The sequence below is a fragment of the Rhinoderma darwinii genome, chromosome 5 (genome assembly GCF_050947455.1).
Source record: "Rhinoderma darwinii isolate aRhiDar2 chromosome 5, aRhiDar2.hap1, whole genome shotgun sequence".
Taxonomy (NCBI): Eukaryota; Metazoa; Chordata; class Amphibia; order Anura; family Rhinodermatidae; genus Rhinoderma; species Rhinoderma darwinii.
This window is the reverse complement of record NC_134691.1, coordinates 78,767,280-79,901,081: the sequence shown is the minus strand read 5'-3', so window position 1 is coordinate 79,901,081 and position 1,133,802 is coordinate 78,767,280. Positions and strand designations below refer to the sequence as shown.

The 1,133,802-nt window shown below is 42.9% G+C and overlaps 4 protein-coding genes across 16 annotated transcripts; 1 reads left to right on the top strand and 3 right to left on the bottom strand.

Moving 5' to 3' along the window:
- Positions 1-12,176: 12,176 nt before the first annotated feature.
- ASPH (aspartate beta-hydroxylase) lies at positions 12,177-226,398 on the bottom strand. 11 transcript variants are annotated; one of them, XM_075826191.1, is made up of 26 exons: positions 226,106-226,398; positions 187,415-187,561; positions 185,253-185,297; positions 176,482-176,550; positions 156,036-156,113; positions 152,119-152,184; positions 150,087-150,134; positions 149,458-149,529; positions 142,443-142,961; positions 140,609-140,665; positions 140,461-140,502; positions 132,034-132,072; positions 129,477-129,518; positions 128,087-128,131; positions 105,691-105,723; positions 89,148-89,233; positions 61,134-61,220; positions 51,932-52,082; positions 49,998-50,134; positions 49,087-49,185; positions 48,306-48,395; positions 47,446-47,583; positions 35,300-35,435; positions 33,662-33,753; positions 31,194-31,327; positions 12,177-16,501 (listed from the first exon to the last, which is right to left on the bottom strand). In XM_075826191.1, the coding sequence occupies exons 1-26, from the start codon at positions 226,137-226,139 to the stop codon at positions 16,351-16,353; spliced, it is 2,637 nt and encodes an 878-aa protein (XP_075682306.1). In that variant the 5' UTR covers positions 226,140-226,398; the 3' UTR covers positions 12,177-16,350. The 11 variants fall into 11 exon arrangements, with proteins under 11 accessions (XP_075682306.1, XP_075682307.1, XP_075682308.1 ...); XM_075826192.1 differs by lacking the exon at positions 226,106-226,398 and adding an exon at positions 206,457-206,597; XM_075826193.1 differs by lacking the exon at positions 140,461-140,502.
- A 110,725-nt stretch (positions 226,399-337,123) lies between these two features.
- Positions 337,124-875,145, top strand: NKAIN3 (sodium/potassium transporting ATPase interacting 3). The gene is made up of 6 exons (XM_075828311.1): positions 337,124-337,492; positions 610,279-610,416; positions 637,762-637,842; positions 732,181-732,378; positions 835,085-835,145; positions 874,519-875,145. The coding sequence occupies exons 1-6, from the start codon at positions 337,439-337,441 to the stop codon at positions 874,530-874,532; spliced, it is 546 nt and encodes a 181-aa protein (XP_075684426.1). The 5' UTR covers positions 337,124-337,438; the 3' UTR covers positions 874,533-875,145.
- Positions 875,146-910,361: 35,216 nt separating this feature from the next.
- Positions 910,362-962,258, bottom strand: GGH (gamma-glutamyl hydrolase). Its single transcript, XM_075826190.1, has 9 exons — positions 961,900-962,258; positions 949,853-949,967; positions 946,137-946,187; positions 944,555-944,639; positions 937,275-937,413; positions 920,073-920,179; positions 916,265-916,355; positions 914,030-914,167; positions 910,362-910,966 (listed from the first exon to the last, which is right to left on the bottom strand). Exons 1-9 carry the CDS (start codon positions 962,174-962,176, stop codon positions 910,848-910,850), a joined length of 1,122 nt encoding a protein of 373 aa, XP_075682305.1. The 5' UTR covers positions 962,177-962,258; the 3' UTR covers positions 910,362-910,847.
- Positions 962,259-1,003,331: 41,073 nt separating this feature from the next.
- Positions 1,003,332-1,037,766, bottom strand: TTPA (alpha tocopherol transfer protein). 3 transcript variants are annotated; one of them, XR_012847629.1, is made up of 6 exons: positions 1,037,496-1,037,765; positions 1,024,723-1,024,876; positions 1,021,077-1,021,270; positions 1,017,073-1,017,183; positions 1,006,958-1,008,941; positions 1,003,332-1,006,923 (listed from the first exon to the last, which is right to left on the bottom strand). XR_012847629.1 is itself a non-coding variant. In XM_075826187.1 (5 exons), exons 1-5 carry the CDS (start codon positions 1,037,697-1,037,699, stop codon positions 1,008,768-1,008,770), a joined length of 837 nt encoding a protein of 278 aa, XP_075682302.1. In that variant the 5' UTR covers positions 1,037,700-1,037,765; the 3' UTR covers positions 1,003,332-1,008,767. The 3 variants fall into 3 exon arrangements, 2 of the variants coding, with proteins under 2 accessions (XP_075682302.1, XP_075682304.1); XM_075826187.1 differs by having other exon boundaries at positions 1,003,332-1,008,941; XM_075826189.1 differs by lacking the exons at positions 1,003,332-1,006,923; positions 1,006,958-1,008,941 and having other exon boundaries at positions 1,017,079-1,017,183; positions 1,021,073-1,021,270; positions 1,037,496-1,037,766.
- Positions 1,037,767-1,133,802: the final 96,036 nt, after the last annotated feature.

The following is a 1,133,802-nucleotide window of genomic DNA, read 5'->3' as shown; positions in this document are numbered from 1 at the left end:
TCCTCTGTGGCCGCAGCGTTTCTTAGACTACGTCTGAGACATTCCAACTGTTCTTGGATTGGCCTGGGCTGCTCATATGAGCAGTTTTGTCTAATCCGTGAACAGAGGGAGTGTCTTACACTTAGTCTGAGAAGCGCTGTGGCTATTTTGAGACAACACAGAGGGTACCTGAAAGTTGACGATCCACGGCAGAGGGGCACAACTGGAGGGCACCAGGTAATATTACTTAAAATTCCCCATTACATTTATAATTTTGTTCTGAGACCGAAGTGTAGCTTTAAACAACTTGTAAAACTTTGTTCGGAAGCAGCAAAATCTGTAATGTGACTCACACAAAGGCTGGGCTATGGTTGGGATGCTATAGGATTAAACAATGAATAGAGGTAATACAGCCTTTCTTTACCACTCCTATGCGGTGACCATGATATAAACCCACTTAAGGAATTCAGCCCCATGGTATAACTATTGAAAAAAATCCTGAATATTCATTATATTCTCCATATAGCTGCTTTCTCCTCAGAAATACAGTGGTGTGATGAATGTTCCTTACGTCGGCCATGTGTATGAAAACACTTAGTAGCCAGAAAATTATGAGCATCTACTTAATACTTTAGTTGCCTTTTGCTTATACCCATATATTGTAATGTCCTGCTTTGTACTGTATGTTGAGATGCTAATATCTAACATGGTCCTTGATTTAGTTGTCCTGCAATGTCACATCTACACATCTATTGCCTCTAGAAGTCTAACATCCCTCATCTCATCTCAAGCCTCTAATAACCGTTTACCACAAGCATTGTGTTTACTTATTGTTTTTTCGTTTTATGCTCCACCCTCTGAAAACTTTAACAACTGTGGCTCTCCAACAATTCACAGGTGCAGAAGTTTTGCTTATACTCTCACTAGAGCATTACCCAACATCATCCCATGTGAAAAGTACAATATCCCACAATATACCCATTGTATCCAGAACTAGTTCTTTAATGCTTTCTCCTTCACCTTTTTATACTTCCCAGCTATCTGACAACAGCAGAATAACCACTTTATATAAAGTGTCCTACTGGCCATAATAAACTGGCCACTTAATGTACATGCTCCATAAATATTACTGGATTTAGAATAGAGAGTACAGTACTGTTTATGCAGATCATTGGATATTGGATGGTATTTTGGAGCCCTAGAGAACAAGCATTGGATCAACGTATTTGTCACCGAGTAGTACAAAGTTAAAGAGGCTCTGTCACCAGATTTTGCAACCCCTATCTGCTATTGCAGCAGATAGGCGCTGCAATGTAGATTACAGTAACGTTTTTATTTTTAAAAAACGAGCATTTTTGGCCAAGTTATGACCATTTTTGTAATTATGCAAATGAGGCTTGCAAAAGTCCACGTGGGTGTGTTTAAAAGTAAAAGTCCAAGTGGGCGTGTATTAGGTGCGTACATCGGGGCGTTTTTAATACTTTTACTAGCTGGGCGCTGTGAAGAGAAGTAACATCCTCTTCTCTTCAGAACGCCCAGCTTGTGACAGTGCAGATCTGTGACGTCACTCACAGGTCCTGCATCGTGACGGCCACATCGGCAGCAGAGGCTACAGTTGATTCTGCAGCAGCATCAGCGTTTGCAGGTAAGATCGACTTACCTGCAAACGCTGATGCTGCTGCAGAATCAACTGTAGCCTCTGGTGCCGATGTGGCCGTCACGATGCAGGACCTGTGAGTGACGTCACAGATCTGCACTGTCACAAGCTGGGCGTTCTGAAGAGAAGAGGATGTTACTTCTCATCAGAGCGCCCAGCTAGTGAAAGTATTAAAAACGCCCCGATGTACGCACATAATACACACCCACTTGGACTTTTACTTTTAAACACACCCACTTGGACTTTTGCAAGCCTCATTTGCATAACTACAAAAATGGTCATAACTTGGCCAAAAATGCTCGTTTTTTTAAAATAAAAACGTTACTGTAATCTACATTGCAGCGCCTATCTGCTGCAATAGCAGATAGGGGTTGCAAAATCTGGTGACAGAGCCTCTTTAAAGCAGTGGCGTTTTCCATTAAGGGCCTTCACTGTCACTGACGCACTAGAAAAGGGGATTTCGATCGGTACAGACAAAAACGACTGTTTCCTTTGCAATTGTTTTCAAAATTCTATCAAACTGTACATTATTGTGACATTGGACTTGTAGTTTTCTTTCGAAGACGTGTATGTTCTTACAGTTTTGTTTTTGTTTGTTTTGCTGCTTTGTGTTCTATATGCCATCAGAGCGGTTCCACTCACAGGTGTGTACATGAAGTGTGTGGTTGGCCTACTCAGCTTGTGTATCTTAGGTGGCGTAGTCCATTTATCTTATGTTTAGCTTCATCAATTACAATTTACACCACTACCGATTACTTTACCAAGCAATGCTGAAAATAATGTATAATCTTGAATTGTATACTGTGAAAATAAATTACACATAAAAATCACACAGTATGAACCATGCACAACAACCATCTTAATGCAGGGGCAAGAAAACTGGATGTTCAGCTGTGATTGTTAGAACTGTCCCAGCATGTTAGTTATATGGTTACAGCGATTGTGGTTATTGAACTCAATGTTGCTTTCTTGTGGTCTGCCAGCAACATGATAATATAGGCAATATTCAGGTGAGATTTCCTAGGGCGGCCATGAAGAGTTGACTACATTGAACAGGCTCCATTCAATATTAGAAATCAACCCTTAGAGCCCTGCAAACCCTATCTCCTCTAACATCAAAAAGTAAAAACATATACTACAGTATCTCAAATTATCCCCGACCCCAGTGAACAGTTAGTAGCATTGGGTACAATCCATTGGCTTATGTTATTCATTTCATTCTCAGGCATTAGTGTCCATGCATCAGAATTCCCAGCCATGGTCGTGTTATTATGTTATGTTCTACTATAATATAAGCTCTGTTTTGCCCCACAAATTCTGTGGGGAACAAAAAGGAGGAATCCAAAAAGGAGGAAGATGGAAAATAACAAAGTGGTATACAAGCTCTGGGACACAGTGTGAACGAGCCCTTAGTCATTTGTGTAAATGTGACAACCATCAAGTATTATCTCTACTAAAATGTGAACACGACGTTCCATAAGAAGACTATAAAAATAACAAACAGCAGAAAAGTGCTCATCAATTCAACAACTCAAGTGCCAAAGATTTGCTTTCCTTTTATTTGCAATGTTCCTCACCATGTAATAAAATTAATTCTATCTCATTTGCCTTTGCTTGACATTTTTTTTTAAACAAGTACAGATATTTATAAATCTGGATCCATACATTGAACTGTATGAACCTTGTGTCTAAATTGATCTGTATTGATGCAAATGACTGACAAATACCCGGTTTTGGTATACAATGTTGCTCATGTAGGTTCAGATTAGGAATCTATTATATACAGTTGCAGCAGAGAATATACAATGATAACTCAGCAATCTTATGGAAAACCACTGGTGACCGTATAAATGCAAAGCTCAGTTCCGCTATAACTGTGTATTCTAATTAGAAAAAATCTAATATTCTTGAACCAATAATGATAATAATAATCTTTATTTATATAGCGCCAACATATTTTGCAGGACTTTACAATTCACAGGGCACATGTACAGACAATATCAGACATTACATAGAGATAAAACTAATTAATAATTCAAACAAGAGGAGTGAGGACCCTGCTCGCAAGAGCTTACAATCTATGAGGAAATAGGGGGGATACAATGTAAAAAGTGTTTGTTCAGTACAATGGTCCAACCATCTTTTATACACATGGGGTAGTACACATAAAGCTGTATGAGCCCGTCACCAGCCAGTGTCTGTGTGTGACAGATATGAAGTGCATTAGGGTGCAAGGAGTGTGGGGGATAAAGCATGACTAATGTAAAAGGGGGGGCCAGGGAAAGGAGTCAGATTAGGGAATGTTATCGGCCTATCTAAAAACATGCATTTTCAGCGCACGCTTAAAACTGTGGATATTGGGAATTAATCTGATTGTCTGGGGTAGCGCATTCCAGAGGACCGTTGCAGCACGAGAACAATCTTGGAGACGGGAGTGGGAGGTTTAGATTATGGAGGGATATTAATCTAAGGTCGTTGGCAGAACGTAGAACATGGGTAGGGTGGTAGACAGAGATCAGGGAGGAGATGTAAGGAGGCGCAGCACTGTGGAGAGCTTTGTGGGTGAGAGTAATAAGTTTTAATTTAATTTTGAAGGGAATGGGCAACCAGTGCAGAGATTGGCACAGGGTAGAGGTGTTGGTGTAGCGGTTTGTCAGAAAGATGAGCCAGGAAATGAGTCAGTAATGCTGCATTACCGATAGATTGGAGAGGGGAGAGTTTAGTGAGGGGAAGACCGGTTAGTAATGAGTTACAGTAGTCAAGACGAGAGTGAATCAGAGCAACAATAAGAGTTTTGGCTGTTTCCTCAGTAAAGGGCGGATTCCAGAGATGTTTTGAGGTGAAGGTGACAGCAGCGTGTAAGTGATTGGATATAAGGAGTAGAGGAATGATCGGAGTCAAATGTAACCCAAAACAGCAGGCGTGCTGCCTAGTAGTTATGGTAGTGCCACACAGAGATGGAGACATCAGGTTTAAGTAGGTTAGTACTGTAGATGGTGGAAACTCAAGGAGCTTAGTTCTAGAAAGATTCAGATAGAGGGCATGATGTTAAAGAGGTATATAATTGGGTGTCATCAGCGTAGATGGTGCTAGAAGCCAAATCTGCTGATGGTTTGTCCAATAGGGGCTGTGTAGAGAGAAAAGAGGAGCTGATCCCCAAGGAACCCCAACAGCAAGGGGAAGAGGAGTAGTATTAAAACAAGAAAATTATACACTGGACGAGCGGACAGAGAGAGCGTAAAAAAACAAGAGAGCAGTGTCCTTAATGGGGTTGTCTACCGGATAGGTCATCAGTATATCATCGGTGCGGGTCCGGCATCCGGACCCCCACCGATCAGCTGCTCCGGCTGCCTCTGAGGACCGGACATCCATGCCGGAAGCAGATGGTTCCGGCCACGGAATAGCGGCATTTCAAGTGAATAGGAGCAGAGCTGCAGTTTGGCAGCACGGCCTCTATGCAATGTACGGAGCCAACTGCTTCCAGTTCCATACATTGCATACTGTGCATTGACAACCCGTGCCCGAAGGCAGCTGGAGCAGCTGATCGGTGCTGGGTCTGGGTGTTGGACCTGCACCTATGATCTATCCGATGGATAGATCATCAGTTGTCCGGTAGTGGACAACCCCTTTAAGTCCAATAGAGTGGAGTATACCGAGTAGGAGTTAGTGGTCTACAGTGTCAAACGCTGCAACGAGATCTGGAGGACTCAGTAGAAAGTAATTACCTTTAGATTTAGCTGTAGGATGTGTACAGTATACCCAAAAACATGGAGGGGATCCTGTCAGGTTTTTCTCTGGCTTTTTATAGGCTCTATTCCTTCTTTTAAGTAAATAATATACAGGATATGCATAGACAGAAAATATGGCTGTGAAAATGAGCCTGATACTGCAGGATTTGATCCTTCTATAGAGATGCTGAACAAATCCAGGCCGATTTATTATTTAAGGAACAGGAAACATTCTGGAAAATCCATTTTGCAGACTTAGACTGAACAATAGAAACGCAATACACCAGAGACTTCATTAGATCAGATTTTATATCTTTAATTCTAAGCAGCTGAGTTAACGGAGAGCACTGGGTATTGTGTGTGCTTCAATGCAATAACATGAAAGGAAAGACAACAATACATTTACCTTTAATAATATCAGTTTTTGTTAAAAAAAATACTAGAAAAGTAAGTACATAAAATAATATAATTTTCTCTTGAGGGCCAAATACTGTTTTGTTCATATTAAACTCTTTACCAGAGGGGTCTCCCACCTGTACCTCCAACGGTTCAAAAACGACATCTTCCAGCATGCCCAGACAGTCATAGGCTTTAAGGACATGCTGGGATTTGCAGTTTTAGAAAAGATGGAGAGCCACAGGTTGGAGACACTGCACTTTACAGTTCAGTGGTGGATAAACGTTAGGTGTTGCTGAACCTTTTGATTCTGGGGACCTGTAAAATCTCCTGACATGTCGAGTTTAGTAAATAATTGTATTCCCCATAAAATAGTAATGCTGGAGCACCTCTTCTTAGAGCTCTGCATTGTGAGGTTCCTCATTTATTCTTCCTGTACAAGTATGAATAAATTGATAACTGGGCAATACCATTCCTCTTGTCAATGGGGCGTGTCCCTACACACTCTGACATTGACCAATCAGTGACAGTGTTAGACAGTGTAGAGACACACCTTAATAAACAAGGGGAATGGTAACACCCAACTGTCAATTTATTCATACATTTCCAGGAGGAATAACAGAAGAATGCCGATTTCTAAAAAAGTTGTTTTTTATGGGGAATCCAGGTATTCATTAAATAGACATTTTAGAAGAGGTGATAGGTTCTCTTGGTGTTTAGGTGAATACAAACTATTGCTTATACATGTCAGGGTCTGTGTGGATACTCTACAGTGTATGTTATATTCTACGCAATCATTGTCCTAAAGTATATTAAAGAGGCTCTGTCACCACATGATAAGCGGCCTATATTGTACATGATGTGATCGGCGCTGTAATGTAGATTACAGCAGTTTTTTTTTATTTCGAAAAACTATCATTTTTGACGGAGTTTCTCAATGGACAACTGGGCGTATTTTACTATATGACCAAGTGGGCGTTATACAGAGGAGTGTATGACGCTGACCAATCAGCGTCATACACTTCTCTCCATTCATTTACACTGCAGATAGCGATACAGCTATATCGCTAGGTGCAGCCACATAAACATACTATAACGTTACTCATGTGTCATGACAATGAATATACATTACCTCCAGCAAGAACGTGATGTGTATTCAGAATCCTGACCACTTCTGTAGCGTCTGTGTGAGTTACAGCATAGCAGGCGTAGTCTCGCTGTGCTGTAAATCACAGAGACGCTACAGAAGTGGTCAGGAGAATGAATACACATCACGTCCTGGCTGGAGGTAATGTATATTCATTAAAACACACACTGCAGTAACGTTATAGTGTGTTTATGTGGCTGCACATAGCGATATAGCTGTATCGCTATCTGCAGTGTAAATGAATGGAGAGAAGTGTATGACGCTGATTGGTCGCTGATTGGTCACTGATTGGTCAGCGTCATACACTTCTCTCCACAACGTCCACTTGGTCATATAGTAAAACACGCCCAGTTGTCCATTAAGAAACTCATTAGCATAAAGCTAATATAGGTCATAACTCCGTCAAAAATGATAGTTTTTCTAAATAAAAAAACACTGCTGTAATCTACATTACAGCGCCGATCATATCATATACAAGATAGGCCACTTATAATGTGGTGACAGGGCCTCTTTAAGCCTCTTAATGGGCCCCTCCTCACACCCTTAGGCCTCATTCACACGGCAGGGTTTCCCGGCCGGGTGCCGGCCGTTCATAAATCGGCCGGCACCCGGCTGCATTAGGAATAATAGACCCCTAATGGGGCTATTCACACGACCGATTTTTTGACGACCGGGAAATCCGGCCGTCAAAAAATAGGACATGCTCTATCTTCGCCCGGGTACCCGGCCCCCATAGAAGTCTATGGGGCCGGGTATTACACGGCCATCACCGGAATGTGTTCCGAGTGATGGCCGGGTTTCCCGGCGCTTGCGCTCTATCTCCTCCTCCTCACAGCGCAGAGTGCATGTGAGGAGGAGGAGTTGATGCCATTCTGACGAATGGCATCGCTGTACACTGTGTGGCAGGGCCGGGGTGTACACCAGGTGGAAGGGAGCGCTGCGCTGGCTCCCTTCCCCTGCTTGTTTTAAAAGCACCCTGGCCCGGCGACACCTTCGATGGCGCCGCTAGCAGCTGCTGCTGCTGCGGCTGCTACTACTGCAGCGACGCCACTATAGCAGAGCAGGGAGGTATCTCCCCGCTCTGCTACGTGCTAGCCGCACTTTAGCTCCTTGAAGGAGCGGAATCCCCGTGTTTTCCGGGATTCCGCTCCTGGACAGATCGCTTGATGTCTCTGTCCATATGCTTGAGAAAAGTCCTGCTGGACTGAAACGTCGCACGGGTGATTAAAAAGCTGACATATTTTGGAAGTGCTGTCTCCTCGTCTATTTTGCATATCTGGGCAGTGACATCAGGGGAAACTCCTGAAGCGGAATCCCCGAACACATGGGGATTCCCCTTCAGGAGTTGCCGCTGATGTCACTGTCCGGATCTGCCCGGCCCGGATGCAAAACTTTATGCAGACCGGCCGGGCAGAATGGCCGATTTTACCGGCCGGCACTCGGGCTCGGGAACGACCCGTTTGTGTGAATCCCGCCTTATTCCTGACAGGAGACATGTCACTCGCTCACTCCTTTCCCACAACTTATAACGTGTCACCATAAAGTCTGACTCCTTTGTTTGGTAACTTTATGAAGCCTATAATAAAGAGAGGGAGCCCTGTGCAGGTTCACAATGCACAAAGGGAAAGGTAAAAGAATTAAGATGAAATGACCCCCCCCCCCCTATAAAAACCCATAACAGACAAGAGGGCTGTCTTTATGCTACATAGTCCCTTAATTTTGTGTGTATGTAAAGTTTATTCACCACCTTTAAAAGGGGAAAATCGTCACAATGTTTTTTTCTCACCTAGACAATTACAGTTATATCTAGCAGAATAATTTGGTAGAAGAGTTGTCATGGGGCCATTGTGGTTGTACTATAGAATCACAATACCACAGTACTAGAATAAGATAGGAGAATGTATTTCAAAAGCATCCCCTACTCGGCAATCTGGCGGACTCAAGCCATCCATGTATTAGATGGGCAGCCATTCACCAGAATATGCTGAGATAAAAACTGCATTTATCAAGACGAGTTTGTTGTCAGCTCTAAAGCCTATGTCACGGGATTGAACACATTATTCAAAGCCTATATAGAGTGAATAAAATACAATTACTCTCTATTTCTGTTGGTAATGTGTTTGCTATTTGAAGTGCATGAACAGAGGACGCAGGTGATGACATATTCATGTTTTTCTATAAGTTAACGTATGAGCCTTAGTTCAGCTGCGATGATGATGAACCAGCCCACATCTATCACTAAAAGATCTAACAGAAATATATAACATACATTACCATCAAATAGAACAAGATTTCAGCAGCGAAGGGAGTAAACTAAAGACAAACTGTATATAATATATTTATCCAGCAATCTTAAGGGAAGCAATTTTGCAGTATATAATAAATAGTTTATAAAGTAATCCTGACCCAAGTTCTAAATCCACTTTCTGTCACACATAGGAAAAACAAAAAGTATTTGTACAACGCAGAAAAATGAATCCAGAATATACAACCGACATATATATATAGCAACATAAAACCATAACGGCCCTCTCATACATTATTTTAACGGACCTCTTTTCCCATAAAAAGCACATATAAAGTGCATTCAAGACAGAACTGATGTTTTACCGATGCAGCAGAGCTGAGTTTGTTAGATTAAGCCCTTGGAGACACGGCCAATTTCAGTTTTTTCATTTTCGTTTTTTCCTCCCCGTCTTCCAAAAGTCATAAGTTCTTTGTTTTTTTAGCCGTATGAGGGCTTGTTATTTGCGGGACAAGTTGTAGTTTGTCAAGGCATCATTTATTGTACCGCATAATGTACTGGGAAGCTGGAAAAAAAATATTTGTTGGGTGAAATGGGGAAAAAACTGCGATTAAGACATTTTTTGGGGGGTTTTGTTTTTACGGCGTCCATCAGGCGGTAAAAAATACATGTGCACCTCATTCTACAGGTTGATACGATTACGGCGATACCAAATTTATATGTTTTGTTTTATATTTTACCACTTTAAAAAAAAAATAATATTTGGAAAAAAAAAGCGTTTTGTGTCGCCATGAGCTATAACTTTTTTATTTTTCGTCAATTTAGCGATGGGAGGGCTTAATTTTTGCGAGGCGACCTTTAGTTTTCACCGATACCATTTTGGGGTATATGGGACTTTTTGATCACTTTTTATTTCATTTTTTGGAGAGCTAAGGTGACCAAAAAACAGCAATTTGTGTGTTTTATAATGTTTTATTTTTACAGCGATCACCGAGTCGATTAAACAACGCTATATTGTGATAGTTCAGACTTTTACAGACGCGGCGATACCAGTTATGTTAACTTTCTTTTTTTTTAAACATTACTTTAAAGGGAATGTGTTGCTAGCAAAAAATGCATTTTTCTTTTAGTTAAACAATTAGTGTGTAGGTGATTAAACATTGTTCTAATTTTTTTTATTTTTTTCACGAGTCAGGAAATATTATAAATTAGATTCTAATTTATAATATTTCCCAGCACTGGTCACTAGATGGAGCAATTCCCAAAATTGCAGCATTGCATGTGGTAAAGCAACCACATTGCTTTATGCTGCAAAATTGGGAAAAAATCCCTCGCTCTAGTGAGCTCTCAGAATCCCCCCCTCCTTTATCCTGGCTAGTGCCGGGAGAAACGAGGGGATTGAACGGTCAAACCTCCTACACTGTGTGTCGCCATTTTTTGAGCTAACACACAGTGTAGAAGGTTTACATACAGTAGTAAACACAATGAAACACGAACATACATAGAAATCACTTACCTGCTCCTGCCGCCGCCGCTCCCTCCGGTCCGTCCGCTCCGTCTGCTGCCGCTGCTCCAAGTACACAAGTCCGGAAGCCGCGACCGGAAGTAGTAATCTTACTGTCCGGCCGCGACTTCCGGTCTACAGGAAAATGGCGCCGGACGGCGCTCAGTTCAACTTGGACTGTGTGGGAGCGGCGCATGCACCGTTCCCACACAGACGGCGTACACCATAGTGGATGGAACGGGCCCCGTTCGCATTCACTATGGGACTGTAGCTGCCGTACTCCATGTCTGTATGTGTCGTTAATGGACACATACAGAAATGGAAAAAAAAATGGCAGCCCCCATAGGGAAGAAAAAGTAAAAAAATAAAAAAAAGTAACGCACAAACACACAAATAAATACAAAAGTTTTTTATAAAACACTAAAATCAAACTGATATAAAAAAAAATTTTTGGGCGACACTATTCCTTTAAGGGAAAAATGGGAAAAGGTTTTTTTTTTTAACTTTTATTACTTCTTTTTTTTAAACATAAAAAAAACTTAATTTAACAGTTTTTTACTTTTTTTTTATTAGTCCCCCTAGGAGACTTGACCCAGCGATCGCTGGATCGCTTGCATGATATACTGCAATACTAATGTATTGCAGTATATCGTGATATGGACAGTCTCCTTTGAAGCCCTGTCAGAGGCAAAGCTTCAAAGGAGTACAAAGAAGGCAGAAAGACCAGATGAAGTAATTGGCACAACTCATTGTGAAGTTATATGTCAGTGGTCTGATTGCAGCTGGCTGTGTTATTGGGAACTCTCTCTGCCACTGTTATAAGGGCAAAATTGCTAGCTCTGCTACAGAGGACACGGACAATTGCTCTGTAATGGGAAGCCCTATGACATCTTTAAAGGGTTTTCCAGGATTATATTTTTTTAGAATCCATACATGGACATTCCTACAATTCAAAGGCTGGTAAACACAGTGTGGGGGAGGGCACCATGAGCAATGCTGCAATATTTACATGCGGTGTCACTTAGTTCTGTGAATGCTGCACTGGGGGGGAAAGGCGTCCAAACTGCGTTTGAGGCTTCCATCGGATATATATACCGGGAGTATTTTGCCGACATATACCACTTATGGAAGCCTCTAGCGTTTGCCATTGTGTAGGTATACAGTGGCATATGCTATACAGGGGCTCCCACTATAAGAAAAATATATACCATGTGGTACATGCTTTGGTGCGGGATGCCTCTGTTTTGAAAAGCTCTGTCGACTATGCTATTCCATAAAAAAGGTACATCCCTGACGTGTGTCAAAAGGACACTCCTTAGGCATACTTTAAGTCACTGGGGTCCTATGTATATGTTGAATGTAGAGGTAAAAAGTTACATGAACACAAACAGCGTAAGAGGATTTGCTAAAAAAAAATAAAAATATTTATATAGAATTTTAGAAACTACTTGATTTCATAAACGGTCGCTATATAAAGTCTCTTTCCAAAAAACACATACAAGAAGAATGAAACATGTACGTGATATTTTTCTCAGTTTATTATTTGTTTTTCCAATTTCCTTTCTTCACACATGTCTTACATTTCTTAATGCTTGCACAAGGACAAAAACAATATAATGACCAAATTTATAAAACGCTTGTATTACCAACTTGTCCCTAAATGTGATGCGTGTGAATCCTAAGGATGCATTCCCACGGGTCGGAAACTGACCTAAAATCCGCAGCACATTCTGTCCGAAAAAATGCACCACATCGGACGTAAAATAAAATTAAAGTTTATACTTACCCCGTGCCTTAGTCATTGCGATGCGTCCCTCTGTTGTCGTGCAGTCCGGCCTCCTGAGGTGACGCTGCAGCAGTCACATGGAATGAAACGTCATCCAAGAAGGCCGGCCAGGAGGTAGAACAGAGGAAAGTGTCGCTATGACCACGCCTGGGTGGTAAGAAAAAGCTTTTTTATTCTTTCTAAACCCAAAAATATTTTTTTTTCTGAGTTGCATTTTTTTCACTGCAAAAGTTGCAACACTTGGCTATTTGTTGCGGATTTTACATCCCCATTGAATTCAACGGGGAAACCCCGCCAAAGAAAAGCAACAAAACAGCATAAATTGATGATTTAAAATCCGTAACGCAGATTAATTTATGTACGTTTTTGCTGTGTTTTTTTTCCCGCAACATGGGCATGAGATTTTCTATATCTCATTCACTCTGCTGCTATTGTAAATGCTGCAGAATTTCCACCCAGAATTCCATTGCGGAAATTCCACAGCGTTTACGATACGTGGGAACCCAGCCTAAACAAGGTTTTATGTGCAATACCAGCAACATCTAATAAAACTAACCTGACCAATCAAATTCCATCCTGAAATAGATTAAAGTATATTAAAATGATACAACAGCATAACAAATATGATAGTACACAATATTATTATGAAAAACAAGTGTGCAAATGCAAATGCTATGTGCAAATAATAAAGTCTGACACCTTTTTAATTATTAATGCTAGGTAACAAAACAAAAAGATAAAGTGAAGCCACCGCTATTTTAGGGATATCGTGGGTAGTAGTCAAGCAGGGTTTGTGAAGTCACACAGAAACAATGTAAAAGATCCATATAAACATTATATTACTACCTCTACGCTACACTATAAGTAATAAAGCCTCTGGGTGCCTCAGAATCAGGGATGTCACCTTGTAGGTTTCCACTGACAATGATTCTATTCTCCTTGGGGGGGTCAGTTTTGTCAACAATACAACCACAGTATCACAAATTCCATACATAGCCCAGATGGTGCTATTATGAGGTCAACATGGATGGACATTGCGCTAAAGATCGTTTTACACGGCCCGATATGCGCCGTGAAAACAAGTGCTGATCAACGAGGCAGCTCGTTGATTGGCGCCCGTTTGCTCCTTTCAAAAGAGTGATCAGTAATGTATGGGGACGAGCGGTCGTTACTCCGATCGCTCGTTTCCATACATTTGTATCATGTCGGCAGCACGTCTCCCTGTTTATACGCGGAGATGTGCAGCAGACAACAATAATATTTTCGGCTGCATAAATGATACAATCACCCGATGAACGAGCGTTTACACAGGCAGTGATCGGGAATGAGCGTTAATGAACCACCAGAGACCAGCACAGAAAGAAACCACCTAGAAAGATGATGTTGACTCTTAAGTACCAGAACACCAATTACGTATAGCAAGGGATGGACACAATTCTGTAGTCTTTAGGAGTCTATAGCACTATTTAAGGAAAAAACTATTTTATTGACCTGGTATTAAGAGCTTTAATGACTCCAATGCAAAACAATAGGAAAGCTCTAGTTCAAATTGCAAGGCACTTTGGCTATGAAGCTTCTGGGTTCTACCTGGGCTTCTTATAGCAGTCATTGCCCAAAAGTATGGGAACACTAGAGTAATATTAATATAAAAGATTTTTATATTTCCTCTGTGGACATTTTGTGGGAAGCTTATAATTATATATATATTTTTATAAACTCATTTAATAGATAATTGATATAATCACTGGATATCTTCAATAAAAAAAAATGATCATCCAAACATTATCTGCTATTCACATCATCCTAGATTAATTGACATATGAAGACCTACACTACATGGCTCTAATGGAAGTATAGTTAAAGAGGTCATCTGGTACTTTTAAAAATCGCCGGCAGGGGTTGTATAAAATAATAAACTAACAGATACTCACCCCCTTAAGTCCCCACCTTTTTTTTTTTTTCATAATAAAGCATTTTGTAGGGGGAAAAAAGTGTTTTTAATTTTTTTTAATTTTGATTTTTATTTATTATAAACTTTTAGTAAACGTTTTTTTTACTTTTTTATTAGTCCCACTAGGGGGACTTCATTATGCGATCATCCGATCGCTTTTATAATATACTGCAATACTTCTGTCTTGCAGTGTATTACTGCCTGTCTGTGTAAAACCGACAGGCATCTGCTAGAGCAAGCATTAACTAGAGACAGACCTGGGGGCCAGGCATTAACTAGAGGGAGATCTGGGGGCCAGGCATTAACTAGAGGCAGATCTGGGGGCCAGGCAGAAACTAGAGGCAGAACTGGGGGCCTTTACTAGGCCCCCGGCTGCCACAGAAGATACCGGCACCCTACGATCATATAGCATGGTGAGCCCCCTCCCTCCCTTCAAAACCACTCAGATGCGGCGCTCGCTATTGAGCTCTGCATCTGAGGGGTTAAACAAGCGAGATCGATACTAATATCGATCTCGTCCGTTCGAGCAGGTCTGCGTAGCTGATAGCAGGAAGATTTAACTCCCTGCTTTGTTTACTTATTCCGATGCAGCGCCGTAAAAAGGCTACTGCATCGGAACAAAGCCCGTTAGTGGCAGCCGTATAAACACTAATGGGCAGTCACTAATGGGTTAATGTATAACGGTACACAATTGGCTCTTAAGTTCTCTCTAGTGGTGGCTACAGCATGTTATTTTTTAAGTTTATGTCTATGCAGGGGACATTCATGCCCTTAAAAAATAAATAAAAAAATGGGCTGGCTAAGCGGGAGGGGGCTGGGCCATCTGCAGCCCCAAAAATTTACTATAATTCACACCAGAAACTGTATCTGGTGTAGGGTTGGATTTTCTGGTTCATAGACATGGGACTCTTAATAAATTTGTTGCATCCTACTCTTGCTGGCTTAAGACTAAGACTGGCCTGTAACTTAGTAACTTAATATCAAGTGACAAAAGTAAGGCAATGAGAAAAATGCACAGTGGGGACTGCCAAATAATATTGTTAAGGCTAGTTCACACGGAGTATTTAGGTGCTGTATTTAATGCGGAAACCGCTTCAGAACTGCACCAAAAAACTTACAAAATCGCCTCCCATTGATTTCAATGGGAGGCGGAGACGTTTTTTTTCCCCATGAGCGGCAAAAACCGCTCACAGGAAAAAGTAGTGACATTGCCCTTTCTTCTGGCGTTTTTTGCCCGCAGCACTCAATGGCCGTGAAAAACGCGTCAAATGTTCCGCCGGCAGGTCAAAATCTGAGGCGAATTTTTACAAATTTCAAGGAAGGGCCAAGTACTATGGCATGCTCTTTTTAAGGCAGTAAGCGTAATTGCACCCGGTCTACAGTGAAGTTGCATTCTCAACGACTACATTCAAAAAGTTTGGGCGGTTTTATGAAACACCAACACCCACACAAACATATATATATATATATACATATACATACATAAATATATATATATATACACACATATATATATATTGATAGTGGACAAACTAGGACGGTGCATTCTTCACTTTTGACAAAAAACAAAATAAAAAAAAACCTGCTCAATATTCATCCATTACCTAATAGGCCACAGTAAATTTAAAGCGTGAAGAGTAAAAATAGTTGGTGGTGGTGCAGCTGTACTTTGTACAATACAGTTTAAATAAAAAATACAATTATGGAAAACATTTATAGTGGTTTTTCTTCTTTCACAAATACAGAATATTAGAGTGTAAAAAACATACCACTCTTTGAATTAGTCTTTATGCTAAAACAAATCAGTTACATCTTGTATGAAAATAGTATTCAGTATAAAAGCAACATAAACTCATACAATATAGGCAGCAAAAACAAGGGGAAATGTTATAGGACTTTAGAAGATAACCCTATTCTCCTTCACATACTGGACCCTGTAAACCTCCTCGGCTGGTGACTAGATAGCTGGCAGTGTCCGCCGTTGATGCTGTGTAAGCTCAGGATGCCATACGTCCACAATAAATATTAGGCGGTAAGAAACAGCTTCCTGCCACACCTCATGTTCAAAAGAGTCATCAAATATAAGCACCTTGCCTTCTTTCCATGACCTGTAAAAAAAATAGCAGCAGGGTAACAAGTAGGGCTGGGGGATTTTGCCAAAAAATAGAATCTAGATTTTTTTCAACACTATGGACAATTTTCGATTTGAATCCCAATTTTCACATTTTTGTTAAATAAACTGAAAAAAAAATACCAAGATAGGGTATTTATGGTACATTGCTAGTAAACAATGTACAGTATATAGGGTGTGGTGCATATGAGCAGCAGGAGAACAGTGAGACCACTGGCGTAGCTATAGGGGTCGCAGCGGTCGCAATTGCGACCGGGCCCCGAAGCCAGGGGGGCCCACGGCCCCCCGCACCACATCAATAAAAAGTTACTATAGTAACTCGGGCCGCGGGCCCCTGTTACTATAGTAACATACTTTACTTACCTTCCTGGTTCCGGATCGCAGCGGAGGTCCTGACGTCAAGCGCTGTGCGCAGCGCATGACGTCACAGCGCTATGCCGCCGCGCACAGCATCGAGACGACAGAACTCCCGCCGCGGCCGAAGAGGAAGGTAAGGTTAGCCCTGACTGGCGGGGTCCGACTCCCGGGACCCGCCAATCAGCTGTTTTGAAGGGGCCGCAGCACTCGTACGAGAGCTGCTCCCCTTCATTCCGGTCACACTGTGAATCGGTGTCGGCGATTCACAGTGTGGGCGAGTAGTGAAATGAAGGGGAAGCAGCTCTCGTACGAGTGCTGCGGCCCCTTCAAAACAGCTGATTTGCGGGTCCCGGGCGACACATCAGCTATTGATGGCCTATCCTGTGGATAGGCCATCAATGTTTAGGGACTGCACAACCCCCTAAGCCTACGATGTAGCAGGCTTAGGGGGCCCAGGAGACAGGATCACAGATTGTGTGATCCTGTCTGCTGGGCCCTGTATCTAAGCCTACCACACTGTAGGTTTAGATACAGGGCCCCAGCACACAGTAATCTTATACTGTATAAGATTACTGTCTGCTGGACCCTGTATCTAAGCCTACCTTGTGGTAGGCTTAGATACAGGGTCCCACAGACAGTATCACACATGGGCCCTGTATCTAAGCCTTAGGGTATGTGCACAGACACTAATTACGTCCGTAATTGACGGACGTATTTCGGCCGTAAGTCCCGGACCGAACACAGTGCAGGGAGCCGGGCTCCTAGCATTATAGTTATGTACGATGCTAGGAGTCCCTGCCTCGCTGCAGGACAACTGTCCCATACTGTAATCATGTTTTCAGTACGGGACAGTTGTCCGGCAGCGAGGCAGGGACTCCTAGCGTCGTACATAAGTATGATGCTAGGAGCCCGGCTCCCTGCACTGTGTTCGGTCCGGTACTTGCGGCCGAAATACGTCCGTCAATTACGGACGTAATTAGTGTGTGTGCACATACCCTAACACACGTGTTACTAATCATTTTTTGTGTGTTTTCTTGCAGGTTCGGTCGTTGGACTACGGCGGATTCCAGGACTACTTCGATGACAGCTTTTTTTTTATTGTCAATAAAATGGTTAATGAGGGTTGTGGGTTTTTTTTTATTTCAATAAAATATTTTTTCAATGTCTTTGTGTTTTTTTTTTAAACTATATTACTACCGCCTTAGTAATGGCCGCCGGCTGATTGACAGCATCCATTGCTAAGGCGGGGCTTAGTGTTAGCGGATGCAGAGGCTAACACTAACCCCCTCTATTACCCCGGTACCCACCGCCACCAGGGGTGCTGGGAAGAGCCGGGTACGATCCAGTACCTGACAATCTGTAGTGATGGTCGGCCACTAGGGTGGCCGCAGGCTGGTATTATCAGGAGGGGAAAGGCCAAAAACAGTGGCCCTTCCCATCCTGGTAATGCCTGCTGCTGCTTTATTGTATCTGGCTGGTTATGAAAATGGGGGTGACCCCACGTCATTTATAAAAAAGAATAATAATTGGAAAGAACGATGTGGGGTCCCCCCCAATTTTCATAACCAGCCAGATACAACACAGCAGCAGCAGGCAGCATTACAAGGGTGGGAAGGGCCACTGTTTTTGGCCTTCCCCAGCCTAATACTACCAGCGTGCGGCCACCCCGGTGCCTGCCCGTCACTACAGATGGTCGGGTACTGGTTTGTACCCGGCTCTTCCCAGTACTCCTGGTGGCGGTGGGTACCGGGGTAATAATGGGGGTTAGTGTAGCCTCTGCACCGGCTAACATTAAGCCCGCCTTAGTAATGGAGGTTGTCAATCAGCCGGCGGCCATTACTAAGGCGGTGATAATAAAGTTTAAAAAGATACAAGCACATAGAAAAAATATTTTATTGAAATAAAAAAACACAACCCTCATTAACCATTTTATTGAGAATAAAAAAAACGCCGTCATTGAAGTCCTCGAATCCGAAGTCCAACAACCGAACCTGTAAAAAAAAACACAAACACAAAAATAATCAGTAACACATAAAGAAGCAAAATTATTATTCTTACCTATCCTGGGTCCAGCGCTGGAGACGCAATGTCAGCGAGCTGGGCCCTGTATCTAATCCAATCATGTGTGATACAGTCTGCTGAGCTGTGTATCTAATCCAATCATGTATGATACTGTCTGCTGGGCCCTATATCTAATCCGATCATGTGTGATACTGTCTGCTGAGCCACTGTATCTAATCCAATCATGTGTGGTACTGTCTGCTGAGCCACTGTATCTAATCCTATCATGTGTGGTACTGTCTGCTGAGCCACTGTATCTAATCCTATCATGTGTGATACTGTCTGCTGGGCCACTGTATCTAATCCTATCATGTGTGATACTGTCTGCTGAGCTGTGTATCTAATCCTATCATGTGTGATACTGCCTTCTGAGCCACTGTATCTAATCCTATCATGTGTGATACTGTCTGCTGAGCCACTGTATCTAATCCTATCCATAGTTTATAGGGTCGTAGTGCTATAGATATGCTATGCTGTCTCATATACACACTTTTTTTGGGGCAGACACATATGTATTGGGGCTATTTCCCCTGACATGTTAAGCCCTGAGGGTATGTTCACACGGCAGAGTCTGTTACAGCTGAAATTACTGTGCTGTTTTCAGGAGAAAACAGCACCGTAATTTCAGCCGTAATGGCATGTGCAGGCGTCTTTCGCTGCGTCCATTACGGAAGTAATTGAAGCTGGTTTTCCATGGAGTCCATGGAAAACGGCTCCATTTACGTCTGAAGAAGTGACAGGCACTTTTTTACGCGCCGCCTTTTGACAGCGGCGCGTAAAAAAAAATGACCGTCGGCACAGAACATCGTAAGACCCATTCAAATGAATGGGCAGATGTTTGCCGACGCTTTTGAGCCGCATTTTCGGACGTAATTCAATGCTAAAACGCCCGAATTACGTCCGTAAATAGTGTGTGTGAACCCAGCCTTAGTGACGCCCCGGCTGCTAGTGCTGCATTGTTGGGTCACTTAGGAGACCCAGCGATGCAGCTGAAAGCGGACCGTCAGCCATGAGAAGTTTGCGCGGGGGGGGGGGGCCCAGTAAGAATTTTTGCATCGGGGCCCATGAGCCTCTAGCTACGCCCCTGAGTGAGACCTAAGGTAAAATACACATAAGGTCCCAATCACATAAATTTTTTCCTACGGTTAGCGTGTATGCCTGGAAAGATCCAGACATACACGCTTAAGGCCCTTTTACACTGTGCAATAATCGGGCAGACAAGCGTTCATAGAACACACGTTGCCGATTATTGCCCTGTGTAAACAGGGCAGTGATCAGCAGATGAACGAGCAAACGCTCAGTCATCTGCTGATCGTATCATTTTAAAAAAACTTTCATATTATGGTTGTTGGCAGCACATCTCCCTGTGTAAAGGGGGAGGCGCGCTGCCACATCATAATAATGTGTATGGGGCGAGCGATCGTAGTAAGGCGCTCGTCCCCATCTATAGCTCCTTGTGGCTGAAGCAAACAAGCGCCGATCAACGAGCGGTCTTGTTGATCGGCGCTCGTTGCACCGGCCAAAATTGGCCAGTGTAATAGGCCCTTTAACGTGCCCTTATGTTATAATTAGCCTGATGTAAATTATAATAAATTTGTTGGCCCACATTGGTCACGCTCTTTCCCTTTCTACAAAAGTGTCGTGGGTGGCGCAAACAGGGCAAGTTGCAATTTGGACAGCAAATTGTGACTTTTGAGCCCTTTTGTGACTTTTTTTTTTTTAACTCTTTATTTGGTAAGAAAAAGACATGAGTAAAAAGTGCATTTTCCCACATGCGGCAGTAAGTTTGGCTTCGCAGAGCCATTATATCAACAGTAGTAATAAACAGCTTAATGTGGAATGAAAGGCAAGTATATCAGCTCATTTATTTTGATGTACTATTGGGTAATCTTGTCTAAATAAACAAAAGTCATTATACACGTATAAAACTGAAAAGAAAACACTTTAAACCACAGTGCAGCCTACTGTATGGAAATGTGCAAATTCCAGTATGGATATATGTACAGCCTCGTAAAATAGACTTCCCAAAGGAAGTCATTATCAGGACCAGCCCGACCATTGAGAGTTATACTTTGGGAGCTTATTCTCTAAGATATTAACGATTTTTAAACTGTTGGATCTCTTTAATTTTATTGTATCCTCTAAAATGGCATAGTTGGGGATTTCCAGTTTATTGCTATGGTCCATTTAGCGGCGGATAAAATATGGGAGATTAGCTTTCTATTGTTCTTGGGCACATCAGGGATGTCTGCGTTCAGCAATGCCGACCAGGGAGATAATTGAATTTGAAAGTGCAATTTAGAGTTAATTAAGCGATCTGTTCTTGTCCAGTGGGCCTGTACCACTGGGCAGAATAACCATACGTGGGACATAGTGCCTCTTTCTCCACAATTTCTAAATCAAGTATGAGGACTTCCAGGGAAAAGTTTGGCCAACCTGTCAGGAGTGGGATACCATCTTGTTAATATTTTATAAGAAGTTTCCTTAAAGTTGTTTGATAGGGAAACTGTAGCAGTTCTATCAAAAAATTGTTGCCATGAGGTCGTGTCAAGTAACGAACATAGTTTTCTCTCCCAGAATATCATATATGATGTCGACCCCGTGTATGTTAAGCTTCTAAATTGTGGGTATAGGTCTGAGATAAGCCCCTTTTCTCTGGGGGACCCACGACAGGTAACTTTGAAGAATGTTAGAGTGGAGTCTTGCGATACAAAATTTGAACCGGAAAGGAAATGGTATATTTGTAAGTAACGAAAATGTTCCCTAAGTGGGATTTGAAGCTCCTGTTGAAGGGTCTCAAAGGGAAGACGCCTACCATCTTTGCATGAGAATTGAGCCCTGATGTGGCCCACCACTAAAAATCCACTGGACGTAATCCAGGCGGAAAATCCGGATTAAGCAAAAGGGGTTGTAAAGAGGACGGGTCGGAGATGAGCTTCAACTTTTCTCTACAAGTGAGCCAGAGAGTCAGGGAATGTTTGAAAATTTTATTGTTAACCCCAGATATGTGAGACTTTAGGTCAGGAGACCACATCAGTGCTTGAGGGGAAGAAGGGGATATAGCAAATGATTCAAATAAAACCCATTTAACGGCAGAAGGATTACAATTCCAAGCGGCAATTTGAGATAGTTGTGAAGAGTAATAGTATAATTTTAGGTTCAGGAAAACTAAGTCCCCCTCTAGTGGTCGAGTGATGCAAAGTAGATTTACCTACCCTCGGACCTTGGTTCGCTCATACAAATTTATTCACCAGTCTCTGTATATGAGAGATGGCTTGTAAAGGGATTCTTGCAGGAAGGGCTCTAAATAAATACATTAGTTTAGGTAAAATTGTCATTCTAATTGCTATGAGTCTGCCCATCCACAATATGTGGTATCTAGACCATTCCTCAAGAAGTTTTCTAATGGATGCAAATTTTTTCGGGTAGTTGCTGAGATAGAGATTGTTTGGGTCACTACTAAGTGTAATGTCAGAAGTTTGGATTGGTCGGGGTCCGAGCACGGAGACCCCCCACCAATCGCTAGAACGAAGCAGCTGCTTTGTGTCTGTTCGTCTTTTTCCGTAAATAAATGTATCGTGTACGGACTCAATAGAAAGTCTATGAGCCCGTACTCCGATACATCGGCTTTCCGGAAAATGGCGAAAAGACACGAAGCGGCTGAGCACTCACACGAGCGCTTCAGCTGCTTCGTTCTAGCGATTGGTGGGGGTCTCAGTGCTCAGACTCCCACCAATCAAAAGTAAAGTCAAGAGTTTGTCAAACATTTAGATACACTTTAAATATGTGTGTATACAAACAGTATCCCTTAATATCGTGGTTAAGACGAATGTTCTGAGCAAGAAGCTCCATGGCGAGTGTGAATAGAAGAGGGGAATGTGGACAACCTTGACGCGTCCCTTGTAATATCTTAAAATAAGGAGAATATTGGCCCAAAAATTTTACTCTAGCTTGAGGTGCATGATACAGAGCTCTGATAGCTGTCATGTATGGACACACCATACCAAACTGATGTAACACTCTATGCAAGTTTTCCCAGCTTATTGAATCAAATGCTTTTTAAACGTCTAGGCTCAACACTAATAATTGATGTTTATGTGATGAGGCATGAAGAATGATATTATGAGCTAATATAATGTTATCCGTTGGTTGTCGCATTGTTATAAAGCCTGTTTGGTCTGGGGAAATTAATGATGTCATGTATGGTGCGAGTCTGGTTGAAAGTATTCTTGGAAACAGCTTGTAGTCAATATTAAATAACGACATACGATGAAGGTTATTACGATAAGTCTCATCTTTGTCAGGTTTTGGAATCAAGGATATATTCGCAAGAGAAAATTCAGAAGGAGGTATTTCGCCATTCATAAGTGTATTGAAGTATGTAGTTAAGTGAGGATTCAGAATGTGAGATCTTTTTTTTATAATAAAGTGTGGTATAGCCATCAGGGCCTGGGCTTTTAGAGGAAGCGAGCGACTTGATACTTTCAGTCCCCTCTTCAACTGTAATTTGGGCGTTAAGTTTCATCCGAGCCCCTTCTGTCAGAGAAGGAAGTGATTGGGCAGTTAACCAATCGGGCAGTTTGGAAGTAAACAATGAGGGGGTTGTGCCATATAGAGAGTTACAGAATTGGCTCATGGTATCCAATATATGAAGGGGATTTGTGGTGAGGGTTTCCTGAGAGTTATGAAGTTGGTATATCTGTTTACCTCTAATGTTAGAGTTCAGTTTATGGGCAAACATGGAGGTAGTTTTATTGGAGTAAGCATATAACTTTGCTTTACCCCACCTGAGAGCTATTTCGTCCGTATTCTCCTCTAACACCCAGGAGAAGAACGTGTCTCTTGTATTTGAGATTGTAATAAAGGGGTAGGATTATCAATATATTTATGTTCCAACCAGGTAAGAGTTTGCAAAAGTGTATTGAGAAGTTGCATTCTCTCATTTTTTAAGTTTAAAACATTGGGCCATTAGAATTCCACGTATTGCAGCTTTGTGTGCTAGTTATATATGTGTGGGAGATGATTCCTGTTGTGTATTCATGGTGAAGGGAGTTAGTAAGTATTGTGACAACTTCAGGGTGCGTTACAAGGGAATCATTCAAACTCCATGACGGTATACGTGTGGAGTCGCCGATACATACATGTAAGGTATGGATATTATGATCAGACCAAGCACATTGCATATACAGTGAAGGAAATAAGTATTTGATCCCTTGCTGATTTTGTAAGTTTGCCCACTGTCAAAGACATGAACAGTCTAGAATTTTTAGGCTAGGTTAATTTTACCAGTGAGAGATAGATTATATGAAAAAAAAACAACTGAAAATCACATTGTCAAAATTATATATATTTATTTGCATTGTGCACAGAGAAATAAGTATTTGATCCCTTTGGAAAACAAGACTTAATACTTGGTGGCAAAACCCTTGTTGGCAAGCACAGCAGTCAGACGTTTTTTGTAGTTGATGATGAGGTTTGCACACATGTTAGATGGAATTTTGGCCCACTCCTCTTTGCATATCATCTGTAAATCATTAAGATTTCGAGGCTGTCGCTTGGCAACTCGGATCTTGAGCTCCCTCCATAAGTTTTCGATGGGATTAAGGTCTGGAGACTGGCTAGGCCACTCCATGACCTTAATGTGCTTCTTTTTGAGCCACTCCTTTGTTGCCTTGGCTGTATGTTTCGGGTCATTGTCATGCTGGAAGACCCAGCAACGAGCCATTTTTAATGTCCTGGTGGAGGGAAGGAGGTTGTCACTCAGGATTTGACGGTACATGGCTCCATCCATTCTCCCATTGATGCGGTGAAGTAGTCCTGTGCCCTTAGCAGAGAAACACCTCCAAAACATAATGTTTCCACCTCCATGCTTGACAGTGGGGACGGTGTTCTTTGGGTCATAGGCAGCATTTCTCTTCCTCCAAACACGGCGAGTAGAGTTAATGCCATAGAGCTCAATTTTAGTCTCATCTGACCACAGCACCTTCTCCCAATCACTCTCAGAATCATCCAGATGTTCATTTGCAAACTTCAGACGGGCCTGTACATGTGCCTTCTTGAGAAGGGGGACCTTGCGGGCACTGCAGGATTTTAATCTATTACGGCGTAATGTGTTACCAATGGTTTTCTTGGTGACTGTGGTCCCAGCTGCCTTGAGATCATTAACAAGTTCCCCCCGTGTAGTTTTCGGCTGAGCGCTCACCTTCCTCAGGATCAAGGATACCCCACGAGGTGAGATTTTGCATGGAGCCCCAGATCGATGTCGATTGACAGTCATTTTGTATGTCTTCCATTTTCTTACTATTGCACCAACAGTTGTCTCTTTCTCACCCAGCGTCTTACTTATGGTTTTGTAGCCCATTCCAGCCTTGTGCAGGTCTATGATCTTGTCCCTGACATCCTTAGAAAGCTCTTTGGTCTTGCCCATGTTGTAGAGGTTAGAGTCAGACTGATTAATTGAGTCCGTGGACAGGAGTCTGTTATACAGGTGACCATTTAAGACAGCTGTCTTTAATGCAGGCACCAAGTTGATTTGGAGCGTGTAACTGGTCTGGAGGAGGCTGAACTCTTAATGGTTGGTAGGGGATCAAATACTTATTTCTCTGTGCACAATGCAAATAAATATATATAATTTTGACAATGTGATTTTCTGTTGTTTTTTTTTATATATAATCTATCTCTCACTGGTAAAATTAACCTAGCCTAAAAATTCTAGACTGTTCATGTCTTTGACAGTGGGCAAACTTACAAAATCAGCAAGGGATCAAATAGTTATTTCCTTCACTGTAAGTTGTAGTATGAGGTCTAGTCGCAAGATGTGATGATGTTAGAATGTAGTCTATCCTAGAGTAACTGTCGTGAACCGTAGAGTAAAAGGAGTACTCTCGGTTGAGGGGATGATCTTGATTTTGGGGCTGAAGGTGAAGAGGTGTTAGATGTGCTTCTATCCCATTGTGCATTCATTACGATGTTAAAGTCACCCCCAAGGATTATATAAGAGTCTGAGAATTTTTCTAGTTGTCGAAAGAAACTACTAAAGAAGGTAGCTGCGGATGTATTGGGTGCATAAACCGATGCAAAATTGATACGCTGTCCAGCTAGCTGACCTGTGAGGATAACGTATCTAGCCTCTGGGTCTATGGTAGAGTCTGTTACCGTATATGGTAAAGTATTTCCTTTTGTGACTTTTCTGGTGTAGAAAGGTTGATAAACTACCCCCAAAGTCTGCATGTGATTTATTACTGCTCTTTGGACATAACTTCTATGGCAAGTTTCTAAGGCCTCGTGCACACTTCCATCACCGTTTTCACTGCAAATTCTCACGGATCCGTGTGTCCATGATTGGATCAGTGTGCTTGCCATGTGTACTCCGTGTACACTTCCGTTTTTCAGTTTCCGAGAGGAAACTGTTCCCATTCACACTATGTACACGATATTGTGAGCGCCGCACATGGTATTCACTGTCCAGCGGTAGTCACTGTCCAGGGTGCTGAAAGAGTTGAGTTACTGCCAATCAGTGCTGCCCCTGTACAGAGACTACCGCTGGACAGTGAGTATCATGCGAGGCGCTCACAATATAGATTATTAATGTTTCATTTAAAAAAAAGTTACTACTTACCCAGAACTCCCTGCTTCCCTCTCAAGTCCGGCCTCCTGAGATGACGTTTCAGACCATGTGACCGCTGCAGACAATCACAGTCTACACCTGTTACATCCAGGGAGGTCGGACTGGATGTCAGAAGAGGGACGCGTCACCAAGACAACGGCCGGGGTACGTATGAGCTTATTTTTCTTTCTATGGCGTTCCAGCACTGATCAGCAGCCTCTTCTCTCTATCAGTGCTAATAGAGAGAAGGGGCTGCCGATTAGTGCAGTTAAATATCGGTCTCTATGTGTACCTCTGCCATCCCCGGTTGTTGCTAGGCAACGGCTCCCTCACACACGGACGGCACACGGATGCCTTCCGTGTGCCTTCAGTTTTTTTGACGGACCCATTGACTTGTATGGGCCACACGGTCACAGAATCTCGGACAAAAGTAGGACATGCTCTACTTTTGTCGAAACGGAACAACGGGACCGTCATAAAACTGAAGTGTGCATGGCCCCATTGAAATGAATGGGTCAGGGTGCTAGCCGTCAAAAAAACAGCTAGCACCCTAAAGGAAAAAACGGAAGTGGGCATGAGGCCTTAGATTTATTACCAGCAGTACTACACAGAACTAGTAACCACCACTGCATTGTATATCACCAGCACTGAGGCTCCTCCACTGACACTGCTCTCTACTATGCGTTATCATAACTGAAGATAACTAAAACCACTTCAGTTACCCATTCAGTTCCTGATGCATTTTATGGCTCAAGAAGCTATAGGGTGGCTATGGCTTCTTAATCCTTGAAATACAGCAGGAACGGAATGGATTAAGAAGCTGCCCGGGAGAACGGGACTCCATATAAAACAATCTCTGGACTCACAGTTACACACAGAGTTAGCAAACCCCAAGTCCTCTCACTGCTGCTCCTGTTCATTGTCGGCATTCGTTGAAGTAGATGCGCTGTGCAGTGTGTCTGCTTGTTAATAAAGCTTTTTTTTCTCTCTCCTGCTATGGGGACAGGGCCTGTAACGATTTCACGACTCTGGGCAAATCCAGAATCGTGCCAGCTTGAAATGGCGAATTAATCGAATGAATTAGATTAATCTGCCACCCCTAGTAATAAGCTTTTATTTTTTTGGTTCCCTGAACTTCCTTCTAGCTCCACATTTCCACCCATTTTAACTAGTATATTACCCCATTACTAAGCCTACTAAATGAATTATAGAAGTCACTACTGTTTTCATGGGCTGTCACTATGTCCATCAGAACGACTCCACCCAAGGCAAAACCCATGTATTTAAGCAATTAGTGCAAATGGACGTCATAGTGGGGATGGAGGTTCTCCCCAGGATTTAATTAAAGTTAGTGGTGGCCCCATGACAAAAAAACATAGGTGAAATAAGAGAGATAGCCCATGGAAGTTATGGAGACAGCCAAGCTAGTAACATCCTTAGACTTTCAAAGAGAGAGCTATGTACCTGTTCATGGCCATTTATTGACCATATCCAGGAATTTGGGAGGGTGGATGCTGGAGGTCTCCTATGTTCCCACTGTGGCGGAGGTCCAGGATCTCCCTCTCAGAACACCTCTCTATTATCAAGAATCTCTAAACGTTGGAGGACTTGGCGTGACAATGTTGTCTATTAACTTCAATGTATGTAATGGCTGCTTCCCCCTAGCAATAACAGCTGATCGTTGGGGAATTCGGCAGCTGGAATACTTCACAAAAGAGGGTTAAATTGGCTGGACATTCCCTCTAAGGATTTAAATATTATATTTATTGTATAGGAGAAGTATATATTGTTAGAATTATAATTTTGCAATTAATATCATGATTTTCATTTGTTGCCTCAGTTTAAACAAAAACATAAGTGTTTACGTGGCCTTTTGAGTTGTGGTACTGACACAATATTTGTCTTTGAAAAAAAATGTGGTCCCAAAGTACATGCCAAAGTTTGGGCTGCCGCTTGCCAAATTACGTTTTGTTGATTTTCTAAGTGAAAATAAATAAACACAACCTTTACAGGGAAACTTTAATATGACAACTCCATTTTAATGCAACATTACTATTTTTTTGCTAAATTTACTATTGTAGAAAAATGAAACAAAAAATGTTGCCTGTGCAAAATTTTTGTAAATCCTGTCAGTCAATACAAGGTAACTCCCCATTTGAGAGAAATCACATCCTCCAAATGTTCCTTGTACATAGGTAAGAGTCTGTATTTTTGCCAGTTTTTTTACGCTCTTTGTCACAAAACAGTTCCGAAATATACTTTGTGCCTCTTGCTCTGAGAGTGTCAATAATATTCAAGTCTAGGGACTGTAAAGGTCTTTTCAAAAACAATGTTTTTTTTCTTAAACTAATTTAAAGTTAATTTGAGGTATGATCGGATCATTTTCTTGTAATATTGCACCGCTAACTCTGGGAACTTATGGCAGCCAAACATTCCAGTCGGTCTTCGATAATGATGTGGGAGTTTCTCTTTGATTTACTGAACATTTTACGATCAGTTCTATCATAAATGTGTCTGCTATATCTTGTCTTGACATCAACAGTTCTGCTTAGCTTCCATTTATAAACTACATTTCAGACAGTACAAAGTGCACACTGGAAGCAATTAGATATCTTTACCTTTCATCTAATTTTTCTTTATTTTCAGAGCATCAGCCCCTTCCGTAGAGGAGCCCATGGATGTTGAGCGTAAGCACAACACCATTAGAGGCTTCAAGGGTCACAGAATTTTTGAGATTCCGTAATTGTCTACACCCCCTCCCCAGATGAAAGCCGCAAAAATTAATTAGGTTCCGAGACCTTACATAAAAACTAAAATCAGAGCATTTAATTTGACAAGGGTATCCTAAACTGTGATATACGACTGTGCATTGTATGAGGAGAGGGTTACCAGGGGGAAAATCACAAGAAGTGCTTGTTATAGCCTCATAGACACATTTGTACTCCTGTATAGGAAACGCAAGAAGTGAAAGAAAACAGATAAAACCACTAGGGGAAAAAGAAGATTAGCTGAGACAGCATGTCATCAACTGCAAAGATTAATACATTAAAAATCTCAGCTTAATTGGAAGCCTTAAAAAAAGCTTTGATGCTGCCAGCAGTGTTTACTTATTTATAAGGTACACGCTTCACTTAAGGACGCTACAACCGTGCTTGAGAAGACAGCCCTTTACACAAACATCTGCAGAGCTATCTAGATGGGAAGGCAGAAAATTGCAAATAACAAAAAGGAACACAAATCAGGAGCCGGGAAGCCAAATTTAGAAGCCAGAGAAGCAATCCCTCTGATCTCCAATGATATCCCCCCTTACATTAGTTTCAACTTTGGATGATGTAAAGAAATTACATATAAAGCAGAACTAAGTTGTCTGATTAATGAAATGTGTGGAAATAGTCAATGAGGGGTTGGGAAATGGCCAGATGGTGGATTCATGATGACCGTTCCAGACTCTCCTATCATATTCTTTCTATAGAATCCTGGGACTCAGAAAATGACCATTTTTGGTGGCGTTACTATTTAAAGGGTATGTACCCCTTTGGCATGGAAAAAAATATTTGTATATATGTTAGTGGTTACCTGAAGTTATAAACATTGCACTGCTGCACTCTTCATTCATTTTTTCATGTTCAGATCCCCTAATAACCAGTTTACAACCTGCTCCTAGTTTCAGACTTTTCTTATGTTGTCGTGTCCCTCCCAGTAATACATGCTGGATGTGAGGTCAGGGATGCAACTTCCTTCACTAGCTCCCATGTATCAGAACAGCTTTATTCCTGTACTGCTTACCCGTTCTATGTGAGGGATCTCTTCTCTCTTCCACTGACAGAAACTGATGCTGAGGCATTTGTGTTTTCCCCTCATTTTCCCTGCACAGTCTGGGGGCTCTTCTTTCTCTCTACACTCATACACAGGCTGTGTGATTCACTCCTTCTCCCTCTGTGCTCTCCTTCCTATCTTCAGTCTGATACAGTTCTTCTTGTGTAATCTGAACACTTGGTTGCTTTCCCCCTTCTCCACACTCTGATCTGTACAAACTCGGACCCCTTCCTGCTTTATGTCACATTCAGCAGGTCAAACTGCTATGTACAGGAATTGCACAGCCTCTACAGCAGCAAAACAGTAGGAAAAATTAATGGAAGACTATTTAGTAAGTTGCTTAAATTTGTTAAGAAGCAAATGAGCAAAAAAAATATTTGAATTTGAAAAGGTGTCTATAGCCTTTAAGGGTCACAGTTAAAGAGATTATGGTTTTAGAAATATCGGATAAATACCGAAGTCTCAGATTCGGTGTGGTATGGTTAGACTGCCGTCAAGACACTTTCTCTCTTCTTTGCCAGTACAGCTCTCAGCACATCTGACGGTCTGGTTGTTATCGATACACCATCCAAAAGCTGTGCAAATGTAGGCACAGCTTTATACCACACTTTAATGTTGGGAGAACCACACTCCAGGAATCAAATATCTTCACAGGATGTTCTAAAATGGAATTTGGAACAAAAATATGCTTCTGGTGTGTGGGCACTGTTATCAATGTATGGAGAAAGCCTGATCAGAAAAGAAATCGGTTCATAGCTAAGTCCAGTTATTTTATGTTAATGACACAACAAAAATTGGATTGTACTAACATGCTACAGATAAAACATACCTAGTTTCATTGGCGCATCTTATCTTGCAGCCTTGACTTGGTATAACCAAACCCAAGTGCATTCGTAGTCTACAATTTGTTGGTCCTGTGTGAGGCCACACGTGAGTCCCTGGGTGCATTATAGAATATTTAATCTGTGGAAGGAAATACAAAGCCTAAATTAGGAAACAGATCTACGGGATAGATGCATCTAGGGTTTATCTTTACATAAGGCTCTGTTCACACGGAGTGTTTTGACACACTTTTTGACGCGGAAACCGCGTTGGAAAACACACCAAAAAAAGGCCGAAAACGCCTCCGATTGATTTCAATGGGAGGCGGAAGCGTTTTTTTTCCCACGAGCGGTAAAACCGGCTCGTGAGCCAAAGAAGCGACATGCCCCCTCTTCAGGTGTTTACGTCTCTGAACTCCCATTGGCATCAATTGGAGGTAGAGAAAGCCTTTTTCGCTGCGTTTTTGCCAGCTTCTACAATCCTTTTAAAGTAGAGCCCACAGTTATAAATTACCGTAATAAAGTACATTTACACTAATTGCCGTATATATTTCTGTTATTGGAACTGCCCCAACAACAGCAGGAAGCTGCAGGGAAACCCTATAACCAACTGTTGACCTGCAAATGTGTCAGCCGAACAGGCTGTCATTTATGTCAGCCTGCATACTGTTTAGAAATCAGCAGAGGCAGGATGCCATAAAACAGTCTCAGGGTCATGTAAGAATATCGATGTACTGCTCAGCTGAGTAAGTTTGTGCTTTATTTCTATATTCGGGTCTGACCTAGCACTGATTATTGCCAATTTTTAAGGACTGTAACGCCTTTTTTACTTAACAGAGTTACTCCAGATAACTGCTATAATAGTATACAGTGGATATAAAAATTCTACCCCTGTTAAAATGACAGTTTTTTGTTATGTCAAAAAATCCTTTTGTCACAATTTTCCATTGAAAAACAAACTGAAATCATTTAGAGGGGAAAAATAAAAATAACAAAACTACATTAATGTGGTTGCATAAGTGTGAGCACTCTCTTATAATTGGGGATGTGGTTGTGATCAGAATTAGCCAATCACATATAAATTCATGTTAAATAGTAGTCAGTACACAGCTGCCATTGTTTAAAGAGATTCTGAGTAACCCCATAAAAAAATCAGCTGTTCTATTAGGATTTTCCTGACATTCTCTTTGTTGCATGTGACAGCACAAGCCATGGTCCGTAGAGAGCTTACAACGCATCAAAGGGATCTGATTGTTGAAAGGCATCAGTCAGGAGAAGGGTACCAAAAAATTTCCAAGGCATTAGATATACCATGGAACACAGTGAAGATGGTCATCAAGAAGTGGATTACATTTGGCACAACGGTGACTTTACCAAGAACTGGACGTCCCTCAAAACTTGATGAAAAGACAAGACGAAAATTGGCATGGGAGGCTACCAAGGGGCCTACAGCAACATTAAAGGAGCTGTAAGACTTTCTGTCAGGTACTGGTTGTGTAGTGCATGTGACAACAATCTCCCATTTTCTTCATATGTTTGGGCTGTGGGGTAGGGTGGCAAGACGGAAGCCTTTTCTAACAAAGAAAAACATCCAAGCCCGGCTATGTTTTTCAAAGACCTACATCAAGTCTGCCAAAATCATGTGGGGAAAACGTGTTATGGTCTGATGAGACCAAGGTTGAACATTTTGGCCATAATTCCAAAAGGTATGTTTGACGCAAAGCCAATACTGCACATCACCAAAAGAACACCATACCCACAGTGAAGCATGGTGGAGGCAGCATTATGCTTTGGGGCTGTTTTTCTGCAGCTGGAACTGGGGCTTTAGTCAAGGTGGAGGGAATTATGAACAGTTCCAAATATCAGTCAATGTTGGCACAAAACCTGCAGGCCTCTGCTAAAAAGCTGAAGATGAAGAGGAATTTCACCTTTCAGAATGACAATGACCCAAAGCATACCTCCAAATCAACAAAAGAATGGCTTCACTAGAAGAAGATCAAAGTTTTGGATGGCACAGCCAGAGCCCATACCTGAATCCAATTGAAAATCTGTGGGGTGACCTGAAGAGGGCTGTACACAGGTGATGCCCTCGCAATCTGACAGATTTGGAGCGCTTTTGCAAGGAAGAGTGGGCAACAATTGCCAAGTCAAGATGTGCCATGCTGATAGACTTCTACCCTAAACGACTGTATGCTGTCATAAAGTCAAAGTGTAATTCAACAAAGTATTAGTTTAAGGGTGTGCATATTTCGTAACATGACAAAAAAAACTGGAATTTTAACGGGGGGGGGGGAGGGGGGGGTGTAGACTTTTCATATCCACCGTAGGTGACCCATTCCTTGTATTTCAATGAGCTGAAAGGGAAGCCACAAGTGGTTTCATAGTTCCATAACAGAGGTATATTAGGGAATCGCTATATAATCATTTCCGTAATAACAAAAGATCATGGACCCATCCATTCAAAATCATCCCATACTTGTCCTCTGCGGCATCCTGTGGACTCAGGAAATCTTTCTAACAAAGCACATGTCTTAGGCGCAGCATTACAAGATTTCTCATTCTTTCTTCCTATCAAAGGGAAAATAAATTTAGATTAAGGAGCAATTACTGAAAAAAAAATCTGAAAATACTTAAACTTGTTTCTTGCTTGCATTTGTATTTTAAAATTGTATATGCGAGTAAGAAAAATTTCTTATTATATTATAGGGGTTGTCTAGAATTAGAAAATTAGTCCACAGGTTGTGTGGTATTGCAGCTCAGACCTATTTTCTTGAGTGGGGCTGAACTGCAGTAAATGACATAGTCTATGAGCAAGAGTGGCACTGTTTTCGGGAAAACCCTTTTCTAAAAGAGTAGACTTTTTTCGAATCCCGTACAACCCATTTAAGCTTCGATTAGCAATACTCGATTACTAACAATTGAATTTCCAGCCAATGTTTTAATTTTCATTTGATTAAAAAATAAAATGGATTTTATGAAATGCTTAATATTTGTTTGCAATACAATTAACAGATTTCCTAACCATGATACCTACAATTTATTATAATCAAGCTAGACACTGCACAGCTTAAAGAATAGCCTTCTAAAGGAAGTAAAATTATGTCACATCATAGTCATAAAAAAAACGAAATGTCAAAAAAGGGATAACGTATTAAGGGAAATTACAGCACAGAAATCATGCACACAGTGATATCACAGTAGTGGGATAATGTGCACAATGATAATGGGTCAATTATATCCCTAAATAAAGAAAATGAACATAGCGATGTCACAGTACAGAGATAATGCACACAGTGATGAAAACTACACAGAGATAACAAAAACAGTTATGTCGCTACATAGAGATGATAGTCACAGTGAAAGGATAATCTACTAAGGGAAGTTGTAACACAGGAAATATACAAACATGATGTCACAGTACAGGGCTAAATGCACACAGTAATGTTACAATCTAGGGGTACTGTATGCAGTTACGTCACAGTGCAGGGATAGTGCACAAAATAATGCACGCGGTCATGTAAGTATTGGGATAGTGCAAACATTGTCGATATTAGATAAAAACAGTGGACACAAAAAAGTCACCAAATAACGCAGACATAACGGCACAGGAAAAAAACACAAAACATCAATGATGATATCACCATGATGATATATTGCACATAATGCTGTCACAGTACAAGGATAATGCAGTGATGTCATAGCACAAGAATAGTGCTGCAGAATGGCCAAAAGATGGGATAATGCCCACAGCAAATATGCAACAATTTATCATGAGTCTCCATAGCAGAAATTGGAATTGGAATGTTGCCTGTTTAATTTTCCATGCCGCCTTTAACAACATCCATAGTTATCACCATTAATTTATCTTTGTGCTAGCCTTGTAGTTATGCCTATCGTCCTCTGTCCCCTTTAGATCATCCTGGCAGTTAATCACAGTGAGAGAACCCTTCCCCTCACTTTGCAGACACTGAATCTATATCTATAGCCAGATGTTAATTTGTATATTACACAGACCTATAAGGCAATACAGTATTTTTTTTTTACTAACAAGCTGAAAAAAAGGCAGCTGGAACGTATTTGTTGAAATCTCTGGAAATACACTCTAAATGGCTACCTTGCTGCCATAATGTATATTGGCTCCAGTCTCCCTTTTCTCTAAGGTTTTCATCTTCCGGAACAAAAAGGCCTTTGGTTTCATCCATGACAGCAAGGCCCTCATCACGAATCATCTTCCAGTTGGATTCCAAAGCCTTAATGGGGGGAAAAAACACAAGATCAGTATTGTATGACACATCATCAGTTCACAACCCTAATAATCAGAGAACTCCTTAAGGGCTCATTCACACGAGCGTGAATCTCGTCCGTGTGCTGTGTGTTGAAACAACGCACAGCACACGGCCCCATTGATTTCAATGGGGCCATTCACACATGCGTGAGTTTTCACGCAGCGAGTGTCCGTTGCGTGAAACTCACTGCAAGTCGTATATTGGTGCATTTTCAGGCTCCTAGCCGCCCATTGAAGTCAATGGCTGCGTGAAAACCACAGACAGCACACGTGTGCTGTATGTGTTTTACGCATCAATTTCATTGAAAAAAACAACACATGCCACACGCAAAGCACACTGATGCAAAACGTAACGCACACGGACAGATTTAACACGCGTTTTTTATGCGCGTGAATCCGTCACGCTGGTGTGAATGTAGCCTTATACTTAGAAAACGTAGTACAATGCAAGAATCGATCTCAGTGAGGATCCCTAACATCAAGATATGCTTTGTTATTTGGTTTCTCTATACATTGAAACAAACTGTGAGCATGGATGTAAACCAGGTAACTAGCTGTGAATAAAACAATAGATTTTTGCCTGGATGCTGCTTCTCCGGCTGGGCTCATCGGTATGCACAGAGCATCTCACCTAAGAAGAAATCTTATCACTGCCTACAAATATTAAAATCGCTGTAGGAGAAAGGGGAGACCATTAACATATTTTATTGGGAAAAAAAATAAGATTGGCAATATATTTCAGATCCTGGACACGGTTTCCTTAACGTAACACTAATCCACAAATCTTAGAAAAGTGCAGGATATAATAGAGATGCTAATATCATTCACACATCTATGTGACAATTCGTGGAGGTTATCAGAGGTGGAGATATGCGAGATAATGTAGTGATCATGATGGCAGGCATTTATTTGGGCTTATTTTCAGTAATCCTATTGAATATTAAAGTCAGTCTCTCAGCAGAACGACATGGCTGGTTACACACAATAGATTGCATTCAGTTGTGTGGCAAGGGTAGATAATGTAGTTTAGCGCCTGGGCGGCTGTCTTTGGCAAGTTAGAATAATGGGTATCTTTTCTCAGGAGCCACAGTCATGGAGGCATAGAAGCATGTGAAACATTTCAGACGTAAGACCTGCTGCTTATTAGCCTGGCTACACCTTTAAAATCCTCTATTGTAATCTCAAGACAATACTGTGTTCTCTATATAAAAAGATCTATTGAGGCCAGTGATGCCTTTTAATTGTGGAGCTCACAGTAGAGTGCCTGCCACCTTGTAGATATTACACATTGCATTACTCAAACAGTAGCATAGGCCAAATAGTAGTGCCAGTATAGTAATAACATTCACACAATGGCTTCCCTACTATAGAAGCAGGGCACATGACTTCTATGGGGTTCATGGTTGGAGAGAGGCGCTGCGCTGATTCCGCTATATGTTGAGACAACATCATAGAGGCTACTACAGCCACCACTTAGGATTGTCTAAAGGGGCAGAGCATTTATCATAGCTTTCAAGTTTTACATATATATATACATTTGTCCCCCAAACCACAGAACTAGCCATAAAATTGTGTCAGCCACATAACATTGACCATACACTAATCACTTAGAAGTGCCTATGGAGAACTTCTACTACAGCAGTTCCCATACAAATGCATTTTACATTCTTAGAAGCCGAACACTTTATTACAGCCTGATGTTGCCATGAGGCCCTAGCCACTGTTAAGAGAGAGCCCCACGGCAACATATCACAGCCAGTAATAGCAAAATCACCTTCACATTAGAACACAGTCCGATATCAACTCTAACCTAAGTGCAATGTCATGTGTCCATCAGTGTTGGATTTTTGCGATAATAGCAAAATCCCGATTCTCCACATATTATAATCGGGCGTAACATATTGCAAAATACTGCAAGCATTATGTCACCGTGGAACCTTAATTTTTCATAATCTTTTCACCTCATATTATATTCCCCAATACTAATGCTGCCGATTTCCTGTCATGTGACTATAGAAATGAGTGTACGCTGTATTATGTCACAAGACAACTCTGACCAGATGCTATTATTCGCACATTACGTACTCATGAATATTGGTTCGGCACATGGTTGCCTCCATTGCATGTAGGTGACAGATTTATTTAAACACTTTAATTTTTATGCTTTGACCGTAGATGAAACAACTCAGATTGTGGTTTGTGAAGTGATAGCACGACGGAGGCTTTGTGTCCGAGGAGCTAATGAGCTTTCTGTTATGACAGTAACGTGTCCCCAAAGCAGTTTTACACCTACGCTGAACTTGGGCTAACATTCATTACTGAAGAGACATTCAATAAAAATGAAATATTTGAAAGAGTTCTCAAATACATTACATTCAATATTATTCTCTAGTCACATAAACAGACACTTCTGAGGAACATGTTAATGCTACAATATTACAATTAAATCACATCTGCCTGGTATGGTATGCCATGTTCTACATTAAAGGGTAACTAAACTTTTAACAAACTTCTAGCATGTCATAGTGACATGTCAGAAGTCTTGACCGGTGGGGGGTCCGAGCCCTGAGACCCCCACGATCGTTAAAACAAAGTGGCAGAAGGCGCTCGGGTGAGTGCCAAGCCGCTCGGCTTCTGATCGGCTTTTCTCGGAAAGCCAATGTAACAATGTACAGACTCAATAGAAAGTCTATGGGACCATACAACGCTACATCGGCTTTCCGAAAAAAGGCGATCAGAAACTAAGCCGTTCAGCGCTCACCCAAACGCTTCTGCCACTTCGTTTTAGCGATTGGTCGGGTCTCAACTTCTGACATGTCTGAAGTTTTTTGAAAGTTTAGTTACACTTCAAGAGTACTAGCAGAAAAAAACCAATTAAAAGTGTAAAGAACTCAAAGTGAGCAGACTCTTAAACTAATGCCTATTGATTCTAAAACATTATATTTCTCATATAAAAGGATCCAACCACTATATTGACTAGCAAAGGTGATATTCACAAAGGGCAGATTAGCTGCGAATTTTCCGTCCGGACTTGTGGACAGAAAATGTGCAACGTATTAGAATAGCAGCAAAGTGGATGATATCTGAACAAATCTCATCCACACGCTGAAGAACAAATCTGCAGAGAAAACGTGCATAAATTGACCTGTAAATGTTCACTCCACAGAATGTCAATTTACATTGTGGAATATCTGAACTTTTGTAGCAGATTTTCCCCATTTAGTTCAATGGGTAGGTAAAGTTCCACAACAAATAGCAAATGTTCCCGTTTTTGTGGCGGAAAAGTTGCAAAGCCAGCGCAAGAATCGCAAATCTGAAAAAAAAACAAAACATTTTTCCTGTTTCACTTTAATAAAAAAGTCAACACTTACCTCACTAACATTGACATAGCGACAGCTTCTTGTTCCCCCGGCTGTTCTACATGCTGCCGGCCTCCTGGGATGATATTTCATCTCATGTGACTGCAGCAGCCAATTACAGTCATATGCATTACAGCATCATCACAGGAGGCCGGGCTGCACAACCAGTCCGTGAGGATCAGGGACGCGTCACTGTGGCAATTCCAGTGAGGTATCGATTTTTTTATTGGCTCTGCTCTCCAGAATTTCATATGGGTTCTAGGTTGGATACGCTGAAAACTTTTCCGTGGCATATCCAACCTGTGTGTAGCCTAACACTTCCAGCCTCTGCTACATGCCAGATTGGAATTCCACACTTGTAACTTGTTTTATTGGAGTATTTAGATTATGATGTCATACCAGGAGTGTAACTAGAGGGGTGCAGATTTTAAATCCGCACCCAGTCCCTGGAACCTGAAGGGCCCCTAAAATTCCATCTGCCCCATATGAGACCAGTACTGTACGTGATAGTTGAGTGCCCTGTTACAGATATTGAATCGAGCCCCATAAGATTCAAACTATGCCACTGTGTCATATACGTGCCAGACGCTTGGCACAGGTTGCTTTATGGCATCTTGGGATATTTTTTTTTTTTTCATTAAAAGAAATGACATTAGGAAAAATTGGAGCTATGCAGAGCCCCATCATTATGTGTTAAGAATGGGAAAGGGGGCCAAAAAAGACAAATAAAACAAAAAAGGGCAATGTGGTAGGGGTGAGAAAAGTCAGTTTCAGGGAAGTGTAGCATATAACCATCACAGATCAGAAATTATATGTACACAAGTCACACTGTCAAGTACAGATAAATATTTTTTTGGAAAAGTTTTCGCTTTTTCTATTAAAAAGTATATATTTCTTATTTACTTCAGTAAAATATTCGATGTGACATAATATGCTAAATAATCACAAAGACTATTTCATTCGGGATTACAAAAGAATTTAACTTTTGTGGGTATAAAACTAAAAACACCAGAAATATTGAGAGAGTGGTAACAGTCCCAAAACATCTAAGAAAAACTTCAAAGGAGATTGGCAATATGGCTGATAAATATTATAATATATTACATTTATAAATTCATAATAATGCATAAATGTGTGATAACTGCACCTGTCTGGTCTCTAGGGTGTGGGATTATGTGAATTTTATAATACAACCAATAAAATTTCCCAAAAATTTGAGTAAAGAAATCTCGTATCTCAATATCCAATATTGGCCAATTGTAGACAAAAAAAAAATAAATTCCACTGTCCTACCAATGGTGAATGGTTAGTTACTAAATCTGGTGCTATATTGATGATGAAAGGAAGGCTCAACATCCTGGGATGGGAAAAGCATTGATCTTACCAACAATGTCCGTCCCTAGATGTCAGCCTATATATATGAAAGATGTCTGACAAAACTTGCTCTATGTATGTATGTACATTACTATAAGATGTGATGCAGTCAATAGACAGTGATTATTCTTGGGCTCATAACTAGAATTCATCCTCAGTGAAGGCTGCGTTCTACAAAAACCTTACTTTTTTTTACTTTTACTATTATCTGTGCTTTGTTATTTCCCAGTGGAAATGTTTTGATGAAGTATTAGCTAAAGGGCAACCAAATAAGAATAATGTTCAATGTGACTGGACAATCTGAGGACTGGTAAGGTTCATCCATCATTTCAGAGCTTTCAACTTTCCTGAATTCTTTACCCAGTTCTAGCCACAGGGACACATGTATCATGTCTGCCATATTCCAGATTGATATGGCTGCAGGTTTACCAGTACAATCTACATTATTTCTTATGTTTAACCACCGGGTTCTCTTTGATTAAGTGAGGAGATGTTTGTGACCCTGGTGAAACATATATTACATTAAAGAGCATGAAAAGAACATAAATAGCACTTGACCTTGACAATAGTTACATATAGTTACATAGTTAGTACGGCTGAAAAAAGACACATGTCCATCAAGTCCAACCAAGGGAAGGGAAAAGGGAAGGAAAAATTTCTACACATAGGAGCTAATATTTTTTTGTTCTAGGAAATTATCTAACCCTTTTTTAAAGCCATCTACTGTCCCTGCTGTGACCAGCTCCTGCGGTAGGCTATTCCATAAATTCACAGTTCTTACTGTAAAGAAGCCTTGTCGCCTCTGCAGCTTGAACCTTTTTTTCTCCAGACGGAGGGAGTGCCCCCTTGTTTTTTGAGGGGGTTTTACAAGGAACAGGATATCACCATATTTTTTGTATGTGCCATTAATATATTTATATAAGTTAATCATGTCCCCCCTTAGTCGTCTTTTTTCAAGGCTAAATAGGTTTAATTCTTTCAATCTTTCCTCATAACTTAGATTCTCCATGCCCCTTATTAGCTTCGTTGCTCTTCTTTGTATTTTTTCCAACTCCAGGGCATCCTTTCTATGAACTGGAGCCCAGAACTGAACTGCATATTCTAGATGGGGCCTCACTAATGCTTTGTAAAGTGGCAATATTACATCTCTGTCCCGCGAGTCCATGCCTCTTTTAATACACGACAATATCTTGCTGGCCTTTGAAGCAGCTGATTGACACTGCATGCTGTTATTGAGTTTATGATTTACAAGAACACCCAGATCCTTCTCAACAAGTGAATCTGCCAGTGTAGCTCCCCCTAGGACATATGATGCATGCAGGTTGTTGGTACCCAGATGCATAACTTTACATTTATCTACATTAAACTTCATTTGCCAAGTGGACGCCCAAACACTTAGTTTGTTTAAATCTGCCTGCAATTCACAAACATCTTCCATAGTCTGAACTATATTACATAGCTTGGTGTCATCTGCAAAAATAGAAATAGTGCTATTAATCCCATCCTCTATATCATTAATAAATAAGTTGAATAATAGTGGTCCCAGCACTGAACCCTGGGGTACACCACTTATAACCGGGGACCATTCAGAGAAGGAATCATTGACCACAACCCTCTGGATACGGTCCTTGAGCCAATTCTCAATCCAATTACAAACTATATTTTCTAAACCTATAGTCCGTAATTTACCCATTAGGCGTCTATGGGGGACAGTGTCAAATGCCTTTGCAAAGTCCAAAAACACTAAATCCACAGCGGCCCCTCTGTCTAGACTTCTGCTTACCTCTTCATAAAAACAGATTAGGTTAGTTTGACAACTTCTGTCCTTAGTAAAACCGTGCTGGCTGTCACTTATAATGCTATTTATTGTCACATAATCCTGTATATAGTCCCTCAATAGCCCCTCAAACATTTTCCCCACAATGGATGTTAAGCTTACTGGTCTATAATTACCCGGGGAAGACCTAGAGCCCTTTTTGAAAATAGGCACCACATTTGCCCTGCGCCAGTCCCTTGGCACTATACCAGTCACTAGAGATTCTCTGAATATTATGAAAAGGGGGACAGAAATAACTGAACTAAGCTCTTTAAGAATTCTAGGGTGTAACCCATCTGGTCCCGGAGCCTTGTGACAATCTTTATTGTTCTTTTTGTATTGTTTTGTATGAACCAGATGATCGTAAATCCTTTTGGTATAGACCCCATTCACATAACTTTTTTAGCCTACGTTTAGTGCATATACGCTGGGAAAAGCTTCAAACGTATACGTTAAACGGGGCTGTGACGTATGCCATACAATGGCATACAACACTCATAGGCCACACTGTGGCATACGTAATCCATAGGCTATAATGGAATTAAAGTATACGTCCTGAGCTTTTCAATAGTTTTTTATGATGTATACATTAAATGGATGCCATATTAGCCTATGGGTGACGGATGCCATTTTTAAGCATCAGTTACCCAAAGGCTATTATGGTATTCGTTTAAAATACACATCATAATAAGCTATTGAAAAGCTCAGGACACGTTAAATGGATGCTTGTCACATATGCTTTACAGTGATATATGTCACCCATAGACTCCCATGTTAAAAAAACATATACTGTGCAATATACGTAAATTTGCGGGGTCCCGTTGGATGGAACACACTATTCCATACCTCAAGAAAAAAGCACACAGACATATACCAGCCCGAAAGGACACTTTTTTTTTTAGCATCCGTTGGGCTAATGGAGCCCTATGGACACGTTTGTTTATAGGTCAGGAGTTTTCCTGGTGTATATGCTAAATGTAGTGAAAAAGCTTCATGTAAATAAGGCCATACATATAAGATTTGGACACTAAGGCTATGTTCACACGGAGTATTTTGACGAGTTTTTTGACGCGGAAACCACGTCACAAAACTCGTCAAAAACGGCCCGAAAATGCCTCCCATTGATTTCCTATCTTCGGGCGTTTCCGCCTCTGACCTCCCATTGACTTCAATGGGAGGCAGAGAAAGCGTATTTCACTGTGTTTTATGCCCGCGGCGCTCAATGGCCGCGGGCGAAAAAAGCCGCGAAAAACTCCGTGAAAATCGGCGTGCAGGGAGAGGAAAATCTGCCTCAAACTTCCAAACTGAATTTTGAGGCAGATATTCCTCCTGCAAAATACTCTGTGTGAACATAGCCTCACAGCCAAAAATGTTGCAAGAAAGAAAAAACAACAAATAGATCTATTGCATTTTCCAAAATCCCTTAAAATGGGAATGCTTCAGATAAGAAGACCATGGGTTGAAAATTTACCATACACATTCTGACATACACCAGCCATTACCTGCTCTCATTAAAATATTAAGAATTTTAACTGAAACACATCATTTTTTACAAAGGTAACAAAAAGAGGGAGTCAACAATTGTAGTGCCCATTGTTTGTCACTCAGCTTTCCCTAGATCCTAATCTGTCTGATTATATTGTTCCTACAGATAAGAAGCGCTTCAAGTGTCTGGCAATCACTTAACTCTGTCCCTTCATAGAAACAACATACCCGTATTGCATGCTTGTTTCTAAAGGCCGTAGTACACCGGCCAACATTTTGGCCGATGCAACGAGTGACGATCAACGAGACAGCTCGTTGATCGGCGCTCGTTTGCTCCAGTCACAAGGAGTTATGTAAGGGGACGAGCGGTCGTTACTCCGATTGCTCGTCCCTATACATTATCATCATGTCGGCAGCGCTTCTCAGGGAGATGCGCTGCCGACAACGATAATATTTAAGTTTTTAAAACTATACGATTAGCAGATGAATGAGCGTTCGTCACACAGCGTTTACACAGGGCAATTATCAGCAACGAGCGTTCTATGATCGCTTGTCTGCCCGATAAATTGCCCAGTGTAAAACCCCCTTTAGGCTACATTCAAATGAGCGTGACAGTTTTACGTGCGTAACTCTGTCCGTGTGCGTTGCGTTATGCATTAGTGTGCTTTGCGAGTGGCATGTGTTTTTCACGCACTCGCAAGCACTTTTTTTTCCCCAATGTAATTGATGCTTAAAACACGGATGTGCATCCGTGTGCTGTCCGTGGTTTTCACGCACCTAATGACTTCAATGGGCGGCTAGATGCATGAAAATGCACCACTATAGGACATGCAGTGAGTTTCACACAATGGACACACACTGCGTGAAAACTCACGTATGTGTGAACAGCCGCATTGAAATCAATTGGGCCGTGTGCTGTGCGTTGTTTCAACGCACAGCACGTGGACGGGATTCACGCTCAAGTAAGATAAAGTAGAGGCAGACTATCTATGATAAGGTGTGTGTGAATTGTTCAACACCACCCGCGAGTCATGGATATACAGTGCAAGTTTGTGTCTGAATACAGCCAGTTCATTCACATCAATGAGAAATGAGGGACGTCATAAAGTCGCAGACGGAATACTGGTGGATTTCACAAAATGACTGCCCCCGTTACGTGTACATGACAAGCCAACTTTAAAAAGAAAAAACTCCTGAGGATCTTAAGGGTTTCACTCAGAACAAAGCTGTGAGGGTACTTTGCACAATCCCATTATAAAGAGAAGCCAGGTATAAAATATATTGAAAGTCAATGCAGTGTATCAAATGCACAGTCCCAGCAGCCGAACACGAGGGAAGCGTACTGTGAATAATTGAACACTTGTTAATCGTCCTGTTGAATAATAAGATGCTCATTATTCACGGGCAATGTTTCAGAGTGATAAATGTCTATTTGACTGGTATTTTAAGGGTCTATTGAGAATGTGATAATAAGTATGGCTTACTACATTATTCTCCAGCTGCTTTCCATTGAGGCAAAGCACAATACCATTCTGATTACAAAAATCTTGTACGAATGAATCACACTGGGAATCAATATACTCTTAATAGTTGAATTCTTTGATAAAAAGAGAAACAAACTTAAAGGCAGCAAAGATTTTTCCTGTACCAACTAAACATATACATATCACAATATTCACTCCATTGAAACAATTTTTACATACATTAACCTCCTACTGTACTTTATGTGGAGAAGAACGAGGGGGGTGGTGAAGGCTCAGGTGACATGGGTCTCCATTCCCTCACACGACATGCTCTTCATCCAGAGTTTCTGGTCTCATTCCGAATTTGTTCATTGTAGAGCAAGTGGATTTTTTTTAAATTCAAATGGCTTCATCAGATTGGAAAAAAGTGTCCGCTCTTTTAAACAAAAATAATGTGTTTTTACAGCACCACACTCCAAGAGCCATAACTTTTTATTTTTTCGTTGATGTTTTAACTTATTGTCATTTTTTTTGTGTGGGAATGGAAAAAAAGCAATTACAATTTATTTTTTTGCATTGTTTTTGTATGTAAAAAAAAAGTAAAATACCAGAATCGTAGTTTTTTTGGTAACCACATTTCAGTACTGGACAGTTGTCCGGCAGCGAGGCAGGGACTCCTAGCATCGTACATAACTATGATGCTAGGAGCCCGGCTCCCTGCACTGTGTTCGGTCCAGGACTTGCGGCCGAAATACGTCCGTCAATTACGGACGTAATGAACTCGTGTGAATCCAGCCTAAAAGTGATCAAAAACTCGTATGTACCCCAAAATGGTACCATTAAAAACTACAGCTTGTCCCGCAAACACTAAGCCCTCATACCGCTCAATCGACTGATAAAAAAAATAAATTATGGCTCTCACAATGTGTTTATTCCTTGTAAAAGCAGTAAAGCATAAAAAAAACTATATAAATTTGGTTTCGCTGTAAATTGTATTGACCCGCAGAATAAAGTTAACATGTCATTGTTATTACACAGTGAACACCATAAAAGCACCCAACAAAATTTTTTTTCCCCTTCTCCCAGTACATTATATGCTACAATAAATGGTGCCATGAAAAATTACAAATTGTCCCGCATATATCAAGGCCACATACGGCTATATCGACGGAAAAATAAAAAAAGTTATGGCTTTTGGAAGGTAGGGAGGAAAAAACTCAAATGAAAATCCGAAAAATGGCTGCGGTGGCAAGGAGTTAAAAATGCAACAGAAAGGCACAGTGTGAACCCAGCTTAAAACCAAAGCAGCAATGTATGCTCTATATTAACCCCTTGGCCCGCAGCAATTCTGGGCCTTGAGGACATAGGTTTTGTTCTAGTTTCTGCATCACGGTGTTCCAGGAACCTTAACTTTCCAATTTTTCTGTGAATGTAGCTGCATTGAAAAAAACTTTATTACATTTTTTGGGGGGTGAGGTGGGAAAAAACAAGCAATTCTGAATTATTTGGTGTTTTATTTTTTGTATTTTGTTTTTACAGCATTCACCATGATGAATGAATGACATGTTAACTTTATTCTGTGGGTCAGTACCATTACAACAATACCAAATTTCTATAGCTTGTTTTATGTTTTACTACTTTTGCACAATAAAAACATTTTTAATTAGAAAATCATTTTTTTTTTGTCACCAGATTCTGAGAATCATAACTTTTTTATTTTTTTGTTGAAGGGGATGTGTGAGGGCTTGTTGTTTGCGTGGCTTCATTGTTACTATTTTAGGGTACATATGACTTTTTGATCACTTATCCTATTTTTTGGCAGGCAAGGTGATCAAAAACAGCAATTATGGCATTGCCAATTATGTCCAACTTTCCTCACCATAGTGGGAAAAATTTGTTCCTGACTCCAAACATGCCAATTTGAAAAAATTCTTGTTCTCATCTCCAGTAATCTAGAACATATAATTTATAATATTAGGTCTTTCAAGAAAGGCATCCATGTCACTTTTATTCTCTTTCACTGAATTAACCATGACAACTTCCTCTGGCAGAGAGTTCCATAGTTCCACTGCTCTTACAGTAAAGAATCCTGGTGTAGAAACCTTCTTCTGACCCTGCTGCATGACCCAATTTTTTAGGGCATAGAAAATAGTGATTAAATTATCAAATATAAAATAATTAATTGGCACAGCAAGGTCAGTATAACCAAACAAATATAGTAGCGATCACCCACCAATTCAGAGTCTCACATAGACAATTTATGCAATTTCAAACAGGTTGAATTATATTCAGGTAGCCAGTTGCAAAGGAAAATAATAAAAGAATTGGACATATCTTTTACAAAGTCCTATAAATGGCCTCCTCCTAGGCCACTCATGCCTAAGACTTTAAGTTGCTCCTGTATCACGCATTGGATTTTATATAAAGTGTTAATATTTCATATACAATACTGTGCACAATAGTCTACTGATTTCTTACCCTCACTAAGTCTGTGTAACCACTTTCTTTTGCAATCCACCATGCCTGTGCTTTGAGTCCATCCACATTGTAAAGTGACCTCTGCCAGACTGAGGCAAAATGCCCTTTCTTGTGGCCGGCCTCGTACCATGTGTATGCCTGAGAAATAATATAACAGTTATGATTACTGGAACTTTTGGGACAGATGAGATTTTCTGACAGTGAATGTAGGACTGAAAACACAGTGAAAATGACAAATAGTGAACAATTTTAAAGCCAAGAAAGCCCATTTTACCCTGACCCAGACCATTTTATTAATTTGTTTGCAGATAAAGAGCTGATGGGCACACTACTGGCACTGGATATAGTCACGGAATCAATTGAACGGTAAGACCAGTATGTAAGCTATTTTCTGGGATTGTTCAGCATCAGAGAACATTCGGGCAGTATGACCACATAAGAAATCTTTGAAGGGTCAGATACATGCTTCTTTATGGCATCTCAAATTTATCTGGCCCCCCCATCTTGAAATTGCTCAGATCAACTGCTGAAGTTCGGAGTTGTCCAATAGTAACATTTAGGCTGGTGCTACATAGGGACTGTTTAAGTAGTGACTTTCCAATTTTCACTATGTGACAGCTGCAGTCCACAGGCGTATACAATCAAAGTATCCTGCTAGACTGCAGTTAACTGTAGAGAAAATTTGTAAAGTTGCACTACAACACTTCTCCGTGTAGCCCCAGCCTTAGGTGACATAACTAAATCTTTCACACATTCTACTGCGTTCCTATAAGCAGAGGGCCTCCCATTACGGCCTCCAGAGAAGGTTTTTTTTTATATTAATAGGTGTTCCCCATTTTTTTTTTTTATGAACTATATACCTCTTTGTCTCCAGCTCTCTGCATAGCATCCCCCAAGTGAAAATAAAAACGACCATCATCGGTACCAGGCTCGCCAGACAACAGGCCTTCCTGAAAAATAAATATCATTGTGAATTTACATTGAGAAATATCAACTCTAGTATGTATTGAACAATCTCTGGGACAAAGTCGCAATCACATAAAATCGAACATACAGAATCTGATAAGCCGGATTTGGGTTCATCTGGAAATATAGTCATAAATCCTTTAATCAGATTTTTAAAAAAAACAATTCTGCCGGATGGGCAACTACATCATTTTTTTCTATCTCTGGATTAACACGGATAGAAATGATAAATTAAACTGTATAGGGTTTAGTCAGACTGTGTTGAAGAAAACTCAAATAATTAATTATAAAGTTTATTCTAAAATCTCTAAATCTAAAAATGGTAATTAGAGAATAATATGTACAATAATATTTCAACAGAAAGAACAATGGGGGAGATTTACGAAGATAATTGTGCCAGAATTTTGGCACAAATTGCACCAAAATGAGGCCATACGCCAAATTTATTACGTATTTTAGTCACTTTTTGAACCTTGCTAAGCAGTTTTGGAAAGAAAAAGGGTTGTAGCTAAGAGGAGGCGTAAAATGCGCCAGATTGACTAATGACAATCCAAAAGTAAAAACAGCTCGGAAAAAAAAGAATGTCTCAGTATCAGCTTTTAACTAGTAAAAAAAAGTTTTACCAAGTAGAGGCAATACGTTCCCTTTCACATTTTCAGAAATGTGGTTCTCTACCTTTAAGTAAGGAATGCTTTCAATAATTTTATTTTCTGCTTTGAGGATGAACCCATAATGTACTTTAGCAAATCCACTATTCGGGTCCAATGACAAAACCTGAAACAAGAAAAAAAATAACAAATAATATTGGGCTGAACATACTTGAATAAAAAGAAAAACTTTCGAAAGATGTCTTTTATATGGAGTTGTCAGGCAGCCAGTCCCTAGCAACCAGTCTGTCTTATACTTCTAAGGTCTCCAGCTATTCACTGAGATGAGGGCAGAGATCAGTCGATGGGGCTTGTCTAGGGCCAAATTTACTGACATGAACAGCTGGCGCCTGCTAAATGGAAAATTTGGATGTGAATGAACTTAACATTGTGTAAAGAGAGGACACCTAGGGAGGTACAAAGGGAAGGCTGTCATTTTGTACTTTATTTTGCTAGAGCAGACATATATTTTTAAGCCGGATACCACTAAGGCCTTTGGCTGCAAGGACGGGCATTTAATCACTGCAGCACTGTCAACTAAGAGAGGCGGGAAGCACCGCAGCGGCTGCACTGGACGGCCTGTGGATTTGTCAGGTGAGTAAGGGGTCATTTATTATTTTATGGCATCTCTCACCCTTGGTCAAATTTTTGCCTATCTGGTAAAACCCCTTTAAGATGTTTACAGACTCCTGAGATATAAGTCCGGTACTGGCTTGGTGGTACCACACTTTTTGTCAGTCTTTAAAAATTAGCATCATAATAAACAAAATGACTCAGAAACCCGAACATCTGAACATACCCAAAGAGTTTGTTCGTCTACGAGAATATTTGTTGACAAAAATCTTAATGTCAAAGCAGCCATGTAAAAAAACACAGGAAAATATTGGGGTAGAATCAATTTTATTGCAGAAATTGCTGTAATGATTGTACTTGATTTACCTCTTCATAGACTTGTTTGGCTTTCTGATTATCTCCAAGCAGAAGATAGCCAACACCGAGCTCATTCCTGAGTGCGATATCTTCAGGGTACAGCTGTACTAACTTCTGTAGAGTAAGTATAGATCCTCGCATGCGGCCTGGGGTGTAAAAATACATAGCTGAGAAGTTCATATGTAAAATTGGTTTCCTTATGAAGAGAGTAAGCAGTTTACTGGTTTATTTAAAGGGACGGTTTCATCAGAAAAGGTTCTCTTTGCATTATGAGACCAATGAAAAGCTCCCAAAGCTGGACTAGGATTAACAATTGCTTCCACTTTAACTTATTCTATTATTGCCTTTAATAAATTATGAGAATTTAGGTCGCGTATGGTTAGAAGATAAACCATAAGGACCATTTGTTAATTTCATTATTGTTTCACTTCAGCACAAAACGTATGATTTGATGGTTATGTTTCTTAATAGCAAATCCTTCTCTAGTTGCATAAATGAGAATGACTACAGGTGATAATGGAAATGTTTTGTTCCGGTAGGTTTGTCATTTTCATTCCAATTTTGTGTTATTATTGTATCCAGGGAGGGAACGCCGAGTCCACGGAGTACTCGTGCCGTGTCAATGCCGCATTGTATAAACACCTTTTCTCCAGTCTATGTCACTTGGTAATTACAGTGTTCAGAACTTCACGGCATTCTCCCCAATGACTTCTAGGTCTCAATCAGTAAAGATCTGAATGTTTCATGTACTTTCAAGTGTCCCCTAAGCTGCCACCGTAGGTACAGGCGTGATCATACACAAGTGGAAATATTTCTGAATATAGAACCCGAATTATCAATGAACACCAGTAAATAATATCTGTATAATATACGACAATGGAGAACAAACCAATCAGCTATAAAATCTTACAGTGGAGTGAGGTACTGCAGCTTCATACAACAATCCATATCAAAAGTGATTGATAATGGTCCTAAAGAAATTTTGCAGTAGCCTAGTCAATACAAGGTATAAGGTATACCATAACTGCTGCAGAACATCTTTTAGATTGACTTGAAGCTTCTCTTTCTCTTCTCAAAGAGATTCAGAAGCCAGGATATAGTGTATAGGTAAAGGTATATTGATGCAATGCCTAAATAAATGTTATATCCCAACTTGCTTTTGTAGTTTTTATTATTAATCAGTAATTGGCACCTTACATTTTATGAGAGAGGTTCTGCAGCAACTGAGGTGTGTTCTATAAGTCATTAACTCTTACTGTGGCTTTGAGTGTCATGGCCATATAAAAACACGTTAGGACTTCAGGCAGAACAGGGCACTGCAAGTGATCATGAGTATAGGTCTTCTTACACGGCCCGACGAGGGCCGTGTAAACGAGCGCCGATCAAAGAGACAGCTCGTTGATCGGCGCTCGTTTGCTCCTTTCACAAGAAGCTATTATCAGTAACGTATAGGGACGAGCACTCATTACACCGATCGCTCGTCCCCATACATTTCTATCATGTCGTCAGCGCATCTCCCTGTTTAGATGTCCTGTCGACTACGATAATATTTTAGGCTGCGTAAACGATACAATCAGCGGATGAACGAGCGTTTACACACAATGATCAGGATTGAGCGTTTTGTGAACTCTCGTTTGCCCGATATAATTGGCTGGTGTAAAAGGGCCCTTTGGAGCCCCTATTATAAGGCTGGGGCTACATGGAGACTTTTTGTAGCGGGACTTTCAAATTATAACTATTGAAGTACAGCTGCAGTCTAGAGGATGCATGCAACTCAATTCACTCTTGTAGACTGCAGCTGTTGCTTGATAGTTAAAATGTAAAAGTCGCGCTACAAAAAGTCTTAATTTAGCCCCGACCTAAGAATATAATAGCACTATTGTGAAACATTATCTGTATACAAGGAAACATCAGCCACAATTATTTTCCAAGAGCCGTCTTACCCAGAAATTGCTGGCGGTTGGCTCGTCTACTAAGTGTGATTTTCACTAGATCCGTAGGAACATTGGGCAACCCAGCCACTTCTTCATAGGAGCCAATAGCACGCAACAGAATCTCATTGCTCCTCTGCTTCTCAGCCAGGTCATCTTCAGACTGCAAGGAAAATCATGGGTGCAAAGAGTATGTTATCAACCTGACATGTCTATGTCACAATTCTTTCCTCTACCTATTAGAAAACAAAGACGAGGTATCAGGGTTCTTTAGGCAATGAGCCCCTTTCTTGTCGTTTGAGTTTCCTGCAAAAACAGTTATTTTCCATTTTTTTCTATTTTAAGAATAATTGTGATGACACTAAATCCCCATCTGTCAGTTCTTTATCCTTCTAATTTATGCGCCATTTAACGTTCTCACTCCCCATGTATTCCCTTCACTCCTATGAAATGGCTGAAGTAGATCAATACAGGGATAATTCCTGGTTTCTAAGTGGCGGTGTACATACTGTTACGTGACTGGGAGCAGGTGAGTGTATTGTATTTTCTTGCTTTGTCCACATGAAAGAGATCAAGGCCTCCAGAGTTCTTCAGGGGGTATTTTGGTTTTAGCAAATAAAAGTTAAGCATTGTATAAGGCCACATTATAAAATGTTCGAATATGCTTTCTGTATCAATACTTCACATTTTTCAAGATCTCCGCTTGCAGCAATTGAATGGGAACATTCATTGTTTATTTTAAGATCATATAAATCTATCCTGGTGATGTGATGGCCAGCTCATTACAGTTGCAGTACAGTTATCAGAGCTGAGGACATGTGTTATCATCACTTGACCAGGATAGATTTATATCCTCTTGTAGTAAACTATAAGGGTATGTGCACACACCGAATCAAAATTGTCTGAAAATATGGAGCTGTTTTGAAGGGAAAACAGCTCCTGATTTTCAGAAGATTTTTTTAGAAACTCGCATTTTTCGCGGCGTTTTTTACAGCCGTTTTTGGAGCTGTTTTTCTATAGATCTATGAAAACGGCTCAAGAAATGATATGCACTTTTTCGTGGGCGTTTTTCAAAACAGCCACGTAAAAAAAAACGGCCCGTCGGAACAGAGCGTAGTTTTTCCCATTAAAATCAATGGCCAGATGTTTGGATGCGTTATTCTTTCCGATTTCTCAGCCGAAAATAAGCCGTGTGAACATACCCTAAAGGTTTCCGTTTGAAGGCTGCAAGCTGAGATCTTGAAAAATGTATACAGAAAGTACTGTATAATGGAAAGCTGTAAGACTTCTTATTATACAAAGAATAACCTCTATTTGCTGAAACCATAAAATCCCTTTAATTCACCGCTCGATAAAATGGCAAGAATAGGTTGGCTAAATATGCTGGATTGACAATGGACAACATTCATGAATAGTTCACATGGAGTGTTCGTTCAGGCAGTCAAGCATTTTTGATAGTAAAATAACAATGGATTCGGTCATTGGGAGTTTGTGATGCTTGGCGTTGCTCTCTATAATTGAAGTAGAAGGACCAGTCAGGCAAACATTGGAGATTCCCTCAAAAAGCTGTGATAAAGAAATGTCACTGGATAACGCAGAGGGGGCTCTAGACAGCATATTGAATGGCTAAATGCAATAAAGTATCATTTTTAAGAAATCTATTTTTGCACTACAATAGTATACAGTAGGCGAGTCACAACAGCACAGATGCAAACAAGTCTATAATGTGACAAATATCACCTACCCAAATCACACAATTCAGTAAGGATGTGCCAAGAGAAGAGAATGAAACATTAGACATACTAGAAATATACAAATGACATGCAGTACATGGGGTTAGTATATGTTAGCCTTTAAACTGCCCTATTGGCAAATAGTATACAGTAAAGTACCATTTGGTCTGCAATGTCATACCAATGTAGCAGACTGAGCTTGTCACGAGACACACTGGGGAAATACACTCCTCAACATTGAAATTGCAACACCAAGGACAAGGCGTAGGGTTATGCAAATCGAGGGAGTAGCAGGTGTCGCTAAGATCTGCAAATGATCACATTTTCAAGCACCTAGCTCCAATCTGTGGCATGTGTGTGTGTGTGTGTGTGTGTGTGTGGGGGGGGGGGGGGGGGGGGTGTATAAAAGCCAGATTGAAAGCAAAGTTTTTCAACCACATGAAACATTAAAAATCGGATCAGGTGGTGTGGGATGATTGTGCGATGCCTCCTGTTTATCAACGTGCCAGTTTTCACTACTTGTTGCAAACTGAGAGGGACAGAATCCTTGAATTGAGAAACCCTGGTTTATCACTCCGGCAGATCGCTACGCGTATTCTGTAATGCAACCAGTGTCTACACAAACAATCAGAAGGTGTTTGCAAGATATTGGGCTACGTGCCAGGCGTCCATCTACAGGTGTTCCATTCATCAAACGCCACCACTCTCAAAGGCTATCATGGTGCACAGCATGACAGCAATGGAGGCTGGAATGAAGGTCTATCCTCTTCAGTGATGAGTCCCACTTTTTTCTCCGACACAATGATAGCTGGAGATTGGTCTGGAAACCACATGGGCAACGCCATGAAGAGGCCTTTACAAGGGAACGTCACACCGGTCCTACTCCCAGTATTATGGTGTGGAGTGGCATAATGTACGGTAGTTACATTGGTTCGGTTGTGGAGCCAGTGGTACGGCCTTTTCTCCAAAGTGTCCCAGAAGTAGTTTTTCAACAGGACGACGCCAGGCCGCATGCTGCTGGTGCTACTGTGAGCAGCCTAGGTGGCCTAAATGTGATTCCATGGCCTGCAGTGTCTCCGGACTTTTCTCCCATCGAGCACATCTGGGACGTCACTAGTCGGCAATTGCAAAGGGAGCTGCCAGCAGCCAATCTTGATGATTTGCGTGCCCCAGTGCATTCAGCGTGGCATAACATTCCTCAGACAACCATTAATAACCTCATTGATAGCATGCTAAGGTGTGTATGTACGTGTATTACTGCACGTGGCGCTCATACTTAATACTGAATAGATCAAGATGTCTGGAATATTTTGCTTCCATTTTTTTATCATTTGCATATCATTAACATGTCTATCGATCCTGTGATTTCCACAATTCCAAAACTTTCCCTTCTTGGTGATGCAATTTTAATGTTGAGGAGTGTATATTAAGACTAATTTACATAAAATGCACACCTCTTAATTTAACTGACGCATCTGTGTGACAGAAATGCAAATCTACACCTGCTATGAGCAGGTGTAGATTTGCGCCATAACTTATGCCAGTTTATGGCATAAATTGTCATGAAATCTGTCATTCTGGCAGAGGCCCCACCCACATTGTCTAAACCCAGCCTCCTTTTCTCGCTACTTTTGGAAAGTGACAAGAAAAGTAAAAAGTCGCAGATTTGACCACAACTATGGCATGTGCCAAATTTTCCACTTTTTTTTTTCACAAGAAACCTATCGTAAACCTTTCTATATGATACCCCCACTGTATCATGTCATGGCACATAAATTGCTGAATACTCTTAAAGTGCACCAGTCATAATCTACATTATGCCCCTGTGAAATTATACCAGCAAGAGGGCGCTGTTGATTTGGACATCTGGTCAGGACAGCAGGAAAAGAGCACAGACAAGGGTCTTCCCCAATAAACATTGCTGGCTCAAGTGATTCTACTAAGATTGCTCTCTGTGCCTACTGGTCTAACTCTTTAAGGGACACCTCTTTAAATAAAGTAGACAATAGTTATTTCCTAGCAATCCCTTAAACTCGCAGTTATTCTGTTATGACAATAGACAGAGATAGGAGGCTGTCAGTCATTTCTGGGGCTGCTCTTCTCTAGGGGAAACAAGACAAAATCCACCCTGTCAGATACAGTTTCACAGGTACTGCCAGAAGTCCTAGTCTTCAGGACTCATCATAAAGTATTAAATCGTTTTATTCTTGAAATAAAGTTTTTAATACTTTTTGAGGAATCCTGAAGACTCTGTCCGAGGGTTTGGGCTGGCATCACAGTGAAATAAAGTAGTCTTTTTGTTGCTGTTCCTCCTCTATCTGACTCCGCAAGTAATTCCATCTGTGAACACCTGCGTGGAGCCACCAGCCTAGGAAACTCCACTATCGAATACATGCTAGGATTAGAGTTGTGCCTAAATAGCGGAGTGACAGACCACCATAATGTTGTTTGTGTATACACACATTTAGGCCCTGTTCACACTGAGGTTTTTTTTACACGCTGTTTGACGTGGAAACCACGCTGGAAAACGTGCCAAAAACGCCTCCCATTGATTTCAATGGGAGGCGGAGGCGTTTTTTCCCCACGATCGGTAAAACCGGCTCGCGTGAAAAAGAAGCGACATGCCCTATCTTCGGGCGTTTACGTCTCTGACCTCCCATTGACATCAAAGGGAGGTAGAGAAAGCATTTATCGCTGCATTTTTGCCCGCGGCGCTCAATGGCCGTGGGCGAAAAACGCAGCAAACGGCGTGCAGGCAGATCAAAATCTGCCTCAAAATTCCAGACAGAATTTTGAGGTACAATTTTCAGCCTGCAAAAAAGTCTGTGTGAACATAGCCTAAAAGGGGCTTAATTTATCAATATTTGTCTAACAAAAAAACTGGCCTTGCTGCCATTGGTAACCAAGCAGAGCTCAGCTTTCATTTTTTTAAACTACTCTACAAAAATTAAAGCTGCACCGTTATTGGTTGCTATGGGCAAAAGATCAGTTTTTCTTTGAGACATGTTTGATAAATGCAGCCCTATATACTGACTAGACTAATTTACAGAGCGACAAACTTTTCTCCTTTTTCCTTGTTGTTTTCTGCCAGATCCTTGCTTCTTCCCAATGTGAGACAGATATAGAGATTTTACAATGCACAAAAAGTGCAAGCACAAGAGTTAAAGAGGACCTGTCACCTCTAATGACATGTCTATTCTAGTAAATACTTGTCTTCCTCATTTAATAACAAATCTGGAACATCTTTTCCTAAAACTCTAAGTTGTGCTGTTCCTCTGTTATTCCTCCTAGAAATGTATGAATAAATTCGCACCAGGGAGTTAAATCAGTCCAATCAGTGCTGATAGTCCCAGACTGCGCAGGGAAACCCCCCCCCCCCCCTTTTGACAAGGGAATGCTCCAGAATTGTCATTCTATTTAATTTACTCAAATAGACATGTCAGGAGAGCTGACAGGCCCTCTTTAAATTACCACTTTGCAGTCTTCAAAAAAAGAATAAAAATAAAACACTGTAAGTGGTAAAGAACAATGTATTAAGTGTAAAAATACAACAGACAATGTATTAGAAAGGAGGACTGGATGAAAAGCCGAGTGGAAGGGACAACTATAATTTTAGCTTGCGTAGGAATGTAGTATACTTAGAGACAGTGACACATAAAGGTCCCTAAGGTAATTATTTTACATAGTGCATAGAGTAGAGCTGCCGATACACTTAAAATGTATGTCGGCCGAACCGATTTCGGACCAGCCTGCCATCTAATGTGTATAGCGGTGTTCCAACTCTCCCCTGATGGCAGATGTCAGGGTAGAGAGGGGGGTTCGGGCTATTGAATTATGTCATGCCCGATCCTTTTATTCATTAGTAGATAAGTCATTGCTTGAGGAGTCTAGCAGTGGCTTTTTCCCTTCTCCCTATTAAAAATACATGCACGCTTGCCCGAGCTGATTATGCATGTGGGAGTTGGGAGGAATAGCTGTATCGTTCAGCCGACTGCTATCTAAAATGTATGGCCAGCTTAGGCCATATAGTAATCCCTCCATATAACTTTCATACATTTCTATCATTCACTATAAATAGCACCCGGCACTGCCCAGGTATAACGTGTCAGTCTGTCTGTTTGTGTGTTCATTGGATTTGTTCCAAGGGTGCCCAGGAGGCCAATCCATGCCGTTGTATTTTCTTGGTTTACGGGGAAATCGCTAGTAGCCCCATAGACCCCGGCAGTAACACACTGTTTATTTCAAATTTTAACTTCCTAAATATCTAACAGCTAAACTGGTAGGAAATTGAGTCATAAGACTGTGACAAAGCCTGTTGATTAACAACAGTTAACAGTTTTATTACCAGTTGGCCATAGACTATGGTTGGATCATAATTGAAAACAGCATCATGCATGAAAGCCCACTCATTAGCACGCTGAACAACATGATGTGCTCTATCAGCTTGCTTTCTGGCCTGGGTTTGGGCAGGAGCCTCTGCACTTCTGAGAGTCACCTGTCTCATCTGTTGCTGAGAAAGTCCGAGTTTGCTGAGGAGTTTGTGCCAAATTTGGAGTCAAATAGTTCAGCACTATTTCTATTTTTGCAGATGACACCAAGCTATGTAATATAGTTCAGTCTATGGAAGATGTTCGTGAATTGCAAGCGGATTTAAACAAACTAAGTGTTTGGGCATCCAGTTTGCAAATGAAGTTTAATGTAGATAAATGTAAAGTTATGCATCTGGGTACCAACAACCTGCATGCACCATATGTCCTAGGAGGTGCTACACTGGGGGAGTCACTTGTTGAGAAGGATCTGGGTGTACTTGTAAATCATAAATGAAATAACAGCATGCAATGCCAATCAGCTGCTTCAAAGGCCAGCAGGATATTGTCGTGTATTAAAAAAGGCATGGACTCGCAGGACAGGGATGTATTATTGCCACTTTGCAAAGCATTAGTAAGGCCTCATCTAGAATATGCAGTTCAGTTCTGGGCTCCAGTTCATAGAAAGGATGCCCTGGAGTTGGAAAAAATACAAAGAAGAGCAACGAAGCTAATAAAGGGCATGGAGAATCTAAGTTATGAGGAAAGATTAAAATAATTAAACCTATTTAGCCTTGAAAAAAGACGACTAAGGGGGGACATGATTAACTTATATAAATATATGAATGGCACATACAAAAAATATGGTGAAATCCTGTTCCATGTAAAACCCCCTCAAAAAACAAGGGGGCACTCCCTCCGTCTGGAAAAAAAAAGGTTCAATCTGCAGAGACGACAAGCCTTCTTTACTGTGAGAACTGTGAATCTATGGAATAGTCTACCGCAGGAGCTGGTCACAGCAGGGACCTTAGACGGCTTTAAAAAAGGGTTAGATCATTTCCTAAAACAAAAAAAATATTAGCTCCTATGTGTAGAAATTTTTACCTTCCCTTTTCCCATCGCTTGGTTTAACTTGATGGACATGTGTCTTTTTTCAGCCGTACTAACTATGTAACTAGGTAAGATGTTTGGATGGCTATAGAGGACGACAAACAGACATTCACTATAATGGCTGATAACAGAGAACAACGGCAAGGTTGAGACCTTTAAGAAAACCTTCCTCAACACCCGATGTACGTATGGGCCAAATTTGGGGTCAAATGGTTCAGGTGTTTGGAAGCCTATGGCCTAATTTGGGGTCAAATGGTTGCGGTGTTTGGATGCCCATGGAGGATGACAAACAGCGATTTGCTATAATGGCTGACAACAGAGATGCCTATAAAGGACAGACAGACATCCACTTTTATAATATAGAATAGCCGAGTTCCCCGGCTTCAAACTGGTTAATTTGTTTGTTGTTTGTGTGTGTGGTTAAAAACGTAATTTCCTACTGATATGAAACCAACATATCCAACAAAGTCCAACTGGCAGGGTTCCTTTTTGGACTGGTCTGAAAGGGGTTCAATTTATGAGACTGCTGAAATACACGGGCTTGGTTCTGTTGAGAGATTTCAGCAGCTCGGGCAGCAGCCATGCGTTTTGCCACAGGAGTCTTTAGTCTAAATGCAGGGTTCCATTTTGGAAGCATGACTCGTACGTATGAAAGGGTTTCAATTTATGAGAATGCCCAAATCCAGTATAGGTACAGTTCGTTGACAGCGAGTAATACTTCGAGTGAAGAAAAATGGCTGGGTTGTTTTGGAAACCTGGTCTAAAACTGTGTGTATGTGAGTGCGGCTAAGAATGAAGGACCTGCGAGCGTCTATTGGCTAATACAGGTCATCTGATGTGATATGAAGGTCCTTGATGTGGAAGCCAGTGGTGTCATATTTGCTTTTGTGAATATGTAGAGAACGGTAGGTCCTAGAGAGCTGAAACCTGGTATAAACCTTTACTTGGGTGCCAAATTTGCTGCAGATTGGTCCAATCGTTTGGCCGCACATAAAGAACAGACAACAGAAATTCATTTTTATATATTTAGAGATAGAGCTAAGAACCATGCCATAATGTAGCAGAAGTCTGGAGGTTTCACTACTACCATGCTCATACGGCAAATTTAAGTGGAAAGATTGAAAAGGGGAAACAAGAGGTACTATAGATATCCTAAAATGTCCAGTAAAGGGAAAGGATCCATGGTCAAACAGGTTAGTATTAATAATACATTTAGGTTATATATTCTTTTACTGCTTAAAGTGAATATCCAACATTCTATTCTGATTAATTTCCTAATATAACTTAATAGCGGTTGGAGTTTCTCATACAGAAAGCTTAATTCCATGACTGTAGTTGCCACAAGAGAGTGCTTAGGAGCTTGCTGCATAAAAATGTATTATTGCGTTTAATGTATGAACAGTATACATTAAAGGAATTGTCTCGTTTAGAAAACCCATTTTCATAAATTATTTAAGGGAATTCTGATTTAAAAGTGGGGGTTCCCACATTCAGCCTCCTCATCTCTTGGCCACAGTGGAGAATAGTTACAAAGCGCGTCTCTCGTTCTGGAGGAGCTGTCCTGTCCTGCATCGCACAGACAACCCATTAATAGAAATAGATACTGTGTTATGCTTAAATTCCCCTGTGGCGGCGCTGCAGGGAAATTGAACACACACTGCCTGGTTTCCCCACAAATTACAGCTGATCGTTTGGGGTCCCAGGGAAACATTTTGTGATCAGACTTTTGTCAAGAGACTCTTCTAACAAGTAGGGATGTTATGAATTAACTCTGTTTTGGAAATTTGGAGCTCTGCTTCAGAAAAAAGGAGCTCCAACCGCTATAAAGATATATTAAATTTTTTTGGCTCCATTATTGGGTAAGGATAAACCTTCACTTTAAGACCATTTAGCCCTACCACTGTAGACATTGCTATATTATTTTCAGGGCTACGCAAGGGAAACAAGGCTGGAAAGGATTTTCTAAGACACTTCTAACTACTTACCCAACAAATAGTCTTCATTGCAATAAGCTTGTAAGACTGTACAGACAAAATAGTAAAATATTTTTTTTAAATAACATACCTGAGCTTTCCCGTATCTGGCTCTTGGACTCTGGGGATATTTAGTCACCAGAAGTTCAAAAGCTTTTAAAGCCTCTTCTACTTTTCCCTGTGAATAATAAACAAGATAATAATTAATAAATGTAAAGCACAAAGGAAAGTCATATAAACGTACTGGAAAAATACACTAATAACGCTTGAGAGGAAAAGTAAAGGATGAAGAGGCAGAGGTGAGCGCGCTGTGCTCAGAATAAGGATCACTAAAATGACAGCCTCACAGGTGGACGTCTCTGATAAACCTCCCGGCATTAGAAAGTCACTTGAATGCTTCTGCTACTAGAAATGCGGAGCTTGATATAAAATGTACTTTGAGTTCTACATTTGAGTACAAATCAAATTATTCCACATCACCAGAGGTGGGTTACCAGTGTGACCTTGCATCCGTATAATTTACAATCCCAGGTGTCGCTGAATAAACCAGCAGTGGAAAAAAGGATATGATTTAAGAATGTTATAAATAGAGCAATAATTCTGAGAGAGAAGTCTATTAAAACCTCAAAGCTTGGGAAGAACAGGCTACAGTCCACTAACAGAACAGAAAACAAGCGGCTGACTATTTAGTCCTTTAACCCCTTCCCTCTTTAGCCAGTTTTGACCTTCCTGACCGAACCTCATTTTTCAAATCTGACATGTGTCACTTAACATCCATCGTGGGGAAAATGTTTGAGGGGCTATTGAGGGACTATATACAGGATTATGTGACAATAAATAGCATTATAAGTGACAGCCAGCACGGTTTTACTAAGGACAGAAGTTGTCAAACTAACCTAATCTGTTTTTATGAAGAGGTGAGCAGAAGCCTAGACAGAGGGGCCGCTGTGGATTTAGTGTTTTTGGACTTTGCAAAGGCATTTGACACAGTCCCTCATAGACGTCTAATGGGTAAATTAAGGACTATAGGTTTAGAAAATATAGTTTGTAATTGGATTGAGAATTGGCTCAAGGACCGTATCCAGAGAGTTGTGGTCAATGATTCCTACTCTGAATGGTCCCCGGTAATAAGTGGTGTACCCCAAGGTTCAGTGCTGGGACCACTATTATTCAACTTATTTATTAATGATATAGAAGATGGGATTAATAGCACTATTTCTATTTTTGCAGATGACACCAAGCTATGTAATATAGTTCAGTCTATGGAAGATGTTCATGAATTGCAGGCAGATTTAAACAAACTAAGTGTTTGGGCGTCCACTTGGCAGATGAAGTTTAATGTAGATAAATGTAAAGTTATGCATCTGGGTACCAACAACCTGCATGCATCATATGTCCTAGGGGGAGCTACACTGGCGGATTCACTTGTTGAGAAGGATCTGGGTGTTCTTGTAAATCATAAACTCAATAACAGCATGCAGTGTCAATCAGCTGCTTCAAAGGCCAGCAGGATATTGTCGTGTATTAAAAGAGGCATGGACTCACGGGACAGGGATGTAATATTGCCACTTTACAAAGCATTAGTGAGGCCTCATCTAGAATATGCAGTTCAGTTCTGGGCTCCAGTTCATAGAAAGGATGCCCTGGAGTTGGAAAAAATACAAAGAAGAGCAACGAAACTAATTAGGGGCTTGGAGAATTTAAGTTATGAGGAAAGATTGAAAGAATTAAACCTATTTAGCCTTGAAAAAAGACGACTAAGGGGGGACATGATTAACTTATATAAATATATTAATGGCACATACAAAAAATATGGTGAAATCCTGTTCCTTGTAAAACCCCCTCAAAAAAGAAGGGGGCACTCCCTCCGTCTGGAGAAAAGAAGGTTCAAGCTGCAGAGGCGACAAGGCTTCTTTACCGTGAGAACTGTGAATCTATGGAATAGCCTACCGCAGGAGCTGGTCACAGCAGGGACAGTAGATGTCTTTAAAAAAGGGTTAGATAATTTCCTAGAACAAAAAAATATTAGCTCCTATGTGTAGAAATTTTTCCTTCCCTTTTCCCGTCCCTTGGTTGAACTTGATGGACATGTGTCTTTTTTCAGCCGTACTAACTATGTAACTATGTGGTAATAACTCCGAATGCTTTCACCTATCCAAGCGATTCTGAGATTGTTTTCTCGTGACACATTGGACTTTATGTTACTGGCAAAATTTGCTCGATATGTTCAGTATTTAATTGTGAAAAACACCAAAATTTTGCGAATAATTGCAGAAATTAGCATTTTTCTCAGTTTAAATGTATCTGCTTGTAAGACAGGCAGTTATACCACACAAAATTGTTGCTAATTAACATCCCCCATATGTCTACTTTAGATTGGCATTGTTTTTTGAACATCCTTTTATTTTTCTATGACATCACAAGGCTTAGAACTTTAGCAGCAATTTCTCACATTTTCAAGAAAATTTCAAAAGGCCATTTTTACAGGGGCCAGTTCAGTTGTGAAGTGGCTTTGAGGGTCTTAAATATTAGAAACCCCCAAAAAGGCACCCCATTTTAAAAACTTCACCCCTCAAAGTATTCAAAACAGCATTTAGAAAATTTCTTAACCCTTTACACATTTCACAGGAATTAAAGCAAAGTAGAGGTGAAATTTACAAATGTCATATTTTTTTGCAGAAATAAATTTTTAATACAATTTTTTATTAGAACACAGAAGGTTTTACCAGAGAAATGCAACGCAATATTTGTTGCCCAGTTTCTGCAGTTTTAGGAAATATCCCACATGTGGCCCTAGCGTGCTACTGGACTGAAGCACCGGCCTCAGAAGCAAAGGAGCACCTAGTGGATTTTGGGGCCTTATTTTTGTTAGAATAAATATTAGGCACCATGTCAGGTTTGAAGGGCTCTTGCGGTGCCAAAACAGTGAAAATCCCCCAAAAGTGACCCCATCTGGGAAACTACACACCTCAAGGAAATGATCTAGGGGTATAGTGAGCATTTTGACCGCACAGGTTTTTTACAGAAATTATTGGAAGTAGGCCATGAAAATTAAAATCGAAATTTTTTCAAAGAAAATGTAGGTTTAGCGATTTCTCCCAAGTAAAACAATACCCCACATGTGGTAATAAACGGTTGTTTGGAGACACGGCAGGGCTTAGAAGGGAAAGAGCGCTATTTGGCTTTTGGAGCTCAAATTTAGCAGGAATGGTTTGCGGAGGCCATGTCACATTTTCAAAACCCCTCAGGGGACAAAACAGTGGAAACTCCCCACAAGTGACCCCATTTCGGAAACTACACCCATTGAGGAAATTATCTAGGGGTATAGTGAGCATTTTGACCACACAGGTTTTTTGCATAAATTATTGGAAGTAGGCCCTGAAAATGACAATCTAAATTTTTTCAAAGAAAATGTAGGTTTAGCTAATTTTTTCTCATTTCCACAAAGACTGAAGGAGAAAAAGCACCGTAAAATTTGTAAAGCAATTTCTCCTGAGTAAAATAATACCCCACATGTGGTAATAAACGGCTGTTTGGACACACGGCAGGGCTTAGAAGGGATGGAGTGCCATTTGGCTTTTGGAGATTTTAGCAGGAATGGTTTGCGGAAGGCCATGTCACATTTACGAAGCCCCTGAGGAGACAAAACAGTAGAAACCCCCCACAAGTGACCCCATTTTGGAGACTACACCCATTGAGGAAATTATCTAGGGGTATAGTGAGCGATTTGACCCCCACAGTTTTTTTGCAGAAATTATTGGAAGTAGGCCCTGAAAAAAAAAATCTAAATTTTTTCAAAGAAAATGTAGGTTTAGCATATTTTTTCTAATTTCCACAAGGACTGAAGGAGAAAAAGCACCACAAAATTTGTAAAGCAATTTCTCCCGAGTAAAACAATACCCCACATGTGGTAATAAACGGCTGTTTGGAGACACGGCGTGGCTTAGAAGGGAAAGAGCGCTATTTGGCTTTTGGAGATCACATTGAGCAGGAATGGTTTGTGGAGGCCATGTCACATTTCCAAAGCCCCTGAGGGGGAAAAACAATGAAAACGCCCAAAAAGTGACACCATTTAAGAAACTATACCTCTTGAGGAATTCATCTAGGGGTGTAGTGAGCATTTTGACCCCACAGATGTTTCATAGAATTTATTAGAATTGGGCAGTGAAAATAAAAACAATCCTTTTTCTTCAATAAGATGTAGCTTTAGCGCAAATTTTTTCATTTTCACAACAAATAAAGGAAAAAAAAGAAACCAACATTTGTAAAGCATAAACTGCTGTTTGGGCACATGGCAGGGCTCAGAAGGGAAGGATGTTGCGGGATTGGTTTCTGGGCGCCTGTGGGCCCAAAACAGTGGAAACCCCCCAGAAGTGACCCAATTTTGGAAACTACACCCCTCAATGCATTTACCTAGGGGTGTAGTAAGCATTTTAACCCTGCAGGTGTTTTGTAGAAATTAGTGTGAACTCGATGTTGCAGAGTGAAAATGGGATTTTTTCCATAGATATACCAATATGTGGTGCCCGACTTCTGCCACCATAACAAGACAGCTCTCTAATTATTATGCTGGGTTTCCTGGTTTTAGAAACACCCTACATGGGGCACTAATCTTTTGCCTGGACATTCGCCCAGGCTCAGGAGTGAAAGCGTACCATGCCAAATTGAGGCCTAATTTGGCGATTTACAAAGTATTGGTTCACAACTGCAGAGGCTCAGATGTGAAATAATAAAAAGAAACCCCTGAGAAGTGACCCCATTTGGAAACTACAACCCTCAAGGCATTTGTTAAGGGGTGTAGTGAGCATTTCACCCAAACAGGTCTTTTCCATAAATGATTGTACTGCGGATGGTGCAAATTAAAAATGTATATTTTTCCCTAGATATGCCATTTCAGTGGCAAATATGTCGTGCCCAGCTTATGCCACTGGAGACACACACCCCAAAAATTGCTAAAAGGGTTCTCCCGGGTATGACGATGCCATATATGTGGAAGGAAACTGCTGTTTGGGCACGCTGTAGGGTTCAGATGGGAGGGAACGCCATTTGGCTTTTGGAGAGCGGATTTTGCTTGGTAGTAGTTTTGTTTGAATATTGCTGGTGTTTCTGTTTATAATGTGGGGGTACATGTAAGCTGGGCAGAGTATATAAGGGGCATAGTCAGGTGGCATAATAATGGGGTAAAAAAAACAATAAAATGATTCATAGGTGTGTGTTACGCTGTGCTCAATCCTTTCTGCACAGGCCGGTGTCGCACTGATATATGGCGTCCTTTCTTATGCCCCTTTTGGTCCACACTCCGCGCCTTTGCAGTTTGGGGAATTTTGCTGGGAAGTGTTGTCCTGGTATAATACGGGCACCGTCGCTTCCAGCAGATATGTTTGGGCCCTCCCTTTCCTGGTTCCCTAATTTTAGGTCCTTGATAAATCGCCTCTTCAAACAGAAGAAATGTTCCCCTCGGGCACAACTGCATATTTTTTATTTCCTGACTTATTGGAGCCATAACTAATTTTATTTTTTCATCGACGTAGTGGTATGAGGGCTGTTTTTTGCGGGACAAGCTGTAGTTATTATTGGTACCATTTTGGGGTACATGCGACTTTATGATCACCTTTTATCCTATTTTTTGGGAGGCCAGGTGAACAAAAAAAACGCAATTCTGGCATAGTTTTATTTAGTTTTTTTTATACAGAGTTCACCATGCGTTATAAACTACATGTCAACTTTATTCTGCGGGTCCATACGATTCTGGCAATACCTATTTTATAGCACTTTTTTATGTTTTACAACTTTTTGCACAATAAAACTACTTTTGTAAAAATAATGTATTTTTTCTGTCGCCAAGTTGTGAGAACCATAACTTTTTTATTTTTGTCGACGTAGTTGTATGCGGGCTTGTTTTTAGCGAGACAAGCTATAGTTTTTATAGGTACAATTTTGGATACGTGCGACTTTTTGATCACTTTTTAATCCTATATTTATAGGGCAAAGTGACCAAAAAACAGAAACTCTGGTATAGTTTTTTAAAAAATTTTTTTACGCTGTTCACCGCGTGCAATAAATAATATCATATTTTGATACCTCAGGTCGCTATGGTCGCGGCGATACCAAATACGTATGGTTTATTATTTTTTTTCAATAATAAAAGGACTTGATAAGAGTAAAAGGGGGATTGTGTTTTATTTTATTACTTGAAACTTTTATTGTTTTCAAACTTTTATTTTTTTCACTTTTTTTACACTTTTTCTCAAGTCCCACTAGAGGACTTGAAGGTCCAGCTGTCAGATTTATTTTTTTCTAATACATTGCACTACATACGTAGTGCAATGTATTAGATCTGTCAGTTATTCACTGACAGCAAGCCGAATCGGCTTCCGTAATGGCAGAGCAGGAGACAATTGTGTCTCCTGTTGCCATAGCAGCAGTCGCCAGTCCCGATTGCCTATCAGGGCTGGCGATCTGCTAGTAACTGCTACGATGCAGCAATCGCTTTCGATTGCTGCATCGAAGCGGTTAATGGCAGGGATCGGAGCTAGCTCCGGTTCCTGCCGTTACAGGTGGATGTCAGCTGTAACATACAGCTGACTTCCACCGCTGATGACGCCGGATCAGCTCCAGACCCGGCGCCATCTTGCCGGCGGCTACGGAAGCCGATCAGGCTCCGCCACCGGGCGGATCTTGACCGGCTTCCGTGCTAGGCAGACTGGGAGGCTAGTATTAGGCCTCCGGTTGCCATTGCAGCCACCGGAACCCCGGCAATTTCATTGCTGGGGTTCCGATGAGCTGCAAACACCTTAAATGCAGCGATCGCGTTTGAGCGCTGCACTTAAGGGGTTAATGGCGGGGGGTCAAAGCTAATTTCGGTCCCCGCCGTTACAGCCGGATGTCAGCTGTAAGATACAGCTGAGATCCGGTGATGATGGCGCCGGCTCAGCTTCTGAGCCGGTGCCAAACATTCGGCGTATGGGTACGGCAAAATGCGGGAAGTCAATGCTTTCCATGGCGTACCCATACGGCAAATGTCGGGAAGGGGTTAAATGTCCTGATTTATTTACATAAATCAATCATAATCAATTATCATTTATATAATGAATGATATAAATATTAAAACTTATATAATCATAATTACAATTATAATTTTGTTTTATAATTGAGTTATTTCGTTTATAATTTAGGCATTTATTCCTTTATACATCCAGCTTTCTTTACAAAAATCAATTATCACAAATTATAATAACAATACAAGAATGGGAAGCTGTAAAGCGGAAGGACTATAACCGCAAAAGACCATATTTAACCATAGGAGGTCCAAACGCAAAGATAAAGAAGATTCTGACACAACTTTGGCTGATTCTATTTACACTAAGACTAAATGCACACGTTACGGAATTTGGTGCAGAAAATCCGCATCAAAGCCACAGGTAAACGCAGGTAGTTCCGCCGGTAAAATCCACACCTAATAGTGCGTTTTTAGGTGCAGTTTTTACATTTTGATGCGGAAATAGGTGCGTTTTTATGCAGCGGATTTCGATGCATTTTTTTTTAACTAGTCAGATACATTTTGCAAGCGGAAACGCAGGACAAATTGACATGCTGCGGATTTTAAATGCACACCGCAGGTCAATTCATATGCAGAAAAAAACTGCAACGTATAGACCAAAACTGCTGCAATACGCAGGAAATTCACAAGTAAAAACCGCACCGGATCGTGCGTTTTTGAGTGCAGTTTTTACGTTTTGCTGTGTAAATTGGTGCTTTTTTGTGCTGACGGTTTTGGTGCGATTTTCCTTAGCACTAGGCAGATAAAATTCGCAAGCGGAAACGCAAGATAAATCGACTTGCTGTGGATTTTAAAATCTGCACCGCAGGTCAATTTACGTGCCGAAAAGATTGATTACTTACCGGTAATCAGTTTTTCATGAACATATAACAGCATCCCTGGAGAGACATCCTATTCGCTGGACAGGAAACCTGATTATATAAAAAAGGACACACCTCTCCACACACCCAGTCTTTAGAAAGAACTCAGGATGAGAATAAGTTATCTTTTATCTATATATACACATACGTGTGTGTGTGTGTGTGTGTGTGTGTGTGTGTGTGTGTGTGTATATATATATATACACACACCTTAGTGAAAAGCTACCCCACACCATAAATATATATTTATAGCCATATACGTATGTCCTATATACAAGAGATTCTAAGGAAGTTTACTGAAGGGGGAAACTAGGGGGGTGCTGTCATAGGTTCATGAAAAACCAATTACCGGTAAGAAATCAATCTTTTACCCTTTCACCTATGACAGCACCCCTGGAGATGTAAAAATAGAACCACAGATTTTAGGGTGGGACTGCAGCTTGTAGAACTTTCCTACCAAGAGCCAGGTCAGTGACTGAATGCAACTGTAACCTATAATGCTTAATAAAGGTGTGGGGTGAACTCCATGTAGCCACCCTGCAAATCTGGTCTAGAGATGCATTGGCTCTTTTTGCCAAAAAAGTAGATACAGCTCTAGTGGAATGAGCTCCAAAGAATTCTGGGGCATTAATGTTCTGGCCCACATAGGCTAACCACCGTGCTATTGTCGGTCTGCTGGCTGCCAAACCTCTATTTGGACCCCGGAACTGAAGAGATTCTTTGAAGACCTCCAGTCCTTTGTGACCTCTAGTTAATGGACAAAACACCTCCTTACAATTAAACAATTAAATTCCTGCTCCTTTGGATTTTTTGGGGAGTTACAGAAGGAGGGAAGAATAATTTCCTGGTCTCGATGAAATGTGGAAATTACCTTTGGCGAGAGGGCTTGAATTTCGCTTACTCTCCGGGCAATGGTAACCGCTAGTAAAAAAGTAATCTTTAGAGTGAGCAAATTTATGGACTAAAGGTTCAAAAGATCATCATGGCAGTAAGGACTAAGTTTAAGTCTCAGGGTAGGACTGAAGTCTTATCCTGGAGGCCGCAATCAGAAACCTTCTAATCCAGGGGTGTTCTGCTAACCTGGAATCATAGAAAGAGTTTAGGGCAGAAATCTGAACCTTTAATGTACTAGGCTTGAGGTTCTTGTTTACCCCTGCCTGGAGAAAGTCTAATATCAGGGGTATATCTGGATCTGTTAATGGATCTATATCAATTCCTGTAAAGGTAAGAAAGACTAGACCCTTAAATATATTTTAGAGGTAACCTGTTTCCTACTTGCCAATAAAGTAGAGATGACAGATTCTGAGATACCTCTTTTTTGGAGGATCGTCCTCTCAGTCTCCATGCTGTAAGATGCAGCCTGGAGATGTCTTGATGAACTACTGGGCCCTGGGACAGGAGATCTGGTCTGTCTGGAAGAATCCATGGTTGGGCTCCAACACTGGGAGAGAGCATCTACTGCTACCGGATATTCCATGGGGTCTAGGGAGAAGAATCTAGGCACTTTCCTGTTCTCTGTGGTAGCAAACAGATCTATTGAAAGATTCCCCCACCTGGCCACAATCATGCGGAAGACTTCCTGGTTTAGGGACCATTCTGATTGTAGCAACTGTCTTCTGCTGAAGAAGTCTGCTACCTGATTGTCCCTCTCCCTTAGATGGACAGCTGAAAGAGACAATAGATGCAGCTCGGCTAGGGAAAAATCTCTGTGGCTAAATTCATCAAAAGTCCTGATCATCTACCTCCCTGATGATTTATGTATGCCACTGTAGTCGTGTTGTCTGAAAGAATTTTTACCCTCTTTCCTGAAAGTATAGGAATAGTGCCTTTTATAGCCTGAAGTACTGCCTCCAGCTCCCTGTAGTTGGAAGATTTTTTTTGAGGTTTGAGGATCCCACTGACCCTGAAGGCAGAAGGATTTGCCATGGGCTACCCACCCTCAAGGACTGGCATCTCTTTATAATATTCAGGGTTGGAGACATTTCCCATGAAACACCCTTCTTGAAATTTTCTACCCTCATCTACCACCTGAGAGAGAGTCTGGCTACAGAGGAAAGATGTAGGGAGTGATCGAGTGAGAATTTGCTCTTGTCCCACTTCTCCAATATGTCCTTATGTAGAGGTCTGGACCTGAACTGTGCCCACATTATGGCCAGGATACAGGAGGTTAGAAGACCCAGGACAGGCATAGCCCTTCTGAAAGAAGTTAAGTGATCCAAAAAGAGGCCCGAGACCCTCTCTATCAAAGGCTGGATCTTTCCCTGAGGGAGAAAGGACATCTGTTTGGATGAGTTCAAAAGGATTCCCAAAAAAATGCATCTGTTGGACGGTGTTGAATTAGACTTGCTTACGTTTATATTCCATCCCAGCTCTATTAAAGTCGATTGTACGGACTGTAGATGGAGTGTCAAAGTCTGGGCTGTGTCTGTGACTATTAAAAAGTCGTCTAGGTAGGGAATGGTAAGAATGTCCTTCGTTCGTATACAGTGAAGGAAATAAGTATTTGATCCCTTGCTGATTTTGTAAGTTTGCCCACTGTCAAAGGCATGAACAGTCTAGAATTTTTAGGCTAGGTTAATATTACCAGTGAGAGATAGATTATATAAAAAAAAAAAAATAGAAAATCACATTGTCAAAATTATATATATTTATTTGCATTGTGCACAGAGAAATAAGTATTTGATCCCTTTGGCAAACAAGACTTAATACTTGGTGGCAAAACCCTTGTTGGCAAGCACAGCAGTCAGACGTTTTTTGTAGTTGATGATGAGGTTTACACACATGTTAGATGGAATTTTGGCCCACTCCTCTTTGCAGATCATCTGTAAATCATTAAGATTTCGAGGCTGTCGCTTGGCAACTCGGATCTTCAGCTCCCTCCATAAATTTTCGATGGGATTAAGGTCTGGAGACTGGCTAGGCCACTCCATGACCTTAATGTGCTTCTTTTTGAGCCACTCCTTTGTTGCCTTGGCTGTATGTTTCGGGTCATTGTCGTGCTGGAAGACCCAGCCACGAGCCATTTTTAATGTCCTGGTGGAGGGTAGGAGGTTGTCACTCAGGATTTGACGGTACATGGCTCCATTCATTCTCCCATTGATGCGGTGAAGTAGTCCTGTGCCCTTAGCAGAGAAACACCCCCAAAACATAATGTTTCCACCTCCATGCTTGACAGTGGGGACGGTGTTCTTTGGGTCATAGGCAGCATTTCTCTTCCTCCAAACACGGCGAGTTGAGTTAATGCCAAAGAGCTCAATTTTAGTCTCATCTGACCACAGCACCTTCTCCCAATCACTCTCAGAATCATCCAGATGTTCATTTGCAAACTTCAGACGGACCTGTACATGTGCCTTCTTGAGCAGGGGGACCTTGAGGGCACTGCAGGATTTTAATCCATTACGGCGTAATGTGTTACCAATGGTTTTCTTGGTGACTGTGGTCCCAGCTGCCTTGAGATCATTAACAAGTTCCCCCCTTGTAGTTTTCAGCTGAGCTCTCACCTTCCTCAGGATCAAGGATACCCCACGAGGTGAGATTTTGCATGGAGCCCCAGATCGATGTCGATTGACAGTCATTTTGTATGTCTTCCATTTTCTTACTATTGCACCAACAGTTGTCTCCTTCTCACCCAGCGTCTTACTTATGGTTTTGTAGCCCATTCCAGCCTTGTGCAGGTCTATGATCTTGTCCCTGACATCCTTAGAAAGCTCTTTGGTCTTGCCCATATTGTAGAGGTTAGAGTCAGACTGATTAATTGAGTCTGTGGACAGGAGTCTGTTATACAGGTGACCATTTAAGACAGCTGTCTTTAATGCAGGCACCAAGTTGATTTGGAGCGTGTAACTGGTCTGGAGGAGGCTGAACTCTTAATGGTTGGTAGGGGATCAAATACTTATTTCTCTGTGCACAATGCAAAAAAATATATATAATTTTGACGATGTGATTTTCTCTTTTTTTTTTTTTTTATATATATATAATCTATCTCACACTAAAATTAACCTAGCCTAAAAATTCTATACTGTTCATGACTTTGACAGTGGGAAAACTTACAAAATCAGCAAGGGATCAAATACTTATTTCCTTCACTGTATATGAGGTAATTTCTGCTATAAGTTTGGTAAGGACTCTCGTAGCCTAAGAGTTGCCAAACGGGAGGGCCATGTATTGGAGGTGGATTAGGGAATCGTTCAAAACTACTGCCACTCCCAGATACTTTTGGTGAGTGATGCAGACAGGCACATGGTAATAAGCATCCTCCAGTAGCCATTTCCTGTCTCTGGTTTCGGTACTGATACTTGAACCCTCTTGCTGATAAGAGAAATAACCTCTGACTATAGGGCCAACTGTTTCTCTGAATCTTTCTGCCTCATTGTGGGGAGGAATCTGTCTGGAGGAGGGGTCATGAATTCTAGTTTGTATCCTGTCTTTATAATATCTAGAACCCACTGGTTTGATGAGATCTTTTCCCATTCTTGGAAGATTAGGATTAAGCGACCTCCTACCACACTCCTTCTGGCGTCATTGTTGGTGATCATTATTCTTGGGATCGTTCTGAGTCCTAAACAAGCCCCTGTTCTTCTTAGGGAATTTAGAGGATCTAAATTCTTGTCCCTTGGGATTGTTTTTTTTGTTAAACTTCCTGGGACGAAAGGAGTCTTGTTTGTTCTGGATAGGAAACCCTTTCCTCCTGTCAGATGCTTTTTCCAGGAGATCATCCAGTGGAGGACCAAACAAAAAATCTCCTGAACAAGGGATAGAACAAAGTTTCCCTTTTGAGCCTGCATCTCCCTTGCATGTCTTCAACCATATAGCTCTTCTGGCTGAGTTGGACAGGGCTGCAGATCTAGCTGACAGACAGACTGAGTCCACTGAGGTATCAGCCAAAAAGTCTGCGGCTTTAGACAAAACTGGGAGGGAAGCCAGTATGTGATCCCTAGGAGTTTTCTCTCTGAGATGAAGCTCCAGTTGAGCTATCCAGATTTTAGGTGACCTGGCTACACATGTGGCTGCAATACCAGGTTTAAAGGCCCCTGCAGAGGCTTCCCATGGCCTCTTTAAGTAATAGTCCGCCTTCCTATCCATAGGATCGGGGAGGGAACCCAGATATTCAAAAGGTAAGGCATTTTTCTTGGATATCTTAGCTACTGGGGCATCCAGTCTAGGAAAACTATCCCAGTTCTTACTTCATTCATCCTCAAAGGGATATTTTTCTTTCAAACTTTTGGGAATGACTAAATTTCTGTCAGGGTTCTTCCATTCCCTTCTAATGAGGTTGGCCACATTTTTGTGAATAGGAAAAGTCCTCTGTTTCCTAGGACCCAGGCCCACAAACAATGTCCTGGATGGACCGGGGGTTCCTTGGGGTCATCAATATTCATAGTGGCCCGGACTGCTTTAAGAAGTTGGTCCACATCCTCATGGAAATAGGTTTTTTTTCCCCCTCCATCTTCGTCAGAGGAATATTCAGAGGAGCATAGTTCCCCCTCTTCCTCAAATATCTCTGCTTCACTAGAATAATTAGAAACCCCTAGGCCCTGTCTTGTCTTGCCAGACGAGGTGCTAGGAAGATCATATTTCTTTCTAAGGGGATTCTTAGCCTCTGTTCGCACCATATCTTTTATGTTTGTGGCAAGGCTGGTGGATTCTTCTGCCAGGATCTTATCTAATCATAACTGGCATAAACATTTCTGATAAGAGGCTACTAGATATCTACAACACATAGCACATTCTCTGTTGCAAGCCTTGTCCAACTTTTTACCCTCTCTGACCCAGGAAACATGTAATATACAAGGAAAAAAAAAAGGTTTGTTCTACCATGCTTCCTAGAAGATCCCATGCCGTTTAAAGTACCGGACAGGAGGATCTTGCTGGGTCTGATCTCTTAGGTCGTTCAGCAGGTCCTGCTGCTTCTCCTGGATCTTCCATACTGGTTGGAGAAAGAGCCATCTTGTTTCACGCCTAAAATAGGCCTAGGATTGGCTGGGGAGGCTCAAAGGCTATGACGCGCTGTAGCCCCTCCTCCCCAACTGGGCCGACGGAACACCGCTTCCTGGGACGTCCACGCGTCACTCCCGCCGGAAGTGACGTGCACCGCGACTGGAAGTGGTCACTGGAGTGAGCCGGGAGCAGCCGAACACTGGGCCATGAGTCATGGCTCCCTCTCTGTAAACTGGAGGCAGTCCTGATCCCAGGAGAAGCTTCTCCCCCCCAGAGGAGACCCCACCCGTGGCGAGAACTTACCACCACTGTAGAGGGAAGCAGTGACTGGGAGAGGAGGGGGATACCAGCCCCAGGCTTAAGGTTGCTCCCTCAGAGACTTACACCTTCAGAATACTTCCAGGAACATAGGTGAGTACCTGCTGGAGGGTCTGCAATCCTGAAGAGAGTGTCTTGATCCACAGGACAATCCCATCCGGAGGACAGGAAACCTGACTGGGTGTGTGGAGAGGTGTGTCCTTTTTTTATATCATCAGGCTTACTGTCCAGCAAATGGGATGTCTCTCCAGGGGTGCTGTCATAGGTGAAAGGGTAAAAATACTGCAGCGTGTACATGAGATTTCCTGGAATCTCATAGACTATGCTGGTGCGGTAAAAACGCACATAATACGCATCGTGAGCGTTGAACCTTACCCTCGGATTTGCCACACGAAAATACGCGTGGCAAATCTGCACGTGAAAAGCATCGTGTGCATTTGGCCTAATTCCTCTCCATCTCTGAGATAGCAGTTGAAGAGCATCACCTTCCAAATAACAAAACTCACATGTGCTCAATGTTTCTCTTTTCTTACTCTACATAGTATTTTACTAGTCAGAGCAGTACATCATACTCCAGAGCGGCACTTTCTACTGTAACAGAGATAAATGGTGTTTTTGACCTCAGGACCAAGAACTTATGTATTGGGTGGCCACAACGAGGGACACACTCCATATAGACTGTTTATGGAATAACCTTAGAGCCCTATGCTTGCACACCTTGCCTAATGTAGTATCTACAGCCCACGCTGGAATTGAAGTTAAGTACTACGTATCATACACCATTGTATCACATTATGGTTAGTGTGGCTGGATGGCACTTTTAGGCTACATGCACACGTTGCATAGTTTGATACGAAAAATTTGCATGAAAACTGCAGGAAATAGTGTGGGGTTTTTCTTAACGCATTTTTAGGTGCGGTTTTTCAATTTTTTTGCGGAAATAGGTGTGGTTTATTTATTTTGTTGCTTTTTTTTATCAACTTTTTAAATACAATTCTGAGGTGGAAACGCAAGAAAAAATGGACATGCTGCAAATTTTAAAATGCGCACTGCTGTTCAATTTATGTGTGGAAAAATTCTACACTGTGTAGATGAGATTAATTAAAATCTAATTTACTTTGCTGGTACTGTATTACACGGCAGATTTGATGCAGGAAAATCCACGTGGCAAATCCGAACGTATTACGCTTTGTGTGCATTTGGTCTTGTGGAGGAATGTGGGTGGCTGGATCTGTTATGGGGACTAACTAAAGTGGCAGTATAATTAGGGGACACTATTATAGTAATTCTATAAGAGGAGGGGTTCTGTTATAGAGGCACTGTGACTGAGGTATTTTGGTATGAGGGCAATGTGATTGGATGGCAGCACTGACTGCAGCTGCCATATTTATGGGGCCACTGGGTGGAGCTGTCAAATAGAAGCCACAATTAGTACAGAAAATATCTGTAAAGCTGCCACATTAATCAAATAAGGCTAAGTTCACATCTCGTTTTGTGCACTCGTTTGTGGTATACGACGACGTATACGTTTTTAAAGTTACAAAAACCTATGCATTTGTAACATATTCTTACGTTTTTTTGTGGTATACGTTGCATACGTTTTTATAAGTTTGTGTCCGTTCTTACTTATAAAAACGCATACTTTTTTTGTTCTTTAGCCAAATCAAACTTTGTAAAGTCAAAGCGTATATGTTTTACGTATGCAAACGTAGGGTTTAATATTGCATACGTTGACATTGACTTCAATACAAATAAAAACATATAAGTTTTGGAAAAGTACTGAAAAGCGTAGTAGACTACGCTTTTCAGGACATAAAAAAAAAAAGGGTACAACGTAAGCAAACAAAACATAGTCACGAACTACACCATTAGGGCATCCGCCCTGACCATAGAAATCAATGTGCACACTGCGGACACTGTTTTCTCATGTCAAAACGTGTACATCAGACGTAGAGTAAAAACGAGATGTGAACTTAGCCTAACAAATACTTTTTCCAAATGTTGCCACTATTGTGTCTCCTGAAATTCAGCTCGCCGTTATTATTGTAGCTGACCCCTCTCCCTTCCCCTGATATTATACTATGTCATCCAAGTCATTGCTTGTTTTCATCTATAATTCCTTAGCATTGTTACTCCTTATGTAAGGAGTATTCAGCTGTTAGACAGAGACAGAATGATACATGAACAAAACATTATTGCTGGAAGTGTTGATATGCAGAGAGAGAAAGTGATGTATCACTGGTAGATGTGAGCGAGCGCCATAGAAATGAGAAATGCAATAACTATGACAAGATAACTGGTTCCCTGCTCTGTTATGTATCCGCACAGCTGTTGCTTGGAGAATGACATATTCAGCTGATATACTGCAGATGGATTCAGCCTGCAGCAAAGGCCTCCATGAACTAATGCAGCTTTATTTTCATTTATGTCGACTGGTTATGACTTGGAGAGAGGGTCAAATAGGATTACACTGTGTGCGATGTGAAGTGATCTCTTAATCCAGGATCCCAGAAGAGGGAGGCTGTAGTAATGTCTTTGTTTGCCTCAATGTATTGCAGTCTTATTGAGTAATAAATCAGCCTCCTGTATATATTTATTTAGCATGCACGATACCTGCCAACATTTCATGCACGTAACCAACACCTTCACCCCCTCTTATAGTACAGGCAGATCCAATATTCAGTCTTTGCAGGAATAAATGAGATCACTAATGAGGGGTGTAACTAGGAAAGACTGGGCCCCATAGCAAACTTTTGACTGGGGCCCCCCTCCGCTGGGTGTAACACAACCCCACCTTGTAGATAGTGCCTTTTTTACAGGCCCCCCCCCTGTAGATAACGCCATACAGCCCCCTGTAGATAGCGCCATACAGCCCCCCTGCAGATAGCGCCATACAGCCCCCCTGTAGATAGCGCCATAGAGCCCCCCCTGTAGATAGCGCCATACAGCCCCCCCTGTAGGTAACGCCATACAGCCCCCCTGTAGGTAACGCTATACAGCCCCCCTGTAGGTAACGCTATACAGCCCCCCTGTAGGTAACGCCATACAGCCCCCTGTAGATAGCGCCATACAGCCCCCCTGCAGATAGCGCCATACAGCCCCCCTGTAGATAGCGCCATAGAGCCCCCCTGTAGATAGCGCCATACAGCCCCCCCTGTAGGTAACGCCATACAGCCCCCCTGTAGGTAACGCTATACAGCCCCCCTGTAGGTAACGCTATACAGCCCCCCTGTAGGTAACGCTATACAGCCCCCCTGTAGGTAACGCTATACAGCCCCCCCTGTAGGTAACGCTATACAGTCCCACCCCCCTGTTGGTAACGCCATGCAGCCCCAACCCCCAAAAAAAATCCGACCTATAGTGTGTCCTACAAAAGACATGTATCCCCTATCCACAGGATAGGGGACACATGTGTGATCGCTGGCAGCGAAAGTCCCCCGAAGTTCTCCATGACTAACCTCGGACTTCCGGCGTCTGCGCAGCTCAAAAAAAATGAAAGGAGCGCTAGTCACGCATGCGCACAAGCGCGACCGGCGCTCCATTAATTTCTACGGAGCTGCAGACAGACCCCGGAAGTCTGAGGTTTGTGATGGAGAACTTCAGGGGACTTTCGGTCCCCCGTTCTCCCGATCGCTGCCAGCGATCACACATGTATCCCCTATCCTGTGGATAGGGGATACATGTCTTTTGTAGGAACAACCCCTTTAATGGCAGAGCGGGGAGATACCTCCCTGCTCTGCCGTAGTGTTCCTTGGCGTCGCGCTGTAGCAGCCATAGCGGCAGCTAGCGGAGCCTCCGGCCATGGTGGGGGCCCGTGCCGGCCGGCGACACGGGCCCCCTTATGCCGCGGGCCCTGTAGCAGCCGCTACGGCTGCTACAGCGGTAGTTACGCCACTGTCACTAATGCCTCTGTAATACCAGGGCTTCTAGTGACGTCATACACTGCAATTTCCTGGTGGTGAGAGATGAGGAGTCTAACTTAATTTTACCACTGGCAGTTCTTTAAATACAGGTACCCTGTGTTGTCATCTTGGGGTACCCGAGCACCATGCCAGATTTGTGATACTTTAAACATACAGCTGCAATATGTTCCTATCTCCATAACAATTGAATTATGTTGCTGCATCAAATATTCAGCTCACACTTTGCGTAAATAGTTGTTGAAAATCGGCAACAAATACAGTAGCAGCAAAGTGGATGAGATAAAACAAATCCCATGCACACCGCTGCGTAAATACTGAGCGGAAAAAACGCTCAGAATTTGACATGCGGTGCAGAATTTCATTCCGCAGCATGTCAATTGTATTTGCGTAAACACTGCTTATCTGTTGCGAGTTTTCCTCATTAACTTCAATGGGGAAGTAAAACTGCAACAAATAGCAGATAAGTTTTTTTGCGGGCGGATTCGCCACGATTCCACCGCAAAAAATGCAAAAATAAAAATCTTATTCTTACCCAGAATTCTGTGTTTCTTCCTCCAGGCCGACCTCCTGGGATGACATTTCATTCCATGTGACCGCCGCTGCAGCGGTCTCCTGGGATGAAATGTCACCCCAGTAGGCCGGCCTGCTAAATGCTGCAGTTTTCCGCAGCGCACATTCCGGACAAAAAAACACCGTTTGTTGAGGATTTTCGCTTGGAGTTCCCTGCGGCCACCGGAGCGGAAATGCTGTGTAATGTTACGCAGTATATCCACCCTATGTGCACTCAGCCTAAAGGATTTGTCCCCCAATAGTAAATAGGAGATAGTGTCTCCGTGGTAGGATCTCCAGCAATCACCTGTAATCTGTGGGGGAACTCGGCAGCAAGTGTTCAATTTTCCTGCGGTGTTGTCCCAGGACAAGTTAAGCATTTCACATTACAGGGACAGTCCATGTAACGCACGGACATAATGGGTCGTCCAAAGCAAGATGTGCTCTTTGACACTGCTCTTCATTCTGAATAATAGGTGCTGAATGGGGGAACCCATCTATTAACCCCTACGAGCACCATGACGCAAATGTACGTCCTTGTGGGCAGTGTATTAGTGCACCAGGACAGACAATAACTGCGCGGCTCCCGTTGCACACTGTCGGTGACAATGTGCACCGGAACCAGGAGGTCAGTTGTCCCTGACAGCTAACACTCCCCAGTCACCTGCAATGGACGTGTAAAAGCGGTCCAATGCTGGCGATCAATGTAATCAGTGGATCTGTACACATCCACCGATTTCATCGTTCCTGTAAAGAAAGTGTTAAAAATCGTTCCCGGGACTTGTAATTAAGTCCGGAAACGGCTACCATGGAACCCCCGTACCCCGCGTGACCGGCAATGGACCAATAGCAGCAGTCCATTGCCAGCGATTGCTGTGATTGGTGGGTCTGTTCAGATCCACCAATCACAGTGCGTTTTTAGACGGGCGCGGGTAAAAAATACCCCCCCCCCCGACAGCTAACATTCCCCAGTCACAGGCACTGTACCTGTAAAAGCGGTCCAATGACGGTGATTGATGTAATCGGTTTATCCGTACAGATCCACCGATTGCATCGTTCCTGTAAAGAATGTGTAAAAAAAGTTCCTGAGACTTGTAATTAAGTCTGGGAACGGTTACTATGGTTCCCCCCATGCCCCATGTAACCGGCTACAGGCTAATAGTCCATTGCCGGCGATTGCTGTGATTGGTGGGTCTGTTGAAACCCACCAATCACAGTACGTTTTTCACCCAGGGCGGGTGAAAAATAATTGACACAGGCTCTGATCCCTTTGTTGGTGAAGAGAAGTTGGGGAGATCAGTGCCTGTGTCGTGTTGTGTGCCCCACACAAATTGAAAATCATAATTAACCCGTAATTTCCTGCTCCCCTGTTCCTAGTGTGTGACCCCACACACCTCCCTGTGTATAAGGGAGATTTTCTTTTTTTTTCCATAAATCACTAAAAATAACTTCGTTGTTAGGTAGTTTTATAGGTCGTCTACGTCAATTCGTCACGTCAGTTAATCAGTGTCAATCCATTGTCAGTGTCAATCCGTAGCGTCAGTCGTGTCACTTGTCAGTTAGGGCCTGTTCACATCACTGTTCGCTTTCCGTTCCGGGGTTCCATCAGAGGTTTCTGTTGGGTGAACCCCGCAACGGAAAGTCACACTGAAACCACAGCTTCCGTTTCCGTCACTATTGGTATCAATGGTGATTGAAACATTGCGAATGGTTTCCGTTCGTCACCATTCCGGCAGTTTCTGTTTTTCCGACGGAATCAATAGCGCAGCTTTAGCTTAATCTAATATATTTTTTCTAAATAACACTGACTTATTCTGTCTTCAGCTAAACTTTTACATATGACTGATACACCTTCACATGTTTTATAATGGTATCGGCTTTTTATCAGTGTAGCCTCTTAAACATCGGCAGATTTTTTCATTTAATACATCTTTTTAAATCTCACTATTATCCTTTTAATTAACATTTTTCTCATATTTTAGTTATGGTCTCATGCTTTTTTTTCAAATGCCTAATTGTATTTTACTTTTCATTTAACTTTCTGCTCAACATTACGTCACAGCTGTTGCTTGGCGGTTTTTCCGTTACAGTGTGTTTTGTAATTGTGCTGTCAATCATTATATAAACCAGTGTGTTGGTTAGCTCACTTGCATTTGACCTGATGAAGACGCCGCTTCAGCGTAGAAACGCGTAGTCTGTTCATTAAACTAAGATTTATTCTATCAATTGGACTTTGTTCTTTTGGATGTTATAGCAGCGCTATCTTGAGGTTCACCTTTTTTCCATATACCTAAGATATATGGACAGTGACGTCAGGGACTTCTCCTGGAGCGGTCCCCTAATCCTGAAGCGGAATCCCCGACCACAACGGCTGGTGATTCCGCTCCAGGAGAAGTTCCTGATTTCACTCTCCATATATGGACAGTGACGTCAGGGACTATTCCTGAAGCGGAATCTCAGGTCACAGCCGTCCCTGACACAGCTGTTTCCGGTGATTCCACTCCAGGAGAAGTCACTGTCCATATATGGACAGTGAAGTCTGGGACTTTGCCTGTAGCGGAATCACCGGCCGACGGGCTGCTGTGGCCGGGTATTCCGCTTCAGGAGCAGGGGGCCGCTCCAGTTTAAGTCCATGACGTCACTGTCCATATATGGACAGTAAAGTCAGGGACTTCTCCTGGAGCGGTCACCTACAGTGGCGCTGTCTACAGGAAAGGGGGGTGCCATCTACGGGGGGAGTGCAATGTACAAGGGGGCTGTGTGGTACCTAGAGGGGGGCTGTGTGGCACTTCCTAGAGGGGGGCTGTGTGGCACTACCTAAAGGGGGGCTGTGTGGCACTACCTAAAGGGGGGCTGTGTGGCACTACCTAAAGGGGGGCTGTGTGGCACTACCTAGAGGGGGGCTGTTTGGCACTACCTAGAGGGGGGCTGTACGGCACTACCTAGATGGGGGCTGTACGGCACTACCTAGAGTGGGGCTGTGTGTTTTCCGTGAAAAAATTAAAAAAAAACAAAAAAAGTGTCAGTGTTAGCAAGCGTAAGTGTTTTTAGTGCTTTATGTGGAAAAACAATATATATATATATATATATATATATATATATATATATATATATATACACACACGCACACACACAAATGAATAAAAAGGCTGTGAAACATTACACTGCCGAAGAGGCGTATGCCATGATCGCATCCGATACGGACTCATCGAGCGGTGAGGAACCAGAGTTCTTTCTCTCGTCCTCCTCCTTTAGTGACAGTGAGGAACCTCCTCATAGTCGCAGGAGGGTTAGTGCCCAGGTTCTGCCTCACCCTCGAACTGCCATTCTGCCTGACGCTGGTACTGCCAGAAGTGATTGGTCACCCTCAACCAATTACACCCCCCAGATCCCAGAATTTACTGCTGCTGCAGGAATTCATGTGCAGATGGAAGGGCTGCCTGTAATTGGATTTCTCTAATTGTTATTTAGCGACAATTTGATAGAACTTATGGTGGACCAAACCAACAATTACGATCACAATTTATAGCCGAACACCCCAACTCTTTTTATGCCCAGCCCAATTGTTGGCAACCAACTAATTGCACAGAAATGCAAAAATATTGGGGGTTAGTCCTGAACTTGGGTCTCACTAAAAAGCCCAAATTGAGATCCTAGTGGTCCACGGACATTTTATATCATTGTCCTCTGTACCGAAATACTAGTGCATGACCAGACCCCGATTTGAGGCCCTCCAAAAATTTCTACACTTTAGTGACAACTCCCACTACCTCCTCAGGATGACCCCAACTCTGAAAGACTATTTAAAATTAGGCCCGTCATAAACATTTTCTCCCAAAAAAATTCCGAAATCTACACCCTTGACAAAGAGATTTCAGATGAATCCCTGGTGCACTTCAAGGGCTGGCTGAAGTTTTCTCCAATATTTGCCCAATAAGCGCGCCGGGTACGGAATCAAGGTTTACAAGCTGTGTGAGTCTGAGCCCGGATATACATACGCTTTCCAGATCTATAAGGGTAAAGACAGGACACTACAGCCCCCAAATTGTCCCCCTATCGTGTCCACAACAGGGAAGATAGTGTGGGACCTCCTGCACCCACTGTTAGATCAGGGGTATAACTTGTACTTGGGCAACTGGTACACAAATTTACCCCTGTCTAAAAGACAAAATAACAATGGCGTGTGGGACGGCCGAAAAAAAATGCGGAATAAATTCATGGGGGGGGGGGGTTGACCTGAATGATCAGGTTTTAAAACCCTACAGTGCCATTCGAAAAAGTAAAACATGGTACAAGAAATTGATAGTAGCACTGTACAATTCATTTTTTATTTTTTCTGCTTCAGACGAGGTGGGGGAACCTTCTCCTGCTTCAGGTAGTACTTTCCGTATCGTTCCTGGGCAGCACTTTCCAGGTGAAGTGCCTGCAACACCAAAAAAAGGCAGGGGGCAAAAAAGGTGTCGTGTCTGTGCAAAAAGGGGTATCCGTAAGGATAACATATCAGTGCGACACTTGTCCATCAAAACCCGGACTCTGTATGAAGGACTGCTTCCGCATGTTCCACACCTCCCTGGATTAAAAAATTTAGACTTTTAAAACACCCACCCCATTATCATTCTGGTCTTTTACCCATTTTTAAAATTGGACACTAAAAAAATGTATAACAAAACTAAAAGCCCTCATTATACCTCTAGATGAATACCTAATACTCTAACAAACGTGTATGATCTTTTTTTAGGCCTATTCTTGTGGCTAAAAATCATCCAAGTAAAAATAAGGCCTTAAAATCCTTGTAGTACTTCGTCACTTCGAGGGACTTATATGTGTCCAGACAACATATTTAGACAACTTTGTGTTTATTTCTGAAGTCAGAAGAAATACTGCACTAAACATTGAGGTGCTTTCCTTCACTTACATGCTGTGTCTGAAAAATCTGTCCAAAAAAATTACGCATGTGTGAAAAATGTAAAATTTTATTTTTCATACCAAATTTCCACTAAATTCAGCAAAAGAATCTATGCGGTCATAAAAATGATCACAGCCCTATATAAATTCTTTGAGGGGGTGCAGTTTGCAAAATGGGGTCACTTCTTGGGGGTTTCCACTGCACTGGTACCTCAGGAGCTCTGCAAACGCGACATGGCACCTGAAAACCTTTCCAGCAAAATCTGTGCTCCAAATAGCGCTCCTTCTCTTCTGAGCCCTGTCTTGGGTCCAAACAGCAGTTTCTGCAAAAAACCTGTGGGGTCAAAATGCGAACTATACCGCTAGAAAAACTCCTTGAGGGGTGTAGTTTCCAAAAAGGGGTCACTTTTCGGCGATTTCCACTGTTTTGGTCCCTCCAGGGCGTTGCAAACACGACATGGCACTGAAAACCATTCCTGCAAAATCTGCACTCAAAAAAACAAATGGTGCTTCTTCCCTTCTGAGCCGTCGTGGGCCTAAACAGCAGTTTATTACCACATATGGCATATTGCCGTAATCGGGAGAAATTGCTTTATAAATGTTGTGGTGCTTTTTCTCCTTTATTCCTTGTAAAAATTAAAAAATTCTATGATTTTTCCGAAAAACAGTAGATTTTTATCTTCACTCTCTATTTCCACTAAATTCTGCATTAAAAACCTGTGGGGTCAAAATGCTAACTATGGCGCTAGAAAAATTCCTTGAGGGGTGTAGTTTCCAAAATGGGGTCACTTTTGGGAGGTTTCCACGGTTTTGGCACCACAAGACCTCTTCAAACCTGACATGGTGCCTAAAATATATTTTTAAAAAAGGAGGCCCAAAAATCCACTAGCTGCTCTGTTGCTTCTGAGGCCTGTATTTCAGTCCATTAGGACACTAGAGCCACATGTGGGATATTTCTAAGATCTGCAGAATCTGGGCAATAAATAATGAGTTGTGTTTGTCTGGTAAAACTTTCTGTGTTACAATTTTTTTTATTACAAATGAATTTTGGCAAAAAAATATGAAATTCTAAAATGTCTTTAATTCCTGTAAAACGCCTAAAGGGTTAAGAGACTTTGAGAATGCTGTTTTGAATACTTTGGTGCAGTTTTTAAAATGGGGTAATTTATGGGGACTTTCTAATATATAAGGCCCTCAAAGTCACTTCAGAACTGAATTGGTCCTTGAAAAAATAGGCTTTTGAAATTTTCTGGAAAATGTGAGAAATTGCTGCTAAAGTTCTAAACGTTGTAACGTTCAAAAAAGGATGCAAAAATAAAGTAGACATATGGGAAATTAAATGTTAACTAGTAACTATTTTGTGTGGTATTACTATTTGTCTTACAAGCAGATGCAATTAAATCTTCTCTTAATTTTGATGTTTTCACAAATAAATATTAAATTTGTCGACCAAATTTTTCCACTAACAAAGTACAATATGTCACGAGAAAACAATCTCAGAATCGCTTGGATAGGTATAAGCATTCCAAAGTTATTACCACATAAAGTAACACATCAGATTTGAAAAAATCGGCTGTGCCACAATGTCAAAACAGACTGCGTCCTGAAGGGGTTAACTCAGAATTTCCTAGAAAGTATTTGAAAGTAGGTTTTATAAACCAGACAACCAATGAAAGACTCAATTCCTGAGAAGGATTTTATGCTACTTCTTCTCTGAACTTTGAAGAATACAGCATTCTCCCCTCCGTTAAAAACATTTTCTCTTTTCTTACATATTTGTGAATTACCTGCCATAGTTTCTTACTTTCTGGGGAAATTCAGTCACAGATACATATAGTACTGTGCAAAAGTTTTAGGCAGCTGTGGAAAAATGCTGCAAAGTAAGAATGCTTTCAAAAATAGAAGTATTATTAGTTGTTTTTTTTATCAATTAACAAAATGCAAAGTAAATGAATAGAAGAGAAATCTAAGTCAAATCAATATTTGGTGTGACCACCCTTTGCGTTCAAAACAGCATAAATTCTTCTAGGTCACTTGCACACAGTTTTTTAAGGAACTTGGCAGGGTGGTTGTTCCAAACATCTTGGATAACTAACCACAGATCTTCTGCGGATGTAGGCTTCCTTAAATCCTTCTGTCTCTTCATGTAATCCCAGACAGAAGCGATGATGCTGAGATCAGGGCTATGTAGGGGCCTTATCATCACTTCCAGGGCACCTTCTGCTTCTTTACGCTGAACATAGTTGTAAATGACATATATGTTTGGGGTTGTTGTCCTGCTACCGAATAAATCCCTGATGGTATTGCATGATGGATAAGTATCTGCCTGTATTTCTCAACATTGAGGAAACCATTAACCCTGACCAAATACCCAACTCCATTTTCTGAAATGCAGCCCAAAACTTGCAAGGAATCTCCAACATGCTTCACTGTTACCTGCATTATTGTACCACACTCAAGCCCTTCTGAGAACAAACTGCTTGCTGTTAAAGCCAAATATTACAATTTTGACTCATCAGTCCAGAGCACCTGATGCAATTTTCTGCACCCCAGTTCCTATTATTTTGTGCATAGTTCAGTTGCTTGGCCTTGTTTCCACGTCGAAGGTATGGCTTTTTGGCCACAATTCTTCCATGAAGACCACTTCTGGCCAGACTTCTCCGAACATTAGATGGGTGTACCTGGGTCCCACAAGTTTTTGACAGTTCTGAGCTGATGGCACTGCTGGACATCTTCCGATTTCGAAGGGAAGTAAGCATGATGTGTCTTTGATCTAATGGACTAAGTTTCGTTTGGCCGAATACTGCATCTACGGTACTCAACCTTGCCTGTTTCTTTGTGCTTCTTCAAAAGAGCTTGGACAGAACATCTTGAAACCCCAGTCTTCTTTGAAATTTTTGCCTGGGAGAGACCTTGCTCATGCAGTATAACTACCTTGTGTCTTGTTGCTGTGCTCAGTCTTGCCATGGTGAACCTGTGACATGAAACGGTCTTCCACAACCTCATTTCTGTAGTAGAGTCAAGCTGTTCCTTACCCAGTTTTAAGCCTCCTACACAGCTGTTTCTGTTACAATTAATGACTGTGTTTCAATCTACATATGAAAATGATGATTATCATCGCCTGTTTGGTATAATTTATTAATCATACACCTGACTATAATCCTACAAAATTAATGACTTTGTGCAAGTGTACTTAGAAGAATTGATGCTGTTTTGAAGGCAAAGCATGGTCACACCAAATATTGATTTGATTTATATTTCTCTACTGTTCACTTTCATTCACTTTATATTAAGTTAATTCATAAAAAAAAAAACTATTAACACTTCTAATTTTGAAAGTATTCTTACTTTGCAGCATTTTTCCACAACTGCCTAAAACCTTTTGCACAGTACAGTACATGAGAACATCGCATTGGTGAAATCCTTGACCGCCACCGAGTTGCAGAATGAAAGCACTCTATGGGATGCTCACACACCTTAAGCATTACACAAACGTTTCCATTGCTGAAAATGTAGCAAAGAAATAAAAGCAAAGGGCCATTCAAATCAGTGTCAGTTTGTTTTGAAAGCTATGTCAGGTATCCAGTAATGGACATCACAGAGAAGTGTCAAAAGGGTGTGAGCACTCTATAAAATCCTTTAATTCTGAGTGATTCTGAGAACAACATATCAGACAGGGATTCCCTTACACTGCAACAACTATGTGACCTATTCAGCCAATGAATGAAAGCAGGGTACAGCCCTACAATCTGTGTGGGGAAGTGGAGTCTTCATACTAAGGGGGCTAATTGGTAAAAACATTTTCATCCCATTACATACCCTTATCAGAACCATATGGAAGCGGTTAACCACTTTCTAAATTAAGTCGTTGTATGCCCAAAAAAGAAAATGTAATCTAGCCAATAGGAGCTCTGCTGAAAGAGTGCATCCCCCGCTCCATCTGTAAACTTGCATGTGCAGGTATATACAATCTAATGCTTGCATGCACACTATTTTTGCAGTCATCCTGTGGGTTATGCAACTTTTCATGTTAGGGCATATAACATTTATATTTAGAAAGTGAAAAGCCCATTTAGACGGAACGCGTCATGTTGAAAATACAGTCCGATCAGCAGGCGGCATATTATAGAGCAAGAAGAGCTGAGCAGATTGATACTAAGTTTTCTGGGAAAAAATTAAATATAACTTGTAATTTATAGATCTAAATCATTGCTAACTCTGAGCTTAGGAGTCCAGTGGGTGGTCCAACTCAGTGATTGACAGCCTTCTAAGTATGAGCATACAGAGATAGCTGTCAATCACCGAGTAGGACCGCCCACTGGACTTCTAAGCATAGAGAGAACAGGGATTTAGACGTATAAATTACAAGTTATACTAAGTCCTTTGCCATAGCTTCTCCTGCTCTATAACATGTTGACCGCAGACAGGACTGCATTTTCAATGTGACAGGTTCCTCTTAAGCTTTTTTTAATGAAAGTATATCTAAAAATAAACTCCAGAGAAATTCAGTTTGTATTCTATTTGTAAATATAACAAAATGGATAGAGACTTGCCTTTTTCCGTAGTTTTTCTGCAGCATCAAGTTCGACCTTTATTGTTTTATCAAACTTATTTAACAGCTTGGGCTTCTTTTTCTTAGCTATAAAAAGACGTATAAAATATATGTATAATTAGACTACAGTTGAACGAGATGTGAGACATGTTTCCAATTTCCTTTCTGCAGCGCCAACATAGTGCCGATTGGTTGGGGTCAATCCTATTTAATAATTCTGGTGTTTTGTACCACCTTGAAAGAATTGTGAAATTTAGCTCTTGTATTCTGGTTGTGCTAGTGAGAGAGTGGGAGTTTTTGAGAATCAGAGCAGTTTGATCTTTTGAGAACGATTTGCCAATTTCTCTTTCCCATTTTTCAATAAATGGCGGGAAGTTGTCTCTAACTCTAGAACTCACGTTACTAAACCTAGACATGACATACAAAATTTGAATGCTGCAAAAACCATAATTGAAAGACATTGGAAGGAGACGGTCACACCATCCATTCTTAAATGGATAAACGAAATTTGTCTGATTCAATCATTTGAAAATACAAAATGGTCTTTAGATCACAACCTGGATAAATATTTTGAGATCTGGGATAATTGGATACCATTTCAAACAAAAGGGAAACTATATGAATATCTCTAAGAGGCAACAATTGAGTGATGGTCTCCTTCCAAGCCTAGACACTATACTTGTAGAATTTATTTTTGAGTTCTTTTATTATAATATATGTATAATTTAAGGTCAATATACAATTAGTATATGGTTACATTGATGCACTTTAACAGAGGCGTAGCTAGGTTCTCCCCCACCCGGGGCAAAAATTCATTTTGGCACGCCCCCCCCCCCCCACCCAACTTCTTTTCCGACATCTCCTTCCTTCTCGCCATGTTTGCTTTCCCTACCAATCAATGAAATGTAAATTTCTTTCACTCGAGCATAAAACCATTTGTACATTTTACAAGCGATATAGTTATATAAGGTAGTTAACATAACAATAAATTAAAAGGAAATAAATTAAAGACGCCAGTGTGACTGACTAAAACAGATTGTATATCTGAGGCTAATGAGACTATATGGTGACATGATGAGCAGCCTCCTCTTGTAGATAGTGCCACACAGCACCCCCTGTAGATAGTGCCACACACCACACCTTGTAGATACTGCCCCACAGTCCCCCTTTGTAGATAATGCCACACAGCCCCCTGTGGATTGTGCCACACACCCCACCTCGTAGATACTGCCACACAGCCACCCCTTGTAGATAGTGCCACACAGCCCCCTGTAGATAGTGCCAGACACCCCCTCTTGTAGAAACTGCGACAGAGCCAACCTGTAAATGGTGCCATGGCCTCCCCCGAAGATAGTGCCACACACTCCCCTTGTAGATAGTGCCACTCCCACTGTAGATAGTGCCACACAGCCCCCTTGTAGAGTGTGCCACACAGCCGTTCCTGTAGAAATTGCCACACTCCCCCCTAGTAGAAAGTGCCACACACTTACCCTTGTACATACTGTCACACAGCCCCCCTTGTAAATAGTGCCACACAGCTCCCCTTGTAGTTAGTGCCACAAACCCCCTTGTAGATAAAGCCACACAGTCCCCCTTTGTAGATATTGCCACATAGCCCACTCTTGTTGTGCCACACAGCCCCATATTGTAGATAGTGCCACACAACCCCACCTTGTAGATAGCGACTTTAACCCCATTTTTTTTCTGAATTGGTCCATTATTCTGTACTGATTAATTCCTTAATATATCTTAATTAGAGCCAGAGCTCAATTTTCTGACCAACTATAAAGTCTATGCATAGAGAGAGTTAAAAAAAAAATGACATACTATCTTGCTTACAGCGACCACTAGACAGAGCTTATTGCATACTGTTTATACATTTAACTCAATGATAAAACAAACAATGTGCAGTAAGGTCCCATTAATAACGGCTGCAAGCAGAGGGAATTGTATCATTTAACTCTATGGATAGGCAGGAGATTTGGAGCTCTGTTTTAGAAAAATAGAGCTCTGACTACTCCAATAATAATAATTAAATATATTAAGATATTGATCATCACAGAATGTTGGACCTAAAATGACAAACATTGAGGATTAACTATTAAAGAAAACCTCATACTAAAATTCTTTCCAAATATAATTTATTACATGCATTTGAATAAAATGTTTTATAAAGACATGCCATACAACAATCACTCTGTGCTTAGTTTTCAGTGCAATGTGGTGGTCACCTTGCTAAGGGACCAGTACAAAGTTTTTCCTTTAAAATCGTGCATGCAGAGGTAGTACTGCCAGTACTGTGGTGACGTTTATTACAGCTTTTCTCATTCATTTATACATAACTATGCAATAAAAGCAGTAACTTCTTGATAAAGAAGCCAGTAAAAAAAAAAAAAAAAGGGTTCCTAGATGAAAAATTGTAGATGAATATTTAAGCAAGTGGAGTTTACTAAAAATTAGATCAGAGGATTATTGCATATAATACCAGGAGTAGAACCACAGGAACCAGACGACATATCCAAAGGGCAAAACAGATGCGTTATCCAGGCCGAAGGCTTTGGTCAAGGCTAGGATCAGGAGTCAAGAACAGAGTCAATAAGCACCGAAACAAAAGCCAAGAATAGAACATACCTTAATCTGCAGGCAAGGGTTGATTAGCTGCTTCTACTTTAAATAGACTGCCAGGCCTGATGTCATCAGATGAGGCTGGCGAATAGGAGCTGGAAGCCATGGCTTCGCTGGAGCAGAAGAGGAGGCGTCTGTTGCCTAGCAACCGGACGCTGCCTTTGGCTGGAGCTGCAGCCATTTGCCGGGACTCGTAGCTGGAGCTGGCCAGGTGAGTACCTGTGTCCCCTCCTCTTAGGGTCTCTTCCTGAAGGGGACTGAGGGAATATTTTTAAATTAAATCTCTCGATAAGCAGTGGAGCATGAACGTCCTCCTTGGGAATTCAGGTTCTCTTCTCAGGACCATATCCCTTTTAATCAATTAGATAATAGAGTTTCCCAAGAACCTTCTTATAGTCAAGAATTTGTTTAAGTTTAACATTTGCTGAGGATTCAAAAGTGGAAATAGAGGACGTCTTGACTTTCGCAAACATGTTGATGACCAGAGGTCGCAGAGGAGAAATAAAGAAACTATTGAGCATCCAGATAGAAGGTGGCAAAATTAGGTGAAAGTTAAATTTGTTAATCTGTTTCAGTAACTGGAATGTACCAATGAAACGTGAAGCAAGTTTATAAGATAGAACTTTAAGTCCTTAATTTTCTGTAGACAGCCAGGCTCTATACCCAGGAACAATTTTAGGAGGTGGGCATCGGTACTTATCAGAACCAAAATTTGGGATTAGCAGCAGAAACCTCCAAATTCTTGTGTACCTCCATCCAGATGTCCTGGATTTTCTAGAAACATCCACAACATCTGGTACCGGAGGTGGTACCGAGTTTGGAAGAGGAATACTCGGGCTACGACCATAGCCCGTTCAAAATGGAGATTAACCGAATGATTTGGAAATGTGCTTGTTGTAGGCATAATCAGCAAAGGTAGCTGCTTGGACCAATAATCCTGAGCATTAATACAAGTTCAAATTCACATTGCTTGCATTCCATTTACCATTACTTTGAGGATGGTATCCAGAGGAAAAGTCCAGATCCTCAAGCCTTACACAGTGCCCTCCAGAATTGGAAAACAAACTGCACTTCACAAGAGACATTGTGAGCTGGTAGAGCACGGAGGCAAAATATTTCCTTGAAGAATGTCTGAGCCAACCGAGGAGCTGAGATTACAGCAGAAAGTGGTATAACTTGGGTCATTTTAGAGAAGAGATCCACTACTACACAGATGGTACTAAATCCTTGAGCAGGTGGCAAATCAGTGACAAAGTCCATCAAGATTTTAGACCAAGGTCCGGATGGAATGGGCAAGGTCTGGAGGAGACACAAGGATGCCTGTCTGGATGATTTGAACTGGGCACAGGTGGTCCAGAAAGCAATGAACTATTTAACTTCTTTTTCTCTATTCAGTCCACTAGTAGTTTCAGGAGAGTAATTTGCTGGTATGTTTAACTCCAGGATGTCCTGACAATAGTGAAGAATGAGCCCGAGAGAACACCTTCTGACAGAGATTAAGAAGTACAAAGATAAGTCCTTTGGGAAGAATGTAAGGGGAAATATGGTTGCGGCCAGAATACAATTTAGATCGATATGTGCCAGATCCTCAGGAAGGGAATCAGTCAGATCAAAGGACCTACAAAGAGCATCCTCTCTAAGATTATTGTCTCCACATTATACTATTGTGTGTGTTGGAGTGGCATAACTAGCTCTATGATACCCGGTCTAGTGAGATGTGCAAAAAAAATAAAAAATCCTCCACTTCTAAAAAAAAATGTGCTTGCCTGTTTTTCTTTGTGTCTCATGGTGTATATTCTGTCCATTCCCCTTATATATTGTAGTATGGTGTTTACTTCTCCTATGGTTTGGTCTAGTAGGTTTATTTAGTTATCCATTATACAATACACCATTTTGACACTAGAAGCACCCTATGTACAGCTAGAGACATAAAGTTGGCATTGCACTCTCCATATCTAGTTCTGTTGGTTTGTATTGAAAAATGCATATTACTAGGTCTAATGATATAGAGATGTGCCAGTGACTCTGGATATAGTTTTGAACATAAATCCAAAAGGCCTGTATGTTGTCACATGTCCAGAGTCCATGCCACATAGCTCATCTTTGGAGTCTGACATTTAGGGCAGGCGGTGATTCTGTTTGGTTTATTCTCAGCTTTTGGAGGTTAAAACCAAAGTAGGCATTGTGCACCAGTCTGGAAAAAGTTTTCCTCCACCTCTCGCTGATGATACACGTTCTAACCGGAGTCCAGCCCTCTGGGATTTGTGTGCAATATCCTAAGTATGCTGCCCCATCTGTTAAAATTCTTATTAGTACAAGGTGTTAAGACTATATTTCAGAGTCTTCAAAAGGGTTAGATAATGACTCTCTGTGCAGATTATTGAGTCTAGAGTGTAAGAAGGAGTAGATTTGAATGTAAGAGACAGGGGGTGGTTGCCGCTCACATTGATGCTCCAAATTTTTATGACGGCAAATTTTGCATCCCTCCAATACATCGCCATTCCTCCAGGGCAAGTTTCACTGCAAGATATTTTTGGTCTCGGATGGAAAAGTTTTTCTCAGCAGAAGAGAACTTCTTAGAGAACAAGCCACATGGAATGTGTTTTTCAACCTCAGATTGTCAGAAGAGAATCGCTCCTACTCTGAATGAGGAAGTGCTTTGAGGAACAGCTTTTTTGGCTCAGGATGATTGAGAACCGAAGCCAAAAAGAAGCATGTCTTGAGATGCCAGAAGGCTTGAACTGCAGAAGCAGGCCCACTCTGTGTATTAGCCCCTTTAAGGGTTAGGACAGTGAATGACCACCTGAGAAATTCCAAATGATTTGACGATAATAGTTTGTGAAGCCCTGACTTCTTTGGAGAGCCTCGAGACCGATGGGTGCGGCCAATTATGAATAGCATAAACCTTAAATGGATCCATAAGAATAGCCTCAGAGGAGATGATCTAGCCCAGGAACAGGGGTTACAATTGTTCAAACAGATTTTTGTCCAACTTGGCACGAAGAGAATTGTGACAGAGCTGAAATATAGAACAGACGTGAGAATGATGAATTCTCAGCTCTTGGGAGTAGAATAAGATGTATCAAAGTAAACCAGGACTTATCAATTAAAAAGATGTAAGTCACGAATTGTTGAAAAACAGCAAGGGCATTGAACAGACTGCATGTCATCACCAGGTTTTAAACTCGTCTCCCTTCCTGATCCAAATCAAATTATAGGCCACACACAGACCCAACATGGTAAAATAACAATCTCCCTTGATGCAAACAAATAATTCTGAGATCAATGTTAGCGGGTACTTCTTTTTCACAGTGATCTTTTTCAGCTCACGGTAATCAATGCATTACCATGAGGTCTCATCCTTCTTCTTGACAAAGAAGAATCCAGCTCTGGCCGGGCAACAAGATTCACAAATAAACCTTCTCACCAAATTATCTTTGATAAAGACAGACAGCGCCTCAGTCTCTGGTAGGTAGAGCGAGTATAATCTACCCCTTGAAGAGGTGTTGCCAGGAAGAAGTAGAATATCACAATTGTAAGGACGATGTGCAAAACAACTCTGCAAAAGTCTTTGAATTGAGGTGGCAGCTCATATAAAAGAGCAGCAGACCTGAGCGATTCAGTCCACACAAACAATGTTGAAAACAGGAAGATGCCCAGCGAGCAATACGGCCAGATGTCTAGTCTGTGGAAGGAGAGTGAATGTTGAGGAACCAGTATGGAAGTATTTTCTACATGAAGAACCACTACTTGTAGCCAGACAGTAACCGTTTGAGGGGGGAAGGGTCCCTGTGGAAAAAAGGAACCATTGACTGAAATGATAGAAATGATCTTCTGAATAGTCATGAGAGGAATCAGAAGTCTCTGACAGGGGAATATTCAATAAAATTTCCTGCTGCACCAGTCCAAAAGGCCATAGTAGACTATTGTAGAGCTTGGAAACTGATGTGGAGATGACCTTTTTGTCCACAATAGAGGTATAAGCATGGAGTCAGGCTGTGTCTTCATTCCATCTCTGACAATGCTGTACGACCTACTCGCACAGGCTTGTCTGGAGCAGTAACTGGAGGATTATTGAAGATAGGAGCCAGATAGGGAAAACATTGAGTACATTCCTTTTCTTGATATCACTTGGAACTCCCACCTCTGGTACCCAGGGAAACCAAAATATCCAGTGCAGAAGGTAGGTCATGACCCACCAGTTCATCTTTGATATCGCCCGATAAACCTTTAAAGAATGCCGTAACCAGAGCTTCATTGTTCCAGGCTAATTCGGATGCCAGGCTACAAAATTTAACAGCATAATGGCCGACTGTGAAAGCACCTTGAATGAGGCGAAGAAGAGCTGAGGCAAAATATTAGGTTCGGCCATCTTCTTCGAAGACTACCTAAAAGAATGTCAGGAAGGCAGACGGTGGACAACACTGGATTACCACGCTCTCATAGGCATTATATAGGCTAGTTTTACACGGTCTGAGAGGCCAAAGTCCATAATGTATGATGCACTGGTTGATGTCCTTAGGTTTCGTATTAAAGCGGGAAGAAACAGATAGGTGCCATGACGGCACTCAGATGGCAGGCACAACAGGGCTAGTTACCACAGCATTTTAACACGGCTGAAGCAGATGTCGCTGGAGGTGCCGTTTGCAGAGCGTCCAAGTGAACCATTATTCCCTGAAGAGCACAGACCATCTCCATTTGGCAATTTTTCTTGTAGGGTGAGATGGTTGGAAAATTCATTGACATCTCCTGGAAGGGGTGTAGACATTGCAGTGCTTTTAGAATCTATGGCCTGCAGATGTTATTACATTTCTCACTGGAGAAGTGGATCCTCTAAGCCGCAATCGTTTTAGCCCTGGCAAGACTTGTTAATCAAGCACAGGACCAAGTAACTGTACTGTTCAGGGAGATACTCTGCCACTTAACCAATACTCTGTGAGGTAAACAGTCAGGCTGATACATTTTAAATACATTGATACAAGACTTGACACAATTATATACATCTTTAAGCTACAGCCAGGAGATGGTCTGTACCCGTTTTAAGCCTCTAGATATAAAGAACAACATTTCATCAATTACAGAAATTTTGAAAACGATGGGAATTGTAACTCAAAGTATAAAAAAAGTTTAATAACTTTCATTGAACAATGTAAAAAGGGCACTTTAAAAGTTATGATGCTGACTGCGTGTCCCGCCAGAAGTTTAAAGAGGCTCTGTCACCACATTATAAGTGCCCTATATTGTACATGATGTGATTGGCGCTGTAATGTAGATTACAGCAGTGTTTTTTTATTTAGGAAAACGATAATTTTTGAGTTATGCCCTATATTAGCTTTATGCTAATGAGTTTCTTAATGGACAACTAGGCGTGTTTTACTTTTTGGCCAAGTGGGCCTTGTACGGAGGAGTGTATGACGCTGACCAATTAGTGTCATACACTTCTCCCCATTAATTTACACAGCACATAGTGATCTAGCTAAATCGCTATGTGCAGCACATAAACACACTATAACATTACTGCAGTGTCCTGACAATGAATATACATTACCTCCAGCCAGGACGTGATGTTTATTCAGAATCCTGACACTTCGCTAACACAATCCCGACACTACATACACTCCTCTGTACAACGCCCACTTGGCCAAAAAGTAACACACGCATAAAGCTAATATAGGTCATAACTCCGTCAAATATGATCGTTTTTCTAAATAAAAAACACTGCTGTAATCTACATTACAGCGCCGATCACATTATGTACAATATAGGCCTCTTATAATGTGGTGACAGAGCCTCTTTAAGTGACAACGGGAGACGCAGCTGGGAGACTGGGGTGTCCGGTTGCTTAGGCAATCAGACGACCCTGGAAGCCTCTCCTATAAAGCTCATTGTGTATCTGCAGGAAGCACAGGACAGCAGCTAATATACTGAATGTCATACAGGTCAAGTCAGAAGTAAATCCATAGCCACTGAGGTAAAATTCTCTCTTATTGTGAGGTCATACAGCCCACAATCCACCAATCAGAAAGCAGCTCCACCCAGAAGAATCAAATAGGACACTCCATGAGGTAACATCAATGCTGACTGTGATGTCATAAATCTTACTTGGATTTCCACCATCCAGAGAGGAACACTGGGTATATATATCATGTTTTGTCCTATGCAGTAGCCTTTCTATTCCTTGTTAATATGTCAGGAAGAAGAGATCGCAGAGGGAAAAGCAGAGCCGCAGCCAGGAGCAGCAGAGTATCATGAGTGGAGGGCAGCAAATTTGACTTTTGCTATGGGGCCATGTCATTTCTAGATACCCCCCTGGTTCCACTGCATATTTTTGCATAAGGCCTTGGGCCCCTTATAGCAGAACTGGCTATAGTGTCTTATAGCAGCTCTGTACATTGCACTGTATAATATGACAAATATTATGGGTCAGTGCTAAAGCTACCTCTGTTGACTATGAGCAGACATGAAACCTATAGCAGAAACTGGAGTTCCAACATTTAAATTTTCCATTAGGAAGTTTGTGAGATCCCTGACCCTAGTAATGCTCCAGTCCCTCCGTCTACTGTGCAGTAAACCAAATATGTTTGGACCATTTATAGCCGTGCATGCGGTTGACACGTTGTAATAGGGTCTGCATGTGTCACCCACGAAGACTTGATGAGCTAGCAACATGCAGAACTATGTGCTGATACCACTTATGGGTGAGCAGCCGAGAGTAGGGAAGATGGTTACCCTTTCCAGCAACGACCCGAGATTGGGGGGGGGGGGTGATAGAATATGCCACTGCTGGAAATATCCTTTAATATGTCCTGAAATAGATACCAGGATGTGTTTTGGACATAAATGTGTCACCCACTTGAGCGTCATGAAGGCTATACTCTTTTTCAGACATTGGAGATGTGATTATATTTCGCACTACCGACATAAAGGTAAGACCATGCAAACAGTAGAAAACCTACTGGAGTTATATCCAACCCTAGGCAAATTATCCTTTTACCAAACAGAGAATGTTAGACTACATTCAGAAGAGTGTGTCCGATTTGTGCGCGTAAAAAACACAGCGTTTTTTCCCCCCTACATTTCATGTCTGTGTGCGTTGTGTATTGGCATCATTGTGCTTTACGTGTGGCATGCATTTTTTACGTCCGTGCAAGCACTTCTTTTTTTTTTTTATTATTTTCTCATAACACGGACAGCACATGGATGTCATCCGTGTGCTGTCCGTGGTTTTCACACACCCATAGACTTCAATGGGCGACTAGGTGAGCAAAAATGCACCAATATAGGACATGAAGTGAGCTTCACGCAACGCACACTCGCTGTGTGACAACTGACGCATGTGTGAATAGCCCCATTGAAATGAATGGGTCCGTGTGATGTGCGTTGTTTCAACGCACATCACACGGACGAGTATTACTCTCGTCTGAATGAGCCCTTACCGCTATTGGCGGCACAAAACAGGATTGCCAGTTCCTTTTGTAATGTCTAACTGCTTAATTACCATTTTGTTTAATTAAGACAATTCAGGAGAACTACTAAAGAATAAAGAAATGCTGCTTTTAATCTGATTTATCTCAGGTCTAATTAGAAAATGTGTGCAAAAGCTAATAATGTTATGTAATTAAATATTGATTTTCTTTCAACAATGGATTAAACAGGCACATGTTAATTTCTTGATTACTAGTAATACAACATTTATCTAGAATTATGTAAATAGCTAATTAGTGATGAATAATTAAGTGTTTAGCTGTTGAAGGCATGGATGGTAAACCTCGTCTTCCACATAATGCACTGCAGAGCAACACAATCCACCGCAAGATGTAACCAATTATTCATGAAGTATATGGCACAAGCAATACAATTAGGATGATGAGTTCAGAAAAAAAAAATTCTTTTTATATTCCCCCAAGAAACAAATAAGACGGTAAAAAAGGTAACGTTAAGGCTGGATTTACACGTATAGGACATGTCGTGTGTTTCACGCAGCGGACATACGCTGCGTGAAAGTCACGGACTGTCTGAACGGCCCCATAGACTAACATAGGTCCGTGCGAGGCGCGTGAAAATTACGCGCATTGCACGGACGTATTACACGTTCGTGTAAATAAGCCCTAAGACAGCTTTTAGAAGGACAACACTCAAAAGTATATCTGCAAGACAAGGACAGTTCTACCCTTATACCTACTGTGCAATATCTTTGCTGTGTGGGTGTTATAGGGGATTAGTATTATGTGTGCTATGCTTGAGCAGTATGAACTATGGTGTTGATCTATCTAGACAGTAATGCCAAAGTACACATTCACACAAGATGGCATGCGGCTAATGCCGACTCTAAACATTAGATAGCGGCTCAGTGTGTACGTTGTTAGGGCAAGACACCTTTAGTGGCGATTATGGAATCCATGTGTTCCTCAATGGCAGATGTCAGGGGACAGTCAGGCTGTCTTTAGCGGGCGCACAATGGGTAACACTATGTAGTAATCCAGACAAACTGCCAGCACAAATATCTCAATACTAAAAGAAGAAATCAGGTTGTTTTTGTTACTTCTTCTAGTAGTTTTATTGATAGTGAAAACTCCAGAGATGAAGACCTGACAGATGTGTGAAGAATGCACCACTCCGAATAAATATAAATGTCTTCTATAATAACGGTGTAATAGCGGTGACAATGTAATTACTCTTTTCATCACAATGTTTTGTGTGATAATCCTGCTCAGCAACTTTCTGGAAGACGAGAATAAACCTTGATGCTCCAAGGCACCGATGTAAAATCTAGTACAGATGCCCAACAACCATATGCCATGTATAGTCTGACTATGAAAAGAGGGGCCATTGGGCCCCCTTAGGTACCAGGCCCTATATGTGACTGTATATCTTCATTTTAGTTTTTTTCAGTCCAAAAAACAAAAAAAGAAATCTCCTGTTGCTATCTGGAAACTGTCAAAAAGAAGACGAGCTGATGCTAATGGGTCTTTGGGGGCTTGACTCTGATGTTCTTTTAAAGGATTGTCTAGATATACAGATAGACCCCCTTGTAAAATATCCCCACCGATGTACCGTTAATGAGTGGGGTACCACTGCCTATCTGTTATTGCCAGGGGATTCGTCCATTGAGTACTCATTTCTTGTACAGCCATCTGGGACTGCTACTCTTCAGATATTAATGATCAGGTATGAAGGGCGGATGAAGGGTGTATTAAGGGGCACATAAGCCCATCCTACACTCTTGTGCACCTAAGTAAAGTACAATTCCTGTAAACCGGCGTCTTGCCAGCCTTGTTTCTGACGTATAGCAGCAAGGCAATCCAGAATCTAAAGGAACCGGATCCAAATGTCAAAGCAGAATATTATTTTATTGGCAAACTCTACCCTTACAAGTAAGCTTTCGCTTTTATATCTTTTTTAGGACTATTGGTTAATCCAGAATATTTTCACATGCTTAATCCATCAGATATCTAGAATGACAGACTTTAAGGAAATTTACCATACTAAATACAGCTCTGCTGTGTGCATAAGGCATTAATAAAAAGATGAGCTTCATTTTGATGGATGAAATCAAGATTATAGTAGCTTAATATAAGGAGTGTGCATCATCTAATATAACACAACCCAAATTTACAACACTCGACTTCCACGTGAGATATAACATTACGATAACTGCTACAGCAGACATATTTTCCTAATTATTTTTAACCAGATATGTGAATCACATACAGGTCCTTCTTAATGAATTAGATCATCATCAAAGAGTTAATTTATTTCAGTAATTCAATTTAAAAAGTGAAACTCATATTATATAGATTCATTACACAGAGTGATCTATTTCCAGCATTTTTTTTTACTTTTAATGTTGATGATTATGGTAACCGTTAATGAAAAACCAAAATTTAGTGTCCCAGAAAATTAGAATATTAAATAAGCCCAATTTCAAAAATTATTTTTATTACCGAAATATTGGCCAACTGAAAAGTCTGTACAGTATATGCCCTCAATACTTGGTTGGGGCTCCTTTTGCATGAATTACTGCATCAATGCGGCGTGGCATGGGGGTGATCAGCCTGTGGCACTGCTGAGGTGTCATGGAAGCCCAGGTTGCTTTGATAGCGGCCTTCAGCTCATCTGCATTGTTGGGTCTGGTGTCTCATCTTCCTCTTGACAATATCCCATAGATTCTCTATGGGGTTTAGGTCAGGCGAGTTTGCTGGCCAATCAAGCGCAGTGATACTGTGGTTATTACACCAGGTATTGGTACTTTGGCAGTGTGAGCAGGTGCCAAGTCCTGCTGGAAAATGAAATCGGCATCTCCATAAAGCTTGTCAGCAGAGGGAAGCATGAAGTGCTCGAATATTTCCTGGTAGACATCTGCGTTGTCTCTGGACTTGATATAACACAGTGGACTGACACCAGCAGATGACATGGCTCCCCAATCCATCACTGACTGTGGAAACTTCACACTGGACCGCAAGCAACTTGGATTGATTGCCTCTCCACTCTTCCTCCAGACTCCAAATGAAATGCAAAATGTACTTTCATCTAAAAACAGGACTTTGGACCACTGAACAGACCAGTCTTTTTTCTCCTTAGCCCAGGTAAGATGCTTCAGACGTCGTCTCTGGGTCATGAGTGGCTTGACACAAGGAATGTGACAGTTGTAGCCCATTTCCTGGATACGTGTGTGTGTGGTGGCTCTTGAAGCACTGACTCCAGCCGCAGTCCATTCCTGGTGAATTTCCCCCAGATTCTCGAATGACCTTTCCTTGACAATCCTTTCAAGGCTGCGGTTATCCCTGTTGCTTGTTTTTTCTACCACACTTTTTCCGTCCTCTCAACTTTCCATTAATATGCTTGAATACAGCACTCTGTGAACATCCAGCTTCTTTAGCAATGTCCTTTTGTGGCTTACCCTTGTGGAGGGTGTCAATGACTGTCTTCTGGAAAACTGTCAAGTCAGCAGTCCTCCCCATGATTGTGTAGCCTACTGAACCAGACTGTTGGACCATTTAAAGGCTTAGGAAATCTTTGCAGTTGTTTTGTGTTAATTAGCTGATTAGAGTGTGACACTAGGAGTCTACAATCTTCAACTTTTACCAAATATTCTAATTTTCTGAGACTAAATATTGGGTTTTCATTAACTGTTAGCCATAATCATCAACATTAAAAGAAAAAAAAAATGCCGGAAATAGATCACTCTGTGTGTAATTAATCTATATAATATATGAGTTTCACTTTTTTAAATAAATTAACTTGTTGATGATATTCTAATTCATGGAGAAGAACCTGTACATTTCTTACATTTATTTCCAATGCAAATGTGACATGGGTGAAAAAATTGAAATGCACATGACCCACTGCAGTTGCTGAGAAACTGGAAATTAACCATAAGAAAACTGCTCAGATAACTTGATTTCTGGGGCCACCTACTGGACACTTTAGGAACACATTATCCCTCTGAATTTATCTACTTTAGGCCTCATGAACACTTACGTTGGCTGTCGTACGGCCGCTAATGACGAATCCGTTAAACACAGACCGCACACGAATGGCTTCAGTGTGCAGTCTGTTGTTTCAACGGACCAAATGTATGAAAAGGCCATGACTGTTCCGTTAAAAACGGACAGAGTTAGGACCTGTCCTATTTTTGTCGGAACGGCCACACGGTTCCGTTAAAACAACAGAAGTGTGCATGGCCACATAAAAATGAATGTGCCAGGGTGCTATCAGTTAAAAACCTGATAGCACCCTGAGGAAAATAACTGAAGTGGGCATGAGGCCTTACTCCTGCATAACAACAGATTAAGGTCAGGATCACACACACAGTTTTGATGCAGTTTTTTGAGCCAAAGCCAAAAGTGGATCCAAAAGGAAGGAAAGGTATAAAGAAAAGAATGATCGGGATGAACATTGCTAATGATAATGTGGTCACGAAGATTATCACAAATAATCAGTGATGTAATGTCCTGTAGATATTGGTGACTGTCACAGGGCCAAAAGAGGGTGGTATGGACCCACTGTGCTGCCAACATGTATCGCGTGGGCCTAAACTGGGGGGCAGAGTCTAAGGGATTGCTAGGTGTTCACCCTTTAACTTCCATACTGAGACTTTGACTTGGCCACTAGAATCCCCAGGTCGCTACCCCAGAGTACTCTCTGTTGGAAATGACTGACATGGACAGGTGAGATACAATAACAGCAGACAGATGCAAGGCCTGATCTAAAGCAAAGATCAGGTCAATCATGGTTAGGCAGAGCCAGAGTTCAGGGCAGGCAGCAGGTGGTAGTTAAAGTGAACAGGCAAAAGGTAGGAAATGCTGGAGAGTACTACAAGCAAGCTAGGGAATGGAACATAATTGCTCAGGCAAAAGCAAAGGAGGAGGGTACCTTATGTACCTGGGAAAGTTGGGTGGACTAGCAAGTAACAAAGAAGCAGGTGGAAAGCGGCAGCAGAGTAGTCCATGTGCCGGGCGGCTTGGCTGAGCAGCACAGTGTCTTCTAAGTCCCGGACTTAGAAGACACTGAGAACTAGAAGGAAATTGTCAGGAGAAGGGGGTGACGGGCGGTCCTCTTTAAAACCTCTTGTACTTATTATACTTTTTGTAAAGGCCTTTACATTTTCTGTGCTTACTTGAGCACAGTTTAAGTCCTTATGAAAGCAGGACTATGGCAAATAGCTGTCTCAAAGTCTAAGGCTCCGTTTACATCTGCTTCAGGGCTCCGTTCATGCGTTCTGTCAGCTTTCTGTCAGGGGAACCCATGAGCGGTGCCCAAACTGAAACAAAAGGAAACCACAGGTTTAGTTTGCATCACCATTGATTTCAATGTTGACAGATCCGGTGCAAATGGTTTCAGTTTGTCCCCACCGTGTAAGGGCTCCGTTATTTTGATGGAATCAATAGCGCAGCCGACTACGGTATTGATTCTGTCAAAACAACAGAACCCTTACACAACGGTGACAAACGGAAACCATTTGCACCAGATCCGTCACCATTGAAATCAACGGTGATGCAAACGGAAACCTATGACTTCCGTTTGTTTCAGTTTGGGCTCCGTTCATGGGTTCCCCTGACGGAAAGCTCAGACGGAACCCATGAACGGAGCCCTGATGCAGATGTGATCGAAACTTATGGATACTCATTGTAGTAGTCATGGCCATGTGCCAGGACATCACCATTTAGCTACTGTATCAGGATACCATGATCAGAGCGAATGGACCCCACCACTAATGGAACAAATTTGTTGTAACCCATTCTTTTAGCCCCATAAACAAAATGATAATTATTAAAATGATTCTCTTGACAAATATTTAAGAGTCTATGGTATGTACAAAGTAATGTGCTCCACCCAGTGCTATTAGTACCTGTGGGCAATTAAGCTGGGAAGCAACATAATAAACACACAATAGCTCTGAAGCACATTGCTATATACATCTTATAGATATTCTTTATTAAAGGGGGGCTGTCAGATGAAAAAATCCATATAACGATCAATGGTCCCCTAAAACCCCATTCTTGGCCATAAAGCAGGACAAGAATGCGCTAATTCCTCTTTATTGGATCATTGGAATCAGACAAGCTAGCGTTGTCGCAATCAGTGCGGGAACAAGACGCGCTGGTGGTCTAGGCAGATTTGGAAAATGTGCCCCCACTTACTCGACTATCCAGCATTTAACCACAGGGTGCTACTTCCTTTTTGATATAGGCGACTTAACCAGTTGTTTAGTGTAAAATGCTACATTTTTAGAGAACTAAATTTGGTAAACATGTAAGATAATTCTTGTACATCACCAGGCTGTTCCTCCAAAAACTACAAGAAACCTGAATATATCTTTATGTATAGCGAAACCTGTGATTATGTTATTTGTCATTCGTTACATCCCTGAACACAAGCGGAGAAAACATCCATTATTCATGAAGAAAGGTTTGTACCTTTATCCTTCTCTTGCCACAATGATTCACCTCCTAGGGAAAAACAAACATAGGCATTATATAAAGATAACCTGCATCTAAACAGGGCAGAAACCACAAAAAGCACCTTGTTTAGAATGCCATGTAAACTTCTGGGGGCATACATAATCCCTGAATGACGGGTCCGGACATCATTACTTATTGAACGTTTGAAATATTTGTGCACTCAATGGGATAATGAAATTTTAGCTTTAAATTATTATAGAAATATGTTATATTATTTTGAGAAATTGTCTTACTTCTCTGATTTGTATGAGCTGGCTCCTGCTCTATGATGTCTTAGTCTGTAGCATGTTATCCCATCTCTGTAATATTCACATTTAGATAACCAGCTGACCAACAACAATGTTTACAACCCTGTTAAGTAGTGGGTCTGGACATTTCAGCCACAATTTACAGGTACTTAGCCCCTAAGGACCGGGCCAAATTTGGCTTTGAGGACCAGAACTATTTATTTTTCCTCTCTGCATTCCGGCGGTCATTTATATATTGTTCGAAGTAGCTGTATGAGACTTCTTTTTGCAGGACGTGTTGTACTATATGTGGATGCCATATATTTGGGACCTATACATCAGTATTTAATTTATATTAATTTTCATTTGATGAAAATGCAGAAAAAAAAAAAAAAAGCAATTCTGCAGCAGTTTTTATCCATTCATTTTTTTACGGCCCACACAGATCATCATAAGTGTTGCTATAAATTAATTGCACAGGTTGTTACAGATTTAACTATATAAGATAGGTATATATTGTTTCATATTTGGGACTTATATTTAATATTTATTGAAAAAAAAAAAGGAGCTCATTTGTTTGATTTTCAACGTTACTTTTATTATTATTATTATAATTATATTTAGAATAATACTATATAGTCAAATGTGAGAAAAATCCTTTTACAGCAACCCTCACATTGAAAAATAATAAATGCAATGGGGTAGCGCACATACAACAAAAACTTACGTACAAATACATTTAAACCAGATTAAAATATTTTTATTTAAAAAAAACACAAAAAACCACTGCAGTATAGTAAAAACTCTCTCTAAACCGACATGTACGTGGCCTAAACACCCTATGTCTTCTACTGGAGAGTAACAATTTAATCAGACCATGTGCCGGGTACTTCAGAATTCTGGTCCCCGTGCCTACACCCCTTTGCTCAAAGATACCAAACAAATCATGACCATCACAATAAATTATAGCACAGACTGTTTTAATCACCCTACCAAACAAGCGCCGTTCCCTCACAGTCACCGTACCAAACCAGTGATCTCATAAGTTAAAAGACTCAATGGTTGCCTGATAAAAACTCTGCAAAACGTCAACACCCTTCCCTTTTAAAGAGTCGTAAAAAATAAATCTGCTGATGGGCCTTTTCACTAAAGCAAATATTGCACTAGACCATGTCCGATCATGCGAAATATATATCTATGTGCCAGTACTTTAGCCTGTGTACGAATAGTACACAGGCAGTTGTTAGGGCATACCTAAGTATGCCCTAACAACAGAAAATATGATCAGACAGCATTGGGGTCCTTCAATGACCCTGGTCTTTCTGCCCATATTAGGTATGGGCCTTGATGGCTTCACAGGAATTCCCTGTGACACGATCAAAGTGGGAACCCTCCCTCTGTCTTTTCTGTGAAATTCCACATTTTGCATCGACCGCAGCATTAAAATGGTCAAACGCTGGAGATCAGACTCTCTCTCACCGCCGTTAGAGCGGAGCTACCTGCTGTGCCCACAAAATCAGCAGGACAAGCATGGTCAACTATTTAAAGGACACTTCCAATGTTGCTGCCACAGTCGTTTACAAGCAGAATTTTAAATTTGACAGTGGAAGAGGTAGCTAGCATATTAGGTGAATATGTTGCCAAGGCAAACTTACAATGCCCGAAGCCCCTCCTGCATAGGAGCATTGCAGAAAAGGCTTTAGGAGTCGTTTATTGTCTCGTTATTAACTTGACTATATGTAGTACCTATTTATTTCACTCAGTGCTCGCTGCTATTAAATTTCAGCTTTATTAGGGCAGAGCTGTGATCTGTGACTACAACTTTTGGTTTTCACAAAGTTTGCTGCTTCAACGCTTTTTGATCTTTTAATCAGATGTTTCTATGTCACACTGAAGTACAATTATAAGCATTTCATAAATTTTTAAACTTTTAGACAAATACATAAAGTTTATGCAAAGTTTTATTTACAGTGTTGACCCTTCTTTTTCAAGACACCTGCAATTCGACTTGGCATGCTGGATATCAGCTTCTTGGCCAAATAATGACTGATGCCAAACAATTCTTGCCTAATCAGTGCTTGGATTTTATCACAATTTCTGTGTTTTTGTTTGTCCACCCGCTTTTTGAGGATTGACCACAGGTTCTCAATGGGATTGAAAATGTCACTGTTTTGTTCACCGAGCCACTTAGTTCTCACTTTTAACAACAAAGTTGTCTCACAGGTATGGTAATTGGTTAGGTGTCACCCATTTGGTTATGTCAAAACACCTCCAAACAAATCACTACAGAGTAGCAAAACTCCAAAATAGCATTACAGAACATGAGAATAAGGAGTCATTACGCCACAAAAACATAGAAAAATATAATTTTTATTACATCCAATAATAAAGACACAAACTATAAAAAACACAACGAGGTTCTAAAAATTGAAGGTCAATTAGTGGATCAGTCATATAACCCTGCAAGTTCTCACTTTTGCCTTGTGACACGGTGCTCCATCATGCTGGAAAAAGCATTAGGGTATGTTCACACGGCCTATTTACGGACGTAAATCGGGCGTTTTTGCCCCGAATTACGCCGGAAAATAGCGCCTCAATAGCGCTGACAAACATCTGCCCATTGAAAGCAATGGGCAGACGTTTGTCTGTTCACACGAGGCGTATATTTACGCGCCGCTGTCAAATGACGGCGCGTAAATAGACGCCCGTGTAGAAGAAGTGACCTGTCACTTCTTTGGCCGTAATTGGAGCCGCTATTCATTGACTCCAATGAATAGCAGCGCTAATTACGGCCGTAATTGACGCGGCGTTCAAGCGCCTGCACATGCCGGTACGGCTGAAATTACGGGGATGTTTTCAGGCTGAAACATCCCCGTAATTTCAGCCGTTACGGACCCCCGCCGTGTGAACATACCCTTATTCTTCACCAAATTGCTCCTGGATCGTTGGGAGAAGTTGCTCTTGGAAGATGTTTAGATACCGTTCTTTACTCATGGAAGTGTCGTCAAGCAAAATTGTTAGTGAGCCCATTCCTTTGGATGAAAAGAAATCCAACACATGAATGGTCTCATGATGTTTTACTGTTGGTATGACACAGGACCCATGATCGCACTTACCTTTTCTTTTCCAGACCATCATTCTTTCAGATGTCCTAAAGAGTCTGAAGGGGGCTTCATCTGAGAAAATAATTTTACCCCGGTCCTCTGCAGTCGTTCCTGCAGAATCATGATCTGTCCTTGATGTTTTCTTGGAGAGAAGTCGCTTCTTTGCTGCCCTTCTTGACACCAGCCCACCCTCCAAAAGACTTAGCCTCACTGTGCATGCAGATGCACTGACACCTGCCTCTTGCCATTCCTGAGCAAGCTCCGCACTGATGTTGAACCAATCCCAAAATCTTGTAGAAAGCCTTTCCAGAAGAGTGGAAGATGTTTTAGCTGACGAGGGGGCGACTAACTCCATATTAATGCTTATGGATTTAGAATGGGATGTTATAAAAGCTCCTGTAGGTGTCCCAATACTTACATCTAGAGATGAGCGAACCGGGACAACCGAACCCGGTTTCGGTCCGAACATCGCGAAAAGTTCGGTTCGCAGCGAATCCGAACTTCACCGGGTTCGGCCGAACACGTTTTGACCGAACGCGGGCGGGCAGAAAAAACATTACAAAAATATTATACTAATCGGCAGCCACTTGTCTCTATCAATCACTGATAGAGAAAAGAGGCTGCTGATTAAAAATAAAATAAAAAGCATTTCATACGTACCCGGTCGTTGTCTTGGTGACGAGTCCCTCTTCTTCCTCCAGTCCGACCTTCTTTTGTGACGCGGCAGCCTGTGATTGGCTGCAGCGGCCGCGGCAGCCTGTGATTGGCTGCAGAGGCGGTCACGTGACGTGCGTGACCGCCACTACAGCCTGTGATTGGCTGCAGCGGCGACATGGATGAAACGTCATTGCTGGAGGCCGGACAGGAGGAACGTAAGTATGAACGGTATTTTTTTTTTTTATTACATTAAAATTGTATTTTCCGCGCGCCGAGCATGGTACTGTCAAGGTTGCTGAAAGAGTTAGTGCAGCCCATTAACTCTTTCAGCACCCTGGACAGTACCATGATCGGCGCACGGAAATTACAGGTTCGGTCAGAACTAGTTCGGTCCGAATCGAACTTTTTCGTGAAATTCGGCGAACCAGCCGAACCGAACTTTTCATAAGTTCGCTCATCTCTACTTACATCTATATAGTGTATGTCTATATTCAATATGGATACCTTGCTGAAAAGCTTATTTTACAATGGAGAAGCAATACAGCAAGAAACCCATGCAAAATCGTAACCCCTTCGCGCTCAGCGACGTACTATACCGTCGCGCTAAGTGCATCGTTCGCGCTCAGATAGTACGTCCAGGGGAAAATGCATCGTCATTTTCCCCCGGCATTTCATCGAGCTGTGATGCCTGCCGTTTCCGACAGCAGGCTATCACAGTTCAGTGTGCAAGGACCAATCATACTGGTCCTGCCTTCGCGATCTCTGCTATTGGTTAGTGACGACCGACCAATAGTAGCGATCGCATACGTAATTTCCTACTCTGACCTCAGATCCTGCCGCACCCGCTCCCTGTTGGAGTTAGTTAGTCGAAGAGAGCGGTTATGGAGAGAGCCAGTCAGAGCAGTTAGGAAAAACGAACAAATATAATATATATTTTTTGCTTTTACCAACTTGTATCCACTTCCCACTCCTGTCCCTGTGTTCCCCTTGTCACCCACTTTTTTGGTCAGTGATTTCCATCACTGACCACTTTTGAGTCTTCAGGGCCACATTGTGGTGCCTGGGGAGTATTTTTCTTTTTTTTTTCTTTATAAAATATAATAAAAACAAATAAAAAGTCAGTTTAGCAAGTCAGCAGATAGTTTAGCATTAGAGTTAGTTAGTGTCAGGGAAGTCAAAAGTTAGGTATAGCGTCAGGAATCAGTCACCATAGTTAGGTTTAGCGTTAGGGTTCCATCACTGTAATTAGGTTTAGCGTCAGGGAAGTTCACATAAAATCAGTTGCTACCGCCAGGAAACCTCGTATATAAATCTAGGTAGGTTTAGTGTCAGGGAACCGTCAAAACGCGTAGTTAGGTATAGCGTCAGGGAATTTAGCATCAGGAATCAGTCACAGTTAGTTAGGTTTAGCGTTAGGGATCCATCACTGTAGTTAGGTTTAGCATCAGGGAAGTTGACATAAAATCAGTTGTTAGCGCCAGGAAAGCTCGGAATAATCTAGGAAGGTTTAGTGTCAGGGAATCGTTGCCGTAATTAGGCTTAGTGTCAGGGAAGTTCACATAAAATCTAATTAGGTTTAGCGTTAGGAACCCTTCCCCTAGTTGGGTTTAATGTCAGGGAAGTCCACTCGTTCTATAATAACAAAACAAAAAAATATATATATAAAAATATATATATACACATTAAAAAAAAAAAAGTTTAGATATTTAGTTATCTGCAGCATCTCGGCTAGTATTAGGGTTTCTTAGTGTCAGGGAATCGTTCTATAAAAAAAAAAAGTTTTAGTTAGCAGTCTATTGCTTCTACTAGTACTAATAAAAGTACTGTGCAAGAGAACACATTTTGCTGTATACACAATCCACATGTCTAAGCACACAATTTACACATGTGGCACATAAATAATAAAATATGTCCCAAAGGTCATTTTCTCTTGAAGAGGCCTATGTGTTTCTTGCCTCCGACATGGACTCGTCAGATGGAGAGACTTTTTTTATCAACCTCCTCATCCAGTGATGAAGAGGGATCCCCTAGGAGACGCCCCAGGATCTCCACCACAGTTGAAACCTCCGAGCAGCGTGACCCCATTTCGACCACCACACCAGACAATTACGAGCCCAAACTCCCTGAGTACACGAGCAGCCCGGGGATAAAAGTTAATACGGCAGGGCTCAATGAGATGAACTTTTTCAAGTTCTTTTTCACGGATGAATTTACAGAGCTTATGGTGTCCCAGACAAATTTATATGCCCAACAGTATATAACAAAGAACCCCACTTCATTTTATGCCCAATCCCACAGGAGGACTCCTGTAGATGCAGCAGAGTTGGGCAAGTTCTGGGGACTGCTCTTGAACATGGGGCTTCCGAAAAAGCCATCCATTAGGACCTACTGGAGTACAGACATTATACCACACCCCGATGTACTGCATGGCCATGTCCAGGATGTGTTATGAGGCAATACTTGCTTCTTACATTATGCTGATAATGAGCAGTGCCCACCCCGAGATGACCCCAGTTTTGACCGTTTGTATAAACTGAGACCCCTATTAGACCAAATCAGTGCCCGGTTTGCCCAAGCATACAGCCCGGAGAAGTGTATTTCTGTTGAGGAGTCCCTGGTACACTTTAAAGGAAGGCTTCAATTCCGCCAGTACCTGCCGAGTAAGAGGGCAAGGTATGGCATGAAGATGTATAAGCTGTGCGAGAGTGCATCAAGGTATACATACAAATTTAGAATATATGAAGGGAAGGACACCAGTATTCAGCCCCCAGAATGCTCCCCCTTACTGGGAATGAATGCAAAAATGCTGGACCAGTGTTACCACCTCTACCAGGATAATTTTTATACCAGCGCCCCACTCTTCCAAATGCCTCGCTTCCAGAAGTACTGCGGCATGCGGCACTGATAGAAGAATTCTGAGAGGCCTCCCAAAAGACTCTGCTAGGGCAACACTCAGAAGGGGTGAGAGAAGGGCACAATCTAGCAGCAATATAATGTGTGTCAAGTACAAGAGAGATGTCCTTGTATTGACAATACATGGCCACACCAGTACCTATCGAGGTACCAGTACAGAGACCACCCAAACTAGACTGCATCCTGGACTACAATAGGTACATGGGAGGGGTGGACTTGTCAGATCAAGTCCTGAAGCCCTACAGCGCCATGTAGAAATCGAGGGTGTGGTATAAGAAGCTGGCCATGCACATCATACAGATGGCATTGTACAATGTGTACATGCTACGTCGATGTACAGGGCAGGGAGGGAACTTTTCTGGAATTTCAAGAGGTGGTTATCAAGAACCTAATCTTTAGGGACCAGGAAGGGGGGGCATCCAGTACTTCTTTAAGCAAACCCACATGCATAGTACCAGGGCAACATTTTCCAGGAGAAGCTTCCCAAACTAGAAAGAAGGGAAAAAGTCAAAAGAGGTGCAGTCTGCTCAAAGAGGGGGATAAGGAAGGACAAAATATACCAAAGCGACACGTGTCCCGAAAAACCAAGGCTCTGTATGAAAGATTGTTTTAGAATTTATCATACATCCCTTGATTTTTAATTTACCCTGATGCACTCGGCACAGCTTATCCCCCTCATCTTTCCCTTATGAGCCCTGCCATGTGCCCATGCAGCAGATAACAGCCACATGTAGGGTATTGCCGTACCCAGGAGAACCCACATTACAGTTTATGGGGTGTATATCTCTGGTGGCACATGCTGGGCACAATATATCGGACACTGACATGGCATACATATGTAGAAAATTGCAAATCTCACTCTGCACCATCTGATGCACATTATCTTTTATACAGTACCTGTGGGGTCAAAATGCTCACTACACCTCTAGATAAATGTCTTAAGAGGTGTAGTTTTTAAAATGGGGTCACTTCTCGGGGGTTCCAACTGTACTGGTACCTCTGGGGCTCTGCAAATGCGACATGGCACCCGAAAACCAATTCAGCAAAATCTGGACTCCAATGAACATATGGCGCTCCTTCCCTTCTGAGCCCACGGGCCCAAATGGCAGTTTATCACCACAAATAGGGTATTGTCGCACTCAGGAGAAACTGGGCAACAAAATGTGGTATTTTATTCCTTGTATTCCTTTTATTAAATTTTGCGCAAAAACTACATATTATTGGAAAATATGTTTTCTTTAATTCACAGCCTAATTCAAAATAAGTTCTGTGGAACAACTATGGGGTATAAATGGTCACAACACCCATAAATAAAATCCTTGAGGGGTGTAGTTTCCAAAATGGGGTCACTTCTGGTGGTTTTCCATTGCTTTGATACCTCTGCGTCTCTGCAAATGTGACATGGCACCCGAAAACCAATCCAGCAAAATCTGGACTCCAAAGAACACAACGCTCCTTCCCTTCTGAGCCCTCCCACGGGCCCAAACGGCAGTTTCTCACCACAAATGGGGTATTGCCGCACTCAGGAGAAACTGGGCAACAAAATGTGCTATTCGATTCCTTGTAAAAATAAGAAATTTTGAGCCAAAACTACATATTATTGGAAAATATTTAGTTTTTCTTAATTCACAGCCCAATTCAAATAAGTTCTGTGGAACAACTGTACTAAATGGTCACACCACCTATTAATTAATTCCTTTAGGATTATAGTTTCCAAAATGGTCACTTTTGGGGGATTTCTACTGTTTTGGCATCAAAAGACCTCTTGAAACCCGGTATGGTGCCTAAAATATATTTTAATAAAAAAAAAAAAAAAAAAAAAAAAAAAAGAAGAGGCCCCAAAATGCACTAGGTGCTTCTTTGATTCGGAGGCCTCTGTTTTAGTCCATGAGTACACTAGAGCCACATGTGGGGTATTTCTAAAAAACGCAGATTCTGGGAAATACATATTTGGTAGTGTTTCTCTGGTCAAACCTTCTGTGTTACAGAAAAAAATTGAATAAAATTGAAATTCAGCAAGAACAATGAAATTTGCAAATTTCACCTTGACTTTGCTTTAATTCCTGTGAAATGCCTGAAGGGTTAAAAAAAAACACCTTTCTAAATGTGGTTTTGAATACTTAAAGGGGTCAAGTTTTTAAATTGGGGTATTTCATGGGGGTTTCTAACACAGGCCCCTCAAAGCCACTTCAGAACTGAACTTGTACCTAAAAAAATAAATAAAAAAAAAGGCTTTAGAAAATGTCTTGAAAATATGAGAAATTGCTGGTTATGTTCTAAGCCTTGTAACGTTCTATAAAAATAAAAAAATGTTCAAAAAATGATGCAAACATAAAGTAGACATATGGGAAATGTTAATTGGTAACTATTTTGTATGGTATAACCATCTGCCTTAAAAGCAGATACATTAAAATTAAAAAATAGCCTAATATTTCAAAATTCTCAAAATTTTGCTATTTTTCACAAATAAACACTCAATGTATCAACCAAATTTTACCACTAACAAAGCCCAATGTGTCACGAAAAAAATCTAAGAATCGCTTGGATAGGTAAAATCATTCCAAGGTTATTACCACAAAGTGAAATATGTCAGATTTGAAAAATGGTCAGCCTTAAAGAGGCTCTGTCACCACATTATAAGTGTCCTATCTCCTACATAATGAGATCGGCGCTGTAATGTAGGTAAAAGCAGTGTTTTTTATTTCGAAAAACGATCTATTTTCACAGTTTGAGCGATTTTAGCTTTATGCTAATGACTTTCTTAATGCCCAACTGGGCTGTTTTTACTTTTGACCAAGTGGGTGTTGTGGAGAGAAGTGTATGACGCTGACCAATCAGTGACCAATCAGCGTCATACACTTCTCTCCATTGATTTATTCTGCACATAGTGATCCTGCATTGTTCACTATGTGCAGTCACATACACACACATTAACGTTACTGAAGAGGCCGCACATAATGAACAACGCAGGATCGCTAAGTGCAGAGTAAATGAAAGGAGCGAAGTGTATGACGCGGATTGGTCAGAATAATACACTGCTCTCCACAATGTCCACTTGGTCAAAAGTAAAAACACGTCCAGTTGGGAATTAAGAACATCATTAGCATAAAGCTAAAATCGCTCATAACTGGGTGAAAATATATCGTTTTTCGAAATAAAAACCACTGCTGTCACCTACATTATAGCGCCAATCTCCTTATGTAGGAGACAGGGCACTTATGTGGTGACAGAGCCTCTTTAAGGCCCAAACTAGGCTGCGTCCTTAAGGGGTTAAAGACAGAAGCCTAAATCGGTTTCTACACTTTTTGCATTGTGCAGTGCAGACCACAAGCAATACTTAGTTTATTAATTAAATTAGTTTATTATAGAAAGCAAGAAGTAAACCTTAAAAAGGATTGTCCAGTTTAGAGAACCAAATTTCATACACACGAATAGGAAATTGCGAGTTAATAGAGGGGGGGGGGGGGGTTCCTCTGTTCATGATCCTCGTCTTTCGGCCAGAGTGGACAGTCATTACAAAGAAGGTTTCTTGCTCTGGAGGACCTGTCCTCCTGTATTACACAGACGGCTCATTGATTTGAATGTCGCACTGTCTAATGCTTAGTTCCCCTTTTGGTGGCACTGCAGGGTAATTTAAATCTTACTGCCAGGTTTCCGACAGATAACAGCTGATCGCTGAGGTTCTGAGCAGGGGGAAACTTTCAGCTTATTGTCAAAGGACTCTTCTAACCAGAAAGAACTGTCCAAAGCTTTCTCTTTGGATGACATGTCTTAGGCTGGATTCACACGACCATGTTACGTCCGTAATGGACGGAACGTATTGCGGCCGGAAGTCCCGGACCGAACCAGGTGCAGGGAGTCGGGCTCCTAGCATCATAGTTATGTACGATGCTAGGAGTCCCTGCCTCGCTGCAGGACAACTGTCCCATACTGAAAACATGATTACAGTACGGGACAGTTGTCCTGCAGCGAGGCAGGGACTCCTAGCGTCGTACATAACTATGATGCTAGGAGCCCGGCTCCCTGCAGTGTGTTCGGTCCGGGATTAGCGGCCGAAATACGTTCCGTCCATTACGGACATAACATGGTCGTGTGAATCCAGCCTTAGGCTTCATTCCCATCTGGGATAGGGCTCCGTTGCGTCTGAGCTTTCCGTTGGAACTGAGCCCCGACAGACACAAACGGAAACCATAGGTTTCCGTTTCCATCACCATTGGTTTCAATGGTGACTGGTCCGATGCCAATGGTTTGCATTTGTCTCCGTTGTGCAAGGGTTCCGTCGTTTTGGACTACGCTATTAATTCCGTCAAAACGACGGAACCCATGCACAACAGAGACAAACGGAAACCATTGGCACCGGATCAGTCACCGTTTGGGTCTAATTGGGGCTCTGTTCCGATGGAAAGCTCAGACGGAACTGATCCCTAGCGCAGATGTGAACGAAGCCTTACATACACAATCCATTGATTTGAGTGGGTACTGTGTAATGCTTAACTTCCTGTGTGATGGCGCTGCAGGGAAATTCAACACTTTACAACCAGGTTACCTCACAGATTACAGCGGATCACTGGAGATTTCAGTAGGGGGGGGACGACAATCTTTTTAATCAGTTTATTGTCAAGTAGGGATCGTTCAAAGTGTGTAACCGCTTTAAACATTAAAGGAAATGTTATATTGTTTTCTATTAGAAAGACACCCACAACCGGTTTACTCTTCTGTATTTTATTTCAGACAAAAATACAAAAAAAGAGAATTACTGTACATTATCTTCAAAATCCTATAAACCTTATCAAGGTTGGCACACTTTCATAAAACACCAAGCTTTTAAAAATTCAGTATGGGATAAACAAACAATCACAAAGTAAAATCATCTCACAGCATTTGCATTCCTAACATCAGCAGCAAACTACAGATGTGTCAGCCTTTAACTTTTCCTGAATAGCGTTATGTTATACAATTTGTCAGGATACAAATGCAATACAATCTCGCACCAGCCAATAAAAAAAAAAAAAAAAACACATTTATAAATTAAACGTGTACGTTTTTTTACATGGAAGTCTATGGGCAACCGATGGATGTTATACTTTTTTTATAGGTTTTATACATGGGCCGTTATACTTTTTTTTTTAACATGTTTGTTTATTATCTCACAACACAGATCTCAGGTTCTGTCTGGTTTAAAGAGAAGTTAAGGGACGACACATCTGTATGTTTATTATCACATACAAAAATGACAACTTATTTCATGCAATCATTTGTCTGTAAAAGCATTACCTATATAATGCATTAAGCAAGAATGTAAACCCCGTTTTATTTTTATCGAAGACATAAAAATAACCAACTGCAAACCGTTATCTTTGATCCCTCTCAAAATATGGCTCTGTTATAAACGCATTACTAAATTACAAAATAAAGTTGACTGTTCTTTTACTCTACATAGTAATAAAAAAATCACATCTTTGGAAGATTATTGCTCGTCCTCCCTACCCTGGAGTGATAACGAAGTACAACCAACGGCTAAGCTTTAAGGATTAAAGTCTATGGTTATCGAGCTTGCCATGTCCATAATGGTATTTTTAGGTTATTGATAAAAAAATCGATTAGTGGTAAATAACCCTTTAAATAAAAGAAAATCTGCTTAAAAAGACATCAACCGAATGTGTATCAGAAACCTACACACAGTGGATGCAGCCATTATTAGTGCCAGGAAAATGTAGCCTCTCAATCAGCTCGGAATATTGTGAATCATGAGGCATTTCACATGTCAACCCAAAATATGACCATAAAAACTAATTATTAAGAATCCACTTTGAACAAATAACATGATTTTACTGGAGTAGGTGGCAGTCTTAACCCAAATCGACCTAATGGAATAACCTTAAAACAAAGCTTGGAGGTACTTCAAAAGAGGATCTAAAATAAGTGGCAAGTGAAAACCATCTTTTATGTTACAAAAAAAGTCTAAACAAGAAATTTAGCTGTTGTGATCCCTGCGACACCAAACTTATTTTGTTCAAGTTTTAATTTCTACAAATACCACATCTCATTTTATAAGATCTTCATGTTCTCCTACTGTAGGAGGTACATGAATGAGCCACATTTACAAGACACAACGCCAGTGTACACAACTCTATAGCTTATGTTGTGGAACACTAAAGTCCAAAATGAACATCATGCCGATGTCCAGGTATCCACAGCCCTAAAACAAGGCAATGAATGCAGAATACTTTTCACAGTTGCCAAAAAGAACGTACAAGGCATCATCCACTTTGAAAGTCTACACTGTGCGGTCAACATTGGCTCAATGTCAGAACATATATTACTCACACCATGTATGTGTCCTTTACCCCTGAGTACTGTCCAGCCTGACAGAGGAAGAGATCAGTAGAAAAATACTATAAATGTGAGAACCCAGTTGCTATATATACTTAAAAAAATATTAGAAGCAGTGATTGTCTATGCATAGCACAAGAGAATATCCTTAAAGAGGCTCTGTCACCAGATTTTGCAACCCCTATCTGCTATTGCAGCAGATAGGCGCTGCAATGTAGATTACAGTAACGTTTTTATTTTTAAAAAACGAGCATTTTTGGCCAAGTTATGACCATTTTTGTAGTTATGCAAATGAGGCTTGCAAAAGTCCAAGTGGGTGTGTTTAAAAGTAAAAGTCCAAGTGGGCGTGTATTGTGTGCGTACATCGGGGCGTTTTTAATACTTTTACTAGCTGGGCGCTCTGAAGAGAAGTATCATCCACTTCTCTTCAGAACGCCCAGCTTCTGACAGTGCAGATCTGTGACGTCACTCACAGGTCCTGCATCGTGTCGGCCACATCGGCAGCAGAGGCTACAGTTGATTCTGCAGCAGCATCAGCGTTTGCAGGTAAGTAGCTACATCGACTTACCTGCAAACGCTGATGCTGCTGCAGAATCAACTGTAGCCTCTGGTGCCGATGTGGCCGACACGATGCAGGACCTGTGAGTGACGTCACAGATCTGCACTGTCAGAAGCTGGGCGTTCTGAAGAGAAGTGGATGATACTTCTCTTCAGAGCGCCCAGCTAGTAAAAGTATTAAAAACGCCCCGATGTACGCACACAATACACGCCCACTTGGACTTTTACTTTTAAACACACCCACTTGGACTTTTGCAAGCCTCATTTGCATAACTACAAAAATGGTCATAACTTGGCCAAAAATGCTCATTTTTTAAAAATAAAAACGTTACTGTAATCTACATTGCAGCGCCTATCTGCTGCAATAGCAGATAGGGGTTGCAAAATCTGGTGACAGAGCCTCTTTAAAGGTGCAAGGAACTCTAAAAATCATTTGATATTCCATTACTTGAAAGAGGAAGTAGAACAAATATGGGTCAACGTGTCTGTAGATCACACCATTAACCCCCATGTTGTGGTGTATTTTAACCTAAATGTTAATGTAAGTACACAAACACCTACGTAGAAAACGTGTTGGTAAAACACAAAAACAAGAAAACACACATATCCTCCTACATAAAATCAATGAGCTTTGATTTGTTAGTGTTCAAAATAATATCCATTTAGTCATTATAAATTACACAAGCTCACAAAAGGCTCACACAAAGCCTACAAAAGTTCTAGGTATGTACCCACAACATAAGTTACATATCAACATCTAAAAAAACCAGACCCACTGCTTCTACCTCATAAATAGATTATTAACAAACAGTCCATTAAGAAGGGTAGGTACAAACAAATGCAACAAAAAAATACAAGAAAAACCCACACAGACCTTGGCTAAATTTGAACAAAATTAAAATCTAAAAATAAAATAAAAAAATAGTCAAACATAAAAACTGTATTCTAAAAAAAAAAAAACTAGAAATATAATCTAATGTGATCGTGTTCTCTCCCAGAGACTCAGGAACTGCTGCTTTGTAATATACTTCATAGGTTCCATTAAACCCCCTGTTCCCTTGAGAAGTATTTGGTTAGGGCTGGTCCTCTTGATGTAGGGGCAGGTTTTTTGAACTTCTTAAGTATCTGTAAAAATAAGGGGAGATCTAAATTAAGGACCAACCAAATACAAATAAAATAATGATTTTGCTACATCAGTACAAGTCACAAAGTATCATGAGGTAAACTTCATTACAGGTTTGATTTGCCTGTATACAATTATTCTTTGGAAACGCTTGCAAGAGAGACTTGGATTGTGTTGAATTGTGGTGATCAATATGGGGTGTATGCTTAGGAGGAGCAAAAATTAGAAATCTGCAACCATTTGGGAACCTAAAACTCAAGGTGTGAATACACGATTCCAGCTGTCTGTATAATAACTATATTGGAGGTCCAACGTTTTGTCCGGCTTCTTCTAAACCTGACTAGCATCTCAGGTCAACTCAACATCACTGAAAAAAGTCAAATGCCTATTCTAAACCTGCACACCCAAACCTTTGATTCTCTCTTAAAAAAAAACAAAAACAAACGACAAGCCCATACGGATACAAATAGCACGCCACACTGGGTTTCTTGTGATTGAGATTACATTTAGATTTTTTTTGGGTTATGTAATAGAAGATCATCTGGGTAGGTTAGGAGTCTCTAAAGATCATACTTTATAAATTCAAGTAATGCGGATATAATAATGACAACTGGCTGCCCTAGATTATATGTATTCTCAAATATGAGGCGGTAGAGTCAATGAAACAGGTCATCTAATTTAACCCATCATTCTGCAGTGTTAAATCCCTGGTTCAACGACCCATCTCCAGTAATGTAGTACATATAACATAATATTGTCACTTTTAAGAAAGGCATCCAGGCCCATTTAAAACTCTTTCAATGAATCCACCATCACAACATCCTCTGGCAGAGCTTTCTAAAGTCCCACTGCTCTTACAGTAAAGAATCACTGTCTATGATGAAACCTTCTTTCCTCTGGACACAGTGGATCCCTCTGGGTAGCTACAGTTTTGGGTATGAATAGATTAGTAGACAGACCTCTGTACTGACCTTTGATATGTGTATATAACATTTCAGTAGCCACATACGGTATACTCTGTGAAGTTCTGCCTGGTATCCATACTGCTCCTGCCTAACAATTTTTTAGCAGTTTTATATACCGAATATAAAAACTGACTGACTAGTGTTTACCGCTGCCGTATTTAATGAACACAATAGATGGCTGCACTTTCCGATGTCACTTGCAAAAAAACGGCCACTGCTACAAAGCAGGATGACGCAAATCTCTTCAAGAAAAAAAAATAATTACCAAACTTGGGCTAAGGCTATAACTTCTGATTTACGAATAAAAGGTCATTTTTATATATGTACTTTAATAGAAGAGTGGGAATAAAGAAATATTGAAAACTATTTTTGGAGGTCACATGATTTGTAAGCGCAAATGATTAACTCAAAATTTTTTTTAGAAAGGTGTATGCATTTGGTAATTAAATATTTCCATACAGGTCTTCTACTGCCTTGACACAAAGTACAGTTCTTACTATACTGTAAAGGCTTTGGTTTTGAACAATTTGGTATGACATAGTACACTAGAGATGATCTGAACATTGAAAGCTGCAATCATTATTTCATACAGGCTAAGGAACCTGGTGTTTACTGATATGGGAGGAAGAGAAGGTAAATGAACTAATAAATCAGGAGGCTTCACAATTAACTTCAAAGTACTTTGTTTTTCCTCTATTTTATTTAAACTATTGTGCCAGGATATATGGATTTTTCAATTCCCTATGCAGATAGTGCCATCCCACCCATGAGTACAAATGCTGCCCAACCTCTACCAAAATACACTGCCCCTGAGCAGAAAACACGCTCCAATTGGTTGGATTTCAGGACAGTCGAGGGTGAAGTTGAATTCTGCATGCAGAGCCTCACTATAAAGAATCATGGATCTGAATTCTGGTACATAGTAAAGTATCAGGGGCAATTTTTTTCAAAATTAAATACAATATTTAGACATGGACACTTTACACCCCCATGTATGTATAAGGTCTCATGACAGTTGCCATGTGCACGGGCCGCAGAGTGTCATCCGCAATCACGAGCCACAAGATGTGTATTGACTTCAAGTAGCCCGGACCTCAATTGTGGTCCGTAAAATGACATGTCCTATTTTTTTTTACGGTCTGGGCTCTGGGTACTGCACGCACCGTGGAATCTGCGGTCGTGTACATTGGCCGATAGGATATAATGTGCCCTATACTATCCGCAATCGTGGCTCCAAAACTGCGGATAGTATGCGGACGCCAATGCATGGTCGTGTGCATGAGGCCTAACACTGACCACCGGCTTTCTCCTAGATGCACACCAGCACGTACTTCAAGGTAAGTCATACTCCTGAGGAAAGCCAAGCTTGAGATTTAAACTGCAATACAAAGAGCACTCGACATGGAGTTAAAGCGACGTCTCTCGTTGTAGGAAACACAATAGACAAAGTCATTAGAGAGGATTTCATGAACTGGTATCATGCTCGCAAGTATCACACAGCTCCTTCCTCCTGCGTTCTGATGGATGAAAATCAGGGATTGGGGGTTGAGGGTATAAGTACATGGTGAATACCTGTTCATGATCACTGCAGCTTTCTAATACAGCTAGGAGTCCATAAGAGATTTTAGAAAATTTTCTTGATTTGGGAAATTTGATTTTTAGGGACTTAGCAGTGATATTGGCGTCACATGCTGAAATACTGGGACTGCTACAGTAAGGCCGGATTCACACGAGCGTGTGCATTTTGCGCACGCAAAAAATGCGGCATTTTGCGTGCACAAAAGGCACTTAACAGCTCCGTGTGTCATGATCATATGGTGCGCGGCTGCGTGCTTTTCGCGCAGCCGCCATCATTATGACACTGTTTGTATACAGAAAAGCACATAGTGCTTTTCTGTTTTCATTCATACTTTTCACTGCTGTTGCGCGAACAACGCGCGTCCCACGGAAGTGCTTCCGTGAGGTGCGCGTGATCTTCACGCACCCATTGACTTCAATGGGTGCGTGATGCGCGAAAAACGCAGAAATATAGGACATGTCGTGAGTTTTAAGAAGCGGACTCACGCTGCGCAAAAATCACCGACTGTCTGCACGGCCCCATAGACTAATATAGCTCCGTGCGAGGGGCGTGAAAATCACTCGCGTTGCACGGACGTATATTAAGTTTGTCTGAATAAGCCCTAAGTGTTATCAAGGGGTTAAACAACGTGTACCTACTGCATATAACATTTTTGCAATAAATAAATTCCAAACCAGACAACCTCTAGTATACAGTGGGTTAATTGTCATTTGACTTAACATAATAAAGGCAAACTACGATCAGTTACTTGGGTCATACAATGCTTATGTTTGTGATCACCACGTCAGCCATAACTCAGAGAAAACTATTAATCCTTCCCCAGTGTAATCACATTAAGGACCTATGGGACAGGAAGCAGGGCCACATTAGGTTTCCTTGGGGACAGAAAACATTCATTTGGGCAAGCAACAGCCTCATTATCCATCAGAACACAACACAGCAACAGACAATTCATTCACGTATCCAAGGCCGTCCAGAAGCTCTGGATTAATCCCCTTGGCGACACCAGATTAGTTTTGGTTTCACGATTACAAAAAACCTCAATTGGTTTATGTTCTTATTTCTGGATGACATCATCAGCATTGCCTTCACTTATTATCTGATGACAAAAATCATGTGTTTGTTTGGATGATCCTTCTGTCCTTCATACACATTTAAAGGGGATCTCCAGGAGTATGTATAGTCGAGTGCTCATTATAGTATTGATTGGTCATGTCTGGTTTGCAGAGAATATACACGTCATCTCTACAAAGAAGACTGCCCAGTCAATGGTACATTTTTATTTTGGAGAACAAATATAAAGGTGGAACCCAACATGTGAATCTAGTAAATGTCAATTTGTGCAAGGATAAAAACACAATAAAACATTACTTATTTATAATTAAAGCAGTTTGGTCACCATATAGTACGGCTCTGTTTAAGGACAGCATAGTATGGAGACAGGTGCGTTGCACTTTTAGCCCAATTGGCACAAAAAAAAAATGTTGGCCAATAGCAGCTAGCTCCCCTCCCCTCCACGTCCCCCTAACCAGTGACTGACACCACCACATTTCTGCATGTATACATGGCAGGCATCAATCACTAGTAAGAGGGGCAGGGGAGGCGCAAAACAAACCCGGTCCGCTGTATTCCTTGCTAGCTGCTATTAGTCAAATGGCTCAATAGTGGGCCAATAGTGCAGTCAACCAGTCTCCATACTAATGCTGCCCTTAACCCCTTAAAGAGGCTCTGTCACTACATTATAAGTGCCCTATATTCTACATAATGTGATCGGCGCTGTAATGTATATTACAGCAGTTTTTTAATTAGAAATACGATCATTTTTGACGGTTATGACCTATTTTAGCTTTATGCTAATTAATTTCTTAATGGACAACTGGGCGTGTTTTACTTTTTGACCAAGTGGGCGTTGTGGAGAGAAGTGTATGACGCTGACCAATCAGTGACCAATCAGCGTCATACACTTCTCTCCATTCATTTACACAGCACATAGTGATCTTACTAGATCACTATGCGCAGCCACATACACACACATTAACGTTACTCAAATGTCCTGACAATGAATAATTGCAGAGGAAAAAAAGGGGATATGAACGGCGCTGCAACTCAAGAATGATGCTTGGAATGGTTATAATGATATGATCTTTTATTCAATAGGCTACGCGTTTCAATGCCGCACCGGCATCTTCCTCAGGCCATATAAATTTCAATTGAAACAACACTCCTTAAATACAACATGCTGCCAAAAAAACCGCCAATGTGATCAAGGTCAGAGTGCATCAGTGACGTCATCGATACAAAAGATTTAAATAGACAAAAAACAAAAAATAAATATATAAAAATAGACAAGTGCAAAACCAATAGTAACACAATAAATGACATCATGAGTTAAAAAGATAATAAACATAACAAATAAGAACATTGTACCATGAAAATGCTATCAAGGAATTTCAGAGAAATAGAAGTCGGGACCTGCAAAAAAATACATACTATTTGCTATTTGCGTAAGTGTGATATTTACAAACACGATTTTTATCAAAATAAACATCTAATACTTTAATAAATAGGATGGAAAAGAAGAAAAGGACCAGTTTAAACGAATAAACCTCTGAATACATGTATATTTTGTATTTCTCAGCGTGTATAAACTTGAGAAACTAGATATCAAACAACTCAAAAGGAGGTTCGAGATGCCGTAAAGAAGACAACTATTTTAATATCTGAAATCGGAATAATCATATATATACCCTTTTCTCAATGGAAGAAATAATCCATATATATATAAAAATATACATAAACCCTCAAGAGATCCAATCGGATGCTCAATAATGTAAATGCGGCAATTGCAAAATATGATGAAAAATATTAAATATACAAAAGGATACACACATCATGATAAAAAATGCACTAAGTAAAAAATTAATTAAGAACCAATACTGTGATGTAAGCATTACAAATTAATATAAGATGCCTCATTGGGGGACTAACTATAATTTACTGAAATATTTATTCCGTGGAAAATTCATACACAGATAAAAGTTACAATTAATGATAAAAACTGGAGAATTTAAAAAAATTTTTGAAATAAAAAGGAGATATGAAATGAGAAAATTTACCAAATATACATGTATTCAGAGGTTTATTCGTTTAAACTGGTCCTTTTCTTCTTTTCCATCCTATTTATTAAAGTATTAGATGTTTATTTTGATAAAAATCGTGTTTGTAAATATCACACTTACGCAAATAGCAAATAGTATGTATTTTTTTGCAGGTCCCGACTTCTATTTCTCTGAAATTCCTTGATAGCATTTTCATGGTACAATGTTCTTATTTGTTATGTTTATTATCTTTTTAACTCATGATGTCATTTATTGTGTTACTATTGGTTTTGCACTTGTCTATTTTTATATATTTATTTTTTGTTTTTTGTCTATTTAAATCTTTTGTATCGATGACGTCACTGATGCACTCTGACCTTGATCACATTGGCGGTTTTTTTGGCAGCATGGAGTGTTGTTTCAATTGAAATTTATATGGCCTGAGGAAGATGCCGGTGCGGCATTGAAACGCGTAGCCTATTGAATAAAAGATCATATCATTATAACCATTCCAAGCATCATTCTTGAGTTGCAGCGCCGTTCATATCCCCTTTTTTTCCTCTGCAATCATTTCTACACGGAGACCCATTGGTGTGACCGTCTGGGATTTCGGCTGCAGCACTTACTATCCGACGTGACTGATCTTACTTCTTGTGGTAAGCCTACACCTGTCATATTTTGACTGCTATTTTGGGCTTACTTACGCTATGTGGCGCCGTGTGTTTTTTCTTGTATTATTCACTGACAATGAATAGGTATCACCTCCAGCCAGGACGTGATGTCTATTCACAATCCTGACACTTCGGTAACGTTTGTGTGAGATTTACAGCAAGGCAAGCGTAATCTCGTTTTAAATGGCATCTAACAGCGTAATCTCGCTGTAAATTGGCTAATATTCTTAAAAAACGTTCAACTAATTTTTTCATTATTTTTTTTTTAGTTCCACTAGGGCACTTGAAAATGCGATCTTTGGATCACTTGCAATATTTTCTGTATATGTATTGCAGTGTATTTTTCTATAAATCTCTGGCAGGGCCCCATGGTGGCCCACTTCTGTCCTATGGCTTAGATGCCATGGCCACTATTAACCATGGCATCTAGGTGGTTACACAGACAGAATCTGAGTTCTCTCTACACAGGTTACAGAGAAGTCAATGGGCCCTCTCCAGACCAGTGTTGCCTATGGTCCATGTGATTGCTGTAAAGCGTATTTATTTATATAGCCCAACAAATTCCGCATCGCTGTACAGAAGTTGTCATCACTCAATGTCCCCAGTGGAGTTCACAAATCAAAACTCCTTGTCTGTAGGACTTAACCGTGTGGGAGGAAACCGGAGTACCAGGAGGAAACCTACACCACTAGGGGAAGCTCACTCTGTATGGATTTAAACAATTCCCAAGCAACCCAAAGTGGCACATACAGGCAATCAGAATTTTGGACCTAATAATATTAAACAAAAAGCCCAATGGATAGATTTGTGTCATATAGCTAAACTGTTCTTATTAGTCAGGTCGAACGGTCAAGGTTATGGCCCAAAACGTCTGGTCTGATAGATTTGTCATGCAGTTGGAACAAAAAACAGATATAGTTTACTTTTTGATTGGCAATTCCTACATGCTATATTATGTAATGTGTTTGGACAGTATGTATTTTACAATATATAAGGTGTTTCAATGCACATAAAGAGCAATCAAGTCAACTGGGCGGAGTATAAGCTCAAAAAAGCTATTTACCCAGATAGTTGATACCAAAACATCAAACTACAGAATTAAATATACAAAAAGTTTATTTACCTGTATGTTCTCCTTGCTGACCCTCCGAAGTCTCTGTATCTTGTTCTAGAAGAAATATAAAGATTTCATTCTTCTATGAAAAACCTTAGAGACTACAAGTGTTGTATCCATAATAAAATCAGATCTTCTTGAAGTCTCAGCCCATTCCATTAGAACACTCAACTTTCCACATTAAAAAAATCTGACGGCCTTCCTGTATTATATCCAACAAAGGCTGTGTATGCTTTGCCGTTGTTTGTAGAATTTCTGATATTCTAAATAAGTAATAAAAAGGTATGTCCTTGTCGGTCTCATGTTCGCAGTGGAAGCGGGAGCGCTCTGTGCGGTTTAAATGACTGAAATTACAGAACGAGCTACGTATAGGTAAAGATAAAGATATTGCAGAGCAGACCTATGATGTATATATGTGCATTAATAAATATTATAGAAATAGGCAGTTTGTAAATCAGCCTTTAAGAACTGCCCACAGCATCAAGTGATGGGCTCCGAATTTGCTTCAGATTGGGTCTTCTGCTGGACTCATTGTTTCAGAACTCATCCACCCTCTACTGGGGGGACCCTCTAGTACTCTAGTAAGACAGTCTGTCCCTGCTACCAAAGATAATTCTATCGCGGGGGGGTGGGGGGCAGAGAGATCTTCTGAGGCCTCCTGGGTTGAAGTTCTCAAGAAGCATTGTGGCACCTTCATAGTGGCTCTCCGGGCTGGCAGAATAAGAAACAGCCCAATGCTGTGCAGTAGTCTGGAAGCCGACCTGCTAGTCTCTTCTTAAATGGTAACTAAAAACTGTAAGAAAACTTCTGACATGCCATAGTGATATGTTAGTTCTTGGACCCCCACGGATCTAAACTTCTAAGACCCACACAGATGGCTAAAATGAAGTGTCAGAAGCGCTTGGGTAAGCGCTGACCCGCTTGGCTTTTCCCAGAAAGGTGATGTAACGGTGACTCGATAGAAAGACTGAGGCCGTACAGCGTTGCATCGGCTTTCCAAGAAAAGCCTAATAGAAACCAAGCGGTTCAGCGCTCACCGGAGCGCTTCTGCTGCTTGGTTTTAGGGAACGGTGGGGTCTCCGTGCTCGTACCCGTACGGTTTAAAACTTCTGACACGTCACTATGACATGTCGGAAGTTTTCTGAAAGTTTAGTTACCCTTTAAAAAGCAGTACCTGAAAAGTGGTCACATGGGAACAAGCTGCAAACTCGGCCACTGGCCAGGGAAATTCAAAGAGAATAGATACGTGCATTGGGGGCTCGGGTGTCTGAAAATTTATTATTTTCCATTTAAGCAGCCAATTAAAGTTATAAAGAATCCAGTTCAAAAGTACTAAATATTTGGTGCAGCTCCACTTTTCAGTTAAATAGCAATTCCCTACCCAAATGGATCTCCATACCTTCTGCCTTTCCACTTGGCCGGTCAACCACAACTGGATTTTCTGCAAATAAAATAGTTTTATGAGAGACAGCGAAGATAAAGAATACTTCGGTAAAAGTATTTATTTTCTACAAAGCTGCACAGAATGATTTTTCTGTAAATGGAGCAAGAATACATATAGATCGCTAGTGTAGGTCACCGGATAACCAGCATGAACAATATACATCTACAATCATTTTTAGACTGATCCATAAACAGGTCAATGTGTAGATTGATAAACGCTTGAATATTGGGAAACATATATTGGATATAACCGTTTTACTGGACTAACAGTTAACAAATGGGTTGTCCCAAAACAGGCGTCCTGGCAATCGGCTAATAGCCACGAGTCCGGCTCCAGGAATTTCTGGTGATAGTCAGTAATTGCTGGGAAAGTCCAGTATTATCAAGCCATTAAAATGAATGGCCAACCACGTAAAACACGGACCGGCCGGGTGGTTCACCATACTTTTGAAGCATAAAACAAATACTTAAGTACACAGTTTTTTTTTTACTTTGCAGAATACAAAAATGTACTTCATGTTTTAGTTTTTAAACAATAGTGCTTGGTTTGTGCTATACAGGAGTGGATCTGTCTGAGGTAAGGAAAAAATAAAAACCTTTCCCAAAAGAGTTTACCTTAAACTGATCTAAACAGTTACTGAAAATTCTGTACTGATGGCTCGGTCGCTCAGCGCCATGACTCTAAGGGTATGTGCACACGAGAACTGTCTTTTACATCTGAAAAGATAGACTGTTTTCAGGAGAAACCAGCTGCGTCGTTTTAGACATAAAAGCTCCTCCTCGCATTATGCGAGGCGTCTTTGACGCTCGTAAATCTTGAGCTGCTCTTCATTTACTTCAATGAACGGCTCAAATTACGTTGCAAAGAAGTGCCCTGCACTTCTTTGCCGAGGCAGTCAATTTACGCGTCGTCGTTTGACAGCGTGAATCGGGTATGCTCGTGTGAACGAGGCCTTATATACAACAAAGCTTATTTTCATTAGTAAATCTTAACGGGCTATTCCACAGGATATGCAATAAGTGCCCGATTGGTCCCAAATCAGAACCCTTGTTTTGTTGATAGAAGAGGCCTAAAAGAAACCATTCGCGGATTTTTTCCTGCCCGAGTCTCCATCTCTCCATTAAAAACTGTTGAGACTACGGCAGATGTAAATGAGCGAATGGGAGGTCAGTAGACCCGGGCTTCTCCCAAGCAGGACCCGCTGTCGCTGAAGCTGTAAGTACCGCTGACCTGATGGATTTAGATTTCAGTGCAAGATACAGCTTCGATGTATCAAAAACAGAAGTGTTAATAGCTTCTCTTTTTTAGCAATTAAAATACAAACTGAATGAACAGTTGAGAAATCAAAATCAATATTTGGTGTGACCACCATTTGCCTTCAAAACAGCATAAATTCTTCTACGTACTCTTGCAAAGTCATGGATTTTTTTAGGATTATAGTCAGGTGTATGATTAAAAGCCATGTGCACCGTTGAAATGGTTTTGTTTCTTAAATAAATATGGCTAAATGATAAAAACTGCTTTGTTTCCTGTATACTGAGCAGCTGTAACTAGTGCGGAGACCTGAATCTGCCAGGCAGGTCAGCGGGACTGACTGGTTAAGTGTCAGCGGGTCCTGGTGTCAGACACACAGGATCGAGCCGTTACCGATCACATTAAAAAAAGAAATAATGTATATTATAAATATGAGGGTATGTTCACACGGCCTATTTACGGACGTAATTCGGGCGTTTTTGCCCCGAATTACGTCCGAAAATAGCGCCTCAATAGCGTTGACAAACATCTGCCCATTGAAAGCAATGGGAAGACGTTTGTCTGTTCACACGAGGCGTAATTTACGTGCCGCTGTCAAATGACGGCGCGTAAATAGACGCCCGCGTCAAAGAAGTGACCTGTCACTTCTTTGGGCGTAATTGGAGCCGTTACTCATTGACTCCAATGAATAGCAGCGCCAATTACATCCGTAATGGACGCGGCGTTCAAGCGCCTGCACATGCCGTTACGGCTGAAATTACGGGGATGTTTTCAGGCTGAAACATCCCCGTAATTTCAGCCGTTACGGACGCCCTCGTGTGAACAAACCCTTAGGCAAGAAAAAAACAAAAAAAAAACACACACAACATCTAAGTTCAGAACGCAGATGACGTCGATAACCGGAAGAAAGGTTTAAAGCACTCCCAGAGTAAATGAAAAATCCAGTCTTATTTAGTTCAGCTTACATAGTGCAGACCTGGCACCCTGTGCTGTTGTAATAATAAAAAAGATAGTGTCTATATCTATTTTTTTTACCATATCTAGACCAAATATGCTTTGTACCGTTAAAGAGTCCCCTACACCTCATTAATCATTTACTGACATATCTAATTATTGCTGTGTAACCTGCACAAAATCCACTTAACATGCATTTCCGATTTAATTGCTTAGGAAAGTATTGTGCTTACACTAAAGGCCAATGTCGTATGAAATAATCACATAATTATTATAATATTATATTGACAACAGCAGTTCTTACCATTAACCTCTTCTTCATGGTCATCAATTATTACGTCCTCTGTAGCGAGAAGGGAAAGAAACAAAAATATGTACTTAAAGACTAAGAAATGTAAAAAGTTGAATTGCTAAAACACAGTAATATATAATGCCCCGATCTCATTAGTGAGAGAAGTGATAATAAGAAACTCAAAGACCGAAATCCCAACTCAACACTTTACAAAGCGAATTGTAAGTTGGCCCGTATTCTTGCAATGTCGGCATAAACAAAGCCAGCCATACAAACAACTATTACATCATCTGTACAGAGGTTCATAACGAAGCATCAGAGATTAGGATTATTGGAGATGTACATCACAGTAATTGATCTACGACACACGATTAAAAATCCCACACATGGAGACCAGTCACTAACAGTCATGTATGACTTAAAGGGGAATTACCCTTTTGACAACTAGAGCCCTTCGATTTAAAGCCTCTAATATTTGAGATCTAGGCTTATGCTGGCCATATACATTAAAGAGGCTCCGTCACCTGATTATAAGTGTCCTATCTCCTACATAATGTGATCGGCGCTGTAAAGTAGATAACAGTGGTTTTTATTTTGAAAAACGATCATTTTTGAGCAAGTTATGAGCAATTTTAGATTTATGCTAATGACTTTCTTAATAGACAACTGGGCGTTTTTACTTTTTACCAACTGGGCGTTGTGAAGAAGAGTGTATGACGCTGACCAATCAGCATCATACACTTCTCATTGTTCCAGCCCATTGTCACAGTGTGATTGTGCAGTGAAAGAAGCTGGGCTGGAACAATGAGAAGTGTATGACGCTGATTGGTCAGCGTCATACACTCCTCTGTACAACGCCCAATTGGTAAAAAGTAAAAACACGCCCAGTTGTCGATTAAGAAAGTAATTAGCATAAATCTAAAATTGCTCATAACTTGCTCAAAAATTATCGTTTTTCAAAATAAAAACCACTGCTGTTATCTACCTTACAGAACTTCTAATATGGTGACAGAGCCTCTTTAAAGAGATTGGGTGGGGTGGGGAGGGATTAGCCTATAATCTAAGGGGCCGTTCACATGCATCCGTTGCCACTGTCCGTTTCCCTCCGGCGTGTTGCAGAACAGCCGGAGGGAAACGGATGGTAGAACGAATCACATAGCTTTCTCTAGGATCTGCCCTGGCACAGGGGACATACGTTGTGGCTCCGTACGGCACTGGGCCTGTGCAGGAGCCGGTTCCAAAAACATTACCTGCAGCATTTTTGGTTCTGGGGACATATCCTATCTATTTTAATTGCGGCTGGATGAACGCCGGGTGCCGCCGCATCCACCTTCCGGTGGTTATAACATTGCCGGGGATTCTAGGTGGACCCCCTGACGACTACCTCCCAACCATCCCGGATTCATGGGGACAATCCTGGATTCCGGGCGGTGTCCCGCTGCTCCGGGTGGCCGGGGGTATGTCCCGCTGTTAACGGTGTCTGCGTACTCAGGGAGCCGACACAGTTTAACTTAATACTGAAGCAGGGAACCACCTGGTCACTGCTTTGGAATGAGTTCAGAGCGGAGAAGCAGAGGGAGCTCCTCGGGCACAGTGCTACTTTAATTGCTGTGTTAAGGGAAGCCCTTGACATCACTCTCCATATATGGAAAGTGAACGTCAGGGGCTCTTCCTGGAGCAGAATCCCCGGACCGAGTCAGCAACAGCGATACCGCTCAAGGAGTAGCCACTGACTATGGACAGTGATGTCAGGGGGTCTTCCATGAGGGAATCCCAAGACGTGGCACCGCCTACAGGGGGGCACCGCGTGGCACTGCAGCATTATCTACAGGGGTTGTGTGGCACAATATACAGGGGGCACTGCGGTATTATCTACAGAGGGCAGGGTTTCATTACCTACACATGTAATTCATCTGTTTTTAAAAATATGTAAAGAACAGAAAACACGGACATGGAACGGATACAAAACAGATGCAAAACGGACGTTAAAAATAGACCTAGACGGCTGTTTTTAACGGCTGACACCCGAACGATGTTGTGTGAATAGAAACAGCAAGCCCTGCATGGTGTGGGTAGGAGATGCAGGCGGGATTGGGTAGCTGTAAAAGCGCAAAAAAAAACAAAAAACTATCTACTCCCTGAAGTTATGGCTACTGTTTGGTGTCTTTTCAGGCTAACAAGGCTGTTTCGAAGACTTGATCTGAGGTTAGTGGACAGCAGCTGCCTGCTGGGCTCTCTTGGCGCCAGCCTTGGCGCTGCATTGAATATGACACACGTGACATTACAATGTGTATGTCAGACTTCAGTGTAGCGCCAAGGCCGGAGCAGAGAAGGAGAGCCCTGACAGATTAGATACTTGTTGTGTACTATCATGTATCAAATCTATCACCAGCTATGCACCACTAATAAAATTGGCACATGTTCAGACCCTAGACTATCTTCTTGGTGGACCATTTTGCTAAAAACTGATGACAACTGATGGTTTTGTAGTAAAAATTGTGAAAAGTCCTGATGGCAACAGATACATTTTTTAATCAATTTCTACATCAGTTGTTATCACTTGAAACAAAAAAAACTGATGCTGATGCAACAGATATATGTGAACGCACCCTTACAGTTATGGGGCAGGCCTACAACCCCAGCATCTGCCATCCTTTATTCTTCCTAGAGATAAGCATTTCTAGGGATGTCTAGGAGCTGCTTATCTTCCTCTCCCTACTGAATTAAAGAGGCTCTGTCACCAGATTATCAAATCCCTATCTCCTATTGCATGTGATCGGCGCTGCAATGTAGATAACAGTAACGTTAGTTTTTTTTGGAAAAACAATCATTTTTGGCCATATTATGAGCAATTTTATATTTATGCAAATGAGTCTTTCTAATGGACAACTGGGCGTGTTTTCTCTTATTTCCAACTGGGCGTGTATTGTGTTTGTAACATCTGGGCGTGTTTACTTGTTTTACTAGCTGGGCGTTGTGAATAGAAGTGTATGATGCTGACATATGATGCTGACAAACACTTCTATTCACAACGCCCAGCTAGTAAAACAAGTAAACACGCCCAGATGTTACAAACACAATACACGCCCAGTTGGAAATAAGAGAAAACACGCCCAGTTGTCCATTAGAAAGGCTCATTTGCATAAATATAAAATTGCTCATAACTTGGCCAAAAATGATCGTTTTAAAAAAATAAAAAAAACGTTACTGTTATCTACATTGCAGCGCCGATCACATGCAATAGGAGATAGGGATTTGATAATCTGGTGACAGAGCCTCTTTAAACAATTGTTTGGCAGGCAGCTGTGCTCCACGTGGCCTCTTCAGCTTTTACAAAACATAGTGCTCTCTTCATGGCAATTAGATGCAATACTAGACAAAGCATACGGACAAAGGATACCTTAAGGCGGGATTCACACTACAGGGTTTCCCGGCCGGGTGCCGGCCGTTCATAAATCGGCCGGCACCCGGCTGCGTTAGGAATAATAGACCCCTAATGGGGCTATTCACACGACCGATTTTAGGACATGCTCTATTTTCTATTATAGGACATGCTCTATTTTCGGCCGGGTGATGGCCGGGTCTACCGTCGCTCGCGCACTCTCTCTCCTCCTCCTCACAGTGCAGAGTGCATGTGAGGAGGAGGGTCTTTTATTGCTCGCTGTAGGAGTCGGAATCCCCAATCCCCGGCCGGGGATTGGGGTTTCCGCTACAGGAGAAGTGCGTGACTACACTGTCCATATATGGACACAGCGAAGTCACTCACTTCTGCAGCGGAATCCCCGACTCTATGGCCGGGGATTTCGCTACAGGAGAAGTGAGTGACTACACTGTCCATATATGGACATAGCGAAGTCACTCACTTCTGCAGCGGAATCCCCGACTCTATGGCCGGGGATTTCGCTACAGGAGAAGTGAGTGACTACACTGTCCATATATGGACATAGCGAAGTCACTCACTTCTGCAGCGGAATCCCCGACTCTATGGCCGGGGATTCCGCTACAGGAGAAGTGAGTGACTACACTGTCCATATATGGACATAGCGAAGTCACTCACTTCTGCAGCGGAATCCCCGACTCTATGGCCGGGGATTTCGCTACAGGAGAAGTGAGTGACTACACTGTCCATATATGGACATAGCGAAGTCACTCACTTCTGCAGCGGAATCCCCGACTCTATGGCCGGGGATTCCGCTACAGGAGAAGTGAGTGACTACACTGTCCATATATGGACATTGAAGTCAGTGACTTCTCCTGGAAGGGGGGGGACGGGGACTGGGTGGCATTACCTAACAGGGGGGCTGTGGCATTACCTACCAGGGGGGCTGTGGCATTACCTACCAGGGGGGCTGTGGCATTTCCTACCAGGGGGGCTGTGGCATTTCCTACCAGGGGCTGTGTGTGGCAACAAATTTAAATGAAATTCATCCGATTTTAAAACGGACAGGGAAAAAAACGGATGCAAATCAGGTCCAAATCGGCCGGTAAAAACGGCAACTCGGCCCGGAACGGAACCGGAAGCAAAACTGATGCAAACCGGCCGGGGAAAAAAAAAAAAACGGCCAAAAACGGCCGATTTTCCCGGCCGACACTCGGACCCTGTCGTGTGAATGAGGCCTAAAGCAAGATTATCCTAGATCTGATAGATTTTGTTGGATTAGTTTATCATATCCCAGTTTCCTCAGATGGTAGAATATTGGTTCACAGGTCTGCTAGGCCCCCTACAGATTACATTTTAATCAGATCCTGCTAAAATCACTGGAATCCGCTGACAAAAATCTATCTTTGGTGTGCAATTCTTCAAATCGTATATGCTGACAAGCAATTTTATAAACATGATCAAAAACACCCCAGGCATCAACAAAATCTAAACCTCCACTTTAATCTAAAATCAGAAGTCATAGCTTAAGGGGAAAGATGTGCTAGCGGAACTGAGGAGTTGTACATCACCGACTCTGGAGCAGTAAAGTGCAGTAATACATCTTACAAAATTATCAATTCCCTCCCATCAAATGTTTATGATGTTGACATCCTTACAATGCTGTGACTCCCAGGATCCCAAATCAGCGAAGTTGTTTAACTCCTTAACGCCGAAGGACGGATATATCCGTCCTCAGCAGCTGCTAGTTCGCGCAGGAGGACGGATATATCCGTCCTGTGATAGCGCGGGTACTGAGACTGTACCCACGCGATCAGCGGCAGGAGCACGGCTGTTATACACAGCCTGGCTCCTGCTGCAACTGCCGGAATCGAAGCGCGCGCCGATTCCGGCAGTTTAACCCATTAAATGCCGCTGTCAATAGTGACAGCGGCATTTAATGTGTTTGACAGGGGGGGGAGCTCCCTCTGTCACCCGATCGGCGCCCCCGCAAACAAATCGCGGGTCGCCGTCGGGTTTCCATGACAGCCGGGGGTCTAACAAAGACCCCCAGGTCTGCCTTCAGCATCTGCCTGTTAGGCGATGCCGGAGGCATGACCTAACAGGTTGCCTTTCAGTTTTACACTGACAGGCAATAATGCTTTGGTATACTAAGTATACCAAAGCATTATATATGCGATCGGCACATCGCATAGTGAAGTCCCCTGGTGGGACTAAAAAAAAAAATGTAAAACAGTTAAATAAAGTTTGTGAAAAAAAAATAAAAATAATTACAGTCAAAGTCAAATAAAACTACTTTTTTGGCCCAAAAAGTGGTTTTATTTAGTAAAACGGTCAAAACAAATCACACATACACATATATGGTATCCCCGCGATCGTAACAACTTGACCAATAAAATGAACATATTAATTAAACCGCCGGATGAACGGCGTCCAAAGAAAACGCAAAAAACAACGTCAAAATTCTCTCTTTTCTCCCATTCCCCCCATAAAAAATAAAATAAAAGTTAATCTATAAGTCCTATGTACCCCAAAATAGTAATAATAAAAACTACACATTGGCCCGCAAAAATCAAGCCCACATACGGCCACATCAACGGAAAAATAAAAACGTTACGGCTCTTGGAACGCGGCGATGCAAAAACAAGCAATTTTTTTCTAAAAGGGTTTTTATTGTGCAAACGCAGGAAAACATAAAACCTTTACATATTTGGTATCCCCGTAATCGTGCCGACCCATAGAATAAAGTTAACATGTTATTTACGCTGCATAGTAAACGGCGTAAACTTATAACGTGAAAATCAATCCTGGAATAGCTGCTTATTTTCAATTCTCTCCTAAAATAAAGTTAATAAAAGTTAATCAATATGTTATAAGCATCTAAAAATGGTCCAATTACAAAATACAACTCGTCCCGCAAAAAACAAGCCCTTATACGACTATGTCGACGGAATAAAAAAAGAGTTACGACTCTTGGAATGCGACCGTGAAAAAACAAAAAATAATCCTTGGTCATTAACGTGCAAAATGGCCCGGTCATTAAGGGGTTAAAGAACAAAAACTCATCCACAAAACACTGTCTGCTATGTACATAAGTAAAAACACATGTAAAGCACAAACTTTATATTGCCAGCAAAGTAACACAGACGTATCAAAAGACAATTCTAAGTTGACATTTTACTGTACATAAACTCTTACTTCTTCTGTTTCTAGATTAAAATGAAAACAAAATTTATTTGATGCTTGAATAAACCCTTGAAGTGAACCTTCCGTCATAGAAAACTATTGTCCGTCTAAAAAACATATCAGAAGTCTTCATTATTGGTAGTCTGGGCTAGTCTCGCTCTCCTGACATGTCTTGGTAAATGCTTGTGAATTTATGGGGAATACAAGTATTTACCAAAACAGACAATTCAGGTCCTTTTAACCCCTTCCCGACATCCGCCGCATATATACGGCGCACGCCGGGTGGGGGAATATGGAGCGGGCTCACGGGCTGAGCCCGCTGCATAGAGCGAGTGTGTCGGCTGTGTGTTACAGCTGACACTTCCGGGTAACGAGGGGGATCCCGTTCGAGCGCGCTCCTGCTTGTTTAACCCATTCAATGCCGCGGTCAATAGCGATCCCGGCATTTAAATGACTAAAAACATGGGGTCGACCCCCCCAGTGGCGAGATCGGGGGGGTGCCGTTGTTTGGCATGACAGCCTGGGGGCCTGATGAAGTCCCCCAGGTCATTAGTATTGCAGTATATCGTGTAAGCGATCTGACGATCGCTGGAAAAAGTCCCCTAGGGGGACAAGTAAAAAACAGTAAAATAACGTTTTTTTCAACAAATAAAAAAAAAAAACAAAGCTCACAAAACCCCCCTTCTCCCATAAGAACGTAAAACAAGAAAAGCTAACATAACTGGTATCGACACGTCTGTAAAAGTCTGAACTATTACAATATATCATTATTTAGTGAATGCCGTAAAAAATTAAAACCATCAGAATTGCTATTTTTTGCTCCCTTCATCTCCCCCAAAATATGAAATAAGTGATCAAAAGTCTCACGTACCCCAAAACGGTACCAATATAAACTACAGCTCGCCTCGCAAAAAATAAGCCCTCACACCGCTAAAATCAACAGAAAAATTAAAAAAAAAAGTTATGTCTCTCAGAATATGGCGACAAAACGCAAATATTATTATTATTTTTTTTAACAATCAGTTGTTTTCCTTGTAAAAGTAGTAAAACAAAGAAAACTATATAAATTTGGTATCGCTGTAATCGTATTGACCCGCAGAATAAACATGCCATTTTTACCATATGGTGAATGCCGTAAAAACAAAACCACCCAAAAGGTTGAGGAATCGCTGTTTTTTTCCTATTCCACCCCACATATATTTTCTCCCTCGTTTTCCAGTACATTATATGGTACAAAAAAATGGTGCTGTGAAAATCTAGAACTCAACCCGCAAAAAAGAAGCCCTCATACGGCAATATTGATGGAAAAATTTCTAACTGTGTTTTGCAATGAACAGACATTTTAAAGGCTTTGTACACCTTTGAAACAGTTTTGTTTTTTTTTTTTTTTAAAAATGTCTATCCGTGGGATTGGTACAACTTTCAAAATACTTTTTCTTAAAGATTATTTTTACTTTGAGATACAGCCGCTTCATATCCTGTATACAGGGCAGCTGTATCGGGTGCTGAGACCTGAATCCGTCAGGTCAGCGGCACGGACTAATTTAGTGTCAGCGGGTCGACACCGAGGAGCGAGCTGCTATCGATCACATCACATTCATAACTTAGATGTGATATATTACAGGTGGATCCTGCGTGTCAATTACAATTCCTTGAATTGTCTCTATTAGAGACAAGAATTTATTGAAAGTTATCGCCAACACCCCGCCAAGATAGGTCACCTGGCTTCTTTTAAAGAACCGCTAATTGAAGCAATGGGAACCAAAAGAGGCGTTTTTCATGCGGATTGTGACGATGAAAAAGCGTCGGAACCAACGTGCAAAAATCGCAGTGTGAACATGGACTTTACATGTAAAAACATAGGAAATAGTTACCTGAAGTTTCTGGAGCAGATTCCTCATCTTGTTCTGGAACATCTATACGAGGACAGTCATAAGGACGTTAATAAAAAAATAAAGGTGTACAGACTTTATGGATTCTCAAAGCATCTATGCATGGAAAATAAAAGGTCTCCATACGCACCTGATAATTCAGCTGGTTCTTCCTCTTCCAGCTCGGTTTGTGGATTATATTCATTTTCTAAAAGAAAACATGAATAAAAATGAATGCATAAAATATATCAAAATCCCCAAAAAGGCAGTATAACCTGTACTGCTAATGTAATAAGTACCACCGCTTATGCTACAATTGGTAGAATGATATGCTTTGATAGCAATGTTTATGAAAAAAACAATACTGACATCTTGTGGTGCACTCCCTCAAATTCAGTTCTAGACTATATAAAAAGGACCTATGGTGTGCAGCTTAGGTGCCCCCAAAAGTTAACAGGCTTCGTTCACAACTACGCTAGGGTCCCATTGCGACGTTCCATCGGAGCTTTTTGTCGGAAGGGGACCCCGACGGTCACAAACGGAAACCAAAGTTTTCCGTTTCCATCACCATTGATTTCAATGGTGACGGATCCGCTGGCAATGGTTTCCGTTTGAATCAGTTGTGCAAGGGTTCCGTCGTTTTGATGGAATGAATAGCGTTGTCGACTACGAACTAACGGAAACCATTGGCAAATGGAAACAAACGGAAACCAATGGTACCGGATCCGTCACCATTGAAATCAATGGTGATGGAAACGGAAACTTTTGGTTTCAGTTTGTGCCAGTCAGTATCCAGTTCCAACGGAAAGCTCAGACGAAACGTCGGAACAGGACCCTAGTGCAGATGTGAACGAAGCCTAATATATCCATCAGAAGACTCGTTAACAATTGCTTTTGTGAAAACTGATGTTAAAGCGGATCTGTCACCATACAATTCTACAATGCTTAAGGCCAGTATAGTAGGGGTACAGGTCCGGTCTACTATTAGCCCAGGCGGCACAAAAAAAAAAAAAGAAGAATGGTGTAATTTAGCTAGTACATCTACCAAGCTACGACTTACAATGGGGCGTAAGTAAGAGGGTGTCTGAAATATTACAGAATTTGTGACAAACTGACAAACATGAACAAAGCATTCGTTTTTTTTTTGTCTTAATATATCATACATTTTTTACATTAGTAGAGCTATTCTATTTATTTAAATTTAACCCATTAAGGACGTGGCTGGTTTTTAACTTGGACGACGGAGCATATTTTTCCCTTCTTTGCCTTACTGCATTCCGGGAGCTGTAACCGTTTTACTTTTTCACGGACATTGCTGTGTGAGGGCTGTTTTTCTTGCATCTTGGAGTGTATTTAATATTGGTATAATTTTTAGTACATAAACTAAATTTTGTTTTATGACCTGTGGCATGACTTGCAGTCTGCTGTACACCAACGCAACCCATTTAGCATGAAGGAGTTGGAGCAGTTTTGTCTAGATGTGCTAAGCTAATAGAGACATACCCTAAGAGACTTGCATCTGTTATTTGCACCATTATAGTGGTAGGAATGTGTAAAACAAATGGTACAAACCCTCAAATAATTCAAAGTTGTAATGCAACCAAACAGGGAAAACACCAAGTGAATACTTTTGTAAGGCACTATATGTAATCCAATGCATTACTGCCGATGCATATAAAACGCACAGGCATCTGTGAGGGCACATCTCAGGTTCACCCTAACAGGGATTATTTTAGGACAGCCCTGGGTTCCTTTGCTAGACCCAGAGCAGTTTCTTTAAACGTCCCTAACAATCAGGGAACAAAGAGGTCCGACCCTCATTGTGATGCTGCAGTCGCTATGGATTCTTGCATTACAAGGGTTAAATGGCAGGATTTATAGTTTTCTTCAATGCCGCAGGCTGGCAACTGCTGTGCCCCTACAATCACAGAGACGTAAATGTATGGCGCGGGGCACGAAGTTAATAAAAACGGTTTATAAACTACCTTCATCATAAGACTCCGCTTCATCTTCTGCTGGTTTGTTTATGAAGACTTCTTCATGCGTTTCATATTCTTCTTCATTTTCTGCCTCTTCAGTCTCTTGGTCATTCTCAAAATTTTCGTCCTGCGGTTCTGGTTCCTCTGTTAGCTCTTCTTCAGGTTCTTCATCAGCTACAGGTGCAGGTGGTATTTCTTCTTCTACTTCAACAGCAGGTGGCTCTGCTGCATACTCCACATCTACATCTAAAGAATCTTCTGTTTCTGTATTCGGAGCATTCAGAAATTCAGTTTCTATCTCCTCTACCAAAGACTCCAACTCTTGTTCATACACCGGTTCTGGATCTTCTGCTGGTTCTTGTTCATCTTCCTGTGCTAATATTGCTTCTTCCACATCATCCTCCTCATCGGAAGCAGCAGGTTCTTGCTCAGTAACTTCAGCAAATGCTAGCTCTTCAACTGCGGGCTCTTCTTGAACATTAACTTCTTCCTCTATCACCGGTTCTTCCTCTGGCTCTTTTACTTCTAAAAAGGTTAAAATCAGTAAATAAAGTTTTATTGAATATTTGGTATTCAATCACAGAAGGTAATCTTATTTTCCTAAAAATCAGGGAATCGTTGCTTACACCCTAGAATATGGATAACAGAATGGATGTTCCAGTTCATTATTCCTGATGTATCAAACTAAAGTGAAGCTTAGATATGATCATTATTAGGCTTATCCTGTGTGTTAAGATGCACACGAGCCACTGTCAGCCAAGCCATCTGACATTTGCCGACAGCTGAGATTCCACTCTTACCGGCCCGCGGTCCTTTGCCGCCGATTTTGGCGAATTAACCCCTTAAATGCAGTGATCGGTTGCGATCGCCGCATTTTAGGGGTTTCTAGCATATCGGCAGACCCCGGTCTGAAATAGCGGGGTTTGCCGATCGTTAGCACGGCAAACGTAAGCCAAGCAATGGCCTCCGTGTCTGCCATGGACGGAAGCCCATCCGGAACAACCTCCGGCTGGTCCTGATAGGCTTCCTGTCAGAGAGTGACAGGAAGTCACTGTGTCGTTCCCGATGCACACGGTCGGCGACAAGGTGTACATCGGGAACCGGGAGTTCAGGCTCCAGTATTGCCGATCAGCGGCACATCGCCGCTAATTTCGGCAATTAACTTAAATGCGGGGATCAATTGTGATCGCCGCATTTAGAGGGTTTGTAGAACATCGGCAGCCCCCATGCAATTGTGGGGGCTGCTGATGCTTGTGATTGCATCCGGAGGCCCGAAAACGGCCTCCGGGTCTGCCATGTATGGAAGCCTATGAGGACCAGACAAAGCAAAGACAAGGTGAAATTTGCAAATGTCATTGTTCTTGCTGAATTTCAATTTTATTCAATTTTTTTCTGTAACAAAGAAGGTTTTACCAGAGAAACACTACTAAATATGTGTTGCCCAAATTCTGCAGTGTTTAGAAATGTCCCACATGTGGCTCTAGTGTGCTCGTGGACTAAAACACAAGCCCCAGAAGCAAAGAAGCACCTAGTGCATTTTGAGGCCTCTTTTTTATTAGAATATATTTTAGGCAGCATGCCAGGTTTGAAGAGGTGTTGAGGTGCCAAAACAGTGGGAATCACGCAAAAGTGACCCCATTTTGGAAACTACACCCCTCAAGGAATTAATTTATGGTTGTTGTTACCATTTTGACCCTACGGTTTTTACTCAGCACGTATTTGAACTGGGCTGTGAAATTAAAAAAATGAGATTTTTTTATTCCAATAAAATTTAATTTTTCATCAACATTTCTTATTTTCACAGGGAACAAAGTACCCCATTTTGTTGCCCAATTTGTCCTTAGTGCGGCAATACCCCATTTGTGGTGATAAACTGCCGTTTGGGCCCATGGCAGGACTCAGAAGGAAAGGACCATCATTTGGCCTACTGAAGCTTTTCTGGTGCGAAGTTATGTATGCAGAAGCCCCTGAGGTACCAGTACAGTTGAAACCCCCGAGAAGTGACCCCATTGTAAAAACTACACCCCTTAAGACATTCATCTAGAGGTGTAGTGAGCATTTTGACCCCACAGGTACTGTATAAAAGATAATGCGCAGCAGATGGTGCAGAGTGAGATTTGCAATTTTCTATATATGTATGGCATGTCAGTGTCCGATATAGTGTGCCCAGCATGTGCCACCGGAGATATACACCCCATAAGCTGTAATGTGGGTTCTCCCGGGTACAGCAATACCCTACATGTGGCTGTTATCAGCTGCCTGGGAACACGGCAGGGCTCAGAAGGGAAAGATGAGGGGGATAAGCTGTGCAGAGTACATCAGGGTAAATTAAAACTTACGGGATGTATGATAAATTCGAACACAATCTTTCATACAGAGCCCTGGTTTTTCGGGACACGTGTCGCATTGGTATATTGTTTCCTTCCTTATCCCCCTCTTTGAGCAGACTGCACCTCTTGACTTTTTCCCTTCTTGCCAGCTTGGGGTACTTCTCCTGGAAAGTGTTGCCCTGGTACGATGCATGTGGGCTCGCTTCCAGAAGTACTGGGTGCTTGTAGTCCAGCACGCAGTCTGGTTTGGGGGTCTCTGTACTGGTACCTCGTACAGGTACATGGGTACTGGTGTGGCCATGTATTGTTGTCAATACAAGGACATCTCTCTGAGTTAGAGGAAAAAAAATTATTACAAATGAATTTCAGCGGGAAAAAAAAAAAATTTACTTTGTAAATTTCACCTCTACTTTGCCTTAATGCCTGTGAAACGCCTAAAGGGTTCAAATACTTTCCAAATGCGGTTCTGAATACTTTGAGGGGTGCAGTTTTCAAAATGGGGTGATTTATGGGAACTTTCAAATATATAAGGCCCTCAAAACCACTTCACAACTGAACTGGTCCCTGAAAAAATAACCTTTTGAAACTTTCTTGAAAATATGAGAAATTGCTGCTAAAGTTCTAAGCCTTGTAATGTTCTAGAAAAATAAAAGGACGTGAAAAAAATGATGCAAACAAAGTAGACATATGGGAAATGTTAACTAGTAACTATTTTGTGTGGCATTACTATCTGTTTTACAAGTAGATGCATTTCAATTTTTGCAAATTTTCGCTAAAATTTGAAGTTTTTCAAAAATAAATATTGAATTTATCGACCAAAGTTTTCACTAACATAAAGTACAATATGTCACGAAAAAAAATCTCAGAATCGCTTGGATAGGTAAAAGCATTCTGAAGTTATTACCACATAAAGCGAGACGTCAGATTTGAAAAAAATCATCTGTGTCCACAAGGCCAAAACAGGCTGTGTCCTGAAGGGGTTAAAGAGGTTTTCCAGTTCAGAAAACCCATTTTCATATACACGATTATGGAATTCTGAGGTAATAGAGGCGTCCTCTGTTCAGAATCCTCATCGCTTGGCCAGAGTGGAGAGCGATTACAAAGAGCATCACTCACTCTGGGAGGACCTGTCCTGTCCCATTCTTACATAGTCAACCCATTGATTTGAAGGTTGCTTTGTGTAATGCTTAATTTCCCCTGTGGTGGCGCTGCAGGGAAATGTAACACTTTGACAGGTTTCCCCACCGATTACTGCTGCTCACTGGGGTTGCCAGCAGGGGGAAACTTTATAAGCAGCTTATGGTCAAAGGACCTTTCTAACAAGTAGGGTTTGGTCAAAGCGGAGAATCCCTTCAAGTGAAATTAAAGCATACCTTTATGTAATCCCACTTAAAACCCCCATAGTGTGTATATTGAAGTTTTCAACCTAACATCAAAAAACGAGTGCCCTTCACTTGTAGGCTGTGCACTCCATTAATTTCAAGATAAAGAAGAACAGGATTTACTGCAGGTCTACACTTCCTCCCTACTGAGATTGATAGATCAAGCTTTTTTTCCTAATGAATAGAAGATAACTAATAATATATCTTAGAGGATCGGTCATGTTTTTTTTTATAAAACACATACCTCCCCTTATTCTAGCTCGATTCCAGCATTGTCATTTTTTTGGGCCCTCCCGTTGTCCTGCTAGGGCCTCTGCTCCGCTTGGCGCCCAATATACTAATTTTGAGTAAAGGTACAGAGAAGGGGAGACCTCATCACTCCGCAGTAGGCGTTGCCTCTTGCATCATTGTGACCCCGTCCAGTCAGAGTGGATAGCCTCACATTGATGAAGAAGACCCGCTCTGAATGGACAGCGTCACGGCCATGCAAGAGGCAACTCCTGCTGAGGAGAGACGAGTTCTCCGCTCTGTACCGTAACTCAAAATCAGCATGTTAGGCACCACGGAGAGCAGGGGCCGTACTAGTACAACGTAAGAGCCAAAAACAAAGACTGCTGCGCTGGAATCGAGAGGACGCCAGGAATAAGGGGAGTTACAGGTCCTCCAAGTTGTTAATAAGTATTTTAACCAAACAGTTACAGATGTAGCAAAGTCTGTACAAGCCCTGGTGTCTGGTGATCACAGCAGCATCAGCGCTGATTAAAGGAACAGTGTCACCAAATTTTTTTTTTAATATGTTAAAGATGTTAGTGCTTTATTAAAAACGTTTATATTTATTTGTGTTACTTTTTTTTATTTTTACACTTTTTCTTCCCTATGGGGGCTGCCATTTTTTTTTCCATTTCTGTATGTGTCGATTAACGACACATACAGACATGGAATACGGCAGCTCCAGTCCCATAGGGACTGCGAACGGGGCCCGTTCCATCCACTATCGTGTACGCCGCTGTGTGGGAACGGCGCATGCGCCACTCCCACACAGTTGAATTTGAAATGCGCGCCGTCCGGCGCCATTTTCCTGTGGACCGGAAGTCGCGGCCGGACAGTAAGATTACTACTTCCGGTCGCGGCTTCCGGACTTGTGCACATGGACCAGCGGCAGCAGGCGGAGCGGATGGACCGGAGGGAGCGGCGGCGACTGGAGCAGGTAAGTTATTTCTATGTATGTTCGTGTTTCAGTGTGTGTTTACTACGGTCTGTAAACCTACTACACTGTGTGTTAGCTCAAAAAATGGCGACACACAGTGTAGGAGGTTAGACCGTTCAAACCCCTCGTTTCTCCCGGCACTAGCCAGGATAAAGGAGGGGGGGATTCTGAGAGCTCACTAGAGCGAGGGATTTTTACCCAATTTTGCAGCATAAAGCAATGTGGTTGCTTTACCACATGCAATGCTGCAATTTTGGGAATGGCTCCATCTAGTGACCAGTGCTGGGAAATATTATAAATTGAATCCAATTTATAATATTTCCTGACTCATGAAAAAAATAAAAATAAATTTAGAACAATGTTTAATCACCTATACACTAACTGTTTAACTAAAAAAAAAACAAAACATGTTTTGCTGGCAACACATTTCCTTTAAAGCAGGAACTGCAGTGCGAGAGGGAAAGGTGTGGCAAGCAAGCAGACTTGTAGAAGGAGTGGCCGGGATGCAAGCCCACTACATCTGTAACATAGCCGACAATGCCAACTTCCTTTTTGTGAATTAGGAAGAAGGAAGAGTCTGCAGCACAAATGGTGGATGTGAAGGAAAAGGCTCCATAAAGCTACTATACATCTAGGAGCAATGACATTTTTTTTCACTGGAGGGATCCTTAAATGGAAATAATGGTCCTTAACCCGTTCGTGACCGGCCCATAGTGGTTTTTACGTCGGTCACTAACGGGCCTTATTCCAATGCAATAGACTTTTTACGTCGCTGCATCGGAATAAGTAAACAGAGCAGGGAGCTGTCAAATCTCCCTGCTCTCAGCTGCCAGAGGTAGCTGAGGGCGTCCCTGCTCGACCGGGTGAGATCGATATTCGTATCGGTCTCACCCTTTTAACCCCTCAGATGCGGTGCACAATAGTGTGCACCGCATCTGAGTGGTTTTGGAGAGAGGGAGGGAGCTCCCTCTCATCCAACTGACACCCGGCGATAAGATCGCCGAGTGTGTGTCTCCGATGGCAGCCGGGGGCTTAATAAAGGCCCCCAGGTCTGCCTGTGGTGAATGCCTACTAGGTCATGCCGGAGGCATTACCTAGCAGATGCCTATCCGTTTTACACGGACAGGCATAATACACTGCAACACACAAGTATTGCAGTGTATTATAAATGCGATCGGATTATCGCATAGTGAAGTCCCCTAGTGGGACTAGTAAAAAAAAGAAAAGTGTAATAAAAAGGGAAAAACAAAAAAGTGAAAAAAAAAATGAAAAAATGAAAAACCCACTTTTTCCCCCTTACAACCTGCTTGATTATTAACAAAGTAAAGTAAAAAATTTACACATATTTGGTATCGCCGCGTCCGTAACGACCCTCACCTATAATCTTATTACATCATTTAACCCGCACGGTGAACGTCGTAAAAAAATTAAATAAAAAAAACATGCAAAAATGGCTGTTTTCTTTGAATCCAGCCTTAAAAAAAAAGTGATAAAAGGTGATCAAAAAGTCGCATCTACTCCAAAATGGTACGGATAAAAACTACAAGTAATCCCGCAAAAAAAGCCCTCATACAACCGCATCAGCGAAAAAATAAAAACTTTACGGCTTTAAATATCGAGACACAAAAACAAATAATTTTGAAAAAAAAAGTGTTTTCACTGTGTAAAAGTAATAAAACATACAAAATCTATACAAATTTGGTATCGTTGCAATCGCAACACCCCGCTGAATAAAGTCATTGTGTTATTTATACCACACGGTAAACTGTCTAAATTTAGGATGCAAAAGTGTGGCCAAATTGCGTTTTTTTTTTCTACCCCCCCCCAAAAAAGTTAATCAATAAATACTATGTACCCCAAAATGGTGCTAATAAAAATTACAACTGGTCCCGCAAAAAAAAAAAAACACCTTATACAGCTATGTCGACGCAAAAATAAAAAAAAAGTGTATAGCTCTTTGAATGAGACTATGGAAAAACGTACAAAAATTGCTTGGTGATTGACGTTAAAATAGGCTGGTCATTAAGGGGTTAAAGAGTAACCAAGATCAACAAATCCATAATCTCTCTTCATTTACTAAAACACAATAGTTTTTATCGTACCTGATTCTGAGCGAAGCGATTCATGAACACTGGGCTCCACAGCATCTTCTAAGGAGAATTCATTAACTGCATCTAAGAAATATAAAAAGTCTCATATTTTTAACTCTTAGATAAATGTTCATAGCTGTGTAAAAATCAAATTTATTTTACAGTGATCATTCTTGGTTGTGATAGCAATGGTCCTCTTTTCGTACAGTAGAAATAGACATTCTACATAATGCAAGTATTGTACTAGATTAGGTGTGTGCGCGCGCGTGCATATATATATATAACGTAACCTGATACGATCACCAAGACACAGAAAAATATATGTGAAACACGAACAGCAGATTATATGGTTTATGTGTTCTATCTGCGGGCCGCCTGGTCGGGCTCTATGGGGCGCAACAAATGCAAGAGGCTAATAACCAAACATACCATACGAGCAGTTATTAGTTTCTGCCACAATCAAAAGTTCATCTACAATGCCAGTTACTTGGTTTTCAAAGTAGCAGCTTGTGTTTTAAAGCCTATAAATAAATGGGCATCTTAAAACATTAGGTCACCACTGGAAAATCTGTTCTTAAGGCTAAAAATTGTACAACCATGCAGTGACCTAAAACTGAATATTTTAAAGAAAAAGTAATTACCATCATGTGTTTCGTGATCATCCAGAGCATCTTCTAAGTCAAAATCGTCTGAAAAGAACATGAATTTCTAAAATTATATTCAGACTAGAGAATAATTCATTTACACCAGAGGGTGCCAAATTAAGGAACGAGAGAGAGAAAAGAGAAAAAAAAAAAGAAGTATTCTCCTTATCTTCTTCACCTAAGTAAAAAAAGTCATTTCAATACCTAGCAGAACCAGACAACCTATTTTAAGAAGTCAAATTGCATCCTCCAACGTCAATGAACATCTAACGTTATGTGATCATTGCAGGAAATATAAAGCAAGTCTGGAAACATCACACTTTGTAATCTCCACTTTGGAAGACTAGTACTAGCATGGTTATGTAAGCAATGTATGACAGCATTACGTGGGCGCTACTTGGTGCTGTTATTTAGCGCCTTTATTCTTCCTTCTACCAAAAATTGCCCCTCGTTTTATCAAAGGGCCTTTAATCCTGCCCTGGATGCTACTCATTACTATGGAATAAAAGGCATCAGGTACTGGATATTGTATCTACCACTAGTCACCAGGGACTTTTCAGTCCTATATAAATAAGATGTTGTAGGCGTGGTTGCTGGATTGAGAATATGGAACAACCAATAAATACTATTTTGCATGATGTGAATAATGAGGTTTTTTCCATGCTTATGTTAGGTGCTAAAGAATCTGTTCTAGTGGGATGACAGGTTTCTATAACCAATGCAGAAGTCTTATATTACCTAGCAGAAGGTAGACTTTAAAAGGCCACTTGTTAGATTAGAGCATATTGCACCAATAGAATAGTGTCCCCAGTGGGAGCACCGCTATTTGCTAAAGTCAAGAGACAGGTCTGTTGCTTTTCTCAAACCTGGAGGATCATAGGCATCTAATGACAGCCCTAGGTGCCTATTCATATGAATGGTCATCCTGTAATGCATTTACATTGTGGTTCCCCCATTAATAAGTACTCATTTTTTAGATCCCTTAGTAGTCAGGTTACCCCATCCTCAAGATCTCATTTTTCCAAAGCAAATCAATAAATCTTTATTAAAAAGGATTTATCAAAATGTAAACATTTCAGGTGATCAAGGAAAATTGGTATGTTCTTTGGAAACATATGGATTTAAAGAGGCTCTGTCACCACATTATAAGTGGCCTATATTGTACATGATATGATCAGCGCTGTAATGTAGATTACAGCAGTGTTTTTTATTTAGAAAAACGATCATTTTTGACAGAGTTATGACCTATTTTAGCTTTATGATAATGAGCTTCTTAATGGACAACTGGGCGTGTTTTACTTTTTGCCCAAGTGGGTGTTATTTACACATCATATAGTGATCTTATTACATCGCTATGTGCAGCCACATAAACACACTATAACGTTACTCAAGTGTCCTGACAGTGAATATACATTACCTCAAGCCAGGACGTTATGTCTATTCACAATCCTGACACTTCGGTAGCGTCTGTGTGAGATTTACAGCAAGGCAAACGTAATCTCGTTTTAAATTAAAGTTTACAGCGTAATCTCGCGAGATTACGATTGCGTTGTTGTAAATCTCAAAGAAACGCTACAGAAGTGTCAGGATTCTGAATAGACATAACGTCCTGGCTGGACGTAATGTATATTCACTGTCAGGACACTGCAGTAACGTTATAGTGTGTTTATGTGGCTGCACATAGCGATATAGCTATATCGCTATGTGCTGTGAACTGAATGGAGAGAAGTGTATGTTGCCGATTGGTCACGGATTGGTCAGCGTCATACACTTCTCTCCAACGCCCACTTGGTCAAAAAGTAAAACACGCCCAGTTGTCCATTAAGAAACTAATTAGCATAAAGCTAATATAGGTCATAACTAAAAATGATCGTTTTTCTAAAGAAAAAAACACTGCTGTAATCTACATTACAGCGCCGATCACATCATGTACAATATAGGGCACTTATAATGTGGTGACAGAGCCTATTTAACAGAACATATAGGCACTGCCATTATTTGGAAGCCAGTAACCTTGACACAACCTTACCAATATAAGGCGGTATGGAATCTTTTATAGCATTAAGAGCGTCCTCTAAATCTGCATCAGAGATATCTGGGGAAAAGAAGATACAGTAAAACAAAAGAATGTTCTTTCCGTAACTCGGTACACGTGCCATTTACACAGGATTAGTGTCTAATAAGGTCATTGTATATTATTACATAGTCCGGTGTACACAACCAGATCTGGGATACAGGATATGTGAACATTTACATTTGTGATTAGCATTGTAAACATCTGATCCCTATATAAAATATCAGGTCATTCGGTGAAGCTTACAGACAGTACATACTTTTATGGGCATTTACGAGGCCAAACATTATTTGTAGATGGTTTTACATATGCCAATTTCAGCTGCTATAACCAAAACTGGCCCATTGTAGCTATCGTGGACTAGTGTGTTATTCTGCTATAAAATCTTTTTCTGCTCACATCAAGGTTAGTTACAATTGTGGCATGTATACAATTATAGAATATATTTTCCTAAAAAGCATCATATGACGCACCAGAACAAATAATTGGGCATGTTGAAATCTAATATGTCCGCTTTCCACAGCCACCCGATAGCAGATTTATCCCAAATTAAAGGCTACGTAAACCTTTGAAAACGGGTTTTTAAAAAAAAAATAAATCATCAATTGATTGGTGCAACTTTTTAAAATTACATTTTTGTAAAAATTCTGTGCTTTGAGATGCAGTTGCTTTGTATTCTGTATACAGAGCAGCTGTATCTTGCGCTGAGATCTGAATCCGTCAGGTCAGCGGCACGGACAGGTTCAGTGTCAGTGGTTCCTGTGGGTCTCGGACACGCTGGATCCACCTGTCCTCGATCTCGTCTAAATTTTGAACTTAGATGTGATCGGTAACCGCTCGATCCTGCGTGTTAGAGTCATGCAAAAACCGCTGACACTGAACCCATCAGTCCCACTGACCTAATGATACTGGTTTCAGCGCTGAATACAGCTGCTCTGTATACAGAATACAAAGCAACTGCATCTCAAAAAGTAAAGATATTTTTTAATAAAACGTTATTACAAAGTTGTACCAAACCCCCTTTATTTTAAACTAAAAAAACATATTTTCAAAAAGGTGTACATAGCTGTCCATACACGGATTAAAGGCTATCTATATGCCATATTAAAATATATATACACACACACACATCAGAGGGGGGGGGGTCCTCCAATCAAGACCCTCCTCTGTGCTAGAGTGCAGAGCCACTGGCAAGCTGTGGCTCTCGATATGGCAAACTGGAAAAACTGCCATGCTATATATACTACATGCATAACGGTCCAAATATTCCCCAACAAGATCAGCCGTTTGTCGGTGTCTCAGGAGCGAGCAGCCCTTAAATTAAAGGGACACGGTCACATTGAAAATGCAGTTTGATCTGCAGGAAGCATGCTATAATGCAGGAGTAGATAAGCAGAATGATTTGTGGGAAAATGTGTAAATTTTGTATAATCCTTGCTTAATCTGAGTTTAGGATTCCAGTAGGCGGTCCTTGTGTGTGATTGACAAACATCTGTATGTATGCGGACACAGCAAAAGCAGGACTGCCCACTGGACTTCTAAGCCGAGAACGAGTAGGGGTTTAAATTAATACAAGTGGATGCTGAATATTTTTCAACAAAAGTATACATCAATATGCTCCTCCTGCTCTATAACAGGCTTGTTTTTTTTCATCCAGTCGACGCTTGGCATGGTGTATGAAGATTTTAGGCTTGTATGCAGCTGCTCGACTATGTAAACACATTTCATGAATCCCCCTATACTCTGTTCTTGTGCGGTCACCTCCAGAGGCAGTTTGGAACCCTGTAGCGAGTGATACCACATAAGACAGACTATGTTTATTCGCCATGCGAATATACATAGGCAGCACTAGGCAGTCCCACAGAGTTTGCGAGGTCTACTGCTTCGTGGTTACTCCTAGAGCCTTCCACTTCACAATAACAGCGCTAACTGGTGACCAGGGCAAATTTAGTAGAGAAGTAATTCCACAAACTGACTTGTGGCAAAGGTGGCATCCTACGTTTAAAGTCACTGAACTCTTCTTTTGACTGACATACTACTAGCAATGTTTGTGTATGGAGATTGCATTGCGGTGTGCTTGATTTTATGCAACTGTTTGCAGTGGGTATGGCAGAAACCTGAACTGAATCAACAAGAGGGGTGTCCACACACTTGTCGATATAAAATGTACGTATGTATGAAAAGATACTCGGAATTATTTTTTTCTGTCAAAACAAAAAGGTACACATGTAGCCTACTGCTGTATTATAGTCTTTCCTCCAAGTCCAGGAATCAATCAATCAACTGTCCTTGGACATTTTCATATTTAATTTTAAAACTTTCATGTGTGATTAATCTGGTCTTCACGTAACAAGATTCTTACACATTGTTTTGCTCCTCAACTGGCAACCGCTGACATGAGTTGTCCAGACCAGTGGTATCGCTGGGCGGATCTCCGGACGACTGCCACATTCAATTGTAGCGATCTGCTCCCTTGCTCCAACATTCCACTAGGCTACAGGCCACATAGGGTCTGCAGCCTATATGGTGCTGGGACAGGATCACTGTGCAGGCTGGTGCGATGAGGTCACTACATCGCATCGGCCTACGCAAGGGTACCGTCACGGCGTCTCATAGGCTGCAGGCCTAACATGGCTGAGCGAGGCATGTGCAACTCTATTTGTAGCAGGAACTGGGCAACGTTTTTTATTTTTATTTATTTGGGTGCGCCACCTACAAGGGGCTGTGTGTGGCACCATCTGCAGGGGCAATATATAAAAAAATAAATAAAAAAAAGGGTCATTGTCTACAGGAGGCACTATCTATAAGGGGCACCGTGGCAGATAAACCTTGCATTTCTGCTGCAGATCCACGGGTCGGAATGGTCTATGGCAAACCCTACCCGTATGAATATAGCCTTCCTGTTGGTGTTCAGCACGGACCTTTACATACAGTAAACCCAGGAAAAGTACCCCTGCCTTAGATATTTGATAAATGAGCAAATACAGCATTATGAAGCGTTGATGAGACTGCTAAAAATGTAAACGCATGGAAGCTTTTATTATTTCATTTTGCAGCTCTGTCCCATGGCTCGTGAACGGATCAATGGGAACCACAGTCATGTGCATGGGCTCATTAGAAGTGAATGTGTCCGTATGCCATCTGCTGAACAATGGATAGCACACAGACCTAAAATAACAGCCGTGTGCATGGGGCCTAAATTGCAAATAATTTTCAACAGTCCGCTGTGTGTCAGATTTTAAAGACATTACTAGTTCTAAAAGCAGGATTATTCTTCTGAGAGGCATTGTCATTGAGTCATAGGCACGGTGTGCCACCTCTGTATGGCACCATCACAGAGCTATTCTATCCTAGAGGCAATGGTTTTAGTGAAGAATACCTCCATAGTGCAGCATCGGATAAAACATGGTGCCTCTTTATGCCACGATCTAAAAATCATCGGCAGCATATGGACATACAGTATGGCGTCAAAGACTTATCTGGGTGCCGGATTAAGGCTCTGTACTGTTCGGAGCTGTAATATGATGGTGTATGAGGTTTGATCTAGTATAAACTAATCCCTATCTCGATCCTAATATCGTTGTATAAAACTAGGCAGATGTGCCAATCCGGAGTCCAGAAACCATACCAGAGGTTACCAAGTTTTTGCAGAAACCAAATTAAACTTCTTTTGACAAAATATTTTCCAATTTCAGGGGGGAAATTATCTTTTGCATATAAAAGGAACTGGCACCAGGGTGTTCTTTTGCACGTGACTTACTTACCAAGTAGGAGTTAACCTGAAGTGTTCCAGCCAATATGGTAACTTACATGGAAATATTACTTGTGATAAGGCGTGAAGAGTATGTAGGTAGAAGGTGAAGTTGTCTTACCTGACTCCACAGACTGTATTGAATCAGTCTCATCAAGGTCTTCAGAAATTTTCTCAGATACAAATCGCTCTTTCAGTCCTGCATTTCCCAGTTATAAATTATATTAAAATACTGACTTTATGCAAAGAATGCAAACAACCTAAATTTACATCTATGTTTGCTCATGTCACCAAAATACACTTACGGCCTTGTTCACCATGACGTTTTGGGTTTTTATTTTTACATGATCAATTGACCTTTTTGTCTACTAGCCAAAATAACACAGCAGACGACACGATTCTGGCCCTCAGCAGTGTGTGTGTGTGTGTGTGTGTGTGTGTGTGTGTGTGTGTGTGTGTGTGTGTGTGTGTGTGTGTGTGTGTGTGTGTGTGTGTGCGCGCGCAGAAATTGATGCTGGTCTAGTACGACATACCATGTCTGTAGAGAACAAATGTAAGCAAGTATTTAATGGGCAGATACCTAGATCGTGTGAACGTTCTTTTATGTAATCAATCCTCCTTTGTACATCAATGCACCCAAAAATGAGACAATAATAAGCAATAAAAAAAGTTAACTATTCAATTATTAAAGCAACAGCACACACTTTTATGACACATGTGAAAGGCAGGTGGTTTCTGTGAAGTGCATTTGATAGGAGAACAACAAGTCTTCCAAGTTCCACATGTTTTATGTCTTGGAGTTTTATGTTAAATGTCAGACTAAAAGCTCAAATCCAAAGTTAAAATAAACGGACCTTCCATTAGCAAGAATATAGTGTTAAGTTGTTTTGCGTTGTACTATTGCTAGAGGAAGTGTTAGTTAAAAGGATTTAAAGATGACCATTTGATTCCTGATATAGAATGAAAATAGGAACACAGGGGATTCATTTGGAAACTGGATCAAGTTTCCTCTTCTCCGGTCTAGAACATCAATAGTTGCTCAAACGTAAAAGCTTAGTTACAACTACGCTCATACTCAGACCGTGGACATCTAGCTTTAAATCCACATCGAATGTTCAGTAACTTTGTGTTAATGTGTTAATACTTCACCTATGAACTACATTCACCACATTTGCGCTTCCATTAATTTCTGCTGGGTCAGCATCTGTACAAAGTATGCTCTGCCAACTAGAATACTGGAGGTGTAGTCTCTGCATTTTGCAATGTAAAGTAATCTGATGTAAGAAGGATTAAAAAAAAAATACAAAAATAAAATAAAATAAAAAAGTTCACTTCCCAAATGTATTACAGAAGAGAGAATGACAGAGGTTTTACTTTTTCGTAGTTTGAACAAAACAAAAAAATATATAAAATTTATGTATAGAATACGGGCATAGGTCAAGACATTGGGAAAAAATATTGCCTTCATTTCATTTTCCAAAGCGAATGACTAAATAAACAGAGAACGTAGAGCGCGATGCATAGATGCATAAGAAAACACAAAGGTTTAAAACAACGGTTTTTATTTTAATCCCTAAACTTGCAGTCAGCATGTGCACCAGCACCACCAGCATGTCATTTCCAGCTCAAGTTATACAACGTCCACAACTACCACGTCATAGAAAGCATGAGAAAAAAAAAAACGAGGGTTGGGATGAAAAAAATAAAAGTTTGGCCAATAGCTTAATGTTCCTATTGAACGCTAAAGTACCACTGTGTCATTCACAAACTAGTTTACAGTCTTCATTGCATTTTAGAACAAATTCAATAGTTTTGCACGAATACAAATTCAAAGTACTACTTAAGCAGCAATGAAGAAAGAAGTTGGGTTCAGCGCTGGTGTACATAAAATGGAAACTAATTCCAAGTTTTAATAGGTCATTTAAAAAGGATCAATAGAGTGAAATCCTAGCGTGCAAGGAGGGATATCAACCCAATGTGGAGCCTACGCGTTTCAGACGGCTCCTGCGTCCTTAGCCATGACTAAGGAGCCGTCTGAAACGCGTAGGCTCCCCATTGGGTTGATATCCCTCCTTGCACGCTAGGATTTCACTCTATTGATCCTTTTTAAATGACCTATTAAACCTTGGAATTAGTTGCCATTTTATGTACACCAGCGCTGGACCCAACTTCTTTCTTCATTGCTGTTTACCTATCGTGTGCCGACACGAGGATCCGTGCGCTGTCAATGATACAAAGCTACGTATCAGGTGAGCTGGAGGCTTCCTCCCCCCCCCTTTTTTCTAGTACTACTTAAGCAGTCAGAGCAAAACGGTATTCTGCTATTCAAACAAGGCAGAACATAGATATATTCCTCCTAGGCTGATTTTATTTGGACTATCCGCAGAGAATAGAACATTCCTCCGCATCTCGCGCTGGACAGAGGAGAATTTATTTGTCCGCCTTTTTCGGAGTATTTTTTCCCCGATCTCCATTTGAGGTTCTGCCACTTGTTGTCCTTCTTGTAGTCTCCCTGGGCTTCTCATCTTCTTTCCGCCTGGACTCGCTCTTCTCTACGTGTTTTTCTTCCTTGTCCTTAAACGCTCTGGTGGGTTTCTCCTTTGGTTGTTCTTTGTCATGACCTAGATATTTTTCTTTTACCTTTTTAAGTTGTTCTTTAATACCCTCTTTAACTTGCATTGTAAAGAAAAGAAGAGTCAGTCATCCAGCCATTTAACAATGAAGTAAACTCGAATACACACTTAACCCCATGTGGAGCAATAATATACAATGTGTAAAAACCATCTTATCTCCTGAATACAAAAGGTGGAATAGGTACTTATATACCTTAGTAGATACTGTTCACATTTGATAGGGTGTGCACAAAATGCCTGGCACTTATATTAGCGGTTACTCTATGTAGACATTATCTGATAAAAACAAAAAAGGGATTACTCTTCAGCCAAAAAGTCCACTGCCTTCAATAAAAATCAGATAATGCACAAAAGTTACTCCCCATTTAAAACTACTCTAAGTTCAATGGCATTTTGGAAAATTCAACAACTCAAGGGTCCAATTCTCCAAAGTTACCGAGAACTTAGCGTTATAGGCAGACTATGCTCTGCATCCCACGTGCAAATGATAGACTGCCACGCACAGTGGTCTACAGCCTTCTGAAAGAAACTCAGAGCGACTGTAGGTTCCTTCCTCGAATAGAAATTCCACTGCTAAAGGCCCTAGTACACGGGCCAATGATCGGACAAACGAGTGTTCAAATGAACGTTCGCTCCCGATCATTGCCCTGTGTAATAAGGGCAACTATCAGCCCATGAACTGCTCTTTTATGCAGAATTAAAAATCATTGTTTTTGGTAGCACATGTCCCTGTGTAATTAGGGAGACGTGCAGCAGACATGATGAAAATGTATAGGGACAGGCGATCACGGTAACGAACACTCGCCCCTCTACATATCCAATCATTGCTCCGTGTGATAGGCGAAACAAGCTCCGTTTAACGAGCCGTCTCGTTGATCGGTGCTCGTTTACAGGGCCCACGATGGGCCGTGTAATAGTACCCCAAGAATATATTATGGAAATGACTTTTTTTTTTTTTTTTTTTTAGGTATACCTCCACATTTTCTACTGGAAACTTCCTAAAATCCACAGCAAAATCAGCATGTGCTATACTGTATGCAGATATTACCCTTTACATTTCAATAGGTAAAATTGTTGGCAAATCTTGCTCGGATGTTTCCGTATCTCCCATAAAACAGGATTGAGTGAGCCACGCGCATGGCGACCCCCTGTACTAGGCCTAGTATGGAATCTCTGAACGATGGTCATTCTTTATACAGGTGTAGTCCCCAGAGCTGGGACCTGCATCTATCAAATATTTATGGCATATCATGTGGGTATGCCGTAGATGTCTAAATTGGTACTAACCCTTTATTATGGCACGTGGGAGTAACCCACTTTAATTTTAGAGTTCATGGCTAGGATTATGTATTTTAAGTTTATTCTTTATGTTTATGTTTTCGTTAGACATTCTATATGACCTCCAAATGGGGTTGAGGTTTTCTTACTCACATGCCAGACTAAAAACAAAAACTACATGCAAAAAACAATCAAAAATTCTAATCTAGTTACATCGGCTGACATCATTCAGCCGAGAGAAAAGCAGATATTCTATTATCCTGATGTATCAACAAGTAAAACATGTCGATTACTGCACATCTCTCAGAATTTTATTTTCGGCTTCTGGACATCTATTTAGACGAGGAAGCTTGCAGATCACACCACTCCGTGCAGGTTCCTGAATTACTATAATATCTCTTCATCATGGGAAGCAGATTAGTAGGATTTTGGGTAGTAGGAGGTAGCATAACAGACGAAAACCGGATTTTACACTATACTGAAGCAAGTCAAAATTCTCACATCACCTTTAAAAAATAAAAAAAAATAAAAAAAAATTGAGAGAACCCAGCTGACATACACTAGAGATCTAGGTAATGGCAGCAAAACTAAGTATCACCAACTCAAGGAGGGGCTAGGCTGGAATCACATGGAGTTTCTGGTGCAGGGGTTTTTTTTTTTGTTTGTTTTTTTAAGTCAAAGTCAGAAATGGATCCAACAGGAAGGAAAAGTATATGTCCCTCCTTTGGGCCAATTCCTTTTTGTTGCCGATTCCACACTGAAAATCCTCAAAAATTACAGTACAATGCATGTGGACGGGTTGTCAAAACCCCATCCACATGCAGCAGAAATAATTCACATGCATTGCTGGAAAAACTTTAGCAGATTCTGAATTCGCGCCTAAATCCTGACAATCCTCAGTGTGAATTTTTTTCCCATCATTCATCAAAACAAAGATTAGCAAATATTTTCCAAATCAAGCATGCAGCAACCAGCAGAATCACACAGGATGCAAAATACCTTCTGCCTTGGTTTTTGTCTTGGTTACACCTCCTGTTATATCTGAGTTTAGAGTGGGAAAATATTAGAAATATCGAACACCAAAAAAAAAAAAACTTGAAAGTTTCTTTGACAGATTGGCCAGCAATAAGCCGATTCTCTGCCAATTTTCTGTTTCTACAAACAGGAGTAATGGGAGGGTGCCAGTAATGAAGCTGTAGATGAGAGAGGGTAGGGGTAGGATTGGAAAAGTTTATACCTGGAAGACCCGGAAAGAAAAAAGTCAGAGGACCTAGGTTATTATTTTATTTTACAGGATTTGTGTAATCTAGAGCCCTGTTTGCCGATGCCACCACCTTTGACACCATAAATGCAAGCAGGACTAGGTCACAGGCAGGCAGTTTTACTTCTCTGGGAGGAGCCAATAGGGAACGGTCTAATCTACTTTGATCCATGCAGATTAAATGGATCACCCTAAGGTGCACAATTGCTAAATTTTAGTTAATAGAAAATCTGACAGTCTACATAGGACTGTAGGTAAATTTATTGCATTATCTTTAAATATGTCTTGCGATTTAAACAAAAGGTTAAAATCCAGACATATATTTGGATATAAACACACATGCAAACAAAATTATTATTAAAATGGTTTAAAGAAGACCTGTCACTAGGTCATATAAGATGAACTGTTGCAGAAGTCAGAAGGCGGCTGCTTACAGAGCTAAAAGTGACTGCTCTTATCACAACATGCACATCAGATGGGGTGGGGGGCACGCGTCCACACTTGCTGCCATATCAAGCCTGATATCAGTTACAGTACTGCACCACAAAGTAACAACTTTTAGGCTTTCACACAAACTGGTCGTCAAGTCAGCCGTGAAATACTGCCATTTTTCACCACCGAATTGCACCCGTGTGGGACCTGTTTTCATAGACCCCTAAAACTTGTCTATTGAGTGATCTGGGAAAATAGGCAAAAATAGGACATGTGCTATTTTATCCTGGGGTGATGAAGTCATTAGCTGACTAATGTGTATGGGGGCCAACTGATTTTCCTGCAGATGACGAGAAAAGTAGTTTTAGGCATGTTGGATTTGAATACCATGTGAAGCCATTGCCGGAGGTTTCTGGCAGCGGCTTATTCCCCTCTCCCCATTGAAATAAACATGCACACATGGGAAAATTAAGGCCCTGTTCACAGAGTTTTTTGCAGGCAGAAAATTCTGGCTGGAAAAATCAGCTCCGTTTTTTTTTTTGCCACGATTTTTGCGGCTTGTTTTTAGCTATTTGACAGAGGGAATTACCGCAAGCGTTTTTTGCTGAAAAAACGCGTTTATTTCCATCTACCATTGGTTTCAATGGGTTTTTCAGGCGGAAACCGCCTCAAGATAGAGTATGTCGCTTCTTTTTCCCGGAAGAGTTTTCTTTCCCAGCGGTAAAAAAACGCCTCTACCTCCCATTGAAATCAAGGGGAATCAATTTCGGCCGTATTTTGCTGGTGGTTTCCGCTGCAAAAACCAGGGGAAAAAAGCCGCACTTCAGCTGCTTCGTTCTAGCGATTGGTGGGGGTCTCAGTGCTCGGACCTCCACCAATACAAACTTCTGACATGTCACTATGACATGTCCGAAGTTTGTCAAACGTTTAGCTACACTTTAAGCTCTAAACCTTGTAATAGACGATGTTTCAATTCCTCACCATGTTAAAAATATTAATTTGTCGTCAGTGAATGAGCACACATTTACATACAGAGGCTGCAAAAATCTCTACATTCAGATTCCTGCTCTCAGCTAGGAAGTGAATACAAGTGTATCCAGTCTAGGCAATGCTCTGTGAGCTAAACAGTCTGGACCCTAGGCCGATACATTGTAGCAAACAGCAAGATTTGGACAGCTGCTGCATTTATCTCCAGAGTATTGTCTGGACCGGATACAATTATATCTACTTTTAGGGCCAGGTTTTTTGTTTGTTTTTTTACACTTTGTTTTGTACGTGAAAACAGTGTCGGAAAACGTGCCAAAAAACGGCCGAAAATGCCTCCCATTGATTTCAATGGGAGGCGTAGGCGTTTTTTTCACCGCAAGCGGAAAAACCGGCTCGCGGGAGAAAGGGACATGCCCTATCTTCGGCCGTTTACGTTTCCGACCTCCCATTGACATCAATGGGAGGCAGAAGAAGCATATTTCGCTGCATTTTTGCACACGGCGCTCAATATCCGCTAGCGGGAAAAAAAAAAAAAAAAAAAAAAATCGGCGTGCAGGCAGAGCAAAATCTGCCTCAAAGTTCCAAACAGAAGGTTGAGGCAGATTTTCTGCCTGCAAAAAACTGAACCCAGCCTTAGACCTTATTTACACGAACGTGTTAAACATCCGTGGGACGGCCATTGAAACCGCATGTAATTCAATGTGGCCGTTCACACAGCCGTTGTTTCAACTGACCGTGTGAAGGGTCCGTGAGAAAATAGGCCATGTCCGTTCTTTTCAAGCATCACTCCCTAGACAACTATGGGGGATGCGTGACATCGCGTCCTGCAGCGCTGAGCACGGATGCACCTCGGACGTGAAAAACGGCAGTTTTTCATGTCCGATGCACAGCGCTCCTGTGAAATCAGGCCTTAAGCGGAGAACAGGAATCTGTACAGCCTCTGAATGTAGACAAGAGACACCATTTTCAAGATATTTCCTTGCTGCTAGCGAAAGAGGAGGAATTGATACAACGTATATTAGAAAGCTGTAGAACTTTCCATTTATGTAGCAATTAAACTAACATAAAATAGAAAACCCCTAAGGCCTTGTTCACAAAGAGCAGATTTTGAATGTATTTTCTACCCAAAACCAGGAACGGAACCTAAACAGAATATATCAAGGAAGGCTTTAAAAGTGTCATCTCCTGGGTCCAATTCTGGTTTAGGCTTAAAAAAAACAAAAACCACAAAAAATCTGCAGCAAATCGGCACTGTGTGAACAAGACGTTAAGCACGCACCATAAACAATTTGCCCAAAGGATATCATGTTATGCAGATCATTCTGCCAAAGTGAAGATCTATTAAAGCTACAAAAGCATGCAATGATTAGTAATACACTAAAACCATCTAAAGCAGTTATGGAAAACCAAATACCTGGCGGCTTGGCAGCTTTCTCGGTTATTGGAAGATGTGCAAATCCTGATGTTTATAAAATAAAATAGGGTTAAAAACCGAATCTATAGAAAATCACATGGAAAGTTCTGCAATTGTTACTATATTGCCCTGTGTGGTTAGAATGGTTTCTATCTTAGACAAACACACACACCATTTTCATAAGAAGTCGATCAACCCCAAGTACATTCTGGAGCCAGCCAATAATGTATCCAGATGCTTTTCCCTGCACCAAATGCAGGTGAGGCAGCGGACGGTTCTACGGTTGTGCCGGTGTTGAGGCTGGTTGCCTGCGTAGCTTTGATATTTTTTTTGCAGAACAACAATATTCAACTTACACCATGACCAGACCCCCTCCTCCAGGTAACCACGCTCCTGGGCCTGACTAAGGGAGGGATGAGTGCTAGTTCTTTATCCTATTATACAATGGGGTCATCGCAGGTAGAGAACAGAGCTGAGGGGAGAGCGGAGAGATGGTGAGAATCCCCTCCTCGGCACGGTTTGTATTCCTGCAGCTCCCCTCAGACAGCTCTCTCTCTCAATTGAAAGCTCTTCAATCTAAAACATCCTCAATTTGTATATGCTACACTTTTTAGTGTCACCTATACTTGATTGCAAGCTCTTCAGTCTAGATTTGTATTTCCCCTCCACCAGTTTCTCTTGAGCGGAACAGAATGCAATCTCAAGTCTATACCAGAATTAGCCTCCCCTAGTATGGCATTATATGGTTAGATTGCCAGCTCCCCAGTCTTCTATTATAATAGTAACATGTAAGCTCTTAGGGCAGGGTCCTCCCTTCTTTATCTTGTGGTTATTAGAGAGAACTGTATCATTAGATATAAGAATCTCATTCTCCAGCTGCTTCTTTAGAAAAACCTGCAATACTCTCACACCATAATTCTACCTGTCTGTGTGCAGCTAGATTGGTAGCTCTTCAGTCTAGAACCAAAATCGCTCCTTTTATAGTTTCTTCATACCCGCTATTCCCACATTTCATGCGATTTGAAAAAGTGTACATTGCGTTTTAAACACAAATAATCTACTTAAAATATTAGTCACTTTTGAAATACAGGACGTATCCTGTACTGACCTGGACTTACAGCATGTATTATAATCAAGAGCAGCACTCACTATTCTGCTGATGGAGTCACTATTTAATTACATGACATTACTTATCCTGCTGGGATTCTGAGCTAAATCCTGTATTAAACTCCAGAGCTGTACTCACAATTTTGCCAGGAGTCACTGGGTACATGCGTTACTTATCCTGTACTAATCCTTACTTCTAGCCGGTTTCAAGCCTGAGCTGCATTCACAATTCTGCTGGTTGTTTTTAGGAAAAGACAGCAAGCTTGTTGTGGTTTTACAGGGGCACAGGCTGGCACTTGTCGCGGAGTGGGACATAGGGGCACAGGGCATCAGGTTTGGGATCGGACTTTGTGTTGCTACAGAAACTGGAAACGGCTGCAGAAGTGAAAGCCTAAAGAGGTCTCTGAAGTAAGCGCTGCAGTCATAAGCAGAAGTTGTCAAAGTGGTCTAAATAAGAGGGAGATAAAAGGAAAGGGATGGTCTACAATCCGATGACGTGACCTCTGAAAAAGTAAATGTAACTATACTGTAATCACATATATGGCCTGCAGAGCTGGTATCTACCACTGTATGGTCACTGTATGGTGGGGTCATGCAGTACCTTACCACTGAGCTGGTTTGCATAACCACAACTTTTACTTTAATGAACAAGCCCAAAATAGGGAGCTAACTGGATAGCTCCTGCTACGCTGCCTCAGGCATAGAGTCTTGACTTTTTTTTGGGAGGGGGGCGGGGGGGGACTACACTCCTGCCAGACAACTCCAATGCAGCTCTACTAAATGGATTACACCAGTTGATGTAAATGTGGCTCCCCTGCTTTCTCTAAAGGGGTTTTCCAACCCTACGAAATTGATGGCTTATCCTCAGGATAGACCATCAATATCTCATAGGTCGGGGTCTGACTCCCACCGATCAGCTACTTTGAAGGGGGACGAAGAGCTTGGGAGAGGGCTGTAACACTGAAACGCCGCTACACGTGTCAGTGATTCAGTGTGAGCAGTAAAGGAAATTAAGGAGTGCTCATACAACCGCTGCAGCCCCTTCAATAAAGCCGACCGGCGGGGTGCCGGGAGCCAGACCCTGTCTGATGATACTGAAGGCCTGTCCGGAGGCTAGGCAATGAATTTCTTAGGACTGGAAAACACTTTATCAATGTTTTTTTTAATTAAAGCAACAAATTATTTAACTATAAAGCATAGGCAAATGCATAGAGAAGGGCCTAAAAAAAAAAAAAGTATATGTCTATAATAAAAACCTGATTGAAATACTCTGCCTTTGATACAGTCCCTTTAAATATATGTGTACATCAGACCTGCAATATTGCCTTTAGTTCAAGAAGCATTTCCTCCCAGCACAGCAACTGCTGCAAAGAAGTAAAACCGTGCATGTGATAAAGGGGACGGCAGCCATCACACAGCGCTCACACAATTGGTCCATATTCAGGTTTGGTAGTCACTTCTAAACCACACAGTAAGGTAGCCGACCTATAATTATTGTAAATCATTTAACATTGATAAATACATTTCATATGTGAATGGACACCAAAATATTGAAGGTAGTCACAGAATTCAGGGGTTCGGTGTTTTCATATAAAAGGGTTACTAGAATGCAGAGCAAGCACATGCTGTGTATACAGACAGGTACGTATTTAACAGAGGACATAACACGGTACAAAATTACACGGACTCCAAATACAACGCTGAACTACAGACGCACCAATCATCAATCCTCCAACTATACAGTGCTGCAAGGCGTACGGTTATATAGGCTTGTAAATAGAGCTTGCCAATACTTCCAAGTAGTAGATTTAGTAGCCATTGAAGGGGTCAAGTAGTATATACAGTACCCATTAAAGACGATTTCTCAACAAGACTAAACCTTTTTAAAATTGAAGCCAGCCTGGCGATCACCGGTTTGCCGTAGATTTGGCTTCTGAAGCGGAGGCTGGAACAAAAACATTTTTAATGCTCATGACGTAATATATAGCTGGGTCCAGCCTGCCAGAGCCAATGCAGCTTTTTTTTTTTTTGTTCGTGGCTTCCCATTCTGCCGAATAAAAAAAAAAAAAAAAAAAGTCTAGACTATAATAGTGGAGTATATCATGGATGTGTGTCTGTATACTGCTTTAATGCAGTTATAGGTCGCTCACTTTGCAGGATTGGACTTTTATTCAGCTTGGGTCAGATATACTGTACATTTCTGAGTACTTCTAGGATTAAAAGGGAACCAGCGATACTGTGCCCACTAAACAATATGGTCCAGAGCTAAAAAGAAAGCTAGTTAAATATGTTAATAGGAAAACAGAGTTAACGGGTCCATTAGACAGTGTAAGGGTTGTGTGATATACTATGAAAACTCCCCTTAAAGAGGCTCTGTCACCAGATTTTCAAATCCCTATCTCCTATTGCAGCAGATCGGCGCTGCAATGTAGATAACAGGAACGTTTTTCTTTTTCAAAAACGAGCATTTTTGGCCAAGTTATGAGCATTTTTATATTTATGCAAATGAGGCTTTCTTATGGACAACTGGGCGTTTTTAATCTCATTTCCAACTGGGCGTGTATTGTGTTCGTTACATCTGGGCGTGTTTACTTGTTTTACTAGCTGGGCGTTGTGAATAGAAGTGTATGATGCTGACGACACAGCGTGTCCTCGCGAGATCACGCTGGGACGTCACTCACTTCCTCCCACAGGAGGGACGAGCGAGGACACGCTGTGTGTCTGTGAACTGCCAGAAGCTGGGTGGTAACGAAGAGAAGTGGATGATGCTGATTCCATTCACAACGCCCAGCTAGTAAAACAAGTAAACACACCCAGATGTAACGAACACAATAGTTGGAAATAAGATTAAAAACGCCCAGTTGTCCATAAGAAAGGCTCATTTGCATAAATATAAAAATGCTCATAACTTGGCCAAAAATGCTCGTTTTTGAAAAAGAAACCCGTTCCTGTTATCTACATCGCAGCGCCGATCTGCTGCAATAGGAGATAGGGATTTGAAAATCTGGTGACAGAGCCTCTTTAACAACTGGGAATCCTTATTTGCCTGGGACCCCTGCAGGGAAAGATTTCAAAGCTACGATCCCCCCTATAGAGTAATTTGCAAACGAAAAAAGTAGCCACAGCATTGTTTGAGCGATGAAAAGGCTACCATGTAAAAATGGTTCACTTTACTGTAGCCCTATAGGAAGAGGTGTTTTTTTTTTCTTTATTTCAGTCTCACTTTTTCTTGCCTCACATCAGGGGGCTATTTAATGGACGGAATTGCATACACTAGTTCAGCGTTGAAAGTCATGAAAGAAATCACCTGAAGAGAACCTGCGCTGCGCCAGGCTACCTTTAAAACAGATTGTAAATATAAAAGCTCATTAATGGCATTTTAAACTTAAACAAATCACATTCAAAATTCTAAAGGCAGGGGTCATATTTTGTGTTCTATCAATAAATAAATCCCTGCTTCTCACCAAATGTTAAAACTTGTAAACCTCTATAACAGAGTGGTTGAGAAGGTAAAGATCTCAATCAATAAGACACCAACAAACATACTACTCAAAATGTATTCGGAAAGACTTTATTTGCATCAAAAAACATTTAAAGTTTTAGTATTTTTTTTTTCTTTTTTAATTACTAATAAATAAAACAGTAAAATGAATGGAAGATCTTTAGTTTTATATAACAAAAAAAAATAAATAACCTCATAAAAAGAAACCGGTTTTATTTGTACGGTTTACAGAAGTCCCCATCAACACTTGGAAAGCAGTGTTAAGACATAAAAAAGTTTTACAGCCAAGCAAAAATTATGACCGGAGAACCATGCCGTAAGTTTGCTACAGCCAAGCGAGAGCAAGGTTAGATCTCTGGTGTTCCAATCAGTGTCACTGTTAGGAACGGAGAAAGCTCCGGAAGCAGGAATAGTCCCAACTTACTAGGCCTATCAGACAGACATATTAAATAATAATGTGAGAGATGAAGATGGGAAAAGACTCTTCGGCAAAACTACTTTAGTGTCGCTGTATTATTAGGTACCTTGGGACTATGAAAGACATGGAATGTTGCAGGATGGCTGGGAGCATGTGGCATCTGCCAGTGTCATATGGTACATCGCCATTAGTACTAGAACTTCATCAGTGCGTGCCTCCTAAACCATGGAAGGGTAATTGTGCAAAGCTTAGTGAAATGAAAAAGAGGAACACACAAGACCTGGATTGCAGAAATCTTCACTGGGATTGAAGACCAACCTGTACTATTAATCATTCTATAGAGTACAGGATCTGCCAAGTAAGACACTTGGCTATGTGGGCACGACATGGCTTCTTCAATCCAGACTGTCCACTATGAAGTGGGAGATCCCGTTTCTTGTGGCTTTACTTATGAGAAAAAACAAAACCACAGAGAGAAATTAGTATCTGGTCTGTGAAGAGAGGTTATTGGTTCTGCAAATCCAGTATGACACAGGTCTTTTTTCCCTGAACCCCTTCGTTCTGTGACGTACCATCAACATCGTCTGTGGCATCGTTCTCCTCTTCTTCTACCGTTTCAAAAGGAGTCATTACATCATAAAGAAAGGAGAGGAAGCCATAAAACCAATCAGAGCTTTCCTCAGCTAAAATATTAAGGACTTCCTCTAGAGAATCAATATTCACACTACTGCCATCTTTGGTGAGGCCTACGCAAGGGTAAAAGGGAAAGAGAAAAAAAGAAAGAAGAAGAGGAGCAGTTAAGTAGACACAAGGGCCATGAAGAGCAGGGGTGTGCAAATGGCTTCATCCACTCACTTCTCTCGGACAATGGAGGTGGGAAATATAAAGGAAAACTGAATGAAAGTTCAATGAAAAATGTACAACGCAAAAGATAAATCACGCAGATTTTTAACAGGCAACAAGGGAGCACTCCGTTCACATTAACATAAGGGGGGGGGGGCTTACATGCAAACATTGACCAGCTAGAGTTCAAATGAAGATTGTTCTGCGGTGACGTTCACATGTAGCAGATTTCTAGTGTAGATTCCGCACCGAAAACCCACAACAGAGAGCAACGCAAGTGAATGGGATTTTTTATATATATATATATATATATATATATATATATATATATAATAAGCCAACATTAAATGGGTTTTTTGATCACAGAAAGTGATGGCATATAGCTATGATTATTACAACAAAATCTTTTCTGGATTTTGCTGGTTGTAAAGTCTTATTACAAACAAAAAGTATGACGTGATTATTAACATTAAGGTACCATATGTGTTTTTTAGGAAAAATTACGCGAGGAAATTCCATGTGTACAATAGATAATTGGAGGACAGGAACAACCGATCTAAAAAGTGGATGTAAAAATTAAAGGCACTTTTTTATGTTTGACTCCATATTACCAATTTAATCCATCTAAATCAGGATTACATTTGGATTTAAAGAGGCTCTGTCACCAGATTTTGCAACCCCTATCTGCTATTGCAGCAGATAGGCGCTGCAATGTAAATTACAGTAACGTTTTTATTTTTAAAAAACGAGCATTTTTGACCAAGTTATGACCATTTTTGTAGTTATGCAAATGAGGCTTGCAAAAGTCCAAGTGGGTGTGTTTAAAAGTAAAAGTCCAAGTGGGCGTGTATTGTGTGCGTACATCGGGGCGTTTTTAATACTTTTACTAGCTGGGCGCTCTGATGAGAAGTATCATCCACTTCTCTTCAGAACGCCCAGCTTCTGGCAGTGCAGATCTGTGACGTCACTCACAGGTCCTGCATCGTGTCAGACGAGCGAGGACACCGGCACCAGAGGCTACAGTTGATTCTGCAGCAGCATCAGCGTTTGCAGGTAAGTAGCTACATCGACTTACCTGCAAACGCCGATGCTGCTGCAGAATCAACTGAAGCCTCTGGTGCCGGTGTCCTCGCTCGTCTGACACGATGCAGGACCTGTGAGTGACGTCACAGCGTGATCTGGCAGAAGCTGGGCGTTCTGAAGAGAAGTGGATGATACTTCTCTTCAGAACGCCCAGCTAGTAAAAGTATTAAAAACGCCCCGATGTACGCACATAATACACGCCCACTTGGACTTTTACTTTTAAACACACCCACTTGGACTTTTGCCAGCCTCATTTGCATAACTACAAAAATGGTCATAACTTGACCAAAAATGCTCGTTTTTAAAAAATAAAAACGTTACTGTAATCTACATTGCAGCGCCGATCTGCTGCAATAGCAGATAGGGGTTGCAAAATCTGGTGACAGAGCCTCTTTAAGTAACATTCGCAGAATGATTTCTATCATAACTTTCATAAGTACCGATGTTAGTACCAAGATGGTGCAATGTCCACCACAATATGTCCCAGTGAATGTACAATTTTTCCGTTTTGAGATATGGCATAGGTTGAACGTCATGTTTTACGCGCTCGTAAACATCATAGAGTAAATAAAGTCTTATTTACAGAGCAGTACATTTAACCCCTATCCGCACCAGGACGTAACTGTACATCGTTGCGGGAAGTTACTTCCCGCACGAGGACGTACAGTTACTGAGTTAATCCCGGTGCACACTGTCGGCGACAGTGTGCACCGGGAACCAGGAGGTCAGCTGTCGCCGACAGCTGACACTCCCCTCTTGCCGGCCAGCGGTCCTTTGCCGCTGATTTCGGCGCATTAACCCCTTAAATTCGGCGATCGGGTGCAATCGCCGAATTTTAGGGGTTTCTAACATATCGGCAGACCCCCGTCCGAAATCGCGGGGTCTGCCGATAGTTAGTATGGCAAACGGAAGCCAAACAATGGCTTCCGGGTCTGCCATGGACAGAAGCCCATCAGGACCAACCTTCGGCTGGTCCTGATAGGCTTCCTGTCAGAGTGACAGGAAGTCACTGTGTCGTTCCCGATGCACACTGTCGGCGACAGTGTGCATCGGGAACTTGGAGATCAGCTGTCCCCGACAGCGGACACTCTCCAGTGTTGCCGATCAGCGGCTCATCGCCGCTGATTTCGGCAATTAACCCGTTACATGCGGGGCTCGATTGCAATCTCCGCATGTAGCGGGTTTGTAGCGCATCAGCAGCCCCCATGCAATCGTGGGGGCTTCTGATGCTTGTGATGGCACCTGGGGGCCAGACAACGGCCCCCAGGTCTGCCATGTATGTCAGCCTATGAGGATCAGCCTCTGCTGATCCTCGTAGACCAACTGTCAAAGTGACTGTGACGTCACACTGACAGTTGGAATACATTACACTACCTAGGTAGTGTAATGTATTCTAGCAGCGATCAGAGCTGCAGGTCAAAAATATAAAGTGTAAAAAGTAAAAAAAAGTTAATAAAAATGTTTTATAAAAGTGTAAAAATAAAAGGTTTTGTTTTCCTATAATAAATCATTTATTATAGGGAAAAAATGAAAACGTTAAAAAAAAAGTACACATATTTGGTATCGCCGCGTTCGTAACGACCCAATCTATGAAACTATAATGTTAATTTTTCCGCACGGTGAACGCCACAAACAAAATAAACTGAAAACTGTCAGCATCGCTATTTTTTGGTCACCACCCCTCCCAAGATATAGAATAAAAAGTGATCAAAAAGTTGCATTTACCCCAAAATGGTACCAATAAAAACTACAACCCGTCCCGCAAAAAACAAGACCTCCCACAGCTTTTTTGACGAAAAAATAAAAAAGTTACGGCTCAGAATAGCGTGTCCCAGAAAATAAATTATTTTATAGAAACTTCATTTTATTGTGCAAACGCTGCAAAACTTAAAAAAAACTATACACATATGGTATCGGCGTAATCGTACCGACCGGCAGAATAAATTAAAACGTAATTTATTGAGCACGGTGAACGCTGTAATAAATAAAGAATTTAAAGCGCCAAAATCGCTGTTTTTTGGTCACCCTAGCTCTAAAAAACATCCTGAGGGGCCAAAATGCTCACTATACCCCTAGAAAAATTCCTTGAGGGGTGTAGATTCCAAAATAGGGTGACTTTTGGGGGGTTTCCACTGTTTTGGTCCCTCCGGGGCGTTGCAAACCCGACATGGCACTGAAAACCAATCCAGCAAAATCTGCTTCCAAAATCCAAAAGGCGCTCCCTCCCTTCTGAGCCCTGCTGTGGGTCCAAACATCAGTTTACGACCACATATGGGGTATTGCCGTAATCGGGAGAAATTGCTTTACAAATGTTGGGCGGCTTTTTCTCCTTTATTCCTTGTAAAAATGAAAAAATTCTATGTTTCCACAGAAATATAGGTGATTTTCATCTTCACAGACTAATTCCACTAAATTCTGCAAAAAAACTGTGGGGTCAAAATGCTAACTATACCCCTAGAAAAATGCCTTGAGGGGTGTAGTTTCCAAAATGGGGTCACTTTGGGGGGGTTTCGGCTGTTTAGGTACCACAAGACCTCCTCAAACCTGACATGGTGCCTAAAATATATTCCTAAAAAAAGGAGGCCCCGAAATCAACTAGCTGCTCCTTTGCTTCTGAGGCCTGTGCTTCAGTCCATTAGGACACTAGGGCCACATGTTGGATATTTCTAAAATCTGCAGAATCTGGGCAATAAATATTGAGTTGCGTTTCCCTGGTAAAACCTTCTGTGTTACAGATTTTTTTTTATTACAAATGAATTTCGGCAAAAAAAATGAAATTTGCACATTTCACCTCTACTTTGCCTTAATTCCTGTGAAACGCCTAAAGGGTTAAAATATTTTCTGAATGTGGTTTTGAATACCTTGAGGGGTACAGTTTTCAAAATGGGGTGATTTATGGGGACTTTCTAATATATAAGGCCCTCAAAGCCACTTCAGAACTGAACTGGTCCCTGAAAAAATAGCCTTTTGAAATTTTATTGAAAATATGAGAAATTGCTGCTAAATTTCTAAGCCTCGTAACGTCCTAGAAAAATAAAAGTACGTGAAAAAAAATGATGCAAACATAAAGTAGACATATAGGAAATGGTAACTAGTAACTATTTTGTGTGGTGTTACTATCTGTTTCACAAGCAAATACATTTAAATTTAGAAAAATGCTAATTTTTGCACATTTTTGCTAAAATTTGAAGTTTTTCACAAATAAATATTGAATTTATCGACCAAATTTTTTCACTAACATAAAGTACAATATGTCACGAGAAAACAATCTCAGAATCGCTTGGATAGGTAAAAGCATTCCGGAGTTATTACCACATAAAGTGACACATGTCAGATTTGAAAAAATAGGCTGTGTCCTGAAGGCCAAAACAGGCTGTGTCCTAAAGGGGTTAAAAGTGACTTGTGCCATAGATGACAAACGGCGCCTGACAAGGCTAAGTCAACAGAAGACGACTACACCTTTCTTTGTACAAAGACTGGGCAGCGCCACTGTTTGACTAATAACGCACCATTACACAAGCCTTCAATGCTGGAAAGCACAGAAAAGGGTTAGGCAATAAAAACACTAATATTTTCTAAATCCTTTACATTTATTTAGCTCGATGAGGAATAAAGATACAAAAATGTAAAAATCCCACACAAAATGGACTATAAAATTTTAATGTAACGTTGTCAGAGGACTACATTTTTTATCTAATTTTACACACAATGTTGACTTGGTGAAGCCATTTTATTAGATTTAAAGTGAAGTACAGCAAAAAATAAAACTTGCACCAGTGTGCATGATCAGCCAATGATCTCAAATATATGCCAAAGTAAATATGTAATAAGTAAAGTATAATAAAGTTAGCAGGTATAGTTTGTTTTGTTTTTACATATTACCAACACTACTAATGAAAGTTTTCTCATCACAGAAACCCTTTTATAGATTGAAGCCAGCCCACCGCACACCCTGCGGCTGGCCATACATTTTAGGACCCATGCACACGACCGTAAAAAAACAAAACTCTGTAGTTGTGGACTGCAATACGGAAATATGGAGCACGTCCTACTTTTCGTTCTTTGCGGGCCGTGCTTCCATACTTTGTATAGGAGCACAGCATGAAAATGTGGTCCGCGGGTGTCGGTGGCCGGCCGCGCACGCAATCACGGGCACGGCCGTGTGCATGAGGCCTAACTAAATGGCCTACCTTGTAATACATAGATAGGTCATTAGAGAAGACCACCCCGCCTAGGATATCCCTATGTACATATGAAAAGGAGTGGTCTTCATCAGAAAGGATATATGGTAAAGGGAAAGATATTTTAAAGTTGCCGCTTATCCTTTGCATCTCTATAAATCTCGACATATAAATATAATATTTTTGCCCACAGGTGGGCTAAGCTGTAACATATACAGCATACAATCATTGCCATGCCATTATATAAAGATGATAAATTACTATTCGGTAGCTGGTTCTTTGTTTTTCCCACTATTTTTCTTTATGCTTTATGGATGTATAGAGTTTTGTTTATCAATTTAACTGTATTCCATAATAAAGAGGTTTGAACCCCATATAAAGATGATAAAGATTATATTACAACGTCACAAGGCTCCAGCTCTATTCTTTCAGATTGTTCCAACACATAAAATGCGCATTTCGCATACTTCTGTATGACTATTTAAGCTGTTTTCTATTAATTTAATAAAGTAGCTCTGCTTTAAAGTATTCATGACAATACTGACTGAAATGACAACGATATGAGCAAACATGCATGAACGCCGACCATCAAGTGAAAAGGAAACACATTTGATAATCCAGTTTAACAGATACAACATCGATTTATGGAAGTTAAAAGGGGTTTTGTGGAAAAAAAAAAAAAGGCCATAATAAATAATAAATAATACATAATACATAATAAATAATACACTTACATTTAGAATTTGTCACTATTTCTTCTTCATGGCTGGTCAGCTCACCCGTTTACACAGATTATGCGTAATGACATTTCACGTAAGGGGGCGGCCAATCATAGACCAATACAGTAACATGATAACCATAGCGATGACACTAAAGCAGGCCAGCCAGTGAAAAGACGGCTCGCTCAAGTGACATGTCTTTCCAAAAGAAGACACGTTATCACGCATCAGGTGTCAGAGATATGGAAGCGAACCCGAATCTCTGCAGGGAGTGAACAGTGACGGACCCCAAATATAAGAATATTAAGAATTTTTTATTTTTTTCTTGGTTTTCTTTTCCCTTGGAAAACCCCTTTAAGTAAACAAATTGAATTTGAGTGGGAATTAAATCTGCTAAATTTCCAAGACATAATTTAGACAGAAGATTAATTTCTCATGAAGATAAACACAATGGCTGGGTGTATGCATGCATTGTATAAAACACAAATAGCATGCATATAAAAGGGTAAATTAATCTTGTAATAAAACATATGCCGCAGTATAGATAACCGATATACACTGTCACCGTATTCCGTGTAGAATGCATTTAACATGTTAAAAATTTATTTTTGGGACATGAGCAAACAATAAAAAGGCAAGCTATATAGTAAACTGCTTACAGACTTTGCAAATCAACCAGCACAAAACAACAAAAGAAGCATGTACTTACCTAGCAAAACCTTGGCATCATCCACGTCAAAATCTCCATCGCCGTCAGCATCGTAATCTCCAAGTTTTCCTGGTTAAGAAATTCAGAACAAATTATAAACTTGGAGAATAGTAAGAATTCATTTTAAGGGGTTTCATGAGATTAGAACATGGCTGCCATCTTCCATAAACGGAACCATACTTGTCCACGGGCTCTAATGTGGTATTGCAGCTAAGTCTCATTCAAGTTACATAGTTACATAGTTAGTACGGCTGAAAAAAGACACATGTCCATCAAGTTCAACCAAGGGACGGGAAAAGGGAAGAAGTAAATGGGGCTAACCTGCAATACCACCCACAGCTCATGTGTTTAAAGAGGCTCTGTCACCAGATTATAAGTGCCCTATCTCCTACATAATCTGATCAGCGCTGTAATGTAGATAACAACTGTGGTTTTTATTTTGAAAAACGATAAATTTTGAGCAAGTTATGAGCAATTTTAGATTTATGCCAATTCGTTTCTGAATAGACAACTGGGCGTTTTTACACCTTTTTACCAACTGGGCGTTGTACAGAGAAGTGTAGGACGCTGACCAATCAGCGTCATACACTTCTCGCCATTCATTTTTAGCTGTAATCGCTGTGCTGTCACATACACCCACATTAACTTTACTGAAGTGTCATGAGAGTGAATAGATATCGCTTTCAGCCAGGATGTGATGTCTATTCACATTCCCGACACTTCGGTAAAGTTTCTGTGAGATTTAAATCGCAATAAAGTGTGATCTCGCGAGATCACGCTGTGCTGTGTGAGTAAGTCCCACAGAAACCTCAGCGATCAGCTGCAGTCTGAGGGGAAACTTGGCAGAAAGTTTTCAATTTTCCTAGAGCGCCACCACAGGAGAAATTAAGAATTACACAGTGCAACATTCAAAGCAATGAGTTGTTTGTTTCTTGCTCTGGAGGACCTGTCCAGTACTATACGATCTTGTAACCGTTCTTCACTTTGGACAAGAGATAAGAATCTTCAACAGAAGACCCCCCCCCCCTCTATTAACACAGAATAGGAATCACTAGTAGGATATATAAAAAAGGTTTCTCTAAACTACACAACCCCTTTAACCCCTTCCCGACATTTGCCGTACATGTACGTCATGGAAAGTACTGACTTCCCGCATCTTGCCGTACATGTACGTCAAACGTTTGGCACCGGCTCAGAAGCTGAGCCGGTCCCATCATCACCGGATCTCAGCTGTATCTTACAGCTGACATCCGACTGTAACGGCGGGGACCGAAATTAGCTTCGATCCCCGCCATTAACCCCTTAAGTGCAGCGCTCAAACGCGATCGCTGCACTTAAGGTGTTTGCAGCTCATCGGAACCCCAGTAATGAAATTGCCGGGGTTCCGGTGGCTGCAATGGCAACCGGAGGCCTAATACTGGCCTCCCGGTCTGCCTAGCACCGAAGCCGGTCAAGATCCGCCCGGCGGCGGAGCCTGATCGGCTTCCGTAGCTGCCGGCAAGATGGCGCCGGGTCAGGAGCTGATCCGGCGTCATCAGCGGTGGAAGTCAGCTGTACTGTACAGCTGACATCCACCTGTAACGGCAGGAACCGGAGCTAGCTCCGATCCCTGCCATTAACCCCTTCGATGCAGCAATCGAAAGCGATTGCTGCATCGTAGCGGTTACAAGCAGATCGCCAGCCCTGACAGGCAATCGGGACTGGCGACTGCTGTTATGGCAACAGGAGACACAATGGTCTCCTGCTCTGCCATTACGGAAGCCGATTTAGGCCCCGCCGGGAGGCGAAGCCTAAACGGCTTGCTGTCAGTGAATGACTGACAGATCTAATACATTGCACTACATAGGTAGTGCAATGTATTAGAAAAAAAAAAATCTGACCGTTGGACCTTCAAGTCCCCTAGTGGGACTTGAGAAAAAGTGTAAAAAAAAGTATAAAAAAGTGTAAAAAAAAGTGCAAAAAATAAAAGTTTGAAAACAATAAAAGTTTCAAGTAATCAAATAACACACAATCCCCCTTTTACTCTTATCAAGTCCTTTATTATTGAAAAATAATAATAAACCATATGTATTTGGTATCGCCACGACCGTAACGACCGGAGGTATCAAAATATTATATTATTTATTGCACGCGGTGAACAGCGTAAAAAAAACCCGTAAAAAACGTTACCAGAGTTTCTGTTTTTTAGTCACTTTGCCCTACAAATATTACAATAAAAAGTGATCAAAAAGTCGCACGTATCCAAAAATGGTACCTATAAAAACTATAGCTCGTCCCGCAAAAAACAAGCCCTCATACAACTCCGTCGACAAAAAAATTAAAACGTTATGGTTCTCACAACTTGGCGACAGAAAAAATACATTCTTTTTACAAAAGTAATTTTATTGTGCAAAAAGTTGTAAAACATAAAAAAGTTCTATAAATGAGGTATCGCCGGAATCGTACTGACCCGCAGAATAAAGGTAACATGTAGTTTATAATGCGTGGTGAACTCTGTATAAAAAAAAACCAAAAAAAGCTGTGCCAGAATTGCGTTTTTTGGTTTACCTGGCATCCCAAAAAATAGGATAAAAGGTGATCAAAAAGTCACATGTACCCCAAAATGGTACCAATAATAACTACAGCTCGTCCCGCAACAAACCAGCCCTCATACCGCTACGTCTATGAAAAATAAAATTAGTTATGGCTCCAATAAGTCAGGAAATAAATAAATATGCAGTTGTGCCCGAGGAGAACATTTCTTCTGTTTCAAGAGGCGATTTATCAAGGACCTAAAATTGGGGAACCAGGAAGGGAGGGCCCAATCATATCCGATGGAAGCGACGGTGCCCGTATTATACCAGGATAATACTTTCCCAGCAAAATTCCCCAAACTACAAAGGCGCGGAGTGTGGACCAAAAGGGGGATAAGAAATGACACCATTTATCAGTGCGACACCGGCCTGTGCAGAAAGGATTGCTTCACAGCGTAACACACATCTATGGATTATTTTTATTTTTTTATACCACCTGACTATGCCCCTTATATACTCCGCCCCGCTTACATGTACCCCCACATTATAAAACACCAGCAATACTCAAACAAATATAGTACCAAGCAAAATCCGCTCTCCAAAAGCCAAATGGTGCTCCCTCGGCCCTGAACCCTACAGCGTGCCCAAACAGCAGTTTCCTTCAACATATATGGCACCGTCATACCCGTGAGAACCCTTTTAACAATTTTTGTGGTGTGTGTCTCCAGCGTCATAAGCTGGGCATGACATATTTGCCACTGAATGGCATATCTAGGGAAAAATATAAATTTTTAATTTGCACCATCCGCAGCGCATTCATTTATGGAAAAGACCTGTGGGGTGAAAATGCTCACTACACCCCTTAATAAATGCCTTGAGGGGTGCAGTTCCATAATGGGGTCACTTATCAGGGGTTTCTTTTTATTATTTCACATCTGAGCCTCTGCAGTTGTGAACCAATACTTTGTAAATCGCCAAATTAGGCCTCCACTCCGCATGGTACTCTTCACTTCTGAGCCCTGTCATATGTCCAGACAAAAGATTAGGGCCACATGTAGGGTGTTTCTAAAACCGGGAAAAACCGCATAATAATTAGAGAGCTGTCTTGTTATGGTGGCACAAGCCGGGCACCACATATTGGCATATCTATGGAAAAAAATCCCATTTTCACTCTGCAACATTGAGCGCACACTAATTTCTACAAAACACCTGCAGGGTTAAAATGCTTACTACACCCCTTGGTAAATGCATTGAGGGGTGTAGTTTACAAAATGGGGTCACTTCTGGGGGGTTTCCACTGTTTTGGGCCCACAGGTGCCCAGAAACCAATCCAGCAACATCTGCACTCCAAATGGCGGTCCTTCCCTTCTGAGCCCTGCCGTTTGCCCAAACAGCAGTTTATGACCACATATGGGGTATTGCCGTACTCGGGAGAAATAGCTTTACAAATGTTGGGTTCTTTTTTTCCTTTATTTGTTGAGAAAATGAAAAAATTTGCGCTAAAGCTACGTCTTATTGAAGAAAAAGGACTGTTTTTATTTTCACTGCCTAATTCTAATAAATTCTATGAAACATCTGTGGGGTCAAAATGCTCACTACACCCCTAGATGCATTCTTCAAGAGGTGTAGTTTCCTAAATGGAGTCCCTTTTTGGGCGTTTTCATTGTTTTGTCCCCTCAGGGGCTTTGCAAATGTGACCTGGCCTCCGCAAATCATTCCTGCTAAATGTGATCTCAAAAAGTCAAATAGTGCTCTTTCCCTTCTAAGCCCTGCCGTGTGTCCAAACAGCCGTTTATTACCACATGTGGGGTATTGTTTTACTCGGGAGAAATTGCTTTACAAATTTTGTGGTGCTTTTTCTCCTTTAGTCCTTCTGGAAATGAGAAAAAATTAGCTAAACCTACATTTTCTTTGAAAAAATGTAGATTATTATTTTCAGGGCCTACTTCCAATAATTTCTGCAAAAAAACTGTGGTGTCAAATCGCTCACTATACCCCTAGATAATTTCCTCAATGGGTGTTGTTTCCAAAATGGGGTCACTTGTGGGGGGTTTCCACTGTTTTGTCCCCTCAGGGGCTTTGTAAATGTAACATGGCCTCCGCAAACCATTCCTGCTAAATTTGAGTTCCAAAAGCCAAATGGCGCTCTTTCCCTTCTCAGCCTCGCCGTGTGTCCAAACAGCCGTTTATTACCACATGTGGGGTACTGTTTTACTCGGGAGAAATTTCTTTACAAATTTTATGGTGATTTTTCTCCTTTAGTCCTTGTGGAAATGAAAAAAAATTAGCTAAACCTACATTTTATTTGAAAAAATGTAGATTTTCATTTTCACAGCCTACTTGCAAAAATTTCTGCAAAAAACCTGTGGGGTCAAAATGCTCACTATACCCCTAGATAATTTCCTCAAGGGGTATAGTTTCCAAAATGGGGTCACTTGTTTGGGGTTTTCACTGTTTTGTCCCCTCAGGGGCTTTGTAAATGTGACATGGCCTCCGCAAACCATTCCTGCTAAATGTGAACTCCAAAAGCCAAATGGCGCTCTTTCCCTTCTCAGCCACGCCGTGTCTCCAAACAACCGTTTATTACCACATGTGAGGTATTGTTTTACTCGGGAGAAATTGCTTTACAAATTTTGCGGTGCTTTTTCTCCTTTAGTCCTTGTGGAAATGAGAAAAAAAATCGCTAAACCTACATTTTCTTTGAAGAAATGTTGATTTTAATTTTCACGGCCTACTTCCAATAATTTCTGTAAAAAACCTGTGCGGTGAAAATGCTCACTACACCCCTAGATAATTTCCTTGAGGTGTCTAGTTTCCCAGATGGGGTCACTTTTGGGGGATTTTGACTGTTTTGGCACCGCAAGAGCCCTTCAAACCTGACATGGTGCCTAAAATATATTCTAACAAAAATAAGGCCCCAAAATCCACTAGGTGCTCCTTTGCTTCTGAGGCCGGTGTTTCAGTCCAGTAGCACGCTACGGCCACATGTGGGATATTTCCTAAAACTGCAAAAACTGGGCAACAAATATTGAGTTGCATTTCTCTGGTAAAACCTTCTGTGTTATAAAAAAAATTGTATTAAAAATGTATTTCTGCAGAAAAATATGAAATTTGTAAATTTCACCTCTACTTTGCTTTAATTCCTGTGAAATGTTTAAAGGGTTAAGACATTTTCTAAATGCTGTTTTGAATACTTTGAGGGGTGAAGTTTTTAAAATGGGGTGACTTTTTTGGGGTTTCTAATATATAAGGCCCTCAAAACCACTTCACAACTGAACTGGCCCCTGTAAAAATAGCCTTTTGAAATTTTCTTGAAAATGTGAGAAATTGCTGCTAATGTTCTAAGCCTTGTGAGGTCATAGAAAAATAAAAGGATGTTCAAAAAACGATGCCAATCTAAAGTAGACATATGGGGGATGTTAATTAGCAACAATTTTGTGTATTATAACTGCCTGTCTTACAAGCAGATACATTTAAATTGAGAAAAATGCTAATTTTTGCAATTTTTCGCTAAATTTTGGTGTTTTTCACAATTAAATACTGAACATATCGAGCAAATTTTGCCAGTAACATAAAGTCCAATGTGTCACGAGAAAACAATCTCAGAATCGCTTGGATAGGTGAAAGCATTCCGGAGTTATTACCACATAAAGTGACACATGTCAGATTTGAAAAATGAGGCTCTGTCAGGAAGGTCAAAAGTGGCTAAAGAGGGAAGGGGTTAATATTCTTTGTGATCTACAAATGAGAAAACAATAACCGTCCCATTTTCATAGAAATTTGTGTTTGTTAAAAAAAACTAAAACAAATAAATGAATAAATCTTTCACTGTTCAACAAATTACAATCTACGACGTTGCTCTGCTTTGTCCTTTGACAAATTTAAAGAAAAATATATCCCATCCCCATATGATTACACCAAGCTGCAACAGATAAGGAACTAAATGCAAATAGAGTTGGCCATGCAAGTTATACATTTTCTGTATGGAAACAAGCAGAAATTAATTATCTTCAGAAACATTTCATAGTAGCATCAACCCTGTAATAACGGAAGGCAATCCAGAGCTTCAGCCCAACAATGCCCCCAAGTAGTAATGGGGTTCTCTACGTGCAGCCAGCAATGTAAGCAAAGGGGAGAGAAAACATCTATTACTTACATTGGTGGCTGCATTCAGTAAAAAGCCACCTTTACATTTAAATGGTAACTAAACTATCAACCTTCTGACATGCCATAGTGACGTCAGAAGTTTGTCGCGGGGCTTCATTTTAGCGATTGGGGGGATTTCTGTGCACGAAGTGGAGGAAGCGCTTGTGCGAGCGCAGAGCCGCTTCGATTCTGATCGGCTTTTTCAGGAAAGCCGATGTAATGGTGCACGGGCCCCATAGACTTTCTAATGACCCCTTACACCAGCTACTCTATTTTCAGAGGGAAAAAAAACACGTTTCAGAAGCCAACCAGCTCAGCACTCACCGCAGCGCTTGTTCCGCTCGTTTTAGCGATTGGTGGGGGTCTCAGTACGCGGACCCCCACTGATCAAAGCTTCTGACATGTCACTATTACATGTCAATAGATTGTTGAAAGTTTAATTACCCTTTAATCAAAGCAGAGCTACCTAAAAGTTAATTTCTTAATATATCTTTATAGCAGTTCAAACGTCATTTTTATGACAGAGAATCAAATCACCTGAAAAGACAGAAGGTAAATGTTAAACGCCTGGCTACCTGGAGCCGCCACTAGGGGGAGGGCTTATGACCTCACTGCATACTGTTCTATTATTCAGTTCAATGTATAAACACTATGCTGTAAGTTCCCCAATGACCGCTGCAGGTAGCCATATTTGTATCATTTAACTATGTCTATGCAGGGAATTTGGAGCTCTGTGGAAGAAAAAAAAAAACTTAGCTCCGACCATGATAGATATATTGAGAAATTAACCAGCACAGAAATTTGGGCCTAAAGAGAAGGCCAATAAATACAGTGGAATCATAAGTTAGCTCTACTTAGCAGTCTGCTGTATTTCTTTAGTTTACAAAAATGACTACATGTTTTTTTTCTACTATTCCGCCACCGGACTTTATATAATCAGGGCAGAATGTTGAAGTAAAAGAGGCTAAGGCGGGATTCACACGACCGGGTCGCGTCTGAGCCCGAGTGCCGGCCGGTAAAATCGGCCATTCTGCCCGGCCGGTTTGCATAAAGTTATGCATCCGTGCCGGGCCGGGCAGATCTGGACAGTGACATCAGCGGCAACTCCTGAAGGGGAATCCCCATGTGTTCGGGGATTCCGCTTCAGGAGTTTCCCCTGATGCCACTGCCCAGATATGGACAGAGACATCAAGCGCTCTGTCCAGGAGCGGAATCCCCGAACACACGGGGATTCCGCTCCTTCAAGGAGCTAAAGTGCGGCTAGCACATAGCAGAGCGGGGAGATACCTCCCCGCTCTGCTATAGTGGCGTCGCTACAGTAGTAGCAGCCGCAGCAGCAGCAGCTGCTAGCGGCGCCATCGAAGGTGTCGCCGGGCCAGGGTGCTTTTAAAACAAGCAGGAGAAGGGAGCCAGCGCAGCGCTCCCTTCCACCTGCTATACACCCCGGCCCTGCCACACCGTGTACAGCGATGCCATTCGTCAGAATGGCATCAACTCCTCCTCCTCACATGCACTCTGCGCTGTGAGGAGGAGGAGATAGAGCGCAAGAGCCGGAAAACCCGGCTGTCACTCGGGACACATCCCGGTGATGGCCGGGTATTACCCGGCCCCATAGACTTCTATGGGAGCCGAGCGGCCGGGTACCCGGGCGAAAATAGAGCATGTCCTATTTTTTGACGGGCGGTTTTCCCGGCCGTCAAAAAAAATCGGTCGTGTGAATAGCCCCATTAGGGGTCTATTATTCCTAATGCAGCCGGGTGCCGGCCGATTTATGAACGGCCGGCACCCGGCCGGGAAACCCTGCCGTGTGAATGAGGCCTTAACAGTTCTTGGCAAACTTTCTCACATGCAATTTTATGAAAGTTTAGCATTAAAGAGAAAGGAAACAAAATTAACAAGTAAAAACTAAACCCAGAAAGGTAGATGTGCTCTCTCCAACCTTGTTAAAAAGTTTGAAAAAGGAAAATTTGGTAATTTGAAGAAGGCAACGTAGAAGGATTAAAATAAAATGTTTTCATGATCTAGAGCCGACCTGCCAAAACATACACACATACTATATTACATATACACATACACGCTTTTTTTTTTAAAGTTTTCACTAAGCAATCCTACCTTGAAGAGCCTCTGACAAGTTATAACGGAAATCCTTTGCCTTGGCTGCATGTGTAATAAAAATATAGAAATATGGATACATTACTCATACCCGAGAGACATTGACAGCTTTAATCGGATTATATAGTCTCTAAATATTTACAGCAGGGCCCTTTTCTGTGTTATAAAACTATAAAAAATTATGGCCAATTGAGAATAAATCATGGTTCAGAAGTGGACGACATGTCTGTCTATCTTGGTGCTTCAAATGGGAAAAAATGGTTTTGATACTTTTCTGTATTTTCTGATTCCACCCGTCTGACTCACACCCTTTATATTCATGTATTTTTTTTGTTAGAACAGAGACAGCCACAACGTATCTTTTTAAAGGGGTATTCCCAGAATTGACAACACCTAGCCACAAGCTGGGTCATTCCTCTTCACTGATCATCCGAAGTGAGGAGGACATTAAATGGAGCGGGGGTCGAGAATGTGTGCTGCCACGTTATATTAAAAGAGGCTGTGTCACCACATTATAAGTACCCTATCTCCTACATAAGGAGATGGGAGCTATAATGTAGGTGACAGCAGTGCTTTTTATTTAGAAAAACGATCTATTTTTACCACATTAGGAGCGATTTTAGCTTTATGCCAATTAGTTTCTTAATGCCCAACTGGGCATGTTTTTACTTTAGACCAAGTGGGCGTTGTACAGAGGAGTGTATGACGCTGACCAATCAGCGTCATGCACTTCTCTCCATTCATTTAGTCAGCGCATAGGGATCCTGCTAGATCACTATGTGCTGTCTCATACTGACACATTAACGTTACTGAAGTGTTTAGACAGTGAGTAGACAATCCATCCAGCCAGGACGGGAGGTCTATTCACAATCCCGATACTTCAATAAAGTTTCTGTGGTACTTAGAGCAGAGCAAAGCGTAATCGCCCTGTAATCTGTCATTTACAGCGTTATCTCGCGAGACTACGCTTGCTCTGCTGTAAGTACCACAGAAACGTTAACGAAGTGTCGGTATTATGAATAGACATCCCGTCCTGGCTGAAGGGAATGTCTATTCACTGTCTAAACACTTCAGTAACGTTAATGTGTCAGTATAAGGGCAGCACATAGTGATCTAGCAGGATCCCTATGCGCTGACTAAATGAATGGAGAGAAGTGCATGATGCCGATTGGTCAGCGTCATACACTCCTCTGTACAACGCCCACTAGGTCTAAAGTAAAAACACGCCCAGTTGGGCATTAAGAAAATAATTAGCATAAAGCTAAAATCGCTCCTAACGTGGTAAAAATAGATAGTTTTTCTAAATAAATAGCATTACTGTCACCTACATTATAGCGCCCATCTCCTTATGTAGGAGATAAGACACTTATGATGTGGTGACAGAGCCTCTTTAAAGTCTATGGTAAAATGACAAACAGCAGAGTACAGCGCTCGGCTATTTCAGTCAGTCTCCGACATTGAACAGAGCAGGGGGGCGCATGCTCAACCACCACTCCATTCAAACGCCTCCTCACTGCATAAGGGGTGTGTGGCGCGGGGAGAAGCTGGAGCTTTAGGACCCACCTTTTCACGATCGGTGGGGATCCCAGCGATCAAACAACTATCACCTATCCACAGAATAGATATCCACTAATCCACAAAACGGTCTGATTCTAGGACAACCCCTTTAAAGGGAATCCCCACTCTTGCTTGCCTCTGTAAATAAATACTCCCCCTGCAATGTCCAGGAGAGGGTGTATTTCATTAAGACCATGACAACTAACAGGCAGGTAGTATCTCTCCTGAGATACTTGGGTTCTGACAGAACTTAAAATCAGCCAGAGTCTACATTTTCAGTTTTTACTTCGATGTTCATTTTGTAACTCAAGTTTTTTCCTTCTTTCTTATTTTATATATTGCATAAAGCATGTAAAATGTAAGGACACTAATAAATAATACAGATTTCTCTGCCTCCCACAAGTTGCTCTTACAGCACAAATAAACTAAGAGCGTAGTAAAATAGAATGTTGATTATACCAGAAAAATTAAAGTAAAATAGCAGTAGGGTCAATAAAACAAGAGTTCATATAAAAGCCCGAGACAAGCAAGCATTGTTTTTAGTTTACTATCAACTTAAAAAGAATATAACAATGATTGCAAAATCAAATACATAAAGTCCTTACCTAGAAATTCTTCATAGTCTACAAGGTCAAACCACACGACAGCCACCGATGTCCAAACACCCAGTAGAGCGATGACCATGAACCAGGTGAAGAAGGAGCTTCCTGACAGGCCTTCCTTTTTCCCATTCTTGCCACCATGTTTTTGGTCTGTTCAAATAAAATATAAAACACAGTGTAAATTAAAATTAAATCCCATCAACAGCTGTAAGTTTTCCATGGTGTCTCATCCATTACAAGATGGTCTGAACCAGATTCGTCTTGCTCAGTAACTTTGTTTTAACATAGGAAAATTGATTTAAAGTAGTTTTGGTGCCTATAGTAATGTTGTATCTTGCTTGTTTTATCCTACAAAAAAACGTGTAGTTCGTTTTTAAAGAAAAAAATAAAACCCAATGCAGTGTTATCAGCGACTGAAAAAAGTCAACTGAAGTGAATGCTGGCTTAACCCCTTCGCGCTCAGGTCAGTAATAGTACGTCCTGCTAAGTAGAACGTTCGCGCTCAGGTCAGTACTATTACTGACCTGAGTAAACACGGCGCCATTTAATCCCGGCGCGTGCTTGAGCTGTGATACCTGCTGTTTCCGACAGCAGGCTATCACAGCTTAGTGTGCAGGGACCGATCGCCGTGGTCCCCGCCGATTAACCCCTTAGAAGCCGCGTTCAATAGCGATCGCGGCTTCTTAGGGGTTAAGCTGCCATCGCCGGCCTGCTACACGATAGCGGGCCGTGATGGCTACTATGGCAACCAGAATCCTAACAATGGACTCTGGCTACGCCATCGACGGAAGCCTAGTGGGTCCCGACAAAGTCAGGACCCACTATGCTTGCTGTCAACGAACAGCTGACAGCTCTAATACACTGCACTACGTATGTAGTGCAGTGTATTAGAATAGCGATCAGAGCCTCCTGCCCTCATGTCCCCTAGTGGGACAAAGTAAAAAAAGTGTAAAAAAGTAAAAAAAAGTTGTGTAAAAATAAGAAAATAAAAGATTTAAAAGTAATAAAAGTAAAAGTCCCCCTTTTTCCCTTATCAGTTCTTTATTATTAATAAAAATATATAAATAAACAAATAAACTATACATAATTGGTATCGCCGCGTCCGTAACGGCCTGAACTACAAAACGATGTCGTTATTTATCCCGCGCGGTGAACGCCGTAAGAGAAAATAATAATAAACCGTACCACAATCACAATTGTTTGGTCACTTCACCTCCCAAAAAATGGAATAAAAAGAGATCAAAAAGTCGCATGTCCCTAAAAATGGTACTGATGGAAACTACAGTTCGTTACGCAAAAAATAAGTCCTCACACGACTTTCCTGATGGAAAAATAAAAACGTTATGGCTCTTAGAATAAGGTAACACAAAAAGTAAATGATTTTTTACAAAACGTATTTTATTGTGCAAACGCCATAAGACATAAAAAAAAACTATAAACATCTGGTATCGCCGTAATCGTATCGCCGCGCAGAATAAAGTGAATATGTCAATTATAGCGCACGGTGAACGCTGTAAAAAAAATTGAATAAAAAACAATAGTAAAATTGCTGTTTTTTTAGTCCCCACGCCACCTAAAATTAGAATAAAAACTGATCAAAAAGTCGCATGCACCCCAAGAAAACTACAATGGATTCCTCAAGGTCTCTAGTTTTCAAAAAGGGGTCACTTTTAGGGGGTTTCCACTGTTTTAGCACCACAAGACCTCTTCAAACCGGACATGGTGCCTAATAAATTAAATTAAATTAATTAAAGGTCACCTCTACTTTGCTCTAAATTCCTGTGAAACAACTAAAGGGTTAATAAACTTTTTAAATGCTGTTGTGAATACTTTGAGGGGTCTAGTTTCTGAAATGGGGTGTTTGATAAGGGTGTCTAATATATGGGCCCCTCAAAGCAACTTCAGAACTGAGCTGGAAACTAAAAAATAAAATAAAAATGAGGCAATACTTCGCTTCTTACATTATATTGATAATGAGCTGTGCCCACCCCGAGATGACCCCAGTTTTGACCGTTTGTATAAACGGAGACCCCTATTAGACCATTTCAGTGCCCGGTTTTCCCAGCATTCACCCCCGAGAAGTGTATTTCTATAGATGAATCCCTGGTACATTTGAAAGGGAGGCTTCAATTCCGCGAGTACCTGCCGGGTAAGAGGGCAAGGTATGGCGTGAAGATGTATGAGCTGTGCGAGAGTGCATCAGGGTATACCTACAAACTTAGGATATATAAAGGGAAGGACACCAGTACTCAGCCCCCAGAATGCCCCCCCTTACTGGGAGTTAATACAAAAATTGTGTGGGATTTGGTGCACCCACTGCTGGACCAGGGTTACCACCTCTACCTGGATAATTTTTATACCAGCGTCCCACTCTTCAACTGCCTCGCTTCCAGAAGTCCTGCGGCATGCGGCACTGCTAGAAGAAACCTGAGAGGCCTCCCTAAGACTCTGCTTGGGCAAACACTCAGAAGAGGTGAGAGCAGGGCACATTCTAGCAGCAACATATTGTGTGTCAAGTACAAGAGAGATGCCACACCAGTACCCATGTACCTGTACGAGGTACCAGTACAGAGACCCCCAAACCAGACTGCATCCTGGACTACAATAGGTACATGGGAGGGGTGGACTTGTCAGATCAAGTCCTGAAGCCTTACAGTACTTCTGGAAGCGGGGCCACAGGCATCGTACCAGGGCAACACTTTTTAGGAGAAGTTCCCCAAACTGGCAAGAAGGGAAAAAGTCAAAAGAGGTGCAGAGTCTGCTATAAGAGGGGGATAAGGAAGGACACAATATATCAATGTGACGCGTGTCCCGAAAAACCAGAGCTCTGTATGAAAGAGTGTTTTAAAATTTATCATACATCCCTTTATTTTTAATTTACCCCAGTTTTACTCGCTCTGATCCACTTCGCACAGCTTACCCCTCCTCATCTTTCCCCTCTGAGCCCTGCTGTGTGCCCAGGCAGCTGATAACAGCCACATGTAGGGTATTGCCGTACCCGGGAGAGCCAACATTACAGTTTATGAGGTGTATATCTCCGGTGGCGCATGCTGGGCACAATATATCGGACACTGAATTGGCATATATGTATAGAAAATTGCAAATTTCACTCTGTACCAACTGCTGCACATTATCTTTTACACAATACCTGTGGGGTCAAAATGCTCACTACACCTCTAGATGAATGCCTTAAGGGGTGTAGATTTTAAAACAGGGTCACTTCTTGGGGGTTTCAACTGTACTGGTACCTTAGGGGCTTCTGCGTACAAGACTTAGCACCAGAAAAGCTCCAGTAGGCCAAATGGTGGTCCTTTCCTTCTGAGCCCTGCCGTGTGCCCAGGCAGCTAATAACAGCCACATGTAGGGTATTGCCGTACCCGGGAGAGCCCACATTACAGTTTATGGGGTGTATGTCTCCGGTGGCACATGCTGGGCACAATATATCGGACACTGACATGGCATATATATAGAAAATTGCAAATCTCACTCTGCACCATCTGCTGCGCATTATCTTTTACACAATACCTGTGGGGTCAAAATGCTCACTACACCTCTAGATGAATTCCTTAAGGGGTGTCGTTTTTAAAATGGGGTCACTTCTCGGGGGTTTCAACTGTACTGATACCTCAGGGGCTTCTGCACACTCGACTTAGCACCAGAAAATTTCCAGTAGGCCACATGGTGGTCCTTTCCTTCTGAGCCCTCCCATGGGCCCAAACGGCAGTTTATCACCACAAATAGGGTATTGCCACACTCAGGACAAATTGGGCAACAAAATGCGGTATTTTATTCCTTGTGAAAATAAGAAATTTTGAGCCAAAACTACCTCTTATTGGAAAAAATATTTTTTTTTTTAATTCACAGCCCAATTCAAATAAATTCTGTGAAAAAACTGTGGGGTCTAAATGGTCACAACACCCATAAATAAATTCTTTGAGGGGTGTAGTTTCCAAAATGGGGTCACTTCTGGTGGGTTTCCATTGCTTTGATACCTTTGGGGCTCTGCAAATGCGACATGGCACCCGAAAACCAATCCAGCAAAATCTGGGCTCCAAAGAACACATAGCGCTCCTTTCCTTCTGAGGCCTCCCATGGGCCCAAACGGCAGTTTATCACCACAAATGGGCTATTGCCGCACTCAGGACAAATTGGGCAACAAATTGGGGTATTTTACTCCTTGTGAAAATAAGAAATTTTGAGCCAAAACTACCTCTTATTGGAAAAAATTTCATTTTTTTGAATTCACAGCCCAATTCAAATAAATTCTGTGAAAAAACTGTGAAGTCTAAATGGTCACAACACCCATAAATGAATTCCTTGAGGGGTGTAGTTTCCAAAATGGGGTCACTTCTGGTGGGTTTGCATTGCTTTGATACCTTTGGGGCTCTGCAAATGCGACATGGCACCCGAAAACCAATCCAGCAAAATCTGGGCTCCAAAGAACACATAGCGCTCCTTTCCTTCTAATACCTCCCATGGGCCCAAACGGCAGTTTATGGCCACAAATAGGGTATTGCCGCACTCAGGACAAATTTGGCAACAAAATGGGGCATTTTGTTCCCTGTGAAAATAAGAAATTCTGATCAAAAATGACATCTTATTGGAAAAATTGTCATTCTTTTAATTTCACAGCCCAATTCAAATACGCGCTGTGAAAAAACTACGGGGTCAAAATTGTAACAATAACCATAAATTAATTCCTTGAGGGGTGCAGTTTCCAAAATGGGGTCAGTTTTGGGGGATTCCTACTGTTTTGGCACCTCAACACCTCTTCAAACCTGGCATGCTGCCTAAAATATATGCTAATAAAAAAGCACCACCAAAATGCACTAGGTGCTTCTTTGCTTCTAGGGCTTGTGTTTTAGTCCACGAGCGCACTAGAGCCACATGTGGGACATTTCTAAAAACTGAAGAATCTGGACAATACATATTTAGTTGTGTTTCTCTGGTAAAACCTTCTTTGTTACAGAAAAAAAATAGAATAAAATTGAAATTCAGAAAGAAAAACGAAATTTGCAAATTTCACCTCCACTGTGCTTTAATTCCTGTGAAATGCCTGAAGGGTTAAAAAACTTTCTAAATGCTGTTTTGAATACTTTGAGGGGTCTAGTTTTTAAAATGGGGTGCTTTATGGGGGATTTCTAATACATAGGCCCCTCAAAGCCACTTCAGAACTGAACAGGTACCTTAAAAAAATGGCTTTTGAAATTTTCTTAAAAATATGAAAAATTGCTGTTTATGTTCTAAGCCTTGTAACGTCCAAGAAAAATAAAATAATGTTCAAAAAACGATGCCAATCTAAAGTAGACATATGGGAAATGTGAACTAGTAACTATTTTGGGTGGTATAACCGTCTGTTTTTCAAGCAGATGCATTTAAATTCTGAAAAATGCTATTTTTTCTAAATTTTCTCTAAATTTTGCAATTTTTCTCAAATAAAGACTGAATATATCGACCAAATTTTACCACGAACATGAAGCCCAAAGTGTCACGAGAAAACAATCTCGGAATCGCTTGGATAGGTTTAAGCATTCCGACGTTATTACCACATAAAGTGAAATATGTCAGATTTGAAAAATGGGCTCTGAGCCTTAAGGCCCAAACTAGGCTGCGTCCTTAAGGGGTTAATAAGGACCTGTCAGCTCTTCATGTGTTTTAGTAAGTGCATGTAATCCTCTTAAAATAATTCTGGAGCATCTTATCTTATAACTGTGCATTGTGCTGTTCCTCTGTTATTCCTCCTGTAAGTATAGGAATATATTGACAACTGGGAAACACCATTCCCCTTGTCAGAGGGACATGTCCAATCAGCGCTCAATGTCCGACTCTGTAGTGAGACACCCTATACACAAGGGGAATGGTAACGACCAGTTATCAATTTATTCATATATTTTGAGGGAGAAGAAGAAGAGCACAACGTAGAGTTCTAAGAAAAGATGCTCCAGAAATGCTATTTCATGGGGAATTATATACTAAAATAGACATGTCAGGAGAGGTGATCGATCCTCTTTTACAGCATTTCAGACATGCTTATTTAAAAAAAAAAAAAAAAAAAACTATTTTATAGGTTTGGTCCCAGAGAAACTCTCAGGCACTGTTCACACAGTTTTATGCAAGCAGAAAAATCTGGCTCAAAATTCCGTCTGGAATTTTCAGGCAGATTTTGATCTGCTTGTAAGCCACTTGCCGCAAATTTTGCATCACTTTTCGCCAGCGTCCATTGAGCGACAGGGGCAAAAACGCGGTGAAATACGCTTTCTCTGCCTCCCATTGATGTCAATGGGAGGTCAGAGACGTAAACGCCCGAAGATAGGGCATGTTGCTTCTTTTTGCTGCGAGACTTTTTCCACTCGCGGGAAAAAACGCCTCCGCCTCGCATTGAAATCAGTGGGAGTCATTTTTGGCACGTTTATAGGGTGTACAGAAAGATGAACATACTGTAGCAATACATATACAGTAGAGCCCATTTACTAGTAGAGCATACACCCAATAAATGCCCCTCTTCACTTTGTATGCTTTATTTCAAAGGGCTTGTCCCATAATCGACAATATCACCTATCCTGTGGATCGGTAATAGTCTGATTGCTGGAGGCCCACCGATCGTGAGGAGGAGGAGCTTAAACGCCCGCCGCTTCATTTAATGTCTGGTCTGAGGGACTGACCGAGCAGCCAACAGTAAATGGCTGTTTAAGTCATTCATGTAGACTTTGAATGGGGCAATAGTGTGCACGCTCAACCACTGCTCCCTTCAAATGCCCCGCTCACTGTAGTCGAGCAGTGAGGAGGAACAGGGGTTTTGGTACCCCCGGTCTCACAACCGGTAAAGCCCCCAGCGATCAGACAATTATGACCTATCCACGGGAAAGGTGAGAAGTGTCAATTCTGGGAATACTCCTCCAAGTACTATCCCACACACTCTTGGTCTCCAAGAAGTGCTGGCATACTCCTATGTTGGGCACATTTGGCGATGGAGTAGTAGCCATGAGAAGTATCACCGTTGCCTAGTGAGATTAGTGCATTCAGGCAGCGATGCCTGGTGTAAAACGCAGCTACAAGGGTCATTTACATATCGTGTCACAGATAACAAGGTTTTTTTTACTGCAAAGCAATCAACCAAGATCAACAATAAATGAGTTTCATAGTTGACCTTTTTCTGCATTATCACTGGTTAATTATCTTTATGATCGGTCGGAAATTAGCAAATAGTGATAAGAGCTGCTAATCTTAATCACACATATGTATGTCAATGATTCCAGAGGTTTCAGAAACGGAGATACGCAAGATGAAGTCGTGATCATGGGTGCAGACAACTTTCTGGACTTCCTGACAGTCACATTCTCACCAGCTTGAAATGACTGATCATGGGAAAAAACTAACTGTATTCAACTGAAACATCCAATATTAATTTCAGCGCGATAATATTAACATATCTGCATTATTTTCTGGAACGATAGCAAACGTAACCATATGTGGCAGGGTCATAGTTCTCAGAGACCAAGCTCGCAGCAGCACTGAGCGAGAAGGCAATACCAGGTCCTAGGACAATGGACTACTTTTCTCGCAGCTGTAGCCGACAGCGCTGTATGCTTTCCCACAAGACAAGGATATTATATAATAATTCTGTAAAATGGATTTGGCGTAGCTGTACCATCAACTTATTTCAAAAGCTTACACTTTTTATAAATTAAAAAAAATAATTTATAGATCATATATAGAATATTAACCCCATAACTTCATACAATGCCGTCATTTTCACTTCTACATATTCAGAAATACTATTATTTATAGTGCCATTAATTACAGAACATAAAACACAAGTACAATAAACTTGAGCTTACCGAGTGACAGACTGGTACGGAAAGACAAAGGGCCCTGCCCGTGCGGGCTTACAGTCCATAACCTATATCAGGGCTTCTCCAACCGTAAAGCTGGCCTCACCAAGGAAGCAGTTGTCACAGAAGTGATCATAACCCTATGAAAGCCTCTCCAGCAATCTCTGGTTTAGTAACATCATTGAACTTTTCTATGCCTATTTTAAGGTTATACTGGGTTCAGGAGATTTGGCATAGACTTCGACCACTGGTGATGAGGCCAGGGCACCACTATGACCTGGCTGGTGAGACCCCAGTAGAATAGAGACGACTTGTTCTATATTATAGGGTGGGGGAACTTCCACAATGACTACAGAGAAAGCGTGTAGAGGCGGCTGTAATTACTGGAGGAAATAAGGGGTCCGAGGACGACTGTGGAGGGGAGAGTAGCCGACAGCGGTAAGCACCGAGGGGCCTTTTTTTATTTTTATTATTTTTTTACAAAAACATGTTGGACCTAACTTTTAAAGCAGACTACAGCTCTGGCTAATATTTGCCCAATGTTACCCCAGTTTATAGAGGTTTGTACACATAGGATTCTTACAGATGGATACCCAAAACTATATTTACATTCGACAACGTTACTGGTCACATTATTCAATTGTTATGGGGGTTTTACACTGGGCCATTATCGGGCAGACAAGCGTTCATAGAACACTTGTTGACGATAACTGCCCTGTGTAAACAAGGCAGCGATCAGCAGATGAACGAGCAGACGCTCAATCATATTCTGATCGTATCGCTTTAAAGAAGTAAAATAGTATTATTGTCGGCAGCACATCTGTCTAAACAGGGAGATGTGCTGCAGACATAACGTATGGGGACGTGCGATCTGAGTAACGAGCGCTCGTCCCCATCCATAGCTCAACGTGACAGGAGCAAACGAGCGCCGATCAACCATGTCCCCAGCAAATCATCAACTGGTGCAATACGGCCTTTAGATGACACAGCAAATAAAGCTGGGTTCACATCTGCATTAGCTTTATCCGTTGTACTACTTTGTCATAGTAGCAGAACAAAAAAAATGTAAGTGCCAGATCTGTCACATGACACAAACAGTGCCCGGTGAAACCCATTGACTTCAATAGGTTTGGTTTCCATCATGGTGTGTCGTTATGCTGCCATATCTTGTTCAGCATTTTTCGCCGTATCTGCGATGGAGGCTACTAACAGAGTTTCCAGCACAGATGTAAACCTAGCATTATTCTATGCCTCATTATAGGGATCCTTGTAAGGGTCCTAGTAGGCAGGCAGATATTCTTTCATGAACGAGCGTCGAGTGAGGCGTTAGCCAGTCGTTTGCGTTTAACCCCTTCCCGACATTTGCCGTACATGTACGTCATGGAAAGCATTGACTTCCCGCATCTTGCCGTACATGTACGCCGAATGTTTGGGACCGGCTCAGAAGCTGATCTTACAGCTGACATCCGGCTGTAACGGCGGGGACCGAAATTAGCTTCGATCCCCGCCATTAACCCCTTAAGTGCACCGCTCAAACGCGATCGCTGCACTTAAGGTGTTTGCAGCTCATCGGACCCCCAGCAATGAAATTGCCGGGGTTCCGGTGGCTGCAATGGCAACCGGAGGCCTAATACTGGCCTCCCGGTCTGCCTAGCACCGAAGCCGGTCAAGATCCGCCCGGCGGCAGAGCCTGATCAGCTTCCGTAGCTGCCGGCCAGATGGCGCCGGGTCAGGAGCTGATCCGGCGTCATCAGCGGTGGAAGTCAGCTGTACTGTACAGCTGACATCCACCTGTAACGGCAGGAACCAGAGCTAGCTCCGATCCCTGCCATTAACCCCTTCGATGCAGCAATCGAAAGCGATTGCTGCATCGTAGCGGTTACTAGCAGATCAATATTGAGTTGCATTTCTCTGGTAAAACCTTCTGTGTTATAAAAAAAAAAAATTGTACTAAAAATTTATTTCTGCAAAAAAATATGAAATTTGTACATTTCACCTCTACTTTGCTTTAATTCCTGTGACATGTGTAAAGGGTTAAGACATTTTCTAAATGCTGTTTTGAATACTTTGAGGAGTGAAGTTTTTAAAATGGGGTGACTTTTTGGGGGTTTCTAATATATAAGGCCCTCAAAGCCACTTCACAACTGAACTGGCCCCTGTAAAAATGGCCTTTTGAAATTTTCTTGAAAATGTGAGAAATTGCTGCTAAAGTTCTAAGCCTTATAACGTCCTAGAAAAAAAAAATGATGTTCAAAAAACGATGGAAATCTAAAGTAGACATATGGGGGATGTTAATTAGCAACAATTTTGTGTGGTATAACTGCCTGTCTTACAAGCAGATACATTTAAATTGAGAAAAATCCTAATTTTTGCAATTTTTCACAATTAAATACTGAACATATCGAGCAAATTTTGCCAGTAACTTAAAGTCCAATGTGTCACGAGAAAACAATCTCAGAATCGCTTGGATAGGTGAAAGCATTCCGGAGTTATTACCACATAAAGTGACACGTCAGATTTGAAAAATGAGGCTCGGTCAGGAAGGTCAAAAGTGGCTAAAGAGGGAAGGGGTTAAAAGATGGTCTATTATATGTGACAATGATTGCAAAATATTTTCTCTGTTCAGTTGTTACAGCGATCGTTGCTCATTCGCCCATACCTCCTCTCTGAACTACTAACGTCTGGAAGATTTCCGGGATGTGGCCGAAACACATGTACCCAACGATTTATCGTTCGTTGTTTGATCGTTGCGCGCTATTACACATGGCGATTATCTCTTACATTCGAACAATTATACAAAAGTTTGTGCGATAATCGCTCCATCTAATAGGGCCTTAAGGCTATGTTCACACGGGGTATTTTGCCGAGTTTTTTTACGCGGAAACCGCGTCGCAAAACTCGGCAAAAACAGCCCGAGAACGCCTCCCATTGATTTCAATGGGAGGCGTCGGCGTCTTTTTCCCGCGAGCAGTAAAACTGCCTCGCGGGAAAAAGAAGCGACATGCCCTATCTTCGGGCGCTTCCGCCTCCGACCTCCCATTGACTTCAATGGGAGGCAGGAGAATGCGTATTTCTCGCTGTTTTATGCCCGCGGCACTCAATGGCCGTGGGCGAAAAACGGCGCGATAATCGCCGCGAAAATCGGCGTGCAGGGAGAGGAATATCTGCCTCAAAGTTCCAAACGGAATTTTGAGGCAGATATTCCTCCCCCAAAATACTCCGTGTGAACATAGCCTAAGGATGTTCATTTATCAAGCGCAGAGAATCATGCAAACAGAAAACAAACAAAACTACCAAACACGAGATATTATATGATATTTGATTAGTAATTATTGTGCACATGTAGATCTACTGTTCAGCGGGCAATACCTTCACAGGTGGGTTGATCTTTCCTCCTTCCTAGCTCTGTAATCTGTTCTGATAATTCATGTCATATGACGACTGTCCATTTTCTGATGGAATGTGTTTGTATACATCCAAATAAGGAAAAGTTTAGAACATGTCCCCAAGCTACCACCAACAGGTGTGATCTCGGTTTTTGGGACGTACACAAAGGAAATAGTGTTGTGATAGAATAAGTGTGCCGATTGTTAAACTCACAACAGCCTGGCACCAATACCATACCTGGTATACACAAACACATCCATAGCTATGCATGTTGTGGCTGTTATATATATTTATTGCATATACTCATTACCATAAACAAATATTCTTATATAACCCCATTTTTTACAGTTGGATCCAAAACTATTTGGAAAGTTTTTTAAAATCTTCTCTCAGAATTCTTTTTTTTTTTAGCTTAACGATTGCCTCCTTCCCTTGCGTTGGCTCTTTGGACCGTATATTGAGTGTACCCATGAACCGCTAACAAATGTAAATCCAGCACTTGGAATTAACTCAAAACCTTTTATGTCCTTAATTTGTCATGAAATGCAGTAAAGGCCTCAAGGGGCGGCAAACGTAGAACCCGTGATACGGCCAGAAACTGCGCCGGCACGCTGTTCGGCGTGGTGGTCAAATATCTTGCATTGGCCGTGTTGCGGGGGAAACTGCTGATTACCTGCAAAACGCGGGGCAATTAATTACGGCTGGGCAATTCTGACCTAAAATCAAAATCACGATTAATTGAACATGTAACCTCGATTACTATTATTTAGGCCACACCCCCTATTTGCATGCTACACCATTGAATTTATATTTATCCCCCGAGTCTGCTGTATACTACTAGTATATAATATACCCCCCGAGTCTGCTGTATACTACTAGTATATAATATACCCCCCGAGTCTGCTGTATACTACTAGTATATAATATACCCCCCGAGTCTGCTGTATACTACTAGTATATAATATACCCCCCCGAGTCTGCTGTATACTACTAGTATATAATATACCCCCCCGAGTCTGCTGTATACTACTAGTATATAATATACCCCCCCGAGTCTGCTGTATACTACTAGTATATAATATACCCCCCGAGTCTGCTGTATACTACTAGTATATAATATACCCCCCCGAGTCTGCTGTATACTACTAGTATATAATATACCCCCCCGAGTCTGCTGTATACTACTAGTATATAATATACCCCCCGAGTCTGCTGTATACTACTAGTATATAATATACCCCCCGAGTCTGCTGTATACTACTAGTATATAATATACCCCCGAGTCTGCTGTATACTACTAGTATATAATATACCCCCGAGTCTGCTGTATACTACTAGTATATAATATACCCCCGAGTCTGCTGTATACTACTAGTATATAATATACCCCCGAGTCTGCTGTATACTACTAGTATACAGAAGGTTTAGAGCCAGGGGGTATACATACAGCACATATATATTATACAGCAGGCATGCTCAGGGTGTGTGTGTATATATATATATATATATATATATATATATATATATACACACACACACACACACACACACACTATATACACAGTAGTATACCAATTCACTAACACTTGGCTGAGGCATCTCAAAGTCTATTAAAACAATTTAATGTCATTTTTACCACAGGGTGAGGGTCGTGAAAACAAAATCCAAAAAACAAAGACGGAATTACGTCTTTTTTATTTTATTCCAAACAAACAAAAAACAAAACGGACATTAGATCGTACATCAAATGGTTAATATTACGAGACCACTTGACACCCCACACCAGTATTTCCTGACTAACATTCTTCCTGGGGTGAACAAGAACATCACAAGAATTTACTGAGGAGTGGTGGACGTGCAAGAGTTGAATCAGTGGCATCCAGGTGGGGTGAAAAGCGGACCATCAATATAAACATGGCTCTTATGTTTAATTAGTAACATCCCGGCCTGATCGATATGGATCTAGATTTACAGTAATCTTATCATAATTGCTTTTTTTACATGCAGGAATATATTAATAGGAATCTGCAGGGCATTTTAGGTTGACAATTTTAAGGTCAATTTACAGCTATTCGTAATCTTCGATATGGTTGCTGTAAATAAGTGATAGAATGTCTGGAATCGCTAAGTTATTTACACTCACAAAACTTTATTGTCAACAATTTATTGTTTGGTCGCTGATCTAACAACGTTACAGGCGGGCCGGGGCCCGAACAATGTAACACGTCTGCTACCAAAACTTCATGTTTACATACCACAAACGTCAGAACGACCAACTATTATTTTTAGGTTTACATAATTTATCATTAATCCAATAAACAAGCGTTTTATCACTAGTCGTTCAGTCACTTCACCTATTAACATTTAATGATTATCGCGAACGATCGCTCATTAGCGTTGGAATCTAACCAATTATCTGCTCGTGTAAATGGGCCCTTAGGGTGCAGTCACACGCGGATTTCTCTGAATAGGGTTGTTTCCGCAGCAGGTGCATGGGTTTCTGCAAGTTCCATTTAGATGAATGGAACGGATTTTCAGAAATGTCTGCAACAAAATTTGCAACGTTGTCAATGCACAAAAAAAAAAAAATGCAAGATGCTTGAAATCAACTGGTGTGGTTACATCCCTTAATGGTACAGTGAAAAGCCATAGCAATCACAGAATTTTGTTGTTCCCCTTTTATATCTAAATATGAAAAGTAGTAAACGTCTAGGCGTCAGTGTCGACAGACGCAGGTGGCAATTCTTTATCAGAAGGGATGGTTGAACTTTTTGTTGCGGTTGTTAATTAAATCCCCATTTCACCGGAGTTATTTGACACGGGTCCCTCCTCCCACCACCGATATTAACAGGCCAGCTTAATATTAAAGTATTAGATCAAAAGGGGTTTGTTTGATTTTTAAATGGCATGTTTTAGACTCCCGGCCTTGCGCAGTTCTACTAAACCAAACTTATCACCATTATCACCCTGATTTAATTGATCCCAGGTATTGCATCCGTAATTAGAACGCTCATCTGCTCCTGTATTAGGCTAGGGCTATACAACGACTTTGGCCGTGACACTAGTCGCGATGCCAATGATCGCTGCATTGCCCTGCCTGCATCACAGCTAATAAAAGTGAAAGCGATCACTGCACGAACCGCAAGTTGACGTGTCCGACTTTCATTACCTGTGATGCAGGCACGGTGACAGCTTTGTCGCGACCAAAAGTTGCCATGTAGTCCTAGCCTTAGGGTCGACTAAATTGGACCTAATGCAGTATTTCATCTTTAGCATATGACAGTTTGAATATAGATATAAAATTTGCAAAAGAACTGGAGTAACTTTGTAAATACTTTGCATATCTTGCACTGGTCAGCTCAATTATAGCATGTATTATATAGCCCAGAGCGGAATTCTTCTGGTTGCTATTAGAAGCAGTCAATAGTGTGCCAACAGACACCTTTGACAGCTTATTTAGCAATTACTTCTGCTGCACTGCATTCTGGGAGTGTTAATTTTTTTAGGCCTCACGCACACATCCATGGCCCTTTATACGAGCGCAAATCACAGACCATCCGTGTGCTGTCCGTAGTTTTAGCGGACCAATGAATAGAATATAGATTGTGGATCAATCTCTGCCAATTTGTGGATCGGACACATGGATCTGCGAAAATAACGGAAGTGTGCATGGCCCCATAGAAATGAATGGGTCAGTGTGCTATACGTAAAAAAAAAAAAAAAAAAAAAAAAAAAAGAAGCGGAACGCACACTGAAGAAAATCAATGGTGTGCTGGAGGTCTTACCATAAGGCCTCGAGCACCCATCTGTTGCCATTTGTACAGCCGCAAATCACGGATCCATGAAACACCTGGATGTCTTCAGTGTGCGGTTAGTTGTTTTAACGGACCAAATTAAAAGACAGACTGATCAACGAAAAACGGACAGGAGTAGGACCGGTTCTATTTTTCGCGGAACGTACGCACAGAAACGTTAAAATAACGGAAGTCTACATGGGCCAATAGAAATGAATGGGTCAGTGTACTACCTGTTAAAAAAACAGATAGCACACTGAAGCATTTCACTGAAGTGAGCTTGAGGCCTAAAATTACTGGTAGTCTCTGGTGTAGACTAAATTCCCAGAGCAAGTTTCTAAACGTTAAGGCCCTATGCATACAGCTGTGCCCGTAATCACGTCCCGGCCGGCCGCATTTTTAAGCCGTACTCCCATACTAAGTATGGGAGCGCGGCCCGTAAAATGCAATAGAACGGACATGTTCCATAATTATCTGATCATTTCCATCTGTAGAGATACAGAAAGGTGTCCGCGGCCAATAGAACGGACTGGGCCCGTAATTGCGGACCGTATTACGGTCCGCAATTATACAATTCTTACGGTCGTGTGCAGGAGGGAAAGCTAGAATACTTGGTTGGGTGCAGCCGCCTGTAGAATTGTGAATGCTGCTCTGAATGATAATGTACAATAGCGCATGCTGGGACTCAAAAACTGCATGAAAGGTTACTATATACATTTAGCTACCCATATCACAAGTGACATCAAGGGTGGCAAGAAAAAAAAGCAAACGAGCAGTCAGTATGCCTAACAAGCACCACGCGCAAAGCAGACGTGAATGATACATAGAAAGATTATAATCAGCTTACTTTGAAAAAAAAAAAAATATATATATATTCAATCAGATTACATTAGATCACGGAGTCAAGATTCCTGCAATGAAACTCGGGCCTGTAGGCCTATCAAATCTTCTATGGGGCACGTTCGAGCAGGTATACAATGATGAATTGGCACAGTTTTTGTCAGATAAATTTAAGGCTATGTTCACACGGAGTATTTTGGGGGAGGAATATCTGCCTCAAAGCTCCAAACGGAATTTTGAGGCAGATATTCCTCCCCCAAAATACTCCGTGTGAATAGCAATGATCGCGCCGTTTTTCGCCCGCGGCCATTGAGCGCCGCGGGCAGAAAACACGCTTTCTCCTGCCTCCCATTGAAGTCAATGGGAGGTCAGAGGCGGAAGCGCCCGAAGATAGGGCATGTCGCTTCTTTTTCCCGCGAGGCAGTTTTACTGCTCGCGGGAAAAAGACGCCGACGCCTCCCATTGAAATCAATGGGAGGCGTTCTCGGGCCGTTTCTGCCGAGTTTTGCGACGCGGTTTCCGCGTCAATAAACTCGGCAAAAGACCCCGTGTGAACATAGCCTAAGACTCCCTACACCCAAAATATTGAACAAAAACATTTTTAAAGTGCGGCTCTTATATTTTTTTAAATTATCTAAATATGTCCAAAATCCTGTTCTGATCACGCTCATAATTTACATTTATTTATAGGGAACTCCAAATTCTCTGCTTCCATTCACAAAGCAATAGGAGATGTATGAAGAATGTGCCAGTCTTAATCAATTTGTCGCCTCTTAATAAATTGATTGCATCTCCTGCTGTCCGTGCAACACTAAATGAAATCTACAGTACATCAGATTTCCGCTATAATTCACGCAAGCTTCTGACGTAAACTGTAATGAATGTGTCAAGCGGCGGGAGGCCATGCCCCCTTATGCTAAGCGCCATTCACTTTTTTGGAATGAAAAGTGGCGAGAGTGGGCAAATTGGACCAAAAGTTGCCATTTTTGCAACTTTTGGCCGTTTGCGACGTTGTTACTCCAGAAAACTGGTGTAGAAACGTAATTATTGAACTCGATGGGAGAAAATGAACAAAGTACTGACTGCCTCCCATTAGGTGGAACTTACTAAAGACCGATGTATACAGCATCTAAGCAGGGGATTTGGCGCGTAGTAACCGAAAAATAGATGTCTGAGCCCTATAAAAAGTTATTTGATTAAATGTGTGGGACTTCAGACAAGTAACTGTTAAATCTTGAATTTTAAGGCCTCATGCACACGACCGTAGCCGTGTGCACGGCCGTGATTTTCGGGTCGGCCGGCTGCGGACTGTCAGCTGCGGGCCTCCCGCAAATCGTACGACATGCACATGGCCGCCGTCATTGTTTTCAATGAGCCCGGACCGCAGAAGATGTCCGTAATAGGACATGCCCATTCTTTCTGCGGTGCGGGTTCCCGGGCCATGCACGGACCGTAAAAACTACGGTCGTGTGCATGGCCCCATAGAAAAGAATGGGGCCGCAATTCTCCCGTGGATTTTCGGGGAAATTGCGGCCGCAAAAACACGTTCGTGTGCATGGGGCCTTAGTGTGCAGAATGCAAAGCATTTATTTCAATAGCGATAAGTAGCTGTAAGGCCAAATGCATACAATGCATATTACATGCGGATTTGCTGCACCGCTTTCCCTGCGTAAAATCCGCAGTGTAATACAGTACCAGCAAAGTAAATGAGATATCAAGTCATTTTATCTACACGTTGAAGAATTTTTCCACACTTAAATTTACCTGAAGTGCGTAATTCCATCTCAGAAATTTATCTGATAACTTTATACAAAACGCACCAAAATCTGCAGCATAAATCTGTACCTGTTTCCGCATCAAAATGTAAATAATGCACCTAAAAACGCATCTAAAAAAAAACACACCATTAAGTACGGATTTTATCTGCAGATTTACCTGCGGTTTTGATGCAGATTTTCTGCACCAGATTACGCAACGTGTGCATTTAACCTAAAACACTTCAGGCGCTGCTTATTTCTCTGGTATCAAAGTATGTTACAATTCACCCAGTCCTATCCCCTCTTTTCCCACCAGCCAAAGTCAAGGATGACAAATTCATGTCTATGACTACCTTTATACTAGTTTAATCACCTGTTCATAGGGAAAGTGATACAAGAAAGAAAAAAATCCCAATGAAACTTGTTGGCATCGTGGGAAATATTCTTCCGCAGCATTTACCACAAATGAACATGAGAAATTTTAAAGAGTTAACAATTTCCAACCAATGGAGCAGATTTCCATCGGTCGAATTAGATAATTTTTAGCAAAATCCACGTAACTATCATTAATCTTAAAATGGTTGGTGTATGGCCAGCTTCACAATAATACATGATATTTTCTGATTGACGTACTGTCATTTGGTAAAAGTCCCACCATTGGTGAAACCAAATCACTAAGTTTCTTACACAAAGGTGTTAGTCAGTAAACACATAGGTCATGTTTTTGAGGTCTTCAACCCTTGACTTTATAAAGAATATTTTCAGAGCGCTCCATTTTGCTGACGGATACAGAACGCTCTCCTTTCACGATGCTATTTTGACATAAGTAGCCAATCTGCCAGCAAATGTAACATCAGAAGCGGCCATTCTAATTTTACTTTGCTTCCTAATCCCATATAAATTAACCATCCACAAGAAAGATAGGAACATATAAATCATGCAACAAAGTTTTATTAAATCAACTTGATGCATACGAAAACAAAAAAAAAAAAAAACACAAATACAAGAGGAAACTTTGTAGTTCACAGCTGCCACCATCCATAGGAGTAGTGGTGTTGAAAGCGGAGTGTGGGCGACGCATAGGAATGTGCCCCAAGGCTCGACCTGTACCCTCTTGTAGAAACAAGAGTTCAGGCTGCAATAGGATATATTCAAATGAACTTAAACAGTTGTGACTTGTATGTCTGGGTAACGGGGTCTCATGGGATGAACAAAGACGACTCTTGTGCCCCTCTAGAGGCTTCGCAATTGTAGACCGTGTTTAACAGATCTTCGGTGGTCAATATCATGCAAATCAAAACTACAAAAATTGTCAATTTAGTGGATTACACAGTACATGACATACAGCAGGCTGGTCTACTCTCCTTCCCAACCTGGGATTTTAATCTAAACTAGCAAGCAAACCAACTTGAGATCAAATGTTACCGTACAATACCTGTATCCTCAGTCATGCTTTCGGCACTACTCATCCATTAATATCAGCAAAAAAAGGCTCAAGAAAGTTTTTCAGTTTCCTCCAACCAATAATACCCAAGAAGGGAACCAGTATCCCCCATCCAGCAGGAGTGAAATGACTTTGCACACAGTGAAGTCAGCTAGATTCTCGAAACTAGACCTGCCCAGCAAAGCTGCTAAAATATCTAATAATAGTCCTGCCGTCCAAAGCCAAACTCTTGCAGGCACTCATATGGAAATCCTGCGCTATGTAGAAAGTACTCTGCACAGGCTTAACTCCTTCATTACCACAGAAAAGGACCGCGTCTTGTGAACCGGTGACATCAAGCAAGGGACTGCCAATGTTCTTCACATACCTTGAAGCAGACGATGACAAACATGTTCAATCAGCTCTGCTCCATATAATCCATAACTATTTGGAGAGTGAATTCGAGCAGACCGCTGTACAGCTGGCTCCGGACCACATATATTCCATCAATCCATTTACTGTTGAAGCACATCGATTAAACAGCAGCTGCAGAACCTGCCCAGAATTAAACTCTCTGTTGGCATTTTCTTTTGCCAGTCTAAACAGTCATTCAACATTTGGAGATATTAAATGGGGAAATACATCATCTCACTATATTTTAAGCAGCGATTCAAATGTAGTTCTGGTGACCAGGGCTGGGACAAGGGATAGACTGAGAAGGCAGCTGCCTAGAGAGCCAGTTGGGGAGGGGGTGCAATTTAGGATTAAAAGTAAAAAGTTGTTCTAATCAAATAAAGTATATTTTTAGTCAAGTACCTCTTTATGGCCACTCAATTATATGCCGTGGCTGATAACGTAGTTGGACAAAGCCGAACCTACATATATTGACATTCCATATAAAAACGCAAAGCCAAACTAGTACGTTATTGGGTTAACCAGGACTGATAACTGGGCTAAATGACTGTCCATCCAACAGCTATCATGCTAAAATTCACAACCCAAGGGGGCGGAGGCGCATGCTCAAAAAAAGTCTTCCTTGGGCACCAAGAAAGCTGGAGTCTTCTAGGTCCACCAAGATCACGTACTAGACAGGCTGTGTGCCAGAGCAGGACCGCTGACACTCCGGGGCTCCCTGCTCTGGCTCATAGTGGGATGGGGACCCACGTCTAGGATGTACATATCACCAAATGGGTTAAGAAAAGTTAACTCTATGATTGTTATATGCCTCACTTTATAAATTATTATATTTTTATGACTTTTGCGATTGATTTATTGGATTTTAACAGATTGTAAAGACTATCGTTCAGGGTCGTTGATTCATCAGGTCAATGGCCAGATTCATACATACAACTCCAGGATACTTTTACATGGTGGGTACACAACATTTGCTTCTACATTCAAGTTAAAAAGCGTTATGTAGACAAAAAAGCGAGCTTTTGGCATAAATTTTAAAGTGTCATTTTAAAATACATTTTTGGTGGGGTCCGGGTGCTGGGACATGTTGACTACAATAAAGTGGCTCCCGCGCTTCTCAGAAAACAGTACGGCCATAGCTTTGTGAGGTAAAATGCGAGGGCACCGCAGCCCTTCATTATGATTAGGTGGGGATCTCGGGGCCGAGATGCTCACCAAGCACAGCTTCCAACACGTCCCTATGAAGAAGTTAGACGTCTTTTTTTAAATGACAGTGACCTTTGTTACTCGGTCATTTTAAAAGAATTGTATAGTGATTGTCTTTAGTGGAGATGGAGACAGACAGCAAAGAGCCCCTATACAAGTACAGTATACGGGATTCACTGTGGATATTATTCCGTATTTTATTTTTTAAATGTGCACCTGCGGAAATTCAGTCGATTTGCTGTTGTGCAAAAGAAATGAAGTAAAGTCTACAAACAAATTATTGCTTGTGGATTTTACGGTTCCCAACAAAGTCTATGGGAAAATACGCAGCAACTCCACAGCGTTTATACAACATAAATTGACATGCGGCACATTTAAATCTCGCCTCCCATATCTTTTTAAAGTTGTTTCTTCCCCCCGGAGCGTGTGGATGTGATTAAAATCTCATCCATTTTGTGGTTAATGCAAACGCTGTGAATTCTGTGCACAGAAAAATCGGTCAGCATTTTAGCAGCGTATATGCTATTTATGAACATACCCCAACAATCCACCAGTAATTATATACCACGGTTTTGAAAGTTAAAGTGGGCACCCTTACTTAGGCCTCATGAACACGAACGTGCTTTTGCAGCCACAATTCCCCCGAAAATCCACGGGAGAATTGCGGCCCCATTCATTTCTATGGGGCCATGCACAGGACCGTAGTTTTTACAGTCCAGGCATGGCCCGGGAGCCTGGACTGCAGAAAGAAAGGACATGTCTTATTACGGCCGTCTTCTGCGGTCCAAGCTCATTGAAAATAATGGCAGCGGCCATGTGCATGGCCCGCGATTTGCGGGTGGCTCGCGGATGACAGTCCGCTGCCGGCCGACCCGAAAATCACGGCCGTGCACATGGCTACGGTCGGGTGCATGAGGCCTTACTTTGACTAGCTCATACGAAGAGCCTGTTCACATCAGTCTCAAGCTTTCCGGTCATCGGTTCCTCCGACGCGGATGTGAACATTGCCTAACAATCATGAGAATATAGCTGTCACACAACCAGGTTACAGATTGGTCTTGTGTAGCTGTAGTGTATTTAAGGTGTTGTCCTCAATAACAAAACCTCTTCTAAAAAGAAACATTAATGCGGTTAGTCTTTATTGTTGTCAGAACAAAATGACCAAGAACATTCAATTGTGAGTTTGCAGTAATGTTATACTTGGCCCCAAGAAATATTAGCTACATGGAATTTGTCCAGCACCGGTAAATAGACGCTCTTAGGCCTCATTCAGACAACAGTATTTCCATGACCGAATACAGTTCAGAGAGCAGGGCTACCAGCATCATAGTTGTCTAGGATACTAGGAGTCTCTGCCTCCCTGCGGGAACAGTCCTATAGTGTAATCATGTTTTTAGTACAGGACAGCATTCCCCCGGGGAGGCAGTGACTCCTAGTATCAGATGACTGAAGCTAGGAGCCCGGATTCCCTGAACGGTGTTCGGTCCAAGAAACACTACCAACATGTGGTCCTTATATCGAGACAACAGGGCCGTCTGAAATGAGGCCTTAAAGGATATGTAAACCTTTGAAAGGGATTTTTATTTATTTTTTTAAATAAAAAAAGGTCAGTGTTTTTGGTGAAACTTTATAATTAGTTATTAAAAAAAATATATTATAATTTAATTTGAGATACAGCTGCTCTGTATTCTCTATACAGAGCAGCTGTATAGTTCACCAAGACCTGAATCTGTCATTCCCTGATGGGTTCAGTGTCAGCGGGTCCTGTGTGTCGGACACGCAGGACCCACCTGTAATCGATCACTTCTACATTATGAAGGCAGGACACGCTTTCACTGAACCAGTCAGTCCGGCAGACCTGAAGTGTACAGGATTTAGCGTAAGATACAGATGCTCTGTATACAGGATACAAAGCAGCTGTATGTCAAAAAGTCAAAATATTTAATAGAAACTAATTATAAAGTTTCAAACACACGGATTGACCTTTTTATTTACAAAAAAATCCCTTTCAAATGGTTTACATAACCTTTAAACGGCATTTGCCCTTAAGAGCTAGTTATACTATATGTTGAATTCGGTCCACGACTGAGCCAGTGCTCCATAAATTAGTGAGGACACGTGATGATTTTACCATTTAAAAAGAGGCTCTGTCACCACATTATAAGTGCCCTATCTTGTACATGATGTGTTTTTTTATTTAGAAAAGCGATCATTTTTGACGGAGTTATGACCAATATTACCTTTATGCTAATGAGTTTCTTAATGACCAACTGAGCGTGTTTTACTTTTTGACCAAGTGGGCGTTGTACAGAGGAGTGTATGACGCTGACCAATCAGTGGCAAATCAGCGTCATACACTTCTCGCCATTCATTTAGACAGCACATAGTGATCTAGCTATATCGCTATGTGCAGCCACATAAACACACTATAACATTACTGCAGTGTCCTGACAATGAATATACATTACCTCCAGCCAAGACGTGATGTGTATTCAGAATCCTGACACTTCGCTAACACAATCCTGACCCTACAGCACAGCAAGCGTAATATCGTTTTAAATGATTTTACAGCGTAATCTCGCTGTGCTGTTGTGTCGGGATTGTGTTAGTGAAGTATCAGAATTCTGAATAAACATCACGTCTTGGCTGGAGGTAATGTATATTCATTGTCAGGACACTGCAGTAACGTTACTGTGTGTTTATGTGGCTGCACATAGCGATATAGCTATATCGCTATGTGCAGCCACATAAACTCACTAACATTACTCATGTGTCCTGACAGTGAATAGACAGCACTACCAACCAGGACAGGGATGTGTATTCAGAATTCTGACACTTGTGTGTGAGATTTACAGCAAGGCAAACTTAATCTTGTTTTAAATGACAGGTTACATCGTAATCTCGCGAGATTACGCTTGCCTTGCTGTAAATCTCACACATGCGCTACAGAAGTGTCAGGATTCTGAATACACATCCTGTCCCAGCTGGAGGTAATGTATATTCATTGTCAGGACACTGCAGTAACGTTATAGTGTTTATGTGGCTGCACATAGCGATATAGCTATACGCAGTGTAAATGAACGGGGAGAAGTGTATGTCGCCGATTGGTCACTGATTGGTCAGCGTCATACACTCCTCTGTACAACGCCCACTTGGTCAAAAAGTAAAACACGCCCAGTTGTCCATTAAGAAACTCATTAGCATAAAGCTAAAATAGGTCATAACTCCGTCAAAAATTATCATTTTTCTAAATAAAAAAAAAACACTGCTGTAATCTACATTACAGCGACGATCACATCATGTAGAATATAGGGCACTTATAATGTGGTGACAGAGCCTCTTTAATATAATTTGATTCTTCACTAAAAATATATTTTTAAGCAAATACCCCTTTGTCCATGCTACATTCCAAGGTGACACTGTAGAAATGGAGACAAAGAGGATGTAATGTATCAACCTTTCTAAGCCGTTTTCTGGCTTGGAAAAGTCGCAATTGGCCTAATTGAGCCACCCTTGTCACTTTAAAGGAAAAGGGGCGAGGCTTTTGGAAAAGGGGGCGTAGCCGCCACAGACCAGCAAATTATACATTTACGCCAGAAAGCTGTTATAGTGGAAGCTAAGTTATAGTGGAAGTCTATGCCAGGTTTCACTCTGTGGGGCATAGTACGGTAGAGGACTGTACGGAGCATCGTACCTTGCCCCTCTTCGATGGACAGTTAAATAAAAAATATAACTTTTTTTTAATATATAAATTTTACTCTCCTCTTCTTCCATCCGGTTCCTTCATCATTCCAGCGCACCTCATACAATGTAATGATGCCAGGCAGCATCAGAACGTTGTTTGCGACCCAGCACTGATGACGTTGAATATAACGCTGCTTGGAGTCAGGGCCTTGTACGAGTGGCGCTGGAGTGATGGAGCGGTGAGGTGAGTATGTGGGCTTTTTATTTCCGATGTGGGTGGAATGTATGGCGCATGGTCGTGGCCAACCTGAATTTCTGCAGGATAAATTGACATTCTGCAGATTGTAAACCCGAACTGAAGGTCAATTTCAGCCCGTGTTTTCTGCGTCCCCTGTCCCTCCCCCCAGAGTGTGGATGTGATTTGCTTAAATCTCGTTCACTTTGCAGTTTCTCTAATACTTGGGGAATTGCCAAAGAGAAATTCCACAGAATGTGTGTCTCGTGTGCAGGAAGCCTTATCCTTATGGACACAAAATACACATTTCCTAGGCTCCCTCCGGCCTCCAGGAGACTTCTCACGATCTAAGACACAAACTTGTTCAAATTGGATCTCCTCAGGATACGCTCTAATCTTTGAAATCCTAATCTCTTCATACGAATACTCCCTTCGCACTGTAGGTCATAAATTGGTAAAGGGAATTCAAGAGTGTCATCACACCTGAACAATGCTATAGGTTATAACTATTTGCTCATGGATCTTCCATAACTGCTATAAAATCAAGCCAATATAGGTGGTATAAGGAAGAGAAAAAGTGTCCATCATGTCTAGCAAGATGCGCCAAGTTGATCATACAGCGGGCACCACTGAATACCTTGGTGCATCTTCTGACTGCCTGGTCTAAATCTTAGACAGTATTAGTAAATCTGCCCCAATGTATGATTCTCTATTGTCAGCCTGCGTGCCTATGTGAAATGAAGCTCCGCTGCGATGCCTTATATGAAAATACTAAATGAATAAAAAAAAAATAATTTCATGAGTCACAATCTTCTGAGTGATATTAGCTAAACATAACGCATGCTACACGTGTTGCATCTTCCAGCCAGGACCTTACAAAATGACATACAATATGAAAGCCACGTGGAATCCATCAGTCTCACATATGTGACAGCTGTCTGAGGACAAGGACAAAATTAAATGAAAATATCAGCCGCAGGAAGATTGTGATCATTACACGCATACTCTACAAAGACAGAACGGTGGAAACATTTCTAAAGATGGCCATACACATTTTATTTTCTCCGATTCAATGTTTACGTTTTGAGTGGCTGTTTATGGAATACAAGGCAGGAATAAAGTCTTGTCCACAAACAACGGAATAGTCGCAGAAAATGTCAGCAGCAATTCCGTTGAAAGTCAAAGGCTTTCCACCGTCAAAAACGCACCATTTCCTGCGGTTTTTCCGGAAGAAAATGGTGCGTGAATTGCTGCATTTCTCCCAATGGAGAAATCTCCTCTGAGAAACGCAGTAATTCTGGACACTTTCCACAGCAGGAATTGACATGCTGGGGTCTGAAAGATACGCACCACAGGTCAATTTCAGCTCAGAAATTTTACGCAGTATGTGGAGATTTGTTAAATCTCATCTACTCTGCTGCTACCTGTATTCTGATGCGTTCAGACGGGAAAAAACGTGGCAATTTAGAAGCGTGTGGATGAACCCTAAGACCACCAGAACAGGAGCCACCAATATTCTGCACTGGCTCTGAGTAGGGGGTCCCCAGCACAAGATCCCCCTATATAATGTGCATATCCTCATATAGGGCAGATAAAAAAATATATATCCTTTTTTGGAATTATTATTAATAACAAACAGGGCTTATTCATTCAATAAAGAGAAGTTCTAACATTTTCTAATATACTGACAATTCCTCACAGTATTCAAGTTCTCTGCTTCCAGCTAATAAGTAAAAGCATACATCTTGAAAAAAATTAAGAATGGACACCACGCAAATTATAAACATGTAGAACTTTTCCTTACGTATTAGGCCTCATTCACACGACAGGGTTTCCCGGCCGGCCGTTCATAAATCGGCCGGCACCCGGCTGCATTAGGAATAATAGACCCCTAATGGGGCTATTCACACGACCGATTTTTTGACGGCCGGGAAAAGCGGCCGTCAAAAAATAGGACATGCTCTATTTTCGGCCGGGTACCCGGCCGCCCGGCTCCCATAGGAGTCTATGGGGCCGGGTAATACACGGCCATCACTGGAATGTGTTCCGAGTGATGGCCGGGTTTTCCGTCGCTTGCGCTCTCTCTCCTCCTCCTAGCGCAGAGTGCATGTGAGGAGGAGGAGGAGTTGATGGCATTCGGACGAATGGCTGTACGCTGTACACTGTGTGGCAGGGCCGGGGTGTACAGCAGGTGGAGGGAGCGCTGCGCTGGCTCCCTTCCCCTGCTTGTTTTAAAAGCGCCCTGGCCCGGCGACACCTTCCATGGCACCGCTAGCAGCTGCTGCTACTACTACTACTACTGTAGAGACGCCACTATAGCAGAGCAGGGAGGTATCTCCCTGCTTTGCTATATGCTAGCCCCACTTTAGCTCCTTGAAGGAGCGGAATCCCCGTGTTTTCGGGGACTCCGCTCCTGGACAGAGCGCTTGATGTGTCTGTCCATATCTGGGCAGTGACATCAGGGGAAACTCCTGAAGCGGAATCCCCGAACACATGGGGATTCCCCTTCAGGAGTTGCCGCTGATGTCACTGTCCAGATCTGCCCGGCACGGATGCAAAACTTTATGCAAACCGGCCGGGCAAAATGGCCGATTTTACCGGCCGACACTCGGGGGCGGGCGGGACCCTGTCGTGTGAATCCCGCCTTAGTTGTTGAAACTCGAAAATTCCTTCGCCTATGTGATGGTAAATCCTTTCAATAGATTCATTTCAGCTCATCTGATCAATTTATTGCATCCAATCTTCATGTAGTCTGAAGAAAAATCATTCTACGTACGATCGTCCGTTAAATCAGCCTAGTCTATTAGTGCGGTTACACGTGGTAAATATTCTGCAGCCCAAGAACTAGAGAAGTCTGTTGGAGTCGTGAAATATTTTTCTTATAGGCATACATTGTAACGTTATACCCTGCGGAAATACACGGCAAGTAAGCCACGTGTGAACATGCCCTTAGACAGTTGTCCCATCTGCAGAACCTTTCCATATGCACTGTTAGGGACATCATAAAGGGGGATCCTCTGCTTGGGACCCAGGACAGAGCCGCTATAAAGAATAGTTCATGCAACCAAGTATTACATGAGAAGTGAGAGGCCTCACAGTTTCCCCCCGCGGCCCTGACATTGTGATTGGACAATCCACGGCAGCTCAATTCTAAGAAAGGCTTATAGAAAAATACGTAGCAAATGTGATGAGAGCGCAGCTTGTCTGAGAGTCAGGATTAACCCATATGTTACCGGCTTCAAGATGTTGCAAACATTATTTTAAATAAAGCTGCTTGTGAAATAAAAATAACTTTCTAATATAAACCTGATCACGATTGTGTATTGGTAAAAAAGCAGACGGCAAAGAAAACAAAAGAAGCTTTCATTTTAGCCGTTTTATATGTTGTTTCTTTTGTTTAGGTATATATAAAACATAGCTGCACGCTTAATAAACTTCACAATTTTATTATAGTGTATTCATAGAACAGTATACCTAGTAAAGACTAAGGCCTCATGCACACGGCCGTGATTTTCAGGTCGGCCGGCAGTGGACTGCCGCCCGCAATCCGTGCACATGGCCGCGGCCATTATTTTCAATTAGCCCGGACCGCAGAACACGGCCGTAATAAGGCTTGCCCGTTCTTTCTGCTGTGCGGGCTCCTGGGCCATGCACGGACTGTGGAAACCACGGTCGTGTGCATGGCCCCATAGGGATGAATGGGGCAGCAATTCTCAGCCGCAAAAGCACGTTCATGTAAGGACAATTTCTTCCTTAGGCCCCATGCACAAGTATATTATTCCTCCCAAAAGACGATTCAGCTCGAACCAGGCCGCTAAACGGGCAGGGATTATTCAAATCTACATAAAAGCGGCGAGTCCATGCCAATTTGGGGTGTTCCTGGGTGATGCTTAAATGCTAGGAGGTATGGAATATGTATAGAATAGAAACTTATTACCATATATGACAAATCGCATAAAAAAACAGCTGCAATTTACGCATTGGGAACTATACAGGTTAGTGGATGTAACGGACAATCAGCATAAAAACATCCATTTGAAGCCCTCGTCACAATTTCCAGCAGATTTGATGAGAAACCACAGCGCTGCATGCAACGATTGACACCATGAGGGAACCCATTATAAATGTCAACAGGGTCCATCATGCGCTGTTGTATCAGTTGTACGATGGATCCGTCACTGCGTCATGGTATCCGTTATAGCTGGAAATCATGGCGCAGATGTAAACGGTCTTGTTAAAGGCATACAGAGAACGATTCATTATAAAAACTAACTTTGTGCTATGGACATTATTTCTATTTCTTTACTAAATAGCTTAATTCATAAAAAGATTAGAACTTCATGAATCCGATAGTTATGTCAGCTGGCAGAAAATGAACATGCTGGGAAATATTTGGGCTACAGATTACCTTTATTACGAAACATGAGCTCCGTCCGTTACAACAATATGTGAGAGCATTATACAATTCCTGCATCGCCCCCTGCTGGTTCACTAAAGGCTGACAACGTGTGAGCCTGGTACCGAGTGCGTGCCCAGGTGTAATATCACCGGTCTCAGTGTTCAATCATATGTAATATTATATAGCCTTCAACCAGGACATGGAAGCGCTGGAATAGCGGACATGCCTTTCTTTCTACTTAGCAGGTGGTTATTGAGGCGACTCGGACATCCACCCCCTGCCGTGAGAAACGGGCAACGTGCTTGGAGTCCTGGGACAGAAAGACATTAAAATACTACAATGTGAGATTTCTCTTCAGGATAAAAATGCGGATAATAAATTGCAAATTGCCTTCGGTTTTTGGTCTTGGTAGAAAACGTCAGAATGCAAAATCCCCCTTTAGACCAGAATCACACAGTTTTGATGCAGTTTAGGTCTCAGTTTTTGAGCCAAACTCAGAAGTGGACACAAAAGTAAGGAGATGCATCAGTCTTTTCTTTATACCTTTTCTTCCTTTTGGATCCACTTCTGCATTTCGCTAAAAAGAAACTGCGCCAAAACGGTTGATGAGTACTTTGACATGTTTTCATTGGTGTTTTTCGCATGTTTTTTCTTTTAAATGCTGCAGCCAGATGTTCGTATAAAGTCTAGCGTGAAATAGAAGAATGTCTGCGTACAGGGTGTCACATTGTATTGCCATTTTTTGAGGTCAGTTGCATTTTTATAAAACACAGCGTTTCTTCTTCATATGCTCCACTATAGAACTCTAAAAACACATGTACAAAATGACTCGAAACAAAAACGCATCGACACAACGACAAGACCAGTTTCAAGTCATTTTTATTGCCAACTGACCTGTATAAAAGATAAGACAGACATTCACAAATTCATCACTTTAAATGACCTGCATGTCAGACACATACTCTGGGGTGATTTTTTTTTTTTTTGCCTTCTGGGCTAGTTACCGGGAGTGGCAGGTCAGTCCAGTTTGTGTACAGTGAAATGCTACTCCTTCCATCAGAAACCTGCCAAGACAGAACAACATTCTTTCCACTTCCAATAACCTGTGTCAATAAAACCTGTAACGAACCCTGCTCCTCAGAAATAATTCTACATTGTGAATGACATAAGCACAGACACCTCGCACTACATAACGGGTCATTACACACAAGTTTTACTTCATACAACAGACCACGCAAGCAGCGATTTCACATATACACAGTTTTTGCCTTCTCTCGTGTGGGGTGAAGAATTGGGACTGAAATACTGCAAGATTAAAAGCGTCCAATATTGCGGCCTGCAGGCCAAACCAATACACCACTCAACCTCAGTTCAGACTGGTGCTCAATCAGTTATTTCATGATAAGCAGTCATGGTGGTGCTGACTTGACGGTCGTCTCTCAGAATATAGGCTACTATACATGGCTGTACAGAGATATTCTCCCCTAAAAGCAGTGTTTCTACAAGAGAACGCATCCATACATAGGAGTTCGATTGAGAATGCCCCGTTTTCTGACTCCATCCAAACAAAAATTATCATGTAAAATCTGAGACATACGGTAAGAGAGCTCATTGACCCCTATGGCAGCCCTATTACTGCTCCATACAAAATAGTTGTAATACGGCCACGTACATGAGCTTAAAAACACTGTTTATTCAAATGTAGGCTGAAGTGTCAATTACTGTCCAACCCCCGCCCCGGCACCTAGTGGTTTAGGGATTAGAAATACAAAAAAATACAACATTTATTAACAGTGTACCTAGCTTTTCAGATGACTATCAGAATAAGCAGTCATATGGGTGTATGAGTCATAAGCCCCTAAGGCCAGAGTGTCGGCTGGGGATTCTGCTCTGGAAGGGGATTCCAGAGGCAGCCATTGACATCACTGTCCATATATGGACAGAAACACCAGGGGCTTCGCCAGTAGCGAAATCTCCTGGCCAGAGCGTCAGCCAGGGTTTCTGCTCCTTCAAGGAGCTACAGCGGCGCTATATGGGAGGAGGGGGTGCCGCTATCTACAGGGGGTTCAGAGGGAGACAGGAGTCGTGATGCTCTGGCTGGAGACTCCACAGTTGAAAGGCCGACATTACTGTCCATATATGGATAGTAATGTCAAGGGCTTCCCTGGGCTCAGCGCTCAGAGTAGCGCTGTGTGCAGGAAATCCTCGGCCAGGATCAGTTTTTACCGGCTGTTACAAGGATTGATTCATTTAAAAAAAACAGCCGGTAAAAACAAATCCATTCACTTCTATGGGAGCAGTGGGGCCGTTAAAAAACAAAAACGGCCATGTGAATACACTCCTAGAACTCACACCGCCACACAGCTGTTTTTCACTGCTGTGTGAATGTAGCTCTAGCTCCATGATTTCTTGTGCCACATAATGTAAACAAATTAAATAGAAGCAAATGTTACTGCCTGTAAAGACCTGTATAAGATTTAAAAACAGAAAAAAACCCCACCTCAAAACATGGATTATAAATCTTGCCATATTCTTCACTCCATGCAACGTTAGCCAGCAAATTTAGTACAAAGACTCTTATACAGACATCATGCAGATATAAAAACAGCCAAGCAGAATTATAGATCTACCAAGAGGCACAACACCACGGCCACACAATTACCAGTCTGTTCTCTTCAGAAAAAGGGTCTTCTGACTTCAGAACAACATCTGAATGTGAGGGACAACCCAACAAGAGCAAATTAACTGCAAAATATTTCATACATTGAAATAAAACACAAAATACATATTGACACTGCGTTATAGGATTTCTATAATCACAATATGATTCTCATTTTAATAGGATTTTACTGCAGTCCCACCAATGTTTAAGGATTCGTGAGCCAAATACAAAAAAGAAGAAGAGGTGAGTGGTGATCAACAGTTTTATGGTTCTGTCCACTGGGAGCGCTCTACCATCCCGGAAAGGTTCCAGCAGAGGGACAAAGGACCTTTAGGACTCAAATAGTCAATGTTTTATTACTAGCTTTACTGGCCCCTACCAACAGAGGGCAGCATGCTGTGCACAGTGCAGGAAAGTTCGGATGAAAATTTTAAACACTGCCAACTTCTTTCCAGACAATGAGGGTCTGTCATCGGTCGGCTAAAACGATCATTTTCACTTTTTGGATTCCGTATCTAAAAGGTAGTTTTCCAAACAGGAATCTTCCTAGAAGCTGCGATATTGTTGTGTGGATGAGCCTGTAGACTGAGATACTGATCAGTACGATAAAACCCAATGACGAACTTCTAATGAAATTATCAGCAGTATTCATCTGGAAGAGGCGACACACCTTGAACCAGAATGACTCATACCGCTGTCAACTCCAACAAGTTCATATACACGACAGCTATGGGAACTTTAAAGGAACAGCAGACCAAAATTAGGATAACGCACCTTTTAGGCAAGGTTTCGGGTGTGCTCTATATTTTTTTTATTTTTTGATTTGCCAAATCAGATCTATATACATCTTTTGTTAAAGGGGTTTTCCAGCCACTATAAAATTGGGGGCCTATCCTCATTAGATGGCCTATCCTCCCATTGAAGTGAACAGGAGAAAAGGCTGCAATACCTGTGAATCGCCACTAAATGCGTGTCGATGACCCACAGTGAGCAAGAAGAAATGAAGGGGAAGCAGCGATCGCACAGGCGCTGCGTCCCCTTCAAAACAGATCGGCGTGGGCCCCGAAAGTCCAACCCCGACCCATCAGCTATTGATGGACTATCCTGTGGATACATTTTTAGTGGCTGGAAAACCCCTTCAATGAAGCAATTTTGGAAACTGACAGATTTTTTTGGGGGTTTGGTTTTGCTCTTTATTTTAAAATTTGAGCATATTCTGACTACAACAGGGGGAAACCAAATATGATAAAGCCAAAATGAAAAACTGTTTTAGAGAAAATAAAATATATATATATATATATATATATATATATATATATATATATATATATATATATATATATATATATATTTTTTTTTTTATTTTTATTTTTTTTTATTTTTTTTAATACTACCAAGAATTCTCAGTCCACAAATACATTGTATTATTGTTCACAAAGTTACACTCCTGCTAGACATTGCTTCTAAAACTGTAACATTTAATAATCCACAGACGATTTCCTTTGTGGGTCAACACAAATTGTGACATTTTTACAATCTAGTCCGCAGCGCAGGTCCCCGTCACCCAGACTAAAGGCCCTTTTACACGGGGCAATAATCCGGCAAATACTCGTTCATCTGCTGATCGTATCATTTTAGCTGCCTAAAATATTATCGCTGTCGGCAGCACATCTCTGTGTAAACAGGGAGACGTGCTGCCGACATAACGTATGGGAACGAACGATCGGAGTAACAAGTGCTCATCCCCATACATAGCTCCTAGTGAAAGGAGCAAACGAGTGCCGATCTTCTGTTCTACAGTTTTAGGCCTCATGCACACGAACGTATTTCTTTTTCTCCCGTAAGTACGGGTCCTTTGTCATCCGTAATCGACCCGTATTCCACCAGTATTTACAGATCCGTGCCCATAAATACGGGTCTGATGTCACCAGTATTCCACCCGTATTTACGGACCCGTTTTCTCTGCACTAATTTCCAGCCCCTTCTCTCTATCAGTGCTGGAAAGAGAGAAGGGGCAGCCCTTTCGGGCAGAGTTTCCGCAGCGATTGAAAGTAAAAGAAGTTCATACGTACCCCGGCCGTTGTCTTGGTAACGCGTCCCTCTTTTGACATCCAGTCCAACCTCAATGGATGACGCGGCAGTCCATGTGACCGCTGCAGCCTGTGATTGGCTGCAGCGGTCACATGGGATGAAACGTCATTTCAGGAGGCCGGACTGGAGGAAGAAGCAGATAATTTAACTTAATACTATTAACTCCCGCGGTAGTCACGGTCCCGGGTGCTGAAAGAGTTACTGCCTGTCAGTTAACTCTTTCAGCACCCTGGACAGTAACTATCCCCTAACGTCGCCTAGCAACGCTCCCGTAATTACAGGTGCACACACACGTAGCCACCCGTAATTACGGGAGCCCCATAGACTTCTGCCCGTGCAGTTATTACGGCCTTAAATCGGACATGTTCCATATTTTTCAACGGTACTGGCACCTTCCCATAAGCAAACGGGAAGGTACCCGTGGCCTATAGAAGTCTATGGGCCCGTAATCACGGGCGTTTTTACGTTCGTGTGCATGAGGCCTTAACAAAAGGCAGAACTTACATATATCAGTTGTGTCCGACCGGTTGTTTTATGCCTGAGCGGGACACAATTAATGACAATGGTCCGACGTCCACAGCCTGACAGTGACGCGCAGCGAGAGGTTCAGCATGATAACTGATGCATCTGGTGCCAAAACTGCTCTGATAGAAAAGGATTGGATCATCTCTGGCATTAGTTAGGTCAGGTTCACACGGGGCAGATATGCTGTATATAAGTCAAAAGTAGTAAAAAACTGTTTCTTTATGTAATAAAACAAACAAAAAAAACAATATTAATAGTTAAAAAAAAAAAAATAATAATTCTAAGCTCTCATACCACTTAATCGATGGAGAAAAAAAAAAAAAAAGTTATGGCTCTCAGAATTTGGCGTCATAAATGTTATTTTTTACACTTAGGGCTCATTCAGAAGAACTTGAAGAACGTCCGTATGCTACGCATGGAAATCACACGCAGCACACGGACCCATTGACTTCAAAAGGGGCCGTTCGCACATGCAGGAGCTTTCACGCAGCGCGTCTCCGTTGCGTGAAACTCACTGCATGTCCTATATTGGTGCGTTATCACGCGTGTGCGGTGCACGATTTGCGTATCAATTCAATTGGAAAAAAAAAAGTGCTTTGAGAGCTTGTGAATAACGCACAACACTGGCACAGTACACTGATGAATAACGCAACACACATGGACCAGAATCACACGCGTTCCACGCCGGAGGGAAACAAAACTGAATCGCTGGACACGTCAAAAAAACTCAAATGGAAAAATAACACCATAAAAACAGAGAGGCCACTGCAGTACTATAGTAATGTGCAAAAAGACACGCGGGTAAAGTTAGAAAAACTTTATGGAAAACCACTAAGGGTATGTTCACACAGCCCCTTTATAGCGGTATTTCAGGCTGCAAACCCCCTGAAAAACCAGTTGAAAATACGGGGGCTGAATGCCTCTAAACGTCTGCCCATTGATTTCAATGGGAAAAACGTCATTTCGTTCCCACGGGGCGCCCCGTAAAAAAGAAGTGCATGTCACTTCCTGTGCCGTTTTTCATCGTCTCAATAGAAAAACTGCTACAAAAACAGATGTAAAAAACGCATCAAAAAATGCTTGATGCATAAAAAACAGCTGATAAACAGAGGCTGTTTTCCCTTGAAAACAGCTCCGTATTTTACAGCCGTTTTTTGTTTGGCGTGTGAACATACAACACTAACAGAGGTCTTCAGCCTGTGGTTCTCCAGCTGTGGTGAAACTGCAACTCCCAGTATTAATGTCCGTGCACGCTGGGAGTTGAAGTTATAGGGTATGTTCACACGGCGGCGTCCGTAACGGCTGAAATTACGGGGCTGTTTTCAGGAGAAAACAGCACCGTAATTTCAGCCGTAATGGCATGTTGAGGCGCTTTTTGCTGCGTCCATTACGGTCGTTAAATGGAGCTGGTTTTCCATGGAGTCCATGGAAAACGGCTCCATTTACGTCTGAAGAAGTGACAGGCACTTCTTCGACGCGGGCGTCTTTTTTACGGCCCGCCTTTTGACAGCGGCGCGTAAAAAAAAATGCCTGTGTGCACAGAACATCGTAAGACCCATTCTAATGAATGGGCAGATGTTTGCCAACGCTATCGAGGCGCATTTTCGGACTTAAAATTGAGGTGTAAAACGCCCGAATTACGTCCGTAAATAAGCCGGGTGAACATACCCTTAGGGTATGTTCACACAAGGTCATTACGTCCGTAATTGATAGACGTATTTCGGCCGCAAGTACCGAACCGAACACAGTGCAGGGAGCCGGGCTCCTAGCATCATAGTTATGTACGACGCTAGGAGTCCCTGCCTCGCTGCCGGTCAACTGTCCCGTACTTTAATCATGTTTTCAGTAGTTCCACGGAGAGGCAGGGACTCCTAGCGTCGTACATAAGTATGATGCTAGGTGCCCGGCTCCCTGCACTGTGTTCGGTCCGGTACTTGCGGCCAAAATACGTCCGTCAATTACGGACGTAATGACCTTGTGTGAACATACCCTTACAATCACTGAAGAGTCAAATGTTGAAGGTCTCTGCTAAGCAATGACCAAAAGTTCACTCCTTCGACCCAGAAAGGGTTAATGAAGCCCCTTTTATGTTATTCAAAGGAGGAATGTCCGATGTTCTTTTCCAGCTGATTCAGCTCTTGTACATGGAGTTGTTTTGTGGTGCAGTGAACCAGACATCACTATATTACTGCCACCTTAGCGAGTCCAGCTTTCATTTCCACAGCACATTGCGGCAGCGCCCGAACAATTAGAATATTATGTGGACAGCAGATGCCTTCATATAAAACGGTAGGAAAGAAGCTAAAATGTTATCACATGGACCCGCGCCATATTAAAACCAACAAGCACAGCAATATTTGTCTAAACCAAAACTTTTTTTTCAAAGGGCAAATATACAACGCAAGACTTCCTTCACATACGTTTAATGTATACGCCAGGAACAGCTCCCGACATGCGTTAAAAGTGGGCCGTGACTGATCCCTAAACAGCGGCACTCGTCACTATAGAATATATTAATGCGAGTTAAACGTATACGCTGCAAAAAAAAACTTCAGAAAATGGCTCCCATGGGTATGTTCACAGAATTTTCTGCCTGCAAAAAACTGCCTCAAAATTCCTTTTGGAATTTTGAAGCAGATTTTGATCTGCCTGCTCGTCGTTTGTCGCATTTTTCACTCGCGCCCATTGAGCGGCAACGGCAAAAATGCAGCGAAATTCGCTTTCTCTGCCTCCCATTGATGTCAATGGGAGGTCAGATGTAAACGCCCGAAGATAGGGCATGTCGCTTCTATTTCCCGCAAGCATTTTTTTCCACTCACGGGAAGAAAAAAAAAACGCCTCCGCCTCCCATTGAAGTCACACATATTCCATTGTTTTTGCCGGACAAAACATGGCAGCATGCGGTGCTATTTTGAGAATTGAATTCAAAAGTTCAATAGAAACAAAGTGATAACACAAATAATTACAGTAACCAAAATCACTGAGATCCATAAACAGCAATCTACAGGTTTTACAAGCAAATATCTATCATAGAGGTTATAACTTTAAACCGATAAAAAGTGGATGAATGGTGAAGGCCTAATCTATGGCAAATATACATGGACTTTATCTCCTGTACTTGTTAACATGTAACTAGATGAGATCAGGGAGGATCATGCCTCTGCACCCATTCTCTGCCACACGCTCCATGTCCTCAGTCACGCAAACATCTGGGTCACAGCTTAGCGCTACCAGCTCTGCTACATAGCAGGGGGGTGCGGATCTTAAACATCTGCTTTCCCCATGACTCCTCCTCTGGTATCTCCTTCAACCCCCTTCCAGAGTGACACGTGAACAGGGCTGTGGAGCCACATGGGAAGGATTTCCTCCCCACCTGAAGGCACAGCAGTCCCATTCATTCTTCATTTCCTTACGCTTCATATGAAAACTGGACATTGTTTGCCTCTCGTACACACCTCGCGTGTCTGGAAACAATTGCGCTACTGCCTTCTAACTAGGGCAACTCGTGAGCGCCACTATATTAATATAACAAGTGCTCTACTCTGGCGCCAACTGGATGAATTCCGAAGCCGGACTTTATGGCGAGCAAAAAGAACGTTCATAGAGATCAATAAAAAACAACCCAAAAACGTAGGCGCCAGAAGCAGAATCCAAATCACAGCGGCTACCTGGCTGCGGGGAGTTGCCCAACCCTGACAATCATTAACGTAAAAACCACTGAGGAGCGAATTCCAGATGTCCACTCACTGGGTAGAACTGGTCTCTACCTAAACGATAACTCAGCTGTGGCTCCACAGCAGCGCTCTTCTAGCCGAAGCTACAGGTGTGCCATGTCACAGCTCATTGAAAGCCACCAGGTAACTTGTCATGCAGCGAGCCACAACGTGCGATACCGCCGCCATGATTATACTGGATGACGACTTCTGATACGCTGCGCTGGATAGGAGCCATCACGCAACTTTCAATTCGCAACACGGTCCTTTCATTGGCACCGAGCAGAATGTAGGGATCAATAAGGCAGCAAGTGTGAAGGGCAACTTATTTAGCCAAGTTGTCTGGCGCACAGGGGAGGGCATGGCACCATATAAGACAGCACTAGCTGGCAAGTCGCCGCTGCAAAGTCTACCCATATGATACAATAGTGATGAAATGGCATTTTGCAATGTAATTGAAAGACATTGCCCAAGAAATGTCACCATGTCCCAAAATTATTTAGACTATTATACACATCACCAATAATACATATATATATATATATATACACACACACCACAGGGATCTGGCATCATTCATTCATACACGTTAGTATGACATAGTAGAACTACACATCCCATAATGCTCCGCTTCCTAGGATACGCTGGGGCCCCTGGATCCATTGCAGTCGCAATGCCAGAACCCTGAATATACTCGGCACAGGTCACGTCAGGACAACAGTTAATACTGACCTCTTTTCACTGTTTTGGCTTTCTTGGGAGCCATGATTGTTCTGTGCAGGTATTAGAGATAAATGGAAGCTCAGAAAACGCTGTTTCTAAAGAAGGCAACAAAAAAACGCGTTTTTACTCAGGGAAGTGATGCAGTGACAGCAGCCTCAGCTTCTTACAAAAATGCACCGAGCCACGCTGCGTTACGTGACCTCCCCCCTCTCTCCGTTCCACGGGACACGCCTAATTTTCGGAACGACAAGAGTTTGTGGCTAATGGAAACCCTAAGTAGGCGTGGTTCAACCAGTGAACACGCCCCCGGGAATCGCACATTCACCCTCGGCGAGCACAATAGTGGGCGTGGCTTAAGCTGGAGATGTGATTTCTCTCATGCGTTCCAAGAGCGTTGAACGTGGCAACATGGAAGCGGCGCAGTTCTCGCGAGATTTCATGAATCTAGGGAATAAAGGAGAGGTCCGCGCCTTAGCTGGCAGTCTGAAGTGCGGGGTGGGGGAGTTATCAGCGTGTAGTCGGCGTAGCACGCGTGTGTAGGTGGCTGCAATGTAACTTTAAAGTGTTACTATATATATTGACATAATGCGCAAATAATGGCAATATAGTGTAAATTATAATGTTATATAAGAACCAAATAACGTTGCTATACAGTGCCCAAAAGGAGTACTGCACAGTGCCCAAATAACGAGAGCATACCGTAGCAATCCCATATAGTCCCCAAATAATAGACGTGTAAAAAGCCCAGTGAGAATTGCCTATTTAGGCCTCATGCACACGACTAGCCATGTGCACGGCCGTGATTTCCGGGTCGGCCAGCCACGGTGTGTCAGCCGCGAGCCGGCCACAAATCGCGGGCCGTGAACATGGCCGCGGCCATTATTTTCAATGAGCCCGGACCGCAGAACACGTCCGTAATAAGACATGTCCGTTCTTTCTGCAGTTCGGGCTACTGGGCCATGCACGGACCGTGAAAACCACAGTCGTGTGCATGGCCGCATAGGAATGAATGGGGCCGCAATCCTCCCGTGGATTTTCAGCGGAATTGCGGCCGCAAAAGCACGTTCGTGTGCATGGGGCCTTAGGGTATGTTCAAATCAAAAACTGCTGTAAAATTCAGAGCTGTGTTCAAGGGAAAACAGCCTCTGCTTTTCAGCCGTTTTTTAAGCATCAAACTTTTTTTGATGCGTTTCTTGTGGCCGTTTTTGGGGCTGTTTTTCTCTTGACACAATGATGAACTGCTCAAGAAGTGACATGCGCTTCTTTTTACAAGGCGTTTTTTATGCGCCGTTTTTTCAAACGGCCGTGTAAAAAAAACGCCCCGTGGGGACAGTTTTTCCCATTGACATGGGCAGATGATTGGAGGCGCTCAGCTTCCATTTTAAACCCCCTGAAAAACGGCTGAAAATAAGCTGTGTGAACAAACGCTCAGTGTCAAGTTTTAAATGAATTATTCAAAAAATATCATACAGAGCTTGAATTCCACCAAATGGTGCCCAAGTAACACAGCCAAACAGTGATGACATAATGACCCCATACAGTGCCCTAATAATACCATCACACAATGTTCAATCATGCTCAATTAGTACAAATTAAAGCCACCATAGTGCCCAAATAATACCATCATACAGGCCACAAAATACTGTCATATACTGCCCAAATAATAACACCATACACTGCTCAAGTAATACTACCAGGCAATGCTCAATTACTGCTGCCATACTGTCCAACTAATACCACCATACACAGCCAAAAAACACTGCCTTATATTACGGCCTAAATTATACCGATACTGTATCTCCTAATTCTGGCCCCTCAGCAAATTTTTACTATCTTATCTCCATCCTATAACTGATTAACTTCCACAAACTCCTGTAACCCCTTACATACCAAACACATTTGCCTGAACGCTACTTCCTTAAAGGGAATGTGTCGCTAGAAATTATTATTATTATTATTTTTTCAGTTAAACAATTAGTATTTGAGTGATCACACATTGTTTTAATTTTTTTCACAAGTTAGGAAATATTATAAATTAGATTCTAATATATAACATTTCCATGTGCTGGTCACTAGAGGGAGCAGTTCCCAAAATTGCAGCATGGTCACTGTGGTAAAGCAACCTCATTGATTTATGCTGCAAATTTGGGGTGGACACACTCTCTCTAGTGTCCTCACACAATACCCCCTCCCTTATTCTGGCTAGTGCCAGGAGAAGGAGGGGTTTGAATGTCTTCAAACCTCCTACACTGCGTGCCGCCATTTTCTGAGCGACTGCACAGTGTAGGAGGATTAGATACAGGGCTCAGCAGACAGTATCACACGAATATACACATCACATACACAAACATAAATTACCTGCCGCCTCCGCTCCTATTCCTTGCCGGAAGTCGTCATCTTACTGTCCGGCAGCAGCTTCCGGTCCACATGAAAATGGTGCCGGATTTCGCGCTACGAACGAGCTTCGTTTTGGTCTGTGTGGGAGCGCCGCTTGCGCTGTTCCCACACAGATGGCGTACGCTTCTGAGAATGGAACGGCTCCCGTTCACATTCTCTATGGGGTTGTATGTGCCGTGTTCCATCTCTGTATGTGTCGTTAATCGACACATACAGAGATGAAGAAAAAAATGGCAGCCCCCTTAGGCCTCATTCACACGGCAGGGTTTCCCGGCCGGGTGCCGGCCGTTCATAAATCGGCCGGCACCCGGCTGCATTAGGAATAATAGACCCCTAATGGGGCTATTCACACGACCGATTTTTTGACGGCCGGGAAAACCGCCCGTCAAAAAATAGGACATGCTCTATTTTCGCCCGGGTACCCGGCCGCCCGGCTCCCATAGAAGTCTATGGGGCCGGGTAATACCCGGCCATCACCGGGATGTGTCCCGAGTGACGGCCGGGTTTTCCGGCTCTTGCGCTCTATCTCCTCCTCCTCACAGCGCAGAGTGCATGTGAGGAGGAGGAGTTGATGCCATTCTGACGAATGGCATCGCTGTACACGGTGTGGCAGGGCCGGGGTGTACAGCAGGTGGAAGGGAGCGCTGCGCTGGCTCCCTTCTCCTGCTTGTTTTAAAAGCGCCGTGGCCCGGCGACACCTTTGATGGCGCCGCTAGCAGCAGCAGCAGCAGCTGCTACTACTGCAGTGACGCCACTATAGCAGAGCGGGGAGGTATCTCCCCGCTCTGCTATGTGCTAGCTGCACTTTAGCTCCTTGAAGGAGCGGAATCCCCGTGTGTTCGGGGATTCCGCTCCTGGACAGAGCGCTTGATGTCTCTGTCCATATCTGGGCAGTGACATCAGGGGAAACTCCTGAAGCGGAATCCCCGAACACATGGGGATTCCACTTCAGGAGTTGCCGCTGATGTCACTGTCCGGATCTGCCCGGCCCGGCACGGATGCATAACTTTATGCAAACCGGCCGGGCAGAATGGCCGATTTTACCGGCCGGCACTCGGGCTCGGACGCGACCCGGTCGTGTGAATCCCGCCTTAGAGAAATAAAAGTAAAAATACATTAAAAAGTAAAAAATGAGAACACAATTAAATGAAAATTGTGTTAATATTGTTACCAACATGCAGGTTGGAAGAGTAATAGAAGAACAATTTGTTTTTAACCCTTTCAGGACACAGCCTTATTTGGCCTTAAAGACGAAGCAGATTTTTTAAAATCTGACGTGTCACTTTATGTGATAATAACTTTGGAATGCTTTTACCTATCCAAACGATTCTAAGATTGTTTTTTTTCTCATGACATATTTTACTTTATGTGGCAACTAAACTGCTGTTTGGACACACGGCATGGCTTAGGTGGGAAGATGCACCATTTGGCTTTTGGAGCTCAAATGTTGCTGGAATGGTTTGCAGCGCCATGTCACATTTGCAAAGCCCCTGCGGGGCCAAAACAGTAGGAGCCCCCCAAAAGTGACCCCATTTGGTAAACTACACACCTTAAGGAATCTATCTAGTGGTATAATGAGCATTTAGACCCCATCAGGTCTTTTGCAGAATTTAGGCCACAAAAATTTATATCAACATTTTTTCCACTAAAAAGTTGCATTTTTTCATTTTCGCAAGAGATAAAGGAGAAAAAGCTGCCAAACATTTATAAAGCAATTTCTCCCAAGTACGGCAATACCCCACATGTGGTCATAAACTGCTATTTGGACACGCAGCAAGGCTCTAAAGGGAAGGAGCACAATTTTGTTTTTGGAGTGGAAATTTTACAAAATTAGTTTTCTGACACCATGTTGCATTGAGCTAAGCTACCAGTACATTGGAAAGCCCCGAAAAATTACCCCATTTTCTAAACTACATCCCTGAAGAAATTCATCTAGAGCAGGGGTCTCAAGCACGCGACCCGCATCTACAGAGGGCACTGTGGGAGAATGTACAGAGGGCACTGTGGCAGAATGTACAGAGGGCACTGTGGCAGCCTCTACAGAGGGCACTGTGGCAGCCTCTACAGAGGGCACTGTGGCAGCCTCTACAGAGGGCACTGTGGCATTATCTACAAGTGGGTGTGTGGCAGTATCTGAAGAGGACACTGGCATTATCTAGGGGTGTGTTGCATTATCTACAGAGGGCACTGTGGCCTTATCTACAGAGGGCACTGTGGCCTTATCTACAGAGGGCACTGTGGCCTTATCTAGGGGTGTGTTGCATTATCTACAGAGGGCACTGTGGCCTTATCTACAGAGGGCAATGTGGCCTTATCTACAGAGGGCACTGTGAGGAGTACATCAGAGTATATGTAAGTTGTGCGGAGTACATCAGGGTATATGTAAGCTGTGAGGAGTACATCAGAGTATATGTAAGCTGTGCTGAGTACATCAGGGTATATGTAAGCTGTGCTGAGTACATCAGGGTATATGTAAGCTGTGAGGAGTACATCAGAGTATATGTAAGCTGTGCTGAGTACATCAGAGTATATGTAAGTTGTGCGGAGTACATCAGGGTATATGTAAGCTGTGAGGAGTACATCAGGGTATATGTAAGCTGTGTGGAGTACATCAGGGTATATGTAAGCTGGGAGGAGTACATCAGGGTATATGTAAGCTGTGAGGAGTACATCAGAGTATATGTAAGCTGTGCTGAGTACATCAGAGTATATGTAAGTTGTGCGGAGTACATCAGGGTATATGTAAGCTGTGAGGAGTACATCAGGGTATATGTAAGCTGTGTGGAGTACATCAGAGTATATGTAAGCTGGGAGGAGTACATCAGGGTATATGTAAGCTGTGTGGAGTACATCAGAGTATATGTAAGCTGGGAGGAGTACATAAAGGTATATGTAAGCTGTGTGGAGTACATCAGGGTATATGTAAGCTGTGCAGAGTACATCAGGGTATATGTAATATGTGCGGAGTACATCAGGGTATATGTAAGCTGGGCGGAGTACATCAGGGTATATTTAAGCTATGTGGAGTACATCAGGGTATATGTAAGCTGTGCGGAGTACATCAGGGTATATGTAAGCTGTGTGGAGTACATCAGGGTATATGTAAGCTGTGCGGAGTACATCAGGGTATATGTAAGCTGTGAGGAGTACATCAGAGTATATGTAAACTGTGCGGAGTACATCAGGGTATATGTAAGCTGTGAGGAGTACATCAGAGTGTATGTAAGCTGTGCTGAGTACATCAGAGTATATGTAAGCTGTGCGGAGTACATCAGGGTATACGTAAGCTGTGCGGAGTGCATCAGGGTATATGTAAGCTGGGCGGAATACATCAGGGTATATGTAAGCTATGTGGAGCACATCAGGGTATATGTAAGCTGTGCGGAGTACATCAGGGTATATGTAAGCTGTGTGGAGTACATCAGGGTATATGTAAGCTGTGCGGAGTACATCAGGGTATATGTAAGCTGTGAGGAGTACATCAGAGTATATGTAAACTGTGCGGAGTACATCAGGGTATATGTAAGCTGTGAGGAGTACATCAGAGTATATGTAAGCTGTGCTGAGTACATCAGAGTATATGTAAGTTGTGCGGAGTACATCAGGGTATATGTAAGCTGTGAGGAGTACATCAGGGTATATGTAAGCTGTGTGGAGTACATCAGAGTATATGTAAGCTGGGAGGAGTACATCAGGGTATATGTAAGCTGTGAGGAGTACATCAGAGTATATGTAAGCTGTGCTGAGTACATTAGAGTATATGTAAGTTGTGCGGAGTACATCAGGGTATATGTAAGCTGTGAGGAGTACATCAGGGTATATGTAAGCTGTGTGGAGTACATCAGAGTATATGTAAGCTGGGAGGAGTACATAAAGGTATATGTAAGCTGTGTGGAGTACATCAGGGTATATGTAAGCTGTGTGGAGTACATCAGGGTATATGTAATATGTGCGGAGTACATCAGGGTATATGTAAGCTGGGCGGAGTACATCAGGGTATATGTAAGCTATGTGGAGTACATCAGGGTATATGTAAGCTGTGCGGAGTACATCAGGGTATATGTAAGCTGTGTGGAGTACATCAGGGTATATGTAAGCTGTGCGGAGTACATCAGGGTATATGTAAGCTGTGAGGAGTACATCAGAGTATATGTAAACTGTGCGGAGTACATCAGGGTATATGTAAGCTGTGAGGAGTACATCAGAGTGTATGTAAGCTGTGCTGAGTACATCAGAGTATATGTAAGCTGTGCGGAGTACATCAGGGTATATGTAAGCTGTGCGGAGTGCATCAGGGTATATGTAAGCTGGGCGGAGTACATCAGGGTATATGTAAGCTATGTGGAGTACATCAGGGTATATGTAAGCTGTGCGGAGTACATCAGGGTATATGTAAGCTGTGCGGAGTACATCAGGGTATATGTAAACTGTGCGGAGTACATCAGGGTATATGTAAGCTGTGAGGAGTACATCAGAATGTATGTAAGCTGTGCTGAGTACATCAGAGTATATGTAAGCTGTGCGGAGTACATCAGGGTATATGTAAGCTGTGCGGAGTGCATCAGAGTATATGTAAGCTGGGCGGAGTACATCAGGGTATATGTAAACTGGGCGAAGTACATCAGGGTATATGTAAGCTGGGCGGAATATATCAAGGTATATGTAAGCTGGGCGTAGTACATCAGGCTATATGTAAGCTGGGCCGAGTACATCAGGATATATGTAAGCTGGGCAGAGTACATCAGGATATATGTAAGCTGGGCGGAGTATATCAGGGTATATGTAAGCTGGGCGGAGTATATCAGGGTATATGTAAGCTGGGCGGAGTACATCAGGGTATATGTAAGCTGGGCGGAGTACATCAGGGTATATGTAAGCTGGGCGGAGTACATCAGGGTATATGTAAGCTGGGCGGAGTACATCAGGGTATATGTAAGCTGTGCGGAGTACATCAGGGTATATGTAAGATGTGAGGAGTACATCAGGGTATATGTAAGCTGGGCGGAGTGCATCGGGAGTGCAAGGGGTGAATGAATAATAAAATTAATAATCCATGGATTGGTGTGGTACGCCTTGAACCAATCCTTTATGCACAGGCCGGGTTTTTTGGGTATTGTACAAAATATCTGCGCTCCAGTGTTGCCTAATCTTTGACTTCTTCACTAGCCCTATAAGCAGCACAAGGCCCTAAAGTTTCCTCATCTCTGCTGCGTCTACGGGGTCCACCTGTGGGGTCCAGCAAATGATGATGTGGGGTTTTTAGTGAAAAACGACTGGACCTCAAAAATTAGTCTGGGCCGTCATTTAGCATCATTTTTCATCATTGAGTTCTGAGAGTCATAACGTGTTATTTTTCCATTGACGGAGCTGTGTGAGGGCTTGGTTTTTTGTGTCATTTTTATTGGTTTCATTTTGGAGTACATGCGATTTTTTTTTATCACTAGTTATACCATTTTTTGGGAGACGAGGAAAAAAAAAAGCAATTCTAGAATTGTTTTGTTTTTTCTTTTTTACAGTGTTCACCGTGCAGTATAAACAACATGTTAACTTCATTCCGTGGGTCGATACTATTACAGCGATACCAAATTTATATAATTTTTTAACGTTTTACTACTTTCCCACAATAAAAAGACTCTTTTCTGAAAAAAAATCATGTTTTAGTGTCGCCATTTTCTGACAGCCATAACTTTTATATTTTTCAGTTGATATCGCTGTGGGAGGGCTTGTTTTTTGCATGACGAACTGTTGTTGTGGGTACCATTTTGGGGTACTTACGACTTTTTATTCCATTTTTTCTGAGACAAGGTGACCAAAAAAAGAAATTCTGTCATTGTTTTTTATTGAATTTGTTTACAGTGTTCACCGTGCGGTAAAAATAACGTGATATTTTTATAGTTCAAGCCATTCTGAACGCGGCGATACCTATTATGTATAGTTTATTTTTTTATTTTGTGACCTTTTTCTAATTATAAAGGACTTGATCAGGAAAAACAGGGCGATTATTGTTTTTATTACTTAAAACTTTTATTTATTGATTTTACTTAAACATCTTTTTTTCTTTTTTCACTTTTTTTTTTTACACTAAGACTCTGTTCACATCTGCGTTGGGGTCCCGTTCTGACATTCCCTCTTCATCCCATGTGACTGTTGCTGCAGCGTCATCCCAGGAGGCCGGCTTCCATCGGTGTCAGTTTGTGTCTGCTCAGGGTCCCGTTCTGACGGAAATCTTTGACGGAACGTCAGAACGGGACCCCAACGCAGATGTGAACAGAGCCTTACCTGGGGACTTGAATATCTGATCTTACGTGGTGCAGTGTATTGTAACTGTCACTTTTCATCTGACAGTTAAGCCTATTAGGTCCTGCCTTGGGCAGGGCCTAATAGGCTTCCATACCAGGCCACCAGGAAGCCATTACTAGGCTTCCTGGTTGCCATAGCAACCATCGGCACTCGCGATCTCTCAGGGGGTCGCTGTTAACAGCGACCGCCGCCGTTGCAGCCGGATGGCAGCTGTTAATTATAGCTGACACCCACTGAAGATGAAGCACGCACAGCTCCTATGCCCGCTTTATCTTCATGACGGGTCTGGTACGTCGGATTGCGGTAAGCTGCTTGCAATGCCGACGTACCAGACCTGTCAATTTGCGGGAAGGGGTTAAATTGGGGTACAGGGCTAAAACTCTCCTGTTTTCTGTGCGGATTTCGCACTAATAATTCACTACAAATTACAATATAACTCATGTGAATGGGGTTTAACTTTTTTTGAAGAATGGAATAGCATAGTAGACTATGCTATTCCAACCTAAGAGATCCCGCAATAAAAACGTATACTGCTCCTGACAACACTATATGGACAGTAATGTCAGGAGCTTCCCAATGCCGGAGTCTTCAGGCAGAGCATCCCAATCGTTCTGCCCTTGGACTTTGGCCCTGGGGAAGCTCCTGACATTACTGTCCAAATATGGACATCAGGAGCAGCACCGGAGTTCTAGTAGAACCTCCTCCCGGGGACTCCAGCACTCAGAAAGCTACTAACGTCACTGTCCATTCATGGACAGTGACTTCAAGAGTTTCCCCAGGGCCATTCCCAGGGCGACGTATCCCACTATATGCCATACAGTGGGATACGTTTTGGCTGAATTGAACAAAATCTGGGCCATTAACTGGTCATGTGACTGACCCATGGATTCGTTCACTGTAATTGACATCAGTATGAAAATCAGTTAACGCGCATAACGTACAAACATGAGCGCACCACTTTCCGTTGCCCAACCCTCGGTAATGGAGGGGGATCAGACTCCTTGGCTGTATGGGTCCAGAAATTCCTGATGGTTGCCCTGCTGCCTCCACTTCCAAAACACTTCTCAAATTCTCTCTTTCCTCAATGCCCTCATCATCTCCCACCAAGACTACTGACACATCCTTCTGTGTGGCCTCCCATCTACACCGTGTTCCAAATTATTATGCACATTGGATTTAAGTGTCATAAACATTTAATTATTATTTTTTTAATTAAACTCATGGATGGTATTGTGTCTTAGGGCTCTTTGGATCATTGTAATCAATCTCAGACACCTGTGATAATTAGTTTGCCAGGTGTGCCCAATCAAAGAAAAACTACTTAAGAAGGACGTTCCACATTATTAAGCAGGCCACAGGTTTCAAGCAATATGGGAAAGAAAAAGGATCTCTCTGCTGCCGAAAAGCGTGAAATAGTGCAATACCTTGGACAAGGTATGAAAACATTGGATATTTCAAGAAAACTTAGGCGTGATCATCGTACTGTGAAAAGATTTGTGGCTGATTCAGAGCACAGACGGGTTCGTTCAGATAAAGGCATAATGAGGAAGGTTTCTGCCAGAAAAATTAATAGGATTAGGAGAGCAGCTGCTAAAATGCCATTGCAAAGCAGCAAACAGGTATTTGAAGCCGCCGGTGCCTCTTGAGTCCCGCGAACCTCAAGGTGTAGGATCCTCCAGAGGTTTGCAAGTGTGCATAAAGCTATTATTCGGCCACCCTTAAACAATGCTCACAAGCAGAAACGGTTGCAGTGGGCTCAGAGATACATGAAGACTAATTTTCAAACCGTGTTGTTTACTGATGAGTGCCGTGCAACCCTGGATGGTCCAGATGGATGGAATAGTGGATGGTTGGTGAATGGCCACCATGTCCCAACAAGGCTGCGACGTCATCAAGAAGGTGGCGGAGTCATGTTTTGGGCTGGAATCATGGGGAGAGAGCTGGTGTAATGGCAGGAAGGAGGTGAAGGGAAAGTGAGCCCTAATCTACCCACCGCCCTGTCCCTGCCTACTTGCAACGACCCGCCCTAGGCGACGAGGTACAACTGGGCGGCGGTCCCTACGCTGGCTAAGTGCACAGGAAGACAAACAGGGAACACGCAAGGGAAGGGGCAGTAGCCACGGAACGCCACGAGGAAACGGGGCGGCGAACGAACAGTCAGGACCAGGACGAAGTGAGTACACCCGAGCGGACACGGAGACAGAAGCAAGCCAGGGCAAGCAAAGCAGGTCAAGCAGAACTGCAGCAAGGCAGAAGCACGGCAGAAGCAGGCTGGAGCAAGCAGCAGTGGGGCCAGGAATCCAAAAGAATTACAAGCACTGAGGGAGAGCACAGGGCAGGTAATAAAGGGCAGGGGGCGGAGCTAACTCCGAGAGACCAGGCCGCGATAGGCTCTCCCACTCCTGAGCCTGCCACCCTGGTTGGTGGGAGAAGGTGTCAGTCGAACAGGTCTGGCCTCAGGTGTGGATTGATTAATCCCAGGAGTGTAGCTAGATGAAGTACCTGGCAGATCCCTAACAGTACTCCCCCTTTTATGAGGGGCCACCGGACCCTTACTAAGGGGACCCGGTTTAGTGGGGAAGAGGAGGTGGAACCTCCTGATCAATACCCCAGCGTGAACATCACGGGCAGGTACCCAAGTCCTCTCCTCCGGCCCGTATCCTCTCCAATGGACCAGGTACTGGAGGGAGCCCTGGACCATCCTACTGTCCATAATCTTGGCCACCTCGAATTCCACCCCCTCAGGGGTGAGAACGGGAACAGGAGGTATCCTCGAGGGGGACCAGGACGGGGAGCAGCGTTTAAGGAGGGAGGCATGGAAGACGTCATGTATGCGAAAGGATGGGGGGAGCTCCAGACGGAAGGATACAGGGTTGAGGACTTCAATGATCTTATAAGGTCCAATAAATCGGGGAGCAAACTTCCTGGACGGGACCTTAAGGCGCAAGTTCCTGGACGACAACCAGACCAAATCCCCGACGACAAACCGGGGGTTAGCAGAACGTCTACTATCCGCCTGAATCTTTTGTGCGCTCTGGGACGCCTCTAGGTTCTTCTGAACCTGGGCCCAGACAGTGCACAGTTCCCGATGAACCTCCTCTACCTCAGGATTATTGGAACAACCAGGGGAGACGGAGGAGAACCTAGGGTTAAACCCGAAATTACAGAAAAACGGGGAGACCCCTGACGAGTTACTGACCCGGTTATTCAGGGAAAATTCAGCAAGGGGAAGGAATGAGACCCAATCGAATTGACAGTCAGAGATGAAACACCTTAAATATTGTTCCAGGGATTGGTTGGTCCTTTCCGTTTGGCCATTGGTTTCGGGATGGAAGGCGGAGGAGAAGGACAGATCAATCTCCAACTTTTTACAAAAAGCTCTCCAAAATAAGGAAACAAATTGTACCCCTCTGTCAGAAACGATATTGACTGGGGCCCCATGGAGACGCAGGATGTGTTTCACAAACAAAGAAGCTAACGTCTTGGCGTTAGGTAGCTTCTTAAGGGGCACAAAGTGGCACATCTTGCTGAAGCGGTCGACTACCACCCACACCACCGACTTGCCCTGAGATGGAGGCAAATCGGTGATAAAATCCATGGAGATATGGGTCCAAGGTCTCTGGGGAATGGGCAAGGAACGTAGTAGGCCCGCAGGTCGGGACCTAGGGGTTTTGGACCTAGCGCAAACCTCACAAGCGGCGACGTAAGCCCTAACATCTTTAGGCAACCCATGCCACCAATAGTTTCTGGTAATGAGGTGTTTGGTGCCCAAGATGCCAGGATGACCGGATAGAGCGGAGTCATGGTTTTCCCTGAGTACCCTCAGCCGGTATTGCAGGGGAACAAACAGTTTGTCCCCAGGGACGTTCCCGGGAGCTGCACCCTGATGAGCCGCGATATCAGAAGCTAAATCAGAATCCGTGGCAGAGACGATTATACCAGGGGGTAAAATACAAGCGGGATCCTCCTCGGAAGGAGGATTGGCCATGAAACTACGTGACAGAGCGTCAGCCTTAATATTCTTGGACCCAGCCCTATAGGTAACCAAGAAATTAAATCTGGTAAAGAATAGTGCCCACCGAGCTTGTCTAGGATTAAGCCTCCGGGCCGATTCTAGGAAAACCAGATTCTTGTGATCCGTAAGGACCGTTACCTGGTGTCTGGCCCCCTCCAGGAAGTGCCGCCACTCCTCAAAAGCCCATTTAATGGCTAGAAGTTCGCGGTTGCCAATATCATAGTTACTCTCCGTGGGCGAAAACTTCCTAGAGAAGTAAGCACAGGGGCGGAGATGGGTGAGGGAGCTGGTACCCTGGGACAGGACGGCCCCCACTCCCACCTCGGAAGCGTCAACCTCCACAATAAATGGCTCCTCTTGGTTGGGCTGAATCAGCACGGGGGCCGAGATAAAGCACTTCTTGAGAGTCTCAAAGGCCTGGACGGCCTCAGGGGGCCAATGGAGGACATCGGCACCCTTGCGGGTAAGGTCCGTAAGAGGCTTAGCGACGACCGAGAAGTTGGCAATAAATCTCCTGTAATAGTTGGCGAACCCTAAAAAACACTGTAACGCCTTAAGGGAGGCAGGTTGGACCAATTCCACCACAGCTTGAACCTTGGCAGGGTCCATGCGGAATTCATGAGGAGTGAGGATTTGCCCTAAAAATGGTATCTCCTGTACCCCAAAGACACATTTTTCAGTCTTAGCAAACAGATTATTCTCCCGAAGGACCTGGAGCACCTTCCTGACATGCTCCACGTGGGAGGACCAGTCCTTGGAAAACACCAGTATGTCATCAAGGTACACAACAAGAAAATTACCCAGGTACTCTCTCAGGATTTCATTAATAAAATTCTGGAAGACAGCAGGGGCATTACACAACCCAAAGGGCATGACCAGGTATTCGAAATGACCCTCGGGTGTGTTGAACGCAGTTTTCCACTCATCCCCCTCTTTGATGCGGATAAGGTTATATGCCCCCCGTAGATCGAACTTAGAAAACCATTGGGCTCCCTGAACCTGATTAAAAAGATCCGGAATCAAAGGAAGTGGGTACTGGTTCCTTACGGTGACCTTATTCAGGTTACGATAATCAATGCACGGCCTAAGACCACCATCCTTCTTCCCCACGAAGAAGAAGCCAGCACCTACAGGAGAAGTCGAGGGGCGAATGAAACCCTTGGCCAGGCATTCTTGGATATACACCCTCATCGCTTCACGTTCAGGACATGAAAGATTAAATATCCTACCCTTAGGAAGCTTGGCACCAGGCACCAAATCGATAGCGCAATCGTAATCTCTATGGGGGGGCAACACCTCGGAGGCCTCCTTAGAAAACACATCGGCGAAGTCCTGAACAAACTCAGGAAGTGTGTTTACCTCCTCCCGGGGAGAAATAGAGTTAACAGAAAGACATGACATCAGACATTCATTACCCCATTTGGTGAGATCCCCAGTATTCCAATCAAATGTGGGATTATGCAACTGCAACCAGGGAAGGCCTAAAACCAGATCAGACGATAATCCCTGCATCACCAGTACAGAGCACTGCTCCAAATGCATGGAGCCAACCAGGAGTTCAAAAACAGGAGTATGCTGAGTAAAATAACCATTAGCAAGGGGTGTTGAGTCGATTCCTACTACAGGGATAGGATAAGGTAAATCAATACAAGGCATCTTTAGAGACATAGCAAATTCCACAGACATGATATTAGCAGATGAGCCAGAATCCACGAAAGCACTGCCCGTGGCAGACCGGCCAGCAAACGAGACCTGAAAGGGAAGCAAAATTTTATTGCGTTTCACATTAACGGGAAATACCTGTGCGCCCAAGTGACCTCCCCGATGATCACTTAGGCGCGGAAGTTTTCCGGCTTCTTATTCTTGCGCCTGGGACAGGTGTTCAGTAGATGCTTGTCGTCCCCACAGTAGAAGCAGAGACCATTCATTCTGCGAAACTCCCTACGTTGTCGAGGGGACATGGAGGCCCCGAGTTGCATAGGTACCTCCGAGTCCTCCGTGGAGGGGCGAGGAGACGGGACCTCGGGGGGAATCGCAGAAAAGTCAGAGGGGAGCACACTGAAGCGTTCTAGCTGACGTTCCCTGAGACGTCGGTCAAGTCGTACTGCTAGGGCCATAACCTGGTCAAGGGAGTCAGGCGAGGGGTAGCTAACCAGCAGATCCTTCAGGGCGTCAGATAATCCTAACCTAAACTGGCACCTTAGGGCCGGATCGTTCCACTGAGAAGCTACGCACCACTTCCTAAAATCAGAACAGTATTCCTCAACCGGTCTTCTACCCTGACGTAAGGTCACCAGCTGACTCTCGGCTAAAGCAGTCCTGTCAGTCTCGTCGTAAATGAGTCCGAGGGCAGAGAAAAACGATCAACAGAGGAAAGTTCAGGGGCGTCAGGAGCCAAGGAGAAGGCCCACTCTTGGGGCCCTTCCTGGAGTCGGGATATGATGATACCCACCCGCTGGTTCTCGGAACCTGAGGAGTGGGGCTTTAGGCGGAAATACAGTCTGCAACTCTCCCGGAAGGAGAGAAACGTCTTACGGTCCCCTGAAAACCGGTCAGGTAACTTGAGGTCGGGTTCTAGAGGTGAGGTGAGGGGTACTACTAAAGCAGCGTCACCCTGATTGACCCTTTGGGCCAGGGCCTGGACCTGTAGGGAGAGGCCCTGCATCTGCTGGGTCAGGGTCTCAAGGGGGTCCATGATAGCGTCAGCGTAGGAGAAATGGTAGACTAGGTAAGAGCTTGTAATTATGTAGTGGCAGGAAGGAGGTGAAGGGAAAGTGAGCCCTAATCTACCCACCGCCCTGTCCCTGCCTACTTGCAACGACCCGCCCTAGGCGACGAGGTACAACTGGGCGGCGGTCCCTACGCTGGCTAAGTGCACAGGAAGACAAACAGGGAACACGCAAGGGAAGGGGCAGTAGCCACGGAACGCCACGAGGAAACGGGGCGGCGAACGAACAGTCAGGACCAGGACGAAGTGAGTACACCCGAGCGGACACGGAGACAGAAGCAAGCCAGGGCAAGCAAAGCAGGTCAAGCAGAACTGCAGCAAGGCAGAAGCACGGCAGAAGCAGGCTGGAGCAAGCAGCAGTGGGGCCAGGAATCCAAAAGAATTACAAGCACTGAGGGAGAGCACAGGGCAGGTAATAAAGGGCAGGGGGCGGAGCTAACTCCGAGAGACCAGGCCGCGATAGGCTCTCCCACTCCTGAGCCTGCCACCCTGGTTGGTGGGAGAAGGTGTCAGTCGAACAGGTCTGGCCTCAGGTGTGGATTGATTAATCCCAGGAGTGTAGCTAGATGAAGTACCTGGCAGATCCCTAACAGCTGGTAGGCCCCTTTAGGGTCCCTGACGGTGTGAAAATGACCTCTGCAAAGTACGTAGAGTTTATGACTGACCACTTTCTTTCGTGGTACAAAAAGAAGAACCGTGCCTTCCCTAGCAAAATTATCTTCATGCATGACAATGCATCATCTCATGCTACAAAGAATACCTCTGTGTCATTGGCTGCTATGGGCATAAAAGGAGAGAAACTCATGGTGTGGCCCCCATGTTTCCCTGACCTCAACCCTATTGAGAACCTTTGGAGCATCCTCAAGCAAAATATCTATGAGGGTGGGGGGCAGTTCACATCAAAACAGAAGCTCTGGGAGGCTATTCTGACATCCTGCAAAGATATTCAAGCAGAAACTGTCCAAATACTCACAAATCCAATGGATGCAAGAATTGTGAAGGTGATATCAAAGAAGGGGTCCTATGTTAACATGTAACTTGGCCTGTTAAGTTTTTTTTTATTGAAAGAGCTTTTGTTTTCTGTAAATATGATCTCCTGATGCTGCAAATTCAACAAATAACCATTTTAGTTCTCTTTACAGCCTTTAAAATGTTTTGATCTCTGTTGTGCATAATAATTTGAAACAGTGCATTTTGAGTTTTTTACTTCTAAAAAAAAATCTGTTATCATTAGGAGATTTGTTCAATAAAATTTGCATTATACTCCAACGGTTGATGGCTTGCAGATTATACTGACTGTCATTTGCATTGACTATTTAGGAAAATCAGCGAAAAATAACATTTGCATAATAATTTGGAACGCGGTGTAACACTCTTGCACCAATTGGACGCCCTGGGAGAAAGGCAGACGCCCTTGGGGCTTGATCAAACTTTTGTGTATCTTGGGCAATAGGTATAAATAAGGTGTTTTAGGATGTTCCATGATAAGGAACTTCTTAAGGGCAAGATCTATGAGACCATTATCGTAAGCTTGATCCACTAGGATCCTCCTGCTGAAATCAATCTTAGGGTCAGAGGACAATTCCCTGTATAGACTGGTATCATGTAGCTGTTTGAATCTACATATAGTGCACCATGTTGTGAACTAATTATCTCTATTGGATTTGATTCTCACTTCAAATTATTTTTCTTTTGACAACAAATTTTATTTGCAGGAGAAAGGTACGGCCATGGGCTCCAACATGGCGCCTACCTACGCTAATATTTTCGTGGACATGATTGAGGAGATGTCGATCTATGTATCCCACCATTTCGGTCATGTTTTGAGATGGTGGCGGTACATAGATGACATCTTCCTCATCTGGATGGATACAGCAGAATCGTTACATGATTTTCATTCTTTTTTTAATCACATAGACCCAGATATTCAGTTCACTATTACATATTCTAACACCACTATTAAATTTTTGGATGTTTTGGTGGACATTACAGACAATGCATTTCAAACCAGTCTCTACACGAAACAGAGTGATTGCAACACGTTGCTTAGATTTGACAGTTGCCATCCTAAAAAAATGGTACGGTCTCTTCCACACAGCCAAATGCTTAGAGCTACACGTATTGTTGATGATGGAGTCAAACTACATCAAACATTAGAGCAGATGGTGGTTAATTTTTCACAAAGAGTTTATCCTAGGAAATTATTACGTACATGTAGGGAGAAGATTGCATCTTTTTCCAATGCTGGTACCTTCGCTGAAACAAAATCTTCCAAACAACATGAACGTATCCCATTTGGTTACCACATATAACGGTTTAAGTGGAGAGGAGTCGAAAATTGTTAATAAACATTGGGGCATCATACAAAATAGCTACAAACATATTGGGCCATTCAAGAACAAACCTCTCATGTCATACAGACGTCCACAGAATTTACGGGAAAAATTGGTTAACAACGTAGGTGGAAAAACATGTGCGACAGACCATCAAACATTCCTCAGACCTAGAAAAATGGGCAATTTCCCTTGCCTGCACTGTGTTAATTGTTGGTTCATGTGTAGGGGAAACTTTTTTGAGCATCCTGTTACCCACAAACAACATTTAATCAAATAATTTCTTACTTGTGTTACTGGTTGGGTTATATATGTTCTTTGGTGTCCTTGTTTACTGCTTTATGTGGGTGAAACCACTTGCGACTTTAAAATACGTTTTAACAACCATAGGCACTCCATTCGCAAAAAGAGACGCGATTTGCCAGTTTCAATACACTTCTGTGATTTAGGGCACTCAGAGAAGGATTTGAAATTTATGATCCTTGAACACATTCCCATTCCTTACAGGGGGGAGATAGACACAGACGTTTACATAAATGTGAACTTAAATGAATACATTTATTGGGTTCCTTACATCCTAGGGGCCTTAATATCGAATTTAATGTGGCGAAATTGGATTAATTAACACATGGCTTTTGCAATGTTGGCTTCCCATGCAGTGTCCTCCTTATTTAATGTTTTTATACCTGCATGCATGTAATAGCATGCAGTATGTGATACATGTTATACATGTTATACAACAAAAAAAAAAAATTCATATTTATTGGGACAATCTTGTTGAATAATGTTTTATTTATATAAATTATTGATGTTTTTCAGATAACCATTGAAACATCGTGACCACTCCCCAGCTCTACATATACCGGGATATAATGATATGCATCCACATCTGCCCGACTAATCCTGCTAGTCCAGTAGTACACAATCAGATGTATATATATACAAATGATATAAAAATTGTTTGACTATCTTGTTGAGTTCCGTTTCTTACCCCAAGGGGACTACTAATATCATAAATGTAGCACTGTTATGTTGTACAGTTGTAATGATGGGGGTAAGGAAACAGACAAGTGAGCCCTAATCTACCCGCCACTCAGTCCCTGCCTACTTGCAACGACCCGCCCTAGGCGACAGGGTACAACTGGGCGACGGTCCCTACGCTCAATAAGTGCACGACAGACAAACAGACAAGGGTACACAGAAGCAAGGGAAAAGGCAGTTGCCCACGGCAACACCGTGAGCAACAAGAGTGGTGAACGAGCCGAGTCAAACCAGAAGTGTACGAAGTACCAAACGCAGAGCAGGAGAGTAGTGAACAAGCCGAGTCAAACCAGGAGTGTACGAGGTACCAAACGCAGAGCAGGAGAGTAGTCAGTAAGCCAGGGTCAATATGAAGCAGGGTCAAATAGATCAAGAAGCTGCAGCAGGGCCAGGAAACCACAAGAGAAGAATCACAAGCAAGGAGGAACAGGAAAGGCAGGTAGAAATAGACAGAGGGCGGGAGCTAGCTCCGTCTGGCCAGGCTGTGATAGGCTCTCCCACTCCTAAGCCTGCCATCCTGAGTGGTGGAAGATGGAGTCAGTCTCACCGACATAGAAGCAGGTGCAGACTGATTACCTATGGACGTAGATACAGAAGCTGTGCCTGGCAGATCCTTAACAATAGTGCTCTGGTTCAGATATTAGGTCATCATAATTTAACCCCTTAATGACCGCCGATAAGCCTTTTCACGGCGGTCATTAGTGGGCTTTATTCTACAGCGCCGCCATTCCACGGCGCTGCATTAGAATAAAGTAAACAGAGCAGGGAGCTGTCAAATCTCCCTGCTCTCAGCTGCCAGATGTAGCTGAGAGCTGGGGGCATCCCTGCTCGACCGGGTGAGATCGATATAAGTATCGATCTCACCCGTTTAACCCCTCAGATGCGGTGCTCAATAGCGTGCACCGCATCTGAGTTGTTTTGGAGAGTGGGAGGGAGCTCCCTCTCTCCCCCACCGGCATCCGGCGATAAGTTCGCCAAGTGTCTGTGTCTCCGATGGCAGCCGGGGGCCTAATAAAGGCCCCCAGGTCTGCCTGTAGTAAATGCCTGCTAGGTCATGCCAGAGGCATGTACTAGCAGATGCCTGTCCGTTTTAAACGGACAGGCAGTAATACACTGCAATACAAAAGTATTGCAATGTATTATAAAAGTGATCGGATGATCGCATATTAAAGTCCCCTAGTAGGACAAGCAAAAAAAAAAATTTAATAAAGTTAATAAAAAAAAAAAGTGAAAAAAAAAAAAGAAAAACCCACTTTTTACCCTTACAAATTGCTTTACTATTATAAAAAAAACACAATAAAGCAAAAAAGTTACACATATTTGGTATCACCGCGTCCGTAACGACCCCGACTACAAAGCTGTTACATTATTTAACCGGCACTGTGAACGCTATAAAAAATAAAATAAAAAACAATGGAAAAATTGCTGTTTTCTGTTAATCCTGACTTTAAAAAAATTTGATAAAAAGTGATCAAAAAGTCGCATCTACTCCAAAATGGTACCAATGAAAACTACAAATCGTCCCGCAAAAAGCCCTCATACAACTGCATCGGCAAGAACAATAAAATAGTTATGACTCTTCAAATATGGAGACGCAAGAACAAATAATTTTGAAAAAAATGTGTTTTTACTGTCTATACAAATCTATACAAATTTTGTATCTTTGCAATCGTAACAACCCGTTGAATAAAGTTATTGTGTTATTTATACCGCACGGTAAACGACGTAGATTTAGGGCGCAAAAAAAGAGTGGTGAAATTTCAGGTTTTCTTCTATCCCCCTCCAAAAAAAGTTAATAAAAGTTCATGAATAAATTATATGTACCCCAAAATGGTGCTATTAAAAAGAACAACTTGTCCCGCAAAAAACAAGACCTTATACAGCTATGTCGACGCAAAAATAAAAAAGTTATAGCTCTTCGAATGTGACAATTGAAAAATTTAAAAAATGGCTTGGTCATTAAGGCCCAGAATGCAAGCAGGGGGAAGGGGTTAAATATCAGTCCTGGATTGCAGTCTGGCAGATTCAGTTGACACACCTCATTTCTACTTCCTGTATTATTGCTTGCTGTGTGGAACTCACTAACTGGCTTGAGTGTCAATTGTTGCTATGCAACTACAGTCTTCATTCTCCATTATGAGAGCATGCGCAGTAGAAGGGAGAGGACACTAATGAGCTTGTGGATTCAACAGGTGGAACAGACCTGCCTCTCCTTTCACAAATTTACATAGACTAGCCCGGATTGGTGAGTGGTCGGATGTTCTCCACCCACACACATATTGTTGCATTTTCAATTTCATGACAATCATACAGATTTTGCATGTTTTAATAATGTTTTTGTAATTTTGTATTCACTGTTGTCAACACTGGCAATTGATCACTAGAAATCTTTTTAACCCCTTAATGACCGGGCCATTTTGCACGTTAATGACCAAGGATTATTTTTTGTTTCTTCATGGTCGCATTCCAAGAGTCGTAACTTTTTTTTTATTCCGTCGACATAGCCGTATAAGGGCTTGTTTTTTGCGGGACGAGTTGTATTTTGTAATTGTACAATTTTTAGATGCTTATAACATATTGATTAACTTTTATTAACTTTATTTTAGGAGAGAACTCAAAATAAGCAGCTATTCCAGCATTCATTTTCACGTTATAAATTTACGCCGTTTACTATGCAGCATAAATAACATTTTAACTTTATTCTATGGGTCGGCACGATTAAGGGGATATCAAATATGTAAAGGTTTTATATGTTTTTCCTACGTTTGCACAATAAAAATTACTTCTTTTTGCATCGCCGCATTCCAAAAGCCGTAATTTTTTTATTTTTCCGTCAATGTGGCCGTATGTTGGCTTGATTTTTGCGGGACAATGTGTAGTTTTCATTAGTACTATTTTGGGGTACATAGGACTTATAGATTAACTTTTATTTAATTTTTTATGGGAGGAATGGGAGAAAAGAGAGACTTTTGCCCTTGCTTTTTGCGTTTTCTTTGGACGCCGTTCATCCGGCAGTTTAATTAATGTGTTCATTTTATTGGTCAAGTTGTTACGTTCGCGGTAATACCATATATGTGTATGTGTGATTTGTTTTGACACTTTTACAAAATAAAACCACTTTTTGGACAAAAAAAGTAGTTTTATTTGACTTTGACTGTAATTTATTTTTTTTTTTTCACAAACTTTATTTAACTGATTGACATTTTTTTTTTAAGTCCCACCAGGGGACTTCACTATGCAATCTGTTGATTGCATATATAATTCTTTGGTATACTTAGTATACCAAAGCATTATTGCCTGTAAGTGTAAAACTGACAGGCAATCTAATAGGTCATGCCTCCGGCATCGCATAACAGGCAGATGCTGAAGACAGACCTGGGGGTCTTTGTTAGACCCCCGGCTGTCATGGAAACCCGACGGCGACCCGAGATTTGTTTGCGGGGGCGCCGATCGGGTCATAGAGAGAGCTCCCTCTGTCAAACACATTAGATGTCGCTGTCTCTATTGACAGCGGCATTTAATGGGTTAAACTGCCAGAATCGGAGCGCGCTTCGTTTCCGGCAGTTGCAGCAGGAGCCAGGCTGTGTATAACAGCCGTGCTCCTGCCGCTGATCGCGTGGGTACAGTGGCAGTACCCGCGCCATCACAGGACGGATATATCCGTCCTCCTGCGCGAACTAGCAGCTGCTGAGGACGGATATATCCGTCCTTCGGTGTTAAGGAGTTAAATGTGTCGGATTTGAATGTATATCAGTATGTATATATGTATGTATCAGTATGTATATCAGTTTGTTATATAAACTGTCTTAATGTTTACTCATTATGCTAATGAGACACTCACTATATATGGTTCACACATTGAATGTATATCACTATACTTGATAAAGGTCCTATAGCAGGACGGAAACGTTGCAGCTTGTGCTGGCTTAATAGACCACCATTTTTTTCACTAACACGGAGTGCTGTGGGACTTTCTTCAATATATATATATAAAAATTGAAAATAACCAAAGAAGATTTTAAAAAAAAAAAAAAAAAAATTTCCATAGTCTTACAACCAGCCTTTGTTTAGGACAAAATAATATTAGAAAAAAAGCCTATACTTACACGTAGTCATGGCGAGGCATCCCTCTTATGTCCTGCTGCCCGGCCTTCTGGGATGACGTTTCATCCCATGTGACCGCTACAGCCTGTGATTGGCTGCAGCAGTCACATGGGAGGAAACGTCATCCCTGGAGGCCAGGTTGGACAGAGAAGCAAAGAAATCTGGGTAAGTATAATCTGTTTTCTGAGTTGCGAGTTTTGAGGCGGATTCGCAGCTTATTTGCCGCAAAAATTGCAACATCTGCTATTTGTTGTATTTTGTAATAATAATTTGGAACGCGATGTACATAGCTAATTACATCCTGTAAAGAGGACAGGCACTTGCCATACTTACCACTGCTGTCGGAGACATGATCCTTTAAAGGCATAATCATTCTCGAAACTTTTCAAAGAGCCCAACACCTTTGTGGTTACCTGTTGTAAAGTCTATGGCCGGGGCCGTCGTTCATACTTACCCTCTGACGGCCCCGGCCATGGACATCTGTCTTCACGGCGTCAGCTCCCTCCAGGGAGACGCCGGCACTCAATTCCGGGTCCTCGGACTGTTTCCAGCAGGGCGCGCGCGCCTGCGTGTGCACGGCCTTAAAGGGCCAGTACGCGTCCAGCTGTCACCAACCATAATTAGCCCAAATGGCTTCTGGACTATAAAAAGGGGCTCTGCCCACTTGTTCTTCACCTGAGCGTTGTTGTATACCTAAGTTTGTCTTGCAAATGGTCTCCCAGTGTTTTCCAGTTCCCAGTATTACCCGTTCATGCTGTCTGTACCCTGTATCCCATGCTGTCGTATCTGCTGAGAAAGTCAAGTCGTGTCTTCCGCTGCATCTCACGGTGCCACCTGCTGTAAAAGTCAAGTTGTGCTTCCGCTACTGTCTACATTGCCTCAGGTACCCGTTCTGAACTATAAACATTGTTTCGTACCTTGTTGACCAGCTGCTACCCCGCTACGCAGTGCGGCCCAATGGATCCACACCCTGTGCCGTGACACCTGTCGTTCTGATAGGTACACGAAAAAACTGAAGATACAAATAAAGGGGATGTGCTTTTAACCTCTCTGAGTTTTTCCAGTCCAAATAAGTACAGAGGCGATCTTAGGTGTGCCGTCATAGAAATGACTGGGGAAAATGATAATCTTATACATATCCTCACAGTTTTGAAACAAATGCTACAGCCCTTCTCCAGGTAGTGACATTATGCTCATTGAGACGTCATGTCACCTGACCATAGCAGCAAATCTTAGCACAGGCCTGTGACTTTGCTCCTTTACATGCAGAGGTATTCGCCCCTAGTTGCTCTTGTTTTTAGGGGAAAATACAAAGGCAAAGAGAGTGACTATGGGTCCATAGTAAAGAACTATAGGAACCCCGCCCATGCACACCCGATTCAGCCTATTCAAAATTGAGCTGTATTTGTGCTGTTGCTGTATTTATGTACTGAACTTGGTTTTGGGGCTGTATATATGTATGAGCTTTGTTCTGGTGCTGTATTTATGTACTAAGCTTGGTTCTGGAGCTGTATTTATGTACTGAGCTTGTTTCTAGTGGTGTATATATATGTAGAGTGCTTTGTTTTGGTGCTGTATATATGTAATGAGCTTAGTTCTGGTGTTTCATTTATGTACTGAGCTTGGTTCAGGTGTTGTATTTATGTACTGAGCTTGGTTTTGGTGCTGTATTTATGTACTGGGCTTGTTCTGGTGAGTATATATGTACTGAGCTTTATTCTGATGTTGTATATATGTGCTGAGCTTTGTTCTGGTGCTGTATTTATGTACTGAGCTTTGTTCTGGTGCTGTATTTATGTACTGAGCTTTGTTCTGGTGCTGTATTTATATACTGAGCTTGTTTCTGGTGCTGTATTTATGTACTGAGCTTTCTTCTGGTGCTGTATATATGTACTGAGCTTAGTTCTGTTGTTGTATTTATGTGTTGAGCTTGGTTTTTGTGCTGTATTTATGTACTGAGCTTAGTTCTGGTGTTTCATTTATGTACTGAGCTTGGTTCAGGTGTTGTATTTATGTACTGAGCTTGGTTTTGGTGCTGTATTTATGTACTGGGCTTTGTTCTGGTGAGTATATATGTACTGAGCTTTGTTCTGATGTTGTATATATGTGCTGAGCTTTGTTCTGGTGCTGTATTTATGTACTGAGCTTTGTTCTGGTGCTGTATTTATGTACTGAGCTTTGTTCTGGTGCTGTATTTATATACTGAGCTTGTTTCTGGTGCTGTATTTATGTACTGAGCTTTCTTCTGGTGCTGTATATATGCACTGAGCTTTGTTCTGGTGCTGTATTTATGTATTGAGCTGGGTTCTGGTGCTGTATTTATGTATTGAGCTTGGTTCTGATGCTGTATTTATGTATTGCACTTGGTTCTGGTGCTGTATTTATGTACTGAGCTTGGTTCTGGTGTTGTATTTATGTACTGAGCTTTGTTCTGGTGCTGTATTTATGTACTTAGCTTTGTTCTGGTGCTGTATTTATGTACTTATCTTGGTTTTGGTGCTGCATTTATCTACTGAGCTTGGTTCTGATGTTTAGTGTGTATATATATATATATATATGTACTGAGCTTGGTACTGGTGTTGTATATATATGTACTGAGCTTGGTACTGGTGTATATATATGTACTGAGCTTGTTCTGGTGTTGTATATATGTACTAAGCTTAGTTCTGGTGCTGTATTTATGTACTGAGCTATAATGTGTGTTTGTTTATGTATTATTGGTGGCAGTGAAAGTCCCTGTTTTCTGAACACTGATGAACTTCACGTGAATATCCACTTTTTGAGTATTTCAGAGCTATATCAGTTCATGGCACTGATTGTATATAACTGATATATTATTAACTCTTTCAGGACTGAATCTGTTTTGGCCTTAAATTCAATATTTATGTGTGAAAAAGAAAAAAATTTGGAAAAATTAGCATTTTTTTAAATTAAAAAAATGAAACCAGCCGCCACCACCACCCCCTCCTGCACTATAATTGTACCTGTGTCTATGGGACGCAGATACAATTACATACATAGTCGCTGAATGGCTTGCCCTGCCGTTCAGCGCCTTTTAATGGCACAAGCGGCGCAAAAACATAATCGCGCCGCTTGCGTCGTTGAAAGGAGCTAATTGGCAGGGCAGAATGACTTTCCCTGTTACTCAAAGCAGAAAATTACCACAGCACTGGACCACAAGTGGGTGCACGCCTCAAAAGGACCGGATCCGCGGTCCCCAATATCCGATACACAGAATAGATGAGGAGACAGCACTTCCAACATATGTCAGCTTTTTAATCACCCATGCAACGTTTCAGTCCAGCAGGACCTTGAGAAAGGTCCTGCTGGACTGAAACGTTGCACAGGTGATTAAAAAGCTGACATATGTTGGAAGTGCTGTCTCCTCGTCTATTCTGTCCCTGTTACTCAGCACCTTTTAAGGACGCAAACGGCGCGATAACGCCATCGCGCAGCTTGCATCATTCAGCCCCTGTAGACCTTTCCAGAAGAGAGCAAGTCTGCATTGCAACAGGTTGGCGCGAGAATGGGATCAGGTGAGTATGTAAAGTTTTTGTTTTCTGTTAAAAGTATGTGGGGCACTATGTACAGGGGGGCTACTTGTGGGGCACTATCTACATGGGGGGCTATATGTGGGGCACTATCTACAGGGGGCAGGGGCATCGCTAGCCCAGTATATTTGGCTCGGATCCCCAAGCGACCAGGCCGCGGCCCCCCGCACCGCATCTATAAAAAATTTACTATAGTAACTGGGGCCTATGTCATAAAATACACGGGCCCCTGTTAACTATAGTAATAACGCTTCACTTATCCTGTTTTACACCTATTACATGGTGGGCTTAGATACATAACCATGTATGATGCTGCCTGATGGGCCCTGTATCTAAGCCTACCACATTGTAGATTACTGTTTGCTGGGGCCCTGTTTTTAAACCTGCCTTGTGGTAGGCTTAGATACAGGATCTAACAGACAGTATCACACATGGACCTTGTATCTAAGCGTACCACATGCTGGACTTAGATACATGGCCAGGTATGATACTGTTTGATGAGTCCTGTATCTAAGCCTACCACAGGTTAGGCTTAAATACAGGGCCCCAGCAGACAGTAATCTTATACTGTATAAGATTACTGTCTGCTGGGGCCCTGTATCTAAGCCTAACATGTGGATGGCTTAGATACAGGGCCCATCAGGTGTGATCCTATCTGCTGGGCCCTGTATCTAAGCCTACCACATGGTAGGCTTAGATACATGGCCCATGTGTGATGCTGTCTGATGGGTCCTGTATCTAAGCCTACCACATAGTAGGCTTAGATACAGGGCCCCAGCAGACAGTAATCTTATACAGTATAAGATTACTGTCTGCTGGGGCCCTGTATCTAAGCCTACCTCGTGGTAGGCTTAGATACATGGTCTAACAGACAGTATCACACATGGGCCCTGTATCTAAGCCTACCACCTGTGTTACTAATGTTTTTTTTTGTGTTTTTTTTTATAGGTTCGATTGTTGGACTACTTCGGATTTGAGGAGTTCTTCGATGGCGGCTTATTTTATTCTCAATAAAATGGTTAATGAGGGTTGTCTATTTTTTTTTTTATTTCAATAAAATATTTCTTCTGTCTTTGTATTTTCTTTTAACCCCTAGTTTGGGCCTTAAACGGAATGTGTCGCTAGAATTTTTTATTTTATTTTTTCAGTTAAACAATTAGTATTTAAGTGATTACACATTGTTTTAATTTCTTTAAATTTTTCACAAGTCAGGAAATATTATAAATTATATTCTAATTTATAACATTTCCATGTGCTGGCCACTAGAGGGAGCAGTTCCCAAAATTGCAGCATGGTCACTGTGGTAAAGCAACCTCATTGATGTACGCTGCAAATTTGGGGTGAACTATAACGAAAAATAAAAAGAGACACGGTGCCACATGGTGCAAAGTAAAAGTGGGATAGGGCAAGGGAGCAAACTTGGTTAAGGAAGACGCTCACCTGGCCCTAAGGACACGATGAGTGTCAAAGGGGTAGTAGTAGAACTGCTGCTGCCAGGTCCAAATCACACCAAATAGAATTTGTTGTCCAAAGGATAATTATAAAACATAAAAATATGACCATCGGCGCTGCACGGATGAACAAAAGGATGGACGATTTAGACAACCATCGTTGCAAAATGTGAACGTTTTAATGACAGGGCTACACGTTTCAACACCGAACCGGTGTCTTCATCAGGCCAGTACAGACTATGCAATACAACATACATTTATATACATACAGGAAGAAGAAAAAGACTGCCAAAAACAGAGGTCAGAGGTCAAACCTAGTATAAAATTTGCACATAAAAAAACAAAGAAAGACAATGGCAGAAGCTAATAACTTGGTGTTATAACCCCACAATGGACACGATAATTCATATATTAAGAAATAAATAAAACCTAAACACAAATGACATTAGCCGAAACACACAGTACTGCTCGCCTTGCCGACTTTATATATAATGAAACATCATAAATGAAACATTACATCAATGATCCCAGTGATTTGGGGTGGACACACTCTCCTCTAGTATCCTCACACAATCCCCCCTCCCTTCTTCTAGCTAGTGCCAGGAGAAGGAAGGGTTTGAATGTCTTCAAACCTCCTACACTGTGTGCCGCCATTTTCTGAGCGACTGCACAGTGCTAGGAGGATTAGATACAGGGCTCAGCAGACAGTATAACACGAACATAATACACACGAACATAATACACATGAACATAATACACATGAACATAAATTACCTGCTTCTGCCGCCGCCTCCGCTGGTCTACGCTCCTCTTCCCTGCACCTTCGCTTTGTTGAACATATGGCCAGAAGCCGCGGCCGGAAGTCGTCATGTTACTGTCTGGCAGCGGCTTCCGATCCACATGAAAATGGCGCTGGATTACGCTCTACAAACGAGCTTAGTTTTGGTCTGTGTGGGAGCGGCGCATGCGCCATACCCACAGAGATGGCATCTGCAACTGAGAATGGAACGGCTCCCATTCGCATTCTCTATGGGGTTGTATGTGCCATATTTCATCCCTGTATGTTTCGTTAATCGACACATACAGAGATTAAAAAAAAATGGCAGCCCCCATAGAGAATTAAAAGTCAGAAAACATTAAAAAGTAAACATGAGAACACAATGAAATAAAAATTTTGAAAATATTATATTAAAAGCAATATGATAAAAAAATAAAAAAATTCCTGACACCTTCCCTGCCCTGGCCTTAAAGGAACAGTGTCATCACAAATAATTTGTTTATATGTTAAAGATGTTAGTGCCTTAATATAAACGTTTATTTTCATTTGTGTGTTTGTGTTTTACTGTTTCTTATTTTCACACTTTTTCTTCCCTATGGGGGCTGCCATTTTTTGTTCCATTTCTGTGTGTGTCGATTAACGACACACACAGACATGGAATACGGCAGCCACAGTCCCATAGGGACTGCGAACGGCTCCCGTCCCATTGACTGCCGTGTACGGCGTCTGTGTGGGAACTGCGCATGCGCCGCTCCCACACAGTCCTATTCGAAATTGGCGCCGTCCGGCGCCATTTTCCTGTGGACCGGAAGTCGCGGCTGGACAGTAATATTACTACTTCCGGTCGCGGCTTCCGGACAAGTGCACATGGAACAGCGGCAGCAAAGGGAGCGGACGGGCCGCGGCGGCAGGAGCAGGTAAGCGATTTCAATGTATGTTAGTGTTTGTGTGTGTTTACTACTGCATGTAAACCTACTACACTGTGGGTTACCTCAAAAAATGGCGACACACAGTGTAGGAGGTTAAACCTTTCAAACCCCTCGTTTATCCCGGCACTAGCCAGGATAAAGGAGGGGGGATTGCTGAGAGCTCACTAGAGCGATAGCTTTTAACCCAATGTTGCAATGCTGCAATTTTGGGAACTAGCTCCAAACAGCTCCATCTAGTGACCAAAAATGGGTAGTATTATAAATTTGAAAAAATTTATAATATTTCCTGACTCGCGAAAAAAATAAAAAAAATTTGAACAATGTTTAATCACCCACACACTAAATGTTTAAATTTTAAAAAAAAACCATGTTTTTGGGGCGACACCATGCCTTTAAGGCTCAGAGCCCATTGTTCAAGTCTGACATCTGTCACTTTATGCGGTAATAACTCTGGAATGCTTATACCTATCCAAGGGATTCTGAGATTGGTTTCTCATGACACTTTGGACTTTATGTTAGTGGTAAAATTTGGTGGATGTATCTGCTTGTAAGACAGATGATAATACCACACATAATAGTTACTATTTCACATATCCCATATGTCTACTTTGTTTGCATAATTTTTTTGAATATTCTATTATTTTTCTAGGATGTTACAAGGCTTAGAACATAAGCAGCAATTTCTCATATTTTGAAGAAAATTTCAAAAGCCTCTTTTTTTTACATACAAGTTCAGTTCTGAAGTGGCTTTGAGCGCCTTCTATATTAGAAACCCTCATAAAACACCCTCAAAAACTATATTCCTCAAAGTATTCAAAACAGCATTTAGAAAGTTTCTTAACCCTTTAGGCGTTTCACAGGAATTTAAAGCAAAGTAGAGGTGAAATTTACAAATTTATTTTTTTTGTCAGAAAATCCTTTTTATTCCATTTTTTTCTGTAAAGCAGAAGGTCTTATCAGAGAAATGCAACTCAATATATTATAAATATTTCACATGTGGCCCAAGTGTGGTAATGGACTGAAGCACAGGCTTCAGAAGCAAAGAAGCAACCTAATGGATTTTGAGGCCTCCTTTTTATTAGGCACCATGTCCGGTTTGAAGAGGTCTTGTTGTGCCAAAACAATGGAAACCCCCCAAAAGTGACCCTATTTGGCAAACTACACACCTCAAGGAATTTATATTGAACATTTAGACCCCACAGGTTTTGTGCTGCATTTTGTGGAAGTAGGTGGTGCAATTTAAAATCAAATTTTTCCAATAAAAGGTACAAATTTTTAACTTTTACAAGAAATAAAGGAGAAAAAGCACCCCAAAATTTGAAAAGCAATTTCTCCCAATTACGGCAATACCCCATATATGGTCATAAACTGCTGGTTGGACAAACGGCAGGGCTCAGAAAGGCAGGAGTGCTATTTGGCATGTAGATTTTGCTGAGTTGGTTTCTGGGCACCATGTCGTTTTTGCAGAGCTTCTGAGGTACCAGTACAGGGGAAAACCCTCAAAAGTGACCCCATTTTGGAAACTAGACCCCTTGAGGAGTTCATTGTAGTTTTCATGGTGTGCATGCAACTTTTTGATCAGTTATTCTGTTTTTTAAGAGGCGTGGTGACTAAAAAACAGCAATTCTACTATTGTTTTTTATTCATTTTTTTTTTTTTTTTTCATATTCAAATTATTATTGAATTTCTATACACACAGATACAGAACACAGTGGAGGGAAGGCCTCCATACACTAAAGGAAAACAACAAATAAGGACAAAGCCCAAAACAAAAAAGTGTGCATCACATCCCAGTACAAAGGACATTATTCATTATACAGCAGCATCATTAATGTGCCTAAAAAAAACAAAAAGAGGAGCACTGCAAAGGATGAAACAAAAAAATAACAATTCAGACTCCTATACATCAGAAGGTACAATGAGGCCAATGAATGCAATCAGAGGAGGAGAGGCACATTACCCTAGACAGGGGAAGAGAAAGAATAGAAAAAAATCACAGAGAAGGGGGAATGGAAGGGAAAGGGAAGGAGGAAAACATGGGGAGCCTGGACTCCAGTTCCAGAGTATCATGAGCGACAACAGAAAAGAGCAAGAACCCCTATACACTTATAAGGGGCATATTCGGACTCAAGTTACAGCAGTAAGATAGGAGGAAGAAGAAAGGAACGTAATCCATGGAGACCACGTAGACGTGTATATTACAGAAACAGCCGGGAATGGGCCACCAGGTGTTCCATTCTCTGTACGCGGGATTACTGACTTTGCCGTCTGAGGGAGATGCCTAGTTAGGGAACTTTTATAAATGTGTAATGGCATAGGGAACAAATAAAAGAGCCGCTTCTGGAGAATTGGGAACAGAGACTCCAGTAACCTCTAATATTATTTTAAGTACCGCATCCCAAAAACTCCTCAGCGTGGGGCAACTCCACCAAACATGATACATGGAACCTCCCATAGCTCCACAACGCCAACAATTGTCAGGCACGGACGGATACAATTTATGAAGAGCAGCCGGGACATAGGATTGGTGGATGACCTGCATAGGAAGGAGCGACCAGCCCTGCCAGCAGGAAAGGCTGGATTGTCAGTAATAGGGGTTAAAGGACCCAACGGGTCTATGAGCGAACCTCCCGGCCCTAAAGACCGCAACGCCAAGAGGGTGTGGTAAACAACAAATGAGGCTTGAGTCGGTCTGTTCCCAGACAGGGTACACGGCAGGGTAGATAGGGTACTAGGGCAGAGTTGTTGGGCTAAACGAACCCACAGTTTTGATTCGCGATTATGAAAAAAATCCAAAACACGCGCATGGGTTGACGCCAAGTAAAAGAGGCGACAGTCCGGCAGACCAACCCCACCCGCATCTCTGGATCGAGTAAGAAGAGTTCTACTCAAATGTGGACGACCTGTTGGCCATATGAAGGATCCAAAGCATTGCTGTATTCGCAACCAGTAAGAAGATGGGATGGAAATGGGGATCGTCTGCAGGAGAAATAGTAATCTGGGAAGGAGAGACATTTTGATAATACTAATATGGCCAAACCAGGAGAATTCCATCTTATGCCAGGAATTGAGATCTGTGCGAAACTTGGCTAGTAGGGGAATGAAATTATTTGTAAACAGTTGTGTGAGGTCACTACTTATACGTGCACCCAAATATGTTATACCCCCTAGAGGTCCAAGAGAAGAGGAAATTGCTTTTGAGAAGCGACACTAACGGGATCGGGAGAGAGACATTCAACGCTTCAGACTTGGAGAAGTTGATCTTGAAGTTAGACCATGCTCCAAAACGGGACAGCTTGGACATCAATGAGGGGAGAGAGACATGCGGGTCTGTGAGATAAACCAATAAGTCATCAGCAAATGCAGTGCACTTATATTCCGTCCCTCCTATGGTAATACCTTTAATATCCGTGCTGTTCTGAATGGAGCCCATAAAATGCTCCATGACCAGGACATACAACAGTGGGGACAAGGGGCAGCCCTGCCTGGTGCTGTTATGAATAGTGAAAGGTGCAGAGAGGGAGCCATTTATTTTTAATTGGGCAGAAGGAGAACGATTAAGTGCCATAATTTTAGCCAGGAGGGCAGGTCCTAGTCCTACATGTTGAAGGGTTTGGCAAAGGTCAGGCCATGATATTCTGTCAAACGCCTTTTCAGTGTCTAGGGATAGGATCATGAGTGGGATGTGGTGAGTCTGGGCATGATGAAAAATATCAAAAGTTTTAAGGGTGTTGTCATGGGCCTCCCGACCAGGTACAAACCTCACTTGGTCCGGGTGAACTAGATTAGGCAGGTATTTATTCAATTTATTGGCAAGCAATTTGGCGTAAATTTTGAGGTCAACATTGAGTAATGAGATGGGATGATAACTGGAACAGAGGTGAGGGTCCTTACCCGGTTTAGGGATGACAGCGACATGAGCCAAAGTGGAGCTAGGAGGAAACAGGACCTCCGGGGAAATAGAATTAAAAGCTTGGAACACAAGCGGCAGCAAATGGTCAACTAATGTTTTGTAAAACTTGGCAGTATATCCATCCGGACCAGGACTCTTTCCCCCAGGAAGGTCAGTTATAACCGCAAGGATCTCTGGAGAGGTGAAGTCCATATCAAGTTCCTCAGCTATTTCCCAGGACAAAGGTGTGAAGGGAGAGGAGAAAGAGTACCGACCTGGCGGAGGAGAGTGGGTGGGAGGATGAAGGTTGTAGAGATCAGAATAAAATTTATGAAACCAATCCGCTATCTCTGGGGTCGTGTGAACAACCTGGCCAGAAGGAGATTTAGTGTTTGGTATATGCGACTGTACTACCCGAGCCTTTAAAGCTCTGACCAACATGCATCCGCTTTTGTTGCCAAATTCATAAAACTTACTTCGACAGACTTGAAGGGCACACTTTTGGGCCGAGGCCAACAGACGTCTGGCGTCCTGTCGGGCAACCTGTAACTCCCGCAAAATTGGAAGAGAAAGTGCATGCTTGTGAGCCAGTTCAAGGGAGCTAATTTTTTGGAGAACAGTTTTAACAGAATGAGCCCTCTCTCTTTTAAGGCGCGCATCGTGTTTTATGGGGAACCCCCTGAGTACACACTTAAGGGCCTCCCATCGTGGGAGACGTGTCATCATGGGCGTGATCAGAAGTGAAATGCTCAACCGTTTGTAGCAGGTCAGCATGGCACACCTTATCCAGGAGCAGGGATTCATTAAGTCTTCAAGTCCAGGGGACCTTAGTGAGGAAAGGGAGATGTTAGGTACAATACACAGGGGCATGGTCAGACCAAAGGATACTGTCGATGAACGTAGAGGCGACCTAGGGAAGAGCATGATGCTGAAGGAGAATGTAATCCAAGCGACTGTAGGTGCCATGCGGATGGGAATAAAAAATCCTTATCAGTGAGATGTTGAAGGCGCCAAGTATCACAAAGTTGAAGCTGTAAGAGAGCATGTCTCACCCGCTTAATAGCACCATATGCAACACTAGAGCGACCAGTAGAGTTATCTACCGCCGGATCCAAAGTAAGGTTAAAGTCTCCGCACAACACCACAGTCCCCCGGACCACAGGAAGGGCAGTATCTATGAGTTTAAAGGGAATGTGTTGTTAGCAAAAAATGTATTATTTTTTAAGTTAAACAATTAGTGTGTAGGGGATTAAACATTGTTCTAATTTTTTTTATTTTTTTCACGAGTCAGGAAATATTATAAATTAGATTCTAATTTATAATATTTCCCAGCACTGGTCACTAGATGGAGCAATTCCCAAAATTGCAGCATTGCATGTGGTAAAGCAACCACATTGCTTTATGCTGCAAAATTGGGAAAAAATCCCTCGCTCTAGTGAGCTCTCAGAATCCCCCCCTCCTTTATCCTGGCTAGTGCCGGGAGAAACGAGGGGATTGAACGGTCTAACCTCCTACACTGTGTGTCGCCATTTTTTGAGCTAACACACAGTGTAGAAGGTTAATATACAGTAGTAAACACACTGAAACACGAACATACATAGAAATCACTTACCTGCTCCTGTCGCCGCCGCTCCCTCCGGTCCGTCCGCTCCGTCTGCTGCCGCTGCTCCAAGTGCACAAGTCCGGAAGCCGCGACCGGAAGTAGTAATCTTACTGTCCGGCCGCGACTTCCGGTCTACAGGAAAATGGCGCCGGACGGCGCTCAGTTCAACTTGGCGTACACCATAGTCGACACATACAGAAATGGAGTAAAAAATGGCAGCCCCCATAGGGAAGAGAAAGTGAAAAAATAAAAAAAAGTAACACACAAACACACAAATAAATACAAACGTTTTTTATAAAACACTAACATCAAACTGATATAAAAATTTTTTGGGGGCGACACTATTCCTTTAAGAAGGAAAGGTACTTTGCCCTGGTAAGGAACATAAGCATTAATCACGATGAACTCCCGCCCACCAATATTAAGTACTAGGATGATGTATCTAGCTACGGAGTCTACAACAGAATTTACCACCTGAAGGGGGAGAGAATTGTGGAGAGCTATGCCAATTCCACACGATCTGGAAAGGGGATTGTTATTGAAATGCCAATTAGTGTAATATTTATGCTTAATCGTAGGGGAATTCCCTTCCTTGAAGTGTGTTTCCTGGAAGCATGCAATGTTTACCTCATGCTTGTGTAGATAGTGTAGGATTTGCGCCCTCTTTTCAGGAGTGTTCAGCCCCGTTGCATTGAAGGAGGCAATAGTAAGGTCAGCCATGGGTGCAGACTAAACGGCTCGCTGAGGTGTTCCGGAAAAAACAATAACGGCAGGAGTCCAGGGTCACCATGAGGAGAAAAGGGGAAGGACAGAAGCTAGAAATAGAAATCACATCGTTAGCGAAAGACAAGGACAAAAATTCAAACAAAAAGGCAGTAAGAAAACAACTGCCGCGCAAGCTAAGCGCTAAAATGCGGAGGACCAAAATCTCGGTCCAGTACCTACAGGGGGAAGGTAACAGCTACGCATAAGAACTATCCGCGCTCCCCAGCTTACAATAGCATAAATATGAATAACTAACATTATATACGCACTGTAAATAAAGAGGCAGGAAGGCATTGTAAGGCATTTGAAAACAATACTCAAAACAACAGGCAATCTCGATATCAAACAGCAAATAAGGAAAAGGAGGAATTACAGGAGCTGATAGAACAATTACAGCTAACAAAATAACATAAGACCCAGAGTATACATAACAGCGACAAGGCAACTCAGATCATCACGCCGAACAGGCAGTCTCCAAAGGCGGAGTAGGGTCACTTTCTTACCTGCGCCTAGACCGTCTGCTGGGCCCGCGTGGAGGGCGACCCCCAGTGGCAGGCAAATGCACAGAGAGTGGGCGTCCCGCCCGAGATTCCCTGCCTGCAGAGGATAACAGCGAGGGCCACTCCGGTAGTGAAACATGAGGAAGGTCTAAGTCCCGCAAAAAAACAGGCAAGTCAGTCGGGGATCGTATAGTATAGGTGCGACCATCTTGTCTGACCATCAGGGCAAAAGGGTATCCCCATCCGTAGATGATGTCCCGGCTCCGGAGTACCTCCAGAAGTGGTTTTAGAGCAGATCTTTGCGCAAGCGTATGTCTAGACAGATGCGGCAAAATACGTATCTGCGTACTTTGATGAAGAATGATGGGCTGCTGTCTGATTTTTTGTAGAATAGAGTCCTTGATGGCTTAAAAGTGGATTCGGCAAATTACATCTCTTGGATGCTGATCATCAACACTCACTGGACGGAGGGCTCTATGTGCCCGATCAATTTCTATATTGGTATTCGGCGGACGACCCAATAAGTTATTGAAGATGGTAGACAGAGTAGAGAACAGATCAGACGCAGGAATGGATTCGGGCAATCCCAGAACACGTAAATTGTTCCTCTGGTTACGGTTTTCAATATCATCGAGATGAACAATTGAGCCGAGTGCTGTTGGATAGTAGATTGAATATTTGCAATAGTGGCAGTGTTAGCGACACGGTCCTGAGTAAGGGTGTCCACCCACGTAGAAAGTGAGGAAAGTTCAGCACCGAACTTGGTAAACTCCAGCTTACATTCTTCCACAATCTGTTTGGCAAAGGAAGTCATATCAGCCCTAGTGGGCAACAATTGAGCAAGCTGGTTGATGTCTGAAAGGGTCACTGGTCTGTTTTCACCAACAGACACAGATGAAGGGTCTGTAAGACTTAATCCGAGAACAGAAGCCAGAGGACCAAGAGGGGGAGGCCCCCACCAGCACAGGGCCTTGAGGAGGGTGGAGGAGTTCTGGGGCCTCCAGCTCTGAAGGCTTTACAGCAGACAAGGCAGCATGAGGCCCAGGACCTCGGTACTCACTGTGCCTCCTGGATGGATCCTCCAGCTGTGCACCGGCAGACGAAAGAGGCGAGTCCACTGTAGCAGAGACCGCCGGCTCTGAATCCCGCATCTCAGGGGATCCCGCAGACAGGGGCTGGAGGAGGAGGGCCCGCAGGCAGTTTAGGCAGTATCTGAGGGAGATAGAGTCCCGGTGTCTGTGTCTCTGCCGGAGAGTGCTGGCGGCCATTTTGGGAAGCCACGTGCTCCGTATCCAGAAGAGCGGCAGCCGCTGCAGAGGTACCACCAAAGGCCTCCCGGCCAGGCAGGGGTTCCAGCGCCACCAGAGCTCCCCTAACAGGGGAGGCTGTTTGGAGGGCCATACTCACATGAGCAGGCCCAAGACCGAGCACAGCAAAGCCCCCGCGGCCATCTTGGATGAAGGCAAGCTATGTCGTCCGGACCTCAGCATCACCAACAACCCGAGGAGGAGACAAGGAGTCAGAGGCCTCCAACAGCTGCACCCAGGAAGGTAAGGTGACTTAGTCTGGGACCATCTCGGGGATCCCAGGGCACTTCGGCAGTGAAGGAGGAGAGGTCGGGTGGCCATTGTGACCCCGGGTCTCAGCCCGTAGTGGAGTCCGCAGTTACATCTGAGTCTGTCGCCCAAAATAGGACCCAATATCACTCTGGGGAGATGAGGGACGGGTAGAGGTTGCTGCATGTTCTTTTTAATAGCCTTCCCCATTGCAGGGAGTAGTTGTCAGCCGATGTAACAAAAGCTGGTGGAGGAGCTGGAGAAAGCACGTCTTCACTCTCCAATAGCTGGCTACGCCCCTATTCATTTGTTTTTTACAGTGTTCACCCTGCGCTATAAATGACATTCACTTTGTGGGTCGATGTGATTACGGCGATACCATATGTTTATAGCTTTATGTCTTGTGGCGTTTGCACAATAAAATACTTTTTATAAAAAATAATTTACTTTTGGAGTTGCCATATTTTATTTTTCCATCAAGAAAGCCATGTGAGGACTTGTTTTTTGCGTAAAAAACTGTAGTTTTGATTAGTACCATTTAGGGTACATGCGACTTTTTGATCTCTTTTTATTCCATTTTTTGGGAGGTGAAGTGACCAAAAATTTTTTAATTCTGGTATGGTTTATTATTATTTTCTTTTATGGCGTTCGCCGTGTGGGATAAATAACGAAATACTTTTGTAGTTCAGGCCGTTATGGATGCAGCGATACCATCTATTTATAGTTTATTTATGGACTGATAAGTGAAAAAGGGAGATTTTTAATTTTTATTACTTTCAAACTTTTATTTTTTTATTTTCACACAATTTGTTTTAACTTTTTATTTTGAGGGCAGGTGGTCCTGATCGCAGTGTATTAGAGCTGTCAGCTACTTGCTGACAGCAAGCATAGTGGGTCCTGACTTAGTCAGGACCCACTTGGCTTCCGTAGATGGCATAGCCATAGGCCACTGATAGGTACGTCGATGGTGGTTTAACCCCTAAGAAGCCATGATCGCTATTGAATGCGGCTTCTAAGGTGTTAATTAGCGGGGACCACTGCGATCGGTCTTTGCTGAAGGAGCTGTGGCAGCTCCCGTATGTGTCCCGGGAGGACCGCCGAAATGGCCGGTTCTCCCCAGTACCCACCGCCACCAGGGGTACCGGGAAGAGCCGGGCACGATCCAGTACCCGACCATCTGTAGTAAGGGCCCTTCCCACCCTGGTAATGCTAACCTGCTGCTGCTATGTTGTATCTGGCTGGTTATGAAAAATGGTGGTGACCCAACACAGTTTTTTCCAATTATTTATTTAACCCCTTCCCTCTTTGGCCACTTTTTACTTTCCTGACAGAGCCTCATTTTTCAAATCTGACATGTTTCACTTTATGTAGTAATAACTCCGGAATGCTTTTACCTATCCAAGCGATTCTGAGATTGTTTTCTCGTGACACATTGGACTTTATGTTACTGGCAAAATTTGCCCGATACATTCAGTATTTAATTGTGAAAAACACCAAAATTTGAATATTTCTCAATTTAAATGTATCTGCTTGTAAGACAGGCAGTTATACCACACAAAAATGTTGCTAACTAACATCCCCCATATGTCTACTTTAGATTGGCATCATTTTTACCATCATTTTATTTTTCTAGGACGTTACAAGGCTTAGAACTTTAGCAGCAATTTCTCACATTTTCAAGAAAATTTCAAAATGCTATTTTTACAGTGGCCAGTTCAGTTGTGAAGTGGCTTTGAGGTCCTTAGATATTAGAAACCCCCAATAAATCACCCCATTTTAAAAACTGCACCCCTCATAGTATTCAAAACAGCATTTAGAAAGTTTTACAACCCTTTAGACATTGCGCAGGAATTAAGGCAAAGTAGAGGTGAAATTTACAAAGTTCATTATTTTTTTCCAGAAATTCATTTTTAATCCATTATTTTTGTACCACAGAAGGTTTTACCCAAGAAATGCAACTCAATATTTATTGCCCAGGTTCTGCAGTTTTAGGAAATATCCAACATGTGGCTCTAGTGTGCTACTGGACTGAAGCACCGGCATCCGAAGCAAAAGTAGCACCTAGTGGATTTTGGGCCTCCTTTTTATTAGAATATATTTTAGGCAGCATGTCAGATTTGTACACGTCTTGTGGAACTAAAACAGTGGAAACCCCCCAAAAGTGACCCCATTTGGGAAACTACACCCCTCGAGGAATTTATTTAGGGGTGTAGCAAGCATTTTGACCTGCCAGTTTTTTTGCAAACATTTTTGGAACTAGGCCATGAAAATGAAAATCTAAATTTTTTCAAATAAAATGTAGGTTTAGCTAATTTTTTTTCATTTCCAAAAGAACTAAAGTAGAAAAAGCACCACAACATTTGTAGAGCAATTTCTCCCGAGTAAAACAATACCCCACATGTGGTAATAAACGGTTGTTTGGACACACGGCAGGGCTTAGAATGGAAAGAGCGCCATTTGGCTCTTGGACCTCAAATTTAGCAGGAATTGGTTTGCGAAGGCCATGTCGCATTTGCAAAGCCCCGAGGGGACAAAACAGTGCAAACCCCCAACAAGTGACCCCCATTTTGGAAACTATACCCCTTGAGGAAATTATCTAGGGGTATAGTGAGCATTTTGACCCCACAGGTTTTTTGCAGAAATTTTTGGAAGTAGGCTGTGAAAATGAAAATCTACATTTTTTCAAATAAAATGTAGGTTTAGCTAATTTTTTTTCATTTCCACAAGGACTAAAGGAGAAAAAGCACCATAAAATTTGTAAAGAAATTTCTCCCGAGTAAAACAGTACCCCACATATGGTAATAAACAGCTGTTTGGACACACGGCAAGGCTGAGAAGGGAAAGAGCGCCATTTGGCTTTTGGAACTCAAATTTAGCAGGAATGGTTTGCGGAGGCCATGTCGCATTTGCAAAGCCCCTGAGGGGACAAAACAGTGGAAACCCCCAACAAGTGACCCCATTTTGGAGACTACACCCCATGAGGAAATTATCTAGGGGTACAGTGAGCAGTTTGACCCCACAGGTGTTTTACAGAACTTATTGGAAGTAGGCCGTAAAAATGAAAATCTAAATTTTTTCAAAGAAAATGTAGGTTTAGGTATTTTTTTTTCATTTCCACAAGGACTGAAGGAGAAAGAGCACAGTAATACTTGTAAAGCAACTTCTCCCGAGTAAAACAGTACCCCACATGTGGTCACAAACATCTGTTTGGACACACGGTATGGCTCAGAATGGAACTAGCACCATTTTGATTTTGGAATGGTTTCTGGGTGCCATGTCACATTTGCTGAGCCCCTGTAGTACTAGTACAGTGGAAACACCCCAAAAGTGACTCCATTTGGGAAACTGCACTCCCTGAGGAATCATCTAGGGGTATAGTGAAAATTTTGATCCCAATGGTTTTTTGCTGAATTAATTAGAATTAAGCCATGAAAATGAAAAATAATTTTTTTTTCCAACAAGATGCAGTTTTAAATCAACATTTTTCATTTTTACAAGGAATAGAGAAGAAAAAGCACCCCAACATTTGTAAAGCAATTTCTCCTGAGTACGGTAATACCCCATATGTGGTTATAATCAGCTGTTTTTTATGTATATGGGAGCATTCAGAAGAAAAGGAGCAGTATTTATCTTTTGGAGTGTAGATTTTGCTGGAATGGTTTGCGTACGCCATGTTGCATTTGCAAAACCACTGATGTACCAAACAAAAGTGACCCCGTTTTAGAAACTACACCCCTAAAGGCATTTATCAAGGGGTGTAGTGAGAATTTAGACTCCACAGGTGTTTTTCAGAAATGAATACGCAGTGGATGGTGCAAAGTGAAAATTGCAATTCTTCCACTGATCTGCCTATTCACCGCACAATATGTTGTGCCCCTAGAGAATCTTACCCCATAAGTTGTTAAGCGGGTTCTCCCGGATATGGTAATGCCTTACTTGTGGCCATAAATTGCTGTTTGGGCACACTGTAGGGCTAAGAAGGGAAACACCGCCATTTTGAGCATGGATTTTGCTTGGTAATAGTTCTGTTTGGGGTTTTGCTGGTATTTCAGTTTATAATGTGGTGGCATATGTAATCTGTGCAGAGTACATCAGGGCATAATAAGAGGGTATAATAATTGGGTAAATAATACAATTATCCATAGAAGTGTGTTACGATGTGAAGCGATCCGTTATGCACAGGCCGGTGTCACACAGATAAACGGTTTTCTTTCTTATCCCCCTTTTGTAACGCTCTGCACCTTTTGGGGACATTTTCTCCTTCGTAGTTTGGGAAATATTACTGGGAAAGTTTTGCGCTGGTATAATACGGGCGCCCTCGCTTCCAGCGGATGTGCTATGTCCCTTCCCTTTCCTAGTTCCTAAATACTAGGGCCCTGAAACTGAAGGAATGTTCCCCTCCGGCCTGCGCATTGAGATGTTTTTCATCACTGCATTACTAGTGCCATAACTTTTTTATTTTTCAGTTGATTGAGTGGTGTGCGGGCTTGTTTTTTGCGAGACGGGCTGTAGATTTTATTGGTACCATTTTAGAACACATACGACTTTTTGATCACTTTTTATTTCATTTTTTGGTAAAGGAAATTACCAAAAACAAGCAATTCTGGAATCGTTTTTTATTGTTTTTTTTTTTTGGCATCCACAATGCACCCTAAATTACATGTTAGCTTTATTCTGCGGGTCGATATGATTACGGCGATACCAAATTTATATAGTTTTTTTTTATGTATTGCAGCTTTTGCACAATAAAATCACTTTTTTGATAAAATCATTTGTTTTCTGTGTCGCCATATTCTAAGACCCATAACTTTTTTATTTTTGCGTGGACAAATCTTTGTCAGGGATTATTTTTTGCGGGACGGATTGTCGTTTTTTCATGGTATTATTTTGGAGTAAATGTGACTTTTTGATCACTTTTTATAGCATTTTTTGGAAGGAGATGTGACCTAAAAACAAATATTCTGGCGTTGTTTTTCATGTTTTTTTTTACGGCGTTCACCGTGTGGCATAAATTACATAATAGTTTTGTAGTATGGGTCGTTACGGACGCGGCGATACAAATTATGTATAGTTTTTTTAATTTTTACGTTTTTTCCCATAATAAAAGACTTACTATGGGAAAAAAGTCAGTTTAGCGTTATTTTTATTTGAAACGTGTGTGTTTTTATTGTTTTACCACATTTTTATTAACTTTTTTTTACTTTTTTGACTTGTCCCACTAGGGGACTTGAGGGCCTGATGCCCCGATCGCTACTCTAATACACTGCACTACATATGTAGTGCAGTGTATTAGCGCTGTCAGTTATTCACTGACAGCAAGCCTATGAGGACGCGCTGCAGGCGGGTCCTCATCGGCTCCCGTACAAGGCAGACTTGGACGCCATTTTCTGGAGTCCGATTGCCACAGCAACCCAGCGATTGCGTCACTGGGTTGCCGGTCGGGTTAAAACTATTGAGCGCAGCATCTGAGGGGTTAATCAGCCGGATCGGAGAATAGCTCCGGTCCTGGCAGTTACAGGAGGGTGCCAGCTGTATAATACAGCTGTCACCCCGCGGTGATGGTGCCGGCTCTGCTTCTGAGCCCGCACCATCACCGTGACATAACTGTACTGCGCTTTGCGGGAAGCACCTCGCGACAGCGCCGTATATATACGGCTAATGTCGGGAAGGGGTTAAAGAAAAACTATGTGGGGTCTCCACCATTTTTTCTGGACTTTTTGGAGCTGTTTTTCCATTGACAGATTGAAAAAGAGCTCCAAAAAACGGCTCAAGAAATGACATGTTCCTTTTTTTATGCAGCGTCTTTTTACGCGTTTTTTTTTAAAACGGCGCAGTAATAAAAAAAACGCCCTGTCTGAACAAAACGTCTTTTCTCCCATTGATTTCAATGAGCAGATGTTTGTAGGTGTTTAGCTACAATTTTTTTTTATGTGGGGCTACTATCTACAGGGGATCTATGGGGGGCCACTATCTACAGGGGAATTTATGGGGCACTATATACAGGAGGCACTATGTATGTGGGGCACTGTATACAGGGGGCTCTATTATGGGGCACTGTCTACAGGGGGCTCTATGCACACCTTTCCATGATTGATTGACATCTACCTGGCTGTTCTACATCACTACCAGTCTCCTCCAACTTTCTTGGATGTGCCATTGCCTTGTACTTCTTGGGCGCACACCGTGCACCGTGGTGTGATCTGCCCGGCTTCATCGCTGCACCGTGCATGCCAGGGGAGTACAAGGTAATGGCGCATCCAGGGGCGTAGCTAAAGGCTCATGGGCCCCAATGCAAAAGTTCCTATTGGGCCCCCCCCCCGCAAACTTCTCATGGCCCACGGTCTGCAGCTTTCAGCTGCATTGCTGTGTCTCCTAAGTGACCTAACAATGCGCACTAGCAGCCAGGGGCGTCACTAAGGGCTTCAAATGTCAGGGGAAATAGCCCCAATACATATGTGTCCCCCCCCAAAAAAAATGTATGTGTGTATATGAGACAGCATAGCATATCTATAGCACTACGACCCTATCAACTATAGATAGGAAACAGGCGCCAGATAAGGAACTACAGACGTACCTGAGCGATTTCTTGCCACTGCAAGCACGCCTGCAAACACACAGCCTGTTTATTTTGCTCCAGCACTCCTGAGAATTTGTATCTAGCTGGATACGGCCCTTCTCCCCTGAAGAATCATGTGGCCGTGAGGAAACGCGTTGGGAGATTTTAACTACATTAAGGCTATGTTCACACGGAGTATTTTGGGGGAGGAATATCTGCCTCAAAGCTCCAAACGGAATTTTGAGGCAGATATTCCTCCCCCAAAATACTCCGTGTGAATAGCAATGATCGCGCCGTTTTTCGCCCGCGGCCATTGAGCGCCGCGGGCAGAAAACACGCTTTCTCCTGCCTCCCATTGAAGTCAATGGGAGGTCGGAGGCGGAAGCGCCCGAAGATAGGGCATGTCGCTTCTTTTTCCCGCGAGGCAGTTTTACTGCTCGCGGGAAAAAGACGCCGACGCCTCCCATTGAAATCAATGGGAGGCGTTCTCGGGCCGTTTCTGCCGAGTTTTGCGACGCGGTTTCCGCGTCAAAAAACTCGGCAAAAGACCCCGTGTGAACATAGCCCTAAGAGAGTTCACAGTGGAGATCCTTTATACAGAAGAGAGTTCACAGTGGAGATCCTTTATACAGATAAGGAGAGCTTTTTCCTGATCCATCGGACAGCAAGCTGTAAAGGTTGTCAGAGAAAACGGATGACATCCATACGGGTAGGGGGGCACTGAGCCTCATACTCTTGTACCTGTTGGTCACTAATCATTACCTGTTGGTCACTAAAGGATCTCTAGACACGAAAATTGATGAACACTCTTTATTCATTATATACACGCATGAACTGCTGTTAATGTCGTATCACCTCATGATACTGGATACAGGCTTTGAATGAGCATCAAAACTTCAGTACATTTTTTATATATTGTCTGTGCAATTGTGTTTTTTCTAAAGTAATTTTTTAAGAGAAACAAGTAAAAGCTATATTTTATATACAAAAAACTCCGGATCTACTTTTCTCAACTATAGATAGGATTGGATACAGTGGCTCAGCAGACAGTATCACACATGATAGGATTAGATACAATAGCTCAGCAGACAGTATCACACATAATAGGATTAGATACAATGGCTCAGCAGACAGTATCACACATGATAGGATTAGATACAATGGCTCAGCAGACAGTATCACACATGATAGGATTAGAATGTCCACCATCCAGCAGCACCAGTCAGGAATACAGGTGGGTGCACGTCCCAGGAGCCCGATCACTGCTCCCAAATCCTCAATATTCGTCCAATAAGAGACAGCACTCCAATTTGTGATAGAAAAAACGGCTTTTTAATAGCCCCTGTGCGACGTTTCGGCTCTTTACATGGAGCCTTTCTCAAGCATGAGAAAGGCTCCATGTAAAGAGCCAAAACGTCGCACAGGGGCTAATAAAAAGCAGTTTTTTCTATCACAAATTGGAGTGCTGTCTCTTATTGGACGAACATGATAGGATTAGATATAGGGCCCAGCAGATAGTATCACACACGATAGGATTAGATACAGTAGCTTAGCAGACAGTATCACACATGATAGGATTAGATACAGTGGCTCAGCAGACAGTATCACACATGATTGGATTAGATATAGGGCCTAGCAGGCAGTATCACACATGATAGGATTAGATACAGGACTCAGCTCGCTGACATTGCGGCTCCAGTGCTGGACCCAGGAAAGGTAAGAATAATAATTTTGCTTCTTTATGTGTTACTGATTATTTTTGTGTGTTTGTGTTTTTTTACAGGTTCGATTGTTGGACTTCGGATTCGAGGACTTCAATGACAGCGTTTTTTTTATTGTCAATAAAATGGTTAATGGGGGTTGTGTTTTTTTATTTCAATAAAATATTTTTTCTATGTGCTTGTGTCTTTTTAAACTTTATTATCACCGCCTTAGTAATGGCCGCTGGCTGATTGGCAACCTCCATTACTAAGGCGGGGCTTAATGTTAGCAGGTGCAGAGGCCAACACTAACCCCCATTATTACACCGGTACCCACCGCCACCAGGGGTACTGGGAAGAGCCGGGTACGAACCAGTACCCGACCATCTGTAGCGACGGGCAGGCACCGGGGCGGCCGCAGGCTGGTAGTATTAGGCTGGTGAATGCCAAAAACAGTGGCACCTACCACCCTGGTAATGCTGCCTGCTGCTGCTGTGTTGTATCTGGCTGGTTATGAAAATTGGGGGGGGGGGACCCCACATTGGTCTTTCCAATTTTTTTTTTTTTTTTAAATGACGTGGGAAAGGCCACTGTTTTTGGCCTTTCCCCTCCTGTTAATACCAGCATGCGGCCGCCCCAGTGGCCAGGTACTGGATGGTACCCGGCTCTTCCCAGCACCCCTGGTGGCGGTAGGTACCGGGGTAATAAAGGGGGTTAGTGTTAGCCTCTACACCGGCTTACACTAAGCCCCGCCTTAGCAATGGATGCTGTCAATCAGCCGCCAGCCATTACTAAGGCGGTAGTAATATAGTTTAAAAAAAAACACAAAGACATAGAAAAAATATTTTATTGAAATAAAAAAAACACACACAACCCTCATTAACCATTTTATTGATAATAAAAAAAGCCGTCATCGAAGTAGTCCTGGAATCCGACGTAGTCCAACGACCGAACCTGTAAGAAAACACACAAAAAAAACGATTAGTAACACATGTGTTAGGCTTAGATACAGGGCCCATGTGTGATACGGTCTGTGGGATCCTGTATCTAAGCCTACCACAAGGTAGGCTTAGATACAGAGTCCAGCAGACAGTAATCTTATACAGTATAAGATTACTGTGTGCTGGGGCCCTGTATCTAAACCTACAGTGTGGTAGGCTTATATACAGGGCCCATCAGACAGGATCACACATGGGCCATGTATCTAAGCCTACCATGTGATTGGCTTAGATACAGGGCCCAGCAGACAGCATCACACAATCTCTGATCCTGTCTCATGGGCCCTCTAAGCCTGCTACATCGTAGGCTTAAAGGGGTTGTGCAGTCCCTAAACATTGATGGCCTATCCTCAGGATAGGCCATCAATAGCTGATGTGTCGGGGTCCATCTCCCGGGACCCGCCAATCAGCTGTTTTGAAGGGGCCGCAGCACTCATACGAGAGCTGCTTCCCCTTCATTTCACTTACTCGCTCACACTGTGAATCGCCGACACCGATTGACAGTGTGACCAGAATGAACTGACCGGAATGAAGGGGAAGCATCTCTCGTACGAGTGCTGCGGCCTCTTCAAAACAGCTGATTGGCGGGTCCCGGGAGTCAGACCCCGCCAGTCAGCTTTAGCAGTCAGGGCTACTAATCTTACCTTCATCTTCAGCCGCGGCAGAGGTCCTGTCCTCTCGATGTTGTGCGCGGCGCATAGCGCTCTGACATCATGCGTTGCGCACAGCGCTTGACGTCAGGACCTCCGCTGCGATCCGGAACCAGGAAGGTAAGTACAGTCTGTCACTATAGTAACAGGGGCCTGCGGCCCGCGTTACTATAGTAACTTTTTATTGATGTGGTGCGGGGGGGGGGGGCCACTGGGCGCATCCACAAGAGTCGGGGGAGGCTGCTAGTGATGTAGAACAACCAGGGGATTGTCAATCAAAATCTGGGGGGGGGGTGCCATTTCAATTTTTGCCTCAGGCAGCAGAAAAGCTAGAATTAGCCCTGCCCACGTGATTCTTCCAACCTCCGGGACACGCAACATTGGACAGTGCTGACATCTCGGCCTAGGTGCGTAACAATCTTCCAGAGTAATAAACCAAGGTCTGTCAGTTAAAGGATTCCCTCTCAGTTTGCAACAAGTGGCGATAACTGGCACGTTAACAAACAGGAGGCATTGCACAATCACCCCACACCACTTGATCCAATTTTTGAGGTTTCATGTGGCTAAAAAACCCTTTTCTTTTAATCTGGCTTTTGTGCCCCTTCCACATGCCACAGATTGGAGATAGGTGCTTTGAACATTTGCAGATCTTAGCGACACCTGCTACTTCTTCGATTTTCTTAACCTTATGGCTAGTCCTTCTTGTTGTTGCAATTTCAATGTTGAGGAGTGTATAAACTAGTGTTCTCTTGAGATTAGGTACAGTGAGCTACTATGTAGTGTACCACTGATATGCAGCACATTTTGTATTAGACTTCATAGTAGACCATATGCATTTTGCATTTATCATGATAATAATTCTGTTTGCAAACACTAGATGTCACACTAACAATACTTTATACAGCCAGAGCACATATACACATCTTTCAAACATATGTTTATGATCAACTTATCAGCTGTATTGTTTGTTATTCCTCTGTACAATGTTATGCTTTGTAAAGCACTGTAACATATCTGAGTACTTAGTTTGATGCTCAGAGTTTGCAAGAGTCAAACAATGGGATATAGGGTTAAAGGAACAGTGTCACCCCAAAAAAATTTTTTATATCAGTTTGATGTTAGTGTTTTATTAAAAACGTTTTTATTTATTTGTGTGTTTGTGTGTTACTTTTTTTTATTTTTACACTTTTTCTTCCCTATGGGGGCTGCCATTTTTTTTTCCATTTCTGTATGTGTCGATTAACGACACATACAGACATGAATACGGCAGCTCCAGTCCCATAGGGACTGTGAACGGGGCCCGTTCCATCCACTATGGTGTACGCCGTCTGTGTGGGAACGGCGCATGCGCCGCTCCCACACAGTCCAATTTGAAATGCGCGCCGTCCGGCGCCATTTTTCTGTGGACCGGAAGTCGCGGCCGGACAGTAAGATTACTACTTCAGGTCGCGGCTTCCGGACTTGTGCACATGGAGCAGCGGCAGCAGACGGAGCGGACGGTCCGGAGGGAGCGGCGGCGACTGGAGCAGGTAAGTGATTTCTATGTATGTTCGTGTTTTACTGTGTGTTTACTAGTGTATGTTAACTTACTACACTGTGTGTTAGCTCAAAAAATGGCGACACACAGTGTAGGAGGTTAGACCGTTCAATCCCCTCGTTTCTTCTGGCACTAGCCAGGATAAAGGAGGGGGGGATTCTGAAAGCTCACTAGAGCGAGGGATTTTTTCCCAATTTTGCAGCATAAAGCAATGTGGTTGCTTTACCACATGCAATGCTGCAATTTTGGGAATTGCTCCATCTAGTGACCAGCAATGGGAAATATTATAAATTAGAATCCAATTGAATCCAATTTATAATATTCAAAATATAGATTTTGCTGATACCCTCACTTATTTATATATACAAAGTGAGTTATGGGGAACCACAAGGTGTACACCACCAAATAATGTAATTAATATATTTTGGAAGTAGGGAGAAAGGAAAAGAGTTGTGGTTCCTATTGAAAATTGAAAAAAATAATAAATTTTATTAATATATTTAATTTAAAATATTCCTAAAATGTTTATTTCTCAATGTAGGTCAATTATTCAGCAGTGCAGAGGACCCCTTGTCCTGCACTTAAAGAACAGAATTTGTCTTTTATGCTACTATCATACAACAATATAGTTAGACTTGGTTAATAGCTGAGGTAAGTATAAATTCGATCCCATAGGCATATTGTATGCTCTGTGTGAATCAGTGTTAGCTGTCAATCATTAAACATTGTATCAGTTTTGTATGCACTGACATTCGTAATGTTTTCTATTTGTAAATAGACTTTGTATCAATTCAATTGCTGTGCAACACGTACTTTATCTATTTCTTTTGTGCTTTGCACTGATTGTTATAAACCTGCTATTGCTGTCTGCTTTTTGTAAACCAGCAAACAGCAGCAGATTGCAATTTGTTACATATATCAGTGTTAGCTATTGATTCGTATTTTTAGGATAATTTGCAACAGTCAATGTTGGTATTGAATTTTAATTTTTATTATTTATTTTAAAGGTATTGTTGTCTATCATACAATTTTTCAGCAGTCCACATTTTGTTATAACACGCTGGCTTCCTCTGACAGAAGTAGTAACAGTGCGGTAGCTTGTATGAGTGAGCACTATAGAGAATGCTATGATTGTAGTGTGCTCTAATTTAGTTCCCTCCTTGAATTTGTAAGAGGCTATTCACAGTGGCACTATGCGGTATTTGAGCTGGTTAGCTTGTGTGTTATATAGAGCTTGCAACAACGATCCTCTGTATTGGGATTAGCAGCAAATTTAGCCGCTTGTTTCTCTTTTATCATGGACTAATTGCTGTCTGTTTTCTGTGAAAAGCAGCAAACAGCAGCAGATTACAATTATATAACAGGCTGCTTGTATATATCGACGTGCTATGTTCTGACCAGGCCACTTTTATATATCCTCATGTTTTATAAGCATTGTATTTTCAGTTAGGATTACGCTTAATAGTGTGCTTTCTTAGAAAGCTACTTGCTTCTTTATTTCCTTATATCTCAGTTTTTACAGAAAAGGCTGTCAGTGGCAGCATTCCTGGTGGTCTGATTAACTTGCTCTGCAAGTCAGCTGTCTTTGTACGCGCTGTCAGGGATTCAACCTGCAGCGCTTGTCAAAATTCAAAAATTCTTAATTCATGTCCCGCTCTCCTACAGGGAGCAGTGCTTTTATAAGTGAGTCTTTGCAGACTTATAGTTCTTAAATTGTTGTTGGTAGCAGCATTGAATTAGGCTAAGACCTTATGCATTGAGTTCATTAATATGACTGGACACCCGACGCGCGTTTCGCCGGCATTCCGGCTTCCAAGAGGATATATAAAAGTGGCCTGGTCAGAACATAGCACGTCGATATATACAAGCAGCCTGTTATATAATTGTAATCTGCTGCTGTTTGCTGCTTTTCACAGAAAACAGACAGCAATTAGTCCATAATAAAAGAGAAACAAGCGGCTAAATTTGCTGCTGATCCCAATACAGAGGATCGTTGTTGCAAGCTCTATATAACACACACGCTAACCAGCTCAAATACCGCATAGTGCCACTGTGAATAGCCTCTTACAAATTCAAGGAGGGAACTAAATTAGAGCACACTACAATCATAGCATTCTCTATAGTGCTCACTCATACAAGCTACCGCACTGTTACTACTTCTGTCAGAGGAAGCCAGCGTGTTATAACAAAATGTGGACTGCTGAAAAATTGTATGATAGACAACAATACCTTTAAAATAAATAATAAAAATTAAAATTCAATACCAACATTGACTGTTGCAAATTATCCTAAAAATACGAATCAACAGCTAACACTGATATATGTAACAAATTGCAATCTGCTGCTGTTTGCTGGTTTACAAAAAGCAGACAGCAATAGCAGGTTTATAACAATCAGTGCAAAGCACAAAAGAAATAGATAAAGTACGTGTTGCACAGCAATTGAATTGATACAAAGTCTATTTACAAATAGAAAACATTACGAATGTCAGTGCATACAAAACTGATACAATGTTTAATGATTGACAGCTAACACTGATTCACACAGAGCATACAATATGCCTATGGGATCGAATTTATACTTACCTCAGCTATTAACCAAGTCTAACTATATTGTTGTATGATAGTAGCATAAAAGACAAATTCTGTTCTTTAAGTGCAGGACAAGGGGTCCTCTGCACTGCTGAATAATTGACCTACATTGAGAAATAAACATTTTAGGAATATTTTAAATTAAATATATTAATAAAATTTATTATTTTTTTCAATTTTCAATAGGAACCACAACTCTTTTCCTTTCTCCCTACTTCCAAAATATATCAATTTATAATATTTCCTCACTCGTGAAAAAAATAAAAAAAATTCGAACAATGTTTAATCACCCACACACTAATTGTTTAACTAAAAAAAAAAATACATTTTTTTGCTTACAACACATTCCCTTTAAACCTTTTCTATAACGTAAACTGTAAGTCACAGGTTAGCTATAAGGGGAAATATTTAGTGTAAAAAAAACAAAACTTAAATAATCTGCCCCGGAGATATTTTCTGACCTTTTGTAATATAAAAAAAAATGTACAAATAAAAACTATGAAAAAAACAAAAACACCTAATAACTCCTTCCCCCAACTGTGTCCCTCCTTAGGGCATGACCACACATGGCGGAATTCCTCCGCAACTGTCCGCATCAATGCCGCACAGAATCTGCGTTGCAGATTCTGCAGCGGATCTGCACAAAATGTGCAGAAAATTGATGCGGACTGGCCGCTGCGGACTGCAGGAAAAGTGCTTCTCTTCTCCCTATTCAGTGCAGGATAGAGAGAAGGGACAGCACTTTCCCTAGTGAAAGTCAAAGAAATTCATACTTACCGCCCGTTGTCTTGGTGACGCGTCCCTCTTTCGGCATCCGGCCCGACCTCCCTGGATGACGCTCCAGTCCATGTGACCGCTGCAGCCTGTGCTTGGCCTGTGATTGGCTGCAGCCGTCACTTACACTGAAACGTCATCCTGGGAGGCCGGACTGTAGACAGACGCAGGGAGTTCTCGGTAAGTATGAACTTATATTTTTTTTTACAGATACATGTATATTGAGATCGGTAGTCACTGTCCCGGGTGCAGAAACAGTTACTGCCGATCGCGTAACTCTTTCAGCACCCTGGACAGTGACTATTTACAGACGTCTCCTAGCAACGCTCCCGTCATTACGGGAGCCCCATTGACTTCCTCAGTCTGGCTGTAGACCTAGAAATACATAGGTCCAGCCAGAATGAAGAAATGTCATGGTAGTAAAAACAATACGCTCCGCAGCACACATAAGATCTGCGGACTTCATTGCGGAATTTTGACTCTCCATTGAAGTCAATGGAGAAATTCCGCCATGAGTCCGCAACCAGTCCGCCACTGCTCCGCAACAGACAGAGCATGCTGCGGACACCAAATTCCGCTCCGCAGCCTATGCTCCGCAGCGGAATTGTACGCATCGTGTAAACGAACACTGCTAAATTAAAGTGAAAGTCAATGGAGAAACGGCTCCGCTGCGGATTAACGCTGCGGAGTGTCCGCAGCGGAATTTAAGTGAAATTCCGCTATGTGTGAACCCGCCCTTACAGTAAAATAGCAAGCAAAGTTTTGGCCTAATAGACTTTTATGATAAACAAGGTTTAACACTAACTTTTAGAACAACAAAGGCTAATATAATAGTATAGCTGAAATAAATCAATTTACTTAGATACATTTTATTTTTTTATCCATGCAAATTATGTGTAAAGTTACTGCCACTAGATGTCTCCCTTCCTGTAATCAGCTGTCCACCCCTATTGTTAAGCACAATCTGTCTCTAATTATAGAACAGAAGAGACATACTACAAGAGGTGCGGGTGTGCCTCTTCACAGCCTGTCCATAGAAGTTTATGGAGGGGGGAGTAGGGAGCAGAGTGAGAGAGAGACACAGCACACTGCCCATAAATGTCCATAGAGGGGGGCAGGAGAAGGGAGCAGAGAGAGGAGACACAGACACACTGGGGAGGGGAGTGGGAGCAGGCAGAGAAAGGCACAGACACGCTGCCCATAGAAGTCTATGAAGAAGAAAGGGAAAGCAAATACACTGCCAATAGAGGTCTATGGAGAGGGTAAGGGGGAGGGAGCAGAGTGAGATACACAGACAGAGACATGTTGCAGCTGCCTTCAGAGTTGTAGCTAGCAGGGGAGCGGTGACCCCAGGCACACTTAGCAGGTGGGGCTCATAGGTGGGCTGGGCCATAATGTAATTTCCCGGTTTCAACTGTATCTGCGTCCTCAGAACGTGGATACAGTTGAATCCAATGCTGGAGCAAGGAGCTGTCAGTTTCCAGCTCCAGCACTCACTGTGTAATCCTGTCTGTAAGCAGCTTGGCGCAGACAGGAGCAATGCAGTGACCTCATTGCGCCTGTCTGCGCCAAGCCACTCATAGCAGAGGAATCTCCTCCACTTGTTGTGGGAATGGGACAGGTGAGTATTTATTTTATTATTTTTTTAGTAGGCACTATGGGGGCATTATGCTGGGTATGGGGGCAGCTATGGGGACATTATACTGTGTGGGGACATTATACTGTATGAGGGTAGCTATGAGGAAATTATATTGTATGGAAGCAGCTATGGGGGCATTATACTGTATGGGGCAGCTATGGGGGCATTATAATGTATGGGGCAGCTATAGGGCATTATACTGTATGGGAGCAGCTATGGGGGCTATAATACTATATTTGGGAAAGCTATGAGGCAGTGTGCTGCATGGGAGCAGCTAACGAGGATTATACTGTAGGGGGCAGCTATGGGGGCATTATCCAGTGTGGGGGCAGGTATAAGGCATTACACTGTGTGGGAAGCAGCTATGGGGGCATTATTCTGTATTGGAGAACTATGGGGCATTCTACTGTGTGGGGAGCACTATGGGGGAAGCTATGGGGTCATTATCCTGTGTGGGGGCAACTATGGGGCATTATACTATGTGTGGGGCAGCTGTGAGGGCATTATACTGTGTGGGGGCAGCTACAGTGAAGGAAATAAGTATTTGATCCCTTGCTGATTTTGTAAGTTTGCCCACTGTCAAAGACATTAACAGTCTAGAATTTTAGGCTAGGTTAATTTTACCAGTGAGAGATAGATTATATAAAAAAAAAAAAAGAAAATCACATTGTCAAAATTATATATATTTATTTGCATTGTGCACAGAGAAATAAGTATTTGATCCCTTTGGCAAACAAGACTTAATACTTGGTGGCAAAACCCTTGTTGGCAAGCACAGCAGTCAGACGTTTTTTGTAGTTGATGATGAGGTTTGCACACATGTTAGATGGAATTTTGGCCCACTCCTCTTTGCAGATCATCTGTAAATCATTAAGATTTCGAGGCTGTCGCCTGGCAAATCGGATCTTCAGCTCCCTCCATAAGTTTTAGATGGGATTAAGGTCTGGAGACTGGCTAGGCCACTCCATGACCTTAATGTGCTTCTTTTTGAGCCACTCCTTTGTTGCCTTGGCTGTATGTTTCGGGTCATTGTCGTGCTGGAAGACCCAGCCACGAGCCATTTTTAATGTCCTGGTGGAGGGAAGGAGGTTGTCACTCAGGATTTGACGGTACATGGCTCCATCCATTCTCCCATTGATGCGGTGAAGTAGTCCTGTGCCCTTAGCAGAGAAACACCCCCAAAACATAATGTTTCCACCTCCATGCTTGTTAGTGGGGACGGTGTTCTTTGGGTCATAGGCAGCATTTATCTTCCTCCAAACACGTCGAGTTGAGTTAATGCCAAAGAGCTCAATTTTAGTCTCATCTGACCACAGCACCTTCTCCCAATCACTCTCAGAATCATCCAGATGTTCATTTGCAAACTTCAGACGGGCCTGTACATGTGCCTTCTTGAGCAGGGGGACCTTGCGGGCACTGCAGGATTTTAATTCATTACGGCGTAATGTGTTACCAATGGTTTTCTTGGTGACTGTGGTCCCAGCTGCCTTGAGATCATTAACAAGTTCCCCCCATGTAGTTTTCGGCTGAGCTCTCACCTTCCTCAGGATCAAGGATACCCCACGAGGTGAGATTTTGCATGGAGCCCCAGATCGATGTCGACTGACAGTCATTTTGTATGTCTTCCATTTTCTTACTATTGCACCAACAGTTGTCTCTTTCTCACCCAGCGTCTTACTTATGGTTTTGTAGCCCATTCCAGCCTTGTGCAGGTCTATGATCTTGTCCCTGACATCCTTAGAAAGCTCTTTGGTTTTGCCCATGATGTAGAGGTTTGAGTCAGACTGATTAATTGAGTCTGTGAACAGGAGTCTTTTATACAGGTGACCATTTAAAACAGCTGTCTTTAATGCAGGCCCCAAGTTGATTTGGAGCGTGTAACTGGTCTGGAGGAGGCTGAACTCTTAATGGTTGGTAGGGGATCAAATACTTATTTCTCTGTGCACAATGCAAATAAATATATATAATTTTGACAATGTGATTTTCTTTTTTTTTTTTTTTTAAATATAATCTATCTCTCACTGGTAAAATTAACCTAGCCTAAAAATTCTAGACTGTTCATGTCTTTGACAGTGGGCAAACTTACAAAATCAGCAAGGGATCAAATACTTATTTCCTTCACAATATAGGGGTAATATACTGTAGGGGCATGCCAAGTTCAGAGTGACCCAGCATAGAAGCTGGTTTGTAGGGGGAAAGCCGGCGCCATTATGAAGAACAGCCGCACGGCAGGTAAGGTGTGTGTGTCTGTCTCTCACAGCCCACCACTCTCGCGATCCCCCTCACATGCCCCCAAACCTGCAGTAACTGTGTGTGTGTATGTATGTGTAGCAGAGCTGTGTGTGTGTAGCAGAGTGGTGTGGTGTGTGTGTGTGTGTGTGTGTAGCAGAGTTGTGTGTGTGTGTGTATATGTGTGTAGCAGAGTTGTATGTGTATGTATATGTGTGTAGCAGAGTTGTGTGTGTAGTAGAGTTGTGTGTGTAGGAGAGTTATGTGTGTGTGTGCGTGTGTGTAGTAGAGTTGTGTGTGTGTGTGTGTGTGTGTGTGTAGTAGAGTTGTTTATGTGTGTGTAGCAGAGTTGTGTGTTTGTATGTGTGTAGCAGAGTTGTGTGTGTGTGTATGTCTGTATAGCAGAGCTGTGTGTGTAGCAGAGCTGTGTGCATGGGCATACACACACACACACACACAAATCCCCCCGCAAACATGCAACTGCGCCACACACAACCCCCACCAGTGGTGGTGGGGGGGGTTCTGTGCAGGGTGCTTGTGGTGGGGTTGTGTGATGGTTGGTGTATCGTCCATGGCCGCGGGCTGTCGGGTTCACTCACCTCCCAACGCCCGCAGCCATGGATCCGTGAGCGCTGGTCCCCGTCTCCCTCCTAGGAGACGCCAGCGCTCACTTCCGCTCCGTTCGGCTGTGTCCCGTAGGGTGCGCGCGCACGCTTGCGCCCGGCCGCAAAAGAGCAAGCGCGCGCAAATAGGAAATCGTCATCATCATCAACTGCCACGATTTCCTGGTCTATAAGAAGGCCCCTGGCCTTCTAATCCTTGCCTGAGCGTTGTTAGTTTTCCCAGTCTGTCTTGCAAATGGTCCCTTAGTGTTTCCCGTTCCAATTGTTACCCGTGCCTTGTTACCCGTTCCTGTTTCCCTTGCTGTGCCTTTGTATCGAGTCGTGCCACGTCCTGTGTCATCTGCCACCTCCGGAGGAATCCACCACGTCCTGTGTCATCTGCCACATCCGGAGGAATCTGCCACGTCCTGTGTCATCTGCCACGTCCGGAGGAATCCGCCAAGTCCTGTGTCATTTGCCATGTCCGGAGGAATCCGCACGTCCTGTGTCATCTGCCACGTCCGGAGGAATCCGCCACAGCCTGTGTCTTCTGCCTCGCCCGGAGGAGTCCGCCACGTTTGGCGCAACTTGCGGCTCGTCCTGTGTCATCTGCCACGGCCGGAGGAATCCGCCACGTCCTGTGTCATCTGCCACGTCCGGAGGAATCTGCCACGTCCTGTGTCTTCTGCCACGCCCGGAAGAGTCCGCCACGTCTGGCGCAACTTGCGGCTCCTGTGTCATCCGCCACGTTTGGCACCATCTGCTGCACCCATCTCATCTGTGCCAGAGCTGCGGCCACCATCTGGACTATTCAGGTACCCTTGTGCGGGACATTGTATTTCTGGGGTGTCCTGTTGTTTGGCCAGCTGCCTCCCCGCTGCGGCGGTACGGCCTAGTGGGTCCACTAACCCGCTCCGTGACAGTACGCTCAGGTCATGGACCCCGCTGGTCAACCTGAGACGACACAAGCCATGCTGGCCGAGATGGAGGATCTCCAGTCACGACAAGACCAGCTCCTCCTGTCGGTGAACGCTATAGCCCATCGGCTGCTTGCTCCAACCACAGTCATCACCGCACCCGTTCCTGCGGTTCCGCCTGCTACACTTCCTGTCTGTACCGGTACCAACCCCCTGTGTTATTGCCGCTACCTCCACGCTATGACGGAGATCCGAGGTCCTGCAGGGGATTTTTGAATCAGTGCCTGATCTATTTCAGACTACATGCCAGGTCCTTCTGTTCGGATGACGTCAGGATCGCCTTCATCATCTCTCTCCTTACTGGCAAAGCCCTGGCATGGGCTAATCCTCTGGGAACATCAGGGACCAGAGACCCGGGACTTGCAGTGCTTCCTACAGACCTTCCGCTCGATCTTTGAGGAACCTGGGAGAGTTACTTCGGCTGCTGCATCCTTGCTAACCCTACACCAGGGAGACCTCTTCGTGGGCGAGTATGCCATCCAGTTCCGTATCCTGGCTGCTGAATTGACCTGGAACAACAAGGCTTTGGTGGCTACATTCTGGCAGGGACTGTCTTCAGGGATCAAGGACGAGCTGGCTGCTCGCGATCTGCCATCTACCCTGGACGATCTTATCTTACTCGCCTCCCGAGTTGACATGAGGATCCGGGAACATTCCCAAGAGGTTCTCCGGGAGAGAGAAATTCCCAGGCTGGATTCTGCTGTCCCGCAATCCCCCTCCGTCATTCCACCAGAGGATTCGATGCAGAGGAATTATGTCAAGTTGTCTACCTAGGAGAGTCAACGCAGACGCACTTCTGGACTTTGTCTGTATTGCGGCCCTGGAGGCCATATTGTGCGTCTGTATCCACAGAAGCCAGAGAGACCCTCTTGCCTAGGATTGGTTGGAAAGACAACCCTAGGTGGAACGGAACCTAACAGAGCATTCGGTTCCAAATTGACTATTCCTGTGACCCTAGTATCCGGCGACAGGACGCATCAAGTCTCTGCCTATCTTGACTCTGGCTCTGCTGCAAATTTTATCCAGAAAGAGCTTGTGGATCATCTTCAGCTGCCCACAGTTCCCCTGGAGACATCTTTGGCTGTTGCCTCAGTTAATGGACTGCCTCTGCCTGATCCCATCATTTCTAAGACCAAGCCGTTGAAGCTCCAGGTTCGAGTCCTGCATTTCGAATGAATTTCTTTCCTTGTTTTGCCCAAGGCCATCAACCCTGTTCTGCTGGGCCTGCCTTGGCTTCGACTACATGCCCCAGTGGAATTCTGGAGAGGTTCTCCAATGGGGCTCCAAGTGCCATGGTCATTGTCTGTTGCAGATCCATCCTGTCAAGCCTTCTCTGCCTCAGTCGTTGGCGGGACTGCCTCCCCAATTTGCTCAGTATGTAGATGTTTTCAGCAAAAGGGAGGCAGAGACGCTGCCTCCACATCGGACTTATGACTGCCCCATTGAACTGGTTCCTAATGCCTCTCTCCCCCGTGGACTGGTATATCCTCTCTCCTTGCCAGAGTCTCTATCCATGTCGGATTATATCAAGGAGAATCAGGAGAGGGGTTTCATAGGAAAGTCTTCCTCCCTGGCCGGGGCTGGATTCTTCTTCGTTAAAAAGAAGGACGGATCCCTTCGTCCCTGCATTGACTACAGGGGCCTCAACCTGATCACAGTCAAGAACAAATACCCGTTGCCACTCATTTCTGAACTGTTTGATCGCATACGAGGAGCCAAATTTTTTTCTAAGCTAGACCTACGGGGGGCTTACAATCTAGTCCGGATTCGCCGGGGTGATGAATGGAAGTCGGCTTTTAACACCGGGGACGGGCACTGCGAATACCTGGGCATGCTCTTCGGACTGTGTAACGCTCCCGCAGTGTTTCAGGAGTTCGTTAACGATATCTTCCGAGATCTATTCTATGTCTGTGTTGTTTATCTCGATGATATTTTGATTTTCTCCCCAGATCAGATGACTCATCGGAGGCATGTCCGTCAGGTTCTACTATGATTAAGGGAGAATCATTTATACGCCAAGCTGGAGAAGTGCGTCTTTGAGAAGAGTTCTCTGCCCTTCCTGGGCTACATCATCTCGGATCAAGGCCTCAAGATGGCTCCTGAGAAAGTGAAAGCTGTCCTGGAGTGGCCACGTCCTCAAGGCTTAAGGGCCATACAGCGGTTCCTGGGATTCGCCAATTTCTACCGGCACTTTATTCCTAACTTCTCTTCTCTGACGGCCCCCATCTCGTCCCTTACCAAGAAGGTTGTGAACGCCAAAGTGTGGAATACAGAGGCAGAGTCTGCATTTATTAGCCTCAAGAGAGCCTTCACTTCAGCCTCGATCCTCCATCATCCTGACGTATCTCGGCAGTTCTCTCTGGAAGTGGACGCTTCCTCTGTTGTTGCAGGTGCACTTCTGTTCCAGAGGACCTCCAGAGGAAAGACAGTGGTATGTGGCTACTACTCAAAACTGTTTTTTTCTGCTGAGCGCAATTACTCCATTGGAGATCGGGAGCTACTGGCCATCAAATTGGCCCTGCAGGAGTGGAGACATCTTCTAGGCGGCACTGCTCACCCCATCCTGATCTTCACCGACCACAAGAACCTCACCTACCTTCAGTCTGCACAACGACTGAATCCCCGTCAAGCCAGGTGGTCGCTGTTTTTCACCCGTTTCCAATTTCTGCTCCACTACCGTCTCGCGGACAAGAATGTGAGGGCCGATGCCCTGTCCAGATCGTTTGAGACGGAAGACACGGTGCAGTCCCTTCAGACTATCATAGACCTGTTCTGCGTTGTCACCGCTTATCCTCGGGCAGATTAGAGACATCCCTCCTGGGAGGACGTTTGTTCGGTTGGCAGACAGGGGAAGAATTCTCCGCTTAGGACACAGTTCTAAACTGGCTGTGCATGCTGGTGTCCGTAAAACCCGAGACCTGATTGCTCGTCACTTCTGGTGGCCCACACTACCTAAAGATGTTCTGGACTTTGTCTCTGCTTGCACGGTGTGTGCCTCTAACAAAGTGACTCCTCCAAGCCTGCCGGCCTGCTTCAACCTCTGCCTGTACACAGTGCCCTCTGGCAGCACATCGCAATGGACTTCGTCACAGAACTTCCTCCCTCAGCAGGATGCAACACCATCTGGGTGGTGGTGGACCGGTTCTCTAAGATGGCACATTTTATCCCGCTGACCGGCCTACCTTCTGCTCCTCGTCTGGCGAGTCTCTTCATTCTACACATATTTCGCTTGCATGGCCTGCCTCTTCACATCGTGTCAGATCGGGGTGTTCAGTTTACGTCAAAGTTCTGGAGAGCCCTCTGTAAACTCCTGGATGTGAGTTTGGACTTTTCCTCAGCCTATCACCCCCAGTCCAATGGGCAAGTTGAAAGGATCAACCAGATCATGGAGAATTATCTCCGCCACTTCATCTCTTCACAGCACGATAACTGGGTACAGCTTCTTCCATGGGCCGAGGTTTCATACAACAACCACACAAGTGAGTCCACCATCTCCACTCCGTTTCACATCGTGTACAGTCAACATCCCTCTTCCTGTGTCGACTTCATCTCAGGTACCCGCTGCTGACTCTGCATATGGGGACTTCCTGCAAATCTGGCAACAGACCCGGCCCTCTATTTTGCTAGCGGTAGATCGCATGAAGCAAAAGGCGGATACTAGGAGAAGAGAGTCGCCTCAGTATCTTCCGGGGACTAAAGTTTGGCTGTCCTCTCGGAACATTCGCTTGAGGGTGCCTTCATACACGTTTGCTCCCAGGTTCCTTGGTCCTTTCGAGATCCTGCAACAGATCAACCCTGTCTCCTATAAGCTGCGGCTGCCTCCTACCCTCAGAATCCCTAACTCCTTCTATGTGTCCCTTCTGAAACCAGTGGTCCTGAACCGCTACAGCAAGACTTCTAGTTCCACAGTTAACCCCAGCGGTCCTTCTGATGTATTTGAGGTAAAAGAGATCCTTGACTGCAAAAGGGTAGGAGGAAGGACTTTCTATTTGGTGGACTGGAGCGGGTTTGGTCCTGAGGAGAGGTCCTGGGAGCCAGAAGAGAACCTCAGCGCTCCTGCTCTTATTAAAAAATTCCTCTCTACCTCTGGCCCCAAGAAAAGGGGGCGTAAGAGGGGGGATACTGTAGCGTCCATGGCGGTGGGCCGTCGGGTTCACTCACCTCCCGATGCCCGCAGCCATGGATCCGTGAACGCTAGTCCCCGTCTCCCTCCTAGGAGACGCCAGCACTCTCTTTCGCTCCGTTCGGCTGTGTCCCTTAGGGTGCGCGCGCACGCTCACGCCCGACCTTAAAGGGCCAGCGGGCGCAAATAGGAAATCGTCATCATCATCAACTGCCAAGATTTCCTGGTCTATAAGAAGGCCCCTGGCCTTCTAATTCTTGCCTGAGCATTGTTAGTTTTCCCAGTCTGTCTTGCAAATGGTCCCTTAGTGTTTCCCGTTCCAATTGTTACCCGTTCCTGTTTCCCGTGCTGTGCCTTAGTATCGAGTCGTGCCACGTCCTGTGTCATCTGCCACGTTCGGAGGAATCCGCCATGTCCTGTGTCATCTGCCACGTCCGGAGGAATCCACCACGTCCTGTGTCATCTGCCACGTCCGGAGGAATCCGCCACGTCCTGTGTCATCTGCCACGTCTGGAGGAATCCGCCACGTCCTGTGTCTTCTGCCTCGCCCGGAGGAGTCCGACACGTCTGGCGCAACTTGCGGCTCGTCGTGTGTCATCTGCCACGTCCGGAGGAATCCACCACGTCCTGTGTCATCTGCCACGTCCGGAGGAATCCGCCATGTCCTGTGTCTTCTGCCACGCCCGGAGGAGTCTGCCACGTCTGGTGCAACTTGCGGCTCCTGTGTCATCCGCCACGTTTGGCACCATCTGCTGCACCCATCTCATCTGTGCCAGAGCTGCGGCCACCACCTGGACTATTCAGGTACCCTTGTGTGGGACATTGTATTTCTGGGGTGTCCTGTTGTTTGGCCAGCTGCCTCACCGCTGCGGCGGTACGGCCTAGTGGGTCCACTAACCCGCTCCGTGACAGTTGGCGTTTGTGTGTGGGGGGGTGTGCATTCAGGGTGCTGTGGGGGGGCTGTGTGCAGGGTGCTTGTGGGGGGGGGGGTTGTGTGATGGTTTGCCTGGGGAGGGGTGTGCAGGGACCTTGTGGGAACCTCTAGTATTTATTGTGGGGAGGAGACAGAAGTTGCTGTAGGTGAGTATAAGTATTTTTCATATTAGTTACTTTTTTTTTTTTGTTTTACAGGATCCGGTGGACCTATTGGACTACATTGTAGATTCAGTGGACTACTGCGATGATCTAAGTTTTTTTTGTTTTTTTTAAATAAAATGGTTAACGAGGATTGTGTGGGGGAGTTTTTATTTCAATAAAAATATTTTCTTATGTCTCTTTTTTTTAAATCCTTTATTACCACATTAGTAATGCCAGTTGTCTGTTTGATGATGTCCATTACTAAGGCGGGGCTTGGTGTTAGCCAGTAAAAAGGCTAATGCTAACCCTCGCTAACCATTTTATTGAAATAAAAACCGTAGATCATCTCAGTAGTCCACCGAATCTACGATGTAGTCCAATAGGTCCAGCGGAACCTACAAAACAAATAAAGATAGGCCTCAAGCACACTTCAGTGAAATGCTTCAGTGTGCTATCCTTTTTTTTAAAGGATAGCACACTGGCCCATTCATTTCTATGGGGCCATGCACACTTCCTTTTTATTTGCGCGTTTTTTTTTGCAGTTTTTGTGTGCCATTTTGCAAGTTTTGGGCCCGTAGTTAGGACTCCCACTGACTCTGGGAACCGTTGGCGCATTTTATGCACCAAAGAATTGATCCAACGCTTCTTTTTTACGCAACATGTTTTTTTAAAAACGCTTGCTTTCCCATTGATGTAAATGAGAAGTTTTTCACGTGTTTTTTGACACATTTTGTGCGCGCTTTTTGGCGCATAATTAGGACTCCCGTTGACTATGAGAACATTGGCACGTTTTACGTGCAAAGGAATTAACTAGACACTTCTTTATTTACATGACCGTTTTTTTAATACGCGTGTGCAGAAAAGCGCGTTGTATGTACTTTAGCAATTATGTAAATGAAAAGCGTACTCAAGCGTTTTTGATGCATTTTCTGGCACGTAAAATGCGCCAAAAAAAACGTGATCTCGCTGTAAATGAGAGCTTACAGCGTAATCTCTCGAGATCACGTGTGCTGTGCTGTAAGTCTCACACAAACGTTACCGAAGTGTTGGGTTGTGAATAGACATCACGTCCTGGCTTGTAGCGATGTCTATTCATTGTTAGGACACTTCCGTAACGTTAGTGTGTGAGTATGTGGCTGCACATTGTGTTCTAGTAAAATCCCTATGTGCTGAGTAAATGAATGAAGAGAAGTGTATGACGCTGATTGGTCAGCGTCATACACTTCTCTCCACAACGCCCACTTGGTCAAAAAGTAAAACACGCCCAGTTGGGCATTAAGAAAGTCATTAGCATAAAGCTAATATAGGTCATAACTCCGTCAAAAATGATAGTTTTTATAAATAAAAAACACTGTTGTAATCTACATTACAGCGCAGATCATATTATGTAGAAGATAGGGCACTTATAATGTGGGGACAGAGCCTCTTTAACCCACGACATAAAACTTGCTGTATTCTTGGGCCAGCGCAGGCTCCACCATTTGTAACGGGATTAACTCAGGTTCGCCGTCTACTGGATTAGATGGGCACTTCAGGCACAACAAGAACACAGTCCACTCCAATCAGCTGTGGTGCAACTGGTCGCAACCAGTTTTATTTGTTCTTCAGGCAGTTAAAGAAACAACATAAACAGATACAAAAGAAAACCGTCTGGCTACTAACTACACATAAGACATGCTAACTCAAAAGAGCTGATCCTAGTGCTCAGAGTCTCTAACAAAACCACACCAGTTGCTTTACTGACTGTAGTTTTTTCCCAGAAGTAGAGAGAGAGAGAGAGAGCAGCTAAGTGTCCTATCTCCTACATAAGGAGATCGGCGCTATAATGTAGGTGACAGCAGTGCTTTTTATTTAAAAAAAAAAAACGATCTATTTTCACCACGTTATTAGCGATTTTAGCTTTATGCTAATGAGTTTCTCAATGGACAACTGGGAGTGTTTTACTATTGACCAAGTGGGCGTTGTACAGAGGAGTGTATGACTCTGACCAATCAGCGTCATGCACTTCTCTCCTTTCATTTAGTCAGCGCATAGGGAACCTTTTAGATCGCTATGTGCTGTCTTATACGAACACATTAACGATACTGAAGTGTTTAGACAGTGAATAGACATTCCACGGGATGTCTATTCACAATCTCTGCACTTCATTAATGTTTCTGTGGTAGTTACAGCAGAGCAAGCGTAATCCCGCGAGATTACGCTGTAAATGACAGGTTACAATGAGATTACGCTTGCTCTGCTGTAACTACCACAGAAACATTAACGAAGTGCCGGGATTGTGAATAGACATCCCGTGGAATGTCTATTCACTGTCTAAATACTTCAGTATCGTTAATGTGTTCGTACAAGACAGCACATACTGATCTAGAAGGATCCCTATGTGCTAAGGAAATGAATGGAGAGAAGTGCATGACGCTGATTGGTCAGTGTCATACACTCCTCTGTACAACGCCCACTTAGTCAATAGCAAAACACGCCCAGTTGTCCATTGAGAAACTCATTAGCATAAAGCTAAAATCGCTAATAACGTGGTGAAAATAGATCGTTTTTTTTAAAATAAAAAGCACTGCTGTCACCTACATTATAGCTCCGATCTCCTTATGTAGGACATAGGGCACTTATAATGTGGTGACAGAGCCTCTTTAAAGCACACCTCAGCTTTTGCAGGTGATTAGGCACAATCATCTGAAACACCCAGAATGGCTGAATGGGGTAGGAACCCACCCAACTCTCCATACTCCAACAGTCAGGCCCTTTTCACAGGTCTCCAAAAAGTCCTTGAGCATGGAAACACAGTTTCCTTGCTACAAAAACTCCCTGACTGCTTTTTAAAACGTATAAGACAGGAACCTGGGTGAAATGTACACTCCTTCAAACACTTTTCCCCTGGTCCTGTCACACATATATCAGTTTATTCTAACAAGTCACCTGGAAAGCTAGGTACAATTTAACCGATTTCATTGTTTACAGCAGTTGTGACATCAGCTTCCCTTTGATTCTTTTTAAATGTTTTTTATTTCTAATAAAACTTTTATATACATTTTTATATCCAATCCCCCTTTTTATTTTTTTTTAAACCTTATTATTAACCCACTTCCTGGCATATAGTTAAGGCTCTATTACACCGGCTGATAATCGGCCGGTGCCACGAGCGCCGATCAACGAGACATCATTGATCGTCACTCGTTTACTCCTGTCACACGGAGCTATGAATGGGGACGAGTGGTCGTTACTCTGATCGCTCATCCCCATACGTTATTATCAATATCGGCAGCGCGTCTCCCTGTTTACACAGGGAGATGTGCTGCTGGCAACAATAATATTTTACTTTTTTTAAAACGATAAGAGCAGCAGATGATAGAGCATTTGCTCGTTCATCTGCTGATAGCTGCCCTGTTTACACAGGCAATTATCGGGAACGAGCGTTCTATGAACGCATGTCTGCCCGATAATCGGCCAGTGTAAAACCCCCTTTAGGCCGGATTCACTCAAGCATTTTCGGTCTGTGATATATGGTCCCTATGTCGGCCGCATTTCCCAGGCCAAACACACTGCAGGGAGCCGAGCTCCTAGCATCATAGTTATGTATGACGCTAGGTGTCACTGCCTCGCTGCGGGAAAACTGTCCCATACTGTAATCAGTTTTGACATGGGCATGTTTGGAACACTAAACCCCCTTTGCATATTGATATGCTGGTGGTTTAGTGGCACCAAACCTAGTGACAGGTTTCCTTTAATGTATCAAAGTGTCTCGGAGCACCTGCGTACAAATATGAAGAAACAAATCTGATGCACTTTAACCGGTTAAGGACTAGGCTGTTTTACAGCTAAATGACCAGAGCAAATTTCACAATTTTGCTATGCGCTTCTTTAGATGACTATAACTCAGCAGGTGAATAAAGTTCATCTTTGAATTTTACACTCTTTTTAAAGGACAGATAGGGCTTTGTTTTAGTGGCATTTGTCAGTATATATCATTTTTTTTTTTTTCTCTAAAGTGGGCAAAATTGGAAAAAAATGCAAGAATTTAACAATTGCGTCGGTTTATGCTAGCATTTTTCACACACGGTATGAACCACGGCCAAAATTCATCTCCTTTCACGTTCTTCCACTTCTCCCGTGCATGGGGATACCAAATATGTGTGCCTTATTCGCTGTGCGGGCATGTGCCAGGGCTTGGCATAAAAGGAGGCTTTTTGGCCTTTTCGGTCCAGGAATTTTGCATTTGATTTTAGAGCCGCATACTGTTTTCTGGGGGGCCTAATGCTGCTGAAACATTAGAAACACCCCATAAATGACTTCATTCACACAAGTAGACCCCACAAGGTTTCCTTCAAGGGGTTTATCATATTTTTAGCAAGTCCAGTTTTCTTCTGAAAGTTTCTTGAATAAGATGGAACAAAATAAAATCAGCACTTTTTTAGCAAATGCGTCAGTTTAGGCTAGTATTTTTCACACACGGTATAGACCACGGCCAAAATTAATCTCCTTTCACGTTCTTCCACTTCTCCCGTGCATGGGGATACCAAATATGTGTGCCTTATTCGCTGTGCGGGCATGTGCCAGGGCTTGGCATAAAAGGAGGCTTTTTGGCCTTTTCGGTCCAGGAATTTTGCATTTGATTTTAGAGCCGCATACTGTTTTCTGGGGGGCCTAATGCTGCTGAAACATTAGAAACACCCCATAAATTACTTCATTCACACAAGTAGACCCCACAAGGTTTCCTTCAAGGGGTTTATCATATTTTTAGCTAGTCGAGTTTTCTTCTGAAAGTTTCTTGAATAAGATGGAACAAAATAAAATCAGCACTTTTTTAGCAAATGTGTCAGTTTAGGCTAGTATTTTTCACACACGGTATAGACCACGGCCAAAATTCATCTCCTTTCACATTCTTCCACTTCTCCCGTGCATGGGGATACCAAATATGTGTGCCTTATTCACTGTGCGGGCATGTGCCAGGGCTTGGCATAAAAGGAGTCTTTTTGGTCCAGGAATTCTGCATTTGATTTTATAGCAGCATACTGTTTTCTGGGGGGCCTAATGCTGCTGAAACATTAGAAACACCCCATAAATGACTTCATTCACACAAGTAGACCCCACAAGGTTTCCTTCAAGGGGTTTATCATATTTTTAGACAGTCCAGTTTTCTTCTGAAAGTTTCTTGAATAAGATGGATCAAAATAAAATTAGCAATTTTTTAGCAAATGCGTCAGTTTATACCAGCATTTTTCACACACGGCATAGACCACGGCCAAAATTCATCTCCTTTCACATTCTTCCACTTCTCCTGTGCATGGGGATACCAAATATGTGGCCTTATTTATCACATAGAGATGTAGGAGGGCGGAGGATAGAAGAAGATTATTTCACAAATTGCTTTTTTTCAAAGCTGGTTTTACAAAACTCAACAGAGTTTCTATAACACTTCCAAAATATCTGCTCTTGAAGCAGAAATCCCAAAATATTCATCTAGGGGTATAATGGGAATTTATTTTTTGGGGTTTTCTAAAATAAGAAATTGCAGGTTAATGCAAATGGAGCTCTCCAGCAGATGAACTTTAGAAAACATCAAACATGACATCCACCCCCCACCAATTCCCTCCCTCACCCTTGGAGTAAAATCAGGGGAAAAATAAAAACGTAATGTAGGGCAAATATATTTTCAACAAATTAACTAAAATCTAATCATTCAGAACAGTGTGGTATTTTTTAAAACATGGCTCAATGCACAGGCCTGGTTGTGAGGGACATGAGGGACAAAAATATCGGGAATCTTTGCGGTGCCCGTCTTTTCTGCAGACGCGGCACTTTTTCTGAGGATTGCTTCTGGTTGGTGTTGGGGGAATCCGACTGATGAAGTGTCTTTCAGTCAGTCGCGTGACATCCTCAGACTGGGGGCATTCTCGGGTGTCCTGAACATCAAAAATGAGGCCTTCAATAATTTTTTCCTGGAAATCCAGGTATGTGTCTCTGCCTCTGTTTTTTTTGTAGAGCACGAATGAGTTGTGGATGGCCACCTGTAAGAGATAAATGGCCACTTTTTTGTACCAGGTTTTAGTTTTGCGTTTTACTAAATAGGGCTGTAAAACCTGGTCGCTTAAATCCACCCCCCCCATGTACTTGTTATATTCGGACACGCTCACTGGTTTGTGCTTGTCCGATGTTGCCCCTCTTTCCCTCACTGCCACTGTTCCTGCGGTATGAATCGTGCTTAGCACATACACGTCTTTGCGATCCCTGAACTTGACCGCCAGCAATTCTTCAGATGCATAAGCACAGGAGTCCCCCTTTACCATGCGCTTCCCCACTAATTGCTGTGGAAAACCAATTCGGTTTTTGCGCATGGTACCACATGCCCCAGTCCTTGCAGCATGCAAATGCCTAAACAGGGGCACACTGGAATAAAAATTATCACAGTACAGGTGGTACCCCTTGTGAAGCAGAGGCTGCATTATCTCCCACACGATCTTACTGCTGGTGGAAAGATCAGGGGGGCATCCAGGAACATTTATTGTGCGGTCCCGCCCTTCATAAATCCTGAAGGCGGTGGTATATCCTGACCCGCTTTCACCCAATTTGTAGAGCTTAACGCCATATCTTGCCCTTTTGGAAGGTAGATATTGGCGAAAGCTAAGTCTGCCATGAAAGTTGAGGAGGGATTCGTCCACACTTACATTCTGCTCAGGGGTGTAGAGTTGCAGAAATAAATTATTCAGGGAATTTATTAGCGGTCTTATTTTGAACAACCGATCCCGGTTTGCATCGGTACTTGGGGGGGCCTGTGCGTTGTCATTGAAGTGGAGGAACCTCATTATTGTCTCATAACGAGACCTGGGCATTACTGCAGAATATACTGGGGTGGCTTGGGCGGGTCTTGTTGACCAGTAAGACCTAATGGAGGGCTTTTTGACAATACCCATATTTAGGGTGAGCCCCAAAAATTTTTTTAATTCCTGCAAATTGGTGGGCGTCCAATCTCTGGCATGGGTGGATGAAGGTTTCTGCCTTATATATTGCGTGGCATATAAATTTGTTTCGTGGACAATCTGATTTAGGATGTCGTCCGTTATAAATAAATGGAAGTAATCCATTTGGACAAAATTTGTATTGTCCACGGTTATGCCAGGAGTGGCCGTAAATCCGTGGATTCTAGGCCCAAAAGATGGGGCAGGTGCCCATACAAGAGCCTGGACTGGAGGGACCAGGCTGTCCCGTGCTACAGCGCTACTTGGCCCTGCGCTTTCATGTTCTGCAGTTTCGACTGCATCAGGGACAACGTCCCCTGAAGATGAACCTGAAGTGACGCTGTCATCGTCACTACCTAAAACAGGTTCCATCTCGGACGCCATCTCTGATGCGGTCTCCGACTCAGACCACAGCATGGCGTATGCCTCCTCGGCGCTAAACAACTTCCTCGCCATAACGTAACTAACACTAACACTAACTAAACAAATTTTTTATTTTTTTATTTTTTTTATAAAACACACAAACTAACTGCTATATATATCTACACTACCGCTAACAAAAAAATAAACCGCTATTGCTATATATATTATATATATGTGGATATATATATAATTATATACTCCCTACCTGCCTATTCTAATAGAATAAAAGAAAGAAAGGTAGATATATAGAAAAAAAGATAGATGGATAGATAGATTGTATAGATAGATAGAAATCTATCTATACAGAGAATGTTTTAGAGTGTAACTGTATTTTTTTGTAACTGTAACTGTAATCTTCTGGCAGCAATTCTCCCGAGTCTCTTCTTCTCCTCAAACTGAAACAATGTTTGAGGAGAAGAAAAGAGGCAGGAGATTTACTGCCAGAAAAGTCAAAATAAAACAAATGTGGTCGCTGTGATAGGTTTTCACAGCGACCACATGATCAGGGACCATCAGATTGGTCCCTGATACTCTGCCCAGTGCCCAGAGCTGTTGGTAACAGCGTGGGCACAGGGCTGTGTGCACGCGATCGCGTGCACACTGTTTTATAAGCAGGAATGCATGTGATCGCTGTGATTGGTTGTCACAGCGACCACATGTTCAGGGACCATCAGATTGGTCCCTGATACTCTGCCCAGTGCCCAGAGCTGTTGGTAACAGCGAGGGCACAGGGCTGTGTGCACGCGATCGCGTGCACACTGTTTTCTATGCAGAAATGCATGTGATCGCTGTGATTGGTTGTCACAGCGATCACATGTTCAGGGGTCAAAAGATTGACCCCTGACATTCTGCCCAGTGCCCATGGCTGTTAGCAACAGCCAGGGCATAGAGCTGTGTGCACGCGATCGCGCGTGCACAGTCTCTGAAGTGCGGCCGTATATATACTATACGCCGGACTTTAGAGACCCTGACCGCTGGCCGTATATTTACGGCCAGCGGTCGGGAACCTGTTAATACATTTATATTCATATATTCTGTGTAGTGATTGCTATCTCTATCAACGAGAAGCTTAGATTTTTAAACATTACAATTTTTTTTTTTTTTTACCACAGAAGCTTTTAAACCCTCAAACCCTTGGGATTACATCAACAGCATATTGTCCTTGAATAGTCATTAAAGAACTCTGAGTTTTATATGGCTTTCAAATGGCACTCGTGGCTCTAATAGCATTATGGTAAATAGACATAAATTCACAATACTGCTCCTTGGAGGCTGGAAACTCAGATTAGCCAGAGTGACTACAGTACAGTATGCTATATTTTTACACCGATTAGATATAGACACATATAACTTAGATACAGTAAAATTTCTTATGGTTGTCCATAACATATGTAAATCATTTTCGGCAAAAAAAATCAAAATGGGTCAGTATGGATCAATATGTACTATGATGATCAAGTACTATATATATATATATATAGCAGACAAAAAATGGCGACAGCACCCTGCGAACACTAATGCCACCTAAACCACTAAATATAAATAAATATGCACTAAAGCTAAATCTACTTACAAATAGGGAGGTTCTTAGTGCACATTTTGATCAAAAAGTGTTAGCCCACCTGCCACGACAAGGCGACCTCTGTAAGGTGGGAACCTACGCTGCACATACACCCAGAACTGGGACTAAGCCTACATATATACCTGGGGATGGTAGGAACCAGCATTAAACACATTAAAATCACCCAGGCCAGAGTGGGAGGAGTGCAAGATCAAAAATGGAGGCAGTTACTAACCCCACATATATTTATTTATATTTAGTGGTTTAGGTGGCATTAGTGTTCGCAGGGTGCTGTCGCCATTTTTTGTCTGCTGTATTTCTGCAGTCACAGGTGTTCTTGCACCTGCATACATTTTGTATCATTTAGTTGGAATGTGCTGTTCAACTTTTTGTTGTGTTTATGTGATCTATATATATATATATATATATATATATATATATATATATATATATATATATATATAGATAGATACTGTATGTTTGATATTGTTTTATTTGGGAGAATAAAGGAATTGTTAGTTGGCCTAAATTCATTTGACCAATTACAGAAAATAAAATGTCGCAATTTTCTTCTATAAAAAACAAGATTATGATATTAAGAAAGATTTACTAATGACCAAGTGATGACCAATGGTAAATTTTTGGGAGTGTTTTAATTTAAAAAACTTTTAGAAAAAGGCAATGGCTAAAAGCAGTTGTAAAATGTTGCAAATTTATTAAAGATGTACGCCCTTTGTGCCGCAAATTTTTGATGTACATGTACACAAGCCATGAAGTGTAGCGTCCATGGCCGTGGACTGTCGTGTTTACTCACTCCCCGGTGGCCACAGCCATGGATCCGTGAGCACTACTTGCATCTTCTTCACACTTCCGCTTGAGTCCGCTGTGTCCTGTAGCGTGCGCGCGCACGCTCATACTCAGCCTTAAAGGGCCAGCGCATGCAAATCATCATCATCAATTAGCCCATGATTCCCCTGGACTATAATAAGGGCCCTGCTCCTTTGCTCATTGCCTGAGTGTTGTTAGTATTCCCATGTCAGTCTTGCAAATGGTCCCTTAGTGTTATCCTTTTCCCGTTGTTTCCCATGCCCTGCTACCTGTATCCTGTATCCCGTGCTGTGTCCTTGTTCCTGAGCCTGTTAGTGATGGAGTTGTGTCCTACTGCACCTGCTGTTATCTGTCACATCCAATGTCATCTGCCACGTCCAGTGTCATCTACCACATACAGTGTCATCTACCACATACAGTGTTATCCGCCACATCTGGCGCAACCTTCTGCAGCTGCTGTCATCTGCCACATCCAGTGTCATCTACCACATCCAGGGTTATCCGCCACGTCTGGCGCAACCTACTGAACCTGCTGTTATCCGCCACGTCTGGCGTAATCTGCTGCACCCACCTCCATCCGTGCTAAAGCCTCGCCCACTGTCTGGACTATTTAGGTACTCTAGACCGGGACTTTGTATTGATTGGGTGCTCTGTTGCTTGACCAGATGCCTCCCCACTATGGCGGTGCGGCCTAGTGGGTCCACATACCCACAGACCATGACAATACGCTCAGGCCACAGACCCCGCTGGTCAACCTAAGACCTTGACGACACAAGCCATGCTGGCAGAGATGAAAGACCTTCAGTCACGGCAAGACCAACTCCTCCTGTCGGTGAACGCCATTGCACATCGGCTGGTTGCTCAAGCCACAGTTGTCACTGCACATATTCCTGCTGTTCCTCCTGCTACACCTCCTGTCTGTACCAGTGCTGATCCCCTATTCTTCCTGCCGCTACCTCCTCGTTATGATGGAGACACGAAGTCCTGTAGGGGTTTTCCGAATCAGTGCCATATACACTTCAGACTACATGCCAAGGCCTTCTCCTCTGATGAAGCTAGGATCACCTTCATAATCTCTCTCCTTACTGGCAAAGCCCTGGCATGGGCAAATCCTCTGTGGGAACATCAGGGACCAGAGACTCGTGACCTGCAGTGCTTTTTACTGACTTTCCGTTCGATATTTGAGGAACCTGGGAGAGTTTCTTCTGCTGCTGCATCCTTGCTGACCCTACACCAGTTAGACCTCTCCATGGGCGTGTATGCCATTCAGTTTCGTACCCTGGCTGCTGAATTAACCTGGAACAACGAGGCCTTGGTGGCCACATTCTGGCAGGGACTGTCTTCTGGGATTAAAGACGGGCTGGCCGCTCGCGATCTGCCACCTACCCTGGACGATCTCAAAATGAGATCATCCTACTAGCCACCCGCGTTTACATGAGGATCCGGGAGCATTCCCAAGAGGTTCTCCGGGAGAGAGGATTTCCTAGGTTGGATTCTATTTTCCAGCAATCCCTACTGTCCTCTTCAGTCGTCCCACCAGAGGAGCCTATGCAGATGGACCGCATGCTTCAGGAGGGACACATGAAAGGAGTTGGGGATCTTGAGGGTAGGAGGCAGCCGAAGCTTATAAGAGACAGGGTTAATTTGCTGCAGGATCTCAAAAGGTCCGAGGAACATGGGAGCAAATTTGTATGAAGGCACCTTCAGACAGATATTCCTTGAGGACTGCCAGACTTTGGTACCCGGAAGATACTGAGGTGGCTCTCTTCTCCTAGTATCCGCTTTTCCCTTCATGCGTTAGACTGCCAGCAGAATGGAGGACCGGGTCTGCTGCCAGATCTGTAGAAAGTGCCCAAATGCAGAGTCAGCTGCGGGTACCTGGGATGTAGCCGAAACAGGAGGAGGGATTTGTGGATGTTGCCCGTAAACAATAAAGAATGGTGTAGAAGCAGTGGACTCACTTGTGTGGTTGCTTATGTGAACTCTGCCCATGGAAGAAGCTGTACCCAGTCATCATGCTCCATGGAGATGAAGTGGCGAAAAAAGTCTAGCGTAATTGCCACATACCACTGCCCTTCTTTTGAGGCCTCACTGGAACAGAAGTGCACCTGCACCAACAGTGGAAATGTCTACCTCCAACGAGAACTGTCGTCAGGATGATGGAGGCACTCTTAAGGCTATTAAACGCTGATTCTGCCTCCCGAGTCCACACCTTGGCGTTCATACCCTTCTTGGTAAGAGTAGAGATGGGACCCGTCAGTGAAGGGAAGTTTGGGATAAACTGCCCGTAGAAGTTGGTGAATCCCAAAAAATTAGATAATCTAGTTCAGGAAGGGCCGGAAACAATTTTCAAAAGTGCACTTCTCCAGCTTGGCGTACAGATGATTCTTGTAATGTCCGTGGCTGCGGGCCGTCAGCTCCAATCTCCTCCTGACAGCCGCAGCCATGAGTCGGCAAGCGCTGGCCCCAGCCTCCTCCTCAGGAGGGCAAGCGCTCGCGTCCACTCACCTCGGCCGGATCCCGTAGGGTGCGCGCGCTCGTGCCCGCTCTTAAAGCGGCAGCGCGCGCACCAGACTGATGAACTTTGAACCCGTGAGTACCCTGGACTATAAGAGGGCTCCAGTCCCCTGCCTCTATGCCTGAGCGTTGTTGTTGTTTCCCTAGTTTGTCTATGCAATGGTCTCCTAGTGTGTTCCTGTTCCCTGCATTCCATACTATCCTGGTCGAGCACTGTGCTGTGCCAAAGTCATGTCATGCTGTATTCCACGTCTGACCCGCTTCACCTCGCCTGACGTCTACCCGCTGCCTACTCCCAGCCGAGCCTGCCTTGCTGCTGTCCGAGCTGCCACAGGTACCTATACAAACTATAGACATTGACCTGCGCCTTGTTGGCCAGCTGCCTTACCGCCAAGACCCGTCGTGACAGTACGCTCAGGCCATGGACCCCACTGGTCCATTCAAGACTATGACAACGTCTCAAGAGATGCGGGCGGATATTCTAGACCTCCGGTCTCGACAGGACCAACTCCTCCAGGCGTTGAACATTCTTGCACATCAGCAGGAGGCACAAGCTGCCGTTCCTCCTACTACACCTCCTGGCAGTGTTGATCCTCAGACTGCACCGCTTGGCAGTGTTGACCCGCGTGTTTCTTTGCCACTTCCTGACCGCTATGATGGAGAAGCAAGTACCTGTTATGGATTTCTGAATCAGTGCCAGATCTACTTCCGCATGTATAATAGGACATTTTCGTCTGATGGCGCAAGGGTCGCTTTCATCATCTCTCTCCTCACTGGCAAGGCTCTTGCATGGGCGAACCCTATCTGGGGGAGACAAGGACCAGAGACCCGTGACTTCCAAGCCTTCCTCCAGACTTTTCGTATGGTGTTTGAGGAGCCTGGTCGGGTCTCATATGCAGCGGCATCTTTGATTAACCTACGCCAAGGAGACACCACCGTGAGTGAGTACGCCATCCACTTCCGCACCCTGACGGGAGAGCTGTTATGGAACAATGAGGCCCTGGAGGCTGCATTCTGGCATGGACTGGCTCCTAAAATTAAGGACGAACTTGCCGCTCGGGATCTGCCGTCTACCCTGGATGACCTCATCCTTCTGTCCGCCCGGATTGATATACGGATCCGAGAACGCCTCCATGAGTCCTTCCCAGTCTCGCTCCTACTTTGCAGAAACCCCTGCTGTCCTCAGATGTCGATCCTCCTAAGGAGTCTGTGATAATGGACCAGTGTAAGTTATCCACCCAGGAGAGACAACGCAGACGCACTTCTGGTCTCTGTCTTTATTACGGCCTCGGTGGCCATCTTCTGCGCTTGTGTCCCCAAAGATCCCAAAGCCTAGGGTTGCTAGGAGTGACAACCTTGGGTAAGAATGGACTTCCGTCTAAATTGTCCATACCTGTGACCATAGTGTCCGGTGAGAGAACGCATCAGATCTCTGCATATCTGGACTCTGGATCGGATGCTAATTTCATCCGTAGAGACCTGGTGGACCTTCTGCAATTACCCACCACCCCTCTGGAGAGCCCGTTGACAGTTGCTTCAGTAAATGGACTACCTCTGCCAGAGCCAGTTATAGCTGTGACCAAGCCGCTGAGGCTCCAAGTAGGGGCTCTTCCCTCCGAACTTCTGTCGTTCTATGTCCTATCCAAAGCTGTTAACCCTGTGTTGCTGGGCCTGCCTTGGCTCCGACTGCATGCCCCAGTCCTGGACTGGAATTCTGGAGAGGTTCTCCAGTGGGGCGCTGAGTGTCAAGGCCGTTGCAAGGTGCAGATTCGTTCAGTTCAGCCTTCTCTGCCTCGGTCATTGGCAGGATTGCCAAGTCATTATGCTGCATTTTCGGACGTCTTCAGCAAGAGGGAGGCGGAGACATTTCCTCCACATGGGGCGTATGACTGCCCTATCAAACTGATTCCTGATGCATCCCTTCCCCGTGGTAGGGTATATCCTCTCCTTGCCAGAGACTCTGTTCATGTCCGCCTATGTGAAAGAGAACTTGGAGAGGGGCTTCATACGAAAGTCTTCCTCCCCGGCAGGAACCGTGTTCTTATTTGTCAAAAAGAAAGATGGCTCTCTTCGTCCTTGTATCGACTACCGAGGTCTCAACCAGATCACGGTAAAGAATAAATATCCGTTGCCACTGATCTCTGAACTGTTTGATCATATACGTGGTGCCAAGATTTTTTCTAAACTAGACCTGCGTGGGGCTTACAACCTAGTCCGGATTCGCCAAGATGATGAATGGAAGACTGTATTTAACACTCGTGATGGACACTATGAGTATCTAGTAATGCTCTTCGGCCTGTGTAATGCTCCCGCGGTCTTTCAGGAGTTTGTTAATGACATTTTCCATGACCTCCTATATGTTTGACCTCTACCTGCTGCCTAGTCCAAGCCGAGCCTGCCTTGCTACTGTCCGAGCTGCCACAGGTACCCTATACGAACTATAGACATTGTCCTGCAACCTGTTGGCCAGCTGCCTTACCGCCAAGGCGGTACGGCCCAGTGAGTCCACAGACCCTTTGTGACAGTGCGTTCAGGCCATAGACCCCGCTGGTCGATTCAAGACTATGACGACGTCACAGGAGATGCGAGCGGATATGCTGGATCTCCGGTCTCGACAGGACCAACTCCTCCAGGCGTTGAACATTCTTGCACGTCGGCAGGAGGCACAAGCTCCCGTTCCTCCTACTAGACCTCCTGGCAATGTTGATCCTCAGACTATACCTCTTGGCAGTATTGACCCACGTGTTTCTTTGCCACTTCCTGAGCGCTGTGATGGAGAAGCAAGTACCTGTCATGGTTTTCTTAATCAATGCCAGATACACTTCTGTCTCTATCTAGGACATTTTCATCTGATGGCCCCAGGGTCGCTTTTATCATCTCTCTCCTCACTGTCAAGGCTCTTGCATGGGCGAACCCTATCTGGGGGAGACAGGGACTAGAGTCCCGTGACTTCCCTGCCTTCCTCCGGACTTTTCGCATGGTGTTTGAGGAGCCTGGACGGGTCTCATCTGCAGCGGCCTCTTTAATTAAACTGCGCCAAGGAGACACCTCCGTGAGTGAGTCCACCATCCTCTTCCGCACCCTGGCGGGAGAGCTGTTATGGAACAATGAGGCTCTGGTGGCTGCATTCTGGCATGGACTATCTTCCAGAATTAAAGACGAACTTGCCGCCCGGGATCTGCCGTCTACCCTGGATGACCTCATCCTTCTGTCTGTCCGGATTGATATATGGATCCGTGAACGCCTCCAAGAGGTTCGATGGGAGGGAGCCCTTCCTACTCTGGTCCCTACTTTGCAGCAACCCCTACTGTCCTCAGATGTCGATCCTCCTAAGGAGTCGGTAATAATGAATCAATATAAGTTATCTACCCAGGAGAGACAACACAGACGCACATCTGGACTCTGTCTTTATAGCGGCCTCGGTGGCCATCTTGTGCGCCTGTGCCCCCAAAGATCCCAAAACCTAGGGTTGCTAGGAGTGACAACCTTGGGTAAAACAGGCCTCGTGGCGACCATAGCCACCACATCCGCCACCCCAGTGCTTCTCTTCTGTCCTCCACAGCGGCGAGCAGAGGAGCATTTTGCCAGCCGGAGGCCGGGTGACTATCACGCCTCATTGCATTATGAGGGGGAATAACAGTAGGATGGGGCCTGTGTGCTTCCTTGCACCGGCCGGGGCAGTGCCCATGTTCCTGGAAACCAGACTGGGGTTGGGCAGGCAGGAGGGTGGGACACACGTTGCGGTCAACCTCGGTTAGCAGCATTAGGCAGATCAGGGACCGGTGTAACAGCATCTCTTTCTTGTCTAGCCTGCAGGGTGTCCAGCCAGGCAGTCCCCTCAGAAGCCACCCGCTGGGCTACCTGGCGCAACTGCTCATCAGCCATACCGGAGAAAGAGAAAAAAGAAGGCCCAAGAACTTCCCACTACAGCAGAAGTGTGTACCTCTCGCTGGAGCAGAAGGTAAGAGGGTGAACTGACCATGAACCCTTTTTTTTATTAACTATACCACACCCCTTTTACCTCTTGCACCAATCACATTCCTGGGCAATTTCCAATTCTTTTCACCCTTAGGCCTCATTCACACGACAGGGTCCGAGTGTCGGCCGGGAAAATCGGCCGTTTTTGGCCGATTTTCCCGGCCGGTTTGCATCCGGTTTGCATCCGTTCTGATTCCGTTCCGGGCCGTGTTGCCATTTTTACCTGCCGATTTGGACCCGATTTGCATCCGTTTTTTTCCCTGTCCGTTTTAAAATCGGATGAATTTAATTTAAATTTGTTGCCACACACAGCCCTTTGTAGATAATGCCACAGCCCCCCCTGGTAGGTAATGCCACCCAGCCCCCTGTATGTAATGCCACCCAACCCCCTGTAAGTGATGCCACACAGCCCCCTGTAGGTGATGCCACACAGCCCCCTGTAGGCGATGCCACCCTGCCCCCTGTAGGTGATGCCACCCAGCCCCCTGTAGGTAATGCCACCCAGCTACCTGTAGGTAATGCCACCCAGCCCCCTGTAGGTAATGCCACCAAGTCCCCTGTAGGTGATGCCACCAAGTCCCCTGTAGGTGATGACACACAGCCCCCTGTAGGTGATGCCACACAGCCCCCTGTAGGTGATGCCACACATCCCCCTGTAGGTGATGCCAGACAGCCCCCTGTAGGCGATGCCACCCTGCCCCTGTAGGTGATGCCACCCAGCCCCCTGTAGGTAATGCCACCCAGCTCCCTGTAGGTAATGCCACCCAGCCCCGTGTAGGTAATGCCACCAAGTCCCCTGTAGGTAATGCCACCAAGTCCCCTGTAGGTGATGCCACACAGCCCCCTGTAGGTGATGCCACACAGCCACCTGTAGGTGATGCCACACATCCCCCTGTAGGTGATGCCAGACAGCCCCCTGTAGGCGATGCCACCCTGCCCCCTGTAGGTGATGCCACCCAGCCCCCTGTAGGTAATGCCACCCAGCTCCCTGTAGGTAATGCCACCCAGTCCCCTGTAGGTAATGCCACCAAGTCCCCTGTAGGTGATGCCACACAGCCCCCTGTAGGTGATGCCACACAGCCCCCTGTAGGTGATGCCACACAGCCACCTGTAGGTGATGCCACACAGCCCCCCTGCAGGCGATGCCACCCTGCCCCCTGTAGGCGATGCCACACAGTCCCCTGTAGGCGATGCCACACAGCCCCCTATAGGTGATGCCACCCTGCCCCCTGCAGGCGATGCCACCCTGCCCCCTGTAGGCGATGCCACCCAGCCTCCTATAGGCGATGCCACCCAGCCCCCTGTAGGTGATGCCACCCAGCCCCCTGCAAGCGATGACACCCTGCCCCCTGCAGGCGATGCCACCCTGCCCCCTGTAGGTGATGCCACCCTGCCCCCTGTAGGTGATGCCACCCAGCCCTGTAGGTGATGCCACCCAGCCCCCTGTAGGTGATGCCAGCAAGTCCCCTGTAGGTGATGCCACACAGCCCCCTGTAGGTTGCACCCATCCCCCCCCCTTCCAGGAGAAGTCACTGACTTCTCCTGGAGAGGAATTCCCTGCCACAGGTCGGGAATTCCGCTTCAGAAGTGAGTGACGTCACTGTGTCCATATATGGACAGTGTAGTCACTCACTTCTCCTGTAGCGGAATCCCCGGCCATAGAGTCGGGGATTCTGCTGCAGAAGTGAGTGACATCGCTGTGTCTATATATGGACAGTGTAGTCACTCATTTCTTCTGTAGCGGCATCCCCGGCCATAGAGTCGGGGATTCCGCTGCAGAAGTGAGTGACTTCGCTGTGTCCATATATGGACAGTGTAGTCACTCACTTCTCCTGTAGCGGCATCCCCGGCCATAGAGTCGGGGATTCCGCTGCAGAAGTGAGTGACTTCGCTGTGTCCATATATGGACAGTGTAGTCACTCACTTCTCCTGTAGCGGAATCCCCGGCCATAGAGTCGGGGATTCCGCTGCAGAAGTGAGTGACATCGCTGTGTCCATATATGGACAGTGTAGTCACTAACTTCTCCTGTAGCGGAATCCCCGGCCATAGAATCGGGGATTCCACTGCAGAAGTGAGTGACTTCGCTGTGTCCATATATGGACAGTGTAGTCACGCACTTCTCCTGTAGCGGAATCCCTGGCCATAGAGTCGAGGATTCCGCTGCAGAAGTGAGTGACTTCGCTGTGTCCATATATGGACAGTGTAGTCACGCACTTCTCCTGTAGCGGAATCCCCGGCCATAGAGTCGGGGATTCCGCTGCAGAAGTGAGTGACTTCGCTGTGTCCATATATGGACAGTGTAATCACACACTTCTCCTGTAGCGGAATCCCCGGCCATAGAGTCGGGGATTCCGCTGCAGAAGTGAGTGACTTCGCTGTGTCCATATATGGACAGTGTAGTCACGCACTTCTCCTGTAGCGGAATCCCCGGCCATAGAGTCGGGGATTCCGCTGCAGAAGTGAGTGACTTCGCTGTGTCCATATATGGACAGTGTAATCACACACTTCTCCTGTAGCGGAATCCCCAATCCCCGGCCGGGGATTGGGGATTCCGATCCCTACAGGGAGCAAAAAAAGACCCTCCTCCTCCACCTGAGGAGGAGGAGGAGAGAGACTGCGCGAGCGACGGTAGACCCGGCCATCACTCGGGACACATTCCGGTGATGGCCGTGTATTACCCGGCCCCATAGACTTCTATGGGAGCCGGGCGTCTAAAAATCGGTCGTGTGAATAGCCCCATTAGTGGTCTATTGTTCCTAATGCAGCCGGGTGACGGCCGATTTATGAACGGCCGGCACCCGGCCGGGAAACCCTGTCGTGTGAATTCCGCCTTACTCCTCACATCCCCTTGCAGTCCCTGGCACTCTCAGTATGTTGTTCTGTGCCTACAAAATACGAGGCACCGTTTGGCTGCATGCCCACAGGATAATTCAATAATGATGAAAGAAGTGCATGATCAGTGTCCAGTCTTGCTTTACAAGTTGGAGGTCAAATTAGAAGAGTCCCAACTGAACTGTCCCTAAATGTGAGCTGCTGGATTATTTTTGAAGACATTAAAATAAATTCACTAGTCTCATTCAGATCATTACTGAACATTGCTGCTATCTGGTACAATATTCAGTTAAGTTCAGCTAATTTGAGATTCAGTCTTGCAGCATTTATAATAAGCATTAGTGAGGGATGGAATAATTACATTTATAATGCTGTGAAAAAGTAACAGAGCAATTATAAAACAAAATATTTATAAATCATCAGTAAATTATGCAAACTAAATCTTTAAACATTTGGGGCAGCGCTGTTTTGAAATTTTTACTAATAAACAGACTTTCAACATTGCTTGTAATGTCATACATTATAAAATCAATTTAAAAGATAAAAACATGGCGCTCCATAGTGATACATTTTGGGTATGAAGAGAAAGAGAGCGTAGAGATATCTAACTGCTCACCAGGGCGAGATGTGCTAATAACAGGCACAACTCCATCCGCAATAAGTAGCACGAGTAACGTACAAAAACAAGGATTTCTGGGTGTTGCTAGATGAATGACAGAGAATGGAACCTGTTTGGGCAAGTTTATTTCATAAGGCTACACATTTCAACACCAAAAAGCGTCTTCTTCAAGCAGATATAACAGCAGTGCAGTATGCAGGGGTTTATATACACACAAATGAAAAGAGGAAAAAAGGAGCATGATATAACAGGGTCAATGCGGCAGGGTCTAAAGGGTTAAAGTCAAATAGCATTCTGATAATAAAAGCATAATCAATAAACATTAATTTGGGATTCTTTCTGAAAAAAAAACTATTACATGCCCCTCTAGACTAATTTGTTTTTGAAAGGAAGGATTCATTTATAAAATGTAGCTATTATTTAAGCACAAAAAAGTGGACTGTCAAAGTTATAATTTGAATTTTAGTTTTGTGTTTTTGTATTTTAATAACACCACACTGACATACAAAACATAAATACTCATATTAATCAGCACTAGGTGTTCGGTTCCATTCGGTGTAGTGGCAGCAAGATCTAATAGGTCTATTGGGATAGCACAGTGGTGCTCTGTCTATCCCTTGTGACTAATCTGTATTCACCCTAGCTGTTGAAAACAATCCAGGCACCCGTTCTGAAAAGAACAACCTGTTATCGCTGCAACCTGTCCCTATTTCCTTCTAGATTGCTTTCCTATCGTTATTGCTTTTAGCTCCTACGCGTTTCACCAGTTTAATTCTTGCTTGTCGGGGAGATATGTAACGTAACAGCATTACAAGTCTTTTGGCAGTGGCAGTGAGAACCTGAGTCTCGAGTGTTATGTATGGTGGGATATCCCTCCGTTTCTCGGGGCTCGGTCGCGGACAGCCAAATGCTGGAGAGTGCTCTTATGTTATCCCTGCTCTCTCCGGTCTCGCGTTCTCTATTGCCTCCTCAGTGGGCTGGGTTTCAAGTATCGTCACAGGATTTTTTTTATGCATTTGCTCTATTTACTCCCTGTTTCTGTCAGTCACGGTGTGCAGCACTTACAGATGTGTTATGCATTAGAGGTTCAACTATATTAGGGTTTTCTAAAGTTTCATAACATCTTTAATTCCTAGAAGCCAAACAGTTCCTAATCCTTTGTTTAAGCCCTCACATCTTTAGTTTTAAAGTATATTTTTCGTTTATTCTTGTCTTATGACCTATAGAGTATTATTTCATGTTGTTATGTATATTAAATGGGGTATCATAATTTTCTCGATCCTCAGATCCCTACTTATTCCTTCTGATAACCATCTATCCATAGGGCTTTCTTGGAATCATTCAGACTCATTTTACGGTTCTCCAAGGAACTTCCTTTGGAGAAAACATACATAGTTCAAGTTCTCATTTAAACCTTCTGGGGCTATTGATCTCATTCTGTGTATCAATCTACACTCTATTTGTAATAGTTTCTTGTCCCAGTTCCCCCCTCTAAGGCTAGGTTCTCTCCATCAGTAGCGAACTTAGTAATGTCATGGTGGGAACAATCTCATATTTTCTCTACTGACAACCTGTACGGCCAATGCATAGAATGGCACGGAAGATATATCGATGATATTTTGCTTATCTGGAAAGGGGACATCAATATTATCCCTAACTTTGTTGAAGCCTTGAACCATAACCAATGTAATCTCAAATTCACATACAACTATAATACCACCAACATTATATTTTTGGACTTGGAACTATATGGCAAAGAAGGCCAAATTATATCAACCCAAACCCATCGGAAACCTACATCTTCAAACAGCATACTCCATGCTAAAAGCAACCATTCAAGACAAACCATCAAGGCCATACCAGTGTGAGAGATGCATCGTGCAAAACGAAACTGCACCTCCCAGAGTCAGTTCGAAATAGAACAGGAACAAATCAAAACTAGACTCAAATCAAGAGGCTATCCCCAATGGTCACTCAGCCGAGCAAGCGACATCATGACTAAAAAACCTAGAACCCAGTTACTCGGATATCACAACACAAATACCAACAATGGTTCAACGAATCAATCTGCTGGCAACCAGCCCACATTGATTCTGCAACAGAGTAACCAGTTCACTCAAATCAAGAATTTAGTCATCAATTACTTACCCATCCTTATGGAGGACGATAGCATGCGATCCATTCTGGCTGGAGGATGCAGAATAGTGGCAAGAAAGGCACCCTCTTTAGGCAGCATCCTGTCCCCTTCGTTCTTTACATCAAACGAAAATACAAAAACAACATGGTTAGAAACAAAAGGTTTCTACAAGTGTGGCCAGCACCCTTGCAAGGTTTGCTCCTATGCCCATCCAACCAAAACCTTTAGCAACTCTACACAATCAGACACATTCACTATCCAAAATTACATCAACTGCAACACTGAATCCGTCATCTACATAATTGAGTGCACTGAATGTCAGTTGAAATATGTAGGGTGCACCAACCGGAAATTTAAAACGAGAATTTTGGAACACCTCAGTTATGTGAGAAATGCTAACATCCTCAATATTTAGAATGTGTCAAAACACTTTATACTTCACCACAACAGAACTACAAAAACCCTACGTTGTTATGCCATAGAGAAGATTCATCCTTCCAAAAGAGGAGGTGACATAAAACACAAAACTCATCTAAGGGAGGCCTATTGGATTTATAGATTAAAAACAAGATTTCCAGACGGCCTCAACTTAAGAAAAGAGTTGATGTTCCAATATTAAACTAACAACCTCGCAGTGTCACATCCTTTCACATCAAGAATTCCCGCACCCAATAACTTCCGAGTCAATCACATATAGTGTCCCAATATCTAGCCTCTCCAAGTTACCTATTTTTACATCCCATGTCCGTACATGCATAACATATGCTATTTGCTATGTACACCATCCCACACATCACTTAGCCTTCGTTCTTCTTATTCTGTTTTAGTTGTTGTCTTTTTGCACTTTCCCCACCTCCGACTTTTTATCCTTGTTAATATATTGAGCGCCTCGTCATACATCACTACATCAGTGCCAATTGGGCATTTATCCCCCGCGAGTGGCGACCAGTCATACATACATAATTAACGTTCTCATATGTACAATCAATACTAGTGCCAATCTGGCACATATCCCCCGTGAATGGTGACCAGTCATACATAATTAACAACCTCATATTTACAAAATTCTGCATAAATATTCCCAAATTTGACTCAGCAATACAAGACATGTTCTTTACCAACTTACCTTAACCGCAGAATTCATGAATGATCTTTTCGAGATATCAAGTACGGGACTCCAATCCTCCAACCATTAGTGTGCGTCCCACACAACAACGAAACCTGAAACGCAAACATTCATTTAACAACGGACATAAATATAATCACTGTATCTCATCATAAGTCCTTCTGGTTATTTAACATGTCAATCACTAACAACAATCTACCATAAATACAACCATATTCGGGATCAACTTCCCATCGGATTAATACATACCTGACACCAAGGTTAATTATCTCACCTCGATGGAACCATCACCACTTCCGGTTTGCGTTCCAAAGGTTTGACAAACCTTGGAACGCGATTAAGACCCAGCTGTCCCACCGGATTTAGTATATATCTGACAGCGCGCTCAATTTAAAATACATTACAGCCAAGTTTAAGGACGACGAAGTCGTCCGAAACGCGTAGGCTCTGAGGATATCATCCCCCCACTTTCTCCACACCAGGACTCCAAACATTTGGATCTTTTTTAACCAGGACTATTAAACTTGGAAATCGCTTCCATTTTACATCAACCACAGCGCTGGACCCAACCTCTTCTCTTCCTAGGTTCTACTTGTTGTATTCCTTGGAACTTTACGGAGTTTTGGAGTTTTACATACGTGTCTGGCAATTGGTCTTTTCTATTTAGAATATCATTATGATGGTCTCTTATTCTTCTAAATTTGCGCTTTGTTTTCCCTATATAGTCCTTTGGACATGCACATTTGGCCAGGTAGAGATGATTCCCTTAGATCTACAGTTAATAAATTCTATATTTGTATATTCTGTACTTGTAGTTGTACTCACAATTGTTTTTCACACCAGTATGGCTTCATATGCCAGGCAATTTCCACATTTGAAGGTCCCCAATGGTCTTCTATTTAACCAGGACTTCTCTTGGGGTTCTGACATAAAGTCTTTCAGACTTTTTGTTTTAATTGCATTGTTAAATGCTTCCTTGAGGATTTGATCAGGATACCCTCTTTGACGGAATCAACTCCTCATGTCCTCTGCTTGTGTCAAAAATGTCTCGATGGTAGAACAGTTTCTCCCGAGGCGGAGGTACTGTCCCTTAGGTTTCCCTCTTTTAAGGGCATACGGATGGGAACTCTCCCACCTCAGGAGACTGTTGCAATGGGTTTTCTGTAGACTTCAGTTTTAATTCTCCCTCTTTCTCCCCTGGAGATCCTAACATCCAGAAATTCTAGACTGTCAGGATCACTTTCCGAGGTGAAGCTAAGGCCTATTTGATTTACATTGAGGTCAGAAACGAACTGTTTAAACTCTGTTTGTGTGCCTGTCCATAAGATGAACACGTCATCAATAAATCTTAGCCAAAGGCTTATTGAATCTTGCCATTTGATGTTTGTCTCTGAGAATACTATATAGGCCTCCCAAAAGCCCAGGAGCAAGTTGACATATGAGGGGGCACATGCGCTGAGCTGGTGGAAGTAATGGTTCTTAAATAGGCAGAAATTTTTGGTCAGGTTAAATTCAATATGTTCTAACACAAACGAGTTGTATCCTTTTAGATGAATCCCTCTTGTTTTTAGGAAATGGAATACTGCCTCTAGTCCAAATTGATGCTTAATCGAACTATATAGTGCCTCAACGTCTATTGAGTCTAGAATCAAGACTAACTCCATCAAGTCCTGCATGGAAGAACACCACCACTTAATCCACAGTTCATTCACAAACAAAATAATAACCAAAAGAGAGAAAAAGTTCCTCCATGGAATCGAATCCTCACTCCGCTTTTTTATCATATGCAAGTATATGGACACGGTTGGGTCACTATATTCTTTCTATTTTTTCTTAATTCTATTTTACAGAGTTTCTATCATAATGACTGCGAGCGCTGAACTTTCCTTCTCACACCTCCTTGTTGTGATATTTCAGGAGAGTTTGCTATTTACTCATGCACACAGATGAGACCCGCTGAGAGGCTTAAGTAGTAGAAAATCACATTATATTAAACAATATGATTTACAAACTTTAAACCATATTACTTCAGCATGAGGTACTCACAAATACTATATTACTTACAGATCCTGATTTTATAACTGTATAAAAAACAAACACCTACGCTGTAATGACGGGGTAGGGAGACAGACAGGTGAGCCCTAATCTACCCGCCACTCAGTCCCTGCCTACTTGCACGGCCCGTTCTAGGTGACTGCGTACAACTGGGCGACGGTCCCTACGCTCAATAAGTGCATGACAGACCAACAGACAAGGGTACACAGAAGCTAAGGGAAATGGGGCAGTTGCCCACGGCAACACCGTGAGCAACAGGAGTAGTGAACGAGCCGAGTCAAACCAGGAGTGTACGAGGTACCAAACACAGAGCAGGAGAGTAGTCAGTAAAGCCATGGTCAATTTGAAGCAGAGGTCAATAGTACTAGCAGGAGCAGCAGAGCCAGGAAACTAGACAAAATCAAAGGGAAAGGAGAGCAGGAAATGAAGGTGTAAATAGACCGAGGGCAGGAGCTAGCTCCGTCTGGCCAGGCTGTGATAGGTTCTCCCACTCCTCAACCTCCCAGCCTGAGTGGTAGCAGATCGAGTCACTCTAACAGACCTAGGCACAGATGCAGGCTGATTAACCACGGGCGTCGACACAGAAGCTGTGTCAGGCAAATCCTTTACATACGCTCACAGAAACACTTTAAAACTACAGCCCTTATTTAACCCTTTTGGTTCCAAGGTTCCAAGTTTTGTTATCCAAAATTTTTCTCTTTGTAATAATAGTTTTATAAAGAGAATTATTTTGGATAACAAAGCTTAAGACCTTGGAACTGAAATGGTTAAATGGGGCCTTTTGTTTTAAAGTGTTCATGTGAGCATAGGCGTTCATTTTTTTATACAGTTATAAAATCAGGATCTGTAAGTAATATAGTATTTGTGATTACATCATGCTGAAGTTATATGGTTTAAAGTTTGTAAATCATATTGTTCAATAAAATGTAATTTTTCTACTTCTTAAGCCTCTCAGCCGGTCTCACCTGTGTGCATGAGTAAGGAGCGGACTCTTCGGAAACATCACGACAAGGAGGTGTGAGAAGGAAAGTTCAGTGTTCTCAGTCATTATGGTGGGAGCCATAGAAAAAAATAACAAAGACCCAACAGTGTCCATTTAAAATACTTGCATCGTGAGCATGTCTTAATATTATCTTAGCCCACCAAGAAGGTGATACCCAGTGCATTTCTTGCTACATTATATTGTTGTGTTAATAAGGACCAGGGTGAGACTCCTGTTTGCAAGTCAGCTGTGCAATTAAGCTTGATCACTACAACCACTGAACCACTTTATTTCATTTTCATGTAGGACCCTCTGTGAGGCACTATGGGGGAGATTTATTTACACTAGCGTTTCATACGCCAGTTCACTGAAGAACGCCTCCTAATAAATGTGTTGCATCTTTCAGCTAGCCATGCGTATAAGAAACGCGACAGAAATTGCAACCATGGCCATGCCCAATCCACATAGCATTAGAAAAAACTCACCGCTTCTCCCTTCCGGCTCTCACTGCAGGCCACGGCACATAAAAGGTACTAACCCTGAGCAGTATCCGGACCTTATATCTGACGCAGCACTTAACATCCTGAGTGCTGTGTCACATACAATGTCCTAAAGGAGTATGAAGGGGAAAAAAAGGCGGATATATCTCTGGCGCAGCCGGGCATGAGTACTTGTGTCACGAGGCGGGGTGTGGACCCACTGGGCCATACCGCATAGCGGGATGGCAGCTGGCCAAACAGGTATGGTACAGAGTCTATAGTCCAGAAAAGGTACCTGAGGCAATGTAGACAGTAGCAAAGCAGGCTCGGCTGGGACCAGGCAACAGGTAGGCGTCAGGGGTGGAGTAGTAGAACAGGCATGGAGATGCAGCACAACACGACAACAGCTCAGCACGGCAGTAGACCAGGATAGCACTGGATAGCACGGGAAACAGGATACAGGTACGGGGAACACTGGGAAGCTGGAAGACACTTAGGAGACCATTTGCAAGACAAACATTGGGAAACAACAAAGCTCAGGTGAGGATCAGAAGGGCGGTGGCCATCTTATAGTCCAGGAAATCATGTGAGTTAATGATGATGATTTTCATGTGCGCATGCTGGCCCTTTAAGAGCTGGCTCGAGCGCGCGCGTGAACCCTCCGGGAGACAGTCTCGATACCCGGAAGTGAGTGCCGGCGCCTCACAGGGGGGGGCGACGCAGCACAGCAGCAGGATGTCCATGGCCGAGGTCGTCGAGGGGTAAGTTAGAACGACAGACCGCAGCCATAGACGTTACAACTTGTATGAGCCGTGGCCTGCTGTAAGAGCCTGAGGGGAGAAGCGGAAAGGTGAGTTGTTTTTTAAAATTTTATTTTATTGTCCAATGGGAAAGGAGGGCTAGTCTGATCGCGTTGGGGCAAGGATTGGGGCCTGGTACGGGCCTCTACCTTGCTACTCCCCACATAGTGAAATCTTTGCCACTTTCTGGTGTAAATTATAGTAAATCTGTCGGGCTGTGGATGACCTCATCCCTTTTGCTGAGCTAATTACCCCTTTGAGTTTTTTGGTGTAGAAAGTTAAAATAACTTCCTCCTATATGGCTCAATTTTTTATGGGGCATGATGTATATAGCCCAATTTAATATGGGACACTGCAGATGTAGCAATCCTTAACTTGACCCTGATAACTAATCACTTAACACAACAAAAGCAATTAAAAAAGGTAAGTGACCCCCTTCACGCACCTTGACTTAAGTACACGTCATGATGCGGGTGGGGGGGTGATGTATGGAGCGTGCTCACGTTTTACAGCTGACACCTGGCACAAACGGCCAGGAACAGCGATCGTTCTGTTCCTGGTTGTTTAACCCCTCAAATGCTGCAGTCAATCACGACCACAGCATCTGAGGCGTTATAAAGAGGGAGCGGCACCTTCCGACAGCTCGCCCCCCCCCCATTGCGATTGTGTCATGGCAGCCCAGAGGCCTAATGAAGGCCCCCAGGTCTGCCTTCACTCTGCCTCTGTTAAACCCTGCCTGGGGCAGGGCTTAACACAAGCCTGTTAAAATGACAATGCACTGCGATATATTAGTCGTTATGATCGCTATGATCCTTAGATCACTGGTTCAAGTCCCTAGGGGGACTAATAAAATGTGTTAAAAAAAAGTTAAATAAAGCTCTTAGTAGTGAAAAAAATCCTTTTCCCATTTTTCCTCTGAAGTAATGTAAAAACTGAACAAAATAAACAACATTGGTATCGTCGAGTCCGTAAATGTCCAAACTATTACAATATAGTGTTATTTAATGTGCATGGTGAACGCCGTAAAAAGAAAAATATATAAGACTCCAGAATCGCTGTTTTTTGGTGAATTTTTTTTTAATAAAGAGTGATCAAAAAGTTGTATGTACCAAAAAAGTTTACCAATAAAAACCATAGCTCAGGCCCCCCAAAAAAAGCCCTCACACTGCTCAATCGACGAAAACATAAAAAAAAGTAATAGCTTGCAGAATATGGAAAAAAATAGTTTTTTCTAACTAATAGTTTTTTCTTTGTAAAAGGAGTAAAACACTAAAAAACGGATATAAATTTGGTATCGCCCTAATCGTATTGACCAGCAAAATAACGTTAAGTTGTTGTTTTTACCGCACGGTGTAATATGTAAAAACGAAACCGAAATGAAAATGGAGGAAGTTTTCCAATTCCACCCCACATTTTTCAGTTTCCCAGTACATTATATGATACTGTAAATGGTGGCAATGGTAATTACAACTCCTCTCGTAAAAAACTAGTGTTCACACCACTCTATTGACGGAAAAATAAAAATGTTATGGCTCATAGAAGGAGGGGAGTGTAAAACGAAAATGAAAAAGCAAAACATGAATTCGATTTTAAGAGGTTACAATTTCTTGGCAGAGTGTAGTTAACATGTTAAGTGTGAATTTAAAGTTTGCTACATCTGTATATAATACAATTTTATGCAGGACACTTTGTGGGGCACTATCTATGTGGCACAATTTTATATGGGGCACTGGAGCTTCTTACACTGGAGCACTGGGTAAGCGAACAGAAGACGTCTATCGTAAGTCATTGGATTTGATTGTTGTTTATTCTGCCTGTGAATGTGCCTGAACAGTACTGTATGCTCTTGTATAGTCTGCATCATAAAGATACCCTGCGGAGCTACAGTATATGGTAGTATAATTAAGTTACTGTATGGTGGTATGATTTACTATGTGGTGGCAGTATTTGATCATGAAGTGGAAGTGTTAGTGTATAGTGGTATAACTTGTGACTATTATTTAGTGGTATACTAGTGTTACATAGTTTTATATAAAATAGTTATTTGAGGTGGGGTTAATGTGGGCCAAACAGAATGCAAATCCTGTTGCAGCCTTGGGCAGCATAAGCTGAAAATATGGCCCTGCCTCTGAGCCCTGAGTCCAGGGTATTAATCAGCTACGAGCTCCCCCCACCCACCCATTGGCCATTGATTGACAACTTCCTCCCAATTTCTGTGCATAGGGAGAAATCTGTCAATCAGCAATGGATGGGCGGGGTAGCCTGCAGCTCATGAATACGCTAGACTTCAAGTTGACAGCGCTACAACAAAACGACACTATTTTCACATATAAATGACACACGGCTGAAATCCGCTTGTGTCACTACTTCATGCTGCTCTCAGGAAGGGCGGCATGACGTAGATAACAGAATCGCTTTAAATGGAGTCTGTCACCAGAAATGTACCTATCAAACTAGCAACAGAGTAAAATATTGTAGGCTCACCTGAATGTAACGTTATTTTCCTTTTTCACATAGGTACCTCCTTTGCAGAGAAAATCACTTCATTCAATATATGCAAATGAGCATTTATGAGGGCGGCACCGTTGCCCCAAAATGCTCTGTCTGCTTCCAGTCCCTCCCTTCTTTCTTTGACTGACAGGGGCCAGGCACTGTAATATGCGAGTTCACGCCTGACCCCGTAGTCTCCTGTATGCGCATGACTCTGCTTCACAAACGGTGCATGCACAGTACACTCTTGATGTTTCACCGCTCTAATTGTCAGTACTGCGCATGCGCCAATTACGACAGACTACACCCTCCTCTGCTCTGCGATGCCGGGGTCCGTCTCTTCCGGGTGTAGTCTGACATCATTGGCGCTTGCTCAGTACTGCCGATTAGACCAGTGAAACCTAAAAGGTGTACTGCGCATTCGCCGATTATGAAGCAGAGCCGCACGCACGTTCAGGCTACGGGGTTTCCCGGATCCCCCAATAGACTCAAGTCTATGATGGATCCATGAAAACGGGTCCCACAGGGGTGCAAATCGGTCGTGTGAATATAGCATTACTGGGAAAAGGTTGCAAACTGCATATAAGAGGGTCTGAAAAGGAATGAAAATTGCATCTTGAAAATAAATAAAACTTTTTTACCTCAAAGTAACCACTGTCCATGTCAAAAATGTCCACAGCTTTTAAAAACAAAAAATTATCTGATATATTTTTGTTTAGTACACAATAGTTTCTTGGTGTCCCATAAAGCAACTAATTGAAAGGAAGCAAATGATTTCATGCCTAATTGATTGTCTACTGAAAATCCATGTCCAGAATGTTCAATTTGCCATTACAATGACTTATCGATCACACTGTGATCATTACAGCTTATTATATTGCCAATTACCTGTCACAACTGCGGATTTTGCATGCAGATTTGCACATGGAAAATCTGCAGCAGATTACAGTACTGTGGATGAGGTTTTTAACAAATCGCATCCACATGCTGAAGAACATTTTCTACACAAAAGTCAAAACATTCTGCAGATTCTCAAAGGCCATGTTCAGACGTGGCAGAATTTTTCAGACTTATTTTAGACTTTTCAGATTTATCAGACGTTGTGGATATCACAGCAGACTTGCCACAGATTTCAATTTTTGCATTGCAAAGGCTGAAATCCGCAGTGAAATTCCCCTGCTTCTTCGCAACAAAATGCGAATGCTGCGGAGTGAAAATTCTGCATTGCAGCCTAAATTCCGCACAGCTATTTTCCGCAACGTTGGAACTAAGTTACCTAAAAATTTAAAGAAACAAATGTAAAAAATGACTGCTGCAGATTTCCACTGCGGACTGTCCGCAGCGGAATTCAAAAGCAAGTCCACCACGTCTGAATGTGCCCAAATATGCATCATGCTCATTCAGTTTATACTTTATTTTAATATCCAGTATAAGTTGTCCCTGCTACCCTAGAGTAAATATAGACATGTAATATGGATTGTTAAATCCATATTTGCTTAAGCTTATTCCCTAAAAAAAGAGAAGAGGACAGCAATGTGCAGTGTACTCCTGAATATTTTTTTAAAACTTTATAATAATGCCCATATGTATATATGTATATTTTAATACACTAGTGTAATGTAGTACATGGATAATGCTGTACTGTGCTCCACCAAGAAGATTCTATTGTTGTTTTAAGTGGGTTGATTTTGGCTGCTCCAACTATTGTGTAGTCACAGGTACAGATCCTGTAGAAGTAGCATTGCTTTATTATGTGTATATTCCCATTGCTATGCTGCCACTTATTGGCCACTATTAGGTGTTGTGTACATATATGCACAGGACCTGGCGGTCACATGTTCTGAGATGGCAGGTCCTCAAGCTGTTAAAGCTCACTACTTACTTAATTTAATACTTTTCATGCATTGCTGACCCGGTCTATTGCAGGCGCTGGCAGAATGAGTGCTAAGGACGTACAATGTGGTAATGCTGTGTGCCTCATGCTGTAGGTGGTGCCTAAATGATAAAAGGCCACCGTTCCTATCTAATGGAATCAGTGCATGGGCTGCAGCCCTGAAAGTAGCTGGAATGCTGTTGGTGCTGGCGTGCGCAAGGGGAAAGAGGCTATCCATGGGAAATGAGAGGGTCCTCCCCGCATACTGTCAGAGTCGTGGGACTGGGAGTAAGGCGCTGTGGGAGGGTTATCTAGCTCCAGAATGGCCTAAGAGTATGCTCTGCCCCGGGCGCCCTCCCCTTCAGAACAGTTGGCTGGTGGAGTTGCCTGGGGCATTCCCGCAAGCAGAGACTATGAGAAAGCCGGGTCGAAGTTGCCGGGGCCTTTCCCTGATTATGTTGCTGAGAAAGATGGTAGAAGTTGCCAGGGTCCTCCATGTGATCAGGAATTGCTAAAAGGGCCATAGTGTGAAAGTAAGTAAAATGTGTTTCTGTGACTCCATTTTGAAAGTACGGTTATATGACTACATCTTGCATGGAGTATCCATCTTGTCTTTAAGAATACATTTTGTGTTTTGAAGAATCATCTGGTTCTTTAACCCCTTAAGGACACGGCCAATTTTGGCCTTGAGGACAGAACAATTTTTTTATATTTCCCTCTTTGCATCCTGATGCTCATAACTTTTTTATTTTTTGTGCGACATAGTTGTATGAGACTTTGTTTTTGCGGGACGAGTTGTACTTTATGTAGGTACAATTTTTTGGTACAAATACATTATTGTTTCATTTATATAAATATTTATATTGGCGAAAATGCAGAAAAAAAGCAGTTGCGCAGCAGTTTTAATTTTTTTTTTTTTACACTATACACCGATCATCATAAATAATGTTATACATTTGTTGTACAGGTTGTTACGGTCGTGGCGATACCAAATATGTCTATATTATTTCATGTTTTGGGACTTATATTTTAAAAAGTTTATTTATTATAAAAAAATGTGTATTTCTGTGTATTTTTTATTTTTTTAATTTATTTATTTATCATAAACATTTTTTTACATTCATTGAACTTTTTTTTTAATCCCGTAAAGGGATTTTTCATTTTAATTTTTATTTTTTAACTGTAATGTACTGGCATATATCTATGTATAGATATATGCCCCTGCAGAATGTGCCAGTCACAATGCCACCTGTAGATAGTGCCAGTCACAATGCCACCTGTAGCTAGTGCCAGTCACAATGCCATCTGTAGATAATGCCAGTCACACTGCCCTCTGTAGATAATGCCAGTCACAATGCCCTCTGTAGATAATGCCAGTCACACTGCCCTCTGGTTATAATGCCAGTCACACTGCCTGTTGTAGATAATGCCAGTCACAATGCCTTCTGTAGATAATGCCAGTCACAATGCCCCCTGTAGATAGTGCCAGTAACAATGCCCCCTGTAGCAGGGGCGTAGCTAAAGGCTCATGGGCCCCGATGCAAAAATTCTTACTGGGCCCCACCCCCCCCGCAAACTTCTGATGGCCGACGGTCCGCAACTTTCAGCTGCATCGCTGGGTCTCCTAAGTGACCCAACAATGCAGCACTAGCAGCCGGGGCGTCACTAAGGCTGGGTTCACACACCCTATTTACGGATGTAATTCGGGCGTTTTAGCATTGAATTACGTCCGAAAATGCGGCTCAAAAGCGTCGGCACACATTTGCCCATTCATTTGAATGGGTCTTACGATGTTCTGTGCCGACGGTCATTTTTTTTTACGCGCCGCTGTCAAAAGGCGGCGTGTAAAAAAGACGCCCGCGTCAAAGAAGTGCCTGTCACTTCTTCAGACGTAAATGGAGCCGTTTTCCATGGACTCCATAGAAAAACAACTCCAATTACGTCCGTAATGGACGCAGCGAAAGACGCCTGCACATGCCTTTACGGCTTAAATTACGGTGATGTTTTCTCCTGAAAACAGCACCGTAATTTCAGCCATAACAGACGCTGCCGTGTGAACATACCCTCAGGGCTTAAAATGTCAGGGGAAATAGCCCCAATACATATGTGTCCGCCCCCAAAAAAGTGTGTATATGAGACAGCATAGCATATCTATAGCACTACGACCCTACAAACTATGGATAGGATTAGATACAGTGGCTCAGCAGACAGTATCACACATGATAGGATTAGATACAGTGGCTCAGAAGGCAGTATCACACATGATAGGATTAGATACAGTGGCCCAGCAGACAGTATCACACATGATAGGATTAGATACAGTGGCTCAGCAGACAGTACTACACATGATAGTATTAGATACAGCGGCTCAGAAGGCAGTATCACACATGATAGGATTAGATACAGTGGCTCAGCAGGCAGTATCACACAAGATACGATTAGATACAGGGCCCAGCAGACAGTATCACACATGATTGGATTAGATACACAGCTCAGCAGACAGTATCACACATGATAGGATTAGATACAGGGCCCAGCAGACAGTATCACACATGATTGGATTAGATACATGGCGCAGCAGACAGTATCACACATGATAGGATCAGATACAGGGATCAGCTCGCTGACATTGCGTCTCCAGCGCTGGACCCAGGATAGGTAAGAATAATAATTTTGCTTCTTTATGTGTTACTGATTATTTTTGTGTTTGTGTTTTTTTTACAGGTTCGGTTGATGGACTTCGGATACGAGGACTTCAATGACGGCGTTTTTTTTATTCTCAATAAAATGGTTAATGAGGGTTGTTTTTTTATTTCAATAAAATATTTTTTCTATGTGCTTGTATCTTTTTAAACGTTATTATCACCGCCTTAGTAATGGCCGCCGGCTGATTGACAACCTCCATTACTAAGGCGGGGCTTAATGTTAGCCGGTGCAGAGGCCAACACTAACCCCCATTATTACCCCGGAACCCACCGCCACCAGGAGTACTGGGAAGAGCCGGGTACGAACCAGTACCCGACCATCTGTAGTGACGGGCAGGCACCGGGGTGGCCGCAGGCTGGTAGTATTAGGCTGGGGAAGGCCAAAAACAGTGTCCCTTCCCACCCTTGTAATGCTGCCTGCTGCTGCTGTGTTGCATCTGGCTGGTTATGAAAATTGGGGGGGACCATTTTTCATAACCAGCCAGATACAATAAAGCAGCAGCAGCCTAGCATCAACACGGTGGGAAGGGCCACTGTTTTTGGCCTTTCCCCTCCTGATAATACCAGCCTGCGGCCACCCCAGTGGCCGACCATCACTACAGATGGTCAGGTACTGGATCGTACCCGGCTCTTCCCAGCACCCATGGTGGCGGTGGGTATCGGGGTAATAAAGGGGGTTAGTGTTCGCCTCTGCACCGGCTAACACTAAGCCCCGCCTTAGCAATGGACGGCATCAATCAGCCGGCGGCCATTACTAAGGCGGTAGTAATATAGTTTAAAAAAAAACACAAAGACATAGAAAAAATATTTTATTGAAATAAAAATAAAAAACCACACAGCCCTCATTAACCATTTTATTGATAATAAAAAAAAACTATCATCGAAGTAGTCCTGGAATCCGCCGTAAGTCCAACGACCAACCTGTAAGAAAACACACAAAAAATGATTAGTAACACACGTGTTAGGCTTAGATACAGGGCCCATGTGTGATACTGTCTGTGGGACCCTGTATCTAAGCCTACCACAACGTAGGCTTAGATACAGGGTCCAGCAGACAGTAATCTTATACAGTATAAGATTACTGTGTGCTGGGGCCCTGTAGCTAAACCTACAGTGTGGTAGGCTTATATACAGGGCCCAGCAGACAGGATCACACATGGGCCATGTATCTAAACCTACAGTGTGGTAGGCTTAGATACAGGGCCCAGCAGACAGGATCACACATGGGCCATGTATCTAAGCCTACCATGTGATTGGCTTAGATACAGGGCCCAGCAGACAGCATCACACAATCTGTGATCCTGTCTCATGGGCCCCCTAAGCCTGATACATCGTAGGCTTAGGGGTTGTGCAGTCCCTAAACATTGATGGCCTATCCACAGGATAGGCCATCAATAGCTGATGTGTCGCCCGGGACCCGCAAATCAGCTGTTTTGAAGGGGCCGCAGCACTCGTACGAGAGCTGCTTCCCCTTCATTTCACTACTCGCTCACACTTTGAATTGCCGACACGGATTCACAGTGTGACCGGAATGAAGTGACATGAATGAAGGGGAGCAGCTCTCGTACGAGTGCTGCGGCCCCTTCAAAACAGCTGATTGGCGGGTCCCGGGAGTCAGACCCCGCCAGTAAGGGCTAAGCTTACCTTCCTCTTCGGCCGCTTGACGTCAGGACCTCCGCTGCGATCCGGAACCAGGAAGGTAAGTAAAGTATGTTATTATAGTAACAGGGGCCCGCGGCCCGAGTTACTATAGTAACTTTTTATTGATGTGGTGCGGGGGGCCGTGGGCCCCCCTGGCTTCGGGGCCCGGTCGCAATTGCGACCACCGCGACCCCTATAGCTACGCCAGTGCGCTGTAGGTATTGCCCAGTGTCGATAGTGACCCCTGTAGATAATGCCAGTCACATTGCCCTCTGTAGATAATGCCAGTCACAATACCGTCTGTAGATAATGCCAGTCACACTGCCCTCTGTAGATAATGCCAGTCAATGCCCCCTCTAGATGCAAGTCACATTGCCCCGTGTAGATAGTGCCAGTCACAATGCCCTCTGTAAATAATGCCAGTCACAATGCCCCCTGTAGATAATGCCAGTCACAATGCCCCCTGTAGATAGTGGCAGTCACAATGCCGTCTTTACATAATGCCAGTCACAATGCCGTCTTTAGATAATGCCAGTCACAATGCCCCTGTAGATAGTGCCAGTCACAATGCCCCCTGTAGATATTGCACAGTGTCGCTAGTGACCCCTGTAGATAGTGCCAGTCACAGTGCCCCCTGTAGATAGTGCCAGTCACAATGCCCCCTGTAGATATTGCCCTTTGTAGATAGTGCCCACTGTAGATATTGCCCCCAACGCTGCCCACAGAAGAAAAATAAAACATTCTCCCCGTTCCCCCGCCGTCTTCCAGCGACAATACACTGGTCAGTAACCAGGCAGCGTCATCCAGGGTGATGACGTCTTCATGCCGACCGCGTCATTGTTAAAGCGCCGAATGGCGAGGTGGAAACTGATAGTGCCCATCTCGCCAGTGCAATAGTAATCAATCGTATTCACATCCTAAGGACGCGGATACAATTGGGTGAGAGGTCTCGCAATTTTAACAACCGGTTTGGGAGAACTGGGGGGGGGGGTGAGCCCCCTTTCCAGCCTCGGGCCCCGAGCACTTGCCCAGATTGCCCCCATGGTAATCTGCCCATGACTCCAGTGCAGAATATGTCTGACAACAGGCAAGGAAACAATTCCCAAAGATAGGGTTGGGGCTGGCTAACTTGAGGTGAGGAGTCTAAGAAATCTCCATGTTCTTCAGCCTTAACCCCTGCGAGGGGGTGTGGACTTTGCCAGTTGGATTCACAGGTCGTGGTCCTTAGTATAGTCACCAATAGATGGTTGAACAGGTAGCAGGCTTGGTCAGAGATGTGGCCAAACGTATCCGGGTCAGTTACAGGCAGTCAATGCCAGGTCCGGAAAATGGTAGCAGGAGGCAGGGTCGGTGGTTAGGCTAAAGGTTGGTACATAGGTGATCAGATTAGAGCAGGGTTAAGCAAGCCCTGTCAAAACAGAGGAAATAAACAGGGATAATTAGGAAAAAGACCAGGAAACCCACTACGGCTGATAACCAATCAACCGTTCCAGCTGTGCATTGGATCTGATATTAAAGACCTATCCTAGGGATAGGCCATCAATATAAAGTCCCGAAAACCCCTAAGCTACAATGTAAATTGTAAGTGTAAAAGTAAATTCAGTATCAATGTATTAATATGATTAAGTCAAGTGTTAAAGTCACATTAGTGAGGAAATATGGAAAGCACCATTTAACAATTTCTAGTGTGTGATGGTAAGCTGGTGAATTTAGGAATTCAAGTGGATTCTAGAAATGCTCATACATCAGTAAAATATGCCAATAGGGTTATAAACTATTTTCCGTCCATTCGGTTGCCATTTATATGGCGCTATAAATCTATCGGTAGCTGGGCGCTTTCCATTGGTTTTCTTCTGAGCTGGTAATAAAAAATATCTATTTAAAGTGTATGACTTCTTTATCATTTTGAGGTCAACGGACGTAGCTGGAAAGCTACATAACTCATGTGCAGCTGCAGCTTCTATCCACAATGTGAGAATTCATTATATTTTTTTTTTAGAAACCGCTTCTTATCTAAACTTGAATTAACAGATTAATCCTCTTGCTGTCTATGTAAATATAACATTTCCAAACAGAGCAATAATTCATTTTGGGCCAGATAAGTAACAAGGACACTAAAGGGAAAAAACTATCCTTTATCCCTGTATATGTGGGCTGAAAGAAGTGTTCTCTAATATAAGTTCGTGGTCAGACCTTGATCAGAAATAGCAGAATGGAATCAATATATGGCCTTATCCTTCAGTAAATGTCCAAGCACAGGTATATGGGTTGCCTAGTTCAGACAGCCACATTATAATCTGCCCTATTAAAGGGTACATTGATGTAATGAGGAGGTGGTGGGCCCGCTGGTGTTCCATTGATTTCAACGTGCACCATGTAATGATTCAGTCTCTTGTTGATGTAAGAGCTCATTATGGATGGTCACTGTGGTGGTTTACCAAAGATCAGCTGGTCTATGAGCAGAACGCAAATTTAAATTATTTCAAATCACTACATGGTCTAGTACTTAAAGGGAATGTGTCGCTAGAAATTTTTTTATTTTTTTTTAGTTAAACAATTAGTGTATAGGTGATTAGACATTGTTATAATTTTTTTAAATTTTTTCACAAGTCAGGAAATATTATTAATTAGATTCTAATTTATAACATTTCCCTGTGCTGGTCACTAGAGGGAGCAATTCCCAAAATTGCAGCATTGGCATGTGGTAAAGCAACCACATTGCTTTATGCTGCAAATTTGGTGTAAACACACACGCTCTAGTTCAAGCCTCCTACACTGTGTGTCGCAATTTTTTGAGCGAATACACAGTGTAGTAGGCTTACATACAGTGGTTATAACACAAAACATACATAAACATGACTTACCTGCTCCTGCCGCCGCCTCTCCCTCCGGTCCGTCTGCTCCCTCCGCTTGATTCTGAACACATGCCCGGAAGCCGCAACCGGAAGTAGTCATCTTACTGTCCGGCCGCAGCTTCCGGTCCACAAGAAAATGGCGCCGGATGTCGCTCGGCTGAAGACCTTCCATTTGGACTGTGTAGGAGCGGCGCAGCATAGTGAATGGAACGGCTCCCGTTCGCATTCTCTATGGGGCTGTATGTGCCGTATTCCATGTTTGTATGTGTTGTTAATCGACACATACAGAGATGAAAAAAAAATGGCAGCCCCCATAGAGAAGAATAAGTTTGAAAAAAAAAAGTTAAACACAAACACACAAATAAATAAACTTTCTTTTAATAAAACACTAAAAGCAAAATTATCTAAAAATTTTTTTTTCCGCGACACCCTTCCTTTAAGGGGTAACTAAACGTTCAACAAACTTCTGACATGTTATAGTGACATGTCAGAAGTTTTGATTGGTGGGGTCCGAGTACTGAGACCCCCACCAATCGCTAAAACGAAGCGATAGAAAGTCTATGAGCCCATACACCACTACATCGGCTTTCCGTAAAAGCCGAACAGAAACGAAGAGGTTCAGCGCTCACACAGGCTCTTCTGCAGTTTCGTTTTAGCGATTGGTGGGGGTCTCAGTGCTCAGACCCCAACCAATCAAAACTTCTGACATGTCAATATGACATGTCAGGAGTTTGTTGAATGTTTAGTTACCCTTTAAAGGGAACCTGTTACCAGCATTTCACCTATTAAACTCTACTCACCCCTCGCTGGCCGCTCCATTCAAAAGTTCATTGGCGTTATCCCCTCTCCTAAACTCCTCCTCTAACCGTAAATAACAGTCTGCAATCATTTCATAACTTTCATTGTAATAATCCGGCAGTCTTGTTTGTTCCTCTTCTTATGCCCACCCACCGCCGAAAAACTGGCCTGCGCTGAATACAAAAATCTCATCTGAGATAGCGCGCATTCGGCCGTCATGTATGGTCCAACACCCTTCCCTGCTTCGTCCGTGCCTCAAATCTAGTTACTGCGCATGCGGCGCTATGGTGTCCCGTTGTGCGCATGCACCAGAACAGGACATTTATGCGCAAGCGTGGGATTTCTTGTGTGGTGGGGAAGGTGAGGAACTGTCAATCAAAAGTAAGGAGGCGGGGTTAACTCGGAAAGGCTTGAGGAATGCAGATATGACTCTTTTCAAACGCAGATATGACCCTTTTATACTCATTAGCATACAGCACGGGAACAATAAAAACTGAATACTAAAGGTACAGAGACTACTTAGAAGATCATTTTAGGTTACATAAAAATCATTTTACACCCACATTCACCAGGTATTGCTGGTTTAATAGGTGAAATGCTGGTGTCAGGTTCCCTTTAAAGAGATTGTCCCAGGATTAAATATTATGATTAAATATTACATTACTCCATTAGATCACACAAAACATAACAATTTTTCAATTAGATGCATTAAAAAAATAAACAATACTCCTGTGTGTAAATATTGGTTACATATAGATGTAACTAAGTTTACCTTGACGTTTAGCACATTAAATACACAGTGGCAAGAAACTAACTTGACTTTTTCAATGACTTTTGTTGTATGATATCACGCTTCAGCAAGTTATCAGAGTGAAGATAAACTTGGCTACATCTGTACATGTTATAGCGTCCGTGGCTCCTGGCCTTACCCTACAAATCCATCAGTAGGAGGAGGATGTTTCACTGTAGCCCATTGACAGACTTCAGGCTGTTGTGAATCTCACACAGCCCTGGATGAGAAAAAGGGAGATATTTAATGACACTATGGGGCTGTCTGGCAATTCCCTGCTCTACGGACCGCGGTGACCGAAAGCGCCACTATGTAGGAGAAAAGATGTGTGTGTGTGTGTGTTTTTTTTTATCCAGTTCCTGACTTGTTACATAGTTACATAGTTACATAGTTAGTACGGCTGAAAAAAGACACATGTCCATCAAGTTCAACCAAGGGACGGGAAAAGGGAAGGAAAAATTTCTACACATAGGAGCTAATATTTTTTTGTTCTAGGAAATTATCTAACCCTTTTTTAAAGCCATCTACTGTCCCTGCTGTGACCAGCTCCTGCGGTAGGCTATTCCATAGATTCACAGTTCTCACGGTAAAGAAGCCTTGTCGCCTCTGCAGCTTGAACCTTTTTTTCTCCAGATGGAGGGAGTGCCCCCTTGTTTTTTGAGGGGGTTTTACAAGGAACAGGATTTCACCATATTTTTTGTATGTGCCATTAATATATTTATATAAGTTAATCATGTCCCCCTTAGTCGTCTTTTTTCAAGGCTAAATAGGTTTAATTCTTTTAATCTTTCCTCATAACTTAGATTCTCCATGCCCCTTATTAGCTTCGTTGCTCTTCTTTGTATGTTTTCCAACTCCAGGGCATCCTTTCTATGAACTGGAGCCCAGAACTGAACTGCATATTCTAGATGAGGCCTCACTAATGCTTTGTAAAGTGGCAATATTACATCCCTGTCCCGTGAGTCCATGCCTCTTTTAATACACAACAATATCCTGCTTGTCTTTGATTCTCCTTCTGTTTGTTCCTTTGGATCTATGGTTAGCTCTTGTTGTTGGTCTCTGGTTCTTGACCTCAGCTTTGTTTCTGATTTCTCTCTAAGTTTATCATTATCTTGCTGACTACCGTTAATGGCTCCTAGCTAGCCTTTGACTATGTCTTGCTTAACGCTGCTCTACCACCACCAATTTGAGACTACTCCAAGACCTGGGGTTTGCCTGAAGCAAAGTCCAGATCCTCGTGTAGGAGTTAAAGGATTAATACCAGGCAATCCTTTAGACTCCGCACCTTGGTTTAGCCAGCGCCAATAGGATTGCGGCTTAGAGGATTCACTTCCAGTTTAACCCCCTTGTATAACGTCATCTGCACTTATTACGTAACACTTTAAAGTGAATGTCCACACTTGAACGCTATTTAAAAAAAAATCAAAATAGGTCCAAAATTCTGTACTGATTAATTTCATGTTAAATATTTATAAACCCAAATCCCCTGGATAGATTTAATACAATTATTGCACCTTGCAGCCACCACTAGGGGGAGATCACAAGCTTACGGCATACTGTTTATACATTGAATTCAATAATAAAGCAGTATGACAGGTAGCTGCAGGCAGAATGAATTTTAGAACTTAAATGTGGCTGTAGTTCCGACTGCTATAAATACATTTTATAAAAAATGTGATCATTTACTTTAAAGCCAACCTATTTTCTGAGGCCTATTGTATGTTTTTCTTGCAACTACCATGTGGTTATTGTTCTTGCTGTTTTGCTGATCACCTCACCTCATCACCGGCCTTTGACTGTTTGCCTAAACTTTTGACTTGTGTGTTTGTGTTGGTATCTGGAACTGTGGGCAATAAAGTACTGATAAATGCATACTATTCTATGGGAAAGTGTCTTGCTAGCAGAGTATCAGGAATAGATGCCCATAATTACAGCGCTATTATTGAGCAAACAGAACATTAAGCTAATCCTATTTGTGAGGGGGTACAAATCACAATGTAGCCTTATAACCATGCATTGATTTTCCTGCTTTTCATATTTCTGATAAACTGCAATGAGATATTGGAAATTTACATTTTTAAATTTACTTTTTTTTTACAGATCACATTACGCTATATTGTTTGCTTTGGGACTTGTAGGAATTGATTTAGTAATTTACAAGAAGAGTTTAGATCTTGTACCTTGATAGAAGTAAATTACAAACTATTAAGGTTTATAAACAGTTTAAAAAAGAGATTCTCAATGTAATGTCTTGAAATATATCAGCCGATTTAATGAAATATATAAAAAAACAAAACCTCTTTATTGGTTCTGAGGTTATAAATAGTTGTGTATGTAATTGACTTAAGACATTCTAAGATAATGCAAGACCTATAAAGCAGATATCACTTTAATAATGTTGTAGGGATTAGTCGTAAACTAAAAGAGCTAAAACATATTCCGGTGCTACTTACAGTACCAAACACCGCTAATAAAACATTCTATGCTGTCACAAAAAGCGCATCAACCATCAACCAATCAGATGCCAGCTCTCATTTTTAGAAGACCCTTTAAGAGTGATTGAAGCAGATTGATTGGTTGCAATTTCTTCACTTTTACTTTGCATCAGTTTGGATAAATCCCCCCCCGCCCCCTAATTTTTTTGGTATGAGGCGACATTCATAATTTAAATGGAAATATATTTGAATAACCTTTTTTTTTTTACTTTGTGTTCTTTTTTTTATGATGTTTACTTTTGTGATACCTTTTCATTGATCCAACCAGTTCCTTTCTCAAACACCTTCCGACTTTGTATTTTTCTTATCCTTAGGAGATTTCATATGTCTAAAATAATTACATGAATTCTGTCTTTAATATATCTGAAACTTTACTGCATGTTTTTTTGGGAGATTTTTATTACATTTTCCATTGTTTGAGAGTTATCCAAACCTGCAGAATAAATGAATAAATAAAGAAATTATTATTGGAGACAATATAACATATGGTTAATGCATTTAGGATTCAGTATCTGTCAGCTCGCTTGACATTTCCGCTTTAGTATAATAACTTTTCTGGAGCATTGTTTCCTAGAAATCTGCAATGTGTCGTTCCTCTATTAATCCTCCTGCAAATATTTAAATAAATTGACAACTGGGTGTTACCTTTCCACTCTTCAATAGATTGTGCCCCTACAAACTCTTAAGCTCTCCATAGACTTTAGATAACTGTTGACTAAACTATCGTTCGTCCGACAGCTTTACTCCCGTCTCCCCAGTACACATGCACGTTTGGCATGCATTTTCAATTGGGAGACAGCTCATCTACTAATGAACAAAAGGATCGTGAACATGCCCAGCCATTCTCTCCCCCCAACATCAGCAGTGGGGGATAGTCAGGATGTCGAAATACACATTAGATGGTTGGCCACAATTGGTGGGTTCGGCCGGCATACATCTAATGTGTATGGACAACTTAAAGGTGTTTTCCCATCTAGGACATTTATGAGATATCCACAAAATATGCCATAAATGTCCGATAGATGCGGGTCTCACTTCTGAGACCCACACCTATCTTTAGAACGGGGCTCCCTAAACCCGATTCTACCTTGCTCGGCTCCCTCTGCTGCCCAGCCAGTTACGAAACCGCCGAGCTCACAAAGCTTCGTTGTTTCCATAATTGCCATAGAAGTGAATGGGAGTTCCAGAAACAGTGCAGCAAGGTCAGCTACGCTGTTTCTGAAACTCGTGGACTAAAGCACAATTGTGCTGTTTAAATGCTTGACACATAACAAATACACAAAACAATATGCCAATTTTTGGTGCCACTATTAAATATATTCAAAACAATGAGTGATGTCACGCCTCTGACGTCTAGCACGCTATCAGCACCTGGATTATTATTACTATTGAAGATGATTTGGGAATGATGTGATGAAGATTGGTGTATGAATTCATGTAAGAATTGTTTAGCTGCAGCAGCAGTAACTCGCAGCAATGGCTGCCTGAGCCTGCCTAACTAACACACTGACACTGACTGACTTCTGTCTCTCTCTAAAATCTACCTCTCTATCAAATTATTGTAAAGCTAACAATCTATTTTGTTCTCCTCACCATAAAACACACTCACTGACACTAATCCACTATCTGTCTGTATTCTGTATTTTACTATCTCTCACTCTCTGTCTGATGTCCCCTCTCTCCTCCCTGTATCCTCAGCCACAAAGCAGCAGCATTTCCTGGTTGGGCTGTTTATAGTGCTTAAGACTCATATGACTGTCATTTACTGAGTCATGAGTGACTCACACCTATACCGCTCATGATTGACTGTGCTAGAGGGAAGGCTGCCTGCAAGGCATTATGGGGAAGCCAGATGGGCCGCCTGAGGTAATGTGATCTTCTCTGTCTTCTTCCGATCTGTAAAATGGCGGTTGGGAAATTTGTAACACATTGTTGTAGAATCGATTCTCTTATCTCTATTTATCTCATATTCGTAGTACCTTTTTCAATTATTTTGCCATTCTCAGCCGCAGTCAGCTGTTTTGCTAGGCACAACGGGGTCACAAGACCCTTTATTCTCCTGAAAAGTGGGGGTCACCTATTAGACATTAACGGCGTATCCTGTTTTTAATGTTCTGAATGTAACCGTTAAGATAATTTATAATTAGGATAGTGCCATATTCTGCTCACCCTCTCTTTTCAATCCCACTGAAACAAGGAAATAATAATGGGGGTCATTTAACAACGACTGTACGCCAGTATAATAGTGATAAAAAGTCGCAAATGATGGCATGCCATACTTGCACAATAATCTGTGACTTTTAGCTGTTTTAAAAAACAGTGGGCGGGGCTTAGCAAAAGGGCCAGGGCCACCTGCTGCCTGACAAATTCACTATAATTTACCCCAAAAACTGGTATAAACTATAGTGGACATCTCCCTAGATTTCCCTTTCTGTGCACGGATGGCCACAGATGCGCTTAATTTATTAGATGATGTGTATCTTTTAATAAATTGAGAACATCTTACACCAGTACTCTTAATATTAAGACTGGCGTATGAAATGCCGGTCTTAATAAATTCTCCCTGTTGTGTTAGGGAGTTGCTATTTATGCATTTGTCATCTCCATGAGGCACAACATCCTGCTGCAAAAAGAGACCTTATTCTCTGGTGTAGAGAATCAGTTATGTTATCGTTATAGCTGCATTTTATCGATATCAAACATGATCATAATAAATATTACACTTGTTCAGCAAGTGTCCTTAACCCCTTCCCGACCCATGACAAAAATACACATCAAGGAGCGGGGCGCTGAGCCCGCTCTATACACCGCAGCTGTCAGCTGTGTATTACATCTGACAGCTGCTCTAATGGTCAGGAACAGCTATCGCGCTGTTCCTGGCCGTTTAACTAGTTAAATGGCGCGGTAAATAGCGACATTTATACCATTAGAAGGAGCGGGATGGCCTCCTCCGACAGCCCAATGCCCCCCTGCATCGCTTGTTTGTATCGCAGTTTGTATCGCAGTGTATTGTACTAACGATCGGTGGTTCAAGTCCCCTAGGGGGACTAATAAAAGATATGTAAAAAAAAAGTTAAATACATTTTTCAATAGTGTAAAAAAAATACAAAAATATTAAAAGTTAAAAAAAAACAACCTTTTCCCATTTTCCCCAAGCACAATGTAAAAAGTACAAACAAACATAATTGGTATCGCCGCGTCTGTAAAAGTCCCCAATTTCTAGAAGGTCTTACCCATTAAGGGGAAGCATACCGCGAAACGCGCGTTGGGGTTTCCGCACGTCTGTCAGGCTTCCGTACACTGTTTAATGGGTAAGACCTTCTAGAAATTGGGGAACTTATGGAAGTATCAGTCTTTGACTGACTGTTAATATTAATTTTTATTGGCACTTCTTGAACAATTGATACTTGCACTAGCAGTGTATTCCTTCTATATCTCCATTACTGCATACTTATGTCATGATATGTCATTTAGTGTCTATTACATACTGTCTTTCATTCATTCCCCATATTTATCTTCTGGATTGGTTATTATATCCCTATACTTGTCATATTGAGTCTGCCATTCTTGTTACACTGGAATTATATAGAGTTTCTCTGTCCATTTGTACCTTTTTCAAACAATTTTTTCTGTGTATGTAACTATGTTCAATAAAGTTTTTTTTCACTTTTTATCATATGGCTTCCATGCTCCTCTTTCTCTCTTGCGTATAAATACAATATAGCATTATTCAACTCGCACTGTGAACGGCGTAAAAAAAAAAAAGAAGAAAACTCCTGAATCATTGTTTTTTGGTCACCTTAGCTCTAAAAAATAAATTAAATAAAAAGTGATCAAAAAAATGTATGTTCCAAAAAATGGTGCCAATAAAACTTACAGTTCGTCCCGCAAAAAATAAGTCCTCTATCAACGGGAAAAAAAAGTTATGTGGTGAAACAGAACAATTTTTTTTTAACAAATATATTTTTCCTTGTAAATGTAGTAAAATACAAAAAAAAAACGATATACATTTGGTATCACCATAATCGTATTGAGATGCAGAATAAAGCTAAGTTGTCGTCTTTACCGCACGGTGAAAATCCTAAAAACACAAACTGTTCACCGCCTGATTCCTGTGACCCTATACATTGACAGGATCTGTTTTCACTGGAAGTTTTTCCTCAATCACACCATTCTCAGTTTACTCTCGACACTGTTGCACGAGAAAACTCCATGAGGTTGGCAGTTTTTGAAATACTGTCCCCGGCTAGCACCGATGAGAACGCCTGGTTCGTAGTCGCTCAGAACGCTCGTTTTCCCCGTTCTAATGTGAATTCACACTGAAACTGATCCACTGAAAACTTATTTAATGCTGCACTCCACGGTCAGATGTCTAATTTCCATACAAAGAGGCTCCAATCCTGAAAGGGCAGGTGTCTCTAATAAAGTGGCCATTCAATGAATGTATATATAATGACAAATCTGTATCTGATTATTGTGGCCCATTATAAGACATTTCTGATGATATAGACTTTATATACACATGTGAATGAAATAAAACTCCATGCAGTAGTCCAACATGCATAAATCCAGCCCTATAGTACAGGTGCCATAAACCTGTTGAGGCTGTACCTTTTCTGTCCACCAGATGGCAGCAGAGAGCCTTCATCCGGCCTAAAGCAATCAAAAGTCAAACGTAAAAGAGAAGAAAGGAAGGAGAGGTCTGAATTCTGGAGATCTGCGCTTTCCTTGGTCCGTGTTTGGGATTTTTGCTCGCTCTATGGGATCACTGCTCAGGCTTTGGGATCAGGAAGCAGGATTGCAGCTTGGCACAGTTTGTGGTGCTGCTGAATAAACCATTGGAGATACTACTACACTGGGATCTATATATTATTGCAGGTGCTGAATCTCAGGGCAGCCCTAAGAAAGTGCAGCTACGCCTTAAGGAGCTGTCCAGCTACTCTCCTCCTGAGCCTGTCTCCGCAGGACACACTATAGTGGAGGGCTAGATCTCACCATGGGCTGCTGTACTGGACGTTGTACACTGATCTTCATCTGCACTATACAGATGGTGAGTAAATCCCATACATGCACTTTCCTATAAACCTACTGCTCAACTTGCGTTCAATTTCCTAATGCCTGTATCTGGTATCATGGCCCTAAATCCTGGATGTAATGTGATGCAGTATTGTACTAATACCCAATATATGAACTCCTTCTATAGAATGACTAGTAGTACACTGATATTCAGTATGGGATCTGGCTCCAGGAGGTGATTTTAGGCTCCAGGAGGTGGTTTTAGGCTCCAGGAGGTGGTTTTTAGGCTCCAGGAGGTGGTTTGACACTTCCATGTGACTATTCGCAGAGGTTATCACTACAACCACTGTCTGAGATCCATCTGATGACTTGGATGTATTCTTCTTTGCTGTCTGTGAAGTCAGCCCAACACATTAAAGTATGGCAAAGTCTAACAACCCACTGACTAGAATCAATATTGACTGCATTGTCTATTGGAGGTGGCTAATAATGCCATAGACGTACACGTGTATACAAATACATTCAGGTGGGATTTTCCACCCATTGTTACTAGATCCTGATCATTTTCATTTTACTTGGTGATAACCTTAGCATAATGGCCAGATATGTCCAATTTTTGGTTGCTTTCTGGCAGCCGCCACCGTCATAACTCGTAGATTGTATCCAAAATCTTACCTGTGCATTGAGCTCTTTGGTCTAAATTGTGCCGACCACATGAATATCATATAATGTGTTGGGTTGTATTGTCATCAATGCTATAATTGTCATAAAAGACTTCGCTACCTGTCTGTACCTGGTCTGTCTGCTCAGCCAGGTCTGTCTACTGATGTGTATATACAGTACATGCTCCATTGTTTGTCAGAGCTGAAGAATGCATCTGGTGGAGAAGGAGCTGTCACTTTTATGATTGTGTTTTATCGTTTTCTTTATGTCATCCCACTAGTTTGCATAAACCTAACAAAAGAGAGCTGTCATTTTTTTGTGTTGCTGTTCACGGCGTAGGCTGCACTAGAATACTCCTGAAATTGCCTTACAATTGTGTGATTATTCATTTAACTACAAGAGGAATGAGTAGGATGTTTTATTTACATAGTGCCAATGTATTTAGGGACGTTGTATTTAGGGATGTTGTATTTAGGGACGTTGTTATCCTCTAGGCAGCATTGGCTTTGTGTCATAGTACAACTTCCACGCTTGTCATAGCCATCTTGTCTTATCTGCCATTCTATCATTATGAATAGATCATTGAATGTAACTGGATTATCTTAAAGTGCAAGATAGTACATACCCATGTTGTATCAGGGCTATGGAATTGAGATTTGACTAAACTTTTAGCTTATCTTCTTCTGATTTGAACAAAAACCATTATACTGCAGACAATAATCACAGAATTTTGCAAACATTATTAGAAATATTTGATGTCTTATTAAAATGGTTTAGGATCAGTGACTATTCATTTGCAGAGACCTTCACTGTTCCTAATTCACACATTTTCTAGCGCTAAGACCCCTTTAGCATTGGTCAGATTTGACACAGTGAAGATATAAGACCTCCTAGAAATATACAACCTGTTCTGAAAGCCTCAGGGTCAACTTGAATTAGGAAAATTGTGATGGTACCAGAAAAGGAACCTTAGCAATTCCAACTTAGAAATTAAAAAGGATGGGAATAGTAGTTTGCTCCAGCCTTTAGACTTGGTTTACAAATGGATTATTGAGAAATGTGCCAACACTTCTATCGCTTAAAAAAGTTGACCGCCTTCCTATTGAAAAATGCTTAAAGGTGTTTTACAGCTTTATAAAAAATGTCTTATAACTGCTTATGGCATAAAATAACACACCCAAACTCACCTGTCAAACTCCCCGCCACCGCATTGTATGTGGTCATGCGGTCATGTGGTTCCCCACTGGTCTATGTCTACAATGCTGCGGTGTAAGACGGTCAGGTCCCCCCCTGGTCTATGTCTACAATTCTGCAGTGTAAGACGGTCAGGTACCCCACTGGTCTATGTCTACAATGCTGCAGTGTAAGACGGTCATGTGGTCCCCCACTGGTCTATGTCTACAATGCTGCGGTGTAAGACGGTCAGGTCCCCCTCTGGTCTATGTCTACAATGCTGCGGTGTAAGACGGTCAGGTCCCCCACTGGTCTATGTCTACAATGCTGCGGTGTAAGATGATCAGGTCCCCCACTGGTCTATGTCTACAATGCTGCGGTGTAAGATGGTCAGGTCCCCCACTGGTCTATGTCTACAATGCTGCAGTGTAAGACGGTCATGTGGTCCCCCACTGGTCTATGTCTACAATGCTGTAGTGTAAGACGGTCATGTGGTCCCCCACTGGTCTATGTCTACAATGCTGCAGTGTAAGACGGTCATGTGGTCCCCCACTGGTCTATGTCTACAATGCTGCAGTGTAAGACGGTCATGTGGTCCCCCACTGGTCTATGTCTACAATGCTGTAGTGTAAGACGGTCATGTGGTCCCCCACTGGTCTATGTCTACAATGCTGCGGTGTAAGACGGTCAGGTCCCCCTCTGGTCTATGTCTACAATGCTGCGGTGTAAGACGGTCAGGTCCCCCACTGGTCTATGTCTACAATGCTGCGGTGTAAGATGATCAGGTCCCCCACTGGTCTATGTCTACAATGCTGCGGTGTAAGATGGTCAGGTCCCCCACTGGTCTATGTCTACAATGCTGCAGTGTAAGACGGTCATGTGGTCCCCCACTGGTCTATGTCTACAATGCTGTAGTGTAAGACGGTCATGTGGTCCCCCACTGGTCTATGTCTACAATGCTGCAGTGTAAGACGGTCATGTGGTCCCCCACTGGTCTATGTCTACAATGCTGCAGTGTAAGACGGTCATGTGGTCCCCCACTGGTCTATGTCTACAATGCTGTAGTGTAAGACGGTCATGTGGTCCCCCACTGGTCTATGTCTACAATGCTGCAGTGTAAGACGGTCATGTGGTCCCCCACTGGTCTATGTCTACAATGCTGCAGTGTAAGACGGTCATGTGGTCCCCCACTGGTCTATGTCTACAATGCTGCAGTGTAAGACGGTCATGTGGTCCCCCACTGGTCTATGTCTACAATGCTGCAGTGTAAGAGGGTCATGTGGTCCCCCACTGGTCTATGTCTACAATACTGCAGTGTAGGGTGGTCAGGTCCCCCACTGGTCTATGTCTACATTGCTGCAGTGATGACGTGCTGTACCGACCAGTGACTGCTGCAGTTTCTCACTGGCCACAGCAGTCATGTGTGGTGTAAACTCCTGGGTGACTTCACTGCTGCGACCAGTGATCAATTGCAGCAGTCAGGTGTCAGTAAGACACGTCATCATTCCGGAAATGTCAACAGAGACAGTGGGGGACCACAGGTCTGTCAGCGATGGAGCAGCAGGGGCTTTAATAGGTGAATATGTACCTATTTTTTATTTGACACCACAAGCAGCTTTTTAATTCTGGGAAACCCTATTAACCAGTGGTGCTAACCAGCAATGCTGCCTGAGGCAAACATTTAACTGGTAATCCCCCACCCCAATATAGAGATGGCAAAGTGAAGGGAATGGGTTGACGGTTACCCTGTAGTCAAGAAATGGTGATCTGAGAGTGTCCCCTCTTTTCATTGAGGGTGGACCCCTGGCGTTGTTCACGTACAGCTATATTTTGTGTTTGTGGCTATTGAAATCAATGGAGAAAAACTTTTATAAAAAAAAAAAGGATAGAAGGGGCTAAAAAAAATAAATTTGGTCCTGCTATATGTGTATGGAAATCCAGAATTCCCTTTTGATTTACCTGTAAACTTCTGATGTCTATGGTGTCTGATCACACAGCAGCAGTGATTCTCTATGTGTCTTCTGGGTCTATTTATTAGGAGGTACCAGCCTGTTAACTCTGCATGAGCCACCAGAAATCACACCTCTCTCCAACTAGAGAAAGCACTTTGTGGTGATCTTTATAAATAATCTCCCAGCGGCTTCAGAAGAGTTGTATATAGATGACCATATTGCCTACTTTACCTTGTATTCCTATAGAAGCCAGCACTTACCAATCCCACAGACCGTTTCATGTTCCGTTGTGGAGCTCAATGATTAATTTCTTGTACCGTAACTCTGACTTACTGCATTGAACTATAAAGCAAGGTCATGATATTTTACAGGCAAACTGTAGATTTATATTCTTTTACTTGAGGTCATTTGAGTTCCAGCTGGAAAGTGCTTATTGCGAAATCACATCCACTCTTTTTAGTATCATTAAGAAAGATTTATTCTCCCTCTTACATCCACAGCAGGACTTGTCTTGGTTTAACCAGTCTAATGGAATTAGGGGTAATTTACTTGGTATACATGTAAAAATTAACTTTTTTCCTTTTATTTCGAGAAAATATGTTCCCAATTTGACTAAACATGTTCTATGTTCTTGTATACGTATGGTTAATTCAAATTCTTCTTTTACCTAGCCTTCATTTAATATCCAATTGCAATATCCTTGCGTCATCTTTATTTAAATGTTTTTTTTGCTGTTTTTGTTTTTTTTTTTTTATATACTTTTTACTTTGTAGATCTGTTGCTGCATCAATTCTGGCATCAAGCAAGCTAACTGCTGCTGACTGATCTTATTATAGTTTATTTTTTCCTAATTCTAAATTACCTTCTTACCAAGGGCACATTGACGCATGTTCACAGGAATCTTGTTGACACATGAACATCCACATAGTCTAATTAAAAGCACATTCTGAGCACAAGAGAGAACCAGGGATCTGAACAAAACTCAGATTTTGGGTTTACAACAAAATGTTCAATTAAAATATGAATATTTATGGGTTAAATACAGGGAGTATGTAGGGCGTATTAAAGTGTTAATAAATAAATGTATTCACAGGACACCAATTTATTGACGTTTAATAAAAGTCATAGATCTGTGAACAGCAACTTTTTTATGGTTTCCAGGTAGCAACAGGAGATTTTTATCTATATTGCACAGTAAAGATGAACTAAAAATTAGTGAAAATAGTGAAAGGTAAGATTTTACTTTTGTTAGGAAATTATTTTAACCATAACCGGTGCATAAAAGCCGGCATACACCAATGAAATCTCCATTGGCGAACATTAGAAGTAGATTGGGTTGCGCTTAGATTTCTCTTCTGTACACTATATATACTGTAAATATTGCTATGTGTGGTGTTTTTTTTACACAGACACCTTGTAAATATTTTTTTTTCTATTGTTTGTGTTTGTTTAATGAGAGTGTTGTATAAATACGTTAGCAGTTCACCCATTGACTTTAATGGGTTCCGTCAGGGTGTCCGTGGTTTTACCGGGAACAATAGCGCAGCATGCCGAGCTATTGTTTTCAGTATTTCTGGCCGCATCTGCGACGGAGGCCCCTAATGGAGCCTCCAGGCCCTAAGAGAACTGGCATATGTATGTGCAATTTATTGTGAGATATTGTAAACCTGCAAAATGAATATTTATGCCTTTAGCCAAATGGAAGTGCGGTGCTGATCAGGACATATTACAGCACAGCGGGCTCTTAACTATCTCCCGTCACTCACTGCACGGTCACCATCTGTTTCCTGGAATGTGCTATGACATCAGAGATACAAAATATTTAAAGCAGATAAACAATGTTCATCCAAATTAAGACAAGTATTCACATACGATAGACATGCATGTATGTGTGCTTTTTTTTAAAGTTTATAGCTATGTATTATTTTATTACTCATGGTCTTGTGATCACTAGTAGACACCAGTGCTGGACTTGCGGTTCCTTGGGCCCCTCAGAGGAAAACTTCTTGACCTCCATCTATACAGAACGTGCACGTCCACTTTTAATGACATTGTAATCTTTGCTATCATTGCACACACAGGACATGTCATCATTAAGAAATCCCATATCATCCCTTAAGAAATAGACCCTAGAGACAAGTGACTGGCTCCAAAGTCAGCTGCAAATGGGGTTGTTTTCTGCTTGACCTTTAGGGTCCATTACTGTGTCAGAGCCTGGGCCCACAGGAGGATCCTCTTGTACATTGGTGGGCCAGTCCGACCTTGGTGGGCACTATAGTAGTACTGTAGGGACACTGACTACTGTAGGGGCACATTGAGGACACTAAACTGTTTAGGCACTGTGGCAAAACTGTAACTTCTGTAGGTTACTGTGTCTATTGTAAAGTCACTCTTAGGACACCATGTACAGTATGGGCACAATGGGACAACTTTAACTACTGTAGGGACATTATGGGAACAATGTGACTGCTGGGAAAGCATTATGGAAAAACAAACTAGTATGGGGCAAATTATAACTACTGTGGTAACATTACGGGGCACTGTTACTATTGTTGGAACATGGTCCCTACTGAGAAGTGACTATGGGGAGACTGTGAGTACTGTAGGAGAACTTTAAGGACAGTGCAACTATTGTAAAGCAGCTATGGGAAACAAACTCCTTTGGCGGGCAATAGGGGACTGTAGCTAGAGGTTGGGGCACAATTACTATTATGGGGTCACTATGACCGTACTGTAATTATGGTTGAAGTACAGTTAACAATGTGTGGGTGCAGCAGGTATTGCTGAGGGTTCATACTAGGGGCTGTAGCTACTACTCGGGCATGTCAGTGGCTCCTGAATGGAATAATCCTGTCATAATTATCGCATATTAGTTATGGCATTATATGTCTCTCTATTGCTAGGCAGGAGGTTATATGAGAGTAATAATCAGCATGCATTGGGGAAGGGTAGTGTTAAACATTAGCCTCTCTCCCTTCATCTCTAAACTATGCCGTCTTTAAGCGATATTGTAGATAAAGAATTGTGCCACAATCTGGTGATGTGTTCAAAAAGTTGGAATCCCGCAAAACATCACATTGGGGGAATCTATGAGCTTGTATTTCTGCTAAGTTCCTAAACCCCAAAAACTTTCAGCTCAGAGATCCATGAATGTAAATGATTGACATAGCACTATAAAGAAATGGCCATTTAAATCAGTGAGGTTTTGCTTAGAATATTGTGTCAGAGATTTCCAGTAACTGAAAACTAACAGCAGTTCTAAATGGATTCTAAAACCAATGCAACACCTTTTGTTCTCGATATTAGTGTTGGACTAAACTCATGGACTTCACCGATGTAATGACATGTATCTATGACAGAGGAGATCGTACATTCAGATTCCCCATGTAAGTACCAGTACCGAGCTCTGTATACAGTATATGTGCGTGTATATATATATAAAAATACATATATTTACCTACTGTGGATTTTCGACATTGGGTGCTGCTTATTTTTTCTTGCTTACACCTATATGTATGTATATATATATATATATATATATATATATATATATATATATAGTATCCAAAAAGATGTCATGTAGTGTAGATGACATCATTTAAAATGTTTATTTTACTAAAGATAGACGATCTGGCTGCAGCCAGTGAGATTATTGTCCGTGTTTCTATGAAGGAATGTATTGTCACTGGGCACAGTAATGGAGCAGGAACAGAAATGCTTATCCATTCATGTGGAGATGAGCATCTGGCTGCTGGTATGGCCAAATAAAATCCAAATGAGCTTGTTAACGATGCATACAAATCATTTAAATAAAGATGTTCTGTTTTACTGGCATGGCCCAGGTGTAATGTATATTCTACCCTGTAGTGGTAATATATTGCATGGCTACATTCTGCAGAAAATTGCTGTGTACATATGTACAGTATGATATTATTATATGGAGAAGGTTTTGTCTACGTCTATAAAAACCATGCTCTCAGCCGCCAATTTTTTTTGTGTCTTTATTATTCCAAAATCTGATCTGCTGTTTTTATGAGTTAAAAAAAAGTTCAATTTCTTGAGGTTTATTTGCTGTGATTCCCAGTGTTTGGGCTTAATTTCCATTTCACTGCAATATATGTCATACTTTATGTAAATCAGGTTTGTGTTATGTGCACAGTTTTCTAGTTCTTTCATCTTTTACTCTTATTTCTGAATGTATTGTTAGGTTTTGGCTGCAGTCATGTTGAAATTTCTTTATTTGGAGTATCCAAGAAATAGATTGTTTTCTTCATAATTGTATCACTGTTTGTGTACTGTAGTGCGCCCACTGATTGTGTACTCTAGTCTATCCACTTATTGTGTATCATAGTGCGCCCACTGATTGTGTACTCTAGTCTATCCACTAATTGTGTATCATAGTGCGCCCACTGATTGTGTACTCTAGTCTATCCGCTAATTGTGTATCATAGTGCGCCCACTGATTGTGTACTCTAGTCTATCCACTAATTGTGTATCATAGTGCGCCCACTGATTGTGTACTCTAGTCTATCCGCTAATTGTGTATCATAGTGCACACATTGATTGTGCACTATAGTCTATCCGCTAATTGTGTATCATAGTGTGCCCACTGATTGTGTACTCTAGTCTGTCCACTAATTGTGTATCATAGTGCACCCACTGATTGTGTACTATAGTCTGTCCGCTAATTGTGTATTATAGTGTGCCCACTGATTCTGTACTCTAGTCTATCCGCTAATTGTGTATCATAGTGCGCCCACTGATTGTGTACTATAGTCTATCCGCTAAGGGTATGTTCACACGGCCAAATTTCAGACGTATACGAGGCGTATTATGCCTCGTTTTACGTCTGAAAATACGGCTCCAATACGTCGGCAAACATCTGCCCATTCATTTGAATGGGTTTGCCGACGTACTGTGCAGACGACCTGTTATTTACGCGTCGTCGTTTGACAGCTGTCAAACGACGACGCGTAAAAATACAGCCTCGTCAAAAGAAGTGCAGGACACTTCTTTGGACGTTTTTGGAGCTGTTTTCTCATAGACTCCAATGAAAACAGCTCCAAAAACGGACGTAAAAAACGCCGCGAAAACGGCGCGAAAACGCCGCGAAAAATGCGAGTTGGTAAAAAAACGTCTGAAAAGCAGGGTCTGTTTTCCCTTGAAAACAGCTCTGGATTTTCAGACGTTTTTGTTGACTACGTGTGAACATACCCTAATTGTTTATCATAGTGCGCACATTGATTGTGCACTATAGTCTATCCGCTAATTGTATATCATAGTGCGCCCACTGATTGTGTACTATAGCCTGTCAACTAATTGTGTATTATAGTGTGCCCACTGATTGTGTACTATAGTCTATCCGCTAATTGTGTACCATAGTGCGCCCACTGATTGTATACTATAGACTGTCCGCTAATTGTGTATCATAGAGTGCCCACTTTTTGTGTAATTTAGTCTTGTAAAGGATCTGCCAGACACAGCAGCTGTATCGACGCCCGTGGTTAATCAGTCTGCATCTGCTCGTAGGTCTGATAGAGTGACTCGATCTGCTACCACTCAGGCTGGTAGGCTGAGGAGTGGGAGAACCTATCACAGCCTGGCCAGACGGAGCTAGCTCCCACCCTCTGTCTATTTATACCTTCATTTCCTGCTCTTACTTTGCCTGTGATTCTGTCTGGTTTCCTGGCTCTGCTGTTCCTGCTAGTACTATTGACCTCTGCTTCAAATTAACCCTGGCTTTACTGACTACTCTCTTGCTCTGCATTTGGTACCTCGCACACTCCTGGTTTGACTCGGCTCATTCACTACTCTTGTTGCTCACGGTGTTGCCGTAGGCAACTGCCCCATTTCCCTTACATTCTGTGTACCCTTGTCTGTTTGTCTGTCGTGCACTTATTGAGCGTAGGGACCGTCGCCCAGTTGTACGCCGTCGCCTTGGACGGGCCTTGCAAGTAGGCAGGGACTGAGTGGCGGATAGATTAGGGCTCACTTGTCTGTCTCCCTACCCCAACATTACATAATCACAGGCCCATATACCTTTTCTACCCTGGTTCCTACACAACTATGGACCCCCTTGAGACCCTGGCTCAGCAAATGCAGGGCCTCTCCATACAGGTCCAAGCCCTGGCTCAGAGGTGCAATCAGCGTGATGCTAACCAGGTAGTGCCCTCCACCTCACCTCTTGAACCCCACCTCAAGTTGCCTGACCGGTTCTCAGGGGACCGGAAGACTTTTTTTCTCCTTTCAGGAGAGTTGTAGGCTCTATTTCCGATTAAGACCCCACTCCTCAGGTTCTGAGAGCCAGCGAGTGGGTATAATTATGTCCCGGCTCCAGGATACCCCCCCAAGAATGGGCCTTCTCCTTGGCTCCTGACGCCCCTGAACTTTCCTCTGTTGACCTTTTTTTTCCTGCTCTCTGGCTCATCTATGACGAGACTGACAAGACCGCCTTTGCCGAGAGTCAGCTGGTGACCTTACGTCAGGGTAAGAGACCCGTTGAGGAGTACTGTTCTGACTTTAGGAAGTGGTGCGTAGCTTCTCGGTGGAATGATCCTGCCTTGAAGTGCCAGTTTAGATTTGGTCTGTCGAACGCCCTGAAATACCTATTAGTTAGCTATCCCTCTTCTGACTCTCTAGATCAGGTTATGGCTTTAGCGGTACGTCTTGACCGACGTCTCAGGGAACGACGAATTGAACGTTTTTGTGCCTTCTCCTCTGGCTGCCCCATGATGCCTCCCGAGGTTCCGTTGCTTCGTTCTTGCACGGGAATCTCAGATGAACCAATGCAAGTCGGGGCCTCCGTGTCTCCCCAACAACGTAGAGAGCTCCGCAGGAAGAATGGTCTCTGCTTCTACTGTGGGGATGACAAGCATCAAGTGAACAACTGTCCAAGGCGTAAGAATAAGCAGCCGGAAAACTTCCGTGCCTAAGTGACCATCGGGGAGGTCGCTTGGGTGCACAGGTATTTCCCGTAAATATGAAACCTAATAAGATCTTGCTTCCCTTTCAGGTCTCTTTTGAGGGTAGGTCTACCACCGGCAGTGCCTTCATGGATTCAGGATCTTCTGCTAATATTATGTCTGTGGAATTTGCTATGTCTCTAGCTATGCCATTGTTTGATTTGCCTAAACCTGTCCCGGTAGTGGGTATCGACTCCACTCCACTTGCTAATGGTTATTTTACGCAGCATACCCCTGTTTTTGAACTCATTGTTGGCTCCATTCATTTGGAGCAGTGCTCTGTACTGGTGATGCAGGGATTATCGTCCGATTTTGTTTTAGTCCTTCCCTGGTTGCAGATGCATAATCCCACGTTTAACTGGAATACTGGGGATCTTACCAAATGGGGTAATGAATGCATGACGTCCTGTTTTTCTGTTAATTTTATTTCTCTCCCTGAGGAGGTAAACACTCTACCTGAGTTTATTCAGGACTTCGCTGATGTTTTTTCTAAAAAGGCCTCCGAAGTGTTACCTCCTCATAGAGAATACGATTGCGCAATCAATTTGGTACCAGGAGCTAAGCTCCCTAAGGGTAGGATTTTTAATCTCTCTTGTCCCGAACGTGAGGCCATGAGAGATGAGAGAATATATCCAGGAAATCCTGGCCAAGGGCTACATTCGCCCCTCTACTTCTCCGGTAGGTGCTGGCTTCTTCTTCGTAGGGAAGAAGGATGGTGGTCTTAGGCCGTGCATCGATTACCGAAACTTGAATAAGATCACTGTAAGGAACCAGTATCCCCTTCCTTTGATTCCTGATCTCTTCAATCAGGTTCAGGGGGCCCAATGGTTCTCTAAGTTTGATCTTCGGGGAGCTTATAACCTTATCCGATCAGAGAAGGGGATGAGTGGAAGACTGCGTTTAACACGCCCGAAGGTCATTTCGAATACCTCGTCATGCCCTTTGGGTTGTGTAATGCTCCCGCGGTCTTTCAGAATTTCATAAATGAGATTTTAAGAGACTACCTGGGGGTATTTCTTGTAGTGTACCTTGATGACATACTTGTGTTTTCCAAGGACTGGTCCTCCCACATTGAGCATGTCAGGAAGGTGCTCCAGGCCCTTCAGGAAAACAAACTCTTTGCTAAATCCGAAAAATGTGTGTTTGGGGTGCAGGAGATACCATTTTTGGGTCAAATCCTCACTCCTAATGAATTCCGCATGGACCCTGCCAAGGTTCAGGCTGTGGCTGAATGGGTCCAACCTGCCTCCCTGAAGGCGTTACAGTGCTTCCTGGGGTTTGCTAATTATTACAGGAGATTTATTGCTAACTTCTCGGTCATCGCTAAGCCTCTTACGGATCTTACTCTCAAAGGTGCTGATCTCCTCCACTAGCCTCCGGAGGCGGTCCAGGCTTTTGAGATCCTTAAGAAGTACTTTATCTCTGCCCCAGTGCTGATTCACTCTAACCAAATGGAGCCATTCATCGTGGAGGTTGACGCCTCCGAGGTGGGAGTGGGTGCTGTCCTGTCCCAGGGTACCAGGTCCCTCACCCATCTCCGTCCCTGTGCCTACTTCTCCAGGAAGTTCTCGCCCACTGAGAGTAACTATGACGTGGGCAACCGCGAACTCTTAGCCATTAAATGGGCATTTGAAGAGTGGAGCCACACTTGGAGGGGGCTAGGCACCAGGTAACTGTCCTTACCGACAACAAGAATCTGGTTTTCCTAGAATCTGCCCAGAGGCTAAACCCGAGGCAAGCTCGATGGGCGTTGTTTTTTACTAGATTTAACTTTGTGGTCACCTATAGGGCTGGGTCTAAAAATATTAAAGCTGATGCACTGTCGCGTAGCTTCATGGCCAGCCCTCCTTTGGAGGAAGATCCTGCTTGTGTTTTGGCCCCAGGTATAATCATATCCTCTGTTGATTCTGACTTAGTCTCCGAAATTGCGGCTGATCAAGGTTCAGCTCCCGGGAACCTTCCTGAGAACAAGCTGTTTGTTCCCCTGCAATTCCAGCTAAGGGTACTCAGGGAAAATCATGACTCTGCACTATCTGGCCACCCAGGCATCCTGGGTACCAAGCACCTCATTGCTAGAAACTATTGGTGGCCTGGGTTGCCTAAAGACGTTAAGGCCTACGTCACCGCTTGTGAAATTTGTGCTAGGTCCAAGACTCCCAGGTCCCGACCAGCGGGCTTACTATGTTCTTTGCCCATTCCCCAGAGACCTTGGACCCATATCTCCATGGATTTTATCACCGATCTGCCTCCATCTCAAGGCAAGTCGGTGGTGTGGGTTGTAGTAGACCGCTTCAGTAAGATGTGCCACTTTGTGCCCCTCAAGAAACTACCCAATGCCAAGACGTTAGCTGCCTTGTTTGTCAAACACATCCTGCGTCCCCATGGGGTTCCTGTCAATATTGTTTCTGACAGAGGGGTACAATTTGTTTCATTGTTTTGGAGAGCTTTCTGTAAAAAGTTGGAGATTGATCTGTCCTTCTCCTCGGCCTTCCATCCTGAAACTTATGGCCAAACTGAGAGGACTAATCAGTCTCTAGAACAATATTTAAGGTGTTTTATCTCCGACTGTCAATATGATTGGGTCTCCTTCATTCCCCTCGCCGAATTTTCCCTTAATAACTGGGTCAGTAACTCGTCAGGGGTCTCCCCTTTTTTCTGTAATTTTGGGTTTAATCCACGGTTCTCCTCCGTTTCACCTGGTGGTTCCAACAATCCTGAGGTAGATGTAGTTCATCGGGAACTGTGCACAGTCTGGGACCAGGTTCAGAACAACCTAGAGGCGTCCCAGAGCATACAAAAGACTCAGGCAGATAGAAGACATTCTGGTGTGGCTATCTTCAAAAAATTTGCATCTTAAAGTTCTGTCCAAAAAATTTTCTCCCCGGTATAGAGCCGTACAAGGTCATTGAGGTCCTTAACCCTGTCTCCTTCCGGCTGGAGTTACCCCCGTCTTTTCAAATACACGACGTGTTTCATGCCTCCCTCCTGAAACGCTGCTCCCCGTCCTTGGCTCGAGGTGTCCAAGATTGTGAATAGCAGGATGGTCCAAGGATCCCGCCATGACCTGGTCCATTGGAGAGGATACGGGCCTGAGGAGAGGACTTGGGTAACCGCCCGGGATGTTCACGCTGGGGTATTGCTCAGGAGGTTCCATCTTCGGTTCCCCAATAAGCCAGGTCCACCTAGGAAGGGTCCAGTGGCCCCTCATAAAAGGGGGGTACTGTAAAGGATCTGCCAAACACAGCAGCTGTGTCGACGCCCGTGGTTAATCAGTCTGCATCTGCTCATAGGTCTGATAGAGTGACTCGATCTGCTACCACTCAGGCTTGTAGGCTGAGGAGTGGGAGAACCTATCACAGCCTGGCCAGACGGAGCTAGCTCCCGCCCTCTGTCTATGTATACCTTCATTTCCTGCTCTTCCTTTGCCTGTGATTCTGTCTGGTTTCCTGGCTCTGCTGTTCCTGCTAGTACTATTGACCTCTGCTTCAAATTGACCCTGGCTTTACTGACTACTCTCCTGCTCTGCGTTTGGTACCTCGTACACTCCTGGTTTGACTCGGCTCGTTCACTACTCTTGTTGCTCACGGTGTTGCCGTGGGCAACTGCCCCATTTCCCTTAGCTTCTGTGTACCCTTGTCTGTTTGTCTGTCGTGCACTTATTGAGCGTAGGGACCGTCGCCCAGTTGTACGCCGTCGCCTAGGACGGGCCGTGCAAGTAGGCAGGGACTGAGTGGCGGGTAGATTAGGGCTTACCTGTCTGTCTCCCTACCCCGACATTACAAGTCTATTCGCTAATTGTGTATCATAGTGTGCCCAGTTATTGTGTACTATAGTCTGTCCGCTAATTGTGCATCATAGTGTGCCCACTGATTGTGTGCTATAGTCTGTCCACTAATTGTGTATCATAGTTTGCCCACTGATTGTGTACTATAGTCTGTCCACGAATTGTGTATCATAGTTTGCCCACTGATTGTGTGCTATGGTGCTTTCGCCGAATGTGTATTATAGTGTGCCCACTGATTGTGTTCTTTGGTGCTTTCGCTGAATGTGTATTATAGTGGATTCACTGTTTTTGTACAATAGGATACCATTACTTGTGTAATATAGTGCACACACTGCTTGCATTGTGTACTTACTGTTTGTGAACTATATTGCGTTCACTACTAATGTGGTATTGTTATCCCCACTACTTATATACTGTAATTCTGTATTCAAGTTCACTCACTGTTTGTGTACTATATTGCACCCCTTGCTTGTGTACTATGCTGTGTCAACTACTCGTGTACTGTAGTGCATTTACGCATGTATATTATATGGCTTATTGTATACACACTATTCTACAGTTCACCACTGCTTGTGTACAGTATTGCACCACTGTTTATGTACGATACTGAACCCAGTTTGTCTACAGTGCATCTGCTGCTTCTTTACTAAAAGGCACTTATTTTTGTCTATTATTGGAACCTACTTTCTTTGTACTAAATTCCATCCACTTGTATATTTTATTTAATTATATGATGGATCACCATAGGACACCACTGCACATGTAGGATAGTGCATTGACTCACCGTGTGCTACGTACGATGCATCTCTGTGCACTATGCTGTACATACAGTATGTTCTCTATATGTACACACTGTCTGTATACTATACTGCACCAACTTCTTGTGTACTGTTTCTCTACATTTACTAGTAATTCATTCAATGGCAGAAACTTTCAATTCTATCAATTTCTATAAAGCTGTAATTGTGGGAGCATTCATGAGTTACCAGCAGATCCATAAATCTGTTTTACCTAAAGGTCACACGGCATAAAGTTTAAGCATTGAGCCTCATTCCGAATTCTGCAATATGGAAATTGAAAAATATTTCTGTTTTTGCAGAGGAAATATGAATCAGGACTCAGCATGTGTTGGAACTGATCAAATCGTGAATACGCATTATCACATATTTAGAATGACAGATTGGTTTTGCTTCCAAATCATGGCATTATTTTACACACATTTATTAAAATGAACATAATCTCATATCTCCAGATAGCTGAAACACACTTTTGGAGTTTTTAGGAAAACAAATACCTTTAAATATATTCACAGACAAATTATCTTTACACAAAATTTCTATATATGTATTCAAAATACAGCTTAGAGGGGTAGTCTCATTATAGACAACCCCTTTCATATGACACTCCTGGCAGAAACTGGACCCATGGTTCTGACACACTGGGGTAGCCGTGGCCTGGTAGGTATTACCTGCGAAAATGCAGTATTACATGTGTCCATTCAGATGAAGGGCTGTACATGTAATACATGGACTGCTTTGTTTGCCAAGGCAGATCACCTTATAGCGTATATCTGGACAGGAATTGTCTTCATGAGTCAACGCCTTTAAAGGGGTTGTTTGGTAGTAACTCAGACCTCATTCACACGACTATATTACGACTCGATGCAATTTCCTAGTTGTAGGAAACCATAATACAGCATCCAAAGAAGTCTTTGGGACCTTATGGTGCCTTCATACGCCTCTGTTTTCATTCATAGATATATATAGAGGGTTTTTGTGCCATTAGATGCTGTATTATGGAGGTATTCTCCCTTCGAAGCACCGCATTTCTGGAATACGATGGCACACAGAATGCCTGTGACTCCATAATACAGAGCCGAGGGGACTCTGTGTGCCTCTGTACAGGCTATGTGCACATTGCTCTGCACAATTGTTGATTTTACTGGGTGCCAAAGCTGGGAGATGCACTTGATGCTGGACATATGTGTGTTCTATAGGTCTGTTTCTGCTGAAAATGGGGGATAGGAAGGTTCAACTATTGTCAATCCTTTTTATAGTTATGGAGCTGTGCCTTTTAGTCACCCAGTCACCAGACACACACACACACAGACTCTTTCCTGCTCTCTTCCCCTCACGTCTTTCTGCATTTTTTTTATAACTTCCATAGAAGCCTTTGTTTTGCCCAATCCCTATGGCTCACCTTGTGTAGTATTGTATAGTACTTTTATTTTTAGGTGGAGTAAAAGAGGATCTAACTTTTTTTTAAACAAATGTTATTAGAGATAATGCTTATATAATGGTAAATACTTGCATTCCTCGTAAAATAACAATTCTTTGGAAATGCTCGGGCAACTGGGCCTTGGCTGTGATCAAGAATGTTTCCATCCATTGACAGAAATCAACAATCTTGAAAATGGGGAACTGCACCACATATACTGCAATGCTGAATAACTTTTCATTATACATCTATAAGCTTGGTTTACATGAGACTGGTCAACCCCTTTAAGCACATCCATAAACTTTCATTGTAAATTTATACATACCCAGCTGGGATGTCACATTTTGGGTCCCTGCTTACAAATTTATCACTCCGTACTTATCATGTCTTTACAGTGACTCCAGCATACGACACTGTGGTCCATGCATGCCTCTATTTTCAAAGTGATATAGATAAAATTTGAAGCATGCAGAATAAATGGCAAGTTTTACACCTATATGACTCATTGAGGGATTATTTATCCAAAAAATGAAACTTTTCACTCCCGTTCTCAGAGCTAAAAACTGTTAACCTGAAATTTATATTTTAATATAAACCTGTCTCTGCAAATGTGCTTTCAACATTCAATTCTGGACTTCTAATACATCATCTCAACGTAATTCCAATGTAGAATAATATGCAGAGGCACAGTATGTGAATATATGGAGATATCTACATGCAGAGCAGATCTTCGCATCATTTACAATATGGGAAATCAAAATAATTGACTTGTCAAGCACTAAATTAGATTACATTATGTGAAAGACATGAATGAATCCAGAATATAATATTTTATTTACCATTTTGCGTTGGCCGTCGTCATACTCTGCCATGGTAATTTGCCGTCTCAGTGTATATTACTAGTATTTGACATTACTCTTGTCACTGAATATCATTACCTGGAGGTATGCTCATTTTTGGCAATGGCCTGCTTTATGCATTACAGAATGTATGATAAGAGCAATACTTTGAAGTGGAAAAATTATTGTATGGAGCTGTAAATTGTGCAGGTTGGCTTTGAACTTTCGTGCTGAACACAATAATCATTTCCTTGGCATCTGCGGTGGCGTAACTGATCAGGCTACTTTTTAAATAGCGGTTATCTACATAAGACAACTCATTTAAAGAGGACTTGTCACCAGGTCATATACCGTATTTTTCGGACTATAAGACACACCTGACTATAAGACGCACCCAGGTTTTAGACAACAGAAAATAGCAAAAAAAAATTATATTTAACTTCTTTTACAAAGAAAAAACTATTAGTTGAAAAAAAAATAATTTGTTCAGTTTCACCACATTCTGAGAGCCATAACTAATATTTTTTCCATCATTTGAGCGGTGTGAGGGCTTATTTTTTGCGGGACGTGCTGTAGTTATTTTTTTCTTTTTAGCGCTATGGTAACCAAAAGACAAAGATTCTGGGGTTTTAAATTAATTTTTGTTACGCCATTCACAGTGTGAGTCAATAATGCTATATTGTAATAGTTTCAGACTTCAACAGACGCAGTGATACCAATTTTTTTATTATTTTGACATTGTGCTTGGGGAAAAATGGGAAAAGGTTTTTTTATCCACTCCTGAAAATGTATTTCTTTTTTTTTACACATTTTATTAGTTCCCCTAGGGGACTTGAACCAGCGATCATTAGATCGCTGGTACAATACACTACAATACATCGATGAGTAACGGAAAGAGCATAACTTGTTGAGCTACGCTGTTTCCGTAACTCCCATAGTACTGAATGGCAGTTACAGAAGCAGCGTATCATGCTACGCTGTTTCTATAACTACGATTCAGTTGTATGGGAGTTACGGAAACTGCGTAGCTCAGCGAGTTACGCTGTTTGCGGAACTCGACCATGTAACCAGGAAGTGAAGTGGCTGGAAGACAACGGAGCTGGGTAAGATAGAACGGGGTTTACGGGGCCCCATTCTATAGATAGATGCGGGTCCCAGAGGTGGGACCCGCATCTATCTGACATTTATGACATATCCTGTGGATATGTCATAAATGTCCTTCATGGGAAAACCTCTATAAATGCCGCGGTGGCTATTGACCGCAGCATTTAACTAGTTAAATGGCCAGGAACAGTGCGATCGCTGTTCCTGGCCGTTAGAGCAGCGTGTCAGAAGCTGACACCTGCAGAGTATGGAGCGGGCTTAGCACGTGAGCCCGCTGCATACATCATCCCCTTCAGCTTCTTCGTTCTAGCGATTGGTGGGGGTCTCCGTGCTCGGACTCCCACCAATACAAACTTCTGACATGTCACTATGACATGTCAGAAGTTTGTCAAACATTTTGCTACACTTTAATTTTAAGAAGGCCAATTTCCTCAGGATGAGGGCTGCAATTCAGGACATAGACTGGAAAGAACTAATGTCAAATAATTGTACAAATGATAAGTGGGATATCATAAAATCTACTTTGTATAATTATAGTGCAAAATGTATTCCTATAGTTATAGCATAAACGACTAAAATTCAACCCCACATGGCTTACACCTTCTAAAAAAAAGGCCAATATATGACAAAAAAAGGGCATTTGAAAAATACAAATCTGAGGGTACAGCTTTAGCCTTTGTAAATTACAAAGAGCTCAATAAAAATCTGCAGAAAATTAATAAAATCAGCAAAAATCCAAAATGAAAGGCAGGTGGCCAAGTATAGTAACACAAATCCCCAAAAATTCTTCAAGTATGTAAATGCAAAAAAGCCACGGTCTGATCATGTAGGACCCCTAAATATTGGTAATGGGGAGATGGTCACAGGGGATCAAGAGAAGGCAGAGTTACTAAATGGGTTCTTTAGCTCTGTATATACAACAGAAGAAAGAGTAGCTGATGTAGTCGGTGCCAGTGCTGTTGATACATCAATTAATATATTGAGTTTGCTAAATGTAGATATGGTCTAAGCTAAGTTAAATAAAATAAATGTGCACAAGGCCCCGGGACCAGATGGGTTACACCCTAGGGTTCTTAAAGAGCTTAGTTCAGTTATTTCTGTAACCCTTTTCATAATATTCAGAGATTCTCTAGTGACTGGTATAGTGCCAAGGGACTGGCGCAGGACAAATGTGGTGACTATTTTCAAAAAGGGCTCTAGGTCTTCCCCGGGTAATTATAGACCAGTAAGCTTAACACCAATCGTGGGAAAAATGTTTGAGGGGCTATTGAGGGACTATATACAGGATTATGTGACAAAAGATAGTATTATAAGTGACAGCCGGCACGGTTTTACTAAGGACAGAAGTTGTCAAACTAACCTGATCTGTTTTTATGAAGAGGTGAGCAGAAGCCTAAACAGAGGGGCCGCTGTGGATATAGTGTTTTTTGGACTTTGCAAAGGCATTTGACACTGTCCCTCATAGACGTCTAATGGGTAAATTAAGGACTATTGGTTTAGAAAGTATAGTTTGTAATAGGATTGAGAATTGGCTCAAGGACCGTATCCAGAGAGTTGTGGTCAATGATTCCTACTCTGAATGGTCCCCGGTTATAAGTGGTGAACCCCAGGGTTCAGTGCTGGGACAACTATTATTCAACTTATTTATTAATGATATAGAGGATGGGATTAATAGCACTATTTATATTTTTGCAGATGACACCAAGCTATGTAGTATTGTTCAGTCTATAGAAGATGTTCGTAAATTGCAAGCTGATTCGGACACACTAAGTGTTTGGGCTTCCACTTGGCAAATGAGGGGGGGAGTCACTTATTGAGAAGGATCTGGGTTTACTTGTAAATCATAAACTAAATAACAGCACGCAATGTCAATCGGCTGCTTCAAAGGCCAGCAAGATATTGTTGTGTATTAAAAGAGGCATGGACTCGCGGGACAGGGATGTAATATTACCACTTTATAAAGCATTAGTGAGGCCTCATCTAGAATATGCAGTTCAGTTCTGGGCTCCAGTTCATAGAGAGGATGCCCTGGAGTTGGAAAAAATACAAAGAAGAGCAACGAAGCTAATAAGGGGCATGGAGAATCTAAGTTATGAGGAAAGATTAAAAGAATTAAACCTATTTAGCCTTGAAAAGAGACGTCTAAGTGGGGATATGATTATCTTATATAAATATATGAATGGCACTTACAAAAAATATGGTGAAATCCTTTTCCATGTAAAACCCCCTCAAAAAACAAGGGGGCACTCCCTCTGTCTGGAGAAAAAAAGGTTCAACGTGCAGAGGCGACAAGCCTTCTTTACTGTGGGAACTGTGAATCTATGGAATAGTCTAGCGCAGGAGCCGGTCACAGCAGGGACAATAGATGGCTTTAAAAAAGGCTTAGATAATTTCCTAGAACAAAAAAATATTAGCTCCTATATGTAGAAATTTTTTTACTTCCTTTTTCCCATCCCTTGGTTGAACTTGATGGACAGGTGTCTTTTTTCAACCGTACTAACTATGAACTATGTAACTATGATGACATCCAGTTTACACAGCTCCATTGTACATGTCTGAATAATATTACAGTATGCTTCATTCTTCCTCCCTGTTCTTTAAATAGCTCCCATCTAATAGAACATTCCACAGGCTTCATTGTATCCCTTCTCTCATTATGAGACAATGTATCGGTCAGAGAGAGAAATCTGATGACTGTAGGCATGGCTGGCCTTAACTATGTTCGACCAGTGTGGTCGCACAGGGCGCCAACCGCCACACTGCAAGAGGGGCACCAACGGGTGTGTGTATCCCCGTGCCGTTGCAACTACCAGCGGGGATACACACACTAACTGCAGTCGCCTTTCCACACGGGCGCTTCTTCACTTAGTGGCCGTCGCTACCGCTGTAGCAGCCATAGCGGCTGCTAGCGGTGACACCGGGCATGAGGGCGGTGGCGCTGCTAGCAGCTGCTGTGGCTGCTATAGCGGTAGCGACGGCACTATAGCAGAGCAGGGAGGTATCTCGCTAAGCGCTGCTTGATGTCTCTTTCCATATATGGACAGTGACATCAGGGGAAACTCCTGAAGCGGAATCCATGTTCACAACCTTGCAGACTCTATGACCGGGGATTCCACTCCAGGAGAAGCCAATGACGTCATGGACACGGACATCAGGAGCTTCTCCTGGAGTGGAATCGACGGTCATAGCGTCTGCAACGCTGTGACCGGGGATTCCGCTTCAGGAGTTTTCCCTGATGTCACTGTACATATATGGACAGAGGCATCAAGCAGCGCTCCACACGGGGATTCTGCTCCTTCAGGGAGCTACAGTGGCGCTATCTTTACTGGAAGGGGGGGGGGCTTTCTACAGGGGGGCTGTGTGGCACTACCTACAAAGGACAACTGTGCAGGACCACACAAAATACCCAGCTTTCCCGGGTATCAAAAAAAAAAGTGTGGAAATAAACTAGGATATAACTTTTATTTAATCTAGCTAAAAGGATTAATCCTTTACTCAGACTAAATAAAAGTTATATCTTAGTTTATTTCCACACATTTATTTGATAGCTGGGAAAGCTGGGTATTTTGTGTGCTCCTGCACAGTTGTCCTTTTATGAATGTCTATTGCCCGCCATCTATCAGGGTCATTTTGTAGTCCTTGCACTACCTACCAGGGGGCTGTGGGCTGTGTGGCACTACCTACCAGGGGTCTGTGGGCTGTTTGGCACTACCAACTAGGGGGCTGTGGGCTGTGTGGCACTACCAACCAGAGGGCTGTGTGGCACTACCAACTAGGGGGCAGTGGGGCACTACCAACCAGTTGGCTGTGTGGCACTACCAACCAGGGGGCTGTGGGGCACTACCAACCAAGGGGCTGTGGGGCACTACCAACCAGGGGGCTGTGGTGCACTACCATCCAGGGGGCTGTGCGGCACTCCCTACCAGGGGTCTTTGCGACACTTCCTACCAGGGGGCTGTGCGGCACTACCTACAGGGGGCTGTGCGGCCCTCCCTACAGGGGGCTGTGTGGCTCTATCTACAAGGGGGCTGTGTGGCTCTATCTACAAGGGGGCTGTGTGGTGCTATTTACAAGGGGGCTGTGTGGCGCTATCTACAAGGGGGCTGTGTGGTGCTACCTACAAGTGGGCTGTCTGGCGCTACCTACAAGGGGGCTGTATGGCGCTACCCACAAGGGGGCTGTGTGGTGCTACCTACAAGGGGCTATGTGGTGCTACCCACAAGTGAGCTGTGTGGCACTACCCACAAGGGGCTGTGTTGCCCTACCTACAAGGGGGCTGTCTGGCGCTACCTACAAGGGGCTGTGTGGTGCTACCCACAAGGGGCTGTGTGGCGCTACCTACAAGGGGCTGTGTGGCACTACCTACAAGGGGCTGTGTGGCGCTACCTACAGGGGAAATCTGTGAGTGGGGGGCTGATGGTCATTTTACTGTGAGTGGTGGGCTGATGGTCATTTTACTGTGAGTGGGGGGTTGATGGTCATTTTACTGTGAGTGGGGGGCTGATGGTCTTCAAGTGGTTTCCACCTCTGACCTCCAATTGAAATGAATAGGAGGCAGAAAATACCTGCGGCGCCCGTTTGGAGCTTTTTTTTTCCTGTGTCTTTTGCATTCGCTTCAACAGCTTTAGAAAAAAACACAAAAAAAGGTCACACAACGCTGTCAGTTGCTGAAGGAATTTTGAGGCAGATTTTTTTTGCCTTACAAAAAACGTGTGTGAACATGCCCTACGAGTGGAGTGCTTGTTCTTAGCCGTTTTCTGTCTTTCTTAAAACAATTTTTGGTAGGGGGGCCCTGAGGAAATTTTGTTTTTCCAGTGCTGCCTCGAGTCCGAAAAGGTTTGGAAACTCTGTACTAGGCTACAGGGTCCCGTCATGAAGCAGCTCAGTTCGTCATGGGAACAGGGCCTAGTTGAGTACAATTTTTGTTTTTGTTTGGGAGCACTGTCTACAAAGGGGAGGTGCGGGGACTGTATGGCACGATGTACAAGGGGGAGGTGGGGGACTGTATGGCACTGTCTACAAGGGGGAGGTGGGGGGCTGTATGGCACGATCTACAAAAAGGAGGTGGGGAATTATGGCACTGTCTACAGGGAGGCTGTATGGCAAAATCTACAGGGGGGCACTATACTGTGTAGGGGCCACTAAACGGACATTATACTTTGTAGGGGTACTACAGATGGCATAATACTGTGGGCTCAATTAGAGGACAAAATACTGTGTCCTTGAAGGGTTTGTAATATATTATATTATTAAATATTATTATTATACTGTATGGGGGCACTAAAGGGGCATTATAATTTTTTTATGGGGCATTTTTTTTTTTAATGATGGGGTGGGGCGCCGAAAGATCATTTCGCACAGGGCGCTATCTATCCTAGGGCCGGCCCTGACTGTAGGATGTGATTTGCTGCTGAGTTTAACTGACCCCATAGATTATAGTCTAAGATGCAGCATTGTTCTGATGATAATTGTTTTTTATTTTCCATATGTATCTACCTTACCATTTAAATTCTCCTTTTTTCTGTGCCCTCCCACAATTCTGTGCACTGCAGCACCTATCTGTCTGAGAGGAAGCTGTAACACAACCTCTGAGCTACCTGTTTAATGAATTTAAAGGGGAACCTGTCACCAGGACAGACTCCTTTAACTTAGGGCCCTAAGAAAAACAAGGCTGCAGGTGTCCCCAATCTATCATACAGGGCACGATTTCAAAAGTGAAACCTATATGGTTATTAGGCATCCTGCTCTACTGATAAGGCACTTTAGTATGTAAGGTGTGCTAGGTAATGTTGTAAGAAGTGGTAGGAATGTAATTTCATATAATAATTCAGATTTATATCCCTTTAAATGGATATTCCCACCTTATACATTTATGGCATAGTGTATACAATCGATGTGTCACTAATCTTATAGATGGGGGTCCCAGCTCTGGGACCCCTACTTATTTTGAAAAAGGAAAGAGGTGGCTGCGTATATTCGCTTCTCTTTCTTTTGATTCCTATGGGAGTTACGAAAACAGCAGTGCAAGTAGGTGAACCCCATTCTCGAGATAATTGCTGGGTCTCATTGATCAGACATTTATGGCAGACCCCATGGATATGCCCTAAATATCTAAGGTGAGAATAACCCTTTAAAGGCCTGTGAAAAGTAATATCTCTTCTGGAGATTGTAGTGGTAGCCATTAATGTTTGCCACCTCTGGAACTAAATATGTTTGCTTTAATGGAATAAGCAGGGTCTGCTGGACCACCATAGATCCTCCAGTGGTTCCAGGCTCTGCCATATGTTTTCCATACAGTTTGGCAAAGTGTTGTTCTGTGATACTATGGGATGTTAGACACCATGCCTTTATAAAGCGGATGTGCATTGATTTGAGACTGGATTACCGACTAAGCTGATATCACTAATTTTTAGCATAAGATAAGAAACCTAAGCAGCTGTTTTATCAAAGATGAAAGATGCTGCTACATGATATATTTCTTAGCGAAATGATCCATAATAAAGCCTACGCTTAATGTGATTTAGCAGGATTTTCTCAGCATGACAACTTCCTGGCCTTGTAGTGAGTTTGTCAAAGCAGAACAGAAGTTCTGACATCAGACAATGCAGCGATTGATATTTAGCGAGTACAGTGAGGGGTCACTCCTGTCACTCACAAAAGCTGGAACCTTAGAAAAGAACATTTCTAACAAGCCATTAATTCCAGTTTTCTATTGAAAAATATCACAAAGATGAATGATCAAATAACATGAGATGACAGAAAATGGAATAATCCAATACAGAGCAATATGCGATCAACAGCCACCACCCCGGCAACCATTTAGCACTTCATTTGTACCCTGATCATCAGGTCTGTAGATAGCTTTTGCCAGGGCTGATGGTTTCAAAAGATAGCCCCAGGTCTTAGAAAGGCCCCCAGGGCTGTCCTGAGACAATCACGGGTATGCCATTTCCTACTGTGGAAAAAAGGATGTACACCCCTATATTTATCACTACCTTAAAGGGAATCTGTCACCTCTACAGGCGTTCATACTTGCTAGTCACTCCACTACTCCTACTACTGTATTTATCGTGTCATGTAAGTAAAACTGCTTGTTGTTAGTCTGTATGAAGTATTATTCTGATATTGATACTATTAGCTGGCTATTGCTAATGACGCATTATATTGATTCCAACTTATACAATATCTTTATTTGCATTTACCATACTTTTTTCATTGTAATAGTATGGCCCTAGTCACACGACAGGATTTCCCGGCCGTGTGATGGCCGTTCAAAAAACGTCTGTCACACGACATCAGTTGGAACAATAGACCCCAAATGGGGCTATTCACATGACCGATTTTTTGATGGCACGGGAAACCCGGCCGTCAAAAAATGGGACATTCCCTATTTTTGGCCATTCTCCCGGCCACCTGGCTCCCATAAAAGTCTATGGGGCCAGGTAATACACGGCCATCACTGGAATTTCCTAGTGACGGCAATGTGTTCCGTCTCTCGCTCTCTCCTCCACACAGTGCGAAGTGCATGTGAGGAGGAGGAGGAGGAGGGTATTTTTTTGCTCCCTGTAGGAGCGGAATCCCCAATCCCTGGCCACAGCTTCAGCAGCGCTGTGGCTGGGGATTGGGGATTCCACTCCAGGAGAAGTCCCTGACTTCACTGTCCATATATGGACACAGTGATGTCAGGGACTTCTGAAGCGGAATCCCCGGTGCTGTGGCCGGTGTTTCCGCTCCAGAAGAAGTCCCTGACTTCACTGTCCATATATGGACACAGTGACGTCAGCGACTTCTGAAGTGGAATCCCCGGCACTGTGACCGGTGTTTCCGCTCCAGGAGAAGTCCCTGACTTCACTGTCCATATATGGACACAGTGACGTCAGGGACTTCTAAAGCGGAATCCCCGGCACTGTGGCCAGTGTTTCTGCTCCAGGAGAAGTCCCTGACTTCACTGTGTCCATATATGGACACAGTGACGTCAGGGACTTCTGAAGCGGAATCCCCGGCGCAATGGCCGGTGTTTCCGCTCCAGGAGAAGTCCATGACTTCACTGTCCATATATGGACAGTGAAGTCAGGGATTTTTACTGGAACGGTGGTGCTATCTACAGAAAGGTAGGGGGTATGCTGTATAGAACTACCTACAGGGGGCTGTGTGGCATTACCTACAGGGGGCTGTGTGGCATTATCTATGGGGGTTGTGTGGCATTACCTATGTGGGGCTGTGGGGCATTACCTATGGGGGCTGTGTGACACTACCTACAGGGGGCTGTGTGGCATTACCTATGGGGGGCTATGTGGCATTATCTAAAGGGGGCTGTGTGGCACTACCTACAGGGGACTGTGTGGCATTATCTATAGGGGGCTGTGTCGCATTACCTACAGGGGGCTGTGTGGCACTACTTACAGGGGGGCTGTGTGGCACTACCTACAGGGGGGCTGTGGCAGTATCTACAGAGGGCAGTGTGTGGCATTATCTACAGTGGGAAGTGTGTGGCAAAAAATGTACAAATGAAATTTTGCATCCGTTTTTTTCCCTGTCCATTTTAAAAACGGATGCAAAATGGGTAAAAATTGGCAGATAAAAACGGAAACATGGCCTGGAACGGAAACGGAACGGATGCAAAACGGCCGAGAAAAACGGACCAAAACGGACGTTTTTATCGGCCGACACTCGGACCCTGTCGTGTGAATAGAGTCTATGGGTACATTCCTTAGGCCTCATGCACACGACCGTGCTCGTAATTACGACTCGTAATTACGAGCACGGGCGGGCACGGCCGGCCACGGGCAGCCGGCCGCTTTTGCGAGCCGTGCTCCCATTATAAAGCATAGGAGCACGGCCCGTAAAATGAAAAAAATAGAACATGTTCTATTTTTTTAACGGCACGGGCACCTTCCCGTGAGAAAACGGGAAGGTACCCGTGACTAACAGAAGTCTATGGGCCCGTTATTGCGGGTCGTAATTACGACCCGCAATAGCGGGTGTTTTTACGGTCGTGTACATGAGGCCTTAGTGTTATACTAATGTAAACATGTTCATTGGATACGTAGAAGCGTTGTATGCATCTTTTGTTGATCACATCTTTTTTTAACGCATTGTATGTTTTTCATTTTGTCTCTTTATTGTTAAATAAAACATATCAAAACTGTGCATTATATAAAAACCGTAACAAAAACAACTCATGTAAATATAGTATCTTGAAGAAACTTGTCTTATTTAGGGTAAGTTCACATGTGGCAGATTTGTTGCAGAAATGTCTGCGACTGTCACATTAAGCCAAATTTATTTAATCTGAAGCCTGAAAATGGTGCAAATTTTGATGCAAATTTACACCTACTCATAGCAGTCGAAAGTTTGTTTTTCTGCCTCTGAGACAGATTGCATAATGCGTAAAATTTATTAAAAGAGATGCACCCTTTAATAAATTTGGTGAAAATCATGTCAACTATCTCCTTTATTAAGACTAATGCAAAATTTTCCAGTCTTAGTAAATGTGGGCCAATGTGACTTAGACAGACAAGGCAAAGATACCTGGCCACAGTCCCAAAAGGTTTGTTTGGCTAAAAATTCAAAGACAGCATTTTACCAGGAGAACCTGATACCAACTGTAAAACATGGTGGTGGAAATGGTATCGTTTGGGGCAGGTATGTTACATCATGGCCTGGACAGCTCACCATTATTATACAATCCACTATGAATTCTTCATTGTACCAGAGGGCGTTTGTGAAGGATGTGACATCTGTTAGAAGATTCAAGTAGACCTCTCAAAATGAGACTAAACATTCCAATAAATCTGAAAGAGAAAAGTGCAGCTCTAGAATAACCACTGACTCCATATTGTCTAAATACAGGTATCAGAGCTAGAATTTTACTCTAGAATGTCGCAATCTAACAGAAGATTTGATTTTGGAAAGTAAGGTCCCTGGTAATGAATAGCATTTTCTTAATCTACACTTCTTGAATATTCTCACTGTTAACCACTAGTTCCTATTTTTTTTTCCCTCAAAACACTATGACAAGTTTAATTATCGGTCATTTGGCAAATATCCAAGATAATATGAACCTTTATTGTGTTTGGATATGCATGAAAGATTATCTCAACCAAAAAGTTATAAAGCAAGTTGTGTTTAAAGAAATAAACTCAGATCGGGATCATGTGTTGTCTGGTCTCCTTATATCAGTATACTTTGCAGATTCCTTATTTAAAGTCAATTTCACAATACTCCCAAACTGACGGGATGAGGGTTCTGGATCTGAATTCCATAAAGATGCAGTAGAGGGGTTTGAAATTGTCTATGTATGTAAGAAACCCCTTAAAGGGGTTGTCCGGGTTGGGGGCGTTTTTTTATACTGATGACCTATCCACAGGATATGATTGGCGGGGGAACCGGAATCAACCACGGCATAGCTTCCGGCACCCGGAGGCAGCTGGAGCAGCTGATGGATAGGTCATCAGTATAAAAAAATAGCCTCGAACCTGGAAAACTGCTTTAATCATCACATTTCTCTGTGAAGTGGGAAGACATTTTTCCCAGTCAATGTAGGAGACTGGTAGATTGTCATAAGAAAGGCAGAAACTCCTGCTGGAGGTTGTTTCCCCCAAAGGTGCCAAAACCAGGTATAAGAGCAAAAGGCGTACTTACTTTTTTCATTGCATATCTGTAAATTTTCTGTTGAATAAATTGTTCCAAATGTGATGTTTTGTTCAGTTTCATCACCTTTATTTTTAAATACTGTTTGAATGAAGATCAAATATTGATATGTCCTCATATGTTAGAACATAAAATACTTTGCATGGGGTGTCCTTACTTATTCACATGACTGTACATTTATTTATTCGTGAACAGTATATGGACTATGTACAACACTAAGTTAACATGCCAACCACAAGCAATCTCATGTTAGAATTGTATTTACAACATTTATTCTAGATGGATATCATTGCCGTATCTAGTATTTTATTGAAACATGTTTCTTTCATCGCCAGTATTTTTCTTTTTAAAGTGTAAATCTGTATAGTTATGCAAAAAGTCAGATCATTACTTACAAATATCTTTAAGAAGTATCAGTAATACAGAAAAAAAACATTGTCACATTGTGAGAGCAACCCCATGGTATATTTTCAATGGCTTTCCTCAGTGTAAATAATTCCCATCAATACAAATGCTATAGAGCTGTCTTCGCTGGCAGATAAATGTGAGCAGAGAGCTTCCCGAGGCTGTAATGGAATCAGAGCTAAGTCGCTTAGGTTATTGTACGTGTATTGTATAGGTCACAAGAGCTGCTCCATCCTATAATACAATGTCACACATCAATTTCCAGAAGCTTGCAGGGTTTTATCTTCACATATCTTAAACCTTTTTCTTTACATGTTTATTTAAGTCACCACGGCGTTAACTAATCCATTCCTACCAACTTCTTAAATACAGGTACCCCCTCCCATCTGATTCTCTCCCTCCTTTGCCCAAAGCAGGCCAGAGTAAGCAATGGTTCTTTTTTCCAAATGTATTATTTTCTGTCAAACGTCCTCTTTAATGCTAAAACAATTTGGAATCAATAAAAAAGTCAGGTGCCAGATCCTATAAACACCTAGTAAGATCTTGGCAACCTGGACACACCTATATAATACACACATAACATCAAATATTCATAATGCATCAAAGTGCACCAAAGTTAAAATGGAAGAGTGAACTGGTTATAAAAAACAACAACAAAAAAACAAACTAAATTAGACTAATCAGGAATGAGCATACAAGAAAAACTCTGCCCTGAATGGTCTCGCCAATAATAGACAAATCACATATCGAAAACACAAAATAATGATTTTTTTCAGAGAATAGATCTAATGCCCACATTCTCCTGTCCAGGTATCTGACTAATTCTCTGCTTGGATGATAACTGCACCCTGTCTATGTTGCCCCATTCCACCCCAGCTATGGTCTTGTGATGTCACCGATGTTTGACATCACTAATACTGCTATTTGGAACACTTATGCACAGTAAGATATTACCTGGGCACAAAGTGTGTTCCTGTGAGCTTAGGTTGTAAAAGGTAATGGGGCCCAGACACAACAGGGCCCATGTGATCTATATAAAGAGGACCTATATAAAGTTATATCAGGGAGCATTCATATGCCTGTATTTTTCGGTTTGTGTATCAATACACCTATATAAAACCCCATCGACTGCAGTTTACGCTGATGTTTGGTTTAGTTATTTTGAAACCTTCAATAAAAAAATAACATACTACTTATTTCTTTGGGTTTCAAAAGAATACCGAAATTCTTCAGAAACATCAGGACCAATTTTCTTTCCAGGACACGAGAACATAAACTATAAATAAGGTTTATATCACAAAGTGGCTCTTACTATTTCACGACTAAACATCTGTATTTGTGAAATGGTTTAGAACGCTTCTCCAGTGTCAATAGGCAACAGATTGGATGATAGATGAAGAAATGATAGAGCAAACAATACAACAGATTTTCTAGCTAAGAAAAATAAAATAAAAATAAATTGACAGCCACCAATACAGCTACATGAAGAAGTTATATATGTATGCCTACCCGTTCACCCAGTACCGGCCGAATGTGATGTGCGTTCCCTTGATGAAGTCAAGGGCTTCTATTGCGGCCTCCACAGCCTGTAGGGTCGAGTACTACTTATCTAATCTGTTTATTTCTCCTCACTGAATTTCTACCCATTAAAAATGCATACAATACATTTACATGTATAATTTTGCAGAACAGTTTTATGTTGCTTTCTATAAATGGATGGTTGTCTAATCTTTTTAGATAAGTTGTAAAGTAAAACACAATAAAATACTTAAAAAAGTGAACCTAGTCTAAGTTATTTCTTTGCTAAAATAATATTTAAAAAAAATAATTTAAAGGGCCAAAATATGCGTGTACTTGAAGAAGTGATTAGGATCATGTTTTTAGAGATGGCGGGTTCCTGTCTCCGTGAGTGATGTCGCTGATATTCTAGATGCCATGCAGAATGCAACACTATTGGGTTTAATGTTGGAAACTTGCACAGACTCCAACACCACGCTGGCTGTCTTTATCATGTATTATTAACAACTTGGCTTTCTGCTGAACTGAAACTGCCGTCCAATCTTTCTAAATGCTTGTCTCGCTGTTAGAGAGCTAAATCCTAAACTGAGAGACTGTGACAAGTAGCATATTTCTACATAGCGGTGTGTGCTAATAGAACTGCTGTTTATTGCCAGTGCTTACAGTTTATTCATTTATTTATCATGAGAAGATAAGGAAATCAATTCTTTTCCTGGGATTTCTTTACAGAGCATGATGGCATTTACATAAAAAATCTGCTGTGGGGGAGAGTTTTCAAGCACATATAACTGGTAAAATTGAATCATACATATGCTGTAATATTATATCCGCCGAGCCAATCCCCTGTCCACCAGAACTGTTTGTACTTGATAGATAAAACATTTCAGTTTCTGTATGACCATATTTTCCCATGGACAACCACCATTATTTGTCTTACATTATTTCATATATAAGTCCGTCATGTCGTAGAAAGGCAAATGACCTGTTATTGAATACGACTAAGGCCCCATGCACACGACCGTAAAATCACCCGTAATAATTACAGACCCATTCATTTCTATGGCCGACGGACACCTTCCCGTATACTTACTGGAAGGTGTCCGTGCCGTAGAAACTTTCAGAAAAACATAGGACATGTGTAATGATGGGGGTAGGGAAACGGACAAGTGAGCCCTAATCTACCCGCCACTCTGTCCCTGCCTACTTGCAACGACCCGCCCTAGGCGACGGGGTACAACTGGGCGGCGGTCCCTACGCTCAGTAAGTGCACGAGACAACCAGACAAGGGAACACAAAGCAAAGGGAAAGGGGCAGTTGCCCACGGCAACACCGTGAACAACAAGAGTGGTGAACGAGCCGAGTCAAACCAGGAGTGCACGAGGTACCAAACGCAGAGCAGGAGAGTAGTCAGTAAGCCAGGGTCAGTATGGAGCAGGATCAAATAATTAGAAGCTGTAGCTGGGCCAGGAAACCACACGAGAAGAATCACAAGCAAAGGAGGAACAGGAAAGGCAGGTATAAATAGACAGAGGGCGGGAGCTAGCTCCGTCTGGCCAGGCTGCGATAGGCTCTCCCACTCCTAAGCCTGCCATCCTGAGTGGTGGAAGATGGAGTCAGTCTCAGAGACATAGACTCAGGTGCAGACTGATTACCTATGGGCGTATACACAGAAGTTGTGCCTGGCAGATCCTTTACAACATGTCCTATTTTTTTATTTTACGGACCGTGCTCCCATACTTTATATGGGGAGCATGGCCCGTAAATGCGGCTCAGAACAAATACATGTAATTTAATATAATATGAGAGAAAGAAATCGTCTGATGGTAGCTTTATTAGTATGGGAGTCAACTTTAGGTATATGTTTAAACAGAAAAATGTGACGTTAAGGCCGAATTCAGACGAGCGTGGGGAAACTCGGAGTGAAAAGCATGACGTTTTTCACGTCCGAGGTGCCCCCGTGCGGGTTCCGTTTTCACGGATCCCCAAAGACTTGAGTCTATGGAGGTATTAGTGAAAACGGAACAAAATAGGACATGTTCTATTTTTCAACAGACCCTCCACATGGTCCATTGAAACAACGGTCATGTGAATGGCCCCATTGAAATACATGTGTCCGTGTGACGGCAGTTGTTTTAACGTCCGTCACATGGATTTAAAATACACTCGTGTGAATCAGGGTTACTGTTTCCGTTTTTGTATATAAGGAAACTACAACAAAATCAATTTAGCAATTATTGAAGCTTCCTAAATAAAGGGCACTGTCTAATGACTTCACTGCACAGAAATCAAGAGAGAATTGTAAACTACATAAAAAACATCAATATCTGCTAAATTGGCCGTACTTGTTCTTTTTGTTTTTCTTGGTGCTTACTGTTCCTTTGCCAATACTAATGTTTCTTATGTTTAATCTTCAGTATATGCATATTTGTTTTACAGAAGTACATAGAACACCCCAGTGCATTTTGTATCATGATACATAACGCAAAATGGAACTGTGTTGCGCACCTTATGGCAGCTGCATTACCACCACAGCTGTATGTATGGCCAGACTGATATGCAATGACAACGCATTCATTATCTGTGTTATATGGATGCCAAAATACGCTTGTGTGTATGAGGCCTAATAGTAAATACAGCATGCAGCGCTATTTTCTCTATCAAATGTGACGGAATCTGTGACGGAAGATAAGTTCTTCCATTTTCCGATGTGATGCACATTGTGTGATGAATTTTAAACCTCCATGTACCTCACATTAATAGTAATTGACCCCATCATGTTTCTCACAGTCATTATGGACAACATTTCAATGGACCCTGGGCTGTCTTCCCATATATAGTATGTCCCTGTGACATGATCAAAGCGGTATCCCCCTTCTCATTTTCCCCTTGAATGCTGCGGTCAGCTTTGATCATGGCATTCAAGGGTATAGTGGCGGAGATCAAATGGGGATCCCCCAAAAAAATTATACACTGTATGTCTGCAATGCGAGTCAGTGAGCGACATACATTATGTAACTGTATGGCATACAGTTGCATATGCCAGGGGCTAACATTCGACATATACGTCAGATTTTCACTTGGTGTGAACAGATCCTGCTAAATTATAAATCAGTCATTTCAGGCAGTAATAGTTTTTTCAATGTTTTAACTGTTTCTCTAATTTAATTAATTAAAAAGTAAATCTGCTTGTGCTGTACAGGAGCATGGGAAGCACTGTATCGTCTCAGTGTATGGACGCCACGTGGCCAAATATTGTAAAATAGACCTTAGAAAGCCTTTGCACATCCTTGATACACTTATAAAATGTAAGAATAAAAAATGAATTTATTCAAGACTAGTAGATCAAATATCGAGACCGATCTTACATAGAGGTGTCTACTTGGTTTAGCCCACCTTCCTACTCACATCAGTCTCAGAAAGATACTCCATAATACATTTCTCAGCGCATTCTAGTGTTCTTCAGAATGAAGTGTCTAATAAATACCTAAAAGCTTTTACCACCAAGTCTCACTTTCCTGGCTGTAAAATAATAGCAATGAAATGGATATCTTCAGAGTCCTCTAACATTCACATGTAGCTCTCAGTGGTCAGAGAGACTTCACCTTTGGTGAATCTGATATACTTTTATAGGACATGCCCAGATACATTTAGTGGAATCCGGTCACTATCGATTAACCGCGATGTCGCATATTAAAGCTTCGATATTGATTTGGCAGATAAATATTGTTAATTAGCAGAGTAATACAACTTACCTTGAGAAGATGAAATTCATAGTGTTTGTGACCTTTAGAAAGTCAGACTAGTGTCTACGGGAGAAATAAATTGTGTAATATCTTGTAATGTTAACCTGATGTCTACAGTACATAATCACACCGAAGGATCCTTTGTTTTCCTATTTTATTCCGTCTTCTTTATTAGTATCTTCCACCACAGTTTCCCCTGGGCTGTATATTAGTTATTCTTCTGTAATATATTGTGTTGACTGTTGCAGTCTACAGTTGAAAGTAATGAAAATATATTTAAAAAAACTGCCTAACCTCTATATTAATGTCATATCCTCGGAGAATTATAAAGGTTGTATTTGAGAACAATGCTTGGCTTTACAACTTCTATGCGCTCATCTTGCTTCCAGAGAGTTTAAATGCAATATCAGTACAGTATATGTTATATCATTTCAACAGACTAAAACGATAGATTTTCTTTTTAAATTCAGTGAAGTGAAGCATCCATTAGTTAGTAAAGGGAACCTGTCAGCAATTTGGGGGTCTAAAACGGCTGACAGGCTGTTATAGGGCAGAGGAAGGGCATTTTAAACTAATGTTTTTTCATGATCATGCAAGTTGCATGAAAGAAAAATGTTCAATTTCCCTTGAGCGCTGATCGCATGTGCCACTGAGGCGGGACTTGATGTACAAGTGCTCCTGCACTACATGCTGCAAGCCCCGCCTCTTTACTCAGAGTGACGGCTGCAGCAGTCTCCTGATTGGCCACTAGAGCCATTATTCAGAGGAGAGAGTGGCAGTATCAACTGCAGCACTGGGGGAATCAAATGTCAGTTTCTTGGTCATGCAACTTGCACGACAGAGAAAAAAGTAAGTTTAAAATGCCCTTCCCCTGCCCTATATCACCTTGTCAACAGTTTTGAAGCCTCAAAACTGCTGACATGTTCCCATTTAAAGCAAATTTCCCGTTGAAACCATTTGGCTTATCATGACAACCCCTTTTCATACTGAAGTTGGGCCTGCAATCAGCTGATCGCCAGAGATCTGGCTTTAGAAACCCCCCCCCCCCTTTATTGCATCCATATACCCTAACAGGGTATACAATTAGGGTTTGTCGCAATGAGACAACCTATTTATGACTGCTTTAGGTTATTGCCCAAATAGCAATTCACTATTATAATGTTAATTTTGGAATTTCTACCTTTTGCAGTGGGAGGAGTTTGATAATAAGCAGCCATCTACAGGAAATTTCAAATTCCAATCTCTTTGCCCTATAGACTTGTCAGCTAGTTATGATAGTACCTGCCTAAAGTGCATTGATAGAACACAAGCAGCGAAGTAGCTTCCTGGGGGTTAAGCATATATAATACGCACTTGGCCAGAGACTGGATTTCCTGGCTTGTGGTCGGGTGCCTTTTAGACACAATCTAATTCTAGGAAGCTGCTTCCCTACACGCATCTGTCAGCCTTTAAGAGAGGAATATACTTAAAAAGAACCTTTCACCTGCCCATACATGTACAGCTGAGTGCAGCATGTAATAAAGGAAGGGAGGAAACCTCCAGCTCACCGGTTCTGCGTCTCCTGAGATGTCGCTCGGTTCCCCGTGACGGCCCGCGGTGTGTGTTGCAGGAAAATGAAAAGATGATCCAGCGCTGATAGTAGTTTTAAAAGGGAAGGACAATTCCCATGTTTATTGGAGAAATTATTAAAATTGGACAGGAGACGTAGTCTCAAGGCAGGAGTAAGCATTGAATATACCCGAGCCTACGCGTTTCGAACGCACACTGAATTCTTAATCATGGCAAAGGAAGTGGCAACATGGGAATTGTCCTTCCCTTTTAAAACTACTATCAGCGCTGGATCATCTTTTCCTTTTCCTGCAGCATGTAATAGGCAGAGCTTCACAAACCCGGTCTCACTTGAAATAATTTTTCTAACTTCCTCCGTTATTTATATATTGGTGCCGTTATATTTGGCACCCGATATGTAGATAAGCCCCCGAACTGTCAATGGGGCGTTTCTATCTAACTAAATGGTAAGGGGGTGTGATGTCTTTGCTCTGATACTGTCCAATCAGCTACAGACAGTGTCAGGGCGGCATGCGCTGTGTTCCCTCCCGTGAGAACACACACACACAGACAGAGAGAGCGCTCTCTGCAGAACCACCAGTCTGTGTGTGTTCTCACGGGAGGGAACACAGCGCAAGCCGTCCTGACACTGTCCGTAGCTGATTGGACAGTGTCAGAGTGAAGACATCACGCCCCTTTGCCATTTCGTTAGATAGAAACGCCCCATTGAAAGTTCAGCGGCTTATTTACATATCGGCACCAAATATAACGGCACTGATATGTAAATAACGTAGGAAGATAGGAAAAATTTTCAAGTGAGAAAGTGTTTGTGAAGCCCTGACTATTACCTGCTGCACATGTATGGGCAGGTGAAAGGTTCTCTTTAAGACGGAAAATTTTAGAATTGCTTTATGCCAGTATAATGGCCTTAACAAGTAGAAAATTATTTAGCACGTCATATTTGCGCAAGAATTTATGACTTTTTAGCGTTTTACACAGTTTTGTTTTTTTTCTTCGAAGCGGGCAGGTTTATATAAAGGATAGCAAAACCAAAAAATGTCTAATAAGCCCAATCAAAACTCAAATTATCCAAAATAATATTTATAATATTATTTTTTAGTCCCCAATCAAAATACCCCCCTATAATAAATAAACAAACATTGTACAAAACAGTTAAAAACCTAAATTAAAAAACGATCTCAGGTGAAAACAAGCTACACTAATCCATTATAGATAATAAGATCAATAATGTTACATCTCAGTAATCGTGCATCAGGTTACAAAATACCTTGGATCGTCCCACTAGATATACCACAGTTTCAATCTAGCAAAATGTGACAAAGTGCCAAAAGTTCAAATAGTAAAACTGGTTAAATACCTGTGGTGGACATGATGGCAGATGAAGAAAATATGCACCTGAGACAACTCAACGCGCGTTTCGCACCCTTCGTCAGGATGCGATCGCTAGAAAAAAAGATCCAACTACAAGAGAGCTAATGTCACGACGCAGGGTGTGGACCCACTGGGCCGTACCGCATAGCGGGATAGCAGCTGGCCAAACAGGTACAATGCAATGTCTATAGTCCAGAAAGGGTACCTGAGGCAATGTAGACAGTAGCGATGGATTCAGGCTAAGATGAGGCTCCGACAGTAGACAGGCACCCGGCGGGGTGTGACACAATAGATGCAGCGGAGGACACAACACGACTCCAACTCTTGACGGCACAGATGCACGGTAGCACGGGATACAGGGTACAGGCAGCAGGAACGGGTAACACTGGGAACTGGAAAACACTAGGAGACCATTTGCAATGACAAACTTTAGGTAACACAACAACACTCAGGCAAGGATCAAGAGGGCAGAGCCCCTTTTATAGTCCAGCAGCATTCTGGGCTAATTGCAGATATTCTGCAACTGTGCGCGCACAGGCCATTTAGGGCCATGCACGCGCAGGCGCGCGTGCCCTGCGGGAGACAGTGTCCGGACCATGAAGTGAGTGCCGGCGTCTCTCAGGACGGAGATGCCGCCGGGAACTCACTCGTCCATGGCCGCAGCCGTCAGAGGGTAAGTCAGGACTACGGTCTGCGGCCATAGACATTACAGCTAACAAGCAGCCATTTATCTACATGGCCACCATGTTATACTATATTTCCCCTTAAGTGCCTCTTGCCATGTCTTACCCTAGACCCTTTATTAGGGATTTGGGGAGCGTCTCCCACATTAATTTCAAGTTTAGACAAAACATAGTGGGGTGGAAAGACACTATTGTTAAAGAAACTCTCTAACGGGGAGGGAGTGAGGGAGATTTCTAAAAACTAGTACAAGTGAAAAGTGGAACATATCATCACAGCAGCTAATAAAATTCCAGTTCTCATTCTTGGAGCCCCTAAGGAAAATAAAAGTAGGGACCTAATTGGCAACTGCACCACTTTTCCCTGCACCAGTTTTGATTAATACTTCCAACGGTCCATGCTACTGGATTTTCTTTCCCCCCAATAAAGCAGCAGTATTAGGGTATGTTCACACGGCAGCGTCCGTAACGGCTGAAATTACGGGGATGTTTTCAGGAGGAAACATCCCCGTAATTTCAGCCGTAACGGCATGTGCAGGCGCTTGAACGCCGCGTCCATTACAGACGTAATTGGCGCTGCTTTTCATTGGAGTCAATGAATAACGGCTCCAATTACGACCCAAGAAGTGACAGGTCACTTCTTTGACGCGGGCGTCTATTTACGTGCCGTCATTTGACAGCGGCGCGTAAATATACGCCTCGTGTGAACAGACAAACGTCAGCCCATTGCTTTCAATGGGCAGATGTTTGTCAACGCTATTGAGGCGCATTTTTCGGACGTAATTCGGGGCAAAAACGCCCGAATTACGTCCGTAATTAGTGTGTGTGAACATACCCTTATGGAGATCAAGTAATGTCAACCATCAGCACCAGCGTTTGTTGCTTGGCAGCTATCAGAATCTAAGCGACTACTACCTAGCAAGTAGAGTAAACATTATTCAAATATTCCCAACTAAATAGTTACCATTACCAGAATTTTGCTTTCATAAATACCATTTCTTGTTAATATTGATGACAACCACATTTTCACTGAAGATTCTAATTTGTGATGATAGGACAAATGGCCGCAAAGCAATATCACCTGATCAAAGAAACAGATCATTGCGCACAACACATAGCAAATAAGATGAAAAATTAATTTGAATTTCAATTGCTGGTTGTTGACAACAGCTTTTACTATATATTCTCCAATATATGGCACAGTCAGTCATTTCATGCCATGATGCTGTCAGCACTCTCTATTACCTTTTATCGACTCTTAGGTATTGGGTCAAAATTAATAAAGTGAGGCTAGATAGAACATTTTCTGCTATGACACAAACACGTCTGCCTAGACAACATAATGATGGATGGTAAGAATGAGATTTTAATAAAAAGAAATACATTTTTTCTTTATTAACCCGTTATTAGGGAACAGTACAAATAGTGAAAACATGTATGTCCACCTTTGCATACCATTTTCCAGTTTATACACTTCATTAACAGTTCTTTTGGTTGTTATTGGAAACAGTCGACAAGCTTGCTGACAGAGAAGGCCTCTATCAGCTTAGGTGAGCTCCCAGAATTCAAATCACCAGGAATGACAATGTCATTTATATCATTTTATGTTGGCAAAAGTGTCTGAGGGCCTCCATAAATCCTATACTCTGGAGGACTTGTTGCGTTTTATTTGCTATATGCAGTCGTGGCTTTTCTATGCAATAATAGCTGATTGCTGCGCAGGCTTCTTTTTAATAAAACAGGGCCGGAAGCAACAACTAGTTCAATGGAGGGAGAGGTGGACGGAGCAGTAGCAGAGTGAGAAAGAGAGACACACAGAGACACTGCTGCAGCTTCCTGGTAAGTGATATATCTCACCCCAGTGCTGGATTTACAGCTACACTGCTCATTACTGCTGTGTAATCTCCATTCTGCTGCAGTTTCTAGTAAGTATTATATGTCACCCCAGTGCTGGACTCATAGCTACACTGCTTTTTACTGCTGTGTGATCTCCTCCATTCTGCTGCAGTTTGTAATAAGTGTTATATGTCACCTCAGTGCTGGATTCACAGCTACACTGCTTAGTACTGCTGTATGATGTCCCCCATACTACTGCTGCTTCTGGTGGTGTGCTACAAAGAGACAATGAAGCAAGATGTTCTCTTCTCTATTTGTGGAGTATATGTGCAGTCTATGGCAGACATTATAGCAGTTAGGCTCCACCCACTAGATCATGGAAAGTGTGAATTGGAAATGGAGCATACAGAAGGGAAAACTGCTAAAAAAATGCCATATACAAGTCATAAAATGGCCAGAAATAGTGTTTTTTCTCACGTACACACATCTGACAGCCTATTCTTAAAAGTAACCTGAAAGTTTAGGTACACTTTAATGTAAAATCTTTATCTTGATTAGTCATTTCTATAAAAGCTCTAAGTGACCAGAGTATGTTCAGTAGCAAGCAAACCATATAATTCTGTAAAAGTTATTTTTTACAGTAACATTAACAATCTCTTCCATCTTCACAAACTCTGTGCACTTTTTTAATTTTCTTATCGAGAGCCTAGCAAACTTTGATTTGAGGAGATTCTTTGGGAATATGTAAAAGATCTCAGAAACATTACATTAGATGTGCACTAGTTATCCTCTTTAATAATAATAAAAAAAAAAAAGATTCATGGGCAGGTACAAGTTTCAATGTTTGGTTACACTGTTAAGTATACACTAAAATGATAGGACCTTACAGAAAAACTGAACTTAAAGGGCCCCACCCTAAAAAAGGGGAAAAGATGAATAAGATACAATGTGCTAGAGCAACTAAAATTGGATGTACGATGTGACTATGTGTATAAATGTGTATGTGTGTAAACTTATTTAAAAAGTTGCAGCTTCCTTTTTCTGACACAGAGCACCAAATCCCCTGCTTAGTAAAAAGTAACTTTGTAAATACAATGCATAACTTTTATTGTACTGATCCTAAACTACAGCCTGTATTATCTGATTGTTAACTACAGTCTGTATTATTGTCCAGAGCTCCATTTACAGTTCTGCTGTTTGTTATTGAAAAAAAGTCGACAAGCTTGTTGTCAGAAACACACCGAACATTTTACTTTACCTTTAGGGTATGTTCACACGCAGAGTCAAAAACGTCTCAAAATACGGTGCTGTTTTCAAGAGAAAACAGCTCCAGATTTTCAGATGTTTTTTGTGCCACTTGCGATTTTCGCGGGCGTTTTTTACGGCCATTTTTGGAGCTTTTTTCAATAGAGTCTATGGAAAACGGCTCCAAAAACGTCCCAAGAAGTGTCCTGCACTTCTTTTTCGCGGCTGTTTTTTTTACACGTAAAAAAACGCCACGAAAAACGCTCCATCGGAGCTTCCGATTTTTCGGGCGTTTACGGCCCGAAAAACGTCCGAAAATAGGCCGTGTGAACATACCCTTATAATGCAGGGGGAGAATTCGTTTTAGCTACATCACTTACTGTACGCTGCCTGGCATAGAGAGAACCCTTTCCAGGATGCTTGTTCCAACACATGTTATATTATGGAGGTATTTGTAAGAATACAGTGTCACATGGAGGCATCACATAGCAGTACATCGAGTGCCTTAATATGGGGCTGTAAATCAGAGGTGTAGCTAGGTTCCCCTGCACCCGGGGCAAAGATTCAATTTGTCACCCCCTATCTTTTTTCCCGACATCTCCTTCCCCCTCGCCATGTTTGCTTTCTCTACCAATCAACGAGGTCTACATTTTTTTTCCACTATTTTTATGTAGCTTGAGCATAAAACCATTTGTACATTTTACAAGCAATATAGTTATTTAAGGTAGTTAACATAACAATAAATTAAGATTAAATTAAAGAGGTCAGTGTGCCTGACTAAAACAGATTGTATAACTGAAGCTAATGAGACTATATGGTAACATAATGAACAGCCTCCTATTGTAAATAGTGCCACACAGCCCCCTGTAGATAGGGCCATACACCCCACTTTTAGATTCTGCCACAGTCCCCCTTGTATATAGTGCTTCACAGTCCCCCTCTAGCTATTGCTACACTCCCCCTGTAAATACTGCCACACAGCCCCCTCCTTGTAGATAGTTCCACACACCCCGTGTAGATAAAGCCACACAGCCCCCCTTGTAGATAGTGCCACACAACCCCCCTTGTAGGAAGTGCCACACAGCCTCCCCTTGTAGATAGCGACACACAGCCCCCAAACAAAAAAAACTTGTACTCACCTAGCCCTGTTCCCGTGACGAATGGAGCAGCTCCACAGCCTCCTCCTCCTCAGCAGCCTATGAGACGGGATCCTTGCGTAGGCAGGCGTGATCCATTGACGTCATCGTGTTGGCTGGCACAGGGATCCTGTCCCAGCACCTTAGTGAATGGCAGAGCAGGGAGCTAGCTCCTTGCTCCGACATAGTATTCAGTTGTATTGTACGCAGATACAATTGAATGTGGAAGTCTCCCTGGGCCCCAGATGCCAAGTGCACGCAACGCACATTATGGGCCGGGCGGCACGGGCCCCCTCATGCTGCTGTCCCGTAGCAGCCACTATGGCTGCTATAGCAATAGTTCCCTGCCTGCCCACCCTAGCTAGACCCTGCCATACAGGGACCCTAATAAAAGCAATAAGTAAGGATCAATACAAAACAAGTAAAGCAATGTATTTACAAGTTAATCTTTTATATAGATTATTTCTATATATATATATATGTATACATTCTTGTAAAATGTGTTTAAAGGTGGACATGCTCAAAAGAGGTTGCCCGATGACATAAAATTGATGGCCTAGCACGCTCGTAGTGGCAGTTCACAGTATTACATTCACTTGTATGAGAGAAGGCTTTGATACTGTGAACTGCCTCTACAAGTGTGACGCCATTTAACAGTATGAAAGAGTGTAAGCGATTAAAGGAAGCATTCTTTGACGGAGCGGCCCCTTTAAACAGCTGATCGGCGGGGATGCCGAAGGTCGGGCCCTGACCAATTAGGTATTGATGGCCTATCCTGATGATAGACCATCAATTTTATCTCACTAGACAGCCCTTTTACGCCATTGACACTGTTGTGTCCTTTAGGCCTCGTGCACACTTACATCACCGTTTTCACGGCCGCTTTTGACGGGTCTGTGAACCCGTTTTAGCGGCCGTGTGATTTCCGTGTGCACTACCGTGTGCACTCCGTGTTTCCATTTCCGTGCGCCGAGCATGGTACTGTCCAGGGTACTGAAAGAGTTAATGGGCTGCACTGATCGGCGGTAACTCTTTCAGCACTCTGGACAGTACCATGCTCGGCGCGCAGAAAATACAATTTTAATGTAATAAAAAAAATAAAAAATTCATACTTACATTCCTCCTGTCCGGCCTCCAGCGATGACGTTCAATCCATGTCGCCGCTGCAGCCAATCACAGGCTGTAGTGGCGGTCACTGGAGGAAGAAGAGGGACTCGTCACCAAGACAACGACCGGGTACGTATGAAATGCTTTTTATTTTATTTTTAATCAGCAGCCTCTTTTCTCTATCAGTGATTGATAGAGACAAGTGGCTGCCGATTAGTGTAATATTTTTCTAATGTTTTTTTGCCCGCCCGGCGGTTGCTAGGCTACGGCTCCGTCACACACGGACGGCACACGGATGCCTTCCGTGTGCCTTCAGTTTTTTTGACGGCCCCATTGACTTGCATGGGCCTCACGGATTCTCGGACCAAAGTAGGACATGCTCTTCTTTGGATCGGAACGGAGCAACGGATCATCAAAAAAACTGAAGTGTGCATGGCCCCATTGAAATAAATGGGTTCAGGGTACTATCAGTGACAAAAACGGATAGCACCCTGAAGGAAAAAACTGAAGTGGGCATGAGGCCTTAAGGTGTAAATCTAGTCATAATTGTCATCTGATATGTCGAAGATACATATTGGATGACCACGTTGGTATTGTCTGTGATCTCTATTTGGCACTGATTCACATAATGTAAGGGCTCTAAAAATAGCTTGAACCATTTGGTGCTGGTCAGAGATTAGAGTTACTGAAAATTTGTCACAACATCTATGTGTCTATGACATACAAGAAATGTATTTTAAAAATAATTGTAATCACCTTTCAAAAAACATGTCACAAAGATTGTGGCTCATAATAGCTCGCTAAAGTAAATAATTACAGCCTGGAGTAGTATAAAATCAGATACGAGTACATAATATCTCACATGCATTAGGATTATTGATTCCTAAACCTAAACACTTCCTTTAACAATTAAAGGATTATCCGGATGCAAGTGTTGCTTTTATGTTTTCCTCCATTAAGGACATATTAACTAGTCTGGATCACGCCATTCTTGTCCTTAAGGAATACACAAATTTTTGCAGGAGATTTTACACCTTCTCTATTAACCTTTCTGTAGTTTGTATATTTAGCCCAAAAATCTTTATGAACTTATTTTTGGGCATCAAGCAAAAAAATAAAAATAAATTCCTAAATTTGTATCTTTTCGTTACTGATATAAAACAAATATATTTATCTAGAATACATGTTGCTACAGTTCTTGTAATGCCGTATATGTGGGAGCAGTTTTATTCTATGTGGCTTGGGTGTCATATTATTATTACATCGAAATGTGGGTAGGGGGCTAATATAGTTCATTGTATGATGCCTTATTGCTATGACACTACAAATATATGCTGCATGTGCAACATATATTTGTTAATTGTGGAGTATGGCATTTCGTCCGTTTGCTGCCACTTGAACTGAAGGGGTTGGTCTAGGCGGTTGAACATACACGCCATGGTTTGGAGCACATAATTGACATACAGTAACGCAATTATCGTTATTTCAACCGCTGAGCCACCCCCTTTGGTGTAGAAACTGTTGATTCAGTTGGTGTTTTGGGGAAAAGGTTTTAAATGCAACATTTTCTGATGTATAAATTAAATTTTTTGTTGTAGCATTTTACTGACCAGGTAACGGAAGCTCATCTAAACAAGTGTTTATTCATTGACAAACATGTATAGGCATGATTATGGACTAATATCACTGCAATAGCGGGTTATCTTCCATCTGCTTCACTGCATTTCGGGTTAATATATCCAAACGTTTGTCATTTGGAGATCTGCTTAAACAATAACTTCCATTTCATTGCTCAGCCATGTAATTAATACCTACTGTTAACTCCACTGCCTTACTTGTGCATACATAGTCCTCGACTAGAAGTAATTCCTGCTTTTTCCCATTATTTAACTATATTTAATCTAAATATTTTGAGCGGCCATTATTATAATACATCCCACTATAAATTATATATACTATAAACAATACTAGAAGCCACAGGAAATCAATATAATCGCCTAAGATGATTGTCCAACTTATTTTTATACGCTTATTTTAAAATGTAACATGTAATAATTCAACGTTATTCCTTATAAGACATTCACTTATGTTATTGGTATTCACAGGGCAATTATTATAGAAAAAGGGTCTGTGGACAACGAGTAAAGTAGTATCTCCACTCCTGCCCAATAATATACAGATCAGGGCAGGATACATAGAAAACTGTACGGCTGTAGCTCTTTCTGTATTGTGGGACATGGGGCTCAACTTTTTGCCTAAATGCTGGAATTGACAGTGGAGCGAAATGTTTTGCTACTCCACTCTTAAGTGGTCCCTGGTGTTCCCATTCTTGTGCATTTCCTGGGGTCCCTGAGTAATTGCCTAGCGTTCCACGCCTGAAATGGTTCTAATTATTCATGCATAACTCTTACAATATTGATGTACATTCTACCACTGACAAATCACAACAATATTCTAACTCTGGAGTCTGATGCCTTCCAGTTTTTTTTATTCATCCTGATGTTATCTCAGTGTGAATCCAGCAGGAATCCATCAGATTTTGCTGCCGATTTTTTTCACAAATTTCACTGATTAAATTACAAGGGGTAAAATCTGTGGTCTTTAATGCAAGAAAGTAGGGCATGCTGCAGTATTCTGCAACATGTATTTCTCTGTGAGGCTGGGTTCACACGACCTATTTTCAGACGTAAACGAGGCGTATTATGCCTCATTTACGTCTGAAAATAGGGCTCCAATACGTCGGCAAACATCTGCCCATTCATTTGAATGGGTTTGCCGACGTACTGTGCAGACGACCTGTCATTTGCGCGTCGTCGTTTGACAGCTATCAAACGACGACGTGTAAAAATACAGCCTCGTCAAAAGAAGTGCAGGACACTTCTTTGGACGTTTTTGGAGCCGTTTTCTCATAGACTCCAATGAAAACAGCTCCAAAAATGGACGTAAAAAACGCTGTGAAAACGGCGCGAAAAACGCGAGTTGCTCAAAAAACGTCTGAAAATCAGGGGCTGTTTTCCCTTGAAAACAGCTCCATATTTTCAGACGTTTCTGGTCACTATGTGTGCACATACCCTAAGGGTATGTTCGCGGCGTTTTTCGCGGCGTTTTTCACACCGTTTTCGCGCCCTTTTTTCGGCCGTTTTTGGAGCTGTTTTCAATAGAGTCTATGAGAAAACGGCTCCAAAAACGTCCCAAGAAGTGTCCTGCACTTCTTTTGACGAGGCTGTAATTTTACGCGTCGTCTTTTGACAGCTGTAAATTACAGGTCGTCGGCACAGTACGTCGGCAAACCCATTCAGATGAATGGGCAGATGTTTGCCGACGTATTGTAGCCCTATTTTCAGACGTAAAACGAGGCATAATACGCCTCGTTTACGTCTGAAAATAGGTCGTGTGAACCCAGCCTAAATGGTGTTAAAAAGCCTTATTCGCAATCTAAAAATCTCCAAAATCTTAAAGCAACTGAAGATTGCTACAGCTAGGTTCGGAATTATTTGGACAGTCACACATCTTCAGGATTTGGGCTCTGCATGTCACCACATTGGATTTGAAATGAAACAACTGAGATGCAATTGAAGTGTAGACATTCAGGTTTAAATCAAGGGGTTGAACAAAAATATCCCGTGAAACGTTTAGGAATTGCAACCATTTCTCTACACAGCCTCGTCATTTCAGGGGCTCAAAAGTAATTGGACAAATTAACATTACCATAAATAAAATGTTTTTTTAAAAAAATGCTTTGTAGAGAATCCTTTGCCGGCAATGACTGCCTGAAGTCTGGAACTCATGGACATCACCAGACGCTGGGTTTCCTCCTTTGTGGTGCTTTGCCTGGCCTTTACTGCAGCGGTCTTCAGTTGTTGCTTGTTTGTGGGTCTTTCTGTCTTAACCCTTTCACGACCAAGGACGAAAATGCACGTCCTGGTCGGCTGCTAGTTCCCGCACCAGGACGTGCATTTTCGTCCGCATTTCAAACTGTCACTCTGTGTAAACACAGAGTGACAGACGCGCGCTGACAGCTGTCCTAGACAGCTGAGACATCAGTCTCGCCGGACAGCGGACCATCGCCGTTGCTTTCGGCAGTTAACCCCTTAAGTGCGCATTTAAGTGGTTTGAAGCACATCGGCAGCCCCCACGAATTGATCGTGGGGGCTACCGATGCTTGTCACGGCAATCGGAGGTCAGATAATGACCTCCGGGTTGCCATGTACGGAAGCCTCGGAGGAACAGCCTCCGGCCGTTCCTCCGGCCGTTCCTCCTCTGCTTCCTGTCAGTGTGACAGTCACGTCACAATGACAGTTAGAGTACATTACACTACGTGTGTAGTGTAATGTACTCTAGCAGCGATCAAAGCTGCAAGACTAAGTGTCCCCTAGTGGGACAAGTAAAAAAAGTTAAAAAAAGTAATAAAAATGTTTCAAAAAAAGTGTAAAAATAAAAGTTATAAGTTCTATAAACACTAAATGCTTTTTTTCCTATACTAAGACTTTTATTATAGAAAAAAAATGAACACGTTAAAAAAGTACACATATTTTGTATCACCGCGTTCGTAACGACCCCAACTATAACACAATAATGTTATTTTTCCCGCACGATGAACACCCCAAAAAAAATCAATAAAAAACAACGACAGAATCAAAATTTTTTTGGTCACCACCGCTCCCTAAATAAAGAATAAAAAGTTATCAAAAAGTCGCATGTACCCGAAAATAGTACCAATAAAAACTTCTATCCGTCCCGCAAAAAACATGCCCTTACACAGCTTTTTTGACTAAAAAATAAAAAAATTATGGCTCTCTGAATATGGTGACACAGAAAATTTTTGGGTTTATAAATAAGTCATTTTATTGTGCAAACGCTAAAAAAAAGGACCAAACCTATATACATATGGTATCGCCGTAATCATACCAACCCGCAGAATAAAGTAAAAATGTAATTTATAGCGTACGGTGAGCGTCGCAAAAAGAAAACCTAAAAAATGGTGTCAGAATTCCTGTTTTTTGCTCAGGATTGCAAAAAAATTGAACAAAAAGTGATTAAAAAAAAATCGCATGTACCCCAAAATGGTACCAATGAAAACTACAGATTGTCCCGCAACAAATAAGCCCTCACATGACTCCGGTGGTGAAAAAATAAAAAAGTTCTGGCTCTCAGAATATGGCGATGCAAAATGTTCCAAAAGCGGATAAGATCGGGCACCATTTATCAGTGTGACACCGGCCACACATCTATGAAATATTATTTATTTACCCCATTATTATACCCTCTTATTATACCCTGATGTACCCCGCACAGATTACATATACCCTGATGTACCCCGCACAGATTACATATGCCCCCACATTATAAACTGAAATACCAGCGAAACCCAAAACAGAAAAACTACCAAGCAAAATCTGCGCTCCAAAAGCAAAATGGCGTTCCCTCCCTTCTGAGCCCAAGCAGCAGTTTGCGCCCACACATACGGTGTCGCCATACCCGAGAGAACCCGCTTAACGTTTTATGAGGTATTTGTCTTCTGTGGCACACACTGGGCACAACATATTATGCACTAAAATGGCATATCGGTGGAAAATTGCAATTTTCACTTTGAACCATCCGCAGTGCACTAACCCCTTTGCGCACTATGACTTAATTGCCCGTCATGGTGCGGCGGTTGATGTACGTTCTGAGCCCGCTCCATACGCTGCGGGTGTCGGCTGTGTATTACAGCAGGCCCCCTCGGTACTAACGGACAGGAACAGCGATCGCTCTGTTACAGAAGCCTGTAAGAATAACAATATACTGCAATACATTAGTATTGCAGTGTATTGTACCAGTGAACAAATGATCGCTGGATCAAGTCCCCTAAGGGGATTGATTAATAAAATGTGTAGAAGAATTATAGTTATTAGTAGTAAGAATTTTTTTTTTTAAAGTTAAAAAAACAAAACACCTTTTCGCATTTTTCTTCTAAAGTAATGTAAAAAAATGAACAAAATTGGTATCGCTACGTCCGTAAAAGTCAGAACTATTACAATATACCATTATTTAATTTGCACAGTGCACACCTTAAAAAAAAATTAATAATTGAAACCGCCAAAATCGCAGTTTTTTTTTTGTCACCTTCGCTCTAAAAAAAAAATGTAATACAACATTTTAATCACTTTTTATGTACCAAAAAATGGTACCAATAAAAACTGCAGCTCCTCCCGCAAGAAATAAGCCCTCACACCGCTCTATTGATGGAAAAATAAAAAAGTTATGGCTCTTGGAAAGCGGGGAGGGAAAATCTAAAATAAGAAAGCAAAAACTGGATCAGTCCTGAAAGGGTTAATTCATTTCTAATGAAAAAAACGTATGACCCCAGGTGGGGTATTTCCGTACTTGGGAGAAATAGCTTTATAAAAAATGGTTGTTTTTTTCCTTCTTTATCCCTTGTGAAAATGAGAAAATTCAACATTTTAGTGGAAAAAATTTTGAAATTAATTTTCGCGCCCTAATTCTAATAAACTCTGCAAAAGACCCGTGGGGTGTAAATGCTCACTATACCCCTAGAAAAATTCCTTGAAGGTTTTTCCAAAATGGGGTCACTTTTGGGGGGTTTCCACTGTTTTGGTCCCTCCAGTGCATTGCAAATGCGACATGGCACCGAAAACCATTCCAGCAAAATCATAAAGCCAAATGGCGCTCCTTCCCTTCTGAGCCCTGCTGTGGGTCCAAACAGCAGTTTATTACCACATATGGGGTATTATCGTAATCGGGAGACATTGCTTTACAAATGTTGGGGTGCATTTTCTTCGTTATTCCTTGTAAATAATAAAAATTTCTATGTTGTTTCAGAAAAAAAGTACATTTTAATTTTTACAGACCAATTCCAATATATTTAGCGAAAAACCTGTGTGGTCAAAATGCTAACTATACCCCTAGATAAATACCTTAAGGGGTCTAGTTTTCGAAATGGGGTCATTTATGGGCAGTTTCTATCGTTCTGGCAGCTCAAAGCTTCTCCAAATGTACAGTGGGGCCTAAAACATTTTCAAGCAAAATATGAGTCCTGAAAGCCTCCGGGTGCTCCCTTCCTTTGGGGCCCTGCCGTGTGTCCAAACAACGCATTAGGGCCAGAATATGGGTATTTTTGAAAACAGGAGAAAGAGGGTGATAGATTTTGGGGTGTGTTTCTTCATTTTCATATTCGCTTTACAAAGAAATCGGTCTTCAAACAAATACTTTTATGAAAAAAGTGAATTTTTATTTTTTTTCACCTGATATGCATTAAATTTAGCAAAAAACTGTGCGGTCAAAATACTTACTATACCCCTAAATAAATACCTTATGGGGTCTAGTTTTCTAAATGGGGTCGTTTATGGGGAGATTCTATCGCTCTGGTAGCTCAAAACCTCTCCAAATGTACCGTGGGGCCTAAAACATTTTCAAGCAAAATATGAGTCCTGAAAGCCTCCGGGTGCTCCCTCCCTTTCGGGCCCTGTCGTTTGTCCAAGCAATGCATTAGGGTCACAATGGGGGAATTTTTGAAAACAGGAGAAACAGGGTGATATATTTTGGGGTGTTTTTCTTCATTCTCATGGTCACTTTACACAGAAATCGGTCTTCAAATTGATACTTTTATGAAAAAAGTGTTTTTTGTTTTTTTTTCACCTGCTATGCATTAAATTTAGCAAAAAACTGTGGGGTCAAAGTACGCACTACACCCCTAGATAAATACCTTAAGGGGTCTAGTTTTCTAAATGGGGTCGTTTATGGGGAGATTCTATCGCTCTGGTAGCTCAAAACCTCTCCAAATGTACAGTGGGGCCTAAAACATTTTCAAGCAAAATATGAGTCCTGAAAGCCTCCGGGTGCTCCCTTCCTTTCGGGCCCTGTCGTGTGTCCAAGCAATGCATTAGGGTCACAATGGGGGCATTTTTGAAAACAGGAGAAACAGGGTGATATATTTTGGGGTGCGTTTCTTCATTCTCATGGTCACATGACACAGAAATCAGTCTTCAAAGTGATACTTTTATGAAAAAAGTGAAATTATATTTTTTACGCCTGCTTTGCATGAATTCTTACAAAAAAACTGTGGTGTCAAAATACTTACAACACCCCTTAATAAATACCTTAAGGGGTGTAGTTTTCAAAATGGGGGTCACTTGTGGGGGTTTCCACCATTCTGACACCTATGAGCCTCTGAAAACCTGGCCTGGTGCAGGAAAACAAAATGTACTTCAAAATGTATAAAGTGATTACTAAATTTGTAAGTCTTCCAAATTGCTCAAAAAAAATAATATTTTTTCAAAAGTGCTGCCAAAATAGAGTAAAGAGATGGAAATATATATTTAATTAAAAAAATTGTGCAGTATGTATGTACATATGTGACATATTGCAGTTAAAAATAGGGAAAAATGATAATTTTTACAAAATTTCTTCAATTTCTCTATTTTTTAATTAATTTCCGCAAATCGTATCAGTCTACTTTTACCACTAAAATAAAGTACAACATGTGACGAAAAAACAATGTCAGAATTACTTGGATATTCAAAACTTTCACAGAGTTATTCTCTGATAAAGTCACACATACCAGATTTGACATATCTGGCTTGGTCATTAAGGTACAAACATGCCCAGTCATTAAGGAGTTAAAGAGGCTCTGTCACGAGATTATAAGTGCCCTATGTCTTACATAATGTGATCGGCGCTGTAATGTAGATAACAGCAGTGTTTTTATTTAGAAAAACTATCAATTTTGACGGAGTTATGATCTATTTTAAATTTATGCTAATGACTTTCTTAATAGACAACTGGGCGTGTTTTACTTTTTGACCAAGTGGTCGTTGTGGAGAGAAGTGTATGACGCTGACCAATCAATGACCAAACAGCATCATACACTTCTCTCCATTCATGTACTCAGCACATGTGCTGTCACTTACTCACACATTAACGTTACTGAAGTACATTGAGAGTGAATAGACATCGCTACCAGCCAGGACACGATGTCTATTCACAAACCCGACACTTTGGTAACGTTTGTGTGGGACTTACAGCACAGCACATCGAGATCACGCTGTGCTGTCATTTACAGCATGATCTCGCGAGATCACGCTTGCGGTCATTAAGTCCCACACAAACGTTACCGAAGTGTCGGGAGTGTTTAATAGACATCGTGTCCTGGCTGGATGCTATGTCTATTCACTCTCAAGGCACTTCAGTAACGTTAATGAGTGAGTAAGTGACAGCACATGTGCTGAGTACATGAAAGGAGAGAAGTGTATGACACTGATTGGTCAGCGTCATACACTTCTCTTTCCATGCCCACTTAAGTAAAAAAGTAAAAACACGCCCAGTTGTCTATTAAGAAATTCATTAGCATAAATAGGTCATAACTCCATCAAAATGTATGATTTTTCGAAAATAAAAACCACTGCTGGGATCTACATTACAGCGCCGATCACATTATGCAGGGGCGTAGCTAGGGGGAGGCAGGCGGGGCATGTGCCCCGGGAGCAACTTAGAGGGGGCGCCAGCGCCACCTTCTCCTGCACTATAATTGTACCTGTGTCTATAGGACACAGCTACAATTAGAAGCAATGAATGGCCGGGTACGTTCCGTGCCCGTCCATTCAGCTCTTTTGTATGAGTCGCGCTTCCGGCGCTGAAAAGCACTGAATGACAGGCAAAGTCATTCTGCCCAGCCAATCAGCGCCTTTCATAGACGCTTCGTTCAACCCCCAGGAGACCTGCGCAGAAGAGAGCAGGTTTCCATTGCTGCTGGCCGGCGTGGGAACGGGATTAAGGTGAGTTTGAATATTTGTTTTAATTTTTATTGTAATAAAAAAGTGTGTGGCTGTATCTACAGGGGGGGGCTTTATCTACAAGGGGGACTTTATCTACAGTGGGGGGCAGCTATAGGGGCATTATATTGTGTATAGGCAACTATGGGAGCATTATACTATGTGGGAAGCACTATAAGGGCATTATACTGTGTGGGGGACACTATGGGGGCATTATACGGTGTGGGAAGGCACTATAGGGGCATTACACTGTGTGGGGGACACTATGGTGCATTATACCGTGTGCGGAGGCACTATAGGGGCATTATACTGTGTCGGGAGACACTATACTGTGAATGGAAGTTACATAAAGAGCAAAGCTCGATATGCGACGCGGTTTACGTAAAACACTTCTGCAGTTGTAAACATCAATTGGGGGGCCCACTGGGTTGGGGCCCACTTGGATGTGTCTTGCCCCCTGTGGTAATCCCCAGTTACGCCTCTTTGTGGCAGCAATCCCTACTGATGTATCTGTAGCCTGAAACGCTCCCGATAGTGTGCTGATGCCTGTAATTAGATTTCAACACAGTGTCTGCACATCTCCTCGCCCACGCTCTCTGAAGCTCAAAGAGGAACCTTTGGGGAACGGAAGAGAGGTAAGCATTTTTTGCCCTCACAAATATTATATATGGCCCCCACGACGGTACTGTCTGAATGAATAGAGTACTTACACAATGGCATACAAATAATGTTTAATTGAACTACAGTTTAGAGTTTTCACAATATGTAAGCTACTATTAAAATATTTCTTCTGGAAATACGGGTTTTCCATTTCCCTGCATTGAGCAGTATAGTAATAATTTTGCAATCATTATTTTATGTTTTATTATTACTGGTATCCCTTTTTTTCTAGTAGTCCAGCGTTGCAATATTCTTTCTTTCATATCACACTTGGTGTAAGTATCAGTCTATTCTGTGCAGATTATGGACTTACTTCAGTCTTAAAACTATCTTATTGTGAGAAAAATCGAATTAAGAGCAGGAACGTAATGGTGGAAACAAAATCCTGTGGAGTATAGTACGTGATATAATCTACCTTCCAGACCCATTGCTTTTAGTGTAATGCATTTAGAAAGTATCATTACATCAGTAGATTAAATCTATTGCACTTTCTGAATTGAAATCATATGTGCACATAAACTGTTATATTATGATTGACTGTCATGTAACCCTTTCAAGGTGTGGGGTTGTGTGGGGGGGGGGGATGCCTTTAATTCAGAATTAAAGTATAAACTGTAGGAAATTGAAGATCAAGAGATCCATTGTAGTAAACAATAAAATCAAACTGCATTGAATGAATCATATATTGCTGTAAAGGAGACCTCAGTGGTAACAGGTTTCTAGATAATTGGTCTGGATTTTCAGTGTGGTAAACAATATATAGATATAGAAATCCTTTGTGATATCAACACTTTAACTGGGGGCACCGATATGTGACAAAATCAGTGGGTAGCGGTATTACAAAATTTAGGCCAGATCTATTCATATCATTATTATTATTTATTTAGCTTTTTTTGCTCTAGCACCAACATACAAATCCAGCAAACACTGAAGACAATGAATTGATACAAAGTTCTACAAATGTTCAGGACACAAGAAGAGGGTTTCTGTTCTCTAGAGAATGGCTTCTCAATCTTTTTCTACTGCGTCCTCACCAGCAAGTAGAATTACGCCTCACAGTTTGAGAAGCACTGCTTTAAGACTACAATCTGAAGTGAATAAGAGTGGTGCTAAAGGTTTTTTTTGGAGAGGCAAACTTCGGCACCCCGCCGATCGGCTGTTTTGAAGGGGCCGTATTTTGAAGGAGCTCTTGCGAGTGCTGCTTCCCCTTTATCACTCATGCTGCAGAATAGGAGAAAGCTGTAATACTGTGAACCACCGCTAGAAGTGTGTAGGATTTTGACAGTTTTGAGCAATATGAGCCATCAGCTCGGGGGGAGCACTGAGATTCCAACCCCACCAATCAGATATTGATGGCATTTCATGAGGGTAGCGCATCAATACTCCTTTACTGGAAAACCCCATTAAGGCCCCATGCACACAATCGTACATTTCGCCCGTAAATTGCACACCGTAATTACGGCCTGCAATTACAAACCCATTTACTTCTATTGTGCTTTCCCGTATAGTTACGGGAAGGTGTCCGTGCCGTAGAAACCTTACGTAAAAAATAGGACATGTCCTTTTTTTATATTTTACGGATCGCACTTTCATACTTTATAATGGGAGCACAGTCCGTAAATGCGGACGACTGTCCGTGGCCGTCCGTACCCGTATTCACGTACCGTGATTACGGGCACGGTCGTGTGCATGGGGCCTAATCTATATGGAATTTCTGTTTTAGTACTGTGGACCAGAGAGAAAGGGTTTATACATAATGCTGAATGATTGGAGATGAGGAGCGTGGCATAGAGAAGGACATGAAAATCCAAAAGGAAAGCTTTTAGTAATGAAGTTGTTTCTGTAAAAAGTGTGAAAATCAAGAATGAAATGGTGTTTAGTGTTTTAAGAAGTGTGATAAGTAACACTAAAATGTGTTTTTAAGATGTCTAAATGTGCGAATTTAGTCTGAAGAAGGGCATGCCAGAGTGCAGGTGCATCACAGGAGAAAATCCCACATACACACTAGGGCCATTTTAAAGGATGACACTTAACCTTCTAGTTTGTGTTTTTTTATAGAATCATCATGTCCAGGTGCAGCAGATTATTTCCGCCACGTACTGTGAATTTGCTGCAGGTTTCACCGTTTGCAACCCGCTACGTCTGAACATACCTAACCTTGACATATCCTATGTTATTTTTAAGATACACTATGATATTTTACTACATATTTGTGTGCATTGCTAAGGACCAGATTTGGGTTAACTTTCAGTCAGCAGGACTTCTGAATTTGAGATAGTTTTTTACCTTTTCATTGCAGCTGTTCTAGGAAGCCATTCTGAAATTTCTAATACATTATTTCCTCCTGGTGTCTTTGTACCAGTTCCCTTAGCGGAACACACAATAATGATGCTGAAGATTGGATATCGCCTTAAGCTTAGCGACTTCTGAAATGGCAGTGCAAGATGCTTTATCATCAAAAGCTGCCAATGTAGATACAATGTCAGTCTATAATATAGAAGGTCACTGTCCTGTCATGTATCTGTACAGAAAAGAAAAAATTATATACAATACTCCACGTTTATCCGCAGGTACAAAATAATATAAGCCTCTAAATCTGGTGATCATGTATAAATTATAGTGTAATGAACTGTTAGCCTGACAAACTGATGTGATGTTCTCTATATTTCCTTTTTATTGGGTCTTCTACAAGTTCTTAGCATTACATGAACATTGTATGTCAGCTGTTTCTGTTTACATATGCTTCACAATATATTTCTCCTGTAAAGTCTGAGTTTTGAAGACAATGAAGTTTGGAAACTGCATTTAGTTCATAAGATTTCTCTATTGAATATGGTGCCTATCAGTCTCCCAGCTTCTTCTCATTACCTCTCTTCTCTGGATCATGCATCGTGTCTTTCGTGCCTTTGTCATCCATAGTATCAATGTGGATTCCAAGAACTGGTCATTTCTGGTCCATATACATTGCTATAAGGATCTGACATATGCTATGATATCTATATATGTAACAGCCTCTAAGGCTTCATGCCCACTTCAGTGTTTTTCTTCAGGGTGCTAGCCGTTTTTCAGACGGCTAGCACCCTGACCCATTAATTTCAATGGGGCCATGCACACTTCAGTTTTTTTGACGGTCCATTACTCCGTTCCGACAAAAGTAGAGCATGTCCTACTTTGGTCTGAGATTCCGTGACCGTGAGGCCCATGCAAGTCAAAGGGGCGATCAAAAAAACTGAAGGCACACGGAAGGCATCCGTGTGCCGTCCGTGTGTGACGGAGCCGTTGCCTAGCAACGGCCGGGCGGGCAGAGGTACACATACAGACAGGCACTGCACTAATCGGCAGCCCCTTCTCTCTGTCAGCACTGATAGAGAGAAGAGGCTGCTGATCAGTGCTGGAACGCAGCGATATTAAGAAAAATAAGTTCATACATACCCCGGCCGTTGTCTTGGTGACGCGTCCCTCCTCTGACATCCAGTCCGACCTCCCTGGATGACGCGGCAGTCCATTTGACCGCTGCAGCCTGTGATTGGCTGCAGCGGTCATATGGTCTCAGGAGGCCGGACTTGAGAAAGAAGCAGGCAAGCAGGGAGTTCTGGGTAAATAGTAACTTTTTTTTTTGTTGCAGGTTTTTTTAATGAACCATTAATCTTGTGAGCGCCACACATGGTATTCCCTGTCCAGCGGTAGTCCTTGTCCAGGGTGCTGAAAGAGTTAAGGGGCTGCACTGATCGGCAGTAACTCTTTCAGCACCCTGGACAGTGAGTACCGCAGGACAGGGAATAGCATGTGCAGCGCTCACAATATTGTGTACATAGTGTGAACAGGTTTCAGTTTCCTCTCGGAAATTGAAACACGGAAGTGTACACGGAGTACACACGGGAAGCATATGGTTCCAATCACGGACACATGGATCCGTGAAAAACGGCTGTGAAAATGTTGATGGAAGTGTGCATGAGGCCTAAGGCATAGAAAAGTGAAACCTGCACAACCAGAAGGAGCCCATACATGTGCCATTTCAACTGATTGATCACGAGGGCTCAGAAACTGTAGACAATATTCAGGACACAATTGGGGAGCCATTTAATGAGTACAAATAACAGATGCCCTTGAAGTATATAAAAGCCTTTTTTTTTCGGAGTCACTATAGCTAGGTCTGCTTATTGTATATCAGGCCAGGGAAAATTTTACTAAGATCTAGGAGCCAGCTCCAAAAGTTAGGACTCAGTCCACACAACCCAGTTGAGGACAATTGCTGACCATAAAAAAATGCTCTACAGTCGAGCCTTACAAATCACTTGAGAATCCCCTCCCAGTCGTCAGAATAGAGTTCCCCCTAATGGTAGTCATAGTAGACACCCTCCCGTCTAGTAGTAAAAATTCCCCACTCTCCCTACACATCCCCAGTCACCAAAGCAGACCTACCAGTAACCCAGTTGTCACAGTGTCCACAGTTACCCCAAACAGAAACTGTAGCCCCACAGTCACAGAAGCCTTTCCTTTACCATAATCACAGATGTCCAGCTCCACTTAGTAGTAGTCACAGTACCCCCTCCCCTCAGTAACAGTCACAGCTGCCCCCTACCCATTATTATAGCAACCTTCCCACTTCAACTACTGAAAATAGCAAGACTCCCCTACTTGTACTCACTGATAATAGAGATAGATACAGAAAGAGCAAACAGTACTGCCGTGTGCTTACCCTTCCCTGCAAGAGCGGTCTGTGGACACTTCTGCAGGTACCAGTGTCAGAGACAGCATCCAGCTCCAAGAATTTGGCCCCTGGCTGCCAAGTACAAAAAAAGCCCTGAGATCTATCAATGTGTGATGCAGCAGAACTATTATTTTCTATACAGAAATTGAGTTATATCTCCAAATCATTAACTTGATATTATAATGCATCATACTTAACACTTTACTTTACCTAGATACTAGGTAAATAGAATGTTGGCCAGTAGCACAAAATACCTAGTCTCATGCAACAAACCTCATTTTGTTTTATCTGACCTGTCACGGTTGTAATGTCCGTGGCTGCGGGCTGTCAGCTCCATTCCCCTCCTGACAGCCGCAGCCACGAGTCGGCAAGCGCTGGCCCCAGCTTCCTCCTCAGGAGACTCCAGCGCTCGCATCCACTCACTTCAGCCGGATCCCGTAGGCATCCTTTTGATGAACTTTGACCAATGAGTACCCTGGACCAGCCCCCTGCTTCTATGCCTGAGCATTGATGTTTCCCAGTTTGTCTAAGTGATGGCCTTCTTAGTGTGTTTCTTGTACCTGTACCAGTTCCTGTACCTGTTCCAGTTCCTGTCTCTTGAATTCCATACCATCCTGGTCTAGCACTGTGCTGTGCCAAAGTCGTGTTGTGCTGTATCCACGTCTGACCTGCTTCACCTCGCCTGACGTCTAGCTGCTGCCTAGTCCCAGCCGAGCCTGCCCTGCTGTTGTCTGAGCTGCCACAGGTACCTATACGAACTATAGACTTTCACCTGCTCCCTGTTGGCCAGCTGCCTTACCGCCAAGGCGGTACGGCCCAGTGGGTCCACAGACCCTTCGTGACAATGGTACTGTTAAACTCAGAAAAATATTGCAGTCAGATTGGCGCAAGCTACTCAGTAAGCAACCTCTGAGGTCCGCAGGGCAAACCATAGAATGACCCTAGCTGTAGAGGAGCCCTACCTACAGTGGGACTACTACCCTGATAAGAGTGATCCCACTGTCAGGATCCTCCTAGTAACCCTGAGCAATATCTGTTAGAAGCTAAGGAATATTTAGGATGACCACTGGGCAGCCGCTGACTAGCAGTACGAGTAGAATGGTACCTAAAAAGTAAAAGATTAACCAGAAAACATGTAATAAATATAGCAATACAAGTAAAAGGTAAACCAGAAAACACGTAATAAATTCTGCAGGATATTATCCACTCCACACTAAACCAAGAAGACCCCGGATTCAAACAAAGAAACTAAACTGATAAGCAGAGATAATTCCATTACTTAAGGACATAGACAGACATAGAGAAATGTAATTGCTGGGTCTGAACACACAGATCCAGTGGCGTAGCTATAGGGGTCGCAACGGTCGCATTTATAACTGGGCCCCTAAGCCTGGGGGACCCTCAGAGCCCCCATTGCCACGCCATCGTCATGGGAACGGGGATAGGTAAGTAATTATGTTATTATTTTTCTATTAGGTACGTACATATGGGGGCATTATACTAGATATGGGAGGGGAGCTCATATGGTAGCTGCTGAGGGAGCATTATACTGTATGGGGGGCATTATACTGTATGGGGGCATTATACTGTATGGGGACATTATACTGTATGGGACAGCTATGGGGGACATTATACTGTATGGGGCATTATACTGTATGTGGCATCTATGGGGGCATTATACTGTATATGGAAGCTACGGAGGGCATTATACTGTATGGGGGCATTATACTGTATGGAGCAGCTATGGGGCAGTATACTTTATGTGGCAGCTACGGAGGGCATTATACTGTATAGAGGCTTTATACTGTATGGGGCAGCTATGGGGGGCATTATACTGTATGGGGGGCATTATACTGTATGGACAGCTATAGGGGGCATTATACTGTGTGGGGCATTATACTGTATGTGGCAGCTGTGAGGGGCATTATACTGTATGGGGGGCATTATACTGTATGGGGCAGCTATTGGGGGCATTAAACTGTATTGGGCATTATAGTGTATGGGGCAGCTATTTGGGGCATTATACTGTAGGGGCATTATACTGTATGTGGCATCTATGGGGGCATTATACTGTATGGGAGCATTAGATTGTATGGGGGGCATTATACTGTATGGGGTGCATTATACTGTATGGGGACATTATATTGTATGGGGCAGCTATGGGTCACAATATACAGTGGGGCAGCTATGGGGGCATTATACTGTGGGGGCAGCTATGGGAGGCATTATACTGTTTGGGGGCAGCTATGGGGGCATTATACTGTGGGGGCAGCTATAGAGGGCACTATACTGTGTGTGGGCAGCTATCAAGGGCATTATACTGTTTGTAGGCAGCTATGGGGAGCATTATACTGTGGAGGCACTCATGAGGTCTGTTGGGCAAGGCGGCTGGACATAGGCATGTGCATGATCTGGTGTTGATGAGGAGGGGTAGAGGGGCACAAGCGGAATTCTTGCACCAGGGCCCATGAGCCTACGCCCCTGCACAGTTCAACACAGAGAAATCCAGACACAGTCCAGTCTGCACACAGGAAATACAATACGTATATATAGAGTGAAATCACACGAAGAAGAGAGATACTTAGAAGAGTTGCAGCAGTAGAGAACCAGGTAGAATAAACAACTACCGGCACATGAGGCCAGGAGTAGGCACATTAATTAGGGTGCTGCCTATAATGAATAGACGCCGGACCTGACAGTTGATTGATGCGGCGTCCCAGTAATCTAGCCTACTGGCGGGATCGATCGGCTGCCCGGTCGGGAAGCAGGTGAGACTCTAGCATAACTCTTCTTCTCCCAATCTTGGGCACCTGTCCTTCCATCTTATGTAATAAACAGAAACCATCTTGCTGTATCATGGGTAGTCCTCTGTGTTGCACAGAAAAACTGTAAGTAACCAAGGATATCTTATCTGTTACATGTATAGACAAAGTGGTCAGAGATAGGAGACGTCATTGACAGATGGGTAGTAGGAGACATCAGAACAAGGAAAAGCAAGGATTTGAGTGGAAAACACAGCAGCAGGTTGGAAGGCTTTTCCTTCGTATTAGATTATACATAAGTGGTTTTCCAACTGTAGCTAGACTTTAAGATGCACTTAGTCATTTATTCCAAACTCTTGCAATAAGACTATGCGTACAGTGTGTGCGATATAATGGAAATCTGCACAGTGTATATAGAAAATGTTCTTGTGAATAAATCAGCAACGGTAATCTGCTGAAACTGTTCTACTTATTTTGATCGTACTTGCTGTAATATTGCAGACAATACCTGCAGTAAATGATCATTTCACACTTGTTTTTATGGACATTATGGCATTAGTAGTGACAAGGACTTATATACCATAGAGGCAGTCCCCATGGGGCCCACAAGAGAGAATGTACAATTTAGGGGAGCCCCATCATTTTCCATTACAAAAATGCAACTTCCATGTGACAGCGGGCATGCTGCCTTTTGGTTCTGGTCAGTGATTTCTATAAAATTGGTAATGTTAGATGTCTTCACAACAGTGCTGAATTGTAAGCGAAAAATAATTTAAGGGCACCGTTTTACAAATGCATTTTTCACATGCGTATTATCGTGCTTGGACCCCCATCGATGTTATCTTCTGAAAAGAATAAGAAAACTTTCTCCTATTGTATAACATAGGCCTTATTGTACATAGGAGAACACTACCTGGATAGGAGGGAATGTGTTAGAGATTTTAATATACAGTTTTCACTGTGGCCCTCTCAAGCTCTGCCAAGGGGCAGAACCGGTTTGGGTGTCTGTAGAAAGTTGCACTCTTTCCCAATTCAGCCTCTGGGGGAATATTTCATTGTAATATAGGAGCTCTTTAAGGTTTTCTTGTCTTCCAGATATGCAACAAACTGTACCAAATCTATTCTAACAGTTGGATGACACTTGGGATCATAGGGAGCATCACCGGCCTAAATAATTAGATATTTATTTTCACCAAAGAATCATTTGTAATTGGTAAGCATCATATAAGTCTATACCCGATAATACCCATAGCTAAATGATTTAATACTGACTTGCAAGGTCTGAAAAAGCCTAAGTGACTAATTAAACCATAATTAAAAGGAAATGTGCAAAAGTGCTGACGTATGTTTGTATCAGCACAATACACAGTTGTTTGCACCAGAATATATTTATATTCTATAATGTGCTGAAGCTTCAACATTATTTTACACAAGGTGATTTAAACATTGGCTGTATCTATGGTGAATCTCATTAATCCATCCTTTTCCTGTATTTGTATATGAGGACAATTGAGCAGAACTTTCACGGAACCTAAATAATAGATTTTTTTAACTTTTGGGTTATAATTAAAAATTATCTTAGGATTGTTACTTTGATAACAGTGCACCATGAGGTCAAGGTCTAATACACACAGGGGCAGCCATGTGCACGGAGGCTGTATAGAGAGAGACACAGATCCCTGCAGCTTTTTATCTTACTACGGAGCCTCCGTACTAGGCCATATTATGGAGATATTATCCCCTAATGCCACAGTTCTACCGGAAATATTGTCTGCCATTGGCCAACGCATGTGGGAAGTTTCTCTAACAACTGTGCTGTGTCCATCCCATGAATATCCTCTAGAAATATATAATGAGGATCCCATACAATGACAGCAAACGGAGATCCTAAAAACCATGAGGCATTGATACACAAAGTATATTACAAAAATTGCAAAACTATTCATTATACAATGAATGAGCTTTATTCGGCGCAAACTAGATACTCCTTTAAGTAACACTGAGTGTATTTCACAAAAAAATATTTCTGTAAATATATAACTATACAATACAAAGCTATAGAAAAAATGGGATTCGTTTCAATACCTGGTGAGCAATTGGAAGATTAGAAATGACTAGAGCCAAACCCTCTTAAAGGGAATGTGTCGCTAGAAAAAAATATATATATATTTTTTTTAGTTAAACAGTTAGTGTATAAGTGATTAAATGTTTTCATTTTTTCACAAGTCAGGAAATATTATAAATTAGATTCTAATTGATAACATTTCCCTGTGCTGGACACTAGATGGAGCAATTCCCAAAATTGCAGCATTGGCATGTGGTAAAGCAACCACATTGCTTTATGCTGCAAAATTTGAGAATACACACTCGCTCTAGTGAGCTCACAGAATCCCCCCTCCTTTATCCTGGCTAGTGCCAGGAGAAAGGAGGGGATTGAATGGTCAAACCTCCTACACTGTGTGTCGCCATTTTTTGAGCTAACACAGTGTAGTAGGTTTACATACAGTAGTAAACACACAGTAAAACACGTACATACACAGACCTAACTTACCTGCTCCAGCCGCCGCCGCTCCCTCCAGTCTGTCCCCTCCGTCTGCTCCCTCCGCTCCAAGTGCACAAGTCCGGAAGCCGCGACCGTAAGTAGTAATCTTACTGTCCGGCCGCTGCTTCCGGTCCACAAGAAAATGGGGCCGGATGTCGCTCGGCCGAAGACCTTCAATTTGGACTGTGTGGGAGCGGCGCATGTGCCGTTCCCACACAGACGGCGTACAGCATAGTGGATGGAACGGGCCCCGTTCGCATTCACTATGGGGCTGTATGTGCCGTATTCCATGTCTGTATGTGTCGTTAATCGACACATACAGAGATTGAAAAAAAATGGCAGCCCCCATAGACAAGAAAAAGTTCAAAAATTAAAAAAAGTAAAACACAAACAAACAAATAAATATTTTTTTTTTAATAAAACACTAAAAGCAAATTGATATATAAAATTTTTTTTTTCTCGACACTCCTTTAAGAAGCAGCAGACAGTTTTTAACAAAGGAGTGTTGCAGGTTTTATATGTAACCTTTTCGTCGTTTTTTCTCATCTGTAGCATTGGTCAGAGCTGCTTTTGCCATTGGCAGATTTTGTCTCGTAGGCAATTTCCTGCTATACAAGTCCAGCACTCAATCTTTTCAGCTGTGGATACGCAGTGAATAGGCTTTTCCATTCATGCAGACAGCAGACAGCTCCTCACGCTGTTATATTTGGTTGTTGTGAAAAATGCTATAAAGGTCACACATTTAATTTGTTTCTTGATATTACTGGGATACATTTTCTTGGCTTCATTTACTTTGAGACTCACCAGACCTGAAACCATTAACTTATAACTGAACATAAATGTTGAAATAGACTTTTATGGCATTCTGCAATATTCAAGACTTATATAAAGCAAAGGTTTCCAATTACGGATTAGAAATCTATTTTTTTTTTTCTACCTAGTAAGGAGTATTTTTATTTGAAGTTTAGAAACTATTAGACTGAAAGTAAACCTTTCATGTTGAACATTGTGTCCGATCTGCAGGCAGCATTTTAAAGAACAGGAGGAGCTGAGAAGATTGATATCGTTTTGTGAGAAAATATTCAGTATAACTTGGAATTTATTGATTGAAATCCCTGTAAAGAATGAGTCTCGCTCTGGCTGACTTGGCACGGCCATGTATTACTTGTATGCACTTGAATGGGTGCCGTGTAATACTAAAAGTGCAATACCAGCAGCAGCTGAAACCCCTGTGATCAGCTGTCCTACAGGGGGGCTACTTATTGAATTGGGACTGGACTATCCCTTTAAATGAATATTCACCTGGAGATGAAATGTTATTGACAGAGCTCTGTGAGTTGAGACCCCCATCAATCACTGGAATGTAATACAAAAAAACAGTGGCGCTGTGCACCCTTTGTGTAATGGCAGGAAGGAGGTGAAGGGAAAGTGAGCCCTAATCTACCCACCGCCCTGTCCCTGCCTACTTGCAACAACCCGCCCTAGGCGACGGGGTACAACTGGGCGGCGGTCCCTACGCTGTCTAAGTGCACGGGAGAACAAACAGGGAACACGCAAGGGAAGGGGCAGTAGCCCACGGAACGCCGTGAGGAAACGGAGCGGGGAATGAGTAGTCCAGACCAGGATGAAGTGGAGTATACCCAAGTGAGCACGGAGGAGGAAGCAAGCCAGAGGCAAAGCAAAGCAGGTTAAGCGGAACTGCAGAAAGGCAGAAGCACGGCAGAAGCAGGCTGGAGCAAGCAGCAGTGGGGCCAGGAATCCAGAAGAATTACAAGCACTGAGGAGGAGAACACGGCAGGTAATAAAGGACAGGGGGCGGAGCTAACTCCGACTGACCAGGCCGCGATAGGCTCTCCCACTCCTGAGCCTGCCACCCTGGTTGGTGGGAGATGGTGTCAGTCGAACAGGTCTGGCCTCAGGTGTGGATTGATTAATCCCAGGAGTATACCTAGACGTAGTACCTGGCAGATCCCTAACAGTACTCCCCCTTTTATGAGGGGCCACCGGACCCTTACTAAGAGGACCCGGTTTAGTAGGGAAGAGAAGGTGGAACCTCCTGATCAATACCCCAGCGTGAACATCACGGGCAGGTACCCAAGTCCTCTCCTCCGGCCCGTATCCTCTCCAATGGACCAGGTACTGGAGGGAGCCCTGGACCATCCTACTGTCCATAATCTTGGCCACCTCGAATTCCACCCCCTCAGGGGTGAGAACGGGAACAGGAGGTTTCCTCGAGGGGGACCAGGACGGGGAGCAGCGTTTAAGGAGGGAGGCATGGAAGACGTCATGTATGCGAAAGGATGGGGGCAGCTCCAGACGGAAGGATACAGGGTTGAGGACCTCAATGATCTTATAAGGTCCAATAAATCGGGGAGCAAACTTCCTGGACGGGACCTTAAGGCGCAAGTTCCTGGACGACAACCAGACCAAATCCCCGATGACAAACCGGGGGTTAGCAGAACGTCTACTATCCGCCTGAATCTTTTGTGCGCTCTGGGACGCCTCTAGGTTCTTCTGAACCTGGGCCCAGACAGTGCACAGTTCCCGATGAACATCCTCTACCTCAGGATTATTGGAACAGCCAGGGGAAACGGAGGAGAACCTTGGGTTAAACCCGAAATTACAGAAAAACGGGGAGACCCCTGACGAGTTACTGACCCGGTTATTCAGGGAAAATTCAGCAAGAGGAAGGAATGAGACCCAATCGAATTGACAGTCAGAGATGAAACACCTTAAATATTGTTCCAGGGATTGGTTAGTCCTTTCCATTTGGCCATTAGTTTCGGGATGGAAGGCGGAGGAGAAGGACAGATCAATCTCCAACTTTTTACAAAAAGCTCTCCAAAATAAGGAAACAAATTGTACCCCTCTGTCAGAAACGATATTGACTGGGGCCCCATGGAGACGCAGGATGTGTTTCACAAACAAAGAAGCTAACCTCTCGGCGTTAGATAGCTTCTTAAGGGGCACAAAGTGGCACATCTTGCTGAAGCGGTCTACTACCACCCACACCACCGACTTGCCCTGAGATGGAGGCAAATCGGTGATAAAATCCATGGAGATATGGGTCCAAGGTCTCTGGGGAATGGGCAAGGAACGTAGTAGGCCCGCAGGTTGGGACCTAGGGGTTTTGGACCTAGCGCAAACCTCACAAGCGGCGACGTAAGCCCTAACGTCTTTAGACAACCCAGGCCACCAATAGTTTCTGGTAATGAGGTGTTTGGTGCCCAAGATGCCAGGATGACCAGATAGAGCGGAGTCATGGTTTTCCCTGAGTACCCTTAGCCGGTATTGCAGGGGAACAAACAGTTTGTCCCCAGGGACGTTCCCGGGAGCTGCACACTGATCAGCCGCGATATCAGAAGCTAAATCAGAATCCGTGGCAGAAACGATTATACCAGGGGGTAAAATACAAGCAGGATCCTTCTCGGAAGGAGGATTGGCCATGAAACTACGTGACAGGGCATCAGCCTTAATATTCTTGGACCCAGCCCTATAGGTAACAAAGAAATTAAATCTGGTAAAGAATAGTGTCCACCGAGCTTGTCTAGGATTAAGCCTCCGGGCCGATTCTAGGAAAACCAGATTCTTGTGATCCGTAAGGACGTTACCTGGTGTCTGGCCCCCTCCAGGAAGTGCCGCCACTCTTCAAAAGCCCATTTAATGGCTAGAAGTTCGCGGTTGCCAATATCATAGTTACTCTCCGTGGGCGAAAACTTCCTAGAGAAGTAAGCACAGGGGCGGAGATGGGTGAGGGAGCTGGTACCCTGGGACAAGACGGCCCCCACTCCCACCTCGGATGCGTCAACCTCCACAATAAATGGCTCCTCTTGATTGGGCTGAATCAGCACGGGGGCCGAGATAAAGCACTTCTTGAGGGTCTCAAAGGCCTGGACGGCCTCAGGGGGCCAATGGAGGACATCAGCACCCTTGCGAGTAAGGTCCGTAAGAGGCTTAGCGACGACCGAGAAGTTGGCAATAAATCTCCTGTAATAGTTGGCGAACCCTAAAAAACACTGTAACGCCTTAAGGGAGGCAGGTTGGACCCATTCCGCCACAGCCTGAACCTTGGCAGGGTCCATGCGGAATTCATGAGGAGTGAGGATTTGCCCTAAAAATGGTATCTCCTGTACCCCAAAGACACATTTTTCAGTCTTAGCAAACAGACTATTCCCCCGAAGGACCTGGAGCACCTTCCTGACATGCTCCACGTGGGAGGAACAGTCCTTGGAAAACACCAGTATGTCATCAAGGTACACAACAAGAAAATTACCCAGGTAATCTCTCAGGATTTCATTAATAAAATTCTGGAAGACAGCAGGGGCATTACACAACCCAAAGGGCATGACCAGGTATTCGAAATGACCCTCGGGTGTGTTGAACGCAGTTTTCCACTCATCCCCCTCTTTGATGCGGATAAGGTTATATGCCCCCCGTAGATCGAACTTAGAAAACCATTGGGCTCCCTGAACCTGATTAAAAAGATCCGGAATCAAAGGAAGTGGGTACTGGTTCCTTACGGTGACCTTATTCAGGTTACGATAATCAATGCACGGCCTAAGACCACCATCCTTCTTCCCCACGAAGAAGAAGCCAGCACCTACAGGAGAAGTCGAGGGGCGAATGAAACCCTTGGCCAAGCATTCTTGGATATACACCCTCATAGCTTCACGTTCAGGACATGAAAGATTAAATATCCTACCCATGGGAAGCTTGGCACCAGGCACCAAATCGATGGCGCAATCGTAATCTCTATGGGGGGGCAACACCTCGGAGGCCTCCTTAGAAAACACATCGGCGAAGTCCTGAACAAACTCAGGAAGTGTGTTTACCTCCTCCCGGGGAGAAATAGAGTTAACAGAAAGACATGACATAAGACAGTATTCCAATCAAACGTGGGATTATGCAACTGCAACCAGGGAAGACCTAATACCAGATCAGACGATAATCCCTGCATCACCAGTACAGAGCACTGCTCCAAATGCATGGAGCCAACCAGGAGTTCAAAAACAGGAGTATGCTGAGTAAAATAACCATTAGCAAGGGGAGTTGAGTCGATACCTACTACAGGGATAGGATAAGGTAAATCAATAAATGGCATCTTTAGAGACATAGCAAATTCCACTGACATGATATTAGCAGATGAACCAGAATCCACGAAAGCACTGCCCGTGGCAGACCGGCCAGCAAACGAGACCTGAAAGGGAAGCAAAATTTTATTTTGTTTCACATTAACGGGAAATACCTGTGCGCCCAAGTGACCTCCCCGATGATCACTTAGGCGCGGAAGTTTTCCGTTTTTTTATTCTTGCGCCTGGGACAGGTGTTCAGAAGATGCTTGTCGTCCCCACAGTAGAAGCAGAGACCATTCATTCTGCGAAACTCCCTACGTTGTCGAGGGGACATGGAGGCCCCGAGTTGCATAGGTACCTCCGAGTCCTCCGTGGAGGGGCGAGGAGACGGGACCTCGGGGGGGATCGCAGAAAAGTCAGAGGGGAGCACATTGAAGCGTTCAAGCTGACGTTCCCTGAGACGTCGGTCAAGTCGTACTGCTAGGGCCATAACCTGGTCAAGGGAGTCAGAAGAGGGGTAGCTAACCAGCAGATCCTTCAGGGCGTCAGATAATCCTAACCTAAACTGGCACCTTAGGGCCGGATCGTTCCACCGAGAAGCTACGCACCACTTTCTAAAATCAGAACAGTATTCCTCCACCGGTCTCCTACCATGACGTAAGGTCACCAGCTGACTCTTGGCTAAAGCAGTCCTGTCAGTCTCATCGTAAATGAGTCCGAGGGCAGAGAAAAAACGATCAACAGAGGAAAGTTCAGGGGCGTCATGAGCCAAGGAGAAGGCCCACTCTTGGGGCCCTTCCTGGAGTCGGGATATGATGATACCCACCCGCTGGTTCTCGGAACCTGAGGAGTGGGGTTTTAGGCGGAAATACAGTCTGCAACTTTCCCGGAAGGAGAGAAACGTCTTACGGTCCCCTGAGAACCGGTCAGGTAACTTGAGGTCGGGTTCTAGAGGTGAGGTGAGGGGAACTACTAAGGCAGCGTCACCCTGGTTGACCCTCTGGGCCAGGGCCTGGACCTGTAGGGAGAGGCCCTGCATCTGCTGGGTCAGGGTCTCAAGGGGGTCCATGATAGCGTCAGCGTAGGAGAAATGGTAGACTAGGTATGGGCTTGAAATTATGTAATGGCAGGAAGGAGGTGAAGGGAAAGTGAGCCCTAATCTACCCACCGCCCTGTCCCTGCCTACTTGCAACAACCCGCCCTAGGCGACGGGGTACAACTGGGCGGCGGTCCCTACGCTGTCTAAGTGCAAGGGAGAACAAACAGGGAACACGCAAGGGAAGGGGCAGTAGCCCACGGAATGCAGCGAGGAAACGGAGCGGGGAATGAGTAGTCCGGACCAGGATGAAGTGGAGTATACCCAAGTGAGAACGGAGGAGGAAGCAAGCCAGAGGCAAAGCAAAGCAGGTTAAGCGGAACTGCAGAAAGGCAGAAGCACGGCAGAAGCAGGCTGGAGCAAGCAGCAGTGGGGCCAGGAATCCAGAAGAATTACAAGCACTGAGGAGGAGAACACGGCAGGTAATAAAGGACAGGGGGCGGAGCTAACTCCGACTGACCAGGCCGCGATAGGCTCTCCCACTCCTGAGCCTGCCACCCTGGTTGGTGGGAGATGGTGTCAGTCGAACAGGTCTGGCCTCAGGTGTGGATTGATTAATCCCAGGAGTATACCTAGACGTAGTACCTGGCAGATCCCTAACACTTTGGCACCCTTTTTATTAACACGATTTGAAAAGGATTAAAGGGACTAGTCACTAGTTTATATCCTAACTAATCTAATAGGCTCTTTGCTGCTGATAACTATAGTGCGATTTGTTTTAACAAATTTGTAGTCATGGCGACGCGCCCCTCTGATATCCTGCAGCCCGGCCTCCTGGGATGAAGTTTCATCCCATGTGACCGCTGGAGCCTGTGATTGGCTGTCACATGTCAGAAGTCATCCCAGGAGGCCGACCTGAACAGAGAAGCATAGGGATAAGTATAAACTTTTTTTCCTTTAAACCTTTATTCTTCTGTGTTTTTCTATTATATTATTATTTTTATTTTTTCTTAAATTGTATAAGAATAAGTTGTCATTTAAAGTGGCAATTATAATGGTCCTTAGCCTATTCCTGATGTAATACTACATCAAGACCCTTATGTCTTTAAGGTGCCTTGACGTACTATTATGTCAATGTGATCGCGTGGGCGCTGCAGCTGTGCCCAAGTCATCACAGGTGGGCAGACAGCTGCATTCCCGCCACAACTGTTCGGCGGAGAAAATTCTGATCTTGGCATTTAACTTGTTTAATTCCGCAATTAAACCTTATCATGGCACTGTACGATGTAGGAAGCCTTAAATGATTTTTTTTGGGGTCGGCAACTTAAAAATCAACACTATTACATTATTACTGTGGCAGCATGTACCTAGACTATGTACCCTCAGACAACCTCAGTGTCATCACAGCGTCCAGACTCCAGGCTCAAAAACTCCAGAGTCTCTGCTAGACTCCAGCGTAGTATTCAAAGTAGTATTTGGAAAGTGACACAATTGTCATGATTTCACCTCTGTACACAACCACAATAGATTTGAATCCATACAATAAGAATGGAATTGAAGTGTAGACCTTTAGCTTTAATTCAGGGGTTTAACAAAAATAATGCATTTATCATTTAGGGATTACAATAATTTTTTACAATGTTCCTCGATTTTCACAGGCTCAAAAGTAATTGGACACTTGGCTGATAAGCAGTTTTATGGCCGGGTGGGGGAATCCTGGAGTGAAAAATGGCTTGGTCTTGAAGAGGTTAAAGGAGTTGTCTCATGAAGTTAACTTGTGATCAGCCATTGTGATCAGAAGCAGCATTTGTCTATAGAATTTTGCTACAGTAGAAATATATCCTTACATACCTGAGGGCCCCCTCTATGTTGTCTATGTATCGTAATAGACAATATGGACAGGTGTTGTCTTTACTACACAACCTATTTACCATCTTTACATTCTACATGGAATTTTGGGTAAAAAGAGTGATATTTAAATTATTGTGTGTGCTGAATTTGAGGGTGCAACATTTTCTACATCATAAAATATTGGCCTTTCTAGGCCAGGTTACACCTGTTGTACATTGTAGTTGCAACATTTCGTTTTTGTTGTTTTTTTTGGAACATTTTGGATTTCAGTGAGCATACTCCAAATGCATATGGCAGAGCAGATTCTAATCTTTCATATGACACCAAGGTTCGCAGTTCTAGCTGTGACACAACCGGAGATATCACTATATGAAAACACAGTAAGGGATGAAAGCTGTATACTATATGACTATATGATCACACTCTGTTGCTGGGCAGGGGGAGAAGCTGTATGCTGATTGGACAGAAGACATTACACCGCCCAGAGTCAAAAGAAAGAGTCACCTCCTATTTGGCGATTAGAGCCACATTAGCATATTTAGAAAAATGCTCATAACTTTGCAAACAATAAACGTTTTTTTTTTTTTAAACAAATCGCACTATAGTTATCAGCAGCAAAGAGCCTATTAGATTAGTTAGGAGATAAACTAGTGACTAGTCCCTTTAATCCTTTTCAAATCGTGTTAATAAAAATAACAAAGAATTTATATGATGATCCAATGCCGGTTTTCAGCTACAATTTCGTCTACCTGGCTCACGGAGCCAGAAAATGTGAACTTCTCATTTAGCTTTCATCTATCCACACATGGCAGATTTGTTGCTGAAATTTCTGCGACGGTCCCATTTATCTGCAGAAATCTATGCACATGTTGCAGAAACAACCTCCATGGAATGGACTTTGCAATTGCAGAAATTTGTGCAATAAATCTGCGGCGGGTGAACCCTTAATATTTTCATGTAAAATGTAAGCTTATTTTATAAATGTCTCAATGATTGCATGTACTTGTATAAATACTATGTATATTACTACATATTTACTAGTTGGGTGAATATAGTTTGATCATTTTACATGTATATTTTAATGCCCAAGTAATGCTCATAAGTTAAATATAAATAACGCTGTATGCATGGTGGGCGAAGATGAATCATGGATTAGTCATGTTCTCTGGTCCCTTAATTTCTCTGGTGTGTTGATAGGCAGATAAGGGATAGGGCAAGCGTTATGATGTGAACGATTCTGATTAAATGTCTGTCTGAGAGACGCTATGCCTCACTGGGCTGCAGACATCCCCTGTGCTAGGTCTTTTAAATATTATGAAGGTTTTTAGTATTTACTCAAGGCTTCATTCTGACAGTGTTCACAGGTCTTTTTTCTCATTCATATTTTTCTGTAAGAAAACACAAAGCAATGAAAGTATATTATTTATTTCATATATATTTATTTAAAGTGTAACTACTATTGTTTACTTGTTGCTCTGTTTTCTGATCACCAGTTCAAACAATGTTCAAATGCTACTTGTATTTGTTTCTTAGGACTCAGAACTAGGGTAAAAGGGTAAAGAGGTTGTCCCATTTGGACAACCCCCTTCGCTAAATGAGCACTCACTGGTGATCAGCTGATCGCCTCAGGTCTGGCTGATTGGCTGCAGATGGCCACACACTTCTCCCACAGTGACTGCTGGAGGAGAAATGTGGTATTACATGGTACCCATTCCAAAGTGAGAGCTGCTCTTTTCAGCAGCTATCTGCTCTAGCTAATAGAGGAGGTCCCGAGAAGGTGATCTAATGAGGCAACCCCTTTAATGTTTTCTTTTTGGATAAATGACTTTTAAAACAAGTCATGTACTTAAATTGGTTAATGCAACTGTACAGCCTTAAAGGGGTTTTCCCATCACAGGATATGTCTTAAATGTCAGATAGATGCGGGTCCCATTGCCCGTTCTAGCTTTGTTTGTTCTCGCTGCCTCCCAGCCACTTCCTGGCTATATGGTCGGAGTCACGAAAACTGAGTAGGTCGCTGAGCTACGCTGTTTTCGTAACTCCCATAGTAGTGAATGGCAGTTACGGAAGTAGCATAGCATGCGAGCTAAGCTGTTTCTGTAACTACCATTCAGTTCTCTGGGACTTACGAAAACAGCGTAGCTTAGCTAGATACCCTGTTTTCGTAACTCCCAAACCATATAACAATTTTCATGGTCGGAATTCAGCCGCACCACAGCGGCAGAATGGGGCCTCTTAAACCCCGATCAGAATTGAATGGACAAGCAAATGCTTATGAGTGATGTCATCAGCTGTGCCCACCCACTACAGTCACTAGACTGTGATTATGTCTAATTACAGGTGTTAGCGCAATCTCCGACTACCGCTTCCCCATAACACTACTGGAGAAAAGAGGTAGTCTGAAATCAATCTGACATCAGTCGTCATGATTACGGCTGAGATCAATCAATCCTTAGGAAGAGAGCATTTTTGACTGAATAGAGCTATTCATCCCTGACATTATATCCAGACAGTTGCTTCAAGTGTATAACTCAGACAACTGATTCCAATCTAAGGCCAAGGACAACACACGTTAAAGCCAAGGAAAGAGTGTATTTAAATTTATATTATTTTATGATTTCCATGTTCTTTTTTTTCTTTTTCAAAATTAGTCAGAACAAAGGCTTGTCTGTAGAACAGAAACATGTCATTTTTTAAAAAAAAGCAAGAGCATCACTTCATTCAATAAATTGGGACTTAATGTTCCCAAACACACTGAAGAAAAATCGGAACAACTTAAAGGGGTATTTCCAACTTAAACATTAATGGCATATCTACAAGATATGCCATAAATGTCTGAAAGATACAGGTCCTTGCTTCAGAACAGGGAACACTGATCCACGTTCTGCCTAATAAGGGGGCCACCAGATCCAAGCGGAGAATAAACGGAGAGGTGGCTGTGCGTCTCTTTCTATTCATTCCTATTCATTTCCATAGGAATGATAGGAGAGAGAGGACACCTCTCCATTCATTTTGCCCCTGGATGTGAGGCATGTTGAGTGACCCCTGTTCTGGAGATAGGTGCCAATTCCAGGGCTGGGACCCATATCTATGAGACCTTTATGGCATATCCTGTGGTATGCCATAAACGTTTTAGGGAATATATACCCCTTAAAAGAAATGCAGGTAAAAAGAAAAATTAATGCAAAAAGCAAAGCATTTAAAGATACAACTCTGATGGTACAGAATCTGCATTCTTGAGCGAGCAAGTTGTAAGAAGGCAAAAAGATTTTCTAAGGGAGAAAATGAGAAGCAAATTGTTATAGAGCAAAACAAATCCCTAAATAAATCTCAAATATATTAATAGTAAAAACAAGCTTCTACTGAAAATGTACATCCCATAAATGATACGAAAGCTAATTTGGTCACGGGTGATTTTGAGGAGCCAGATCTATTAAATACTTTTTTCTCATCTGTGTTCAACTGCTGGGGATATGTTTTCTAACAAAGCTAATTCTAAAATAACAAATGACTTGTTTTGACTGAAGGAAATAATGATGCAAAAAGATCTAGAAAAAAAGATTGAAGATGTGAATAAACCATTAAGATGGTTTGTATCTTTACAATCTTGGCTCCGTAATTGCCCAATCATTATTTATGTATTTAAGAGGTCTACACACCAATACAAAAAAACAGTGGGCTGGTAAAAAGTAAATTTTTTACCATATTCAAAAAAGATTCAAAGACGAAACATGATAATTATAGTCCATCCTACTGCCGGAAAGTGGATTTCTACTCATATTGAATGGTATGTTTTAGAACATGATGTAGTCGCCAGCAGCCATCATGACTTTATAAAAGGACAATGTTGTCAGATAAATGTACTTTCTGTTTATGCATTTTTAGGAGTGGGTAGTAATCTAGACAGAGGGCTGGCAATAAATATAATACATTTACTATTTTTAAAAGCACTTCATTCTGTGCTTATTGCATGAGTTAAAGGGGTTTTCCAGCCATTAAAATTGATGGCCTATCCTCAGGATAGGCCAATAATAGTTGGTAGGTCAGGGTCCGACTTTCAGGACCTCCGCCGATCAGCTGTTTTGAAGGGGCCGCAGCGCTTCCCCTTCATTTCTTCTTGCTCACTGTGAGTCGTTGACGCGCATTTAACAGCGGTTCACAGGTATTGCAGCCTTCTTCTCCCATTTACTTCTCCCGGCCCCTTCAAAACAGCTATTCGGCGGTGGTCTCGAAAGTCGGACCCCGACCCATCTGCTATTGATACCCTATCCTGAGGATAGGCCATCAATTTTTAATGGCTGGAAAACCCTTTTAAGGTCCATGGGTCTGGATAATGCAATTTCTGATTGAATACATAAGTTTAACAAAACACTGTATAAAAAATTAATCATAAATGGCGCATGTTTAAACTGGATCAATGTAATGGGGCATTACGGTTTATTGTGTTTATAAATGAGGGAAAATTTGGATTTAGTAGTGTTTTCTCTATATTTGCAGGTGACACCAAACTCAGTAGTGTAATATATTCAGGGCCGGCCTTAGGGGTGTGCGACCTGTGCCATTGCACAGGGTGCATCACTCCAGCAGGTGGAAGGGGGCGTTGCGCTTGCTCCCTTCTCCTGCTTGTTACAGAAGCGCCCGAGGCTGGTGACTCAGCAGCCGCCTTTCCGCCTGGGCACTTCAACACTCAGTGGCATTGCTACCGCTGTAGCAGCCACTGCTAGCGGTAACACAGCATGAGAGAGCCCATGCCGCCCGTCGGTATGGTCTCATGGCCGACGGCGCCGTTAGCAGCCACTGCGGCTGCTACAGCGGTAGCAACACCACTATAGCGGAGGTGGGAGATATGTCCCTGCTCTGCTATCTACTTTCACCACTGTAGCTCCCTAAAGGAGCGGAATCCCTGTGTGGCCGGGGAATCTGCTCCTGTACGGAGCGCTTGATGTCTCTGTCCATATATGGACAGTGACATCAGGGGCTTCTCCTGGAGTGGAATCCCCGGTCACAGCGTTGGCAACGCTGTGGACGGAGATTCCGCTTCAGAAGTTGCCCCTGATGTCACTGTCCATATATGGACAGAGACATCAAGCGAGCGATCCAGGAGCAGAATCCCCGGCCACATGGGGATTCCACTCCTTCAGGGAGCTACAGTGGCACTATCTACAGGAAGGGGGTGGTGCGATCTACAAGGTGGCTGTGGGATGTGTGGCACTACCTACAAGGGGGCAGTGTGGCACTATCTACACGGGGCTGTGTGGCACTATCTACACGGGGCTGTGTGGCACTACTTACAGGGGGCTGTGTGGCACTAACTACAAGGGGGCTGTGTGGCACTACCTACAAGGGGCTGTGTGGTACTATCTACAGGGGCTGTGTGGCACTACCTACAAGGGGCAGTGTGGCACTACCTACAGGAGGCTGTTTGGCACTACCTACAAGGGGCTGTGTGGCGCTATCTACAGGGGGAATCTGAGTGCTGGACTGATGGTCATGTTATTGTGAGTGGGGGACTGATGGTTATTTTACTGTGAGTGGTGGACTGACGGTTATTTTACTGTGAGTGTTCGGCTGATGGTTATTTTACTGTGAGTGGGGGGCTGATAGTCTTTAAGTGGTTTCCACCCCTGAGCTCCAATTGAAATTAATAGGAGGCAGAAAAAACCTGTGGCACCTGTTTGGAGTGCTTTTTTGCCTGCGTCTTTTGATTTAGCTTCAACGGCTTAATAAAAAAACGCAAAAAAAAAAAAAAAAGGTCACACAACGCTGCCAATTTCGGAAGGATTTTTGAGGCAAATTTTGCCTTACAAAAAATGCTGTGTGAACATATCCTACGAGTGTAGTGCTTGTTTTTAGCAGTTTTCTGTCTTTCTTGAAATAATGTTTGGTAGGGGTGCCCTTAGGAAATTGTATTTTTCCAGTGGTGCCTCGAGTCCAAAAAGGTTGGGAAACGCTGTGCTAGGCTACAGGATCACGCTGGCCTACGCAAGGATCTCGTCGTGGAGCAGCTCAGTTCGTCGTGGGAACGTGGCCTAGGTGAGTACAATTTTTTTTGGTTTGGGGGCACTGTCTACAAGAGGGAGACGGGGGGCTGTATGGCACAATCTACAAGGAGGTGGTGGGGGATTATGGCACTGTTTACAGGGAGGCTGTATGGCACAATCTACAGGGGAGCACAATCTACAAAGGGGGGCTGTGTGTGGCAGCCAGGGGAGGGGGGCATTATTCTTTGTGGGGGCCACTAAGCGGACATTATGCTGTGTAGGGGTACTACAGGGGGCAATATACTGTGTGTGCTACTTAGGGGGCATAATAATGTGTAGGCACAATTAGAGGACAAAATACTGTGTCCTTGAAGGGGTTATAATATATTCTATTATTAAATATTATTATTATACTGTATGGGGGCACTAGAGGGGCATTATCATGTGTAGGGGCACTATATAGGGCATTATACTGTGGGGGGCATTATACTTTTTTTTATGGGGCATTTTTCTTATGATGGGGTGGGGCCGAAAGATAATTTCGCACAGGGAGCCATCTATCCTAAGGCTGGCCCTGGATATATTATTTCTACAAGGTGATCTGATGCATCTAAAGCTAATAAGATATTGTCTTGCATTAAGAAGGGTAATGGCTTCTAGAAGAAGAAGTGTAGAAAGGTGGAGTTATAGTCACTAAAAGGACAGCATATCTGTGCAGGAGAGTTTAGGCACTACGGGGACTAGGAAGAGAAAGGAAGCAGTGACTGCTCACCATTTCAGGGAGACTCTGGGGTTTTCTGTACTATGGCCGCAATTTATTCACTTTTCTGTCTGTATTATGGCACAGAAAAGTTGCTAATGCATCAAAAGTTGTAATTTGCTTAAAACACAAATTTTGACTTTTGATGCATTTACATTGCCCACAACACTTTTCAGAAAGTGGGTGGAGCTTAACAAAAGTTGGTATGACCTGCCGCTGCCCGATCAATTTACGATAATTTACACCAAAAACTGGCATAAATTATAGTGCAAATCTACTCCAGCTTATAACTGGAGAATATTTGACTTTCTAGTGCACGGACAGCCAGAGATGCGCTTAATTTATTACTCAAGCAATCTGTAAATGAAGACTGGCATATGAAACGCCAGCTTTAATAAATCAACCCCCTTTCCGCAATTTAGGCACTAGATGAGCACTTTAGTCCACTATTTATCTGGGCCATTTTAAGCATTATCTGGGCATTGTTTTACATGATGTGAGCACTGCTTGGCTTTCTGTGGAAAAAGTATGGCACTCTTTGGGTGTGAATATACATGATATGGGCACCATTTGGCCCTGTAGGTACTTTTTGGCTCTATATGAGCACTCTACAGCCCTATATGGACCCATTTTGTTTTTTTGTTGGCAAAGTATGGCTTTTTCTGAACACAATATGGTACTTTATGGGCACTAGACAGCTTTATATGGGCAACTATGGCACTCTGGACATTGTATAGCTGTGTGGGCAAAGCATTGAGCAATATATGGGTACTGTTTGGGTTTATGTTTTCACTGTATGACACTCTGGGCAATGTAGTACGGTAATCGCTATGTATTTCATGGCAATAACTAGTCACTTTATGTGTTTATATGTGCACTGTTTTACTGAAGTAAATGGGTGCTATATGACACTGTCTGGGCAGGCTATACAGCAATTTGGCAGTATATTTTAATATACACATATACTAATGAGGGTTACTTAGGAATAGTCAGGTGTAAACAAACATGCCTCTTTCTCGTCGTCTGAGAAAGGGGTGCTGTTACCCTGAAACGCGTAACTATTTAAGGTCTTACACCCTTTAAAAATGCTAATAAATCCTGTACTTTATATCCTAATGCATCTTTTGCATTATTGAACCAATATCCAAACTTAGAGCACAGCCACGCAAATGTCCACGATTTTATCTTTGATTTCTTTCTTAGATTGGCATAGACTGGCACTGATATGTGAGTATCTCTCTGCGCGCATGCGCACCTTTGTGCAAAACTCCCCATGACAAAAATTCTGTGTGCACCCTTGCTATTTTCATTATGTCTGCAAGTTGTTCCTTTCCAGCCCTAACATATTGTTTAATGTTCCACTTCAGATATTCTCTCTTTCCAAGTTTCTGTTCCTCCCACTCATTTCTGGCTCACAAGTTTTATCACAACCTCATTCAAGCTGGCTCATACTTTTTTTTTCTACTAAATTTTTGCTTCCGCCAACCATTCCTTGATTCATTTTCATTACAACTTCATTGAAGTTATAATTTATTATACAGCAAACAGAATGTATCTTCCAGTATGTAGTAAAGAGAACGGCCAATAATTTTCACACTGGCTTTTTATTTCACCATGTGGACTATTCAGTTAGAAAATGAAAGAATAATCTGCTTTAAATTGGCATTAACTTCACAAAGAATTTGTATGGATAAATCAACTAAATTTTAACAGTAAGTAAATTACAAAGTAGATATATGTCAGGTGTATGAGATTATAATACGTTGTTTGACAATTTAGTGTCTATTTAACTACGGTATTTAAACTTTACGGGTGCATTTGCACGTCGCAGTCAAATCATACTTTTGCCACTTTTTGCAAAAAATGCAATTTTACTGCCATCTGCGATCTCGCCCTAAGGCCTCATGCACACGACCGTATTTTTGTCCACCCGTAAATACTGTCGTAAATACGGGTCCTTGGTCACACGTATTCGACCCGTATTGCACCAGTATTTACGGACCTGTGCCCGTAAATACGGGTCCGGTGTCACCCGTATTCCACCCGTATTTACGGGCACGTTTTTGGCTGCAAAATTGCACTGCAGTAATCGGCAGCCCTTCTCTCTATCAGTGCAGGATAGAGAGAAGGGGCAGCCCTTTCCGTTATAAAAGTAAAAGAAATTCATACTTACCCGGCCGTTGTCTTAATGACGCGTCCCTCTCTTGACATCCAGTCCGACCTCCCTGGATGACGCGGCAGTCCATGTGACCGCTGCAGCCAGTGATTGGCCTGTCATTGGCTGCAGCGGTCACATGGGCTGTAACGTCATCCCAGGAGGCCGGACTGGAGGAAGAATCAGGGAGTTCTGGGTAAGTATGAACGTCTTTTTTTTTTTACAGCTTTATCTATATTGTGACCGGTAGCCACTGTCCAGGGTGCTGAAACAGTTACTGCCGATCGTTTAACTCTTCAGCACCCTGGACAGTGAGTATTTACTGACGTCGCCTAGCAACGCTCCTGTAATTACGGGTGCACACACGTAGTCACCCGTAATTACGGGAGCCCCATAGACTTCTATGGGCTGCCCCTGCCGTAATTACGGCCTGAAATAGGACATGTTCTATCTTTTTCAACGGCATGGGCACCTTCCCGTAAGCATACAGGGAGGTACCCGTGCCCAATAGAAGTCTATGGGCCCGTAATTACGGCCCGTAATTACGGGAGTTTTTACGGTCGTGTGCATGGGGCCTTACACTTGTGCTGTGTAGCATCATCGATCTGCTCAGCCATGAACTGAGAGACCACACAAGTTAACAGAACAGGACTTTTAAAACACATGGGACTTCATTTATCAAAAGTATCAGAAAAACTGTCCTTGTTGCCCACAGCAACGAACCAATTAAAGTGCAGCGTTTCTTTTTTTCAGAGCTGAGCCCTGGTTGGTTGCTATGGGCAACAAGGCCAATTTTTGTGTTAGGCAGTTGTAAAAAACGAGGCCAATTGTACGTATATATCTATTATCTGTCCTCTGGAAGCAGTGTCAGCAAAAATTCTGTTCATCAGTATCCTTATGGATTGGGGTTCCATGGCCAACCAGCCACACAAAACCCTGAGATCGCCATGCAAAAGGACAAGTGGAAATGTATTCTCTGGAGTGATGAATCGTGCTTCACTGTCTGGCGGTCTGACAGACGTAACTAGTATAGACAAATGCCAGTAGAACACTTCCTAGCATAGTTTCGATAGTAAAGTTTGGCGGAGTGTGAAAAATGGTCTAGGGCATTTCATGGTTTGTCCGGTGACTGGTGCCAATTAAAAAAGGAGACTCTGTATTCCTATAACTGCCTTGTTGAAGGAATAAATAATGAATGCCGCTAATCGAGCCAAGATGGGGTTCACTTCTACCATCAGTTCCAATAAAAGGATTTGAGTTAGTACAGCAAAAAGGTGAGGGGATGGCAGCGCTCCTCCGAGACTCTTATGAGGTGGTGAAGTGTAGATAGCCGGCTGCCACCACTGCTGTCCCTTAGTGCTAAATCCTTAGTACCTGGGACAAGGTGAGAGTCAGAAGGTGAAGAGAAAAAAAAAAATGCAGTGTAATTACGGGTATCGGCGCCAGGCTGAGGAGGATCAGGAACGGAGTCAAGTGCATAGGATCTAGGAGAACTTTTATTGAGAAGACGACGCATTTCTGGACCGGACTGGTCCCTTCGTCAGGTCAGTATACAATCGTATACTGACCTGACGAAGGGACCAGTCCGGTCCAGAAACGCGTCGTCTTCTCAATAAAAGATCTCCTAGATCCAATAAAAGGATGGCATCCTAAAAAATTGCCTATATCCCACTTTGCAGCAACAGTTTAAGGAAGATGCTTTCCTGTACCAGCATGACCTTGTCCCCCATGTAGAATGCAAGGATTTATGTCAAAGAACATCACAGCATAAAAACCAGACTATTTGTATCACCTAAATACAAGTCCAATATCACTATTACATATGTGGCTTAACGGCTTAAACCCACAGTCATATTCCAAAATCTTCACCTACCCGTTCTTTTAACTAAGGGGAAACAACTCCATATAAATGCCCATGGTTTTGGCATGAGATGTATTCAAGCACTTATGGATCTCATGTTTGAGTGTCCACAGACTTATTTCAGCTTTTATTTCTTTTATCACATTTTTAGTGGCTCAGAAGTTTACATAGATGTTTACATACACGTTGATGAATTGTATTTGTGGCATAATGCCAAAAATACAACACATCTGATTGGCTGTAGTGGTCACATGCTGCCTGCATGTAACCCATCAGCGGGAGTGCCGCCGGAGCTTTACCGCTGGATCGCCAAGGGAAAGAATAGGTTAGTACTGCTACTTTTGTTAATTCCCGTCATTTGCAGTCTTGAAAAAAATATATATATATCGGAACCCCTTTAAGGCTTTTACTTGTTCCAACATATCTAAAATTAAAGGATAATTTCTTCTGAAGCAGTTTTCATTTGCTCAGGTTTCAAGGTATCTTCACAAAAGTTCTGGGATCAGAAAATATCCTGAAGGGGAAGTAATATTATTATTTTATTCTACAGTTGTAATAAAACATGTTCATCTTGAAACACTTTTTTAATTTCTGCTTTATCCTTTTCTTGTTACTTAGAAGCGGAGTTGGAATGACGCAGATCTGTGTGTCATACTTAAGTGAGGAAATATGGAAAATGCATTTATAGAATGAACGAAAGCATAGAACGGAGTGAAGAGCAGAGCACTCTGCTCCGACCACACTATCTCTACTCCATCACTTGGAATGAGATTCAGACCCATCAAGTATATTCTTGGACAAAGCCTTAGCTATAATCCATGATATTTTCTGCACATTAACCCCCACTTACTCTCAACCTCATGAATTTGTTAATGAGGGTGAATGTTACCTGGGATTGGAAATGACTTAATGACGGCCAACATTCACCAGAAAATAGTTCTCTGCTGAAATGGCTTCTCATATTTTGCTGGTAGAAGGTAAAGTGTCTCCAGCTCGTGATTTCTAATAGTGTGCAGACGTTTGCCTTTGACCAAAATGATGAATTGAATGAGGTTTTTCATTATGACTGCTGGATTGTGGATTGTTTGTGTCAGGCTTATTGCTCATTCTGTATTTCTCAAGAGGTATCACAATATTAAAGCTGTGGTTTACAAGGGCAGCACTGTACATCTGCCCTGCTACAACTGCGGGATGATTGCTGGCTATGCAAAAACAAATAGGTGATGCACATAGACTGGCATATCTCCGGTAAAATATTTAATATTTCTGCTACTTAAAGGGGTTTTCCAGTCCCATAAAATTGATGGCCTATCCTCAGAACAGGCCATCAATATGTGATTAGTCGGATTCCAACTAGCGGGATCCCCACCAATCAGCTGTTTTGAATGGGCTTCCCTTTCATTTCTATTACTCGCACTGTGAATTGCTGACACACTTGTAGCGGAGGTTTACAGTATTACAGTCTTCTCCCATTCACTTCAATGGGAGAAGGCTTTAATACTGTGAACCGCAGCTACAAGTGCGTTGGCAATTCACAGTACGAGCAGTGGAAATGAAGGGGAAGCAGCGCTCGTATGAGTGCTGTGGCCCCTTCAAAACAACTGATAGGCAGAAATGCCGGTAGTCGGACACCGACCAATCACATATTAATGGCCTATGCTCAGGATAGGCCATTAATTTTATGGGACTGGAAAACCCCTTTAAGATATAGTCAATGGGATATTTAGGATTTAATGAAAGATGCAGTTTTTGCATGAGCTGAGTAAGACGCGATGTTTGTGGTGTTTTCGTTGAGGATTTTCACGACGTTTTCACAGCTTGAATAGGCTGCATACAAAGTGTTTTTGTTTGTGGCATGCTCTGGGTATGACTTTTTCTGGCATTTTTTTCATGCGCTTCTTTATATGACTTGAAAAACTTCAGAACAAACACATGTACAGAATGTTTCAAAATAAAAACGCTTGTAAATAATGCCATGAAAGACTTAAAATTCATAATTTTTTTACAAGCATTTAAAAACATTAAAAAATAGTGTGCGTGAAGAAAAGCTAAGGCTCAATTCACACAATGCCTGTGATGCACCGTCACCACATGTACAAAAAAATCTCCTGACGTATATGCTGCTATGCCCATAGACTTTATGGCAAAGTATATGTCAAAAGTATGCCTTTTGGCATGTATTTGGCTGGGATATGTTCACATTGATCAGGTTCAAGTTTCTTGAAAAGCGTGGTGGACTGAGCTTCTCAATACAACTGTATAAAACTAAAAAAAGAGCACTGTGCTGTATACATTCAAGTGAATGGGGCTGTGCTGTATCCCTGCACAGCCGGTAGATGGGAGCACTGTTGTGCAGGGAAAGTCTATGAAGGAGCTGCAGTGCTTAACTAGTTCTGCGGCTCTTCGTTGGATAGGTTTATTCAAACGGTACATGAAATTGCGGCTTATTGCTGCACCATGTGAATATGCCCTTAGGATTGGTGGGGGACTCGCCAGTCGGATTACCAAAAATCAAGAAAGTGATTGCATATCCTAGCGATAAGCTATCACTTCTTATCATGGGAATAATCCTTTAAGGTTGGCATTACACAATAAGATTATTTGCAAAGAAATGTCAGAAACAAATATAATTCTCTGTAGATACTTGCCGTATCTTAAATGTACACCTTTAAACTAGTTTTTTGTTGTTGTTTTTTTTAACAAAAATGTGTATCAATGTGTTTGGTGCAACTTTCTAAATATTTTTTATTAAAAATTATTTTTACTTTTTGAGATACAGCTGCTTTGTATCCTGTACACTGAGCAGCTGTATCTTGCGCTGAGAAGTAAAGCAGTCAATATATCTCCCCACTATACCTGCAGAATCCTTATGGACATTGACATAGGTGTCAGTGTGACCATATCAACACCTAGCAGATTTGTATCTATTTCTCATCCTTTTAATTTATTTGGACCAGAATGTAACATATGCTATTTAGGGACCGGGAAATGGACATTTTGACATCTCTGCAAATGAAGTGAGAAAATACTGCTCTGTATATGTCAGATACCCAGGCTACACAACAGAATGTGAAAGTTGGGGTTTTTGATATTATGACCAGAGGTAATTCAAGCTTTTCCTAATACATAGCAATACATTAGAAGCAGAATATTGTTTTATTACTTTTCTATAAATGAAGATATGAAACTTCACACACTAATAATTCTCCTCGGAGGTTGTGCTCATTTTATGTTTAATTACTTCCTACACCAAAGTGCTATCTTTTAGATGGGATACAAAGTGAACAGAATTAGGCTGAAACTCGGGTTTCATATTTGTTTCATCTTTTACAAATTAATTGCTCATTAGAGAATGCATAAATCATTCATCCATACATTTTTCATTCTGCTGTGTTCATACAAAGATATAAATTGTTACCACTTTCTCCCACGGGCCATTTCATACTACATAAAATTAATGGCATTAAAATTGTTGTACGTATAAAACAGACTAGACGATAATATCATTACTGATATAATATAGAACCATTATAGGCTGTGACTGTGCTCATGATATAGAGTTTTTACTTAAACTAGTATTCAGATACGTCAACCCAATGAAGTTTTTATTAGCCATGCAAAACATAGACACTGTGTTATGCCTAGTGCAGGTCCTGAGGGGGTGGTGCATGACAAAGGGATTTTCTTTTTCTTTTTTTTTATTCCCTGTGTCATGAACCTCTTCTTCAGGCCTAAGCATTGGACAGTGTATCAGTTTTGCCTGGGGTGTTTTCCAGGTTTTAAGAATGATGTTAAAATGAAAAATAAATCTTATTGCTCATTGCCTGTTCCCATACTACTGGCCTCCTAGACCGCTGTGATGAGTTGTCAACCCTAATGATGACACATCACTTGACAATAAAGACCAGTTCCTGCGGTGACATTTATTTCGTAGTGAAGTTACTGCTGCAATCTGCGGAAAAGGTCGGGGAAATGGTAAAGTGAGTATGTTACATTTTTGTTTTTGCATTTTAGACTATTTTAAAAAGGTTGTCTCATCAGATGTAGGAGGTAGGGCACTTATAATGTGGTGACAGAGCCTCTTTAAATAACTTACAAATTAATTTAATTTCCCACCCACATAATCTTACTTCCAATTACATGTGCTAAATTTCTACTGACCTTGAGGAGACCCTAAGATTTGTGCAATGTAAATGAATGGAGAGAAGTGTATGACGCTGATTGGTCACTGATTGGTCAGCGTCATACACTTCTCTCCACAACGCCCACTTGGTCAAAAGTAAAAACACACCCAGTTGGGCATTAAGGAAGTCATTAGCATAAAGCTAAAATAGGTCATAACTTGGTGAAAATGTATAGTTTTTCTAAATAAAAAACACTGCTGTTACCTACATTACAGCGCCGATCACATTATGTGGGAGATAGGGCACTTATAATGTGGTGACAGAGCCTCTTTAAGTTCTAACATTGTTGTAAAGAGATCAGTAAAACTTCTATAGTATAAGAATAAGGACCTATAACTTGCACCCCATAGGGCCTCCTATTTCGCTCTGGTATTGTAATGGCAGGAAGGAGGTGAAGGGAAAGTGAGCCCTAATCTACCCACCGCCCTGTCCCTGCCTACTTGCAACGACCCGCCCTAGGCGACGAGGTACAACTGGGCGGCGGTCCCTACGCTGGCTAAGTGCACTGGAAGACAAACGGGGAACACGCAAGGGAAGGGGCAGTAGCCACGGAACGCCACGAGGAAACAGGGCGGCGAACGAACAGTCAGGACCAGGACGAAGTGAGAACACCCGAGCGGGCACGGAGACAGAAGCAAGCCAGGGCAAGCAAAGCAGGTCAAGCAGAACTGCAGCAAGGCAGAAGCACGGCAGAAGCAGGCTGGAGCAAGCAGCAGTGGGGCCAGGAATCCAAAAGAATTACAAGCACTGAGGGAGAGCACAGGGCAAGTAATAAAGGGCAGGGGGCGGAGCTAACTCCGAGAGACCAGGCCGCGATAGGCTCTCCCACTCCTGAGCCTGCCACCCTGGTTGGTGGGAGATGGTGTCAGTCGAACAGGTCTGGCCTCAGGTGTGGATTGATTAATCCCAGGAGTATAGCTAGATGAAGTACCTGGCAGATCCCTAACAGTACTCCCCCTTTTATGAGGGGCCACCGGACCCTTACTAAGGGGACCCGGTTTAGTGGGGAAGAGGAGGTGGAACCTCCTGATCAATACCCCAGCGTGAACATCACGGGCAGGTACCCAAGTCCTCTCCTCCGGCCCGTATCCTTTCCAATGGACCAGGTACTGGAGGGAGCCCTGGACCATCCTACTGTCCATAATCTTGGCCACCTTGAATTCCACCCCCTCAGGGGTGAGAACGGGAACAGGAGGTATCCTCGAGGGGGACCAGGACGGGGAGCAGCGTTTAAGGAGGGAGGCATGGAAGACGTCATGTATGCGAAAGGATGGGGGGAGCTCCAGACGGAAGGATACAGGGTTGAGGACTTCAATGATCTTATAAGGTCCAATGAATCGGGGAGCAAACTTCCTGGACGGGACCTTAAGGCGCAAGTTCCTGGACGACAACCAGACCAAATCCCCGACGACAAACCGGGGGTTAGCAGAACGTCTACTATCCGCCTGAATCTTTTGTGCGCTCTGGGACGCCTCTAGGTTCTTCTGAACCTGGGCCCAGACAGTGCACAGTTCCCGATGAACCTCCTCTACCTCAGGATTATTGGAACAACCAGGGGAGACGGAGGAGAACCTTGGGTTAAACCCGAAATTACAGAAAAACGGGGAGACCCCTGACGAGTTACTGACCCGGTTATTCAGGGAAAATTCAGCAAGGGGAAGGAATGAGACCCAATCGAATTGACAGTCCGAGATGAAACACCTTAAATATTGTTCCAGGGATTGGTTGGTCCTTTCCGTTTGGCCATTAGTTTCGGGATGGAAGGCGGAGGAGAAGGACAGATCAATCTCCAACTTTTTACAAAAAGCTCTCCAAAATAAGGAAACAAATTGTACCCCTCTGTCAGAAACGATATTGACTGGGGCCCCATGGAGACGCAGGATGTGTTTCACGAACAAAGACGCTAACGTCTTGGTGTTAGGTAGCTTCTTAAGGGGCACAAAGTGGCACATCTTGCTGAAGCGGTCGACTACCACCCACACCACCGACTTGCCCTGAGATGGAGGCAAATCGGTGATAAAATCCATGGAGATATGGGTCCAAGGTCTCTGGGGAATGGGCAAGGAACGTAGTAGGCCCGCAGGTCGGGACCTAGGGGTCTTGGACCTAGCGCAAACCTCACAAGCGGCGACGTAAGCCCTAACATCTTTAGGCAACCCAGGCCACCAATAGTTTCTGGTAATGAGGTGTTTGGTGCCCAAGATGCCAGGATGACCAGATAGAGCGGAGTCATGGTTTTCCCTGAGTACCCTCAGCCGGTATTGCAGGGGAACAAACAGTTTGTCCCCAGGGACGTTCCCGGGAGCTGCACCCTGATCAGCCGCGATATCAGAAGCTAAATCAGAATCCGTGGCAGAGACGATTATACCAGGGGGTAAAATACAAGCGGGATCCTTCTCGGAAGGAGGATTGGCCATGAAACTACGTGACAGAGCGTCAGCCTTAATATTCTTGGACCCAGCCCTATAGGTAACCACGAAATTAAATCTGGTAAAGAATAGTGCCCACCGAGCTTGTCTAGGATTAAGCCTCCGGGCCGATTCTAGGAAAACCAGATTCTTGTGATCCGTAAGGACCGTTACCTGGTGTCTGGCCCCCTCCAGGAAGTGCCGCCACTCCTCAAACGCCCATTTAATGGCTAGAAGTTCGCGGTTGCCAATATCATAGTTACTCTCCGTGGGCGAAAACTTCCTAGAGAAGTAAGCACAGGGGCGGAGATGGGTGAGGGAGCTGGTACCCTGGGACAAGACGGCCCCCACTCCCACCTCGGAAGCGTCAACCTCCACAATAAATGGCTCCTCTTGGTTGGGCTGAATCAGCACGGGGGCCGAGATAAAGCACTTCTTGAGAGTCTCAAAGGCCTGGACGGCCTCAGGGGGCCAATGGAGGACATCGGCACCCTTGCGGGTGAGGTCCGTAAGAGGCTTAGCGACGACCGAGAAGTTGGCAATAAATCTCCTGTAATAGTTGGCGAACCCTAAAAAACACTGTAACGCCTTAAGGGAGGCAGGTTGGACCCATTCCGCCACAGCTTGAACCTTGGCAGGGTCCATGCGGAATTCATGAGGAGTGAGGATTTGCCCTAAAAATGGTATCTCCTGTACCCCAAAGACACATTTTTCAGTCTTAGCAAACAGATTATTCTCCCGAAGGACCTGGAGCACCTTCCTGACATGCTCCACGTGGGAGGACCAGTCCTTGGAAAACACCAGTATGTCATCAAGGTACACAACAAGAAATATCCCCAGGTAATCTCTCAGGATTTCATTAATAAAATTCTGGAAGACAGCAGGGGCATTACACAACCCAAAGGGCATGACCAGGTATTCGAAATGACCCTCGGGTGTGTTGAACGCAGTTTTCCACTCATCCCCCTCTTTGATGCGGATAAGGTTATATGCCCCCCGTAGATCGAACTTAGAAAACCACTGGGCTCCCTGAACCTGATTAAAAAGATCCGGAATCAAAGGAAGTGGGTACTGGTTCCTTACGGTGACCTTATTCAGGTTACGATAATCAATGCACGGCCTAAGACCACCATCCTTCTTCCCCACGAAGAAGAAGCCAGCACCTACAGGAGAAGTCGAGGGGCGAATGAAACCCTTGGCCAGGCATTCTTGGATATATACCCTCATCGCTTCACGTTCAGGACATGAAAGATTAAATATCCTACCCTTAGGAAGCTTGGCACCAGGCACCAAATCGATGGCGCAATCGTAATCTCTATGGGGGGGCAACACCTCAGAGGCCTCCTTGGAAAACACATCGGCGAAGTCCTGAACAAACTCAGGAAGCGTGTTTACCTCCTCCCGGGGAGAAATAGAGTTAACAGAAAGACATGACATAAGACATTCATTACCCCATTTGGTGAGATCCCCAGTATTCCAATCAAACGTGGGATTATGCAACTGCAACCAGGGAAGACCTAATACCAGATCAGACGATAATCCCTGCATCACCAGTACAGAGCACTGCTCCAAATGCATGGAGCCAACCAGGAGTTCAAAAACAGGGGTATGCTGAGTAAAATAACCATTAGCAAGGGGGGTTGAGTCGATTCCTACTACAGGGATAGGATAAGGTAAATCAATACAAGGCATCTTTAGAGACATAGCAAATTCCACAGACATGATATTAGCAGATGAGCCAGAATCCACGAAAGCACTGCCCGTGGCAGACCGGCCAGCAAACGAGACCTGAAAGGGAAGCAAAATTTTATTGCGTTTCACATTAACGGGAAATACCTGTGCGCCCAAGTGACCTCCCCGATGATCACTTAGGCGCGGAAGTTTTCCGGCTTCTTATTCTTGCGCCTGGGACAGGTGTTCAGTAGATGCTTGTCGTCCCCACAGTAGAAGCAGAGACCATTCATTCTGCGAAACTCCCTACGTTGTCGAGGGGACATGGAGGCCCCGAGTTGCATAGGTACCTCCGAGTCCTCCGTGGAGGGGCGAGGAGACGGGACCTCGGGGGGAATCGCAGAAAAGTCAGAGGGGAGCACACTGAAGCGTTCTAGCTGACGTTCCCTGAGACGTCGGTCAAGTCGTACTGCTAGGGCCATAACCTGGTCAAGGGAGTCAGGCGAGGGGTAGCTAACCAGCAGATCCTTCAGGGCGTCAGATAATCCTAACCTAAACTGGCACCTTAGGGCCGGATCGTTCCACTGAGAAGCTACGCACCACTTCCTAAAATCAGAACAGTATTCCTCAACCGGTCTCCTACCCTGACGTAAGGTCACCAGCTGACTCTCGGCTAAAGCAGTCCTGTCAGTCTCGTCGTAAATGAGTCCGAGGGCAGAGAAAAAACGATCAACAGAGGAAAGTTCAGGGGCGTCAGGAGCCAAGGAGAAGGCCCACTCTTGGGGCCCTTCCTGGAGTCGAGATATGATGATACCCACCCGCTGGTTCTCGGAACCTGAGGAGTGGGGCTTTAGGCGGAAATACAGTCTGCAACTCTCCCGGAAGGAGAGAAACGTCTTACGGTCCCCTGAAAACCGGTCAGGTAACTTGAGGTCGGGTTCTAGAGGTGAGGTGAGGGGTACTACTAAAGCAGCGTCACCCTGATTGACCCTTTGGGCCAGGGCCTGGACCTGTAGGGAGAGGCCCTGCATCTGCTGGGTCAGGGTCTCAAGGGGGTGGAGCTAACTCCGAGAGACCAGGCCGCGATAGGCTCTCCCACTCCTGAGCCTGCCACCCTGGTTGGTGGGAGATGGTGTCAGTCGAACAGGTCTGGCCTCAGGTGTGGATTGATTAATCCCAGGAGTATAGCTAGATGAAGTACCTGGCAGATCCCTAACAGGTATCCAGTGAACATATGTATTAGGCATTTCTTGATCTATAGGATAATTACATTCTGCTGAGTTCAAGTTCTGTAATATTCTTCACATTTAGGGAATTTCTAAACACCTTCACAACACTTTTTTTTTTGGACAATTTTATTATATTTCATATACTTTTATATGACAGACTTTTGAATAGGACATAGCACGGGACTATGTACAGTGCGTAAGGCAGAAGCGAGACCAGGGCCGGCCTTAGGATAGATGGCGCCCCACCCCCATCATTAAAAAAATGCCCCATAAAAAAATTATAATGCCACTTTAGTGCCCCCATACAGTATAATAATAATATTTAATAATATATTACAACACCTTCAAGGACACAGTATTTTGTCCTCTAATTGTGCCCACATTATTATGCCCCTGTACTACCCCTACACAGTATAATGTCCGCTTAGTGGCCCCCACACAGTATAGTGCCCCCCTGTGGATATTGGCATACAGCCTCCCTGTAGACAGTGCCCCCATCTCCTCCTTGTAGATCGTGCCATACAGCCCCCCTGCCCCTTGTAGACAGTGCCATGCAGTCCCCCACCTCCCCCTTGTAAACAGTGCCCCCAAACAAAAATAAAAATTGTACTCACCTAGGACCCGTTCCCACGACGAACTGAGCTTCTCCACGTCGGGATACTTGCGTAGGCCGGCGTGATCCTGTAGCCTAGTATAGAGTTTCTCAACCTTTCCGGACTCGAGGCAGCCCTACCAAAAATTGTTTCGAGAACGACAGAAGACGGCTAAAAACAAGCACTACACTCGTAGGGTATGTTCACACACGTTTTTTGTAAGGCAAAAAAAATCTGCCTCAATAGTCCTTCAGGAATTTTGAAGCAGATTTTGTATTGACAGCGTTGTTTGACCTTTTTTTTTTTCGTTTTTTCTTAAGCCGTTGAAGCTAATGCAAAAGACGCAGGCAAAAAAGCACTCCAAAATAAGCGCCACAGGTATTTTCTGCCTCCTATTAATTTCAATTGGAGGTCAGAGGCGGAAACCACCAGCCCCCCACTCACAGTAAAATGACCATCAGCCCACCTCTCACAGATTCCCCCTGTAGGTAGTGCCAAACGGCCCCTTGTATGTAGTGCCACACAGCCCCTTGTAGGTAGCGCCACACAGCCCCTTGTAGGTAGCGACCACACATCCCCTTGTAGGTAGCACCACACAGCCCCCTTGTAGGTAGGGCCACACAGCCCCCTTATAGGTAGCGCCACACAGCCCCCTTGTAGGTAGCGCCTCACAGCCCCCTTGTAGGTAGCGCCACACAGCCCCCTTGTAGATAGCGCCACACAGCCCCCTTGTAGATAGCGCCACACAGCCACGTTGTAGATAGCACCACACAGCCCCCTTGTAGATAGCGCCACACAGCCCCCTTGTAGATAGAAACACACAGCCCCATGTAGAAAGCGCCACACAGCCCCCAGTAGAGAGTGCCACACAGCCCCCTGTAAAGAGTGCCACACAGCCCCCTGGTAGGGAGTGTCACACAGCCCCCTGGTAGGGAGTGCCACACATCCCCCTGGTAGGGAGTGCCACACAGCCCCCTAGTAGGTAGGACCACACAGCCTCCTGGTAGGTAGTGCCACACAGCCCCCTTGTAGGTAGTGCCACACAGCCCCCTTGTAGATAGCACCCCCCTTCCGCTTTAGGAGTTTCCCCTGATGTCACTGTCCATATATGGACAGAGAAATCAAGCGGAGCGGAATCCCCGGCCACATGGGAATTCCGCTCCTTCAGGGAGCTACAGTGGCTCTAGTATATAGCAGAGCAGGGAGATACCTCCCTGCTCGGCTATAATGCCATTGCTACCGCTGTAGCAGCTGCAGCGGCTGCTAGCGGCGCCACCACCCTCATGCCCGGTGTCTCCGCTAGAAGCCGCTATAGTCGCGGTAGCGACGGCACTGAGTGAAGAACCACCCGGGCGGAAAGGCGACTGCTGAGTCGCCACGCCAGGGCGCTTCTGAAACAAGCAGGGGAAGGTAGCCAGCGCAGCGCCCCCTTCCACCTGCTGGAGTAATGCGCCCTATGCAAAGGCACAGGTCGCACACCCCTAAGGCCAGCCCTGAGCGAGACCATATACCGGTACTTAAGTAATACAGCTAAAAAACAAACAACAGATTATACAATATAATTTGTGATATAATAAGAATGATAATGCTAATAATAATAATAATAATAATAATAATAAAAGTTAACGTACTCACCATATTATTTTTTTCTGATGAATCAACTGTTGCAGTTTAATTTTATAAATTACCTCTCAAACATGTAAATTATATGGAAATTATTTAAAGCTAGCAAACAATTATTGTTTATTTGACAAAAGAATACTTTCAGGATAAAATGCCACCAATACGTGTAAGAAGCTTGGGAACAGGATAGTCTCAGTTGCAATTGAAATGACTGAAGGGAGTTTAGGTAAGTACACTGTAGATGGTGAAGCAAGACAATTGTGTCTACAGTTTCAGAGTAGCCATCCAGGCAATACAACCACCCGCCATAAGCCCCAAGACCTAATGGAAAGCTATAGGGCCTGATCGTTTCACATAAGTTGAAGGCTCCAAATAGTTAATGCAATACTCTATAAATGTTTCCCATGACAAAGGTGGAGCATATTTAGTTAAAAGCTGAAGTGCAGAAACTGGTTGTTCAGAACAGAACTGAAGAGTTTGCCATAAATGTTGTTTTCCTCAGAAATGTATTTTTCTTAGAAAGGAAAGGAGCACCTGGTGCTGCCTTTGTTGCTGTGTCAGAGAGGAGGAAGAAGTTCAGCAGGACCAAAGGCCTGTGTTTCGATGCTGGGCAACCTACGGCAGGGTACAGGGATTGTATTAGAGTGAACTATTTGTATAACATGGCCGTTTATGTGCCCATGACCGTCCCAGTCAATGCCCAGCCAGTTGTTCACTCTGGACTGGGCACTCCAGAGCAGAAATCCTGAAAGGACTAATTATATGTCCTCTGCCTGAAGAAACTGTTTGAGTGTTCCTGCAAGGGGACTCTTGGCCATCTGGCCTGTTTATGTTGCTGAAGTTCAGACAGTTGGCCACCTAACCTATTATGTGAGTTACTATGCCAGTGCACAGATTATACTGGGGGAGGTGTAAGAGTGAGAAAGACACACTTTTAAGGCAATGATATTGTTTATATCTTAGGCCCATAGTGGCATCGTAACTTATTTAATGTACTGTGAAGTAACATGTGCCTGTGCGTCTTTACCCCCACTAGGTGGCATTCACAGAGGACTGCCATAATGCCAGTGCATTATTTATCTTTGTGCTGTGCTTTGTACAAAAACGGTTATTTTTGGAATAGGTGGCATGGTACAAGGCTGCTTAAGTACTATATTGCTTGTCTCCAGGATGTAAGGTCCAGAAGCCATCTTTGACATTACTTGCCATGCCACAACATGCTATAAAACGGCGGTGCTTCCAACTAAACAGTGTTTGGAAGGCAGAGGTGGGATCTGTGGTACATAGGTGAGAGTGAGTTTTGTGAATAGCTGCTGTGGACGTTGTTGATGAGCTGATAGAAAAGCGATGGCATGTCGTTGGGCATGTGTCTGAGTGTGTCTTGGAGCAAGTTGGGGGTGGTAGGTAGGAGTCTCTCCACAGTAGTGTGCATGATCACGTGAGCAGTCGTGGGTGCGGCAGGAGCCCTCCCAAGAGGACAAGCAAGCAGTCAGCCCAGTTGCGGCCTTGTAGTCTTTTGTACTGCCAGCCCAAATACCAGTATCACGATGGCCTGATGAAGACGATTGTTCATCGTTGAAACGCGTAGCCACTCATTCGAATAAATTGAATTTATTAATACCTCCGGATTTCGTTCCTATTATTCCTACCACACAGCAGCGCCTCTGGAATGATCCTCTTTTCTCCTGCAATTTTCTCTACCTAAGCGGTCCATTCGGATACCGACTCGGATCTGGCAGCAGCACTGTGGTTCTATTTACACGCCTATTAACGCCGTACCTAGGTGAGCACAATACTTGCACTCTTGTCTCACCTTTTACCGACTGATCTGCACAAGGTGGCGCCGTGTGTTTTTTTCTCTCTTTATTCCAAATACCAGTATCAGGGAGGAACGCCCCTGACCCTGTCTGCGACAACAGCAACAAGCAGTCAGTCACCGCCCACCTGATTTGAGCCTGTAACTAAGTTTTGTGACTCTCGTTCTGAGAAGTCTGAATCATTTGTATTGGCTGTGTGCACAATCCATAGTGCAACACCACTTCGAGGGCCATATACCATCCAGGACCCCACCTTACATCTCTGCGATTTCCTCTTCCTGACATGTTCACAAGGAGCAGAAAGGATACTGAATAAGACAATAACCCAGACTGCTGAGCTATTTATACCCAGTGCTGTTTTTTGATTTGTGGAAATCCAAGTGAGCCGTATGACATCACAGTCAGCATTACTATTACCTAATGCAGTGTTCTGCCTTGTTCTTATAGGCGGAGCCACTTTCTGATTGGTGCAAATGCATGTGAACTTTGAAACATGACAGAAAGACCCAGTATTACCTCAGTGGCTATTGAGTTTATTTCTCTAAATGGCCAGCAGTGCTGACCAGCGATTGGTGGAAATTCAGGTCATCTTCAGGAGCTAAGGATCAGCATGGTTATTACTGTAGGAGAAGTTTTTTGTTTTTTTCTCCTGAACTGCAGGACATTCAGTATATTACCTACCATCCTGTGCTCTCCTGTGATTTCAGAAAACTGGAATACATACATTGATAAATCTGCCTTGAGGAGTAAGCCCTGAATAGAATAGGGAATCTTGCACATAGAGTTTGCTAATTAAGACTTTTTGCTAAATAGAAGGTACCATCTAGGAAAAATGGGACCCCTGACATACTTAATAAGATCCATTAAGATGTTTTAGAGAGCCTGGACAACATTGTGACATGTTTCATGTGGTGCTCATGTGAGTAGATTTTGGCATGAAATAACAGAGTTTATTGTGGGAATATTTCATAAAATAGTTCTAAAGTGGTTAATTTGCTTGGGGACAAGATTTATGGAATAAGGAAAGATTTGCATACATTAGTGCAGTACATATGTATGGCTGCAAAAGTTTACCTAGGCCAACATTGTCAAAGACAAAGTTTAAGTATGGAAAGTATTAGATCAAGAATTAATAATATTAAGTGTGGTGAGAAAATGAAATCTGCAGAGTTGCATTTGAGAGAGAAATCTGAACAGGTTTGGTCTCCGTTACGTGAATTAAGTGGAGTTTTCAGGATATAAGAAGAGGAGGTTAGCTGTTCAAGAGGGATATGTTGTTACTTTTTTATTCTTATTTAATATTTTTTTTGTATATGACTTAAAAACTACTCTTGTGAAAACCTAATAATGTTACTTTTGATCTAAAAATATTTAAATAAAACATTTAGGAAACATAAAAACAGAGCAGCGAATCTTGTGAACACATGTAGGCTAGAGATAAACGAAAAATTTAGAAAATTGAACATTTTTGGTGGTACTACTTTTTATCTTAATTCCTGAAGATCTGATGCCAGTAGTGTTCAACTCTCAGCCCTTTCGCTGTCAGGGGGTCACTTTTGGTCATGTTGCACCTCAGGTAACCAGGATATTCTTCCCACTTTTGACATGTACAGATAAAACCTACATTTTAAACAAAAATTATATTATACACCCATTCCCATATATTTTTTTAAAAGTAGATACCTGCCACATTGCCAAAATGCCACTGTGCACTTTATACACACAGGCACCTTCGTGCAATGATGCTTAAAATTTTTATTTTTCATTAAAAAAATGCATAGCAATTCATATTTGTGGCTAAAAGTGTGACCCAAGCAGAATACTAGAATCACAACACCTTCTAAAAATAAATGTTCAAGATGTGTAGAGTTCATACATACCACTCAGGCCTATGTCTATGTATACATATCTTCATAAAATCACCAGAAATGGAGAGACCAAAATCTGGATCTGAAGTTTAAAATGGAAAAAAGAAAGGAACAACCTATAAAATATAGGCATTACACACCTTGAAAAGTGAGTGCACCCCAAACCCTATACATTTCCTTAAAGCAGACAACCTGACTATTGCAGTTGTCTTGGCGTGCTTTTAACAGCCATGTCAACCTTCACTTAACTTTGTGACAAACAGGAATTATTTAACAAAAAAATGCATTAAAAAGGGAGTCTATCAGCAGTTTTGACCCCACCAAAGTTGATGTTCTTAGTACTGTTTTTATATGCAAAACACGTTATGACCTTTGCACCTTTGAACCCAATGTCTTTCAGTACTGAGTCATTCACCTTTGAACCCATGCTTTTTCAGTACTGAGTCATCCACCTTTGAACCCATGCTCTTTTAGTACCTAGTCATTCACCTTTGAACTCTATCTTATAACTATACATCAATACAATGTACACTACAAACGGCTTTGTATTATAAGTATTTTATTATCTTTGTAAATAGCATCTAAAGCAGTAGTGGATAATATTCAATATAACTCCAATCATCTATTATCTGATGGACTAGAAGCCTTCCAGATTACCAGATCAGGGCATTTAAAAAAAAAATTAAACAGGTTAGTCAGTGTGTTTGGTGTAACTTTATAAATAGTTTTTATTAAAAATTTGTTTTACTTTTTTAGATACAGCTGCTCTTTATTCTCTATACACAGCAGCTGTATCTAGCACTAAATCCTCCTCCCGTCTGGTCCGCGGGACTGAGGGGTTCAGTGACAGCGGGTTGGACATGGAGGATCCACCTGTAATCTGTAATAGAGGCCGGTTGTATGGTCTGGAATGCCCAATAATTGCCTCATCATAGATGTTAGGGAGATAGTTCTGACTACCTGTGCACTAACTTCCAAGTGAGTTTGTGATAGGTTTGTGCTTGGATACAACAGCCAATCTGAGAAAGCGATCCTGTAGTGTAAAGCATGGAGATGTATAAGGCAGAATTCTAAGATTCTAACGACACGGTCCTTAAAATTCAGGCTCCTTTAAAAAACACAGCAGTGCTACACTAATTGATCATACAGTTGCAACAACAAGTAAGTGAGCCCTTTGGAGGATTTCTGCATTGATTACTAATAAAATGTGGTCTGATTGTTCTCTAAATCGCTATTATCAACAAACACAATCCAACTAAACGAATAACACACAGATAGTTGTACTGTCCATGTATTTTATTTACCACATTGAGTTAACAACCACAGTGCAGGGAGAATAAGTAAGTGAACCCTTGAAGTTAATAACCTGTAGATCCCCCTTTAGCAGTAATCAATTTTACCTAACATTTACTGTAAATAATACGATTTGCTAAACGTTGGGGATGAGTTTTGGACAATTCCTCCCTGTAAATGTGTTTGAATTCATCAATATTTCTGGGATGTCTTCCATGCACAGTCCTCTTCAGGTCCTGCCACAACATTTCGATAGGGTTAAGGTCAAGACTCTGACTTGGCCTTTCCAAATCCCAAATCTTCCACCTTTTTCAACCGTTCTTTAGTTGATCTACTTGTGTGATTTGGGTCATTGTCTTGTTGCATCACTCAATGTCTCTTCAGCTTGAAGTCATGGACTGCGGACCTTACATTCTCTTGTAAAATGTTTTGATACATATTTGAATTCATTGTTCCCTCTATGATCGCAAGGTGTCCAGGCCCTGGGGGAGCAAAGCAGCCCCAAAGCATAATGCTCCCTCCACCATACTTCACGATTATGATGAGGTGTTGGTGTGCAGTGTTCTTTTACCTCCAAACAGCGCTATGTATTTGTGTTAAAAGGTTCCACTTTTGTCTCATTTGTCCATAGGACATTTTCCCAGAAGCATTCTGGAACATCCAGGTGGTCTTGGGCAAACTTAAGAAGGGTCCACAAACTTTTTTTTGGATAGCAGTGACTTCCTATGTGGTGTCCTTCCATGAACACCATTCATTTTCAGTGCTTTTCAAATAGTGGACACAAGAACAGAGGTTTTTGCAGTTTGTAGAGTCTTCAGTAGGTATCTTGCTGTTACTCTTGTGTTCTATCTCACCTCTTTTAGGATTGCCCATTGTACTCTTGGAGTATCCTTAACAAGACACCCAGTCCTAGATAGAGTAGAAACAGTCCTTTATTTTCTCTATTTATAGACAATTTGTCAAACCTTAAATTGATGTACACATTCAGGTCTTCAGAAAGGCTTTTTGTAGCCCAATAAAATACATGAAGAGTACAACTGTTTGGGCGTTATTAGTTTAGTTGGATTGTTTTTGTCTATAATTGTGACTTAGTGAACATCTCAGACCACATTTTATTAGTAATCAATACAAAAATCCAGGTAATACCAAAGGGTTCACTTACTTTTTCTTGCAACTGTAGTAAATTAAACCGAGCTAAACAGCAGCGTTGCAGCCACCACTTAAGAAATAGCAGGTAAGCCTTACCTAAAGGTAGTAATTCACCTATCATTTAAGAGATTACAGTTTTAAACATGTCGGGTAAACTTTTTCCATAAAAACTCTGGAACATTTCCAATAAAATCACATAGCCATAGACCGTTGACTCTAAGCAGTAAAGAATGGCATATTACATAGAGGCTGTTGAGTCTGTCACTTGTCTCTAGAGAAATCTTGATATTTTTGTAACATAAGTACAAACGGATTTTATTCTGTCACAATATTTCTGTATCGTGCTTTGAGTCTAACAAACAAGTACGATTGCTTTTTCAAGAGTTGTCAGAGAGTTGTCAGAGGGAAAAGAGGATCTCTTATTTCATATTTGAAGTAATTGTCATTTCAACATGGCGCAACTTTAGTGTGAATTGTGCAGTATAACAGCAAATGCCAGTATGCCCGTTTACCAGTTTATTCATTTCTATAAAGCAGGAAAAAAATCTGATAAATGTATTAACTATGATTGGTCAATCTACTTTAATAGACTGCACCCCTCAATGTGTGTTAACGAAGTGGTTGTCCCAACTGGAAACCCCCTTCTCACAATGACATCATTCCAGGTCTGGTAAGCTCATGAACTGAAATACTGTATGTACAACGAAAATAAAATGTCAACTAACAGGGAGGTCAATAAATAACATATTGTTGTGGAACAACTTTTTGGAGGCTTAATACATGCAAGGGATTGTCCCACAGTGAAATATTAAATGTCTCTGTTAGATCACATAAAACATAACAATTATTCAATTGGAATATTTTTTTTAAAAAAATGTGCTCCTGTGTCTAGATACTGTATTGCTGTTACTTTCTTGTTAAGGCGCCCCTGGCATTCTTTTAATTCCCTTCTCAGAACATCCACTAATGTGTCCAGTGCCAGTGGCCATATATGCCCAGTAGCTCAGTTCTACTGCCCGGGTCTTCTTGTACACAGGTGGTGGAGTGATTCCTGCGATACTCCTTCCATTAAAAAAAACAAAGTGATAGTAGAGTAGGAGTTGTCCTTATGCTCCTTTAGGATATGTTGATATTACAGAGGGTGGTTAACCATCTCAGGGCCTGAACTATCAGCAAGAGCAGTGTGTGGTTCATGCGCTGTTAGTCTTCTACATTCACTTGATTGGGCACCTTGCATTACTATTCTATACTTTCTGCATATCAAAATGTGGCAACGTCAGCAGCAGCCGAACATACGGTAATCGGTCGATCTTCAAGGGATTCAACATTTAGAGAAGTGGTGGTCCTAAATGAACAATCCTTTTGTCTTACTGGAGGTTCTCAACCCTTACAGATGGATTGCATATAGTTTAATCTGCCAACTGTCTAGTCTTGTCAGTGCCAGATTATAGACCTTTTTGCTGCATAAATATTTGAATATTATATTTTATAGATATATATTTTTTCAAATCTGTTGGGTGACTTATCAGAACTGGTGCAAAGAAAAAGTTCAGATGTGTCCCTTCTTACCTTTTTTCATATCTCAACATATCCTGAGATGTGTGGAGCGAGTTGACCAGCTTTGGAAAAAAAACATGATTTTGCAATATTCTCTCATGAGATGTCTATGTTATATTTGTGCGTGTGTAGTCATCCAGTGGTTTTTATGTGGATAGCAGCCTGTCAAAGGTTTGGGAAGCATGTCGCGATATTGTATCGAATTTGTTTTATGACAAATTAGAGTCCTTAACCAAATTCAAGCTATGGTAATTGTGGACACATCTGTCATTCATTTGTCCATAGCAACCAGGTAGCAGCCTTCATTAAAAAAAAAAAAAAAAAAAGAGTCTCTAAAAACTAAACGCTGGAATCTGATTTGTTGCTATGTGAAACTTTTTAATTTTTCCTGTGCACCAGTTCGTCTGCACCACTTTGAGAATTTGTGAATATTCTTAGGAGAATCTGACATGAAAAATCTACCATTGGTCAATTTTCCACTATAATAATTATTGCACTTAAAAAAAATCACATTAAGGCATAATTTAGACGAGCGTAATATACGCGCGTGCGACGCGCGTGCTTTTCACGCGTCGTACGCACCTATATTACTCTATGGGGCAGTGCAGACAGTCCGTGAGTTTTGCGCAGCGTGAGTGCGCTGCGTAAAACTCACGACATGTTCTATATTTCCCCGTTTTTCACGCATCACGCACCCATTGAAGTCAAAATGCACTTAACAGCTCCGTGTGTCATCAGTGTATGATGCGCGGCTGCGAGATTTTCTCGCAGCCGCCATCATTTTGACACTCCGTTTGACAGCTGTTGCGCGAACCACGCAGTTCGCACGGAAGTGCTTCCGTGCGACCTGCGTGGTTTTAACGCACCCATTGACTTCAATGGGTGCGTGATGCGCGGAAAACGGGGAAATATAGAACATGTCGTGAGTTTTACGCAGCGCACCCGCTGCGCAAAACTCACGGACTGTGTGGACTGCCCCATAGATTAATATAGGTGCGTACGACACGCATGAAAAGCACGCGCGTATATTACGCTCGTCTAAATTATGCCTAACAGCTAATTCGACCTTTCTTCCCTTTGCAACAAAGAGCTAAAATTGTAAGAAACTCAAAAGCACTGCAGATGAACTGCACATTATTGTTGAAGATATTCAGTGTGCTTCAATGACAAGGTGTAAAATGCAATATACAGTAGGACAAATCTAGACCTTCTTTTTCCATTACCATTCAGAGATTACACAAATAGGCTCACATTTGTTTTATACCTGTATTTTAATAGAAAGATTTGTTCTCTTCATGATGAGATCTTTAGTTTGGTGACAGGAGATGCTGATAGCAGCAACTTCTAATTTTTCCATATGTCTACAAGGTAGAAAAAGAACTGACTGATAACCTTGTGTCTTCTTGATTCAGTGTTATAAATTGACAGCAGTTATCATAGACAGACTTGGATTTTGTGATCAAGTGGAACTTTATACATAGAATGTTGAGTGACATGCCTAATAGCAGAGAAATATTTTAACATTAAATTGTGAAGGTCTCTGATTTAGACTTTATCTGTCCATATATTTTATAGCTCTGCAAAAAGATGCAAAAATGTGATCTTTAGAGGCAAAACATTTTGGTAAGGGTATGTTCCACGGCCATGTGCCCACTTGACATCCGCTCTATGAGCCTGAGGGTAAAACCTAGAGAAATAGTAGCTCCTGCTCCGGCATTCTCATTTTGACCATGTATTGTAATTTGAATCTGTGCCCTGTCCTGGGGGTATCAGCTGATAGAGAAGCTGAACCCGCTGACAGCCAAGATGCAGTTTTGCAGTAGGGACAACCCTGTTAAGGTACCCAGAGACATAAGACAAAACTGGGCCGAACCCGCCAATTTGGTCAGGATTGGCCAATGATCTAATGTGTATCGGGGTCACCTGATACTCCCCCGACCGCAGATGTCGGAAAAAGAAGAATCAGGCATGTTAGATTTCAACATTCCCAATCCTTTGTTTTCATTGGCGATAAAGCGCTGCCGGAGGTGTCCGGTGGTAGTTTATTTCCATTAAAACAAACATGCATGCTTGGCCTAGCTGGGGAAATAACTGTTGCCCAACACTTGGATTTCTGAAAATACCTGTCCTTTTAGTCTCTCTGTTGTAGACTGTTATCCTTTTCTATATGGTACAATAAAGGTTTTCCTGATCTTAGTGAAGTTTAGCAGCTGAAGCAGTTGGACAATATAAGGGTATAATGTTTATTCAGTCATATACATAACCGATTCCTACAAAACTCAGAAGGCAACTTTGAAACTGAGCATCCATTTATTGTGATCTTGTTTTTTCTTCCATCTCACCAAGTTGTGTACAGATTAATGTACAATAAGACATACATGAAAGTGACCAATTGTTATAAGATCTGATATTGGAAAATGTATTTTTATAGATAACTGTATGATTAAATAATGGCCAGTCTACCAGAGGTCAATTGCTTTGATCTTCTCATTGTATTTACCAACATGTATAATACCATTTTTTTTAACATGGTTATTAGATTACTAGCCATTAAAGAGGCTCTGTCACCAGTTTATAAGTGCCCTATCTCCTACCTAATCTGATAGGCGCTGTAATGTAGATAACAACAGTGGTTTTTTATTGTGAAAAACAATCATTTTTGAGCAAGTTATGAACAATTTTAGATTTATGCTAATTAGTTCTTTAATTGACCAACTGGGCGTTTTTTAAAGTTTTACCAAGTGGGCGTTGTAAAGAGAAGTGTATGACGATGAACAATCAGCGTCATACACTTCTATTCATTCCAGCCCAGCTTGTTTCACTGCACAGCGTGATCTCGCAAGATCACGCTGTGACAGGATTTCCTCTCACAGGTCCTTCACCGGAGCGATGGAAGAGTCAACAGACATTGCCTCCGCCCGTGCTAGGACGTTTATCCGAATCTGCAGCGGCTGGAGGCGATGTCTATTAAGTCTTTCATGGCTCCGATGAAGAACCTGTGGGAGGAAGTCCCGTCACAGCGTGATCTCGCGAGATCACGCTGTGCAGTGAAACAAGTGGGCATAAATGGAGAGAAGTGTATGACGCTGATTGGTCAGCGTCATACACTTCCCTTTACAACACCCACTTGGTAAAAAGTTAAAAAACGCCCAGTTGATCATTAAGAACTAATTAGCATAAATCTAAAATTGTTCATAATTTGCTCAAAAATTATAGTTTTTCAAAATAAAAACCGCTGTTATCTATATTACAGCGCCTATCAGATTAGGTAGGAGATAGGGCACTTCTAATCTGGTGACAGAGCCTCTTTAAAGAGGCTCTGTCACCAGATTAGAAGTGCCCTATCTCCTACATAATGAGATCGGCGCTATAATGTAGGTGACAGCAGTGTTTTTTTTATTTAGAAAAATGATCTATTTTCACCAAGTTATGAGCGATTTTAGCTTTATGCTAATGACTTTCTTAATGGACAACTGGGCGTGTTTTTACTTTAGACCAAGTGGGCGTTGTGAGGAGTATATGACGCTGACCAATCACTGACCAATCAGCGTCATACTCTTCTCTTCATTCATGTAATCAGTGCATAGTGACCCTGCATTGTTCACTATGTGCAGCCACATACACCCACATTAATGTTACTGAAGTGTTTAGATAGTGAATAGACATTTCTTCCAGCCAGGAAGGTATGTCTATTCACAATCCCGACACTTCGGTAACGTTTGTGTGGTACTTACAACACAGCAAGCGTAATCTCACGAGATCACGCTGTAAATGACAGCTTACAGTGAGATTACGCTTGCTGTGCTGTAAGTACCACACAAATGTTACCGAAGTGTCGGGATTGTGAATAGACCTCCCGTCCTGGCTGGAGACGATGTCTATTCACTGTCAAGACACTTCAGTAACGTTAATGTGAGTGTATGTGGCTGCACATAGTGAACAACGCAGGGTCACTATGCGCTGATTACATGAATGGAAAGAAGTGTATGATGCTGATTGGTCACTTATAATGTGGTGACAGAGCCTCTTTAAGTTGTTTTCAGCCCTCACAAGACCTTTAGTCAGTTGTCTGACATCAACACATGATAACAGTATGTGACTTTTTGCACTTTAGATCCTCTAGTACCTTTGGTTGTGGCTCTCTCTCACAGGGTGCCTCATTCTTGCTTTTTGTTTTTCAGCTGTTTGCTTCTGGAAAGCTGCAATCTACAGCAATTGCAAATAATCTCTGTGTTATGGGTTATAATGGGTGACTTTTTAACCTTTCAGAAGCAGGAGAATGACTGCATATGTGGCTCCCAGTGTTTAAGTGGAATTATATACTTAGTAGATATATAGCGCTTTTACAGTGGCTGTTTGAGATCTATTTTAACATGTGAAATCTCAGAGAGAAAGGAAAAATCTAACCCAACGACATACGCTCTATCATTTTTGGAAAAATCTAGATCCATGAATCTTTATATTACTTGCTTCTCTGAAAAGTAGTCATGTTTATATTTATTTGCATGGTAGATCCAGTTTGAGGCAATATCAGTCTACCTCAGAAGTGTATCTTAAATCTCCTGAACCTTAATGGAAAATCTGTTACAGTGGCCCAACTATCTCACATTATTTATAGTACTGGTCTTCTCATATGGGGAAGAGGGACCTTTTGGGCCCCCTGAGGCTCTAGGGATCCGGTGCGACCACAACCTCTGTACCCTTTACAGTTATGCTGTTGGTCAACCTCAATATCCAAGACACTTGCTGGAAGGAAGGGGGCATTGAAGGCTTCCGGAGGGCCACAGTCAAAACAACACATTTTTAACTATCAGGTTTGCAAGACATCATTAGACTATTATTACAGATAATACAGGGGAAAGCACAAGATCCATCTTCTCCAGTTTAGGAGGATCTGTGTTACATATAACAGGGTGGTGGGAGGCCGTGCCTCAAGGTTACCCTTTTGCTGTCCAACAATTTTCTGCTTAAAATAAAGGCAGGTTAATCCCAAAGGATTTGATACTGGGTAAACTCTGGGCTTTTCAAAATTGTCATAGTTTTTGGTGTTTTTTTCTTGTCTTCCCCCGCACGAGGGAGGGTGGGAGGGTAGTATAAATTGCTTATGTATTCTTTAAAAGAGCTTATCTATATCCTCTAATTTTCTTCTCTGTGTTTTTCTATTTTTTTGGATTGTTGAGTGTAACTACTTTTTAAAGAAGATTTAATAAAAAAGTAGTGAATTTTTTTTTTGTCAAAGAGAGATTTTCTCCCTAAAGAATGAAACCTGTTAATGTCCATTCAGACATCATCATGGGTGTTTTTCTATTTTGTCCCTACATAATGAGCACATAAGTGGTAAAATATCACATCATACACTGATCAGCTATAACATTAAAACCAATGACAGGCGAAGTGAATAACATTGAGTATTTTCTAATAATGGTACCTGTCAAAGGGTGGGATATATTAGGTGGTAAGTGAAGTGTCAGTTCTTGAAGTTGATTTGTTGGAAGCAGGAAAAATGGGCTAGTGTTAAGGTGATATTACACTGCTCGTTGATTGGCGCTCGTTTTCTCCTTTCACAAGGAGCTAAGCTAGTATTCGGACCAGCGCTCGTTACTCCAATTGCTCGTCCTCATACATTTTTATCATGTCGGCAGCACATCTACCTGTTTACAGGGAGATGCGCTGCCGACAACAATAATAGTTTCGGCATTTAATATGATGCAATCAGCCAAAGAACGAGCGTTTGCTCGTTCACCCACTGATCGTTGCCCTTTTTACACGCGCGATTATTGGGAACGAGCATTCTGTGTACGCTTGTTTGCCCGATCATTGCCCGGTGTAAAAGGGCCATAAAGGGGATCTGTCACTAGTTTAGTAAGGCCCAAGCCCCTAGCTAATCTAATAAGCGCTGTCACACTGATAATGCTAGTGAAAATTGTGTCCCAAAACGTTTATTATTTTAAAAGTTATGAGCATTTTTCTAAATACTAGACAACTGGGAGGTAACAGCAGCGATTCTCCTGAGGTGGAGATACCTCACAGCCTCTGACGCTGTCCAATCAGCATGAAGCTGCTTCACGCAGTGTGAGACAGTCTAGAGGGAACGGGGATCACTTTAAATAGCCATATCTCGGGCTGTGGATATGTGGACAGTGGTTCTGGTGGCATATGGAAGATGAGATTCTAATTTTTCATATGACACCAGGATCGCAGTTCTAGCTGTGACACAACCGGAGATATCGCCAGTTGAAAACACAGTTGGGAATGGAAGCAGTATACTAAATGATCACACTCTGTTGCTGGGCAAGGAAGGGGGAGAAGCTGTATGCTGATTGGACAGCGTCATACAGAAAACATTACACCGCCCAGAGTGAAAAGTCACCTCCTATTTTGGCAAGTATAGCTAAATTAGCATATTTAGAAAAATGCTCATAACTTTGCAAATAATAAAGGTTTTTTAAAACAAATCACACTGTAGTTATCAGCATCATAGGGCCTAGTAGATTAGTTAGGAGATAGGGAATTGATAAACTAGTGACAGATCCTCTTTAAGGATCTAAACGTCTTTGACAAGGGCCAAACTGTGAAGGCTAGACGACTGGATCAGAGAATCTCCAAAATGGCAGGTTTTTTGAGTGTTACTGGTATGCAGTGGTTAGTACCTACCAAAAATGGTCCAAGGAAGGACGAGCAGTGGACCAGCGACGGGATCATGAGTGCTCCCAAGGCTAGTTGATGCGCATGGGAAGTGATGTGATCCCGCAGAAGAGCGACTGTAGCAAAAATTGCTGAACAAATTAATGCTGGCTATGAAAGAAAGGTGTTGGAACACACAGTGCATTACCACTTATTGGCCATTTGGGGCTATGTAGCGGCAGATTGGTCAGAGTGCTTATTCTGACCCCTGTCCACCCCCCGAAATCACCTTCAATGGGTACGGTTTTTTTTAACATAATTTTGGATAACTGGGTTGGTGTAGGTCGCTTACTGTGAGAAGAAATGTCCGAAGGATGCATTATGGGAAGAAGCTCTGGGCAATGTTCTGCTGTAAAACCTTGGGTCTTGGTATTTATGTGAATGTTACTTTGTCAGGTAGCACCTACCTAAACATTGTTGCAGATCAAGTACACCCCTCCATGGCAATGGTATGTCCTAATGGCAGTGGCCTCCTTCCGGCCACATGCACATGATGCGTATAACGTATGGATTTGCCACGTAGAGTTCCTGTGGCAAATCCGAAGCATAATATAGTACCAGCAAAGTAAATCACATTTAAAGTAATCTGATCTACACGTTGCAGAATTTTTCCGCACGTAAATTGACCTGCTCAGAATTGTATCTGACAAGTTTCTAAAAAAAAAATAAGGCTATGTTCACGTTAAGATTTCAACCTCCATTTTGTATATAGGCGGGAAAAGTTCTCATGGTAAAAAAGGGTCCCATTGTAAAAAAAAAAACAACTACGTATAGTGTGAAGTATCCTTTATTTTACTGTATACCTTTCTATGGAATAGCGTAGTCCGCTATGCTATTCCATACTGAATACCGACGAATATCAGCTTGACAGAAGTATAAAATCACACTCTTTTGGCCAACGTCGGGTGAATGAATCCCATAGATAAGCTTAGCGTGTACGCTGGGAGCTTCTCCCAGTGTAGACGTGAAGCGAGATCACTAACTTGATGTAAACAGAGCCTAACATGATTTCAAACTAATTATACAATAGGTGTTTATTTTTGGTAAACAGTTTTTACTACTTGGAAATTATACAGTTCACCAGCCTTAATGGGAATGTGAAGGAAAAAAAGGAGAGCAGTAATATTTTACCTGTCATTGAATGGAAATATCCATTTAGAAGATATATACAATTTCCTACTGAAATTATGATTGCTGTGCAAATTGTAGTGTTAGTTTTTTTTTTAAGGTTGACGTTATATAAACCCTGTAATAAGGTAGAAATGACTAGAACAGTGATCTATATGAACAATTGATTCTGATATTTTCCTTTAGTACTTGAATGTTTTCTTGTAATTCAGAAATTCACTTAGAATGTTACAGCTCCTTTTCTTAGAGCAGACTCCTGACTACAGCCGGGATCGGAGGAACCTTTTGATCGCCTTTGTTCGTGACCTCAGATACTGGGAAACCTTTCTGCAGTCAGCCTTGGGGACCTTAAAAAGACCCCAGGACTGTCTGTTCAATAAGCCTGCTGCTAGGGCACACTAACTGTTGAAAAAGTTATAAAAAAATAAAATGTAATGACTGCTGAAATTTAGAGGCAAAAAAATTTAATAAATAAATAAAAATGAGCCCTTTCAGGTTCGGTCATTAAGGGCTTACGTTTTCTAATTGTAATTTTTCAACTGGTTAATACATTGTATTTCCCCTTTAAACTTTAATTACACATTTTTACACTTATGTAAAAATATATATTATAGTCAAATTTCAATTATCTACTGTTCTGCGGTCCGAAAAACTGACTAGCCTCGCAACTATAAACAGATTTTGAAATGGCCTCTTAGTGTGGACCAGAGGCAAGAAATCAAAGGGCCTAAGAAAACAAAAAAAAGGCCATTAGTGCACATTAACTGCTCATTTGGCTCAGCCGAGCATGCATGTGTTTTTAATGGGAAGAGGGGAGTAAGCCACTACTAGACCGTGCTCTATCTCCCGTAGGTGCAAAGGATTGGGAATGTTGAAATCCACATCTGTTGTCCGGGGAGGATCAGGACATCCCCATACACATTAGATAGTCAGCAGTTCCTACCGAAATCGCCCGACTTTCCCGTAATTTGTGTGAGCACCCTTAGTGCTATGCTGAAATATGATTACTTGAAGTTACAGTTCCAAAGCCTGAAGCTGCACTACTGAAATTATAAAGACAAAATGTTCTTACTTCTGTTAGGTACGGTGTTGAGATCTTCAGGAGAAACTTATCAACAAATACAACAATAATTCCTGACTGGATTTAATTGCCAGTTATTTTAATATTTGTGGGAATATTCATTTATTTAGTGATTTAGATCCATACAAGATTTCTATGACAACAGACCTAGACTCCGACCTAGAAGTGTCATCATCAGAAATTCAAAAGTTGAAATATGCAGTAAACCAGTCAATATCACAGAAGTTAAAGAAATACAAAGAACTACTAATAGAATGTAAACATTAAAAGAACAAACCAATTTGAAGAACTAGTAGCCTGTACTTTGTGTTGAGGTACCACGTAACAGAATGTCCTAGACTCTGGGGGGGTGAAGGAAAGCTAAGAGTAAATAATGTAATAATGCCAGGGTTGTGTTCTCTTAAGAAATCCAGTGTCAGATTGAACCCATCTGGACTGAGTAATACATTAGTCACTTTGTCATTGACTATAATTTAGATTTCACCCACTTAAAATTAGTTATCACCAAATTCCAAGCTCTAGCAATAGCCCTTTTCACAGCTAAAAAGATATAAGCAGTCAATTTACTGGTGTGTTCCGGTGCTACCGGAACAGGCCGGTTTACTCTTTCTTTTCATTCAGAAACATTTACTGGAATTAATGTTTAAATATGTGCCATACAGCAGCCAAATAATATTGCTAATAAGGGCATGCCCAAATAATCATCCCCTTCAAGTGCTTTCATTCAACACAAGTTACTCCCCTAGCCAGGCGCTATTAAATGTAAAAAAAAAAAATCTATTTATTAAGGGCTCCATTAGATTCAGTGTTTACGGAGATAGTCTCTTCTAGAAGCAAGTCCGATGGAACATGGCACAATTCTTTTCTGTCAGATTTGTGCAAAATCTATATGCCTCCATGTGTAATCAGAAGTATAAGGAGGTACAGTAGAGGCCTCGTGGATCTCTATAATAGCCCCATTAGGCCCCGTTCACATGATCAAGATTTCATGTCGATTTACGCGCCAAAATCCACATGAAATCCTCCTCCCATTGTTTTCAATAGCGATCAGTGTCTGTGTGTCGACGTGGTTCATACTTTCAGTGCAGATATATATTCTGCGTCAATGAGTGATATGTCATTTATTAATGTGGATTTCGTCAAATTTCCATACGCGGATTAGTTCCATTGAATGTGGTTAATCTGCGATTAGATCCGCTGCACGATAAACTGCGAACCGTAAAATAAATCAGAGCTAAGCCTTGGAATTCTGCCACGACGACACGAGTCGGATTTGCCTAAGGCCTCATTTACACGAGCGTGTGCGTTTTGCGCGCGTAAAAAACGCCACGTTTTGCGTGCGCAAAAGGCACTTGACAGCTCAGTGTGTCATCCGTGTATGATGCGCGGCTGCGTGATTTTCGCGCAGCCGCCATCATAGAGATCAGGCTAGCAGACGTCAGTCACTGTCCAGAGTGCTGAAAGAGTTAACTGATCGGCAGTAACTCGTTCAGCACCCTCGACAGTGCATTCCGATCACCATATCGAGTAACCTGTTTAAAAAAAAGAGGTTCGTACTTACCGAGAACTTCCCGGCCGTTGCCTTGGTGACGCGTCCTTGGTGACGCGTCCTTGGTGACGCGCCTCTCTTGACATCTGGCCCCACCTCCCTGGATGACGCGGCAGTCCATGTGACCGCTGCAGCCTGTGCTTGGCTTGTGATTGGCTGCAGCTGTCACTTGGACTGAATTGTCATCCCGGGAGGTCAGACTGGTGGAAGAAGCCGGGAGTTATCGGTAAGTCAGAACTTTTTTTTTACACGTTCACATATATTGGGATCGGAAGTCACTGTCTAGGGTGCTGAAACAGTTTAACTCTTTCAGCACCCTGGACAGTGACTGTCTCCTGCCGGGTTCGGTCAAAACGAGTTCGGCAGAACCCGGTGAAGTTCGGTTCGGTCATCTCTAAGACACTCCGTTCGGATGTTTGTAAACAGAAAAGCACGTGGTGCTTTTCTGTTTACATTCAGTTCGACAGCTATTGCGCGAATCACGCAGTTCGCACGGAAGTGCTTCCGTGCGACCTTCGTGGTTTTCACGCACACATTGACTTCAATGGGTGCGTGATACGCGAAAAACGCAGATTTTTAGAACATGTCGTGAGTTTTTTTCAGCGCACTCACGCTGAGCAAAACTCACGGACTGTCTGCATGCCCCCATAGACTTGTATAGGTCCGTGCGACCCGCGTGAAAAGCACGCGAGTCTCACGGACGTATATCACGTTCGTGTAAATGAGGCCTAAGGCAAATCTGGCCCGTGCTCAAAGGGTCTTACTGCGACATATAAAACAGAACTGTGCGCATGAGACCTTAGACAGTCAGTTAGGATACCCACACACATGGTGGATTATTTGCAGATTTTTCTGCATCAAATCTGCAGCAAAATCTGCTCATTTTACGTGCAGATTTTCCTGCAGATTCACAGCGGTTTTTACTCCTCTGGAAAGGGTGAAATCTGTTGTGAACAACCGCAACAGAATAAGAATGGTTTGAATCTTAAATTCAGCAGCATGCCCCGATATCCGTACGGAAAATGTTCTATAGTATGCGGATGAGATTTGTTCGAAGCATGGAAAATACGCACAGAAAATCCACAGCATTGCCATCTCGTGTGCAGGGGGCATTATACTACATGTAATCATATACTGTATATTCATGAAGGACCATGGCATCACACAGTTTGTTAAATTCACAATGTTTACACTAGGTTCCATCTCATATTCAGCTTCATCATCATCAATGATGAGGAAAGGCAGCTAAATATTCATGGAAACCCATTAAATGGGCTTTCATGGGTGAAAATGTAACTTTTCCTTAAAAATGCAGAAAATCAATAAGGTCATGTAGAGAGTTTTATTGATTTTGTTTTGGTCCATCACATTTTGCGTGTAAGAGTTACTACCAGGGTGTGAGAGAAGCTGTTTCCCCTCATTTATAAAACGTTCTGATTCATTTAGTCGTAAGAAGAGAAGCGCGGCATGCTTCTACTCTGCTTCAGATATTCTTTGCTGATCTCAGTATGAAGCGCAGCGCTTCTGCATTTCTACATAATGGCAGATACAGCCATAAAAGGGATACAGCTAGAATAAAAAACGGAAAACAGTTTTTTAAAAGTAACCTATGGAACCATAATGCAAAATACAGTTATGAATTCAAGGATACTAATAATTGTATGTCTGTCGCACTGTAAATATAACATAGAATGAAAAAATGACATAACATATAGTTTCAACAATATAAGAAAAGTATTGGCAAACCATAGATTACTTGATCCAGTGACTCGAAGGTGCCTACACAAAAATGCAAAGGAGTTTTAGCTCCACATTTTAGGATTTCAAGATTCAGAGGGGACTTGGCCTTGTTTGTGCCAAAACACCAATGACCCAGAATTTGAGAGCAGGGGTGGCCAATTGATGTGCTATAACCATACCTCTTGCTACCCGCTTTGATAGTCCTGGCCTGGAGTCACGGAAACCTTGATAAGAAAAATATGAGTAGATGGGGATTTTCACCTCATACTATGTTTTTTCACCTTAGTCCTCATGCACACATCCTTCACCGTTTTCACATCCATTTAAAACGGATCCATGTGTCCGTTGTGACATCCGTGTGGTTTCCATTTTCACTCCGTGTCCGTTCCGTTGTTCAGTTTTAAACGGATGCTGTGCTTCCGTTTGTCTTCTGTTTTAAACGGTCCGTTAAATTCAATTTTGTGTGTTGAATGCAGGGAACTTTGGCATGCCCTGTCGTTGCTTAGCAACAGATCTGTGAAAAACGGGCCGGCACACTGATACCTTCCGTGTGCCGTCCGTTTTTGTGACGGACCCATAGACTCCAATGGGCCCCACGGTCACTGAATGACGGACAAAAGTAGGACATGAACTACTTTTGACGGAACGAACGAATGGAACCGTTAAAACAACGGAAGTGTGCATGGCCCCATAGAATGAATGTGTCAGGGTGCTATCAGTTAAAAAACGGATAGCACCCTGAAGAAAATAACTGAAGTGGGCATGAGGACTTATAGTATGCATTTTATCAGCTGCTTAATACCCAATGAGGAATGAGGACTTTGGTAGCATATTTTTGATTGCTTTCACTGTAGTCACAGTCTTTAAAACAGACTCCCTTGCAGCAATGGTACAGAAAAGTTTATTTTCCAGTTAGCAAAAAGCAATGTATAGCACCATGAAAATGCAGTACGCCCTATGTTTTGACCCTTTTGGTCCACTTCCTTCAGTTTTTTTTATTACAAATATTTCTAAAGAGGACCTGTCAGCTCCCAGACTTGTCTGTTTTAGTGAATACTTGCAGTGATATTATTTTTCCTAGAACTCCTAATTGTGCTATTCCTCTGTTATTCTTTATAGAAGTGTATGAAAAGTTCAAAACTTGGTGTTACCGCTCCCCTTATCAATAGGGTGTGCCCCTACACAGTCTGACACTAGCAGCACTGATCGGAGAATGTCAGATTGTGTAAGGATATCCCAATTTACAATAGGAATGGTGACACCCAATTATTAATTTGTTTATACATTTACAAGAGGAATAACAGAGGAACAGCACAATACAGCTTTCTAAGAATGACTGGGTTTGTCTTAATCCTATGTGTCAGATAATTTTTTTTACAGTAAATGAATGTAAAAGTTATAATCCTGAATAAATAACATTCGCCCCTTTCACAATGTATTCATATAGTTCATGCCTATCAGACACAGTGCCCACAACAATTCTGTAAATAGATAAATGCCACTTAATACAGCAGTACTAATAATAACGCTGCCGTATAAGGTTTCCCCAATAGAGCAGAAACCTTTTTGTTTAAATTTAGAAATATACAAAACCATTTTTTTTTTAAAGATTTTTTTTATAAACACAAATTTCATAAAGAATATATAAACATTTATTAAACACAAACTGCATAAAAAGCATGATGTGCTATGAAGGCAGCCACTGCTTAAACCACATGGAGTGGGAATTGAGGAGATTCATCTTAGGACCAGTTCACCATTTATCATTTTTTGCATGCAATTTTATTTTGCCAAAACTAGAACTGGGTTAAAAAAGAATAGATATTTTCCTGAGCTGGGACATGAATTGCCAGCGGAATATGATCCATGTGAAAATGGCCGAAGGTTTGTTATTTGGATGCCATCGTTTGTGCTTTTCTTAAAGGCTATGTACACATTGGAAATAGTTTTTTGTCTTTTATAAAATTGTCTATCAGTGTGTTTTGTGCAACTTTTTAAATATTTTTTATTAAAAATTATTTTAACTTTTTGAGAAACTGCTGCTTTGTATCCTGTGTACAGAGCAGCTGTATCCAGCGCTGAAACCTTTATCTGTCAAGTCAGCAGCACTGACGGGTCCAGTGTCAGCAGATCCTGCACTGTTTTCAGACGTAATTCGGGCGTTTTATGCTTCGAATTATGCCTGAAAAAACGTCTCCATTACGCCTACAAACATCTGCCCAATGCTTTCAATGGGTTTTACGATGTTCTGTTCCCACGAGGTGTTTTTTTACGCGTCGCTGTCAAAAGACGGCACGTAAAAAGACGCCCGCGAAAAAGAAGTGCAGGTCACTTCTTGGGACATTTTTGGAGCCGTTTTTCATTAGCTCCATTGAAAAACAGCACCAATAACATCCGTAAAACACGCAGCGAAAAACGCGAGTTGCTACAAAAACGTCTGAAAATCAGGAGCTGTTTTCACATGAAAACAGCTCCGTATTTTCAGACGTATTTTGCTAAGCCGTGTGAACATACCCTCACACTGAACCCGTCAGTCAGAGACACGCAGGACACGCTGACACTGAACCCGTCAGTACCGCTGACCTAATGGATTCAGGTCTCAGAGCAAGATACAGCTGCTCAGTATACAGGATACAAAGCAGCTGTAACTCAAAAAGTAAAAATAATTTTTAATAAAAAGTATTTCGAAAGTTGCACGAAACACACTGATAGACAATTTTATAAAAAACAAAAAATTATTTCAAATGTGTACATAGCCTTTTAGAAAAGCAGAAACTATGGTATCCAAACAACAAACCTTCGGCCATTTTCACAATTTCAAAGGTGTGCCCAAGGTCACTAATGTGAACTCACCTGTAGAGTAACTTTTCAAGCATGTCATTATTTCAGCATCCAGGTTGGAAGATGAGTTACCCTGCTAAGTGACTAATACATATACATAAAAAAAGAGTCTCAAAGGTCGGTCTGATATTTTATTTTATAAAAAAAATAACGCAACCAGTTTCATAATTTTGCAGCACTGAATAAATAGCCTTCTGCATTATACGATGGATGATCTGCCTCTGGCAAGGGTCCATAATATGTGAATGTCGCGTATTCTTTTTGAAGCTGCCAGTTCATTTTTTAGTCTGTGTAGGCTTCAGGAAAGCAGTGAAATCCTCTTAGTTCATCCATGTGTATCTTACAGATAAGCAAGAAACTTCCAGTCCCTGGAGTCACACTGAGAAAAGGCCACCCATGTCTGTTTGTTATTCACTGACAGATCTGTATAGCTAAAGTCACTTAGGAGCGTAAAGGTTGCATAGTGAAATTATAGATATCATTTCATTGATCTTTTGAAAGTTGAAAAAAAATACACTGACAACCGACATCTTTACTGAATAGAAAGAATAAATGATCCGTGAATTGACAGTTGCGGCAACAATACATTGAAGAAATAGGCTCCTATACAGTGAGGATAAAGATCTGAAATTATATACAGTCAGGAAAACACTGCAGGGGAAGGGATTGCCCGGTGAGTCCCCCCCTGGCTTTATATACAGTCAAGAGAAGGTAGAAAAAGAGGCAACGTACTCAATGGGCAGTTTGATCTTAAACTTTAGCCCTTTCGCTGCCAAGGGTCTTCAGGACAATTTTAACACTTTTGGCATACTCAAATAAAACCTGAATTGTAAAATGAAAGAACATATTATATCCCCATACCTATATACATATATTTCATGAAAATGCCAATGAACTCTTTATACTCAAGGGTGCCTACATGCAATTTTGAAGAAACGGTAACAATATGAAAAAAAACATAAAAACTAATTTGTGGCTAAAACTCTGATCCAAGATTAGTCTGAGACGCATAAAACCTCCTAAAAATGAAAGTTTACAGGTAAGTTCACACAGGGCGGATACGCTGCATAAAGGTCCACAGCATATCCGCCCTTTTGCCCACAGGGAATTCCGGCCGAAAAACCGCACCAAATTGTGGTGCAGGTTTTTCTCCCGTAATGTCCGCTGCAGAAATCCTGCAAATTTTTTTTTATATACTTACCATGGCGATGCGTCCCTCTGACGTACTGACGTTCTGCAGTCCTGGAATCACGTTTTATCCCATGTGACTGCTGCAGTATGTAATTGGCTGTAGCGGTCACGTGGGATAAAACGTCATCCCAGGATGCCGGCCAGGACGAAGAAGCACAGAATTCGGGGTGAGTATAAGATTTTTTTTTTCCTGAGTAGCAATTTTTTGGGCGGAATCGCAGCTTTACCTGCACAAAAAATCACAACATCTGCTATTTGCTGTAGGTTTTACCTCCCCATTGACTTAAATGGGGAAAACCCGCAACAAAAAAGCAGCGATTACGCAAATACAATTGACATGCTTAATCGCTGCGTAAATGATAAGCGTAAAAACAGTTTCTAAATTGACCTGCGGTGTGGGTTTTTAAAAACCCACAGTGCAGGTCAATATGTAAAAGTTTTTTACACTTATCATTTACTCAGCTTGTGGATGGGATTTGTTCAAATCACATCCACTCTGTGTTAGGAAAACACCTGTTACCTTAAGGTCGCTATGACAACCTGTCTAGCTTCTGGGCAGTTCTTCTTTTACCTTGAGCATATCCTTCTTCTCTGACCTTCTGCCAATCAGCTGTGGAGTTGTATTTATACCTGTCTTTTCCCACATGTCTTTGCTTGTGAATTTTCCTATATCCTGGTTTCTGATCAAGCTCCTGACTGCTCCTGCACTTCTGTTTTCTGGACCTCGTGTATACTGATCTCAGCTTGTCTCTCGTTAACCCTCTGCTTACCGATTCTGATTATCCGCTCCTGGCTGGTTTTGACCGTGGCTTGTCTGATTACCTCTACTCAGTTTCTGGACTTTCAGTTAACCTATTGACTGTCTGGTTTCCAGCTCAGGTTTGCCTGCATTGCACCTCTTATCGAAAACTACACTCTGTTAAGACAACCTGGGTTCTAAGCAGCAAAGTCCATCCCATCTTGCGGTTGGCTCTGGCAAACACCTTAGAGTAGCCTTAGATACTGTCGATCAGAGTGGTTACGGATTTGAGGTTGCGGGTTTACTTGCATGCTCTCTCCCGGCAGACTCCAACAGCCTTGAGGTAGCACTCCACCTGCATTTCCATAACACTCTGCTGCTACTGTATTATACTGCGGATTTTCCGCAACAAAATTCCTTTATGGAAAATCCGCAGTATTTACGCAACGTGTGAGCTTACGCTAAGGTGTGCAGAATTCAGACATACACTATATGGACAAAAGTATAAAGACACCAATACATTACACCTACAGGAGCTATTATGATATCCCATTGTAAATCTAGTGGCATTAACATGGAGTTGGTCCCCCCTTTTCAGCTAAAATAGCTTCCACTCTTCGGGGAAGGCTTTCTATAAGATTTTGGAGTGTGTCTGTGGGAATTTTTGCCCATTCATCTAGAGGAGCATTAGTGAGGTCAGACACTGATTTTGGATGATTTGTTCTAGTTTATCCCAAAGTTGTTTGTCTGGGGTTGAGGTCAGGGCTCTGTGCGGGCCAGTCAAGTTCTTCCACACCATACTCCCCCAACCATGTCTTTATGACCTTGCTTTGTGCACAGGGGCATAGTCATGCTGGAACAGAAAAGGGCCAAACCCCAAACTGTTCCCACAAAGTTGGAAGCATACAATTGTCCATAATGTCTTGCTATTCTGAAGCATTAAGTTTCTCTTCACTGGAACTAAGGGGCCTAGGCCAACCCCTGAGAAACAGCTCTATAGAATTATCCCTCCTCCGCAAAACTTTACAGTTGGCACAATGCAGTCAGGCAGGTAACATTCTACTGGCAATCTCCAAAACCAGACTTGTCCATCAGACCGCCAGATAGAGAGGTGTGATTCATCACTCCAGAGAACACGTTTTCACTGCTCCAGAGTCCAGTGGTGGCGTGCTTTACACCACTCCATCTGACGCTTAACATTGTGCTTGGTGATGTAAGTCTTGCATGTAGCTGCTTGGTCATGGAAACCTATGTCACGGAGCTCATCCGCACAGTTATTGTGCGGATGTTAATGCCAGAGGAGCTTTGGAGCAGTTATTGAGTCAGCAGTGTGTTGGCAACTTATATACACTATGCACCTCAGCGCTCGGTGACCCAGCTCTGTAACTTTAGGTGGTCTGACACTTTGTGACTGAGTTGCTGTGGTTCCTAAACACCCCCACTTTGCAAGATGATCATGGAATGTCTAGGAGGGAAGAAATGTAATGAAATGAGTGGTTACAGTGGTGGCATCCTATTACAGTACCACCCTGGAATTCAGTGATCTCTTTCTCAAATGATTGTGAAGGCAACTGCATGGCGAGGTGCTGGATTTTATACACCTGTGGCACTGGAACTGAATGAAACACCGTAATTCAATGATTAAGAGGTGTATCCCAATTTTGTTTGTGCTCCTAGAAGATGACCAATGGATACATAATCAGAGAAGCTATTTAAGACCAACTTTATTCCTAGCCCAGAAAACGATAGTTAAGTGCTGGATGGATCAGGGTCCTCTTATGTTCTCCAAATGGAAAACTTTCGTTAATACCTTTATATTTTATCTGGTGTATATAAATAGAAATTATCTTGACAAATTTCACAAATTATGAAGAGCCTAGTGCAGTTCCTCTTTTACCCTTTGGTCCACACATTGTTTCCTTAATATGCAGTTAACTGACTCGCTGTGTTACCCCATAGGGCTCTCCTCCTTACTACTACTCTTATGTAAGACATTGAGATGGGAAACTTGTTGTCAAACGGAAGCACTTAACTATGTTTTTACTGTTCATTTGCAAATTATGTAATACATCATATATTTGTACTTTTTGTACTAATGAGTTGATGTAATACAGTAACAGGATGTGATCTTTCTTCCTGCTCTCACTTGGAGCTCCCCCTCCCATCACAGACACAGAACAAGGCCGTGAAACTTTCCATCCTGTTACCTCACTTATTTATCTCTCTAGTTGTCTGTGCATCTGACAAAAGGAGGATACACAATGATATATTTCTTCAAGGCTTTATATATAATAGAGGGAGCTCCTGCAGAGTAGGGTTCAACCTCGGTAAACATGCAATTTTCCCATTGACTCTGACACCTTCTTTTCTCTTGGGAAGGAAGAGAGATGTCCTGGTATGTGGATTTGTCTTGGCATGAACCACCACCTTGATCATAAATAATAATTACTTTTCTTTATTGTTCCTTCATCTGAGGCCATTCCATTCATCCAGTACCAAATAGAAGAATATTATTCCACATATGGGGCATATGCTATCTCTGAGAAATTTTCAAGAAATGTGCAGTAATGTTTAAGGGGACATATGGGAACAATATTTTGCCACTTTTGCTGTATTCTGCATTATCATAACACCACTTGAGAACTTTGCAAACCTTGCCTTAATTTTCTTACAGTTTAAATGATGCATGAAAATCACATCCGTATTTAATAAGTAGTCCATATTTTTTTTATGCTAAATTGCTCATATAGATTATAGTGTTGCTTTAAATACATATTCTAGAATTAAACCTCAAACAACTTTCCACAATATGTTTGGCATATCTTTTTGCCAGATTCTCTGAGCGGCTTGCCCGATTCCCCTATTTCTGGTGGAGAGTTGGCCAAGAGTGAATGCTATCTCCACTGAACTCTATGGCAGACCAAAAACAGCAGAGTCAGCCATCTATGCTGTTGTCTTATCTACCTCTGAGGCTCACACTAATACGCCAAAAATCTGAATTTAAGGAAAGCCTCTTAAGAATGTTCATATTTGGCCTTCACGTTTTCACACAGTGCTGGTTTGGTCCAGTTTTTTATTTGTTCAGCCACAACCAGGATTGAATGTAAAAAAAGGGGCGACATTACACTGTTTGTCCTGTTTAGGATACACTATTGGTATTTTTATTGCTTCTACTTTTGCAAAAGTGACAATTGGATCCAACACCATATTGGTTGTGACTTTTGAGTTTGCTTCTCAGCAACTGATAAGAAACCGATACTTAGAACATGCTGAGATAGTGACAGTTTGTTGCCAGTTGATGACAAGCTAAGACGTTATACGTTAGACTCTTTTCGTTCAGGGTTCTGATACTTTTGACAGCAAGAATAGTAGAGTCTGCATCCGTATGCTTGCCTTAAAAAATACTGAATTCTTGACAGAGACCTGATGGACCCCAGTATAAGCCATTGAGATCTGTCAGGATTCATTGATATCCGTTTGATATTGTACCTGTCACAGCTGTCACTTCTCAGTTTTGAATCTTATATAAAACTGACAACCAAAATTGCAGCAGATCTTGTTGTCACTTTTGCAAATATTATAGCCACAATAGATTGATTTCTATGCTTACTGAGGGTCTATGAGGGTCACAAGGAATAACATTTCTAGTGAACTGAATAAACATTGCTTTAGATTGTCGGTTGTTCATAGGGAGTATAATATTTAATGCATACTATCATACTCTTTCTGGTTATTCAGAGATTTTTTGGACTCCCTTAAGAGCATGCAAATCTGCCATAAAGGGTACTAGCAGCTACTATTAGGGGGAGCTTGCTGTAAGTCTATTAATGTGTCCTCCATTTACTTCAACGGTAGTTGAATAAATCTGTATGCAGTGAGTGCCCCCTTGTGGTGGCAGCAGGCAGCCAGAATTGTATAATTTATAAGGCTGTATGATAAGAAGCAAGGGATTTGGAGCTATGTATCAGACATCTAGCCCCTACACAGATATATTATAATAATAAACAGCAGAGTTATGATCCTATTTATAATAGAGAAAACATAGCCAGCACTTTGTTGGCACTGTTTATGAAGGGCACTCTGATGGCACTGTATATGTGGGTTACTTTTCTGCCACTATTGTTTATGGGGGGGGGGGCTCTCTGCTGGCACTGTTTATGGGGAGGCACTATTTGTGGGGGTCACTTATTGCGCATTGGCTGTCGTCATGAAGGTGTAGCCTGTACATTTTGGTGGGGTGTACATAGGAAAGAATTTTTATGATGTGTAAAGCATGTAGAAAATAAGTCTCCTTGACGATACTTAACCCCTTCCCTCTTTGGCCGCTTTTGACCTTCCTAACAGAGCCTCATTTTTCAAATCTGACATGTTTCACTTTATGTGGTAATAACTCCGGAATGCTTTTACCTATCCAAGCGATTCTGAGATAGTTTTCTCGTGACACATTGGACTTTATGTTACTGGCAAAATTTGCCCGACATATTCAGTATTTAATTGTGAAAAACACCAAAATGTAGCGAAAAATTGCAAAAATTAGCATTTTTCTCAATTTAAATGTATCTGCTTGTAAGACAGGCAGTTATACCACACAAAAATGTTGCTAACTAACATCCCCCATATGTCTACTTTAGATTGGCATCGTTTTTTTATCATCATTTTATTTTTCTATGACCTCACAAGGCTTAGAACTTTAGCAGCAATTTCTCACATTTTCAAGAAAATGTCAAAATGCTATTTTTACAGGGGCCAGTTCAGTTGTGAAGTGGCTTTGAGGTTCTTAGATATTAGAAACAGCCAATAAGTCACCCCATTTTAAAAACTGCACCCCTCAAAGTATTCAAAACAGCATTTAGAAAGTTTCTTAACCCTTTAGACATTGCGCAGGAATTAAGGCAAAGTAGAGGTGAAATTTACAAAGTTCATTATTTTTTTCCAGAAATTCATTTTGAATCCATTTTTTTTGTACCACAGAATGTTTTACCCAAGAAATGCAACTCAATATTTATTGCCCAGGTTCTGCAGTTTTAGGAAATATCCCACATATGGCCCTAGTGTGCTACAGGACTGAAGCACCGGCCTCAGAAGCAAAGGAGCACCTGGTGGATTTTGGGCCTCCTTTTTATTAGAATATATTTTAGGCACCATGTCAGCTTTGAACAGGTCTAGTGGAACTAAAACAGTGGAAACCCCCCAAAAGTGACCCCATTTGGGAAACTACACCCCTCGAGGAAGTTATCTAGGGGTGTAGCAAGCATTTTGACCGGCCAGTTTTTTTGCAAAAATTTTTGGAACTAGGCCATGAAAATGAAAATCTACATGTTTTCAAATAAAAAGTAGGTTTAGCTAATTGTTTTTCATTTTCAAAAGAACTAAAGTAGAAAAAGCACCACAACATTTGTAGAGCAATTTCTCCCGAGTAAAACAATACCCCACATGTGGTAATAAACGGTTGTTTGGACACACGGCAGGGCTTAGAATGGAAAGTGCGCCATTTGGCTCTTGGAGCTCAAATTTAGCAGGAATGGTTTGCGGAGGCCATGTCGCATTTGCAAAGCCCCTGAGTTGACAAAACAGTGGAAACCCCCAACAAGTGACGCCATTTTGGAAACTATACCCCTCGAGGAATTTATCTAGGGGTACAATGAGCATTTTGACCGGCCAGTTTTTTTGCAAAAATTTTTGGAACTAGGTCATGAAAATGAAAATCTAAATTTTTTCAAATAAAATGTAGGTTTAGCTAATTTTTTTTCATTTCCAAGAGAACTCAAGTAGAAAAAGCACCACAACATTTGTATAGCAATTTCTCCCGAGTAAAACAATACCCCACATGTGGTAATAAACGGTTTTTTGGACACACGGCAGGGCTTAGAAGGGAAAGAGCGCCAATTGGCTCTTGGAGCTCAAATTTAGCAGGAATGGTTTGCGGAGGCCATGTCACATATGCAAAGCCCCTGAGGTGACAAAACAGTGGAAACCCCCAACAAGTGACCCCATTTTGGAAACTACACCCCATGAGGAAATTATCTAGGGGTACAGTGAGCAGTTTGACCCCACAGGTGTTTTACAGAACTTATTGTAAGTAGGCCGTAAAAATGAAAATCTACATTTTTTAAAAGAAAATGTAGGTTTAGGTATTTTTTTTTCATTTCCACAAGGACTGAAGGAGAAAAAGCACCGCAACATTTGTAAAGCAACTTCTCCCGAGTAAAACAATACCCCACATGTGGTCACAAACATCTGTTTGGACACACGGTAGGGCTCAGAATGGAAGGAGCACCATTTGGATTTTGGAATGGTTTCTGGGTGTCATGTCATATTTGCTGAGCCCCTGTAGTACTAGTACAGTGGAAACACCCCAAAAGTGACTCCATTTGGGAAACTGCACCCCCTGAGGAATCATCTAGGGGTATAGTGAAAATTTTGATCCCAAAGGTTTTTTGCTGAATTAATTAGAATTAAGCCATGAAAATGAAAAATAATTTTTTTTTCCAACAAGATGTAGTTTTATATACACATTTTTCATTTTTACAAGGAATAGAGAAGAAAAAGCATGCCAACATTTGTAAAGTAATTTCTCCCGAGTACGGTAACACCCCATATGTGGTTATAATCAGCTGTTTACGTATATGGGAGCATTCAGAGGAAAAGGAGCGGTATTTATCTTTTGGAGCGTAGATTTTGCTGGAATGGTTTGCGGACGCCATGTTGCATTTGCAAAACCCCTGATGTACCAAACAAAAGTGGCCCCGTTTTAGAAACTACACCCCTAAAGGCATTTATCAAGGGGTGTAGTGAGAATTTAGACTCCACAGGTGTTTTTCAGAAATGAATACGCAGTGGATTGTGCAAAGTGAAAATTGCAATTTCTCCACTGATCTGCCCATTCACCGCACAAGATGTTGTGCCCCTAGAGAATCTTACCCCATAAATTGTTAAGCGGGTTCTCCCGGGCATGGTAATGCCTTACTTGTGGCCATAAATTGCTGTTTGGGCACACTGTAGGGCTAAGAAGGGAAACACTGCCATTTTGAGCATGGAGTTTGCTTGGTAATAGTTCTGTTTGGGGTTTTGCTGGTATTTCCGTTTATAATGTGGGGGCATATGTAATCTGTGCGGAGTATATCAGGGGTATATGTAATCTGTGCGGAGTATATCAGGGGTATATGTAATCTGTGCGGAGTATATCAGGGGTATATGTAATCTGTGCGGAGTACATCAGGGTATATGTAATCTGTGCGGAGAACATCAGGATATATGTAATCTGTGCGGAGTATATCAGGGGTATATGTAATCTGTGCAGAGTACATCAGGGCATAATAAGAGGGTATAATAATGTGGTAAATAATACAATTATCCACAGATGTCTGTTACGCTGTGAAGCGATCCGTTATGCACAGGCCGGTGTCACACAGATAAACGGTTTTCTTTCTTATCCCCCTTTTGTAACGCTCTGCACCTTTTGGGGACTTTTTCTCCTTCGTAGTTTGGGAAATATTACTGCGAAAGTTTTGCGCTGGTATAATACGGGCGCCCTCGCTTCCAGCGGATGTGCGGTGTCCCTTCCCTTTCCTAGTTCCTAAATACTAGGGCCCTGAAACTGCAGGAATGTTCCCCTCCGGCCTGCGCATGGAGATGTTTTTTCATCACCGCATTACTGGTGCCGTAACTTTTTTATTTTTCAGTTGATTGAGCGGTGTGCGGGCTTGTTTTTTGCGAGACGGGCTGTAGATTTTATTGGTACCATTTTAGAACACATACAACTTTTTGATCACTTTTTATTTCATGTTTTGGTAATGGAAATTACCAAAAACAAGCAATTCTGGAATAGTTTTTTATTGTTTTTTTTATCGGCATCCACAGTGCGCCCTAAATTACATGTTAGCTTTATTCTGCGGGTCGATACGATTACGGCGATACCAAATTTATATAGTTTTTTTTATGTATTGCGGCTTTTGCACAATAAAATCACTTTTTTTATAAAATCATTTGTTTTCTGTGTCGACATTCTAAGACCCATAACTTTATTATTTTTGCGTGCACAAAGCGGTGTCAGGGATTATTTTTTGCGGCACGGATTGTCATTTTTTATTAGTTCTATTTTGGAGTAAATGTGACTTTTTGATCACTTTTTATAGAATTTTTTGGAAGGAAATGTGACCTAAAAACAAAGATTCTGGCGTTGTTTTTCATGTATTTTTTTACGCCGTTCACCGTGCGGGATAAATTACACAATTGTTTTGTAGTTTGGGTCGTTACGTACGCGGCGATACCAATTATGTATAGTTTTTTTTTATGTATTGCGGCTTTTGCACAATAAAATCACTTTTTTTATAAAATCATTTGTTTTCTGTGTCGACATTCTAAGACCCATAACTTTTTTATTTTTGCGTGCACAAAGCGGTGTCAGGGATTATTTTTTGCGGGACAGATTGCCGTTTTTATTAGTACTATTTTGGAGTAAATGTGACTTTTTGATCACTTTTTATAGCATTTTTTGGAAGGAGATGTGACCTAAAAACAAAGATTCTGGCGCTGTTTTTCATGTTTTTTTTTTACCGCGTTCACCGCGTGGGATAAATTACATAATAGTTTTGTAGTTTGGGTCGTTACGGACGCGGCGATACCAATTATGTATAGTTTTTTTTATTTTTACGGTTTTTCCCATAATAAAAGACTTACTATGGGAAAAAAGTCAGTTTAGCTTTATTTTTATTTGAAATGTGTGTGTTTTTATTGTTTTACCACATTTTTATTTACTTTTTTTTACTTTTTTTACTTGTCCCACTAGGGGTCATGAGGGCCTGATGCCCCGATCACTACTCTAATACACTGCACTACATACGTAGCGCAGTGTATTAGCGCTGTCAGTTATTCACTGACAGCAAGCCTATGAGGACTCGCCGCAGGCGGGTCCTCATCGGCTCCCGTACAAGGCAGACTCGGACGCCATTTTCTGGCGTCCGATTGCCACAGCAACCCAGCGATTGCATCACTGGGTTGCCGATCGGGTGAAAACCTATCAGATGCTACGCTCTATTGAGCGCAGCATCTGAGGGGTTAATCTGCCGGATCGGAGAATAGCTCCGGTCATGGCAGTTACAGGAGGGTGCCAGCAGTATAATACAGCTGTCACCCCGCGGTGATGGTGCCGGCTCTGCTTCTGAGCCCGCACCATCACTGCGCCGTATATATACGGCGCTTTGCGGGAAGCACCTGGCGACAGCGCCGTATATATGCTTTACCACCTGCAAAATCATTAGCAAATAATACCCATTTAGGCATGAAAATGTGAGATTTCTCAGTAAAGCAAGTAGTTAATTCAATAAGAGAAGGTTAACAGTTGCGAAAAGGAAAGTGTTAGGAAAATGAATGGCTTATGATGAAATCATTTTACACTTGATGGCAGTTTAGTAGGAAAGCTTACAATGCGGTAATTGTTCTCCAGGAGATGTGATGTTTTGTACAGAGTTGTCTGAGACATTGCTTAAAATAAGAAATCAAGGAGATTGAACATGATTAGACTTGGCAGTTCCATCTACGATGAGAGATATTTTAGAGTAATTATTTCATTTTGCAGATTTCTCTTATTTCTTGATTAATCGTCAGAGGACAATGATTAATGCAGGTGGTGCCACCTGTGGTGGCAGCTAAACTGGCTTAATTATATGAAGGCGGCATCACTGCATAAATTGCTGATGTACCCGTAATTGCCGTTCTATGAAATAAAAAGAGAATACCTTTCTCAATAGAACACAAGCAGTTGCCATTACCCAAGGCAATTTTACAATATAACATGACATCTCCAAAGGCAAATTCTGAAGGGTTATGCAGCTGCCGAGAATACAATGTTCTAGGCAAGAAATACTATGTTACTACGTTATTTCCAGCCATGCGAAAGGCATTTCAGCTTTCTACTTCTTCTGTTACCATTGTGAATTGTAATCGTTTTCAAGGCAAGTTATTATATAGTAAGGACATGCTGAATAGATTGAAGTAAAGGACCTCACGGAGCGTGTATGGAGTCACATGGCGTCCCTGTCACTCCGGACTATGCCATGTGAAGGTATTGCTTTTAGGAGAGAGAAGGGATATCAGGGAATGTTCATGAGTGGCATTTATTGCCTTTTTGCTGCATAGAAAATAAAAAATGCAGGAAAACCACAAAATGCACAAAACACGGCCAAAAAATTACTGTGAAAACGCCACATGTGAAAATAGCCTAAGATGCCTTCAAGGCTTGTCATAATATGCTTGAGGGAAAACTTCTTGTATAGTCTGCAATGCTGCTTGAGAAAAAATAGTGCACTGACACAATAATACAAATTTAGTAACATCATCAAATCAAGTCTTGTTTCCATTCTACGACCTGTAGCATTTCAAGAAGTGTGCGCTATGGTCCCTAGCTATATACTGCATATTAAACATACCCTATAGGTGTATTTACATGAGACATGTTTTGTGTAGCTATTTGTAGTGTTTTTTTATGACTTACGCACTATAAAAATTGTGGCAAAAAACTTAACAAAACTGCAAAAGAACAATACTCATAAAAATACATCCAAAAGCTCAGGCTACATTGAAACTTTTTGTATCACAACTTTCCAATTTGTATGTATATCTGTGGACTGCAGCTGTTTCTCATAAAGTCAAGCTATAAAGCCGGACTGGAGACAGAAGCAGGGAGTTCTGGGTAAGTATGAACTTCTATTTATTTTACAGGTTGATGTATATTGTCATCGGTAGTCGCTGTCCAGGGTGCTGAAACAGTTACTGCTGATCGCTTAACTCTTTCAGCACCCTGGACAGTGACTATTTACTGACGTCGCCTAGCAACGCTCCCGTAATTACGGGTACACACACGTAGTCACCCGTAATTATGGGAGCCCCATTGACTTCCTCAGTCTTGCTGTAGACCTCGAAATACATAGGTCCAGCCAGAATGAAGAAATGTCATGTTAGTAAAACCAATACGCTCCGCAGCATACATAACATCTACGTAACATCTGCGGACTTCATTGCGGAATTTTGAATCTCCATTGAAGTCAATGGAGAAATTCCGCAATGAGTCCGCAACCTGTCCGCCACACGTCCGCAACAACCATTGTATGCTGCGGACACCAAATTCCGCACCGCAGCCTATGCTCCGCAGCGGAATTGTCCGCAACGTGTAAACGAACCCTACTAAAAAGCTGTGGAAGGCAATGGAGAAACGGGTCCGCTGCGGAGTGTCCATAACGGAATTCCAGAGCAATTCCGCCACGTCTGGCCATGCCCTTATACTTTTCTTCTGTTTTGTGTCTATGGTTGGTTTTGGCATTAGCAATCTGCACTGTGGAAACAAGGCCTAAGGTAGCGCCACAAAAGGTCTCCATGTAGCTCAAGTCTAATGGTGTTTCTATAGAAAAAAAATGAAATGGAAGTGGGACATGAAAATTATTAATGGTTTTTAGCTGTGGGGTGGAAATAATAGATGACAAAAACAAGTGGATGATTTGCTAAACCAAGCCGATTTTTCAGTTTTTCAGTTTGAAGTACAAATGACATATACCTGAATATGTTGTACAGTACATTGCCCAAACCCAACAAAAATATTTCATTGAGGCACCGGACATGAAGGGCAGCGCTAAAAGCAACGTTTTCAAATAAATGTTCCATCTGGGATGACAGGCGTGTTTTAACATTTCCTTCACACATACCTGTCACAGCAAAATACACCTGGTATTTGTATTTGGTATGTAATAAATGAAATGTCACAAAATAAATAAAATGTCTCATATTACAAGGCCAGCGTGTGACATTTCACCCTTTAGAAACATCATTCTGCAATGTATGACAGTTCAGAGCTGCCATTAGATGGCCAACAGCTTTTCCTTAAGAACAGAATGTAGTCTCTTATGTGCGAGACGCTCGCCCTCGCCATTTTCAGTTATGCACACAAACCAAAAATGTCAGCTAAGTGTAAAAGTTGAAGAATTGATCGCCACATGTTATATAAATATGGATTACACGAGTGCACCATTCTCTGCACCACCGCTTCAGAATATTGGCTTATTCCAGTGCTCTTTAGATTAAGGGTATGTTCACACGATAGCTGGCTTTTACGGCTGAAATGACAGCCTGTTTTCAGGAGAAAACAGCTGCCTCGTTTCAGACGTAAATGCTCCTCCTCGTAATATACGAGGCGTCTGTGACGCTCGTAAATCTTGAGCTGCTCTTCATTGAGTTCAATGAAGAACGGCTCAAATTACGTTGCAAAGAAGTGTCCTGCACTTCTTTGCCGAGGCTGTCAATTTATGCGTCGTCGTTTGACAGCTGTCAAACGACGACGCGTAAATGACAGGTTGTCTGCACAGTACGTCGGCAAACCCATTCAAATGAATGGGCAGATGTTTGCCGACGTATTGTAGCCCTATTTTCAGGCGTAAATCGAGGCATAATACGCCTCGTTTACGCCTGAAAATAGGTTGTGTGAACCCAGCCTAAGACTGGCATATGAAACGCCAATCTTATAAATTGCCCCCAATATTTAGATGGTAACCAGGATACGGGAAATGTAACATTACATAACGGCCATTGAAATCAATGTTATATGCCAAGTTATATGTATATATATATATATATATATATATATATATATATATATATATACATATACACACACACACACACAAATTGTAGAATACGTAGCAGAAAGGTTCAGATGTGAACTGAAAGTCGCTCACTTTTTGGTGCTAAACCAACTTCTCTCCATTTACCTTGAAGTCCTGGTGCTGTTAGTTATTCTACAATTTTTTTATTCAAGCCAAGGAGTTGACTCATCCTTATTTGGGTAATGTGCACATGGCCTGATCTACATACAGTGCTGTGTTTTTTGTTTTGCTTTTTGATTTTTTTTCTCTCTCTATAAATATGCTATTCCCATTGTTACTGGGAACATAAAGTGGTACCCATAGTCAGCCATTAACCCTTTCAGGACCAAGGGTCATCAATGTCTCAATGACCAGGCCTAAATTTAAAGTTTTGGCATACATTATTTTAAACTGTCATAACTGTTATACTACTTTGGATAACGTAACAATTTTTTTTTTATTTTTTTTTTAGAACAAATCACACTTTTCAAAAAATATATCGTTTTACTACATACGCAACACATATTTTATATTACAAACAATTGATCAAAAAAGTGGAAAAAAAAATCTTTTTTTTAATTTTAGCTATATTTTTTGTCTTTTTACGTTCACGCTAATATTTGATAAAAACACCTTTTTTTTTTTTATAACTGTTCACGTATAATGAATTGCGATTTACTCGCCAAACCGTACTACAGATCACTCCTCAGAACAAATTAAAATAAATTAATTGTGAAAAAAATTATTAAATGACACTAAATAGTTAATGTATGAATACATTAATTAATTAACTAACTAACAATTTGTTATCAAGCCAACTAACCTACTATTCCTGCCTGCTTATTCTAGAACTAAGGGGCACAGGGAATACAAAGTATATCGTTTCTATATACTTTGTAAATGTATATATATATATATATATATATATATATATATATATATATATATATATATATACAATTGTATGTATTTATGTATGTCTTTTTCACTTTTCTTCTGTCTTCCCACGATCAGTCTCCTTCTCTCTAAAACGCTGTGTCAGAGTGAAGGAGGTTGACAGGAGATGACAAGCGGGAAAAGTTTGTTTGAAAATAAACTTTTCAGAGATCAACATGATTGGTTAATCATGGTGATCCCATGCTTATCAGCCGAACCAATCGGTTTGGCTGTCAGTGAGCAGGTTGCTGGGGAGCCGGGGACACTGACACAGTAGGCGTCCGAGCGCTTTTCATAACGCTATGCCGGCTGGAACAGAGATCTGTATATTCATACCCTGGCAGCATGGGGTATGTGTGAAAAGGACGTGTATCTACAGATTGTCGGCATGAAAGGGTTAAATAGGATATGAATAACTGTCTTTAGTCACTAGTCACAGTCAGCATACAAGTATACACAAACACAACTCTCCTTCCCTTGTGCTCTCCCCTCTCTGTCTGTCAGTGTTACCAATGTTGCCTCCAATATACTGTCCCCTGAGTAGTTGGATTAGTACACAAGAGGAAAGAACTCCCACATTGAGGTGGAAATAGTACATATGGCAGTCCACATGCAGACTATGGGAACCACAACTCTCTTATGAAAGTCTGTGGAATGTGTTAAGGGGTGTGTAGAGTTAGTTTAACAAATGTTGATAGAAAGTAGTCTTTTCCCTTTTATGACCACAGAATACAGATCCCTAACTAAAGGCAGGACTATAAAATTCCTGGGACATTCACATGTAGAATCCAATGTTATGTACCTGATTCTGTGCACTATTGGGGGTCAATATGTTGTCTCATCGCCACACAATCACAAAAAGACTAATTTACATGTGGCTAAATAATTTTGTATCCCAGGACACAACGAAGAGCAATGAAAGCCGTTATATTACAAGGCAATTTCAAATCCCAAAGAGACAGAAGGGTCTGAGAATACAAAGTTATGAATGTCTGTCACACACTTAAAGGATATGTAAACCTTCAAACAAATTATTTTTAATAAAACAATGTTTAACGTGATTTTGCTCAACTATTAAATTGTTTTTTTATTAAAATTGAGATACAGCTATTATGTATCCTGTAGCCATAGAAGCTGTATATTGCCGTTAAAGCCGTTTTCGTCAGGTCAGCAGGACTGACGGCTTGGCTGAAAGCTGGAGACACGCAGGATCCAGCTAGCAATAATCACATCTTTCTTTATAAGCTTTCACACTGCCTATCTGTGAACTAATTAAGAACTATGACTGGATTCACACACAGCGTTTTTCATAGTGTTTGTAATGGCGATTTGTGCAGCGTTTTTTCGTGTGGCCAAATGTTACATTAAGGTTTATAGTAAAATACAAAATGCAGCACACGCAACTGTGTTTTGGTTATTGCCTTTTTTGAGCCAATTTTGTGGTCAGTGGTGTTTTTTTTCCAAGCGCAGCATGCTTTGGGTATGGCATTTTTTCAGGCATTTTTCCAACAGGCTTCTCTATAGGTCTACAAAAACGCCAGAAAAAAAGCATGTATAGAACTTAAAAAACACCAGAAAAAAAAGCATGTGCAAAATGACACCAAATGAAAAACGCCACCCAGAACGTCACTAAAAAGGCCTTACAAAAATGCATGTTAATTTTAATAACTCTAGCCTTTTTCGAAGCAGTTTAAACTGCCAGAAAAATAGTTTGTGTGTGAGGGAGGCCTTAAGGCCTCGTTCACACAGAGTTTTTTGCAGGAGGAAAATTCTGCCTCAAAATTCCGTTTGGGATTTTGAGGCAGATTTTGTCCTTCCTGCATGTCGTTTGCCACGATTTTCGCTGCGTTTTTCGCTGCGTTTTTCGCTCGCGCCCATTGAGTGCTACGGGCAAAAAACTTAGCGAAATACGCGTTCTCTGCCTCCCATTGATGTCAATGGGAGGTCAGAGGCGTAAACGCGCGAAGATAGGGCATGTCCCTTCTTTCTCCCGCGAGGCGGTTTTACCGCTCGTGGGAGAAAACCGCCCCCACCTCCCATTGAAATCAATGGGAGGCATTTTCGGCCAGTTTTTGGCGAGTTTTGCGGAGCGGTTTCCGCTCCAAAAAGCTCGTCAAAATACTCCATGTGAACAGGGCCTAAGGTGGTTTTACACAGGCAGATTTCTTAGCCAAACGAGTACCGATCGAAGATACAGCACATCAATCGGTGGTTGGTGAGCTCCATTTACATGGAGCAATGAGCGAAATGTATGGGGACAAACAATCTTTAATACAATCCTTCCTTACATACATTTACACCTTGTCGGAAGCATATTCCCTGTTTACACAGGAAGATGTGCTGCCGACTAGCAGCTGATCGCTGCCCTGTTTCAATGACCATTTAATACATCTCTTTCATGTGAATGGATATCACTTGTATTCAGCTTGTAAATGAGCCATTACCAAATGTATCCATCTACAAATAGCACATTTTTAGTCATGTCTACCCATAATACATTACTATAGTGAACTCTGCATTGTACATTGTGTTTTGCCAAGGGCACAGCTATTGGCATCAGGATTGAACTCCACAGCCACTTTTCAGTATAAAAATGAAAATGCGTTGAGTGCCTGTGGGCATCTAGAAGGTCATAAAAGAATTGAAGGACGTTTGTTTTTTTTACTGAGAATGGCTAATGCTTGAAATGGTAAATGTTATCCTGATTCATTATGGCATAATTTTTTAAGCTTTCTCCAATGTAATTATTTACTTGTTTTTGTTTTGCTACATTTGTATTCTCCATACTAATGGGATTTAAAAAAAAAAATTGTGCCATGTTCCATCAGAACTCGCATTATAGAGCATTTCTTCTTGAGAATACCTCTGCAATACTGGGGCATCATGAGGCGGCTCATGGAGTGCCTATGACTCTAGTATGGACCTTCATGAGGCCTAGTAGGCCAGAGAAATGAAATGATTGTGAAAAACGCCAAGTATAATTTCTCTGAATGGGTCAACTGTGTTTCCTCCTCAAACGTGATATGTAGATCACTGATAATGTTATCTGTTATTTTAATATAGGGCAATACAGGGAAAACACATATAGGGGGGAACTTTATCAACTTTTCTACGCCAGATTTCTGTCATAAAAATGTGGCAAACAGCTCAAAAGTCGCAAACGTTTTGACTTTTGGGCCATTTGTGTCGCTCTCGCCCTTTTCCCCATAAGTGGGCGGCGCTAATCAGGGGGGCATGGCCACCAGAAGTTGTGTAAGTTATTGTGGAAATCTACACCATCTCCTGGCTGGCGTAGATTTGACTCAGTGGCGCACAGATCACTGTACCTCTTAAGAAATTTGTTGCATCTTACTCCAGCTTTTTTCTATTAAGACTGGCGTATGAAGCTCCAGCCTCAATAAAATCCCCCATAAACTGTCTTCACAGGTACTCTGACCTTAAGGCGCACTCTATGGAATTGTATTTTGGAGATATTCTCCCCTCCAAGCAATACTTCACCCAAAGGAACATGGCACAATATTTTTCTATCAAATTCATACAAAATAGAGCAAACATGCGCGGCAAACGTATTGCCTAAATGTTACGTGAACCTAGACTTAAAAGCTTTTGTTGACATGTGGTATTCTCTGATTCTAATTTCTGCAGATTTCCATACATACCAAGATTATTGATAGTAATAAACGTTCGGAAGGTGCTCCAGGCCTTGCAGTATGAATGAAACATGCATCCTTGTCCCCTCCCCCACCATTATTGACCTGGATAACTCTTGAAGTGACATTCAGTGCTCTAAGCCAGAAATGTGATGGACACTTCTCTTCTCCTTATCCAGTGCTCTGCTCCTTATTTTTGGTGGAAATGATCCTCACTGGCCAATAGTAGAGCTTTTTTTGTATACTCATTCATTTTAACCCCTTCCCGACATTTGCCATATGGATACGTCATGGAAAGCTAGTGCTCCCCACATTTTCCATATGACAAATGGTGGACACCGGCTCAGAAGCTGAGTCGGTGCCACCATCACCGGATGTCAGTGGTATCTTACATCTGACATCCGGCTGTAATGGCGGGGACCGAAATTAGCTGAGATCCCCGCCATTAACCCCTTAAATGCAGCGCTCAAACACGAAATTGCTGGGGTTCCGGTGGCTACAATGGCAACTGGAGGCCTAATACTTGCCTCCTGGTCTACCTAGCATGGAAAACTTCCGGGCCCACCCGGCGTCGGGGACTGAAAGGCTTCTGTAGCCATTGGCAAGATGGCGCCGGCTCAGGAGCTGAGTCGGAGTCATCAACGGTTGATGTCAGCTGTATATTACAGCTGACATCCACCTGTAAGCTAGCTCCGATCCCTGCCATTAACCCCTTCGATGCAGTGATCACAATTATTTTAACCCAATTTATACCACCTGACTTTGCCCCTGATGTAATCTGCACAGCTTTCATGTGCCCCCACATTATAAAGGGAAACACCAGCAATATTCACACAAATCTACTACCAAGCAAATTTACGCTCCAAAATCCAAATGGTGCTCCCTCCCCTCTGAACCCTACAGCATGCCCAAACAGCAGTTTACTTCCACATATATTTCATCACCATACCCGGGAGAATCCTTTTAACAATTTTTGGGGTGTGTTTCTCCAGTGGGACAAGCTGGGCACGAAATATTTGCCACTGAAGTAGCATATCTAGGGAAAAATTGAAATGTTTACTTTGAACCATCATCCACAGCGCGATCATTTATGGAAAAGATCTGTGGGGGGAAAATGTTCACTACACCCTTTAATAAATGCCTTGAGGGGTGTAGTTTCCAATATGGGGTAACTTCTCAGGAGTTTCTTTTAATATTTCCCATCAGAACCTTTGCAATTGTGAACCAATACTTTGTATATCGCCAAATTAGGCCTCAATTTTACATGGCACTCTTAGGGCCACATGTGGGGTGTTTCTAAAACCGGGAAACACAGCATAATAATTAGAGAGTTGTCTTGTTATGGCGGCATAAGCTGGGCACCACATATTAGCATATCTATAGAAAAAATCCCATTTTCACTCTGCAACATCGAGTTCATACTAATTTCTGCAAAACACCTGTGGGGTTAACATGCTCACAACACCCCTAGGTGAATACCTTGAGGGGTATAGTTTCCAAAATGTGGTCACTTCTGGGGGTTTCCACTGCTTTGGTCTCACAGGGGCTTTGCAAATGCGACATAGCGCCCAGAAACCAATCCAGTAAAATCTGCACTCCAAAAGCCAAATGGCGCTCCTTCCCTTCTGAGCCCAGCCGTGTGCCCAAAAAGCAGTTTATTACCACTTATGGGGTATTGCTGTCATACTCGGGAGAAATTTATTTACAAATATTTCTCCTTTAGTCCTTGTGAAAATTAAAAAAAAAAGAGCTATTTCTTTGAAAAAATGTAGATTTAAATTTTTACGGCCTAATTCCAATAATTTCTGCAAAAAACCTGTGCGGTCAAAATGCTCACAATAACTCTAGATAATTTCCTCAATGGGTGTAATTTCCAAAATGGGGTCACTTGTGGGGGGTTTCCACTGTTTTGTCCCCTCGGGGGCTTTGTAAATGCGACATGGCCTCCGCAAACCATTCCTGCTAAATTTGAGCACCAAAAGCCAAATAGCACTCTTTCCCTTCTGAGCACTGCCGTGTGTCCAAACAGCTGTTTATGACAACATGTGGGATATTGTTGTACTCGGGAGAAATTGCTTTACAAATTTTGCGGTGCTTTTTTTCCTTTAGTCCTTGTGGAAATGAAAAAAAAATTTGCTAAACTTACATTTTCTTTGAAAAAACGTAGATTTTAATTTTTACGGCCTACTTCCAATAATTTCTGCAATGAACCTGTGGGGTCAAAATGCTCACTATACCCCTAGATAATTTCCTTGAGGTGTGTAGTTTCCCAAATGGGGTCACTTTTGGGGGATTTCCACTGTTTTGGCACCGCAAGAGCGCTTCAAACCTAACATGGTGCCTAAAATATATTCTAATAAAAAGAAGGCCCCAAAATCCTCTAGGTCCTCTTTTGCTTCTGTTGCCGATGTTTCAGTCTATTACCACTCTAGGGCCACATGTGGGATATTTCCTAAATCTGCAGAACCAGGGCAATAAATATTGAGTTGCATTTCTCTAGTAAAACCTTCTGTGTTACGAAAAAAAAATTGATTAAAAATGAATTACTACAAAAAGAAATGCAATTTGTAAATTTCACCTCTACTTTGGTTTAATTCCTGTGAAATGTCTAAATGGTTAAGAAACGTTCTAAATGCTGTTTTGAATACTTTGAGGGGTAAAGTTTTTAAAATGGGGTGACTTATTGGGGGTTTCTAATATATAAGGCCCTCAAAGCCACTTCACAACTGAACTGGCCCCTGTAAAAATAGCCTTTTGAAATTTCTTGAAAATGTGAGAAATTCCTGCTAAAGTTCTAAGCGTTGTAACGTCCTAGAAAAATAAAAGGATGTTCAAAAAACAATGAAAACATAAAGTAGACATATGGGGATGTTATTTAGTAACAATTTTGTGTGGTATAACTGCCTGTCTTACAAGCAAATACATTTAAATTTAGAAAAATGCTAACTTTGGTGTTTTTCACCATTAAATACTGAATGTATCAAGCAAATTTTGCCAGTAACATAAAGTCCAATGTGTCACAAGAAAACAATCTTAGAATCGCTTGGATAAAAGCATGCTGAAGTTATTACCACATAAATTTAAACATGGCAGATTTGAAAAATGAGGCTCTGTCAGGAAGGTCAAAAGTGGCCAAAGAGGGAAGGGGTTAAAGACCGTACAGAAGACATGAGATCATCACATGCAAATTAAAGAAAGAGATTTAATTTCCTGCTTCCAAATAAAATTTCTCCCATTGAACTCATAAACCAGGAATAATTTATTTTGATAGACCCAGCATCGTCTCTGGTCTATAAATGATGGAAGTAGTTCATATGTCCAGATAAGGCATTCAGTTTGTACTTAGCTTTAAAGGGGTTTTCCACACACAGACAACTGATGACTTATCCACAGGATGGGTCATCAGTATATGATCATTGGGGGTCCGACAGCCTATACAATTAGCTCTATGTACAGTATATGTATGTCTGAGATAGGGAAATTAGATTATGAACCCCTCTGGGGCCAGGGTCTAATGGAAGTCATTATATCCGCTGTACAGTACAGTGGAATATTAAGATGAAGTTTGTAACAACGTGTAAAATAATGTGCATGTATGGAAGAGCATCAAGTTTAATGAACGTGTTGTTTCATTTAATTATAGTTGTTTCTTATTTAGACCAAAAGATAGATGATTTTCATTAAATGTACCATGTTGCTTTCCCTGATTTAAAGTGCATCATTTTACTCAGTGCATCTTATATATAGACCAGATTCCACTATTCAGATTGCCGTTTGTAAAAATAATGTTTCACAAGTTAAATAGTATCTGTCGCCAAAATGTCCTGTTTCTATGTTTTTTTGCACAATTAATGTCAGAATTATACAATAAATATATTCTGAGCCATATTGTCTTTATATAACTCATAATGAGATCCCCCGAGAATTTCATCTATGTATCTTAATCAAAATACATTCTCATAAATATTTATTAGGGGCTTCAGCCTGTAAGAAAACATGATACCTCTGCAAACTGACAGCTAATTGGCCTGTCATGTGATCTTCCATTTACTTCTATTCAACAATGTGATTGGTCAAAGCCATCCCTGAAGCTCCAGCTTTAATACTCATTCGGAGATAAACATAGCTCCTGAGTAAAATTTCAGGAAAAACTGTTCATTCATTGAATCATCCCATGAGAATATATTGTATAACATCTACAAATAGTGAAAAATACCCATTAATAACTTTTAAAGGGATTTTTAAGAATATGATGATGATGGCCTAATCAGAAGAACACGGGCCCACAGCACGATGGGAATGAAGTCCTTGTTCATTTCCATGTGGCTGTGTCAGGTATTACAGTGAAAGGGCCACAGCTCTCCAGTAAGCACCACAGCCCTTTTTTTATGATTATTGGTGGGAATACCGAAGGGGTGAAGGGGCGCATATTGATGGCCTATCCTAAGCATCCTACAATGGTAGATCCTGGTTTGATCTGTGGCTATCCCTCATATGTGGCTATTAGGTCGCTTTATGTAGCTTTTTGGCTCTTGCCATCTGCAGAAACAATGGTTGTAAAGTCTTTTCGCCTTATATGAGACTCTGTAGATGTTCTTGGCCATTTACATAAGCCTGAAGAGAAGTCAGCGGCAGGTCTGTGAAATGTTTAAAAGTATTTTGGTTGAATTTTTCTTATTTTTACTAAATATTATATTGTTATAATGAAGTATGTCTGACAGGTTACAATAGGTTGGAGACTCTTGCTTGAAAGCATAAAACAGTTTGATAACAGTCATTGATTATGTGATAAAATATTTGGGAGGTCCTGTGTGTCTAGCGCTATTGATTCTCAGGCTGATACAAAGCTGAAGTGATGAATTTATCAATTAGGTCTAATAGGCTACAAAAATTCTTCTTCATTGAGGGAATAACAGCGCTCGGATCAATCTAGTCCTCCTGGTGTTTAACATTCAGTGCATACTGTTAATAACAATGCTGGAAATATGATCATACGCTATTACCGTATTTCTAGGAGAAGCAAAACTATAAGCAACAGAGACTATAAAGCAGTATTATTTTATATCTTCTGGGTAGCAGATGACTTTATATGGTGGATTGATGACGCAATGGGGTTAGCATTGATTGTATGCGCTCAGTAATTGTGTTCTACTTTATGCATTTGTTAAACATTCTTCACTATATTTTAGCAATTTTAGGGGAATATACACTTTGTTTTACCAAGACTAAGTCTCAGTTCTCACTAGCATTATGTGCTCCCTTCTGCACATGTCACCAAAATTGGAATCGTGCAAGGCAAAACCAACACTAAAAAGACCTTAAAGACGTTATCTAGGATTTTGAAATTGAATACCTAGTCTAATATTAGATTAGTGGAGGTCCGACTCTCTGCACCCGCGACGATCACCTGTTTAAAGGGAGCGGGGCAATTGGGTAAGTGCTGTCACCTCTTTCTTGTTTACTTTGGTTTCATTCTGGTTTGTACTTGCGCACAAGGTTACTTTCGCAGCAGCTCTGCCTGGAATTTTTAGCGTTGTCCCACTCAAGTGAAGCGCCGAGAGTCAGAGCCCCACCGATCTAATATTGATAGGCCATCAATTTTAAAATCCTGGGTAACTCCTTTAATAAACATGAATTATATATATCGTTCAGTCATAACATTAACCCCTTGGCACCGCAATCATTTTTAATTTTTAAATTTTCGTATTTTCTCCCCGCATTTCAAAAGCCATAACTTTTTTTCTCTATCAGTCATGTATGAGGGCTTGTTTGTTTTTGCGTGATAAGTTGTAGTTTTTAATAGCACTATTTAATGTACCATATAATGTATAAAAATCATTTTTTTGTGGGTGGAATGGGAAAAAATTATTTCTTTATTGTTTTCTGGGTATCACTGTGCGGTAAAAATGTAATGTTAACTTTATTCAGCGGTTTAATATGATTACAGCGATAGCAAATTTATATAGTTTTACACTTTATAATGCTATGAAGAAAAAAAGTATTTGTTATTCTGAGAGCCATAACTTTATTAATTTTCCGCCGATTGAGCGGTGTGAAGGCTTGTTTTTTGCGAGTCGTAGTTTTTGTTGGTACCATTATGGTGTACATGCAACTTTTTGATCACACTTGGGAGCTACGGTAACCGAAAAACAGCAATTCTGAAATTTTGATATTACGTGGGATAAATGACATAATATTAGAATAGTTTGGACTTTTATGGATATGGCATTACCAATTCTGTACATTTTTTGAAACATTATTTTTAGGGAATAATGGGAAGAGGTTTTTATAAATGTTTTTATTTTTTTGCATATTATTAAAAAAAACGTTAACTCTTTTTTACTTTAAAAAACTTAAAGGACTTAAACAAGCGATCGCTTGATTGCTGGTACCATACACTGCAATACTTGTGCATTGCAGTGTATGGTATATTTAACCAGCTCCTATTAAGCCCTGCCACGATTGCGTCAATGGAGGGCTGATGGACTGACGGAGGGGGCTCTCTTATTTTTCTAATGACTTAGATACTGTGGTCACTACTTACCGTGGCATCTAAGTGGTTTGCTGGCCGGGATTGGAGTTATTCCTGTGGTGTAGGCTGGAACATACAGCTGAAACCTACAGAGCATGGAGCAGGCTTATTCTGTGAGCCCGTTCCACACTCCCCATTTGGTGGCTGTGACATACAGTAACGTCACATGTCACCAAGAGGTTAAAACCACTGACAGATGAAGTGGATAAAATTGAGTATCTCGTTACAATAACGCCTGTCACGGGGAGAGATATATTAAGCAGCAAGTGAACAGTCAGTTCTAGAAGTTGATGTGTTCGAAGCAGGAAATATGGGCAAGTGTAGTGATCTGAGTGACTTTGTAAGAGAAAACCAGTCTAGCTTCTTCAATTGCTCCATATTCCAGTTCATATGTTCACATGCCCATTGTATGCGATTTCTGAGATGGATAAGGGTCACCATGGGCAGTCTGACCGATCTGCGACTATGCAGCCCCAAATTCAGCAAGCTGTGATGTACTGCGTGTCCTGACACCTTTCTAGCCTAAATAATCCATTCATTTTTTCAGCAGTATGTGCTACACTATCTCTTCTGTAGGATCGGACCAGACCGGCTAGCCTTCACTATCCACATGCATCAATGACCCTGTCGCCAGTGTTTCCTTCCTTTTTGTTATGTACTAACGAGTACATACTGGGAATAACTCACAAGACCTGCCGTTTTGGAGATGCACTGACCCAGTTATTTAGCCATCACAATTCAACACTTGTCAAAGTCGTTCAGATCCTACAGCCCATATTACACCGGGCGATTTTGACCAGTGCTGCGAGCGTTCATCAACGAGACATTGTTGATCGGCGCTCATTTGCTCCTGTGACAACGAGCTATGGACGGGGACGAGCGGTCGTTTACACAGGGAGATGTGCTGCCGACAACGATAATATATTACTTTTTTAAAACAATACGATCAGCAGATGAACAAGCGTTTGCTCATTCATCTGCTAATCGCTGCAGTTTACACAGGGCAATTATTGTCAACGAGCGGTCTATGAACGCTTGTCTGCCCGATAATCGCCAAGTGTAAAACCCCCTTTACAGTTGCCCATTTTTCCTACTTCCAACACATCAACTTCAAGAACTGACTGTTCACTTGATACCTAATATCTCCCACCCTTTTAAATGTATTCACTTCACCTGTCAGTGGTTTTAATGTTATGGTTGAACAGTGTATACTGCCAACTGTATGGGAAATATGGTGTAAATTAAGCCTATCAAGTCCCTTCCCTTCCCTTCACTGCTTCATACAAGTTACCTTATTACACCTTTATTACCTTAGTAACTGTACTGTATGTATTTTTTTTCCTGGCTCTAATTAAATGAGTACAATAGGCATTGTTAAAGGAAACCTCCATATTTGTGGATATTCTCTTTCTGGCAAGTCGTATGTTGTGCTATTGCTTCTAAGCTGTTTCTTAGCAACCAACTACACTTAGAGGCTCCGCATGTTCTTATTGTGCACACAACCACTCTTGACCCTTGTCGAGTGTCTGTAGGCAAAAATAGAAGCAGTATCAGCCTCGGGACACATGACTGTCCGTAAGGGAAGATATACCTCTTTGGATTAGAGCATCGACTGGATGTCCTAACAGCACTAGTCTAATGGGTGGAATAGCACCCCCACTGAATGGCTCCTCATGATCCTAATCTCTATCAATCTTTTGTACGAAAGGTTCATTGGAACTTAGTGACTCACAGCGTAAACGTCCTATTACTGAAGTGTTGCTGATTATAGAAGGGCTGATCACAGATAGGGCTCTGTCCCTGGTGCAAAGCCGTGCCATTCATCTCAGCAGCTTTTACACCGCCACCAAACTCCGGTTGGAAGGGGGGCTGTACAACCTACTGTTAATGACATCCTATCTCATGACAGGTATGCTATATAAAGATCTGTCTTGGTGAGAAATCCTCTGTAAAGTTAAAAATTTAAAAAAAATAGCTTTTTCTATATTAATAGTTGTTTTTTTTAGTCAAAGCGAGAGTAGTTCTCCTTATACTGATCTCCAATTTCCACTTCTAAACTGCACTTACTAATATGGATTTGCCATTTAATTGAAACACTGACTCACCATAATTAGAAACAAATGAACTGTGTCTACATATATCCAGCTGACCTAGATGGCCAGCACTTATAGTAGAAATCAATAGACACAATAATATGTGGGCATAGCATCCGACACTATTTGAGTCTCCATATTGAACCCTTCATTGAACAGTGAGCCAGATTGTAATAAATCACATAATAAAGCAGGTGAGGCAATGTTTGTGCCTTTAACATCAGCTATATTACAAGGATGTTAAGTTGCTTAACAGACCAAAGATAACTTTTGAAGCTCTTTTTTGTATTCTTTCATCCCAATGTATTCAGAATACATATATTTCTATTAAAGACCATTTTCCTTAAAATAAAAAATGGTATTATGTTCCCAAATTGACCTCCTCAGTGAAGTATTAATATTCTGTTTAGTCTTTTATTTTTGTCTTATATACAGGTGTTGGGTGCTCGGTATACAACATATACATACATATATACACATACATACATATACATATACATTTTAATAGGTCTGAGGCAAGGGCTCCCAGTCAATTATCATTGATACTGTTATGTTAGGCCAGTGTGTCTGTAACACTCCGTATTTAACTAAAAGCCCAAGAGCGCACTTGGACGCTGGTCCCCGGCTAGAATAGTTGGAGCCTGGGTGATGGCTTAGGCACGGTGATGCAGAGTAGAACACCATACTAGGAACAGACTTTAGTGACACTTTGCAAACATGTCAGATCAGGATTTGCACTCCAGCGCAAGAGAGGTTTGGCAGCAAGCGAGGACCATGAATAACCGATACTGTTATTGAGTTGGCGTAGGCTAACCCAGGGTGGGGGGTGTAAATTTAAGGAATCCCCTGTTCTTTGTTCTTAATGTCTGCAAGGAGGTATGGACTTAGCCAGCAAGATTCCTACAACGCAGTCCCCAGGATAATCCCCAATTGACTGCTGGGCTACAGATGACAGGGATACACAGTAGCGCTTTCACACGGATCTAGGTTTTAAAACAGCCCCAGAAATCAGTATTCGGAGACGTTATGATGAGGAGACATTTCCCGACTCATAGAACCTGCCCGTGCTGGAGCGGAAGGAGAATGTCCAGCATGTTTCATGGTTTTACTATATTTTTTGGATGCATTCGTTGGTAAATTTCTTAACATCACGCAACATCTCGGTGTGAACCAGGCTATAAGGCTAATATATGTGTGAGCGTTTTTAATATTAGAACTATTCAGCTCAGCAAAAGCTTTGATAGCATTTTAACAGCATTTAAAGCACTCATAGCATACGTTATGTTGTGACAGTTCCTCTCAATTCAACTGAACAATAGGTTTGCGAGGGCGGGTAAAGTAGTGTGAAATACATTGTATCCTATAGAGAAGATTTCCGCTCTCAAGATGATGCAGCCAGCTGTAAAAAGGCTTCTCTCCAATATGCGATTTGACTTCTTGGATTTCTGTTAAGAGCAGTTGTGCAGGTCAGACACATGGCTTAAAGCTGTGGCATGTTCAAAAATAGGAAAAACAGTTCCTTTTCAACAGTGGACCTAGATTATTCTATAAAAATGAACCCTGGAATATGAGCATTCCCTGTGGATGTACAAGCCACGCGGGGCTGAGCACCGGGTTCCCAGAAAGAATGATGCTTATGCGTCATTTTCACTGAGCACAAGGATGTACTTGCATTGGAGCAGGCAGTCATTATTGCACTTGATTTACACCACCACACCCCTATCCAGGGCTGTACTGGGACTAAAATCCAGCCCTAGCAATTAAAAGCACACAGGCCCACTTGTTGTGTGGTGAATGTGAAATATGTTTGTGCAGTCGTAGGTTGTGAGAAGATGTGGTGAGTGCTGTGTGTCTATAAATCATAGTCACGGCTGTGCCTGGTATTTCAGCTCAGTCCCATCACTGCAGTCAGAGAAGAGCCTGGCTCGTCCCATGGATGGGAAGTGACCGTAGTAGGGTGTGTAGTGCAGAGAAAAGCCAGCTGCCTGGGCAAAGAGCAGCCCACTGCGGACACTGGCCCATCTGGCATTTGCCAGAATTGCTAGATGGGCGCTCCGGCCCTACCCCTAACCACCTGACCCGGGTGACCTGGTGCTGGTTTGTCCCCATCTCCTTTCCTTGATTGCTGGGTCTATTCTCCACACTTTAGTTTGCTAACGCTAAGAGTGGATTTTCCTTAACACCCATTAAAAAGGGATGCAACCAACCTAGGCTGGGCCCCATCTCTCCAAGGGCCCCATAGCAGATGCATGGGCTGCCTCTGTGGTACATATGCTCTTGCATATTTAGGTGTATCTGCACTGACAGGGCCTGATCAAGGTCTTCTGAAGCAAAATAATGCTTGCCCACCTCTTACCTTTTGTTTTTGGAATAACAGAATAGCTCTGAAACTTCAGGGTGTAGGTAAAAGATGAGTATTATACCACTACATCATACTATATTATAGCAATAGCATTTTCATCACAAACATACTTGTATCATTAATGGTGGAAATTGATGTCAGGGCAAGGTTCAGAAAACTGCAGGTTCTCTCTGACTTAGGCTTCTTTTACACACATTGATTTCAATGAGGAGATGCTCATTTACCCTGATGTCTTGGGCTAATGACATCACCTTGTCTTGCAGTGATGAATTTCAAAGACACCTAGTCGCAGCCTGGCAGGAATTCTCATGGCAGCTCATTAGTGGCCGCAAATAGGGCAGAAAGTGATTACTGACTACAGATAGGGTCTACTGGGCATCATAAGGTGGAAAAGGTCGTTAAAGTGAATGTGTCATCAGAAAATGATCTATTGTTTGAAGTATGTCTTTATGCTAAACACGTTTTCAAAATTTGGGGCGATTTTTAAAAAAAGTTTTATTATCAATATATGAAAAAAAATCTTGCCGTATTCACACTGGCCACTGAGCTTCATAACAGACTGACACTGCCTGTTCCATGGAGATCTATAGAGATCACTTCTCAGCACTAATTCATTATCATCACAGAAGGTGCAGGCAGGTCAAAATCTGCCTCAAAATTCATGAAGAAATTTTGAGGCAGATTTTTTCTGCCTGCAAAATACACCGTGTGAACTAGGCCTTAGTCGGGAAGCTTTATAAAGGTATATGTTATTATCAAGATTAAGCTACTTCGCCATTAACATGACACCAATTTCCTATTCTTATGCTCATTTTCTACTGCTATGAAAATGATGTTTAATGAAATGATTTTGTAAATTTGATTTGAGCATAATGATTCAATGTAGCTGCTAGACACACTTGTAAGGGTGACAGGTGGCTGTGGTCGATCAGTGTGACATTTGCACATCTTTTTTAAGAGAAGACATGGGTTCATATCTCTAATGCCTCAAATCTACAATTTAAAGTACATTCTCATTAAAGCGCAATTCCTTGTCCTTTTCAAATTCAGACGGCATAATCTCGCATAATATTGTTGTTGCGGTTTTGCCACAATCACACTTGTGATTTCCAAATTAAAGACGAAGTAAAAAGGTGGCATAATTAAGACTAAAAAGGCGTGTCATATTTTTTAAAAAGACTATGGGGTAATTTATCAGCATTTCTATGACAGTTTTCGGTGAGCGTTGGTTGTGCGTGTCAGACATATTATTGATTACATCTAATGTATAATAATGTGTCGCATCTTCATAAATGTGTCGCATTTTCAGGCAGGCCCGTTGCCACAATTGTGGCGCAACGACCACCGCTGTGCTCCATGCATTCCTCCTTCCTTCACACATAAAAAAAACAAAAAACACATACTCACCTCTTCGTTGCAAATTGCAACTTTTGACCTTCTTACGCTACGTTCTCCACTTTTGTGGGAAGGAGGTGCGGCCACCGAGGCCTGACAAATTTCTTATAATATACGCCAGAAAACTGGCATCAATTATGTGTAAATCTACGCAAGCTAGATTTTACTCTACGGGACGTAGCACATTAGAGGCCGCACCTGTCCCCCCCCCCACTGGAAAGTTAAAATAAAAAAATAAAAAAAAATGTACAATGACTTCTCCACTTCTCTCCCCGCTGGCTCGCTTATCATTCCCGCACAGCTCATACAATGTAATGACGCCGGGCAGCGTCAGGACCTTGGTTTACGATGTAGCACTGATGACCTACAAAGATGAGGGAGCTGGAGGGGAGAAGAGGAGTGGTGAGGTGAGTATGTGTTTTTTAGGAATGGATGTTGCATGGTCGCGGTCGTTGTACCACAATTGTGGCGCACGGCCCGTCCAAAAGATATGACACATTTATAAAGATGCGACACTTTATCGATCACATCTAAGTTCATTAAAGAGGCTCTGTCACCAGATTTTGCAGCCCCTATCTGCTATTGCATCAGATAGGCGCTGCAATGTAGATTACAGTAACGTTTTTATTTTTTAAAAACGAGCATTTTTGGCCAAGTTATGACCATTTTTGTATTTATGCAAATGAGGCTTGCAAAAGTACAACTGGGTGTGTTGAAAAGTAAAAGTACAACTGAGCGTGTATTATGTGCGTACATCGGGGCGTGTTTACTACTTTTACTAGCTGGGCGTTCTGATGAGAAGTATCATCCACTTCTCTTCATAACGCCCAGCTTCTGTCAGTGCAGACACAGCCGTGTTCTCGAGAGATCACGCTGTGTCGTCACTCACAGGTCCTGCATCGTGTCGGCCACATCGGCACCAGAGGCTACAGTTGATTCTGCAGCAGCATCAGTGTTTGCAGGTAAGTAGCTACATCGATTTACCTGCAAACGCCGATGCTGCTGCAGAATCATCTGTAGCCTCTGGTGCCGATGTGTCCTCGCTCGTCTGACACGATGCAGGATCTGGGGAAGTGACGTCACAGCGTGATCTCTCGAGAACACGGCTGTGTCTGCACTGCCAGAAGCTGGGCGTTCTGAAGAGAAGTGGATGATACTTCTATACACAACGCCCAGCTAGTAAAAGTAGTAAACACGCCCCGATGTACGCACATAATACACGCCCAGTTGTACTTTTACTTTTCAACACGCCCAGTTGTACTTTTGCAAGCCTCATTTGCATAAATACAAAAATGGCCATAACTTGGCCAAAAATGCTCGTTTTTTAAAAATAAAAACGTTACTGTAATCTACATTGCAGCGCCGATCTGCTGCAATAGCAGATAGGGGTTGCAAAATCTGGTGACAGAGCCTCTTTAACTTAGATGTGATCCATAATATCTCTGACACGCAGGACCAGCACTCACCGAAGCTGTCAGCCCCGTGACCTAACGGATTCGGCTGTGACCGCAAGATACATCTTCTATGTATCCAGGATATATAGAAGCTGTATCTCAGAAAGTACACTTTTTTTTTCAAAACTTGTTTAAAATACAATAAAACATTGGTTTCTAAAAGAAAAGAAAATATGCCTTTAAAGTTTTACATAGCCGTTAAGGCTGACTGACGATTCATGGATGTTTCTAGACTTTGCAGTTCTATCAAGAGAATACATATTTAAATACATCACTTTGACTTTAGGTACCAGAACTGTACAATATTCAGTGTTATTCAGTTATACAGAATTATATGTAGTTCATGTTCATGTTACTTAATACCTATCTCCGAATGTAGAAATGAAAAAAAATGATGCAATATCCAAATGAAAACGTAAAGTCCATTTCGAGTACTGCATGGTATCCTCATTGTAATTGGCTCTTTTCTTGTGATCTGTATGCGAGCAGACACTTACTATGTGGCCATTCTAAGACTGCACATTACTGAATAATAGACACTGGATATAGTCTATGAGATTTAAAAGTCCCTCAGGTCTTTTTATTTCTGAAAGTCAGTGAATGTTATGGTGTTACAAATCTATCAGTGATGGCTTTTTGTGTCATTAAAATTATATTGATAGTCATAAGAATAAAGCAGAAGGCTTTGTCGAGAAATCCAGGAAGCCACGTGGAGTTTTTTTTAACTCGTGGCTTAGACCCATAATGCAGAGGTTGATACAACATCTAAAGATGCACGTTTTAAATATACATATAGAGGCGACCTCCCCAGGCCTGGCAGCTAAAGGGCCCTAACTTTAGACAGTTGGTTGCTTTATGATTTCACTGGTTGAGCGTCTCACATTCAGAAACGCATTGATAAGACAACCTCTTTATACTTATTTTGCCGAGAGAAGCCACGGCCTGCCAGGCATTTCTCCTCTTACATGGTCGCTTGTTCAGAGCCGGGGTCAAAAGCAACGGACGCCCCCTCCCCCGTCTATGATGTCCATATTCCCTTGTCTCTTTTTAACCCGTTAGTGAGCACCAATACGCCTTTTCACGGCGGCCACTAACGGGCTTTATTCCAATGCAATAGCCTTTTCACAGCGCTGCATCAGAATAAATAAACAGAGCAGGGAGCCGTTAAATCTCCCTGCACTCAGCTACCAGAGGTAGCGGAGGGCTAGGGGCATCCCTGCTCGAACGGGTGAGATCAATATAAGTATCGATTTCACTCGTTTAACCCTTCAGATGCGGCGCTCAATAGCGAACGCCACATCTGAGTGGTTTTGGAGAGAGGGAGGGAGCTCCCTCTCATCCTACCGACACCCGGTGATAAGATCGCCGAGTGTCTGTGTCTCCGATGGCAGCCGGGGGCCTAATAAAGGCCCCCAGGTCTGCCTGTAGTGAATGCCTGCTAGGTTATGCCAGAGGCATGGCCTAGCACATGCCTGTCTGTTTTAAACGGACAGGCAGTAATACACTGCAATACAAAAGTATTTCAGTGTATTTTAAAAGCGATCGGATGATCGCATATTAAAGTCCCCTAGTGGGACTAGTAAGAAAGTTAAAAAAAAATTACATTATTTAACCCGCACGGTGAATGCTGTAAAAAATGCAATAAAAAACAATGGAAAAATTGCTGTTTTCTGTGAATCTTGACTTAAAAAAATGTGATCAAAAGTGATCAAAAAGTCGCATCTACTCCAAAAACAAATAATTTTGAAAAAAAAGTGTTTTTACTGTGTAAAAGTAGTAAAACATACAAAATCTATACAAATTTGGTATTGTTGCAATTGTAACAACCCGCTGAATAAAGTTATTGTGTAATTTATACCACACGTTAAACGGCGTAGATTTAGGATGTAAAAAAGAGTAGCAAAATTTCTGTTTTTTTTCTATCCCCCCCAAAAAAAAGTTAATAAAAGTGAATCAATAAATAATATGTACCCCAAAATGGTGCTATTAAAAATACAACTTGTCCCGCAAAAAACAAGACCTTATACAGCTATGTCGACGCAAAAATAAAAAAGTTATAGCTCTTGGAATTCGACGATGGAAAAACGTAAATATACCTTGGTCATTAAGGTTTAAAATAGGCTGGTCATTAAGGGGTTAAAGAACACCAAGGAGAGAAGCCCTTACTCTTGTACAGTCAATTAGATATTGTAGAAGACATTACTAGGGGCATGGCTATAAGGGGTGTAGAGGTATTATTTACACCCATGCCCTGATGTCTGGAGTGGGGCAAAAGCCACATAAGAAGACACCAAAATAATAAATGATACATGATATGCATGGCTAGGACTTAGGGTTGGCAGAGTAAATGGCTGCATATGGTGCCATGGGGGGATACCATTTTTTTTATTGAAGGAAAAAAAAAATGACACCACAGTAAGGGTCAGTTCAAACATAGCTTAAATACTGTGTTTTTTCTGCAACGGAATTAGTTGCGGAAAATCCGCAGCAAATAAAGTAACAGAAAAGTGGATGAGATAAAACAAGTCTCATCCACAAGCTGCGTAAATACAAAGCAGAAAAAACGCTCAGAAATTGACCTGCGGTGCGGAATTTTTTATTCTGCAGCATGTCAATTGTATTTGCGTAAACACTGCTTATCTGTTGCGGGTTTTCCCCATTGAATTCAATGGGGAGGTAAAAACCGAAACAAACAGCGTTTTTTTTCAGGCGGGTTCGCAAAAACGCAACTCAGAAAAAAATAAATCCCTTACTTACCCAGAAGTCTGTGTTCCTTCCTCCAGTGTGGCCTCCTAGGATGACGTTTCATCCCATGTCACCGCTGCAGCCAATCACAGGCTGTACTGGCGGTCACATGGGATGAAACGTCATCCTCTGAGGCCGGCCTGCTAGCAGGCCAGTTAAGTGCTGCAGTTTTCTGCAGCGGACATTCCCGGGCAAAAAACTGCACTATTACGCAACGTATCCGCCCCGTTACTGAATAATACCTCCACACCATGACCACATATTACTACCACATAGTGACTGAATAATACCACCATAGTGTTACTGAATAAAACCCCCACATCATTACCACCACATAGTGACTGAATAATACCACCATGCTGTTACTGAATAATACCTTCACACTATGACCACATATTACTACCACATAGTGACTGAATAATACCTCCACAGCATGACCACATAGTACTACTGCATAGTACCTGAATAATACCACCATACTGTTACTGAATAATACCTTCACACCATGTCCACATATTACCACCACATAGTGACTGAATAAAACCAGCATACTGTTACTGAATAAAACCCCCACATCATGACCATGTACTACAACAACATAGTGACTGAATAATACCACCATACTGTTACTGAATAATACCTGTATACCATGAACACATATTACCACCACATAGTACCTGAATAACACCACCATACTGTTACTGAATAATAACTTCACATCATGACCACATATTGCCATTACATAGTGACTGAATAATACCACCATACTGTTACTAAAGTGTTACTAAATAATACCTCCATCCCATGACAACATATTACCACTACATAGTGACTGAATAATACCCCATACTGTTACTAAATAATACCTCCATATGATGACTACATATTACCACTACAGTGACTGAATAAAACCACCATACTGTTATTGGATAATACCTGTACAGCATGACCACATATTACCACCACATAGCGACTGAATAATACCACCATAGTGTTAATGAATAATACCTCCACTCCATGAGAACATATTACTACCACATAGTGTCTGAATAATACCACCATACTGTTACAGAATAATACCTGTACAACATAACTACATATTACCACCACATAGTGACTGAATAATACCACCATACTGTTACTGAATAATACCTGTACAGCATGACTACATATTACCACCACATAGTGACTGAATCATACCACCATACTGTTGCTGAATAATACCTGTACACCATGAACACATATTACCTCCACATAGTGACTGAATAACTCCACTTGCGGCTTACCAGATTTTGTGGCGGGGCAGGAAACCAATTACTCTCTGCTCCACCATAGTAAACTAGGTGGCTCTGGCTCAGGGTCCTGGGGCTAGCAGGCACCCTTCCCCCAGGCCCCTGTTCAGGAGAATGGAAAAGCTGTGACATTATGGGAGCAGTAATACTGTAGATACTATTGCAGTGGCCACCTAACTTTCGCAGAAATAGAATTACTGTAAAAGCTATATAAAATGCGTAACAACCAGGAACAAAAGCACAACAAAAATACTTCAGCTGGAAAATATTTCATAATTATATACTATTAAAATGATTCAATTTTCTAAAAGCAACAGTTTATTTCCTGTTCTTTTTTTTGACATGTAGTAAAGCAGAGCTAGTGTCATCTTGTCACCTTGCTTGTACCTTCAACTAAACACCAAGAAAAATAATTGAGTTATATGGGTCCCAGGATAACGTATTGACCTTAGATTACTGGAGGCAAAATGCAGGCGATTAGCTCAAGCACTGCTCCTGTAAATCTATTAGGTACAACAGCCTGGTTAAGGTGGAGAAGGAGCTAGAATTATATCACTATTGTGTTTTGCTTGAAGGAGTAGAACAAAATGATATTTCCAGCTAATAAGACGCAGAGCAGAATGTGTACGAGCGGCCACTGTCACCAAGCGTAACCTGCTTATTTTCAATTATCTTTTATGCTGCTGTGTTTGTTTTATATTGACACTGCATCAGTGTGTTGAATTGTTTGATTCCGCTGATGTCAGGACTAGTAAAATAAGCCTTTGAGCATCATGTGCCAAAATTGTGCAGTTACATTAACATCTGCTCACTCTGCAGAACAGGACGGCCACAGATATTTTAGTGGATGGTCTGTCACGTACTAGTAATGTATCACAAATTACCAATTCCCCAGAGTTCATTTTCATTGGTATATAAACTAATTACAGTAATTAATGGGACCTAACAGATGAAAGATTATCGAATATTCAAGTTTATTGGACCAGTTTAGAAGTGTGAAGGGGTTTCCCACTATCCCTCTGGAACCTGTAAGTAATGGAAATTTTTAGCTCACAGACCTCAAAGGATCCTGTCCTCTAAAATGTCTCAGTGGGATGTTCTGGGGCGTTGCTAGGGTATTAAAACATCAGGGGCACAAGCCCCGAGATATATTTATCTCCCCCCCTTCGAAAAACAGATATGTTTTTACATACATATCGGAGATAGCATATCTATAAAACTAAGGCTCCTATAGCTACACCGCTGGATAGAATTGGATGCATTGTCTCAGCAGACAGTATCACACATGATAGACTTAGGGCTCATTCACACGTGCGTGATTCTCGTCCGTGTACTGTGCGTTAAAACAATCATATTAATGGGGCTATTCTCACATGCGTGAGTTTTTACACAACGAATGTCCGTTGCGTGAAACCCACTTCATGTCCTATATTGGTGCATTTCACTCACCTAGCCGCCCATTGAAGTCAATGGGTGTGTGAAAAACACAGACAGCCCACGTACGACATTCGTGTGCTGTTTCACACATGAGTTACACTGAAAAAAAAAAAGTGCTTGCAAGTGCGTGAAAAACACATGCCACACGCAAAGCACACTGATGCAAAAATACAACGCACACACAGATTTATGCGTGTTTTTTACGCACGTAAATCTGTCACGCTCGTGTGAATGTAGCCTTAGATACAGGGCCAAAGCAGTAAGTATCCTTGTACTAAACCTCAGGCGAAAATACATGGCCCAGCAGACAGTATCACACATGATAGACTTAGATAAAGGGCCCCAGCAGTAAGCATCCTTGTACTAACATATATATATGTATATATATATATATATATATATATATATATATGTATATATATATATGAGACAGCATATCTATAGCACTAAGAAATTATAACTATGGATAGGATTAGATAGAGTGGTCTAGCAGACAGTATCACACATAATATGATTAGATATAGGGCCCAGCTCGCTGACATTGCGGCTCCAGCGCTGGACCCAGGAAAGGTAAGTATAAGAATTGCTTTGCTTTGCTTTTGTATGTGCTACTTATTTTTTGGTGTGTTTGTGTATTTTTACAGGTTCGGTTGTTGGGCTACTTCGGATTCTAGGACTACTTCGATTACGGCCTTTTTATTCTAAATAAAATTGTTAATGAGTATTGTGTGTTTTTTTTATCTCAATAAAATATTTTTTTCTATGTCCTTGTATTTTTTTAAACTTTATTACTACCGCCTTAGTAATGGCCACTGGCTAATTGACAACGTCCATTACTAAGGCAGGGCTTAATGTTAGCCAGTGAAAAGGCTAGCACTAATTCCCCCATTACTACCCTGGTACCCACTGCCACCATGGGTACCAAGAAGAGCTGAGTACGATCCAGTACCCCACCATCAGTAGTGATGGTCGGGTAGTGGGGCATCCGCAGGCTGGTATTATTAGGCTGGGAAAGGCCAAAAACAGTGGGCCTTCCCACCATGGTAATACTAGCCTGCTGCTGCAATGTTGTATCTGGCTAGTTATGAAAAATGGGGAGGGGGAACGCACACATTTTTTTTCCATTAAAAAAAAAATATCCCTCCCATTTTTGATAACCAGCCAGATATAACATTGCAGCAGCAGGCTAGAATTACCAGGGTGGGAAGGCCCACTGTTTTTGGCCTTACCCAGCCTAATACCAGCCTGCGGCCGCACAAGTGCCCGCCATTCACTACAGATGGTCGGGTACTGGATCGTACCCAGCTCTTCCCGGGACATCTGGTGGCAGTGGGTACCGATTTAATATTAGGGGGGTTAGTGTTAGCTTCTGTACCGGTTAACATTAAGCCCTGCCTTAGTAATGGAAGCTGTCAATCAGCCAGCATTCATTACTAAGGCGGTAGTAATGAAGTTTAAAAGAAAAAACTACCCACACAATCCTTATAAACGATTTTATTGAAAATTAAAAAAGCTATCATCAAAGTAGTCCTCGAATCAAACGTAGTCCAACAACCAAACCTGTAAAAAAACACAAACACAATAAAAAACATTAGTAACACAGGTGGTAGGCTTAGATACATGGCCCATGTGTGATACTGTCTATCAGACCATGTATCTAAGCCTACCACAAGACAGGCTTAGATACAGGACCCCAGCAGAAGTAATCTTATACTGTATAAGATTACTGTCTGCTGGGACCCTGTATCTAAGCCTACTATGTGGTTGGCTTAGATACAAGCCCCATCAGACAGGATCACACAAGGGCCATGTATGTAAGCCTACCATGTGGTAGGCTTAGATACAGGGCCCATCAGACAGTATCATACATAGCCATGTATCCAGAAGTGGGATTCAAATTTTTAACAACAGTTTCCCTGTTTTGTGGACAAAGACATACGCGCCGCGGGGGGTTCACAGTGTTTTGCGGTGTATCGCGCCATTGAAAATGATTCTAATAATAAAATCCCTACATTAAAGTGGACTCTAAATAAAGGATTTCCCTGTCCAGAATGTTTTAGTGTGGATTGCCACACTATGTATATAATTACATAAGCATACAGACCTACCCACACATTATATTAAACTCACCCATTACGTATAGACCTATATGCGCACATTCAATATCCTACTCAGCCCATTTAGCTAGGCTGTGCACATGAGAAGTGTGGAGGACAATGCGGCGTGCACAGTAAGCCACAACGAATCTGGCAGCTAATGCCCAGATATGGTGCCAGGACCAAGCTCAATACATATATACTGCACCAGAACCAAACTCAGTACATAAATACAATACCAGAACAAAGCTCAGTACATATATACAACCCCAGAACAAAGCTTAGTACCTAAATACAACACCAGAACCAAGGTCAGTACATATATACAACACCAGAACAAAGCTCAGTACATATATACAGCACCAGAATAAAGCTCAGTACATATATACAGGACCAGAACAAAGTTAGGAACTTATATACAGTACCAGAACAAAGCTCAGTGTATATATATACAAAACCAGAACTAAGCTCAGTACATATATACAGCACCAGAACCAAGTGCAGTACATATATACCGCAGAATAAAGCTCAGTACATATATACAACACCAGAACAAAGCTTAGTACATATATACAGCACCAGAACTAAGCTCAGTATATATATACACTACCGTTCAAAAGTTTAGGGTCACTCAGAAATTTCCTTATTTTTGCAAGAAAAGCACAGTTTTTTTCAATGAAGATAACATTAAATTAATCAGAAATACACTTTATACATTGTTAATGTGCTAAATGACTATTCTAGCTGCAAACGTCTGGTTTTAATGCAATATCTACATAGGTGTATAGAGGCCTATTTCCAGCAACCATCACTCCAGTGTTCTAATGGTACATTGTGTTTGCTAACTGTGTTAGAAGGCTAATGGATGATTAGAAAACACTTGAAAACCCTTGTGCAATTATGTTAGCACCGCTGTAAACAGTTTTGCTGTTTAGAGGAGCTATAAAACTGACCTTCCTTTGAGCTAGTTGAGAATCTGGAGCATTACATTTGTGGGTTCGATTAAACTCTCAAAGTGGCTAGAAAAAGAGAGCTTTCATTTGAAACTCGGCAATCTATTCTTGTTTTTAGAAATGAAGGCTATTCCATGCGAGAAATTGCCAAGAAACTGAAGATTTCCTACAACGGTGTGTACTACTCCCTTCAGAGGACAGCACACACAGGCTCTAACCAGAGTAGAAAGAGAAGTGGGAGGCCCCGCTGCACAACTGAGCAGCAAGACAAGTACATTAGAGTCTCTAGTTTGAGAAATAGACGCCTCACAGGTCCTCAACTGGCAGCCTCATTAAATAGTACCCGCAAAACGCCAGTGTCAACGTCTACAGTGAAGAGGCGACTCCGAGATGCTGGCCTTCAGGGCAGAGTGGCAAAGAAAAAGCCATATCTGAGACTGGCTAATAAAAGGAAAAGATTAATATGGGCAAAAGCACACAGACATTGGACAGAGGAAGATTGGAAAAAGGGTTTTGGACAGACAAATCGAAGTTTGAGGTGTTTGGATCACACAGAAGAACATTTGTGAGACGCAGAACAACTGAAATGATGCTGGAAGAGTGCCTGACGCCATCTGTCAAGCATGGTGGAGGTAATGTGATGGTCTGGGGTTGCTTTGGTGCTGGTAAAGTGGGAGATTTGTACAAGGTAAAAGGGATTTTGAATAAGGAAGGCTATCACTCCATTTTGCAATGCCATGCCATAACCTATGTACAGCGCTTGATTGGAGCCAATTTAATCCTACAACAGGACAATGACCCAAAGCACACCTCCAAATTATGCAAGAACTATTTAGGGAAGAAGCAGGCAGCTGGTATTCTATCTGTAATGGAGTGGCCAGAGCAGTCACCAGATCTCAACCCCATAGAGCTGTTGTGGGAGCAGCTTGACCGTATTGTACGCAAGAAGTGCCCATCAAGCCAATCCAACTTGTGGGAGGGCCTTCTGGAAGCATGGGGTGAAATCTCTCCCGATTACCTCAGCAAATTAACAGCTAGCATGCCAAAGGTCTGCAATTCTGTAATTGCTGCAAATGGAGCATTCTTTGACGAAAGAAAAGTATGAAGGAGAAATTTATTATTTGAAATAAAAATCATTATTTCTAACCTTGTCAATGTCTTGACTATATTTTCTAGTCATTTTGCAACTCATTTGATAAATATAAGTGTGAGTTTTCATGGAAAACACAAAATTGTCTGGGTGACCCCAAACTTTTGAACGGTAGTGTATACTGTTACTGAATAATACCACCACATCATAACCCCATAGTGACTGAATAATACCTCCCATACTGTTACTGAATAATACCACCACACCATAACCACGTAATGACTGTATAATACCCCCATACTGTTATTGAATAATACGCCACACGATAACCACATAGTGACTGAATTATACTCCCATACTGTAACTGAATAATACCACCACATCATAACCACATAGTAACTGAATAATACCCCCATACTGTTACTGAATAATGCCGCCACACTATATCCACATAGTGACTCAATAATACCCCTATACTGTTACTGAATAATACCACCATACCATAACCACATACTGACTGAATAATACCCCCATACTGTTACTGAATAATACCGCCACACCATAACTACATAGTGATTGAATAATACCCCCATTCTGTTACTGAATAATGCCGCCACACCATAAACAGATAGCGACTGAATAATACCCCCATACTGCTACTGAATAATACCTCCACACCATAACCACATGGTGAATGAGTAATTCCACCATACTGTTACTGTAAAATACCTCCACCCCATAACTACATATTGACTGAATTATACCCCCATACTTTTACTGAATAACACAGCCACACCGTAATCACACAGTGACTGAATAATACCCCCATACTGTAACTGAATAAATCCACCACACCATAACCACATAGTGCCTGAATAATACCACCATACATTTACTGAATAATACCTCCACACCATAACCTCATAGTGACTGAATAATACCCCAATATTGTTACTGAATAATACCCCCACACCATAACCACATAGTGACTGAATAATACCCCCATACTATTACTAAATACTACCACCACACCTTCACATAGTGACTGAATAATACCACCATACTATTACTGAATAATACTGCCACATCATAACAACATAGTGAATGAATAATACTGCCACACCATAACCACATTGTGACTGAATAATACCCCCCATACAGTTACTGAATAAAAAACACTAAACAAAGACCAATATTGCCATCATATAGTGACCAGAGCAGTCACCAGATCTCAACCCCATAGAGCTGTTGTGGGAGCAGCTTGACCGTATGGTACGCAAGAAGTGCCCATCAAGCCAATCCAACTTGTGGGAGGGCCTTCTGGAAGCATGGGGTGAAATTTCTCCCGATTACCTCAGCAAATTAACAGCTAGCATGCCAAAGGTCTGCAATGCTGTAATTGCTGCAAATGGAGCATTCTTTGACGAAAGAAAAGTTTGAAGGAGAAATTTATTATTTGAAATAAAAATCATTATTTATAACCTTGTCAATGTCTTGACTATATTTTCTAGTCATTTTGCAACTCATTTGATAAATATAAGTGTGAGTTTTCATGGAAAACACAAAATTGTCTGGGTGACCCCAAACTTTTGAACGGTAGTGTATACTGTTACTGAATAATACCACCACATCATAACCCCATAGTGACTGAATAATACCTCCCATGCTGTTACTGATTAATACCACCACACCATAACCACGTAATGACTGTATAATACCCCCATACTGTTATTGAATAATACGCCACACGATAACCACATAGTGACTGAATTACACTTCCATACTGTAACTGAATAATACCACCACATCATAACCACATAGTAACTGAATAATACCCCCATACTGTTACTGAATAATGCCGCCACACTATATCCACATAGTGACTCAATAATACCCCTATACTGTTACTGAATAATACCACCATACCATAACCACATACTGACTGAATAATACCCCATACTGTTACTGAATAATACCGCCACACCATAACTACATAGTGATTGAATAATACCCCCATTCTGTTACTGAATAATGCCGCCACACCATAAACAGATAGTGACTGAATAATACCCCCATACTGCTACTGAATAATTCCTCCACACCATAACCACATGGTGAATGAGTAATTCCACCATACTGTTACTGTAAAATACCTCCACCCCATAACTACATATTGACTGAATTATACCCCCATACTTTTACTGAATAACACAGCCACACCGTAACCACACAGTGACTGAATAATACCCCCATACTGTAACTGAATAAATCCACCACACCATAACCACATAGTGCCTGAATAATACCACCATACATTTACTGAATAATACCTCCACACCATAACCTCATAGTGACTGAATAATACCCCCATATTGTTACTGAATAATACCCCCACACCATAACCACATAGTGACTGAATAATACCCCCATACTATTACTAAATACTACCACCACACCTTCACATAGTGACTGAATAATACCACCATACTATTACTGAATAATACTGCCACATCATAACAACATAGTGAATGAATAATACTGCCACACCATAACCACATTGTGACTGAATAATACCCCCCATACAGTTACTGAATAAAAACACTAAACAAAGACCAATATTGCCATCATATAGTGACCATATAGTGGTAGATGCCAGTTATACGCAGGAGCTCTGCAGACCATATAATATTAATACCATATAGCGACCATATAGTGGTAAATGGCAGTTATACATAGGAGCTTTGCAGACAATATAAGTGATTACATCACATTTATATCTATAGTGACTCACAGGTGATGTTTTCTCTGATTAGAGTCTTCACTTTCCTTTTTCTTCATGTGGCCCAGACCACTGTGACGACTTATTCCAGCCACGACTCGTCTCTGCAGAATTTGACACACAGACATGTTGGTTTCTGGCTTTTCCAGCATCCTCCCCACCTATACCCCTTCCTCTAAACAAACTTGTAATCCAGTGCCCCAGATGGTAATAATGATCCCTCAGTGCTCAACACAATAAAAGTGCCCCATCAGTAACCGTGACCCCTTTGTGTCCCCACATAGTAATAATGCCCCCTTTGTGCCCCTTTGATAGTACCACTGCATCCCCTGTAGATAGCACCACACAAAGCCCCTGTAGATAGCGCCACACACAGCCCCCTCTTGTAGATCATGCCACACTGCCCTCCTGGTAGATAGTGCCACACAGCCTCCCTTGTAGATAGTGCCACATCTCCCCTTGTAGATAGTGCCATACAGCCTACATAGATAGTGCCATACAGCCCCCCTAGATAGTGCCAAATAGCCCTCCCCTGTAAGGCCAAACAGCCCTCCCCCTGTATAGTGTCACACAGCCCACCTCCCCTGTATAGTGCCACACACCCCCTTGTAGGTAATGCCACAGAGCCCTCTTGTAAATAGTGCCAGACAGCCCTCATCCCTGTATAGTGCCACACAGCCACCCCCTTGTAGATAGCGCCACACAGCAATCCCCCCCTGTTTGAGATACACAGTTGTAGATAGTGCCACACAGCAATTCTCCCATTCCCATTTTAGATACACAGCCCCTTCTAGATAGTGCCCCACAGCAATCCCCCTTGTTTTAGATACACAGCCCCCCCCCCCAAAAAAAAAATTTGCTTACCCGTTCCCGAGCTCCTCTCCACGGCCTGCAGACAGGACACATGCGTAGGTCAGCATGGTGCAGTGACGTCATCACACTGGCCTGTGCAGGGACTCTATCCCAGTGTCTTATAAGCTGCAGGCCTATTGTGGCCTGCAGCCTTTACTATTCAATTGTATCTGCATCCTCAGGACGCAGATACAAGTGAATGTGGCAGTTGGCTATCCATGCCACCAGGCCTCCCGGCCCAGAAATGTTATGTTCCAGGCTAAGGGACGCCCTCATGCCGCGGGACCCGTAGCAGCCACTATGGGGCCCATGACACTGCCAGGTGCTTCAGAAACGCAAGGGGAGGGGAGCCAGCGCAACGCTCCCTTCCTCTTGCTGGGGTGATGCGCCATGTGCGAACGCACAGGTCGCACACCCCAACGGCCGGCCCTAACTGAACACCAGCTGGGGGAGTGCACATTGGAGAGAAAGTTGACAACTTTGGCTAAATTTTCCTTATACAGAGCGGCTGCTGAACTCCGTCCGTGCGGCGCTGCACACCAGGAGAGAGCAGCGCTTCATTACGCGCTTGGCAATGCTGAACACCAGTTGAAAGAGCAGTGCTGTATTGTATGCTTGCCAAATGTTTAGCAGCGACAAACACAATGAAGCACTGCTCTCTCACCTGGTTATCAGTGCCGCGAAGCGCATATTGAAGATCCACTCTCTCCCTGTGTACAGCACCGCCAAGCATACAATGGCGTTGGACAACAGGAGAGGGAAGTGTGCCAGCAAACCATGCCCCACATGCTGGCTGTGGCACTGGTGCCACAGGTTGCTGACCCCTGGCCTAGGTATTAAGGCGGGGACCACCTCTGGCTGCGACCTAACATCTCTAACCCATGTAGGAGACCAAAATAAAAGCAAAATGTCTGAATACAATATTACAGGCAGGAGAAATCAATTATTTTCTTTTCTGGTTGTACTGCACATTCAGTTTACTTATACTGTACATAACAAGATTTATCATTGCTATAGTTTTGTGTCTTACTTGCCTGTACTTACAGCCCTGAACCATTTTTCAATAAGAACATATTGATACAATGGATTCTTTGTTGCAAAGTTCCAAAGTCACAGATAATTAGCAGGGCTTCAGTATTCCCATAGTTTCTAATATAATATATAAATAATGGTAATGGGTGCTAATGAGTTTAATTTATTATGGCTAGTCTTTCTAACCTGCTACTGCAGATGGCATTTCATGTCCATTAACTCCCAAATTAATTCTGCCATTACTAGTGCCAAGACTTGGGACAGAAGCGTCTAAAACAAGGATACAAAGCAAGATCCTTGTTAATGTAAAATTTAATGTACTGCAACAAGGGTGACAGGTAATTTGCTTAACAGCGCAATAGATTTTCCAATAAAGCTGATAGCATAAAAAATTACTTTGTCATTATTTATACTCGGCATTCTGGCTTGTGTTGAAATTCAAATCCATCTTGAAAGGAAAGAAGAAAGTCATTAGTAATTTTGATCACAGCGTGGTACATTTTTTATTCTTCTCACAGAAAATCCCTTGGATCTCCAGCCACTTTACATATTTTTGGGTGATATAAAATATTGGTGAATCAAGAATATAAAAAAAATTAGTTGTTTAATTGCATAAACAACATTAGTGGCGTACATCTGCACAGTATGTCACTAGAAAGAGCAGCAGTTTGTGCCCCAGAGCTGCTCTTCTTACTCTTACTGAGGACGGGGAATTGCAACCATCGTCACCTATTTTGAAGGCTATAGACTGAAGTGTTTTAATCACTTGGTTACCTGTATACACAAATACTTTACCATGATGTTTGTGCTACTCCCATAGTCATAGTCCCTAAGACTTCTATTACTTGCCTGGATTGCACTCAAGGGAAAGGCACTTCTACACTGTGTTAGGAACACAACCAACATGACAGTCAATTGATGGACGCAGCATTTGGAGAATCGCACATATCAATGCAGGAAGGGACATTCCTGACCTGTAAAATACAATGATGATGTCATCACAATCTCTGCTAGGTGTATCTCAATGGCTATAAACTCTACTCTTTCATTAACAGTACTAAACATTTATGTTTAGAAGATTCAATTGCTGTTACATATTATGAACATCACTGTATCGAGGGTTTTAATGTTTTCTTATGTTGACATTACCGGTAACTGTTAATCATTAATTAAACCTCGGTCAGTGTAGGTTACAGATGTTCTGTGGACACTACAAGGTCCTCAAACAGTTCATGACATGTCTGACGTGTTAATATTTGCTGGAACACAGGGTCATCTTCACTATTTATTAGCTGCATTATTTGTTGCCATCTAGTGACCCTGCACAAATGCGAAGCCATTATTGACTGAATTCTGCGACTTGTCCTTTAGAAGTCATGGCTGTGGAACATAATTACTGTTATATACAATACACGGTGCTTGTCAAGGAGTCCAGATACTTCCTCTATGCAGTTAGGTCCACACTTGATGTTGTTGGTGATACAAAAGATCTAAACAGGTTCACTAGTGTTTTTCTTACCCTTTCCGGCTTATATTTTGTAAAAAAAAATATATGATAATAATATAAAAATAAAGGAAGGGGGTAATTTTTCTCATTGTACTAAATAGTAAGACTAGGCTTATATCGGCATAGAATTATAGCAAGGTTGAAAAAAAGACACAAGCTCATATAGTCCAGTGGTGGTCTAGGTCAACTTAATATATTGTGGGTGATCTCAAATGCAGCCCTTGGCTATATAAAAGGGCCATATATCACATTGTCTTGATCCAGATGCAGTTACTGTAATCTTTTTAGGGCAAAAAAATACCTCCAGACTCAAAATATGGCAATTTAAATAAATCTCTGGATCAACAACCCATCTCCAGCAATCTACTACGAAACTTTTAACATTATATCTTTCGAGTAAGACTTTAATATTTAGGGCCTGTTCACATCAGTGTTGCCCTTCCCTTGAGGGGTTCAGCGGAGGTTTCCGTCGATGTAACCCCTCAACAGAAAGGCAAAGAGAAACCTTAGCTTCCGTTTGTATCACCATTTATCTCAATGGTGACGGAAACGTTGCTACAGGTTTCCGTTTGTCACCGTTGGGACAGCGTTCCATGGTTTTTGACGGAATCAATAGCAAAATCGACTGCGCTAGCGTTTCCACCAAAAAAACAAACCTTGCGGAATGGAGACCAAGTAAACCATTTGCAACGGAAACGTTACCATTGAAATCAAAGGTAATGCAAACGGAAAGTTCCGTTTGGTTTGCGTCCATGGGTTCCTCTGACGGAAGCCATCAACGGAACCCCGACGCAGATGTGAATAGGCCCTAGTTCAGCATTTGGTGCCCCACTTTTAACTTTTCCCAGAGCCACACTTTGTCTAAAACCGGCCCTGCTCATAAGCTCTGCAAATGCGACATCACATTTTCAAATGTTGGGGCGCTTTATTCCCTGTAAAAATGAAAAATTTGCAAGTTTTATCGGAAAATTATGTGATTTTCCATTTCACAGCCTAATTCCACAAAATGCAGCAAAAAACCTGTTGGGTCTAAATTCTCACTATACCCCTCGATAAATTATTTGAGGGGTGTAGTTTGCCAAATGGGGTCACTTTTGGGGGGTTTCTACTGTTTAGGCACAACAAGACCTCTTCAAACCGGACATGATGCCTAAAATATAATCTAATAAAAAGGAGTCTCCAAAATCCTCTTGGTGTTCCTTTACTTCTGAGGCCGGTGCTTTAGTCCATTAGCACACTAGGCCACATGTGGGATATTTCTAAAAACTGCAGAATCTGGGCAATACATATTGAGTTGCGTTTCTCTGGTACAACTTTCTGTTTTACAGAAAAAAAAATGTAATAAAAAGATTTTCTGCATAAAAAAAATTAATTTGTAAATTTCACCTCTACTTTGCTTTAAATTCCTGTGAAACACCTAAATGCTGTTTTAAATACTTTAAGGGATCTAGTTTTTAAAATGGGGTGTGTTATGGGGTTTCTAATATATAAGCCCCTCAAAGCCACTTCAGAATTTAACTGGCACCTAAAAAAAAAAAGGCTTTTGACATTTTCTTCAAAATATGAGAAATTGCTGTTTATGTTCTAAGCCTTTGTAACGTCCAAGAAAAAGAAAAGAATGTTCAAAAAATTATGCCAACATATAGTAGACATATGGAAAATGTGAACTAGTAACTATTTTGTGTGGTATTAATAGCTGTCTTACAAGCAGATACATTTAGGGTATGTGCACACACACTAATTACGTCCGTAATTGACGGACGTATTTCGGCCGCAAGTACCGGACCGAACACAGTGCAGGGAGCCGTGCTCCTAGCATCATACTTATGTCCGATGCTAGGAGTCCCTGCCTCGCTGCAGGACAACTGTCCCGTACTGAAAACATGATTACAGTACGGGACAGTTGTCCTGCAGCGAGGCAGGGACTCCTAGCATCGTACATAAGTATGATGCTAGGAGCCCTGTTCCCTGCACTGTGTTCGGTCCGGTACTTGCGGCCGAAATACGTCCGTCAATTACGGACGTAATTAGTGTGTGTGCACATACCCTTAAACTCAGAAAAATGCAATTTGTTCAAAATTTGCTCTAAATTTTGCTATTTTTCACAAATAAAAACTGAATATAATCGACCAAATTTTACCCCTAACGTCAAGTCCAATGTGTCACGAGAAAACAATCTCAGAATTACTTGGATAGGTATAAGCATTCCAGAGTTATTACAACATAAAGTGACACATGTCAGATTAAAAAAATGGGCTGTGAGCCTTAAGGCCCGAACTAGGCTGCATCATTAAAGAGTTTAAGGGGTCGTCCCATAAAGACCTATTAGGGCTCATGGAAGTCATAGAGGGGGGTAACTAAATAAGAGTAACTCCCTTTACGACAGAACTAGCCAGTCCGGCTGTGTACGAATGTAATAATTATTTTCTCCTGCAGCGCTAACTGCAGGTAAAATGTATGGACAGATGGGGCTTTCCGGCGATAACAGCGTTTCGCCTGATCTATGGAGATCTTCTGATGTCCACGACAGCTTTCTTAGTCAATTCCTTTAGGTACAAATTCATCAGGTGCCGATTTTATGGAGATATTTTTCCCTAGATGCATTGCTCTGTACATACGGCGTGACCGAACATGTCATAATTATGAAATCGGAAGCACAGAGGTACAGTAGGACGCATGGACCTTTATGGTAGCCCTAATACATCTTTTATAAATAAAAAAAAACCTGTAAAAAAATCTTGAATCTTAGATTTCGTAGTCCGCATAAATAAAAAGTACAGCTCACAAAATTGGAGTAGTTGCCCATAGCAACCAATAGGATTCCTGCTATAAATTTTCTGCTGTGGGTCAGAAAAAAAATTAAATATAAACATGATTTCTTGTTATGGGTAACTGCTCCACTTTTTATCCGTACTAGTTTTCGAAGAGGACCATGTTTGTGAATATCAATTTGTACAAGGAAAAATAAAATGCAAATGTGTTCAGTTTATAAAAAAATGTATTTATATATATATATATATTTTTTCAAAGGACACATTTATTTTAGTCTGATATGTCCTGAAATTAATTTTATGAATATTTTAGTAATTACAGTACATTAATTTCACGCGGGTATAAATATAAATGATTTTGTTTACATCTTAGATTCGAACACTAGGAAGTAGATTAATTGAAAATCCGTTGAGGAGTTGGATGCTGCATTAATTTAATTAGTTAAAACTAATAAAAAGGATTACAGAATTAACGCTATGAGATGATTATTATATTTTGTAATATGGAAAACAGACACAATTTGTACATTCAAATTCTGCACATTCGAAATGTAAGACGGCGGCAACAAAATATGCACAGGGTTATTTTTTTTCTACTGCTTAATTATTTATGTGTCCTTTTTTTTAAAATGAAACTTCCAATCTCCTGGTATATAAAATGATACTAATCTGATAAGACAAGCATCTCCTCTTCTGCCTTGTAGTGTTTTAGATTGCGCTCCACTAATATTTTTCTCTCTGAAAAAAACACCTTGGAAAAAAGAGAATTTATTTTTTACTGGCATGGAAGAAAAATGAGACTTTGTCATTTTCACAACTACAGTATAACCTCAGATATATATAAAAAAAACAATCCTGACCAGAGTGAAATGCTCTCAGTATAGACCAGAGTGTGTGAATGGAATCCAGGCTACAGATTTCCATAAATTAGGCTCTGTTCACATTGCTTTTGGTAGCCTCCTTCAAGCTTTCTGGTACTCTTACGACAAAAATAGTGAATACTGCAGCACTATTTTTGTTGTTAAGAATACCAGAACTTCAACAGACCCCATAGGATCCATCACTGTCCATTTAGATCCATTGGAAAATGGATCTATCATAGCGGTATGACTTGCATTATAAAGTCATGATGGTCGTGTGAATATAGCCTCAGCTAGTCTCAATTTGGGGAACAACTAAGAATTGTGATAGGGAACACAATATAATTTGTACAGTACATTCAAGTTTGAACATCATTTCTTTTTAGGGCCAAAATTCTGGCTGATTAATTTCATTGTATATATGTTAAGAGCTGTTCGATCTCCATTATTTTATACGGAACCCCAGGGCCTCTGCTTCTTGCGAGCTCTCATTTGTCTAAGTAATAAATCTGTATGCAGTAATCTTTAAAGGGGTTGTCTCAAAAAGACAATCCTTTTCAACATGTCTTATTACATATGGACGTATCACACTCAAGACCCCCTTCTATGAGCCAGGGCAAAGGGCTGCTAAGTAGAGAAGTAAGAGTGGATCCCACTCTGTCAGACCCGGCCCATCCATGTAATACATGCTCATCCATTTATTTCAATAGTCAGCATGTACTACTACATTTCCCCTGCAGTGAGCTAAATGTATGGCCAGCCAAAGCATGCTGAGGTGTTTAAAGAGTGTACCAGGGGTTTCAAGGGATGGATCTGCAGTGATCAGTTGATCACTGGGGCGGCTATTTTTAGAGAAGGAGTTGTCTTTATGAGACGACCCTTTCAAGCTCCAGCTTGTGGGCAGCCACAATTTTTTAATTTGATGCTAGAGCTGTGTAAGGCTACATTCACACAACAGGGAAAAATGGCCGTGTGACAGCCGTTTTCTTAACGGTCGTCACACAGCCGTTTTTAGAACAGCATTAAGCAGAATCCCCGGCTAGAGCTTTGCCGACGCTCTGGTCTGGGATTTCGCTTCTGTAGGAGCCCCTGGCATCACGTACCATATATGCTTCTTGAACGGAATCCCCTGCCAGACGCTCTGCCTGGTGATTACACTCCTTGAGGAGACTCTGGTGTCCTTATCAGGGCCGCCATCAGGAATTTCAGGGCCCCCTACAGCTAAATTATATCATGGTACCCAGGGCCGCCATCAGGGGGGGTATTATGGGTACTGATGTGAGAGGCCCGGCCAAACCTAATTGAAAGGGGGGCCCGGCAACTGCCGCGACTTGCCTTTGGTAGAATAAAAACAGGCCCCTTCAATGGGGCCCGTTTTTTTCACCAAAAGAATGTCGTGAGCTGCGGGCCCCCCTTTCAATTAGGTTTGGCCGGGCCTCTCACATCAGTACCCATAATACCCCCCCTGATGGCGGCCCTGGGTAGCATGGGGGTCGTCATGGGGGCCGTCAAACACTGCCGACTGTGCGACCGCGCGCACCCGCAAACTCCCGCGCATGCGCACCCGCGACCGCCTGGAACCGCGCACCGAATTTGCGGGCCCCCCTTTCAATTATCAATTTAAAAAACGAAACGGAAGCTGTGCTGTCACTTTCACTTTCCGTTGCGGGGTTCACCCGACAGAAACCTCAGACGGAACCCCGGAACCGAAGCGAACGGTGATGTGAACAGGCCCTAACACAAAAGTTTCGTATTTTTTTAAGCTGGTTCACAAAAAAAAATAATTCCAAATTCTACTGGACCAACTGCCTATTTAGAGACCGGCAGCAGCTCCAGGAGCGACACCATAAGGGACACACTAGGCGGATATGCTGAGTAAAATTACACAGCTTATCCGCCCTGGTAGCCGCAGGGAATTCCGCCAGCAAAACCGCACCAAATAGTGGTGCAGGTTTCGTGAGGCATGTCCGCTGCGGGAATCCTGCAGGGGAAAAAAGTTTAGACTTGCCCCGGCCGTAGTTTAGATGACGCGTCTCTCTCTTCTGAACGTAGCCCCGCCTCCTGGGATGACGCTGTAGACCATGTGACCGCTGCAGCAGTCACATGGTATGAAACGTCATGACAGGAGGCCGGGCTGCGCTAAGAATAGAGGATCGCGTCACCAGGACTACGGCCGGGGCAAGTCTAAACTTTTTTATAAATGTAAAAAAAGTACCTTTTTTTTTTCTCGTGTGTGATTTTTGCGGCAGAACCGCAGCATTTCCGCAACAGGGGAGCGGCGATTCCACAGAATAAATTGACATGCTGCGGCTTAAAAAGCCACACTGCAGGTCCATTATTTTTGCACCGTGTGAATGAGATTTGTTTAAATCTCATCCACTCTGCTGCGACTGTGATACGCTGCGGATTCTCCACAATAAAATGTGTTGCATAAAATCCACAGTGTTCATGCCTAGTGTGTTCCTACCCTAAGGCCGGATTTACACGAGCATGTGCCTTTTGCGTGCGCAAAAACGTGGCGTTTTGCGCATGCAAAAGGCCCATAACAGCTCCGTGTGGCAGCAGCGTATGATGCGCGGTTGCGTGATTTTCGTGCAGCCGCCATTATTATGACACTGTTTGTATGTTTGTAGCACGTGGTGCTTTTCTGTATTCATTCATAGTTTATACTGCTGCGGAAGTGCTGGGCGTGATTTTCACGCACCCATTGACTTCAATGGGTGCGTGATGCGCGAACAATGCACAAATATCGGACATGTCATGAGTTTTACGCAGCGGACACACGCTGCATGAAAATCACTGACAGTCCGCACGGCCCCATAGAGTAACATAGGTCCGTGCGAGGTGCGTGAAAATCACTGACAGTCTGCACGGCCCCATAGAGTCATATAGGTCCGTGCGAGGCGCGTGAAAATCACGCTCGTTGCACGGACGTATTACACGTTCGTCTGAATAAGCCCTAACAATAAGGCCCAGTTCACAGAGTTTTTGGGCCTTGATATTGACTCGGACAATGCGTCAGAATCAGCACCAAAAAACTTCCAAAACCGCCTCCCATTGATTTAATCAATGGGAGTAAGTCGCGGAAAAAAGAAAAAGCAGCACGTCCTTTCTTGCCGCGGTTCCGCCTCTGACCTCCCATCGAAATCAATGGGAGGCAGAAAATGCATTTTTCACTGCGTTTTTTGTCTGCTGTCCTCAATCGCCGCGGGCAAAAAACGCAGCAAAAAACGCGGCAAGATAGTGTGGGCAGGTCAAAATCTGCCTCAAAATTCTTTAAGGAATTTTTCAGCCTGCAAAATACTCTGTGTGAACAGGGCCATACATAAACAGCACTTTGAGACACTTTACTCACCGTGTCAGAAGAGCTGCTCCCACTCCAGTCCTCTTCAGGCGATGTCTTCGGTCCAGGCTCCAGAAAATGGCGGGGATCGTAGAACTCCTGCCGCCGCGCAAGAACTGGACTCCTCCCCCTCTCCTTACGCAGCTACGCTCTGGAGAAGAAGGAGGAGGCGGAGTCGGACGAGGAGGACGAGGCGGAGTCGGACGAGGAGGCGGAGGAGGAGGACGAGGAGGACGAGGAGGACGAGGAGGCGGAGTCGGAGGCGGGCCAGCAGGTAAGAAAACTGTGCGCCGCTGTCCCTGTGTGGCTGTCCTTCCCCGTAGATCGGACTTGTGTTGCGGGCGCGCCTGGTCGTTCGCGCGTGGGCGCGCGCTTGCGGTCATGCGCGCGGGTGCGCGCTTGCGGTCATGCGCGCGCAAGCGGTGTTTCGCGCCGGTAATGAGAGGGGGGCCCGCAGCTCACGACATTGTTTTGGTGAAAAGAACAGGCCCCATTGCAGGGGCCTGTTTTTTTCTACCAAAGGCAAGTCGCGGCAGTTGCCGGCCCCCCTTTCAATTAAGTTTGGACGGGCCCCCTACACTAGTACCCCTAATACCCCCCTGATGGCGGCCCTGGTCATTATCCATATATGGAAAATTGCTTGGCCATTACGGCCTAAATTAGGCGGGTCACTAAGGGATGATGAGTTTTCAGACCATTGCATGCATGTAAAAAATGGCATGAAAAAAATTGAAAAGCCTGGTATTTTTAACATGGATTTTATATTGCTGAATAACAAGTGTGTGATGTGGGACTTTCAGGGCTCTATCTATCTGCAGCTAGAACTTGAAATGAACAATGGAAAATCAGTGACGAGTGGAGATAATATTATTTTGTTATTTGATCTAGGAATAGCATGTTTACCTGCTCTTCAGTAAACCCATGCAGAGCAAATTCACTTGGAGCAACAATAACTCTTCCTCTCCGCCTCCAGTGGAAACATGCCAAGGGCGATTCTAAGTCACAAGTAACCCAATTTCATTGCTGTTGGAGCAGAACTGATGCATCAGCACTCTTACAAAATCATGTATTTTTAAAGATTTTGCAAATATGTAACAACAGGAGAACTGGGTGTCACACTGAGAAATATTGAGAGATTACATCCAGTGATGACGTGCGGGGGAATCTGGCTACATCTACAGCATTTTGGGTCTCCATGATTCCTTCATGCTGCATACTGGTGTAGTGTATGTACTATCCTCATATCAACAATACATTAACCTATAATTCAGGCAGCTCAGCTCAGCACCACTGAATCATTTTCCACATTCATTCCACCTTCTGTATTTACAGGAAAATGCACACACAGTATATGCGTGAATGTTTTAGTAATAAGGTCAGTGGAGCAGATACACTGGTTCCACCATACACCGTCACTTGGATATTTGCTTTTTCAACCCATGCCAAGGGGAGCAGGGGTGTAACTTATAGCTCCCGAACTCCAATACAAAATTTGTAACAAGGCCCATCAACTACCATGTGTCATTTATAATACTGTTATGTGGCAGAAGGACCATGTGGCTCTGTCAGGAACCAGGGCCCGGAGCAAATGTTACCTCTGCATCCCCTATTGTTACGTCCCAGAGGGTAGATATGTCTGGTCAGGTCTGGTGGGTTTGTCAACACAGGGCCCACATCCAGAAAAAATACAGGTTCTGTGCCCTATACAAGCCTGAGGCCTCCTTTACACACACAGTTTTTACCTGCTTGACAATCCAGAATGATTTCGCATGTTGAATTTTTTCCTGTCCCATTCATTTTTTTTTTTAGTAGGGTGAAGCGGTGTCAAAGGCGTCTGGAGACCGCTTGTCCACTTTCTCAGTGGAAATAAACATGCTCGATTCCAGCATGCATCATTATAGATCTTTATGCATCTTTAGCCTTTTTGGAGTCCAGGGTAATGGTTAATGGTGGGGTCCACTTGCACTTCGCAAAAATCTGTGTGCCACTCCGGCCTATGGTATTTTTTTTAACTAACCTCGTCTTCACTGAATAACTTGTCTTTTCTTCACAGTTCGCTGTGTGTCCTTCTTCTATTCTCTTCAGGTCCCAGCCTGAGTAATCACATGACACCTCTTGTCTGTCATGTCATGCGATCCACGCAGATTTAAGATGGTGCTGCTTTCTCCTGAGGGCCCCAGCAGACAGTATCACACATGACAGGCTTAGATACAGGGCCCCAACAGACAGTATCTCACATGATAGGCTCTGATAAAGATCCCAGCAGACAATACCACACATGATAGGCTTAGATACATGACAAAGCAGACAGTATCCCACATGATAGGCTTAAATACAGGGTCCAAACAGATAGTATCAAACATGATAGGATTAGATACAGGGCACCAGCACACAGTATCACACATGATAAGATTAGATACAGGACCCCAGTAGACTTATACTGAGTCGGGTCCGCTTCAACTCCAGATGCAGCAGTGGGTCCTGACGCCATTTTGTGTCAGGACGTTTTCTTTGCCACACATGCAACGTCCTGATGCTGAACGGTGCCAGGATCCAGCGCTGCACCCGGAGCCAGAGAGGACCGACTCAGCAGCGGGGAGAGTAAGTATATGGAGATGGTGGCGGTAAGTGAGGGGTCCGGGACGCTTTCACCACCTAAAGGATGGCCCTGTCTGTGGCTACCTTTAGCTGAGCAGAATTAGCTGTCAGAGCTGGCACAGCTTCACTATTTGCTTATTTTCAGCATCAGCATTCATATTACTGTTGTATGGCATATTGAGTTGGTGCGGGGAACAAATCGGCTAGAATATAATTTACACTCATATATAGCTGTGCACATCTTTCATCCCCACTTGGGACCCGCTTCTATTGAGTCACAGTGTAGAACCAATAACAAAGAGCACTTCTGGTGGACCTGGCCTGACCATATATTACAGGATTGGCCATTTATTTAATTAACTGCAATGTAATACTACATTTACCCTGCGGTGGCCGCTGCAGGGAAAGTTTATGGCAAAAAATTGCTCCTCCTGGTTATAACAGCTGATCACTGGGAGGCTCCTGAAGCCGGACCTGCGGCGATCAGCTGGTTGCAGGCCGGCTTCTATTTAAAAATGAAATTTTCATGAGACAACCCTTGTAATGATAATTGAACATTTTGGTCACCATTAGCAATTATTTCACACATTTATATTCTGCATAGTTAAATTTGGCATAGTACAATGGCAGGGTGACGTTTTCTCTAAATTATTTACATGCTACTGTCTGTGTTCATTATATTAGCAGATAGCGTTAAATGGTTAAATTCAGACCACAGTGCTACATTTGCATTGCTTTACATTATTTAAAAGTCATTAGAGTCCCTGTGTTACTTGTGTATATATTTTATAAGCAGTGGGCTAGACTTTGCCTGCTAAATCTTCTTTAAAAATTAACTTGGGCTGTGGAGTAAGCAAACTCGATTTTTTTCCTGAGCTACCGAAGCACAGATTTGTGTGTAGCGGACGCAGTAGCAGTGTTATTTCTACTTTGCCTAAATTCTATATTGTAACTAGCGGTTAACACCAATGTGCTGTACAGTCAGGACAGCCTTAAATAGACAGGGGACACATTCATGAGTGAATTACAATGCCAAGTTGGAAAATCTATCTCTGCAATTTCCCCCGGAAACTTGACTGCATTGGTGTAATATTGTTTTATTGCTGCATTGTGGCAGGTGGCATCACTGAGAAGCTTTGCTCATTTCACTAGCAGGCCATCATTACTATATAACAATTCTTGCTATATTTTCTTTTATTCTAGGCATGCTATGTAGTAGGTGGGACTGGAACTAAAATAAGTGACAAACAGATATCTACTGTAATATTACTCTGATATAAATGTTAGTTTTACTAACTTATACAGGGGGCTATTTTCACATGATGCACCATTAAGAGCCTCTGTCGCAGATACTGCAAAAAATCCCGGAAAAAATAGACCAGAATGTGGCGCTAATTTTTTCCGTAAAGAGGTTTTCCAGCCAGCAAAAATGAATGGCCTATCCTCAGGATAGGCCGTCAATTGCTGATAGGTCGAGGTCGATCAGCTGTTTTGAAGGGGGTGCAGGGCTTGTATGAGCGCTGCTTCCTTTCATTTCTACTTGCTCACTGTGAATCGTCGTCACACATGTAGCGCCGATTGACAGGTATTGCAGCCTTTTCTACAATTAAAGTGAATGGCAGAGAAGGCTGCAATACCTGTGAATCGCCGATACATGTGTGACGACGATTCAGAGTGAGCAAGTAGAAATGAAGGGGAAGCAGCACTGCACTCCGTTTAAAACAGCTGATCGGTGGGGTCACGGGAGTCGGACCCCGACCTATCATCTATGGATGGCCTATCCCGAGGATAGGGCATACATTTTTACTGGCTGGAAAACCCCTTTAAATGACGGACACAGTGACGGAAACCGAACGGAACCAATTAAAGTCAATAAAAGTTGTCAGGCGCCGTTGTTTTCTGTTATGTGACGGATCCGTCAGAACATTGAATTCATTTTTTCTGCTCCTATGATGGATTAAAAACTGGATTCTAGCACAGATATGGATAGAGCCTAAGGGTATGTTCACACGATTAACAAAATACGTCTGAAAATATGGAGCTGTTTTCAAGGGAAAACAGCTCCTGATTTTCAGAAGTTTTTAAAGCAACTCTCGTTTTTGGAGCTGTTTTCAATAGAGTCTATGAAAAAATGGCTCCAAAAACGTCCCAAGAAGTGTCCTGCACTTCTTTTGACGAGCCGTTATTTTACGTGCCGTATTTTGACAGCGACGCGTAAAATAAAGGCTCGTGGGAAGAGAACATCGTAAAACCCATTGCAGGCAATGGGCAGATGTTTGCAGGCGTAATGGAGCCGTCTTTTCAGGCGTAATTCGAGGCGTAAAACGCCTGAATTACGTCTGAAAATAGATCGTGTGAACATACCCTAAGTCTTCAAATGTTTTCTCAAAAAATGGAGCAGAAAAACAGCATACGGTATGTGCACAGAAGAATTATTTTGAGTAAACGAGTAAAGAATGCGTCATTCAGTATTGTAAGAAACAGAGGTTTCCTGTGAACCATGGTGATAACAATTACTGCTAATTTACTCTGAAACTTGTGGACTGAGGCTGGGTTCACACGAGCACATTAACGTCCGTAATGGACGGACGTATTTTGTCCGGAAGTCCCGGACCGAACTCAGTGCAGGGAGTCGGGCTCCTAGCATCATAGTTATGTACGACGCTAGGAGTCCCTGCCTCTCCGTGGAACTACTGTCACGTCCTGAAAACATGATTACAGTACGGGACAGTTGTCCTGCAGAGAGGCAGGGACTCCTAGCATCGTACATAACTATGATGCTAGGAGCCCGGCTCCCTGCACTGAGTTCGGTCCGGGACTTCCGGCCGAAATACGTCCGTCCATTACGGACGTTAATGTGCTCGTGTGAACCCAGCCTGAAGGGTATGTGCACACGATGAGAGGCTTTTACGTCTGAAAAGACAGACTGTTTTCAGGAGAAAACAGCTGCCTCGTTTCAGACGTAAAAGCTCCTCCTCGTAATATGCGAGGCGTCTTTGACGTTTGTAATCTTGAGCTGCTCTTCATTGACTTCAATGAAGAACGGCTCAAATTACGTTGCAAAGAAGTGTACTGCACTTCTTTGCCGAGGCAGTCAATTGACTGCTGTCAAACGACGACGCGTAAATGACAGGTCGTCTGCACTGTACGTCGGCAAACCCATTCAAATGAATGGGCAGATGTTTGCCGACGTATTGGAGCCCTATTTTCAGACGTAAAACGAGGCATAATACGCCTCGTTTACGTCTGAAAATAGGTTGTGTGAACCCAGCCTTATTGTCGAACTGATGCATTAGTGATCTACTCCTCAGGACCTGGTAGATTTCAGCTCTGAAGCCTGTAGAATTAGCGCATCGCTTGATTATAATATATTTTTTATAACAAGTGTGTGTAACACAATTGTATACATATATAATTGTTGACATTTTGTATATTTGTTTATCTACTTTGATTATAATACATGCTGTAATTCAGGACAATTTCGAGTTAAGGTAAACATACTCTTTACATTTTTAGGGGGAATCGTAAGGCTATGTTCACACGGAGTATTTTGCAGGCGGAATTTCTGCCTCAAAATTCCGTTTGCAAGTTTGAGGCAGATTTTCCTCTCCCTGTATTTTGCGGCATTTTTCGCCTGCGGCCATTGAGCGCCGCGGGCATAAAACGCTGCGAAATACGCTTTCTCTGCCTCCCATTGAAGTCAGTGGGAGGTCAGAGGCGTAAACGCCCGAAGATAGGGCAATTTCGCTTCTTTTTCCCGCGAGGCGGTTTTATCGCTCATGGTTAAAAGACGCCTCCGCCTCCCATTGAAATCAATGGGAGACATTTTCGGGCCGTTTTTGACTAGTTTTTTGGCGCGGTTTCCGCGTCCAAAAACTTGTCAAAAAACTCGTCAAAAAACTCAGTGTGAACTTAGCCTAAGGGCGGATTTACACGAACGTGTAATACGTCCGTGCAACGCGCGTGCTTTTCACGCGCGTCGCACCGACCTATGTTAGTCTATGGGGCCGTGCAGACAGTCCGTGATTTTTGCGCAGCGTGAGTCCGCTGCATAAAACTCACGACATGTCCTATATTTGTGTGTTTCTCGCGCATCACGCGACTTCAATGGGTGCGTGAAAATCACGCATGCCACTCGGAGGCACCTTCGTGGGACGCGCGTTTTTCACGCAACAGCAGTCAAAACTATGATTGAAAACAGAAAAGCACCACGGGCTTTTGTGTTTACAAACATACAAACAGAGTGTCATAATGATGGCGGCTGCGCAAAACGAAAATCACGCAGCCGTGCATCATATGGTGATGACACATGGAGCTGTTAAGTGGTTTTTGTGCGCGCAAAACGCACACGCTCGTGTAAATCCGCCCTAATTGTGCAACCCTTTTAATAAAATAAACATTGAAAAATGTTTAGTTAAGGTTCATTATTGACTAGATTGAATAATAAATAAAAGAGTATGTGAACACATATAATGTAAGAAATGTCATAAAAATATTTCCATTATACAATTGCACTTTCGCAGTTAAAAATGTCGGCAGAAACACTGTAACAAATGCGTATATCCAGATGAGTACATTCCCACAGTTATATATATATATATATATATATATATATATATATATATATATATATATATATATACATACACTACCGTTCAAAAGTTTAGGGTCACTTAGAAATTTCCTTATTTTTGCAAGAAAAGCACTGTTTTTTTCAATGAAGATAACATTAAATGAATCAGAAATATACTCTATACATTGTTAATGTGCTAAATGACTATTCTAGCTGCAAACGTCTGGTTTTTAATGCAATATCTACATAGGTGTATAGAGGCCCATTTCCAGCAACCATTACTCCAGTGTTCTAATGGTACATTGTGTTTGCTAACTGTGTTAGAAGGCTAATGGATGATTAGAAAACACTTGAAAACCCTTGTGCAATTATGTTAGCACCGCTGTAAACAGTTTTGCTGTTTTGAGGAGCTATAAAACTGACCTTCCTTTGAGCTAGTTGAGAATCTGGAGCATTACATTTGTGGGTTCGATTAAACTCTCAAAATGGCTAGAAAAAGAGAGCTTTCATGTGAAACTCGACAGTCTATTCTTGTTCTTAGAAATGAAGGCTATTCCATGCAAGAAATTGTCAAGAAACTGAAGATTTCCTACAACGGTGTGTACTACTCCCTTCAGAGGACAGCACAAACAGGCTCTAACTAGAGTAGAAAGAGAAGTGGGAGGCCCCGCTGCACAACTGAGCAACAAGACAAGTACATTAGAGTCTCTAGTTTGAGAAATAGACGCCTCACAGGTCCTCAACTGGCAGCTTCATTAAATAGTACCCGCAAAACGCCAGTGTCAACGTCTACAGTGAAGAGGCGACTCCGGGATGCTGGCCTTCAGGGCAGAGTGGCAAAGAAAAAGCCATATCTGAGACTGGCTAATAAAAGGAAAATATTAATATGGGTAAAAGCACACAGACATTGGACAGAGGAAGATTGGAAAAAAGTGTTATGGACAGACGAATCAAAGTTTGAGGTGTTTGGATCACACAGAAGAACATTTGTGAGACACAGAACAACTGAAAAGATGCTGGAAGAGTGCCTGACGCCATCTGTCAAGTATGGTGGAGGTATTGTGATGGTCTGGGGTTGCTTTGGTGCTGGTAAAGTGGGAGATTTGTACAAGGTAAAAGGGATTTTGAATAAGGAAGGCTATCACTCCATTTTGAAACGCCATGCGATACCCTGTGGACAGCGCTTGATTGGAGCCAATTTCATCCTACAACAGGACAATGACCCAAAGCACACCTCCAAATTATGCAAGAACTATTTAGGGGAGAGCAGGCAGCTGGTATTCTATCTGTAATGGAGTGGCCAGCGCAGTCACCAGATCTCAACCCCATAGAGCTGTTGTGGGAGCAGCTTGACCGTATGGTACGCAAGAAGTGCCCATCAAGCCAATCCAACTTGTGGGAGCGGCTTCTGGAAGCATGGGGTGAAATTTCTCCCGATTACCTCAGCAAATTAACAGCTAGAATGCCAAAGGTCTGCAATGCTGTAATTGCTGCAAATGGAGCATTCTTTGACGAAAGCAAAGTTTGAAGGAGAAAATTATTATTTGAAATAAAAATCATTATTTCTAACCTTGTCAATGTCTTGACTATATTTTCTAGTCATTTTGCAACTCATTTGATAAATATAAGTGTGAGTTTTCATGGAAAACACTAAATTGTCTGGGTGACCCCAAACTTTTGAACGGTAGTGTATGTATATATATATATATATATATATATATATGCACACACACACACGCATACACATATATTTTCCATGAAAACTCATACTTATATTTATCAAGTGAGTTGCAAAATGACTAGAAAATATAGTCAAGACATTGACAAGGTTAGAAATAATGATTTTTATTTGAAATAATAATTTTCTCCTTCAAACTTTGCTTTCGTCAAAGAATGCTCCATTTGCAGCAATTACAGCATTGCAGACCTTTGGCATTCTAGCTGTTAATTAGCTGAGGTAATCAGGAGAAATTTCACCCCATGCTTCCAGAAGCCCCTCCCACAAGTTGGATTGGCTTGATGGGCACTTCTTGCGTACCATACGGTCAAGCTGCTCCCACAACAGCTCTATGGGGTTGAGATCTGGTGACTGCGCTGGCCACTCCATTACAGATAGAATACCAGCTGCCTGCTTCTTCCCTAAATAGTTCTTGCATCATTTGGAGGTGTTCTTTGGGTCATTATCCTGTTGTAGGATGAAATTGGCTCCAATCAAGCGCTGTCCACAGGGTATGGCATGGCGTTGCAAAATGGAGTGATAGCCTTCCTTATTAAAATCCCTTTTACCTTGTACAAATCTCCCACTTTACCAGCACCAAAGCAACCCCGACCATCACATTACCTCAACCATGCTTGACAGATGGCGTCAGGCACTCTTCCAGCATCTTTTCAGTTGTTCTGCGTCTCACAAATGTTCTTCTGTGTGATCCAAACACCTCAAACTTCGATTCGTCTGTCCATAACACTTTTTTCCAATCTTCCTCTGTCCAATGCTTTTGCCCATATTAATATTTTCCTTTTATTAGCCAGTCTCAGATATGGCTTTTTCCTTGCCACTCTGCCCTGAAGGCCAGCATCCCGGAGTCGCCTCTTCACTGTAGACGTTGACACTGGCGTTTTGTGGGTACTATTTAATGAAGCTGCCAGTTGAGGACCTGTGAGGCGTCTATTTCTCAAACTAGAGACGTTTGCAGCTAGAATAGTCATTTAGCACATTAACAATGTATAGAGTGTATTTCTGATTAATTTAATGTTATCTTCATTGAAAAAAACTGTGCTTTTCTTTAAAAAAACAAGGACATTTCTAAGTGACCCTAAACTTTTGACCGGTAATATATATATATATATATATATATATATATATATATATATATACACACACACACACACACACACACACACACATACACACACATACACATACATACTGTATACATACACACCAATTAGCCTTAACATTAAGACCACTGACAGGTGAAGTGAATAACATTGATCATCCCTTTGCAATAGCACCTGTCAAGGAGTGGGATATATTAAGCAGCAAGTGCACGTTCTTGTAGTTGATGTGTTGGAAGCAGGAAAAATTAGCAAGCGTATGTATCTGAGCGACTTTGACAAGGGCCAATTGTGATCTCCAAAACAGATGGTCTTGTGGAGATTCCCAGTATGCGGTGGTTAGTACGTACCAAAAGTGGCCCGAGGAAGGACAAATCGGTCAACCGGCAACAGGGTCGTGGGTGCCCAAGTGTCAGGATTTGAACCCAGAAACTCCTGTGTCCCAGGCAGCAGCTTTTCTCACTAAGCAAACTGGTACTTCTGAATACGTTGTCTATTTTTTCTTGACTTTTGCCTTTCTGGATTTCTTGCCTTAATTGCCTAATTGTTCTCATCCTTTTGCCATTCTTTAAAAGTCTGGCTCTTGCACTTCCTGATTGGCAGACTATTGAGCTTCGTGCCTGTAGTCTAGTTCCTTTATGCCTTACTCTACAAACTGTTGCTGCTCATTTGGGTGCCAAACTTGGATTGTTTTCTAACCACGTCTCTGCCTCACACTGTAACTTGTTGCTGCTCATTTGTGTACGAAACTTGGACTATTTTCTGACCACGTCTCTGCCTAATGCTACAACTTGTGGCCATTTATCTATGTACCAAACTATGATTGTTTCCTGACCATGTCTGTGCCTCATGCTACAACCTGTAGCTGCTTGTCTGTTTGCCAAACCTGGACTACTCTTGCTATTATCAACCTCCTGCCTGATAGGTTCAGCCACTGAACTCTAAATATGCTACAAACCTTGAAAACTCATTCATTCATGCGTATAGAACAGGACCGCATGAAGAATGGTATTTAACCAACTTGTTAGACTCAATGACAGTGCGGATAAAAACTATTGTGGGCCGGTAGGAGAATGAACCCCGCTGTTTGCAGGCTGCAGCTTGTAATTTGAACAAATGAATACATCATAATTTGGCAGCAGTATATTGTTGATATCGTTCAGTTATTTTAATTATTTTTTGAGGGACAATATTATTGCGGGACAATGGAGGCCCCCTCAAACCCCCAGGTGGTTAAGGCCCCAGGCTTGTTGCCCCATTTGCCATCTCTACAATCCCTGAATGTCGAGCTGAATTGCTCTTTAAATCTAAGCCGCCCCCACCTGTGCACGTGAACAGACCCTAAACTAACAAAACTATTTTTATTTTATTCTGTTTACTTGAATGAACACAATGGAACTAATCCCTGCAGTTCATAATTCATCTATTTGAAACCTAAACCAAAGTTATAATTTAACCATGCAGGAGAAAAATACAATTTCTGAGTCATAAAACATGACTTATTATTAAACCCTGTGGTTTCATAATTTTACATAAAATAATCCTCAAACAAATTTATTACAATAATGATTTTTTTTTGACAGATAAATTGCTTATCTATGGTCCATAGAAAACACACAAAGCTATTTATCTGTCACAAAAATGTTCAGTGGGAAGCTGTAAACATGTTTTTAAGTGTTGTTGATTATGATTATTTTATTTTTATTGTTCTGTACAAAGACTTTTTAATATCTTAATGTTTATTACATAACTGAACTTCAGGGAAATATAACCAACTGGACACCAGGGAAATTAAACTGTATTTCGCTACTTTACACCAGGGAATTTAACCTATCCCTACCCACTGGATATGAAGTTACTATATAGAACCTTTACTTTATTCCTCACGATCTGCTGGACACAAAAGAGTATAACCTACCCCTTGAATACCAAGAATTACAAGATTCCCATATGGATTAAAATGCCACTCTTGAAAGAACTACCAGAGAGTACAAGGTCTCCCTCAGTCATCAGCCATAAAATATACTACTATATAAGACTTTTCTTTAATTTTTTCACTATATAAGACTGACCACTACACACTAGACCAGTGATGGCCAACTGCATGGCATCATGGCATGTGGCTATTGACGGTTCTTCCTGCAGCCTCCGACTCCCCACCTCCATCTTCTGTTTGCATGTCCTGCTGTCCTGTGTATACTCACTGTTCTGTGTAACACAGAGCATTGTATGTATACAGGACGGATAATGGTGAGACTGGGCAGCAAAAAGCTTTTACTATATGTGCAGTAAAATAGATAATCTTCAGCCCCTAGAGTCCCAAAACGTAATATTTTTAATGATCATGGGTCTAGCCAGTTTTTTCTTTTTCTTTTTGAGTGTTTGTATCATCACTATTAAAGAGGTTTTCCCTTTATAGACATGTATGGAATACCAATAGGATCTGCCATAAATGTTCGATTGGTGGGAGTCAGACTATTGGCAAATCCGATTTGATCCTGAGAACAGGGATCCTATTCTTCCTGTTTGCAGCAGACCAGTAACTGCACACGCACAGTCACCCTTTAAAGAAGAGCTCCCATGAAATTTTTTATTGCTGTGCCCATTTGTAATGGCCATCTTGTGCATGTAAAGTATATTTATTTTCTCACCGAGCATCTATCTTTCAATCCATGGGCTCCTTTTCGGCTCCCCCGTTCAGTCACGTGACCTGTAAACTGACTTTCCGATTCACACAGCGTCTTATGTGTGGACCGGAAGCCAGTTTCTCTATGTAAGTCTATGAGAGTGTAGAATAATCTTCTACTATATTCGTTTTTCATACCAAGCAAAATGAACAATTGTGGACAGTTTGTGTTATCTATTTTGCTCGGTAGTTGTGAGAACAGATGCCGATATGGCACTTTGGGTCATTAGTCTTAAGTGACAACCTCAACCTCCACTGCTCAGCTGGAGAAGTGACTTGCTCATCAGGAAGATCTGTGAACTCCTAAAATATATTTCTGCTTTACTTACCAATATGTGATAATATATTAGCATCCAAATGAACCAATGGCTATGTCACGATCTGTGGGTATGTGGACCCACTGGGCCATACCGCCGTAGCGGGATAGCAGCTGGCCAACAGAGTACCAAGTCAATATATAAATAGTCCAAGCACATGGGTACCTGTAGTGGTTCTGACAATAGCAACAGCTAGGCACAGATGGGACCTTGACAGCAGACACCAGACGTGGTGTAACAAAGCAGGCGCAACCGGTGGCACAACACGACTCCAACAGGTTTAAGGCAAAGAAACAAATAGCACGGGATACAGGGTACAGGTAGCATGGCATGGGAACAACGGGAACAGGATAACACTAAGGGACCATCTGCAAGACTAACATAGGAAAACACAACAACGCTCAGGCAATGAGCAAAGGGGCAGAGCCCTTCTTATAGTCCAGGGTGATCATGGGCTAATAAATGGTAATTCCCATGTGCGTGCACTGGCCCTTTAAGGCCAGGCACGAGCGTGCGTGCGCACCCTATGGGACTCCGCGGACCGGAGCGGAAGTGAGGAGGAGATGTGGGCCAGCGCTCATAGATCCATGGCTGCGGCCGCCAGGGGGTGAGTAATCCCGACTGAACCCCCCGATCAGACACGATGTGAAGGGGCAAGCCTTGCAAACGGAAGATGTGCTGGATAAAGAGATTTGCCAGTCGAGGAGCAGAAGGAAGGCCGGTCAGCGGGATAAAATGTGCCATCTTCGAGAATCGGTCCACCATTACCCAGATAGTATTGCATCCTGCTGAGGGAGGAAGGTCTGTGACAAAGTCCATCGCAATGTGCTGCCAGGGGGTGTTGGGTACAGGCAGAGGTTGGAGTGAGCAACCTTGTTAGAAGCACACACCGTGCAGGAAACAAAGTCCACAACATCTTTGGGTAGCGTGGGCCACCAGAAATGACGAGTAATCAGGTCTTGGGTCTTACGAACAGCAGCGTGCCCAGCCAGTTTAGAGCTGTTTCCCCAGCAGAGAATTAGTCTCCTGTCTGCCAACCAAACAAAAGTCCTCCCCGGAGGGTTGTCCCTAACTTGCAAAGGATTGTCAGTGACAATGCAGGATGGGTCTATGATACTTTGAAGTAACTCCACTGTGTCATCCGTCTCTAACGACCTGGACAGGGCATCAGACCTCACATTTTTGTCAGCGGGACGGTAGTGGAGCATAAATTGGAAACGGGTGAAGGACAGCGACCACCCGGCTTGACGGGTGTTTAGTCATTGAACCGACTGGAGATAGGTGAGTTTCTTGTGGTTGGTGTATATCAGGATGGGGTGAGCTGCGCCCTCTAGCAGATGTCTCCACTCCTTCAGAGCCAATTTGATGGCCAGTAGTTCCCGATCCCCAATAGAGTAGTTGCGCTCTGCAGAGGAAAAAAGTCTCGAGTAATTGCCACATACTACTGCTTTCCTTTGGACCGATCCGAAAAAGCAACATGAATCTACATACCCCAATAAAGAGCATATCGCAAGTGAGATATATATATGACTCTAAGGGTTGATTCCAGGGTGTTAAACCCAAACAGCATACTAATTGAATAGATAAGACCAATAGAAGAAACAATGAATGCTGAGAGACAATAGAATAATGAAAAAATACAAAAATACTTTATTGACATGAAATACACTGTATGATGATAAAAGAATCCATAAACCAACAGTAAAAACATGGATACTCGGCTGAATATATATTGAACTGCATAGAAAACGGTGCATGAAATATATGAACTCCCTAGATGGAAAAGATTCCACTGGATGCTTACAAATATATGTATATAGTAATGAGGTACTGTAGACTGCTTAAACAGGTGAGCAAAATATATAAAAGTTTATATGCAAGGTAATGTAAACTGCATAAACCTATAAGCAGAGATCACAATATAAGCCAAATTACAATGCTGATAAAATAGTCATGGTCCACTGACCTCAGCATTCCATACATCACTATACATTCAAGTGAAACAAGCAAGTACAAGATGCAAGTGAAACAAAGTGGATTTGCATCAGAGGGATAGAAAGTCACACATACCCATTATGAATAAACACGGTAAGTACAGCCGGGATCCTCCCCAACGCGCGTTTCGGCGCTAATGCCTTCCTTTGGAGCTCCTCTGGAACAGAAATGCACCTGCACCAACAGAAGAAGCGTCCACCTCCAATGAGAACTGCCGAGACATGTCATGATGATGAAGGATCGAGGCTGAAGTGACGGCTTTCTTGAGGCTATTAAATGCCTCTGGAGTCCATACCTTGGCGTTCACACCCTTCTTGGTAAGGATAGAGATGGGAGCCGTCAGTGATGAGAAGTTTGGGATAAACTGCCTGGAGAAGTTGGCGAATCCCCAAAAACGCTGTATGGACCACAGGCCGTGAGGACGTGACCATTCCAGGATGGACTTTACCTTTTCTGGGTCCATCTTGAGACCTTGATCCGAGGCAATGTAGCCCAGGAAGGGCAGAGAATTTTTTTCAAAGACGCACTTCTCCAGCTTGGCATACAGACAATTCCCCCTTAATCGCAGTAGAACTTGACGAACATGCCTCCGATGAGTCGTCGGATCTTGAGAGAAAATCAAAATGTCACCGAGATAAACCACAACACAGACATAGAGGAGATCTTGGAATATATCAATGACAAACTTCTGGTAGACCACGTGAGCGTTACATAGACCGAAGGGCATCACTAGGTATTCGTAGTGCCCGTCTCGGGTGTTGAATGCCGTCTTCCACTCGTCACCTTGACGGATTCGGATCAAATTGTAAGCCCCACACAAGTCTAGTTTAGAAAAAAATCCTGGCTACTCGTATACGGTCAAACAGTTTGGATATTAGTGGCAACAGGAATTTGTTCTTGACCGTGATCTGGTTAAAACTACGGTAGTCAATGCAGGGTCGAAGAGATCCGTCTTTCTCTTTAACGAAGAAGAACCCGACCCCGGCCGGGGAGGAAGACTTTCGTATGAAACCCCTCTCCAGATTCTCCTTGATATAGGCCGACATGGATTGAGTCTCTGGCAGGGAGAGAGGATATACCTGTCCATGGGGAAGAAAAGCATTTGGAACCAGTTCAATCGGACAGTCGTAAGACCGGTTTGGAGGAAGCATCTCAGCCTCTTTTTTGCTAAAGACGTCTGCAAATTGAGAAAAATGAGTAGGCAATCTCGTTAATGACTGAGGCAGAGAAGGCTGGATGGAATAGATCTGTAACAGGCAGCGGTGGGAGCATTTGGGGCCCCATTGGAGAACCTCTCCGGAACTCCAATCCAGGGCAGGAACATGCAGCTGGAGCCAAGGGAGGCCCAGTAGAACCAGATTGATGGCTTTAGGCAAGACTAGGAAGGTAATCAATTTAGTATGAAGGACTCCAACTTGGAGTCTCAGTGGCTTGGGTTCAGACACGATTGGATCGGGCAGAGGAAGACCATTCACCGAGGCAACAACCAAAGACATCTCCAGGAATGGTGGGCAACTGGAGATGATCCACTACGTCTTGCTGGATGAAGTTTGCCACGGATCCTGAGTCCAGATAGGCAGAAACCCGGTGCGTCTTCTCGCCGGACACTATGGTCACAGGAATGGTCAGTTTGGAGGAGAATTTTTTATTTAGTGCTAGGGTTGTCTCGCCAACCAATCCTAGGCACTGGGGTATCTTTGGCTTCTGGGGACACAAACGCACAACATGGTCTCCGAGGCCACAATACAGACAAAGTCCTAAAGTGCGTCTGCGTTGTTTCTCCTGTGTAGACAATTTGGCCTAGTCCACCTGCATAGGCTCCTCTGGTGGGATGACTGAAGAGGACACTAGGGATTGCTGGAAAGTAGAAGCCAGCCTAGGAAATCCTCTCTCCCGGTGAAACTCTTGGGAACGCTTCCGGTTCCTCATGTCAACCCAGGTGGCTAGTAGAATGAGATCGTCCAGAGTAGGTGGTAGATCGCGAGCGGCAAGCTCGTCTTTAACCCCAGAAGACAGTCCCTGCCAGAGTATAGCCACCAAGGCCTTGTTGTTCCAGGTTAGTTCTGCAGCCAGGGTACGGAACTGAATTGCATACTCGCCCACGGAGATGTCTCCCTGGTGTATGGCCAGCAGGGATGCAGGAGCAGAAGAAACTCTCCCAGGTTCTTCAAACATAGAACGGAAAGTCCGTAAAAAATACTGCAAGTCACGAGTCTCTGGTCCCTCATGTTCCCAAAGGGGATTCGCCCATGCCAGGACTTTGCCAGTAAGGAGAGAGATTATGAAGGCGATCATTGCATCATCAGAGGAGAAGGCTTTTGCATGTAGTCTGAAGTGGATCTGGCACTGGTTCAGAAATCCCCTGCAGGAGCTCGTGTCTCCGTCATAGCGAGGAGGTAGCATCAGGGAGCATCGGGGGTTGACACTGACAGGAGGTGTAGCAGGAGGGACAGCAGGAATAGGTGCGGTGACGACTGTGGCTTGTGCTTCCAGCCAATATGCAATGGCGTTCACCGCCAGGAGGAGTTGGTCTTGACGTGACTAAAGGTCTTGCATGTCTGCCTGCATGGCTTGTGTCATTGTCAAGGTCTTGGGTTGATCAGCGGGGTCCATGGCCTGACCGTATTGTCACAGTCTGTGGGTATGTGGACCCACTAGGCCGCACCGCCGTAGCGGGGAGGCAGCTGGCCAAACAACAGAGCACCCAATCAATACAAAGTCCAGCACTAGGGTACCTGAATAGCCCAGACAGTGGCAGAGGCGTTAGCACAGATGGGGGTGGATGTGGCAGGTTGCGCCAGATGTGGCAGATAAAAGCAGGTGCAGCAGGTTGCGCCAGACGAGGCGGGCGGCAGTAGGTGCAGCAGGACACAACTCCAACACTAGACAGGCTCAGGAACAACGCACAGCACGGGATACAGGATACAGGTAGCAGGGCACAGGAACACTGGGAACAGGATAACACTGAGAGACCATTTGCAAAGACTAACATGGGAATTATTAACAACGCTCAGGCAGGGAGTGAAGGGGCAGGGCCCCTTAAATAGTCCAGAGTGATTGGGGCTAATTTAAAATATAGTTCATAAGTAATGAACTGGACCTTTAAGGCCTAGGCATGAGCGTGCGCGCGCACCCTACGGGACAGTGCCGAGACGAGCGGAAGTGAGTGCTGGCGTCTCCTAGGAAGGAGATGCCGGCTAGCAGTCACATATCCATGGCTGCGGCCGCCGAGGTGTGAGAAGGAACGTCGGTCCACGGCCATTGACGCTACACATTGCCATCAGAAGTCAGCTGAAAAAGGAGCAGAGCAGGTGAGAGGAATTTTAATTCCCTGCAGTAGTCCTAGGCTCACATCAACAAACTATAGACAATCATTCTATATTATCTGAATGAGGCACATACTACATAGTCTGTTGTAAAATAATCTAAAGCTTTGCGTACAGCAGACAGGGAAGACACGGGGCATTTAAATTCCTGCTGACTGCCTTGGTCTATGCTCGGATCACTAGTACATCAAGCAGCAGTGAAGCCATTAGAGATAATATATAAGGAAAGTGCTGATAATTATTGATATTAACCAAACTGTGTATCGGAAGTGGAATGAGTCTAATAATAGGATTCAATTCAGCAAATGCTTTTTCAGCCATGTTATACTGGCTACAAACCAGAAAAAAACAGTCACATAATGTTAAAGAAATTACATTTTAGTTGCATTATTAGATTTTATTCTGTAGAAAAGAAACAATGTGTTTATTTTTTTCATTTTTTTTTTTAAATGTGGTAGTTATTGTTTTTTTTTATTTTAAAAAGCTTTCCTGGGGGTGGCAACATGGGAGACACATACATCTTTCCTCATATCTCAACATATCCTGAGATGTGTGGCGCAAAATTACCTTCTTTGAAAAAAAGATATCTATGATGATATATATGTCTATGTATGGTCACCCAGTAGTTGTGATGTGACTTGCAGCCTGCCAGGTTTTTCCTAGCATGTCGCTATACTGTATTGAATTTGTTTAATGAAAAATTCCAAAGTCAAGCAAACATAAGGGTGGGCACATGTGTACTTCCTTTCTGCATCGTTTGTCAACAGTGCAGTAGAGTGTGCATGCTTTATGGAACCTGCAATGAATGTGTTAATCTCAGTCTACACAGCAAATCTAAACTGCAGAAAACAGGAAATGTTAGCTTATTGTGATCACTCTATTGGCCTGTGTGAAAACTGGAATAGTTACATAAAATCGAAAAAAAATATTTCAACTGACGTTCACTTCCGTGAACTGACGGAATTATACATCACAGGGACGCCGTGGACAGCTAAGATTGCAGGGTGCTGATGTGTTGCCATGGTGGCCAGGGGTCTGACAATGGCCCCATGTCTGCAATGTACATAAGCCTATTAGGCTCTGCCTCTGAATACCTGTGAGTGTAACGCTGGCAGGCAATATACTGTAATACAGAAGTTTTACAATGTTTTATAGAAGCGATTAAAGGAAAATATGTTCAAGTCTCATAATGGCACTAAAAAAAAGTTCAGAACATGTTTTAGAAATAAAAATTCCAAGTTAAAAAAAAGTCCTTTATTACTGGAAACATTTTTTAAAACGTCAAAATACTACACATAATTGGTATCGCCACATCCATAACAACCCGATACGATAAAAAATAACTTCTATGTATCCTGCATATTGGACACCTTAAAAAAGTAACAAAAAAAAACTGCCAGAATTGCTGTGTTTTTATTCATCCGGCCCCCCAATAAAACAGAAAAAAAACAAAACTTTTTTTCATAGATATAAAACCACATTATACAATATGTTTTAAACAATGTCTGCTGTACGCGCAGAAAAATGGAAAAGATACATAATATCTAATATATGTGCAAAATTGCTAATACCAAACTGAATTTCAGACATTATCTGTAGAGGAAACAATAAGATATAAAATTCTAGTTATATATCCTTTAACCTTCAGAACCACCCCTATAGAGGGTGACGAGACAGAAAATAGAGGGAGAAGAAAGAAGAAAAATTGAGAAGGTTAACATTTTAGTTTTCCCAACACTCATAGAGATACATAAGGGTATGTTCACACGCTTAAGCAAAAACGTCTGAAAATACGGAGCTGTTTTCAAGGGGTAATCACACAAACGTTTTTCGCTGCGTTTTTAACGGCCATTTTTGGAGCTGTTTTCCTATAGAGTCTATGAAAAACGGCTCCAAAAATGCCTGATGAAGTGACATACACTTCTTTTTCGTGGCCGTTTTTTTACACGGCCACATAAAAAACGCCTGACAGAACAGAACGCAGTATTTCCCATTGAAATCAATGGGCAGATGTTTGGAGGCGTTCTGCTTCAGATTTTTCAGCCGTTTTTCAAGATTTGTATACAGCTCGAAAAACAGCTGAAAACACTCCGTGTGCACATACCCTTATTTCCCTACCAAGATTCTTCCTGAAGCCACATGTTTCAAAAGGGATCATCTGATCAACTAATTTCTTCCATATTGCCACCTTTGGGGAATTTTTGGCCAACCAATTTTTAGCAACACAGCATTTTGCAATATATAATAAAGAGTTGATAAACATAATGGTCTGCCATGTACCAGGGGAAGATTCCCACAGGCCCAACACGCAATTGTAAACGGACAATTGCACAGGAAGATCGTAAATCGAATTAATATGTTCTATAACTTTGGACAGCGCCACGGAAGGTGAACTAGACCTGCATCTTGTTATCCACATTTAGGACAGATTGAGGAGACAAATTTACCGGTTTTATACAGAAAGTTAGGTGTATAATATATCCTGTGTAATATTTTATATTGCACCAAATTATATGAGGAGCTTAGCCTAGAACTAGCTAGAGTAGTCCAAATTTCATCCCATTGTGTTTTAGAAATAGGGCCTAAATGCCTAGACCGTTTTCATTTTTTATCCTCAAGCAAGTCACTGTTTAAGGTGACAGTCCTAATTTTTTTTTTTATAAACTTTCCCTAAACACCCCTTCCCAGTTTTTGTGGTTTCCAAAAAATAAGAAAATGTCCAATTATCCACATTGAGTGACTCCAACGCCTCTGCACGTAATGCATGATGTAGTTGGAGATATTTAAATTTATCCATATTATCATTCAGTGCATAAAAGTCCTTTAAAGGGTAACTAAACCTTTGACAAACTTCTGACATGTCAGAAGTTTTGATTGGTGGGGTCTGAGCACTGAGACCCCCACCAATCGCTAAAACGAAGCAGTAGAAGCATTCGTGTGAGTGCTCAGCCGCTTCGTGTCTGTTCGGCTTTTTTCAGAAAGCAATGTATCATAGTACGGGCTCAATAGAAAGTCTATGAGCCCGTACTACGATACATCTGCTTTCCCGGAAAAAGCCGAACAGAAACTAAGCGGCTGAGCGCTCACACGAGCACTTTTGCCGCTTCGTTCTATTGATTGGTGGGAGTCTCAGTGCTCAGACCCCACCAATCAAAACTTCTGACATGTCACTATGCAGGGGCGTAGCTAGGGGGGGGGCAGGCGGGGCATGTGCCCCGGGCGCAACCCGGAGGATAGGGAAGGGGGGCGCCGAAGGGCAGCTGATCGCTGCTGACAGGCGCCCCGTATGTCGCACACCTGCAGCAGCTTAGGAAGAGCCAGGACATTACGGCGTTCTGACTGGGGTCTGTGACGGCCAGGGAGTGGACCAGTCCAGTCACCTGACCTCACGTCGGTGACATGAGGTCAGATGACTCAGGTTAGGGGACAGGTCCACTCCCGTGCTGCAGCTTTCAAGCATCTGCCTCTACTCTGTGCTCTACACACACACCGAGAAGCAGAGAGGAAGCTCCGCCCACACACAGCCCGTCCTGACCTGTCAGCAAGGAGACATGGTGAGTCTGTGTGTGTGTAATGCGTGTCTCTGTGTTTGTATGTGTATATGTTACAGTGTGTGCGTGTGTGTGTGCGTGTGTCTGTCTGTGTCTCTGCATGTGTTTGTCTCTTACATCTACTACATTATCTGTACTCAGAGAGTTATCTCTGTGTTATCTGTGGTGTTACATAGGACTGCAGGGGACACAACTACATTATCTGTACTGTGTGCTAAATTACAATCTCAGCTCTGCTACACAGTACAGATAATGTAGTAGATGTTACCTGCAGTCCTATGTAACACCACAGATAACACATTGTGCTAAATTACAATCTCAGCTCTGCTACAATGTGTTATCTGTGGTGTTACATAGGACTGCAGGTAACACTACTATCTGTATTTAGAGAGTGATCTCTGTGTTATCTGTGGTGTTACATAGGACTGCAGGTAACATCTACATTATCTGTGCTGTGTACATATGTGCCTGTGTGGGTATATATGGGTCTGTTTGTGAATGTATCTTTGTGCTTCTATATTTGTGCCTTTTATGTATTTGTATATGTTCCTGTCTGTGTATTTATCTGCCGGTGTGTGTGTATGTGTGTTTGTACGTCTATATATTTACCTGTATGTATATATTCCAGAATGTGTGTATGTATATTTGCCTGTATGTCTAAATATCTGTCTTTATGTATGTACAGCGTGTCTATATATGTGGTTCATTTTTGGTTTGTGTAGGGCGCGGCAATAGAGAGTCCTGCACAGGGAGCCATCAAACCTAAGGCCGGCCCTGGCTGTCACCAACCCTAGTCAGAAGAAACTCCGCCGCTGCCTGCGCCGCATGACCTCCTCGGCTCCTCCGGTAAGTCACACCAGGCAGAGCGGAGAGTGGTAGCGGTAGGCTACTGCTCACCGGTCTGTTCACAGTGTGGCGCTAAGTTCAAGGGGGGGAATATGGCACTATTTACAGGGGGGGGATTGTGGCGCTATTTACAAAGGGGCAACGGGCTGTGTGTGAGTATTTGCAAGGGGGGCTGTGTGGCACTATTTACAAGGGGGGCTGTGTGTGGCACTATTTATAAGGGGGGCTGTGTGGCACTATCTACTGGGGGCTGAGTGGCACTATCTACTGGGGGCTGAGTGGCACTATCTACAGGGGGCTGAGTGGCACTATCTACTGGGGGCTGAGTGGCGCTATCTACAGGGGGCTGTGTGTGGCCTCTTTAATATATTTTCTTTTAATTTATTTTTATGTTAATTACATTATAGAACTATATCGCTTGTAAAATGTAGAAATGCTTTTATACTCAAGTTACATTAAAAAAATTGTCAACAAAAAATTACATCTCATTGATTGGTAGGGAAAGAAAACATGGCGAGGGGGAAGGAGATGTTGTGAAATAAGTTGGGGGGGGGGGCGCCAATCTGAATCTTTGCCCCGGGTGCAGGAGAACCAAGCTACGCCTCTGCACTATGACATGTCAGAAGTTTGTCAAACGTTTACTGATTAAAACGAATGATTTTACCATTATTAAATAATTGTCATAATTTAGTAATGCCTTTTTTAACCCAAAAGGCAGGTGGCCTCAGTTTCCTGACTTCTTTAGGATACTTAGGGCACGTTCAGACGTGGCGAAATTGCTGTTGAATTCCGCTGCGGACAGTCCGCAATGGAATTCTGCAGCGGATGTTTTTTTCATTTCTTTCTATACATTTTTGGAAAGTTAGTTCAGACGTTACATAAAATTACTTTATGGAAATTAGTCTGCGGTGCAGACGTTTCCCTCCGCAGCATGCACTTTCCATTGCGGAGAAGCGGAATTTCACTGTGGATTTCAGCCTTTGCAGTGCAAAAACCGAAATCTGTGGGAAGTCCGCTGTGATATCTGCAACGTCTGAATTACCTGTCAAATATGCAAATGTTGGTGCAGATTCGTTGCGTAATTGCCCAAAATCTGCAACAACATTTGCAGCGGAAAAAGTCAGCCATGTCTGAACCTGCCTTTATTGTGTCATTGTGGAGAAAATTTTGTGAATTTCACTTTATACTTCTTATGTGTTACCCAAACGTTGTGCAACATTCTACCACTTGAGAACTCACAATCCTGCAGTGATCCAGAATCAAGCAGTTCATAAATATCGGCATATCTCCCCTTTAACCATACATCAATCAAATATAGATTGAAAGTGATATTTCACCAGTCAACCAAATATTGGATTTGAGAAGAGAAAATATATTTTAAAAAAATACATTTTTGTTTTATAAAAGGTCCCGAGGCTATTGTACCCTACTGGAACACTGTATGAAGTACAAAACGCTATGTAAAAAAAAAAAAAAAAACACACTAGAGAGAGTGTACATAATGACACATGGCTCAGCATACTGTTTTCCACAAAAATATAATGTTAAAGTGTAGCTAAACAGACTGCTTCGTGTCTGCTCGGCTTTTTCTGGAAATCGGTGTACGGACTCAATAGAAAGTCTATGAGCCCGTACTCTGATACATCAGCTTTCCGGAAAAGGTCGAACAGACACGAAGTAGCTGAGCGCTCACACCAGCAATTCAGCTGCTTCATTCTAGCGATTGGTGGGGGTCTCAGTGCTCGGAACCCCACCAATCCAAACTTGTGACATGTCACTATGACATGTCCGAAGTTTGTCAAACGTTTAGCTACACTTTCAGCCATGATTCTTTTCCTACTTCCTTTTTTAAAACTCCCGAACAATGTTTAGAGCATAGTTGGAACATTTTCTTGACCCCAATGTATAACAAGAGCATGGGGTGTGATTTATACTGTATTTACTGACTTGGGAACATACACTGTAGTTATTATTAGGTAACAGCCACTAGCTTCTATGTAGAAACCATAGTGTAAGAACTAATACAGTGAGTACTAAGACCTTATAATGTGCAGATAAGGGACACATTCAAACTTTATGGGATAGCCAATTATTAATAACCTTAAAATTATATTTATTGAAGGAAGACCTATAATAAAAAGCAAAAAGCAACATACCAGAAAAAGTGCGCACACCCATCATATTCAGGAATCAAAAAGATTTACTTTATTACATACAAGCAATACATCTGACAACAATTAAAAACATCTAAAAAATAATACATAGGAATCACAGACAATATGACCCTTTTGTAGCGACAATCCAAACTATGGGAATAACCAGACAGAAGTAAATACAAACTAAATAGTTAAGTGCCGTATGTACAGTATGGTATAGAGGCGACAAATATAGTATGGAGTATGAGGTGCTGAAAAATGTAACACTACTCGGCTGCAATGACAGTAAGGGTATGTGCACACACACTAATTATGTCCGTAATTGACGGACGGATTTCGGCCGCAAGTACCGGACCGAACACAGTGCAGGGAGCCGGGCTCTTAGCATCATACTTATGTACGACGCTAGGAGTCCCTGCCTCGCTGCAGGACAACTGTCCCGTACTGAAAACATGATTACAGTACAGGACAGTTGTCCTGCAGCAAGGCAGGGACTCCTAGCATCGTACATAAGTATGATGCTAGGAGCCCGGCTCCCTGCAGTGTGTTCGGTCCGGTACTTTTGGCCGAAATACGTCCGTCAATTACGGATGTAATTAGTGTGTGTGCACATACCCTAAACATTCAAATATGGCATGGGAACAACCACAAATGCGTTATAAAGAGCAAAGTGCTGTAAAATATAAACCAATAAAAATGAGTTATACAAAGTGACATCCCAATATATGATATTTTTGTGATACCCAGCCATAAGTTTGACCCAAATGGGTTAGGGGCAGAGGATCAGCCATACATGATACAAAGCAAGAGATAAAAACATGAAGATGGATGGTAAAAAATGTCGACGGTTTGATGAAAGCCCTATGCGTATCGCTATACCTCGGTTCAGCTTCCTCAGGGGTGACTAGTTAATGGACTTAACACTTGTTGTATACATGTTACACATGTGTAATCAATATAACAAAACCATGTTACTAAATTTGTCAGGAAATAGGGCACCGGCTCTTGGCGTCCGAAAGTGTAAAGTACGCATGTCAGACAGATATAGATACCCACTACGCATGTCAGAGCTGAATAAAACTCCAAAATTGATACTACACCTTTTGATAGATAATAGGACGCATGCGTACACTGCCAAGAACAAAAAGATGTAAGAAAAAGGTATGATTCATAAATATCTATAGTGTTGATGCCTACACATTCATCAGGCAGATCTATACATAGTAAATAGTCGTTTAACATATCAAATCTAATGATATATCAATAAATATATTTAAGACATTACTTATATAATATAGATTGTGTATGATGATCTTCTAATCGAATCGTATGTACTGAGAGAAGCAAAAAACATCAAGAACAAGTTATAGTAAAAACACAAGTACTATCCCAATATATTATAATCTTTGTGTCGTGGTGAGTATAAGGGTAACACGCAGTGATTTTAAACCTATTTCAGGGCGTAAACACCTCAAAAATGCTAGTGAAATGCTAACAAACAACTTCCCATTGTAACCAATGGGAAAAACTGCATTTAGTTCAGACGGGGCGTTTTTTTACGCCGCTGTTTTAAAAAATGCAGCGTAAAAGACACTGCGTAACAAGAAGGAGGAGCATTTCACTTCTTGAGACATTTTTGGAGCTGTTTTTCATTGAGTCAATTGAAAAATAGCTACAAAAATGTCTAAAGAAAAATAAAAAAGCCTCAAAAAACGTTTTCTGCTTCAAAAATGCCTGAAAGTCAGGGGCTGTTTTCCCTTGAAAACAGCTGCATAATTTTCAGCCGTTTTTAATTGTGCGTGTGAACATACCTTAATCGATGCAAAAAAGCTTCCCTAAAAAAAATGCCATAGTGCTCTGCCTTTCCCTTAGCCACAATAGTAAATAGAAAGAAATGAAACTGAAAACTCTCTCTGTAGTATCAAATTGTCCATTGTCTCTGGTAATCTTTGGTAATCTCGGCCAGATCTACACAGAGGCCCCTAAGGCCCTGTTTGCCGTGGCAAAAAGCGGCCGAAATTGACTCCCATTGATTTCAATGGGAGGAAGAAGCGTTTTTTTTACCGTCAGCAAAAAAAGCACTCGCAGTAAAAAGAAGCGACATGCCCTATCTTGAGGCGTTTTCCGCCTCAAAAACCCCATTGAAATCAATGGGAGACGGAAATAAACACTTTTTTAATGCGTTTTTTTATGTGTTTTTTGGCAAAAAACGCTCGCGTTAGATAGCAAAAAAAGCCTAAAAAACGCTGCAAAAAAACGCGGCAAAAATCGTGGTTCAAAACCACTTTAAATAAAACGGAGCTGATTTTTCTAGGCAGAATTTTCCTGCGTGTGAACACGGCCTAACTGAGACTCCAACCCAGATGTGAATGAAGCCTTAGGCCGGGTTCACACAGAGTTTTTTTGCAGGCGGAAAATCTGCCTCAAACTTCCGTTTAGAAGTTTGAGGCAGATTTTCCTCTGCCTGCACACCGCAAAATACGCTTTCTCTGCCTCCCATTGATGTCAATGGGAGGTCAGAGGTGTAATCGCACGAAGATAGGGCATGTCCCTTCTTTCTCCCGCGAGCCGGTTTTACCGCTCGCGGGAGAAAACCGCCCCCACCTCCCATTGAAATCAATTGGAGGCATTTTGCAGAGCGGTTTCCGCGTCACAAATCTACTCAAAAAACTCAGTGTGAACATACCCTAAAAATTTGTTAAATGAAAAATAAACAACATAGAAATAATAGACAATGCAATATTAGAGTCTTACAGGAACACAAATACAATTGATCATGGCCCCCTAGATTAAATGTTTAGAGAAACAATAACCTGTAATGATACAAAATTAGGATTCCCCTCTCTTTCTGGAAGGGTAATAATATTCAAAATGTCCCAAAACAAAAAGGGGGGACTCTAATAGTCTAGAAAAATCCAAAAGTTCATGAATTGCAATTGACAAAGTTGATGTAGTGTCTGTCCACAAGCACAAATGTTCATGGTCTATGATAAGAACATTTGACTGTAAGGCTGGGTTCACACGACCTATTTTCAGACGTATTGGAGGCGTTTTACGCCTCGAAATACGTCTGAAAACAAGCCTCGAATACGTCGGCAGACATCTGCCCATTACTTTCAATGGGTTTGCCGACGTACTGTGCCGACGACCTGTAATTTTACGCGTCGCTGTCAAAAGACTCGTCAAAGAAGTGCAGGACACTTCTTGGGACGTAATTGGAGCCGTTTTTCATTGAATCCAATGAAGAACAGCTCCAAATTATGACCGTAATTGACGCCTCGCAAAACGTGAGTACGAGCAATTACGTCTGAAATGCAGGAGCTGTTTTCTCCTGAGAACAGCTCCGTAATTTCAGCCGTAATTGACGTTATCGTGTGCACATACCCTAAGAAGGAGTAATGAGAATGGAGGCATACATCTGTCCCCAACCATCATGCTGCAATAAGTCCACGTAGGGTAGATGGTCACATACACAAAACTCAATAATTTAGTCTGATTAAAATGTTCATCTATTGAAAGTGTGGTGAAAATTTGCACAACCATCTTTTACAAACTATTCTAATATGGATGATCCAAGTAGGGCAAAGTAACCGCAGTTGAAATGAAAACATCCATCCATACTACAGATAGCTTTGATCTGCTAGTTTTAGAGAGCAAATGGCAATGAAAGTAGTAGAGGATCCAGAAGTAGGGTCGTGAATATAGTTCTGGTAACATAAAGTTCCAGGAGAAGGGTACATGTACGTCATGGGTTTATATGGAGCGGGGGTCAGCTGTATATTACAGCTGACACCCTGCTCTAGCTGCTGCCACGATCCCAGCAATATATTGCAATACATTCATACTGCAATATATTGTGCAAGTGATCCAACGATTGCTGGTTCAAGTCCCCTAGGGGGACTGATGAAGAAAAAAAAAAAACTTTTAAAGAAAGGTGTATATATACACTACCGTTCAAAAGTTTAGGGTCACTTAGAAATTTCCTTATTTTTGCAAGAAAAGCACAGTTTTTTTCAATGAAGATAACATTAAATTAATCAGAAATACACTCTATACATTGGTAATGTGCTAAATGACTATTCTAGCTGCAAACGTCTGGTTTTTAATGCAATATCTAGATAGGTGTATAGAGGCCCATTTCCAGCAACCATCACTCCAGTGTTCTAATGGTACATTGTGTTTGCTAACTGTGTTACAAGGCTAATGGATGATTAGAAAACACTTGAAAACCCTTGTGCAATTATGTTAGCACCGCTGTAAACAGTGTTGCTGTTTAGAGGAGCTATAAAACTGACCTTCCTTTGAGCTAGTTGAGAATCTAGAGCATTACATTTGTGGGTTCGATTAAACTCTCAAAATGGCTAGAAAAAGAGAGCTTTCATGTGAAACTCAACAGTCTATTCTTGTTCTTAGAAATGAAGGCTATTCCATGCGAGAAATTGCCAAGAAACTGAAGATTTCCTACAACGGTGTGTACTACTCCCTTCAGAGGACAGCAAAAACAGGCTCTAACCATAGTAGAAAGAGAAGTGGGAGGCCCCGCTGCACAACTGAGCAACAAGACAAGAACATTAGAGTCTCTAGTTTGAGAAATAGACGCCTCACAGGTCCTCAACTGGCATCTTCATTAAATAGTACCCGCAAAACGCCAGTGTCAACGTCTACAGTGAAGAGGCGACTCCGGGATGCTGGCCTTCAGGGCAGAGTGTCAAAGAAAAAGCCATATCTGAGACTGGCTAATAAAAGGAAAAGATTAATATGGACAAAAGCACACAGACATTAGACAGAGGAAGATTGGAAAAAAGTGTTATGGACAGACGAATCGAAGTTTGAGGTGTTTGGATCATACAGAAGAACATTTGTGAGACGCAAAACAACTGAAAAGATGCTGGAAGAGTGCCTGACACCATCTGTCAAGCATGGTGGAGGTAATGTGATGGTTTGGGGTTGCTTTGGTGCTGGTAAAGTGGGAGATTTGTACAAGGTAAAAGGGATTTTGAATAAGGAAGGCTATCACTCCATTTTGCAACGCCATGCCATACACTGTGGACAGCGCTTGATTGGAGCCAATTTCATCCTACAACAGGACAATGACCCAAAGCACACCTCCAAATTATGCAAGAACTATTTAGGGAAGAAGCAGGCAGCTGGTAATTGCTATCAGTAATGGAGTGGCCAGTGCAGTCACCAGATCTCAACCCCATAGAGCTGTTGTGGGAGCAGCTTGACCGTATGGTAAGCAAGAAGTGCCCATCAAGCCAATCCAACTTGTGGGAGGGGCTTCTGGAAACATGGGGTGAAATTTCTCCCGATTACCTCAGCAACTTAACAGCTAGAATGCCAAAGGTCTGCAATGCTGTAATTGCTGCAAAAGGAGCATACTTTGACGAAAGCAAAGTTTGAAGGAGAAAATTATTATTTGAAATAAAAATCATTATTTCTAACCTTGTCAATGTCTTGACTATATTTTCTAGTCATTTTGCAACTCATTTGATAAATATAAGTGTGAGTTTTCATGGAAAACACAAAATTGTCTGGGTGACCCCAAACTTTTCCGGAAGAACACAGCCATGATTTTCTAATCCTCAACTATTTCTATATCCTGTTTTGTAGTGTTCTTACAAGAAGTATACAAGCTTAAGTTACTTTTTCTCCATCATCCTGAGGCAGTAAGGTGTAACATATCATTACCTTCTATCATGATGATAATGAATAAACTCCTACAGATGAGGCCTGCAGTACAAAAAGATTTATTACGGAAGACCTCTATCATGCTGTGCATTATAATGGAATAGCGGTCTATATAAGCTCAGTGTGGGCAAACCCAATTATCATTTTTGCTCTAGAGGAAAAGATAATCTATAGAAAGAAAATAAATGGAGCATTTTAATGTTAGAGAAACTAAAGTAATGAAAATGTAAAAATAAGATGTTTCAGGGATAAGTTTACCCACCCATGAAGACCTTCCAATATGACCATGAGGCACTCTCAAAGATATTGTGAAATGTAAAAGTATGATCAAAACCCGAAGACATCATTGACCAAATTTAACTTTGTAAACACACAAACTGTCACTACTAGAGAATCCTATGTTCACATACATATATGCTCCACATGTGCAGAAAAATAAACCTAAAAATATTATTATTATTGTTAAGTACCATCTAGTCGTTTTCGACTCCTGTCTTTTTCCAGAATGACCTGTCTTCTGTTTGAGTATTTAGTCTTTTCAGGGGCATGTACGGTATATAATTCCTGTGATTGTATATAACCACCTTGTTGCTGGCCGTCCTCTTTCTCTTTTCTTTCATCTTTTCCAAACACAATTGTCTTTATAGTGAAGTTTGTCTTCTCATGATGTGTCCAAAATAAGACCTCTTCAGTCTGGACATTTGTGCTTCAGGTGAAAGCTTAGGCCTGATGTACTGTAGTTGATGATCCATCTGTTTGTTTTATTTTCTGTCCAAGGTACTCTTAGGCCCTGTTCTCACTGAGGTTTTTTTGGAAGCAGACAGAATCTGCCTCAGAATTCCTTCAGGAATTTTAAGCCAGATTTTGGACTGCCTGCATAATTTTTTGCCACGGTTGTCACAACATTTTTTGCTGTGTTTTTCGCCAATGGCCATTGAAGCTAATTCAAGGACCACAGGGAAAAAAAATTGAGAAAAACGCGAAGAAACAAGTGCCGCAAGTTTTTTCTGCTTCCCATTGATTTCAGTAGGAGGTAAGAGGTGGAAACAGTGGCATGTCCTTTCTGTGCTGCACTCTACTTGTACTACATGTTCTATACTGCTCTCTAACTGTACTACTTGTAATATATTGCTCTCTACCTGTACTACATTTACTATACGGCTCTCCACCTGTACTACATGTACTGTACCTCCCTCTACCTGTACTACATACACTGCTCTGCTCTTTACCTGTACTAGATATACTGCACTGCGCTCCACCTGTACTACATGTACTATATTGCTCTCTAACTGTACTGCTTGTAATATAATGCTCTCTACCTGTACTACATGTAATATATTGCTCTCTACCGGTACTACATGTACTATACTGCTCTTTACCAGTACTACATGTACTGTGCTGCTCTCTACCTGTACTACATGTACTGTACTGTTCTCCACCTGTACTACATACACTGCTCTGCTCTTTACCTGTACTGCATGTACTGCATTGCTCTCCACCTGTACTACATGTACTGTGCTGCTCTCTACATGTACTACATGTACTGTACTGTTCTCCACCTGTACTACATACACTGCTCTGCTCTTTACCTGTACTGCATGTACTGCATTGCTCTCCACCTGTACTAAATGTACTATACTGCTCCCTACCTGTACTACTTGTAATATAATGCTCTCTACCTGTACTACATGTAATATATTGCTCTCTACCTGTACTACATGTACTATACTGCTCTGTACCTGTACTAAATGTACTGTGCTTCTCTCTACCTGTACTACATACACTGCTCTGCTCTTTACCTGTACTAGATGTACTGCACTGCTCTCCACCTGTACTATATGTACTATATTGCTCTCTACCTGTACTACTTGTACTATATTGCTCTCTACCTGTACTACATGTACTATACTGCTCTCTACCTGTGCTTCATGTACTGTACTGCTCTCTACCTGTGATTCATGTACTGTACTGCTCTCTACCTGTACTACATGTATTGTACTGCTATCTACTTTTACTACATGTACTATACTGCCCAGCTACCTGTACTACATGTACTGTACTGCTCTCTATCTGTACTGCATGTACTGTATTGCTCTTTACCTGTGCTATATGTACTGTACTGCCATCTACCTGTGCTACATATACTGTACTGCCCTCTACCTGTACTACATGTTCTGTACTGCTCTCTACCTGTACTACATGTAATGTATACTCTCTACCTGTACTACATGTACTGTACTGCCCTCTTCCTCTACTACATGTACTGTACTGCTCTCTCTCTGTACTACATGTACTATGCTGCTCTCTACCTGTACTACATGTATTGTACTGCTCTCAACCTGTACTACATGTACTGTACTGCTCTCTACCTGTACTACATGTACTGTACTGCTCTCAACCTGTACTACATGTACTGTACTACTCTCTACCTGTGCTACATGTACTGTACTGCTCTCTACCTGTACTACATGTCCTGTACTGCTCTCTACCTTTTACTACATGTATTATACTGCCCTCTACCTGTACTACATTTCCTGTACTGCTCTCTCGCTGTACTACGTGTACTATACGGCTCTCTACCTGTACTATGTGTACTGTACTGCTCTCTACCTGTACTGCATGTACTGTACTGCTCCCTACCTGTACTACATGTAACTATACTGCTCTCTACCTGTACTACATGTACTGTACTGCTCTCTCCCTGTACTACATGTACTATACTGTTTTATACCTGTACTACATGTACTGTACTGCTCTCAACCTGTACTACATGTACTGTATTGCTCTCTACCTGTACTACATGTACTGTTTTTCATCCGTATATGGAACGGTGTGTTCACATCAGCATTCGGTTTCCATTGATGGGTTTCCATCAGACCTTTCCTTCGGACTAACCCATCAATGGAAAGGCAAGCAGAAACCATAGCTTCCCTTTGCATTACAATTTATTTCAATGGTAATGCTTCCATTGCAAATGATTTCAGTTTGTCTCCATTCCATAAGGTTTCCGTGTTTTGTTAAAGGTTTAACTATTTTTTGCTATTTTTGTAATGTTGCTGAAATTTGGTTGTAAAAACAAACAAATACACAAAAGTGAACTATGCAAAAAATGGAACATGTGTTTTTAAAATTAACCTATTGACTTCTATGGCGAATAATAGTACCAATGCAGATCCGTTGGATTCTATTTATAAAAACATGTGCAGCAAAAAAAGTCTGTATAAAAAAATGGAAATGTGAATAAAACCATTTTCTTTCTAATAAAAAAAAAAAACAATGGAAATAATATGGATATGATATACGGAAGTTGAATGAGTCCTAAATACAGTAATTTGTCTTCTGCACAGATCAATGTTTTTTCTCCCAGAAATTTAAACAGACTGATTTATTTTTTGATACATAGAGAATATATGGATTTACAATAAAGCTATTCTATTTGGGATGATATAAGCCATGGTGATGTAATTAAATGATAAATTCATCATTATTATACTTTAATAAGAGCACTTTCACCCAGAATCCATAATGATGTTAACCCTTTCATGCCGACAATCTGTAGATTCACGTCCTTTTCGCACATACCCCGTGCTGCCAGGGCGTGAATATACAGATCTCTGTTCCAGCTGGCATAGCGTCGTGAAAAGCGCTCGGACACCGGCTGTGTCAGTGTCCCCGGCTCCCCAGCAACCTGTTCTCTGAGAGCCGAACCAATTGGTTCGGCTACAGAGAATATGATCACCGTTATTAACTGTTTCCTGACCGCCTACAGTAAATTCACGTCGGCGCTTGCTGGGCTCTGTGCAGCGCCGACGTGAATTCACAGTGGGTGTTAAAAGCCCGATCCAGGTGTCTCAGAGTAGTGCTGACACACGAATCGCGACCGGGACCTGATTGGTTCAGGTCCCGATCATGTGATCGCAGGGAAAGTTTGTTGTAGCAACAAACTGGAAAGTTTGTTGCTACAACAAACTTTCCCGGGGATCGATTGCGGGTGCTGCAGTTGATTGCATGGCAAAACGGAGGCCATACAACGGCCTCTGGTCTACCATTCACGGAAGCCTATGAGGACCAGCTGGTCCTCATAGGCTTCCTGTCAGTGTGACTGTCAACGTCACACTGACAGTTTATAACACGTTACACTACCTAGGTAGTGTAATGTGTTATAGCAGCCATCAGTATTGCAGGTCTTCAAGTAAAACAAGTAAAAAAAAAAAAGTTATAAAAATGTAAAGTGTAAAAACAAGTTATAAGTTACAAAAACATAAAATGCTTTTTTTACTATAATAATATAATATTTTCCCGCACGGTGAACACCGCAAAAAATAATTAAAATAATTTTAAAAACGACACTGGCATCACTATTTTTTTGGTCATCACCCCTCTCAAAATATAGAATAAAAAGTGATCAAAAATTTGCATGTACACCAAAATAATACCAATAAAAACTACAACCCATCCCGCAAAAAACAAGCCCTTACACGGCTTTTTTGACTGAAAAATAAAAAAATTATGGCTCTCAGAATATGGTGACCCAAAAAATAAATAATTTTATAGAAAAGTGATTTTATTGCGCAAACGCCACAAAACATAAAAAAAGATATACATATGGTATCGCCGTAATCGTACCAACCTGCAGAATCAAGTAAAAGGTAATTTATAGCGCGCAGTGATTACTGTAAAAAAAAAGGACAAAAAACATTGTCAAATTGTATGTTTTTTTTGTCACTTTGCTTGCCAAAAAATCGAATAAAAAGTGATCAAAAAATTACATGTACCCTAAAATGGTACCAATGAAAACTACAGATTGTAACGTAACAAATAAGCCCTTGCACGGCTCCGTTGGAGAAAAAATAAAAAAAAGTGTCCAAAAGCGGATAAGATTGGGCACCATTTATCAGTGCGACACCGGCCACACATCTATGAAATATTTATTTACCACATTATTATACCCTCTTATTATGCCCTGATGTACTCTGCCCAGCTTACATATGCCCCCACATTATAAACTAAAATACCAGCAAAACCCCAAACAGAACTATTACCAAGCAAAATCTGCGCTCCAAAAGCCAAATGGCACTCCTTCCCTTCTGAGCTCTGCCGTGGGTCCAAACAGCAGTTTATTACCACATATGGGGTATCGCCGTAATCGTGAGAAATAGCTTTACAAGTTTTGGGGTGCTTTTTATTCTTTTTAACTTATAAAAATTTAATTTTTTATCTTTTTTCAGAAAAAAAGTCGATTTTCATTTTCACAGACATATTCCAATAATTTTAGCAAAAGACCTGTTGGGTCAAGATGCTAACTATACCCCTTGAGGTCTGTAGTTTCAAAAACCACTTTTGGGGAGATTCCACTGTTTTGGCACCACAAGACCTCTTCAAACCTAACATGGTGCCTAAAATATATTCTAAAATAACGAGACCCCAAAATCCTCTAGGTGCTCCTTTGCTTCCGATGCAGGGGCTTCAGCCCATTATCACACTAGAGCCACATGTGGGATATTTCTAAAAACTGTAGAATCTGGGCAATAAATATTGAGTTGCATTTCTCTGGTAAAACCTTCTGTGTTACAGAAAAAAATTATTAGAAATGAATTTCGGCAAAAAAAATGAAATTTGTAAATTTCACGTATAATTTGCTTTAATTCCTGTGAAACGCCTAAAGGGTTAATAAACTTTCGGAATGCTGTTTTGAATACTTTGAGGGGTGCAGTTTTTAAAATGGGATGATTTATTGGGTCTATCTAGTACATAAGGCCATCAAAGCCACTTCAGAACTGAACTGGTCCTTGACAAAATAGCATTTTCTTGAAAATGTGAGGAATTGCTGATAAAGTTCTATTCCTTGTAATATTCTAGAAAAATTAACTAATGTTCAAAAAACTATGCAAATATAAAGTAGACATATGGGGGATGTTAATTAACAATGCTTTTGTGTGATATTACTATCTGTTTTATAAGTGGATTACATTTAAAATTAGATAAAGTATAATTTTTGCAAATTTTCTTTCAATTTTGGTGTTTTTCACAAATAAGCTATGAATTTATTGACCACATTTTTCCACTAACATAAAGTACAATATGTCACGAGAAAACAAACTCTGAATCGCTTGGATAGGCAAAAACATTCCAGAATTATTACCACATAAAATAACACATGTCAGATTTTAAAAAATGGGGCTGGTCATTGAGGCATCGATGACCCTTGATCCTGAAAGGGTTAGAGGCTATGTACACTGGTTTAACAGGGATTTTTATATAATTAATTTTTATTAAAAATAGTTTTTACTTTTTGAGATCCAGTTGCTCTGTATTCTGTATACAGAGCAGCTGTATTGTTTGCTAAGACCTGAATCCGTCAATCCCACAGACCTGACGGGTTCAGTGTCTGCGGGTCTTGTGTGCATCTGACACGCAGGATCCACCTGTAATCTATCATATCTAAGTTATGAAGTTAGATGTGATGGATAACAGACCCACTTTTACTGAACCCAACAGTCCCGCGGATCTGACGGGTACAGAATTCAGCGAACTATACAGCTGCTCTGTATACAGGTATATCACAAAAAGTAAAAATAATTTTTACTATAAATTAATTATGAAGTTGCACCAAACACACAGATTTACCTTTCAAAGGTTTACATAGCCTTAATAAAGTAGTGAAAATTATTCAATTTCAATTCCTATTTATACTAGAAAAATAAAAACATAATTAAAAAAAAAAAACAGATGGATTTACACTGGTTTTACAGTAAGCCAGCATTACCCAACCAGGGTTCCATGGTGCCTGGTCAGAGTTTCCCCAGAGCTCAGCAGCAGCTAGCAGTATGACTTGTAACTTTAAGGGTATGTTCACACAGAGGATTCCACTGCAAAATTCCGCCTCCCGTTTACTTCAATGGGAGTTGGACGCTTCATTTTCCCGCTAGCTGATTATTTCAAGTAGCGGGAAAAAGAAGCGTCCTGAACGATCTTCGGGCAGATTCCGCCTAAACCCTCCATTGATGTCAATGGGAGGGAGTAATCGTTCTGCGGCGTGTTTTGCGCGGGACCCGTCATGCAAAATCCACCTTCTGAACTAGCCCTTAGAGTAGAGATAGCAAACTTATTTCAGTCTGCTCAAAGATGCTTGGCAAAGCATTTAACATTAGAGATAAGAAAATTTTCTAAAATTTGTTCCGGGTCCGATTCAATCAAATTGGCTGTCCGATTCAATTTGTTCTGAATAAATTCGCTACGAATCACAAGTGCCCCAATTGCCCTTGAAACTCGTGTTTGACTCTTTAGGACTTTCTCCAACCTTTTTTAAGCTCTTTAATGACAAGCAAGCATTAGTAATGCATTGTTAGAAGAATTTTCCACACTTTATCAATAATGATTCAAGTTTTCATCCCAATAAGAGTTTTATTCTCACCGGCGAGGAGACGAATGTCTGCCTTCATTCCATAAGCACAGATTTATATACACATATTAAGGCGTTCTGCAATGCAGACCAACTGAAAACCGTTTGTGGCTTTCCTGTCACATGAAATGTTACACTTCAGAATGAGATTAGGCCACAGTTGGACTTCCTCTGGAGATTGCAATCTTTATTAAGAAGTCCAACCGCCTCACACTCTTAAGAGTACAATATATTTAACTCTTTGTCAACTAAGGCATTTTCTGAGAAACCTGCATGCACATTTAATATCTATTACATGAAGTAACAATAAATTAAAAATAAAACTTTCCCAACATGAATCCACCTATATCGTTATTGATTGGCTGTGATAGAAGGAGGTATAACCGCAGTGCATATTGGGAAGTCTGCCTGCAAGGCATTAAGGAGAAGCCTGCCCGAGGTCATGTGATAATTTTTCTAATTTGTAAAATGGCGGCTGGCGTTCGCTGGTGGCCACCATTTTGCTGTGATTCATGCGCCGCAGAACTCAAATGTTTTGGATGTTACTGAATCCGAAATTTTGGGGAAATTCGAACCAAATGCGATTTGTGTAGATTTGCTTCCCTTATCTCTATTCAACATATTTCAGCCAAATTATAGCACAGGAAAGAACTGTGGAATGCTACACCCCTTTCTTGTGTCCCTAAGAATTGTGTTTGGCCATCATTGTAAGGGCTCATGATCTCATCCTCCAAGTTGTATGAAGCCATAGTACAGCATCCATAGAAGTTTGTTGGGCCATGCTTTACCGCCTTATGCCTCTAATTTCAATGGGATGCAACAATGTTTCATCTAATTCTTCTCCACAAGAAGCATTTCTAGAATAAAATACTTATGGAGGCACCATATGGCGGCACATGGAGGTCTATGGCTCATTGCTTTTTAGGTACTTGGTAACATCAAAATAGAACTCAAAAAAGGGTAAAACATGCATGAAGATTTTGTATTGCATAAGGGTCTTATAAATTACTGACATTATGCAATAAAGATTTATTAGTATACTATTAATCTGGTAAATTGTTTTACTATTCCATTAGCTTTTGCATCTTGAAAAATTAGAAAGGAGGTTCAATTATTTTCATGGGTTCTTGGAGGAAAATATCTTCTCTCTATGATTTATGATATTTTGTATTCAGGTACTTTTAGATTACATTAACATCTCTCTTGACGTGATTTACAGGATAACAAGGATTTTTCTGCAAGCTAAATGACACAAGGTGTTTGCCCGTGATTTGTATAATTCTCTCAACAATCTGCTGAGTTTGGAAAGTACCTTAGTGAGGGCCATAAAAATGTTCAATGATAGATGATTTACATATCTCTAAAGTACAACATACTGAATGCAAATGAATGTTAAATAAATAGAAATGTCTTACAAAAGTAATATAAATTAATTTATTAGGCCCATTACTTTATGAGAAATCATGCCAGTGCTACTATGTGTAGCCAAATTGTAATGTATTATACTATTTTGATGGAACATGTATTGGCTAATATATACTATAATTTTTTTTTATAGAGGAGTCTTAAAGAGGTTTACAACCTAGATATAGTTTTACAAAAAAAGGGTTAGCATGCCCCTTTTCTGCCCCCAGTTTAGTGGCAATTCTACTTTGATGTGGGTAATTGGCATCAGTATGCTGTAATTTTCTTTGGCGCATTGTGTCGTTTTCATTCAGTGAAGTATTGTGTTATGTGGACCAATCTGCAATTAGAAAAAACGACACGTCTTCATTGAATAAAAGTAAACATTATTTTATTAGGATACAAACATATAACACAGATATCCTATGCTGACAAGTTTCAAGCCTGCGCTCTCTCTCTTTCTCTCTCTAAAAGTCATATTCTGGGCAAAAGATGAAAATACAGTCTTTTTCTGGAGGGGAGGCGCCCATTCCAACCCCAAAGTTTTACTTACGTAATCTACGCCGATCAGGGAATAGACATTTTTTTTCTGTCTGGCCGCTCCTGAGGCCCACCCTGGAAACTGTATAGGAAGTAACTCACTGCTCGCCTACATGCAGATTTTACAGTCAGTCACTTCCTATAAAGTATAAAGAAAGAGCAGCAGTGTGTGGGGAAAAAATGCAGTCATGCACACAAAAATTGAGCAAAAATATCATACAGAAAAAACAAACTAAAGTTAAAAGCAATAAAGAAATACTACAAAAGTACATAGTGTCAGAGCCCTGACCCCTAAGGGTATGTGCACACGTTGAGAGGCTTTTACGTCTGAAAAGACAGACTGTTTTCAGGAGAAAACAGCTGCCTAGTTTCAGACGTAAAAGCTCCTCCTCGCATTATGCGAGGCGTCTTTGACGCTCGTAAATCTTGAGCTGCTCTTCATTGACTTCAATGAAGAACGGCTTAAATTACGTTGCAAAGAAGAGTCCTGCACTTCTTTGCCGAGGCAGTCATTTTACGCATCGTCGTTTGACAGCTGTCCAACGATGACGCGTAAATGACAGGTCGTCGGCACAGTACGTCGGCAAACCCATTCAAATGAATGGGCAGATGTTTGCCGACGTATTGTAGCCCTATTTTCAGACGTAAAACGAGGCATAATACGCCTCGTTTACGTCTGAAAATAGGTTGTGTGAACCCAGCCTAAGGAAGCCACAGTCTGTAGGGCTCCATACGGTCTTCCCTCTTGCCACCTTGCTCATCTGTAAAAAAATAAATAACTCCTTCACCAGGACAGTTCATGGCACTGTTTGATGTTGTGTTATTATAATCATGTGATATTTTTTTTCTATCACTCCTTGCACATATTATGCACTACTACTTTTGCATTTATTTATGCAAGTTATTTATTTTGGAGTTCGGTTCTTTGTATGTTTGTTGACTGCACACATTTCATAATATATCTCCTGGTTATATTGCTTTGCTCAATTATAATGGTTTCAATATATCTGTAGAGGGTTGAACATTTTTTACTATTTAGTTTTGTGGTACTTCTTAATTTTTTTCATATTTAAGGCCCTTTTACACGGGCCAATGATCGGTGAAAGAGCCTTTATACGAACTGATCGCATCATCTTGCAACAAATAGTTGCGAGTTGGCAGCACATCTACCCATGTAAACAGGGGATGTGCTGCCAACAAATGTACGGTGACAAACAATCGTTGTAAAAATATAGTCCGATCGACAAGCTCTATTGTTGATCGGCGCTTGTGTGAAGGTGGTAAACATGGGCGAATATCTGCCTGTGTAAAACCACTTTTAGTCTGTTTTTTCTGTAAACTATAAAATTGATGATATTTTGCTAAATTTTTGTGTGCATGACTGCATTTTTCACCCACCGTTGCTCTTTCTTTATACTGTCGTTCTTTTGGGTGTGTAGCAATTGGTGCACCAGGTTATATATTTGTGGTTTCCACCCGTCTGGTTGTTTTGTGTCACTACCTATACAGTTGCTGGGCTTGCCATAACAACCACTGTGTGGAACTTGAGCATACATAAGGGCAGCAGGAACAGCCTGCCAGAAAACACAAGGTGATCTGCAGGTAACTAAGACTTTTGGGGCTGAAAGGGGCACATTCACTCTGGACAATAGCTGTATTTTCACTTTAATGATACCGTACAGGTATATTCACACGTTGTGGTTACATTTTGATTTAATTGTGAATTTGCAGAGATTTTCGCAAAACTGTGGTGCTGCCGTCCTAAAATCCTTTCAGTATGTGAATCGCAACGACTAAATACCACTTCCGGTAGGTCCCACTTGTGCCGACAAAACAGCACTGACCAGTCGGGGCATGGACTCCACAAGACCTCTGAAGGTGTTCTATGCTGTCTGACAAAAGACGTTTTCAGCAGATCCTTCAAGTCCTGTAAGTTGTGAACTGGGGCTTCCATAGATTGTTTTTATTTTTTAGGCATTTCTCACAGATGCTCGATTAGATTGAGATCTATGTAATTTTGAGGCCAAGTCAACATTTTGAACTCTATGTCCTGTTCATCAAACAATTCTTGAACAGTTTTTGCAATGTAGCAGAGACCTCTGCCATTAGTAAATACCATTGCCATGAAGGGGTGTACTTGGTCTGCAATAATGATTAGGTAGATGGTACATGTCAAAGTAATATCCACATGAATGCCAGGACCCAGCGTTTCCAAACAGAACATTACCCAGAGCATTACACTGCTTCCGCCGGCTTACCTTCTTCCCATAGTGCATCCTGGTGCCATCTCTTCCCCAAGTAAGTGACTCACATGCACACGACCTACCAACATGATGTAAAAAAAATGGCATTCATTCAACCAGGCCTCCTTCATCCATTGCTCAAATTATCCAGTTCTGATGCTCATTTGCCAATTGTAGGCGCCTTGAGCCGGCTATGTAGTCTTATACGAAGCGAGCTGTGATGCACTGTGTGTACTCACAACTTTCTGTCATAGCCAGCACTAGCTTTTTCAGTAATTTATGCCACAGTTGCTCTTCTGTCGGATTCGACCAAGGGGCTAGCCATCACTCCCTACAAGCATTGGGCTCCCATGATCCACTTGCCAATTCACTGGTTGTCCTTCCTTGGACAACTTTTGGTATGTACATACCACTGCATACCAGGAACACTCCACGAGACCTGCTATTTTGGAGATGCTCTGACCCAGTCCTCTAGCCATAACAATTTGTCCCTTGTCAAAGTCGCTCTGATCCTTACACTTTCCCATTTTGCTACCAACATATCAACTTCTAGAACTGACTGTTCACCTGCTGCCTAATATATCCCATTCCTTGACAAGTGACGTTGTAACAAGTTAATCAATGTTATTTTTATGGCTAACTGGTGTAAATATGACAAATCAAAAACATATGAAGGATTAAAATAACAGCATATACTTATGACTTTCTTACAAATATATACATGTAAAGGTCTAGGGGAGAATTCCCACCCTTAATATTTTTAGATATTATTTACATAGATATTTTTTATATTTCAGTAATGGCAGATGTATATTCAATTCAAACCAGCACGAGAGTGTGTTGCCAATGTGAATATCCAATGCGCCTACTCGCATTATATGTCTCCTATCCTCTCCTTTTTTTGTTCTTGGAGGCGTTATACATCTCCTCCAGAAGGCAGTATTTTGACACATTTGAAAGATTTCTCGTGCCCTTTTTCCCACCATCTAACAAATGCTTTAATATCCTGTCTCTTGAACGTCAGGTTGTACAACCCACATATTGGATGTTGCAGATTACACAACTAATTATTACAAATACAACATATGTGCTATTACACTTGATACATTGAATTATTTTATATTCTTTGTTTGTGGTTAAGGAGGTAAAAATAGTTGATTTATAAATATAGTTGCCATATTTGCATCTACTGCCTCCAGATTTGTAACATCCTGAGATTGACAACCAGGTGTTCTGTTTTTATAGGAATATATCTGGTGCTTGACCATATAAGATTCTCTATGTTTTTTTAAATAAATCTGCAGAGCCGTCACACAGCACATACGACAGTAGGTACTGCATGTGCAGCCGTATGGTGCTTCCATACAGAACCGTGTTATATAGGTACTCTATAGATAGGGACAATATATCCGTAATACGACATACGCTGGAACATGGTATGATTTTTCTTCCACATTCTGTTTGATTTAGAGACAAAACACTCTTTATGCCTTTGTATAAATTTAGAGGCATACAGAGGAACAGTGTGAACCCATACATTTCTATGGCTGCTTTATTATGGATACATACAACCAAAAATGTTGTGTTCATGAGGCTTTATAGATTTATACCAGGGAAAGGAAACACAGCAAAGCAGAAGACCCTCGGAGATCTACACATAATATGCAATATAAAGGCTAGATTTCAACTTATATTGGAAAAAAAAAACCCAGATGAATATTTACCCTTGACTAGGCCTCTATTACACAGTGCAGATTGGTTGCATTTCTTGATGCATTAGTTTATGCCCAAACCAGGGGCGTAACTAGTAAAAATTTGTAGGCCATCCCCAGAATATTTACCAGCTCTATGGGAAAGTTAGGCCTTATTCACACGAACATGTTATACGTCAGTGTGACGGCCATTAAAACAACGTCCATCACACGGACCTATGTAATTCAATGGGGCCGTTTACACGGCCATTGTTTCAACGGACCATGTGAAGGGTCCGTGAGAAAATAGGACATGTCCTATTTTTTCACGCTTGACACATCCCTCCATAGACTCTAGTCTATGGGGGATGCGTGATAACGCGACCCGCAGCATACAACACGGATACACCTCGGACGTGAAAAACTGCCGTTTTTTAACGTCCGAGGTTCGCAGCGCTCGTGTGAATCTGACCTTAGAGTGAGGGCAAACTTACATGTTTGTTTAATATGGAGCCATATTAGGGAAGCCATAGAGGTGCTTTGGTCTTTACTGTACCTCTGTATGCCTCCTATTTCATATGGAGGCATTCACACTGAGGTTTTTTGTGGTATGCTCCGTCAGATGTTGCACAAAGTTTTCTACACTAGATGGAGCATTGTACAGCTATACATGGGACTCCATACACCCTCCGCACTATGTTTATGTGGTTTTACATTTAGCTGATCATCTTGATACCATAGGAATACATATCTTCATCTCGATTATGGAATTAAATGCGAAACTTTATACTGCGGTATATGTTGGGACTTATTTAATGATGTCGCTGGTTTGGCTTAGGGTGAGAACTGTATCTTTTCTGTATGCCCTTGTTCTATTGTTACCTGTTTATATGGAGCAATCCAGAAGCTTGGCTCACATTTACTTTAGTCTATAAAGCACATTTCAAATGTATTTATCCGAGATCCAATCAGAATTGTCAGTAAATAGTCTGAAAGTCCTTGACTGATCATTGATTTGATGCCAGAATGGTTTTATATAAAGTTAGTAGCAAAGCCATCTTTCTGTAAAGAGCTTATGGTGTTTGATTACTTGTATTCTCTTCTCCATCTGTACTTAGCATGAGATCAATTACACATTAAATAACACTTGGAAAGTGCTAAGTTCATACACCATTACACATGACAATTTGCATTTTGTTGTGCCTAGGGATAATGAGAATAGCATTTGAATAAATGATGTTGTCCTGTCCATATGCCACTCTTAATAGTTTTGAGAAACTCATTCTCCTAAATGACTGGCACAAAACCCATACACTAGGAAGTAAAGCATACTGCTAACACAGATGTACTAATCATTAGTTCAGTGCAAAATACCCTTTAAAACTCCCAAAGAGAATAGACAATAGTCTTTGATACTTATGTGGAATTTATACTACAATTAACCTTCAAATTTATAATGCCACAGAGCCATCTGATGGAATAACAATATGGCCTGGGCTTGATTTGCATTTATCTGTCCCATTTGTCGCCCCTTATTACCACATGGGATGTGGTTATAATGGTATACCAAGACTAAAGTATTAGATCAGTAAACATTTTGTTTAAAAAGATGCAAATTTTCTATAACTATTAATATTTTCGCATCTTTATCTACTCATATAATTAGCTAAGGTGACCTTTTGTAATACATTTGTACTAGATCTTATATTGGCCCCTTTTAGTATTATGGCATTGGAGCAAATTAAGCAACTTTAGTGGTTGGCTCTACATTAACATATAGAATTTAGCTATGTCTGCAGTGACTGGCCCAGGCTTAATCTGCAAGAAGATTACCTAAGATACTGTAGAAATCCACTGTATATTTACAGCGATGTCAATATCTTCCGTAGTTACACCTGAAACTACTCTAACAACTTGTATGTATGCATCCATAATGCATCCATTACTGCTCTTTGCTAGCTTTTGTAAAAAATGTTGTATTTTATTATAACTATAATTTAAAAGTGGCAGTCAAGTGGTGAGGTTTCTGAAGTTTAATATATGTAATTACATATAGAAGACATTGGAGTACTGTGGCAAAGTAGAAGATACCATAGGGGCAGAATATTCCGCTGCTATGAGGCCCTTGGAGAGAGGGTGCCCTGCCTGGTTGGTCTCATCCTCTTTGCTGGGTGCTAACATATGCTGGCCTCCTGTTAATAGGTCATAGTTGTCCATTTCAGGACAATCCTTTTTAACAAAATTTTCGAACAAAATTTTAGTAAATTCCATACATTACGGAAAACTAGTGAACAGGAAAAAAAATTTTTTTTTTTTTTTCTAACATACAGAATGACAAATGGAATGTCATTTGTTTTTATGGCCAACATGATTCAGCCCTTTGTACTAGTTGTAATACATGGCCCTTATGTCTTATTTGAAGTTGGTCTTCAAGCACAACATGGGCTAAAAAAATAATTAAATAGCTTGTGTCTGGGGCCTCATTCTGCTTTTCCTAATTCCAATTATTTTTTATGACTACTTTACTTTCCAACACTATATGGAGAATGCACTCACTATAGCTCCTGTACCCAGTGGGGATTGTTAACTACATTTCCCTATTTGAAGCACTTACACACTTCAGGGCCAATTTCATAGGGAACCATACTGCTTTAAGAAGAATGATAGACTTATATTTCCTACTGAATAAATGATGCCTCAGTTGTATTTCATCCCCTCATTTCCTATACTCAATGTTCCTTTATTATTTTAGTTAGTTGGTACACTCACCTTTTACTGTCTCAACTGCAGTAGAAAAGCAATTCCATATACTACTGTATAAAGTATCTCCAAGTCAACAGAATGAATATCGACCAAATATAGCTCACTCTGCAAATAATGAAATTATATATGACAGTCCTCCTATTTTACTTTAGACAAATCACTGAACAAGAACTTTATTCGTTTAAAATCACTGAACAGGCCATACTTACTCATAGAGGCTGGTATAACACCTCCTGGCAGGATGCATACAAAACACAATGCTACATAGAGGGAGAAATATACTGATGAACTGACACTCGCACACCAACTATTCATGAGGGGGGTGGCTGCTTAGGCACACACATGTAGCTTTTATAAGAGTGTCAGTCACATGGGTGCATGTAGTGCACCATGCTGGCTTACAGCCTATTAGTCACGCCCATAATATTAGACAAGGCGGGCTACCCAGCACCTTCCAATATACTGACAAACCATTCTTGGTTAATATTTTGGCCAAAATACGAAAGCTCGCAACCCGCGTCGAGGTTCCTCATCATATTGAGAGCTTTCGTATTTTGGCCAAAATATTAACCAATACCTCATGTTTATCATTGATATCTATTGTGTATTATGCAGACAAAAAAATGGCGACATCACACTGCGAACGCTAATGTAGCCTAAACCGCTAAATATAAATAAATATTCATTACATGCTAAATCTACTTACAATAGGGAGGTTCTTAGTGCACATTTTGATCAAAAAGTGTTTGCCCACCTGCCACGAAAAGGCGACCTCTGTAAGGTGGGGACCTACTCTGCACATGCACCCAGAACTGGGACTAAGCCTACATATATATCTGGGGATGGTAGGAACCAGCATTAAACACATTAAAATCACCCAGGCCAGAGTGGGAGGAGTGCAAGATCAAAAATGGAGGCAGTTACTAACCCCACATATATGGATCACATACACACAACAAAAGATTGAACAGCACATTCCAACAAAATGATACAAATCGTGTATGCAGGTGCAACTACACGTGTGACTGCAAATATACAGCATACAAAAAAATGACGACATCACACTGCGAACACTAATGTAACCTAAACCGCTAAATATAAATAAATATGCATTACATGCTAAATCTACTTACAAAAGGGAGGTTCTTAGTGCACATTTTGATCAAAAAGTGTTTGCCCACCTGCCACGACATGTGCACTAAGAACCTCCCTTTTGTAATTAGATTTAGCATGTAATGCATATTTAGTTATATTTAGTGGCTTAGGTGACATTAGTGTTCGCAGTGTGCTGTCATCATTTTTTTGTCTGCTGTATATTTGCAGTCACAGGTGTTCTTGCACCTGCATACACGTTTTGTATCATTTTGTTGGAATGTACTGTTCAAACTTTTGTTGTGTTTATGTGATCCATATATGTGGGGTTAGTGACTGCCTCCATTTTTGTTCTTGCACTCCTCCCATTCTGCCCTGTTTTAATTAGTTTAATGCTGGTTCCTACCATCACAGATATATATGTAGGCTTAGTCCCAGTTCTGGGTGTATGTGCAGAGTAGGTCCCCACCTTACAGAGGTCGCCTTTTCGTGGCAGGTGGGCAAAAACTTTTTTATAAAAATGTGCACTAAGAACCTCCCTTTTGTAAGTAGATTTAGCATGTAATGCATATTTATTTATATTGAGTGGCTTAGGTGGCATTAGTGTTCGCAGTGTGCTGTCGCCATTTTTTTGTCTACTGTATATTTGCAGTCACGTTTTGTATCATTTTGTTGGAATGTGCTGTTCAAACTTTTGTTGTGTTTATGTGATCCATATATCGTGTATTATGGATATCCTTTCAGGATGAAGCCAGGTCTAGTACTGGGGGAGATTGGCTTGTCAGTATATTGGAAAGTACTGGGCAGCCCGCCTTGTCTAATATTCTGGGCGTGACTAATAGGCCGTATGCCGGCATGGTGCACTACATGTAACCATGTTACTGACACTCTTATAAAAGCTAATCTGTGTGCAATGATAATACTAAGCAGCCACCCCCTCATGAATAGTTGGCATGCGAGAGTCTGTTCATCAGTATGTTGCACCTGTGTGATCTCCCTCTATGTAGCATTGTGTTTTGTCTGCATATTGCCGTGAGGTGTTTTACCAGCCTCTATGAGTAAGTATGGCCTATTCAGTGATTTTATTTTACTTTAGAGATACATATTAATGCATGGGTTCTTAGGGTAGCAGCTAACATACTGTGCTATTTACAATGCTACTGGCATAGCAGCATGGTCATGGATGAATCTGTGCCACGATCCGTGGGTATGTGGAACCACTAGGCCGCACTGCCATAGCAGAGTAGCAGCTAGTCAAACAGCAGTCCTAGTACAAGAGTACCTTAGATAGTCCAGACAGTAGCGGAGGCTAAGGCACAGATGGACTTGCAGGCAGATGACACCAGATGTGGTGTGAGACAGCAGGCGTGACAGGTGGCACAACATGACTCCAACGCTCCAAGGCACAGGAACAACTATAGCATGGGATACAGGATACAGGGCACGGGAACAATGGGAACAGGATAACACTAAGGGACCATTTGCTAAGACTATCATGGGTAAATACAACAATGCTCAGGCAAGGAGTAAAGGGGCAGGGCCCTTCTTATAGTCCAGGGTGGTCATGGGCTAATTAATGATTATTTTCATGTGCGCACGCTGGCTCTTTAAGGCCGGACACGAGCGTGCGCGCACACCCTACAAGACACAGCAGAACGGAGCGGAAGTGAGCGCTGGTGTCTCCTAGGGAGGAGATGCGGGCCAGCACTAACAGATCCATGGCTGCAGCTGTCGGGGGGTGAGTAATCGGTCCTTATTTCCACTGGTGAAGTAAATCTGTCAGAAGAAATTATAAGCCTGGAGCACAGCTCTGCACCCTAACCATTTTATATACTGTTAGTATGTATGTGAGTGAGTACGGGAGGGATCTAAGACAAAAAATCCATGTTTGTTAGGAAGTAAAAACGAATTATATTTCTTTACGATCCCAAATAATGCAACATAAAATGTCAAAGTGGTTTTTCAATAAATTCCTTTTGGGATCAATCCACTGGGACAGTCGCCAGTCTTGATAATGAACAGGTGCCATTAGAGAGGTGTCCACACATGAATGAATTCTATAGATATAAATAAATGGGCAGGGGCATAGCTAAAGACTCATGGGCCCCGATGCAAAAGTTCTTATTGGGCCCCCCTCCCCGCAAACTTCTCATGGCCGACAGTCCGCAACTTTCAGCTGCATCACTGGGTCTCCTAAGTGACCCAGCAATGCAGCACTAGCAGCCGGGGCGTCACTAAGGACTTAAAATTTCAGGGGAAATAGCCCCAATACATATGTGTCCGCCCAAAAAAAGTGTGTGTATAGGAGACAGTATATCTATAGCACTACGACCCTATAAACTATGGATAGGATTAGATACAGTGGCCCAGCAGACAGTATCACACCTGATAGGATTAGATATAGGGCTCAGCAGACAGTATCTCACATGATAAGATTAGATACACAGCTCAGCAGACAGTATCACACCTGATAGGATTAAATATAGAGCTCAGCTCGCTGACATTGCGACTCCAGCGCTGGACCCAGGAAAGGTAAAAATAATAATTGTTTTGCTTCTTTATGTGTTACTAATTATGTTTGAGTGTTTGTGTTTTTTTACAAGTTCGGTTGTTGGACTACGTCGGATTCGAGGACTTCAATGACAGCGTTTTTTTATTCTCAATAAAATGGTTAATGGGGGTTGTGTTTTTTTTATTTCAATAAAATATTTTTCTACGTGCTTGTATTTTTTTAAACTTTATTATTACCGCCTTATTGCGACCGCTGCGACCCCTATAGCTACGCCACTGTAAATGGGGGTCATTATTATACAGGGGTTCCTTGTCCTACCCGGACAGGACTTTCAGAAACCTACGAGTTCTCTTGTCAGCTTTCTTTACTTCCTTTTCTGTCAGTGAAAACAGAATTTAGTCTTTGAATTGAAAACCAAAAGGTCATTAAACAAGAAGAGTAATAAAATATCTGTAAGGCTCAGTAGATAACGCAATCCTAAAGGTGGCCATAAACATTAGATAGTTTGTCGGCTGAGAGAGCTATCTCTTTAGTCTCCCCCATAAACTGGCAAGCTTTACCGAACGTTCATGTTTCAATGAGACGATTGGGAGAGGGGAATAGGCCACTGCCAAACACTTCTAACAACGGCTTATTTATAGCTGCAACAAAAGATCCATCATGTTGAAATTTAAAATGCCCAATTCTTTCTTTTTCCCCCGACATCTGCCATTAGGGCATCATACACATTGGATTGGTGGCTGATCCCCTCCCCCCCCCAAAATTGTTTTGTTTGGAACGACTTTGATCTAATGTGTATGGCCAGCTTTAGTCCAGCATGGCCAGTCCCAAATACAGTTGGCCACAATTCGACTCTCTTATGGCCCTTTCAACCGTCTTTATTAAGCACTATATAAATAATTCATAGACATTCTATTCGAATTGTAATGATTATGGGTTTTGAGCTATGATTAGCTGTTAGTCACAGCTTAATAAATAAGATGTTTTTAGAGAAGTGCCGGATTTCCAAGTTTCTTTGAACTTACTTTTGATGGGCATGTTCTGAAATGCAGCTAAATTTTTGTCCAGTTGTGATATATGGAGCAGTTACCCGATATACAAGGTGTAATAAAGTTAAAATCATTGTCAGGCTTCTCAAATCACTGATTTCCAGTAATGGCAGCAAGGCCTCTCTGGCTTGTAAAGTTTGTTACTGAAAGCTGGAAGCCTAAGTCAGGCTCCTTCTTCTGCAGTCCTACATTCAGATGTTCCTCTTTTGAGTCTTCTGAAATAATTTAGAAGATCATGAAATGTTTCAAAAACTATTTTGGAAATTTACGCGTTTTGAGTCTGTGTTCCTAAATCACTTATATAATATTTATTTTTCCAGATAAGGTTGGTCTAAAGTTCATCAGTCTTGGATTGCCTTGCCACTCTTTTAATAGAACCCCATCTACTTATGTCTCCTGAAGTGATATGTAAATATGTACCAGAGTAGCAAAAAGGAGGAGTAAAAATTATTATAGAGTAAATCATGATTTGAGATGATTTTTTTTTGCACACCATATCACGAGTGGACATCGCGTACTGTATCAACCCCGTCTCTGCAAAAACTTGGCAACTAGTCCTTTTCTTTCGTCCTTCAAAAAAGTATGAAACATGAGCTTTACTATGGGTGACCAGGAAACTTTTTCTAAGTAACATAAGGCTCCATTGGGGAGATTTACTAAGCAAAATTCTGGCACAAATTGCGTCAAACAAGTAAAATGCATGGTGTCCGATTATTGAGCCAAAGCCATATGTGGATGAGGAAGGAGACTTATACGTTCTTCCTTTACATTTCCAATTTCTTTTAAAACCTCTTCTGGCTTTGGCATCAAAAATCTGCGTCTAAATCTGAACAAAAATCTGAAACAAATTGAAATGTGTAAACATAGCCTTATATTTGGCTATCCCATTTGGCCGACAGCTATCTCTTTCGCCGCACCCATAGCAAGCATTCTCATATTGGCACATATAGTGGCAGAGATTTACTTAGCAAAATGTGACAGAATTCTGGCACAGATTGTGCCAAAAAAGTGTCATACATGGTGTGTGCAACATTATTTATATTATTTTCTATTATCTAGACGCTTTTTGTACTTTTCTAGACAACGTCTAGAAAAAGGTGCATGGCTAAAAAAAAAGTCGTAAAATGCACCAGATATGTTAATGTCTTGTGCCATTTTTCTGGTGAAAAATTTGGTTTTAAAGTACACCAGACATGAGGAAGAGAAAAGTGTCTAACATGTCTAGCAAGACGCGTCAAATTTATTACACAGCATGTGCCACTGTGATAAATTTGACACAGTTTTTGCCTCTCTGGTCTAGTTTTATGCTGTCTATATTTAAGACCATTTTAATAACTCCCCAATATATTTATTGCCATAGGGATGATGGGATACGGGGTTGTCTATTTGGAAGCTAAGGGTCGGATGGAATAAAATCCAACAAGTCCAGTCGTTTTTTTTCTGCTTAAAAAGTGACAGTCAGGCTTATTAGATTTTTGGTGAATCTTATTAAAATTGGCGTATGATGTATGGTATGGGTAACTTTACTTTTTTCTTCTGCAGTGAGCCATATAGTTGATCAGATAATCATAAATATTAATCCGTCTTCAATAAAAGCATTGGAAAATTCTAGAAATAAATGAATCCTTCAACTCGTTGAAGGTCAAGTTTGTGAGCATTTCCACAAGTTTTGCCATTATATCTTTGTCCATCAGATAAAATTCTACTGTGATGTTCATATCCCTTTGGGAGCTTTCTATCACTGCACTGTTAACACAATACATTTGTCCTTGCGATAGAACTGTACCTGAGTGACAGGGCTTTAACTTGTGCCTTCACCTTTTCTGCTATTGGTAATGTCAAGTTACATCTCTGATGAGCAGGGAGCAGCGATCCTGCAATTATTTCCCCACCATTACCTTCACAGAAGAGACCACACATCACATGAAGGGAAATTAAATGTGACTTTTTGTTCTTTTCAGTGTTTTTACAGACTTCTTTACTACCTTGTCTGCTTTAAAATGGTCATAAGATTAAATGCTTATCCATGAGGGATTTGTTAAGAAATAGTGCAGCAATTGATGCAGACAGAGGGAAGATATTTATATGCGTTTGTAACCGCTACTGAATAAAATTTACTAATATCTCTTAATTAAACATATATAAAAGTGCCACCTTGCTTTACTGTATAAATGTGTTTAACAACGACGTAACAACTACTGTTACTTGGAAATATTGTAATTTAATACCATAACTGTAAAAAAAAACAACAAAAAAAACCCCCAGTATTTGGTTCAGAAGCCCCCAAAATGTCAACCAAAAAACAAAAAAAAAAACAAATGAAGATTTTCCCACAATTAAATATTACATTTGTCTGTAATAATTTTTTTTTAATTTGAATCATTTTAAAAATTGGTCCTGACTGTAGATATTGCTGTTAAATACTTGTTACAGCGCCCCCTGGTGTTCTTTTTATTTCCTACTCAGAAGTACACCCAATGGGGCAGATTTACTATTCAAAATGCACCAGATTTCTGGTGTATAGTATATGCTGTGCGTCACATTTATTAACTGTTTTAGACACTTTTCTTCAACATGCTCGACATCGGGGCGTAGTTTAGTGGGGAAAGGGACAAGGCTTAAAATGAGACAGCGTGCGCCAAAATGTAAGCAAAATTTTGGCACCGAAAACTGTCATGACCTAAGCCAACTTAGAGGTGGTATAAGGACCAGAAAAGTATCTAACATATTTGGCAAGATGTGCAAAATTTATCAAACAGGGTGTGCCACTTTGATAAATGTGGCGCATTTTCTGACTCTCTGGTCAAAGTTTTACACTGTCAGAAACTTAGACGGTATTAGTAAATCTGGCCCATTGTGTTCAGTGCGTGTAGATAGGCATGCCTAGAAGCATCATCCCACTATCCAGATCCTCTTACACACGTTCGGCAGAGTGATTCCTGCTATTGTGTAGGCCAGCCAATAAGAATTTGCCAACTAGAAGTGGCTTTTTCTTACTGGCACTGATCACATTAGATTAAGGGGCACCATAAGTATATAACAACAATTTTTAGACCTGTACTTCAGTAAGACAGTACCCACTTATTGGCTTCCGTAAGTTTTAAGTGCATGAATGTACCCCTTAAAAGTAATAATGGCTTATTTTTGCCTTACAGTAATTGTGCCCCTCTTTGTGCCATGGCACAGACCTTGCCTGATGTGCCGGCTCGTGGGGATCCGGGATGTGCCCCCTTCCCCTCCGGGCCAGGTTGCAGTTAACCCCCACGACCATGCTGGGGCCCACTCAGTAGTGTTACAGTAAGGCCAATGAGTAAACCCTACCATGTAAATGGGCCCATTGTCAACACCCCCCTTCGTCGAGTGGCTAGGTCTCTGCTCTTTTCCCTTTCTTCAAATTGAATAGGGTTTTGAGTTACAATGGACTTGCAAATACCATTTTAAATTGAAAATATTGTAACATAAAATAAAATTAGAATTCCTTCAGCAATTTTGAGACAGATTTTGAACTGCCTGCACTTTTTTCGGCGTTTTTTCGTTGCAATTTTCTCCCGCTGCCATTGAAGCTAAGGCAAGGACAGCAGGCAAAGAACGCTCCAACGAGCACCACAGGCTTTTTTTTTTTTCCTCCTATTGATCTTAGTAGGAGGTCAGAGGCAGAAACTGGAAATGCCGCTTTTTTCCCACGAGCAGCCATAAGCCGCCTGGCGCTGATTCCGACGCAATTTCCGCATCAAAATCAGCACCGAAAAACTCTGTGTGAACTGACTCGAACTCTGACTTGGTCTCTCAGTTTTTCTTGCGATTTCCATGTGTATGCATGTATCCGACCTAGCTGTGATAACTCCGACACCTCTGGATCAACCCTCTACTTACTGATTTGAACTATTGTCTCTCGTGATTACTCAACTCCGCTTGTTTGACTTCTCCCTTGGTCTGTCAGGTTTTCTATTGTGGTATAGCTTGCAAGTTTACTAACATCTTACTCTGCAACCGCAACCGGGGTCCCAAACAGACAAATCCAACCTGCCTTACAGGGGGCACTGGTGAAAACCTTGGAGATGCCTTAGACGCCAACCAGAGTGGTGACAGATTTGAGGTTCCTTATTTACTTGTATGCCTGACCTAGACTGTTTCCTGCTACTTTTAGGGAATTATTCAAATAGTAATTCCATAAGCATATATCCGGAGAAATTGCTTAATTAGCTATTCCTTGACATACGTTAGCTAAAAGCCCTGTCCATACAAGCTTACAATCTATAAAGAATAGTGGATTGAAACAACAGATCAGGGAATTGAGTAGGCCCCTCTAGGCACGTCAGGTACAGACTGTGTTGCAATACTAGTTGAGGGGCTGTTTACTCTTTTTATATGCTTGTCTATAGAGGTGAGTTTTCAGTGAGCGCTTGAATGTTTATAGTGTTGGAGAGTGTTGGATGGAATGCAGGAGGGCGGTCCAGAAGAGAGGGGAAGCACGAGAGAAGTCTGAAAATGTGAGAGTAGCAGGGAGGATGATGTCATTGGCAATGAATGTAAGGTGGTATCTGTAAATTAGGTAAGAAATGTGGGACGGAGCAGAATAGGACTTCGTAGATAAAAGTGAGGATTTTAAATTGTATTCTTTGTGTGATGGGCAGCAAGCGGAGGTGAGGTGTTAGTCTGTTATCAGTAGACCACGGAGGAGGGTGCTGCAGTAGTCTAGTTGGGATATTATGAGTGCATGTACTAGCCTTTTGCACATTTTTTGAGTGAGGAAAGGTACGGTAAGTGTTTTTGAATTGGAGATGGCAGGAAGTAGTGAAATGTGGATGTGAACTTTAAATGTGATGGCTGATTGTTGCACAATGTACAAATAACCAAACTATACAGTGCTCAAATAACACTAACAAACAGTTGTGTAATTATCAGTGCCCAATCAATATATTAGAGAAGTTAGCTGCCTACGTATGTGTAGCTGCCTTTCTATAGGTTAGGGGAACAAGTGTGAGACCGAGGGAGCAAGCTCCGGGTGAAAAGGCCATCATTGCCAATGGTGCCCTTTTCGGTAGAGACAGTAGTGCGCCCACACACGTAGCACCCCTCTAAAACCCTGCCAGAAAGTATTTCTTATATTAAAATTATATTAGAGAGTTTCTCAAAGTACAGGAAGGGTCTTTACAGTAAGTTCTTGTACAAAACTTGGCACCACTACCAATTACTGCATGAAATCACTAGGATTATCGGAGTATGTTGATAAATCCCATTCATTCTCTGAATGTTTTACGTTTTAAAAGACTTGTCTGGACGGAAAAACCTTTCTTCATATTGCAAGTCCCCCTCAGACATGATAATATAGGGTCTCACTGAATCCCCACAATTATCTGTAGGGCAGTGTAATGCCATTACTTGATTTCTCTGTATCACTGAAGCAACGCATGACAGGGTGCCTTCTGAAATCAATAAAGACCCACAAGATCCATTGATTTTACATCTGCGTCCTGTGGCCCTCCAAGGTAAACCTTCACTTTAAGTAGCTTTTTTTTTCTTTTTATCTCTTTGCAGTCTCAAACAAGCTATATTCCACGTGATAGAGTTAAAAACTGTACATTAAATGCTGTTATATCAAAGTGTTTTACAGCACGTATTTGATTTACTATGTTACTCTGCTCTGCTGTGTTTAAGTGGCAATGTTGTAATGGTTCTCAAGTGTTTTATGAGGGTTCCTTTAATATAAGATGCACTTGAGCTTTATTTTTACTGTATTTTCAATAGACCTTTTTATGTGTTTTACTTTTAATGGATGAGTATTTTATGGTCACCTCATTTTTTGTGGTATGGCTTATGTATTTATAGAAGACCATTTTTTTTTTTTCAGATTTTGTGGAATTATATTTGGAATTATTATTGTATTTATAGAAAAATATCCTGAGTTAATAAGCCAAGTGTTATTGCAGAGTTGATTTAGATATAGTTAGTGAAAATTATCTAAATATAAAAAAGAAATTTATGCAATGTACTCAAATGAGTGCTTGGAAAATGTAACTACTACACTGCTAGTGAGCTGCTCAGCACTAAAAACAATAGGGGCAGCACAGCAGTGCTAAGTACAAAAAGCTGAATTTTAAACTTTTAATATTGTTTTTCTGTTTATTATTATTTACTTATAATCTTTTAAACTACTGGAGAGCCACTTTATTATTGTTTCTGTCATCAAAGTGCAGGTTGAGGGGTCTGATTAAAGCTGTGCAGATAAGCTAATGAGCATATCAATGTAGCAGCCCCCTTCTTAGTAAAACTTCTCCGCCAAATCAGTAGTATTACAAAACCCACTATAGCAGGATATATCTAGTAAGTATTTAATGTGAGATTTAACAAATTACAGGGGTTGGCCACATTGTAATATATTCAGGTAAAAGAGCATTAAAGGGAATATATCAGAAATAACATAATATTTAAATCCGGTTTAATTCTAAAACATATCCTAGTTTTTACACTAATCCCTGGAACAAGCACAATAGGCTGCCATTTCCTTTTTCTGCAGCTCACTTATCAGCTTTGCTGTGTAGACTGGGGGAGGGCCGGAGATTTACCAGATGACATTGTACCCGCTGGAAGCCTAGATAAAGCAGGAATACAATGTACACAAATAAGGTTCTGTATGCATCTCTGTTGTCACTCCCTTGTCTTTGGGGGGAGGGGCAGTGTTCCATCCCCTCCTGGAGATTGTATTAGTCTATTGACACTTTTCTGTCATTATACCCCCAATTGTTGCAACTGCCTTAAAGCACACACCATGTTACACCATCTAGAAATACAATGTAGACAGTATCTGTGTGACTCCAATATGGCTATAACTATTTTAGTTACTAATGACTGTTTCTTTTTTTAGCAACTGCCTATTCCTATAGCAAACCCACTAGTGCAGATATAAACGATGGAGTCCCGGATCTTCTTGCCCATGCAATTTCACAGAGAAGTAGGGGCGTAGCTAAAGGCTTATGGGCCCCGATGCAAAAGTTCTTATTCCCCCGCCTACAAACTTCTCATGGCCGAAGGCCATCGCTGGGTCTCCTAAGTGACACAACAATGCAGCACTAGCAGCCAGGAGCGTCACTAAGGACTTAAAATGTCAGGGGGAAAATGTGTGTGTATAGGAGACAGCATATCTATAGCACTACGACCCTATAAACTATGGATAGGATTTGATACATTCGCTCAGCAGACAGTATCACACATGATAGGATTAGATACAGTGGCCCAGCAGATAGTATCACACATGATAGGATTAGATACAGTGGCTCAGAAGACAGTATTACACATGATAGGATTAGATACAGTGGCTCAGCAGTCAGTATTACACATGATAGGATTAGATACAGTGGCTCAGCAGTCAATATTACACATGATAGGATTAGAGATAGGGCCCAGCAGACAGTATCACACATGAAGGGATTAGATACAGTAGCTCAGCAGACAGTATCACACATAATTGGATTAGATATAGGGCCCAGCTCGCTGACATTGCGGCTCCAGCGCTGGACCCAGGAAAGGTAAGAATAATAATTGTTTTGTTTCTTTATGTGTTACTAATTATTTTTGTGTGTTTGTGTTTTTTTACAAGTTCGGTTGTTGGACTACTTTGGATTCGAGGATTTCAATGACAGCGTTTTATTCTCAATAAAATGGTTAATGGGGGTTAGTAGTGGCCGCTGGCTGATTGACAACCTCCTTTACTAAGGTGGGGCTTAATGTTAGCAGGTGTAGAGGCTAACACTAACCCCCATTATTACCCCGGGACCCACCGCCACCAGGGGTACTGGGAAGAGCCGGGTACGAACCAGAACCCGACCATCTGTAGTGACGGTAAGGCAGCGGGGCGGCCGCAGGCAGGTAGTGTTAGGCTGGGGAAGGCCAAAAACAGTGGCTCTTCCCACCCTGGTAATGCTGCCTGCTGCTGCTGTGTTGTATCTGACTGGTTATGAAAATTGGGGGGGACCCCACATCGTTCTTTCCAATTATTTTTTATTTTTTTTAAATGACGTGGGGTCCCCCCATTTTTCATAACCAGCCAGGTAGAACATAGCAGCAGCAGGCATCATTACTAGGATGGGAAGGGCCGCTGTTACTGGCCTTTCCCATCCTGATAATACCAGCCTGCGGCCGCCCCATTGCCCGACCATCGCTGGTGGCGGTGGGTACTGGGCTAATAAAGGGGGTTAGTGTTAGCCCCTGCACCGGCTAACACTAAGCCCCACCTTAGCAATGGATGTTGTCAATCAGCCGGCGGCCATTACTAAGGCGGTAGTAATATAGTTTAAAAAAAAACACAAAGACATAGAAAAAATATTTTATTGAAATTAAACACACAAAAAACCATTAGTAACACATGTGTTAGGCTTAGATACAGGGCCCATGTGTGATACTGTCTGTGGGACCCTGTATCTAAGCCTACCACAAGGTAGGTTTAGATACAGGGTCCAGATGACAGTAATATTATACAGTATAAGATTACTGTGTGCTGGGGCCCTGTATCTAAACCTACCATGTGGTAGGTTTAAATACAGGGCCCATCAGACAGGATCACACATGGGCCATGTATCTAACCTTACCATGTGATTGGCTTAGATACAGGGCCCAGCAGACAGCATCACACAATCTGTGATCCTGTCTCATGGGCCCTCTAATCCTGCTACATCGTAGGCTTAAAGGGGTTGTCCAGTCCCTGAACATTGATGGCCTATCCTCAGGATAGGCCATCAATAGCTGATGGGTCGGGGTCCGTCTCCTGGGTCCCTCCAATCAGCTGTTTTGTACCACTCGTACGAGAGCTGCTTCCCCTTCATTTCACTTACTCGCTCACAATGTGAATCGCCGACACGGATTCACAGTGTGAGTAAGTGACCGGAATGAAGGGGAAGCAGCCCTCGTACGAGTGCTGCGGCTCCTTCAAAACAGCTGATTGGCCGGCTCCCGGGAGTCGGACCCCGCCAATCAGCTCCAGCAGACAGGGATATTAATCTTACCCTCCTCTTCAGCTGCAGCGGAAGATCTGTCCTGACTCTATCCAGGATCACGATGTTGTGCGCGGCGCACAGTGCTGTGACGTCAGGACTTCCGAAGCGCTCCGGAACCAGGAAGGTAAGTACTGTCAGTTACTATAGTAACAGGGGCCCGCGGCCTGAGTTACTATAGTAACTTTTTATTGATGTGGTTCGGGGGGCCGCGGGCTTCGGGGCACGGTCACAATTGCGACCCCTATAGCTATGCCACTGCAGAAAAGCATTTATGTGATATACACCATTGTGTCTTCTGCCTCTGCTTTAGGCCTCATGTACACGACCATAGCCATGTGCACGGCCGTGATTTTCGGGTCGGCCGTCCGCGGAGTGTCACCCACGAGCCGCCCGCAAATCGCGGGCCGTGCACATGGCCGTGTTCATTATTTTCTATGAGCCTGGACCGCAGAACACTCCCGTAATAAGACATGTCCGTTCTTTCTGCGGTCCGGGTTCCTGGGCCATGCAAGGACCGTGAAAATCACGGTCGTGTGCATGGGTCCATAGAAATGAATCGGGACGCAATTTTCCCATGGATTTTCGGGGGAATTGCGGCCGCAAAAGCACGTTCGTGTGCATGGGGCCTTAATCGGTGTAGGCGGGGTACTATAGCTCCCAGCGTCTGGTGCATGAGCAGATAAAGGTGTCATATGCTTCTGTGTGTATCCTGCCTGTTTGTTTATTAATTTATGGTTTATTTTGCCCATTGTTTTAGACATTGTTCTGCTTTTCGATATTGTTATATAATAGGAATTTGTTTGTAAGTGAAAATTAGCTTTATATTCCCAGTACACTTAGCATAAAAAGAGATTGCTTTACACAGTATTTGCAATTACAATCCTGCAATGTAGAGATGTTTCATTTACATAACTCTTCTCAGTTATAGATGATTCTTAAATGCTCCGATGGGAGATAAATAAACTGAAAGTTGTCTCTGAGATCACAATTTAAGTGCAAATTCTACCCAATGCAATAGTTTTGTGTGAGGGCGATGAATCCACATTTAAACAAGGATTGTTTTCTTTTCCCTTTCTTTATATATTTTGTTTTGTGTGTTTTTTTTTTATACATTTTACAAATTAATTTCAAATGTGCAAATACTTCAAAGAGAAGAGTTAAACTTCACTGTAAACCATGGTCTATCAAGTAAATTCAGGTAGATAAAAACAATGGGAAACAGGTGGGATCCACTGTGAAAAAGAGACACCATCCAGGCGCAATACTTTGACAAGTCCATCACGTTTTTGGAAAAAATATGTAATTTATTGTCTAAAATAATAGATCATAATAAAATGTACATAAAAAAGAGAGAGGGTCTCTTGAGGTACAACGCATTTCGGGGAAACAGAACCCCTTTATAAAGTAAACATGAGACCATGAAGTCAATGGTAATTCTAACGGAAACGTTGATTTCCGTTTAATGTATTGATCCTCTCTTCCACTGACGGAAGAGAGGTAAACTTATAGTAATGGTAGTGTGAACTTAGCTTTAGGCAGAATGTGGCTAGGCATTTGCATAACAACAATCCTGGAATGTACTCTGTGACAACCTCAAATCATCCTAGCTCTGTATATTACAATGTTTTAGCTGAATCTCCTTGAGGCAGCTTCCTGTAGATGATGTAAGACTATTGGCAACCGAACATCTCTGCCCCTTCCCAGAGTGGGCTGGAGTTTGCAGACTGCCTGTGCTATGAATGCTGCTGCGCAGAGCGCAGAGCACTGAGCCTCTCCTGTATTTTAGATCTGCATCCTTGTTTCTCCAGCATGATGTTCACAATTTAGATTGATCTCTATAACTATAGCTTCTGATAGATGTGATCTGACCACACCTCCCTTTGGGATATCTGAGAAAACATCATGGGACATGTAGTTATCAGAGCTACTTCACGTAGATGGTAATTTTTACAGTCAAGATGGCACACAGAAGCTGGATTATATTTTCTTCTAAAAAGCAAGTTAGAGGTTACATGGGAGAACTAGAAATCTTATAACATTGGTTGTGTTAAGTGGTGGTGGGAATTATTTTATGTGTCTGCTGGAGTTTCTCTTTGAGGAGCAGTAAAATGTAGTATTTCTGCTTATCCTAAACCCTTATTCACACGACAGGGTTTCCCGGCCGGGTGACGGCCGTTCATAAATCGGCCGTCATCCGGCTGCATTAGGAACAATAGACCCCTAATGGGGCTATTCACACGACCGATTTTTTGACGGCCGTCAAAAAATGGGACATGCCCTATTTTCGGCCGTTTACCCGGCCGCCCGGCTCCCATAGAAGTCTATGGGGCCGGGTAATACACGGCCATCACTGGAATGTGTCCCGAGTGACGGCTATGTATTCCGTCGCTCACGCGCTCTCTCTCCTCCTCACAGTGCAGAGTGCATGTGAGGAGGAGGAGGAGGGTCTTTTTTTGCTCCCTGTATGAGTCAGAATCCCCAATCCTCGGCCGGGGATTGGGGATTCCGCTACAGGAGAAGTGCGTGACTACACTGTCCATATATGGACACAGCGAAGTCACTCATTTCTGCAGCGGAATCCCCGACTCTATGGTCGGGGATTCCACTACAGGAGAAGTGAGTGACTACACTGTCCATATATGGACACAGCGATGTCACTCACTTCTGCAGGGGAATCCCCGACTCTATAGCCGTGGATTCCGCTACAGAAGAAGTGAGTGACTACACTGTCCATATATGGACACAGCGACGTCACTCACTTCTGAAGCGGAATCCCCGACTCTATGGCCGGGGATTCCGCTACAGGAGAATGAGTGACTACACTGTCCATATATGGACACAGCGATGTCACTCACTTCTGAAGCGGAATCCCCGACTCTATGGCCGGGGATTCTGCTACAGGAGAAGTGAGTGACTACACTGTCCATATATGGACACAGTGACGTCACTCACTTCTGAAGCGGAATTCCCGACCTGTGGCAGGGAATTCCTCTCCAGGAGAAGTCAGTGACCACACTGTCCATATATGGACATTGAAGTCAGTGACTTCTCCTGGAATGTGGGGGGGGGGGGGATGGGTGCAACCTACAGGGGGCTGTGTGGCATCACCTACAGGAGGCTGTGTGGCATCACCTACAGGGGACTTGGTGGCATCAACTACAGGGGGCTGGGTGGCATCACCTACAGGGGACTGGGTGGCATCACCTACAGGGGCTGGGTGGCATCACCTACAGGGGGCTGGGTGGCATCACCTGCAGGGCACTGGGTGGCATTACCTGCAGAGGGCTGGGTGGCATTACCTGCAGGGGGATTGGTGGCATTACCTGCAGGGGGATGGGTGGCATTACCTGCAGGGGGCTGGGTGGCATTACCAACAGGGAGCTGGGTGGCATTACCAACAGGGAGCTGGGTGGCATTACCTACAAGGGGCAGGGTGGCATTACCTACAAGGGGCAGGGTGGCATTACCAACAGGGAGCTGGGTGGCATTACCTATAGGGCAGGGTGGCATTACCTGCAGGGGGCTGGGTGGCATTACCTGCAGGGGGCTGGGTGGCATTACCTGCAGGGGGCTGGGTGGCATTACCTGCAGGGGGCTGGGTGGCATTACCAACAGGGGGCTGGGTGGCATCACCTACAGGGGCTGGGTGGCATCACCTGCAGGGGGCTCGGTGGCATCACCTGCAGGGCGCTGTGTGGCATTACCTGCAGAGGGCTGGGTGGCATTACCTGCAGGGGGCTGGGTGGCATTACCTGCAGGGGGCTGGGTGGCATTACCTGCAGGGGGCTGGGTGGCATTACCAACAGGGGGCTGGGTGGCATCACCTACAGGGGCTGGGTGGCATCACCTGCAGGGGGCTGGGTGGCATCACCTGCAGGGCGCTGGGTGGCATTACCTGCAGAGGGCTGGGTGGCATTACCTACAGGGGGCTGTGTGGCATTATCTACAAAGGGCTGTGTGTGGCAACAAATTTAAATTAAATTAATCCGGAGAAGTGAGTGACTACACTGTCCATATATGGACACAGCGAAGTCACGCACTTCTGCAGCGGAATCCCCGACTCTATGGCCGGGGATGCCGCTACAGGAGAAGTGAGTGACTACACTGTCCATATATGGACACAGCGAAGTCACTCACTTCTGCAGCGGAATCCACGACTCTATGGCCGGGGATTCCACTACAGGAGAAGTGAGTGACTACACTGTCCATATATGGACACAGCGTAGAGACTCACTTCTGCAGCGAAATCCCCGACTCTATGGCCGGGGATTCCGCTACAGGAGAAGTGAGTGACTACACTGTCCATATATGGACACAGTGACGTCACTCACTTCTGAAGCGGAATTCCCGACCTGTGGTAGGGAATTCCTCTTCAGGAGAAGTCAGTGACTACACTGTCCATATATGGACATTGAAGTCAGTGACTTCTCCTGGAAGGGGGGGGGATGGGTGGAACCTACAGGGGACTGTGTGGCATCACCTACAGGGGGCAGGGTGGCATCACCTACAGGGGGCAGGGTGGCATCACCTACAGGGGGCAGTGTGGGTGGCATCACCTACAGGGGGCAGGGTGGGTGGCATCACCTACAGGGGGCAGGGTGGGTGGCATCACCTACAGGGGGCAGGGTGGCATCACCTACAGGGGGCAGGGTGGGTGGCATCACCTACAGGGGGCAGGGTGGGTGGCATCACCTACAGGGGGCAGGGTGGCATCACCTACAGGGGGCAGGGTGGGTGGCATCACCTACAGGGGGCTGGGTGGCATCACCTACGGGGGGCATGGTGGCATCGCCTACAGGGGGCAGGGTGGCATCACCTACAGGGGGCAGGGTGGGTGGCATCACCTACAGGGGGCAGGGTGGGTGGCATCGCCTACAGGGGGCAGGGTGGGTGGCATCACCTACAGGGGGCAGTGTGGGTGGCATCACCTACAGGGGGCAGGGTGGGTGGCATCACCTACAGGGGGCAGGGTGGGTGGCATCACCTACAGGGGGCTGGGTGGCATCACCTACGGGGGGCATGGTGGCATCGCCTACAGGGGGCAGGGTGGCATCACCTACAGGGGGCAGGGTGGGTGGCATCACCTACAGGGGGCAGGGTGGGTGGCATCGCCTACAGGGGGCAGGGTGGGTGGCATCGCCTACAGGGGGCAGGGTGGCATCGCCTACAGGGGGCTGTGTGGCATCGCCTACAGGTGGCTGTGTGGCATCGCCTACAGGTGGCTGTGTGGCATCGCCTACAGGGGGCTTGGTGGCATCACCTACAGGGGGCTTGGTGGCATCACCTACAGGGGGCTTGGTGGCATTACCTACAGGGGACTTGGTGGCATTACCTACAGGGGACTTGGTGACATTACCTACAGGGGACTTGATGGCATTACCTACAGGGGGCTGGGTGGCATTACCTGCAGGGGACAGGGTGGCATCGCCTGCAGGGGACAGGGTGGCATCGCCTGCAGGGGGCTGTGTGGCATCACCTACAGGGGGCTGGGTGGCATTACCTACCAGGGGGGCTGTGGCATTATCTACAAAGGGCTGTGTGTGGCAACAAATTTAAATGAAATTCATCCGATTTTAAAACGGACAGGGAAAAAAACGGATGCAAATCGGGTCCAAATCGGACGGTAAAAACGGCAACTCGGCCCGGAACGGAATCGGAACGGATGCAAAACGGATGCAAACCGGCCTGGGAAAATCGGCCAAAAACGGCCGATTTTCCCGGCCGACACTCGGACCCTGTCGTGTGAATGAGGCCTAAGTGTAGTTAAGATTCTTGTTTCACCCATTCATGTCATTCATGATTTTTTTATTATTAATTGATTGTAAGTAAAAGCAGATGTAAGGATTTTCTCATAGAAGCTATTAAGTTTTATTTCAGAAAGCCTGATTTTTATGTATATCTGGGATTATAAAATATCCATAGGTTATTTCATTAATACGCTGAATATTCATATACAAAGCCAAGCCACTCCCCATTTTGCAGACTTTTTTTTAGTGAGGCACAAAGGTCTATTCTTCAATTAGTCGAAGATCAAATGCACCAAAGTTTTGGACAGTCTAAAAGTAGACTAGACAGGTAGACACTTTGCCAAATCAATCGCAGTGGCGCACGCTATATGATAATTTTTTGGCATTTTGCTTGATATGTAAGACATTTTTCTCTCCCTTACGTCACCTCTTGGCTGGGGAACTTTTCACCAATGTTTTGGGCCAAAAGAATGGCGCACCTCATTAATGGATTATGTGCATTATAAAACTTGACTCTAGACACTTTCAAAACTGTCGAGTAAGGTGTAAAAAATTTCTAAAACACAACAAATGTTGCGGACATGCCAGTTTTTGAGATAATTGTGAGAAATAATTTTGGTGCATTTTGCTTTTTAAATCTCTCCCATATTATGTTGGTACAATCACGAGTCATTTGTGTAAACTTCTTCTACTCTTCTGAAGAAACTGAGACCCTACGGATGAGATAAAGTCCCTGACTTAGGCCCCATGCACACGACCGTGCCCGCAATCACGGCCCGCGATTGTGGGCACGGCCGGCCGCCGACTGACAGCCGCATTTTCAGGCTGTGCTCCCATACAAAGTATGGGAGCACGGCCCGCAAAATGCAAAAGAACGGACATGTTCCATAATTCCCAGAACATTTCCACGGCACGGACACCCTTCCATAGTGCTACGGAAAGGTGTCATTGTTCAATGAAAGTGAATGGCTCAGTTTTTGCGGACCGCAATTGCGGTCCGCAAAAACTGAGGTTTTTTACGGTCGTGTGCATGGGGCCTAAGTGTAATTACATATTCAAGTAGAAGACACAGGAATGATATGGGCTTGAAAGGTATGCAAAGTTGAAAGATTTCAGATACTGAGTACAGAGTAAGAGGAGACAGCAGTGTCATACCTTGTAGAATTTACCAGGGTATTTACAGCTTTTGTAGACTACTTTTTCAAACATAATGGTTGGATCAAGCGCGGACATACAATTGGTGCAAGCAGTGCCTTGCACAGGGACCCAGTGAGAGTGCACACTGCCACCTTATAAGCAGCTATCAGCTTCCTACTGTCTATAGCTCACAATTACTGGTGAATTGTTAGAGAAACATAAGAATGTTGCCCTATGATGAGCTGTTAGAGATCAAAGGGCCCATACACTGTTTCAAGGGGCCCATGCATTTGATGCAATAAAGAGTTCCTCATGCAGTATAGTGAGGCCAGTGCTTGTCATCCAGTAGGCCAAAGAGGCATACATCTGGTGTAGTTGGTATACGTATTTCCTGGGAAGTGAAGAGAGAAAGGAAAGTATATCTTACCAGTAGGTGTTAATCACAGGACGTGGCCATATCATTTGGTAAAATTTAGACACAGGCTGACACCATCTGGGACAAGCTCGCCAAATGGCTTTGCATTCAAATATTTTTTTTACATTGTACACAATGGGGCATCTTTGTCAATGCAATTATGACAGTTTTTTGGCCTAACTGCAGTTAGAAGAATGGTGCTCAGGCTAAACGCCCTATCTATCAAGTCACCCATACCTTCAACATTTTAGTGTTTGTTGGAAAAAAGAGAAAAGTCTTTCAAATCGTACTTTGGGCTACTAATTTACAAAAGTTTACCGCCATTTTTTCATGGAGAATGCAGCACATGCTACACTTTCGTTACATGATCATTACCAGTATCAGTAAATATGCCCCAATGTATATATTTTTTTAAATCAGATGCTGCCGCTTTAGCACAATGACTAAATAACAATACAAGTCTCAACACAATGTACTGCTATATTTAGTCATAATTGACACACATCAACTATTTGAGAGATTCTGCTCTTCATGTTGCTTGAGATACACTACCCAACAACCACAACTTTTTTAATGATGTTGTGAGACAGGGTGTCCTTGGCAACCAGTCTGTCTCACATTACTAATGTCTTCAGCATAAGCGCAAAGATGAAAGCTGAAAAGGGTCAAGGATGGCTTGGCTGGACTTAAACCATGCTTTTCACTATCTCTTACTTTTTAAATTCTGTCGGAGGTATATGTCGGGAGGAGTCCCAGCGTACACCTCGACAGAGGGCACCGATGTATCCCACTGTAAAGGCATAGAGTGGGATACACTGCCCGAACTCCCTGGGCACAACAGTATTTTAAGCGCTGAGCTCTGAGAAGCCCCTGACGTCACTGTCCATATATGGACAGTAATTTTAGGGGCTTTCAACTATGGAGTCCCCGGTCAGAGCATCACAAGTGCTCTGGCCAGGGACTCCTGTCTTGGGAAACCTCTTGACGTCACTGTCCATAAATGGTCACTGACATTAGGGACTTTGTAATGCGAGAATCCACCACCAGAGCATCTGTGCATATATAAGTATAAACGCTGCTTCTCCTCCCACTGTGGCAGTACCAATAGGAATTAGCACCCACTCGTGATGGATATATCCATTGCTTGTCATTAAGGGGTTATTCTTTTGCTTTTATAGAAATGTTGCTCACATTTGACAGAGTATCACTTTATTTCATATTATATGTACAGGCTTTTTAAAATCAAACATTTATACATGAAAGCGCTATGTACGGTATTAAAGTGTGTTTCAAATACCTTGACAAATTGTAATTAAATGTAGTGATTCGGAAGCTTTAAAGTATACATTTAATTAATTCCAGCTTGCAGACTTTCTGTATACTTAAGCCCTGCCTGGTCTAATCCACCCTCCATAGCAGCAATGAAGGACATTTTTGGGACATGTGATAAAAGGCACTCAATATACTTGTCAGGATGGTTCTCATGGGGACAACTGATGGATTTCTTTTAAATTATTAACATTCTACAGTTAATTCCATCCTTCGTTGTCATGTACCTTTCTAAAAATGTCTTCAAGACTTAATATTACAACACTTTGCTGAAGGGGCACTGAGTATAATTCAGGTTACTGTAGGTCTGTGCATTGATTGAATGAATACATATCGATATCTATTATTCGACATAATACTATAACTCCCAATAATTTTTTACTTTAAAAAGGGAATCAATCATTTAGAACATGACAGGTTCCCTATACAGTAGATGGAGTATTCTTCATCTTTTTCTGACAGCTGCACCAAAATCATGTAAGGAGATAATATCATATAGTAGAGCGTGTCAGCACAACTACACGTAAAGTTTGTATGTGGCGCACGTCCTATTAGCAAAAAGATTGCACCTGAAATATTGGTATTACTCATAGAGATATCATGCTTTTAAAATGTCAAATGAAGCAACATTGCAATAAGTCTTAATAGTAACAGACTTCAAACAAACCCTGTGTAGTCTGATCCTACATTCATATTCTCTTCCATCTGTCTCCTATCTAGAGTCTGTAGTCTGTTACCATGGATACACATACGTAGGTCTGCATAGGAGCTGTAGGCATAAAGGGAAGGATATTATTAAACAAGTCCTATTCCATAGTTTTAATTTTAGATGCATTGGAGCAATATTTTTAAAAATTGTCACCCATGCCTGGCCAGAACTTATTATTCAGATATAGGGGCATAGTGTTAAAAATGAAACTTTCTTAAAGTCGGCATTAGGCAAAGTTCACATCTGCATCGGAGGCACCTGCTAGTTGTCTTTGTTGCAGATCCGTTCAAAATGGCCGAAAGAAATAGCTATTTTTTTCTGGTAAAACGATGGACACCATAACAAAAACCTGACAAAACCATTAAAGTGAATGGGTTCCGTCTAGCGCTGTTATTGTTCCTCATGCAACAGCTCTGGCACTTCTTCTGTAGTTTTTGTTTTTGTTCCTATAGTGAAACAGAAGAATGGGAAAAAGGAGTGCAGATGTGAACTCAGCCCTAAAATGTAATGAGTTATTTAATTCAAATATTGATGATTGGAAATTGAAAATATTCAGACAATAAAGAGTTATTTTAAGGAGTGAAATTCGGAGTATCTGTACTTCTATATTTTTTTTTCTTGTTGCTCATTCTGACATATTATCAGATAAACCAGGATCAATAGTCCTTCCATGTCCGTTCCAGTTAAAGTAATTGTACTTTTACAAGCCCATTTCTCTGGAGCCTGTCTTACGTTGATTGGTCAAGACAGGTTCTTAACAAAGATGTGTAGTGAAGCAAATGACTCTGCTTTCTAAATGCCATAGGCTGGTCTGCTAACTAAGCTGTGAAATGCACCGACTGGCTGAGGATTGTTTAAGGCTCCCATGTGCCCCAGTTATCCCAAGACAGTTCTACTACCAGAAATCTTAAGTCATGATGACTATTTTTCACCAATATTTTTACTTCCTTAAAGCAAAATTCCACCTTTTAACAAAGCAAAAGTTAAAGTTTTACTGTTAAGCAACTTTGCAAATATATTGCTTAACTGTTTTCTCATTTAGTTCAATTTGTTTAAGGCTCAGTGCACATAATGCTTGGCGTATACGTTGGGAACCATTCTGATGTAAACATAATATGCCAAAAGAGTGTACTTTTGACATACACTTTATGGACAAAAATACTGGGACACCTACACATTACATCTACAGGAGTTTTTATGACATCCCATTTTAAATCCATAGACATTATTATGGGGTTGGTCTCCTCTTTGCAATTAAAACAGCTTCCACTCTTCTGGGAAGGCTTTCTACAGGATTTTGGGTTATGGCTGTGGGAATTTTGCCTATTCATCCAGAAGTGTATTTGTGAGGTCAGACACTGATGTTGGATGCAATCTCCGTTCTAGTTCATCCCAAAGGTGTTTAATGGGGTTAAAGGGAACCTGTCACCAGCATTTCACCTATTGAACTTTACTTATCCCTCACTGGCCGCGGCTATAAAAATTTCATTGCCGTTATCCTCTGTCCTAAACTCCTCCTCCGACTGTAAGTAACGGTCTGCAAACATTTTGCGCCTTTTATCGTAATAATCCGGTGTCCCATTGTTCGCACATACCAGAAGAGGACATCAATGCACAAGCGCGGGATTTTGTGTGCTGGGGGAAGGCGAGGAGCTGTCAATCAACAGTAAGGAGGCGGGGTAAACCCGGAAAGACTTGAGGAATGAAGATATGACTCTTTTCAAACGAAGATGGCTCATTTGCATACGGTGTGGGAACACTAAAAAAATGAATACTAAAGCTACAGAGCCGACTAAGAAGTCAATTATAGGTTATATGGAAATGATTTTTCACCCACTACATCCAGGTATTGCTGGTTTAATAGGTGAAATGGTGGTGACAGGTTCCCTTTAAGGTCAGTGCTCTGTGAAGGCCAGTCAAGTTCTTCCACACCAAACTCACCCAACCAAGTTTTTATGGACCTTGCTTTGTGCACTGGGGCACAGTCATGCTGGAACAGAAAAGCGCTTTCCCCAAACTGTTCCAACAAAGCTGGAAGGATACAATTGTCCAAAACGTCTTGATATGCTGAAGCATTAAAGGGGTTGTCCGGGCACGGACCGGTTTTTCATACTGATGAACTGAATCCGCACTGATCCTATACTGAAGACCTATCCTGTGGATAGGCCATCAGTATGAAAAACCGAACTGTGCCCTGACAATCCCTTTAAGATTTCCCTGCACTGGAACGAAGGGACCTAGGCCAACCCCTGAAAAAACAACCCCATAACATTATCCCTTCTCCACCAAACTTTAAAGTCGGCACAATGCAATCAGGCTGGTAACATTCTCCTGGCATTCTCCTAACCCAGACTCGTCTATCAGACCGCCAGATAGAGAAGGGTGATTCATCACTCCATAGAACATGTTTCCACTGCTCCAGAGTCCAATGCACGTCGCTTTACACTGCTCCATCCGACGCTTGGCATTGTGCACGGTGATGTAATGCCTGCATACAGCTGCTCGGCGATGGAAACCCATGCCATAAAACTTCCGGCATGCAGTTTTTGTGCGGATGTTAATGACAGAGGAGGTATGGAACTCGGCAGTTAATGAGTCAGCAGAGCATTGGCGACTTTTATGCAGGGCCGGCCTTAAGGGTGTGCCACCTGTGCCTTCGCACAGGGCACATCACTACAGCAGGTGGAAGGGAGCGCTGCGCTGGCTCCCTTCCCCTGCTTGTTTCAGAAGAGCCCGGGCCCAGCGACTCAGCAATCGCCTTTCCGCCCGGGCGCTTCATAGCGGCTGCTAGCGGCGACACCGAGCATGAGTGCGTATCTCCTTGCTCTGCTATCTACTAGTGCCACTGTAGCTCCCTGAAGGAGCAGAATCCCCGTGTGGCCGGGGATTTCCGCTCCTAAAGCGCTCCGCTTGATGTCTCTGTCCTTATATGGACAGTGACATCAGGGGAAACACCTGAAGCAGAATCCCCATCCACAGAGTTGCCGACTCTGTGACCAGGGATTCCACTCCAGGAGAAGCCAATGATGTCACAGTCCATAAATGGACACAGAGAAGAGGAGCTTCTCCTGGAGTGGAATCCCCGGTTACAGCATCGGCAACGTTGTGGACAGGGATTCTGCTTCAGGAGTTTCCCCTGATGTCACTGTCCATATATGGACAGAGACATCAAGTGGAGCGCTCCAGGAGCAGAATCCCTGGCCACATGGGGATTCCGCTCTTTCAGAGAGCTACAGTGGCGCCTTCTACAGGAAGGGGGAGGTGCTATATATAAGGGGGCTGTGTGGCACAACCAACCAGGGGGCTGTGGGCTGTGTGGCACTACCTACAAGGGGGCTGTGTGGCACTACCTACAAGGGGGCTGTGTGACACTACCTACCAGGGGGCAGTGTGGTGCTCCCTACCAGGGGGCAGTGTGGCGCTCCCTACCAGGGGGCTGTGTGGCGCTCCCTACCAGGGGGCTGTGTGGCGCTCCCTACCAGGGGGCTATGGACAGAGACATCAAGTGGAGCGCTCCAGGAGCAGAATCCCTGGCCACATCGGGATTCCGCTCTTTCAGAAAGCTACAGTGGCGCTATCTACAGGAAGGGGGGGTGCTATATATAAGGGGGCTGTGTGGCACAGCCAACCAGGGGGCTGTGGGCTGTGTGGCACTACCTACAAGGAGGCTGTATGGCACTACCTACAAGGGGGCTGTGGGCTGTGTGACACTACTTACCAGGGGGCTGTGTAGCACTCCCTACAAGGGGGCTGTGTGGCGCTCCCTACCAGGGGGCTGTGTGGCGCTCCCTACCAGAGGGTTGTGTGATACCCTCTACAAGGGGGCTGCGTGGCGCTCTCTAAAAGGGGGCTGTGTGGCGCTCTCTACAAGGAAGCTGTGTGGCGCTCTCTACAGTGGGCTGTGTGGTGCTCTCTACAAGGGGGCTGTGTGGCGCTACCTACAGGGGGGATGTGTGGCGATACCTACAAGGGGCTGTGTGGCGCTACCTACAGGGGGAATCTGTGAGTGGGGGTTGATGGTCATTTTACTGTGAGTGGGGAGGCTGATGGTCATTACTGTGAGTGGGGGGGCTGATGGTCATTTTACTGTGAGTGGAGGGGTTGATGGTCATTTTACTGTGAGTGGGGGGCTGATAGTAATTTTACTGTGAGTGGGGGGCTGATGGTAATTTTACTGTGAGTAGGGGGCTGATGGTTATTTTACTGTGACTGGGGGCTGATGGTCTTCAAGTGATTTCCGCCTCTGACCTCCAATTGAAATTAATAGGAGGCAGAAAATACCTGCGTCGCTCATTTGGAGCTTTTTTCCTGCGTCTTTTGCATTCGCTTCAACGGCTTAAGAAAAAACGCAAAAAAAAGGTCATACAACGCTGTCAGTTCCTGAAGGAACATACCCTACAAGTCTAGTGCTTGTTTTTAGCCGTTTTCTGTCTCTCTCGAAAGAATTTTTGGTAGGGGTGCCCTGAGGAAATTTTATTTTTCCAGTGCTGCCTCGAGTCTGAAAAGGTCGGGAAACTCTGTACTAGGCTACAGGATCACGCCAGCCAACGCAGGGATTCCGTCGTAGAGCAGCTCAGTTCATCGTGGAAACGGGGCCTAGGTGAGTACAATTTTTATTTGGGAGCACTGTCTACAAGAAGGAGGTGGGGGGGGCTGTATGGCACGATCTATAAGGAGGAGGTGGGGGTTTATGGCACTGTCTACAGGGAGGCTGTATGGCAAAATCTACAAGGGGACACTATACTGTGTGGAGGCCACTAAGCGGACATTATACTGTGTAGGGGTACTACAGGGGACATAATACTGTGGGCACAGTTAGAGGACAAAATACTGTGTCCTTGAAGGGGTTGTAATATATTATATTATTAAATATTATTATACTGCATGGGGGACTAAAGGGGTATTACAATTTTTTTATGGGGCATTTTTTTTTAATGATGGGGTGGGGTGCCGATAGATAATTTTGCATGGGGCGCCATCTATCCTAGGGCCGGCCCTGCTTTTATGCACTTTTCACCTCAGCACTCGGCAACCCTGAGCTGTAACTTTATGTGGTTTGCCACTTCGTGGCTGAGTTGCTGTTGCTCCTAAACGCTTCTACTTTGTAATACCACTTTCAGTTGATCATGGAATATCTAGGAGGAAAGAAATTTCACAAACTGATTTGTTACAATGGCAGCATCCTATTACAATACCATGCTCGAATTCAGTGAGCGACCAATTCTTTCACAAATGTTTGTAAATACGACTGCATGGCTAGGTGCTTGATTTTATAGACCTGTGGCAATGGGACTGAATGAAACACCTGAATTAAATAATGAATGTGTGTGTCCCAATACTTTGTCCATACAGCGCATGTCTGACTGGTACTGTATTCCTTTTGTTTTAACTGTATTGATAAGTGTAATTGACTATACCTTCCGTAAAAGGTTATCCTGCAAAACAACGTATGCCATGTTTTAAAGTATACTTTTTGGTTTTTATGGCAGACATGTAAAACTACCTAGGCACAGACTATAGCCTGCTGGCAGACGGAGAGGATAGCTGCAGAGAATTTTAACAGGTTCCCGGCCAGCGGTCAGGGTCTCTGAAGTCCGCCGTATAGACTAATTACGGCGGCACTTCAGAGACTGTGCACGCGCGATCGCGTGCACACAGCTCTATGCCCTGGCTGTTGCTAACAGCCATGGGCACTGGGCAGAATGTCAGGGGCCAATCTTTTGGCCCTTGAACATGTGATCGCTGTGACAACCAATCACAGCGATCACATGCATTTCTGCATATAAAACAGTGTGCACGCGATCGCGTGCACACAGCCCTGTGCCCACGCTGTTACCAACAGCTCTGGGCACTGGGCAGAGTATCAGGGACCAATCTGATGGTCCCTGAACATGTGGTCGCTGTGAAAATCACAGCGACCACATTTGTTTTATTTTGACTTTTCTGGCAGTAAATCTCCTGCCTCTTTTCTTCTCCTCAAACATTGTTTCAGTTTGAGGAGAAGAAGAGACTCGAGAGAATTGCTGCCAGAAGATTACAGTGAAAAAAAATACAGTTACACTCTAAAACATTCTCTGTATAGATAGATTTCTATATATCTATATAATCTATCTATCCATCTATCTTTTTTTCTATCTACCTTTCTTTCTTTTATTCTATTAGAATAGGCAGGTAGGGAGTATATAATTATATATATATCCACATATATATAATATATATAGCAATAGCGGTTTATTTTTTTGTTAGCGGTAGTGTAGATATATATACCAGTTTGTGCGTTTTATAAAAAAAATACAAATAATTTGTTTAGTTAGTGTTAGTGACGTTATGGCGAGGAAGTTGTTTAGCGCCGAGGAGGCATACGCCATGCTGTGGTCTGAGTCGGAGACCGCATCAGAGATGGCGTCTGAGATGGAACCTGTTTTAGGTAGTGACGATGACGGCGTCACTTCAGGTTCATCTTCAGGGGACGTTATCCCTGACGCAGTTGAAACTGCAGAACATGAAAGCACAGGGCCAAGTAGCGCTGTAGCACGGGAAAGCCTGGTCCCTCCAGTCCCGGCTCTTGTATGGGCACCTGCCCCATCTTTTGGGCCTAGAATCCACGGATTTACTGCCACTCCTGGCATAACCGTGGACAATACAAATTTTGTCCAAATGGATTACTTCCATTTATTTATAACGGACGACATCCTAAATCTGATTGTCCACGAAACAAATTTATATGCCACTCAATATATAAGGCAGAAACCTTCATCCACCCATGCCAGAGATTGGACGCCAACCAATTTGCAGGAATTAAAAATTTTTTTGGGGCTCACCCTAAATATGGGTATTGTCAAAAAGCCCTCCATTAGGTCTTACTGGTCAACAAGACCCGCCCAAGCCACCCCAGTTTATTCTGCAGTAATGCCCAGGTCTCGTTATGAGACAATAATGAGGTTCCTCCACTTCAACGACAACGCACAGGCCCCCCCAAGTACCGATGCAAACCGGGATCGGTTGTTCAAAATAAAACCGCTAATAAATTCCCTGAATAATTTATTTCTGCAACTCTACACCCCTGAGCAGAATGTAAGTGTGGACGAATCCCTCCTCAACTTCCATGGCAGATTTAGCTTTCGCCAATATCTACATTCCAAAAGGGCAAGATATGGCGTTAAGCTTTATAAACGGTGCGAAAGCGGGTCAGGATATACCACCGCCTTCAGGATTTATGAAGGGCGGGACCGCACAATAAATGTTCCTGGATGCCCCCCTGATCTTTCCACCAGCAGCAAAATTGTGTGGGAGATAATGCAGCCTCTGCTTCACAAGGGGCACCACATGTACTGCGACAATTTTTATTCCAGTGTGCCCCTGTTTAGGCATTTGCATGCTGCAAGGACTGGGGTATGTGGTACCATGCGCAAAAACCGAATTGGTTTTCCACAGCAATTAGTGGGGAAGCGCATGGTAAAGGGGGACTCCTGTGCTTATGCATCTGAGGAATTGCTGGCGGTCAAGTTCAGGGATCGCAAAGATGTGTATGTGCTAAGCACGATTCATACCGCAGGAACAGTGGCAGTGAGGGAAAGAGGGGCAACATCGGACAAGCACAAACCAGTGAGCGTGTCCGAATATAACAAGTACATGGGGGGGGGGGTGGATTTAAGCGACCAGGTTTTACAGCCCTATTTAGTAAAACGCAAAACTAAAACCTAGTACAAAAAAAGTGGCCATTTATTTGTTACAGGTGGCAATCCACAACTCATTTGTGCTCTACAAAAAAAATAGAGGCAGAGACACATACCTGGATTTCCAGGAAAAAATTATTGAAGGCCTCATTTTTGATGTTCAGGACACCCGAGAATGCCCCCAGTCTGAGGATGTCACGCGACTGACTGAAAGACACTTCATCAGTCGGATTCCCCCAACACCAACCAGAAGCAACCCCCAGAAAAAGTGCCGCGTCTGCAGAAAAGACGGGCACCGCAAAGATTCCCGATATTTCTGTCCCTCATGTCCCTCCCAACCAGGCCTGTGCATTGAGCCATGTTTTAAAAAATACCACACTGTTCTGCATTATTAGATTTTAGTTAATCCGTTGAAAATATATTTGCCCTACATTACTTTTTTATTTTTCCCCTGATTTTACTCCAAGGGTGAGGGAGGGAATGGGTGGGTGGGGGGTGGATGTCATGTTTGATGTTTTCTAAAGTTCATCTGCTGGATAGCTCCATTTGCATAAACCTGCAATTTCTTATTTTAGAAAACCCCAAAAAATAAATTCCCATTATACCCCTAGATGAATATTTTGGGATTTCTGCTTCAAGAGCAGATATTTTGGAAGTGTTATAGAAACTCTGTTGAGTTTTGTAAAACCAGCTTTGAAAAAAAGCGATTTGTGAAATAAGCTTCTTCTATCGTCCGCCCTCCTACATCTCTATGTGATAATAAGGCCCACATATTTGGTATCCCCATGCACGGGAGAAGTGGCAGAATGTGAAAGGAGATTAATTTTGACCGTGGTCTATACTGTGTGTGAAAAATGCTGGTATAAACTGACACATTTGCTAAAAAATTGCTAATTTTATTTTGATCCATCTTATTCAAGAAACTTTCAGAAGAAAACTGGACTGTCTAAAAATATGATAAACCCCTTGAAGAAAACCTTGTGGGGTCTACTTGCGTGAATGAAGTAATTTATGGGGTGATTCTAATCTTTCAGCAGCATTACACCCCCTAGAAAACAGTATGCGGCTATAAAGTCAAGTGCAGAATTACTGGACCGAAAAGGCCAAAAACCCTCTTTTTATGCCAAGCCCTGGCACATGCCCGTGAATAAAGCACACATATTTGGTATTCCCATGCACGGGAGAAGTGGAAGAATGTGAAATGCGATGAATTTTGTCCGTGGTCAATTTTGTGTGTGAAAAAGCTAGCATAAACTGACGCATTTGTTAAAAAAAAAAGCTAATTTTTTTTTGTTCCATCTTATTCAAGAAACTTTCAGAAGAAAACTGGACTGTCTAAAAATATGATAAACCCCTTGAAGGAAACCTTGTGGGGTCTACTTGTGTGAATGAAGTCATTTATGGGGTGATTCTAATGTTTCAGCAGCATTACGCCCACCAGAAAACAGTACGCTGCTATAAAATCAAATGCAAAATTCCTGGACCGAAAAGCCTCCTTTTATGCCAAGCCCTGGCACATGCCCGCACAGTGAATAAGGCACACATATTTGGTATCCCCATGCACGGGAGAAGTGGAAGAATGTGAAAGGAGATGAATTTTGTCCGTGGTCTATACCGTGTGTGAAAAATACTAGCCTAAACTGACGCATTTGCTAAAAAATAGCTGATTTTTTTTTGTTCCATCTTATTCAAGAAACTTTCAGAAGAAAACTGGACTGTCTAAAAATATGATAAACCCCTTGAAGGAAACCTAGTGGGGTCTACTTGTGTGAATGAAGTCATTTATGGGGTGTTTCTAATGTTTCAGCAGCATTACGCCCCCAAGAAAACAGTATGCGGCTATAAAATCAAATGCAAAATTCCTGGTCCGAAAAGGCCAAAAAGCCTCCTTTTATGCCAAGCCCTGGCACATGCCCGCACAGTGAATAAGGCACACATATTTGGTATCCCCATGCACGGGAGAAGTGGAAGAATGTGAAAGGAGATTAATTTTGTCCGTGGTCCATACCGTGTGTGAAAAATGCTAGCATAAACTGGCGCAATTGCTAAATTCTTGCATTTTTTTTCCAATTTTGCCCACTTTAGAGAAAAAAATAAAAATGATATATACTGACAAATGCCACTAAAACAAAGCCCTATCTGTCCTTTAAAAAGAGTGTAAAATTCAAAGATGAACTTTATTCACCTGCAGAGTTATAGTCATCTAAAGAAGCGCATAGCAAAATTGTAAAATTTGCTCTAGTCATTTAGCTGTAAAACAGCCTAGTCCTTAACCGGTTAAAGATATTTAACATACTTTTGTAAATTATTTACAGCTTTAACTTGTACTGTTGTTCTATTCTTTCTAGTTTATGAGAATAGCTAAATAAATAAGTAGGAATAAGTAGCTGTGCATATGTACTGTAGTTACAAAATATTTTATTAGATAATTAATCATGATATGTGTGCGCTAAAGTCCATGTCTCATTAAAGGCCCTTTTACACCGGCTGACAGTCGGCGCTCGCTTGCTCCTGTCACACGGAGCTATTGATAGGGACGAGCGGTCGTTACTCCGATCGCTCGTTCCCATACATTATCATCATGTCGGCAGCGCGTCTCCCTGTTTACACTTTGTGCTGCTGACAACGATAATCTTTTACTTTTTTAAAAAGATACGACCAGCAGATCATCGAGCATTTGGTTGTTCATCTGCTGATCGCTGCCCTTTTTACACAGAGCAATTATCGGCATTGAGCATTATATGAACGCTCTTCTGCCCGATAATCGTCATGTGTAAAACCCCCTTTAGACTATTCAGTGTGTACACCTGGTTTCAAGAAGCCTACAATCAAAGCTTTCTACATATAGGCCAAAAAAATAAAAAATCTTACTTATTTGGGATCATGTATGATCTGGAGGTTTCTTCAGGATCAACAATAGAGGGCCTTAAATATAATAGTCATGATACACCATTATCCTCATATAAATATCCTATTGCCTACTAGATGTCTAGTAGTTGTTATTTATAGAGAATGGTGAAGATCATAAAACTGGCCCTAGGTTGTCATGATCCAAGCTAAGCAAGGAGAACCCTGTTTCACTAGACCCAAGAAAAGTGGATTTTCTTTAATCCAACATCTGATAAAAATAAGTTTATATTCTTGGTGTTTAAGACAGTTTTTGCTATGTGCATTGTACTGTGGATATATTCCAACTTACTGCTTTACTAAAAAATTTGAAAAAAGCTTGTGCAAACAAAAGGTGGGGCAGCTTCTCAGACCAACCAATCAGATTTCAATATTAATTTTCATACATTACGTATTTGTTGTGGAATCTCAGTTACAAAATCCACACCAAAATTGTACAAAAAAGTACAATACAATGTAATGAAATAGAGTTTTAACAAAACTGATTTCCACACAACGTGAGAGAATCCACAGTAGTTTATAGACTTGGTGGCGATTTTAAAATCTGCAACATTCCCTATCTGTTGTGGAAATGGCGCAGATTTTCAATACAGATTTCATCTGCTGCAAGGCAATGGTAAAATCCACATCTAAATCGACGACAAAATCAGCATGTAATGCATGCAGATTTAGTTGCGGATTTGTTAGGCCATTTCAACAGCGTATTATTTATGCCATGTGTGAACCCAGCCTTACAAGTCATTTTTATACATGTTTCCATAGGCACCCGATAACTCAGAATATCTGATAATCCGGCTACTGACTTGTCCCATTGATGCCGATCATTGCATTGACTAAATAGCGGGTTTTTTTTTTTGCAACCAATCAGCACCTTTCTTCTATCTCTCTAGTACAAGCAGGTGTAAAACATGTTATCCATGAACAGCAATAACAAAAGTGACATCTGTGTTTTGTAAAAATGTTCTTTTAATTAATACATAAGCTTGTGACCATGATGAGATTTTTTTTATCTAGGTTAGATTTGCTTCTAAAGTTTTGTACAGATCCCAGCAGTCAAAGCGACTTTTCAGAAAGTATGGTTGTCAATGACAGTTGCCAGCAGAAGTTATGAACACCCTTTAATGCCATCTGTTAAATGGGAACATCAGATGTTTTTCTACCATTCTTTGACTACATAATTAACATCTGGATGGCAAGGGATTTGAGGCTGTGGAATTGTGCAGACAAAGTGGCATATACCTCACTTCTGATCTCCGCTTTATTATACACTGTTGTCTCACATATCATGTTCGCTGTTTACAACATTATATATCTTCTAGATGGTTTTATGCTGCGCTAGTAAAACGAAAGGCAATAGGTAGAATCGAATATGTGGCATGACTATGTGCCAACACCATGTAACTTTATCGTCACCTTGAGTACTCTAGCGTAAGGCCCACACTACACAATGTCTACTGCCAAGCATCTGTCCACAGCTCAGTGCCCACATTGTAGTGCTGCCGGCCAGCTGAAGCTGAATGTAAATTGTCTATTGTACTGCGGCCAGGACAACAATCAGCAGGGAGGTTCTCATGCCTCAGTGCCTCCTGCTTGAATCATGGGCCAGTGAGTTGTCCAGAAATGAGTACAATTTTTTACGGCCTCCATTGAATAACACTGCGCACGGCATTGTGTATGCACTAGTTTCCCTTGTCGTGCGCAGCGTTATTTAATGGAAGCCACTGATGGATGTCTCTGTTCACATGCTTCTCCATCAGCAGCCATGTTCAGAACAGGAGCGCGTTACAGTGCGTGTAGAAGGCTGTACTGACAATACTGACAAGAGGACGGGGCAGAAATTTATTCGGACCAAATTGAACCCGCAATTAAATTTGTCAATTTCGCTCATGTCTAATGAATAGGTATTAAATCATGCCCAAAGGTTCCTTGCAAAGCATTACATTCAGTGTCCACAAATTGAGGCTCATGAGAATAAAAGTGTAGTAGTAGTCATTGTCTGATACAGGGGATCTGGGTGGATCCTTGTACAATTCCACTTTTTGGCCCTGTGCACATGAAGCAGGAATTTTCAGAAATGGCCTGCTGCAAATTTTGCTACAGATTTCACTCTTTACGTTAAGGCATTCTGCGATCTTAAAAATCAGCTGCATGGCCTGAAATCCTTGTGGTATTTCTCGCAGTGTGAATTTTTGGTGTTGAATCCGCACTGAAAATCTGCAAAAAATATTCCTTGTGAGCTCTATAGTAAGAAATTAATCTCAAGAATGTGAAATGTAATGTATGTGAAGGCCATTCCAGTACCAAAATCCTGAAAATACGATTCTAACTAGTAATTTATTTTGAAGAAAATTCTACATTTCAGATAAAGTAATGAGTAGAAATACAAATAATTTGCACCACACCACTTTCCATATCTGCAATGACCATGTTATGAAGCTAAGAAAGTGCTGAGGTTGCATACGTTTTATGTTGCTCTCCTTAAGTACCTGCATTTTATTTGAAAGGTGTTTTTGACAATTTGTCTTTTTTACTGCTTTTATTTATTATGCTTGCTACTATTAAGATGATGAATAGGCTTGTAAAATGACAGGCTCCTTAGGACACACATTTATTTCCATGGGTCCATATTTGCAGTGTGTTAAAGGGGAATTTTCATAAAGAATACGAAAGTTCTTGTAAAGTTAAGGGACTTCATTTTAAATGTGGTCATGAAATCACATATATCAAAAAAGTTTTCTCCATTTAAGGTTCCTCAATTATGAAACTAGGACTATATATTGAATCCCAGTAGTGCCTTATTCACAAGAGCGTATCCGATTTGCGTCCGCAAAGAACTGATCTTTTTCATGCATATGAATGTGCGTGCTGTCATTGTGATTTCCGTGTGTCATCCATTTTTCTTGTCAGTTTTTCTCCTCTGCAAGCACTTACCGGTTTCTTTTGCAAGGGAATCGTACAAAATGAACAGCACATAAATGTCGTCCGTGTGTTGTTTTTTTCACACACCCATAGACTTTAATGGTCTAATCTGCGTGAAAAAAAATGGATTTGCGAATATCCTCATTGAATTGAATGAGTTAGTGACCTGTCTGTTGATAAAACGAACAGCACTGTCATGAGAAAAATATTTGTGTAAATAAGGCCTTCGGGTGCAGTCACACGTGGCAAATTTGCCTCATATGTACGCACCAGAAAATACGCTGCAGAAAACTTTACATTGTAATCTAATTGGAGAATATTCAGCAACGCACAAAGGTTTCTCAATTTTTTGCGTTGCAGAGTATTTTTCCCATTGAAATACATTGTGACGTTTTCTGTAGCTTCGATGATTCCCGGTGGCAATGTACAGTGTAAATCTGCGAGATCTAACTATTAATAATAGGTCTCGTAGCTGTGACTTAAATCAGCACTATGTTTAGTATTCACCGTATAAAGCAGTTGCGTCATTGACATATTCAGCGTGCGCCGTAAAAACTATTTCTTATTTATTTATTGTTTTTCATAGTTATATTTTTGCGAATAATTATTTTTTTAGGGCTATTGATTTTTCTAATAAAATATATAGTCATACCCCCATAATAAGTCCTCTTTAAGGCCTCGTTCACATTGGTGTTTTTAGTTTTACATTCGGGGTTCTGGCATTTGTGATAAAAAAAATACCAGGGTTGCCACCTTTTTCACAAAAAAACACTGGCCAAGGTAAAAAGGGGTGTGTCTTGAGGAAGTGGCTCAACCGCTTCCCGACATTTGCTATAACTGTGTGTTATGGCCGCGAAGAGTATGGGGCAGATTCAAGGTCTGAGTCCACTCCATACTCAGCAGGTATCATAGATAACTCCTATCCCGGCTGTTTAACCACTTAGAAAGAGGTTATATAGAAGTTAACCATGTTAGAAAGAGGGTTGCGGCCCCCTCTGTCAGGTCAGTCCATCACCTCTGCAACCCAATTGCTGTGTGTTCATAGTTGTCATCGCAGCCTGGGAGCCTAATGAAGGTAAATTAAAAAAAAGGTTAAAGAAATACAAATTTTAAATTAAATAAAAACCTCTTTTCCCATTTTTCCCCTTAAGTAATGTAAAAATAAACATAATTGATATCGTCCATAAAAGTCCAAAATATATCAACATAAATTTATTCAACCCGCGCTGTGAACACCGAAAAGTAAAATTAAAAAATGCCAGATCTGCTGTTTGGTCACCCTGCTCCCGAAATTTTTTATAAAAAGTCATCAAAAAGTCGCATGTATCCCAAAATGACACGAATGAAAACTACAGATGGTCCCGCAAAAAAACAAGCCCTTAAACTACTCAATCGATTGGTAAAAAAATAACACATTTTTTAACAAATAGTTGTTTTTTTTGTAAGTAACTATAATTTTGGTATCATTGTAAATGTATTAACCCACAGAAATAAGTTAATATGTCATTTTTATCGCACAGTGAATGCCGTAAAAAGTAAGCCCAAAAACCAATGTAGGAATCACAGGTTTTTTTCTCATTCCACCCCACAAATATTTTTGTCTCTTTACAGTTTCCCAGTACATTAACCCCTTCCCTCTTTAGCCACTTTTGACCTTCCTGACGGAGCCTCATTTTTCAAATCTGACATGTTTCACTTTATGTGGTAATAACGTCAGAATGCTTTTACCTATCCAAGCGATTCTGAGACTGTTTTCTCGTGACACATTGGACTTTATGTTACTGGAAAAATTTGCTCGATATGTTCAGTATTTAATTGTGAAAAACACCAAAATGTAGCGAAAAATTTCAAAAGTGTGCATTTTTCTCAACTTAAATGTATCTGCTTTTAAGACAGGCATTTATAACACACACAATTGTTGCTAACTAACATCCCCCATATGTCTACTTTAGATTGGCATAGTTTTTGAACATCCTTTTATTTTTCTAGGACGTTACAAGGCTTTGAACTTTAGCAGCAATTTCTCACATTTTCAAGAAAATTTCAAAAGGCTATTATTATAGGGGCCAGTTCAGTTGTGAAGTGGCTTTGAGGGCCTTATATATTAGAAACACCCAAAAAGTCATACTATTTTAAAAACTTCACCCCTCAAAGTAATCAAAACAGCATTTAGAAAATGTCTTAACCCTTTAGACTTTTCACAGGAATTAAAGCAAAGTAGAGGTTAAATTGACAAATTTCATATTTTTTTGCAGAAATTAATTTTTAATCCAATTTTCTTTATAACACAGAAAGTTTTACCAGAGAAATGCAACTCAATATTTGTTGCCCAGGTTCTGCAGTTTTAGGAAATATCTCACATGTGGCCGTAGCGTGCTACAGGACTGAAGCACCAGCCTCAGAGGCAAAGGAGCAACTAGTAGATTTTGGGGTCTTATTTTTATTACAGTATATTTTAGGCACCATGTCAGGTTTGAAGGGCTCTTGCGGTGCCAAAACAGTGGAAATCCCCCAAAAGTGACCCCATTTTGGAAACTACACACCTCAAGGAAATTATCTAAAGGTATAGTGAGCATTTTGACCCCACAGGTTTTTTACAGAAAATACTGGAAGTAGGCCCTGAAAATAAAAATCTAAATTTTTTCAAAGAAAATGTAGGTTTAGCTATTTTTTTCTCATTTCCACAAGGACTGAAGGAGAAAGCACCGCAAAATTTGTAAAGCAATTTCTCCCGAGTAAAACAATACCCCATATGTGGTAATAAACGGCTGTTTGGACATACGGCAGGGCTAAGAAGGGAAAGAGTGCTATTTGGCTTTTGGAGCTCAAATTTAGCAGGAATGGTTTGCGGAGGCCATGTCACATTTACAAAGCCCCTGAGGGGACAAAACAGTGGAACCCCCCCACAAGTAACCCCATTTTGGAAACTACACCCATTGAGGAAATTATCTAGGGGCATAGTGAGTGTTTTGACCCCACAGATTTTTTGCAGAAATGATTGGAAGTATGCCCTGAAAATAAAAATCTACATTTTTTCAAAGAAAATGTAGGTTTAGCTAATTTTTTCTCATTTTCACAAGGACTGAAGGAGAAAAAGCACCACAAAATTTGTAAATCTATTTCTCCCGAGTAAAACAATACCCAACATGTGGTAATAAACGACTATTTGGACACATGGCAGGGCTTAGAAGGGAAAGAGAGCTATTTGGCTTTTGGACATCCCATTTAGCAGGAATGGTTTGCGGAGGCCATGTCGCATTTACAAAGCCCCTGAGGGGACAAAACAATGAAAACGCCCAAAAAGTGACTCCATTTAGGAAACGACACCCCTTGAGGAATTCATCTAGGGGTGCAGTAAGCATTTTGATCCCATAGATGTTTGATAGAATTTATTGGAATTGGCAGTGAAAATAAAAACAATCCTTTTTCTTCAACAAATAAAGGAAAAAAAGAACCCAACATTTGTAAAGCAATTTCTCCCTAGTACGGAAATACCCCATATGTGGTCATAAACTGCTGTTTGTGCACACGGCAGGGCTTAGAAGGGAAGGAGAGCCATTTGGAGGTCAGATTTTGCTGGATTGGTTTCTGGGCGCCTGTGGGACCAAAAGAGTGGAAACCCCCCAGAAGTGACCCCATTTTGGAAACTACACCCCTCAATGCATTTACCTTGTGGTGTAGTAAGCATGTTAACCCTGCAGGTGTTTTGTAGAAATTAGTGTGCACTCGATGATGCAGAGTGAAAATGGGATTTTTTTTCCATAGATATGCCAATATGTGGTTCCCAGCTTGTGCCACCATAACAAGAGAGCTCTCTAATTATTATGCGGTGTTTCCCGGTTTTAGAAACACCCTACATGTGGCACTAATCCTTTGCCTGGACATTCGACCAGACTCAAGAGTGAAAGTGTACCATGTAAAATTGAGGCCTAATTTGGCGATTTACAAAGTATTTTTTCACAATTGCAGAGGCTCTTATGTGAAATAATAAAAGAAACCCCTGAGAAGTGACCCCATTTGGAAACTACACCCCTCAAGGCATTTATTAAGGGGTGTAGTGAGCATTTTCACCCCACAGGTGTTTTCCATAAATGAATGCGCTGCGGATGGTGAAAATTAAAAATGTATATTTTTCCCTAGATATGCCATTTCTGTGGCAAATATGTCATGCCCAGCTTATGCCACTCGAGACACACACCCCAAAAATTGTTAAAAGGGTTCTCCCAGGTATGACGATGCCATATATGTGGAAGGAAACTGCTGTTTGGGGACGCTGTAGGGTTCAGATGGGAGAGAGCGCCATTTGGCTTTTGGAGAGCAGATTTTGGTTGATAGTAGATTTGTTTGAATATTGCTGGTGTTTCCATTTATAATGTGGGGGTACATGTAAGCTGGGCAGAGTACGTCAGGGGCATAGTCAGGTGGTATAATATTGGGGTAAAAAACAATCAAATTATCCATCGATGTGTGTTACGCTGTGAAGCAATCCTTTCTGCACAGGCCGGTGTCACACTGATATATGGCGTCCTTTCTTATGCCCCTTTTGGTCCACACTCCGCAGCTTTGCAGTTTGGGGAATTTTGCTGGGAAGTGTTGTCCTGGTATAATACGGGCACCGTCGCTTCCAGCGGATATGTTTGGGCCCTCCCCTTCCTGGTTCCCTAATTTTAGGTCCTTGATAAATCGCCTCTTGAAACAGAAGAAATGTTCCCCTCGGGCCGGCACAACTGCATATTTTTTATTTCCCGACTTATTGGAGCCATAACTAATTTTATTTTTTCATAGACGTAGTGGTATGTGGGCTGTTTTTTTGAAGGACGAGCTGTAGTTATTATTGGTACCATTTTGGGGTACATGCGACTTTTTGATCACCTTTTATCCTATTTTTTGGGAGACAAGGTAAACAAAAAAACGTAATTCTGGCATAGTTTTTTTTAGGTTTTTTTATACAGCGTTCACCATGCATTATAAATTACATGTTAACTTTATTCTGCGGGTCAGTATGATTCCGGCGATGCCTAATTTATAGAACTTTTTTATGTTTTACAACTTTTTGCACAATAAAATTACTTTTGTAAAAAGAATATATTTTTTGGTTAAGTTGTGAGAACCATAACTTTTTAACTTTTTTGTCGACGGAGCTGTATGAGGGCTTGTTTTTTGCGAGACGAGCTATAGTATTTATAGGTACCATTTTTGGATACGTGCGACTTTTTGATCACTTTTTATTCCAATATTTGTAAGGCAAAGTGACCAAAAAACAGAAACTCTGGTATAGTTTTTTACGTTTTTTTTACGCTGTTCACCGCGTGCAATAAATAATATCATATTTTGATACCTCGGGTCGTTACGGTCGCAGCGATACCAAATACGTATGGATTATTTATTTTTTTCAATAATAAAGGACTTGATAAGGGGAAAAGGGTGATTGTGTTTTATTACTTGAAACTTATTTTTTTCACTTTTTTTATACTTTTTTATACTTTTTTTTACACTTTTTTTCAAGTCTCACTAGGGGACTTGAAGGTCCAACTGTCTGATATTTTTTTTCTAATACATTGCACTACCTACATAGTGCAATGTATTAGATCTGTCAGTTATACACTGACAGCTTCGCCTCCCGGCGGGGCCTAATCAGGTTCCGTAATGGCAGAGCAGGAGGCCATTGTGTCTCCTGTTGCCATAGCAGCAGTCGCCAGTCCTGATTGCCTGTCAGGGCTGGCGATCTGCTAGCAACTGCTAAGATGCAGCGATCGCTTTCGATTGCTGCATCGAAGGGGTTAATGGCAGGGATCGGAGCTAGCTCTGGTTCCTGCCATTACAGGTGGATGTCAGCTGTATCATACAGCTGACTTCCACCGCTGATGACGCCGGATCAGCTCCTGAGCCGACGCCATGTTGCCAGCGGCTACGGAAGCAGATCAGGCTCTGCTGCCGGGCGGGTCCTGACCGGCATCCGTGCTACGCAGACCGGGAGGCCAGTATAAGGTCTCCGGTTGCCATTGCAGCCACTGGAACCCCGGCAATTTCATTGCCGGGGTTCCGATGAGCTGCAAACACCTTAAGTGCATCGATCGCGTTTGAGCTCTGCACTTAAGGGGTTAATGGCGGGGATCTAATCTAATTTCGGTCTCCGCCATTACAGCCGGATGTCAGCTGTAAGATACCGCTGAGATCCGGCGATGATGGCACCGGCTCAGCTTCTGAGCCGGTGCCAAACACTTGGCGTATGGATATGGCAATTTGCGGGAAGTCATGGCTTTCCATGGCGTACCCATACGGCAAATGTGGGGAAGGGGTTAAATGGTTCAGTTAATAATTACAACTCGTCTTGCAAAAAACAAGTTCTTATATGGCTGTCGACTAAAACTAAGTAAGTGCGGGGAGGAAAAAATGAAAAACAAAAAATGGCTGCGGCGGGAAGCGGTTTTCAAAAACTATGTATGAACAAGTGTTAGAAACTTGTAATTATTCATTGTTTTACAACGATTGTATATGGTTAGCAGGATGCAGCTTACGCATTTGCTGCCAAGTCCTTTCTAATTAAACTCTATTTCCCGCTGACCAACGCCTTTTACCCCACCCTCAGAATGTCATTATCTTGTCGTCTTTAGATCTTAAACAAGAAGGGTATGTGTGCAGCAGTGGCAGTCTGTGCTGCCCAGGAGAAGACTGAAGTCAGTCTGTGCTGCCTAACCCCAGCTGCCCATTCAGAGTTCAGTGAGGTCAGGGAGACGAGTGGTTGCAATTTGTGCTGCTCTGGAGGAGTCGGAGCAGCGCTGCGGTGGCTGCCGCCCTACCCCAATGGCCTTCTCTTCTTCGCACTTTAGAGAGTAAGGGTATTTTCACACAAGGTGGATACACTGCGTAAAAGCAAGCTACGAATACACCCCATGTAATAGGAGTGTAGGAAATCGCAATACGATGGGGACCCTTGACGTGGGTTGCGAGCTTGCGTATTTTGGCCAAAATATCAACTAATACCTCATGTTTATCATTGACATTTTATCATTTATCATGGATAACTTGTCAGGATGCAGCTGGGCCTTGTAGTGCTGGGGGAGAATAGTGTGTCAGTGTATTGTGTGGTGTATTTGGATGGTCTAATAGTATGGGAGTGACTAATAGGCTGTATACCAGCATGGTGCACTACATGTAACCATGTGACTGACACACTTTTAAAAGCTATATTTGTGTTCAATGTTAATACTAAGCAGCCACCCCCTCATGAATAGTAGGCGGAGAGTGTCTGTTCATCAGTATATTGCGCCTGTGTAATCTCCCTCTATGTAGCATTGTGGTTTATCTGCATCATGTTGGGAAGTGGTGTGTGTACCTGCCCTTATGAGTAAGTGTGGCCTGTTCAGTGATTTTAAATTAATATAGTTATTTTTCAGTGATTTGTTTATCAATGCTCAAGCGTCAAGTTTTTACTTAAAATTACTTAAAACTTAATTGACATTGTTGGTGAAAATTAAATACCAGCACTGGCCTCTGGGTACTAATATGGGCTGGGCCTGTGGTGCACAGGATGGGTGGCAACCTTAACCAGAGCTCCGATAGAAACCTGATGGATCCCATTAAAATGAGATTCTCCAGGATTTGTTGGGACCCGTTTGGAAATCAATTTTTCAGCTGTCGTGGCTTCATGGTGTTGGAGTGAGCAGAACCAAATAGATTGTTATTCACAAATCAAAATATATGATCTACCCATAGCATACCCCTGAGCTTTTAGGAAGCAAAGCGTAGCATTTGATGACAACACTTTCATTTGGTAGACCCCCTACATTCTTTAACCATATTTAGTAGCCAATCTCCATTAAAGACCCTAGAGTGTTGTGGCATTGTTCAGTCGTCTTGTTATAGGGCCATTATAGGGATCCAAATCACCATTCACATCAATGTACACAGGTATACACAAACTATTCAAGCTTTAGGCAAACATTAATGTGGATAGTGATTTGGATAATGCCTAAGAATTGGCTGAACAAGGTCAGAGTACATGGAAAGGTAACTGGTACTAGTGCCTCCCCAAGAAGTACAATATTACAAATTCTGTTATTTCTACACAAAGCAAAGATGGACCGTGCTTTTCTGTATTAAATCTTTTATTAGAATATGATTTGCACAATTCATCAAACATTTCCAGTCATGAATTATTTTCTTCCAAAAAATACCTCACTATGGGGTTCACATTTTAATCACATGTTTGGGACCGTTATGATAATGGAAAATAAGAATATGGCGCTATTGATTCAAACTGTTCATTCTTAGTCACCTACCCGTATCACGCAGAGACTGTCATTTTCTTTAATCCGTACATTTATTTTTCATAAATGTAACATCACCCAGGGATCAAAAAATATTTAATCTTTTGCTAAAGTAACTTCTCTATTAAATATTAAAAATCAGTTTTTCATTATTTTTACTAAATAAAATAATGCTTATAGAAAGTATTACACATTTAATATGATAGTGTACAAGAATTCGAACATTTTTGGAATTAGAGCATCAAATCTTTAAAGGGGTGGTCTCATGAAGACAACCCGTGTGTCCATATGCTCTATTAGGGCATATAGACCTCACAGAGGGGGTATCAGTGTTGAGCCGCTCTGGCCATCCATGTATTATATATAATACTGTGCCATGTAAGAATACATTTCTAGTTAACTGCAGCGTCCCCCGGCAAAATCAGCTGTTTGGCGAGGTTGATGGGAGCCGGACCTATCTGAAACGAGTTGTCTATGATGAGATAAACCCTTTAACACTTCTTACATCTTCTATGGTGTTAAAGATTACTCCATCTACGATATTTACCCCACTCTTCATTGAATATATCTGGATTTTCTCTCTGGAATCTTTTCTAGATTTTCTTTAAAAAAAACAATAAAACGGATAAAACCCCCACAATTGAGAATTACGTGTAGAATAGTAGGTGCGTTCCCAGCCTTAGGCCTTATTCACATGAGCGTATTTCACGTCCGTGTTACGCGCGTTAAAACAACAGACGTCACACGGACCAATGCAATTCAATGGGGCCATTCAGATTTAACCATTGTATTAGAAAAATAGAACTGCAACAACCACAAAGATATATTAGGAAATTGATCAGCAAAATTTTGTACATCGAAAATATGCACAAAATAATTTTTTTCTGTGAACATACCCTTACGGAGTTTAACGGACTTCATAATAATTCTTGATTTTGTACTTTTTGTTCCTAAAAAACTTATATGCAAATGTATTCACAAAAGAATTATAACATATTGCAATAGAGCCTGAGAACTGTCTCTATGGCATATGACGTCCATATGCCCTAATAGGGGATATGGACAGCGGACTTTTCTTATGAGACAACCCCTTTAACATATACGTTTTTGCGGTATTGAAAAGATGCAAATTTATACACTCTTTTTGGATACATTTGGCCCATAGAATTTTATTGGTACAGTATGTTGCATATATGTTTGGATGCTTTTATACTGCTAATCAATGGCATCCTTCAGATGTAGCCCATAAACATGGTGTGAAAAGAACCTAAATTTATTTTTTTTTTATTACGTTTCGCTAATCTTGTATAAAGTTAACATATATACAATGAAGTGTAAATGTATAACTTAGACCTAATGCACATGACTGTAGCCATGTACACAACCCGTGATTCCGGCACGGACGGCCGCGGAGTGTCATCCGTGGGCCACCTGCAATTTTCGGACCGTGCACACATTGATTTTAATGAGCCCGGAGCACAAACACGGACCGTATAATGACTTGTTCTGTCTTTTTGCGGTCCGGGTTTCCGGCCAATGCACTGACTGGAAACCATGGTCATGTGCATAGGCCCATAGAAATGAGTGTGTCCGCAATTCACCCGCAGATTTGCGGGTGAATTGAGACCGCAAAAACACGTTCGTGTGCATGAGGCCTTATTGTGTACCTCATGCCTCCATGTTGTGTATATTATTGCCATCTATGTGAATAGTCCAAGCATTACTGTGAAAGGGATCTAAAGTATTCTGGTTTTCTGCCAAAGCGCTCATGTGGAAGATCCCCAGATATAAGTGGACATGAGCGGTTGTAATAGGAATCAATGAACCTAGTGACAGTTACATTTTTTGGGTAGCTCACTAGCTGTCTGCTTTCAAAGAGAATGCTTAAAATGTTCATGTGTATGAACCCGAACAATGAGGATCATGCAAGAAACAAATAGCCATTTCTCATATCTCATTATGTCTGCTCATGTTATCCTTGCTAAAATAATGAGTAAATCTATTCATATTGTTTTTTAAATCTGAAAAAATGCAAAAACATTTAAAAATTTCCATGACGGGAAGAAAAAAACAAACTAAGTTATTAAAACGAGACAGACTAAGAACATAAAGAAGAGATGGAATGAGTGAAAGATACCTCTCACTTTTTAGTGAGATATATATACTAGTCCTTCTCAATGAATCAATGAATTAGAATATCATCAAAAAGGTAATTTATTTCAGTAATTCAATTCAAAAAGTGAAATTCATATATTATATAGATTCATTATACGCAGAGTGATCTATTTCCAGCATTTTTTTCTTTTAATGTTGATGATTATGGCGAACAGTTAAAGAGGCTCGGTCACCAGATTATACGTGCCCTATCTCCTACATAATCTGATCGGCACTGTAATGTAGATAACAGCAGTGGTTTTTATTTTGAAAAACGCTGATTGGTCACTGATTGGTCAGCGTCATACACTTCTCTTCACAATGCCCAGTTGGTAAAAAGTAAAAACACGCCCAGTTGTCTATTAAGAAAGTCATTAGCATAAATCTAAAATGGTTTATAACTTGGTCAAAAATGATCGTTTTTCAAAATAAAAACCTCTGTTGTTATCTACATTACATCACATAATGTAGGAGATAAGGCACTTATAAACTGGTGACAGAGCCTCTTTATTGAAAACCCAAAATTTAGTGTCTCACAAAATTAGAATATTAAATAAGCCCAATTTCAAAAATAATTTTTAATACCGAAATGTTGGCCTACGGAAAAATATGTACAGTATATGCACTCAATACTTGGTTGGGGCTCCTTTTGCATGAATTATTGCATCAATGCGGCGTGGCATGGAGGCGATCAGCCTGTGGCACTGCTGAGGTGTTATGGAAGCCCAGGTTGCTTTGGTAGAGGCCTTCAGCTCGTCTGCATTGGTGGGTCTGGTGTCTCTCATCTTCCTCTTGACAATACCCTATAGATTCTCTATGGGGTTTAGGTTAGGCGAGTTTGCTGGCCAATCAAGCACAGTGATACTGTGGTTATTATACCAGGTATTGGGACTTTTGGCAGTGTTGGCAGGTGCCAAGTCCTGCTGGAAAATGAAATCCACATCTCCATAAAGCTTGTCCGCAGAGGGAAGCATGAAGTGCTCTAAAATTTCCTGGTAGACGGCTGCGTTGTCTCTGGACTTGATATAACACAGTGGACTGACACCAGCAGATGACATGGCCCCCAAACCATAACGAACTGTGGAAACTTCACACTGGACCGCAAGCAACTTGGATTGATACCTCTCCACTCTTCCTCCAGACTCTGGGACCCTGATTTCCAAATGAAATGCAAAATTTACTTTCATCTGAGAACAGGACTTTGGACCACTGAGCAACAGTGTTGGTCCACTGTGTTATGTCCAGAGTCAACCAGAGTTAACGTATTAACTTTTTGATGATATTCTAATTAATTGAGAAGGACTAATATATATATATAGAGTTAGGTCCAGAATTATTTGGACAGTAACACAATCTTCATGATTTGGGCTCTGCATGCCACCACATTGGATTTGAAATAAAACAACAATTGAAGTGTAGACTTTCAGGTTTAATTCAAGGGGTTGAACAAAAATATCTGGTGATTGCCTTGGTCATTGCAGAATATTCCAGTTCTTTGCCTTAAAAAACTACTGGGTTGCTTTCGCAGTATATTGTGTGTCATTGTCCATCTGTACTGTGAAGCGACGTCCAATCAACCTTGCTGCATTTGGTTGAATCTGAGCAGAAAGTATATCCCTGAACACTTCAGAATTCATCCGGCTGTTTCTGTCTTCAGTCACATCATCAATAAACACTAGTGACCCAGTGCCTTTGGCAGCCATAGATGCCCATGCCATCACACTGCCTCCACCATGTTTTACAGAGGATGTGGTGTACTTTGGTTCATGAGTCGTTCCAAGCCTTCTCCATACTTTCTTCCTCCCATCATTCTGGTACAGGTTGATCTTAGTTTCATCTGTCCAAAGAATGCTGTTCCAGAACTGGGCGGCTTCTTTACATGTTGTTTGGCAAAGTCTAATCTGGTCCTTCTATTTTTGAGGCTGATTAAAGGTTTGCACCTTGTGGTGAACGCTCAGTATTTGTTCTCATGAAGTCTTCTTTTTATGGTAGACTTAGATACTGATACACCTTCTTCCAGGAGAGTGTTCTTCACTTGGGCAGATGTTGTGAAGGGGTTTTTCTTCACTATGGAAAGGATTCTGCGATCATCCACCACTGTTGTCTTCCGTGGACGTCCAGGCCTTTTGTAGTTGACGAGATCACCAGTGCGCTTTTTTTTTTTCAAGAATGTACCAAACTGTTGATTTGGCCACTCCTAACATTTGTGCTATGTCTCTGATGGATTTCTTCATTTTTTTCAGCCTAACTTTGGTCTGTTTCACTTGCATTGAGAGCTCCTTGGACCTCATGTTGTGGGTTCACAGCAACAGCTTCCAAATGCAAATGCCACACCTGGAATCAACTCCAGACCTTTTACTTGCTTAATTGCTGATAGATTAATGGGGGAATAGCCCATGCAGCCCATGAAATAGCTTTTGAGATAATTGTCCAATTACCTTTGGTCCCTTGAAGAAGAGGCAGCTACATATTAAAGTATGTAATTACTAAACCTTCCTCAAATTAGGATGTGAATACCCTCAAATTAAACCTGAAAGTCTGCACTTTACGCCCATATCGATTATATAACTGTATATTCAATATGTTTTGGTAAACCGCGAAAATGGCAAATTTTGTGTCACTGTCCAAATAATTCTGGACCTAATTGTATATACCGGCACAGTAAAATAAAATTTGCAGGATTTAGTATACTTTAATGAGGTTTTCATGCAGTTATATAGGACCTGTCACCTGCCCAAAAAACTGCAGTTAGGCTGGGTTCACACGACCATGTTACGTCCGTAATGTACGGAACGTATTTCGGCCGGAAGACCCGGACCGAACACAGTGCAGGGAGCCGGGCTCCTAGCATCATAGTGATGTACGATGCTAGGAGTCCCTGCCTCGCTGCAGGACAACTGTGCCGTACTGTAATCATGAGGCACCTAGCAATCTAACTGAGATGTCAACTGCAGTGTTTTCGGCAGGTGACGGGTTCTCTTTAAAAACTCATGGCCTATACTTATGAATGAATGTGTTGCAGCTGCAGTACCAGACCCAGCCACCACCATATGTACTGCACTGTGACTGAGTAAAAAATGAAGGGGACGTGATACTCCTTCATCCTGCTAATAGTCTGACTCCCACAGATCAAATAGATTGCCTACCATAGGTGCCCATTGATCAGACATATACCAAGCGTGTCCTTTTGGTTTTATAATATCACTTATAATAGCCCAACAGGTAAGGCTATGTTCACACCTCCATCAGGTGTTTCCGTCATTCTGCATGGGAAACCCTGAATCGACGATTACGTTGCACCACGGATATCATTGACGACCGACAGAACACATTGACTTTAATAAGTTCCGTAGGCTTTCTGTCAGGGTGTCCGTGGTTTTACCGGGAAAAGCGCAGCACACTCCACTGTTGTTTCCGGAATTGCGTCCGGATCTGCTATGGCAGGCCCCTAAAGAAGCCTCCAACGCAGATGTGAACAACTTATTATTGCAGCATTCTTACAACTGATGTCAGTGATTCTGATAAGTACATTATATTAGGAAACTGGTATTTAAAACAGCTCAAAAGGTGGAGATTTACTAAAGTAGCACGTAGTAGTCTATGAACATCAAGGTCACCTTATTTCTTACTAACGGCATTGAGATCTATTGGGGTAAAATACCAATAACTTCTCTAAATCTAAAATGTGTCCCTTACAGTATTTATTACATCATGATGAGATCTGCATAGTGACATTGCTGTGTATGACATACAGAACAGAATTGTAATTCACAAGTTTTGTTTCTTTGTGTTTTTGATCAGAGCTGCCGAGTTTTTATTTTGACAGATTAAGCAGCTCATTATAAGAAAAGCAATGAGACTTAGCGAATGATACATTAGCACTACAGAGCATAATTAACATTTACATTGACTATATCACGGCGGCCTGACTTTTATGATGCTGACTAATGCTATATTTTCTTTTACACACTCTCTGGTGAATAGAATGATTTGAAGGGATACATCTCAAATAGAAGGGATAAATACATAAAATTTTATTATATTATTTATTATCTGTGAAAAAACTGATTGGATGAGCCCCTTTACAGTTTATCACAAAATGTGGACTTTTAATGGTTTATTTATTATCATGGAAGAAATGACCATAGTATAAATGTATCACTTGTATAGTAGTATACATAGGACACTCGGCTAAAAGACTAAAATGTCAAATACTAAAGATAAGTGCAGAACTGGGGCTCCAAGTAACAAAATTGCGCTTGGTTCAGCCATGTTTAGTAAAATTCAATTTGCCCTTTCTACTCCATCTCTCTATCTCACTCAGATATTTGCCCATGTGTATCACCTTTATACGAGCGCTGATCGACACTCATTTGCTCCCGTCAAACGGAGCAATGATCGTTGAGAATGGGGACAAATTTTCGTTAATACGATCGTTCATCCCCATGCATTTGTATCATGTCGGTAGCACATCTCCCTTCTTACACGAGGAGACATTGATCGGGAACAAGCGTTCGTATGAAGGTAAAAGGTCCCTAACCTGCAATCAATATTAGATTAAATACGCTTTTTGAAATGTATAAACATATAAGTCATGAAAAGCTATGAAAAAGCCCATGATGTATACGGTAAACACAGACGGACAACCATTTGCCGCTATTCGTGCGCTGCAAATTCAAATAGTTTCAGAATTCACTGAATCTTAAGCTTTTGGGAAATTCGGACTAAATTAGATAAGTGTAGAATCAATTCGCTCATCTCTACTTCTAACTCCTTCAGGGTTGTCACAGGTATCACTAGAGCCTTCCTTGCTAGGTCATTTAGTTTTGGAGAAAGGCCTACAGTTGTGCCATATTCCTCCTTTTTTTTGTAGTGATTGAGGTAACTGTGTTCAGGTACGCATTGTGTGTGTGCAGTATTTTTGTTGTTGTTAGATACCTACTTGTGGTTGGGCTGGGGAAGGAGCTGTTTAAGGGCTTGACACACAATCAAATATTGAATTTCTTTGTTAGATATATAGATAGAATATATATTTTTTAAATTGGAATCATCTTTAAAAACTGCTCCTTAATCTTGATATTGCTGTTACACACTTGTAATGGCGCCCCCTGCTATATTTTTATTCCATCTCAAATGGTTTACCTAATGTATCCAGTGCGGGTGAGAAGAAGCCACTTCTAGTGCGCCGATTATTATGTGCTGGCTTGCACAATAGCAGGAATCACTCCGCCGCCCATGTATAAGAGGATCCAGGGGGTGGGACTGAACTAGCGAGCGTGTGACCACCATCACTGGACACATTAGGTGGACTTTCTTAGAGGGAATTAAAAATAAAAAAAACGGGACGCTATAATAAGTAAGATTTATCACTGTGGAAAAGAACAGACAGACCCAAAAAAAGTATATATTCACATCCCGATGCTCTCCCATAGCAACGTGTCACTGCACCTCTGGCTGGTCTCTGTAAAGCTGGCTTCCTTTGAGGACATTTTGTCAGATGTGTCTACTGCAGCCTGTGATTGGCTACAGCAGTCACTGGTGATGAATCATCATTATAGGAGGCAGTCCGGAATTGTCCTCTATGTCTGAACGTGCCCTTTTAGCTCTGGCATACATTGCTATTCCTTATTATTGCATTAAGAGTGTCATTTTTTGTAAACAGAGCTCCAAATCTCCTGCATAGACAGAGGGAGACTCACCACTAGGGGGCGCGTAGAAGCAAATTACAAATGTTGTAAATATTGCGTTTAAGTATAAACAATATGATATAAGATCCTAACCCCTTCAGGTAAAAATCAGCTGCCTAAAACATAGAAAACTTATAGTAGCATGAAAAACAATAAAGTAATTTCATTATCTGACTTGTTGAGCAATGTGAATCACAGCCAGGTGTTTATTGTTCTTGTCATTATTCTGCATTATATAATATCACTATGTGTAACACTTTTTGTTTCCCAAGTTAATGTACAATGTAGGTTCCTTTAATTCAATATGTTTAAGCATTAATTAATTTCTGTTTCCAACAGTTGGCAGCATTGGAAAGGCAAATATTTGACTTTCTTGGATATCAGTGGGCCCCAATCCTTGCAAATTTTCTTCATATAATAGTTGTGATATTGGGATTATTTGGCACTATCCAGTACAGACCGCGATACATAGTAGTGGTAAGTTCCAAACGTTTTTTACTTGTTTTTTTTTTTTAGTGTATTGCATACTAAAGTAATAAAATAACTTGTTATGGAAAGAGTAATATTGTTAGATTAAATTGTAGCTATATATACACTACCGTTCAAAAGTTTAGGGTCACTTAGAAATTTCCTTATTTTTGCAAGAAAAGCACAGTTTTTTTCAATGAAGATAACATTAAATTAATCAGAAATACACTCTATACATTGTTAATGTGCTAAATGACTATTCTAGCTGCAAACGTCTGGTTTTTAATGCAATATCTACATAGGTGTATAGAGGCCCATTTCCAGCAACCATCACTCCAGTGTTCTAATGGTACATTGTGTTTGCTAACTGTGTTAGAAGGCTAATGGATGATTAGAAAACCCTTGTGCAATTATGTTAGCACCGCTGTAAACAGTTTTGCTGTTTAGAGGAGCTACAAAACTGACCTTCCTTTGAGCTAGTTGAGAATCTGGAGCATTACATTTGTGGGTTCGATTAAACTCTCAAAATGGCTAGAAAAAGAGAGCTTTCATGTGAAACTCGACAGTCTATTCTTGTTCTTAGAAATGAAGGCTATTCCATGTGAGAAATTGCCAAGAAACTGAAGATTTCCTACAACGGTGTGTACTACTCCCTTCAGAGGACAGCACAAACAGGCTCTAACCAGAGTAGAAAGAGAAGTGGGAGGCCCCGCTGCACAACTGAGCAGCAAGACAAGTACATTACAGTCTCTAGTTTGAGAAATAGACGCCTCACAGGTCCTCAACTGGCAGCTTCATTAAATAGTACCCGCAAAACGCCAGTGTCAACGTCTACAGTGAAGAGGCGACTCTGGGATGCTGGCCTTCAGGGCAGAGTGGCAAAGAAAAAGCCATATCTGAGACTGGCTAATAAAAGGAAAAGATTAATATGGGCAAAAGCACACAGACATTGGACAGAGGAAGATTGTAAAAAAGTGTTATGGACAGACGAATCGAAGTTTGAGGTGTTTGGATCACACAGAAGAACATTTGTGAGACGCAGAACAACTGAAAAGATGCTGGAAGAGTGCCTGACGCCATCTGTCAAGCATGGTGGAAGTAATGTGGTGGTCTGGGGTTATTTTGGTGCTGGTAAAGTGGGAGATTTGTACAAGGTAAAAGGGATTTTGAATAAGGAAGGCTATCACTGCATTTTGCAATGCCATGCCATACCCTGTGGACAGCGCTTGATTGGAGCCAATTTCATCCTACAACAGGACAATGACCCAAAGCACACCTCCAAATTATGCAAGAACTATTTAGGGAGGAAGCAGGCAGCTGGTATTCTATCTGTAATGGAGTGGCCAGCGCAGTCACCAGATCTCAACCCCATAGAGCTGTTGTGGGAGCAGCTTGACCGTATGGTACGCAAGAAGTGCCCATCAAGCCAATCCAACTTGTGGGAGGGGCTTCTGGAAGCATGGGGTGAAATTCCTCCCGATTACCTCAGTAAATTAACAGCTAGAATGCCAAAGGTCTGCAATGCTGTAATTGCTGCAAATGAAGCATTCTTTGACAAAAGCAAAATTTGAAGGAGAAAATTATTATTTGAAATAAAAATCATTATTTCTAACCTTGTTAATGTCGTGACTATATTTTCTAGTTATTTTGCAACTCATTTGATAAATATAAGTGTGAGTTTTCATGGAAAACACAAAATTGTCTGGGTGACCCCAAACTTTTGAACGGTAGTGTATATATATATATATAGTTAAACAAATATATCCAGCAGCACCAGTATACGGTGGGTGCAACTCCTCAGGAACAGACCACGCTCCAATTCCAATAAAATCCAAAAAAAGGCAGCACTCCGCAGAAAATGTGATAAAGGGTGTATTTATTGCCCCCTGTGCGTGCAACGTTTCAGCTCTATCCTCTAGAGCCTTTCTCAAGCTTGAGAAAGGCTCTTAGAGGATAGAGCTGAAACGTTGCACGCACAGGGGGCAATAAATACATCCTTTATCACATTTTCTGCGGAGTGCTGCCTTTTTTTGGATTTTATATATATATATATATATATATATATATATATATATAATTTTTATTTATATATCGCCAACATATTCCTCAGCACTTTACACTTCAGGGGGTACATTGTACAGACAGTATCAGACATTACATAGTGACAAAACTCATTTACAATTCAAACAAGAGGACTGAGGACCCTCATCGCAAGAGCTTACAATCTATGAGGAAATAAGGGAGACACAAAATGAAATGTAAAAGTGCTTATTTAGTACAATGGTCCAGCCATCTTTTATACATATGGGGTAGTACACATAAAGCTGCAGGGGCCGGTCACCAGCCAGTATCTGTGTATGACAGACATTAATTGCATTAGGGTGCAAGGAGTGTGGGGGATACTGCTGAAGGAAGGGGCCTCATGACTAATGTAAAAGGGGATATCAATAACTTCGATAGATAGTGGTGCTCGAGTAGAATTCCGCTCCTTAGTAATATCAATGGCAGAACTCAGAAACCGCTCTCATACGCAACCTCCATGCGCCATTTATTACAGCAACAGAGGTTGCGTATGAGAGCGGTTTAGTGAGTCTTGAAGATTTATTATTTCCATTTTGTTCCCGAGCAATCCGAATTATCTGATCAAAGCCTAATGAGGCCGAAAACGTTTATAATTAAAAAGTGGATTGCATAATAAAAATAATACATTAACTTCAACACAAAACTTTAGTGCCGAGTTCTTGCATTAACGTAAAAGGGAGCCAGAAAAATAAGTTAGATTAGGGAATGTTATAGGCCTGTTTAAAAACATGTGTTTAGAGGGCACGTTTAAAACTGTGGATGTTGGGAATTGACCTGATTGTCTGCGGTAGCGCATTCCAGAGGACTGGTGCAGCACGAGAAAAATCTTGGAGACGGGAGTGGGAGGTTCGTATTATGGAGGATGTTAATCTAAGGTTGTTGGCAGAACATAAAGCGCGAGTAGGGTGATAGACAGAGATGAGGGAGGAGATGTAAGGAGGTGCAGCACTGTGGAGAGCTTTGTGGGTGAGAGTAATAAGTTTGAATTTATTCTGAAGGGAATGAGCAACCAGTGCAGTGACTGGCAGGAGGTAGAGGCGTTGGTGTAGCGATTGGTCATAAATATGAGCCTGGCTGCTGCATTGAGGATAGATTGGAGAGGGTAGAGTTTAGTGAGGGGAAGACCGATTAGTAATGAGTTACAGTAGTCAAGACGAGAGTGAATCCGAGCGACAAGTTTTGACTGTTTCCACAGTAAGAAAAGGGCGGATTCTGGAGATGTTTTTTCAGGTGAAATTGACAGGAGTGTGTAAGTGATTGAATGAGCAAAGTAAAGGAAAGATCTAAGTCAAAAATAACCCTAAGACAACGGGCGTGCTGCCTAGGAGTTATAGTAGTGCCACACACAGAGATGGAGACATTAGGTTTAGGTAGGTTAATAGATGGTGGGAACACAAGGAGCTCAGTTTTAGAAAGATTCCGTTTCAGATAGAGAGAGGACATGATGTTAGAAACAGCAGATAGACAATCACTGGTGTTTTGTATTAGAGCAGGTGTAAAGGATTTGCCAGGTACTACGTCTGTGTATACTCCCGGGATTAATCAGTCGACACCTGAGGCCAGACCTCTTAGACTGACACCGGCTCCCACCAACCAGGGTGGCAGGCTCAGGAGTGGGAGAGCCTATCGCGGCCTGGTCAGTCGGAGTTAGCTCCGCCCCCTGTCCATTTATACCTGCCGTGTTCTCTTCCTCAGTGCTTGTTATTCTTCTTGGATTCCTGGCCCCACTGCTGCCTTGCTCCAGCCTGCTTCTGCCGTGCTTCTGCCTTGCTTCAGTTCCGCTTATCCTGCTTCACTTTGCCCCTGGCTTGCTTCCTGCTCCGTGCTCTCGTTGGTATACTCCACTCATCCTGATCCTGACTGACTCATTCACCGCTCCGTTTCCTCGCGGCGTTCCGTGGGCTACCGCCCCTTCACTTGCGTGTTCCCTGTTTGTACTCCCTTGCACTTAGACAGCGTAGGGACCGCCGCCAAGTTGTCCCCCTGTCGCCTAGGGCGGGTCTTTGCAAGTAGGCAGGGACAGGGCGGTGGGTAGATTAGGGCTCACTTGTTCCCTTCACCTCCTTCCTGCTATTACATAATAACAAGCCCATACCTAGTCTACCATTTCTCCTACGCTGACGCTATCATGGACCCCCTTGAGACCCTGACCCAGCAGATGCAGGGCCTCTCCCTACAGCTCCAGGCCCTGGCTCAGAGGGTCAACCAGGGTGAAGCTGCCTTAGTAGTACCCCTCACCTCACCTCTAGAACCCGACCTCAAGTTACCTGACCGGTTCTCAGGGGACCGTAAGACTTTTCTCTCCTTCCGGGAAAGTTGCAGACTTTATTTCCGCCTAAAACCTCACTCCTCAGGTTCCGAGAACCAGCGGGTGGGTATCATTATATCCCGACTCCAGGAAGGGCCCCAAGAGTGGGCATTCTCCTTAGCTCCTGACGCCCCTGAACTTTCCTCCGTTGATCGTTTTTTCTCTGCCCTCGGACTCATTTACGACGAGACTGACAGGACTGCCTTAGCCGAGAGTCAGCTGGTGACCTTACGTCAGGGTAGGAGACCTGTTGAGGAATACTGTTCTGATTTTAGAAAGTGGTGCGTAGCTTCTCGGTGGAACGACCCGGCCCTAAGGTGCCAGTTTAGGTTAGGATTATCTGACGCCCTGAAGGATCTGCTGGTTAGCTACCCCTCTTCTGACTACCTAGACCAGGTTATGGCCCTAGCAGTACGACTTGACCGACGTCTCAGGGAACGTCAGCTTGAACGTTTCAATGTTTTCCCCTCTGACTTCCCTGCGATTCCCCCCGAGGTCCCGTCTCCTCGCTCTTCCACGGAGGACTCGGAGGTACCTATGCAACTCGGGGCCTCCATGTCCCCTCGACAACGTAGAGAGTTTCGCAGGAAGAATGGTCTCTGCTTCTATTGTGGGGACGACAAGCATCTACTGAACACCTGTCCCAGGCGCAAGAATAAACAGCCGGAAAACTTCCGCGCCTAAGTGATCATCGGGGAGGTCACTTGGGCGCACAGGTATTTCCCGTTAATATGAAACGCAATAAAATTTTGCTTCCCTTTCAGGTCTCGTTTGCTGGCCGGTCTGCCACTGGCAGTGCCTTCGTGGATTCTGGCTCATCTGCTAATATCATGTCTGTGGAATTTGCTATGTCTCTAAAAATGCCTTTTATTGATTTGCCTTATCCTATCCCGGTAGTGGGTATCGACTCCACTCCTCTTGCTAATGGTTATTTTACTCATCATACTCCTGTTTTTGAACTCCTTGTTGGCTCCATGCATTTGGAGCAGTGCTCTGTACTGGTGATGCAGGGATTATCGTCCGATCTGGTATTAGGTCTTCCCTGGTTGCAGCTGCATAATCCCACGTTTGATTGGAATACTGGGGATCTCACCAAATGGGGTAGTGAATGCCTGATGTCATGTCTTTCGGTTAACTCTATTTCTCCCCGGGAGGAGGTAAACACGCTTCCTGAGTTTGTTCAGGACTTCGCTGATGTGTTTTCTAAGGAGGCCTCCGAGGTATTGCCCCCTCATAGAGATTACGATTGCGCTATCGATTTGGTGCCTGGTGCCAAGCTTCCTAAGGGTAGGATATTTAATCTTTCATGTCCTGAATGTGAAGCTATGAGGGAGTATATCCAAGAATGCCTGGCCAAGGGTTTCATTCGCCCCTCGACTTCTCCTGTAGGTGCTGGCTTCTTCGTGGGGAAGAAGGATGGTGGTCTTAGGCCGTGCATTGATTATCGGAACCTGAATAAGGTCACCGTAAGGAACCAGTATCCCCTTCCTTTGATTCCGGATCTTTTTAATCAGGTTCAGGGGGCCCAATGGTTTTCTAAGTTCGATCTACGGGGGGCATATAACCTTATCCGCATCAAAGAGGGGGATGAGTGGAAAACTGCGTTCAACACACCCGAAGGTCATTTAGAATACCTGGTCATGCCCTTTGGGTTGTGTAATGCCCCTGCCGTCTTCCAGAATTTTATTAATGAAATTCTGAGATATTACCTGGGTAATTTTCTTGTAGTGTACCTTGATGACATACTGGTGTTTTCCAAGGACTGGTCCTCCCACGTGGAGCATGTCAGGAAGGTCCTCCAGGTCCTCCGGGAAAATAATCTGTTTGCGAAGACCGAAAAATGTGTGTTTGGGGTACAGGAGATACCATTTTTAGGTCAAATCCTCACTCCTCATGAATTCCGCATGGACCCTGCCAAGGTTCAGGCTGTGGCGGAATGGGTCCAACCTGCCTCTCTGAAGGCGCTACAGTGTTTTTTGGGGTTCGCTAACTATTACAGGAGATTTATTGCCAACTTCTCGGTCGTCGCTAAGCCTCTTACGGACCTTACTCGCAAGGGTGCTGATGTCCTCCATTGGCCCCCTGAGGCCGTCCAGGCTTTTGAGACCCTCAAGAAGTGCTTTATCTCGGCCCCCGTTCTGGTTCAGCCCAACCAAAGGGAGCCATTTATTGTGGAGGTTGACGCATCCGAGGTGGGAGTGGGGGCTGTCTTGTCCCAGGGTACCAGCTCCCTCACCCATCTCCGCCCTTGTGCTTACTTCTCTAGGAAGTTTTCGCCCACGGAGAGTAACTATGATATTGGCAACCGCGAACTTTTAGCCATTAAATGGGCTTTTGAAGAGTGGCGTCACTTCCTGGAGGGGGCCAAACACCAGGTAACGGTCCTTACTGACCACAAGAATCTGGTTTTCCTAGAATCTGCCCGGAGGCTTAATCCTAGACAAGCTCGTTGGGCACTATTCTTTACCAGATTTAATTTCTTGGTTACCTATAGGGCTGGGTCCAAAAATATTAAGGCTGATGCACTGTCACGTAGTTTCATGACCAATCCTCCTTCCGAGAAGGATCCTGCTTGTATTTTACCCCCTGGTATAATCGTTTCTGCCACTGATTCTGATTTAGCTTCTGACATCGCGGCTGATCAAGGTTCAGCTCCCGGGAACCTCCCTGGGGACAAACTGTTTGTCCCCCTGCAATACCGGCTAAGGGTACTCAGGGAAAACCATGACTCCGCACTATCTGGTCATCCTGGCATCTTGGGTACCAAACACCTCATTACCAGAAACTATTGGTGGCCTGGGTTGCCTAAAGACGTTAGGGCTTACGTCGCCGCTTGTGAGGTTTGTGCTAGGTCCAAGACCCCTAGGTCCCGACCTGCGGGCTTACTACGTTCCTTGCCCATTCCCCAGAGACCTTGGACCCATATCTCCATGGATTTTATCACCGATTTGCCTCCATCTCAGGGCAAGTCGGTGGTGTGGGTGGTAGTAGACTGCTTCAGCAAGATGTGCCACTTTGTGCCCCTTAAGAAACTACCTAACGCCAAGACGTTAGCTTCTTTGTTTGTTAAACACATTCTGCGTCTCCATGGGGTCCCAGTCAATATCGTTTCTGACAGAGGGGTACAATTTGTTTCCTTATTTTGGAGAGCTTTTTGTAAAAAGTTGGAGATTGATCTGTCCTTCTCCTCCGCCTTCCGTCCCGAAACTAATGGCCAAACGGAAAGGACTAACCAATCCCTGGAACAATATTTAAGGTGTTTCATCTCTGACTGTCAATTTGATTGGGTCTCATTCCTTCCCCTCGCCGAATTTTCCCTGAATAACCGGGTCAGTAACTCGTCAGGGGTCTCACCGTTTTTCTGTAATTTCGGGTTTAACCCAAGGTTCTCCTCCGTTTCTCCTGGTTGTTCCAATAATCCCGAGGTAGAGGACGTTCATCGGGAACTGTGCACAGTCTGGGCCCAGGTTCAGAAGAACCTAGAGGCGTCCCAGAGCGTACAAAAGATTCAGGCTGACTGTAGACGTTCTGCTAACCCCCGGTTTGTCGTCTGGGATCTGGTCTGGTTGTCGTCCAGAAACTTGCGCCTGAAGGTCCCTTCCAGGAAGTTTGCTCCCCGATTTATTGGACCTTATAAGATCATTGAAGTCCTCAACCCTGTATCCTTCCGTCTGGAGCTGCCCCCATCCTTTCGCATACATGACGTCTTCCATGCCTCCCTCCTTAAATGCTGCTCCCCGTCCTGGTCCCCCTCGAGGAAACCTCCTTTTCCCGTTCTCACCCCTGAGGGGGTGGAATTCGAGGTGGCCAAGATTATGGACAGTAGGATGATCCAGGGCTCCCTCCAGTACCTGGTCCATTGGAGAGGATACGGGCCGGAGGAGAGGACTTGGGTACCTGCTCGTGATGTTCACGCTGTGGCATTGATCAGGAGGTTCCACCTTCTCTTCCCCACTAAACCGGGTCCTCTTAGTAAGGGTCCGGTGGCCCCTCATAAAAGGGGGAGTACTGTAAAGGATCTGCCAGGTACTACGTCTGTGTATACTCCCGGGATTAATCAGTCGACACCTGAGGCCAGACCTCTTAGACTGACACCGGCTCCCACCAACCAGGGTGGCAGGCTCAGGAGTGGGAGAGCCTATCGCGGCCTGGTCAGTCGGAGTTAGCTCCGCCCCCTGTCCATTTATACCTGCCGTGTTCTCTTCCTCAGTGCTTGTTATTCTTCTTGGATTCCTGACCCCACTGCTGCCTTGCTCCAGCCTGCTTCTGCCGTGCTTCTGCCTTGCTTCAGTTCCGCTTATCCTGCTTCCTGCTCCGTGCTCTCGTTGGTATACTCCACTCATCCTGATCCTGACTGACTCATTCACCGCTCCGTTTCCTCACGGCGTTCCGTGGGCTACCGCCCCTTCCCTTGCGTGTTCCCTGTTTGTACTCCCTTGCACTTAGACAGCGTAGGGACCGCCGCCAAGTTGTACCCCGTCGCCTAGGGCGGGTCGTTGCAAGTAGGCAGGGACAGGGCGGTGGGTAGATTAGGGCTCACTTGTTCCCTTCACCTCCTTCCTGCTATTACAGCAGGGGTGATGTCATGGGAAGAGGTATATAATTTGGTGTCTTCAGCATAGAGACTGTACTGGAAGCCAAATCTGCTGATGGTTTGTCCAATAGGGGCAGTGTATAGAGAAAAGAGGAGCAGACCTAGGACTAATCCCTGAGGAACCCCGACAGCAAGGGGAAGAGGAGACGTAGAACCAGCAAATGACACACTGAATGAGCGGTCAGAGAGATAGGAAGGAAACCACAAGAGAGCAGTGTCTTTAAAGCCAATAGAGTGGAGCATGTTAACCCCTTAATGACCGGGCATGTTTGTACCTTAATGACCAAGCCAGATTTGTCAAATCTGGTATGTCTGACTTTATCAGAGAATAACTCTGTGAAAGTTTTGAATATCCAAGTAATTCTGACATTGTTTTTTCGTCACATGTTGTACTTTATTTTAGTGGTAAAAGTAGACTGATACGATTTGCGGAAATTAATTAAAAAATAGAAAAATGGAAGAAATTTTGTAAAAATTAGCATTTTCCACTATTTTTAACTGCAATATGTCACATATGTACACACATACTGTACAATTTTTTAAATTAAATATATATTTCTATCTCTTTACTCCATTTTGGCAGCACTTTTGAAAAAATAAAATAAATTTTCAGCAATTTAGAGGACTTACAAATTGAATAATAATTTTATACATTTTGAAGTACATTTTGTTTTCCTGCACCAAGCCAGGTTTTCAGAGGCTCATAGGTGTCAGAATGGTGGAAACCCCCACAAATGACGCCATTTAGAAAACTAGACCCCTTAAGGTATTTACCTAAGGGTATAGTAAGTATTTTGACCGCACAGTTTTTTGCTAAATGTAATACATAGCAGGTGAAAAAAAAAATAATTTCACTTTTTTTCATAAAAGTATCAGTTTGAAGACCAATTTTTTTGTAAAGCGACCATGAGAATCAAGAAACACACCACAAAATCTATCACCCTGTTTCTCCTGTTTTCAAAAATACCAACATTGTGGCGCTAATGCGCTGCCTGGACACACGGCAGGACCCAAAAGGAAGGGAGCACCCGGAGGCTTTCAGGACTCATATTTTGCTTGAAAATGTTTTAGGCCCCACTGTACATTTGGAGAGGCTTTGAGCTGCCAGAATGATAGAAACTCCCCATAAACGACCCCATTTTGAAAACTAAACCCCTTAAGGTATTTATCTAGGGGTATAGTTAGCATTTTGACCACAAAGGGTTTTTCGCTAAATATATTGAAATTAGTCTGTAAGAATTAAAATGTACTTTTTTTCTGAAACAACATAGAAATTTTTATTATTTACAAGGAATAACGAAGAAAATGCACCCCAACATTTGTAAAGCAATGTCTCCCGATTACGACAATACCCCATATGTGGTAATAAACTGCTGTTTGGACCCACAGCAGGGCTCAGAAGGGAAGGAGCGCCATTTGGATTTATGATTTTGCTGGAATGGTTTTCGGTGCCATGTCGCATTTGCAATGCACTGGAGGGACCAAAACAGTGGAAACCCCCCAAAAGTGACCCCATTTTGGAAAAACCTTCAAGGAATTTTTCTAGGGGGTATAGTGAGCATTTACACCCCACGGGTCTTTTGCAGAGTTTATTGGAATTAGGGCGCGAAAATTAATATCAACATTTTTTCCACTAAAATGTTGCATTTTCTCATTTTCACAAGGGATAAAGGCGGAAAAAAACAACCATTTTTTATAAAGCAATTTCTCCCGAGTACAGAAATACCCCACATGTGATCATACGTTTTTTCATTAGAAATGAATTAACCTGTTACGATACTGGCGAACACTGCTGGAATCCTATGGTCAGAAGTAGCGAGCGGAGCACAGTGCAGAACCCGGTGAGACGTCCCCAGGAACAGTGCTTGGAGGGTGGAACACGAGTAGTAGTAGTAGCAGCAAGGAAGTAGGAACAGTCTGGCAAAGACAGTTCTCAGGAGCAGGAGACTGGAACAAGTCACAATACTCAAGCACTGTTTGGTATTCCATGTGGTCTGAAGTAGGCACAAACAGGAAACAAGATCATTCACACGATGCAACATTTGCCATCTTGGTTAAGGGCAAGTTTAAGGGCAAAACAGCAGCCTCCAGTGGTAAGGAGTAAAGGTGCAGCACAATTCTTCAAAGTGTAAAACAGCGGCCACTAGTGGTAATTTTGCAGTACAACAACAGAATCCTGACATTACTCCCTCCTTTCGACAGCGGCCTCAGGACGATGTTTAACTTGGTTTATCTGGATATCTTTGGTGAAATTCCCTAACCAGTCGAGGAGCATTGAGATTGCCTACGGGCTCCCACGAATTATCCTCAGTGCCATATCCTTGCCATTTTATTAGATATTGCAACCGATTTCTGAATATCCTGGAGTCCAGGATGTTTTCAACAGTATAATGTTCTTGTCCATCAACTTCGATAGGATCAGGGGGAGGCAGGTGGCGTCCTGGAAATGGATTTGAAACAACAGGTTTCAATAGGGATACATGGAACACTGGATGTATTCTCATTGGTCTGGGAAGTTTGAGACGAAAAGCCACTGAGTTTACTTGTCCAATAATCTTGAAAGGACCAATAAATTTTTGGCCCAATTTTGCTGAAGGTAAGTGAAGTTTCAGATTCTTGGTGGAAAGCCATACTTCATCTCCCACTTTGAAGGTTGGAGAAGGTCTACGAGATTTATCTGCTGTTTCTTTATATTTCTCCTGGGCAATTGATAATGTAATTTTTAGCATTTCCAGATTCTGTTGAAGTGATTGTATTCTGTCAGTCACTGCAGGAATAAAAGTTTCTCTGGGAAGATTGGGAAGAATACTGGGATGGTAACCCAAATTTGCAAAAAACGGTGTTTGTTTAGTGGAGGCATTCTGAGAATTATTGTAGGAGAACTCCGCCATTGGAAGCAAATCGAAACAGTCATCCTGTAAATGGCAGATGTAGCATCGGAGATACTGTTCTAACGTTTGATTTGTGCGCTCAGTCTGACCATTAGACTGGGGATGAAAAGCAGAAGACAAACTGACATTTATGTCGAGTGCTGTGCAAAAACTCCGCCAGAATCTTGATGTGAATTGTACTCCGCGATCCGAAACCACTTCATCTGGTATTCCATGAAGACGAAACACATTCTGAATTATAAGATCAGCAGTCTCTTTAGCAGAAGGTAGTCCAGGGCAAGGAATAAAATGGGCTGCTTTAGTGAGCCGATCAACCACTACTAAGATGGAATTCTTCCCTTTGGAGACTGGTAAGTCGACAATAAAGTCCATAGAGATAGATCCCCAAGGGCGAGATGGAATTGACAGAGGCTGCAATAATCCCATGGGTGAGGTACGAGGAGTTTTGTACATGGCACAGGTGTTGCAAGAAGAAACATATTTCTTCACATCTTTTTGATAATTGGGCCACCAAAAGAAGCGGGAAAGAAATTCTTGTGTTTTCTGAATCCCCTTGTGACCTGCTAGTTTAGAGTCATGCATTAATTTTAGCACGTTTAATCTTACAGTTTCTGGAACGTAAATGCAGTGCTTGTTAGTCCATACTTGATTTTTGAAGGTTAGGGACACTTCCTCTGCTGGGTGCAAAAGAATTGGGTCGGTCTCATAGGCTTCCTTTATCTCATCAAGCAAGTCCTTGCTATGGATCACCCCCAGGAAATTGGACTCGGAAAGAATAGTTGTTGGTGGTACTGTCGAGGAGGAGTCATTGGAGAACAACCTAGATAAGGCATCGGCCTTACCATTTCGGGAACCAGGCCTGTAAGAGATCACAAAGTTGAAACGATTTAGAAACAGACTCCACCGGGCTTGGCGGGGAGACAAACATTTGGCAGATCTAACAAATTCAAGGTTACGATGATCAGTTAGAACCACTATTTGTTGAGCTGTGCCTTCTAAATGATGTCTCCATTCTTTGAAAGCAGCAATGATGGCTAGGAGTTCCTTGTTCCCCACGTCATAATTCTTTTCAGCAGAAGTCAAACTTCGAGAAAAGTAAGCACAAGGGTGCAGCAAATCTTTCTCTCCAGTTCTCTGTGATAGAATAGCCCCTATTGCACAGTCTGAAGCATCCACTTCAACAATAAACGCTTTTTCAGGGTTAGGATGAACCAGTATAGGGGCTGTTGTGAATTTTGTTTTCAAATTGAAAAAAGCATCTTGTGTCTGAGGAGACCACACAAAAGGTATCCTTTTCTTTGTTAATTGGGTAATTGGTGTAATAATGCCCGAAAAATTCTTGATAAAACGTCTATAGAAATTAGCAAATCCTACAAATCGTTGGACCTCTTTCACATTTTTTGGAGTTGGCCAGTCTCTAATTGCTTGAATCTTGCTAGAATCCATGTGTAACCCTAGGGGAGAAATGATATAACCCAAGAACTGTATTTCCGTTTGATGGAATTCACATTTCTCCAACTTGATATAGAGTTGATATGCTTTCAGACGTTCCAACACCATTCTCACATGATTCTGATGTTCTTCTGTAGAATTAGAAAAGATTAATATGTCATCCAGATAGATGACTACGAACTGATCTAACAAGTCCTTGAAGATATCGTTAATAAAATGCTGAAAGGTTGCAGGAGCATTGCAAAGTCCAAAAGACATGACTAGGTATTCATAATGTCCATAACGTGATCTAAACGCTGTCTTCCATTCATCACCTGGTCTAATGCGAACCAAATTATATGCACCTCGAAGATCCAATTTGGTGAATATTTTAGCTTGACGAACTCTATCCAGCAACTCCGGAATCAATGGCAGAGGGTAACGGTTTTTAATTGTGACTTTGTTTAATTCTCTATAGTCCACGCAAGGTCTCAAAGAGCCGTCTTTCTTTTTAACAAAAAAAATAGGTGCACCTGCTGGCGATGAAGATGGACGAATAAAACCTTTAGCTAAATTTTCATCTATGTATTCTTTAAGAGCCTTCAGTTCCGGCTCTGCTAATGGGTAGATGCATCCAAAAGGTATAGCTGCTCCAGGCAACAGTTCAATCGGACAATCGTAAGGTCGATGTGGAGGAAGTTTATTAGCATTCTCTTTGTCACATATATCTGTAAATTCGTCATATAGAGGAGGTAATTTAGGAGATACTTCAAGCTCCCCTTCAATCTTTTCGTGAGATTGTTCTCTGTTCTAAAGACTCTGAGGAGGGGACCTCTGATGGAAAAGACACTTCTTTGGTTTCCCAGTCAATTGTAGGGTTCTGAGCCTGCAGCCATGGTAGTCCAAAAATAATTGGAAAATGTGGGGATGAAATTAATAGGAAAGATAGAACCTCATGGTGATTAGGTCTCATAATTATCTCCAATGGTTCAGTCTCTTGATCAACTGGACCTGAGTTCAGAGGGGATCCATCTACAGTTTCCATAAGAATGGGTGACAGTCTCTCTTGAAATTTTACACCATGTTTATTAGCAAAAGAAATGTCCATAAAGTTCCCATTTGCTCCAGAGTCCACCATGGCAGAGGCGGATATCCATTGAGAATCAATTCTAAACTTGATGGGAATAAAGCAATGAGTGCCTTTGTGTTCTTTTTTAATATTGGGTGCTGTGCAGGAGACTGAATGAATGAGTGCATGCACTGGTGGCACTTGTTCAGAAGAAACAGATTCTACATCAGAGAATTCATGATCTGCTACTACCGCGACCATCTTGCGTTGACGACATGGACAATTGATAAGGAAGTGATCAGTTTTACCACAATAGAAGCATTGATTTTCTCTAAACCTTCGTTCTCTTCTGTCGGCACTTTCACGCTTTTGTATACTGTCAATTTGCATAGGTTCAGCTTGGTGTTCTTGGTAATTCTTTGTTTCAGAGTCTCTAGGAGTGGGAGCTGAAGCAGACGAGTAATAGTTATTATTACGGGACCAGGTAGAACCCCATTTTTCTTGTCAACGCTCTGACAGCCGAGTGTCTATTCGGATACAATGGTGTACAAAATCATCAAACTCTGTGGGAGCTTCAGCCCGTGCTAACTCGTCCTTAAGTGCACTAGATATTCCTTTTTTAAAGAATGTTAATTTTGCAGCATTATTCCACTCAGTATCCATCACCCACTGTCTGAAATCTGTGGCATATTCGGCAACAGAGCGTCTGCCCTGACGTAGAGCCATCAACGCTGCTTCTGCTGTAGTACACCGGTTAGGATCATCAAATACTTGGCTCATGGCTGCTAGGAAGGCGTCCAAGTCATCAAGCCGAGCATCGTTGGTTTCAATAAGAGGGCTTGCCCGGGCTACAGCCTTATGTGTCAGAAGCATAATAATACACAGCACCTTTGAATTATCAGTAGGGAAGTGAGCAGGATGTGCACCAAAATATAACTTGCATTGGTTTATAAATCCACGGTATTTGTCACGATCCCCACCAAACCTGAATGGTGGAAGCTGCAGGGTAGATGAAGAGGCTGGGGTCACAACTCGAGTCTGAAGTTCCCGGATCAGCTCTGCTTGCTGAGCCACCATGCCTTGTAAACCCTGTGTAGCTTGTCCATAAACTTGAACATCATGGGTTGTTTGATTTTCAAACGCCAAATATTTAGTCTTTAAAGTTTGCATGTCAGCAAAGATGTTAGTAAGCAAACAGTTCATATTGTTCACACGAACCTCCAAACTTGCTTCTCTGGCGGATTCCATGGAAATGGCTTGAGTATCCTGTTACGATACTGGTGAACACTGCTGGAATCCTATGGTCAGAAGTAGCGAGCGGAGCACAGTGCAGAACCCGGTGAGACGTCCCCAGGAACAGTGCTTGGAGGGTGGAACACGAGTAGTAGTAGTAGCAGCAAGGAAGTAGGAACAGTCTGGCAAAGACAGTTCTCAGGAGCAGGAGACTGGAACAAGTCACAATACTCAAGCACTGTTTGGTATTCCATGTGGTCTGAAGTAGGCCCAAACAGGAAACAAGATGGTTCACACGATGCAACATTTGCCATCTTGGTTAAGGGCAAGTTTAAGGACAAAACAGCAGCCTCCAGTGGTAAGGAGTAAAGGTGCAGCACAATTCTTCAAAGTGTAAAACAGCGGCCACTAGTGGTAATTTTGCAGTACAACAACAGAATCCTGACATAACCCTTTCAGGACTGATCCATTTTTTGCCTTCTTATTTTAGATTTTCACTCCCCGCTTTCCAAGAGCCATAACTTCTTTATTTTTCCATCAATAGAGTGGTGTGAAGGCTTATTTGTTGCGGGACAATCTGTAGTTTTCATTGGTACCATTTTGGGGTACATGCGATTTTTTTTGATCACTTTTTATTCAATTTTTTTGCAATCCTGAGCAAAAAATAGGAATTCTGACACCGTTTTTTAGGTTTTTTTTTTGCGGCGCTCACCGTACGCTATAAATGACATTTTTACTTTATTCTGCGGGTTGGTACGGTTACGGCTATACCATATGTATATAGGTTTGGTCCTTTTTTTTAGCGTTTGCACAATAAAATGACTTATTTATAAAAAAAAAAAATTCTGTTTCGCCATATTCTGAGAGCCATAATTTTTAAATTTTTTAGTCAAAAAAGCTGTGTAAGGGCATGTTTTTTGCGGGACGGATAGAAGTTTTTATTGGTACTATTTTCGGGTACATGCGACTTTTTGATCACTTTTTATTCTTTATTTAGGGAGCGTTGGTGACCCAAAAAATTGCGATTCTGTCGTAGTTTTTTATTTTTTTGGGGTGTTCATCGTGCGGGAAAAATAACATTATAGTGTTATAGTTGGGGTCGTTACGGACGCGGTGATACCAGATATGTGTACTTTTTTAACGTGTTAATTTTTTTCTATAATAAAAGTCTTATTATAGGAAAAAAAGCATTTAGTGTTTATAGAACTTATAACTTTTATTTTTACACTTTTTTTAAAACATTTTTATTACTTTTTTTTACTTTTTTTACTTGTCCCACTAGGGGACACTTAGTCTTGCAGCTTTGATCGCTGCTAGAGTACATTACACTACACACGTAGTGTAATGTACTCCAACTGTCATTGTGACGTGACTGTCACACTGACAGGAAGCAGAGGAGGAACGGCCGGAGGCTGTTCCTCCGAGGCTTCCGTGCATGGCAACCCGGAGGTCATTATCTGACCTCCGATTGCCGTGACAAGCATCGGTAGCCCCCACGATCACTTCGTGGGGGCTGCTGATGTGCTTCAAACCACTTAAATGCGGCGACGGCAATCCGTCGCCGCACTTAAGGGGTTAACTGCCGAAATCAGCGGCGATGGTCCACTGTCCGGCAAGACTGATGTCTCAGCTGTCGGGGACAACTGTCAGCGCGGGTCTGTCACTCTGTGTTTACACAGAGTGACAGTTTGAAATGCGGACGAAAATGAACGTCATGGTGCGGGAACTAGCAGCCGACCATGACGTTCATTTTCGTCCTTGGTCGTTAAGGGGTTAAGTAGGAGTTTGTGGTCTACAGTGTCAAAGGCTGCAGAGAGATCCAGAAGAATCAGTAGAGAGTATTTGCCATTAGATTTAGACGCCAAGAGATCGTTTGAGACTTTATTAGTTTGTGTGGAGTGTATATTGCGGAAACCAGATTGTAAGGGGTCAAGAATGGAGTTAGCAGAGAGATGTGGTTAAGGCAAGAGTAGACCAAGCGTTCCAGGAGTTTGGAGACAAGTCGGTAGTTAGCAGCGCTGGATGGGTCAAGAGTTGTTTTTTTTTCAGTAATGGGTTTATAATGGCATGTTTAAAAGAGGAGGGAAAGATTCCAGAAGGAAGAGAGAGGTTAAAAATGTTAGTCAGGTGAGAGGGAATGGACGAGGTGTGAGGGGATAGGATCACTGGAGCATGTAGTAGGATGAGAAGAAGAGAGGAGCCTAGAGACTTCTTCTTCTGTTATTGGGTCAAATTATGAAAGTGAAGAGGGAGTGCAGGGGATCGATGTTACTAGGGGACTGGGAGATAATATCATGCCCAGTGGCATAACTACCGCCGCAGCAGCAGTAGCGGCTGCTACGGGGCCCGCGGCATGGGGGGGCCCGTGTTGCCCGCCGGCACGGGCCCCCACCATGGCCGGAGGCTCCGCTAGCAGCCGCTAGGGCTGCTACAGCGCGACGCCACTGAACACTACGGCAGAGCAGGGAGGTATCTCCTCGCTCTGCCATTAAACAAAATACATGTATCCCCTATCCACAGGATAGGGGATACATGTGTGATCGCTGGCATTGATAGGGAGAACGGGGGACTGAAAGTCCCCTGAAGTTCTCCATCACAAACCTCGGACTTCCGGGGTCTGTGTCGGCAGCTCCGTAGAAATGAATGGAGCGCCGGTCGCGCTTGTGCGCATGCGTGACCAGCGCTCCTTTCATTTTTAGTGAGCTGCGCAGACGCCGGAAGTCAGAGGTTAGTCATGGAGAACTTGGGGGGACTTTCAGTGCCCCGTTCTCCTTATCGCTGCCAGCGATCACACATGTATCCCCTATCCTGTGGATAGGGGATACATGTCTTTTGTCGGACACGCTGTAGGTCGCATTTTTTTTGGAGGGGGGACGCTGTATGGCGCTCCCTACAGGACAGGGGGGGGGGATGCTGTATGGCGTTCCCTACAGTGGGGGGGACGCTGTATGGCGTTCCCTACAGGGGGGATGCACGCTGTATGGCGTTCCCTACAGGGATGAGCGCTGTATGGCATTCCCTAAAGGGGGGGGCGCTGTATGGCGTTCTCTACAGGCGGGCGGGCTGTATGGCGTTACCTCCCCTGGGTGTCACACAACCCCCCCCCACTTGTAGATAGTGCCTTTTTTACAGCCCCCCCCTGTAGATAACGCCATACAACCCCCCCTGTAGATAACGCCATACAGCCCCCTCTGTAGATAACACCATACAGCCCCCTCTATAGATAACGCCATACAGCCCCCCTGTAGATAATGCCATACAGCCCCCTCTGTAGATAACGCCATACAGCCCCCTGTAGATAACACCATACAGCCCCCACTGTAGATAACGCCATACAGCCCCCTCTGTAGATAATGCCATACAGACCCGCCCTGTAGATAACGCCATACAGTCCCCCCTGTAGATAACGCCATGCAGTCCCCCTGTAGATAATGCCATACAGTCCCCCCTGTAGAGAACGCCATACAGCCCCCTCTGTAGATAACGCCATACAGCCCCCTGTAGATAACGCCATACAGCCCCCTGTAGATAACGCCATACAGCCCCCTGTAGATAACGCCATACAGACCCCCTTGTAGATAACACCATACAGCCCCCTCTGTAGATATCTACAAAGGGGGCTGTATGGTGTTGTCTACAGGAGGCTGTATGGCGTTATCTACAGAGGGGACTGTATGGCGTTATCTACAGGGGGGGCTGTATGGCGTTATCTATAGAGGGGGCTGTATGGCGTTATCTACAGAGGGGGCTGTATGGCGTTATCTACAGGGGGGGTTGTATGGAGTTATCTACGGGGGGGCTGTAAAAAAGGCACTATCTACAAGTGGGGGGTTGTGTGACACCCAGGGGAGGGGGGCCCCAGTCAAAAGTTTGCTATGGGGCCCAGTCTTTCCTAGTTACGCCCCTGATCATGCCGAATGTTGTTCATTTTAACTTTAAAATAAGTGGCCAGGTCTTCAGCACTGAGATCTGTTATTGGCGTCTGCATTTTAGGACTAAGGAGGGAATGAAGAGTATCAAAAATACATTTTGGATTATTAGACAGTGCGGAGATGAGAGAAGTGAAATAGACTTGTTTGCCTTTGTGAAGGGATAGAGTTGTAAGTTCTAAGCATAAATTTGTAATGGAGGAAATCTGCTGAAAAGTGCAATTTTCTCCACAGACGTTCGGCACCGCTGAAGAAAGCGGGATTGAGGTGTGTGCCAGGGTTGTGGACGTCTTTGCCGGGTGCTTCGGTGTGTTGGGGGGGCTGCTTCATCCAAAGCATTTTTGAGTTTGTTATTGCAATGTTTGGCGGCCAGATTGGGACAGGAGAGGGAAGAGATAGGGGACAATGTGGACTGTAGACTGTCTATGAGTTGCTGAGTGTTAATGGCATGTATATTTCTGTATGTCTGATACGTAGGCATGTGCTGTGGAGGCAGAGAATCTTTGATAGTAAAGGAGAGAAGGTTGGAATCAGAGAGCGGGAGAGGAGAGTTATTAAAGTCAGAAACTGAGCAGAGACGGAAGAAGACCAGGTCAAGTGAATGCCGTCTTCATGTGTAGGAGCATTAGTAAGTTGTGACAGACCTAGGGAGGAGGTTAAAGATATTAACTGGGAGGCAGATGAGGAGATTGGGTTATCAATGGGTAATGTTAAAGTCACCCAAGATGAGTTGGTGTTTCAGAGGATAGAAATTGTGGAAGCCAGGCAGCAAAATTATCCAGGAATTGGCGGGGTGAGCCCGAGGGGCGGTAGATAACTGCAACTCGGAGAGAGAAAGGGCGAAAGAGTTTGAGGGTGTGGACTTCAAAAGAGGGAAATGTGAGTGAGGGGACAGAGGGAACGACCTGGAAAGTGCAGTGTGGGGAAAGAAGTATGCCTACACCTCCACCCTGTCTGTTCTCAGGTCTAGGGAGAGAAGTGGAGACACCATAAGATAGAGCAGCAGGGGAAGCAGTGTCAGACAGCTGTACCCATGTTTATGTAAGAGCCAGGACGTTGAGAGAGTTAGAAAGGAATAAGTCATGAATAAAGGTGAGTTTGTTGCACACGGACCGAGAGTTCCAGAGAGCACAGTTAAAAGAGACAGGAGAAGACATAAAAGGAGTGTTAAGGAGATTTGCAGGATTTCTATGTGTGGCAGGTAAGGGGTTGAGCTTGGCAGAAGAAAAGGGAGGACCAGGGTTGGGAGAGATGTCCCCTGCAGCGAGTAGCAGGAGAATGGAGAGAGAGACAGCAGATGGTTCAGTGATTTATTAAAGTGACTTTTGTGTTAAGCAGTGGGATGAAATGGTTTAAGGTGATTCAGGAAAGTGAATAGTGCATGGGAGCTGTAGTTGGGTGAGGGGAGGAGAGATGGACTCATGTGGAAACAGTTAAAGGACCAGTGTCACGAAAAAAAAATGTTTTATATCAATTTGCTTTTAGTGTTTTATTTAAAAAAAAAAAAAAAATTATTTGTGTGTTTGTGTTTTACTTTTTTTTATTTTTTCACTTTTTCTTGTCCATGGGGGCTGCCATTTTTTTTTCCATCTCTGTATGTGTCGATTAACGACACATACAGACATGGAATACGGCACATACAGTCCCATAGTGAATGCGAACGGGGCCCGTACGCCATCTGTGTGGGAACGGCGCATGCGCCGCTCCCACACAGTCCAAATTGAACTGTGCGACGTCCGCGCCATTTGCTTGTGGACCGGAAGTCGCGGCCGGACAGTAAGATTACTACTTCCGGTCGCGGCTTCCGGACTTGTGCACTTGGAGCGGAGGTAGCAGACGGAGCAGACGGACCGGAGGGAGCGGCGGCGGCAGGAGCAGGTAAGTTAGGTCTGTGTATGTACGTGTTTTACTGTGTGTTTACTACTGTATGTTAACCTATTATACTGTGTGTTAGCTCAAAAAATGGCGACACACAGTGTAGGAGGTTTGACCGTTCAATCCCCTCGTTTCTCCCGGCACTAGCCAGGATAAAGGAGGGGGGGATTCTGAGAGCTCACTAGAGCGAGTGAGTTTTCTCAAATTTTGCTGCATAAAGCAATGTGGTTGCTTTACCACATGCAATGCTGCAATTTTGGGAATTGCTCCATCTAGTGACCAGCGCTGGGAAATGTTATAAATTAGAATCTAATTTATAATATTTCCTGACTCGTGAAAAAATTAAAAAAATTAGAACAATGTTTAATCACCTATACACTAACTGTTTAACTAACTAAAAAAAAAAAAAAAAAATTCTAGCGACACATTCCCTTTAAGCAAAGGCATAACGGGCGTTAGGATTATAAACAATTATATATATATATATTTATAAAAAAAATTATATAGACAAATTATACCTTTATATAACTATAATGTTGATACACATTTACATATTTAGAAGACTGTGTAACGAAATAGAGTACATTTTACCTTGTTAGCTTAATTAGAAAAATCTTCTTTCTTTGTGAATTGAAGCTTGTCTTCTAACACCTGTAGATTTCTCATGTGAAGAACCAGGGAGTTCAAAGACATACTGGGACAAAATTCTGCTAAAAATATCTTTAGTTCTAAAATCACTTTGGAAATTATTCTAAATAGTGTTCTTCACTGTTACATAGTTACATAGTTACATAGTTAGTACGGCTGAAAAAAGACACATGTCCATCAAGTTAAACCAAGGGAAGGGAAAAGGGAAGGAAAAATTTCTACACATAGGAGCTAATATTTTTTTGTTCTAGGAAATTATCTAACCCTTTTTTAAAGCCATCTACTGTCCCTGCTGTGACCAACTCCTGCGGTAGGCTATTCCATAAATTCACCGTTCTCACTGCAAAGAAGCCTTGTCGCCTCTGCAGCTTGAACCTTTTTTTCTCCAGACGGAGGGAGTGCCCCCTTGTTTTTTGAGGGGGTTTTACAAGGAACAGGATTTCACCATATTTTTTGTATGTGCCATTAATATATTAATATAAGTTAATCATGTCCCCCCTTAGTCGTCTTTTTTCAAGGCTAAATAGGTTTAATTCTTTCAATCTTTCCTCATAACTTAAATTCTCCATGCCCCTAATTAGCTTCGTTGCTCTTCTTTGTATTTTTTCCAACTCCAGGGCATCCTTTCTATGAACTGGAGCCCAGAACTGAACTGCATATTCTAGATGAGGCCTCACTAATGCTTTGTAAAGTGGTAATATTACATCCCTGTCCCGCGAGTCCATGCCTCTTTTAATACACGACAATATCCTGCTGGCCTTTGAAGCAGCTGATTGACACTGCATGCTGTTATTGAGTTTATGATTTACAAGTACACCCAGATCCTTCTCAACAAGTGAATCCGCCAGTGTAGCTCCCCCTAGGACATATGATGCATGCAGGTTGTTGGTACCCAGATGCATAACTTTACATTTATCTACATTAAACTTCATCTGCCAAGTGGACGCCCAAACACTTAGTTTGTTTAAATCTGCCTGTAATTCATGAACATCTTCCATAGTCTGAACTATATTGCATAGCTTGGTGTCATCTGCAAAAATAGAAATAGTGCTATTAATCCCATCCTCTATATCATTAATAAATAAGTTGAATAATAGGGGTCCCAGCACTGAACCCTGGGGTACACCACTTATAACCGGTGACCATTCAGAGTAGGAATCATTGACCACAACTCTCTGGATACGGTCCTTGAGCCAATTCTCAATCCAATTACAAACTATATTTTCTAAACCTATAGTCCTTAATTTACCCATTAGGCGTCTATGGGGGACAGTGTCAAATGCCTTTGCAAAGTCCAAAAACACTAAATCCACAGCGGCCCCTCTGTCTAGACTTCTGCTCACCTCTTCATAAAAACAGATTAGGTTAGTTTGACAACTTCTGTCCTTAGTAAAACCGTGCTGGCTGTCACTTATAATGCTATTTATTGTCACATAATCCTGTATATAGTCCCTCAATAGCCCCTCAAACATTTTCCCCACGATGGATGTTAAGCTTACTGGTCTATAATTACCCGGGGAAGACCTAGAGCCCTTTTTGAAAATAGGCACCACATTTGCCCTGCGCCAGTCCCTTGGCACTATGCCAGTCACTAGAGATTCTCTGAATATTATGAAAAGGGGGACAGAAATAACTGAACTAAGCTCTTTAAGAACTCTAGGGTGTAACCCATCTGGTCCCGGGGCCTTGTGCACATTTATTTTATTTAATTTAGCTTGGACCATCTCTACATTCATCCAATTCAGTATATCAACTGATATATTAACAGCACTGGCACCGGCTACATCAGCTGCTCCTTCTTCAGTTGTATATACAGAGCTAAAGAACCCATTTAGTAACTCTGCCTTCTCTTGATCCCCTGTGATCAACTCCCCATTACCATTATCTAGGGGTCCTACATGTTCAGACCTGGGCTTTTTTGCATTTATATGCTTGAAGAATTTTTTGGGATTTGTTTTACTATCCTTGGCCACCTGCCTTTCATTTTGTATTTTTGCTGATTTTATTACATTTTTACAGATTTTATTAAGCTCTTTATATTTTACAAAGGCTACAGCTGTACCCTCAGATTTGTATTTTTTAAATGCCCTTTTTTTGTCATGTATTGCCCCTTTCACAGAATGTGTAAGCCATGTGGGGTTTAATTTGAGTCGTTTATACTTGTTACCTGTAGGAATAAATTTTGCACTATAATAACTCAAAGTAGATTTGAAAATCTCCCATTTATCATTTGTTCCATTATTTGACATTAGTTCTTCCCAGTCTATATCCTGAATTGCAGCCCTCATCCTGGGGAAATTGGCTTTCTTCAAATTAAATGTTTTTGCCCTCCCAGCCTGCGTTTGTTTTTTTACAGTATAGGTAAAATGTAACTATATTATGATCACTGTTATCGAGGTTTTCACGAACATTGACATTCCCAACAAGATCTGCATTCAAATCTTCTGACTTGTAATTTAGATTACATTGGGGGGATTCTTTAGGGTCCTCTTACACGGCCCGACGTGGGCAGTGTAAACTGGCGCAGATCAACGAGAAAGCTCTTTGATCTGTGCTCGCTTGCTCCTTTCAAAAGGGGAAAAATCGCTCGTCCCCATGCTTTTCGATCATGTCGGCAGCACAGCTCCCTGTTTACACAGATGTGCTGTCGACAAAAATAATATTTATTGCTGCATAAATTATAAAATCAGTCGATGAACGAGCGTTTGCTCGTTTATCAGCTGATCGTTTCCCTGGGAACGATTGGGAACGAGTGTTCTGTAAACGCTCGTTTGACAGAAAATTGTCCCGTGTAAAAAGGCCCTTAAGGTCCTATTAGGCAGCCCGACGTGGGCCGTGTAAACGAGCACTGATCAACGAGACAGCTCGCTCATGAATGCTCATTTGCCCGATAATTGGCCGGTGTAAAAGGGCCCTAGAGGCCCTATTACACCGGCCGATTTTGCCCGGTGCAGCGAGTGCCGCTCAACGAGACAGCTCATTGATCGGCACTCGTTTGCTCCTGTCACAAGGAACTATGGATGGGGATGAGCGGTCATTACTCTAATCGCTCGTCCCCATACATTATTAGCATGTCGGCAGTGGGTCTCCCTGTTTACACAGGGAGATGTGCTGCTGACAACGATAATATTTTACTTTTTTAAACTATACGATCAGCAGATGAACGAGCATTTGCTCATTCATCTGCTGATCGCTGCCCTGTTTACACAGGGCAATTATCGTCAATGAGAGTTCTATGAACGATCGTTTGCTCAATAACTTCCCAGTGTAAAACCCCCTTTAGTTAGGACCCCATCAATGGCTTGAGTGATAAGATTTTGGGACTATTGTACCAATAAAGTTAATGGCTTTTTATAATCAGAAAATCTAATTAGTGAAAATCTCCCATTAGAGCGAGAGAGGGAACCCTTAATTTATCAAGTGCCAGGACTCCTTCAGGACTCCTTCATGTAGGACAGCGGTCCCCAACCTTTGATACCTTAAGAGCTACATTTAATTTTGAGTGATCGCTGGGACCCACATTTAAGTAAAACACATTTAACATATTAAATGTAGAGAAACACAAAATTACGAAATTTTAATTTGCAGGTATATATTTCAATTTGAAATTAACACACTGGATTTCCAACACCCAAATTGGTACTTTTCAGGGGATAGGATATGTCTGTAATATTGTTAATGTGAATGTCACTTTGTAGCAAGAGCATATGGTTATATCTCAAGGTTCCTAGGGTGAGCCACACAGCAGGGGGTTGCGAGCCACAGGTGGATCCCGGTGGTTATTTACATGCATGTAGCATGCAACCTCTGCAGCCAATCAGAAGTATCAGAAGGGCTCAATGGTGACGAATCACATTTCTGGCATAATGCCAGAATTACAACACATGACCACCATTGTATTAAATTATAAAAAATATGCAAATTTGTGGGGTTTATTTTCACTATTTTTACATACTACAACTATAATAACATGATAAGGCCAAGATCACACACACAGTATTTAGTGCAGTTATTGGCTCCATTTTTTGAGCCAAAGCCAGAAGTGTGTCCAGAAGTAGGGAACGGTATAAAGAAAAAACTGACACATCTCCTTTCTTGTGTCCACTTCTGTGTTTGGTTAAAAAAAACCTGCACCAAGTACTGAATGTGTGCTCCTGGCCTACATGAAAAAAATATTCATATAAAAGTGGTATAAAAAGAAACTTTTTCTGTATTGCGAAAAATATGCTAAAATCACTTTAACTTGAAACTAAACCATCACTTACCTTTAGAAAATATGCAAATGTGTTTATCTCCCACTATTTTGACATACTGCAACTGCAATAACAGCATAAATGCAGAAAGCATTTAAATAAAAATGGTACAAAAATAAACTCTTGTGTGTCAAAATTCTAGCTGTTAAACCATATACTTAACCTTAGAAAAAAAATTATAAAAAGAGTCTGATCATTAAAGGGTTAAACAAAAATGCTGGCTGGGAACTTGCCTGAAAATACTTTATTCATAGCAACTCTAATTATCAATTCATATCTGTATTAACCACAAGGGAAAATTACATTAAAAATCATTAATTAAATAAAAATGAATATTTCATTTGAAATAATTTGAAATAAATATTCTCTACACCCTGGCAGGTAATAATGCTAAGGATTCCAAAGCATTGTAAAACCGATTAAATTAACCCAACTTCAACGTCCTTAGGCCCCATGTAGACGACTGCGCTTTTGCGTCTGCATACTATCCGCAAGTGCGTTAAAACCTCCCCAAAAAATTAATAAGAGTTAATCAAATAATAATTACCCCAAAACGTTGCCAATAAAAACGACAACTTATCTAATAAAAAACAAGCCATCATACAGCTATGTCGGTGGGAGAATTATGTTATAATTGTAAGTCATGTCAATTATGGCTCTAGGAATGCTATGCTGAAAAAGTGAGAAAAAAAACCGCTTGATCCTGAAGGACCAAAGTAGGCCAGTTCTTAAGTTGTTAAAGATAATATTAGGAAGTTACACAGATTGTAACTCCCTTATTTAATATTACTACTGAATATATTCCTGCAGTGCCTGTTAGGGCTGGCAGGATTCTCTGGTGTTTTTTTGAAAACAGATCTGACATAGCTGTTTTTACTCATTTATAAATGGAAGCCATGATGCTAGTGTGAACAAAGCCCTAGCAGATGCCGCCCATATCTGCAGTCCAAGTGGTTATTAAATAGAGGGCAATAGATATTATGATATTTATAATGACTTGAATTTATATTAAGAAAGGCCGTAACTTTTTTTTCTCTTTAGTACACAGTCTGGACAGCATTTTGGGTAGCATGGAATGTATTTGTCATCTGTTTCTATTTGGAAGTAGGAGGACTTTCTAAGGTAAGCTAAAAAAAAAATTTATTGATTATTTCTGGCTGTTTAAATCGAGCAACAATAATAGTAATTTTTTGTTCCATATAGTCACATGAAGCGTCGTATGCAAATGAGGACTGAAGAGTCCTGCAATACGGGAAGTGTCCTGCATTCTATGTGGTTTCTGCTTTGAATGTCAGACAATTCCTGGATTGCAGAACTCTTCTGTGCTCATTTGGATATGGCACCAGAGGAATAAAAGGATTTTCTTTTATAGTTCACGATGGGCTGACTTGGGCAACATAGGTATGTTTGAATATCTATCGTCCTTCTCTATATAGGGGTATTATTTTTCTTAATAAATCTGGCTTAAAGTTCAGATTTTTCCATTGTCAGTCGTGCCTTTTCCAAGTCGATTGAATTTCCTACCAACTTGCAGATTGTTCATTCTTATCAGAAATGGCATGTTTTCTGTGCATGAAACCACAGACAGGGTCTCAGTGAAATCAATGGCTGTCAAACTGCATAAAGTCTGAATAATATGCATGAATTATTTAAGAGATGGTTAAGTTGTAAAAGTCAGGTTATCCTTGCAGTGTCCCCTGTCAGCAATCTACTGTGTTTTTCAATACCGAAGGCAGCAATTTACAGAAAGGATTCAACCCGTTTCCTTACATAACTGGCATATTTTATGATACTGGGTATCAGAAGGGCATATAATATAATAGATTATTTTATTCACAAATGAGACACCTGAGTCTGAATCCAACCCATTTTTAGACTAACAGACAGATTGCTAAAACATAGTCAACAATAAAAAATATATTAGTCTAACTTTTATACTTATAACCTATTTGATTATAATATTTTGTGAGTTATTTTTTAACAATATATCATTCTTTCAAGGCTTGGCTCAGAACATCTTATGTACCTTCAGCCAAAAGTAAAAACTTGACTGTGTCCCTAAATGCCAGAAGCTGTGCAGTCTTTGTCTTGTAAGTTCAGACTTCTGCTATCTTCAGTTTTTAACACAAGCTACTTCCTGTCAGCCATTTTAGCTCCCAGTGCTCTGTGCCGGCCAAGCACAGCGCCTAGAACCTCCTCCTCCTTCCCTCTCATAGCTCTCTACTCACAACCTACCACTATGAGACCTCCATACATCAAACTGTGCAGAGATATGCAAGATTGAATCTATGCTCGGTGCAAGGGGCAACTCAGAGTGGTCTGGCCCTCAGGCAATAAATGTCATGGATCCCTTACTAACCACCATAGTTATAATACGCTTGAGCTGGGTTAACACAATGCAGAATTTGTTATTTTTCTTCTTTTTTGCTTTTATTTTTTCAAACCTTCTTCCAAGCTTTTAGGTCTCTGATTTAGGGGCTGTGGGTCACTTCTGGCTATGGCCATTGGGCAAACCTCAGAAAAGTGTTTTGTCTACATTTTTGTAAAAAAGTAAATCCAACAGATGACTTTTATGGCATACGTAAAAGTCTGACAAGTGGGGGTATGACTACTGGGTCCTACACCAATACCAAGAATGGGTGTGCCCATTTTTGATGGAAAAGTGCCTACACATGTGTAGTTATTCATTATTAAAATCTGTAGGAAAATTTCTCCTATCGGGAGAATTACCGTTTCAGCACATACAGGTTATTGTTCGTATTGTGAAAAGTTATACAGTTTTCTTATATACACTCTGTATCAATTCTTCATGGTAATCTTTGATAGCTGTCATTTAATAGGAACCTTCATTGTTTACTCCCAGGCAGGGGCGGACAAACAGCCTGTAAAGCCAGTTCAGCTACACAGGGCCCAGATAGAAGAGGGGCCCAGGAGCCAACAGTAGGTAGCCACTCCAACTTAGCCTATTTTCTAGGGGCCAAGCTGGCGGAAAAGGGAATGAGGGAGGCTTAGAGAGGGTTTTCCTGCAGTACATTTAGTAATGGCACGTGGGGTTGTCGCTTTGCATTTTAAAGGGACTTAGTTTGACGGCATGAATGGGCAAAGCTTAGCAGTGCTATTATCCTGGTGTCCGCTAAGCAGAGATGCCTGTATCAAGTTACCTTCAAAAGAAAGCAAGTATTAAATGTATTGAAGTGTTTGACTGATCTTTGTATTCTAAGTGATATGTGTAGTGTGTGAGTGATATATGCAAACTGTGTGAGCAGCGTGTGTGACGCCTGCGTCTAAAATGTGAGTGACATATATGCGTTGTGATTAATATGTGTAGTGTGTGTCCAGTCATAAGCAGGTGTGTATGGTATGTGCCCAATGTGTGAGTGACATATATGCATCATCAAGTGTCCAATGTATGAGTGGCAGGTATGTGGCATGTGTCCAGTGTGTGCGTGTAGTATGTGTACAATGTATTTTTGACTTGTGAGCAGTATATTCCACTTTGTGTGAATTGTGTGCATCATGTGTCCAATATATTTGGTAAGTCTAATGTGAGTGTGTCGTGTATACAGTATGTTCCAAAGCGTGTGGTGCATGCAGCATGTGTCCAGAGTGCGTGATGTCTGTGGCATGTATCCAACATGCAAGCATATCTCCAAAGTGTGTCGCAGGTCTCCAATGTGTGTATGGCGTAAGAAGTACATATCTAATGTGTCAGCGGCGTCTGTGCTCCATGTTTTAGTGTTTGAGTGTTTGTGTGTGGCATATATCTCGTGTAAGTGGAGTGTGTGAAGTATGTTCTAATGCATGTGATGTGCGTGTAGGATCACGTGTACAATGTGTGTGGCACATCCAAAATGTGAATACTACACATGTAGCCATCTTTATCTTGACTTTTAACGCATTAAATGCACATTGGCAAGAAACTTTAATTTGACTTTTTCAATGACTTTTGTTGTGTGATATCACGCTGCAGCAAGTCATCAGAGTCAAGATAAACTTGGCTACATCTGTATGTATGTGTCCAATGGTGAGCTGCGCCTGTGCAGTATGTCGAGGTTATGAGAGGTTATGTGTGGCATGAGTCCAATATGCGGGGTGTGTGCCGTGTGTAGCATATGTCACAAGTAACAATGAAAAAACTGAACAGACTCAAATACTCCACCCTTGGCCCTGATAGGTTGCAGACAGAGAAATAAGATTGGCTCTGTATCTCAAACCAGGGCCACCCAGAAGCTTGGCTAGTAGTCATGACAACCTAAAAGTGACGGACGTTTCCTAACACTGTAGTTGTACAGCATGTGTTTGCTGGTTTATACTGTGTAGGATGGGTTTTGTCCTTTGAGAGGTGTCGTAACTCACTGCCCAGTGATCTCACCGTATGATGGTGATAACTGATCCATGAGGCATTAATAGTATAATAGTATTAATTAGGAGGTAAGTATGCACCTAGGGAGTTATTGCAATAAATAGTTTAACATCAAAAGCAGATTATTGGAAATTATGTAACCTTCATATTGATCTTCATAAAATGTCCTTCTGCTGAGCTTTAATGAAACATTTCAATATTGACATCCTACAATCTCTAGTCATGCATGCAAAAACTTAAGTTGAGCCAACTAGCGGACGCGTAATTCACACAATTAGTATATGGCAACTTCCCAAATATAGGAAACTAAATTGAGACTCTTCCATGTATTGATTAAGTAATGTATTGAAGTACTCATTTGTGGCTAAGAAGCTAATACATCTTCGATCATTGCCCATTTTTATTTGATTCTTTTCAATTGCTCCAATTGAGGTAAGCTTTTAAAACAATAAAGGAGAACTATTAATTATGCCTGCATGTTGAGTAAGGTTAGAATTTTTCTTAAAGTTGTGAAAAAATATTTACAAATGATTAATAAGTATGTACTGTATGCTTGACATTATTTGTTTTGTTGCTGTACTTTTTTTTTAGATGATTCAGATGCCCTAAAGATGCCATTAAAGGGTAAAACTGCTAAGTGCTATATGCCGCCATTATAAAGCTCTGAGAACCAGAGTTTTGGGGTTAATACGTTCTGCCTAGCATCTAGATCAAAAGGACATAGCCAGTTAGTATAGATGAGAACACTCCTAGCAATCCCAATTGTCTGAGATTAGCTAAGGCTGGCCATACATTATAGATAGCTGTCGGCCGAACAATCGTTCGGCCGACAGCTATTTCTCCCGGCTACCCCATTCACATGCACACTTGACTCGGCCGAGCCTGCATGTGTTCTCAGGGAGAAAGCCGCTAATAATGAACAAAAGGATCGGGCATGTTGAAATTCACATGTTGAAACATCTATCGCCGGGGGAGAGTCGGGACACCGCCATACACATAAGATAATCGTCCGATTCTGCCAAATAGGCGGGTTCAGCCTACATGCATTTAATGTGTATGACTACCTTAACAGGTAGGATCTATATAATATCACACCCAGGGGTGTAGCTAAACACTCATGGGCCCTGGTGCAGGAATTCAGCTTGGGCCCCCCTACCCCTCCCCAACACCACCAGACCACTGCGCATGCCTATGCCCAGATGCCTTACTCAACAGCCCCCATGGATGACCCCACAGTATAATACCCCCACACAGTATAATGCTTCCCATAGCTGCTCCCACACAGTATAATTCCACTTATAGCTGCCCCCACAGTATAATGCCCCATAACTGCCCCCTACAGTATAATGCCCCCATAACTGTCCCCACAGTATAATGCCCTCTATTGCTGCCTCCCCAGTATAATGGCCCCACACAGTATAGTGCTCCCCATAGCTGCCCCCACACAGTAAAATGTCCCCCATAGTTGCCCCACACAATATAATGGCCCCCATAGCTGCCCCACAGAATAATGCCCCCCCATAACTGCCTCTATACAGTATAATGCCCCCATTAGCTGCCCCCACAGTACAATGCCCTCCATAGCTGCCCCCCACAGTATAATGCCCCCATAGCTGCCCCATAGTATATTGACACCCATAGCTGCCCCAGAGTATAGTGCCCACCTAGCTGCATCCACACAGTTTAATGCCCCCACAGTATAATGCCACCATAGCTGCCCCCATACATTATAATGCCCCACATAGCTGCCCCCACAGTATAATGCCAATCATAGCTGCCCCCACAGTATAATGCCCCCATAGCTGCCCCCATACATTATAATGCCCCCCATGACTGCCTCACTGTATAATGCCCACCATAGCTGCCCCCACAGTATAATACCCCCCACAGCTGCCACCATATCAGCCCCCATGTAGTATAATGCCCCCATAGGTGCCTAATAGAAAAATTATAAAATTGCTGACCTATCCCCGTTTCCACGATGAGTGGAGGAGATCCTTCTCCTCCTTTGGCCTGTGCTATAAGTGACTCGGCGCAGACAGTTCACACAGTGAATGCCGGTGCAAGGAGCCATCAGCTGCTTGCTCCAGCATTGAATTCAACTGTATCTGCGTCCTGGAGACGCAGATTCAGTTGGAACCGGGACCTCAGTGAGTGGCTCGCAACCCCCTGGAGGTCTTCACACGACCAGGGGGACGCGACCCACAGTTTGTAAAGTGTTGTATTGTGCAGTATATGTTTGTGGTGGAGAGAGGGGCCTGTAATTTAAAGGCTCCCTCTCCTCTCTCCACCGCAAACACAGACAGCACAATATGACACATATACATTGCAGCTCACCAGGGGTCTTCTCCTCCGCATCGGCTCTTCCACACAGGCTGGAAAGCCCCTCACGTGACGTGACCTTAGGGGCCCGGTCAAACTGCGACAACTGCGACCCCTATAGCTATGCCACTAATCACACCATGACATTGGTGAAAACCTGCCAACCAAGATGATTAGAGTAGACTGCGTGTATAAGAAAAAACTGGGAGGAATCCTCCAGCTCACCCACTACTCGTCTCGGTCCAGACTTCGCTCGGATCCTGCGTGACGGCACACGGCAAGGCAACAGAAGAAAAGAAAAGATTGATCCAGAGCTTGGGAAGGATATTAAAAGGAAACAATGTTCCAAGTTTATTTCCAATGGTTACAATTTTCAAAGTGCATGGGGGTGGTAACAATAGCCTAGACTGCGTGTAGTAGAGCACCCTAAATGATGCAGCTCGCGAGAGAATTTCATCTTTACCTTTATTATAATCTAAACCCACTGATAAATAAATTTAAAGCACCATTGTAAAGTGTTTCCTTTAAAGAGTATTTAGTGTATCAAGAAACTTTTGACGTGTCATTATGACATGTCAGAAGTTTTGATGAGTTGGGAACTGGGTGCTGAGGCCCCCACCGACCGCTGAAACAAACGGGCAGAAGCTCTCCCCCGAGTGCTTTGCCTTTTTGGCTGTGATCGGAAATGCTAGTATGCCTGAAGATGGGTGATTACATAGAAAGTCTATAAGAGCGTTTTCAGCCTGATGACGTGCTCATAGATTGTCTATGAAAATACCTGTCTTCAGGCATACTAGCATTGCCAATTGCAGCCGAAGAGGCAAAGCACTCGGGTGAGAGCTTCTGCCCATTTGTTTCAGCGATCGGTGGGGGTCTCGGCATCCAAATCCCAACCGATCAAAACGTATGAGATTTCACTATGAGAAGTCAAAAGTTTACGAAAACAACAGTTACTCTTTTAGTTGTTCGTTTTAGAGGGGAAAGAGCTAAAATTGCATCTTGATAAGGTCAATAAGGTCAAGGTGTGAAGTTTTTAACTCCTCTTTAAAATCGATCATTATTATAGCACACAGGTTAGAGGAGAAAGTGGTCCTGTGAGAATGGCACTTTTAACAAGGGCAACTATTAGATACCTATGAAGGGTTAGAATAGTTGGAGTAGAATAGCCAGTGTTGCAGGCCCACTGCACCTGTTGTTCACACTCACCCCTCGCAAAGCATGTATGGTGATGGTACCTCAGAAGGAGAACTCTGCCAGTTAATGACTCTCCTACAATTGTGGGAGCTCAGGTGCACCATTAAAATGAATGGAGTGGAGTCTAAAAACAATAAATGTGAGTTATTAAACCTTTTATGTAGATTTAAAAAGTGAAATTCCAATTGCAGTAAAACGGTGTGTATTTGACTTGGAGTTTTGCTACAGTTTGTGCACATTTTTGCAATTTATTAATTATACAACACAGTATACAGTTCATCAAACCCTTAGAAAATGTAGAAGATATTATACACTCCGGAGATGGCCTACTCCGCAGCACGGTATGCATGTTAGGCTAGATTCAGACGAGCGTTTCCGTTTTGCTTCCGCACAAATATGGACACATTTTTCATGCGTTGCAGTTCCGTGTGACTTCATTTGTTGATGTCAGTGTTGGTGCCCATTTCTTTATTTATTTTTTATTTTTTGGCATTTCAAGGAACTAGTGCGTAAATAACGGACAGCCCACGGATGTGAGGATCAGTGGCTAGTGAAAACTGCAAGATGTTAGGATTATTTTTTTTAATATACACTCCTCAACATTGAAATTGCAACACCAAGAAGGGTAAGCCGTAAGTTATGCAATCAAAGAAGTAGCAGGTGTCGCTAAGATCTGCAAATTATCACATTTTCAAGCACCTAGCTCCAATCTGAGGCATGTGGGAGGCATAAAAGCCAGATTGAATGCAAAGTTTTTTAGCCACATGAAACCTCAAAAATCGGATCAAGTGGTGTGGGATGACTGTGTGATGCCTCCCGTTCATCGACGTGGCAGTTATCGCCACTTGTTGCAAACTGAGACAGAATCCTTGAACTGAGCAACCTTGGTTTATCACTCTGGCAGATCGCTACGCGCCTAGGCCGAGATGTCAGCACTGTTCAATGTTGCGTGTCCCGGAGGTTGGAAGAACAACAACAAACGGGAATGACAGCAAGAGGTGCGCAGAGGCGAACCGCTCCATGGACAGATTGTCTTATTAAATGAATGGTGCATAGTGATCCATTATGGTGTGGGGTGGCATAATGTACGGTAGTCTGACCCCTCTAGTGTTCATTTCAGGTCACTAACACCTCGGCATTACATTGATTTGGTCGTAGAACCAGTGGTACGGCCATTACTCCAAAGTGTCCTAGAAGCCGCTTTTCAACAGGACAACGCGAGGACGCATGTTGCTCGTGCTACTCTAAACAGCCTGTGTGGCCTAAACGTGCTACCATGGCCTGCAGACTTGGCTCCCATCGCGCACATCTGGGACGTCATTGGTCGGCAATTGTAAAGGGAACTGCCAGCAGCCAATCTTGATGATTTGCGTGCCCAAGTGCAATCAGTGTGGCATAACATTCCTCAGACAACCATGAATAACCTCATTGATAGCATGCCAAGTCGTGTAAGTGCGTGTATTTCTGCTCATGGCACTCATACTCGATACTGAATAAATCAAGACGTTAAGAATATTTTGTTTCCATTTTTTTATCATTTGCATATCATTAACATGTCTATCGATCCTGTGATTTCCACAATTCCAAAATGTTTCCTTCTTGGTGGTGCAATTTCAATGTTGAGGATTGTAGATAATGGCATGAATAATACAAAAAAAAATCACCAAAAATTAAAAATAAATGTTTAATATAAAAAAACTTGATTTAAACAATAGGTCATTTTCTGATGACACGTAACATTTAATGACACACCTTCACATCATGTGAGGTGAGTACAACTGTAAGGGATGAATCTTTATACTAAATCTTGCTCTCATCTTCCATTCAACTGCAAACTTTGCATAAATCAAAAAGGTATATCCATGACCTACTGAGAGAACATTGGTCCTTTGACCTCCATTTAGCTATATTTAGCTGGTATGCAAAGACAAGGAGAAGAAGGAAAGAGCTTGGCATGCCTGACTGTTCCCCTAATTCCCATAGACTACAGAACAGCTCCCCCTCTTTTCCTTCTTTTTGCTCTTCTACTACCCCTGTTCTGCTGATAGCTCGGGAGTTCCAGATATCTTATGGACATGCCAAAAATGGTTTTCATTAGAATATCCCTTTTAATATGAGTTATGGCTAGAATGGCTCTTTAAGAATTTTGAAATAGTTTTATTAGAAAGGTCTTCTTGTTTTGCAGAGTTTACATAGTTTTTTCCTCTTCTCTTTATGTCACTGTAACGATTTAAAGCTTTAAAATAAGCTTTAAAAATAATGAAAGCTTTACGACCGTCTGTACAAGATATGTGATACCTGATCCTCATTAATATGGGGGTTATGATCAGGTGTTCTGTCAACATTATTCACTCTGCTTGGTTTGTAACGTGAGGATAGGATCAATGCCATCCTTTGTGGCTGCATCTAGTTGACTGCAGTTACCGTTATTTCAGCACATGACTTTTATACACACTTTATTAGAGCAGCAATAGCCTGAGGCTTGTCATTCATATTTTATGTGGCATTAGACTGTCAATGAAAGAATGCAATGTGTGTCTTCAAATCTTATTTAAATAAGTGGAAACAATTTGTGCACGGTGATGAATCACTTCTGTCCTCTTCTTTAACTTCTGTGACTGTGAATTCATTCTAAGCTTCGTGCTTTGAAAACAGCAGGTGAATGTTCCCATCGCATAAAGATGTAATTAAACTGAGTTATTGTCTCAAATTCACTTTATCCTGTGAAACTCCACAAGCCATTTTATTCCACATCTAATCTCAGTTACCCTCATGGCGTCATAGTTTAACCTGCCTTTATATGATCACTGCACTTTGTAACAACTTATTTTATTCCGATAGCCCATCAGTTATACAGTATTTTTGTAAATTACATGCATGTAAGGCTTCGTTCACATCTGAGTTGGGGCCTTGTTCATGGGTTCCGTCGGACCTCTCTATCAGAGAAACCCATGAATAGAATCCAAACTGAAACAAATGTAAACCATAGGTTTCCGTTTGCATCACCATTAATTTCAATGGTGACGCATCCAGTGCAAATTGTTTCCGTATGTCACCATTATTTAAGGGTTCCATCTTTTTTACAGAATCAATACCGTATTTGACTGCGCTATTCATTCCGTCAAAACAACGGAACCCTTAAACAACGGTGTCGAATGGAAACGATTTGCACCAGATCTGTCACTATTGAAATCAATGGTGATGCAAACAGAAACCTACAGATTCTGTTTGTTTCAGTTTAGATTCCATTCATGGGTACCCCTAATGGAAAGGTCTGACGGTACCCATTAACGGAGCCCCAACGCAGATGTAAACGAAGTCTAAAAAATATGCCTGCCTGCCCTATTAAAAAACTCCATAATTCCTTGCCACTAAGGTTCTCACATCCTGTAAAATCGATGTCCTGTGCCTGTTGTTAGGACTCTGACCAAACAAGACGCAACACAGGAAGTAGTAGGCGGGGCTTTGGCTCCTCAGGGGCACTCCCATGCACAGGCTTCTTAGTATCAAGGGACTTTGAAAAAAGTTTGTGAAAAAAATAAACACTGTTGCGTCCTATTCACCTAACAACATCTTGTGCAGACTGTAATATGTAGATAGCGTTCAGGCTTTCTACACAACCCCTCGCATGTGTTGATAGTTGGACAATCCAGGGGCTGTGTGCTTAGCAGGATTACTTGCAGGCTCCGCAGTTCGTATGAACAATCTCTATAAAGACAAGAGGGGAATGGTAGTTTGACAATCCAGGGGCTGTGCACTGTACATAGCAGGATCATAGCAGAAACGCAATTGGCCAGAGTCTGGTTGCACTCTCGACATCGCGCACTGCAGTCTGGGAAGTGTGGGCACAGGAGCGTAGTCATGCATAGTGCTGTCAAACAGGAATCGTAGGACATGCCCCCCCCCCACCCCGCTATCCAGTGAATAAAGTGGAGAGCAACTAAAAAGGGTGGATTAGAGGATGAAAAAAATAATAATTTACATGTTATCAAATTTGTAAGCCTCAGAGAACAAAATTATGACAAGATGGAAGTTTACATTATTACAATTATAGGACATACACGCCACTATTTGTCATTGTACCAGTAATGTACTGTATATGTATAGGATATAGTCAGATAATGATTATTTTTAATATCTCAATGATTAGATATAAGATAGTCTATTTGCATAAGGAAATGGGACGCCTCTGGCAAACAAATGAAAAAGAAACAGGAGTTTCCAAAATTCAAACAAACCCAAACCCCCTATGCAACATTTGTTAGACCATTAAAGGTGTCACCATCAGATGAACAGTACTTTGAAGGAGTAGTCTGAGATTAGTCTGGCTGTGGTGTGTGGTATTGCAGCTCTGCCGCTTTCAAGTGCAGGATAGACTTGTCAAAGTAAGGCCCCCTGCACACAGGACAGAAGTGCTGCATATTTTGTGTGCAGATTCAAACATGGAAAATCCAGAGCGGATTACAGTACCAGACTTGTGGATGAGATTTGCGGATGTTCAAACCATATTTATTCCTTTTCAAATTTGTAAAAAAGGAAATCCACACCAAAATCTGCGTGTAACACATGCAAATTCTGCTGCAGACTTGATGCAGAAAAATACGCAACAAGGATGGAAATGCTGCAAAATTTCCGTGGGGAAATTCTGCAGTGTATTGCAGTAGCAGCAAAGTGGATCCACACGCTGTGTAAAAATCAGCAGAAAACAAGTGCGGATCCTCAATCTGCAGCATTTCAATTTATTTTGCGTAAACGCTGTGGAAATTCCACATGGAAATTTTGAATGGAAATTCTGCAACATTTCACATGTGCAGGAAACGTAAGAGGCAAATGATTTCTTCAGAACAATACACTGATCAGCACCAGAGCCTGGACCTCAACGTTAGATCATGTTTTCAGGAATATTTGAATAGTTACAAGCAGAAACCCAATTTTTAAGACTCGACTTTGCAGGTGTTTACAAAAATCATGGAAAAATTTCCCTGTAAATCATCCCGAGCTCCAACAGGCACATCCGATGGACAAGATCATCAGATTATTTTTTTTTAAATCCCATACAGACCTACAAAGGATGGCACTGGCATCAGACTTCATGATTCGTGGTGTAAATTCACATGGGAAAATATAGATTTCACGAGTTTATCTTTAAGGTTTGGTAACTTAGGTAATGGATAGAAGAAGACTGGAAGAATATTCACAGGTTTATTCAGAGCATGTTTAACCCCTGTAAGACCAAGCCATTTTTGGGGTTCAGGGCCACACAACATTTTTTTATGTTTCTGTACAGTATATGGGTTTTATTAAATAAAATATATTTTATTTATTTGGTACTTTAAAGGGACTTTAACTTTACATTGATATTTTTTATTACAATATACTAACATACATATGTATGGTAGTATATTGTGTCTGTGCATAGAATTATGCACAGACATCAGTATGCCCTAACAGGCCTTTGCAAGAAACCGCACGGGTGACTTTTCTCAGGTGTCAGGCAGTCTCCATAGTGACGTTAGCCCCTCTTCTTCGGTGCCTTAAACCGGTTTACTCACAGCACTGAACAGGTTAACTAGAATGGTTTTTCTGATCCCAGCAATGGCAGCGGTAGTGCGTCTGTGTATTAGTCCTAAGGGCAAGACCCTTGACTTCAATATGCATGTTTTTGGAGTAAAGACATTTTCTATCCACTGGATTTGGCTCGTGAGCAGTGGCGTAACTACCGCCGTAGCAGCTGCTACGGGGCCCGCGGCATGAGGGGGCCTGTGTCGCCCACCGGCACAGGCCCCCACCATGGCCGGAGGCTCCGCTAGCAGCCGCTTTGGCTGCTACAGCGCAACGCCACTGAACACTATGGCAGAGCAGGGAGGTATCTCCCCGCTCTGCCATTAAACAAAAGACATGTCTCAGGATAGGGGATACATGTGTGATCGCTGGCATTGATAGGGAGAATGGGGGACTGAAAGTCCCCTGAAGTTCTCCATCACAAAGCTCGGACTTCCGGGGTCTGTGTCGGCAGCTCCGTAGAAATGAATGGAGCGCCGGTCGCGCTTATGCGCATGCGTGACCAGCGCTCCTTTCATTTTTATTGAGCTGCGCAGACGCCGGAAGTCAGAGGTTTGTCATGGAGAAGTTCAGGAGACTTTCAGTCCCCCGTTCTCCGTATCGCTGCCAGCGATCACACATGTATCCCCTATCCTGTGGATAGGGGATGCACATGGCGTTACCTACAGGGGGGGGACTCTGCATGGCGTTACCTACAGGGGGGGAACTCTGCATGGCGTTACCTACAGGGGGGGACTCTGCATGGCGTTACCTACAGGGGGGGGACTCTGCATGGCGTTACCTACAAGGGGGGGGGGGACTCTGCTTGACGTTACCTACAGGGGGGGAAGCTGTATGGTGTTCTCTACAGGGGGGGCTGTATGGCATTCTCAACAGGGGGGCTGTAAGGCATTCTCTACAGGGGGGGCTGTATGGCATTCTCTACAGGGAGGGGGGGCTGTATGGCATTCTCTACAGGGGGGGCTGTATGGTGTTATCTACAGGGGGAGCTATATGGCGTTCTCTACAGGGGGGGGCTGTATGGCGTTATCTACAGGAGGGGCTGTAAAAAAGGCACTATCTACAAGGGGGGGGGGGGGGGTTGTGTGACACCCAGGGGAGGGAGGCCCCCGTCAAAAGTTTGCTATGGGGACCAGTCTTTCCTAGTTACGCCCCTGCTCGTGAGTGTTGTCACCGATTTCTTTTGGACTTTATATAGACAGTGAGTCGGACGAAACTTACCAGGTAATGTGCAGCTGCTATATGTTCACTGTGCTGAGAGTACCACCATTATATCTTGTTTAATTAGCATTGGCATATTTTTTACTAAGCTAACATTTTCATAAAGGAGGTTAGACAACTGATAGAACTGTATGTGAAGCGTGAAGGTAACTCTATTGTTGAGCATTAGACTAACATTACACAGCAGCCCTGGTTAAAAGAAAATAAGATTTGTCAGTCCCAAAATTTCATGCTAACCTTACACTCAATTTCTATTTTATGCTCACTTTTCTCCAGTTTGCTCGCAATAGTGATCTTAATGTGCCAAGTTCTGTCCATTGTGGATCTTATATTGTCAGAATAATAAGCCAGTCTTGTATTAGATGGCGGCCTGTGCAGGATTTTTCTCGGTTAATACATATATGCTTACTATTCTCTGGATGACCTCCAGGTGATTCACCAGCAGCAGGCTGCCCATGCTCCTCAAAACCAAATGCCATACAGAGCTGGCAGCAATATCACCTTCATGTCATTTTTACCTTCCCACCATTATATCATTTCACTCCCTTCCTTAAAGGCATAATCTCCTCCCACTGCGGCATCAACTCATTCCACACCCCGCACCACCACATCATCTCCCCCTCACAAGATCAACTCCTCGTCCTGCACCACATCTCCTCCATCACAACACCATCTCTCCCTCAATCCCCCTACAGCACCATTTCCATCTTTTTCTTCAGCCGCACCATATCTCCCTCTCACAGAACTATATCATCTTTTCCTCTCTCACAACTCCACATCTTCCCCCTCCAGCAACACTATATTTAACCCCTCTACCCTTTACACCACTCTCCTCTATACTCCCCTACCACTTTCCTCTATCCTCTCCTACCACTCTACTTTCTCCCCCTACAGCACCATCTCCGCTCCCCCATGGTGATCCACATCTCCCTCTCATAGAACCATCTCCTCTCCCTCCCGTCAGCACTACATCTTCACCCTCTCCTCCCCTGCAGTACCACATATCCTCCTTACAAGCACCACTCTTCTCCCTCACAACACCTTTAACCCTCCCCCATGGAACTTCTTCCCCCTGTCATCTTCTCTACTGCCTTCTCTTACCCCATTGTGTATACAGCAGAAACTCTGACAGTTCCTGGAGGTTACCAGCAATAAGATGTGAGAGGAAATCCCTTGTGAATATTTACTATACAAAATGTCAACCAAAATGTGACTAAACAGAGACGTACATACCGTGTGCGAAATTTATGTGTTTTAGAAACTTTTTGCACCTTTGTAGAAAGTTTTGAAAAGTGTCTAGAAAAAGGGGCATCCATGGCTTTGAGGAGTCATAAGAAATGCCATATTTGTTAACGGCGTGCACCATTTTTTGATGGCATAAAATACTGATGTAAAGTACACTAGCCAAGAGGTGGCATAAGGAAGAGAAATGTGTCTAAATTTATCATATCATACAGCGTGTGCCACTGTGATAAGTTTAGGTAAAAATATCAAATTGTCACAAACTCCTCTTTCACATACCCTGCCTCTCCCCCGCTCACAGTAATGTGGTGCACAAAATCTTTGTTTACTTGGCTGTAGCTGTGACGCATCGTATTTGACGCGTGACTGTGTCAGTCAATAGATGGCCATGATTGTGGTTTGGACAGCACGTAATGGCTGCAGCTAGTGTTCGGCTGTCGCAGTCCTGTGTTAGGTACGACACATGATCAATGCGGCCAGAAAACAAAGACTGGTGGGGGACCACAGAAGCATCTACACGGGAGCAACAGCGGATGTGAAAGATGAGTATGTGTTGGTTAATATGCAGCTTATCAAATGCATCAATTCATATGACTGGTTGCAAATTGATCGTTTTCTTTATAGGATTCTTCGTCAATGTGGTTTGCTGATCGCATTTTAAGGATCCTGCTACAGCAGTTTCCAATAGAACTTATGTTGGTATTTCTTGGGCTGCTACATATGGCTCTATTTACGTGTGAAACACTACACTGTAAGTTGATTTCCAACAATAGAACTAAGTATGGAATATTATATTGAAAATTTATAAAAGTAAAATTCAGATGTAATGAACTATACTGCAATAAGTATGATCAATTCACCCTGTATAATAAAATATCGTGAAGCGTACAAAACAAAATAAGTCTACACGTTACTATTCACCTTAGTAAGGTAATTAAAAATGTGACACAAAATTACAATTAATTCTGTTGAAACATCTGCCATCGCAACAAAATGTGAAGAATGCTGGAGTGATTTAATTACCTTATTTAAATGAGTTAGTGAGACACAATCATATAAGTAGCAGAGCCACAAATGCTGCATTATTTGAATAGCTTCAGTGCTTTATCGGTGCAATGCTTTTCTCTGCACTGCTATAAATATATTGTGTTCATACAGTATTTCATCCTTAGCTGTCAGAGGAAAGTGATCAATTGCTGCTTCATTCTTTCCTAAGCAAACTACATTGGATATTGCATATTCCGGACTGAACGTCTCATGTTTTAAGGCTGCAGTACTATAGTGAAGAAGCTTAAAATAAAGGCGATTTGAGGGAAGTTTGTGAGATTTTCCTCTCAAAGAGAACCTGATCCCTTCCACCTTCCATAGCGGTCATAGAGTGCCACATCTTTGATATATTAACACTGTGAGGGCTCGGTAGACATAGCACTTGGACTGCCTTGGTTATTCTCTAGTGCGCTGCCAGTCAGTCCTGGGGATATTTAGGAGGTGCAGTTATATGAAGGTTTAACTTCGGAAATGTTATTATGTACTGTAGTTATATACCTGATGATAACACAATAATCCAGGAGCTTGGGAAAAGTCACTTTAGTCAGTGCTTCAATGCAGCGTTCACTGTGACACAGGACCACACATTAGAAAAAAGGCTGCAAATCTGATTTTATTTATTTGTGTGATTCTTAGCAGGAGATAGGAGAAATTCATAAAAAAGAAAAAAAAAACGTAAGAAAGAAGTGTAGATAACATAAAAAATTGCATAGTAAAAGAAAGTTGAGAGTAGCATAAATGTTGCAAATTCACAGAAGCCGGAATTGACACAACTAAATATGCTGTGTAGCCCTAGCTTCAAAGGCTGCGAGTTATGTGCCAACTTTGGCAAAACTTTTTTAATTACAGGTGACAGATCCCTTTAAGATCGTGAAGTTATCTAGGTAAACAAACAATAAAACTGGGATGTAGGGAGAAGTGGTGTGCTGATCTAGCGTAATTGTAGCCCTAACAATAGTTTACATTAGTGATAGGTATCCTTGTAATATTATTAAAGGAGTTGTCCAACCCCATGATATTTTTTTCCAAATGGCTTACATAAGTATAAAATAAAAAAAATAATAATAATGGCAAGGGTGATGCAAAAAACACCAAAAGTCGCAATTTAAACTGCAAAGGTTGATACCAAACATTTAAATTACCCCCAGTATGTCAGAGTTATTTAGATAATGGTCGGCAGTAATATTTTGGTATAATATGGTGGAATTATTTTGTCATTATAGGACTGTCAATGCTGCAGGATTTATATTAGCTTGCCCCTGGCTGTTTCCATAACTCCCTTAGAAAAGAATGAATGACTGAAGACCCTTGTACTGGTGGTTGTGCAGCCTCCAGCTTTCTGACATTTATCACCTGTCCTTTTGGATAAGTGATAAAAGTTCTTTGTTCGAAACACCTTTAAATTATATATGATACTGCAATTTGGGTACTCTAAAAATGTATTGTTCATTACCTTGTAAATAGTTTTTTTTAATTATTTCTTTACTGAATGCATTAAAGACCGGGCTGTCGTTTGAATGCACATATTAGTTGTGGCATTGTTCTTGGTGTATCGGTAATTCTGCCTACAATCATCTTCTGAAGTACCATATAGACATGTTACTTATATCACCCTTTCTGTAGTGTTCAGAGATTAGGCTATATGTATAACTTGAAGCTTCTGGGTCCTAACTACCATGTGCCATTTATAATACTGGTGGATCTGACACAACGGAAGCCACAGCGCAGTTGAGAACAGAGCCTTAAGGTGCCCATACACATCACATGACAGTCGGCCGAACCCACCTAAACAGCTGACTATCCAATATGTATGTGGGTGTCCCAACTTTCCCCTGACTTCAGATGTCGGGGGGGGGGGGAAGAATTGGGCATGTTGGATTTCAACATGCCTTATCCTTTATTTCCACAGGAGATAAACCACTGCCAGAGGTGTCTGGCAGCGGCTTATTCTCCTCCCTCCATTGAATACACATACACGCTTGGCCAAGTCAAGTGTACATTTATAACCGGATCGATGGCCGACAGCTATCTTAAGTATGGGCAGCTTTAGACCACCAGGATTGACCCAGGAGTATATGGATAGTAAAAAAAAAAAAAAAACATTGTCAGAATTGATGGTTTTTGGTCACCTTGCTTGCCAAAAAATGGTATAAAAAGTGATTAAAAAAAAAACGCATGTACCCCAAAATACCAATGAAAAGTACAGATTGTCCAGCAAAAAATAAGCCCTCACACCACTCTATTGACTGAAAAATAAAAAAGTTATGGCTCTTCGCGGGGAGGGAGAAACGAAAACGAAAAACCAAAAATGGATCAGTCTGGAAAGGGTTAATTACTTTTGAATGAAAAAAACATTTATGACAACATGTGGGGTATTGCCGTACTCGGGAGAAATTGCTTTACAAATGTTGGGCGACTTTTTCCTTCTTTATCCTTTGTGAAATTGAAAAAATGCAACATTTTAGTGGAAATAATGACACATCGGCGGAAAATTAAAATTTTCACTTCGCTCCATCCATTGCACATTAACCCCTTCGCGCACCATGACTTAATAGCAAGTCGTGGAGTGGAGGGTGATTTATGGAGCGGGCTCACGCACTGAGCCTGCGACATACGCTGCGGGTGTCAGCTGTGTATTACAGCTGACACCAGGGACTAACGGACAGGAACAGCGATCGCGCTGCACAGGAGCCTGCAAAAATTACAATACACTGCAATACATTAGTATTGCAGTGTATTGTACCAGCTATCTACTGATTGCTGGTTCAAGTCCCCTAGGGGGACTATTAAAATGTGTAAAAACCAAAGTCAATTATTATTAGTGAAAAAAATTGAATAAATATTTAAAGTCCAAAAAAAAACCCTTTTCAAATTTCAATAAATATTGAATTTATCGACCAAATTTTTTCACTAACATAAAGTACAATATGTCACGAGAAAACAATCTCAGAATCGCTTGGATAGGTAAAAGTATTCCGGAGTTATTACCACATAAAGTGACACGTCAGATTTGAAAAATCGGCTTCGTCACTAAGGCCAAAACAGGCTCAGTCTTGAAGGGGTTAATTGGTTTGTGAATTGGGATTGCTAAAACCCTATTCACTTCCATTGTGCTGTACTTTGCAGCAGAATTTTGGTGTAGATTCTACTTCAAATACTGTATGCTAAGTGCGAATCCAGCCTCAGGGAAAGTTATATAGCTGGCTAGGAATCTTGGGGCAGGTTGCAGGGTGACACTGAGAATCCAGACCATGAAAGATTGTAGGGTTATCCAAATGATGAATTTAGGAATGTTTAAGAGAACAATGTACAGTATATAGGGCACATTAAGATACTGGCTAAACTAATACACTGGTTGAACTAACTCACTTTTTCAACTAGAACACAGGCAGGGCAGTGCCAAGGTTCCCCTCCGTGATGAAAATGGCACCAGAATAATGCTGTACTAAGTTATATAGTGATAACGTACAAAAACTAAGCAGAGCTCAATTCTCCATGAAAAAAACATACAAACACATGATGGATCACCTTCATATTTGATAGGGAGCTTTGCACATATGGAATTCTGTAAGCAAAAGTCAAATCTGATAGTCAACATGTGATTAGATGGAGCTAGAACCCCAATCATGTATAAGGGACATGAAGGCTAGTCTCCATGGCCAATATGAAACACATACCCAATGTATACATAGTAAATAAAGTGACAACCTCTACAAAGAGCAAGGTGACAAGATATAGTAACAAAAGCTCATTGATCTAAAGTAAAAATACTCTGGTAGAGGGGTGTTTAAGGATGCCGTGCTCCCATGCCCCAACGCGCGTTTCATTCCAGCTTCGTCAGAAAGCGTGTTTAGAGAGGACTCAGTAGGACGTTGAATGGAGGCAACTAGCCAATGGGAGTAAATATCTACTATTATGTGCTTCCTCTAATCGAAGCACAACGTCATAGTATGGGCGGCGCATGTCCAAGCTGGTCAAATATTGAACTATCAAGTGGTTTAAGTTATATAGTGAGACTGACATGCATCACCTATTCACAAATTTTGCGAGATTCTTTATGGCAAACCTGAAAAATTATTTTTGCAAATTCAAAATTTTTTGCAAAACCAATGAAAAAGTCCAAAAACATTAAAACATTTTTGCTTACAGTTTAAATAAATCTGACTTATTGCACAGCGTGTGTATATTAATCTGTTTGCACCTTCATTCGCTTTACAGAAAGATCATAAGGCAGGTTAGCTTCTGTACATCAGGCACCAAAAGTAATATAATTTTAGCCTGGAGACTTGAGTTCAAATCCTGTAAAGAATATCAACTGCGCATAAATTGTATAATCTCCCTCAGGTTCTGAAAATTTTCATTTACAGCTGAGCAGAAAGCGTCACCGTCCAGCATGTAAGAATCCATAATTTACAAAGCAATATATGTATTAGAGATACCACTTGAAATCCTGTCTGGCGTGTGATCTTATGAGTGTGCTATTAGAGGGTGATACATATTAATTTAAACATTTATTACATACATATATCCTAGTCTAGATTTGTTTTGTACCAATATGACTAGGACAACATTTGATTGGAGTCTCTATAAGTTCCCTGTCCTTGTGCGGGTTTCTTCTGGGTGCTCGGGTTTCAACCCACATTGCAAAACCTACTGATACGTCATTTGGCATCCTCTAAAATGGTCACCCCAGTGTGTGTGTGAAGTCCGTGATTGCAGCCCTATGTGATATATGGGTCCCTATATAACTAGCAGGCAGTTACATATTGTGCAGCCAATAGTATAATAGAGCTCTACCTTTGTCCACTTTACATTACATGTAACTAGCGCCACCCGGAAGCAGGATGCCGGCAACTATGCTGTATCTCCAGCGTCGTCCACAGGGAGTCCCCTGAACCTGGATAAGCGAGGGGCCAAGCAGCATCTTACAGACTTGCACAAGCAAGGTCTCCGCATGCAAACTGGTAGAGTGACTGCTGGAGTGCTTTCTGACCAGGAGACGCCATCAGGACTGCCTGCCTATCAAGGGCCGGAGGGGACTCTTACTGCAGATACTCTGAAAGGTATGCTACTTTCTTTGCATAAGGATATTGCTAAAGACTTTAACTCTGTAGTCCATCAATTGCAAATAAATATTGTTGGCCTTGGTTCTCGTATGGGCCATATTGAACAGAAAATAGGTAACTTTACTACCGCACATAACGAGCTTGTGGACGCACATTCTGCGCTTGAGAAGGAGGTGTGCCGGTTGCGACATAACGTTACAGATTTGGAGGACAGATCAAGACGGAACAATCTTAAATTTAGGTGGGTCCCTGAGGAAGTTTTGCCGTCTGATTTGGCTAAGTATTTTTTGCAACTTTTTCAGATATTGTTACCGTCCTCCTCTGCGTTGGACTTTACTAATGACAGGGTGCATAGAATCCCTAAGGCAAGGTCTGCTCCGGAATTTGCACCTCGAGATGTTCTAGCCCGTATACATGTTTATCCGATTAAGGAGAGGTTAATGGCGGAGTGCCGAAAGAGGGGAACTCTTCCAGCTCTGTATGCGGAGATATCTTTATTTCCAGATTTATTGGCGGCTACATTACAGAAGAGACGCAGATTTTATCCGGTCACATCTTCTCTAAAGGCTGAAAATATTAAGTACAAATGGGGCTTTCCTAAGAAGCTTTATATTCATAAGAATGGGGCCCCTCACACAGTCCTGTCTGTAGAGGAGTGCATAAATCTCTTGAAGAAATGGAATATTTCAGTTGACTCGATATCTTCATCTCAACATTCCAGATCTCCGGTTCGTATTCAAGAAGACTGGACTGTCGTGAATAGAAATGGTCGCCATTCTTGATACAGCCGCACCAGGGAGGTGCTCCGGTCTAACTTCAACATAGCCCGTTTTGAGCTCTGGAAACTTTTTTCCCCCCTACTTCTCACCAGTAGTACATTTTTGCCTGGTGATAACCCCTTTTTTTCTTCCCCCTTTTCTTGTTGTAATGTTATTTTTTGTTTATGTGTCGTACCTGATTACAATCTGTATTTTTTGTATACTACATAAGGGCAACTGGTTTTACAGTAAGGGTTGGGGCACAGTTGGTTTTGTGCTGGCGGGTGGGCATTTCTGCTGTAAGGTATGCCAATTAATATAATATCCCTCAACGTGAAGGGCCTCAATAGTCCATTTAAAGGAAGTATGTTTTGGAAGGAAGCCACCACATCTCGTTGTGACATAATTTTTGCTCAGGAAACTCATTTTATCCATGAAAAACATCCTAAATGTACGCATATTAAATTTCCAAATGTTTTTTTTGCGTCTGATGCTAATAGGAAAAAATGCGGGGTTTTGATGGCGTTTGGGGATTCTGTGGCCTTTTCTTTACATACTACTATACTAGATTCTTTGGGAAGATTTCTTATTGTTGTTTGTGATATTAATAATGTTTCTTATACCCTAGTGAATGTGTATTTTCCCCATACTGGTCAGCGAAGATTCTTCTCATCTCTGCTTAAAAAGATGGACGTTGTCAGACGCGGCATTCTAATTGTGGGAGGGGATTTTAATTCTGTTATGGATCCCTTGCTGTATACTTCTACAACGTCACGGCGATCTTCATCTGCCATTATTTCTTTGTTAAGAAAATTGTATGATACCTGGAGGTGTCACCATGGATCAGAGGCAGACTTTAAATTTTTTTCACATGTGCATTCCTCTTACTCCAGCATTGACATGTTCTTTCTGGAGCATCAGGGCTTGCGGGAAGTGGTGGGGACCGAGATTGGTACAATAACCTGGTCGGACCATGCACCGATTACGCTGTCACTTAACGAAACTGTTTCGCATTCACATACTCATGTATGGAGGCTTAGTGAATATATTTTGTCGCATCCAGATCATCAACACGTACTGGAGAAGGAACTGGTACAATATTTTGATACTAATTTAAAATCTTTTCCGGACGATTTTATGGTCTGGAATGCGCACAAAGCAGTCATGAGAGGTGTGCTCCTCAAGGCATGTGCCTTAGCTAAACGGAATCGTGAAAAATAATTTAATTCCTTAATTTCAAAATTAAGGATGATTGAGATTCAAAATAAAACGTCTCCTTCTGATAGTTTAAATTTCGAATTGCGTATACTTCGCTTTGATTTACGTACCATTTTGCTATCAAAATTTGATTATGCATTTAAAAAGAATCAATTGAACTTTTATGTTCATGATAACCGATCGGGAGCCTTATTAGCTAAGCAATTAAAAACAACTAGATCTAAACAAAAAGGTCATCTTTTTATTAGACTCGCAAGGTCATAAAATGTCACACCAGCAAAAGATTGCAGACCAGTTTGCATGCTATTATGAGTCCCTTTATAATCTTCAGCAGGATCAGGGCTTGCATATACCGTCAGAAGTTGATATTTCTGAGTTCTTATACATTGCTTCCTTCCCGCATTTGACCAAAGATCAGGTTATTTCACTCTCGCTCCCTATTTCTGTGGAGGAGGTTATGCGAGCTATTATGTCCTTAAAGGTTTTTAAGTCCCCTGGCCCGGATGGATTTTCTAATGGGTACTATAGGAAATTTGCTTTGACTTTGGCCCCCCACTTGGCGTTTGTGTTCAATTTGGCGATAGTTCAGGGTTCCTTCCCTGCGGAAATGTTGGAAGCTTTGATTATTACTCTGCCTAAACCCGGTAAGGAGCCGACTACTCCTGCAAACTTTCGACCGATCTCCTTGTTGAACACAGACGTCAAGCTATCTGCTAAGATTTTGTCTGCCCGTTTGTCTGCGATTTTGTCTGATTTGATTCATCCTAACCAGGTGGGTTTTGTTTCTCATAGACAGGCTCCCGATGGTACAAGACGATTTCTAAACCTTATCTAAGTTGCGGAACTAGCTTGGACCCCTTCTCTGCTTCTAGCCTTGGATGCAGAGAAGGCATTTGACCGTATTAATTGGGGTTTTCTGGAGGCAACATTGAGTAAATTTGGCTTTACAGGGCTCATTAAATCTGCTGTGTTGGCTTTATACTCATCTACCTCTGCGAGGGTGTTTACATCTGGGTGTCTTTCAGGACCCTTTCGTATCACTAACGAGACTATGCAGGGGAGTCCCCTGTCCCCTTTTATCTTTGCACTTATGATGGAACCCCTGGCGGAGCGAGTTAGAACAAGCCCTGGGATCCGGGGAATTACAGTAGGACGGCAGGAACATAGGATAGGCCGTTATGCCGACGATGTGATTTTGGCAGTGACAAATCCGGTTGTTACTTTACCAAGCGTTTTGGATCTCCTAAATGCTTTTGCGCGGGTCTCCTATTATAAAATTAACTGGTCAAAGTCCTTACTTCTTAATATTGGATTGGACCCCCTAACCAAGTCTTTTATATCAACCTCCTTCCCTTTTAAATGGAGTGATTCTAGTATCCCATATTTGGGTATATCCTTGACTAGCCCCAACTCCGCTACATTTGCACGGAATTATATTCCTTTACTGTCCTCAGTAACTAAGATACTGTCTGGTTTTCGTAAACCTTTAATTTCCTGGGCTGGTCGTATAGCAGTACTCAAAATGATGATCCTCCCGCGTATTTTATATTTGTTTAGGAATTTACCAATTCCCGTCCCAGTGTCCTTTCTCAATAAATTACAACCTATATTGAATAAATATATCTGGAACGGGCGGAGGGCTCGAATAAACTTCTCAACGTTATCTAAACCAACTGATAGCGGGGGGATGGGTGCTCCAGATCTTAAAAAATATAATTATGCCACCGTATTGGACCAACTAAAATTTTGGTGGCCTTCAGCCTCGCAGAAGCGATGGGCTTCTATAGAGATGACGCTTTTAGGGGCCCCTTTAGTATCTCTTTTACACCCCTAAACAGCCACCCCTGTCTGTATGCTGCCACATGTAGCTACTATAAAAGCGGCAGTTCGTGCATGGATTTATATTAATTCAGTATGAACATCTGTTTCTTCGGGGGTTGTGCCAATCTCGGTTCTTCCATTACAGTATTTATATACATTTGTCCCACAGCTAGATTTAGCTGGATGGGAAACTTTGGGCGTTAGTAAAATTGGGGATTTGTATGAGGATCAGAAGTTGGTTACATTTGAAGTGTTACAGACCAAATTCAACCTTCCGGCTACAGATTTTTACAAGTTTCTTAGGATTAGACATGCTCTGTGGCCTATAGATATCGCATCTTTCACTTTCCCTAAGGTTGCCTTTGTTTTTTTTTTTCATTGACATCCCGGAGTACCGGGGGAATATCTACATTTTATAAGTCCTTTTCTGAATCTGTTTCATTGGTCAAATCTTCCCATATGGTTGTCTGGGAGAGAGATTTTAAAGTCCTATTTTCTTTGCTTGACTGGAAGCATTCTCTGTCTTGTGTAAAGAGGGTATCGCATGGTATTAATCATTGGGAGATGGCACAGAAATTGTTCCTTCGTTGGTATTTCACTCCTGTTAGGCTTGCTCAAATGGATAAATCGTATTCGGAGATCTGTTGGAGGCAATGCGGGCTTAAAGGTACCTACCTTCACATGTGGTGGTCATGTCCGGTAATTAAACCATTATGGGATTTTATTTTTATATTGATTCATACGGCCACTACCCAAATGATTTCTCCAGAGCCATCCTTGGCTCTGTGTTTTCTGGGAATGGAGCATATTCGAAGAGATTTGGTAGTGGTTGTTGGTCACATTATTCTTTCCACGAGGTTAGTAATATCCCGGCATTGGAAAGCATCCACCATCCCCTCAAAATGGGAAGTGATTAACGAAGTTACCCATTCTTGTAAGATGGAGCAGATGTACTGTGCCAGATACCCTGGAGGCCGTTCACACTCTTCTCTGGATGCCATGGATTTCGTATCAGGCTATTATTTCCACGTAGTTCTGTATGTTATTATATGTCTTAGTTGTTATTTTATAACATACCTGTCGCCTGAATTTATGAAGAGTCTAACTGTACTTTAAAAATTAACCAATTGTTTATTTTGATCACTGATATGATGGTAGTTTTATATCTATATTAATGCATTCAGGTATTTTTTTTTTATTTTTTTTTTTGGGATGTATGTGTTTTTTGTTTTTTGTGCGTGTGTTTTTCCCCCTTTTTTTTGTAAAAAACAAATAAAAAATTCAATATGGAAAAAAAAATCGCCCGTAATTACGGACCGTAATTACAGTCTGTAATTACTGGCCCATTCATTTCTATGGCCGACGGACACCTTCCCGTATGTCTACGGGAGGGTGTCCGTGCCGTAGAAACCTGCCAAAAAAAATAGGACATGTCATGACATTTTTTTATTTTACGGACCGTGCTCCTATACTTTATAATGGAAGCACGACTCGTAAAAATGGACGGCTGTCCGCGGCCGGCCGTGTCCGTGATTACGGGTCGTAATTACGGGCACGGTTGTGTGCATGAAGCCTAAGACTTTTTTGTTTCCCTTTTCTTAACTCCAAATAAAAAATGTCTACAAAAAGGGGAAAAAAAAGACACTTCTATAACTTACCAGTAAGAAGGTTATAAGACCACAAGTCTCACATCGGAATACAACAACACATAGATGAAGGTGACATTCTAATGTTAGGAATAAGAAGCACAATCATACATGAGGAACAACTGTGAAGAGCTTGACATCTTGTTCTGTCATGTTAAGAGGTAAAGGAACAGATAAGAGGTAGAGAAAAACAGGAATAAAGCGGTCATTATAAAATTGGAACCAATTCCACCAAGTGATTTTATACTTCTGGAATGAGCGCATCTCCATGAAAGAAAGTTATTCATGACAGGTCTCCCATGACATATATCACTGGCTATAGTTATAAATTTGAGGTTCTTAGCGCACATTTGAATCAAATTGTGCGAGCCCATCTGCCCCGTCACGGCGACCTCATTCAGATGGGTCCCTACCCTAACACTTTACTTGTAGAAGAGGAGATATTCAGATGTAGCATGTGTCACTTTTACATGTCCCCTCCCCTGAGGTAGTGACATCATCACATCAATACGATGGAGCGACTTCTAATAACCGGATTACTCTTGGGTTTGGTGACATTACACATCAGATATCACAGGTTATATATACACACACACACCTCATTGTGACTTCAGTCTACATTATATACATCATTCCAGTATGAACCTTGCTATATGCTGCTTAATATAAAACACCTATAGACAGATGGATGATGCTGTGAAGAAGATAATAGTGTTGTAAGTGACCATACAAGTAAAGTGCAGAACCATACTGCAAATATTAAAGGGTTTCTCCAGGAACAAATAGCATCTATAGAACAGCTATATAAATGCTATTAATCTATTCCCAGAGATTTCCAGTAAAGCCGACCAATTACTGGAGATCTCCTGTTCTACATATAAAGCATTAGTGTAGGGACCCATCTGAAGAAGGAGACCATGGAGTGGCAGATGAGAGGATAAATATACGGTAAAATGTCTGCTCCCCCTCTCTTCTTGTGGGACATTATTGAGTGTAATTGGAAAGCTTTACACATTGCAGTATGTCCGGTATTTTGCTCTTGTTCTGTATGGTCAGTCACAGCAGTCATGTTTATTCATTCAGAAATGGATGTATATATTTATATAATATATTTATGTGTGTGGCCTAGGGTTGCACAATGCATCAAAATTTCGATACTGTTTAGATACTGTGCACCCTCAAACAGTTCAATACCGTTAATTCATGTATTTCGATACTAAGCTGTAATACAGCCATTGCCCTGCTCCTGAGTCCTGAAAAGTGCACGCGCGCGGGTCAGCATGACGTGATGCGGCCAGTGCTGTACTAACGAGGGGCGGCACTGAAGACAGAACATGGCAGGCGCACTACAAAACACCCCCATGTTCTCTGTCTTCAGTGCCTGCGCCACCGCTCATTTCTCAATACATAAAATATACACATATTCTGTATTGTCGCGACCGTAATAACAAATTTATAGCTTCATTTATGATGTTTACACTGTTCTAAAATAAAAACTGCTTTCTTTCACTTATTAATGTGAGGCCCGAGGTATTTTTAACCTCCATGTGCCTCACAATAATAGTAATTAACCCTATTGTTAGATAGTTACATAGTTAGTACGGCTGAAAAAAGACACATGTCCATCAAGTTCAACCAAGGGAAGGGAAAAGGGAAGGAAAAATTTCTACACATAGGAGCTAATATTTTTTTGCTCTAGGAAATTATCTAACCCTTTTTTAAAGCCATCTACTGTCCCTGCTGTGACCAGCTCCTGCGGTAGGCTATTGCATAGATTCACAGTTCTCACGGTAAAGAAGCCTTGTCGCCTCTGCAGCTTGAACCTTTTTTTCTCCAGACGGAGGGAGTGCCCCGTTGTTTTTTGAGGGGGTTTTACAAGGAACTGGATTTCACCATATTTTTTGTATGTGCCATTAATATATTTATATAAGTTAATCATGTCCCCCCTTAGTCGTCTTTTTTCAAGGCTAAATAGGTTTAATTCTTTCAATCTTTCCTCATAACTTAAATTCTCCATGCCCCTAATTAGCTTCGTTGCTCTTCTTTGTCAAAATGTTCACATTAACCCAATGTTGTCCATTATGACTGAGAGGAGAGTGATGGGGATAATTATTATTAATGTGAGGCACATGGGGGTTCAAAATTCATCACACCACGTTCATCACATCAGAAAATGGAAGAACATTTTTTTATTATTTTTGTTAGCAAAGTAGCGTTTTGGTATCGAGTATACTACACAAAGTATCGGTATCGAAGTCCAAATTCTGGTAACGTGACAACCCTAGTGTGGACAACGTTATCTTGTAGATACTATAGATAAAGTCTCCTCCAACTTTGAATACCATTTCATCTAAGTAAAAAATTCTGTGCAGATTGGTTTTCAAATATATATATTATAGGGGTCAGAGAACTGTTTTTCTTCCACTGAGGGGACTTCTTGGAAACTGACCTAGACGTATCTCTCGTTAACACTATTGTTTACTGATTTTGATTATCTACTCCTGGCTGGTTCTGACCTCTGCTGTACCTGATTTCCATTTGCTCTGTTTTGGTCTTTCTGTTTACCCTCTGGCTGGCTGGTAATCCTGTTCAGGTTTTCCTGCATTGCACCTCTTATCCAACACTGAACTCTTCTAAGACAACCTGGGTTCTATGCAGTAAAGACCATCCCACCTTTTGGTCGGCTCTGGCGAAAACCTTAGAGTAGCCTTAGACCAGGGGTCTCAAGCACGCGGCCCCTGGGGCTGTCATCTGCGGCCCGCGGGACACAGAGCCGCTAGTATCGGCTCTGCTCCGAGACTCTGGAATTCCCTGACATCGCTGTCCACATATGAACAGCGATGTCTGGGGCTTCCCCAGAGCCGGAGTACCTAGCAGAGCGCTGTGTCGGCTCTGCTCCGGGACTCTGTGGAATTCCATGACATCGCTGTCCACATATGAACAGCGATGTCTGGGGCTTCCCCAGAGCCGGAGTCCCGAGCAGAGCGCTGGTGTCGGCTCTGCTCCGGGACTCTGTGGAATTCCCTGACATCGCTGTCCACATATGAACAGCGATGTCTGGGGCTTCCCAGAGCCGGAGTCCCGAGCAGAGCGCTGGTGTCGGCTCTGCTCCGGGACTCTGTGGAATTCCCTGACATCGCTGCCCATATATGGAGAGTGTGTCAGGGTCTTGACCAGAGAGGAGCAGAGCGCTGGTGTCGGCTCTGCTCCTGGACTCTGTGGAATTCCCTGACATCGTTGTCCACATATGAACAGCGATGTCTGGGGCTTCCCCAGAGCCGGAATCCCGAGTTGAGCGCTGGTGTCGACTCTGCTCCGGGAATCTGTGGAATTCCCTGACATCGCTGTCCACATATGAACAGCGATGTCTGGGGCTTCCCCAGAGCCGGAGTCCCGGGCAGAGCGCTAGTACAGGCTCTGCTCCGGGACTCTGTGGAATTCCCTGACATCGCTGCCCATATGTGGACAGTGTGTCAGGGTCTTCCCCATAGCGGAGTCCCGGGCAGAGCGCTATTATCGGCTCTGCTCCGGGACTCTGGGGAAGCCTCTGACATCGCTGTCTATACATCGACAATGATGTCAGGGGCTTCCCCAGAGCAGGAGTCCCAGTGATGTCAGGAGCACAGCTGGAGTCCCAGGAAGAGCCTACTAGCGCTCTGCCTGGGACTACAGCTCTGGGGTTGCCCCTGACATCTCTGTCCATATATGGACAGTGATGTCAGGAGCAGAGCTGGAATCCCAGGCAGAGTGCCAGAAGCGGCTCTGCTCCGGGACTCCAGCTCTAGGAAAGCCCCTGACATCACTGGGGCAGCCTCTACAGAGGGCACTGGGGCACCCTCTACAGAGGGCACTGGGGCAGCCTCTACAGAGGGCACTGGGGCAGCCTCTACAGAGGGCACTGGGGCAGCCTCTACAGAGGGCACTTTGGTAGCCTCTACAGAGGGCACTTTGGCAGCCTCTACAGAGGGCACTGTGGCAGCCTCTACAGAGGGCACTGTGGCAGCCTCTACAGAGGGCACTGTGGCACCCTCTACAGAGGGCACTGTGGCAGCCTCTACAGAGGGCACTGTGGCAGCCTCTACAGAGGGCACTGTGGCATTATCTACAAGTGGGTGTGTGGCAGTATCTGAAGAGGACACTGGCATTATCTAGGGGTGTGTTGCATTATCTACAGAGGGCACTGTGCCCTTATCTACAGAGGGCACTGTGCCCTTATCTACAGAGGGCACTGTGCCCTTATCTACAGAGGGCACTGTGGCCTTATCTACAGAAGGCACTGTGGCCTTATCTACAGAGGGCACTGTGGGGCCTTATCTACAGAGGGCACTGTGGCCTTATCTACAGAGGGCACTGTGGCCTTATCTACAGAGGGCACTGTGGCCTTATCTACAGAGGGCACTGTGGCCTTATCTACAGAGGGCACTGTGGCCTTATCTACAGAGGGCACTGTGGCCTTATCTACAGAGGGCACTGTGGCCTTATCTACAGAGGGCACTGTGGCCTTATCTAGGGGTGTGTTGCATTATCCACAGAGGGCACTGCGGCAGCATCCACAGAGGGCACTGCGACAGCATCCACAGAGGGCACTGCGGCAGCATCCGTAGAGGGCACTGCGGCAGCATCCGCAGAGGGCACTGCGGCAGCATCCGCAGAGGGCACTGCGGCAGCATCCACAGAGGGCACTGCGGCCAGGGCCGCCATCAGGGGGGTATTACTGGTACTCCCGTCAGGGGCCCGGCCACATGAATGAAGTAAAAGGGGCCCGCCGGGCTGCGGTCGCCCCCCCCCCCCTCGGACTGTTGCCCCCCCCTCGGACTGTTGCCCCCCCCCCTCGCAACGCTCACGGGCCCCCCCTCGCAACGCTCACGGGCCCCCCTCGCAACGCCCGCGGCACCCCCCTAGCGACACCCCCCTAGCGACACTCCCCTAGCAACACTCGCGGCAGCCCCTGCATACCTGTTGTAGCTTCACTGGAGAGGAAGATGCAGCATGTGCTGAAGCTGCGTGTGGAGATCCCGCCCCCCAGCTCCTCTACACTGCCGACCGGACCTGCAGGCTGGTGAGTATGTTCCCCTATCCATTCTGATTCCCATCCCCCTGACCCCATTTGTGGATTGTATAAAGTTGGTTAAAAAGTTTTTTGGTATTTTTTCGTTTTCCTAGCGCTTTTTTGCCGCAATTACGAAAATTGCATTAAAAAAAGATACAAAACATGAAAAGTGCTGTTAGGCTATATTCTCACAGTGCGGTCAAGTCACGTTTTTTTGCAAAAATTGTGGCAAAAAAATGGGATTTCACCGCACTGTGTAACTAGACTAAGGCCTTATTCAGACGGCCGCATTCGGTCCGTGACATACGGAGCGTGTATCGGCTGTATCTCACAGGCTGACCACAATTCATGGAGCCGGACTCCTAGCATCATAGTTATCAGTGTTGCTGGGAGTCCCTGCCTCTCTGCGGGAATACTGTCCCATACTGTAATGATGCTTTCAGTACGGGACCGGGGACAGTATTCCCAGGGGAAGGGAGGGACTATGATCATAGATAACTGTGATGCTAGAAACCCGGCTCCCTGAACTGTGGTCGGTCCGGGAAATATGGCCGATACACGGTCCTTATATCACAGACCGAACATGGACATCTGAATAAGCCACTTACTTGCCTCCTATTTTTGGTGCGGATTGTGCACTGAAAATTCACTACAAATGACAATATAAGGCCTTATTCACACGAACGTGTTATACGTCCGTGATACTTATTACGTCGCACGGACTTATGTTAGTGAATGGGGCCGTTCAGACTGTCAGTGAATTTCACGCAGCGTGTGTGCGCTGTGTAAAACTCACGACATGTCATATACTTGCCCGTGTTTCGCGCAGCACACACCCATTGAAGTCATTGGGTGCGTGCAAATCGTGCACGGCACACGGAAGCACTTCCGGGTGACGCGCGTGATTCGCGCTACACAGGGCCGCCATCAGGGGGTATTAGGGGTACTAGTGTAGGGGGCACGGCCAAACTTAATTGAAAGGGGGGTCCGGCAACTGCCGCGACTTGCCTTTGGTAGAAAAAAGCAGGCCCCTGCAATGGGGCCTGTTCTTTTCACCAAAACAATGTCGTGAGCTGCGGGCCCCCCTCTCGTCAAACACCGCCGTGAGCTGCGGGCCCCCCTCTTATCACCGCCGCGAAACACCGCTTGCGCGCGCGAACGACCGCAAGCTCGCACCCGCGCGCGAACGACCGCAAGCTCGCACCCGCGCGCGCGCAGGACCGCAAGCGCGCGCCCACGCGCGAACGACCAGACGCGCCGCCGAGAGGGAGGCGGTGCGCCCGCAACACAAGTCCGATCTACGGGGAAGGACAGCCACACAGGGACAGCGGCGCACAGTTTACTTACCTGCTGGCCCGCCTCCAACTCCGCCTCCTCGTCCGACTCCGCCTCCTCGTCGTCCTCCTCGTCCGACTCCGCCTCATCCTCCTTCTCCAGAGCGTAGCTGCGTAAGGCGAGGGGGAGGAGTCTAGTTGTTGCGCGGCGGCAGGAGTTCTACGATCCCCGCCATTTTCTGGAGCCTGGAGGTCAAGGACGACATCTGGACCGAAGACATCGCCTGAAGAGGACTGGAGTGGGAGCAGCTCTTCTGACACGGTGAGTAAAGTGTCTCAAAGTGCTGATCATGTATGGCCCTGTTCACACAGAGTATTTTGCAGGCCGAAAAAATCTGCCTCAAAATTCCTTAAAGAATTTTGAGGCAGATTTTGACCTGCCCACACTATCTTGCCGCGTTTTTTGCTGCGTTTTTTGCCCGCTGCGATTGAGGACAGCAGACAAAAAACGCAGCGAAAAATGCATTTTCTGCCTCCCATTGATTTAGATGAGAGGTCAGAGGCGGAACCGCGGCAAGAAAGGACGTGCTGCTTTTTCTTTTTTCCGCGACTGGCTCCCATTGATTTCAGATTAAATCAATGGGCGGCGGTTTTGGAAGTTGTTTGGTGCTGATTCTGACGCAGTGTCCGAGTCAATATCAAGGCCCAAAAACTCTGTGAACTGGGCCTTATTGTTAGGGCTTATTCAGATGAACGTGTAATACATCCGTGCAACGCGCGTGATTTTCACGCGCCTCACACGGACCTATGTTACTCTATGGGGCCGTGCGGACTGTCAGTGATTTTCACTCTGCTGCGACTGTGATACGCTGCGGATTTTCCACAATAAAATGTGTTGCATAAAATCCGCAGCGTTCATGCCTAGTGTGTTCCTACCCTAAGGCCGGATTTACACGAGCGTGTGCTTTTTGCGTGCGCAAAAAGGTCCATAACCGCTCCGTGTGTCAGCAGCGTATGATGCGTGGCTGTGTGATTTTCGCGCAGCCGCCATCATTATGACACTCTGTTTGTATGTTTGTAGCACGTGGTGCTTTTCTGTTTTCATTCATAGTTTATACGGCTGCGGAAGTGCTGGGCGTGATTTTCACGCACCCATTGACTTCAATGGGTGCGTGATGCGCGAACAATGCACAAATATAGGACATGTCGTGAGTTTTACGCAGCGGACACACGCTGCATGAAACTCACTGACAGTCGGCACGGCCCCATAGAGTAACATAGGTCCGTGCGAGGCGCGTGAAAATCACGAGCATTGCACGGATGTATTACACGTTCGTCTGAATAAGCCCTAACAATAGGCGAAGTTCACAGAGTTTTTGGGCCTTGATATTGACTCGGACACTGCGTCAGAATCAGCACCAAACAACTTCCAATACCGCCTCCCATTGATTTAATCTGAAATCAATGGGAGCCAGTCGCGGAAAAAAGAAAAAGCAGCACGTCCTTTCTTGCCGCGGTTCCGCCTCTGACCTCCCATCGAAATCAATGGGAGGTAGAAAATGCATTTTTCCCTGCGTTTTTTGTCTGCTGTCCTCAATCACCGCGGGCAAAAAACGCGGCAAGATAGTGTGGGCAGGTCAAAATCTGCCTCAAAATTCGGTGCGCGGTTCCAGGCGGTCGCGGGTGGGCATGCGCGGGAGTTTGCGGGTGCGCGCGATCGGTCGCACGGGCGGCAGTGTTTGACGGCCCCCATGACGACCCCCATGCTACCCAGGGCCGCCATCAGGGGGGTATTATGGGTACTGATGTGAGAGGCCCGGCCAAACCTAATTGAAAGGGGGGCTCGCAGCTCACGACATTCTTTTGGTGAAGAAAACAAGCCCCATTGCAGGGGTTTGTTTTTTTTTTCTACCAAAGGCAAGTCGCGGCAGTTGCCGGGCCCCCCTTTCAATTAGGTTTGGCCGGGCCTCTCACATCAGTACCCATAATACCCCCGCTGATGGCGGCCCTGGGTACCATGATATGGTGCTGGATGGAGTACCGTTAACAGGCGGTGCCACGGTAGGGGGGCCCAGAAAATTTAGCTGTAGGGGGCCCTGAAATTCCTGATGGCGGCCCTGACTGCGGCACTATCTAAAAAGGGGCTGCCCAATCTTGACATGTGTGCTAACTGAGCCGCCAGACTGCATTTAGCGACACTTAAACTGGAAAGCTGGATTATTGAAATAAGCACGTGGAGAAATATCTCAAATTTTGAACCTAGCGGTATTATTATAGTAATGTAGTATTATTATTCTAGTAATATAGTGTTATAGTAGTTCAAATAACTAATTGATTAACAATAATTTTGTATTGTATCAAATTTGAAAGTAATGCGGCCCGTCAACTTCCCATTTTTTCTATATGCGGCCCACTTACCCGGCCGAGTTTGAGACCCCTGCCTTAGACTCTGTCGATCAGAGTTGTGATGGATTTGAGATTACGGTTTTATTTGCACACTCTGTCCTGGCAGTCTCCAGCAGCCTTTGGGGAATCTCTAACTTGCAATTCCATAACAACATATAAATATATTACATATGGGGACAATACATATACATAAATATATTATATATGGGGACAGTACATACATATAAATATATTACATATGCGGACAGTACATATATATAAATATGTTACATATGAGGACAGTCCATTCATATAAATATATTACATAGGAGGACAAAACATATATATATATATATATATATATATATATATATATATATACCAGCAGAGAGAGACAGCAGCACTCGGTTTTCAAGCAAAATAGTTCAATAATAAAGGGTGCCAGCTGATAGTCTTGATCCAAAGACCATGTAGATATCCCAGAAATAAATCCAGCAGCACTCCGGTAATCAAGGTGAAAAATAATATGGTTTATTGTGCTAACATGGCAAGTGAAACGTTTCCGTCCCACCTTGGGACCTTTTTCAAAAGGTCCCAAGGTGGGACGGAAACGTTGCACTTGCCATGTGGGCACAATAAACCACATTCTTTTTCACCTTGATTACCGGAGTGCTGCTGGATTTATTTCTGATATATATATATCAGCATTGTGAGAAACTAGACATGGACCGCACAATCCACAGTATATACGTTGATCTGAGCCGCTAGGCATAATTTAGAAACATGAACATGAGGTTCTTTGTAAACATTTTGATCAAACTGTATAAGCCCACTTGCCACTTCACGGCGACCTCTTTAAAGTGGGTCCCTACTCTAGCGGTTGCAGCACCGCATGGCAGCTACCGCCACCGCAGCACCGCTCCTGCAGAGGGAGCAACCCAGGGGCCCAAAAGCACCCATGCCTTCAGACCATGCCAAGCCTCCTTGGCTCTGGGCCACGTCCCCCCACAAGTGCAGCACTACAGCAACAGACACCAGCGGTAATATACATTACCTCCAGCCAGGACGGGATGTGTATTCAGAATCCTGACCACTTCTGTAGCGTCTGTGTGAGACCACAGCACAGCGAGATCTCGCTGTAAATGACAGTTTACAGCGTAATCTCGCGAGACTACGCCTGCTATGCTGTAAATCACAGAGAAGTGCAGAGAAGTGATCAGGATACTGAATACACATCCCGTCCTGGCTGGAGGTAATGTCTATTGATTGTCAGGACACTTGATTAACATTAATGTGTGTGTATGTGGCTGCACATTGTGTTCTAGTAAGAACATGATGCTGCTGTGTAAATGAATGGGGAGAAGTGTATGATGCCGATTGGTCAGCGTCATACACTTCTCTCCACAATGCCCACTTGCTCAAAAAGTAAAACACGCCCAGTTGGTCATTAAGAAAGTCATTAGCATAAAGCTAATATAGGTCATAACTCCATCAAAAATGATTGTTTTTCTAAATAAAAGCCACTGCTGTAATCTACATTACAGCGCCAATCACATCATGTACAAGATAGGCCACTTATAATGTGGTGACAGACCCTCTTTAAGATAAAGAATCTTGCCACTGTGTATTGAATGCATTAAATGTCAAGATAAAGACGGCTACATCTGTATATATAAAAATATTACATATGGAGACAACACATACATATAAATACAAAGACATACAAACATAAATATATCACATATGTATAAACACTACATATTCAGACATACAGTAAATCTATATACTAGATATGGAAACATTAAAGACGTAAACAGATTAACCCTTTCCATATGCCAAATTAAAGCATGGACGTCATAAATGCAGACATCTGGGGGACCCGGTCTGTCATCCAGTATATTGTCGGCCATTAACTTGAATGGTTGGTATGTAATATTACACTTCCCTCGCAGCAGCTGCTATAGGGGAAATTAATTGTCAGCCATAGCTATATATTTACAGTAGTGTTCAAAAAAAATCGCAGTCCAAATCAATGTTTTTGGTAGAAGTGATATTTCTACATAGCAAATAATTTACTTGTTTGTGTGGTAGAGTAGTAGAAAAAAACAGAGTTAACAAGTAGGACATGCATGCCGCTCATTCTGAGAAATTGAATCATTCATTGAAAAGGGGCTTGTTCAAAATAATAGCAGCGAGGGGTTAAATTGGTGAAGTCCTTCATTCTGTGGAATAACAGGTGTCACTTTTGGCCCTTATTTAATTTTGGAGTTTGGTAAATGTTCCACGTGTTGGTTATAGTGCATTTCCTTCTGAAATACTACGGAAAATGGGTCGTTCCAGACATTATTCTGATGAAAAATAGTTCTTTGATAAAAAAAAGTTGATTGGATAGGGAAAAACATATAGAGAAGTGCAGCAAATTATAGGCTGCTCAGCTAAAATTGTCTTAAATACCTTGAATTGGAACCAAAACCTGAAAGATGTGTAAGGAAGTGGGGAACTACTGTTCGAATGGATCAAAAAATAGCCGAAATGGCAAAGGCTCAGCCAATGATCACCTCCAGAAAGATCAATGAAGAACTGAAGTTACCAGTGAGTACTGCAACAATCAGAAGACCATTAAGTGAAGCCAAGTTACCAGCAAGAACTCCCCAAAAGTCCCGTTGTTGAAAAAAAGACATGTCCTGAATAGGTTCAAATTTGCCAAGGTAGATATAATATAGAAAAAGACACACAAAGTGCACATAGTTGTCACGTAGGGTCTGTGGACCCACTGGGCCGTACCGCCTTGGCGGTATGGCAGCTGGCCAACAGGGCGCAGGTCAATGTCTATAGTTCGTATAGGGTACCTGTGGCAGCTCGGACAGTAGCAAGGCAGGCTTGGCTGGGACTAGGCAGCAGGTAGACGTCAGGCGTGGTGAAGCAGGTCAGTCGTGGTATACAGCATGGCACGACTTTGGCTCAGCACAGTACTCGACCAGGATAGTACAGAATGCAGGGAACAGGAACAGGAACACACTAGGAGACCATTGCATAGACAAACTAGGGAAACAACAACAATGCTCAGGCATCGAAGCAGGGTGCTGAACCCCTCTTATAGTCCAGGGTACCTACGGCCTGATGCTTAATCAAAGTCCGGTGTGCACGCTGCCCCTTTAAGAGCGGGCACGAGTGTGCGCGCGCACCCTATGGGATCCGGCTGAGTTGAGTGGAAGCGAGCGCTGGCGTCTCCTGAGGAGGAGACTGGGGCCAGCGCTTGCCGACTCGTGGCTGCGGCTGTCATGGGGAGAGTAGCACTGATGGCACGCAGCCACGGACATGACAATAGTGCATCTACCGATATAGAGAGGGAGGTATTCACAGGTGGTCAAATATGCTAACCTGGTTGTTATACCAGAGTTATTTAAAGAGCTAGAGAATCACTGCAGAGTAGAACTCCATCACCATATTGATGTGATTTTTTTATCCATTTACCTTAAAGAAAAAATCTCCCCCAGAGGGTTACGAATGGCCTTTATCGCCTTTTTTAAAGAGGATATTCCCGTTCCCAATGAGTGGGAAACGTACGTATATTGAGAGGAATGATAGAGCGGCTCATGTCAGAAAGACAACAACTATGTGACACCTTAACATCCCAAATTGAGTTGATTATCAATAATCTAACCAAATTCAAACAACATCCTGATTACCACTTCATCAGCCAGAACATTACCAATCGTATCTTCAAATTAGAACAGGATCTAGTTGAGAAGAAAGCACTGAAATGAGCTAGGGACAGATTAGACTATCTCACTGATCAAATCAGATCATGGAAGAAGCCTGACCTACCAAAAAACAACCCACCAAATTTCAATATGCAATCACCTACATCCAAACAAATACAATGACTCTAGGTTTGAGCACAATTGACAGAAAAGAATATTCCTTAATAGCAAATATTCAAAATCCAAAAATGAAATTAACCACCTGCTTGAACCAGTCCAAACACCACACCCCAATCATTCCCAATACCAACTCCCCCCACCCAGAATCCACGGACCCGACTAACCTATCCATTCTGACGATCCATGACAATACCCCCACCCAAGGACCTTTGCCACTGGCTATTGCAAGCACATCAGTTGAGGAACATACACCCTCTAGTCCATCACTTTTCTCCTTGAGTTTGTCTATCTCCCCGACCACCACCTTAGCTAGCAACAATGTCTCAGTTCCCTTCCTGACCTCAATATTACAATCCATGCCAACAAAGGATAATATAATTTTTTTAGGGGAGACCGCCACACAGGGTCCCCGACCATCTATGATGACAGATTACTTTCGCCCCAAAAAATGAAAAAATCCTACAGAGGGACCAGAGGAGGCAAAAAGAAAAGATGAATGAAATCCATAACCACCAAATCCGATACCTCCACTTTTAATCCATCCGATTATTCTCTCAATTCATCAGAACTATCACTCCTAAGAAAAGGGTTATCTTTTTTCCCTACCGCTACAGAGAAGGGTTTAGATTTATTTATTGATCTACATCGATTCACAAGAAAACTTACACTCAAGAGACATTTTCAATTACTAGCGAAGAAAACCAACACAAGGCTAGATATCCCACTCTCTATTGTCCCATTAGACCCGCTCAATCACACCAATCTCAAACCCCCGTCTAAATTTTATCCCGTTGCCAATCAAGGGAATTTCATAAGTACATTCCACCACTTAGTACTTAAAGATCTGGAAATAATAGAGACAAGCTGTTTCCCAATAAAAATACATTTATCTTACAACGAAAATTTAGCTTTAAAAAATCTGAAACACAATAAACATATTGTGATCCGTTCAGCAGACAAGGCTGGAGGTACGGTGATCCAAAATATCAAGGATTATCAAACTGAAGCACTCAGGATATTACAAGACAAAAGTTATTATATCCTTTTAACTGATAACCCTCTCACCGAAAGTACAGGGAAATTACAAACTCAAATCGATACAGCACATAAAGCAGTCATCCTCAATAAAAACTAAAGAAATTATCTAACACCTAAAAAACATCAATATGCCCTTCTTCTACCATTTACCCAAAATACGCAAAGACATCATAAATCTCCCGGGAAGATGGATTATTTCTGGCATGCAGTCCCCCACATGCCATCTCTCACATTACTTAGACGTAATATTCCAAATATATGTCACTAACCTTCCAAGTTACCTAAAGGATTCGACTCAGTTGATCAACGACCTCAATAGCCTTAAATACAAAGAAAACTTACTCTTAGTCACGCTAGACGTGAGTGCGCTATATAGTAAGATCGCACACTCCCTATGTCTATGTAGTCTCAAACAGACCCTCCAAAAAGATAGAGATATGCCCACAACACAAGCAGAGTTTGTCTGTAATGGGATGGAATTTATTCTTATAAATAATATTTTTTCATTCGACTACAACATATACCATCAAATTAAAGGGATGGCCATGGGCACTAGGGTAGCACCCAGTTATGATAATATTTTTATGGGTGCTTTAGAAGATCTCCACATCTGGAAGCACCCATGGAATCCGAAACACATTTGTCGCTACAGGAAATACATAGATGATCTCTTTTTGGTCTAGGATGGGGACATAGAAAATGCTACCAATTTCTGCCAATCCCTGAATGACAACACGTGGGGCATCCAATTCACTCACAGCATTAAAGGAAGATGAAGATGAAATTGACTTTCTCGATTTTAGGGTATGTTCACACGCTTAACAAAAAATGGCTGTAAAATACGGAGCTGTTTTCAAGGGAAAACAGCATCTGATTTTCAGCCGTTTTTTATGCATCAGGCGATTCTTGATGCGTATTTTACGGCTGTTTTTGGAGCTGTTTTTCTATTGAGACAATAAAAAGCGGCTCCAAAAATGTCTCAAGAAGTGACATGCACTTTTTTCTTTACGGGGCATTTTTTTACGCGCCGTTTTAACAAATGGCGTGTAAAAACCCACCCCATGGGAACTAAACAATGTTTTTCCCATTGAAATCAATGGGCAGATGTTTGAAGGTGTTCAGTCAACGTATTTTCATCCGTTTTTCGGGGCATTTACTGCCGTGTGAACATACCCTAACGGTCACACAAACCACACAGCAATTTCTAAAACGAACGCACATTTAAACAGTGGACACTAATAGTTACTTGGAATTCCATAGTGGTCACTATTCAAAATGGTTAAGAAATATTCCCTTTAGTCAGTACAAGAGAGTGTAAAAGTCTTTCTGTAATTTGCAATTTTTTTTCTCAAACAGAGTCGTATCTTATATAAAAGATTTAAAGAAAACTTCGACTTTTAACACAAGCATACAAAAAGATTGCCATACTAACACAACAAGATTGCCTACCACCTATAGAAACACAACCTTCAGCTAAACAGAACCATCCCGGAGTGAATGGATGCTCAAAATACACTTTCAATTTTATTACTACCTATAAGGGTATGTTCACACGAGGGCGTCCGTAACGGATGAAATTACGGGGATGTTTCAGCCTGAAAACATCCCCGTAATTTCAGCCGTAACGGCATGTGCAGGCGCTTGAACGCCGCGTCCATTACGGGCGTAATTAGCGCTGCTAGTCATTGGAGTCAATGAATAACGGCTCCAATTACGGCCAAAGAAGTGACAGGTCACTTCTTTGGCGCCGGCGTCTATTTACGCGCCGTCTTTTGACAGCGGCGCGTAAATTACGCCTCGTGTGAACAGACAAACGTCTGCCCATTGCTTTCAATGGGCAGATGTTTGTCAGCGCTATTGAGGCGCTATTTTCGGACGTAATTCGGGGCAAAAATGCCCGAATTACGTCCGTAAATAGGCCGTGTGAACATACCCTAATCCTACCCATAAATAAATTCGTAACTGCCTAGCCAAACATTGGCACATCTTAGAAGGTTATCCCTTCCTCCGTGATATCATCCCACCGAAACCAGTAATAACGTATAAAAGAGCACTGACTATTAAAAATATTCTAGCCCCCAGTCGGATTACATTCACCCTGCAACTGCAGGAACCACCTTCCAAAAAATTAGGCAGTTTTAGATGCGGAACCAAAAAGGTGTCTTTTGCAGCAAAACTATCGCAAATGTTATTACAACATTTCACTCTTACCAAACCGGTAAGACATTTGAGATTACAAAAAGAATAAACTGTCAATCTCAATTTGTCGTATATATAATCAGTTGCATTTGCAAATTACAGTATGTAGGGAGAACAATCCAACCTTTACGCTGCCATTCAAATAAACATAGGTCCAATTGTCACAAATTATTTTCTTTTACACAGCATTTCCAGACATTGCACTACAGTACACGGTGGGGATTTCAAATGCTACACCCTCACACCTATCGACTTTATAGAACTAAATTGCCCAGACAGATATAACCTTCTTTGCAAAAGAGAGGCTTTCCGGATTTAAAAATTAAATACCCTCGTACCGTTGGGTTTAAAAGAAATAACAGAGGTAATCTTCTGAGACTAGTTTACTAACACCTCTGAAGAAGAGCTTTGTCTTTGGGTGGGGGGGGGGGGGGGGTATTGATCTGACACCTAAAATCCATCTATCTAAGATGTCCTATCGCATCAATAAATTTAACTAACACCCAAAACTCATCCATTACGATGTACTAACCACATATACAGACATAAAACGCACCATATTCCACTATAAACTTATAAGGAACATGTAAAAGTAAAAAGTAAAGCCTATTTGGCGAATTTCTACCGATTTTGAATAACTTCCCCTTCTCTAGGTGGTACACTCCGGTGTACACTTTTTTTCTGGGCGATATAATCTACTGTAAACCTCCCAGGATTAGATAAATGTTATAGGTCAGACCCGATTAAATCAGAGCAGATGAATACTTACTGGTTCCACACAGCATCCCCCCAATCGGGCAATGTAATCCATTGTAAACTTCATAGGGTCTGCACCGAGATTGTGGTTGGACCACAAGCACCACGCAATCCCTCAACAGATAAACCTGGGCCAAAGATTTTCTGACCTTTCCAGGCTTCCGTATGCCTTGCTCGTCTAGCAGGATAACATACCAGCCTCTATACAACAGTAACTTGTTGAGTGTTCAGTAACCATAGCAACAACTAAAACGTAATTATCTTTAGGACGTCCTATTTTCTAGGACATTTATCTCACTTGGTTGCTACCACAATGTGTTTAAATGTTTAGCATACGCTTACGCCACTGCAGCCGATCTGGCTCCTTACGATCCTACTCAAGGTCAGTGACTTGAAAACCAGTCTAACTCCGTTACCATGGTAATAACGGAATTCCAATCATCTTTTAACAACTCTATTTTCGAAAGATACGGATCGAAGTCTGAGAATTCAATAAACAAATGCATTTCATTCATTCAAAAAACCTTTTCGATGTACACATCTACTCATCTTGGATTGTTCACCTTAACCTTGTGTTTAGAAACCCTTTGTTGTTGTTTTTTTACAATCGATCACAAACAAAAAGAGAGAAAAAAGAGAATAAAGGAAATACTGTTCGGAATGTCTTAATGAAAGCAATTCTCTTCTCTTAATGTTCCCACTTTTACTTTATGAGGGAGACCGTTATATTACACTTTTTAAATTGAATTTTTACCAGATTTAACCCCTTCCCGACACTTGCCGTACATGTACGTCATGGAAAGTAGTGACTTCCCGCATCTTGCCGTACATGTTCGTCAAACGTTTGGCACCGGCTCAGAAGCTGAGCCGGTCCCATCATCACCGGATCTCAGCTGTATCTTACAGCTGACATCCGACTGTAACGGCGGGGACCGAAATTAGCTTCGATCCCCGCCATTAACCCCTTAAGTGCAGCGCTCAAACGCGATCGCTGCACTTAAGGTGTTTGCAGCTCATCGGAACCCCAGTAATGAAATTGCCGGGGTTCCGGTGGCTGCAATGGCAACCGGAGGCCTAATACTGGCCTCCCGGTCTGCCTAGCACCGAAGCCGGCCAAGATCCGCCCGGCGGCGGAGCCTGATCGGCTTCCGTAGCTGCCGGCAAGATGGCGCCGGGTCAGGAGCTGATCCGGCGTCATCAGCGGTGGAAGTCAGCTGTACTGTACAGCTGACATCCACCTGTAACGGCAGGAACCGGAGCTAGCTCCGATCCCTGCCATTAACCCCTTCGATGCAGCAATCGAAAGCGATTGCTGCATCGTAGCGGTTACAAGCAGATCGCCAGCCCTGACAGGCAATCGGGACTGGCGACTGCTGTTATGGCAACAGGAGACACAATGGTCTCCTGCTCTGCCATTACGGAAGCCGATTTAGGCCCCGCCGGGAGGCGAAGCCTAAACGGCTTGCTGTCAGTGAATGACTGACAGATCTAATACATTGCACTACATAGGTAGTGCAATGTATTAGAAAAAAAAAAATCTGACCGTTGGACCTTCAAGTCCCCTAGTGGGACTTGAGAAAAAGTGTAAAAAAAGTATAAAAAAGTGTAAAAAAAAGTGCAAAAAATAAAAGTTTGAAAACAATAAAAGTTTCAAGTAATCAAATAACACACAATCCCCCTTTTACTCTTATCAAGTCCTTTATTATTGAAAAATAATAATAAACCATATGTATTTGGTATCGCCACGACCGTAACGACCGGAGGTATCAAAATATTATATTATTTATTGCACGCGGTGAACAGCGTAAAAAAAACCCGTAAAAAACGTTACCAGAGTTTCTGTTTTTTAGTCACTTTGCCCTACAAATATTACAATAAAAAGTGATCAAAAAGTCGCACGTATCCAAAAATGGTACCTATAAAAACTATAGCTCGTCCCGCAAAAAACAAGCCCTCATACAACTCCGTCGACAAAAAAATTAAAACGTTATGGTTCTCACAACTTGGCGACAGAAAAAATACATTCTTTTTACAAAAGTAATTTTATTGTGCAAAAAGTTGTAAAACATAAAAAAGTTCTATAAATGAGGTATCGCCGGAATCGTACTGACCCGCAGAATAAAGGTAACATGTAGTTTATAATGCGTGGTGAACTCTGTATAAAAAAAAAACAAAAAAAGCTGTGCCAGAATTGCGTTTTTTGGTTTACCTGGCATCCCAAAAAATAGGATAAAAGGTGATCAAAAAGTCACATGTACCCCAAAATGGTACCAATAATAACTACAGCTCGTCCCGCAACAAACCAGCCCTCATACCGCTACGTCTATGAAAAATAAAATTAGTTATGGCTCCAATAAGTCAGGAAATAAAAAAATATGCAGTTGTGCCCGAGGAGAACATTTCTTCTGTTTCAAGAGGCGATTTATCAAGGACCTAAAATTAGGGAACCAGGAAGGGAGGGCCCAATCATATCCGATGGAAGCGACGGTGCCCGTATTATACCAGGATAATACTTTCCCAGCAAAATTCCCCAAACTACAAAGGCGCGGAGTGTGGACCAAAAGGGGGATAAGAAATGACACCATTTATCAGTGCGACACCGGCCTGTGCAGAAAGGATTGCTTCACAGCGTAACACACATCTATGGATTATTTTTATTTTTTTATACCACCTGACTATGCCCCTTATATACTCCGCCCCGCTTACATGTACCCCCACATTATAAAACACCAGCAATACTCAAACAAATATAGTACCAAGCAAAATCCGCTCTCCAAAAGCCAAATGGTGCTCCCTCGGCCCTGAACCCTACAGCGTGCCCAAACAGCAGTTTCCTTCAACATATATGGCACCGTCATACCCGTGAGAACCCTTTTAACAATTTTTGTGGTGTGTGTCTCCAGCGTCATAAGCTGGGCATGACATATTTGCCACTGAATGGCATATCTAGGGAAAAATATACATTTTTAATTTGCACCATCCGCAGCGCATTCATTTATGGAAAAGACCTGTGGGGTGAAAATGCTCACTACACCCCTTAATTGCCTTGAGGGGTGCAGTTCCATAATGGGGTCACTTATCAGGGGTTTCTTTTTATTATTTCACATCTGAGCCTCTGCAGTTGTGAACCAATACTTTGTAAATCGCCAAATTAGGCCTCCACTCCGCATGGTACTCTTCACTTCTGAGCCCTGTCATATGTCCAGACAAAAGATTAGGGCCACATGTAGGGTGTTTCTAAAACCGGGAAACACCGCATAATAATTAGAGAGCTGTCTTGTTATGGTGGCACAAGCCGGGCACCACATATTGGCATATCTATGGAAAAAAATCCCATTTTCACTCTGCAACATTGAGCGCACACTAATTTCTACAAAACACCTGCAGGGTTAAAATGCTTACTACACCCCTTGGTAAATGCATTGAGGGGTGTAGTTTACAAAATGGGGTCACTTCTGGGGGGTTTCCACTGTTTTGGGCCCACAGGTGCCCAGAAACCAATCCAGCAACATCTGCACTCCAAATGGCGGTCCTTCCCTTCTGAGCCCTGCCGTTTGCCCAAACAGCAGTTTATGACCACATATGGGGTATTGCCGTACTCGGGAGAAATAGCTTTACAAATGTTGGGTTCTTTTTTTCCTTTATTTGTTGAGAAAATGAAAAAATTTGCGCTAAAGCTACGTCTTATTGAAGAAAAAGGACTGTTTTTATTTTCACTGCCTAATTCTAATAAATTCTATGAAACATCTGTGGGGTCAAAATGCTCACTACACCCCTAGATGCATTCTTCAAGAGGTGTAGTTTCCTAAATGGAGTCCCTTTTTGGGCGTTTTCATTGTTTTGTCCCCTCAGGGGCTTTGCAAATGTGACCTGGCCTCCGCAAATCATTCCTGCTAAATGTGATCTCAAAAAGTCAAATAGTGCTCTTTCCCTTCTAAGCCCTGCCGTGTGTCCAAACAGCCGTTTATTACCACATGTGGGGTATTGTTTTACTCGGGAGAAATTGCTTTACAAATTTTGTGGTGCTTTTTCTCCTTTAGTCCTTCTGGAAATGAGAAAAAATTAGCTAAACCTACATTTTCTTTGAAAAAATGTAGATTATTATTTTCAGGGCCTACTTCCAATAATTTCTGCAAAAAAACTGTGGTGTCAAATCGCTCACTATACCCCTAGATAATTTCCTCAATGGGTGTTGTTTCCAAAATGGGGTCACTTGTGGGGGGTTTCCACTGTTTTGTCCCCTCAGGGGCTTTGTAAATGTAACATGGCCTCCGCAAACCATTCCTGCTAAATTTGAGTTCCAAAAGCCAAATGGCGCTCTTTCCCTTCTCAGCCTCGCCGTGTGTCCAAACAGCCGTTTATTACCACATGTGGGGTACTGTTTTACTCGGGAGAAATTTCTTTACAAATTTTATGGTGATTTTTCTCCTTTAGTCCTTGTGGAAATGAAAAAAAATTAGCTAAACCTACATTTTATTTGAAAAAATGTAGATTTTCATTTTCACAGCCTACTTGCAAAAATTTCTGCAAAAAACCTGTGGGGTCAAAATGCTCACTATACCCCTAGATAATTTCCTCAAGGGGTATAGTTTCCAAAATGGGGTCACTTGTTTGGGGTTTTCACTGTTTTGTCCCCTCAGGGGCTTTGTAAATGTGACATGGCCTCCGCAAACCATTCCTGCTAAATGTGAACTCCAAAAGCCAAATGGCGCTCTTTCCCTTCTCAGCCACGCCGTGTCTCCAAACAACCGTTTATTACCACATGTGAGGTATTGTTTTACTCGGGAGAAATTGCTTTACAAATTTTGCGGTGCTTTTTCTCCTTTAGTCCTTGTGGAAATGAGAAAAAAAATCGCTAAACCTACATTTTCTTTGAAGAAATGTTGATTTTAATTTTCACGGCCTACTTCCAATAATTTCTGTAAAAAACCTGTGCGGTGAAAATGCTCACTACACCCCTAGATAATTTCCTTGAGGTGTCTAGTTTCCCAGATGGGGTCACTTTTGGGGGATTTTGACTGTTTTGGCACCGCAAGAGCCCTTCAAACCTGACATGGTGCCTAAAATATATTCTAACAAAAATAAGGCCCCAAAATCCACTAGGTGCTCCTTTGCTTCTGAGGCCGGTGTTTCAGTCCAGTAGCACGCTACGGCCACATGTGGGATATTTCCTAAAACTGCAAAAACTGGGCAACAAATATTGAGTTGCATTTCTCTGGTAAAACCTTCTGTGTTATAAAAAAAATTGTATTAAAAATGTATTTCTGCAGAAAAATATGAAATTTGTAAATTTCACCTCTACTTTGCTTTAATTCCTGTGAAATGTTTAAAGGGTTAAGACATTTTCTAAATGCTGTTTTGAATACTTTGAGGGGTGAAGTTTTTAAAATGGGGTGACTTTTTTGGGGTTTCTAATATATAAGGCCCTCAAAACCACTTCACAACTGAACTGGCCCCTGTAAAAATAGCCTTTTGAAATTTTCTTGAAAATGTGAGAAATTGCTGCTAAAGTTCTAAGCCTTGTGAGGTCATAGAAAAATAAAAGGATGTTCAAAAAACGATGCCAATCTAAAGTAGACATATGGGGGATGTTAATTAGCAACAATTTTGTGTATTATAACTGCCTGTCTTACAAGCAGATACATTTAAATTGAGAAAAATGCTAATTTTTGCAATTTTTCGCTAAATTTTGGTGTTTTTCACAATTAAATACTGAACATATCGAGCAAATTTTGCCAGTAACATAAAGTCCAATGTGTCACGAGAAAACAATCTCAGAATCGCTTGGATAGGTGAAAGCATTCCGGAGTTATTACCACATAAAGTGACACATGTCAGATTTGAAAAATGAGGCTCTGTCAGGAAGGTCAAAAGTGGCTAAAGAGGGAAGGGGTTAACAATTTTATCATACCAGCTTTTATGGTAGTCGATCTGGCTTTCTACGATCGTATTGAAGCGTCTGTGAACCAGCAGGCCACACACCAACGATAAAATGATTGCTCTTCTCCATTACAGTCTGTTTTTTAAACCGCATGCATCGCCAATTGTTTTATCCTTTGCACTTGACCTGAGGACGAGGCCAGTTCGGCTCCGAAACACGTTGTTTTTATGTACTAAATACCAATGAATCATCTTTAAATATTACGAAGTTCTATTATCTGTTTCTACTGATATCAGAATCTATCAAAGTCGGCTGCACCAGGGCAACTATCCGTATTTTCTCCCCTCTTTTTCTCAAAATTTGCCAAGGAACACATTGGTATAGTCACATATCAAGTATAGTCACATATCAAGTATAGTCACATATCAGTTATTGTCACATATCAGGTATTGTCACATATCAGGTATAGTCACATATCAGGTATAGTCACATATCAGGTATAGTCACATATCAGGTACTGTCACATATCAGGTACTGTCACATATCAGGTATTGTCACATCAGGTACTGTCACATATCAGGTATTGTCACATAGCAGGTATAGTCACATATCAGGTACTGTCACATATCAGGTACTGTCACATATCAGGTATTGTCACATATCAGGTATAGTCACATATCAGGTAATCTCACATATCAGGTACTGTCACATATCAGGTATTGGGCAGATATTTCATCAGTGATTTCTAGGTAAAATAATCACTAGTAGAAAAGCAATGGGATATTTCTAATTGTCTGAAAACTATTATAGAAGTGGAGGTGTGAGGAATATGTGAAGAGGTGATAACAGTCGCCTGACGTCACTCATATCCATTATCTGTTATATATGTCATATCTTTATGGTGATCAGGAAAATCTAACCAGTGTTCATTACTTACAATCCATATGTAACATCCATCAGAGACTCACTCATTAAGATAAATGCTGAATGTTATTACATACTTCCAAACTTTTGAATCCCCATTTGTGGGACATTTTTAAGCCACGCCCCTGATCTGATTATGTCAGGAACGCCCACAAACTACCCTAGAAATGCCTATTTTGGGTCATATTTGTATAAACCGCGCCGCATCAAGGTCTGTTTTACGGGAAGATCCTGAGAAAAATGGAACGGATGGGAGATATGTTAGTGTCTGTCAGATACCAGAACCGCTGACCTAAAACCACAAATGTGAACAGAGCCTTACATTAGGGAATGGACAGTTATCAGAAGAAAGCTCAGAAAATGCCAACGAAGTCACCACAAAATTACAGCAGCACTGAGCAGAGCCGAGAACGTAGCGTCCATCTCCCCTTGTCACTGATAATAACTGCCTGGAGACCACTGAAGGTTTGTTTTCTTTTCAAATTCAAATCCAGCAATCCTATTGGTTGTTGTTGACTGCAGTTACTATGGTGACGAATTCAGTTCAAAATTTAAAGAGATATGACACTTCTATTTCACGTAAGTACATTTTTACTATACAATTGATTACCACTTAGGCTAGGTTCACGACACATTTTTGCCTTACAGTTGATGGATACATTTTAGCTGCTTACTGCAAAAAAAATATATATACTGCTACAACAGGATGTATCTGGATGCGTATACTGTTGAAATTGACTTCTACTGTAATATACTAGATATAGTAGCATTATTTATGTATTCAGTACATGAAGGTATTATTCAAGTGTACAGTATACATAGATGCATTGTAAGCGTGTACAGTATATATGGATGTATTATGAGTACACATATATACATCTATACACCACCCCTATATGTACATCCCTATACGTAAATGCAATACACGTGTATACACATATTCATACTTACTACAGTAGCATTATCTTGGGACAGGAAGAGTATGGATAGAGTATACATATAGGGTGAGTATACATATTGCTATAATGCAGTGGAGGAAGCAGTAACATAGCATTTCCATATGCAGAACAAGAGTGGAGAGGTATACAGGGCTATGGAGGATGCAGTGTAATTTACAGAGCCGGCTGCTGTGTTAAAATCGGCCAGTAGGCCATATAGAAGGCCCGGGCCGTTGCTGGTGGGGGGATCTCTCATTCACAGGAAGCAGCTGCCTCCCCTTCTGATGACACGTGAGGGCCGGCCTTAGGGCTGTGCAACCTGTACGGATGTGCATTCTACTTGCCTACTTTAGGGGGCACCACAACCCATGCCTCCCGACTGCCCCAGAACCAGTGGGATAGTCCCTGATTCCGGGTGATGTCCCGGGAAGGAAGCATCATGTCCTGGTTTCAACTATATTTGCATCTTCAGGTTACTGTTATAGTTGAATACAATGGTGGAGCAGGGAACCGTGAGCTCCCTGCTCCATCATACAGGCTGTGATGCCTGCCGTGCCTTGGTGTAGGCAGGGGCTATGCATTGACGTTGTCGAGCCCGCCTGCACTGAGCCATACATATGGACAGATGGAGGAGACCTGCTGAGGAATATATATCTATATTTTCAGGAGGCACAATAGGGGCATTACACTGTGTGGGGGATTATGGGAGCATTATACTAGGTGTAGGGGGCACTATGGGGGCATTATACTGTAGGGAGGCCCTATGGGGCATTATACTGTGTGTGTTGAGGCACTATGGGGCACATTATACTGTGTAGGGGGTACTATGGGAGCATTATGTTGTGTGTGGAGCTAATTCTGGGGGCATTAAACTGAAGGGGGAACTATGGGGGCATTATACTGTGTGGGGAGGCACTATGGGGGCATTATTTTCTGTGTAGTGCACTATGGGGGCATTATACCATCATGTGTGTGAGGCACTAGGAGGCATTATACTGTGTGTGGGAGGCATTATACTATGTGTGGGGGCCCTATGGGGCATTATACACTGTGGGGGTACTACGTTGGCATGACACTGTGTGTGAGGCACTACTGGGGCATGATACTCTGTTTGGGCACTCTGGTGTCATGATATTGTGTGAGGGCACTATGGGGGTATGCTACTGTGTGGGGAGCATCATAACTGAGGGGGCACTAAGGAGGTATCATCACTCTGTGGTGCTCTGGTACACAATTACTGTGTGCCATACAACAAGGGCACTATGAAAGTATGTGGGGCACAAAGGAGCACTATTACTGTTTGTTACCCAAAAGAGGGCACTATTACTGCGTGGTGGCATAAAGGGAATTGGGTGCGTATGTACAGGGATTGGGTGGAGTTAGAGGCGTTGATATTAAATGCAGTGCATGAGTTGCCCCCCTTTGCGATCGTTTAAAGTTAAAAGATATGCAACTGTATTGTGGTAAAGTCCTATTAAAGATATCCTTGTACTGTAGGACACCAACCTTAATAGGGTGTGAGAATTGTAACATTGAAATATATATAAAAACCTTAATTTTTTCCCTTCATGGCAGGAAGTTCTAACCCTGCTCATGAAAGAGTTTGCTACAATTGTATATAATCTAGACTGTGACTAAACAGCCAGAACACAAAAATGATAAATTTTACCTTCAATGATACATTGTAATAAACAAGACAAATATTAGTACTGCCCTAATATTAAAGAGATTGTCCAGTTCTTAAAAATAGATGGCCTATCATCAGGATATTTGATCGTTCAGAGTCCGACTGCCGGGACCCCGCTGATCAGCTGTTTTAAAGGGGCCGCAGCGCTCGTACAAGAGCTGCTTCACCATCATTCCGGTCACTGCTCACACTGTGAATCGCCGACGCAGCATTAGTGGCGGTTCACAGTATTGCAACCTTTTTTCATTGAAGTGAATGGGAGAAGACTGTAAGGGCTTATTTAGACGAACGTGTAATACGTCCGTGCAACGCGTCTGATTTTCACGCGCCTTGCACGGACCTATGTTAGTCTATGGGGCCGTGCAGACTGTCCGTGAGTTTCACGCAGCGTGTGTCCGCTGCCTAAAACTCACGACATGTCCTATATTTGTGCGTTGTTCGTGTATCACGCACCCATTGAAGCCAATGGGTGCGTGAAAATCACGCGCAGTACACGGAAGCACGTCCGTGTGACACGCGTGATTTGCGCAACAGCAGTAAAAAGTATGATTAAAAACAGAAAAGCACCACGTGCTTTTCTGTTTACAAACATACAAACAGAATGTCATAATGATGGCGGCTGCGCGAAAATCACGTAGCCGTGCATCATATGGTGATGACATACGGAGCTTTTAAGTACCTTTTGCGCGAGCAAAACGCACACGCACACGCAAAACGCACACGCTCGTGTAAATCCGGCCTAATACTGTGAATCGCCGCTACAAGTGTGTTGGCGATTCACAGTGTGAGCAGTAAGAGATATGAAGGGGAAGCAGCTATCGTATGAGCACTGCAACCCCTTTAAAACACATGATCGGCGGGGGTCCCGGCATTCGGACCCCGACCGATTAAATACAGGCCATCAATTTTTAGGAACTGGACAACCCCTTTAAGCTCCTAGAAGACTGCTTATACTCGATAGAATTGTAGCAAATTCTCAGCAGAGAGCAGGATTAGGTCTCCATGGGGTTTTCAGTCTTTCACTTATGCAATGATTATGCTTTATTAAATAGTCTTTAACTGGGTTTTGACCCAAGCAGTTGCTCTGGCCACACACGGTAGGTTAAAGCCTTGTTTATACCGCATGTAGTGTACAGGCTTATCAAACATGTTAGCACCAGGTATGTGCCAGGTGCATTAAATGGTGGCCTTACAATGTTCTTTTATAATTGTTTTTAGAAATTATTTAGTGAGAAGACATATTTTACAATTACATTTGAGCACAGAATTCATATTTTAGAAATGATAGCCAATTTTTAGGAATATTTAGGATATAGTATGTGGGTTTTCTGAATGCAGGTATATGTTTCTTTTAGTGATAATATTCATACAACTATATAGAAAAATCTTTTTCCCCTTTGGACAAAACATTTTTTACACTGGTTTGTGAGTCTATCCTCTACTAAATCATAAATTCTCATTATTTTACACAGTAAATGTGGATGCAAATGCATTTTCTTGTGGAAAAGCCGTAAATCTTTTTGTTTGATACAAAGTGCTGATGACTTGGATGCAAATTACTTTTTTTGAGCATTAAGGCAGTTTTTAAACCATTGATTTTAGTAACAGTGTTTATACATTCATCTTCGTTATATTAGAACGTTATCTTCTAAGAGAAAGATCCAATTTGGTGGGGCACTAGGTTCTTTTTAAGACAGTATTGCAAGCTGTTTGTCATGGGGAAAAAATGATGTTTATATATTAATTTGTGTACCTGAAGAGGTTCAAGTTTCACCATGCTGTTGGTTGATTTCCTCATTTCTTTCTTTGACATGCCTGCATGTGAAGCTGCATGCTCTGTACTTAGTGGGTGTTCACTGTGAGCCATGCTCTCTCTGCCTTTCTATTCTCTCAATGTTCTAGTTTGTGTGTCTATCTTTCCTCCCCCTCTCTCACATTGACATGGTTGCGCAAGATGTGGTTTTTGTAAAAAAAAAAATGCAGCTCAGAAAACTTCTCAGACATATATAAATAGGGGTGTGTGAATACTAACCTACCCTAATCACAGATGCCACTACAGTTCATAAGAGGAGGTTAGCAAAATGCAAGGGGCAGAGAAAGAGAGGGACAGAGAGAGATAGGGTAGAAATACATGTCTGCAAACATGGTTTGTGTGCAGTTGGTAACTATTGTAGTGCACATGCATCAATGTGGTGCACATAGTGTATAGGTGCTGTAGATACAAAACGTTATATGTCCATCAAGTTCAAACTTTTATACTTGCAAAGACTAAATAAAGTATAGTTCAAGGTTGCACTACTAGCATGTTGCCGCTAAATCCCTCTTAGCACACAAGATGCAAAATTCTGCACCTCCGCACAAAATGCCACCTTGCTTTACACTGATACCAGTCAGGGTGTAATACAGAAGGCATACTGGCATATTTACTAATACTTGTGCTCAGGAGCTGACTATAATGAGGGCAATCTGGGCACGTGCCCAGGGCCCCATGCTTTGAGCATCGGGCCCAGTTTGCTCCGGTTCACACAAACTGGTTGTTAAAATTACAGCCGGTTCAGAGAACCGGGGTGAAGCTGGACCTCTCACCAAATTGTGTCCGCGTCCTTAGGACGCAGATATAATTGATTACTATAGCGCTGGCGAGACGGGAACTATTAGTTCCTGCCTCGCCATTTGGCGCGATGACGTCATCATGCTGACTGCACCGTTATACCGGATGATGCTGCCTGGTGTCTGACCAGTACTGTGTCACTGGAGGACGGGGACAGGGGGGAATGTTTTTTTCTTCTGTGGGCAGTGTTGGCAATACAGGGTCTTAAACCGCCGTCTTTTTTTTCAACAAAGAAAAAACCCGCACCCATCAGAGACGTAGATGGACGAATATGACCCTTATGGAGACTGTCTTTAATATAATGTTTCATGGTCTGTCTTTCCGGAGCAGAAAGATTATAAATGCGCCCCTTGGGCAGCTTAGCATTAGGGAAAAGTATAATGGGACAGTCGTCGGCCTATGAGGAGGGAGAGATTCACAACCGATTTCAGAAAAGATATCCTCAAAATCTTGAATACACCCAGGCAACGATGGTGCGTTGCAAGATACATTAGTAGTAGACAAAGACATGCAAGAATCATGACATTTAGAATTTCACTTAAATCTGCTTTTACCCAATCAATAACCGGATTATGTGTCTGCAACCATGGAATACCCAATATTACTTTAGAGGGCAAATTTTCTAGAATAAAGAAAGAGATTAGTTCGGTATGCAAGGTACCCATTTCCAAAGTAACAGGCGGAGTAGAGAACTTGACCGACCCCTGAGAGAGAGGTGTATTATCAATAGCAGAGACGTTGACTGGGGTACTGAACTGAACATGGGGGATAGCCAAACTTTTTGCAACCTGAAAATCTAAGAAATTAGCCGCAGAACCACAATCTACAAAAGCTTGACCAAAAATACGAACATTATTAAACCATACATTAACAGCCAAAGGGATTTTTTTTTTGGAAAATGTGGGAAAAACCTAACTGCCCAGATGGCTTTCCCAGGGACCATCTAAGGCACTGAAGTTTTCCAGAGCTGGACGTTCTGGACGCTTGGAACAGTTCTTGAGTGTATGACCAGCGTCCCCGCAATAGAAACACAGTCCCTTTTTTCGAAAAAGTCTCCATTCCTGGGAAGACATAGTGGAGCTCAACTGCATGGGCTCTTGCGCATCAGATGAAGGGTTCTCAGCGCAGGGAAGGGGAGCAGCCATCGTTGATCTTTCCTTTCTGCACTCACATAGTCGTCGGTCCAAATGCACAACATGGGTCATGGTATCTTCTAGAGTCAAGGGCGGAGGGTAATTTATAAGGAGATCTTTCAAAATTTCAGAAAGGCCTCGGCGGAATTGGAATCATTCCATTGTGACGAAATAGACCATCGTCTAAATTCCAAACAATATTCTTCGACTGGACACAGTCCTTGCTGGAGAGATAACAGGTCCCAATGAACCAATGAAAAGGCCCAGGTTTGAGGATCACCCTGTAAAAGTGAAATTGCATTACCCACTCGCTGTTGCTCAGTACCAGAGGAGATAGGTCTTATCGAAAATATAATTTACAACTCTCCCGAAAATTAACAAACAACTTACGATCACCAGAGAAACGATCAGGTAAGTTCACCTTAGGATTCCCTGGAGTTGTGACTGGAACGACTGCTTGGGCCTGTGTAGTTTCATGCTGTTGGACACTCATGGCCAGACCTTGTACCAGCTGAGTCAGATCGTGCATCTGATCCACCAGGGCTTGCATAGGCTCCATCGTGAAAGGATAATATAAATGGGCTTGTGTTTATGTTATGGAATTTCAAGTTCAGAGATTCCCCAAAGGCTGCTGAAAGTAAAACAGAACCGTCCAGAAACTAGAACAGTAGTCATGGTGATCTTAAGAGAACAGGTGTTTTCCTAATAGTACGAGCTTCAAGTTATCCCTCTGATGAGTTGTACAACCAGAACCAAGTTTAACATTAAATTTTGAGGCTTTCTATCTAGAAAACATCAATGACTAAGAAAAAGTTTTGACAAAAAACATTTTGACAAATTATTTAATTACATAAATGCAGAGAAAAATGGTAAGATAATGAATTGTTATGTATATACTATTCTGCCCGATATGATCTTGTGTTTTTCCTTTTCTGGAAAACGGAGTATTTCGATTTGTTTTTGGTTGCTGTCTTGCATTCACCACAATCACTCAAGAATGGGCAGACACAATGAACCTGTCTGAGGCTATTAACTAGTCTGCTTTGTCATTATTTCATTTCTTAATCAAGTCTTTGGACCAAGTCACAAGCTCGCTGTTACTTTGATTTCCAATAATATCTATTTTTTAAACTTAATTTGCATATCAATACCTTGCTTGATTTTCCACCACCATATGATGAAAATTGTATCTGTTTCAAAAGTAGCAAGAATACATTTGCAAATGTAATTTCCCTAGAGTGAGACAGCCTTTTAGAAGCAACTTTGATATGGTTTTCTTTTTACTGTTCCCATCTTGTCAATGCATTTTATGCCATTTTCTAGTTTTATTTGCATAACAAGGGCTGAGTGTGCTCGTGTGCCGCTGTATTCAATGCTTAAAAGGCAGAATTGCAACTTAAAATAAATTTGACGGCGCAAAAAGTGCCTAAAACAATCCTGATTTATGTAACATTCTTCAGCATTGATGACACAATTATTATCCATGTTACAGAAGATTCCTTATGCCACAGTTCTAGTATGGCGCTTTATTAGTCTGATGGCAACGGTAAAGGCTCAAGGTTACATATTGTTGTCACTAAATGTTCATAGAATCAGAATGTCTGTATCAGCTTTATCGTTACATTTTATCAATAAAATAAGCCAAACGATCTACAATCTGACAAAACACATATGATAGATTCACATACAAAGCATATTATAGATGCATACACTATATGTCTTATCAATATAATACCCTCTCTATGAGCCAGAGTGGTGAGCGGCTGCAAACAGTGGCTCTCACTCTGGAGAACGTCTTTGAAATAACGTCATGTAATACTACATTTCCCCTGCGGTGGTCGCTGCAAGGAAAAGTTGCAAGGTTTAGTGCTCCTAACTGCGACTCTGCTCTTCCCTCTGTGATTTCCTCTTCTTGATATGTTCACAAGCAACAAAAAGTTTCTGAATAAGACAAAAACCGAGACTGAGCTAAGCAGGTGGCTGCTGCTATTTCAACTCTGTGCTGCTCTTGATTGGTGGAAATCCAAGTCAGTTTTATGACGTCACAGTCAGCATCATAGCCATCATGACTATTACCTCATGGGTGATTCTATTTGGCCCGTCTGTATGGCGCAGCTTTCTGACTGGTTGAAATCAGTTTTAGATTTATGAAATCACAGTCAGCATGACTTATACCTCATGGACTGTTCTATTTAGTTCTCCTGAAAGGCGTTTTGCTCATATTGGTGGAAATCCAAGTCAGCTTCATGACAGTTAGATAAAATATTATTCCGGTGGTTATTGTAAGCCCACAGCAGGAAAAGCACTGGAGGGGGTGTATATCTTACTCAGTTTGTTGAGATGGGTGAGATGAAGGAATCCAGGAAAGCTGGGTTTCCTCAGCAAACCTAGTTTGGTGAGGCTTTTTTAAAACGTGGTTCTGGGACTGAATTTCTATGGAATGGCAGGTGAGATTGGTGGTGGGACCTGTCATTCCCTTCCCCACTGCAGTACGGCCAATACTCCTAGCCCAGTTATGTAAGGTGAAGCTACTGGAGTAGTTACTGAGCCATTAAAGCTCTACAGTTAGTGCAGTTAGTGCAGAGCCTGGGAACACACACAAGGATAGAGTGGCATGTCTGATCCAAGGAATACAGTACTCCGGGTTTATCAAAGGTGAGGAAACTTGCTGTTTAGTTATTGCCCTGAAGGGCAAGGTGCTTGTTTTATTTAGATGCTGCAAGTCTTTTATGCTGGATAAACACTTGTTTATTTTGGACTGCAATAAAAATCAAGTTTGGACTTTAAACTTGAACAGTATAAACATACTCCTTGCCAAACGCAACCCCCCACCCTAAATTCATAGATCCCAACACACTTTTAAATTAATTTAAAGGGATCCTGTCATCAACATCTTACCTGTCAAACTCGCCTGACCCCTCAATGGCCGCAGCTGTCCAGAGTTCGTTCCTGTTCTCTTCTTTCCTGAAGTCCTCCTCTGTCAGTAAATGTAGTCGTTTAAACTCTTCCCGCCTTTTATGGTAATTAGTTTTCCCTCTGGGACTCAGCTTCTTAACCCCGCCCACCGCCGGCACCTGTCCGGCCCTGACTGGCTAAGGAGCTGTCAATCAAAAAGAAGGAGGTGGAGTCCACTCTGAGACGCTGAAGGAATGAAAATCTGACTCTTTTCAGATGAAGATTTGACTCTTTTCTGCTCATTTGCATACGGCGTGGGACCACTGAAAAACGCAATACTAAAGCTACAGAGCTTACTTAGAACATATTTATAGCTTAGATAACAATGATTTTTCACCCACTTTCACCAGGTATTGCTGGCTTTATAGCTAAAATGCTGGTGACAGGTTCCCTTTAATCTAAATATTCTGCATTGTTGCCCCCTCGCTTTTTTTTCTCCGGAGATCCCTGACATATACACGCAGATGTGCGAAGTTAAAAAGACATTCGACTTTTACTATAAAATTAAATGTTACCTAAATCATACATTTATTAGTAAATAATAAAAGCTATAACCGGATACATAGAAATTATGTACATAAAATCAGCGCAGCACAGGCCTTTGTTATTGGATATGGACAAAGGCTCGTATTTAATTGAAGATTAGAAAATACAAATTGCTATACGTCATGGGGTTCACATTCATTAGGTATAATAACCAAAACACTAATGGAGTTAAATGGGAAAGTATACATCTCACCATCCTGCAGTTGTTTTAATATACATAAATTTTATCCCTATCAATTCACAATTTAATTTCTGTATAAGTTTGGACACTTAAGAGGTTCTCAGGTAGCCCTAATTATTTTACTGTATGGGACCCATAAATATCTGATGGTCAATGTCTGAAGCAGATTCGGAGTCCAGTGGCTGAAATGTTCAGGCAGGAGTGTACTAATAGCAAGAACAGTCAAGTAACAGTTCAGGCTCTGTACACAGACAAGCAGCAACAGCATGAGGCAGAGATGTGGTCAGGACAGTCCAAGTTTGGTACACTGATAAGCGGCAACAGGTTGTTGCTTGAGGCAGAGACATGGTCAGGAAATAGTCAGAGTTCGGGACACAAAAAAGCAGCAACAGGTTGTAGCGTGAGGCAGAGACACATACCTCCCAACTTTCAAGTATCGCAAAGAGGGACAATTTTTTTTATTTTAAGCCATGCCTCTAATCCCACCCAATCCCCGCCCACACACACCCGATTCAGCTCACACAGTATCATGCTCCCATAGTGCCTCCCACACAGTATAATACCAAATACCTTCCCCTATACAGTATAATGCCCTCTAGCTGCCACAATACAGTATAATGCCTCATAGATGCACCCATGCAGTATAATGCTCAAACAAATTTCCCCATACAGCATAACGCCCCCATAGCTCCCCCATACAGCATAACACCCCCATAGCTCCCCCATACAGCATAATGCCCCCATAGCTGCGCCAATACAGTATAATGCCCCCTTAGCTGCCCAGAGTTCTAGTGCCCTTGTAGATAGTGAGACAGTGCCCATGTAGGTAGTATCACAGTATATTGCCCTCTTACTGCCACCATACAGTATAATGCCCCCATAGAGTATAAGGCCAACACAAATACCCCCATACAGTATAATGCCCACATAGATTCTCCCATGCTGTATAATGCCCACACAAATTCCCCCATACAACATAATGCCCCGTAGCTGCCGCATGCAGCATAATGCCCCCATAGTTGCCCCATACAGTAAAATGCCCCATAACTGCCCCATACAGTATAAAGCCCCATAGCTGCCCCCATACAGCTTAAAGCCCCCTACAGCATAATGCCTCAATAGCTTCCCCATAGCTGCTCCATACAGTATAATGCCCCCTAGCTGCCCTTATTCAGTATAATACCCCCAAAGCTGCCCCTAGTGCCAGTGCCCATATATAAAGAGCCAGTGCCCTCTCGATAGTGCCACAGTTTCCATGTTGATAGTGCCACCACCCTATAGATAGTGCTACCCCCACCCTGTAGACAGCGCCATTGAATCTCCCTCTAGAAGCGGAATCCCCAGCCAGAGAATAGGCCGGGGATTCCGCTCCTAGAGGGAAGCCCTGATGTTACTGTCCATATATGGACAGTGACGTCAGTGGATACTCCTTGAGTGAATCCCCGTTGCCGACTCTGGCCGGGGATTCCGCTCCAGGAGGAGCCACTGACGTCAATGTCCAGATCATCGGCAATGGGGATTCCGCTCAAGGAGTAGCCACTAATTCTGAAGCAGGAAACTATCAGCTCCCTGCTTCAGAATTAGTTCAGATCGGAGGGAGCTCTTCCGCTCGTCGAAGACTCCCCAGCATTGTTGCCAACCTCCACTTCAGAAATTTCTGGACAACTGAGCTAAAAATCACGGACAGACCAAAAGTTTTACGGACACATTACAAAATCAAGAGTAAGTCCACATGCACATGACCGTGGATTTCGTCCGTAATTACGGATCCATTCATTTCTATGGCTGTAGAAAACTTCCGTAAAAAATAGGACATGTCCTATTTTTTTATTTTATGGGCCATGGTCCTATACTTTATAATAGGAACACGGTCCGCAAATGCGGATGACTGTCCACAGACGTCTGTGGCCGGCCGTGCCCGTAATCACAGATTGTAATTACGGGCACGGTCCTGTGCATGGGGCCTCAGTGATAATAAAGAGCACCTTTTATAAGTGATCACACGAGTGGGATAATAAGAAGAAGAGTACGGGCACAAGTTGAATTAAAAAACTATTAAAGTAAGGGCCTGTTCACATCAGCGTTGGCATTCCGTTCCATCGGAGGTTTCCGTCGGGTGAACCCCGCAACGGAAAGTCAAACTGAAATCACAGCTTCCGTTTCAGTCACTATTGATATCAATGGTGACGGAAACATTGCTAATGGTTTCCGTTCGTCACCATTCCGGCAGGTTTCCGTTTTAACGACAGAATCAATAGTGGAGTCGACTGCGCTATTGATTCCGTCGGAAGAACGCAAACCTGCCGGAATGGTGACGAACAGAAACTTTGGTTTCAGTTTGACTTTCTGTTGCGTGGTTCACCCGACGGAAACCTCCGACGGAACCCCGGAACGGAAAGCCAACGCTGATGTGAACAGGCCCTAAGGCTTCTTTCACACTAGCGTTTCTATACATTTACCTCTCTTCCATTAAATGGAAAGCAACGGTTCCGTTAGAATTACCATTGCTTTCAATGGTAATTCTTTTGTATCAGTTGCTTTCCGTTTGTCTCCGTTCGCTAGGTTTCCGTTTTTTTTAAACGGAAACAAAAGTGCAGTTTGCAGAACTTTTATTTCCGTTCAAGAGAACGGAAACTTAGTGAACGGAGACAGACGGAAAGCAACTGATACAAAAGAATTACCATTACATTCAATGGTAATTCTAATGGAACCGTTGCTTTCCGTGTAACGTATCGATCCTCTCTTACTCTGACAGAAGAGAGATAAACGTATATTAATGCTAGTGTTAACTTAGCCTAATACAATTAAGATATTAATAATATTTAAAAAAAAAACCTGAGGGGCTTTGAACCAGCAACCTTCCATATGTAAGGAAGACAAGTTGACCACTACACTATAGAAGCTATCATATTCAACGCATGCGGAACAGTAGTAGTTGAGGGTTCATTCAATAATGATAGGCAATATGTCAATATGTCAGTCTATCCTGCCGGCAACGTCTGTCTGTCTGCTTCGTGTGGGTGGTGACTGGTCAGAGACTCACAGTCAGACTGGCTGCCGCATGCAGTGTGCACTGGGAGTGACTGGGAGACTCACCAGTCACAGCCCCGCTTGTAGCTTTCCACGATAATTAAGCACAGGAAAGCTACAAACAAAAGCTACAGACACTCAATCCACCTGCACCCCCCCCCCCCCGCACGGTCTCTGGACATGAGGTCAGGACCAGGTGACTCACACGTCACCCCAGTCAGAGACAGTTGGCAACCCCGCTCCCTGGACACAACGCTACTTTAATCGCTGTGCTCGGGGAAGCCATTGACAGTACTGTCCATATATGGACAGTGACTTCAGTGGCTAATCCTTGAGCGGAATCCCCGTTGCTGAATATGGCCGGGGATTCCGCTCATAAATGGACAGTACCGTCAAGGGCTTCCCCCGAGCACAGTGCTTAAAGTAGAGCACTGTGCCTGGGGAGCCCTCGGCAAGCGGAGGAGCTCCCTCTGCACCTCCACTATGAACGAATTCTGAAGCAGGGAGCTGATAGTTCCCTGCTTTAGAATTAGTTTGACAGCGGGACATACCCCCGGCCGCCCGGGACAGCGGGACACCGCCCGGAATCTGGGACTGTCCCGCTGAATCCGGGACGGTTGGGAGGTATGGAGACATGGTCAGGAAATAGTCCAAGTTTGGTACACAAATGAGCAGCAACACTTTGTAGAGAGGTAGCAAGGACCTAGACTACAGGCAGGAAGCTCAATAGTCTTGTAAAGAGGAAGTTAAAGTCAAGGCTTAAAGAGGCTCTGTCACCAGATTTTGCAACCCCTATCTGCTATTGCAGCAGATCGGCGCTGCAATGTAGATAAGAGTAACGTTTTTATTTTTAAAAAACGAGCATTTTTGGCCAAGTTATGACCATTTTTGTATTTATGCATTGTAACAAACTATCAGGACAGGAGAGATATTTGTGCTGCTGATGTATGTAACGCACAAATGATTGCCCACACTGAATACAATTGTATATACAATACCCCTCCCTGCACAGTTAGAAGTATTAGGTCAGCATGGGTTTCCAGCCTCCGGATGTAAAAATAAATGTGTTAATCTACAATGATTACATTTTATTTACATAGAACTCCTTTGAAATAAAAATGTTTAATCCATATGTTACATTGTTACATATTTGCTTTCTTGCATTTGCTGCAACTATTTAGCTCATTTTTATGATGTGAATTAGAGAAAAGTGAAAAGTATTGCAAGAAAAACATTCAAAAACCAAGGTAGGATGCCCATGAGACCATAATCTTGCTTCTACTACATGGAAAGTTATTTTGTTAGCACGATCCAACTATATTACATGTTCACCAATGGACAATAGGCCTCATTGAACTTGAAGTGAGAATATGCCTGTGTTCTCCTGGCAAGATCTAAAGTATCCAGCAATGTAAATGTGGTCACCCACTGTATCTAATCCAGGGAGATAGGATTTTACCATTTTTAATTAAACAATAAAATATTCATGGTGTGGAAAAAAAACACATTCCATTTTGTGAATTTTTTTCATTTGCAAATTGAACTTTGTGTTGCCATAGGAGAGGGAATAAGCGAAATTCATTTTGTGGCAAGTTGTTGCACTTATTAATTTGAACTTATAAAGTGATAACTGATAATGTTCAGGGACCTTAAATAACTTTTAAATAACAAAATAACTTTTGCACTTAAATTTGTATTTGCTTTCAATGTTTAATTACATCAAAGAGTTAATCAGAGGTTTACGTAAGCTCACAAGCCATTATTGTAAGTGGAATTTTGATTCAAGTCCAGTAAATCATATAAAAAAAACTCCTGCATAATCTGCAGTGCTGTATGGAAAGTCTAGGTGCAGATTTATTAAGACTGGAGTTTCATACACCAGTCCTAATAACCAATTTGTGGAGTAAGATGCAACACACTTAATAAATGTGTCGCCTCTTTCCGCTGGCTGTGCGCTACAATTGTAGCTTAACTACTGCGCCGCATCTACTCCCCCATTACATAAAATAAATATCCTGTGGCTCATTCAAGGTACTGACGCCGGGCAGCATCCGTACCTATGTGACGCAGAACACCATCAGTGCTGTGTGTGACACAGCACTGATAACGTAGAGTGCTGCGTTGCATAGGTACTGGCGCTGCCCGGCATTAGTACCTTGAATGAACCGCAGCATGAAGTGGGAGCCGTAGGAGGCCTGGTGGTCGAGTAGAGAAGCGGGACGGTGTGGTAAGTATAAATAAACATATTTTTTCAAATGTGTCTGTTAGGGAAGGGGGAGGGGGTTGGGTAGCCAGATTGAGAAGGGGGAAGGGGTTGGGTAGCCGGATCTTGAAGGGCAAGGTACAAGGCCCAGCATGGGCCTCTACCTTGCTATGCCCCACAGACTAATATTTACAATTAATTTGTCAGGCTGCTGTGGCACCACCCCCTTTTATAAAGCCACAAAAGTGGCAAGGGCGGCGTAAAAAGGCCAAAGTCGCTTTTTTCACCGCAAATTGCTACTTTGGGACATTTTGAGACTTTTCTACACCAGAAAACTGGCGCAGAAAGGTTGATAGATTCTCCCCTATATCATTATCTCGATCTTAGAGAAACACACATACAGTATATATATGCTAAGGTATAGCCAAACCTTTTGGCCTTTTACTATGTACATAAACAAGGGCAGTTTTGCTTTTATTGGCAGGGTTGTTTTTAATTTCCGATCCTGACCTGGTTAATATGACAAAATGACATACCATGTTAGTATGCTGCTGGATTTTGCTAGGTTATCTATAGAAGACTGCCTTCGGCTACTTCGTATCAGACACAGAGCACCGCCATCTTATATCACTGTTACGGACATCTTATATTTTGCTGACCAATTGACAAAAAAATATATATATACATTTGGACACCTATGATGGACTCTGATCAAACCTCCAATGAGTCTCCAGCATCGGTAGACACTAATAATGAATTCACCTCAAGCCCTTATTTCACCGCACGTTCCATTTTAGACCCACTCCAAGCTTCCTACTCTCCAACCCATAAACAATATAGACAACTACTCATCTTAAATTACATGCTGTAACCAGAAAAGTACAATCTGGTGATTTCTATCAGAGATTTTCTACACAGAGAGTTGGAACATAACCTTAGAAGGCTACAGTATCTCATCGTAAAATAAAACCAAGTACCGTCATGGTAGCTTCCATTTAGAGTATCCAAGTTATTCTATATACAGTTATTATACTGTATCGCTTCAGACTGAGCTTCAATTCTCTAAAAACACGTAAGTGGCCGTTTATGGAGAAATGTCCCGCCAGATCTTTCTAGTAGAACTCAAACATCTAGAGGGGAAAAAGGGATCCCATACATCCTAAAACGTTACTTGTGTCCTGCATGGGATGGATGTTCATCCTCCAGTATCCCACAGATCTTCCAACCTTTTTCCATGAGCTAAACAAGCACTTTTCTGTTCGAACAAATGTTCTATTCTTGATCTGTGTATCCAAAGGCGCAGTTCAGATACTCGATGACCTAAGTTTCAACTGGAGGAGTATTAGCTGCTAGAGCTGTTAGGGTATGTGCACAAGGCAAACTAAAAACTGCCGAAAAATAGAGAGCTGTTTTCAAGGGAAAACAGCCCCTGATTTTCCGCCATTTTTAAAGCATCAAGCGTTTTTTTGATGCATTTTTTCTGGACATTTTTGGTGCTTTTTTTCTATTGAGACAATGAAAAACGGCTCCAAAAATGGCTCAAGAAAAGACATGCACTTCTTTTTACGGGGCGTTTTTACGCGCCGTTTTTACAAACAGCCGTGTAAAAAAACGCCCTGTCGGAACGTAACTCTGTATTTCCCATTGAAATCAATGGGCAGATGTTTGGAGGTGTCCAGCCTCTGTATTTTTAGCCGTTTTTCGGGGCTTAGAGTTTCTTCAGATTCCTATTGTATACCTTTATTATAAATTGGCTGCTAGCAAATTGTCAAAATTTTAGCATCCATAAGTTTTCAGAAGTATTTTAAAAATCTTATACATGTTGAGAGAATACTCTGGTCTTTAAAAGGTGTAGTTTCTTTTTAGGGAGTGAGAACAAGGGGGGGCATATACGCATCTGAGCGCCGCTGCAATGTTTACATGCAGCAGCGCTGAGGTCACTGGGCACCCTCAGGAGGGAAGCGGGTGTGGTTAAAACATATAATTGCAAAGGCCTCTCATTCTTAATGAGTAAGTAAAAAAAAAAATTCTGGTCCACTGATGTAAAGGAACAATCCATGTAAATCTGATACTGGTGTATGACTAGTGCAGGGATGGTCTGGTGTTATGAATTTTATATTTGGAGTTCTTTGAATCTCTCTGCCTTGTACTGCCCCCGCAGGCCCAACTCTAAGCATTACACAGTGTATCAGATGTATCGGGAGTGCTGAACTTTGTCTAAGGTATCCATGTTGTTTGTGTAAAAGGTTTTTTTAACTATAATTCCACATTTATTTTATTTTTTTTCCACCATAACGTGACTACTAGAGACTCCCATTAGTCTTTGCTTGAATGAAGTTGCTTGTTTTTTATTTGATGCATTTAAAATGTATTCTGTAATTCCTAGCTTTTAGCTTTTACAGCTGTATTCAAGCCAAAAACGATTAAAAGTGAAGACAGAAAATTAAGCAAAATCAATTAAATTCTCAAGAAGCTGTATTGAGATGAACACTTTAAATGTCACATGTAATATTAGTTCGGAAAACAGTTTCAAATGTTGTGGTAAATCGTGATTTTTCTAACTCTGTAGTTACTGAATATGACTGATATATCAATTGTGTTATAGAGGGTTTCAGTTTGATGCTTTGTAAAAATTGTCTACACAATATTTCTTTAAAAAAAATCATTGATCCTCTTAAAAGCTACTTAGGCCCTGTTCACATCCGTAAGGTTTCCGTTTTTTTCACTGAAACAATAGCGTAGTCGACAATGCTATAGTTTCCGTAAAAAAAAATGGAAACCTTACGGAACAGAAACAAACGGAAACCAATTCCAACAGAAGCATTACCATTAAAATGGTAAATCATATGAAAGCTATGGTTTCAATTTGGCTTTCAGTACATCGGTTCCTCTGACGGGAAGGTCTAACGGAACCCATGAACGGAAGCTGACGCTGATGTGAACACACTCTTGGAAAAGGTTGTAGATTAAAGCTTCTAAACTAGAATTAAAAAATAATGACCTATATTGTTTATTAGCTCCCTTCTCTTGCAGGCTACATAGTTTATTCATTTCATTAAATGGGTAGGAAGAGACTTTAATCACTGCAGTCCTTTACTTCCCCCCTGCTGATGACCTTGATGCGGGGTCCAAAGTATACATAAAAAGAAGAAAACACAGCACTCCAGACCTTTTTCAAATTAAAGTCGGTAATGTATTCAAAAGGCCCAGTGATAGGGCTAAATGTCGCATTGACATGGATAAATAAATAACTGACTCTAGTTTAAAAAATTTCTGGAGTGCTGCATTTTTTCATTTTTTTTATAAATAGAAATATAGCTATATAATGAGATACAGCAAGAATAACGTGAATATCTTACAGTTACAAGCTTTCTGTGGGTCTGTAGAGGGAACTTGCTAGCTACCAAAGTCCTGTGTTCACAGCAGCATTAGCACTGATTCAAGCAGGCAGTCTCTCTATTTCTGCAGTGTGGGAAAGGGAATTATAAAGTGAGCTAGCAGGCTTCTAGAAACAGTGATTGTGACCGGGCTGCAGCTTCACTGTATCTGTAACATGGCAGACAATAATAACCTCCTGTTACTTATGTAAGTAACCGAAAGGTTAAGTAGTTTACCCGTATAAATAAAAAACCGGCTACTCTGACATACTGAATTAAAAAGGAGAGGTTTTAAGCATACATGGCTGTGATTTGAAGTAGATTTTTCACAAAGTACTGTACATGACGATGTTAAAGGTGTTTTCCACGTTCTGACAACTGATGACCTATCCACCAGATAGGCCATCAGTGCATGATCTGTCGGGGTCCGACACCCGGACCATGCAACGCTAAGCCACTCCCTCCGGCTGTCTCCGGGCACCGGACGTACATGCCAGAAGCAGTTGGCTCCGGTCAAGGAATAGTGACCGAGCTACAACACTGCAGCTCTGCTCCTATTCCAGTGAATAGGAGCAGAGCTGCAGTTCGGCAGCACGACCGTTATGCTATGTTATGGAGCCAATTGCTTCCGGCTCCGTAGGACACCGGTTCGGCTGATCGGTGCGGGGTCCGGGTGTCGGACCCACACCGATGATATACTAATGACACGAGGTACACTTTAATTATAATACAATTTTAAACAGCTGCTCTTACCAATCTGACTATTCCTAGCAAACCCCACACAAATCCACACCTTGCTTTCTTCAATATATTGGAACAATTCATTTTTTCACTCACATATGACGCAATACACCCTGGCATTAACACATGGCACCACCATGCAATTTCCAAAGTTCAAAGAAAAGTAAATAGTACCCTTTGAATTCGCTTTGTGAGACAGAAACTTACATTGTTTTGCATTACTTTGTAATTTGCCCAAAGAATACAGTATGTGCTGCTTGTAATGATTTTCCTCCCTTACCTTTATTCTTTCCAAGAAGACAAATGACAACTTATTGATTTTCACCTCCCCAGTATTCCATGTATTATGATGTATTATGTATCATTGATTACCAAGTAATCAAGCCAAACATTGACTTTTTCAAGATTCTAATTGTGATGTCGTTGCTGACATTAGTACATGTAGAACACCACATTTTGCCTCTCCTCATTGCCCTGCATTTGGAAAACTCAATTTTCTATATCCCTAATTAAACCCCATAGAACTGCATAGCTTCCAATCTCCATCTATCGGGATTGTTAATTTGGCCTCTCACAAATGAGGGGGAAGGGGATAGTAGAGAAGACAGGGGGAAATGGAAAAGGAGATGGTAAGAAAAACAATGTCCAAAAGCAGTCCTCCATTGTCACAATAGCTGCAGTGAAGAAGACCTCATAATCCACCAGTGCAAGGGTAGGCAACCTTTTTTGTAAGGCATGTCAATAAAAAAAATAAATCAATGATGAAGTACTCCGTGTACCATGCAAACATGAAAATCAAATAAGACGATGTAAAGGATCTGCCAGGCACTACGTCTGTGGATACTCCCAGGATTAATCAATCGACACCTGAGGCCGGACCTCTTAGACTGACTCCGGCTCCCACCAATCAGGGTGGCAGGCTCAGGAGTGGGAGAGCCTATCGCGGCCTGGTCAGTCGGAGTTAGCTCCGCCCCCTGTCCTTTTATACCTGCCGTTTTCTCTTCCTCATTGCTTGTGATTCTTCCTGGTTTCCTGGCCCTGCTACAGCCTTGCTCCAGCCTGCTTCTGCCTTGCTTCAGCCTTGCTACAGCTTCCGCTTATCCTGCTTCGCTCTGACCCCGGCTTGCTTCCTGCTCCTTGCTCTGCGTTCGTATACTTCGTGACATCCTGATTCTGACTGGCTCGTTGACCACTCTGGTTTCCTCACGGTGTTCCGTGGGCTACTGCCCCTTCCCTTGCTTGTTCCCTGTTTGTATTCCCTTGCCCTTAGTCAGCGTAGGGACCGCCGCCCAGTTGTACCCCGTCGCCTAGGGCGGGTCGTTGCAAGTAGGCAGGGACAGGCGGTGCGTAGATTAGGGCTCACTCATCCCCTTCCCCTTCTTCCTGCCATAACAGACGAACTGTAACCACATATGTGACATAAAACAATTAATAAATTAAATAAACATACATTTCAGTGTGACCCTTGTCCCTGACTTTCTTTGCAAAGATGATCCATATGTAGTGCATACTGGGCTACTGAAAAACTGCTGGGGTGGGGTGTGCACAAAGGAGAGCCCGCGCTACTGAACACCAGATAGGAGGTACTGCACACAGGACAAACCACAGCTACTGAATACCAGCTTGGGGGCACTGCACACAGGGGAGAGAGCGACTACTGAACACCAGATAGGAGGTACTGCACACAGAACATACCGCAGCTACTGAATACCAGCTTGGGGGCGCTGGACACAGGAGAGACCGTGGGTCCTGAATACCAGCTTGGGGGGAGCTGCAAACAGGAGAGAGTGACTACTGAACAGCAGCTTGGTAGGGGGGTGCACAAAGGAGAGACCGCAGCTATAAAAAACACCAAATTCAAGTTGTGCACATACAAGAAACCGCGGCTACTGTACAGAAGCTTGAGGGGTGATCACAGCTTTTGAACACCAGCTTGGGGTGGGGGGGGGCACATTGGAGAGAGAGCTGCCAACTTTTGCTAACTTTTTCTTTCAAAGGGCGGTTACTGAACTCTGTCCTTGCGGCGCTGAGAGAAGCGTTTCATTATGCGTTTGGGGACGCTGAACACCAGGAGAAAGAGCAGTGCTGTATTGGGTGCTTGCCAAGTGTTCAGCAGCGACAAACGCAATGAAGCAGTGCTCTGTCACCTGGTGAGCAATGCCGCCAAGAAAATAATGAAGTACCACTCTCTTTCCCTGTGTACAGCGCTGCAAAGCACACAATATGCTGGACACCAGGAAGTGTGCCAACAAACCATGGCACAGGTGCCAGCTGTTGCACCAGTGCCACAGTTTGCTGACCCCTTCACCTGTGTATTTCTGCCATGAGCGATACCGTGAAAGATGCAACACCCATAGAAATTCTGGAATTAGTTATTAGTATGAAGTACCGAAAGGGGGAGTCATCTGGGAGCCCCCATGTGAGGTAGTTAGTTTTGAAGGAAATAAGGGGATGGTCTTTTATGATGGAAAGAGTCCACGCTTGCCTTCTTGGACAAAAGTGCAGTCATGTTGCCGGTGATTGGAGAGGAATAGAAAAAAGGGGAGGCAGGGGGAATGAGGATGTACATACCAGAAGTACCTTAAGCGTCTAAAGTAGCAAAGTCAAAGGTGAGTATGCGCAAAACAAGAAAAAACTTACTCAGAAGTGATGCGGTAAGACATAACTATAAGGCTGGATTCACACGAGCATGTTCGGTCCGTAAAGGACGGAACGTATTTTGGCCACAAGTCCCGGACCGAACATACTGCAGGGAGCCGGGCTCCTAGCATCATAGTTATGTACGACGCTAGGAGTCCCTGCCTCTTCGTGGAACTACTGTCCCGTACTGAAAACACGATTACAGTACGGGACAGTAGTTCCACAGAGAGACAGGGACTCCTAGCGTCGTACATAACTATGATGCTAGGAGCCCGGCTCCCTGCAGTGTGTTCGGTCCGGGACTTGCGGCCGGAATACGTTCCGTCCTTTACGGACCGAACATGCTCGTGTGAATCCAGCCTAATAGATGCCCAACTGGAGTTTGTTCAAGGTACCAGACCATGGAACAGAAGCATTTACGTATTCTGGATCTTACGTGGGTAAATGTTAATATTATATTAACCACTTATTTACCCACTTATTTTACCCTGTTTCAATGCAAATCTAGCACTAAGTAATTAGTATTGCAAATCTCCTCTATATTAGCTAAAATGCTCTATTATTGTTACATTTTTTTCTGTATCTGTTTTAAAGGAGATTCTTTAAATAATTTCTATTATCTCCATGCCTGATAATAAATTACCTTGGGAATAGCATGACTCGGCCTCATACAAATTGCCATATAACGGCTCTGTGTTGTACGGAGCTATGATAGGGAAACCATAGCGTAGCATTGGGCCATATCGTACCTCTGTATGCCTCCAATTTCATACAGAGGTGTCACGTTGGGTATGTGGACCCACTGGGCCGTACCGCCTTGACGATATGGCAGCTGGCCAACAGGACACAGGTCACAGTCTATAGTTCGTATAGTGTACCTGTGGTAGCTCAGACAGTAGCAAGACAGGCTCGACTGGGACTAGGCAGCAGGCAGGCGCCAGGCGTGGTACACAGCACAGCACGACTTCAGCTCAACACGGCACTTGACCAGGATAGCACGGGATACAGGTTACAGGTAGCAGGAACGGGGAACACTGGGAAATGGAAAGCACTCAGGAGACCATTTGCATAGACATACTAGGATAACGACAACAAGGCTCAGGCATTGCAGGGAGGGGCACAGACCTTCTTATAGTCCAGGGTGCTCTGGGAGCAATCAGCTCAATCTCCCACCTGTGTGTGACCTGCCTCCTTATCTGGACTGAGCTCGCGAGCGCACCCTGGTGCTCACTGTTGAACAGGACGGCCGCATGTGCAGACATCTCTGGAGAGAAGGGCGTCGACAGGATGGAAGGAGTTCATGCTCAACGACCACAGACGTTACAAGAGGCATACAGAGTTGTTGTTTTTTGCCAGATTTTGTATGAATAGATTTTGTAACAATAGGCTAGCTCCATTGCATGCCATATTAAGGAGGTATTCCCCCCTGAAAGAATACAGCACCCAACAGAGCATCATAAAATGGTGCATGGAGACAAGAGGCCTTTGTAGGTACAGTTCAGATACTGCCTATGATTCTGCCTTACATTTTACATTAGGCTATGGCAATATCCACAATACTACACTACCCATAAGAAACACTCAACTGCATCTGAGTATTTTGTTAATGTGAATCATACACTACAATAAATGCCACTTGAATTTGCTTTGTGAGGGTAATATTTAATAATTTTCCCAAAGTATTCTTAACCTGCTGCTTGTACCGATTTACAGCGAATTATTTCTAAACTACTTAGTTTCCAGGCCTACAAATAAATTACACTGAGAAACGTCGAACAATGATCAATGTAATTTCCAAGATTCTAATTCTAATGTCTCTGCTAATCTGTGTTTGCACAGAATACCTTATTTTTATTATTTCACTGTATTTGGTAGCACCTGCATGCTATCTTCTAAAGCTAACCCCCTAAAAAAAAAAAATCGAATTTTTTTTTCAATTTCTTGTCATCAGAGACATAATACAAGCTCCCATACACAGTGGCGTATCTCCAATGTCCACTGATATGGGGCCTGTAGACAGGGGCAACCGTGGTCAATAGGCCCCAAACAAGCCCCATTAATGACGACCAGGTCCATGTATTCAATTGTATCTGCGTCCTTAAGACACGGAAGCAATTGAAAACATTTCCAGTGCTGCATGGTGCAAGAGAGCTGTACTCGACTCGTTGCACCTGCGCATGACACCTTCTTTGTGATGCAGGTGGCGCGTTGACAGAATCGCGCTGCCTGCACTGTTCTCAAGCTGCCTGGCTGGAAGAGACCATGCCTTACCTGTATAGCAGTACTTAGTTGGAATGTCGACAGCGGCATTGGATCATTGGCAGGGGAGTGTTCCATTCCTTACTTGGGGGGGCTTTTAATTCAAAGGGCACAGTGGGGGGGGGGGTCACTTAATTCAGGGGGCACAGTGTGGGATCCTTTTAATTTAGGGGTGAAATTGAGAGGTAAGTTTTTTATTCAGGGGCACAGTGTGGGGTATATTTTTATTCAGGGGCATAGTGTGGGCCATATTTTGTATTCAGGGGCACACTGTGGGGAATTTTTATTCAGAGTCGTGGTCAGGAAAAGTTTTACGGCGGACCAGATGGAGAAGAACAACTAGGTGAGCGACTGTAGTCAGAGAAGACGTCAGCTGTGAGTCACTTGATGTAAATATTTATTCTGCCTCCTTCGACTGCATTTGATCAGTGCTGTAGTCACCTGTATGGTCTACTGCGTGATGATGGGTGGTAGAAATTTGGGGGCCCAGTTCTAAATTTTCCTATGGAACCTCTATGATTTTAATGTATGCCGATGCAGAGTGGGCTGCAAATGAAGGATTGAGGACAATAATTAAGAATTATTTTTTTCCCACTGTTGCGCTGTTCTGTTATATCTTGTTCACACTTATCCATGGTTATCTGCAGTGTAACGACGGGGGTAGGGAAATGGACAAGTGAGCCCTAATCTACCCGCCACACTGTCCCTGCCTACTTGCAACGACCCGCCCTAGGTGACGGGGTACAACTGGGCGGAGTTCCCTACGCTCAGTAAGTGCACGAGACAAACATACAAGGGAATACAAAGCAAAGGGAAAGGGGCAGTTGCCCACGGCAACACCGTGAACAACCAGAGTGGTGAACGAGCCAAGTCAAACCAGGAGAGCACGAGGTACCAAACGCAGAGCAGGAGAGTAGTCAGTAAGCCAGGGTCAGTATGGAGCAGGATCAAATAGATAGGAGCTGTAGCTGGGCCAGGAAACCACACGAGAAGAATCACAAGCAAAGGAGGAACAGGAAAGGCAGGTATAAATAGACAGAGGGTGGGAGCTAGCTCCATCTGGCCAGGTTGCGATAGGCTCTCCCACTCCTAAGCCTGCCATCCTGAGTGGTGGAAGATGGAGTCAGTCTCAGAGACGTAGATTCAGGTGCAGACTGATTACCTATGGGAGTTAACCCCGAAGCTGTGCCTGGCAGATCCTTTACAGTACCCCCCCTTTTATGAGGGGCCACCGGACCCTTTCTAAGTGGACCTGGTTTACTGGGGAAACGAAGGTGGAACATCCTGACCAATACCCCAGCGTGAACATCCCGGGCGGGTACCCAAGTCCTCTCCTCTGGCCCGTATCCTCTCCAATGGTCCAGGTACTGGAGGGAGCCTTGGACCATCTTGCTGTCCACAATCTTGGCCACCTTGAATTCCACCCCCTCAGGGGTGAGAACGGGAACAGGAGGTTTCCTCGAGGGAGCCAAGGACGGGGAGCAGCGTTTAAGGAGGGAAGCATGAAACACGTCGTGTATAAGAAAAGATGGGGGTAACTCCAGCCGGAAGGAGACAGGATTGAGGACTTCAATTACCTTATACGGCCCAATAAACCGGGGAGCAAACTTCTTGGACGGGACCTTAAGACGCAAGTTCCTAGACGATAACCACACCAGATCCCCGACAATAAACAAGGGGTTAGCAGAACGTTTTCTATCAGCCTGAGTTTTTTGTACGCTCTGGGACGCCTCTAGGTTCTTCTGAACCTGGGCCCAGACTGTGCACAGTTCCCGATGAACCTCGGGATTATTGGAACTACCAGGAGAAACGGAGGAGAACCGTGGATTAAACCCAAAATTACAGAAAAACGGGGAGACCCCTGACGAGTTACTGACCCGGTTATTCAGGGAAAATTCGGCGAGGGGAATGAATGAGACCCAATCATATTGACAGTCAGAGATGAAACACCTTAAATATTGTTCTAGAGATTGATTAGTCCTCTCAGTTTGGCCATTGGTTTCAGGATGGAAGGCAGAGGAGAAGGACAGATTAATCTCCAACTTTTTACAGAAGGCTCTCCAAAACAATTAAACAAATTGTACCCCTCTGTCCGAAACAATATTGACAGGGACCCCATGGAGACGCAGGATGTGTTTGACAAACAAGGTAGCTAACGTCTTGGCGTTGGGTAGTTTCTTGAGGGGCACAAAGTGGCACATCTTACTGAAGCAGTCTACTACCACCTACACCGCCGACTTGCCTTGGGATGGAGGCAAATCGGTGATAAAATCCATGGAGATATGTGTCCAAGGTCTCTGGGGAATGGGCAACGAACGTAGTAAGCCCGCTGGTCAGGACCTGGGAGTCTTGGACCTAGCACAAACCTCACAAGCGGCGACGTAGGCCTTAACGTCTTTAGGCAACCCAGGCCACCAATAGTTTCTGGCAATGAGTTGTTTGGTACCCAGGATGCCTGGATGACCAGATAGTGTGTAGTCATGATTTTCCCTAAGTACCCTTAGCCGGTATTGCAGGGGAACAAACAGCTTGTCCTCAGGAAGGTTCCCGGGAGCTCAACCTTGATCAGCCGCAATTTCAGAGACTAAATCAGAATCAATAGAAGAAATGATTATACCAGGAGGCAAAATACAAGCAGGTTCTTCCTCCGAAGGAGGGCTGGCCATGAAGCTACGTGACAGTGCATCGGCCTTAATATTTTTAGACCCAGCCCTATAGGTAACCAAAAAGTTGAATCTGGTAAAAAATAGCTTCCATCGAGCTTGTCTCGGGTTTAGCCTCCGGGCAGATTCTAGGAAAACCAGCTTCTTATGGTCGGTAAGGACCGTTACCTGGTGCCTAGCCCCCTCCAGGAAGTGGCGCCACTCTTCAAATGCCCATTTAATGGCTAAGAGTTTGCGGTTGCCAATATCATAGTTACTCTCAGTGGGCGAAAACTTCCTGGAGAAGTAGGCACAGGGGCGGAGATGGGTGAGGGACCTGGTACCCTGGGACAAGACAGCCCCCACTCCCACCTCGGATGTGTCAACTTCCACGATAAATGGCTCCATTTGGTTGGGCTGAACCAGAACCGGGGCCGAGATAAAGCACTTCTTAAGGACCTCAAAAGCCTGGACAGCCTCAGGAGGCCAGTGGAGGAGATCAGCACCTTTGCGAGTGAGGTCCGTAAGAGGCTTAGCGATGACCGAGAAGTTAGCAATAAATCTCCTGTAATAATTAGCGAACCCCAAAAAACACTGTAACGCCTTCAGGGAGGTAGGTTGGGCCCATTCCGCCACAGCCTGAACCTTGGCGGGGTCCATGCGGAATTCATGAGGAGTGAGGATTTGACCCAAAAATGGTATCTCCTGTACCCCAAACACACATTTTTCGGTTTTCGCAAACAGTTTGTTTTCCCGAAGGACCTGGAGCACCTTCCTGACATGCTCAATGTGGGAGGACCAGTCCTTGGAAACCACCAGTATGTCATCAAGGTACACTACAAGAAATATCCCCAGGTAATCTCTCAAAATCTCATTTATGAAATTCTGGAAGACCGCAGGAGCATTACACAACCGAAAGGGCATGACGAGGTATTCGAAATGACCTTCGGGCGTGTTAAACGCAGTCTTCCACTCATCCACCTCTTTGATGCGGATAAGGTTATACGCCCCCCCCGTAGATCAAACTTAGAGAACCATTGGGCCCCCTGAACCTGAGTAAAGAGATCAGGAATCAAAGGAAGGGGATACTGGTTCCTTACAGTGACCTTATTCAGGTTACGGTAGTCAATGCATGGCCTAAGACCACCATCCTTCTTCCCCACGAAGAAGAAACCAGCACCTACAGGAGAAGTAGAGGGGCGAATGTAACCCTTGGCCAGGCATTCCTGGATATACTCTCTCATGGCTTCACGTTCGGGACAAGAAAGATTAAATATCCTACCCTTAGGAAGCTTAGCTCCTGGTACCAATTCGATAGCGCAATCGTATTCTCTATGAGGAGGTAACACTTCGGAGGCCTCAGGGGGAGAAATAGAATTAACAGAAAAACATGACGCCAAACATTCATTACCCCATTTGGTAAGCTCCCCAGTATTCCAGTCAAACGTGGGATTATGCAACTGCAACCAGGGAAGGCCTAAAACCAAATCGGACGATAATCCCTGCATCAACAGTACAGAGCACTGCTCCAAATGCATGGAGCCAACAAGGAGTTCAAAAACAGGGGTATGCTGTGTAAAATAACCATTAGCAAGAGGAGTGGAGTCAATACCCACTACCGGGACAGGTTTAGGCAAATCAATCAAAGGCATAGCAAGAGACATAGCAAATTCCACAGACATGATATTAGCAGAGGACCCTGAATCCGCGAAGGCACTGCCGGTAGCAGACCTACCACCAAAAGAGACCTGAAAGGGAAGCAAGATCTTATTACGTTTCATATTTACGGGAAATACCTGTGCGCCCAAGTGACCTCCCCGATGATCACTCAGGTGCGGAAGTTCTCCGGCTGCATTCTTACGCTTAGGACAGTTGTTCACTTGATGCTTGTCATCCCCACAGTAGAAGCAGAGACCATTCTTCCTGCGGAAATCTCTACGTTGTTGGGGGGATACGGAGGCCCCGAGATGCATAGGTACCTCTGAGTCTTCCGTGGAGGAACGAAGCAACGGAACCTCGGGAGGCATCATGGGGGAGTTTGAGGAGAAAACACATAAACGTTCACGTTGTCGTTCCCTGAGACGTTGGTCAAGTCGTACCGCTAAAGCCATAACCTGGTCTAGGGAGTCAGAAGAGGGATAGCTAACTAGCAGGTCTTTCAGGGCATTCGACAGACCCAACCTAAACTGGCACCTTAAGGCAGGGTCATTCCACCGAGAAGCTACGCACAACCTCCTAAAAACAGAACAATACTCCTCAACAGGTCTCTTACCCTGACGTAAGGTCACAAGCTGACTCTCGGCAAAGGCAGTCCTGTCAGTCTCGTCATAAATGAGTCAGAGAGCAGAAAAGAAACGATCAACGGAGGAAAGTTCAGGGGCGTCAGGAGCCAAGGAGAAGGCCCACTCTTGGGGCCCTTCCTGGAGCCGGGACATAATTATACCCACCCGCTGGCTCTCAGAACCTGAGGAATGAGGCTTTAAGCGAAAGTAAAGCCTACAACTCTCCCGAAAGGAGAGAAAAGCCCTCCGGTCCCCTGAGAACCGGTCGGGCAACTTGAGGTGGGGTTCAAGAGGTGAGGTGAGGGGAACTACCAAGGTAGCATCAGGCTGGTTGACCCTCTGAGCCAGGGCCTGGACCTGTAGGGAGAGACCCTGCATTTGCTGAGCCAGGGTCTCAAGGGGGTCCATAGTGGTGTCAGGGACCAGGGTAGACTAGGTATGGGCTTGTGATGATGTAACGACGGGGGTAGGGAAACGGACAAGTGAGCCCTAATCTACCCACCACACTGTCCCTGCCTACTTGCAACGACCCGCCCTAGGCGACGGGGTACAACTGGGCGGCGGTCCCTACGCTCAGTAAGTGCACGAGACAAATATACAAGGGAATACAAAGCAAAGGGAAAGGGGCAGTTGCCCACGGCAACACCGTGAGCAACCAGAGTGGTGAACGAGCCAAGTCAAACCAGGAGAGCATGAGGTACCAAACGCAGAGCAGGAGAGTAGTCAGTAAGCCAGGGTCAGTATGGAGCAGGATCAAATAGATAGGAGCTGTAGCTGGGCCAGGAAACCACACGAGAAGAATCACAAGCAAAGGAGGAACAGGAAAGGCAGGTATAAATAGACAGAGGGCGGGAGCTAGCTCCGTCTGGCCAGGCTGCGATAGGCTCTCCCACTCCTAAGCCTGCCATCCTGAGTGGTGGAAGATGGAGTCAGTCTCAGAGACGTAGATTCAGGTGCAGACTGATTAACTATGGGAGTTAACCCCGAAGCTGTGCCTGGCAGGTCCTTTACATGCAGTCTGATCTTCCATGTGGATGTCTTGTTACACCATCAAGATATGTTGCAGTCAATGTTTTCTTCTGCATAATGAAACTACCGTCGTACAAAGATTCAAACCGCAGATAGGCACGGAAAAGTGTGAACTCAGCATTTTCAGAATACTCCTACTCAAAAATTGAGCAAGTCTGATAATAAAAGTATATGCAATTCTCTAATATACAAGTAGGTTTACTAAGGGTAAATGTTTTAACCCCTTCCCACTGCAGCCACTTTTGACCTTCCTGACAGAGCCTTATTTTTCAAATCTGACATTTCTCACTTTGCACTTTTACCTATTCAAACGATTCTGAGTTTGATTTCTCGTGAAACATTGGACTTTATGTTACTGGTAAAATTTGGTTGATGCATTCAGTATTTAATTTTGAAAAACACCAAAATTTAGCGAAAAATTGCAAAAATTTGTATTTTTAAAAGTTAAAATGTATCTGCTTGTAAGGCAGGTAGTTATTCCACACAAAATAGTTGCTAATTCATATTTCTCATATGTCTACTTTAGATTGGCATCGTTTTTTGAACATCCTTTTATTTTTCTAGGATGTTACAAGGCTTAGAAATTTCTCAAATTTTCAAGAAAATTTCAAAAGGCTATTTTTGCAGGGACCAGTTTAGTTGTGAAGTGGTTTTGAGGGCCTTATATATTACAGTCTCCATAAACCACCCCATTTTAAAAACGGCACCCCTCAAAGTATTCAAAACATCATTTACAAAGCTTCTTAACATTTTAGGCGTTTCACAAGAATTAAAGCAAAGTAGAAGTGAACTTTACAAATGTAATTTTTTTTGCAGAAAATCTGTTTTAATCCATATTTTTTGTAGCACAGAAGGTTTTACCAGAGAATTGCAACTCAATATTTATTGCCCAGATTCTGAAGTATTTAGAAATATCCCACACGTTGCCCTAGTGTGCTAGTGGACTGAAGCACAGGCCTAAGAATGAAAGGAGCACCTAGTGGGTTTTCATGAAAATTGAAAAATGTATATTTTTTCAAATAAGATGTAATAATTTCCACAAGGAATAAAGATGAAAAAGCGCCCCAACATTTGTAAAGCAACTTCTGCAGAGTACCTAAATACTCCATATGTGGTCAAAAACTTCTGTTTAGGCACACGGTAGGGCTCAGAAGAGAAGGAGCGCCATTTGGCTTTTGGAGCACAGATTTTGCAGGATTGGTTTCTTAGCACCATGTTGCTTTTGCAAAGCCCCTGTAGGACCACAGGAGTGGAAACCCTCCAGAAGTGAATCAATTTTGAAAATTACACCCCTTGAGGAATTCATTTAGGGATGTTGTGAGCATTTTGACCATACAGGTGTTTCATAGATTTTATTAGAATTGGGCAGTGAATATAATTTTTTTTTTCTGAGAAGACGTAGTTTTAGCTCAAAATTTTTCATTTTCTCAACAAATAAAATAGAAGAAGCGCCCCAACATTTGTAAAGAAATTTCTCCCGAGTACGGCAATACCCCATATGTGATAATAAACTGCTGTTTGGGCACACGGCAGGGCTCAGAAGGGAAGGAGCGCCAATTGGCTTTTGAAATGAAAATTTTTCTATATTGGTTTCTGGGTGCTATGTCGCATTTGCAAAGCCCCTGTGGGACCAAAACAGTGGAAACCCCACAGAAGTTACCTCATTTTGGAAACTACACCCCTGAATGTAATCATCCAGGGATGTAGTGAGCATGTTAGCCCACAGGTGTTTTCCATAAATTAGTGTGCACTCAATGTTGCAGAGTGAAAATTGCAATTTTTCCATAGATATGTCAATATGTGGTGCCCAGCTTGTGCCACCATGAAAAGACAGCTCTCTAATTATTATGCTGTGTATCCCGGTTTCAGAAACACCCTACATGTGGCCCTAATCTTTTGCCTGGACATTCGACAGGGCTCAGGAGTAAAAGAGTACCATGCGAAGTTGAGGCCTAATTTGGCGACTTACTAAGTATTGGTTCACAATTGCAGGGCTCTAAAGTTAAATAATATTAGAAGTGACCCCATTTTGAAAATCGAGATAAATGGAGAAAAAAGTGGAGAATATTCTCCAGCGCTGTCCAATTGTTGTGGAATTGAAGGATTCAATCCAAGGCAAGAAGTTTAAATAAGATATATGTTTAATGGATAAGAATGCTACGCGTTACGAGATCGGACCGATCTCTTCATCAGGCAAAAAAACATACATCTGTATGAAGAGTTCGGTCCGATCTCGTAACGCGTAGCATTCTTATCCATTAAACATATATCTTATTTAAACTTCTTGCCTTGGATTGAATCCTTCAATTCCACAACAATTGGACAGCGCTGGAGAATTTTATCCACTTTTTTCTCCATTTATCTCGATCTACTGAGGGAGCCCTGACAGCCCGTGCACGGATTTACCAGCTGCAGTCCTTTGAGACCATACAGGCACTTCTGGGTGTTGTGCTCCTAGCACAACACCACAAGGTAAGCACAACCGCTTACCCCCGACCCTTTGTCACTTTAAACAAGAGATGATGCACGATGTGCGCCGGGTGTTTTTTGTTTTTTTCTCTTCTTGTCTATAGCCCATTTTGAAAATGACACCCCTCAAGGCATTTATTAAAGGGTGTAGTAAGAATTTTGACCCCACAAGTATTTTCCATAAATTATTGCACTGCGGATGTTGCAAAGTAAAAATTGCAATATGTCCCTAGATATGCCGTTTCATTGGCAAATATGTCGTGCCCAGCTTGTTCCACTGGAGCCACCTCACAAAAAAATTCTTAAAAGGGTTCTCCCGGGTATGGCGATGCCATATATGTGGAAGTAAACTGCTGTTTGGGCACGCTGTAGGGCTCAGAAGGGAGCACCATTTGGATTTTGAAGCGTTGATTTTGTTTGGTAGTAGTTTTTTTGCTGTTTTACTGTTTTTTCAGTTTATAATGTGGGTGCATATGTAATCGCGGCAGGGTATATCAGGGGCATAATAAGAGGGTATAATAATGTGTAAAAAAAACCAATAAAATAATTCATAGATATTTGTGTCGCACTGATAAGTGGTGTCCTTTCTTCTCCCCCTTTTGTCCACACTCCGCACCTTTGCCGTTTGGGGAATTTTGCTGGGAAGTGTTGTCCTGGTATAATACGGATGCCCTCACTTCCAGCAGATATGTTTTGGCCCTCCCCTTCCTGATTCCCTAATTTTATGACCTTGATAAATCGTCTCTTGAAGCAAAAGAAATGTTCGCCTCAGGTCTGCACAACTGCATATTTTTTCTTTCCTGACTTATGGAAGCCTTAACTTATATTATTTTTTCATAGACATAGTGACATGAGGGCTGTTTTTTTTTGTGGGTCGAGCTGTAGTTATTATTGGTACCATTTTGGAGTACATGCGATTTTTTTGATCACTTTTTATCCTATTTTTTGGGAGGCAAGGTGACAAAGAAACAGCAATTCAGGCATCGTTTTTTAGTTTTTTTTTTATACAATGTTCACCATGCATTATAAATTACATCTTAACTTTATTCTGCGGGTCAGTCCGATTGCGGTGATACTAAATTTATAGCACTTTTTTGATGTTTTACAACTTTTTGCACAATAAAATTTGTTTTGTAAGAAGAATGTATTTTTTCTGTTGCCATGTTGTGAGAACCATAACTTTTTTTATTTTTACATTGATGGAGCTGTATGAGGGCTTGTTTTTTGCAAGACGAGCTATAGTTTTTATAGGTACCACTTTTGGATACATGCGACTTTTGATCACTTTTTATTCCAGTTTGTAGAAGGCAAAGTGACCAAAAAACAATAATTCTGGCATTGTTTTCAAGGTTTTTTTTACGGCGTTTACCACGCGGGATAAATAATATAATATTTTTATACTTCAGGCTGTTACGGACGCGGCGATACCAAATATGTATGGTTTATTAGAAAAAATGTATAATAAAGGACTTGAAAAGGGAAAAAGGGTGATTGTGTTTTATTTTATTACTTTAAACTTTTATTTTTTTTTTTTATGTTTATTACCCTTTTTTACACTTTTTTTTAGTCCCTCTAGGGGACTTGAAGGTCTAATTGTCTGATTTATGTTCTAATACATTGTACTACCTATATAGTGCAATCCATTAGAACTGTCAGTCATTCACTGACAGCAAGCCAAATAGGCTCCACCTCCGGGCAGGGCCTAATCGGCTTCCTTAATGGCAGACTAGGAGGTCATTGTTAGGCCTCCTGTTGCCATAGCAGATCGCATCGCAGGGCTGCCGATATGCTACAAACCACTAAGATACAGCGATCACTTTTGATCACTGCCTCTAAGGGGTTAATGGCAGGAATCGGAGCTAGCTCCAGTCCCTGTCATTACAGCAGGGTGTCAGCCTTAACATACAACTGACAACCGCCGCTGATCTTGCGCTCACGTCATCTTGCCATCGGCACAGGAAGCATTTTAGGCCCGCCTCTGGGTGGGGCCTAGGAGGCTTCCATACTAGGTAGACCAGGAGGCCAGTGTTAGGCCTCCGGTTGCATTTCCAGCCATCGGCACCCCAGTGATTTCACGACGTGACAAGGCTTAGAAATTTCTCACATTTTCAAGAATTTCATCACTGTGGTTATCTGCAAACACCTTAAATGCAGCGGTCGCTTTTGACTGCTGCATTTAAGGGGTTAATGTCGGGTATTAGAGCTAACTTCGGTCCCTCCATTACAGCAGGGTGTCAGCTGTAACATACAGCTGACACTCAGTGATGATGGCACGGACTCAGCTTTCGGGCCTGTGCCATCTATTTGTCGAATGGATACGGCAATTTGCGGGAAGCACTGGCTTTCCATGATGTATCCGTATGATAAATGTTGGGAAAGGGGTTAAAAATAATGGTAATATTATAGGACTTGTTATTGTGTTGTAAGAAAAAAAAATTATGTTATCTATGTCAACAGTCATGAGCACGTACTTTAATCATAGATTTAAAAAAAAGGATAGATAAAAAGATGGGACAGATCGATAGATAGATAGATAGATAGATAGATAGATAGATTAGATAGATAGATAGATAGATAGATAGATAGATAGATAGATAGATAGATAGATAGATAGATAGATAGATAGATAGATAGATAGAAAAAAAAGTGGGAAAGAAATAGTATGACCTTTAATGTCATGACAGAACCGGCTGTTTGTCAATGTCTACAGTAACTGATGACAATATAACTTGCACACGTAACTATTAGGAGAACTCATGCTGCTTTTCCGTGCAAGCACAGCAGGTGCCTAGTGAGAATGACAGGAATGACAAATAAGCTAGACATATATCCAGGGAAAGATGAACAAGAAAGGCTGAAACTTAGAATAACAAATATACTCAGAATGATGTGATATTTGGTTAGATGTAAAAATAGGTGAATCAGAAAGAAGACGTAGGCAAGAGATATGTATCTGATGACCTTATTCACACATTACAGACTTGCTCAGTATTTGTGAGCCAAAATCAGGAGTGGATATAAAAAAAGAGAAGAAATATAAATATTTATATTTATATAACTCCGTTATATTTCTCCTGTGTTTAGGATTCTCCTGGTCTTGGTCTTGGCTTCTCCTATGTTTCTCCTGGTCTTGGTCTTGGCTTCTCCTATGTTTCTCCTGGTCTTGGTCTTGGCTTCTCCTATGTTTCTCCTGGTCTTGACTTCAAAATACTGATGTCAAATACTGATCAAATCTGCAATATGTGAATGAGGCCCTAATAATACACTGATTCTAATGTAATATAGTATATACTATGTGACCAATGCACTTTAAAGAAACACATTAGACAGAATCACAAGATGTCTTCTGCCAACGTTACCCAACCTATGTGTCTATTTCCACAGTGGAGAAATACATAAAAAAATTGCCTTGCTCTCCAGTCTCTAGCAGATATTAGAGACCAACTTCCCCTAAGAAATCCTGCAGACTGACAGGTGACTAGACTGGTTGTCATGTCCATGGCCGCAGGCGTCAGGCTCACTCACCTCCTGACGGCCGCAGCCATGGGTCTGCGAGCACTGGCCCCAGTCTTCTCCTCAGGAGACGCCAGCGCTCACTTCCGCTTACCTCCGCTGGGTCCTGTAGGGTGCGCGCGCACACTCGTTCCCGCTCTTAAAGGGCCAGCATGCGCACCTGAGTTAACGTCAAAATTAGCCCACGAGCACCCTGGACTATAAGAAGGGCTCAGCCCCTTCCTCTCATGCCTGAGCGTTGTTGTCGTACCCAAAGTTTGTCTAAGCAAATGGTTTCCTAGTGTTTTCCAGTTCCCAGTGTTCCCCGTTCCTGTACCCGTGTTCCGTGCTATCCTGGTCAAGTGCAGTGTTGAGCTGAAGTCATGCTGTGCTGTATACCATGCCTGTCCTGCTACACCACGCCTAACGTCTGCCTGCTGCCCAGTCCCAGCCGAGCCTGTCTTGCTACTGTCCGAGCTGCCACAGGTACATTATACGAATTATAGACTGTGACCTGCATCCTGTTGGCCAGCTGCCATACCGCCAAGGCGGTACAGCCTAGTGGGTCCATGTACCCAACGTGGCACTCGTCACACAGGAATAAAGAGCTCTTACGTGTCAACTGCTACCTGCTGTATACCACTTCCTCTTCCTAGTCAATAGCTTAAACATATAGTATAAATTGTATTCAAATTATTCATTAGGTAATAAATAATTAATAATTACAATGGAAAAGTTTCCCTTTAAAGAAAACCTTCAGGACAACTTTCCATCACTGCACCTTCCACTTTATTGTTTATCCAGCTCTGGACTTTTTATGTATATTGTACTCAATTCACTGCAGTCCGGCCACCGGTCTGCTTCTGATCAGACACCATCTTGAATTTTAGATTTTACTTGATTTCTCTAGATGCCTCAGAACAGCATCACATGAGCAGCTAAGGCCAGTACCATCTCTGCCTGTTGGGGAGGATAGTGTGATTATCCTTCCCTCTATATTCTCCTAAATAAGATGAGATTATAAGTATAGAGCCCGGGAGGCTAAGCTTTCATTTTCTTCATTATAGCTGTGTGACAGGTGTCTGTCTAATCATAAGCAGTAACTATCATAGGAGTTTGTGTCTCCCCTGTGGAGAACTTCAGTGGAATAGTCCATGCAATTTAATTATACAAGAAGTTCTGGTGCCTGTATGAGTGTCACACAGATCCCCATAGACTCAAGTCAAACAAAGCATATAACCGAAGTCTGATTCAGACTATTGCTGATATGTAGTGATAGAAGCTGTAAAAAAAAAGAACAGGTAAGAGACTCACACATGGAGTGTCTTAATGGAATACATAGAAAACATTACTTTTGTTTGGGGTTTCCCTTTACATGTGTCTTTAGTCAGCACAGTCTGAAAGTATCATTACATTAGAATAAGTTCTCAGTTAGTGCCTTGAATACTCCACTTTAAAGCACCTATAAAAATCCTCTAAAACAGAAGAGGAACATTTAATAAATAGTCACAAATAATAAAAGAGAACAAAGCAGACTCCATCCATCAGTGGGAATCAAAATGTCCTTATGGGAGTACATGTGGGAAAGGCAAAGGACATCTGAGGAAACCTCATACATGTCTCTGTTAAAGGGAACCTGTCACCAGCTTTTCTCCTATTGAACTTTACTCACCCCTCGCTGGCCGCTTCTGTTAAGAATTCATTGGCATTATCCCCTCTCCTATACTCCTCCAACCGTAAATAACTGTCTGCAAATATTTTGCACCTTTTATGGTAATAATCCGGCAGTCTCATTCTTTCCTCTTCTTATGCCCGCCCACTGATGGAAAATGGCCCGCCCTGAATGCCAAAATCTTGTCTGAGATAGCGCGCAAGCGCCCATCATGTATGGTCCGATGCCCTTCCCTGCTTCATCTGGGGCTCAAATCTAGTTACTACGCCTTTGTCGCTATGGTGTCCCATTGTGCGCACACACCAGAACCGGACATCGATGCGCAAGCACATGATTTTGTGTGTGCTGGGGGAGGCGAGGAACTGCCAATCAAAAGCAAGGAGGCGGAGTAAACTCTGTAAAGCTTGAGAAATGAAGATATGTTAAAAAATGTAGTACTAAAGGTACAGGGACTACTTAGAAGATAATTATAAGTTACATAAATATAATTTTTTTACCCACTTCCACCAGGTATTGCTGGTTTAATATGTGAAATGCTGGGGACATGTTCCCTTTAAAGAGGCTCTATCACCACATTATAAGTGGCCTATCTTCTACATAATGTGATTGGCGCTGTAATGTAGATTACAGCAGTGTTTTTTATTTCGAAAAATTATCATTTTTGACGGAGTTATGACCTATTTTAGCTTTATGCTAATGAGTTTCTTAATGGACAACTTGGTGTGTTTTACTTTTTGACCAAGTGGGCGTTGTGGAGAGAAGTGTATGACGCTGACCAATCAGTGACCAATCAGCGTCATACACTTCTCCCCATTCATTTACACAGCACATAGTGATGTTATTACATCACTATGTGCAGCCACATAAACACACTATAACGTTACTCAAGTGTCCTGACAGTGAATATACATTACCACCAGCCAGGACGTGATGTCTATTCAGAATCCTGACATTTCTGTAGCGTCTGTGTGATATTTACAGCAAAGCAAGCGTAATCTCGTTTTAAATGACAGGTTACATCGTAATCTTGCTGTAAATATCACACAGACGCTATACAAGTACAGTATATCGATGGAAAAATTAAAAAGTTATGGCTTTTGGAAGGTGGGGAGGAGAAATTGAAATAGAAAATCTGAAAAATGGCTGCGGCGGGAAGGGGTTAAGAAAGTTTATTATCACTCGGAGTGCCCCAGCAGGACCTTTATTTCTGTGGGGAATCAGAATTTTGCCATAGCGGCTTCAGTCCTAGTCTGGATCCAGGTAAATCCCAGTCTGTCAGTCTTATTTTAGAGGGTCTGAAAGGGTTCACTAGGGGGGCTCACTCATTAGGAATTATACATATTTTAATATAAGAAAATAAATGAAAATAGGACTAGTGTTATAATGAGTTTCAGTGTTGTTCAGTTTCTAGAAAGTTGTCGGTGACCAGCATTTCACACAATGACATATCTCTATTAAGTGTGAACGATAATCAGAGGTTATAGCCTCTCAGTATTACTTATGATGCTTCGTAACTGACATTCCACCCTATGAGATGCTTTGTAGCAATTTCCCATTAATTTTCGTGCAGATTTCTTGGAGATACATTCCTGTAAATGATAATAAATTCATGTGGTAATAGATTTCTTGATGGCATCTTACAGTCCTACACAGAGGTTTCCAAGAAGTTAAAGGGGAGGCAAGCTCTGGTTCTAGCCCCAGATTGATTTTGATGTATACAGATATTGATTTGTGGCTAAGCTTTTAGTAGCAGACAGAATACTAGTGATGCTGTTCTGTTAAGTCAGACATTAGAGGTCAAGTATATGGAGTGGACACTTTAATTTGATGCCTTTAATATAAAATAATTTATTTGTAATGACAATAATAATGCTAAAAGATTATGAAATTTGAAAATTAAAGGAGTTGTCTCATTAAAGGCTATGTAAATCTTCGAAAGTGATTTTTAAAAAGTAAAAATACTTTTTAATAAAAACTAATTTGAAAGTTGCACCAATCACACAGACACTATATATATATATATATATATATATATATATATATATATATATATATATATATATATACATATACATCATGGCATGATTTTGGCATAATTTCCTGATCACCCCTTGTACGGAGGAAAATACCTTGCTGTTTTCTACTTTTACAACTTTCAATAAAACTTGGAAAAAGTTTCCTTTTTATATCCATCAGCGCTGGATCCAACTTCTGTTTTTCTCTCTCCAAAAGATATTTTTACTTTTTGAGATACAGCGGCTCTGTATCCTGTATACAGAGCTGCTTGACATGAAACCGTCAGGTCCGCGGGACTGTCATGTTAAGTGTCAGCGGTCCTGCCTATCTCTGACACGCAGGATTCACCTGTTACCGATCATTTCTAAGTTCATAACTTAGATGTGGTAGATTACAGGTGGATTATGTATGTCAGAGACTGGCAGGACCGCTGACACACTGAACATGACAGTCCCGCGGACCTGACGGTTTCATGTCATAACGAACTATACAGCAGCTCTGTATACAGGATACAGAGCCTCTGTATCTCAAAAAGTAAAAATATTTTTTAATAAAAATCTAATTTGAAAGTTGCACCAAACACACTGACTGACATTTTTATTTAAAAAAAAAAAAAAACTTCCGAAGGTGTACGTAGCCTTTAAGCCAACTCCTTTTCAAATGGAAGCCAACGTGGCAATCCACTGAACGCTGCAGGTCCGACTTCTCTAAGTCTCGTGATCAACTGCTATTGACTAGGGAAGCTGTATCTTATTTTAGGGCTAACAGCATTACATGGTTGGCCCTTCAAATTATTAGTTGTCCATGTAATACATGAACCAGCTAGGTACGCCAAAGCGGGAAATGCTCTCCGTTCTGGCTCATTGTGGGGGTCCTAATTGGGGGCACCCCCTTCTTTTGCATCCATATTCCCTAAAATTAGATAGGGACAGGAGTTTATGACAACCCATTTAAGGGGAATATGAAGTTTCCTGATGGATCCCTGTAGCCCTCTACAGGGTGTTGAAAAAAAACATATATATACTAGAGGGGTATTCTCATCTCCATGTTTACCTTGGTCTCCTGGCCTTCGCTGACTTCATCTTCCTGTTTTGCTCCTCTGTTTGTGGATGGAGGGGGTTCATCATTTTGATTGACAGTTCAGGTCAGCAGCCACTGGCCTGAACGTGCCCGCTCCTGATGCGGCTATATACTATCCCCATTGCAGCATCGGCGGTCAGCAAGTCTATTCAATGGCTCCACAACTGGTACTGCCCTGGTGCCGTCCAAACAGCTCTATGGAACTGCAGAGAGGTGGCCGGGTTGGGAGTTAGCGCACATTCACCAGGCGGCGCGCTCCAGAGATCCCAGCTATCCTCTACAGGAATCGTCGACCGCTGCTGGACCACAGTGGTAGCAGTAACCATAGGAAATGAGTTACAAACAAAGAGGGGGACCCAGGATGAAAAAGAAAGGATAGCAGTATAACAGGAGATGGCTACACTGAAAAAATAAAGATGTTTAGAAAAAGTCCTTTTATTTAATTTATCTATCATATGAAACTGGATGAAAGTGATGGCTATCTTCCTTTAAAGGGCAAGCAAAAAAGGGAATCCCATAGACTATGTATCTGTGTGAAGAGAGACTGTGCAGGGGAGGGAGAGGGCAAATCACACACTCATTAGCACCAGTGTCTGTCAGCACAATGGAGAAGAGAGTCCTCATGGGCTATAGAGGAATAAAGCAATACAGGGCTAAAGGTGTGCTGATACATGAGAGCTAGTGAATACAGCAGCATCCTGGAGTCACAGATCTCACAGCTGTGTGAAATATTTATCAACATCTGAAAATAAAATGGACAACAGGTTGGAGCTTGTGCCTAATTTGTAACTCACACGTGGCATATATTTTTAAACGTGGATTTGTCAGCAATGAATGTGCAATTCTACTAAATATGGCCAAGACAAGGCTCAAAGTCAAGGTGCATATTGATGTCATAGCCAAAGTGGAAATCTGCTGCAATAAGTGGCTCTAGCTGTGGCAGACTTGGAGCAATCAATACTTCACTTGAATGGACACTGTATAATACTAGATTTACACTGCAGGAGAAATGTTAAAGCTGAACTGGCAGTGTTCAGCTGATCTAGAGCGGGACTACTTTAATAACGGTTTTTACATAGCGCTAGTACTTTTGATCGACTATTAGTAAATCTGCCCCTGAGCTGCAGGAATGACAAATACTACACTGTAAGCTCCGTTGGGCAGGGAAGTTTTGCCTGTTGAAACATACTGTATGTGTACAGAGCTGTATAAAAACTGCTGGGTGTACAACTATTGCTGCCAGTGAGACTGCTGGGTATGTAATAGTAAATCGGGACATTCATACACGGGTCATTGCAATATACTAGAAAAAAAATCCTTCCAGTAAGAACAATATTGCTATAAACCTTTTACATTTTCTAGATATTATTTCAGGAGTAAAAGTGATAAATGTGGGAAATTTATGATATTCTCATGTGTCTCAACTTCTGTATAAGTTTTGCTGCTGCAGGCCCTACTTGATGCTTCACTTTACTAATAAAAACTTAAATTGAGTTTTTCAAAAGCTTGATTTAACCCACATCGAAATAACATGTGACGTTGTGGTTTTAGTAATGAAAAAAAAAAAGCAAATTGCCTATTTTTTCCTGTCATGTGGGAGCTCCATGCAGAGAAATATAAAAAAAAAATCACTTTCATTTTACCACTAGCTAAAACCAATTTTCTACATGGTACTGTGATCCTGATCGCTATACAGTTGTCCCAGGTGTTTCATATTCCTGAGTGTATTTGGGACCTGGATATTCTGGTCAATCATGTAATGTGTGGCATGCCGTCTAGAGAGGGTACTTCTAGGGCAGTGATGTTACAGTCAAGATGGACATATGTTTTTTTAGAATCAATGAGTAAACACTTTTGGCACAATCACAATGTGAACCAATAGTGGCCTGCTGACTTATTAGTGGCTCAAGCTGTTGCCCTGTGTCTCCTCCATGCATTACATTGCAGTTCTGCTTGCTCAGATTTGTTAGTATGTATAAACCAGTAAAAGCCAGTACAAGCTCACCACGAAGCCAGTGCATGGAGCTTCAAACTTAGTGAAAAATGAAAGGGCTGGCACACATTATGAACCGGTATACGAATTGAGTGCTAGTAATAACAAAATGCGCCACTGTGCAGGGCCAGCTCCAGATTTACGAGGCCCCTTGAGCGATAGTCACAGTTAGCCCCCTTCTTTTATCCACCCAGTATACCTTGCACCAATAATGGCGCCAGGGGCACTTAGGGTATGTTCACATGTGATGGTTTTGCCACGGTTTTTACCTAATTTTTTCGTTCGTTTTTTGGGGGTAAAAATGACATAAATATATTTTCCTGTAATTTTTACCAAGGAACTAAAAAAAACAGGTGAAAACATCTCATGTGGCCATACCCTAAGGTCATTGCACACGATGCGTATTACGTGTGTATTTGCCTTGCGTATTTGCGAGCGTCAAAACTGCAGCGTAATACAGTTCCAGCATAGACAATGAGATTCCAGGAAATCTCATGTACATACTGCGGTATTTTCCCGCATGTAAATTGACCTGCAGTGCGGATTTTAAAATCTGCATCATGTCAATTTATATTGCGTTTCCGCTTGCGAATTCTATCTGCCCAGTGCAGTGTAAAATCGCAGCAAAACACACAGCATGAAAACGCCACGATTTACACATAAAAACCGCACCCGAAAAACGCATCAAAAAACGCACTAACCTTGATTTCCAAATGGAGCAATACATCTATAAAAGAAAAAGTGACTGCATTTATATTATAAACCTTCAGGTGCTTTTTTTCCCTGCGAATTTAATGCGGTTTCCCGCGGTTGCATTTGGATGTGCATGTAGCCCAAGAAGGAGAGAGGCAGCTATATGCCACAAAGTTTATAATTCAACCCTTTAACTGCCATTTTCTTTCTCAGCATAGCTGTATGATGTCTAGTTTTTTGTGAGATGAGCTGTAGTTTTCTTTGATGCCATTTTGCAATACACAAAAGTGAGCGTCTAATTTTTATAAATTTTTATTATGCAGGAAACTAAGAAAATCTGCCTTGTGATGATTATTTAATAAAGTGAATAAAAAATGTATTTATTGTATTTGTTTTGCAATACGCTAACTTTACTAAAAGAAAGTAACTTTTACTTTTGATCTTTTTTTTCTACCTGTAATGTACTTACACTCTCTTTACATATATCTCTATATACCAGTGCTTTATGCTTTTGAATAATAAAACTTTTAGGGTATTTAGGAAGAGACCATCTTCTCATTGATAGCAGTACAGTCTGTGGTTCACTGCTAGTGCTTCAGCCTCCCATAGAGAAGGTCCCAAGTTTGAGACTCAGCAGAGACGAGAGCACTTCAATGTGTCAGGAGGGCCCCTCCCCCAATGCCGTGATGTATGCCAGAACAACACTCTTTTGGCATACATTATACCTATGGATACACTTTATATATTTTAGGAATATTTTTCAGTGCATATGTGAGCATACATGTTGAATTCGATGTGTACTTACATGGTTTATGAAATATAATTTGGCAAAATATAAAACCATTGTTCTTTTCAGTTTTAACGTAACATTTTGGTTCCCTACTAGGATAAAACAGTATCCCGCGGGCTATGTATTAATTCTCTGCACTTCTTCTTGTAGGAGACAGATCTTATGACATTTAACATTTCCATTCATCGTTCATGGTGGAGAGAACACGGGCCAGGCTGTGTGCGACGGGTAGTGCCTGCCCCAGCCAGCAGGAACCTTGGAGATCACTCGTTCATCTCGGTGACAGGATGCATCATTGAGTTTCAGTTCCTAGAGGTCATTCACAGTGCTTTTCAGATACTACTGTCCGTAAGTCACTTCTTATACAGTATTCCTACTATAGATATATACTGTTTAATGAACTGTGAACTAATGAATATTGACTTGATTTTAGGATATTTGATAACTACAATTAGCGCTCATGCACACAACAGACCCCTGTGCATGGTACCTCTACGGCAGTGTACAAAGACTTTACAGCTCCTTTACGTAGTACTAAGCTGTACAGGCTCATTCATGCTGTATGTACATAGATATTCTCCCTTAGGCCTCATTCACTCGGCCGTAGCTGTGTGCACAGTCCTTAATTATGGCACGAACGGGCAGCGGAGTGTCATCCGCGATCTGTCTGCAATCACGGTCCATGCACACGTGAGATGTGCATTGACTTCAATGAGATCAGTTGCGGTCCGTAAAATGACATATCCTATTTTTTTTGTGGTCCGGTCTCTGGGCAATGCACGGACCATGGAAACCACAATATGAAATTGCGGAATTGTGGATAGTATACGGCCGCAAATGCACGGTCGTGTGCATGAGGCCTTAGAATAATCCGTACATACAGCATTCGAGCAGTGTATAGAAACCACCAAAAAAAACCTCTGTTTGCCCCCATATGAAATCAAAGGCAGACAGCAGAAGTCTCATTGATCTTTAAGACAACTCCTTTAAAACAAGTAAATACTCCTGAAAAGGTCTTGCTTTTCTTTTCCACAAGACTCATTTTAATGCATTAATGTTTTGTTGGCTTAGCATTTGCACTGCCGAATATACTGTAGAATTAATTGTAGAATTTGAGCTGTTTATCAGTTTAATGATGGTATTATTTTAGTTGCAGTCCCTGAGGATGGAGACAAAAATCCTAGGTATCAATTAGCATTTTTGCTCAGAGTACAGTGTCTTTGAGATATATATATATATATATATATATATATATATATATATATACAGGGTTTGTATAAGTTATTATTTGTAATACCAAATATCCCAATCATTCTTCAAGACTCCACAAAATCCACCCTGTATAAAAGTGTCAGATTCTTAAAGTGTTGTTTTATTCCCTTAGGCACAGTCGCTTATCTTTCGCAATTTATATGGTATTCTATATCATCATTTAAAATTGTCAAACTGGTTTTTAAGTCAAAGTTTAATGCTACAGTGGTAGAAAAATATAAACATTTTTAGGGGAGTAGAAAAGATTGAAAACATGGCTTGGTATTTATAGTACAGTATGAAAATAGTAGCTGCAAGAAGACAGAGATACTGCAAGGTACATGTAGGAAAGCCAAGGATGATTTAGAGCCTGTAAGGAATGTAGGAAGATTTCAGCTCTGAAGCCTGTAGAATTGTGAATGCAGCTGTGGACTGTAATACAGGCTGTAACTCAGGTTCTGTACAGCAGAAATAAGCAATGTATATTATATCAGTTTTCATTTGTCTGTGATTTGTAATGTCTTAGGCACAATGAAAGATTAGAGTAACTTAAAATTGAATGGTCTGTTATACTTTTAAGTATGCAGATTAATTACCCTTAAGAAACTTCTGATGATTTATGATCAACAATATTTATAGTCTCAACCAAGGTTTTTGTGGACAGGCAGCCACTGATCCCTAAGACAGACAAATTTTTTTGGGCAGCACAGAAAAACCAAATTACCTACAGCGTACGCATATCAAGGTTGACAACAGTCCGTAAATTCACGGACAGTCTGTGGAATTAGGAGACATTTTTCAGTGTTTGCAAGAAAAATATGTGTTGTTACATTAGCATTTGGAGCTAAAGACATACATTACTTATAATATTTATAATTCATTTTGTTTTTTTAAATTTGACCATACATTTTTTTGTCTGTCTGTGATTTTTTTAGGAAGTTATACAGAGAAAAAAATCAGGTGTTCAAACCTGTTGCAGGTTTAATGTAGAACGTGTCGTCCTGGAGGAACCATTTGGACAGCCACTTGTTTTGTAACTCACCACCATAAACCAGGAACAAGCTACTCTCCTGTATACAGAAATGCTTCCGAAACCATTGCGTCCTGTTGTGACCCATTCATTTACACTTTACACATTTCCACAAGATTAGTTTATTGAACTCCTACATTAATATAATAGTGTAGCCTTATGGTTAGAGCTGTTCAGTGGGGTCTCGGGGTGACCTCCAGCTGGTAAAGGATTACAGAGAAGTTGAAGTGTCCATTCTGCACTGTATGACAATTTCACTTGCTCAATGGTTAGCATGGTTGCCTTGTAGCCCTGATATCCTAGGTTCTCCGCATGTTTGTGTGGATTTCTTCCAACTACTTTAGTTTTCCCCACATTCTAAATACCAAAGGTTCATTGGCTTCCTTTGATGGAAGTGTACGTGTGTCTTTGAGATGCGGAAATTAGATTGTGAGTCCAACTGTAATATTGTTTAAAGTGATTTGTAAACTATTAATACCGGCTAGAGTTGGTAATGTATCAAAAAAGTGTATCAGAAAGTAGTACTATTTTCTTCATGTAAGCATATACTGGTTGTGATTTCTCCTCCCCCGAGGGTGGGATTCGGACGGCTGTTAAAATTACAACCGAATCGCAAAGCCATTTGCTGGCCAAATGCCACTCCATTGCCCTATACTGCTGTCAATTACTGACAGCAGTATAGGGCACCTACAGTATGCTCCCCTTATCCAAGCTGCCCCATGTCCTGCCTCTCTCCTCTCTCTCACAGCTGCAAAGGAGGAAGGTGTGAGACTACTCACGAGACTGACAGCTTGTTGCCAGTCTACTGCATTAGACGTCAGCCACCTATACAGCCAATCAGCAGCTGATGTCTAATGCATCAGCCACTCCCCTGCGCCGATGAACAATGGGCGGGTCCAGCTAGTTGAGAATCTGGACCATTACATTTGTAGGTTCGATTAAACTCTCAAAATGGCTAGAAAAAGAGAGCTTTCATGTGAAACTCGACAGTCTATTCTTGTTCTTAGAAATGAAAGCTATTCCATGCGAGAAATTGCCAAGAAACTGAAGATGTCCTACAAAGGTGTGTACTACTCCCTTCAGAGGACAGCACAAACAGGCTCTAACCAGAGTAGAAAGAGAAGTGGGAGGCCCCGCTGCACAACTGAGCAACAAGACAAGTACATTAGAGTCTCTAGTTTGAGAAATAGATGCCTCACAGGTCCTCAACTGGCAGCTTCATTAAATAGTACCCTCAAAACGCCAGTGTCAACGTCTACAGTGAAGAGGCGACTCCTGGATGCTGGCCTTCAGGGCAGAGTGGCAAAGAAAAAGCCATATCTGAGACTGGCTAATAAAAGGAAAAGATTAATATGGGCAAAAGCACACAAACATTGGACAGAGGAAGATTGGAAAAAAGTGTTATGGACAGACGAATCGAAGTTTGAGGTGTTTGGATCACACAGAAGAACATTTGTGAGATGCAGAACTGAAAAGATGCTGGAAGAGTGCCTGACGCCATCTGTCAAGCATGGTGGAGGTAATGTGATGGTCTGGGGTTGCTTTGGTGCTGGTAAAGTGGGAGATTTGTACAAGGTAAAAGGGATTTTGAATAAGGAAGGCTATCACTCCATTTTGCAACACCATGCCATACCCTGTGGACAGCGCTTGATTGGAGCCAATTTCATCCTACAACAGGACAATGACCCAAAGCACACCTCCAAATTATGCAAGAACTATTTAGGGAAGCAAAGTTTGTAGGAGAAAATTATTATTTGAAATAAAAATCATTATTTCTAACCTTGTCAATGTCTTGACTATATTTTCTAGTCATTTTGCAACTCATTTGATAAATATAAGTGTGAGTTTTCATGGAAAACACAAAATTGTCTGGGGGACCCCAAACTTTTGAACGGTAGTGTATATATATACACACACGCACACACACATATTAGTGTGTGTGTGTGTGTGTGTGTGTGTGTTGTATTTATATGTATCATGTGTGTAGTATATGAGTGGTCTATGTCTAGCATATGGGTCTATGTGGGTTCAGTACATGTGTGCTGTATGGTGACATTAATTCAGAAAGGTATTGGTTGTATTTATGTGTAGAGGCACTGTATTGTGGCATTGGGTAGAATATGAGGTGTTAATAAATAATTAATATGATAGTTTGCTTGAAATCTAAACCGTTTATAACTTCTGGGGTATTTAATTAAAATTCCCTTGACCATGGGGGTACTCTTCTATTTTTATGGGCATTACTGCGACACAGTCAGGAAAATGTATCTTACAGACAAATATATATAGATGTTGCCAATTAATTTGTAGTACATTTTAACATTTTAATTGTTTTACTTGATATTTTGGAGGAGAAATAATCTGCTATGGCACGTTTTGTGGGGGCCCACAACATTATTTTTAATGGATATGAAACCTGCTTTTAAAAATGTCAATCCAACCTCTGCTTTCTACTAATTTAGGAAGCACTTGAAAGGTGATGTCCTATATCAATATTCTGTGGATAGTAGACGACTGTTTTGGAATAGTAAAAATAAGTAAAAATAAGACGTATAGTATATCTGTACATCCTGTTAGCAGCAAATCCACTATAAATGATCCCGATTTATGAATATAGTGTATCAGTATATACTGGCTGTGATGTTAAATGCTATTATTCTACATACAGTCCAGTATATACATCCTGCTTAAGACATATAATAGCAGAAAGCCTATGAGGAATATATTGGCCCTTATATTTATGCCATGGCAGACTCTACGGATAGGGAGTTAGATGAATAATCAATCACATATTTGGAAATGTTGCCGGAATGGTGTGTTATAAATATGTATAGTCTAGGAGAAAAACCCTGTACTCTTCAACACGTTCATGTTTTCTATTCCAAATGCAAATGAGTAAAAGAAATTACACATCTGTGGATAGGCGGTGCGGCTCTCCTGTTGTATAAATAGGATGGTATTTTCTGGTATGGGGCACTGCCCAACCAACTAACCTTATTAGCATTTTTGTCTTGGACTTTTTTAGTTAGGGATAAGATTCTGGCTAAATGTGTGCTCCTTTAAACCATTTATATGTTTTTTATTTATTTTCTTTTTGTTAATCCATGATCAATAAAAACATAAACAGTAGAAAAATACAAACATATATTACATATATATCGTATAGATAGAGCCACTGTTTAGTTTACCCCCTACCCATATACCTCAGGTAAAGTAAAAAAAATTATAATAAACAAATAAATACTTCATCACTCCAGAACTTCCACGACTCATTCTATTGAGCCTTAGAAGACAACATGGGCACGTTCAAACGTTGCGGAATTGCTGTTGAATTCCGCTGCGGACAGTCCGCAGTGGAAATCTGCAGCAGCCATTTTTTCCATTGGTTTCTATACCTTTTTAGGCAATTTAGTTCAGACTTTGCGGAAAATAACAGTACAGAATTTAGGCTACTGTGCGGAATTTTCATTCTGCAGCATACATGGACGCCAGCAGAGAAGCAGCGGATTTTCACTGCTGATTCCAGCCTTTGCAGTGCAAAGGCTGATATCTATGGCAAGTCCGCTGTGATATCCGCAATGTCTGAAATACCTGTCAAATATGCAAATGTTGCTGCAGATTCGTTGCGTAATTGCAGCAACATTTGCAACGGAAAAATTCTGCCACGTCTGAACATGCCCCAATTCCGCCGGATCAAAATGTATTATAGTAAATTTAGAAGATTGGAACATCCATTCCCTTACAGACGGGCATATGCTGTGCATCCAATGTTTAGCGATTCTTTTTTTTACAATGAAATTAACTTTCCAACAGAAATAGTCATGTATTTTCATTTCAGATTCAACAGGGGAAGATGTCCGAACAGTCATAATGTAATATTGTATGCAATCTAAATACTATAAATGTTTGATATATCAATCACTGCTGACCAAAAATTAACACGTTTGGGACACCTCCATGTCATGTGATACAACAATCTAAAGTTCTAAATTTGCATTTTAAAAAAACTGTAATACAACTGATGCAGAAACATAGATTTGGTTCCTTTCTGCCCATAATTTGAACAACTCATATTACTATATTTATAAATTCCCTCTATTGTGCCTCATCTAACTCCTCTATTTATTCTTCCCCTCTTTCTTTACATGTAAATTTAGTATTTCCTTCCAAAAAAATTCAGTCAAAACTTGATACGTTCTAGAATTGAAACCCCTAATTTTATAAATAACAAAAGCTTTTCAAAAATAATCAATGGATTAACCCGTTTAATCTTTTTATCATGAATAGTTTGTGCAGCATACTTTTTAAAAAAAATTATTTTCATGACATCAAGGAAGATAAGAAACAAAAAAAACTGAGATAAATGACTATTAAATATGGGGCCTTAGGGCAATAACTTTGTCTCTAATATCCAATTGGTCAATCCAACTTCTATTATAAAAAATATTCATACCTCCCTTTTGAGAGACAGTATGATCAAAATCTGTAATCTTGCCAAGAATAACAACTGAATAATAAGATCACAGTCATTCCTCTGCTTCAGACCTGGTACTTGTGAGGGATCTCCCAAAAACATAAAACCTTCAGAATTCCCCAAAGCCATACCTAAAATAGATTCAATGGTTTCAATTACCGAGAACAAATATCGATGCAGCTTTGGGCAACGCCACATCAAATGAATGAGACCAGTCTGTTCTATATTACACCTAGGACAGGTATCGTTCTCTGTGTATCCCATACTATACAGACATTTAGGAGTGAAGCACAGTCGGTGCACCAACATAAACTGGGAGACTCTATGTAAATAATTTAGTGACCCAATATTAACCCCTTTAACCCCTTAAGGACACGGCCAATTTTGGCCTTGAGGACTGAACAACTTTTTTATATTTCCCTCTTTGCGTCCCGACGCTCATAACTCTTTTATTTTTTGCACGACGTAGTTGTATGAGACTTTGTTTTTTGCTGGACGAGTTGTACTTTATGTAGGTACCATTTTTTGGTAGAAATACATTATCGTTTCATTTATATACATTTTTATTTTGGCGAAAATGCAGAATTTTTTTTAATTTTTTTTAGACCATACACTGATCATCATAAATAATGTTATACATTTGTTATACAGGTTGTTACGGTCGTGGCAATACCAAATATGTCTATATTATTTCATGTTATGGGACTTATATTTTAAAACGTTTTTTTATTATAAAAAAAATGTGTATTTTTTTTACTTTTTATTTATTTATTAATCATTCATTTTTTTTACATTCATTTAACTTTTTTTTTTAATCCCATAAAGGGATTTATCTTTTTTTTTTTATTTTGTAACTAATGTACTGGCATAGATCTATATGCTAGGACATTAGCCTGTGTACTGATTGTACACAGGCAGTTGTTAGAGCATACCTCAGTATGCCCTAACAACAGGAAATATGTTCAGACAGCCCTGGGGTCCTTCAATGGACCCTGGGCTGTCTGGCCATACAAGTTGTGGGCTTTGATCACGTCACAGTTATCTTCTGTGACGCGATCAAAGTGCAGTCCCCTCTCCTTGAACGCCGCGATCAGCTTTTATTGCGGCTTTCAAAGGGTTAACAGCGGAGAGAGGATGTTTCTCTTCTCTCCGCTGTCAGAGCGGCTGCGTGGCTGTGTATTGCAGCCGTTTCTACGCTCTCGATCGCCCGCAGAGACGGCTGTCACACAGGACGAGAATGCTCGTACTGTGTCGGCAACCAGTTAAGCACTTTCCTCCATGTGACTATATAATCCTTCCCCAAATCTTTGCCCCATTTTTCATTAAAGTTTGCCCTTACTGGGCTATCTGTATTCGTGAACCTACTTAACTCATGATAGATACACCAAAGAAGTAACCCCTTTTCTCCCCCCCCCCCTTTTATACAATTTCGTAAATAATTCCTCTGAACCAAACTTAAAGAATTCCTTATCACGGGTTGCTCTCCACGCGTGAACTATTTGAAAATAGTGCAAATACAGGGATCCGGATAAAATACCGAACTCCCTCTTTAAGGTGCCCGAGGTTTCAATTGCCCCACACACATAAGTGTGGTAATCAGGGCGTAGCTAAAGGCTCATGGGCCCTGGTGCAAAAGTTCTTCTTGGGCCCCCCCAAATTTCTTCTCATGGTCGACGGTCCGCAGCTTTCAGCTGCATCAATGGGTCTCCTAAGTGACTCAATGATGCAACACTAGCAGCCAGGGGCGTCACTAAGGTCTTAAAATATCAGGGGCAATATATATATATATATATATATATATATATATATATACATATATGAGACAGCATATCTATAGCACTACGACCCTATACATATTGATATGATTAGATACATTGGCTCAGAAGACAGTATCACACATGATAGCCTTAGATACAGGGCCGATTCGCTGACATTGCGGCTCCAGCGCTGGACCCCGGAAAGGTAAGTATAAGAATTGTTTTGCTTTTTTATGTGTTACAAATTCTTTTTGGGTTTGTGTTTTTTTACATGTTCGGATGTTGGACTACTTTGATGGCGCCGTTTTTTTATTCTCAATAAAATGGTTAATGAGGGTTCTTTTTTTTTTTTATTTCAATAAAATATTTTATCTGTATATTTGTATTTTTTTTAAACTTTATTACTACCGCCTTCATAATTGTCGCCCCCACACAACCCTCATTAACCATTTTATTCAAAATAAAAAAAGCTGTCATCGAAGTAGTCCTCGAATCCAAAGTAGTCCAATGACCGAACCTGCAAAAAAACACAAGCAAACAATAAAAACATTAGTAACACACATGGTAGGCTTAGATACAGGGCCCATGTGTGATACTGTCTGTTAGACTCTGTGTCTAAGCCTAATACGAGCTAGGCTTAGATACAGGGTCCAGCAGACAGGATCACACATGGGCCATGTATCTAATCCTACCATGTGGTTGGCTTAGATACAGTGCCTAGCAGACACCCGCCGGGACCCCGGCTAATCAGCTATTTTGAAGGGGGAGCATTGCTTCCCCTTCATTCCGGTCACTTGTTCACTCTGTGAATCGCTGACACACCGCGATTGGATAAGGGATAGATAGATAGATAGATAGATAGATAGATAGATAGATAGATAGATAGATAGATAGATAGATAGATAGATAGATAGATAGATAGATAGATAGATAGATAGATAGATATACTTTGTCTGTTATGCTAAACAGTCAGCCCTGAGGTATGACTGCTCAGCATGACAGACTTACACACAATGAAGGTGTTAATAGCTGCATTACTAGTAGCTACTTACATACATCGGGTGTGGGGTCAGAGAGCAGCAGGAGTCAGGATTCCTGGGAGGAGCAGCAGCACACGATCTTCTTGCTGTAGCCATTCTTTTCCCTCTGCACAGGCCACGAGGAAGAGGGAAACAGCTAGAAGAGAGCTGATTGGGTGGACAGCACAGTGGGCGGGCAAGAGTCTTCCCCCTCCGTGCAATGACTATTTCACCACCGAACTGCCACCAATGCTTTAAAATACATTGCTGGGTCTCTTTTGTACCCCAGCAGGGACCCAGAAATGCAGAGGAATCATTGTAGCACTACTGTGCTACTGTGGTGAGGGGGGCCTGCGGGCCCCCCCTAGCTGGGGGCCCGGTCGCAGTTGCAACCGCTGCGACCCCTATAGCTACGCCACTGGTGGTAATTGCGTAATACCCCAGTTCACCCAAAATCTACTATCCTCTACTTTTACAAATTGGTTAAGTAATTCATTACCCCGTATAGGGGTAAAAGAACTATACCTATCTCCCAATTTATGTTTCACCATCTCCATACCTTATACATCATGCTAAAAAAGTTATGCCTAGAAGACATCTTACTAAGGCATCCTGCCTCCAAAGCCTGAAATATATTCACCCTCTGCACAGGGCCCCCAAAATCAATCTATTTGCTGCTAAGTATTCCCAATCAATGAGCTATTTTATCTGCGAAGATAAGAAGTACAACCTAAAATCAGTTAGATCAAAGCCTCCCTCCACTAATGGGCGATATCATTTACTATATTTAATACAAGTTTTCTTACCCCATCATATTAGATCATTGACAATTGATTCCAGTATGTTACAAATCTTACACTGAATCCAAACTGGGGAATTACCAAATATATGCAACATCATAGGTAATATAACCCTTTTGATCAGGGCAACCCTCAAGGCCCTGGACAGAGGGAAGCGATTCCAAGTCTTAACCTTGCTTCTTAGATCGCCCATTAGTGTAAAAATATTTAAAGATGTATAATCCTCAATTTTTGGGGGAAATAACAATACCTAGATAACGCATCTGATCCACAATTTAAAGACCTCCTATACCCTGATTGTCTGAAACTATATTCGAAAAGGGGAGAAACATTGATTTAGACAAATTGATCTGGATGCCCGAGAAAATCCCAAACTCCTGATACTGTATACGCGGACGACCTGCTCCACATGTGACGACTTCCTAAGATACAGGAGCAAAAAAAACCTGATACCTGGATCTGCCCTGATCTTTAATGCCAGATGTTCAATAACAATTGCAAACAAAAAAGGGGATAAAGGACATCCCTGTCGGGTACCACTGGCTAAACAAAAAATGGTGAAATTATCTTACTCACACCCATCTAAGTCCTATAAATGAGTTTGATCCAGGAGACAAAATTTTCCCCAAACCTCAAAAGAACTGCCAACAAAAAATCCCAAATGACCAAATCAACCCCCCCCCCCCAACTGCATCGGTTGAGAGAAGTCCCCCTTCCACCGCATAATTCTCTCCATACTGTAAATTAATAAAGAGTTTACGTAAATTGTAACTGATGGCTTTACCTGGAATGAAACCTGTCTGGTTTGGGTGAATAATATCCTCTATAACAGAGGCCAAGCGGTTTGCCAGAACCTTGGCTACCAACTTGATATGACAATTTAAGTGGGAGATTGGACGGTATGACGATACAAGGAGCGGATCTTTATCTTTCTTCAAGATAAGAGAAATTAAAGCATCATTCATAGACTCTGGGAGTGCCCATTCCCTGAATGCTTCCTCCATTGTCCCCTGGAACTCCCCCAGAATCTGCTCTTGATACTCAGAAAAGAATTCATATGGAATCTCATCAAGCCCAGGGGACTTTTGCCCTGGCGCTTTTTTAATAGCCGCCTCAAATTCGACCCTTGACCAAGCTACCTCCAGAGCTTCCCTCTGAACCTCTGATATTCTGGGAAACGCTATTTTATCCAAATAGGACTTCAACAGATCTAACGTACAAATATCCTCAGATGCATATACTTCTTTATAGAAGGAAGCAAATTCATCAGCAATTTGTACGGCATCAGTAATAATTTCGCCCGAATTTCCTCTAAACGCAACTATTTCTGACTGCCCCCTCTGAAGTTTCACGCAAAATGACAACAATTTTCCAACTCTACCCCCTTCCAAATAATATTCACCTGAAATAATCAAATTTGTCTCCAAGGATCCCTGCCTTAGAAACTCGTCGTACCGATTTTGAGACGCCCACCATACCGCTGCCGTATTATCTGATGGACAACGGGTATACTCCTCCTCTGCTCTATTCAAATCCTGCTTCAAGGAGTCTACCATCCGTGTCTCCTGTTCTTTTCAATATTTCTCTCACATAAGCATTGAAGGTATCCCAAATTACTCTTCTAGATGCGTTCCCCTTATTAATCTGGAAAACTCCATAAACTGAACTAAAGCTCCCTCATCACATTTCATTCCAAGAATTAAAGAGGGGGAGATATATGCTCTCACAGAACAACCCTGCCTTATGGTCCTAAATTCAATAAGCAATAGTGAATGATCCGACAGGCCTCTTGCTTCATATTCCACTCTCTTAACTAAGCCCATCATTTGTTTATTTGCCAGAGCTAAATCAATTCTTGAGGGATTCCGAGCTCTTAGGGTATGTTCACACGGCCTCTTTTCTGCCATTTTTCGGGGCCGTAAACACCCGAAAAATGGCCGAAGAATCGGAAGCAGAACGCCTCCAAACATCTGCCCATTGATTTCAATGGAGCGTTTTTCGCTGCATTTTTTTTACGCATAAAAAAACGGCAGCGAAAAAGAAGTGCAGGACACTTCTTGGGATGTTTTTGGAGCCATTTTCTATAGACTCTAGTTAAAAAAGCTCCAAAAACGTCCGTAAAAAATGCAGCGAAAAACGCAGTGAAAATCGCAAGTGGCACAAAAAACTTCTGAAAATCAGGAGCTGTTTTCTCTTTAAAACAGCTCCGTATGAATATACCCTTAGAATAGCAGGAGTACTGAAATGTGTCTGGGTGAAAAATCCTCCATGTATCGAACCATCCCATCTCTTCCAAATAACACCCAAAAGAGTGACTAATACTCCCAGGTTTTAAAGGGGACCTCCAGTGCCGATCTTTTACTTAATCTGGAATCTTATTAAAGTCCCCAATTAGGAGAAGAGGAACTCAAGCTTTATTAGCCAGAAAAAGGTAATATTATCCAGGACCAAATAAGCAAAAGGCGGGGGAACATACACTGACCTCAATACCATCTCCACCCCATCAAATCTCCCATGTAATAACACAAATCTTCCTGTATCGTCCACTAGGACCTCATGAATCTGAACCATAATACTCTTATGGACCAAAATACTCACTCCTCTAGAAAAGGACGAATAGACGGCGTGGTACATATAGGAAACCCACCCCCTAGATAGACCACTGAACGTCGCAGGAAGAAGATGGGTCTCCTGCAAACAAATCACTGTGGGCAGATTATTTTGGATTAAAATTAAAAACTGCTAATCTCTTAAGTTTATTGCCCAGCCCCCTAACGTTCAATAAAAAATTTGCATACTCTAAAAATAAAAAAATAAAAAAAAAGGGACAAAAAGGTACAAAAAGGGACAAAAAAAAAACAACAAAATAAAATACATCCCCTCTTTCCCTCCCTTGTTCCCCAGGTCCAGCCCCCCTACAACCCCCTCCCCCTACATCTCCCCAAAAACCAATATCTACTTTCCAGGGAGCTCCTGGCATTGCCCCTCCCCCCGCCTAACCCCTAACTCCATATAAAAATACAACATTTTGTGTAGCTACACTGCCTTCATGATAATGTACCTAAGCACCCTCTTGCCTTCCTATCTTGTTTTTATCCACCATTAAATCTCCTAGATATACCACCCCACATCTTATTTATTACATTCTCCAGCAATCAAAGAGTCACATAGGGTCCATCCAGGCAACAAACAGCTCTTCTTATGGAAAACCCTTAAAGTCCAACCAGATGGTTACCTCCTCAGAGGAGAAAAAAAGAAAAACATACAAAAAAATGCATATGTTTTTCGAAAGACAAGAAGAGCAATGTTAACCAAACACAAAGGTCCGCACATCAAAGACAATCTGATTTTGTATTCATCCCACAAGATGCCAGTTTTATGCCATAAGTGAAGACGATACAGACGATGCCTTCTTTGGGACAAACTGCGCATAGATAGCAGAGGGATTATGGAGCAAAACTAACTGACTTGAAGCAGAGATTTGAGCTGTTCTTTGTTCTGTATGTGCCCACCATCACTAGTGATGTATATCTCTTAGCTTGCTATATAATTCCTCTCACTGTTGATACATGGATATTGTTGCTGCCTTTTTCTTTATAGTCAAGGACTTTTGATCTTCTTTTAGCCCATCTTGGCCCAATTGCAAAATAGAAACTGCATGGGCTTTACTTAAGCCCAAAACTATAGCGGTTATTGATCCATATTTTACATTAATGATTTGGAGCGAGATCAGAACAGGCATTCAATATGCTACATGGATTCAGTCGTTTGCATGCTTGTATAAATCCATTGTGGCAGAAACACAAGTGCCAATTACTGTTATCCAAAGGTGGTCCAGAAGGCAGATTACGGTTATTGGATGAAAAACATAGAATCCTAAATTCTATTTTTGTCATCTATTTTGATATGCCGTTCTCTGCAGATGATAAAACAATCAAAACTTAATCGGAGGCGAATGTGGTATTTTCTTCCCCAAGCAACAATTCCGTTTAATGCAAGTTTTTCCAATAAATAAATAAATAAATAAATAATGAAGAACATGAAACCGACAATTATTTATCTTCAATAGAGAAATATTACTATTTCAGAATGTTATGAACTTAGAAACTTAGATGTGATTGTTTACAGGTGGATCCTGCGTGTCTGTGTCCAGCCGACACTGAACCTGTCAGGTCCGCCGAACTGACATACTCAATGTAAAGTGAATGATACAGCTGCTCTGTATGGAGAATACAGAACAGCTGTATCTCCAAAAGTAAAACAATTTTTTAATAAAGACTAATTACAAAGTTACACTAAACACACTAACTAATCTAGTTTTTTTTTTTTTTTAAATGCCCTCAAAGGTGTTCATAGCCTTTAAATTTAATGCAGCCATATCATAAAGACTGACTACAAACCTGTAGATTGGCAAAAGGGCAACCCTATATGGGAAGAAGGTAACAAGTCAAAAACATGAAAACATCACCAGAATTGAATACATTTACCCTGACATGGGAATGCTGATCCTAGGCCATGCTGTGGAGCATGGCCTAGGATGTGTCTCATCGCGAACACTATGAGACACATTACATTTTATGTTGCTTGAGCATGGTGTTTGTCTATTAATACAGTGCACAAACAAAAAGAACAGCTTTCACAAATTATATAGGTCTGTTTTCTTTTCTTTTATATTGTGAGCCAAAAGAAACAAACCTCCAGCTCTACTTGTAGATTTGTAATATGGCTGTAATAAGGCAGCTTTAGGCTGTACTTATGAAATTACTTCTCCAGGGTGACAGTCTTTATTCAAAACATTCAAAGCATCCTTACTGTTAATTTCAAGGAGTTCTCTGGGACTTTAATATTGATCCTTAGGCTGGGTTCACATGAGCATGTTACGTCCGTAATGGACGGAACGTATTTCGTCCGCAAGTCCTGGACCGAACACACTGCAGGGAGCTGGGCTCCTAGCATCATAGTTAGGTACTATGCTAGGAGTCCCTGCCTCGCTGCAGGACTACTGTCCCGTATTGTAATCATGTTTTCAGTACGGAACAGTAGTTCCATGGAGAGGCAGGGACTCCTAGCATCGTACATAACTATGATGCTAGGAGCCCAGCTCCCTGCAGTGTGTTCGGTCCGGGACTTGATAAATACAGCCGAAATACGTTCCGTCCATTACGGACGTAACATGCTCGTGTGAACCCAGCCTTAGGATGGGTCCTCAATATCAGTCGGTGGGGGTCTGACTAAATAGTCAACAGCACTGGCTTTATAATGGACTTGGTTTACTGGATCATGTTGTCTAGGAAGCAGTTAGGGATCACATTTTACTGTACTTGCCTTGGGCCACTTCAGGAGCTTCTTCCGTCACTGGACATAGTTTTCACTCTTATTTCATGTTAAATTCTCACATGAATACATTGAACCACAGAAAAAGTGTGCAGCTGTAATACAATGATTTCAAAAGGTTGCAGTATAATATGTAATATCCCTCACCCAGATTGACGATCACAGAGGTAGAAGAACCTTGTGCAATGAGAATTGCAGGTGATAGTGGCCACTTTGTGCAGCATCGGACGGGGGTTGTTGGGCCACTAATAGAAATGATAATGAGTGCCAAACAATCACCTATACAAAACAAATTAATGTCCCCTTTTCATCGTAATCTTAGGGTATGTTCACACGTAGTCAACAAAAACGTCTGAAAATCCAGAGCTGTTTTCAAGGGAAAACAGACCCTGCTTTTCAGACGTTTTTTTTACCAACTCGCATTTTTCGCTGCGTTTTCACGCCGTTTTCGCGGCGTTTTTTACGTCCGTTTTTGGAGCTGTTTTCATTGGAGTCTATGAGAAAACAGCTCCAAAAACGTCCAAAGAAGTGTCCTGCACTTCTTTTGACGAGGCTGTATTTTTACGCGTCGTCGTTTGACAGCTGTCAAACGACGACGCGTAAATAACAGGTCGTCTGCACAGTACGTCGGCAAACCCATTCAAATGAATGGGCAGATGTTTGCCGACGTATTTGAGACGTATTTCCAGACGTAAAACGAGGCAAAATACGCCTCGTATACGTCTGAAATTTGGCCGTGTGAACATACCCTAAGCTTTCATCCTTGCACACAAGTGATTGACCCCAAAGTCAACTCCAAATGGGTTGTCTTCTGCTGGATCTTTTGGGCTTTGGTGTATTAAAGACCTATGATTGTGTAGAGCCTGATACTCTTGTACTTTGGTCGGCCAAACTGAATTCAATGAAAATGGAACACAAAGTGACTAAATAAAAAAAGTTGAATAGCATATTGATCGCATCATGTACCTATTCAACAACTCCAATAACTATAAATAACAAAGTATACACAGCAAAAATATTTATATTGATTAGAGATGACCAAATTTCCCAAAATTAATTTCGGCTCTGGTTTGGTTGAACTGGCTATCGGATTTGATTCAGTCTGAATAAATTTGCAGCGAATTAAAAGTGCACTGATTGCCCTGGAAACACGTGTCTGGCTGTAAGTAAAATCCAACCTCTTTCAAACTCTTTGCCCCAAGCCGGAATGTAATGTCAAAGTAACAGCAACATATATGGGTAGAGAGAGGGATAACGGCAGTGCATTTTGGGAAGGCTGCCTGCAAGGCATTATGGGGTCCACCCAAGGTCATGTGCTCCTTTTTAATAATCTGTAAAATGACCACCGTTTTATCAAGATTCTTGTTCCACAAACCCCAAAAGTTTTGGAATTTGCCAAAATCCGAAACTTTTGAAAAGTTTGAACCGAATTCAATGTGTATAGAGTCCATCCTATAATATTAAGAATAATGTAACAACAAAATGCAAACAATAATGGGTTACAGTACTAGTGTAATGTGAAAATCGACATAAAAATGCCATTATTAAACTGATAAATTACTTTTAGTGAGTTCATTGTAATAATAAAAATGCTGTGCTGTAAGAAATGGCGTCCTCGGACTATCATCATAGTAATTCCAGCTCCTTCCTATATGTGGAACCTCCTGCAGTTTATCTGAGCCCTATTCATGTAATAAACTCTGTACGGCCAACACCAATGTGTTTTTAAGCAATGTACTGATAAGAGTCTAAAGGTTCCTGTAGTTCTGAATTACTAGAATGTCTTTTCATCTTTCTCCAGTACTTTTAGTTATCACTCTCTCTTTCCGGGGTCTTGGTCTTCTCTGCGGGGCAGACACAATTAGAGTTGTGATTAAACCTTGGGTTTCTACTCAGGAGACGCTTGCATACATCATACTTCTTTGAATAATGATAACTAGTAAATACTACTTCCGAGGCTCCAGAATGTAAGCTTCTTATCATTAACTAACATATCTGAAAAACATATGCAAACTAAAATACATATTCAAATTTAAAAGCGTATTACTAGAAATTCAATCAAAAGCTGTTCAGAGTATGACATTGTTCACACAGTGCAGATTTGCTGTAGATTTTATTTTTTCAAGCCAAAACCATGAACAGAACCCAATCAGAAGAAATATATAAAGAAGTGGCTTATAGGTCTGCTCTCCTGTTTTCAATTCTGGTTTTGGCTTATAAACTCATGCAAAATCTGCAGAAAATCTGCAATGTGTAGGCCTTAGCCTACATGCACATGACCTTTTGTATTTTGTGGCCCGTAAACATCAGATCAGTTGTTCGTTTTTGCGGTTCATGTTTTATCAGTGTGTTCTCCGCATCCTTTCCATATGTCCGCAAACACGGTCCATATTGCATCCGTATGTCATCCGTATTCAGATCCACAAAAAAAGGAAGGCAGGAAATTATGTCAATGGCTTGTCCCAACCCCCTGAGATGGTCACGTGATCTCCATTGCCTAGAAATTCATCTGCAAAACACGGACGGCATACGGACAGCATACTGATGGCATCCGTGTGCGGAACGTGAGTTTTACATCGCCATAGACTTAAGTGGGCGAGACCAAGCCGCAAACACGTACAATATTAGGAGCTGTTCTTCGTTTTGCGGCCCGGTCCCACGGGCGCCACACGGATCTGTGAAAAACACAGTAGCGTGCATAGGGCCATAGAAATTAATAGGTTAGTGTGCTATCCATTAAAAAAACAGATAGCAAACTGACGAAAACAACGGTCGTGTGCATGTAGCCTTAGTGTCTCAAGGTTCGCAAAAACTGCTACAGTTGTTCGTTAAGTATCCCATATCTTACCTTTGTTTTCACACAGGTATGTCCCAAACTGTTAGGCCTGATTCGGACCGTGTCCGTTTTGCGTCCGCAAAAAACGGACCATATTTCATGCATTTCTGTTCCATATGGCATCAGTGTTCCTGTTTTTTTCTTTCTCTCATAATTCCTTTAGAAATTGGTGCATGGAAAACACGCAGATGTCGTCCGTGTGCTGTCCGTGTTTTTCACGCACCCATTGACTTCAATGGGCTACGTGGTCCGCAAAAACTGACTAAAATAGGACATGCAGTGAGTTTCACGCAACGGACACACACTGCATGAAAAATCATGCATGTCTGAATAGCCCCATTGATTTGCATGGGTCCGTGTATCCGCTGTCAGTTATTTCAACGGACAGCAAGCACACGGATGTAATTTACATTCATCTGAATCAGGCCTTAGCTGTATTGATTTCCAGCGTTAAACTGGGATTCCTTAGGCCCAACAGAAGGATGTACTGAAGGCTCAACCTCCATCTATACAGAACATGTACATGTCCACTTAATTGCATCATAAACTTTGTTATTATCATTGCACAAACAGGACATATCATCAATAACGTCTAATAGGTTATTTGTGAATCAACCCATATGAAATGGACCCTAGTTGTAACTGATTGGATCCAAATTCAGCTGAATCTTCTGCTCAACCCTATTGTACTAGGGGCCCATTATTGTATCGGTGCCTGGGTGCTCTTGAGGATCCTCTAGTCCTTTACTAGGCCAGTCCAACACTATTGATTTCTATTGAACCTCAGAGAAGAAGCTAGCCTTCCTCATTGATATCATTAATGAAGTAAACAGCTGAGCCCCTGGGCAAAAATATTAGTTCGGACCAACGCCACAGTAAGGCTGGATTCACCTGAGCATGTTCCGTCCGTAATGGACGGAACTTATTTCGGCCGCAAGTCCCGGACCGACCACACAGCAGGGAGCTGGGCTCCTAGCATCATAGTTATGTACGACGCTAGGAGTCCCTGCCTCGCTGTGAGACAACTGTCCTGTACTGTAATCATGTTTTCAGTACGGGACAGTAGTTCCACGGAGAGGCAGGGACTCCTAGCGTCGTACATAACTATGATGCTAGGAGCCCGCCTCTCTGCAGTGTGGTCAGTCCGGGACTTGCGGCCGAAATACGTTCCGTCCATTACGGACGGAACATGCTCGTGTGAATCCAGCCTAACTGTCATATGATGCGTAGCGAACTTAAGTCAGACATACACATTAATAATTGGCATGCCTGATTGTCCCATGATGTCTGCTGAGTGTGTCTGGAAAGCGCTTAAGAGGGTTTTCCGATGAGGGACATTTATGACATAGCCACAGGATAAGTCATAACTGTCAGATGCGGGTCCCACCTCTGGGACCCGCACCTATCTCTAGAACGAGGTCCCCTAAACCTCGTTCTAGCTTCTAGGGATAGGTGCGGTTCCCTAAGGTGGGACCCGCATCTATCTGACTTTTATGACATATCCTGTGGATATGTCATATATTTCTCTGATGGGAAAACCCCTTTAAAGGGAACTGGTGGCCCAACATTGTGGTGACCCCTGGGCAATTGCCCCTTTTCCCCTTCCTATAATCTGCTGATTAATATGCTATGTAAGCTTATAGGCTTTAAATTCTGACAAATTCTCAATGTGACAAATAAATGCTTGGTCACGGATTCCAAATCAAGCTTCACACTCCGCAGGGCCGCAAAAGCATGTTCATGTGCGTGGGGCCTTAGCCATAATCTTCGACATTAAAAGAAAAAAATGCTGGAATTAGATCACTCTGTGTGTAATGAATCTATATAAAATGAGTTTCACTTTTTGAATTGAATTACTGAATTAAATAAACTTTTTGATGATATTCTAATTCATTGAGAATGACTACTATATGTTGCAGACACAGAACACTTGGCTCAACTGGTGAATGAGAACAGCAAGTCCACAGTAATGACCAGATCAGAGTCCCCGTTGATGGCTGCGGCTCCACGGCCGTGTCCAGTGGCTAGTCGACGGGGCGCCTCTGCCTCTCCAGTGATGGCTATTGTATGCTATCATCTCCCTGCTGGATGCTACTTCCCTGCTTGGATGCCAGCATTAGTTTGCAAAGAAAGCAGCATTCGGGGGATATAGTCAGGCCTGGTGTCCTCTCTGTCTGCCTTCAGTAGGTTCTTCGAAGGATTTGGCCTTACTTCTTCTGTGTACTTGGTGTCACGATGTGGGGTGTGGACCCACTGGCCCGTACCGCGTAGCAGGATGGCCGCTGGTCAAAGAGGTATGGTACAGAGTCTATAGTCCAGAAAGGGTACCTGAGGCAATGCAGACAGTAGCAAGGCAGGCTCGGCTAGGACCAGGCGGCAGGTAGACGTCAGGAGTGGAGTAGCAGAACAGGCGTGGAATGCAGCACAACACGACAACAGCTCAGCACGGCAGTAGACCAGGATAGTACTGGATAGCACGGGATACAGGATACAGGTACGGGGGAAAACACTGGGAACTGGAAGACACTTAGGAGACCATTTGCAAGACAAACTTTGGGAAACAACAACAATACTCAGGCGAGGATCAGAAGGGCGGTGGCCTTCTTATAGTCCAGGAAATCATGTGAGACAGTCTCGATACCCGGAAGTGAGTGCTGGAGCCTCACAGGGGAACGACGCAGCAGGATGTTCATGGCCGCGGTCGTCGTGGGGAAAGTTAGAACGACGGGCCGCGGCCATAGACGTTACACTTGGCTCTTCTTCGCCTCAGGCAAGGTGCTTCCACAGTCAGAAAATATGCTGTCAAATGTTGTATCCTTGCGTCTGTAACTATGAAGCTCTGGTTGTGACAATTTATGAAGGTTTATCTGGCCATATCAAAGATTTACTAGCAGGTCAAGACTTTCCTTTTGCACTGGATCATCTGATTTCCCTGTCTAATTCAAGAAACGGAACAAACTCAGCATCTCCCTGCCAATTGCCTTTTCCATCCTCAACAGCCGGAAAACTCCATGGGATTCTCATGGGAATGACACTTCCTTTTCCCGATGATAAAATTCTGGTTCCTGCTATTTTGACTTTCCAAGCTCTTCAAAAGTCCTGCATGGCCTTTCTGGATTCAGGCGCAACAGAGAATTTTATTGAATATTCCCTTGTCTAGAGACTTCAGATTCCCTTGTGCCTCTTCAAATGCCCATACTTCTCACATCAGTCAATGAATTATTTTGCCTGTCTACAAAAGGTTCCAGTCCAACTTCAAGTAGGGATCTTTCACGTTGAAGAGATCTCGTTCCTGGTCCTTCAACATTCTACTGGTTCTGCTTCTGGGCTTACCCTGGCTCATACTATATTCTCCTTCTATTGACTGGACAACTGGTCAAATTGCTCACTGAGAGTCTTCCTGTTTTCAGCATTGCCTACTTGGACTAAATCGCAACCAGGAATTACCGCACAGGTCTGCTGCACTTCTATCCGAGCTGCCACCGCAATACTAGGACTTTGCTGATGCGTTGTCTAAAAAGGCAGCAGAGACTTTTCCAGCATATCATCCCTTTGATTGTGATATCCCTCTCCTTCCTGGCCACATTCCTCCAGGTGTACGGTATACCCTATTCCATTAAAGATCAAGAATTGCTGGCAGTGAAACTTGTCCTGAAGGAATGGCATAATCTATTGGAGGGAGAATAAATTTCCGTCACTATCTTCACTAGCTGCAAATATTTGGAGTACCTACTGTCTGCACAGAGACTCAATCCACTACAAGCACTTTGGGCACTCCTTCTTTCACAGTTTGGTGAAGAATTATTTTTTTTGATCTGCCCGATTCCCTTTCTGGCACATATCATCGATCCAAACTGTATTGTGGCTGCTAGCAATATTTTACTTGAAAATTCTCCCAGAAGACGATTCTTTGTACCTCCTAATCTTCGCTGGATGGTTCTATCTCAGGCTTATTCTTCACTGTTGTTGGGACATCCTGGAATCAAACTTGCCAGCAAATTACTCTTGCGATAATATTGGTGGCTTGAAAGGAGACAAGAGGTTAAAGAGTTTGTGACCTCCTGTACCATTTGGGCTCCGTTCAAACCATCATGGCTAGTCCATTAGGTATACTACGGCCCATGCTTATTCCAACTGAACCTTTGTCCCTGATTCGCCTCCGACTCAGGAATTTACTACCATCCGGGTAGTGGTGGGTCACTTCTCTAAAATGACCAATTTTAAACCAATGGGGTCTGCCCTCAGCTCCTTGGTAGGCTCAAATATTTTTCAAGAAAATATGTCGCCTCCATGGTCTTCCAACACTTATTTGCTCTGATCATGGAGTACAGTTTGTTTCTAAATTCTGGAGGGCACTGTATTAAACCTTAAAGATTTCTCAGGATTTTTCCTCTAGTTACTATCCTCAGAGCAATATGAAGCAAATCAGGCTGCTGCTGCTAAGGCCATATAATTCATATATTGTGCTGATAAGCACCATCACCCAAGTCCAAAAATTGTTCCTGTGTTCCTGGGGATAAGGTTTGACCATCTGTGAAGCAAATCTGTCTTTTAAACTTGCTCCATGTTTCATTAAACCATTCCAGATTAACTAAGTCAGCTATTGCCTGTAGCTGCCTTTCTCTCAACATTTCCCTATCTCACTTCTTCGACCTGTGGTAATCAGTAAAAAAACATGTTAAGGTCAAGACTTCTACCTATGCTGTTAAATCCTTATTGATTTTTGAAGTTGAGCCATTTCTGGACTGTAAGAAAGTGTGTCGAAAACTTTATTATCTTAGAAGCTAGAAGAGATATGGTCCTGAGGAGAGAACCTAGGTTCCTTAGGAGAATGTTCAATCTGCACAGCTCATCAAAGAATCCCACTTGAAGTCTCCTTTTAAGCCTCTTGTAAGTCCTGTAGGGAGAGGCCCTAAGAGTTGGGCACTGTTAGGGCTAGTTCACACTATGGATTTCGCGTGGCGGGTGCCGCTGCAAAATCCGCCACGGAACTATTCTTGACGTCCCCATTAAGATTCCTCCATCCCATTGACCTAAATGGGAGGTTTAGGCGGAATCCACACAAAGAGATCTTCGACCCGACCTTCAGCTTCTACTACCTGAACTTGCAAATCCTTGATGTCATCTTGATCCCTTTGCTGTTTACTATTCACGTTTAATTTTACATTGATATTGCCTTTACTACTGTGGTATGTTGTTCTTCAGCTACATATGGGATGAGCTATCGAGAGCTGGCCCTTCCGTTGAGAGACCCCACTGATATTATATTGTTCTTGGGGTGGTGCTCTCTGAGCATCCCCCATGGCCCTATTTGGGCATTGCTTTACATCCTGCTTTATGTACCGAAATAATTTGTTTATTGTTTTTTATTTTTGCTCCTCTCTCCTCCTTTCCTGTCCCCTTATTATGATGTTCGAGTGTCTTAGGAATTGTGCTTTCTGTGAACATTTTGGTCATGGCTGTCCCTCCACCCTCCTTTAACATTGTCACTCACAATGTTCAAGGCCTCAATTCGTCTACTAAACGGCTGCAAGCTTCCAAAAATATAAATCCTTGCATTGTGATGTTGTGTTTCTGCAAGAACTTCATCTCTCCACTAGCTGTTATCTTAAATTTATTCATAATCATTATCCTTTGTATTACCTGGCGGTGGCTGCGGAATAGAAGAGAGGAGTGGGTATCTTTTTCAAGAGAAATCTTCCCTTCACACATCAAAAGGGTGCTTCTTTTTCCCGTTAGCTGAAAAAATCAGCTAGTTGGAAAAAGAAGCATCCAGCTCCCATTGAAATAAATGGGAGGTTAACTTTTGCAGTGGAATCCGACGCAAACTTTTGTTCGTGTGAACATACCCTAACTCACCTTATCCGAAACCGATTCTGCATCAGCGCCAAAAAATGGCCCAAATTGCCCCTATTGATTTTAATGGGAGGCAGAGTCATTGTTTTCCCAGGCAGCTTTTGGCTGCTCGCGGGGAAAAAAACAGCATGCTCTTTCTCCGAGTGGTTTCCACCTTTGTCCTCCCATTGAAATTAATGGGATGCATGAAAAACCTGAAGCACTCGTTTCTGGAAGTTTTTTGCGGCATTTTTTGCCCGCAGTTCTTGTATTAGATTTGATGCCTAGGGGCAAAAACTTACGCAAAAACGAAGAGAAAAAAAAGCATTGAAACTACACTGGCAGTTCAGAATCTGCCCCAAAATTCCTGAAGGAAATTTGAGGCAGATTTTTTCTGCCTGCAAAAAACTCTGGGTGAATTAGGCCTTAAAGTGAGGTTGGCCCAGCGATCTACTGATTAATTCAGGTCTGGCCACTTCAACCTTTGGCGATCAGCTGTTATCAGTGAGGGATGCACTTCTGGCCAGATATTTCCTCTGCTTCAGCCTCTGCTGGGCAAATGTAGTATTGCTTGGCAGCCATTTAAATGAATCATTGACATGGAACACAGGTCCGCCAGAGTAAGAGCCGCTCTTTGTGAGCAGCTCTAAATCATAGTTCATAGAGGGATGAGCCTCAGAAAGCCCTGTTGCCTTCAGGGCGCATGTCTCCTAATCCACCCAGGTACTCCCTGGGTATAGAAAAATGTTGGTCCGCTCACCATGCATCTGATGTTTCAGGGACACTACGCTTGAAATCCAATTCAGTGATCCAGACAAAGACTCCACGTCGGTAACAGACAGACCAATGGGGACAAATAAAAAGGATAACGTCCAGCACTCAATCAAGTATAAAAATCAAAATATTTATTTCTTCTGGTTAAAACAAGTAAAAAACTTTCCTAGGAAGGACGCTTACGCGTTTTGAACAGCTATGATTAAGCTATGACTAAGGACCTTTTAGTTCGATGTTTTAACCCAATGAAATAAATTATTTTGTTTTCATATTGGATCGAGTGCTGGATGTTATCCTCTTTACTCCCTGGGTATCACATTTAGATACAGGTAGCTTAGATCTTTAGAAAGGTCCTGAGGGCTGTCTTGGGATAACGCCTATTAAGACATACTTGACAGTGACCAAAATTTCCTCCATAATAAAAAAGAAATTAAATTAAATACAAACTTATTTGTAAGTTATGCAAATAATGATTTATGCAAACTTATTTGTAAATTATTCAAATAAAACAGAAACGTATCCACAACCCCCTCCCCCTCCCATGGCTGTGTTCATTATTTGGATGTGAAGAGGCAAGAATAACAAAAAATCTTCTGGTCTGCAAAGTCAAAATGAGCTGTGCCCTGAAGCAGTTAAAGAAGTATGTCCTTATGCCGGATTCATATATAATTACATACCTACATACGCTTCCTTTTAACTTTCCTGTAATCTAACATTACATGATTACCTTGTATAAAAGTTGTATCATTGTTCATCAAGTATTTTTTACTTTTTCGCTTCATTAACACAGACCTGTCTCCAAAGCTTAATATTGTGGCTTCATCATGCAGTAAAGAGAGGCCTTTCTATGGTTCTTGCCATTTGATCATTTGTATTTCCTAGCAGCCAGTGCAGCAGGATGTAAGTTTAAACGTCGGCGAATGTGAGTAAAAGTGACAAGACTTTCTATTTCATTACAGTTAATGCAGGGATTTCTTGTAAAATAATTTGTGTGGGTGCAGACATATTTTTTAACATTTCTTATGACAGGTCACATACAATGTTCTTCATACATTGCCAAGTTATATTTCAATCATATTAGTTCAAAAAGCACTCTCTTTAGTCACACTACAAGTCTCCAAAGAATCCAAACTATTTGCTCAAGCTGCCAAAATTCCAGAATGTGATTTTATAAAGCTCGAAGTGATGCAAAGTGGGCACACTGGACACAAGCAGAGCACCCCAGTAGTGTCCTTTTTACCTGAGTGCTATAAAATGAAAAAAGAACAACACTCCCATTGTGATGCAAAGAAGCGTTTATTCTTGGAAAAACGATGGATTTGACAGTGGGTCCCCAATGTGCTCCAAGGTAAATAAAGACATTAAGGGTGTGTGCTGCACTATATTGTATATTGGGCCTTGTGCTATGGAACAGATTTCCCACATTTGTCAGATTTGTGTGTATCCAAGAGCTGGATCTCTAACCAATTCTCTGAACAAAGACTTTTCTTTACTCGGTCAATGGCTGAACCCATTTTTTAGCTCTTAGGCTAGAGCAACATAGTTGACCTAGCAGCAACTTCAAGGTTTACCTATGTTAGAAAAAAAAGAAAATATTGAGGTTGTGGCACTGATTCATGGGCAACCCTATGCCCGAGCTTTATAAGAGGCTTCCTTTGCTACCAGTGATCTCAAATCATCTCATAATTCAAATGCTGTTCTCACACCATTGAGATAAATGTTTTTGTTTGTTTTTAGCAGTTTGGAAATCTCTAATCAGAGTTGAAGGGCACTGAACGTTAGTACAGGGACCCCGTCAATTATCAGTCCGCACAAGTGCAATATTATATATGTCTAAATCCTAAGTTCTCAATGTGTGGTATGTGTGAACCAGGGCAGAGGCGTAGCTAGGTTCTCTTGCACCCGTGGCAAAGATTACGTTTTGTGCCCCTCCCCCCAAACCTCTTTCCCGACATCTCCTTCCCCCTCACCATGTTTGCTTTCTCTACCAATCAATGAGGTGTCATTTTTTTTCACATTTTTTTTATGTAACTCGAGCATAATACCATTTGTACATTTTACAAGCAATATAGTTATATAAAGTTGTTAACAATAAATTAAAAGAAAATAAATTAAAGAGGTCAGTGTGCCTGACTAAAACAGATTGTTTAACTGAGGCTAATGAGACTATATGGTGACATAATGAACAGCTTCCTCTTGTAGATAGTGCCAGACAGCCCCCACTGTAGATATTGCCACACAACCCCGCTCTCATAGAGAGTGCCACACCCCCATGTAGATTCTGCTACACAACCCCCTCATAGATAGTGCCACACGGCCCCCCCTAGTAGATATCGCAACACACCCCTCTGGTAGATAGTGCCACACAGCCCCCCAGTAGATAGTGCAACACCCCCCTTGTAGATAGGGCTACACACACACACACACACACACCTCTTCGATAATACCATACTCCCCTCCTAATAGTGCCAGACACCTCCCTGTAGACACTCCCCCCCCCCCAGTAGATAGTGACACACACACACACACACACACAGCCCTGTAGATAGTGCCATAGCCCCCCTTGTGGATAAAGCCACACACACCCTCTTGTAGATAAAACCACACAGCCCCCCTGTAGATATTGTCACACTCACCCCAGTAGGTAGTGCCATACCTCCCCAGTAGATAGTGCCAGACACACTCCTTGTAGATAGTGCCACACGCACCGCCTGTAGATAGCGCTTCACCCCACCTTCCCTGTAGATAGTGCCATTAGAGCTCCCTCTAAGAGTGGAAATCCCAGCCAGAGCATTGCCGACCCCCTGGCCAGGGATTCCTCTCCTGGAGGATCCCCTGACGTCACTCTCCATATATGCACAGTGACGTCAGGAGCTACCACTAGAAGTGGAATCCCCAGCCAGAGTGTTGGAAACACTCTGACAGGGGATTCCGCTTCTAGATGGAGCCCCGACCAGAGCGTCCCTCATAGTTGCACCCGGGGCACATACCACGCCTTCCCCCCTAGCTATGCTTCTGCCCCAGGGGGTACATCTCATGTCTCTAGAGGGTACTTGCACTATATGCACGCTGTGCTTTTAATAGGCAGCACAGTGTATGATCATAGTCTTGGGTGTATATGGTACATTGAGAAACACTACTCTAAATAAAGAGAATGTAATGACAGGGATAGGGAAACAGACAAGTGAGCCATAATCTACCCGCCACTCAGTCCCTGCCTACTTGCAACGACCCGCCCTAGGCGACGGGGTACAACTGGGCGACAGTCCCTATACTCAGTAAGTGCACGACAGACAACCAGACAAGGAAACACAGAACAAAGGGAAACGGGGCAGTTGCCCACGGAAACACTGTGAGCAACAAGAGTAGTAAACGAGCCGAGTCAAACCAGGAGAGTACGAGGTGCCAAACGCAGAGCAGGAGAGTAGTGAACAAGCCGAGTCAAACCAGGAGTGTACGAGGTACCAAACGCAGAGCAGAAGAGTAGTCAGTAAGCCAGGGTCAATACGAAGCAGGGACAAGTAGTTCAAGAAGCTGCAGCAGGGCCAGGAAACCAACAGAGAAGAATCACAAGCAAGGAGGAACAGGAAAGGCAGGTATAAATAGACAGAGGGCAGGAGCTAGCTCCGTCTGGCCAGGCTGTGATAGGCTCTCCCACTCCTAAGCCTGCCATCCTGAGTGGTGGAAGATGGAGTCAGTCTCACAGACATAGAAGCAGGTGCAGACTGATTACCTATGGGCGTGGATACAGAAGCTGTGCCTGGCAGATCCTTAACAGTAACCCCCTTTTATGAGGGGCCACCGGACCCTTTCTAGATGGACCTGGTTTATTGGGGAAACGAAGGTGGAACCTCCTGACCAATACCCCACCCCAGCGTGAACATCCCGGGCGGGTACCCAAGTCCTCTCCTCAGGCCCGTATCCTCTCCAATGGACCAGGTACTGGAGGGAGCCTTGGACCATCTTGCTGTCCACAATCTTGGCCACCTCGAATTCTACCCCCTCAGGGGTGAAAACCGGGACAGGAGGTTTCCTTGAGGGAGCCAAGGACGGGGAGCAGCGTTTAAGGAGGGAGGCATGAAACACGTTGTGTACTCGAAAAGATGGGGGCAACTCCAGTCGGAAGGAGACAGGATTGAGGACTTCAATGACCTTGTACGGCCCTATAAACCGGGGAGCAAACTTCTTGGACGGGACTTTAAGGCGCAAGTTCTTTGACGATAGCCACACCAGATCCCCGACCATAAACAAGGGGTTAGCAGAACGTCTTCTATCTGCCTGAGTTTTTTGTATGCTCTGGGACGCCTCTAGGTTCTTCTGAACCTGGGCCCAGACTGTGCACAGTTCCCGATGAACGACCTCTACCTCGGGATTGTTGGAACTACCAGGTGAAACGGAGGAGAACCGTGGATTAAACCCAAAATTACAGAAAAAGGGGGAGACCCCTGACGAGTTACTGACCCGGTTATTAAGGGAAAATTCGGCGAGGGGAATGAATGAGACCCAATCATATTGACAGTCAGAGATAAAACACCTTAAATATTGTTCTAGAGACTGATTAGTCCTCTCGGTTTGGCCATTAGTTTCAGGATGGAAGGCAGAGGAGAAGGACAGATCAATCTCCAACTTTTTACAGAAGGCTCTCCAAAACAAAGAAACAAATTGTACCCCTCTGTCAGAAACAATATTGACAGGGACCCCATGGAGACGAAGGATGTGTTTGACAAACAAGGTAGCTAACGTCTTAGCATTGGGTAGTTTTTTGAGGGGCACAAAGTGGCACATCTTACTGAAGCGGTCTAGTACAACCCACACCACCGACTTGCCTTGAGATGGAGGCAAATCGGTGATAAAATCCATGGAGATATGGGTCCAAGGTCTCTGGGGAATGGGCAAAGAACGTAGTAAGCCCGCTGGTCGGGACCTGGGAGTCTTGGACCTAGCACAAACCTCACAAGCGGCGACGTAGGCCTTAACATCTTTAGGCAACCCAGGCCACCAATAGTTTCTGGCAATGAGGTGCTTGGTACCCAGGATGCCTGGATGACCAGATAGTGCAGAGTCATGATTTTCCCTAAGTACCCTTAGTCGGAATTGCAGGGGAACAAACAGCTTGTTCTCAGGAATGTTCCCGGGAGCTGAACCTTGATCAGCAGCAATTTCAGAGACTAAATCAGAATCAATAAAGGAAATGATTATACCTGGAGGCAAAATACAAGCAGGATCTTCCTCTGAAGGAGGGCTGGCCATGAAGCTACGCGACAGTGCATCAGCCTTAATATTTTTAGACCCAGCCCTATAGGTAACCAAAAAATTGAATCTGGTAAAAAATAACGCCCATCGAGCTTGTCTCGGGTTTAGCCTCCGGGCCGATTCAAGGAAAACCAGATTCTTGTGGTCGGTAAGGACCGTTACCTGGTGCCTAGCCCCCTCCAGGAAGTGGCGCCACTCTTCAAATTCCCATTTAATGGCTAAGAGTTCGCGGTTGCCAATATCATAGTTCCTCTCAGTGGGCGAAAACTTCCTGGAGAAGTAGGCACAGGGACGGAGATGGGTGAGGGACCTGGTACCCTGGGACAAGACAGCCCCCACTCCCACCTCGGACGCGTCAACCTCCACGATAAATGGCTCCATTTGGTTGGGCTGAACCAACACCGGAGCCGAGATAAAGCACTTCTTAAGGGCCTCAAAAGCCTGGACAGCCTCAGGAGGCCAGTGGAGGAGATCAGCACCCTTGCGAGTGAGGTCCGTAAGAGGCTTAGCGATGACCGAGAAGTTAGCAATAAATCTCCTGTAATAATTAGCGAAAATTAAGAAGCACTGTAATGCCTTCAGGGAGGCATGTTGGACCCATTCCGCCACAGCCTGGGCCTTGGCGGGGTCCATGCGGAATTCATGAGGAGTGAGGATTTGACCCAAAAATGGTACCTCCTGAACCCCAAACACACATTTTTCGGTCTTCTCAAACAGTTTGTTTTCTCGAAGGACCTGGAGCACCTTCCTGACATGCTCAATGTGGGAGGACCAGTCCTTGGAAAACACAAGTATGTCATCAAGGTACACTACAAGAAATACCCCCAGGTAATCTCTTAAAATCTCATTTATGAAATTCTGGAAGACCGCGGGAGCATTGCACAACCCAAAGGGCATGACGAGGTATTCTAAATGACCTTCGGGCGTGTTAAATGCAGTCTTCCACTCATCCCCCTCTTTCTTTGATGCGGATAAGGTTATACGCCCCCCGTAGATCAAACTTAGAGAACCATTGGGCCCCCTGAACCTGATTAAAGAGATCAAGAATCAAAGGAAGGGGATACTGGTTCCTTACAGTGACCTTATTCAAGTTACGGTAGTCAATGCATGGCCTAAGACCACCATCCTTCTTCCCTACGAAGAAGAAGCCAGCACCTACCGGAGAAGTAAGGGGGCGAATGTAACCCTTGGCCAGGCATTCCTGGATATACTCTCTCATGGCTTCACGTTCGGGACAAGAGAGATTAAATATCCTACCCTTAGGGAGCTTAGCTCCTGGTACCAAATCGATAGCGCAATCCTATTATCTATGAGGAGGTAACACTTCGGAGGCCTCCTTAGAGAAAACATCAGCGAAGTCCTGAACAAACTCAGGTAGCGTGTTCACCTCCTCAGGGGGAGAAATAGAATTAACAGAAAAACATGACGTCAAGCATTCATTACCCCATTTGGTAAGATCCCCAGTATTCCAGTCAAACGTGGGATTATGCAACTGCAACCAGGGAAGGCCTAAAACCAAATCGGACGATAATCCCTGCATCAACAGTACAGAGCACTGCTCAAAATGCATGGAGCCAACAAGGACTTCAAAAACAGGGGTATGCTGTGTAAAATAACCATTAGCAAGAGGAGTGGAGTCGATACCCACTACCGGGACAGGTTTAGGCAAATCAATCAAAGGCATAGCTAGAGACATAGCAAATTCCACAGACATGATATTAGCAGACGACCCTGAATCCACGAAGGCACTGCCGGTAGCAGACCTACCACCAAAAGAGACCTGAAAGGGAAGCAAGATTTTATTACGTTTCATATTTACGGGAAATACCTGTGCGCCCAAGTGACCTCCCCGATGATCACTTAGGACGTTTTCCGGCTGCTTATTCTTACGCCTAGGACAGGTGTTCACTTGATGCTTGTCATCCCCACAATAGAAGCAGAGACCATTCTTCCTGCGGAACTCTCTACGTTCTTGGGGGGACACGGAGGCCCCGAGTTGCATAGGTACCTCCGAGTTTTCCGTGGAAGAACGAAGCAACGGAACCTCGAAAGGCATCATGGGGGAGTCAGAGGAGAAAACACATAAACGTTCACGTTGTCGTTCCCTGAGACGTCGGTCAAGTCGTACCGCTAAAGCCATAACCTGGTCTAGGGAGTCAGAAGAGGGATAGCTAACTAGCAGGTCTTTCAGGGCGTTCGACAGACCCAATCTAAACTGGCACCTTAAGGCAGGGTCATTCCACCGAGAAGCTACGCACCACTTCCTAAAGTCAGAGCAATACTCCTCAACAGGTCTCTTACCCTGACGTAAGGTCACCAGCTGACTCTCGGCAAAGGCAGTCCTGTCAGTCTCGTCATAAATGAGTCCGAGAGCAGAAAAGAAAAGATCAACGGAGGAAAGTTCAGGGGCGTCAGGAGCCAAGGAGAAGGCCCATTCTTGGGGCCCTTCCTGGAGCCGGGACATAATTATACCCACCCGCTGGCTCTCAGAACCTGAGGAATGGGGCTTTAAACGAAAATAGAGCCTACAACTCTCCCGAAAGGAGAGAAAAGTCTTCCGGTCCCCTGAGAATCGGTCAGGCAACTTGAGGTGGGGTTCAAGAGGTGAGGTGAGGGGCACTACCATGGAAGCATCAGGCTGGTTGACCCTCTGAGCCAGGGCCTGGACCTGTAGGGAGAGACCTTGCATTTTCTGAACCAGGGTCTCAAGGGGGTCCATAGTGGTGTGAGGGACCAGGGTAGAGTAGGTATATGGGCTTGTGATTATGTAATGACAGGGATAGGGAAACAGACAAGTGAGCCCTAATCTACCCGCCACTCAGTCCCTGCCTACTTGCAACGACCCGCCCTAGGCGACGGGGTACAACTGGGCGACAGTCCCTATACTCAGTAAGTGCACGACAGACAACCAGACAAGGAAACACAGAACAAAGGGAAACGGGGCAGTTGCCCACGGAAACACCGTGAGCAACAAGAGTAGTAAACGAGCCGAGTCAAACCAGGAGAGTACGAGGTGCCAAACGCAGAGCAGGAGAGTAGTGAACAAGCCGAGTCAAACCAGGAGTGTACGAGGTACCAAACGCAGAGCAGAAGAGTAGTCAGTAAGCCAGGGTCAATACGAAGCAGGGACAAGTAGTTCAAGAAGCTGCAGCAGGGCCAGGAAACCAACAGAGAAGAATCACAAGCAAGGAGGAACAGGAAAGGCAGGTATAAGGCCCCATGCACACGACCGTGCCCGCAATCACGGCCCGCGATTGTTGGCACGGCCGGCCGCTGACTGACAGCCGCATTTTCGGGCCGTGCTCCCATACAAAGTATGGGAGCACGGCCCGCAAAATGCGAAAGAACGGACATGTTCCATAATTCCCGGAACATTTCCACGGCACGGAGGTTTTTTACGGTCGTGTGCATGGGTCCTTAATAGACAGAGGGCGGGAGCTAGCTCCGTCTGGCCAGGCTGTGATAGGCTCTCCCACTCCTAAGCCTGCCATCCTGAGTGGTGGAAGATGGAGTCAGTCTCACAGACATAGAAGCAGGTGCAGACTGATTACCTATGGGCGTGGATACAGAAGCTGTGCCTGGCAGATCCTTAACAGAGAACCCCTTTTTCTGCTGGTTTTAACATTTCTTTATATTTTCCCATTCTGTATTAAACACACATAGAAGGAAACTACTTTCAAAGCATAAATGACCTTATCATAGTGATATTCTATTATCAGGATAAAGAATCCACCCTTAGTTACATAATTGAAGACATTTATTTTTAGAGTTTTAAAGTAAATCTTTAAATTACATTTTGGTAAGATGTTCATGAGATTCATACCGTAACTTGTTGCAGACCTGTTACGGAATAGCACTTTCACTTTGTTTAAGGCCTCCTTCACACCATTCAAAAAATGCTTCTTTTTAGTGGCATTTTTTATGTAGTGTTATTGTGTACATGTTTTTTCCTGCCATTTTTCAAGTCCGGGAGAAAAGTCTATGGGAAAAATGCCTGAAAATAAAGCACCATACCCAGAGCATGCTGCGTTTAGAAAAAAACGCATCTGACCACAAAATTCCTCAAAAACGCCACAAACCAAAACACAGTTGTGTGTAGTGCATTTTCTATTCTACTATAGACTTTAATGTAACAAATGGCCGCACTAAAAAAAAGCACCATAAAAAAACACAGTAAAATGCTGTGGGTGAATCTAGCCTTAAAGAGGCTCTGTCACCACATTATAAGTGCCCTATCTTCTACATAATGTGATTGGCGCTGAAATGTAGATTACAGCAGTGTTTTTTTATTTCGAAAAACGATCAATTTTGACCAAGTTATGACCTATTTTAGATTTATGCTAATGACTTTTTTAATGCCCAACTGGGCGTTTTTTTAGCTTTTGACCAAGTGGGCGTTGTAAAGAGAATTGTATGACGCTGACCAATACGCGTCATACACTTCTCTCCATTCATGTACTCAGCACATTGTGATCTTGCAAGATCACGATGTGCTGTCACTTACTCATACATTAACGTTACTGAATTGTCTTGATAGTGAATAGACATCGCTTCCAGCCAAGACGCGATGTCTATTCACAATCCCGACACTTCGGTACGGGACACAGCAGACCGGAGCGGAAGTGAGTGCTGGCGTCTCCTAGGAAGTAGATGGGGACCAGCGCTCACGGATCCATGGCTGCGGACGTCAGGAGGTGAGTAAACCCTACAGTATCCCCCCTCTTACGCCTCTTCTTGGGGCCAGAGCAATAGAGGGATTTTTTAATAAGCGCAGGGGCACTGAGGTTCTCTTCTGGCCCCCAGGACCTCTCCTCAGGACCAAACCCTCTCCAGTCCACCAAATAGAAAGTCCTTCCACCTACCCTTTTGCAGTCCAGGATCTCCCTCACCTCGAATATATCAGAAGAACCGCTGGGAGCAACTGTGGAACTAGAAGTCTTGCTGTAGTGGTTCAGGACCACTGGCTTCAGAAGGGACACATGAAAGGAGTTGGGGATTCTGAGGGCAGGAGGCAGCCGCAGCTTATAGGAGACAGGGTTTATTTGTTGCAGAATTTCGAAAGGACCAAGGAACCTGGGAGCAAACTTATATGAAGGCACCTTCAAACGAATGTTCAGAGAGGATAGCCAGACTTTGGTGCCTGGAAGATACTGAGAATCCTGCTGAGGGGGGAAGGTCTGTAACAAAGTCCATCGCAATGTGCTGCCAGGGGGCATTGGGTACAGGCAGGGGTTGAAGCAGGCCGGCAGGCTTGGAGTGAGTAACTTTGTTTGAGGCACACACCGTGCAAGAAGAGACAAAGTCCAGAACATCTTTAGGTAGCGTGGGCCACCAGAAATGATAAGCAATCTGGTCTCGGGTTTTATGGACACCAGCGTGCCCAGCCAGTTTAGAACTGTGTCCCCAGCGGAGAATTCTTCTCCTGTCTGCCAACCGAAAAAAAGTCCTCCCCGGAGGGAAGTCACTAACCTGCAGAGGATTAGCAGTGACAATGCAGGATGGGTCTATGATAGTATGAAAGGACTCCAACGTGTCTTCCGTCTCAAAGGATCTGGACAGGGCATCGGCCCTCACATTCTTGTCCGCGGGACGGTAGTGGAGCACAAACTGGAAACGGGTGAAGAACAGCGACCACCTGGCCTGACGGGGATTCAGTCGTTGAACAGACTGAAGGTAGGTAAGGTTTTTGTGGTTGATAAAGATCAGGATGGGGTGAGCAGCGCCCTATAGAAGAGGTCTCCACTCCTCCAGAGCCAATTTGATGGCCAGTAGCTCCCGATCTCCAATAGAGTAATAGCGCTAAGCAGAAGAAAAAAGTCTAGAATAGGAGCCACATACTACTGCCTTTCCTTTGGAGCTCCTCTGGAACAGAAGTGCACCTGCACCAACAGATGAAGCGTCCACTTCCAGTGAGAATTGCCGAGATACGTCAGGATGACGGAGGATCGAAGCTGAAGTGAAGGCTCTCTTGAGGCTAATAAATGCGGATTCTGCCTCTGGAGTCCACACCTTGGCGTTCACACCCTTCTTGGTAAGGGTAGAGATGGGAGCCGTCAGTGATGAGAATTTCGGGATAAACTGCTGGTAGAAATTGGCGAATCCCAGAAACCGCTCTATGGCCCTTAAGCCTTTAGGACGTGGCCACTCCAGGACAGCTTTCACTTTCTCAGGATCCATCTTGAGACCTTGATCCGAGATGATGTAGCCCAGGAAGGGCAGAGAACTCCTCTCAAAGACGCACTTCTCCAGCTTGGCGTATAAATGATTCTCCCTTAATCGTAGTAGAACCTGACGGACATGCCTCCGATGAGTCGTCGGATCTGGGGAGAAAATCAAAATATCATCGAGATAAAGAACAACACAGACATAGAGGAGTTCTCGGAAGATATCATTATCAAACTCCTGAAACACTGTGGGAGCATTACACGGTCCGAAGGGCATCACTAGGTATTCGTAGTGCCCGTCCCGGGTGTTAAATGCAGTCTTCCATTCGTCACCCCGGCGAATCTGGACTAGATTATAAGCCCCCCGTAGGTCTAGCTTAGAAACATTTTCGGCTCCTCGTATGCGATCAAACAGCTCAGATATAAGTGGCAACGGGTATTTGTTCTTGACCGTGATCTGGTTGAGACCACGGTAGTCAATGGAGGGTCGAAGGGATCCGTTCTTCTTTTTAACGAAGAAGAATCCAGCCCCGGCCGGGGAGGAAGACTTTCGTATGAAACCCCTCTCCAGACTCTCCTTGATATAGGCCGACATGGATAGAGACTCTGGCAAGGAGAGAGGATATACTCGACCATGGGGAAGAGAGGCATTAGGAACTAGTTCAATGGGGCAGTCATAAGTCCGATGTGGAGGCAGCATCTCAGCCTTCCTTTTGCTGAAAACATCTGCAAACTGAGCAAACTGGGGAGGCAATCCCGCCAATGACTGAGGCAGAGGAGGCTTGACAGGATGGATCTGCAACAGACAACGACCAAGGCACTTGGAGCCCCATTGGAGAACCTCTCCAGAATTCCAGTCCAGGACTGGGGCATGTAGTCGAAGCCAAGGCAAGCCCAGCAGAACAGGATTGATGGCCTTGGGCAAAACAAGGAAAGAAATCCGTCCAAAATGAAGGACTCCAACCTGGAGCTCTTCAACAGCTTGGTTTTAGAAACGATGGGATCAGGCAGAGGCAGTCCATTAATTGAGGCAACAGCCAAAGATATCTCTAGGGGAACTGTGGGCAACTCAAGATGATCCACTAGCTCTTTCTGGATGAAGTTAGCAGCAGAACCAGAGTCAAGATAGGCAGAAACTTGATGCGTCCTCTCGCAGGATACAAGGGTCACAGGAATAGTCAACTTGGAACATAATGCTTTTTTAGGTACCGTTCCACCTAGGGTTGTCTCTCCAACCAATCCTAGGCAATGGTTTCCCTCTGGCCTCTGGGGACACAGACGCACAATATGGCTTCCGAGGCCACAATAATACAAAGTCCAAAAGTGCGTCTGCATTGTGTCTCCTGGGTAGACAATTTGACATAATTACTCTGAATAGGATCCTCTGGTGGGACGACTGAGGAGGATTGCTGGAAAGTAGAATCCAGCCTAGGAAGTTCTCTCTCCCGGAGAACCTCTTGGGAACGCTCCCGGATTCTCATGTCAACCCGGGTAGCGAGTAGGATAAGATCGTCGAGGGTAGATGGCAGATCGTGAGCAGCCTGCTCGTCCTTAAAGGAACAGTGTTACCCCCAAAAACAAAATTATATCAGTTTGATGTTAGTGTTTTATTAAAAACGTTTATATTTATTTGTGTGTTTGTGTGTTACTTTTTTTAATTTTTTAACTTTTTCCTCCCTATGGGGGCTGCCATTTTTTTTCCATTTCTGTATGTGTCGATTAACGACACATACAGACATGGAATACGGCAGCTACAGTCCCATAGTGAATGCGAACAAGGAACCGTTCCATCCACTATGGTGTACTCCGTCTGTGTGGGAACGGCGCATGCGCCGCTCCCACAAAGTCCAAGTTGAACTGTGCGCCGTCCGGCGCCATTTTCCTGGGGACCGGAAGTCGCGGCCGGACAGTAAGATTACTACTTCCGGTCGCGGCTTCCGGACTTGTGCACTTGGAGCAGCGGCAGCAGACGGAGCGGACGGACCGGAGGGAGCGGCGGCGGCAGGAGCAGGTAAGTTATTTTTATGTATGTTCGTGTTTCAGTGTGTGTTTACTACTGTATGTAAACCTACTACACTGTGTGTTAGCTCCAAAAATGGCGACACAGTGTAGGAGGTTTGACCGTTCAATCCCCTCATTTCTCCCGGCACTAGCCAGGATAAAGGAGGGGAGTATTCTGAGAGCTCACTAGAGCGAGGGATTTTTTTCCAATTTTGCAGCATAAAGCAATGTGGTTGCTTTACCACATGCAATGCTGCAATTTTGGGAATTGCTCCATCTAGTGATCAGCACTGGGAAATATTATAAATTAGAATCTAATTTATAATATTTCCTGACTCGTGAAAAAAATAAAAAAAATTAGAACAATGTTTAATCACCTACACACTAATTGTTTAACTAAAAAAAAAAATACATTTTTTGCTAGCAACACATTCCCTTTAATCCCTGAAGACAGTCCTTGCCAGAATATGGCTACCATAGCCTCGTTGTTCCAGGTGAATTCAGCAGCCAGGATACAGAACTGAATGGCATACTCGCCCACGGAGAGATCTCCCTGGTGTAGGGTCAGCAGGGATGCAGCAGCAGAAGAAACTCTCCCAGGTTCCTCAAAGATCGAACGGAAGGTCAGTAAGAAGCACTGCAGTCACGGGTCTCTGGTCCCTGATGTTCCCACAGAGGATTAACCCATGCCAGGGCTTTGCCAGTAAGGAGAGAGATGATGAAGGCGATCCTGACGTCATTTGAAGAGAAGGACCTGGCATGTAGTCTGAAGTGGATCAGGCATTGATTCAAAAATCCCCTGCAGGACCTCGGGTCTCCGTCATAGCGTGGAGGTAGCGGCAGGAAGCACAGGGGATCTGTACCGGTACAGACTGGAAGTGTAGCAGGAGGAACAGCAGGAAAGGGTGCAGTGACGACTGTGGTTGGAGCAAGCAGCCGATGGGCTATGGCGTTCACCGACAGGAGGAGTTGGTCTTGTCGTGACTGGAGATCCTCGATCCCGGCCAGAATGGCCTGTCGTCAAGGTCTCAGGTTGACCAGCATGGTCCATGGCCTGAGCATACTGTCACATAGCGGGTGAGTGGACCCACTTGGCCATACCGCCGTAGCGGGCAGGCAGCTGGCCAAACAGGAAACCCCAGCAATACAATCTCCCGCACAAGGGTACCTGTCTAGTCCAGAAAGTGGCCGCAACTCTGGTAAAGATGGAGAAGGGCGCAGCAGGCAACGCCAAACGTGGCGGATGACACAGGTGTGGTAGGTTGCACCAGACGTGGCGAGTTCCTCCGGACGTGGCAGATGACACAGGACGTGGTAGATGACACAGGACATGGCAGATGACACAGGACGTGGCAGATGACACAGGACGTGGCAGATGACACAGGACGTGGTGGATTCCTCTGGACGTGGCGGATGACACAGGATGTGACACGACTCCGACACTAATAGGCACAGGAACAAGAACAGCACGGCATACAGGAACAGGTAACAAAGCACGGGTAACAACAGGAACGGGAAACACTAAGGGACCATTTGCAAGACAGACTGGGAAAACGAACAACGCTCAGGCAAGGATCAGAAGGCCTGGGGCCTTCTTATAGACCAGGAAATCATGGCAGTTGATGATGATGACATTTTCCTTTGTGCGCGCGCTGGCCCTTTAAGGGCCACAGCAGACCGGAGCGGAAGTGAGCGCTGGCGTCTCCTAGGAAGGAGATGGGGACCAGCGCTCACGGATCCATGGCTGCAGGCGTCGGGAGGTGAGTAAACCCGACGGCCCGTGGCCATGGACGCTACAGAAGATAGGGCACTTATAATGTGGTGACAGAGCCTCTTTAAGGTAAAATAGTATTTTTTCTCTACAATGTTTTTTTAAACATTGCTTGCCAGTTGTCGTCTCTTAATGAAGAATTTAAATACAGTGACCAGTAGAATAATATTAATATGTACAAAAAATTGCATTTTGAAAAACTCTTTCGATGATGTTTGGGTCAACGTGCGGAGCTCAAATGAGGTTCCCAGTTTAGTGCTTGCGGTTCTCACTGTACATCCGTATGCCTCTGATTTCATACATATGGCACCTGAGCATTGCATGGCGACACACGGAGCCATGTGGGACTCCATGTGCAGCAATACTGGCAGCCAATCAGAGACCTCAGCAATCACAACCCGTATTCCTGGCATCATGGCTCCCATCACTGAGCGGTGAAGCTAAGAGTACGGCACGTGACCACTGATTAGCTGCAGTGGTCACCTGATAGTTGGTTGTAAACAGAGACCGGGGGGACTGCCAGAGCATCAGCGCTGTATGGCAGGAGGAATGAAGACGTGAATACTGATCCTATAACATTTGCAGCTATTTTTACATTTTTTTACTAGTTAGATATCCATTCTAAATTTGTCCTGATGTTAAACTTATTAAGTATAGTGCCTTAGTCAGGATTGCAAGAAATGTGTCTCCTAATAATTTATTGTCTCATACATAACAACTAAAACCATGTCAAAAGGAATTTCAGATACATGAGAGAGATTTTAAAAACATAAACTGCTGCTGCTGCGATAGTCAATTAATTTTCTGCCGACTTATTAGTCTGTAAGTACAGACTGTTAAAATGAAATATTCTTCACAGAAACCTTATTCGGACATGCTCTAATTACACTTTGTATTTCACAGTGTATGAGAAAGACTTCAGATAGTGTCTAATGTTTACAGCATGTCTTAGCAAAGTGAAGAAGTTAATACCGTCAAGAAACATTTGGGTGAATTTATTGTGACTGCCAGTTTTATACGCAAGTCTTAGGCTAGATTTACACGGGCGCTGTGCATCTCAGATGTGAAAAATGGCAGTTTTTCACATCCGAGGTGCATCCGTGCTCTGCGCTGTGTGACGCAATATCGCGTATCCCCATACCTCCCAACCGTCCCGAATCCGGCGGGACAGTCCCGGTTTCTCACCGCTGTCCCGCCGTCCCGGCGGTCTGCAAAATATCCCGCTGGTCGCTGCATCCAAACAGCTGATCGCTGCTGACTGCAGCAGCGATCAGAAGAAGGCAGGAGTCTTGCCGCGGTGTTCTCGCTGCGATCGATGCCGGCACGGGACTGGACCAGTACAGTCACCTGACCTGTCATCTGACCTCACCGGTCAGGTGACTGGACTGGTTCACTCCCCGGCCGGCATCGACATTAGTGAGAACGCCGCTGCAAGACTTCTGACTTCTGACGGTGAGGGACGTCAAAAGCACAGCGGAGAGTGGCAGCAGTAGGGCCGGCTACCTCTACCGCTCTCCGCTTTGGCGGAAATGTGGCACCTACAGGGGGACTGTGTGTGGAGCTGTTTATAGGGGGGCTTTATCTGGCGCTATCTACAGGGGGGCTGTGTGTGGCGCTATCTACAGGGGGGCTGTGTCTGGCGCTATCTACAGGGAGGCTGTGTCTGGCGCTATCTACAGGGGGCTGTGTCTGGCGCTATCTACAGGGGACTGTATCTGGCGCTATCTACAGGGGGCTGTGTCTAGCGCTATCTACAGGGGGGCTGTGTCTGGAGCTATCTACATGGGGCTGTATCTGGCGCTATGTACAGGGGGTTGTGTCTGGAGCTATCTTCACGGGGCTGTATCTGGAGCTATCTACAGGGGGCTGTGTGTGGCACTATCTACAGGGGGGCTGTGTGTGGAGCTATCTACAGGGGGCTGTATCTGGATCTATCTACAGGGAGGCTGTGTCTGGAGCTATATAGCTACAGGGGGGCTGTGTCTGGAGTTATCTACAGGGGGCTATATCTGGAGCTATCTACAGGGTGCTGTGTGTGGCACTATCTACAGGGGGGCTGTGTGTGGAGCTATCTACAGGGGGGCTGTATCTGGAGCTATCTACAGGGGGGCTGTGTCTGGAGCTATCTACAAGGAGGCTGTGTCTGGAGCTATATAGCTACAGGGGGGCTGTGTCTGGAGTTATCTACAGGGGGCTGTATCTGGAGCTATCTACAGGGGGCTGTGTGTGGAGCTATCTACGGGGGGGCTGTATCTGGCGCTATGTACAGGTGGGCTGTGTCTGGCGCTATATACATGGGGGCTGTATCTGGAGCTATCTACAGGGGGGCTGTGTGTGGCGCTATGTACAGGGGGGTTGTGTGTGGAGCTATCTACAGGGGTGCTGTATCTGGAGCTATGTACAGGGGGGCTGTGTGTGGAGCGATCTACAGGGGGCTCTGGTGGATGATTTTTCCATTGACCGGTAGCAGAGAGTTACACAACTGGAAAAAAAAATCCCCATCATGTAACTCTGCTACCTGTCAATTGAAAAGTCATCAACCACAGGGTCTCCCTTTTGACTTTCATTGTTCTCAGCCTTTTGGTTTGTCCTGCAGCTGCTGCTGCCGTGATGAGAAAATGTTATACCCAAGATAGGAAAAGTAACACAAAGACGATATAACCGGATCCATAATATCTGTGATATCCAGACAGTCTAGAGATCCGCAGTGAGAGTTTGCACGTGTTATTTGCAGAAGGATCTGGCCGTGATTCGATGTGTTGATGCGGGATATTGGGCGTGGTAAGAGGGCGTGGCTTAAAATGTCCCTCTTTTCCGAATTCAAAAGTTGGGAGGTATGCATCCCCCATAGACTAGAGTCTATGGAGGGATGCGTGAAGCATGAAAAAATAGGACATGTCCTATTTTCTCATGGACCCTTCACACGGTTCGTTGAAACAACGGTTCTGTGAACGACTACATTGAGTTATATAGGTCCGTGTGACGGCCATTGATTCAACAGCCGTCACACGGATGTTTAACACGTTTGTGTGAATAAGGCCTTAATATGATGAGCGCTGGAGTAAAATGCACACACCTCTGGAGCCCACCAAGGTTAATTATTACAGCCTGTGACCTCCCTGCCGTAGTATAACAGACTACAGGCGTTCTATGAACCGCAGGTTACAGACTGGTGCCACACTATAGATTAGCCGTAGAAAGGGTCCAATGTTTGCTAATGGGCTCCAGACACAACTGTACAAAACTATGTCAGGTACAACTTTAAAAAATTGGCCAAAAAATACATTTGCCCGCTGTACTGTATATGGATGTGAAGGATACCTGTTGAGGTCCCTTATGACAAAACCTGTCTAACCTTATTCTATAAAGGGGCTCTCAGCACTAATATACTTTCTGTTTCTCACGGTTCTCAAGATCTCTGCTTGCAGAGTCATTCAATGAGAACCTTCCTTGTTTACTTCCAAAGGCTAATAAACTGTGATAATTCTACTGATTCATTTTAATAACCACAGGTGTGTATATTTCTATTATTATTGTTATGTTACATACTTTATGACTGGGTTCACACTGTGCAGTTTAGTTGCGTTTTTTGTTTTGGTAGATAATAAACTCATGTCATTTAATGGGAGTTCATAAACCAAGATAAAAAAAAATGGCATGTTAAAAACGCAACATAAACACAGTGTGAACCCAGCCTATAAATAGTGCAGAACTGTGAACATAGTGTATTCCAGGATAAACAATGTCCTACCTATAAGCCGTATATAGTCCCTTGTGAAAGCGATCTCATTTATCAGTATGTGTGACAGGTTTCTGGAAACACAGGCCTAAAAGAGTCGTAAATGTCTCCTTGGTGGTCTGCCAGGTGACATAAGAAAATACATGGTTTATTAGAAAAGGTTTATAGTTCCTTCTTAGTAATAAGATGCAAAACTGCTGATATATCCTGAATAATACTTTCTTAACAAATAATAGTTAGAAGCTCAAGGGCACACAAGGACACATGGATCGTATGCTTTAACCCTTTTGCACCATCACTTTTTAGTTTTTCATTTTCGTTTTTTTTTCTTTCCACCTTACAAAAGTAACTTTTTTTATTTTTGTGTCTAAGTGTTTTTTTGTGGGAGGAATTGTAGTTTTTAACGGCACCATTTAATGGACCACATGATGTCCTGGGAAACGTAAAAAAATATTTTTGTGGGGTGGAATGGGAAAAAACAGTGATTCCTCCATTGATTTTTGGATTTAGTTTTTTCCAGCATTCACCGTGTTAACTTTAATTTGCGGGTCAATACGATTACGGTAATACTGAATTCATATTTTTGTGTCTTCATATCCTGGAACAGATTTCCCAAATTTGTCAGATTTGTGTGTATCCAAGAGCTGGATCTCTAACCAATTCTATGAACAAAGAGTTTTCTTTACTCGGTCAATGGCTGAACCCATCTTTTAGCTCTTAGGCTAGAGCAACATAGGTGACCTAGCAGCAACTTCCCTATTTCCCTATGGTAAAACAAAAATGGCAACATTTTTCCAGAAGAAATATTTTGGTTGCGGCACTGATTCATGGGCAACCCTATCTAACTCTGATGCCCGAGCCTTATAAGAGGCTTCCTGAAATCAGAAATCTCAAATCATCTCATAATTTAAATGCTGTTCTCACACCATTGAGATAAATGTTTTTGTTTGTTTTTAGCGGTTTGAAAATCTCTAATCAGAGCTGTAGGGCACTGAACATTTACTTAGTACAAGGACCCCTTCAATTATCAGTCCGCACTAGTGTAATATTATCATATATGTCTATATCCTAGGTTCTCAACGTGTAGTACGTGTATTCCAGGGGAGAGGCGTAGCTAGGTTCTCCTGCACCCGGGGCAAAGTTTAAGTTTGGTGCCAACCCCCAACCTCTTTCCCAACATCTCCTTCCCCCTCACCATGTTTGCTTTCTCTACCAATCAATGAGGTGTAATTTATTTTTCACTTTTCTTAATGTAACTTGAGCATAACACCATTTGTACATTTTACAAGCGATATAGCTATACAAGAGTGTTAACATAACAATAAATTAAAAGAAGATAAATGAAAGCGGTCAGTGTGTCTTACTAAAACATTGAATAACTGAGGCTAATGAGACTATATGGTGACATAATGAACAACTTCCTCTTGTAGATAACTTGACTCTGATAACTTGCTGCAGCGTGATATCACACAACAAATGCCATTGAAAGTCATTGAAAAAGTCAAGATAAGGCTGGGTTCACACGACCTATTTTCAGACGTAAACGAGGCGTATTATGCCTCGTTTTACGTCTGAAAATAAGGCTACAATACGTCGGCAAACATCTGCCCATTCATTTGAATGGGTTTGCCGACGTACTGTGCAGACAACCTGTCATTTGCGCGTCGTCGTTTGACAGCTGTCAAACGACGACGCGTAAAAATACAGCCTCGTCAAAAGAAGTGCAGGACACTTCTTTCAGACGTCATTTGAGCCGTTCTTCATTGAACTCAATGAAGCACAGCTCAAAATTTACGGCTGTCAGAGAAGCCTCGCAAAATGCGAGGAGGAGCATTTACGTCTGAAACGAGGCAGCTGTTTTCTCCTGAAACGTAAAAGCCTGTTACCGTGTGCACATACCCTAAGGGTATGTTCACACGACAGCATCCGTAACGGCTGGAATTACGGGGATGTTTTCAGGAGGAAACATCCCCGTAATTTAAGCCGTAACGGCATGTGCAGGCGCTTGAACGCCGCGTCAGTTACGGACGTAATTGGCGCTGCTATTCATTGGAGTCAATGAATAACAGCTCCAATTACGCCCCAAGAAGTGACAAGTCACTTCTTTGATGCGGGCGTCTATTTACGTGCCGTCATTTGACAGCGGCGCGTAAATATACGCCTCGTGTGAATAGACAAACGTCAGCCCATTGCTTTCAATGGGCAGATGTTTGTCAGCGCTATCGAGGCGCTTTTTTCGGACGTAATTCGGGGCAAAAACGCCCGAATTACGTCCGTAATTAGTGTGTGTGCACATGCCCTAAGGGATCTAGCCACTGTTTATTTAATGTGTTAAAAGTCAAGGTAAAGACGGCTACATCGGTAGTGCCACACAGCCCCCCATGTGAATAGTGCAACACGGCCCCCCCTGTAGATAACGATTAAAAGATATATATGTTTTCAAAAAAAGATATATGTTAAAAACTGGATGTTTAGAAAGCGCTACACAAATGGAATGATAACCAGGATGATGATGATAATGATGGATTTATTTGTACAAAGGTGGCAAAGGCAAAGTTGATGCCGCAGGAGGCTATCCACTATTTTACCTATCAAGGTTTATCTTGCACCATGTAGCGCTGTGTACTTTTTTCTCTTCTCAGACACCCCCTGTAGATAGTGCCACACATCCCCCTTGTAGATACTGCCACACAGCCCCCTTGTAGATAGTACCACACAGCCCCCCTCTAGATATTGCCACACAGCCCTCTTGTAGATAGTGCCACACACACACACACACACACACACACACACACACACACACACACACACCCATTATAGATACTAACATACTCCCCTCTTAGTAGATAGTGGCAGACACCTCCCTGTAGATAGTGCCACACCCCTTGTAGATAGTGCCACACACACTCCCCTGTAGATAGTGCCACACCCTCCTGTAGATAAAGCCACACAGCCCCCCTGTAGATATTGCCACACTCACCCCAGTAGTTAACACCCCCCCCCCTAGTAGATAGTGCAAGACACCCTCCTTGTAGATAGTGCCCCAAGCACCCCTCTGTAGATAGCGCTACACCCCCCTCTCCCTGTAGATTGCACCATTAGGTCTACCTCTAAGTGTGTGTTTGTACAGAATAGGCAAATATAAAGAAATGTTAAAACCAGCAGTTAAAGGGGTTCTCATTGTTTAGAGTAGTGTTTCTCAACGTACCATATACTACCAAGACTGTGGTCTTACACTGTGCTGCCTATTAAAAGCACAGCATGAGCATAGTGCAAGTACCCTCTAGAGACATGTGATGTATCCCCTGGGGCAGGGGCGTAGCTAGGGAACTAGGGAAGGAGAGCCGGGGTTTGTGCCCCGGGCGCAACTAGGAGAGGAGCCCCTGATGTCACTGTCCATATATGGATAGTGACAACAGGGGCTACCTCTAATAACTCTAACAACTTTTTTATTTTTCTGTTGATGGAGCGGTGTTAGGGTTTGTTTTGTTTTGCTGGGTGAGCTGTAGTTTTTATTGGTACCATTTCTGGGTAAATGCGACTTCATGATCACTTTTTTTTCAATTTTTTTTGGGGAGCTAAGGTGTCTAAAAAACATCAATTTTTACAATGTTCACTATGCGGGTTAAATAACACTATATTAGAATAGGGAAAATGGGAAAAGGTTTTTTGTTTTTTTTTACTTTATATATTTTTTTTTTGGATACTAAGAAAATTTTAACTCTTTTTTTTTTTCCACTCCCAAAGCTGCAATACCTTGCACAGCCATTACAAAAGTAATGGCTTGTGCGAGTACAAACAGAATTTAAATTGTGGCAAACAATGAAGAAACTCATATTCGCGTTGCGGCCCCTTAAAACAGCTGATAGGCAGGGGTGCTGAGAGTCGGTCCCCAACTAATCTAATATTGATGGCCTATCCTAAGGATACACCATCAATTTTCGAAACCCGAATAACCCCTTTAAAAGTTTGTAATGATTTACCATCATCAGAATATAATTTCCCCAGGTACAAAAGGCCTGATCTCTGCCTATGTGGCACATTCAAGGCTCCTCAATTTGCCCAGTTTCTCACGTTGCAACAGGGAGGTAAGGGTATCATAAGAATCTGTATGAAATAGCTTACGGGTGGCCTTCTAGATCAGGAGAGGTTGTCTGAGGATAGGAAATCTTAGGGGAGTATGCCGAGTGTGGAGCGCAGGTTCTAAGCAGTAAAAAATTAATCAGCACTGAATTTTTGAAGCAATGTTGGTAAAAAAAAGTTAAATAATACTTTGGTACACTTAAAGGGTATATTCATGATGCCGAGCAAATTTGGGGTATTTTGCGGCCTTTTTCTTTTATTTCCCAAATCTTACATGTGTACATGAATTATGTATGTACAGTGAAGGAAATAAGTATTTGATCTCTTGCTGATTTTGTAAGTTTGCCCACTGTCAAAGACATGAACAGTCTAGAATTTTTAGTCTAGGTTAATTTTACTAGTGAGAGATAGATTATATAAAAAAAAACAAAAAACAGAAAATCACATTGTCAAAATTATATATATTTATTTGCATTGTGCACAGAGAAATAAGTATTTGATCCCCTACCAACCATTAAGAGTTCAGCCTCCTCCAGACCAGTTACACGCTCCAAATCAACTTGGTGCCTACATTAAAGGCAGCTGTCTTAAATGGTCACCTGTATAAAAGACTCCTGTCCACAGACTCAATTAATCAGTCTGGCTCTAACCTCTACAACATGGGCAAGACCAAAGAGCTTCCTAAGGATGTCAGGGACAAGATCATAGACCTGCACAAGGCTGGAATGGGCTACAAAACCATAAGTAAGACGCTGGGTGAGAAGGAGACAACTGTTGGTGCAATAGTAAGAAAATGGAAGACATACAAAATGACTGTCAATCGACATCGATCTGGGGCTCCATGCAAAATCTCACCTCGTGCGGTATCCTTGATCCTAAAGAAGGTGAGAGCTCAGCCGAAAGCTACACGGGGGGAACTTGTTAATGATCTCAAGGCAGCTGGGATCACAGTCACCAAGAAAACCATTGGTAACACATTACGCCGTAATGGATTAAAATCCTGCAGTGCCCGCAAGGTCCCCCTGCTCAAGAAGGCACATGTACAGGCCCGTCTGAAGTTTGCAAATGAACATCTGGATGATTCTGAGTAATTGGGAGAAGGTGCTGTGGTCAGATGAGACTAAAATTGAGCTCTTTGGCATTAACTCAACTCGCCGTGTTTGGAGGAAGAGAAATGCTGCTTATGACCCAAAGAACACCGTCCCCACTGTCAAGCATGGAGGTGGAAACATTATGTTTTGCGGGTGTTTCTCTGCTAAGGGCACAGGACTACTTCACCGCATCAATGGGAGAATGGATGGAGCCATGTACCGTCAAATCCTGAGTGACAACCTCCTTCCCTCCACCAAGACATTAAAAATGGCTCGTGGCTGGGTCTTCCAGCACGACAATGACCCGAAACATACAGCCAAGGCAACAAAGGAGTGGCTCAAAAAGAAGCACATTAAGGTCATGGAGTGGCCTAGCCAGTCTCTAGACCTTAATCCCATAGAAAACTTATGGAGGGAGCTGAAGATCCGAGTTGCCAAGCGACAGCCTCGAAATCTTAATGATTTACAGATGATCTGCAAAGAGGAGTGGGCCAAAATTCTATCTAACATGTGTGCAAACCTCATCATCAACTACAAAAAATGTCTGACTGCTGTTCTTGCCAACAAGGGTTTTGCCACCAAGTATTAAGTCTTGTTTGCCAAAGGGATCAAATACTTATTTCTCTGGGCACAATGCAAATAAATATATATAATTTTGACAATGTGATTTTCTGTTTTTTTTTTTTTATATAATCTATCTCTCACTGGTAAAATTAACCTAGCCTAAAAATTCTAGACTGTTCATGTCTTTAACAGTGGGCAAACTTACAAAATCAGCAAGGGATCAAATACTTATTTTCTTCACTGTATGTACTATATGTATATATTTTCATGTAAAGGTTGATATTGAAGGCGATACAGAAAAGATGTCTGTATAGCCTCAGCTTAAGGTGTTCATGGAGCCTATAAGGTAATTTACAAAGCCCCTACAAGATCGAATTATGGACCCATAGATGCTCCTATATGCTGCTATCAGGGGCATAACTAGGAAAGAATGGGCCCCATCGCAAGCGTTTGACTGGGCCCCCACCGACCCCTTCCAAACCACCACAACCCTCGTCCTCCTGACAATAAACATTTATCAGTTTCATGTGCAATGTAAAAATACAGCTAGGCTGCCAAGTGTACTCTTATTAACCTTTAGGTACAGGGTTACGAAAATTGTAACTAACAGTTAAGCGCTGATATTTAAAAAAAATTGTTATCACTTAAAGAGGCTCTGTCACCAGATTTTGCAGCCCCTATCTGCTATTGCAGCAGATCGGCGCTGCAATGTAGATTACAGTAACGTTTTTATTTTTTAAAAACGAGCATTTTTGGCCAAGTTATGACCATTTTCGTATTTATGCAAATGAGGCTTGCAAAAGTACAACTGGGCGTGTTGAAAAGTAAAAGTACAACTGGGCGTGTATTATGTGCGTACATCGGGGCGTGTTTACTACTTTTACTAGCTGGGCGTTGTGCATAGAAGTATCATCCACTTCTCTTCACAACGCCCAGCTTCTGGCAGTGCAGACACAGCGTGTTCTCCAGAGATCACGCTGTGTCGTCACTCACAGGTCCTGCATCGTGTCAGACGAGCGAGGACACCGACACCAGAGGCTACAGATGATTCTGCAGCAGCATCGACGTTTGCAGGTAAGTCGATGTAGCTACTTACCTGCAAACGCTGATGCTGCTGCAGAATCAACTGTAGCCTCTGGTGCCGACACGATGCAGGACCTGTGAGTGACGTCACAGATCTGCACTGCCAGAAGCTGGGCGTTCTGAAGAGAAGTGGATGATACTTCTCATCAGAAAGCCCAGCTAGTAAAAGTAGTAAACACGCCCCGATGTACGCACATAATACACGCCCAGTTGTACTTTTACTTTTCAATACGCCCAGTTGTACTTTTGCAAGCCTCATTTGCATAAATACGAAAATGGTCATAACTTGGCCAAAAATGCTCGTTTTTTAAAAATAAAAACGTTACTGTAATCTACATTGCAGCGCCGATCTGCTGCAATAGCAGATAGGGGTTGCAAAATCTGGTGACAGAGCCTCTTTAAAGAGGCTCTGTCACCACATTTTAAGTCGCCTATAATGTACATAATATGATCGGCGCTGTAATGTAAATTACAGCAGTGTTTTTTATTTAGAAAAACTATAATTTTTGACGGAGTTATGAACGATAATAGCTTTATGCTAATGACTTTCCTAGTAGACAACTGGGCGTGTTTTACTTTTTGAAAAATGGGCGTTGTGGAGAGAAGTGTATGACGCTGACCAATCGGAGTCATACACTTCTCCCCATTCATTTACACAGCACATAGTAATCTTACTAGATCACTATGTGCAGCCACATACACACACACTAACGTTACTGAAGTGCCCTGACAGTGACTAGAGATCACTACCAGCAAGGACGTGATGTCTATGCAGAATCCTGACACTTTGGAAACGTTCGTGTGAAATTTATAGCACAGCAAGCGTAATCTCGTTTTAAATGACAGTTTTGCTGTGCTGTAAATTTCACATAAACGTTACCAAAGTGTCAGGATTCTGAATAGACATCACGTCCTGGTTGGTAGTGATCTCTATTCACTGTCAGGACACTTGAGTAACGTTAATGTGTGTGTATGTGGCTGCAAATATTGATCTAGTAAGATTACGATGTGCTGTGTAAATGAATGGAGAGAAGTGTATGACGCTGATTGGTCACTGATTGGTCAGCGTCATACACTTCTCTCCACAATGCCCACTTGGTCAAAAAGTAAAACACGCCCAGTTGTCCATTAAGAAAGTCATTAGCATAAAGCTAATATAGGTCATAACTCTGTCAAAAATCATTGTTTTTCTACATAAAAAACACTGCTGTAATCTACATTACAGCGCCGATCACATTATGTAGAAGATAGGCCACTTATAATGTGGTAACAGAGCCTCTTTAATTATGTTATTCCATAGTCATAATAGTCCATTTAAAAAACGTACCTGAAACTCAAAGCCCTGGGACAGGAAGGACTTGTTTCCATCTGTACGTGTTAACTTTTAAAGTGTAAAGGGGAGGGGTGAGTATAGCCCCTTCTGTTATTTTACAGCTATCCCTCAATACACCCCTCCCTCCCTATTTTACGACATCCCATTAATATAGATCTATGGTAGATCTATATTAATGGCATCTCATAAAATAAGGCGGGAAGATCATCTAGCTCTCTGCCTGAGGAGGGTGCCCCACACAGTGCCCCCTTTATATAGTGTCGCACCCAATGTATGGTGCCACACACAGTTCCCCTGTAGATAGTGCCGCACACAGTCCCCATGTAGATAGGGTTACACACTGCCACCTGTAGATAGTGAAACATACAGCCTCCTGTAAATAGTGCCACACACAGCCCCCTGTAGATAGTGCCACACATAGCTCCCTTGTAGATAGCGCCCCCCAAACAAATAAAAAAAACTTGTACTCACCTACAACCGTTCGCACAACGAATGGAGCTGCAGAGTCCCACAGACTCCTTAGTCCTGCAGCCTATGAGACCCTGAGATGGGACCTTTGCATATGATGATCCAGTGAAATCATCGCGCTGGTCTCCACACGGATCCTGTCCCAGAGTCTTATAGGCTACAGGCCTAACGAACGTTGCCGGTAGCCTAGTAAATGGCAAAGCCATAGTATTTAATTGTATCTGCATCCTGAGGACGCCGATACAATTGACTGTGGCTGTCGTCCCGGAGCAGTGGGCCAAGAATCCGTGGCTTGGGCCCCGAATGCCCGGTGCTAGTGATGCCCCTGAGGGGGACTGTGCCGCCCAGCATATAAATGTTTTTTAAAATAACATTTATGTGGTGGGTCGGGCGGCACAGGCCCCCTCATATCGCGTGCCCCCCGCAGCAGCCGCTATGGCTGCTATAGTGGTATTTCTGCCACTGGCTGCTATGTAGTGACTTGTGACTCACCATATCCTTACGGTGTAGACAGGAATACCTCTATGGAACACACCATGATTTTTTTTTTCATGGATTCATACATGAAAATCCTCCATTTGCCTCTGTATAAAATCTGAGGCACACATAGGTACAGTATTGGTTCATTGCAGTCCACCTTTGATACACTAGCGTGATTGTGGCTCCTGGAATCAGAAAATCTCCAAAAAATATAGGGGAATGGTAACGCCGAGTCAATTTATTCATACATATCTAGGAGGTACAACAGAGTTCTAAGAATAGTTTTCTAAGAGTGTGCCGCTATATCATTGTATTACTCCATAGATATGCCATTTAGAACCCTCAGAAAAAGTGGAAAAAACGTTTAATTTCTATATCTTTCTATTAGGGCCTGTTCACATCAGCTTCAGAGTTCCGTTGATAGGTTCCTCTAGACCTTTCCGTCGGAGGAACCCATCAACGTGATGGAATAGCATAGTCGACTTAGTCGTAGGAGTTTTCCACACAAAAAAAACGTAAACCCTGACGCAGATGGGAACAGGCCTTTATTTGTAGCCTAGGAATATAATCCACAAGGGCATTTGTGCAAACTATCAAATGAAAGACATTTTTGTAAACAGAGGTAAAACAGAGCAGATCCTCTAATGTGTTCGCCCATAGGCCTCTTTCAAACTGCAGTATTTTGGTCAGTATTTTGCTTCAGTATTTTGGAAGCCAAAAGCAGAAGTGGAACATAAACAAAGAACCTATAATGGAAAGATTTGCACGTCCTCCGTGTTTTGGACCCACTCCTGGTTTTGACTTCCAAATACTGAAGCAAAATACTGACCAGAATACTGACGTGTGAAAGAGGCCTAAGGGTATGTTCACACACTTAACAAAATATGGCTGAAAATACGGAGCTGTTTTCAAGGGAAAACAGCTCCTGATTTTCAGCCATTTTTTAAGCAACTAGCGTTTTTTGCTGTGTTTTTTTACGGCCGTTTTTGGAGCTGTTTTTCTATTGAGTCAATGAAAAATGGCTCCAAAAACGTCTCAAGAAGTGACATGCACTTCTTTTTACGGGGCGTCTTTTTACGCGCTGTTATTTGAAAATGAACAGAACGCCGTATTTCCCATTGAAATCAATATGCAGATGTTTGTAGGCGTTCTGCTTCCGATTTTGAAAAACGGCTGAAAATAGGCCGCGTGAACATCCCCTAAGGCTGGGTTCACACAACCATTTTTACGTCCGTAATGGACGGAACGTATTTCGACCGGAAGTCCCGGACCGAACAGAGTGCAGGGAGCCGGGCTCCTAGCATCATAGTTAGGTACTACGCTAGGAGTTCCTGCCTCGCTGCAGGACAACTGTCCCATACTGTAATCATGTTTTCAGTACGAGACAGTAGTTCCACGGAGAGGCAGGGACTCCTAGCGTCGTACATAACTATGATGCTAGGAGCCCGGCTCCCTGCAGTGTGTTCGGTCCGGGACTTGCGGCCGAAATACGTTCCGTCCATTACGGACGTAACATGGTCGTGTGAACCCAGCCTCACTGTTTACTAGTCGTTTCATATGTTTTAATGGCAGAGTATGATAATGGGGTTTTAATTTCTCTTTGTGAAATAGAAACTGAGAAACATGATGATTTAATTTAATAGTATGTAATGTTTCTTCATTATCCAGCCTTGAAAGTATGATTAGCAAATGTGTGTTTAGTATTTAATACACTATTTAGACATGCAAATCCAATGTTTATTGATTCCTATGAAGGTTTAATGAAAGACTTCAAAAAATAAAGATAATTATATCGGCAAATGTACATGCTGTATAGAATAATGTATCAATTATTTAATTAGGAAATAGATATGGAGACAATAAAACAGATGGATCTGACTGTAGTCTGTAAATGATAATTTTTCACAATATTGTAAGAAAAAAATATTCAAACAAATGTTAAAAGGACAAATACAAGAAGGAATTGCAAAAACATGGCCATTAAATATAAATAACTGCTATTATATATTTTAAATTAAATATGCAAAGGGTGAAAGCCACAGCAATTCCATGGCAAATCTGAATCCAAATCCGCAAACAAAATCTGCATGTAAAGCATAGAGATTTTGCGGAAGATTAGCTGTGGTTCAATCCGAGGCGTAAAATTATGCCACATGTAAATTAACCCTTAAAGCATAGCTCCCCTTAAAGGGGTTGTCCGAGATTTATTTTTTAAGTACATTTAAAAATACATTACACATATTAAAAATTGCATAATATACTTACCCGTGCAATCTTGCTTCTGTTCTCCGCTCTGGCTGCTTCTTCCTTCTGGTCACATGAGCTCTGACGTCACCTTTTCAGCCGCCTCCACTGTCGTGTCGTATCCCGATCATATGGTCTCGTACCAGAGAGACCTCGGATGGTATATGACACGTCACTGGTGACGTGTCGTCATGGCCGGCTTTAGCTATGTTCGACCAGTGCGGTCGCACAGGGCGCCGGCCGCCACACGGCAAGAGGGGCGCCAGCGGGTGTGTGTATCCCCGCGCCGTTGCAACTACCAGCGGGGATACACACACTAACTGCAGTTGCACTCGGGCGCTTCTTCACTTAGCGGCCAACGCTACCGCTGTAGCAGCCATAGCGGCTGCTAGCGGTGACACCGGGCATGAGGGCGGTGGCGCCGCAAGCAGCTGTTGTGGCTGCTATAGTGGTAGCGACGGCACTATAGCAGAGCAGGGAGATATCTCCCTGCTCTGCTGTCTACTAGCGCCACTGTAGCTCCCTTCAGCTATAGCAGCGCTAGTAGACAGCAGAGCAGGGAGATACCTCTCTTGCTCTGCTATAGTGCCCCCCTGTAGATATCAAACCCCCCCCCCTTCCAGGATAGCGCCACCGTAGCTCCCTGAAGCAGTGGAATCGCCGTGTGGCCGGTCCTGGAGCGATGCTTGATGTCTCTGTCCATATATGGACAGTGACATCAGGGAAAACTCTTGAAACGGAATCCCCGGTCACAGCATTGCAGACTCTATGATCGGGGATTCCACTCCAGGAGAAGCCAATGACGTGATGGACATAGACGACAGGAGCTTCTCCTGGGGTGGAATCGACGGTCATAGCGTCTGCAACGCTGTGGACGGGGATTTCGCCTCAGGAGTTTTCCCTGATGTCACTGTCCATATATGGACAGAGGCATCAAGCAGCGCTCCAGGACCGGAATCCCCGGCCACACGGGGATTCCGCTCCTTCAGGGAGCTACGGTGGCGCTATCTTTACTGGAAGGAGGGGGGGTTGCTATCTACTGGGGGGCTGTGGGCTGTGTGGCACTATCTACAAAGGACAACTGTGCAGGAGCACACAAAATACCCAGCTTTCCCGGGTATCAAAAAAAAGTGTGGAAATAAACTAAGATATAACTTTTATTTAATCTAGCTAAAAGGATTAATCCTTTACTCAGACTAAATAAAAGTTATAACTTAGTTTATTTCCACACATTTATTTGATATCTGGGAAAGCTGGGTATTCTGTGTGCTCCTGCACAGTTGTCCTTTTTTGAATGTCTATTGCCCGCCAGCGGTCATTTCGTAGTCCTTGCACTACCTACAAGGGGGCTGTGGGCAATGTGGCACTACCTACCAGGGGGCTGTGGGCTGTGTGGCACTACCAACCAGGGGGCTGTGGGCTGTGTGGCACTACCAACCAGTGGGCTGTGTGGCACTACCTACCAGGGGGCTGTGTGGCACTACCTACCAGGGGGCTGTGTGGCACTACCTACTAGGGGGCTGTGTGGCTCTACCAACCAGGGGGCTGTGGGCTGTGTGGCACTACCAACCAGTGGGCTGTGTGGCACTACCAACCAGGGATCTGTGGGCTGTGTGGCACTACCAACCAGGGGGCTGTGGGGCACTACCAACCATGGGGCTGTGGGGCACTACCAACCAGGGGGCTGTGTGGCACTCCCTACCAGGGGGCTGTGTGGCACTCCCTACCAGGGGGCTGTGTGGCACTCCCTACCAGGGGGCTGTGTGGCACTCCCTACCAGGGGGCTGTGTGGCACTCCCTACCCGGGGGCTGTGGGCTGTGCGGCACTCCCTAGCAGGGGTCTTTGCGACACTTCCTACCAGGGGGCTGTGCGGCACTCCCTACAGGGGGCTGTGCGGCACTCCCTACAGGGGGCTGTGCGGCACTCCCTACAGGGGGCTGAGTGCGGCACTCCATACAGGGGGCTGTGCGGCACTCCCTACAGGGGGCTGTGCGGCACTCCCTACAGGGGGCTGTGCGGCCCTCCCTACAAGGGGCTGTGTGGCACACTCTACAGGGGGCTGTGTGACGCTATCTACAAGGGGGCTGTGTGGCGCTATCTACAAGGGGGCTGTGTGGCGCTATCTACAAGGGGGCTGTGTGGCGCTATCTACAAGGGGGCTGTGTGGCGCTATCTACAAGGGGGCTGTGTGGCGCTATCTACAAAGGGGGCTGTGTGGCGCTATCTACAAGAGGGCTGTGTGGCGCTGCCTACAAGGCGGTTGATGGTCATTTTTCTGTGAGTGGGGGGCTGATTGTCTTCAAGTGGTTTCCACCTCTGACCTCCAATTGAAATTAATAGGAGGCAGAAGATACCTGCGGCGCTCGTTTGGAGCTTTTTTTTCCTGCGTCTTTTGCATTCGCTTCACCAGCTTAAGAAAAAACACACAAAAAAAGGTCACACAACGCTGTCAGTTGCTGAAGGAATTTTGAGGCAGATTTTTTTACGAGTGCAATGCTTGTACTTAGCCGTTTTCTGTCTTTCTCAAAACAATTTTTGGTAGGAGGGCCCTGGGGAAATTTTGTTTTTCCAGTGCTGCCTCGAGTCCGAAAAGGTTGGGAAACTCTGTACTAGGGTCCCGTCATGGTGAGTACAATTTTTGTTTTTGTTTGGGGGCACTGTCTACAAGGGGGAGGTGCGGGGACTGTATGGCACGATCTACAAGGGGGAGGTGGGGGACTGTATGGCACTGTCTACAAGGGGGAGGTGTGGGGGGCTGTATGGCACGATCTACAAAAAGGAGGTGGGGGATTCTTGCACTGTCTACAGGCAGGCTATGTGGCAAAATCTACAGGGGGGCACTATACTGTGTGGGGGCCACTAAGCGGACATTATACTGTGTAGGGGTACTACAGGGGAATAATACTGTGGGCACAATTAGAGGACAAAATACTGTGTCCTTGAAGGGGTTGTAATATATTATATTATTAAATATTATTATTATTATTATACTGTATGGGGGCACTAAAGGGGCATTATAATTATTTTATGGGGCATTTTTTTTTAATGATGGGGTGGTGCGCTGAAAGATCATTTCGCACAGGGCACATCTATCCTAGGGCCGGCCCTGCGTGTCGTATATCGGCTTCTTCTGCTTCACATCCCGTAACGCGCATGCGCTGTCACTTCTGTTCTCGCGGTCCCTGCTGTTCTCGAGATAACAGCAGGGGCCGCGCATGCGTGTTACAATAGAACAAGCCGATATACACCATGTGACAAGTGACGTGTCGTATACCCGGCAAGAATTCAAGATCAACAAAGCGGCAGAGCCAGAGCAGAGAGAGACGTCAACAGTCAAGTTCCTGACGGCAGGATCTGGAAACGGGGCCACTTTGGAGAACGTAAGTATATTACAAATGTATTTATATTTATAACTTAAATGATTTAAAGGTGTTATTAAAAATATTATGTTATCTCGGACAACCCCTTTAAATGCTTGGTAGCTCTCACATTTGATGTTTAGAGCTGACGGCAGGAGTCGCTGCAGGGGTGGCATGGATGGCACGCTGAAGACTCAACTACACAGGACCTTTTCAGGTGAGGCTTTTGTGTCCAATAGTTGCCTTAGAAACTAGACCACCTTGCCTCCCCTGCAACGTCTTCTAAGTCAGATTTCGATTTTGGGTGGGAGAGATGATGAGCTTCGTAATTGTATAATCAACAGGTTGCAAAAAAGCCTGCTTTAAAACTGGCTTAGGCCAGGTTCACACACACAGTCTTGATGCAGTTTTTGGCTCCGTTTTTAGAGACAAAGCCAAGAGTGGATCCAAAAGGAAGCAAAGTTGTAAAAAAAGTGCCACCAAAACTGCATCACTACGGTGTGTGATCCTGGCCTTACCTTTATGAATGGGCAAGGTGTGCCAGTGCAAGAGGTGCAGTTGTCAAATTTAGCTAATAGAGGGGGGTAATGAGCAGGGCACTGCCCTCTATGAGGCCCCTTTCACTTTTGATACCTACTCTATTTGGCGTTAAAGTGAATCTTTGAATTAAGACTAGGGCTCTTTGGCAACATGAAGTTGTGTCCAAATCACTGTAAAATCATTGTGGCGATTTAATTGTTTCCTATGGGGGAAACATCACAAATCACTGTTTCTATTGCAAAAATTCCAACTGCGTCAGACATTTTGCAATAGTTGTAAGTTTGCTTGCAACTTTTCTCCTTATAAGAAACAATTAATGTTGCAAAACTTTACCCTGAATGACGTTTGATATCATGGCACCCTGGAGCCCTAGCCTTGAACACCATTTCATAATAATGCAGTGGATACATTCAGGGGCGACAGACAGTAGCGGGCCTCCTTGCAGGAAAAATTTAGGGCTCTTGCTCCCCAACTGCTAATATAGGCTATATTCAGACGAGCGTGTGCGAAATCGGCTGTGAATAACTGCAGTTTTACACGTTCGATTCGCAAACGTGCAGGATCCGTTTTTAGGGATCCATCATAGACTTGAGTCTATTGAGGGATCTGTGAAAACAGACAAAAATAGGACATGTCCTACTTTTTCATGGGCCCCTCACACGGTCCGTTAAAATAACGGCCATGTGGACAGCCCCATAGAAATACGTGCAGCCGAACTATTTTTACGTTAATCAGAATAAGCCCTTATTGAGAGTGAGGGAGAACTTTCTTAACACCTTAACGACCTGACTTATTTGGGCCTTAACCCGTTAGTGACCGACAATACGTCTTTTCACGGCGGCCACTAATGGGCTTTATTCAGATGCATAAGTTTTCATGGCGCTGCATCAGAATAAATAAACAGAGCAGGGAGTCGTTAAATCTCCCTGCTCTCAGCTGCCAGAGGTAGCTGAGGGCTGGGGGCATCTCTGCTCGAACGGGTGAGATCGATATAAGTATCGATCTCACTTGTTTAACCCCTCAGATGCGGCGCTCAATAGCGAGTGCCGCATCTGAGTTGTTTTGGAAAGAGGGAGCTCCCTATCTCTCCCACCGACACCCGGTGATAAGTCCACGGAGTGTCTGTGTCTTCTATGGCAGCCGGGGGCCTAATAAAGGCTGCCTGTATTGAATGCCTGCTAGGTCATGCCGGAGGCATGGCCTAGCAGATGCCTGTCCGTTTTAAATGGGCAGGCAGTAATACACTGCAATACAAATGTATTGCAGTGTATTATAAAAGCGATAGAATGATCGCATATTAAAGTCCCCTAGTGGGACTAGTAAAAGAGTAAAAAAAAAGTTTAATAAAGTTAATTGATGAACTTACATTTTTTGGGAGGGAATGGAAGAAAACCAAAAAACAGTTCCATCATTGTTTTTGGCTTTGTTTTTATACTTTTACAAAATAAAAACACCATGGCAACCTATTAGTGGCTTACAATCCTACCTATCAGTCAAAGCCTGGCTCCTGTGGAGATCGCAACAAGCCCTTGTAGATGATGCATAAGGGGTTAATAGGTTTTTCACAGGTCTGCCAATCAACCAATAATTGAGAGCTATGGGTACCATTACTGTAGTCCCTTGAATGTAGTCAAGTAGGAAGAACAGTTCATTTAATTTGAAGGTGGGAAAGGACCCCTTTGCCCACTGGGCCCTATGCAGCTGCACGGGTTACACATATGGTATGTCCACTCATGGATACATTGTATGCATGTCAATTTTATATATTTATGGAAGAAATAACTGAGAACTTTTAGAGATAAGAAACATTGCTCAATAGAAGAATAATGAAAATGTTGATTTATGTAAAGCAATCCCTCGGCTAAAATCCCACACATAGTCGTAATAATCAATGTACAAGAACACATTATAGATTTACACAAAAGGGATTGTTATCTATAGACATTATCTCATGAGGCTTTTAGATGCTAATTCCCAATTTCAAGAAAAATACACGAACATTAAATTAAAAAGTAAAAATCTTTTGCTTTTCTCCTCCACATGGAAAAAATAACTCGATCACATTTATTTTAAAGTGTCTACATCTGTAGAAATAAATATCCCCCTATGACATGTCAAGCACATTCTTACTACAGAAAAGTGGAGGGGGCTCTGGATGGCAGGAAGAGACTTTCATTGTCTGGCACCTTAGAATAAATGACAGCGCATTGTTGTAATCTTTTGTTTTGGAACATATTTAAAGACCGTAGCTGGAATGCATTGGAAGCCGCTACGTTACAAGACTGGGGAAGCTAAACAAGCTGCCAAAATTTTTTCCACAACCACTCTTGAAAAACAGATTACCATCTGCCGACAGCCAGGAAGAATAAAGAAGCGCTGTGTATTTGTATTTTAATAGCAATCTTTACACTTGTTTTTATGTGGGGCTTTTTTTTAAATTGTAAAATACACATGGTAAATGAAGAATGGCTTACATAAACTTTGTAAATTACTCCATTGCTTTTTTGTCATGCTATTCATTCAATATATACATATATATATATATATATATATATATATATATATATATATATATATATATATATATATATATATATATATATATATATATATATATATATATGCCTTTAAAGAGAACCTGTCTCTTTCCATTAGGGTTTTTGCAAATTAAGCTTATTCACTGTATAAAAAGCTAGACAATACGCTTGTGTACTTGTAATGACGGGGGTAGGGAAACGGACAAGTGAGCCCTAATCTACCCACCACTCTGTCCCTGCCTAATTGCAACGACCCGCCCTAGGCGACGGGGTACAACTTGGCGGTGGTCCCTACGCTCAGTAAGTGCACGAGACAAACAGACAAGGGAACACAAAGCAAAGGGAAAGGGGCAGTTGCCCACAGCAACACCGTGAGCAACAAGAATGGTGAACGAGCCGAGTCAAAACCAGGAGTGCACGAGGTACCAAACGCAGAGCAGGAGAGTAGTCAGTAAGCCAGGGTCAGTATGGAGCAGGATCAAATAGTCAGAAGCTGTAGCTGGGCCAGGAAACCACATGAGAAGAATCACAAGCAAAGGAGGAACAGGAAAGGCAGGTATAAATAGACTGAGGGCGGGAGCTAGCTCCGTCTGGCCAGGCTGCGATAGGCTCTCCCACTCCTAAGCCTGCCATCCTGAGTGGTGGAAGATGGAGTCAGTCTCAGAGACACAGACTCAGGTGCAGACTGATTACCTATGGGAGTATACACAGAAGTTGTGCCTGGCAGATCCTTTACAGTACTGTATTGTTTCCCTTACAGTTTTCAAGACCTCAGCTTGCAGTCATTGACTGGGAAGTTTCATTCTTTACTTCCAGAGGATTAGAATCTGTCCTGGTCATGTGATGATCACACAGGTGCACGGCTCGTTATAAGAGAGAGCTCTGATAGCTGTACTTTAATAAACCATGCACCTGTGTGATCATCACATACTGTAAACCAGTACATATTTTGATTCTCTCATTTCATGACAAAAAAGCAGAGATCTTGAAAACAATGAGGAATTGATACAGAAAGTATATTAGAAAATGGCATAACTTTTCATTACACAATTCATAGGCTCTATTTGCTGACACTTAATACTGCAACATTGAGAGGAGCTGTGTTGCAGTTCCTTGCATAAAGGGTGGACGGGAGTGTCGCTGTGCAGGAAAAAGGCAAACTCATAACCCGACCCCAAAATGACACCTAAAAACCTACAGCTTACTCTGCAAAAAGCAGCGCTTTATATAGCTACATCATTGTAAAATATGTTTTCCTGGACTGTGGGGTGGCAAATATAGAAACATTTGGGGCCAGGAGATGTCTCATCAAGATAAAACCTTTGCATATTCCCTATTACGGCATATAAACATCATTGCATTGAGAGGATCACCGCTCTGGACCCTACTCTATGAGTCAGAACGGAGAGCCGCTAAGATGTGTAGCGAGTCATGGCCTCATGGAGATAATAGCTAAAAACCATGGGTCAGAGAAGACAAACACTTCAAATCTCCTCTTGGCATTTATCAAATGAACGTGTGATTGTATTTTACAGTAGAAATATTATTCACTTGAATGGGACTGAGCTGAAATCCTAGGCACAGTTGCTACAGCTGTGTACTGTGCTGTGCCTGGTGAGTTTCAAAGAGGCTGTGGCGTTCGTTGCCGCGGCCCCTTCAGTCAGCTGATCAGCGAGGGTGCCTGGATCTGGGTACCACCGATCTGATATTGATGACCTATCCTAACGATAGGCCATCAATATAAAATGCTCTTAGAACCACTTTAATTAAGCTTATTCTATACAGTTCATGTACTTTCAATGTACAGTATTATTATTGTTGCATTGCAATCCACTTGTAAGCAGGCTGAACTAATTATCCCTCCACCATCACCAGTTACAGCCCACGGACTTTCTATGTATTCTTTATCTTTAAATGAAGGCCTTGGAAGAGGGTGGCCTGATGGAGTTCTGTGCAGGGCCAAAGTGGTAGCTCTGGGGAGTCTGCTGGCGTTGTGGAGATAGTCAGCCCAGGAGTCGGAACCAGTGGGCGAAGAAAGGAACTGTGCTCAAACCTGGGGGAGCTCTGTAGTGAGGCCTTGTGGAGAATACACTATTCCTGGATTGGTGGGTAGCGGAGGGTAACCCTTGAGAGCGTGCCATTAAAAATATATAATATCAATGAAGTACTCAGTGTGCCATGCAAACATGAAAGTCATATAAGACCACGTATGTGACATAGTTACATAGTTAGTACAGTTGAAAAAAGACATGTCCATCAAGTTCAACCAAGGGATGTGATAAGGGAAGGGAAAAACTTCTACACATTGACATAGGAGCTGATATTTTTTCATTCTAGGAAATTATCTAAGCCTTTTTTATAGCCATCTACTGTCCCTGCTGTGACCAGCTCCTGCGGTGACTATTCCACAGATTTACGGTTCTCACAGTGAAGAAGGCTTGTCTCTCTCTGCAGATTGAACCTTTATCGTATGTGTCATTCATATATTTGTATAAGTTAATCATGTCCCCCCTTAGTCATCTCTTTTTAAGGCTAAATATGTTTAATTCTTTTAATCTTTTCTCATAACTTAGATTCTCCATGCCCCTTATTAGCTTCGTTGCTCTTCTTTGTATTTTTTCCAACTCCAGAGCATCCTTTCTATGAATTGGAGCCCAGAACTGAACTGCATATTCTAGATGAGGCCTCAATAATGCTTTGTAAAGTGGTAATATTACATCCCTGTCCCGCGAGTCCATGCCTCTTTTAATACATGACAATATCTTGCTGGCCTTTGAAGCAGCTGATTGACATTGAATTCTGTTATTTCGTTTATGATCTACAAGTACACCCAGATCCTTCTCAACAAGTGACTCCCCCAGTGTAGCTCCCCCTAGGACATATGATGCATGCAGATTGTTGGTACCCAGATGCATAACTTTACATTTATCTACATTAAACTTAATTTGCCAAGTGGATGCCCAAACACTTAGTGTGTCCAAATCAGCACTTTACTAACATCTTCCATAGACTGAACATTACTACATAGCTTGGTGTCATCTGCAAAAAAAAATAGAAATAGTGCTATTAATCCCATCCTCTATATCATTAATAAATAAGTTGAATAATAGTGGTCCCAGCACTGAACCCTGTGGTACACCACTTATAACCGGGGACCATTCAGAGTAGGAATCATTGACCACAACTCTCTGATACGGTCCTTGAGCCAATTCTCAATCCAATTACAAACTATACTTTCTAAACCTATAGTCCTTAATTTACCCATTTGACGTCTATGAGGGACAGTGTCAAATGTCTTTGCAAAGTCCAAAAACACTATATCCACAGCGGCCCCTCTGTCTAGGCTTCTGCTCACCTCTTCATAAAAACAAATCAGGTTTGTTTGACAACTTCTGTCCTTAGTAAAACCGTGCTGGCTGTCACTTATAATACTATTTTTTGTCACATAATCCTGTATATAGTCCCTCAATAGCCCCGCAAACATTTTCCCAACTATTGATTTTAAGCTAACAGGTCTATAATTACTTGGGAAAGACCTAGAGCCCTTTTTGAAAATAGGCATCACATTTGCCCTTCGCGAGTCTCTTGGCACTATACCAGTCACTAGAGAATCTCTAAATAATAAGAGGGGGACAGAAATATCTGAACTAAGCTCTTTAAGAACTCCAGGGTGTAACCCATCTGGTCCCGGGGCCTTGTGCACATTTATTTTATTTTATTTTGCTTGGACCATATCTACATTCAGCCAATTCAGTATATTAAATTATGTATTAACAGCACTGGCACTGGCTACATCAGCGGCTCTTTCTTCTGTTGTATATACAGAGCTAAAGAACCCATTTAGTAACTCTGCCTTCTCTTGATCCCCCGTGACATAAAACATTTAAGTAGTTAATTTTAAATTTCAGTGTAACCCTTGTACCTGAATTTCTTTGCAAAGATGATCCATCTGTGGTGCATATGTGGCTACTGAACACCAGATTTGGGGGGTGCACATAGGTAAGACCGTGGCTACTGAACACCAGCTTGGGTGGGGGTTCACATAGAAGAGACCATGGCAACTGAACACTAGCTTGGGGGGTGCATACAGGAGAGGGCGCTGACGACTTTTGCTAACCTTTTCTTTTACAGAGCGGTTACTGAACTCCGTTCTTGCGCCACTGATCACCAGGAGAGAGCAGCACTTTATTATATGCTTGGTGACACTGAACACCAGGAGAGAGAGCACTTCTCTCTGTCCTGGTGATCAGCGCCGCCAAGCGCACAACTACCTGAGACACCGAGAGAGGGAAGTGTGCCAGCAAACCATGCCCTACGTGCCGACTGTGGCACCGGTACCACAGGTTGCTGACCCCTGACCTAGAGAATACAATGGAAAGGGACAGACATCTGACAAAAAGGTGGGAAGTCTGTGAAGGAGATGTGAGGCTGTGTAAAGAAACTCAGTCTGGGTGTGGACTCAGGAAGACAAGCAGAGACCTGCAAAAGGACATCTCTAATTGATAAAGTGTTTATATGGTTAGACATTGTAGTAATGTTCGAAAGACTGTACCACTTTAAGAGTTGTAACCATTAAGCTTGCCGTGCCTCATATAGAAAAAGTAACTGTATGCTTGTGCACCACTGTAATAACAGTTGTGTACATTAAAGATAACTTGTTTAATAATCATTTGGATCCACTCGAGTACCCCCAATTTGCACTCTAATCTGATCTACTGTGTATACACATGGGGCCTTCTCTCAGCATCTCATGAGATTTTAAGGATAATAGAATCATCCACAGAAGTGGTACATAGAATAGCACTAAGAACTTTAGGTTGACTTTGGCTAGATTTGACCTGGCTATTATGTAGAGGTATTTCTATTTTGCTACAGAACAGAAAAAAAAGAAACAAGGATGAAGTCCTCAGATCCACGTTTCTTGTTTTATTATCAGCTGCTGTAAATTATACATCAAAAATCATAACACCCTTTGTGACATTCACAATATTTTTAAAGGACTGTGAATAGAGAAGCGTTATTGAAAGGCGCAGTTGTCTCCCATGTGACCTTAGGAAATACTGTGCACTCTGTCGATTTATTTTTAGCAAGATTTTCTTTTGTAGCGGAATTGTAAGGTTTGGTGAACGACAGCAGACAAATGCAGAGGAATATAACTATGCTTTTTACTTTAACATTTACACCTAGTTATATGATATCTTCCACGGCTGAATGTCATACATTATAGAAATGGACATCGATTAAGTAAATGAACAAATTGATTTATTTAATGATGTTTAAATTACTTAAAATTGTAACATTTTCTAACCTGCAATAAAAAATCTCAGCTGGTTATGATGTTTAAATGTTCATTTTCTTTGTCTGCACTAGTTCTGATATCTGAGGTCTAATTTATAGGGATGCCTTTAGAGACCCCTAGGCCTAGTTCACACGGAGTATTTTGCAGGCAGAGTGCCTGTGTTATTTTGCCAAGTTTTTCGTGGCATTTTTCGTCCTTGGCCATTGAGGACTGCAGGCAAAAAACGCTGCGAAAAACACTTTTTCTGCCTGCCACTTTTTTCAATGGGAAGTCAGAGGCGGAACTCACGAGTGGCTAATAGCCAGCCAGGAAAAGATACGCCACAGCCTCCCATTGAAAACAATGGGAAGCGATTTTAGACGGTTTTTTTTGTGTTGATTCCGATGCAGTTTCCACGTCAAAATCAGCACCAAAAAAACTCTGTCAACTGGGCCTTACCAGCTCTTAAAAAGGACCTGTCACATCATCTGACATGGTTTTCTTTTCCTGTTAGCTGCTCGCGTTCCCCTGCAATCGGTCCCGTTAGTTTTTGTGACCTGTAAGAGTAGACTATTGAGTGGGCGATCCACAGCGCTTCATGTCTATCTCAATCATAGATACTGGGTGCTGGGGACCTTGACAGTCTTACAGGTCACCAAAACTAACGGGACCGATTGCAGGGAAAAGCAGACGGCTAGTAGAAAACAAAAACCAGCGCTGCAATGGCTGGCAAGCTATCTAGCTGGTTTCATATGTTAGAGGATATGACCGGTTATAATAATTATTGGTGTACCTTCTGTTACCAACTGTGACATCAGACATCACTAGATTCTATTTTGCATTTGACTTTATTATTTATATACAAAAGGCTAATAATTTATAAATTATAGATGCTTAACCCCTTAAAAGGGGATATCCCATATTAAACATTTATTAGCCGTAAATGTCTGATAGATGCAGGTCCCATCTCTGGGACCTGCACCTATATAAAAAACTGGGGTCTCCCGATCCCCGCTTCGCCTGGTGCGACAGCCGCTGGCCACAGATTCCGGGTGGGGACTAATGGAGAGCAGGTCACTCGTGCACTGCTCTCCCCATTCTGTTCAATGAGAGTTACGGAAACAGCCAAGCAGCATTCACTGTCCTACGGATATACCTTGACACGCTCCAAACTTAGCAGGTGTCTGATGTGTAATACAGCCGACACCTCAATGCAAGAGGCAGAATCAAAGACCACTTTTATTCCGCCATTTAACCCCTTAGATGCCACGGTCAATCGCGTCCGCAGCATCTTTGGCGTTAGAAAGATGGGGGTGGCCCCCTTTGACAGCCCATCGCCCCAACATGACTGCAACATGATCGCAGGGGGATCATGGCGGCCCTAATGAAGGCCCCCAGGTCTGTCTTCTTTCTGCTCCTGTTAAGTGCAACCTCTCTCAGGAACCTATAAAATGGCAATACACTGTGATACTTTAGTATTGCAGTGTATTGTACCAGTGACCTAACGATCGCTGGTTTAAATCCCCTAGGTGGACATAAAAAAAATAAAGATTTTTAAATGTACAAAAAAAGATTAAAAGTAAAAAAAAAAACATTACCCATTTTTTCCCTAAAGTAATGTTAAAAAAACAAAAGTTAACATAATTGGTATTGCCGTGTCCGTAAAAGTCAGAACTATTACAATATAATGTTTTATGTTACATTTATTGTGCAGTTTTGATATTTTTTCCATGTGTGGTGTTAAAGTGTCATGTTACAGGTAATGGATTGGAGGTAAGTAATGCATAAATATTAGAAAGTGAATGATAAATTCTATTGTTATCTAAGTCTTCATCCTGTAGATGTTGTATATCATAACTTCAGGAAAGTAAGGCAGTTACCGGTGTTTTGCCCTCTCTCCTCGTCTTTATCTCCTGATCTGAGCTGTGAGCTCTGGTTACACAGGGCACCATTAGTATTATGGAATCCTGTGATGTCACAATGCCTATTTGTTACATTACACAACAGGATAACACAAGCGGAATAATCTTGATGTCATCTTATGATGTAACAATGTGTACTGAGCTACAGGTCACCATCTTGTTGGCAGATACCAACAATAACAAGGTTACCTGTGATATAGCAAAATTAAGGCAATGGCCCACATTTACTAATATTGACATATTGAATGCCAGTCCCAGCCATGTGGATGAGATTTGAACAAATTTCTTCCACATACTGTTGAATATTATTTGGATGGAAATCAACGCATGCTGTGGGTTTTACAATCTTCAGCATGGATATTCTGTTCTGAATGTTCATTGCGGATTTCACCCTTTTCAATGTAGAAGAGGTGAAATGCGCAGAAAACTTTGCATAAAATCCATATTAGTGTTTATCCCATAGTGAGGTAACAGAGGTTATATTATTGAGCACTATTAGTGTTTATAGTATATATACTGTATATATATATATACACTACCGTTCAAAAGTTTGGGGTCACCCAGACAATTTTGTGTTTTCCATGAAAACTCACACTTATATTTATCAAATGAGTTGCAAAATGACTAGAAAATATAGTCAAGACATTGACAAGGTTAGAAATAATGATTTTTATTTGAAATAATAATTTTCTCCTTCAAACTTTGATTTCGTCAAAGAATGCTCCATTTGCAGCAATTACAGCATTGCAGACCTTTGGCGTTCTAGCTGTTAATTTGCTGAGGTAATCGGGAGAAATTTCACCCCATGCTTCCAGAAGGGCCTCCGACAAGTTGGATTGGCTTGATGGGCACTTCTTACGTACCATACGGTCAAGCTGCTCACACAACAGCTCTATGGGGTTGAGATCTCGTGACTGCGCTGGCCACTCCATTACAGATAGAATACCAGCTGCCTGCTTCTTCCCTAAATAGTTCTTGCATAATTTGGAGGTGTGCTTTGGGTCATTGTCCTGTTGTAGGATGAAATTGGCTCCAATCAAGCGCTGTCTACAGGGTATGGAATGGCGTTGCAAAATGGAGTGATAGCCTTCCTTATTCAAAATCCCTCTTACCTTGTACAAATCTCGAACTTTACCAGCATCAAAGCAACCCCAGACCATCACATTACCTCACCATGCTTGACAGATGGCGTCAGGCACTCTTCCAGCATCTTTTCAGTTGTTCTGCGTCTCACAAATGTTCTACTGTGTGATCCAAACACCGCAAACTTCGATTCGTCTGTCCATAACACTTTTTTCCAATCTTCCTCTGTCCAATGTCTGTGTGCTTTTGCCCATATTAATCTTTTCCTTTTATTAGCCAGTCTCAGATATGGCTTTTTATTTGCCACTCTGCCCTGAAGGCCAGCATCCCGGAGTCGCCTCTTCACTGTAGACGTTGACGCTGGCGTTTTGCGGGTACTATTTAATGAAGCTGCCAGTTGAGGACCTGTGAGGCGTCTATTTCTCAAACTAGAGATTTTAATGTACTTGTCTTGTTGCTCAGTTGTGCAGCGGGGCCTCCCACTTCTCTTTCTACTCTTGTTAGAGCCTGTTTGTGCTGTCCTCTGAAGGGAGTAGTACACACCGTTGTAGGAAATCTTCAGTTTCTTGGCAATTTCTCGCATGGAATAGCCTTCATTTCTAAGAACAAGAATAGACTGTCGAGTTTCACATGAAAGCTCTCATTTTCTAGCCATTTTGAGAGTTTAATCGAACCCACAAATGTAATGCTCCAGATTCTCAACTAGCTCAAAGGAAGGTCAGATTTATAGCTCCTCTAAACAGCAAAACTGTTTACAGCGGTGCTAACATAATTGCACAAGGGTTTTCAAGTGTTTTCTCTTCATCCATTAGCCTTCTAACACATTTAGCAAACACAATGTAACATTAGAACACTGGAGTTATGGTTGCTGGAAATGGGCCTCTATACACCTATGTAGATATTGCATTAAAAACCAGCCGTTTGCAGCTAGTATAGTCATTTAGCACATTAACAATATATAGAGTGTATTTCTGATTAATTTAACGTTATCTTCATTGAAAAAAACTGTGCTTTTCTTGCAAAAATAAGGAAATTTCTAAGTGACCCTAAACTTTTGAACGGTAGTGTATATATATATATATATATATATATATATATATATACTCTACCGTTCAAAAGTTTAGGGTCACTTAGAAATGTCCTTATTTTTGAAAGAAAAACACTGTTTTTTTCAATGAAGATAACGTTAAATTAATCAGAAATACACTCTATACATTGTTAATGTGCTAAATGACTATACTAGCTGCAAACGGCTGGTTTTTAATGCAATATCTACATAGGTGTATAGAGGCCCATTTCCAGCAACCATCACTCCACTGTTCTAATGGTACATTGTGTTTGCTAAATGTGTTAGAAGGCTAATGGATGAAGAGAAAACACTTGAAAACCCTTGTGCAATTATGTTAGCACCGCTGTAAACAGTTTTGCTGTTTAGAGGAGCTGTAAAACTGACCTTCCTTTGAGCTAGTTGAGAATCTGCAGAATTACATTTGTGGGTTCGATTAAACTCTCAAAATGGCTAGAAAAAGAGAGCTTTCATGCGAGAAATTGCCAAGAAACTGAAGATTTCCTACAACAGTGTGTACTATTCCCTTCTGAGGACAGCACAAACAGGCTCTAACCAGAGTAGAAAGAGAAGTAGGTGGCCCCGCTGCACAACTGAGCAACAAGACAAGTACATTAGAGTCTCTAGTTTGAGAAATAGACGCCTCACAGATCCTCAACTGGCAGCTTCATTAAATAGTACCCGCAAAACGCCAGTGTCAACGTCTACAGTGAAGAGGCGACTCCGGGATGCTGGCCTTCAGGGCAGAGTGGCAAATAGAAAGCCATATCTTAGACTGGCTAATAAAAGGAAAAGATTAATATGGGCAAAAGCACACAGACATTGGACAGAGGAAGATTGGAAAAAAGTGTTATGGACAGACGAATCGAAGTTTGCGGTGTTTGGATCACACAGAAGAACATTTGTGAGACGCAGAACAACTGAAAAGATGCTGGAAGAGTGCCTGACACCATCTGTCAAGCATGGTGGAGGTAATGTGATGGTCTGGGGTTGCTTTGGTGCTGGTAAAGTGGGAGATTTGTACAAGGTAAGAGGGATTTTGAATAAGGAAGGCTATCACTCCATTTTGCAACGCCATGCCATACCCTGTGGACAGTGCTTGATTGGAGCCAATTTCATCCTACAACAGGACAATGACCCAAAGTACACCTCCAAATTATGCAAGAACTATTTAGGGAAGAAGCAGGCAGCTGGTATTCTATCTGTAATGGAGTGGCCAGCGCAGTCACCAGATCTCAACCCTATAGAGCTGTTGTGGGAGCAGCTTGACCGTATGGTACCCAAGAAGTGCCCATCAAGCCAATCCAACTTGTGAGAGAGCCTTCTGGAAGCATGGGGTGAAATTTCTCCCGATTACCTCAGCAAATTAACAGCTAGAATGCCAAAGGTCTGCAATGCTGTAATTGCTGCAAATGGAGCATTCTTTGACGAAAGCAAAGTTTGAAGGAGAAAATTATTATTTGAAATAAAAATCATTATTTCTAACCTTGTCAATGTCTTGACTATATTTTCTAGTCATTTTGCAACTCATTTGATAAATATAAGTGTGAGTTTTCATGGAAAACACAAAATTGTCTGGGTGACCCCGAACTTTTGAACGGTAGTGTATATATATATATATATATATATATATATATATATATATATATATATATCTTGATGTCCCAGTAACCAGGTCTGTAGAATCAGACTTGGTCGTAGGAATCTTCTCAAAAGAAGACAATGACAATTAGTCATTGTCCTGATTTGATTAGCAGAGAGTGAGACAGGAGATGCTGCCTTTGATCTCCTGTCTCCTTACTCTGCAGGGGGCCAGAGAGGTAATTGGGGATGTAGCTTGTGATACACTCATGTACCACAGGACATCTCCACTGATTAACTTACCTCCCTTCCCCCTCGAGATTCTGGGGAGGAAGCAGGAAGTTCCAACTGCTTCCATCCCCCTCACCAGGTAATGAGATTCCATAAGGGAGCCATAAGCCCATGCCCTCCCCCCCTTGCACGTGCATGAGCATGTGATGTCACACAGATGTGCACGAGAGGGTTTAAAAGGACAAAACGGTCCCACACTTCTGTCTCTTGCCTCATGGCTCTGCTCTCTTGTTTCCTGCTCCCCGGCTCCACCAACGGACTGCCCTTCCCTCCTGGTCTCCTCTTCCCTGGCTCACCGTTTTACCAACATCCTCTACTCCACCAATGCCCCTGGACAACGAGCGTTAAGTATCTTCTCCCCCTATACAATGAGCTACAGTTCCCTAAGTAACACTTTCTCCCTGCTCCTCACCTGCACATTCCCATACCCTGTTAACGCTGGCAGCCCTGAGTTCCCTGTTAACCCTTGTAGCCCTGAGTTCCCTAAGTAACCATGGCAGCCCTGAGTAAACCCTAAGTAACCCTTGCAGCCCTGAGTAATGCCTGCAGTAACTTTCTGTCCCTGAGTTACCTGCATATCCCCTGGTATACAGCAACCTATTCCCCTTGTTAACCCTTTTTCCTCCTGAGTTCCTAAGTTAACCCTTGCTGTCCTTGCTAACTGATTAACCCTTAGTGTACGGGGATAGTTATTTCTAGGTGGGAGTGGGACAGAAACAGTGAGCATGTTTATGCGTATTGTATTTCATTGTAACCGTATTCATATGTATGTTTAGGTAAGTGGGTGGTGGTATAACATAGGATTGTGATACCTTGTTTATACTGTACTACGTATAGTGTGAGTATACTCAGTATATATTAACTTATTATATGTATTGGGGTATACTGATACTATACGGTAGTCGGTTACTGTGTTCTGTGTTTGGTGTATTTGATATGTAAGTGTGATTATTGTTAGTAATAAATATTACCCTTTATTTACTATACAATTGTATTTATTGTATGGTCTTATACGCTTACGTAGCAGCAAAGCAAGTAGATTAACGTTAGTATAAGGAAAAGTTAGGGGAACTAGGCATAACCCTAGTGACCCTGAATATAAAGGAGGTAGCAATGGTGGGTGACACAAGCAAGTGAAATCCACTATTATACCAGCCCTTTAAGAGTAGTTCACAATGACAACACATCTGCTTTTATTTTCAAAGGGTCCTTGAAAAAAGGTGAAATCTGATTGGTTGCTATTGGCAACTACTCCACTTTATTCTTGAACTAGTTTTAATAAATCTCCCCCATAGTGTATTTTGAATATTGTAATTGTTAGTTATTAGGGTAGGATGAATTTACTGTGGCATGCTACACCGTGGGCATCTTGCAAGCCAAGTAGGGAACACGTTTTTATTTTTTTTTAAAACAGAAAAACTGTTTTCTTTACATACTTTTCTGGTAGGGTAATTTTAGGCTTCGTTCACATATCTGTTTGCGCTCTATTCTGCCGTTCCGTCTGAGGTTTCCGACAGACTAGAGCCCTGACGGACACAAACGGAAACCATAGGTTTCCGTTTCCATCACCATTGATTTCAATGGTGACGGATCTGGTGCCACGGTTTCCATTTGTCTCAGTTGTGTAAGAGTTCCGTCGTTTTTGTGGAATTAATAGCGTAGTCGACGGAAACCTCCGACGGAATGTCAGAATAGAGCCCGAACGGATATGTGAACGAAGTTTAGTAAAAACTCTGCAGATTCCTTTGAATTAGGCCTTAATTTTGAATCTAAATGTGCACATTAAAAGAAAGTAAGGTGTTTCATTTATTGCCAAATAAACAACTACTTTTGTAAGAACAGGATATAAAAGCATTGCTTGTTGCCTCTTACTGGCTTTGCAGAGGAAACATTTATTTGCATTACAAATGACTAATCTCTAAATTGTCTAGTAAGATTTTTGACCATATTTTATCTGTTTTCTAGAGCACATTTTATATAATTTCTATTCCAAACACTTCATACTGATAAGCACAGCAATACATACTAAATGATGACATGAATACTAGTACAAGTACATTCAGAACAAGCTGTGAACACTAGAGGGAATGTAACAGTATTTATTGAGAAGAAAGTGCCTGCGCTTGGTGCCCCAGTTGCATAAATCAGAATTATGGTAATTATACAGGTTTTATGGTTACAATTACCTACGGACACTAAAGCTATTATCCGCTGCAGGATGTTGTAAATTAAGGGGAAACTTGACAAAAGTAATATGCAAGCATTTAACATGTCTGCTATGCTGGAAAAGGCTTTTGTTGCGCACCTCATTTGGGCCGGACTCCATTCAGTTCTATGTTACTTATAGCATAAGATCTTCTGGAAGCTCATTAGCTAATATAGTCTTTTAGTTCATAGATTAATGTAAATGCATAGCAATACTTTACCGTTTTGTCCGTTTCTTAGGAGGTGTTGAGATACCCCTAGATGAATAGTGGCTCATCCGTTATATGAATATGTGTAGTTTCTGAATACCTTTTGTTAAAGTATACAGCTATAAGAATATTTTGCAAACACTTGCCAATATGAACTGCTGTTGCCTAGATGGCTAGTAATATGTTCTTTATGAATCAAGTACTGTAGAGCAGAGATCTCACCCTTAGGGCTTGGCCACACGTAGCGGAATTGCTGCGTATTTCGACCAGAAATGGACCTGCGGTGCGTATTTATCGTACCGCAGCGTGTCAATTCCTGTTGCGGAAAGTAGACTTAATTGCTGTGTATTTCAGAGGAGATATCACCATCTCCCAACAGATAAAAACGCAGCAAAACACACACCATTTTCTGCAGTAAAAAACGCAGGAAATGGTACGTTTTTTCGCAGCGGAATGTCTGCTACTTTCAACGGAATTGCTGCAGAAATTTTATGCAGCAATTTCGTTACGTGTGGACAAGCCCTTAATGTTTAATGATATCATCTTAATAGGATGGGAATTATCTGCTAAAGAAACCTATCATTCGGTTTTTTTTAGCAGGAGCCACGTGTCATGTGAATATGGATGTCATAGAGGGCTATCACTCTGGTGGACCCGGCGCATCAATGCATTACATGGACGGCCATTTATTTAAATGGCCAGCATGTAATGCTACATGGGTAATGCAGTGTAAATGTGTGGCGAGACATGACTTCTCCTGGTGATAACAGCTGATCGATGGGGTTAAAGAAGCCATATCCCTGGCGTTCACTTGATCGCTGCACTAGCTTCATTTTAAAAAGTGGTTAACTTCATGAGACAACCCCTTTACTTATTGCATGAAGTGCATACAGAATTATTGTTGTGACACTTAAAAATGTACATTTATTTCCAAGCCTTATAAGAATGTAATGTGTTCTGATATTCAGGTACCTTTCCAATCTGACACAAAAATTCAATCAGATTGCAACTGCTCTCTATTTTTTGGGGGGTGGGGACTGTCCATGTGGCTGCTGTAAGGATGGATTCACACACAGCATTTTGCTGCGTTTTTTATGGTGTTTCAGTGAATGTTTTGTGGTGCTTTTTTTTTTTAGAGCGGCCACATCTTACATTATAGTCTATAGTAAAATATCAAATGCATTACACACAACTGCGTTATGGTTTGTGTCAATTTTGTGGTCAGTGGTGTTTTTTTCCAAACGCAGCATGCTCTGGGCATGGTGTTTTTTGAGGCGTTTTTCTCATAGGCTTCTCTATAGGACTTCAAAGACACCAGAAAATAGCATGTACAAAACAACACCAAATGAAAACACCTCTAAAAATGCCTTAAAAAAATGCATGTTACATTTTAAACACCTTAGCCTTTCTATAAGCGGTTTTATGCAGTTTAAAAATATACAATCAAAACATAAAAACTGATTAAATAATAATTTATTGTAGTATAAATTTGTAATTGGTAAAAAAACAAAACAACCTCATAAGGTGAACCATTCTCTGTGTAGTTTATGTAAAGATATAATGTGCAGTTAGTATCTTTGCAAATATACAGCATGTCAGTACAAATCTTGCTTTTTTACTTTTTCCATAACAACCAGTAGAATTGTGAATTCAGCTCTGGACTATAATGACGGCTGTAACTAAACAGATCAGCATCAAATAATGTATGGTAATCCATGTAAGTCTTATGATCGGAGGCTGTACGTCTCCCTAACAATGCTTATAGGGGAGACTATATCTCTGTACGGCGTCTGAAGGATCAGGTCATGTATTTTTCTCTAGGATACTGTATGGTCACGCGTTGTAATTGCTCTCTAGTGCCATTCCTTTCTATCACTTGAATGACAGCACCATCTAGGAAACAAAAGAAAAAACAATGTCTACTGTCAAGGTAATACTTTGATGAAATGATATAGTTTGTGATAGCCGTTACCCACGCGGTAAACTTCATATTTGAGTTTGATGCTTATTCTGAACGTGCATTTTAAAGCTGCAATAACTAATAGAAGATTGGTGCTGGATCTCTTCTCTGTGTTTTCTGACACTATTATTGCCACACATGCTGCGTTGTATTTCTTGCTATATACTATATCTTCAAGAGCACAGCTTATATTTTGTGTCTCAGACTCCTGTGATTTCAATTTCAGAATATTATTTTCAGAATAGATTAGTGCATTTTAGCAACTGTTAATCAAATTTTTTTTTCCATGGTTTCTTGTGAAATTGCCGAAGAATTTTCATGACATATGGCATCATTTTATACCCGTCCCATGTCCTGCTGTGAAATAAACAATATACCTGCTTACAAGTAATCATTATTATTATTATTTTCTATTATGACAGAAATCATTCAATATACTAACCATAAAATAGAAACAAACAGAAACCTGTACACATTATGATAGAACTCGGGTGCTAAAAAAAACACGTATTTTGCCAATTATGTTCATTTGTTTTTCCATAATGTTCTCATTGTTAGCTGTAATGAATGTGATTCATTTTCGTTTCATTAATTGGATATAAGTATGTAGTAGAGAAATTATGTGTTTATTAGTTTAATAAATGTTGTAGTTATCTATTTTTTATTTTAAAAGGCCTTTCCGGGGATGGCCATATTGGAGGCACACACTTCCTTACTGTATTGTCTGTATAAATGGTACAGCAGGATGTGTGCGCTTCATGGAAGATGAAATTAACGAGAATGTTAGTTTTCCGGCAGTGTAAAAAAAATAGACTGGTAGTAGGAAATATGATAAAATAAAAAAAGTAACCAATACTCACCCGTTCCAACGCCGACGCATTGATGGTCCCCACCAGTCTTTGTTTACTTTGCTGCAGAGATGATGTGCTGTGCATTTACATAACCTATGCAGTCATTTACTGACATGTATGGCACAAGACCAATGAGGCCATCTACTCACATGCACATGTACTACAACAATTACGTGGCTGAATGGCACATCATCACTGCAGGACGAGTAAATAAAGACCGCTGGAGCGGCGGGGGATTTAACAGGTGAGTATCGGTTATTTATTTTTGTTAAACATTTCCTACTGTCAGTCTAAGGCTGAGTTCACACGGGGCGGATACACTGTGTAAAAGCACGCAGCGTATCCGCCCTGTGCGCCGCAGGGAATTTGGGGCAAAATATCGCACCAAACTGTGGCGCAGTTTTTCGCCCGGAATTTCCGCTGCGGAAAACTGCAGCATTAAGCCGGCCTGCTAGCACGCCGGCCTCCTGGGATGACGTTCCATCCCAGGAGAACGCTGCAGCCTGTGACGTCATCCAGGCCGGTCTCTTGGGATGACGTTTCATCCCATGTGACCGCTGCTACAGCCTGTGATTGGCTTTAGTGATCACATGAGATGAAATGTCATCCCAGGAGGCCAGCCTGGACGAAGAAACACAGTCTTATGGGTAAGCATAGAATTTTTTTATTCAGAGTTGCCTTCTTTGCGGTGGAATCGTTGCGAACTCGCCGCAAAAAAAACGTAACAACTGCTGTTTTTTCGCGAGTTTTACCTCCCCATTGAATTCAATGGGGAAAACCTGCAACAAGTAAGCAGCAAATACAATTGACATGCTGCGGAATAAAATTCCGCACCGCAGGTTAGTTTCTGAGCGTTTTTTCCGATAAGTATTTACGTAGCGTGTGGATGAGATTTTTTTTCTATCTCATCCACTTTTCTGCTACTGTATTTGCTGCGGATTTTCTGCAACTAAATTTCATTGCAGAAAATCAACAGTATTTGCGCAACATGTGAACTGACCCTAAATTTTCTAGCTCTGGGAAAACCCCTTTAAAAGTCAAAAAAGTGTCCATATACTAATACAGTTTCCATAAAGAGATGGAATACTGTTTTCCACCAGAGGCCAGCAAGTGTTAGGGGAGCTGCATACATACCTTTTTGTATAGTGTTGCTATGCTGCCTTATCTAGGCCTCTAGCAGTACAACAGACCTGTCATCAAATCCCGGGACCTCTAAGAATAATGAACTTCTCCAGTCTACATCATAAAAATGGGTCCACCATTGCCTTTGATGGTTCTATATATATAGAAATAATAATAATTGAAACAAAAATTATGTGTATGTATATATATATATATATATAAAATTATTTATTGGGTTTTATTTATTAATCAATTCAGTTAGGCTATGTTCACATTTGAATCAGAAGTAGAAAGTAAATTGAAGTAGAAAGTAAATTTTGAGGCTTATGAATACTTTGCTAATATTTAACTCTACTCCAGTCTACATCATAAAATGGGCCCACCATTGCCTTTAATGATTCTACATATAAAAAAATAATATATATATATTATTTATTTTTATTTTTTTATATATATAATCATTAAAGGCAATGGTGGACCCATTTTATGATGTAGACTGGAGTAGAGTTAAATATTAGCAAAGTATTCATAAGCCTCCAAAACTTTGGAGTGCTGGCTATATATATATATATGTATATATATATATATATATATATATATATATATAGCAAAAAAAGAGGCAGCACTCCAAAGTAGTGGATGAAAAAGGTGATGTGTTTTAATCACCCCACAGGCAGGCAACGTTTCGATCCAACCCAATGGGATCTTTGACAAAGTGGCTGCCTTTTTTCTGCGTTTCCAAGGGCTCGTAGCCTGAGCCCCGGAGGAGTTGCACCCAGGACTGGAGCTGTGCTGCTTTACTATTTTCTCATATATATATATATATATATATATATATATATAGCCTGCCTGTGGGGTGAATAAACACATCACCTTCTTCACCTATTTCCCTGGAGTGCTGTCTCTTCATTTGAATTTTGTATTGACAAGGGTTCTTAGCCTTAACCCAGGAGGCCTGCACCCACCACTGTAGCTGTGCTGCTTTATCCCTTTCTTTCATTATATATGTATCTTATGAATACTTTACTAATATTTTTACTGTTTTATATGATATATCATTGTATAGTAAATACTTACTATAAATCCAATCATCTTTGAATGGGGTAATTGGACATTTATTAAAATATATGGTAGCAGCGCAAAGGAGGCACTCCCTCTTCCAGTTGTATCTCAGGCTGCCACAGGTGTACAGAAGAGGCTGGACGCAGCTGCAGGCTTGAGGGAAGCCGACATGACCGTCCTGGTAGGGAAAGGGTTAATGTTAAGAGGTGAGGGAAAGGTGAAGAAGCTGAAGGAGGGACGGGGAGGAGCTAGGGGGGACGGGGGGGCCGTTACTGCGCTTCCCGCTGTTTCTCGGCATTGAGCCGGAAGCAGCGGGAGGAGTAGTACACAAGAAGCAAAGCTCCCCGTTGCCCGGCTTTTTAGTATGGCAGAGGCCCTGATTTTAGAGCGGCTGCGTGCCGCTGCTGTGCACCACGGTCCCGGATGGCTGGAGGAGACCGTGGCTGCATTAACGCGGATCCCGGACGCCGTTTCGCCACGTCGGGCACGGCGTTCGGGGTCTGTTGTAAGGGACAGGCTCCCCTCCCCCGGCCCCCCTACGAGCATGGCTATGGCGGCGGGGGGGGAGTCGGCAACAACCGCTCCTGCGCTGGGCAGGCAGAGAGCGGTAGCAGGGGTGACGGCGATGCAGGCTGTGTCGACCCGTCCCTCTCGGCGGTCCCGACCTCCAGAGCGCCTGAGTCCGGAGGTAGTCCCGCGGACACGGCGTCGCAGAGGGAGCCCGATCCCGGACGCTGCAGGCCAGGCAGCTGGGAGGACCGCCCCTTCCCAGGCCCTGCGTCCTGGCAGGAATCCCAGGCCGCGACGGGGTCCGGCGGTAAGCAGGGAGTCGCAGGCCGGGCTCCCTGTCACCCCTCCCCCATCAGATGGAAGATGTCAAGAGCAAGGTACGGCCGCCCCGCATGGTGATGTTCCGGCCAGGGGGCAGGCTTCGTCAGGATCGTCTAGACGGACGACTAGATCTGCAGCGACGTCGAGGCAACAGGTCCGGTCGGAAGTCTGGGTCCCGGCGGTCGGGCGGCAGGTTGCCGGCCCATCGGTCAGCGCGTCCTCATCCCCTTTCCGAAGAGGTCATTGGGAGGGACAGTCGTCGGCGAGAGAAGAACTGGAGGAAGGTGAACTGGACGTCTATCGTCGAGGTCAGGATGGTCCGGCTGACGGGAACACAGCGCCTGTGCAGCCCGGTGAGTGTATAACTCCTTTATTGTCTTATCCAGCGATTTTTATGTCGGGTGTCGGCGGGGGGGCTGCTAGCATAGCATCGGGGGCCGGTAGTGGCGCGGGCGGACGCGACGGAGCGGGTTTGGCAGATTTAGTGGGTTGCTTACGGGAGCTGGTGGGGCGCCTGGATAGGGCCGCGGCGCCGGTAGTAACGGAAGTGTCCCCTGCGGTAGTTTGGGAAGGCTCCAGGGAAGTGGGATCGTTGCAGGCGCGTCCTGTGGTGGCGGTTAGAGAGGCGGTCGCGGTGTCGGTGCAGACTGAGGCACAGAAGGACGGCGATCGAGTGCGCATGGACGATCGTGCTCGGGGGGAGGTGTATGTTTGTTTTGAGGGTCCGTTGGGGGCGCATTTAAAGCAGGAGGTGCGTGATCGGATCTGGAAAGATGAATATGTTGAAATTTTTTCTCTCTTGCCGCTGGCTAAATTCAATTTGGATAAGAGCAAGCGGGATGAGAGTAAAAAGGACGAGGAGGAACGGCGGCGGTATAGGCTTATCCCGCAGACGTTCGTTAATTGGTCGCAGGCGTTCGCCATATTGGCTAGTGTGATAGGGGAAAAGGCGCCGGAAAATTGTTCGGCGTTATTTTGTTATTTTGATGCTATTGGGGAGGCTCATAGGGCGTATGGGGGTCAGGCGTGGCTGCGATATGATGAGCAATTCCGTCAGCGGAAGGCGGTTCGGCCGGCGATTCGGTGGGACCAGAAGGATATTGCTCTCTGGTTACGGGTTACGGTTCCGGTTAGGCAGCCCTTTCCCGGGAGCGGTGGCCAGGGAGGCCAGACTAGTCAGAGTGGACCAAGCGGCGGGGGAAAGGCGGGGTTTTGCTGGCAATTCAATGAAGGCCAGTGTAAGTTCGGGGCCACGTGCAAGTTCAAGCACGTGTGCTCCGAGTGTAATAGTGCATCACACGGGGCGGCAAAATGTCTGCGTAAAAAGAGGTCCGGGAACCAGCACGGGGCTGGTCAAGGGGGTGTCGCCGGTGAGGGTGGAAAGGATGGCCCCTTATCTAAATGAGTATCCGGATAGGGCGGCGGCTAAGTTGCTTTATGAAGGGTTTAGTGTTGGTTTTGTTATTCCTCCGCCTCCTTATGAGGTTCCGGTTACGCGGAGAAATTTAAAATCGGCTTACGTGCATGCGGAAGTCGTGTCGGAAAAGTTGTTAAAAGAAGTTTCGTTGGGGCGCATGTCGGGGCCATTTGTGGAGTCGCCGGTGAAAGATTTAGTTGTGTCCCCTTTGGGTATTGTCCCTAAACGCGAGCCCGGAAAGTTTCGTTTGATTCAACATTTATCGTATCCCAAAGGTTCGTCGGTAAACGACGGGATTGATCACGAGTTGTGTTCCGTAGTTTATACCTCATTCGATAAGGCGGTGGGGTTAGTGCGGGCTGCGGGTCCGGGGGCGCTGCTAGCAAAAACCGACATCGAGGCGGCGTTCAGGTTGTTGCCGGTGCATCCAGAAAGCCAACGGCTGTTGGGCTGTTTTTGGAATGGGGCCTTTTACGTGGATCGGTGCCTTCCGATGGGGTGTTCTCTTTCTTGTGCATACTTCGAGGCGTTTAGTAGCTTCGTGGAGTGGGTAACGAGGGGAGTATCCGGGGTCGATTCGTTGATCCATTACTTAGATGATTTTTTGTGCGTTGGCCCGGGGGGTTCGTCGGTTTGCGGTAACTTGCTTCATGCCCTGCAGAAGGTGGCGAGGGATTTTGGGATCCCTTTGGCGCCGGAAAAAACGGAGGGCCCGGTAGCGACGATTTGTTTCTTGGGAATCGAAATTGACTCGGTGGCAATGGAGTGTCGGCTCCCGGCGGATAAGCTGGGTGCTTTGAGGCTGGAGGTGCGACGGGCTTGTAGAAGGAAGAAAATGTCGTTGAGGGAGCTTCAGTCGCTGCTGGGGAAGTTGAATTTCGCCTGCCGGATTATGCCGATGGGGAGGGTGTTTGGTAGAAGGTTGGCGGCGGCAACGGCGGGAGTGCGGGCGCCGCATCATTTTGTGAGGCTCAAGGAGGAGCACCGAGCTGATCTTCAGGTTTGGGATGACTTCTTGGGCCAGTACAATGGTCGCTCGCTATGGATGGCCCCAGCGCAGGATACGAGTGATCTGAATATTTTCACGGATGCGGCTGGGGCGGGTGGCTTTGGAGCTTACGGGGGAGGTCCGTGGTGCGCAGGTCAATGGCCGGCTAGCTGGGTGTCCAGTGGATTGACGCGGAATCTGGCCCTGCTCGAGCTGTTTCCCATCGTGGTGGCGGCTACCATTTGGGGGGACAGGCTCAGGGATAAGAAGGTCCGTTTTTACTGCGACAACATGGGTGTGGTGCTTGCCATTAATAACATCACGGCGTCCTCTCCTCCGGTAGTTCAATTGTTGCGACATTTAGTGTTGGTGTGTTTGTCGCTGAACGCGTGGGTGGTGGCGGTGCATGTCCCGGGTGTACGGAATTGTGTTGCTGATGCTCTTTCTCGCTCGCAGTGGGACCGGTTTTGGCAATTGGCTCCGGGAGCGGAACGTATTGGTTTGGCGTGTCCGGATCATCTATGGGATCTGGTATCGGTCCCGTAGAGCAGCTGTTACAAAGGTCTTTGGCGGGCACGACGTGGAGGGCTTATGCTGCTTGTTGGAGGCAGTGGGAGGAGTGGGTAAGAGAGTTGGGTGATGTCAATACGGATAGAGACAGGTTGGTGGCACTTTTGTATTGGTTAGGGGATGCCTGGGAGGCGGGGTTTTCAGTAGCGAAGGTGAACCGGTTTATATCCGCGGTGGCGTTTGGGCTTAAGTTGCGGGGCTTGCGGGATGTATCGAAGGAATTTCTGGTATCGCAGGCTTTGAAGGGGTTGCGCAGAGGTAGGGTGGAGGCGGATAGTAGAAGGCCGGTGTCGTTTGCTTTGCTGGGCTTGTTGGGTGGTTCATTGGCATCGGTATGTCGTTCTTCAGATGAAATGGATTTGTTTCGGTTGGCTTTCTCGTTGGCGTTCTTCGGAGCATTTAGAATAGGTGAGTTGGTGTCGCCAAGTACTAAACAGGCAGGGGGGCTGAGATCTGGGGAGGTGAGCCTTTTTGCAGATCGGTTGGAGGTATGGTTGCGTAGATCAAAAACTGACCAATTAGGGAAGGGAAAACTGATAGTTTTGTTCGCTCTCCCGGGGTCGGTCATGTGCCCAGTAGAGTGCATGCGTGGTTTTACAAAAAACAGGGGGTCTCCAGATTTGCCTTTGTTATGTCATGTGGACGGGTCGTTCTTGTCCAGGTTTCAGTTTGGAGCTGTTTTTAAAAAATGTTTGACGGCGGTTGGGGTTGCGGCAGGCTCAGATTCATCTCATTCCTTCCGGATTGGCGCAGCAACGGAAGCAGGGCGCTGGGGGTTGGATGATGAGGGGGTGAGGCGTATTGGTCGTTGGGAGTCTAAAAGGTTTAAGTCCTATGTCCGCCCCCATATGTTGTAATTTTGTTGTTTATGCTTGCAAATGTATATGGTGGTGCCTAACTGTGTTTTCCGTTTCAGATTCGCCTCCTTGTCTGGTGTGGTTGATGGGTCATTCGTACGTGCACTGGGGGGCTTTGAGGGGGGACGTCCGCCCGGATGGTCGCCAGTTGCGCATTCCGCGACAGGATGCGGTTGTGCATTGGCTGGGGTTTAGAGGTATGTCGTGGAACAGGGTGTTGGCGGAATTCCAGACATATGTGCGGCTTGATAGGGTTCCGGAGGTTTTAGTGTTGCACGTGGGTGGGAATGACTTAGGAGTCCGCCCTTTTCGTGAGTTGGTGCGGGATATCAAACATGATTTGTTGTGTTTGTGGGTATCTTATCCCAAGTTGGTGGTAGTGTGGTCGGACATAGTCCCAAGGAAGCATTGGCGGTTAGCTAGATCGGTGGAGAGAGTCAATAAGGCTCGGATAAAAGTTAACCGGGCGGTGTCCCGTTTTGTGGCAAAGAACGGGGGCATTTGCGTGAGGCATAGGGATTTGGAGTCAGGATTGGGGAATTTCTGGAGGAGTGACGGGGTTCATCTGACCGAGGTTGGCATTGATATTTGGAGCTTGGCTATAGCAGAAGGCATAGAAAGGGCGGTGGTGGTGTGGAGGAACTCACAGGCTTAAGGTGGTCAAGGCCTGTTTCGCGGTGGCGGGGGGAGTCCTTGAGGCCAGTCAGTACAAAATGGTGGGGGGGTCGCATCGGGGGTATGCGTCCCCCAAAAAAGGTACATGGTTGAAGACTTCATCGGGTGTTATCCCTTTGAAGTGGTCTTCTGGTAGAAGGTATGTCACTTGAAGGCTTCATCGGGTGTTATCCCTTTGAAGTGGACTTCTAGTGGGCGGTATATCACTTGAGGGCTTCAACGGGTGTTATCCCCTTGAAGTGGACTTCTAGTGGGTGGAGCCATCTGCAGAGGTGAACGGTGCTTCCGAGCTGGTTTACGGCTGGAGGTAATTAGTGGTTTGCAGATGGCTAATTCGGTGTGTTCTTGAAAGGAACATCTGAAGGGGCTTCAAGGACTTCCTCTGCTCGGGTTAATGTTAACGTTTAATGGTTATTTATGATTCTGACCCATGTTGGGTCATGTGAATTATTAGGAGGAATTCTCCGGTGGATTCCTAACTAGTTATCCGAATGTTTCGGATTTAAATTGTTTTTATAAAACTGTGAAATTAATAAACGGCTGCTGTGGCCATTTCACATCCAACCTCGGTGTCATGTGTCGTTACTAAATGGGGGTGGGGGATAGTATGGTTTAAGGTTAACACACGACTCTACCTAGGCAGGTCAAGAAGAGGCTGGACGCAGCTGCAGGCTTGAGGGAAGCCGACATGACCGTCCTGGTAGGGAAAGGGTTAATGTTAAGAGGTGAGGGAAAGGTGAAGAAGCTGAAGGAGGGACGGGGAGGAGCTAGGGGGGACGGGGGGGCCGTTACTGCGCTTCCCGCTGTTTCTCGGCATTGAGCCGGAAGCAGCGGGAGGAGTAGTACACAAGAAGCAAAGCTCCCACCCTCCCACCCTTGTTTTGTTACTCCTTAGGTCTTCTGTACGTCCGTATATGAGCGTTGTGTTTTATTTTGTGTGTTTATTTAACATGTTTTCTTTTTTCCGGAGTAGGTTCTGTTGTCATGGCAGCTGGCGGGGGGAGTCCTTGAGGCCAGTCAGTACAAAATGGTGGGGGGGTCGCATCGGGGGTATGCGTCCCCCAAAAAAGGTACATGGTTGAAGACTTCATCGGGTGTTATCCCTTTGAAGTGGTCTTCTGGTAGAAGGTATGTCACTTGAAGGCTTCATCGGGTGTTATCCCTTTGAAGTGGACTTCTAGTGGGCGGTATATCACTTGAGGGCTTCAACGGGTGTTATCCCCTTGAAGTGGACTTCTAGTGGGTGGAGCCATCTGCAGAGGTGAACGGTGCTTCCGAGCTGGTTTACGGCTGGAGGTAATTAGTGGTTTGCAGATGGCTAATTCGGTGTGTTCTTGAAAGGAACATCTGAAGGGGCTTCAAGGACTTCCTCTGCTCGGGTTAATGTTAACGTTTAATGGTTATTTATGATTCTGACCCATGTTGGGTCATGTGAATTATTAGGAGGAATTCTCCGGTGGATTCCTAACTAGTTATCCGAATGTTTCGGATTTAAATTGTTTTTATAAAACTGTGAAATTAATAAACGGCTGCTGTGGCCATTTCACATCCAACCTCGGTGTCATGTGTCGTTACTAAATGGGGGTGGGGGATAGTATGGTTTAAGGTTAACACACGACTCTACCTAGGCAGGTCATGAGATACAGGTGAAGTCCTTGCTCATTCCTGTTGGAATGTCCTAAAGTTGCAGAGGTATAAGTGTATGCCTTACTGCTACTTATGTAAGTACACATAGTTCCATAGTACGGTTGAAAAAAAATGTCCATCAAGTGCAACCAGAGTATGGGAGAAGAAATGGATAAAAAGAAGGGGGAGGCGTAACCTTTAGAACTTTGTTTCCCCCTATTGATTTAGAGGAAACTGTAAGGCATGATCCAATCTGCCCTAAAATGTAAACATTTTACTCCTGATCCCAAGTGATGATCAGACTAGATCAACATTCATTCTTTTTTTAAGATATCGACTGTTACTGCTGTAACTAGCTCCTGATGTAGACCATTGCATAGATTTACAGTTAGTTTGGTAAAGAACACTTGTCGCATGAGGAGATTGAATCTTTTTTTGCTCCAGATGGAGAGAGTGCTCCCCTGTGTTTTGATCATTTCCTCCTTAGAGGAGACTAAATAAATGTATTCTTTTAATCTTTCCTCATAATTAAAGAGGCTCTGTCACCAGATTTTGCAACCCCTATCTGCTATTGCAGCAGATAGGCGCTGCAATGTAGATTACAGTAACGTTTTTATTTTTAAAAAACGAGCATTTTTGGCCAAGTTATGACCATTTTCGTATTTATGCAAATGAGGCTTGCAAAAGTACAACTGGGCGTGTTGAAAAGTAAAAGTACAACTGGGCGTGTATTATGTGCGTACATCGGGGAGTGTTTACTACTTTTACTAGCTGGGCGTTGTGTATAGAAGTATCATCCACTTCTCTTCATAACGCCCAGCTTCTGGCAGTGCAGCACTGTGACGTCACTCACAGGTCCTGCATCGTGTCGGCACCAGAGGCTACAGATGATTCTGCAGCAGCATCGGCATTTGCAGGTAAGTCGATGTAGCTACTTACCTGCAAATGCTGATGCTGCTGCAGAATCAAGTGTAGCCTCTGGTGCCGACACGATGCAGGACCTGTGAGTGACGTCACAGTGCTGCACTGCCAGAAGCTGGGCGTTGTGAAGAGAAGTGGATGACACTTCTATACACAACGCCCAGCTAGTAAAAGTAGTAAACACGCCCCGATGTACGCACATAATACACGCCCAGTTGTACTTTTACTTTAAACACGCCCAGTTGTACTTTTGCAAACCTCATTTGCATAAATACAAAAATGGTCATAACTTGGCCAAAAATGCTCGTTTTTTAAAAATAAAAACGTTACTGTAATCTACATTGCAGCGCCTATCTGCTGCAATAGCAGATAGGGGCTGCAAAATCTGGTGACAGAGCCTCTTTAAGGGTCCTTTTACACAGGAAGATAAACTGCCAGTAATGAGCGATGATCGATGATATAGGAAGTTTATTCTCATTTTTATGTAGCAATGATCGTGAGGGGGTCTGTATGGATGATCATTTGTTCAAACCCCCTCTCATACACTTAAAATTATTGTCGGCAGCACATCTCCTGTTTACACAAGTGGATGTGCGGCCTACAAACAATAATTTTATGCCTGCATAAAAGATGCAGTTCACGACAAACGTTTTATTGTTTTTGTTTGTTTTTGTTTGTTTTTGTTTTTTACGTACGTGCGAACAAGCGATCATTCCGGCAATCAATGCACTGTGTAAAAGGCCCTTAAGATCCTTCATGCCCATTATTAGTTTAGTTGCTCTTCTTGGTAGTCTTTCCAAGGTGCCCAGAAATGAACTGCAAAACTTATTAGTACCCAGATGCATAACTTTACATTTATTCACATTGAATCTCATTTGCCAAGTGGACGCCCAAACACTCCAAGTCGGCTTGTAATTTATAAACATCTTCCATAGACTGTACTATACTAAATAACTTGGTGTCATCTGCAAAAATAGAAACAGTGCTATAAATCTAATTTACCATATCAATAATAAGCACGTTAACTAAAGCCCCATGCACATGAACGTGTTTTTGCGGCCGCAATTCCCCCAAAAATCCACGGGAGAATTGCGGCTCCATTCTTTTCTATGGGGCCATGCACACGACCGTAGTTTTTGCGGTCCTTGCACGGCCCGGGAGCCCGGACCGCAGAAAGAACGGGCATGTCTTATTACGGCCATGTTCTGCGGTCCGGGCTCATTGAAAACAATGGCGGCGGCCATGTACATGTCCCATGATTTGCAGGCGGCCTGCGGCTGACAGTCCGCAGCCGGCCGACCCGAAAATCACGGCCGTGCACACGGCTACGGTCGTGTGCATGAGGCCTAATAGTGGTCACAGCACTGAACCTTAGAATAGTAATGTCCTCCTTTGTGCCCCCATGCAGTGCCCTCCCGTGCCCCTACATGGTAATGTTAGTAATATGGGCACTCTCCCCTCCTTTACATGATGCCCCCTCTGCGAAAATAAAAACAGACCCACCTAACCCCATTTCCACGACGAGCGGCTTGGTTCTTTTCCTTGTGCCTGCTATCAGCGGTCCGGCGCTGCCTGACGTCCTCAGCTTTCCCATGACCTCTTACAGGCCACTGGTCTAAAGCAGCATGTGGCTTACCAGAGTAAGTGGCAGGACATGGAAGCAATGGCTCTCTCCTCTGGCATAGTTTTCAACTGTATCTGTACCCTGAGGACGCAGATACAGGTCACAGCGATACATGCCTGGGAATCCAGATGGGCACCCTCTGGGCCCAGTTGCGATTGTTACACCACTGTTTTTATGTATGCGTTAATCAGAGTCTGTGACGGATGCCTAACAGTATTTATTATGGCTTACGTTTAACGGATATGTAATGAAAAGCAATTGAGAAGCTCATGACGTATACTTAAATGGATATCTGTGAGGTATGTCATACAGTGACATCTGTGACCCATATACGGTATACATTTTGTTCGTGTGATGTCTCTGGATAGAACAGTGTAGTCGATTACAGAATTCTATCCTGCTCAAAAAAAAAGGTATCTTCGACATATACAACTCAACAGAAGACAAAAGGATTAAGTGCCCAGCCCTAGCGTGTATCGGAGTTCTATCTATCTGTGGTTTAAGCAGTGCAATTTCTCTTTAAGGTGGATATTTAAAGTGATTATTATCCAATGACACAAATTCATGCTCATTGTTGTTAAAATGTTAAATAATTGAACTTACAAATGCAATTTCATTTTCAAAAGTCCACTGATATCTCGATTTCAACAGAAGTCATGTAGTCCCGGAAGTTTTGTCGTTTTGCTAAATGGTTGCAGCGTCGTCACAGCCTCACGTAGCAGGGAACTTCCTCTCCCTCCCTGTGTTTTGGCACATGATAATATATTATACTACTTAAGGGGGTGTCTCTCCGACTTATTTCAGTAGCTACAGTAAGAGTCAGTTCACACGGTAGAATTTCTGCAGCAGATTCTGCAGCAAAATTCCACCTCCGATTCATTTCAACGGGGGACAGATGCTTCTATTTCCCGTTAGCTCATTTTCTCAGCTGCCGTGTGAACTGACCTTTAGTCAGCCCCCTTTTCCATCACAGATTTGCTGAGTTACTGCTTTGAGGGGCTGGACTATGGGCTATGGGTGGGCAATGAAACTGGAGTGGATGAGAAAGAAGACGATGCAGGGATGCGCGTGCTGAAAGACTAAGTTCCCATAAGACCAGGATGGGAAGTAAAAGCTGGGCCGTGATATTGGGGATTGGTGTGTGAAAAAAAAAAAACTTTCTTGCATAGTTTACGCCTGGGAGGATGAAAGAAGTGGTTTTATGTGTTTTTGTGTATTTGTAACACATCTGCTTAAGAAAATAATCAGGACAGTAAATTTGAATTTCCGTTTAAAGGCTATGTACACCTTTAAAAACTATTTTTTTATAAATAAAAATGTTTATCAGTGCGTTTTGTCTTTTATTATTTTTTTTTATACTTTTTGAGATACAGCTGCTTTGTATCCTGTATACAAAGCAGCTGTATCTTGAGCTGAGACCTGTATCCGTCAGGTCAGCATGACTGATGGGTACAGTGACAGCGGGTCCTGCGTTTCTCTAACACGTAGGATCGAGCTGTCACCGATCACAACTTAGTTCAAAACGTGTGATCGGTAATAGGTGGATCCTGTGTGTCAGAGACAGGCAGGACCTGCTGTCACTAAACCCATCAGTCCCGCTGACCTGCTGAATTCAGGTCTCAGCGCAAGATACAGCTGCTCATTATACAGGATACAAAACAGCTGTGTCTCAAAAAGTAAATATAATTTTTAATAAAAAGTAATTAGAAAGTTGAACAAAACACACTGATAGACATTTTTATTAGAAAAAAGTTTTCAAAGGTTTACATAGCCTTTAGGCTGGGTTCACACGAGCACATTAACGTCCGTAATGGACGGACGTATTTCGGCCGGAAGTCTCGGACCGAACTCAGTGCAGGGAGCCAGGCTCCTAGCATCATAGTTATGTACGGAGCTAAGAGTCCCTGCCTCTCTGCAGGACAACTGTCCCGTACTGTAATCATGTTTTCAGTACGGGACAGTAGTTCCACGGAGAGGCAGGGACTCCTAGCGTCGTACATAACTATGATGATAGGAGCCCGGCTCCCTGCACTGAGTTCGGTCCGGGACTTCCGGCCGAAATACGTCCGTCCATTACGGACGTTAATGTGGTCGTGTGAACCCAGCCTAAAAGTCACACAGTACCTCTGTTTTAGGAACATCGAATGATGATTTTTAGTGAACATATTTTCAGGATTATTACAATATTAATGAGAAATCAAGAAAGGCTTAAAGGGTGTAGAAAAAAACCATTCACTATTATTAATATTTAATTACTACGAGCATTCATGTAGTAAACGTAAGGGGAAATGTAGTCATTATATCATTAGAACCTAGTACAAAATGAATTATATAGCTGCCAGTTTTACATCCATAGTTCCCTTTTGCTTACATTTTTTTTATTTCACTGTAGTTTTTCATTTTTTTCTCTGTAAACTAGCCATACAGTATATGGTGGTTTAAGATTATTTATACCAGCCACAGCAGGAGACTGGGCAAGCATGTGACACCAAATCTGTGGACCAGGGCCAGCGTTGGCACAAGACATGGGCCAAAGGAACCAGGCCATCCTAGGCCACCTTGAATTAGAATTACTGCAGCTCTGTCTTCCCTGATTTTCTTTAATACCCTGACAATAGGACAAAAGGGTGGGAAGGTAAATCCCAATTCCTGACCCCAGGACTGACTCAGAGCATCCACAGCTAGAGGATGATCTAGAGGGTCCAGAGAGTAAAATTTCCCTACTTGCTTGTTCTTCTGGTGGCAAAGAGATCCATCAGATGAAGACCCCATCTGGAAACAATCTTCAGAAAAATATCCCTGTTCAAGTACCACTCGCCTTGCCTGATTCTGACTCTGCTAAGGAAGTCTGCAACATAATGTTTGAATAAATTCTGACATCCTTTCCCTGTAATAGGGGACTTGCAGCTAGGAGACCCTTCTTTATGGCCATCAGCTCCTTGAGATTTGAGGAGGAAGAGCTGGTCAAAGGATCTTCCCTGCCAGAGATCCTCCCCCAAGTGAGCCCCTCAACCCCCTGGAGTTGTGTCTCTGGTGAGGCTGACCAGGTTGTGAACTGACCAGGGCATCCCAGACTGGAGATTCTCTACCTTTGTCCCCCACAGAAGAGAGAGTCTCACTCCTGAAGAAAGGTGAAATTTGGAGTCCAAAGAGAGGGAGGAACCATCCCAAAAGCCAAGAATCTCCACCTAAAGTGGCCTTGAGTAATGCTGAGCCCACCTTATTGCTGGGATAGGTGAGGTCATAAGGCCTAGAATGGACATTGCTTTCCGGAGGGAGCACTGGTGGGAAATAAAGAGATCCATTATCGTCTTTAGGGACTGGACTTTCTGAGGGGGGAGAAAGCACTTGTGACAAGTGGAGTCTAGCTGAATTCCCCCCCAAAAAAACTTGATTTTGGAGGGGCTTGAGCTGATTTTTTCCTGTTTATATTCCACCCCAGGTCCCAGAGGGTAGAGCAGAGGAGTTGACAGTGGTTGGTCGAAGATTGGTGACGAGATTAAATCTATAGAAAGTCGTCTAGATAGAGTACTAGAAGTAACCTCTGGATTCTGACAAAGGCCGATATTTCTGAAATTACCTTTCTGAAAAATCTCGGGGCCCGAGAGACCCCAAAGGGAAGAGCCTTGTACTGGAGGTGGAGAAGGCTTCCATTTAACCAGATAACCAGCCTTAAAAACCTCTGGGAGGACGCCTGCATTGGTATATGGTAATACGCATCCTCTAGTTCTAATGTGGCCATTACACAGTGGGGAAACAACAGACTGATAGTTGAGGCAATAGTTTCCATTCTGAATCTTTGTATGTTAAAAACTTGTTCAGGTACCTGAGGTTGATAATAACCCTGAAATTGCCATTGGGTTTCTTTACAAGAAATAGGGGGGAGTAAAAACTCCTTCCAATCTTTGCAGGGGAAACCGGGACTAGCACCCCCTTCTGAATCAGGTATTGGACTTCCTCTAGTAAGGCCTGTCTCTTGAAAATATCCCTTGGATTTTTTGCTGGGATAAATTTTACCCAGGGGGAGAGAGAAACTCTAGTCTCAAAACCCTCTGTTATACTCTCTAGTACTCAGGGGTTGGTTGAGATGTTTCCCCAGGCCTGAGAAAAAAGAAAAAAAAAGAGGGAGTCTGCCCCCCACTGGAGGCCTGACGTCATTGCTGGCTGGTTTTATCTTTTGATCTAAAGTAGTAGGTGCGGAGTGCATAGGTTTCAGACTAGGTTTAATGCCCAGTTCCCGGACCCTAGTCTATTAGCTACAGTACAAGCTTTTACTTTCAAGCTGGAATCAGCACTAGTAACAGCTTAGAAGAGATCTAGGTAAGGAATAAAACCGTATATGCCCTTCGGTCAGCCAGGTTGCTGATAATAATTTTTACCCACTGAGAGATAATTGACATTTCATCTTGTAGTAGCCGATGGTGTTACCCAGGGACACAGACTTAAATTGCTCAAGATGTACAATATTTTCTCCCATTTTGCCAATGGAAACTATTACTAAATCTCTCAGCAGTCTCATGTAAATCTTAGTATGCAATATGACCAACCGAGCTGACAGTTGTCCAAGCTGTCACTATAGAAAGTCACAGTGTTATTGTGGACAAGTAAACTATCACACCAGTTTTAAATATGCTTCAATCTGCTTTCATTACCTTTGGGACGGGTGATGATATGTTGTTGGGTATGAGCGGATTTTACATTTTTTATCCCACATAACATAACATAATGTAGAATATGTTTTAGGAAATGGCAACAGGCTCTTCCTGGATTATTAAAGGCTAAAAGTAATTAAAAAAAATAACACAAGTCAACAATAAGATATATGCTTGTAAAGGCAATTCACTAATAACTTGTAAGCGACGATGAGAGATTATTGCAGCATGTTTCTCTGCTGTCTGTTTACAGCAACCATTTGCAAGTACATTTGGGATTGTGTAAATGTAACCTGATCACCTTATTAATATGCATGTGGCTGACAGGTGTCATCTGCATATTTGATGAGAATGTAAATGAGCTGCTACATGCCAAACTAAGTTAAGTTGAATGGAGGAAGCCACCTGCTGATAGTTACATGAAATATGATGCTCCACTTTCACCGTTAACATGTGAATGCACAGTATATGTTTAAGTGGACTTCAAATATGATAACTTTAAAGTGGACTTATCCAAAAAATTAAATCATAATCACTTCTTAGGTAGCTATAGATGTGTATTGGATGTAGTGCTGCCAGGAATGTTATTTCAGAACTATATATGTAGGGTATTTTCCCTTATCTTTGCTGGTTTCTGTAAATATTCATTTCCTGTGTCTATGTTTGTGGTATGATGTCAGGGCTGTACTGTGTATATTGAGCCAATTACAGTTAGGTCCAGAATTATTTGGACAGTGACATAATCTTCATGATTTGGGCTCTGCTGCCACCACATTGGATTTGAAATGAAACAACTGAGATGCAATTGAAGTGTTGACTTTCAGGTTTAATTCAAGGGGTTGAACAAAAATATCCTGTGAAACGTTTAGGAATTGCAACCATTTTTCTACACAGCCTCCTAATTCCAGCAGCTGCATCCCCCTCCTCCACCTCACCTTCTCTTCTATTTATTATTTTTCACAAGAAGGATGTTTCTGAACGTTAAGGCCTCAAGCATACATCCGTTGGTATTTGTACAGCTGTAAATCAAGGATCTGTGAAACACGGACCGCACAAGGAAGGCTTCTGTGTGTGGTCCGTTGTTTTAACGGACCAAATGAATAGAAAGGCCGAGACTGATCTGCGAAAAACGGACAGTAGTAGGACCTGTTATATTTTTCACGGAATAGATGCACGGAACCGTTAAAATAACGGAAGTGGGCATGGCCCCATAAAAATGAATGGGTCAGTGTGCTAGCCATTAAAAAATCGGATAACACACTGAAGAATTTCACTGAAGTGTGCTTGAGGCCTTAATGGGAGCCTGCAGACAGAAAAAGGGGAACTACATGCTGCTGAATAGCCAGGAAGGTGCCACATTACCCATTCCCGTATTCACACGGCCGTGTCTGGTCCGTGATAAACCCAGTATACCCCCATATATCCCGTACTGAAAACATCTTCTCAGTACAGGACAGTATTCCCGCGGTGAGGCAGGGACACCTAGCGTCATGCAAAACTATGATGCTAGGGGCCCGCCGCCCTGAACGGCCGTGTGATTAAGGCCTTAAGAAGATATATGGTACTACAAAGTTCCTGCTTTAAAATACAGAACAGCCCCTTGTACTGTGAAGTGTAATACATTTCCTAATTTTCTAAGGCTTTGTTCACTTCTGCGTTGGGACTCCGTTTGTGGGTTCCATCGGAGCTTTCCGTCAGGGGAGCCCATGAATGGAAACCAAACTGAAACAAACGGAAACCATAGGTTTGCATTACCATTGATTTTAATAGTGACAGATCCGGTGCAGATGGTTTCCGTTTGTCGCCATTATTTAAAGGTTCCATCGTTTTGACGGAATCAATACCGTAGTCGACTGCGCTATTAATTTTGTCAAAACGACGGAACCCTTAAACAACGGTGACAAACGGAAACCATTTGCACCGGATCCCTCACCATTGAAATCAATAGTGATCAATAGTGATGTTTAGTGATGTCTGTGTCAGTTTGGATTCCGTTCATGGTTTCCCCTGACGTAAAGGTCCGACAGAACTCCTGAACGGAGTCCCAACTCAGATGTGAACAAAGCCTAGCTACTAGAATGTTGCTTCATCTTTTGCCTTTTATTTATTCTAGTAGCACCTGTCTGGTTCTGCAAAGAAGGAAAAATATTGCATATATTGTCATTAAATATTCCCATTGGACCATGAACTCATCAAAGTTTCTACAGTAAATGTTTTATAAGGCTGCTGACATGTGCTAACAATAGCCCTTATAACAGTTGTGGTGAGTTAGCCAGTGGTGGATCCCTACCCTATATTAGGTCATACAATGTCATTATATACTAAATGGCCACTTCATTAGAGACACCCATCTAGTAGTGCGTTACACCTCCTTTTGCCTTTAGAACCGCAGAAATTCATTGCGTCATAGATTCCACTAGGTGTTCAAATTGTTCTGCAGGAATATTGGCCCATGTGGACAGGATGGCTTCCTGCCATTGCCGCTGAAGGGATTTTCAAAGGCCACAATGCCTGTAGGTAAGCACTACTGTTCAAATGTCCACAGGTGTCAGAGGACCGAGGGTGTGCCAAGAAAACATTCCCCACACCATTACTCCACCTCCACCAGCCTGAACTGTTCACACCTGACAGGAAGACTTCATCAATTCATGCTGCTTGTGCCAAATTCTGGCCCTCCCATCAGCATGGTGCCACAGAAATTTGGATTCATCTCACAATCTGATGTTTTTCCACTGCTCAGTAATTCAATTTTTTTGCTCTTTTGCATACTGGAGTCTTTCCTTTCTGTTTTCCTTAGACAGCAATAGCACTCCTACTGGTAATCTGCTGTTATAGCCCATCTGTGCTAAGGAATGACATGTTGTGTGTTTGTACATGTTAGTCGGAGCACCAGCGTTTTATATGGCTGTGCTTTGCTTAACTCTGCACCCCCTGCCCATGAGAACGGTTCTTAACATCCTCTGACCCCTTTCTTCGACGAGTTGTTGACATCCACAGGATCCCCTTTCGCTGGATGTTTTTCCTCAATCACACCAGTCCCAGTATACTCTTGACATCATTGCACGGGAAAACCCCACAAGGTTTGCAGTTTTTTAAATACTGGCCCTGGCTAGTCTGGCACTGAGGTCCATGCCTCGTTTGAAGACACTCAGACACACAGAACGCTCGATTTTCCCATTCTAAAGTGGATTTAAACTAAAATTGATCCACGGAAAACTTGCTCACTTGAATTAATGTTGCACTCTGGGGTCACATGTCTAATTTCTATACAGGGAAGTACCAATAGTGAAAGGGCAGGTGTCTCTTATAAAGTGGCCATTCAGTGTAACTATCATGTTGGGTACGTGGACCCACTGGGCCGTGCCGCCTTGACGGTATGGCAGCTGGCCAACAGGACACAGGTCACAATCTATAGTTTGTATAGGTGTACCTGTGGTAGCTCAGACAGTAGCAAGACAGGCTCGGCTGGGACTTAGGCAGCAGGCAGACACCAGGCGTGGTGAAGCAGGACAGGTGTGGTACTCAGAGCAGCACGGCTCCAACTCAATATGGCACTTGACCAGGATAGCACGGGATACAGGTTACAGGTAGAAGGAACGGAGAACACTGGGAGCTGGAGACCATTTGCATAGACAGACTAGGGTAACAACAACAAAGCTCAGGCAAGGCAGGAAGGGGCTGGGGCCCTCTTATAGTCTAGGGTGCTCATGGGCTAATTTAGCACTTTAACTTAGGTGTTAGCGCTGGCCCTTTAAGAGCGGGCACGAGCGTGCGCACGCACCTTACGGGACCCGGCCGACAGAAGCGGAAGTGAGCGCTGGTGTCTCCTGAGGAGGAGATGGAGCCAGCGCTCACAGATCCATGGCTGCGGCCGTCAGGAGGTGAGTAAGCCTGATGGCCCGTGGCCATGGGCATGACAGTAGCTGTTGCTTAATAGTTAAAACTTGAAAGTCTTGCATGCAAAGTCTCCATGTGGCCCCAGCCTCAAGGACCAAATGTGGTTCACGAGGTCTCACCCACACTGTTACCGCCAGCACCAACCTTGTTTGACATATGGGGTTGTGTTTTTCTTCAAAGTCTAGCCTTCTTTGTAGTTGTAATTATAGCATCAATGGCCACGGGCCATCAGGTTTACTCACCTCCCGACGCCCGCAGCTATGGATCTGTGAGCGCTGGTCCCCATCTCATTCCTAGGAGATGCCAGTGCTCACTTCCGCTCTGGTCTGCTGTGTCCCATAGGGTGCGCGCGCATGCTCGTGCCCGCTCTTAAAGGGCCAGCGTGTGCACATGGAAAACAATCATCATCATCATCAATCCACATAATTTCCAGCCCTTCTGATTCTTGCCCGAGCGCTGTTAGTTTATCCCAAGTCTGTCTTGCAAGTGTTTTCCGTTCTAGTTGTTACCCGTGCCCTGTTACCTGTTCCTGTATTCCGTGCTGTGTTCTTGTTCCTGAGCCTACTAGTGCTGGAGTCGTGTCCTACTGCACCTGCTGTCGTTTCCAGCATCCAGTGTCTTCTGCCACATCCAGTGTCTTCTGCCACGTCCTGTGTCTTCTGCCACGTCCAGTGTCTTCTGCCTCGTCCAGTGTCTTCTGCCACGTCCAGTGTCTCCTGACACGTCCTGTGTCTTCTGCCATGTCCAGTGTCTTCTGCCACATCCAGTGTCTTCTGCCACATCTTGTACTGCCTGCCACGTCTGTCGCAACCTGCTGCACCGACCTCCATCCGTGCAGTAGTACTTGGCTGTTAAACTACAATAATAATAATAGCAAGTAACAGTGTTAAATACATTTAAGTTCATATGAGGATCACTTATACCCAAGGCTGAATCGATCATTAGGCACAGTAGGTCTTTGCCTATAGGCAGCTGAGACGGAGAGACATATCTGTTCTCTCCTTGCATGAAAGCAAGCTTGTTTTGTTTCATAAGCAAATATAACCAAGACAGAAATAAGAGGAAAAATATATCTTGTACTGCCTGACACGTCTGGCGCAACCTGCTGCACCGACCTCCATCCGTGCTGAAACCACAGCCACCGTCTGGACTAGTTCAGGTACCCGTGTGTTACGAACTGCCATTAGACTTTTGTATAGACTGAGACCTGGTCAGCTGCTTCTCCACTACGGAGGAGTGGCCTAGTGGGTCCACATACCTGTGACTGTGACAGTAATGACATGATCTGAAATTTTTAAACAAGGAAAATTGTTTTTTTTTGTTTTGTTTCTTTTACATGTTCAGTTTTGCTCTCTTCTTCTAAAAAAGAGCAGCTCTGTATACACGCTGAAGGTACTGAAAACTTTTCTTTATCAGATAAGATTACAATAAAGAAGGTGACATTGTCTCACCCACTTGTCCCCTTCTACCCACTTCTACACTAAAATGTTGGGGGGAAAAATATTACTCCCCGCTACATCCATAGGGACTGATGACAGTGTTCTCCTGCAAATTAAGTTTGTTTAGCAATACATCATACCAGCAATTAGCTAACATGTGGTTACCACGCTCGTCTCTAAAGGGGCATGGTGATCCATTATAGCACCAACTAGTATAGGGCATACTCTAATTTGAAGAGCTTTGTCTTATGACAAATCCTCTTTAAAAGTAAAAACCCTGATAAAAACTGGAGTTTCCCATTGCAGCTATTCAGTAAAGGGGTCTTCCCATTTTACACATTTATGGGCTATTCACAGGATGTGCCAAAAAACTGATGATGGTGGGCCTATCCTGCCTGATGATTTGGCTCTCTCCATGCACTATGGGAGTTACTGGAACAGCTGAGCAAGCGTCCACATGAGTTATGCATTAAATAATAACTATAATCAAAGGTACATATACCATAGAGGCGCCCGTGCCACTTTAATTTACTATAGGGGATGGGAAGGAATAATTGAAACAGTCCCCAGAATCTGCTGTTCTAAACTGGATATTGTGATGGCATGAACTAGCAATGATATGGGGCAGTAGAACTTACTAGCTTACTGATCGTAAATAGATGTTGTAAACATATATGTCTAATAGATTATCTTTACATTGACCATACTTATGAGGTGCCACCAGCACAGATAGCGTCCTTTTCTATAATGAATAATATCAAACACTGATCATTTAATACACCCAATCCTTCTTTTTAACAATTCCATGCTTTACGTAAGAGATGTCACGATCTGTGGGTTTGTGGACCCACTGGGCCTCACCGCCGTAGTGGGATAGCAGCTAGCCAAACAACAGTGTACCAAGTCAATATATATAGTCCAAGCACAAGGGTACCTGCAATAGTCCAGACAGTAGTAACGGCTAGGCACAGATGGGACCTTTGAGAGCATGTGATGCAAGACGTGGCGGAGGACACCAGACGTGGTGTAACACAGCAGACGTAATAGACAGCCCAACGCGACTCCACATAAGAGATGGCACAAGAACAAGTACAGCACGGGATACAGGTAGCAGGGCACGGGAACACAGGGAACAGGATACGGCAACGAGACCATTTGCAAGACTAACAGGGAATACAAACAACGCTCCGGCAAGGAGTGAAAGGGCAGAGCCCTTTTTGTAGTCCTGGGTGAGCATGGGCTAAATTAATGATGTTTTACAGGTGCGCGCACTGGCCCTTACAGGCCGCGCGCGAGCGCGCGTGCACCCTACAGGACACAAGAGAGCAGAGCGGAAGTGAGCGCTGACGTCTCCTGGGGAGGAGATGCGGGCCAGCGTTCACAAGTCCATGGCTGCGGCCATCGAATGGTGAGTAATCCCGACGAGAGATGTTCTAAATGAAAATTTGATTCTGAAAATCTTGTATGTGATTTTATTTCTCCCCTTCTCTCTGGATCATTGCTTCTTATTTCACATATTAGAGTATTTGATGCTGCTAATAAACTATGGCCTCATTGAAAGTCATCCACAATGAAAAGTCTACGTTTGTCTATTTTTTGCTAACAAATATAATTTTATAATGTATCAAATTATCGTAGTAACGATCGTTGGTCACCGTACTCCCGATCATTGCTCTGTTTGAATGCAGCAAGCAAGCGCTGATCGACAAGCTGTATTATGTAATAGCTGTAATATCTGCCCGTGTAAAAGCACCTTTACACAGTGGCCATTAAAATCAATGAACTGTCATGTAATGCATCAACCTTTTTGTAGCTGCACTTTAAGTTGAAGTTGTATTCACTTGAAATTTCCTAATAGGGTATTAGAAAATGGGTTTCTAAATCATACAAAATAGCCCATAAATGTGTAAAATGGGAAGACCCCTTTACTGAATAGCTGCAATGGGAAACTCCAGTTTTTATCAGGGTTTTTACTTTTAAAGAGGATTTGTCATAAGACAAAGCTCTTCAAATTAGAGTATGCCCTATACTAGTTGGTGCTATAATGGATCACCATGCCCCTTTAGAGACGAGCGTGGTAACCACATGTTAGCTAATTGCTGGTATGATGTATTGCTAAACAAACTTAATTTGCAGGAGAAGACTGTCATCAGTCCCTATGGATGTAGCGGGGAGTAATATTTTTCCCCCCAACATTTTAGTGTAGAAGTGGGTAGAAGGGGACAAGTGGGTGAGACAATGTCACCTTCTTTATTGTAATCTTATTTGATAAAGAAAAGTTTTCAGTACCTTCAGCGTGTATACAGAGCTGCTCTTTTTTAGAAGAAGAGAGCAAAACTGAACATGTAAAAGAAACAAAACAAAAAAAAATCAATTTTCCTTGTTTAAAAATTTCAGATCATGTCATTACTGTCACGGTCACAGGTATGTGGACCCACTAGGCCACTCCTCCGTAGTGGAGAAGCAGCTGACCAGGTCTCAGTCTATACAAAAGTCTAATGGCAGTTCGTAACACACGGGTACCTGAACTAGTCCAGACGGTGACTGTGGTTTCAGCACGGATGGAGGTCGGTGCAGCAGGTTGCGCCAGACGTGTCAGGCAGTACAAGATATATTTTTCCTCTTATTTCTGTCTTGGTTATATTTGCTTATGAAACAAAACAAGCTTGCTTTCATGCAAGGAGAGAACAGATATGTCTCTCCGTCTCAGCTGCCTATAGGCAAAGACCTACTGTGCCTAATGATCGATTCAGCCTTGGGTATAAGTGATCCTCATATGAACTTAAATGTATTTAACACTGTTACTTGCTATTATTATTATTGTAGTTTAACAGCCAAGTACTACTGTATATCATTTCTGTTTTGTGTCATGTGCTGTGTTTTATTCCTTGATGAAGAGAACAAGTAACTTCTTTAGCTAAAGCTGCTTCCTGATATAATCACAGAGGTTTATGATAGTCCGGCACTTTGCTGTACGTTCATAAGGACGTGTAATTATTTAATAATACCTTATGATTCAAATTAACATTGCCGACACTCTCCACTTTATGAATTCCATTTTATAATTGCCCTTCTAACTGTCATCTCTTTTTCTTTCTCTGTGCAGCTCATCGGTTTTGTCTATGCCTGTTATGTGATCAGTGTTTTCACAGATGAAGAAGACAGCTGTAAGTACCAATGTATTAGAGAGTAGTTGTAAGTATTGCTGTATTAGAGGACATCTGTAAGTACCATGATATTAAAGGACAGATGAAAGAACCAATGTATTAGAGGACAGATGTAAGTACAAGTGTATTAGAGGACAGATGTATCAGTGTATTAGAGGACAGATGTATCAGTGTATTAGAGGACAGATGTAAGTACCAGTGTATTGGAGGACAGATGTAAGTACCAATGTATCAGAGGACAGATGTAAGTACCGGTGTATTAAAGGACAGATGTAATTACCAGTGTATTAGAGAACAGATGTAAGTACCAGTGTATCACAGGACAGATATAAGTACCAGTGTATTAGGAGGACAGATGTAAGTACCAGTGTATTAGAGAGTAGTTGTAAGTATTGCTGTATTAGAGGACATCTGTAAGTACCATGGTATTAAAGGACAGATGAAAGAACCAGTGTATTAGAGAACAGATGTAAGTACCAATGTATCAGAGGACAGATGTAAGTACCAGTGTATTAAAGGACAGATGTAATTACCAGTGTATTAGAGAACAGATGTAAGTACCAGTGTATCACAGGACAGATGTAAGTACCAGTGTATTAGAGGACAGATGTAAGTACCAGTGTATTAGAGGACAGATGTAAGTACCAGTGTATTAGAGGACAGATGTAAGTACCAGTGTATTAGAGAACAGATGTAAGTACCAGTGTATTAGAGGACAGATGTAAGTACCAGTTTATCATGGGACAGATGTAAGTACCAGTGTATTAGAGAACAGATGTAAGTACCAGTGTATTAGGGGACAGATGTAAGTACCAATGTATCAGAGGACAGATGTAAGTACCAGTGTATTAGAGAACAGATGTAAGTACCAGTTTATCAGGGGACAGATGTAAGTACCAGTGTATTAGAGGACAGATGTAAGTACCAGTGTATTAGAGGACAGATGTATGTACCAGTGTATTAGAGGACAGATGTAAGTACCAGTGTATTAGAGGACAGATGTAAGTACCAGTGTATTAGAGAGTAGTTGTAAGTATTGCTGTATTAGAGGACATCTGTAAGTACCATGGTATTAAAGGACAGATGAAAGAACCAGTGTATTAGAGAACAGATGTAAGTACCAATGTATCAGAGGACAGATGTAAGTACCAGTGTATTAAAGGACAGATGTAATTACCAGTGTATTAGAGAACAGATGTAAGTACCAGTGTATCACAGGACAGATGTAAGTACCAGTGTATTAGAGGACAGATGTAAGTACCAGTGTATTAGAGGACAGATGTAAGTACCAGTGTATTAGAGGACAGATGTAAGTACCAGTGTATTAGAGAACAGATGTAAGTACCAGTGTATTAGAGGACAGATGTAAGTACCAGTGTATTAGAGGACAGATGTAAGTACCAGTGTATTAGAGAACAGATGTAAGTACCAGTGTATTAGGGGACAGATGTAAGTACCAATGTATCAGAGGACAGATGTAAGTACCAGTGTATTAGAGAACAGATGTAAGTACCAGTTTATCAGGGGACAGATGTAAGTACCAGTGTATTAGAGGACAGATGTAAGTACCAGTGTATTAGAGGACAGATGTATGTACCAGTGTATTAGAGGACAGATGTAAGTACCAGTGTATTAGAGGACAGATGTAAGTACCAGTGTATTAGAGGACAGATGTAAGTACCAGTGTATTAGAGGACAGATGTAAGTACCAGTGTATTAGAGGATAGATGTAAGTACCAGTGTATTAGAGGACAGATGTAAGTACCAGTGTATTAGAGGACAGATGTAAGTACCAGTGTATTAGAGGACAGATGTAAGTACCAGTGTATTAGAGGATAGATGTAAGTACCAGTGTATTGGAGGACAGATGTAAGCACCAGTGTATTACAGAACAGATGTAAGTACCAGTGTATTAGAGAACAGATTTAAGAACCAGTGTATTAGAGGACAGATGTAAGCACCAGTGTATTACAGAACAGATGTAAGTACCAGTGTATTAGAGAACAGATTTAAGAACCAGTGTATTACAGGACAGATGTAAGTACCAGTGTATTCGGGAACAGATGTAAGTACCAGTGTATTAGAGGACAGATGTGGCCGCAAAACCATGTTCGTGTGCATGGGGCCTTAGACTATCGGCACTTCCGCAATTACGGACGGCTACGGATGTGCAACCGTATTTGCGGATCCGTATTTGCGAACAGTAAAAACTCTTACGGTCATGTGCATGAGGCTTTATAGAAGCTGATCAGATAAGTTTGACAGGACTGATCCCTCATAAACCAGTGTTGATGCTGCGTTATAAGTTTATTTTCATTGAGATACTCCAAGATAGCATCTCTTAGAAAACTTTCAATTATTTTACCTACAATGGAGGACTAAAACCAATCCATTCTTAAGGTCCCAATGGTCAGAGCCCCCCACAACTCTGTCATGTCTTGTCACATGCGCGAAGAAGACTGTCTTTGGGCAGCTTTGACATATTTCACCATGTTACTCCAATATAATATAATATGAATATTCTTTTGCATGCTACGTTTAGGGTTCATTAGGATAGTATAAATTTTACCCTAAGTTTTTACATAAAAATATTTTGTTACATCAGAAATATTCCAAAATAAATACAAAAATATTACTAACAAATAAATGGTAACTATTATAATAATAATAATAATAATAATAATAATAATAATAATAATAATAATGATGATAACAGTATTAATAGACAATATGATAGTAATAAGCAGAGCTGTATGCCCTTCGTGAATTCTTATTATCTGTTGTGTCGAGAATGAATAAAATAACAGTACGACTACATAATTTATGCATGTCCAATCATACAGGAAGCTTACAAGCTATTACAAAAATAATCTAAGTCATTTCCTATTGAATACTAAACAGCACATTTCCATTTAAAGGACACAGATTTAAAAGGCAATATAATTTTATGTTGCTATAAAAGCCTAATTTTCAGAAAGATAAATACAACAGAATATTATGTTTTCTTTCTGCAGACCTAAGGATATTTTTACTTAGAAATGTAAAACTTAAAGGGGTTGTCCAGGTTTGGGACTGTTTTTTATACTGATGTGATGATGTCCTATCCACAGGATAGGTCATCGGTATATGATCGGTGGGGATCCAACACCTGGACCCCGCATTGAACAGCAGTTCCTGCTGCCGCCGGGCACCGATAGTTATGAAGTGCTGGAAGCAGAACGCTCCGGTCACATTATAGTGGCCGTGCTATAGTGCTGCAGCTTCTCTTATTCAAGTTAATCAGAGCAGAGCTGCAGTAACCCAGCACGGCCACTATACTTTGACCAGAGCCATCTGCATAGCTTTCGGTACCTGGAACAGCTGACCATGCGGGGTCCAGGTGTCCAGCTGTGTATAGGTCATCCGTATAAAAAAAATGCCCCCAACCTGGACAATCCCTTTAACTAAATGGTTTTACTATGTTTTACACACTGGGTGAGATTTATAAAAACTAGTGCAAAGGAAAAGTGGAGGAGTTGCCAACAACAACCATTCAAGTCACTACTTTCATTTTTCAAAGGGCCTTTGAATAATCAGAGTGGAAATATTATTGGTTGCCATGGGCTACTCCTACACTTTTTGTTTGTAGTAGTTTTGACAAATTTCCCCATTGAGTTCAGGAATGTTACTAGGAATGTTATTATTAATACTACTTAAAGGGTTTGCTCGGAACTAAGGTCGAATAAGGCTGGGAATGGCAAGATACTGGATATATGACAAAAAAAAAAACATGCTTTGCTGACACAATCCCGTGCTTGTATTTAAGCAATGTGACCATGGTGATGTCACTTCAACGAGTGACGTGATATAGTCATGTGACAACATCCACATTAAACTTCACTTACAGAGAAATTGGAATTTTCCTGTTGTATACGCGTGTGAGCTGGCTGCAAAAACCTTCGCTAGGGGACATCACAAAGTTTGAGTTCAATTTATGCCGCTATTTAATGATCTGCTTTATTGGACTTGGTTGCAGCTTATAAATTGCATTGGTCAAGTGAAACAAAATCTTCTGGTTCAGGTAGAAGCTAATGAACCATAACATATTTGTAAACACTTTTCCACTTTATGCCAGATGGTGTAAGATTGTTCTCATTCTCAGCACTCTGTACTTCATTCCAAATATGGGACTCAAAATCTTGAGGGTTTTCTTAAGATGTTATCGCCAAAATGTAATTATTTTTACAAATTAAGCAGAAAATTCTCGTACATGTTTCCACATTAAATAAGAAGAAATTGTGAATATTATAGCACTGTACAAATTAGAAGTAACACAACCAAGTTCCAATTCTGGCCTTATAAACGATGACAATATGTTTAAATAAAGGGAAATTGATTTATTTAATACATAGATGGACTTTTTTACTTTCTATGTTAAATAGTATCCACACATTTCACAAAATGACAAAGAAAGATTTCAATTTCTATAATCCCATAATATATTGCTATATATTTACTGTAACGTCATAAATTGTTATATATTTAAGTGGTGCAAAAAAAAATAGAAAATACACAGTGTAGGATTCTAAACTAAAAAGTTGTGTTTATTGTAAAAAACAAACAAAACGAAAAAATAAAACAATAACTAAGGGCATAACTATAGGAGGTGCAGTGTTTGCAGTCGCTGGAACAGAAGGGGCACAAAAGGTCTCTTTGCCTCATATAGTGAAACCAGTCATGTGAATTACATGTGATAATTGGGGTCCTGTTACAGACTTTGCATTGTGGCATTACTTGTTTATGTTTATGTACCACCCACTTCTCCCCTTCAAACCACTCAATTTCTATAAACAAAATTAAAAGGAAATGAGAGAATGTTGCTGGAATAGAGATAATTTCCTTCACGCGCTGCAATACCCATAAACCACTTTGATTATCTTTTTATTCTTGAAACCCATATGTTCTGAAGCATTGCTGGAGCTCTTATAGGCACTGAGTTTTCTGTATTCCTGTGTATTATGCTAGACAAGTAAAGCAGAGAGTAGGATGCACAGTGGAAATGTCATGATGGCTATCTATTTTGTAGAAAATCAAAAGGTTCTTGGTCAGGTTGCTGGGAATCTTATGCATAGCATTCTAGTTCTAGTAGTAAGCTGTTTTTCAGTGGCGACAACCCAAAATTAAGTTGTAATGGCTACCTTATAATTGTCCATATTTCTTTTTTTGGAGACATACACTAAGATTTATGGATAAAGATATAAAGATAGGTTACAAAACTGGTGTGAAATAAATAAAAAATGTGGAACGAGTGAGATCTTAGAGTATTTAATTTATAAATGATGTTTTTTAGTAATATGTTTTTGTTATGGGTTGGGGTGGTGGCCTCAAGTAAAAAAATGTGGAATGAATGGAGATGGTGTGGTAGATATGATGTAAATGAGGAACAATATGTGTGGTTATGAATAGGGCTCTTTAATATTGGAGCAAAGATAGAGCCGTTTCAGGTTACGTGTCACTTCTTGCAGGAGGGTGGTTGTGAAGAGGGCTCATTGAGATTAGGGAGATGTGGAAGTGGAGATAGAGCGGTTTGAAGTCATGTGTCACTTCCTGGAGGAGTTGTGGCTGTCGATAGGGTTTTTTGGCCATTTTACATTTGTTTTTGTATTTAAATATTATTCAAATCACCCTTTTTACTTCGGTTGACGATTCTGCCTACTGCATTATTGAAAGGGTGACCAGGGGAGTGATATTTAAGGCGATCGTGGATCGGAGGGGAGCTGGGTGCCTGGCTCTCCTCACATATGTGAGTAATATTCCATTTGTATGCTTATCTGATTGCATTGCATTGAACTTCAGTATCACAGGATCATAAAATGTACATGCACTTTCACAAAAATGATCCAAGTTCGTCCAATAAACTAGTACGTAGATTCAAATAGGCTCCAGTGTATCTAAAAAATGGACATTTATAGATCTATGTCTATTATATGTAACATTCATAATGAGTCACTGGGCAGGATTAATTGATTCATTTTAATAAGTGAAAGATTATTAATCTCCAGAGGAGGTCTAAATGGAATAGAAGTAATATCAGTAATCCCAATATCAGTAAACCACTATTTATTACTGCATAGACTGTATCCACAACTACAGTGTAATGTATTCAGCACCATATTTATATTTCTAGATCCTCTAGGCCAGGGGTGGGCAAACTTTTTGACTCGCGGGCCACAATGGGTTCTAAAATTTGACAGAGGGGCCGGGCCAGGAGCATTTGGAGGGAGTGTTTGGGCCGGATATACTAAAGCATTAAATGTAGTGTGTGCAAACCTCATAGCACAGTAAGAACACTACAACCCAATTTATTAACTGTCTTTCAAATGTGAAAAATAGCCCTTATCAGTTAATAAATTTGTCTCAAGGAATATGCAAGATATGGCATTTACATACTATTTCGCAGATACTGGGAGGAGGAAATGTAAATAGATTAAAATAACATACGCACTGTGATTTATCAAGATTGCGTCTGTTTTTAATAAGTTTCAATCGAAGGTGCAAAGTTAAAGAAATCAACATTTATTGAAAAATGGAATCCCTTTCAACATTCAAAACATATTATTACACAACGAAATACTCAAGCTCAATAATATCTACTTGTGTTAAACTCCGCAAAATCATGGATGGATTGTCCTGACCGCGCGCTCTACAAACTCGCCACGGACACCCTCGCCTTCACGCGCAAACAGTACACGTGTATCGTTGCCATTCACACAGACATAGGCTGTATTAAATATCCTACCTGCAGCTGAAAATTTAAATTAAGAGCGATGTGCGGCGTGTTAATTAAGCTACTGTACCACGGCTGATATTGTACTCTTTGAAAACCGCAACATCTTCTTGGCATATCAGACATACAGCCGTTGATCGGACTTCAGTGAAGAAGTATTTTGTTGTCCACTCCTTATTAAACACTCGGCATTCGCTGTCCACTTTCCTTCTCTTTGGTCCGCTCATTTTCACAGAAGGGCTTAATGGTGACGTGAAACGAAGTGAAAATTAAAGTGAAATAAAGAGAAATACGCGCCACATTAACAACGGTCAATGTGTTTTGAGTGCGCCATCTATTGGGAAAACGTGGGCATTGCAGGGAAAGGGGAAAAAAAAGGAGGTTTTTACTATAATTTGGACAAGTTCGGCGGGCCGGATTAAAAAGCCTAACGGGCCGTATGTGGCCCGCGGGCCGTAGTTTGCCCATGTCTGCTCTAGGCGCAGATAGTCTGGCGCCTTAGACTCCGCCCATCAAGTAGGCCACACCTTAAGTTATGTATATCCTCCTCTCACAGCATTGTGATCACATAATTAACATATAAGTGCATATAATTTACATAGGACTACACTACTGTGGCTATCCATTCCTGAATGTATTAAACTATAGTCTACAAATATCAAAATAAATTGTCTGACTACTGTAGTGAGGTGCTAAGTTAAAGGATATCACCATACACTGCTGCCTATATGATGTTATTTATGATGTATTGAGTTGATACATTGAGGAATGTTTGCTGCTTTTGACATCTCTTGGAGAAGTATTTACATCTAATCATAAATATCCGAATTTTTCTTAACAAAGATAATGTTCCCTAATGATATAGTCACACCTACACTGGTCCTTAGAACCACAATCTCTGAACCGTGCATGGGAAGTTACAGATATAATGCTAGTGGTGCTTACTAGATAATAATGGAGTCTTCTCTAACCTCTAGTAGACTTGTTGCTGAATTAGTGACAAGTGGACCATGGAGCCCCTTCATTAAGCTTATACCTTAAATGATTACAAGGTAAGTAAATAGTCGTACACACATAAAAACAAAAATTCCAGGCAGCTCACCGGCGCTTACACATAATAAAGCACATAAGTTCGTAGCCTGGTGAAGGCAGAGGTGTAGCTAGGTTCTCCAGCACCCGGGGCAAAGATTCAGTTTGGTGACCCCCCCAACCACTTTCCCGACATCTCCTTCCCCCTCACCGTGTTTGTTTTCTCTACCAATTAATGACGTGTCATTTATTTTCCACATTTCTTTTTATGTAACGCGAGCATAAAAACATTTGTACATTTTACAAGCAATATAGTTCTATACACAGCACCAGAACCAAGCTCAGTACATATATCCAGCTCCAGAACCAAGCTCAGTACATAAATACAACACCAGCACAAATACAGCCCAATTTAGTGCAACCCCTGCTGTACAGGTTTGTACGGCGTAAAACTACAACTCCCAGCATGGCCCGAACAATGATAAGGATATGCTGGGAGTTGCTGTTTCACAAAAAATAAATCCTATCAGGGGCGTAACTAGGAAAGACTGGGCCCCATAGCAAACTTTTGACTGGGGCCCCCCCTCCCCTGGGTGTCACACAACCCCCCCCCCCCTTGTAGATAGTGCCTTTTTTACAGCCCCCTGTAGATAACGCCATACAGCCCCCTCTGTAGATAGCGCCATACAGCCCCTCTGTAGATAACGCCATACAGCCCCCTCTGTAGATATCTACAAAGGGGGCTGTATGGCGTTATCTACAGGGGGACTGTATGGCGTTATCTACAGAGGGGGCTGTATGGCGTTATCTACAGAGGGGGCTGTATGGCGTTATCTACAGAGGGGGCTTTATGGCGCTATCTACAGAGGGGGCTGTATGGCGCTATCTACAGAGGGGGCTGTATGGCGCTATCTACAGAGGGGGCTGTATGGCGTTATCTACAGAGGGGGCTGTATGGCGCTATCTACAGGGGGGCTGTATGGCGTTATCTACAGGGGGGCTGTATGGCGCTATCCACAGGGGCACTGTATGGCGTTATCTACAGAGGGGGCTGTATGGCGCTATCTACAGGGGGGCTGTATGGCGTTATCTACAGAGGGGGCTGTATGGCGCTATCTGCAGGGGGGCTGTATGGCGTTCTCTACAGAGGGAGCTGTATGGCGTTATTTACAGGGGGACTGTATGGCGTTATCTACAGGGGGGACTGTATGGCATTATCTACAGGGGGACTGTATGGCGTTATCTACAGGGGGGACTGTATGTAGCTCCCCTGTAGATATAGCTCCACATATAGTCCACCCCTGTATATAGTGCTCCACATATAGTCCACCCCTGTATATAGTGTTTCACAGATAGCCCACACCTGTATATAGCCCTCTTGTACATATAGTGCTCCACTAGATAGTCCACTAGATAGATTTTCACCCAGAAAACAACAGATTTGGTGATAAGAATATATTACACTTTTGATGGTGGTAACTGTGCCTCTATAGTTAGCACAAGTCAGAGGCGTAGCTAGGTACTCCTGCACCCGAGGCAAAGATTCAAATTGGCGCCCCCCCCCCAATTTATTTCCCGACATCTCCTTCCCCCTCGCCATGTTTTCTTTCCCTACCAATCAATGGGATGTAATTTTTTTTCACAATTTTTTAATGTAACCCGAGTATAAAAGCATTTCTACATTTTACAAGCGATGTAGTTCTATAATGTAATAAACATAAAAATAAATTAAAAGAAAATAAATTAAAGAGGCCACACACAGCCCCCTGTAGATAGTGCCACATAGCTCCCCTTGTAGATAGTGTCACACACAGCCCACTGGCCCTTTGTAAATAGCGCCACACTCCCCCCCTTGTAAATAGTGCCACATTCCCCCCCTTTTAAATAGCGCCACACTCCCCCCCTTGTAAATAGCGCCACACTCCCCCCCCCCCTTGTACTTAGCGCCACACTGTGAACAGACCCGTGAGCGGTAGCCTACCGCTACCACTCTCCGCTCTGCCTGGTGTGACTTACCGGAGAAGCCAAGGAGGTCATTCGGCGCAGGCAGCGACGGAGTTCCTTCTGACTAGGGTTGGTGATAGCCAGGGCCGGCCTTAGCTTGGATGGCGCCCTGTGCGGGACTCTCTATTGCCGCCCCCTACACAAACCAAAAATTAACCACATATATGAACACGCTGGAACATATATACTGTACATAGATAAAGATAGATATTTAGACATACAGGCAAATATACATACACACAACTGGAATATATACATACAGGTAAATATATAGACGTACAGACACATATACTTGCACACACACACACACACACACACACACCGGCAGATAAATACACAGACCGGAACATATACAAATACATAAAAGGCACAAATATACAAGCACAAAGACACATTCACAAACAGACCCATATATACCCACACAGGCACATATTTACACAGCACAGATAATGTAGTAGATGTTCCCTGCAGTTCTATGTAACAACACAGATAACACAGTGATAACTCTCTGAGTACAGATAATGCAGCAGATGTTACCTGCAGTCCTATGTAACACCACAGATAACACAGTGATAACTCTCTGAGTACAGATAATGAAGTAGATGTTACATGCAGTCCTATGTAACACCACAGATAACACACAGTGATAACTCTGAGTACAGATAATGTAGTAGTGTTACCTGCAGTCCTATGTAACACCACATATAACACAGTGATAACTACAGATAATGTAGTAGATGTAAGAGACAAACACATGCAGAGACACAGACAGACAGAAACACACACACACACACTGTAACATATACACATACAAACACAGAGACACACACTGTATACACACTACACACACATACACACACAGACACTCACCATGTCTCCTTGCTGACAGCATGACAGGTCAGGACATGGGCGGAGCTTCCTCTCTGCTTCTCGGCATGTGTAACAGCAGAGCTGGAAGGCTGCAGCACGGGAGTGGACCTGTCCCCTGACCTGAGTCTCAACTGACCTCATGTCACTGATGTGAGGTCAGGTGACAAGTCAGGTGACTCGACTGGTCCACTCCCTGGCCGTCACAGACCCCAGTCAGAACGCCGTAATTTCCTGGCTCTTCCTAAAGCTGCTGCAGGTGTCCGACATACAGGGCGCCTATCAGCAGCGATCAGCTGCTCTTTGGCGCCCCCTTCCCTGCCACCGGGTTGCGCCCGGGGGAACATGCCCACCCCTAGCTACGCCCCTGGCACAAGTTAGTGACCATTTAATGTTTGTAAGAGATCTACTGTGTGGTACATACTTGTTACCTAGTACTGTAATGATGAAGAACCTTTGTAGTATCACATATACCATTATTCAAACTTTGCTGCTATCACATGAACCTTACTTTGGCTTTGTACAAAGCAGCAGCAATACACACAAGCTATATTTGTAAGACTTCTATAAAATATGAAATATAAGTGCACATATTTTATACACAGACACATTACATCCCCAGTGCAGAGGCTTCACGGCATAGGCAGTAGTATATTTAGGAGCTTTGTTGGAGTACAGCGTGTCTGTGAAATGAAGCTGCACCATAAATCAAAGATATATATATATATATCCGGCCAGCATAGATATGACCATATAAGCAACCAATTACATACTGGGATTAAAGTTGACAAAGTTGAATCCACACAGAAATCATTCAATGCTGACTATTCGTATGGCAGGAAGAATGCACATTACGTGAAACTGGACGTCTGCCAAACTATTTTTGCCAGCAGTGGAAACAAGAATAAACACCATATGTCAAAAAGGCAGCTTTACAAGGCTATACTCAATGCTTCCACAACACCTGGATCCATGGCTAACAAGAGTCCATTCTGGCTCTGGAGAGCATTCATTAACCAGTAGTTCAAGCCTCGTAAACTATATTATTTCATTTATATTTGTTTGTCCCGATTTATACTGTTGTCCTTTATCTGACATTTTACAGGCATGATATTTTGGTATTTGGTGTAATTCCAGGCATTTAGGATTCACCCAAAATTAGCTAATATGCTCTCACATAACGTTCTTTCACATGAGTTATAATGCCTTCCACTACTGAAGGGGTTATCCAATCTTTAAAAATGATTTACTAATGTAGCTGAAATGCCTCTGTAGGCCAGTCTCACATGCAGTCACATGATTACAGTGAACACGTGGTTATCTCTTCTCTTTACCCCTCATGTAGTACGCCACACATCACATGCCTCTTATCTCCACTGCTTCCTGTCTCTGGAGGGATTGTGTTTCACATGCTAGGCAGCAGATAGTTCAGAGTATAGCAGCAGAACAGTAGAGTTATGTCTCAGTAGCAGACAGTGAGTAATTACAGAACTACATTACACCTTGAAATAGAGGGGCATGCAGGCACCAATGAATAGAGGCAATGCCTGAGAGCAGAGAGGAATCTTGGGAACTGTTGTCCTTTGTATGGTAATCCTGCCCACAGCAAGCCCAATAAGAGTGCTGCACAGAGCTGGGCAACATAATGACATGGAAAGATAACTACTTCTGCGTGATGGTGGCATCAGCTTGTGAGCATTCAAACACAGATACTTGTCTTTATTTTTCGTAAACTCAGAAAACCACTTTCATTTTGTTAATAAATTTGTGGAACCACGAAGGCTCCTCAACTGGTATTGATCTTTTTGATGGATAAATAGTCTTGTTATTGGTGCCATGGTATCAGGATGGTTCCCTGGTGCTTTTTTACCAGGAAAACAATCTGGGTAAAGCTATTTCAGCTAAAGGAAGGCATTGATATGTTATAGTAAGGGCACGTACAAGACATGATATTTGAAGAATACAGAATTTGTTCTCCGTTGCAAAATAGTTTATAGTATTCATTTAAAATAGCACGTGTTGAATGCATCTTAGTAGCATCTGAATTATTACACTTGGCCATACCACTTGGCAAGCACATTGAATTTTACTAAAAAGTATGTGCACTTTGTTACCTGGCAGCGAAAAAAACAAAAACCTGAGGCACTAATATTGGCAAATTCAATTTTATAATTGATGTTTCATGAATCCGTGTTTCTGTGTTATATACAACATTTCTTTCAAAGCTGAAACAGAACTAGTTCTACTATCACAACCTGCAATGGTAGAGATTGTTTATATACACACATCCATACGGACTGCAGATGTCTTGACTGGCCTAAGTAGAGTCATGTGCTATTTAAAACCTTCTAATCCTATTCACCCCTTTTCCGGCCCCTTCTCCCAATAACGACACGTGACAACCGAGGTTGGATATGAAATGGCCACAGCAGCCGTTTATTTATTTACATTATTTAAATGCAATTTAATCCGAAACATTCGGATAACTCCACCTCTAATTCACATGACCCAACATGGGTCAGAATCAGAATTAACACTCCACATTTTTAATACTTTAACAGAGCAGGGGAAGTCCTTGAAGCCATTTTAAGACCGGATTTTCTTTAAGTTAGCCATCTGCAAACCACCACCAACTCTTTACCTCCAGCCGTAAACCAGCTCGGAGGCAACGCTCACCTCTGCAGATGGCTCCAACCACCAGAAGACCACTTCAAAGGGATAACACCCTATGAAGTCTTTTTGGGGGACGCATACCCCCGATGCGACCCCCCCACCATTTTGTATTGACCAACCTCAAGGACTCCCCCCGCCACAGCGAAACAGGCCGTGACTACCTTAAGCCTGTGAGTTCCTCCAAACCACAACCGCCCTCTCAATTCCTTCTGCTAAGGCCAAGCTCCACAGATCAATTCCAACCTCGGTCAAATGCACCCCATCACTACGCCAATAATTCCCAACCCCGGACTCCAGGTCCCTGTGTCGAACACAAATGCACCGCCCGATTCACCTTAATGCGGGCCTTGTTAACCCTCTCCACCGACCTTGCCAGGCGCCAAGACTTCCTCGGAACTATGTCCGACCAAACAATCATGAAGGACGGATGAGACGCCCACAGACACAACAAATCGTGCTTTATATCCCGCACTAGCTCACGAAAGGGGCGTACCCCTAGATCGTTCCCCCCAACATGTAACACCAAAACCTCCGGGACTCTATCCAGGCGAGCATATGTTTGAAACTCGGCCAATACCCGGCTCCATAACATACCTCGAAATCCTAACCAATGTAACACCGCATCCCGACGCGGAATGCGAAGCTGGCGGCCATCCGGGCGCACGTCCGCCTGCGGGCCCCCCAGTGCACAAAAGAATGTCCTAACAGCCAGACTAAACATGGGCGATGATCTGAAAAGAAAGGACAAGAAACTCAAAGAAAACCATAAGAAACAACGTACAACTCATAACAAATGAGGGCGAACGTAAGACCTAATCCTATTGGACTCCCAGCGCCCATGCGACGCACACCCTCGTCATCCAACCCCCAACACCCAGCTTCCGTAGCCGCGCCAATTCTGAATGAGTGAGACGAGTAACACCCGTCCCCCACACCAACCACAGCCAAGCATTTTTTGAATATTGCATCAAATTGATACTTAGACAGAAACGCGCCTTTCTCATGGCGGAGCAATGGCGCCTCCGGCACCTCGCCAAGTGGCCTGAACGTACCCATGCAAGCGACCGGACACATCGTCGATCCCGGGAGAGCAAACAACACTATCCGCTTACCCCGGCCCAACTGATCGGTCTTGGACCGCCGCACCAACAACTCGAGTCTATCCCCGTAAAGACCAACATCCGCCTGTCGCAACCCCCCAGCCTTAGCCTTACTAGGGGAGACCAACTCCCCAATTCGGAGTGCTCCAAAAAACGTGAGGGAAAAAGCCAACCAAAATAAATCCACCTCATAAGATGACTTACAAACAGCCCCCAGCGATGCGCCCAGTGAACCAAGGAGGGCAAAAGACACGGGTCGCCTGTGATCTGCTTCGGCCCTGCCTCTACGCAAACCTTTCAAAGCTTGCCTTACTAGAAAATGCTTGGATACATCCTGTAAACCCCGTAATTTGAAACCAAACGCCAAACCAGCAACGAAACGATTCACCTTAGCAAGCGAAAACCCCGCCTCCCACGCATCACCCAACCAGTACAACAATGCTACCAACCTGTCTTGCTCCGTGCAGACGTTGCCCAATACTCTTACCCAATTCTCCCATTGCTGCCAACAAGCCGAATAAGCGTTCCAAGTCGCCCTAGCCAGCGACTGTTCAATCAACCCTTCCATGGGACCGAAACCAGCTCCCAGAGATGCTCCGGGCAAGCCAAGCCGGACGCATCCGCTCCCGGTGCCAATTGACGAAAACGATCCCACTGCGAGCGAGAAAGAGCATCAGCAATACAGTTGGACACCCCTGGAACATGCACCGCCACTACCCACGCGTTTAGCGACAAGCACAATAACACTAGGTGACGCAACAACTGAACCACCGGTGGAGATGATGCTTATAAGTTGTTAATTGCTAACACCACCCCCATGTTATCACAGTGGAAACGAACCTTTTTATCCCTGAGCCTGTCCCCCCAAATGGTCGCTGCAACCACGATGGGAAACAGCTCGAGCAGGGCCAGATTTCGCGTAAGGCCACTGACCACCCAGCTGTCCGGCAAGTTCCCCACACACCATTGACCCCCCGCATATGCGCCAAAACCGCCGGACCCCGCCGTGTCAGTAAACAACTCCACATCGCTCATTTCTTGCACCGGGGACATCCACAACGATTTCCCATTATACTGCCCGAGGAACTCATCTCATACCTGCAGATCCGCCTTGTGTTCCAAACCAAGCCTCACAAAATGATGGGAAGCCCTGATACCCGCCGTCGCTGCCGTCAAGCGCCTATTAAAAATTCTACCCATTGGCATAATCCTACAGGCAAAATTCAACTTCCCCAGCAGCGACTGGAGTTCGCGCAAAGTGATCTTCTTCAGTCGGCAGGCCCGCCTCACTTCCCGCCGCAAGGGTAGTAACTTATCCTCACGCAGCCTGCACTCCATAGCGACTGAATCAATTGCGATCCCTAAAAAACAGATGGTGGAGACTGGGCCCTCAGTTTTACCCGGCGCCAACGGAATTCCGAAATCCGACGCAACCTTCTGCAAGCAATACAATAGGTTACCACAAACAGGGGAACTGCTAGGGCCGACACACAAAAAGTCATCCAGATAATGTATCAATGAGTCCACACCCGCTACACCCTTCGTCACCCATTCCACGAAGCTACTAAAAGCCTCAAAGTATGCGCACGAAAGAGAACACCCCATTGGAAGACACCTATCGACATAGAACCCCCCGTTCCAGAAGCAACCCAACAGCCGTTGGCTCTCTGGATGTACCGGCAGCAAACGGAAAGCCGCCTCAATGCCTGTTTTCGCCAACAACGCCCCGGGTCCCGCCCCTCGCACCAACGCCACCGCTTTATCAAATGACGTGTAAACCACCGAGCATAAATCGTGATCTATCCCATCATTTACCGACGCTCCCCTGGGAAAGGACAAATGGTGAATCAAACTGAATTTATGGGGCTCCCGCTTCGGCACAATTCCCAAGGGGGATACAACTAAATTTACAACAGGCGGCTCGACAAAAGGACCGGCCATGCGCCCCAGCGAAACTTCCTTTAACAGCTTTTCTGAAACAACTGCCGAGTGCAAATAAGCCGAATTCAGGTTACGCCGTGTAACCGGGACCTCATACGGAGGAGGGGGAATAACAAAACCAAACGAAAACCCCTCGAAAATTAACTTGGCTGCAACCCTATCCGGATATTCAGTTAGATACGGTGCCATTCTTTCCACCCTCACCGGAGACCGCCCCTTGGCCAACGGAGGAGGACTGAGGACCTGACCGCTTCCCTTTCCGCATACATTTTGCAGCCCCATGAGAGGAGCCGTAAGGGTATGTTCACACGATGAGAGGCATTTACGTGTGAAAAGACAGACTGTTAACAGCTGCCTCGTTTCACACGTAAATGCTCCTCCTCGCATTTTGCGAGCCGTCTGAGACGCTCGTAAATCTTGAGCTGTGCTTCATTGAGTTCAATGAAGAACAGCTCAAATTACGTGGCAAAGAAGTGCCCTGCACTTCTTTGCCGAGGCAGTCCATTTACGCGTCGTCGTTTGACAGCTGTCAAACGACGACGCGTAAATTACAGGTTGTCTGCACAGTACGCCGGCAAACCCATTCAAATGAATGGGCAGATGTTTGCCGACATATTGTAGCCCTATTTTCAGGCGTAAAACGAGGCATAATACGCCTCGTTTACGCCTGAAAATAGGTCGTGTGAACCCAGCCTTACACTCCGAACAGACATGTTTAAATTTGCATGAGGCCCCGAACTTACACTGGCCATCATTGAACTGCCAGCAGAACCCAAGTTTTGAACCGGAACCCTGTCCGGACTGACCCGACTGACCTCCTTGGCCAACGCTCCCGGGAAAGGACTGCTTATTCGGGGGCGTAACCCTTAACCACAGCGCAATATCTTTTTGATCCCACCGAATCGCCGGCCGTACCGCTTTTCGCTGGCGAAATTGCTCATCATACCACAACCACGCCTGCCCCCGTATGCCCTATAAGCCTCCCCGATGGCATCGAAATAACAGAACAACGCCGAGCAATTTTCCGGCGCCTTTTCTCCGATCACGCTCGCCAAAATAGCAAAAGCTTGCGACCAGTTCACGAACATCTGCGGAATAAGCCTATACCGCCGGCGTACTTCTTCCTCTTTTTTACTCTCATCCCGCTTGCCTTTATCCAAATTGAACTTAGCAAGCGGCAGAAGAGAAAATATCTCCACGTATTCATCCTTCCAAATTCGGTCCCTCACCTCCTGCTTCAGGTGAGCACCTAACGGACCCTCAAAACAGACATACACCTCGCCCCGGGCATGATCATCCAGTCTAATTCTATCCCCAACTTCTGCGCCTCAGTTTGAACCGACACTGCTACTGCTTCTCTCGACACCCACGAAACATTACTACCCACGGACCGCGACAATACATCACGATGACCTTCCCATACCACCGCCGGGGACACCGCAGGAACTACTGGGGCCGCTGCCCTATCTAAACGCCCGACTAACTCGCGCAAACAAACCACCAAATCCGATAAGCCATCGCGCCCGACAACGCCACTATCGACAGCCGCAACCTCCGTGCTTGCTGCCCCACCCTCAAAACCCGACATGAAAATTGCTGGATACGGTAACGTAGGAGTTACACACTCACCGGGCTGCCCAGGCGCTGTATTCCCGCCAGCCGGAAAATCCTGACCGCGCTGCGTCTCATCCAGCTCTCCATCTTCTAAATCCTCTCTTGGTGCCGACTGGTGTTCACACCGACATCTCCGACATGGGGACCCCGACATGCTGACCGAGGGGCCGGCCACCTGCCGCCCGACCGTAGGGATCCAAACCTCCGACCGGACTTGTTGCCTCAATGTCGGCGTTGATCTTGTCGTCCTCCCCGATGATCTCGAGGAAGCCTGCCCCCTGGCCGGCACATCACCATGCGGGGCGGCCGTGGACTGCACCCGGCATACTGCGGCTGAAGGCGGGGGTGTGATAGGGAGCCCGGCCTGCGACTCCCTGTTAGCCGCCGAGCCCCGTCGCGGTTGGGGATTCCTGCCAGGACACAGGCCCTGGGAGGAGGCGCCCGTCCCAGCAACCTGGCCTGCAGCGTCCTTAGAAGGGCTCCCCCTGCGACGCCGGGCCCGCGGGGCCATGTCTGGGCTCAGACGCTCTGGTGAACGGGACCGCCGGGAGCGGCGGGGTGACCTGGCCTGAGCCACCGCTCCCGACGACGCCCTCTGCTTTATTGTAGCAGGGGCCGCAGGGATCATCTCTCCCCCTGCTGCTATAACACTAACGCCCGTGAGGAGGGTGGGGGAAGGGGGCGCCTCTGTGCCGGCTGCCGACACAGAGCGCGACGGGCTTGCCTGAAGGATCCGGGCTAGCGCTGCCACTGTTTCCTCCAGCTAGCCCGGATCATGAAATGCCGCTGCAGCCTGCAGCTGCTCGAACATTGCGGCCAGGGAAGACATACTAAACTACTGCCGTGGGAGGTAAGTGAACGGCAACCTCTCTTACAGCTAACTTTCTACCTGTTGTTCCTCCCGCTGCTTCCGGCTCAATGCCGAAAACAGCGGGAGGAACAAATAACTCCCCCTGTCCCCTCCCCTATACATCTCCTCCCTTCCCACCAACTATCTCCTCTCCTATTGATTCCCTCTCCCTCCTATGGCAGTCATGGAGGCTTCCCCTTAAGCCCTCCACGCTGCCGTCCAGCCTCGTCTATAGTGAATATGTATCATATCTGTGAAACAACTGAATGTATATGTGTTTGTTTATAGTCGAACAGGATTCCACAGCTCTCATTTTCCCAAAGTGTATCAACTATAATGATTCTTACTCCTCCACTCAGAATATTTGGAAATTTATGCTATGTGTGTATGAGTATATATCCACAGCTATATGTAGTGTAAAACAGGTGTCTACACAGGAACAAACAGGCCACAAGAAGAAATGCTTCCAGTAGTGCTAACCTGATTTAATATTCTAAGCTCCAGTGCATTTATCAGATACAAACCAGACGTGTTCAACCGGTTGTCCATAAAAGTGCTTTATTCTAAAGCCACAAGGTCAAAAATCACATCACCATCACCCAACGCAAGCTCTGCCTATCATCTTCTTCTAATGTCCCGCTGATTATTTCCATATATCACAATTAAAAGTCAGAAGATCCAAATCTCTGGTTCTGTTCGGAACAGACGCTGCAAGTCACAGAGGGTAATACTTTATTGAAATTGTAATGAACAATAAATCAGAAATTATTAGCTACAGCTCTAGTTACACCAATCTCAGCATAATAAATATGAGTTTAACATGCTGACAATGTCAGACTTTGTATTGGGAATGGGAATGATAATGTCAATGTATCAATTTATTCAAACATTTCCAGGAGGAATAACACAGGAATGGCACAATGCAAAGTGCTATAAAAAGGTGCTCAGCATTGTTATTAGACAGAAAACACAACTTTTGGCTAAGACACATATCTAAAGAGCTGACAGGTCCTCTTTATACAATTGATTTTATAAGAATTATTATTTATAATAATGTTATCATAAGTCAGAGCTAATCTGTTTAACATTTTTACCAAAAACTTTTTTCCTGGTAAAATTGGGGTCATAACCTTGGAAAATGTACATCATATACATCATTTTGGAAAATTTTGGACAGTAAGGCCCTGTTCACACAGAGTTTTTTGCATACAGAAAAAATCTGCCTTCAGGAAAAAAATTCGCTCTTTTTCGCTGCGTTTTTTTGCAGCATTTTTCGCCTGCGGCTATTGCAGCTAATGCAGAGATCGCGGGCAAAATACGCTGCTAAAAATGCTAGAAAACTAGCTCTGCAGGTTTTTTCTGCCTCCCACTATTTCAATGGGAGATCAGAGACGGAACTGTGGCAAGAAAGGACATGCCGCCTCTTTTTACCGTGAGCGGCTAAAGTCTGCTCGGGAAAAAAAATGCCTCTGTCTCCCATTGAACTCAATGGGGGACGATTTCGGACTTTTTTGGTGCTGATTCCGACATGGTTTCCGCGTGAAAATCATCGCCAAAAAACTCTGTAAACAGGGCCCAAGGGTCTGTTCAGAGGTACCGGAAATGCTGCAGATTTTCCTTTTGGATTTGCGGGCAGAAAATCTGCAGCATATTACAGTAGTAGCAAAGTAGATGAAAATGTAACAAATCTTATCCACATGCATTGGAAAATTTGCACAGAGAGCTTGACCTTCGGTGCAGAATTTTCATGCCTTTCAAATTCACAGTACAATACAAGTAAATAAAGTTTTCAAAATGTGCCAGAAAAATTCAACATAGAAATTAGAGAATGCTGCAGATTTTGAAGATCGCAGCAAACTCATTCTGTTGCAAAAATGCGATGCACTGCAATTCATAGGGTGAAATCCACAGCAAATCTGTGCCAAACTCCGCATTTAACACATGCAGATTTTGCCATGGGTTCATCTTGGATTTGTCATGGATTTGCGGCAAAATCCACTGCAGAAATTATCTGTTGTGTCTGGACCTGGCATTAGGGTGCCCGTAAAGACTGGCCATACTGCGATAGTATGTCATGTGGCCAAGAACCACATGCCGCATGTAGTTTTGTCTCACAGTTCTTAGTCATACAGCACACTGCCGCAGCACGGCCACTGCTTGTCCAGCACCTTAACTCAACAGTTAACAGTATCTACAGACAGAGGCGTAGCTTGGTTCTCCTGCACCCGGGGCAAAGATTCAGATTGGCGCCCCCCCCCCCAACTTATTTCCCAACATCTCCTTCCCCCTCGCCATGTTTTCTTTCCCTACCAATCAATGAGATGTAATTTTTTGTTCACAATTTTTTTAATGTAACTTGAGTATAAAAGCATTTCTACATTTTACAAATGATGTAGTTCTATAATGTAATTAACATAAAAATAAATTAACAGAAAATAAATTAAAGAGGCCACACACAGCCCCCTGTAGATAGCGCCACACAGCCCCTCTCTTGTAGATAGTGCCACACACAGCCCCTTGTAAATAGTGCCACACACAGCCCCCCTGTAATGACCGGGGGGTAGGGAAACGGACAAGTGAGCCCTAATCTACCCGCCACTCTGTCCCTGCCTACTTGCAACGACCCGCCCTAGGCGACGGGGTACAACTGGGCGGCGGTCCCTGCACTCAGTAAGTGCACGACAAACACGACAAACATACAAGGGAATACAAGCAAGGGAAAGGGGCAGTTGCCCACGGCAACACCGTGAGCAACCAGAGTGGTGAACGAGCCGAGTCAAGCCGGGAGTGTGCGAGGTACCAAACGAAGAGCAGAAGAGTAGTCAGTAAGCCAGGGTTTGTATGGAGCAGGAACAAAATAGAAGGAGCTGTAGCTGGGCCAGGAAACCACACGAAAAAGAATAACAAGCAAGGAGGAACAGGAAATGCAGGTATAAATAGACAGAGGGCGGGAGCTAGCTGAGTCTGGCCAGGCTGCGATAGGCTCTCCCACTCCTAAGCCTGCCAGCCTGAGTGGTGGAAGCTGGAGTCAGTCTCAGGGATGTAGATTCAGGTGCTGACTGATTAATTAAGGGAGTTAACCCCGAAGCTGTGCCTGGCAGATCCTTTACAGTACCCCCCCTTTTATGAGGGGCCACCGGACCCTTTCTAAGTGGACCTGGCTTACTGGGGAAACGCAGGTGGAACCTCCTGACCAATACCCCAGCGTGAACATCCCGGGCGGGTACCCAAGTCCTCTCCTCGGGCCCGTAACCTCTCCAATGGACCAGGTACTGGAGGGAGCCTTGGACCATCTTGCTGTCCACAATCCTGGCCACCTCGAATTCCACCCCCTCAGGGGTGAGGACGGGAACAGGAGGTCTCCTCGAGGGAGCCAAGGACGGGGAGCAGCGTTTAAGGAGGGAGGCATGAAACACGTCATGTATACGAAAAGACGGGGGTAACTCCAGCCGGAAGGAGACAGGATTGAGGACCTGAATGACCTTATACGGCCCAATAAACCGGGGAGCAAACTTCTTGGACGGAACCTTGAGACGCAAGTTCCTAGACGACAACCACACCAGATCCCCGACCATAAACAGGGGGTTAGCAGAACGTTTTCTATCAGCCTGAGTTTTTTGTACGCTCTGGGACGCCTCTAGGTTCTTCTGAACCTGGGCCCAGACTGTGCACAGTTCCCGATGAACGACCTCTACCTCGGGATTGTTGGAACTACCAGGTGAAACGGAGGAGAACCGTGGATTAAAGTCAAAATTACAGAAAAAGGGAGAGACCCCTGACGAGTTACTGACCCGGTTATTAAGGGAAAATTCGGCGAAGGGAATGAATGAGACCCAATCATATTGACAGTCAGAGACAAAACACCTTAAGTATTGTTCTAGAGATTGATTAGTCCTCTCCGTTTGACCATTGGTTTCAGGATGGAAGGCAGAGGAGAAGGACAGATCAATCCCCAACTTCATACAGAAGGCTCTCCAAAACAATGAAACAAATTGTACCCCTCTGTCCGAAACAATATTGACAGGGACCCCATGGAGACGCAGGATGTGTTTGACAAACAAGGTAGCCAACGTCTTGGCGTTGGGTAGTTTCTTGAGGGGCACAAAGTGGCACATCTTACTGAAGCGGTCTACCACCACCCACACCACCGACTTGCCTTGGGATGGAGGCAAATCGGTGATAAAATCCATGGAAATATGTGTCCAAGGTCTCTGGGGAATGGGCAACGAACGCAGTAAGCCCGCTGGTTGGGACCTGGGAGTCTTGGACTTAGCACAAACCTCACAAGCGGCGACGTAGGCCTTAACGTCTTTAGGCAACCCAGGCCACCAATAATTTCTGGTAATGAGGTGTTTGGTACCCAGGATGCCTGGATGACCAGATAGTGCGGAGTCATGATTTTCCCTAAGTACCCTTAGCCGGAATTGCAGGGGAACAAACAGCTTGTTCTCAGGAAGGTTCCCGGGAGCTGAACCTTGATCAGCAGCAATTTCAGAGACTAAATCAGAATCGATCAAGGAAATGATTATACCTGGAGGCAAAATACAAGCAGGATCTTCCTCTGAAGGAGGGCTGGCCATGAAGCTACGCGACAGTGCATCAGCCTTAATATTTTTAGGCCCAGCCCTATAGGTAACCAAAAAATTGAATCTGGTAAAAAAATAACGCCCATCGAGCTTGTCTCGGGTTTAGCCTCTGGGCAGATTCTAGGAAAACCAGATTCTTGTGGTCGGTAAGGACCGTTACCTGGTGTCTAGCCCCCTCCAGGAAGTGGCGCCACTCTTCAAATGCCCATTTAATGGCTAAGAGTTCGCGGTTGCCAATATCATAGTTACTCTCAGTTGGCGAAAACTTCCTGGAGAAGTAGGCACAGGGGCGGAGATGGGTGAGGGACCTGGTACCCTGGGACAAGACAGCCCCCACTCCCACCTCAGATGCGTCAACTTCCACGATAAATGGCTCCATTTGGTTGGGCTGAACCAGCACCGGGGCCGAGATAAAGCACTTCTTAAGGTCCTCAAAAGCCTGGACAGCCTCAGGAGGCCAGTGGAGGAGATCAGCACCTTTGCGAGTGAGGTCCGTAAGAGGCTTAGCGATGACCGAGAAGTTAGCAATAAATCTCCTGTAATAATTAGCGAACCCCAAAAAACACTGTAACGCCTTCAGGGAGGCAGGTTGGACCCATTCCGCCACAGCCTGAACCTTGGCGGGGTCCATGCGGAATTCATGAGGAGTGAGGATTTGACCCAAAAATAGTATCTCCTGTACCCCAAACACACATTTTTCGGTTTTGGCAAACAGTTTGTTTTCCCAAAGGACCTGGAGCACCTTCCTGACATGCTCAATGTGGGAGGACCAGTCCTTGGAAAACACCAGTATGTCATCAAGGTACACTACAAGAAATATCCCCAGGTAATTTCTCAAAATCTAATTTATGAAATTCTGGAAGACCGCAGGGGCATTACACAACCCAAAGGGCATGACGAGGTATTCGAAATGGCCTTCGGGCGTGTTAAACGCAGTCTTCCACTCATCCCCCTCTTTGATGCGAATAAGGTTATACGCCCCCCGTAGATCCAATTTAGAGAACCATTGGGCCCCCTGAACCTGATTAAAGAGATCAGGAATCAAAGGAAGGGGATACTGGTTCCTTACCGTGACCTTATTCAGGCTACGGTAGTCAATGCATGGCCTAAGACCACCATCCTTCTTCCCCACGAAGAAGAAGCCAGCACCTACCGGAGAAGAAGATGGACGAATGTAACCCTTGGCCAGGGATTCCTGGATATACTCTCTCATGGCTTCACGTTCGGGACAAGAAAGATGAAATATCCTACCCTTAGGAAGCTTAGCTCCTGGTACCAATTCGATAGCGCAATCGTATTCTCTATGAGGAGGTAACACTTCGGAGGCCTCCCTAGAGAAAACATCAGCGAAGTCCTGAACAAACTCGGGTAGCGTATTCGCCTCCTCAGGGGGAGAAATAGAATTAACAGAAAAACATGACGTACAACATTCATTACCCCATTTGGTTAGCTCCCCAGTATTCCAGTCAAACGTGGGATTATGCAACTGCAACCAGGGAAGGCCTAGAACCAAATCGTACGATAATCCCTGCATCAACAGTACAGAGCATTGCTCCAAATGCATGGAGCCAACAAGGAGTTCAAAAACAGGGGTATGCTGTGTAAAATAACCATTAGCCAGAGGAGTGGAGTCGATACCCACTACCGGGACAAGTTTAGGCAAATCAATCAGAGGCATAGCAAGAGACATAGCAAATTCCACAGACATAATATTAGTAGAGGACCCTGAATCCACGAAGGCACTGCCGGTAGCAGACCTACCACCAAAAGAGACCTGAAAGGGAAGCAAGATCTTAGTACGTTTCCTATTTACTGGAAATACCTGTGCGCCCAAGTGACCTCCCCGATGATCACTTAGGCGCGGAAGTTCTCTGGCTGCATTCTTACGCTTAGGACAGTTGTTCACTTGATGCTTGTCATCCCCACAGTAGAAGCAGAGACCATTCTTCCTGCGGAATTCTCTACGTTGTTGGGGGGACACGGAGGCCCCGAGTTGCATAGGTATCTCTGAGTCTTTCGGGGAGGAACGAAGCAACGGAACTTCGGGAGTCGGAGGAGAAAACACATAAACGTTCATGTTGTCGTTCCCTGAGACGTCGGTCAAGTCGTACCGCTAAAGCCATAGCCTGGTCTAGGGAGTCAGAAGAGGGATAGCTAACTAGCAGGTCTTTCAGGGCATTCGACAGACCCAACCTAAACTGGCACCTTAAGGCAGGGTCATTCCACAGAGAAGCTACGCACCACTTCCTAAAGTCAGAGCAATACTCCTCAACAGGTCTCTTACCCTGACGTAAGGTCACCAGCTGACTCTCGGCAAAGGCAGTCCTGTCAGTCTCGTCATAAATAAGTCCGAGAGCAGAAAAGAAACAATCAACGGAGGAAAGTTCAGGGGCGTCAGGAGCCAAGGAGAAGGCCCACTCTTGGGGCCCTTCCTGGAGCCGGGACATAATTATACCCACCCGCTGGCTCTCAGAACCTGAGGAATGAGGCTTTAAACGAAAGTAAAGCCTACAACTCTCCCGAAAGGAGAGAAAAGCCCTCCGGTCCCCTGAGAACCGGTCGGGCAACTTGAGGTGGGGTTCAAGAGGAGCGGTGAGGGGAACTACCAAGGTAGCATCAGGCTGGTTGACCCTCTGAGCCAGGGCCTGGACCTGTAGGGAGAGACCCTGCATTTGCTGAGCCAGGGTCTCACGGGGGTCCATAGTGGTGTCAGGGACCAGGGTAGACTAGGTATGGGCTTGTTATTATGTAATGACCGGGGGGTAGGGAAACGGACAAGTGAGCCCTAATCTACCCGCCACTCTGTCGCTGCCTACTTGCAACGACCCGCCCTAGGCGACGGGGTACAACTGGGCGGCGGTCCCTGCACTCAGTAAGTGCACGACAAACACGACAAACATACAAGGGAATACAAGCAAGGGAAAGGGGCAGTTGCCCACGGCAACACCGTGAGCAACCAGAGTGGTGAACGAGCCGAGTCAAGCCAGGAGTGTGCGAGGTACCAAACGAAGAGCAGAAGAGTAGTCAGTAAGCCAGGGTCTGTATGGAGCAGGAACAAAATAGAAGGAGCTGTAGCTGGGCCAGGAAACCACACGAAAAAGAATAACAAGCAAGGAGGAACAGGAAATGCAGGTATAAATAGACAGAGGGCGGGAGCTAGCTGAGTCTGGCCAGGCTGCGATAGGCTCTCCCACTCCTAAGCCTGCCAGCCTGAGTGGTGGAAGCTGGAGTCAGTCTCTGGGATGTAGATTCAGGTGCTGACTGATTAATTAAGGGAGTTAACCCCGAAGCTGTGCCTGGCAGATCCTTTACACCCCCTTGTAAATAGTGCCACACAGCCCCCCTTGTAGATAGTGCCACACACAGCCCGCTGCCCCTTTGTAAATAGTGCCACACCCCCCCCCCCTTTTAAATAGCGCCACACTCCCACCCCTTTTAATTAGCGCCACACTCCCCCCCCTTGTAAATAGCGCCACACTCCCACCCCTTGTACTTAACGCCACACTGTGAACAGACCGGTGAGCAGTAGCCTACCGCTACCACTCTCCGCTCTGCCTGCTGTGACTTACCGGAGGAGCCGAGGAGGTCATTCGGCGCAGGCAGCGGCGGAGTTTCTTCTGACGAGGGTTGGTGACAGCCAGGGCCGGCCTTAGGTTGGATGGCGCCCTGTGCGGGACTCTCTATTGCCGCCTCCTACACAAACCAAAAATGAACCACGTATATGGACACAATGGAACATATATACTGTACATACATAAAGACAGATATTTAGGCATACAGGCAAATATACATACACACATTCTGGAATACATACATACAGGTAAATATATAGACGTACAGACACATATACACACACACACCGGCAGATAAATACACAGACATTGACCTATACAAATACATAAAAGGCACATATATACAAGCACAAAGACACATTCACATACAGACTACTATATACCCACACAGGCACATATGTACACAGCACAGATAATGTAGTAGATGTTACTTGCAGTCCTATGTAACAACACAGATAACACAGTGATAACTCTCTAAATACAGATAGTAGAGTTACCTGCAGTCCTATGTAACACCACAGATAACACAGTGATAACTCTCTGAGTACAGATAATGAAGTAGCTGTTGCCTGCAGCGATCAGCTGCTCTTCGGCGCCCCCCCTTCCCTATCCTCTGGTTTGCGCCCCGCTTGCCCCCCCCCCCTAGCTACGCCCCTGTCTACAGAACTATCTAAGCTCAGAATTTCCTCTCAAAACCCTAAACTCCTTCACCAGATTTTCATCTTTGTCCTCCAAGCAGGGGCATGACTAGAACTCAAAGGGACCTATAGCAAAGTCAGGGATCTTCCCCCACCACCTAGTTGACAGCAAACTGAACTATCCACTACATTATCAACGCACTGGGGGAGATTTACTAGCGCTGACGCACCCTGCAGCGATATATATTTACTAGAGAAGTAATGCGGATATGTCTTGGGGCTCCATGAACATGAAATTCGGTCTCAACGCTATATTTTTCTATAAAGGGACTAAATGACTAAAAAACATGGCATAAGTACATTAACAAATCTTCACCAATATCTACTCCAACATTATTATAAATATGACCCAGACTGTATTAACCCCTTAATGACCGATGATATGTGTTTTCACGGCGGTAATTAATGGACATTATTCTAAAGTGTTAGCCGTAGCTAATAATTTCTGATTTATTGTTCATTACAATTTCACTAAAGTATTACCCTCTGTAACTTGCAGTGTCTGTTCCGAACAGAACCAGAGATTTGGATCTTCGGACTTTTATTCGTGATATATGGAAATTATCAGCGGGACATTAGAAGAAGATGATAGGCAGAGCTTGTGTTGGGTGATGGTGATTTGATTTTTGACCTTGTGGCTTTAGAATAAAGCACTTTTATGTACAACCGGTTGAACACGTCTGGTTTGTATCTGATAAATGCACTGGAGCTTAGAATATTAAATCAGGTTTGCACTACTGGAAGCATTTCTTCTTGTGGCCTGTTTGTTCCTGTGTAGATGCCTGTTTTACACTACGTATAGCTGTGGATATATACTCATACATACATAGCCTAAATTTCCAAATATTCTGAGTGGAGGAGTAAGAATCATTATAGTTGATACACTTTGTGAAAATGAGAGCTGTGGAATCATGTTCGACTATAAACAAACACATATACATTCTGTTTATTTAGCAGTTGAGTCCTTCACATGCTTGCCGGAGTCATTGGTGATATGACCTGTAGTCCTTTGGTCTCCCAGTATTATCATTTTTGGATGTATGGAAACAGAGTATAGATACTTTACATGTATCTGAGCTCAATTTGTCATTTAACTTTTTGGATATGCATAGATTTTCATTGAGATATCTCCCAGATAATATATCCTGTTATCAGAATGAGTTGTGTTCAAAATGGCAAATACATCTCTGCTACATCTGTGCATATAGAGCCGCTGAATGTAGTCTCACACGCTCATTCAATAAGATCTGTTTTGCTTGTTTAGTCTTTTCGTTTTTTGTTTTTTTTTTAGTCAGATGTGCTCCAGGGCTTTTCACAGTTAAAACGATAAAACATTCAGATTTATGTTATTCTGCTCGAATCATAGGTGGAAGTCAGGAAAACCGAAATTCCTCATTCCGCAGAGCAATAATGATTGTACTGCTCCCAGCATTAAGTGCTTTTAAATGTTAATGTCATAAGGAAGGAAACATTTACGCTTTTACAAATATTGCAACTGATAAAAAGAAAAACGATTACATTAGACGTTGTACAGATGGCTATTATAGGTTATTGTTTCTGGTGGTGCAATGTCCAAGTTCTGAGACTGTAAATCAACTACGTATGTGTTCTGGAGGGTCAATTATTGTTTATGTTAATATATTCAATCACCAGATAAACTGAAGTATTAATACACAGTGAATCTGCTCTTACTATGAGACGGATCTAGGATAAGGAGAATCTCTAACCAGACACGGTCCTGTGCAGCACTTCTACCAAGAGAAGCAAAGGCTGTGTTCACATCAGCGTTGCCTTTCCGTTGACGTGTTCCGTCAATAGCGCAGTCGACTACGCTATGGATTCCGTCAAAACAATGGAACCCTGTCTCAACGTTTCCGTCACCTTTAAGATTTCCGTTTGCCTTTCCGTTGAGGGGTTTCCCCGAAGGAAACTTCCGATGGAACCCCCCAACGGAAAGACAACGCTGGTGTGAACAGGCCCAAAGGCTGACAATACAAATAATTTCTCAAAAATTTGTTTTACCCACTTGCAACGAGTAGAAAGCATAAAACGTCACTTATATATTAGGGAATTGCATATATATCAGATCCATAATATACTTTCTATTAACATACATTTTGAACCGATAAAAACAAGGGGACATATATGAAAACACAGAAAAAGGCCATACTTGCAAATGGACACAGCCAGGTCAGAAAATGCTGATGAAGGAGTGAGCAGGTGCTTTAAATAATAATAGCCACTCCCACTGGTCTTGAGGGGAGTGGTGTGTGGTGCATGGGATGTGTAGTAAGAAATAATAAATGAATAGTGTGTGTGTGCAAGTGTAATACTATGAGTGAAATATAGGGGGCAGTAATGAGTAAAGTGCCTCAATAGAAATAAAATGGATAATGGGGTGCAAGTGTGTGAAACATGGAGGGATAGTGTGTACGTCATGAGGCACAACGTGTATAGCCAGGTAGAAGCCTATTTGTGACGCCTTGATAGTTCATAGAGCGGGCTACCCTGCTTGCTATGCCAAACAAAAACACACCATGCTCTCCCAGCATCAAAGACCCAGCTGTGTCCAAGAGAAGCGAATATATGTAGTAATGAAAAATACCTGGGGTATTAGTAATCATTTTGGCCAAAAGGACGCAAGCTCGCAATCCACGACAAGGATCCCCAGACTTGCGAGTCCCTAACTCCTTAAATGGAACAGAACGTTCCTGATGTACAAACAGAACCGGTTCTGTTTGTACATCAGGAACGTTCTGTTCCATTTAAGGAGTTAGGGACTCGCAAGTCTGGGGATCCTTGTCGTGGATTGCGAGCTTGCGTCCTTTTGGCCAAAATGATTACTAATACCCCAGGTATTTTTCATTACTACATATATTCGCTTCTCTTGGACACAGCTGGGTCTTTGATGCTGGGAGAGCATGGTGTGTTTTTGTTTGGCATAGCAAGCAGGGTAGCCCGCTCTATGAACTATCAAGGCGTCACAAATAGGCTTCTACCTGGCTATACACGTTGTGCCTCATGACGTACACACTATCCCTCCATGTTTCACACACTTGCACCCCATTATCCATTTTATTTCTATTGAGGCACTTTACTCATTACTGCCCCCTATATTTCACTCATAGTATTACACTTGCACACACACACTATTCATTTATTATTTCTTACTACACATCCCATGCACCACACACCACTCCCCTCAAGACCAGTGGGAGTGGCTATTATTATTTAAAGCACCTGCTCACTCCTTCATCAGCATTTTCTGACCTGGCTGTGTCCATTTGCAAGTATGGCCTTTTTCTGTGTTAACATACATTTTGCCACTCTTTTTTGCGTCTGAGATTTATGCCGTTTATTGTGTGGTATAAGTATCATAATAACTTTATTCAGTGGGTCATTATGATTGTGGCGATACCAAATGTATATAGATTTTGTATGTTTTACTTCTTTTGCACAGTAAAAACACTTTTTTTTTAAAATTATATGTTTTTGTGTCGCAAATGTTTTAAGAGACATAATTGTTTTATTTTTACACCGATGCAGCTGTATGAGGGCTTGTTTTTGCAGGACGATTTCTAGTTTTTATTGGTACCATTTTGGAGTACATGTGACAATTTTTTATTAATTTTTTATCAAAGGCAGGATGAAAAGAAAACAGCAATTATGCATTGTTTTTTATTTTATTTTTTAGGGCGTTCACCGTGCGGGTTAAACAATGTAATCGTTTTATAGGTGGGGTCGCTACGGATGCAGCGATACCAAATATGTGTAATGATTTTATTTTTTTCTTGTTTTTTCATATTAAAGTATTTTATATGGGAAAAGTGGGTTTTTCATTTTTTTTATTTGGGATTTTTATTTATTTATTATTAACTTTATTAAACTTTTTGATAACTTTATTTTTTAGTTCCACTAGGGGACTTCACTATGCGATCTTCTGATCGCTTTTATAATACACTGCAATACTTCTGTATTGCAGTGTATTATTGCCAGTCAGTGTAAAACTAACAGTCACCTGCTAGGTCATGCCTTAGGCCTAGCAGGCATCCACTACAGGCAGACCTGGAGGCCTTTGTTAGGCCCCCGGCTGCCATTGAAGCCATAGGCACCCTGCTATTGCAATTGCAGGGTGCCGATGGGGTGAGAGAGGGAGCATCCTTCCTCCAAAACCACTTGGATGTGGCGCTCGCTATTGAGCGCCGCATCTAAGGGGGTTAAACGGGTGAGATTGATGTTGAAATCGATCCCGCCCGTTAGTTCAGGTGTCCAGCTGTCTTTGGACCACCCGACACCCGCTTTAGCTGGCACAGGCCACCCAGCAGCGTGAAAAGGTGCTGCTCTGGCATAAGTAGCCTTAACGGCCACCATGAATAGGCGTATTGGCAGTCGATAAAGGGTTAAAAAAATATTACTCACCTTTTAAATTCCTCTGCTCACCTTTTAAATTGACTACAGTTACTTAAAGTGTATTACTATTGCTAGTGAAAAACATTCTCAAGCACCACACTGGAATCCCTAACTGTCCATCCCTCTACCTATATAATTGAAGTTCATTCCAATGTCAGTTTTTGACAAGGTAGAACCAGGCTTAGGCCTCGTTTACACGAGCATGATATACGCCCGTGCGACGCTCCTGCTTTTCACGCGTGTCGTACGGACCTATGTAAGTCTATGGGGCCATGCAGACAGTCCGTGAGTTTTGCTCAGCGTGAGTCCGCTGAAAAAAACTCACAACATGTCCTATATTTGTGCGCTGTTCGCGCATCACCCACCCATTGAAGTCAATGGGTGCGTGAAAATCACGCAGGTCACACGGAAGCACTTCCGTGTGAACAGCGTGATTCGCACAACAGCTGTCAAACTCTGAATGTAAACAGAAAAGCACCACGTTCTTTTCTGTTTACAAACATCCAAACGGAGTGTCATAATGATGGCGGGTGCGCGAAAATCTCGCAGTCGCGCATCATACGCTGATGACACACGGAGATGTTAAGTGCCTTTTGCGCACGCAAAACGCTGCGTTTTTTGCGTGCGCAAAACGCACACGCTCGTGTAAACCAAGCCTAATTTAGAGCTTTACTTTTGGACCCTGTGAATTCCTGTTATGTCCACTGTAATGATTATTATGTAGAAGAAATGATTTACTGTTGAGAAAACGACATTTTTAGAGTAATGAACCCTTTAAGGACGCCAGCCTATTTTGGTCTCAGGGACTGCAGGAATTTGAGTTTTTGCATCGCCAAGCCATAACTTTTGTGCAATCACGTTGTGGGGTGCCGATGCGGTGACATAGGCAGTCCTCTTCTATCTAACCACCATCTAAGGGGTTAAACGGCCATTTCAGCGGGATGTCAGCCGTATGTTACAGTCAGCACCCGCTCCTGATGGCGCATCCACTGGATGTATCTCTATTATATCACCATTATATCTCTATGCCCTCAGAAGACCGCAATTAGGACATAATGGCACGTCTACTTGTGAAAAGGAGTTATGCCGTTTACACTGTCATCTTTCTTATTAATCATTTATAGAGATCCACAAATTTTTGGCCAAATCGAGTGTTACTGGTTCACAAAGCAGTTTTTGCTTCAATGGCCATTAAAATGCATTGGGCAAATTGATTTGCAAGGCTTGTGAATTGCCGTTGGCGAACTGAAGAGAATCATAGGTGAATCAATTCCCCATTGTACTCTATGGACTGGTAAATCTGTGAATTAGACAAATACAGCAAAATGACTCATCTTTAATCATTGCACCTCATATAAAAGTGAGATTTTTGATGTTATTGCAAGGCTGTCTAAGGAAATCTTAAAGTGTAGCTAAACGTTTGACAAACTTCTGACATGTCATAGCGACATGTCAGAAGTTTGGATTGGTGGGGGTCCGAGCACTGAGACCCAAATCAATCGCTAGAATGGCTGTTTCCGGAAATAAATGTATCGGTAGAAAGCCTATGAGCCCGTACTCCGATACATCGGCTTTCTGGAAAAAGCCGAACAGACACGAGCCCTCACACGAGCACTTCAGCTGCTTCGTTCTAGAGATTGGTGGGGGTCTCAGTGCTCGGACCCCCACCAATCCAAACTTCTGACATGTCACTATGACATGTCAGAAGTTTGTCAAACGTTTAGCTGCACTTTAAATTGAGGGTTCCCATTGGACACTAAAGATGTTTTGCAGTGATGCCATACAACGTTACATGTACGCGTACTTATGTATTTATTAAAACTTTTTCCCTCGTACATTGCTCTCCACGCATTCAGCACCTGCTATTACTAAAATCAAAATGGCAAAAAATGTGAGTTTGTTGATGAATGAGAAATAACTTTCACCATCTGCTACATCACCCATGAAGTAGTGATACTACCCTGCATTCCTTGGCACACATGATTGCTCAGTCTGTGTAGTAGTTTTCGTGAAAACTAATTCTCTCTCTTTGTGTCTGCTGGACACCTGCATACAGCTCCACAGATCACACAAAGATCCGCACTTCAAGCTCCCAAAAACTGTCAGAAGCAGGAAAGAAAAGTACCCAGCAGATAGGACTCCAGGACGATTGATCATTCCGCAGAGATATCATGAAGAGGTTGGCTAGTAGCAGCGAAGTGTTTTGAGCTGCATCTACCTGTCCTTGCATTGCCATCTACTACTTGGACATTATATGGCCCATATTATAAGACCGTATGGCACCATGATACACTATTGTGATGTCAATTTCCCAGGAACATTATTCAGAACTGGGACTTTGAATTAAGTGTAATCGCTATATAATAATAGTAGGAAATATATAAACAGATATTTATTGAATGGCTACGCGTTTCAACACTGAACCAGTGTCTTCCTCAGGCCTGAGGAATATATATTTATGTTTATATATTTCCTACTATTATTGACTTTCTACTACAGCCACGCAGCAGCGCCCTATAGGATCCTTCTCTTTTTTTCATTATCCCCATGTGTTCTAATTAGCGGTGATCGTTCGTTTCACCGGCTTGGATCCTGGCAGCAGCACTAGTGGATTTGCCTATTGCCTTTACCAACCTCCACGTGGTGAGCATACTGACTACGTTCTCTACTCCTTTTTAGTCCTGCTGACCTGCACTATGTGGCGCCGTGCTTTTTGCTTCTTTATCGCTATATAATGAAACGTTTTGATCTTTCACTGTTTCAATTTCTCGCCATCTTCAACATCTTTTGTTTGAGGTCAGTGAACGAAAACATTCTAGTCTACATCTAGAAGCTGAAAACGTGTCTTTATCTTGTCCATCAGACAAAGGAACAGGGATCATTACAAGAAAGAGCTTTGGTACACTATAAGGGCACGGCCGGACGTGGCGGATTTTTTCCGCTGCAAATGTTGCCACAGATTTCAGTTTTTGCATTGCAAAGGCTGAAATCTGCAGTGAAATTCCGCTTCTTCTCCGCAACAGTCAGTGCATGCTGCGGAGGGAAAATTCTGCACGCAGCCTATGGTCCGCAGTGGAGTTTTCCGCAACGTCTGAACTAACTTGCCAGAAAATGCATTAAAACAACTGTAAAAAACGGCCGCTGGAGAATTCCACTGCAGACTGTCCGCTGCGGAATTCCACAGCAAGGTTTTTCTCATATGTAAAAATAATTGTGCCATGTTTATTGCATTCCATATTACAGAGAAATAGAGGCGACATACCGTGACACCGTACTCTACGGCTCTGTAGTATGGAATCACAGTTTTCCTGTGTGCAAAAAGTCGTATTTAGAAAAAAATATTGCAATTGTGGGGTTAGGCACAAAGAAAGATTGAAGAACTTTCTGAAGTGTTTTTCTCCAGTTCTCTAGACTGTAGCTCTCAGACAATTTCTAGATGAAAGGCTGAAAAATTGCACGCAGTTATTAGAAATCCCCTACAGTTTTTTTGTGCTGGAAGATGTATCTGGCTCCACCGGCAAAACAGATTCCTCAAGTGAATCAATAAATCAGTAAAAGTCCTTCATAGTGTAATATCCTAAAACAAGCACATAAATCCAAGCAGACATGAGCCAGGGCACTTCTCAGTAAAACCTTCATGTACTCAGTAACACTGCACAGAACTTGTTTTACCAAGTTCAAGAATGTCATGAATAGGGGTCCAATGTATTGTCCGTTCTGTAGGATAACAGAACTATAGCATAAAGCAGCAGGACACAACTGTATGCAATATTGAACTTATTTTTTAGCTTTTTACTTTTTAGTTGAAATAGCCCAAATATTTAATATCTATACAGATAATTTTGCTAAATAAATGAGTTTAGTTTACATTAATTTGCGGTCTTTAGTTGCAGAATGGGTGTGACTGTAGGTAAGGTGGTAAGAAGGGCCTGAGACACGAAAATTTTTTCCCTACAGGCACCCGAGATGTAAATAAGGTACTGATGTTGCTAATATTAATGGGCAGGATACACAGAGGTCCTTATCAGACAGATATATAGTAGCTATATTGCTCTCCATTTCTAGAAGCAAGCTTGGATTTTGTGCCCTTTGGATCGTTTTCTTATCTGTTGTGACTTAAAACCCTAACACCCTTTAGGGTATGTTCACACGGCCTATTTACGGACGTAAATCGGGCGTTTTTGCCCCGAATTACGTCCGAAAATAGCGCCTCAATAGCGCTGACAAACATCTGCCCATTGAAAGCAATGGGCAGACGTTTGTCTGTTCACACGAGGCGTAATTTACGCGCCGCTGTCAAATGACGGAGCGTAAATAGACGCCCGCGTCAAAGAAGTGACCTGTCACTTCTTTGGCCATAATTGGAGCCGTTATTCATTGACTCCAATGAATAGCAGCGCCAATTACGTTCGTAATTGACGCGGCGTTCAAGCGCCTGCACATGCCGGTACGGCTGAAATTACGGCTATGTTTTCAGGCTGAAACATCCCCGTAATTTCAGACGTTACGGACGCCCTCGTGTGAACATACCCTTAGTGGTGTCAAGAGTATAAGGTTACAACCATAAGAGGTTGCAGTCATAACCAGGCCCTGAAGTTTCAGGCAGCCAAAAAGACCCGCTACCCCATATGAGGAGACTAATACTATAAATAATGTGTCATAGTATGAACATGTAGATTTGTCCCCAAGAGCTTCCAGTAGTGTCACCCATCAGTTCAAAACCCCTCGTTCTTGTATTGTAGGGTAGTCAAAGGGCCTAAATATGAGCTCATTTTAAAACAAGTCTTGATTCTTTGTGACCAGACCGGTTGACATTATTCATCCTCTTGGTGGTTAGCAGATAAATATTTTCACAACTATTCCAACCTAGAACTTAGTACAGTGAAAATTTTTATACTTAAATGGACACTAACTTTTCAAACAACATATACTAATAACAACTGATACTAATATAATAGTATTCCTGATATACATCAAATTTGTAATTTACTTACTGTTAAAATTTAGTTGTTTTATCCATGCAAATTCTGTGTAAAGTTGCTGCCACTGGGTGTCTACCTTCCTGTAATCTGCTGTCCACTGCCTGCTGTCAAGCAAAATCCATCCCTAGTTAGAAATAAACTGCATAAAGTAGGTTTGTGTCTCTTCACTGCCTGCAAATACAAGTCTATGGAGAGGGGAGGGTTGAGCAAGAGGAGGGAGCAGGAGCAGAGTGAGAAACACACAGACACACTGCCCATACAAATGTATGGAGAGAAAAGGGTGAGCAGGAGGAATAAGCAGGAGCCGTGTGAGAAACACAGACACACTGCCTTCGATACCGATTCTTCGTTTAGTATTGTGATTTCGATACCAATTCGATACTTTACCAACAGTAATAAAAAAAAAAAAGTTCTTCCATTTTCTCATGTGAAGCGCGAGGTGTGATGATTAATTTAACCTCCACGTGCCTCACATTAATAGTAATTAACTCCATCATGTGTCTCAGTCATGGGTTAATGTCTAAGGTACATGATGGGGTTAATTACTATTAATGTAAGGCACATGGAGGTTAAATTCATCACACCTTGTGCCTTATATTGATAAGTGATAGAAAGCAGTTTTTATTTTATTTTTTTACAGCGTTCATATTATAAATTACCCAGAAAAAATGATTGTGCAGGTTATTACGGCCGCGCCAATACTGAATGTGTATATTTTATGTATTGAGACTTATTTTAATGTTTATTTTAAAAAACGTGTATGTGTATTTTTTTTTAAATTTAACATTACTTTGTTTTTACTTTATTTTTTAAACTTTAATGTAGTGGCATAGATCTATATGACAGTACATTAGCCTGTGTACTGATAGTACACAGGCAGTTGTTAGGACATACCTAAGTATGCCCTAACAAGAGCAAATATGGTCAGACAGCGCTGGGGTCCTTCAATGGACCCTTGGCTGTCTGCCCATATATGGTATGTCCCTCAATCGCGTCACAGGAATTCCCTGTGACGCGATCCAAGGGGCATCCCCCCTCCGCATTTTCCCCTGAATGCTGCAGTCAGCTGTGATCGCAGCATTCACAGGAATAACGAACGAGATGAGAGGTTTCTCTGATCTCCGCCGTTATAGAGCGGGGCGGTATAATACAGACATTGCCCCGCTCCTGACAGGAAGTGCGTGCGCGGTCAGCATGAGGCGATGCGGCCGGCGCTGCTCTAATGAACTGCACTGAAGACACAACATGGGGGTGTATTGCAGTGCACCCACCATGTTCTGTCTTCAGTGCCGCCGCTCATTAGTGCAGCGCCGGCCGCATCGCATCATCCTGATGGTGCGCACTTGTCAGGACTCCGGAGCGGGGCAATAGCTGTATTACACAGCCGCAGCCCCTCTTTCATACATTCATGTGTTACTATACTGAGCTGTGCGGCCGCACAGCTAAGTATCGAAATACATGAAATAACGGTATCGAACCATTTGGGGATTCAAAGTATCGAAACTGTATCGAAGTTTCGATGCATCGTGCATCCCTACACTGCCTATACAAGTCTATTGAGAGGGGAGGAGGGAGCATAGTAAGAAAGACACAGATGCCTCAGATCCCTGGTAAGTGTTTTATCTCACCCCAGTGCTGGATTCTGGATACAGTCTGTACTGCTGTATAATCTCCTTCATGATGGTGCAGCTTCTATATATATATATATATATATGTCATGATTCGAGATAGGGGAGTAGTATTCTCCTGTTTTATGTGTGCTGTGTATAAAAGACATGAAAACAATTAGGCTCTGCCCACTAGATCACAGAAAACTCATAATTAGAGAGAGAGTCCGCAGAGGGGAAAAATATTTTAAAAAATACAGAATACAAGTCATATAATGTCCAGAAATAGTGTTATTCCTCATGTACAAACATATGACAGCTTATTCTGAAAAGTAATCTGAAAAGTAAGGTACGCTTAAAGCATCTGATAATACAGAAAGTCTAATAAGGCATTTGTTTCCAACATTAAATTGTAATATAATGTGGAATTTCACAAGACCAGAATTTGAAGACTGAGCGGAAAAAAAACCAACAATTAAAAATGTAATTTATTGTGTGTTTACATTTTATTTTGGGCTGTATGTCCTGACTGGATGACAAGGACTACACAATAATCCATAATATCTGATAAATCAGCACCGATCAGTTCGCATTGATGCCAGATTAAAGAGATTTCACTGTTACAGTGACTGTTAAATCATGTATCTAACATGTATAATATTTTTCCCCCTTAGGTCGACATAAGTGACATGGAAAGAAATCATCAAGTTTCTGCGATATTATCGCACCAACCACAGAAGAAAACGTACCACGGAGAAACTGTCACCGATTTTTCATTGTGAATGGGAACATTTATTAAGGAGATTGACTTCTGACAATGCAACAATACAACCCCGTACTGTCTTTATAAGTGATGGTTATAATTTCTAGTATTATTTCAGTTACCTGGACACTTGGAGACACTTGTACATTTTTATCTTTATTCTTTGTAGCATGAAACCAATGGATCTGTTGAACAGTGGTGTTTTTAGTATGGATGGTGGGTATTTTTTTTTTACCTCCACAACATACAGGTAATGTGATAAACCAAGAGTGTACGCAACTGAATATTATTTTTGATTTTGATGTGAAGGAAGACATATACTTTCAGAATGTAATATACATAAAAATAATTTAAAAAAAATCAAGTGTACTGTACAACTACACAGAATACATGTACAGTTATCTGTATGCTGAGTAAAGTGGTACGTTTTATTTCTTACACAGGTTTACATGTTTTTAATACTCTATAATTCAGCATCTGTGACAAATGCATAGCTGTAAATAATAAAATAAATAGAAACTGCTTTCTTGTATTTTAATTGAAAATAAGAAGTTTGAGTTTAATTCATGTGTTTATTATTGTTTTTTATTTTTAAAAACTTTCCTGGGGACGGCCATATCGGAGACATGCATTTCCTTCCTGTATTATCTGTAAAGACAGTGCAGCAGTGTATGTGTTCTTTATGGCAGCTTGGAGTTAATGGGCAGGAAATACAGTCTCCGGGAAGAGATGGTTTATAGTCCCTACCCCCAGAGACAAGAATGTGGCAGTGGAGCTGCATACAGAGTTATTTGTATAGTGTTGCTACACATGTGTGCTTTCTTGCCTTACTTCATATCTCAACATATCCTGAGATGTGTGGCGCGAGATGACCAGCTTTGAAAAAAACAAAAAAACATGATTTTGCAATACTTTGTCATGAGATGTCTATGCTATGTGTGGCCACCTAGTGGTTGTGATGTGAAATGTAACCTGTCAAGGGTTTATTGTATTGAATATTGAATTTGTTTCAAGAGAAATTGGAGTCCTTAAACAAATTCAAGCAAATGTAAGAGTGGACATATCTGTATACTGTCTTATCTAGTCCTCCAGCTGTACAATAGAGCTGTCATCTGTATTAAATCCCCACTCCATAATGATAATGAGATGACTCTGACCCTTTCATGTGAGCTGCAGAAAACAGGAAATATCAGCCTATCGTGTCTGCTATAGTGGCCAGTGTGAAAACTATATATTTCATTTTTATTTTATCTATGAATACAGAATCAATACAAGAGAAGTAATGTAATTCTTTTGCAAAGCTTAAAGAGGCTCTGTCACCAGATGATCAAATCCCTCTCTCCTATTGCATGTGATCGGCGCTGCAATGTAGATAACAGTAAAGTTTTTTGTTTTTTTTTTAAAAACGATCATTTTTGGCCAAGTTATGAGCAATTTTATATTTATGCAAATGAGCCTTTCTAATGGACAACTGGGCGTGTTTTCTCTTATTTCCGACTGGGCGTGTATTGTGTTTGTAACATCTGGGCGTGTTTACTTGTTTTACTAGCTGGGTGTTGTAAATAGAAGTGTATGATGCTGACGAATCAGCATCATTCACTTCTCATCGTTACCACCCAGCTTCTGGCAGTGCACAGACACACAGCGTGTCCTCGCTCGTCCGACGCGATGAAGTTCCTGTGGGAGGAAGTGACGTCATGCGTGTGTCTGTGCACTGCCAGAAGCTGGGTGGTAACGATGAGAAGTGAATGATGCTGATTCGTCAGCATCATACACTTCTATTCACAACGCCCAGCTAGTAAAACAAGTAAACACGCCCAGATGTTACAAACACAATACACGCCCAGTTGGAAATAAGAGAAAACACGCCCAGTTGTCCATTAGAAAGGCTCATTTGCATAAATATAAAATTGCTCATAACTTGGCCAAAAATGATCGTTTAAAAAAAACAAAAAAACCTGTTACTGTTATCTACATTGCAGCGCCAATCACATGCAATAGGAGAGAGGGATTTGATCATCTGGTGACAGAGCCTCTTTAACTTGTTATTTTTTATGTTTAATTGAAGGAAATTAACTGACTGCCACGTGGGGTCAGGAAGAAATTTGTGAAGTACTTGTGAAGCAATATTGGTGACTATTGGGGGAGAGGAGAGTTGCCTTCCTCTAGATCAGGGGTCTCAAACTCGGCCGGGTAAGTGGGCCACATATAGAAAAAATGGGAAGTGGTCGGGCCGCATTACTTTCAAATTTGATACAATACAAAATGATTGTTAATCAATTAGTTATTTTAACTACTATAACACTATATTACTATAATAATAATAATACTACATTACTATAATAATACTACATTACTATAATAATACCGCTAGGTTTAAAATTTGAGATATTTCTCCACGTGTTTATTTCAACAATCCAGCTTTCCAGTTTGTGTCGCTAAATGCAGTCCGGCGGCTCAGTTAGCAGTGTTTGACAGACACACGTCATGATTGGGCAGCCCCTTTTTAGATAGTGCCACAGTGCCCTCGGTGGATGCTGCCGCAGTGCCCTCGGTGGATGCTGCCGCAGTGCCCTCTGTGGATGCTGCCGCAGTGCCCTCTGTGGATGCTGCCGCAGTGCCCTCTGTAGATGCTGCCGCAGAGTCCTCTGTAGATGCTGCCACAATGCCCTCTGTAGATAATGCAACACACCCCTAGATAATGCCACAGTGCCCTCTGTAGATAATGCCACAGTGCCCTCTGTAGATGTTGCCACAGTGCCCTCTGTAGATGCTGCCACAGTGCCCTCTGTAGATGCTGCCACAGTGCCCTCTGTAGATGCTGCCACAGTGCCCTCTGTAGATGCTGCCACAGTGCCCTCCGCAGATGCTGCCACAGTGCCCTCCGCAGATGCTGCCACAGTGATGTCAGGGGCTTGCCCAGAGCTGGAGTCCTGGAGCAGAGCCGCTTCTAGCACTCTGCCTGGGATTCCAGCTCTGCTCCTGACATCACTGTCCATATATGGACAGAGATGTCAGGGGCCACCCCAGAGCTGGAGTCCCAGGCAGAGTGCTAGTAGACTCTTCTTGGGACTCCAGCTGTGCTCCTGACATCACTGGGACTCCTGCTCTGGGGAAGCCCCAGACATCATTGTCGATGTATGGACAGCGATGTCAGAGGCTTCCCCAGAGGCTTCCCCAGAGTCCCAGAGCAAAGCCTATACTAGTGCTCTGGACTCCGGCTCTGGGGAAGCCCCAGACATCGTGTGTCCAAACATGGACACCGATGTCAGGGAATTCCACAGAGTCCCGGAGCAGAGCCGATACTAGCGCTCTGCCCTGGTCTCCGCTCTGGGGAAGACCCTGACACACTGTCCATATATGGAGAGTGATGTCAGGGAATTCCACAGAGACCCGGAGCAGAGCCTATACTAGCGCTCTGCCCGGGACTCCGGCTCTGGGGAAGCCCCAGACATCGTGTGTCCAAACATGGACACCGATGTCAGGGAATTCCACAGAGTCCCGGAGCAGAGCCGATACTAGCGCTCTGCCCGGGACTCCGCTCTGGGGAAGACCCTGACACACTGTCCATATATGGACGCCATGTCAGGGAATTCCAGAGTCTCGGATCAGAGCCTATACTAGCATCTCTGTGTTCCGCGGGCGGCAGATTACAGCCATAGGGGCCGCATGCGGGCCGCGTGCTTGAGACCCCTGCTCTAGATCTAACAGTTTTGTCTTAGACTCTATTTACACCACATTATGGCTAATACGTTCGTCATATACCTTTATATCTGGAAAAGCTAATGATTTTGGTAGAAATTATATTTCTACATAGCAAATAATTTACTTGTAAGTGTAGTAGAAAAAAAAACAGAGGCAACAAGTAGGACATGCATGCCGCTCATTCTGTGGAATTGAATCATTAATTGAAAGGGGCTTGTTCAAAATAATAGCAGTGAGGAGTTAAATTGGTGAAATCCTTCATTCTGTGGAGTAACAGGTGTCGATTTTGGCCCTTATTTAAGGTAGGAGGGTGGCAAATGTTACACATGTTGGTTATAGTGCATTTCCTTCTGAAATACTGCGGAAAATGGGTCGTTCCAGATGTTGTTCTGATGAAAAACGTTCTTTATTTAATAAGTTGATTGGAAGGAAAAACCATAAAGCGAAGTGCAGCAAATTATAGGATGCACAGCTGAAATGTTCTCAAATGCCTTTAAGTGGTAACCAAAACCTGAAAGGTGCGGAAGGAATTGTATAACTACTGTTCAAATGGATCGAAGAATAGCCAAAATCGCATAGGCTCAGCCAATGATCACCTCCAGAAAGATCAAAGAAGATCTGAAGTTTCCAGTGAGTACTGCTACAATCAGAAGACCATTAACTGAAGCAAAGTTATCAGCAAGAACTCCCCGCAAAATCCCATTGTTGAAAAAAAGACATAGGTTTAAATTTGCCAAGGAACTCATTGACTGGCCCAAAGAGAAATTATGCAACATTTTGTGGACTGATAAAAGCGAAATTGTTCTTTTTGGGTCTAGTGGCCGCAGGCAGTATGTCAGACGACCACCTGAGCATTGAATTCAAGCCACAGTACACTGTGAAGATAGTAAAGCATGGTGGTGCAAAATCATGATATGGGGATGTTTCTCATACCATGGTGTTTGGCCTATTTATCGCATAGAAGGAATCATGGATCAGTTTGAATATATCAGAATACTTGAGGAGATCATGTTGCCTTATGCCAAAGAAGAAATGCCATTGAAATGGGTGTTTCAACACGACAATGAACCAAAACACACCAGTTAGCGAACAACATCTCTGTTACAAACAAACAGTATTGAGGTAATGGAGTGGCCAGCCCAATCCACTGACCTCAATCCCATAGAGAACTTGTGGGGGGACATAAAAAAAAATGCGGTTTTTGAGGCAAAACCCAAAAATGCAGAAGGATTTTGAAATGTAGTCCTATCTTCCTGGACTGGAATACCTGTTCAGAGGTGCAAGAAGTTGGTCGACTCCATGAAACACATATGTCAAGCAGTTCTCAGAAACAATGGTTATGCCACTAAATATTAGTTCAGTAAAGTGAAATCTGAAATATTTTTTCAGTTTATACATTACATTTCTGAGTTCCTAAAGAAAAATGCTGGTGTCACGATCTATGGGTATGTGGACGCACTAGGCCGCACCGCCATAGCAGCTGGCCAAACAATAGTCTACACAGTCTATGCAAAGTCCTAGCACAAGACTACCTGTAATAGTCGAGACAGTAGCAGAGGTTTAGGCACGAATGTAACTTGAAGGTAGATGACGCCACACGTGGCGGATGATACCAGGCGTGGCAGATGACACCTGATGTGGTGTATGACAACAGACGTGGCTCCAACACTAGAAGAGGCACAGGAACAAACACAGCATGGGATACAGGATACAGGTAGCAGGGCACAGGAACACTGGAAACAGGATACAACTAAGGGACCATTTGCTAAGACTAATATGAGAATACACAACAACGCTCAGGCAAGGAGTGAAAGGGCAGAGCCCTTTTTATAGTCCAGGGTGATCTGGGGATAATTTCTAATTATTTTCTTGTACGTGCGCTGGCCCATTAAGGCCGGGAACAAGAGCTCGCACCCTAATGGACACTGCCGAGCAGGGCAGCCGCGAGTGCTGGCGTCACCTAGGAGGGATGCGCTGGCCGGAACACACAAGTTTGCGGTGGCGGCTTTCGAGGAGTGAGTGAGGACGACGGACCGCAGACTTTATAGTACCACCCCTTACGTCCCCTCTTCTTGGGTCCAGAGCATGAGAGGAATTTCTTAATGAGGGATAGGGCATTAAGGTTTTCTTCTGGCTCCCAGGACCTCTCCTCATGACCAAACCCTCTCCAGTCCACTAACTAAAAAGTCCTTCCTCCTACTCTCTTGTAGTCCAGGATCTCCTTCACCTCGAACACATCAGAAGAACCGCTGGGAGCAGCTGCAGGACTAGGTGCTTTATTGCAGCCGTTCAGAACCATAGGTTTCAGGAGGGACACATGGAAAGAGTTGAAGAGTTGGGGATTCTGAGGGTAGGAGGCAGCTGAGGTTTATCTGTTGCAGGATCTCAAAATCGCAAATTTGTATGAGGGCACCCTCAAGAGAATATTCCTTGAGGACAGCCAGCTTTCGTGCAACCGCTTTCTGCTTCGTGCTGTCGACTGCCAGCAGAATAGAGGACCTGGTCAGCTGCCAGATTTGTAGAAAGTCCCCAAATGCAGAGTCAGCTGCAGGTACCTGAGATGTAGTCGGAACAGGAAGATGGGAGCTGTCAGTGACGAGAAATTTGTGATAAACTGCTGGTAGAAGTTAGCGAATCCCAGAAATTGCTGTATGGACCACAGGCCCTGAGGACATGGCCATTCCAGGATGGACTTTACTTTCTCAGGGTCCATCTTGGGGCCTTGGTATGAGATGATGTAGCCCAGGAAGGGCAGGGAATATTTTTTTCCAAAAATGCACTTCACCAGCTTGGCATACAGACGATTCTTCCTTAATCACAACAGAACTTGACGGACATGCCTCTGATGCGTCGTTGGATATGGGGAGAAGATCAATATATCATTGAGATAGACCACCACACAGATCATAGAGGAGATCTCGGAAGATATCATTCACAACTTCTTGAAAGATCACGGGAGCGTTACACAGACCGGAGGACATCACCAGGTATTCGTAGTGCCCGTCTCGAGTTCTGAATGCCGTCTTCCACTCGTCACCTCGACGGATTTGGATCAAGTTGTATGCCCTGCGCAAGTCCAATTTAGAGAAGATACTGGCTCCTCGTATACGGTCAAATAATTCGGAGATCAGTGGCAATGGATATTTATTCTTGACCGTGATCTGGTTGAGATCACGGCAGTCAATGCAGGGTCGAAGAGATCCATCTTTCTTTTTTACAAAGAAGAACCTGTCTCCAGCCGGGGAGGACTTTCGTATGAAGCCCCTCTCCAGATTCTCCTAGACATAGACCCACATGGACTGGGTTTCTGGCAGGGAGAGAGGATATACCCGTCCATGGGGAGGTGAAGCATCTGAGACCAATTCAATTGGACAGTCATAAGACCGGTGTAGGGGAAGCATCTCAGCCTCCTCCTTGCTGAAGACATCTGCAAAGTGAGCATAATGAGTGGGTAATCCCGCTAATGAATGGGACAGAGGAGGCTGGACAGGATGAATCTGTAACAGGCAGCGGTGGAAACATTTGGGACACCATTCAAGGATTTCTCCAGAACTCCAGTCAAGGACTGGGGCATGTAGCCGGTGCCAAGGCAGACCCAGCAACACAGGATTGAGGCAGGATAAGAAATGTAATCTGTTCAGTGTGAAGGACTCCAACTTGGAGCTTCAGTGGCTCGGTCTCAGACATGATAGGATCAGGCAGAGGAAGTCCATTCATTAAGGCAACAGCCAGAGGTCTCTCCAGAGGGACTGCCTGTAATAGTCGAGACAGTAGCAGAGGCTTAGGCACGGATGGAACTTGAAGGTAAATGGCGCCACACGTGGCGGATGATACCAGGCGTGGCAGATGACATCAGATGTGGTGTATGACAACAGATGTGGCTCAAACATTAGAAGAGGCACAGGAACAAACATAGCACAAGATAAAGGATACAGGTAGCAGGGCACGGGAACACTGGGAACAGGATACGACTAAAGGACCATTTGCTAAGACTAGCATGGGAATACACAACAACGCTCAGGCAAGGAGTGAAAGGGCAGAGCCCTTTTTATAGTCCAGAGTGATGTGGGGATAATTTGTAATTTAAGGCCAGGAACGAGTGCGTGCACCCTAGAGGACACTGCTGAGCAGGGCGGCCGCGAGTGCTGGCGTCTCCTAGGAGGGAGAGGCTGGCCAGAACACAGAGGTCTGCGGTCGCGGCCGTCACGGTGTGAGTGAGGACGGACCGCAACCGCGGATGTTACAGCTGGTACTGCTATTTTTTTTAACAGCCTAATATTTATTTTTCTTTCCCTTCTGTAAAGGATTAACACAAATTGGATACATTTTATTATTGTTTTGATTTGGAATTGAACGTGTAATATTTCCAGTGTAATTGAATTTAGGCAAATAAAAGTTATTAGAACGATTTTGCACTTTATTAGATTTTTTAAACTCACTGCTATTTTTTTGGACACTACTGTACACAGAGACATACATACATACATACACAGTGTGTGTAAATTATTAAATGGTGATTAAAAGTAAAGATGCAATATATTTATAACAGTCCACAGCGTTTATTTGCATTTACTACTGACTTAGGCCTCATGCACACGACCGTATCCATGTGCACGGCCGTGATTTCCGGGTCAGCTAGCCATGGAGGGATAGCCACGAGCCATTATTTTCAATGAAAACCACGGTCAAGTGCATGGCCCCATAGGAATGAATGGGACCGCAATTCTCCCGTGGATTTTCGGGGGAATTGCGGCTGCAAAAGCACGTTCGTGTGCATGGGGCCTTAGGCTTTTTGTACTTAGACTTTCTTTTATTACAGTAGTCCTAATATAAAATGTCCATTAGAAGTCTCCTGCATAATAGACGTTCATATTATTCTATAGAGGAAAAACACTACTAGCAAGCACTACTTTATAAAAATTGTTCAGAAATCCCATCAAGCAGCATTTAAAGAAATAAAAAATAAGTCACTTGACTACAATCATTTTCAAGCGACTAAATTTCAATGGACAGTGAGCAACAGAGAAAAAAAACTCACATTTCAATTGTAAAGGCACAATTGTGAAAGCACATTGTAGAAAGATGAAGTCATGAAATATTTGGAGGCGTACTGTGTAATGGGTGAAAAACAAGACTTATGTGATGCTTTGTTAAGGAAAAGAATGCTTCCAGAAACAGAAATGTATAATGCGTGTCAGAAATTGTGGCATTTTGCATATAAAGGAAGTAAGAAATAAGGTACGATAAAAATGTTGCTAAAGATGCATTTGCTTCACCAACTCTTTCTTCTCAGCAACATGTTATTGGATTTCTCAGCCAATCTAAATAATTGATACTTTTGGTGTGCTGTGCGGTAAATAGGCCTTGAAGAAAACGTAATGAAAGTTTGCAAAGCAACACTGCCACCTGGTGTTCACTATTATACCATGACTCATAAAACCAGTGCTAGTGTGAGTGAAGAGGACTCTAACTTTTCAAAAGGAAAGGGGAGGAGGGAGCAGTGGTAGAGTGAGTCAAACACAGGCAGATGTGCTGCAGCTGCTAGTATGTGTTTTCTCATCCCAGTGCTGGATTCTCAGCTACACTGCTCATTACTGCTGTGTATGCTGCAGCAGGTGTGTGTGTGTGTGTGTGTGTGTGTGTGTGTGTGTGTGTGTGTGTGTGTGTGTGTGTGTGTGTGTGTGTGTGTGTGTGTGTGTGTGTGTGTGTTAGAGATATGAGAGCAGAATTCTCCTATTCTGTATGTAGTGTATAGAAGATATGATAGCAGTCAGACTCCGCCTACTGAGCATTATAGAGATAGTGCCTACTGAGGGCAAAACTGCTAAATAATGCCGCTTACAAGTCATATAATGGTCAGGTATTATGTTATTCCTTGTACACCCATATGACTGCTTATTCTGAAATGCACCTGAAAAGCTAGGTACGCTTTAAGGATAGGTTCAACTTAGGGTATGTTCACACGGGCTATTTTCGGCCATTTTTCGGGCCCGAAAAATGGCTCTAAATTCGAAGCAGAAGGCCTACAAACATCTGCCCATTGATTTCAATGGGAAATACTGCGTTCTGTTCCAATGGGGCATTTTTTACACGGCCGTTTTTCCCTTGAAAACATCTCCGTATTTTCAGACATTTTTGGTTAATCGTGTGAACATACCCTAATTCTTTACTATTACATGTGGTCTTATTGTAGTGAAAAGGCACAATCTGTATTCTGCATTCACATGCATAAATATCTTGCTATGATGAAAAAATTGTGCTATGCCCCATTTACATGCTCTAATACCTGCGATAACAAAAGTGTATTGATATTAGTTAGATACACATCAGATATATCCATCACATCCAAACATTTTGATCATTTACACTTAGTGTTTTTTATGCAATGATTCAACATTTTTTGGTTGGATGGTATTGATTATTGCTGTCCTGCAGGCCCAGCTCTAAATTGTCCAGAAAAAAATGTTTATTTGGACAATTTGCACAGTAACATTTCTTTACTCTGATCTTGGATTTTTAAACATTATAAAATACCAAATATACTGTATGGATTCCTCCTCGCCAGTAGGTGGCAGAAGTCTTGCTGCTTAGTTTACTTATCACAGACATCCAGCAATAAAGATGATCAGCAATCTTTATCTACCACACATAGGATTTTACACCCTGTGTGCAAGTAGTCACTGACTTCAATTTTGCTAGCCATGAGTATTTAGCCTTTAAATGAACTCTACAGGCAAAACGGATACATTTGGGCAGATTTACTAATGCAGTGTAAGATTTAGACAGTGTAAACTTAGATCAGGCAGTCCTTAGATGCGCCAAATCTATCACAGTGGTGAATGCTGTATGATAAATGTGGTGCATCTTGCTTGACCTGCTAGAAACTTTTCTCCTTCTTATACCACCTTTGATTTGGTTTAGTCTGCATCAGAATTTTGTTGTTTTTTCTTTTTACGCATCTTAAGTCACGCCCCTTTTGGTTATACCACGCCCCTTTTTCTGGACAAATGTTTTCTTAATCTTTATTCCTCAGTGAGAGAAGCGGGTACAAACAGTGAATACTTCACAGACAAAGCCTTCAGACTTTTCAAAAGTGTCTAGTGAATCGCAAACGTTTGGTTTAACTAGAAATGCGCCAAACTGCGCCAAGAGGCAATTTACAAAACATTCAAGCTGCAGATACCTGAAGGGGTGGTACATGACACAGGGATTTTTCTCTTTGGTGTTCTGTGAATCTCTAAATTGTGCATCAACCACATAAGTTCCGTTCAATGTCTATACCGCATTCCAAATTATTATGCAAATGTTATTTTTCGCTGATTTTCCTAAATAGTCGATGCAAATGACAGTCAGTATAATCTTCAAGCCATCAACCGTTGGAGTATAATGCAAATTTTATTGAACAAATCTAATGATAACAGATTTTTTTTTAGAAGTAAAAAACTCAAAATGCACAAGTTTCACATTATTATGCACAACAGAGATCAAAACATTTTAAAGGTTGTAAAGAGAACTAAAATGGTAATTTGTTGAATTTGCAGCATCAGGAGGTCATATTTACAGAAATCAAAAGCTCTTTCAATAAAAAAAAACTTAAAGGAACAGTGTCATCACAATTTTTTTTTTCATATGTTCAAGATGTTAGTGCTTTATTAAAAACGTTTATATTTATTTGTGTGTTTGTGTTTTACTTTTTCTTATTTTTACACTTTTTCTTCCCTATGGGGGCTGCAATTTTTTGTTCCATTTCTGTGTGTGTCGATTAACGACACATACAAACATGGAATACGGCAGCCACAGTCCCATAGGGACTGCGAACGGCTCCCGTCCCATTCACTTGTGTGTACGGCGTCTGTGTGGGAACTGCGCATGCGCCGCTCCCACACAGTCCAATTTGAAATTGGCGCCGTCCGGCGCCATTTTCCTGTGGACCGGAAGTCGCGGCCGGACAGTAATATTACTACTTCCGGTCGCGGCTTCCGGACTTGTGCACTTGGACCAACGGCAGCAGACGGAGCGGACGGGCCGGAGGGAGCCGCGGCGGCAGGAGCAGGTAAGAGATTTCAATGTATGTTCGTGTTTGTGTGTGTTTACTACTGTATGTAAACCTACTACACTGTGTGTTAGCTCAAAAAATGGCGACACACAGTGTAGGAGGTTACACCGTTCAAACCCCTCGTTTATCCCGGCACTAGCCAGGATAAAGGAGGGGGGGATGCTGAGAGCTCACTAGAGCGAGGGCTTTTTACCCAATTTTGCAGCAGAAAAGCTATGTGGTTGCTTTACCACATGCTTTTGGGAATGGCTCCATCTAGTGACCAGAAATGGTAAATACTATAAATTTGAATCCAATTGAATCCAATTTATAATATTTCCTGACTCGTGAAAAAAATAAAAAAAATTTGAACAATGTTTAATCACCTATACACTAAATGTTTAATTTAAAAAAAAAAAACATGTTTTTCTGGCAACACATTGCCTTTAAGGTACAGGCGCCACACACTTTGATGCTGGATAGCGCCGCATTGACCTCAGGAGATGCTTGGGAGTGAGAAAGGTGAGTATTAGGGCATGGCCAGATGTGGCGTATTTCTGTAGACACTGTCCGCATCAATGCTGCACATAATCTGCGTTGCAGATTCCGTTGCGACTTTGCCTAAAATGTGCAGTAAAATTCTCAAATCCCTATCTCCTATTGCATGTGATCGGCGCTGCAATGTAAAGAACAGTAACGTGTTTTGTTTTTTAAAACGTCAATTTTTGGCCAAGTTATGAGCTATTTTATATATATGCAAATGAGGTTTTAAATGGACAACTGGGCGTGTTTTTTTTTTCGTATGTCCAACTGGGCGTGTATTGTGTTTTTAACTGGGCGTGTTTACTTGCTTTACTAACTGGGCGTTGTGCTGACGAATCAGTGACCAATCAGCATCATGCACTCCTCTCCATTCATTTACACGATGATAATAATTATAATATTGTTTTTATTTTTATTTGTAATAATAATAAGAATGAGAAGAAGTTATATTTTGGTAGAGTAAGGGCTTGTCCACACGCAACGGAATTACTGCAGAAAATTTCTGCAGCAATTCCATTGAAAGTCAAAGGCTTTCCACTGCGGCAAAAACGAGCCATTTCCTGCAATTTTTGTGGCAGAAAATGGTGAGAAAATTGCTGCGTTTTTCCCAATGATAGGAGTTAGAGGCATCTTCTATGAAAAACGCAGCAATTCTGCACACTTACCGTAGCAGGAATTGACATGCTACATGTTACAGTCCCAAAAATACACATGGCAAGGTCAATTTCGGCTCAGAAATTTTACGCAGCATGTGGATGAGATTTGGTAAATCTCCTCCAGTATGTGGCTACTGTATTCTGCTGCATTTTTTCCGGACGGACAAAACGCGGCAATTCCGGAGTGTCTGGACAAGCCCTTATAGTGAAGCAGGATCCAATTTCCAAATCTTTAATGAAAAATGATCCAATGTTTTGATATACGTTGTGTATTGTTCACACTTTCGAAGATCAAGGGGTGTAACATAGAGCCACATATAGTTCGATTAGCCTACCCGTCCACAGAGTTAAAGGGAACCTGTAACCAGCATTTCACCCATTACACCAGCAATACCAGGTGGTAGTGAGTGTATAATTATTCCTATATAACCTATAATTGTCTTCTTAGTTGACTCTGTAGCTTGAGGCTGGATTCACACGAGCGTTGCGTTTTTGCGCGCGCAAACAATGCGGCATTTTGCGCGCGCAAAAACCATTTGACTGCTGCGTGTGTCATCCGTGTCTGATGCGCGGCTGCGTGATTTTCGTGCAGCCGCCATCATAGAGATGAGGCTAGTCGACGCCCGTCACTGTCCAAGGTGCTGAAAGAGCTAACTCTTTCAGCACCCTCGACAGTGAATGCCGAACACAATATCGAAAAACCTGTTGAAAAAAAGAAAAAGTTCGTACTTACCGAGAACTTCCCGGCCGTTGCCTTGGTGACGCGTCCTTGGTGACGCGCCTCTCGACATCGGGCCCCACCTCCCTGGATGACGCGCCAGTCCAGGTGACCGCTGCAGCCTGTGCTTGGCCTGTGATTGGCTGGAGCTGTCACTTGGCCTGAATTGTCATCCCGGGAGGTCAGACTGGAGGAAGACGCCGGGAGTTATCGGTAAGTCAGAACTTCGTTTTTTTTTTACAGGTTCAGGTTTATTGGGATCGGAAGTCACTGTCCATGGTGCTGAAACAGTTTAACTCTTTCTGCACCATGGACAGTGACTATCTCGTGACGTCGCGTACCGATAATTTTTTTGCCGGGTTCGGCCAAAACGAGTTCTGCCGAACCCGGTGAAGTTCGGTTCGCTTGTCCGGCTTCGCTAATCGCAAAGACACTCCGTTTGAATGTTCGGAAACAGAAAAGCACGTGGTGCTTTTCTGTTTACATTCATCTTTTTGACAGCTGTTGCGCAAACACGCAGTTCGCACGGAAGTGCTTCCGTGCGACATGCGTGGTTTTCACGCACCCATTGACTTCAATGGGTGCGTGATGCGTTGAAAACGCTGAATCAACGGACATGTCGTGGCTTTTTGGCAACGGAGCAACGCTGCGCAAAAACCACGCACATGTCTGCACGGCCCCATAGACTAATATAGGACCGGGCAACGCGCGTGAAAATCACGCGCGTTGCACGCACGTATTTTACGTTCGTCTGAATAAAGCCTTAGTATTACATTTTTTAGTGTTCCCACACCGTATGCTAATGAGAATAAAAGAGTCATATCTTCTTTTGAAAAGAGTCAAATCTTCGTTTGAAAAGAGTCATATCTTCATTCTTCATGTCTTTCAGAGTTAACTCGGCCTTCTTACTTTTGATTGACAGCTCCTCGCCTCCCCCCAGCACACAAAATCCTGCGCTTGTGCATTGATGTTCTCTTCTGGAGTGTGCGTGCAACGGGAAACCGGATTATTACGATAAAAGACGTGAAATGTTTGCAGACCGTTATTTACAGTCGGAGGAGGAGTTTAGGAGAGGGGATAATGGCAATGAACTTTTGATAGCAGCGGCCACCAAGGGATAAGTAAAGTTCAATAGGTGAAATGCTGGTGACCGGTTCCCTTTAACATCTTTTTTAGTTGTTAAAGTGTGCTCCAGGAGAAGCCCCCATATATGGACAATCACGTCAGGGGCTCCCTCTAGGAGTGGAATCCCCAGCCAGATCGTCGGCAATGCTGTTGGCGGGGATTCCGCTCCAGGAGGAGCCCCTGACATCTCACTGTCCAAATATGGACAGTGATGTCAGGAAAACCTATAACTGTATACCACATACCATAAAGTCAAATATCATATAAGCAGTATTTCAGCATTGTTGCAACCAAAGACATATACAAAGACATATATATGCGCTATGTACAGAAGGGATGGTGGCACTATCAACAGGGGGTGTGCGGGATTTTGTACAAGGGGGTGTGTGGGGCACTCCTCCTTCGGCCTGCTCTCTGCTGTCCCGAGAATGTCTTAGGAGCTTTGGTGTACCACGGGCCGCGGATGACAGCCTCAGCTGCTGCATGCGGCCCGCGTGTTTGAAACCCCTGGCCTAGTGGTATGCCACTGGAAGCAATACACAGATCAATAATCAAGATACTCTATATGGCCGAAAGTATGTGGACACCCCTCATAATCATCAGCCACACCCATTGCAAATAGTTGCAGGGCTGCTGAGTGCTAAAGCACATGGCATGTTAAAATTGTCTATCCTTTGTTGCATCAACCTCTTTAGAGTTTCAAAGTGCCTCTAGAAGTGACATCAGCACAAGGACTGTGTGTCCGGTGATTCATGAGTTAAGTTTCCATGGTCGAGAAGCTGCACACAAGACTAAGATCACCATGCGCAATGCCAAGTGGTGTAAAGCACGCCACCACTGGACTCTGGAACAGTGGAAACGTGTTCTTTGGAGTGATGAATCATGTTTCCACTATCTGGCAGTCTGATGGATGAATCTGGGTTTGACAGATGCCAGAAGAACGCTACCTATCGGAATGCATTGTGCCAACTATATTATTTGATGGAGGAGGGATGATGTTTGTCAGTGTTTTTCCTTGGCCCCTTATTTCAAGTGGAGGGAAATCTTAATGCTTCAGCTTACAAAGACATTTTAGACAATTGTATGCTTCCAACTTTGAGGCAACTGTATATGGTTCAGCCCTCTCATGTTCCAGCATGACTGTGCCGCAGCGTACAAAGCGAGATCCATAAAGACATGGTGTGATCAGTTTGATGTGGAGGAACGCAGGTGGTCTGCACAGAGCCTTGACCTCAACACCCTCAAACACTTTTGGGATGAATGGGAATGCTGATTGTGAACCAGACCTTCTTGTTCAACATCCATGTCTCCAGAATTCTGTTGAGAAGATGTTATAGCTGCAAAAAGGGGCCCCTATTAACGCCCATGCTTTTGAAATTGGAAATCCAATAAGCTTATATAGGTGTGATAGTCAAGTGTTCACATACTTTTGGCTATATGTATAATAAGACCTGTATTAGCTCTTTGGCACACGTGGATGGGCGTTTGGGTAAATGGGAGAAGCGTTTAACCCCTTAATGACCAGTCTATTTTAGATCTTAATGACCAAGTCATTTTTTAAGTTTTTCCATTATCTCATTCAAAGAGCTATAACTTTTATTTTTGCGTCGACATAGCTGTATAAGGTCTTGATTTTTGCGGGACAAGTTGTCATTTTTAACAGCACCATTTTGGGGTACATAGAATTTATTGATTAACTTTTATTAACTTTTTTTTGGGGGGGGGGAATAGAAAAAAAACCTGCAATTTTGCCACACTTTTTTGCGTCCTAAATTTACGCCGTTTACCGTCTGGTATAAATAACACAATAACTTTATTCAGCGGGTTGTTGCGATTGCAACGATACCAAATTTGTATCGTTTTTGTATGTTTTACTACTTTTAAACACTTTTTTTTCAAAATTATTTGTTATTGTGTCTCCATATTTGAAGAGCCTTAACTTTTTTATTGTTCCACGGATGCAGTTGTAGGCGGGACGACTTGTAGTTTTTATCAGTACCATTTTGGAGTAGATGCCACTTTTTGATCAAGGCTGGATTCAAAGAAAACAGCAATTTTTGCATTGTTTTTTATTTGATATTTTACGTCGGTCACTGTGCGGGTTAAATGATGTAATACGTTTATAGTTGGGGTCGTTACGTGAAGGGTCCCCAGTGAACGTGAAGGGTCCCCAGTGCCTTGTGAGTCCCTAACTAGAACTTTTCGTTCCTAATTTAAAAACACCAGCAGAAAAAATGGGACATAGATAACTTCAAAACCACAAAAAAGACAATGACAATGACAATGTCACTGCAAATTTCTCCATACGTTTATAGTTGGGGTCGTTACTTTATTTTGTTTGTAAATAATAAAGCAGTTTGTAAGGGGAAAAGTGGGTAGCAGGTATTCACTACAGGCAGACGTGGGGGCCTTTATTAGGCCCACGGCTGCCATCGGAGACACAGACACTCGGCGATCTTATCTCTGCCGCTGCGCCGTATGACCTCCTCGTCTCCTCCTATGGTGAGTCACGTTAGGCAGAGCGGAGAGTGATAGCAGTAAGCTACCGCTCTCTGCTCCTACTCCTCCTAGAACACTGCACAGGAAATGATTTTGTAACGTGTCCGTAAAATTTTGGTCTATCCGTGATTTGTAGCTCAGTTGTCCAGAAATGTATGAAGTGGAGGTTGGCAACCCTGCCAACTGTTTCCATACTTACAAAACTGCCACTGAGTACTATACTAGCCTTACAAATCCATAAATCAATCTATTGCTCCCCCTAGTGGTGACCTCCTTGCTGTCAGAGTGAAAACATATATCAAGTCATATAAACAGAACACCCCTGTACAGATATATTATGAAACTAATCACCACAGATTTTCGGATCTGAAAACAGAATGGTGGATTATAACTTTATAATAGGCATAGTATATTGAGCTCTCAGTGGAACATGGGGTCCATTCTGAGTTTTATTATGGGGCCCTATGATTTCTGTGTATGTCTCTTTATGCGAGTCATAGACAATACCGCAGAGGTGTAATGTATTGCTGAAGCTACCAAAGGAATTGATTGTGAGGAGGATCCACTCTACATATTTAAGGGGTTTATTGGATGATTTGTTTGTATTCCTTTTTTCTAATAAACACGCTTTGCATTTCAATTCCTAATCATTTTCTAGATCTCAGATTGTATAAAAATATTCCTGTTTCAGGCTGGGTTCACACGACCTATTTTCAGACGTAAACGAGGCGTATTATGCCTCGTTTTACGTCTGAAAATAGGGCTACAATACGTCGGCAAACATCTGCCCATTCATTTGAATGTGTTTGCCGACGTACTGTGCAGACGACCTGTCATTTATGCGTCGTGGTTTGACAGCTGTCAAACGACGACGGGTAAAAATACAGCCTTGTCAAAAGAAGTGCAGGACACTTCTTTCAGACGTAATTTGAGCCGCTCTTCATTGAAGTCAATGAAGAGCAGCTCAAAATTTACGGCTGTCAGAGAAGCCTCGCAAAATGCGAGGAGGAGGAATTACGGCTGAAACGAGGCAGCTGTTTTCTCCTGAAAACAGTCTGTCATTTCAGACGTAAAAGCCTGCTACCGTGTGCACATACACTGAATCCTAATGCTGAAAACGTGTACAGACCTAGTCTTACCTACAACTTAACCCCTTAATACCGAACGTATTTTAAACCTTAATGACCAAGCAATTATTTACGTTTTTCCATCGTCGCATTCAAAGAGCTATAAAGTTTTTATTTTTCCATCGATATAGCTGTATAAGGACTAGCGAGGACACATCGGCACCAGAGGCTACAGTTGATTCTGCAGCAGCATCAGCGTTTGCAGGTAAGTAGCTACATCGACTTACCTGCAAACGCCGATGCTGCTGCAGAATCAACTGTAGCCTCTGGTGCCGATGTGTCCTCGCTCGTCTGACACGATGCAGGACCTGTGAGTGACGACACAGCGTGATCTCTCAAGAACACGGCTGTGTCTGCACTGCCAGAAGCTGGGCGTTCTGAAGAGAAGTGGATGATACTTCTCGTCAGAACGCCCAGCTAGTAAAAGTAGTAAAAACGCCCCAAAAATGCTCGTTTTTAAAAAATAAAAACGTTACTGTAATCTACATTGCAGCGCCGATCTGCTGCAATAGCAGATAGGGGTTGCAAAATCTGGTGACAGAGCCTCTTTAAATAGTGATAGCCACTTCCACTAGTCTTGAGGGGAGTGGCGAACTAAGTGCTCACAAGTGTGCACTAAATGTGTGTCAGTGTTAGTGTAGTGCTAAGGTGTGAATGTATGGTAAAAAAGAAATGTGTATGTATGAAAGTGTCAGAAATGTGTGATAATGTAATAAGAAATAAATGTGTGATGAATGGGGGTCAGTGCTGTGAATAGTACATGGGGTGTCAGTACTAAGTGTAATACATGGAGGGACAATGTGCTGGTCGTCAGGCATAGCATATCTTGCCGAATCACAGCCTATTTGTAACGCCGCTACTGTTAGCTAAGGCGGGCTGCTCTGCATGCCAAGCCAAACGCCAGCACATCATGCCCTCCCAGCATATAAGACCCAGCTGCGTCCTGAAAAAAAGTAGTATACATAGTAAAAATATCCATGAAACATGGGGTATTAGTTGTTATTTTGGCCAAAATACGCAAAGCTCGCAACCCAACGTGAAGGGTCCCCAGTGCCTTGTGAGTCCCTAACTAGAACTTTTCGTTCCTAATTTAAAAACACCAGCAGAAAAAATGGGACATAGATAACTTCAAAACCACAAAAAAGGCCATACTTACTAAGTGGATGGGTGAAAACCCGTTCCCAGCAGGACGCAGACAGGTCAAAAAATGCTGCAGAAGGAGGGTGCATTAAATAGTGATAGCCCCTCCCACTAGTCTTGAGGGGAGTGGCGAACTAAGTGCTCAAAGGTGTGCGATAAATGAGTGTCAGTGTTAGTGTAGTGCTAGGGTGTGAATGTATGGTAAAAAAGAAAAGTGTATGTATGGAAGTGTCAGAAAAGTGTGATAATGTAATAAGAAATGTGTGATGAAAAGGGATCAGTGCTGTGAATAGTACATGGGGTGTCAGTACTATGTGTAATACGTGGAGGGACAATGTGCTGGTCGTCAGGCATAGCATATCTTGCCGAATCACAGCCTATTTGTAACGCCGCTACTGTTAGCTAAAGCGGGCTGCTCTGCATGCCAAGCCAAACGCCAGCACATGTGTGAGTTGTGCATGTGAGATTTGTGTCCAATGTATGAGTGTCACGTGTAAAGTATATGTCCTATGTATGGAGAGGTGTAGCATGTATGCTATTTTCAATTGTGGTTTATAATATGGGCAGCTTGGGTGACTGCCGTGGTCCCATGGCTGCCCAAAGTATGCATTATTTAATCAGTCACTGCAGATATCGGTCGTTATATATTGGATTAATCTAATAGTTAATGGACAGTAAGGGCATGGCCAGACGTAGCGGAATTGCTCTGGAATACCGCTGTGGACAGTCCGCTGCGGAAATCCGCAGCGGAGATTTTCTCCATTGGTTTCCACACCTTTTTAGTTAGGTTCGTGCTGACATGGCGGAAAACACCGCTGCGGACCATAGACTGCGGTGCGGAATTTGGTGTCCGCAGTATACACTGGCTGTTGCGGACTTGTTGCGGAATTTCTCCATTGTCTGCAATGGAGATTCAAAATTCCGCAATGAAATCCGCAGATGTTATATGTGTTGCATTGCGGATTGGTTTTACGAACAGGATATTTCTTCATTCTGGCTGGACCTATCTGTTTCGAGGTCTATAGCCAGACTGAGATGAAATGTTTTAAAAGAGAGCAGGATGTACTCTTCACCTGAATACGCAACGGCTAATCCGCAGCATTTTACTGCACATTTTAGGCAAAGTCGCAACGGAATCTGCAACGCAGATTATGTGCAGCATTGATGCGGACAGTGTCTACAGAAATACGCCACATCTGGCCATGCCCTAATACTCACCTTTCTCACTCCCAAGCATCTCCTGAGGTCAAGGCGGCGCTATCCAGCATCAAAGTGTGTGGCGCCTGTACCTTAAAGGCAATGTGTTGCCAGAAAAACATGTTTTTTTTTTTTAAATTAAACATTTAGTGTGTAGGTGATTAAACATTGTTCAAATTTATTTTATTTTTTTCACGAGTCAGGAAATATTATAAATTGGATTCAATTGGATTCAAATTTATAGTATTTACCATTTCTGGTCACTAGATGGAGCCATTCCCAAAAGTATGTGGTAAAGCAACCACATAGCTTTTCTGCTGAAAAATTGGGTAAAAAGCCCTCGCTCTAGTGAGCTCTCAGCATCCCCCCCTCCTTTATCCTGGCTAGTGTCGGGATAAACGAGGGGTTTGAACGGTGTAACCTCCTACACTGTGTGTCGCCATTTTTTGAGCTAACACACAGTGTAGTAGGTTTACATACAGTAGTAAACACACACAAACACGAACATACATTGAAATCTCTTACCTGCTCCTGCCGCCGCGGCTCCCTCCGGCCCGTCCGCTCCGTCTGCTGCCGCTGGTCCAAGTGCACAAATCCGGAAGCCGCGACCAGAAGTAGTAATATTACTGTCCGGCCGCGACTTCCGGTCCACAGGAAAATGGCGCCGGACGGCGCCAATTTCGATTAGGACTGTGTGGGAGCGGCGCATGCGCAGTTCCCACACAGACGCCGTACACTGAAGTCAATGGGACGGGAGCCGTTCGTCGTCCCTATGGGACTGTGGCTGCCGTATTCCATGTCTGTATGTGTCGTTAATCGACACACACAGAAATGGAACAAAAAATGGCAGCCCCCATAGGGAAGAAAAAGTGTAAAAATAAGAAAAAGTAAAACACAAACACACAAATAAATATAAACGTTTTTAATAAAGCACTAACATCTTGAACATATGAAAAATTTTTCTGTGATGACACTGTTCCTTTAAAGAGAATGTGTCGCAAATTAAACCGTTTGTTTTAAGTAAGTTACTTATTTCTATTATACTTTCTTATTTTTTTGCTGTATTTTTTTTTTCTTCCACATGGTCGAAAGTATTCCAAATAAAATATTAATTTGACATGTTTTCCTATGTTGGCCACCAGAGGGAGCACTTCCCAGAATTACAGCAAGGTGAATAAGGCAAAGCAACCTGACTCACAGCTGCCGTAAATGTGGGAGGGAATCTCCTACAAGCCAGGAAAAGGTGTCTTCAAATTGCTAAGCAGTGTCCGGCTGCCATTTTGGGTGTGATTCTCCAGCTGGCAGAAGCTATAGGACACACCAAAAGGCTAAGGGTATGTTCACACGCTTACTAAACAAAGGGAATGATTTTCAGCCATTTTTTAATCAAACTCGCGTTTTTGGCTGCGTTTTTTAGGTCCGTTTTTGGAGCTGTTTTTCTATAGAGTCAATGAAAAACGGCTCCAAAAACGTCCCAAGAAGTGATATGCACTTCTTTTTGGCGGGCATCTTTTTACATGCAAACTTTGGAAAACGCCCCGTCGGAACAGAACGCCGTATTTCCCAATGAACCCAATTGACAGATGTTTGTAGGCGTTCTGCTTCTGATGTTTACGGCCCCAAAAACAGCTGAAAATACTGCGTATGAACATACCGTTAGAATGATGAAAGTGAAGTGAATGACTTTTCAGTTGACCGGTTCACACTGCGTGTATTTGACACTTTTTTTTTGCGCATTTTACGTGCCAAAAAATGTATAAAAAAACGCTTGATTACTCTTGATTTTGCATGTTTGGGGGATGTGTGTGTGTGTGTGTGGTGTGTCGTGTGGTGTGTATGTGTGTGTGTGTGTGTGTGTGTGTGTCAGGGGGGTGCTTTCTGCTAATTCTTCAAAACAGCTGATAAGCGGCTATGAAGTATCAGCGGCGCCCATGCATAGTCCGCCTGCTACATACACACACACACACACACACACACACACACACACACACACACACAGTCAGCACTGCTACATACATACACACACTCAGCTCTGCTACACACACACACAGCACTGCTACACACATACACACACACACTCAGCACTGCTACATACATACACACACACTCAGCTCTGCTACATACATACTCAGTTCTGCTACACACACACTGCACTGCTACACACATACACACAGTCAGCACTACTACCTACATACACACACACACAGTCAGCACTGCTACATACACACACACACACACACACACACACACACACTCAGCTCTTCTACATACATACACACACACACACTCAGCACTGCTACACACATATACACACACACACACACACACACACACACACACACACACACACAGCCCTGCTACACACATACACACACACTCAGCACTGCTACATACATACACACATACACACACACTCAGCTCTGCTCCATACATACATACTCAGCTCTGCTACACACACACACACACACACACACAGCACTGCTACACACATACACACAGTTAGCACTACTACATACATGCACACAGTCAGCACTGCTACATACATACACACACTCAGCTCTTCTACATACACACACACTCAGCTCTGCTATACACACAGCACTGCTACACACATACACACACACTCAGCACTGCTACATACATACATACATACATACACTCAGCACTGCTACACACACACACACACACACACACACACACACAGCACTGCTACACACATACACACACACACACACTCAACACTACTACATGCATACACACACTCAGCTCTCCTACACACACACAGCACTGCTACACACATACACAGTCAGCACTGCTACATACATACATACACACACACACACACACTCAGCACTACTACATACACACACACACACACACAATCCGCTCTGCTACACACACACACACACACACACACACAGCACTGCTACACACACACACACAGCACTGCTACATACATACAAACACACTCAGCTCTGCTACACACACACACACACAGCACTGCTACATACATACACACACACAGAGCTGTTACACACATACACACAGTCAGCACTGCTACATACACACACACACACACACACACACACACACACACTCAGCACTGCTACACAGACAAACACACTCAGCTCTACTACACAGACACACACTCAGCTCTACTACATCTGACAAGCTTAGCTCCGCACACCATCTAGCGACAGGGGCCGTCGAGGGTCACAAGAGCGGGGTCTGTGAGAGAGAGAGGGACAGACAGAGAGACACACCTTACCTGCAGTGCAGCCGGTCTTCATAATGGCGCCTGCTATCTCCCTACAAACCGGCTTCTCTGCTGTGTGACTCTGAGCTGCGTTTGCACAGTACAGAGCCAGAGAGCAGAAGCAATGAACGGCTGCCGTTCATTGAGTCCTATGCATTGTGCTGCCATATTCCATCTCTGTATGTGTCGTTATTCGACACATACAGAGATGAAAAAAAATGGCAGCCCCCAGACAAGTAAAAGTATGAATACATTAAAAAGCAGAAAGTGACAACACAAATAAATAAACATTTTGTTTACATGATATTAAAAGCAATATAATAGTAATAAAAAAAAAATCATGACACCTTCCCTTTAAGAGGAGCCAGGAGAGTTAGTATATGATGTTAGTAGGAAGAAGGAAGAGGCTGGTACTGTTGAACCAGTGTCAATTTAGGATTGGAGTATATCGAATGGCTTCTTGTCCTTAAAGAGGCTCTGTCACCAGATTTTCAAACCCCTATCTCCTATTGCAGCTGATCGGCTGGGGATGGCTGGGGTCAAAGATGTCTTGGGAGCAAACTCTGGTCAGGAGAAGTCGTCATGATGGTTTGGGCTGGATAGAGAAGAAAATGAAAGAGAACATCTACAATCAGAGAAAACATCCCCTGTGAGTCACTGGGGCAGTTCATGAACTAACATGTCTGTTACAGCCCTCGTGTGAACATACCCTAAGAGGCACATGTGTGGCATGTGACAGCATGTGAGTGGAGCGCGGGGGTCATGTTTCCTTCATGTGACTGGGCTTGTGTCCAGCATGCTAGTGGGGTGTGTTCTGCATGTGTACAAAGTGTTTTTTATCATTAGATGTATATATGTATGAATATATTTTTTTTGTGGCTTTGTGGTCACTGGAGGGTCGAGGCCCACACACACTTTTTGCACAGGAGCCCTCTGCTATCAGTCCTCCCCTGCCTCCTTCTGTTGAAAAACTACAACTCCCAGCATCCCCTGTGGATAGGTCATCAGTATGAAAAACCATCCTGTGCCCGGACAACTTCTTTAACATTACAACTTCAAAGGCAGCAGTTTCAAAATTAAGTATTTAGAAAAGCGTTACCAAATAAATATGTTTAGTCATCTGCCATGTGGTATGAACGAAAGGATATCTTTCGCTGTGCTCACATCTTGTTTTTTGTGCCGTTTAGCGTATACGTAGGCCCCACTCACCCGACGGAGGCTGAAAGTGTGTCCTACGCTCGCTGGTATATGTATTTTTTGCAACTGTATGAAATAACGCAGTCTGCTGCACTATTCCATACAGGGGCGATCCGCAAAAAAAGTATACCGCCCGGTATACTTTTTTAAAATGGAAGCCTACCAGCCTATTATGCCATTGTATGTCTATACAGTGGCGTACGTGGGAGGCATCCACTGGAGGTATACATCAGAAAAACCTTTGTGACGTATACCTACAACGTACACCCTGAAAGCACTGTACGGGAAAGTGCTGTACAGACTATAAGGGCATGCCCACACGTGGCGGATTTCTGCAGACACTGTCCGCATCAATGCCGCACATAATCCGCATTGCGGATTACGCTGCGGATTTTGCCAAAGTGCTGCGGATTGCGTTGCGGATTTAGGTGCGGATTTCCAAGGCAAGTCTTCAAAAAAAGGAACTGACATCATTTGTGAGGTCATTTCCTATGACCACGTGCTGGACACACCCATGGCATGTATAAGTGTGGCCAGAAAGAGAAGTGAATCTGCCTGGAGAAGTATACTAGTCCGAAGTGTGGGACAATGCCTGACATCCAGGAGCGACCACTTCAATTACGCCGACAATATTTGATTCTGCTGCTGCGCACCATAGTGAGCATTGTCCGTCGTCGGCAAAGGCAACGTGTAAGTAATATTTTGTCACCTACACACGTCCTAGGCAAAAGTATATGTTTCTGTCTGCTAATGATATAGTAACATGTTTCTTGGATTTCCCAATCATTATTTTCACGCAGGCTGAAGAAAGAGGCCGTGTCCTACTGTGGGTTCACCCTTTGGTTGCGGAAAGATCAACCAAAGGTCATTTTGCACTTCTTTACCGCGATCTAAGAAGGTATACCCTACCGTTCAAAAGTTTGGGGTCACCCAGACAATTTTGTGTTTTCCATGAAAACTCACATTTATATTTATCAAGTGAGTTGCAAAATGACTAGAAAATATAGTCAAGACATTGACAAGGTTATAAATAATGATTTTTATTTGAAATAATAATTTTCTCCTTCAAACTTTGGTTTCGTCAAAGAATGCTCCATTTGCAGCAATTACAGCATTGCAGACCTTTGGCATTCTAGCTGTTAATTTGCTTAGGTAATCGGGAGAAATTTCACCCCATGCTTCCAGAAGCCCCTCCCACAAGTTGGATTGGCTTGATGGGCACTTCTTGCGTACCATACGGTCAAGCTGCTCCCACAACAGCTCTATAGGGTTGAGATCTGGTGACTGCGCTCGCCACTCCATTACAGATAGAATACCAGCTGCCTGCTTCTTCCCTAAATAGTTCTTGAATAATTTGGAGGTGTGCTTTGGGTCATTGTCCTGTTGTAGGATGAAATTGGCTGCAATGAAGCGCTGTCCACAGGGTATGGCATGGCGTTGCAAAATGGAGTGATAGCCTTCCTTATTCAAAATCCCTTTTACCTTGTACAAATCTCCCACTTTACCAGCACCAAAGCAACCCCAGACCATCACATTACCTCCACCATGCTTGACAGATGGCGTCAGGCACTCTTCCAGCATCTTTTCAGTTGTTCTGCGTCTCTCAAATGTTCTTCTGTGTTTTCCAAACACCTCAAACTTCGATTCGTCTATCCATAACACTTTTTTCCAATCTTCCTCTGTCCAATGTCTGTGTGCTTTTGCCCATATTAATCTTTTCCTTTTATTAGCCAGTCTCAGATATGGCTTTTTCTTTGCCACTCTGCCCTGAAGGCCAACATCCCGGAGTCGCCTCTTCACTGTAGACGTTGACACTGGCGTTTTGAGGGTACTATTTAATGAAGCTGCCAGTTGAGGACCTGTGAGGCGTCTATTTCTCAAACTAGAGACTCTAATGTACTTGTCTTGTCGCTCAGTTGTGCAGCGGGGCCTCCCACTTCTCTTTCTACTCTGGTTAGAGCCTGTGTGTGCTGTCCTCTGAAGGGAGTAGTACACACCGTTGTAGGAAACTTCAGTTTCTTGGCAATTTCTCGCATGGAATAGCCTTCATTTCTAAGAACAAGAATAGACTGTCGAGTTTCACATGAAAGCTCTCTTTTTCTAGCCATTTTGAGAGTTTAATCGAACCCACAAATGTAATGCTCCAGATTCTCAACTTGCTCAAATGAAGGTCAGTTTTATAGCTCCTCTAAACAGCAAAACTGTTTACAGCGGTGCTAACATAATTGCACAAGGGTTTTCAAGTGTTTTCTAATCATCCATTAGCCTTCTAACACAGTTAGCAAACACAATGTACCATTAGAACACTGGAGTGATGGTTGCTGGAAATGGGCCTCTATACACCTATGTAGATATTGCATTAAAAACCAGACGTTTGCAGCTAGAATACTCATTTAGCACATTAACAATGTATAGAGTGTATTTCTGATTACTTTAATGTTATCTTCATTGAAAAAAACTGTGCTTTTCTTTCAAAAATAAGGAAGTTTCTAAGTGACCCTAAACCTTTGAACGGTAGTGTATATTTTTGATACAATCTTTCATTGTCACTGCCCCTGAGGTTCTGTTGGGTAGGCCAGTAGTGGTGTACGAGTTCGAGATATTTTCTCTGATTTTTTCATGACTTCTGAAGGGGCCGTGCCTTGGCAATACTCCTGTGTTGGTGGTGTGCAGCCTACCCAGCAGTAATCCGTCTCATGTCCAAACAGTAGGCTATTCTGTCAATGATACTCCTATGGATTGCCAAATTGTCTGTTGGATGTGCTTCCTTTGAAATAAAAAAATGCACGATTATTCTGATTTTGCCTAAGTGTGTGTATTTGAGAAATCACATGTCTGAAAAGTGAGTATGATGTTCAGGTTGGCTTTCTTTGTTCAGCACACCATAGCATATCAAACCACACAGTATGTCCTTCATGAAATCGACCACACCGTGAACATTCTGTATCGTCCCCTTGATGCGCTTCAACATTTTTTCGCCCACACATTAAAAACGGCAAAGACACAAGGCAGAGTCAGCAATTGAACAAAACTTTTATGACACGTCAACACATGACAAATAGACGCCCTGAGAACAATTCAGGGATGAACTTTGGCCATAAATAATCCCACAGGTACATTAGCGACCAACAAAAACACAAAAACTAATGCAACGTATGGTAGCGAGAAGGGGTCAATTGGGGAAACGAAGAGGGGACAGAGAAGGAGGTAGTGGTAGGAGGCATGTATGACGCAGAGGTGGGAGGATGAATGTGAAGAGGTGGGAGATTGGAAGAGTAAGAGGTGGGCAAAGTGTTTGGGACATTGGAGTATGGACGGAAAGAGGAAGCAGAAGGATGTCCATGAGACCAGGGGGAAAAATATGGATCGGGCTGCAGTGAGGGTGCAGAGGCAGGAGGTGGGGCGTGTGGCACAGCGGCAGACGGGTCAGCCCTACGTCCAGTCAACGTGCGCAGGTGAAAAATGATGTCGGCCACATCGGGTAGGGGCTGGGGGGCCTCAAATATATCTGCCAGCGCATAGGCACATGTCATATATGCTGCCTGGCGATTTTTGTCCATACTTCGACAGCGGCCAGCGATGGAATATCCAAAATTGTGGAACTCATCCTCGGCCTCCACCCTCCGGATCATTGTTAAGGCTTGTGCCTCCACCGTGTTGGTCGTTTCCGGTGTGGACACGCGCTTTCGCCCACCCACTCGTTGCCTATGACGGGAAGGTCCTGCCGGGGGGGCTGGAGAGGTGTGTTCACGAGGAACTGCTGGGGCCGGAGTTGACTCGTGGGGCACATCTTCCTCAGCCATGTCGTCAGCCTGCATGTCCCCCACCACATAGTCCGACGATGCTCCCAAGGTCTGCTGCTGTACCTGGGCAAGGGCACTCACTTGCGGAGGGCGAGGTGGTACATTGCCCTGAGATCTACAAGCAAAAAAAAGGCCACTGAGTTTTGGGAATGTTAACACATTTCTCTGACAGTTTGTCAGGCGCAAATATCGCTAACATTGCTGGTTGCCATTATACACACACACGATCTGACAGCAAGCTTGTGGGTGGAAAATAAAGACTCATTCTCTTCAAGAAGAGAATGAGTTACATAAGCAACGCAGAGTGATATGTCATAATGTGCAAGGTCAAGGGACATTTTAGTGACGACACTGGAAAAATCCAAACAAACATGTCCACTGGAATCGACAAAGGAGGGAAATTGAAATCCGATTGATTGTAATCAGGTGTTTCATTCGCTCCCTTTTAACCCAGGTGTGTGTGCAAATAGAGACTTACGTTCGTAGCTCCCTGCACGGAATAAGGAAAGCCAGTTCCTCATAGTGTGCAATGGTTGCGCCACGTGCCGGAGAGGAGCCACTTGCAGGTGTTTTTGACAGCTGCTTCCGGAAACGGTCGCGGACTGTCCGCCATCGGTTTCGCACATCATTTTCTGGAAAAGGAATTATGTTTGAAAATTAGGGCATAGGGGATGAAGTAAGGTGTATCCAGAGCAATCGCTTCAAATGGCCTGTCCTGAGGATAGATCATCAATGCAACAACATCATTGGGTCATAACTCGACTAGACAGTGGATATGGCTCCGGCTGGGTTCCCACGACCTCTTTCCATGCGAAATGGAGGCATTTTACGCCTCTAATTACGCCTGAGGAGACGGCTCCAATACGCTGGCAAACATCTGGCCATTGCTTTCAATGGGCATATGTTTGTCAACGCTTTCAAGACGTACTTTCTGACATAATTCGGGGTGTCAAACGCCCTATTTACGGCCGTAAATAGGCCATGTGAACATACCCTTACAGTTCGAAGAAAGTGGTCAGCAACTTCGCACATGTCATAGTGACATGACAGAAGTTGGTGTATGGTTTAGCTAGCCAGGAAAGGCCAAAGATTTGAATAGACATTTCAGCATTCAAATGATGCAAAACAACGTTAGCATACAGTGTTTAAAACGATCTGCATTACAACCTATATGCAAACTTACCAATCACTCCCTGCTCCCTCTCCAGCATCCCATCCCACTCGGGGTACAGACCGCGACAAACGTAGGTCCATCCGTCCTCACGTGCATTACGGTCACTACAACCAGCACTGGAGGTGTCCCATATTTCTGGCCTATTATGCACCTACAAAATAAATACACAGTGCATATTGCAATTTGCTTTGTACTTAGGATTAACGTTGGATCTGTTACATGTTGATCTGCCTTAGAATATGTACATACTGCAGGTGCTGCTAGTGATAAACCATACATACTAGACCACTTGAAACAACATGACATAAACATATACATGTACTTACCAGATTTATCAGTGCGGAAACTTCCATGTCCATGCGCCTATATCTTGACATTGCACACTGTTTTCTGACTTTTCAGTCTCTTCTTGTCTATTGCTGTCAGGCTGCAAGCCGAAAATGGCGGCTTTCTTTCCTCTACAGAATGATGTCATATCCTGCTCCTGCTGGAAATCCGCACCGCAACACACCCGAAATCCGCACCACACATAACATGTGCGGATTCGATTGCGGAATTTAGAATCTCCATTGAAGTCAATGGAGAAATTCCGCCATGAGTCCGCAACCAGTCCGCCACACCTCCGCAACATCCATTGTATGCTGCGGACACCAAATTCCGCACCGCAGCCTATGCCCCGCAGCGAAATTTTCCGCATCGTCTAAACGAACCCTACTAAATAGAAGTGGAAGTCAATGGAGAAACGGCTCCGCTGCAGATTAACGCTGCGGAGTGTCCGCAGCGGAATTCAAGAGCAATTCCGCCACGTGTGGCTTTGCCCTAACAGCCAGCACATCGTCAGTCACACATGAATAGAAAAATATAGCTCTGTACAGAATCATTAAAACGTGGAAAGCAGTTAATTTTAGTAAACTAACACCAGGTGGCGATATTCAACTTTATCTGAAATGTTCTTACATTGCCTATCTGTGTCACTCTCTTGTTGAGCCACAATTATCAATATCTTCTCTTAGGCCTCATGCACACGGCCGTGCCCATAATCACGGGTCGCGACTGTGTGCACGGCCGGCCGCATTCTCGGCAAGTGTTCCCATACAAAGTATGGGAGCACAGCCCGTAAAGCACAAAAGACAGGACACATCCTATCTTTTACGGTATACTTCTATGGCCCGAACACCTTCCCGTAAATAAATGAGGTGTCCGTGGACAATAGAAGTGAATGGGTCCGTAATTGCAGACACATCTAGCAATACATAGCTGTTCAACCAGCTTCAATGGCAAAATACAGTATTTTATTTAATCAAATAAAGTCATTATATGATTAAATTTATTAAAGGGGAGAGAAAAGACCCTGCAACCGTTAGAGTAGGGACCCACTTTCAGAGGTCGCCGTGAAGTGGCAAGTGGGCTTGCATACAATTTGATCAAAATGTTACAAAGAACCTCTCGTTCATATTTATATATTTTGCCTAGCCGCAATTGATCATAGTATACAGTGGATGTGCGGTCCATGTCTTTTCTCTCCCCTTTGATATGATACAGAGTCTATCCCCTCTGTTGTTTTGTTTTACTTGGTAACAGCACTCCACACTTTTGGCCCAGCTGATTTTAATTTAGGAATGACCTCATAAGTGTTCCTGCTCCTGCTTGTACTCTCAGTCGGCCACTGGGGGCGCATGGCAAGGTGAGCTCATTCCATCTGTTCACATGTTGTGGTGGTGTCTGTTGCTGTAGTGCTGCACTTGTGGGGGGACGTGGCCCAGAGCCAAGGAGGCTTGGCACGGTCTGAAGGCATGGGTGCTTTTGGGCCCCTGGGTTGCTCCCTCTGCAGGAGCGGCGCTGCGGTGGCGGTAGCCGCCATGTGGTGCTGCAACCGTTAGAGTAGGGACCCACTTTCAGAGGTCGCCGTGAAGTGGCAAGTGGGCTTGCATACAATTTGATCAAAATGTTACAAAGAACCTCTCGTTGATATTTATATATTTTGCCTAGCCGCAATTGATCATAGTATACAGTGGATGTGCGGTCCATGTCTTTTCTCTCCCCTTTGATATGATTACATTTACTCGAACGTTCCTACAGTAATTCGAAGATGGCGAATCAATCAAACTAGTAGTGTCAACATCCTCTTGTACAAATATTTAACCCCCTAATGACACGGCCAATTTTTGTTTTTTCATTTAACTTTTTTCCTCCACGCCTTCCAAAAGCCATCATTTTTTTGTGGACATAGCCATATGAGGGCTTGTTTTTTGCGGGACAAGTTGTAGTTTTTCATGGCATCATTTAATGTACTGCAAAACTGAAAAAAAAAGTATTTCTGGAGCAAAAAATAGTGATTACGCCATTTTTGGGAGTTTCGTTTTTACAGTGTCCATCAGGCGGTGAAAACTACATGTTCACTTTATTCTACGGGTTGATATGATTAAGGCGATACCAAATGTATAATTTTTTTTATGTTTTAGGGGAGCTAAGGTGATTAAGAAACAGCAATACGGCTGTTTTACATTTTTTGATGGCGTTCACCAAACAGGTTGAATACTGTTATATTGTAATAGTTCATACTTTTGCTGACGCGGCGATACCAGTCTTGATAACTTTTATTTTTTTTAACATTACTTTAGGATGAAAAATGGGAAAAGGTTTTTTGTTTTTTTTTTACTTTTAAAATATTTTTTTTGAACATTTAAAAAAAACTTCAACTGTTTTATACTAGTCCCCCTAGGGGACTTGAACAAGCAATCGTGGATCTCTTACATGATATTCTGCAATACTAATGTATTGCCATAAGAAACAATATACAATCCAGGGCTACATAGGAGTACAAAGATGGCAGACCTGATGACCATCAGCACCTTGCGATCGCGTAGCGGGTGATGAAATGTCGGAGGGGGCCGCCCCAATGATTCTAACGCTTTAAATCGCGACTGTGGAATCTAAGGGGTTAAACGGGCGCAATCTGTATGTGTGCTTTTCTGCCACATTACTTGAATATCTGCAGCATGCTCATATTTCTGATACATACAGAAGGGGCGTTGAAAAAGCCATCCACATGTATTGTACATTTCCACAGATTTGCGGTGCAGAATCCTCAGCGCATATCCATGTTTGCCTTATAATACATCCCTTTAAACCACATAGGCTAGATTCACACATGACATTATGATGCAGTTTTTGAAGCCAAATCTAGAAGTGGATACAAAAGATTGAAAAGTATAGAAGACTCGTTTCTATCCATCCTGGCGTTGGCGCAAAAAGCTGCATAAAAAATACAATCAAAACAGCATGTGTGAATCCAGCCTTAAGCTGATAGTGGAGAAGATAACTTCAGCTTCACTGTCAGCTAATGCAAGTCAGCCACAAGGTTACCAACCGTCTGTAAATGCATGGAAAGTCCGTAAAAAAAAAAAGGGTCATTTTTTTTCTGAAAGTAATGTATGCCACTCTGATTTTTTTTTGGGGTTTTTAATGCTGGAACTTGTGCAGACTGCTGTGATTGTGATTATCATGATTTTACAGTATATGCTGCTATTGTATTTACTTCCCTATCCAGAGCTATAGAGGTAGATCACTTATGATCTTTACCATTCATTATGGTTTTTCTGTTTTTCCATAAGAAATGGTGGCCGTCTGTGATTTTTGGATAATTTGTCCAGAAAAATTTCAGGTTGGCACCCCTTGTCGGCCATCTGACATCTTAGCCTCAGGAAGAAGTTACTGGCATTGGGGTATAACACAAGTCATTATGAAACATTTTGGCTCCATTTATCACTGGACACCAGACCACAATCTCCTTCCACCTAAGGCAGAAAGTAAAAAGTTATCCCTCTTCACCATATTGAAGATGATGAAAAGGTACTGGTAACAATTCATTTCAGATGTAATCTCCACCATAGAAAACTCTGGCCTTCTAAACCACTGATGGTAATATGGACATAGTCCCAAAGTAACCGTAATAATGCCAGCTTTATAGTAACCCTCATAGTAATGTCCATATTGCCAGCATCAAAATTGTTCTCACAGTCAGTCTCTTACGCTTCATGATAAAACACTGCTTCTTTATCCACTGTCAGCAGTCAGAAACTTTCATGAAAGCAGCCTGTCAGTTCTAGCACTGATCAATCTTGATGGCAGGAGATTTAGGTTAGGTTCATATAGGGCTTGGTGCAGTTTTTTTTTAAGTCAAAAGGAAAAGTTTGGATCCTAAAGGGAGGACAATAATAAAGAACCCGGCCTTAAATTCACGTCTCCCCATTGTTACACCAGGTGGTATACAGATGGAGCACAGTTCTTTGTTTGCAGTAAAGCAGGGACAATGATGTATAGTTTTCCATGGCCTTTCTAAAAAGTGTAAGGCCTAGTTCACACTAGGGATGCATGATGCTTCGATACTGTTCGATACCGTGCACCCTCAAACGGTTCGATGCTATTATTTCATGTATTTCAATGTTAAGCTGGGCGGCCGCGCAGCTCAGTATAATAACCCATGAATGTTGTTAGAGCGGGGCCGCTGCTGTGTGATACAGCCATTGCCCGGCTCCTGAGTCCTGACAAGTGCGCGCGCGGTCAGCGCGATGTGATGCAACCAGCGCTGGACTAATGATTGCCGGCACTGAAGACAGAACATGGCGGGCGCACTGCAAAACACCCCCATGTTCTGTCTTCAGTGTCAGAACCGCCGCTCATTAGTGCAGCGCCGGCCGCTTCACCTCATGCTGACCACATGCACACACTTTATTGTCAGGAGCGGGGCAACGGCTGTATTACACAACCGCAGTCCCGCTATAACGGTGGAGATCAGAGAAACCTCTCATCTCTGCAGCTATTCCCTTGAATGCTGCGATCAAAGCTGACTGCAGCATTCAAGGGGTAAATGAGAAGGGGGATACCCTTTGGATTGCATCACAGGTAATCCCTGTGACGGATCGAGGGACATACCATATATGGGCAGACAGCCCAGGGTCCATTGAAGGACCCCAGGGCCGTCTAACCATATTTCCTGTTGTTAGGGCATACTTAGGTATGTCCTAACAACTGCCCGTGTACTATCCGTACACAGGCTAATGTACTGGCATAAAGATCTGTCAGTACAATAAAGTTTAAAAATAAAAAGTAAAAAAAAATAAAAGTAATGTTAAATAAAATAAAAAACAATAAACATTAAAATAAGTCTCAATACATAAAATATACACATATTCTGTATCGTTGCGACCGTGAAAAATTTATACCGTCATTTATGTTTACGCTGTTAGAAAATAAAATAAAAACTGCTTTCTTTCACTTATTAATGTGAGGCACGAGGTGTTATGAATTTTGAACCTCCATGTGCCTTACATTAATAGGAATTAACCCAATCATGTTCTTCACACATTAACCCAATGTTGTACATTATGACTGAGGAACATGATGGGGTTAATATATATATATATATATATATATATATATATATATATATATATATATATATTTATTTTTAATTTTTATTTTTCCACAAACCTATACAAGTTATGGCTAGGTTATTACCATTATCTTATTGTGTCATAAAGCAGTGAATTCAACATATACGAAACAGTCAGCCTGAATTGTCAGTTCAACATTTAATTGTATTCAGTCATGTTTTCAGGAGTGAACAGAAGAAATAATATATTAGAAAACTCAGCAATCTCCGCAGTGCATGGATTAAATAGCTTTACATTCAGTGTTACTTTTACATCAAGCTTCCAGTAACACATACATTAGCGGGTTTATACAGGATTAGAAAAACAGGGCCGCTTTCTTCCAGAAACAGCGCCACGTCTGTCCATGGATTATGTCTGGTATTGCAGCTCAGATCCATTGGAGTGAATAGGCTGAGCTGCAATACCACACACAACCTGTTGAAAGAAATCAGCCATATTTTTCTGCTGCGGTTCAATCCCTTTAATATCTGTTCAAATGAAAAACGGTGCTGAATGTATTGTAAAATAAAATCATTTATGCCATCACATTAGCTGCAAACAATACAATGTGCATAGCAAAATATCTCTCACAATGGATTGCTCCACATTAAAAACAGCGTTAAAACTTCTTCAGAAAAAATACATTTGTTCAAAGACAGAAATATTTCCTGTGTATGTTGGACAATAATTATATATTAGTGGATATCGTGCTTGTGCTTCATCAGAGAACTGGTGCCGGCTTTTCCTGCCTGCGAAGACAAAAGATGGAAATCACAATGTGTTAGACTGAGATAAATCCACAATACACAATAATTAGACACTAATAGAAGTAAATGACCCAAATATAAAAGGTCATTCACTATAGAAGGTACAGGGAAACTCCTCCATTATTACTCCCATATGAATATTGCTTTGATCAATGGGGTTTGATCAGTCTACGCCAAATAGGATTCTGCCATTGCTTAAGAAGATACATTAAAGGGGTATTCCCAACTTAGACATTTATGGCATATCCTGTGGATATTTCTGATAGATGCGAGTCCCAGCTGTGGGACCTGCACCTTTATTGAGAACAGGGGTCCCCCGACCTATAGAAGAGAATAAAGAGAGTCGCGGGCATGTGCGGCCCCCTCTCCACTAGTCCTCATCAGGAATCTACAGCTAGCAGTTGCCCCACCAGGTGAAACAGGGGTTGGGTCACGCCCGTACTCAATCTAGCACCGGGTCCCAGAACTTGGAGGGTATGTTCACACGGCGGGGGTCCGTAACGGCTGAAATTACGGGGATGTTTCAGCCTGAAAACATCCCCGTAATTTCAGCCGTACCGGCATGTGCAGGCGCTTGAACGCCGCGTCAATTACGGCCGTAATTAGCGCTGCTATTCATTGGAGTCAATGAATAGCGGCTCCAAATACGGCCAAAGAAGTGACAGGTCACTTCTTCTACGCGGGCGTCTATTTACGCGCCGTCATTTGACAGCGGCGCGTAAATATACGCCTCGTGTGAACAGACCAACGTCTGCCCATTGCTTTCAATGGGCAGATGTTTGTCAGCGCTATTGAGGCGCTATTTTCGGGCGTAATTCGGGGCAAAAACGCCCGATTTACGTCCGTAAATAGGCCGTGTGAACATACCCGGACACGCATCTATCAGACATTTATGGTATATCCTGTGGATATGCCATAAATGTCTAAGTTGGGAATACCCCTCTTACGCTTGTTTGTGATACTGCTGAATCCTCATGCTCCTGTGGAGACCAAGATGGGTCATCCATCAATCCAGTTAGAACTGTGGACAGCCCCCTTCAATATGCCCTCTTAGAATTAATATTGGGGATGTGGGCTGTCTGTAACCCACTTCACCCCTGTATTAGCTGCAGAGGACATTTGCTACAAAAAGTGGCTCTGGCACACCCGGTGCCTCTGTCAATCACGAATACCCCAGTGACACCGCCGGGTATAGTAAGCATCTGCTTTCCCTGGCAATAACAGTTGATGAACAGAAGTGCCTCCCCCACATGGGCAGCTTAACCCCTTAGTGACCACTAATACGCCTTTTCACGTCGGTCACTAATGGGCTTTAGGCTAGGCTGACGCCTTTTCACGTCAGCCTAGTCTAAGTCCTGCACGGGTCCCCCGTGCAGGCTGGAGCCGGGGCTCTGCTGTCTGATGACAGCTGAGCTCCTGCTCCAACGCCCGCGATCGAAGTTTACTTCGATCGCGGCCGTTTAACCCGTTAAATGCCGCCGTCAATAGCGACCGCGGCATTTAACTTTGTTTACAGAGGGAGTGCGCTCCCTCTGTCACCCATCGGCGGCCCGCGAATGAAATCGCGGGTCTCCGATGGGGTGTCATGGCAGCCGAGGGCCTGATAAAAGCCCCCAGGTCTGCCCTGGACATATGCCTGTTAGGACGCGCCGGAGGCACGTCCTAACAGATTGCCTGTCAGATTTACACTGACAGGCAATAATGCTCTGGTATACGAAGTATACCAGAGCATTATAGCAGCGATCGGAACATCGCACAGTAAAGTCCCCTAGTGGGACTAATAAAATAAGTCATCAAAGTGAAATAAAGATTATTAATAAAAAGTACAGTAAAAAAATAAATCCATTTTTTTCCATAAAAAGTGGTTTTATTTAGTAAAAGTGTAAAAAAAAAAAAAAAGTACACATATGTGGTATCGCCGCGACCGTAATGACTCCATTAATAAAGTTAATATGTAATTTAAACCGCAAAGTGAACACCGTAAAAAAAAAACGCAAAAAACCATGGCGAAATTGCCATTTTTTTCCATTGCCCCCCAAAAAAGTCATAATAAAAATGAATCAATAAGTCCCACGCACCCCAAAACAGTACCATTCAAAACTACGTCTTGTCCCGCAGAAAACAAGCCCAAAAAATCACTACATTGATGGAAAAATAAAAAAATTACGGCTCTTGGAAAGCGACGATGCAAAAACAAATAATTTTAGTTCAAAAGTGTTTTTATTGTGCAAAAGTCGTAAAACATAAAAAAACCTCTACACATGTGGTATCGCCGTAATCGTACCGACCCATAGAATAAAGGTAACATGTTATTTACGTCGCACAGTGAACGGCGTCAATTTAAAAACGCATAGAACAATGGCGGAATTTCAGGTTTTTTTTATAATCCCCCCCAAAAAGGTTAATAAAACTTAATATAAAAATTATATGTACCCAAAAATGGTGCCATTAAAAAGCACAACTAATCCCGCAAAAAACAAGTCCTCATACAGCTATGTAGACGAAAAAATAAGAACGTTATAGCTATTTGAATGCGACTATAGAAAAACGAATAAAATAACTTGGTCATTAGGGCCTAAAATGGGCTGGTCACTAAGGGGTTAATGTCGGGAGAAGCGGGACAACCCCTCTAAGATCTAGTGGTACATAGTGATAGATGTCTCCGGCACTTCCAGACACTAGAAATTCAGACAGAAAAAGATAGGCGGGCAGTCCCCCGAGCTGACGCATGGAATATTTTGTTTCCTTTCTTCACTTAGCAAAGTGCTACAAGGACAGTGGAAGGGAAGAGCAGATTGTGTGTGTGTTGTACATAGTGAAACAATAGACTGTACAAAGCAAATGGGTGAGGAACTGCTAAAACCATGCATGCCGTTTTAGTCGTTTTCTTTTTTTACGTAATGGGAATAATGAAGATAAAAAGTGGCACTAAAAAAACGCACGTACACTTTTTAGAAGTGACTTTGAATGGGAATTGATTCATTCACACTAAGGAAGAGGGGCCTTGTAGATACGGAATGACCTCGTTTTCTATGATGTTCTTACCTTCATTTACAAAGAAGTTAGCCATATAAAAAGCCACATGCACGGCTTCTGCAGTATGGGATATATCGGAGGTCTTTTTCCATTCAAATGGATTTTTTTCAGGATGCCACTGGACTCCATAAAAAGGGTAATCATAAGCTGCAAAATAAAAGATGGCACAACATATTATCCTTTTGTTCTTGCTTTGTTTCAGTATTAGAAGTCACATGGGCAGTTCTTTCACATTCTAGGGGGTATTATTATTCTTGTATGAAAACAAATATATGAATAGTCTGCTGCAAAATTATAATACCTCAGAAGCAGTAGGACCCATGTGTATGGATGTATTATGACTCTGTACAAGTTCTGAAATGTATGGAGCTATAACACGGCACCCACAGAGGTCTATGGGCCCAAACTGAACCTCTGTATAACTCCAGTACAGAAACTAAGGGACTTCATGTGCTGCTGTACAGGATCCCTGCATACGTCATATCTAAGAAAAAACTCCTGTGCAAGCATTGTCAGCCGTGTGATATTTGCATACAAAATGATATGACGCAGCAAATAGCAGCTATTTACAGTATATTTAGGACGCACATATTTAAAAGGCCAAAATCACAATATTTCCCACCACTAACATTTTTTATACATGCTCCCCAAAGAGTATCAGGGCCTTTATATTACATCATGGGTGAGCAAATACAATTAGGCTACCCATGGGGTCAAAATAATAAATCCTAAACTTATTCCAATGGAGATGTATAGTTTTTGTATTTATCCAGAACACTAAGGGGACGTTCAGACGTGGCGGAATTGCTGTGGAATTCCGCTGCGGACAGTCCACATTGGACCTCTGCAGCGGCCGGTTTTTTCATTTATTTCTATACATTTTTAGGAAAGTTAGTTCAGACGTTGCAGAAAATTACTTTGCGGAAATCAGGCTGCGGTGCAGATTTTGCCCTCCGTAGCATGCTATTTCCATTGCGGAAAAGCAGCGGAATTTGACTGCGGATTTCAGCCTTTGCAATGCAAAAACTGAAATCTGTGGCAAGTCCGCTGTGTTTTCTGCAACGTCTGAATTACCTGTCAAATATGCAAATTTTGGTGCAGATTCATGCGTAATTGCCCCATATCTGCACCAACATTTGCAGCGGACAAATTCCGCCACGTCTCAACGTGCCCTTAAAGGGCAGGTGTCGCGGAAATTTTTTTTTTTATATGTTGTAGCTTTTAGTATGTCATTAAAATACATTTTATTTATTTGTGTTGTACTTTTTTCTTTCTTTTACTTCTCTATGGGGGCTGCCATTTTTTTTTCATCTCTGTATGTGTCGATTAACGACACATACAGAGTTGGAATACGGCACATACATCCCCATAGAGAATGCGAATGGGAGCCGTTCCATTCACTATAGCTGACACCGTCTGTGTGGGAACGGTGCATGTGCCGCTCCGACACAGTCCAAAAGGAAGGTCTTCGGCAGAGCGACATCCGGCGCCATATTCATGTGGACCGGAAGCCGCGGCCGGACAGTAAGATGACTACTTCCGGTTGTGGCTTCCGTCCATATGTTCAGAAGCAAGGACTAGGAGCGGAGGCAGCGACAGCGGCGGTGGCAGGAGCAGGTAAGTTATGTTTGTGTATGTGATGTGTGTGTATGTTCGTGTTATACTGTGTGATTACCACTGTATCTAATCCTCCTACACTGTGCATTCTCTCAAAAAATGGTGGAACACTTTGTAGGAGGTTTGAACATTCAACCCCCTCCTTTCTCCTGGCACTAGCCAGGATAAAGGAGGGGGGATTGTTTGAGGACACTAGAGCGAGTGTGTCTTCTCCAATTTTGCAGCATAAAGCAATGAGGTTGCTTTACCACATGCCAATGCTGCAATTTTGGGAATTGCTCCCTCAAGTGACCAGCACATGGAAATGTTATAAATTAGAATCTAATTTATAATATTTCCTGGCTTGTGAAAAAATTAAAAAAATTAGAACAATGTGTAATCATTTATATACTAACAGTTTAACTAAAAAAAATATATATATATATTTTTCTAGCGACACATTCCCTTTAAGGAGTTGTAGGATTCAGACAACCTCTTTAATAGGTCAGGATAAAGCACATTAAACCAGAAGAATGACGTCATGCACTTGGCACTAGCAGACCACAGGATTTACCCTGAAATCAATGGACTATGTTGGTCACCATCTGATTTGAATGGTGGCACTATTTTTATGACATCGGTCAATACCTTCGAATGTAGAGATAAATTCCAAGTCACCATCAGAGTTAGTTGAGAGGATGTTGTAGAATTTTCTTAGCTTCTCATTTGCTGTAAAGTTCTATTTAAAAAAAAAAAAATTGTTACAAATTTTAAAATGCATGAAGGGTGCAAATCTAAGAAACTCACATGGACAAAAAGCAGTGATTTAGAGACATGTTGGGCTCAAGGCATCGGCCCCTTTTCAAGATGACAATTGCTATACCACAGGTAGAACAGGTACCTGCATATGCTTGGAATCTTACACCTTAAAGTGTAACTAAACTTTTTAAAAGTGGGCGTCCCAGCTCTGAGGCCCCCACCGATCGCAAAAATGAAGATTTCAGGAGAGAGCTGAGCCTCTTCGTTTCTGATCAGCTTTTCTGGGAAAGCCGAGCGAGCGGTGTACGGGCTCAATAGAAAGTCAATGAGTCCGTACACCGCTCGCTTCGCTTTCCGAGAAAAGCCGATCAGAAACTAAGCAGCACAGCACTCACCCGAAATCTTCTCTAGCTTCGTTTTAGCAATCGGTGGGGGTCTCAGTGCTCGGACCCACACCAATCAAAACTTCTGACACATCAAAAGTTTTTAAAAGTTTAGTTACCCTTTAAATCTAGAGGGTCAATTCTATCACTTTCTTAGAAAAAGGCTCCAAGTGTTATTTGGCCAAAGGTATCATTGTCTCAAAAAGATTTGCTACGAACTTCACTAGTGACTTATCTAATACAAACATTGTCAAATTAACTACTAATATTTACCAAACGTATATTTCAAATTTACCAAAAAGTGATAGAATAATTCAATATTTAAGTTTGTTCAGTAATGCATTCACCATATATGATGTGCCGCACTGCTCTGTGACAATTATGTTCTAGTCTGATGGACACAACAATGTTCTGAACAAAGGCCCCAATGTAGGGCAATGCAGAACCAGGGGTTTTAAATTAATAATGACATTTAGTATGAATTTATATTAAAGCTCTATTTATTATTTAGAATTTAGGGGTTTTCCTACCACAATGTATTTTGATCTAGGACAGATCATACAACAATGATTGGCGAGGGTCCTGAGAACATGTGGTCCCAGGGGACGAGCAGGTTGTGCTCTTATGATATCTACCCATTGGGATTAATGGGAATTAGGGTGACTACACAGTACAGTGTGGGTTTTCTACTCAACATTCTAAGACCTATACTCTCTGTAGGAAAATCCCTTTATCTTTTTCTATTCATTTACTCATAAGTTTCTGATAAAACTATAAGGTAAAATATTAAATATAAATGATAAATCCAAATAACAAACCCAAACAGCTTAAAGAGGCTCTGTCACCACATTATAAGTGCCCTATCTCCTACATAAGAAGATCGGCGCTATAATGTAGGTGACAGTAGTGCTTTTTATTAAAAAAAACGATCTTTTTTCACAACGTTAGGAGCGATTTAAGTTTATGCTAATGACATTTCTTAATGCCCAAGTGGGCGTACTTTTACGTTCGACCAAGTGGGTGTTGTACAGAGGAGTGCATGACGCTGACCAATCAGCATCATGCACTCCTCTCCATTCATTTACACTGCACTAGCGATATAGATATATCGCTATGTGCAGCCTCATACACAAACCCTAACATTACTAGTGTCCTGATAATGAATACACATGAAATCCAGCCTGGACGTCATGTGTACTCAGAATCCTGACACTTCTGACTCTTTTTTGTGAGATTCCAGCAACGGATACGAAATCTCGCGAGATCACGGAGCTAAACGAGACTTGCCGGAATCTCACAAAAAAAGATTCAGAAGTGTCAGGATTCTGAGTACACATGACGTCCAGGCTGGATGGTCATGTGTATTCATTATCAGGACACTAGTAATGTTAGGGCTTGTGTACAGTGGAGGAAATAAGTATTTGATCCCTTGCAGATTTTGTAAGTTTGCCCACTGTCAAAGACATGAACAGTCTAGAATTTTTAGGCTAGGTTAATTTTACCAGTGAGAGATAGATTATATAAAAAAAAAAAATGAAAATCACATAGTCAAAATTATATATATTTATTTGCATTGTGCACAGAGAAATAAGTATTTGATCCCTTTGGCAAACAAGACTTAATACTTGGTGGCAAAACCCTTGTTGGCAAGCACATCAGTCAGACGTTTTTTGTAGTTGATGATGAGGTTTGCACACATGTTAGATGGAATTTTGGCCCACTCCTCTTTGCAGATCATCTGTAAATCATTAAGATTTCGAGGCTGTCGCTTGGCAACTCGGATCTTCAGCTCCCTCCATAAGTTTTCGATGGGATTAAGGTCTGGAGACTGGCTAGGCCACTCCATGACCTTAATGGGCTTCTTTTTGAGCCACTCCTTTGTTGCCTTGGCTGTATGTTTCGGGTCATTGTCGTGCTTTTAATGTCCTGGTGGAGGGAAGGAGGTTGTCACTCAGGATTTGACGGTACATGGCTCCATCCATTCTCCCATTGATGCGTTGAAGTAGTCCTGTGCCCTTAGCAGAGAAACACCCCCAAAACATAATGTTTCCACCTCCATGCTTGACAGTGGGGACGGTGTTCTTTGGGTCATAGGCAGCATTTCTCTTCCTCCAAACACGGCGAGTTGAGTTAATGCCAAAGAGCTCAATTTTAGTCTCATCTGACCACAGCACCTTCTCCCAATCACTCTCAGAATCATCCAGACGTTCATTTGCAAACTTCAGACGGGCCTGTACATGTGCCTTCTTGAGCAGGGGGACCTTGCGGGCACTGCAGGATTTTAATCCATTACGGCGTAATGTGTTACCAATGGTTTTCTTGGTGACTGTGGTCCCAGCTGCCTTGAGATCATTAACAAGTTCCCCCCGTGTAGTTTTCGGCTGAGCTCTCACCTTCCTCAGGATCAAGGATACCCCACGAGGTGAGATTTTGCATGGAGCCCCAGATCGATGTCGATTGACAGTCATTTTGTATGTCTTCCATTTTCTTACTATTGCACCAACAGTTGTCTCCTTCTCACCCAGCGTCTTACTTATGGTTTTGTAGCCCATTCCAGCCTTGTGCAGGTCTATGATCTTGTCCCTGACATCCTTAGAAAGCTCTTTGGTCTTGCCCATGTTGTAGAGGTTAGAGTCAGACTGATTAATTGAGTCTGTAGACAGGAGTCTTTTATACAGATGACCATGTAAGACAGCGGTCTTTAATGCAGGCACCAAGTTGATTTGGAGCGTGTAACTGGTCTGGAGGAGGCTGAACTCTTAATGGTTGGTAGGGGATCAAATACTTATTTCTCTGTGCACAATGCAAATAAATATATATAATTTTGACTATATGATTTTCAGTTTTTTTTTTAATATAATCTATCTCTCACTGGTAAAATTAACCTAGCCTAAAAATTCTAGAATGTTCATGACTTTGACAGTGGGCAAACTTACAAAATCAGCAAGGGATCAAATACTTATTTCCTTCACTGTATGTGGCTGCACATAGTGATATAACTATATCGCTAGTGCAGTGTAAATGAATGGAGAGGAGTGCATGATGCCGATTGGTCAGCGTCATGCACTCCTCTGTACAACGCCCACTTGGTCGAAAGTAAAAGTACGCCCACTTGGGCATTAAGAAAGCTCATTAGCATAAACTTAAATCGCTCCTAACGTTGTGAAAAAAGATCATTTTTTTAAATAAAAAGCATTACTGTCACCTACATTACAGCGCAGATCTCCTTATATAGGAGATAGGGCACTTATAATGTGGTGACAGAGTCTCTTTAATAAGGCATCATGTAGAATGAATTTTGGCTGTGCATGTACCTGCGCAGAGAGGCTCCAGGAGTGGAAGTTTGCCGTTATAGGCATGCTGGACAGGGCTTTATACAATGGTTGCGGAATGTTTCGGAATAATTTGCTGTTTAATACATCTAGAAAATAAAGACATAGAGTAAGTAACTGAAATTCCCTATAGTTTTACCATCAAAATGAACCCCTTTAACCCCTTCCCGCACCTTGACGTTAATAAACGTCAATGTGTGCAGTAACTTCGCGCACCTTGACGTTCATTAACGTCAGTGCTTTGACAGTTAACCGCCGCGCGGCGCTACACCGCAGCGGCGGTTAACTGTGCAGGGTGTCAGCCCTGCTCTCCCTGTTGCCGATCAGCGGCCTGTCGCCGCTGAAATCGGCAATTAACCCCTTCGATGCGGTGGTCGATTGCGATCCCCACATTGAAGAGGTTTACAGCGGATCGGCAGCCCCCCACATGTATTTGCGGGGGCTGGCGATCCTTCTCACGGCAACCAGAGGCCAGACAATGACCTCCGGGTTGCCATGTACGGAAGCCTCGGAGGATCAGCCTCCGGCCGTTCCTCCTCTGCTTCCTGTCAGTGTGACAGTTACGTCACAATGACAGTTACAACACATTACACTACGTGTGTAGTGTAATGTGTTCCAGCAGCGATCAGAGCTGCAAGTCTAAGTGTCCCCTAGTGGGACAAGTAAAAAAAAGTAAAAAAAAGATAATAAAAATGTTTTGAAAAAGTGTAAAAATAAAAGTTAGAAGTGACATAAACAAAGAATGCTTTTTTTCCTATAATAAGTCTTTTATTATAGGAAAAAAATTAACACGATAAAAAAAGTACACATATTTGGTATCACCGCGTTCGTAACGACCCCGACTATAAAACTGTAATATTATTTTTCCCGCACGGTGAACACCGCGAAAAAAATAAACGAAAAACAGTGCCCGAATCACAATTTTTTGGTTACCACCCCTCCCAAAATCTACAATAAAAAGTGATCAAAAAGTCGCATGTACGCCAAAATGGTACCAATACAAACTACAACCCGTCCCGCAAAAAACAAGCCCTTACACCGCATTTTTGACTGAAAAATAAAAAAGTTATCGCTCTCAGAATATGGTGACACAAAAAAGAATTTATTTTATAAATAAGTGATTTTATTGCACAAACGCTGCAAAACATCAAAAAGTTATATACGTATGGTATCGCCGTAATCGTATCGACCCGCAGTATAAAATATAATGGTAATTTATAGCCCAGGGTGAACGCCATAAAAAACAGTTTCAGAATTGATGGTTTTTGGTCACCTTGCTTGCCAAAAAATTGAATAAAACGTGATCAAAAAAATTTCTAGTACCCCAAAATGGTACCAATGAAAACTACAGATTGTCCCGCAAAGAATAAACCCTCACCCAGCTCCGGTGGAAAAAAAATAAAACCGTTCTGGCTCTCAGAATATGGCGATGCAAAATGTGCAGTGTTCCAAAAGCAGATAAGATCGGGCGCCTTTTATCAGTGCGACACCGGCCACATATCTGCCGATTATTATTTATTTACTGCATTATTATACCCTCTTATTATACCCTGATGTACCCCGCACAGATAACATGTACCCTGATGTACTCCGCACAGATAACATGTACCCTGATGTACCCCGCACAGATTACATATGCCCCCACATTATATATTGAGACACCAGTAAAACCCCAAACAGAACTACTACCAAGCTACATCTGCGCCCCAAAAGCCAAATGCTGCTCCCTCCCTTCTGAGCCCTGCAGCGTGCCCAAACACCAGTTTACGCCCATAGATATGGCATCGCCATACCCAGGAGAACCCCCTTAATATTTTATGAGGTATTCGTCTTCAGTGGCACAAACTGGGCATAACATGTAGTGCACTAAAATGGCATATGAGTGGAAAATTGTAATTTTTACTCTGCACCATCCGCTGCACATTAACCCCTGCGCGCACCACAACATAGCATGTCGTAGTGTGGGGGGGGGGGGTGATGTATGGAGCGTCTCACGTGAAAAATAAAGCATTTAAAACGGCAAAATCACTGTTTTTTGGTCACCTTGGCTCTACCTAAAAATGTAATAAAAAGTGCTCAAAAAGTTGTATGTACCAAAAAATGGTACCAATAAAAACGACCGCTCGTCCCTCAATAAATAAGCCCTCATACCGCTCTATTGACTGAAAAATAAAAAAGTTGTGGCTCTTGGAACGCGGGGAGGAAAAAACTAAAAAGGAAAAGAAAAAAATGGATCAGTCCAGAAAGGGTTAATTACTTTCTAATGAAAAACCATTTATGACCACACGTGGGGTATAGCCGTACTCGGGAGAAATTGCTTTACAAATGTTGGGCAGCATTTTCTCCTTTATCCTTTGTGAAATTGAAAAAATACAACATTTTAGTGGAAGAAATGTTGATATTCATTTTCACGGCCTAATTCTAATAAATCCTGCAAAAGACTTGTGGGGTCTAAATGCCCACTATATCCCTAGATAGATTCTTTAAGTGGTGTAATTTCCACTTTTGGGGGGTTCCACTGTTTTGGCCTCTCAGGGGCTTTGCAAATGCAACATGGCACCCAAAAACCATTTCAGCTAAATTTGATCTCCAAAAGACAAATAGCGCTCCTTCCCTTCTAAGCTCTGCTGTGGGTCCAAACAGCCGTTTATTACCACATATGGCATATTTCCGTAATCGGGAGAAATTGTTTTACAAATGTTGGGGTGCTTTTTCTCCTTTATTCCTTGTAAAAATTAAAAATGGCTACCTTTTTTCAGAAAAAAAGTAGATTTTTACCTTTACAGAATAATTCCAATGAATTCAGCAAAACAACTGTGGCATCAAAATGCTAACTTTACCCCTAGAAAAATTCCTTGATGAGTGTAGTTTCCAAAATGGGGTCACTTTCTGGGGGTTTCCACTATTTTGTTCCCTCCAGTGCAATTCAAACGCGACACGGCACTGAAAACTATTCCAGCAAAATCAGAATTTCAAAATCCAAATGGTGCTCCTTTCCTTCTGAGTCCTGCTGTGGGTCCAAACTGCAGTTTATTACCACATATGGGGTATTGCTGTAATCGGGAGAAATTGCTTTACATATGTTGGGGTGTTTTTTCTCTTTTATTCCTTGAAAAAATAAAAAAATTCTACGTTTTTTTCAGAAAAAAAGTAGATTTTCATCTTCACATACTAATTCAAATACATTTTGCAAAAAAACTGTGGGTTCAAAATGCTAACTATACCCATAGATAAATTCCTTGAGGGGTGTAGTTTCCAAAATGAGGTCACTTTTGGGGGTTTTTATTGTTTTGGCCCCACAAGACCTCTTCAAACCTGACATGATACCTAAAATATATGCTAAAAAAAAGGAGGCCCCAAAATCCACTAGGTGCTTCTTTGCTTCTGAGGCCTGTATTTCAGTAAATTAGCGCACTAGGGCCACATGTGGGATATTTCTAAAAACTGCAGAATCTGGGCAATAAATAATAAGTTCCATTTCTCGGGTAAAAACTTCTGTGGTATAGAATTTTTTTTATTACAAATGAATTTTGTAAAAAAAAAATGACATTTGTAACTTTCACCTCTACTTTGCTTTAATTCCTGTGAAACGCCTAAAGGGTTAAAACACTTTCTGAATGCTGTTTTGAATACTTTGAGGGGTGCAGTTTTCAAAATGGGGTGATTTATGGGGACTTTCTAATAAATAAGACCCTCAAAGCCACTTCAGAACTGAACTGGCCCCTGTAAAAATCGGCTTTTGAAATTTTCTTCAAAATATGAGAAATCGCTGCTAAAGTTCTAAGTCTTGTAACGTCCTAGAAAAATAAAATAATGTTCAAAAAACGATGCCAAACTAAAGTAGACATATGGGGGATGTTAACTAGTAACTATTTTGTGTGGTATTACTATCTGTTTTACAAGCAGATACATTTAAATTTAGAAAAATGCTAATTTTTGCAAATTTTCTTCAAATTTTGGTGTTCTTTACAAATAAATATTGAATTTATCGACCAAATTTTTTCCGTAACATAAAGTACAATATGTCACGAGAAAACAATCTCAGAATCACTTTGATAGGCAAAAGCATTCCGGAGTTATCACCACATAAAGGGACACATGTCAGATTTGAAAAATCGGCTTCGTCCTGAAGGCCAAAACAGGCTCAGTCCTGAAGGGGTTAAGGACCAAGCTTGTTTTGACCTTAATGACCAAGCCAGATTTTCCAAATCTGGTATGTCTGACTTCATCAGAGAATTCTGGCATTTTTTTTTCGTCACGTGATGTACATACATACTGTACATTTTTTTTTAAATTTAATATATATTTCCATCTCTTCACTCTATTTTAGCAGCAGTTTTGAAAAGAAATGTAACATTTTTGAGCAATTTAGAAGACTTATAAATTTAATAATAATTTTATACATTTTGAAGTGCATTTTGTTTTCCTGCACCAAGCCAGGTTTTCAGAGACTCATAGGTGTCAGAATGATGGAAACCCCCACAAATGACCCCATTTTGAAAACGACACCCCTTAAGATATTTATTAAGGTGTGTTGTTAGTATTTTGAGCCCACAGTTTTTTGTAAGAATTCATGCAAATTAAGCGTAAAAATAAATAATGTAACTTTTTTTCACAAATGTGTCAATTCAAAGACATATTTCTTTGTAAAGCATACATGAGAATGAAGAAACACACCGCACCCATCTATCACCCTATTTCTCCTGTGTTCAAAAATACCCCCATTGTGGCGCTAATGCGTTGCTTGGACACACGGCAGAGCCCAAAAGGAACAGAGTATCTGGTAACTTTCAGGACAACAATTTTCCTTAAAAAATGTTTTAGGCCCCAATGCACATTTGGAAAGGCTTTGAGCTGCTAGAACAATAGAAACTTCCCAAAAACTACCCATTTAGAAAACTAGACCCCTTAAGGTAATTATCTAGGGGTGTAGAAAGTATTTTTAGCCCACTATTTTTTGTGGAATTTAATGCAAAGCAGGTGAAAAAAAAAAAACACTTTTTTCACAAATGCATCATTTTAAAGACGTATTTCTTTGGAAAGCGAACATGAGAATGAAGAAACACACCCCAAAATATATCACCCTGTTTCTCCTGTGTTCAAAAATACCCCCATTGTGGCCCTAATGAGCTGCCTGGACACACGGCAGTGCCCAAAAGGAACAGAGCACCTGGTAGCTTTCAGGACACCAATTTTGCTTGAAAATGTTTTAGGCCCCAATGCACATTTGGAGAGGCTTTGAGCTGCCAGAACGATAGAAACCCAAAAGAAATAACCCATTCTTAAAACTACACACCTTAAGCTATTCAGGAGTGTAGTGAGCATGCTGACCACTATGTTCTCATAAAGGAGGCATGTCCTGAAAAATGCATTTACCTGTTTATATGACTATGTCTTGCTAACAAAGCAGTTGTCACACATTTGTGTCTTTCTGATGCCGTTGTGAACAGCATTTTGGTCTGATATACAGGGTGGGCCATTTATATGGATACACCTAAATAAAATGGGAATGGTTGGTGATATTAACTTCCTGTTTGTGGCAACGTTAAAACCAAGCACACCATTGTTTTTCTTGTGAAATTCTCGATAAGTTTGATGTGTCACATGACCCTCTTTGTAAAGGATCTGCCAGGTACTACATCTGGGTATACTCCCAGGATTAATCAGTCGACACCTGAGGCCAGACCTCTGAGACTGACACCTGCTCCCACCAATCAGGGTGGCAGGCTCAGGAGTGGGAGAGCCTATCGCGGCCTGGTCAGTCAGAGTTAGCTCCGCCCCCTGTCCATTTATACCTGCCGTTTTCTCTTCCTCCTTGCTTGTTATTCTTTTTGGATTCCTGGCCCCACTGCTGCCTTGCTCCAGCCTGCTTCTGCCGTGCTTCTGCCTTGCTTCAGTTCCGTTTATCCTGCGTTGGTCTACCCCTGGCTTGCTTCTGCTCCGTGCTCCCGTTTGTATACTCCACTACTTCCTGATCCTGACTGGCTCATTCACCGCTCCGTTTCCTCGCGGCGTTCCGTGGGCTACTGTATTCCCTTGCGTGTTCCCTGTTTGTCTCCCTTGCACTTAGACAGCGTAGGGACCGCCGCCAAGTTGTACCCCGTCGCCTAGGGCGGGTCGTTGCAAGTAGGCAGGGACAGGGCAGTGGGTAGATTAGGGCTCACTTGTTCCCTTCACCTCCTTCCTGCCACTACATAATAACAAGCCCTTACCTAGTCTACCATTTCTTCTACGCTGACGCTATCATGGACCCCCTTGAGACCCTGACCCAGCAGATGCAGGGCCTCTCCCTACAGGTCCAGGCCCTGGCTCAGAGGGTCAATCAGTCTGACGCTGCCTTTGTAGTACCCCTCACCTCACCTTTAGAACCCAACCTCAAGTTACCTGACCGGTTCTCAGGGGACCGTAAGACTTTTCTCTCCTTCCGGGAGAGTTGCAGACTTTATTTCCGCCTAAGACCTCACTCCTCAGGTTCCGAGAACCAGCGGGTGGGTATCATTATATCCCGACTCCAGGAAGGGCCCCAAGAGTGGGCCTTCTCCTTGGCTCCTGTCGCCCCTGAACTTTCCTCCGTTGATCGGTTTTTCTCTGCCCTCGGTCTCATTTACGACGAGACTGACAGGACTGCCTTAGCCGAGAGTCAGCTGGTGACCTTACGTCAGGGTGGGAGACCTGTTGAGGAATACTGTTCTGATTTTAGAAAGTGGTGCGTAGCTTCTCGGTGGAACGACCCGGCCCTAAAGTGCCAGTTTAGGTTAGGATTATCTGACGGCCTGAAGGATCTGCTGGTTAGCTACCCCTCTTCTGACTCCCTAGACCAGCTTATGGCCCTAGCAGTACGACTTGACCGACGTCTCAGGGAACGTCAGCTTGAACGTTTCAATGTTTTCCCCTCTGACTGCCCTGCGATTCCCCCCGAGGTCCCGTCTCCTCTCTCTTCCACGGAGGACTCGGAGGTACCTATGCAACTCGGGGCCTCCATGTCCCCTCAACAACGTAGAGAGTTTCGCAGGAAGAATGGTCTCTGCTTCTATTGTGGGGACGACAAGCATCTACTGAACACCTGTCCCAGGCGCAAGAATAAGCAGCCGGAAAACTTCCGCGCCTAAGTGATCATCGGGGAGGTCACTTGGGCGCACAGGTATTTCCCGTTAATACTAAACGCAATAAGATTTTGCTTCCCTTTCAGGTCTCGTTTGCTGGCCGGTCTGCCACCGGCAGTGCCTTCGTGGATTCGGGCTCATCTGCTAATATCATGTCTGTGGAATTTGCTATGTCTCTAAAAATGCCATTTATTGATTTACCTTATCCTATCCCTGTAGTAGGTATCGACTCCACTCCTCTTGCTAATGGTTATTTTACTCAGCATACTCCTGTTTTTGAACTCCGTGTTGGCTCCATGCATTTGGAGCAGTGCTCTGTACTGGTGATGCAGGGATTATCGTCCGATCTGGTATTAGGTCTTCCCTGGTTGCAGCTGCATAATCCCACGTTTGATTGGAATACTGGGGATCTCACCAAATGGGGTAGTGATTGCCTGATGTCATGTCTTTCGGTTAACTCTATTTCTCCCCGTGAGGAGGTAAACTCGCTTCCTGAGTTTGTTCAGGACTTCGCTGATGTGTTTTCTAAGGAGGCCTCCGAGGTGTTGCCCCCTCATAGAGATTACGATTGCGCCATCGATTTGGTGCCTGGTGCCAAGCTTCCTAAGGGGAGGATATTTAATCTTTCATGTCCTGAACGTAAAGCTATGAGGGAGTATATCCAAGAATGCCTGGCCAAGGGTTTCATTCGCCCCTCGACTTCTCCTGTAGGTGCTGGCTTCTTTTTCGTGGGGAAGAAGGATGGTGGTCTTAGGCCGTGCATTGATTATCGGAACTTGAATAAGGTCACAGTAAGGAACCAGTATCCCCTTCCTTTGATTCCGGATCTTTTTAATCAGGTTCAGGGGGCCCAATGGTTCTCTAAGTTCGATCTACGGGGGGCATATAACCTTATCCGCATCAAAGAGGGGGATGAGTGGAAAACTGCGTTCAACACGCCCGAAGGTCATTTCGAATACCTAGTCATGCCCTTTGGGTTGTGTAATGCCCCTGCCGTCTTCCAGAATTTTATTAATGAAATTCTGAGAGATTACCTGGGTAATTTTCTTGTAGTGTACCTTGATGACATACTGGTGTTTTCCAAGGACTGGTCCTCCCACGTGGAGCATGTCAGGAAGGTCCTCCAGGTACTTCGGGAAAATAATCTGTTTGCGAAGACCGAAAAATGTGTGTTTGGGGTACAGGAGATACCATTTTTAGGTCAAATCCTCACTCCTCATGAATTCCGCATGGACCCTGCCAAGGTTCAGGCTGTGGCGGAATGGGTCCAACCTGCCTCCCTGAAGGCGCTACAGTGTTTTTTGGGGTTCGCTAACTATTACAGGAGATTTATTGCCAACTTCTCGGTCGTCGCTAAGCCTCTTACGGACCTCACTCGCAAGGGTGCTGATGTCCTCCATTGGCCCCCTGAGGCCGTCCAGGCTTTTGAGACCCTCAAGAAGTGCTTTATCTCGGCCCCCGTGCTGGTTCAGCACAACCAAAGGGAGCCATTTATTGTGGAGGTTGACGCGTCCGAGGTGGGAGTGGGGGCCGTCTTGTCCCAGGGTACCAGCTCCCTCACCCATCTCCGCCCCTGTGCTTACTTCTCTAGGAAGTTTTCGCCCACGGAGTGTAACTATGATATTGGCAACCGCGAACTTTTAGCCATTAAATGGGCTTTTGAAGAGTGGCGTCACTTCTTGGAGGGGGCCAGACACCAGGTAACGGTCCTTACTGACCACAAGAATCTGGTTTTCCTAGAATCTGCCCGGAGGCTTAATCCTAGACAAGCTCGTTGGGCACTGTTCTTTACCAGATTTAACTTCTTGGTTACCTATAGGGCTGGGTCCAAAAATATTAAGGCTGATGCACTGTCACGTAGTTTCATGGCTAATCCTCCTTCTGAGAAGGATCCTGCTTGTATTTTACCCCCTGGTATAATTGTTTCTGCCACTGATTCTGACTTAGCCTCTGACATCGCGGCTGATCAAGGTTCAGCTCCCGGGAACCTCCCTGGGGACAAACTGTTTGTCTCCCTGCAATACCGGCTAAGGGTACTCAGGGAAAACCATGACTCCGCTCTATCTGGTCATCCTGGCATCTTGGGTACCAAACTCCTCATTACCAGAAACTATTGGTGGCCTGGGTTGCCTAAAGACGTTAGGGCTTACGTCGCCGCTTGTGAGGTCTGTGCTAGGTCCAAGACCCCTAGGTCCCGACCTGCGGGCTTACTACGTTCCTTGCCCATTCCCCAGAGACCTTGGACCCATATCTCCATGGATTTTATCACCGATTTGCCTCCATCTCTGGGCAAGTCGGTGGTGTGGGTGGTAGTAGACCGCTTCAGCAAGATGTGCCACTTTGTGCCCCTTAAGAAACTACCTAACGCCAAGACGTTAGCTTCTTTGTTTGTGAAACACATTCTGCGTCTCCACGGGGGCCCGGTCAATATAGTTTCGGACAGAGGGGTACAATTTGTTTCCTTATTTTGGAGAGCTTTTTGTAAAAAGTTGGAGATTGATCTATCCTTCTCCTCCGCCTTCCATCCTGAAAGTAATGGCCAAACGGAAAGGACTAACCAATCCCTGGAACAATATTTAAGGTGTTTCATCTCTGACTGTCAATTTGATTGGGTCTCATTCCTTCCCCTTGCCGAATTTTCCCTGAATAACCGGGTCAGTAACTCGTCAGGGGTCTCCCCGTTTTTCTGTAATTTCGGGTTTAATCCTAGGTTCTCCTCCGTTTCCCCTGGTTGTTCCAATAATCCCGAGGTAGAGGACGTTCATCGGGAACTGTGCACAGTCTGGGCCCAGGTTCAGAAGAACCTAGAGGCGTCCCAGAGCGTACAAAAGATTCAGGCTGACTGTAGACGTTCTGCTAACCCCCGGTTTGTCGTCGGGGATCTAGTGTGGTTGTCGTCAAGGAACTTGCGCCTTAAGGTCCCGTCCAGGAAGTTTGCTCCCCGATTTATTGGACCTTATAAGGTCATTGAAGTCCTCAACCCTGTATCCTTCCGTCTGGAGCTGCCCCCATCCTTTCGCATACACGACGTCTTCCATGCCTTCCTCCTGAAACGCTGCTCCCCGTCCTGGTCCCCCTCGAGGAAACCTCCTGTTCCCGTTCTCACCCCTGAGGGGGTGGAATTCGAGGTGGCCAAGATTGTGGACAGTAGGATGATCCAGGGCTCCCTCCAGTACCTGGTCCATTGGAGAGGATACGGGCCGGAGGAGAGGACTTGGGTACCTGCTCGAGATGTTCACGCTGGGGTATTGATAAGGAGGTTCCACCTTCTCTTCCCCACTAAACCGGGTCCTCTTAGTAAGGGTCCGGTGGCCCCTCATAAAAGGGGGAGTACTGTAAAGGATCTGCCAGGTACTACATCTGGGTATACTCCCAGGATTAATCAGTCGACACCTGAGGCCAGACCTCTGAGACTGACACCTGCTCCCACCAATCAGGGTGGCAGGCTCAGGAGTGGGAGAGCCTATCGCGGCCTGGTCAGTCAGTTAGCTCCGCCCCCTGTCCATTTATACCTGCCGTTTTCTCTTCCTCCTTGCTTGTTATTCTTTTTGGATTCCTGGCCCCACTGCTGCCTTGCTCCAGCCTGCTTCTGCCGTGCTTCTGCCTTGCTTCAGTTCCGTTTATCCTGCGTTGCTCTACCCCTGGCTTGCTTCTGCTCCGTGCTCCCGTTTGTATACTCCACTACTTCCTGATCCTGACTGGCTCGTTCACCGCTCCGTTTCCTCGCGGCGTTCCGTGGGCTACTGTATTCCCTTGCGTGTTCCCTGTTTGTCTCCCTTGCACTTAGACAGCGTAGGGACCGCCGCCAAGTTGTACCCCGTCGCCTAGGGCGGGTCGTTGCAAGTAGGCAGGGACAGGGCGGTGGGTAGATTAGGGCTCACTTGTTCCCTTCACCTCCTTCCTGCCATTACACTCTTCCTATTGAAAAAAACTAAAGTTGGATACAAAATGGCCAACTTCAAAATGGCCGCCATGGTCAACACCCAGCTTGAAAAGTTTCCCCCCTCCCATATACTAATGTGCCACAAACAGGAAGTTAATATCACCAACCATTCCCATTTTATTTAGGTGTATCCATATAAATGGCCCACCCTGTGTAATAAATGATACAGAGAAAAAATCAACTGTTCTGGCGTGAAAGGCAATAATATATTTAAAAAAATGGAGGAACATGTATCCAACTATGTGGCAAACTCTAGTCTGTTCACAAGATAAAAAACACCTGTATGGCTATGATGACATCTAATTTTTTTATAGTGACTGGTCATACAACGTCTCTTTAGCCTCATCAATCCCTATATAAGGGACGAACGTGGCAAGCGACGTGGTACACCATAACAGGCCCCTGCCCGGCAAGGTAGGAACCGCTATGTGCACTAAACAACCAATCACCTACAGAATATATAAAGGGACAGTGTCCAAAACCATCTATAGGAACAGTGAAGGTTCACTAGTCCCCAAAATAATGTCAGTATTGCTAGAAGTATTGTCGGGTGTAAGAGATCCAGTAAAAACCCGAATAAAACTGTAATAAAGCCCATGGTGTATTGATATGGAACAGCTCGATTATTAGGGATCCTCCAAATAAAAAACAATATGCCCATTTCACAATACAGTAAAACAAATTGAGCTAAGTGCGGCAGGACATAGTCATTACAGGTCATCTTATATTTAAAAAAAAAAAAAAAGATGTGCCATTTCAGTGACAACATAGGGCCACATTTTGAAAGCTATACCCCTTATGCTTTTTATCTTGGTGTGTAGTGAGTAATTAGACCCTACAAATATTGAGGCCTTAAAGAGGCTCTGTCACCACATTATAAGTGCCCTCTCTTCTACATAATGTGATCGGCGCTGTAATGTAGAATCCGTCTCCAATCTCCTCTCCAAAGAGGAGAGTTTAGAGCCGAAGGCTATAGAAAAACAAGCCCTGCCTACATCACTCCACTGTGATTGGTCTGTCTGCACTGACATCAATCACAGCGATCACCAACAGGGGACCGCTGTGATTGGCCCCCTGTCGGCTAGCTCTGTTGCTAAGCTGTCTCGAACAGCAGTTTGCTGTGAACTGTCACCTCGTCCCTCAGCGCTGTGACAGTTTAACTGCATCACGTACATGCACGTGGGAATGCGCTAACCAACCGTATTCCCCGACGTGCATGTACGTGAAAATGCGGGATGGGGTTAAAAGCAATGCCGTCAGGGCTACTATCCTACCCTGAGGGCGGCATAGGAGATAGGAGGAGACAGCTGTCACTGTAAAAAAAAAAAACATTCTGGCATAATTTTTAATTTCTTTTTTTTACACCGTTCACCTTAAAGAGGCTGTGTCACCACATTATAAGTGCCTAATGTAGGTGACAGTAATGCTTTTTATTTAATAAAATGATCTGTTTTCACCACTTTATTAGCGATTTTAGATTTATGCTAATGAGTTCCTTAATGCCCAAGTGGGCGTGTTTTTTCTTTAGACCAAGTGGGCGTTGTACAGAGGAGTGTATGACGCTGACCAATCAGCGTCATGCACTCCTCTCCATTCATTTAGTCAGCGCATAGGGATCCTTTTAGATCGCTATGTGCTGTCTTATACTGACACATTAACGATACTGAAGTGTTTAGACAGTGAATAGACATTCCACGGGATGTCTATTCACAACCTGTGCACTTCGTTACTGTTTCTGTGGTAGTTACAGCAGAGCAAGCGTAATCTCGCTGTAACCTTTCATTTACAGCGTAATCTCGCGGGATTCCGCTTTGCTCTGCTGTAACTACCACGAAAACAGTAACGAAGTGCAGAGATTGTGAATAGACATCCCTAAATGAATGGAGAGAAGTGAATGACGCTGATTGGCAGAGGCGTAGCTAGGTTCTCCAGCACCCGGGGCAAAGATTCAGTTTGGCGCCCCCCCTCCCCCCAACCTATTTCCCGACATCTCCTTCCCCCTCGCCGTGTTTGTTTTCTCTACCAATCGATGTGTCATTTCTTTTTATGTAACGCGAGCATAAAATTATTTGTACATTTCACAAGCAATATACACAACACCAGAACCAAGCTCACTACATATATACAACACCAGCACAAATACAGCTCAATTTAGTGCAACCCCTGCTGTATAGGTGTGTACGGCGTAAAACTACAGCTCCCCGCATGGCCTGAACAATGGTAAGGATATGCTGGGAGATGCCGTTTCACAAAAAATAAATCCTATCATAATCATACCACGCATCATCTCACTGCAGATCACACAGTGACTACATTACTGATTAGAGGCAGAATGAACATTTACATTAAGTGACTCACCGGTGACGTCTCAGATTCTAGTTCTTTTCCTCCATTTGGTCCAGACCTCTATGATGAATTCTCCCGGTCCATTTCTGTAGTTTGCCGCTCAGATGTCTTCAGCTTCTCACTTTTCCAACATTTCTGCACCTATAAATAAATATAAAGTTATCATTATACCACACACTACGCCCCTAAATATAATAGCGCCATACACTGCACCTCTAATTATAATAGCACCATACACCGTGTCCCGCACACACACTGTGCCCCCTGTAGATAGTGCCTGCCATAGAGCCCCTGTAGATAGTGCCCCCATATAGACCACCCCTGTATATAGTGTCCCACAAATAACTCCCCCTATAGTGCTCTACAGATAGCCCACCCCTGTATATAGAGCTCTACAGATAGCCCAACCATGTATGTAGCCCCCCTGTAGATATAGCCCACCCCTGTATATAGTGCTCCACTAGATAGTCCACCCCTGTATATAGTGCTCCACAGATAGCCCACTCTTGTATATAGTATATACAGGGGTGGGCTATCTGTGGAGTACTATATACAGGGGTGGACTATATGTACAAGGGGGCTATATACAGGGGTGGGCTTTCTGTGGAGCACTATAGGGGGGAGCTATTTGTGGGATACTATATACAGGGGTGGGCTATATCTACAGGGGGACCATATCTACAGGGGGACCATATCTACAGGGCTGGGCTATACACAGGGCTGGGCTATACACAGGGCTGGGATATACACAGGGGGGCTATATCTACAGGGGTGGGCTATACACAGGGGGGCTATATCTACAGGGGTGGGCTATACATAGGGGGGCTATATACAGGGGTGGGCTATATACAGGGGGAATATATCTACAGGGGGCTATATCTACAGGGCTGGGCTATATACAGGGCGACTATATCTACAGGGGGGGCTATATACTGGGGTGGGCTATCTATGGAGCACCATATACAGGGGTGGGCTATATCTACAGTGGGGGCTATATACTGGGGTGGGCTATCTATGGAGCACCATATACAGGGGTGGGCTATATCTACAGTGGGGGCTATATACTGGGGTGGGCTATCTATGGAGCACCATATACAGGGGTGGGCTATATCTACAGGGGGGGGCAATATACTGGGGTGGGCTATCTATGGAGCACCATATACAGGGGTGGGCTATATCTACAGGGGGCTATATACTATATAGCCCACCCCTGTATATGGTGCTCTATAGACAGCCCACTCCAGTATATAGTCCCCCTGTAGATATAGTCCCCCTGTATATAGCCCAGCCCTGTAGATATAGTCCCCCTGTAGATAGACACCCCCCGTAGATATAGTCCCCCTGTATATAGCCCAGCCCTGTAGATATAGTCCCCCTGTATATAGCCCAGCCCTGTAGATATAGTCCCCCTGTAGATAAAGTCCCCCGTGTAGACAAAGTCCCCCCCCGCAGATACAGCCACACTTCTATTACAATTAAAAAAAAAAAAAAATTTAAAACTCACCTTATTCCCGCTCCCACGCCGTCCGGCAGCCATGGAGACCTGCTCTCTTCTGCGCAGGTCTCCTGGGGGTTGAACGCGGCGTCTATGAAAGGCGCTGATTGGCTGGGCAGGATGACTTTACCTGCCAGTCAGTCAGCGCCTTTCATCGATGGAAGCGTCATTGGTACAAAAGGTACCAGTCGCTTCATTCGTGGAGAGGCGCTGAATGGCCGGGCACGGAACGTGCCCGGTCATTCATTGCTTCTAATTGTACCTGTGTCCTTGCGATACAGGTACAATTATAGTGCAGGAGGGGGCGCTGGCGCCCCCCTCTGAACTGCGCCCGGGGCACATGCCCCGCTTGCCCCCCCTAGCTACGCCCCTGCTGATTGGTCACAGATTGGTCAGCTTCATACACTCCTCTGTACAACGCCCACTTGGTCTAAAGTAAAAACATGCCCAGTTGGGCATTAAGCAACTCATTAGCATAAATCTAAAATCACTAATAAAGTGGTAAAAATAGATGGGTTTTTTTTAAATAAAAAGCATTACTGTCACCTACATTATAGCGCAGATCTCCTTATGTAGGAGATAGGCCACTTATAATGTGGTGACAGAGCCTCTTTAAAATCTAACTTTATTTGACAAGTTCTGTAAAAGGATAATATGTATGTATTTATTATGTTTGTGGACTTTTGTTAAATAAAAATGAGTTATTTTAGAAAATGGCATTTGTCTTTTTTTGTAATTTAGCGTATTTTTTTTTAGTCCCATTAGGAGACTTTCACTTTTATATATTTTTACCTATAATGTAAGACATTACATTGTTGTCTGTCCACATAAAACGGAAAAGCAGCCTGCTAGAGCATACCAAGTTATGCTCATGATGGCATTAGCACTAGACCGATCCAGAGGGCCTCAGTCAAACAACGAATGATGGCTAGGCGAACAGAATGATCGTGTTTTAAAGGGAGCCCGCTCTCTGTGACAGCATTATAAAGGATTACGATCACAGTGCTGAAATTTATTAAACTGCCTGGATCAGAGACAACACTGATCTTGGCTGATGCCGTGGCAGAGTGTCTGTCAATCACAGTAACTCTCCCACTATCACATACATATACCGCTCCCCCCCCACGTACATGCACGTAATATTGCGGGAGGGAGTTAAAGAGGCTCTGTCACCACATTATAAGTGCCCTATCTCCTATATAAGGAGATGGGCGCTGTAATGTAGGTGACAGTAATGCTTTTTATTTAAAAAAACGATCTGTTTTCACAACGTTAGGAGCGATTTTGGTTTATGCTAATGAGCTTTCTTAATGCCCAAGTGGGCATATTTTTACTTTCGACCAAGTGGGCGTTGTACAGAGGAGTGCATGACGCTGACCAATCGGCATCATGCACTCCTCTCCATTCATTTACACTGCACTAGCGATATAGATATATCACTATGTGCAGCCTCATACACAAACCCTAACATTACTACAGTGTCCTGATAATGAATACACATGACCATCCAGCCTGGACGTCATGTGTACTCAGAAACCTTTTTTTTTTTGTGAGATTCCAGCAACGGATACGAAATCTCGCGAGATCATGGAGCTAAACGAGATTTGGTTTCACTTGCCGGAATCTCACAAAAAAAGATTCTGTCAGGATTCTGAGTACACATGACCTCCAGGCTGGATTTCATGTGTATTCATTATCAGGACACTGCAGTAATGTTAGGGCTTGTGTATGTAGCTGCACATAGTGATATATCTATATCGCTAGTGCAGTGTAAATGAATGGAGAGGAGTGCATGATGCCGATTGGTCAGCGTCATGCACTCCTCTGTACAACGCCCACTTGGTCGAAAGTAAAAGTACGCCCACTTGGGCATTAAGAAAGCTCATTAGCATAAACCAAAATCGCTCCTAACGTTGTGAAAACAGATCGTTTTTTTAAATAAAAAGCATTACTGTCACCTACATTACAGCGCCGATCTCCTTATATAGGAGACAGGGCACTTATAATGTGGTGACAGTCTCTTTAAGATCAATGCTGAAGTCTCAATATATTTATTAACTCGTTATATAGCTGTTCATAAATTAGTTAAAATGTCCGGTGGATATGTTATAAATGTCCCTGATGAGCAAACCCCTTTAATTTTCAAATAGTCGAGCCTGGTAGTAAAATGTTAGTAAATATGTTGTACAAATTCTCCACAAAATCTACTGTTGCATTTACATTTTTCCTACAGTGTTAGGCGAAGTCATTGTATGCACCGGCTTAGACATATGGCGGATACTACACAATATACCTACTTTTAGTGAAGTTTAGAGGCAATGAAAGGTCTTCTGTTTTGGTCAGTGTCAGTAGAAGTTCTCCACTTGTCAGTACAGTCAGTTCTTCAAAACCTAAACAAGTTCCCCAGATAGGAAAGTAGTCACCTTGGTCATTAGCCTGAGAGAGAGGGAAAAGGACATATATATGTTCTTAGTAATGTTGTAAAATAAATATATAAGAGTAAGGCTCCTTTCACACCACGTTTTTTTGTAACCTACACTATATATAATACAACGGGACTTTATATTCTATTGTTCTGACTGGATAAAGTAGCACTGAATCTGTAAAAGTCCCACTGTTCTTTGGAAAACATTCCAGCACATGGTTTACTGTATGAACTGGAGCGACACTGGCAGCAGCTATACCGTTGTTTGATGCACTTCGGTTGTTGTGCGCTTTTACACAACGCATCAACGTGAGCGAGCACTTGTGACCTGCTTTTACTCCTGTTTATGTATATATCATAGTGGTGCACTATGGAGCGCCTAGATTTGTGTGCTTTCTTCTGAGCAATGTTAGTAGTTCCGATCCCATGGGAATTCATATAGAGTAGCCCCCCCCCCCCCCACACACACACACACAGAGCACTAATAACCTTGAATTTTCGTTCAGTGTTCGCTTTCCAATACTTTCAAAAGGCGACAATGAGGTTGAGATCAAGTCTCTGCAGAGACCAGTCATGTCCTTCTACAGCAATATTTTTTATGCTTTGCTGTGGTCATAAAAAATCATCCACCTCAAATTGTTTCCACAAGGTAGGAAGAACAAAATTCTGTAGATTGTCCTTGACAATGAAGCATTAAGATTTTTCTTCACTAAAAATTTGCCCAAACCCCAATACCATTCCCAGACTGTTATTCGCCCTCCACCAAGCTTTACACCGGTCAATTTGTATTGGCACAAGAAGTGTTCTCATGGCATACACTAAACCCAGATTTATCCAAACTCAGACAGATGGTGAAGCATGATTCATCTCAAGATCACGTGTTTTTCACTGCTCCAAAGTCCAATGGTGGTGTACTGTACCGCACCCAACATTTGGCATTTCACATGGTGAAATGTAATATGTGACCAGACAAGAGTCCGCCCGGGGAAAACCGCTCTTTGTGATTTTTCACTCTGGCTAAGAGACTGTCCATAAAACAACCCATTAAATGTAATAATGTTCAGTGAGTAATTGCGAATGTGAAACAACTTAATTGTTGTAACGGCACAAGAGCAGTACAACGATGAAATTGGCCATAGTATACCTCACTGCATTGCACATGCCCACTGAGCACATGGCAAAAGTGCACGTTTGGAGGAGGCTGGTAGTGATGTAGAGCGGCCGGGCATGCCCATCAAGCCAGGGGGGCTGGGTTTGAGACCAGACTGGGTGACTTGATATTGTCACCACTCAGATGACTCTTCAATGATAATTTACATAGAGCACACAGCGAATTCACTGAGGAGTACTGCGTTTAACCCCCATTAAGGTCCCTTTCACACAGCAGTATTTTTGTCAGTATTTTGCATTTGTATTTGTAAGCCAAATCCGGGAGTGCTTTCAAGACCCGAAAAATGTGCAAATCTTTCCATTATACTTCTTCTCTGTTAAGTTTTATTCCTGGTTTTGCCTTACAAATACTGATGCACAATACTGCTGAGTGAATGTGGTCAAAGAGATATAATAATAGTGGTCATTTTGGTTGTCATCTAGCTTTCCCAGAAATAGACATCACTAATTATTACAATCAGCCATTTCTTAGTAAAAAAAAAATAGGATAACTCAAGGACTTAAAGGGAACCTGTCACCAGCATTTTAGCTATAAAGCCAGCAATACCTGGTGAAAGTGGGTGAAAAATAATTGTCATTTAAGCTATAAATATGTTCTAAGTAAGCTCTGTAGCTTTAGTATTCCGTTTTTCAGTGGTCCCACGCCGTATGCAAATGAGCGGAAAAGAGTCAAATCTTCATCTGAAAAGAGTCAGGTTTTCATTCCTCCAGCATCTCAGAGTGGACTCCACCTCCTTCTTTTTGATTGACCGCTCCTTAGCCAGTCAGGGCCGGACAGGTGGTGGCAGTGGGCGTGGTTTAGAAGCTCCGTCCCAGAGGGAAAAATAATTACCATAAAAGGCGGGAAAAGTTTAAACGACTATATTTACCGACAGAGAAGGACTTCAGGAAAGAAGAGAACAGGAACGAACTCTGGACAGCTGCGGCCATTGAGGGGTCAGGCGAGTTTAACAGGTAAGATGTTGATGACAGGATCCCTTTAAAAGGCAATGGAAACCTTTGGTGTTTGTTTGTTTTTTTTGTAAATTAAATGTATGTATTTTTGGATACTATTTACTTTTTGTTTTGCTCCGTTTCAGCGCTGCAGCTCCTATGTATCCTCTATACATAGAAGCCACAGGACGCCGCAGTCAGCCGAATCCATCAGTGAGTTGGTCTGATGGTCTGGTCTGACCTCCCACTGAAATCAATAGGTAGAAGACAAAAACCTGCAGCCCTCGTTTCTAGCTTGCAGTCCTTGCATTAGTTTCAATGGCCGCAGGCAAAAAGCGCAGTGAAAAACAAGCGCAGGCAGTTTAAAATCTGCCTTAAAATTCCTGAAGGAATTCGGCAGCAGAGTTTTCTGCCTGCAAAAAACTGTGTAAACAGGGCCTTATGCCTTTTTTACATGGAAGGATTTTGGTCATTATTTGCAAGCCAAAACTAGTAGTGTGTCCAAAACACGAAAGAGGTACAAATCTTTCCATTGTACTTTTTCTGTTTGTTTCACTCCTGGTTTTGGTTTCCAAATACTGATGAAAAATGCTGACCAAAAAACTGATGCGTGAAGAGGTCTAAGGCTGGATTCACACAAGGTCATTACGTCCGTAATTGACGGACGTATTTCGGCCGCAAGTCCTGGACCGAACACAATGCAGGGAGCCGGGCTCCTAGCATCATAGTGATGTACGACGCTAGGAGTCCCTGCCTCTCCGTGTAACTACTGTCCCGTACTGAAAACATGATTACAGTACGGGACAGTTGCCCGGCAGTGAGGCAGGGATTCCTAGCGTCATACATAAGTATGATGCTAGGAGCCCGGCTCCCTGCACTGTGTTCGGTCCAGGACTTGCGGCCGAAATATGTCCGTCAATTACGGACGTAATGACCTCGTGTGAATCCAGCCTTATACAGCTAAAATCAAAAATTTTATCAGTATAAGGCTGGGTTCACACGACCTATTTTCAGACGTAAACGAGGCGTATTATGCCTCGTTTTACGTATGAAAATAAGGCTACAATACGTCGGCAAACATCTGCCCATTCATTTGAATGGGTTTGCCGACGTACTGTGCAGACAACCTGTCATTTACGCGTCGTCGTTTGACAGCTGTCAAACGACGACGCGTAAAAATACAGCCTCGTCAAAAGAAGTGCAGGACACTTCTTTCAGACGTAATTTGAGCCGTTCTTCATTGAACTCAATGAAGCACAGCTCAAAATTTACGGCAGTCAGAGAAGCCTCGCAAAATGCGAGGAGGAGCATTTACATCTGAAACGAGGCAGCTGTTTTCTCCTGAAAACAGTCTGTCTTTTCAGACGTAAAAGCCTGCTACCGTGTGCACATACCCTTAGGGCTTAGATGACATGTCAGAGAATACCTAGAAGCTGCAGCGCTGAAACTGAGAAAAATTTGTAATAAAAATGTACATTACAAAGAAGAAAAGTATCCCAAAATACATACATTGCATAAAAAATAAAAAAAAGGATGATGGTTTCATTGCAGTTAGTCACTTACTAATATACTGTCTGTAGCTGAAACGTCTCTGTAAAGGTCCTCTTACATGACCCGTCCTGGGCTGTGTAAACGAGCGCCGATCAACAAGGCAGCTCGTTGATCAGCGCTAGTTTGCTCCTTTCACAAGGAGCTAGTATGGGGACGAGCGCTCATTACTCTGATTGCTTGTCCCCATACATTATTATCATGTCGGCCGTGCGTCTCTTTGTTTACACAGGGAGATGTGCTGCCGACAACGATAATATTTAACTTTTTTAAAACAATACGATCAGCAGATGAATGAGCATTTGCTCGTTCATCTGCTGATCGCTGACCTGTTTACACAGGCAATTATCGGCAACAAGCGTTATATGAACGATCATTTCCCCGATAATCTGCCAGTGTAAAAGGGCCTTAAGCAAGTCTCACATGTAGTCACATGACAATGCTCCTGGTGTTTATCTCCTGCTTGTGTGACGTTGAGTACATAAGGTGTGTTTCAGTAGCAGACAGTGAGATATTACAGCACTACACTTGTAATAGAGGGACATACAACCAGCTCTAAATGTAGGCATTGTCTTTGAGAAGGAAGCGGAATCATGGGAAATGTGGTCCTCTACATGGATGTCCCACCCACAGCAAGCCCTGCCACCATCAAAACAGAGGTGCTGTACAGAGCTGGGTAACATGATGAAAATTAATAATAATAACTAGCTTTGAGCTATGGTGGCATCACCTGGCGAGCCTTCAGACACATACAGTTAGGTCCAGAATTATTTGGACAGTGACACAAGTTTTGGCATGTTAGATGTTTACCAAAACATATTAAATATACAGTTATATAATCAATATGGGCTTAAAGTGCAGACTCTCAGCTTTAATGTGAGGGTATTCACATCCTAATTTGAGGAAGGGTTTAGGAATTATAGCTCTTTAATATGTAGCTGCCTCTTTTTCAAGGGACAAAAGGTAATTGGACAATTATCTCAAAAGCTATTTAATGGCCTGCATGGGCTATTCCCCCGTTAATCCATCATCAATTAAGCAGGTAAAAGGTCTGGAGTTGATTCCAGGTGTGGCATTTGCATTTGGAAACTGTTGCTGTGAACCCACAACATGAGGTCAAAGGAGCTCTCAATGCAAGTGAAACAGACCATTGTTAGGCTGAAAAAAATGAAGAAATCCATCAGAAAGATAGCACAAATGTTAGGAGTGGCCAAATCAACAGTTTGGTACATTCTTGAAAAAAAAGAGCGCACTGGTGAGCTTGTGAACTCCAAAAGGCCTGCACGTCCATGGAAGACAACAGTAGTAGATGATCGCAGAATCCTTTCCTTTGTCAAGAAAAAACCCTTCACAACATCTACCCAAGTGAAGAACACTCTCTTGGAAGTAGGTGTATCAGTATCTAAGTCTACCATAAAGAGAAGACTTCATAAGAGCAAATACAGGGGGTTCACCACAAGGTGCAATCCATTAATCAGCCTCAAAAATAGAAAGGCCAGATTAGACTTCGCCAAACAACATGTAAAGAAGCCAGCCCAGTTCTGGAACAGCATCTTTGGACACATGAAACTAAGGTCAACCTGTACCAGAATGATGGGAGGAAGAAAGTATGGAGAAGGCTTGGAACGGCTCATGATCCAAAGCACACCACATCCTCTGTAAAACATGGTGGAAGCAGTGTGATGGCATGGGCATGCATGGCCGCCAAAGGCACTGGGTCACTAGTGTTTATTGATGATGTGACTGAAGACAGAAGCAGCCAGATGAATTCTGAAGTGTTCAGGGATTTACTTTCTGCTCAGATTCAACCAAATGCAGCAAGGTTGATTGAACGTCGCTTCACAGTACAGATGGACAATGACACACAATATACTGCGAAAGCAACCCAGGAGTAAGGCAAAGAAGTGGAATATTCTGCAATGGCCAAGTCAATCACCAGATCTCAACACGATCGAGCTGCATTTCACTTGCTTAAGACAAAACTTAAAGTGACTCTGTCACCAGATTATAAGTGCCCTATCCCCTACCTAATTTGATAGGCGTTGTAATGTATATAACAGTGGTTTTTATTTAGAAAAACTATCAATTTTGAGCAAGGTATGAACATTTTTAGATTTATGCTAATTTGTTACTGTGCGTTTTTTAACTTTTTACTAAGTGGGCGTTGTAAAGAGAAGTGTATGACGCTGACCAATCAGTGACCAATCAGCGTCATACACTTCTCTTCATTCATGATTAGCTGTACTCACATCACAGCGTGATCTCGAGAGATCACGCTGTGCTGTCACTTACTCACACATTAACTTTACCAAAGTGTCTTGAGAGTGAATAGACATCGCCTCCAGCCAGGAAGCGATGTCTATTCACACTCCCGACACTTCTGTGTCTGTGGGACTTAACGCACTACACAGTGTGATCTCGCTGTGAATGACAGCACAGCGTGGTCTCGCGAGATCACACTGTGTGTGCAGTGAAAGAAGCTGGGCTGGAACAATGCGCTGATTGGTCGGTGTCATACACTTCTCTTTACAACGCCCAGCTGGTAAAAAGTTAAAAAGCGCCCAGTTGGCTATTAAGAAACTAATTAGCATAAATCTAAAATTGTTCATAACTTGCTCAAAATTTATCGTTTTTCAAAATAAAAAAACACTGTTGTTATCTACATTACAGCGCCAATCAGATTATGTAGGAGATAGGGCACTTATAATCTGGTGACAGAGTCTCTTTAAGGCAGAAAGACGCACAAACAAGCAACAACTGAAGACAGCTGCAGTAAAGGCCGGGCAAAGCATCACAAAGGAGGAAACCCAGTGTTTGGTGATTTCCATGGGTTCCAGACTTCAGGCAGTCATTGCCGGCAAAGGATTCTCTACAAAGTATTAAAAAAACCATTTTATTTATGGTAATGTTAATTTGTCCAATTACTTTTGTGCCCCTGAAATGAGGAGGCTGTGTAGAAAAATGGTTGCAATTCCTAAACGTTTCACAGGATATTTTTGTTCAACCCCTTGAATTAAACCTGAAATTCGACACTTCAATTGCATCTCAGTTGTTTCATTTAAAATCCAATGTGGTGGCATGCAGAGCCCAAATCCTGAAGATTATGTCACTGTCCAAATAATTCCGGACCTAACTGTATAGTTACTTTTCTGTATATTTTATCAATGCTTGGAAAATCTCTTTGATGGTATATTTTACATGCGGCAGATTTGTAGTAGAAATTTCTGAGACTGTCTCATTCATCTGAATGAGACTTGCAGAAATTCATGTGTATGCTGCAGAGACAACCCCATTCAGATGAATGGAACAGATTTTTAGTCACAGAAATCTCTATAAAAAAAATCTGCCATGCGTGAATATTCCCTAAACTCTGTTGACCAGGAACAAACAGTACGGTATAATACATTTTAACTAGTTTAAAACTAAATTCATGAATGAGGAACAAACAACTACATCTAATAAAATGATGTTAATAATATGTTAAAGTAAAAATAGAATTACCACTAGGGCCAAATCATAGAATATCTTGGACACTCTTGCATATTCAGAATATTTAAGGTCAACACCACCGCCAGGAAGGAGAACTCTGGAATGTAAAAATTGACATTAGTAAAAGTTACATATTCAAATCAAGTGTACTGCATAAGAAAGAAGCAAGACAACTAGTTCACTGTATGGCAAGATGCACGGCCCATAAGACACTCCATAGTGACAAGAATGGCCATCAAGTCTAAGTAAGCGCCCTATTACATCGGCCAATTATCGGGCAAACGAGCGTTTACAAAACGCTTGTTCCTGAGCAAAGATTAGCCGATAAACGAGCATAGGCTGATTGTATCATTTAGGCAGCATGAAATATTATCGTTGTCGGCAGCACATCTCTGTGTAAACAGGGAGACGTGCTGCCAACATGATGGAAATGTATGTGGACGAGCTATAATACTAACAAGCGTTCATCCCCATACATAGCTCCTTGCGAAAGGAGCAACGACCACCGATCAACGAGCGGTCTCATTGATCGAGTTCGTTTACATGGCCCTCGTCGGGCCGTGTAATAGGAATGATCTGACGGAAAATTATGCATCCCAGTATTAGTTGTTAGATGAGATTTCCCATCTAAACCAAACAACAATTGTAGTGAGTAATGGCCCTATTACACTGGCAGATTTTATGCCCGGTAAACAAGCACCGATTGACAATACATGTCGATCGGTGTTCGTTTTAAACTGAGCAATGATTGTATGAGGATGACGGATTGTTAATACGATCTTTCATCCTTATACATATGCAACTTGTCGGCAGAACATCCCTTTTACACAGGAAAATGTGCTGCTGACAAGCGACCATATTACGGATCAAATAAAAGTTCCGATCAGCCGACAAACAAGCGTTCGTTCGCTCGTCCATCATCTGTTCGCTGCCCTGTTCATACAGGGCAACGATCGGGATTGAGCATTCCTTCGCCCGATCATTGGCTTATAAAAAAGGGTCTTAAGCAGTGATTGGATCAGAATATCCCATTACTACAAAATGCATGGCTTTTATTTGCTATGATGGGAACAGTTTTGTTTGTAGTAGGTATAGAAGCATGATGGGTTAGATCACGCAGAGTTTTTTTGCATCGATTTTGATGCAGAAACTGCTGTTGATGTGGGCTGCTTTTTTTTTTTTTTTTATACCAAAAATCCTCTAAAATACATTGAATCAAAAATGATTTAATATATATATATCTCATAATCTGGTACTTACTAAACCAGAATGTTATATTGATATTATAAAATGGTAGAATTTGTTAACGCAGCTTAGGCCCTGTTCACATGACGCGATGTCCCTCCATTTGACAAAAGCTCTGTTTACTGTTGTATGGAATTACGATGTCTAGTATGCCATTCCAGAAAACGATATACCGGCCCCAACAGAGGCCAAAAGCACACTCTTTGGCCTCCGTAAGGTTAATAGAGCCCTATGGATACGGTCAGCATGTACGCCTGTTTTTTTTCCTGGCGTACAAGCTAAGCGTACATCATTAACATAATGTGAACAGGGCCTTACTTTGATACAAACAGGGCTGGTTAAGACATACCCATTGATTGCATTGAAGATCTTCACATACTCTTCTTCAGGAAGATTGATCCTGAAAAGATAAAATACATAGTTATTCTATAAAAGTTTGAGTTAGGTTTCTTGTGTCTCCCTCACATGGACCTCTCGCAGAAATGTAGTACTGAGATGCAAAGGACAGTCCTTTTACATGACAGGGCTAGGAGCGGACATTGCTGTGTATGATGCGCAGACTCTAGTCATGTGCAGTACAGCAAACATCACGCTGCACAGATAAACAGCAAGCAATGCCATGTGTTTCTGAGATGAAATGAAGGGCTTCGTTATCACATTTACAGAAACCTACCAGTTTCCCCCACTCTTTCACATAAGAGTCACATGTTTATAACCCCAACATTTGAAAATTAAAAAAACAGATACACCGCACCTCCTACCACTCGCAGCATAATAATAGTGACATTTATGTGGCAGGCACAAATCCAGATCCAGATGCCTCTATAGTGCCCTGCCCCAGGTGCCCCTTTTTAATATTCCTTAGGGCCCATCATCCTAACACAACTTAACGCAAAAACTAAAAAAAAAAAAAAAAAGATTATGGAGAGAGCTCACGGGCTGAGCCCGCTCCATAAAACGAGCGTGTCGGCTGTATCTTACAAATTGGAAAAGGTGTTTTTTTTAATTTATATATTTTTTACACTCCTGAAAATTGGTCTAACTTTTTTTTTTTTACACATTTTATTAGTCCCCCTAGGGGACTTGAACCAGCAATAGTTAGATCGCTGGTACAATACACTGCGATACAAATGCATTGCAGTATATGGTCCTTTTTACAGGCTTCTGCTAAGCCCTGGCTTAGCAGAGGCAGAGAGAAGACAGATCTGGGGGCCTCCATTAGGGCCCTGGGCTGCCATGACAACCATCGTGTCCCCGATCGCGTGGCAGACGGGGCCATTGGGCTGTCGGATGGGGCCATCCCCCTCCTAAAAGTTTAAATGCCGGGGTCGCTATTGACCGCGGCATTTAACTAGTTAAACGACCAAGAACAGCACGATCGCTGTAAAACACAGCTGACACCTGTATTGTATCGAGCAAGCTCAGCGCGTGAGCCCGCTCCAAACATCACCCTCCTGCTCCATGGCATGCCCGCACGTCATGTGTCGGGAAGGGGTTAAGGAAGCGGTCAGGGGTGTCTGGCGCAGCCGGGCACTTGGACTGCCGACTTTCTATCAAGATTTATTCTTGCTAAAAAGTGCGTCTTCTAGTCCGAAAAATACGGTAAATCAATTTAGTATCTTCATAATCATACTAGCCCGCAGAATAAAGTTAACATGCCGTTTTTCTGCACGGTCAACGCGGTAAAAGCCAAACCCCCGCTGTTTTTTTCCTATTCCACCCCACAGATATTTTTTCCCAGTTTCCAACTACATTATATGGTACAATAAATGGTGCAGTGAAAATCTACAACTCGTCCCACAAAAAACAAGCCCTCATACAGCAATATTGATGGAAAAATAAAAAAGTTATGGCTTTTGGAAGGTGGGGACGAAAAAAACTAAAGTGAAAATATGAAAAATGGCTGCGGCATTAAAGGGTTAATCACCTGACTCTGTACACTTCTATGCATATTCATATACAATCCTCTTTTCCAGAATGTACATTTTACTATAAATAGGAATAATCATGGAGCAAGTCCAGTGTGCTTTGGGTTCAGCTTTCTTTATAGAGTATATGGCAGGGGTGGGTAACATCCGGCCCGCAAGATCATTTGGTCTGGCCCGACTTCATTCAGACCATGCTGCCGCAGTGTCATTTGCTACTTGACTCCGTCCGCCCTACTCACTCACATTTAGGAGCAGGAGGAGCCAAGTATTGCGGCGACGGTCTTAGTGATGTCGGTGCGTGCCGGCCCGAAAGTGGACCAGTCCAGTCACCTGACCTCACGTCAGTGGCATGAGGTCAGGTGACACAGGTCAGGTAACCGGACTGGTCCACACCCGTCACAGCACGCACTGGCCTCCGCTGCATTCGTGTCACTCTCTGCTTAGCCCGGGAGTGGACCAGTCCAGTCACCTAACCTGAGTCACCTGACCTCGCATCAGGTGACTCGGGTTAGGTGACATAAAATTTAGAGACTTAGCTGAGGCCTAAATGTAGAAATGTAGCTATAGTGTAGACATAGGACAAGTCCTAAACGCATAAAGTGAGGTCGGGTGGCTTAAAGGGGTTTTCCCATCAAGGACATTTATGATATATCCACAGGATATGTCATAAATGTCAGATTGATGCAGGTCTCAGATCTATCTCTGGAACGGGGCCCCCTAAACCCCATTCTACCTTAGTGTTGTGGCTGACTCGTGTGATTTCCAACCATGAAGAAGAAAACAGTGTAACTCACTGAGCTACGCTGTTTCCGTAAGTCCCATAGAACTGAATAGTAGTTACGGAAACAGCATAACTCGCATGCTACGCTGCTTCCGTAACTGCCATTCACTACTATGGGAGTTACGGTAACAGCGTAGCTCGGCGAGGTATGCTGTTTTCTTCTTCATGGTCGGAAATCAGCTGGAACAAAGGGAGATAGGACGGGGTTTAGGGGGCCCCGTTCTAGAGATAGGTGAGGGGCCCAGAGGAGGGACCCGCATCTATCTGACATTTATGACATATCCAGTGCACTTACTGCTGCGAGTTCTTTTCAAAACTTACCAAAGAGTCGACCGCTCCAGACTGACCGACGCAGTAGCAACATCATCAATACCGGTTCCAGACATCACATTAGGGGTGAGTTAATTAAATGTTTGACCAAATATAGCAGGCTCATTTTTAAGTTAAATTTGTATGGCCCGCGAATTATGTTATAAATATCCAAATGGCCCTTGGCAGAAAAAATGTTCCCCACCATCATAAAAGGTCCGCTACTGTGATGTTAGTATTTGGGTAAGTTCACACTGAGTATTTTGGCGCTGATTTTGACACGGAAACGTCAGAATCAGCGCCAAAAAAAGGCCCAGAATGTCCACCATTGATTTCAATGGGAGGAGAAGTGTTTTTTTTGTTTTTTTTTACTCCAGGCAGCTTTCGGCATCTGGCGAAAAACAAAAAAGCGGAATGCTCCTTCATTGAGTGGTTTCCACCTCGGACCTTCCACCTGCAGCGCTCGTTTCTGAGCATTTTTTGGCACGTTTTTGCATTTGTCTCTGCATTCGATTCAATGGCCGTGGGCAAAAAACGCCGCAAAAAACGTGGAAAAAAACCCCTAAGGGAATTCTGAGGCAGATTTTTTTCTGCCTGCAAGAAACTTAGTGTGAACTAGGCCTTAAAGCTGCTATAAAAACATACACCGTTTTGGGTTCGCTGCATTTATGTACCCGATGCTCCATGCCTCCTCCTGCCCCCTTAGCGATGACTGATCACCGCCAATGTCTATAGGCTCCGGGCTCATAAATACAGCAGACTCATAATTGTTAGTCAGCTGTATTCTTCCTTTTTGGCTATTATCCAAATGGCACCATATTTTTTTGCTTTGCCATAATAGCTCGCCAGACCTGTCATGATAATATGCAGCCCGTAAATAAAGCATTATATTCTCATGACACATCCGCTTTAAACCTATAAGGCAGCCACAAATGACATGCTCTGTACAGCGATGCAAGCCACGTCACTGTTGTGTACATGAAGCATACTTATCCTACGTGTCATAAGGGACAGAGAGCTTTCTACCTTTCAGTAGTTTCGGGTTACCTTATGGGGATTACTCTTGCTCCAGCAGATTCAAGAGTCTTCACATAAGAAGCTGCAATGTAGGAACGGCCTAAAAATTGTAGATCATCAAAGTGTGTCTCCTGTGCCAGTATACCTGCATGCAGAAAAGAGAAAATTAGGATGAACCCACCATTATATATATATCACCCGGCATTGGTATTACTTGTTATATGAGCATTCTCACCTCTGAACACACTTTTACAATCCATAAATAAATAGGATCAGTACTTGATAAATAATTTCATACACATACAAAGTTAAGGCTCTTTCAGACGAGCGTATATGTTGTCCGTGTGACAGCCGTTAAAACAACGGTCGTCACACGGACTCATGTACTTGAATGGGGCCGTTCACGTGACCGTTGTTTCAACGGAGCGTGTGAAGGGTCCGTGAAAAATTATACATTTAAAACCTCTGGTTTCCGTTTGTGTCAGTTTCTGTCTGTTCAGGGTCCCGTTCTGACGGGAGAAAAGGAATGCCTGCAGGCAGACAAAACCCTATTTCCTGACCACCCAATAGATAATAAGGATAAAGTTAGAATTTACAACCTTTATTAAGCTACGTGTAGCAAGAACAAACTATACATATAAATTTTAAAAATTTCACTGCCACAGACCGAAGTCAGTTTAACAACTGGAGAAACCCAGCAGAGTATCTGAAATTTGCAGTGTGTGCCGAGTGTCGGCAGACAGTTAGTGCAAGGGCATCAGTGCCTCTGTTAATATGTAGACAAAGATCCGGCTGAGACAGGGATTAAAAATTAACACAGCCCCCCCGACATGTTTCGCTAACTAGTAGCGTCCTCAGGGGTACATGGGGCGGACGGGAAGCTCAGACGGAACGTCAGAATGGGACCCCCAACGCAGATGTGAACGAGGCCTAAAGTAGCCCTGACAGAAGGGAGTATTTCCATACAAGTGTCATGTTGAGAATAAATATAAGACATAAACCAATAGACAATAGATAGATAGAATATAATGATTAAACATGTTTACCCATTGATGTAGGGAAAAAGGAATCCGCAATAAAAATATATATATATATATATATAACATAATGTATCACTAGCAGGAGATCCTTTATATGATGAGGTGGGGGGGGGGGGGTTTGGTTGCCCTTTATACTGGTTGTGTGTGTGTGAGTCTACATTAACAACTCTGCAAGTTTCTTTTGGAAACAGCCAACAAGTTTGTCGACAGACAGATCTCAAAACAGCTTTGCGCAGCTCATATATTGTAGGGGGAGCAGTAATTCTAAGATCTCTGTAAGTAAATTAAATCTAAATACCAAACATACACTATCGCCCTATCTTCTGATTTATTACTATATGACCTAGATAAACACCTAGGTACAAGCAATTTAACTTCTTTATCAAACTGCACAAACAAGTATTAAAAATATGGCTGTCATTAGTCAGTCTGTGAGGCCTTAGGCCTCATTCACACGGCAGGGTTTCCCGGCCGGGTGCCGGCCGTTCATAAATCGGCCGGCACCCGGCTGCATTAGGAATGATAGACCCCTAATGGGGCTATTCACACAACCGATTTTTTGACGGCCGGGTAAACCGCCCGTCAAAAAATAGGACATGCTCTATTTTCGCCCGGGTACCCGGCCGCCCGGCTCCCATAGAAGTCTATGGGGCCGGGTATTACACGGCCATCACCGGAATGTGTTCCGAGTGATGGCCGGGTTTCCCGGCGCTTGCGCTCTATCTCCTCCTCCTCACAGCGCAGAGTGCATGTGAGGAGGAGGAGTTGATGCCATTCTGACGAATGGCATCGCTGCACACGGTGTGGCAGGGCCGGGGTGTACAGCAGGTGGAAGGGAGCGCTGCGCTGGCTCCCGTCCCCTGCTTGTTTTCCTGGCCCGGCGACACCTTCGATGGCGCCGCTAGTAGCAGCAGCTGCTGCTGCTGCGGCTGCTACTACTGCAGCGACGCCACTATAGCAGAGCGGGGAGGTATCTCCCCGCTCTGCTATGTGCTAGCCGCACTTTAGCTCCTTGAAGGAGCGGAATCCCCGTGTTTTCGGGGATTCCGCTCCTGGACAGAGCGCTTTATGTCTCTGTCCATATCTGGGCAGTGACATCAGGGGAAACTCCTGAAGCGGAATCCCCGAACACATGGGGATTCCCCTTCAGGAGTTGCCGCTGATGTCACTGTCCGGATCTGCCCGGCCCGGCACGGATGCAAAACTTTATGCAAACCGGCCGGGCAGAATGGCCGATTTTACCGGCCGGCACTCGGGCTCGGGCGCGACCCGTTCGTGTGAATCCCGCCTTAGTCCTTATTCACACAACAGGGTTTCCTGGCCGTGTGACGGCCGTTCATAAAACAGCCGTCACGCGGCCGCAGTAGGAACAATAGACCCCCTAATGGGGATATTCACACGACCACATTTTTGACGGGCCGTGCCGTCAAAAAATGGGACATGCCCTATTTTCGGCCGTTCACCCGGAGAAGTCTATGGGGCCGGGTAATACACGGCCATCACTGGAATGTGTCCCGAGTGACGGGCGTGTCTACCATCGATCGCGCTCTCCTCACAGCGCAGAGTGCATGTGAGGAGGAGGAGTTTATGCCATTCGGACGAAGTGCTGTATGCTGGAGGTAAGTTTCTACAATGTTGGGGTGCTGTACACAGGGGTGCTGTGTGGCAGGGCTGGGGTGTACAGCAGGTGGAAGGGGGCACTACGTTGGCTCCCTTCCCCTGCTTGTTTTAAAACTGGTCCCGGGCGCCTCTTCAGGCATCGCTGCCGCTATAGCAGCCATAGGGGCTGCTAGCGGCGACACCTCTCATGGCCGATGGCGCCGCTAGCAGCTGCTGCGGCTGCTACTGCTGTAGCGACGCCACTATAGCAGAGCAGGGAGGGATCTCCCTGCTCTGGTATGTGCTAGCCCAACTTTAGCTCCCTGAATGTGACCGGGGATTCCACACCAGGAGAAGCCAGTAAAACGTTCAGTGTCCATAAATGGACACAGGCGACAGGAGCTTTTCCTGAAGTAGAATCACCGGCCCTATTGGGATTCCACTTTAGGAGTTGCCCCTAATGTCACAGTCCAGATATGCCTAGCCCGGAACGGAATCGGAACAGATGGGAAAAACGGCCCAAAACGGCCGATTTTATCGGCCGACACTCGGACCCTGTTAGACTTTACTTCTAGAAACATATTTGGTAAGTTGGGGAATGATCCCTGATGTTTCCTCTGCATTTTACCTTTTCCAGCACGGACAAATAACCTACATATACTGTAAATAGTTATCTGTAAATGACAGTGGTTCTGTGCCAACTATCACCCTGCGCCAATTAGATAACAAACAATTGTTCTTTCCAAACAATTGACGATCCTAGTATGTACTTAGCTACTTATATTCATGCAAAAAAAGTATATTCCTCGTACTAACCTCCTGCTGTGTGAAGTTTTCATACATTTTACGACAGTTTATTGGCGTGGAATAAGCACAAATGCCGCAAAAGTCACAATTTTTGGGAAATAAATTGTGACTCTTGCGCCGAGCACGGCACTTTTTAAAAAAGTAGCCAGGGCAAAGCGAAAGCCCGTCAAATTTACTACGATTTATGCCAGAAACTGGAGGTTTAATTATAAAGGAAATTTAAGAGGAAATCTCGTAGCTCATAGCCGGCAAAGATTTCCCTTTTAGGCACATGGACAGCCAGAGAGGCGCCTTATTTAATATGTGGAGTGCGTCTCTTAATAAATTAGGCACATCTTACTCCACAATATTGTATGAAATGCCAGTCTTAATAATTCTTCCCCATAGAAGTTATCGCCAGAAAAAACTGACAATGATTACTAGGGATGCACGATGCATCAATACTTCATCCCATGTGACTAAATAAATTAATTTTAAGTACAAAAAAAAAAAAAGTAGGCCCAAAAATAAGGTATTGAATCAAGGTAAATATAGTTACCCCTTAGTGACCAGCCTATTTTAGTCATTCATGACCAAGCTATTTTTCAAGTTTTTCCATCGTCACATTCAAAGAGATATAACTTTTTTATTTTTGCGCCGACATAGCTGTAAAAGGTCTTGTTTTTTTGCGGGACAAGTTGTATTTTTTATCGGCACCATTTTGGGGTACATACAATTTATTAACTTTTTTTTGGGGGGGGGAAATAGCAAAAAAAACAGCAATTTCGCCATTCTTTTTTGCGTCCTAAATTTACACACTGCTTACTGTGTGGTATAAATAACACTAACTTTATTTGTTATGATTGCAACTATACCAAATTTATGTATATATGTTTATGTTTTACTACTTTTAGACAGTAAAAACACTTTTTTTTTAATTATTTGTTTTTGTGTCTCCATATTTGAAGAACCATAACTTTTTTATTTTTCTGCCGATGCAGTTGTATGAGGGCTTTTTTTTGCGGGACGACTTGTAGTGTTTATTGGTACCATTGTGGAGTACATGCGACTTTTTGATCACTTTTTATAAAAAAAAATTAAAGGCAGGATTCACAGAAAACAATTATTGCATTGGTTTTTATTTTATTTTTACGCCGTTCGCCGTGCGGGTTAAATAATGTAATAGCTTTATAGTTGGGGGTCGTTATGGACGCGAGGAAAAAGTGGGTTTTTCATTTCTTTTCACTTATTTATTATTAACTTTATTAAACTTTTTTTTTTCGTTTTTTTACTAGTCCCACTAGAGGACTTTACTATACGATCATACGATCGCTTTTATAATACAATACTTCTGTATTGCAGTGTATTACTGCCTGTCCGTGTAAAACAGACCGGCATCTGCTAGGCCTTCGGCATGGCCTAGCAGGCATATCTAATGGCAGACCTGGGGGTTTTTATTAGGCCCCCCCCCCCCCCGGCTGCCATAGAAGACACCGGCACCCTGAGATCTTAGGCAGTGTACCGGTGGAGTGAGAGAGGGAGCTCTCTCCCTCTCTCCAAAACTACTCAGATGTGGCGCTCGCTGAGGGGTTAAACGGGTGAGATCGATACTGATATTGATCTCGCCCGTTCAAGCAGGTATACTCCCAGCCCTCCGCTACCTCTGGTAGCGGAGGGCTGGGAGATTTAAGGCGCTGTTTATTTATTCCGATGCAGCGCCGTAAAAAGGCTACTGCAGCAGAATAAGGGAGTTAGTGGCCGCTGTAAAAACACCCATGGGTGGTCACTAACGGGTGGCAATACTGGATAAGATTTGCACGTCATGCAGGGCTGAGCTATTTACACAAGTGATTGAGTATTCTTACCATTTGCCAGCTAGTTTGTTCCAACAACTTAACTAGAGCTATGTATGCCAAGCCGTATAATTCATGGAAAAATAAACATGTCCGTAGAGAGCCAACATACAATTACAGCAAATGATTCATGAGAGGATCTAATGTATTCATTCAGTGTACTGACTGGCATGCTGCTGATGTGGGAAATCACGGATTAGTGGGTACATGTTAAGATCAGATCTGGATCACATATATTGCCAAAGCTCGTATGACCCATTTTATGGACCTGATGTGAATATTGCAATTCTGCCTAAATGTAAACATACCACTTAGGTTCTGATTTATCAAACACTTTATGGACGAGCAAACAAGAGAGAAGACCCTGGACTGCACATCCACTTGTTATACATAGATCTATTACGGCTAAGCAAAATGTATAGGCACTTAAAAAAGGCTATAACCACAAACCCTGTAAAGTCTGATCCTGCAGTCATGTTCCCTTCTATCTTTCCTTAACTTCTTGCTAACCTACCGAACATACGGTAGATAAAAGTAGAGGATAAAATAAAAGGAAGTATGACTGCAGGATCAGACTACACAGGGTTTGTTTGTTGTCAGTTACTATGGAGACAGTCTGCATAGGAGCTGTAGAAAGAAAATAGATTGTAAAGGTGGTCATAGCCTAGGGTTTAAAATATGACCTAAATCAAAATCACAATTAATTGAACAAGTGGCCTCAATTACGATTAATAAATTATTTTAGGCCACACCCCTTTGCATGCCACTCCCCCTAATTGCATAATACGCAATTGAATTAATATAGCTCTCCTGATGAATATTAGCTCTCTCTAATGACCCTATAGCTGCCCTGCACGCAGTATAATAGCCTATAGCTTCCCCTACACAGTATAATGTCCCTATAGCTGCCCCCAGACAGTAATGTCCCTATAGCTGCCCTGCACGCAGTATAATGCCCCCATATAGCCACAATAGTGCATATAAAAATGATATACATACTCCCCTAACCCGTTCCAACGACGAGTGGAGGAGATCCCTCTGCTCCTCCAGTCTGTGTTGCTCGGTTCATATTTTCAGATTCTGCTGGACTTCTGCCATATACTGGCATTTCAACATCCTCTTGGTCCACGGTGTCCTCAATGCCCGCCCCATTTACTTTTTTTTTTGCCTCAATGTCCGACCTATTTAGTACTTGTTTAGCCTCAATGTCCACGCCACAGCAAGCGGACAGTGCCCGCCCCAATGGTATATACACAAATGATGGGGGTTATACATACAGAGATAATGACAGGCTGGTATATAAAGGGATGATGGGGGTCCCTGTATATAACCCCGATCATCCCTATATATAACCCCCAACAAACCCGTATATACTAGCAAGCCATCATCCCTGTAATATGTAAACTCCATCATCCCTGTATATACTAGACAGCCGTCATCCCTGTATATAACCCCCATTCTTCCTGTATACACTAGACAGCCATCATGCCTGTATATAACCGACATTATTCTTGTATATAACTCCCCTCATTCCTGTATACAGGCTTGATGGGGATAACATACATACAGGGATGGTGGGGGTTATATACAGGAATGATGGGGGTTATATACAGGGATGAAGGGGGTTAAATATATGGATAATAGGGGCTAAATACAGGGACCCCCTTATCCATGTATACACCAGCCCGCCATCATTCCTATATAAAATCCCCATCATCCGTGTATATACAATTGGGGCATGCACTGTCTACTCGCCGTGGCATGCGGGCACTCAGGCTAAAGATGTAAATGAGGCAAGCATTGAGGTGGAAAAAAGAGTAAATGAGGCGGGCATTGAGGACACCATGGACCAATAGGATGCCTGAAATCCCAGGATATGGCAAAAGTCCAGCGGAATCTGAAAATATGAGTGCCGAGCCAGATAGGCTTGAGGCAGTGATGTCATCGCACCTGTCTGCGCTGAGCTGTGAGCAGCCGGTGTTACACAGTGAATAGTAGAGCAGGGCTCCACGCTCTACCATAGGTTTCAATAGTATCTGCGTCCTGAGGATGCAGATACAGTTGAAACCGGGAACAAAACTTGGGGAAAAACGAAATGCGCAAAATGACGTTGGTTATCTGCGCTGAATTTCGGTATTTTTTTTTTCCGATTACTTGTCCAGCCGTATCATAGCATTTAGAAAAAACAATATAAAAAAACATATCCCAGCAAGTCCTGTGCTTGGCTGTAAGACAATAGGTTGCAACTGGACACCTCCCCCACTGTTATGTCTGCAATTGGGGACAAACAGAATTAAAAAGAACCTGTCACCTCTCCTAACATGTCTAGTAAATATTTGTATTAGCCGTTAAATAATCATTCTGGATCATCTTTTATTAGAACTATGCTGTGCTGTTCCTCCGTTATTCCTCTAGGGACTGATGAATAAATTGATAATTGGGTGTTATCAGTTGGGGGCGTGCCCCTACACAGACTGACACAGCCCAATCAGTGCAGACAGAGACTGTGTAGGGATACGCCCCTTTGACAAGGGGAATGGTTACACCCAGTTGTCAATTTATTCAGAAAATTTCTAGGAGGAATAACAGAGATGGCAAACCACAGAGTTCTAAGAAAATATGTTCCAGCTTTGTTTTTTCATGGGGAATACAAGTATTTACTAAAACAAACATGTCAGGAGAGGTGACAGGTCCCCTTTAAGCTCCAACCCTATGACTAACAATGTAAGCAAGTTTATCTCGTTAGTTTTTCTTATTCATTTCTAGGTTTAGTCATAGAGTACAGCTGACCCTCCTAATGACAACTGGTCTTTCAGATAACTGGGCCAATGAACGGGCAAACGAGTGTTCACATGAACGCTCGTTCCCGATCACTACCCTGTGTAAACAGGGCATCGATCAGCCAATGAACGAGCAAATGCTCGTTCATCGGGTGATTGGCTCTTTTATACGGCCAATAAAATGGTCGCTAGTCGGCAGCACATCTCCCTGCGTAAACAGGGATTGTGTTGCTGACATGATAGAAATGTATGGGGACAAACGATTGTAGTAACGATCGTTCGTCCACATACTCTATGTAAAAGGAAAAAACGAGCACCGGTCGATGTGCTGTATCGTTTTCATGGCCAATATCGGCGCGTGTAAAAGGACCTTTATTTACTATTGAAGCATAAAAGTTGGTGACTGCCCTATTATAAAAAGCATGGACAACAAATGTCATCAACAATTGTCTATGTACATTTTCACAATTGGCTATCGTTTATCTTTGGTGAAAATTGATCTCGCAGAGATAAAATTATCCTTAGCGGGATCGGTAAATATTGCTCTACTGACATTTATAATACACATGCTGCTGCGATGGAGCTTGTCTTAGAAAACGGCCGCAAATGTACCAATATTGTACTGATAGAAAGGTCCATCATATACTTGTAGCGATTCTTCAAACATTGAAGCCATGTGCTTTACCAGTAATAGCCGCACATTCGAAAACCGCTCCATTTTTAAGTAAAACGCATGCAGTTTTTACCATGCGTTTTTCACAGCAATTAAAAAGCACTTGAAAATCACTACAAAACTGAAGTAAAATCGCAATCACGACGCCCTGAGAAATTCGAGCCACCCCAATGTCCTGTAGTCACTGCCTGGCCAGTAATCGATAAAATAGCACGTAGTTCGCTGCTCGTTTAGCTCCATTTACATGAAGCAATGCTCAGAACGTATGGAGACGAATAATCTTTAATGTGATCGGTTTTTCCCTTACATTTGCATCTTGTTGGCAGCACATCTGTTTACATGGGGCAATGATCGTGAACGAGCGCTTGTACTAGCCCATACTCTAAATAAATGCTAGTGTGACCAGGAGATCACCATAGTTTGCCACGGAAAATACAAAAATAACGCTTCCGCTGTTGTCGAACTGAACCAAAATAATTGTGCGTTCATTTCATAGTTGTTTATGGCCAGTGGAATACAGATAGTTATTGGGACAACCCGTTTCCTAGGCCTATGCACAAATGACTCTGAAGGAACCACATGAAGAGTGTCTAGACCTTACTTAGTCATAGTCTTCCAAATGCCTTGCCAGGTGCTGGTGAGACATCTGCCAAGCACAACAATCGTCTCATCCCTGCCATTATATAATTAAAGGGGTATTCCTAACTAAGACAGGATATGCCACAGGATATGCCATAAATGTCTGATAGAAGGAGGTCCCAGCTCTGGGACCTGCACCTATATCTAGAACGGGGGTCACCAAACCGTTTCGCCACTGGCTGCAGATTCCAGGCAGGGACTCTCTCCATTCTACTCTATGGGTGTTACGGAAACAGTAAAGCAGCGTTTGCTCGGGTGATTCCGTAAGCCGTGTGTATGTCCCCGCCTAGAATCCCACGCCTGCTGACCCCCATTCTCGATATAGATGCAGGTCCCAGAGCTGGAACTCACATCCATTACACATTTAGGGTATGTTCACACGGCAGCATCCGTAACGGCTGAAATTACGGGGATGTTTTCAGGAGAAAACATCCCCGTAATTTCAGCCGTAACGGCATGTGCAGGCGCTTGAACGCCGCGTCCATTACGGACATAATTGGCGCTGCTTTTCATTGGAGTCAATGAATAACGGCTCCAATTACGCCCCAAGAAGTGACAGGTCACTTCTTTGACGCGGGCGTCTATTTACACGCCGTCATTTGACAGCGGTGCGTAAATATACGCTTCGTGTGAACAGACAAACGTCAGCCCATTGCTTTCAATGGGCAGATGTTTGTCAACGCTATCGAGGCGCATTTTTCAGACGTAATTCGGGGCAAAAACGCCCGAATTACGTCCGTAATTAGTGTGTGTGAACATACCCTTATGGGTTATCCTGTGTATGTGTGAATATACTTGGCCTTAGACAGGGCAGCATAAAAATCTGACCCATCCGATTTAGCAGCCTTTTACATGGCCCAACTACAGACTAGATGGATGGATGAGGTGGAAGAACCTATTAGTAAGCGGAGGTATCGCACCTAATATCAGCAGGAAGATTGAGAAATACTACAATATAAAAGTGACCTGTAACCATAGCTACCAATCAAGTTGCTGCTTTCATTTCCCAAATGTGCCCATGAGATGTGAGAGTTGGAATCTGATTGGTTGCAATGGCTAACTAAATTATATTTTCTTTGCACTCGTTTTTATAAATCTTCCCCACTAATATTACTCTAGATATCTAATGTAAATCTCCGGCAGGGAGGAAAAAAATAAATCTCCTGTTGGTCCCCTCTGCTGACATGTAACTAAGCTAAAAAAAACAGACGTGTAGAGAGTATAAGGCTGGGTTCACGCAACCTATTTTCAGACGTAATGGAGGCGAATTACGTCTTAAACGGCTCCAATACGCCGGCAAACATCTGCCCATTACTTTCAATGGGCTTTACGATGTTCTGTGCAGACGAGCTGTCATTTCACGCCTCGCTGTTGACGTATTTTGAGACGTTTTTGACTCTACGTGTGAACATACCCTAAGGGTATGTTCACACGCTTAACAAAAAACGTCTGAAAATACGGAGCTGTTGAGCAACTCGCGTTTTTCGCTGTGTTTTTTACGGCCGTTTTTGGAGCTGTTTTCATTGGAGTCTATGAGAAAACGGCTCCAAAAACGTCCCAAGAAGTGTCCTGCACTTCCTTTGACGAGGCTGTAATTTTACGCGCCATCTTTTGACGGCGACGCGTAAAATGACAGGTCGTCGGCACAGTTCATCGTAAAGCCCATTGAAAGTAATGGGCAGATGTTTGCCGACGTATTGGAGCCGTTTTTTCAGACTTAATTCGAGGCGTAAAACACCTCCATTAGGGTATGACCACACGCACTATTTACAGACGTAATTCAGGCGTTTTACGCCTGGAATTACGGCCGAAAATACTGCTTGAAAGCGTCGGCAAACATCTGCCCATTCATTTGAATGGGTTTTACGATGTACTGTGCGGTAATTTTTTTGACGCGCCGCTGTCAAAAGACGCCCGCGTCAAAGAAGTGCATGTCACTTCTTGGGACGTAATTGGAGCCGTTTTCCATTGACTCCATAGAAAAACAGCTCCAATTACGTCCGTAATGGACGCTGCGAAAGACGCCTGCACATGCCATTACGTCTGAAATTCAGGAGCTGTTTTCGCCTGAAAACAGCTCCGTAATTTCAGCCGTAACGGACGTGCACGTGTGAACATACCCTTACGTCTAAAAATAGGTTGTGTGAACCCAGCCTAAATGGTGGCGCCTGAAGGACTGGTGGGTCACTATGCTGGTCTCCACAAAGAACATGGCGATCCAGTGTAGTCACCGACTGGCTGCAGAACCTGTTGCTAGGCAATGGTCGAACAAATACATCGCTATAAATCGACTCCATCCATATAAAGCTTTGCTAATATAAAGTACATATTGACGATCATTACTAATAACTACATACAGTCCGCGACTATTTCACATCTACCTGCTGTTCACATGCGCCATTTTGTGCCTTTTTGATAAACAATTCTCACCATAAGATAATAAATACACCACATTACATGCCACGATCTGACAGGCATTTGTAATCTCAAAATAAATGTCAAAGCGGTCAGTAGACGCCCCAGGAAACTATCAGCCCCCATAATAATGGCAAGCGTAGATAGATAGGACGTGTCATGTCCAAAAGCCTCATGACCAATAAGCTTGTTGTGTACAATATGAATAAGTCATGTGATCTGTGGAACTAGAAATCCCAGCAAGTCCGCAGCATCATAACCAGGACACCCATGTCAGATAACCAGCTCTCACCTATAACCGGCCTGTCATTCATGGGGGGCTGTGAGATGTGTAGGTAGGACCCCCATGTCCTAGTAGTGACCAGCAGCAGAGCGCCCAGCAGTACCAGCACAGCAGCTGTGCCCATGATGGCAGCAGTGCACCTGAGGAGCCTCTCCTTCCTGATCAGCGGCCGGCACTGCCTCCGGGGGAGGGGGCAGCAGATATACGGAGGCTGACACAGTGTAACCAGGCTACGGCATCCCCTGCTCCTCCTCCCCAAGTCACTGCCAAAAAGCCCGCATTGCATCAGCGACCCTGTCCCCGTCAGGAAGGAGGAAGAGAAATGGAGGCTGGGATGGCCACTTCCTCTTTGTGAGGGCCACGCATATATTATACCCACCCTCCAATACATAAACCCACCCACTACTCCTTACACCCTCTCCCTCACATGCCCAGCAGCTTCCAGTCATGCCCCCCCCCCCCCTTGTCACCCGTCCACCCAGGTTATAATGCCACTTCTATAGGGTTTTCTGTGTATGAGATCTTAGGTATAAATATTGTTATTATGAGGAATCTGTCACATCCAATATTATGAAATAAAACAGATACCACACTGCATGCTCCTTCTGTAAGCCACGCAGTGTGTTAGCTACAGATGCCCCATAACATTCTAGCAGCAGATGCCCCCATAAATACAGATCCCCCATAAATGTACACCAGTCACAGATTCTCCTATAACAGCATGCCAGCAAAGCAACACATGCTGCCACAAAACTGTGCCAGGCATAGATACCCCCCTACAGGTGTGCTAGACAGATACCCACGTAAATATGCAAGATACCGATGTCACCATGACAGTGTACTAGCCAGAGATTCCCCCATAACAGTGTGTCAGACACAGATGTCCCGTTAACAGTGTTCCAGGCACAGATTCCCATGCCAGTCACATATGCGCTTTATTACACAGTGGCAGCTACAGATGCCTCCTGACAATGTACCAGCCACAAATAACCCCATAACAGGTTGTCAACCACAGATTCCCTCATAAGTGTGCCACCTACAGATCCAACATAACAGTGTGCCAACTACAGATACCCAATGGTGTGCTAGACATAGATACCCACATGAATATGCCAGATACAGATGTCACCATAACTGTGCCAGGCCAGTCCCAGATACCCCATTACACAGTGCCATCTACAGATGCCCCCCTTAGGGTATGTGCACACGCAAACTCAAAAACGTCTGAAAATACGGAGCTGTTTGGGTATGTTCACACGAGGGCGTCCGTTACGGCTGAAATTACGGGGATGTTTCAGCCTGAAAATATCCCCGTAATTTCAGCCGTACCGGCATGTGCAGGCGCTTGAACGCCGCGTCAATTACGGCCGTAATTAGCGCTGCTATTCATTGGAGTCAATGAATAGCGGCTCCAATTACGGCCAAAGAAGTGACAGGTCACTTCTTTGACGCGGGCGTCTATTTACGCGCCGTCATTTGACAGCGGCGCGTAAATATACGCCTCGTGTGAACAGACAAACGTCTGCCCATTGCTTTCAATGGGCAGATGTTTGTCAGCGCTATTGAGGCGCTATTTTCGGGCGTAATTCGGGGCAAAAACGCCCGATTTACGTCCGTAAATAGGCCGTGTGCACATACCCTTTTCAAGGGAAAACAGCTCCTGATTTTCAGAAGTTTTTTAAGCCACTCGCGATTTTCACTGCGTTTTTTACGGCCGTATTTGGAGCTGTTTTAAATAGTCTATGAAAAACGGATCCAAAAACGTCCCAAGAAGTGACCTGCACTTCTTTTTCGCTGCTGTTTTTTTCCGCTGCCGTTTTTCAAAACAGCCGCGTAAAAAAACGGCCCGTCGGAACAGAACACCGTTTTCCCATTGAAATTAATGGGCAGATGTTTGGAGGCGTTCTGCTTCCGATTTTTCGGCCGTTTCTAGGGAAAATAGGCCGTGTGAACATACCCTAACAGTGTAAGGCTGGGTTCACACAACCTATTTTCAGGCGTAAACGAGGCATTTTATGCCTCTAATTACGCCTGAAAACACGGCTCAAATACGTCGGCAAACATCTGCCCATTCATTTCAATGGATTTGCCGATGTACTGTGCCGATGACCTGTAATTTTACGCGTCACTGTTAAAAGACGGCGCGTAAAATAACAGCGTCATCAAAGAAGTGCAGGACACTTCTTGGGACGTAATTGAAGCCGTTCATTGACTTCAATGAAGAACAGCTCCAAATTACGTCCGTAATTGACGCCTCGCAAAACGCGAGTACGAGCAATTACGTCTAAAATTCAGGAGCTGTTTTCTCCTGAAAACAGCTCCGTAATTTCAGCCGTAATTGACGTTATCGTGTGCACATCTCCTAAAACCACAACCGACCCCATAACTCTCCCAGTGACAGATGTCTCCATAAAAATGTGCCAGCCACAAATGTCACATAGCCGGGTGTCAACCACAGATTTCCTTATTACAGTTTGCCAGCCACACATTTCTCCATAACAGTATGCTACAATAGATCCGTCATCACAGTACGTCAGCCACAGATATCCCCATTATAGTGTGGAAGCCAAAGATGTCCCCATAACAGTGTGTCAGCCACAGATGTCCCCTTTAGGCCTAATTCACACGAGCGTATTTCACGTCCGTGTTACGCGCGTGAAAATAACGCACAGACCTATGCAAGTCATTCAGACATTCAGTGTTTTTCATGCAGCGTGTGTCCGCTGCGTGAAACTTACTGCATGTCCTATACTTGTGCATTTTTTGCGCATCATGCACCCATTGAAGTCAATGGGTGCGTGAAAATCACGGACAGCACATGGACGCACATCTGTGTGCTGTGCGTGATTCACGCAACAGTTGCTAAAGGAATTTTGAAACAGAAAAACACCTTCAGTTTATTCTGCTGACGTGAAACGCGTGACATACTGATGACATACGCGCGTAAAAAACGCAGACACGCACCATACACTGATGTCACACTGAACTGCAACGCAGGAAAAATGCTGAATTTTTTAAGCATGCAAAACGGACACGTTCGTGTGAATAAGGCCTTACAGTGTGCAAGCCCAAGATGTCCCCATAACAGTGTGTCAGCCACAGATGTCCCCATAACAGTGTACCAGGCATATATGCCCGATAAGTTTCTGCTACAGTTGCCCAGTAAGTGCTTGCCACAGAAATCCCTATAAGGCCCCCTGCATTTGTTTTTAAATTTAAATTAAAAAAGTTATAATAAGTGGTACAGTACAAGGGGATATTGGCACTTTACCACTACAATTGGTATACTTTTAGAATACGCTTTAACTAGACAGACCCAATCTATAATATGTCCCCTGTGAAAATGGGAATTCAGTGGATTAATATGCAACCCCTAAACTACTCTGATCAGGGGCGGATTATAATGAGGGCAATCTCGGCAAGTGCCCGAGGCTGGAAGGGGGCCCAGTTCGCCCCGATTCTCCCGTACCGGTTGTTAGATTTACAGCTGGTTCAGAGAACCGGAGTGAAGCGGGACCTCTCACCCAATTATATCCGCATCCTTAGGATGCGGATACAATTGCTTACTGTAGCGCTGGCGAGACAGGGAACTATCCGTTCCCTTCCCCCCATTCGGCGCTTTACTAATGACATAGTTGGCACGATGATGTCATCACGCCGAATGCGCCATTACGCTGGATGATGTCGTCTGGTCTCTGACCAGTCCTGCGTCGCTGGAGGAAGAAGCGGGAACGGGGACATGTGAGAATGTATTTTTTGTTCTGGGCAGTGTTGAGGGTAAAAGATGCAGGGGGCATTATCTACAGAGGACATTGTAAGTGGCACTATCTACAGGGGTCATTATCTACTTAGGGAATTGTAACTGGCACAATCTATAGGGGACGTTATCTAAATAGGGCATTGTAACTGGCACAATCTACAGGTGACATTATCTAAAAAGGGCATTGTAACTGGCACTATCTACAGGGGGCATTTTCTACAGAGGGCATTGTAACTGGCGCTATCTACAGGGGGCATTGTTCGTGTGTGGTTTACTTTACAGTGTTTGACACAATTTAGGGCACAGTGTATAGTATTATTATATTCAGGAGTACAGTGTATAGTATTATATTCAGGAGTACAGTGTATAGTATTATTATATTCAGGAGTGCAGTGTATAGTACTATTATATTCAGGAGTACAGTGTATAGTGCTATTATATTCTTTTTTTTTAAATTCTTTATTTTTGTTGACCTATGAGGTCCATTTTATAACATAAAGGAAAACATACAACAAGGTAATGTACATTTAGAATACATAATTCAAGGACAAATGTACAGAAAAAACAATAAGTACATTGTTATCTAATGGCATACTGAATGAAAAAGAGGGAATAACGACAAGGGAACACGAATCAAGAAAGTGTGGATGGAGCAAAGCTCCCAGACCAGAGAATGAAGAAAGAAGGGGAGAGCGGAAGGAAGAAGGAGAGGGGGGGAGGGAATCCCCCACAGCACCCCACAGACCAGGATGTTATTGCGGACGTCTCAGATGATGTCTTTATAGGAGTCCGAATCCTGAAAAACCATCCATTGGGCCCAAGTTTGGCAGAACCTGGAGCCTGAGTCATTGATAACGGATGTCAAGTCCTCCATATGCATGATGTCGTTAACCTGTGAAACCCAGAGGGATAGTGTTGGGGGAGATGGATCATTCCATCTTAGTGGGATGCAATGACGAGCTGCCATCACTAGAAAGTGAAGCAGGGAACGCTTGTACTTGTTCGCTGGAATGTCGCAATGATGAAGAAGAAAAAGGGCCGCATCCATGGTTACATTTGTGTTTGTAACTTCCATTATCACCCTCTTTACACCTTCCCAAAATGAGGTAAGGAGAGGACATGACCAGAAGGTGTGGAAGAGGGTACCACTGTCTTGCCCACATCTCCAGCACATAGGGGACACTGTGGGGAAGATGTTATGTAGGCGGACTGGGGTCCTATACCAACGTGAGAGTAGTTTGAAGCTTGCCTCTTGGTATCTTGAGCAGATGGAGGTTTTTTGAGCCATAAGGAATATACGCTGCCCCTGTGTGGGGGAGAAGGATATTCCCAGGTCCTCTTCCCATTTTGACATGTATATAGGATTGGGCATATCTGGGGGGTCCATGAGAATTCTGTAAATAGCGGACAATGTATGTCTAATCAGGTCAGAGCCTGTGCACAGGGTCTCTAGTGGAGTTTTTCCCTCCTGGTAGGACCTAGGGGCTGGGATAGACGTCAAAAAGTGTCGCAGTTGCAGCGAACGCCATTGCCCCAACATAGGGAGATCAGCAATCTGGGCCAGGTCTGCAACAGAAAGCCAGTCACCATCCTTTAAGAACCGATCTGTACGATAACATCCCAAGGATTGCCATATACGGAAAACTGGGTCCGTCAAGCCAGAGGGAAAGGATGGATTGCCCAGTATCGGAAACATAGAGGAAGGGACTGGTAAGCACGATGCCCTTACCGAGGGGAGAGAACAGCATACTAATGTTGGGCCTATAGTAGGGTGATGATGGAGATGTCTGAGTTGGCTACGGTGCAGCCATGGAAGGGCCGATATTGGAATAGAGTAAAAACTCTGCTCCAAAGACACCCAAGCCTTAACGGTCGCATGTCTGCACCAATCAACTACCCGAGCAAGATGAGATGCAATGTAGTAAGTGCGGACATCAGGTAATGATAGACCCCCCGATGCCCTAGATCGGCATAATAACGTTCGGGACAGACGTGGAGTCTTACCATTCCATATAAACTTAATCTGAAGAGAATTGACCGTTTTAAAGAACTGTGTTGGGATGGCTATGGGAAGGGTTTGAAATAAATATAGTAGCCTAGGAAGAGCATTCATTTTGAAGATGTTACAGCGGCCCAACCAAGTAAAGGTACCTTTGGCCCATCTGGCACAATCTGCCTTAAGCTCAGCAAGAAGTGGAGGAAAATTTAGATGGAAGAGGTCTCTCAGGTCTGCTGTTAAGCGAACTCCAAGATATTTCAACGCTGTTGGGTTCCTGTAATGGCAGGAAGGAGGTGAAGGGAAAGTGAGCCCTAATCTACCCACCGCCCTGTCCCTGCCTACTTGCAACGACCCGCCCTAGGCGACGAGGTACAACTGGGCGGCGGTCCCTACGCTGTCTAAGTGCACAGGAAAACAAACAGGGAACACGCAAGGGAAGGGGCAGGAGCCACGGAACGCCACGAGGAAACGGAGCGGCGAACGAACAGTCAGGACCAGGACGAAGTGAGTACACCCGAGCGGGCACGGAGACAGAAGCAAGCCAGGGGCAAAGCAAAGCAGGTCAAGCAGAACTGCAGCAAGGCAGAAGCACGGCAGAAGCAGGCTGGAGCAAGCAGCAGTGGGGCCAGGAATCCAAAAGAATTACAAGCACTGAGAGAGAGAACAGGGCAGGTAATAAAGGACAGGGGGCGGAGCTAACTCCGACAGACCAGGCCGCGATAGGCTCTCCCACTCCTGAGCCTGCCACCCTGGTTGGTGGGAGATGGTGTCAGTCGAACAGGTCTGGCCTCAGGTGTGGATTGATTAATCCCAGGAGTATACCTAGATGAAGTACCTGGCAGATCCCTAACAGTACTCCCCCTTTTATGAGGGGCCACCGGACCCTTACTAAGGGGACCCGGTTTAGTGGGGAAGAGAAGGTGGAACCTCCTGATCAATACCCCAGCGTGAACATCACGGGCAGGTACCCAAGTCCTCTCCTCCGGCCCGTATCCTCTCCAATGGACCAGGTACTGGAGGGAGCCCTGGACCATCCTACTGTCCATAATCTTGGCCACCTCGAATTCCACCCCCTCAGGGGTGAGAACGGGAACAGGAGGTATCCTCGAGGGGGACCAGGACGGGGAGCAGCGTTTAAGGAGGGAGGCATGGAAGACGTCATGTATGCGAAAGGATGGGGGGAGCTCCAGACGGAAGGATACAGGGTTGAGGACTTCAATGATCTTATAAGGTCCAATAAATCGGGGAGCAAACTTCCTGGACGGGACCTTAAGGCGCAAGTTCCTGGACGACAACCAGACCAAATCCCCGACGACAAACCGGGGGTTAGCAGAACGTCTACTATCCGCCTGAATCTTTTGTGCTCTCTGGGACGCCTCTAGGTTCTTCTGAACCTGGGCCCAGACAGTGCACAGTTCCCGATGAACATCCTCTACCTCAGGATTATTGGAACAACCAGGGGAGACGGAGGAGAACCTTGGGTTAAACCCGAAATTACAGAAAAACGGGGAGACCCCTGACGAGTTACTGACCCGGTTATTCAGGGAAAATTCAGCAAGGGGAAGGAATGAGACCCAATCGAATTGACAGTCAGAGATGAAACACCTTAAATATTGTTCCAGGGATTGGTTGGTCCTTTCCGTTTGGCCATTAGTTTCGGGATGGAAGGCGGGGCTTGTAATTATGTAATGGCAGGAAGGAGGTGAAGGGAAAGTGAGCCCTAATCTACCCACCGCCCTGTCCCTGCCTACTTGCAACGACCCGCCCTAGGCGACGAGGTACAACTGGGCGGCGGTCCCTACGCTGTCTAAGTGCACAGGAAAACAAACAGGGAACACGCAAGGGAAGGGGCAGGAGCCACGGAACGCCACGAGGAAACGGAGCGGCGAACGAACAGTCAGGACCAGGACGAAGTGAGTACACCCGAGCGGGCACGGAGACAGAAGGAAGCCAGGGGCAAAGCAAAGCAGGTCAAGCAGAACTGCAGCAAGGCAGAAGCACGGCAGAAGCAGGCTGGAGCAAGCAGCAGTGGGGCCAGGAATCCAAAAGAATTACAAGCACTGAGAGAGAGAACAGGGCAGGTAATAAAGGACAGGGGGCGGAGCTAACTCCGACAGACCAGGCCGCGATAGGCTCTCCCACTCCTGAGCCTGCCACCCTGGTTGGTGGGAGATGGTGTCAGTCGAACAGGTCTGGCCTCAGGTGTGGATTGATTAATCCCAGTAGTATACCTAGATGAAGTACCTGGCAGATCCCTAACAGTTCCATTTAAAACTGAAAGATTGTTTTAAGGTTGTGGAAAGATGAGGTGAAAGAGAAATGTTCAGGGCCTCGGACTTAGTGAAATTAATTTTAAAGTTGGATAAGCTTGAAAACCGTTGGAATTCCCGCATGAGATTAGGAAGGGAGACAGTTGGATTCGTCAGGAAGAATAGCAGATCGTCTGCATAGGCCGCCACCTTGTTAGTTGAGGTATTCGTTTCTAGTCCCTTCACATCCGCGTTTGCACGTATATGGCGTAAAAGGGGTTCTAGTGTCAATATAAATATCAAGGGTGAGAGGGGGCAACCCTGTCTAGTGCCGTTGTGTATAGCAAATTCGTCGAGAGAAGGCCGTTTACTCGAACTCGGGCGGATGGGCATGAATAAAGCGACATTATCCATCCCAGCATATGTGATCCAAGGCCCAGACGTGAGAGGGTTTCTTCCATAAAGGTCCAGTTAACTCTATCAAATGCTTTTTCCGCATCTGTAGATAGAAGCATAAGAGGTATATTGGAGATTTAGGCCTTATGGATCAGATTGATGGCTCTGGTTGTGTTGTCTCGTGCCTCTCTACCTGCCATGAACCATGCCTGGTCAGTATGTACGATTCCTCCCATCAGTGGAGCGAGACGTTCCGCTAGAATTTTAGCAAACAACTTGATATCTGTATTGAGGAGGGATATGGGTCTGTAACTGGCACATTGTGTAGGGTCTTTACCCGGTTTGGGGATCACCGCGATATGCGCCCTGAGGGCGTCAGGAGGGATAGGGGAGGAGGCCGAATATGAGTTAAAGGAGCCTAGAAAATGTGGACCTAGGGACGTCATAAACTTTTTATAATATTGTATTGTAAACCCGTCTGGGCCAGGTGCCTTGCCTGTTCTGGAATGTTTTAAAGCGTATGCGAGTTCTTGTGTGGTAAGTGGTTCTTCCAGGCTATTGATGTGAGCTTCCGATAGGGCAGGTAGACCAGAATCCGCGATATATTTAGAAATTTTAGACCTGAATTCACTGGATGACACAGACGGATTGGTAGAGTTAGTATTATATAGGGCAGCGTAGAAATCCCGGAATGCGGAAGCTATGTCCAACGGCAAACGATGCCGTGTTTGTGAGGGGGATATTATGGAGGGTATGTAATTCTGGGTCTGTTGGGTCCGCAATGCTCTAGCCAGAGACCTACTACTCTTGTTGCCATATTCGTAATAATGACGTTTACATCTAGAAAGCGTAGCCTTGGCTCGAGCCATCAATAAGGTACGCAGTTCCTCTCTTTTACGTAGGAGGGCAATCCTACACTCCGGGTCATGGGAACGTTTATGTGAGATCTCAAGCACTTCAATTTCAGACAGCAAGCGGACCGTGGCCACCGCCCTTTCTTTTTTCCGACGTGCACCATGTTTAATAAATATACCTCTGATTACGCATTTATGCGCCTCCCAGATAGTGCGAGGGTTAATGGTCTCTGTGGCATTAGTTACGAAGTAGTCAGTGATATTACGTTGGATATCAGCAGTAACCACTGAATCCGAGAGAAGCGTTGGGTTCAGTTTCCACTGAGATTGGCGGTATAGAGAGGAATGCAGAGAGAGGGTCAAGGTGACTAATGCATGGTCTGAAAAGGAAATCGAGTCAATGTCGGCCGCACGTATAGAATGTAGCGAGTGATGCTTGACGAAAAAAAGATCAATTCTGGAATATTTGTCGTGTACTGCGGAGTAGAATGAAAAGTCCCTATCTGCTGGGTGTAGGAGACGCCATGTGTCCACTAATTGGTGTTAGTGAAATTATTTCATAATGCGGCGCAGATGTGCCCTCGAGAATGAAGAAGAACCTACGGACGTGTCTAGTGCAGGGTCCAACGCAACATTGAAATCCCCTCCCAGGACAATGGTACCCTCCCCAAACTCCTCCAGGGCATTCAGAAAGTCAACAAGGGCTGTGCATTGACCAGAGTTGGGTAGGTAAAAAGAGGCAAAAGTGTATACTTGAGAGTCAATAACTCCTTTGATCAAGAGCATTCGTCCCACTTCATCACTGCGAGACCCCCTGAACTCCCAAGGAAGAGATCTAGAGATCAAAATGCTTGTCCCCCTGGATTTCGTGTCCGGAGAAAGACTATGATATGCATTGGGGAACCATGCGTTAGAGAGTTTAAAAGGTTTTTGCTGACATAGGTGCGTCTCTTGAAGGAACGCCACCTGTATATTTTTGCCTTTCAGCAAATTGAAAAGTATGGATCGCTTTCCAGGACTGTGTAACCCCTTGACATTTAATGAGCCAATAATCAGGTCCGTTTGTGTATGCTGCGACATATCTGTCCTGGGCTGTGGTGGAGGGGGAGGGGGAGGGGAAAGCAAAGTAAAGGGCAAGAGGAGGACAGATAAAGATAGGAGAAAGAGAGAATAAGACGATACACAAGAAAGAGGCCCGCAGGCCGACTCCTATACGGTGTAAAAACCTGTAAAGGAAGGTTGTTAAATTTGTGGGGACCTGGAAAACCACGGGGGGGGAACCCCGCACCGCACACATAATCATCAACCAGTAAACCATTTCTTCCATCGCCTACCATTGGGGAGGCGACGGAGGCACAATCGTGAGTAGAACCGACGTGTATCTCTCAGTTACTACTAGCCAAGGGAGGTTAACCCAAAACCTGTGCTAATAGCCATGGCCTCTAATGGACAACCTATAGCGACGCCACATCCTTCTATTTAAGTATACTAGGCTGCTGTAAACGGCTATCAACCAGAAATTCGACCTCTTAGCTGCTAAGTGGATTTGAAATTTAACGCGCAACTAGTGTATGCCCGGCAAACATCGCATTTTAAAATTATCAGATATACCGACTAACAGAGTCATATGAAACTCCCCATAGCCCGCATCACAAACCTTTGTCTAATATATTTAACCAGCAAAAGGGTGCGGTTGGGGGAGGTATCAGTATGCTAAATGCCACCAGCGCTGCAGGTGATAATACAGCCTCTAAACAACCTCGGACCCAGGCACCTCATGTGGCGATCTTCAATTAACTTTTAAACTAATACGGTATAAGCAGCACATATTTCCTGAGGACTAAGTGAAGGCCCCTTGCGGCCATTCTATCTATACACGAAACCTGAGTATCCTGTGAAAGAACTAGGCAAAACACTTATTTACAAAAAAGCCCTGCTAGATAACCATAATAATAATAATAATAATAATCTTTATTTATATAGCGCCAACATATTACGCAGCACTTTACAATTTAGAGGGAACATGAAACAAACAATATCAGACATTACATAGTGACAAAGTTCATTTACAATTCAAACCTGGGGAGTGAGGACCCTGCTCGCAAGAGCTTACAATCTATGAGGACATAAGGGAGACACAAAGTGTAATAGTGTTTGTTCTGTACAATGGTCCGGCCATTTTTATACACATGCGGTGGTAACATAAAGCTGCATGAGCCGGTCACCAGCCAGTATCCGTGTATGACGGACATGAAGAGAAGGAGTGTGAGGGAATCTTATTCTGATGACTAATCTAAATGGAGGGCCATGGAAAGGAGTCAGATTAGGGAATGTTATAGGCCTGTCTAAATAGATGTGTTTTCAGGGCACGTTTAAAACTGTGGATATTGGGAATTAATCTGATTGTCTGGGGTAGCACATTCCAGAGGACGGGTGCAGCACGAGAGAAATCCTGGAGACGGTAGTGGGAGGTTCGGATTATGGAGGATTTTAATCTAAGGTCGTTGGCAGAACGTAGAGCCCGAGTAGGGTGGTAGACAGAGATGAGGGAGGAGATGTAAGGAGGTGCAGCACTGTGGAGAGCTTTGTGGGTGAGAGTAATAAGTTTGAATTTTATTCGGAAGGGGATGGGCAACCAGTGCAGTGACTGGCACAGATTAGAGGCGTTGGTGTAGCGGTTGGTCATAAAGATGAGCCTGGCTGCTGCATTGAGGATAGATTGGAGAGGGGAGAGTTTAGTGAGGGGAAGACCGACTAGTAATGAGTTACAGTAGTCAAGACGAGAGTGAATCAGAGCAACAATGAGAGTTTTGGCAGTTTCCTCCGTAAGAAAAGAGCGGATTCTGGAGATGTTTTTGAGGTGAAAATGACAGGAGCGTGAAAGTGATTGTATATGAGGAGTAAAGGAAAGATCTGAGTCAAAAATAACCCCGAGACAGCGGGCGTGCTGCTTAGGAGTTATGATAGTGCCACACACAGAGATGGAGACATCAGGTTTAGGGAGGTTAGTAGATGGTGGGAACACAAGGAGCTCAGTTTTAGAAAGATTCAGTTTCAGATAGAGAGAGGACATGATGTTAGAGACAGCGGATAGACAATCACTGGTGTTCTGTATTAGAGCAGGGGTGATGTCACGGGAAGAGGTATATAATTGGGTGTCATCAGCGTAGAGATGGTACTGGAAGCCAAATCTGCTGATGGTTTGTCCAATAGGAGCTGTGTAGAGAGAAAAGAGGAGCGGACCTAGGACTGATCCCTGAGGAACCCCGATATCAAGGGGAAGAGGAGAAGAAGTGGAACCAGCAAATGACACACTGAATGAGCGGTCAGAGAGATAGGAGGAAAACCAAGAGAGTGGAGCATGTTAAGTAGGAGTTTGTGGTCTACAGTGTCAAAGGCTGCAGAGAGATCCAAAAGAATCAGGAGAGAGGATTTACCGTCCGATTTAGCCGCCAAGAGATCATTTGAGACTTTAGTAAGGGCAGTTTCTGTGGAGTGTAGAGTGCGGAAACCAGATTGTAAGGGGTCAAGAATGGAGTTAGCAGAGAGATAGCGGATAAGGCGAGAGTAGACCAAGCGTTCCAGGAGTTTGGAGATGAAGGGCAGATTAGAGACTGGTCGGTAGTTGGCAGCGCTGGATGGGTCAAGTGTTGGTTTTTTCAATAATGGGTTTATAATGGCATGTTTAAAAGCGGAGGGAAAGATACCAGAGGAAAGAGAGAGGTTAAATATTTTAGTCAGGTGACTAGTGACAGCTGGGGAGAGGGACTGGAGGAGGTGTGAGGGGACAGGATCACTAGGGCATAACATTTGACGACCTCCAGTCCCTTGAGCAGCAATGCTGCCGGCGGCCCAGCAACACATTGACAAATAAAAGGATATTAGCCGGAAAGTCCTCTTTAAGCCTCAGGCGGGACCCGGCGGGAGAGGTCGATTAACGGCAAATGTGGTACACCCGGGATGGATCTGCTTCGTATGGGCTGGTTAGTCCTGTTGAGGCGACGACGTTGAGGTTGTTCAATTCTGTCCAGGGCTAGCCAATCCGGGACTGGGAACGGCTCGATCTGAAGAAATCGAAATAGGCCCTCAAGATCCGAGGAGTGGCGCAGGAGATAGAAGCCAGAGTTGTTCTTCACAACAACATGGAACGGGTGTCCCCATCTATAAGTGGCGCCTGCGGACTTGATTTTTTCAAGCAGAGGATGTAGGAGCCGTCTCATATAGAGTGTCCGTGGGGAGACATCAGGGTATATAGTAACCGTACTTCCTTCAACTGGGATCGGACCATAGTGCTATTATATTCAGGAGTACAGTGTATAGTACTATTATATTGAGGAGCACAGTGTATAGTGCTATTATATTCAGGAGTACAGTGTATAGTACTATTATATTCAGGAGTACGGTGTATAGTACTATTATATTCAGGAGCACAGTGTATAGTACTATTATATTGAGGAGTACAGTGTATAGTATTATTATATTCAGGAGCACAGTGTATAGTACTATTATATTCAGGAGCACAGTGTATAGTATATTATATTCAGGGCACAGTGTATAGTACTAATATATTCAGGAGTACAGTGTATAGTACTATTATATTCAGGGCACAGTGTATAGTACTATTATATTCAGGGGTACAGTGTATAGTATTATTATATTGAGGAGTACAGTGTATAGTACTATTATATTGAGGAGTACAGTGTATAGTACTATTATATTGAGGAGTACAGTGTATAGTACTATTATATTGAGGAGTACAGTGTATAGTATTATTATATTCAGGAGCACAGTGTATAGTACTATTATATTCAGGAGCACAGTGTATAGTATTATTATATTCAGGAGCACAGTGTATAGTACTATTATATTCAGGAGTACAGTGTATAGTACTATTATATTCAGGAGCGCAGTGTATAGTACTATTATATTCAGGAGCGCAGTGTATAGTATTATTATATTCAGGAGCACAGTGTATAGTACTATTATATTCAGGAGCACAGTGTATAGTACTATTATATTCAGGGGTACAGTGTATAGTAATATTATATTCAGGAGCACAATGTATAATACTATTATATTCAGGAGTACAGTGTATAGTACTATTATATTCAGGAGCACAGTGTATAGAACTAATATATTCAGGAGCACATTTTATAGTACTATTATATTCAGGAGCACAGTGTATAATACTATTATATTCAGGAATACAGTGTATAATACTATTATATTCAGGAATACAGTGTATAGTACTATTATTTTCAGGAGCACAGTGTATAGCACTATTATATTCAGGAGCACAGTGTATAGTACTATTATATTCAGGGGTACAGTGTATAGTACTATTATATTCAGGGGTACAGTGTATAGTATTATTATATTCAGGAGCACAGTGTATGGTATTATTATATTCAGGAGCACAGTGTATAGTACTATTATATTCAGGGCACAGTGTATAGTACTATTATATTCAGCACAGAGTATAGTACTATTATATTCAGGGGCAAAGTGTATAGTACTATTATATTCCGGAGCACATTTTATAGTACTATTATATTCAGGAGCACAGTGTATAGTACTATTATATTCAGTAGCGCAGTGTATAGTACTATTATATTCAGGAGCGTAGTGTATAGTACTATTATATTCAGTAGTACAGTGTATAGTACTATTATATTCAGGGGCACAGTGTATAATACTATTATTTTCAGGAGCACATTTTATAGTACTATTATATTCAGGAGCACATTTTATAGTACTATTATATTCAGGAGCACTGTGTATAGTACTATTATATTCAGGAGCGCAGTGTATAGTACTATTATATTCAGGGCACAGTGTATAGTACTATTATATTCAGGAGCACATTTTATAGTACTATTATATTCAGGAGCACAGTGTATAGTACTATTATATTCAGGAGTACAGTGTATAGTACTATTATATTCAGGAGCGCAGTGTATAGTACTATTATATTCAGGAGTACAGTGTATAGTACTATTATATTCAAGAGCACGGTGTATAGTACTATTATATTCAGGCGTACAGTGTATAGTAGTACTATACACTGTACTCCTGAATATAATAGTACTATACACTGTACGCCTGAATATAATAGTACTATACACCGTGCTCTTGAATATAATAGTACTATACACTGTACTCCTGAATATAATAGTACTATACACTGCGCTCCTGAATATAATAGTACTATACACTGTACTCCTGAATATAATAGTACTATACACTGTGCTCCTGAATATAATAGTACTATAAAATGTGCTCCTGAATATATTAGTACTATACACTGTGCTCCTGAATATAATAGTACTATACACTGTACTCCTGAATATAATAGTATTATATTCAGGAGCACAGTGTATAGTACTAATATATTCAGGAGCACATTTTATAGTACTATTATATTCAGGAGCACAGTGTATAGTACTATTATATTCAGGAGTACAGTGTATAGTACTATTATATTCAGGAGTACAGTGTATAGTACTATTATATTCAGGAGCGTAGTGTATAGTACTATTATATTCAGGAGTACAGTGTATAGTGCTATTATATTCAGGAGTACAGTGTATAGTACTATTATATTGAGGAGTACAGTGTATAGTACTATTATATTGAGGAGTACAGTGTATAGTACTATTATATTGAGGAGTACAGTGTATAGTACTATTATATTGAGGAGTACAGTGTATAGTACTATTATATTGAGGAGTACAGTGTATAGTGCTATTATATTCAGGAGTACAGTGTATAGTGCTATTATTTTCAGGAGCACAGTGTATAGTACTAATATATTCAGGAGCACAGTGTATAGTACTATTATATTCAGGGGTACAGTGTATAGTACTATTATATTCAGGAGCACAGTGTATAGTACTATTATTTTCAGGAGCACAGTGTATAGCACTATTATATTCAGGAGCACAGTGTATAGTACTATTATATTCAGGGGTACAGTGTATAGTACTATTATATTCAGGGGTACAGTGTATAGTATTATTATATTCAGGAGCACAGTGTATGGTATTATTATATTCAGGAGCACAGTGTATAGTACTATTATATTCAGGGCACAGTGTATAGTACTATTATATTCAGCACAGAGTATAGTACTATTATATTCAGGGGCAAAGTGTATAGTACTATTATATTCCGGAGCACATTTTATAGTACTATTATATTCAGGAGCACAGTGTATAGTACTATTATATTCAGTAGCGCAGTGTATAGTACTATTATATTCAGGAGCGTAGTGTATAGTACTATTATATTCAGTATTACAGTGTATAGTACTATTATATTCAGGGGCACAGTGTATAATACTATTATTTTCAGGAGCACATTTTATAGTACTATTATATTCAGGAGCACTGTGTATAGTACTATTATATTCAGGAGCGCAGTGTATAGTACTATTATATTCAGGAGTACAGTGTATAGTACTATTATATTCAGGGCACAGTGTATAGTACTATTATATTCAGGAGCACATTTTATAGTACTATTATATTCAGGAGCACAGTGTATAGTACTATTATATTCAGGAGTACAGTGTATAGTACTATTATATTCAGGAGCGCAGTGTATAGTACTATTATATTCAGGAGTACAGTGTATAGTACTATTATATTCAAGAGCACGGTGTATAGTACTATTATATTCAGGCGTACAGTGTATAGTAGTACTATACACTGTACTCCTGAATATAATAGTACTATACACTGTACGCCTGAATATAATAGTACTATACACCGTGCTCTTGAATATAATAGTACTATACACTGTACTCCTGAATATAATAGTACTATACACTGCGCTCCTGAATATAATAGTACTATACACTGTACTCCTGAATATAATAGTACTATACACTGTGCTCCTGAATATAATAGTACTATAAAATGTGCTCCTGAATATATTAGTACTATACACTGTGCTCCTGAATATAATAGTACTATACACTGTACTCCTGAATATAATAGTATTATATTCAGGAGCACAGTGTATAGTACTAATATATTCAGGAGCACATTTTATAGTACTATTATATTCAGGAGCACAGTGTATAGTACTATTATATTCAGGAGTACAGTGTATAGTACTATTATATTCAGGAGTACAGTGTATAGTACTATTATATTCAGGAGCGTAGTGTATAGTACTATTATATTCAGGAGTACAGTGTATAGTGCTATTATATTCAGGAGTACAGTGTATAGTACTATTATATTGAGGAGTACAGTGTATAGTACTATTATATTGAGGAGTACAGTGTATAGTACAATTATATTCATGAGTACGGTGTATAGTACTATTATATTCAGGAGTACGGTGTATAATACTATTATATTCAGGAGCACGGTGTATAGTATTATTATATTCAGGAGCACAGTGTATAGTACTATTATATTCAGGAGTACAGTGTATAGTACTATTATATTCAGGGGTACAGTGTATAGTATTATTATATTCAGGAGCACGGTGTATAGTACTAATATATTCAGGAGCACAGTGTATAGTACTATTATATTCAGGGGTACAGTGTATAGTACTATTATATTCAGGGGTACAGTGTATAGTATTATTATATTCAGGGCACAGTGTATAGTACTATTATATTCAGGGCACAGTGTATAGTACTATTATATTCAGGGGCACAGTTTATGATACCATTATATTTAGAAGAATAGAGTGTAGCATCATGAGAAATTTAATCTTCCTTTATAGATGTGGAAATGTTGGAAAAGTGAGGAGCTAAAGAAATCTGAGCTGCAAACTGCGGAAATGGGACATGCCCGGAAGAAGTCTGGACCGGATGGAGAAAAAAAGAGAAAAGGATCGAAAAAGTATCTGAGACATCACCTGTGAGTCACTCAATATAAATGTTTATTCTACCTGTGACTGATCAGTACTGTAGTCCCTGTATGATCTGCAGCGAGATGACGGATGGTAGCATTCTTTTTTGTTAAATAGCAACTCCCAGCATAACCTAACCATTGTTCAGGCTATACTGGGAGCTGTTGTTTTATGTCGTACAAATTTATACAGCAGGGGTTAAGCTGAAGTTGCAAATGAGCTTTGTACTGAGCTGTGTTCGTTCTGGTGCTGTATATATGTACTGAGCTCGGTTCTGTTGCTGCATATATATACTGAGCTTGGTTCTGGGTCTGTATATTCGTACTGAGCTTGGTTCTGGGGCTGTATATATGTACTGTTCTTGGTTCTGGTGTGGTATATATGTGCTGGGCTTGGTTCTGGTGTGGTATATATGTACTGAGCATGGTTCTGGGGATGTATTTATGTACTGAGCTTGGTTCTGGGTCTGAGAAGGTAAATATATACCGTAAAAACGAAACTCAAAAAAACTTGGAGGAATCTCAGTTTTTTCCAATTCACCCATTATATGGTACTTTAAATGGTGCCAATAAAAACGACAACTCCTCCCGCGAAAAAATATTCCTTCACACACCACTCCATAGAAGCAAAAATAAAAAACGTATAAAGCTCCTGACCTCTTTAGTGTCTCAAAATATTCTGCTTTCTCTCTTCTGTATGGCTTATTCTGCTTTTACAGCTAATTCAAAACCGTGGCAGATCTGTGGCTGCCTAAACAGAAATCTGCAAATATATACGGTACAGCGTTTTCAAAGTTCTGTCTTCAGAGTTCAGGGGGGGGCGGCCCAGACTTGAAATAGTGCCCGGGGCCCATGATACCCTTAATCCGCCCCTGACTCTGATCCTCCGACCAGGTGAGATTTCATGACGCCTATGTAAAGCGGGAGGTCGAGTCTTCTGCCAATCAGAAATGCAGAGAGGGCTCATGTGTTGGCCATTTCCAGCTGTGTAAATTCGCTCTTGATTTCTCTCGGATAGGACCTCTTATGGATGCCATAGGCTGGGTTTACATTGTGTGTTTTTGTTGCATTTTGTAACTCAGCCTACAGAAACGCATCTGTAAAAATGCATGCGTTTTTTTTAGATGCGTTTCTTTAGGCTGCATTTGAAAACGCAACTAAACTGCACAATGTGAACCCAGCCTCCTCAGGCTAGGACTGCACTGCCAAAGATTACTGTGTGATCGCAGTATCGTGAAGTAATGAAAGTGAATGTGGCCATGTTGCGAATCACAGGCTACCACACCCACAACGCTACAGTTACAAGAAATCCTTCAAGTTTCGATTTCTTACAACTGTCGTGTCGCAGCAACCTGTGGGTCACTTAGTGATTTTAGTGGTCTGTCACTTAGTGCTAATGTATAGTAGTTTTGGAGAACTTTAATCCTTGGCAGTGCACGGCCTGATAAGTGTCTCGCTCATTTATTTGCTGCTGCTTCCCCTGCTACCTGCCGCTGATTGACAGATTTCTCGCTAGGCACAGTAATAGGGAGGCAGCATACTGGAGATGACAGGCTACGCATGAGCCGTGTGTTTTAATGACAGGTTCCCTTTAACAACTCTTCTCATATGCCATGGTTTCTATTAACTAAAGCAGCTCTGGAGGATCCATGCAATACAGGAACAGTTCGCTGAATGAAATAAACAATCGTTGCATTATATTAGCGGAGTAATTACACTAAATGCTGGATATGTGGCCACACATGGTACCATGACTTCACACTATATGTTGCCCCCATTGCACCAAGGGGAAAGTGGTCCCGTAGCCAAGTGATCTCACACTTGTAACTCGCCATAGGCTGTTAGGGCATGTTAGGAGTTGTAGTTTCGCAACAACTGGAGAGCCACAGATTGGAGACCATTCCCCTAGCCTTTACTGGAGCCTAAAGCTGCTCAATGAGGGGTTTTGCTGCAGATCGTATCAAATGTATGTCTATGTCGACAGCCCTGACTTTCCTCTAATGTCTTCCACTGGGGGAATCAGTGATCAGACGGATTGAATTTTAAGCAGTCCAATCCATTTATTTTCCCCCAGCTAAAAATGCCAGGGCAGTGGTTAGCAACATGTGGCACCAATGCCAAAGCCTGCACATGGGCATGGTTTGCTGGCACACTTCCCTCTCCTAGTGTCCAGCGTCGTTGTGTGCTTGGTGGCGCTGAACACAGGGAGAGAGAGAAGTGATTCTTGTGTTTGTCGCTGCTGAGCACTTGGCGAGCGCACAATGCAGCACTGCTCTCCCTCCTGGTGTTTTTTAAGCAGCTTGCGTTTTTTGCTGAATTTTTTACGGACGTTTTGGAGCTGTTTTTCTATTGAGTCAATGAAAAACGGCTCCAAAAATGGCTCAAGAAGTGACATGCACTTCTTTTTCCGGGGGGGGGGGGGGCGTTTTTTACGCAGCTGTAGGAACGGAACGCTGTTTTTCCCATTGAAATCAATGGGCAGATGTTTGGAGGCATTCAGCCTCCGCATTTTTAGCCATTTTTCAGGGCATTTACGGCCCGAAAAATGGCTGAAAATAGCCTGTGTGAACATACCCTTAGGGTATGTTCACACAGCTTATTTTTGGCCATTTTTCGGGCTGTAAGCGGCCGAAAAACTACCAAAAAATCGGAAGCAGAACGTCTCCAAACATCTGCCCATTAATTTCAATGGGAAAAGCTGCGTTTTGTTATGACAGGCCATTTTTTACGCTGTCATTTTTAAAAAAGGCTGTGTAAAAAGACGCATGAGAAAAATAAGTGCATGTGACTACTTGAGCCGTTTTTGGAGCCGTTTTTCATTGACTCTATAGAAAAACAGCTCCAAAAACGGGCATAAAAAATGCGAACGCTGAAACGCGAGTTGCAAAAAAAAAAAACGGCTGAACATCTCTGTATTTTCAAATGTTTTTGATTTTGTGTGTGCACATACCCTTAGGGTACGTTCACATGCTTACTAAAAAACGTCAGAAAACAGCTTGAAAACAGCTCTGTATTTCAAAGGGTATGTTCACACGACTTATTTTCGGCCATTTTTCGGGCCGTAAACACCTCCAAACATCTGCCCATTGATTTCAATGGGAAAAACGGCATTCTGTTCCGACGGGCTGTTTTTTTACGCGGACGTACCAAACATACCATTAGGGTATGTTCACACGCTTACTAAAAAACTTTTAACTCAAGGAAAAACAGCTCCTGATTTTTAGCCTTTTTTTAGCAACTCACGTTTTTCACTGCGTTTTTTACGGCCGTTTTTGGAGTCGATTTTCTATAGAGTCAATGAAAAATGGCTCCAAAAATGGCTCAAGAAGTGACATGCACTTCTTTTTCGCGGGCGTTGGCCGGGAGAGTCATCATAGAGGTTTGGACCGGGTGTAGGAGAAAAGAGAAAAAGAACAACTAGAATCAGAGATTGTCACTGATGAGTCCCCTAATATAAATGTTTATTCTGCCTCTAATCAGTACTGTAGTCACTGTATGATCTGCAGCAAAATGATAAATGGTATTATTATTTTTTTGTGAAACAACAATTCCCAGCATATCTTTAATATTGTTTGGGCCATGCTGGGAGCTGTAGTTTTATGCTGTACAAACCTATACGGCAGGGGTAGCACTAAACTGAGCTGTTTTTGTGCTGGTGCTGTATGTATGTATGTATGTATGTACTGAGCTTTGTTCTGGTACTGTATATATGTACTGAGCATGGTTCTGGTGTTACTGAGCTTGGTTCTGGTGTTGTATTTATGTGCTGAGCTTTGTTCTGGTGTTGTATTTAAGTACTGAGCATGGTTCTGGTGTTGTTAATATGTACTGAGCCTGGTTCTGGGGCTGCATATATATGTACTGAGCTTTGTTCTGGGGCTTTATATATGTACCCAGCTTGGTTCTGGGGCTGTATATATGTACTGAGCTTTGTTCTGGAGCTGAATGTATGTACTGAGCTTTGTTCTGGTGCTGTATATTTACTGAGCTTTGTTCTGGTGCTGTATATTTACTGAGCTTTGTTCTGGTGCTGTATATATGTACTGAGCTTTGTTCTGGTGCTATATATATGTACTGAGCTTGGTTCTGGTGCTGTATTTATGTACTAGCTTGGATCTGGTGCTGTATATATGTATTGAGCTTTGTTCTGGTTCTGTATATATGTATTGAGCTTTGTTCTGGTGCTGTATATATGTATTGAGCTTGGTTCTGGAGCAGTATATGTCAGAATTTGGTTCTGGAGCTGTAATTATATAGAATATATTTAGAATATTTATAATAACAGAATTGCAGGGCAGATGGAGTTGTTTTCAATTCGTTGTATATTTAATGGGAACCTGTCTGGTAGTTTAAACCCCATGAACCGCCACCATGCAAATCAACTTTTATACCGGCGCACTTTAAATGCTAATTACTCAATAAAGTGTCATGGATCGGTACCGTGATTCTGAAGAGTCATAGTCTTGCCTCCAAACCCAATTTTGCATGCTTGATTGATATCCCCCTAGCTGTTATACATCACTACCAGTCTCCTCCAACTTTCTCGGATGCGCCATTGTCTTGTACTACTTGGGCACACACCGTGCAGCGAGATATACTCTGCCCAGCTGCACCGCGCATGCCTGTACAAGGCAACGGCGCATCCGCAAGAGTTGGAGGAGGCTGCTAGTGATATAGAACAGACAGTTGGGTGTCAATCAAAATGTGGGGGGCGCCATTTCAATTTTCGCCTCAGGCAACAGAAAAGCTAGAATCGGCCCTGCGGACAGTGGTGAACACAAGCACCAACATTACAATAAGTGCTGCCTCCTGGTGTTTAAAACCCACATCTTTCCCATATTTATTGCTGTGTACTCTGCAATGATAGGAAGGAGCACTGCAGAAATGAAGTATAGTGCTTGTTGACCGAGCCACAGCTAATCAGCTCTAGACTTGTTTTCTGCACTGATGCCTTGCTCATTAGCGCACATCTCTGGGAGCGCAGAGGAAAAGGAGAATCAGTACCTGCCCAGTCTGCATGTACAAATCAAACCTAACGCTGGTTGGCTAAGCATCAGTCAATCAGTGATAGGCTTGCTCTTTCTACTGCCCCCTGAGTACAGCTTCAGTCTGGCTGCCGAGGAGAAGGAGACTCCAGCCCCTGCCAGGTATGTTGCTGATGTAGCACCAGCAGGTTTATTTCTTTATCTGCTTCAGCTTCATGTAACCTGCAAGCAGCCATCTACAATGAGGGGGGTAGGGGGGTAGCTAGGTTCTCCTGTACCCAGGGAAAAGATTCAGATTAGCGCCCCGCCCCAACTTCCTTCTTGACATCTCCTTCCCCCTCGCCGTGTTTGCTTGCTCTACCAATCAATTAGGTGTAATTTTTTTTTCACCATTTTTTTAATGTAACTCGAGCATAAAACTATTTGTACATTTTACAATCTATATAGTTCTATAAGGGAGTTACCATAACAATAAATTAAGAAAATAAATTAAAGAGGACACACACAGCCCACTGTAGATAGCACGACACACAGCCCCCTCTTGTATATAACGCCACACAACCCCCTGTAGATAGCACCATGCACAGTTGCCTGTAGATAGTGCCACACACAGCCCCCTATTGTATATAACGCCACACAGCCCCCGTAGATAGCTCCACACACAGCCCACCTTGTAGTTAACGCCACACAGCCCCCCTGTTGTAGAGAGCGCCACACAGCCCCCCTGTTGTAGAGAGCGCCACACAGCCCCCCTGTTGTAGATAACGCTACACAGCCTCCCCTTGTAAATATCACCACACACAGTGCCACACACAGCCCCCCCTTGTAGATAGTGCCACACACAGCCCCCCCTTGTAGATAGTGCCACACACAGCCCCCCCTTGTAGATAATGCCACACAACGCCGCTTGTATATAGCGCCACACTGACCCTCTTGTAAATAACGCCACACTGACCCCCTTGTAGATAGCACCACACACATCCCCCCGTGTAAACAGCACCACACGCAGGCCCCCTTGTAAACAGAACCAACACAGCCCTCCTTGTATATAGTACCACACACAGCCGCTGCCCCCTTGTAGATAGCGGCACACTGCCCCCCTTGTAAATAGTGCCACACTCCCCCCTTGTAGATTGTGCCACACACAGCCCGTCACCCCCCTTGTAAATATCGCCACACTCCCCACCCCTTGTAAATAGCACCACACTGTAAACGGAGCGGAGAGCGGTAGCCTACCTCTACCACTCTCCGCTCTGCCTGACGTGACTCACGGAGGAGCCAAAGAGGTCATGCGGCGCAGGCAGCGGCGGAGTTCCTTCTGACTAGGGTCGGTCACAGCCAGGGAGTGGACCAGTGAGGTCAGGTGACTGGACTGGTCCACTCCCGGGCCGTCACAGACCCCAGTCAGAATGCCACCGCATGAACTCCTCGCTCTTCCTAACGCTGATCGCTGCTGCTGGTGTCTGACATACAGGGTGCCTATCAGCAGCGATCAGCTGCTCTGCCACCGCGCCCCCCCCCCTCCCTACCACCTAGTTGCGCCCGGGGCACATGCCCCGCCTGCTCCCCCCCTAGCTATGCCCCTGGGGGGGCATAAGTGAGTGTAAAGGACATGGGCGATGCACGCAGTATCTGCAAGCAACCTGTGTGCTTAAAAATGCCAGGGCTGATTTTAAGTTCTAGTCTGGCCCTTAATAAAACTGGCATAACAAAACAGTTCCAGCCCTTAAGCTGCTGGTATTGCTCAATGAGTGGGTATTATGGGTACTTTTTTTGCGTGGGAGGGAAGTGATATTGGTTCCCTGAATGGCCAGCTATGAGTCTCGGGCTCAATCAAAATAGGCAATATACCAAAATGATATTCCCTGGAAATTGTTAGCGCCGAACTCAATAACAGCAGTTTCAGCACCAAACATCAAATAAACAAAGAAAAATCCCCATTCTCATTCAGGCCGGATAAAAAGTTAAGTGACAGATTAAGTCCCAAAACACCCCTTAAATTAGACATATGGTAACATGTGATGTTCTTACAGGAGTTATCCGGTTATTTAAACTTGATGGTCATTGATATGCCATCAATATTAGATCGGTGAGGGTCTGACTCTCAGCACTCCTGCTGATCAAAAGTTTGTACGGGCTTCCCCAGGTATTGCAGCTCAGTTTCATTCATTTTAATGGGACTGAGCTGCAGAAAGCTGCAAAACCAGGCACAGACGCTACAGAATGTACGGAGCTGTGCCTGGTAAATAATGAAGGGGTTGCAGCGATCACCAGAGCGCCACTGCCCCTTCAAACAGCTGATTGGCAGGGTTCTGAGAATCGGACCACGACTGATCTAATTTTGATGGCCTACCCTAATAGGCCATCAATTTTAAAGAACCAAATAGCCTCTTTAACCCCTTAACGTAGTCACATACAGGCACATCCTCTGCAGCGGTTAGTTGCCGCAGAATGCCGTACATGGATGTAATTTTGATTGCACGGGCAAAGCACTGTGTGAACTTGGCTGTGACTGGCAGCCGGGCTCCCGCTGTAACGGCCGGGATCGGAGACCACTCCAATCCTGGCTGTTTCACCCCATGCTTTGACATGCTACAAATGCTAATGTCAAAAGTGACCGCAACATGATTTGACAGCAGGAGGGGGCAAAAGTCCGCAAGGCCTGCCATGTTCATATGCCTAATAGAGCCATGCCTGAGACACAGCCTAATAGGTTGCCTGCCAGTTTTACACTGACAGGCAATAATGCTTTGGTATTCTAAGTATACCAAAGCATTATATAATCGATCAAACTATCACATTGTGAAGTCCCCTAGTGAGACTAACAAAATTATTAAATGGAGTAAAATAAATTTGATAAAAAAAAGTGTTCACATAAAAGAAAAATAATAATTTTTTTTCAATAAAAAATGGTTTTATTTTGCAATATTATAAAAAAAAATACATTCATTCCCCTCCAAAAAGAAGTTACTCAATAAATTATCTGTACCCCAAAATGGTGCCATTGAAAAATACAACTCATCCCGCATATAAAAACAAGCCCTTATACAGCTATGTCAAAAACAAAAAAGTTATGGCTCTAGGAGTGCGCCGATGAAAAAACTAAAAAGAATACTTGGCCAAAATAGGCCTTGGGTTTACCCGAAATTAAAATGTATCATCTATCCACAGGATCTCAGTGAGGAGGATTTTGAATGGAGCAACGTTGGTTGCTTAAGGCCCCATGCACACGAACGTATTTTTGCGGCCACAATTCCCCCCGCAAATCTGCAGGTGAATTGCGGCCCCATTCATTTCAATGGGCCCATGCACACGACCGTGCACACGGTCCGTGCATGGCCCAGGAGCCTGGACCGCAAAAAGAACGGACATGTCTTATTACGGCTCATAGAAAATAATGCACGTGGCCAAGTGCACGTCTCGTGGATGACACTCCGCGGCCGTCCGACCCCAAAATCATGGCCGTGCACATGGCTACGTTCGTGTGCATGAGGCCTTAGTGCACACAGCCTTGGATGGCTCCACTGACTTACACTTGTAAGCAATTTTATAGTAAAAATTATTCATATGAAATAGAAGTGTCATATCTCTTTAAATTTTGACCTGCATTTTTCACCATGGTAACTGCAGTCAACTACAACCAATAGGGTTGCTGGATTTGAATTTGAAAAAAAATAAACCTTCAGTGTCAAGGGGAGATGGACGCTACGTGCTCGGCTCTGCTCAGTGCTGCTGTAATTTTGTGGTGACGACTTTGGCTTCTTCTGAGCTTTCTTCTGGTAACTGTCCATTCACTAATGTAAGGCTCTGTTCATATTTGTGCTTTTAAGTTTAGGTAGAGGGTTCTGGTATCTGACAGCAGGAAAAGTGAGGTCTGCCACGCTTTTCTTACTGTCATAAATACTGGAGCCCCAAAGGAAAATAGATCCCGCGTAGTTGTTATGGACGCGTTATGAACCGAAGACATGATGCTACCATACCACCCAGCCATTCCGTTTCTAGGGATTGTTCCATAAAACAGACCTTGATGGGGCGGAGTCTATACAAATATGCCCCAAAGTAGGTGTTTCTGGGATAGTTTGTGGGCGTTCAGGGGTGTGGCTTAAAATGTCCCACAAATGGGGATTCAAAAGTTTGGAAGTATGTGCTAACCAGGATGTAATAATAATATTCAGCATTTATGTGATTGAGTCTCTGATGGATGTTACATATGGATTGTAAGAAATGAGCACTGGTGTTGGAAGATGAACACTTTATAGACTCATGACCTCAGGCAATGACCTCTAAACTGAGGGGAGAATTGGCCATAAATGTCTAAGTAAATCTTGTATTAAGCATCTCTTGTGTAGAGAACCCTTTATCTGTTGAATGAACAATGGATATTGATATTCTATCTGGAAAATAAGATTCACTATGGCTGGGAAACAATATTATCATCTCTAGGAGAGCTGCATGGCCTTTCCACCTGAGAAGGTAATCTGTGGTCATGTGATTGATATTTCAAAGGGAGGGAGCCAAGGACATCTGTGACTTGTCCGTTAAGTCTGTTTGACCTTTAGGCTTCATTCACATGAGCGTGTTCGATTTGAATGCGTAACAAACGGACCGTACTTCATACATTTCATGTCCGTGTGCTTTGCGTTGTGCATCAGTGTGCTTTGCATGTGGCATCCGTTTCTCACGTCCGTGATTCTCCTCTGTAAGCACTTCTTTTTCTTTTTTATTTCTCTGCATTAATTTAGCAACTGATGAGTGACACACGGACAGCACATGGATGTCACCTGTGTGCTGTCCATGTTTTTCACGCACCAAGAGACTCCAATGGGCGACGTGGTCCACAAAAACTGACCAAAATAGGACATGAAGTGAGTTTCACACAACGCACACTCTGCGTGAAGAATCACGCATGTCTGAATAGCCCTATTGACTTGCATGGGTCCGTGTGCTGTCCGTTAATTCAACGGAGAGCACACAGACGTGGAACACACTCGTCTGAATGAGCCCTTAGAGGAAGGATAGCTCTGGATTCAAGGACGACACCTACAGGAAGATTATGACCTCTCCAACATTGGAGTAGATTTACTATTCAAAATGTATCAGAATTCCGGCTTAAATTATTACATTTGTCTGCCAATTTACACTGGCAGTCAATACTTAGAGAGTGTTAGTAGATCTGCCCCATTGTCTGCAAACTGTCAAGAGACTGCGTACATTAAGGCAGAATTTGAAAGGGTTCCAGGAATGGGCAAGTGTGGACTATGGGGGAGATTTATCAAAACTGGTGAACAAAAAAAGTGGAGTAATGACCCATAGCAACCAATCAGCTTCAAGCTCTAAATTTTAAATAGACTTTTTTTTTTTAAAATAAAAGAAGCAATCTGATTGGTTGTTATGGGCAACAACTCCTTTATTTATTTGCACCAGTTTTGATCAATCTTCCCCTATGTGTGTGTATACATGGCTGGTATATAATGGAGCACACAGAGAACTAGTTATTTTTCCTTTCCTCTTACCTTTGTCTCTTAGGCCCTCTTAGGCCTCAAGAGGTGCTGTGTGTGGAGTTCTATACAAGAGAGGGTCTGTGTGTGGCGCTATCTACAAGGGGGTTGTGGCGCTATCTATAACGGGGCTGAGTGTGGCGCTATCTACAAGGGGGCTGTGTGTGGCACTATCTACAGGAGGTCTATGTGTGGCACTATCTACAAGGGGGGGCTGTGTGTGGCGCTATCTACAGCGGGCTGTGTGTGGCGATATCTAAAGGGGGTCTGTGTGTGGTAATATCTACAAGGGGGCTGTGTGTAGCACTATCTACAGGGGGTCTGTGTGTGGCACTAGCTACAAGGGGCCGCTGTATGTGGCTCTATCTACAGGGGGGCTGTGTGTGGCGCTATCTACAAGGGGGTGCTGTGTTTGGCACTATTTACAAGGGGGCTGTGCGTGGAGCTATCTCCATGGAGGCTGTGTGTGTCGCTATCTACAATCTACAGGGGGCTGTCTGTGGCACTACCTACAAGAGGGGGCTGTGTGTGGAGGTATGTACAGGGGTGCTGTGTGTGACGCTATCTAATAGGGGGGACTGTCTGTGGCACTATCTACATGGAGAGGCTGTGTGTGGTGCTATCGACAAGGGGGGGGCTGTGTGTGGCACAATCTAACAGGGGTCTGTGTGTGGCGATATCTACAAGGGGGCTGTGTGTGGCGCTATCTACAAGGGGGGCTGTGTTTGGCACTATTTACAAGGGGGCTGTGCGTGGAGCTATCTTCATGGGGCTGTGTGTTGCTATCTACAGGGGGCTGTCTGTGGCACTATCTACATGGAGGGGCTGTGTGTGGTGCTATCTACAAGGGGGGGTCTGTGTGTGGCGATATCTACAAGGGGGCTGTGTGTGGCGCTATCTACAAGGGGGGGGCTGTGTTTGGCACTATTTACAAGGGGGCTGTGCGTGGAGCTATCTACAGGGGGCTGTCTGTGGCACTATCTACAAGAGGGGGCTGTGTGTGGAGATATGTACAGTGGGCTGTGTGGCATTACATACAAGAGAGGGGCTGTGTGTGGTGTTCTATACAAGAGAGGGGCTTTGTGTGGCGCTATCTACAAGGGGAGTGTGGCGCTATCTTCAAAGGGTGTGGCACTATCTACAAGAGGGCTGTGTGTGGCACTATCTACAGGGGGTCTATGTGTGGCGATATCTAAAGGTGGTCTGTGTGTGGCGATATCTACAAGGGGGCTGGTTGTGGCACTATCTACAGGGGGTCTGTGTGTGGCACTAGCTACAATGGGGGGCTGTATGTGGCGCTATCTACAGGGGGGCTGTGTGTGGCACTATCTACAAGGGGGCTGTGTGTGGCACTATGTACAAGGGGGGGCTGGGTGTGGCGCTATCTACAGGGTGGGCTGTGTGTGGTGCTATCTACAGGGGCTGTGCTTGGCACTTTCTACAAGAGGGGGCTGTGTGTGACACTATCTACAAGAAGGAGCTGTGTGTGGAGCTATCTACAGGGGGCTGTGGCGTTATATACAAGAGAGGGGCTGTGTGTGGCACTATCTACAAGGGGGTGTGTGGCACTATCTACAAGTAGTGGCGCTATCTACAGGGAGCTGTGTGTGGCGATATCTAAACGGGGGCTGTGTGTGGCGCTATCTACAAGGGGGGCTGTGTGTGGAGCTATCTACAGGGGGGCTGTGTGTGGAGGTATCTACAGGGGTGCTGTGTGTGGCACTATCTACAAGGGGGGCTGTGTGTGGATCTATCTACAGGGGGCTGTGTGGCATTATATACAAGAGAGGGGCTGGGTGTTGCACTTTCTACAAGAGGGGGCTGTGTGTGGCACTATCTACACAGGGGCTGTGTGTGGAGCTATCTACAGGGTGCTGTGTGGCATTATGTACAAGAGAGGGACTGTGTTTGGCGTTATATACAAGAGAGGGGCTGTGTGTGGCGCTATCTACAAGGGGGTGTGGCGTTATCTACAAGGGGGCAGAGTGTGTTGCTATCTACAAGGGGACTGTGTGTGGCACTATCTACAAGGGGGGGTGTGGCGCTATCTACAAGGGGGCTGTGTGTGGCACTATCAACAGGGGGTATATGTAAGGCACTATCTACAAGGGGGGGGCTGTGTGTGGCGCTATCTACAGGGGCTGTGTGTGGCGATATCTAAAGGGGGTCTGTCTGTGGTGATATCTACAAGGGGGCTGTGTGTGCCACAATCTACAAGGGGGGGTATGGCGCTATCTACCAGGGGGCTGTGTGTGGCACTATCTACAGGGGGTCTATGTGTGGCACTATCTACATGGGGGGGCTGTGTGTGGCGCTATCTACATGGGGCTGTGTGTGGTGATATCTAAAGGGGGTCTGTGTGTGGTGATATCTACAAGGGGCGTTGTGTGTGGCGCTATTGTAACGTCCGCGGTCACTGACCACAAACTCTTCTCATCCTGCCGACGCCCTTCTCTCCAGATATACCAGTGACCCACAGTGACCACTAGGGCTCACGCGCGACTTCATTCCAGCCTTAAAGAGCCAGAGCGCACACATGTGCGAGGTTGAGCTGATTGCTCCCAGATCACCCTGGACTATAAGCAGGGCCCTGACCCTTCCTTCATTGCCCGAGCGTTGTTTGTACCTACCCGTGTCAGTCTCTGCAAATAGTCCCTTGAGTGATATCCAGTTGCCAGTGTTCCCGTTCCTGCTACCTGTATCCTGTATCCTGCGCTTCCGTGTTCCTGTGCTGTACAGAGTTGGAGTCGTGTTGTGTCGCCTGCTACACCTGCTGTGTTTCACCGCACCTGTTGTCTGCCTGCTGCCAGAGTTCCATCTGAGCCTAAACCATCGCTACTGTCTGTATTGCCAAAGGTACCTTTATCCGAACTATAGACATTGACTTTGTACCCAGTTTGGCCAGCTGCTATACCGCTACGGACGGTGCGGCCCAGTGGGTCCACATACCCACAGATCGTGACAGCTATCTACAGTGGGCTGTGTGTGGCAATATCTGAAAGGGGTCTGTGTGTGGCGATATCTACAAGGGGGCTGCGTGTGGCACTATCTACAGGGGGTCTGTGTGTGGCACTAGCTATAAGGGGGGCTGTATGTGGCGCTATCTACAGGGGGGCTGTGTGTGGCACTATCTACAAGGGGGGCTAGGTGTGGAGCTATCTACAGGGGGCTATGTGGCATTATATACGAGAGGGGCTGGGTGTGGCGCTATCTACAAGAAGGAGCTGTGTGTGGCACTATCTGCACGGGTGCTGTGTGTGGAGCTATCTACAGGGGGATGTGTGGCGTTATATAAAAGATAGGGACTGTGTATGGCATTATATACAAGAGAGGGGCTGTGTGTGGCGCTATCTGCAAGGGGGTGTGTGGCGCTATCTACAACGGGGCTGAGTGTGGCGCTATCTACAAGGGGGCTGTGTGTGGCACTATCTACAGGGGGTCTGTGTGTGGCACCAGCTACAAGGGGGGCTGTATGTGGCGCTATCTACAGGAGGGCTGTGTGTGGCAATATTAAAAGGGGGGCTGTGTGTGGCGCTATCTACAAGGGGGGCTGTGTGTGGCACTATCTACAAGGGGGGGCTGGGTGTGGAGCTATCTACAGGGGGCTGTGTGGCATTATATACAAGAGAGGGGCTGTGTGTGGCGCAATCTACAGGAGGCTGTGTATGCCACTTTCTACAAGAGGGGGCTGTGTGTGGCACTATCTACAAGAAGGAGCTTTGTGTGGCACTATCGACAAGGGGGCTGTGTGTGGAGCTATCTACAGGGGGCTGTGTGGCATTATATACAAGAGGGGCTGGGTGTGGCGCTATCTACAAGGGGGGGCTGTGTGTGGCGCAATCTACAGGAGGCTGTGTATGGCACTTTCTACAAGAGGGGGCTGTGTGTGGCACTATCTACAAGAAGGAGCTGTGTGTGGCATTATCTACAAGGGGGCTGTGTGTGGAGCTATCTACAGGGGGCTGTGTGGCGTTATATACAAGATAGGGACTGTGTGTGGCATTATATACAAGAGAGGGGCTGTGTGTGTCGCTATCTACAAGGGGGTGGGTGGCGCTATCTGCAACGGGGCTGAGTGTGGCGCTATCTACAAGGGGGCTGTGTGTGGCACGATCTACTGGGGGTCTATGTGTGGCACTATCTACAAGGGAGGGCTGTGTGTGTTGCTATCTACAGGGGGCTGTGTGCGGCAATATCTAAAGGGGGTCTGTGTGTGGCGATATCTACAAGGGGGCTGTGTGTGGCGCTATCTACAAGGGGGGCTGTGTGTGGTACTATCTACAGGGGTGCAGTGTGTGGCACTATCTACAAGGGGGGGCTGTGTGTGGATCTATCTACAGGGGGCTGTGTGGCATTATATACAAGAGAGGGGCTGGGTGTGGCACTTTCTACAAGAGGGGGCTGTGTGTGGCACTATCTACAAGAGGGGGCTGTGTGTGGCACTATCTACATGGGGGCTGTGTGTGGAGCTATCTACAGGGGGCTGTGTGGCATTATATACAAGAGAGGAACTGTGTGGGGCGTTATATACAAGAGAGGGGCTGTGTGTGGCGCTATCTACAAGGGGGGTGTGGCGTTTTCTACAAGGGGGCTGAGTGTGTTGCTATCTACAAGGGGGCTGTGTGTGGCACAATCTACAAGGGGGGTATGGCGCTATCTACTAGGGGGCTGTGTTTGGCACTATCTACAAGGGGCGCTGTGTGTGGTGCTATTGTAACGTCCGCGGTCACTGACCACAAACTCTTCTCATCCTGCCGACGCCCTTCTCTCCGGAGATGCCAGTGACAAACAGTGACCACTAGGGCGCACGCGCGAGTTCACTCCAGCCTTAAAGAGCCAGAGCGCACACATTTGTGAGATTGAGCTGATTGGTCCCAGATCACCCTGGACTATAAGCAGGGCACTGACCCTTCCTTCATTGCCTGAGCGTTGTTTGTACCTACCTGTGTCAGTCTCTGCAAATGGTCCCTTGAGTGATATCCAGTTGCCAGTGTTCCCGTTCTTGCTACCTGTATCCCGCGCTTCCGTGTTCCTGTGCTGTACAGAGTTGGAGTCGTGTTGTGTCACCTGCTACACCCACTGTGTTTCACCGCACCTGTTGTCTGCCTGCTGCCGGAGTTCTATCCGAGCCTAAACCATCGCTACTGTCTGTATTGCCACAGATACCTTTATCCGAACTATAGACATTGACTTTGTACCCAGTTTGGCCAGCTGCTATACCGCTACAGCGGTACGGCCCAGTGGGTCCACATACCCACAGATCGTGACAGCTATCTACAGTGGGCTGTGTGTGGCAATATCTGCAGGGGATCTGTGTGTGTCGATATCTACAAGGGAAAAACAAATAATGTGCAAGAGCACAGATAATCCCAATTTCCCAGCTGCTATTGAATTGTTGAATTGGTTAAAACGTAACTTTTATTATTTTAATTTAGAAATGAAGCGCAGCAGAGAGTGAAAAGACGTACAACATTGAGGTGAGTTCAAATGGTTGCAAGTCGGTTAGCGTAACGTTTGAGATCCACTGTGTATTAGGATCTCATAAGAATAGTGTGGCAGGCGCAGTCAGCAGCTGCAGACTGCTAGAGAGCCTCTTTGTCACACTGAGTAAGGTGCAGTAGCTTGTGCCGACTAGGATTGTTAAAAGAGCGCTAGCCCCCCCGACATGTTTCGCTGCTTCAGCAGCTTCCTCAGGGGATAAATTCGGGGCTAATAGCCGCGCGTTCATTTTCCTCTTCCCGTTATAGGAGGGGGGACCACCTAATGGGGTGCGTCATCACCAAAAAGCAGCCAATGGTGATTGCAAAGAGGGACGAGCCCTCATTGTATTTGATTGACATGATAGCTGGCCTATGTCGTGATGTAGCCGTTCCTCCAATCGAGTGTCGATTAGCGCGCATGCGCTCCATAGTCAGATCGGGTGATAGAAATTGATGTGTTGGAGTGCCACTGTCACTGTCAGGGCACGCTTTTGGCGCATGCGCACCCTTGTCGGATCCAGTGATGGATTTGGATGTTTGGAAGGACAAATGTCCCCATCAGGACACAAAGGGAGGCCGGCTGATGCACTAAGGTAAAGGCATGCTGTTATCACGTCTTAGTTTTTAAATTAGTTAGTTAGAAGTGCCCCAAACAATGGCATACAGAAGAGGAAGAGAGAAAATTGTATTATTTTGATGTTGTACAGCAGCAAGAGATTTTTGTATGTGTGTTTATAGTAAACCTAACGTTAACTCTGCTGAGAAGAGTATATCGATACTTTATAGATATATGCAAGAATTGTCTCATATGGAAGATTGTATCAACAGGTGATAATGTGATATATGTGAGTGAATTTGATAAGATATTAAATAAATGGCCATCAGTGCCTGTGATACTGAATATAGTATGGATTAGGGTATATTAGATAGATATTATTAGGTTGGTAACTTGTTAAGTAGATATGAGGAAACTACAGAAGGACTACAAAAATGCAGCAAAAGTAAAACCTTTGTTTAGACCGTTGTTGCTAAGAGAGTTAAGCCTATGTATCCAACGGGCTTCTTCTTTTAGCAATTTTCTATCTAAATTACCGGCCCTGGTGCCTAGTTTAACTTGCGTAATACCCCAAAAATGGAAAGAGTTGGCGTTTCCCTGATGTGAGAATCTGACGTGTCTGGAAAGTGGTGTATCTTGTTGTGTGTTAATGGTACTTACATGCTTAGAGATCCTTCTTCTAAGCTGTTGAACTGTCTTGCCGATGTAGAGCTTTGGGCAAGGACAAATAGCGGCATATATAACACCGCTACTCTGGCAATTAATAAATTGCCTGATAGTGTATTGTTTTCCATCCACAGGGTTATTAAAGAACTTTGTTTGTGACATGTATGGGCAGAAAGTGCATCTGCCGTATGGGTACGAGCCTATGACGGGTGGTGGAAGCCAAGTATTTCGAGGAATAGAGGTTGTAGTATAGTGACTGTGGGTCAGGTATTCCCGAAGGTTCTTGCAACGTCGATAGGTGATACTTGGTCTGTCAGAGATAACCTCTTGAAAATTGATTCAATGGGAAGGTGAAACTTTGCCTTTATGTTGGGTGAATACAAATTTTGGATCTTTATAATATTGGAGTGCTGCCTCTTTTCCTCTGGATTGCGATTGTGCGTATTTGGGGTTTCATGTCAAGTCTCACCTGAGGATAGCACCCTTATTGCATGCTACGGTGCAGCTCCTATATGTTGCTTTTTCAGAGATGAACATAGATATAAAAGGATGCAGATAGATATAGGTAGATATAGATAGATTTAGATAAATATATAAGCAGGTTGCCTAATCTCCCAGCTTGTCCAGGAGACTCCCGGAAGAGTAGGCTTTTCTGCCACCCTGCCAGGGTACTCATCCACTAGGTGGCGCTGTGCATGGCTGTGTAAAATATACACAGGATATGAACGGCAGGACAGGACTTCACACACAGGAGGTCACCAGGACAGACAAATCTTCCTCGAACACAGATCTGTTTACTATGTAATTCACTATAGAAAACAGATACAGTAAGTGCAAAATAGCTAAGCATTGCTGCTGCAGAAGGATAAACTAATAAACTTTCCAGCGCAGAAGATAACTTAAAACCTGTCAATACATAAGACGGATGAACATGGACGCGCCTAAGACCCAGCAAATCCACTAACATTCAGCATCCAATGCAAATGAATAGGCAATTTTATACCCCATTCAACTTCAGCGTTAAATTCTCACAGATAATTTTCTGCGAGGACAAAATTAATTCGCAACAATAAGTAAATATGTTCATTATTCTCGCAGATTCCGCATGAAAAAGCCTCAGATTAGCCCCATTAAATAACAATGGGGCTTATCCTTGTGCACATCTGACGGAACATCTCCAGCAGCAATCCAAGTGTCAGAATCGGATTTCTGTTCCAAATTCTTTGTAAAATACACCGAAGGTGTGAACACAGCCTAATGGCTTATTCAGACGAATGTGGGGAAAGTCAGACGAGAAAAATGTCAATTTTTCACTTCCGCGTTGCCCCAGTGCGGGTCCCATTTTCACGGATCCCCATAGACATAGTACATGTTCTATAACTCAACGGACCCTTCACACGTGTGAACGGCCCCATTGAAATACATGCGTCCGTGTGACGGTCATTGTTTTACCGGCCATCACATGGACGAATTCGACGTTCGTGTGAATAAGCCCTAAGGTTACATTACCATGGGGTAGTAATAGTGTGGAAGAGAGCTGCACCATTACTGTACACTGCCGTGTGTGTGGTATTATGCAGCAAGCCACAGTATAAATTTGGTATTAGATGGGCAGTTTTGGCGGTGTTGCCCATATAACAGTAGCTGGGCATTCATACGCTTAAAAATTTGGCATGCTACGCATAGTGTTTCGTCTACATTTGTCCCTATGAATATACACAGATATAAATAGATAATAACATTGAGAAGAGAATGATACGGATATAGATAGAAATAGATTAATTTAGATAGATCTAGATAGATAATGATATAGATATATTGTATGTATAAATATATAGCTATGGCTGGCAATATATTTCCAATATAGCATCTGCTGTAAGGGAAATGCAGTATTAGGGCGGATTCACACAAACGTGAATTGCGTCCGTGCAGGCCGCGTGGTTTTCACGCGGCTCGCATGGACCAATAGAAGTCTATGGGGCAGTACAGACAGTCCGTGCTTTTTGGGCAGCGTTTGTCCGCTGCGTAAAAAGCGCGACATGTCCAATATCTCTGCGTATTTCGCGCATCACACACCCATTGAAGTCAATGGGTGCGTGAAAACCACGCAGGTCGCACGGAAGCACTTCCGTGCGAACTGCCTGTTTCGCGCAACAGCTGTCAAAAGGATGAATGTAAACCGAAAAGCTCCACGTGCTTTTTTGTTTACAAACATCCAAATGGCGTGTCATAATGATGGCGGCTGCGCGAAAACCACGCAGCCGCGCATCATATGATGCTGCCACACGGAGCAGGTAAGTGGCTTTTGCGAAGGGCAAAACGCAGCGTGTTTTGCGTGCGCAAAAACGCCACGTTCGTCTGAATCAGCCCTTACAAAGAGACCAATCAAATGAATAGCCAACCATGTAATACATTGACAGGCCGGGTCCCCTAGATATCTGCCTTTGGCTGGGTTCACACTGAGTTTTTTGCAGGCGGACAATCTGCCTCAAAATTCTGTTTGGAATTTCCAGGCAGATCTTGCTCTGCCTGCACGCTGATTTTCGCAGCGTTTTTTTTTTGCCAGCGGCCATTAAGCGCTGCGGGCAAAAAACCCCTGCGAAATATGCTTTCTCTGCCTCCCATTGATGTCAATGGGAGGTCAGATACGTAAATGCCCGAAGATAGGGCTTATCTCTTCTTTTTCCCGCGACACGGTTTTTCCGCTCGCGGGAAAAAAACGCCTCCGCCTCAAATTGAAATCAATGGGAGGAATTTTCGGCCTTATTTTTCCGCGGTTTCCACGTCAAAAAACTTGTCAAAAAACTCTGTGTAAACTCCCCCTTAATGACAACCATATGCTCTAATTTGTCATATGGACATGGGTTATCTTTCTACTTCTTACATTTTTCCATATCTAGTATATGAAAGGGCAAGGCCAGATGTGGCTGAATTGCTCTGTAATTCCGCTGCGGCCAGTATGCTGCGGAATTCCGCAACGGACATTTTCTCCATTGCTTTCTACGGCTTTTTAGTTAGGTTCGTGCACACGTTGCGGAAAACTCTGCTGCGGACCATAGGCTGCAGTGCGGAATTTGGTGTCCGCAGCATACACTGGCTGTTGCGGACATGTAGTGGACTTGTTACGGACTCATTGCGTAATTTCTCAATTGACTTCAATGGAGATTCAAAATTCCGCAATGAATTCCGCAGATGTTATGTGTGTTGCATTGCGTATTGGTTTTACGAACATGATATTTCTTCATTCTGGCTGGACCTATGTATTTCTAGATCTACAGCCAGACTGAGGCCCCATGCACACTAACGTAAAAACGCCCGTAATCACGGGCCGTTATTACGGCACGGGCAGGCCCATAGATGTCTATGGGGCTCCCGTAATTACGGGTGACTACGTGTGTGCACCCGTAATTACGAGAGCGTTGCTAGGCGACGTCAGGAGATAGTCACTGTCCAGGGTGCTGAAAGAGTTAAACGATCGGCAGTAACTGTTTCAGCACCATGGACAGTGACTTCCGATCACAATATAGATCAACGTGTAAAAAAAATAGAAGTTCATACTTACACCGAACTCCCTGCTTCTGCCTCCAGTCCGGCCTCCCGTGATGACGTTTCAGTGCTGTGACTAGGGATTCCACTCCAGGAGAAGCTCCTGTTCTCTGTGTCCATTACAGTGACGTCATTGGCTTCTCGTGGAGTGGATTCCCCAGTCACAGCATCTGCAACGCTGTGGACAGGGATTCCACTTCAGGAGTTTCCCCTGATGTCACTGTCCATATATGGACAGGGACATCAAGGAGCGCTCCAGGAGCGGAATCCCTGACCACACGGGGATTCCGCTCCTTCAGGGAGCTACAGTGGTGCTAGTAGATAGCAGAGCAGGGAGATACCTCCCTGCTCTGCTATAGTGCCGTCGCTAATGCTGTAGCAGCCGCAGCGCCGCCACCATGCCCGGTGTCGCCGCTAGCAGCCGCTATGGCTGCTACAGCGGTAGCGACGGCCACTGAGTGAAGAAGCGCCTGGGTGGAAAGGCGACTGCTGAGTCGCCGGGCGCAGGCGCTTCTGAAACAAGCAGAGGAAGGGAGCCAGCGCAGTGCCCCCTTCCACCTCCTGGAGTGATGCGCCCTGTGCGAAGGCATAGGTTGCACACCCCTAAGGCCATCTCTGTGTGTGATATTACCAAACCCAAGAGTAATCCAGTTATTAGAAGTCGCTGCATTGTATTGATGTGATGATGTCACTACCTCCATATGTCAGGGGAGGGAACACTGTAATTCTTTGCTCTGACAGACGATGACATGAGCCACATGTAAAAGTGACACATGCTACTTCTGAATATCTCCTCTACAGTGTTAGGGTAGGGACCCATCTGAATGAGGTCGCCGTGACGGGGCAGATGGGCTCGCACAAATCGATTCAAATGTGCGCTAAGAACCTCTTATTTATATCTGTAGCCAGTGATAATTGTCATGGGAGACCTGTCAGGGTATGTTCACACGCAAACGTCAAATACGTCTGAAATTACGGAGCTGTTTTCAGGCGAAAACAGCTCCTAAATTTCAGACGTAATTGCTCGTACTCTCGTTTTTTGCGGCGTCCATTACGGACGTAATTGGAGCTGTTTTTCAATGGAGTCAATGAAAAACGGCTCCAATTACGTCTCAAGAAGTGACATGCACTTCTTTGAGGCGGCCGTCTTTTTACGCACCGTCTTTTGACAGCGGCGCGTAAAAAAATAGCCCGTCTGCACAGAACACCGTAAGACCCATTGAATTCAATGGGCAGATGTTTGCCGACGCTTTGGAGCCGTTTTTTCGGGCGTAATTCCAGGCTTAAAACGCCTGAATTACGTTCGTAAATAGGGCGTGTGAACATACCCTCATGAAGAACTTTCTTATGTCTCTGACACCCAGGATTCAGCTGTTATCAATCACATCTAAGTGAACTTAGATGTGATAGATAACAGCTGGATCCTGGGTGTCAGTGACACGCAGGACCAGCTATCAGACGACCTGTCAGTACTGCTGACCTGACGGATTTGGCTTTGCTGTCAAGATACAGCTTCTATTTGTACAGCAGTTGTTAAAAAGTAAAAATTAGTTTTTATGAAAAACCTATTTAAAAGTTGCATAAAATATATAGTTTTGTTTTTTGTTAAAAGGGCTTTAAAGCTTTACGTAGCCTTTAAAGGGTTGTTCTGGATTACACAAATATGGCTGCTGTCTTCCAAAAACAGCACCATGCCTGTGAACTGTTTGGGTATGTGCACACACAAACTCAAAAACGTCTGAAAGTACGGAGCTGTTTTCAAGGGAAAACAACTCCTGATTTTCAGAAGCTTTTTAAGCCACTTGCGATTTTCGCTGCGTTTTTCACAGCCGCTTTTCTATAGAGTCTATGAAAAATGGCTCCAAAAACGGACATGCACTTCTACTTCGCGGTCGTTTTCCTACGCGGCCGTTTTTCAAGACGTCTGCGTAAAAAAACGGCCCGTCGGAACAGAATGACGTTTTTCCCATTGAAATCAATGGGCTGATGTTTGGAGGCGTTCTGCTTCCGATTTTTCAGGACGTTTACGGACGGAAGTACGGCTGAAAACATACCCTGAGTGTTTTGTATTGCAACTTTGCCAAATTCGCTTCAGTGGAGCTGAGCTGCAACACAGGACACAACCCATGGACAGGTATAGTGCTATTTTTTGAAGAAAGCAGCCATGTTTTTCTTGTCCTGGGCAACCCTTTAAATTATTCTTTAAATTTTATTAGTCTTTATACATACAACCAGAAAAAACGATTTATCCAAATTACAAACAGTGCACCAGGGGTCAAGCTATAGTTATGCAGGGGCAGCAGTCGCATCCATGCTATGTTGCCTGAGTGTGCCTAAAGGCCCCTCTCCCAAATAAGACACCAGTATTATAAATAATACATGGTAGATGGAAGGTTCTGTTACAGATTCTGCATTGGGGACCAGGAACTTTAAACTACACACCTGCAGTGTACAATATATTAATACTGACCAAATGTGCGTTAGTCAGACTACACAAGGTTTGTTTGTGGTCTGTAACCATGGAGACACAGATCTGCAAAGGAACTGTAGACACAAAAGAGAAGATTTTTAATCAAGTGTCAAGTTTAATTAAAGGTAAACTGGCCCAATTAAAAAAAAAACAACATACCCTTTAATACGAGGTAACATGTTAGCATTTATCTTCTGCAGTGTTTATTTCTATTTTTACAGAACATTTTAAATATTGTCACAGCATTAAAAACTTTATTTCTCAATTATCTAAAATAAAGTATTCCTTCATTAACAAAATAAAGGCACAAAGGTACAAGCACAGTATTGGATGCAAACAAACAACAAATTTCTTGTAAGAGTAAACTTTAACCCCTTGGTGACATCTGCTGAACATTTATGACACTGGCACTATGCAGCTAGTGCAAAGCGCCGTAAATGTACAGCACGGAAATGGTGCGGGCACTGGAGCTGTGCCTGCTCCATTCACAGCGGTTGTCATCTGTGTATTACAGCTGACACTCTGCTGAATTTATCGGAATCTGAGATAACTCAAATCCCGCCTGTTTAACCCCTCAGATGCCGCAGTCAATAACAACCACGGCATCTAAGTGCTCTTGCACATGACCGAGATCATTTTGTTCACTACGAAACAGCAGTTCCATGAGGAGGCAGAGACTCTTAGCATCATAAAACGTCTATGATGCCAGGAGTCCTGTTCAACTGTACTACGGTCGAGCCGGGAAATCTGTCCGACACACGGACCGTTTTTCACGGCCCCAACTCAGTCGTGTGCAAGAGGTGTAAGTAGTTAGACAGAGGGAGGGGACTTCCTGTCACATCATCGTTGCCCCTGATGCAATTGCGGGGTGCCTATGGGTTTCCATGTGTGTATGCCTAAACGGCTGCCTGTCCGTTTTACACTGACAGGCATAATACACAGCAAAACTGTTGTATTACAGTGTATTATGTAAGCTAAAAAAAATAAATCTAAAAATAAAAAAGTTAAATAAAATGTTCAGAAAAAAACATCCAAACTTAAAACAACCACAAAACCTGCTTTCCCTTACAAATTGCTTTATTGTGGAAAACATATATATAAAAAAGTACACATAATTAGTAGCGCTGCAACGACCCGTACTATAATACTAACGCTATCATTTTTCCGCACTGTGAATGTGGTAAAAAAACAAAAATGGCGGAATTTCGTGTTTCTTTGTTCATTCTCCCTCCCAAAAAAAGAATAAAAGTAATTCAATAAGTCATATGTAGTCCAATATGGTACTGATGAAAAGTACAACCCGTCCCACAAAAAAAGCCTTGATGAAACTTTGTTGACGGTATAAAAAAAAAAAAAGTTATGGCTCTCAAAATGTGGCAACAAAAAGTGAATACGTAGTAAAATATACATTAAAAAAATATGTTTTTTTGCGCTGTAATTGTAACGACCCGAAGGAATAAAACTAACGTAAATTATATCGCACAGTGAACGCTGTCAAAAAATTAAACTTAAAAAATGACCAAATTCCTGTTTATTTTCCATTCCCCCTCTTAAAAAAATATATAAAAGTTTTATGATACAATTAGGCCTTGTTCACACAGCGATAAAAACCCCCCGATGTATAGAGTTTTTGTAAAGCGCTTTTTAAAATAGTCATTTTTTAATGCGCTTTCGAAAGGTTTTTTACGCGTATTGTGCTGCTTCCGATGCGTTTTTCTGGTGCGTAATTAGGACTCCCATAGACTATGGGAACTAGGCGTGTTTTACGCGCCAAAGTATTGACATGACACTTCTTTTTTTTTACGCGACACGTTATTCACACTTGCGTAAAAAAACACGTTGTATGCACTATCGCCGCGATTTCCCATTGATGGAAATGGGAAGCTTAAATTATGCGTATTTTGACACATTTTCTGGCCTGTTCGCACGGCGTCAATAACACGCCGTGTGAACAGGGCCTTTATGTACGCCACAATTATGTAATCAAAAAATACATTTCGTCCCGCAAAAAACAAGCACTCGTTTCGCAACGTCGACCAAAAAATTAAAAAGTTATGGCTCTCAGAACGGAGTGATGAAAAAAAAATTGTGTCAAGGCCTAAATCGTCTGTGAATTTAGGCCTTATTCAGACGAACGTTGTATATGTCCGTATGCTGTCCATTAAAACAACGCACAGCACACGGACCCATGCAACTCAGTGGGGCTATTCAGACATGCGTGATATTTCACGCAGCGTGTTTCCGTGTTTTCCTATTCTGGTGCGTTTTTGCGGATCACGCACCCATTGAAGTCAATGGGTGCGTGAAAATCACGGACAGCACACGGACGGCATCGGTTTGCAGTCCGTTCATGCAACGGTTGCTAAAGAGATGCTGATAAAAAAATAGATTAAAAAATGTGCACCAACTCCGACATTAAAAACTGATGGCACATGGAACAAACACTGATGGCACACGAAACTGTAACACAGGAAAAATCCTGCGTTTTTTTGCGGACGCAAAACGGACACGTTTGTGTGAATCTAGCAGTGTATTGCTGCGTTTGGCCACATTCAGACGTGGCGGAATTGCTGTTGAATTCCGCTACGGACAGTCCGCAGTGGAATTCTGCAGAAGCCGTCTTTTACTTTTGTTTCTATACATTTTTAGGAAACTTAGTTCAGACGTTGCGGAAAATAACTGCGGAATTTAGGCTGCGCTGCAGAATCTTCCCTTCGCAGCAGGCACGTTATGTTGCGGGGAAGCAGCGGAATTTCACTGCGGATTTCAGCCTTTGCAATGCAAAAACTGAAATCTATGGCAAGTCCTCTGTGGTATCTGCAACGTCTGAATTACCTGTCAAATATGCAAATGTTGGCGCAGATTCGTTGCGTAATTGCCCCAAATCTGCACCAACATTTGCCGTGGAAAAATTCTGCCACATGTGAATGTGGCCTTTTTGTGAGTTTTTAATGTCGTTTTTAACAGGTAGGCAGGAAAAACATAAGATTTCTGCACCTTGGGACAAGAACAAGTAAGATTTTGGGTATAAATAGTAAAAAAAAAAATATATTTTAAAATCTTGCCTATTATTTAATTATAAATCCCCAAATGTTTTTGCTTTTGCCAAAAGCCTCATTACCTACTCATCATCTTCCTATCTTACTTATTAGTTTTATATCATAAATATCAAGATCATTTATACATAATTTGGTCTAATATAGAAGTAGCAAGCATTTAAGAATTGTACAGCAACCACACAGGAGTTGTCACCCGACTAGGCAGCAAATCTACCTAGTTATGTATTGGAGAGTGGTAAGGGAATGAATTGTCACCCAGCTTTCCCAGAAAGGGTGCAATCACATACGCCAAATTTTATTGCAGAAATTCATTCCATTATTCTGAACGGAACCTGCAAAAATCCCTTGACCTGCTGCAAAAACAACCCCACTAAGATGAATGGAACTGATTTTCAGTTGGGGTGTATTCACATGGTTGGGTTTTGCCACATTTTTTGCCATGCAGCTGAAAATCACACTTCAAAAACGTGTGTTTTGCAGTTATCATGGAAACTGCTGCAAATCGCGGTAAAAACGCACGCTATTTTGCAGTCCGTTTTTTGGCTGTGCGTTAAAAAACATGGCAGAACCGCACTGTGTGAATACACCCTTGCAGAAATCTCTGAAGTGCAGCGAAACATATATGGAATCCAAAATTATCACCTATCCACAGGATAGGTGATAATTTTGTTATCACTGGGGGCCCCACCGCTGATCACGAGAACAGGGGTCCCAAACCCTCAGTTCCTCTGCACTGCTCGACTGCAGTGAGAAGAACATTGAATGGAGCGGCAGTCGAGCACGCTCACTCCTGCTCCATTTAAAGTCTAGGAGAATGACGTAAACAGCCAAGTACAGCGCTCAGCTGTTTCCGTCATTCTCATAGACATAGCGTAGTACAGGGTGAATTCTTGACAACTGCTACCTTCAAGCTCCTCTTCACTGGAGGGTGCAGTGAGGATCTGGGGGTTCGGGACCCCATTTCAGCAATCGGTGGGGGTCCCAGCAGTGGGCCCCCCAGCGAACAGACAATTATCACCTATCCTGTGGATAGGGAATATTTGTTGATTCTGGGACAACACCTTTAATAATAAATCTTTTGAAAACAGAGCAGGATGTTTTCTTTTTAAAGATAAATGTCCATTAGACCTCATTCATCCTGAGAGCTATAGAGTGGTGCTACTGACAAAAATCTTATAAAGATCTATAATATTTGCAGTAATTCATTATATTAATTGTGAGTTGATTAGTAACTCTTTATCAATTACAATACCATAACTGTTACTTCTTTTCAGATTCCATAAAATCCTATAATATCCTAATAACTGGGAAGATTTTGCGTGCAGTCACACATAGCCTAGAAAAACTCCACCAAACACGCAACAGTTAGGGCATGTTCAGACGGGGCGGAATTGCTGTGGAATTCCGCTGCGGACAGTCCACAGTGGAAATCTGCAGCAGCCGCTTTTTTTCATTGGTTTTTATTTATTTTTAGGTAACTTTGTTCAGACGTTGCGGAAAATAACAGTGCGGAATTTAGGCTGCGGTGCACAATATTCACTTCGCAGCATGCACTGTCTGTTGTAGAGAAGCAGCGGAATTTCACTGCTGTTTCAGCCTTTGCAATGCAAAAACTGAAATCTGCAGCAAGTCTGCAGTTATATCCGCCACGTCTGAACATGCCATAAATCTGCAACAAATTCCGCAGCGGAATTACTTTTGCAGATTTTACTTGGAATTTGCTGCATATTTGTGTTGCGTATTTAAGCGTGGAATTTTACATAGCATTGAAGTATAAGACTGGATTTACACATTGTATATTTGTTACAGACTTTTAAGCCAAAGCCAGAAGTGGTTTCATAAGAAATGTGAAATATAAATGAAAAACTTATACTTCTCCTTCCTTCTGGATCCGCTTTTGACTTTTTCTAAAAAATAGGATTCTAAATCTACAACAAATACAGCGTGAATCCAGCCTGTGATGAAATTCTGCATTATAAAATCTGCAACACATACAGAAAACACTGCGTAAAGTATTTCCGCAGAGGAAAAATACTGCACAGAAATTTAAACTATGTGTTGCAAATTTTGTTTCCTTCCATAGGAATACAGGGTGTAAATTTCCACAGCGGATTTTTCCCTATGGAAAATTAGGCCATTTGTGACTGCACCCTTAATAAACACATAGATATATAAAAGAAAATGTAGATACACAAATGTTATCACATTTAACCTCTAATAATAATGACAACTTTGTTTCCTAAGACAAGCTGGAATGTTATATATGGCACTGCGGATCTATGTGACGGAGGTGTCTACCTCAGCCTTGGACACAAGAATCCAGCACTGCAAATGTATATTCCATGATGTGAATCCACTTCACCCAGACAGTTCTGGATTGTGTATCCTTGTTACCGTACAATATGTCACAAATCTTTTTGCTACAGACAAAGCCGACAATACTGTTCTATAATTCCAGTAGATTATCAATGAGGAAGAGACAGCGACTATACGCTCACAGATATACTGAGCAGGTAGTCTTCAGCGTTCATGATGTGGTCAGTCCACTCTTTACAAAGGTCATTCATTGATGGCCCCGTTCCACCATACTCCGGAGGGAGAATATTCTCTGCAAAGTGCTGGTGAAGAGTTGGTAGATAGCTGCTGCCATGCAAATGGATCTGAAAGAACAAAGAAAGGGATACGACATATGATGACGATGTTGACATGAGACATCGTGTTCACTTTCGGGACTTGATTATTAAAGTAGTAGACCAGTCACTAATTCATTTATTATTACAGTTTGTAGCCTTACAGATGAGTAATGTAGGTAGATCTCAAATAAACCCGGCTAAGGCTATGTGCACATCAGCGCTGGGGGCGCCGTTAATTTAGTGATGGAGCTATAACTTTTTTATTTTTACGTCAATGGAGTGGTGTGTGTGAAGGATTATTTTTTTGAGGCGAGGAGTTGTAGTTTTTATTGCCACCATTTAAAGTACCATAAAATGGGTGAATTGGAAAAAACTGAGTTTTCTTCATGGTTTTTTGTGTTTAGTTTTTACTATATATATGTCTTTACCTTGTCTTAAGGTAAAAGTAGATTTAACATCTAATTTTACCTTAAGATATGGTAAATATATATAGCCCCAGAACCAAGCTCAGTACATAAATATACAGCCCCAGAACCAAGCTCAGTATATATACACAGTACCAGAACAAAGCTTAGTACATGTATATATGTGCTCATCTTGATTCTGGTACTTTATATATGTACTAAGCTTTGTTCTGGTACTGTGTATATATACTGAGCTTGGTTCCGGGGCTGTATATTTATGTATTGAGCTTGGTTCTGGTGTTGTATATATGTGCTCATCTTGATTCTGGTACTTTATATAACACCAGAACCAAGCTCAATACATAAATACAGCACCAGAACAAAGCTCTGTACATATATACAGCACCAGAACAAAGCTCAGTACATAAATACAGTACCAAAACCAAGCTCAATACATATATACAGCACCACAACCAAGCTCAGTATATATACAGTATCAGAACAAAGCTCAATACATATACACAGGACCAGAACCAAGCTCAGTACATAAATACAGCACCAGAACCAAGCTCAGTACATAAATATACAGCCCCGAAACCAAGCTCAGTACACATATACAACACCACAACAAAGCTCATTACATATATACAGCACCAGAACTAAGCTCAGTACATACATACAGCACCAGAACAAAGCTCAGTACGTATACACAGTACCAGAACAAAGCTCAGTACTTATATAAAGTACCAGAACCAAGATTAGGACATAAATACAACACCAGAACCAAGCTCAATACATACTAGTCCTTCTCAATGAACTAGAATATCATCAAAAAGTTAATTTATTTCAGTAATTCAATTCAAATAGTGAAACTCCTATATTATATAGATTCATTACACACAGAGTGATCTATTTCCAGCATTTTTTTCTATTTCTAGCAGTTTCACTTTTTGAATTGAATTACTGAAATAAATTAACTTTTTGATGATATTCTAATTAATTGAGAAGGACTAGTATATTCAGCACCAGAACAAAGCTTAATACATAAATACAGATCCAGAACCAAGCTCAGTTCATATATACATCACCAGAACAAAGCTCAGTACATATATACAGCACCAGAACAAAGCTCAGTACATAAATACAGCACCAGAACCAAGCTCAGTAGATATATACAGCACAAGAACCAAGCTCAGTACATAAACACACAGTACCAGAACCAAGCTCAGTACATAAATACAGTACCAGAACAAAGCTACGTACATAAATACAGTACCAGAACAAAGGTCAGTACATAAATACAGTACCAGATCAAAGCTCAGTACAAAAGTACAGTACTAGAACTAAGCTCAGTACATAAATATAGCACCAGAACCAAGCTCAGTACATATACACAGCACCAGCACAAATACAGCTCAGTACAGAGATCCTTTGAAATTTCAGTTTAACCCCTGCTGTATAAGTTTGTACGACATGAAACAACAGCTCCCAGCATGGCCTCGACAATGGTTAGGATATGCTAAGATTTGCTGTTTCACAAAAAAGAATGCTCCTACCCATCATCTCGCTGCAGATATAGAATGAATTAGGGATGTCACGATACCAGAATTTGGACTTCGATACCGATACTTTGTTTAGTATTGCGATTTCGATACCAAAACGATACTTTGCCAACAATAATAAAAAAAAAAAGTTCTTCTATTTTCTGATGTGAGGCACAAGGTGTGATGATGAATTTAACCTCCACGTGCCTCACATTAATAGTAATTAACCCCATTATGTTTCTCAGTCATAATGGGTTAATGTGTTGGGTACATGATGGGGTTAATTACTATTAATGTGCGGCACATGGAGGTTAAATTCATCACACCTCGTGCCTCACATTAATAAGTGAAAGAAGTTTTTATTTTATTTTTTTTACAGCGTACACATCATAAATGACACCAAAAAATTGCTGTGCAGGTTATTACGGCCGCGCCAATACCGAATGTGTGTATATTTTATGTATTGAGACTTATTTTAATGTTTATTGTAAAAAAAGGTGTATGTGTATTTTTTTGTAATTTAATATTACTCTATGTTTTTACTTTATTTTTAAACTTTAATGTACTGGCATATATCAGATATATGCCAGTACATTAGCCTGTGCACGTATAGTCCACAGGCAGTTGTTAGGACATACCTAAAGTATGCCCTAACAGGAAATATGGTAAGACAGCCCTGGGGTCCTTCAATGGACCCTGGGCTGTCTGGCCATATATGATATGGCCCTCGATCACATCACAGGAATTCCCTGTGACGCGATCCAGGGGCATCCCCCTTCTCATTTTCTCCTGAATACTGTAGTCAGCTTTGATCGCAGCATTCTGGAGAATAGCGGCGGAGATGAGTGGTTTCCCTGATCTCCGCCGTTATAGAGCGGAGCTGCGGCTGTGTAATACAACCATTGCCCCGCTCCTGACATTAAGTGCGCGCGCGGTCAGCATGATGAGATGCGGCCGGCCCTGCACTAGTGAGCGGCGACCCAGGCAATGAAGACCGAACATGGGGGTGATTTGCAGTGTGCCCGCCATGTTCTCTTGTCTTCAGTGCCGGCAATCATTAGTGCAGCGCTGGCCGCATCGCATCATCCTGCCCCGCTCTCAGACATTCATATGTTACTATACTGAGCTGTGCGGCCACACAGCAAAGTATCGAAATACATGAAATAACGGTATCGAACCGTTTGGGGATGCACGGTATAGAAACAGTATCGAAGTTTCGATACATCATGCATTTCTACAATGAATATAGTACTGATCAGTCAGAGGGAGAATAAACATTACACTGAGTGACTCACAGGTCACATCTTCTCAGATTTTTTTTCGTTCTTTTTCTGTTTTCTTCTCCATCTGGTCCAGACCTCTTTGATAACTTCTCCCGGCCATGGCCCATTTCTGCAGTTTGCCGCTCAGATGTCTTTGGCTCCTCACTTTTTCAACATTTCCACACCTATAAACGAAGATAAAATACCCATGTGCCACACTCTATGCCCCTGAATATAATCATATCACACACTGCGCCCCTGAATACAATAGTACTATACACCATGCCCCTGAATATAATCGCACCATACTCTCTCCCCAATAATTAAATTGTGTTAAATACTGTAAAGTAAAACACCACATACACTAACAATGCCCCCTGTAGATAGCACCAGTCACAATGCCCCCCATAGATAGTGCCAGTCACAATGCCCCCTGTAGATAGCGCCAGTCACAATGCCCCCTGTGGATAGCACCAGTCACAATGCCCCCTGTGGATAGCACCAGTCACAATGCCCCATGTAGATAAAGCCCCTCAGTGCCCCCTGTAGATAGTGCCAGCCACAATTCCCCCTGTAGATAGCGCCAGTTACACTACCCCCTATAGCTAGCACCATTCACACTGCCCCCTTAGATAGCGCCAGTTACCTACCCCAGACAAGCCCCCCCCCCACCATATGTGAGCGAAAAATAGAAGAGACAAGAAGGATATTAACACCTGCAAGATTTGTATTAGACTGCAACTGTGGGCAAGTTTATCTCCTGTTTACTTTTAATATGCATTCTTAGGTTTAGTGTACCTTTAAAGAGGCTCTGTCACCACATTATAAGTGCCCTATCTCCTATATAAGGAGATGGCCGCTATAATGTAGGAGACAGTAGTGCTTTTTATTTAGAAAAATGATCTATTTTAAACCACTTTATGTGCGATTTTTAGCTTTATGCTAATGAGTTTCTTAATGCCCAAGTGGGCATGTTTTACTTTAGACCAAGTGGGTGTTGTACCGAGGAGTGTATGATGCTGACCAATCAGCGTAATACACTTCTCTCCATTCATTTACACTGCACTAGCGATATAGCTATATCGTTATGTGCAGCTACATACACACACTATAACATTACTGCAGTGTCCTGACAATGAATATACATCACTACCAGCCAGGACGTGATGTTTATTCAGAATCCTGACACGTCTGTAGCGTCTCTGTGAGATTTACAGCAAGGGAAACGTAATCTCGCGAGATTACGATGTAACCTGTCATTTCAAACGAGATTACGCTGCCTTGCTGGAATCTCACAGAAAAGATTCAGAAGTGTCAGGATTCTGAATAAACATCACGTCCAGCCTGGTAGTGATGTATATTCATTATCAGGACACTACAGTAATGTTATAGTGTGTGTATGTAGCTGCACATAACGATATAACTATATCGCTAGTACAGTGTAAATTAATGGAGAGAAGTGCATGACGCTGAATGGTCAGCGTCATATACTCCTCTGTACAACGCCCACTTGGTCTAACGTAAAAACACGCCCACTTGGGCATTAAGAAACTCATTAGCATAAAGCTAAAAATCGCTCATAAAGTGGTTTAAAATAGATAGTTTTTCTAAATAAAAAGCATTACTGTCACCTACATTACAGCGCCGATCTCCTTATATAGGAGATAGGGCACTTATAATGTGGTGACAGAGCCTCTTTAAGATATCTGTTTATACCTAATCAATGAATCAATGAACTTTCATCTATGGGAGATCTTTTCCTTTAATGAGTGTACAATTGTGACTGTGTTAAATGATGATCTTTGACATAAGGCCCCTTTACACAGGGCAATTATTTTTATGAACGCTTGGAATCGTTCACATCTGAACTCCAATTACTTCATGTGAATGGACTTTAATACAGGTTTCATAACCCCTTTGGTGCCTAAAAAGCCACATCAAAAGTTCATTTCTTCAAAGCAATACTTTCTAAGGGTAAACATTTTTTTATTTGATACTTTATTTTTCTAATGTTTTGCGACATAGATTGGGTTTTTATATGGTACAAAATAGAACCTTTATCTGTTATGTTTACGTTTTATCTAGAGAAAAATGGCCAAAAATAGTGTAGAATTCAAAGTCTCTTTTATTATTTCTAATTCACTATAATAATTTTTTTTTTTTTTAAAAGTATACAAAAAGTTAATCCTCTCACTCTCCTGTGTATACCGATACCAAATATGTGTACTGTCTTAACTACAATATGCAGGGACAAATTATAATGAGGGCAATCTGGGCAAGTGCCCAGGGCCCGAGGCTGAAAGGGGGCCCTATTCATCCCGGTTCTCCCGAGACAGTTCAGAGAACCAGGGTGAAGCGGGGCCTCTCACCCAATTGTATCCGCGTCTTTAGGACCCAGATACAATTGCTTACTCTAGCGTTGGCGAGACAGGGAACTATCAGTTCCCTTCCTCGTCATTCTGCGCTTTAGTAATGACGTAGTTGGCGCAATGACGCTGACTGCGCCGTTTCGCTGGATGACGCCGCCTGGTCTCTGACCAGTCCTGTGCCGATGGAGGACGGCATAGGAACGGGGACAGGTGAGAATGTTTTTTTTTCTGCGGGCAGCATTGGGGGCACTAAATACAGGGGGCAATATCTACAGGTGGTAATGTGACTAGTGCTATCTACAGGGGCAGTGTGACTGGCGCTATCTACAGGGGGCATTGTGACTGTCACTATCTACAGGGGGCATTGTGACTGTCACTATCTATGGGGGGCATTGGGACTGGTGCTATCTACAGGGGACATTGTGACTGGCACTATCTACAAGGGACATTGTTAGTGTATGTGGTGTTTTACTTTAGAGTGTTTGACACAATTTAATCAATGGGGACAGAGTATAGTACTATTGTATTCAGGGGCGCAGTGTGTGATACTATTATATTCAGGGGCGTAGAGTGTGACACCATGGGCATTTTATTTTCATTTATAGGTGCAAAATTGTTGAAAAAGTGAGGAGCCAAAGACATCTGAGCGGCAAACTGCAGAAATGGACAGTGGCCGGGAGAAGTTATCATAGAGGGCTGGACCAGATGGAGAAGAAAAGAGAAAAAAAGATCTGAGAAGATGTCACCTGTGAGTCACTCGGTGTAAATGTTTATTCTCCCTCTTTTTTGTGAAACAGCAAATCTTGGCATATCCTAACAATTGTTCAGGCCATGCCGGGAGCTGTCGTTTCATGTCATACAAATTTATACGGCAGGGGTTAAACTAAATTTGCAAGTAATCTCTGTACTAAGCTGTATTTGTGCAGGTGCTGTATATATGTACTGAGCTTGGTTCTGGTGCTATATTTATGTACTGAGCTTGGTTCTGGTGCTGTATTTATGTACTGAGCCTTGTTCTGGTACTGTATTTATGTACTGAACTAGGTTCTGGTGTTGTATTTATGTACTGAGCTTGGTTTTTATGTACTGAGCTTTGTTCTGGTGCTGTATATATGTACTGAGCCTTGTTCTGGTGCTGTATTTATGTACTGAGCATGGTTCTGGTGCTGTATATATGTATTGAGCTTGGTTCTGGTGTTGTATTTATGTGCTAATCATGGTTCTGGTCCTGTATATATGTACGGAGCTTGGTTCTGGTACTGTATGTGTATATATGTATATATATATATATATATATATATATATATATATATATATAGATACTGAGCTTCGTTCTGGTGCTGTTTATATGTACTGAGCTTTGTTCTGGTGCTGTATTTATGTATTGAGCTTTGTTCTGGTGCTGTATATTTGTATTGAGCTTGGTTCTGGTTTATGTGCTAATCTTGGTTCTCGTTCTTTATACATGTACTGAGCTTTGTTCTGGTACTGTGTATATGTACTGAGCTTAGTTCTGGTGCTGTATTTATGTATTGAGCTTTGTTCTGGTGCTGTATATTTGTATTGAGCTTGGTTCTGGTTTATGTGCTAATCTTGGTTCTCGTTCTTTATACATGTACTGAGCTTTGTTCTGGTACTGTGTATATGTACTGAGCTTAGTTCTGGTGCTGTATGTATGTACTGAGCTTAGTTCTGGTGCTGTATATATGTACTGAGCTTTGTTCTGGTACTGTGTATATGTAATGAGCTGGGTTCTGGTGCTGTATATATGTACTGAGCTTGGTTCTCGAGCTGTATATTTATGTACTGAGCTTGGTTCTGGGGCTGTATATATTTACCTTATCTTAACGTAAAAGTAGATGTTAAATCTACTTTTACCTTAAGAGAAGGTAAATATATATAGTAAAGACTAAACCCAAAAAAAATGGAGGAATCTCAGTTTTTTCCAATTCACCCATTTTATGGTACTTTAAATGGTGCCAATAAAAACTACAACTCCTCCCGCAAAAAAATAATCCTTCACACACCACTAGATTGACGTAAAAATAAAAAGGTATGGCTCTAGGAAGGCGTTGAGTGAAAATGAAAAAAATTAAAAATGGCTTGGACTTTAAAGGGGTTTAACAACAGAAACAGGTTCTTTAAGGTTATATTCATGCACAGGAGATTTTTTTTCCCGGAAACCACTATCAATTTATTGCTCCTGACCTCTTTAGGCTCTGTTCACACAGAGTTTTTTTTGGCGCTGATTTTGACGTGGAAACCGCATCGGAATCAGTATCCTTTACTGAACAGAAAAATACAGCTAATAGGTTGTCTATTACTGGTCACTGCATTGGGTAGGAAGGGATCTTCCCATTATTACATTAACAAATAGACACTCAAATCAATGCTCATTCAATAGGAACCTAGTCCTAAACGTGCGCTGAAAAGCAAAATTCTGCTCCGTCCTCTATTCACATATTGTGTCTCGATTGCTATACATCTCGGAAAAGAGAGGAGGGATGATAATGACTGTGCCACCTCCATGCTAGCTAGTTTTAAGCAGTTGCATTTTGCCCGTAGAAAAGCTCACTCACCCTCTCCTTGATCTTTTCGGGAAGAAATGGCTTGATAAATGTATATACAGGATGGAAGAAGAGAGGCTCATTTATAAGATGTATCCCTCGGACTTTAAGTGGAAAAGAGTCCTGAAAGAATAAACAGATATTTTCAAAAATTATTAATAAACATATACATATTTACCAAGATACATTGATTCTGAAACTCTACTTCTCAGCTTTATTTATTTAAAGGTGTTGTGTCACCAAAGAGATTTATAGCATAACCACAGGATATGCCAAAAAATGTCTGAGAGATGTGGGTCCCACCTCCGGAACCCGTACCTATCTCCCGAATGGGGACACCCAATCCTAGTTGAACAAAAGTGCACAACAGGACGGGAATCGGTAAAGACAAGCTTGCAGAGCTAAGATGCTTCCGTAACTCTTATAGAAGTGAATTGGAGTTACGGAAATGGCGTAGCACAGCGAGCTGTGCTGTTTCCGGGACTTGGGTGTTATGGAAACAACGTAGATCACTGTGCTACGATGTGTGATAGAATTTTTTTTTAGGCTGGGGCAAAGAACAACCTGGTTGGATTCTTTTGCAATTGACACAGGGTTGACTGCGACCTTGTTTTCCATAGGGGAACATTGAGTTCATGTCTCAGTTGCTATAATCGTGCGATTTAACCCCAACTTGCATATGCTGTTTTGTAGCCCTGTAGATGTATTCATCAACAGCTTCTGAAATTGTTACTACGCCATCAAATGATACATCTTGGGGTTTTTTTTCAGGACAGGTGGTGCATTGAATGAAACATATCTATTTTGATAGCATTTAAAGGGAACCTGTCAGTAGGATTGGATCCACTAAACCACCTGCTTGCCGTCATGCAGCTGAGGTCTATTGTTCCAAAACTGCCTACCACCAAAACAGACATGAAGGGAATAGTTGGTAAGGTCAATTACAACTTATCATAAGGAGTCCGGCGGCATCGGGCGCACGCACTTGAAGCCAAGGACAGTACACATCACTTCACTTGCGCAGCGTACTGTCCTCAGGCTTCACGTGCATGCACCCAATGCTGCTCCTGGTCTCCTCTTGGTAAGTTGTAATTTACTTTACTAACTATTCTCTAAATATCCATTTCTGTGGACGGAATGTTTAGAACACTAAACCCCAGCTGCATAATGGCATGCGGTTTTGTGGCTCCAAACTTAGGGACGGGTTCCCTTTAAGGAATAAAGGAAATATCATATAAGTCCCTGCTGACACTTGATATGGACTTGTAGTTCTTTGTAACTACGACTGATAAAGAAGAATTCTCCTCTTCTGGTTTCTAGCACCCCTCTCCCAACTTTTTTTTTTACTTTCCTTCCCCTCTCCCTTTTTTTCTTCTTTCTCCTGTGTGCTTTAACAATGGTCACTGATTTCTCTTCATGTACATGCCAAACTAGGCTTTGCAATAATTAGGCCTCGTGCACACTTGTGACGGATCCGTGTGCCCGTTTTAGCGGCCGTGTGCACTCCGTGTTTCCGTTTCCGTGCGCCGAGCATGGTATTGTCCAGGGTGCTGAAAGAGTTAATGGGCTGCACTGATCGGCGGTAACTCTTTCAGCACCCTGGACAGTACATGCTCGGCGCTCGAAAAATACAATTTTAATGTAATAAAAAAAAAATAATAATAAGTTCATACTTACATTCCTCCTGTCCGGCCTCCAGCGATGACGTTTCATCCATGTCGCCGCTGCAGCCAATCACATGCTGTAGTGGCGGTCACACACGTCAGGATGACGTCAGAAGGCCGGCCTCCAGGGATGACGCTTCATCCCACGTGACCACCTCTGCAGCCAATCACAGGCTGCAGCGGCCTCTGCAGCCAATCACAGGCTGCCGCGTCATAAAGGAAGGTCGGACTGGAGGAAGAAGAGGGACTCGTCACCAAGACAACGACCGGGTACGTATGAACTGCTTTTTATTTTATTTCTAATCAGCAGCCTCTTTTCTCTATCAGTGATTAATAGAGACAAGTGGCTGCCGATTAGTGTAATATTTCTGTAATGTTTTTCTCCCCGCCTGGCCGTTGCTCGGCAACGACTCCGTCACATACACGGATGGCACACGGATGCCTTCCGTGTGCCTTCAGTTTTTTTGACGGCCCCATTGACTTGCATGGGCCTCACAGTCACTGAATCTCGGACCAAAGTAGGACATGCTCTACTTTGGATCGGAACGGAGCAACGGGACCGTCAAAAAAACTGAAGTGTGCATGGCCCCATTGAAATGAATGGGTCAGTGTGCTAGCCGTCAGAAAAACGGCTAGCACCCTGAAGGAAAAGACTGAAGTGGGCATGAGGCCTTATTTGGTACCCTGCCCGTGATAGTGAACTGTATATTTGTCTCTCTTGTTTTTCTATTCTGTTTCGTATGGAACCGAACAGTTTTGTGTCGGTCTTGGCACATTTATTTGTGTATTTTGTTTTTGTATATTGTTAATATTCTAATAAACATCAGAATTTAAAAAAAAAAAAAATGGAAAAATAAACAATAAAATGCAATGTTTTCCTTAATTATAATAGTAAAAGCAACTAGATGTACATCTTATTTTTTTTTTATCAGTTTGTAACATTTAGGCGAAGAAAAAAATGGTGGCATGCTCCATTGGACAACGTATTAAGGAGCTATTTATTCGCCTACAAGCATTGCTATATCTCCATCATATGACACATTACAGAGCCCCATATGCCAGCCACCATACATCCTTATCGGGATCAGTGCTCTGTCATTGTAAATTCCCTTCACACAGCCATAGCGTTAAAAATGAAAATATTGTCTAACTGCAAGCGCTACTAGGCAGAGTTTACGGCATATAGACTTATAAAGTTCTCCTAGAGTTCAGAGGGAGCTGTACAAATCCACATGCAGTGAGCGTCCCCTAACTGTTTCTGGGATCCATGCATTTTATACAACCTGTGAATGCGAGTCTTGCATATCTACAATGTTAATTTTGATGTGAATAAGCTGCATTGGACATTTATACCTTTTTATTGTCTTTATATACTCTTTTATTACCTGTTTCCATTCTGATATTTTTGCAGATATTAGGTAGGAAATTAAGATATTTTGTGGTAGCGTAGAAGACAGAGGGATGTAGAGAGCTCAAGGATAGACGAATGTATCCAAAGAGACCTATTGACCGGATGTATGCCAAAACCATGTCCTATTGGCAAACGTCGGGGAGGTATACATCGGTACACCTTTTTTTATTAGCTATATTAAATAGCATAGTCGATTACACCATTTGATACAGAGACATTCAGAAAAATATAGTTTATTTTACAACGGGACCCTGTGGGTGACGTATGCCACATTATGCCTATACAGTGGCACCATAGGAGCCTCCCGTCGGAATATACGTTGGGAAATACTTATGATGTATACCTCCGACAGAAGGCTGAAACTCAGCGTAAATAAAGCCTTAGTGCTATTGTGAAGTAGATCTGTGTATGTATCAAATTTTTTTAACATTTGCTATCTCTAATCACATTTTTGGATTCTTTACCCATTAGGGTCAATGCACACAATGCGTATTACGCTGAAGTATTTTCCCGCATGTAAATTGACCTGCGGTGCATATCTTCGGAACCGCAGCATGTAAATTTATCTCGTGATTACGGTTCTGAATTCTATCTCCCTAGTTCTGGAGAAATACGCAGCAAAACCCGCAGCATGAAAACGCTGATTTACGCAGCAAGACGTAAGAAACGCACCGAAAAACGTACCTTCAGGTGCGGTTTTTTCGTACAAATTTCTTGCGGTTTCCTGCAGTTTTACTGCGTATTTTCCGCAGCAAAATATGCAACGTGTGCGTGTAGCCTTAAGGAACTTCCAAATTTATTTGCAACTTCCTAATTTCAAAACATACAGAGATTTATTTATTTTTGTAATTGATGAAAACATCATAAAGTCATTAGCAAAGAAAATCCAATGTATTGGAAGTTTTCCAACATCAGTGAAAAAAAACAGTGACTTCACCTACTGTCATGACTGCAGCAATCCTTTTGGCAATAGTCGGGGTGATTTGAAATGCATGAACAAATCTCCATCCCTGTAGATCAAATATAGCCTTAATACCGTTCCTCTGCGTCTCTGCTTCTTTTACTATAAGCTCAGATGTTATGAGGCTCACTCGAAATACCTCATATGCCGTAAACTGCTTTGGGTCCCATTTGTCTGCAAAACAAGGAACAAGGTATATAAACGGATCTTATATTCATATACAGTATTATTATACTGACCTGCTACTGATATTATAATGGATAATAAGTCAGGGGCCAAAGGATTTAACACAGAATTCTGAAGGGACTTCTAATATTCGTAATAATCTACCGTATGGAGTACAATATTCTTATAATACCCACATCAGCTGCTACAGAACCTCTTTTTAAAGAGGAAGTGGAAGCTTTAAATGAATCATTAACGAAATTATATGGATTACGCTGCTCCTTTTCAAAACATGGTATGCAGAAGCTGAGATGCAGATTACAGTGCCCACCATAATGCCGCATATTGCACCAGCGACAATACCCCCAAACAATGCAAGCCAAAGCTCTTCGGTGACCTTGAAAGGACCAGCCACAAGCACGCCCAGAAAGTGCTATCCACATTACATTACTACCCCCTCCAAAAAAAAAAAAAAGGGTTTTATTTACTGTATTTCTCATGCTCTTTTATTCATTAAAGGCTGTGTACACCTTTGGAAGCAAATTTATTTTTGTAACTTTTTACGATTCAGCTCGTTTGTATTCTGTATACATAGAAGCTGTATCGCTCTCTCGCAGCCGACTCCGTCAGTTCAGCTGAACTGAAGGCTCGGCTGAGAGCGGGTCCTGCGTGTCTCTGACACACTGGATCCAGCTAATATCGATCATATCTAAGTTATAAATTTAGATGTGATCAATAATAGCTGAATCCTGTGTGTCACAGACATGCAAGATCCGCTCTCTGCCAAGCCATCAGTTCAGCTGAAATGACGGATTCTACTGAGAGAGAACGATACAGCTTCTATGTATACAGGATACATACAAGCTGTATTGTATAAAGTAAAACAAAAATATATTATAAGAGCTAATTTAAAGAGATGTGTCGCTAGAAAAAAATTATTTTTTTTCAGTTAAACAATTTGTATTTGAGTGATTATACATTGTTTTAATTTTTTCACAAGTCAGGAAATATAAATTAGATTCTAATTTATAACATTTCCATGTGCTGGCCGCTAGAGGGAGCAGTTCCCAAAATTGCAGCATGGTCACTGTGATAAATTAACCTCATTGATTTATGCTGCAAATTTGGGGTGGACACAATCTCTCTAGTGTCCTCACACAATCCCCCCTGCCTTCTTCTGGCTAGTGCCAGGAGAAGGAGGGGTTTGAATGTCTTAAAACCTCCTACACTGTGTGCTGCCATTTTCTGAGCGACTGCACAGTGTAGTTGGATTAGATACAGGGCTCAGCAGACCGTATCACACGAACATACACAAACATAATACACACATCATACACGAACATAAATTACCTGCTCCTATGCCTTGCGCCTTAACTTCGTTGAACATATGGCTGGAAGCTGCGGCCGGAAGTCGTCATCTTACTGTCCGGCAGCGGCTTCCGGTCCACATGAAAATGGCGCCGGATTTTGCTCTACGAACGAGCTTCGTTTTGGTCTCTGTGGGAGCGGCGCATGCGCCGTTCCCACACAGACGGCGTATGCTTCTGAGAATGGAATTGCTCCCGTTCGCATTCTCTATGGGGTTGTATGTGCCGTACAGCATCTCTGTATGTGTCGTTAATCGACACATACAGAGATGGAAAAAAAAATGGCAGCCCCGTAGAGATGTAAAAGTTTGAATACAGTAAAAAGTATTAAGTGACAACACTAATAAATAACATTTTTGTTTATATTTTATTAAAAGCAATATAATAAAAAAAATCATGACGCCTTCCCTTTAAAAGACATTGATTTAATTTAAAAAAATTGCTTCCAAAGGTGTACATTGCTTCTAAAGAGTACCTGCCGTAAAAATAGGTTGTCCTATAAGACAACAACTTTCTAAATAGATGCCGACCGCTTAAAGAGGCTCTGTCACCAGATTTTGCAGCCCCTATCTGCTATTGCAGCAGATCGGCGCTGCAATGTAGATTACAGTAACGGTTTTATTTTTAAAAAACGAGCATTTTTGGCCAAGTTATGACCATTTTTGTAGTTATGCAAATGAGGCTTGCAAAAGTCCAAGTGGGTGTGTTTAAAAGTAAAAGTCCAAGTGGGCGTGTATTATGTGCGTACATCGGGGCGTTTTTAATACTTTTACTAGCTGGGCGCTGTGATGAGAAGTATCATCCACTTCTCTTCAGAACGCCCAGCTTCTGGCAGTGCAGATCTGTGACGTCACTCACAGGTCCTGCATCGTGTCGGCACCAGATGATTCTGCAGCAGCATCAGCATTTGCAGGTAAGTAGCTACATGGACTTACCTGCAAACGCTGATGCTGCTGCAGAATCATCTGTAGCCTCTGGTGCCGATACGATGCAGGACCTGTGAGTGACGTCACAGATCTGCACTGCCAGAAGCTGGGCGTTCTGAAGAGAAGCGGATGATACTTCTCATCAGAAAGCCCAGCTAGTAAAAGTAGTAAACACGCCCCGATGTGCACATAATACACGCCCAGTTGTACTTTTACTTTTTCAACACGCCCAGTTGTACTTTTGCAAGCCTCATTTGCATAAATACGAAAATGGTCATAACTTGGCCAAAAATGCTCGTTTTTTAAAAATAAAAACGTTACTGTAATCTACATTGCAGCGCCTATCTGCTGCAATAGCAGATAGGGGCTGCAAAATCTGGTGACAGAGCCTCTTTAAAGGGGTTTTCCAACACTGCCGCACAAATTTTGAAAAAGTCTGGCCGCACTAGAAATGTTCCAAGTAGTCCCCTCAAATACCTTTCTCCAGTTTATTTAATTTTTCTGTTGATCCTCGTTGCCCAGGATTGCTTCCAGTATTTGATTATATACATGACTCCTGGTCCGCGGCTGCTTTGATGTAATTGGATGCGGGCGGCGCATGCGCAGTAGACACATTTGGGTTTGTGTGAAAATAGAAGGTGCAGACATGGAGCATGCGTGGAACAGAGATCTCAGCTAACTGGACCAATCCCTGTAACAGCAGACATCACTCATGACGTGATGTACAGTCCAGAGGCCGGAAGGAAGCTGTTGCAGACTATGGACGGGAAATCACCGGAAGTGTAAATTTCACAGGGTGTTGGAGTCACGTGACCTGCGACGCGAAAGGGAAAACTGCATTTTCTGAAACGTAAGTAAATTACAAAGTGTGTTTGATTGGTAACTTGAGGTATATAGCCGTTAGATAGTTAGTCCTGGAAAACCCCCGTTAAATATCCTGGAGTGAGGGTTAGTGCGATTTCGCGAGGTGTAAGCCACGTCCATTCCCAGAATATTTAAAGAGCGCTTGCAAATGTTTTGTCAACTGGACAACAAGACATATGGCAATTCTCTGCCAACCAAATATTTGTTGTTATGGACTATTTCTAGTTTCTTAGATTATTATTATTTTTTTTATCAAACATTAGTACTCCACATTAAATTTCTAGCATATGTCATTTATATTTACCAATTCTATAAATAAGAACTTTGCTTCCATAAGCGTCTCGTGACTGCAGTACACCATGGTAGCCAGCACCATAGAGTTTAAGGAGAGGAGATGGACGTAAGTCCGCACTTATTTCAGGGCACTCCTTCCTCCACTTGTGGTAGTTTTTCAACAGCTGAAACATAAATAAAATTGTCAGTGTTAATGTTCTATGTAAAAAGAGGCACTTTTCTCTTAAGATATATTACAATATTTCTTATATTCTCTTGTACTACTGATTTATGCATAGTCTGTTGAAACGTTAGTGACCGTAAAAACATCTACCATGTTAGTTTCTTCAAGTAATTGTAATAATAGAAACTTCAGAATTCTTAGGCCTCATGCACGTGACCGTGCTTTTGTGGTGGATAAATTGGAGATAAATTGTGGACCCATTCATTTCTATGGCACTATGCACACGACCGTGATTTACACAAATCCGTGTGGGGGCCGCAAATCCGAACCGCAAAAACTCCGGACATGTCATTTTACTGTCCAGATTTACGTATTCACAAAATACTGGTGAATTGTTGTGGATCCGTGAGTCCTGTTGACATGCGGATGCTCAACAAAGGATTTTTGCAGTCCAATGGACCGCAACGGACCCGTGATTTTGTGGATCTTAAACTCATGTGGTCGTGTGCATGAGGCCTAAGGGCGGGTTCACACATGGCGGAATTGCACTTAAATTCCGCTGCGGACACTCCGCAGCGTTAATCCGCAGCGGAGCCGTTTCTACATTGACTTTCACTTTAATTTAGCAGTGTTCGTTTACACGATGCGTACAATTCCGCTGCGGAGCATAGGCTGCGGAGCGGAATTTGGTGTCCGCAGCATGCTCTGTCTGTTGCGGAGCAGTGGCGGACTCATGGCGGAATTTCTCCATTGACTTCAATGGAGATTCAAAGTTCCGCAATGAAGTCCGCAGCTGTCATGCACATGTCATGTGTGCTGCGGATGCGTCTTGCTTTTTTTACTTGACATTTCTTCATTCTGGCTGGACCTATGTATTTCTAGGTCTACAGCCAGACTGAGGAAGTCAATGGGGCTCCCGTAATGACGGGAGCGTTGCTAGGAGACGTCAGTAAATAGTCACTGTCCAGGGTGCTGAAAGAGTTAAGCGATCGGCAGTAACTGTTTCTGCACCCGGGACAGTGACTACCGATCTCAATATACATGTATCTGTAAAAAAAAATGAAGTTCGTACTTACCGAGAACTCCCTGTTTCTGTCTCCAGTCCGGCCTCCCAGGATGACGTTTCAGAGTAAGTGACGGCTGCAGCCAATCACAGGCCAAGCACAGGCTGCAGCGGTCACATGGACTGGCGCGTCATCCAGGGAGGTCGGGCTGGATGCCGAAGGAGGGACGCGTCATAAAGACAACGGGCGGTAAGTATGAATTTCTTTTACTTTCACTAGGGAAAGTGCTGTCCCTTCTCTCTATCCTGCACTGATAGGGAGAAGGGAAGCACTTTTCCCGCAGTCCGCAGCAGCTAGTCCGCATCAATTTTCTGCACATTTTGTGCAGATCCGCAGCCGTAATCCGCAACCCGGATTAGGTGCGGCATTGATGCGGACAGTTGCGGAGGAATTCCGCCATGTGTGGTCATGCCCTTACTGTCCATATTATTTTTTTTTATAAAATGTAGATCCACCTTCAGAGTAAAGATCATTTAAGCGAATTGAATAAGTAATAAGTCACCAATCTAATATTATATACAGTTAGGTCCAGAATTATTTGGACAGTGACACAACCTCCATGATTTGGGCTCTGCTGCCACCACATTGGATTTGAAATTAAACAACTGAGATGAAATTGAAGTGTCGACTTTCATGTTTCATTCAAGGGGTTGAACAAAAATATCCTGTGAAATGTTTAGAAGTTGAGACAATTTTTCTACACAGCCTCCTCATTTCAGGGGCTCAAAGGTAATTGGACAAATTAACATTACCATTAATAAAATGTTTTCTTTTAATACTTTGTAGGGAATCCTTTGCCGGCAATGACTGCCTGAAGTCTGGAACCCATGGACATCACCAAACGCTGGGTTTCCTCCTTTGGGATGCTTTGCTCGGCCTTTACTGCAGCGTCTTCAGTTGTTGCTTGTTTATGGGTCTTTCTGCCTTAAGTTTTGTCTTAAAGAGGCTCTGTCACCACATTATAAGTGGCCTATATTGTACATGATGACCAATCAGCGTCATACACTTCTCTCCATTCATTTACTCTGCAGATAGCGATCTGCATATCACTCTGCAAGGCTGTGTTATCACTGTGCCAAAGGGTGTATGGTGGCACAGAAAAAGGTACAGCTACAGGTACAAAGAGAATCAGCTCCGCCATGTGTATTATTTCTTGCCAGCAATCATTGAGACATAAATTATAATTTTATACCACTCATGAGAAAAAAGAGTCATATACTATTCACTAGGAAGTAATAAAATATCCACATTTTATTAATATCAGAATAAAAACATTACAAGCACAAACTACTTTCAAGAAGGTTCCCACATAATCCACAGTATGGGTAGACCAAATGGTTTGGATATATATATATTTATTTTTTTACAAATTTCATATTTTATTACTTACTAGTGGATAGTATAGGACTCTTTTTTTAGCGTGAGTGGTATATAATGTGTTGGAGTTTTTATCAGTTATTGTGATTTACTATGGGGGGGGGGGGGGGGACAATACATAAGGATGATGTGCCCAGCCCAGGTGTTGAACCAATGCCTTGTGAGATATGTTTTGGTGATAAATGTTCATTTGTAGATTCCGCTTCCAAGATAATAAAGTTGTAATAAACAATTACAGCGCTTTTATATATTTATTGTTTTACAGTAATAAACTCTAGTTCAGAATTGATATGCATATCCTTTGCAGAGTTGGATCTGTTGTAAACCAGAGCTCCACCTTTGTTTGTTGGCGTCTCTCTAATGTATGTATTGTGTATTTAGTGCCAGTGTGCCACTCCTTTCCTGCACAGAGTAAGACTGAAATGTATTTCTCGGTGTATTACAAGAAGGATCCAATATGTATATGTTTATATTTATCTATATAAGAACTAGCTGCTATATATACTAGTTCTACCTATTATCATATATAATCGGTAGAACTAGTGTTATTGTATTAATAGTATAATACACACATGATCCTGAGTGGCAGCCTGTAGCTGTTCTGCGGTTGATATTGGAAACAGTCAACAAGCTGAGCAACAGACAACACAAAGTGAATATTTCACTCATACACTGGACATATGTTGCGAATATTACTCTCACTCACTACAACCATAACTGAAACACTTCACAAATATCATATAATCACATTGCAATACTTAGCTTCTTTATTATGAAGGCAAAATACAGACATTTCTGCTTAGTAAGCACCAGGTCCATGGCACAGCTGAGCTGCCCCCACTTGCCATGGGTAAAATAAAAATTTTTAAGTAAACCTCCTCATCGCTCACCCCTGAGCTTAGCAGTGCTGTCTAGGCCTTCTGGTTGAATAAAATGGAAAGCGCTCCATAGTGCAATATGAAAGACAAGTAATGAATAATCCACTGAGCGGACAGAGCCGCACTCACAAAACAGAGTTGTGCAACAAACAGGCACAACTCAGATGGACTTGTAGATGTAATACCGTCCGTTCAGCGTGGCTGCCGCTCCACCTGCAGACCTTGAATCTGCAGACCAAAGTGATAGTCCATCACAACAGAGAGAAAATTGGAAAACCAATGGGCGCTTCCACATGTATACCAAGAGAGTGAAGGAATCAATCACTAGAAAAAAGTAAAAAAGCATTTAATCTACATACTATTGCGTTTTGAGGTCATTCTGACCTCTTCATCAGGTACAATATATGATGTATCTGATGAAGGAGGTCAGAACGACCTTGAAACGCAATAGTATGTAGATTAAATGCTTTTGAACTTTTTCGAGTTATGGATTCCTTCACTCTCTTGGTATACATGTGGTGACACCCATTGGATCCTGCACTTTTCTCTCTGTTTTGATAGTTTGGGCCCACTTACTTACTTACACTCTTACTACTTTGTAGCCGGGGTGCCCCATCCCCCTATGGGTTTACATTTTCCGAATGTAGGACTTGGGTGTCTCAGACTGTTAAATTGGTCATAACACATAAGTTCGGCCAACAATCATCTCCTGAATCCCACATAAACATGCAGTTGTGGATCAGTCACAGAAGCGCCTCCCAACCGTCCCATTCTTGGCGAAATGGATCTCTGAGGGAGGGACTTATGAAAAATGGGCATTTCTGGGAGGCTTTGTGGGCGTCCCTGGCTGGATGAGATGGGGCTTTAATGCCCAAATGGGGATTTCAATAGTAGGGGGTATGGCCCAGCATGCATTTACTGCAGGGGATATGCCTGTCAGACATGTACAGCAGCACAAGTGTTTAGGCATGTTGAAATCAAACATGCCCCATTCTCATTTCAGTTGCGATGCCCCATACACAAATGGTTGATAACACAGCCGCAAAGGTCCTACACATCAAGAGCTGCTCTTAAAGGGGTTGTTTCACAAAGACAACACTTTTATTGCAATGACGCTGGCCTGGCAATCAGGTGATCGCAGTGGGTCCTGCTTCTGAAACCACTGGCGATCTCAGCTGTTATCACTGGGGATATTTGCAGCTAGCCATGAAATGTAGTATTACTGTAGTATATGGGAGTAAGAGTCGCTGATACTAAAGTGCTGTAATCCTGGGAGAGGAACCCTCTCTATGACGTCCATATGCTCTAAAAGGGCATAAAGAAAGGGGTTGTATGAAGTTATAAAAACATGGCTGCTTTCATACAAAAATAGTGCCACTTTTAGCAATGGGATGTATTGCAGCTCAGCCCCATTCATATGAAAGTGGCTGGGCTGCAATACTAGACATAGACCGCAGTGGTGCTGCTTTTGGAATCTGTCTCTGACTAAAAGAATAAGGTCCTGGCCTACTGGTATTACCCCTGTATGCCCTAACAGGGCAGTCCGAAGAGTAAAACCCATTTAAATCCTCTCACTAAACCAAGGGTAAAATCACAACGTAATAGGCTGTAATCTCGCAGTTAATCTTAAAATATGTACACATTTCCTAAAAATTCATCATTCTTTTTTGAATCTGCGATTATTTGCGGTTGCACAAATGTGTCTGTCTAACTAATCTATTTACAAATAACTTTCTGGTTTATGATAGCACAATGACTTTTGGACACTATTGCAAAATATTCAGTGAAGAAAAATAGTACAGCATGTACCTTGAGAGAGAGAACAGACAATGCCCTTTATAACCAGAGGCGTAACTTAAATCCCCTGGGCCCAAATGTAAAATATGTAACAGGGCCCCCCTTTATTATGTGCCATTTATAATATCGATGCCTTCCTATGTGGCAGAGGAGCCTTTGGGCCTCCTCATGCACCAGGGCCGGGTATGACTGCTGTCTTTGTACCCACTGTAGATAAACTCCTGTTTATAAGGCTTCTTAGGAGTTCCTTTGTGTTTGCATGTGATAATGTATGTTAAATCTTCACATAGTACAAATATCCACATGACAGGATGTGATTTCCATAAATCAGCAGAGAAAAACTGAAAACTGGTTTCCGAACTACAAAGGCTGGTATTAATAAAAATAAAGAGAAAAGTCACTGCAGATCGCCCAATTCTGTATGTCCTAGTTTTACTTATATCCCGTGGACGTTGAGGGTAACATAGTGTCTAAACAGGAACGCAAACCCAAGATCAGTATGTAAGGGAAATAAACGTAATACCGCCATAATGTATGGTGGAGCAGACTCAGCCTACTGGGGCTTGTTGGGCTAATAAAGGAGGTCCACTGACCTAGACCACAAGTTTGGCCGACTTTTCACTTATGTGTATGGCCAGCTTTACATTAGGCAGGTAAAAGAGGAAAGGTAAGTGGAGAAAGAGGCATTTTTCTTAAATAATATATTGCAAAGTATCTTATTGAGGCTTGAACTATTTTGTTATGGGGGAAAAAAAGAAACAACAGGTACGCTATAAACAGGGGTTGCTACCAATACCAGCAGATGACAAGGCTCCCCAAACCATCACTGACTGTGGAAACTTCACACTGGACCGCGAGCAACTTGGATTGATGCCTCTCCACTCTTCCTCCAGGATCTGAGACCTTGATTTCCAAATGAAATGCAAAATTTACTTTCATCTGAAAACAGGACTTTGGACACTGAGCAGCAGTGTCGGTCCACTGTGTTATATCAAGTCTAGAGTCAGCGCAGCATCTACCAGGAAGTTTTTGAGCACCAAATGCTTCCCTCTGCTGATAAGCTTTATGGAGATGATTTCATTCTCCAGCAGGACTTGGCACCTGCTCACACTGCCAAACGTACCAATACCTGGGTTAATAACCACAGTATCACTGCGCTTGATTGGCCAGCAAACTCGCCTGACCTAAACCCCATAGAGAATCTATAGGGTATTGTCAAGAGGAAGATGAGAGACCAGACCCAACAATGCAGATGAGCTGAAGGCCTCTACCAAAGCAACCTGGGCTTCCAAAAAAGCAGCATGTCCTTTCTTGCCGCGGTTCCGCCTCTTACCTCCCATCGAAATCAATGGGAGGCAGAAAAACCTGTGGCGCTCGCTTCCGAGCATTTTTTGTGGCGTTTATTGCCCGCGTTTCTCAATGGCAATGGGCGAAGAATGCAGTGAAAACCACAGCAAAAAAGTGCAGGCAGGTTAAAATCTGCCTCAAAATTCTTGAAGGAATTTTGAGGCAGATTTTTTCTGCCTGCAAAAAACTCTGTGTGAACTTGACCTTAAAGGGAATCTGTCAGCAATTTCGATGCCTCAAAACTGCTGACAGAGCGATATAGAATAGGGGGAGGGCATTGTAACTTTACCTTTTGTCTCGGTCACTCACTTAAGTTGCATGACCGGGAAACCAACATTTAATTCCCCTAAAGCAGATCTAACGGCCAATCAGGAGACTGTCAGGCTGGGTTCACACGACCTATTTTCAGGCGTAAACGAGGCATTTTACGCCTCGAATTACGCCTGAAAACACGGCTCAAATACGTCGGCAAACATCTGCCCATTCATTTCAATGGGTTTGCCGATGTACTGTGCCGACGACCTGTAATTTTACGTGTCGCTGTCAAAAGACGGCGCGTAAAATAACAGCGTCGTCAAAGAAGTGCAGGACACTTCTTGGGACGTAATTTGAGCCGTTTTTCATTGACTTCAATGAAGAACAGCTCCAAATTACATCCGTAATTGACGCCTCGCAAAACGCGAGTGCGAGCAATTACGTCTGAAATGCAGGAGCTGTTTTCTCCTGAATTTCAGCCATAATTGTCGTATGTTCACACAGCTTATTTTCGGCTGTTTTTCGGGCCGTAAACAGACGAAAAATCAGAAGCAGAACGCTTCCAAACATCTGCCTATTGATTTCAATAGGAAATACGGGTTTCTGTTCTGACGGGGCGTTTTTTTGAAAAAACGACGAGTAAGAAGACGCCCCGTAAAAAGAAGTGCATGTCACTTCTTGAGCCATTTTTTGCAGCCGTTTTTCATTGACTCTATAGAAAAACAGCTTAAAAACCGGCAGTAAAAAACGCTAGTTTTCCTAAAAAACTGCTGAAAATCAGAGGCTGTTTTCCCTTGAAAACAGCTCCGTATTTTCAGACGTTTTTAGCTAAGCGTGTGAACATACCCTTAGAGCTGTAACCCAGTGCAGAGGGGTGGGGCTGGCAGCATGCAGGGAGAACAGCACATAAATTTTTCGGGCATGCAACTTGGATTACATGGGTGGACCTGGTTATTTAGGTTGACAGAGGTGGCTACCTCAGCTCATTATTTCAGTGTTAGGGTATGTTCACACGGCCTATTTTCGGACGTTTTTCAGGCTGTAACTGCCCGAAAAACGGCCAAAAAATCGGAAGCAGAACGCCTCCAAACATTTGCCCATTGATTGCAAAGGGAAAAACAGCGTTCTGTTCCAACAGGCCATTTTTTTACGCGGCCGTTTTGAAAAACGGCCGCGTAAAAAAAGGGCCGCGAAAAAGAAGTGCCGGTCACTTCTTGGGCCGTTTTTGGAGCCGTTTTTTATTGACTCTATAGAAAACAGCTCCAAAAACGGCCTTAAAAAACGCAGCGAAAAACGCAGCGAAAGTCGCGAGTGGCTTAAAAAACGTCTGAAAATCCGGAGCTGTTTTCCCTTGAAAACAGCTCCGTATTTTCAGACGTTTTTAGTCTAGTGTGTGAACATACCCTTTAGGGTATGTTCACACGCAGTGTTTTCAGGCGTGTTTCAGGGCGTTTACGCCTCGAAAAACGGAAGCTGAACGCCTACAAACATCTGCCCATTGAAATCAATGGGAAAAAAAGCATTTAGTTGATACGCTGCTGTTTTAAAAAACGGAGCGTAAAAAGACGCTCCGTAAAAAGAAGTGCATGTCACTTCTTGTGGCGTTTTTAGTGCTGATTTTCCATTGAACACTATGAAAAAGTCCTCAAAAAACGCCTGAAAAGAAGCTCCAAATTATTAGGGTATGTTCACACGTAATGACCAAAAACGTCTGAAAATACGGAGCTGTGTTCAGGCGAAAACAGCTCCTGATTTTCAGACGTTTTTGTAGCAACACGCATATTTTGCGGCGTATTTTACGGACGTTATTGGAGCTGTTTTTCAATGGAGTCAATGAAAAACGGCTACAAAAATGGCCGATATAGTGACATGCACTTCTTTTTTGCGGGGGCGTATTTTTACGCGCCATATTTTGACAGCGAAGCGTAAAATAACACCTCGTGGGAACAGAACACCGTAAAATCATTTGAAAGCAATGGGCAGATGTTTGTAGGCGTAATGGAGCCGTTTTTTCAGGCGTAATTCGAGGCGTAAAACGCCCGAATTACGTCTGAAAACAGTGCGTGTGAACATACCCTTAAAAGAGACTTCATTTTCAGCTTCAAAAACGCCTGAAAATCAAAGGCTGTTTTCTCTGAAATCAGCTCCGTATTTTCAGACGTTTTTTGTTAAGCGTGTGAACATACCCTTAGCAGGTCATGGGATTTTCTTCCCTCTTCCACTATAGATAGTGCAGCACAAGAACATATGATGCAACCTCTATCCGGATTTATCTCACGCTTCCAGCTGATGCACGGCACAGGGCACTGTACACCATGACGATTCTATAACAGGAACCTTTTCCTAGACCCTTTTTCAGCAACGTCCTAACATACAGAACAAATCTGAAAAGCAAAGAAAGACTTTAGACTGTCACAAATAATAGGAAGACTGGAATGGGAACATTGCCTGTGGTGGCCTGGGGGTGAAGATCAGGTAAAAACCTATTTGTTTATTTGCTTTAAAGACAATCTGTAATGGAGAGATGTCATTTTAAAGGTAATGCCATAACAAGGATCCGCATCAGAATTAGCACCATAGAAACAGCGGAAATCGCCCCCCATTGATTTCTATATCAGACAGAGGCAATTTTTTCCTGGACAGCTTCTGCCTGCTCGCGGTGAAAATAAAGTGGTATATTCTTTGTTGCCGCTCGTTTCTGAGCATTTTTTGCCTGCGGTTCTTGCATTAGCTTCAACGGGACCCGCCACACAAAATGCACCATGTGAACTAGCCCTTAAAAATTCTTGAAGGCATTTTGAGGCAGATTTTTTTTTGCCTACAAATAACTCTGTGTGAACAGGGCCTAAGAAAACCCCCCTTCAAAAAAATACATATATAAATAAAATAACAACAAAAAACAAGCACTGTCTGGGAGGCATTCGGAGGGTGCAATACAAGGACATTAAGTAGTTATTGAGATCGAAGCGGTTTTCCTAGCGATATGCCATCACTTCCTGTACTAATGGGAATAAACCGTATGGGGGATAAATGTTAGATCGGTGATGGTGGTCTGACCGCAGGACCCTCATTGATCAAGCCTGCGAGTATAAGCGCTTCTGATTTTTCGGCCGTTTTTCGGGCGTTTACGGCCCGAAAAATGCCCAAAAATAGGCCGTGTGAACATACCCTAATTTAGTCGTGTGAAGCAGAACGCACGCTCTACAGATGCTCAATACACATTTCTCCTCACCGCAGTTGTGCAGGTAGAGGGAGGGACGTGGGTCCCACATTCTAGCGATTGAGGGAGTTCCAGTGGTGGAACCCCCACAATCTTATATTTATCACCTATCCAGTGGATAGGTGATCAGTGATTTGCTCTTAAAAGCAATGCTACAAACTATACAGGTGATGGTGCTGATACACAACCTCCTTTTCTGAAGTGCAATCATAAATAACCCCAATACTGGTAAACTTGTGGGGGTTATATGGCCTTTAAACGCCCAATGTAGGGGTCTGTAGTAAAGTGTCTAAACTGAACAACTGCAAATCATATGTGCCCTCATATGCAACATATTTATTCTACATTGTGAGACATTTTCGGCTTTTATCATAATTATATATGACCCTCACAATATATAATCTTCCAGTATGAATAATCCTGTATCGGGCAGCCTATTCATATCATAATAGAAAAGTGCAGGATTATCAAGATACGGCAACATTTCCATGGAGTCTTACGTTCTCCCTTTTCTTGTGTGGGTCTCCTCTGGGTCCTCTAGTGTCATATATCAGATTTTCTGCACACAGGAGATCCCACATAGTAGAGGAAAAAGTCACCAAGTGGTTGTTCCCCAACAAAAAACCATCGTTCTGGGCCCCCTATCTGATGCGTGGCTGCCACGTGCCAGGGATACCGAGCTGCCAAGAGTGAGGCCTCATGCACACGAACGTATTTTTTACTGTCGTAAATACGGGTCCTTGGTCACACGTATTCAACCCGTATTGCACCAGTATTTACGGACCTGTGCCCGTAAATACGGGTCCGGTGTCACCAGTATTCCACCCGTATTTACGGGCACGTTTTCTCTGCAAAATTGCACTGCAGTAATCGGCAGCCCCTTCTCTCTATCAGTGCAGGATAGAGAGAAGGGACAGCCCTTTCCGTAGTAAAAGTAAAAGAAATTCATACTTACCCGGCCGTTGTCTTGGTGACGCGTCCCTCTTTCGACATCCAGCCCGACCTCCCTGGATGACGCGGCAGTCCTTGTGACCGCTGCAGCCAGTGATTGGCCTGTGATTGGCTGCAGCGGTCACATGGGCTGAAACGTCATCCCAGGAGGCCGGACTGGAGGAAGAAGCAGGGAGTTCTGGGTAAGTATGAACGTCTTTTTTTTTTTTTACAGGTTGATCTGTATTGTGATTGGAAGTCACTGTGCAGGGTACTGAAACAGTTACTGCCGATCGCTTAACTCTTTCAGCACCCTGGACAGTGACTATTTACTGACGTCGCCTAGCAACGTTCCCGTAATTACGGGTGCACACACGTAGTCACCCGTAATTACGGGAGCCCCATAGACTTCTATGGGCCTGCCCGTGCCGTAATTACGGCCTAAAATAGGACATGTGCTATATATTTCAACGGCATACGGGGAGGTATCCGTGGCCAATAGAAGTCTATGGGCCCGTAATTACTGGCGTTTTTACGTTCGCGTGCATGGGGCCTGAAGATAGACGGACGCTGCTTATACAGGGAAGAGAGGGATTCCAGGGCTATACAGACAAATATCTGTAAGGGCATGTTCACACGTGGCAGAATTTTTCCGCTGCAAATGTTGGTGCAGATTTGGGCCAATTACGAATCTGCGCAAACATTTGCATACTTGACAGGTAATTCAGACGTTGCAGAAAAGACAGCGGACTTGCCACAGATTTCAGTTTTTGCATTGGAAAGGCTGAAATACGCAGTGAAATTCACCTTCTTCTCCACAATGGAAAGTGCATGCTGCGGAGGGAAAATTCTGCAGCGCAGCCTAATTTCCGCACAATTATTTTCTGCAACGTCTGAACTAACTTTCCTAAAAATGTATAGAAAAATGTCAAAAACGGCTGCTGCAGAATTCCGCCACAGACTTTTTTTGTCTGATTCCTGATTAGCAGAATTTCTGAGTGCCAGGATTATGGAGATAGATGATAGATAGATAGATAGATAGATAGATAGATAGATAGATAGATAGATAGATAGATAGATAGATAGATGCATGCACCGTTTTCGTTCTGTTACCCTTAGTTGGACAAACTTCGGGACATTCGCAGTTGCGCTGCCCGGACGCCGCTCTCGGCTACACCCACGGTATCCTAAGAGGTGAAGTGATAGATTTTAATTCACTGCACCTCTGCACTAATCACCCTGTTGTGATAATTTTTAGATTTTACTTGTCTGTATGTATAAATACAACCTTCTGTGTATGTATTTAGCCTCTGTATTAATAATCACATATATGCATTGTATTAGATACTGTCTTTTATGAACAAACGTCTGCATTTTTCATTGATTACTGTTAAGCAGCACTTGTGATTGAGACTCTGTTATATTGTGTGAACTCACACTAGTCATTTGCTTGAGAAAGGCTCCAGTGGACGGAGCTGAAACGTCGCACGGGCAATAAAGTACCCATTTTTTTCACTTGAATCTTGGAGTTTCTGCTTATTTTTCGATTTGTATATACTTGGAACTTGGTCTGTCCCTCTGAGCTTGCACCCACACGCTGCCAGTGCTGCCTGACTGTAGATAGATAGATAGATAGATAGATAGATAGATAGATAGATAGATAGATAGATAGATAGATAGATAGATAGATAGATAGATAGATTAGCAGTGATGTCACTACATACAGTATACACATGTCACGTCTCCACTTACTCGGACAGCCTGCTCTATACAGAAGTCTCTGGCTCTGAGAAACCTGAGTAAGAAGTGATCGGAGAGTCCCAGGGGCCAGTGCCCGCTCTCAGTCTCTGCCCTCTGCCGGATGATCCTGATTGCTTCTGCCACCACTGGGCAGTGATCGGGCAGCTCATTCAGCCTGGGGTTCCCTCTCTCATAGTCCTCCTGAGCCTCCGACATGTTCCTGCAAAGCCTGGAGAAGTTTGGGAAATGTTCCACCTCCTGCTGCTGGGGGAGGCTGCTCTGCTGGGCTGTGCCCTCTGCTGCTACTAGAACATGTGCAGCCGACTATTAAAGGGACAGAGACCTCTCCTCTTCACATAGTGACCAGTGCTGGGGGATGTTATCAGTCAGGAACACCTTGTCCAAACGCACTGATCTATGGAACCAAAACTACTGTGTCAACCAATCAAAATCCATACGTGCGGTTCTAAAATGTATGTTGTACACTGTAACGTGATCCTCTGCTGAACAACAGCTCATTGTATTATAATATTACATCTAGGGCCATTTTAACCCCTTAACGACCAGGCCTATTTTTGCTTTATGACCAAATGTTATTTTTCGTTTTTTCACATTGCATTCCAAGAGCTCTAACATTTTTATTTTTCAGTCGACAAAGCCGTATAAGGCTTTTTTTGCGGCACGAGTTGTATTTTTCGATTCCACCATTTTTGGGTGCATATAATATATTGATTAACTTTTATGAACTTTTTTTGGGGAGGGAAGGGAAAAAAACAGCTATTCCAGTATTGATTTTCGTGTTTTAAATTCACGCCGTTCACTATGTGTCGTAAATAACATGTTGCCTTTATTCTATGGGTTGGTTCCATTACGGCTATGCCACATATGTATAGGTTTTTTATGTTTTACTATGTATGCACAAAAAATTAATTATTTGTTTTTGCATCGCTGTATTCCAAGTGCTGTAATTTTTTTATATTTCCATCAATGTAGCCATATAGTATGTGGCTTATTTTTTTGCAGAACAAGGTACAATTTTATTGGTACCATTTTAGGGTACATGGGACTCATTGATTCACTTCAATTTTATTTTGGTGGGATAAAAAAAGGAATTTCGCCCTTATTTTTTTGTAAGTCGGTTCACGGCTTAATTAATATGTTAGCTTCATTGTTCGAGTCATTACGATTGCAGCAATACCATATATGTGTGTTTTTAAAAAAAAATTATACTTTTACTAAATAAAACCACTTTTTATGATAAAAAAAAGTGGTTTTATTTTCTTTTTACTGTAATTTTATTTTCTTTAATAAAAATGTATTTAACTGCTTACATTTTTTATTGTTTTTTGGCACCACTAGGGGACGTCACAATGCGATCTTCATAGTATACCAAAGAATTATTGCCTGTAAAACTGACAGGAAATCTATTATGCCATGCACCTGATGACAAACCTGAGGGCCTTTGTTGGGCCTGTGGCTGCCATGGTAACCCATCGGCGCCCTGCGACCATGTCACCGATGTGCCAATGGAGTGACAGGGAGAGCTCCCCCTGTCAAAAACCTTCGATACTGCGGTTGCTACGGTTATGATGGATTTTAACATGCCTGATAGCTTGTTCCTGTGGAAGATAAGTCGCTGCCAGAGGTGATGGACAGCAGCTTATTCCCCTATCCCAATTTATATAAGAGATGGAGACAGGAAGAATAGCTGTTGGCCAAATGAGCATTCATTCGACAGGTTTCTTAAGTGTATGGCCAGCGTAGCTGGGCAATTTTAGTTCCCCATGGGATAAGTGCCTGGATAGGTTCATCTATTCTGGACAAGGTCCAATGTTCTATCCCCTCTCCATTCCCTCCTATTGGAATTTAAGGTCACAGATATCTGGATGTCTAGAAATCCCCATACAAGACAATGCTCCTGTTTCAATCCCCACTTTGATGCCTTATCACTTATTGACCTGATACTGATTCAAATTTCTCTTTTAACGGCGGTTGATTCGGCAGAGTGTCTCTCTAGATCTGTTTCTGATTATTCTCCTGGCCGTTTCCACCTTAAACTGCCCAATATACCTCCCGAAACTCACTGACCCTTAAATCCGTTCTCCCCCTCTGAGTACTTTTTGGTTAAGTGGTGACAATTCTTTCCTAATAATGATGGCAGTGCCTCCACAATGGCTGTTTGGGACTTCTTCAATGGCAATTCATGATTTGAAAAGGGGTCTGGCTCCTAATCAACTGCAATTGGCGAATGATATTCTCACAGCAGAATTTCCATATGTTAATAAACCCTACTAGGGAGCATAATTCTAAATGGTTCTGCCATCTGTCTATACCACACATCCTAAAACAGTAAGGCCCAAAAAAAGTGGTTTTTTTCCATGTACAGGGCAAAAAATGTGGTAAACTTCTAGCGTGTATAGCTAAAGGTGGTAGAGAAACCCCTGTGATATCTCTCCTTGAGACTCCCGATGGTACCCAGTAATCTGATCCGCAAGTCATATTGGAAACCTTCTATTCTTATTATGAGACGCTGTATTCCTCACACATTACCGCCTCCTCAGTTGAAAGTGTGGAGTATATAGATCAGGTGCCCCTTCCCCCATTGTCTGCTGCCAATCAGACTTTTCTGGATGGCTCAATCACGGCGCAAGAGATCCTGGGGTTCATTGCCTCCTGTCAGACCTCTAAATCTCCCGGTATCTACCTATTGAATTTTACAGGGAACATACTGATTTTTTAGCACCTGTTTCCTGAATGTCTACATTGCAGAAATGGATTCCATGGAATTACTCCGCTCCACGCGTGAGGCTACTATAGGTGTATGCCCAAAGCGGGTAAAAATGCTCTGCTCTGTGACTCATATCGCCCCATATTTCCCCATATCCCTCCTTCAGTCTGACATTAAAGTAGCAGCCAAGCTACTAACCAGGGGATTGACGTCTTTGGTTCATTTGGACCAGATGGCTTTATACCCAATATATTAACAGCACTTGATCTCCGTTGGTTGTTTCCAAATTCAAAGTGCACTCATGAGGATGTTGTCTCTAAAATTATAGTCTCACTTGATGCTGCAAAGGCGTTTGATTCCATGGAATGGGATTTCTTATTCCTCACCCTTACCAAATTTGACTTTGGCCCCATGTTTTTTAAGGGAGTTAAAGAGGCTCTGTCACCAGATTTTGCAACCCCTATCTGCTATTGCAGCAGATAGGCGCTGCAATGTAGATAAGAGTAACGTTTTTATTTTTAAAAAACGAGCATTTTTGGCCAAGTTATGACCATTTTCGTATTTATGCAAATGAGGCTTGCAAAAGTACAACTGGGCGTGTTGAAAAGTAAAAGTACAACTGGGCGTGTATTATGTGCGTACATCGGGGCGTGTTTACTACTATTACTAGCTGGGCGTTGTGTATAGAAGTGTCATCCACTTCTCTTCACAACGCCCAGCTTCTGGCAGTGCAGATCTGTGACGTCACTCACAGGTCCTGCATCGTGTCGGCACCAGAGGCTACAGTTGATTCTGCAGCAGCATCAGCATTTGCAGGTAAGTAGCTACATCGACTTACCTGCAAACGCCGATGCTGCTGCAGAATCATCTGTAGCCTCTGGTGCCGACACGATGCAGGACCTGTGAGTGACGTCACAGTGCTGCACTGCCAGAAGCTGGGCGTTGTGAAGAGAAGTGGATGACACTTCTATACACAACGCCCAGCTAGTAAAAGTAGTAAACACGCTCCGATGTACGCACATAATACACGCCCAGTTGTACTTTTACTTTTCAACACGCCCAGTTGTACTTTTGCAAGCCTCATTTGCATAAATACGAAAATGGTCATAACTTGGCCAAAAATGCTCGTTTTTTAAAAATAAAAACGTTACTGTAATCTACATTGCAGCGCCGATCTGCTGCAATAGCAGATAGGGGCTGCAAAATCTGGTGACAGAGCCTCTTTAAGTAGCTTTACTCTGCTCCATGCACTAGGGTGGCTGTGAATGGAAGGACCTCAGACCCTTTCCCCTTGCATAGATGTACCCGTCAGGGCTGCCCCTTTTCCCCTCTATTGTTTGCCATGGCAGTTGAACCCCTGGCAGTGCGCATTAGACAAGAGTCCAAGATAGCAGGTTTTAATCTCCCCCTGCAGCGAAAGGTCATTTTATACGCTGATGACACTTTACTATACCTCGCAAATCCTGGAGACAGCCTACATACTACGCTTTCTCTTATGACTTTCTTTGAATCAATGTCTGGCCTATCTATTATTTAGTCTAAGTTCCATATTCTGCCTTTAGGTGCTTACTGGTTTGGAATGTGGCTCAGCGCCTCTTTTACTCCGCTATATTGACTAAGCACACTCCTCTCTGGCACTGTGAAGCCTTCCTGGAGCTTCATCAGCCCTTCTTTGAGATCACCTGGGGTAAGAAATATGTTTGGTATATCTCTCATCTATACTCAGATACTGGCATCAGACCTTTCCTGGAGCTACAGGAAGAGTCTAATCTTTCCTCTTCCCAAATATTCTCATACCTATGTCACGAAGGGTCTGTGGACTGGGGCGTACCGCATTGGTGGTAAGGCAGCTGGCCAACAGGGCGCAGGTGAATGTCTATAGTACGTATAGGGTACCTGTGGCAGCTCAGACAGCAGCAGGGCAGGCTCGGCTAGAACTAGGCAGCAGGTAGACGTCAGGCGAGGTGAAACAGGTCAGACATGGATACAGCACGACACGACTTTGGCACAGCACAGTGCTCGACCAGGATGGTATGGAAAGCTAGGAACAGGAACTGAAACAGGTACAGGAATAGGAACTGGAACAGGTAACATACTAGGAGGCCATCACATAGACAAACTAGGGAACAACAATAACGCTCGGGCATCGAAGCAGGGGGCTGGACCCCTCATAGTCCAGGGTACTCACGGGTCAAAGTTCGTCACAAGGTCCGGTGCGCACGCTGCCCCATTAAGAGCAGGCACGAGCGTGCGTGCGCACCCTACCGATCTGGCTGAGGTGAGTGGACGCGAGGGCTGGCGTCTCCTGAGGAGGAGGGTGGGGCCAGCGCTTGCCGACTCGTGGCTGCGGCTGTCAGGAGGGGACCGGAGCTGACAGTCCGTAGCCACGTACATTACAGTATCCCCCCTCTTACACCCCCTCTTCTTGGGACCAGAAAGAGAGAGAAACTTCTTCAGAAGAGCAGGGGCAAGGAGGTTCTCCTCTGGCTCCCAGGACCTCTCTTCAGGACCTAACCACCTCCAATCCACCAAATAAAAGGTCTTTCCTCTAAATTTTTTGGTGTCCAGGATCTCTTGAACCTCAAAGGTGTCAGAAGGGCTGCTGGAGGCAACCACAGGGCTAGAAGTCATGGTGTAGCGGTTCAGGAGGGAGACACGGAATGAGTTGGGGATCTTGAGGGTAGGAGGCAGCCGAAGTTTTTAGGCGATCTGCTGTAGGATCTCAGAGGGTCCGAGGAACCTGGGAGCAATTTTGCATGATGGCACCCTTAGTTGGATATTCCTGGAAGACAGCAAGACCCTCGTGCCAGGAATAAACTGAGGAGGTTCTCTTCTCCTTGTGTCAGCCTTCCGTTTCATGCGTACGACTGCAATCAGGATGGAGGATCGAGTTTGCTGCAAGATCTGTAGGAAGTCTCTAAAGGTGGAGTCAGCTGCTGGAACCTCGGAAGAATCAGGCACCGGAAGAGGAATTCGTGGGTGCTGGCCATAAACAATGAAGAATGGTGTATTCCTTGTAGACTCACTGGTGTGATTATTGTAGGAGAGTTCTGCCCATGAGAGCAACTGCACCCAGTCGTCATGCTGCTTGGAAATGAAGTGGCATATGTAGTTCTCCAAGATCTGATTGATCCTCTCGACCTGACCATTGGACTGAGGATGGTAGGCTGAAGAAAAGTCCAATTTCACACCGAGGAGTCAGCGGAGGGCTCTCCAGAACTTCGCGGTAAACTGAACCCCCTGATCAGACACAATATGCTGTGGCAAGCCGTGCCGGCGGAAGAGGTGCTGGATGAACAGCTTGGCCAGCTGAGGAGCAGAAGGAAGACCGGTCAGAGAAACAAAGTGGGCCATCTTCGAAAATCGGTCCACCACCAACCAGACAGGACTGCATCCAGCAGAGATAGGAAGATCCGTAATAAAGTCCATCGCTATTTGCTGCCAGGGAGAATTGGGCACAGGCAATGGCTGGAGCAGACCAGCAGGTCTGGAGTGAGCGGCCTTGTTGGCTGCACATACAGAACAGGAAAAAACAAAGTCCATAATGTCATTGGGCAGCGTGGACCACCAGAAATGACGAGCAATCAGATCCCGGGTCTTACGGACCCCCGCGTGACCTGCCAGTCTAGAGGAGTGTCCCCAGCGGAGGACTCTTCTACAATCAGCCAGGCACACAAAAGTCCTCCCTGGAGGAATGTCCCCAACTTGCAGGGGATTGACAGAGACAATGCAAGATGGATCAATAATGTTCTGTGTACTCCCTATGGTGTCTTCTGTCTCGAAAGACATGGACAAGGCATCGGCCCTCACATTCTTTTCGGATAATGGAGCTCAAACTGGAACCTTGTAAAAAAAACAGTGACCACCTGGCCTGACGAGGGTTCAGCCGTTGAGCCGTCTGGAGGTAGGTCAGATTCTTCTGGTCTATAAAAATCAGGATCGGATGAGCTGCGCCCTCTAGTAGATGTCTCCATTCTTCCAGAGCCAATTTGATGGCCAGTAACTCCCGATCGAGTAGTTGCGTTCTGCGGAAGAGAAGAGCTTAGGAAAATATCCACATACCCTTGACCTGCCCCTGGGACCTCTCTGGAACAGGAGTACACCAGCATTGACTGAGGATGCGTCCACCTCCAACGAGAACTGCAGAGAGACATCCGGATGATGGAGGATAGATGCTGACGTAAAGGCACTCTTCAGGCTATTGAATGAGGACTCTGCCTCGGGAGTCCACACTTTGGCTTTCATACCCTTCTTAGTAAGGTTAGAGATGGGAGAAGTCAGTGAGGAGAAGTTTGGAATGAACTGCCTGTAAAAATTAGCGAATCCCAGAAAGCACTGTATGGGCCGCAGGCCTTGAGGACGTGACCATTCTAGAACAGACTTTACCTTCTCAGGATCCATCTAGAGACCTCGAATCGAGACGATGTAGCCCAGGAAGACTAGAGCATCTTTGTCAAACATGCACTTCTCCAGCTTGGCGTACAAACGATTCTCCCTTAACCGTAGCAGAACTTGACGGACATGTCTCTGGTGCGTCATAGGATCTGGAGAAAAAAAAAATGACATCAAGGTAGACTACTACACAAACATAGAGGAGGTCACGGAAAATGTCATTCACAAACTCCTGGAAGACCGCGGGAGCATTACACAGGCCGAAGGTCATTACTAGATACTCATAGTGTCCATCACAGGTGTTAAATGCAGTCTTCCATTCATCACCTTGGCGAATCCGGACTAGGTTGTAAGCCCCACGCAGGTCTAGTTTGGAAAAAATCTTGGCACCACGTATACGATCAAACAGTTCAGAGATCAGTGGCAATGGATATTTATTCTTCACCGTGATCTGGTTGAGATCTTTGTAGTTACAAGGACGAAGAGAGCCATCTTTCTTTTTGACAAAGAAGAACTCGACTCCTGCCAGGGAGGAAGACTTTCGTATGAAGCCCCTCTCCAAGTTCTCTTTCACATAGGTGGACATGAACATAGTCTCTGGCAAGGAGAGAGGATATACCCTACCACGGGGAAGGGATGCACCAGGAATCAGCACGATAGGACAGTCATCTGCTCGATTAGGAGTTAATGTCTCCACCACCCTCTTGCTGAAGACGTCCAAAAATGCTGCATAATGACTCAGCAATCCTACCAATGACCGAGGCAGCGAAGGCTGAGCCGACCGAATCTGTACCAGGCAACGACCTTGACACTCAGGGCCCCACTGGAGAACCTCACCAGAATTCCAGTCCAGAACTGGGGCATGCAGTCGGAGCCAAGGAAGGCTCAGCAACACAGGGTTAACAGCTTTGGATAGCACATAGAAAGGCAGAAGTTCAGAGTGAAGGGCTCCCACTTGGAGCCCCAGTAGCTTGGTCACATCTATAACTGGGTCTGGCAGAGGTAGTCCATTCACTCAAGCAACTGTCAACGGGTTCTCCAGAGGGGTGGTGGGTAATTGCAGAAGATCCACGGTCTCTACGGATGAAATTAGCAGCGGATCCAGAGTCTAGATACGCAGAAACCTGATGCGTTTTCTCGCCGGACACTATGGTCACAGGTATGGACAAACTAGATGGAAGTCCATTCTTACCCAAGGTTGTCACTCCTAGCAACCCTAGGTTTTGGGATCTTTGGGGACACAGGCGCACAAGATGGCCACCGAGGCCGCAATAAAGACAGAGTCCAGATGCGCGTCTGCGTTGCCTCTTCTGGGTGGATAGCTTACACTGGTCCATTATCACAGACTCCTTAGGAGGATCGATATCTGAGGACAGCAGGGGTTGCTGCAAAGTAGGAGCCAAACTGGGAAGGGCTCCCTCTCGTCTAACCTTTTGGAGGCGTTCTCGGATCCGTATATCAATCCGGGTAGACAGAAGGATGAGGTCGTCCAGGGTAGACGGCAGATCTCGGGAGGCAAGTTCGTCCTTAATTTTAGAAGACAGTCCATGCCAGAATGCAGCAACTAGGGCCTCACTGTTCCATAACAGCTCCCCCGCCAGGGTGCGGAAGTGGTATGCGTAACCGCTCACGGAGGTGTCTCCTTGGCGTAGATTAATCAAAGATGCCGCTGCAGATGAGACTCGTCCAGGCTCTTCAAACACCATGCGAAAAGTCCGGAGGAAGGTTTGGAAGTCACGGGTCTCTGGACCTTGTCTCTCTCAGATAGGGTTCGCCCATGCAAGAGCTTTGCCGGTGAGGAGAGAAATGATGAAAGCGACCCTTGCGCCATCAGACGAAAATGCCCTACCATACAGGCTGAAGTGGATCTGGCATTGATTAAGAAATCCACGACAGGTACTTGCTTCTCCATCATAGCGGTCAGGAAGTGGCAAAGAAACACGCAGGTCAACACTGCCAAGAGGTTTAGTCTGAGGATTAACACTGCCTGGAGGTGTAGTAGGAGGAACAGCAGCTTGTGCCTCCTGCCGAAGTGCAAGGATGTTTAACGCCTGGAGGAGTTGGTCCTGTCAGGACCGGTGGTCCAGCATATTCGCTCGCATCTGCTGTGACGTCGTCATGGTCTTGAATCGGCCAGCGTACTGTCACGAAGGGTCTGTGGACCCACTGGGCTGTTATGCAGCTGGCCAATAGGGCGGAGGTGAATGTCTATGGTACGTATAGGATACCTGTGGCAGCTGAGACAGCAGCAGGGCAGGCTCGGTTAGGACTAGGTAGCAGGTAGACGTCAGGCGAGGTTAAGAAGGTCAGACGTGGATACAGCACGACACGACTTTGGAACAGCACAGTGCTCGACCAGGATGGTATGGAATGCTAGGAACAGGTACAGGAATAGGAACTGGAACAGGTAACAGACTAGGAGGCCATCACATAGACAAACTAGGGAACAACAACAACACTCAGGCATCGAAGCAAGGGGCTGGACCCCTCTTATAGTCCAGGGTACTCATGGGTCAAAGTTCGTCACAAGGTCCGGTGCGCGCGCTGCCCCTTTAAAAGCCGGCACAGGCGTGCGCGCACACCCTACAAGATCAGGCTGAGGTGAGTGGACACGAGCGCTGGCGTCTCCTGAGGAGGAGGCTGTGGCCAGTGCTTGCCAACTCGTGGCTGCGGCTGTCAGGAGGGGACCGGAGCGGACAGCCCGCAGCCACGGACATTACAACCTATAAGTTAAACATGCTCTTGAAATGCTTTTGAGCCCAGGGGGTATATCCTATCAAGGGTTCCCTCTTTCTAGTTTTATACTCTCATCTCAGACTAGTCAACTAATCTCAGTTTTTGAGACCTTCTCTCCCAAAAATCCAGGAATCTGCACTTCTACCACCCAGATGGATTTAATCCCCTGCTACTATCTCCTCCTTCCAGTGTGCCCTTTGACTCACCCCCCAGACCTTAATTAGTATTTTCTGCACTTGTATTTCCCATTTTGTCAATCATATTATTGTCAGCTCTATTTTGTATGATGTATAAAAATTGTTCTGGTTATCTATCATCTTTATCTGTAGGTCATTAATATTCTGCTGCACTTTGACTCAGTACTAATGGAAACCGTTTGATTGTTCCAATTAAGGGGGTTTTACACAGGACGATTATCAGGCAGACGAGAGTTCATATAACGCACGTTGCCGATAATTGCCCTGTGTAAACAGGGGAACGATCAGCAGACGAACGAGCAAACACTCGCAAACATTATCGTTGTTGGCAGCACCTCTCCCTGTGTAAACAGGTAGACGCACTGCCGACCTGATGATAATGAATGTGGACGAGCGATCGGAGTAACGATGTCTCGTTGATCGACGCTCGCTGTACCGACCGCTTATCGGCCAGTGTAAAAGGACCTGTCTTTTTTTGGCTGGAGTCAACTTTCCCAGTATTTGGTTACTATGTGCATACCAATCATTATCAGCTCCTTATACTATTCTTTGTGTACTATCACTCCCACTGTCTCCATTTATTCAGCAACTTTTTGGATCTCCCTTATCTCCTGTATGACTCCGAGGACACGTACTTTGCTCTGTATTTCTATGTATATTCCTTTTCTGTGATACTTGTACTTCATATTTGGTTTCAACTGTATTTTTATTGAAAATTTTTCAAAATATACACATAACATTAGGACGCATGGGCAAGCCATACAATCCACTTGACATAGCAGTAAATTCAAACAGACAAAACAAGACACCAGGGAAAAAACAAAAAGGGGGGGGGATAATCAGAGATCGAGCTACGGCCTAGTCCTGAGATATCGGAAGCCAATACTTATCCCACACCACTTTAAACCTGTCTAGCGTGTTATCAATAGAGGCCGTCATATACTCCATAGTGCGAATTTGCCTAATTCTAGTCATTAATTCGATGTGAGAGGGAGGGGCGGTCTGTCTCCATTTCCAAGCTATCAACGTCTTAGCGGCGGTGAGAAAGTGTCGAAAAAGTCGGGCTAGTGGCTTCTCCAAGGACCTAGGGGGGACATTCAGGAGATAATGAAGAGGGTCTAGAGGAATATCCTGCTGTAATACCGCCATCGCCAAATTCTTCACCTCCAACCAATACTGTTGGACCAGTGAGCAACCCCAAAAAATATGGAACAGGTCTCCTCTCTGATCTCTACATCGCCAACACTCCGAAGAAATACCTGGATTGAAGCTATGCAGAAAGGCAGGGGTGTGGTACCAAAACATAAGAATTTTGTATTGATTTTCTTTATATGCAGTGCAGATGGAAGTTTTAGCTGCTTGTGACCAAATAATCTGCCACCATATGAGTGGGATAGTTTTATTCAGCAGGGTCTCCCATTTCAACATGTATCTATGCCCAGGCGGAGGGGAGTCATCCGGGGACAGCAATATTGTGTAGATAGCGGATATAAGCCCCTTAGTGGTGGTAGCATACCGACACAACCTTTCGAAGCTTGTAGGCGTAGTGACTCGCGTGGTTTTAAAAGTTTGTTGCATGTAATGTCTGATCTGAAGGTAATGGAAAAATGCAGAAGAGGGGACGTTATGATGTCGTTTAAAATATGAGAACGGGTGAAGTTCTAGTGTGTGGGGGTCAACCATGTCGGCCAAATGGAATACTTCAATTCCCGTCCACAGTCGTACTATTCGGGAGACAGTACCGCCCGGAATAGTGGGAGTGTAGAGAACCGAGGTCAAGGGTGGACAACCCGACGCCAAATGAAACGTTTTTTACAGGTTTCCCACACCTCCCTCTGAAATCTCATGGGACCCAGCAGAAGTGAAGACGGCATTGCCAGCGGGTCGCCCCACAACAAGGAGTTTGGGTGAACCGGAGCCATCCATAGCTTCTCTATTTCGGTCCACTTGTTGTATGCCCTTAAGGACACCCAACAAGGTATGCGGCGGAGATGGGTCGCCCAGTAGTATTTCACCACATCAGGAACTGATAGCCCTCCCGCAGATCATCCAGACAATAAACCTGATTTCGGGATTCGATGTCTGCCGGAGTGCCATATGAACCTGAGGATGGAAGACTGCAAAGCCCGCAATTCCCTCATAGGTACTGCCACTGGCAGGGTCTCAAAGAAATATAATAATTTAGGTAGCAAGGTCATTTTGACCGCCGCTATGCGCCCAAAAAATGACATGGGAAGAGGATCCCACTTGGCCATCAGTCGACGTAGATCCACAAACAGAGAGGGGAAATTAGCCTTGTAGGCCGCTGCCTAAGAGGGAGTGAGTTGAACACCCAGGTAAGTCAAGGAGGTTTCCTTCCAGTTGTAGGTGTAGTTTTGTTTAAGGAGCATGAGTTCCCTTTGTGGGACGTTAAGAGGGAGCGCTTCTGTTTTAGATGTATTCGTTTTATACCCTGAGAGCCGCCCATATTTACGGAGAGCCGTAGTAAGAGTAGGGAGGGAGATATGGGGTTTAGTAATAGTCAGAAGGACGTCATCCGCAAACAGGGAGACCTTAAACTCTTTATCTTGTATCTTAACCCCCGCTATATCGACGGATTTCCGTATTTGAGCTGCTAAGGGTTCGATGCAGAGCACAAACAGGAGAGGGGACAGGGGGCACCCCTGCCGCGTACCATTCCAGATTTGAAACGGGGGAGAGGTGGAGTGTGGGAGTTTAATTGCCGCTGATGGGGTGGAGTAGAGACCACGCAGAGCCGTCAAGAAAGGACCCGATATCCCAAATGATTTTAGAGTTTCAAACATAAATGGCCATCCCAAGCGATCAAACGCCTTCTCTGCATCCAGGCTAAGAAGGATCGCTGACTCCTTTTGCTTATGTAGGGCATCAATGAGATCAAGGGTCCTTCGTGTATTATCTCCCCCTTGTCTAAGAGGCACAAAGCCTACTTGATCTTTTTGGATCAAAGATGGGAGCCAAACATTGAGTCTATGTGCGAGAAGACGAGTGAAAATTTTGAGATCAGAGTTCAAGAGAGCTATGGGCCTGTAATTGGAGCAATCTGCGTGGTCCTTACCCGGTTTAGGGATCAACGTAATGTGGGAGTGTAGAAACGTTTGAGGGATGGGAGAACCCTGCAGGAAGTCGTTAAACAACGAAGCCATCTTTGGAGCCAGGATCTCCGCAAATGTTTTATAATACTCATACGTGAAGCCGTCTGGCCCAGGGGCTTTACCACCAGGGAGGTCCTTCAATATATCAGACAATTCATCTGCAGAGATCGGGGCATTCAAAGAGGAAAGCTCCTCGACCTTCAATCTAGGGAGGGCACAGGAGGAAAGATAGGCTTGAAGGGTTTCCTGCCGGCGGGCTGGGTCGGGAGGTAAGGTGGTCGGTAAATGATATAGGGATTTATAATAATCGTGGAAGAGTGTGGCTATCATGTCTGGATGATGCTGGAGGATGCCCGCGTTATCTCTAATCGCCTGTGGGGTACGAGCAGTCGCCTGGTTCCACAATAGCCTGGCCAGGAGCGAGTGTGCCTTATTGCCTTTGTCATAATATTTCCTTTTCGTATATAGGAGCGATTTTTCTACCCCCTTCATGGCTAAATGCTTAAGTTGTGCCCTAGCCTCTATTAATTTCCGTAATGTCGACACCGCCGGTTTAGTCCCCATTTCCCTTTCCCGCTTAGCAATTGTCTGAAGGAGAGCCACCCGCTTGGCCCTAGCATCTCTTTTCAGTCTAGAACCCATAACGATGCATTGCCCCCTCATCACCGCCTTATGCGCCTCCCAGAGAGTGGATATAGAAGGAACCCAACCCTCGTTCAGTGCATAAAATTCACGCATGTGCCCGGCCAGGCCATCCCTAAGAGCAGGAGACTTAATCAAAGTTTCGTTTAGGCGCCAATGACATACTCTCGTGGATGGTTTCCCTATTTGCAAAGTCACAGAGACTGGCGCATGATCCGACCAGGAGATGGGATCTATAACCACCATTTGAAGCAGACGGAGGGCAGGAACATTACCAAAGAAGTAATCTAAGCGCGTGTGAGTGCTATGCGTATGGGAGAAGAAAGTATAGGACCTATCACCCGGATAATCCACCCGCCATAGGTCATAGAGGTGGTGTTCCCTAATCAGTTGCCTGAAGCGAGTAGAAAGTCATGCTAGGGTGGGGGACGGAGTCGCGTGTGTAAGAGAGACCCTGTCCATAGTTGTGGAGAACGGGATATTAAAATCTCCCCCCACCAGCCATGCCCCCTTAGGAAGCTTTTGGAGCTTGGAGAGGAGTCTGCGTAGGAATGGAATCTGTGCAGTATTAGGGGAGTAAATGTTACATAAAACAATGGGCTGGCCCAACAGAGTCCCCTCCAAGATAACATACCTGCCCCTTGGATCTAAATGTGAGGTGTGAACCTGGATGGGACAAGCTGCTGCTATCAAAATGGCCACCCCCTCCCTCTTACGACCTGACGAGGCGGAGTACACAGCAGGATACGCTCCTCGAGTAAATTGGAAAGTTCCGGAGGAATCTAAGTGCGTTTCTTGCAGAAAAGCGACCTCTGCTCCAAGCGATTTCAGCTCCCTGAAAAGCAATCGTCTCTTCACATTGGAGTTGAGGCCCTTGACATTAAGTGTTACAAATTTAACCATGATCAAAGATGTATGAAAGAGCAAAGAAGGATGTGCGGATTTATACAGCTCACAGTTACGTCGGGGCCGGTCCCAGTCCGGTCTCAGAGCAAGCAGTGTTCCGTGGTGTCCATCTACCGTGGAGGGTTGTGGAGAACGTAATGTCGTCTCAGTTGTTATCTCGGGTGAAAGTAGGAGGAAAGGGAGAGACATTGGGATAGAGACGTACCGGGGGAACAAAATACATATCTGCAGTGAGAACAAAGAGAAATGCATGAGATCAGTGTACTTCAAACAAAAACAGAAAGTACTACCAGGGAGAATACTATACCCTGGGGCGGGTGATATTAAAGCAAACTAAAGCTGGTAATACAATATTACCCTTTGCAACTCTCTCTAAAAACAGAGGGAGAACTGTAAAAATATTACCCCTATCAAAAGAGGAGGTCGGGTCTCAGCAGACAAAGAACCTGGTACAAAAGTACATATAAATACTTAAAGGAACAGTGTCATCACAAATTATTTTTTTATATGTTAAAGATGTTAATGCTTTATTAAAAACGTTTATATTCATTTGTGTGTTTGTGTTTTACTTTTTCTTATTTTTACACTTTTTCTTCCCTATGGGGGCTGCCATTTTTTGTTCCATTTCTGTCTGTGTCGATTAACGACACATACAGACATGGAATACGGCAGCCACAGTCCCATAGGGACTGCGAACGGCTCCCGTCCCATTGACTTCAGTGTACGGCGTCTGTGTGGGAACTGCGCATGCGCCGCTCCCACACAGTCCAATTCGAAATTGGCGCCGTCCGGCGCCATTTTCCTGTGGACCGGAAGTCGCGGCCGGACAGTAATATTACTACTTCCGGTCGCGGCTTCCAGATTTGTGCACTTGGACCAGCGGCAGCAAACGGAGCGGACGGGCCGGAGGGAGCCGCGGCGGCAGGAGCAGGTAAGAGATTTCAATGTATGTTCGTGTTTGTGTGTGTTTACTACTGTATGTAAACCTTCTACACTGTGTGTTAGCTCAAAAAATGGCGACACACAGTGTAGGAGGTTACACCGTTCAAACCCCTCGTTTATCCCGGCACTAGCCAGGATAAAGGAGGGGGGGATGCTGAGAGCTCACTAGAGCGAGGGCTTTTTACCCAATTTTGCAGCAGAAAAGCTATGTGGTTGCTTTACGACATATTTTTGGGAATGGCTCCATCTAGTGACCAGAAATGGTAAATACTATAAATTTGAATCCAATTTATAATATTTCCTGACTCGTGAAAAAAATAAAAAAAATTTGAACAATGTTTAATCACCCACACACTAAATGTTTAATTTAAAAAAAAAAACATGTTTTTCTGGCAACACATTGCCTTTAAAGAGGCTCTGTCACCAGATTTTGCAACCCCTATCTGCTATTGCAGCAGATAGGCGCTGCAATGTAGATTAAAGTAACGTTTTTATTTTTAAAAAACGAGCATTTTTGGCCAAGTTATGGCCATTTTTGTATTTATGCAAATGAGGCTTGCAAAAGTACAACTGGGCGTGTTGAAAAGTAAAAGTACAACTGGGAGTGTATTATGTGTGTTACATCTGGGCGTGTTTACTTCTTTTACTAGCTGGGCGTTCTGATGAGAAGTATCATCCACTTCTCTTCAGAACGCCCAGCTTCTGGCAGTGCAGATCTGTGACGTCACTCACAGGTCCTGCATCGTGTCGGCCACATCGGCACCAGAGGCTACAGTTGATTCTGCAGCAGCATCAGCGTTTGCAGGTAAGTAGCTACATCGATTTACCTGCAAACGCCGATGCTGCTGCAGAATCATCTGTAGCCTCTGGTGCCGATGTGTCCTCGCTCGTCTGACACGATGCAGGACCTGGGGAAGTGACGTCACAGCGTGATCTCTCGAGAACACGGCTGTGTCTGCACTGCCAGAAGCTGGGCGTTCTGAAGAGAAGTGGATGATACTTCTCGTCAGAAAGCCCAGCTAGTAAAAGTAGTAAACACGCCCCGATGTACGCACATAATACACGCCCAGTTGTACTTTTACTTTTCAACACACCCAGTTGTACTTTTGCAAGCCTCATTTGCATAAATACAAAAATGGTCATAACTTGGCCAAAAATGCTCGTTTTTTAAAAATAAAGACGTTACTGTAATCTACATTGCAGCGCCTATCTGCTGCAATAGCAGATAGGGGTTGCAAAATCTGGTGACAGAGCCTCTTTAAAGGCCAAAAACACAATAAAGGGGTGAATGAGCTAAGTGAACCCAGGTCAGTCGCACCCTGCCACAATTTACTTTAGCTAAACAAAAGAAAGCAATATAAAACAGGAAATATATTCCTAAATGCATTTTAGCCTAAAATAGTGCAACTGGTGAGGAGAGTATCTGGTATAGGTGACCAGGCTCCTTCACATATATCACAGAAGTGCCGTGTAACAGCGCAGCGTCCATCAATTCTGGTCAGGTCTCGAGGAACTTCGGCTTGGCGGTCGTCTTGGGGAGAGCCTACGCTTGTTTCTGACGGATTGCCAAACTGGGGAAGGAGACGAAGGCGGCAAAGGAGTCTCCCAACTCTGCATCTTGGGCGTTGGTATACCAAGGGAGTCACAAAAATGAGGCAAATCCCCTGGGTATCTCAGGGTGGCAGAGACGCCATCTCTTCGGGCTGTGAGGGAGAACGGGAACCCCCATCGATATATAATATTGTGATCCCGCAAGGTGGCCAGAAGCGGACGAAGCAGGCGCCGTTTCTGCAGCGTAATCCAGGAGAGATCCGGAAATATCTGAATTGGAGCACCATCATACTCCAAACTTTTGCGCTGTCTGGCCTTAAGCATAATGTCCTCTTTAGTACGGAAATCTTGGATGCAGCAGATGATATCCCTAGGTTGAGATGTGATAGATTTCGGTTTCAGCGCCCCGTGTGCAATATCAAGCGGTATCCGATTAGACGGGGGTGCACCCAATAGGTCGTTAAAGATAGTCTCTAACACAATGGGAAGATCTTCTGACCCCGAGGGCTCCGGTATACCCCTTATCCTTATGTTGTGGCGGCGTCCCCGGTTATCCAAATCCTCCAGGTGCAGTTGCATATCTCTAATGGACGCCAGCTGAGAAGACACCGAGGATTGTATCACAGAAACATGGTTCCTAGTAGCATCGTGGTCATCTTCCAGGGTCTCTACCCTTGTAGCTATTTGCTGTATATGCTGAGAAACCACCGCCAATTCTGAACGAAAAGTTGCCTTCACCTCTTGCATCATACTCTTAAAGTCCTCTTTAGTGGGCAATTGTGAGAAACATTCCCTCCACATAGGAGGCACATCTGAGGGTAGTGAGGCAGAGTCCTCCAGGTCTGAATCTGAGGCATACACCGGGGCCTGAGCATATGGGGTCAAGGATGGTGTGTCTCCCAGGTCATCTCCCCTCCACGGCTGCTGGATTATGGGCCTTTGGGGCTTGGGTGCAGGCCAAACCTGAGGGGCTGTTTGTATGGAGGGCTGCGACATTGGTGGGTCAAGCGGCTGAAGTACTGGGTCCCCTGGCTGCGAGTGTGCACCACGTGGCATGGCCGCCGTCGTCTCATTCCATGAGGGCCCAGCTCTCTGCTGTTAGAAGGACGAGGCAGAGGGCAGTATGGGGGAGCTAGGAGGGTGTAAACTAGCCATCTGGCTATTCTGCTTACCCTGCGGGTGGGGAGCTGCGCCTTCCCCCTGCAAGGACATTATCATTATCTGCCGGCACGAGGCTGGTAAAGATGGCCGCCGCTGGAGCTGAGGGAGCGGTGTGGTCTGCCGCCGAAGAAAATAGCTGTCCAACGTTGGTGGAGCAGGAGCGACCTGATGCAACGCTGCAGGGGTAAGTCCAGACCCTTGGGGTCTTCTTTTCCCCATGTGTGGGCACCTATTAATGCTGTAGGCTGCGGATGATGTGTGGCAGGGCACGGAGCTCTGTGCTTATGCGACCGGCGCCATCGACTGCTGGCCACGCCCCCTTGTACTTCATATTTGTACTTTGCTTTATGTATGATATCTGCTGTACTGGAATAAACTTTATTTTAATTTAAAAAAAAGTATATGACCAGAAAGACAAATCTGTCACCAGGACACACCTCCTTTAAAGCCTATCGTATGGAAACCTTTGAAGATTTTTTTAATTTTTTTTTTTTACTAAAACAATATACTATAGTGTTTAGTGCAACTTTGTAATTGTTTTTTATTTTATTTTAAAAAATAGACTTTTTCAGATACATCTTCTATGTATCCTGGATACAAAGAAGGTGTATATTGCGCTGAAACCCGAATCCATCAGGTGGGCGGGACTGACAGCTTCGGTGACAGCGGGTCTTGCTTGTATCTGACACGCAGGATCCAGCTGTTATCGATCACATCTAAATGATGAACTTAGATGTGATCGATAACAGGTGGATCTTGCCTGTCAGAGACATGCAGGAAACAGCTTTCACCGAAGCCGTCAATCCCGCTGATCTGATGGATTTGGGTTTCAGTGCAAGATACTGTTTCTATGTATCTGTAGCGTCCATGGCCACGGACCGTTGGGTTTACTCACCTCCCGACGCCCGCAGCCATGGTCCCCATCTCCTTCCTAGGAGACGCCAGCCCTCACTTCCGCTCCGGTCTGCTGGGTCCCGTAGGGTGCGGCGCACGCTCGTGCTCCCAGGTTCCTTAGTCCTTTTGAGATTCTGCAACAGATATACCCTGTCTCCTATAATATGCGGCTGCCTCCTACCCTCAGAATCCCCAACTCCTTTCATGTGTCCCTCCTGAAGCCTGTGGTCCTGAACCGCTACAGCAAGACTTCTAGTTCCACAGTTGCTCCCAGCGGTTCTTCTGATGTATTCGAGGTGAGGGTAGGAGGAAAGACTTTCTATTTGGTGGATTGGAGAGGGTTTGGTACTGAGGAAAGGTCCTGGGAGCCAGAAGAGAACCTCAGTGCTCCTGCGCTTATTAAAAAATTCCTCTCTCGCTCTGGCTCCAAGAAGGGGGGGGGGCGTAATAGGCGGGATACTGTAGCGTCCATGGCCACAGGCCGTCGGGTTTACTCATGCCCGCAGCCATGGATCCGTGAGCGCTGGTCCCCATCTCCTTCCTAGGAGACGCCAGCGATCACTTCCGCTCTGGTCTGCTGTGTCCCGTAGGGTGCACGCGTACGCTCGTGCCCGGCCTTAAAGGGCCAGCGCGTGCACAAGAGGAAATCATTATCATCAACTGCCCATGATTTCCAGGTCTATAAGAAGGCCCCAGCCCTTCTAATCCTTGCCTGAGCATTGTTAGTTATCCAAAGTCTGTCTTGCAAGTGTTCCCTTAGTGTTTCCTGTTCCAGTTGTTACCCGTGCCCTGTTACCTGTTCTTGTGTCCCGTGCTGTTCTTGTTCCTGTCCCTACTAGTGTCGGAGTCATGTCCTATGTCATCTGCCACATCCAGAGGAATTTGCCACGTCCGACGCAACCTGCGGCACCTGTTTCATGCGCCACGTTTGGCATTACTTGCTGCACCCATCTCCATCAGTGCCAGAGCTGCGGTCACTGTCTGGACTATCCAGGTGCCCTTGTGCGGGACATTGTATTGAAGGGGTTCCCTGTTGTTTGGCCAGCTGCCTCCCCGCTACGGCGGTATGGCCTAGTGGGTCCACAAACCCGCAACGTGACAGTACGCTCAGGCCATGGACCCCGCTTGTCAACCTGAGACCTTGACGACACAAGCCATGCTGACCGAGATGGAGGATCTCCAGGCACGACAAGACCAACTTCTCCTGTCGGTGAACGCCATAGCCCATCGGCTGCTTGCTCAATCCACAGACGTCATAGCACCCGTTCCTGCTGTTCCTCCTGCTACACTTCCTGTCTGTACCAGTACCAATCCCCTGTGCTTTCTGCCACTACCTCCACGCTTGACGGAGATCCGAGGTCCTGCAGGGGATTTTTAAATCACTGCCAGATCCACTTCAGACTACATGCCAGGTCCTTCTCTTCGGATGACATCAGGATCACCTTCATCATCTCTCTCCTTACTGGCAAAGCCCAGGCATGGGCTAATCTTCTGTGGGAACATCAGGGACCAGAGACCCGTGACTTGCAGTGCTTCTTACGGACCTTCCGCTCGATCTTTGAGGAACCTGGGAGAGTTTCTTCGGCTGCTGCTTCCCTGCTGACCCTACACCAGGGAGACCTCTACATGGGCGAGTATGCCATTCAGTTCCGTATCCTGGCTGCTAAGTTGACCTTGAGCAACGAGGCTTTGGTGGCCACATTCTGCAGGGACTGTCTTCAGGGATTAAGGACGAGCTGGCTGCTCGCGATCTGCCATCTACCCTGGATGATCTTATCCTACTCACCTACCGGGTTGACAGGTTCCGGGAGCGTTCCCAAGAGGTTCTCCGGGAGAGAGAACTTCCTAGGCTGGATTCTACTTTCCAGCAATCCTCCTCAGTCATCCCACCAGAGGATCTTGTACAGAGTAACCAAGCCAAGTTGTCTATCCAGGAGAGACAGCGCAAACGCACTTCTGGACTTTGTCTGTATTGTGGCCTCGGAGGCCATATTGTGCATCTGTGTCCCCAGAGGCCAGAGAGACCTCATTGCCTAGGATTGGTTGTAGAGACAACTCTAGGTGGAATGGTACCTAATAGAGCATTCTGTTCCAAGCTGACTATTCTTGTGACCCTAGTATCCGGCGAGAGGATGCATCGGGTTTCTGCCTATCTTGACTCTGGGTCTGCGGCAAACTTCATTCAAAAAGATCTAGTGGATCATATTCAGTTGCCCACAGTTCCCCTGGAGACATCTTTGGCTGTTGCCTCGGTGAATGGACTGCCTCTGCCTCAGCCTATCGTTTCTAAAACCAAGCCATTGAAGCTCCAGATTGGAGTTCTTCATTCTGAACTGATTTGTTTCCTTGTTTTGCCCAAAGCCATCAATCCTGTTCTGCTGGGCCTGCCTTGGCTTCGACTACATGCCCCAGTCCTGGACTGGAATTCTGGAGAGGTTCTCCAATGGGGCTCCAAGTGCCTTGGTCGTTGTCTGTTGCAGATCCATCCTGTCCAACCTCCTCTGTGTCAGTCATTGGCAGGACCCCCCCCCCCTCAGTTTGCTCAGTTTGCAGGTGTTTTCAGCAAAAGGGAGGCTGAGATGCGGCCTCCACATTGGACTTATGACTGCCCCATTGAACTGGTTCCTAATGCCTCTCTCCCCCGTGGCCGAGTATATTCCTCTCTCCTTGCCAGAGTCTCTATCCATGTCGGCCTATATCAAGGAGAATTTGGAGAGGTGTTTCATACGAAAGTCTTCCTCCCCGGCCGGAGGTTGGATTCTTCTTCGTTAAAAGAAGGACTGATCCCTTCGACCCTGCATTGACTACCGTGGTCTCAACCAGATCATGGTCAAGAACAGATACCCATTGCCACTTATATCCGAGCTGTTTGATTGCATACGAGGAGCCAACATTTTTTCTAAGCTAGACCTGGGGGGGGGGCTTATAACCTAGTCCGGATTCGCTGGGGTGAGGAATGGAAGACGGCATTTAATACCCAGGACGGGCACTACGAATACCTAGTTATGGCCTTCGGACTGTGTAACGCTCCCGCAGTGTTTCAGGAGTTTGTTAATGATATATTCCGAGAACTCCTCTATGTCTGTGTTGTTGTTTATCTCGTTGATATTTTGATTTTCTCCCCAGATTCGACGACTCATCAGAGGCATGTCCATCAAGTTCTACTACGATTAAGGGAGAATCATTTATACGCCAAGTTGGAGAAGTGCAGCTTTGAGAGGAGTTCTCTGCCCTTCCTGGGCTACATCATCTCGGATCAAGATGGATCCTGAGAAAGTGAGAGCTGTCCTGAAGTGGGCACTTCCTCAAGGCCTAAGGGCCATACAGCGGTTCCTGGGATTCGCCAATTTCTACCGGCAGTTTATTCCAAACTTCTCATCTCTGACGGCTCCCATCTCTACCCTTACCAAGAAGGGTGTGAACGCCAAGGTGTGGATTCCGGAGGCAGAGTCCGCATTTATTAGCCTCAAGAGAGCCTTCACTTCAGCTTCGATCCTCCATCATCCTGACGTGTCTCGTCAGTTCTCACTGGAAGTGGACGCTTCCTCTGTTGGTGCTGGTGCACTTCTGTTCGAGAGGAGCTCCAAAGGAAAGGCTGTAGTATGTGGCTACTATTGTAGACTTTTCTTCTGCTGAGCGCAATTACTCTATTGGAGATCGGGAGCTACTGGCCATCAAATTGGCTCTGGAGGAGAGGAGACATCTTCTAGACGGCGCAGCTCACCCCATCCTGATTTTCACCGACCACAAGAACCTTACCTACCTTCAGTCTGCTCAACGACTGAATCCCCGTCAAGCCGGGTGGTCGCTGTGTTTCACCCGTTTCCGGTTTGTGCTATACTACCGTCCCGCGGACAAGAAAGTGAGGGCCGATGCCCTGTCCAGATTGTTTGAGACGGAAGACACGGTGAAGTCCCTTCAGACTATCATAGACCCATCCTGCATTGTCACTGCTAATCCTCTGCAGGTTAGAGACATCCCTCCGGGGAGGACTTTTGTTTGGTTGGCAGACAGGAATAGAATTCTCCGCTGGGGACACAGTTCTAAACTAGCTGGGCACGCTGGTGTCCGTAAAACCCGAGACCTGATTGCTCATCACTTCTGGTGGCCCACGCTACCTAAAGATGTTCTGGACTTTGTCTCTTCTTGCATGGTGTGTGCTTCCAACAAAGTTACTCACTCCAAGCCTGCCGGCCTGCTTCAACCTCTGCCTGTACCCAACGCCCACTGGCAGCACATTGCGATGGACTTTGTCACAGACCTTCCCCCCCTCAGCAGGTTGCAACACTGGGTGGTGGTGGACCAGTTCTCTAAGATGGCACATTTTATCCGGCCTACCTTCTGCTCCCCGACTGGCGAGTCTCTTCATTCAACACATCTTTCGCTTGTATGGCTTGCCTCTTTACATTGTGTCCGACCGGGGGGTTTAGTTTACTTCATAGTTCTGGAAAGCCCTCTGTAAACTCCTGGATGTGAGATTGGACTTTTCCTCAGCCTATTATTCCCAGTCCAATGGGCAAGTTGAGAGGATCAACCAGATCATGGAGAATTATCTCCGCCACTTCATCTCTTCACAGCACGATAACTGGGTACAGCTTCTTCCATGGGCCGAGTTCTCATACAACAACCACACAAGTGAGTCCACCACTTCCACTCCTTTTCACATTGTGTATAGTCAACAGCCTAGAGTCCCCCTTCCAGTGTTGACTAAATCTCAGGTACCCGCTGCTGACTCTGCATATGGGGACTTTCTGCAAATCTGGCAACAGACCCGGTCCTCTATTTTGTGGGCAGTCGATCGCATGAAGCGAAAAGCAGATACTAGGAGAAGAGAGCCGCCTCATTATCTTCCAGGTACTAAAGTCTGGCTGTCCTCTCGCAACATTCGTTTGAGGGTGCCTTCATACAAGTTTGCTCCCAGGTTCCTTGATCCTTTCGAGATTCTGCAACAGATAAACCCTGTCTCCTATAAACTGCGGCTGCCTCCTACCCTCAGAATCTCCAACTCCTTTCATGTGTACCTCCTGATGCCTGTGATCCTGAACCGCTACAGCAAGACTTCTAGTTCCACAGTTGCTCCCAGAGGATCTTCTGATGTATTCGAGGTGAGGGAGATCCTGGAATTCAAAAGGGTAGGAGGAAGGACTTTCTATTTGGTGGACTGGTGAGGGTTTGAGGGTGACCTGAGGAGAGGTCCTGGGAGCCAGAAGAGAACCTCAGTGCTCCTGCTCTTATTAAACAATTCCTCTCTCGCTCTGGCCCCAAGAAGAGGGGGCGTAAGAGAGGGGATACTGTAGCGTCTATGGCCACGGGCCGTCGGGTTTGCTCACCTCCCGACGCCCGCAGCCATGGATCCGTGAGCGCTGGTCCCCATCTCCTTCCTAGGAAACTCCAGCATTTACTTCCGCTCCGGTCTGCTTTGTCCCGTAGGGTGCGCGCGCACAAGAGGAAATCGTCATCATCAACTGCCCACGATTTCCTGGTCTATAAGAAGGCCCTAGCCCTTCTGATCCTTGCCTGAGCATTGTTAATTATCCCAAGTCTGTCTTGCAAATGGTCCCTTAGTGATTCCCGTTCCAGTTGTTACCCGTGCCCTGTTACCTGTTCCTGTATCCCGTGCTGTTCTTGTTTCTGTGCCTACTAGTGTCGGAGTCTTGTCACGTCCTGTGTCATCTGCCACGTCCAGAGGAATTCGCCACATCTGGCGCAACCTGCGGCACCTGTGTCATCCGCCACGTTTGGCGTTACTTGCTGCACCCATCTCCATCAGTGCCAGAGCTGCGGCCACTGTCTGGACTATCCAGGTACCCTTGTGCGGGACATTGTATTGAAGGGGTTCCCTGTTGTTTGGCCAGCTGTCTCCCCGCTATGGCGGTACGGCCTAGTGGGTCCACAAACCTGCAATGTGACAGTATCCAGGACACAGAAGATTTTTCTCAAAAAATAAATGTAATAAAAAAAGAATTACAAGGTTGCGTTAAACACTATAATACATTGTTTAAGTAAAAAAAAAATAATAAAAAAAGTCCTCAAAGGTTTCCATAGCCTTGAAGGAATCATTCAGACAGGTATATTGTCCCTGTTGTGGCTGGGCCTCATTTATTTTTTCAGATCCTGGACCAAATGGAGAATTGTACTAGCCTGCAATATGGACCCGGGAGAACCGGTTGTGAAATCTGAAGCAGGCAGAGGAATACTATCGTGCAATATCAGTTTACTGAAATAAAACTTGCATAAATCAGGTGCATGGTAACATAATCATTGACATCTACAAAGGCATGTATCATTGCGGCTGGGTAAAGGTATATTTATCTTCCAGGAATTCACTTCTGCAAACAACAGAACAAATAAAACAAAAAGTTTGACTTGGAACTTACAGAGACACAAGCAGCTGTGCTGGTCAGATAAACTGTTCAGAGGAGGCACCACTTGTACAGCAATAGTCCTTCACCTCCTAAACTCAAACAGGGTTCTCTTCTCTATATAATGAGAGCAACTTGATGAACCCTGAGGGAATATGATCTGAGGTGCGTACTACATGCATAATAGGTAAAGGTATTCCCAACGTAACAAAATAAGGCCATTTCCCATCGCAGTTTTTTGCTGTAATTTTCCAAAAATCATGGCAAAGCTGCAACAACGGTGGTTTGAAAAATCGTTGCTGGGGATCGTACAGACATTTCCATCCATGCAGCCGGCCTGAATAAGAACGATACAGGCCAGAAATATATACTTTGTTCATATCTGCGTTCTGGTTTTACATTGTGCTGCTCCGTCATAGGAGCAGAACAACGAAAAAAAATTAAAGCGCCGGATCCGTCATATAATGGACACCAATGGCGCTCTATAGAACGTATTGACTTTAATGGGTTTCTACGGGTTTCCTTCATGGTGACCGTTGTTGGAAATACAATATTAGTTTTTTTTGCTTTATTAACTAATACTATTGCTATTATTATCTTTTATGAACTGACAATTATCATCTTGGTTATTTCTGCACCTGCAATATATTTTCCGGCTTTTTTACCATCAAGAACACCATTCCGGAAAAACACACACGTGTTTTGAAAATTATTAGATTTTATTCAATACACTTTCAAGGAGGAAAATGAAACGAGTAGAATTAAATAATGAATAAAAATAAATAATAAATATATATTTACATATATAATATAATACAATACAGGTTTTATATAATGTGCCTAATGGATTCACATATGTCCGGGCAAATAGTCTCTTTTCCCTCCAGCGTAGAGCAAATATTGATGACAAAACTGATCCCAGATCCTATTGGTCAGTTTTGTGTCCAGTGGAATCAGTTGTGACACCAGACATCTACCATGAGATGGATAGAGAGAGCTTGCACTATTTCTCTATCCCCCTATGAGCGCCGGTCCAGTGCACAAATTTTGTATCAGTTCCGTTTGTCTCAGGCAAAAAAGAACTGGCTGAATATAACTGTTACATGTGAATGCAACCTTGTCCATTTTACATTACAGTTTAATTTATTTAAAAAAAAATACAAGCCAGAAATTTGTGCTGTAGACATTACTTGATATTACAGAGTATAGCATGTCTGACTACTGGAGGACTTCAAAAAGAGGGCCAACTGTTGTTACGAAGTTCATACTTAGGCTTTGTACATTCCAGAACATTATCCCGTTTTATCTTAAACTGGCCATAGAAGGAACATTGAGGAAAGTTTACCAACACCAGTTCTCTGGCGTAAATACTTTGAAAAATATGGCATTCAAGTCGAAAGCCATGTTTAACAGGCTTTAGCTCCTGATGTGTAAGATAATAGACACAGAGTGACAGCTGAGGGTTGGGAGAAGATTTTTGGACAGATATATAGTATAGCTGAAATTACGTGATAAATATTTTTGAAAACTCTGCCAAAAATCCATAAAAACTGTCCCTTAATAAGCCAGGAGCTACATATTTAGCCAAGGAGATGCAAGGTAGAGAGTGTATGTTCTCCACAAGTATGTGCAGCGCTATTCTGAGTGTCTTTGGATCTACCGTTTCTCATTCTTTTAAAGTCCAAAAACACTCTCGTAGGCAAAATTATTTTAGCTAGTGTTGCATGAGCGTGCACTGGCTAAAGGTCCCATTACATGGATGCTTACACATAACAAGACGAAATAAGAAGTCGATAGACACTCGCTTAAATGCGATTACACCAGCATAAATGTACGGCGCGGGATGCTTAGCACTGGCTCCCAGCACTGTTCTTTTAAGATGTGTGTGGTGCCAACAGGTTAATCAGAACAGCCTGAATACTTTTATAAGTACATAATAATAATGTATAAGACTAGCAGGCGTTACCCAACCTTGGGGACAAAGACTGGTACAATCCTAGTGAAATCTTTTCATTTTGCAAATACTTGATTGTGTACTTTGTAAACTATAGCCAGAATTCTAAAATAACCGGTAAACATATTTGTAGAACAATGTACACATCAAATGATGAATCTTAGGATCTGAAACAATGCCAAGTAATTGTGAAATTACTGGAGTATTGTTAACTCAATTGGCTCAGTATCTAGACATATGGTTTGACATAAAAATAACCATGTGAATTCAGATTCATAGAATCCTTAATAGTATATATATATATAAATATATATATATATATATATATATATATATATATATATATATAGTACTGTACAAAACTTTTAGGCAGTTGGGGAAAAATGTTGTAAAGTAGGAATGCTTTCAAAAATAGAAGTGTTCATAGTTTTTTTTTTAGCAATTAACGAAATACAAACTGAATGAACAGAAGAAAAAAACTACATCAAATCAATATTTGGTGTGACCACCCTTTGCCTTCAAAACAGCATCAATTCTTCTATGTACACTTGCACACAGTTTTTGAAGGAACTTGCAGGGAGGTTGTTCCAAACATCTTGGAGAACTAACTACAGATCTTCTGTGGATTTAAAGAGGCTCTGTCACCAGATTTTGCAACCCCTATCTGCTATTGCAGCAGATAGGTGCTGCAATGTAGATTACAGTAACGTTTTCATTTTTAAAAAACGAGCATTTTTGGCCAAGTTATGACCATTTTTGTATTTATGCAAATGAGGCTTGCAAAAGTCCAACTGGGCGTGTTTAAAGTAAAAGTCCAAGTGGGCGTGTATTATGTGTGTACATCGGGGCTTTTTTACTACTTTTACTAGCTGGGCGTTCTGACGAGAAGTATCATCCACTTCTCTTCAGAACGCCCAGCTTCTGGCAGTGCAGACACAGCCGTGTTCTCGAGAGATTACGCTGTGTCGTCACTCACAGGTCCTGCATCGTGTCGGCCACATCGGCACCAGAGGCTACAGTTGATTCTGCAGCAGCATCAGCGTTTGCAGGTAAGTAGCTACATCGACTTACCTGCAAACGCCGATGCTGCTGCAGAATCAACTGTAGCCTCTGGTGCCGATGTGTCCTCGCTCGTCCGACATGATGCAGGACCTGTGAGTGACGACACAGCGTGATCTCTCGAGAACACGGCTGTGTCTGCACTGCCAGAAGCTGGGCGTTCTGAAGAGAAGTGGATGATACTTCTCGTCAGAACGCCCAGCTAGTAAAAGTAGTAAAAACGCCCCGATGTACGCACATAATACACGCCCACTTGGACTTTTGCAAGCCCCATTTGCATAAATACAAAAATGGTCATAACTTGGCCAAAAATGCTCGTTTTTTAAAAATAAAAACTTTACTGTAATCTACATTGCAGCGCCTATCTGCTGCAATAGCAGATAGGGGTTGCAAAATCTGGTGACAGAGCCTCTTTAAGCTTCCTCAAATCCTTCTGTTTCTCCATGTAATCCCAGACAGACTCGATGTTGAGATCAGGGCTCTGTGGGGGCCATATCATCACTTCCAGAGCTCCTTGTTCTTCTTTACGCTGAAGATAGTTCTTAATGACATTGGCTGTATGTTTAGGGTCATTGTCCTGCTGCAGAATAAATTTGGAGACAATTAGGCGCCTCCCTGATGGTATTGCATGATAGATAAGTATCTGCCTGTATTTCTCAGCATTGAGGACAACATTTATCCTGACCAAATCCCCGTCTTTATTTGATGAAATGCAGCCCCAAATTTGGAAGGAACCTTTACCATGTGTCACTGTTGCCTGCAGACACTCATTATTGTACCACTCTCCAGCCCTTCCGCAAATAAACCGACTTCTGTTACATCCAAATATTTCACATTTTCATCAGTCCAGAGCACCTGCTGCCATTTTTCGGCACCCCGGTTCTTATGTTTTCGTGTATAGTTGAGTCGCTTGGCCTTGTTTCCAAGTCAAAAGGTATGGCTTTTTGGCCGCAACTCTTCCATGAAGACTACATCAGGCCAGACATCTCCAACCAGTATATGTGTGTACCCGGGTCCCACTGGTTTCTCCCATTTCTGAGCTGACGGCACTGCTGGATATCTTCTGATTTTTAAGGAAAGTAAGCATGATGTGTCTTTGATCTACTGCACTAAGTTTCCTTGGCTGACCACTGCGTCTATGGTGCTCAACGTTGCCCGTTTCTTTGTGCTCCCTCAAAAGAGCTTGAACAGCACATCTTAAAACCCCAGTCTGCTTTAAAATCTTTGCCTGGGATAGACCTTGCTGATGCAGTATAACTACCTTGTGTCTTGTTGCTCTGCTCAGTCTTCCCATGGTGGACCTATGACATAAAACAGTTTTCCACAACCTTACCTTTGTGGCAGAGTTTGGCTGTTCCTCCAGTTTAAAGCCTCCTACACAGCTGTTTATTTTACAGTTAGTTACTGTGTTTCCAGCTACATATGAAAATGATGATTATTATCACCTGTTTGGTATAATTGGTTAATCATATACCTGACTATAATCCTACAAAATCCATGACTTTGTGCAAGTGTACCAAGAAAAATGTATGCTGTTTTGAAGGCAAAGAGTGGTCACACCAAATATTGATTTGATTTAGATTTTTCTTTTGTTCATTAACTATGCCTTTTGTTAATTGATACAAAAAACTATTAACACTTCATTTTTAAAAGCATTCTTACTTTATAGCATTTTTCCACAACTGCCTAAAAATTTTTGCACAGTACTGTATATATATTTGTGAATAGCACTGGTATCTTAAAGGGGTTGTATGGGAATAGAAAAACAAGGCTGCTTTCTTCCAGAAATAGTACCACTCTTGTCCATGTTTGTTATTGCATCTCATCCCCATTCAAATGCATTGGGCTGAGCTGCAGGCACGGTTTCTGGAATAAAGTAGCCATTCAACACCTTTAAATGCCTGTGCCATGAAGCAGGTTAGTGGACCCACTAGGCCGTACCGCTGAAGCGGGGAGGCAGCTGGCCAAACAACAGGAAACCCCAGCAATACAGTATCCCGCACAAGGGTACCTGGATAGGCCGGACAATGGCTGCAGCTCTGGCACTGATGGAGATGGGTGCAGCAGGTAACGCCAAACGTGGCGGATGACACAGGTGCAGCCGGTTGCGCCAGACGTGGCGGATTCCTCCGGACGTGACAGATGACACAGGATGTGGCGGATTCCTCCGTACGTGGCAGATGACAGTGAACGTAGCAGATTCCTCTGGACGTGGCAGACTCAATACCAAAAGGCACAACACGGGAAACAGGAACAAGGCACAGGTAACAACGGTAACGGGAAACACTAAGGGACCATTTGCAAGACAGACTGGGAAAACTAACAATGCTCAGGCAAGGATCAGAAGGCCTGGAGCCTTCTTATAGACCAGGAAATCGTGGCAGTTGATGATGATGATTTCCTTTGTGCGCGCACTGTCCCTTTAAGGCTGGGCACGAGTGTGCGCGCGCACCCTACGGGACACAGCAGACCGGAGCAGAAGTGAGCTCTGGCGTCTCATAGGAAGGAGATGGGGGCCAGCGCTGACGGGTACATGGCTGCGGGCGTCAGGAGGTGAGTAAACTCGACGGCCCGCGGCCATGGACGCTACAGCCTGCTCTTTAGCATTGCTTATGTTTGTCTAAGTAATTGACTATGCTGGTTATATTTATTTAATAAATGTTGGTAGATTCTGCCAACAATCAACCACATGACTGTCCCAAACATCTGCTATCAGGGAAAACAAGGATTGGGCATATTAGATTTAAAAATACCGATCCGTTTTTCACCAGTAAGATAACCTGTTGCTGAGATTGGTGGCAGCGGCTTAAAAGGAACCGGTCACTAGGTTTGGAGCCACTAATCCACCAGCATGTTCTTATGCAACTGGTGTTGAGTGTTCCAAACATGCCCGAACCCAAAACCGGACATTTTGGAAATAGTACGTATTGCGCACATGAAGCAGGACAGTACACTGCGCACATGCGCATTGAAGCAAGGTTTACTCTCCACGGCTTTATCTAATGTGCATGCGCCCGACACTGCTGGACTCATCTCCTAGGCTCATATCGGTAAGGCCCCATGCACATGACCATATTTTTCATCTGCAATTACAGACCGTAATTACGGATCCATTCATTTCTATGGGCTACGGACAGTTTTCCGTATTTTAACAGATGGGTGTCGGTGCAGTAGAAATGATATAACATGTCTTTTTTTGTCCATAATTACGGCATGGACTCCACATAGACGTCTATGTGCATCCGTAGCAATCCGTAATTACATAAGTGTTGCTATGCGACACCATGGGAATACCCTAGATGCCTCCCTGTTTTTTTGTGGATCCGTAAATACGGATGTACTATGGACCGTACTTTTGGACATCCTTCCGTACATGCGGATGATTTTCGGATGAATACAAATGACTACCGTTCTGTATTTACGGACAGTATTTATGGATGGATGAATAATACGGTTGTGTGCATGGGGACTAAGTTGTAAGCTCATTAACTTACTATTGTCGAAACCTCTGGTTTTGACCTGGGCATGTTTGGAACACTAAACCCCATCTGCATAACATGCTGGTGGTTTAGTGGCTCCAAACCTGGTGACGTTTCCTTTAAGACGCACATACACATTAAATACCCTGCAACCATCTAATGTGTATTGGGATATCCTGACCCTCCCTGGACGGCAGATGTCAGGCGAAAGAAGGATCGATTCTCTTGGATTTCAATAAGCCTGATTATTTGTTCTCATGGGAGTCTGGCAGCGGCTCATACCCTCCCCCCATTTATTATACAGTACACGATCAGCCGAGCATGCATGTGTATGGGGGGGGGGGGGGGTCAGGAAGAATAGCTGTCGGCCGAACAAACATTTGCCCATCTTTATTACCCTTTCTCTTTGGAATTCAACATGCACACTCAACTGATCTGGGGGTGCATATTTATGGGGGAGTCAAAAGTGATATCCTTCTGCCCAACAAGCATTCTGCCAACAGCTATTACACAATTCACAATTACACTGCAAGTAACCAGACACAAGACAAGAATACTGAAATTTGGCATCAGGGTCTTTGTAAAACTTAGCACCAAGACCGACATAGTGTTGCTGGCATAAATGGTAGCATTGGCACCAGGGATGTCATATGATTACTGACATTTGGTTTAGAATAAAAATGATATCAAGGGGAAATGATCCAAATTCATATTAAACTAAGACTCAAATCGCAGACCCCTTATTATAAAACAGGACAATATAACTTGTAGAACAGTAGAACCACCAACAGGAGTGAATTGTTCATAAAATTTGATTCAACTTCAGTCAATAGATTAACAATATTTTTGACAAAGTATATGCAAAATTATCAAACAGTTTACGTAGATTTCAACTTAACCCCTTCGCGACATCCACCGTATATATACGGCGCACGCCGGGTGGGGGAATATGGAGCGGGCTCACGGGCTGAGTCCGCTCCATAGAGCGAGTGTGTCGGCTGTGTGTTACAGCCGACACATCCAGGTAACGAGCGGGATCCCGTTCGAGCGCAATCCCACTTGTTTAACCTGTTAAATGCCACGGTCAATAGCGATCGCGGCATTTAAATAACTAAAAACAGGGGGCGACCCCCTGTAACATCCCAACGGCTCCCTGCGGCGAGACCGGTGGTGCCATTGGTTGGCATGACAGCCTGGGGGCCTGATGAAGTCCCCCAGGTCCGCCATCTTTGTACTACTATGAAGCCCTGCCTTGCAGTATATTGTGCAAGCGTTCTAACGATTGCTGGTTAAAGTCCCTTATTGGGACAAGTAAAAAAGTATAAAACAGTAAAATTAAAGCTTAAAAAAAAAAACATTTTCCCATTTTCCCTCAAGCACAATGTAAAAAAATTTGTAAAGCTAACATAACTGGTATCGACGCGTCCGTAAAAGTCTGAACTATTACAGTATATTATTATTTAGACCGCACGGTGAACGTCGTAAAAAAATTAAAACATCAGAATTGCTGTTTTTTGGTCCCTTTATCTCCCACAAAAATATGAAATAAAAAGTGATCAAAAAGTGTTACTTACCCCAAAATGGTACCAATATAAACTTCAGCTCAACATGCCGTTTTTACTGTACGGTGAACGCCGTAAAAATAAAACCACCCAAAAATTGAGGAATCGCAGTTTTTTTCCTATTCCACCCCACATATATTTGTTTTCTTGTTCCCACTATATTATATGGTACAAAAAAATGGTGCTGTGAAAATCTACAACTTGTCCCGCACAAAACAAGCCCTCATACTGCAATATTGATGGAAAAATAAAAAAGTTATCGCTTTTGGAATGTGGGAAGGAAAAACAAAAGTAAAAATCCGAAAAATGGCTGCGGAGGGAAGGTGTTAAAGGGGTTTTTCCACTACAGCAAATTATGGCATATTTCTATGATATGGCAAATGAATAGAGCATCCGCACAGTGCCAGGTGCGGAGTGGCGTTATGCAGAGAAAATTCTAAAGGGGCTACGAATTTGTAGATTTAGACTTTAACTGTGAATAAAAACTTTCGTTCAAATGTAGAGTGTACATTTACATCAAAACAGTCAAATATGTCATATAATGTTGAGCTTCATTATAAAAATAAAAAAAATAATCTAATTAACTAATGATAGAAAACATTGCTCATTGACCTGGCATAGTAACTGTACATATACAGTTAGGTCCAGAATTATTTGGACAGTGACACAACCTCCATGATTTGGGCTCTGCTGCCACCACATTGGATTTGAAATGAAACAACTGAGATGCAATTGAAGTGTAGCCTTTCAGGTGTAATTCAAGGGGTTGAACAAAAATATCCTGTGAAACGTTTAGGAATTGCACACATTTTTCTACACAGCCTTCTCATTTCAGGGGCTCAAAAGTAATTGGACAAATTAACATTACCATAAATAAAATGTGTTTTTCAATACTTTGTAGAGAATCCTTTGCAGGCAATGACTGCCTGAAGTCTGGAACCCATGGACATCACCAAACGCTGGGTTTATCCTTGCAGCTGTTGCTTGTTTCGGGGACTTTCTGCCTTAAGTTTTGTCTTAAGCGAGTGAAATGCAGCTCGATCGGGTTAAGATCTGGTGATTGCTTTGGCCATTGCAGAATTTTCAACCTCTTTGCCTTAACCTCCTGGGTTGCTTTCGCAGTATGTTTTGGGTCATTGTCCATCTGTACTGTGAAGCGACGTCCAATCAACCTTGCTGCATTTGGTTGAATCTGAGCAGAAAGTAAATCCCTGAACACTTCAGAATTCATCCGGCTGCTTCTGTCTTTAGTCACATCATCAATAAACACTAGTGACCCAGTGCCTTTGGCAGCCATGCATGCCCATGCCATCACACTGCCTCATCCATGTTTTATAGAAGATGTGCTGTGCTTTGGATCATGAGCCGTTCCAAGCCTTCTCTATACTTTCTTCCTCCCATCATTCTGGTACAGGTTGATCTTAGTTTCATCTGTCCAAAGAATGCTGTTCCAGAACTGGGCTGGCTTCTTTAGATGTTGTTTGGCAAAGTCTAATCTGGCCTTTATATTTTTGAGGCTGATTAATGGATTGCACCTTGTGGTGAACCCTCTGTATTTGCTCTCATGAAGTCTTCTCTTTATGGTAGACTTAGATACTGATACACCTACTTCCAGGAGAGTGTTCTTCACTTGGGTAGATGTTGTGAAGGGGTTTTTCTTCACTATGGAATGGATTCTGCGATCATCCACCACTGTAGTCTTCCGTGGACGTCCAGGCCGTTTGGAGTTCACGAGATCACCAGTGCGCTTTTTTTTTTCAAGAATGTACCAAACTGTTGATTTTGCCACTCCTAACATTTGTGCTATCTCTCTGATGGATTTCTTCATTTTTTTCAGCCTAATGATGGTCTGTTTCACGTGCATTGAGAGCTTCTTTGACTTCATGTTGTGGGTTCACAGCAACAGCTTCCAAATGCAAAGGCCACACCTGGAATCAACTCCAGACCTTTTACCTGCTTAATTGATTATGGATTAACGTGGGACTAGCCCATGCAGCCCATTAAATGGCTTTTGAGATAATTGTCCAATTAACTTTGGTCCCTTGAAAAAAAAGAGGCAGCTACATATTAAAGAGCTGTAATTCCTAAACCCTTCCTCAAATTAGGATGTGAATACCCTCAAATGAAAGCTGGGAGTCTGCACTTTAAGCCCGTATTGATTATATAACTGTATACTCAATATGTTTTGGTAAACAGCTAAAATGCCAAAACTTGTGTCACTGTACAAATAATTCTGGACCTAACTATATTTATATATAGTAACTGTTAAACACACACACATTTTTATATATATATAAAAAAATAAACTTTTTATACTTTTATAATTACTCTCACTAAATATACTTTAAGATGATGAACCTAGCATTGGCTAACAAGCTATACAGATAAATGATTAATTCTGCTCCTGTCAATGCCCTGTAAATGGTTTAATTATTAAACAGTGGTTTTCAATGCCACATTTCTACACCATTCAACATATATCTAACTGTGTATTAGGTACAATTTTTTCACATTCCAAGTACTGTCAACAAGTTATAAGTATTTGTTTCTGATGTAACTTATGGTTGCTTCCCTTACACCAGTTACACCTTGTCCTCTAGATGAAAACCATATGTCACGGCTGTGTGGAATGTGGACCCACTGGGCCACTCTGCTGTAAAGGAGTAGCAGCTGGTCAAACAAATGTCAATGACAGTCACTATGGCGAGACTACTTGGATAACTGGCTTGTACTCGTTTAGCGGAAGCTGGCTTGTGCTGGATAATCAGAAGCTGAAATGTGTCGGATTATCGGAAGCTGAAATGTGCTTGGCTATCGGACTTGTCTCGAATACAGGACACGGAAACTGAAATCGTCAAAGACACTGGACTTGGCAGGGAGACCGGACACGGATGCTGAAGTCGACACGGACACTGAACTTGGCACGGATACCGGACATGGATACGGGATAACGCTATGGAACCTTTGCAGACTAACACAGGGTCAGACAGAACATTGCTCAGGCAATGAGGAAGTGGGAAGAGTTCTTTTTAACCCCTTAGTGACCATCAATATGCCTTTTCACGGAGGTCACTAAGGGGCCTTAGGCTAGGCCGCCACCTTTTCACGGCAGTCTAAGTCCTGCACAGGTGACCTGTGCAGGCTGGAGCCGGGCTCCTGCTCCAACGGTAGTGATCAAAGTTTACTTTGATCGCGACCGTTTAACCCCTTAAATGCTGCAGTCAATAGCCACCGCAGCACTTTAATAGTTTACATTAATTTGCAAATGCAATCGTGGGCCCCCATTGTGGTGGCATAGCAGCCAGGGGCCTAACAAAGGCCCCCAGGCCTGCCCTGGTTACATGCCTTTTAGGCCGTGCTAAGGGCACATCCAAATAGATTGGCTGTCAGATTTACACTGACAAGTAATAATGCTTTAGTATACTAAATATATCTAAGCATTATATATCTGCGATCAAAATATTGCATAGCAAAGTCCCCTAGTAGGACAAAAAAAATAAGTAATAAATGTTAAATAAAAAATAGTAATAAAGATTACAGTTAAAAAACAATCAAAACATTTTTCCCATTAAAAAGTGGTTTTATTTAGTAAAAGTGTAAAAAATAAATAAAAGTACACATATATGGTATCACTGCGGCCGTAATGACCCAAGCAATAAAGTTAATATGTAATTTAAACCGCAAGGTCAACACCGCAAAAATAAAACGCAAAAAACTATGGCAGAATTGCTATTTTTTTCCATTGTACACCAAAAAAGTAATAATGACAGTTAATCAATAATTCCCATGTACCCCAAAAAAGGTACCAATAAAACCTACATCTCCTCCCGCAAAAAACTATACCACATAACTAAATTGAAAAATAAAAAAGTTATGGCTCTTGGAAAGTGACGATGCAAAAACAAATAATTTCAGTTCAAAAATGTTTTTATTGTGCAAAAGTAGTAAAACATAAAAAACCTCTACATATGTGGTATCGTCGTAATCTAATCGACCCATACAATAAAGGTAATATGCTATTTACGCCGAGCGGTGAACAACGTCAATTTAAAACGCATAGAACAATGGTGGAATTGCTGTTTTTTTTCTATTCACCCCAAAAAAAGTTAATAAAAATGTATAAAAAAATTATGTGTAACCAAAACTGGTGCCATTAAAAAAATACAACTAATCCCACAAAAAAAAAGTCCTCATACAGCTATGTCGAAAAAAATAAATAAAAAAAAAAAGTTATACCTCCTTAAATGCGACGATGGAAAAATGAAAAAAATTGCTTGGTTAAGGCCTAAAATTGGCTGGTCACGAGGGGTTAAAGTCCCGGGTGTGCTGGGATTGGTTTGGGGTAAAATTCTTGTGTTGCGCACTGGCCCTTTAAGACTGGGGGCGATCAGCCGCAGGAGAGAGCAGTGCGCACTGGAATCTCTGGGTAAGGAGACGCTGGCGGAGTTTCAGAGTCCTGCATTCGCGGCTGCCGGTAAGTGGAGGATGCGGCTTTACAGTACCACCCCCTTATGCCCCCTCTTCTTAGGTCCAGAGCGTAAAATGGAACTTCTTGATGAGAGCTGGGGCATCAACATTTTCTTTAGGCTCCCAAGATTTCTCCTCAGGACCAAAACCCTTCTGGTTTACAAGGTAAAAGTTCTTCCCTCCTACCTTCTTGTAGTCTAGGATCACCTTGACCTCAAAGACATCAGAAGAACCACTGGGAGCAGTTGCAGAGCCAGGAGATTTACTGTACCGGTTGAGGACCACAGGCTTCAGGAGGGACACATGGAAAAAATTGGGAATCTTGAGAGTAGGGGGTAGATGTATCTTGTATGACACAGGGTTGATCTGTTGCAGGACTTCAAAGGGACCAAGAAATCTAGGATCGAATGTGTAGGGAATTTTAAGACAAATATTTTTTTAAGATAACCATACCTCCGGGAAGAAACTGAGGAGGAGGCCTTCTCTTCCTATCGGCATACTTCTTCATGCGATTCACTGCCTGCAGGATTGCAGACTTGGTTTGCTGACAGCCCTGAAGAAAACTTTCGGAAGAAGGATTAGCTGCAGGCACTTGAAATATAGCTGGTACAGGTAGAGGGACACGTGGATGTTGGCTGTAAACACTAAAAACACCCGGTTGTCGTGTTAAACAGATACAAAATGACAAAGTTAATTTTCGAAAACTTGGTTAATCCTTTCAATTTAACCGTTGGATTGCGGGTGGTATGCAGAAGAAAAGTCCAAATTCACATCCAAAAGCTTACACAGGGCCCTCGAGAACTTAGAAATGAATTGCACACCCCGATCAGACCCGATCAGTCTTTAAAGAGGCTCTGTCACCAGATTTTGCAACCCCTATCTGCTATTGCAGCAGATAGGCGCTGCAATGTAATTACAGTAACGTTTTTATTTTTAAAAAACGAGCATTTTTGGCCAAGTTATGACCATTTTTGTATTTATGCAAATGAGGCTTGCAAAAGTACAACTGGGCGTGTTTAAAAGTAAAAGTACAACTGGGCGTGTATTATGTGTGTACATCGGTGCGTTTTACTACTTTTACTAGCTGGGCGTTCTGACGAGAAGTATCATCCACTTCTCTTCAGAACGCCCAGCTTCTGGCAGTGCAGACACAGAGTGTTCTCGAGAGATCACGCTGTGACGTCACTCACAGGTCCTGCATCGTGTCAGACGAGCGAGGACACATCGGCACCAGAGGCTACAGTTGATTCTGCAGCAGCATCAGCGTTTGCAGGTAAGTCGATGTAGCTACTTACCTGCAAACGTTGATGCTGCTGCAGAATCAACTGTAGCCTCTGGTGCCGATGTGTCCTCGCTCGTCTGACACGATGCAGGACCTGTGAGTGACGTCACAGCGTGATTTCTCGAGAACACGGCTGTGTCTGCACTGCCAGAAGCTGGGGGTTCTGAAGAGAAGTGGATGATACTTCTCGTCAGAACGCCCAGCTAGTAAAAGAAGTAAAAACGCACCGATGTACGCACATAATACACGCCCAGTTGTACTTTTACTTTTAAACACGCCCAGTTGTACTTTTGCAAGCCTCATTTGCATAAATACAAAAATGGTCATAACTTGGCCAAAAATGCTCGTTTTTTAAAAATAAAAACGTTACTGTAATCTACATTGCAGCGCCTATCTGATGCAATAGCAGATAGGGGTTGCAAAATCTGGTGACAGAGCCTCTTTAATCTGCAGAGGGTTAACAGGAATAATTCTAGAAGGGTCAATGACATGCTGATGATCCACTTCAGAGTCATCTGTCTCAAACGAACGAGACAGTGCATCAGCCTTCATATTTTTATCAGCTGGATGGAAATGGAGTAGGAATTGAAATCTGGCAAAGAATAGCGAACATCTGTCTTGACGAGGGTTCAGGCGTTGTGGAGACTATAAATAAGTGAGGTTCTTGTGATGAGTGTAGATAATAGGATGAGCAGCCCCTTCTAGCAAATGCCGCCACTCTTCTAAGGGTAATTTGATGGCAGGTAACTCACGGTCCCCATTGGAGTAGTTTCTTTCTGCAGAAGAGAAGAGTTTTGAGAAGAAGCCACAGGAAACCGCCTTACCCTTGGAGTTTTTTTGAAAGAGAAGTGCTCCAGCACCAATGGAAGAAGCATCAACCTCCAACGAGAATTGCAGAGAAACATCAGGATGGTGACGAATGATGGCAGAAGTGAAGGCTGGTGAATGCCGACTGCTTCAGGGTTCTAGACTTTAGCGTTGACGTCCTTCTCGGTGAGAGCAGATATAGTAGCGGTAAGTGAAGAGAAATTTGTGATGAACTAGCAATAGAAATTCAAGAAGCCAAGAAATCTTTGTACGGCATGGAGACCTTGAGGACGTGGCCACTACAAGACAGACTTCACTTTCTCCGGATCCATCTGAAGTCCAAGATCTAAACTATATAGGACAGAAAGGGCAAGGATTTTCTTTAGAATACGCAATTTTCTAGTTTGGTGTAGGAGGTTATTCCCCTTAACCACAACAAGACTTGGCAAACATGCTCCCAGTGAGTTATCAGACCTGGTGAGTAAACCAAGGTATCGTCAAGATATTCCACCACACAGACATACAGTAATCCTGGAACACAGCTAGAGCATTAAACAATCCAGAGAATCAAGAGATATTCGTAGTAACTGTCTCTGGTGTTGAATGCGGTTTTCCATTTGTCACCTTTGCGGATACGGATCAAGTTATAAGCCCCCCTTAGATCCAGCTTTGTGAAAATCTTGGCGCCACGTATTCTGTCAGGGAGCTCTGAGATCAGCGGTAAGGGGTATATGTTCTTGACAGTGATTTGGTTCAAACCACGATAATGGACACACGGTCGGAGAGATCCATCTTTCTTTTCCACAAAAAAGAATCCGGCTCCAGCTTTAGAAGTAGACTTCCTGGTAAAACCCCCTCTCGAGGTTCTCCTTGACGTATGCCGATATGGTTATGGTTTTTTTAAGGAGAGAGGATAAACCCATCCATGAGGAGGTGAATATTCAGGGAGCAATTCAAATCGGACAGTCGTAAAGGAATATGGGGAGGCAAGACCTCAGGCTCCTTCTTGCTGAAGACATCTGCATAACAGGCATACTGGGGAGGCAGACCAGAGAGTGACTGAGGTACCGAGGACGAACCTGTGGCAGGCAGCGGTGTAGACATCGGGATCACCATTGGAGAATCCCTACAGAATTCCAGGCCAGGACACGGGCGTGTTGGCAAAGCCATGGTAGTCCCAGCAGGATTGGGTTAATAGCTTTAGGCAGAACATAAAAGGATATTTGGTCTGAATGTAGAACACCCACTTGCAACTCCAAAGGTTCTGTGATGGAAAGAATTGGGACCGGCAGAGGTTGACCATTCACAGAAGCAACTGCTAGAGGTCTCTCCAGAGGAGTTGTGGGCAAGTGGAGACAGTCTACTAAGGACTGATGGATGAAGTTCACAGCCGCTCCAGAATCCAGATAATCGGAAACAGAGTGGCGTCGGTCCACCTAGTGTAGTCTCTCCTATCAAACCTAGGTGCTGGATTTTCCCGGCTTCTGGGGACATTACACAAAAAATGACCCTTGCAGCCACAGTACAAACATAGGACAGTGGAACGTCTGCACTGCCGCTTCTTGTTAGACAGTCTGACCCTGTCCACCTGCATAGGCTCCTCAGGGATGACAACTGAAGGAGGTAGCAGAGTTCTCTGGAACTTAGGCGCCAATCTGTAGGACCTTCCTTCTTGACAAACTTCCAGGGCGCGTTCTAGGAACCTTATGTCGATCCGTGTAGCCAGAAGAATCAGAGCATCAGGTAGAAAGGAGATCACGACCCGCCAGCTCATCTTTGATTTTAGTGGCTAATCCCTGCCCGATGGTTGCCACCAAGGCCTCGTTCTTTAAGGCAAGCTCCGCTGCCAAAGTATGGAACTGGATGGCATACTCATCTACTGTCGATTTCCCTTGGTGAAGAGTCAGAAGCGAAGCAGCGGCAGAAGATGTTCGGCCCGGTTCCTCAAACACAGTGTGAAAAGTCTCTAAGAACATTTATAGTTTGCCAGAGCGTAGGGAGACAATAAAGGCAACTTTGGTCAGATCAGAAGGGAATAAATGTGCATGCAGCTGGAAGTGGATGAGGAAGCCTCGACAGGTACTTGCATCTCCATCGTAACGAGGTGGTAGTGACAATGAAATTCCGGCCCCAGAACTGACTGGAGTGATGACGGGTAGTGGAGTAGGTGGAGCAGCAGCCTATTGGATTCACAAATTACAATGCCTAACACTGCGGGGTCTCAATCAAGACTGATATCCATAGCATTTTAGAATCCTAATAAACTAATACCTCTCCATTTTTCTCCTCAGGCTCGCTGAAATCCATCTGGTCCCTATTGCCACCTCTCAATATCACCATGGGTATCCTTTTCTCGTTATCATATTTTCCTCTATACATATCTGTTTGTATTTTCCTCTACACTACACCACTTTCACATTTACCCCTTTATATACCAATACACCTGAGTCTAAATAGTTCCTGTTTTACTTTTACTTATCTTCCAAACCCAATACATTATGTAAGGGGATTAGGTAGCAGGACAGTCGTCTCTTGGGGCACTCGGCATCAAACACACCAGTAAATTTCAGTTCGCACAGCAACGATGTGGTACTACTGGCCACAGCCAGTTTTATTTACAGGTTGTACATGAATAAAAAGAAAACAAATAAAAGAAAACTCTATGCCTGTCCGGCACTAATTATACAGTCAGGCATCCTAACTAACACAGTGCAGGCCTAATGCCTGGCACCATAAACCATGCAGACCATACAACCTGTTATGAATGCAGTCTGTTTTGCTCTCACATGCTCCTCTTCCAAGGCTGAGAGAGAGTGTGACTGAACTGCAGCCTTTTTAAAGGGCTATCACACCTGAATCCTGATTCATAGCTAGACAGCCCAAAACCAGGACTGTGTGGATGGAGTGGGGACCCACCCATCTCTCCCCACTTCAACAACCAGGCCCTTTTCCAGGTTTTAGATAAAAACCTATTGCAGAGGGAGAACCACATTCTCTGCTGAATTTACTCCCGGGTTGTTTTCAGATAGCAGAAGACAGAAATCTTGGGGAAATATAGACCCCATCCACAATCTCTCCACATGGTCTGTCACAATTAGCATGGCCTATATTCCATATTCAGATTACTCATATCTTTCTAATACAATTCATGACCTATTATCTGTTCTCCATCATTCCCTGCTCTCGGTCACATCTCCTAGTCCGCAGCGCACATACGCGAACACTTAGATTTTTCTTATTAGTCGCGATCGCGTCTTAGCAAACCTCCGGCTTTTCTACCATAGAGTCTCTATTCCACCATAGAGTCTCTACAGACACAACGCCGGACGCACACTACCTCCCAGGATACGCCCACACATCCGGACAGGATACCATACACTTATAGCGCCAAACTCTATGCTCTATTTAAGGTACACAGCTATTATACCCCAGGACACGCATACCCATGGTACAAATTACCCTATTCCATAAGCGTTATTCCCAATTTTTCTATTGACCAGCGGCAATAGGTGAGTACTAATCGGGCTCTGCTACATATACAAGTCTACTTCATGTTATAAGACCTTGTAACTTTCTGTATTATTGCTTATATGCCATGACCTGCTCTTCTACTTGTTTTACTTGCTCTATATTTTTTCCCTAACTACAAATTTCAGATATGTGTATTTCGATGCTATTCTAGGGAGATTACTGAACATGTTCTATTTAGATCAGTATATCTGATAATTCTGCTTATATAAGCACTGTCGTTCCAAAGTATATTATTTATCTTGTACATTATATAGTCTAGTCATAGATTAGTTATCTATAGGACTAGAAGTGGCCCTTTTATCCTTTCTCCTTATTTTTTCTTCCTTGGATTATTTTTTCTTCCTTGGATTACATTTTGCATGTGATTGCTATAAATATGATATATCTCTTCAAGTTATCCTTACATAACCATTCTACATGTGATTATTATTTTTGTGTTTACTTTAATGTACATATTGTTTCTGCATTTGCAGAGCTTGACAAAGGCTGGATTGTGGCCGAAACGTTACAGTTATCTCTCCATATTGCCTTATTAAAATAAATCTATTTTTGCATATTGACATAAGCAGTGCTTGAGTTTACCTCTTAAATATTGACGGGGTGGGAACCATACCCATAGCACCCAGACAACCTGCAGAGTGCCACAGATTTTGATCTTTACAGATACTGAAGTCGTCACAGACACTGGACTTGGCACGAACACCGGACACAGATACTAAAGTCGTCACGGACACTGACTTGGCACAGACACCGGGCACGGATACTGAAGTCAACACGGACATTGGACTTGGCACAGACACCGGTCACGGATACTGAAGTTGACACGGACACCGAACTTGGCACGGACACTGGACACGGATATAGGATGACGCTATGACCCTTTGCAGACTAACACAGGGTTAGACACAACATTGCTCAGGGGATTGGTTTGGGCTGAAATTCCTTGTGCGCGCGCTGGACCTTTAAGTCCGGGGCGTATCCTACAGGCATCACCCGGAGAGATCAGTGTGCACCGGCATCTCCGGCGGAGATTCAATGTTTTGTGGTCACAGCTGCTAGTAAGTGGGGGATGCAAGCGGTCAGCGACCACGGGTTATACACCATAAGGTTATTTATTTACACCATAAGGTTATTTATTTACATGCATGTTTTTATATATTCAATGATTTTAGAGAAATATTGTATTCATTCACATCAGCCCCAAGGAGGAGCTTACTTATAACTGCCATATTGGAGGCATATACTCACATTAGAACCAATATCCTGTTAGAATACAATTGAACTCTGATTATGTCTTGACTCTGGGAGGAAGCGTACATTCAGGAATTCCAAGTGTCAATCATTCCATGACATCCTTAGTACCATGTGGCACTATACACTAATATGTTCTGCACACCCAAATTCCGTGGACTTGTAGTATGATAGACCCTCTCTGGAATGTTGTGGCGCAAGGCACACTGTAGACCAATATCTAATAAGGCAAGACCGACCAGCACCTCTGTAGACGTAAAGCAATTCTTTCTTATTTTTAGCCAAGCTTTAATAAAAATCACAGGACACACTTATGCGTTCTGAGCCACTCAAGGCACTTAGTTAGCCTGATGGTATGTATTGCCACTGCTTGTCATAGGTCCACTCTAGCATCAGCCTACTTCTGAGAAAAGACATCAAGGAGATTTTGAAAAGCGTTGCTCAAAATTTTAGATAGGTCACACCACCAAACTACGACATTTGTATCACAAATAGTGCATATGAACCCCTTTGTCACGCCCCAAAATTAATATAGACCCCTAAACAAATACAGAACCCCTAATCAAACAGACTCTAGATCTTCTAAACAAATACAGTCCCCCTAAATAAATACACACCCTAGACTGGACCTCCTCATTAAATACAGATCCCAGACCAGACTTCAGAATAAACACCCCAGACCAGATCACCTAAAGCCAGATTCAAGACTGCCTAAATACAGACCCTAGATCAGACACCCTAAATAAAGACCCCCACACCAGAATAATTAAACACCCCCTGACTAGGCCTCCTAAATAAATAAATAAATAAATAAATAAAGACCCTAGACCCATACAGACCCCTTTAAATACAGACCTCCTAAATACAGACCTCCTAAATACAGACCTCAGAACCGACGTGCAGATATTCTCCTCTCCTGGCTTCTTCAGTCCTCTTCGCTCCTGGACGCCACTGCACACGCGACATTGTCTGAAGAGTCGCCCAGGAACAGAGAGGACTGAAAGACGGGGAAGAGGTGAGTATATTTTAGAGAACTCCCAAAAAACCCAGGAGAGCTGGCAAATATGGTCATATATAGCATTTTTTAAGCCCGCTCAATTACATTTCTGTTGTTTGCAATTAGAACATTCTGTTCTTGGAATTCTGCAGAAGTATTGGTAAAACAACAAAGTACAGACTGTCAGAAATGTAACAGGACACAAGTCCTGTAATATAATCATTGGTCTCTGATGAATTGTGATTTGGTAACAGCTTCTTACATAGCGTTTAATATAGATACTATGCGGAGTCTGACCTCAGACCTGTAAGATTGGTGAAAATTGAGTGTTAGCACCATCTACTGAGAGCATAGGTAAACTAAACCTCGTATTGCTTGCTATCGCTCTTAAATCTTTTTTATGGAAAACATGTCACTTAAAGGAACAGTGTTACCACAATTTTTTTTTTAATATGTTAAAGATATTAGTGCTTTATTAAAAACGTTTGGATTAATTAGTGTGTTTGTGTGTTACTTTTTCTTATTTTTACACTTTTTCTTCCCTATGGGGGCTGCCATTTTTTTTTCCATTTCTGTATGTGTCGATTAACGACACATACAGACATGGAATACGGCAGCTCCAGTCCCATAGGGACTGCGAACGGGGCCCGTTCCATCCACTAACATGTACGCCGCTGTGTGGGAACGGCGCATGCGCCGCTCCCACACAGTTCAATTTGAAATGCGCGCAGTCCGGCGCCATTTTCCTGTGGACCGGAAGTCGCGGCCGGACAGTAAGATTACTACTTCCGGTCGCGGCTTCCGGACTTGTGCACATGGAGCAGCGGCAGCAGACGGAGCGGATGGACCGGAGGGAGCGGCGGCGACTGGAGCAGGTAAGGGATTTCTATGTATGTTTGTGTTTCAGTGTGTGTTTACTACTGTATGTAAACCTTCTACACTGTGTGTTAGCTCAAAAAATGGCGACACACAGTGTAGGAGGTTAGACCGTTCAAACCCCTCGTTTCTCTCGGCACTAGCCAGGATAAAGGAGGGGGGGATGCTGAGAGCTCACTAGAGCGAGGGCTTTTTACACAATTTTGCAGCATAAAGCAATGTGGTTGCTTTACCACATGCAATGCTGCAATTTTGGGAATGGCTCCATCTAGTGACCAGCAATGGGAAATATTATAAATTAGAATCCAATTGAATCCAATTTATAATATTTCCTGACTCGTGAAAAAAAAAAAAAAAATTAGAACAATGTTTAATCACCTATACACTAATTGTTTAACTAAAAAAAACAAAAACATGTTTTGCTGGCAACACATTCCCTTTAAAGATGTCAGAAAAAGACACTGGAGGGGGGTCCATGAGCTGGAGAGCTGGACACAAAAGGTTTTTGGCTTGGTGGCTTGGGCTCACTTATACATTTCAAATCAATTCCAACACATCTCTGTTTCTCTTTTTTTCCTGACAGACCGTCCTCTACCCTTACAAAGTACTTATATACACAGTCAACTTCAGAATTATTGGCAATCCAGTCGAAACTCATCAAAAACAATTACAGTTTATCAAAGTAATACATAAAATGAATCAAATGTTCTATTTCTATAACACACATCAGATAAGCAAATGGTTATAAAAAAAAATGTGCTTAGGTAAAAATACTATTATTAATCAGGCGATAGTAAAAAACAAACAAAAAAAACAACCCCTTAATGACCAGCCTATTTTAGACCTTAATGACCAAGCTATTTTTTACGTTTTTCCACCATCTCATTCAAAGAGCTATCCATTTTTTTTTTTTGCGTCAACATAGCTGTATAAGGTCTTGTTTTTTTGCGGGACAAGTTGTAATTTTTAATAGCACCATTTGGGGTACAAAGAAATTATTGATTAACTTTTATTAACTTTTGGGGGGGGGATAGAAAAAAAAAACACTGCAATTTCGCCACACTGTTTTGCGTCCTAAATTTACACTGTTTACTGTGTGGTATAAATAACACAATAACTTTATGATTGCAACAATACCAAATTTATATAGATTTTGTATGTTTTACTACTTTTACACAGTAAAAACACTTTTTTTTTTTGTGTCTCCATGTTTGAAGAGCCATAACTTTTTTATTTTTTGGCCGATGCAGTTGTATTAGTTTTAATGGGCTAGTCTGATCCGCAAAACAGACCAGAATTGGATATGTGGTGAGTTTCTCGGAACGGACACATGCTCTGTGAAAGTAATACAGATGTGTAAATAGTCTCATTGAATGGCATGTGCCAGGGCTTGGCATAAAAGGAGGCTTTCTGGCCTTTTCGGTACAGGAATTCTGCATTTGATTTTATAGCCGCATACTGTTTTCTGGGGGGCCTAATCCTGCTGAAACATTAGAAACACCCCATAAATGACTTCATTCACACAAGTAGACCCCACAAGGTTTCCTTCAAGGGGTTTATCATATTTTTAGACAGTCCAGTTTTCTTCTGAAAGTTTCTTGAATAAGATGGAACAAAATAAAATGAGCATTTTTTTTAGCAAATGCGTCAGTTTATACCAGCATTTTTCACACACAGTATAGACAACGGACAAAATGAATCTCCTTTCACATTCTGCCACTTCTCCTGTGCATGGGGATACCAAATATGTGGGCCTTATTATCACATAGAGATGTTGGAGGGCGGACGATAGAAGAAGCTTATTTCACAAATCGCCTTTTTTCAAAGCTGGTTTTACAAAACTCAACAGAGTTTCCATAATCGATTTTACTCCACATGTGTTCACACAGAGTTTTTTGCAGGAGGAAAATTCCTCCTGCAAAAACTGCTCCAGTAGGTTTTTGCACAGTGGTTTGACAAAAACTCGTCAAAACACTCGTCAAGGTTTTTTTTTTCCTCTTTCTGACTCATTGAAATGGGGTTTTGGAGGCGGAAACCGCCTCAAGATGGGTCATGTTGCTTCTTTTTACCACGACGAGTTTTTTTTACTCGTGGAAAAAAAACTCGTCTGCCTCCCATTGAAATCAATGGGAGGCATTTTCGGGCGGTTTTTGAGGAGTTTTTTAGCGCGGTTTCTGCCCCAAAAAACTCGTAAAAAAACTCAGTGTGCACTTCCAAAATATCTGCTCTTGAAGCAGAAATACCAATATATTCATCTAGGGGTATAATGGGAATTTTTTTTTGGGGGTTTTCTAAATTAAGAAATTGCAGGTTTATGCAAATAGAGCTCTCCAGCAGATGAACTTTAGAAAATATGCAAACATGACATCCACCCCCACCCATTCCCTCCCTCACCCTTGGAGTAAAATTGGGGGAAAAATAAAAATGTAATGTAGGGCAAATATATTTTCAACTAATTAACTAAAATATAATAATGCAGAACAGTGTGGTATTTTTTAAAACATGGCTCAATGCACAGGCCTGGTTGTGAGGGACATGAGGGACAGAAATATCGGGAATCTTTGCGGTGCCCGTCTTTTATGCAGACGCGGCACTTTTTCTGGGGGTTGCTTCTGGTTGGTGTTGGGGGAATGCGAGTGATGAAGTGTCTTTCAGTCAGTCGCGTGACATCCTCAGACTGGGGGCATTCTCTGGTGTCCTGAACATCAAATATGAGGCCTTCGATAGTTTTCTCCTGGAAATCCAGGTATGTGTCTCTGCCGCTGTTTTTTTATAGAGCACAAATGAATTGTGGATGGCCACCTGTAACAAATAAATGGCCACTTTTTTGTACCAGGTTTTTGTTTTGCGTTTTACTAAAAATAGGGCTGTAAAACCTGGTCGCTTAAATCCACCCCCCCATGTACTTGTTATATTCGGACAAGCTCACTGGTTTGTGCTTGTCCGATGTTGCCCCTCTTTCCCTCACTGCCACTGTTCCTGCGGTATGAATCGTGCTTAGCACATACACATCTTTGCGATCCCTGTACTTGACCGCCAGCAATTCCTCAGATGCATAAGCACAGGAGTCCCCCTTTACCATGCGCTTCCCCACTAATTGCTGCGGAAAACCAATTCGGTTTTTACGCATGGTACCACATGCCCCAGTCCTTGCAGCATGCAAATGCCTAAACAGGGGCACACTCGAATAAAAATGACCGCAGTACATGTGGTGCCCCTTGTGAAGCAGAGGCTGCATTATCTCCCACACGATCTTACTGCTGGTGGAAAGATCAGGGGGGCATCCAGGAACATTTATTGAGCGGTCCCGCCCTTCATAAATCCTGAAGGCGCTGGTATATCCTGACCCGCTTTCACACAATTTGTAAAGCTTAACGCAATATCTTGCCCTTTTGGAAGGTAGAGATTGGCGAAAGCTAAGTCTTCCATGGAAGTTGAGGAGGGATTCGTCCACGCTTACATTCTGCTCAGGGGTGTAAAGTTGCAGGAATAAATTATTGAGGGAATTTATTAGCGGTCTTATTTTGAACAACCGATCACGGTTTGCATCGGTACTTGGGGGGGCCTGTGCATTGTCATTATTGTCTCATAACGAGACCTGGGCATTACTGCAGAATACACTGGGGTGACTTGGGCGGGCCTTGTTGACCAGTAAGACCTAATGGAGGGCTTTTTGACAATACCCATATTTAGGGCTTATTCAGACGAACGTGATATACGTCCGTGCAACGCGTGTGATTTTCACGCGCGCCGCACGGACTTATATTAGTCTATGGGGCTGTGCAGACAGTTGTGTGATTTTTACACTGCGTGAGTCCGCTGCGTAAAAGTCACGATATGTCCGTTCTTTCTGCGTATTTCGAGCATCACGCACCCACTGAAGTCAATGGGTGCGTGAAAACCACGCATGTCACACGGAAGCACTTCCGTGGGACAAGCGTGATTCGCGCAACAGCAGTGAAAAGGATGAATGAAAACAGAAAAGCACCACGTGCTTTTCTGTTTACAAACATCCAAATGGAGTGTCATAATGATGGTGGCTGCGTGAAAATCACGCAGCCGCGCATCATACAGGGCTGACACACGGAGCTATTAAGTGCCTTTTGCGCACGCAAAACGCCGCGTTTTTTGCGTGTGCAAAAAGCACACGCTCATGTGAATCCAGCCTTAGGGTGAGCCCCAAAAATGTTTTTAATTCCTGCAAATTGGTGGGCTTCCAATCTCTGGCATGGGTGGATGAAGGTTTCTGCCTTATATACTGAGCGGCATATAAATGAGTTTCGTGGACAATCATATTTAGGATGTCGTCAGTAATAAATAAATGGAAGTAATCCATTTGGAGAAAATTTGTATTGTCCACAGTTATGCCAGGAGTGGCAGTAAATCCGTGGATTCTAGGCCCAAAAGATGGAGCAGGTGCCCATACAAGAGCCTGAACCGGATGGACCAGGCTGTCCCGTGCTACAGCGCTACTAGGCCCTGCACTTCCATGTTCTGCAGTTTCAACTGCGTCAGGGATAACCTCCCATGAAGATGACTACAGCTAACAAAAAAATAAACCGCGATTGCTATATATATTATATATATATATATATATATATATATATATATATACACTACCGTTAAAAAGTTTAGGGTCACTTAGAAATTTCCTTATTTTTGCAAGAAAAGCACAGTTTTTTTCAATGAAGATAACTTTAAATTAATCAGAAATACACTCTATACATTGTTAATGTGCTAAATTACTATTCTAGCTGCAAACGTCTGGTTTTTAATGCAATATCTACATAGGTGTATAGAGGCCCATTTCCAGCAACCATCACTCCAGTGTTCTAATGGTACATTGTGTTTGCTAACTGTGTTAGAAGGCTAATAGATGATTAGAAAACACTTGAAAACCCTTGTGCAATTATGTTAGCACCGCTGTAAACAGTTTTGCTGTTTAGAGGAGCTATAAAACTGACCTTCCTTTGAGCTAGTTGAGAATCTGGAGCATAACATTTGTGGGTTCGATTAAACTCTCAAAATGGCTAGAAAAAGAGAGCTTTCATGTGAAACTCGACAGTCTATTCTTGTTCTTAGAAATTAAGGCTATTCCATGTGAGAAATTGCCAAGAAAATGAAGATTTGCTACAACGGTGTGTACTACTCCCTTCAGAGGACAGCACAAACAGGCTCTAACCAGAGTAGAAAGAGAAGTGGGAGGCCCCGCTGCACAACTGAGCAACAAGACAAGTACATTAGAGTCTCTAGTTTGAGAAGTAGACGCCTCACAGGTCCTCAAATGGCAGCTTCATTAAGTAGTACCCGCAAAACACCAGTGTCAACGTCTACAGTGAAGAGGCGACTCTGGGATGCTGGCCTTCAGGGCAGAGTGGCAAAGAAAAAGCCATATCTGAGACTGGCTAATAAAAGGAAAAGATTAATATGGGCAAAAGCACACAGACATTGGACAGAGGAAGATTGGAAAAAAGTGTTATGGACAGACGAATCGAAGTTTGAGGTGTTTGGATCACACACAAGAACATTTGTGAGACGCAGAACTGAAAAGATGCTGGAAGAGTGCCTGACGCCATCTGTCAAGCATGGTGGAGGTAATGTGATGGTCTGGGGTTGCTTTGGTGCTGGTAAAGTGGGAGATTTGTACAAGGTAAAAGAGATTTTGAATAAGGAAGGCTATCACTCCATTTTGCAATGCCATGCCATACCCTGTGGACAGCGCTTGATTGGAGCCAATTTCATCCTACAACAGGACAATGACCCAAAGCACACCTCCAAATTATGCAAGAACTATTTAGGGAAGAAGCAGGCAGCTAGTATTCTATCTGTAATGGAGTGGCCAGCGCTGTCACCAGATCTCAACCCCATAGAGCTGTTGTGGGAGCAGCTTGACCGTATGGTACGCAAGAAGTGCCCATCAAGCCAATCCAACTTGTGGGAGGGGCTTCTGGAAGGATGGGGTGAAATTTCTCCCAATTACCTCAGCAAATTAACAGCTAGAATGCCAAAGGTCTGCAATGCTGTAATTGCTGCAAATGGAGCATTGTTTGACGAAAGCAAAGTTTGAAGGTGAAAATTATTATTTCAAATAAAAATCATTATTTCTAACCTTGTCAATGTCTTGACTATATTTTCTAGTCATTTTGCAACTCATTTGATAAATATAAGTGTGAGTTTTCATGGAAAACACAAAATTGTCTGGGTGACCCCAAACTTTTCAACGGTAGTGTATATGTGGATATATATATATATAATTATATAAAAATAGAAATCTTGCAGCACTCCAAAATGTGAAAAATAAGTGGTTTATTCAGCCAACAAACAGCGACGTTTCTGTCCTACAATAGGACCTTTATCAAGCATGGTGACATACTGAGTGATAACGGTTTATAAAGAGCAAAAGAGCATTTACATAATTCATCTCATTAAAATACAAATAAAGTGCAACGTGCCAAAATTACAAAGCATTGTGTATATGAATGGTATCAAGTACAATCAAGATATTGATACATAAAGTGCAAGTGCAGATACATTTAAAATAAACAACACTATCGCATAATAAACATGCAATAATACATGATTGCAACATAATCATATATACAACAGTTGTGTCAGAACTAGTCACGTTAGTTCCCCTCACCAATCAGAGCTTCAGGACCTTCATCATCCAAATTGCGTACAGGCTATATGTATAACAGCACTCAGTACACAAAGCATGGTATTGTAAGATATGTGGGTGTGTGTATATAAGTTGCCGACATCCGGTTAGAAGACCGGAAGTTTTTACGTCGCTATGCAACAGGATGCTTCAGGAGCGCAGTGATGACAACGCATTCTCCGCCCCGAGCACCTCCCTCGCAAAGCGTTCACCGTTGTCAAGCAACCACCAATCACAAAGCACTGTGTGATTAAAAAGGTACATGTTGTAACGTAGTTACTGCTGGTATCGTATATAGTCCCAATCAGGTAAAAGATCAAAACTTGATCTAAAAATAGGCTCGTGGAGATAGTCAGTGTTATTATAGCAATGTTTATAACGATTCATATATGTTGACGGATAAAGAGCACCCAAAGGTCCACACGCGGGTATACTAGATCCCTGTCCACACTTCCGTGGTCAAAAGGGAACTAGTCCCCAGGAACTCTAGGATCCAACCAAACACAATGTAATGTATATGGGGAATCCAAACAGATCACAAACGTGTAACGGACCTATATTCGTCGATGCAATACCAAATCCGCAAAAGCGATATTAATATCAAAAAAATATATATATGCCTGGGTATTTAACCCCATCTTATCTACTGACTATCACCATACGAGACAAGAAATAAGCAATGTATATTGAAAATTATCTTTATTGTATAGGCTGGGACTAGATCTAACACCAGCAATCAATTTTTGCAAATACAACTGGATCAATGATGATGAGCGAATGGTCCCGAAGTTCCGTTGGAATCTAGAATAATACAATTTCAAGGCATAGAGATACAATTTGTGATATACCGAGAGAGAAACTATTCGAAACTTCTAAACAACATAGACCCAAAAGAATCCCTTTTATCTCCACATACAATGAATTAAGTGGGGACATCTCTAGGATAATGAACAAATACTGGCCTATTTTGAAAGATAGTTATGAACACATCGAGGAACTAAACAATGGACCATTGATGTCATATAGACGTACACAAAACTTTAGAGATAGACTGGTTAGGACAAGAGTCAAAGAATGTAAAAATGCTTCACAGTCTTTATTACAACCACTGAAATTGGGTAATTTTCCCTGCTATCATTGTGTAAATTGTACATATATGTGCAGAGGTAATGTTTTTATACATCCTCAAACTGGGAGAAACTATAATATCAGACACACATTTACCTGCGACTCTGATTGGGTTGTCTATGCGTTATGGTGCCCTTGTCAATTAATATACGTGGGGGAAACTACCTGCCCGTTTAAAACTCGCCTAAATAATCACAGATTTTCAATTAGGAAGAAAAAACTAGATTTACCTGTTGCAAAACATTTTGCTGAGAAAGGACACACTGAGAGAGATCTAAAATTTATGATCCTTGACCATATTCCACCACTATACAATGGTGGTGATAGACATATGGCTTTGCATAAGAGGGAACTGAAATGGATATTCTTATTGAATACATTGAGACCTAACGGACTTAATGTAGAATTTAAAGGGAACCTGTCACCAGCATTTCACCTATTAAACCGGCAATAACAGGTGGTAGTGGGTGAAAAATAATTTCTATATAACCTATAATTGTCTCCTTAGTCGGCTCTGTACCTTCAGTATTCAGTTTTTAGTGTTCCCACACTGTATGCTAATGAGCATAAAAGAGTCAAATCGTCGTTTGAAAAGAGTCAAATCTTCGTTTGAAAAGAGTCATACCTGCATTCCTCAATTCTTTCCGAGTTTACTCCGCCTCCTTACTTTTGATTGACAGCTCCTCACCTTCCCCCAGCACACAAAATCCTGCGCTTGTGCTTTGATGTTCTCTTCTGGGGTGTGCGCACAAAGGGACACCGGATTATTACGATAAAAGGCGCAAAATCTTTGCATACCGTTATTTACAGTCGGAGGAGGAGTTTAGGAGAGGGGATAAAAGCAATGAACTTTTGATAGCAGCGGCCAGTAAGAGATAAGAAAAGTTCAATAGGTGAAATGCTGGTGACGGGTTCCCTTTAATGTGGATAGGATTACTGTGTAACGTCTTGTCTCCCCCTCTCCTCCATGTACTCCCGTATATGATCCTCATTGGTCATCTTTTTTGGTGACATGATTTTATTATATTACGCTTTATCAGTAATTTTTCCTTGTTATTAACATATTTATTTTGTATTATTCTAGATTCCAACGGAACTTCGGGACCATTCTCTCATCATCATTGATCCAGTTGTATTTGTAAAAAAAATAGATTGCTGGTGTTAGATCTAGTCCCAGCCTATACAATAAAGATAATTTTCAATATACATTGCTTATTTCTTGTCTCGTATGGTGATAGTCAGTAGATAAGATGGGGTTAAATACCCAGGCATATATATATTTTTTTGATATTAATATCGCTTTTGCGGATTTGGTATTGCATCGACGAATATAGGTCCGTTACACGTTTGGGATCTGTTTGGATTCCCCATATACATTACATTGTGTTTGGTTGGATCCTAGAGTTCCTGGGGATTAGTTCCCTTTTGACCACGGAAGTGTGGACAGGGATCTAGTATACCCGCGTGTGGACCTTTGGATGCTCTTTATCCGTCAACATATATGAATTGTTATAAACATTGCTATAACAACACTGACTATCTCCACGAGCCTATTTTAGATCAAGTTTTGATCTTTTACCTGATTGGGACTATATACGATACCAGCAGTAATTGTGTTACAACATGTACCTTTTTAATCACACAGTGCTTTGTGATTGGTGGTTGCTTGACAACGGTGAACGCTTTGCGAGGGAGGTGCTCGGGGCGGAGAATGCGTTGTCATCACTGCGCTCCTGAAGCATCCTGTTGCATAGCGACGTAAAAACTTCCGGTCTTCTAACCGGATGTCGGCAACTTATATACACACACCCACATATCTTACAATACCATGCTTTGTGTACTGAGTGCTGTTATACACATAGCCTGTACGCAATTTGGATGATGAAGGTCCTGAAGCTCTGATTGGTGAGGGGAACTAACGTGACTAGTTCTGACACAACTGTTGTATATATGATTATGTTGTAATCACGTATTGTTGCATGTTTATCTTGCGATATTGTTGTTTATTATATATGTATCTGCACTTGCACTTTATGTATCAATATCTTGATTGTATTTGATACCATTCATAAACACAATGCTTTGTAATTCTGTCACTTTGCACTTTATTTGTATTTTAATGAGATTAATTATGTAAATGCTCTTTTGCTCTTTATAAACGTTATCACTCAGTATGTCACCATGCTTGATAAAGGTCCTATTGTAGGACAGAAACGTCGCTGTTTGTTGGCTGAATAAACCACTTATTTTTCACATTTTGGAGTGCTGCAAGATTTCTATTTTTATATACTGCCTTGTCCTTGGATCTGGACGACTTGCTTGGCACCTACACATTTGTTTCTAGTGAGTGCTGCTGCTTTCTATTGCTATATATAATTATATATTCCCTACCTGCCTATTCTAATATAATAAAAGATAGAAAGGTAGATAGATAGAAAAAAAGATAGATGGATAGATTGTATAGATAGATAGAAATCTATCTATACAAAGAGTGTATTGAAGTGTAACACTGTATTTTTTTTTCACAGTATTATTCTCGCAGCAATTCTCTCAAGTATCTTCTTCTCACACTGAAACAATGTGTGAGGAGAAGAAAAAAGGCAGGAGATTTGCTGCCAGAAATGTCAAAATAAAACAAATGTGATCGCTGTGATAGGTTTTCACAGCGATCACATGTTCAGGGACCATCAGATTGGTCCCTGATACTCTGCCCAGTGCCCAGAGCTGTTGGTAACAGCGTGGGCACAGGGCTGTGTGCACGCGATTGCGTGCACACTGTATTTTACATAGTAATGCATGTGATCGCTGTGATTGGTTGTCACAGCGATCACATGTTCAGGAACCAAAAGATTGGCCCCTGACACTCTGCCCAGTGCCCGTGGCTGTTAGCAACAGCCGGGGCACAGAGCTCTGTGCACGCGATCGCGCATGCACAGTCTCTGAAGTGCCGTCGTAATTAGTCTATACGGTGGACTTCAGAGACCCTGACCGCTGGCCGTAAAAACACAGCCAGCGGTCGGGAACCTGTTAAAGTGAGACAAGGTTTGTGCAGCAGTGCCTATTACATGGTGCACTCAGCTGCACATGTATGGGCTGGTGAAAGGTTCTCGTTTAGTACAAATATTCAAGAAAGTGTTTGATATTTAAACATTTTTGTTTTAATTTCTGATATTACTGAAATTATTATGGTCATCAGATGTGAGCCTTTGTGTTTCCAAAATACAAATATCTATTAAAAACCTTGGTTGCTCCAAACAGGAAAACATTTTGTAGAGCTTGACCAAATTGTAAATGGTTCACCTATCCACCTGTTTCCACACAGCGTGGTACTGAAATATCACGGACTAAGCCTGTTTTGGCATAGAGGACGAAGCCGATTTTTTCAAAACTAACATGTATTGCCTTATGTAGTAATAACTTGGGAATGCTTTTACCTATCCAAGTGATTCTGAGATTGTATTCTCGTGACATATTGTACTTTATTTTAGTAAAAACATTTAGTCGATAAAATCAATATTTATGTGTGAAAATTTTTCTACATTTAAATGTATCTGTAAGTCAGACAGTAATACCACACAAAACAGTTACTATTTCATATATCCCATATGTGTACTTTATGTTTGCATCATTTTTTGAACATTCTTTTATTTTTCTGGGACGTTACAAGGCTTAGAACTTTAGCAGCAATTTCTCATATTTTCAAGAAAATTTCAAAAGGCCACTTTTTCAGGGACCAGTTCAGTTCTGAAGTGGCTTTGAGGGCCTTATATATTATAAAGTCCCCATAACTCACCCCATTTTGAAAACTGCACCCCTCAAAGTATCCAAAACAGCATTTAGAAAGTGTTTTAACCCCATAGGCTTTTCTCAGGAATTAAAGCAAAGTAGAGGTGACATTTACAAATTTCTATTTTTTTGTGCCAAAATTCATTTGTAATACAGCTTTTTCTGTAACACAGAAGGTTTTACACGAGAAATTCAACTCAATATATATTGCCCAGATTGTGCAGTTTTTAGAACTATCCCACATGTGGCTCTAGTGTCCTAATGGACTGAAACACCGGCCTCAGAAACAAAGTGTCACGTTGGGTAGGTGGACCCACTGGGCCATACCGCCTTGACGGTATGGCAGCTGGCCAACAAAACACAAGTCAAAGTCCATAGTTCGTATAGGTGTACCTGTGTTAGCTCAGACAGTAGCAAGACAGGCTCGGCTGGGACTTAGGCAGCAAGCAGATACCAGGCGTGGTGAAGCAGGACAGGCATAGTACTCAGCGCAGCATTACGCCAACTCAATACGGCACTTGACCAGGATAGCACAGGATACAGGTTACAGGTAGCAGGAACGGGAGACACTGGGAACTGGAAAACACTTAGGAGACCATTTGCATAGACAGACTAGGGTAACGACAACAAAGCTAAGGCAAGGCAGGAAGGGGCTGGACCCCTCTTATAGTCCAGCGGCTCATGGGCTAATTTTGTACTTTAATTCAGCTGTGCGCGCTGGCCCTTAAAGAGCGGGCACGAGCGTGCGCAACCTACGGGACCTGGCTGAAGAAGCGGAAGTGAGCGCTGGCGTCTCCTGAGGAGATGGGAACCAGTGCTCACAGATCTATGGCTGCGGCCATCAGGAGCTGAGTGAACCTGACGGCCCATGGTCATGGGCAAGACACAAAGGAGCACCTAGTGGATTTTGGGGCCTCATTTATTTTAAATATATTTTAGAAACCATGTCAAGTTTGAAAAGGCCTTGTGGTGTCAAAACAGTGGAAACCCCCCAAAAGTGAGCCTTATTTTTGAAACTACACCCCTCAAGTAATTTATCTAGGGTATAGTTAGCATTTTGTCCCCACAGTTTTTTTTTGGGCTAATGTATTTGAATTAGTCTGTGAAGATTAAAATCTACTTTTTTTCTGAGTGGTATGTGGTAATAAACTGCTGTTTAGACCCATAGCAGGGCTTAGAAGGGAAGGAGCGCTATTTTGCTTTTGGAGCTCAAATTTAGCTGAAATGGTTTTCGGGTGTTATGTTGCATTTGCAAAGCCCCTGAGAGACCAAAACAGTGGAAACCTCACAAAAGTTACCCCATTTGTGAAACTGCACCACTTAAGGGATCTATCTAGGGGTATAGTGAGCATTTTGACCCCACAGGTCTTTTGCAGAATTTATTAGAATTAGGCCTTGAAAATGAATATCAACATTATTTCCACTAAAATGTTGCATTTGTTCATTTTCACAACGAATAAAGGAGGAAAAAGCATACTAACATTTGTAAAGCAATTTCTCTTCTTTTATTAAAAATTAATTAACCCTTTTTGGACTGATCGATTTTTTTTTCACTCCCCGCCTTCCAAGAGCCGTAACTTTTTTACTTTTCTATCAATAGAGTGGTGTGAGGGCTTATTTATTGTGGGAGCAGTTGTATTTTCTATTGACACCATTTAAAGTACCATTTAATGTACTGGGAAACTGAAATAAAATTCTTTGCAGGCTGAACTGGAAAAAACTGTGATTCCTCCATTGTTTTTTGGGTTTTGTTTTTACTGCTTTCACCGTGCAGTAAAAACGACAACTTAATTTTTTCTGCGACTCCATACAATTACGGTGATACCAAATTGCTATATTTTTTTTATATTTTGCTACTTTTACAAAGTAAAAACGATTTGTGAAAAAAATAAATTGTTTGTTACACCACATTCCGAGAGGCATAACTTTTTTTATTTTTTAGTTGATTGAGAGGTGTGAGGGCTTATATTTTGCTGGACAAGCTGTAGTTTTTATTGGTACAATTTTTTGGTACATACAACTTTTTGAGCACTTTTTACTAACATTTTTTGAGAGCTATAGAGACCAAAAACCAGCGATTTTGGCGTTTTTAATTCTTTATTATTTACGGCGTTTACTGTGCGAGTTAAATAATGGTATATTATAATAGTTTGGACTTTTACGGACGCAGCGATACCAAGTTTGTGTATTTTTTGTTATTTTTTACATTGCTTTAGCGAAAAAATGGGAAAAAGGGTTTTCTTTTGGATTTTAAATATTTATAAAAAAATTTTCACTAATAACTTTATTTACTTATTTTTTTTTACACATTTTATAAGTCCACCTAGGGGACCTGAACCAGCAGTCAATAGATCGCTGGTACAATACACTGCAATACTAATGTATTGCAGTATATTGTCATTTTTACAGGCTCCTGTAACAGCGCAATCGCTGTTCCTGTCGGTTAGTCCCAGGTGCCAACTGTAATACACAGCTGACATCCGTTCCATACATCCCCCCCCCCCCACACCATGACATGCTATTAAGTCGTGGTGCACGACGGGTTTAATGCGCATCAGATGGTGCAGAATGAAAATTTGGGGTTTTGCTGGTATTTCAGTTTATTCAATGTTGCTATCTGGCAGTGAATTCGTGTAAAACATCAGTGTCTGAATGTCTCTCTTTTATATTATTCTTGATTGAAACATGCTCAAACTATTATTTGTGTCTATGTTATTATAGACACAAAATGACAATGAATTGTAGAGTTTTAAGTTATGTCAAATTAAGTTGCTTGCTCCCTTGTGACGCGCGTTTCGCCGGTATTCCGGCTTCCTCTAGGGGTGTAACCCGCCGGTTCTGACGCCCTTAAATATGGTAGGTATTGATTGACAGCTACAAGGGCCAGTAGAAAATTGTGAGGCAAATGCAATGTGTCAGTGTATTTAGAACAAAGTAAGTTGAATACAGTTATTTGGCAAATGCTCAATATTATGTATTTGTAAGTAAAAAACAAATTATATAAAGACTATAACTTTATAGGAACAATTAATTCATAAAGAAATTATAATAAAGGGATGATAATGAATAATATCAGAAATAGTGTGGAGTTGGGTACTTTATGCCGAAAAGTCCCATTATGTACAATAGAAAATTTCCGAAAAATCTTTCTCTTATACACAGAATATTTGGATGAGAAAATAAAATTCCTTCCTATAACACCAAATTAGAGGACTAGTATTATACAAAATCTCAGATGACTACCTCACATTCAAGTTTACTATTGTACAGAGTAATGTAGTTTATTTAGAATTTTTATTATTAATTACAACTTCACACTAGATTCCAAGTTATATAATTGGAAAAGACTTGAAATTCTTATACCCACATGAATCATAGGATGGCATTTCATTATTTAATTATTACATTATTTATTTCAATCCCAAGGGCCACTAAATCCCTATTCTTAAATTGTGAGGTCACAAAGACCTATAAAAAAGACCTTTAAATTATCTCTCACGAAGATAAATCTGGTTATAACCTGTAGAGAAATTTACAAAAAGCAACCAAAATTTAAACTCTCATTGAGACCATGGAGATTGACAGAATTCATCTGAAAAATACACTGACTCTCTCTTTTCAGAAGGGCTTCATCCAAATTGCCCCCTCTAATGCCCATTGTAAGTTGGCAAATTGCCCAGCCTTTAAGGCTTGTCCAGTCTAAGTTATGATGTCGTTTATAATGCCGGGCACTTGGGGTCAGGGTGAAATGTTTGTCTTGTGCCTGACTTTCTTTCTTATTTTTCTCATAATTGAAGATAGAGCCAATATGTTCTCTGATTCTGATCCTCAGTTCCCTTTTGGTCTTGCTTACATATCTGAGGCCACAAGTGCACTCCAGGCAGTAGATCACACCTACTGATGTACATCTAATGTGCTCCCTAATAATACAAATTTTGCCTGAACCGTCCAAAAAGTTTTTTGTACTTTTCAAAATCCTACAGGCCCTACATAGTTTGCATGGATAAAATCCTGGTGTAAGAGTTGTTTATTACTTGTACGGGAGAAATTACTTGAAACAAGCAGGTTGGATATTCTTCTACCCTTGCGATAACCTGAGGGGATTTTGTGTCCCAAAATTTTACCAAGATCTACATCTGTTTTTAGAACATGCCAATGTTTATTCAAAATATCTAGCATTATGTTCCAATCCTCATGGTAATCAGTAATAAATCTCGGTTGGCGAGGGAAGTCAGTGTCTCTTTTCTTTGGAGTTAAAAGATCCGTTCTATTAGTTCTTAACGCTATATTGTATCCTTCTTTTATACTTCTATTCGAATAATTTCTCATTTGCAATCTAGATTTCAATTCTGCAGCTCTCTGTTTGAAAATTACAAAAGTCGAACAATTGCGTCTTAAACGTAGGAATTCCCCTCTGGGGATTCCCCTAATGGTATTGTGAGAGTGTGCACTCTCAGCATCCATTAGGCTGTTGGTAGCGGTTTCTTTTCTGTAGAGATCAGTGTTGAGCTCTCCATTTTCATCCTTAAATATTTTAATGTCCAAAAAGGGTATTGAATCGTTACTGAAATCCAATGTCAGTTTCAAATTGAAAATATTATCATTGAGCTGGCGTATGAATTCTTGAAGACTGGAGGCAGTACCGCTCCAAACCACCAGAATATCATCTATAAAACGCCGCCATAAGCTGACATGGTTGGTAAATTCCTTCATTTGGTCATTAAAAACAATCATTTCCTCCCCCCAACCCAAATAAATGTTGGCAAAGGTTGGAGCAACTGCCGCTTCCATGGCAGTTCCACGTATCTGTAAATAAAAACGACCATTAAACAAAAATTTATTACGTGTATGGATAAATTTAAGGGCACGGAGGACAACGTTTTTTCGTACAGGGCTGTAGTTAATATCTTTAGAAAGAAAGCATTCAACTGCTCTACATCCTCTGGTGTGGTCAATACTTGTATAAAGACTTTCCACATCACAAGTCACCAAGATCTCGTCTGGGTTCAGATTAATACTTTCTATTTCTTTCAAAATTTGCATGGTGTCTGTGGTGTAGGAAGGTAGCTGGTAAACAATTTCTCTAAGTTATAAGATGACATCCTATGATTCATGTGGGTATAAGAATTTCAAGTCTTTTCCAATGATATAACTTGGAATCTATTGTGAAGTTGTAATTAATAATAAAAATTCTAAATAAACTACATTACTCTGTACAATAGTAAACTTGAATGTGAGGTAGTCATCTGAGGTTATGTATAATACTAGTCCTCTAATTTGGTGTTATAGGAAGGAATTTTCTTTTCTGATCCAAATATTCTGTGTATAAGAGAAAGATTTTTTTTTTCATTTTCGGAAATTTTCTATTGTACATAATGGGACTTTTCTGCATAAAGTACCCAACTCCACACTATTTCTGGTATTATTCATCATCATCATCCCTTTATTATAATTTCTGTATGAATTAATTGTTCCTATAAAGTTATAGTCTTTATATAATTTGGTTTTTACTTACAAATACATAATATTGAGCATTTGACAAATAACTGTATTGAACTTACTTTGTTCTAAATACACTGACACATTGCATTTGCCTCACAATTTTCTACTGGCCCTTGTAGCTGTCAATCAATACCTACCATATTTAAGGGCGTCAGAACCGGCGGGTTACACCCCTAGAGGAAGCCGGAATACCGGCGAAACGCGCGTCACAAGGGAGCAAGCAACTTAATTTGACATAACTTAAAACTCTACAATTCATTGTCATTTTGTGTCTATAATAACATAGACACAAATAAGGGTTTGAGCATGTTTCAATCAAGAATAATATAAAAGGGAGACATTCAGACACTGATACTGTCTTCCCTTGCAACCTGCACTGATACTCTTGGTAGAAATATCTATTAGTTGTTTTACACGAATTCACTGCCAGATAGCAACATTGAATAACATACATCTTATGAGGCAAATTGTGTCCTTTAATAGTGTAGGATTGGGGGTCATCTGCACTACAATACAATTTGGCCTGCATTGGATAATTTTAAATATTCACAATACTTGTTTATAAATAAAGTTTATTATTTTATTTTTACCATTTTAGGGTACATGCAGTTTTTTTGATCACTTTTTATTCAATTTTTTGGCAAGCAAGGTGACCAAAAAGCATCAATTCTGACAATGTTTTTTATTCTTTTTTTTTTACGGCGTTCAACCTGGGCTATAAATGACAATTTTACTTTATTCTGCAGGTCGATACGATTGCGGTGATACGATATGTATATATTTTTTTCTGTTTTGCAGTGTTTGCGCAATAAAATCACTTTTCTATAAAACGATTTATTTTTTGTGTCACCATATTCTGAGAGTCATAACTTTTTATTTTTCAGTCAAAAAAGCTGTGTAAGGGCTTGTTTTTTTGCGGGACGGAATGTAGTTTTTATTGGTATTATTTTGGGGTACATGCGACTTTTTGATCACATTTTATTGTATATTTTGGAAGGGGTGGTGACCAAAAAATAGTGATTCTAGCATTGGTTTTTACAAATTTTTTTTGCTGTGTTCACCGTGCAGGAAAAATAACATTATAGTTTTATAGTTTGGGTCGTTACGAACGTGGAGATATGAAATACGTGTACTTTTTTTTAATGTGTTCATTTTTTTCCTATAATAAAAGACTTATTACAGGAAAAAAAGCATTTTTTGTTTATGTACTGAATTTTCGGACTATAAGACGCCGTTTTTAGCAAGAATAAAGCTTGCTAAAAAGTCAATAGCGACCGCGGCGTTTATAGGGTTTTTTTCTATTAAGGACATTTATGACATATCCACAGGATGTTAGGCTTGACAAAGACCCCTCACTCACTATGGGTCGAAACGTTGCCTGTCGTTTGAGGATGTCTTGACAATAAGACCACTTTGATGATTTGAAGACGTGTGCTGTTGTCCTACTACTTCTTTGAAATATCCACAGGATATATCATAAATGTCAGATAGATGCAGGTCCCACCTCTGGGACCCGCACCTATCTCTAGAACGGGGCCCCCTAAACCTTGTTCTAGCTTTCTGTGCTCTCCTGGCCACTTGGTTACATGTGGAGTTACTGAAACAGCGTAACTCGCTGAGCTACGCTGTTTCCGTAACTCCCATAGAACTGAACAGAAGTTACGGAAACGTCATAGCTCGTATGCTACGCTGCTTCCGTAACTGCCATTCACTACTAAGGGAGTTAGGGAAACAGCGTAGCTCTGCGAGTTACGCTGTTTCAGTAACTCCACATGTAACCAAGTGGCCGCTGGCTCAAGTCCCCTAGGGGAACTAATAAAATGTGTAAAAAACTAAAAGGTTAAATACATTTTCAGGAGTGTAAAAAACCAATATATTAAAAGTAAAAAAACAAACATTTTTCCCAAGAATAATGTAAAAAATAAAATAATTTGGTATTGCTGCGTCCGTAAATTCAGATCTATTACAATATATCATTATTTAACTCGCACTGTCAGTTTAAAAATGTAAAACATCAAAATAGTTTTTTGGTCACCTTGGCACTTAAAAAATGAAACAAAAAATAAAAAAGTTATCAAAAAAATCATATGTACCAAAAAATGGTGACAATAAAACCTACAGCTCGTCCCGCAAAAAAATATAAAAAAAGTTTTAGCTCTCAGAATGTGGTGAAACAGAATAAATTATTTTTTTAACAAATTTAAAATACATTTCTGTTGTCTAAAACCTGGGTGCGTCTTATGGTCAGGTGCGTCTTATAGTCCGAAAAATACGGTAATTTATAACTTTTATTTTTACAATTTTTTAAAACATTTTTATATCTGTTTTTTACTTTTCCCACTATGGAACTACGAGACTTACAGCTCTGATTGCGGCTTGAATACATTACACTACCTACGTAGTGTAATGTATTCTGTCATTGTGACGTGACAGTCACTCTGACAAGAAGCCTATGAAGACCAGCCCCTGGCTGGTCCTCATAGGCTTCTGTACATGGCAGCCTGGAGACCATCGCCAGCCCCCCGCGATTTCATGTGGGGGCTGCCGATCTGCTCTAAATTCCTTAAATGTGGCGATCACAATCGACTACCGCATCTAAGGGGTTAACTGCCTAAATCAGCGGCGATGGGCCGCTTATCGGCAACAGGGAATGCAGGGCAGACACCCTGCACAGCTTACCGCCGCTGCGGTGTAGCGGCGGTTAACTGTCAACTTACAGACGTAACTGCACGTCAAAGTGCACGAAGTTACTGCTCAATTTGACGTGCATTCTTGACCCTTAACGGCCGCAAGGAGGTATGGACTTTCTCATAGGGAATCCCCATGTCACTACTCCCAGAGTAGTCTCCTTTAGCAATGACTGGCGTGCAGATGGATAGTAGACATCAGGACTCAGTACCAAGGCAGCAGGCAGGAATTGTAGTCAGACAGTGCAGGGGTCGAGGAAGACGGATTTCTGTTATAAATGATAGACAGGCAGGGGTCAGGACAGGCAGGTCAAATATACAAGCCAGGTCCTTAGCAAATGGAACGGGAGCAAAAACCTTTGCAGACTTCAGGAACCACATAGACCTTATTGGTCAGGCCCAGAGCTATGGGAATGACCTTTAAAAAGGCTGGGGCTATTGGTATTGGCTAGTGTCAGGGATGTCTGGAGCGCACTGTCCTTTTAAGAAGCAGGGAGCCGGCACATGCGCATGACCCACCAGCAGAGTGGCAGGATACTGGAACAGAGCCTCAGCCAGAAGGAGAACGCTGAACACCGCTACAAATGACAACTTTGTGACATGGTGTTACGATTAGCAGCAGGACTGCAGATCTGTTAGCTCTGTGTTTGGGCGCTGCTAGGCAATGACTATGGTCTGAGTCTGGATTTGGTCATCATTAAGCTTTGCCTGGTTAATTAGGGTGCAGTACTTTTTTTGGGTCTACATATACTTCAGGCTTGAATTATTCAGGTGCTGGTTATACAGTTTCTGGCATGTGCTAAACTCTTTCCATATTGTTGTTGGTGACTTTGTTCTTGTCTATGTGCTTGTTTGTAATGTGGGACTTGTTGGTCCTCTGAGAGATCTAGTTTTTGGATTGTGGTTTTATCTGTATGCCGGGATCAGTAGTTCCACTGGTTTGTTTGCCTTTACTGTGCATTTGGTCTGCTGCCAAGCTGTTGTCTTACCCTGCTGTGGGATACTATTCAGATAGGGTCAGTAAGTGGTGTTAATTGTTGTCCACAGTCTATTCATCACGCTTGCATGCTGTTCATCTGCCATCCACTCCATTTATGCATTGTCTCCATCTTCTACTACCTTCAGTGTTCGGTTCTGCTCATCAACTGATCAATTGCTTGTGCCTTTTGTTTTCTGTCAGTGTTGATGCGTGCTTCACCATATGATAGCGATTGTCTGTTGTTGCGGTTTTGAGCACCACCAGCTGCGTAACACAAATGGCGGCAATGGATAACAATAGGAACTGCTGAAACTTTCTGATGTCGTAAAGGCATGTCGACATAAAGCCACAGAGGGGACATTAAAATATTGTATGACATATTCAAAGCCTAGAAAGGATGGGTATGTTTGTGCTGTATACAGTATAAACCCTCTAATCTCCAATTTCTTATTGATTTGATAGAAAAGATTGCTGTTGGAAATCGAGCCTTTGGCTGGTCAATCAAACCATGTTCTGTTTTGGATAACATCGCTCTCGTTGAACGCTCCAGCAAGGAATTTTTGATAGACACTCTCAGTTTAAGATTCAGAAATTGAACGTCACCTATTTAAGAGTTGCCTGGCCCCTCAGCATACTTCTCACATGTCCTAAAGCAGTGATTTCCAAACGTTCTGAGGCCAGGACTCAGTTTTGTCCGAGGCGTTTGTTTGGGACCTCCCACAAACGTACTTAGCCCCACTTTGTCTGACGAAGGTCAACATTATTCGTGGTTAGATGCCGCTGCTAATGGTGGGTCATGTGACCCAACCCGTCCATCAGTGGCATAGCTAGGGCTTTAGCACAGGGGGGTGAAATACATCTGAGTGGGCCCCCCACACAGTCTAATGACTCCTTAGTGGCCCCACACAGTATAATGCCCTTAAAGCTGCTCCCACATAGTATAATGCTCCAATAGCTGCCCCCACACAGTATAATGCTCCTATAGTGCCCCCTACACAGTATAATGCATAGAAAGCTGCCCCATCACAGTGTAATACACCTATAGTGCCTCCCTACACAGTATAATGCCACCATTCAATATAATACCCCCCATAGCTGGGCACACACAGTATAATGCCCCCCATAGCTGCCCCCACATATTATAAAGCCCCCATAGCTGCCTCCACACAGTATAATGCTCCCATAGCTGCCCCCACACAGTATAATGCCCCCACACAGAGTTATCCTATTATCCTTAGAGGGTGGGTGAGTTAATGACAGATCTATTGTATTACTGAAAACCTATATAATAAAGGATAGTAACATTATAAATTATACAAACAGATAAGGTGTTGTATGTATCTTCTCTGCCATAAAGCACACACCCTGGTGCACCGTCTATACAGACAATATTGGAATGAAATGTGTGTTTCCAATATGGCCACCGCAGGGATGTTTTAATCCATTTAGGGGATATATGATAGCCAATATGCTACATAAGGTCTGGCAGCCCATGTGGCTGATATAGGGCCCTTGGAGAGAGGGGACCCAGTCCTGGTTAGTCCCATCACCTCTGCTATTGGGTGGCCAATGAACTACATTGCTAGCATTCAAGGCAGTGAAGAAATGGCTTTAACCGGTTAGTGACCGACAATAGTGTTTTTACGGAGGCCACTAACGGGCTTTATTCTGATGCAATAAAGTTTTTACGGCGTTGCATTGGAATAAATAAATAGAGCTGGGAGCCATTAAATCTCCGGTAGCTGAGAGCAGGGAGCAGCCCTGCTCTAATGGGCAAGATCGATCTCAGTATCGATCTCGCTTTTTTAACCCCTCAGATGCGGTGCTCAATAGCGAGTGCTGCATCTGAGTGGTTTTGGAGAGAGGGAGGGAGCTCCCTCTCTCACCCCACCGGCACCCTGAGTAAGATCGCAGGGTGTCGGTGGTCTCTATGGCAGCCGGGCGCCTAATAAAGGCCCCCAGGTCTGCCACTAGTTATGCCTGCTAGGCCATGCAGAAATTGCTGTTTTCTGTGAATCCTGCCTTAAATTTTTTTTTAGAAAAAGTCATCATAAAGTCGCTTCTACTCCAAAATGGTACCAATAAAAGCTACAACTCGTCCCACAAAAAAAAAGCCCTCATACAGCTGCATCAGCGGGAAAATTATGGCTCTTGGGATACGGAGACACAAAAACAAATCATTTTGAAAAATGTTTTTTTACTGTGTAAAAATAGTAAAACATACAAAACCTATATAAATTTGGTATCGTTGCAATCGTAACAACCTGCTGATTAAAATTATTGTTTTATTTATACCACACGGTAATTGGGGAAAATTTAGGACGCAAAAAAGTGTGGCGAAATTGATGGGTTTTTTTCTATTCCCCTCAAAAAAAAGTTAATAAAAGTTAATCAATAAATTCTATGTACCCCAAAATGGTGCTATTAAGAAATACAACTTGTCTCGCAAAACACAAGACCTCATACAGCTATGTCGATGCAAAAATAAAAAAGTTATAGCTCTTTCAATGAGACGATGGAAAAACAAAAAAATAGCTTGGTCATTGAAGAAAACCTTTCACCTGCCCATACATCTGCAGCATGTAATAGGCAGGGCTTCACAAACACTGTCTCACTTGAAATAATTTTTCTAACTTCCTCTGTTATTTACATATCGGTGCCGTTATATTTGGCGCCCGATATGTAAATAAGCCCATGAAGTGTCAATGGGGCATTTCTATCTAACTAAATGGCAAGGGGGCGTGATGTCTATGCTCTGATACTGTCCAATCAGCTACGGACAGTGTCAGGGCGGCTTGCGCTGTGTTCCCTCCCGCGATAACACACACAGACTGGTGGTTCTACAGAGTGCGCTCCGCAGCTGATTGGACAGTATCAGAGTGAAGACATACTATTACTTTTTTATTGGATAGAGGATTATGTTACTCCTCTTGTATTGTATCATTGTATATGTTTATATTTCGAAAACTTGAATAAAAATTCAGTATTAAAAAAAACAACAACCCTGTTGGATTAAAAAAAAAAAAAAAATGCTATTTGCAGGGTTTTTGGAGTGCCTGACTGTTGTCATGTGTGGAATGAGGGCTTCTCCCTATATCTGTGCTGTATACATACATAGGAATCTTCTTTGACTGTTGTCACAGAGCTTTATTATAGGCTGGGGTTTTACTTAGTCTCTATGGATATAAGATTGTTGCTGAGCTCTGTTTTAATAATTAGGATGTTTTACGCAAACTTTTTAAACTATGCATGCAATATCCTTTAATAAATCAGGTTTTGGGTTGTTTTACCACCTAACATTCCTTTGTAATCATATATATATATATATGTATATATATATATATATATATATATATATATATATATATATATATATATATATAGAAACCAGCATAGAATATAGTAACGGCACCAGGACTTCAAGGCAGATGAAAAACAGGGTGGATTTATTTACCTCAAACACAGCAACGTTTCGGTTCAACGTCCTATTGTTTCGGGAAGTGACTCTTTATTTGTCCCGGCAGCCATGTTCGTTGATAAAATTCTCAGGCAGTTTGCCATTGGTGCAGACTCCCACATCAGGAATACCTCGGACTTCCTGGTCAGAATTCAGGATCTTTCGATCCCTGACCGGTCGGTCTTGGTTACCCTTGATGTGGGTAGTCTCTATACCTCAATTGTCCATCAAGAGGGCATTGATGCCTCTCTTTCCTATTTAGAAAGTTCAGGCTTTTCTGAAGACAAAATTGAGTTCATCAGATCACTTCTTGAATTCATTCTTACAAAAAATTACTTCTTGGTGGGAGATACATTTTATTTGCAGAAGAGAGGAACGGCTATGGGGTCCAATATGGCCCCCACCTATGCTAATATTTTTATGCGACGGGTGGAGGAGGACCTTATCTATGTGTCCCACCACTTCAGTCAGGTTCTGCGGTTGTGGCGATACATAGATGATGTCTTCCTCATCTGGACGGGCTCTATTAGTCAACTACAGGATTTTCTTAGCTTTCTTAATAATCTCAATTCTACAATTCTATTTACTATGTCTTACTCCACTGCTGCCATAGATTTTTTGGATACTCGAATTTCAATTAGTGGCAACAGACTAATCTCTGATCTGTTTTCCAAGCAAACGGATAGAAATAACCTTTTATACTACACTAGTGAACATCCAAGGGAAATGTTAAAATCACTGCCCTATAGCCAATTGATCAGAGTCAAGAGGGTGGTAAGTCAGGTTGACAGACTTCCCTCACGCCTTGATCAAATGTGCCAAAAAATTTCTGATCGGGGTTACCCTAAGCACATTTTGGAGTCCAATAGACGGAAGGTGGACTTACTTGATAGACAGGACCTTTTAGATGGGAAATTGACCAAGGTAAAGAAGGTTAGTTTACCTTTTATTTTGACTTTTTCACATCTCAGTTCTTCTATTGGCGATATCCTGAGGAAGGATTGGAGGGTCTTGAGTAGAGCCTTTCCTGATATTGTTGAATTTCAGGATAGGCCTATGATGGCCTACAGAAGAGGCAAAACAATTAAAAATAATATTGTCAAAGCGGACATTGGGTCCAATCGTAAGAGTCAGACTTTCTTAGCACCCCCTAAAAATGGCTGCTACCCATGCCTTGGGTGCAACATCTGTAACAACATGATTAAGGGTGGCTCCTTTAAACATCCCCAAACTGATAAAGTAATAAACATTAGAGGTTTTTTTACATGTCAATCATCATATGTGATTTATCTCCTGAGCTGTCCGTGTGGTCTACACTATGTTGGTGAGACCACAACTGAATTGCGCCTCAGGTTGAGAAATCATAAGTCAAATATCAAAACTAAGAGACAGGATTTGCCGGTGTCAAGACACTTTGTGGAGAAGGGTCATGGTCTCTCGCAATTGAGATTCAGAATCATTGATTCTGTGCCTCAGTTGAGACGTGGTGGAGATAGAGGTTTGGCTCTTAAAAGAAAAGAGCTTGAGTGGATTTATAGGTTGGATACCATGTCTCCTAAGGGATTAAACATAGAATATCCCTGTGGCCCACATATCTAATATAGTGAGGGGTATCTTTCCCGTGATCCTGGGGGTTGTTTTTCACGGTCAGCGTCCCTTCTGGTGTAGTTGGTGTTTTTTATATATATTATGGAAATAAGTCTTTTTGGAGTCTAATTTTGACTCTATATTTATATATATATGTATTCTCTTTTAATTTTATTTTTCATTGTATTCTGTTTGTCTTTACAAATATTGTTTGGTAACTTTTTTTGTCTATTTGTCCTTTCCTTGTGTTTTTAGATACACAGTATGTTGTCAAACACTGAATGGTATTGGAAGGCAGCGGAGGCCCATCCATTGGGATCATCAATCCAGTTTTCAGTTATTCAAGTATAAGCTTCTATGTAATGTCCAACATGGCTTTTTGCGATGTAATTATCATGTGACTGGGCTGCTTCACAATATTAAATTGCAACCCATGCTATATAGAATAACAAAATAAAAATTAAAAAGATCTTTTTTTTACATTTTTTGATTCTATAAATTATTCACCACACCAGCATCAAACATGCAATCAAAACATATGTGGATCCTATGGTTGTTTTTGTCGAGACAGTTTTTTGCCCGATACACTTTACATCCCTGGATGGGATGATGCCTATTTAACCAATTGGGGTCCCTTTAGATGCTCCCATGGTGACTATTGTCACATTTGCGGAGGGGGTTTGCGATGTCCCCTATTTTGACCGATTGCCATTGTATTGAGACCACTATAGATGGTTTGCTGTGTGTTTTGAGTGCTGCTCTGCAAATTCCACCAATTCGGGTGGTGGATGCATTGCAGCACCCATCTAACTGTGTGAACGATATCCAGTTATAGATATTATATACTATATTGGTTCTTTCATCTATTTAGCACTCCGGCTGATACTGACGCCTGCGCATTGACACTGGAACGCAAGTTCCGTGTTCGCGCATGCGCACTAGCAGCTGCTCTGTCCAATGCGTTCCACCGGATTCTATATCCGGTTTGGACGCCATCTTGGAGCATGCGCACTGGATGCGCGCGGAATCTACACGCCGGCTATGTGGACATTACATACAGATTGTTAACTGTAAGTTTATTTAGTTTATTTAACTTTCACCTGGATTTAATTGGCCCCTGCCTCCTTCCATATTACCCTAATTAACACTGTTTATGATATCTACACATGATTTTTTATATATATGTACCACTCTGTATTATTGCCTTTTTCAAAAAATTCAAAGATATTCACTTTTATACCAAGACTTATAATATTTTTGTACTGTACACATTTATAATGGGTATTACACATTTAATGATTTGATTGCTAATTGATGTATGTTCCCTCTATTTATACTTGACACCATTGTTAGTTTGTGATGGCTTGAGAAAGGTTCCTGTTGAACCGAAACGTTGCTGTGTTTGAGGTGAATAAATCCACCCTGTTTTTCATCTGCCTTCAAGTCCTGGTGCCGTTACTATATTCTATGCTGGTTTCTGTCTAAAAAGAGGAGGAATTAATTCATCCCCTGGTGACGAGCACATGGCCTGATTTTCCAGATTCGTGGAGTGCTGTGTTTACTTGCTCTCGTTGTGTGTGTGTGTGTGTGTGTGTGTGTGTGTGTGTGTGTACATATATATATATATATAGCACTTTGCAAAAGTTTTAAGCAGTTATAGACCAATGCTGCAAAGTGAGAATGCTTTCAAAAATAGAAGTACTATTAGCTTTTTTTTTTTTTTATCAATGAACAAAATGCAAAGTGAATGAACTGAAGATAATTCTAATTGAAATCAATATTTGGTGTGACCACCCTTTGCCTTCAAAATAGCATCAATTCTCCTAGGTACTCTTGCACACAGTTTTTGAAGGAACTCGCAGGGAGGTTGTTCCAAACATCTTGGAGAACTAACTACAGATCTTCTGTGGATGTAGGCTTCCTTAAATCCGCCTCCCTGATAGTATTGCATGATGGATCTGCCTGTATTTCTCAGAATTGAGGACACCATTAATCCTGACCGAATCCCCAACTCCATGTGCTGAAATGCAGCCCCAAACTTAACCTCCACCACGATTCACTGTTGCCTGCAGACACTCATTATTGTACCGCTCTCCAGCCCTTTGGCGAACAAACTGCCTTCTGTTACATCCAAATATTTCAAATTTTGACTTATCAGTACAGAGCATCTGCTGCAATTTTTCTGCACCCCAGTTCCTATGTTTTGGTGCATAGTTGAGTAGCTTGGCCTTGTTGAAGGTATGGCTTTTTGGCTGCAATTCTTCCATGGCCAGATTTCTCCAGCAGTAGATGAGTGTACATGGGTCCCGCTGATTTCTGCCAGGTTTGAGCTGATGGCACTGCTGGACATCTTCTGATTTCAAAGGGAAGCATGATGTGTCTTTGACCTGCTGCACTAAGTTTCCTTGGCTGACCACTGCGTCTATGGTCCTCAACGTTGCCGGTTTCTTTGTGCTTCTTCAAAAGAGCTTGAACAGCACATCTTCAAACCCCAGTCTGCTTTGAAATCTTTGCCTGGGAGAGACCTTGCTGATACAGTATAAGTACCTTGTGTCTTGTTGCTGTGCTCAACCTTGCCGTGGTGGACCTGTGACATGAAAGTGTCTTCCATAACCTCACCTTTGTAGCAGAGCTTGACTGTTCCTTAACCAGTTTTAAGCCACTTACACATCTGTTTCTGTTACAGTTAATGACTGTGTTTCAACCTACATATGAAAATGATGATCATTATCACTGGTTTGGTATAATTGGCTAATCATACACCTGACTATAATTCTACAAAATACATGACTTTGTGCAAGTGTACCAAGAAGAATTGATCCTATTTTGAAGGCAAAGGGAGGTCACACCAAATATTGATTTGATTTAGATTTCCCTTCTGTTCATTCACTTTGAATTTTGTTAATTGATAAAAAAAAACGACTAACACTACTATATTTGAAAGCATTCTTACTTTGCAGCATGTTTCCATTTTTATATGCAAATTATTTTCTTGGACTGATAAATTAGCATGCGTGTATAATTTATAACCCAGGCTTCCATAACAATGCATCTTGAAAAGCCTCCTTGAATAGTGCCAGCGAGCATGCTGTATTAAAAAAAAACAAAAAACCATACAATCAACTTGTTACGATACTGGCGAACACTGCTGGAATCCTATGGTCAGAAGTAGCGAGCGGAGCACAGTGCAGAACCCGGTGAGATGTCCCCAGGAACAGTGCTTGGAGGGTGGAACACGAGTAGTAGTAAATAGCAAGGAAGTAGGAACAGTCTGGCAAAGACAGTTCTCAGGAGCAGGAGACTGGAACAAGTCACAATACTCAAGCACTGTTTGGTATTCCATGTGGTCTGAAGTAGGCCCAAACAGGAAACAAGATGGTTCCACACGATGCAACATTTGCCATCTTGGTTAAGGGCAAAACAGCAGCCTCCAGTGGTAAGGAGTAAAAGTGCAGCACAATTCTTCAAAGTGTAAAACAGCGGCCACTAGTGGTAATTTTGCAGTACAACAACAGAATCCTGACATTACTCCCTCCTTTCGACAGCGGCCTCAGGACGATGTTTGACTTGGTTTATCTGGATATCTTTGGTGAAATTCCCTAACCAGTCGAGGAGCATTGAGATTGCCTATGGGTTCCCACGAATTATCCTCAGGGCCATATCCTTGCCATTTTATTAGATATTGCAACCGATTTCTGAATATCCTGGAGTCCAGGATGTTTTCAACAGTATAATGTTCTTGTCCATCAACTTCGATAGGATCAGGGGGAGGCAGGTGGCGTCCTGGAAATGGATTTGGAACAACAGGTTTCAGTAGGGATACATGGAACACTGGATGTATTCTCATTGGTCTGGGAAGTTTGAGACGAAAAGCCACTGAGTTTACTTGTCCAATAATCTTGAAAGGACCAATAAATTTTTGGCCCAATTTTGCTGAAGGTAAGTGAAGTTTCAGATTCTTGGTGGAAAGCCATACTTCATCTCCCACTTTGAAGGTTGGAGAAGGTCTACGAGATTTATCTGCTGTTTCCTTATATTTCTCCTGGGCAATTGATAATGTAATTTTTAGCATTTCCAGATTCTGTTGAAGTGATTGTATTCTGTCAGTCACTGCAGGAATAAAAGTTTCTCTGGGAAGATTAGGAAGAATACTGGGATGGTAACCCAAATTTGCAAAAAACGGTGTTTGTTTAGTGGAGGCATTCTGAGAATTATTGTAGGAGAACTCCGCCATTGGAAGCAAATCGACCCAGTCATCCTGTAAATGGCAGATGTAGCATCGGAGATACTGTTCTAACGTTTGATTTGTGCGCTCAGTCTGACCATTAGACTGGGGATGAAAAGCAGAAGACAAACTGACATTTATGTCGAGTGCTGTGCAAAAACTCCGCCAGAATCTTGATGTGAATTGTACTCCGCGATCCGAAACCACTTCATCTGGTATTCCATGAAGACGAAACACATTCTGAATTATAAGATCAGCAGTCTCTTTAGCAGAAGGTAGTCCAGGGCAAGGAATAAAATGGGCTGCTTTAGTGAGCCGATCAACCACTACTAAGATGGAATTCTTCCCTTTGGAGACTGGTAAGTCGACAATAAAGTCCATAGAGATAGATCCCCAAGGACGAGATGGAATTGACAGAGGCTGCAATAATCCCATGGGTGAGGTACGAGGAGTTTTGTACATGGCACAGGTGTTGCAAGAAGAAACATATTTCTTCACATCTTTTTGATAATTGGGCCACCAAAAGAAGCGGGAAAGAAATTCTTGTGTTTTCTGAATCCCCTTGTGACCTGCTAGTTTGGAGTCATGCATTAATTTTAGCACGTTTAATCTTACAGTTTCTGGAACGTAAATGCAGTGCTTGTTAGTCCATACTTGATTTTTGAAAGTTAGGGACACTTCATCTGGTGGGTGCAAAAGAATTGGGTCGGTCTCATAGGCTTCCTTTATCTCATCAAGCAAGTCCTTGCTATGGATCACCCCCAGGAAATTGGACTCGGAAAGAATAGTTGTTGGTGGTACTGTCGAGGAGGAGTCATTGGAGAACAACCTAGATAAGGCATCGGCCTTACCATTTCGGGAACCAGGCCTGTAAGAGATCACAAAGTTGAAACGATTTAGAAACAGACTCCACCGGGCTTGGCGGGGAGACAAACATTTGGCAGATCTAACAAATTCAAGGTTACGATGATCAGTTAGAACCACTATTTGTTGAGCTGTGCCTTCTAAATGATGTCTCCATTCTTTGAAAGCAGCAATGATGGCTAGGAGTTCCTTGTTCCCCACGTCATAATTCTTTTCAGCAGAAGTCAAACTTCGAGAAAAGTAAGCACAAGGGTGCAGCAAATCTTTCTCTCCAGTTCTCTGTGATAGAATAGCCCCTATTGCACCGTCTGAAGCATCCACTTCAACAATAAACGCTTTTTCAGGGTTAGGATGAACCAGTATAGGGGCTGTTGTGAATTTTGTTTTCAGATTGAAAAAAGCATCTTGTGTCTGAGGAGACCACACAAAAGGTATCCCTTTCTTTGTTAATTGGGTAATTGGTGTAATAATGCCCGAAAAATTCTTGATAAAACGTCTGTAGAAATTAGCAAATCCTACAAATCGTTGGACCTCTTTCACATTTTTTGGAGTTGGCCAGTCTCTAATTGCTTGAATCTTGCTAGAATCCATGTGTAACCCTAGGGGAGAAATGATATAACCCAAGAACTGTATTTCCGTTTGATGGAATTCACATTTCTCCAACTTGATATAGAGTTGATATGCTTTCAGACGCTCCAACACCATTCTCACATGATTCTGATGTTCTTCTGCAGAATTAGAGAAGATTAATATGTCATCCAGATAGATGACTACGAACTGATCTAACAAGTCCTTGAAGAGATCGTTAATAAAATGCTGAAAGGTTGCAGGAGCATTGCAAAGTCCAAAAGACATGACTAGATATTCATAATGTCCATAACGTGATCTAAACGCTGTTTTCCATTCATCACCTGGTCTAATGCGAACCAAATTATATGCACCTCGAAGATCCAATTTGGTGAATATTTTAGCTTGACGAACTCTATCCAGCAACTCCGGAATCAATGGCAGAGGGTAACGGTTTTTAATTGTGACTTTGTTTAATTCTCTATAGTCAACGCAAGGTCTCAAAGAGCCGTCTTTCTTTTTAACAAAAAATATAGGTGCACCTGCTGGCGATGAAGATGGACGAATAAAACCTTTAGCTAAATTTTCATCTATGTATTCTTTAAGAGCCTTCAGTTCCGGCTCTGCTAATGGGTAGATGCATCCAAAAGGTATAGCTGCTCCAGGCAACAGTTCAATCGGACAATCGTAAGGTCGATGTGGAGGAAGTTTATTAGCATTCTCTTTGTCACATATATCAGTAAATTCGTCATATAGAGGAGGTAATTTAGGAGATACTTCAAGCTCCCCTTCAATCTTTTCGTGAGATTGTTCTGGTAAAGACTCTGAGGAGGGGACCTCCGATGGAAAAGACACTTCTTTGGTTTCCCAGTCAATTGTAGGGTTCTGAGCCTGCAGCCATGGTAGTCCAAAAATAATTGGAAAATGTGGGGATGAAATTAATAGGAAAGATAGAACCTCATGGTGATTAGGTCTCATAATTATCTCCAATGGTTCAGTCTCTTGATCAACTGGACCTGAGTTCAGAGGGGATCCATCTACAGTTTCCATAAGAATGGGTGACAGTCTCTCTTGAAATTTGACACCATGTTTATTAGCAAAAGAAATGTCCATAAAGTTCCCATTTGCTCCAGAGTCCACCATGGCAGAGGCGGATATCCATTGAGAATGAATTCTAAACTTGATGGGAATAAAGCAATGAGTGTCTTTGTGTTCTTTTTTAATATTGGGTGCTGTGCAGGAGACTGAATGAATGAGTGCATGCACTGGTGGCACTTGTTCAGAAGAAACAGATTCTACATCAGAGAAGTCATGATCTGCTACTACCGCCACCATCTTGCGTTGACGACATGGACAATTTATAAGGAAGTGATCAGTTTTACCACAATAGAAGCATTGATTTTCTCGAAACCTTCGTTCTCTTCTGTCGGCACTTTCACGCTTTTGTATACTGTCAATTTGCATAGGTTCAGCTTGGTGTTCTTGGTAATTCTTTGTTTCAGAGTCTCTAGGAGTGGAAGCTGGAGCAGACGAGTAATAGTTATTATTACGGGACCAGGTAGAACCCCATTTTTCTTGTCGACGCTCTGACAGCCGAGTGTCTATTCGAATACAATGGTGTACAAAATCATCAAACTCTGTGGGAGCTTCAGCCCGTGCTAACTCGTCCTTAAGTGCACTAGATATTCCTTTTTTAAAGAATGTTAATTTTGCAGCATTATTCCACTCAGTATCCATCACCCACTGTCTGAAATCTGTGGCATATTCGGCAACAGAGCGTCTGCCCTGACGTAGAGCCATCAACGCTGCTTCTGCTGTAGTACACCGGTTAGGATCATCAAATACTTGGCTCATGGCTGCTAGGAAGGCGTCCAAGTCATCAAGCCGAGCATCGTTGGTTTCAATAAGAGGGCTTGCCCGGGCTACAGCCTTATGTGTCAGAAGCATAATAATACACAGCACCTTTGAATTATCAGTAGGGAAGTGAGCAGGATGTGCACCAAAATATAACTTGCATTGGTTTATAAATCCACGGTATTTGTCACGATCCCCACCAAACCTGAATGGTGGAAGCGGCAGGGTAGATGAAGAGGCTGGGGTCACAACTCGATTCTGAAGTTCCCGGATCAGCTCTGCTTGCTGAGCCACCATGCCTTGTAAACCCTGTGTAGCTTGTCCATAAACTTGAACATCATGGGTTGTTTGATTTTCAAACGCCAAATATTTAGTCTTTAAAGTTTGCATGTCAGCAAAGATGTTAGTAAGCAAACAGTTCATATTGTTCACACGAACCTCCAAACTTGCTTCTCTGGCGGATTCCATGGAAAATGGCTTGAGTATCCTGTTACGATACTGGCGAACACTGCTGGAATCCTATGGTCAGAAGTAGCGAGCGGAGCACAGTGCAGAACCCGGTGAGACGTCCCCAGGAACAGTGCTTGGAGGGTGGAACACGAGTAGTAGTAAATAGCAAGGAAGTAGGAACAGTCTGGCAAAGACAGTTCTCAGGAGCAGGAGACTGGAACAAGTCACAATACTCAAGCACTGTTTGGTATTCCATGTGGTCTGAAGTAGGCCCAAACAGGAAACAAGATGGTTCCACACGATGCAACATTTGCCATCTTGGTTAAGGGCAAAACAGCAGCCTCCAGTGGTAAGGAGTAAAAGTGCAGCACAATTCTTCAAAGTGTAAAACAGCGGCCACTAGTGGTAATTTTGCAGTACAACAACAGAATCCTGACACAACTGCTCCATGGTCCAGTCCCTGCTCTCCTCAGTAAGTGACGCGTGAATGGCTAACAATCAGCCTGTCATATATCACTTTTACTTGTCTACAGTCCCACATTGTCTGTGATTCTCAAAAAACAAAAGAGATCTCCCATGCTCCCAGCAGAGCAGGCAAGCTTGCTGAAAACATTTTAGTGTGGCTCCCATAGACTTCAATGGAAGCTGTTAAATATGTATGAAGTGAGCTCCCCCTTGTGGTTGTATCAAGGGAAAGCTCACCTTAAAGAGGCTTTGTCACCACATTATAAGTGCCCTATCTCCTACATAATGTGATTGGCGCTATAATGTAGGTGACAGCAGTGTTTTTTATTTAGAAACACGATCTATTTTCACCATGTTATGACCTTTTTTAGCTTTATGCTAATGACTTTCTTAATGCCCAACTGGGCGTGTTTTTACTTTTGACCAAATGGGCGCTGTACAGAGGCGTGTATGACGCTGACCAATCAGTGACCAATCAGCATCATACACTTCTCTCCATTCATTTACCTCAGCAGATATGCTGTCAATTACTTATACATTAATGTTACAGAAGTGTCTTTTACAGAAGTGTCTTGAGAGTTAATAGACATCGTTTCCTGGCAGGAAGTGATGTCTATTAACCCGTTAGTGACCGCCCCATAGTGTTTTTACGGCGGCCCCTAACAGGCTTTATTCCAATGCAATAGCCTTTTCATGGCGCTGCATCGGAATAAATAAACAGAGCAGGGAGCCGTTAAATCTCCCTGCTCTCAGCTGCCAGAGGTATCTGAGGGCTGGGGGCATCCCTGCTTGAATGGGTGAGATCGATATTAGTATCGATCTCACCTGTTTAACCCTTCAGATGCGGCGCTCAATAGCGAGCGCCGAATCTGAGTGGTTTTGGAGAGAGGGAGGGAGCTCCCTCTCATCCGACTGACACCCGGCGATAAGATCGCCGAGTGTCTGTCTTCTATGGAAGCCGGGGGCCTAATAAATAGTAAATACCTGCTAGGTCATGACTCTGGCATGACCTAGCAGATGCCTGTCCGTTTTACATGGACAGGCATAATACACTGCAATACAGAAGTATTGCAGTGTATTATAAATGCGATCGGATAATTGCATAGTGAAGTCCCGTAGTGGGACTAGTAAAAAAGTAAAAAACAAGTTTAATAAAAAGTGAAAAAAAAATGAAAAACTCACTTTTTCCCCTTACAAACTGCTTTATTATTAAAAAACAAAATAAAGTAAAAAAGTTACACATATTTGGTATCGCCGTGTCCGTAACGACCCCAACTATAAACTTATTACATCATTTAACCCGCACAGTGAACGTCGTAAAAAATAAAACAAAAAAACATGCAAAAATTGCTGTTTTCTTTGAATCCAGACTTAAAAAAATGTGGTAACAAGTGATCAAAATGTCGCATCTACTCCAAAATGGTACCGCAAAAAAAGCCCTCATACAACTGAATCGGCGAAAAAATAAAAAAGTTATCGCTCTTCAAATATGGAGACGCAAAAACAAATAATTTTGAAAAAAAGTGTTTTCACTGTGTAAAAGTAGTAAAACATACAAAATCTATATAAATTAGGTATCGCTGCAATCGCAACAACCCGCTGAATAAACTTATTGTGTTATTTATACCACACGGTAAACGGCGTAAATTTAGGACGCAAAAAAGTGTGGCGAAATTGCAGTTTTTTTTCTATTCCCCCCCCCAGAAAAAAGTTAATAAAAGTTAATCAATAAATTCTATGTACCCAAAAATGGTGCTAATAAAAATTACAACTTGTCCTGCAAAAAACAAGACCTTATACAGCTATGTCGACGCAAAAATAAAAAAGCTATAGCTCTTTGAATGAGACGATGGAAAAACGTAAAAAATGGCTTGGTCATTAAGGTCTAAAATAAGCTGGTCATTAAGGGGTTAAACACTCCCGATACTTCGGTAACGTTTGTGTGGGACTTAATGACATCAAGCGTAATCTCGCGAGATAACACTGTAAATGGAAGCAAGCGTGATCTCGAGTAAGTCCCACACAAACGTTACCGAAGTGTTGGGAGTGTTTAACCCCTAAGGCCTCGTGCACACTTCCATCACCGTTTTCACGGCTGTTTTTGACAGATCCGTGTGCCCGTTTTAGTGTGATTTCCGTGTGCAGTCCGTGTTTCCGTTTCCGAGCGCCGAGCATGGTACTGTCCAGGGTGCTGAAATAGCAGGGTTGTTCAGCGCTAGCTATGATTAAGGACCCCACTGGTCTCAAACGCGTAAGCGTGGTCCCGGGATTTTTTGTTTTAACTCCCTTGTTTTAAATATGACCAAATAAACCTTACAACTTTTATTTTGAGTGCTGGATATACCTTCACTATATACGACTATTGCGATGACGTTTCATCCCATGTCACTGCTGCAGCCAACCACAGGCTGTAGCAGCCACATGGACTGCCGCGTCATACAGAAAGGTCGGACTGGAGGAAGAAGAGGGACTCGTCACCAAGACAACGACCGGGGTACGTATGAACTTCTTTTTATTTTATTTTTATCAGCAGCCTCTTCTCTCTATCAGTGATGGATAGAGAGAAGTGGCTGCCGATTAGTGTAATATATCTGTAAAGGATCTGCCAGGTACTACATCTGGGTATACTCCCAGGATTAATCAGTCGACACCTGAGGCCAGACCTCTGAGACTGACACCTGCTCCCACCAATCAGGGTGGCAGGCTCAGGAGTGGGAGAGCCTATCGCGGCCTGGTCAGTCAGAGTTAGCACCGCCCCCTGTCCATTTATACCTGCCGTTTTCTCTTCCTCCTTGCTTGTTATTCTTTTTGGATTCCTGGCCCCACTGCTGCCTTGCTCCAGCCTGCTTCTGCCGTGCTTCTGCCTTGCTTCAGTTCCGTTTATCCTGCGTTGCTCTACCCCTGGCTTGCTTCTGCTCCGTGCTCCCGTTTGTATACTCCACTACTTCCTGATCCTGACTGGCTCATTCACCGCTCCGTTTCCTCGCGGCGTTCCGTGGGCTACTGTATTCCCTTGCGTGTTCCCTGTTTGTCTCCCTTGCACTTAGACAGCGTAGGGACCGCCGCCAAGTTGTACCCCGTCGCCTAGGGCGGGTCGTTGCAAGTAGGCAGGGACAGGGCGGTGGGTAGATTAGGGCTCACTTGTTCCCTTCACCTCCTTCCTGCCATTACATAATAACAAGCCAATCCCGAGGTGGAGATTGATCTATCCTTCTCCTCCGCCTTCCATCCCGAAACTAATGGCCAAACGGAAAGGACTAACCAATCCCTGGAACAATATTTAAGGTGTTTCATTTCTGACTGTCAATTTGATTGGGTCTCATTCCTTCCCCTCGCCGAATTTTCCCTGAATAACCGGGTCAGTAACTCGTCAGGGGTCTCCCCGTTTTTCTGTAATTTCGGGTTTAATCCTAGGTTCTCCTCCATTTCCCCTGGTTGTTCCAATAATCCCGAGGTAGAGGACGTTCATCGGGAACTGTGCACAGTCTGGGCCCAGGTTCAGAAGAACCTAGAGGCGTCCCAGAGCGTACAAAAGATTCAGGCTGATTGTAGACGTTCTGCTAACCCCCGGTTTGTCGTCGGGGATCTGGTGTGGTTGTCGTCAAGGAACTTGCGCCTTAAGGTCCCGTCCAGGAAGTTTGCTCCCCGATTTATTGGACCTTATAAGGTCATTGAAGTCCTCAACCCTGTATCCTTCCGTCTGGAGCTGCCCCCATCCTTTCGCATACACGACGTCTTCCATGCCTCCCTCCTGAAACGCTGCTCCCCGTCCTGGTCCCCCTCGAGGAAACCTCCTGTTCCCGTTCTCACCCCTGAGGGGGTGGAATTCGAGGTGGCCAAGATTGTGGACAGTAGGATGATCCAGGGCTCCCTCCAGTACCTGGTCCATTGGAGAGGATACGGGCCGGAGGAGAGGACTTGGGTACCTGCTCGAGATGTTCACGCTGGGGTATTGATAAGGAGGTTCCACCTTCTCTTCCCCACTAAACCGGGTCCTCTTAGTAAGGGTCGGGTGGCCCCTCATAAAAGGGGGAGTACTGTAAAGGATCTGCCAGGTACTACATCTGGGTATACTCCCAGGATTAATCAGTCGACACCTGAGGCCAGACCTCTGAGACTGACACCTGCTCCCACCAATCAGGGTGGCAGGCTCAGGAGTGGGAGAGCCTATCGCGGCCTGGTCAGTCAGAGTTAGCTCCGCCCCCTGTCCATTTATACCTGCCGTTTTCTCTTCCTCCTTGCTTGTTATTCTTTTTGGATTCCTGGCCCCACTGCTGCCTTGCTCCAGCCTGCTTCTGCCGTGCTTCTGCCTTGCTTCAGTTCCGTTTATCCTGCGTTGCTCTACCCCTGGCTTGCTTCTGCTCCGTGCTCCCGTTTGTATACTCCACTACTTCCTGATCCTGACTGGCTCATTCACCGCTCCGTTTCCTCGCGGCGTTCCGTGGGCTACTGTATTCCCTTGCGTGTTCCCTGTTTGTCTCCCTTGCACTTAGACAGCGTAGGGACCGCCGCCAAGTTGTACCCCGTCGCCTAGGGCGGGTCGTTGCAAGTAGGCAGGGACAGGGCGGTGGGTAGATTAGGGCTCACTTGTTCCCTTCACCTCCTTCCTGCCATTACAATATCTGTAATGTACTTCTACCCGCCCGGCCATTGCTAGGCAACGGCTACGTCACACACGGACGCCTTCCGTGTGCCTTGCTTTTTTGATGGCCGCATTGACTTGCATGGGCCTCACGGTCACAGAATCTCGGACCAAAGTAGGACATGCTCTACTTTTGATCGGAACGGAGCAATGGGACCGTCAAAAAGACTGAAGTGTGCATGGCCCCATTGAAATGAATGGGTCAGGGTGCTAGTCGTCAGAAAAACGGCTAGCACCCTGAAGAAAAAGACTGAAGTGTGCATGAGGCCTTAATGACACGCCTATTTTAGGCCCTAATGACCAAGCTATTGTATTAGTTTTTCTATAGTCGCATTCAAAGAGCTATAACTTTTTTATTTTTTGTCTACATAGCTGTATGAGGACTTGTTTTTTGTGGGATTAGTTGTACTTTTTAATGGCACCATTTTAGGGTACATATAATTTTTGATTAACTTTTATTAACTTTTTTTTGGGGGGATTAGAAAAAACCCTGAAATTCCACCATTGTTCTATGCGTTTTAAATTGACGCCGTTCACTGTGCGGTGTAAATAACATGTTACCTTTATTCTATGGGTCGGTACGATTACGACGATACCACATATGTAGAGGTTTTTTATGTTTTACGACTTTTGCACAACAAAAACACTTTTGAACTAAAATTATTTGTTTTTGCATCGTCGCTTTCCAAGAGCTGAAATATTTTTATTTTTCCGTCAATGTAGTGATTTTTTGGGCTTGTTTTTTTCGGGACGAGACGTAGTTTTGATTGGTACCGTTTTTGGGGTACATGGGACTTATTGATTAATTTTTATGATGACTTTTTGGGGGGTAATGGAAAAAAATAGCAATTTCGCCATTGTTTTTTTGCGTTTTTTTTTACGGTGTTCACCTTGCGGTTTAAATTACATATTAACTTTATTAATTGAGTCATTACGATACCATATATGTGTACTTTTATTTATTTTTTACACTTTTACTAAATAAAACAATTTTTTATGGGAAAAAATGGTTTTAGTTATTTTTTTACTGTAATTTTTATTAATAATTTTTATTTCACATTTATTATTTATTTTATTAGTCCCACTGGGGGACTTTACTGTGCGATCTTCAGATGGCTGTCAGTGTAAGGGCTTATTCAGACGAACGTGATATACGTCAGTGCTACGCGCATGATTTCCACGCGCGTCGCACGGACCTATGTAAGGGTATGTTCACACGGCCTATTTACGGACGTAATTCGGGCGTTTTTGCCCCGAATTACGCCTGAAAATAGCGCCTCAATAGCGCTCACAAACATCTGCCCATTGAAAGCAATGGGCAGACGTTTGTCTGTTCACACGAGGCGTAATTTACGCGCCGCTGTCAAATGACGGCGCGTAAATAGACGCCCGCGTCAAAGAAGTGACCTGTCACTTCTTTGGCCGTAATTGGAGCCGTTATTCATTGACTTCAATGAATAGCAGCGCCAATTACGTCCGTAATTGACGCGGCGTTCAAGCGCCTGCACATGCCGTTACGGCTGAAATTACGGTGATGTTTTCAGGCTGAAAATCCCCGTAATTTCAGCCGTTACGGACGCCCTCGTGTGAACATACCCTTAGTCAATGGGGCCGTTCAGACTGTCAGTGATTTTCACGCAGCGTGTGCCCGCTGCGTAAAACTCACGACATGACCTATATTTGGCAGTTTTTCGCGCATCACGCACCCATTGAAGTCAATGGGTGCGTGAAAACCGCGCACTGCACACGGACGCACTTCCGTGTGCCGCGCATGATGCGCGCTACATTAGCCAAAACCACATACTTTTCTGTTTACAAACATAAAAACAGAGTGTTATAATGATGGCGGCTGTGCAAAAATCACGCAGCCACGCATCATATGCTGATGACACATGGACCTTTTGAGGACCTTTTTCGCACACAAAACGCCGCGTTTTTTGCATGTGCAAAACGCACACGCTCGTGTGAATCTGGCCTAAATCTGACAGGCAATCAATTAGGAGGTGCCTCTGGCACGTCCTAATAGGCATATGCCCAGGGCAGACCTGGGGGCCTTTATCAGGCCCCCGGCTGCCATGACACCCCATCGGAGACCCGCGATTGCATTTGCGGGTCGCCGATGGGTGACAGTGGGAGCTCTCTCCCTCTGTAAACAAGTTAAATGCTGCGGTCGCTATTGATGGCGGCATTTAACGGGTTAAACGGCCGCGAACTAAGTAAATTTTGATCGCGGGCGTTGGAGCAGGAGCTCAGCTGTCATCAGACAGCAGAGCCCCGGCTCCAGCCTGCACGGGACACCCCTGCAGGACTTTAGGCCCCATGCACACGACCGTAAAAACTCCCGTAATTACGGGCCCATAGACTTCTATTGGCCACGGGTACCTCCCCGTATGCTTACGGGAAGGTGCCTGTGCCGTTGAAAAAGATAGAACATGTCCTATTTCAGGCCGTAATTACGGCACGGGCAGCCCATAGAAGTCTATGGGGCTCCCGTATTTACGGGTGACTACGTGTGTGCACCCGTAATTATGGGAGCGTTGCTAGGCGACCTCAGTAAATAGTCACTGTCCAGGGTGCTGAAAGATTTAAACGATCGGCAGTAACTATATCACAATATAGATAAAGCTGTAAAAAAAAAAAAGACGTTCATACTTACCCAGAACTCCCTGCTTCTTCCTGCAGTCCGGACTCCTGGGATGACGTTTCAGCCCATGTGACCGCTGCAGCCAATCACAGGCCAATCACTGGCTGCAGTGGTCACATGGACTGCCGCGTCATCCAGGGAGGTCGGACTGGATGTCAAGAGAGGGACGCGTCACCAAGACAACAGCTGGGTAAGTATGAATTTTTTACTTTTATTACGGAAAGGGCTGCCCCTTCTCTCTATCCTGCACTGATAGAGAGAAGGGCTGCCGATTAGTGCAGTGCAATTTTGCAGCCAAAAACGTGCCCGTAAATACGGGTGGAATACGGGTGACACCGGACCCGTATTTATGGGAACGGGTCCGTAAATACTGTGCAATACGGGTCGAATACGTGTGACCAAGGACCCGTATTTACGCCAGTATTTATGGGTGGACAAAAATACGGTCGTGTGCATGAGGCCTTAGACTGGGCTGCCGTAAAAAGGCAGCGGCCTAGCTTAAGGCCACTTAGTGACCACCGTGAAAAGGCGTATTGGTGGTCACTAAGGGGTTAATAAGCATCGCGTCCTGGCTGGAAGCGATGTCTATTCACTCTCAAGACACTTCAGTAACGTTAATGTGTAAGTAAGTGACAGCACATGTGCTGAGTAAATGAATGGAGAGAAGGGTATGACGCTGATTGGTCAGCGTCATACACTCCTCTGTACAACGCCCACTTGGTCAAAAGTAAAAACCCGCCCAGTTGTCCATTAAGAAAGTCATTAGCATAAAGCTAAAATCGCTCATAACGTGGTGAAAATAGATCGTTTTTCTAAATAAAAAGCACTGCTGTCACCTACATTATAGCTCCGATCTCCTTATGTAGGACATAGGGCACTTATAATGTGGTGACAGAGTGTCTTTAAAACATATTCCGAGATGTCAATGAATATCAGATTTCCAAATTCAGACTCTGAAATCCAAAGATCTCGGAGTCAAAAGAAGATGCATCACTGCCCCTTAGTTCTAGCGATCACAGATCTCCACTAATGACATCTTCTGCGGAGACAGATGTTTTAATTCCATGGCTGTGTAAAGGAAAGCCCTCTGCTGGCAGATCATGTAAGGCACTTTGCTGGCATTATTTTTTATTGGGAGAACTCGGCTGACACCGTTTATGTTGGGATCTTTGCTGGCATAATTGTGTAAGTGGGCAGTCTGCTGGAACTGTTGATTAGTGGTGGCAGTCTTAGTCTTGCACTGCTTATGATGGGCGCTCCAATGGTTACGGGGAGGCCGTCTGTTCCAACGGACGGGCTTGAGCAGAAAAAATGCTGTGCTGCACAAAGCAGCGCATTTCTGGTCTCCTTATCTCCTCGGCTCTAATCAACAGAGATCAATGACGGACTGACTTCGTTGGGAAAACTCATGGCTTGGTGGGGTCTTGTCTGCTCTACGGGAAGTTTCAAAGGTCACCCCAGTTTTAGTAGATTTCCGGCCACTCTGGTAGAATTGACAAGCATCTTCAGTGGTACTCAACCTGCGCCACAGGTCCAGGGGGTATGAGGCAGGCACCCAGTGTTGAGTCAGGCTGTCTCCGTACATTACTGTTTTTGTAAGATTTTGTAGAAATTTCCGAAAATTGCGGCAAAACCGCGATAACACTGTAGTATTGAGACAGCCAGAGCATGCAGCACAGCTCCACCTCTCCCTTTTTCCTCCTGTCCAATGCTAGCAGAAGGCCATGTGAAGAAAATAGCTTCCCGCTTCGAGATCCTGGTCCACCGAGGGAGCAATTGCTTTGTAAGTAATCCTGTGTCCTATATTCCTGTTTCTGTATGGGTGTGTATACATAGAGACCTTAGACCAGACGTGCTGATACTCACCTCTCCACGTTGGTGCAGTCCTCTTTGCTGCAGCAGAGACCATTGTTCAGATCAGTCACCTCGTATGCACAACAGATGGGTCATCTTTGCAAAGAAAGTCAGGGACAAGGGTCACACTAAGACCTTATTCAGACGAACGGGAAATACGTCCGTGCAATGCGGGTGATTTTCACGCGCGTCGCACGGACCTATGTTAGTCTATGGGGCTGTGCAGACATGTGCGTGATTTTTACTCAGCGTGAGTCTGCTGAAAAAAAGTCACGACATGTCCGTTCTTTGGGCGTTTTTCGCGCATCACGCACCCATTGAAGTCAATGGGTGCGTGAAAACCACCATGGCTCACGGAAGCACTTCCGTGCGAACTGCGTGTTTTGCGCAACAGCTGTCAAAAGTATGAATGAAAACAGAAAAGCACCACGTGCTTTTCTGTTTACAAACATCCAAATGGAGTGTCATAATGATGGCGGCTGCGCGAAAAGCACGCAGCCGCGCATCATATGCTGCTGCCCCACGGAGCTCTTAAGTGCCTTTTGCGCAGGCAAAATGCTGCGTTTTTTGCCTGAGCAAAAACGGCACGCTCGTGTGAATCCAGCCTAAAATATAAGTTTAATTAAGTGATTGGGCTATGTTCACACGTGCAGTCTGCACTATTCTTGACGTCAAAAGTAGCGGAAACTCAGATGGACCGGCAATAACACAGGTGTGAACAGAGCCTAAAGTTCTTACACACTGTGTTTCCCCTGTATGTTTAACAACGTACCCATAGGCTTCAATTATAGTGACAGAAGCCAAAACATGGACCTCTTGTCCTCCGTCGGGCGGTATTACGTATATACCGTTATTTCACTGGATAGAATAGTCGACTACACTATTCTATTCTGAAGCATGGAGTAAAAAACATATTCGCTGGATCTGCGGGAACTTGACATATCCATTAAACGGATACCACTACAGTCTGTTTGATTTACTGTCGTATAAATTAAATGGATAACAATAACGTAGTGTGAACTGAGCCAATTAGTTGCGTGAATCACGGCCAGCACACGGATGTGCGTCCGTGTGCTGTCCGTGATTTTCACGCACCCATTGACTTCAATGGTTGCGTGATGCGCAAAAAACGCACAAGTATAGGACAGGCAGTGAGTTTCACGTAGCGGACACGCGCTGCGTGAAAAACACTGAATGTCTGAATGGCCCCATTGAATTGCATAGGTTCATGTGACGTCCCTTGTTTTAACCCGCGTAACACGGACGTGAAATACACAGGTGTGAATTAGGCCTTAGGCTAGATTCACATGAGTGTTGCAAACCTCAGACGTGAAAAACTTCAGTTTTTCACATCCTAGGTGCATCCGTGCTATACCCTGTGGGAAGCGTTATCACGCATCCCCCATGTACTATTTTTTCACGGACCCTTCACACGCACCTTTGAAACAACGGCCGTGTGAACGGCCCCATTGAATTACATAGGTCTGTGTGACGGCCGTTGATTCAACGGCAGCCACACGGACGTATTCAACGCTCCTGTGAATAAGGCCTTAACCCTCATGCAAACGACAGGGTTTCCCGGTCGTGTGACAGCCGTTCAAAAAATGGCTGTCGAACGGCCACAGTAGGAATTACAGGCGGCTGTGTGGCATTACCTACAGGGAGGCTATGTGGCATTACCTACAGAGGGGCTGTGTGGCATTACCTACAGGGAGGCTGTGTGGCATTACCTACAGGGAGGCTGTGTGGCATTACCTACAGGGAGGCTGTGTGGCATTACCTACAGGGAGGCTGTGTGGCATTACTTACAGGGGGGCTGTGTGGCATTACCTACAGGGGGGCTGTGTGGAATTACCTACAGGGGGCTGTGTGGTATTACCTACAGGCGGGCTTTGTGGCATTACCCACAGGGGGGCTGTGTGGCATTACCTACAGAGGGGCTGTGTGGCATTACCTACAGTGGGCTGTGTGGCATTACCTACAGGGGGGCTGTGTGGCATTACATACAGGGAGGCTGTGTGGCATTACCTACAGGGAGGCTGTGTGGCATTACCTACAGGGGGGCTGTGTGGCATTACCTACAGGGGGGCTGTGTGGAATTACCTACAGGGGGCTGTGTGGTATTACCTACAGGCGGGCTTTGTGGCATTACCTACAGGGGGGCTGTGTGGCATTACCTACAGAGGGGCTGTGTGGCATTACCTACAGGGAGGCTGTGTGGCATTACCTACAGGGAGGCTGTGTGGCATTACCTACAGGGAGGCTGTGTGGCATTACCTACAGGGGGGCTGTGTGGCATTACCTACAGAGGGGCTGTGTGGCATTACCTACAGGGAGGCTGTGTGGCATTACCTACAGGGAGGCTGTGTGGCATTACCTACAGGGAGGCTGTGTGGCATTACTTACAGGGGGGCTGTGTGGCATTACCTACAGGGGGGCTGTGTGGAATTACCTACAGGGGGCTGTGTGGTATTACCTACAGGCGGGCTTTGTGGCATTACCCACAGGGGGGCTGTGTGGCATTACCTACAGAGGGGCTGTGTGGCATTACCTACAGTGGGCTGTGTGGCATTACCTACAGGGGGGCTGTGTGGCATTACATACAGGGAGGCTGTGTGGCATTACCTACAGGGAGGCTGTGTGGCATTACCTACAGGGGGGCTGTGTGGCATTACCTACAGGGGGGCTGTGTGGAATTACCTACAGGGGGCTGTGTGGTATTACCTACAGGCGGGCTTTGTGGCATTACCTACAGGGGGGCTGTGTGGCATTACCTACAGAGGGGCTGTGTGGCATTACCTACAGGCGAGCTTTGTGGCATTACCTACAGGGGGGCTGTGTGGCATTACCTACAGTGGGCTGTGTGGCATTACCTACAGGGGGGCTGTGTGGCATTACCTACAGGGGGTCTGTGTGGCATTACCTACAGGGAGGCTGTGTGGCATTACCTACAGGGGGTCTGTGTGGCATTACCTACAGGGAGGCTGTGTGGCATTACCTACAGGGAGGCTGTGTGGCATTACCTACAGGGAGGCTGTGTGGCATTACCTACAGGGAGGCTGTGTGGCATTACCTACAGGGAGGCTGTGTGGCATTACCTACAGGGGGGCTGTGTGGCATTACCTACAGGGAGGCTGTGTGGCATTACCTACAGGGAGGCTGTGTGGCATTACCTACAGGGGGGCTGTGTGGCATTACCTACAGGGGGGCTGTGTGGCATTACCTACAGGGAGGCTGTGTGGCATTACCTACAGGGAGGCTGTGTGGCATTACCTACAGGGAGGCTGTGTGGCATTACCTACAGGGAGGCTGTGTGGCATTACCTACAGGGGGGCTGTGTGGCATTACCTACAGGGGGCTGTGTGGTATTACCTACAGGGGGGCTGTGTGGCATTACCTACAGTGGGCTGTGTGGCATTACCTACAGGGGGGCTGTGTGGCATTACCTACTGGGAGGCTGTGTGGCAATACCTACAGAGGGGATGTGTGGCATTGCTTACAGTGGGGCTGTGTGGCATTACCTACAGGGGGGCTGTGTGGCATTGCTTACAGGGGGCTGTGTGGCATTACCTACAGGTAGGCTGTGTGGCATTACCTACAGAGGGGCTGTGTGTCATTACCTACAGAGGGGCTGTGTGTCATTACCTACAGAGGGGCTGTGTGTCATTACCTACAGAGGGGCTGTGTGGCATTGCTTACAGGGGGGCTGTGTGGCATTACCTACAGGGGGTCTGTGTGGCATTACCTACAGGGGGGCTGTGTAGCATTGCTTACAGAGGGGCTGTGTGGCATTACCTACAGGGGGGCTGTGTAGCATTGCTTACAGAGGGGCTGTGTGGCATTACCTACAAGCGGGTCTGTGTGGCATTGCTTACAGGGGGGCTGTGTGGCACTACCTACAAGGGGGTCTGTGTGGCATTACCTACAGGGGGGCTGTGTGGTATTACCTACAGGGGGGCTGTGTGGCATTACCTACAGTGGGCTGTGTGGCATTACCTACAGGGGGGCTGTGTGGCATTACCTACAGTGGGCTGTGTGGCATTACCTATAGGGGGGCTGTGTGGCATTACCTACAGGGGGTCTGTGTGGCATTACCTACAGGGGGGCTGTGTAGCATTGCTTACAGAGGGGCTGTGTGGCATTACCTACAGGGGGGCTGTGTAGCATTGCTTACAGAGGGGCTGTGTGGCATTACCTACAAGCGGGTCTGTGTGGCATTGCTTACAGGGGGGCTGTGTGGCACTACCTACAAGGGGGTCTGTGTGGCATTACCTACAGGGGGGCTGTGTGGTATTACCTACAGGGGGGCTGTGTGGCATTACCTACAGTGGGCTGTGTGGCATTACCTACAGGGGGGCTGTGTGGCATTACCTACAGTGGGCTGTGTGGCATTACCTACAGAGGGGCTGTGTGGCATTGCTTACAGGGGGGCTGTGTGGCATTACCTACAGGGGGTCTGTGTGACATTACCTACAGAGGGGCTGTGTGGCATTGCTTACAGAGGGGCTGTGTGGCATTACCTACAGGGGGGCTGTGTAGCATTTCTTACAGTGGGGCTGTGTGGCATTACCTACAGGGGGGCTGTGTGGCATTGCTTACAGCGGGCTGTGTGGCATTACCTACAGGGAGGCTGTGTGGCATTACCTACAGGGGGGCTGTGTGTCATTACCTACAGAGGGGCTGTGTGGCATTGCTTACAGGGGGGCTGTGTGGCATTACCTACAGGGGTTTGTGTGGCATTACCTACAGGGGGGCTGTGTGGCATTGCTTACAGAGGGGCTGTGTGGCATTATCTACAGGGGGGCTGTGTAGCATTGCTTACAGTGGGGCTGTGTGGCATTACCTACAGTGGGTCTGTGTGGCATTACCTACAGGGGGGCTGTGTGGTATTACCTACAGGGGGGCTGTGTGGCATTACCTACAGTGGGCTGTGTGGCATTACCTACAGGGGGGCTGTGTGGCATTACCTACAGTGGGCTGTGTGGCATTACCTATAGGGGGGCTGTGTGGCATTACCTACAGGGGGTCTGTGTGGCATTACCTACAGGGGGGCTGTGTAGCATTGCTTACAGAGGGGCTGTGTGGCATTACCTACAGGGGGGCTGTGTAGCATTGCTTACAGAGGGGCTGTGTGGCATTACCTACAAGCGGGTCTGTGTGGCATTGCTTACAGGGGGGCTGTGTGGCACTACCTACAAGGGGGTCTGTGTGGCATTACCTACAGGGGGGCTGTGTGGTATTACCTACAGGGGGGCTGTGTGGCATTACCTACAGTGGGCTGTGTGGCATTACCTACAGGGGGGCTGTGTGGCATTACCTACAGTGGGCTGTGTGGCATTACCTACAGAGGGGCTGTGTGGCATTGCTTACAGGGGGGCTGTGTGGCATTACCTACAGGGGGTCTGTGTGACATTACCTACAGAGGGGCTGTGTGGCATTGCTTACAGAGGGGCTGTGTGGCATTACCTACAGGGGGGCTGTGTAGCATTTCTTACAGTGGGGCTGTGTGGCATTACCTACAGGGGGGCTGTGTGGCATTGCTTACAGCGGGCTGTGTGGCATTACCTACAGGGAGGCTGTGTGGCATTACCTACAGGGGGGCTGTGTGTCATTACCTACAGAGGGGCTGTGTGGCATTGCTTACAGGGGGGCTGTGTGGCATTACCTACAGGGGTTTGTGTGGCATTACCTACAGGGGGGCTGTGTGGCATTGCTTACAGAGGGGCTGTGTGGCATTATCTACAGGGGGGCTGTGTAGCATTGCTTACAGTGGGGCTGTGTGGCATTACCTACAGGGGGGCTGTGTGGCATTGCTTACAGGGGGCTGTGTGGCATTACCTACAGGGGGGCTGTGTGTCATTACCTACAGAGGGGCTGTGTGTCATTACCTACAGAGGGGCTGTGTGGCATTGCTTACAGGGGGGCTGTGTGGCATTACCTACAGGGGGTCTGTGTGGCATTACCTACAGGGGGGCTGTGTGGTATTACCTACAGTGGGGCTGTGTGGCATTACCTACAGTGGGCTGTGTGGCATTACCTACAGGGGGGCTGTGTAGCATTGCTTACAGTGGGGCTGTGTGG

Excerpts from the sequence above, each read along its gene's own strand:
- TTPA (XM_075826187.1), bottom strand. The coding sequence starts at position 1,037,699 with ATGTCGGAGGCTCAGGAGGACTATGAGAGAGGGAACCCCAGGCTGAAT. Across the intron at positions 1,024,877-1,037,495 it reads GTATAGAGCAGGCTGTCCGA|CTGTTGAAAAACTACCACAA; the intron begins GTAAGTGGAGAC and ends TTTATGTTTCAG. Across the intron at positions 1,021,271-1,024,722 it reads AGTTCTTATTTATAGAATTG|ACAAATGGGACCCAAAGCAG; the intron begins GTAAATATAAAT and ends CTTGTTTTGCAG.
- NKAIN3 (XM_075828311.1), top strand. The coding sequence starts at position 337,439 with ATGGGCTGCTGTACTGGACGTTGTACACTGATCTTCATCTGCACTATA. Across the intron at positions 337,493-610,278 it reads TCATCTGCACTATACAGATG|TTGGCAGCATTGGAAAGGCA; the intron begins GTGAGTAAATCC and ends TGTTTCCAACAG. Across the intron at positions 637,843-732,180 it reads AAGTAGGAGGACTTTCTAAG|GAGACAGATCTTATGACATT; the intron begins GTAAGCTAAAAA and ends TTCTTCTTGTAG.
- GGH (XM_075826190.1), bottom strand. The coding sequence starts at position 962,176 with ATGCAATGCGGGCTTTTTGGCAGTGACTTGGGGAGGAGGAGCAGGGGA. Across the intron at positions 944,640-946,136 it reads ATCTTCAATGCAATCAATGG|AGTTCTCCTTCCTGGCGGTG; the intron begins GTATGTCTTAAC and ends TTTACATTCCAG. Across the intron at positions 937,414-944,554 it reads TCTATGATTTGGCCCTAGTG|GCTAATGACCAAGGTGACTA; the intron begins GTAATTCTATTT and ends CCTCTCTCTCAG.
- ASPH (XM_075826191.1), bottom strand. The coding sequence starts at position 226,139 with ATGGCTCCCAAGAAAGCCAAAACAGTGAAAAGAG. Across the intron at positions 89,234-105,690 it reads GTGGCAAGAGAAGGATAAAG|CTAAGAAAAAGAAGCCCAAG; the intron begins GTACAAACCTTT and ends GTCTTTTTATAG. Across the intron at positions 31,328-33,661 it reads CAGGATGCCGCAGAGGACAA|ATTAAATATTCTATAATGCA; the intron begins GTATGGGATGAT and ends TTCCTTCCACAG.